Below are 1,082,440 nucleotides of genomic sequence, written 5' to 3'. Positions count from 1 at the left end.
TTCTGTATTTTATGATTTAATAATATTTTTAAGTGAGTATAATACTCGTAGTATTAAAATAAACCTCAAACTTATCACCGCCTACTGTAGCTGAAAATATTCTACATAATAATATATTTATTTAAGTTTATAATATAATAATAGTATTCATACAAACTCTTGGGGTAGTCACAAAAACTATTTATAATCTATAATTATAAACCGAGAAACATTTATTTTATAAGGTAACATAACCAATGTGATATGTAATGTTAATTTATTAGAAAATTATGTAGATAATACGAGTATGTAATTTTACTATAATGTATTAATGTAATTTAATGTAATGTAGGTAGTAAATTTCGTTGAATATAGATTTCACTAAAATTGTATTATATTATTATGTAAAACTGAGACTTGTGTGGTGGCGGTATTAACGTTGTTGAAATTTGCGGGCTAAGCTAAACACTTAAAACCGGGTGAGACATGAACCACGTCCACCCATCTAAACAAAAAAAAATTAAGTAATTTTATAATAATTGAAAATATAAAAAAAACGATCAATTTCAAATGTTATTAGATTCTGACGCTCGTAAAAGTCCTCAGTTTAAATACTGCTATTAATATTGAAGACAATTGCTACTATAGAGTATAGTGGTTAGGTTATACCAATGCTCTCCATCCTATTTATCTCGGTTTGAAGGACGGCATAGCCGTTTTGCAATACAATTGACATTTAGATTTCTTGTCTCAAGGTGGATGGTGTCATTCAGGCTGTGATAGTGTTAAGGAGCTCCTTATCGTATATTCGTTCTATGCAATGAAAAATATAATCATATACCTTTCTTCAAAGTATTTCGAAATTTTATTTTTTTCTTTTATTTTATTTTTACTTTTCCGTATGTCATTGTATACAAAAATAATAATAAGATTTTGGTATTACGAAGGTTCCGCCTTGAATGTTTTTACACTGTGTCATCCATACGGTACACACTGCAAGTCAATGTTACTTGTCAGCGATTTCCTTGCGTCGATAATCCACAATGCTGAGAGTCGTAGCCTCATGAGGCTTTCTTCGAAAAATACATCTGAGCGGGACCTGCGTCATTCCACGGTAGTGCTTTTGGAAGAGACAATAAGTTTAAAATAACCACCATATAACAAATTGAAAGCAAAAAAACATCAAAACTTTTAAAGTTAAGATTTCAAACGATGGAAATTCTTAAAAATCCAATTCAGCTAACCCTTAACCATAAAACACAAGACAAAGTTGCACCCCGTCTGCCATTTTGTCTCGCATACATCATTGTTATGTGGCATTTCCCTTCCTTCGAAACTGCCAAGAAGCGAGACGAAGGAATCTGGTTATGTATCGACACCTATTCTCAGATCTGTCGATACGGCTCATCTTTCGACATCTCTGTTATAATGTTTCGAATCACACACGTGAAGAGGCAAAATGGTCATTTATATGTTGACTATGCCACCGAGTACCAAATAAATTATTCGACGTAAACATATGCCTTATTTGTAAGAGACATTTTTTGGCCTACCTATTGCTAGGTATTATGAGGGGCCACACTAACTTTGAGGCGAGTTCAGGGGGCTCAACCTGAAAGATTTTACTAATATCTGCATTAAGAGATATCTTCGTTACACTAAGGACAGGCTGCATGCATCAGCCCGCTGAGTTTTTAACCGGATCTTCTCAGCGGGTCGCGATTCCGATCCGGTAGTAGATTCATTCGTGAAGCAGCTGCTCTTAAATTGTTAGGTCTCCTTCGGAGGCACTCGGGCAGCTGTTAGCCAAAACACCATCCCTCCTGGCTAAGCTTTTGCTCACCCACCTGTCCTGGTGAAACTGAAAAGGCCTTCGGGCCACCGGTAATCCTCAAATCCTAAAAAAAGTGGCCTGTAAAGCCAAATCAAGGTCCTTTTTCGAAGGAAATCGATAACAATAGAAATATGTAGGTTGGGTTAAAACGAAAGGCGTACTGACAAAACGGGTCGCAATCAAATATCTTGACCCTATACTGGTGTTACAAACCGAATACAATTAAAAAAATTGAATTCTACAAATATAATCGAACTCAAAGTCGAACTTATTTATCGTATGCGTTCATAATACTGGTCTCGACTGAAGGCAAAGTTGTGTTGTGTCCGCTTCGGTGGAGGCAGCCAAGTCAACCCCACTTTATAATGCGCCTCAACTGTTAGAGTATTTGCAAACTACTCTTTGATGACTTCTCGGGCTGGATTCCAGACAGGAATACCTGGAAGTTGGTCAAATTATTTTTACATCAAAATAAGCTGATCTTCATCCAGTGATTTTGTGGTAATTGAACTCTAATATGTAAGACAGTGCCCGTGTTTATGTTGATTAAGTATTAATGCTCACGAGTTTCTCGTCGGATCTACTCAGTGGGTTGCGTTTCCGATCTGGCGGTAGATTCTGCGAAGCACTGCTATTGCAAGGGTCAGTGTTAGAACTTCGCCAGGGTAGAGCCCTATGAGCTCACCTACTCATTCGATAACGTTGATATAGCCTCTCAAGGCTATCGATTAGGTAGGGAAAAAGAAGCATTTCATTTTGGAATGCTAACACGTCTGTAATACAATAATATTCTAAATATGGTTTCACTAACCCTCCTCCTCCGTGCGTCGTATTCCTCAGTGCTGAGGGTCCTTTACTGAGCACTTTTGTTAGGACTATGTTCTTCCATTCACTCCTGTCCTCCGCGCAGTGGATAGCGACATTGATGCTGGATTCCAAAGTCGTCTTAATCTGATCAAAATCTGGTTTCACTAATACCAGTAAGTAGTTAAACCATGTAATATTAATTTAACCCTCAAAATTTCGACAATCGCGAAAACGAAGGTAATTCAATCAAGATTCGAACGACCACGCAAACCGCATCGAAGTGATAAAATACAAAATCGGAAAGCAAACCCAAAAGTTATTAACATAGAAAACTTTAGACCGTTTATGCTTCGTGCGTAGGGCCTCTGTACCTATAGGGCTATTCATTCTGACTCACGTACAGTAATATAAATTCTAATATATTTGCTTGGAACGACTTTTCGTGTTTAGCGGCCCGTGAGCCGTGCGGCCGGTCGTGTAGAGATGTGATTGATTCAATGTCGATAAATTGGTAATCTATACTTCAATACTAATATTATAAAGAGGAAATATTTGTTTGTTTATTTGTATTGAATAGGCTGCGAAACTACTGAACCGATTTGAAAAATTCTTTCACTGTTTGGAAGCTACACTATTCTCGAGTGACATAGACTATATAATCTTTTTTGAAAAAAATTAGGGATCCTTACTAAAACTCCAATAATGTAACCCAAGCTGTAAAAAAATTACCTAAAATATTCTTTACATGGCGTGCCCTGCAAAAACTATTGATAATATTATAGCATAAAATAATGTACTACGACTCTGTAGAACACATTATTATGTACAAAAAGTGTCGCGACAGCAAATGCCTAACTATTATAGTTATGACGCAATAACAACGTCAAATTTAATATCGTTAAAATTTTTGTTAAAGACCCGAGCGGAGCCGGAGCGGGCCGCTAGTAGTACAATATACTGGTATGTATATGATTTTGATTCGGTCAGAAATGAAATTGACGTTTGGATTTTAACGCGTGTCCCACCCTACAAGCCAGATCACATGTTTTACAGCTCCGAATGTGCACTAGTAGTAATAATACAATTTTTTTATTAATTCCATTATCGTGTGTAATAAATAATTAATATGTTTTGTGCCGTGGTTTGTTAATTTAGCGATAATAGTAAAAGCATTTGACCGACGAATCGAGAAACTCTGCTTGAAGTTCAGTTAAATTCATTTTATTATTTAAACATCATATGTTTACTTTAAATTCTTATTTTCTCTGTATAATAAATTATTTCAATTATTCATTTTTTCTTTTTCAGAGGTGAGCTACTGTTTCGGAGAAAAGCATTTTTATTTTATTAATTTATCGATAAAAGTAGGTACGAGCATTACTGTACATCACTAGCCGACCTCGTATTTACTCTGCACCTCGCCAGTTCATCTTCATTTTTTATCTCTTTTAACGGAAAAAGGCAAAAAAAAAAACGCAAAAAACCCGACATTTCTGCCGTTCTTGTAATGAGTGGAAATAAAAACTAAAGGACACGATATCTCTAGTCGATTGCTGTAGTATTTGGCTGTCTGTTATGACGTATAAGAGATACTAGTTCGCTGTTCATCTGGTCGAAAATTATCACCATCGGTCCCGGCTATTGACAATGCCAGACCGTTGCTCACTATATTACACTCTTTTTTAAATACTTTCGAATAGTGACGTCTATTTAGAACTATACGGCGTTTAGTTAAACAATACTACATTTAAGAAACCATTTTTTAAAGAATGGTACAGCAATTATTAGTTACAACAGTTATCCCATAGAACATACAAACCGGAAAGCATGATTGCTTCACCGCAGAGTTAGTTATGGCGGTACTTACCAATGCAGACTCGCAATACTACCTATCACTAATTACAAATATTCTTTTAATTACCGGTTTACATTTTTATTGCCCTTGTAGAGAGACGAGTATACGATGATGGTGAGTGGTTACCGTCGCCCGTGGACTTCAGCAATGCCAGGAGCTGAGCCAAGCCGCTGCTTACCGTTAAGTATTTTTAGCTTTAAGTTAGCGATAAGTACGTTAAGTACCTTTCACTAGGCACATTTGTGGATATGTAATTAATATGAATTTTAATCTTGATGCATTTTTTCTTCTATGAGACATCCCTAAAATCTGTCACGAACTAATTAAGCAGAATGAATCTATGAAATTGTGCAATCCTTTGTTTGTAATTAGGGTTCATAGTGAGCTTATATGCTCTGCCCCTCAAATGATTCAGATTGGAAGTGTAAAGACACCATCTTGTCATGACCTTTGTTTAAAATGGTTCGCATGAAGCTGTGATCTATCGACTCTAATATTAAGAGGACGTGATATTTTTTTACTTCGAATCAACACTTTTACACTTACTATACTGGAGGACCTCTTATGAGTCGGCGCGGGTAGGTACCACCACCTTGCCTATTTCTGCCGTGAAGCAGTAATGCGTTTCGGTTTGAAGGATGGGGCAGCCGTTGTAACTATACTTGAGACCTTAGAACTTATATCTCAAGATGGGTGGCGCATTTACGTTGTGGATGTCTATGGGCTCCGGTAACCACTTAACACCAGGTGGGCTGTGAGCTCGTCCACCCACCTAAGCAAAAAAATAAATAAATCGTACACTGCTCAAATGAAAATCGAATTTCAACGACATCACGAAAGCATATTTCGAATTTAGCACGTATTTCCCGCGTGCCTAATATAACTTAGCCGAAGACAGGCTATGTATCGAGTTATTCGTGAATTAATTAAGGGACTCAACAGGGCGTGTCGATTTACGGGCTGCGTACATACGGACATGCCGGCACGCGTGACATCATCGCACGTATTGAATTATACAGAGATCTCGACTGGAAACTATATCAGAATTCAGTTTGTTGCGAGGAAACGAAGGAATTTTATTTAGAAATAGTCTGAAGCGTGCGAATTAGACACGTTTAAAGCGATTTCGTGAATTTGACTGTTCACGTTTGATTAAAAGTCTTTGAGTATGATAAGTATATATAGTGAGAAATTATTTTCCTTCGGGAAAACTCGTTCTTTATCGGAATACGATGACACCCGAACTGTCAATGAATGATCGTATTAAATGAGTGACATTCCAATTATATATCATATCCAATTAATATGTAACTTTATTGTTTAGTGTCAAATGTCAAAATGAATAATGTCATTGTATAATATACTTATAGAGATGTTACAACTATAACAATTATTAACTGCTGCTGTTGCTATTTTTGAATTTGCTATTTTCCGATATGAATTACAGGTAATTATTAAATATAATTTCTTGGACTGGTTTTTTTAACCGTCTTAGACGAAGCCGTTAAGGCTTCGGAATGGCTATACAACCTTTTTATAAAAAATCTAAAAATATGATTAAACTGTAGCGAATATTTGAATTGCGTATTATCTACTATATATGTATTGATCTGCTGATTCGACTTATCCCTACGGCTCTAAGACGGGTACTGAAGCTATTTGAGAGAGCACGATAAATACGAACTTTTCATAAAAATTACGAAGGAATACCTTTTCTCACTAATTTTAGTATATAGCTATTTATGGTATGTATATAGTCTCTATAATAATGTATTGCCAATAGTACAACGCAATACACCTGCTATATCTTTATCTATCCAGAATGTTTGTAAATTAAACGGCTGTCTGGAAGAGATCGCTTTTAGCGATAAGACCGCCTATTGTACTAAATGTATCTGCTCGTTGACTGTTTTTTAATGTAAATTGTATTTTTGTGAGCAATAAAGTGTATTTTCTCTCTCTTTAAAAGAGTATTGTTTTCAATAATTTAATGGCCAATATTGGTGATGTTACATCATCTTGTAATTCAAGGACGATCCTCTTCCCATCAGCGGTCCCTCTGGACAGACAAGTCTGTATTAGATTCATAAATGGTAAATTAAATTAATTTTATTATTATTATTATTATACTGATACACTTATTATTTTAAAATACGCATGACTTGTTATTAATGAATGCGTTTGGTACCTAGAATGTGTATTGAATTGGAAGCTAAAGCAAAGCGAAGGAAACAATACCGAATCTATTCCCAGGTTGCTACGTATTTTTTTATGTAATGCGAATAGAAAAAGAAAAGAAAAATATAAAAATTAAATATTATATGTATAAGAAAATTAATACGTAAAATCATCGTTATTGAACATCAGCTGGTTATATTTGACGCCATATCAGCTGATATTTATGTTTAAAATTTTATATTTACCTCAGATCTACCTATATAGCTCACTAAATATAGCTCATTTACTCTCATATACTTTATAACTATAAAATGCAGATGGTAATGCCGTCGTTCTAATAACAAAAGTACGCGTTACATTATCGGAGGATTCCGCACGGCAAACGCACGCAAATCGTCGGCTGGGCACAACGACAAGACATTTGCCCGCCAATGATTTATGGCGGAGTGTTATCGACATGCTCCAGCCTACCCTTCTCTTGTTGAACAACGAACTCCATAGAGACGACTCGGTCGATAATGCTTTTAAATTTTTCTTTCCTTAAATTGAGCGTGTGTGAATATATAACTCAAAAAATAAAAATAATGATCTAAGTACGGATTTTTTTTACTAGGAAAATGACAGCTGCTGCTTTACAGATACTGTGACCAGTTACTGTTTTTTGGAACGAAGTTCCTTATGGGACGATGCGGAGAGGTACCCTAACCGGGACAAAACGTCCGTAACCTAAGAATTTTATTAGTAATGCACACACACAGTGTACGACTTAAACATAACAAGTACAAAAAATAACATAATTTTATTATATAATTTTTATAAATCATTGTGAATAAAATAAAGTTGGTAACTTTGTAAAGTATTTTTTTTTTTGGTTATCAATAAAAAAATCATAATAAAAAATGTATACCCGAATAATTATTTTCTTTATACCTCGAATTAAGAATAATATTTTTCTAATAAGGAACTTCGTACCTATCCGGTGTCCCACGACACCACACATCTTTTTTTTAATATGTTTTCTTGGTAGTTCGTTTCCAATAAGCATCGATCGAATTATGGTTTTTTTTTTAAGATTAATATTGTTTACTTCACCATATTATTGTTTAGATTATGTTCATGAATGTTATGTGTTTTTTTTTTTTGTTAACGTAAATTACTAAATCGAAATGACGATTCTATGTATTTCGATTCACTAAGCAGTCGGTCCAGTAGCGCGTGAACACGCCGTCCCGCGGCCCGCGTTTTTTTTTTGTAAGATTTTCCACGTGACTGCGCCAACGCAGCTCTGTGACTGATTAATCGACTATTGATTGGTTCGGACGGCTGGGGAGAGTAATTTTGGGTATTTCCTCCTTCCCTGATGATGGTAAAAACTAACAATCACTTGTGATTTATGCTGGTACGATTAGTTGTTGAAAAAGTTTGCTAGAAAAATTTCGATTTAAAAAAAAAATTGTAGCTTAGATGGGTGGACGAGCTCACAGCCCACCTGGTGCTATGTGGTTACCGAAGCTCATAGATATTTACAACTTAAATGCCGCCACCCACCTTGAGATATGAGCTCTAAATTCTCAGTATAGTTACAACGGCTGCCCCACCTTTCAAACCGAAACGCATTACTGCTTCACGGCTGAAATAGGTAGTGTGGTGGTAACTACCCGTGCTAACTCACAAGAGGTCCTACCACCAGTAATCATTATCAAAATAACAGAATATTTAAACCAACGATTAAAAACAATAATAAAATGTGTTATAGCTCTCACAATTAATCGATTCATTCCAGTGAATATGGATAAATCAATATACACTCTAGATCAGTGATTCTCAACCACTGTTCCGCGGCACTTTTGTGTGCCGCCAAATTTCAAAAGTGTGCCGCCAAATTTTGCGAATATATAATAATGTTAATATTATTAAATTATATCATTTTAAAAGAAAAATATTTTAAACATGAATATATATTAAATCCACAAAAAAAATTATAGTTATTTTAGTTTATTTCGTATATTAAAAAGTTTTGATAAACTATTTATGCAGTGTGTTGGAGTAAGTAAATAATTTTTATCTTTTTTTTTTGTGTGCCGCCAAATTTTGAAATCGTTAAATATGTGCCGCAACAAAAAAAAGGTTGAGAATCACTGCTCTAGATAAATGATGAGTGAAAAAAAAATCGCATCGAAACACGTCAGTTACCGAAACTAAAATTCACAGAAGCAAAGTCACCGGTCCGCCGATGCGTGAATTACACGTCAGGCGCACGACGCTCGTCTCTGACAAATACACACACACGAACCGCAGCGTGCCGAATATTCACGACAAATAAATAGTTTTTACTCGAACAAATTTGGATTTTTATTTGCAATAAACACTGTATTGTATAGAAAATACGTGTTACTTTGTTATTTAAGATGAACGAATGTTCTTTATAAAGTAACACGTCATTTCGGATCCTCCCGATCAACTAACGGTGCTTCTAGGTACTTCAAGCACCGGTCACCGTTCTCGTCGAACCCGTCGCCTGCGACGAAGGGCTCGACGAGCAAATTAACCCTCAGACACAGCCCACTGAGTTTCTCGCCGGATCTTCTCAGTGGGTCGCGTTTCCGATCCGGTGGTAGATTCTGCGATGCACGGCTCTTGCTAGGGTTCGTGTTAGCAACGTCGTCAGGTTTGAGCCCCGTGAGCTCACCAACTAGTTAAGGTTACGCTGGAATAGCCTCTCAAGGCTTCCAGCTTAGGCAGGTTTTTTTTTTTTTTTATAAAGTATTAGGATAAGTTTTCTGTAACTTTTTAGTGGAAATGTTTACGATTGACTTCCACGGAATAACATCGTGTAATAAAAATCAAACCCGTAAAATTATTTTTTGCGTAATTACTGATGAAGCTAAATCAGATTAGTACGGAGTTGGAACGTTCGCCTACCTTTGCCGCTAGGAGCGCTGTTTCAACTGTATACTAATTTGAGTTACTTTTACGTTATCGAGAATGTTAAAAAACTCACACTAAGCACACTGAGCTACACAAATGAAATAAAATTTTATCACAACTCTCTCCTTCTAGCTCTTATCTCGGTTTGTGTGGGGTTGGCGTAGCATGCACTCTTAGTCACGGGACACGGCTGTTTAGGAGCTGACACCGAAGTGCCACCACTGCAGTAGCTGCTCCAGTAACCAACACCAGGTGGGCTGTGAGCTCGTCCACCCATAAAGCAAAAAAAAAAAAGTGCAGGGGAGTTGTTCAGTGCTGTGGGGCCCTAAAAGATCCTTGGGCCCGCGGTCTGCTCTCAACATCTGAAGATCGTCAAGTCCGACATAACCCACGCACCCTCTAGACGCGGAACCTTGTAGGAGGTTCGGCCTCGGCCCGAAAAAAAAGCATGATGAAAATCATGCTGGATATAAAATTTTTATGAATTTTACGACCAGCCACTTGAGTGACTTCAGCCCTTTTCGGGTTATATCCCTAGTAGTAACTATACATCCAATGCAACGCGCCATAGGGAGAGACTTTTCTGTTTCTTGTCTCGTTTATTTAATCCATTTTTCTTTCTGTGATTTTCATTTTATTACTCGAATTATGTACATCAAAAAGATAAAAATAAGGCATTTTATTCATTTTTCTGTATTCATATAAAGATAAACATTGATTCTCAGAGCCATGCGCAACAATACTGGTGGTAGGACTTCTTATGAGTCCGCGTGGGTAGGTACCACGCCTATTTCTGCCGTGAAGCAGTTATGCGTCTCGGTTTGAAGAGTGGGGCAGCCGTTGTAACTATATTGAGACGTAAAGTCTTATCTCAAGCTGTGTGGCACATTAACGTTGTAGATGTCTATGGGCTCCAGTAACCACTTAACACCAGGCGGGCTGTGAGCTCGTCCATTCAACTAAGCAATAAAAAAATTAAAAAAAAACAACAAGAATAATCGTATTACTATTTGAATCAAAATAATATTTGTTTTATAACGATTAAGTTTTGGGATTCATATTAAACGTTGTCTCATATTAAATCTCTGTACATTGAAGATATTTAATTATCAATATATTATATGATTTTGCTGAAATTCACGTAAGAGCTGTCGTCACCGCAGACCGCCAATTTGCTGGTAGTGTGATCAAAGATCGTCTCGGCACATTTGCCTCGGATCTTGTCAATATTTGCGAAAGCATCTTACTTTGATAAACAGTGGGTTGATTGTACAATTAAACTCCAACTTACGCTAATCATTGATTTCTAATTTTTTTTAAACGTTATATTCTAAGTTCATTCTTTATGGAGGCTTTGTAAATTTTATTTATAATAAAGGTGAATGTAAATGATCGTGATTATTTTTGGTTTAAATATTAAAATTTGTGATATATTCTACGTTCGAATCCAAAGCTATACAAGTGAGCCTAATTTCTGTTTTGGTCTTCTTTTTTTTTGACAAATCTTTCGTTATCTAACTATACTAATATTATAAAGAGGAAAGATTTGTTTTTTTGTTTGTATTGAATAGACTCCGAAACTACTGAGCCGATTTGAAAAATTATTTCACTGCTTGGAAGCTACACTATTCCCGAGTGACATAGGTTATATAACCTTTTTTGAAAAAAAAATTAGAGATCCTTACTAAAACTCCAATAAGAACCTAAGGTGTAAAAAAATTACCTAAAATAATCTTTACATGGCGTGCCCTGCGAAAACTATTGATGTTAGAATAAAATATTGTACTACGACTTTGTAGAATACATTATTATTTACAAAAAGTGTTGCGACAGTATATGCCTAACTATTGTAGTTATGCCGCCATAAGTGTTCTTTTATTTAAAAAATAAAACAACGTCAAATATCATTGAAATTTTTGTTAAAGACCTGAGCGGAGCCGGAGCGAGCGGTCCGCTTGTCCAACCATAAAAGGGTATGGTTTATGTTTAATTAATTTTTAAACTATTTAAAAAGTATGAAAATTGAATTGTATGTTCTTCGTATATTCGCCCTTCATTGGTTAAATCAACATTCGTTAATCAGTAGTTAATCACTTATAGTCTAACCCAGCTGCGTGCTTAGAGAAATTTCCTCATCACGAATGCGGTTAAACTATCTCGCATTTCAGTACAAACTTGTATTTTAATATGAACCACACTTGTAAAGTTTCGTTTGCATGTGTCGTAGCTATTAATTACATTCCACATGTCAAAGTAGAAGTTGTTATTAAGTATGATAACTTGAAATTATAATATCATTTACGTTTAGGAAGGGGAAAATATGTGTTGTTTTTTTACCTTCGATGACCGTTCTGATGGTAGGGGTTACTGTCGTATAAGGACTACAACAGTATTAGTGGCATAGCTAAGTTGCTGTCACACGTAAGTTAACTATTTATAAATAACTAGCTGACCCGGCAGACTTCGTAGTGCCTCAATCGATAAATAAAAGGCCTAAACTTTTGTATAAAATAAACTTAAAACAGACAAACGGAATCCGTCCGACGGAGGACACATCAAAGGAAAAACAAAATTGTTATTTTTATTTAATTTCGAGCATTTTCATATTTATCTACCATTTAAACCTTCTCTGGACTTCCACAAATAATTCAAGACCAAAATTAGCCAAATCGGTCCAGCCGTTCTCGAGTTTTAGCGAGACTAACGAACACCAATTCATTTTTATATATATAGATATCGTCTTTATGTTATAAAAATGAAACTTTACTGAAATGAGATCTTTACGTCAAGCACGAAAATCTATCGAATTCGTAATGTAAATTTATCGAGTCCTCGATACGAAAACGGATCATTATATTAGGATGGTAGAAGTAAGTAAATTTATGCTGAAAATAGGTAGGAGTGCTGTTTAAATCCGATACATTTTTGTCGATAGCGATACCGAGGTTAACTATTGTATAACTAAACACAGAAAATAAAAACTTAATAAATCATACAAGTCTTTATTTGTTACGAGTAAATTGATTAAATTTTATCAATTTGTGGTTTCTGAAAATTTACAAAATCCTTCATCAAAAATAAAATATGAGATAAGTATGTTACTGCCATCTACAGGAGCAATGAGAAACTAATCAAAGCGAAGCCATCTAGTGGCCGACGTCCGTAAACATTTTTGTTGAGTGCTTGAGTTGCATATCTATAACTAATTTATCTGTATCATCTATGAGCGACACGAATACTTTTTCGATAGTCATATTATTTATGTTACGATATTTATAGGCGCCAGTAATCACTTTTTTTTTTATTGGTAGATAGATGGACGAGCTCACAGCCCTCCTGGTGTTAAGTGGTTACTGGAGCCCATAGACATCTACAACGTAAATGCGCCACCCAGCTTGAGATAAGTTCTAAGGTCCAGAATAGTTACAACGGCTGCCCCACTCTTCAAACCGAGACGCATAGCTGCTTCACGGCAGAAATAGGCGGGGGGGTGGTACCTACTCGCGCGGACTCACAAGAGGTCCTACCACCAGTAAACACTACCAGTTAACACTACCTGGGCAGTTTCGAGGTCGTTGACCCGTATACGAACAAAACAATACATAAGAAAATTTGTTTATTAAAAAACAAATATTAATTGAATCTTAACAACCAACAACAACCCGAGAAACTTCAAATTCAATCTGATGCTCCCTGATTTTTGGCAAGAATCCAAACTATTTGAGTTTTCACGGATGACTAGTTAGCTCCCGTGGCGCGGACTATTGGAATCGTGATATGGTTGTTAATAGCTTCATACGGCTTGCAGCAGTGATAGCTTGTAGATTGATAGCGTGATTTATTAAGCTTTCCATACAATAGAGCAAATCTGATAATCGTTTGAAATAAATATATCGCCAAAATAAGGCTTTACTCCCAAATTTTTATTTAGAAATTCAATATTTTGATATTCAGTTGTAACATTATATGTCCATATTTTACGGTGGCTCTTTTTGGTCCAAATCTTTGTCGAAAATAATTGGTATTCGCTGCTTAAGCGGTGCTTGACGTGCTTGTATCTCCCTAAATATAAATAAATAAATAAATATTTCCCAACAATCACGCCACGTTAACTGGTCCTGTGCTAAATTCGTAAACAACCTGTGTTACAGGTACCAGAAAAAGGAAATAAATGTAAGATTTTTATTATACACATACATATATTTTATATACATCTATAACCCTGGAAAATACATTTTATATATATCATACAAATATCTTCCCTTGGCGGGATTCGAACCTGCGACCCTCTTGTGTAGTGACCGTGTCACTTACCACTACACCAGACAGACAATATGTATATTGATGACACCTATACCATAGGAAATGTTCATAATCAGTCTCGTTAGATGTGTTATATTTTTGGGTCGCGTTCAAACAACATTTCGCGTTGTCAGAGTTTACTAATAAGATATACTTTTCACTAAAACAAATTGAAATACAACATTTTCCCTTGATACACAGCGGAGTGTAGACTTGAATTACGAGCTAAAAATACAGCAAAAAAAAAACTCTTTGCCCACGCTAAAAATATATTGTGGAGGGCTTGAAAAAAAATATATGTATTCTGCGAATATAAAGCGGGCGAAATTTCGACCCCGCCGCGAGAGCATGGTACCGTGAAAACCCTGCCAATCCTGCACGTGATGTGTTCTATGCTACGTAGGGGTATAAAATATATACGTGCATTCAACTCGGGTTAGCTCAGAATTATTATAGTTTTGGTATTAACCGTTTTTGCGAGTTTTTATTTTTTTTATTGCTTAGATGTGTGGACGAGCTCACAGCCCACCTGATGTTAAGTGGCTACTGGAGCCCATAGACATCTACAACGCAAATGCGCCACCCACCCTGAGATACAAGTTGCAAGGTCTCAGCATAGTTACAACGGCTGCCCCACCCTTCAAACCAAAACGCATCACTGCTTCACGGCAGAAATAGGCAGGGCGGTGGTACCTACCCGCGCGGACTCACAACAGGTCCTCCCAACAGTAATAATAATAAGTGCTTTATATATAAATAATAACGATTGTGAAGCCTTTTTTTTTCAATAACATGAACCGGGTTAAACTAAATCTCATGTAATCTTACTCGTAGAGAATAAGACAGATTGCTTAACCTTTATATAGCTGGAAACATTCAGTGTAACGAATATCCGATATTATAATAATAAATGCCATTAGTAGAAAATAGTGTATATGTTACTGGCAATCTGTATAATTCAGGTATCCTATATTTTACCTAGGTATTGTATAGAGTACCTGCTGGTCCACCGGTAATGTGTAAAATAACTATATTTGGGCTTGTATTTATCAATGTCATGTGAGTAGAAGGGTACAAAATGACAGACAAAAATAACACATTAGATTTGCTTAAAATCAACTTTATTAAAATTAGCAATTAGTAAGTAGTTAGTTTTGATTAAAAACAATCTTTATTCTTATCTTTCATCATTTCAGCCTGTCCATTGTCCACTGCCGAACATAGGCCTCTCCAAGTGATCTCCAGTGCGGCCGGTCCATTGCCACCTGCATCCAACGTGACCCAGCGGTTCTTACAAGGTCGTCGGTCCATCTCGTAGGTGGCCGTCCCACACTGCGCTTGGTCTCCGCTCGAGGATCTTTCCGCCCCATCGGAATCTTATCTTTACTTATAGGAAAATCACAATCAAATAACATTTAACTTAAAATTCTTCTGGGTTAACTAACATAACCTAATTTACTCATAAGTAATCAGTTAAAAAGCTTAGGCAACAAAACAATTCCTGGGCAAAGTATAAAATTATAAAAAAATATTTCATACCTTACCTTAACGTTTTAGCTATTTTATACATTGCCTAGGTATTGTATAGAATACCGTATTATACAGGTTTCCGGTAACATATTATATACTACATCAGAATACTTCAAAATTTGTTATATATAATTGCATAGCTTCGGATAAGTTGGTGTCGAATTTAAAGTGTCGTATATGACAATGTGAAGTCCGTCAACGTTCGTATGGATGTCCGAGTATCGATTGGGTTGCAGAATGACTATTTCACCCTTCAAACGCATGAGTGCCTCGCTGCAGTAATATCCATGATAGTACCTACACGTACGGACTAATAATTCGCTCTACGACCAGTAATTTTGAATATTTTATATTCGTTTTTTTTATGTTTCAAAGATTACTGGTGGACCGGAGGCCTTCCAATTTCACCAGGACAAGTGGGCGAGTAAGGGCTAAGCTAGGAGGGTTTTTTTTCCTATTCAGTTTGTATAATACGATGATATTCATTTAACGTGAAAATAAATCTACAATCCGTATTAGCTACGTAAAAAAATAGTAGTATTTTTTTTATAGCATAAACGGGTGGATGAACTCACGGCGCGCCTGGTTTTAAGTAGTTACCGGAGCCTATAGACATCTACAACGTAAATTTCGCCAACCACCTCGAGATACAAGTTGTAAGATCTCAGTTTTTACAGCACACCGTTCAAAGCGAAATGCATTAATGCTTCATGATAGAAATAGGCAGGGCGGTTCTACTATTTGTGTAGACAAAATCGATGATTGTACTGCCCGTGTCTCTTATCTTTTTAGGCCACAGATAAGTTCAATGGTTGAAATTCATAAATTTAATTCAATCAGTTTCACGTGCACACGTATGTTAGAGATGTCTGCGTTAATCGGACGGAAGCTGACTTGAATTGGCTGTGGAATCAGTGCCTGCATCTATACACGACAGACTTATTAAATTAATAGACATGGAAAAAAAGGATGTGAAGAGCGTATCTATTAGTGATGTTTTTTTGAGTATCATTGCTGTAAATTCTATACATACCTACGTATGTTATAAATGTTGATAAAAAACGGATTGATTTTTTCAGGTATAAATTCTAATATGAAATTGGGTTAGCTTTGTAGCGGGCTAAAAATAAGTATTTTAGAACAATTTTCCGTACTGACTTCACGTTATTGTGATTTTCCTTACCTTTTAATTTTGGACCGAGTTCTTTAAAGGTAATTACTTAGTAAAATAAATAAAAAGATACTTAAAGTAAATTACTGGTGGTAGGACCTCTTGTGAGTCCGCGCGGCTAATTACTGCCACCCTGCCTATTTCTGCCGTGAAGCAGTAATGCCTTTCGGTTTGAAGGGTAGGGCAGCCGTTGTAACTATACTTGAGACCTTAGAACTTATATCTCAAGGTGGCTGGCGCATTTTCGTTGTAGACCTCTATGGGCTCCAGTAACCACTTAACACCAGGTGGGCTGTCAGCTCGTCCACCCATCTAAGCAATAAAAAAAAGCTATCGGTATTCGTATCCGTCTAAAATTAAAGCGATAATTTTTTTTTTGTGTACAAAAACTTTAAGCATTAAAAACACAAAAAACAGAGCATCTGAAATATTTTAAAGTTACATACCTTTGGAAGTACATACTCACATTCAGCTTGATAGAGGAAAACGTTAATGTAAATAACGTTTTTAAATCCAATTGATTTATTGTATCTGTCTACAACTTAAATAGTACTGTAAGCAATCTAGTGACCACGGGACACGTGTTTCGTGGCGCTCTGCACTCACAAGAGCCTCCATTGTATACCGCTCTACATCAGGGAGGCCTTAATGTAGAGCATGTAGAGACCTACTCTACGCATCGATCGAGTATATCCTCTGATTTCGTGACTTGTATTTGGAAATTTAACCGTAGAAATGAATACAGTTTTGTTTGAATGTAACGTTTTTAGAAGATTCTGTGATTGTTACCTAAATACCTTTTGCCCGTAAAACTTTAGCCTAAGCCAAAATGTCTTGGATGAATAGTTCACTCGTTTATTTTCACTTACTGCTAATATTGTCTCATCATTTTTATTTATGAGTTATCTCAGACACTCTATATATTAATACGTGAAGCAAAAACTTTGTATCCCTTTTTACGAAAATTGCGCGGGCGGAGGAGTATGAAATTTTCCACACTTATAGAGAATATAGAGAAGAAGTGCACAATGCTAATATTTTTTTAAAATAATGCATAAAATATATATTAAATCAATAAAGAAAACATTACACACACTACCATGTATTTGACACACACGCTCATGCATACTATTTGTTTATTGTCAAACTTTGTTATTGCTTAAAGTCTGTGGTCAAATTGAGAATAGGTTAATATTGTTTATCTTTAATATTATTTATCTATAGCGTAGTTTTGGCGAAATCTGTGATTATATTTTAGAAGTATTATTAGTCTTTGACAATGGAACCTTAATAATGTTCAAACTTATAATTTCAATTAATTATAGTCGAACTTCGACTACTGCGGGACCACCAGTTAATAAAAAATCATGCCAAAGAAACGAAACAGAAATAGTTAATTTTTCAATTGAATACACGTTAATCTAACTAAAACATGCGTAACAGATTTTTACATTGGTTTGAGTTCGGCTAAATCGTGAATAGATTCAACTATGACCGAAACAATGGCCGCTCATATTCAAATTTCGATAACACAGTGCATTACAAATGCATTACACTCTAATTGCTTTTCTAGTACGGTGTCCCATTATAAATTCACGCCTCAAGCTCTCTCACCGACCGTGTGGTCACAGTACTGATGCAGAACAAACATTAGTCCTGCCACGCATTATGGTAGACTGACCTCCGAGATTCAAAACATATTGTAACAACATAATTTAGCCTTTATATTGCGTTAAATAGAATTGATATTCAAATATTAGAAATTCAAATGCATATTGTTCGTAGTTTTTACGGTAAAATGTTTTTATTTCGTGTTAGTGATATGTTCCTCTTGATTGTGAATGATTGCCATCACGACACCGATTTCTTTTTAAAACTCAAGGTTTTTTTAATTTTTTTATTGCTTAGATGGGTGGACGAGCTCACAGCCCACCTGGTGTTAAGTGGTTACTGGAACCCATAGACGTCTACAACGTAAATGCGCCACCCACCTTGAGATATATGTTCTTAGGTTTCAAGTATAGTTACAACGGTTGCCCCACCCTTCAAACCGAAACGCATTACTACTTCACGGCAGAAATAGGCAGGGTGGTGGTAAAAGTCAAGGTGCTGCTTACCGCTGGTAATTACGGCTAATTAAAAATATTTCATGACGTTGATTTTTTTACTTATTAAACCTTTTTTTTCTGATTCTTTTCAATGTGTCTCAACTAAATTATTAAAGGTTATTTTGTCCTACATATATGTTTTTGATTTTATTCGGTTAAATTACAACAAGGGTAATTGCTTTTATTTTAAAAATAATATTAAATTTCGACTACTGTGATTCAAGAGGATTAGAAAATCATTCGTATTTTTAACAGCTACATGTGTTATTAACAAACATTCGACTTGCACGTTGAATTATTTCTAAGTGTCTGTCTGAATTTATTATATTCTATTTACGTAATTTATTTTACCCGCGAAAACCATTATAATAAAAAAAACGGATTTTCTTAATACATGCAGTTTAAAATTCGATTATGAATGAGATAAGGAACGGATTCACTGAACGGATTGTAATAAATAATGAATGGTTGTGTTACGTTTAAAAATGAATGATATATTACTTGTGGCTCAGACGTTATTGGGCTTGCAACTCATTCGATCTCCGGAATCGCTTATGTGAAACTAATCTCGAAATTGAGCTTAAAGATACATCTTACACAATCATACTCGATATTAGAAGATTAACGTTATATATTATATACTCATTAAATATATTTTTCTATTTACTCCACTAATGTCCACAAAATTATATTTCAATCAGTAAAATATCTAAAATTACACATAAGTCAAGACTTCATGGAAAAGATAGCATAATTAACAAACGGATAAAATCGATTTTAGTAGTAAACGTATCTTATATCTCTGAGAGACAGTGGTTAATAGTATCAGTGGTACAATATAACCTATGATAATGACTAATAAAAATAACGTCATTATCCACAGCTGCGATACTTTCGACTTTAAAATTCTCTCTTTATTTATTTATTCGAATTGTCATTCACATTCATTCTTATTTCATCATCATTCTTATTTCAATGCAATTGAGGCCCGGACTTAACTTGACAGTGCGTAGGATACTCCCAGTGCAGTTTGTATTTTACTGCAACCGCTTAAGACTTCATGGTTCAATCTGTTACTATTGTACAATTAATGGTTTAAGTAGCTTCCTATTTTAAAAAGCTTTCAACTATTTTCCTACAAGGTATTAAGAGAACAAGAATTTTAATTGAACTACAAGTAAATTTGCTGAACATCGGCTCATTATTTTGATAAAATCTATACATCAAACGGACCGGCTACAATCAAACAAGTCTAATTACGTAAAAAGAGTACGTGTGCCTTCCTAGTGCTTATTTTCCTATTCAACGGCCACGTTATACGGTATCTGAGCATTGTATTCAAACATTAGTGGCAATACATACAGCGTCGCGGTCGCAGCGACAGTAGTCCAGTCATTATAGGCCCTAAAATATTGGGGGGTTGACCCCGGAAAATCGACATACCCAGTATATTACCACATAAAAACTTGTGTTTTGGCATCCTAAAACAGTTCTCAAAATTCACATATAATTGGATGGTCGCAAGTCTTAATAAAGTTAGGGGTCAACGGTCACAAAATTGGTTTGTTTTTTTTTTAAATTTTTTGCAAATGTCTCTTTTTCTGTGGGTTTTACGCTATTTGTATTTATTATCAATATTGTAGAGAATTAAATTCTCTACAACTATTCTATTTAACATTTTTTATACCTTGAACTGTTTTCGAGATAGAGGGTGTGCAGTTATTAAATATTCCACTCCTGACTTTAAAGCTTGCGACCATCCAATTATATGTGAATTTTGAGAACTGTTTTATGATGCCAAAATACAAGTTTATACGTGGTTATATACTGGCATGTCGATTTTCCGAGATATGCACCTAATTACTTGTAATTCAATTAAAATTCTCGTTCTCTTAATACCTTGTAGGAAAATAGTTGAAAGCTTTTTAAAATAGGAAGTTATTTAAACCATTAATTATACAATATGATTGAACCATGAAGTCTTAACCGGTTGCAGTAAAATACAAACTGCACTGGGAGTATCCTACGCACTGTCAAGTTAAGTCCGGGCCTCAATTGCATTGAAATAAGAATGATGATGAAATAAGAATGAATGTAAATGACAATTCGAATAAATAAATAAAGAGAGAATTTTAAAGTCGAAAGTATCGTAGCTGTGGATAATGACGTTATTTTTATTAGTTATTATCATAGGTTATATTGAACCACTTAATAATATTAGGAGAGACCATTAACCACTGTCTCTCAGAGATATAAGACTTGTTTACTACTAAAATCGATTTTATCCGTTTGTTAATTATTCTGTCTTGTCCATGAGGTCTTGACTTAAGTACAGTTTTAGATCTGCTGCTGATTGCAATATAATTTTGTGGACATTTTTTTTTATTGCTTAGATGGGTGGACGTGCTCACAGTCCACCTGGTACTAAGTGGTTACCGGAGCCCATAGATATCTACAACGTAAGTGCCGCCATCCACCTTGAGATATGAGTTCTAAGGTCGCAGTAGAGTTACAACGACTGTCCCACTTTTCAAACCGAAACGCATTACTGCTTCACGGCAGAAATAGGCGGGGTGGCGAATAGATACCCGTGCGGACTCACAAGAGGTCCTAGCACCAATAAAATAAGTTTAGAAATCGCAACGATTTTCATCGACGTATGGATATGCACTATGAGTAGGTATGGACAAACGTGGACATGTACCCAGTCAGCGTAAATATTTTGCACTTTACGCCCATTAGGCCTACGTTTACACCCTTTGTGAGGACGATGACATCCAGTTTATTTTAAAAGCGTAACGCGCCTGTGAGCTGCGAGGATAAAACGTAAAAATAATTATGGATAAACAATTTTTGTCGATTTTTAAGGTGCTCCTCTCAATGTTGTTGTTTTGGTTATCAGTGCTTAAGGCATAGTTTAAATAGTCAATTAATGTGGCATAAGTATTTAAATTAGTTAACCAATACATGAATACCCTCAATAATACATTTTTAAGTCACTAACATAGATTAAAAGTAATACTTACTAACAAAATATATGGTTTCCTTATTGAAATAAAGATTTAATAATGATGATAATAAATGAATGAACTTCACTTGACGTAGGTCGGTAGTTTTCAGAAATTACTGAATATCATAAAATTTCGAGAACGAAAACTTTGTACATAATAATAATAATAACAAGAAGGTTTTCACGTTTCTACATTAAATAAACTGAAAATGTTAACATTAAATTATATATGGACATATATAAAATGAAAAGAAATTAATAAAATTTGCTCTAAAAAATAATCTAAGCTATGCTAGTCTTCTATATTTAATAAAAAACTTATATTAAAAAAAAAGAAATCTAATATTTAAAAAAAAAAGACATGCCCGCTGAGTTTCATGCCAATTCTTCTCAGGACGGAGGCTAGTTCTTGTGAATTGGCGGTAGTTTTTTTGACGTTCAACAAATATATACTTTCATTTATGTTGAATAAAAATTTTTTGATTTGATTTGATTTCTTCTACTGTTTCCTACTACAATTTTTCGACAGGGAAATATTCCAATACATTCCATTCCCTACATCTGTCTTTTTCAAGAAGATTATTGAAAAATTACCACTGAGCTAGCAGAAATGCATCAAGCCTAGGGGTGCATATTTTGATTGATAGTAATAAAAAAAATATTTACAGAAAAATTACTTTAAGATCCTCTAGACTAAACGGCAGCTTCATAAAGGTAAAGGCCTATTATTCTGCAAGATATAGAGAGAGAATGAAGTGCTCACCATATCCAAAACCATGGAGCTACCGAAATTTTTAGTTTCCTAGAGCCGATTAATCCAGCTTTAAATCTCTATACGGAGAAAAATTCAAGAACATTTTTCCATTTAATGTGCTATTAAAATGTCATTAAGCTATTGTACCGTTCTGACTTTATAGACTTCTACATAATCCATATACAATGTTATAGGCTTCGCACTACTGCATATAACCATGTACTACCGCAGTTATGTAAATGCGCATACGTATACATATTGTAAGCTCTAAACCTGACGGCAGTGGATCAGCCATTACTGCTAATGACTTCGCCACGGTGCCTCGCACTCGCTTAGGGTTGCCACAGCCGTTGTTGTAACAAAAAATAAAATATAAATATAATTCTTGAATACATACTTTATAAGTTAGGTAGGTTTTTTTTTTTTTTTTTTTATTGCCTAGATATGTGGACGAGCTCACAGCCCACCTGGTGTTAAGTGGTTACTGGAACCCATAGACATCTACAACGTAAATGCGCCACACACCTTGAGATAGAAGTTCTAAGGTCTCAGTATAGTTACAACGGCTGCCCCATCCTTCAAACCGAAACGCATTACTGCTTCACGGCAGAAATAGGCGGGGCGGTGGTACCTACCCGTGCGGACTCACAAGTTGTCCTACCACCAGTAATTACGCAAATTATAATTTTGCGGGTTTGATTTTTATTACACGATGTTATTCCTTCACCGTGGAAGTCAATCGTGAACAATTGTTAAGTACGTATTTCATTAGAAAAATTGGTACCCGCCTGCGGGATTCGAACACCGGTGCATCGCTACGAATGCACCGGACGTCTTATCCTTTAGGCCACGACGACTACAAGTAGGTGTGGTACTGTGAGATGTGGTTCGATTTGATAGACACCACCATTATACAATACAATCAAAACACTTCATGGTTCAAGATGGGTAGCGGTATCCACTTTGTCATGTTTATAGGCTATGGCAATCATTGAACAGGCTAGTAATATTTGTGATCTCAGATACGTTAGAATACGTACCTTAAAAAATATTCACGAATAACTTTAATGGTGACAGGAATAATAAACAGGAAAAATTTGAATTTACTGGAGTCTTGTGAGCCCGCTCGGGTAGGTACCACCACCCTGCCTATTTCTGCCGTAAAGCAGTAATGCCTTTCGGTTTGAAGGATGGGGCAGCTGTTGTAACTATACTTGAGACCTTAGAACTTATATCTCAAGGTGGGTGGCGCATTTACGTCGTAGATGTCTATGGGCTCTAGTAATCGCTTAACACCAGGTAGGCTGTGAGCTCGTCCACCCATCTAATTCGCAGTGCTATGCCGCTACCTACTTTGAGATAATAGTTCTAAGGTCTCAGTTTTTACAGTACAGCAAATATACCAAAGCAAATGTTTTGGCAGCCCTGTGAAGCATCGTCGCGTCACTGCACCCGGCGCATGCAACGCACAAACAGAACAGAGCACAGGAAGCTAGCATAAACATCGCTGCCGGTCTCTTCGGCGCGATGATTGGATTTGCGCACTGACTAGTTCATATGCGAACTGAATATTCACGATTCTTGATTGTAATATTGATGTTAGCTTTTGATTACGCCGCGATGCGCGTCCGTACTTATTATATTGCATTTGTGAACGGGCAGAGATTACGGTCTGGTTACGTTTTGTAAATGTAAATTAGTTAATTTTAATTACCACTGGACCCAACGATGAATGGAAATTAAAATTTAAAAATATTGACAAAAAAACAATAAATAATTTTACGATTTTAACAATACTTTCACAATTAATCAGTTAAGTAATATTCTGAAGATAATGTATTTCTTCTCTATCACATAATAGGACGGTTATTAGGCATTAGAAGATAGTGAGAGGAAAAACACACATTGTCTATATCTATATTATGCATATGTATTTGTGGAATTTACAATTTCATAATTACAATCATTAGCCCACATTAGTCCACTGCCGGATAGAGGTTTTTCGCGATAGGCGTTCTGCGCAATTCTCATTCACTTCCCCCCGGTCGATTTTCGAATATCCTCACATCACTAGGTTGAAGGGCGCGTACACTACATTCCCTGGCTCGCGGTTTCCACTCAAGAACCCGTCTACTCCAGCAATCGTCAATTTTACACCACATACAATATATGACCAGTTTACTGAATTTCAGATAACTTAATCTATCTATGGGCTATGTATATAGCAAATCTAACCTAGGAAGGAGGGCGCCTAAAGATCAGGAATGCAGCTCTTTGAAACTAGTACAGAGTTCAGCTTTTTCAAAGGCTCACAAAATAAATTTTAGCGTTGAATTGTGATATACCTTTAAGAGAGAAACTAAATAAAATATTTTTATTATTATTATGATCTCTTAATCCGTAAGAAACTTTCCACACAATTTTCATCGTAACGTTTTGTTCGATTTTCTAAGCAATAAAAAAAAATTAGGCTGACATAAGGTATGTAAGTATATTTGTTCTACGTCTCATTTGAAAAATTTACCAACAAATATCGACTGGCATCGACAAATGGTCATATAAAAACTTCATTAAACCTAATTTAGTCAATGCGGTTGCAATTATAGCTGAACGCAGCAAAAGCACGGAGCTTTTGTGGTCGCAGAGCCATTACCTGTAATGAGTTCGTATTCAAAGCGTATACAATGGTCCTCTATACATACGTCTACGTAATGATACGTCTATAGCTGAACGATGCAGTTGGTTCAAAGTCTTTATTTCAAACATACGAAGAAAATATAAAGCTCAGGGTGTATGTGACAACTTAAAAAAACTACCATCCGCCTTGAGACAAATCGAATTCTTAGTTGTATATCGACTTTTCCTACCTTTAAAATTAGAATGCGTGATAGGGTTGTGGCAGAAATAGGCAGGATTGTGGTACATGTACCATGTTGGTCATGACAGACAATTAATAATTACTCACACTCGGATTATTTAATTGATTTAGATTGGAAGACCTTATCATACTAGTGTTAAATAAGAATGTTATGGTATTGTCATTATTGAGTATAGAAGCTATTCACTCGGTGGTAATTGGTCATTGTCGCTTTTTTTTTTTCCTACTTAATCTGATAGCCTTGAGAGGCTATTTTAGCGTAACCTTAACTAGTAGCTCACGGGGCTCAAACCGAAGTGATGCTAAAACACTGACCCTAGCAAGAGCAGTGCTTCGCAGAATCTACCACCGGATCGGAAACGCGACCCACTGAGAAGATCCGGTGAGAAGCTCAGTGGGCTGTGTCTATGGGATCGCTTATCGACATGGGGATTCTACCAGGCCGCTACTTAAAGAAACGAACTCAGTTCGAATCTTGTTTAAAGAAGCCATTTAAAGTGCTTAAGACATACCACGTAAAGGGAAATTTCTTCGACATGGATGTCATCTGTGCATAGATGACATTTTGGAATAATTGAAACTCAGAAGGACAAGTTAAAGTCTATTAAAATTTTAAGTATCTATAAGCCGCAGCTACGTTCGTCTTCCAAAAAGTCTTCCAGACAAAACCACACACAATATTCTATTAAAGTATCTTCAAAAATATACGTAAAATACATTTTGCGGTGTAATGTTTCTTAGTTTTTACGACTTGGGGTGAAATACGGTTATGCTCCCAACTACTCCTCTCCCTCCGAGGGAGGGTCCGACCCGTATGTAGATTTCAACCCTATTAAATTGCTTCAGACACGGTATAATTGGACATTTTTATATTGTTTTCATTGTTGTCTTTTGTCGTGATGTAAGGAACATTGGAATCGGATTCGTTTGCGTGATACAGTCTCTTGGAAGCATTGGGTGGACAGACTGCCCTATACTTAAGCATATACGTTACTTTTCATAATTCCAACATCGTCTTTGGTTTTCGAGCAATCCATCAGCGAACTTCAAGCTATTCATATTTGATTCAAATTTATAGTTCGAATCTAATCAGTGGTTCAATAAATCTCATTTTGTGAATCCATCGCCTTTTTTTTTTTTTTTTTTCGGGTAGAGGGCCGAACCTCCTACGAGGTCCCCGCGCAAAAGGGGCGCGCGGGGTATGTGAGACTCAACGATCTGCATGGTGTTGTGAGCAGACCGCGGGCCCAAGGATTTTAGAGCCCACCCACTAAACGACTCCTCTGCACTCTTACACCCGACGTCCGATCCCCTCCGAGGTCAGAACCCGGATGAGGTAGGGGGGCTACCGCGGTCAACACTACAACCAGACGGCGCGGCTCACCCCAAGGACGCCCAGCCGACGGAGCCTTCGAGGCGAATCGAAGGCTCTGAAACGTCGGCCGTCTCGGTACGGCAGCCCGTCGGGCCGCCCAGACGGTGCCGCTGGTGTCCCGGAATACCCCGCTGGATCAGAACCAGCCTGCCGGGTCGGGACGCGATACACCGTCGACCGGTCGCTCTAATCACTCCACGGCAGCGCGCTAGAGTGCTGGTAGCGCGCCGCGCGGCCTCACCCCCTCAGGTCGCCCCTTGACCTTCACCGGGGGGAGGCCGCCACCTACAGGGGCCGGGACGTACGGGCGTATTCCCGCCTCCGGCCCCCGGCTCGACGGCGACGTATCGGTGCGGAAAGGGAAGAGCTCTCCCTCTCTCGCTCCGCCGCCTCCTTCTGCGAGATGGTGGACTCGCAGAAGTCGAGCATCGCCTTCCAGGACGCGTCGCTGCCGAGCATCGTAGCCACGACGCGCGGCAGCGAGAGGTCCTCTCCTATGACCGCGACGAGGGCGGCGCGTTGCTCGTCGAATCCAGAGCAACGCGCCAATGTATGTTCCGCTGTGTCTTCCTCGTCGCGGTCCGCGCAGTGGTGGCACTGCGCCGTCGGTTCCCTTCCGGCTATCTTAAATAGGTACCGGCCAAAACACCCATGGCCGGTCAACATCTGCGTCAGCCGGAAGGTGAGGCATCCGCGGTCGCGGCCCACCCAGTCCGCGAGAACCGGGCGGACCGCCTCGACGGTACGGAGGCCGGCCGACGGGTCCGCCAAGCGGCGAGACCACGCCTCCAGCACGGACCGCCGAGATTGGAGCCTCCGCGCTCGAACTACTCCTTCGCCGGGGCGCCCTTCCCCCCTAGAGCGGAGGTCGCTACGCCACCGGTAATCGGCAGCGAGCGCCTCCGCCTCCAGGTCCCAGGGTGGCGCCCCGGCGAGCAAGCACGCCGCCTCGAAGGAGACGGTGCGGTATCCTCGGATCGCCCTGACCGCGATCGCGCGCTGCGGACGTCGCAGCGCGGCGACGTTCTGGCGGGTCAGGGCGTGGCACCATACGGGCGCGCCGTATAGTGCCATCGACCGCACCACCCCCATGTAGAGGCGGCGCGCCACCTGATCGGGACCCCCGACGTTTGGAAGCAGCCGGCTCAAAGAGCCGGCCGTCGCCATCAGTCGAGGGCCCAACTTCGCAAAGTGAGCGCGGAAGTTCCACCGACCATCCAGTTCAAGGCCGAGGTACCGAAGACCGGTCACCCCGACCCCGACGCGGACGCCTCCGATCACGAGGTGGGCACCCAGAGGCGGCGCTCGTCCCGGCCCGTGAAACAACAGGGCCTGGGTTTTGTCGAGCGCCACCTCGAGTCCCAGCCGTCGGATCCTTGTGACGACGTGTGCCACGCCTGCGCACGCCAGACGGGCAGACTCCCGGTAGTCCCTCCCCGGAGCCACGACCAACGTGTCGTCGGCGTAACAAATTACGCTCAGCCCGGGGAGGGGACCCCGAATTACGCCCCGCAGGACCCAGTCGTAGCCGATGTTCCACAGCAGGGGGCCCAGTACAGACCCCTGCGGAACACCGCGCTCGACGGGGAAGCGGTACATCGCCCCACCGTGTCCGATGCACTGGATCGACCTGCCCTCGAGGTAGGAGCCGATCAGTCGGCGGAGGTATGCGGGGACGCCGTGATACTCCAGCGCCCCCGCGATCACCGACCAGGGCAGGGTGTTGAAGGCGTTCCTTACATCTAAGGATAACGCCATCGCCACCCCGCCCCGGGATACGGCTTCATCGGAGAGGGCCCGCACGCGCAGAATTGCGTCGATAGTCGAGCGGCCCTCTCTGAAGCCGTATTGCTCCGCCGAAAGATCGGGACCAGTCTCGGTCAGGTGCCGGACGATGCGGGCCGCGACGATCCTCTCGAGCATCTTGCCCGCTTCGTCCAGCAACACGATGGGGCGATAGCCCGCGGGTGAGTCCGCGGGGCGCCCGTCCTTCCGCAGAAGGACCAGTCTGCCCGTCTTCCATTTCGACGGGAACCGTCCCGACTCGAGGCACGCTTCGAAAAGCCCCCCGAGCCGGTCCCCTAGGGCCTCGAAGGCCAAGCTCCAGACCCGGCCGTGAACGCCGTCAGGGCCGGGGGCCGCGTCCTTCGCTCTCATTCTGGACACGGCCGCATGGATCTCCGCCCCCGTGATAGGGGGAGGGGGCTCCTCGGCAGCGGGAACGCTGGGGCGACGCGGAGGCGTGCCCCACGTGGCGTCCATCTGGGGGGGCTCAAAGTCCCCCCCCGCTGCCGGCGGGAAAAGCGCGGAAACTATTTCCCGCAGCTGCCGAGGCTGGAGCCGCTCGGTCAACGGGAGCGCCCACGGCTGCAGTTTCCTGCGAACCATCTTGTATGGGCGCCCCCAGGGATCTTCGTCGAGCGACTCCAGGAGAGTCTTCATGCTCTGCTTCTTGGCCTCGCCGATGGCCAGCTGCAGCGCCGTCTGCTTTTGACGACAGTCAGCGTGCAGCTGGGCCGCCGTCTCCGCGAACGCAGCGTCGCGACGACGGCGTCGGCGGTGGCGTGCGCTCCGGCGGCGCGCCCTCACGCACTCCTCGCGGAGTCTTGCGATCTCGGGCGACCACCAGAACGCACCCCCACGTGGTGCTCGGGGGCCGACCCGGGGCATGGCGGCATCGCAAATGTTTGCCATGGTGCCCCGGAACCAGTCGACCTCCGCATCCACGTCCGCGAGCCGCGCGGGTTTTGGCGCCCACGCAGCAACAGCGGCCGCCTCCATCAGCAACTCCTTGTTCATCCGTTTCAAGGCCCACCTGGGGAACGAACGGGGCGCACCTTGCGGGAGCTCCTCCTCGCCGCGGGCGCCCGCAGCTGACGACGACGACAAGGAGGAGGCGGAGAGCTCGAATCGGACGTATCTGTGGTCCGAGAGCGTCTCCGCCCCCTCGAGTACGCGCCAGCCGCGGGTGCGGCGCACGGCGGACGGGGACGCGAACGTCACGTCCACGTGAGATTCCCCGTTCCACCGCACGCAAGTCGCGACCGTGCCTCTGTTTAGGAGACAGAGGCCGGTCGCGATCGCCCACTCCGAAAGGGCCTCGCCTCGCGCATCCGTGCGGGGGGAACCCCAAGCCGTGCACTTGGCATTGAAGTCCCCCGCGACGATGACAGGGCGGGACCCGAGGCGGTGTAAAAGCGCCTCGAGCCCGCCCAGAAACCGCTCGAACTCGGCGAGGCTCCTGTTCGGAGAAAAGTACGCCCCGATCACGACGGTCCCGTCGATCCTAGCCGCGACGTACCCGGGTCCCCTGGCCACCATATCCAAGGGGGGTAACGCCGCGGACTGTCTCAGTACGATGGCCACGGAGCCGTCGACGTCCCCGATCCAGCAGTCCTGGTCAGTGGGGACGAAGTACGGCTCCGCGGCGACAGCGACGTCGATTGACCACTCCGCCATGGTGTGGACGAGGAGATCCTGTGCCCTGGCGGAGTGGTTCAAATTACTTTGAAGGAAGCGATGGACACAACCCATTACGGGGCTACGTCCATCGCTCCCTCGTCTGTCCCGCCCTGCGGCTCGATAACAGCCGCGGCGGGAACTGACTCGCCGGCTGCCCTTGTTGCAGCCGGCTTCTTTTTCTTTCCGCCCCTCCTCGTTTTTGTAGAGGAGGGGGCGGACTTGCACGCCGGGCCCCCGGCCCGGTGGTCGGCCTTCCTTTTAGCCGCGTCGCACAAGACGCAGTGCGGCGCGGCTGCGGTGCAGGAGGCTGCCTTGTGCCCCGGTTGGCCGCAGCGGAAGCACAGGTTGCTGCGGTCCACTGTCGAGGGGCACTTGGCGAGGCCGTGGCCGGTGCCGAAGCACCGAAGACAGCGCCACGGCCTGCTCTCCTGCAGTTGCACGTGGGCCACAACCCAGCCCACGCGCAGCCATCCTGGGCTATCTGAAGGCCGACCCTGTGGAGGGGTGGCCAGGAGGTTCGCCGTTGCGATGGGGCAACGCGCCCACGCCGTCCGGGTACCGGAGTAGGTTGCCCGGAGCTCCCCGACTTTGACGTCGGCGAGGGCGCAGTTGCCCTGCGACGCGATGGCCGCGGCGACCTCCTCCTTCGTGGCGCACTCGTCGAGGCCCGTGATTTTGACTTCTCCCATTTTCACGGGCCGGGCGATGCGCACCACCTCGGGGTCCGGCAGGATCTCCCTCAGCCGGGCCGCCAATTTTTCGGCCGCGGCGTTTGTGTTGGGGCCGGGGCACTCTATAAGACGAGCCCCGTTGGCCGTCTGCCGGACCTTGATGCCCCCCTCCACGCCGAGGGCGTCCACATTCACGCCGCCGCGCGCCTGGGTCATCACCTCGTGGTAGGTGATGCCCTTTTCTTTGCCGGCCGGCAGCAGCTCCACTACCACTGCAGCCGACCGCGGGGCGCGCGGCCTCCTTCGTCCAGGTCGGCCCCTCGGCTCCGCTCGACCCTCTTGGCGGGGAGCGGTGGCCGCAGGGGCGGGCTTGGGGCGCGGCGCGGCAGGCGCCGCTACCTTTTTTGGCCCTCGCCGCACCACCGTCGTCCAGGCCTCGTCCATGTTGGCCGGGGCCGGGGGCAGCGGGCGAGGCTGGGGGGTCGGTGCCGGTTTGGCGGCGTTGACGCCCCCCTTCTTCTTGTTTCGGCTCCTGCCGGGCCCTGCCTTCGCAGGTTGGGGCGGGGCAGGAGCGGACGCCGGTTTTTTCGTGGGGGCTGGTTTCGAAGCCCTTGTAGCCGCAGACGTAGAAACAGTCACGGCGGGAATCTGCACGGATGTTGCTGTCTTCTTAGGGCCGCTGTATGTTTTTGTAGCGGCCCTGCGGGGTGCTGGCACAGGCACACTTCCCTTCACCTCGTGAGCGAGGGGCGGTCTCGCACGCTCCACCTTGGAGCTGCGTGCATCCAAGATTAAGAGCCGCCGCCTCAGCTCTTCGGCCTCATCGCCAGGTTCTGCTGCTTCGGGCAGAGGAAGGACAGGGGCCGAGCTGCGTTGCCGCTCAACGAGGTCGGCAACCATCGTTCGCAACTCGGCCATGTCGACGCGGAGCTGTCCGTTCTCCGCCCGAAGTTGGCCATTCTCTTTGGCCAGTTGCTCGAGGCGGACGTGCTGCAGGGCCACTTCCTGCCTCAAGCCCGCCGTCTCCGTGGTTGTGGTGCGGTCTACGACGTCCTGCAGTCTCTCTTCCAGGGTCGCCGCTCCGGATTTTAGGGCCCGCACATAATCGCCTTTAAGTCCTTTAGCCGATTTTTTGGCTATAGTGGCAACCATCTCCTTGACAATATTGCACGCTCGGAGGGGGTCAGAAGGACCCACCTCCGTTAGGGAGCGCTCCAGTCGCTCGACCTCTCCCACCTCTGTCCCGTTTTGTGCCTTTCGGCAGGCGGCTCTGGACTGCGCCAAGGAGGCAGCGTCCAGTCCGCGGAAAGAGATTGTGTCGCAATCGGTGGCAGGCGGCGCCGCAGCAGCCGCCGGCCCTTCCGCCAACGCCATATATTTGGCGCTGGCGGGCTCACCCTCCGAGGAGTCGGACGGAGGAACAGATGCCGGCTGACGAGCCGACTTCCTCTTCCGCCGAGTCCGCTTTTGCACGCTGTCTGCGAACAGCACTGGCGTCTCCCGCCCACTAGACGCGTCGCCCCTCGCGGAGCTCCGTGCCGAGTATAGCGAGATTAAGCTTTCGCAGCGCTCTAGGACCACGGTTGGGACTCTGTCCCTTACGCGACCCGTGTTGTCGCCCACTACGTTTTGGCATTGTTTGCCCCCCCCAGAAACGGTGGGGCAGCGTGCGGCCGATTGCTCGACCGCACGGAGGGATTCTCCCCCCGCGGAGCGGGAGGTACCCTCCTGGGGTAATAAATCTTTAACAGGTGCCATATTTCATTTTGTCCTTTTTTATTAACCAGGGGTCGGTCCCCTGGGGTCTGGTTGGTACCCTTGGGACTGGACTCCCTCCAGCCATTCATCCCATCGCCGGGCACCAGAGCTTAGGATTGGGGCATTTTTTAAAGAGGTTTACGTCCTCGCGGCCCCGTGCCTCGCGGCAGCGGCCCCCGTCCCCCACGCGGTGAGGATTACGGGTTGGCCGGCAGCCCGCCGAGTGCAACGAGCAACACGACAGACCACCGCCCGACGCTCAAACGAGCAACGACGACGAAGCCACGCCGGTATACCGGTACCCCCCTCTGGAGGGCGTGCCCCTGTAGCCGAAGCCGGGGACATGGCGACCAGCGGCCGGAAGATGCGTAAGCAACGCCGGCTCACTTCTCCATCAAAGGGCAGGCCAAAAGTGGCCCACCACCACCCGTGGGTTACGTCCGAAACGGGTCGGACGTGACCCGAAGAAAAAAGAAAAAGGGGGAAGAAAGGGGAAAAGAGAGGGAGCCCGAGCGTCTCCAGGAGGAACACCCTTCAGCGAGTGAAGGGCGTGGAGAGCCCGCAACTCCCCCTGCTGGTTTTGGTCCGCGTCATCCGATCTCTTTCGTTGCAAAGCCTAACTAGGCTACCCTACACCTACACCTAACCTACCTCCCTAACACCTAAGAATCCTTGCAACGAAAAAGATCGGACGATACCCCTGGGAGTGGGACTGTTCCCAGAGGATCCCGTTATCCGCCACCTACGGACGCGCCCGGTGGAAGTCCAGCAAAACTCCCCCACAGACGGAGCCCCCGGCCACGCAGAGTGCGCGCCGGGGGGCCCGCCCGGGGTGACATCGCCCTTTTTTTTTTTTTTTTTTTTTTTCCACAGGAGAAAATCGCCGGATCCCCACCCGCGCGGCAGGTGGGGTATGTGGGAGTTGAACCTCACTAAAAACTCCTGCCGCTCACAACCGGCGCCCTACCTCGGACCGGGCCGGAGCCCAGTCGGGGCTATTGAAACGGCGGGACAGGGTTGACGCAGAGCACATTACATCCATCCCACCGTCCCACGGACGCCGGACCGGTGGCCGCCAGCGAAACGACCACCGGTTCCCTCGTTCAGCGGGCCGAGAGCCCGCTTTGATGGCGCCGCGTTACACCTTCCCCCAGAGCGGTCGGGGGAACGCGGTCTACCATCACCCGGCTTCCTATTGCGGGTGAGCGTGCAGAGCACGCCACCCCTCGTCTGGGTCCCTCCCCGCACAAAACGGGTGGGACCCCTAGCTCTTAGGGGGCCAGGTCACGGATACGACCCCGGTCCCGACCCCCTGCTCGGCGGCGGCGGGTTTCTGCGTAGTGAGGAGAGCTTTCCCTCACTCGCCCCGCCGCCTCCTTCTGCGAGATGGTGCACTCGCAGAAGTCGAGCATAGCCTTCCATGACTCATCGCTGCCAAGCATCGACGCCACGACGCCAGGCAGCGACAAGTCAGGTCCTATCTTTGCGACCAGGACACGGCGCTGCACCTCCCAAGCGGGGCAGACAGCGAGCGTATGCTCCGCCGTGTCCAGGTCGTGTCCACAATGGTGACACCTCGTCGTCGGCTCAGCCCCTATCCGGCGCAGGTACTTCCCGAAGCATCCGTGCCCGGTCAGCACCTGCACCAGACGAAAGGTGAGACGTCCCTCGCCACGATTCACCCAGTCATCAAAGACCGGGTAAACCGCCTCGACGGTCCGTAGCCCCCACGTGGGGTTGGCCAATCGCCTCGACCACGACTCGAGCACGGACCGCCGAGAATGGGCCTTCCGCGCCCGCAGCTCACTCTCGGGGACACGCGCCACGCCCCGAGCACGAAGCTCGCTGCGCCACCGATAGTCGGCAGCGAGCGACTCCGCCTCCAGCTCCCATGGCGGCGTCCCCGCTGACATCGCCCTTAGAAATATGTCAATATATGTATTAATTATTCTATAAATGATTTAGTTATTTTAATGGTAGCTTAGTTTTCAATTATTTGCTTCTTATCTTATAAAGTTGATGGTACTACGTAAAAAGCTGTCCAAGGATGTGCCAACAACACCTATGCTAAAAATGTATGCATAGATTCCGAATGAAAAAAAAACACACACACACACAGAGACATAAACATCCTTGAGACATGAGATTCAAGGCCTAATTTTTTTGGATAGCGGCGGTCATTTGGAACAGTAATAGACAGGTTTGTGGTACCGAGCTGAGCTACACCTTATTATAGATTTATTTACGGATATTTGGATAACTTCGTTTCGCAAGGCGGGTGTTGATATTTACATTCAGAAGTCCTTGGACGTTGGCTCCTTAAAAAGCGGCTTGTGACTATTTTTCCTCGTCTTGACGAATGAAATAAACATATTTTCGTAAAAATATATCATCCCACGTCTTGAAGATCAATAAAGATCTACATTAAAACTTTTCCGTGTCCGGTGGCACAAAATAAAACCCAGACCCCTCCCCCGGTTATCCTTCAGGAGAAGGCAGCTTGGGATCGAGTTTGCCTGGCCCTTAAGGCCAAAAATATAAATTTCACGAATGCCCGTAACCTCGCGAACGGCATTCAAATTAAGGTTCAAACACCCGACGACCATAGGGCCCTCTCTTCTTACCTCCGTAAGGAGCGTATAAGTTTCCATACGTATACGCTCCAGGAGGAGCGCGAACTCCGCGTTGTAATACGCGGAATCCCTAAAGAGTTAGATGTAGAGCTCGTAAAAGCCGACCTGTTAGAACAAGGCCTACCAGTGAATTCTGTGCACCGTATGCACACCGGTCGCGGTAGGGAGCCATATAATATGGTTCTAGTCGCTCTCCAGCCTACCCCCGAGGGTAAGAAAATCTTTAACACACAGACCGTCTGTAGGCTCTCTGGTATCGCTGTCGAAGCCCCCCATAAAAAAGGCACTCCTAGCCAGTGCCATAACTGTCAATTGTACGGGCACTCTTCCCGTAACTGTCACGCGCGCCCCCGATGTGTTAAGTGTTTGGGCGATCACGCCACGGCCCTCTGCGCTCGCGACCAAAAAACCGCGACGGAACCGCCTAGCTGCGTCCTGTGTCGAACACAGGGTCACCCTGCGAATTACCGTGGTTGCCCCCGAGCCCCTAAAATAAATCGCCGCGTCGCCCGCCAAAACCGCCTCCGAGCTTCCGGCCCAGACATCAAAGCCTCGGCACCCTCTGCGTCGCAGGCTAAGCCAGCGTTCGTTCCGGCGGCGGTGCCCAGTGTCTCGGCCTGGGCAAAACCGCTGCCGTACACGAACACGGCTACAACTCCCTCCTCCGCGATTCGTCCCGCCCCCGCGACTCGTCCCTCTCCCGCGACTTGCCCTCCGACCGCGTCCGACAATCTCGCTTTAGCGATCGACTTCTTTCAGTCGATCAACTTTGAGCGCGTTAACGCTTTGGGCGACGCCATTCGCGCTGCCTCCACTGCACAACACTTTATCGCCGTTGTGCAGGAATACGCCGACGTATACGCGTCATTAAATACGTACGTCCTCCCCTCACTCCGCCGGTAATCAATGGCGTATATAAGTAGAATAAAGCCCCTATCCGTAACGATAGGATTTTTTAACGCTTACGGTCTCGCAAATCAACGTGATCAGGTTTCTGACTTTTTGCGTGACCACCAAATTGATATCTTCTTAGTGCAGGAGACCCTACTTAAGCCCGCGCGCCGTGACCCTAAAATCGCGAACTATAACATGGTCAGGAACGACAGGCTCTCTGCCCGTGGTGGTGGTACCGTCATTTACTATAGAAGAGCCCTGCATTGCGTCCCGCTCGATCCTCCCGCGCTCGCTAATATCGAAGCATCAGTGTGCCGAATCTCACTGACGGGACACGCGCCGATCGTTATCGCGTCCGTTTATCTTCCACCGGATAAGATCGTTCTAAGCAGTGATATCGAGGCGCTGCTCGGTATGGGGAGCTCTGTCATTCTGGCGGGCGACCTAAATTGTAAACACATCAGGTGGAACTCACACACCACAACCCCGAATGGCAGGCGGCTTGACGCGTTAGTCGATGATCTCGCCTTCGATATCGTCGCTCCGCTAACCCCGACTCACTACCCGCTAAATATCGCGCATCGCCCGGATATACTCGACATAGCGTTATTAAAAAACGTAACTCTGCGCTTACACTCGATCGAAGTAGTTTCAGAGTTAGATTCAGACCACCGTCCCGTCGTTATGAAGCTCGGTCGCGCTCCCGATTCCGTTCCCGTCACGAGGACTGTGGTGGATTGGCACACGCTGGGCATCAGCCTGGCTGAATCTGATCCACCATCGCTCCCGTTTAACCCGGACTCTATCCCGTCTCCTCAGGATACCGCTGAAGCCATAGACATCTTAACGTCACACATCACCTCGACATTAGATAGGTCATCGAAACAAGTTGTAGCGGAGGACTTCCTTCACCGCTTCAAATTGTCCGACGATATTAGGGAACTCCTTAGAGCTAAGAACGCCTCGATACGCGCCTACGACAGATATCCTACCGCGGAAAATCGTATTCGAATGCGTGCCCTACAACGCGACGTAAAGTCTCGCATCGCCGAAGTCCGAGATGCCAGATGGTCTGATTTCTTAGAAGGACTCGCGCCCTCCCAAAGGTCTTACTACCGCTTAGCTCGTACTCTCAAATCGGATACGGTAGTAACTATGCCCCCCCTCGTAGGCCCCTCAGGCCGACTCGCGGCGTTCGATGATGACGAAAAAGCAGAGCTGCTGGCCGATACATTGCAAACCCAGTGCACGCCCAGCACTCAATCCGTGGACCCTGTTCATGTAGAATTAGTAGACAGTGAGGTAGAACGCAGAGCCTCCTTGCCACCCTCTGATGCGTTACCACCCGTCACCCCAATGGAAGTCAAAGACTTGATCAAAGACCTACGTCCTCGCAAGGCTCCCGGTTCCGACGGTATATCCAACCGCGTTATTAAACTTCTACCCGTCCAACTCATCGTGATGTTGGCATCTATTTTCAATGCCGCTATGGCGAACTGTATCTTTCCCGCGGTGTGGAAAGAAGCGGACGTTATCGGCATACATAAACCCGGTAAACCAAAAAATCATCCGACGAGCTACCGCCCGATTAGCCTCCTCATGTCTCTAGGCAAACTGTATGAGCGTCTGCTCTACAAACGCCTCAGAGACTTCGTCTCATCCAAGGGCATTCTTATCGATGAACAATTCGGATTCCGTACAAATCACTCATGCGTTCAACAGGTGCACCGCCTCACGGAGCACATTCTTGTGGGGCTTAATCGACCAAAACCGTTATACACGGGAGCTCTCTTCTTCGACGTCGCAAAAGCGTTCGACAAAGTCTGGCACAATGGTTTGATTTTCAAACTATTCAACATGGGCGTGCCGGATAGTCTCGTGCTCATCATACGGGACTTCTTGTCGAACCGCTCTTTTCGATATCGAGTCGAGGGAACCCGCTCCTCCCCACGACCTCTCACAGCTGGAGTCCCGCAAGGCTCTGTCCTCTCACCCCTCCTATTTAGCTTATTCGTCAACGATATTCCCCGGTCGCCACCGACCCATTTAGCTTTATTCGCCGACGACACGACTGTTTACTATTCTAGTAGAAATAAGTCCCTAATCGCGAAGAAGCTTCAGAGCGCAGCCCTAGCCCTAGGACAGTGGTTCCGAAAATGGCGCATAGACATCAACCCAGCGAAAAGTACTGCGGTGCTATTTCAGAGGGGAAGCTCCACACGGATTTCCTCCCGGATTAGGAGGAGGAATCTCACACCCCCGATTACTCTCTTTAGACAACCCATACCCTGGGCCAGGAAGGTCAAGTACCTGGGCGTTACCCTGGATGCATCGATGACATTCCGCCCGCATATAAAATCAGTCCGTGACCGTGCCGCGTTTATTCTCGGTAGACTCTACCCCATGATCTGTAAGCGGAGTAAAATGTCCCTTCGGAACAAGGTGACACTTTACAAAACTTGCATAAGGCCCGTCATGACTTACGCGAGTGTGGTGTTCGCTCACGCGGCCCGCACACACATAGACACCCTCCAATCCCTACAATCCCGCTTTTGCAGGTTAGCTGTCGGGGCTCCGTGGTTCGTGAGGAACGTTGACCTACACGACGACCTGGGCCTCGAATCAATTCGGAAATACATGAAGTCAGCGTCGGAACGATACTTCGATAAGGCTATGCGTCATGATAATCGCCTTATCGTTGCCGCCGCTGACTACTCCCCGAATCCTGATCATGCAAGAGCCAGTCACCGTCGACGCCCTAGACACGTCCTTACGGATCCATCAGATCCAATAACCTTTGCATTAGATGCCTTCAGCTCTAATACTAGGGGCAGGCTTAGGGACCCCGGTAACCGTACTCGTCGAACTCGACAAAGAGGTCGACGTGCAACCTAACCCATGCATCAGCCCGCTGAGTTTCTCGCCGGATCTTCTCAGCGGGTCGCGATTCCGATCCGGTAGTAGATTCATTCGCGAAACAATTGCTCTTGAGTTGTTAGGTCTCCTTCGGAGGCGCTCGGGCAGTTGTTAGCAAATCCCACCCCTCTTGGCTGAGCCTTTGCTCGCCCACCTGTCCTGGTGAAACTGGAAAGGCCTTCGGGCCACCAGTAAACTTTCAATCATAAAAAAAAAAAAAAAAAAAAAAAAAAAAAAAAAAAAAAAAAAAAAAAAAAAAAAATTAAAACTTTTCTCGTAATATACCCACAAAGCGATATCAATTTTCTCGTTCAGAGTAATAAATAACCTCTCATTTACATAACTACGTTCTGATACATTATATACATTGATATTGTCATACTATATAATCTCTGAACTATCTTCGAGAAAATTCGCAGCTCTCTTCCTCTAATTCGTATCTCTGTTCTTTTCTTACACAGCGAAAAAGCAATTGAAGCGCGCCGATGGGCGGAGCTTTAAGCCTAACCAACGAACCAGGACCTCTACGAGTGGATGTGGAAACTTCTGTAATACCTCTGTTATTGAGAGGTCGAGTATCGAGGAAGGTCTAGCATACCTGGTTGTGCTAAATATCGCCTGAATGAACATTGGCTGGCACTGGCCATGCCCACCGCCCAAATGCATTCCCAAGATTGCACGGAGCAGGTATGTAAGTTTCGAGAATTTGGCTCAAGACGCGGAGCTTAAAGAATAGTTATTAGGGTAATGGTTGAGCTTTTGTTCCAGAAAGCCTGGCAAGCTCTCCGGGTATAAGTTTCCCTGGCACATTTGAATATCACAAGCTACAATTATGAAATAACAACATATAACTTGTTCTGTTAGCAACTTAATAATGTTCTTGCAAGAAAATTGGATTCTGTCCTTTCCGAGATATTTGCTCAAACCATATTTCTATTAACTGGATATATTATAATGATCTTAAATCACACGAGATTTTGGAGTAACTTTTTTCCTCTACTTATTCGCTGGCAGCTTAAGGGGCTATTGCAGCTTCTTGCGGACGGGTAGGTGAGCTCCCGTGAGCTAACAATTGCCGTGAGCCGTGACTCGTGAGCCGTAAGCACGGGCTCAACCTGATAGTATTTGCTAACACAAGCCCTAGCAAGAGCAGTATTTCGCATAATTTACCACCGGATCGGAATTGTGTCCCACAGAGAAGATCCGGCAAGAAACTGAGTGGGTTGTATCTATGGGAAAACGGAGAAACCGCATTGGATTCACTTAAAGAAAAAGTTATTAATTCGATGCAGATGTATTAATTCGATGCGAGCATACCCGGATTCAAACTCCGTTGTCATTTTTCAAAAGTAATTCATACTGATTCTTCCGCCGTGAACTGATTTTATAAATTTTCCTAATTGCTATTGTCACTGGATTTTGTGTGCGCGCTTGGGTAGGTACTGCCATAGGTACTGTCTGTTTTTGCCGCGAATTATTCATCTGTTCTGACTTAAATGGTGATGCTGCAAATATTTTGGCAATGTTATTGAGACTACGATCTTAATTAATATGTGTTCTATAACCACTTAGCATTAGGTGTAGCGTCAACTAATTTTCTCACGAATTTATCATAAAAAATTTCATACATATCAAAATTTTAAGATTCAATGCGATATTAAAAAGACATTGAATTCAATTTTGGATATTGTTTTACACGCTTATATATCTCAGTACGCATGTAACTGTATATTTTTTAACATCATTTATATCGACTGACGTTCGATTAACTTGAAAATTTGCTCTATCAAGGACCGATGATATGACAATAATTTTATAACTTCGCTCTAATATTGCTGGTCAGAATCGACAGGTTAAAGAAAAGATAAAACTTTATCATTAGTTCGACTTGCTATTTAAACGCGTTGTTTAGTTTTTAAAGTATTTAAATCATTAATTTGTTTATACTCCACAACGCACACTCAATAAATATTCCTCTATAAAACAAAAACTTAACAAAATTACGCAATATCTAGCAACATAATTATATATACGGCATATCAATAAGGGTCTTACTGACTGGGGTAACGAAGTGTGTAAGCAAATCGTATTAAGCCATTGTTGTGTGGCTGCACATCTGTTCAGCGGCTTATCAACTTATAACTTATGTACCTACAGACGTATGTGTCTATACTTCCGTATTCTATACCATTAGAGGCGAGATGTATACACGATTTTAACTATTCAAATATGAGAGTTCAATTTTTTATTAATAGATATACTTCAACGGTTTGTAGGAAGTAATTTTTTTACGAATTGTTTTGAAGTGTCTATTGGAAATTGGAATTTGGATTGGAATTGTCTATCCGGACGAGTCATCTTTTTCAGTGGTAACACCCAAAAACGAATCAGAAAGAGGGTAGGCAGATACTTGGTCAAAATATTTTACCCGCAGTTTTCTAGTTATATCTTTATTTATATATTATTTCCAGCTATATCGGGCATTCATTAAAATAATAATAAAATGCGGTAAGCACCCGTTAAATCATGGTTATTACAAGATTTATTTAATTTAAATCTAAATTATAATTGGAGATTATGACGTTTATTAAAATTTTTATTCTAACATATTTGTAAAAGGCAGATGTATCCATATACATATGTATGTTTTAATATATCTATTTATTTGATGTTTTTTAATGTTTAAAATCAATTAACCTATGCATAAGCCATTTCAAAATTATTTATTTACAAATTTATTTAAAATATGCTTACAATGTAATTGTTTCTTGACGACAGATTCAAAAGATTAGTTTTTCATATTATCACCCTTTTCTAAGTCACCTTCTATGTTCTCCCAAGACTACGGGTCAATATTGAGTAATAAAACTGGAAGACGCAATCCTTACAACTCACTTTAATTCTGGTCAAGATATAGAAGGGTGCAGTTATAGAATTAATTTAATGTCATCGGTCCTTGATGCGAGTGCAAATTTTTAAGTTAATCGGACGTTTCGTAGTCTCTGGAAATTATATTTAAAGATTCCGTTATATACAAACAAAGGTATATACCAAGTTAATAAAAGCTAATCCATTTTCCAATGATACCTACATTCCAGGCAGTGAATTTCAAGGAACGGATCTATGTATCACTTTCTGCTTAAGATACAATGTTAACTCAAACTGACACATGACGTTTGACGCTCATATTTGGAAGCCAGTTAGATTAAATGATCCCAAGCTAATTACAGTCCCTCGGACTATTAATCACAAATGGTTACGTGAATCTAGATGCCTCTACGATGACTCCACATCCTTGATTTTATAAATTATTCATCAACTGTCCTAAAATAATAATTGAAAATCACAAAGCTATTTTCCTTTTTACATTTATTATAATATGTAAAGTATATAATACACATATGTATTCCTTTTATTATACTTCGTCATTTAATAAGTCCTTCCATACCCATTTAAATAACAATACGTACCGCTATAACACAATGCTCATCGCCCGACGTCGCTCGCTCCGATGGTTTTCAATCCCATCGTAACAGGTTTGTACTCAGTGAGACGTTATGGAGGTATTATTAGTAGAAATGTTTCTTAGGCTTAGTTCTGTAAACCTAAAAGCCGAGGTCCTTAGAGCGAAATCTCTTTATGAAAATTGTGTCGCAATTGACTGTCAAATGACGTAGACATCGATATTTTAAAGCTCTAGCCATCTCTCTCGCACAATATGCGGTGATAATGTTAAGGTCACGTGTAAATAATACTTGTTATAATAAAATGTATTTATGTGGTATTTAAATTAAAATCATCCGACTAAAAAGTTGGAACTTACAAAAATTAGATTTGGGATACATAAATTTTTTTATTTCAATGGCTATATGGAGAGAGAGAGAGAGAGAGTATTCTTTATTGTACACCAAAAAAACAAATAATACAAGTGCGATACATTAAAAACAAAAAGTACAATTGGCGGTCTTATCGCTAAAAGCGATCTCTTCCAGACAACCATAAGGTGGACAAGAATCATTTGGAAACGAACTACGCGCGGTGTACCATTCCAGTGAAATACATATACATATATGTACACATACATATACACATACATATCTCTGTAAATATACATAAAATTAATACAAAGTATTATAATATAATAATAATTATTAGAAATAAAAAATAAATAAATTAAGTTTAAATTTTGCTTCTTTACACATAAATAAGAATAAGCAATTTACATATAAAAGATACTTAAAATACCTTTGAAACATATACAATTTAAGTAGATACCAATTTCAGAAATCTACCTTATCACATATTAAATCGGTTGACTAGTATTTAAAAAATGTTCCTTAATGAGGCGTTTGAACGAATTTAATGTTTCAGCATGTCGTATACGTACCGGGAGAGCATTCCACAAACGAATAGCTTGAACAGTAAAGGAATGATCGTAGAACCTTGTCGAATGCACTGGCATCATTAATTGCATGTTGTCCGTTGATCTCAGGGATATGGTATGTGTATCACGGATAAACTCAAAGCGTCTTTTGAGATAAGAAGGAGAAGAAGGATTAAATAGAACAGTATAGAGCAAAGAAAGAATATGAGCATTCCGACGAAGGCGAATTGGCAGCCACTTGAGCTTAGTGCGAAATTCTGAGACGTGATCATATTTTCGTAAGCCAAATATAAATCTTAAACAGAAATTTTGAAGACGCTCTAGTTTATTTAATTGTGCTTCAGTGAGATCGACTATAGCTAACATCAGCATAATCAAGGATGGGGAGAAGAAGAGATTGTGCAAGCGCAGTCTTGGTGGCAGTAGGGAGAAAGTTTCGCAGACGTCTTAAGGATCCTGCAGCCGCATAAATCTTTCGACAAGTTTCTTTAATTTGTGCATCCCATGACATATGCCTATCTACAAAGATACCCAAGTTTCTCACCTTATCACTAACTGGTATTTGAACTCCATCAATTGAAATTGGGGGAATTCGCGTCCAATCAACTGTCGCAAGCCTTCTAGGTGCACCGACAATAATGACCTGAGTTTTTGTCGGATTTATTTGCAGCCCATAAGATTTACTCCAATTTGTTATACTAAGTAAGGAGTAAGTATGGAGCATATACCAATTTTTTTAAATAGCCCTTAACAGCCCTTAACCCATGTACAGCATGAAGTCTTTTGAGACATGAGGTCGATGTTGCAATCGTAATGTTTCGCATCAGAGACTTGGTACTAATATTTTCAAACTCTCCGATCTAAAATGCCAAATGCCCAATTTCCCCTGCAATCTGATTTTGTTATTTGCAAACAACAGAATCAGAATTACCTACCCGTGAATTGTACTGGCAAAATGTTATTTTTAATAACAAGTTTATCCATTCCAAGATAAACCGGTTTATTTACTTTATGAATAGTATTCGTCTTTTGAATTAAGCGCATGTATGCTCTGTTTAATCTTCATACGATAATCAAAATATGGTACCTACTACACACTACAGTAGGTAGGTTCTAAAAATCTAATTTTAATCGCAGCAAAATCTATACACATTCATGACATCCACTATCTTACTCTCTCACTACTTCGAAATAAAATGCACACATTTTGTTTTTTTTTCATAAAAAGTCTATTTCGATGATTTTGCATATATTAAATTTGCAAAAATATATAGACAAGAAAAAGTATTAATAGCATTGGTATTACGAGTAATATCATAGTCAACTGAATGAAAAACTTTAAATAGCCAATTAAGCTGTATGATTAACTGAGCAACTTCAACTTTTCGAGGTGGGTTAAAAATATATCTCAACATGCCTAGCTAAGCGTAACGTGGGACAGTTTTCAACCACGCCACTCCAACCTATTTTATATCCCCTTTATCAAAGATTTGTAGTGAATATAACCAAATATGTGCATTAATTGACGGCATTGACATTTTTAACGACACGTGTCCTGGTCTCAAAAACAAACTAGTATCCAAGTTCCTTTGTTTATAATTAATGAGAGAATGTTAAGTAGTTAACTCTTGTTTTCATGTTATTTTCAAATATACTTTTTTTGTCGTACTGTTAACATTTAAATTTAGCCTATTTTTCCGCTGTTTGTAAAATTGCTGTAACATGTCATTTTTTTTTTTTTTTTTTCCACAGGAGAAAATCGCCGGATCCCCACCCGCACGGCAGGTGGGGTATGTGGGAGTCGAACCTCACTAAAAACTCCTGCCGCTCACAGCCGGCGCCCTACCCCGGACCGGGTGGGAACCCAGTCGGAGTTATTGAGACGGCGGGACAGGGTTTACGCAGAGCACATTACATCCATCCCGCCGTCCCCCAGACGCCGGACCGGCGGCCGCCAGCAACATGACCGCCGGTTCCCTCGGTCGACGGGCCAAGAGCCCGATTGATAGCGCCGCGCTACACCTTCCCCCGTGTAACATGTCATAGTGTGTTATAAGAGATTGCTGTAGATGCCTGTAACTGGCTTACATACCAGTACTTAATTTTATACATGTTAATTTCAAGCTTGAATATTTTGTGTGTATTGCTGTTGGTGTGTCTAAATAAATAAATAAATAAATAAACCCAGCCCCACAGTAGTACGGTTAGCTGTGGATCGCTACCCCCTCCGTCTGTCCCCAATGCGGCCCTGTATTCCGTATTGCGCGTTTTTACTCCTATTCAGTCGGTGGCCGACGCGGATTATTGTAGGAAATGAAAAGATTTCTTGCACATTTTTTACTCGGAGATGAATTTGACTGCGGTCGAGGGCTTTTATGGCTTGTTAATATCTTAAGATGGATTCTTGAAGTTATTTTTAGAATTTTCTTTTTTATTATTTTTGCTGAAGTCAAGATAAATGTAACATAAAGAAAAAGTTTGTGGGTTATGAAAATACGGCAATGAAATCAACGGTGCCAAGCTTAGTTTTTGAATCGTGATGTGGACGTCGCAATGTGAATTCCGCTAATCTTGAAGTTGTCATGGCCTAAAGATAAGCCGTTTCGAGCGATGCGGCTATTTACCATCACACCTCCCGCCACTGGAGCAGAGCTCATCCATATTACCTAGAACCAATGCGTTCATTCACAGTGCGCTTCCAGAGATCTATTCTGCCAACGTACCATGCGGCTTTCGAATGAATTCCCCTCCACGGTGTTTTCCGAGCGTTATGACATGTCCTTTTTCAAACGAGGCTTGCGGAGAATACTCAATGGTAGGTAGTGACTCGGCTGTAGGTATCCCTGGCATTGCTGACGTCCATGAGCGACGTAACCACTTATAATTAAGTGGGCCGTATCCTCGTCTGCATACAAGAGTAATAATAATAAAAAAATATCGATGTTGGAGTCGAAATTACAAGAAAATATATACGCAGGGTTACCTATGTAGGTACATAGTAGTAGTAGTAGTATATTTGTCTATTTCTATCACGAAGCATTTTTGTGTTCTGGTTTAAATGTTGAGACCGTAATGTACAATATGGTTGCAACTCTTATCTCAAGACTCGAACGAATCCTAGGGTGAATGAAGGTTCCGAGAATGTTTTCGTGTGACCAAACACGTGATGGCACGGGACAGTCCTTTTACGATATAAGTGAGATTCAAGCCTCGTATCTCAAAGTAGAGTGGCAGAATGCAGATTATGTCTACGTGTGTATGTGACTGTGCAAATTAGGTTCCGGTTGACACGAGGTGAAGGTAATGTCAAAGAAGGTTAAAGTAATCATATTTCTTAAAGACATTACCACCGATACGAATACAGCAATGCAGATATGCGTGCGGACTCATAAGAGGTCCTACCACCAGTAATTACGCAAATTATAATTTTGCGGGTTTGATTTTTATTACACGATGTTATCTCTTTACCGTGGAAGTCAATACCGTTAGTCAATTTGTTAAGTACGTATTTCATTAGAAAAAATTGGTACCCACCCACCGGCGCGGCGGGATTCGAACACCGTTGCATCGTTAGACACGAATGCACCGGACGTCTTATCTTTTAGGCCACGACGACTTCAAAATGTACAAAACGTTTCTTCTGTAGACAATTTCGTTAAGAGTCAAGTCGATTCTTTTTTTTTTTATTTAAAATTAGAATGTCAAAATCGTAAATCTTCTTAAACATTTCAATTCCGTAAAAGTTTAAATCGCACACGCGCCGGTCCGGATGCGAACCCGCACTAAACGAGGTCGGACGAACGTCGGCCGTTACACGCTTGTATCTCAATTGAAAATCTCAGTTAATAATGTTGCCATATTTTAAGGGCGCTTTTAAAGTTACCCCCCCCCCACTTTGCGTTTCACTTCCGCATAGTTTTTTTTTTGGTATTGTATTTTTTTTATTGCTCAAACTGGTGAAGGGGCTCACAGCCGATCTGGTGTTATGTGATTATAGGTAGATGGACTTCAACAACGTAAATGCCATCACCCAACATGTGACAAAACGGCTTGCCACAACTAAAATCGGAACGCATTACTGATTCCCGGCAGTAACAGTTAGAGTGGTGATACCTTATTTTTTCCTACCTAAGCTGATAGCCTTGAGAGGCTATTTCAGCGTAACCTTAACTCACGTGAGCTCACGGGGCTCAAACCGGAGTGTTGATAACACTGACCCTAGCGAGAGCAGTGCTTCGCAGAATCTACCACCGGATCGGAAACGCGACCCATTGTGAAGATCCAGCGAGAAACTTAGAGGGCTGTGTCTATGGGTGGTGATACCTAATCAACATTATACGTATGATTATTTCGATTCAATCAATATATTTTTACATGATATTTGATCTTAAACTTATTATTTGCAGTTTTAGGGGCTTAACTAATCAAAATGTAAGGAGTATTGTATTCTATTATAAATGTACTGTGATTATTTCTAATGTGCGTAAATAATCTTAAATAAATATTTCAAATATTGAACATAAATTTTCCGAATATGTAGGGGAGGAAGTCTCTTGTCAATGACGTATTGTCATTCAAAATAGTGGCGCATCCCTGCGTTCAGAATTCAAATTATTTAAATGACATTGTGTTTTGTTAGCATTGGCGCTGGACCTAAGGGTTTATTTAACTGGCAATATTATTCACGTAAGTTTTTAATCAAATTCAAAACGGTAGCCGATGCGATACTGTATTTCTGTTTTCTTTACTATTTAAATTAATATATTACGTTCCATCTAAATAGTTCTTAATAGCGTTAATTAGTTATAAGATACGGAGTTGCGAGTTCGCCATCCTTGGGTCACTTCTCGATTCCGTAGTAGTGAAATTTAGCGGTAGGCAGTGGCTTGGAGCGGTAGGCAACGGCTTATAGCGGTAGGCAGCGGCTTGCAGCGGTAGGCAGCGGCTTGGCTCTGCTCCTGGAATTGCTGAAGTCCATGGGCGACGGTAACCACTCACCATCAGGTGGGCCCTATGCTCGTCTGCCTACAAGGGCAATAAAAAAAAAAGAAATCCGGAATTTGGTATTACTTAATTAGCATGTGCTTTAATAGGTACGATTTCCAAGTATCCTTCAGAACTAGTCTTTGAAGAAATTCGGGGGAGTTTTGTTTTTGTTTATCTCATTGAATTTAAAATTTTAGTTGCTTCTGAGACGTATGTAAAGGGCATTGTACCTTTGACGTATGATCAATGGCGCCCAAGAAATTAATTTTATTAGTTTATTAATTTCATAATTATAAGGAACTTGTATTCGGGAAGTAGCTGCTATTGAGCTGTTAGGTCTCCTTCGAAGGAGTTTGGGTAGGCGTTTGAAAATATCCCTCCTGTCAGATCCCGTGCTCATCCACCTGTCCTGGTGAAACTGGAAAGGCCTACGGGCCACCAGTAATCCTTACTGTCAAAACCATCTGTAAATTGTCTTAATTTTATTACCATTTACCTAAACATGGCGAGAGTTAAATTTCAATTGGTTTTATTAAATACATTATGAATATAAATCGCGTTTTAAAATACTCTCCACGCTAAACAGAAACGAACCCTTGTCATTTGTACAATGAAAAGAAAATTAAATAAACTTCATATCTCTATGACTGATATGACACTTTGAAGGCGTCACGAATCATAATATAGTGTCAGAACCGAATGACGTTTGCTTACGTCAAACTGTTGAAAAATACAAAACTGACCTTTATTTCAAAGAGATATAGGGTTGTCGAAATTTTCATTCGGATATTTTTATTCTCGAGTCGTGGTAGTTATCATGATTTTCTTTTCATTTGCTGCTAATATCAAAAGTGTACGTGACTTTGGACTTTATTTACGTTATAATAAATATTATATTAGATATAGATCTATTAGGAGATATTGCGCAATGCGTGATTGTGTTTTTAACACTTCACCCTCTTTTCTGTGTCGGGTATTGGGGTAGTTTGCACCCTTGATGATTACCGTTCTTAATCTATGAGGGTGTTTGGATGAGAGTATGCAGTTCGCTAAATTTCCTAGTATAAGTATTGTTATAGATTCGACATTTTTTGTATATTTTTCAATTTAGATTGGGTATAAATTATTGGCATAAAGTAATCATTACCGAAAACCAAGATAAGGTTAGCGAAAACAATTGACGGAGAGCAAACATTAAGTCGAACACAGAATCTCCTCATTGCTTGAAGTCGGTTAAAAAGTGGACTGATGTTTTTGTCTATTATGTGTTTCGAACATCAACAATACAGGAGGAAACCTAATTTTTTTTATTGCTTAGATGGGTGGACGAGCTCACAGCCCACCTGGTGTTAAGTGGTTACTGGAGCCCAAAGACATCTACAACGTAAGTGCGCCACCCACCTTGAGATAAGTTCTAAGGTCTAGTTACAACGGCTGCCACACCCTTCAAACCTGGTACCTACCCGCGCGGACTCACAAAAGGTCCTACCACCAGTATTTATAATCTGGAACGTCTAATTGAAAAACTTGTTCTTTTCTACATAAAACCGTCCCTTCATTGTATAATATTCCACGTGTTTATTTAAGTTCTTAAGCTGTTGCTTTAATGAACTAACTATACAGTCGTGTTGAGCGCGTTTGACAAATTCATCTTGTTACACCCATGTTGTGTGCTAACAGATGTAAGTACATTTGTCAATAGAGAAACGCTTATTTGTTAAACATAGGCAATACAATACAGTATTTTTATTTTTTAATACTTAGACCAGTGGTCGGCAACCTGCGGCTATTTGACTCTTGAGATACGGGCTACCCGCGAAATTTACTTATTATCTTCCATTTTAACACCAGCCAATAAAATATATAATCGACGCTTGAAAGGCAAAAGTGACTAAGCGGCAATAACTGCTTTGTACATAAATGATAGGCAATAACCATATTCGATGCGCAAAAAAAATATATTTCCAGGTCTACTAAAATCATTTCAATTCTACCGCTACTAGCTAGATTCTACTACAGTTAGATTCGTTAAAATAACTTTTGTTTTCAGGTATTTCAACTTTAAATTAGTCTACTGTAAAGTTCACGCATTGTCGCTTAGTCACGTTTGCCTTTCAAGCGTCGATTATGTTAATTGCCCTGCCAATATCTGCCGTGAAGCAGTAACGCGTTTCGGTTTGAACGGTGGGGCAGCCGTTGTACTGTTAACACTGAGACCCTTTCAGCTCATGTCTCAAGGTGGGTGGCGGCATTTATGTTGTAGATATCTGTGGACTCCGATAAAAACTTAACGCCAGGTGGGCCCTGAGCTCGTACAATCAACTAAGCAATAATATAGGCAGATATAGGCAGGATCCCGTCCGAGCGTAGCTGGTATAGCCTCTTAAACTACCAGCGAATAAGGATGGGAAAAGGTGGGGTGGTGGCACTTACCCGTGCGGGCTTATATCATGCCCCACCACTAGTAAAAAGACAGCTATTTAGTATTTGATACTTAACTTTGCTTAACTATATTCTATATTTTGATTTTAATATTATAAAGAGGAAAGATTTGTTTGTATTGAATAGGCTCCGAAACTACTGAGCCGATTTGAAAAATTATTTCACTGTTTGGAAGCTACACTATTCCCGAGTGACATAGGCTATAATATTTTTTAAAAAAAATTAGAAATCCTTACTGAAACTCTAATAATTTAACCCAAGGTGTAAAAAAATTACCTAAAATATTCTTTACATCGCGACAGCATATGTCTATCATAGCTATGACCCAATAAGTGTTCTTTTATTTTTAAAAATAAAGCAACGTCAAATATCGTTGAAATTTTTGTTAAAGACCCGAGCGGAGCCGGAGCCGTAATGAAAATAAACCTTCCGCTTAACAGACTATACACCCATGACATGTCTCAAGTATAAACAAACATTCCACATTACCGCGGCCATTAACCGCAATATTTTCCGTATATCCGCTAAATTGCATTCGGATATATCCGCAACATTAGGTCCAGCGGACGCGACGCGCGCGCCGGATGTCAGAGCCCATTCGTTGCGGATTCGTGACGTCACTTCCGTCTTTGTCGAGTTAACTACGGAAGATCTCTCGACTAATGAGAGCGGTTCGATTTTTTCGTTCGGAAAACATGCTCTAAGCCTCTAAGTTCTTAAGAACCACTGTTTTTATTATGATGGGCGATTGAACTCCTGGCCCAATTTATATTAAGCCATTACAAGCACCCATTGAAGCTGTATCGGGGATAACGTTAACCACACACAGCTCTACAAATAGAGACGTATTTAAGGTTCGTAGAAGAAACAGGCAGCTTTGTTATACAAACTTATGCAAGCTCACGATACGACTTACCACCGCTCAAGAGAGAAATAATACATATAAGAAGAAATAATAAATAAAATATACATATACGCACATACGGTGCGATAACGTCACTTATGCAAATCATGTAATTTTTCATGAGAGTCGTTGGAAAATTCAAAACCTTATTATATAATTCTTGTAATATAATTCTGCTAGACTATAGAAATAAAATAATATTAAAACTACAACTCAAAACTTCATCGGTAGCAAACATCTCTCTCGTCTCACTATTAACTATTAAAAAAAAGTGCGTGTGTACAAAGTACACATGTCAGAAGTGAAACTTTTTTGGCGAACTAATTTATAAGTCTTGCTTATATTTATATATTTTTTCTAATGAAATACGTACTTGTCAATTGTTCACGATTGACTTCCACGGTGAAGGAATAACATCGTGTAATAAAAATCAAACCCGCAAAATTATAATTTGCGTAATTACTGGTGGTAGGACCTCTTGTGAGTCCGCACGGGTAGGTACCACCGCCCTGCCTATTTCTGCCGTGAAGCAGTAATGCGTTTCGGCTAGAAGGGTGGGGCAGCCGTTGTAACTATACTGAGAGCTTAGAACTTATATCTCAAGGTGTGTGGCGCATTCACGTTGTAGATGTCTATGGGTTCCAGTAACCACTTAACACCAGGTGGGCTGTGAGCTCGTCCACACATCTAGGCAATAAAAAAAATATATTCAAATCTAAAACTTTAGATTTCCGAGACTTAGAGGAAGGGAAAAAGGAAGATATGTTACCGCCAAAATTCTGTCAAATGTAATCTCAAACCTCTGTGTTGACAGTCACATTATGTTTAGATTTCTAAATTATAAATGACTAATATTTTGCCAATTGAATTGACTAATTTAATTTCATGCTATTTGATTAATGTTCCAAATTCTTTTCATTTAATTTCAATTCCTATTAACATTTTTCACAAAAAAATAATAAAATATTAGGCTGTATAGTATGATACATTTGCCTTTCCAGTTGGAAAAATACAACAACAACTACTACTGACATTTGACAAGTACTTAATTTCAATAGTAGTTTGATGTCACTTCCGTTGCATACCTGCGTGACGTTCTGTAAAATTTTACCCCCATGCACCTAAAGAAGTTTCACTTAAAAAATGTACTTTCTCATACTCGGTTCAGTGTTAACAAAAATAGCATAAGTGACGTGTGTGCGATATATAGATATTCCTATTAGACAAAAACAAAATACAAAGCACAACATAATGATTTGTTTTATTCGAAGCTCTGAGTTATTTTTATTATTTTTCATTTCAATAATTATGACGTTGCGTTTGACATAAAATGTTATTCAAATGTCGACGGTAAGCGTCTTAGTCATTTGTAACAACGAAATCTGTAAAATTATTCGAAACTAATAAAATTAAAATCAATAATCCTCCTTGCGTCGATTATCCTCAATGCTGAGGGTCGTGGCCTCATGAGGCTTTCTTGGGAAAATACACATAGTGGGGTACCGCGTCCTTCCACGGCAGTGATTTTGGAAGAGTTTTAGCTCTTCAAGGCAGCTGAAGCCGTATTTGGGTTCGGCTAATTAGCCGCCGCCAGACATTCGGCGTTGACTGTTTTACGGTGGAAAGATCGAAATCCAACTCAACCCTCCTCTTTTCTCATCCGGGCTTGGGACAGGCATTGGCAGAATTAAATCAATCGAAATCAATAATCTTCTTCGTCGCTTTCTTCATTGCTGAAGGTCGTGTCCCTGAAACTTGACCGTTGCCTGTCTCGTGAGCTGTTTCCATCTCGTCCGGTCCTTAGATGCTCGAATGGCAGTTGCGGCTGGCAACCCAGTTAGAGCGGTTACTTGATCACACCAACGGCTAGGTAATCGGCCGCGGGGTCTCCTTCCTTCTACTTTGCCCGTCACAATCACTTTGTCCAAGTTATCTGACTGTCGGCGGGCAATATGACCGAAGTAGCTGAGGATCCTCTGGTCAGAGATTGTTGAGAGCCTGACTCGGATGCGAATATCAATCAATAATAACGATAGTAAAATGCAATATTAATCCTTAAAAGTTTTGTATTATTTCAACAATCGACGAAAACCGAAGAAAACTTAATAATATATTTTATCTATAGACTACAAGCTAGTCACAACAACAACTGTAATATTTCGGTTTGTACATAAATAAATTTCTGTGCTATTGTTCTCCGATACTCGACTATAACCCCCAAGAGTAATTCGACACGGCCAAAGAGAATTCAAAACGATACGAATTTTAAAAATTCGCGAATTAGAAACGCATCGATAGCGAACGCTACACAAGTGCACAATGACGTCATCGTATATCACCTTCTCCTTCTTTAGTCGATAATCTTCAGTGCTGAGGGTCGTGGCCTGCTTTAATAACTTTCTCCTGGATTTCATCAACCTTGCCTATCCCCACGACAGATGGCATCGTGGCTTTATTGACTTCTTCCTCTGGGCCTTCTATAGCATACCTTGCCGGCAGTTTTTCTAAATTGTCACACCTCCTTCTGGCAATGGTTCCAAGGAACTCGGAACTCCTCCCCGCGCATAAACTATTGAGTCGCATCAGAATCTTGAGTTGACTATCATCTATTTTGTCCCAAAAGCCATTCAATGTACGTGGTGGGGGTTAAGGTAGAAAAATTCCGAATTTCATATTTAAATAAGAATACGTCATTGCTTATTCCCTCTGTCTTTTGAACGCATTGTTGCATGACACGGTTGTATGTTGATTCTGATGAGGTTTGATACGCTGTGAATTCGTTTCCATTGTAAATATTACGACGATTTTATTCATTTTGAAGAACTGTGCCCGGTTATCTTTCACGCGATCGTCAATTAAGGCTTTGAACCAGTAACACTGTGATAGAATTAAATAATACGTAATGGAATTGAAAACAAATAAATATTATTCAAAAAAATTATCCTCTGTTATTTTATGTTACGTTTTCCCGTGAAAGAGTTTTCTTCTACTGTTTTTTAAAGTTAAAATTATACAAAGTACTCATCTAATTACCGTTCAAAACAAAATTCACGTTATTATGTTGTGAAGCTATATTTTTTATCAATTGTTCGGGTATACAAATATATTTGCTTTACAAATTCTATTATATTATTTTATATCGCTGTTATTAAAGTCACATATTTTCAAAACTAACCAAATATAAATATGATTATTAAAAATATAGTAATTTGTTGAAATTACATAATATTTTTATTTCGTCCCGGAAATTTTTCAACAGAAAACAAAACAGCAGCTGTTGTTATTATTTGACGCCATTTTAAATTTGCGCCAAATAAATTACGTCGCTAAATTTTACGAAATATCCAGTTATTTATAACATTATTAAGTTTTATTTTATAATAGATGTATAATAGATTAAATGAAAAAGTCATGAAAGAATAGAAATTAGAGTTAAATATGTACTCATGCAAAATGTAATTTTTTACATTAGTAAAAACCAGCCTCCATCTGACACCCTTGTAAGTATAAGTAAGATGAGTTTTCCAATATTACTTGAACTTTTACTGTACGTCAGCGAACCTTCACCTCTTTTACGATCAGATAGTTTCTTATAGTTGCCGTATCCCGTGGTAGAAGTAACAATGGACAAAGTTTCCGTTGCTCCGAAAAAAATATTTTATACGTAAGAAGACACTTTAAATCGACGCCTAGTAAATTAACGCATAGTACCTACATATATATACCTACATATATATACCTACATATATATACCTACATATATATACCTACAACACTAAAACAAAATTGGAAACGCGCATACCAAAAACGGTACGTACGTACGGCCACATTCGCGTGAATTTAAATTCTCGCCCCCGGCGTTAGGACTGTGATTTGTGGTTATTTACCGCGGTTGTTAACTTTCCATTTTCGACGTTCGTTCGTGCGGAATCCGCGACGATTCCGGACTCCGAATCGGCTTTTTAATTTTACAGAATAGACAGACGCCTTGTGTTGTGTGAACGCTTCCATTGTTCGCGGCCTCGTGAACATAATCGGCCATTTTAGTTACGTTGTAATGTAAATTTCGATTATTAGTTAGTGAATTTGATTCGCTCGACGCCTAAAATGTATTTAGATTCATTCGCAGTTAAGAGGCTTTTCATATCGCTTTAGTCTACTCAGTCCTATATTTGAAATATTTCGTGTTTTTTTTTTATTGCTTAGATGAGTGGACGAACTCACAGCCCACCTGGTCTTAAGTGGTTACTGGAGCCCATAGACATTCACAGCGTAAATGCGCCACCCACCTAGAGATATAAGTTCTAAGATCTCAATATAGTTCACGGCAGAAATAGGCAGGGTGGTGGTACCCACCCGCGCGAACACACAAGAGGTCCTACCACCAGTAATTACGTAAATTATAATTTTGCGGGTTTGATTTTTATTACACGATGTTATACCTTCACCGTGGAAGTCAATCGTGAACATATTTTGTTGAGTACGGATTTCATTAGAAAAATTGGTGCCCGTCTGAGATTCGAATACCGGTGCATCGCTCAACACGAATGCATCGGACGTCTTATGCTTTAGGCCACGACGACTTCCAATATGATGTTATTATCCATTTTGAAGATGCTGAAAGACATTTGGAATCTGTGGGCACGTTACATTACCACATCTAATATAACAATGGTATCATAATTTTCGAGTCGGCACGGGTAGGTACCACCACCGCGCCTATTTCTACCATGAAGCATTAATGCGAGACCTCAGAACTTACATCTCAAGGTGGGTGGCGCATTTACGTTGTAGATGTCTATGGGTTCCAGTAACCACTCAATACCAGGTGGGCTGTGAGCTCGTCCAACCGTCTAAGCAATAAAAAACAAATAAAATCAAGATCTCACATTATATCGCACCCTTAGAATTGAAGTGAATTAACTTAAAATTTTAAGAAAATGAGGGTTACACTACGAAAAACTTAAACATGTATTCTATCAGTTTATAAGTTTGTATTCTATAAATATTATAGGGTGCAATGCATGGATGCCTTCATAAAATCGGGCCTTAGAAATACACGCCGTATTGGATCAAGCCATCTTGTTAAGAGAAAAGTGGGCCGCAGCCTCTGTCGGACTCCTTGTTGGCCTATAGTCGCGTCCGAGATCCCAACTGCTGCCGGGAGCTGACGCAGTCACACTTCCCCGATTTGTACTATGCACAGCAATTACATATGCGAAAGCAAACAACATTATCGGGGAAAATTTCCAAATGTCAGATTCACATGTGTGCTACACACGTAGCGAAGATCGACAAATTAAAAAAATACATTTCTTCAATTACATTTTTGGCGTTTACCAAAAAAACAAGAATTTTGGATTAAGCCGCTTCAATTCTAGATGCGATGTCTTAGTGTTTATAGTAGTTAGTAACCGCTACTGGACACTAGCGAGGTGTTTTCTTATTTACGTCAATTAAAAACGAAATTATCTACGTAATTCCATTCAGATTCGACTTTCAAAACTCATCAGAGCACCATCGAAATCTGAATTTCAAATCTGCTATCGGTTGATTCAATTAGAGCTAAATTTCGAGGCAAGAAAACCGTCGGATTTCGTCGAGTTCAACCCAAAAAACCCTTTTGTCCAAACAAGTCGGCGCGAGCAAATGTCACCGCGTGAAGTCTGGCGTGATGTGCTCATTGAAAATTCTGCTCGCAAACGGCTCTGTGTTACGCACTGGCTTGGAATGGTGGCGCTGTTATTTTGATACTTAAAAATCTCTTCCGTTGATTATTTTACTGGTGGTAGGACGTCTTGTGAATCCGCACGCGTACAAGCACCCTGCCTATTTCTGTCGTAAAGCAGTAATGCATTTCGGCTTGAAGGGTGGCGCATTTACGTTGTATATGTCTATGGGCTCCAGTAACCATTTAACACCAGGTGGGCTGTGAGCTGCTCTAACCATCTAAGCGATAAATAAAAAAAAGCAGGAATGCGTTTCGGTTTGAAAGGCGGGGCAGCCGTTGTAACTATACTGAGACTTTAGAACTTATATCTCCAGGTGGATGGCTGCATTTACATTGTAGATGTCTATGAGCTCCCGTAACCACTCAAGTGGTGTTAAGTGTGGACTGGTTGGTGGGCTGTGAGCAAGTCAACCCATATAGGCAATAAAAAAAACACGCGTCAAATCATTTCCGATTTAACTTTCTACCCTAAAAATTTGTTAATAAAAAACGGAAAGACCACATTCAACAGTCCCTAGTTAGATTTTTTTCGAATATTAAAGCTACCTGAAACATACAGTCAGAACAATACAACATTTACAACATGATGACTTGTAATAGAATCTGGACTATGTACAGTCTAGCCACTAGCTATAGCACTATCGAAGGATCAACAATAATTGAAATACAGTCCAATTTAAAATAAATAACAAATAAATAATTACTAACGATCACACCACGTTAACTAGTTCCGTGATAAGTTCGTAAAGAACTTGTGTTACAGGTACCAGATAACGGAAATAAATGTAAGATTTTTATTATACACATACATATATTTAATATACATCCATAACGCTGAAAAGACATTTATATTTATCATACAAATATCTTCCCTTGGCGGGATTCGAACCCGCGACCCCCTTATGTAGTGACCATGTCAATTACCACTACACCAGACGGCCGTTAAAGAAATAAATTGACTTAAAATTCTAGTTCTTCGCACGTTTTTAATGCCATTCGGATCACGAAGATCACGGAAAAAATACCATTTTTATTACTTTACATTCACATACTGTTTACAATTAGCTTTGCGTTTTTTTGAAGTGAAAACTTCTTTAGAATCGTTGTGATTTCAAACCGGATGCAACGGAAAAAACGACAGGTAAGAGACACAAATACAAAGATGTGTAGGATGAATGAGACAGAAATATACATACTATTTAATACAGCGCCATCTGTGAGATTTTTTAATACTAACGTGTGTATGAAAGCTCTTGTAGTGAATTTTAATTTAGGATTATACGTGAAATTAAAATATCAATTCACAGAGGGCGCTACCTTACAATTATTTACTAATGACAAAATTTTACATATACTTAAGACGTTTAGGATAATTGTATTTTAATTTTGGAAGGTTTAACTTCTACCACGTGTGAATTGCACACATTTTGTTTTTTTTTATTTTTGTTTTTTTAACATTTCCCAAGTTTCGAATCATTTTCTTGGTCACAGAGTTTTAGCAATGTTTACGAAATTATGAACGATTGCGAAAACCGAAGATAATATTAAATCCAGAACGGTTATACAAAAAAAACGCAACGTTTTTAAAAACCTAGTGCGTAAAATCAAATTTGCATAGAGCGCCCCAAGAAACCGGCGCAGACTTTAAATCTAGTAGATTTACTAAATCTAGGCTCGAATTGATCCAACGTTGGCCCCAGATCGAGCCAATCACAGAACGGACACCCAAAGATTTGGGAAAATTCCATTTTTATACTATTTTTCTGAGAACGAAATATTCTGAATATGTTTTTGTACTTTTATTTTTATTTTTTATTGCTTATGTGGGTGGACGAACTCACGGCCCACCTGATGTTAAATGGTCACCCAAGCCCATAGACATCTACAACGTAAATGCCGTCACCCACCTTGAGATATGGGTTCTAAAGTCTCAGTATAGTTACAACGGCTGCCCAAACGTCAAACCGAAACGTATTACTGCTTCACGGCAGAAATAGGCAGGGTGGCGGTACCTACCCGTGCGGACTCACAAGAGGTCTTACCACCAGTAAGTAGAGCGCGTCTGTGTAGACTAACTAGTCTACTACATAGGTTACTGGAGTTCATAGAGCTCACAACGCCGCTTCCACTGTTCATCACTTTGAAATGTTTTTAGTGGTGGTAGGGCGTCGTGTGAGTTTGCATGGGTATGTACCATCATCCTGCTTATTTCAGCCGTGTGTAGCAGTAACTCGTTTCGGTTTGAAGGGTGAGCCAGTCGTTGAACTGTGAAACTGAGACTTAGAACTCAAGGTAAGCTTAAAGAACGTGTCAAGTCTAAATCTGTTTGTATCTATATATATATATATATATATATATAAATGAATGGCTATTCATTAGTCTCGCTAAAATTCGAGAACGACTGGACCGATTTGGCTAACTTTGGTCTTAAATTATTTGTGGAAGTCCAGAGAAGGTAAACAGATAAGAATAGAATTAAAGAATAGAAGATAAGAAGAAAGATAGATAAAAATGAAAATGCTCGTAATTAATACATAAAAATAACAAATTTGTTTTTCATTTTATGTGTCCCCCCTCGGACGGATTCCTTTTGTTTGTTTTAAGTTTATTTTATACAAAAATTTAGGTATTTTATTTATCGATTGAGGCATTACGACGTCTGCCGGGGGTTAGCTAGTATTATATAAATATTATACTGATCTCGTTCTTTGGGATAGAAAGATTGGTTAAAGACAATATACATACTTCGGTCGATTCAAAATCGAGCAATTTCCTGAATTTCGTATCTATCAAAGAATTTCTAATCTATGCGTCCTCTCAAGATTTTCTTGGAATATTTGTTTTATCCGCGGTGCAGGTAAATTTGATTCGCGTATTTGCTTAAACAGTCAACACGAGACATCTTCTGATGTTCATTTCAATGACTTAGTTGAGTGGGAACTAATATTTGGAATGCAGCGTAACTACATAGAATTTATTACTACAAAATATTATTGAAGTGAAAAGTTATTTAGCGCAGCTGTGGTTTGAAAGTTGATGAAACGAAAAAGCGACACTGAAAAGAGACAGAAAATATTAATATCAATTAGGTATACATGAATGTGCTATAATTCTTCTGCAGGTCATTTCTGTTGCATCATGGGAAAACCATAATGCAATTAAAGGTAGTATTTTTTATTTTTTTTTATTGCTTAGATGTGTGGACGAGCTCACAGCCCACCTGGTGTTAAGTGGTTACTGGAGCCCATAGACATCTACAACGTAAATGCGCCACACACCTTGAGATATAGTTCTAAGGTCTCAGTATAGTCACAACGGCTACCCCACCCTTCAAATCGAAACGCATTACAGCTTCACGGCAGAAATAGTCGGAGCTGTGGTACCTACCCGTGCGGACTCACAAGAGGTCCTACCACCAGTGGTCCTTCCAAAATGTAATTTAAAAAAACATCACAAAGAACCATGCAATATCAATTAACGTGACGTCACCGTCTACGTACAATCGCGAAGACAACTTTCAGTTCTTGAATAATATATCCCATATACAAGATTATAATTATCTGGCACCCTCTAACTCGATAAACAGACCCTACAGTGAACTGGCTTTGCGTAATTAGATTTTTATTTTGATCGCGTCTGTACCTCTGATTATCCCTTAAAGGCATTTGGAGAGTCGTAGAATTGATACATTTATGATGATAGATCATAAAAAAGCAGATGATTAAAAGCCTTTGTGATCTAGGCGCGTGATTTTTTTGTTAGTTTTGTAGGTGGAGGTACATCTAATCCATTTGATGGTGAGTGGTCACCGTCATTCATAATCATCAGCAATGCCAGGGGCCCAACCAAGCCATTGGCTTCTGGTAGAATCACAGAATTTTTTTAATAAATCTGCACCGATTTTTTTTTTCTATTTTTTTGTTTTTATTGGCGTAGGTCTTTCTTTATGTGTGCTAATGACCTATCAGTTCAGTGATCCATTAAACACTGACGTCAATGCGATCGTCCTTGATGATAAAAATGAAGCCTAAATTTTTTTTGCAATAACTTTTGTCCCTACCCTTTGCAATCGAAAAGCGCGAATGTCTGTTGCAACACAATACATATTACAGTAATGAGGGCTCACAAGCTTAACCACTACTGGAAACATGAGAAAAGTCTATATACATGTATGCGTTAAGAAAAACTTTGTACGCCTTTTTACGAAAATTGTGCGGACGGAGGAGTATGAAATTTCTCGTACTTATAGAGAATATAGAGAAGAAGTGCAGAATGCTATTTTTTTTTTAAATTATGCAATAAAAATACATTCATTGAATAAAAAAACATTACACACACTATGATGTATTAGACACACATACGCACATATACTCTTGTTTATTGTTTCAAGTCTGTGGTCAAATTGAGAATAGATTAATATTGATTGTCTATAGTCGTTCTTGAACCTTAGCGAAATCTGTAACTATAGAAGTAAAGTCATTGACAATATAACCATAAAAATGTTCAAACTTATATTTTAAATTTTGTAAATATGGTCAAATTTCGATGGCTGGGCGGCCACTAGTATTTATAATAATAAATTACCGAAATAAAATAATGAAATTGACGATTGCACTGGATGCACAAATAATGAAGTCAAACCCTGAATCGTACTGGTCGTGGCTGCAATTGAATTACGACGAACGAATCGAAAAGCTCGGTGCATAACCGAATCATATTGGACCTTGTTTACGAGACCCCCGAACCTTCATTGAACATAAGACAATGGAATTGAAAACCGATGTCATTTTCAAAAGCGTTTAAAATAACGAAAGCAATTAAACTGTTTTTTTGTTGGTATATAATTTATAATAAATAAAATACCTAAACTTTGGTAAAAAATAAACTTAAAAAAAAAAACAAAAGGAATTCGTCCGACAGGGGACACATCAAAGAAAAAAAATATTGTTTGTTTTTATATTTATATAATTCCGAGCATTTTCGATAACCGAAACACACATAAGAGTCAAGAACAAGAAATCCGACTCCCTGTTATAGAAAATATCAGTAAGTATCATAGGCACCACTCAATCAAGACGTCACAATCTACGTCATATCGTAGAGAATGTAGATGGAGAGCTCGTTAAATATATATAACACTAGCGGCCCACTCAGGCTTCGCTCGGGTCTTTAAATAAAAAATTCAACGATATTTGACGTTGTTTTATTTTTTTAAATAAAAGAACACTTATTGCGGCATAATATATTATTGCTCTATAATAGTTAGACATATGCTGTCGCGACACTTTTTGTAAATCATAATGTGTTCTACAAAGTCGTAGTACATTATTTTATTCTATCATCAATAGTATTGGAGTTTTAGTAAGGATCCCTAATTTTTTTCAAAAAAGATTATAGCCTGTGTCACTTGGGAATAGTGTAGCTTCCAAACAGTGAAAGAATTTTTGAAATCGGTTCAGTAGTTTCAGAGCCTATTCAATACAAACAAACAAACAAATCGTTCCTCTTTATAATATTAGTATAGATAATATTTAAGTCTATTCTAGTTATTTTGTGTATTGCAGTCTGCATCTCCCCGGGCAAGGGGTGGTAAAGACAATGTGGAACTACCGTAATCAGATTAGAGAACAATTTGCCTCTCTGCCCATGCGTGGTATATGCCACGTAATCTGCCGTCTGTGGGTTTGATATGCCTACACTGCGGGACGCTAGTCATATTTTTATTGTAGATCGAACAATGTATTTATTTTATCGAATCTCGGAGTTATATACACGTACCTATAATATTTTAAATGGCATTTATAAAACTTCGATATAATTGTATATTACGAGCACTTTAAGGAAGCATTTCGGTATTCAATATAATTAATTGATCTAAAAATATAGTTGAATCATTCAGGCGAATCCGCATTGAGGAAATGATTACGAAAAATGGAGTCGAATTCAGCTATTTCTGAAGAGAAAAAGCGAAAAGACTAGACCAAGGTAATCTTGAACAAGGATGATGCGAGGGATTGTATATTTGATGATATCAAATCCAGTACCCTCCTGACAAGTCGAAGCACGTTGAAACAATTCGTCAAAAAAGTAAATACTCATCTCATTATTTGTCATAATTAACGACTGGCCGTCGGTTGCAGACGGGCGTTGTGCACGCGCTGAGCACGCGTTGATCACGCGCAGCGGATTATCGCGATTGGTCGCGATCGCACGCGGCTGACGACTCAATCGCTGCGATTTGTTGCAGTCCCGCGACTGTAATGAGCTATGACATTGCTTTCTATTCTTCTCGTTTGTAAATTACGTATCGGACAGAGAATTGTTCAGTTATTTTTATTTATAGATGTCATCTAGTTATAATCTTTGTAAACGTATTTAAGAGTTTTGAAAAATTGTCTACGATTTTGCTTATTCATTATCAGCTGTTATATTATTGTTCAACAACGATGAATAGCACAAATCTTTGTGTATGCATTTATATACAAGACCTACGTAAATAAAATAGCAAAATATTTATTTCGATTCAGATTTATTAAAAATATATAAAATAGACTTAGTTTTTAGGTTTTTATAGGTATTACGATTAACAGGAGAAGATTTTCAAAGTTTAATACAAAATGAAGTTTTTGGCACTTATCATAAAGTTTGAATTAGACTAATCTAAACTTGATACATATCACTAAGCCTAGGCAAGGTATCAAAATATTAACCCAAACGACTACCCAGTCTAGTTTTCCCAAAAATCTCAGAAAAATGTCATCTCGAACTAGAATTACGAACAATTTTATGATATCAATAGAAATAGTATTATTTCGGCACGTGACTTCTAATGGGTTAATGTGTGTATTAACGAACAAAGAATATAAAAAGGCGAGTGCCCGACATTGATATAATAATCAAAATATGAAATGATATTACATTATCGGGGGTCGAAACGACCCTTGAGAGGGATTAGTAACAACCCTGTGTTTATTTTAATGTGTTTTTCGATATTAATAGTTTGTTTTAACTCTTAGTTTTATTTTATTGTTTGCAATTTAATTTCATAATGTCATAGAGTCTGCAGATTATTTAATTTGCCATGTTCGTGTATTTTTGAATATAATTGACGTTATACTAAGAGTTAGTATTCATGATCAATGAATGTAGTGAACAAAACATAGAGATGAAAATTAAATAGATTTTTTGCGTAGATATTGAAAGTTTTTATCGAAGATTTTTATACCTTAGCGCTAACGAAGTAACGTACCTTTTTGGCCAAATATATAAATCCTAAATAAAAAATTTAATTAACAATTTTTCGATAACGCTCCCACAGATTACGAGGTCGACCATTGTGCGCTCAAGTCACCACCAGACGCCACTTCTCTGTTCGCACGCCGAAATAAAAATTCGATAAAAAACGCAACGAACACGCGCCGAAGTATTATTCGATAACCGTCGGGGGCGTACGAGATGAAGACAACCCTAATATCGTCCGTAAAGCACACACGAAATTCGCATCTCCGTCTCCACTGATAAACATCAAATTTGAGTAACGCTAATCGATTGGCTGATTTGAATGCGAAATACGAATACGAATTTTAAAACTAGCGTTTAGAGTCGAAATTGCGCTGAGTGTTATCGCTCCGCGTTTTATAACTCTCTATTTATTGGTGGGAAAAGTCGCGTGTCAGTTCTAACACTAGTTTTAATATTTTCGGTCGCGTGTCCGCCACGTGGCTCGCTTTGGAAAAAAACTGGACGATCGTAATTCGCATTTTATTGTCGCATTCTTCTTGTTAAATGTTATGTCGTTTTTTTTTCTTTCTTTACAAGCGCTTTTTTGCGGTCATCATTCGCGGCAGCGTTGGTTTGGCGGACTGTCATTAGCACATTGACTGGTTTCCAATAGCCCGCATTGAATATTAATAATTGCACGGGATTTAAAATTCAAATTGTATTTTTCACAATGGATGCTAATGATGGATATAGTTTTTAATACAGATCGGTTGGCAACCATGCTATGTATTAGTTTAAGAGTAGCTATTACATTTTCATGAGTAGTGTAAAATTTTCAAATGAAAATGTCGGAAATATTTTTGAAACATTTAAACATTAATCGTTTGACTTATAACTAAAGGTTTTTATAACGCATTTGACAATATAATCGAAATCATTGGTCCGTCAAAATAAAACTAATTAAATAAGATTAATATCGGTCTTCATTCTTCTTTCGTGATCAAGAAAACTGCACAGTAATGGAAACTGTAAGATGTACCTAAATGGAGTTTTATCACTAAAGCTACTACTGCTGCCATCTCTTGTTCATATTACGAAAGTGTTCTTTTAAAATACTTTAATAATCACGTTTTTTGGGACACTGCTATCGATCATTCTACAGCGAATTAAATTATATAATAAAACGTCTATTTTAATTTAATAATTAATTAATTAATATACTAATATTTTAATTTAATTTAAGGCTAAAACGGGATTTTAATTTTTCAAATTAAAACCCACCCTTAAGCGTTCGTGGTTACTAAAATAAAATATGAAAGTAAGCAATGAGATAGAAAAATTAATTAGAACCAGTTTTCAAGGCACATCACTTGAATTTGTTTTTTGTCCTTTCGTATCCGACGGGTAGATGAGTTAAGAACATTTTGAATAAGTTGTTTCGATACAGTTTTAAGCGGTTACCGAACTCCGGTTTATTTATTTATTTCATTTACTTTTTTTTTTATTGCTTAGATGTGTGGACGAGCTCACAGCCCACCTGGTGTTAAGTCGTTACTGGAGCCCATAGACATCTACAACGTAAATGCGCCACACACCTTGAGATATAAGTTCTAAGGTCTCAGTATAGTAAATATCAATCATATTAAATTAAAAATAACAGTTCACATAGAACACAAATATAAAATAAGAACAAGAACAACAATTTCGGAATAAAATTACAACAAAACTACCTTAACTTTTTTATTGCTTAGGTGGGTGGACTAGCCCACACCCCACCTGGTGTTAAGTGGTTACTGGAGCCCATAGACATATACAACGTTAATGCCGCAACTCACCTTGAGATATGAGTTCTAAGGTCTCAGTATAGTTACAACGGCTGTCCCACCCTTAAAACCGAAACGCATTACTGCTTCACGGCAGAAATAGGCGGGTGACAGTTCTGATGCAAGGAATTCTCTTCTGCTTACCGAAATAATAATTATAAATATCGATCTATTTAACGTTGGAACTTGGAAGTTTTGGAACACCCCAATTAATGTATTATGATCTCTTCTTAACTCAACTTATAGCAATAAGAAAACCCGTTCTAGGGTACATTAATTGTGTTTTAAATGATTTATCTTGTAACTTTAACGTTCTTATCCTATAATATTAAAATCTAACGAACATTGTAATACTAGCTACGCAATTTTGTTCTAAAAATTTCTAGACAATAACTGTACTTCCAAAAATAATAAACCCTACGATCAATTTGTAATTACAAAGCTCATTAATACTTTCAGTACGTTTCCTTTTCAGATTAATACTGTTTAAAACATACCGAATTTGAAATGTTCATATTAATCACCTAGGTAAAACAAAATTTCTTACTCACACCGCCATCTGTTGTCCAGTAGGGAAACAATTCATTATAGTTCCCCTACATTCGAAAGAAGGGTCTATTTCCGTTCACGTGCCCCCAACAATGAGATCGTGAAGATATTAAATACGTACAATAGAATATGTCATGTGCTCGTCATAACGTAGGACCATTAAATTGCCGTTCAGGAAATTGCCCTTTTTATCCGCATTGATACTATTAAGATATCAGATGTCGGAATAAAGAAAATATGCAACGTTTTTTATTAGATAGAAATATTGCACTTATTAAGACTTTTTTTGCCCTACTTAAGCTGATGGTCTAAACTCTAGACATCATACAGGGTACAAATATAAAGTAATTATTCGTTAATGTGTAGTAGGTGGGTTTTAATTTTAGTGAAATTTAAAATACTATATAAAGTAAATGAAATTACAAATTGTACATCGCCCCCCTAACCCACATCAACGCCCCCCATTTTTTCTGGGCCCCTTAACACCTCCCTCTACGTTTCGAACTCCCCCAAAGGGGCGCTATCGCCCACTTTGAGAAAGATTGGTCTAGAGAGACCATGTCAGCGTCACCGGGCTAGTAGGTGAGCTCACGGGGCTCAAACCTGACGATGTTGCTAACTCGAGCCCTAGTTAGAGCCGTGCTTCGCAGAATCTACCACCGGATCGGAAACGCGACCCACTGAGAAGATCCGGCGAAAAACTCAGTGGGCTGTGTCTTTGGGTTAATTTACTCGCCGAGCCCTTCGTCGGAAGCGACGGGTTCGACGAGAACTATGACCGGTTTCTAAGGCGAAAACCATCTGTTTCTGTCTTCTGTTTAGGTGAGGTACTTATTAAAAGCATCAACCTGATAGAGTAGTAAAACAAATTTTGTACTTTAATAAATTTAATCGGCACGCCACTGAATACAATTAAACATTTTCGCTTATTTGATAAAAATCTATGTATAATATACAATTTGGATATCAATCAGAATCACTCAACGGGATGCTTTCCTGAAAAACATAATTGTGATTAATTTAAAGCTATTAAATTCCTAAAAATCTTAGAACAGACAAGCCTACTCATCATATAAGCTGTTTTGTCTTTCATATTTAGATTTTTATTCAATTTTTTCAATCCAATTTTTATTTAGGTTGTATGATTATTATTATTTTTTTTATTGCCCTTGTAGGCAGACGAGCATACGGCCCACCTGATGGTGAGTGGTTACCGTTGCCCATGGACTTCAGCAATGCCAGGGGCAGAACCAAGCCGCTGCCTATAAAAGGTATGAAGGTCAGAAGTCGTGAATGATTCGAGGATCTAGCAAATGACATATTAATATAAAACATAAAAACTGTGTAGTAGGTACGCCGGTAAGAAATCCATAAAAAAACTTGCCATAAAAAAAACAAGTATTTTTTATTGCTTAGATGGGTGGACGAGCTCAGAGTCCACCTGGGATTAAGTGGTTACCGGAGCCCATAGACCTCTAAAACGTAAATGCCGCTACCCACCTTGAGACATGAGTTCTAAGGTCTCAGTAGAGTTACAACGGCTGCCTCACCCTTCAAACCGAAACGCACTACTGCTTCACGGCAGAAATAGGGAGGTTCAAAGTTTCAAAACAGCTAGTATGTATATGTTTAATGTTTATATTATTGTTTAAAACACAAATGACTGTATAAACAATTAAATATGAATAAACCATAAATATTAATAATACTTTATATTAAAATTAACAGTAATAATTTAATTAAGTATTGTATTGTTATGGAATGATGTTGTTGGCGCCATCTATTATTAGGTTGGATAATGACAATGTTAGTTTATATTAGTTTAAGTAATTTATGTAAAATAAATTAATGTCAGAGTCATGTTTTTTTTTTTTTTTCCTACCTAAGCTGATAGCCTTGAGAGGCTATTTCAGCGTAACCGTGGCTAGTAGGTGAGCTCACGGGGCTCAAACCTGACGATGATGCTAACACGAACCCTAGCAAGAGCCGTGCTTCGCAGAATCTACCGCCGGATCGGAAACGCGACCCACTGAGAAGATCCGGCGAGAAACTCAGTGGGCTGTGTCTGAGAGTTAATTTACTCGTAGAGCCCTTCGTCGCAAGCGACGGGTTCGACGAGAACGGTGACCGGTGCTTGAAGTACCTAAAAGCACCGTTAGTGGATCGGGAGGAAGAGTCATGTAAAAACCCCTAAAATACGTATTGTGAATTGTTTCACAGTAATTACATTTGTTTGTATAAAAAGTTATAGTTGCCATAACCAACACAAAATGGCTAATTGTGTAAGAACTAAAACGTGGCTTTTTGTAATAAACAAGTAATGTTAAAGTTTTATAGAATTGTATTGTATTTTCATTGTAAAAGATCTAATGTGTGAAAACCCTGGCGTAACGCCAACAAACACGGCATTAACAAACTTACTTCAAACTCCACTATAAATATGTCAGAATCATCGGACGGGACGTGATCAATATCATCGACTGCCGTTATCTGGGGACCTGTTCAACAAACATACCAAATATATTAAACAAGACTACTATCTAATGAGCTTTTACCACAATTTTTAACATTTCATGACTTCCCGATATTAGGTCCCTATTGGTATCGTAGTAAAAAAAAAAGATGTGTGGTGTCGTGGGACACCGGATACGAACGAAGTTCCTTGTGCGAACTTATTGTGGTACACTTCATTCACGGTTGTTTGCATAAGAGTTAGTGTATTGCGCAAACGAACGCTCTGAGATCGTGGTCAATGAATGATAAAAAAATATATTACTTTTTGTACGTTATTACAAAGTTAAGTCGTACACTGTGTGCATTACTAATAAAAATATTACGTTACGGACGTTTTTTCCCGGGTTAGAGTACCCCTCCGCATCCCATAAGGAACTTCGTTCCAAAAATTGTATATAATAATGTGTGAGAGTCTAAAGCAATTCAAGTATATACGGTATATTAAAAAAAAACGAGTTTACGATCCAACTGGTGTTGAGAGGTGATTACTAGACGTCCACTTCGAGATATGAGGTTGATATGATCAAACTCACCGCACGGTATCTATGTATGTACTCCAGACATCTTAATAAGTCACGGACGATCTAAACTTCTTGAATCAATTGGGAATAACATAGTCGTTTTGCTATTATTGCCAATAATAGCTTTCCAAATCCGTATACAGCATGAAAAAAGAAAATGCTGCGTCGAGCCCACAAAAAGAGTTTTTCAAAAATAAAATTTCCGGCAATCGTAAGATCCATGTTATAATAATAATAAAATCGTAGTGCAAAAAATAAGACAGGTACCAATGGCCCTGGCTGGCAGGTACCAATTGTTTTCAATAAACATGGAGGAATAAGACAAAAATCACAATATGCGTAATGCGTTGCAATATGTCATTCATATCTCCCGTTTCAAGTGACATTCATATTTATTTATTTGTTAAGCACTTAACACAGGTGATTAACGAAGTAAGTATGTAAATATTTTATTTAATTAAATAGTCGCTTATGGCAAATACTCGTACAAAATTCAGACTATAACTATGACTATAACTACATAATATGGTCAGAGAATTGAAGTCAGATCTACAATAAATTACACAGCGTATGACAAGAGAAAAACATCTTAGACTCACCTAAGGGTATACATTCAATAGGTTCAAACAGATCCATTGAGATCAGATCGAGCGGAGGTGAAGGTGTTGGGGAAGGCATCGCGCAAGATATCCGAGATCCTGATGGCCCTAAATAATCATCAGCCAATTGTAACATTATATCAGGTCGAGATCGTAGACATAAAACTGCATATGTGGTAAATCTCGTCTCTATCACGAAAAGTTTAAAGTAATCGAAGTAATTTAGCCATTATAGTTATTAATCTTTTTTTCCTCCTATCTAATCGTTGGCAGTATAATGGGCTCAACTCAACCTGAGATAATTGCTAACATTAACCCAAGAGCAGTTCTTCGCTGAATCTACCACCGGATCAGAATCGTGGCCCACTGAGAAGATCCGGCTAGATTTAAAGTTACTATAGTTTTTGACTTGCATGTTTAACTAGCCGTACTCGCCCGCTTCGCTGGGCATTTAAAATTAACATTATTATTTACTGTCATTATTATTAGGGAGTCCAACATCCATGTAAATATTAGCCTACCCATTAAGTACATGTATTTCCTACATGGATACCAAGTTACAAGTCAATCGGATGCATGGTTCAGTAGTTATAACGGAACATCCGTAAAAACCACTGTAGTTTTATATATTAGTATAGAGGATAGATATATTAGTATAGATGTTATTTTTAACTGTGCAGTTGGCAAAGTCAAAAAAAGTAATTTTGATTAGTTCGAAACATACCTGTCATACACGAACACTAAAAAAAATAACAAAAAGTATTTTTTAAACATCTTTTTCTTCTTTTTTATTTCGAAAAAGCCATCAAAATTTTTCGTTTAAAAACATTTCTGAATACATCCTCATATGAACATAATGTGTCGCATACATAGATGCATAATGTAGCTGACCAAGCTGTGTTGCCAACAACAATAAACAAAAGTTCCTTAATATTTAATGAAATTGCAAACGCAGACATGAATGTTGTAATTCACAAAAAAAATCGGTTTTATTCCAACGTTCCTCAATTAAAATATCTACAAACACAAACTAGAATGCTCAAATAAAACTCATTACGTTTTATTCTCGCGTTCATTATTTTAATTATTCAATAAATCTACAGATAACTTTATTATGTGACACATACACATGTCTTTCTATACTTTCTTAAGCGACTCACTAAAACCGAATGAGATCTAGAACAGTCTGATTTTAGAGAATCATTTTAGGAGGTACCTAACTTGTAGAAACCTTGTAGAAACTTGATAAAGACTGACCTGGCTTAAGAACTTCATTTTTAGGTGGCAATGGCAGACTTCTCGTGGATTCTTTTTTCTCTTCTTCATCTTTGACTGTACACGAGTCGGAAATGTTGACGGTTATAACTGAAATTGATGATGATGGCTTTATCAACGAAGGAAAATTTCTGGTCGAAGCCATTAGCTTAGAGCGTTTATAGTTAACTTCTGGCTTCCGAAGTTTAACTTCTATACAATTTCTGACTTCGGAAGTTTGACTTCTATCAATGAGAATGAAGAAGCCCGACTTGACTATATTAGGCTTAAATGACCTTAGTATATAAGTATTAGAGTTTTTGTCGCGTAGTGATTGCCGATATTCACTCTGGTAATTAAAAACACCGGGGCAATCTTGAGCTCGATACCAATTTAGAGCAATAAAAGGAAGATTAAGTGTTTAAGAGCAGGTGAAAATTTGTCGCAATAAAATTTCTAATAGTTTAAAATACAAAATGCTAGTGAAGCTTGAATTAAGTTAGTAATTTTATTTTCAAACTTAAAAACTCAGTGGTAACAAATAAATGTGTCCCCGGGAAATTACATTTTTTTTAATCCCACGTCTAGGGCGATAGCGTTAATTATTTCAAAAGTTTCCTCTCTCCATAAAAATTTGCGTGCTTAAAATATTATAAAATGTATCAAAAATGCTCTCAAATATTTTACCAACCGTCAGAATTCAAAGTCGTATGGTATACATGGTGGGGCTCTTCCACGGAGATGTGAAGTCTGCCACTTGGCTGCATCTTCGGTACAACTATAGCTACAACGGGCACTTTGATTTGAACCGCTCTGTCAACATCCTGTATAAAAAATACTCAAAAACATCACCCTCTACATTTATTTCGACAAATTATCTACTTAGGATAAATAAAAAAAATATCTACTATTAAGGCGTAGGTCTGGAAAATATTCAAAATAACCTAATTAGCTAAATGTTACGGTAATAATTTTTATTAATTACTAGCTGACCCGGCAAACTTCGTAGGGCCTCAATCGATAAATAAAAGACCTAAACTTTTGTATAAAATAAACTTAAAACAAACAAAAGGAATCCGTCCGACAGGGGGGGACACATCAAAAGGAAAACAAAATTGTTATTCTTATTTAATTCCGAGCATTTTCATATTTATCTACCTTTTAAGCTTTCTCTGGACTTCCACAAATAATTCAAGACTAAAATTAGCCAAATCGGTCCAGCCGTTCTCGAGTTTTTGCGAGACTAACGAACAGCAATTATTTTTATATATATAGATAGAAGATAGATTACTAGTATTTTGAGCTATCAAGGGTAAGTACCGAAATTTTGGCTATTTGTACCACAAAGCAGCTATATGTATCGAGAGCAGAGAAATAGCTGTCATACAATAAAACTGAGACTTTGACGTCATATTTGGAAGTGGGGCATTCAAGTTGTAAGCCTATGGACGACCATTGGGCTTTTGCGAGACATTTCATTACATTCTACTTTTTCGGTAGCTTAACTACATACTTGAGTCACAGCGTCTTCTCCCTCTTTCTGGACCACGATTTTGCCGCCAGCCCGCAGGTCTTCAGCAGTAGCAGGTACCAGCATCTATTTTAATTTTTGGCATATGGTGTAAGTATATAGAATAAAGAGAACTAAATTTAACACAAATTTATCATTGGAAATCTAACCGAATTAAGTACCAAAAAACAACTGAATACCAACAAATAGGAAGCCCCGTAAAACAGAGTTCGAACATGATATTTACCAGCCTGATTTGAACAGAATTAGGTTTGAAAGCAGTCCTAAGCGATGTTTTATGATTTGGCACTACCTGATATAGCTTACCTAGGTCAGCTATCAGACCACCAGGGTAATAAATGTTCGTTAGACGCATCAGGGAATATATTATAAAAACAGAAAAACCAATCACTTAGAAGTTATAACAAAAAACAATACATTTCACAAAATTCAAATACACTAATACCATGCATATTATATAACAAGTTGAATTTATCTATAGATATAAAAATGCTAAATTCCATTAGTAGTACCTGCTTTCCACCTGGCAAACTGACATTAACAACTTTGACTAATACAGGAATTCCAGTGTCCGGTTTCAACAAAGCAAAGGGGGTTTGATTAGTAGCCTTAGCAACTTTCATGTGGTAAGTCTCTATGGCATCTACCACGACGCCATTGATCATAGAACCCCATTCCTCGGGGTTACTTTGATTAGACACCCTGTTTTGCCAGTCATTTTTTATATTCCAGTCAAATTCGTTTGTTGGAGGTGGCATTAGGTGACCCATTGTCGATGAAACCTCACACGGTGCTGATGGAGGTCTGTAATGTTATGATTTCATACTTTTACAAGCGACAGAAGTAGTCGATCAATCAAGTCGGTTCAATTTCGAATTGAATATGAATAATTGACTCCTATTATCAAAATGATTGTGCTGATGCAGTTTACTGGTGGTAGGACCTCTTGTGAGTCCGCGCGGGTAGGTACCACCATCCCGCCTATTTCTGTAGTGAAGCAGTAATGCGTTTCGGTTTGCAGGGTGGAGCAGCCGTTGTAACTATACTTGAGACCTTAGAACTTCTATCTCAAGGTGGGTGGCGCATTTACATTGTGGATGTCTATGGGCTCCAGTAACCACTTAACACCAGGTGGGCTGTGAGCTCGTCCACACATCTAAGCAATAAAAAAAAAAAAAAGTTATTATATTTCAATAGCAAGCAAGAAGCGATTTTATTGGTAAGATTATAATTGTTTGGTGGATGTTAATTGGTGGATGAAACTCTAGGTAGTGGAGGATGAACGTTGATTTGCACTGTTATTTCATTTATGTAATAAATATACTAATTTGCAAAATAACTAAACATTGTTGTAGCCGGCTCGCTTATATTTAAAAGTTTTGATTAACTAACTTCGTTCATACCATATTATTATGGTATATTTTTGCTATGATAGCTAACGGAATTTTTGTTTTAGTTTGAATAGACCGGATAGCTGATGTCCAGAATGCTTTCTATTTGGTCAACACGGGCGGACAAGCACGAGATCAGCCAGGAGAGGTGGGATATGCAAACAGTCCAAGTGCCCAACAGCTCAAGAGCAGCTGCTTCGCGACTGAATTTACTACCAGATTGGAAACGCGACTCCCTAAAAGGATCTGGTAACAAACTTAGCCACCAATTTGCCCGTACCGTAAGACATAATGAGTTTAGAATCAGTGACACAATCGACGATTTTGTGTAAAAGTTTCCAACAGAATCAAAGAAGCAAAAAAAAAACCTTGAACCTTTTATTTTTAATTTTTTATTGCTTAGATGGATGGACGAGCTCACAGCCCACCTGGTGTTAAGTGGTTACTGGAGCCCATAGACATCTACAACGTAAATGTGCCACCCACCTCGAGATATAAGTTCTAAGGTCTCAGTATAGTTACGACGGCTACCCCACCCTTCGAACCGAAACGCATTACTGCTTCACGGCGGAAATAGGCGGGGTGGTGGTACCTACCCGTGCGGACTTCCAAGAGGTCCTACCACCAGTGATTACGCAAATTATAATTTTGCGGGTTTGATTTTTATTACACGATGTTATTCCTTCACCGTGGAAGTCAATCGTGAACATTTGTTGAGTACGTATTTCATTAGAAAAATTGGTACCCGCCTGCGGGATTCGAACACCGGTGCATCGCTTCATACGAATGGACCGGACGTCGTATCCTTTAGGCCACGACGACTGTTGTAGCTCTCTTCTACGCCTAAATATTTTTTAAAAGAACCACAAATTACCTGTTTGAATCTGATCCAGTTTGGCTAATAGATGTTCCTTGGGCAGCAATTTGGACTTGATTCGATGTAGATGAGTTTTCATCTGGATGAGCCTGAGTTAATAAAGCATATTTATTAAATATAAAGCTCTTTTTCATTTAAATGGACTATCGCAAAAAGTATCTAGTGAGAGTTAAAATCAATAGCTGGTATAAAATTGCGAGACTCTGTTAAGAGTTTCTGAATTGGGGAATGAATCTTAAGTGAACGGATTGAAGTAGAAGCAGATATCTAGACAACAAAGATTCTAAGATACAATTTAATACAATTTAAAAATATAGATTAAACTGTATAATTTCACCTTATTTTTGTGACAGACCAGATTCGACTGTTGATTGAAGCCCTTAAAGCATATATTACAACGGTAGGGACGTTCATTTGTGTGCGTAAACAAATGGTTTCTCAAGTTGCCTGCAATCATAGAGGATTATTATTAGATATCACTAGAGCTACCAAAGCTGTAGTTGGAAGCTATAAGCTTTAAATTGGAAATGATGGTCTGCTTTTGAAAGTACCTGTAGCAATATTGATAAATGATGGATGGCAAAAGCCAGAATCTAAAAAAAATCATTGAATGCAGCCGCAACATAGTGAATGTCAAAAGTATTATTTAAAAATAGCACCTTTTTGATGGAATCCTTTAGGACAAAGATGACACCGGTAGGGTTTCTCACTGGAATGGGTCTTGCAATGGGATATCAGGGTAGAGACGCGGTTAAATGTTTTATTGCATACCTAGTTTTAAATTATATTATTAAAGTTTATTTTTTATCTATAAGAACTAACCACACTTTATGGATCGTTAAAAGTAAGTTAAGATTTTACTCTCCGAATTATAAATATAAATATGGTTTTAGGCATACAGTAATAATTATGTATTCGAAGCACGACCTAAATTCAACACGGAAGGAAATTAATAATCTATTCATATAAAAAGTCAATGTCTCAATGTTCTCTATGGACTAGACTACTACCCCTAATTATACAACCCCGTAATGGATGGGCCGATTTCGATAAAACTTTCAGGAAATTTTCAGATTAGTCTAAAGTGATCCTGAAGTGAAAAAGTCAAGTTTGGTAGCGATAGGATCAAAGTGAAATCAAATATTGACAGAAAAGCATGTTGGGCTTGATAAGTACATAACAATATTAGAAATAAAAACTCACTTCGCAAGCATAAGGCCGTTCTGAAGAATGTATAGCTCGGTGTTGGCTTAAAGTCGAAAGCTGTCGAAAGCTCTTCCCACAGGTTACACAGTGAAAATTTCTCTCATCAGTATGAGTTGGAAGATGGCGCATTAAAGTATATTGATGTTGGAACTCTCTTCCACCTTGCAAATAAGATTAATGTTATGTTTATCAACAAGTACCTACGCATAATTATCATATAGCCCTATGAGCATGGGCATGTGTTTATATTTTCAATATAATCTAGTCAAGATAGGAATTGAATTTAAAGTTAGGGAGGACAATTATTATTAAGACTATATATTATATTATTGTAATATATTAAACTACAGAAAATTGGTGAGGAATTAGAAATTTTACAATTATCCACAATAGCTTGGTAAGGCAAATGTTAAGAATAATTTCATTTTATAGAATACACCTTTATAAGTCGCTTGAAGTATAAAACTAGTTATCTAAAAATTTTAGGTTAAGCCACATCAATTCTGAAGTTGCGGCGATATAATGAAAATCTGTATTTTGAAATACACAGTTTAAAAAAATAAAAATTTAACTTCAAATATTACTCTCTGACTCACAAATACCACACTCCCATAGTTTGACAGTCTTTCCGAGTCTCTTCACATACTTCATGTAATGTACTTTGGAACGAGGATCCGACTTATCCACTTTACGGGCACCCTGATTTTTCTTTGGTTGATCTAAAACTGCGTTTAATTCTCCATTGAATCATAAATGACAACAGAAAAAAGGACATGGCAAATGTATCCAAGATATTTAAAAACTGTAACATATTGTCTATAACATATAAGTCATTTGATTATCTAGGTTACTTGGGACGCATGTTAAATGCTGTTCTGGTCATGAAATAATAATCAAAATCACCTGGATTTCCAGTTGTAGTGGAAGAAACTAATTGAGATCCTCCGAAAGACCGATCTAAAGATGTACTCATTTTGCGAGCTTCAAACATGGAACTCGATGATTGGGCTTCCTAGAAATAATAACATGAAAAACATTCTACACCCAAATTCCCCAAAAGTTTTAAGATATGAGACGCCTGTTATGGAAATAAACAATGGATTTGAAGATTTGGATTTGAACCCTGGAAAGATCCAAAGCTAGTTGTTGAAGTCGTTGCGAACTATGTATAATACATGAGCGCTCATTATTAGCACATTGATGATGGTAAAGAAAGGTGCGTCATTTGGCTAGTATTATCAAGTGCCGGTTTTCTGCTTAAAGAAGAAGAAAATGGAGTAACTTCATAGTCAATTGATACGATGAAAGATGACCTCTCTTCTCATACTTCAAACCAACTTAAATTTGATAACGATCTTAAATGCCAACAGAAATTACTGTACCAGAAATATGAAACTCGTAAATTATATTTTTTCCGAGACAGAATTACATATGTTAACCTAAGTAGTAATAAATTCCATCAAATTTACCTTTGTTTGAGCGTGCAAACCCATATCTAAGTCCCTTCCGAAAGATGTTTGTCCTGTAGTTCCAAACCCAGGTTCCGAGACAAGGGAAACAATGTTTCCGTCTTCTTCTGTCCAAGCGAACTGATCCTGGTCTTCATTAAAGAAGCCGTCGCGGAAGAAGGACCGAGACACATCCATCTGGATATTTTATTAGTGTTCGGATCAGTCTTTAATAAACAACCAGCTTTTTCTCTAAACATAAATCTTCCTTAAACTAATTTTGTTAGTGATAAGCCCAGACTATACTAAGACCTTAGAACTTATATCTCAAGGTGGGTGGCGCATTTACGTTGTAAATGTCTATGGGCTCCAGTAACCACTTAACACCAGGTGGGCTGTGAGCTCGTCCACACATCAAAGCAATAAAAAAAAAGACTAGACCGTCTTTTTCTCTAAAAAAGTCTTCCTTATACTAATTCAGCGTTAAGACCGCTGTTGCAGTTCCTACCTTTCACTTCCTCTAACTCTGGCTTTGAGTTGTGAGCAGTGATGCTTTCCGGGAGTGGTATCTTTCTGCATACAAAATAAAATGAGAGCCACTTATCGACATTTCTGAGGTTTTGAATGAACAGTTCCGTTTGAAGATACAGAGGAACATAGTTTTGAAAAATGAAGCCAAAGGACATGAAGAATCTATATAGTTGCTAGACAGCGCGAAAAAATGGAAGATTGACCTTATTTGGTCTATAAGATAGAATATTAGCAGTTCCAAGTAGTATTTAGATGCTGATTCACCCATGCTTTCTGTACATTTCCTCCTCATCAACAGCAAACAGCAGCCTTGTTGTATCATCACTAACACCCTTAAGCGACTGTAACCATTCAGCATTATTTGGACAGCTCATAAAGAAATAGCATTGTACAGAAAATCTCGGCATTTGCAAAAGTCAGCCAGACATTTTTAGGGACCCATTATCTATCTAGCTCTAGTTCTCTATCTATTCTCTATCTATGTTTCAATGCAATCATTTAAAGATCAAAACCGTAAATGGTTGTAAAACTGTCCAGTTATGGAAGTTGAATCTTCTACCATGTCTATTAAGTTATTAATTTTAATAACCAGAAAATTGTGTTCAATACCATTTTTACCGGTAATACTTACATCGTACTTCTCCGATGAGCTTAAAATTGATTCGTGCCGAGCGCTTGGAGCCTTCTTATCATATTTCTCACCTAGACAAACTTCGTGAACACTGAAAATGAGACACAGGGTTTGTTTAGCATAAGGCGAAAGAATGATAAGTGAAAAACCAAAGTCTGTTTAGCGTTAGCTCAACGCGTTCCTAGCAATTGATCAATACAATTTGGGTCTTGCTGAAGTGGTCGAGTACCACATTTCCAAGTCTCCTAAAGGTTTGTACGTAGCCTGAAGTATGTTAACATTTATTTAGCTGCTCATGTACAATTGGACTCTAGGCTGAAATTATGTTATCATAATACAGCGTGAATGCCATCATTAATCTTCAGAAATAAGGTCGAAATTCCAATTGGATTCTTTGACGGCTGTCCCGCCTTTCAAAGCCGAATGCATAACTACTTCGAAATAGGCAGGAAGGCACCCGTAGCTTGATAATACCCACAATGTAAACAGCACCTTAAGCCGGTAAATGTTTTTATGTGTATTTATGATTGCTAATGCCAATGACCTTTCTCCTGTGTTAAAGTTATGAGAAAGATATCATCATCATTATCCTGCCCTTCTCCCAGTTACCTGGGGTCGGCACAACATGTTTTCTCCTTTCATACTCTTCTATCATATACCATTTCTTCGTTCACTACCCTCTCACCCATATCGTCTTTCACGTCGTCTTTCACGCAAAGCTATCAGAAAAATATATTATACAAAAAAAAATCTAATCCCGAATGCAAAGCGTATCTGACTACTCGGCGATCAAAAGCTTAAATTGCTTCGTTGTTCTAAAAACAATGGTGTGTTTAATATCTATCTAAATAAATAAAATAAGGCTCTATATACGTGGCCTATCCGATCTTAAGCTATTAATTCGATTGTCATGAAACATGGTACAGATGTTGTTAATACTCTCAAGGGCGGATTGCTTTCATAGTACCATTGACGTACCGTAGGTACCTAGCACATGAGTAAATTCAAGAAATATATTTTTCCACTTAACAACTTAAAGACAGCGGTACATGGTTGTGTTTAAAATTGATACTTTTTTTAATTGAACTTATTGTAGACCAATAGACGCGCGAGAAAATTAAAGAAATCACACAACGAGTAAGAACTTTAAACTTTTGTGTAATTCAAATAGAATCATATCAATATGTATTAATTTAGTTCGAAGAGTATCTGAGATATACCTACTGCATAGAACGTTAATAAAATTCAAGAATATCTTTAATTAATTTTTTTTTGGACTATCATTTTATTGTCACAATCAAAATCGGGCAACCAATATTTATTGCAATCCTAAAACAGTTGCCGTATTTCAAATGTGGCGTGAAAAATACTTTTGCTTTTTTGTTTTAAAAGAAAAGAAAAAAAACAAAGAAACATCGAACCTTATGATTTCATCGGCAGATAAGTTCTCTTGTTTCACTACCACTTCGTCGGAAAACATTTTGAAACACTATTCAATTATTTTTCCTATTAAAACAAATCAACGATTTTCCTTTTTTCCTGAAGTCTTCTGTTAATTGTTTCCATGACAATGGGTTCCGTATTTGAATTGTTTTTTTTTAAATGTCTGTCACTGTCAAGAGTGTGTTAAAACCTCTTTCTTGAAATTGCGGGTCGATGAACTCGGCTCATCTCAGCCAACTGGATGTGTATGTATGACAGACATATTTAAATCTATTACTATGAACATTTTTAAAGCATTTGAATTTAATTTATAATTAGACATAAGCGATGTGTGCACAAAAAAATATAATTTCGACACATATTTTTTTTAGAAATTCTTTCAATATACACTTTCAGATTAAACTCAGAGGATCATTTTCAATTAATTAATTACTAATAAGTTAATTATATTATGGGTACTAAAGTTGTAACTATACTGAGACCTTAGAACGTCTCTCAAGGTGGGTGGTGCATTTACGATGTAGATTTCTATGGGCTTCAGTAACCATTTAACACCAGGTGGGCTGTGAGCTCGTCCACCCAACTAAGCAGTAACAATAAATAAATAAATAAAAAATAAAAAAAACATATGTATTCTATGCTCTGGGATCGCTCATTTACCTGAACCACAGTCTCTTTTATTCGGAATCTTGTTTACATATCACGAAAACATTCCCGAATGAGTCACGAAGTGGCTTATTGCGAGTTAGGAGTGGTTCGCCTCATTTCACGAATAGCACTCAGCAAGCGGTGGAATTTTCGAGGAGGTCATCCCGTGAATGGAAACCTTGGAGCGTCCGTAATTACGATTGAGGATATAATTATACTGTCAATGTTTTTATTATTCGTCAAAAATAAAGTACCGTTATATGTTTGTATTCGTAACTAACTTTTTCCCGCGACTCCATTCGCGTGGAATAGTCACTTTAGTATAACGCTAAATTTTACCCTCCACTTCATTTACGTAGAAAGTGAAAATATTTTTTGAATTATAGAATATTAAGGAGCTATTTAAACCTCTATTTTGAAACATTCTTTATTGGTGCTCCACTTGCATTGGTCTTAGCGTGATGTTATGCGCCACCCACCTTGAGATACAAGTTCTAAAGTCTCAGTATAGTTACAACGGCTACCCTACCCTTCGAACCGAAACGCATTACTGCTTCACGGCAGAAATAGGCAGGGTGGTGGTACCTACCCGTGCGGACACACAAGAGTTCCTACCACCAATAATTACGCAAATAATAATTTTGCGGGTTTGATTTTTGTTACACGATGTTATTCCTTCACCGTGAAAGTCAATCGTGAACATTTGTTAAGTACATATTTCATTAGAAAAATTGGTACCCGCCTGCGGGATTCGAACACCGGTGCATCGCTCAACACGAATGCACTAGACGTCTTAGCCTTTAGGCCACGATGACTTCGTATCCTACGTATGTTGTTGGATATAAATAAATTGGTAATTATATATACTTAGATGAGTATTGTACGCCTACATATGTTTCTAAAGCTATTTTAAACATAATGCTACTGCCATCTATCGGGGAATAGCAATATAGTTCAAACATTTTCGCTAATAACAGTTTCTCATTTTTGATAGTTGAATAAAGTTCACTAAAAAATTGATGAGGCATATCAAAATGACACAAGGTATTTAGTAGCTTCTAAAACAACAAAAAACTTTTAAATGATAGCACAAGTTACGATAGTACAAACTTTTTTCCACAGACTAATAGCATGTAATAAAAACGAAAACTGTAAAATTTCTAAACATGTGTATACTGTATACCTGTAAATTTTTACTTTTCCAGTATAAGTAGACTTAAAATTAAGTCGGCCAATTGTTAAGTTGTTAGGCCCAGGTAACCACTTAGCATCTAGCTATACCGTGAATTACTTTCAAGTTGTATTGCAAATCAAAATACGATTACAGCGATATCTAGTTTCTTCATTAATATCCTACAAAAAGTTTATTTATATATTTGAACAGACAAATATTTAGGAACGCCATCTATTAAATTATTACAATACTAATACGAGTGAAATGCAAAACCAATATTTGTGCTGCTACGTCACGGATGCATAGTTCATGTAAATTACAGTAGATGGCACTGTTTTAATTTTTGGTTGTTGGCCATATTTCCGTCCAGAGGATTCTTATGATTTTTTCCATTTATAGGAAAATAGGACTTTTTTATTGCTTAGATGGGTGGACGGGCTCACAGCCCACTTGGAGCCCATTGACATCTAAAACGTAAATGCCGCCATCCACCTTGAGATATGATTTCTAGTCTCAATTTTGGTTACAACGGCTGCCACACACTTCAAACCGAAACGCATTACTGCTTCACGGCAGAAACAGGCAGGGTACTGGTACCTTCCCCTGCGGACTCGCAAGACCTCCTACCACTAGTAATTACGCAAATTATAATTTTGCGGGTTTCATTTTTATTACACGATGCTATTCCTTCACCGTGGAAGTCAATCGTGAACATTTGTTAGGTACGTATTTCATTAGAAAATTGGTACCCGCCTGCGGGATTCGAACACCGTTGCATCGTTACATACGAATGCACCGGACGTCTTATCCTTTAGGCCACGACGTTTTAAATGTTTTCGTTATGTCACGTTATCATGAGCACTACCACTTGGAATGGTTGGGAAGTGAATTAGCACTCTGTAGCAACCTCGGGGTGGCTGAGATACTTTAATTATCTATAATAATATATTAATACGTGAAAGAAAAACTTTGTATCCCTTTTTACGAAAATTGCGCGGACGGAGGAGTATGAAAATTCCCACACTTATAGAAAATATAGAGAAGGAGTGCAGAATGTTAATATTTTTTTAAATTATGCATAAAAAATTCATTAAATCAATAAAGAAAACATTACACACAATACCATGTAATTGGCGCACACACGCATGCATACTATTTATTTATTGTCAAACTTTTGTTCTTGACGTCTGTGGTCAAATTGAGAATAGTTTAAATATTGTTTGTCTTTATTAATATTTTTCTATAGTGTAGTCTTGGCGCAATTTGTGATTATAGAAGTATAATAGTCTTTGAATATAGAATCATAATAGTGTACAAACTTACAGTTTCAATTAATTATAGCCGAATTTCGACTACTGCGGGACCTCTAGTAAATACATTAATCACTTAATATTATAATATTTGATTCAACTAGCTCGCATTGTTTATAGGCAAACGCTTAATACCAGATAGGCCGTGAGCTCGTTCGCCTATCTTTTAAACGAGTATCATGCGAACAATTAGATTTAACAGACAGACTAAGCTTTCACTTATTCTGAAAAGGGGAATGTCCATTTCAGGCCCAAAGCGGACAATAGATTAATTTTGTCATAAATAAATATGTAATTACTTTCTTCCAAATGAGCGCCACTACAGTTTACAATAAGTAGTTTAAAAAAAGTAACTGTATTGGAAAAACAAGGTTTTTGATTTTTGCGGAAAAAATATTGCCAGCAACAAAACCTTTTACGTATTAAGTAAACATTTTAAGTATATAAATAAAGCATTTTCAGTATTTGGGAATACCTAAAAATGTTTTATTTATATTTTTTATATTATATTAATGAGTTAATAAATCGATTTTAATCGATTATATTTAAGCACATAAAATAACATCAAAGACATACCCATTGAACTTTAACTTGGAACTATACTTGAGACCTTAGAACTTATATCTCAAGGTGGGTGGCGCATTTACGTTGTAGATGTCTATGGGCTCCAGTAACAACGGCTGTATAGTTACAACGGCTGAGTACGTATTTCATTAGAAAAATTGGTACCCGCCTGAGATTCGAACACCGGTGCATCGCTCAACACGAATGCACCGGACGTTTTATCATTTAGGCCACGACGACTTAAATGCTTATGAAGTTCCGTCTCTATGTTGGTTACATTTTAAAATAGTCAAAGCAATTTCAGCTAGAACATTTTCCGCTATTGTACCGAATAACTTGACGGATCCACGTCTCGTAATGTCGTCTGATGACATCACGACACCTTAATACACTGTGTTAGTTCGCACGTGACGTATGATTGTAGTGTACACTGCCGAGCATAATAATGACATGTTTCTTTATTTTGTATCAATTACCATATTTTTTTTAGAATAGCTTTCGTTCGTACTGTAAACAAATTCAATATATTGTTACCCACTAACCGATATGGATAGAGCAATTGGCGATTAGTTCAAAGATAATGATGTCTAAGTATGACTTTGTTCTAGAGCAGATCAAGAAACGTAATAAATACTACACTATAATTAAAGTGTATCTTTTGTAATATCTTTCATCTCTATCTCATGTCATTAATTAGAAGAAATCCGAGAATAACCTAAAGAGTCCTGACATTCTGAAGAAATTAAAAGAAGTGTAGTGTCGTGGGACACCGGACAGGAACGTATATTCTTATTATAAAAATATTAATTGTAAGTTCTATTCGAGGTATAAAGAAAATAATTATTCGGGTATACATTTTTTACTATGATTTTTTTACGGCGACCCGCCCTCGCTTCGCTTCGGAAACTGTAATGTATTATTGATTTCTCCACTATTTAATGCATGTTATTATACATATAAACCTTTCTCTTCAATCACTCTATCTATTAAAAAAAACCGCATCAAAATCCGTTGCGTAGTTTTAAAGATTTAAGCATACATAGGGACAGAGAAAGCGACTTTGTTTTATACTATGTAGTGATGATTTATAAAAATATATATAATAATAATATACAAAGAAACAGCTATTTATATGAATAATAAATTTATAATAACCGTCATCGCGTAGACTATACAATAGACACTGTATAGCCATCATACTAAGATTATACATAAATAATAAAAATTTTACGTTACGGACGTTTTTCCCGGTTAGGTGTTTTTAAATGTAAAGAAAGTGGACTTCAATTAACATCTACTTTTTCTGCGTTTGCGCTTTTCGAAAAGCAGTGCGAATTAATGTAGAATGTCAATAAAACAGCGTAAACAGATATGAAGAAATATGAAGCTATGAAATTAATTTCTATGTAGGATTGTGAACGAATTATCAGAATAATTCAAGCAGCTCTCCTACCGTTAGTTATGGGGCCTTGGAAATCACAACATGAATGCCGCGACTAACCACCAGACAAAGAATTCTTAATATGTAGTATAACGGTCATGTTATCCTAAAAAATGGAATGTCTGGTTGTTTTCGGCAGAAATAAGCTGGATCGTGGTACCCAGCTGTGTTAGCTTATACATCCTATTTGTGGATATAATCGATCTTGGCGACAATCACATTTTAGAACTGATACGTAAGTATAATAAGGTAGTGTCAGAACACTACTTCGAAAAAGTGGCGCGACACGATAACCCTCTTATTGTGGTCGCTGTTAAATACATATCTTTCGAAACATGTCTTGTCGGATCCCCCGGGTCCACTCTCGGTGCTTTTAGGCTCTTAAAGCGCTGGTCACCGTTCTCGTCGAACTCTTTGATTACGATGAAGAGTTTGACGAGCGAACTAAGCCACAGACACAACACACTGAGTTTCTTGTCGGATCTACTTAGTGGGTCCCGATTCCGATCCGGTAGTAGATTCTGCGAAACATCGATCTTGCTATTTGTATTATATTAATTGAACTGTCATCAAATTTCTTAATCATTTCAATTCTATAACTTTCGTATTATACAGCTGAATCCTGCACATGAAAGAAAATAACATCGCGAACAATTTATTTGTCTTCAAGTGTACAATGATTGTGTTCGGTATGAGAAAGCGTCACGTCGCATTATCATCCCTCGACAATTCCATTTCACACAGAACCAAGTAATTTACCAAGGATTTGTCTCGGCTTGTCATTGTGGTTGGGTTGATGCAGAATGTTGCTAAGCAAAATTAAAAGTATTAGTTAAAACAATCTCTTTTATTTTTCGTGTCTATATATCAAATATTTTGTACAAATTTCTCATAGTTACATATTAAATCTCTGATTTTCCTTACCGACCGACTAAAATTTCCTTTTCCTAATCCACGCCATCTATCGGCATAATGAAGAAATGTAACGCGCCTCCTAGCGGGCGAAGAAAAGAACTACAGTCGACGCTTTCGAACCGCGCGCGCGCCAAATTAAAAAGTATTTTAATCAAAAAATACTGTTTTTCGCAAACTTTGCGATTCAACTTGTGCGTGTGTCCGTGTATTAAAAACTCCAGCATCCAGAACAGTGCCCCGGGGACAGAAGACCACAAAATATAGAAAGCAATCATTTGTGAGTACCTTCCCCTTTTTAGTCGGTTTAGTTTCTGGGAATTTAAATTTAACTCAACAAACTTGTTTACACAACATAATTTGGTCCTTCGAGCCGGATATTTACCGAATACAACTTCAAAATAGGTAAATACTCAATATTTCACGTATAAACCTGCAAACCTGAAGGTACCTACACACGTCTTACATATCGGTATTATTTGCAGAATATTCATTCAATAGTTCTATTTATTGCAATAATACGCATATATACGTAATCACATACTCTTAATATCTATTTCTACGTCTATCATCACTTTAGGACTCAGTTTTAGTACATTTGGGTACGCGTCAAGCGGTAGTACATTTTTCTTCGAATCAAAATGGCTCCATTGTCCGACCTTCAAATAAAAATTAATACACTTAGAAGTCGTAAAGAACGATGTTTTAGACGTGTTCAACAATATTACGACCTAGCTAAAGCTGTGCAAAATAATACAGCAGAATTTAGTAATTTGTCTGTGCGGGTCAGTGACCTCGAGTCCACTAGGGAATCTTTCGAAAAAATTGTTGATGAGATTTCAGTTTTGGAGTTAAAAAATGACCCTAATTATATCATCGGTAACCAAGAGGTACATGCCCTTGATGACCTCTATTTTGAGATTTTACGTATTTTTCAAGAACATGATTCGCGTTCGAAGTCATCGAAACAGGAAAACAAAGGCGCATCGGAGCGCGGCGCTCAGCCTCGTTTGCCTAAAATCGAATTGGTTCATTTCGACGGTAGATTAGAAAATTGGATCACATTTCGTGATACTTTTTCCAGCTTAATTCATACCAATACAAGTTTAGGTAATATTGATAAATTCTATTACCTATTGTCAGTCGTAACTGGCCCTGCGCTTCAAATTGTTAAAAGTCTGCCGATATCAAACGACAATTATAATATAGTATGGACTAGCTTATGTGACAGATACGAAAATAAGCGTGCCATAGCTACGCGCTATATGGATAAGTTGTTTGCGTTCAAGCCGTTGTCTAACGAATCTGTGAACGGATTAAATTCCTTTTTGGAAACGTTTCAAGAGTGTGTTCAAGCCCTTGAGTTATTAGAAATTGGTAACTTAGCGGGATTTATTTTATGTTATATCGGATTGCGTAATATAGACCAGGTTTCAAGGCGTGAATTCGAACAAAAAATAGGTACAAACGAAATACCTGTTATCAAAACATTGATTGATTTTGTCACAAACCAGACCCGAATATTGGAAATGTCAATGAACACAAGTACTTTCTCGAAGCCGAGTACTAGTAAAACTTTTACTCCTTCGATTCAAAATAAATCCATTAGTAAGCCTACCACTAAAAATACAAATTTAAAAACTTGTTTAGCAAGTAGTACGAGCGCTGATAAGGCTGATTACGCAAAAAAGGGATGTTTGTACTGCAATAAACCCTTTCATTCAATTTATAAATGTTTCGAGTATATCGCACTAACACCTGTACAGCGCATTAATAAAATAAAGGAGTTGCATTTGTGCGAGAACTGTCTCCGTCAAGGTCACGCGTCTAATGAGTGCCCGTCGAAGATAACATGTACGGTGTGTAAAAACAGGCATCACCACACGTTGCATGTTGATTCTAAAACAAGTGTAATTACTTCGGATTTTAATAATTCTTGCAACGATAATTTTATGAATAATAACGAAGATCGAGTCTCGTTGACGTGTTCGACTGGATCTACAGTCATGTTGGGCACTGCGATTATACACGTATTGGACGTTTTAGGCAAATATCAACCCGTACGAGTAGTAATTGACAGTGGATCCCAATCTAGTTTTTTGACGAATGATTGTGCACAACGACTAGGACTCCCACGCCAAAAGTGTAACACACAACTGATAGGTTTAGGCGGAGCGGTAGTTCGTGATCACGGCATGGTTTTATGCAAAATCAAACCAACCACGTCCGATAATCCGATATTCAATTTAAAAACGGTTGTGGTTTCAAAAATTTCTGGTGATATGCCTTCGGTTAACTTTACAGAAAATTTAAAACTCGAATATAAAAACTTGTTGTTGGCTGACCCTACTTTCTATCGTTCGAGTCGCATCGACATGTTGCTCGGCAGCGACGTATTTCCGTTTATTTATGACGGTGGAAGGTATAGTCCGTCGCGGCAAGGATTACCGTTGGCGTTAAGTAGTGTATTTGGTTACGTAATTACGGGTCAGCTGTCTTGCAATAATACGAGTAACACTAGAAATGTATCAATGTGCATGTTAAGCAGCGAATCAAAAGTCGATGACTTAATTAAATCGTTTTGGGAAACAGAAAGCTTAGTCGCTGATTTGCCCAAAAACCCGGATGACGTCATCACTGAACAGATGTTTGTAAATGATTATAAGCGTGATAGTACAGGTCGATACATTGTTAAATACCCGTTTAAGCCTGACTCTGAACTGGGAAACTCAAGGCAAATTGCGATAAAAAGATATCAAAATTTAGAACGTAAACTGTCGCGTTTACCAGACCTACGGAAGGAATATAAAAAATTTATGGATGAGTACGCTTCGCTCGGTCATATGATTTGTGTCGGCGAGGTATCAGAAGTGGAATCAGGGTACGTCATTCCCCACCACTGCGTACATAAGCCTGACAGCAGTAGTACTCGTCTCCGTGTAGTTTTCGACGCGTCTTGTCAAACCTCAAATAATAAATCTTTAAATTCTGTTTTATACACGGGCCCGAAGTTGCAGGCTGATCTCGTGGAACTTTTGATACGTTTTCGGTTACGTAAGATTTCCTTATGCGGTGACATATCTAAAATGTACCGTTGTATTTTAATTGATGAGTCCCAACGTAAATATCAACACATTTTGTGGCGCGACTCGCCCAGTGAGCCCATTAAAGTGTACGAGCTGTGCACCGTGACGTATGGTGTAGCGAGTAGCCCGTTTCTAGCGATACGCACGCTACAGCAGCTAGCCGCGGACGAAGGCGCCCGCTTCCCAGAGGCTTCTCGTGCTCTGCGCGAAGGATTTTTTGTGGACGATTTAATTTGGTCTGTGGATAACTTGGAAGAGGCTCTTAAGATTCAGCGGCAATTGGTCGAATTACTGAGGCTTGGTGGATTCGAATTACGCAAGTGGTCAAGTAATAGCGATCAATTACTTAAAGAACTGCCTAGTGATCAAGTTGAGCCCCCAGTGCAATTCGACGACGGTAAAACTATGTCTATCAAAATTCTCGGTCTACACTGGTTGCCTAAAGAAGACGCATTTTCTTTTCGTACTACACATACGGTAGGTAATATTACGAAACGCTCAGTACTTTCACAAATAGCTAAATTGTATGATCCCTTGGGATACGTATCCCCGTGTATTTTTCTTGCTAAGAATTTTATGCAAAAATTATGGTGCGCTCAATTAGGGTGGGACGACACTCTTCCAAAGTTGTTACTCGATGAATGGTCAATGTTTTCATCTCAAATACCGTTGTTATCGAAACTAAAACACGACCGGCATGTCTTTGTCCAAAACCATACGGTCTCTCAAGTGGTAGGGTTTTGTGACGCGTCAACGGCTGGATTCGCCGCCGTCGTGTATATTCGCAGTCAAGACGTGCAAGGTAACGTTAACGTTAGCTTACTGTTATCGAAATCTAAGGTCGCGCCCTTAAAAACAGTATCAATTCCACGTCTTGAATTAATGGCTGCTCACTTATTGTCAAAAACTTTACGGTACGTAATCGATATTTTGGCCAAGGAAGTAAAAATTGGTGAGGTACTAGCTTTTACTGACAGTTCAGTTGCATTAACATGGATAAATACACCTGCGTTCAAACTAAAAACTTTCGTCGCCAATCGTGTCGCTAAAATTAATGAAAGCTCGACAGAGGTACTATGGTTTCACGTGAATGGCACTGACAACCCCGCCGATGTGTGCTCTCGCGGCGCCACGCCAGCCGATTTGCTGCTGATCGCAGATCAGTGGTTCCGTGGCCCTCGATGGTTATACAAGCCACCGCATACGTGGCCTGTCAGATCGATAACAGAGTTCAAAGGTGAACCATTGGAACTCAAACCTCTTAAAGAAAACACTTTACTTAGTGAAACGTCAAATGTGAATACGGACTTTTATTCAATAATACTTAAATTTTCAAACTTTAACAAGGTACTGCGTATATTCGCCTGGTGTTACAGATTTATAAATAATTGTAAAGCTTCTGTTGCTAATAGAGTAAAGGGTTCCTTACTTACTTCTGAAATAAATAAATCACACGATAAAATTATTCAAATTGTTCAATTAAAATATTTTGAGGATGACATTAAATCAATAAAAAAGGAAAATCGATGCTCGCAAAGCCTACGGAAACTCGACCCGTTCATTGATAGCCGTGGTCTTCTCATGGTGGGGGGTAGGCTTTCCCACGCAGATTTGCCATTTACTCAACGTCATCCCTTGATTTTGCCCAAAAAATCGCATTTTACAAATATTTTGATAGATTACTATCACAAGGTCTATTTACACACCGGGCCTAGATCTCTTCAAAACATATTAGCTCAAAAATATTGGATTATAGCCGCTAGGTGTGTGATACGATCGCGCCTTTCTAAGTGTGTTACGTGCTTTAAGAATAGGCCCACTATTAATCAACCTAAAATGGCCTCATTACCAAAATGTCGTTTAGAGTCCGATATTTATCCCTTCCAACATACTGTCGGTGTTGATATAGGAGGTCCATTTTATACAAAGGAATCAAATAGGCGTAATGCGAAAATATCAAAAGCCTATTTATGCTTATTTATTTGTTACTCAACACGTGCAGTACATCTTGAAGTACTCTCGGCGTTGACTACTGAATGCTTCTTGGCTTCGTTCGATCGGTTTACGGCTCGACGCGGAATGCCACATACGGTCTATTCTGACAATGACAAAAATTTTGTTGCCGCTGGCAGACACCTAAATGAAATATATCAATTTTATACTTCAAATCAAAATCACTTGACTGATCAGTTCACCATCAGAAAAGTAACGTGGAAATATAATCCTCCAACTGGTAGTCATTTTGGTGGGATTTTCGAAGCTGGAATCAAATCGGCTAAATACCACTTAAAACGCGTAGTAGGTACACGCGCTTTATCGTTCGAAGAATTATCTACCTTATTTTCTAACATAGAAGCGATTTTAAACTCGCGCCCTCTGTGCAGTTTATCTACCGATCCTAGTGAATTCGATGTCCTGACACCGGGACATTTTTTAGTTGGTCGTCAATTGGTTTCGGCTCCAAGTTATGATATCTCTGATGTATCTACTAATAATTTAACGCGTTGGCAATGTATTAAACAAGCCACATTGCATTTTTGGCGTCGTTGGAAACTAGAATACTTGCATACATTGCAGCAACGTCAAAAGTGGTACGTTGATGCTCCTAATCTATCTATAAATGACCTGGTACTGATTCACAATGATAATGCCCCTTGTCAACAATGGAGCTTAGGACGTGTAGAACAGGTTCATCCCGGACTTGATGGGAGGGTTCGCGTTGTTACGGTTCGGACGCAAAATTCGAAGCTAAAGCGCCCTGTCACAAAACTGAGTCCTCTCCCTAAAGAGTAGGATGAATAACTTATTATAAATCTATTTAATTCATTTCATTAATTTTATATTACAACTACATATCTATTTCATTTAAATTTATATATACAGTCCATTTCGCTCAAAGGCTAATCGTATTAGTTTTTTTATTTTATTTTTTATTTTATGATTATATGTTTCAAGCAAAATTACATAATTTGCAAAGCCCATTCATATAGGTTAACATTCTAGATATAATAACGTTATTTTGTGTTTACCTATTTTGAAATCATTGTTGATTTCGGTGGGGGGAAATGTTAGGAAACCGACTAAAATTTCCTTTTCCTAATCCACGCCATCTATCGGCATAATGAAGAAATGTAACGCGCCTCCTAGCGGGCGAAGAAAAGAACTACAGTCGACGCTTTCGAACCGCGCGCGCGCCAAATTAAAAAGTATTTTAATCAAAAAATACTGTTTTTCGCAAACTTTGCGATTCAACTTGTGCGTGTGTCCGTGTATTAAAAACTCCAGCATCCAGAACAGTGCCCCGGGGACAGAAGACCACAAAATATAGAAAGCAATCATTTGTGAGTACCTTCCCCTTTTTAGTCGGTTTAGTTTCTGGGAATTTAAATTTAACTCAACAAACTTGTTTACACAACAGACAAGTTAGACAAAATCTGGTAGATATAGTTCTTCTTCTTCTTCTCAATCGTGTCACTCTTGACAGAGTGGTCGTGATCGTCATGTAGTGTTGGACTGCACTCATTTAGGGGACCTCCCACACGCGCCGATCGTTATCGCGTCCGTTTATCTTCCACCGGATAAGATCGTTCTAAGCAGTGATATCGAGGCGCTGCTCGGTATGGGGAGCTCTGTCATTCTGGCGGGTGACCTAAATTGTAAACACATCAGGTGGAACTCACACACCACAACCCCGAATGGCAGGCGGCTTGACGCGTTAGTCGATGATCTCGCCTTCGATATCGTCGCTCCGCTAACCCCGACTCACTACCCGCTAAATATCGCGCATCGCCCGGATATACTCGACATAGCGTTATTAAAAAACGTAACTCTGCGCTTACACTCGATCGAAGTAGTTTCAGAGTTAGATTCAGACCACCGTCCCGTCGTTATGAAGCTCGGTCGCGCTCCCGATTCCGTTCCCGTCACGAGAACTGTGGTGGATTGGCACACGCTGGGCATCAGCCTGGCTGAATCTGATCCACCATCGCTCCCGTTTAACCCGGACTCTATCCCGTCTCCTCAGGATACCGCTGAAGCCATAGACATCTTAACGTCACACATCACCTCGACATTAGATAGGTCATCGAAACAAGTTGTAGCGGAGGACTTCCTTCACCGCTTCAAATTGTCCGACGATATTAGGGAACTCCTTAGAGCTAAGAACGCCTCGATACGCGCCTACGACAGGTATCCTACCGCGGAAAATCGTATTCGAATGCGTGCCCTACAACGCGACGTAAAGTCTCGCATCGCCGAAGTCCGAGATGCCAGATGGTCTGATTTCTTAGAAGGACTCGCGCCCTCCCAAAGGTCTTACTACCGCTTAGCTCGTACTCTCAAATCGGATACGGTAGTAACTATGCCCCCCCTCGTAGGCCCCTCAGGCCGACTCGCGGCGTTCGATGATGACGAAAAAGCAGAGCTGCTGGCCGATACATTGCAAACCCAGTGCACGCCCAGCACTCAATCCGTGGACCCTGTTCATGTAGAATTAGTAGACAGTGAGGTAGAACGCAGAGCCTCCTTGCCACCATCGGATGCGTTACCACCCGTCACCCCGATGGAAGTTAAAGACTTGATCAAAGACCTACGTCCTCGCAAGGCTCCCGGTTCCGACTGTATATCTAACCGCGTTATTAAACTTCTACCCGTCCAACTCATCGTGATGTTGGCATCTATTTTCAATGCCGCTATGGCGAACTGTATCTTTCCCGCGGTGTGGAAAGAAGCGGACGTTATCGGCATACATAAACCCGGTAAACCAAAAAATCATCCGACGAGCTACCGCCCGATTAGCCTCCTCATGTCTCTAGGCAAACTGTATGAGCGTCTGCTCTACAAACGCCTCAGAGACTTCGTCTCATCCAAGGGCATTCTTATCGATGAACAATTCGGATTCCGTACAAATCACTCATGCGTTCAACAGGTGCACCGCCTCACGGAGCACATTCTTGTGGGGCTTAATCGACCAAAACCGTTATACACGGGAGCTCTCTTCTTCGACGTCGCAAAAGCGTTCGACAAAGTCTGGCACAATGGTTTGATTTTCAAACTATTCAACATGGGCGTGCCGGATAGTCTCGTGCTCATCATACGGGACTTCTTGTCGAACCGCTCTTTTCGATATCGAGTCGAGGGAACCCGCTCCTCCCCACGACCTCTCACAGCTGGAGTCCCGCAAGGCTCTGTCCTCTCACCCCTCCTATTTAGCTTATTCGTCAACGATATTCCCCGGTCGCCGCCGACCCATTTAGCTTTATTCGCCGACGACACGACTGTTTACTATTCTAGTAGAAATAAGTCCCTAATCGCGAAGAAGCTTCAGAGCGCAGCCCTAGCCCTAGGACAGTGGTTCCGAAAATGGCGCATAGACATCAACCCAGCGAAAAGTACTGCGGTGCTATTTCAGAGGGGAAGCTCCACACGGATTTCCTCCCGGATTAGGAGGAGGAATCTCACACCCCCGATTACTCTCTTTAGACAACCCATACCCTGGGCCAGGAAGGTCAAGTACCTGGGCGTTACCCTGGATGCATCGATGACATTCCGCCCGCATATAAAATCAGTCCGTGACCGTGCCGCGTTTATTCTCGGTAGACTCTACCCCATGATCTGTAAGCGGAGTAAAATGTCCCTTCGGAACAAGGTGACACTTTACAAAACTTGCATAAGGCCCGTCATGACTTACGCGAGTGTGGTGTTCGCTCACGCGGCCCGCACACACATAGACACCCTCCAATCCCTACAATCCCGCTTTTGCAGGTTAGCTGTCGGGGCTCCGTGGTTCGTGAGGAACGTTGACCTACACGACGACCTGGGCCTCGAATCAATTCGGAAATACATGAAGTCAGCGTCGGAACGATACTTCGATAAGGCTATGCGTCATGATAATCGCCTTATCGTTGCCGCCGCTGACTACTCCCCGAATCCTGATCATGCAGGAGCCAGTCACCGTCGACGCCCTAGACACGTCCTTACGGATCCATCAGATCCAATAACCTTTGCATTAGATGCCTTCAGCTCTAATACTAGGGGCAGGCTTAGGGACCCCGGTAACCGTACTCGTCGAACTCGACAAAGAGGTCGACGTGCAACCTAACCCATGCATCAGCCCGCTGAGTTTCTCGCCGGATCTTCTCAGCGGGTCGCGATTCCGATCCGGTAGTAGATTCATTCGCGAAACAATTGCTCTTGAGTTGTTAGGTCTCCTTCGGAGGCGCTCGGGCAGTTGTTAGCAAATCCCACCCCTCTTGGCTGAGCCTTTGCTCGCCCACCTGTCCTGGTGAAACTGGAAAGGCCTTCGGGCCACCAGTAAACTTTCAATCATAAAAAAAAAAAAAAAAAAAAAAAAAAAAGGGACCTCCCATTGCAGTTTTAGTTTGGTCGGTTCACCGCATTGGTGGCCTCCCGCGCGGTCTTGTACCATCAACGCTTCCCTGTACAACGAGGCGTTCTATGGACCGGCCATCTCCTCGCGAAACGTGTCCGAAGAAATCCACCATTCGAGACTGTACTATACCAAATAGACGCTGCTTGATGCCGAGTTCCTAAAGTATCGAGACATTTGTACGAAAGTCGGTCCACGAAACTCCAATAATTCTTCTCCAGCACCACTTTTCCAGAGCGTCTATTTTCTTCCTTTCCACGTCTCGCACGGTCCACGTCTCAGCAGCGTATAGAAATATTGAGAACAGCTAGTAGGAACGAGTAAATTATGATTTAGAAGGTGTAGTGAGCTCAAAAAAAAAATCCAAAAAAAAAGGCCGCTGAGTTTGTTTCGCCGGTTCTTCTCAGGACTGTGGCTTTTTTTGGAACCGGTGGTAGTGTTAACATTTTCATTTACATTTTGACATTCAACAAGTGTGTTTTTGATGACATCCAAGTTGAAATAAATGATTTTGAATTTGAATTTGAATTCACGAAATTAGGTAAGTAGTATCACTATACTACTTATTTTTTCTTCGAAGCAGTCATGTTTTTTAGTTTGAGAGCCGGGACCGCATTCATTGAACGCACTCTAGAATTCAATCCCATCTCACAAGACAGGAGAGAACCATCTCTAAATCTGTGTGTCTGATAAGTTAATTGTTAATATTACCTTGAAATATTTTTGTTGCATTCTGTCATCACTTAGAAATAGAAGTTAATGTTATAATATATAATTGCCGTGTATCATATCTTAAGTAATAAGCAACCAATTCAAATTAATATAGAACATAATTGATATTTTTACGTTGCTACTTACAGCTTGAACCCATCCACATATCGATACCTATCAGGTCTAGTTACGAAAATGACTGTGATACAATAATTCCGTATCCATTTATCTACGGCTATCTCTGTCGCACTCGAGCCAACGAGCCATAACACGTGCTTATAGAAATGGCGACAATCATATCTGATTTGAATTGATACGTGATCTTATATCGCTTCTTAAATTGTCTCTTTCAAATTTATTAAAAGTATGTTCTGAACTGTTCGATCTAATGTCTAATGGGCAGTTATTCTGGCCGTACGGACTATAATTAAATAATACGAAGCATTTATTATGAAAGTAAGATAAATGATAAAGGGGAGTACTAAAAGTCGCTCGATATTTCCGAAGTTCCACCTATCCATTTTTTTGTAATCGTCTTCTCGTGTAAAAAAAATCCTTATTTCAAATTTCCTATTTTTGTGATCTACTAATAGAGCAAAATTAAATCACTCACAGAACCGTAAAATATTCGAAAAGTTTTGAAGGCGTAACGTAAAACTTGGTCTTGGTCTTTGGTCACAGCTTCAGAAAAGAGCACCCGATGGAGAGACTGGTAGTCCAAGGCCGGGTGGAAGGCAGGAGATCACGCGGCCGCTCACCAACCCGCTGGACTGGCCTAATAAAGAAGGCAACTGAGTCCACTGTGGTCGAATATACTCGAAACGCTTCGAGCCGCCAGACCTGGAAGCACATTGCCTGGAGGGCGGTCGTCGGGAGCATGGGAGACCTAGCGGGTGCTTCTGCACAGCGTCAGCGCAATCACGACCACTCTGACAAGAGTGTCCGATTGAGAAGAACGTAAAAGTATAAAACAACTCTCACAGAGTTCTCAGAGATCAAATTCTTTTGCTCACACTTCACAATTTGCTAACACCAGCCTTGGCAAGAGCAGTGCTTTGCAGAATCTATCGCCGGATCGGAATCGCGACCCACTAAGAAGATCCGGCAAGAAACTCAGTGAGCTAAAATTCAATTTAGGATTTTACTGGACAAAATTAAAACGAATTTTTTTGTTAAGTTTGTGCCTGCATGGCTATGTTCCATCATCCTGGTTATTGCAGCGAAGCAGTCTTGTGTTCTGATTTGGGAGGATTCGCAATTAAGCTTTACCATTGAGGTTTCAACCTCATGTCTCAAGGTGGTATTCAATTTGTAACGTTTACGAGTGAAACAGCTAGTGACAGATAAACGCCATTTTAGTCATAGCTTCGTCTACATATATTTTAAGCGACAACAAAAAGGGTAAATACGGCTACATAATTTTATCATTGAACATTAAGAAACATTTCTTTTAAGCAAATTAGTCTCGTGAATAATCAAGTGATTTATAATTTAAGCTGTCGCAATTAAGTTGCAGCATGACAATTCATTGCGAACCATTATTTTTAAATATAAATTTGGTATAAAAAACAATGAAGTTAATTAAGAATTTTCTTGTGTCTAATATCGATTTTAATGGAGGCTTCTGTTCACTTTCTTTTTAGGTTTTCTGTTTTTCCAAAATGGTCCGAAACTAAAGCTAATAATGGTATTTACCGAAGTCGCGAAATTATCTTGTTGAAAAATTTTGTTCTGATGGTTTTGAAACAATAGGTTGGTGCTTAAATGAGTCGTCTATTATCAAAGGTGGCAATCTGTGCATTTGGACAAAACATTTTTATTGATATGTCAATACAGATTTATTTGAATATAATCGTCTCCTTCAAAGAATACGGTTCAAAACCTGCATTAAATAAAGGTTAATAGTTAACCTGTTATTTATCTAAGATGTCGTTCCGAAGAGTTTTGTGACTGCCAATGGAATACAAAGTCAATAATTCGTTTTTCTGATTTACCAATCATTGTCCAAAAGTCAGATTGCCGCCTTTGATAATAGTCGACTCAAATATGATTCGTGAAAGTGAAACGCGGGTGAAATAAGACATTAATTACGTAGTTGAAAATTTTCTATGTCTGTTTTAAATTTGCATGATAAAATGTACTAAAGTCAATGATATTTTATATGTAAAAAGAAGCAGATATGTTTCAAGCGCACGTCAAGTGAAGACTCGAAAACAGGCCAATTGGGACGTTTCGTCTTTAGTCGCGTCTAAACAAATGCAATAATAATATTACAAGTGCAATCGTTCCAATTATAGCTATCTTTTTTACTCACGCGCTTATCCCATCTTTTGTACTTTTCATTTATGCTACTTGTCAACATGTGGGTGCACTATATCGGTAGGTATGTAGATATATATGGCGCGATCAGATCTGAAGAGTCAGTTACTATGAAGATAACATATCTGTTGTATAAAAAATAATTGACTGAATTATACTTTAAGTCTTAAATTTCAAATTGTCCATAAACGAAACACCTGTCATTAAAGTCACGTTTATTTCATCTTAAACAACCACACAACGATTTATTGTTCGTCGAAACATTAAAATTTGTTTGCATTAAATAAGTTTGTAATGTAACGGGTACAATTACGAATCAGCCTCCCATGGTAAAAGTTATTAAACATAACATTCTAAGCGCTGGATTTACAGATAATTTAGTTGAACAAATTATATCGGTGTGGTAGTTGACAAAAGAGGTAGCGGGAGCGTTAAATGCCAAAAAAATTTGTAGTTATAGAATGTATTATTAGTACTTAAAAAGGGCTCGACGAGTAAATTAGCCCATAGACACAGCCCACTGTGTTTCTCGCCTGATCTTCTCAGTGGTTCGCGGTTCCCATCCTGTGGTAGATTCTGCGAAGCACTACTCTTGCTAAGACCAGTGTTAGCAACACTTCCGGTTTGAGCCCCGTGAGCTCACCTACATTTTAAGGTGAAGCTGAAATATCTTCTCAAGGCTATCAGCATAGGTAATAAAAAAGAAGTACGTACACCAGCTAAGCAGATCAACGTCATCACAAGGATATCTTGGTGATGAGCGTCAAAATATCCAAATGGTTCTTTTCTCTAAGGAATCTAATCAAGGTCCCAGATACCAAAGACCCATAGGTCCAACACGTGCCTCGTGAGATTTATTTTTTACAATAATAATTGCTAACAAGGCTGTTGCAGAGAGCGTATTTAAGTTTTAAGGCTGACTTGTTTAGTTTTTAAAAAAAACAGGGAAAGTATGAGGCAACCCTGTATATTATATACTTATACTGTATTAGTGAATTGACGGGTTCTATGTAGGAACTTATCTGCTTCAACAAAAGTCCGTTCTTGACCAGCTTGACCACTTTAGCATATTCTTAAAGCCTTTTTCTACTACCGTTTTCACAGTGACCCTAATGTAAGTACTCTCTGTTCAGCAATTAAGTTCCATTGGCTTTTAACGACAGTACTCCGAATGTGATAATGAATATTACTCACCCGAAGACTAATTGGTTCAGACACATCTGAAAATATTCGTAGAAGTTGTTACATATATTTTTATTGCCCATGTAGGCATAAGAGCAAACGGCCCACCTGATGGTGAGTGGTTACTGTCGCCCATGGACGTCAGCGATGCAGACGGTAGGAGCCAAGCCGCTGCCTAACGTTACATAGTTGATGTTCAGAAAATTTTGTATGAAAATTGTTTTTTTTTGCAAAATCGTTTTCATTCGTCTTATCCTACGTCAGCTTGTAGCTTGGACCACAATAAAACACGCACAGACGCGCAGCGGGGCGCGATATCTGACAGTAACAGACATACGGTTAACCTTTAGATTGAGATGTGAACTAGTGGATAATAGCTTTTATAGTATGTAATAGCCCGCAAGAACGTTTGTGAGGTCATAGGTAAAAATGCACGGATATGTTTTTGTAGTAAGTTTTTTAACTTCTGGTTTTTTTTTGTATCCGAATTTAAGACGTGCAGACTGTAATTTTAATTTTAATGAGATAGGTGTGTTTTTAGGATTACATTTTGCAGCTTGATAGCCTTTGGTATTGACTTTTTGCAGCAACACTTTGCAGAATCTACCGCCGGATCGGAATCGCGACTCACTGAAAAGATCCGGCGAAAAACTCAGTACGCTCGGTCTGTAGGTTAAGTTGCACGACGAACGCTTCGTCGCATTGATAAGTTCGTAAAAAACGGTGACCGGTACTTGGAATGCCTGAAAAGTGCCGAGAGTAGAATAGGGTCCGATAAGACATGTTTAGGGCGATGGTGGATTTGCGTTGCCTCGTCGCTTGGGTCGGATATCTAGTTAGAGGCGGCCACGATAAGAGGGTCATCGTGTCAGGCCGCTTTTGCGAATCTTATACCTTTAAACGAGAAATTCTTGTATCTAATCCTTGGAAACGGCTCCAACGATTTTTATAAAATTTAGTATACAGGGGATTTCGGGGGCGATAAATCGATCTGGCTACGATTTATTTTCAGAAAATGTTGTTTTATTCGTGTTTTCAATAATCAACTCTTCCCGACATCTATTGGCGAATAATAATACTATTTTTCTTAATTGAGGGCAACTAACCGCTTTAAAGACACAAAAAGATGGCGTTATCAAAAAAAAAAAATCGAGCAAAGCTCGGTCTTCATCTAGTAATAATAATACTGACATTGTTAATGCCACAGTTGCGTTTCGCCTCACCAAAATAAAGCTCAAGTTTTTCGCGCGTGCGACTGGAAATAACGGTCGCGTTCCCAGAATTACGAAAAATAAAAGCAAAAATGAACGCACTAAACAATGAGTGTGCGAGCGAGTTCCGTACTCGGAAACGAGAAAAAGTTGATCTCGAAAACGTACGGCCTGAATAATTAGGGCGAGCTCACGAATAAATCATCGCGCGCATATACTTTATGAAGCAACAGAATCGGGTGATCGGTCGAGCATGTAGTCCACTGAAAATTCGTAGCTATTTTTTGAAGCTATTGCATAGCTTCTATCGCGGGCCTTGAGCGCGGCGACTAAATCCAGAAATTCCGTAACGAAAATAATCTGACACCCCCACTACGGCTACTATGTAGCTTGCGTTCAACACATTCACACGTTGCGCTGGTGTAGTGTTTGTGAATAAGCGCGCAGCGTGACGTCGCACTGCATGAGCATCATGAAAAGTCTGCCCATCTCTCTCTCACGCGGTCTAGCTTATAAGTGTGAAGGGAGGTGTAATTTTAATTGCATAAGTTGATAAATAATGCTTTGCAAAAGCTTTACCGCGGCATTCCCCGAGTGCCACACGTGTTTTTTGTTTTATTTCTTTATTGCACAGATGGTTGGACGAGCTCAAAGCCCACCCGGTGCTAAGTGGTTACTGGAGTCCATAGACATGTAACACGCACAACGTAAATGCGCCACCCACCTTAAGATATAGGTTCTAAGGTCTCAAGTATAGTTACAACGGCTGCCCCACCCTTCAAACTGAAACGCAATACTGCTTCACGACAGAAATAAGCAGGGCGGTGGCCTACTCGTGCGGACTCTCAAGAGGTCCTACCACCAGTAAAATATCGATATGATTGATATAATAGTCTTCATCCACAGTGCCTTTATAGAGATATTTTCGGACACCATCCGGCTTTGGGATGAGCTCCCCTCTACGGTGTTTTCCGAGCGCTATGACATGTCCTTACAGGTCATCGTTCTCGTCGAACCCATAGCTTGCGACGAAGGGCTCGACGAGTAAATTAACCCACAGACACAGCTCACTTAGTTTCTCGCCGGATCTTCTCAGTGGATCGCGTTTCCGATTAGCTGGTGGATTCTGCGAAGCACTTGCTAGGGTTCGTGATCAGGTTTGAGCCCTGTGAGCTCACCTGCATGTTAGGACGAAGCTGAAATAGCCTCTCAAGGCTATCAGCATATGGAGGAAAAAAGCATGTCCTTATTCAACGAAACTTCCAGAGAGTAAGTACTTAACAGTAGGCATCGTCCTGATTCTGCCTCTAGCACTGATGTCTATGAGCGACGGTAATCATTCACCATCAAGGCCGTATGCTCATATGTCTTCAAGAGCAATAAAAAGCACGATGGTTTTTTTGGCGAAGCGTTTTATCGCTAATCGCTTTTAATGTATCACAGCCTAGCTCGGCAGGTGTTTTTAAATTAAAGCCTACAGCTCGCAGCCACGAAACAAGTCACACATTAAGCATACAGTTTCACCGTTAACCTTAACAAACAACGACAAAAAAAAACCAAATTATTAATTACTATTTATGGTAATCGATCCAAACAAGATGAATGATCGAGAGATATCGTGCATAAATATTTTGTACATTTAAGATAGTACACATGTCTATTCACTAATAAATATTTACATTTTAACAGATTGATCGAATTTGTTTAACAGTTTAGATACCGCTAAATTAAGCGCCTTCTAAACATCTCTATTAGTTGCTAGCCGTACTCGCCCGCTTCGCTGAGCATTTAAAATTAACATTATTATTTATTGTCATTATTATTAGGGAGTCCAACATTCATATAAATATTAGCCTACCCATTAAGTAGATGTATTTTCTACATGGATACCAAGTTTCAAATCAATAGGGTGCATGGTTCAGTATCATATTATATCTATACTAATATTATAAAGAGGAAAGATTTGTTGTATTGAATAGGATCTGAAACTATTGAACCGATTTGAAAAATTACTTCACTGTTTGGAAGCTACACTATCTCCGAATGACATAGGCTATGATATTTTATGAAAAAAAATAGGGATATTTAATAAAACTCCAATAATATAACTCAAGGTGTAAAAAAATTACTTAAAATATTCTTTACATCGCGTGCCCTGCGAAAACTATTGATGATAGAATAAAAGAATGTACTACGACTTTGTAGAACACATTATTAATTACAAAAAGTGTTGGGGCAACATATGTCTAACTATTGTAGTTATGCCGCAATAATTATTCTTTTATTAAAAAAAAGAAATACCGTTGAAATTTTGATTAAAGACCCAGCGGAGCCGGAGCGGGCCGCTATAATAATATAAAAGACTTCAAAATTTTATTCGAATTTGAAAACAAATAACACTTAGGAAAATAAGATATATTTTTTTATGAAAAAAAGAATGTTTTCCTCTTTACCATCGCTGGAGTTACGCCTTATCAAACTGAATACTCTAGTCAAAGTTTGATGAAAGTTATAAAGTTATATAAACATTGTTGAAGGGAATTCATTCTATAGCCATATTCACTTTCAGTCGTACTCATCATGTCTAAGTGGTCAACTCCATCCATAAGCTTCGGCCTCACGACCTTGTACCATCTGGTCTTGACTTCGGCTACTTTGAGAGCATCGTAGATGGTGGAATCCAGGGTGGTGCGCACCTGGTCACACCAGCGCGTTGGGCTGGACCATAGAATAGAACCATGGTATATAAATGGTGGCATGAAATTCACTGTCCATGAAGGCAATGTTTCAAAAACGTGTATAAACTGTTGGGGGGCTTTATCCAAATCTTGCTTATATCTGTCGCTGAGATTTTTTTTATTAGTTAGATGGGCGGACGAGCTCACCGCCCACCTGGAGTTAAGTGGTAACTGGAGCCCATAGACCTCTACAGCGTAAATGCACCACCTACCTTGAGATGTAAGTTCTAAGGTGTCAGTATAGTTACAACGGCTGCCCCACCCTTCAAACCGAAACGCATTACTGCTTCACGGTAGAAATAGACAGGGCGGTGGTACCTACCCGCGCGGACTCACAACAGGTCCCACCACCAGTAAAAAACTTCAAGGTTAATCTGATTTCCTTTGTCTATGAGTTTCTTGTCAACAATTAAGAATATGTCTGAGCACGCACTCGCATTTCTGTTGCCCATTAATACAGAATTGCAAATAAAATAATATCCACTTATGAATTTGTATAATACAAAATCTTCAGTGTTGTATGTGAAGCATCAATAACTAACAATGGACAAGCAGAAGGATTTGTGTGACGTAAGTCCGTACAGAGTTCCATTCGCGCATTTGCATACAACGTGGGCTCGTTACAGAGTCGCGAATGTTATAGACAGCATTTAATTAATTTAGTCTTTACCCAGTGATCGAAATTCGACCGTAATCACTAACACATCAACGTTTAGATTCGTTTTGTTCTGGAAAAATAAACTTGTCTAGAAAAAAATTCGCAGTAAAACTCGTCAATTATCTTAATTATAATAGTCTATGGCGCTAACAATTAGAAGATACGAGTTATGTCATATGTCATCCGTATCCCTCCTTCTGTCGATAATCCTCAATGTTGAGGATCGTGGCCTCCTCTAATAACTTTCTCCTGGATTATCCTGCGCCTTTCCTGCCTATCCTCGGCTGTGTGGATAGCAACGTGGACTGAAGTGTTGAGAGTGGAGTGTATCTGATCCGACCAGCGCATTTGACTTTTGCCTCTGAGTCTCCTTCCGCAGACCTTGCCAGCTACCAGCAGATTCTCTAAATTGTTACCGTATAAACCTCCCCTATTTTTATCTTGAGTGCAGTCTCATCTACTTCAGTCTGGTGGCAAGATCGTTGGCTTGAGTCGAGTGAAGTGAAATAATATTTTATTAGGATAAGGGCGACTAAAATTGTTACTCATTTTATGAACCTTCAGCTTATGAGGTAGTATGTTCTGCTAGCTTGAGAGTTTTCCACAGTGATTTCACATTTCCTGATCACAATTCGAGGCACTCGACTTATCTACTCATTGATGAATTATATGATATAGGATGAATTATAAAATTTGAAATCTAAATAAATTCACTTCTAATTGTTTGTTTGCTCTGTGAAACGATGATTTAAAAGGGGTGAGCCGACAGCAGTGTCATAATTTCGACTTGTTACCTACGTTCTTACAAATATTTATTGCCGTTAAAACAAACAGACAAAAAGTCATGACAAGGTACCGAAGTGTTTTTTTTCGTGCCTTCTTAATTACCCTCTTATTTATTGCCAAGTCTCTGGAACACGTGAGATGTCTGACGTTTAAAGCGATGAAGGATTTTATTGTTTTTTATTAACCATGAGTCATGTTTTTAGATGAACGAAGGAGTTACTGGTACATTATTCCAAATCGCTAACTTTCGGAAGCACAGAGGAATTATAACAAGAAGTCGTCGTGGCCTAAAGGATAAAACGGCTGGTGTAATCGAGCGATGCGTCTGTGTCGGTGTTCGAATCTCGCAGACCGGTACCTTTTTTTTAAACAGAAATAAGTACTAAAGTTATTCTTCATGAATAAGATCATGTAATGAGCATCAAACCCGTAGGAAATTAAAATACTAATTGCGTAATAAGTACTCAATTGATTTTTTCAATTGATTTCACGTCTCAAGAACAATAATAAAGTGTGAGATTTAATAAGACTTTATTTTAATTTGAGCACAAATAATGCTCCTGATTATTTAACTAATCTTTTTTCTTTTTATCCACCTTCCACTAGATGGGATCGCACAACTAATTTTTCTCTTCCATTCCCTTCTATCAGCCGTCATCTAAACACTCACTCCTCTCTCTCTCTCTCTTATATCGTCATTCACACACTCCTTCCATGTCTTTTTCGGTCGATCTCTGCCCCTTCTACCTTGCACTACCATTTCCATACATCTCCTAGTCACATTCATCTTCTCTCTACGCATAATAATATGTTCATACCACGCTAACCATCCGCTCTTTATAAGAATTTATATGAGTTAAAAAAAATGCTATTGCTTATATGAACGATTGTATATTGCTAGTTTAACTATTACTGTATTACTTTTAACAAGTCTAGATAAAGTAAAGTCACGAAATGTAGATGTAACAAGACAACTGAATGCAAATTGTTTGACATTTTATTTGGGTCCAAAGTGAAGGGGTGATAACTTTATCTCTAACTTGAATTATTGAGTTTCGGTAAACATTTCTTGACATCCGAAGCAAAAACATCTGAATTATTATTATTGGTGAGGCTTATAAGTGATGTGAAGCAATCATGCGTTGCGATTTGAAGGGACGTATAACAGTTTGATGATGATTATACACTCTACAGGAACAATGCGTGAGAACGTCGTACTATTCCAATAAAGATAGATATACTTTACCCTCAGCACAACCCACTGAGTTTCTCGCAGGATCCTCTTATTAAGTTGCGATTCCGATCCGTTGGATTATTTTTTAATTTTTTTTGTTGCATGGTAGGGTGGATGAACTCACAGCCTACCCGGTGTTAAGTGGTTACCGGAGCCCATAGACATCCACAACGTAAATGCCGCCACCCACCTTGAGATATGAGTTCCAAGGTTCTCAGTATAGTCACAAAGGCCGCCCCACCCTTCAAACCGAAACGCATTACTGCTTCATGGCAGAAATAGGCAGGCTAGTGGTACCTACCCGTATGGAGTCACAAGAGGTCGTACCACCAGTAATTACGCAAATTATAATTTTGCGGATTTGATTTTTATTACACGATGTTATTCCTTCACCGTGGAACTCAATGGTGAATGAAATCGTGGATTCAGCGAAGCGCTGCTTGTACTTAGACCTAACCTTGCCTAATAGTCAATTGAAACCAAAATACCCTTATTGACTAGTAGGTACTTAATTAGATAATTCCCTACCATTTAAAAAGAGAGGTTTCAGTCTTGTGTCTCAAGCTCTACGCAATGCAAGTCACCTATATAGGCTCTAACGACTTCGGAAGAGACAAATAAGTTGACTTCGAGTCAAGGAAATTTAATAACACATTCTTTATATGTTGGAGTTTCCTCAAAAACGCGCCCCTTTAAAACCGAACGTTCCTTCAAATCGAAGTCTTCAACTGTACGGAAACCGGAGAATGCCAATACGTTTCATTTCCTTCCAGCTGCCACAATCAAGTGCCGATCAAAATATTTCCGCACGCAGCCGACTTTTGAATCGTGATTGACAGGCTTTATTGCCACAGAATATTGGTATTGTTTATTAGGTTATGAGTCTTATGACAATGATAGATTTGATCAGGCGTCAGTGGACACGAAAACTGCAAAACTTCTGAGATTGTGAAATGGTATTTATGAAAGTGAGATGATTATAGAGATTGTACCGTAAAAGTTGTTTTAAAACGTGTCTTCAATTCACGAAAACGTGAGAATTTCTGCAAAGTTGATCGTCTCATTGGTCCGTGGGTAGTTACTTAATTCTTGGAGCCGGATTTTGAAGATCATTAGATTAGGTAAAGCAAAAACTATGTAGCCCTTTTTATGAAAATTATGCAGTTGGAGGAATATGAAATTTCCCACACTTATAGAGAAGGATTGCAGAATGCTAATATTTTTTTGTAAATTATATGCGTAAAAAATACGTCATATCAACAACAAACAAAACATTGCACACGCCACCAAGTATTTGACACACACACACATTATGTATACTCTTTAGTTTAATGTTCAAGATTGTAGTCAAGTTGAGAATAGCTTAATAATGTTTGTCTTTAATATTATTTGTCTACAGTGTGTTCTTGGTGAAATCTCTGATTATAGAAGTATAATAATAATAGTCTTTGACAATAGTACCACCTTCTTCTTTTCTCCACCTTATCCCACTAGGTGGGGTCGGCACAGCAATTTTTTTTCTTCCATTCTCCTCTATCCGCCGTCATCTCACCACTCACTCCTCTCTCTGTCATATCGCCATTGTAATTTGTGTTGGTGTGCAATAAAGTGTATTCTCTCTCTCTCTCTCTCTCTCTCTTCTCTCTTACGCATCACATGTCCATACCATGCTAACCGTTCGCTCTTTAATTTGTTGATTACCGGGGCTACCTTCACACTTCCTCCTTCACACACTTCCTTCTTGACAATAGAACCATAATAATGTTAAAACTTATAATTTGAATTAATTATAGTCGAATTTCGACTATGCTGGGGGAGCACGAGTTTTCATGAATGTATCTATATAGGTACACCAGGTATATGATGTCAAAAATTTGTTGGCAATAATATTGCAATTTTTTGTTTCAGACGCCAGAAAAACGCCGTCACAGTGCTTAACGAGAAAAGGAAATTTGCGATAAAATCATGAGCCACATGAAACGTGTCAAGGAATCAATCAATTTTAACATCAATCAAAAAGTATTGAACAGTCGCCTACTTAATTTCCTGGAGGTACCCTTTTTAGGCAATCCCAGTACGGATATGAAGGGAATCAATTGTTTAGGGTGGAAAATGCCCGTGCATCACGTCTCTTAGGAATTTAGCTTGCCATTGCTCATAAGTAATGTGTTTCTATATCGACAAAAAAAAACGCGAAATTGTCGTAACTTGAAAAACCCAATTTTCCACCAGAATCATAAAACAATTTCAAAAATTCATAACTCTAATTATATTTATACAGATACATACAGCTGAAAATTGGTATGTCTAGTAGGTATAAGGTAGGTAGGTAGGTAGGCCTATATGATTATATTTTAAGTTCCGACAATTCCGCTTTCTTTCGTTATCTTTTTTTATTAGTTTTTTAATGCCCTAGCAGGCAGACGAGCAAATGGCCCAGCTGATGATAGGTGGTTACCGTCACTCTTGGAGGTCAGCAATGCCAGGGGCAGGGACAAGCCGCTGCCTACTACATAATACTCTCCACAAGCTTCGTTTGAAGAAGGACATATCATAGCATATCTATAATATTATATTATAAATATATTTATTGGTTGTAGAGCATGTTCTAGCTCTAACCTATTCATTTCTGATGTGAAGCAGTAATGCGTTTCGCTTTGACTTGCAGGTCAGATGCTTGAGCACCTAAATTAAGACTTGGTTGTTTTTAGACCGAAATTATTAGTGAGATACCATTTGCAGAACACCCCACTCAGAAACCGATATCCAGTTCTTCGAGCCAAGCAGAACTGTTACTGTATATCATATAATATGATCGAGAAAAAAAGTCTTAAATAACATCACCTTTTTTCAATTTAATTTTAAGAATAAAACGTGTGCCACAGTTTTGCGGGAGTGATTTCCTTTTATTACATTCCTACAGTTATTATTGCCTTAAGCCTCACGTGAACTGGCCTGATTGCTGGGACAGGACACGCAGTGTGCGTTAACTTAACAATAACTTAAGCCCTCATCATCGATATAAGTTTATGATTCGTTTACATTAATGCGAGTACTTGCACTGAATTGATTTTATGCTTCCTTTTTTAATTCCGCCAGTAGTATCAAGGGGTTATTATGGCTTCAACTTGACTGGTTGTCGAGCTCGCGAATATCAGGCTCTAATGATTTGCCAACATCAACCCTGACAAGAGCAGTGTTGAATCTACCATCGGATCGATATTGAAAGTCAGTGGTCTGTGTCTATGAGTGCTTTTGCTTATTAACTGTATCAATTTGATTTGTATTAAATACATTTGAGTATTTGTGCGTTCATGATTACCGCTTAGTTAATTTATTTCTGAAATTATTTCGATTGAACTTTTTGTTAGCGGTTGTTCCAATATTAATTTACAGCTTTCCTCTATGACACTAAGTGCGTTCTCTTACAATTGATATCACAGCTGTATACCAATGTGGTCGGTTTAGGCGACTATTGGTTTCATTAGTATCAATAATTGGAACATTTATCCTGGTTCAAGGGACATTAATATTTGTATTTGTGTGTATAAAATCTCCACACAGCTAGAGAGATGGAGAAAATAGAAGAGAGATGAACAGATGGAGAAAAATCGTACGAGAGAAAGTGACAGAGAAAGGTGATCACGAACCTCAGCATTGAGGAATACGACGCAAGAAGGACGAGGATAATTGTCACGCTCACATACAAATCTACTCAATTAAGGATCAAAATTCAATCAAATCAAATCAATTTTTTTTACTAGTGGTAATCGGATCACTCTTGTGAGTCCGCGCGGGTAGGTACCACAGCCCCGTCTATTTCTGCCGTGAAGCAGTAATGCGTTTCGGTTTGAAGGGTGGGGCAGCCGTTGTAACTATACTGAGATCTTTTTTTTTTTTTTTTTGGTCAGGAGGAAATCGCCGGACTTCCGCCCTCCACTGGGGACGGCGGGCGGAGCATGTCGGAGTCGAACCGACTAAAACCTCCTGTTGCTCAACAACCAACGTCCAAACCTCACATGAGACAGAACTCATGAAAAGGCAAAGGGGGGAAAGTGAAGTGTTTAGTGCGGAGCACATCTCTCCCATCACCCTCCCCCTCGGGACGCCGGACTGGCGGTCGTCGGCGCCACGACCACCAGCCCTCTCGGTCGGCAGGCTATCCGGAGCCCGCCTAGATGGCGCCGGTTAGAGTGAGCTATCCTACGGAATACCCCGCTGGGTCAGAACCAGCGTGGGTCGAGGATAGCCGGCCTTCCATCACCCGGATGCTCTTGCGTAAAACGCGTGCAGAGCAGCTTGCACGACGTCTTCTTAGGTCCCCCTCGCCGGTCCCCAGACCGACATATGAGGGGGACCCGCAACACTTAGAGGGCCAGGGCTTGGGCGATACTGAGATCTTAGAACTTATATCTCAAGGTGGGTGGCGCATTTACGTTGTAGATGTCTATGGGCTCCAGTAACCATTTTACACCAGGTGGTCTGTGAGCTCGTCCACCCATCTAAGCAATAAAAAAATTAAGGATCAAGATAGGATAAGTCATTCGAGTTAGTTTACTGAAGTCAGTGAATACATGCTCTAGTATACTCGGTTAATGTAAATGGAGCTCCGAAACGGACAGGCTCCGTTATCCGATTGGCAACCAGTCTCAGTTGATTTATTCCAGCTCTCCGAGTAATATAAATATCTATCATCAGCCCATACTCCTGACGGGGTGGAGATAAACACGCTTAACTGTAAATTCAATGTGCAACGATTTTATTTGTATGTTATTTTGTTAGAAATCTAATAAATTGAATAGCTTTTGTTTGTTTGTTTGCGTGACTGTACGTTTCCACTCGCTTAGTTATCCAATTGAGTTGAAGCATTGTTTAGTTTTTGTTGTAAGTCTTATGGTGGTTATCATCTATCTATGCGGAAATGGTTTCGACAAAATTTTCAGCTAAATATGTCCGTATTCACTAGTTAATAATTAACACAACAGTAGGTAATTAGATTTTCAGGGAAATAATTTATGAATAATATTGGTTTAGCTATAAAAAATGTTTCTACCTAAGTTGATAACCTAAGAGGGTTATGCCAGCGTAACCGGGCGAGTAGAATAGCTCACGGGGCTCTAACTAGAGGGCGTTGCTAACACTAGCCCTAGCAAGAGCAGGGTTTGACAGAATCTACCACCAGATCGGAATCGCGACCCACTGTGAGTACCCGGCAAGAAACTCAGTTGGCCGTGTTTTTGGGTTAATTTACTCGCTCAGTTTTTCGTCACAAGCTCAACGTGAACGTTGACTGGTGCTTATGGTACCTAAAAGCACCGATATAGGCCGAGAGAATCCGGAATGACGTGTTTTGGGTGACCTCCACGTCGACTGTTTACCATTTGGTTTAGTATAAATGTCCCCGATACTCTTTGATTTGACTATTTCTCAGACTGCTTCAAGACAAAAGGTCTAATTTATTTTCAGTTCTTTTTTCTTAAGCAAGCTGGCAATAATAAAGGTTTTATACTACCTTTTCTGTTTTGATAAGTTAATTGACTAGTGCTCTGCCCGATGACACGACATAGAATGGCGCCACCCACTTTCACACATGAGATTGAAGTCTCAATTTAATTGTATGTTGTAACCGCAATGCTTCTCGGCAGAAATAGACAGAACGAGGATACCCACCCAAATATTGCAATGAGCCTTACTATCAGCCTAATTAGCGCTACATTTACGGCTTTATCTAGGCTTTATGATTGTCATTATTAATTTCGAAGTTTCAAATACTTTAAAGTTTTCATAGTCTTTGGTATGCATTCGTCAAACTTTGGAAAATTGTGAATGAAGTTGCGAAGATTGTTGTAAAACAGAAAATACTGTGTGAAAACTCATTAGCAGTGCTTGCACGACTGACGCGTGGGTTATTTCAAACGAAAAGTTTAAGGCATTAAAAATCCTTGTAAATATTAGACATATTTACGGCAACATTCAGGATTCAACGGTAATAAAATGCCTTCGAATAAACAAGAGCGTTTGGATTATAATTTTTTTAACACCACTGAAATCGTCAATCTAATTGCAAGCGATTTGCAAAAAGACTTTTCAATGGACGGCGCAGTTAATTGGCATAATTTACCATATTTCCACACGCTCCATCATTGTGTGACACCTGTATGTGTGCGCTCTGTAATGATGGAACAGTACAGCAACTATTTTGTCTTGTCTTGTCAATAATTTTGTAAATGATTCACCCCCCAATTTTCATAGTTGTGAACCTCTAGGTTTGCTGAAATCCTTTTGTCGTCTCTGCGTGTGGTACCAATTGTACAGTGGAGAATATTCTGTGAAATTATTTTTGTATATGGTTATAATCAAAATTTCTTATCCACCACTGATAGCGGAAGGTATTTATATGGCATCACCTAGAAATCTCGTTCATAATCCATATAAAAGTACAATACTAGTACAATATTATGTATTAACGGGTTATTTGATACTAATTTAGCTTCAGTATTTCCGTAATAACATAATGAATACTCAGAAAAGGTTTCGAAACAAAATTCTAAAGGCATTAGTACTGAACTTAGCATTTAGTCTGTCTGCAGAATCGTATGCCTTTGATGTTCAAAAGATGCGATTAAACAAGTATCGATAAACGAATGTATATTTATAATGACCTAGTTAGTTAATAGATCGATTTTTTCCACCGTTGTCGTACTGTTACTGACCTACATCGTATTAGTTTTGTCTACGGTGCCGTCTCCTATTTATCAATGGCCCGCTATTGATGGCACCGCAGCTCTGTGCATAAATACGTGCATTCATGTGACTAGATAAATACAACAACAAAAAAAAACTAATTCAACAGCTCGTTAGCGACAAACTTAATAGGGCTGCCAATTTGATAATTTAATGAGTTTCCTTGAATGTTATTGCTTTTTAGAATCGGTTTTATGAAGCGTTTGTTTGACATATATGTATATTTTATAGACGCGTCCTTACGGATCCATCAGATACAATAACCCTTGCATTAGACGCCTTTAGCTCTAACACTAGGGTCAGGCTTAGGGACCCCGGTAAACAAACTAGGCAAAGACTTCGACGTACAATCTAACCTAAATTAAACCCGCTGAATTTCATTCCGGTCCGGTTGTAGATTCATATGCAAAGCAGCTACTCTTGAGTTGTTAGATCTCCTTTGGAGGCGCTCGGATAGTTGTTAGCAAATCCTACCTCTCCTGGCTGAGTGAGCTCTTGCTCGCCCACCTGTCCTGGTGAAACTGAAAAGGCCTCCGGGCCATCAGTAAGCCATTAACTATAAAAAAAGTTTTATAGACTAGTAATCTAGTGTAGTCGTGAACTGTGCTCTAAAGTCGTATTAAAACCTAAACGCGTTAAAAGTTTAATTAATTGTAAGTAAGTAAGTATAATAAATCCACACGGGTAGACACCAATGGGCTGAGGTGATGTTAACATTACTGTTATGATATTAACGTTGATATATCTATGCGCTTCGCCACTTAACGCACAACTAAGCATTAGAGAAACACTGATAGGACATACAGGTATCAAGATAAATACGACCATTGACCCGCATGTACCCAACGCGAAGTTAGAATAAAGCGTGATACTAAGATCACATTATCGGCCCACTGAGTTTCTCGCCGGATCTTCTCAGTGGGTCGCGATTCCGATCCGGTAGTAGATTCAGCGAAGCACTGCTTCTTGCTAGGGCCAGTGTTAGCAATTCTCTCAGGTTGAGCCCGTGAGCTCACCTACCGGTTCACGTGAAGGTGGAATAGCCCCTAACTAAGGATTAGGTAGGGAAAGAAGAGCATTATCTCTACAATGCTATTTAAAAACCATATGAGCTATGTGTATGTGTATATATGTATTTAAGTGTGTGTGTAAATACATTTCAATCGATAGGCAATTTGTTTCCTAATGATTCACGTCCACCTGATGGTTGCCTGGAAGAGATCGCTCTTAGCGATGAGACCGCCACTTGTACTTTTTTGTATTTAATGTTTCGCATTTTTATTTATTTTGGTTACAATAAAGCATGCTCTCTCTTTCTCTCTATGGGATCGTATTTCCATTTAGGTCGATAAAAAACCAAGCAAACTAATGACAGTTTCGCGAAGCCAACGTAATCCGGACACGCGTAAAATCGAAATGTACGAATTTGAAAACGTTATAACCGGCATAATGAATTGTTAATTTGCGTAAACTGCGACTAAGTTGAAGAAATGCGTTTTACGTCAAGGCTGTATGACAGATCTTTATTTTTGAAAATGATTCATGTTGGCTTGGAAGTGGAGTACATATTTTATCCAGTCGTTTTAATGATGAGATTTCAATAATTCGTTCTTAAGGCAAACTAGATAGATGATGACCGGTTTTTTTTTTTTATAACGCCATCTTGTTGTGTCTTTAAAGCGGTTAGTTGCCCTCAATTAATACAAATAGTATTATTATTCGCCAATAGATGTCGGGAAGAGTTGATTATTGAAAACACGAATAAAACAACATTTTCTGAAAAGAAATCGTGGCTAGATCGATTTATCGCCCCCGAAATCCCCTGTAAACTAAATTTTATGAAAATCGTTGGAGCCGTTTCCGAGATTCAGATTATATTATTATATATAGGTACAAGAATTGCTCGTTTAAAGGTATAAGATGTAGTGTTTACCTACAACTTGAGACACGACAATGTATGTATTAGATTGTACCCTATATTCTGACCTAAAAAGCAGAATGCGTTGTTTGCCGATATTCACAAAAAAAATTTACACTTCACCCACTAGTACTGAAGATAGAAATTCCATTGCTAAAACGAAGAGAATAGATCATCACTATTCGTAGCGTTTAATGTTTGTTCTAAGCAGATATAATATCTCTTAAAAACATAGTTCATAAAGGATATGACGTCTGGTGCATTCGTGTTGAGTGATGCAACGGTATTCAGTACCAATTTTTCTAATGAAATACGTACTCAAAAAATGTTCACGATTGACTTCCACGGTGCAGGAATAACACTGTGTAATAAAAATCAAACACGCGTAATAATATAAGATTTGCGTAATTACTGGTGGTAGGACCTCTTGTGAGTCCGCGCGGGTAGGTACCACCACCCTGCCTATTTCTGCCGTGAAGCAGTAATAGGCAGTAATGCGTTTCGCTTTGAAGGGTAGGGCAGCCGTTGTAACTACACTAGGACCTTAGAACTCATATCTCAAGGTGGGCGGGCGCATTTACGTTGTGGACGTATATAGGCTCCGGTAACCACTTAACACCAGGTGGGCTGTGAGCTGGTCCAACCGTCTATGCAATAAAAAAAAACACAAAAAAATGAAATAAGCAATACTTAAATTAAGAAAAATATATTTTAAAGGACCCGCAGCGAATCGCGGCGAGTTTTAAACCGATTCTTCAGTGCTGACGCTCGAAGGTACAGTCAGTTTTTACGTTTGCCTCATTATGCGTACAGAGCGGTGATTTACGCCGTGACCGAAATATCACCGTGCTATTAACCGTGGCCCTCACGTCGAATTACGGCGAAGCGTTCGACAAAAACCACCCGGCAACCCGAAAACATATCAAAGATTTAAAACTCAAAACGGTATTCCGACGGTGAATTTTATTTACGTAATGAAACCTTTGGAATAAATACGTAAATAAGTGTCCACGAAAATTGTTTTACCACTACAACTGACTGAGACAGATTTTATTGCGTTGAAACCTTTTATTGTTAACAAATTGTTAACAAATTGTTAACAAAAAAAGCACACAGATTTCTTTCTAATGAATTTATTAATAACTAACTACACGAACCTCGTTTTTGGAATTTATTAAAGTTCAATTTACTATTAAAATACATAAGGATTTTTTTTATTGCCCTTGTAGGCAGACGAGCATACGGCCCACCTGATGGTGAGTGGTTACCGTCGCCCATGGACTTCAGCAATGCCAGGGGCAGAGCCAAGCCGCTGCCTACTAAATTTAATTTAATACTAAATTTAATAAAAATTAAATAGCCAAACCGACCTTATTGTAATTATATAAGTTTTGTCTTGGTTTAGTTATGTTTTTTGAAGTTATACTTCTTTAGGCGCGTTATGAAAAATTGATGAGAGTGAAATTTTACGATGCGCGCGCACCGTGACATAATATTAACAGAATGAAGTTGCCCACTAAATCGCTCACTACGACCGACGTAACTTGGCGAGTTTGAATATAGCCGCAGGTGAACTTTCCGAACCGTACCGAGAATTACCGAATTTATACGATGTCAAGAAAAGGGATATCCAATATACGCGTTTTGAGGATGTTGTTTAATCGATTTTTTTCAAATTGATTAAAATTTAAATAAAACAAAAAGAAAGAAATTTAATAAAAATAAAGTATAACTTCTTACGCGCGTACATAAGTACATGCACCCTTTTTATTGCTCTTGAATGTGAACGAGCATATGACCCACCTCATGGTGAGTGGGTACCGTCGCTTGTGGACCTCAGCAATGCCAGGGGCAGAGTCAAGCAACTGCCAACCTTTAAGGACTCTTGATAAGTCTCGTTTGAAGAAGGACATGTCATTACGCCTGGGAAACCCCGTATTTCATTTTGTCAATATTTTTGTCGAATCCCACGAGTGTTTAAAACCAATTTTATGTTTTAATATCGCGTTTATTATTGTCATTATATTATTGCGGACATTTCGAGTACTTCACCGTTTTCGTCGGAATAAATTTAATCATTAAAACACGAGATTAGAAACCGTAAGAATAATTTTTATTAATGATTCATTAATAATTTAATCTATACATATAAATAAAATTAGAGTGTCTGTTTGTAGTATTGAAATAACCGCTTTTTATTACATGCATATTATGAATATATATACGGTACATACACCAAAATAACATTTTTTACAATTTTTGTATGTCTGTTGTTGTCTGTCTGTCTGTTTGTTCCAGCTAATCTCTGGAACGGCTCGACCGATTTGGATGAGACTTTCACTAATAGGTAGCTGATGATATAAGGAGTAACTTAGGCTACTTTTTTAGACTAACTTCGCCCCGCGGCGTCACCCGCAGTTATTGTCGTACCGCGCGCACATGGCGGGCTTCGCCTATCAATCGATAATAAAATTTCATGTTTCCGAAGCGAAGCGAGGGCGGGTCGCTAATTAACTATATAATTTAAATATATTTATGTCAAGAACGTTAACAATATGATAATGAAATTATGAACTATAATATCAAAATACACTGAAGACTTATTTAAAATATATTACCGTAAACAAGAAACAGGCAATTTGGTTACCGTAAACAGGTAATTTTGTTACATATTATATTAACCTGAATTTTGGTCGGCTCTCGGTGAATTCTTTGTATTATCGGATCGTTGCAAAAAGGGCACGATCGAGGTCACGAATTCAGTGTTTTTCGACAAGTCCCGTAAGAGCAAACACGCACTGGAGCTTTGAATACGCTGCGAGAGAAAAAGAAAACCTTTGCTATTTTTTTAATCAACAGTCATATCGGGAAAGTAAACTCTTACAATGAATATTAAAATATATTAAAAACTAGCTGACCTGGCAGACTTCGTAGTGCCTCAATCGATAAATAAAAGACGAACAAAAGGAATTCGTCCGACGGGGGACAAATCTAAGGAAAAACAAAATTGTTATTTTTATTTAATTCCGAGCATTTTCATATTTATCTACCTTCGAAACCTTCTCTGGACTTCCACAAATAATTCAAGACCAAAATTAGCCAAATCGGTCCAGCCGTTCTCGAGTTTTAGCGAGACTAACGAACAGCAATTCATTTTTATATATATAGATAAACGTACCAAATGTTTTCTTCTAGTAAGTTTCAGAATTAATTTTTTTAATTATGCGAGCGAAAAAAAAACTCTTTTTTTATTGCTTAGATGGGTGGACGAGCTCACAGCCCACCTGGCGTTGCATGGTTACTGGAGCCCATAGACATCTACAACGTAAAGGCGCCACCCACCTTGAGATATAAGTTCTAAGGTCTCAAGTATAGTTACAACGACTGCCTCACCCTTCAAACAGAAACGCATTACTGCTTCTCGGCAGAAATAGGCAGGGTGGTGGGACCTACCCGTGCGGACTCACAAGAGGTCCCACCACCAATAAAAACTTTGCATTTTTTTTATCAACAGTCATATTAGGAAAGTAAACCCTTACAATGAATATTAAAAGATATTAAAAATAATTTTTATTTTTATTTTTTTATTGCCTTTGTAGGCTGACGAGCATACGGCCCACCTGATGTTGAGTGGTTACCGTCGCCCATGGACTTCAGCAATGCCAAGGGCAGTGCGCAGCCGCTGCCTACCGCTAAAATAGGCATACCAATTTTTTAATTATTTGATTGTTCAGTTTATATTCTATCCGTAATGCTTACTTTTTTAAAGGCAAATCCAGTATTTTACCTGATTTAAGACCCTCCACCTATTATTAGACATTCGAAGATTTTTTTCTATTGAAGCAGATTTCTCAATAGTCTTATCAGATCTATCTGGACTTGATTCATCATAACAATGATATGATAACAACGCTACTAGCGTTAGCATTGTTATGATTCGCAGTTCAAATGTCCTGGCAGTACCAAAATTGAATCTGTCCACAGTTATTCCAAGGGACACCAATTCTCTCCACTATCGATTCTTTTTTACATTCAGGCAGAGTTAGGCTAAGCCCAAGAATAATCGTAAATCAGTGGTTAGTTTTTTAGATTCAAAAATGTATGTATGAAACCGCGTTGCAATGCAATAATTCAGCGCTAGTGCGTGTGAAACTTGAAGGAATCACGAAAGTTCGATGGTAATTGTCGAATGCATTGTTCTCTTGAGAGATAAATGCCGAAACAGGCTTTTGTTTAATTAAAAATTTGCCTCGACCGAGAATAAGACTGGAATGTTTGATGCTTTTTGTTTTGTTTTCTTGTGCGTAAAATAATTCCCTATTTACAAACTTGCAATGATGAAGTGACGTGCCAGGAGACGATAATATTTTTATCGATAATACGTATTGATGAATTCCGTAGTACATTATTTTCTGATAATTAGACTTGTCGGGTAAAGAAGTGTTGGGATATGGAAAAATCTAGCGAAAGTAGTGGGTTTTTTTTCCGTATAGGTAAACGAGCATTCTTGATGGTGAGTGGTTACCGTCACTCTCGGACAGCAATGCCAGGGGCAGAGCCAATCCACTGCTCAGAATCAAGTGGTATCAAGTGATGCGGCTATACCCAATTTCAATTCTATACCAATATAATATATAAATCTACAGTGGTTTTTACGGATGTTCCGTTATAACTATTGAACCATGCATGCATCCGATTGACTTGAAACTTGGTATCCATGTAGAAAATACATGTGCTTAATGGATAGGCTAATATTTATATGAGTGTTGGACTCCCTAATAATAATGATAATAAATAAGAATGCTAATTTTAAATGCCCAGCGAAGCGGGCTAGTACGGCTAGTACTACATACAGGTAGATTCTTCTTTGTCGGTTTAATTCTTGACAGAGTGATCGTGGTCATCACTTCAGGTGTTGGTGGCATTGCCGCAACTCTTCTCGCCTGCAGCACGATGCTTACGCGAAAGGTGTTCTGGCCGTTCTGGGATGTGGATGTCCTAATAACACCTGTACATCTAACATACATTGTCATGTACACGCGTCTTAAATCAGAAAGTAATTTTTTTGGTTAAAAATTAATTAAAAATAGACCTTATGTAGTGGATCGAACTGTGTATATCAACCATTCTCAAGTCTACGTGAACACGCATAAAAAAATCATCAAAATCGGTCCAGTCGTTTAGGAATAGTTGAGTCACATACACACGCACAGAAAAATGAAATATATTTTATTTTTCAGAATATAAACGGATGTTTGTTTATTTAGTTTAATTAGTAATAGAGCGGTGATCGGATTTCACTTGGAAACTTGGAATATATATTTAATTATTATACTAGTGGGAGGGTTTTTTATGTGAGGCAAAAGAGCTCTGTTGCATAGCTATGCACCACCATCCCGCCTCAAACATTTATGTGTTCTAGTTTGAAGGATAGAACAGCTGTTCTACTATACAATTGAGACTTAAACTTCTTATTCTAAGATGGGCATTCATGTAGTGATGTCTATGGGTATCAGCTATCATTTAAATTCGTTAGTAATACCTGATTACGATCTTAGCTGAAAAGGCCTACTGGTTTATTATTATTATTTGTTTATTTTATTTTATTTTTTATAATAATATTTATGTACCTATTTGTAATTTAATTTTGGCTTAAGCGTGTATCTGAGTATATAGGTTATTATTATCTGATAAATAAATCAGTTATTATTATTATTATTAAACCTAAGAAAGCCGTGAGTCGTTCGTTCATCTAATAAATGAAATAAAAATAAATAAATAAACTCATATTTGTTAGCACTGTCTCTTGCTTTATGAAAACAAATGAATACGTAAACTTATAAAAAGCTATAGTAGTAGTGCAAAATAAAGTTTTGTAAGATTAAGGCTATTTATGTAGGAGCACGCCTTGATGCCTTCGGGCGATGTCGGGATCGCTCGGGTGCGGTCGGTAATTGCACAGATGCCCGCTCGGGGCTAATGGCGCTACTGTCTAGCTTACTGGTTTTATTAAATTACATTCTAGTATTAATATTAACAGAAGTTCTATCTTATTAATACGCTTTTTTATTAGCTTCAGACGTATGTATGTTTGTAACGGAATCTTTGAACATGATTTTGACCCCCTTCGAAACGTCGGATTAACTCGAAATTTGGTATGCTTATTAAGGACCGATGACAATTCAATATTTAAAAAAAATGATTGAATTACTCAACTAAAAACGAAAAATAAATAATAGTTTAAAAAAACTAACAAAATACGCTTTTATAGAAAATCCAACTAAAAAATAGAAAATAAATTTCAATAAATTGGAATTAAAAATAGTGACGTCCTGTGAGTAAGTACCTGTGAGCTCTGCCTATTTCTGCCGTGAAGCAGTAATGCGTTTCGGCTTGAAGGGTGGAGCAGTAAAAGCTGAGATTCGGAACTCATATCTCCAAGTGGGTAGCGGCATACACGCTGTAGATGTCTAGGAGCTCCGGTGACCACTTAACATGAAGTGTGCCGTGAACGCGTCCACAATTCTAAGAAAAAAAAAAGAAATAGAAAAAAAAGCGAGTTGATATTTTTTAATCTAAATAAGAAACAAATTCTCCAATTTAACCTTTTCAGGTTGCGCGATATTATCACTACATAGTATAAAACAAAGTCGCTTTCTCTGTCCCTATACCTGTCTGTTCCTATGTATGCTTAAATCTTTAAAACTACGCAATGGATTTTAATGCGGTTTTTTTAATGGATAGAGTGATTGAAGAGGAAGGCTTATATGTATAATAACATCCATTAAATAGTGGAAAAATCAATAATAAATTACAGCTTCTGAAGCGAAGCGTGGGCGGGTCGCTAGTATATTTAATTTTGTTTCTTTTTTCTTTTGATCGTTATTCTTTTCTGAAATTTGTTTTTAGTACTGTTATCTTTTTGAATGATGCTTTTTTTTTGTTACATTATATTGTAATTAAGGTTCTTAATGAGTCATTTAGTTGTATTAATTGTCTTCATTTAAGCACCTTGGTATCTTGATAAACCATGTTGCATTACGCTTGCGACACAGTTTTAATTGCTAGTAGCTATTATGAATAGTGCCTAAAATAATATGTTATTGTTTGTGATAAACATGATTTTATTATTGTATTTTTTTTTTATTTGATTTCCGAATAATTCTCTATCAACTGAACCAGCAGTCTCCATAGTTATTGCATACATACATATTTAGTGTTATTTGTAGTATACATAGTTATGGTATAGTATATAGGACAACTCATTATTTTTCTTAGGGTTTTAAAGTCATGATTGGCATCTTATCATCAGACACTTTCGACACCAAAATGAATGTTAAAGTTTTAGAGAAGAAGTTACTGGTGGTAGGACCTCTTGTGAGTCCGCGCGGGTAGGTACCACCACCCTGCCTATTTCTGCCGTGAAGCAGTAATGCGTTTCGGCTTGAACGGTAGGACAGCCGTTGTACCTATACTTGAGACCTTAGAACTTATATCTCAAGATGGGTGGCGCATTTACGTTGTAGATGTTTATGGGCTCCAGTAATCACTTAACACCAGATGGGCTGTGAGCTCGTCCACCCATCTAAGCAATAAAAAAATAAAATAAAAAAAGTTAAATGTAACAAACAATAGTGCCATGTATATTAATTCTAAATTTTAGTCTGCTTTGGGTTTATAACAAAAATAAGTACAGAATATTTTTATTCTTAATTAGTGTATATGAGTTCGTGTTCAAAATCGACTGGTCCGTTCTGTATCCAGCAAATGAGTGTCATAAATTAAAGAACAATCGAGTCGGTTTAAGATGTGATAAACGAAACGCGCCGAAGCCTTAGTGCGAGCGATCGGAGTATTTAGCGGGTAGTTTTTAATGCTGGTGCCTAAACAGGGATCAGTGTGCTTAGCGCGAGTTTTTTAACGTATTTTGAAGTCGTCGTGGCCTAACGGATAAGACGTCTGGTGCATTCGTGTTGAGCGATGCACCGGTTTTCGAATCTCAGGCGGGTACAAATTTTTTAATGAAATACGTACTAAACAAATGTTCACGATTGACATCCACGGTGAAGGCATAACATCGTGTAATAAAAATGAAACCCGCAAAATTATAATTTGCGTAATTAATAGTAATGCGTTTCGGTTTGAAGGGTAGGGCAGCCGTTGTAACTAAACTGGAGACCTTAGAACTTATATCTCAAGGTGGGTGGCGCATTTACGTTTTGGATTTCCATGGGCTCCAGTAACCACTTAATACCAGGTGAGCTGTGAGCTCGCCCACTCATCTAAGCAATAAAAAAAAAGTTCTCGATATCGTAAAAGTTAACTCAAATTTGTATGGAGTTCGAACGTTTGCCTACGTTTGTCGCTAGGGGCGCTGTTCCAACTGCATATAAATTTGAGTTAACTTTTACGCTATCGAGAACGTTAAAAAACTCGCACTAAGCACACTAGTGCTAAACATTTATTTTTATTTTTTTCCCTACCTATGCTGATAGCCTTGAGATGCTATTTCAGCTTCTCCTTGATGTATAGGTGAGGTCACGGGGCTCAAACCGGGAGTGTTGCTAGCACTGGCCCTAGCACAGTGCTTCGCAGAATCTACCACCGGAACGCGACCCACTGAGAAGATGCGGCGAGAAACTCAGTGGGCTGTGTCTATGGGTTATATATACAGTTCTCGTTATAAAGAGTTCGTAGTGCGTTTCTTTTTTTTGTTGCTTATATTGGTGGACGAGCAAACAGCCCATCTGGTGTTAAGTGGTTACTGGAGCCCATGGACATCTACAACGTAAATGCGCCACCCACCTTGAGATATAAGTTCTAAGATCTCAGTATAGTTACAACGGCTGTCCCACCCTTCAGACCGAATCGCATTATTGCTTCACGGCAGGCATTGCAAATAGGCAGGGCGGTGGTACCCACTCGTGCGGACTCACAAGAGGTCCTACCACCAGCAAACAAGTTACATAAAGACTTAATGTCAAACTGACACATGTTTGAATAAGAATGTTGTAAAGAATATTTGACAACAATGAAAGTGTTTGCATTGTATCAAATAACATCGCTTCGAAAATTGTAGTTTACAAACAAAACCATACGCCAAAAAAATCAACATCTCATGAGAAAATGTAAATCGTAAAGACCATAATATCTGCTTATTTTGATCTTTAAATACCTACTTAAAGTGGTATGGTTTTTTTTTTTAAATATACACCTATCAATAACCTGACAATATTAGCCGGTGAGTTCACCTAGTTTCACCGATTAAAAATAATGCTGTACAATTATGAAACCACTTTCTCTTTCTTTCTGCTGTACCTAAATCCGATTTTTAAATCTATATATATAAATGAATTGCTGTTCGTTAGTATCGCTAAAACTCGAGAACGGCTGGACAGATTTGGCTAATTTTGGTCTTGAATTATTCGTGGAAGTCCAGAGAAGGTTTAAAAGGTAAAAAATATATAAAAATACTCGGAGTTATATAAAAACAAACAATTTTGTTTATTCTTTGATGTGTCCCCCGTCGGACGGATTCCTTTTGTTTGTTTTAAGTTTATTTTATACAAAAGTTTAGGTCTTTTATTTATCGATGGAGGCACTGCGAAGTCTGCCGGGTCAGCTAGTTACTTTATAATAAACTAAATATGGAATTAATGATTCAGAAACCTCTTACAGGAACACCGCGGCCTTACCATAGATCGCGTGTCGAAGCGAAACGCATATTCCGATACATTGAGTGTATGTAAACGCATCCACTTACCATCGACAGCCGGTCCTGTTACATTGTAAAGTTATTGTGTTGAAGCTACACTGTTTTGTTGTGTTTAATTAGATAAATAAAACGAACGGTTTTTGTCGAGACAGGTCAACAACAACTTCCAATTCCATTTTTTCTTAGATGGGTGGACGACCTTACATTCCAGCTGGTGTTAAGTGGTTACTGGAACCCATAGACATCTACATCGTAACTGTGCCACCCACTTTGAGATATAAGTTCTAAGGTCTCAAGTATAGTTACAACGGCTGCCCCACCCTTCAAATCGAAACGCATTACTGCTTCACGGCAGAAATAGACAGTGTGGTGGTACCTACCCGCGCGGACTCACAAGACGTCCGACCACCAGTAATCTTTTAAGCTTAAACGTTGTCGGTCTATCTATAATATACATATATAAATGTCGAAAAGTTCAACAACAACTTCCAATTCCATTTTTATTTAATTTTGTTAATACGTATGGTTTTATCTGCAGTCTTTCCATTAAACATTTAGATTCTGATTATATATATACAAAAATACAACGAAGGACTCCCACGATGTAGGAATATCTTCTTCTGCTTAATCGGTTTGCTCGTGACGAGTGGTCGTGGTTGTGATCTGGGTTTGGAAGGGGCAGCTTTGAAGCATCTCACCCTAGACGAGGAAGAAGAAGAGCATCGTGCAATTTAAAATTTAACACTATCCATAAATTTGCATATACATATTTTCTGGCGACATTCATCATCAATGAAGCTTCAATAATTTTATAAATATGTTACTGAGGGAACATAATAATAGTTTTTTTTTTCAAGCACTATCATTTGTATACGAGTTATATCTTTGTTTACTTTACTGCTTTCGTGAATCACAAATCAATGGTTCTGAAATGAGATAGCTCTATGTCATTACCTCAAAGACTGCTGACATGTCATTAATTGTCGAACAACACATAACAAAATTCAGAAGACATCCTATCTACGATATATATACGAAGATATACTTACTCGAATAAATTCAAGACTTCCACTTTATATAATATTTACGAGTAAACTTAAATAAATCTGAAATTATCGAACGTTCCCTTTGAGAAAAGAGAGAGAGTGAGAGAGAACATAGTTTCTTGCACACCAAAACACAATTAACATCAGAAAACAGTCAACAAACAGATTTGTACAACAGGCGGTCTTATCGCTAAAAGCGAGCTCTTCCAGACAATCGTTTAATTACCCGAAATTCTGGACAGATAAAGATACAGCAGGTATGTTGCGGTGTACTATTAACAACGCATTAAAGAAAATACATATGTACATACAATAAATAGATACATACCGTTAAAGGCAATATGAATAGATTTATTAATTTATTACTGGTGGTAGGACCTCTTATGAGTCCGCACGGGTAGGTGCCACTACCCTGCCTATTTCAGCCGTGAAGCAGTAATGCGATTCGGTTTGAAGGGCGGGGCAGCCGTTGTAACTGTACTGAGACCTTAGAACTTACCTAGTCAGGTCATAAGTATTGTCACACAGTAAAACACTTTTCTTTTAGAATGCTGGCCACAAAAAAGTTTATTGAATTCGAATTTCGAATTGTTCATGAAAATAAAAATGTATACTTTTAGAATTTTACTCATTTTTAAATATGGAGTGGACGCTTAAAGAAGACCGTGTTGCAGTTATTGCGTTGCATCGTTGCGGTTACGCGTCAATTCAAATTTTTAACATACTGAAAATTTTGAATATAAGCAAAAGATTCGTTTATCGTACCATCAAACGATACAATGAAGACTCTAGTGTAGATGACAGGTCAAGAAGTGGTCGCCCTCGGTCAGTTAGGACTCCAGCAGTGATAAAAGCTTTTTTTTTTTTTTTTTTTTTTTTTTTTTTTTTTTTTTTTTTTTTTTTTTTTTTTTTTTTTTTTTTTATGATTGAAGGATTACTGGTGGCCCGGAGGCCTTTCCAGTTTCACCAGGACAGGTGGGCGAGCAAAGGCTCAGCCAGGAGGGGTGGGATTTGCTAACAGCTACCCGAGCGCCTCTGAAGGAGACCTAACAACTCAAGAGTAGCTGCTTCGCAAATGAATCTACTACCGGATCGGAATCGCGACCCGCTGAGAAGATCCGGCGAGAAACTCAGCGAGCTGATTCATGGGTTAGGTTGCACGGCGAACTCTTTGTCGAGTTCGACGAGTACGGTTACCGAGGTCCCTAAGCCTGCTCCTAGAGCTGAAGGCGTCTAGTGCAAAAGTTATTGGATCTGATGGATCCGTAAGGACGTGTCTAGGGCGTCGACGGTGACTGGCTCCTGCATGATCAGGATTCGGGGAGTAGTCAGCGGCGGCTACGATAAGGCGATTATCATGACGCATAGCCTTATCGAAGTACCGTTCCGACGCTGACTTCATGTATTTCTGTATAGATTCGAGGCCCAGGTCGTCGTGTAAGTCAACGTTCCTCACGAACCACGGAGCTCCGACGGCTAACCTGCAAAAGCGGGATTGTAGAGATTGAAGGGTGTCTATGTGCGTGCGGGCCGCGTGAGCGAACACCACACTCGCGTAAGTCATGACGGGCCTTATGCAAGTTTTGTAAAGTGTCACCTTGTTCCGAAGGGACATTTTACTCCGCTTACAGATCATGGGGTAGAGTCTACCGAGAATAAACGCGGCACGGTCACGGACTGATTTTATATGCGGGCGGAATGTCATCAATGCATCCAGGGTAACGCCCAGGTACTTGACCTTCCTGGCCCAGGGTATGGATTGACTAAAGAGAGTAATCGGGGGTGTGAGATTCCTCCTCCTAATACGGGAGGAAATCCGTGTGGAGCTTCCCCTCTGAAATAGCACCGCAGTACTTTTCGCTGGGTTGATGTCTATGCGCCATTTTCGGAACCACTGTCCTAGGGCTAGGGCTGCGCTCTGAAGCTTCTTCGCGATTAGGGACTTGTTTCTACTGGAATAGTAAACAGTCGTGTCGTCGGCGAATAAAGCTAAATGGGTCGGCGGCGACCGGGGAATATCGTTAACGAATTAGCTAAATAGGAGGGGTGAGAGGACAGAGCCTTGCGGGACTCCAGCTGTGAGAGGTCGTGGGGAGGAGCGGGTTCCCTCGACTCGATATCGAAAAGAGCGGTTCGACAAGAAGTCCCGTATGATGAGCACGAGACTATCCGGCACACCCATGTTGAATAGTTTGAAAATCAAACCGTTGTGCCAGACTTTGTCGAACGCTTTTGCGACGTCGAAGAAGAGAGCTCCCGTGTATAACGGTTTTGGTCGATTAAGCCCCACAAGAATGTGCTCCGTGAGGCGGTGCACCTGTTGAACGCATGAGTGATTTGTACGGAATCCGAATTGTTCATCGATGAGAATGCCCTTGGATGAGACGAAGTCTCTGAGGCGTTTGTAGAGCAGACGCTCATACAGTTTGCCTAGAGACATGAGGAGGCTGATCGGGCGGTAGCTCGTCGGATGATTTTTTGGTTTACCAGGTTTATGTATGCCGGTAACGTCCGCTTCTTTCCACACCGCGGGAAAGATACAGTTCGCCATAGCGGCATTGAAAATAGATGCCAACATCACGATGAGTTGGACGGGTAGAAGTTTAATAACGCGGTTGGATATACCGTCGGAACCGGGAGCCTTGCGAGGACGTAGGTCTTTGAGTCAGTGAGATTCGGCACACTGATGCTTCGATATTAGAGAGCGCGGGAGGATCGAGCGGGACGCAATGCAGGGCTCTTCTATAGTAAATGACGGTGCCACCACCACGAGCAGAGAGCCTGTCGTTCCTGACCATGTTATAGTTCGCGATTTTAGGGTCACGGCGCGCGGGCTTAAGTAGGGTCTCCTGCACTAAAAATATATCAATTTGATGGTCACGCAAAAAGTCAAAAACTTGATCACGTTGATTTGCGAGACCGTAAGCGTTAAAAAATCCTATCGTTACGGATAGGGGCTTTATTCTACTAATGTACGCCATTGATTACCGGCGGAGTGAGGGGAGGACGTACGTATTTAATGACGCGTATACGTCGGCGTATTCTTGCACAACGGCGATAAAGTGTTGTGCAGTGGAGGCAGCGCGAATGGCGTCGCCCAAAGCGTTAACGCGCTCAAAGTTGATCGACTGAAAGAAGTCGATCGCTAAAGCGAGATTGTCGGACGCGGTCGGAGGGCAAGTCGCGGGAGAGGGACGAGTCGCGGGGGCGGGACGAATCGCGGAGGAGGGAGTTGTAGCCGTGTTCGTGTACGGCAGCGGTTTCGCCCAGGCCGAGACACTGGGCACCGGCGCCGGAACGAACGCTGGCTTAGCCTGCGACACAGAGGGAGCCGAGGCTTTGATGTCTGGGCCGGAAGCTCAGAGGCGGTTTTGGCGGGCGACACCGCGATTTATTTTAGGGGCTCGGGGGCATCCGCGGTAATTTGCGGGGTGACCCTGTGTTCGACACAGGACGCAGCTGGGCGGTTCCGTCGCGGTTTTTTGATCGCGAGTGCATAGGGCCGTGGCGTGATCGCCTAAACACTTGACGCATCGGGGGCGCGCGTGACAGTTACGGGAAGAATGCCCGTATAATTGGCAGTTATGGCACTGGCTAGGTGTGCCTTTCTTGTGTGGGGTTTCGACTGCGATTCCGGAAAGGCTACAGACCGTTCGGATGTTGAATATTTGCTTACCCTCGGGGGTAGGCTGGAGGGCGACGAGAACCATATTATATGGCTCCCTTCCGCGGCCTGTGTGCATGCGGTGTACGGTGATAAAAGCTGTGAAGGCGCGAATTCAAAGAAATCCCAAACGTAAGCAGAAACTGTTGGCCCTTCAGATGGGGTTAAGCAGAACCACGGTGAAAAGGGTGTTAAATGAAGACTTAGGGCTTCGGGCATATCGAAGAAAAACAGGACATCGTTTGAATGCTCGTCTAATGGACCTGAGACTGAAGAGATGCCGCGATTTGTTGAAGCGGTACGCGGGAAAAAAATATTGGGAAATTCTTTTTTCGGATGAAAAATTTTTTACCGTAGAAGAGAGCTACAACAAACAAAATGATAAGGTGTACGCACACAGTAGTGAAGAAGCGAGCAACCGTATTCCGCGTGTCCAACGAGGTCATTTTCCATCCTCGCTCATGGTATGGTTGGGAGTTTCTTATTGGGGCTTAACAGAGGTACATTTTTGTGAGAAAGGTGTAAAAACGAATGCGGTTGTGTATCAAAATACAGTCCTGACGAACCTTGTAGAACCTGTTTCTCATACCATGTTCAATAACAGGCACTGGGTATTCCAACAAGATTCGGCGCCAGCTCATAGAGCGAAGAGCACACAAGACTGGCTGGCGGCGCGTGAAATCGACTTCATCCGGCACGAAGACTGGCCCTCTTCCAGTCCAGATTTGAATCCGTTAGATTACAAGATATGGCAACACTTGGAGGAAAAGGCGTGCTCAAAGCCTCATCCCAATTTGGAGTCACTCAAGACATCCTTGATTAAGGCAGCCGCCGATATTGACATGGACATCGTTCGTGCTGCGATAGACGACTGGCCGCGCAGATTGAAGGCCTGTATTCAAAATCACGGAGGTCATTTTGAATAAACTTTAGTGTCATAAGAATCTATTTTTTATTAAGTTCATTTTGGTATATGAATGGTTACATAATGAATAAAATTGTTTCAATTATTTTACATTAAACATGTGACAGAATTTATGACCTGACTAGGTATATCTCAAGGTGGGTTGCGCATTTAAGTTATAGATGCCTATGGGCTCCAGTAACCACTTAATACCAGGTGTGACAGGTGGGCTGTGAGCTCGTCCAACCATCAAAGCAATAAAAAAAAAATTGTTATATTTATGAGAAGGTGGTTTTAGAAGATAAGTCTGTTCTGTAACGATCGTTCGAAGTTAATTGAATGCGTTTCACAAAAAAGCTTTCCTTCGAAATGGTATTTAACGTGAAAAACTTGAATCATTAAAGCTCGAAGATAAAACAATTAAGTGAACTTTCTAACGAATCCTGTACCTGGGCTGGTTCAATTGAACCCGATCGAGGCGGAACCGCGGACACGTAACCGTTAACCAGGTCTACCTGTTCTATGGGCCGCTGGACGATGTCCCCTGAAGCGAAGCTATGCGATGCTAAGCGTGAAACGACTTTTTCTTTTATGAAGAATGAAGTCATCGTGGCCTAACGGAAAAGACGTCCAGTGCATTCATATGTAGCGATGCACCGATATTCGAATCTCAGGCGGGTACCAATTTTTCTAATGAAATACGTATTCAACAAATATTCACGATTGACTTCCACGGTGAAGGAATAACATCGTGTAGTAAAAATCAAACCCGCAAAATTATAATTTGCGTAATTACTGGTGGTAGGACCTCTTGTGAGTCCACGCGGGTGGGTCCACGTGGGTACCACCACCCTGCCTATTTCTGCCGTGAAGCAGTAATGCGTTTCGGTTTGAAGGGCGGGGCAGCCGTTGAAACTATACTTGAAACCTTAGAACTTATATCTCAAGGTGAGTGGCGCATTTACGTTGTGGATGTCTATGGGCTCCAGTAACCACTTGACACTATGTGGGCTGTGAGCTCGTCCACTCATCTAAGCTATAAAAAAAACGAAAAAAACCCACAGGGAATCCTGGTTTGGGGCCGTATGATCGTGTTTGATTTCTTTGTTTATTATTATTTATTATAGTGTCATTCTAGCATTGTCATGTCTAAAGCTTTCTTTCCAATAGCGTAGCCTCGCTTCAGCAGGACTGAAGTACTTTCGCTGAACCAGCGTCCACAATGGCATCTATCGTATAAAAATATCAAGTGGCTTCACTCTACCTTATATGCAGTACAATAGGCGACGTGCCTTGCGGGACAGAGGGCGTAGAATGTAAAATGATGCGTTTCACGATATAAAAATGAAGTACACCTATATCTTTTATTTTAGAATTTTTTTTCTTACATGAGAATGACTAATTTATTGTTGATAGGATGTGAAAATAATAATGTCATCCTTGAGAGAATAAGAGATACATACAAATATGCTACTACAGCTAATTCTTCTCTTCTTCTTAGTCTGGTGGCAGGACCTCTTGTGAATCGGCGCGGGTAGGTACCACCCTCTTGCCTATTTCTGCCATGAAGCTGTAATGCGTTTCGGTTTGGAAGGTAGGGCAGCCATTGTAACTATACTGAGACCTTAGAACTTATATCTCAAGGTGGGTGGTGCATTTACGCTGTAGATGTCTATGGGCTCCAGTAATCACTTAACACCATAACACCAAGTGGGCTGTGAGCTCGTCCACCCATCTAAGCAATAAAAAAAAAAGTCGGTCTCTTCATTGCTTAAAAGCGTATTTTGTTAGTTTTTTTTTAAACTATTATTTATTTTACACGTCTTCGATAACAATTTTATTTCAGGATCACTTGAAATATTCAGCCGAAACGTAGAACTTAACGTTTGGGAGCATTGCGTGTCTCACAGAAACGCGAAAATCACAATTTATTGTCTAAGTGACGAGCGATAAATCGCGGCGACCGTCGCCAGTCGCCCATTGTGGACGCGGTTTTATTGGCATCGCGTTTATTGAATACGCCCGTTTCCGATTGTAGTGGAAATTGTTGATTTTAACATGAGAATGACAGTTAAAATGTACCGTCCCCGTGATTGCTGTGCGATTTTATTGAATACCACAATCCGCAGTCTAGAATATCAAATTGCAATTTTAGTTGAACTTGGCAATGGTTATAATAGCGTGTTTCGAAGCAATTTCAAAGCGAACATGCCTTACAGTTCGAAGTAAAGGAGCGTTATGTCTCGTATGGACATTTGGAATTTAATTTTTGTAAAATTAAACTCTGATTTTTTGATTGATTGTTTTATTGTGACGTGCGTGCGTGCCTTAGTGCAATGGCAAAGAGGTTTATATCTATGAAATATGTCTATTGAATATTAGTTTTTTGAAATACACAAACGTCGGCGCGAACATCCAGTCATATGAAGCCGTATTAAACTTCACGTCTCTAGATTGAGAAGATTCATTGAGATATTAATGATCTTCGATAATCATCCAGCATTGACTCTTTTAAAGGTGATTAGATATGTTAGTTATATATTATTAATATTTTTGTAGTAAGCGGCTTGTTCATAGCGAGAGCATAGAATTGTATTAGAAGATCTTATAGCTTCCCCGTCATCTAGCCATAGTTATAGAATCAGTACCTCACGTTATTCCGTATCCTGATTAGATAATACCTCGCAAACCAAGGCTTAGCGTTCACATCGGTTTGAAAGGAATTATGTTACAGGCATTATATATAAATAGGTAAAAAAATTGACATTCAGCCTCAAGATGGTATGTGCCATCGAGTTTTTTTTTTTATTGCTTAGATGGTTGGACGAGCTCACAGCCCACCTGGTGTTAATTGGTTACTGGAGCCCATAGACATCCACAGCGTATATGTGCCACCCACCTTGAGATATAAGCTCTAAGGTCTCAGCATAGTTACAACGGCTGCCCCACCCTTCAAACCGAAACGCATTACTGCTTCACGGCAGAAATAGGCAATGTGGTGGTACCTACCCGCGCGGACTCACAAGAGGTCCTACCACCAGTATAAAAGTTGTGATGTCCATGGGTTTATTCAGCCTGCAAAAAATACTTATAAATAGGAATACTTATAGGAAAAGGCTTACCTGCTACAGAAATTATTAATGTCACCAGATAGGCAGTGGATTCCACTACGATCTATAGATTCGGCGACACCCAAACGCCAGGTGGAAAGTGACTGTCTATAGAAGATAAAAATAATCATAATTTCAGAATGTTAGCAACATAATAATGACCATTATCTCTCAGGAACAAGTTAATAACATGTGTCGATGCACGTGTTTTAAGTGCACCAATAATCATAGATGGCGTTTTATTGAATAATATCATCACACAATTATCCAAAGCTGAAAGGGTAGTCGAGGTGCTTCACGATGATAAAGTTAATGTTCACATTAAATTCAAGTTTCTATCGGTTAATGAACTTGTAATTAGTGATTAGTGGTTATTCATTATGTTGATCTTAATTGAATTTCGAGTGCTTTTTAATATTAATATTTCTTTCTATTTGATGGGCGAGAATAGCGATTGTTTTATTTAAAAAAAAAAAAACTTGAGCGAGTAGACTGTACTAAATACAATATAATATATATTAAGTCGGAATAAAAAAAAAACTTATTACATTCGTTCATGTGTTGTTAATGAAACAAAAAAACCAAGTTGTTGCTCTGCAAATAATTTGTTTTATTTACTATTATTATTTTATTAACTTATTTCTACACTTACAATGATTACAATTATTTTCGAACCTACAAAACATTGAAAGCTATTGCTTCAATATTTAGACCTTTTTTTAAATCTGCAAGTTTTTTTATTTTTTTTAATCGTAATCTTTTCGAATGTCCAATGCCAGAGAGCAATTCCAATTCGATGATCCAGTGAAAGATGAATCCAGTGATTTCGAGTGGGTGGTAGATTCAGCTAAGCACTGCTCTTTCTATGACAGATATTAGCCAATTCATACTGGGCCCCGTGAGCTCATCCACCAGTCAAAGTGAATTAAAAAACAACCTCAAGGACTCTGCTAGGTATTTAGGCAAAATAAATAGGGTTAATACTAGCAATAATACATCTCTGCTCGCGATACAATAGGCAACTGGTAAAACCCCGAAGAAACTCCATTAGAATAAGCATATCGGAAAGATAATCAGTTTATAAACTTGTTCCGAGTCAAAAATCAAATTTCACATTCTAAAGTGTGTCTTGCTATATGTCAGCGAGTACGTGAGATGTAACAAAGCTACGCACTGCATTTGACTCCGGCGTTAATTCCCAGACCTGCGCGCCGCGACATCGCATGCGAAGCTACAATACGTATTACAGGCTAAAACGTGAGTATAACATGGATGTCCGTTTTTTTTGATAGAGAAAATGCTTGTGGTTATGAGGCATTTGTATGACAGCTGGTCTAGCTCAGGGGATCTGCTAAGAGGGAGAGTTTGATAGCAGCTTGGGGGGCTTGATATCTTAAAAGTAGCTGCTTCGCGAGTGCGTCTACGGTTGGATTACGATTGCGATTCGCTAAGAAAATCCGCCAACTCAATGGGCTGAGTTTCTGTGTTTCATTTCAAGTGAATCTCGTGTATGACTTGTGCTTTGAATTTTTTTAAAGTAGAGTCTAAAAAATACTAATAGTCCGAACGCTATTGGTGGATATTTGTATTTCGCATTTCTGCGCAATCTAGCGCAATTCAGGCGCTAATAATTATTTTTTATTTTTAGTTTCAATTTTAATTTTTCATTTTTCGTTCAGCCATTTTGAAGAGTAACAAACTGCCAAGACCGTTAAATTATTGCGAGTGATCTAAATCATCTGGCATTTTGCACGACACCTGCGTACGTAGCGTCCCATTATCTTGCATGAATACAACATAATACTAATATATCCTACTTAGATACAGGTGATACGGTTATTTGTAAGACATTAAGTCTAGGGTTATCAGCCGGATTTTATGGGTGGGAGAGACTCAATACAATTTGATTCAGACTTTGCCCTCATATTCGAAGGTGTAGGGCAGTATTCCTGGTGTGGTCTATGGGTGGCGATAGGCATTCAGCCTATGGGTCATAGACTACGAAGTCGTAATCCATTTTATTTTTCATGCATTAGGCATTAGACATTTTGTGTACAAGCTTTACAATGTTACTACGATGTTTAGGTATTAAAATTAAGGACATATCCACAATAAGTCTTGTAGTAGATCGACACCCATCGGACGGGAATAACAGTCTTGATATTTTCTTTATCCGACATCGCTGGGGCGGGTAATGTTACCTGTTTGCGGATTATTCGCAAATATTACTTGAATAGATATGTTCTGGCTGTCTCGGTCGGGGCACACTGAGTGGTTTTATTTAACATTAGTTCTTCTTTGGTCACATCTCCAGAGAAGAGCACTCAATGTAGAGACTGGTAGTCCAAGGCCGGGTGGAAGGCAGTAGATCACGCGGCCGCTCACCAACCCGCTGGACTGACCCAATAAAGAAGGCAACTGAGTCCACTATGGTCAAGTGTACTCGAAACGCTTCGAACCGCTAGACCTGGAAACGCATTGCCTGGAGGGCGGTCCTCGGGAGCATGGGCGACCTAACGGGTGCTTCTGCACAGCGCTGTACAGCGTCAGCGCAACCACGACCACTCTGACAAGAGTGTCCGGCTGAGAAGAAGAAGTTCTTCGTCTTCTTCTTGCCATTATCCCTTCTCTTATTATGGTGTACAGACATGAGATTTACGACCGGCCGCCTGCGTCAACACATCTTTTTTTTTTGCCCTTGTAGGCAGACAAGCATACGGCCCACCTGATGGTGAGTGGTTACCGTCGCCCATGGACTTCAGCAATGCCAGGGGTAGAGCCAGGCCGCTGCCTACCGCTTAATACTCTCCACAAGCCTCGTTAAAGCCTCCACAAGCCTCTTGGGTTACATCTCTAGTAGGGATAAACTTTTTCTGTTTCTTGTTTTGATGTTTCTTTCACTAAATCCGTTTTTCATTCTATGATTGCAATTTATCATTATAAACATGTACATAACAAATTTAGATTTTTAAATACAAAACAAAAAATACATTACCTGTAAAACAAACTGAATTTATTCTCAAAGTTTGGTAGAGTTGTTTTGTTTGTGTGTTTTTTGTAAAGTTTTCGAATTGTTTGACTATTCTGAAGATCAAATTTAATACAGACAAAATCTTGAATTATTTTGGAGGTGATCTCAGTTTCGCTATAAGCTTTATAATATTATTATTGATGTCTATGGTTGGTCTATGTCTATGCTTATCAACAGATGACTTGTAAGCTCTTTCACCCATCGGTACAACAGAAAAAAAAAGAAAAGTGAGATTGTTTTTTCCTCAGTTTAATTAATTCTGGGTGTTTTGTGTGCCTCTCCCCTTAATCTGGACCTTGCCCGTAAGTACAAAGATACGCGCTAAGGGCGATTATATTCTGCTTTTTATTAACTTTGAATCGAACGATAATGAGCTTTTTGTCATCAATGAAATGAAATTCTGAAATTGTCAGCTACGGGCTTATGTTTTTGTTATTTTAAAGAATACTTTTTAGGGAACGCTATGCTTGCTAAGCATATTCGAGTTTTGATACTACAGTCAAAATCTGTTATAACGACATCGAAGGGACTGCTCATATTCAGACGTAAAAACCGCTAGTCGTAACAACCGGTGATGTTTAATGTGTATCGTGCAAGTATAAACAAATCGATAGGGAATTATTGGAAAAATATATTTACATAATACGCGACTTTTCTTCAATATTAATTTGTTTTCTTTTTCTTTGCGACATTTTGAAAGTTTCACGAATAACTCCACAAAGTTTTGGTGCGTCTTGTGTATAGATAAGTAACAAACTAACTGAAGAGATATGAAGAAGCGGGCTGTGACTACCGCATGCACGTGTTTTGTTTCTAAGAATTAGAAAAGACCCTACACTAAACTAAATCCTATTGTTTTCTTTCCTGATTTTAAAAGCCATTGAAGACAAATGTGGATATCTATTCAAATACAGCTTAGCCGGTCGTTCTAACAGATCTAATTCTCCGAAATATTAGTTAAATTTGGTCGTTTTATGAGGTATGTCGTTATTACCAATGTCGTAGAAAGCATTCTTTAAGCAAGTGAATAGTTGCGCAACCAACCCGAATTCAAAGAGTTCGGTGCCTAAAATACCCGTGCCACCTTATCTAAGCCATTTAACAAATTCAACGACCAGTATTGAATTTCTAACACAGTAGTCAAAAGATAAGAATGATAAATTCTTAAAATAAATATAAAACATGCTAATTAAAAAAAAGAATTCTATACATTAATTTTGTTTGTTAATCAATTCATCGGACTAGACTGTTTTAATTGATTTCGGGTAACTTACTATGGGAGATGGTGTTTCACAGGGATGTATTGAAATGATCTGGAGACTTTCAAATAAAAAATATTGGTGGTCTGTAAAGTCGATTTACAGACGGTTGTATTACGTGTTAACGTCAGAGGCGCAGTTCGAACTGCTAGCTCTGACGTCACCCAAGAAGAAAGATAACTGTGTCACAAGCTAACGCTTGGGCCGATCGTACCTCTCTATCGCTTATTCCACGCTCTCGCTTGCACGCTCAGGATTAAGCGGAACGTGACACTTTTTCATGCGTACAGCCGGTGCTCATCGATTTACAAGATGTCATTACGTCAAAATAAAGTCTTCCTTCAAGCCGCTTGGTCTGTCTTCTAGCTTATAGTAAACTTTGATACACTGAAATTTCAATCAATAAGGTTTAAGCAGTCCAACAAAGCAATGAGAACTAAACTAGTTTTCCAATTCGAAGTAATGGCGATAAATATTTATGTTAAAGCTATAATTTAATGTAACACGTTAAATTGATTGCTTCAGCGCTATATAAGCTATAATAACATAACTTTTGATAAATATATTATTAAACCTAATTAACTTTTCGTGATACTACGTCCTTGATAGATAGATGGCAGCGCACGCATTCTAGATGTGACGTCATTTATGGATAATAATTTAATTTTGTCGAATTTTAATAAGTAAATATGCATAAAGCTTCGACGCTATAATAGATGGGTTTATTTACCCCCTTCGCCTTTTATATACTGAATGGAATCAAATTTAAAATCGCATAACCCAAAGAATTTAACAAACTGCTGAATTTTCCTGTTATCAGAACCTGTGCTCTGTCGCTATAGGCTTTTTTAAATAATGATATAGATCGATATTATAATTGAGTACCTAGATTACCGGTATTTTGATTTTGATCTCTGTCTGTTGGAAACCTATTATGATCTAGGTCTATTTGACTTGTGTTTTCGACTTTTATTACAGAAAAAAATATACATAGTGTAACTGGTGAAATTGGGACATAAAAATATATTCTAATCTCACTTACAAAGTATGTTTTAGATCTTTCACGCGTTCGATGATACATATCTATGTAATTTTCCAAGATAAACATTACTCATTATTAGATATTAATAAGAAAAAGCGGTTACTAAAGGTGGACAGAAGAAAAAAAATCTTATAGAATTGTATGACGTTGATGTTGAAGTTGTCGTAGTCTAAGAGATAAGACGTCCGGTGCATTCGTGTTGAGCGATGCACCGGTGTTCGAATCCCAGGCGGGTACTAATTTTTCTAATGAAATACGTACTCAGGAAATGTTCACGATTGACTCCCACGGTGAAAGAATTACATCGTGTAATAAAAATCAAACCCGCAAAATTATAATTTGCGTAATTACCGTTGGTGGTAGGACCTCTTAGACCTTAGAACTTATATCTCAAAATGGGTGACGCATTTTCGTCGTAGATGTCTATGGGCTCCAGTAACCACTTAACACCAGGTGGGCTGTGAGCTCGTGCACCCATCAAAGCAATAAAAAAAATGTTATTTATAATGTTAATTAAAAAAATTATTACGTAATAAAATAATTAAAGCAGTCGACGTCGCCCAAAACACGTCATTTCGGATCCTCCCGATCCACTAACGGTGCTTCTAGGTACCTCAAGCACCGGTAATCGTTCTCGTCGCTTGCGATGAAGGGCTCGACGAGTAAATTAACGCTCAGACACAGCCCACTGAGTGTCTCGCCGGATCTTCTCAGTGGGTCGCGTTTCCGATCCGGTGGTAGATTCTGCGAAGCACGGCTCTTGCTAGGGTTCGTGTTAACGTCACCGTGAGCTCGCCTAATAGTTAAGGCGACGCTGATATAGCCTCTCAAGGCTATCAGCATACGTAGGAAAAAAAATCTAAGGGATAAGACGTCCGGTGCATTCGTGTTGAGCGATGCACCGGTGTTCGATTCCCAGACGGGTACTAATTTTTCTGATAAAATCCGTACTCAAAAAATGTTCTGGGTAACGCATTTACATCGTAAATATCTATGGGCTCCAGTAACCACTTACCACCAGGTGGGCTGGAGCCCATCAAATTAATAAAAAAAATTTATAATGTTTATTAAGAAAAATATTACGTAACACAATAGTTTTATATAGCACGAACTCTAACTTCGGCCCTGAACTCCGACGAAGCTAAGTGAAAATGTCTAAATCAGTCTTGATTGCTTAATTTTAATTTAACATTAAGCGTCAATTAATAATTCGTGAGAGAAAAGCGGATAGTTTTTGTTCAATTAACATACATTGAATCGTAATTGTATCTTTACATTAAATTACATGAGTTTCTACGAGAAACTTTTAAATGCGGACTGCTCATGTAATTCTCACCCACTGCTTAGGACACCTATAATTTATTCCAACTAAGATGTTATGTCACATTTTTTATCTATACTAATATTATAAAAAGCTCAAGAGTTTGTTTGTTTGAACGCGCTAATCTCAGGAACTACTGGTCCGATTTGAAAAATTCATTCGGTGTTAGATAGCCCATTTATTGACGAAGGCTATAGGCTATATAAAATCACGGTAAGACCAATACAAGTGGAGCACCAATAAAGAATGTTTCAAAATAATTTCACTTTCTATGTAAATGAAGTGGTGGGTAAAATTTAGCGTTATGCCAAAGTAACTATTCCACGCGGTTAGCGTCGCGGGCAAAAGCTAGTTTTGTTATAAAGTAGATGACCTATTGAGGTACTCGAGAATCCGCTGGAAGCAGGTAGCACATGATAGGTCGTTGTGGCGAAGCTTATGGAGTGCCTACTTCCAGCAGAAAACGTGTGGGGATAGATAAGGCAGTCGAGAATGCCCTAGTGACGATAAGTGTTTACTATGATTCTTCTTGTACTGTAAAAGCTACGTTGATATTCATGAGCTCCGGTATCCATTGATCTAGATGGGCCGTGAGATCATACATCCTAAGCAATAAAAGTAAAATTTTACAAAAAAATACACTGGTGGTAGGACCTCTTGTGAGTCCGTGCGGGTAGGTACCACCACCCTGCCTATTTCTGCCTTGAAGCAGTAATGCGTTTCGGTTTGAAGGGTGTCGCAGCCCTTATAACTATACTGAGATCTTAGAACTTATATCTCAAGGTGGGTGGCACATTTACGCTGTAGTTGTCTATGGGCTCCAGTAACCACTTAACACCAGGTGGGCTGTGAGCTCGTCCACCTATCTAAGCAATAAAAAAAAACACCTTCAGATAGTGACTAGATGAGAGTAGATAAACGTATAAGAAGCACATACATTCAAGAGTCTATATATCGATTTGTATGTTTAAGGCAACGGAACACTTTAAAAGCGTCGTTTTAAATAAATATATACAAGTCCAGTTCGGTATCCCGTCCGTATAGTGAACCATTATTTATTACGCACGGATCATTATACATTTAATTAGAGATCACGCTGCGTTGTTGATTGAAAAAAACCTTCGTGTATTCGGTTAAGTGTATGCGCGCTTATATTGTTTGTTTAGCGGTCGAAATGGGGGGCTGGGTTAATATATTGTTCCGCCTCATTTCTTCTCACGTATTGGAAATAGTTATTTGACGTTTAAAGAAATCGTTGGAATTCGTTTCGGGTTTTCGTTGGTAACTTCTAATATGTACGATTAGATACAGGCAGGTATGACAGTGTGTACGGTTCTCAATCAAGATAATAGTTTGTTTTTGGAACGAAGTTCCTTATGGGACGATGCGGAGGGGTACCCTAACCGGGAAAAAACTTCCGTAACGTAAGATTTTTATTAGTAATGCACGCAGTGTACGACTTAACTTTGTAATAACGTACAAATTAGTAATGCACACAGTTATAATAAGGAACTTCGTTCCTATCCGGTGACTCACGACACCACACATTTTTTTTTTCTTGTTTTGTATTTAGTAAATATAGTCATAGTTTAATAGTAACTATACTGAGACCTTAGAACTTATATCTCAAGGTGGGTGGCGCATTTACGTTGTGGATGTCTATGGGCTCCAGTAACCACTTAACAGCAGCTGGGTGCTCAGTGAGCTCGTCTATCCATCTAAGCAATAAAAAAAAAATATACCTATATATGTGACTTTGGCTGATGTTAAAATTGATTCACTATGTAAATTAAATCTTGTTCACAATTATAACATGGGTTATATGTTTTTGAGCGAAACCTAATTTTTTTTAAATAAATGTGCATGGATCAATTTGCTCCTTGTAAAATCAGCTATCAATGTCACAAAGTGGGTAGGTCTTTGAGATTAACACGAACGAACAAGAACTTGAACAATAATTCATATTTTTTTGTAGTATTATTGATCGAAGTTGTTGAGGTAAATATCCTCTTTCATTTTACTGATAATTTGTAAACGAGTTCTATATACGTTACCAATAATCAGTTACGCAATAAAATCTTTTTGTTATTATATGAAAACAATGCACTAATGCCGGCGATCGTGCATACATAATTAAAAAGCAGGTGGATTCACTGATTCCTTGCAGATAATTTGCTTAACTGGTTCTTAGGCTGACACGTTGTACCAAGAAAGCGAATGGTTCTAACTTTACAGCTGGCCGTGTTGTGCATTGCTCGCTCTATAGCGAACGCCTATGTGCCTTCAAAGGAAAGACAGCAATGGTGAATGTCCAGTTAATAAATGTTGGTGTTTGTTGTTGTCAAAGCGAGGAGGACTGGTCAGTAGCATCATCCGAACGTCCGGTTGATGAGGTTCGCGTTGATTGACTTAAAACGAACATTGGTAGTTGATTATTTCGTCTGATTCCCGATTTTATAGTTGAATTGTTTACAGCCGTCAATTATCACGAGCCCATGGTAATTGTTTTGCTTGAAATAAAATATTCCGAGTAGTAAGTCAGTTGAAGTATAACAGGATAGAGAAAGTCTTATTTTCAAATTTTACTGAAAACTATCGAGAAATGTTTTAGCAATGAAGCATATTATGGAGTTAATGATTAGTTAATAGACAAGTGGCTACCAAGTCTTCTTTTTCTGCCTTTATCCCATATTATATGGAATTGCCTTAGCATGTCGTCTTATCGGCACTTAATGTTGAGCGTATAGCGTACGCTGAAACTCTTAGACCGTAATATGAATTGCGAAATTTTAATGTCTCAGAGCTCTTGAAACCGTTTAACGCCCTTAGCACCTGTGAGGCCGTGAGCTAATCCACGCGTCGTACAAATAAGATAAAAAGGAGATCACGACATAGGGGTATGGTTTATTTATGCTATAACATGTGTAATGTTGTTGGGACTGGGGAAAGTAATATTACGCTGGTAAGAGTAACGCCATCTATCGCCGAATAGCCGCACGAATGTCGAAGGATTTAGTAACATCTAGAACCCTCGAAAAGTACAACGCCATCTATTGTCATATGGCGGAAACACATATGGAAGGTACTCGACTTGTAAGGTTCTCGACGATTCTAGGAATGTCGTATCGACCATAAAAGCGTTGCAGAGATGGCACGCAGTCAGTTAGTAATCGGAACTACCCGAAGCGAAACAGCGAACGGATGATATGAAGCGAAGCGGAAGAAGTGAATTGAAAATTTTAAAGTGTTTTAAGTGTTCTAAGCGTCAATATTCCGAACCTCAGCGCATAATAGTAATAATTTAAGTAATTGTAATAATTTAAGTAATTGTCTCACTTCGGAGCTCCTTGATGCAATTTTGTTTTCTCACAGACTAGAATGCTTTCTACGTAAATTGTAAAAATAAAAATTAAGAATTTTTAGTTTTTGTACCGGCATTGTTTTTCAGAAGACGCATAAGTTGTTTGACTTCGATAATGGCCTTGTTGATCAAGTTCCTAGCGATATCATACCACGGATCCGAGCTCTAGTCGGATATAATGTTTGTTAAAGTTATTTTGGTTTTCGAGGTCTGTGTTAGCTTATTCTCGTCGCGTATATACTTTTAAGAACTCAAGTTCGACTGTTCAATATCAAACGTTTCTTTTTTACAACTAGGTATACGATAACAACCGAACATTACCGAATTCGCACACAACAAAAACGTCGCAGGTCAATCGTAAAAAAAAAATGCAACACTTAATTATAACGATCACGCAATTGTTTCAAAGAATGGTAAGCCCTCTTGTTCTTTATTTTCTGGGAGATATGTTTTTTTTTTTTTTTTTATAATACCTTGTCAGTCATTTCTCGCGAGCGGAGATAACAAAAGATAAACATTTGCATAATGCAGCGAGACTCGTTTTAGAACCAGTAAGTGGTACATTGTCGGACATTTGAACGCGTCTCTACAATTGCGTTGATGAGATAAACAAGTTAAATTCTCTGCAGTTTCAAAGGCAGTTTTTATTTATTTGACTTTATGTACGAAGTGTGCTAAGACATTGGGTGACGTAGAAAGCAATTTGATTTATTATTAACTAGCTGACCCGGCAGAATTCGTAGTGCCTCAATCGATAAACACACGACAAACAAAAGGAATCCGTCCGACGGGGGTCACATCAAGGAAAAACAAATTTGTTTGTTTCTATATAATTCCGAGCATTTTAATATTTATCTAACCTTTTAAATCTTCTCTGGACTTCCACAAATAATTCAAGACCAAAATTAGCCAAATCGGTCCAGCCGTTCTCGAGTTTTAGCGAGACTAACGAACAACAATTCATTTTTATATATATATAGATTAGCTGACCCGGCAGACTTCGTAGTGCCTCAATCGATAAACACACGACAAACAAAAGGAATCCGTCCGACGGGGGTCACATCATAGCAAAAACAAAATTGTTTGTTTTTATATAACTCCGAGCATTTTCATATTTATCTACCTTTTAAACCTTCTCTGGACTTCCACAATTAATTCAAGACCAAAATTAGCCAAATCGGTCCAGCCGTTCTCGAGTTTTAGCGAGACTAAAGAACAGCAATTCATTTTTATATATAGAGATAGATGGAGAATAAACTTTTTTTACACAACCAAATTACACACAGCATTCGTATATAATCGTATAATAAATATAACGGAGCAGCCGATAATATTGTCACGCTCATTGCGGGCTCAATGGAGAAATCCAGGCCAAATGGTCAAGTTCTCGATATTTAGGAATGACTATTGATCAGAACACACAACTCGACCCTAGGATCAGTACGATCAACTCATTAATGGGGCAAAGTAGAGTCTGCTTACCCTTTTTATTTCACTATACCCCACCTATGTATACATTTACAACGTTTGACTCTCGTTAAACTCATAGTGGATTCGATGTATCTTCATAATGCACTTACTGGTGGTAGGACCTCTTGTGATTACTGGTGGTAGGACCTCTTGTGAGTCCGCACGGGTAAGTCAACCGCCCTGCCCATTTCTGCCGTGAAGCAGTAATGCGTTTCGGTTTGAAGGGAGGGGCAGCCGTTGTAACTATACTGAGACCTTAGAGCTTATATCTCAAGGTGGGTGGCGCATTTACGTTGTAGATGTCTATGGACTCCAGTAACCACTTAACATCATGGGCTATGAGCACGTCCACCCATTTAAACAATAGAAAAAAAAAATTATAGTAATATACAATCAATTTACACTTCCAGTATCCATTAAACTACATAACAAAAATTACACTTCGTATATTGCACGTCTTGACTAGTCATTCGTCCGTGTTGATCAGGAAAACTGAAAATAACGAATCAAAAAGAATAAGATTGAAAAAATCGTTGAAGTAGCTTCAATTTTGCCTAATCTATTAATGCGATCCTGTTTGAAGCGGTTGATTGTTTATTAATTAGTAAAATAATAAATGAATTGTGTTTAGTTGATGATGTTCGGATGGATGATTAGGTTAGCAATAAAACGTATTTTTCACATGCCATATGACGTGTTGTTGCTGTAGTGGACTGTATGATTAGGATGGGTAAGGAACTTGATAAATAAACTCGCGAGGATTGCACGTATAAAAAAAATGTGTGCGTGTACTAGTGTACACACGTAAGAAGTGAAACTTGTTTATGGCCTTATTTTTCGAAAAATGATCTACATGCAACTTTCTAGAAATTGGTTAAATAAAGTTAAATTAGATAAAGTTTAAACAAAAGGATTTTATTATCATAGACATGAATACAAAAAAGTTAAATTAGATAAAGTTTAAACAAAAGGATTTTATTATCATAGACATGAATACAAAAAAGATGGCGCGTAACGGAAAAATGTGACGCGTAACCGAAAAATGTGACGGTAAATTTTTTTCCAACGCCGATAAGGAAGTTTCACTTCAAAATTGTATATTTTTACAATTTTATAAATCGCGTACAGTAGCACGGATGAAAAGAAAATGACAAAACTATGACATTCCAAAATTCAAATTCAAATGTAATGTCAAAAACCACAACGACAACAATAAAAAAGGTTTTATACCATTTTGTTGGGTTTCCAACAGTTGCGGGTTCAAGTATCATTGAAAATAAACCATAAGTAAGAAAGTTCTGTTTTCTGTCTGTATCTATGTAAGGTTTTCACATTCAATCCGATTTACATTAAATCCGAAAATCCAAATATGAAGACTTTGCTTAAATAGCATTGCTTATAGCGACGCTGAATTGCAATGTCTCCTATTCGTTTTCATTTTATACCCTTAACACAAACAAAACAAGTTAATCTTTAGCATAATGGGCTATGTCCAACATGCGATCCTATTATGAAGGGGTTGCGAGGAACAATGGAGCTATAGTTAATTCGGGGCAGCAAGGCCAGAGCAATACCGCAGACAATGGACAATTAACGCTACACGCAATTAAATCAGCCGGACTTGTTGTGCTTCTACAGACGGATTTTATAGAGCTGCTGATAGTAACTCGATTTTAATTGGTGTGCAAATTTTTGTACAAATTGGATTGAATAAGAATTTGCTTGTTCCTCTATGATTTTTTAGGTGAAATTAATTTTCTCATTTGATCAAACCGTTATTTAACTAATCGGCGATCACAAAATTAATGAAATATATTATAATTATATTTTATTATAATAATTATTATTATTAATTATTATTATTATAATAATATTTTAGTATAATTTATGTAAAATAGGCAAGGTGCAGTTAGATCAACTAATAATTTAAAATTCTTAATTTGATTTCTAATGATGTTTAAAACTTCGTGGTGCATAATAATTGTACGGATTTTTTTCTTCTATAAATGTGACATCCTCTGATCAGCTCTAATCTAACTGGTTCTATATTTAAAGGCCAGATAAGTGTTTGTTTTTATATTCTAACACCGTTCTCTTGGCTTTAATTCAAAACACGGCTCACTTTTGGTTTATAACAACAATTTAAATTCTGTGCTAAATTTTCACAACCTTTTTTTTTCGGGCAGGGGGCTGAACCTCCCACGAGGTATCCGCGTTTAGGGGCCACGCGGTGGGACTTGATGATCTGCAGATGTTGGGAGCAGACTGCGGGCCCAAGGATAATTTTAGGGCCCTACCGCACCAAACAACTCCTCTTGCACTCTCACATCCGACGCCCGATCTTCCCTCGGGGTCAGAACGCGGTCAGAGTAGGGGAGTTCCTGAGGATTTCCACAAATACGTCAATTCAACCATACGTCCCACTCAATACTATACAAAACTAAAGATCTTTACCCAAGACCAAATTTTTATTTAAACAGATTCTCCATAAATAAACGTACCAAAAGTTTATCTACACACTTAAAATATTATAATTTCGAATGTTAGCGACGCACGCAACGTGAAAAAAGCTGAGTTTCTCGCTGGATCTTCTCAGTGGGTCGTGTTTCGGATCGGTGGTAGATTTTGAATAGCCTACTGAGTTTCTCGCCGGATCTTCTCAGTGGGTCGTGTTTCGGAACCGGTGGTTGATTCTGCGAAGCACTGCTCTTGCTAGGGCCAGTGCTAGCAACACTCCCGGTTTAAGCCCCGTGAGCTCACTTACATGTCAAGGAGAAGCTGAAATAGCCTCTCAAGGCTATTTAGCAAGGAAAAAAGAAAAAAAAAAAACGCGAAAACGTTCTCTTCTGCAGTACATTCATTCCACATAAAGCTGGCTTGTAACATCTCTATACATTCCAGTCCCGTCTCGATACTATCCGCCCACTCTCAACGTATTGTTAGACTCAATCGAGCGAGTTATTATTGCAGATAATACTTTATTTATTACTTACACTCGTACATTGGCCTGTTTCGTAAAACAATGATTCGAGATGTTAATGAAATTTACTTTGCTGGTACGCTAGTAGGGTTGTTGAACGATATTTGAGGCGTTTGTTTAATTGTCGATGTTAGAAACAGAAGAGCAACTGAAAATAAAAAAAAACTTTTTTTTTATATTCCGTGAGATAATTTGTTGTGAGCGGAATCTGATACTGTTTCAGGTTGGTGTCCGTAATTGTGTTAGCATTTAGTTATATTTAATAATATTATTAATAAATTAGCATCAATACTCATGAATTAATTTATCTTTTAATATTATAAGGCAGTTTTTATGTTGATAGATCCGCCATTGAAGTCACGAAAACTCATTGAAATAAATGGTCCTACAATAACAACAAAAAAAAGGTAGTATTATTTTCATACGAATTTCCTCACTCACTATTCTACTAGCACCGTATATCTTATTACACTCGGTGGTCTGATTGTCGATGTACCTAATATATGTCGATATATAAATCTTGGTTCGAACTTGGAAAACAAAAAATAAACCCCAAATCACGGTAATGTAGTTACAAACTATCAAACCAGATACGCATTGAAATATTACCGAAGTATTTCGAGCCTAAGCACGATTTACGACTTGTTTTAATGTAAAATGACAAATTGAATGTATTTATTCACCACTAAAAATTATTACTTTATTACGAAACACGATTCGTAAGGCGAAGCACGTAAATGGCGAACAAAATTTACAATTCAACCGTTTAAATACATTAAGTAAACTGTATTAGGGAATGGCTTATCGATATCAGATGCATCGATACAACTAAGTTTCCACCGGAAGCGAGATTATATTTAATTGGCGTGAAAACTCAATAAATGTAGATAAAAATCGGCTGTGCTCGGACTGCGCAAACCAATTACTGCAACGGTGATGTGGCTCTACGCATCCAACCACCGGCCACCGAGTCCAGTGTCTCAGTGATGCGACACGTCAATGTATCGATAATTTAAAATGTCAAATTTCATATTCCTCCTCTTTGCGTTGACAATCCTTAATGCTGAGGGTTGTGGCCTCCTCCAACAACTTTCTCTTGTATTCATCATCATCAGCCTGCGGCAGTCCACTGCTGGACATATGCATCCCCCAAAGCTCGCCACTGAACCCGATCTTCGGTTCTACGTATCCAGTTACTGCCAGCTGCCTTGCGCAGGTCGTCGCTCCATCTAGCAGGAGGGCGTCCTACACTACGTTTGCCGGTTCGCGGTCTACGAACACCAGAACCCCAACGGTTATCGGTTCTGCGACATATGTGACCAGCCCACTGCCACTTCAGCTTACTAACTCTTGTATTATCCTGCGCCATTCCTGCCTATCCTCGGCTGTGTGGATAGTAACGTGGACTGAAGTATTGAGAGTGGAACCTATCTGGGCTGACCAGCGTATTGGACTTCTGCCTCTGGGACTTCTTCCGCATACCTTGCCTGGCCAATTTCATATTAGCGTTCAATTAAAAAATACTACTCACTATTATCTTTATTTTTCCCTAACATTTTAATAATTCCGATATCGGTGATTCAATTTTTTTTCCTATCTGTGCTGATAGCCTTGAAAGGCTATTTCAGCTCCTCCTTGACGTGTAGGTGAACTCAAGGAGCTCAAACCGGAGTATTGCTAACACTGGCCCTAGCAAGAGCAATGCATCACAGAATCAACCACCGGATCGGATATAATCTCGATAATCGATAATCGATCTCGATCGCTCAAAGCATCGACACGTCCCAACACTAAACTCGCATGCGGTTTCCGTTGAACTCGTCGCGGCTCTAACAACTCATTAGTCGGTACTCGACCAGGTTTTATTTGCGGCGACTGTATCCCCACGACAGGGTTAATTGTTTTAATTCGACCCTTTTATTCTTTAATGCTTTTACTGAAAGTAACTAGTGTTAAAAATCAAAACAATTAGCGGAAGCCATCTTGTTTTTCTAACATGCAAAGGACTCGTAACGTATTAGGGTACGGGTAGTCGGCTGAGAACATGTTTTATTTTTATTTTTTATTGCTTAGATGGATAGAACGAGCTCACGGCCCACCTGGAGCCCATAGACATCTACAGCAAATGCCGTAACCTACCTTGAAACATGAGGTGTAAGGTCTCAGTTTTAACAGTACAACGGCTGCCCGCTCTTCAAACCGAAACGCATTACTGCTTCACGGCAGAAATAGGCAGGATGGCGGTACCTACCCGTGCCGAGTCACAAGACGTCCTACCACCAGTAAACTATAATTTTGCAGGTTTGATTTTTATTACACGATGTTACTCCTTCACCGTGGAAGTCAATCGTGAACATTTCTTAAGTACATATTTCATTGGAAAAATTGGTATCTGGTTGGGCGGGATTCGAACATCGATGCATAGTTACTTACGATTGCACAGGACGTCTTATCCTTTAGGCCACGACAACTTCTGTGTCATGTCGTGTAAGTCAAAAGCCAGTAATACGCACGATTGTACATTATAAGCTCAAAAAAATTAGGGGAACAAAGCAGGAAGGAAGGAAGGACGCAAAATGTTGCAAACTCGCATTCTTAAGCTATTCTCAACACAGGATTGTTTGATCTCAAAGGCAGTGTTGTAATACCAATACCATGTTTTTTTTTTTATTGCTTGGATGTGTGGACGAGCTCACAGCTCACCTGGTGTTAAGTGGTTACTGGAGCCCATAGACATCTACAACGTAAATGCGCCACCCATCTTGAGATATAAGTTCTAAGGTCTCAGTATAGTTACAACGGCTGCCCCACCCTTCAAACCGAAACGCATTATTGCTTCACGGCAGAAATAGGCGGGGCGATGGTACCTACCCGTGCGGACTCACAAGAGGTCCTACCACCAGTAAAAATGTAAGTTTTTTGTGTATGCCGAAAACAAACAATCAAAGAGAAAATTTCATATATTTATTTAATTGCATGGTGGATGAGGTTATAGACCAACTCCTGTTTGGTGTTTATGAGAGTCAATAGATATCACAACGTAAATTTTGCCACCAGTTTTTTTTTTTCGACTTAACTGTAAGCTGATGGTCTCTCAAGACCATTAAAATATTTCATAAGTAGTAGGTGAGCTCACGGGGCTCAAACCTGACGTCGTTGCTAACACTAACCCCAGCAAGAGCAGTGCTTCGCAGAATCTAACACCGGATAAATTTAATGATTTCAAAATTTCGTTACAAATAATTGTAATAGATCAAAGTTACTTTAGTATCCTTTTAGTAAATTCTATTTTATTATTATACTTGATTCGTTCAGCAGAATAATCGGCTTAAGCTACTTGTAGAGATTCCGAATCAGAAGTTATCAATTCAAAACATCTAAATTAATATAATCATAAGTGGCACATGTATATTACATACATACGTCCTTTAATTAAAAACAAAATCGTAAGAATGTTACGCTTCGTAACACAAATACTGTATTTTATCGCGCCGACGTCCGCAGGTGACGCGTTTTGTCGGACGTTACAAAATATTCAATGTCGTGTATCGATATAATCGCGGGACTATTCCGAATATCGAGTTCGAATCACGGCTACTACTTTTTGTATTCGATTGTGTTAATTTAGAGATGGAAAGCGCGTTCTGAAACATACAAATGTACCATAATGTTTCGTTGCTAAAAAAAAAAACATATAACTCTTGAAGCTAAAATGTTTCGGGGTATAAATGAATAAGACATCTCTACTCGCAATATTTAAGGTAGGAATTAGGAGGTTAGGAACCAGTGAGTTCGGTAGAAAATAATAGAAGTGGCTTATTGCCAGCGGAAAAAATGCATTAGCTGGTGTTGCGTTGTGGTAAATGAGAGTGGACTGTATTTATTGGTTTTGATATCTTTATTAGTCCTTATGTGATAAATTAAAGATATATGAATATATGAAATATGAAATCGATGTGTTGCCCTTGGCGGCTGGAATTAAAAAAGGAAAAAAAGTCATAGCGGATGTCACTCGTTGACACTTTTGACGAACAATGAAGACGTGGCTTCAGCCTTTAAAACAAAAATTCTCCAATTATTACCAAGAACAAGACCTGGCTGTATGGAATAAAGTCCTTTGCCTTTCCCATTAGGAATAAATTAATATCATCATCAACATCACTTTTGACGTTCCGAATTCAAACAGGGAATACCAGCGGTACTGTCTGGGGCGGCCCGTCGGGCTGCCGTACCGACACGGCCGATGTAGATTCGTCGACCATCGCCTCGACGACCCATCGGTCGGGTGTCCTAAGGGTGGCACCGCGAGTCTGGTTGTAGTGTTGACCGCGGAAACCCCCCTACTCTGACTGGGTTCTGACCCCAGGTGGAGATCGGACGTCGGGTGAGAGAGTGCAAAGGGAGTCATTTAGTGGGTAAGGCCCATAAGAATCCTTGGACCCGCGGTCTGCTCTCAACACCTGCAGACCGTCAAGTCCTACATACACCGCGGGCCTCCTAGGCGCAACCTCACATGAGGTTCCAGCCCCGTGACAGAAAAAAAATATATAGATACCCCTTTTCATTTTAATATTACTTTTATTTCATTAATGATTGTATTACGATTCATTGGGTACAATAATAAACAATAAGCCTTATTAGATTTGGTGAACCTTATTATTAAAGTGGGTGACGACCTTCGCACTGGAAGATTTTTTGGCTCAATTGAACACTTAGTAGTGGTAAGTTCAAAGGCAGTCAAATATAAAAAAAAAAATTGAACAACGACTTCTATAAGAACAGTTCTCACTTTTCACTCACTTGCAATCGAATTACAAAAGTAGGTGTAGAGACGGCCGCTGACATCCGAAGCTCGCGTGAACGATGCCATCGACTCCGCCGGAATCGAATACATTATCTCGAATGAAAGAATCCGAGTTCTCGCATTATTTGTATCAATATTCCACTCGATGCTCACAGCTCGATATGAAAATCGATATTTGTAATGATAGTGCCGTGATTTTATTTTATATTTTATTATTTTTTTATCAGTTGTATTCTGAATTCATTCAAGTCGTCGTGGCCTAAAGGATAAGACGTCCGGTGCATTCGTATCTAGCGACGCCACGGTGTTCGAATCCCGCAGGCGGGTACCAAATTTTTCACGATTGACTTCCACGGTGAAGAAATAACATCGCGTAATAAAAATCAAACCCCCAAAATTATAATTTGCGTAATTACTGTTGGTGGAACCTCTTGTGGGTCGACACGGGTAGGTACCACCACCCCCCCTATTTCTGCCGTGAAGCAGTAATGCGTTTCGGTTTGAAGGGTGGGGCAGCCGCTGTAACTATACTGAGACCTTAGAACTTATATCTCAAGGTGGGTGGCGCATTTACGTCGTAGATGTCTATGGCCTCCAGTAATGAAATCTACATACCTGTTTGTTCCAGTGGCAGTGGAAACGACGGGTGTGTGGAGTTCGGAGGCCAAAAAGTTTATTGCCGCAATTGACCACCGCCTCAGAGGGCAAGGCCACGATCCTCGGTCTGGGTCGTACCTGGTTCAGAGATTACCCATTGCCATGCCGCGTGGCAATGCTGCTAGCGTAATGGGTACTTTCGGGCCGGGTGCGATCCAGAGTGGCTTGTTTGACTAGCCGATGCCCACGCGCGCATTGCTGTTAGCGTGGACCTATATGTTACTTATGACGACGTTTGTAGCTGAAAGTATGAAATAGATTATAAGTTGACAGTTTGTTACAGCCGGGATACTAATTAATAATTTGTGTCAATGAACTTTTTCGGGCGTTTGATTAATCATTAAGTGCAGTTCGATTTTTACGACGTACCTACATAAAGTTACGCTTTTATTGGCTTGGTATGTATCGAGTCGGTATTGTCATTTTTGGAGATTGCATCTACCCTTAAAACTGCTCTCTGATCTCTCGTTGGAGAATTCTTCTCTACATGTTTCTGTCGTGGCAGTCTTTAATGCTTCAGGTATAGCGTATTAACTTAAATTTGTATGGAATTGGAACGTTTACCGACGTTTGCCGCTAGGGGCGCTGTTCCAGATGCATACAAATCTGAGTTAACTTTTACGCTATCGAGAACGTTAAAAAACTCGCACTGATTCGAACGACTTTATTAGTCCCGCAGTTTTAGTTTTATGCTCGATCCAAGTCAATAATATTATAATTATTACGCTATTCTGAGTCTGTTTTTTTTTAATTACCTATGCGAGCTTACTAACCCTTTGTATCACTAAATGTAATATCGATTATTTTACATCTTCTATATAATAAAAAGGAATTGATTTTGTTAGTCTCGCTAAAACTCGAGAACGGCTGGACCGATTTGGCTAATTTTGGTCTTGAATTATTTGTGGAAGTCCAGAGAAGGTTTAAAAGGTAGATAAATATGAAAATGCTCGGAATTAAATAAAAATAACAATTTTGGATTTCTTTTGATGTGTCACACGTCGGACGGATTCCTTTTGTTTGTTTTAGGTTTATTTTATACAAAAGTCTAGGTCTTTTACTTATCGATTGAGGCACTACGAAGTCTACCGGGTCAGCTAGTTAATAATATAGTCGGTGTTCAATAATTTTTAACGAAGAGTGTTAATGTGAATAAAATACACTCTATAACTATTTCCATAATGTGATTTTAGCTCTTATTCACAAACGAATATTACGATCGAACAGGGCATAAGAAATAATATGCTTGTAATTATTTATTACGGTGCCTTCACGAGACAGTGCTAAACGAATGCATTAAATGTTTATTACGTGAAAGTTATAGAACGTATTTCGTCAAGTGTCGTGATTGACAAACGCCTGTTGTATTCGCGAGTCACACAATTTTACAACTTTAATGTGGCTTTATACAGTAATAAGAATTATAAGTAACTAGCGGCCAGCTCCGGCTCCGCTCGGGTCTTTAACAAAAAATACAACGATATTTGACGTTGTTTTATTTTTTTAAATAAAAGAACACTTATTGTGGCATAACTATAATAGCTAGACATATGCTGTCGCGAAACTTTTTGTAAATAATAATGTGTTCTACAAAGTCGTAGTATATTATTTTATTCTATCATCAATAGCTTTCGCAAGGAACGTGATGTAAAGAATATTTTAGGTAATTTTTTACACGTTGGGTTACATTATTGGAGTTTTAGTAAGGATCCCTAATTTTTTCAAAAAATATGTCACTCGGAAATAGTGTAGTTTCCAAACAGTGAAAGATTTTTTCCAATCGGTTAGTAGTTTTGGAGCATATTCAATACAAACAAACAAACAAACAAACAAACAAACAAATTTTTCCTCATTATCGTATTAGTATAGATATAATAATAACCGGGTATAAAAGTCATATGCGGTCATTCGGTCCCAAATTAAGATGACTATCAGAGACTGATATTCAAAGTTAATAATATTATCGAAACGGAGAGCAAGCAAACCTGTTCATCACGTGATTATTACTAGTGGTAGGACCTCTTGTGAATCCGCACGGGTAGGTACCACCACCCCGCTTATTTCTGCCGTGAAGCAGTAATGCGTTTCGGTTTGAAGGGTGGGGCAGCCGTTGTAACTATACTGAGACCTTAGAACTCATATCTCAAGGTAGGTGGCGGCATTTACCTTGTAGATGTCTATGGGCTCCGGTAACTACTTAACACCAGGTGCGCTGTGAGCTCTTTCATCAACATATGCAATAAAAAAAATATATCTGTTCTTTTGAATATTTGATATCAAAACAGCTGATATCTCTATCGATATTTAAAAAAACTGTAACATTATCTCTAAGACTATCCTCAGCAGTTTCAAATGAAAAAAAAAGATAGAACGCAATGTATTTCGAAATTTAACGCATTACATTCATTTACAATCATAACACTCGATCTTTAGTCCAATCGTTGAAAGCTTCGGACTATAGATACGATCTTCGTATCAGATCGAATTGAGTTGAGCTTTGTACGTAAAAGCTGTGTTATTGGCTGCAATAAATGACCTTTTCATTCTCAGAGATCCTTAAATGATCTGAAAGCCAAACGTTTTCATTCATACAAACGTTCCAATTTATAAAATTGACTTTAGATATATTACGATTTAATTGAGACTTCGTATTCAAGTGTCGAGAGGAAAGATAAAAATTAATTACTTAATTAAATAAGCTTTTATTTTTACCCTAATTATGTAAAGTTTGTTTTTATTATTTTGATACTTAGTAAAAATGTATTTATTATTCTAGGTTTTATATCTATTATTATTGCGGTAGGCAGTGGGTTGGCTCTCTGTCTATGATTGCTGACTTCCGATGCGAGATCATCATCATCAGGACGAGTCATCATCAGGTGAGCCGTAAATAATCTATTATCGAGGTGACATTTGTCACGTACCTTCTTGTCGATTCGTCAAGATCACTGTATTGGTGATCACTTTGTTGGTACAATTAATGAAATAAATAAATAATGAAATAATATATGTAGTTTAAATACTGTAACGTTTAAATCGCAAATCGAACTATTAATTGATTTAACCTTTTTTTAACCTGATGATCAGGACACTAAAACGAATTTTTAAAAATATCCCAATTATATAATTACTATTGTAGATACCACTATCAGCGGCAATCTATTTTTATACAGTGTTTTTTTATGAATAAAAATATGATTTTTACTAAACATATCTTATTATTTTAAATATTAAATGACATTTTATAATTAATAAGGTTTAAATATATGTAGTAGAATAATGATAATAGTAATAATAATAGATTTATTTATTACATCAGTCCTTGGTGGGTGTGCAAATTTTCAAGCTACTCACGGCCGTCTGGTGTAGTGGTAAGTGACATGGTCACTACATAAGGGGGTCGCGGGTTCAAATCCCGCCAAGGGAAGATATTTGTATGATAAATATAAATGTATTTTCCAGGGTTATGGATGTATTTTAAACATATGTATGTGTATAATAAAAATCTTACATTTATTTCCGTTATCTGGTACCTGTAACACAAGTTCTTTACGAACTTATCACGGGACCAGTTAACGTAGCGTGATTGTTAGTAAATATTTATTATTATTTATTATTATTTACTACATAAATGTACATATATATACATATATATATATGGCTCGGAATATCGTAATAATTACATTACAATTGACTTGAACCGGGCATAGAACTAGAACTGCTAGACTAATCCTTATTAGTCTAGTACCTAGTTCTCTATTCAAATTAGTGTGCTTAGTGCGAGTTTTTAACGTTCTCGATAGCGTAAAAGTTAACTCAAATTTGTATGCATCTTGGAACAGTGCCCCTAGCGGCAAACGCAGGTAAACGTTCCAACTCCATACAAATTTAAGCTAATAGGCTATACCTGAAGCAGTAAAGACTACCACGACAGAAACACGTAGAGTAGAATTCTCCAACGAGAGGTCAGAGAGCAGTTTTAAAGCTAGATGCAGATCTACAAAAATGACAATACCGACTCGATAAAAGAAGAAGATCATCCTTATGTTATCTCATGATTTCTTTCTATACGACTCTAGTGCAGATCGCCTGCTGTGTATAAAGTTTAAATTCATACGGACATCCCTCAATATAGAGCTATAAAATTCAAAAACAGATTACAAAAAGGCTCTACCGTCTAATATCTGTACAACATTATCGAAAAGGTCACAGATAATAGATCGGACACTTTAAAACGAAAAGAGGCGTTCAATCTCTCCCGGTGATTGATGATCGAACGAATGAATGAATGACCGAATGGAATCGATTTTGTGGGCAATGGCTTCCATTTGCATATGTATGGGAAGAAGAAATGAAAGTCCTCATATTGAAAGACTCGCGGATATCTTTGTGCTTTTGATATTCTTAAGGATTATGGTCCGGGTTTTATGTAATTCAAATGTTAGAGTGGTTATTGTAAATCTGAATGTACTCGATATATCAGTATTTCAACGTAAACCCTTCATAGAGTATTCTAAGTAAAATGGATGAAGTCTTAAAGGCTGCCCATTATTTGGTTTTATTGAGTTTATACATGAATTATCAGAGGCATCAATATTAGATCGGAAACCTAATCAAAGGCTGCTTGTGTTGGAGGTGTATTATAAAACGGATTGTATATCTATTGAATGGAGTGTGATAAAGAGTCCCCGATTAAGATTTACGTTAAAAATATTGTCATATTTACTGGCCGCAGGGTGTGCCGTTAGTAGGTACGGTTAGTAATATGAGAACACAGTTTTAACAGATTTTTCAGACTAGTTTGTACGTCCTTGAAATTTTTGAAAATGATGACACGCATGATGCGTCCTTGAAGGATCGATGATAGTACAATGATTTTATAGCTTCGCTCTTACATCCTGACCAGGATTAACAGGATAAAACATTTTAATTTCTTGTTTTTATGTATCAATAGTAAATTATAGATTTCAGAGCTTTCAAATTCTCTGATATTCTCTCTGTAGTGAAATGCAGTCACCTTGCTGTGATTGCCGCTGATTGTAAGAAAATCTTCGTCTATGCTTAATGAAATGTATATCACAGAAGTCTTGGCCTGACAGTTACGAATGCACGAGCACCCAAAACCTTCCGTAGCAGTTCCAATGCGTCGTAAGTTTAATCACAATCATCACAACTAAAAAGCATTTAACATTTGCTTAAGAACGACTTCCGCGATGAAGAAATAGCGTTGTGATATAAAAATCATTTCGGCACAATGTATACATTGCGTGTAGGCTTCGAACACGCAATAGAACTGGCATTGTTGTCATGTCTACGAGCTGGTTACCACTCATCACCAGGTAGCTTGTCTGTACATGTAGACAATAAAACAACTAGATTAATAAATCATGTCAACGTAGCAGAAGATATCAAAATGCTCAACAGAAACGAGACTACTTTTTGATTTCTCTATGTGTGATCTTTACAATCCCTCGTGGCAATAGCTAGCTTGTATATACAATACTTGTTCACGAATCCTTTATATCTAGTACAATCTACAGCTGTGATTCTCAAACACATTTTCGTGTTATTATACATATTTGCACGGTAGTCTTAAATTTACTATACACAAACAAAAGTGAATTCAATACCAAAATTGAATGAGAAGTAACAATTTCTTATACAAACGATAGCTTTTCAAAGCTCTGCCCGTAATATCGGAAGCGCCCGCCGGCGGATCAATGACGGTTAATGACCACTCTGCGATACGTTAGCAATAATGTGGATGTACCATTTTTTTTGTATTTTTGAGACGATACATTTGCATGTTTGACAGTGAGATCAAAGTTTCAGACAAACTTAAAATTAAGTGAGTCTTATTTGTTTGGTAGCTTTGTTTAGATCTGATCAAAGTGCAATTTTAAAATTCAATTATAATTAATTACAGTGCTAAAAATATGTATTTTACTAACTTTTAACAATACACAGTGATATAGGAATATTGTTTATTTCTCGTTTTTCCTTAGTTACTTTTGCAAATAAGCATGTTATTAGAAAAAAAACCTGTCGTCTATATCATTGACATCGTTATTCGCTTACTAAGCCCTCGATAATTTGGAGCATGGATGTTTAAATATATTTACACACCTAGTAAAAAACCTTCAATTTTTTTTTTCATAAGATACTATCCATGCTAACTCAACATCGAACACTGCGTAATTCAGTCGCGTACACGAAACATACAATCAAACGCAGGTGTACCTACACCGAGACAATGCGAGTATTGGTCACGTACGCCAATCTTGACTTTTATTATTGAAATTATACGCCGATACGCTGGTGGCCAGCTCTATTTGTTTATACGCAATTTACTGGTTTTAGCGATGGCACAAACATTCCACAAACATTTATGTACGTTGAGAAATTATCTTCTTTTATTGGAACGAAGTTTTGGAACGAAGTTCCTTATCGCGCGTTGTGAAAGGGGGCTAGACGGAAAAAATTCTTACGAAAAGTTGTCACGACACTTTTTAGATCCGTTATTCTGACCAATCAACGTGTAGGCGCTTATCGCGTGACATTGCTCGTATCCGATTGGTCCGCGTAATGAGTACAGTTTCTCGAGATAGCGTTTCAACAATAGTAATTTAGTTCATAGTATTGTTTTTTTTCTTCTTCATAATGCCGTAATTTATTATTAAACCTAAAAAAAAAATTACAATTCCTTCACTAATTAATCGAAAGGAACTTCGTTCCATCCGGGTGTCCTTTGACACCTCTGAAGTTTTTATTTATTTATAAGGCTGTTTCGGCGTAAAACAACTACCCCATAGAAACAAGCCACTGAGTTTCTCGCCGGACTATCTCAGTGGGTCGCGACTCCGACCTGGTGTTAAATTCTGTGATGCACTGTTCTTTCATGAGCCAGTGTTAGCAAACTCTCAGGTTGAGCCAGTGAGCTCAAGCGCACAAACCGGTCTGCGGTTGTAGGTAAAAAAAAACATAGAACAATATCAAATAATCTCAGATCGCGCCATACGGACATTTTCTATGCTGGGGTGTAGGGCTCGAACCAAATCCTTTCATTTGCATCGGATTTGGGCAGTCTGTTCTAGCTCCTTCCACGTTATGCCCAAGACACCTAGCTCCTGATCCACCGAGCGACGCCAAGTTGTTCTGGGATGGCCTCTCTTCCTTTTGCCAGACACTTTCCAGGTCAGTGCTCTTTTGGATAGGTGGGTATCGGGCTTTTTCAATATGTGCCCAATCTAATGCCACTTCCGCGTAAGGATCTCCTTCTCCATTGGTATCTTTTTTTTATTGCTTAGAGGCTGGAGTAGCATTGGCAACGTGAATTTGTGTGGATTGTAGGCTTGTTTTCTTTATGGTCAAGTTCGAAACCCCGAAAAAAGTTTAAGTCGATCGACCAGTAAAATTCATTTCAGCTTACGTCTTTGATAAGGAAAAGTATTGTACCAATTTAGTGAGATCCATTGAAATTATTTATTTAATACTAAATTGATAAAATCAATCGATTTGTAACAAACAATATGGCGTTTAATGTATATTCAATTAAATGTATGACGGCGTTAACGATATTTATGTTATATAGCACGTGCAATAGGAGTGACTCACACAAGCCAGGTGCGCCGGCCGTGTCGTTCCACTCCAACATTCGTTGGACTGCGCTTGCCTGGTGCACTTACTATATCCTTGTTACGTTGTGTGATTCAGTGACTGTTGTACGTACTGGTTAAAGTTGGACAAGTGTTAAAGTGAATTGTTAAAATAACATATTGTTGATTAAATCAGGAATCAAAAAGTGACATCGTTTTACTTGGTGTTCAACAAGATAATGTCTACCCTCAAGCTTACATCAGAAGTGGGATCAGGACTCTACTCTCACTGGCGTGACGTGTTTGAACATGTTCGAAGTACAGCAAAAAAAACATGATGCAAATCAGAATACTAGTAGTGGTACGCCACAAGAGCGTGAATGCAGCATACGTAAGTCGTGTAATAACGTCTCTGTTACCTCGATGGAAGATCTGAGCCACGAAGAAATCGTCACATCTTACGTTCTGGCTCATGTTGCCCAGTTTGACTGTCGACTTCATTACATGGCATTTACTAACGGAAATACAACACGTAACAAGCTATTGCAAGAAATTAAGGCAAGTGCAAATCTCAAGTGAAACTTCGATCGCAATAATGGATCTGTCATGACGAGTGGGTAGTTCCGACACGAATCGTTTTTAAGCCAATGACTACTGCTTACATGAGTTACATGGCACTAGTACAGTAAACCAGGACATGAGACTGTGAATTGTCGCTGAAATTTTAGAATCTACTCGATTCAATACCAATAACACTACACGTTCGATGACTTCGGGCTCCAGCAAGCAAGCAAACAAGAAAGCAAGCAAGTTTCCGTGGGGAAGAAAAATTGACACATCTGAAGTCGTCGTGACCTGTAAGATAAGACGTCCGGTGCGTTCGTGTCTGGCGATGCGGCGATGTTCGGGTTCCGGCTGGCGGATGCAGGTTTTTCCGGTGAAGTGCGTGCTTATGCGTGCTTGACAAGTGTTCGCGGTTGGCTTCCTCAGTGTGGGAGTAACATCGTGTAGCCGGAGGTGAGACTTCCGCGGTCGCGGCCCACCCAGTCCGCGAGAACCGGGCAGATCGCCTCGACGGTACGGAGGCCGGCCGACGGGTCCGCCAAACGACGAGACCACGCCTCCAGCATGGACTGCCGATATTGGAGCCCCCGCGCTCCAGCTGCACTTGCGCTAGGGCGCGCCGCCTCGTAGGAGACTGTGAGGTATCATTGAATAACTCTGACTGCGATCGCGCGCTGCCGGCGTCGCAGCGCGGCGACGTTCTCGTGGGTAAGGACGTGGCACCAGACGGGTGCTCCGTATAGTGCCATCGACCGCACGGGTACCATCACCCTGCCTATTTCTGCCGTGAAGCAGTGGTGTATTTCGGTTTGAAGGGTGGGGCAGCGGTTGTAACTATACTGAGACCTTAGAACTTCTATCTCAAGGTGTGTGGTGCGTTTACGCTGTGGATGTCTATGGGTTCCAGTAACCACTTAACACAAGGTGGGCTGTGAGCTCGTCCACACATTAATACGAAGAGCATAATCAAACGAAATTAGATACGAAGTTTAAAGGGCCGTTTAAAGTAGTTGAAGTATTGGATGGTGTCGATTTAATTTTGACTCTCACACATTCGCTTAAGGCTCGAGCTGCTACTTGCCTCACAAAAATACAGCCTGCAAAACCTGAACAACCTCCTCATCCGTGGGCGCCCGGCTCTCGCCTGCAAGTCGGCTGTTACGTGTGCGGTGATGCGAGCCATGTAGCTTCTGGGTGTTCCATGCGCTACAAGAAGAAAAACGACACTGCTCCAGGTGCTGTGGCAGGTCCAACCAGAGACGTCAACGTGTGTTCCAGAGCTTCAGTGTGTTACAGATAAGTGGTTTTGGCTCCCCCTTTATGTTCCATTCAGGGTCAGACTGTAGTCTTATAAAACAAAGCCATAGTAATTTATTCAATGGTAAGCGGTTTCATGAACAAGTCACCGTAGTCACCCTAGACACGTCCTTACGGATCCATCAGATCCAATAACTCTTGCATTAGATACCTTCAGCTCTAACACTAGGAGCATGCTGAGGAACCCCAGTAATCGTACTCGTCGAACTCGACAAAGAGGTCGACGTGCAACCTAACCCATGCATCAGCCCACTGAGTTTCTCGCCGGATCTTCTCAGTGGGTCGCGATTCCGATCCGGTAGTAGATTCATTCGCGAAGCAATTGCTCTTGAGTTGTTAGGTCTCCTTCGGAGGCGCTCGGGCAGTTGTTAGCAAATCCCACCCCTCCTGGCTGAGCCTTTGCTCGCCCACCTGTCCTGGTGAAGCTGGAAAGGCCACCAGGCCACCAGTAATCTTTCAATCATTAAATAAAAATAAAAAAAGAAAACATGACTGCAGTTTTGGAAAACGATAGGTATGAAAATTTACGCGAAGTACCTCGAGGCCCGTCAGGCCTACTAGAAATTTCTGAAAATTATAGTGACGATGACGTGACGGCGTACACAGATGGGTTAAGTAATCTTGTTCATAAAACTGATCTTAATGATGACGACTCTATCACTGACAATAGAAGCGACATTTTTGTCCGCAAATAGCGATACAGCAAACATAGTCTGTGGGTAGTGATACAATGTCTGTAAGCTCAGGCACCTCAGGTGCAGGTGTTGGAAATGTAGAAAACGATGGTCGGTCTCGCACTATTTCTGAAGAAATTCCGTATAAATGTTCTGGTTTAAGAAATGTTTTAACAAACGTTACAGTACACGCAGATTAAAAAAAAAAAAAAAGAAGAGAATTGTATGTGGCTAGAGAGATGTTAATCCGGACTAGCAAAAAAAAATAGAAAAAAAAAAAGAAAGAAAGTGTGAAGTCATTGAAGGGTCTGTCCGGTCCATGGCTTGGCTATAGGGATTTTCATCCAGATTAGCCACAACAATTAGCTACAGGGATTGCGATTCGGTCTAGCATTATCCGGTCCAGTTCGAAAAACTGAAGGGATAACAATTCCGGTCTAAGTTAAAAGGGACATACTTACATACCTGAAGAGTTTTTGAACTTGCCCAGGTATGTAAGCAGTCTGAAGGTTATTTATAGCCAGTATAGGATTTTCTGAAGAATTATGCGAACCGAACCGTACTAGATTGTTAATATCATAGACCACGTTTTAAGTTGCATCCGTTAATGTCAGGATGAACGAACACGTTTGTTGTTCACAGACATACCATAAGAATGCGCGCACGAGGACGAGCGCACGTCAGTATGGCCGTGACGGCGTTAACGATATTTATGTTATATAGCACGTGCAATAGGAGTGACTCACACAAGCCAGGTGCGCCGGCCGTGTCGTTCCACTCGTAAACAACAGCTGCAACAGAAGTGACTCATAAGCCAGCTGTGCCGGCTAGTATAAAAAGGCGGAACGTGCCTTGAAATGAACATTCGTTGGACTGCGCTTGCCTGGTGCACTTACTATATCCTTGTTACGTTGTGTGATTCAGTGACTGTTGTACGTACTGGTTAAAGTTGGACAAGTGTTAAAGTGAATTGTTAAAATAACATATTGTTGATTAAATCAGGAATCAAAAAGTGACATCGTTTTACTTGGTGTTCAACAAGATAATGTCTACCCTCAAGCTTACATGTATTTAAAAAAAAATGATGATGCGATCGTGATTTACTGTTTAAAAACAAATTACTATTTTCTCCGGTTTTTGAGGGTCCGTAATTAAAAGTATTCTTACGGTTTACCTAACTGACCCTTTAAGCTAGTCGTCCGTGAGCATGAAAACTGCAAAGTATTAGAAATATCGGAAACAATATAATGACAATAATAATTGCAAGTTTAAAGCTTAAAAATAATTTCGATTAGGATCAATTTAGCTAAAATTTTATGTAATGTAAGAAAACCTTTGAAAACAAAGAAAACTGCATTATTCATTCATAGTTTTTTTTTTTTATTTATTTATCGAATTCCAAGGAGTGGATTAGTAATTAATCAAAAATTGCAATTCAAACGAAAGCATAGGTATATGTTTTTAACATAATTACACAGAGTTGATACAACGAACTCTCGCGTTGATTATTGCGGTAACAAGAGTTTCTCAAGCAACGGAAAACGGGTCCTGCACTTGTCCATTGACAATCTAATTGCAATCGATTATGTTTATAGAGCTGTTAATACCTGTTTCCGTTTGATTAGAAAAACACTTGTAATCGGTTTTTATAAATAATTAGTTTTGTTTTATTTTAAATTGAGTTTATCGCGCTGATGAATGTAGTGTTAAGAAGATTGAGTGAAGCTTCGTCGAGACTTTTAATTGATAACAGTTAAGATTTCCTTTTGTAAATTACTTTTCATTACGGTTCGGAATGAAATTTATACTTCTCTAACATTTTTTTTACCGTATTAGTGTTTTTAGTTTTATTTTTAAAATCTTTGACTAGTCAATCACGTCTTAGCTTTATATAAGTATTAATATTTTTTATGTAACCTACCTAACACAGCTGGGTTGTATAGAATGTTAGTGGTATGCGTACTGGCTTACACTGTTGTATTTTAATTGCCCGCATCTTGGCTAGGCTAGGTATACATTAATACAGCTTCTTTATTTAATAGTCTATACTAATATTATAAAGAGGAAAGATTTGTTTGTTTGTTTGTTTCGAATAGGCTCCGAAACTACTGGACCGATTTGAAAAATTCTTTTTTCATTAGAAGCCGACATGTCCCTGATGAACATAGGCTACTTTTTTTTAATTTTTTTTTATTTTATTTTTTTGGTTTCATGTGTGTTTTAATGTTTCCGAAGCGAAGCGAGGGCGGGTCGCTAGTTAAGTATATTTTGATCTCTATGAATATTTTACTTAGTTACACAACAATGTACCTGAGATCTTTTCAGTAGTCACGTGCGTGAAAACGGTTCCCTGAAAGAAATCGTTTTTCGCTTTTGTGCATATTTTGCGTGCCTATTATCTGCTTTTAGTAAATTACCCCATAGACACAGCCCACTGAGTTTCTCGCCGGACCCGAGTGGGCCGCGTTTCTGATCCGGTGGTAGATTCTGCGAAGCACTGCTCTTGCAAGGGCCAGTGTTAACAACACCTCTGGTTTGAGCCCCGAGAGCTCACCCACATGCTAGGGCAAATCTTATATAGCCTCTCAAGGCTTTCAAGCATAGGCAAGGAAAAAAGAGTTTTAGCGTGTAATAAATTACACCCTCACCAACAATCATTATTCAAATCAGTGATATAATATAAATTAATTCAACCATTCTGGCTTATACAGCTATTACAAAATACAGATGAGGATTAGACTTCATGACTTAGGATGATTGGCGGCATTAAAGTCGCGATGTCTGTGTATGGTTATGAAAAAAAAAAAAAAAAGAAAAAAAACAAATGGTAATGGTGGAAAATATCTATATACCTACATCGAAACTATAACTTATTTGATGCAATGTTTTTATAGGGTGTACTCATCAGCACTATATAAATCTTTAATATTTTACAAAGTGCACGCAACTGGATATGATTGTGGCGACCGGCGGGACAACTGACAAACAAACAGGATTCCGCTGTTGCGTAATTTATCATTTTGTACATTAACTTGTATTACACGATTATTGAACTGTTAAAAATGTCAGAAATATTTTCGATTCCAGTCTCATATGTGATATATACGTTTGGTAAATTCAATTTCTCCATTAATTTTTTTGTATTAGAAGTTAAAATTATTTAAGCCGAACCACAGTTGGAAATATGTTTTTGTGTGAGGTTTGACGACGGAGGAAAGATCTTCCACGGAGCGGTTGATATTGATCGGTAGAACGACGGTCCGAATGTTTTTGTTCAGAACTTGTATGTATACAAGTTTACCTTGAAAATCTCGCAAGCGAAATTCAGGCATCTGTCAAATATCTTGTGTAGTATGATGGCTACTGTCACATTTACAATTATTAGAACGCATTTGCTTTGGATACAAATGCGTTTCAAAGGTGATTACTTCCGCCACCGAATTCTTTATCACTAAATGTGCCCCCAAATTCCTTGCGATAGAGGACAGATCCGAATATTTCAAAAGTTTCTCTATCCTACTACTATTAGGTCGAGATAGGTTCAACGACAGAGAAATCACAATTGAAATGCTGCCATCCTCTATCACATATAAGGTCGGAGTTTCAATCGCATTAGTGATTGCGCAAATTACATTGTTTGATAAAACTATTAATATTAATATTACATCGTGGCAGTGACTCTTAAACGCGAGTTATGTATCCTAAGTATTTTAAAAAATAGTACATGCCTGCCGGATTCGAAATTATGAATTATTTAGGTATATTTTTGGATATTTGGGTGCATTGACCCTAACATTTCAAAGAAGGTTTTTCGGTTCAATCTACTCACTACATCGGGATAAAAACAACAACGCGGGATTTTTTTTAGTAAATGAGCGTATTCTTTCTGCTTTGCTACATAGCGTAGTATTCAGTAATAAATTATAAATTTTTACACCATCTATACTAACATTTCCAGTGCAAAGTTTAATTTAACAAGCTCTTATAAGGACATGAAGTTTGCTAGATTTAATCAGTATTAAAACGGAGTAATTTTAGACATGGTACAAGTAAGAAAGATGTCTTATACTATAGTTATTATGGAGTGTAATTTTATTTAACGGGATAGCTTCTGATGGAATATAGAGATAATAGATTTTCAATGAAGTTTTAGCGCAAAACGAAGTTAAATTTTTAAATACCTACTGGTGGTAGGACCTCTTGTGAGTCCGTGTGGGTAGGTACCACCACCTTGCCTATTTCTGCCGTGAAGCAGTAATGCGTTTCGGTTTGAAGGGTGAGGCAGCCGTGGTAACGATACTTGAGACCTTAGAACTTATATCTCAAGGTGGGTGGCGCATTTACGTCATAGATGTCTATGGGCTCCAGTAACCATTCACACCAGGTGGGCTGTGAGCTCGTCCACCCATATAAGCAATAAAAAAAATCGTTTTATGAGTTCATTTCTCACTTAGTATTAAGCGGTCATCGGACTAGTATCCAACTTGAACCATGATATGATAGACTTCATTGTACAAGAATACTTAACTACTTATCCTATTCTGGTTTCATTGGAGAACAGGGTTCGCGGTGATTGGGACGTGATTAAAATGGAACTTGGTTTCTTTACTGAGCGTTATAATTAGTATGATAATCCAAACAAAAGTTTTACGAAAATATATTTCTTTTTTTTTATTGCTTAGATGGGTGGACGACCTCACAACCCACCTGGTGTTAAGTGGTTACCGAAGCCCATAGACATCTATAACGTAAATGCCCCCATCCAGCTTGAGACATGAGTTCTAAGGTCTCAGAAAAGTTACAACGGCTACCCGGCCCATCAAATCGAAACGCATAACTGCTTCTCGGCAGAAATAGGTAGGGTAGTGGTACCTACCCGTGCGGACTCACAAGAGGTCCTCCCACCAATAAGTTATAAGAAAATGTATTTCTTTTTTACATATTACATTATATTATCGTCGAAATTTAATTTATTGCTATCTTTAAATTGCACGCAATGCACTTGTTGCACGTTCAAAGCTTGGGCGAGCCGCGTGCTCTTGTACCGCGTTCGTGAGCTACCTTCACTATACATTGCGGCTTTTATAAGTGATTTTATAAGCCTGAAAAATTTGAATTTACTAGTGACCTTGTATTGCAAAGCATTCAAGAAGTCAATTGTCGGTACTACTTACTTCGTCTTCTTATGTTAATATAAAATCCAGAGATTTAAAGTTAAGATAAACCGATCACGCGCCTTATTTGTCTTATCTATACTAATATTTTATTGTTTGTTTATTCAGATGTTTGCTATACAATCACGCGAATATGGCAGAACGGATTTGAATTAAATTTTGCACATCGATAATCTACAACTTTGACAAACTTTTAAATACTTACTATGAATATTATGACTACAAATTCGTTTATTTCTATAGAGGCTGTTAACTGTAAATAATCTTACAAATTACCTCTTAATTAGATGAATTTATTAAGACGTAATTCTGTGAATGTTTTATGCGAAATGCAACATGTATTCCGGTTCGCAGAGATCGCTCTTATTTTAATGTGGCATCAACACGATGTCTTATGACGTAACTATTTAAATTATATTGTGTCAATAATCTGTCATATTCAGTAGCTTAGAATTTTAATATAATAAAATACTATGCTATGCATATTATGCATTCAATCTATTAAAAAAAAAAAACCAATAAGTTTGATACTTCGTTTCGCGCGACAAAAAGTAAAATGCAACGAACGTACTTTCGCATTTAATTTTCGCATTATATAAAAATAGATTAGTGGAGTTGGTTGTATCAGCCCTATAAACATATACCGGTTGTACAAGTAAACAGTAGCTGTTGTTATTATAACATGCCTCATACATACGGGTACGTTGACTCCCTTTAATAGTAGATTGCGTATGTACTTGTATTAGAAGCTTGGGTTACATAGATATTTATGTGCTGTGAACTTCTACGTCTAGGACTACGATAGTCTTTATAAAATACAGTTTCAACATCCAAGGTTGGTAGGAACATTCAAGTTGTGATGCCTATTTTGGATACCTGTTCAGTATTCAACATATCGATGCTTGAAAGGCAAACGTGACTAAGCGATAATGCGTGAACTTTACAGTAGACTAATTTAAAGTTGAAATACCTGAAAAAAATCTATTTTAACGAATCTAGCTGTAGGATTGAAAGGATTTTAATAGACCTAGAAATATATTTTTTTTGCGCATCGAATATGGTTATTGCCTATAATTTATGTACAAAGCAGTTATTGTCGCCTAGTCACGTTTGCCTTTCAAACGTCGATATATATATAATTAAATAAAGTAGATTCTTCAAATGTTTAGTTTAATTTTAATTAAGCTGGATTAGAAAAGTCTAGTTATTTGTTTGTTTTGTTGCTTATAAGTTGATGTGCGCACGCGTCTTTTTTTTTGATATGACTTAATCGTTATGTCGCTATGCACCGTTGTCGACACACCGACAAATACTTAGCATCGTGCGGGTTGAGAGCTCATCTTCTCATTCGCATATTATCTGGCTTGTCCGATGCGTGTCACATCGACGTAAGCTTTAGTTGGTAATCGATAACAGTCGATTTCGTCGTGTAATTTAAAAAAAGTAACGAGGTACTAATGATGCGATTGAAAGCCCTTCCTAATAGTATTTTATTTACTTATTTTTTCTTCTGGTAGCCTAAGAGGCTATTCCATTACGTCCGGACGGGTAGGTGAGCTCACTGGCTCAATCTGAGAGAATTTACTAACACTAACCCTAGCGAGAGCAGTGCTTCGCAGAATCTACCACCGGATCGGAAACGCGACCCACTGAGAAGATCCGGCGAGAAACTCAGTGGGCTGTGTCTATGGATTAGTTCGCTTGTCTAACTCTTTGTCGTAATCAGCGAGCTTGATGAGGTCAGTGAGCGGTGCTTGAGAGGCTTAAAAGCACCGAGAGTGAATCCGGGGGATCCTTTGTCTCGCAAAGAGATACCAATATTTAAATTAAAATCACTACATTCATCTAAAGTACTTACGTACGTACCGCCTATGCGGAATTTCAAAGATTCCCTCACAAACATTCAGTTTCGACATCTAATAAATAAATCATGTAAACTTAGCATTATAAGGAAAAGATTGGCACATCGGGCGGAGCCTGCGGGCGACGTCTTACATAATCACACTCATTTCGTATGTATTAACTTGTATTCCACTAGATTAGGATTTGTATTCATTTGTGTTTCACAGTTTCCCGTTGGTTTTCTCTAGTTTTTTCGTTGCAATAGTTGTAGAGACGAACTTACGGCCAATGATAAATGGTATATTACTCTTCGGACCTGTATACATGGTTGGTTTGCAGAATAAATTGTTGGGATGGTCGTATCCATCCGTGCAAGATTAAAACAGTCTGACATTTATACATACTGGACATCGCCTGGGAATACGTATTACGTCTTTTCTCGGGAGAACTTTCGGCCATTTGATGTTAAATAAATAAATATTTGCTAACAATCACGCCACGTTAATTGGTCCCGTGCTAATTACGTAAAGAATTTGTGTTACAGGTATCAGATAACGGAAGTAAATGTAAGATTTTTACTATACACATACATATTATATTTAAATATACATCCATAAGCCTGGAAAATATATTTTACATTTATCATAGAAAATCTCTTCCTTTGGCGGGATTCGAACCCGCGACACCCTTGTGTAGTGACCATGTCACTTACGACTACACCAGACGGCCGTTAAGTGACTATTGAAACCTATATACACGTGAATGCATATGAACCTTGAGTTATTCTGTATAATACAATTAAGATTACGGGCATATCTTTATGTCACCGTCATACAGGCCTTAAGCCGGAACCAGCTAGTGGTGTATCAGATTCTGATCTGACACGTTAGTTTTGGTCCAGCGGAATGTTTCAAAACATTAGCGCGAACACACGGAAGGGCTGTCTTTGGGGTAGTGTCTAGTCTTTGGTGTCTAGTCTTTACAATGTTAAGCACAGTAACCCTTTCTTCTACCAGGCTCCGTTCTGGGAGAAACTCGGACGTTCGGGTAAAAGTCTAGGAGGATCGATTAGTGGAATGTCTTTAGTGATCCCACTGGTTTACTGGTGGTAGGACCTCTTGTGAGTCCACACGGGTTGGTACTATCACCCTGCCTATTTCTGCCGTGAAGCAGTAATGCGTTCGGTTTGAAGGGCGAGGTACCTCAAGGTGGGTGGCGCATTGACGTTGTAGATGTATATGGGCTCCAGTAGCCACCTAATACCAGGTGGGCTGTGAGCTCATCCACCCACCTAAGCAATAAAAATGTCGATGTTGGCATCTCGTGGGACATTCAGACCGGATGGCGAGTGTAGTGATGAGAGTGAGCGGCCTGTGATTTCGTTAACACATTTCGAGTAAGTATGAGTAAAATACAATTGTAATCCCACCATTCAAGCTGATAAGCATGATGCATCGTCGCAGAAAAGGTCAGACTGGTTGCAGCCACCTGGTTGCAATATATCCTAGCATTAGTATCGGTTGAGGTTAAACTAAACTAATCTGTTGCTAGCATCGAATGGACATTATTCAGGTTTTCCCCGGATAATCACAAGCAGTTTAAATTTAGAATAACATTAGACTGCTTCTTGTCATGGATTCGCTAAATTTGGATGCGGTATTATACGGAGCCGCCCACAAGCAAATGTAATTTTGAGCATCCTTTGGCCAAATGGACTGATGATTTTCGAAGAGTAGCCGGCACGAAATAGAGGAGTAGTGTCGAGCCCAGTAATGTACTTGTAAGTCGTCGTGGCCTAACGGATAAGACGTCCGGTGCATTCGTGTTGAGCGATGTACCGGGTTTTCGAATCTCAGGCGGGTACCAATTTTTCTAATGAAATACGTAGGTACTCAACAAATGTTCACGGTTGATTTCCGCGGTGAAGGAATAGCATCGTGTAATAAAAATCAAACCCGCAAAATTATAATTTGCGTAATTACTGGTGGTAGGACCTCTTGTGAGCAGTAATGCGTTTCGGTTTGAAGGGTGGGGCAGCCGTTGTAACTCACTTGAGACCTTAGAACTTATATCTCAAGGTGGGTTTCGCATTTACGTTGTGGATGTCTATGGGTTCCAGTAACCACTTAACACCAGGTGGGCTGTGAGCTCGTCCACCCATCTGAGCAATAAAAATAAAAACTTGAATATTGTCTCGATGATAGTTAGTTTTAGAAGGCATCTCGACTTAAAGGATTAGATGCATTTGTATCCAACAGAGAGAATGTGCCAGTGTTTAAATCCCACACCAATGTTCCTAATGAAATACGTACGTAACAAATGTTCAGGAATTACTTTCATGGTCAAGGTATAGCGTCGTGTAATAAAAATGAAATCCACAAAAAATATAATTTGCGTTACTCACAAGAGGTCCTGTGAGCTGGTATGGCTAGGTACCACCGCACTGCCCATTTCTGCCATGAAGCAGCAATAAGTTTCGTCTCGAAGGGCGGGGCAGCCACTGTAAAAAATAAGACTCTTAACTCGAGGTGGGTGGTGATATTTAAGTTGTTAATGTCTATAGGCTCTCCTACCATTTATAAGAAAGTAATAGCTTACTAATTCAATTCGATATCACTTGTTTCAGCTGTCAATGTCGTATGTGTATATATTTTTAATATCACAATGTGTTTTTTTTTTGTTGTTGTTTTTTTTATTTCTTCTCTTATAATTGAGGGAGTGCAGTTGCTTTGCCTTTGCCTTTTATTAGTCTTTTAAAAACGATTGTATTGTTCATATATTTTGTTGGAAAATCTAAATAAATAAATATTGACATTGACTAGTATACCGCTTAGGTTCTTGGTCGGAGTCAGTTAATTGATAGCTTGAGTTTATTTCAATAAATAAATATAAATAAATAAATAAATAATAAATAAATATTTACTATTGATCACGCCACGTTAACTGGTCCCGTGATAAGTTCGCAAAGAACTTGTGTTACAGGTACCAGATAACGGAAATAAATGTAAGATTTTTATTATACACATATATATATATTTAATATACATCCATAACCCTGGAAAATACATTTATATTTATCATACAAATATCTTCCCTTGGCGGGATTCGAACCCGCGATCCCCTATTGTAGTAACCATGTCACTTACCACTACACCAGACGGCCGTTAAAAAATAAATAAATTTAATATAATTAGCACATCCAAATTTTCTTTAATCCACTGACGTACCACTATAATCTCGTATGTATACTTCAAATGCGATACTATAGAAAGCAATTTGCATACAAATGAATTCTTCGCGTGCAATTCAACTTTTTACTATTACAAGAGGTCCCGCAGTAGTCGAAATTCGACTATAATTAATTGGAATTGTAAGTTTGTACACTATTATGATTGTATTTTATACTTCTATAATCACAAATTTCGCCAAGGCTACACTATAAAAAAATATTAATAAAGACAAACAATATTTAATCTATTCTCAATTTGACCACAGACGTCAAGAACAAAAGTTGGACAATAAATAGTATGCATGCGTGTGTGCGTCAAATACATGGTAGTGTGTGTAATGTTTTCTTTATTGATTTAATGTATCTTTTATGCATTATTTAAAAAAAATATTAGCATTGTGCACTTCTTCTCTGAGTGTGGAAAATTTCATACTCCTCCGTCCGCGCAATTTTCGTAAAAAGGGGTACAAAGTTTTTGCTTCACGTATTAATATATAGATATAATTTCATTAACTTACTTTAATAGAACTTTAAATATTTTATTTATTGTAAGACCTATTTCAACGTTGAAAATGAAAAAAAATGATACAAAAAAAAATATTTACAATAAAACAGATCTATTTTAAATTTTTAAATGACATATTATTGATTGATGTTTTAAATGAGTTTTTATGTTTTTGTTCGATGGATACATAATTTGTTTTGATAAAAATTACATACCAAATGATAAGTGGTTTAATTAAAGCTAATTGATGTGGGTCTGTCAGGCTGTGAATCAAATTATTATGTGGCTGTAGATCTTAAGCAAGAACGGACGAGGATAATATCGGTTTTTATCTAACAAGTGTCCGCGTTGGTAGGCGATAAATTATGTAACTGGAAGATAAAAGCGAATTAAAAAAATCGATATATTTTGTGTCGGTTTTCGCGTGTCGATCACACCATTAAAAGTACTTTTAGTACTTTTTGGAAATTAGTTTACTTATTCAATGATATTGTTTTCGACGCCTCGAATATTTTGCCTCCATGGACAGAGTCGCCCCAATCAGAATTCTATTATTATCTAGTGTTACCTAGTATTATCTAGTATCTAATATAGTATCTAGTATTTTCTGAGGATGTTTGTTGTGGTGACAAAAATTATAAAATTTATAACTTATTTTTTTATATAATCGGATTGATGACAATTATGCGTATACTCCTAAAAAGCGGGTTCGATAGACGATGTATGTATATATCGGTAGGTTTACAAGTATTACGTGTACGGTAAGGTTTACGACAACGACCATCCGTGTCCTTAGAAACTGTAAATAATTATTAACGTCGGATATATGTGTGACGACGATAAAATCGCGAGATTCATCTGTAAAAAAACTTTTTTTATTTTTTATTGCTTAGTTGGATGGACGAGCTCACAGCCCACCTGATGTTAAGTGGTTACTGGAGCCCATAGACATCTACAACGTAAATGCGCCATCCACCTCGAGATATAAGTTCTAAGGTCTCAGTATAATTACGACGGCTACCCCACCCTTCGAACCGAAACGCATTACTGCTTCACGGCGGAAATAGGCGGGGTGGTGGTACCTACCCGTGCGGACTCCCAAGAGGTCCTACCACCAGTGAAATTTACCTTTACCACATTGACCACCGTTTAGTTCACCGGTGCCCTACGCGGCGCAATGAACTAGTTATATAACTAGTTATCTCGAGTTCTGTTACTTTTTTTTTCCCTACCTATTCTAGTTACCTCGAGGGGTTATTCTAGATTCACCGAGCTTGTAGGTGAGCTCACGGGATCAAACCTGACGACGTTGCTAACACGAACCCTAGCAAGAGCCGTGCTCGTTGAATCTACCACCGGATCGGAAACGCGACCCACTGAGAAGATGCAGCGAGAAACTGTGGTTGTGAGTTAATTTACTTGTCGAGCTCTTCGTCGCAAGCGACGGGTTCGACGAGAACGGTGACCGGTGCTTGAAGTACCTAGAAGCACCGTTAGTGGATCGGGAGGATCCGAGATGACGTGTTTTGGGCGACGTCGACTGCTTTCCATTCTGTCCGCAGGATCGGGAATGTAGTTACCGGCGGCCACGATGAGAGGGTTCTCGTGTCGTGCCGCTTTATCGAAATGGCGCACTGATGCCGACTGTTGATACTTACTGATGGACTCTAGGTCCAGGTTGTCATGCAAGTCGATGTTCCTGACGAACCACGGGGCTCCGACGGTTATCCTGCAAAAACGGGATTGAATTATTTGAAGGAGTTTTAAGCTAGGGCGGGCCGCGTGAGCGAACACTACACTTGCATAGGTCATGACGGGGCGTATGCAAGTTTTGTAGAGTGTTACCTTATTTTTAAGGGACAATTTACTTTGCTTGCAAATCATCGGATAGAAGGCGGCACGGTCGCGTACTGTCTTTAAGCGGGGGCGGAATGTCATCCCTCTGTCGAGGGTGACGCCTAAGTATTTAACCTTCGGGGCTCACGGCTAGTATTACATTATGATGGGGCGAATGGCGGAGGTATTAACGCGCTTAGTCGAGAATCTGTTACTGAGCGCCTAGATTCCGTAACTGGGCCTTCTTTTGTTTGTTAATGTATATTTTGAATCTTTTAGGTCTCTTAGAAATACATAGGTTCATTCTCAGTATCTTCGGATTCGCCTTTCTTAGAAACTACCAGATATTCCGGCGCCATTTGACATGGCAGTCAAATGATTAATTATGTCTAGAGCCGAAAAATAAAAGGTAACCACTTTCAATTCGAACGGCAGACTAGCCTTACCTCATCGTATATCATTAGTGAATTTTCGATTGCATTGACATTATTGCAGGAGAGAAATAAATTACTATTGATAAAATAATTTATTGTAGCCAAATTTAGAATGGCCATTTGGATCCTAAAAGACTAATAAAAATGACATATTAAATTTAACTCACATAAATTAATGAATGAACTAGAATAGAATCGGATCGGAATGTTTTGTTGTTGGTGACAGTGACTAGTTTCGACATTCGATTATAAGTTGGAGTCAGCATCTTTTCCGTATTTAGTATCAGCAGTCTGAATATTAATTTGTCACCGTCGAAATGCAGTAATCAACTTTGTACTACTTCAATAATGTTACGTCGGTAAGAGTAAAGGCATCTATCGCCGAATAGCAGAAATTAATATCAAAAGAACTAGTAAAATCGAGAACGCTCGAGAAGTGCCTTGTGGTCGTCGTGGCCTAAGAGATAAGACGTCCGGTGCATTCGTGTTGAGCGATGCACCGGTGTTCGAATCCCGCAGGCGGGTACAAATTTTACTAATGAATTACGTACTCAACAAATGTTCACGATTGACTTCCACGGTGAAGGAATAACATCGTGTAATAAAAGTGAAACCCGCAAAATTATAATTTGCGTAATTACTGGTGGTAGGACCTATTGTGAGTCCGCGTGGGTAGGTACCACCGCCCCGCCTATTTCTGCCGTGAAGCAGTAATGCGTTTCGGTTTGAAAGGTGGGGCAGCCGTTGTAACTATACTGAGACCTTGGAACTTATATCTCAAGGTGGATGTCGCATTTACGTTGTAGATGTCTATGGGCTCCAGTAACCACTTAAAACCAGGTGGGCTGTGAGCTCGTCCACCCATCTAAGCAATAAAAAAAAAAGTGCAACGCCATCTATTATGAAATAGCGGAAACACACATCTAAACGACTGGCCTTACCGAGAATGTTCTCGATAATTGTAGAGATGTCGTATCGACTATAAAAGCGTTGCAGAGATGACACGAAGGCAGTAGGTAATCGGTTCTACTCGAAGCGAAACAGCGTACGGATCACCCGAAGCGAAGCGGAAGAAGGGAATTACGAATTGTAAAGCGTTCTTTAAGTGTTCTAAGTGAATCGAATGAATTTTATTTATCCCGAACCCCAGCCCGTAACAATAAGAATGCAATCTGATATTAATAGTGTCCCTAGTCGTTTTGGGATTCTGCCGCGCGCCAGTTACGGGTTCCAGCTTGAAGGGTAGGAGAGCTTTTAAGTGACGTTCATACAGATCTATCATATCCAATAACTGTTGCATTAGATACCTTCTAACACTAGAAGCAGGATTGTGGTAGCCGAACTTGAACTCTTTGCCGAGTGCAAGCTAGTTCATACATCAGACCGCTGAGTTTCTCGCCGGACCCGCTGAGAAGGGTTACGATTTCTACCCAGTAGTAGATGCATTCGCGAAGCAGCCTCCCTTGAGTAGTTAGGTCTCCTCCGAAGGCGCTCGGGCAGCCGTTGGCAAATCTCATATCTCCTGACTGAGCTCGTCCACCTGTCCTAGTGAAACTGGAAAGGCCACCGGACCATCAGTAATCCTTAATTTTAAAAAAACAATACAAGTGTGTTTCTGTCTCATGTCTCAAGGTGATCCGGTGCTATCACATTGAGATGCCTATAGGGACTCCAATATCCAGTTAACCACACGTAGACTTCGTTCATGAATCAACGTAATCACTATTTAATAATAGCATTCGTTTGCACTTTCTCTAAATTAAATGCACCAAATTCGAATTTAATAAGGCTCATTTAAATTTGTCACCAATAATAAAATGACATGGGATTGTACGTTCATAAATTCACAGAACGCTACTCTAAGTGATAACAGGTTTGTCATAAATCACGCGGCGGTTAATAGGTTCTTAATATATATTGAAACGTTAGCGGATGCGGGAGGCTAGACTCCTAACACATAGATAAGTAATGGGGTCGGTGATTTACTGCATTTTATTTCGTTATTAAACACTATTGACTTACGCGTTGCATCACCGAGATAAGCTTCTGAATTTTTTGGTACATTAATAGAGGCGCATTAAATAAATTATATGTTTTAATATTCAAAATAGCGTCCGGCAATTGATTTGAACTTCATTAAAGTGTGCATGCTGTATCGGAAGCAGCAAAAAGTTATAATAACTGAAACAAACCTAAAAAATATATATTAGATACATTATTAACTAGCTGAGCCGGCAGACTTCGTAGTGCCTCAATCGATAAATAAAAGACCTAAACTTTTATATAGAATAAACTTAAAACAAACAAAAAGAATCCGTCCGACGGGGGACACGTCAAAGGGAAATCAAAATTGTTATTTTTATTTAATTCCGAGAATTTTCATATTTTTATACCTTTTAAACCTTCTCTGGACTTCCACAAATAATTCAAGACCAAAATTAGCCAAATCGGTCAAGCCGTTTTCATGTTATGTCGTGACAACGAAAAACGGGTTTCATTTTTATATATATAGATAGATATGGCCATGCATTGTTTACAGGAATTGTGTTGGTTGTGTTTTTTTTCTATAATTTAAGTACAATAAACCGTAGATTATACTCTATCCCAATTACGAAGTTCCATTTGACAGGTGTTATTATTAATTGTATCTGTGAATTAATATTAATTGTATAAAGATTTAGATTGGTTGTGTATTTTTAAATGATGATTTACGACTACGAAGAAAAATTATTGATTATTATTTCAAATTATGCGAAACATGAAGAGTTACGTTCTAAGAAGTGTCAAAAGGGACTTCGTAATTTGGAATAGGGTATAGTAATATTTATCAGTTGACCATAGCTTGTCGTTGAGATTAGTTGATGTCCATGAACGATATTGTCTGCTTGTAAAAACAATTTAAACAAATAAAAAAAATATGAGAGAACTTCCGAATATTACTATAAAATAATATAATGAATTTAATAAACATAAACTGAATTCGAATTGCTTATGAAACTTAATAACAAAATACGACTACTTGCTTTTTTTAACAATTTTTATATAATGTATTATACAATTCAATAAGCTATTACGAATACGATAAATTTGAACAGGCGAAACCCGACAATATTGCAGCAATCAAATAATAAGTCGAATATCCGATAAGTATCGACAGTGACTAGTTTCGACATTCGATTATAAGTTGGAGTCAGCATCTTTTCCGTATTTAGTATCAGCAGTCTGAATATTAATTTGTCACCGTCGAAATGCAGTAATCAACTTTGTACTACTTCAATAATGTTACGTCGGTAAGAGTAAAGGCATCTATCGCCGAATAGCAGAAATTAATATCAAAAGAACTAGTAAAATCGAGAACGCTCGAGAAGTGCCTTGTGGTCGTCGTGGCCTAAGAGATAAGACGTCCGGTGCATTCGTGTTGAGCGATGCACCGGTGTTCGAATCCCGCAGGCGGGTACAAATTTTACTAATGAATTACGTACTCAACAAATGTTCACGATTGACTTCCACGGTGAAGGAATAACATCGTGTAATAAAAGTGAAACCCGCAAAATTATAATTTGCGTAATTACTGGTGGTAGGACCTATTGTGAGTCCGCGTGGGTAGGTACCACCGCCCCGCCTATTTCTGCCGTGAAGCAGTAATGCGTTTCGGTTTGAAAGGTGGGGCAGCCGTTGTAACTATACTGAGACCTTGGAACTTATATCTCAAGGTGGATGTCGCATTTACGTTGTAGATGTCTATGGGCTCCAGTAACCACTTAAAACCAGGTGGGCTGTGAGCTCGTCCACCCATCTAAGCAATAAAAAAAAAAGTGCAACGCCATCTATTATGAAATAGCGGAAACACACATCTAAACGACTGGCCTTACCGAGAATGTTCTCGATAATTGTAGAGATGTCGTATCGACTATAAAAGCGTTGCAGAGATGACACGAAGGCAGTAGGTAATCGGTTCTACTCGAAGCGAAACAGCGTACGGATCACCCGAAGCGAAGCGGAAGAAGGGAATTACGAATTGTAAAGCGTTCTTTAAGTGTTCTAAGTGAATCGAATGAATTTTATTTATCCCGAACCCCAGCCCGTAACAATAAGAATGCAATCTGATATTAATAGTGTCCCTAGTCGTTTTGGGATTCTGCCGCGCGCCAGTTACGGGTTCCAGCTTGAAGGGTAGGAGAGCTTTTAAGTGACGTTCATACAGATCTATCATATCCAATAACTGTTGCATTAGATACCTTCTAACACTAGAAGCAGGATTGTGGTAGCCGAACTTGAACTCTTTGCCGAGTGCAAGCTAGTTCATACATCAGACCGCTGAGTTTCTCGCCGGACCCGCTGAGAAGGGTTACGATTTCTACCCAGTAGTAGATGCATTCGCGAAGCAGCCTCCCTTGAGTAGTTAGGTCTCCTCCGAAGGCGCTCGGGCAGCCGTTGGCAAATCTCATATCTCCTGACTGAGCTCGTCCACCTGTCCTAGTGAAACTGGAAAGGCCACCGGACCATCAGTAATCCTTAATTTTAAAAAAACAATACAAGTGTGTTTCTGTCTCATGTCTCAAGGTGATCCGGTGCTATCACATTGAGATGCCTATAGGGACTCCAATATCCAGTTAACCACACGTAGACTTCGTTCATGAATCAACGTAATCACTATTTAATAATAGCATTCGTTTGCACTTTCTCTAAATTAAATGCACCAAATTCGAATTTAATAAGGCTCATTTAAATTTGTCACCAATAATAAAATGACATGGGATTGTACGTTCATAAATTCACAGAACGCTACTCTAAGTGATAACAGGTTTGTCATAAATCACGCGGCGGTTAATAGGTTCTTAATATATATTGAAACGTTAGCGGATGCGGGAGGCTAGACTCCTAACACATAGATAAGTAATGGGGTCGGTGATTTACTGCATTTTATTTCGTTATTAAACACTATTGACTTACGCGTTGCATCACCGAGATAAGCTTCTGAATTTTTTGGTACATTAATAGAGGCGCATTAAATAAATTATATGTTTTAATATTCAAAATAGCGTCCGGCAATTGATTTGAACTTCATTAAAGTGTGCATGCTGTATCGGAAGCAGCAAAAAGTTATAATAACTGAAACAAACCTAAAAAATATATATTAGATACATTATTAACTAGCTGAGCCGGCAGACTTCGTAGTGCCTCAATCGATAAATAAAAGACCTAAACTTTTATATAGAATAAACTTAAAACAAACAAAAAGAATCCGTCCGACGGGGGACACGTCAAAGGGAAATCAAAATTGTTATTTTTATTTAATTCCGAGAATTTTCATATTTTTATACCTTTTAAACCTTCTCTGGACTTCCACAAATAATTCAAGACCAAAATTAGCCAAATCGGTCAAGCCGTTTTCATGTTATGTCGTGACAACGAAAAACGGGTTTCATTTTTATATATATAGATAGATATGGCCATGCATTGTTTACAGGAATTGTGTTGGTTGTGTTTTTTTTCTATAATTTAAGTACAATAAACCGTAGATTATACTCTATCCCAATTACGAAGTTCCATTTGACAGGTGTTATTATTAATTGTATCTGTGAATTAATATTAATTGTATAAAGATTTAGATTGGTTGTGTATTTTTAAATGATGATTTACGACTACGAAGAAAAATTATTGATTATTATTTCAAATTATGCGAAACATGAAGAGTTACGTTCTAAGAAGTGTCAAAAGGGACTTCGTAATTTGGAATAGGGTATAGTAATATTTATCAGTTGACCATAGCTTGTCGTTGAGATTAGTTGATGTCCATGAACGATATTGTCTGCTTGTAAAAACAATTTAAACAAATAAAAAAAATATGAGAGAACTTCCGAATATTACTATAAAATAATATAATGAATTTAATAAACATAAACTGAATTCGAATTGCTTATGAAACTTAATAACAAAATACGACTACTTGCTTTTTTTAACAATTTTTATATAATGTATTATACAATTCAATAAGCTATTACGAATACGATAAATTTGAACAGGCGAAACCCGACAATATTGCAGCAATCAAATAATAAGTCGAATATCCGATAAGTATCGACACCGGCCATTTATTTAACAAAACTGCATAGTTTAGACGTTATTATGAAACTAGATATGAAGTCGAACAACAAAATATAGACTTATTAAGTATACAGCGCAGATCAATGTATTGCACAAAAGTAGCTTTGTCGGATAATAATGTACGTAATAAATGAAATGTTCGCCTCAGAACCGTCTGAGAATTTTAGTTATAATAACTAGCTAAGGATTACTTGATTTTAATTAGTTACTGAAATTAATTTTAATAGCAGCGAATCCTGGAATGGTATTTTAGTTAATTTTATGGAATATACTTAGAAGATGTACAAGCAATCTAAAGCATAAATGTATTTTAGTTACATTGCTGGTTTTTAATTGGACTAATAACGATGAGTTTTTAGGTTATCCCTCCTCCTCGCGTCGTTTCCTCACTGCTGAGGGTCGTCACCATTATATTTCGAAAGGATGCTGCTCCTTGTAATGGTCCCGCCAGCGCCCCCTATCATTGGCCGCATGAGGCATTGGGCCCGCATTGGACGCCGTATTAGGTTATCCAAAGTTATCGAAATAGCACAGTGGATCAGTTAGCTGAAGTGCCAGTGGGCTGGCCATATTATTTGGATATCAGGCGCGTTGAAGTGACGATCTACGCAGGGTGGCTGGTTAGAGCTGGATGAGAGAAGTAGTAGATCGTGCAACTGGAGAGGCTTATGTCCAGCAGTGGACTGCTATACGCTGATGATAATGATGATGAATGGCAATAGGTAAATGGCATTGGTAAGCATTAGCATAGAATAGCACAACCCCATCTATTCCCATGAGTGCTGAAAAAGGCGACAAAAGAATTCATTGGAGACTGAGTAGCAGCATTATCTGCGGATCATACTTATTGCAACTGCCAACTGGCATTGCGATTAGTAGTATCAGTCCGTAAGGGTATGTATTACCATGTCACCGATGTTTTTTTTTATTTTTTTTTATTGCTTGGATGGGTGGACGAGCTCACAGCCCACCTGGTGTTAAGTGGTTACTGAAACCTATAGACATCTACAACGTAAATGCGCCATCCACCTTGAGATATAAGTTCTAAGGTCTCAAGTATAGTTACAACGGCTGCCCCACCCTTCAAACCGAAACGCATTACTGCTTCACGACAGAAATAGGTCGGTTGGTGGTACTTACCTGCTCGGACTCACAAGTTGTAATACCACCAGTAATTACGCAAATTGTAATTTTGCGGGTTTAATTTTTACTAAACAATGTTATTCCTTCACCGTGGAAGTCAATGGTGAACATTTGTTGAGTACGTATTTCATTAGAAAAATTGGTACCCGCCTGAGATTCGAACACCGGTGCATCGCTCAACTCGAATATATCTGTCTTATCCTTTAGGCCACGACGACTTCAATAATGTCTATAGTCTTCAGTAAGTATACAATTTGCACAATGTGTCACTAAAAAATAACCAAATGAATCTTAATTTACTGGTCCAATTTCGGATAAAAGTTCAACTACAACAGTAAATGCTTCAGTTTTAAATTCACACTAATCAAGCGTGAGACCACAAAGAAACAAACATCATAAGACTGCTCATAAATCTGGATTCATTAAACCAACGATGAAAATCAGTGACACAACTCTAACTTGTAAAATACGTCAGAAGCGAACGCGATGGTGAGATAGCGAAAGATTCCGTGCAAGTAACGCTTGCCAGGCAATAATTTAACAAGTACACCCCTCCAGGCCATGAAAGCATTTCACGTTGATCCCATTGAAGGCATAAATCTAGAACTGACTTACTGTGTGAAGGCTGTTGCAGTAGCGTTATCAACAGAACACTCGAAACAATGTATGGCGAACGTATTTTGAGCTTTACGTATAGATGCAGTTAGGCTCGAAGTAGATGCCAATGATGCCACAGATACGTAAGAACCTATTGACGCAAACAATACAAATGCGAATGTAATCTATTTCTTAAATATTAGAGTACAAATTTGAAGTTACGGCGCTTGGATGGGATAAGACAAGTGGCAAGAACAGGTTATGGTGTAAGTTGCTTGAGGCATCGTTTAGCTTGGGAGTGGAACGCGCGAATTTATAAGACGTTCGGTTGGCACTCAAAAGCTGTTTCGTTATGGCTTGTACTAACACCGGCAATATTTATTGAACTATACGTAATAGATTAATAAAACTATTCAAGACTTGCATGATAATAAAATTGTGCTTACCGTGCGACTTTGATTGGTCAGGCAGCTGTTTTACAATACTGCTGAATGAATTATTTTTTCCCTGCCTATGCTGATAGCCTTGAGAGGCTATTTTAGCTTGTCCTTGACGTGTAGGTGAGCTCACGGAGTTAAAACCGGGAGTGTTGCTAATACTGGCCCTAGTAAGAGCAGTGCCTCGCAGAATCTACCACCGGATCGGAAACGCGACGCACTGAGAAGATCCGGCGAGAAACCCAGTGGGCTGTGTCTATGGATTAATTTACTCGTCGAGCCCTTCGTTGCAAGCGACGGGTTCGGCGAGGACGGTGGCCCGTGCTTGAGGTACCTAAAAGCACCGTTATTGGATCGGGAGGATCCGTAATGACGTGTTTAGGGCGACGTCGACTGTTTACCATTCGGTCCACTTGACCGAGTCAAGCTCCCGGCTCCGTTATATATAGATCTGGCAGCCCCACACACCTGGTACATGTTGGACCGTCAATTAATCCAATCGCCTACTGCAATACAGCATATCTGACCATCATAAGAAGACACCAATTTAGATAGGAAACGCGCTCGCTTTCTTGAAAAATGACACCACATTTTCCATTGTCGGTACGTTCGACATTGTTTCTTATTATGTATGGTATAATGGATAATATAACTCAGCCCTGCATAATTTGTCTGATAAGCAAACAGCCTTTTACTTTGAACAAAATTGAATTAATTTTCCGACAATATTAAAACATCATTTTCAGGTTTCAAAATGGGATACGGGTTACGGTGTATCTGGACTCAGATAGCGGCTTACCACCAGGTGCCGGATGTCTGCTAATCAACACTGATAAATAGTTTTAATTAAAGTCTCTGAATACACTTTTTAATATCCATTTATGTCACAAAGCACACACTTAGCTGAACAGTGGACTTGACATTTTTTTTGGTATAGCAATAAATCGTTTATCCGTTAGGATTATTTTTAAACACGCATACAATTTGCTGCTCTAGGTTCTTTATCATTTATTTATTGCTGTCGATATGCAAATGAGCTCACGGTCCACCTGGTGTTGAGTGTTCACCAGGGTCCATAGAGATCACATCGTGAACGATACGTAAAGTATGTACTTGGAGACAAGCTGTCAAACCTTCAAACAGGAATGCTTAATTTATGGTAAAATAGACATTTGTAGTTTTTAAACATACAGAAATATTCCGTTTTTTTATTGCTTAAATGGATGGACGAGCTCACAGCCCACCTGATGTTAAGTGGTTACTGGAGCCCATAGACATCTACAATGCAAATGCACCACCCACCTTGAGATATAAGTTCTAAGGTCTCAGTGTAGTTACAACGGCTACCCCACCCTTCAAACCGAAACGCATTACTGCTTCACGGCAGAAAATAGGCGGGGTGGTGGTACCTACCCGTGCGGACTCACAAGAGGTCCTTCCTACCACCAGTGATTGCGCAAATTATAACTTTGCGGGTTTGATTTTTATTACACGATGTTATTCCATCACCGTGGAAGTCAATCGTGAACATTTGTTAAGTACGTATTTCATTAGAAAAATTGATACCCGCCTGCGGGATTCGAACACCGGTGCATCACTACATACGAATGCACCGGACGTCTTATCCTTTAGGCCACGACGACTTCAAATTGATTGATTTGAACCTAGATATAGTCGCATCGCTTGCTAATAGGCCGAGTGTCTTATGTTTAGGGCCACGTGTGTTTCTTGGAATCGTTTAAGTTATATTACGCAAATTAACATACAAAAATAATTCCAGTTTTGCCTTTGTTCCCACAGGCATACGACCATAGGAAGTCTCTTAAGGCAGCTTGCGGAAACAGTTGACTCGTAAGCATCGTCACGTAACGAAAAATCGTTATGCCTACAGGAGCACTTTGCACGGCTGGAGTTTTGGAACGAAGTTCCTTATCGCGCGTTGTGAAAGGGGGCTAGACGGAAAAAATTCTTACGAAAAGTTGTCACGACACTTTTTAATACGTCATTCTGACCAATCAACGTGTAGGCGCTTATCGCGTGACATTGCTCGTATCCGATTGGTCCGCGTAATGAGTACAGTTTCTCGAGATAGCGTTTCGACAATAGTAATTTAGTTCATAGTATTGTTTTTTTCTTCTTCATAATGCCGTAATTTATTATTATAACTTAAAAGTAAAAATTACAATTCCTTCACTAATTAATCGAAAGGAACTTCGTTCCATCCGGGTGTCCCTTGACACCTCTGAAGTTTTTTTTTATTTTTTAAAAGGACTTTAATTCCGTATCTCCCGACCGCACATGTTTCTGTTTTAAATCCTACAAATGTGCGAGCGTTTATTTTGACCCAAACAATATGATTAAGCGGGCAACAATGTCGATGACATTAAAGAGTAAGCCTGGTCATTTATAAAATGAAATTTCGTCCTGTGTACATATAAAATGAATGCGACGAAAATTACTTTCAAATTTTAAGGAAATTACCATCGGTTATCGAAGACAATCTGTAATCATTATGAATATTTTGTCGGATGAGCTTGACTTTTGGCACCACCTGTCATTGGCGCAGAATTCATGCGCTTCAAGCAGCTATAGCTGGATTCTTCCACAGTACGTGTCCAGTGACCATACTAGCCACGTACCACCACGTCGGCTTGTATGTATATTGACCATTGTATTTCCTGATCGGTACAACAAATTGGTATCTTTAAGTGAGGCATAAAAGGAGTCGAAAAAAAAGTCGCGACAGCACTTCAAAATGTCATGACCTATGCGCGTGTGGTGTTCGCTCACGCGACTCGCACTCACCTAGATATCCTCCTATTCCCGCTTTTGCAGGTTAGCCGTTGGAGCTCCATGGTTTATGGGGAATTTTGACTTACACCACAACCTGGGCCTCGAATCGATCCGCAAACATAATAATATGAAGTCAGCGTCGGAACTGTACTTCGATAATTGCCTTATCGTTGCCGCCGCTGACTACTCCCCGAATTCTAATCACGCAGGAGCTATCACCAATAGCAAATAATAGCAATCCATAACATTTGCATTAGACGCCTTCAGCTTTAACACTAGGAGAAGGCTTAGGGACTCCGTATTCGTCGAACTGGGCAAAGAGCTTGACGTGCAACTTAACTTATACAGCAGTTCGTTGAGTTTCTCGCCGGATCTCAGCGGGTCACGATTACGATCCGATAGTAGATTCATTCGCGAAGCAGCTTCTTTTGGGTTGTTAAAAAAAACAACTTCCAAACCCAACTTTCTGCTATAACATAATTCAAGATAACAGATAAAATATTATTAATTTCTTTTTATTCTAAAATCGACTTTATGCGACATTTGAACAAATGGTAAACCTGCAATTCCCAAACGATCTCTGAGACGGCTGGAATAACGATAATTTATTCAGATGACCGGTCTTTTGTTTTGCGGTAATAAACGGATGGCTACTGGAAGAATTTTCAAGTCACAAAAAAATAATAATAATGTTACAAGACAATAATAAATTTCAATCTCACAAAACCGGTTCTTATAACTTCAGGTTGTGTCATATTTGATATTTTATATTATTCATTGGATGCATTATATATTTAACGATCGATTTGCTACTATTAGGTCTACCCGTTGGTCAAAACAGATAGGATTGGCCACCAGCATGCCTATACCTGAAACACTACCGTATAGAAACACGTGGAGAAGAATTTTGCAGGGAGTTTTCAGATTCAGAATTCAAGATACCGACTGGGACGTAGAAGGTAGCTACTGCTACTTTTATGTCAGTGACCGTTGTATCTGTCACATTGAGAATACAGTTTAATTTTTTTTTGTCATAGTATCAACTTACCTTTTCGTCCTGAATGCTTAATTGCTTCGATTTCATAAGCTGCTTTGGTAGTACCGTGTTGTCAAGGTTCAACGCCCTACCAATTGGAAAATAGAAGTATTTTAGAATAGTTCTATTTTCCAATTGGTAGGGTTATTTCATTAGTTCAGTTCAGTTCATTAGTGAACTTATGAGTTACTTTCACATTATTATTATATATTTTTTTATTGCTTAAGTATACATTCGGAATTCACAAAATAAAATTGTATCCTTTACTGGTGGTAGGACCTCTTGTGAGTCCACACGGGTAGGTACCACCGCCCTGACTAATTTTATGCCCTGAATCAGTAATGCGTTTCGGTTCGAAGGGTAGGGCAGCCGTTGTTACTATACTTGAGACCTTAGAACTTATATCTCAAGGTGGGTGGCGTATTTACGTTGTGGTTGTCAATGGGCTCCAGTAACCACTTTACACAAGGTGGGCTGTGAGCTCTTCCACCCGTCTGAGCAATAAAAAAAAAAACAATATCTAATTGATTAAATTGTCTCCTGTAATCAAGGAAGCAGCGAGATGATTATAAATGATTAAAACGTAAATGAATTATTATTTGAATAACCGAAGCCTTCATAAAAATGAAGGCTATCAGTAAATAAAGCGAGAAACAAAAGCCTTTAAGATTTCAAGTGTAGATATTGGTCGGAACGTGAAGTGTACGGAGCGATTATTCGCTGCCCCTCGACGGCAACGCCGCCGGCGTGCGCCACTCTTTATAATTTGATCACATTTGTAGCGCGGACAATGCCAGCCGAATGCCCGCCGAGACGACAAACGAACAGGGAAATATATAGAGTTACTAGCTGACCCGGCAAACATTGTTTTGCCTTATATAAGATTTCTAGGGAATTTCTAGTGTAGAAAAAAAAACTAACTTATTGTAAGTGTGTAAGGATGTGGTAAATGAGTGAAAGAGGTATGTAGTGCTGTGAACGATGAGGGAATAAATAATAAAAATAACAAAACCTCATTCAACCACATAATACCTCATTATAACAAAAAAAATGTCCAAATAAAAAAAAAATGTTAGGGGTGGACAACCCTAATCACTTAGGGGTATGAAAAATAGATAGTAGCCGATTCTCAGACTTACTGAATATGCATAAAAATTTCATGAGAATCGGTCAAGCGGTTTCGGAGGAGTATGGGAACGAACATTGTGACACGAGAATTTTATATATTAGATTCTTTTTTTTTGGAACGAAGTTCCTCATGGGACGATGCGGAGGGGGGCGTACCCTAACCGGGCAAAAACGTCCGTAACGTAAGATTTTTATTATTAATGCACACAGTGTACGACTTAACTTTGTAATAACGTACAAAAAATAACATATTTTTATTATAATTTTTTTTATAAATCATTGTGAATAAAATAAAGTTGATAATTTTGTAAAGTAGTTTTTTATTTATTTTTATCAATAAAAAATCATAATAAAAAATGTATACGCGAATAATTGTTTTCCTTATACCTCGAATAGAACTTAAAATTAATATTTTTATAATTAGGAACTTCGTTCCTATCCGGTGTCCCACGACACCACACATCTTTTTTTTTCACTAAATAAAAATTTACTACATTGTTTGCTTCGAAAACAAATTTTGAAGTGAAACCAATCCTTTGAATAAAACTACTTTTACGGTTTTTATTTCTAATTTAATATTTTAATTTAATTTTTACTGACGTTTTTAATAGTTTCCAATTTTTGTGACGTACGACTAAGCTGTTACTCAACATCATTTAAATAGCATATCAGCTAGTTTGCTTTTTTAAATAAATATTTATTAGAATTTGCTTTTTGCACACATTGACTATTGGTATCTAGAGGACTCTTGGTTGCTGTTATTTTTGTGATAATATTGAAAATGATTTGTTTTCTTCTTTGAAAGGTTTAAAAGGATTTTTGTCATCACGCACTTTTGTGTGGTCTTCGCCCTGTTGACGTATCACTCACCCGATCAAGCTGAAACTTCATGAGGCAGTTTCAGTATTCAGGAGTATTCACTCATTAGATAAGAGACAGAAGAAGAGAAGGCAGCTTTTATATAGTAGTAGTAGTTATCGTATGTAACGCCACGAGTGTATGGAGAAGGAATCATTTTAGTATCTAAAATAAATTTAGTTATTTAGTTTCTGACGCAATCTGCCAAAGTATGAGTTTTCGTACATTATAACTTCTAACTTATAAATAAATATTATATATTATCACTTAAAAACACTATGCCGTCGAAATAGATCGATAGATTTTAAACAAGGCTAACATTGACATTGCTGCGCGGATTTCAATTGTAATTTTGGAACAGTGTGTGATGTTTTTAAAGTTTTGCAAACTCGAATCTAAGGCACTCGGAGGAGAGCACAACGTATATTTTTTAATATGTTTCGTCTTAGACGGGTAATTAGCCAAAAAAAAAACTGTTCAACCGTATTATCAACAAAGCACTGTTTCGTTTGGCTCGTGTTACAAAAAAACAATGAACTGTTTTGTGTTTTAATTAAACCAACCGACTCCATTCCTTGACGTGTTCGCGGCTCCTTCAGCAGGTTTGCCTTAGGGCACGCCACAATACTTGGCTACTTTTTCCTGTACATAATAAACATTTGTATTCACAACGTACAACGCTGACCGAGACTTGCCCGGGGACCTCGCGTTACAAAGATTATCTTAAAAATTGCCTGTTCATTCCTAATTTCCACAGGGTAGAAAGAATTCGAGTGAGATAATTTAGGTCAGCCAACTGACTAAGACTAATGCGTGTGTACAAGAAGAACTTCCTCACTGAGGTCAGTGTATCCTACACTGATGGTCTTTTTTTATTGCTTAGATGGGGGGACGAGCTCACCTGGTGTTAAGCGGTTACCAGAGCCCATATATATCTATTACGTACATGCCGCCACCTATTTTGAGACATGAGTTCTAAGGTCTCAGTATAGTTACAACGGCTGCCCCACCCTTCAAACCGAAACGCATTGCTGCTTCACGGCGGAAATAAGCACCCTGCTTCCTATCCTAACCTAACCTAATTTCAGTGGTACCTATCCGTGCGGACTCACAAGAGGTCCTGCCACCAGTAATAAGTCTTCTAAGTGCTTCTACAAAATTCCCTTATCTCATCTGTAGCATTATCCTCTCCTTAATTAATTTCTTCACTACCTTTTCCCTCCCCTCAATTTCATAATCGACTGTCAAGAACCCAAATGGGTATTAAAATTCTGTCCGTTGCTCTCACGAAGCAGATATGTGTTCTGTGTCCTTCCCCAAAAGAGGCCTTCAAAATGTATAAATTACTTCTCTAGGCAGATGCTTGGTTTTTTTCCTGATTATTCCTCTTTATATATCCGAGATTATTCCTCCTCTTATGCCCAGTAAAGCTGTTCGCTGGACTGTTTTTGATAGTAACAAGAAAAACTGGCAGAACATTTTTGAAAAAATAGTAGAAGTTAGCGGGATTTTGTATCGATTTATATGCAAAATCGAGACTTAATTATCTGGTTCTATACAATCAACTGCCAATTTATGGAGAGATTCAGTCTACATGTCGCCAGTCATTGACATCAGGAAAATACATAGAACAGTACTGTTAATTGAACTGTGAAGAGATTTATTTAAAATAAGCTTATTATTAATGATTTAGAATTAGCGGCACTCTGCCTTCAACGCGATAACGAATTGGAAATATTTAAAAGCGTTTTAAAGTCAGTAAGGTGGCTGTTCGTAATATAGCTGAACTTTTCTGTGGATTCATGTGAATTTACAGAATGATATGACGTTTGAGTGTCTCCGTAGTATAAGATAAACAGAGCGTGAAGTAATCGATCTCGAAGATGAAACCGAAGAAAGTTTCCAGCCTGAAATAGACCAACTAATATGAGTTTGTTATTAAACTTAAAGCTACGTTTATGCTCACATCAAGCAACGTGTCTGCAACCTAATGATGTACCTGACACGTTTTAAGCTCCAACATGAAGGAACAAGCGAATGTAAAGAATCAAACTTACCAAATTTATTTTGCGTACCACACGGACTGCTGCCATAAACTAATCGTTGCCGCAAGCAGTCGTCTCAGCTTAAAGAGCATGACATCGGTTATAAAATTCAACTGCGATTTCGACCTTATGACCTCATGACTTAGGGTACGTGGCGGCATGTACGTTGGTTCCGCCGCTTAAGATCCGTTGGTTGTCGACAACCCCCTCAATGACTCGTGGGTTGGGCGTCCTTGTAGTGGCGCAGCAAGTCTGCTTGTAGTGTTGATCGCAGAAACCCCCCTACTCTGACCGGGTTCTGTCCCCGGGTAGAGATCGGACGTTGTATGAGAGGGTGCAAGAGGAGCCGGTTGGTGCGGTACGGTCCTAAATATATCTTTGGGCCCGCGGTCTGCTCCCAATATATGCAGATCGTCAAATCCCATATACCCTGCGTTTCCCTTAGGCTTATTCTTTTTATCATATATCGTATTAAAGTTATCGTCCATATCACACTAATCTGTCATTTTTTCGAGTGTACGAGCGTTATCACACTATATGAGGTGGGAACAGTATGTTGAGATTTCTTGGTCTTTCTATCGGTCTCATCATACTGAGGATGCTTAGAGGAACCGTATGATATTTCAAAAGTTTCCGTATATCATCTAACTGCCTCGTTACGATAAGACAATGCTATGCATATTATAGGCAAATAAAGAAAAAAGGTAACCAAAATGAGATCTGATCATTCGATTTATCTTCTGAAATATTTCGAATCTGCAATTCAGTTTTTTTAATATGAAACCTCCAACGAGTATAGCCACCACACACAGCAACAAACACATATTTTATCATATTCAAATCACTGTAATAAAGACATCACACGGCGGTGTACTCAAACGAGTAGAGCGGAACGTAATAATCGATAACGTATCGATAAGGGATCGCCGTTTAATCGATTCATTAAAACAATTTAATCGAGACACATGCGTGTTGCTGACCGAGATGAGTTTCTCACATATATATTGTTGATATTCAATTAGTTTCAAAAGAAATTCTAAAATGCCGAATGCGAGAGAAAGTGGTTCCAGTCAGTTACGATTTGTCCTTCAGTTTTTTTATATACATTTAGGGTACAAAGTAATTTTTTCACTTAACACAATTATACAAAATGCTAAACTAATTTTTATAGCCTAGAGCAGCGGTCGGAGAACTTTTTTTATTATTACCCCAAAATATTTTTGTGTAAGTTGATATTATACCCCATGGCGAAGAACAAAAAAAACGAAATCGCTTCTTTTTAGCCTCTTTTTATATTATAGCCCCTATGATAATTTGAAATCACAACGATTCTAAAGAAGTTTCACTTCGATATAATATACTTTTTACTCAAAAAAGTTTCATAGTTACCCTCTAAAATTTTATTTTACCCCATTTGGGGTAATTTACCCCGGTTCCCCGACCGCTGACCTAGAAGGAAGACGAGCATAAGGCCCACTTGAGGACGAGTGGTTACGAATGCTCATGAACAGCAATATCAGGGATATAACGAATCTCACACCTACCTCTTAAGCCTTTTTTGTAAGCTTAAACTTTTTTTTAAAACCGACTGATCTAACGGAATTCGAACCTGGACCTCGTGATACAGTAGCCAGAGTGAACAACCAGAAGACCAACGAGCTAATCATGATTTACTCTCATTATTCTTGGATTTTATAGTTATAACGGCAGCAGCAACCAAAGCAGAGGTCATCGTACTTGCCCAAAGTATCAGCCAGCTAAGTTTCTCACCGGAATGTTTCTACCGGTCGCGATTCCAACCCTGTGAGAGATTGATTCGCAAGGCTGCCTTTGAAATGTTAGGTCTCTCTTGTGGACTTTTGGACAAATATTAGCATATATACAGTAAATATGGGTATGACCAAAATCTTGATACAGTAGAGTACCAAATATTGCGTCAATCCTTGATAAAGATTCTAAGAAAGATGACTAAGAGAAAATACAAGAAAATACGTTGCTACAGTCGAAATTCAATCAGTTTTCCCTGTTAAACCTATCAATCATCGGTATATTCAGCACCGTTATTACTAGTTTTAAGATGCTCCTGTAAAAAAAACTCTCCACGAGACAGGCAGTGCCTAGTGTGGAGAGTTTTTAGCAAGCTGTTATGTGTAAATGTTTTCAAGGTTAATAAATAAATTATTATTATTATTATTATAGTGGCATTATTATTATTAATCATTTGATAATGTTCGTTAGAAGCATATCGCGAGTCGCTGTCATTAAAGCTTAATTAATGAGTCAATTTTACAATACTTTATGATATGGAAATGCAAAACGTTTAATAAAAATTTTGTTGGGTTTTAAAGGCTCGTTTACACGATACGATTCTCGAATAAAACAAGTAACGAGCGAAAATATCTGTTAAGAATATACTATATTTTTATTCTTTCCATTGATTTTTTCCACTGAAGAGGAAGGTGTATTTTGAAAAATAAAAATCTTTTGATTTAATTATGTTACGTTACCTGACAATTTGGATTAGTTTGTTAATTAGAAGAATCGTTATGAAATTAAAGTCGGGGCGGAGTTTCAAGCAGTTATTTGCGACCCAGCCTTCTTTCTCAAGTCTTTCAAACTAACTGGAACTGGATCACAGCATTGACCAACTGAAACTTCTTGAATAAGTCGTGCTTGCAGAAAATTCGATAGAAAATCGGATACAGGAATTTATTTTGGCTTCTCTATATCTTCTAGAAGGTTGTCCTTGCGACGGTCCGATCAAGTCAAGTTCGCAATTGGCGGTTGTTTGCATGAGTGTACCGGGCTCACCACAAACCGGTTGAAGTGGCAATTGCTCGTGAGGGGCATAGCATCTGCCCACAGCAATGATGCTGAATGATGACCACGACTTCTCTGACAAGAGTGATACGAGAAAAAGAGAAATATCTTCTAGATATTTCTCTTTTTCTCGATTTCTCGATATTTCATTCTCCATCTTCCATGTATTTAAAGATAACCGACCTTCCTTATATCCCTAATTCATATCTTGTGTATGCGAATTGTGAGCACGTATTGTCCAAAACTGATTGGGTGACTATGACTATTTCCGCTTGTGCTATTTTGGCCTCTTACTGTCATATCACTACATAGTATAAAACAAAGACGCTTTCTTTGTCCCTATATCTGTCTGTCCCTATGTATGCTTAAATCTTTAAAACTACGCAACGGATTTTCATGCAGTTTTTTTTAATAGATAGAGTAATTGAAAAGAAAGGTTTATATATATAATAACATCTATTAAATAGTGGAGAAATCAATAATAAATTACAGTTTCCGAAGCAAAGCGAGGGCGGGTCGCTAGTTGTCATATAAATAAAAACTAGAATGTTCTATGAGCTATCATCCCATAAACTGCTTTTGATTATGTCCGATTTGTGCGATACTTTATATCGGACGATAGTCGTATGAAGTGTACATATTATTATTCGCACCTGACAATCTCGCCGCTTATATCCGAAAAGCTCTCAATGTATACAGTCCCTTAATTATACAACATGACAAACGCTTCCATTTACATAATAGCTTTTAATATCATCATTTAATTTAAAACTTCTTCTGTACATGTGTTCGTCTGAAGCCGAACTGTTTTTGATAATTTTTTGTGTAGTTTTAGTAAATCTCTGAATGGTTTAAATTTATAATTAGATTCTCATGGCACTGGGATGATAATTCAAGGTTGTTTTTTCTTTTAAGGACTAGATAGGGCAAAATCTGTTGAGATCTCTAGTTATTGATAACTGTCAAATCAAGTCGTGAAATTAAATTATCGATAAATTCATATCAGTATTAGAGTAACTGTGACCTCGATTTTAAAAGTAAGATCAAGCGTAAAACAACGGCACTTTTGTAAATTGTATACTTTATTTTTTGCAAATTTTGTGTAACTTCGCGTGATCGTTCAGTGATCACGCGAAGGCCCACCTTTTCGTAAAGAGGCTTGTAAAGTTTTTTTTTTCCTACTTATGCTGATAGCCTTGGGAGGCTATTTCAGCTTCACCCTAACGTTTGTGGGTGAGCTCACGGGGCTCAAACCGGAGAGTTGCTAACACTGACCCTAGCGAGAGCAGTGCTTCGCAGAATCTACCACCGGATCGGAAACGCAACCCACTGAGAAGATCCGGCGAGAAACTCTGTGGGCTGTGTCTGTGGGTTAGTTCGCTCGTCGAGCCCTTCGTCGCAAGCGACAGGTTCGACGAGGACGGTGACCGGTGCTGGTGGTGCCTAAAAGCACCGTTAATGGATCATGAATATTTGCATTCAAGTGCTTCAGTGTACTTCACTGTAAAACTTGGTCTCAATGTCGACAAACTCCTTCTGAAAAGTTCTCAAGGCGCGGATTGGCCGACCAACAGTCGGGAGTAGGGACGCCCAACGCTTCTGCATGAAGACGAAGAAGATAACCACTATCATTCCATTGCGGGACACGCCACTAGAACAAAACAGTTAAAAATGCTTTTTAGTCAATATAACTAGTTAGGTCATAAGTATTGTCACACAGTAAAAACTTTTCTTTTAATGCTGGCTTCTTGGAATGCTGGCCACAAAAAAGTTTATTGAATTCGAATTTCGAATTGTTCATGAAAATAAAAACGTATACTTTTAGAATTTTACTCATTTTTAAATATGGAGTGGACGCTTAAAGAAGACCGTGTTGCAGTTATTGCGTTGCATCGTTGCGGTTACGCGCCAATTCAAATTTTTAACATACTGAAAAATTTGAATATAACCAAAAGATTCGTTTATCGTACCATCAAACGATACAATGAAGACTCTAGTGTAGATGACAGGTCAAGAAGTGGTCGCCCTCGGTCTGTTAGTACTCCAGCAGTGATAAAAGCTGTGAAGGCGCGAATTCAAAGGAATCCCAAACGTAAGCAGAAACTGGTGGCCCTTCAGATGGGGTTAAGCAGAACCACGGTGAAAAGGGTGTTAAATGAAGACTTAGGGCTTCGGGCATATCGAAGAAAAACAGGACATCGTTTGAATGCTTGTCTAATGGACCTGAGACTGAAGAGATGCCGCGCTTTGTTGAAGCGGTACGCGGGAAAAAAATATCGGGAAATTCTTTTTTCGGATGAAAAAAATTTTACCGTAGAAGACAGCTACAACAAACAAAATGATAAGGTGTACGTACACAGTAGTGAAGAAGCGAGCAACCGTATTCCGCGTGTCCAACGAGGTCATTTTCCATCCTCGCTCATGGTATGGTTGGGAGTTTCTTATTGGGGCTTAACAGAGGTACATTTTTGTGAGAAAGGTGTAAAAACGAATGCAGTTGTGTATCAAAATACAGTCCTGACGAACCTTGTGGAACCTGTTTCTCATACCATGTTCAATAACAGGCACTGGGTATTCCAACAAGATTCGGCGCCAGCTCATAGAGCGTAGAGCACACAAGACTGGCTGGCGGCGCGTGAAATCGACTTCATCCGGCACGAAGACTGGCCCTCCTCCAGTCCAGATTTGAATCCGTTAGATTACAAGATATGGCAACACTTGGAGGAAAAGGCGTGCTCAAAGCCTCATCCCAATTTGGAGTCAGTCAAGACATCCTTGATTAAGGCAGCCGCCGATATTGACATGGACCTCGTTCGTGCTGCGATAGACGACTGGCCGCGCAGATTGAAGGCCTGTATTTAAAATCACGGAGGTCATTTTGAATAAACTTTAGTGTCATAAGAATCTATGTTTTGTTAAGTTCATTTTGGTATATGAATAGTTACATCATGAATAAACTTGTTTCAATTATTTGACATTAAACATGTGACAGAATTTATGACCTGACTAGGTAGGTACAATACTAGTATAGTTAGTTTCTTAACCTTTTTTTTTTCCACAGGAGAAAATCGCCAGATCTCCACCCGCGCGGCAGGTGGGGTATGTGGGAGTTGAACCTCACTAAAAACTCCTGCCGCTCACAACCGGTGCCCTACCTCAGACCGGGCCAGAGCCCAGTCGGGGCTATTAAGACGGCGGGACAGGGTTGAAGCGGAGCACATTACATCCATCTCGCCGTCCCAAGTTTCTTATCCTAGCCTATTCTATACCCTCCTTCAGAAATGACTTCACCCTACTAACTAGTCATAATTGTAAATAGACATGCTTTAACAAAAACCGACTTCAAATAGAAAAAAAAGACATTCTCAAAAAAAAAAAGCACTAAAAACAATAATCATCGGAATCGGTTGGCTTGATATTGAGTTATTGAGTTATTCATCTATTTGTCGCGCACGAACTTAACGCAAATTTAAGACTTATATGGTTTTCTCATGGATACCATTATCAGAACTGGACTAAATTGAAAATGGGACCACACGGGAAGTATCAGCTTTCTAATAAAAAAATAATCATCAAAATCGATTCAACCAGTCAATTCAACCATAAAAAAAACATACAGTCGAATTGAGAACCTCCTCCTTTTTTGAAGTCGGTTAATAAATAACAGAAACAATATAGAAATAGCCTTTGTTATAAATAAATAAGCAATAAATACTAAAGTAACAAATCCCCGGCTTTCCTATGTCATAATGCAGTGCAGTAGCCGTCCGCCTCGCGTTTAATTGGCCACGAATATTTATTGTTCGCGATGAACATATCACCGGCTCCGACGGGGACATAAGTCAGGCCTTCTGTGCATCCTGATACTCCATTTTGTATCGGCCCGTGCGATAAGCGTGGCTACGAGTGGCGTGAAGTCGACATCGAGCTAAAAACATTATGTTCTGTGGTTTCTGTGGTAATTTAATGTTGACTCGAATTTTTAGTCGTTATTTTTTAATAAGACAATTATATAAGACAATTATAATAATAATTAGTTTGTTTTCAGATAATAAAGGCCTGAGTGACATTATTTTTTATTTATTTATGGCTTATATGGTTGGACGGGCTCACGACCCGCCTGGTGTTAAGTGGTTACTGGAGCCCATACCCTCCTTGATATATGAGTTGTAAGGTCTCATTTTTAATAGCACAACGGCTGCACCACCCTTTAAATTAAAATTCATTACTGCTTCACGGCATAGGCTGATGGTACCTACCCGTGCGGACTCACAAGACGTCCTACCACCAGTAGTTACGGAAACTATAACTTTACAGATTTGATTTTTATTACACGAACGTGGAAGTCAATCGTGAACATTTGTTAAGTACGTATTTCATTGGAAAAATTAGTTAAACGGGATTCGAACACTGATGCATCGCTACATACGAATGTACCGGACGTCTTATTCTTTAGGCCACGACAACTTCAGAACTTCGACTAATTAATTTTAACGATATCACGGCCAATCTGGTGTGAAAGGGCAGCCTAGAGATAATTATTTGCCTAAATTGAGCTTGAAACATGACATTGGAGTTTTAGTTTTATTGTATGAAGATCTAACCCAGTCCTAACCATAAGTAAAATAATCATATTAAGCGAATCAAAGGATAGGATTGTAGAAAATTTAAGTTGTGTTAATGACTGAGGTGAAATCTTGTAGTGTTATGAAGTCTCCTGCAAATCTTTTTTTAGGTTACTGCAACTGGATAAAATCTGCACACATAAACATTGAACTTATCTAATATATAAAATTCTCGTGTCACAGTTTTCGTTGCCATACTCCTCCGAAACGGCTTGACCGATTTTGATGAAATTTTTTATGCTTATCCGGTATCTATGAGAATCGGCCAACATATATTTTTCATCCCCCTAAATGTTAGGGGTAGTTCACCCCTAAATTTTTATTTTTATTTTTTAGACAAAAATTTTAATTTCTATTTTTTTATGATACAGCATACAAAAATACATACAACCCTAAATTTTCACCCCTCTACGATCAACCCTTATTTTTATTTGCTAATTAAAAAATTTAAAATTTTTTGCGAGAATTTTGTTTTTATTTTGTCATGACGTAGAATAAAAAAATTCATATTACTCTGAAATTTTCACCCCTCTATGATCAACCCCTATTTTTTATTTGTTAATTATAAACTTTAATTTTTTTGCCAAGATTTTCATTTTTATTTTTATTTCGTCATGAATTAAAATAAAAAATCTGATGTTACTCTCAATTTTTCATCCCTCTATGATCAACCGCTATTTTTTATTTGTTAATTATAAACTTTAATTTTTTTGGCAAGTTTTTTATTTTATTTTGACTTAAAATAAAAAAAATCATATTACTCTTAATTTTCACTCTTATATGATCAACCCCTATTTTTCCACCTCGATTAATATTTTATTTTCTATGCACAGATCTGCAATAAGGTTGCAAGATGGCAATCAAATTTTATAATTGTAGTACGATAAATTCTTATTCGGAGTTTATAATTTCAAGTTCCTTTAATTATGATTTTTTTTAAATTGAATTTGATCTCCCGCCCTCGCCGGTCGACTACTGATCAGCTATCAATTGATCAGCTATCCCCGCCAGGTGTCACCACTCATCCAGCAAACATCACGTAGTAGGGCGAAGCCGGTCTCCTGTCTTACTTACTCACTATACATCATAGATTATACACTTATATATATAATTTGAGAGCTATACAATACTATACATTTTTCAGCCATGTTTTTTTGGTTTTATTTGTGTATCAATAGTATGTTCAGTAGGTCTGAGAATCGGCTACTATCTATTTTTCATACCCCTAAGTGAAAAGGGTTGTCCACCCCAAACATTTATTTTTTATTTAAATTTTTTGGATTTTTTTGTTTGTTTATAATAAGGTATTATGTGGTTAAATGAGGTTTCTACAGTAGAATTTCCCTAGAAATCTTATTTAAGGCAACACAACGTTTGCCGGGTCAGCTAGTTTACATATAAAATAATACATTATAGAATTCACTCTTTTGGGTGTGAACACATCTTGCTTATGAGCTTTTGTGATAAAAATAACGTAAACTAATATTACAACTAAGACAAAGCAAACAAAAAAAGACAACAAAAAACTGCATAATATAAAAACTTACAAAAAAACAATCAACAATAAAAAAAAGGGAAATTATTGTTCAATAAAAATCAAATGTGGCTGGTCTACAGCTCGGTGATGATCGCGGATCTTAAATTTATTTTAAGTGAGGCTAGAGAAGCGTGGCAAAAGTATTTAAGTAACTTAAATAGTAAAATTTAATGAAAAAAATTAAAATTAAACTTAAATAGTAAAATAGGCTTAAGTAACAATATTGACTAATGAAATATTGATGTTGTAACATCGTCTCCACGGCATCCCAATGAAGGTGGATAGCGGTTTAACGAAGCCGCATCACAGAAACGTCTTCATTTATTCAACACGTTACAAAAAAAAAAAAAAACGAAACGAAAACGGATTACAATATCAATTTAGGAAAATGGATCGAGTGATTTATTGTACTCGTCTGAGTCGCTGCCATGACCCCTGTTGTGAGTTCAAATTGCTTGTTGTGTATACATTACGACGTATTGTTTTATGTGTATCTATATTAAAAAGATTTGATACTTGTAATCGATGTTGTTAAATAAATATATCCGCTATTAAATTTTTTTTGTGTTGTTTTGACGTCATTGTTAACTTCAGGGAATAACAAAATTTATTCATTTCGCTTCTTACTATCATTAGTCTTATTTCAATGTTACACTTTTCTTTTTTTAATATCTGTCCTTCCAAATTCATTCTGCCTATTAACCTAATTTTATATCAGTCCTAAATCTGCTCCGTACCGTCATCCTAATCATTTCCGGCACAAGCATTCGTGCCTGATTTAGGCAGCGGCTTGACTCTGCCCCTGGCATTGCTGAAGTCCATGGGCGACGGTAACCACTCACCATCAGGCGGGCCGTATCCTCGTCTGCCTACAAGGGCAATAAAAAAAAATGAAAGGTAAACCATAGCTTCTGATTGATGCTATGATGTCTATGTCCTTCGGTAATAAATTAACACCAGGCAGACATGATATCGTTGGTTCATCTAAGGCAAACGAAAAGGCTCCACTAAACTACAAAAATGGCAATAAAAACTAAAAAATAAATGTGTGGTGTCGTGGAACACCGGATAGAAGTGAAGTTCCTTATATAAAAATATTAATTTTAAGTTCTATTCGAGGTATAAAGAAAATAATTATTCGGGTATACATTTTTTATTACGATTTTTTTATTGATAAAAAAAAACTACGTTACAAAGTTATCAACTTTATTTTATTCACAATGATTTATAAAAAAGATATAATAATATACAAAGAAACAGCTATTTATATGAATTACAGTAACCGTCATCACGTAGACTATAGACACTGTATAGCCATCATACTAATACTATACATAAATAATAAAATTCTTACGTTACGGACGTCTTTTTCCCGCTTAAGGTACCCCTCCGCATCGTCTCATAAGGAACTTCGTTCCAAAATTGCAGCAAAAGAATTAAATAATGTACAATTTTAATACTTATTTAAAGTATTCTACAAATTAATGTTGCTTAAGTTGTGAACAAGGATATTTAAGATCTCGTTGTCTCTCGTATTTTTTTTTCTTCATGGAAAATGCTAGTTGTGCAGCCAGTATTTAAAGTTAGGAATTAAAAAGCTGTTTGTATTATTTAATTTAAATTATGTGTGAAATTAAGTTATGTATTTTTTTCAATCTATACTAATATTATAAAGAGGAAAGATTTGTTTGTTTGTTTGTTTCGAATAGGCTCCGAAACTACTGGACCGATTTGAAAAATTCTTTTTCCATTAGAAGCCGACATTGTCCCTGATGAACATAGGCTATTTTTTTTTATGGTTTTTTTTTTAATTTTTTTTTGGTGTCATGTGTGTTTTAATGTTTCCGAAGCGAAGCGAGGGCGGGTCGCTAGTCAACAATAAATGGAATAGCGTGTGGTGCACCATAAATTATAAGAAACACGTGAACGTTCGAAAATTTTATTTATGTATCTTCATATAATAATATTGTGTACATCGGATATGTTTTTTAACGAAATTTTATAGTATTTAATCGCGAATGTTTTTTAAAGGATAATCTTTTTGAATTATTGCATTCCGTCGACGACTCCGAACCCCGAAAACATTTAATACTTTTTATTTGTGTTAATAGTCGTATATTTTATTTTTGATTAATCAAATTCAGATTTTCATCGTAATTTACCGTTTTTACCGTTCGTTGATTGGTTGTTTGTTCTAATAAAATTAGATCAGTAAAAAAAAAAGACCAATTTTTTAAGGTGATATTCGAATTCACAATTAGTGTGCCCAGCATAAGCTTTTTTTTTGCTTAGATGTGTGGACGAGCTCACAGCCCACCTGGTGTTAAGTGATTACTGGAGCCCATAGACTTAATATAATATTAACTTTATATTTTATTATATTAATATAACTTAATATTAACATAACGTGGATGCCGCTACCCACTTGGAGATATGAGTTCTAAATCTCAGCTTTTACTGTTAGGGTATCCTGAAAGTCTTTTTTTTTATTGCTTAAATGGCGGGACGAGCTCATCTGGTATTAAGCGGTTACCGGAGCCCATAGATATCTATAACGTAAATTCCGCCACCCACCTTGAGATATGAGTTCTAAGGTCTTAGTATAGTTACAACGGCTGCCCCACCCTTCAAACCGAAACGCATTACTGCTTCAAGGCAGAAATAGGCGGGGCGTTGGTACCTACCCGTGCGGACTCACAAGAGGTCCTACCACCAATAAAAAGGTTTAAAAGCCCCTGTAAATAGTATTCGAATGAAGTGTGATTGCAATACTTTTTGTTTGCAGTCGGTACGTTTCTTGTATTCGCGCTACATAAGTATTTTTCGGTCCAATTTATAAGTTCGAAGGTGTGAAAATAATTAATGTCCAACGAATGTGTCAGAATTCGGAATCTTATTCGTTTGTTTTAAAGCTGAAATTGAGGTATTTTGGGTAGCTGCTGAAAAAATAAATAAATGAGGAAACAAATGATGGAGACATTAATCAAACTGATACCGACTGCAATTCTGCTGTTAATGTAAATATATCTATTGCCATTGATTATTTTTCGAGATGCAAAATATATATTTTTGTATCGATTCCATCAATGAAGTTGATTTATTAATCAACTAAAAGTTGTTACCAAACTAAAACGCATACATGATTCAAAGATAAATTTATAGATATATTAATCTATACATACAAATAAAATTAGAGTGTCTGTTTGTAGAATTGAAATAACCGCTTTTTACTACATGCATATGAATATATATACGGTACATACACCAAAATAACATTTTTTACAATTTTTGTCTGTCTGTCTATCTGTCTGTTTGTTGGGGCTAATCTCTGGAACGGCTGGACCGATTTTGATGAGACTTTCACTAATAGGTAGCTGATGATATAAGGAGGAACTTAGGCTACTTTTTTTAGACTAGATTCGCCCCGCAGCGTCACCCGCAGTTATTGTCGTACCGCGCGCAACATGGCGGGCTTCGCCTATCAATAATAAAATTTTATGTTTCCGAAGCGAAGCGAGGGCGGGTCGCTAGTTATATATATAATAACTGAGAACAAATCGCGCACGGTCATCCGGCGTCAAATTAGGATTCCCTGTGTTATGGGTACCAGAGATTGATATACATATCGACGCTTGAAAGGCAAACGTGACTAAGCGACAATGCGTGAACTTTACAGTAGACTAATTTAAAGTTGAAATACCTGAAAACAAAATTTATTTTAACGAATCGAGCTGTAGTAGAATCTAGCTAGTAGCTGTAGGATTGAAATGATTTTAATAGACCTAGAAATATATTTTTTTTGCGCATCGAATATGGTTATTGCCTATCATTTATGTACAAAGCAGTTATTGTCGCTTAGTCACGTTTGCCTTTCAAGCGTCGATATATAAATGTGTTTAAATATATACATATGTATATAGATAAGAAACAACCAAAAGCAGAGCAAATAACCTGTTCATCACACGAATGTTTGCCCGATGTGGGAATCGAAGTCAATATTGAAATTTTTTTGTTATTGCTTAGATGGGTGGACGAACTCAGAGCCCACCAGTTAAGTGATTGCTGGAGCCCATAGACATCTACAACGTAAATGCGCCACACACCTTGAGATATAGTTCTAAGGTCTCAAGTACAGTTACAACGGCTGCCCGACCCTTCAAATCGAAACGCTTTACTGCTTCGCGGTGGAAATGGGCAGGGTGGTGGTACCTACCCGTGCGGACTCACAAACACGCTACAAAATAACTTGTTAGATTAAAAAATACGGGTCAATGTTTCCAAATTATGTTATTGTGTATTGTGCTGTAGATGAGGAAAAACGCAAATCATTTTGGATCTTCCAGATCCAATATCGCTGCTTTTAGGTACCTCAAGCACCAGTCACCAATCCCGTCGAGCCCGTCGAAGAGTTTGGCGAGCAAATCAACCCTCAGACACAGCCCACTGAGTTTCTCGCCGGATTTTATCAATGGGTCGCGGTTCCGATCCGGTGATAGATTCTACGAAGCACTGCTCTTGTTAGGGTTAGTGTTAGCAGCGCCCTCAGGTAAGACCCCCGTGAGCTCACCTACTCAATCGGTGAATTTAGCATGACTCGAGGTAACTAGAATAGGTAGCAAAAAAGGAGGAAAATACGTAGGTAGAAAATACGAACAGCAAGAAAATAGGAAGGAGGAAAAAAGGAGGGAAGAAAATAAGAAGAAAATACGGAGGTTTTTTTTTTTTGTTGCCCTTGTAGGCAGACGAGCATACGGCCCTTGTAGGCAGACGAGCGTACGGAGTGGTTACAGTCGCCATTGGACTTCAGCAATGCCAGGGGCAGAGCCAAGCCGCTGCCTACCTAAAATACGTTAAATTGGCTAGCTCCAGACTGTAAATGTCATATTAAAAAAAATCCCACGTTAATTTATCCGTTCTAATCACTTTTACGCTTAGACCATAATACACAATCTAATCAAAAACGAATAACGGCTTGCAAATTATTTATATTAAGGATTATCTTTTTCGTACAAAATAATTAAATTAAATTCAATTAAATAAGCATTATATTAATAAATTAAATTAATTATGTATAGATTTGGAGTAATCAAAGCCGTTCAGAGGTCACGATCGAATATGGTAAGAGATAAACTTGTTTAATTATTGTTAGAACTATTTTAATCAAATATTGATTATCGGATTGATAAATAATTGATACTAGTGGTCCCGTAGTAGTCGAAATTCGACTATAATTAATTGAAATTATATGTTTGAACATTATTAAGGTTTTATTGTCAAAGTCTATGAACCTTCTTTAATCACAGATTTCGCCAAAACTACACTATAGACAAATAATATTAAAGATAAACAATATTATTAACCTATTTTCAATTTGACCACAGACTGACAAAAGTTTGACAATAAACAAAGAGTATGTGTATGTGTGTGTGTGTCAAATACATGGTAGTGTGTGTAATGTTTTATTTATTGATTTAATGTATTATTAATGCATAATTAAAAAATAATAGCACGCTGCACTCCTCTATATTCATTATAAGCGTGGACAATTTTCTACCTTTCCGTCCGCGCAATTTTCGTAAAAAGGTGTACAAAGTTTTTGCTTCACGTATAAATATATAAATACATCACGACGCGACGTGACGGTAGTTTTACTTAGTCTCTTATAAGTTACACCGAGCTTTAAGTCCGCAAACAAGTAAGTACTCCGTGATCACATAGATCAGGTTGTGGTTATACACTAGTACACGGGCCGTTGCACCGACGCATTTGGCAATATGCGACATTTCACTTCACTAGACGACACAGTGCAAACATAACAGGCACTCAAGGAATCTTGATGAATCACCTTATAAATTATGTATTGAAGTCGAAAAGATCAAGCCATAAAATCGTTGGTTGATACATAAATTATTATTTGTGAATTTTGTTTTCTCAAAAACTAACTTATTTAAAAAAAAAATGCAATGCAAATAAGCGATTCTCTTGGATATTACGATAAGTAAATTTTTTACATAAATAATTTATTTTTGCTTATATTTTATTCATTAAACGATGTAGGCTAGACTTGTTCACATGAAAACGCGCGGAGACAGAATAATGAACAATGAAATGAAAAAAAAAGAATGAAATAATTAAATTTAAAACAAAAAAAAATATTGCTCTTGTAGGCAGACGACATACAGCCCACCTGATGGTGAGTGGTTACCGTCACCCATGCACGCCAGCAATGCCAGGAGCAGAGCCAAGCCGCTGTCTACCATTAAGTACTCTTCACAACCCCCATTTGAAGAAGGACATATATCATAGCGCTCGGAAAACACCGTGGAGGGGAGCTCATTCCAAAGCCGGATGGTAAATGGTAAAAAAAATCGCTGAAAACGTGTTGTAGATGAATACAGTGGCTCCAGGTAGTATGTATGAACTCTACTCCGGTGGCGGGCGGTGCGATTGTAAAAACGAGATGATAGGATCATCTCAAACAATGCCTCAGAGCACTCCCCGTGGAGCATACGGTACAAAATACAGAGATAACTGAAGTCCCTCCGCAGACTCAGAGCAGCAAAAGCAGCAAAAACACTTTTATAAAGCAAAATTCTTTGTCCACGTGTAAAGTACCGCTTTGCTCTATTGAGGACTCTCCCCGCATTTGGACGCCGACTTGGCTTTGTCCCCCAAATTACTCCGAAATTGCAGATTGTTCGAAATGTCGACCCCAAGTATCCCAATACTTGTGGAAGGTTGCAGGGATACTCCTTGGAATTACGACACCTTAACAAAGGGGCCCTTCTTCGTAGTGAACGCGCAAACTTGTTCTTCCGTGTCTTCAACGGGTTAAATTACACTAAGTTCAATTCTAGTTCTAGTTCTAGTTACATACTAACATACGTCTGAAGCTAATAAAAGCGTATTAATGAAAATATAAAAAGTATCTTAGTAAATTGTCTGAGAAATAAAATTATTTTTCTAACGTTTGAATTGGTTTGCTCTTCATCACATTTACATGGATTTATATTAAAAACACATAAATAAATAATCCCAACCTTTTAATCCACACCTTTTTTATTTTCAGAAATAAATCACCAGATCCGCAGTTTTTTAGTCGAATGCAAAAATTACTTATACGAAGTTGAGAGTTTGAATAAAATATGAACTGTAGAAATAAACGTTCGCTCCTCATTTTAATTGGCGAAGACCTAGAATTCAGATTATGGCTTTATTACAAAACGTCTAAAACTAGATAATGTTTTTGCGTATTTACTACCAAGTCAATGATTTTACTGTGAGTGTGAATTTATCGAGAGTACAGTTCAACTTTGAGCTTAGAGCTCTTGAATATTGATGGCAACGCTGTGGCATTAGTTCTCCCTGTTTCTGAAGTGAAGAAGTCACGTGTTGCCGTATGGTCGGGTAGCCGCTACAGACCTCGACCTCTTTGTATTATTTATGAGCTCTAGTAAACATTCCAATCCACGTACGCTGGGCATATGCTATCCATGTAAATATATCGTTAGCGAACTGTAGCATAGGGGCATTCGATTCGATGTCTATGGACTGTAGTAGCTGCTTAATACCACATGAAACCCATTACTTGTCTGAATCCAACATAAGGTAGATGATGTGATAAATGTGGTTCGTTGATATGAAACATCTATAGCCGCACGTAAAACCGATTTCTGGCGTGGCGACGCATGCCGTGGCGACGCGTCGCCATGCGCTATCGACTGTGCGATTCTCTCCCACTCGATCCAGCGTTAAGTCATCTCTCTCGCTACACTGAGCTCGGATACCTATAGTGTATACTCTGTAGTGTATAGTGTTGTTTACTACAGTACACATAACCTGTGTTTTACTTGAAAACAAATTATTTTTTCGTTTTATCATTATGACATATTTAGTTCCTATCATAATCTGTTCTTTTCTGTATATTACTTTTACAAAATAATGTCGATGTTTCACATCTGCCAGGCGTCCCGTGACGGCTCACAATTTTTTTTTAAATAGCTAATCAACAAAAATAATACACATACATTTTCTATATTTTCTTTCTGCCAGTACTTGCCCGAGCTAGTTGGCTTAACCTTGTGTTAAGTGGATATCGAAAAACAATTTTTGAAAAAAATAATTTAAAATAATATATAATAGAAATCTTGAGATGTTAGTGATGGTCCAGTTTCGAAGGTTCTAGATCAATTTCAGAAAAAATAAAAACCAAACATCGACCCTAAAAGAACATACAGATCCAAAAACAGTAGGAGTCGAAAGTCAATATTTGAAAAACAAAAGCTAATCTAATTTTAGTTTCATTTCTCAAACAAAATAAAAGGTCATTTAAGTCATTCGCCCTAAATTCAGAAAAGTAACAGACTATTTTTAACACCGCCTTATTCAAGACAAAGGAATTTAGCCGGCACATTTCAAAAGGTGCTCTCGAAATATAAAAATCTTTGTACTCACGAACGCAATCAGGCTCACGACACGAGATGGGACTCCCGGAGATAAATAAGAACAAAAAAGATGGATTAATTTTGGGGTTTTTTTTGGTAAGAAACCGCTTTGCTTGTGGTTTTGCATTTTTGGCTACTGACGCGCTAAAGCCTTAGTATTTGCTCATTTTGTACTCACAATAATTATACGACTAAATTATAGTGATAGTTAATTAAAACCGATTATTCTCTTAGTATCGTAGCCAAACGTATGGTTAGGGTGTACTGTAAATCCGCGTCTGACAGAACTGCTTTGCTTACTTCCGACGAAAAACATGCAGTTTGATCTCAAAGACTTAATAGTCATTCATTGAAACAGCTCTGCCGTCCCAAATGTCAATCTCACCTGCACACGCTGGATGGCGGCGGAAGACAATCGGGTTCCGTGATACCTCCTGCTAGATAGCCAACGAGGCTTTGGTGACCGAAGAAGTAGCGGTATAACTATACGCTTACCTAGAGTAGAGGCGACAGCAGCCTTGAGGTGCAAATAATCTCTCAAATTCTGCTAGAGCGGAAGGCAACGGGAAACCACTGCTACTATTTTCCCATGAGAGTTATGGAAATATCTGAATAAGACATAAAACCACGACAACTCCGCCTCACTCCGCCGACACTCCGGAATGTACGACTGAGAAGAAGAAATATCGGGGTATAGACCTTGCGTCCCTATGCTTAAATAGTTACATAAAGACATTTTTATTGGTTTCAATCCACAACATTCATTACCCGAAAACTAAATGGAGAATTTATAAATAATCACTAAAGGAAGGCTCTAAATTTTTACAGCGCCATTATGTATTTAACATTCAATCTTTATCATCGATACGTCGTAAACTAGAGCCGGTAATGTATTGGAATAGTGAATATTTATATTTTCATTATTTATTTATATTACACCAGTTTTAGTTATTTGTTTAACGCAATTTTAATAGTTTGTTGTTTCGTTTTGAATGAGACCGCTCACCCAAAAAAAAAAGTTTGCATAAGAGGAATAGATCTAAAAGAATTTTATACCAAAGTGAATTTTGCCATAAACCATTTATACACTAGTTGTAAGAAGTCTAAAAACTATTCCTACTTGTATGTATGTAACTAGTTTAACTCTGCCCTATTTGTAAGCCAATCTTTGGTTTGATTCTGGTCCGATCGGTGCCAAATTTCAGGGATCACCTGTTAGAGCATTCTGAAGACTTCCTGAAAATTTCATCGAAATTGATCCAGATATTTAAGGAAAATACAAATGCACGTCGCCTTTGACGTAATAACACAGACTAGTGGTCCCGCAGAAGTCGAAATTCGACTATAATTAATTGGAATTGTAAGTTTGTACACTATTATGATTGTATTTTATACTTCTATAATCACAAATTTCGCCAAGACTACACTATAAAAAAATATTAATAAAGACAAACAATATTTAATCTATTCTCAATTTGACCATAGACGTCAAGAACAAAAGTTTGACAATAAATGGTATGTATGCGTGTGTGCGTCAAATACATGGTATGTAGTGTGTGTAATGTTTTCTTTATTGATTTAATGTATCTTTTATGCATTATTTTAAAAAAATATTAGCATTGTGCACTTCTTCTCTATATTCTCTATAAGTGTGGAAAATTTCATACTCCTCCGTCTGTGCAATTTTCGTAAAAAGGGATACAAAGTTTTTGCTTCACGTATTAATATATAGATTTGTCAGTGCACATTACTGCTTTAATAACTTTAATATATAGTTTTAATAACGAACAAAATCATACCGAGGAACTTACAACTACACTTTATAACATTACGATTTCTTAAAAGATTATGTCCGCAAATACATTTGGATACCTTACCTATAAAGAAATCGAATTTTAAAACAAAATACACAGATACCCTATTAACATTATTATAAGATCATAAATATCGAAAGTAATTAACAATGTTACAAATGTAAATAAGGTATTTTGTTCCATTTATTCATTAGATTAATGGAAATCTAGGGTCGTTTATTTTTTGCCAAAAACTAAAAACCATTGTCGGTGCGTTTATTATAGAAGGAAATTACAATAAAATACAGATTTAGCGATATAATAAAATAGCGGAATAGCATCTGCATTTATAAGCGTTTTTCAATCAACAGTTGTTTTTTTTTTTTAATGATTATTTGAACTGTTAAAAATCAATTAAGAACTAAAAGCGTTGATATGTTTTTTTTTCTAAATGATGCTTTCATGTTAACATAAAAATCACTATATCAGCGGCCTTCTTATCTCGATTTATTTAGAGATTCCGTTTTAGAATTATGAAATTTACAAGTTTAAAAGTTTTGTATGTAAACGCCGAATGAGCTCCAAAGACCAGAGGGTGACCATGATTTTAAACGCACCAACATTTAATATTTACTGTTGATTATTTTCCTAATAATAGGATTATTTATACATTTTGAGTAAGAGAATATTATTTCAGTAATTTATGGTAGTGTGCGTAGTGTGGTTGCTTAATTCTGCAGTAACGCAGCCATTTATTCCAATTAAACTGACTGACAAGTCATTAAGAATTTAATCATATATCTTCAAGTGGGTTTTAACGAGCCCGCAATCTAAATCAAATTTGGATGACCTCTGCATGAATGCAGTGGGGAATCCTCACGGCGCGTGGACTTCGAATTTTAACATGTGTTACATTACGTGCTAAATTACTTTATTAAAAATATTTTCAGAAATCGTGTTCTTTTTTTTATAATGTTTTCTCTACACCCTTTTATTGACAGCGATGAATATAACTATAAAAATATTTAAACCGGTTCAAAAATTATGGTTATGAACGTTTTTTTTTATTTATTCTTTATTAGAGCCACACACCTATTAGAACTTTAAAATACACAAAGAGCCTTTTATTTACGAAATTAAAGTAGACCGGGTGTAAATTTAAATCTCAAATGCTTTTCATAATATAATTAAAATAGGGCACATAAATATTCCTTAATTTAATTTAAGCGGCCAATTAGCATATATTTAAAATATTTATGTTTATATCTGAGTGATAAAAAGAAAACCGATTATTACCTATTTAAGATTCACACGCTTCTTTTACTATTATTGGTTTTTATGGTTTGCCTCGTTTTCGAGATGTTATAAAAGGTGAACCTTTAAAAAATATTATTCTCATACAATAGACAAACTTTTATGAGGGCACGAAGGCTCACGCTTGAAATACGATCGGAACTAAGAATATCAGCGTACTTCTAAAGGGTCAATCTTAATTTTTCTTAAAACGATACAAGAAAGTTACTTTTAAAAACATTTATAAATGTAATTGATTGGTGCGGGTACAAGTTGAGGGTTCGTGAATGCTGTGAGAAAAATTAGCAGAATAATTTTGGATTGATGTGTGATCCGTTTTCTATGTTACTATTTTATGAAAAAAAAAAAAAAAGTTCCTATTGCCGTATAGTACAGTACTAGTGATCGCCCGGTAATCGAAATTCGAGTACAATTATTTAATTATAATTGGACCGTTTATTTTGAAAGTGGTGTAAGTCCATTTTTGAGAAAAATGAGCTATCACGTAATTCATGCTTAATTTAATGTAATTTTTTTATAAATATATAACTAGTCCGTGTTTAATTTCTCAAAAAAATCCCATGTTTTGTACAACTTAAAATCAATCGGTAAATGAAATTGCATAATCATCGATTATGAAAGTGGTGTAACTCCAATTGACAGAGGTAGGTGGCATAGCCAGACCTCATATGATTTGCCTGTATTTTTAAATCAACAAATATAATAACCTTTAATTTTCTCGAAACAAAAGAAAATGGACTTACACCACTTTCAAAATAAACGGTCCAATTATAAGTTTGAACATTATTATGGCTCTATTGTCAAAGACTTTACTTGTATAATCACCGATTTTGCCAAGGCCACACACTATAGACCAATACCTAATATTAAAGACAAATATTATTAATAATTAATCTATTCTCTATTTGACCACAGATTTTAACAATAAACAAAAGAGTGAGTATATGCGTGTCTTATGTGTCAAAAACATGGTAGTGTGTGTATTGTTTTTTTTAATTGATTTAACGTATCGTTTATGCACAATTAAAAAAAAATAGCATTCTGCAGTCCTTCTCTATGTTCTCTATATGTGTGGGAAATTTCATATTCCCCGGTCCATGTAATTTTCGTAAAAAGGCGTAAAAAAGTTTTTGATTCACGTATTAATATAATATATGCAATAATATACATAGTATATAAAAGTTAGTCTTCTTTATAATACAATATATACACCCGTGGTAGCAATGCATGTCTGCTACTGCAGTGATTCAATGTCCCTCTTGAAGAGAACTCCTCAAAGGCATTGTAGAGTTTGTACTGCCTCCCAGATATTGATTTTTTTCCTAGCCTAAAAGCTGTGGGCGGTGGGTGACCGTGCCTTTTTGTGGGTAATTTTTCGTTTAGGGGCTACCTAGGTGTTGAATCAGGGTCTAACAGGAGGAATGCTTTCGATCATCAAAAATAATACGTTTTTCATTGCAAGTGACAAGTTTATGCGTATGTTAAGAAACACAAGGTATAACATAACGCGTTCATCGCACTGGCGAGTTCATGCGGCACTTACTTAACGAGTTTTTTTAATTTTAACTTTGACCATTTGTCGGACTAATATGCTTTTGATGGTTGAATTAAAACTAACTCAGCGGTACATTTAGTATCATTAGCCTCCATTATCACCTTTGTTTTTTTTTTTTTTTTTTTGTATAAATAAATAAATAAATATTTACTAACAATCACGCCACGTTAACTGGTCCCGTGATAAGTTCGTAAAGAACTTGTGTTACAGGTACCAGATAACGGAAATAAATGTAAGATTTTTATTATACACATACATATACATATTTAATATACATCCATAGCCCTGGAAAACATATTTATCATACAAATATCTTCCCTTGGCGGGATTCGAACCCGTTTTTATTAATAAGAACACATTAAATAGCCTTTAATGCGATATTGCTGACTTTAATTTTCGGGCAACCACAAGCCACTTTTTAGGCTGTGGCTTGACTCTGCCCCTGGCATTCCTGAAGTCCATGGGCGACAGTTACCACTTACCATCAGGCGGGCCGTATGCCCGTCTACCTACAAGGGCAATAAAAAAAAATATTTTTTTAGATCAAAGTTTCTAAGTATTTCTTACTTGAAACCAATCACGAGTCTTGCGTTTGTTTGTATTGTTAACTCCGGACATGTCATTAATGCTGTCAGCCATTTTTTGTGGCATTGCTACCGCGACGGAACTCGTGTTATATAATTACGCATATTTACATTAACACATTAATATATTGATGAAAAATATACATATTTTATGTAGTGATGACAAAGCTCTAATCAATAAAAAAATTTGAAATTATTGCTATATTTTTGCTGTGTTTGAAAATAAAATTCCATATTATAAAAATAAAGTTCATTTAAATTTAGGATTTATTGCCAGCCAATACATAAATTAGATTTCAAATGACAAGTATTGTAAAACGGAAACTTTGTAGCTAAAGAAAAGCTATCATTTACGCTTATGACAATGTAAATAATAAATAAATAAATAAATAATAATAAATAAATATTTACTAACAATCACGCCACGTTAACTGGTCCCGTGATAAGTTCGTAAAGAACTTGTGTTACAGGTACCAGATAACGGAAATAAATGTAAGATTTTCATTATACACATACATATATTTAATATACATCCATAACCCTGGAAAATCCCTTGGCGGGATTCTAACCCGCGACCCCCTTGTGTAGTGACCATGTCACTTACCACTACACCAGACGGCCGTCAATGTATAGTAGTTATGTAGATTTTTGTGTGTATTTTTTGTGTTTCATACTTTTGTATTGTTTTTATTGGAATATGTTAATATTTGTATGTGTTTGTATATTCAGTTAATGTATCAATGCACCTACCGTTATATTCTCTGCATTAATTTAACTGGTAGATCATGCCTTAGGCGTTAAGGCCGCCATAAAACTTCTAACACTGTCAGTGTTAGAAGTTAGCACAAACAGCAATAAGTAAAAAAATTATTCACGAGGAATTCCAACTTAACCAACGCGTATGTACATAAGCTATCATGACAGACAATGTTTATGTATTTCTAAAATGATTTTGATCCTTGAATTTGTTATTATCGGTAATTATTTTTAGAGACTTACCCAAAACGATCAGGACGGTTTGAATCCTAATTAAATAAAGTTTTTTGGAGTTTACTCCTTTAGAATCGATTTACATATATAGGCCCGGGGTATGAAAATTATGGGGACCAAAATCGTACTAGCATGTCACACGAAATGCGTTATGCGCCTGATTGGCTCCTGATTGCGTGATGCGTGCGCGCGCCAATCAAAATCGTACTAGCATGTCACACGAAATGCGTTATGCGCCTGATTGGCTCCTGATTGCGTGATGCGTGCGCGCGCCAATCAAAATCGTACTAGCATGTCACACGAAATGCGTTATGCGCCTGATTGGCTCCTGATTGCGTGATGCGTGCGCGCGCCAATCAGGAGCCAACGCGCGGCCGCGTTATTGCAGGTGACGCCGGGCTGCTGCGCCGGCAGTCCGCCACAAAGCCTCGTACTGATCGCGCGTTTCTCTCATTATTGTATTTTCATATATTTGTTAGTCGTTTGTTTTGTGTCTCGTTAATTTGTTAATAATCTGTAGTGTATCGTGTTGTCGTAATATAGAACTATTTCTCGTATTGTTTCGTTTAATTTTTGGAGTTTACTCCTTAAGAATCGATTTACATATATAGGCCCGGGGTATGAAAATTATGGGGACCAAAATCGTACTAGAGAGTATAGCATGTCACACGAAATGCGTTATGCGCCTGATTGGCTCCTGATTGGCGCGCGCACGCATCACCATTGCCAGGTGATGCGTGCGCGCGCCAATCAGGAGCCAACGCGCGGCCGCGTTATCGCAGGTGACGCCGGGCTGCTGCGCCGGCAGTCCGCCACAAAGCCTCGTACTGATCGCGCGTTTCTCTCATTATTGTATTTTCATATATTTGTTAGTCGTTTGTTTTGTGTCTCGTTAATTTGTTAATAATCTGTAGTGTATCGTGTTGTCGTAATATAGAACTATTTCTCGTATTGTTTCGTTTAATTTACCGACATCGTTTTGCTTGTGGCCGGACGCCGTTCGGGTTCGATTCCTGAACGTATCAACTGTTAGTGGGTTGATACCCGAATATAACCCGCTACAAATCATTTATTAATAAAGCTTATTAAATATAAACAATTCCTTCTATCAGTGAATGGACAACTTATATATTAATTGTAAAAGTGAATTATATAGACTTACTTAATTACCGCATCCACGTGTTCCGCAACTCCCGGATCATTCTCACTAGAATACGTAACTTCCATATTTTACTGTATTCAACTGACACAAATTTATATTTATATCCAGTAAACTCCAGTCGTGCGTCGGAGCGGACACACACACTTTTTTTATTTTTTTTTTATTTATTCCTTAGATGGGTGTACGAGCTCACAGCCCACCTGGCGTTAAGTGGTTACTGGAGCCCATAGACATCTACAACGTAAATGCGCCACCCACCTTGAGATAAGTTCTAAGGTCTCAGTATAGTTACAACGGCTGCCCCACCTTTCAAACCGAAACGCATTACTGCTTCACGGCTGAAATAGGCAGGGTGGTGGTACCTACCCGCGCGGAGTTACAAGAGGTCCTACCACCAGTACAAGATAAACATCTTGCTTATAACTAAATAGACTAATAATTTGATGTAGTCTTTGTGTAAATAGTGTAAGTCGCTTAGTTTCGGTATTAATTAATAATAAAAATAATAATTAATACCAGATATTTTGAATATCATGAAACGATTCAGTCAAACTAATAATATAATATTTTTCTTCAATCTTAATCAATTCAAATTCATCTTTTTTTTATTGCTTAGACGAGTGGACGAGCTCACAGCCCACCGGATGTTAAGTGGTTACTGGAGCCCATAGACATCTACAACGTAAATGCGCCACCCACCTTGAGATAAGTTCTAAGGTCTCAGTATAGTTACAACGGCTGCCCCACCTTTCAAACCGAAACGCATTACTGCTTCACGGCTGAAATAGGCAGGGTGGTGGTACCTACCCGCGCGGAGTTACAAGAGGTCCTACCACCAGTACAAGATAAACATCTTGCTTATAACTAAATAGACTAATAATTTGATGTAGTCTTTGTGTAAATAGTGTAAGTCGCTTAGTTTCGGTATTAATTAATAATAAAAATAATAATTAATACCAGATATTTTGAATATCATGAAACGATTCAGTCAAACTAATAATATAATATTTTTCTTCAATCTTAATCAATTCAAATTCATCTTTTTTTTTATTGCTTAGACGAGTGGACGAGCTCACAGCCCACCGGATGTTAAGTGGTTACTGGAGCCCATAGACATCTACAACGTAAATGCGCCACCCACCTTGAGATATAAGTTCTAAGGTCTCAAGTATAGTTACATCTTCTATCTATTATTTCGATGAAATAAAACAAATTACCATGTCTCTGACTGTTTTTGTCGTTACCTACGTATGTTTTATAAGAATTAGGCACCCTTCAGAAATACAGCAAAATGTAAAAGGCACAATAAAAAAACAGTCAACACTCTACAAGTAAAACAAAATGAAAATTTTTTATCTAAAGTCTGTCTGCGCATTATCTTTGAATTAAAATATTTAAAAAAAATTTAATTACAAAAATCATCATCATCAATGCAGTCAAACCTAATTAAATATTATTATGCAATTTAAGTGGCCAAATAAGAAGCATCAAGAAAAGGTTCTGAAGTCACCACACACATAAAAATAAGGGTGAAGAGACAATTTACTTCTTTTTTGAAGTCGGCTAAAAATGAAACTAACCTTTAGGAGTCCATGGCTATCACGTAAGTATTTTTAGACAGAATAGGAAACAGCAAGATTTTTCGAAGAAAATCCATTGTTCGGAGTTCTCTGCTCCAGCGTTGCCTCAATTTTCGATAGGTAATTAAAAAATCAGAACGTTTGCATATCATTATCGATACTGAATTAAAACAGCTTAAAATTTTTAATTTTTAATTACTACTCTAATAATATAGGAATCAATAAAATATACACAATCTGGGCAATAAAAAATCGTAAAATGAAATATTTAAAACTACCACGAATAAGCTTTTAGTTTTTTTTAATACGATAAAAAACATAGGGGTTAAGAATTCAGTTTACCTCATGAAATAAATAAGTGCCGCATCGCTTCGGTTTCCTCAATGCTGAGGGTCATGACCACTTCCTCGCAACAAGAGTTTCTTGGGGATCACTCGACTCCATTTGATTCCTATCTGCTGCCTTGTGTACAGCACCGTGGACTGCGCTGTCGTGGTCCTTTTTCTTCCGTTAATGACCATTAACTTTTCTAAAGTGCCGTAATCCTTTCTGTCAATGTGGCCAAAGTATTTCAGAATTCTACGCAGGCGGATGGTAAAAAGCTTTGTCTGAACCTTTAGTTCTTGCAGGATTGACACGTTGGTGCGATGTGGTTTCTAGGGAATTCCCTGCCCTTTTCGGCAGTATCACATCTCGAATGCATCAATACGCTCACGATCGGCTTTCTTCAAGGTTCATGTCTCAGCGCCCTACAAAAATATGGAGAAAGCCAGGGTGTGTAAAGATTGATCTTGGTTTTGAGGGAGATATTTTTGTCCCTCCATATCTTCTAACCTAGCGTCATGGCCATTTTTGCCGTTCCAATTCTTGTTCGTATCTCATTTTTGCCGTTCCAATTCTTGTTCGTATCTCATTTTCACATGAGCCATTATTACCACCAATGTTTGCGGTCAGGTACACAAAGTTGTCAACTACTTCTGTCAAGTGTCCCTGTGAGCTTAAACTTGCCTGTGCTACTATTCTAGCAGATTTATTCGCAAGTCATAACCACTTACCATCCTGCGAGTTCCGCCAATATAGAGCACACCCCCTTGTGAGTTTCGCCAATATAGAGAATATCACCTTGTGAGCTCCGCCAATATAGAGCACACTGTCCTGTGAGTTCCGCCAATATAGAGCACACTGTCCTGTGAACTCCGCCAATGTAGAGCAATAAAAAAACATTCTGTACATGCAGACGCGTAAGTGCATTTTACATTTAACCGGCGCTAAAACGCATTACTTGTATAAATATGTCATTGTCGGATGTGGCGGCTTTTATCTGATCGTTTACATCTAAAACTTGTACGTTTTTATGGTTAATTAATTTTATTGATGATATCTCGATAATTCGGTGAAAATTATAAAAAATATATATATGCTCGTAAACTCGTTATCGGAGCGATGGAATTTATCTTTGAAATTATAGAAATACATTTTATTTTTCGGATATTGTGGGAAAGAGTCTTTTTTTTTAATTTTGACAAATTTTTTGTCGACCGTGAAATTATATTCTAGTCGTTTTTAAATATGTTCAAATGATGATGTATTCTCGTTCGAATTTTTTTAATATACTAGTTGATCCACCAGACTTCGTAGTGCCTCAATCGATAAATAAAATACCTAAACTTTTGTATAAAATCAACTTAAAACAAACAAAAGGAATTCGTCCGACGGGGGACACATCAAAGGAAAAACAAAATTGTAATTTTTATTTAATTCCGAGCATTTTCATATTTATCTACCTTTTAAACTTTCTCTGGATCTCTACAAATAATTCAAGACCAAAATTAGCTAAATCGGTCCAGCCGTTCTCGAGTTTTAGCGAGACTAACGAACAGCAATTCATTTTTATATAATTAAAGATTACAAGGCCACTCTGCGGGATTGCATGAGCTGATTTTAACTAACGCTAAATTTACCACTGGACTGGAACTCATTCCTATCAGAGAGAGTGCGGTTCCAGAAATATGTTTTGGTCTTCCAGGCCTTCTAAATACATTTTCAAACGAGGTTTTGAAAAGAGTCCTTACTGGTAGGTATCAGCTTACCTATGACCCTCCTATTGTTGCCCACGATCACAAAAGGTAACTGCGTTCATAGAGCGTGGATCAGAATCTCATCATTATTAACGGTTTATTGCTTAGATGTACAACTACAACGTAACTGCTGACACCTTGAGACATGTGTTCTAAGGTCTAACTTTTAACAGTAAAACGGTTACCTCCCCTTTCAAACCCGAACACATTACTGCTTGTAGGCAGAAACAGGCAGGATGATGGGTACATACCCGTGTGGATTCACAAGAGGTCCTGCCACCAGTAATTACGCAAATTATAATTTTGCGGGCTTCATTTTTATTACACGATTATTTATTTATTTATTTATCGTATGGCATTCGTTTACACTGCGTGGTTATAATTGGAGTTAGAGTTTGTGATTAGGGTTTTATAATTGACGCAGTGTAGTTGGAACCGGGAGATCCTCAGGAGGACAGTTCGGTTGCCAGGTTGTTGCACTATTAGCACCACCCAGGGGTCACGTGTAGGGTAGCGGTGGGTAATCTCCTACGGACGTTATGCAACTTCGACCCCCAACACACAACACGATGTTATTCCTTCACCGTGGAAGTCAATCGTTTGTTAAGTACGTATAGTATTGACAAAATTGGTACCTGCTAATAGGGTTCGAATACCGATGCATCGCTACTTATGAATGCAGCGGATGTCTTATCCTTTAGGCCACGACGACTTATGTCAAATTCGAATTCCATAAATAAGAAAACGTTTTCACTAACATCACTAAGCATACAATTTGGAAAATCTAATCCCTATTGCACTTTCAAACATTCCTCAGCCTCCAAAGAACATTGTGAGGAAAATTTTCCCCTACTATAAATTAAACAACAATAATCGCCATTTCCCTCGTCGTAAATATGCTAATACAAAGGACGTAACGACGTCCCGGGGGCCCGACGGAACAGGGAACGGTGAGGGGACCGATGGGAAAAATGTAGACAATAAAGACTAAATTACAACCGGCCAATTGAGCCGCTTGTAAACTTGATCCCCCTATTGTTTCCGCACTTAAATGTTTATGGCGACCAACCGGTTTTGATCGTTTAGTTTATTTTTAATTTCTACTAACTGACCCGGCAGACTTCGTAGTGCCTCAATCGATAAATAAAAGACCTAAACTTTTGTATAAAATAAACTTAATACAAACAAAAGGAATCCGTCCGACGGGGGACACATCAAAGGAAAAATAAAGTTTTTATTTTTATTTAATTCCAAGCATTTTCCTTATTGATATTTATCTACCTTTTAAACCTTCTCTGGACTTCCACAAATAATTCAAGACCAAAATTAGCCAAATCGGCTCAGCCGTTTTCGAGTTTTAGCGAGACTAACGAACAGCAATTCATTTTTATATATGTAGATTCCTATACCTATAAGTATTATGAAACATTAGATTATTAATAGTTACTGCTGTAGAAGAATAGGTATGAATTGAAAACATACCTTCTTTTTTTCAACATTTAATTTTTTTATCAGTCACAAAATCTGAACAGTATTTTACAGTAGCATGTTGTATCGAGACACAGATAGGTGATTTATTAATCGCTCATTTATTTTATTTTAATATTTAAATCTGCATCCACACCTTTCAGTGTGAACAATTTTTTTCTATTTTGTTTCATAAATTAATTCGTATGATAGAACTTAGTGAGAACTTAGAGCTTAGAATGGCGAGTCTTTTTTTTATTGCCCTTGTAGGCAGACGAGTACACAGCCCACCTGATGGTGAGTGCTTACCGTCGCCCATGGACTTCAGCAATGCCAGGGGCAGAGCCAAGCCGCTGCCTACCGCAAAGTCTAGTTTGGTTCCGGTTTTGGTATATAAGGAACTGCCAGAATAAGAACTGTATTTCAATTAATAGTTTATTTATTTACATTGTTTAATAACAAACATAGTTCCTTTGACCTATATTAAGTGATTTTTTATAATTTCTTATTTATATACCTTTTTTTATCGTTTTAGTGACTAAAGAGCTAACTCTGCCACTCATCTTGAAACATGAGGTTGAACTTTGAATTGTATTGTATTACTACTGTCCGACCCTTTAAGCCGAAATGTGGTATACTTCAAGACATAAGCAGGGCTCTGGTATCCATCCATGGGAGTTCACAATACAGCTTACAAATAGTAATTAATTACGCATACATTTTATAATTTTGAATTTTATGTGTCATTCCTTCATCGTGAAATTCGTTCTTCGATACGCTTAGTAAGTATTTCCTTGGATGTGTCGGTATCTGCTCGCAGGATTTGATTACGCATAGCTTGATTTGAATACACTGGACGTCTTATCCTTGATTCTACAACGTGTTGCGATAATTAATTCATTTTATTGTAAAAATATATATTGTGGGTACTATAGCAGCCTGTTCCAACTAAAACGAATATTTTTCTTTTGGCTTTCGCCTCTTCTTATCCTTAGGTGCAGAACTATTCATCCCTAGATTATCTGCGTATTCAGCTGACCTTACTTAGTGTCGTCGTGGCTTTTATTCACCATATGATATTCTTATCCTTCTCTTTTTCTTTAGCTCTTTTTCTTTCTACAGTGTGCTCGTCATTTTGCTTCATCAAAGTCGCTATCATTTGTGCGTTGCAACTAAAGAAATCCAATTTTAATAAAGATTTAATGTTTAATATCTCGTGTGAAAATATTACCAGTATCAAGATTAATATTTCTCAGTACATAGGTGCGATATTACAGGCCAATTCACCCGCGTCAACGCTGCTCTATTTAGGTCTTCGTTTGTTCCGTGTGATACTTGATTTATACGATTGTTCATTTCTGGACGTGATGATTCAATTTTGACGTTTGTTTCTTAATTATGATGTTTCAAAATAAATTCTGAATTTTGTTCCAAATCTTGTTATCCAACAGGAAACCAGACTTTTATAACGTACCGAAATGGCCGAGAGAATTAAAAAAAATACTTCTTATGAGACATTCTTTGAGGCCAAAACAAGCGACGAGCTACTCATTGTATGATGATGATAATGATGATCCATACTGATTTTTGTAACCAGCACCTTCTACTCTTGATGAGTATTGCTGAAGTTTAAGTGGATAACGTAAGTGTGATTCACTTAGCTTAGCAGCTTCGAGCATAGCCAATTACAACGATTAGATATAAATGGCATATTCGTTGTATTCTATAGAAATTATATTCATCTAGAAATTTATTCAAAGATAGTGTTGAATGAAAGGTCGTTGAACTTTAAAAAACATGCCGCATAACAATCGGTTCGTCGACAACGTCAAAAACAGTCAGAAAATATATTTATGAGTAGATTTTCCAAGATTCTGTCCACTTCGGTCGCGAAACAGCAATCGATTCTAGTTTCAAAGGTAAAATAGTTGTTATACTTTTTCTTGGCTTTTTTAAAAAAACACACACGCCCATGATTGTGTAATTGCGTTCTTCTTCTTCTCAATCATCAATCACAGGGTGGTCGTGATCATCATGCATCATGTATCATGGTCGTCGGGGGGGCAGCCTTGATCCGTCTCACGATGTACCGTCATCTCTCCCTGCTCAAGGCCTTTCTACTGCACCAATTTAGGGGATCTCCCACTATAGTAGTAATTTGGTCGCCTGCATTGGTGACACACGCTCGGTCTTGTACCATCTACCTTTCCCTATACCTGTCCCTGTACAACAAAGCGTTCTATTTTTATTTTTATTTTTTTTTATTGCTTAGATGGATGGACGAGCTCACAGCCCACCTGATGTTAAGTGGTTACTGGAGCCCATAGACATCTACAACGTAAATGCGCCACCCACCTCGCGATATAAGTTCTAAGGTCTCAGTATAGTTACGACGGCTACCCCACCCTTCCACACATCCGTTCCACACATCCGCCATTATTTGAGATAAAAAGCCCCAAGATATATTATATAGGACTGGACCACATCGCAATCCGCTTTTTGAGTCTTATCACAGCAATTGAGTCAGGATTTCATATAATTATTATATATTTAACAACTAAATTTGATTTAAATACATATATTGGCATAACATGAACAATCTTAATTTCGGAAAACAAATGCTCTGATTTATATAGAAATTAATTATTTTATGAAAAAAACCTGCAGGCCACCCTCTTACTTATAATAGTTATTAATTAATTTAATATTTAATGCATAACAGTTATTACATATAATATAATACATATAATACCACCACCTTACTCGCCCATCTGTCATGGTGAAACTGGAAAGGCCTCCAGGCCAACAGTAATCTTTTAATCATAAAAAGAATAATATTTTTAAGTACCATACATAGCTGTAAGCACTTTCAACTGAATTAGGAGAAGGATGCATAGATTATGTCGAAACAAAAACGTTACCGCGATTCTTTTTTTTTTTAATCAGAAGATTAGATTAATGTGAGAATATTTTGAATTTATTTTCCGTATAAAATAAAAAAAGTGTTTTCAAAAAGATGTATTAAAAAAAAAAGCAATAGGTTATCGAACGAATGACATTTAAAAGCAATACCTAGAAAGTCTGGCTGAGAACTGGATCCAGGTGTAATACTACATTATTTACAAGATACGGTTTTAAAATTACAAAACTATAATTGCTGAACAAAATATGGAAAATTAATTAATAATTAATTCGTTTTAAAATTAACGATGGAATGTCATTTTCGTTAGTTACTAGTGAGTCTCGGCAACGTTCCATTATGAAACTACAGATGTATGTGACTTATCGTAAGTTTATGGTGATAAGACAGAAGCTTATTCTATAGCGCTAACCGCTGTGCAACTAAGTTTCATTCTTTCTTTTTCTTAGCGTTTTCCCGGTCTAGTACCAATGTCCGCTTTACCTCTTAAGATATTGAACGCCACATGAAAAATCAAGTATTTTCATTCAGGCTACAGGACTGGTTGAACCTTATCTTACTGAACCCTTTTTTATGATTGAAGGATTACTGGTGGCCCGGAGGCCTTTCCAGGTTCACCAGGACAGGTGGGCGAGCAAAGGCTCAGCCAGGAGGGGTGGGATTTGCTAACAGCTACCCGAGCGCCTCCGAAGGAGACCTAACAGCTCAAGAGTAGCTGCTTCGCGAATGAATCTACTACCGGATCGGAATCGCGACCCGCTGAGAAGATCCGGTGAGAAACTCAGCGAGCTGATTCATGGGTTAGGTTGCACGGCAAACTCTTTGTCGAGTTCGTCGAGTACGGTTACCAAAGTCCCTAAGCCTGCTCCTAGTGTTAGAGCTGAAGGCGTCTAATGCAAAGGTTATTGGATCTGATAAATCCGTAAGGACGTGTCTAGGGCGTCGACAGTGACTGGCTCCTGCGTGATCAGGATTCGGGGAGTAGTCAGCGGCGGCAACGATAAGCCGATTATCATGACGCATAGCCTTATCGAAGTAACTGAACCCTTCGGAGCATGAGGGTTATGTAAAGGCGTCTTACAAGCCAAACATAACTGTCAAACGAAACGCGTATGCAAGTAAACTGCGTGGTCTTTTAGCCAAATTGAACGGCGTGCTCTTGGGTTAAACAGCCCACTGAGTTTCTCGCCGGATCTTCTAAGTGGGTCGGGTTCCGATCCGGTGGTAGATTCTGCGAAGCACTGCTCTTGCTAGGGTAAGCGTTAGCAACACTTCCGGTTTGAGCCCCGTGAGCTCACCTACATGTCAGGGTGAAGCTGAAATAGCCTCTCAAGGTTATCAGTATATATAGGAAAAAAAATCAAGGTTAAAATTTAATATATTTTAATATATCTCAAAAACTTTACGGTAAAAGTAGTTAATTTTCATTTTCCGTGCAACTTACCAATCGCATTTTATGAATTTTAGTATGAAAATCTGAAGTTGATAAAAATTACTGATTCCCTGATTTTTCTTGGGCCGAATGGTACTCTAGGTCCACCAGTGGTTCCTAAATTGTACAACGTGTTAATATTTCGACTTATAAATAACTGTGATAAATTTTAAGATAATATTTATTGAGACACTAAATTTTAAGATATAGATAGGCGAAAGATTGATACATCGAAAAACTATACGTGAATTTGTTTAAAACAATTTTATGAAAAACTAATCGTGATTTATAATCCTTTTTTATATTTTTAGTTAGGTAGACGAGCTTATATATAGCCCACCTGGCGTTAATTGGTTACCATACCCCTAAAATTATCAACGTGAATGCCACCACCGAGTTTGAGAGATGATTTCTTAGGTCTACAACGGCTGCCCCACCCGTCACACCGAAACGCATTACTGATTCACAACAGAAATAGGCAGGGTGGTAGCACCTACCCGTGCGGACTCACAAGAGGTTCTACCACCAGTATAAAGACTAATCAAACCAAACATACTACCTGGAGCCACTGCGGTCATCCACAGTCCGTTTCCAGAGGTCTTTTTTGCCACGTATCATCCAGCTATGGAATGAGCTCCCCTCCACGGTGTTTCCCGAGCGCTATGACATGTCCTTCTTCAAACGAGGCTTGTGGAGAGTATTAAGCAGTAGGCAGCGGCTTCGCTCTGCTCCTGGCATTGCTGAAGTCCATGGGCGACGGTAACCACTTACCATCAGGTGGGCCGTACGCTCGTCTGCCTACAAAGGCAATAAAAAAAAAAAAACCAGCAGAAGATGGTTTTTATACGAATCTAGTATATTTATTCACAGTCTATTCAATATACAAATGGACGGCACATATGTTAGTTCACTTTATAGTTTGCTTTTCAATGAAGTTATCCAACATGTAAGGTAATTGTATAAATTAGACGTATTTGGTGCTTACTCGTATGCACGGGTATAGAATTGGGTAACGAATATGATAGTTATGATCTGTGTTCGAACGGTTGGCTCATTGAGACCAGTTTTTGTATGTTATTTGAATTAGATTGTATGAGTTTAAATAAGCATTTTAACGCGTTACTAGCTCAACGGTAGTAGCTATTGGAGGAATTAGTAGTCAAAACAATAGAACTGAGCCCCCTATTCCCGACAACTGTGTCAAGATAGGTATTGGCTTCCACGTCCCGATTTTATGCTCCGATACTATAATATTTAGTATCACACGACAATTCTTCAATAATAAAAAATTCAAAAACTATTTTCTCCATTGAAATTAGTAAATCAATGACTGACTTAACCCAAGCATGACGTTACCCATCTCAGCAATAAAAAATAAATAAATAAAGCGTCCAGTGCATCCTCAATCAAGCAACCGTCTTTCCAAATCAAATAGCATTATAGATATAAAAACTAAAATAATTATTTGTTTAAATACTAATTGATTATTAAAGAACGCTGAGATAAAATTCACACGCATCCGATGACAATCGAACACGCAAGAATTCGTTCGACAGTCCTGACGAGCACTCATTAGCAACCAAAAAGAAGACATAAAAAGCATTCACGAACACCTCATACATCCCAATCAGCGCCACATCAACGCTAAAAGAAACGTTCCGACAACAAATCAGTGACAACCCTGGAGTGGCCGTACACATGGACGGCTAAAACGTCCAATGCCCAATGTGGTCTTGATTTTTTCGAATTTAAAAATCGGTAATTTATTTTTAATCTATAATATATAGCGGGTAGGTATCGCAGAGCGAAAGATATTTGAAAGATGTCTGAATCTCGTTAACGTTATCTTCTAGATAAGTTTGGATATATATAAGTCCCGAACACTAACATTGGGGCCGTTGGTCTATCGAGCCGTTACATCCGCTCAATGGGAGATCTTGATTGTGTCGTTGTTCCAAAAAATATTGCATTTTAAATATCATTAATCATGTTCCAAATTAAATTGACGAGATTAAAACATCCAAACTTTTTTTAAAGCGCTCGTTGTGACAAAATACTGGCATTAAAAATATTCGAAATTCCAAAAGTGATTAATCCGTCTAATTAAAAAAAAACCATATACCGAATAGTGTGATCAATTATAATCGTACAATAATGTTCATAATTAATTATAACTAGAGAAAAAAAATTGCTAAAATTGTTTAAATTTAATATCAATTATTAAATTTAAATGCAAAAGTGTATTTCTAGTTTTGACTTTCTCACGAACCAACGGCTTTTTTGCTGTGACCTGTTCAAGAACGTTATGTAGGCTAATTTTAGTACAAAGATTTAATATAGACAATACCACGGAATAAACCTTGACGATAAACAACAAAAAACAGTCAATCTGTTAAAAAAAAATGGAAAATAGAACATTAAAAATACATAATACATTTTTTACTGGTGGTAGGACCTCTTGTGAGTCCGCACGGGTAGGTATCACCGCCCCGCCTATTGCTGCCGTGAAGCAGTAATGCGTTTCGGTTTGAAGGGTGGGGCAGCCGTTGTAACTATACTGAGATCTTAGAACTATATCTCAAGGTGTGTGGCGCATTTACGTTGTAGATGTCTATGGGCTCCAGTAACCACTTAACACCAGGTGGGCTGTGAGCTCGTCCACACATATCAGCAATAAAAAAAATAAAAATAAAACATAAAAACTAAGTCCAGCAAATGTTGGCACAAATATTGGCTATCTTAAAAACCCGTCATTCTAACCAACTATACCGACGGCTTTAAACAACGCGACACCCAATTAAGGGGGTTGAGGAGCAAATTTTTCACGACACAGCAAACCCTATTTGGTTCCAGCTCTCGTCAAAGTTCACAGCGAACTAAACTTGTACATACAAACGCCTATCAAGTCGAGATTCTTAACACTCCTGTACTTTATAAGGAGCCGCGTGTTAAATTAGTACCCGCAATTGTTCGGTACAAGAGTGCTCTTGTTCCTTACGCGAATTGTCAATCGAATTTATCATTATGTGCTTACAAGTCAACGCTTGTTCGACGATAGTCTTAGCTTTAAGTCTTATTCTTTGTTCTCAGGCTTCAAAAGGCCTTAATCTATATGTATATATAAAAATGAATTGCTGTTCGTTAGTCTCGTTAAAACTCGAGAACGGCTGGACCGATTTGGCTAATTTTGGTCTTGAATTATTCGTGGAAGTCCAGAGAAGCTTTAAAAGGTGAATAAATATGAAAATGCTCGGAATTATATAAAAATAACAATTTTGTTTTTCTTTCGATATGTCCCCCGTCGGACGGATTCCTTTTGTTTGTTTTAAGTTTATTTTACACAAAAGTTTAGGTCTTTTATTTATCTATTGAGGCAAAACGAAGTCTGCCGGGTCAGCTGGTTATCTATAAGTTTTTTCTATTTAGTGCCTTACTATGACTGATATATATTTAGTCTATTTATTGATAGCTACTGAACGTTGGCTACGGAGTCAATATATACCGAAGCTGAATTCTTGATAGAAATTGGATTTAAATTTGATGTTTTCTTGCTCTTAAAACTGGATCCCACAAATGATTCGCGGCAGACTTAGAGAGGCCGATGACGGTAGGAATTAGTATTGCGGTTTAATATCCCGCTTATCTCTTCTTACGATACTATCTGATGTCTCGAATATTTTACAATTAATTATATAAAAACGATTCTGGGATTGTTAATAAATTAAGACATAGCTATTCGGAATACATTAGAAGAATATTCTAGATTATACGATAATCTTACTGACGTTTTGAACATGAAGTTTTAGATAAGTCTGAGATTCTAAATAAAAGGTATCAGACTTAGCGTGTTCAAATCACTTTGGGGTCATTAGTTCGAAGGAAAGGAAGGAACATACATAATAGTTTGTCAAAACTAACAAAATACGCTTTTATAGAAAATCCAACTAAAAAATAGAAAATAAATTTTAATAAATTTGAATTAAAAATAGTGTAAGAAAAAAATGATTTTATTGTAAAAAAGCGTGGGGTGCTTTTTAGGATATTATTAAAATAACCCTTCTACTCATATCTGGTTCATAAAATATTTATAACTACTGATACCATGAACCCACGCTTTTTTTACAATAAAATCATTTTTTTCTTACACTATTTTTAGCTGAAATTTATAAAAATTTAATTTCTATTTTTTAGTTGGATTTTCTATAAAAGCGTATTTTGGTAGTTTTTTTTTAACATTCCGATAGAGGCACCCGTCACGTGCGGACGTGCTCATCGTCCACACGATCGCCCGGTCTTTGTTCGCCCGGCTTTTGTTAGCCCGGCCATTGTTCGCGCGGCCTGTGTTTGTGGTACATCTGCCGACTAAGTGCTCTTTCTGGAAGTTTTTATTTGTTTTGTTTCCTTTTGTTGTTTCTGTGTTCGTGGTACATCTGCCGACAAAGTGGTTTCCTGCAAGTATTTATTTGTTTTGTTTCTTTTCGTAATTTCTGTTTTGTTGTGCTTTTTCTTTGTCCTGTAGTAATCGCGCCGCATTGCCACCTGTGTTCAATAGAACCGCTCAGGTCCGAGAAGTTGGGGCCTCGCCGCAAGGCGAGTGTTTTCAAGACCCGGGGCCGCCCCACCTGGGTACTCAGCGATCATGGACGCTGTATTCGCGGAATTCCTCCGACTTCGCCACCCACAGCTCGCCTCGGAGTTTTTGGCCTTCAAGGCCAATCACACTGCGAGTCCTCTCGAGGACTCCGCCGCGCTCGCTGCTCCTGCGTCGCCTGTACCTGCGTGCAGAGCTTCTGCATTGAGCACCGCAGCCTCTGTCGTGCCTGCCGCTCCCGTGTCGCCTATACTGGCGAGAAAAGCTGCTGCGTCGTCCGCCGTGACCATCGTTTCAGCTGAGCGATCATCCGCGGCCTCCGTCACGCCCTCTAAAACACCTACACTTGCTCGTAGGTCGCCTGCACCCGCCTCCTCGTGCTCCGACTCTGACTCGGACATGGAGGTCGACCTCGCCCCCGCCTCATCGACGGATGGATTCACCCTGGTACAGAAGGGTAAGAAGCGTGCCGCGGAGTCTCGAACTCCCGCGGCCGCTAAAATTAGCAAAGCCGTGAACGCGTCGCGCCCCCGCCCTCAGACTCCCGTTGCGCCCCCAGCCCGTGCCACTCCGTCGCCGCGTCCGGTGGCACAAAATAAAACCCAGACCCCTCCCCCGGTTATCCTTCAGGAGAAGGCAGCTTGGGATCGAGTTTGCCTGGCCCTTAAGGCCAAAAATATAAATTTCACGAATGCCCGTAACCTCGCGAACGGCATTCAAATTAAGGTTCAAACACCCGACGACCATAGGGCCCTCTCTTCTTACCTCCGTAAGGAGCGTATAAGTTTCCATACGTATACGCTCCAGGAGGAGCGCGAACTCCGCGTTGTAATACGCGGAATCCCTAAAGAGTTAGATGTAGAGCTCGTAAAAGCCGACCTGTTAGAACAAGGCCTACCAGTGAATTCTGTGCACCGTATGCACACCGGTCGCGGTAGGGAGCCATATAATATGGTTCTAGTCGCTCTCCAGCCTACCCCCGAGGGTAAGAAAATCTTTAACACACAGACCGTCTGTAGGCTCTCTGGTATCGCTGTCGAAGCCCCCCATAAAAAAGGCACTCCTAGCCAGTGCCATAACTGTCAATTGTACGGGCACTCTTCCCGTAACTGTCACGCGCGCCCCCGATGTGTTAAGTGTTTGGGCGATCACGCCACGGCCCTCTGCGCTCGCGACCAAAAAACCGCGACGGAACCGCCTAGCTGCGTCCTGTGTCGAACACAGGGTCACCCCGCGAATTACCGTGGTTGCCCCCGAGCCCCTAAAATAAATCGCCGCGTCGCCCGGCAAAACCGCCTCCGAGCTTCCGGCCCAGACATCAAAGCCTCGGCACCCTCTGCGTCGCAGGCTAAGCCAGCGTTCGTTCCGGCGGCGGTGCCCAGTGTCTCGGCCTGGGCAAAACCGCTGCCGTACACGAACACGGCTACAACTCCCTCCTCCGCGATTCGTCCCGCCCCCGCGACTCGTCCCTCTCCCGCGACTTGCCCTCCGACCGCGTCCGACAATCTCGCTTTAGCGATCGACTTCTTTCAGTCGATCAACTTTGAGCGCGTTAACGCTTTGGGCGACGCCATTCGCGCTGCCTCCACTGCACAACACTTTATCGCCGTTGTGCAGGAATACGCCGACGTATACGCGTCATTAAATACGTACGTCCTCCCCTCACTCCGCCGGTAATCAATGGCGTATATAAGTAGAATAAAGCCCCTATCCGTAACGATAGGATTTTTTAACGCTTACGGTCTCGCAAATCAACGTGATCAGGTTTCTGACTTTTTGCGTGACCACCAAATTGATATCTTTTTAGTGCAGGAGACACTACTTAAGCCCGCGCGCCGTGACCCTAAAATCGCGAACTATAACATGGTCAGGAACGACAGGCTCTCTGCCCGTGGTGGTGGTACCGTCATTTACTATAGAAGAGCCCTGCATTGCGTCCCGCTCGATCCTCCCGCGCTCGCTAATATCGAAGCATCAGTGTGCCGAATCTCACTGACGGGACACGCGCCGATCGTTATCGCGTCCGTTTATCTTCCACCGGATAAGATCGTTCTAAGCAGTGATATCGAGGCGCTGCTCGGTATGGGGAGCTCTGTCATTCTGGCGGGCGACCTAAATTGTAAACACATCAGGTGGAACTCACACACCACAACCCCGAATGGCAGGCGGCTTGACGCGTTAGTCGATGATCTCGCCTTCGATATCGTCGCTCCGCTAACCCCGACTCACTACCCGCTAAATATCGCGCATCGCCCGGATATACTCGACATAGCGTTATTAATAAACGTAACTCTGCGCTTACACTCGATCGAAGTAGTTTCAGAGTTAGATTCAGACCACCGTCCCGTCGTTATGAAGCTCGGTCGCGCTCCCGATTCCGTTCCCGTCACGAGGACTGTGGTGGATTGGCACACGCTGGGCATCAGCCTGGCTGAATCTGATCCACCATCGCTCCCGTTTAACCCGGACTCTATCCCGTCTCCTCAGGATACCGCTGAAGCCATAGACATCTTAACGTCACACATCACCTCGACATTAGATAGGTCATCGAAACAAGTTGTAGCGGAGGACTTCCTTCACCGCTTCAAATTGTCCGACGATATTAGGGAACTTCTTAGAGCTAAGAACGCCTCGATACGCGCCTACGACAGGTATCCTACCGCGGAAAATCGTATTCGAATGCGTGCCCTACAACGCGACGTAAAGTCTCGCATCGCCGAAGTCCGAGATGCCAGATGGTCTGATTTCTTAGAAGGACTCGCGCCCTCCCAAAGGTCTTACTACCGCTTAGCTCGTACTCTCAAATCGGATACGGTAGTAACTATGCCCCCCCTCGTAGGCCCCTCAGGCCGACTCGCGGCGTTCGATGATGACGAAAAAGCAGAGCTGCTGGCCGATACATTGCAAACCCAGTGCACGCCCAGCTCTCAATCCGTGGACCCTGTTCATGTAGAATTAGTAGACAGTGAGGTAGAACGCAGAGCCTCCTTGCCACCCTCTGATGCGTTACCACCCGTCACCCCGATGGAAGTTAAAGACTTGATCAAAGACCTACGTCCTCGCAAGGCTCCCGGTTCCGACGGTATATCCAACCGCGTTATTAAGCTTCTACCCGTCCAACTCATCGTGATGTTGGCATCTATTTTCAATGCCGCTATGGCGAACTGTATCTTTCCCGCGGTGTGGAAAGAAGCGGACGTTATCGGCATACATAAACCCGGTAAACCAAAAAATGATCCGACGAGCTACCGCCCGATTAGCCTCCTCATGTCTCTAGGCAAACTGTATGAGCGTCTGCTCTACAAACGCCTCAGAGACTTCGTCTCATCCAAGGGCATTCTTATCGATGAACAATTCGGATTCCGTACAAATCACTCATGCGTTCAACAGGTGCACCGCCTCACGGAGCACATTCTTGTGGGGCTTAATCGACCAAAACCGTTATACACGGGAGCTCTCTTCTTCGACGTCGCAAAAGCGTTCGACAAAGTCTGGCACAATGGTTTGATTTTCAAACTATTCAACATGGGCGTGCCGGATAGTCTCGTGCTCATCATACGGGACTTCTTGTCGAACCGCTCTTTTCGATATCGAGTCGAGGGAACCCGCTCCTCCCCACGACCTCTCACAGCTGGAGTCCCGCAAGGCTCTGTCCTCTCACCCCTCCTATTTAGCTTATTCGTCAACGATATTCCCCGGTCGCCGCCGACCCATTTAGCTTTATTCGCCGACGACACGACTGTTTACTATTCTAGTAGAAATAAGTCCCTAATCGCGAAGAAGCTTCAGAGCGCAGCCCTAGCCCTAGGACAGTGGTTCCGAAAATGGCGCATAGACATCAACCCAGCGAAAAGTACTGCGGTGCTATTTCAGAGGGGAAGCTCCACACGGATTTCCTCCCGGATTAGGAGGAGGAATCTCACACCCCCGATTACTCTCTTTAGACAACCCATACCCTGGGCCAGGAAGGTCAAGTACCTGGGCGTTACCCTGGATGCATCGATGACATTCCGCCCGCATATAAAATCAGTCCGTGACCGTGCCGCGTTTATTCTCGGTAGACTCTACCCCATGATCTGTAAGCGGAGTAAAATGTCCCTTCGGAACAAGGTGACACTTTACAAAACTTGCATAAGGCCCGTCATGACTTACGCGAGTGTGGTGTTCGCTCACGCGGCCCGCACACACATAGACACCCTCCAATCCCTACAATCCCGCTTTTGCAGGTTAGCTGTCGGGGCTCCGTGGTTCGTGAGGAACGTTGACCTACACGACGACCTGGGCCTCGAATCAATTCGGAAATACATGAAGTCAGCGTCGGAACGATACTTCGATAAGGCTATGCGTCATGATAATCGCCTTATCGTTGCCGCCGCTGACTACTCCCCGAATCCTGATCATGCAGGAGCCAGTCACCGTCGACGCCCTAGACACGTCCTTACGGATCCATCAGATCCAATAACCTTTGCATTAGATGCCTTCAGCTCTAATACTAGGGGCAGGCTTAGGGACCCCGGTAACCGTACTCGTCGAACTCGACAAAGAGGTCGACGTGCAACCTAACCCATGCATCAGCCCGCTGAGTTTCTCGCCGGATCTTCTCAGCGGGTCGCGATTCCGATCCGGTAGTAGATTCATTCGCGAAACAATTGCTCTTGAGTTGTTAGGTCTCCTTCGGAGGCGCTCGGGCAGTTGTTAGCAAATCCCACCCCTCTTGGCTGAGCCTTTGCTCGCCCACCTGTCCTGGTGAAACTGGAAAGGCCTTCGGGCCACCAGTAAACTTTCAATCATAAAAAAAAAAAAAAAAAAAAAAAAAAAAAAGTTTTTTTAACCTACTATTTATTTTCAATTTTTTAGTTGAATTTAATTTTTTTCAATATATTTTTTTCAGTTTTTTTTTTTAAATATTGAATTGTTATCGGTCCTTGATAAGTATACTAAATTTCGAGTTAATCCGACGTTTTGAAGGGGGTCAAAATCATGTTCAAAGATTCCGTTACATACATACGTCTCAAGCTAATAAAAGCGTATTAAAAAGGAACATCTTCCAACGAGCGGGTGAAATTGCCTTTTGACCTTTGTCATATCTGTTCTATGATAGCTAGCACCACCACACCATTTTTAATGTACTGAGTTAAAGTTATTAGATCAGAGACGGGCACACTATGAATATTATGCTGTTTGCAAGTATATTCATTTTAATAAAAAAAAACCTACCCATCGTTTGTAACCTAAGGGGCTATTTCAACTACATAAATAATGGACGTATTTCTTTCTGTAAATTTTACTTCTCTCATGTTCAGCGCTTCGATTTAGCTATTCATTTAACGCATATTTGGACAAGAATTTCTGTATATAATTAATCCAACAGTCGTTAAGTTTATCTTTATTAGTCTCAGCTATGCTATATAATGGGCACATCGTAAACACAGGGTCGCAGGTTGAAGCTACATACGATCAAATCTGGTTTGTCTGGAAGCATGTTGAAATATTTCGAAGTTTTTTTATGATTGAAGATCACTGGTGTCCCGGAGGCCTTTGTAGTTTCACCAGGGCAGATGTGTAAGCAAGGGCCCAGCCAGGATGGGTGGAATTTGCTAACAGCTACAGGAGACCTAACAACTCAAGAGTAGCTGCTTCGCGAATGAATCTACTACCGGATCGGAATCGCGACCCGCTGAGAAGATCCGGCGAGAAATTCAGCGGGCCGATGTTTAGGTTAGGTTGCACGTCGAACTCTTTGCTGAGTTCGACGAGTACGGTTACCGGAGTCCTTGAGCCTGCTCCTAGTGCTTGAGCTAAAGGCGTCTAATGCAACGGTTATATTTTGGCGTTTACTCTATGGTGCAATATTTAGCGCTCCTGACGGAAAGATCCTGGGTCGTGGGCTCGATTCCCACAATGGAGAACCATTTGTGTGGTAAGTATGCTTGTTTGCTATATGCATGGGTTTTTAATATCAATATATATGTGTTTATATTCAAACTTATACAAGTATGTATTTCGGTCTCAGCTAACGATAGTATACCCAGGTTTGGGGCCAGATTTGATTTGTACATAATTTGGACGTGCTGAAAAATATCATTTCTAGATCTATACTTTTCTAGTGCTGGTAGTTTGCACCACCTACCTACTATTCATGTACACTAATAACCATATTTGGTCATTGGTGGGATTAGTACCAATCCAGTGTCTTCGAAAAGCTGACAGAATAAAAATTGTTACTCTTAGATGCTTTTAAAAGGTACACAAGTAGTTATAATTTGGAATTCCATCCCTCCAAGCATACGAGCGTGCAAAACCATAGCAGCGTTCAAAAAATCTGTTAAAGAACACTATTTATCCTTGCCATATTAAATAAAAGTATATTTAATTGTATAATGTATTATAATATAAAGTAAGTAGTAAATAATAGTAAATAGTAGTAAAAAAGTAAAAAAAAAAGGGTACAGGGGTAAAAGGGTAAAACCCTTACAAATCTCCAACGCCTCGTGCTTCGAGATTGGTTGAGATGGTACTTATAAGCTTCGGGAACCACTTACCTCAAGATGGCTCGTTATCTAGTCTATAAGTTTATAGTACTGAGGCAGATTGTCGGACACCAATAAAATACCTCACTAAAAGTGTTGGTTAATAATCTAACCACAAATATAAGATGAATAAAATTTCAATTAAACTTGGTTGTTTCTTAAAACTCTCCATCGAGCAATTCCCACACATCCCGCAAAAAGAAACTCAACGCAGACCAAGAAGTCCATGCGAATTGAGACATCGTTTGTCTGTATACGTATAAATTTCACTCGAACAACATTATTCAAAGTAAAAGTGAATTCACAATCAGCTCCTCACAATTGGAAATCGTATGAGTATTAGAGCCGGTGGACAAATGAGGCGATTGGAAAGTGTATCATTTAAATAGAAAACTAGATACTGTCACACGTTCTTAAGGTACGTGTGTGTGTGTGTCGTGTAATAAGAGATACAGGGTGTTCATTACAGCCAAAAAAAAAGATCGGTGCTTTACTCATTAAAAAAGGCTGAATACAATAAGAGCTCGATTTCCAGTGAGTACTCAGTGACAGTTTTCTTGTGAATGACTTGCAACAAACATCGGACTTTGGTGAAATACAAAATACATGCAGCATTAATAACTTCGCATTCATGTGACGAACAGGATTTTTGGCCTTACATTATTTATTTAATATGTATATATTTAAACATATTTAAGTATGTATATCAATCTTTAGTTCCTATTCCGGGAAACCAAGTTTTGGGCCAGATAACCATGGTTAATTCGATCCAGATTTAATTAAAAAACGGCTTTAAAGTCTAATGCAAATATGGCAAAATTTTAATAAGCTCCGCGACATAAGCATTCAATCTTATATTGTTATTTGAAATGGTTGCAGACATGTTCTTTAAGTTTGTACATTTAGTAAACATTCCGCTTGGAGTATCTTCAAAATTTAAAAACCGTGTTCAGTACTGGGTATCTTTTTACTGGTGGTAGGACCGCTTGTGAGTCCGCGCGGGTGGGTACCACCACCCTGCCTATTTCTGCCGTGAAGCAGCAATGCGTAAAGCAATAAAAAAAAAGTAGGAATTAAAAATAGTTCTTACGAATACATCCGCTTTTTTCATAAGAGCTTCTCACTAGAGCTCCTGCGTGGGTAGCGGCTCTGATTCAGCAGGTCATTCTGCAGAATAAACACTGCTCTTGTTAGGGCTAGTGTTACTAATTTCTCTTAGTTCACTTACCAGTCCGTAAATAGCTGGAATAGCCCATTAAACAACCAACGATTAGTTAGGGAAAAACAATAGTTTTCAACACGCACAAATAGATCCGGATCTAACTACTTAAACCGGGACTTAAATAATAACAAATGTCTTAATTGGTATTGGCATTGGTAAAACGAAAAAATATTTTTTAGAACCATTTTTAGAAAATACAAAATCAATCGAATCAAGAATGAGGCTACTAGAATTGGTGAAAAAAAAAACAAATTCATAACAACAACAAAATTAAATCAAAATGGTTACATTACTGTTCTTACCTATGCTCTGTGAATACAAAGAAGTTAATATATCGATATTACCTCACATGTGAACGATATATCCTCTAAGCGGCTACCAGCGTAATAGCGTAGGGTAGGGCAGGAGAAAATCACTTTTACTCTTGTCTCTCAATGATAGATTGAATTCACGTTGCTTTTATTTATAACTTCCCTAGTCATATAATTATTGCGTAGGTGCCCTAATGTTCATTTTAAACTGGAAAACCTTAGCACGGCTTAACGATATAATGATTATTTAAGTATGTTACGTAAGTCGAAAGTCCAGCGACTCAGGACTTTTCGTATTAAATTTTATTAGCAGAGACTTAGATAAAGATGGATATCACATAATGTTACGATATTTGAATTGAGGTTATTTTTTATAAGTGTCACTACATATTTTAAGTAAAACATCATCATTTTACTGTAGAAAATTTAGTAATTAATAAGATTATTTATTAAGTAGATCAAGGAAAAAACATATCCTGTACTATCATACATTCAGTAATAGCCTCTAAAAAGTTTCAAATTCTCAAAACTATGGTTTTTACATGTTTATCGATTAAACTGAAATTTCTTGTTTTTTTTTAAAATCAGTATTAAAAAAATAGCTTAAGCTTCCCTCGTAAAAAATATCGAAAGTTGATAATTAGACTACTCTAGTTCTATTATTAAATAGAACTAGAGTAATCATAATTATGTATTATGTACATTTATTTATTAACATCTATTTTATAGTAATAATGCCTTAGGCATAAATAAATATAATAATTTACATTTTTCAAAGCTATCGTGGTTGTATTCAAAATAAAGTATAATGAAATCATTAATTTCTTGAAAATACTGGCGCGCTATCTATCGTCACTTGATGGTACTATACAGAAAAAATTCCTGTAGAGTCATCAGCAAATGTGCTAAGTCTTAGTTACTGGATAAACCATTTACCATTGCACTGCCCGCCACCGGAGTAGAGTTCATCCATACTACCTGGAGCCACTGCGGTCATCCACAGTGGGTTTCCAGAGATCTTTTTTGCCACGTACCATCCGGCTTTGGAATGAGCTCCCCTCCACGATGTTTCCCGAGCGCTATGACATGTCCCTCTTCAAACGAGGCTTGTGAAGAGTACTTAAAGGTAGGCAGCGGCTTGGTTCTGCCCCTGGCATAGCTGAAGTCTATGGGCGTCGGTAACCACTCACCATAGGTGGGCCGTATGCTCATCCCCTCAGAAAGGCATTAAAAAGTAAAGGCTTATTGAGAGCATCAATGTCAAATATGCATACATACCGACTTTGATTTTTGTTTATCTCAAAGATTATGATAGATCGTGCGGGAATCTTCCTACCCAAGACTTTCTTACTTTTACTACGCTTCCGAACTCTTCTTTCCTTTCTAGATATTCTAGTGGCCTCGAGGGGTCATACTAAATTCAACGGGCAAGTAGGTGAGCTCACGGGGCTATAATCTGACGTTGGCTAATACTAGCCCTAGCGAGAGCAGTGCTTCGCAGAATCTACCACCGGATCGGAAACACGACTCACTGAGAAGATCCGGTGAGAAATTCAGTGGGCTGTGTCTTAGGGATTTTGTTGACAGTTACAACTGTTGTATTATTATTAGTCGATAATCCCTTGACGCCAGAAGAGCTGTGAAAGTTTTTTCACATTTAGGAACAATTATATATTTTAAACATTACAAGTTTTGCTTTATCGTTTCCAATTAAAATCCATATAAAATTTATGGGCACAACGCGTTCTAATTACAAAATCATTTGTCACGGATAAACATTTGTTTAATGATTACGAAACGGCAAAGGGAAATCGTTTGACGCGACACGAAACAGTCGATCTATATGACTTCCTCTGCGGAGATGTTTGTGCGTTTATTTATGAGAATTCGCGATAATAAGTTTGAAGCTAACAAGACTTCTGCACAGATTATTGTTTATGTTTGTTTCTATAAATACAGATTAGACTTGGAATTTTTTGAAGACCGGTAGTTGAGTGGACTCAAGTCGAAAATTTCAATTGTACTATGATTCTACAGAAGTCTTAAGATACTTTTATTACTAGGTAGCTGGTCTTGTGAGCCCATACGGGTAGGTACCACAGTCGTGAAGCAGTAATGCGTTTTGGTTTGAAGGATGGGGCAGCCGTTGTACTGTTATAACTGAGACTTAGAACACATGTCTCAAGTTAGTTGGTAGTGTTTACGTTGTTGAAGAGCTCAGGTAAAAAAAAAAAAAAAACTAATTATATGGTTTAGAACAATACGATGATAAATATTGAGTACTAGCTGACCTGGCAGACTTCGTAGTGCCTCAATCGATAACTAAATACCTAAACATTTGTATAAAAACTTGAAAAAGAAAACAAAAGGAGTCGGTCCGACAGGGAACACATCAAAGGAAAAACAAAATTGTTTGTTTTGATATAATTCCGAGCATTTTCATATTTATTCACCTTTTAAACCTCCTCTAGACTTCCACAAATAATTAAAGACCAAAATTAGCCAAATCGGTCCAGCCGTTCTCGAGTTTTAGCGAGATTAACGAACAGCAATTCATTTTTATACCTATATATTTGAGTATTAACAGAAATATGCCAGTTCATCGACTAACAATGTAATGAACTTATTCTGCCATTCCCATAACAGGAATGCTGGGTTTCATTATTTATTGATTTTAAACGAAATAAATGGAGCCCTTTATCCGTCTCGGAGTTAGAGGTTGCTATTGCATAGTGAATTCCTGAAATAATAGACTCGCGTATGTAAATAAGCCACGAATCTACATACATCAATCCCGTACTAGATTCGATACCGGGAAGGAGCCCACGACATGTGGTTGTCCATCTTAATCGACACGTGGCTCATGGAACAAGATTTATCCATGATTTTTTATTTTAATTACTTATTACCATTACCGGTGGTAGGAACTCTTGAGAGTCCGCGCGGGTAGGTACCACCTCCCTGCCTATTTCTGCCGTGAAGCAGTAATGCGTTTCGGTCTAAAGGGTGGGGCACGCGTTGTAACTATACTGAGACCTTAGAACTTATGTCTCAAGGTGGGTGGCGCAATTACATTGTAGATGTCTAAGAGCTCCAGTAACCACTTAGCACCAGGTGGGCTGTGGGCTCGTCCACCCATCAAAGCAATTAAAAATAACTTAAATATGCAAATCACGCATCCGAGTTCATAGTTATAAAAGTAGAGAGACCGATGAAAGTGGCCTAGTAGCAAAAATAGGTAAGATAGTATTATCAACCTGCCTCTACTCACAGCGTATTAACTATCAAAAATAATTACGTATGAATTTGGCCATCAATTTCACATAATAATATGTACATGATATGGTGCATCTATTGGAAAAAAATCCACCAAGTACCAGGGTTTTTGTTGCTTGCGGAACATACACTGGTGCGTTGCTCTGGATTCGACGATCAACGCGCCGCCCTCGTCGCGGTCATAGGAAAGGACCTCTCGCTGCCGCGCGTCGTGGCTACGATGCTCGGCAGCGACGCGTCCTGGAAGGCGATGCTCGACTTCTGCGAGTCCACCATCTCGCAGAAGGAGGCGGCGGAGCGAGAGAGGGAGAGCTCTTCCCTTTCCGCACCGATCCGTCGCCGTTGAGCCGGGGGCCGGAGGCGGGAATACGCCCGTACGTCCCGGCCCCTGTAGGTAGCGGCCTCCCCCCGGTGAAGGTCAAGGGGCGACCTGAGGGGGTGAGGCCGCGCGGCGCGCTACCAGCACTCTAGCGCGCTGCCGTGGAGTGAATAGAGCGACCGGTCGACGGTGTATCGCGCCCCGACCCGGCAGGCTGGTTCTGGTCCAGCGGGGTATTCCGGGACACCAGCGGCGCCGTCTGGGCGGCCCGACGGGCTGCCGTACCGAGACGGCCGACGTTTCAGAGCCTTCGATTCGCCTCGAAGGCTCCGTCGGCTGGGCGTCCTTGGGGTGAGCCGCGCCGTCTGGTTGTAGTGTTGACCGCGGTAGCCCCCCTACCTCATCCGGGTTCTGACCTCGGAGGGGATCGGACTTCGGATGTAAGAGTGCAGGGGAGTCGTTTAGTGGGTGGGTCCTAAAATCCTTGGGCCCGCGGTCTGCTCACAACACCATGCAGATCGTTGAGTCTCACATACCCCGCGCGCCCCTTTTGCGCGGGGACCTCGTAGGAGGTTCGGCCCTCTACCCGAAAAAAAAAAAAGGGTTTTTGTTGCTTACCTATTTGCTAAGGGCATCTTCACCGTGATTCCAGGCGAGCTCACAAGGTCTGAAAGAGTTTGTCAACATCTGCCAACATTTGGCCCACTACCTCTGATTCATTCTCATTGGTGCTTTCAATTCATTTTAGACAAGAAGACTCTAATTTTAAAGGAGAAAAGTACGTTTGTTTCATCAATTCCATCTAGAGACTGTTCTTGATGAGGCTATGCAAAAGCACGCCAAATCAAAAGGCTAAATCGTTAAGCGATTTTATTTTATTTTCTCGTAAAACCAATGGAGAACTACAAAAGCGTTATAGCGATGTGGGAATTTGAATAAAGAAGCCTCTTCATGTCACCGCAGTACACGACCGTGTTCGAAGACAGTTTTTGTATTAATCATTAATTTGGTTCACCGATGTCTTAATCAGTCCTTCTTCTAGAATTTTCGAACGTGTGAACATGATCGATATGATTTAGTCGAAATTGTTCTAGAACAATTTTGTTAAATGCTTTAAGAAGAGACTGAATTGAGTTCATTTTTGATTACCCTAGACAGATCTCACGGTTATATGATGTTTAACTGCTACTGAAATCAATCTTAAGCCAAACGATACTGCCTGTTGAACTTTAGGAACTAAATAGCTCACTGCCAAATTGAAACTGTTTTGTTCCTTTACATTGATAGTTGATTTTGATTTTGTATTCATGATCCATTGTCTTCAAAGCGTTTTCCAATGAGCGGCTATCATAAGATTCATAGCCATTGTTTGCATATTGTTAATGGGTAATGAAATACGAGCGGTCGTGATCTCAACGTAACGTTGGTTTCTAGATTCTATTTATCGACTAGCTCGCTCGCAAAAGGCCAAACAAATAGTCTTTTTTTTATTGCTTAGATGGGTGGACGAGCTCACAGCCCACCTGGTGTTAAGTGGTTACTGGAGCCCATAGACATCCACAGCGTAAATGCGCCACCCACCGTGAGATACGAGTTCTAAGGTCTCACTATAGTTACAACGGCTGCTCAAACCGCCCTTCAAACCGGCCCTTAAAACCGAAATGCATTACTGCTTCACGGCAGAAATAGGCAGGGCGGTGGTACCTACCCTCGCGGACTCACAAGAGGTCCTACAACTAGTAATTACGCAAATTATAATTTTGCGGTTTTCAATTTTATAACACGATGTTATTCCTTCACCGTGAAAGTCAATCGTGAACATTTGTTGAGTATATAATTCATTAGAAAAATTTATACCCGCCAGGGATTCGAACACCGTTGCATCGCTCAACACGAATGCACCGGACGTCTTATCCCTTAGGCCACGACGACTTCATACTAAAATGATAGACAATTTAAATTTAAATTCTTTTCCTTCGTTCATTTTCGAATGAACATTAAAAACAAACATTTTAAAGTCAATTCAAATCTTCGAAAACGCACGTTATAAAGGCCAAGATCACATTGCGATGGTCCGAGAGATAGCTTTGAAAAATCGTTTAATTATTAAATTGCCGCTTTTAACATAAGGGAAAAGGCGTTGTTGAGAACCGCGATAAATAAAAGTTAAGACAAGATCTTTTGAGAAATGATCATTACATACACCACATTCGGTAGTTATCTTAAATTTCATTTAGTTAAAAATATATAGAGTTGTTGCGACCTACTTGTGTGTTTTTTTATGTATTATCGTATCTTATTACATTATCAATTTTCGCAATCACCTTTTTTCCTACCTAATCTGGTAGCCTTGAGAAGCTATGCGAGCGTAAATTAACGAGTAAGTGAGCTCACGGGGCTCAAACCTGACGATCAATCTTCAATGGTTTTGCATTACAATAAACTCGTTGTAGGGCAAAGGGAATTTTTTTACTACCAGTTTTTGTTTTTGCCGATACATATTTCTCAACGGTTCTGTATTATTTCTTTATCTTTAAGCTAGACAACATTCATGACTGATAAGAACTAAATAGTAAAAACTAAGTTTTTTATTTTCTTATTTTTCCAATATTAAAATTTTATTAAAATATTTAAAATGATATTCCGATTACTTATCCAGAAAAAAAAAACAACTTTAGCTTAGTACTTTATTTTAGAGCTTAATTTAGATTTTCGTGTGTATACTTTTGATGTTATCTAAATGAAGTCAAATATTTAACTTTTTTGTTTGTTTTTTATCAGCATATTTTGGGGGATGCAATTATCATAATTTAAATTTCACTAGTGATTTTGTACAACATAGCACATTTACTAGTTCTTTGCTACGAATATACATACTTTTATTAGCAAGTTATCCAGTTTCTATTAATTATTTTAATATTTTTTATTGCCCTTGTAAGCAGACGACCATACGGCCAGCCTAATGGGGAGTGGTTACCGTCGCCAATGAACTTTAGCAATGCCAGAACAAAAGTATAACTTTATTTTTACTTTTATATGTAGATAGCTTAGTATTTTCTTGCAAAAACAACTCTTCAGTTCCGGACGGCTACTATAAAAATAATAAAATAAATAACAGCTCTATATAATTACATCAATTGAACAAGCGTCCGAAACTCGCGAATGCCCGAAATATTTCTTGAGGTTTTTCTGTAAAAGAATTCATTACAATCTAAACTGTAGAGACGATAGATTTCCTTCGATATCATATCTAAGTGTTTTTAATGGCTCCCATGAGCACAAGAACCGACAAAACGCCGGTAGAGGAAACTTTATTTTTACTTTTTAATAACATAATTAAAGAAACACATCCATTAATGGTAGAGCTCCACACGCAAGTGAACGTTTGTCGATGATAGGTTAAGTTAATGTGGAAATACTCGGGTTTTCGTATCCAAAATTGAGAATGCCCAGCGTCTGATCAATTCGATGGTTTAACTGTGTAATATTTTTGAGCAGGTGACTTTGTCTACATTAGTTGATCTTGGTTGTTATCTTCGTATGGACATATTTGTATAATATTTTTATTCGACAATAATGAATTTTAGTACATTTTATCTATTAAAATTTGATAGGTAAGGTGATGTAGTAAATGTTGCATTTGTATTAGTGGTTCATCTAAGAAACTGTTTTCGAAATTATAATTGATAGCAATTCGTTAGTAAATACATTACAAAATAATTCAAAAATAATTGGCGATTTTGCCGCCTGTATCTTATTAGCAATACCAATCACAAACAATTCTTGGTCACGTTGCGTTCTACTGGGATCTATTATCAATGAGGAGAATATTGTCGCCAATAAGCCTGATATCGTGATGATAGATAAGTCTGGGTTTCGTGCTGTGTTGGTTAATATTACCATTCTTCATGACGAGAAACTCGCGGAGGCAGACAACGATTAATTAGGACCTCTTGTGAGTCCGCGCGTGTGGGTACCACCACCCCGCCTATTCTGTCGTGAAGCAGTAATGCGTTTCGGTTTGAAGGGTGGGGCAGCCATTATAACTTTACTGAGTCCTTAGAATTTATATCTCAGGGTCGGTGGCGCATTTGCGTTGTAGATGTCCATGGACTCCAGTAACCACTTAACATCAGGTGGGCTGTGAGCTCGTCCAGCCATCTAAGAAATAAAAAAAATATTAATAGCACTACTTAAAAGATATTAAATAATTAATGAAATGAAATAATAATTGTGCAAGTTAAAAAAAAAAATATTTTGTCTGAATAAAGGCTTTATTATATAAACTTGTGGTCACCCGGTAGTCGAAATTCGACTATAATTAATTGAAATTATAAGTTTGTAAACTATTATGATTCCATTTTCAAAGACTATTAAGTATACTTCTTTAATCACAAATTTCGCCAAGACTACACTATAGAAAAATATTAATAAAGACAAACAATATTTAATCTATTCTCAATTTGACCACAGACGTCAAGAACAAAAGTTTGACAATGAATAGTATGCATGCGTGTGTGCGTCAAATACATGGTATGTAGTGTGTGTAATGTTTTCTTTATTGATTTAATGTATATTTTATGCATTATTTAAAAAAAAATTAGCATTGTGCACTTCTTCTCTATATTTTCTATATGTGTGGAAAATTTCATACTCCTCCGTCCGCGCAATTTCCGTAAAAAGGGATACAAAGTTTTTGCTTCACGTATTAATATATAGATTATAAAATTTATGTGTTACATAATTCAATTTCCATTGACGCTGAAGGTGGGTGACGACACAAATGACGCTATGGTATTCATTTGTCACATGGTACTAGAACCGAACCCAGCTAAAGAAAGTGATCTAAAAAGCCAAAGCGCTGTTTTTTTTCTTTTTTCTTTTTAACGGAGATTTATAATCATGGAAAGTTAATTATTGTGCAGGACAGTAGCTGGTATTAAGCGTCGGTCGTTGAACGACATAATAAATAATAGCAGTTACGCAACAGGTTTCATTAGAACCGCTGTAAATCTAGACGAGATGTAACGTCGGTAGGGATTGCAAAAAAATTATTATATATAAATATGTATATATCGCAATTACAAATCAAAATCGCAGCAAACGATTCATTAGTTAAGTGGTTACTGGAGGCTCATAGACATCTCCAACGTAAACGCGACGCCCACCTTGAGATATAAGTTCTAAGGTCTCAGTATAGTTACAATGGCTGCACCGCCACCTTTCAAGCCGAAACGCATTACTGCTTCTCGGCAGAAATATGCAGGGTGGTGGTACCTACCTGCGCGGACTCACAAGAGTGTCCTACCATCAGTAATTACGCAAAGTAATTACACAATTCACAAGTTTAAATGCCCCATAGCTAAACACCGACAAACGAAATAGCTTTCTCTGTTTTATTCACAGCAATTTTTGGAGACCATTCATGTATCAGGAGACTTTAAGTCTTGAAGACTGTACAAGATTTAAATACCCAGTCCATCTTGTATGTTGAAACTAAATTCACTGAAGACGATTGCCAGAAAATTAATGCCTTTTAGAGTGCCAAAGAACAGGATAATGTAATATCAAAGATTACGTCAAAGTTACTGCACAGAGAGAATATTTTACTTATTCAAACTGTTGTAGCGACGGAAGTTACGCGTTTTAAGACATGAACAGTTAAACAATTAACAGAGTCATTAAGCTATCATTAGCTATTCCAAACTTAAAGGAGGCTTGGTAGGATGAAAGAAGTTATTCCGATGAATTTGATAAAATCGGGAAAACGCTTTCAATGGCAACATCGGCTTTGGTGGTGGTAGCATTAAAAATAGAGCTTTATTTTTGTACAAAAACCCTGGCAATTCGAAATACATCGAATCATCGTGAAAAGCTTATGTGCCAATTAAGCCTTTTAACTTTGCCTTCTGCAACAAAATCACACTTCTTTTCTATTACGTGTCTTGAACATCGATCTATCACCTATTAATAAAGTAAATCTCTGCTTCATTTTTATGGAAATACGGTTAAATTTAGAACAAAAGTTATTGTAAATTTCTATCTCTTTCTGTCATTCATGGCGTAAGGTCGTAAGTGAATGTTAAAACAATCTAAACCGCACTTTATCATTTCGAAAAAAGGCATAGTTTAGGTTACAATTATTATACCTTTACATCATTTTTCTCCACTTTATGGTATAGTCAGATTAATTAGTCGATGCCATATTTGTGTTTGGTTTTTTTTTGTGAGGCGTCATCTAGTGGTAATAGATCGAATCTTAAACAACAAATTATCTGTATTTACAACAACAAAAATATATGTGTAGTTTTTATGCCCTCAGTACTTGACTTCTAATCTATTTGGCTATTAGCAAGACTACGCGAATCGTAACGGTTATTAAAAGTGCATATTCTCAGGACATGTCCTCGGGGGATGCGCCAGAGTTTAACTATGGCCAACGAAACTCTTCATTAACAGAATCCATTGCTTCGAATTATTGCGTGCTAATGGCTTTCAATAAAATTTATTGCATTGTGAATGTTTGTTTCATGTGAACGTTTTTTTGTCAGTCCCTTATCTTTGCAGATTTAAAAAGGGTATTTATCGACGGTTGAAAAGCTATTTCGTTTAAGCGACATTTTGAAGTCGTCGTGGCCTAAAGGATAAGACGTCCGGTGCATTCGTGTTGAGCGAAGCACCCGGTGTTCGAATCTCAGGCGGGTACCAATTTTTCTAATGAAATACGTACTTAACAAATGTTCTCGATTGATTTGCACGGTGAAGGAATGACATCGTGTTATTATAAATCAAACCCGCAAAAATTATAATTTGCGTAATTACTGGTGGTAGGACCTCTTTTGAGTCCGCGCGGGTGGGTACCACCACCCCGCCTATTTCTGCCGTGAAGCAGTAGTGCGTTTCGGTTTGAAGGGTGGGGCAGCCGTTGTAACTTACTTGAGACCTAAGAACTTACATCTCAAGGTGGGTGGCGCGTTTACGTTGTGGATGTCTATGGGCTCCAGTAACCACTTAACACCAGGTGGGCTGTGAGCCCGTCCACCCATCTAAGCAATAAAAAAAAAGCTTTGCAGGAGAGCCATTTAAAGTATAAAATTTCGGAAAAAAATATCATAACAAAAAAAATCTTTAGCTATATGACTGGAGTAAACTTAATTGAGGTTCAATTAAAAACACCGAACTGTTGATACGAATACCAAATAAAACGCACCTTTAATTACACAGATAAATGTCGCGTATTAACCGAAATATTGCTTAAATCAAAATGTCCTTTTACCCCTCGTTGTCAATTTTATCAATGGAAATGATCGATCTCGTTTATAAAAGGATTTTACTATTCCATTTGATAGAACATAATTGAAGATTCCATTTCCAGTAAAACTGGACTTCTTTTATAAATTTAACTGCATTGTTTTTTTGATTTCTCCACTATTTAATGAATGTTATTATACATACTAGAGGTCCCGCAGTAGTCGAAATTCGACTATAATTAATTGGCATTGTAAGTTTGTACACTGTTATGATTGTATTTTATACTTCTATAATCACAAATTTCGCCAAGAATACACTATAAAAAATATTACCAAGGCAAACAATATTTAATCTATTCTCAATTTGACAACAGACGCCAAGAACAAAAGTTTGACAATAAATAGTATGCATGCGTGTGTGCGTCAAATACGTGGTATGTAGTGTGTGTAATGTTTTCTTTATTGATTTAAAGTATATTTTGTGCATTATTTAAAAAAATATTAGCATTGTGCACTTCTTCTCTATATTCTCTATAAGTGTGGAAAATTTCATACTCCTCCGTTCGCGCAATTTTCGTAAAAAGGGATACAACGTTTTTGCTTCACATATTAATATATAGACAAACCTTCCTCTTCAATCACTCTATCTATTAAAAAAAACCGCATCAAAATCCGTTGCGTAGTTTTAAAGATTTAAGCATACGTAGGGACAGACAGATATAGGGACAGAGAAAGCGACTTTGTTTTATACTATGTAGTGGAAGCATTATAATAATATTTAAGTTCTTAAATCAAATACCAGAATAAGACATTCGACGCATGACAGCTTTATAAAAGACAATAAATAACAACATTATGTACGGAATTCTATGACCCCGTGTCACATGACCCCGGATGAAGGGTTAATCTTCTAAGGGGTTGCCCAATAAATCATGTTACGTTTCAAAGTACACCGTAGGGTTGGCATTAACAAAGTTTTTTTAAACAGTGTCTTGTCATTATTTATTAAATTACTAGCTGACCCGGCAACTTCGTAGTGCCTGCATCGATAAATAAAAAACTTAAACTTTTGTATAAAATAAACTTAAAACTTACAAAAGGAATCCGTCCGACGGGGGACACATGAAAGGAAAAACAAAATTGTTATTTTTATTTAATTCCGAGCATTTTCATATTTATCTAGCTTTTAAACCTTCTCTAGGTTTCCACAAATAATTCAAGACCAAAATTAGCCAAATCGGTCCAGCCGTTCTCGACTTTTCGCGAGACTAACGAACAGCAATTCATTTTTAAACATACTAGAGATCCCGCAGTAGTCGAAATTCGACTATAATTAATTGGAATTGTAAGTTTGTACACTATTATGATTGTATTTTATACTTCTATAATCACAAATTTCGGCAAGACTATACTATAAAAAATATTAACAAAGACAAACAATATTTAATTTATTCTCAATTTGACAACAGATGTCAAGAACAAAAGTTTGACAATAAATAGTATGCATGCGTGTGTGCGTCAAATACGTGGTATGTAGTGTGTGTAATGTTTTCTTTATTGATTTAATGTATATTATATGCATTATTTTAAAAAAATATTAGCATTGTGCACTTCTTCTCTATATTCTCGATAAGTGTGGAAAATTTCATACTCCCCCGTCCATGCAATTTTCGTAAAAAGGGATACAAAGTTTTTGCTTCACGTATTAATATATAGATAGATAGCTTTCGAAAAGATATTCTGCCATTTTCTTGAATACAGAAGAATTGGTTGTCTCTCTCTAATATAGATTATTTACAAACACGATCTCAGCTAAAATAATTTTAATAACACCTAATCTTTATGTGAAGTTTTTTTTTAAATTATGGAATGCATTTTGATAAATCGCGCCTTAAATGCCGCCTCGTTAGAACAATTTCATGTGAATTCTAGTTAATATTTGCGAATAAAACTAGTATGTATTATTATAAATTTTAATTTTATTGATTTAATTATATAGATAAGTGATAATACAAAATTATTTCATAATGGAGTATTTTATCTTAATGTTCATTCGAGCATGGATCTCACATTAAACTCTGGATTTTAATGTGTAATCTTTATTGAACTCGTAAAATTTTAAAAGATGCAAACACACTTATTTATAATTCGAATTTGATACACTAAATCAGCGGCTCTCAACCTTTTTACTCAGCTACATAAACAATAATGCATCTTCAATCCTGCACACTCAATGCCAATTTTTTATAGTTGAGATGAAGGTATATTCGTTGAATTATACATCATTAATATATTACAGTTTCATTATGTAATCGATATTTTTTTTAAATTATTGCTTAGATAGGTGGACGAGCTCACGGCCCATCTGGTGCTAAGTGGTTACCGGAGCCCAAAGACATCTACAAGTAAATGCCGCCACCCACCTTAAGACATGAGGTCTCACTTTTAACAGTACAACGGCTGCCCCATCCTTCAAACCGAAATGCATTACTGCTTTATAACAGAAAGAGGCAGGGTGGAGTTACCTACCCGTGCGGACTCACAAAACGTGCTACCACTAGCCAAGTTTTTTTATGGGCATACAAGTATACCCATAAGTTTTTTTAGAAATATATCACGTGTCGTGTCCGCTAGACCAAGAGGTCTTCAAAGTGAACGACGTTTGGGAAGTCCTATCTCCTATAAACTTCGGTAAAGACTTTGAGCAAAGAGGTGGGCAAATTTTTCACTTTCATGGCTTTAACGGTTTTTACGCTTTCACGTTTCATTTTACGTTCTAACGGCACGGTGACGGTATCTCTTGCGACAATATTTTAAGGGTGTGTGGTAGAGCATCCTCGGAATTAGGACAGGTAGGACTTCCTACTTATTACTGTTGCAAAGTCGTTCATTTCTGTTCGAAAGGCAGCAAGATCGCTATTTCAGAAAAATTGGCTTTTCACTTAATATGAAATTAATAAAAAAACATATTTACTAATAAATTAAAAACGTAAATTCATTAAAAAAATATGTTTAGCACAACCCTAATGTGTAATAACTCATTTAGTTGACACAGATGGCGTCGTTGTAGATCAAATGGGCGCGGATTAGTGTCCCGAGTGATTTATACACATCAACTATTTGTATGTAAATACGTTGCTACTTGTGTTCTTTTGAAATTCGATTGTTTTATTTATTTATTTTAATGCTGTAGTTGGTCAGACGAAGTCAAGGTCTATCTAGTATTCAGTGGTTATCAGATTTCATGAGTCCTTGAGAATGTGACCGAGCAATTAAGGCTAGAGTAATTATCTATTATACCCTTCAAATTGGAATACATGACTGCTTTGGATCAATAAATAAGTAAAGAGGATGGTAACTTAATAATAGTGCATATAAAAAAAAACCTTCGTGATAGGACCTCTTGTAAGTCCGCACGGGTAGGTACCACCACCCTGCCTATTTCTGCCGTGAAGCAGTAATACGTTTCGGTTTGAAGGGTGGGGCAGCCGTTGTAATTATACTGCGACTTTAGAACTCATATGTCAAGGTGGGTGGTGGCATTTATGTTGTAGATGTCTATGGGCTCTAGTAACCACTTAACACCAGGTGGGCTGTGAGCTCGTCCACCCATCTAAGACATAAAAAAAAATAAAAAACGTTCGAGAAAAAGTCTTAAGTACGCATTTACTAACATAAAATTTCTTACCCGCTTGCGGGATTCGAACACCGGCACTGTCGCATCGCTCGATATGAGTACATCGGGCGTCTTATCATTTAGGCTAAGACGTCTTAAAAATTTCGGACTTTCGGAAATGGCAACTGAATTGTCATGGGCGCCATTATCCGTTACAGTAAGTAATAGGTACTAAGAGGTGATCATTTGGAGAAGCTACTGGTAACAGGCAAGGTATGCGGAAGAAGGTCCAAAGGCAGAAGTTCAATGCACTGGTTGGATCAGATACACTCCACTCTCAACACTTCAGTCCACGTTGGTCTTACTGGTGGTAGGACCTCTTGTGAGTCCGCGCCGGTGGGTACCACCACCCTGGCTATTTCTGCCGTGAAGCAGTAATGCGTTTCGGTTTGAAGGGTGGGGCAGCCATTCTAACTATACCTGAGACCTTAGAACTTATATCTCAAGGTGGGTGGCGGCATTTAAGTTGTAGATGTCTATAAGCTCCAGTAACCACTTAACACCAGGTGGGCTGTGAGCTCGTCCACCCATCTAAGCAATAAAAAAAAAGTTGCTATCCACACAGCCGAGGATAGGCAGGAAAGGCGCAGGATAATCCAGGAGAAAGTTATTAGAGGAGGCCACGATCCTCAGCATTGAGGATTATCGACGCAAGAAAGAAGTAATAGGTACCTACGTTTGATATTGATCAAACAAGCGTTTCAAATCAAATATTAAGAGTAGTAATCATTTAAGATAAATGCAGAATTTTATTCAAATAAACAACTCAAAAAGTAAAGTTATTTATTAAACATGCTAAAGCGACCGTCTTTTTCACCAACTGCCTTAATATATAACTAGTCAGGTCATAAGTATTGTCACACAGTAAAAACTTTTCTTTTAGAATGCTGGCCACAAAAAAGTTTATTGAATTCGAATTACGAATTGTTCATGAAAATAAAAATGTATACTGACTAGGTATATTTTAATTATTGATTGTCGTTGATGTGAATTTTTCTTAATCATCAAACAGTTTTCTCTATCTTAAATATTTTTATATAATATTATAAATGGTCGTCGTAATTTAAAAATCAGAATGCGAAATTTATCCTAAATTTTGCTCCGCCATAAACTATGCTAATATTTAAAGTAACTGTTTTCCATAAAAAATTGCAAATGATCAACATATCATATCTCGATTATTCTTGTAGAAATTAAAGCAAAAAACAGGTTATTCGGTTAAAAGTGCATTATTTTACTTAAAGAATATATTATTTTTTTAAAGCTTTCTCGGATTTTCAATGAATTAATGCAGGGACAGTGCACTTGTTGAATTAATCACGATTAAAAATCTAATCATCCTATTCTAGCGTTGTATTTTCATATAAGCAATGTAAATAATTCAATTAGTTGCAAGCCATTAAAATAATAACATTTACATAATATGTTTAACGAACTTAGAACCGACATTACTTTATTAAATAAATAAAATAGTTCAATCGTTTCCGAAATGCCGTTTTGAATTTAATATGCATTTAAAAACAAGTATATTGCATTTACATTAGGATATTGATAATATATACGATGGAGCAATAATATCAAATTATAATATTAAGCATTTAATTATATTATCGTTACATTAGATAGACTATCGATGCGAAAGATACAGTATCTAAATATTAAACAGTATTTAATGCGTCACAAGAAAAAATCATAAAAACAATTACAAATTACTGATAAATCATAATGCAATGTAATTTGATATGTCTGCTAGATCTTTATTCGGTTAAATAGATCATAGGTACATTATGCACCCAACTGATCAAGTATTCCCTGTATGAAACATTCTCGTATTCATAAATTGGGCCGATTAATTGAAAGAGCGAAGGGTTAAATCCCTCTTGACGTTTGTTTGACAAATAGGCAATGATTTCGGAGTTTATTAGATCGGTGCTTTGTGGGGTGGCTGTGTTGTGTACAATTACTAATTCGAAATGAATTGAGGCTTGTTATGCTTTTTTTTCTAAAGTTGAATATGCAATTTCGAAAAGGGCACATCTCTGAAAATGTAAAATTTTCAGGAAATGAAAACAACTAATTATTTCCTAAAGCAGTGTAAAATTTAAAATATTAACTTTTGAGATATATTTTAGTGTTAATTAGCAAATGAAAATTACTGGAATTATTATAAAATGGGTGTAAGCAAGCCACAAAACTACATGTGTATGAAAAAAACGTATTTGACAAAATATGCGACATGTGCCCTTTCAGAAATTACATATTCAATTAAAGTTACAAAATTTCGCAGAATAAAGTTTTTTTTCCCTACCTATTCGCTGGTATCCTAAGAGGCTATCTCAGCTACGCCCGGACGGGTAAAGTGATTCATTCATTAATACTTCTATACATAATAAAGTCATTAAATTATGGTATGCCTACTCTTAACACTGACAAACGGACGCTAAGTACAAAAGCTCATAAATGAAGCTAAGCAAAAAATATTTCATGCTAAAGAACTTTAAAAAGCCGCATCAAGAAACTGAATTTAAATGATAAAAAGAAAACAAGAAGATACCTAACTTTTTGATGCTTTAGAATTTATCAAGAAGCTAAAGTAGCAATGGATGGGACACATCATAAGAAGGCCAGATGCAAAATGGACGAAGTCAGTGAGAGTTAAGAGACCAGTAGGCACAAGATAGTGAAGTAGGTCATGAACACCATACGTATAATAATATTGCGAAACTAAAAGCAAGGACTGAATTGCCCTGGCATTTAATCCAATCTGCTGGATGAGACTGGGTGAGGCCTTTACGAGAAAGGAGTCGCAGTACTCTTCTTCAATATCTAAATTATTTTTGTTGGTATATACTAGTAGTAGTAACTATATGAGACCTTAGAACTTATATCTATCTAAAGGTGGGTGGCGCATTTACGTTGTTGATGTCTATGGGCTCCAGTAACCACTTAACATCAGGTGGGCTGTGAGCTCGTCCACCAATCTAAGCAATAAAAAAAATATTATGCATGTTAATATAAATGTTTATAACAATATAGTCTGTTTGAAAAATTTCCAAGTCACAGACTTAATTAAAACTACTTTTACGGATTAATCTCGTGTTTTTATTGTCATTTTATTTCTTTATAGTTTTTGTGATTGCTCACGACTGAGTCGTAATACGATGACACTAAATAAAACGAGAATAAGCCGTAAAATTATTTTTAATTAGGTTACTTTAATATTTGTGATATATTTTATAATACAGATAGTAATTCCTAATTTATTATATTATTGCTAATTTAAAATAAAATGTCCGTGTAAGGTGAAAGGTATTTAATGTATTCGTTTTCCTTAAAATGTATTTTACATATGAATATATACATAAATATTACTATAAAATGTAAATTTATTGACTAAAAAAAATATGTATACATAAAATACAACAGTTTATTGTGTGCTTCATAAAAAAAAACATTTCAGCAAAAAATATTGTTGAACAATATTCAAATAAAGAACTTTGACATAATGAAAGTGACAATATGATAACGATAGTAATCTGAATTTAAAATTAAAGATTGACAATGAAACGAACAGACTGTCAAAATTAATCTATAGCAATATTATAAAGAGGAAATATTTGTTTGTTTGTTTGTATTGAATAGGCTCCGAAACGAATGAACCGATTTGAAAAATTCCTTCACTATTTGGAAGCTACACTATTTCCGAGTGACATAGGCTATATTCTTTTTTAACAAAAATGATGGATCCTTACTGAAACTAAAATAATGTAACCCAAGGTGTAAAAAAATTACCTAAAATATCCTTTACATCGCTTTCCCTGCGAATACTATTGAAGATAGAATAAAATAATGTACTACGACTTTATAGAACACATTATTATTTACAAAAAGTGTCGCGACAGTATATGTCTAACTATTACGGCTATGCCGCAATAAGTGTTCTTTTGTTTAAAAAAAAAACAGCATCAAATATCGTTGAAATTTTTGTTAAAGGCCCGAGCGGAGCCGGAGCGGGCCGCTTGCTTATTATAAATTTAAAACTGAGCCCTGAATCGAGGAATGAAGGTATGAAATTGAATGTTTAGTTTCACCCTATACCATAATATATTATTCAATGCATATCTTCTAACCTTTTCAAAAAGCATCACACATGTTGCTACTTTAGTTAAGGATTTTATTGTAATTATAGTGATGATTAAAAAAATATGTCCAGTAAACTAAGAAGACAAACTTTAAGTGAATTATTTGTAATTTATTATTTTTTTATTACTGCACATCTGGTTTATTGTTTAAAATAATTAATATTTAGACAAGAAAAAATAGAGTCAAATTTTATAAGTAAAATATTATATTTATATATTTTGTTAATGGATAGAGTCTAAAAATTTGTAGGCAGCTTGGCTTTGCTCTGCCGCTGGCATTGCTGAAGTCCATGGGCGACGGTAACCACTCACCATCAGGTGGGCCGTATGCTCGTCCGCCTACAAGGGCAATAAAAATAAATAAATACAAAACTTAGAAAAAAACAACATTTATGTTTAAACGGGTGAATGAGCTCACGTCCCGTCTGGCGTTAAGTAAAACAAAAACGCATTTCTACTTCCGGCAAATCAAATCAAATCAAATCAAATCAAAAAAATAAGCAGGACGGTGATATCTACCCGTGCGGGCTCATAATACATTATTTTTTTCGAAATACAGATCTCTTTATGTCATTCTGTAGTCTTCTTCTTCCAGTGCCTCTTCAATCCTGAAGGTTGGCCGTTAGCTTCCTGTATTCCTTTCTGTCAGCAGCCAGCCGGAACAGCTATTCGACGGAGGCAATACCGGTCCACTCCCTGATATTCCGGAGCCATGACTTTTTTCTTCGCCCAGCACGTCTCTTTCCTGTTCTGTAGTCTAGATGCTATCAATTGATTTGTGGTTACTTTTGTATGTAAATTAATCAACTAGCGAATACATTTTCGTATTAATAACGGATATAACCGTTTTGCCCGGGTCATACCTGAATAAAGGTATTTATATAAATAAGTCGTCATGGCCTAAAGGATAAGACGTCCGGTGCATTCGTATCTAGCGATGCACCGGTGTTCGAATCCCGCAGGCGGGTACTAATTTTTCTAATGAAATACGTACTTAACAAATGTTCACGATTGACTTCCGCGGTGAAGGAATAGCATCGTGTAATAAAATCAAACCCGCAAAATTATAATTGGCCTAATTACTGGTGATAGGACCTCTTGTGAGTCCGCACGGGTAGGTACCACCGCCCTGCCTATTTCTACTGTGAAGCAGTAATGCGTTTCGGTTTGAAGGGTGGGGCAGCCGTTGTAACTATACTGATATCTTGATATCTTTGAACTTATATCTCAAGGTGGTTGGCGCATTTACGTTATAGATGTCCATGGGTTCCAGTAACCACTTAACATCGGGTGGGCTGTGAGCTCGTCCACCAATCTAAGCAAAAAAAAAAAAAACTTTATTAACACTGTCAAAAAAAAATAGAGATGAAATAGCAAGAACAAAAATATATATTTTTAAATGCTAAAAAAAGTTTAAAGTAAATGGCTAATGTGGTATAAGCTTGAAATCGATAGAGCGGAAAGCTGTCTTGTGTCACACTCCCAATTTATAGTAACTGCTTATTAATGTATATTTATAGTTCAGTTAAAATGTCAATCGTTGAATAGTTTAATGCATGATAAGTTATGATAATACTGAACGTCATTTCATTAATTAGTAGTCGTGGCGTAAAGAATAAGACGTTATGTATAATCTATATATATAAAAATGAAACCCGTTTTCCGTTGTCACGACATAACATGAAAACGGCTTGACCGATTTGGCTAATTTTGGTCTTGAATTATTTGTTGAAGTCCAGAGAAGGTTTAAAAGGTTAGATAAATATAAAAATTGTATTCGGAATTAAATAAAAATAACAATTTTGTTTTTCCTTTGATGTGTCCCCCGTCGGACGGATTCCTTTTGTTTGTTTTAAGTTTATCTTAAACAAAAGTTTAGGTCTTTTATTTATCGATTGAGGCACTACGAAGTCTGCCGGGTCAGCTAGTGTTAAATAAAACTCAATAAGCTTGGTGCACACAGGTTTTTACGCAACGCGCTATTTCAATCCGCAAAACCGAACGGCTAATTAATTTACTTTTCGTTTTAAGAAAGCGTATTCTAATCCAGTTGCCACTCCTGTGTGTTGTCAAAGTTGAGACCGAGCCTTCTAGTAGCGTTCAAATCGGCTTAAATAATTTTTAATTCAAATTTAAAGACTTAAACTTTTTTAGTGTAGTAAATTGTGAATTCAATACATAAATAATGTATTTTATTCATATAACAAGTTATCTAGCGATGAATGTTGTAATTATTTATTTATTTTATTTATTTATAACTTCTTATACTATAAAGTATAAAGGCGGACTTAATGCCATAGGCATTCTCTAACAGTCTACCATAGGCGAGTGCAGAGATGAAGCTTGGTAGGTGAATTAGTGAAGTTAGAAATCTTAAAGCACTTGCTGATTATGTGGTCAAAAATTTATTATCACCTCCGAAGAAGCCTGTCACTCACGGACAACAACATTGCCAAATTCACATCTGACAATGTACTGACGTTAAAATGATGAATGCGGCGGCTTCTTGTAGTGGGCCTGAAAAAGCTGAGAAATATAACCATAACTCGCCCCTTGTAGATTCCTATATTAAAAGCTATGGATCCCTCCAGAACTGATATCTTATGGATAATCTATCTATATCTATATATATAGATATAGATCTATATCTATATATATAGATATAGATAGTATATATAAAAATGAATTGCTGTTCGTTAGTCTCGCTAAAACTCGAGAACAGCTGGACCGATTTGGTTAATTTTGTTCTTGTATTATTTGTGGAAGTCCAGAGAAGGTTTAAAAGGTATATAAATATGAAAATGCTCGGAATTAAATAAAAAGAACAATTTTGTTTTTCCTTTGATGTGTCCTCGGTCCGTCGGATGGATTCCTTTTGTTTGTTTTATACAAAAGTTTAGGTCTTTTATTTATCGATTGAAGCACTACGAAGTCTGCCGGCTCAGCTAGCTACAATACATTTCTAGCGTAAAATTTTGGCTCTTTCGGTTCTATTAACTCTGTTAATCTTGAAATCCTTATGGCTTCTTTCCTTAGTCAACATCTTTAGCCGTCACTGAGAAAATTTGTGTTAAGCATTCGAACAAATAGGATGAGAATAGAGTGATCCTATAAACTAGACGGTGGAAGTTTACCATCTACTTTTTTTTAAGACCGTAATTTATAAAAAAAAACATAGCTAGTAAATTTTGATGAGGCGATGTCATTCCACTTCGATAATTTTCATTGCGTGTAAGTAGAGGTGGCATTGATTGGGTTACACTAATACAAATTCGCTGTTGCTTGTCAATGAGACCTAAGCTTAAAATAGGAGCATTACCCTCTTTGATTACTAATCACTTCAAGTAGGCTAAGCTTCCTTCGAACAAGCTTTATATGACCACTAGAATTCAGTTTTGACTATAACAATGTGTAAATACGTTTTTGAATTGCAAATTTTCTTAATATGTATGTTGAATTAGGCCATTCTAATATGGAAGAATTTAGTTCTAAGCATGATTATGTTTGATTGATATAAATATAGAAGTCAGTTCTCGGGTCTCTTGCAAACGAGCAGGATATCTGAATGCGTTTGAACTAGTGCTTATTAAGTTTTGCAATAGATCTCTCACCTAACTCATTGATAAAGCGTTTCTAGAGAAATTACATTGAAGTAGTCTTACAGGAATTGGATTAATGCAATTATTTCTACCTGTGTAACTCTCGATGCGTCTGATCAAATAAATTTCTTGATGTGCCGTTACATAAATTTGGAAACTAAGTCTATGTAAATTTGCATATAAACACATACAATTGGATTATTAGATAAAATTAAATAATTGTTTTAGTTCGAATGCGGGTTATCTTATAAAAGAGCTCAAATAGTTTTCTCGAAAAACTTCTCTTCCAATAGTAAGAAACAAGATATCTGGATGAAAATTCTAAGATCAAACATATTCCCACAGGGTTGCCAATAATTACCGTCTGTTTCTCTCAAAGCGCAATATTCCTGATGCATCTCTTATTAGACTCAACGCTCGTAACTTCCTAAGAATACGGTTCAATTTTAAGTTTCAGCGTGTGTTATTTAATTGGTAATTCTTTAATGAGAAGCGGCGGTCTCATCCATCAGTCGACGCCAATTACAGACGATCACGCGTTCGTTCAGCTGGCAACCCTATTTCACGTCATGTTTTTTATGATATGAACACTCGTTTACCGTTGCAAATGTTTTTCTATTGTGCGATTAAAATTAGACTAATTATTTGTATTATAGATTATTTTGACACGAGTACTACATACGATACTTTTTATTCAATAACCTTCCTTTATAAATAAATAAAAAAAAACAGACCAAAATGTTACTTTCACTGATGGTAGGACCTCTTGGGAGTCCGCACGGGTAGCTACCACCACCCCGCCTATTTTTCCGCCGTGAAGCAATAATGCGTTTCGGTTCGAAGGGTGGGGTAGCCGTTGTAACTATACTGAGATCTTAGAACTTATATATCGAGGTGGGTGGCGCATTTACGTTATAGATGTCTATGGGCTCCAGTAACCACTTAACACCAGGTGGGCTGTGAGCTCGTCCATCCATCTAAGCAATAAAAATAAAAAAATAAACGGTCCTTAATGCGTGAGTAAATCAATATTCGAATTAATCGGAGGTCTTGAGGTCCCAGAAAATAACGTTCAAAGGTTTCGTTATATATACACACAAATATACAAAGATACATCTCAAGATAACAATAGCTAGTTTAAAATTATATATGCGTTATCACCACAAAATCCCACCACTAAATGTTTCAAACAGCCAACAATTGTTATAAATAGAGTGTCATAATTTTCACTATTAAGGTTCTCCAATCTGCTTTACTCTGCGACAGACATTGACAATGCCACTATCCTTTCCATTGCTGCCGTGACCTACTCAAACGTTATTTCATCAGACTCAAGCCTCAAAGCGGACGGTGCACTCCCGTTGTGATGACTACGGTCTTCCAATATCATTAAATATGGCGGTAATCTCGTCTGAGCAGTTACATAACAAAAAAAAAACATTAATTAAGATTATTTACGTTTAAACACGAAATCTAATAGATTTTTAGTAATAAATTTAATCGAAACACACAAAGACTGAGCTCATAGAATGTTGGCATAAATCAATTGAGTTGCACGTTTAAAACTGTTATCGATAGAGCCGTGCGTCTTCTGATGCATTAAACCTGTCACTTAACTACAGATAACAATATGATAAAATTGGTCTTTTGGATCGAACATTATGACTTTTGACCTCGGGTGTGATGTGGTTATTGAAGATTTAGCGGAAACGCAGCGTGTAGTGAGTGTAAATTATTTAAATGGCTGGATTATTTCACTGCTTTTATTTTTTTTATTGCTTAGACGAGCTCCCAGCCCACTTAGTGTTACTGGAGCCTCTATACATCTACGACGTGAATGCGCTACCCACCTTGAGATGCATTACTGCTTCACGGCAGAAAAAGGTAGGGTGGTGGTACCTACCCGTGCGGACTCACAATTTTTTTAACCATTAAACTCACAAGAGGTCCTACCACCTACCACCTACCGTCGTACAAGTTCATTACTGGTAGGACCTCTTGTGAGTTTACTGGTTATAATGATTAAAAAAATTGCAGCAATCAACACGGAGGAACACAAAATACACAACGTAACGTATGGGTAATGTAAAAAAACTCAGCGAACAGAAATGTAGTGACTACATAGCACGACCGTCTTGCTACGAGTGACAGATTAAACAAACAAGCACAAAATGGCGGAAAGCCATTGAGTGTTCCCAGCTTGAAAAAATATATTCGAATGTTTTTGTTGTATTTGTCTTTATTCAAAACATAATAAATATATGCGATCGATATCATTACTTATTTGGTCACAGCACTAAAACTATCAAATTAGAACTGTCATCGAGAAAATAAAGAAATGGAAATAGTAGGTATAGTATTTAGTTAAGGACACGAGGCCTTATTCTAGATTATGTTGAATAACAAATTTCAATAATCATCAAACTGGAAAGCGTGATTGCTTTGTGACCGGAATAGCAATCAACTAGTCTATAGTGTATTGTGTATTAACTCGAATAAGATATAAAATATCTATATGCCTACACAAATTGTGAATTAAATTAATATTTTTATATGTTCGACCGTCATATTTTTAATAAAGTTATATAGATTATAGATTAAGTACATACGATCGATTATTTATTATTTAATGTCGCTACACTTTTATTTACTTACTAGATTCAATATGCCACTGTACTCAACCTAATGCTCAAATACATAATTCACAAAATAGAATGAAACACATAAATAATAAGATAGAAAACATATAAACCGCATATTCAAAAAACAAAACCAAAGTAGTGTAAATACGAATTAATTGATAAAAAAAACAAAAAAAAACCTGTGCGTCTGGGGACGCCCGACGGAAGTGATAACTTAAACTAATTTAAGTTGAACTATTTAATATTGAATTGAAATTGTTTAACTTAAGAACAACTTAGGTTATTACTTAAATGTTGTGTATATTAATTATGATAATGTAAGGAAAGGTTATTTATGAATAAAATCTTTTATTTATTATAAAATATATTTTATTCTTAGTTACAATTCATGAATATGATGAATATGTAAATTAGAATTTTGTCTATTTACATTCTTAGAATCTAGGTTTAAAAAAAAAATATAAATAGTTACATACGTTGTCGCTACCGCTGCCGTATGAGTGAGAGAGAGGGAAGCCAGACGGACTGGCGTCGTAACGCGTTACGTAACGAAGCGATTTAACTTCTAATAAGAAGTTATCACTTCAAAAATTCTATGTAAAGCAAATTATAACATCTAAGAAAATAGATATGTATGAGGTTTCGGACCACCCGATGCTAAATAGTCGGTTCTTATTTTAAATTCAACGATCCTGTTATTGCTCGCCCTCAATTGAGGTATCAATGTCATCAGTTTTATGTAACAACTGTCTTTACTGAATTAGAATTCAATAGGCATCGCAATAGAAATCAAAATAAGCAAACAAACGATGAGAATCAGTCGCGGACATTTACTTCACACCCTGTTACTAATATAATTAATTTTAATTCTATTACTGATGGTAGGACCTCTCGTGAGTCCGCGCGGGTAGGTACCACCACTCTGCCTATTTCTGCCGTGAAGCAGTAATGTGTTTCGGTTTGAAGGGCGCGACAGCCGTTGTAACTATACTGAGACTTTAGAACTTATATCTCAAGGTGGGTGGCTCATTTACGCTGTAAATGTAATGGACTCCAGTAACCAGTTAACACCAGGTAGGCTGTAAGCTCGTCCACCTATCTAAGCAAGGTTTCATTTCGTCGCAATATAAGTAAATCACGAATCGGCGATCAATGGAGGAAGAAAAAAAAAACCGCTTTTCTTACTGCACTGTATACTCTGCACTTCACAAGTGTTAAAACATAAGTAAATACTCAAAGCATCGGTTGGAGGCTGGTTACTGTGGTTTGATAAATGGCGCTAGCCTCGAGAGACATACGTGGGAAATTTTGATTTTATTACGAAATTATGTTAATATTTATTTGAACGAATCCAAATTAACAGTTTTAATACATTTGTGATATTGTTTTTATGTTTTTTTTAAAGATTAATGTAGTTGGCTTCGTATGGGAAAATTGATTTTTAAATTGTTGCGACATAGGCGCATTTATTCTCTAGCACAAGAATGCTCCCAAGTGGATTTTAAAATAGAGTTGGAATGTAGCAGCACGCCGATGCTTGGCTCTACCCCTGACATTGCTGAAGTCCATGGGCGACGGTAACCACTTACCATCAGGTGGGCCGTATGCTCATAGGTGTTTTTTTTTGTTTCTATCAGTGCCTTCACATGTACATCATATTGTAGAGATTCTTAAGTAGCGAGGAAAATCGTAAAAGTATCATTGTTAGCTAAAAACACGATCTTTTCCAAACAATTCACCGACATTACTCAAGTAAGGCGATCTGTCAAAGGTTTAATGGTATCGAAACAATTTAACAACAAAAAAGGAGGAAACACACGTCCCCGAGCGCCGCTTCCGTTTCCCGAACAGTAGAAAAAAAAACAAAACAAAACCTCGAAAGGCATTCGAGAAAAGTCTAGTCAACTCCGGGGTGTATTTACCCTATATTTTGAGCTTAATGAAAAAAAACCTTAGCAAGATGTCATTACAGTTCAATTCCCTCTGACGCAGTTTCATTGGGCAGTGATGTGTTGCAAATACACATTTTTCATCGTAGAAATTTTATACATTGTAAAGTTACTCAGGTTGAACCCTGTAAACTCACCTACCAGCCAATACGTAGGTGGATTAGTCATTTGACTGTCCATCGAATAGGTAGTGAAAAAACGATTTCATTTAATCATTTAAAATGTATATAGACTCGAAATTCAGTCAGAAACTATGGAAAGGATTGCACTGATTTCGACGAATCTTCAGATTGGTCTCACGATTGATCTTGTGAAGTTTGGTAGCTATCGGATCAAAATCAAATCAAAAAACGGCTAGCGAACCAGGTCTTCTGGTTTGGCTAGTAATTTACATTTTAAATCACTTCTCTGTCATAGGTGCCACTTTCAGACATATTCATTCCGTATACACACCCATAGGGGAGTAAATCTGATCTACTTTTTTGAAATCAACCTAGACACGGAATAATGGTAAACGTTATCATTGTACTATCTGTGTGTTGATTCGGTAACAACTGAACAAGAAGTAGTCGGTGAGCTGGTTTGCCGATATGAGCAAAATAAAAACTGATTTATTGAATACGATGAATGTTAAAAATGTTAATATTAGATATTTTGACGTGACAACGTCTTATAATTCGATGGAGCCGGCTGCACGCACGAGAAAACGTAACGTGACGTCATGGTAACTCTCGCCAATTGTTTATTATAGCAACGATAATTGCGGCGCTAAAGGTAATGATTCTTTCGATATTAAATATATGTTCAGTGATATATAAAGAACACTGAAAGAGGACACTACAAGACGCCTACAGGCATTCGAGATGTGGTGCTACCGTCGCATGTTACGCATTAGTTGGACGCAGAGGGTCAGGAACGAAACCGTGCTTCAGCGCGTTCATATGTCCCGGAAAATGTTGCCTGCTATCAAAAAGCGCAAGATAGAGTATCTCGGCCACGTGCTCAGGAACGATCGATACATGCTGCTGCAGCTGATAATAATGGGCAAAGTGGACGGAAAGAGACGTGCTGGGCGAAGAAAAAAGTCATGGCTCCGGAATATCCGGGAGTGGACCGGTATTGCCTCCGTCGAACAGCTGTTCCGGCTGGCTGCTGACAGAAAGGAATACAGAAAGCTAACGGCCAACCTTCAGGATTGAAGAGGCACTGGAAGAAGAAGAAGTGATATATTGTCGAATATTCGTGGTTTCATCATTAAAATAAATAACATCGGTCCGCTAGTGCAGCGATTGTAGGTTACAAAACTATAACAATAACTTAACAGAACTATTTCACGATGAGTAAAAAACCATTCCATCAGTATTTTCTTATGTCACGTTCAACTATCGTCAGTAAACCGACTTTACAGACAACCGATTTTTTCCTAAATACTAGTGAAATCCAATTTATCGATAATTTGATTCGTCGTCCGTGTCCCACCACTAAGCTTCAGTAAGTATCCCCATAAAGGAAACCATTATTTCCGAGGGGCCACATACATTTGTATCGAGAATTTGAAGAAGTTCGACAGTTTGTTCTCGAGTGCATTTCACCATTAATCAACGTTTTGTTGGCGGCGTTATGAGAAAGTTTTTACCTGTTTTCCTTTCGTTGCGACGTTTTTTCATTGGTAATTGATAGTCTGCATTGTTTGCGGTCGTATGTATGTTTGTTTATGTAATGCGCATTTATAGTAAGCAATGAATAGGTAATTTTTTATTTTATTTTAACAAACACGCCACGTTAACTGGTCCCGTGATAAGTTTATTTATTTATTTATTTATTTATTTATTTAATAAGTTGCACCAACAAAGTGATCATCAATACAAAACATTGACAAATTGACAAAAGTTCATGGCAGATGTCACCTCAATTATAGGTGCAATCGACATTGCATTAACATCAAAAATAAAAATAAAATATACAGCTAAGATTGGGATACATTTCATTCATTGCTTAAGATTAATTTAATTGGGAGATGATCCGCGACAGATTTTTCCTGTAAGTAGTGAGACAATTTGAAAAAACATCTATTGAAAGAACTTGTGTTACAGGTACCAGATAACGGAAATAAATGTAAGATTGTTATTATACACATACATATATTTAATATACATCCATTACCCTGGAAAAGACATTTATATTTATCATACAAATATCTTCCCTTGGCGGGATTCGAAGCCGCGACCCCCTTGTGTAGTGACCATGTCACTTACCACTACACCAGACGGCCGTTAATGGAATGAATATATTGCTCAGATGGGTGTTAAGTGGCTACCGGAGCCCATAGACATCTACAACGTAAATGCCGTCACCCACCTTGAGACATGAGTTTTGAGTTTCAGTTTTACGGTACAATGGCTGCTTCAGCCTTCAAATCGAAACGCATTACTGCTTCACGGCAGAAATAGGCGGGGTGCGGGTACTTATCCGAGCGGACTCACAAGACGTCCTACCAGCAGTAATTACGCGAATTATAATTGCTACTATAGAACGACTATAGCATTTCTCGAAGGCAAATAAATTCGTACCTATACTGGATTATTTGAAGGCTTTAAAAGAAGAGGTAGACCTAAGAATAAATGGGTGGATTGCCTGAAAAACGATATGTGTAAGAGGGGAGTAAGCGAAGAAATGATATATGATAGAGGAGTATGGAAGGAGGAAACATGTTGCGCCAATCCCAGGTTACTGGATTCTTTTAATTAAGTTTTCAGGGTTAAAACTGCATAATTTTATAGTTTAATTTACGGAGTCAGCAACTCAGTCGTTTGTGACCAATAAAACTGTAAAGCATCAAAACATCTGAAATAAGGGCAGTAGTGAAAAACGCAAGATCACATCGTGACACGGTGGTGCAGTATTTAGCGTCCCTGACTGTTGTGCCGAGGGTCGTGGGTTTGATAACCACATCAGGAAAAAATCATGTGATGAACAGGTCTGTTTACTCATTGTCTGGGTATTTATTATATAAATATAAATTTAAACGAATATAAGTATGTCAGTATCTGGTACCTATAACACAGGGAATACTAATTGATGAGCCGTAGGACCATGCGTGATTTGTTCTCGGCTAGTAAGTCGTTTTCAAAATCATAAAAATAGTTTTAATCAGTAGTACTGTGACTCGCGAAAACCGAAAAAAAATACAAATTTTTCGTTCTTAAGAGTAAGAGATTTTTTGTTACTGTCTGCGTTTTTTTAAGCTATTGCATAGCTTTTATCGCGGGCCTTGAACGCGGCTTACTGTAATCAGGAAATTCCGTAACGAAAAAAACCTTACACCCATCACTCCGCCTACCATGTAGCTCGCGTTCAACACATTCACACGTTGCGCTTGTGTAGTGTTTGTGAAAAAGCGCGTGGCGTGACGTCACACTGCATGCACATCATGAAAAGTCTGCCCATCTCTCTCTCGCGCGGTCTAGCTTATGAGTGTGAAGGGTACAGTTAAGGTTTTGCTTTTATTAATGTTTAATATAGCGTGGTCTTGTTTTATTATTGTTTTAATATTAAATTATCATTGCCTAATTATAATTGCATAAGTTGACAAAAAATGCTATGCAATAGTTTTACCGCGGCAGTCCCCGAGTGCCACACGTTTGTTTTTTTTTTCCTTCCGAAAGCGTTCCTATGTCTGGGCAGCGTTATAGTGATTACCGCTGTTCACGGGCGTCAGTAATTTCAGGAGACAGCTCAGATGCTGTCTCCTATTAATGACCATTAAGCTTACGTAGCTATTCGAATTTTACTCGTTTAAAGTTACATAAAACGCAAAACCTTTCGAAATATTTTCGTATTATATAGTACGTTCGTAGATTACTAGCTGGACACCCGCCGTACCTTTGAGTTCGCTGTGCCGTCGGCTGGTATTGATAGATTTTCTATATCCGTTCGCTTCCCTTTATGCTACGTGCAATTTTATCCGAGCACCGTTATGAACTTCCGATGTTGGGGTTATAGTGGATATGTTGATTTATATTTATTAATTTTGATTAATGAACAAGGTTACACTTGACGTTATGGGATAACTGAAGAGGTTCATGTATTAAGGGATTAATAGGCATAATTCGACATGAGATCGAAGTCGTTAATACCTGTCCCGCTCTTCGAACTAAGCAAAGGACTGTTTCGTGGTAGTATTAGACAATATTCTGATGCCTACTCGTGCGACAATGTTACCTAATACCAGTAAATTCCAATTAACGATCGCATTGCGCTGGCATAGGTAATGCTTAAGGAACGCTGCTGTCCATTCTCAGTTGGATGCCTTAGTCGCTTTGCACGATGCTCTCTGGGAGAGATGGAAACACGGTAGACCGAAACAACAGAACATAAATTAATACTTTAGAGAGAGACATAATATCTTTCTCCCTAGAGAAAGATATATCTCTTTCTCTCTTCCTAGCTAGCCATTCCACATGGTGGTGGGGTCAGATTACCTTATTTTTCTCCTCCACTTCGCTCGGTCTTCGATATGATTGTCAGTAACATTGCGTTTCCTTTTGTTTTTCAGCACTAGATCTTTCTAACTTGTTTTATTCGGGTCTTCCTTTCCAGCCGGGGAGATCGATCTGCAGCGCTGAATTTCCGACGCAGCTTTATAAAGAAAATAAAGTTATTTATTGATCAATAATATATTAATTCATCATCTCCCATAATTGAATTGCAATATTTTAACCGATGTTTCGGTGTACCATTTGGCCTATGTTGCGAAGCTTAACGCATTCCGGCTTGAAGCGTGGAGCAGCTGTTGTTCTGAACTTAGACTTAGAACTCATGCCTCGAGGCGAGTGGCGACATTTACGTTGTTGATGTCCATAAGCTCCAGTAACAATTTAATGTGGGACATGAGCTCGTTCACTCGTATAAGCAATACCATAATTGAAATTTATAGAACAACACTACACAATCGCAACGTCTGAATGTGTTGAACGCGAGCTACATGGTAGGCGGAGTGGGGGTGTTAGGTTTTATTTTCGTTACGGAATTTCTTGATTCGCTCGCCACGCTTAAAGCACGATAAAAGCTATGAAATAGCTTAATTGTAAAAAAATATATTAACATTTGATTTTGTAACTAAAAGTAACATCCACAAAATACTATCGTATGATCGGGCAACGTTTCCTTGGTTCCTCTAAGAGAGTGCAGCTGACTGGTGCACTCTATAGCTTGTACCAATAAATACGTTTTCATTTTTATTAATATCTTAGTTACACAGCTTTTTGATGTAACCGAAGCGATCATGATGCCAGTGATTCCTGATGTTTTAATAAAATCGTGGAACGTTGCTCGTTTCTAAACTCGATCGATATTTGATCCCGATAATTGAATTTGAATTTAAATCCATAAGATTTCATTTACGGTGGATCAAGTAGGTACATATGATTTAGGCGATAATCATGTCTCTTTATATTACATTGCGGTTTAAAACATGTAACACAAGGGAGGCCATGTTAATAATACAATGTTTTTTTAATTGAAGTGTCGCCAGCATGAATCCAGAAGATTCCATGATTTATTTTGAAAATTGGCTATTGCGTAGGTTCTTAGAAGTAGGTTTTTGCAATAAAATTTGTTAGCTAACGTTGTCAGAGATCCCATAAATGCATTGAGGTATAATATAATAAAAGAGATTTATTTATTTATTTATTGCTTAGATCGGTGGACGAGCTCACAGCCCACCTGGTGCTAAGTGGCTACTGGAGCCCATGGACATGTACAACGTAAATGCGCCACCCACCTTGAGATATAAGTTCTAAGGTCTCAAGTATAGTTACAACGGCTGCCCTACCTTCTTCATCTTCTAGTACTTCAAAACGAAACGCATCACTGCGTCATAGCAGAAATAGGCAGGTACCGACCCATGCGGACAATAGGTCCTACCACCAGTAAATACGCAAATTATAATTTTGAGTTTGATTTTTATTACACGGTGTTAATTCTTTACGTAGAAGTCAATCGTGAACATTTGTTGAGTAAGTATTTCATTAGAGAAATTGGTACCCGCCTGGGATTCGAACACCGGTGAATCGCTCAACACGAATGCACCGGACGTCTTAACCGATAGGCCACGACGACTTTTAGATATAGAAATAGAACTCTTCGTAACGATGTTGATGAAGTAGCTTGAACTGGTGAACATAATTTCTTACTGGTAATTGATTAGCAATGTATTTGAAGGCGAGACAGTCGATACATATTATAATAAAGTTGTCACTAAGAATCTCTGCGTCTAGGCGGCTATTGATAATCAATGTTGTGATGTTCATATGCTCGATCCGTTTGAAATCTTTTAGTTATCTTCCGTAGACTAAGCACCAGGAATACTGCGTCACATTTGAGACAAAACGTCTAATTATACGTCATCATAAATCTTTTTTTTTAATTCCTCTAACATAATTGGTTCTGAAAATTTTCACAATTTAGTAATAGGTATACGCTAGTTTTGTTGCGCACTAATGTTGGGAAATACTAATATTAGCAGCGACTAGTGATGGGTTGGCTGTGAGTTCTATGATACTAAACATCTCTGATATGGTCTGTGTGCTTAGTGCGAGTTTTTTAACGTTCTGGATAGCGTAAAAGTTAACTTAAATTTGTATGAAATTGGAACGCTTACCTATGATTGCCGCTAGGGGCGCTGTTCCAACGGCATACAGATTCGAGTTAACTTTTACGCTATCGAGAACGTTAAAAAACACTCGCACTAAGCACACTGATCCCAAATTGTACTACGCCCAATTTCCTAGACATGTCCTTTTCGAATAAACAATCGGAGTTCCCACGGGAGACCGTACCAGGGCCAATTACGAGCTTATTTAAAAAAGTAACAAGTGCCCCGCGCTCACATTCACCGCCCGGAGAGCAATAAATCGGAAACCAACACCACCGACGTGGGACATCCAATTTAACTTGAAACCTAATCATTTTCTTTTTTATTGAAACTCTTCTGAGAATGACTGGCTCGGTAGTGCCGTTAGTTAACGCTCCTGACTGCTGAGTCCAGGATTGCTGGTTCGATCACCACATCAGGCTAATATTCGTGTGGTTGCTATTTAAACGCGTCTACCTATGAGTATTCCGACGTATAGGGAAAGGCGGACCTTACAAGATCACCCAGGCGATCCCCAATGCGGTGGACCGGGCTAGTTAAAACTGCACTGGGGGTTCCCTAAATCAGTGCTGTAGGGTGACCTCAGCATAGAGTGATGGCGGGACATCGTGATACCCATCAAGTTTGCCCCCTGCAACGCTAAATGATGATCTCGACTCTGTCAAGAGTGACACAGCTATTTATTATTTGAGGCTAGAAGGTCGCGTGTGACTTGTTCCTGGCTATGTTTAATGTTTGACTATGTTTAATATTCTAGATTTAATTATCAATCATATATATTTTATTTATTGGTGGTAGGAAGTCTTGTAACAATGCAAAATAAAATGTGTTGATTCCAATTTATAAATTAAATTCTTTTTAATTGATATGTAACAAGAGTTTACTTTTTATTAGATATAGAAAATTATGATGAATTAAAATATAATATGGGTTGAATTGATCACTCCAGGCCATTCCATCGATTTATTATAAGAAAATAGATGCTATTATCGGAAGCACAACGTTATTTTTACAATAAAAACAAAATTTAAATGTATATAAAGACTAAATAAATTGAGTTTGCATAATTGGTTCTTTTCTGGATGATCTCCTCTACGACCTGTCAATTGGATCTAGTTATGATTAGCAATTTGACGTTAAAAAGGTTTCTTCATTCAATTTAATTTAATTCAACTAGATTTAAAATTTCTGTTAGCTACACCATAAACATCACCCACGCTGAATGTTTAACTCAAAAAAATAATCGGGTAGGTATGCGAGCGAAATGCGTGGCTCCAAGTTTACGTGAACAAAAAAAAAAAAAAAAACCAAGAATTTTTTTGTAAAGTTCATCAACGCATCGAAACGCTGCTTACGTTCTAAGAAATTAAAATAATTATCGTAAGTAACTGAATCTAGTGGTAACATCACCGAAATGTATTTGATTACGAGAACTTCCGATGCTATCGACGATCTATGTAACGGCCGTGTCTCGAGACGTGCCTGTAATGTGAGAATGTTTGTGCTTTATCTTTGAATTACACGGGCGTTTATAGTGACGAGCTAACTAATGAAATACAATATAAATTTTTTTAAAGAAATGAATTTTTTACTGGTGGTAGGACTTCTTGTGAGTCCGCACGGGTAGGTACCACCACCCCGCCTATTTCTGCCGTGAATTAGCAATGCGTTTCGGTTTGAAGGGTGGCGTAGCCGTTGTAACTATACTGAGACCTTAGAACTTATATCTCAAGGTGGGTGGCGTATTAACGTTGTAAATGTCTATGGGCTCCAGTAACCGCTTAACACCAGGTGGGCTGTGAGCTCGCCCACCCATCTAAGCAATAAAAAAAAGAGAGAATTCCACAGAAGTGATACAAATATGTCGATTTAAATATTACTACTATATCCCTTTTTGTACAGGGAATTTTAGTTGCGAATGGTCCAGATGATCTTAAATCGTAATAGAATTTTACTCAATGCTGTTTACTTACTGATATATCAGCTCTATTAGTCAATCATCGATTTTTCCATTATAATATTATTATAATATACTGTATTCACCTCTTTCTAGGAGTGCTAGTGATGTGGGACGTAATACCCAAGAAAGGGAGCTATGGATTTCCTAATCCTGCTGTAAAATTAAATTCAATCAAGTGCTCTATCTAACCTAAGGGGGGCGCTAGCCGTTATTTCAAAGATACTGAAGGTAGCCTTTAAATTGGCAGAAGATATTTTCAAAGATCATTTTTAGTATTTTTACTTTCTTACCTGATAACTTATCTTCTCACTTTTCGATAAGTATTCGTTTCTACTAAAAGCAAATAAAAATGCGACGATCATTGAAATTTTCGTTAGTTTTGTAAATATTGTCAGGTTATATGTCTTAACAATCTGCTTAAAGAGGATCCTTAGCTACTTCGGTCACATTGCCCGCCGATAGACGGATAACTTAGACACAGTTATTGTGACGGATAAGGTGGAAAGTAAGAGACCACGCGGCTGATCACCTAACCGCTGGTGTGACCAAATAACCACCCTGAATAGCTGAATGGGCTGCCAGTCGCAAACAGAAGAAGAAACAGAAGCAGAAGCTGAGGACCAGACGAGGTGGAAACAGCTCACCAAACAGGCCACGGTCGAGTTTCATGCCTTCACGACCTTCAGTAATGAAGAAAGCGACGAAGAAGAAGATGCTTTTCGAATCATAGGTATTTTGAATCTCAAGTTTGCTCGTCAGAATTCAATGCCGTGTATTCACAAAGAGTGCCGCGCGTAATTTCTTTACCCAACCCTATAAATCGATGGTTACTCCATATTAATTAGGTTGCATGTACCACGGCTACTGTACACCGTGCACGTAATATATGCGTTCTGTTGAACATATTTAAATTTATTTATGAAAAATGTGTCCATTTATTTTATAGATACGACGGTTGCGTGTAGACCATATGTTTTTTGTTTAATTTACAGTAGAGTATTGTAGCCTTTTTTTTTAAGTACCTATTTTAAAGAATATAAATGGGCTACTTTAATATGTTTTACCTTCATTTTTGGGTGATTCAAATTTTAGCTCGAAAGACAATAATATGTACGATTATTGATCAAAATTTGTGTAGAATTGGGATCACTCAAAATAAAATTATTCTAGTATTGTAACTTTTACTCTTCTTTTCTAAAATCTTTTATAAAATAATAATTAAAAATTAATTTACGCTTTATTACGTCTGACTCATTTTAATCGTTTTCGCCATCTTCCTTTACTCTGTCATTCACTTGTTCCTTTCTTACCGTTTTCTCTCACTCACATCTTAACGCTCCACACTATTTTCATACGTTCCATTACTACCACACCTACAGTTGTAAACCGGATCAATTGAGTGTCATTTTTATATTTCTTACTAGCTGACCCAGCAGAATTCGTAGTGAATCAATCGATAAACAAAAGACCGAAACTTTTGTATAAAATAAACTTGAAACAAACAAAAGGAATCCGTCCGACGGGGGACACATCAAAAGGAAAACAAAATTGTTATTTTTATTTAAATTCAGGGCATTTTCATATTCATCTACATTTTAAACCTTCGTTGGACTTCCACAAATAATTCTAGATTTAGCCAAATCGGTCGAGCTGCTCTCGAGTTTTAGCGAGACCAACGAACAGCAATTCATTTTTATATATATATATAGATAGATGATTTTTTATTTGTTTGCCAATACAAATCTCGAGACACGTGCATGTACCCTGCAGCGTACTTTATGAATAATACAAGACTTAACTTTGTGTGGTTAAGTACTTCTGTAGCGCCAAGTTTATGTGAACGACATCTATTCAATTAGAGGTTTTTAATAAGAAGTCAATTTCAACGAAGCATTATGAGTACTGTGAGATTGAAGATGTATTTATAATCTTTTATTTATTTATTTTTTGCTTAGATGGGTGGACGAGCTCACAGCCCACCTGGTGCTAAGTGGTTACTGGAGCCCATAGACATCTACAACGTAAATGCGCCACCCATCTTGAGATATAAGTTCTAAGTATTAATCTTTGTTAATAAGTTCTAATCATTGTATTTATTACTTTTATATAAGATAATGCACTTTAGTTTTATTTACATTGACCATTGGTCTGCCCATGTGGGTTAAGGTCGCCCTGCATTGTTCGGTCGGAAAGTAATCATGTTGCGCAATAAAAAAAATCGACTTAACGTTTTAATATTTTCAAGATAGATAACATTATTGCTTTTTATAATTACGATATGCGAACGGTGAGCTTGTTTACGTAAAAGTAGATTGCGACAAATGCAATTTTAAACGTACGCTCAATATAATAATATATTTTATATACATTCGATCTTAGTGAAAATTCCTTATTGTACATTTTTTTAATATTAATTTTTTTTTGTTGCTTAGATGGGTGGACGAAATCACGACCTACCTGATATTAAGTGGTCACTGGAGCCCATAGTCATCTGCAACGTAAATTCCGTCACCTACCTTGAGATGTAAGTTCTAAGGTCTCAGTATAGTTACAACGGCTGCTCCGCCCTTCAAACCGAAACGCATTACTGCTTCACGGCAGAAACAGGCAGGGTGGTGGTACCTACCCGTGCGGACTCACAAGACGTCCTACCAAGAGGTAAATAGATTTAACATAAACATTTAAATGAAAAATATTTCAAACCAGTATTTCCTTTAGACTTTTTTACAGTAAATGAATGCAACATTATTATAATCACTAGTTAGGTTATCGTTAACTTAATTACTATACACTGACAATTAATTATTCGAAAAACTAGATAGCAAAACCATTTCGCGTTTAGAAATAGCGTGAACGGCACTTACCCTGACACCTCTAAGATCTAAGATAAAATCTAGATCATTTTGTAGTTTATCTCCCGCTGAATAATTGGCCGATCTGTTCTTTTATACATATTTATAGTGAAGTATCTGTCCGGTGATGTTTATGTTAATTAGGTGGACGCTACCTCAATAGAAACAGAGGGGCGGGTTGAATCGCTAATTCTTCAAGCCTTGATCACAGTTTTTTTTATTGGTGGTAGGACCTCTTGTGAGTCCGCGCGGGTAGGTACCACCACCCTGCCTATTTCGGCCGTGAAGCAGTAATGCGTTTCGGTTTAAAGGATGGGGCAGCCGTTGTAACTATACTGAGACCTTAGAACTTATATCTCAAGGTGGGTGGCGCATTTACGTTGTAGATGTCTATGGGCACCAGTAACCGCTTAACACCAGGTGGGCTGTGAGCTCGTCCAGCCATCAAGCCAATAAAAAGAAGGAGTTAAATTTGATAGAATTTTTTTTGCCTAATTGGGTTCAGGCAATCATAGCGTATCTGGTATTAAACAATAGCAATTTAAGATGTGGGATCAAAGTCTCGAATGTGCAATGTAACGGCTGATCTAAAATATATCAATTTAAACAAATCCATAGATAGATAACTTAGAGTAATAAAAAAAAAGTGTTTTGATAAATATAATCAAAATGATATTATTTACTTGCGTGTTTATTTTAAATCTTTAAAATGAATTACTCCTACTAGCTTATGTTTAAATACTAATTAATAGCTTTCACACATTAAAAAATACTAATCATTTTTCCGGCGCAGAGTTTAACCGAAAATTAAAGCCTAAAAGTCATATTGATTAGTTGTTGCGTGAAAGGAATAATACTACATATATAATCATATAATTATATAAATAATCATAAATAGATAAATAAATAATCAAATAAATTTCAATATTTTTTATATTAGCTGCATTATATATATTTAGCACATTGTGCTGTTTGTTACGATATCATTGTTTTATAATATGTTTATAATATGCTACATATTACATATATCTACTTGTATTTACTCTAGGACACTATGCAGAGTCGTTAGCGTATCCTTATTACGTAAAAGAGGTTACTTTTATTATTCGAATGTACATTTTTGAAATACAGTTTTTTCCACCTGACTAATTAACAACGAGTTAATCACGAATTAACTGATATTTAACAACAGTTTGATATACCCGACAGTGAACAAACTGGTCAGTCTACGATGACCCCTGACAAGACTAATGTTCGCGCCGGGCGTCTCCTGCATTGTGCTTTATTTGTATTCGATAATGTATACAATCTCTAATTACACGCAACGCCTTCTGATTGCTAGGGTTGCAGAATATTACTTATAGAAATAAAATATTAAAAAAGTGTCTACTTTATATGAATGTTATTTACAAAAATGTGAATTTTATACAAATAGATGTGAATTAAAATCCCTACTTCAAAAAAAGAGGATGAGTTTGTGGTTTATTGGTTAATCCATATTAAGCGGTTATATGAGACTTTAGGCACATGATTGTTTTGTTTCACCTTGAAACAAAAACGATTTCATTCACATTACATAAGTCAATTTTTTTCCCTTAAAATTTACACTTAATGTGGGTTCTTTTTTTCATATGCAATTCAATGTCATCTAATGTAAGATTTTAAATTCGTTGTAGTGTCTTTCACCCTCAAAAACTGTTTGATTGCTTATTGTGATTACGCTTCTCCACTAGATGTCGCTATGAAACTCAATCGAGTTTTTTTAGGAGGGTACCATAAGTAATAATAATAAGGGTACCATAAGGCCGAGGGCAGAACACTAGCCAGATGGTCAGAGCTGATTAAGAAAGCAATTGGTGGTAGTCCATGCCATCCATGATCGAACACTAGGTAGGAAATTGACATGTGGTCGCGATCCTCAGCAGTGAGGGAATGATGAAGAAGAACCATAAATAGTGGCTCGAAGGCTTTTCCGCAGCAGAGAACGGGATTTCTTAACGGCTTCCCGAATGACTCGATCGTTTTTGACCGCGAAAACTATAAAAATCAATACGTTAGTATCTTTGAAAAAAAAATGTTCAATATTTTTGAATATAAGCAGTGAAGCAGTAATGCCGAAGGGTGGGGCAGCCGTTGTAGCTATACCGAGACCTCATAACTCATATCTCATGGTGGGTGGCGGTATTTAGATTGTAGATGTCTATGGGCTCCAGTAACTATTTAACACCAAGTGGGCCGTGAGCTCGTCCATACATCTAAGCCATAAAAAAAATCATTCACGCATTATTTGTTAAATGACAGCCCTATATAAATAAAATCCCTGCTAGAATCCGAGTCGTATAGGTGTTGTCTCAGCCCTAATTAGGAGGGGCCCGAGGTGTCGGGACCGTTGTCAATGTTTATTCTGGAACGTGTACTGAAAAGCCTTTTGTTAAATAGTAACTACCTTCTATTTGCAATTGTAATTACTTTACCGATTCCTACCTTACTGTTTAATGTTGAGAGTGTTGTTGGTGAATATCGACAATGACAATGCACTATTTATTAATGACTAGCCGTAGCCGCCCGCTCGCAGCGCATTTAAAATTAACATTATTATTTATTGTCATTATTATTAGGGGGTCCAACTATCATATAAATATTAGCCTATCCATTAGGTGCATGTATTTTCTACATGGATACCAAGTTTCAAGTCAATTGGATGCACGGCTCAGTAGTTATAACGGAACATCCGTAAAAACCACTGTAGATTTATATATTGGTATAGATTAAAAATAATTTTAAAGTCATACTGCTCAAGCGACTGTTTTTAGACCTTGATAATCCGCCATTGTGGGTAGATCTTTCTCGTAACGCTTTTCGAATGAAGAAAGCGAGCGACTATTTTTAGAGCTTGATAAAACGGGTCAACACCAAATTTGACTTTGATTGTAAAGCATAAAATTTCGATATTTTAGATCGTAATTAGACGAAAAAAAAATACATGGCATGAAACAGTTTGCTTTTGAACTTTAATAAATTGACCACATAGGAAACAAAATGCTTCAATCAGCATCGTATTTACACTTTCGTGACATTTTAAGCTTTCTGGGCTTGTACAAAACACCTGATCGTTGTTTATGACTCGAGTGCCATCTAGTGGCACTGTGTAAACGTAAACACCCCTCTCATAGCGCGGTTTTTTTCAAAGTATTAAAATTAGTTAAAATTTATAAAAAATTGAAAAATGAGTATTATTACTATAACCATCATAAAAGCAAACTTTATACCAAAAAAAGGTGTATTTTCGTTTTTGTGAATAATTAACAGGAAAAACCTAGTATACCTAAACGTTAGGACAAAGAACGAATTTTTTTTTGTAGAGTTGTGTAACCTACCATTGAGGGTAGTCTTTTTCTCGTAACGTTTTTCATTTAAACAAAATGGCGGTAAAAGCAGAGTTAATTTCGAAGAACTCCCCATCTCGGTTCTACGTCATTCGAACTCATTAACGTTTTATCGCTTCCGGTTCAAGCGCATCTATAGTTGAATATAATTTTCCTTCGTCTAAATATAGACTAATGACAAATACAAATACAAGAGTTGTTACTTCGTGAAACTCATGCGCACGACTAGTATGTAACGGAACTTTTTATGTTCTATTGTTTTTCAAACGAACGCTCGTCATTGGTCGAAAAATTTAATGGGAGGTGGTAAACGAATGTTCGATTGGACGAAACGTAATGAATGCAAAATAATGATGGCTGTCTGATTGGCATTAGGCGTTCTGTGGAATAAATTAATTAAGACACAATGTGGTAAAAAAAAAACATATTTCTATTAGATTAATTGTTGAATCATAATATTTTGATTGATCTTATGAAGAACTAGCATTTTAAATTAATTTTCGTTATTACCTAATTAATTTTCGTTATTATCGATTATTTGCAATGAGAACAATTTTGTTTTAAATCTGATAAAGTGTGTATACAGGGTGCTCTACAATTTCCTTCAACAAATAGGACTAATGCAGATAACTTAACATTGAAAAGGTCATCGAAAATTTATGAGAACCCTTTTTTATTTCAATCTAATCTCACCGGGTAGCACATGAGGCGACTGATAACTGCTTTGGGTCACATCCCACAGGTTTTTTTTTTAATAACGAATTACTGGTGGCCTTGAAGCTTTTCCAGTTTCACCAGGACAAACTAAGGGGCTATTCCAAACTCACGCGGACCGGTAAGTGAGCTTACGGGTTCAACTTGAGAGAATTGCTAACACTAGCCCTATCAAGAACATTTGCTGAATCTACTGCCGGATCGAAATAGCGACACAAGGGGAAGATCCGACGAGAAAGTCAGTGAGTTACCGTGAACCTATGATAAACAACTACATTTCCATTCCAATGTCATCAAAACGTTCAGCATGATTTGTTAGACATCAAAAGCCCACTTGACTCCGATGACCCGTTAATTCTTCATATTGGAGACTAGGAAAGATTATATTCAATTAATACACGTCGTTGTGATCGAACGTATCAATAAAAGAAGTCGTTGGTAATTCATCGGTAGCCGAGACGAATTCTTAAATGCCTACACATAACTCTTGTGTGCTAAGTTAATTCAATTCGATTATTCATAATGCGCTTAATTAATTTTCTTATTAAATAAATTTTGTCGTCGTAGGTCAACCAAGGTCGTTTTTAATCGGACGATGAGACCTCGGGAAATATCATTAACCAGTCGTAACTCCGGAGTGTTGACAGTTGACTGATAATTAATGATTTTAATCGTAAGGGGCTATTCTCACAGCGTGCGTACCGGTAGAGGAACTTGCAGGGCTCATCCTGGGAAAGCTTGTCGGTGGTAGGACCTCTTGTGAGTCCGCGCGGGTAGGTACCACCGCCCTGCCTATTTCTGCCGTGAAGCAGTAATGCGTTTCGGTTTGAAGGGTGGGGCAGCCGTTGTAACTATACTGAGATCTTAGAACTTATATCTCAAGGCGCATTTACGTTGTAGATGTCTATGGGCTCCAGTAACCACTTAACACCAGGTGAGCCGTGAGCTCGTCCACCCATCTAAACAATGAAAAAAATAAATAAGTTGCCCTAGCGAAAGCAGGGCTTCGCTGAATCCATTACCATCCGGGTATCGCAAACCCACAGAAAAGACCACGCGGGAAATTTTGCTGGTTGTGTCTATGGGCTAGGTTGCAAGTGGAACTCTTCGTTTTATTCGACGAGTTCGACGAGAACGATAACCGGTGTTTGGAGAACCTAAAAGCACTGAGAGTGGATCTGGAGGAGCCGATAAGACATGTTTTGGGCGACGGCGGTTTTACGTTGCCCAGTCGCTTGGGTCGCATAGAAACCAAGATCAACACCAAGGGTTGTCATTTCTGGCCGCTTTTTCGAAGATCAGAAAGTACTAGATAGACTGAATAAGTTTATGCCTTAAAAATATGAGGGGAATTGTTTTAGGTGATTAAATCTCTCCTTATACAGGATGCATCGGTGACCACCGGAAAGTTCATGACTGAAATACCTCACCTTCTTCATTGATAGTGCATTTTCAAATATAATAAATGTATGCATCACGAGGTACGATAGACTACTTCTCAATACTATACCCATCCACAAAGTTTGAAGAATTATTAAAGAGGCAAACAGAGTCTCCAATGTTTTCGATACCGTAAAAGCTAATTTAAGATGAATATTTAAAAAAATGTAATTTTTATAAAAATCTAGTATTTAAAAAAAAAGACATGCCCGCTAAGTTTCTTGCCACTTCTTCTCAGGACGGAGGCTAGTTTTTATGAATTGGTGGTAGTTCTTTTTGACGTTCAACAAGTGTGTACTTTCAATTATGTTGAATATCTTTTTTTTTGATTTTGATTTTTTGAACTCAAATTTGTACGGAGTTGGAACAGTGCCCCTAGCGGCAAACGTAGGCAAACGTTCCAACTCTCTACAAATTTGAGTTAACTTTTACGTTATCGAGAACGTTAAAAAACTCGCACTAAGCATACAGGTGGCTTAGGCCACCAATATTACCCATTACGTAATATCACTCAGATTGAATAGATGCGTAGAGTGGACTGAAGTAATATGTATAATGCATTTGCGAAACGAGTTGTATGACTGCTTCGTGGCAGACATGAGCAGGATGGTGACGCGAACCTGCTCGTAAGAACTAAAAATATGCCCTGCTAAAGCTAGGTTACTCGAGTCAATAAAATATTGCTGTAGTTATAATCGATAAAACTTTTTTCTTAATTCCTCCGACATTCGTGACCATGATTGAGTTTCTCAATAAATGTCAAGACAAATTATCAGTTTTTTAATCATAATCGAGACAGATTTACGATATTTATAGGCTGTCTCTTTTACTGATATAAATATCACTGTTTTTAATTATGTATTTAATTTTGCCTATGTATTTGTCTCTGTCGATTTAACGCTAAGTTTATTCGGAATGATAATTTTTCATTCTGGCTCAAATACGCTTGCAGCTTGATTAAGGTGGATGCTGAGACTTTTTTATTTAAACATAGAGTGGAGTCCATGTTTATGACAGTCTACAAGTCATAACCAACTTTGATGTGCTATCGAAATCTCAATATTATCCTTCGAACCAGAGCGCTTCAATTTTCTATGACATGAAATAATAATCATGCATGCTTGCAATGTGTTCAGCGCATCGGTCTAGGCAAGTTGAAGTGTCTCATATTTGAGACTTGAGGTCTCAATTTGTAAGGGATGTCCTAACTCTTCACTCTTGAACCAATGACTGCTTTGAGGCTACTTCATGTGAACTACCAGTAAAGTAAGTACTCCCATTCAAATCTATGATGAAAATATTTCTTTTTTTTATTGCTTAGATGGGTTGACGAGCTCACAGCCCACCTGTTGTTAAGTGGTTACTGGAGCCCATAGACATCCACAACGTAAATGCGCCGCCCACCTTGCGATATAAGTTCTTAGGTCTCAAGTATAGTTACAACGGCTGCCCCACCCTTCAAACCGAAACGCATTACTGCTTCACGGCAGAAATAGGCAGGCCGGTGGTACCCACCCGCCGGACTCACAAGAGGTCCTACCACCAGTAAAAATAAATACCTGACATGTAATATGGTGACAATATAATATGATATGTGTGGCTCTGAAATGGACTTTCCTACCTGGGGTTCTTCGTGCACTGTAACTAGTCCTTCCTTAACAACAGTTTTACCGATTAGCAGGAGGGCTACTTTTGTTATCCATGAGTGACGCTAGCGACTTTCAAGCACGTGGGTGTACTGGTGGTAGAGCATCTTGTGAGTCCGCACGGGTAGGTACCACCACCCCGCCTATTTCAGAGTTGAAGTAGTAATGCGTTTCGGTTTGAAGGGTGTGGTAGCCGTTGTACAATAAAACTCAGGCTTAAGGGTCTCAAGAGTGGCGGCATTTGCATTGTTGATGTCTATGGGCTTATGAGCTCCGGTAAACACTTGATACCAAATGTCTTTTCTACTTTAATCTCATAATCTATGAGATTTTCTGTATCATACCTTTCTCTACCAAAGACAGGATATTCTATTATTATGTGCTCTACAGTTTCCGGTTTTTCCGGCTCGCAGATACACGATGGGTCCTCCTTACATTTGAAGCGGTTCAAATATGCGGAAAACCCACCATGCCCTGTCATTACCTGAGTTAAAATACCGTTTGGCTTTACGTGCCGGACTATGCTGCAGGCCTTTATGGCGTCTGGGAAGAAAAGCTTGGTAGTTGCTGCGGTTTCACCATCACTGTACCTTTTGTTCCATACCTCAAGCGACCCCAAACGGATCTGTCGCCTGACGCATGAGACAGGGCACAGGTCATAATCTGGCTTGGTCTTCAGCTTCAGAGCGGCCTCTTTTGCGAGCTGGTCAGCTCTCTCATTCCCCTCTAGGCCCGCGTGAGCTTTAATCCAGAAGAGTTCAACGCGTTTATTCCTGCGCTTGCACTCTTCTAGATTACGACGGATTTCGACCACTAAGGGATGGAGAGAGCGATTATTTGTAACGGCTTCTAGTGACGACCTTGAGTCACTGTAGATTCCGAAGCTGTCTTTTGGGTGCTTTATGATCTCCCTAGTGCTCCTACATATAGCTAACAGTTCCGCCTGGAAGACCGTACAGTACGACGACAGCTTCAATTTCTTGCACTTGGTCTCGACCTCATTGCTCCAGAAAGACAATGAGGCCCCGACCTTGCCATCAATTTTGCTGCCATCGGTGTATATGCGTACTGTTTGCGTACTATGGGTGTCTACCTGTTCACGGTCCTCCAAGCATATGAACTGCAGATCTATGTGTTTTGCTGGGTGGGGAATATCTGCGAATTTGGTCATGCGCTCCATCTCCCCGTCTCCTGTCGCCAGCTGGCTCACTCCCCTCTTTGCCTCATACAGGGCTGCTGCCTCATGTATTCTGAGGTCCAGGGGGAGTAGTCCTGCCAGCACATAACAAAGTTAAAATATTTATTGCGGTTTTTTCGTTCCATTAGGCAACTAGTAAATATTTGATTAACCTCATTGGTTGGTCTTTGATCGGGAATATTGTGTTCAGGTTGGTTTCTCGACCGCTTTAGGTTTTGTATAATAATTAACATTTATATTGATATTTGAGCGTACCTACATAGTCTAGTCTCAAATGCGTTTCCCAATATCCAAAATATAGAAGAAAATCTCAGCTCTAGACCGGTGAATTATAAACCCTCATTTACTAATGAAATTATTAATTATAAGCTGTCGATATTGACATAAATATTAAATCCCAAAGACATCTCCTACATCGATAGCAAATAAATACATTCAAAGCTTTCTTGAGCTTGAAGCTTCAGTGATTCCGCAGCCGTTAAACCTCTGACCTTCCAATCTTTAACCATATAATTACTTGCAATTCAATTACTGGCGGTTCTTGAATCTGATTACGTTACGTCTTACTGGAGAGATCTAAATGTATTTGAGATGGTGATACGCGACTCGGATTAATTATAGTTATACGCAACTCGTTACTGTTATATTCCTTTCGAAATACAGTAATACTTGAATTGACATTAAAAGAGTTTGAAGACATGAGTTTGAAGTCTAAGCTAATATATATTTAGAATACCGACGGGTCTGACCTTCAAAGACCTTCGGCGTATTCGTCGAAGATTTTGACGTGAACCCACCGCTCCTAGCTGAGCCCATGTTCGCCCACCTAAGCTGGTGAATCTGGAAAAACCTCTGGGTTACCAACAATCCCTCCATACAAAAAAACAGTGGTGATAATTACCCGAGTGTGTCCACACAAATTTATAAGAATAATAATATAAATTTGCAAGAAAATTGTAAGTGTATAGTGGATATGGTATTAGCAGCATATTCCTGACAAAATGTTAAAGATGATTTAGACATTATTACATAACGAACTTTCTCGCCGGATCTTCTCAATGGGTCGTTATTCCGATTCGGTGGTAGATTCTGCGAAGCACTGCTTTTGCTAAGGACAGTATTGGCAACTCTCTTAAGTTAAGTCCGTGAGCTAACATACCATTCCGCATGAAACTGGAATTGCCCCTTAAGCTACAAACGAATAGGTAGAAAAAAAAAGTGTGGTAACGTGGGACAGCGGATAGGAACGAAGTTCCTTATTATAAAAATATTAATTTTAAGTTCTATTCGAGGTATAAAGGAAATAAAACTGGAGGCTTCGCAACAACCCACGGTCATTCGGTAACGTGCGAGCTTATTGTGATACACTTCATTTACGGTTGTTTGCATATGAGTTAGTGTATTGCGCAAACGAACGCTCTGAGATCGTGGTCAATGAATGATAAAAAATATGTTATTTTTTGTACGTTATTACAAAGTTAAGTCGTACACTGTGTGCATTACTAATTTGTACGTTATTACAAAGTTAAGTCTTATACTGTGTGCATTACTAAAAAGCTTACGTTACGGACGCTTTTTCACGGCTAGGGTACCTCTCCCCAACGTCCCATAAGAAGCTTCTTTCCAAAAACGAATCCAAAATATAATATTTATTTACTCTTAAATTCGATGAGGTTAAATAAAATAACAGCACTAACCGTAAAAAAAACCGTAGCGTGTGTTGCAAAGTTGCGAGCAACCGAAGAATGTGTAAGCGAATGAATGAAAATTGCGAAGGCGTCGCCGGGTCGCGTCGGATTGACCGCCGAGCGAACACCTGTGAGCGCTGCACGCCAACTAAGCACACATGCAACATGGACTATAAATTCTACATCAAAAGTGAAATCAAGAAGTTGAACTTCTTTATTCAATGAACAAACGCGATCATTCAAATATCCATAGCTTTGGTACCGATTGAGAGTGCAAGTGCATTGAGATGAATTACAATGAAATTAAGACCTTGTTCCTTCCCAAATATTACGTAGATTATAATACAGTAGTTAATGGATAAATATTAAAAATGTAATTTGGTAAATATCCATTGAGAAAGTCTGAATTACAATGACGACGAAGATGCTCTCAATTTTAAGTTTTAGTACTCGACAATTATCTTTAAAAATAAAGGTCCGTTTTATTTGGTATTAGCTTCAACAATTCGATGTTTTTAATTGAACTTCAATTAAGTTTCATCATCAGCCTGTATCTATTCACTGCTGGATGTAGACCTCTCCCATAGTCCGCCACAATGAACGATCCTCCGCCTTCCGCATCCAATCTCTGTCAATCAATTAAGTTTACTCCATTTAAATAGCTGAAGAAGCTTTTTCCAAATTTTAAACTTTAAATGGCTCTCCTGTAAAGTTGCAATTTGTCACTTAAACCAAACATCCTTTCACCCCTCGATACGTACTCGATGGTACAGGCTACTAAGGTACTTGTGACTTTAATTTTAATGTTGTCAAACGTCAGGTCTTGTAGCTGTAGGGAATATACTGTATACCCTGGCCATCAGAAGCATGAGGTTGCAATAACTTTTTTAAAAAATCCTTTATATATTAGGTAGTAAGTAAACTTGTAATTTTTACCAGTTTGGTAAATAAGCTATTTCCGGGCTGAGTTTTCAATTTTAAATTTACATTTATTTACATTAAATTTTATGCCTTTTAACTCTTTAAATAAACGTGGCGCACAAAACATTCGAATTAATTTGGCTTTATCTTGATTTTTTTTTTTTTATCTAATTTATTGCTCTAGACGAATACACAAGCTCACGGCCTGGCTAACCTGGTGTTAAGTGGTTACCGAAAATCAAAGTTATCGCAGTACTGCCACCTAAGTAATGAAGTGGAAATCTCAATAGTACTGATTCCGTCTTGGATTTCAATCTCTGAACGACAATAGCTTAGTTTATTTAAGTTATTATTTATATAGAACCAATTAAAACATTAAACTTTCATGAATTGTCGGAGTCGTGGAGTCAGGAGATAAGAAAACGGATGCGATTATGACAAGTTTACAGTGAAAACATTTATTGAGATTGCGAAACTTAGTCAATGTTGTTTAATCAATGAGATCCGGTAATCATGAGTGAGCGAAAACATTAGTAGAAATACTTGTTTTAAGATCTCTCCAAATACTGTTTTCAATGTCGTTCAAAACGCCCAAAAATTTGCGGCTAACAAAACTTCATATACCGAAGATATTGTAAGTTAAGCTTGTAATTTTAGGGTTCATCTTTTATGGCCACTCTTCATAAGCGATGCATGAGTAAACATCAATGATATATCCATACGCTACGTACTTGTTAACGTTATGAAACCCTGACGCCATTATGATTCGCCAATCGGGCAAGTTAGCCCACTGAGTTTCTCGCCGGATCTTTTCAGTGGGTCGCCGATTCGGTGGTAGATTTTACACTGCTCTTGCTAGGGCTAGTGTTAGCAAATTCTCTCAGGTTGAGCCCGAGAGTTCACCCACCCGTCCGGCCGTAGATGGAATAGCCTCTTAGACTGCCAGTGAATAGGTAGGGAAAAAAAATCGGGCAAGTATGAATATTTTAGTATTTTTTCAGCTTAGTCGGTGGAGCAAGCTCACTGTCCACATAATATTAAGTGGCTATTGGAGCCTACAGACTTTAACAAGGATTTCCTTGTCGCCACCAATCATGTCACCACCCACTATTAGATATGAGTTCTAAGTTTTTGTTGTTTAGTACAACGTCTGCCCCACCCTTCGAATCGGAATGTATTACTGCTTTGGGTTAGAAACCTACCCTTACCGGCTCATAAGACGCCTTGCCACCAGTTTAACAGAGTACAAATATTACGTTAAGCAAATCTATTTATCTCAATTTGAATAATCATCACAAGAGTAAGTAGTGTGACACGGATTGACAGCCCTATCAGTATTACGCAATGAATGATTTCAATAATCACCAATGTATCGTTAGATAGGCAACTTAATATGTCATCTAACTAAAAAGTGTAATTGTGCTTATGCCACTTAACTTTCAATTCGTTAACTTAACAATATACGTATGTGAAAATGTCCAAAATACAAATCTAAGAGTCATTTTGATCGCGATCATTAAGGTACCAATGAAATTAGAGGAGATATAGGGTATTTAGTGAAGCATTGTCGCTTGACCAAACTATGACCAAAGGAGACGGAAAATCGTGGGCCAAAAATGTAATAACTTGGAATGTAGTCTAAAAAATTTGTCATATTTTTTTATATAAGAATATAAAAAATCACCTCAATCCTCTTTCTGGGACCGGAGAAAAATGAGAAAGTTAGTTTTTGTCGGTATAACGGTGTGATCGATTTAATTAATCGATTACAGGATTATAAAAAGAAAAACATTGCACTAGGTAATTAATGCAAAGTAATTAAATGAGCGATTTATACTTGTTGTATACAAGTGCGGTATGCGCCGGATTTTATTGCGATTATATACATAAATGAAGAAAAAGTCTATTATTACTTAGCAAAGTAATATGATTATCGATTTCAAATCGATTAAAATCGATTGTATTTTTGATGACAGCTTTGACAGTAAGCTGACATGACGTTTGTTCATAGATTATACAATTATTTTTTGGCGCTTGTTGGTTTTTTCTGCTCTACTCGTTTTGTATCTTCGACGCATTTTGAGTGTGTATCTATCGGGCTGTTTTTATATTTTCAACGATCACTGCTTTATTATTACGGATTCCAACTCTGCCAGCCTTGTACGACAATTGCTTCTACACTGGACACCGAAGATCGCTCACACGTTTGACATGAAATTGTTGCATTGGATACTGTTGAAATTATGGATCGCTGTGTGAATTGTGGGATAGCAATTCCATTCTCCATACCTGATATGTATCATTGATATTCATTCATAATATGACATTTAAAAGATTATCCAATGGATATAATAAACATTTACTTATGCTTAAATAAGTTATTATTCAGCTCTTTTAAAGAGATTGTAACATAACCTAACTTTTACTAAATCTTTATTAACTCGGCTCTCAGATTGAGAAAACTTTTATAATTTTCAGCAAGGTACTGATAAATCTGAATCTATTAATTCATATTAGTTTCATCACGTTACATTCGGGCCCAAAAATGTATGTAATCGTTTCAGTCTCCTTTAAGCCCGCCTTTTCTGAATGGCCAATGTAAACGCAGCCCTAGTCCGGCGTGCCTCGCCTGTGATTACAAGCGGACGGCACCTGTTTAAATGGTTTCCTTTAAAAAAACGAAACGCTTCTGTTTCGAGCTCCATTACGCCCTACCTCGCACAATGCCTTTAGCGTTTTGGGATCATTACTTACTTACAAAACGCAAAACTGGGGCGGCAGAATCATGCGCAACGTTTGTCACTTAAAGTCCGGTAGTCAGTCGCTTTTGTTCGTAAACTGCTGCGGTTTTCAAATAAGGGGTCCGAGGTAACAATTCGGGCACGTCCGCTGGATTCCTTTTCTTTTGGACGTGGCTAAATTGAGAAAATTGCCTGTGGATAATTTCGCATCGCTTCGTACGTCCTATGTTGATAAAGTGCCATTATTTCGCACGTAAACGGTCAATTAAATAGATTGTGTGGTGGCTGAATGGTGTGTCCCGGATTTATGTGTAGATAGATATGTGCAATGTTTATCGAGAGTCGATTTTCGTGTTACAAATTCATTTCTGTAATTACGCAACTGTATTATATGTAGTTTTGATTTTAAAGGATCTTGTTTTAAGTTCCATTTGCGTTTAAAAGTCGACGGTATACCATGAATGAAATAAACCATTTTTAAATGATAGTCTGGATATAATAAACATAAGGTTTTTGCCAGTTTTCTATACCACGTCTGTATCAGTATCTGTACTAGTATTAACTAGTATTTTAAAAATATTTTGTACCTCACCGACTTCTACTACAGTAAATGTAGGCATTTTGACAAATCGACTGCATTTGGGATTTTGGATAATTACTGGATAACTTATTTCTGCTGTGTGTCAGTATTGCGTTACAGATGGAAGGATAGAAGAGTATTTCTTTGTAATTCAACTTATGTCCCAAAACCCTTTTTTTTCTACCTATTCTATTAACCTCGAGGGGTTATTCTAGATTCACCGAGCTTGTAGGTGAGCTCACGGAGCTCAAGCCGGGAGTGTTGCTAACACTGGCCCTAGCAAGAGCAGTGCTTCGCAAAATCTATCACCGGATCGGAAACGCGACCCACTGACAAGATCCGGTGAGAAACTCAGCGGGCGATGGCTATGGGTTAAGTAAAATCGCTAGCTACGTATGAGTCCTACGCACTCCACCTTAAAAATGAGTGAGCCGTGCTCTAATCTGCTTTTTTAACAAAAATCGAAAACATTAAAACCCGAATCGTCGATAACGATCGTCTCAATTTTTCGCAAACAATGCTCGTTTTTAATAACACGAAAAAAAAAAACGCTAAAAAGCCACGCTATTGATAATGCAAAAAATAATAATAATAAATTACCGTGCGGTCAGTAATAAACAGCGATTTGCTTCGGGCGACTCCAAGCGCTACCAGTGCCTGCGAAGAATTGAGATAAAAAAGAAAAAGAAGCATTCTTATATCAAAGGTGTATCGTTAATGCATTCGTTGCCTCGGGCTGCATGTCAGGCCTACATTGTTTTCTGAGATGTGATTTTAAAAAGTTGCAATTTTTTTTCAGTGATTCATGTTCACTAATATTTTTTTGGGCACCTGTTTTGATGTGACTACGATTGTATCATAATCGAAAGCTCGCTTACTCATAATCGGAAGCACGAGCATATGCCGGTGCTCATAAAATATATATCGAGTATCATAGAGAAGTCGTCTTGGCTTGAAGGATAAGCCGCCTAATGCGTTCGTACCTAGCGCTGCGACAGTGCTGGAGTTCGAATCCCGCAGACAGGTACCAATTTTTCTGATGAAATGCGTACTTAGCAAATATTCACGAATGACTTTCGCTATGAACGAACAACATCGTGTGATAAAAATCGAACCGGCAAAAATTATAACTTGCTTAATTATTGACGGTGGGGCGTTTTATGAGTTCACGCGGATAGGCACCACCTCTCTGCCTATTTTCTTGTCTATTTCGGTGTTCTTAAGTAGGTAGTATGGATAAACTCCAGTAACGAGTTGTGTGACGGTAAAAACCAGAAGACGGAATCATCTCAAATAATTCCTCATAAGACAGCTGTACAAAGACATTTTTTGCCACGTACCATCCGGCTTTGGAATGAGCTCCCCTCCACGGTGTTTCCCGAGCGCTACTACTTGTCCTTCTTCAAACGAGGCTTGTGGAGAGTGCTCAACGGTAGGCGGCTCTGCCCCTGGCATTGCTGAAGTCCATGGGCGACAGTAACCACTCACCATTAGGTGGGCCGTATGCTCGTCTGCCTACAAGGGCAATAAAAAAAAATTATAACTTAATTAATAGAGCAAATCTTTTCAACAGCTATGATACTTTTCAGAACCGTTCTTAAACAATAAATTACAGCAACAAAAGGTGAGGTGTCGTATTTCTCATACAAATTATAATGTTGTACATCAAACCGTTTATAAATACAAGTGTAAACGAATGTATATAGAGGTGGTGTCACAGTGAGGTCGAAGCGGCTATTTGTCGCCAGTAACGAGCAACAATACGCGGCCAGGTCGCACGCAAATGCACGCCCCCCGACCGCGTGCATTTGTAACTCGAAGCTGTTATGATTGTATCACACTGAGTGCAAGCTAGCTGCTTTTTAATACGCTTTCATTAGCTTCAGACGTGTGTATGTTTGTAACGGAATCTTTGAACATTTACTCTCAGACACATCCCACTGAGTTTCTCGCCGGATCTTCTCAGTGGGTCGCGTTTCCGATCCGGTGATAGATTCTGCGAAGCACGGCTCTTGCTAGGGTTCGTGTTAGCAACGTCATCAGGTTTGAGCCCCGTGAGCTCACCTACAAAAGTTAGGGTTACGCTGAAATAGCCTCTCAAGGCTCTCAGCTTAGGTAGGAAAAAAAAAAAAAAAAAAAAATTACATGATTTTGACCCCCTTCAATACGTCGGTTTAACTCGAAATTTGGTATACTTATTAAGGAGCTGAGTCACATGAAACACGTGTCCAGTATTGCATTATTGGGCCTTAAAGATAAGGGAATATAGCAGTAGTAGCTACAAATAACCTTGATCGTACTGTTGTTTATGTAGGGTAACTTATATAATTATATAACTTGATTTGATAACTTGTTTAACACTAACTTGTATATATACGTCGGTATCTAACTGACTGGTTTGACATTCTGTGAGCGATAAAAGTGTTGATGAATATAATTAAAACAAATTTTACTGTGTCATTTTTAGATTACTTATGTAGGGCTTTCGTGTTCACAAACTTTGTAAGGTGTTATATGTCGTCACGTCGTTGAATATTGTGCTAACAATCGTCAATTTTTTTATTAAAAAATATTTCTAGACTTTTCGGTTTCATTTCACACATCATAAAACTAAATGTGTCTATAATAGAGCTATCACATATCGGTACTGCGATTGATATAATAAAAATTGTGACTTTATCACTGTGCAGACATAAAAAGTAATTTGAGGACCAATTTTTTTTAACTAGTCGCTTGTAACCTAAGGGGCTATTCCAGCTACTCCCGAACCATGACCAATACTATTTGTATCTCTAAAATAGTGGTGCAGGACTAGCCAATTTCTGCCGCAAAACAACCCTGCTTCTAAAATGGACTGACAAATTGATAATATCATAATGAAATTGAGAAGAGCTCACAGACCACCTGGTGTTAAATGGTTACTGGAGCCCATATACACCTACAACGAAAATGCGCCACCCATCTTGAGATATAAGTTCTAAGGTCTCAGTATAGTTACAACCGCTGCCCTACTCTTCAAACCGAAACGCATTACTGCTTCACGGCAGAAATAGGTGGGGTGGTGGTACCTACCCGTGCGGACTCACAGAAGGTCCTACTACCAGTAATTACGCAAATTATAATTTTGCGGGTTTGGTTTTTATTACACGATGCTATTCCTTCACCGTAGAAGTCAATCGTGAACATTTTTCAAGTACGTATTTCATTACAAAAATTGGTACCCGCCTGGGATTTGAACACCGTTGCATCACTAGATACGAATACACCGGACGTCTTATTCTTTAGGCCGCGACGACGACTTAGTAGAAGCGATTATTTATAGCTGTGAATTTACTAGAACGGTACATTTAAAAACAATGGTCGATTTAAAATTTCTCGTTATTTATATTGTTGCCAGTGCAATTTATAACACATATTATATTAAAGATATATTTTGAAGCCAATCGTTATATATGGATTATAGGTAACGAACAACAATGCGCGCTTAGGTCGAGAGCCCCCCACCGGCGCGCATTTGTTACACGTTGCGTGCGCGTCTAGCCACAACAAATTGTTACTACACCGAGTGCAATTTTATATTATTTGATTATCGATTTTGAGATGTCGTCAATTAAAGGAATACCTGTACAACTATTACCAAATTTTTTAGATGTTGCTTGAGGTGAATATTTATAAATGTTTTTTTTTTCTCTAAAATGGAACGGGGTCAATCTTTGCTGTGATTATTCGGTGATATTTGGAAAAAATATGGATTTCTTGAAAATACTCACGCGTCACTTTCCTATGTTGATGTTACTATCAAACTTTCTTTTGAGTTTCGAACATATTCGTAAATCGAATACGGAGACGATTAAACTCACCTCGATTTTTTCTTTTAGGACTTTTAACGTGGTTCTAATGTTTGATTTTTAAATTAACTTCCTCGTGAACTTTGGACTTACGATGCTTAAACAACGTAAGTAGTTCTGGCCACATACCTCCGTATCCTTTTTCAATAGTAGCGACGGGCTTACAAACTACCTGGTCATCTTCGACAAAAACCTTCGAAATCCACCGATCAAGTGAGCGCCACTCGTTCACGCTATCACCAAAATCCCATCACGCGGTTCCAAACTGCTGTTCACCAAAATAAAATATAACAAATTCGTTTTCCAGGTTTCCCGTTGTGCCCCCAACTTAATTCAGCGCCATAGCAACGCGTAACTAGGCAACAGACCATCGGTTATGCATTACAGTCATTGTGTTCATTTGATAAATACACCGCAGCCAGACTCGTTAATAGAACGCTTCGTTACTTTCACGGCTATTATTTGTCTTAGATTGTACGTTTTATGTTTTGATTCCCAACCGCATAGACTTGGGCGTAAATGGTTTTGCAGAGACTCATATATAAACTGCCCCGATCCACTAACGGTGCTTTTAGGCACCACAAGCACCGGTCACCGACCTTGTCGAACCCGTCGCTTGCGACGAAGGGCTCGACGAGTAAATTTACCCTCAGACACAGCCCACTAAGTTTCTCGCCGGATCTTCTCAGTGGGTCGGGTTTCCGATCCTGTGGTAGATTCTGCAAAGCACGGTTCTTGCTAGGGTTCGTGTTAGCAACGTCGTCAGGTTTGAGCCCCGTGAGCTCACCTCCTAGTTAAGGTTACACTGATATAGCCTCTCAAGGCTATCAGCTAAGGTAGGGAAAAAAAATACATGTATACTGCGTAATGCTTAAAAATCAATCATAATAATACAATAGGACACTCGGTAATGATTCACTATGACTGCGACTATGCTATTAAATAATTGGCGTAATTACTGATGGTAGGACGACTTGTGAGCCCACGTGGTTAGGTACCACCATCCTGCTGTTATCCGTGAAGAAGTAATGCTTTTCGGTTTGAAGGGACAGCCGTTGTACTGTAAAAACTGTGACTTAAAAATCATGCCTTAAGAGCGGGTAGTGGAATTAAAGGCTGGGTAAGCTGTAAGCCCAATTTAGCTATGAAAAAACATGCCGAGTTTATTAAAGTAAGAGGGGTAATAAATATTTCTTCATTTGCCTTAGTAATGCTATGATTTAGAATTTTACTGGTGGTAGGACCTCTTGTGAGTCCGCACAGGTAGGTACCACCACCCTGCCTATTTATGCCGTGAAGCAGTAATGCGTTTCGGTTTAAAGGGCGGGGCAACCGTTGTAACTATACTGAGACCTTAGAACTTATATCAAGGTAGGTGGCGCATTATCGTTGTAGATGTCTATGGGCTCCAGTAACCACTTAACACCAGGTGGGCTGTGAACTCGTCTCCCCATCTAAGCAATAGGCAATAAAAAAAATAAGCTTATGTCAACTGTTTAACTGTTACTTCCTAGAGATCGTAGATATAGCTGACATAAAGGGAACGAACTCAGGGCCCTGATGTTGAGCCATAACGGCCCATAGACATCATAACGTGACGGACGCCACCTTGAGATATAAGGCCCCCTTTTATGGTAGCTTTGTGGAGCAGTAATGCGTTACAGTTTGAAGGGTGGATACAGCTACCATACAATTGAATCTTAGACTTCATGTCTCAAGGTGGGTGGTGGCATCCACGTTATATCTATAAGCTTCGGTAACCACTTAACATCAGTTAAGTCGTGATATCATTTACACGTGTATGCAATAAAAACGTAAGCCGAATTCCACTACTAATTTTGAGGTGAGGTGATAAGTTTGCTTTTTTCAACGGGCGATTTCATACTGCCCAAGAAAAACGTCATGAGAAAAACGAATCGAAAACTTAGGTCCGACATTAAAGATATCGTACCATTCAAACTAGAAGCTTATAGTTTCTCTCCAAAAATAATAATGAGGAACTACCCTCCAAAACATCAGTTTTATATTTTTTTAAACAAAACACACAATCACATAACTCATCTCTATTTTGGGCAAAGCTACTCAGTACATTTTCTTGTTTTTCTAGGCTCTGTAAACGCTTGCCACAAACTTACGTATCTGGAATGCGGAGCGTTGTATTTTTCCTTGTGAGCATGTTTTTTGTGATCGCAATTGACCATCAAGTAACCGATCAGAACGCATTGTGGCGCCAATGAATAGATCGTCCACCTTCATTGTAAGATAATGCAGGGCGCATCTGACACACGGTTCGAAAAATCATCCAGCGAATCCTTAAAAAAATCTCCATGTAGTCGTCGTGGCCTAAAAGATAAGAGGTCTTATGTACTCGCATCGAGAGATTCAATCATCCGGGTGTTCGAATCCCCCATCCTGGTATTAATTCTACTGATGAAATAGGTACAATGTTCAGGAATAATTTGTAAAAGCTAAAATGGCAAAAAATTATAATTTTCATAATTACTGTGTGTGCAATTGACGCATAGACCAAGTATCATGGACTCCGGGAACCATTTACCAGCAGGTTTTCCGTGACTTCGTTCATTTGTAGCAATAAAAAAAACTCAAGAGCTTCCCAATTGCCAAAATTCTTATATTTTATAGTTTTATAAGTAAAAATGTTTTTTTAGAATATACATTTTCGTGGAGATAAACTACACAGTAATTAAATCAATTTTATTCAATAGATTTTCTTGTTTTGGATTTTTATTTACTTAAATATATAGTACTTTATACGCAACTATTTGTTGCCATTTCCAAAGGTGAATAAGTAGTTAACATATCATCAAATATACCTACATCATGTAGAAGACTTATGTTACGTTCCCAGTCTCATCTACATCTACATCTGTTTGTCATTTATGAAAAGAAAAGCGTCTTAGTTTGATAGCCCGTTTACGAAATTCGTTGCTGTATAGTACCAGTGTTTATTTACATTTTATTATTTTTGATGGCCGATCTTCAGGGCCGTGTGTCCAAAACCGACTCGTCTCTCCAGAATGGTGATGCAGCTTCAACAGGAAGCCTTCAGCTTTTGTTCTGAGCTCGAATTGATAAAAACGTCAAGCGAAGCAGCGCGACGTGCATTGTTTTGCGACCGGTTATTTTATACCATATATTTTATATTTTTTATTTGTTGACCATTGTTCGCGGCGGTGGGTGCGCGTATGAAGTTATAGCAACCATTGTTGTTTTTTTTTTGCAATTTAAACAATGTTGCCCCGATCATGTGGCTCGATCCATATTTTTTTTGTTAAGTTATTAAAATTGAAAATCATTTGTTTCTTAATTGCATTTGCATGTGTTAAAGATATTAAAAGCGCAAATGACTTTTAATTGCGGTTGTTAAAATAAATAAAATATGTACTTGATTTATTAAAGTTTTACGGGTAACCATTTATGTGTTTTTTGTGTTTTCTAGGTCCACTTATGACGTATTTTTGTTTATTTTCATTCGCGTATTCATTTTCAAAGGTCAAAGTAGAAATAAAAAGTAATGTTGAAATGAACCTTACTTTGTTTTCGAAATTCAATGTCTAAATTACTTATTAGTTCGTGGTATATTTACTTTTAATTGAAGAATGCTGAAAACGAAGAAATGCCATGTTGAGACTTGAGGTCTGTGTCTCATAAATAAGCAGAGCACTTTACTGTCTGGGCTCCTGAGACGTCTTAATAGTAACAAAGAAAATTATTAATTTTTGGATTTACTTTTAATTACACAATTTTATACCTTCTTTGGAAGTCAATCATGAACTCTAATATTACACATTAGAAAAATTGCAACCTACCTGCGGAATTCGGCCCAGTCGCATCGCTTGAGACAAATGCATTGGGCATATTCTAATGCTGCAGGTCAAGACCACTTCTTTTAGAAGTATCCTCGAGATAATATTCAAGTTTTGTTTTATTGCTTAGATGGGTGGATGAGCTCACAGCCCACTTGATGTTAAGTGGTTACTGGAGCCCATAGACATCTACGACGTAAATGCGCCACCCACCTCGAGATATAAGTTCTAAGGTCTCAGTATAGTTACAACGGCTGCCCCACCCTTCATTCCGAAACGCATTACTGCTTGACGGCGAAATAGGCAGGGTGGTGGTACCTATCCGTGCTAAGGAATTACATTGTAAGTACTCGTCAAGTACGTTCCTAAGGAAGATTATCGTATGTCATTCCAAATAATAATCATTGCATGGCCACAATACCAAGTGACATTTGAACATCGGCACCGGTGCATGGCTTGATACGAATATACAGCCACTAAGGTCTCAATATTAAAATATCATTATGAAGCCATGAATTTCCTGCTTGCTATATGCCAGAACTTGTTAACAACTAAGTACAGTGCAGCACCTGCAAAACACTCGGGCAGTCCGCGTCATTGATTGCCGCATTGTACCGTTCACAATAACTCGATTAGTGGCGGACGCACACCGGACATGCCACCGGAAGGTATAACATGGATGTTCCTTATTTTAAACGTAGTCTTGAGGGGCTATATTGATTTCATCTCAACTTGTAGGCGAGCTCGCAAGGCTCATGAGAGACGTTGCTAGCATCTGCAAGAGTAGTGCTTCGCTGAATCTATCACCGGATCGGGATCGCGACCCACTGAGAAGAGCCGGCGAGAAACACAGTGAGTCTTCGATGAGAACAATTCATGTTCTAGCCATAGCTAATATAGCCAAACTAGCTATCATAGTCTAAATAGTTGTTAAGCTAAAATGGTGGCGTCGGGAAGCTACGTGTGATGCACGAACGGTCATGGTGGCGCGTCCTCGGCTATTGAGGAATGTATGACCAGCAGCAGATGTATTTCGACTGATAATACGATCACACAGATGTTCCGATGTGAAAAATAAAAAAAATGCTTGTAAAATATTATTAATATTGTTTGTTCATCCACTTTGTCGTATTTTGTGTTGTGACAGACACAGACAATACTGACGTGCTGTAGGCACAATTTAAATAATAACTTGGATAGTTTTTTAGATTTTATTAATATTTACTATAATGAGACAAAAACCACTGGTAGAAGTTTTCTTGTATCATTCATTTTCTCTCCATTATTATCATTATATTTACATTATTATTATATTATTATTATTACATATACATATTACATTATATATAACTCAACAAATATTATCATTTATAGTTTCGTTTGGTAGCTGTAAGTACATTATAGAATTTTTGTTGTCTTATCCACGTTTACCGAATGTCTGGCCATTCCCAATTAAGCGAGTAGCGAGCGACCAAAGCACAAAGGCAAAGATAATGGTCAGTTAACTTAGTTCCGAAGATAGTTCACTTAGACCGAACTTAACTTTATCAAGTTGCAATTAAGTTAGCTTTAATTGAATATTCTCACGGTCCGTATCACAATTACGACCTTCGGAACTAGACGATATCGATCGTATATCGTCTCTTTAGGTTATGCAAGCGTCCTCTTGACTTGGCAACTGGTTTTTGTCAGTAAGGCGACTTGTTCGGAGTCAACAATCACATATTTCGCAATATTTAAACGAATTGATATTAGACATAGGACGAACTAAGAGTACCTTGAGGTATGGCGGTTTGCTTGGCTTGGATTGTCATCTTAACATTAAGTAACTACACTTGAGACCTTAGAACTTATATCTCAAGGTGGGTGGCGCATTTACGTTGTGAATGTCTATGGGCTCCAGAAACCACTTAACACCAGGTGGGCTGTGAGCTCGTCCACCCATCTAAGCAATAAAAAAAAATCCTAAGTATTTAATACGCCTAAGTATCTAAGCTCCAACCATCTATTTAAACCGCTTTACTGTAGGCAACGGCCTGGCTCTGCCCCTGGCATTGCTGATGTCCATGAGCAACGGTAACCACTTACCATCAGGTGGTCTGTAAGCACGTCTACCTACCCAGGCAATAAAAAAAAAAATGCATTAAACGCATTCAGAAGCGCAGTAGAAGTGACTTGTTCTCTTTAGCGGCTATTTGGGATTTTATCAAACCTTATAAGAATGATTGTCACCATTATTCAGAGCATTTCGAGATATTCTCAATACGCATAAAAGACGCAAGGTCATGTATGTATGTATGTATTATATTAAAATTATACCATTCCACAGATTTTCTAATGCATCCGTTCAGTGGCCCGTGGTAATACTAGTATTATTGTTGTAGTCCTAGAGCTGGTACATAAGGCCTTCACAAGTTGTCTCCACTTTAGCCTAGCCTTGCATTTGCTCCTTAACATCGCTCCAGGCCAGACTGTCAGTTCTCGACTCGCTCTCGACGGCGCGTTGCCAAGAGTGTTTTTTTTATATATTTTTTTTATTGCTTAGATGGGTGGACGAGCTCACAGCCCACCTGGTGTTAAGTGGTTCCGGAGCCCATAGACATCTACAACGTAAATGCGCCACCCACCTTGAGATATAAGTTCTAAGGTCTCAAGTATAGTTACAACGGCTGCCTCACCTTTCAAACCGAAACGCATTACTGCTTCACGGCAGAGTACAAAGTGACCAGGTCTTCTCGCGGTCGCCACTCAAAACCGATCGATGCGTTGACTTCGCTGCGGCTGACAACGGATTGTTATCAACGGGATAGTATTATTTATGATTCAGCATAGAGGGTACTTTGCACAATATTCACACCACGACGTAGGTACATATGGGCGCAAACGCCAATATTGGCAATAATTAACATGATAATATATAGATTACTTTATTCTGTATTATTACTTATCTAATATTAGCAAGATTAAACTGTTATTCTACCATATTTAATATTTAGTAGACACTGTTTTAATGTGAAAATGTTCAGAATGTGTTTAATGCTTATTTTATTGTTTAAAAACACAAATGACTGTATAAATAATCAAATATGTATTAATAAAACATAAATATTAATAATAAATTATGTTATAATTATAATTAATAATTTGATTAAGTATTGTAATTGTTATGCAAACGATATTATTGGCGCTATCTATTATTAGGCCGGATAATAATAATGTTAGTTTATATTAGTTAAAAGTAATTTATGTAAAATAAATTAATGTCAGAGTCATGTAAAAATCACTAAAATATTTATTGCGAATATTAAGCTATATTTTGTGAATTGTTTCGCAGTAATTACATTAAAATTTCTTTGTATAAAAGAAGTTGTATTTGCTATAACCATCCCAAAATGCCTCATTGTGTAAAAACTAAGACATGGATTTTTGTAATAAACAAGTAATGTTAACATTTTATAGAATTTTTACTGGTGGTAGGACTTCTTGTGAGTCCGCACGGGTAGGTACCACCGCCCTGCCTATTTCTGCTGTGAAGCAATAATGCGTTTCTGTTTGAAGGGCGGGGCAGCCCGTTGTAACTACATTGAGACCTTAGAACTTATGTCTCAATGCGGGTGGCGCATTTTCGTTGTAGATGTTTATGGGCTTCAGTAACCACTTAACACCAGCTGGGCTGAGAGCTGCTCAACCCATTAAAGCAATAAGTAAACAATTGTATTGTATTTTCATTGTAACAGATCTTATGTGTGAAAACTCTGCCGTAACGCCAACACATACGTCAGGTGTTTTAGGATCTCGATCGTCGGTGACCACAAAAACTATAAAATATTCAAAACGTCAGAAATAATAAAAAAAAGATGTGTGAGGTCGTGGGACACCGGATAGGAACGAAGTTCCTTATTATAAAAATATTAATTTAAAGTTCTATTCGAGGTATAAAGAAAGCAAAACTGGAGGTTTCGCAACAACCCACGGTCATTCGGTAAGGTGCGAACTTATTGTGGTACACTTCATTCACGGTTGTTTCCATAAGAGTTAGTGTATTGCGCAAACGAGCGCTCTGAGATCGTGGTAAATGAATGATAAAAAAATATGTTATTTTTTGTACGTAATTACAAAGTTAAGTCGTACACTGTGTGCATTACTAATAAAAATCTTACGTTACGGACGTTTTTCCCGATTAGGGTACCCCACCAATAATAAGCGAAAAAAGTAAGATAACACCTATTTAGGGTTCGGTTTTAATTTCTATACAAGTATTTACGTCGCAGATATTTGAATACAACGCGAATTCAAATTTAAACTAGCATCATTAATCTCACGGACGGAATTCGCTTGACAAAACTTTGAATGCATCCATTTAACGATAAACAAAGTCTCGTTTCTATGTAAATGGTCAGTGAACAGTCAGAGATATGGTTAAAGGGCATTTTTCCCAGCCTCCTACTAAGTACATGCCAATCTGTCAGTGCGCATTCACTTTGTAGATTGCATGCAACAAATCGGCAGTATTGCTGGAACGCATCGTACTGTGATGGCACTTTATGACGTGGCCTTATTTATAAGCGTTAGCGTTTTACTAATATGATTTCGAACACTAATAATAATAATTATAGGGAATCGAAACAATATAAAAAACTCCACAATAAATATGTTAGGAAAAAATAAAAATTCGTAATATCCCTTTTTAAATTATATTTTTACACAATAATAAAAATAATCTTAGAACTGTTATTTGTACAATAGAATTGGGAATACAGTGCTGATTATAGATCCGCATTAAAAACAATCTAAATATCATTGTCAAACTTTTTTTATTATTGATGCAATTTAAGGTCTGCATGAAAATAACTAGTATCTATTCACTTATTGGTCTGTATTTTACGTACAATCTTAGCTTTAACTAATAAAATTAGTAATAAAGACAATTGATCAGATATTCTGGTAGGCAACGATCTCACACTCGTATTTATAGGCTCTGTTTAAGATTAAGTCGACGATGAGTTGGTTTAAAAAATGCGCTAAAAGCACTGAACCATTAACTAGGCACGAAGTCATTATCTAATTACGATACGTATGAAAATTGTCATAAAACGACCATAAAAAATGCAGCTTCCTCTCATCGCGTCACGTATTCCCACGAGTCAGATATTATTCGTAAGGTCAACGACCCGTTCACATCAATATCGTTATAATACGTTTCGTTTATAACTTTTATACCATACGATAAGATTGTCGGCGCGGCGCACACAAGAGGCGGCCTTCTCTACAGCGCGACAACACCTGTTCGTCAGCTTTGGGTTCGCCGCGAACGATTGTCAAACTCGTCCGGCGATTTGTGAGGGTGTGGAGTTATTATTCGTTTTTTTTTTTTTGGTATGGGACGATGCGGAGGGCTACCCTAAACGGGAAAAAACGTCCGTAACGTAAGATTTTTATTAGTAACGCACACAGTGTACGATTTAATTTTGTAATAACGTACAAAAAATAACATATTTTTTTATCATTCATTAACCACGATCTCAGAGCGTTCGTTTGCGTAATACACTAACTCTTATGCAAACAACCGTGAATGAAGTGTACCACAATAAGTTCGCACGTTACCAAATGACCGTGGGTTGTTGCGAAACCTCCAGTTTTATTTTCTTTATACCTCGAATAGAACTTAAAATTAATATTTTTATAATAAGGAACTTCGTTCCTATCCTGTGTCCCACGACACCACACATCTTTTTTCCATATAAGGGCGGATGAATTCAGCTACATTATTAACTGGAAATCTAAGCCTTAAGGGTATTTTAATACTGGTGTGTATTAAAGCTTTTTTTTTTCTCGAGCCGGCCGAACCCCCTACGAGGTACCCGCGGATAGGGGGCGCGCGGGGTATGTCGAACTCAACGATCTGTAGGTGTTGAGAGCAGAGCGCGGGCCCAAGGAATTTTAAGACCCACTTACTAAACGACTCCCCTGCACTCTTACACCCGACGTCCGATCTCCGTCCGGGGTCAAAACCCGGTCAGAGTATTAAAGCATCCTTTAAGGTATAACAAGAAGTTTGATACCCTCTTATCATCAGTAATCCGCTATGAAGTTTGTTAACTCGTTTTTTGCTATCAGACGTTATTGCATCAGATTAGAACTGGTTCGTGAACGTCAATTGGGCACGTAGATTTTATTCTAAATCTTTACAGTCCTAACGTACCACTCTAAGCATTTCTTATTCGGGGTGATCAATTAAAAACGGACACATAATCGTATTCACGTCCTCGATGTCAATCTTGTGACTGATCAATCGGACGGTTGAATAATGAAAAGAAACCATTTTTTTTTTTAATTATAGTTGCTTGGATTTTTCAGTCTTCCTTACAGGGTTAAAAGAAAAAAAAATGTATCGTCAATAATAATGAAAGCTAAGACCGTAAGTCCGTCATGTAGACTTGAAAAAAATGAATTAACTACGAACTCGGAATTTCGGTCACTTCTCGATGTTGGAGCCGACATTCATTCCCTAGTTTCCGTGGGCTTCGGTAAGCACTTAATACCACATGACGCGCTTTCGGGTCAAACCATATAGATCAAGAAAACAGCCTTTGAAATTGTCGACATTTTTCAACTGACACATTTTTATTTTTTATTTTTTTATTGCCTTCGTAGGCGGATGAGCATACGGCCCACCTGATGGTGAGTGGTTACCGTCGCTCATGAACTTCAGCAATGCCAGGAGCAGAGCCAAGCCGCTGCCTACCGTAAAAACGTATGCCAAATGTGATGATGTGTGATATGCAATGGGAGCTGCCTTGATCGATCTATGTTTCAGGCAGATTGTATCTATCGATGTGAATTCATAACACGTTTACTTCGAAACGATAGCTCTCTTATCATGGTTGCCGCTAATTACATATGCTGACCCAGGCGACGGCGCAACGAAAAGCCACCTTCTCCCGAAATATGTCTTGTCGAATCCCCCGGATTCACTCTCGGTGCTTTTAAGCTCCTCAGGCACCTTCGTCGAATTCGTCGATTAAGACTAAGAGCTCGACTTGCGAACTAACCCATAGATATAACCCATTGTGGTTTCTCACCGGATCTTCTTGGATCGCGATTCCGATCCGATTGTAGATTCTGCGAAGCACTGCTATTGCTAGGGCTAGTGTTAGCAAATTCACTCAGGTTGAGCACGAGAGCTCACTTACGCAACCGCGTGTAGAATAGCCCTTTACGCTACCAGCGAATACGTACTCAACAAATGTTCACGACTGAATTCCACGGTGAAGGAATAACACCGTGTAATAAAAATAAAAACCCGCAAAATTATAATTTGCGTAATTACTGTTGGTAGGACCTCTTGTCAGTCCGCACGGGGAGGCACCACCACCCTGCCTATTTAGGCCGTGAAGCAGTAATGCGTTTCGGTTTGAAGGGTGGAGCAGCCGTTGTAAATATACTTGAGATCTTAGCACTTATATCTCAACGTGGGTGGCGCATTTACGTTGTAGATGTCTATGGGCTCCAGTGACCACTTAACACCAGGTGGGTTGTGAGCTCGTCCACCCATCTAAGCAATAAAAAAGGTAGGGAAAAAAAATACCACGTTCTAACCATATGCATGATACGATTTCCCACTTATTTAAATGGAATGCATGAAGTCGCGGCTAAAGACTAGTCTTTAGTAAGACTTATCCCCTTTTCTATTTTATTTTGTTCAGGTCCATATTTATTCCTCACTGATAACGCTAGATTGTCGACTAATTGGTTCTTAAGTACTGCACATTAATAAGAGAAAAGGATTTAACGTAATATATCTATACGAATAAGTTTTGGTTTTTGTTTGTCTGTTTGTTTGTATGGAAATATATTTTTGAAGTGTTTCAATAAAGACAAAGTGAAGATGAATCAAAAGTAGATTCTGACTGTAACAACGTTATTACGAGCAGAGATAAGGCGAATTGCGATGAGGCCTTTGCAATATGAGTTTTTTATTTATTTATTGCTTAGATAGGTGAACGAGCTCACTGCCTTCTGGTGTTAAGTGGTTACCGAAGTCTATACACATCTATAACGTAAATGCCGACACCCAACTTGAGATATGAGTTCTAAGGTGTCAAAATAGCTACAACGGCTGCTCCACCCTTCAAACTGAAACGCATTACTGCTTCACGGCTGGTACAGACGGGGCGGTGGTACCTACGCGTGTGGACTCACAAGAGGTCCCAGTACCACCAATAAATTTATATTATTGGACCGATGAACGAATGTCATGTTTTTTTTTTTATTGCTTAGGTGGGTGGACGACCTCTCAGCCCACCTGGTGTTAAGTGGTTACTGGAGCCCATAGACTTCTAGAACGTAAATGCGCCACCCACCTTGAGATATAAGTTCTAAGGTCTCAAGTATAGGTACAATGGCTGCCCCACCCTTCAAACCGAAACGCATTACTGCTTCACGGCTGAAATAGGCAGGGTGGTGGTACTTACCCGTGCGGACAGGAGGTCCCAGTACCACCAGTAAATTTATATTAATGGAACGATGAACTAATGATATATGTGGTACTGGAGGTCGTTAGTGTTTGTTTATACCACTGCTTACCTTGAGAATGACATCCAAATCTGAATTGCTTTAATGCATCGTCTGTACAGACCCACTACTACCACCACCGTCCACCAGTCCAGAACTGCAACATAGGGTTTGTATCACTTCTTTCTTCTTTATCGTTCCCTCACTGCTGAGGGTCACGACCAGATGTGACTTTCCTCCATAGTGTTAGGTCATGGGTGGCTTGGACCGCATGGTACAGACCGCTTTCTTAACCAGATCCGACCATCAATTGTAACACTTGAACAAATCTAATATGACAGTGACGCTTCAATCTGAAGATGAAATTTTTAATAATATCATTTTGCCAGCTTAGCTTAAGTATAAAGAGTTTCATCTTTTACTGATCCTTGACTTGTTTTGAATAAAATAAATAAAAAATACAAAGATTTTTAAAAATATTTTGAAAATAAATAAAAAGAAAATTCTAATCGCAGCTGTCATCGGAGGTAACATATCGTTGAATATGAACGCAGGGGTTTAATGAGACAAAGGGTTAATGAGTATAACAATGGCCGCCAGTAAAATATGGGATTTATATTTGTATCTCGGCCGGGCGATGATCTGATAACGCGACCACTTAGTTAAGGCGAAGTTTGTTTTAAGTGTATTTGATAACAAAAATGTTCTTATGTTCAAAACTATGAGCATAGTTTTCCATTTTACTGGTGGTAAGACCTCTTGTGAGTCCGCGCGGGTAGGTACCACCACCCTGCCTATTTCTGCCGTGAAGCAGTAATGTGTTTCGGTTTGAAGAATGGGGCAGCCGTTGTAACTATAATTGAGACCTAAGAGCTTATATCTCAAGGTGGGTGGCAGCATTTACGTTGTAGATGGCTATGGGCTCCAGTAACCACTTAACACCAGGTGGGCTGTGAGCTCGTCCACCCATCTAAGCAATAACAAAATAATGTTATATTATATTATATTAGATATTAGTGATGGAATGGATTAGACATAAGCGTAAATGCAGCCACCTACCTTGAGACTTACGGTCTCAATTGTGAAGTAATTAGGTACGCAAATTGTAATTTCTTTTTCTTTTTCTACAGTTTCTTTTTTTGTTACATGACATTATACCTTCGTCCTGGATGTCATACGTGAACATGTGTACAGTTAGTATTTCAAATGGAAAATTTTGGTACTTGCCTGAGGGGTTTGGTCAGCGACAGAGACACCGGTCGATAAGACTATATTGTCCTGCTTAACCACGGGCTAGTAATGAAATTTTGCCTTCATTTTGCAACCAAATTGTTGAGAGCTCATAAAAGATGTTAATAAGGTTTTCAAATAAATATTGCTATTTTACACTTATATCTGAAGGATTAATTGCACTGAAAAGTTGATGCATTTGCATTAGTTCTAATCTGAAAAGTGGGTAGTATCAATCTACTTCATCGCTCCCTGGGAATTATTCGATTTACACACAATCAAATTTAAACATAATATTTTAAATATCACGCCTAAACGCACACAGGTGAAGCGTAGCCTTAACGCCACCTCGGTCACAAAGGCCACAATGATCAAATTTCGTTTTTATTGTTAATCCCGAACGCTAAATGAGCGACGCCACTAAACAAAACTCGTATGAAACAAGAAAAAATAATCGTCTCACGAGATTCCGGAGACCGAATAATACTGTTGTGGATCGGATTTTTATTAATTTCACGTGCATTACGATTGTTATGGCCGAATGAATTCGTTTTACGGTAGGACTTCTCGAAATTCGACAAAAAAAATCTTCGGATAAATAGGTTCATCAGATTTTTAATGAGTGCGAAATTTAATTTCTTTATATTTTTAAATTTCTAAATACTTTCGGAATCCTGCATGTTTCTGTGGTGTAACATTAATGCCTACCAGTTTTAAAGAGCAGCTGCTGACGTTTAGTCATGAAACTCTTAAACTTGTGTACCCATAGGCTATTAAAAACACAGTTTATTTATTAGGCCTTCTGGAAAATTCGATGTTTGGAAATAGCTCGTTTTGTAATTTTTTTATTTGGCTGCTAGATAAAAATAAAACAATAAATTTCAGGGCTATATGCTTACCTATATATAGAATTATATTAGCCGGACAACCGATAACCGTTGGGGTAAAAGCGTTCTTGAGTGGAGACCGCGAACTGGAAAAAGCAGCGCAGGACGCCCTCAGGCTCGGTGGAGTGATGATCTGTGCAGGGTGGCTGGCAGAAGCTGGATGAGAGAAGCCGAGGATCGTGCACAGTGGCGAACAATTGGAGAGGCCTATGACCTGTAGTGGACTGCTATAGGCTGATGATGATGATGATGATAATGATATATAATTTATAAAATACGATCCAACTGATTGACAATGTCATCGTCAGGCATAGAGGTCACCTAATGCCAGAAGTATAACTTTGTTACAACCCAAGTAGAAACCTACCGGCGAGGTGTTGATCAATTGTTATTGTACTTTTTTTTCTAACTATTCGCTGTTAACTTAAGGGGCTACACTAGCTTTGCGCGGTTGGGAAGGTGAGTTCACCGGCTTATCCTGAGAGAGATACTGGATAATTACTGGATAACTTATTGCTGCTGAGTATTGCGTTACAGATGGAAGGATGAAAGAGTATTTCTTAGTAATTCACTTTATGTCCCAAAATCCCTTTTTTTCTACCTATTCTAATAACCTCGAGGGGTTATTCTAAATTCACGGAGCTAGTAGGTGAGCTTACGGAGCTCAAACCGGGAGTGTTGCTAACACTGGCTCTAGCAATAGCAGTGTTTCGCAGAATCTACGACTGGATCGGAATCGCGACTTACTGAAAAGATCCGGCAAGAAACTCAGTGGGATGTGTCTATAGGTCAGTTCTCCAGTGCTTGAAGAGCTCAAAAGCACTGACAGTAGATTCGGAGGCTCTGACTAGACAGTTTCAGACGACGGCGACATTGCGTTGCCCCGTCACCTGGGTCGGATGTGTAAATTGTACAAAAATATACTAAAGTGTTCAAGAAACATCTTTACCACATTTGAATGTACTTTAAGGCTCCAAAACACTCACAATGGCACTAACAAGTTCGGCTTAAAAACCGCCAGCACCGATACAAAACAAAGATAATACCTTAAAGGTATCAATTGTCGCCTTCACGACAGTAATGCAAGCGCACTGAAGCGCAAAGAATGACGGAACAATGCCGTGTTATAGATCACGTTAACATTATGTTCACATGGTGAGCGCTGTCCACCATTGTCCACTTATGTTCGCCGTGAGCGTTGCTTGGTTTACATGTTACTGGGAATTGCGTCAATATTTTTTTTTAGTAGTATTAATCGAACTCCGCAGCACGGATCAAGTAAAGGCGGCTTTGGATAGTTCAATACACGAGAGGATCAGGAAGGCAGTGGTGTAAATGAAAAGATGCACTAATAGTCCTGTGATAGATAACTTCGACACTTCTGTCAATGGGAATGAATGACAAGGAAATGAACGAATGAAAAGGACTTCGGGTATGCTCAAATATTAAAACTTAGTAATTTGTAATTAAAATTTATATTTTATTTATTTATATAAACTAGGTAGAATAAGAGGTTGCAACATACCTACTTAAAAAAAAATTGTAACTTAAGGTCTCTTTAGCGGTTTACCTTTATAATTAATTCTGTCTAAATAGGAAAAATGTTAGGTGTATTGGATAGCTACCACCATTCTGCCTATTTCTATAAAGAAGTTGTTTTGCATTAAAATCTAGAGCGCCGTCATGCAATAGCACCGATTTTTCGGCCTCATTTCATAAGGTGGTGTCCATGGGCTCCTCCTCCTCCTCCTCGAGTCGTGTTCCTCATGTCTGAGGGTCGTGACCACCATCACCCATGAGCTTCATGGGCTCCAGTAGCTGCTTAATACCAAGTGGGCCATAGACAATTCTCTCTACAATCTCAATTATCTCTACAATCAAATGGATAATTGTGCATAAACTATTTACTGAAGCGCTCAGAAAGTATTCTTCGAAATGATCCTTCATTCTTTCATTTCTTGTTACCGTCGGAGCAAAGATCACCTATACTACCTGGAACCATTGCGTTCATCCACAGATTGTTCCTAAAGATCCTTTTATCACGCACCATAGAATAAACTCTCCTCCACAGTGTTTCCCCAGCGCTATGACAAGTATTTTTCAAACAAGGTTTGAGAGGAGTCTTCAAGTAGCAGTGGCTTGCTATGGCCCTCATATTGCTGATGTCCACGAGCGATGGTGATAGCCATCAGATGAATCAAATTCTGGTCGTCTGTAGGGGCTAAAAAAAGTATATTCGTTCAGTATCGAGAGCAATAGCTAATGTAAGGAACGTGACGTCAGCTGCCATGCCCTACCGCCAGCCATGCCGCCAAGCCATGTTAACACGCCCCCTTCCGCCACTGCCACTAGCCAAAGCCAACGAAGGGGGGATAGAGTTAATAAAACAAGCCATGCCAGCCATTTCTACCTGATTTTCTGCTTTCTCGCACAAATAAAAGAACTTGTCGTTACGCTGCTGGTTTTTTTGTCGCATCATTTACAACACTAAATTGGATGATTTCGTTCAGAATGACTTCGAGTGCCCATGAGTAGCTCATGTAAGCCCACCTCGTCTCATTGTGTCGGCATTGCTCATTGAAGGAGGCTACCTATTGTTATTTCACTTTAATATAAAACAATACGCTAACCTTTTCACGTTGACTAAGATCTTTTATTTGTTCAAACCGCCCCTTTGTGGTTGCCGATGCGGCTTTTATCTTCCCGCGACTCATTAATGACCCTTAACTCTTTTTAATTCATTGATTTTTTTTCTTCAGCGCGTGAGTGAATGAAATTATTTGTATCAATTCATTGAGGCTTGTACGACTGCTTCGTGGATGCCGGGAATGTAAGTTGATTTAATTTTCAGACTACCCCCCGGAACATGCGAAGAAGAGTTTGTACATATTGTTACGCGCTGTGGTTCGGGATAAATAAAACTAAATAAAACACATAAGGAACAGCTTATGATTCTTAATTCACTTCTTCCACTTCGCTTCAGGTGATCCGTTCGCTGTTTCGCTTCGAGTAGAGCCACTGACAACTGCCTTCGTCTCATCCCTGCAACGATTTTATAGTTGGTACATCTCTATAATTATCGAGAACGTTCCCGGCAAGACCAGTGGTTTCGATATGTATTTCCGCTATTTGATAATAGATGGCGTTACACTTCTCGAGCGTTTTCGTTATTACTAGTTCTCTCGATATTCGTTGTTGCCATTCGACGATAGATGGCGCTACTCTTACCGGCGTAACAATATTCTATACAACTCCAATTATATTCTGGGCTATAAATGATTTACAGTGCCCATCAATAAATATTGCACATCGACTTTTAGAATGAGTCAATCAGCAAATTTCGCCTTCATAAGAATTGATATGAAAAATCATATTTTTCTAGGTAATACGAATGAAGACATATGGCGGTATGAATTTATATTATATTATTGTTATTTGAAATGTTACAAAAGCATATAAAGAGACAATGCTTTATGATTCTAGAAAAGATCAATAGCACCAGCGTCCTTAACGAGCCAATAGAACCAAATCCAAAGCCAAAATATGAAGAATTTTGCGAAATGTTCAAAAACATGTGTGCACGACACTTCCAGTCCACAAAAAAGTTTGAGTTGCATTCCATTTCATTCTCCCATAAGATGTATTCTATACACGTATGTCTGTAAGTGTTTTAGTGACATTTTCCATTTCAGCGGTCAAATCATAACATGTATTTCAGTTGTCCTCGTCTATCTTCCTCCCTCTATGATCTCCTTCCTTCTGATATTCCTCGCCCCATTGATCTCAAATCTCTTCTTTCCCTTGTCAACTCCCCTTTCGTTTATATTCTTAGTTCATTCATTAACCATAATAATATTAAGCTGTAGTTTGTCTGTCTGTTATCGAACTAACCCCTGTATATATATGTTGTATGTATATTGTTTTAGGTAAATCAACAGAGATCCTGTCATCAAACATTCTTAGCTACTCACTTAATTCTTAGTGAATATCTGTGACCTTGCTCGTTCACGAAGCCTGCTATAGAAAGCAGAGTATTAAATACACTTGACATTGGCGAAATCTAAAAGGAAACGCCATAAGCCTAAGAGATAGATAGATAGATAAATCATAACACCGATGACACACAATTTCAAAGGAGAACGTTCCTCATTTATTAGTTCTACGCGGTTTTCCTCTAGGATTTTCGCAAGTTATGGCTATTGAAATCGTTCATACATGATAAGATTCACATAGACCTTAAGTACCAAGCGATCAAGCACTCCCACCGGCCACAGAAACTGGTTGTGGAGTAGTACAAAGCTGAATTAACGGAGCCATAACGCGATGTATCAAGTATCCAATACAATCAATCCAAATATATAAGCCACATCGAATCAGCACTAGTCCTATCTAAATTTTAACTAAAAAAATTGTCTTTTTTACAGAATGTATATATCCATTTACATCCATTTTGAATCCAGAGAAAGCATATCTTAATAGAAAATACTATCACCCACTTATCGTTATTTAGATTAATAACAAATAAAACTTTTTAAACAACCATCCAGCTATTAGTTAGCTGTATCGTAGAACAAAATATATCTTGAGATTATATCAGAAACCGATACATTTTCCACACAAACTGGTACGTAAGTTAATACAAATGAAAAGAAAATAAGATTGTAATAAGCAGTTGTGTTTGTTGGTCAACAACCGATTCGGGTCGGCTTTTTAATTCAATTATATACACTAGAGGTCCCGCAGTAGTCGAAATTCGACTATAATTAATTGGAATTGTAAGTTTGTACACTAATAAGATTGTATTTTATACTTCTGTAATCACAAATTTCGCCAAGACTACACTATAAAAAATATTAACGAAGACAAACAATACTTAATCTATTCTCAATTTGACAGCAGACGTCAAGAACAAAAGTTGGACAATAAATAGTATGCATGCGTGTGTGCGTTAATTACATGGTATGTAGTGTGTGTAATGTTTTCTTTATTGATATAATGTATCTTTTATGCATTATTTTAAAGAAATATTAGCATTGTGTACTTCTTCTCTATATTCTCTATAAGTGTGGAAAATTTCATACTCCTCCGTCCGCGTAATTTTCGTAAAAAGAGATACAAAGTTTTTGCTTCACGTATTAATATATAGATTTTACCCGAATGTCAAAGTGCGGTAATGTTTCGAACGCGTGAACTTTTGTATGTATACATATCTATTATGTATATAGTACATACCTATGTTTGTATATGTCGAATTTTATGCCTAGCCTTTATACGGATTATAATATATGAGATGTCATTAGATTCATTCCGGTTGTACAATATAGGTTGATATAGGTGTCATTCTTTTAACATGGTGTCCTCAACAAAAACAAACAGAAGTATTTTGACTGAAACGTTAAATTTATTCTTTAATACATAACTTAAAAGTGAAGAAGAAAATTGAATTACCTAATAAAACCTAATAAAAAATAGCATTAAAAATACTGACTGTAAAGCTAAATAATTCAATCGATACATATTCGCCTGTAATACCTTTACTAAAATTAATGGTTTTTTCGCTTTTTGGTTAGTATTTTTAATGCAATCAGGCTCTTTACCGAGAGGTACAATCAGCAAAACAATTTGTTTTTCGGATGTTCCGTGAAGTAACTCAGCAAAAAAAAAACCTCACGCGTCAGTGTTAACGTGCTTTAGTAGACGTCAAACTTTATGAGTGACCGTCTGTAAGTTGGAATTATCTCGGCGACAAAGGGTACGAGATTGTGAACGCAATAAACCCTATGTTGTATTGAGTCGAGAAAATTTTATTGAAATACCTTATGAGCTCTGTAGATTAGCTGCATACGTGGAGTCGAAATACTAGTAATTAGATGATTGTTTTTTTTATCATAGCATATCATATCACAAGAGGATAGCTCAGTAGTTATCAGCCGTAGGAGAATTTTTAAGTCCTGTTTGATTATTATGTGGTATATTTCCCGTTGTAAGACCTTTATTAACATGTCTCGTTTTTTACTCATTAATTAGTATTTTATATGTAAATATTTATTAAGGAAACAGTCTTTTTATTTCACTTACGAATTAATTTTTATTTCACAATTTTAATTATTTCATTAGTGTTTTAAATAAAGTTGATTTATTCCATGTTCTATTTTATCGAATATAATTCTTATTCAGAGTTGTTGAGTTCATCCGTACTATCTGGAACCACTGCGTTAATCGACAGTGCGCTTCTAAAGAACTTTTTCGCCACGTACCTACCACGTAGCTGTGGAATTAACTCACTCCATGTTGTCTTTCAAGGCTTTTGGAGCGTACATAGTGACAAGTAGTGGCGTGGTTGCTACATTGCTGACGTCCATTATCGACGGGAACCAATTACCTTCAGATAGCTCCCATGCTCATCTATCTACAAAGACAATAAAAAATATTAGTTTTTTTTCGTGTACACCTTTTTTTTCATTGCCCTTGTAGGCAGACGAGCATACGGCCTACCTGATGATGAGTGGTTACCGTCGCCTATGGACTACAGCAGTGCCAGGGGCATAGCCAAGCCGCTGCCTACCGTGAGATACCATATTGAATTACTTCCATAGCTCACATGAATCCAATGACACCACTTTAAATTATTGATCTATAGAGAGTGCCTTAGGCGTCAAGAACGCTACCGTATTCTTTTTGAATAATTTTGAATATATAAATAAATGGCATAAAACCAGTTGCTACCACACCACTATTGTAATTATTTCTATTGCAAAAAAAATATCATTCAGGACTATAGGATAAGATAGACAGTAGACACTACCGAAGAGACCAACCCTCAGAATTCATTGTGGCATTAACATCATTATGTACAACGGTATATATCTACGATATATATTTTGTTTATTGTATGTATATATTTTCTAGAATAATGTATTATCTATAGTACACCGCAACACACCTGCTATATTTTTATATTTTCCAGAATTTCTGTAAATTAAACGGTTGTCTGGAAGAGATCGCTTTTAGTGATAAGACCGCCTATTGTACAAATATATCTGCTTTTTGAAGTGAAAACTTCTTTAGAATCGTTGTGATTTCAAACCGGATGCAACGGAAAAAACAACAGGTAAGAGACACAAATACAAAAATGTGTAGGATGAAGCCAGCAAAGAATGAGACAGAAATATACATACTATTTAATACCGCGCCATCTGTGAGATTTTTTAATACTAACGTGTGTATGAAAGCTCTTGTAGTGAATTTTAATTTAGGATTATACGTGAAATTAAAAGATCAATTCACAGAGGGCGCTACCTTACAATTATTTACTAATGACAAAATTTTACATATACTTAAGACGTTTAGGATAATTGTATTTTAATTTTGGAAGGTTTCACTTCTACCACGTGTGAATTGCACACATTTTGTATTTTTTGATTGTTTTTTTTATTTTAAATTGTGTTTTGGTGTGCAATAAAGTCTATTCTCTCTCTCTCTCTATGTGTATGGGCTTTGATGATGAATTAACAGTGTAAGATTGTCCTTAAAAAAACCTTAATATGGATACTTCTGTCAATAAAGCTTTTTAAGTATTTCCCTCTTGTGTCAACTAAATCAATTGTATTGGTTTCCTATATGTTAGTTAAGTAGTGTAGTTTGCAGAGAAACGTGACCGGGTCAAAGGAAGCCATTGGAACATTGAACGTCTCCCAAAATTAAGTTACGTTGAAAGCTGTCTACCCCTTTGACGGTGATTAGTGAACGAAAACTTCAATTTGCATTTCATTTATGCTATGCTATAAAGTGAATTTAAGATAGTTTTGATATTTTTTAAATTGTTTTATTAATTCTCGAGCCCTTAGGGGACCCGTTCACGTAATGATATCTATGGGCTCTAATAAAAAGGTAACTAGGTAGGTAAAATAGGTGAAAGTTGCTATAGAGATTATTAGTGTGTGTGCTCTGAGGAATGGGGAGTGCTTTGAAGAATTGAGAAGTGCTTTGGGGAGTGAATTGGGAATTGTTTGAGATCTCATTTCTCTCATCATCTCATTTTTACCATCGCACCGCCCGCCACCGGAGTAGAGTTCATCCATACTACCTGGTATTTCCAGATATATTTTTTGCCAAGCATCATCCGGTTTTGGGATGAGCTCCACGATGTTTTCCGAGCGCTAATATGTCCTTCTTCGAATGAGACTTGTGGAGAGCACTTAACGGTAGGCAGCGGCTTGGCTCTGACCCTAGCATTGCTGGCGTCCATGGACGACGGTAACCACTCACCATCAGGTCGGCCGTATGTCAACAAGTGCAATAAATATAGAGATCTCTATATGCATTCGATCGTATCTTAGGCGACTTATCCCAATATTAACGGAAGGCTGCTGACTGTCAATACTAAAGAATTTCTGAGATATTTTAATAAGTTTTCTTTCTTAACAAATTCTTAGAGTCGCCACGGTCTATACGGCGCAAGGGGCACAGTCAAACCGCTGACTACTGAAAATTTAATCAGCCAGATGATTCGAAGCCCAGTGTAGTAACATCTTGATACGAGAACACCAGCTGTTTTGTCCATAGGGCCATGGACACTTCATTATTATCATTTAAGATCTCGGAAAGCTTGATAATTCATTTCAGAAGTCTTTTCCGCCCACGTTAATGTAAATATTTATGTGAAGTATAAAGCAATGAAAACTATTAAAATATGTTTAAAGATAACGGTCTCCAAAAACTCATTGTATGACAACGTTTGGTACATTTAATAACCCTGGATGCGTGTTTCGCACTAGAGTTTTATTTTTAACGGATATTTAAAAGATTCACGAAAATAAAATGGTGCTCATTTATTCTATGTAACTATACTTGAGACCTTAGAACTTGTATCTCAAGGTGGGTGGCGCATTTACGTTGTGGATGTCTATCGGTTATCTGTTGTTGTAATCCTGAATAACAATCTCTTTTAATCTGCAAGTTTTCTTGGTATTTAAGCTATACTTCAATTCATTTCAAAGTTAATTTAAATGTAGACGAAGATTGAATTCACAAAATTCAAGCTTAAATTCTTCAACACAAACTTCAAAAAGCTAAATAATAATAAACATATAGAATACACACGCGATGAAATTTTCAGCAGTATCCAGTAATAAGGGATAAGAACGAACAAAATATTCTTGTTTGCACTTTGAACGTTTTTTAATATCGCCGCAGCGTACAAAAGCTCCAGTGCGAAGCATATTATAGTCATCAAAGACAGATTTTATCTGAATGACAGATGACGTATCCTCAAATTTTACGAAGACCAGCAACCTACATGCGAGCAGGTTTTATCATCTGCCAACGAAATTAATTATTTATAGGGTTTTTATTTTAAAAGACGGGAAATACTCGAAGCTCTTCTGCAAAAGCTTCTAACGCCATCAACTTAATCACGGTTACGTACAGAAGTAGTAATTTGTTAATATTAAGGATCGGAAATGATTATAATGGTATTTATAATTCCGTAGTAATAATATTAACATTTCAATCATTCATGTTGACATTTCCAAGTTAAATTTTAATATCGATAAAATAATCAAAAATATAATACATATTTACAGGAAGCATTTTCAGCAATTATTTCGCACGCTATGTAAAACAATTAAAATCAGCTGACGCTCGGGGTCGATGACCTTTGGTGACGCGGAAGACGGCTGTCTGTTGCCACTGTCGGTAGTTGAACATTTTACAACATATGACCCAATTAAACGACACCTATGCTTGAGTTTTGGGTCGTGTGACTTGTTTTATTTAGTGTAATTTGGTGATTCTTCAGATTTATACGTACACTAGCGATCCGCCCTCGCTTCGCTTCGGAAACTGTAATTTATTATTGATTTCTCCACTATTTAATGCATGTTATTACACATATACACCTTCCTCTTTAATCACTCTATCTATTAAAAAAAGATACAAATGTGGTGTCATGGGACACCAGGTAGGAACGAAGTTCCTTCGGCTAATGTAGAATCGACACAATTTGCAAAAAAAAATTCGTGCTCAATTTTATGTAGGTTTTCTTGATTTTTCTCTTAAATTTTGCTGATTAGTTTTTATTTAAGTATAGGAAAGTATTTAGGAAATTCAGTATTTTAGGAAATAATAAATTACGTAAAATAGAAAGAGAATGGACGAGAGAACGAAAAGAAAGAGGGAGAAAGAGAAAGGTATTATACACTACTCGCTTGTGTATGCGACTGTCGCGCCTGCGCACGTCTCATTTAACGGTTTTATTCCACGCACTTTTTTCCACGGATTTTTTCTTACGGTTTTACTATCACATTTTTTTCAGTTCGGTAGCGCAGCAAAATCCCTATCCCTCCAAGCCTGCCGTAAGGAACTTCGTTCCAAAAACCGCATCAAAATTCGTTGCGTAGTTTTAAAGATTTAAGCATACATAGGGATATAGGGACAGAGAAAGCGACTTTGTTGTATACTATGTAGTGATGATAGTGATATAACATTGGTGCTTTATTGACAGTGAAAATGCAAATGCATGCATTTGGGATGCTCGTTAATTGTCCATTGAAGTCTTAGTAAAGTTAACGGTAGACAACGACTAGTCTATGTCCCTTGCATTACTGACGTGGTCCATGGTCGACAGTAACAACTCACCACCTGACGGGCTGCATTCTTGTCTGCATAATTAGATAATTAAATAAAAAACTGTCTTTTAACCGGTACATTACTGCATTTTATTCAATTTCATACGACCATACAATTTGATTTCAGATAAATCAAATTCATTTCGGTCAATTTCCTTTTTTTTTAACAGAGTCGCGAACTCGAATGTCATGCTGAAAAAAAAGCATACTTATACTCAGGTACGAACCTGAACGAAATTGATTTATTTGCTCTTTATTTTAATATTGATGTCTAAGCCGAGAGAAATGTCTCCTAACATGCTATATCCATATACTATGGAGTTTTATAATATAATTTCAATCAAGTACACTTGACAACAAAATATAGTCCAAAGATAGGATTATAAAAGCTAATACAAAGGTTTATCTGAGTAACAAACGTCGCTCAATAAAAAGTACGATGAACCTCGACGGTAGTTGGATGAGAAACGTGGATGCATTGTGCGTGTGTGTATAGAGGTGATACAACCAAGTGAAAATGCGCTTCTGTCAATTATAAGCTCTGAAACGCAGTGACATTATAAATGGTAAAAGTGGAATAGAAATTACTAATTGTGAGTGTGAATAAAATTATATACTCTTTTTTTCGATGCATTAAATAAGCAAACAATAACACAATTCATTGAGTGCTAATGTTTTTTGCAATTTGTTTCTTGCAATTTGAGATGGAAGCCTTTTATATCTTCCTCCTCCTCCTCCTCGAGTCGTGTTCCTCATGTCTAGAGGGTCGTGACCACCATCACCCATGAGCTTCAATCTTAGGATCTTTTTCCACTTTCCCCTGTCCACGGCGTCATGCAGCGCGCTGTACACTGTACTGTCCAAAGCGGTGCGGATCTGATCGGACCAACGAGTAAGACGATTGTTTTACCTTTCAAATAGGAGCGCGCAAGATAACTGAAGGATCTAAACTGTAAAACCACCACTAATATAATGCAATTGTGATTTTAACATCTTGACTTCATTTAAATAACGGCATTCACCTTATTGCATCTATCTGCTCTGGTAATCGCACCAGATCAGCCGTGTCCCGTTTTCTCATATCAATAAAATAAACAAGCTTAAAATCTGACCTTCTTGTTCTTGATCTTTGTTGTGGCTGGGATATCTGACACATGAAGGAACACAACCGCTTACACTAAAAACATAAAAATTTAGACAAACTGAAAGTAATAATTTTAAGCACTGTTATTGTAATTCAAAATTTTGTCAAATTCAAACTTGACACGTCAAAGTTGAGCAGTTGGATTACCCGGCGAGTAAATTAACCCACATTCACAGCCCACTGAGTTTCTCGCCGGATCTTCTCAGGGGGTCGCGCTTCCGATCCGGTGGTAGATTCTACGAAGCACGGCTCTTGCTAGGGTTCGTGTTAGCAATAACGCCAGTTTTAAGCCCCGTGAGCTCATCTACTCGCCCGGTTTCGCTGCAGTGTTCTCTCAAGACCATCAGCTTAGGTAGGAAAAAATAATAATGGATGAATGGAAAAATGGAATGAATGGACTCGACGCTTTTGAGATGTGCTGCTGGCGACGTATGCTACGAATGCCATGGACGGCCCGCCGCACCAACATCTCTATTCTCAGGCAGTTAAAAATAGAAAAGACTCAACCTCTATCCACAACTTGCCTACAAATAATATTGCGGTATTTTGGTCATGTTGCACCCAGGGATACCAGCAATTTGGAACGCCTTGTGGTGACCGGTAAAATAGAGGTCACGATCCTCAGCAGTGAAGGATCGATCGAAGAGACAGAGAATTATGTCAATGACATTTTTTGCTGTAACCGTTATGAATATGCCTAAGATTTGAGAAAAAATTACCTAATGTCATGGATTCAGGAAGAATGATTTTCCAAATGTCTGACTAACACAATAACTGTCACACTAGTCGAAACAGCACTATATAAATCTGAAATCAATCCTGTGAAGTCCGCCGACCGGTGTGTAGCCGATAATGCGGAGACAAATACAAATTGATAAACAAAAAGAAACAAGATATAAACCCACATACTTTATACGTATTTAATGTATGGGATAATGGTGTAGAATACTTTGGTCTGGTTGTAGCTTCGAGACTAATTATTCGTTTTATAGTGAACAGTGGGACATTTAGTTCTGTTATTGAAGTGTTGACAAATAAATATATATCAAGGTCCTATTCGAATATATTACGTATCTAACGGCCGTCTGGTGTAGTGGTAAGTGACATGATCACTACACAAGGGGGTCGCGGGTTCGAATCCCGCCAAGAGAGGATATTTGTATGATAAATATAAATGTCTTTTCCAGGGTTATGGATGTATGTTAAATATGTATACGTGTATAATAAAAATGTTACATTTATTTCCGTTATCTGGTACCTGTAACACAAGTTCTTTACGAACTTATCACGGGACCAGTTAACGTGGCGTGACTGTTAGTAAATATTTATTTATTTATTATTTATTTATATTAGTACGGGAAGTAAAAACTTTGTACCCCTTTTTACGAAAATTGCGCGGACATTCCCTGTCTGTATGAAATTTTCTACACATATAGAGAATATATAGAAGGAGTGTAGAATGCTATTTTTTTCTAAAAATGATGCATTAATAATACATTAAATCAATAAAAAAAATATTACACACACTACCGTGCGTTTGACACACACACACACACATATATTATTTATTTATTGTCAAATTTTATAATATATAATTTATTTATCTTTGTTTATTGACAAACTTTTGCTTTATGTCTATGGTCAAATTCAGAATAGGTTAATATCTGTAATATTATTTATGTAAAGTGTAGTCTTGGCGAAATCTATGATTATAGAAGTATATTAAATAGTCTTTGACAATAGAACCATACTTAATAATGTTCAAAGGGGATGGCTCATTTTAGGCCCAAAGCGGACAATAGATTATAGAAAAAATACTTAGTGCATTAATTTTGTCATAAATAAATATGCATTTACTTTCTTGCAAATAAGCGCCACTACAGTTTACAATAAGTAGTTTAAAAAAAGTAACTCTATTGAAAAAACAAAGATTTTTATTTTTGCGGGAAAAATATTGCCAGCTTCAAAACCTTTTACGTATGAAGTAAATATTTTCAGTATATAATTATAACATATAAATAAATCATTTTAAGTATTATCATTAATCAATCGATTTTAATGGATTTTATGCACATAAAATAACATCGAAGACATACCCATTGGACTTTAACTTGTAACTATACTTGAGACCTTAGAACTTATATCTCAAGGTGGGTGGCGCATTTACGTTGTAGATGTATGTGGGCTCGAGTAACCACTTAGCAACACCAGGGTGGCTGTGAGCTCATCCACCCATCTAAGCAATAAAAAAAACTACTAGTATTTTTATTTAAATATGTACCTACAACTAAAACAAAAACAAAAAAAAAATGTGTACTCGTAAAAAAAGATAAAGATATAAATCAATTATCAGTTTTATGAATTTCATGTAATTATTTTTCTTTATACTGACAACACTGAATTTACTCTGACTGACTGACACTTCGCTTGCTGCTTGTGGTGTTGGGCTTGCGTACAAAATGGATGTGTTTTGATTTTTCTTCGATTTATTTTACTTTTATCAATAACGTTTCATACTACGACTAAAAAACATTGTGTGAATTGTGGTTTTACCCTGACCGAGATTTAAAACCGTGTATATGCTCTCCTTTGCTATTTTTAGATGATACTAATTGTGTATGAAGATGAAGAAAATATAGATATTTAAAGAATTAAGTGTGTTTTTATACCCTATTGGATAAAAATACATTAGGAACATCTTAAACATTAAGAAAAGAAAAGTTCTTGAAGTATCTCACAATCCGACACTTATTTATATAGAAAATTAACCTCAAAACGAGTTTTTATTTTTATTATATTTTTTATAATAGTGGCGTCAATTTCAATATATTTTTTAGATATCCAATACATTTAAGAATTTGAATCAGTACATTTTTATAGTAATATTTGATGTCCATCTTGGGCCTAGCACACTATGGAGAGTGGGCAATCCCCTTTATGATTTCAATTATAGTCGATTTTCGACTACTGCGGGACCACTAGTTTTAATAAGTTTACATGTACGATATTTGTCACGTATCATTCGGCTTTAGAATTAACTCCCCTACACGGTGTTTCCCCAGCGCTATGACATGTTGTCTTTCGGACGAGTTTTCAGCAGTAGACAGGGGCTCGGTCTATTGGTTGGACTATTCCTCTTGCATTTCTGATGTCTATTAACGAAAGTGACCACTTTTTATTACGTTTACACATTTAATTATAAGGGCAACCAAAAACCCTTCAAGCCGAAACGCATTACTGCTTCACGGCAGAAATAGTCAAGGCGGTGGTACCTACCCGTGCGGACTCACAAGAGGTCCTACCATCAGTTTTTTTTATTTTATTGCTTAGATGGATGGACGAGCTCACAGTCCACCTGGTGTTAAGTGGTTACTGGAGCCCATAGACATCTACAACGTAAATGCGCCACCCACCTCGAGATATAAGTTCTAAGGTCTCAGAATAGTTACAACGGCTACCCCACCCTTCGAACCGAAACGCATTACTGCTTCACGGCGGAAATAGGCGGGGTGGTGATACCTACCCGTGCGGACTCACAAGAGGTACAACTACCAGTGAAGCAATTACGTAGTAATTATGTAATTACGCAAATTATAATTTTGCGGGTTTCATTTTTATTACACGATGTTATTCCTTCACCGTGGAAGTCAATCGTGAACATTTGTTGAGTACGTACAGTCAAAATCTGTTATAACGACATCGAAGGGACTGCTCATATTCAGTCGTAAAAACTGATAGTCGTAACAACCGGTGATGCTTAATGTGCATCGTGCAAGTACAAACAAATCGATAGGGAATTATTGGAAAAATATATTTATATAATACGCGATTTTTCTTCAATATTAATTTGTTTTATTTTTCTTTGCGACCTTTTGAAAGTTTCACTAATAACTCCACAAAGTTTTGGTGCGTCTTGTGTATAGATAAGTAACAAACTAACTGAAGAGATATGAAGAAGCGGGCTTTGACTACCGCATGCACGTGTTTTGTTTCTAAGAATTAGAAAAGACCCTACACTAAACTAAATCCTATTGTTTTCTTTCCTGATTTTAAAAGCCATTGAAGACAAATGTGGATACCTATTCAATTGTTTACAATACAGCTTAGCCGGTCGGTCTAACACATCTAATTCTCCAAAATATTAGTTAAATGTGGTCGTTTTATGAGGTATGTCGTTATTACCAATGTCGTAGAAAGCAATATTTTTAATAAGGCGGTCATATGGCATTCAGCCGGGACCTTTGTTCTTGGTTATTATAACCGGCATGTTGTATTAAACGATGTCGCAGTAAACGGTTTTGACTGTATTTCATTAGAAAAATTGGTACCCGCCCGAGATTCGAACACCGGTCAACACGAATGCACCAGACATCTTATTCATTAGGCCACGACGACTTCAAAATATGAGTTCTAATTCTCAATTTTATATTAGAACAGCAACCCTTCAAACCGTATTATTCCTTCGCGGCAGAAACAGGTGGTGGTATCTACCTGTACTCGCTGACAGGAACACAATCCATCCATAAAGGCGCAAATAAAAACTTCACAGGTGGGATTTTAGTTACACGATGTCATTACTACAATGATGAAGTCATTCGTGAGCATGGTAGTGCCTGTTTTTATTTGGTGAAAATAGCCGAGATCTGACATTTAAATTAGCATTAAGTCCGATAGCACTATCTACAATTAACATAACTTAAGTTTGGCGGTCTTTAAAATGTTCGCCTGTACCTGAGACTAAACTAGATTAAAATTAATGACTTACATGAAACTAGCTTTTGCCCGCGACTTCGTCAGCGTGGAATAGTTCACATATAATGCTTTATTTTAGAACAATTTTGGTTAACATAAAAAATGTTTTAGTGAGCCTACTTTAACATATAGATTATAGACGTATGCTGTCGCGGATTTTTTTTAGATCTATTAAAGGAGAACAATTCTGTCATACATTATTTTAGCAAATCTTTAACCGTTTCTGCAACGCACGCAGCGGAAGCTCTCAAAAGGGAAAATAAAACGATTTTGAAACATTATTTATTGCATTGGTCTTAGCGTGATGTTATATAGCCTATAGCCTTCCTCGATAAATAGGCTATCTAACACTGAAATAATTTTTCAAATCGGACCTGTAGTTCCTGAGATTAGCGCGTTCAAACAAACAAACTCTTCAGTTTTATAATATTCAAGTATAGATTCTTGTCAATTCGAGAAGGATTGATTCAAATAAAGCTTATTTTTAAATGCAACAAAAGTAAATTTGTCATCTCTTTCTCTCGCACACTAAATCCTATAAATGTATACTGTCGTCTCTATTAGAGCCAATTTTAGAGTGTCTGTTCATAAACTGTTTCAATAAATTATCTGTTTCATAAACGATCCTTAAAATCATTCCCTCTTAAATTTTGTTTGGTTTTCTTCCAATTAATCACACAGCAACAAAAAAATTTAAAACGGAATTAAGAATTAGCTACAAATATTGTATTATAAAGAAGAACGAAAATTACAAAATAAATAATAGTTTAAAAAAACGAACAAAATTCGCTACTACTATTTTTAATTCAAATTTATTAAAATTTATTTTCTATTTCTTAGTTGGATTTTCTATAAAAGCGTATTTTAATAGTTTTTTCAAACTATTATTTATTTAGTTGAATTAAAAAAAAAAAAAATTTTTTTCATTTTTTTTTGTTATTGAATTGACATCGGTCCTTAATAATATACCAGATTTCGAGTTAATCCGACGTTTTGAAGGGGGTCAAAATCATGTTCAAAGATTCCGTTACAAACATACATACATACGTCTGAAGCTAATAAAAGCGTATTAATAAAAACAAACTTCTTGTTAAAGTCGGCTAAAGATTCCTTAGCCTTTGTAATTCTTTAATGGAAGCACAGTGTCGCAGGCACACCCAATTACCGTACAGCATCTATCAGCGGGATCCAGGAATGGTCAGCAAATGGTAACCGTCGCGGCGCCGCGCATTGCCATTGTCAGTGAAGCGGACAGATCAATGGTCAGTGGTAAAACGTGGTAACTAGAGGCTGTGAATGCTACAAATAGACGCACGTACGCATCTACTCAAATTTAATGTGTTTGGGTCCTATGTATTCAGGTGAGCTTGTTGCCTTATTTATAAAAGGAATACGAACACACAATGAAAAAAAAACGGACAAATATGCAGTCTCTAGTTTAAAACAAAACTTTATAATTCTTCTAATGTATCTAATATAAGATATAAGAAGACTGTGGACTATGGGTGGATTATCCACCGTTATAATATAGCATGACATTATCAATGTCCGTGAATGACAGTGCAAATTTACCGTGACATACAAAACCGGAATCCCCATGTGTAGACTTCGACTGGTGAGCTATCGTTATCCATAAGACTCTTTCACCTTCTAAGCCCGAATGCATGACTTCACCAATGACTCAGTCAGTAGTCTATGGGTTCACAACACCCTATTTATACGAATATCTTGTGGTAGGACCTCTTGTGAGTCCGCACGGATAGGTATCACCACCCTGCCTATTTCTGCCGTAAAGCAGTAAAGCGTTTCGGTTTGAAGGGCGGGGCAGCCGAGTTAAAAGTGAGACCTTAGAACTCATGTCTCAAGTTGGGTGGCGGCATTTACGTTGTAGATGTCTATGGGCTCCGGTAACCACTTAGCATCAGGTGGGCCGTGAGTTCGTCCACTTATCTAAGCAACAAATAAATAAAAAATGCCCCCTTAGTTTTCAAGTCCATCCCTGCATTGGATTTCAAGCCATTTCAAGTTGACTGCTTCAGAATTTCGATTGTTATTTAAACTGTTATACCTATGTTTTGCTGAACCAAGACCGAAGTGAAACGTAACATATTTATATAGTTTTGGCACTGATCAGCATATTAATGGATGTTGGAAATGTTGGAATGTGGAATTAGAATAACTAAGTTTACATGTATATTTTTAAGGTATCCACTTTTTATTGCTTGGATTAGTCAATAGTTTCGCGTAGTTCAAACATGCACATAACGTGATTTTTTTAATTAAGCAGACAATTATTAACAGCATTAAATATTCAAAAACATTTTACTTCTTTCTTCCTAATCGTACACTCTTGACAGAGTGGTCGTGGTCATGCATCAGTTGGATCCCGCGATACCGATGTTCTCGCGATGCGACGCCATGTGGCACGATGTTTCGCAGAGTGAGAGCAATCATTTTTGTTGGAGTGAGTCACAGATTTATTGAAGTCGGTCCATCGTGTTGGAGATCGTCTGCGAGATCTTTTGCCCTCGACTTGTGATTTTTACTACTACAACACAAATAAAAATACAACGTAACTAAAACTGCATTAAATACTCTACGTCAGCCAAACTACCTCTACATTTTCACAAAGCCACAAAAACTTACGAAACCCCATAAAAAATACCAGAACGGACGCGTATTGAAATTGTATCGTAAAAATATCGATTGTGCCCCGAGGCTTAGCAGTCATAATGAAATCAAACAAGTGCTCCGTTGGTAATTTCATGAGATCGAGCGTAATTGTAGAGGGGTAGGCATTACGACGCGTGCTCGCAATTATCTTTAGAGCGCGTAATAACCGTGGTAATATATCTATTGTGGTCGAAATAGCTTTGTTTAGTTACGTAGCTATGTGAGGTTTTTAGGGAATTTTCAAATAAATTCTTGTCTAATCCTCACATGGTAATAGGCGGTTCGAACTCTTTTAATTATGAAATATCAGCCCAGTGAGTTTCTCGCTGGATCTTCTCAGTGGATCGCGTTTCCGATCCGGTGGTAGATTCTGCGAAGCATTGATCTTACTAGGACCAGTGTTAGCAACACATCTGGTTTAAGCCCCGAGAGCTCATCTCCACGTTAGGGTAACGCTGATATAGCCTCTCAAGGCTATCAGCATAGGTTAGAAAAAAATGAAATATCTCTACGTAATAGTAAAGAAGGAAATGTATAGTAATGACTGAAACAAATGTCATAGTTTTGGAATATGAGTTTTTTAAAGTACCACCCATCTCTGGAGTGAAATCGCCTCAAATCTCTTCAGATTAAACTTAAAAACAGGCTGCCTCGAGTATACTTTATATATGTCATTGTATGCAGATATCTACACCAGGTCGTAGGCAGAAGTCTATGAAAATAATATATGAAGTAGCCGCCGGCTTGATCTTCACGATACGACTATGGCATAATTCGGTCATAAGTCAGCTACCAACTTTTCTGAATACTAAATTTAAAAATAAAATATCAGGATTTTGAACTGTAAATACAAGTGTAAATGCTGCCAGCCTTCTGGGAACGCTGCCAACTGGCGGTGAGCTAACGCAGATTTTCTATTTATAAGTAGCTTTACCTGAATAATAATTGTTTTTATTCATTTATTAGTAGTATTCATAATTGTAAAACTAAAAACTAATTGTAAAAGTATATTGATTTAAAACAAAAAAAAAAGTGTAAACACGATATTTTTATTTTTGAATCATATCGACATATGATTGTTTGATGATATTTAGCAGGTAATTTAAATTCAAAAATAGATTTCGATTGAATAAATACAAATAATATAAATGAGTATTGAAACATTATCACTATTGAATGTAACAGTCGATTTTTGACTTGATATTAACGAAAATTGGGCCGACGACTATTGAGATTCGCGGGTATCCGCTGGATGCAGGCAGCGCAGGAACGGTCTTTGTGGCGAGGCTTGGGGGAGGCCTATGTCTAGCAGTGGACGTCCATGGGCTGATAGAATAGAAAAATAATAATAACGAAAACAGTCCCATTGTAAATCATGAAGCTTCTGCTCATTATTTCTACTTAGTTACAAAAATGCAGCGTATTTTCTCTTTTCAATTAAATATACATGGTCAGATGAGCTAAAGGCCAGCGTGGCCTTAAGTGGCTATCAAAGCCTATTTCCAGTTTGAAATATACTCGTAGTGTTTGTCAAATGATTCTACAAACAAAAGTTTTCACTGTTCGGTACGCTATTGAACTGGATTGAATTTCCATTTCCAATTTGACCACCACTGAAGGTAAATATACCCTTTGTCAGATCTTTTGTTGGGGTCATAGATGGATAGTCAAGCTTCCTCTTCTACAACCTGTGGCCACCTAATTAATACTGAGTGTAGGTATTTACATATGCACTCTTTTCGCTCTTTTGCCTTTCGCATCCAGTCCTTACCAACTATTTAGACCAGGTCATTGCTCCACCTCATTAGTTTTCTGTCCACGTTACGACGTTAAGTTAGACAAGCTTTTTTTATTTATTGCACTTATAGGCAGACGAGGATAAGGCTCACCTAACGGTGAGTGATTACGTCACCCGTGGACGTCAGAAATGCCAGGGGCAGTACCAATTTGCTGCCTACCGTTAGGTTATGTAATATTTAACATTTACCAGAATATACCCACCGAGTTTCTCGCCGGATCTTCTCAGTAGGCCGCAAATCTGATCTGGCGGTAGATTCAGCGAAGCACTGCTCTTGCTAAGGTAGTTATTAGCGAGTCCTTCCCGGCTGAGCCCAGTGAACCCGCCTACCTAACCACGCGTAGTTCAAATAGAGCTACCAAAGATCAATTAGAGAAGAACCAGAATATACTAGCCGGTAATCTGAAGACAATAATAATCTTACTAGTGGTAGGACCTCTTGTGAGTCCGCGCGGCTAAGTACCATCACCTATTTCTGCCGTGAAGCAGTAATGCGTTTCGATTTGAAGGGTGGAGCAGCCGTTGTAACTATACTTGAGACCTTAGAACTTATATCTCGGGGTGGGTGGCGCATTTACGTTGTGGATGTCTATGGGCTCCAGCACCAGGTAGGCTGTGAACTCGTCCACCCATCTAAACTATAAAAAAAAAATAGACACCCGACCAAGAGTAAAATAATTGAAGTCCGACCACAATTTATTCAGTGTAGTGCATTATCTAATAAAACGCCCTAACGCTTTGTCTCACCAATAGTCGACAATCAAACAAGCCATTACACGGTTCTTCGCCTCGGTAATTGTTCACGCAAAAACTGTTATTCTTTTTACTGACACGCTTTGAGTGCTCAGTGGTTCTGTATATTTTTAACTGGATCCAAGAAAAGGAGGAAGCTTTCAGTTCAAATGTTTTTTTTGGAGCTACCTGAGAGCTTTTTCTTTTTGAAAGCTGTTGTTTCTCGTGTCGTCCCATTTTATGAAGATCAAACGAAGTAGTTTTTGAAATACCTTTATAAATGCAAAGGACATGGGCCATACATTGCACGGCCCACTAAACGAAGTTCAAGGACAGTAATGAAATTAAGTTTATATAACAGAGTATATATCTCTTTTATTATAAACAAATTAAAATCAATATTGTTCATGGGGATACAGAGATATTTAAAAAATAAGATAAGAATTTTAGGTTATATCATATGATTTTGCTGTCAATACACTGACACTTTAACATCATCATCAGCTTGTATATTATTTATATTACTATACTTTATGACATATATACCTTATTCTAAATATTCATAAATATAATAAGCAGGTATAATAATGTCCACAATGTTTAAGAGTACAAAAACGAGTGATCAAATGTAAAACGTCAATAAACATCGTAGTTTTTTTTTTTTGCTTGGGCTCAATAATTATTCATCCATGTAATGATTTATTCTAGGGATTTAAAAGTATAAAAATAGATTTTTGTTTAGATATAATATTTTATATTAATTTTAAAATCCATTAATTAAATATGTTAATATATTTTGCTATTTTTGCTAGTTTTTTGCAATATAATGTTTTTTTTAAGAAGATTTAATGTCAATTGTTTAAAATATAAATATATTTTACCTATGACAACTCCTTCAATATTATCAATGTAGCTTAGTGAAGTTAATTTCTTTTTATTTATGATTTTAATTATCCCACCATTAAAATACCCTTAAATTTTACAATAAGTATGTAAAAATTAAATGTTTTTTTCTATAGATATTTCATTAATGTCCTTGAGAACACGAGTAGCTGGGCCGAAAATGGCCCATGTCCTTTAATTGAATACCTGGTGTCAGTTTGTCTGTTTTATTTATTTAAGAGATACTTTGTAGCATAAAGTTCACTTAATCACATATGTGAGATTGAATAGTTGTTAGAATAAAAGTAGGAAAAGCAGTTAGTTTTAACCACTTATAACCGAGGTAGTTCGTTTGCTTGCAACTTAAAGAAGAACTTGTTTTTTAAGATACGTAGAGAAATTTTGGCAATATATTTTTTTTAAACAACTAATCCTACAATAGCTTCAATATAAAATTTCAAAACTCCAGATTGAATTATCGTTTATATATATTTTTTTATTGCCTTAGCACGCAGACGAGCATACGGCCCACCTGACGGTAAGCGGTTACCGTCGCTCATGGACGTCAGCAATGCCAGCCAAGCCGCTGCCTACCTTATATTGTTTGTTTACTTAATTGTTACCTTATATCTTTGTACTTTATATAAACCTTATACAATTGTTTTGATTGCTATTATTAATGTGACGTAACAGCGCCCGTAGCCATAACACCAAACTGTTTCTTAGGTTCGCGAATACATCAAGGAACCCAAACTAAGCACGTGCTTAACGTGCGATCCTGCACAATCAAACGAACACAAGTACCCCACAAAATATACCCGCTGTTTGAAACTCAATCTTATTTCCCTAGCCATAAAGACCAAACCAATATTTTCCATCACCAAGCGGTGTGCAACCAAGCGTTTAGCTACCGAATTTGGCCTATCGTCAGCACGTCGAAGTCAGTAGACCTGAAAAATACTGGCAATTAGTCGATAATGCTACACGTGTTGTTTAATTAATTAGGTAGTTCGAAAAATTATCGCCAGCAATTAATTAACTATAGAAACATTGCTTAATTTACGATGCTAATCTTGTATTTCTTTGCTAACTTTTTTTCTTCGGTTTTCGCTTGTTTTACACGTAATTAAACTTCCACCTTAATGTAATTACGATATAAACCTGACAATAAATCTTCAAAGTGGTTTTAATGTTGTAATTACTTATTGTACACTATGGTAATTTATTTGTACGTTTTAGCCCGACACGTTGGACTGACCAGATCGGCACTACCCTTGACACCACAGTTCACGATGCTCTACACTCGGCGGCAGATAGAGGCAAATGGCGTGGAATGGTCCGTAATAAGCTCTTGTTGCGAGGTGGTGGTCACGACCCTCAGTATTGAGGAAACTGAAGCAAGAAGAAGAATTTCAAGAAAACTCAACAACTTTTCATTTATCATCATCATCATCGTCGGCTGCTCTTGACAGAGTAGTCGTGGTCATGTGGAATTCTTGTTTATTAAAGCCTTGACAGATGTTTTGCATAGTTTGCGAGCTGAGATTTGGTGCACGCACTCGTTATGTGGGGTTTCAGTAAGGTCTTTCACCTGATCAGTCCAGCGCATGGGGATTCGTCCACGAGATCTTTTACCATTGACCCTACCCAGAACAACAACTTTCTCGATAGACTATGCTGGACGTCGCGATACGTGTCCAAAATATCGAAAAATCCTGGATTGCACGACAACCTTTGAGAGACATTTAGTGCTTTTAGGATTGAGGCGTTAGTGCGATGCTCAGTCCAAGATATACGGAGCATCCTTCTCCAGCACCACATTTCTAACGCATCGATCCTTCTTCTTTCTCTTTCTTTCACAGTCCAAGTCTCAACACCATATAAAAAAATAGGGTACACCAGTGCACTTATCAGTCGGACTTTGGTGGGCTTGGTGATATTCCGGTCCTTCATTTATACTTAGCTTCAATTCATTGAGCAATTATTAAAGTTCTCAGACTTCAATCTCGCGTTTACTACTTCATTTTATCAATTTTCATTTTGTTATTTCCTCCTGCTTTAGTCCTTAGCATAATATTCAAATATAGACAGATAACAAACACCTTAGTTGTCCGTGAACCACGTGTTGGAATTAAAAAAATACCTTAGTTAAGTCTAATGGCTAATAATTAATAAGTAATTAATAATAAGGTATGTAAATACGTGAGTATTTAACTTTTTTACATATATTTTTGATTCCCCGCGCCGCGAGCACTCAATCTTTTCCTAGTGTCAATTCGTTAAAAGTATTCTAAAAATACAAGTGGCCATAATAAAAAACAAATTGAGATTCGATTTTGAATTTCGTTCTTTTTAAAAGCGATTCGTTGTTCCGATTACAATTCGAATTTAGAATACATGCGACGCTATAAAACTGTCTGTTTTTGACTTTCACCGTCAGTTCGGTCCCGTCTTCCCACGATGTTAGTTGTTTAGTAGGCAACAATTAGACAATTGTCGGCCATTTTAACGATCGACCATAAAATCGGGTTTCAGCCTCTCATTAACCGCATTCTTCTGATACTTCCGCTTTTATAGTTTTACTAATCAACGCTTCGAGATTAATACAGTCTCGTACGTAATGGCGTCGGTTGTGCTTAGATTAATTTTATTGGCTCGGTCTTCGGACAATTGGTCGTAGAGATAATTGAGTTTCGGATAGGGCGGCTCTTTTTGAAACTAAGTTTACTGTTAAAACACTACGTTGCTTATCATCTGTCCCGCGACTGGCAACAGCTTGATATTGTAATTAAGATTATATGAATGTATTAATTTTTTTTTTACATTAAAACAATTTTAACACGACCCAAATATTGGGCGGGTTATTAAAATTTTGATTACGCCCGCGTAAACTTCGGCGGATATCTTTATAATACGAACCGTGGAATATTTTATTTCACAAAAATACGTGTTACATAAAATGTTTATAGCCACTGGATTTTGTCAAGTTATCTTCCTTGTGATGATACGTACCTATTTTCAATTTTGTACCTGACTTATAATATTGAACCTTATTCATAATGAATCAAAATATTGGTATTGCAAGGATATTAAAACAAACAAAACTAAGATATCATCATCATCATCATTTCAGCCTATCGCCGTCCACTGCTGAACATAGGCCTCTCCAATAGATTTCCAGTGCGACCGGTCCATTGCCAAACGTATTACGTACGTATATACGTACGTCCATGCCAAGATATGAATGATCCAAAAAAACGTATTAAGAATTAAATAGAAGGCAAAATATATTACGTCAAAATTTGATTGCTCAATAACTATTTTTATTATCCTTAATATGTACACGCTACTTAGGTACCTAATGTTTGCTATCCGTTATCACGTATATAAATGTATATTAAATTAACTATAGAATTAAACTGTAGGTTAAGCCAAACGAGTCTTATGTCGACATCTGAAATAAAAAAATATATTTGTTTAATAGCGAAAGACTTCAAAGAGAACAGGTTTTTTTAAGTTTTATTGCTTGAAAGGGTGGAGCACACGATCCACCTTTATTAAGTGGTTATTAGAACCCATATTCACCAACAACATAAATGCTACCACGACATTAGCTCTAAGTCTCAGTTTAAGAGTACAACGTCTGCCCCATCCTTCAAACCGAAACGCTATAAAAAGGCGGGGCGGTGATGTCTGACGTTTGATTGTTGACACGATGTGATTCGTTCTTCACTCAAGTCGATTGTTGGCACGTGTCAGGTGCCTGATAATCTATATATTAATACGTGAAGCAAAAATTTTGTATCCCTTTTTACGAAAATTGCGCGAACGGAGGAGTATGAAATTTTCCACACTTATAGAGAATATAGAGAAGTGCACAATGCAATTTTTTTTTTTTAATAATGCTTAAAAGATACATGAAATCAATAAAGAAAACATTACACACACTACATACCATGTATTTGACGCACACACGCATGCATACTATTTATTGTCAAACTTTTGTTCTTGACGTCTATTGTCAAATTGAGAATAGATTAAATATTGTTTGTCTTTGTTAATATTTTTTATAGTATAGTCTTGGCGAAATTTGTGATTATAGAAGTATAAAAAACAATCATAATAGTGTACAAACTTACAATTCCAATTAATTATAGTCGAATTTCGACTACTGCGGGACCTCTAGTCATAATAATGATCCAAGAGCACACGAATCAACCTAACGTGCAACGAAAATATCACCTTCAACCACATTATAAAGTACCGAATTCAATTACCCTATAATTAATTGTTGTGCAGTGATTAATGCATTCATTTAAAACGGAGGCGTCATAACGCATAAGTGATTATACAAACATCATAATGTGAAGTTCAGATCATTCATTATCGGATTTCGTTTATTTGATTGAACAAAAAGAAAAGTTTGATATCTCTTCTGTAGATACTAATTTAATCGATTTTATTTTTGTGTGTCCCATTTGAAGTCAAATAAGATGGCTTCTGATCTAATTACAAGCCGGCCGAAGCTTAAGACATAAGCCGTAAGTAACCCAATGAGTTTTATTGGGTATTGTGATTACATAATCTATCTATATAAATAAAAATGAATTGCTGTTCGTTAGTCTCGCTAAAACTCGAGAACGGCTGGACCGATTTGGCTAATATTGGTCTTGAATTATTTGTAGAAGCCCAGAAAAAGTTTAAAAGTTAGATAAATATGAAAATGCTCGAAATTAAATAAAAATAACAATTTTGTTTTCCCTTTAATGTGTCCCCCGTCGGATTCCTTTTGTTAGTTTTAAATTTATTTTATACACAAGTTTAGGTCTTTTATTTATCGATTGAGGCACTACGAAGTCTGCCGGGTCAGCTAGTTTAATAATAAAAAAAGCCTTTAAATCTCATGCAAGTAACTTATAAAAACAAAATTGAATCTATGATAATTAATTAACTAGCAAACATGTTTGTTGCATAATAATTAGGTACTATTTCCACTTGCATGAACCCTTCCTCGGGTAAAGGCCTCCTGCAAAGATTACTCCAGACTACATAGCATATCGTTTAGCAACTGATATTTTCTCAAATAAGAATTAATAATTTTAAAATAAAGCTAAATTTAATTTAAAGAAGAATTTCTACAAAAGCATGGTTCGCAATTAACAGATTTTCAAGAGAAGCTTTTTTAAAAATATACCCAAGTCTCAAACAACATTTTGACTTTTTTGCCACGTATGGGGTACGTGCGAGTACGTGGGGCTCAGTGGCTGAAGATGTTATTCATTACGTCAACCACCTATAGTAGTCCATAAGCACGGCTTCTCTCACCAAGCTCTTGCCAGCCAATCTTTTTTTTTCCACCCTGCCGTCATTCCGCCGAGCCTGAGACATTGCTGTATTATCCATCACTACTCTTCAGTATAAATTATATATCGATACTCTAGTGTAGTGTTGCAATATAAAAAAAATCAAATCGATTAAAAATAATTTACCGAGTAAGTAGCGCAGCGCACGCATCCTCGTTCCAAATATTTGTTAATATCGATGTTATATGAAATACGACCGTTAATTAATGGAAGCGTAATATCTTATAATTGTACATCGAGTTGATTTACGTGCGGTGGGCGGGCCGGGGCGATTTCATTGTTTCGGAGTTTCGCGGTTCTGGTGTAACGGTTTCGGGAAATGGTTTCAGGGTTCGGTCTCTGTGATGGACGCAGAGATTTTTTAATATATATTTTTTTTCGTTGCTATCAACCTTAGGTTCTAGTTTTTTTTTTGCTTAGATGCGTAAACGAGCTCGCAGTCCACCTGGTGTTAAGTGGTTACTGGAGCCCGAAGACAGCTAAAACGTAAATGCGCCACGCACCTTGAGATATAAGTTCTAAGGTCTCAGTATAGTTACAACGGCTGCCCCACCCTTCAAACCGAAACGTATTACTGCTTCACGGCAGAAATAAGCGGGGCGGTGGTACCTACCCGTGCGGACTCACAAGAGGTCCTACCACCAGTAAAAAGTTCTAGTATAATAGTTCAAAGTAGTTAGAGTTGTAGTTTCATTGTACGGTTTTTAACGCAGCACGTACTTGTCCAACCAGAATGCATGTTTAAAAGTGGAAATCGGTAAGAAACAACACAAACATAATGATTAGCGGCCGGTAAATGTTTTGGTAAGTTGACAGTTTTACAGGTAGTCTTAAAATTGTATAAATCAGTACCATTGCTATTTTTAGATTGTTTTCAGAACGTGCTGTTATTTTGGTAATAGAAAGACGGCAGTCGATGGTATTTGCCCCTAAAGTTCCACAAAAAGCTTTATCATAGATATACAAATAGACAAATAAAAAAAATACGAGCTTGAATCTGAGAATTCGATTTAACTGCTTCATTATTGTTATCATTCGTAAACACGTGTGATTATTTCGAAAAATATTTCGAATTTAATATAATAAAAGACGTTTTAATAGATATCTTTTAATTATTAATAATCTATTCTACTTTATAAGCAGTTTATATTTAAAAAAATAATAATTACACGTTGCTTATTTTACAACTATTGAAGTCCTTTAGGTGAGCCATATATTCGCACTCTATCGATTCAAATTAAAAACTCACAAATGAAAACCATGAGGCACATTTGGTGGATATTAAATCGCTCGTCTTATGAGTAAAGTCGCGACCTTATCGAGTATGTACTATGCCCCATTCATTTTTATTATAAAATTGTTAATTCTTGTTAAAAATTGCTTTCGCAAACATACTCTACTCGGTGGCTCGTTATGGTATACTTTAATGATAATATCATTTTTATTGATTCGAGATTGGGTAGAAACGATGCTGTCAATATGACATGTGTCATTCAACTTACTTATTTTTTTATATATTGAATTTAAGAATACTTCTATTTGATACTCATTTTTCGACAAAAAAAAACTTTTTTTATTGAAAAAATTGATATTCTATCGAAACATAAATTTAAGATTGCTTCGTGGTAACGATAGGCAGGATTTCAGTACTAACTTATTCGGGCTCACAATATACCTAAAAGTGGATAAGTAGGTAGAACTAACTATTAACTTTGCCGAGTCTATGAGCACCGGTATTACTTATTATCACATTACATCAGCTGCGCTGCATAAATGCGTTAGTAAAAAGTACATGAAGCAAAAGTGAAACAAACGTAATGTGAATTTGATGGCTTTGTCCTTGTGTGTAATGAAAATAGAGAAAAATTAAGAAAATGTTATATGCCCATTTCGTACTTGAAAATTAAAAATTTTAGTCTAAATTTTCATGACACAAAACATGTCGCCTAAAAACGTATGAAGTCAAGGAAACGCCTAAAAAAAGAAATAGGAAAATTCCCTCCTTGTGACACTTTGCATTGGATATTGTAGATATAATTCCCTTCCTGTGACACCTTATATTGGATATATGAAAATTTAACCCAAGGAGAGTTGACGTCAGGCAGTTTTATTTCTGCCGTGAAGCAGTAATGCGTTTCGGTTTGAAGGGTGGGGCAGCCGTTGTAACTATACTTGAGATTTTCGAACTTATATCTCAAGGTGGATGGCGCATTTACGTTGATGTCTATGGGCTCCAGTAACTACTTAACACCATGTGGGCTGTCAGCTCATCCATCCATTTAAGCTAAAAATAAAAAATAAAAGACTGCCACTCCTAAACCTCATGCCAAATCTCTATGCAGCATAATATAGGATAAGCGCAAGAAGGCTTTGTCTTGATATGTCGGGGTGCGTTGTTCCACCAGCCGCTCACTTGGGACTTCGTAAAAAAAAACCCGGAAACCAGTTCACGTATGAAACAGGAATACTCGTTTTTTAAAACGCACTCTGCGATTCACGAACTACACGATAACAGTTACACAGACAAAAAACGCTAAATGCTACATGAATCGGGAACACAACAAAACATAGGGTACGAGCATCGTGGAGCGCTGGCCAACCGGACATTACAGGAGGTGACTAGTTTTTTCCTAATGCTGCAGTCAAAGTACGAAGTATTGTTTTTGACGAAATGTCTGAGTACTAAAGACGTTTGAAGTGTTTTTTTTTTCTAAAATAAGATCTCTTAGTGCGATATACAAATTGGCGATTTAACAGTTTATATAAATACTGCTATTGGTGATAATTGAGTCAAGCTGTCTACAGTTTGTCCAAATAGTCTTAATTTTAAAGTTATCTGGGAGCTGTGCCGTTATAGATTCTTCATTAAAGACGAGAGATGAATAAAATTGAAATAGTGTTTGCAAAAACTGTGGTTTTAATACGATCAGCTGTGTCGACCAATAGACTGTATCAAGCGTTGTTGTAATAGCTACTGCTGGTATCATTATTTCCGTTTGTCATTGCGGAATTTTAACAGTCTTATTCATGGTGTTTTCTTCGGTTTTCGAGAGTCGTAATAGTTTTGACATAATCAAAACTATATTTTTTTTCGAGAAGTTTTGAATCTCAGTTCTCAGGCCACGTAAACTGTAAATTATTCTATAAAAATATAATAGAATTTAATGACAATAAAAATCACGAGACTTAACTGTAAAAGTAGTTTTGATGCAGCCTTATTCATAACGAGTTATCGGAAGTTTATGATAGCGCGGAAACAAAAATGCAAAACAGTCTTATTCAAAATGACTAACACTATGCAACTAATATAAGATCTTAAGTGGTGAACGGTGCTAATAAATTGGAAATAGAAAGTACGTGTACTTTTGAATTTGAAAAATGAAATAATTATTATTTTAATGAAAGCTTACATGAAAAATTGGTACTTTAATAATAAACTTCTTATTGTAGAACAATTAGAATTAAAATTAAAACAATTAAAACAATTCCACAACATCAGTTACCATTAATTAAGTACGATCAAAATAGTATTTTAACGCAATGTCTTAATTCAAAAAGCGTCTGCAGCACGCACATTAAAACCTCCAAGTGCATTGTATTACAAATTGTAATATTTTCCTTGTACGGTGTCTTTATGTGTTTTAAAACGATAAAATAAATTTACACCTGAACTTACGTACTTAGAGTGAGAGATACGAACGTTCTAACCACCACGAGATAAATGTTAGATTTTAGATAAGCTTAGTTGTTACAAACGAACGATTTTGTTGTTGGAACAGTTGTTTTTGTAACTGCAATTTTGAATTCAGCTTATTTATCAAAAAGTACTAAAAATATTTTTTTAATAATATTGATTATTCAGAGAAAATGGTAACTAGAATGTCAATGACGTCAGCCAGTTTCATTGTCGAGGTCAAAATTTCAATGATAATGTCTCAAAAGCTAGACCTTTCTAAGCGAAACTTCTGTTTTAATGCAGAATAGTATCTATTCGCACATCCATTCGTTTTGAATTCAGCTTATTTGTCTAAAAGTACTAAACAAAATTTTTTTATTCTTATTGATTATCCAGAGAAAATGGTCACTAGAATGTCAATAACGCCAGCCAATTTCATACTCGAGGTCAAAATTTCAATGGTAATGTCTCAAAAGCTACACTTTTCTAAGAGAAACTTATATTTTGATGCACATTTATTCCCACATCCATTCTCTATCACTAATAATGCTTTATTGAAATTTTGATTCCACAGGTTAATGGCGCACGATAGTCGTTTTAGATGAAGTGGCACACCAGGTTAGAGCCCCGTCAGGTTATCTACTCGTTTGGTAACGCTGGCATAAGACTACCAGACTAAGAGCTAAGACTACCAAAATAGGTAGAGAAAAAAAAGAACGTTTTCGTGGCCTTGCCCCATATCATGTGAGGCCAGCGCAGTTTGTCTTCTTATGATGCTACATAGGGATTTGGTACGAGTTTTAAGGTTTTGGTTTTTTAAGGTTTTGGTGAGAGAGAAAGAGAGCAGATAATATACTTTATTGCACACCAAAATACAATTCATATTAAAAAACAGAGAAGAGACAAGTATAATTGTATAATCACGATAATTAATCAATCGTTTTTAGATCTAGTACTGTATTAGACTCTTCTTCTTTTTCTCCACCTCATCCCACTAGATAAATAAATAAATAAATAAATAAATATCGGCACAGTTGATTTAGCTATTGCATTCTCCTTTATCAGCCGTCATTTCAATACTCACTCCTCTTTCTCTCATATCGTGATTTCGACATTCCATCCATGTCTTCTTCGGTCGATCTCTTCTCCCTTTAACCATTTCCATACATCTTCTAGTCACACGCATCTCCTCTCTACGGATCACATGTTCATGCAACGCTAACCGTCCGCTCTTTAATTTGTCAATCACCGGAGCTACATTCACACTTCCTCTGATATACTCATTCCTTATCTTGTCCATTCTTGTCACTCTACACATTCATCTCAACATTCGCATCTCTAGTAACCTATTAGATTTTTTTTGTTTTTAACCAATTACGCTAAATTTAAGTTGTATAACTACCAAAAATATAAAAACATTACATTTTATTCGTTTTTCTGTATTTTCGACCGAACCGATTTGACTGAACTAATTGCCCTAATAAAACATTAGAAATCTGAGGTCCCATATCTATGGTCGCAAGTAGCCGCTTTTCATCACCCGGGCTGTAGCCATATGTTCATCACAGACAAATATAAAAGGACAATAGCATCACAAAAACGTACTAGGAGCTCTACATACCTGAGTTAACAACTCGATCCATAAGGAAAGTGAAAAAATCGAATATGTGTGAAAATTCACCCAGAAAGCTTAAAAGCTACATCCGGTTGAAAGAACTAAAAATTTATTACCCGTAAATTTTTGGTGCGGTAAATTTCAAAGTTCGTTTTAAGACGTAGGGCAGGCTCGTTGACCGTAAGCCATCAATTCTCACTATCTAGTTTTGTGGCTTTATGACTGTTTATTTAAGACGAGAATATTATGCGCGTTGAATACTTAATGAAGCTCATTTAAGCTTAGTCCAATATCGATCAGCCAGTTCACTAATAATAAGAGTCTTAGAAAAAAAAATATCTTCTTGAAATAAAATAAATTATATTGCAATAAAGTACAACAAAAAAAAAATAGCATCAACTTTTATATGTGAACCATCTGTTGCACTCTGCACTGTGTCACAACTACGACCATAAAGTAATTGGTCAAGTTGACCCGGTGAACGCACCTCTATTCCCGGTTCCTATTTTAAACTTAAATGATATTACCTATAATGTTTTAGCATTTGATTTAAAAAAAGCATTTAACGTGTGATGTTTCTGAATTTATTTTAATCATTTCTGCCTTGTCGCGTTACTTCAAAGTTCCAAAAAAGATATGTACAAAATAAAATCATTCGTTCTAATATGAAGAGAAGACGAGATATTTGTGGTGGTCGGTTGTATTCTAACCGGATAGGTGGCGTGGTAGTGTTCATACTGTTTTTTAGGCTGGGATAGCTACTATTACAACACAATTAAGACTTATACCTGGTAATGATTATGAGCTCATCTCACCAGCGACCTCTTAATACCGAGTGAGCCAACCTCATCCGCCCTTCTAAGCTAAGCCTCTTAGTCGTCAGTCTGAGCCAAAAATTGTTAATGCTAGTACTCAACTATGAGTGGAAAACTACCGGTTAGCTTTTAACCCATTGACCTTACATAAGCTTTTTCACATTTATAATAAGTTGAAAAATATATGTAATCAATTAACACGTCGATAGGTTTGTAAACAGCTTATAGTAATATAATCCATTAATAGTAAATAAATATTTTGATGCTTACAAACATTTCCAGAATCGTGAATAGTAATTTATCATTAGATTTGCAACGTGCCTTCACTAATTCGAATCCCTTACCGCATTCAGTCCGCAGTTGCACTAGTTTTGTTACATTAAAAATTCCTCTGCTACTGATTTCTGCCCTAACTCAATAACAATAGCCGATGGTAGAGCGCCTTGTGAACCCCTATGGATTTCTATCCATTTTTCTATCCATTGCTTCAGTAATGCGTTTCGGCTTGAAGGGTGGGGCAGTCGTTATGCTATAAAACTGAAACTCATATGTTAAGTTGGGTTAGCAGCATTTAGGTTATTGACGTCTATGGGCTCCGGTAGCCACTTAACACCAGGTGGGCCGTGAATTCGTCCACACTAATCTAAACAATAAAAAACAGAGATTAAAAATACGGATAATAAAAATTATTGATATAAAGCAAGACGATACTGGAAGTTCTGAACGAGCGACATTATTGCGGACGTTAGCCCGTGATGTTCAGAGCGGTAATTGCATTGTGGCGTCGACGGACTCCGCCTACCGTTTAATAAAAGGCGACCGTTTTAGTTATCAAATATTTAATGTATTAATATAACATATTCTTCAATTCCCGTGAGTCGTAGACGCAATCTAAACTACGTTCCGTGGTCACGGATATCCATAACCACGAAAACTGTAAAATTAAAAGTAGGAAATAGTATAATGACAATAAAAAATGCGAGATTAAACTGCAAAAATAGTTTTTAATAAATAATTTGTAATTACTGTGCAGTGTCTCGTTAATTTAATCCATTTTCAGCTTAATTCTTTGGTATAATTATGTTTAATCGTCAACACTGCCAATTGTACTTTCGTTTTTTTTTTTTGTGTCATGTATTGTTATCTTTAGAGGAAGCGTGAAAATAACACCCCGGTGATTGATAAATTAAAGAGCGGACGGTTGACTTGATATGCATATGTGATGTGAAGAGAGGAGATGCATGTGACTAGGAGATGTATGGAAATGGTGGTGCAAGGTAGAGAGGGAAGAGTTCGACCGAAGAAGACATGGATCGAGTGAATGACGATATGAGACAGAGAGGAGTGAGTTTCATTTTTATTTTATGATTGAAAGCGTACTGGTAGCCGGGAGGCCTTTGCAGTTTCACCAGGACAGGTAGGCGAGCAAAATCTCAGCCAGGAGAAGAGGAGTGAGTGTTGAGATGACGGCTGATAGAAGAGAATGGAATAGAAAAATTCGCTGTGCTGACCCCGCCTTATGAGGTAAGGTAGCATTGCTTTCTGTATATGCAATTTATCATAAGTCTACGATAATTAAAATAATATCTTTGTTGCCAACTAAAAGAGTCTTATAACATGTCATTTCGTTGAAGTTTTCAAACGCAAAACAACGACACCTACAATCAACATTTACCAATCACTGCTCGGCGCCATTGGTAGCGAATTAGAAAAATATATTACTGATTAGATTCAGATACGTAATTTATTGTCCACCAAGCACAATGCCCGCTCGAGCGAGAGCGACAGATGTTTAGAGCGAGAGGTCGGAATGGGCCTTGCAAGGTAATTTCAGTTGAGCGCGCGCAACCTAATCGTCAGGTTGTCAACATTCGTGACAACGTAACCTATCCCGATATTACGATCGTTTTAAACGGAATGTCCGGTACAGTGAGTAAGTAGGTGGAAAATGACAGTTTTTCACGAAATGTCACTTTGACAGTTGCAGTGGAGGTCCGATTTTATTTTTTAATTTGCATATGCTGTGTGAGTGCGTGTGATTGTTGGGCTGTGATTATGGATTGTTGCTGTTAATTATTGATTATTTGCGGGACATGAGGTATGTCAAATTACATATTTTTTTACTGATGGCCTTCTTGTTAGAATTGTATGAGCGAAAGGGTCTTTCATTTTAGCCGTTTGGTCGAATGGTGATCCCAATATCTACCTATTAAGAATTTAATTTGCAGTAAAGTAGTACAAGATGTGTTTGACGCACAAAGAAACAAAACGCAGCGTAATAGCAAGTCGAACTAAATAATAAAAAGAATATTTTTCGTGTAATAAAATTATAGATGTCAATTGGTTCTTGATAGGTATGCAAATTTCTCAAATCAGGAGGACGTCTTGAAGAAAATCAGAATTTAAAATTCCATTACACAGATAAGCTATTAAAAGCGTGTTAAAAATATTAAGACATTCTACATTAGACGTCTTGGAGCTACGTTTTTGAGACCAAAACAAATTAACTCAGAGCTTAACAATCAAATGTCACTAACAAAGATATTAACCACAATCTAGAGTGAAAAGAATACAGTAGTTGTTATCAATTAGCACCAGAAAAAGCGTGACAGTAATATCATTTTTATTTTCTCATGCATGTCAGACATTTCACCTGCGTTTCATTGTTGTACACAGTGCTCATGGGCCTGGTTTTGCTGATGTCCACAAGCGACGGACGTTTACCAAGTGCGCTATACTAGTCGTCTTCTTTTTAAGACAATAAAAATACTATATTCATCTAAAATTATACGGATATATATCGTATTTCTTCAGTAAAATTTGTGTATGTATGTATGTATGTGTGCCAGCTTAGAAAATTCTCCACGAAAAATCGGTGCCAGCTAGAAAAGAAAAGATTTGTAATAAGCCTTCAGTGATACTCAGTGGTACGTCTAGGCTCTATCCTTCAACTAGATGACTGACAGTAACTACTTACCCTCAGCTAAAGTAATAATTTAGTTAGGCAAATCAACAGACTTCAGCAATAGAAATATTGTTTTAATTATAGTCAATACGTGACTATTTATTTAGATCCCACTGAGTTTCTCGCCGTATCTTCTGAGCGGGTCGCGTTTCCGATCCGATGATAGATTGTGCAAAGCACTGCTCTTGCTAGGGCCAGTATTAGCAACACTCCGGTTTGAGCCCCGTGAGCTCACCTACACGTCAAGGAGAAGCTGAAATAGCCTCTCAACTTTATCAGACTAGGTAGGAAAAAAAAATATTATTGAACACAACAGAACAAAGGTTAAAGCCAATTTTACCTGAAACTGTCACTGTAAAATATATTACGGGTGATGGAAATGTATTCAATACACAAATAAATTTCAAATTATAAGTAAGTATATATTGAAGGTTTTTTTAACGTTATCTGACGATAGGTTTTCGTCATTTAGTTGATGATCCTAGCCGCTCCGTCATTGAGGGCTTAATACAAATCTTTTCTAATATCTTAGTACTAGTAAACAGTTATAAAACTTAAGTTACTTGTGTGTACAACATGAGAATTCAGTTTATAGAATTGACGCGTAGAATTGAGGCTTTGAGACGTGAAGTCTAAAGCACAGTTGTATTGCCTTCTTCTAGCTGGAAAGCCTGACTGATTAGTGGCACAAGTAAGCAGTAACTTCACCACGACGGCTTAAAGTACGCCTGTAAAAGATAGTTTGTGGACGTAGTATGCCGAGAGAGCTATCCTGGTGGTAGGACATCTTGTGGGTCCGCACGGGTAGGTACCACCACCCTGTTTATTTCTGCCGTGAAGCGGTAATGCGTTTCGGTTTGAAGGGTGGGGCAGCCGTTGTAACTATACTGAGACCTTAGAACTCATATCTCAAGATGGATAGGGGCATTAATGTTGTAGATGTCTATGGGCTACGGTAACCACTTAAGACCAAGTGTAGCCCGTGAGGTCGTCCACCCACTTATGCAATAAAAAAATACAGAGAGCGCTGCTGTCAATTCCCCGATGATTCTCTTGGACACCTTCTACGACTCGCAATTGTTGATGATCCTAACGAATATAAATCGACTCTCTACTCTACATTTACTCTACATTTCACAGTTCTCTATACTATACATTTTAGTAATTAAGTGCTTAAAATAGACGACTGCAGCTTAAGTTTGTTTCAAGTTAACACGTGTTGCGAGATAAGTGTTAGGATGCACTTTTTTTTTTAAAACATCTATCTTTGTTTTACACAATATTGACTTGGTCTCCTGACGTTTCGTGCTCAAATTTATGTGGTCGCGTGCGCTTTATCTGTAATACACTTTAAACTTAAAGATAACGAGTATATAAGTCTTAAAATTTCCAATTTTTATTTAGTATATTATTCTTAAAATTTAGAATTTTTTTCATTTTCTTCAATGAATTGCTTCGTTAATTTATCGTGTATTTTTTTGGCTTCAATTAATGTATTCGCTGACGGTCTACCTGGTTAGTGGTTAGTGGTCATTAACGCCTGTAGATATCCAACGGGAATACCGGCTTTTATTGACTTTGGGTACATTTTTAACCTTCTCCTCCTCGCGTCGTTTCCTCACTGCTGAGGGTCGTGACCATTATATATCGACAGGATTTTGCTCCTTGTAATGTCCCGCCAGCGCCTCCGATCGTTGACCGTATGAAGAGCGTCGTGGAATGGGATCTCTAGTGTGGTGTGGATGGTGCGTGGTGCTAGTCTTTAAACAAAAGGCATGATAGATTCCTAACAAGACAAACTGGACAAAGTTACCCATCGGAGCAGGCCAGCCAATATATCCTCTCCGACTTTTCATCATCAGTACATGGATAAGGACTATTGCTTTGCATGATTGGAACTCATTAAATAACCCTTATGCTTGTCTTGAAATTTTGACTTGGGATGCGTCTATGCCTATTCCAATATCTCCAACCCATATGCTTTTTTTCTGGTAGGGGACCTTATAAGGTTCATCCGTGTCTAGGGAAAATGTTTAATACCCTAAGCTAAAGGTATTAACTTAGAGTTTTTGTTTTATTATTATTATTATTATTATTTGATTTTTTGTTTTTTATTATTATTATTATTGTTTTTGTTTTAGTCCGAGATTAGTTATTATTTTTATTTAATTTTAGTATAAATGAAATGTTAATGCAATGTAATTAAGACGTGTAATATGGATGTAAAATCTGAAGTAAATTAAATAAATAAAAAAAAAAAAAAAAAAAAAAAAAATTAACAACTGGATTTCCTTAGTACTCGGTAATTCTAGCTTAGGTCTTTAATTTCAAGTCACCTTTTACTTTAGCTACCGGCTTTGATGATTTGAAAATTTTCTACATATTATATACATACGTTCGTATATAATCAGTGGTACCTAGTATTGTAATGATGACTTAAAGCTGCAAAGGACTAATTGAATAAAAACAAGTTCTTCTTTCTCCAGTCGATTTCCTCATCTCTGATGGTCGTAACCACCTCCATCCATGTCTTTCTTCCTCACGATGCTGTCATCTCATTCGGTCTTCGGTTACTCGTAGAGGATCGTAGGCGGTAGTAGGACTGGGGACGGATCTGGTATGACCAGTGATTTGGGGTCCTTTTTTCTTAAGGCTAGAGAATCCATTTACGGTACCCGGTCGAGGGGGTAACGGTGATTTGGGTTTCTTGCAATTACCTCGACAAACAATTACCGCGTAAAGCGAAGGAATTTCGATAGTCGGGAAATACTAGTAATTATTGTAATCCACAAAGCATTTGTTACAACCTGCTCTATGCGTGGTAGAGCGTGATGGATTCCGTAAGCATGGCAATTGATACGTTGAAAGCCTGCTCACATGCCTTCGACAAATATATCTTTTTGAATGAGGTTTAGGATTCAAGAATGCTGATTGTCTTTTAAGACTTACAGCTAAAAAAACTTATATTGATAATACCCTTTAATTGTGATCATAATTAATACAGGGATTGTTATTTAATACCAACAAATATTTCGTAAAGTTTTTTGAGTTGTTTTAACGTAAAAACCATAAAAAAATCACAGACGAAAAACTTATCACGAAAAAAACCAGCAAAAAACAAATCAAATTGTAAATAAATTAAAACGAAATTAAAATATAATTGTTTGTCTGCATATTCACTAGTTAGTAACGCGTGGACATGCATCAGACACTGATTGACAAGCGTTCGAAATCGTATCAGAAGCTATTGACGCGCGTTGATGTCTTTCTTTAGCGAGGTGTCGGAGCCGACGGAAGCTCCGCTCAAGAAATTAACTTTCTAATGAATTGAATAAAAGTGTCTCGTGCATTAATTCATCATTGTATATGTATGTAGGTTTTTAGGTTCTAATTACTATAGACAGCTTAAGTTAAATCTTCGGTTAACAATAAATGACCATGGTCGATTAATATTGGGTTATGTGAACCGAAATTCGATTTTAAGCATAATGAATGTAGGCTGCAGTAAAACTAGTTACAAATGTGCAGTTAATTTTTCTTTTTTATTGTTTAGATGGGTGGACGAGCTCACAGCCCACCTGGTGTTAAGTGGTTACTGTAGCCCATAGACACTTAGAGTATATAATTATACTATATGTACCTATACTCTAAGCATAGACATCTATGACGTAAATGTGGCACCCACCTTGAGATATAAGTTCTAAGGTCTCAAGTATAGTTACAACGGCTGCCCACCTTTCAAACTGAAAGGCACTTCTGCTTCACGGCAGAAATAGGCAGGGTGGTGGTACCTACCCGCGCGGACTCACAAGAGGTCCTACCACCAGTAAAAGCAATTTCATGAAGCATTTGTTTAATACGTGTATCAAAGGCGGTGTAAGCCTCTTTCGGCTAAGCTTACATAAAATTAGAGGAGGACTATTATTAATAAATATTATTTACGTGAAACATTATATTTAGCGGATTCATAAAGCAATTAAGATTAATTACCTTAACATTGCTAAAGAAACTATGAATTATCCATTGATGCGGATCATAACTAAACCATCTTCAAGAATGAGATATATTTACACTCAGATCACACGTTACTAAATACGGTTTTCAAATAATTAAAATTTTTATTAAGCTCATGGATAATATCAAACAATGATATAGATCCGACTTCCAGATCACACTGAGTCTATCCGATAGAACTTTTTTAAAGGTTTTGCTCCCTGACTTATAGAGACAACGGCAACCTTCCCGTACATAAAATATATCAAAAAAGTTAACCATCGATCACTTAAGCATAAGAAGGAAGTCGCCTAACAACTTTTTCGGATTTTTACGGAACCCGAACGGACGACCTGTTAAAAGTCACGGGAAGCCGCTGGATGTAAGACGCATAGGACCGTTTATTGTGGTGATGACGTCAATAGGCAAAAAAAGGATAGTCAGGTATAGTCAATGTCAACAACTACTAGGCTATGTAAGAGGAAAATCAGGGGTCGTAAAATCACTTGCCTATTAAGTCAGCAAATAATTTTGCGTTAATAAGAAAGGTTGGAAAATTTAGATTCGGGTGCGCATGGGCAGATGTTCTGACGGGTCGACCACTGTTAAGTGGCATTAAGGTCCCGGGAGAACGCTCAACGCCTATCTGCCACCTGTCTGCAACGCATAATGCGTTACTTTGGCCACGTTGCCCACAGAGGTGTAGACAACTTGGAACGTCTGATAGTCACTGGGAAAGTAGAAGGAAAACGTCCTAGAGGCCGGAGCCCCAAACGTTGGTCCGACCAGATCTCCGAGCAAACCAGCGGACCACTTAGCGCTGCAATACACCAGGCAACTGACCGGAACCGATGGAGGCTGACAGTAGACAAGCTAAAACGGAGTCACGATCCTCAGCAATGAGGGAGCGATGGAGAAGAAGAAGGTCCCGGGGATACAGCAAGGCGATCGCCCACCTTGAGACAGTCGTGTTCTGAACAAATAAAAATTATAAATTCCCACGCATTAACAAACATTTTACAATCGTAATTAAAATGGACTTATCTGTTCTGTCACAATGAAATCAAAATTACGGCACGTTTTCGTCATCAATTCATTCTTAATGCACTTACAGTGTTTTGTTAAATTAATTTAGAATTTTTAATTGATCATTAACTATGTTAATTTATAGGAAGCGTCGTTATCGAATTAATGAGCCGAAACGTAAGTCCGAATTGTGTTTAGTTGCAGCGGATTTCCTACTACTAAAACGGAGGGCTTTAACGAGATTTTTTTTGTTGATATTCCTCGATCGCCTATTCGATGTGTGCGTATTTGGAATGTTGGAAATTTTTTAAATGCCGTTGTTGCGTTTCTAAAGTTTGATTTAGCGTTCGTTAGATGGCGCTGGGCATTGTTTCTAACAAATATATACGTATGTATACATATGTATAAAAAATAATCAGGGTTTTGATATTGACCGGTTGATATGTAACATCGTGTAATAAAAATCAAACCTGCAAAATTATAGTTTGCGTAATTAGTGGTGGTAGGACCTCTTGTGAGTCCGCACGGATAGGTACCCCCACCCTGCCTATTTCTGCCGTGTAGCAGTAATGGGTTTCAGTTTGAAGGGTAGGGCAGGCGTTGTAACTGTAGAACTTATATCTCAAGGTGGGTGGCGCATTTACGTTGTTGATGTCTATGGGCTCCAGTAACCAATAAACACCGGATGGGCTGTGAGCTCATCCACCCATCTAATCAATAAAAAAATTTATCGAAGCAACCGGACCGGACCGGAGCTGTTAGTCTTCAAGAGCGCTCAGACAGCTAGCTGTCAGCAAGCCCATTCATCTCATCTGAGTCCTCAAGTTCACCCACTCGTCCTGCTTAAGCGTCAAGGTCTCTAAGACAACCCCAATCCTTCCAATCGCTGCCACAAACAACCGAAATACATAACAGGCAAGTGCATTGTAATATTGTGGCCGGAAACTCAGTCGTTCCAATTTTGATAGATAGCGTATCATTCGTCAGATCCTTCCGGTCACCGTCCTCGCCGAATCCGTAACTGGCAACGAAGGGCTCGACGAGTAAATTAACCCATAGACACAACCCACTGAGTTTGTCGCCGGATCTTCTCAGTGGGTCGCGTTTCCGATCCGGTGGTCGATTCTGCGAAGCACTGCTCTTGGTAGAGCCAGTGTTAGCAACACTCCGGCTTGAGCCCCGTGAGCTCACCCATACGTCAAGGAGAAGCTTACCTATGCTGATAGCCTGATAGCTTTGAGAGGCTTTTTTATTGCTTAGATGAAAGGACGAGCTCACAGCCCTCCTGGTGATAAGTAGTTAATGGAGCCCATAGACATCTACAACGTAAACGCGCCACTCACCTTGAGATACAAGATCTAAGGTCTCAAGTATAGTTACAACGGCTGCCCCACCTTTCGAACCGAAACGCATTACTGCTTCACGGCAGAAATAGGCAAGGTGATGGTACCTACCCGTGCGGACTCACAAAAGGTCCTACCACCAGTCATTTTAAGTATTAAATATAGTTTTAAAAGCAAAAAACAAAAGACACGTGGCGTCACCGTAGGCGCTCTCGCGTGTTGCATGCAACTTAGTTTGCTGTATGTTTTTGCTCTCGTTTTTAATGATAATCGGACGCTTAAATTGAAATCTGTTTATTTTTGTTAAATTTATAGTGATAAAATGTTTTTTTTATGTTTAGATGATGAAATCGCGAGTGAAATAATGAAAAAAGAACGCGTAGTTTTAATTGTGTTTTTTTTGTCCCCGATGGAGTAAGAGTCTATCTATAGAACCCACTCTTATGAAGGGGCGAAGATCACCGTCTTTGGGACTCAGGACCATAGTCTTATTGTCTATTAACTAAGCGTTCAAAACTATAGCCCTATTCCAGTTCTCAAACTTTAATCATAGATGTCGCCATATGTCATTGTAATCGAATCCAAAACTTATTCTAAAAAAATTATGAAGGCATTTTATTAATTTTAATGTTATAGAAAAAATACTGTTGCTGTTTTATACAAAAATTTTAGTCATTTTTTTATTTATTTCTTTCACGTGTCAAAGCTGAGCGCAAATAATAATAAAATATGTCAACGACATTATTGAAAATGTTGGTGTTCAAGCGTGACATCTAGACAGCATGAAACGAAACGCATATGCGCATTTTTTTATATTATCTGTGCATTTTTCAACCACTCACAAATTTCGCGCCTTTTTTTAAAAAAATCAATTATTTTCATCTAATTATTATTGTAGGACTAAAAATTACAGTTAATTACAAATTACTTACTAAAAATTACACAAACTGACTTATTATTTGTGACGAGCGTGGATATTCGGAAATTCTCTTGTGAAAATCGTTAAAAGGTATTTCTGTCTTTATCATTTTGTGCAAATCATAAAAATGTCATAGAAAATTATACTAAAGTGCGAATAACGTTTCAAATATCAAATAATATATGTTATTAGTATGTAAAAATAAAATTAAAATTAAAATTAAAATTTTAAAATAATTTTAAACTATTATCTATTTAAATTTTAAATGAAATAATTAATGTTCTGGAAAGATTCTTTGGTACGTAAATTAGAAGTTTTTATATAAAACACATTCGAAATCCATCGTCGACAATTTCAAATCTTCAAGGCAACAACGAGTTCGACTTTAGAACATCCAATTTATATTTAATCAGTCAGTTTTAGTATCATTTGAAAGCGCGTATAACTGAAATAAATACTAGAACAGTTTTAAGAATCCAACAAGCATTTTTGGGACAATTTATAACATTCACCCAGTCTCGGATTTCATTTTAAATATAAAGGTAATGCAAATAAACGGAAATCATAAACACGAGTTCGGACAATAAAATTATTACTAAAACTAAAAATGAAAATATCGTATGATTTTGCTAAAAATAACAAAATTTACGGCATCCTCATGACTTCGAAAAAAGATTTGTTCGCCGATAAAAACGATAAATTATCCGAATTGAATACGACGTCATTGCTATGCAATCTAGTGTACTATGAAGCGTTGTGAAAATAAACTCGACTCGAAGCCGACATTTTTGGCTTTTAATTTTGCGTATTTATAATAGATTGAGGAAAAAGTTTCTTCGCATTATTTAAGAAAATTCACAACATTTTTTATTATAGTTTATTTACATTTAACTAAAGTATATAAGTATTCTTTTGTTCGATAAATTTTTGCCATTTTATAGGTAGGGATATGATCCCATTGGTATAGAAATTTTGGGGCTTCTGATCAAAATACCGCGACAATCGAAACAGGTGAAAATTTGAACGTGCAAGGTCACGACTATATTATATTAATACTATAGTATAATTATTTCTCTTAATTTTTATCGTTTCAGCAGCTTTATCCTCACATATAACTTTTTTCATTCGAAAGCTTCGCCAATACTTTTCTCGTTCTTGAATGGTATTAGATCTACATATCTTAAGGGAAAGCTTGTCATTCAATAATATTGAGATCAAATATTTAGTTGCTTGAACTATAGTAAATAATATCATGCCGATACTTTTAAAAGTTCTTCACGCACCGTTTATAAAAAAAGATCATTGATGGTGGTAATGGTTTTAAAAGGAAAATTTAAAAAAAAATTAAAATATTATTTAATGTTGATAATGTTTGTTTATTTATTATTGATAAACGTGTGCGCCTGTTCTGTCTGATTGAGATGAAGCTTTTTATTTATGACCCTATAGGGATTTTTTTATCATTGTACCATCAAAATACCATCAGCGTCTTGCGAGAAGTTTTAAGAAATAGATGCATGTAACAATTGTCTTAAGAAAGTGTGATTGGATTCCACCACTGATCGATTTGATGTGATGAGATAGGCATGGCATTATCACTGCCTATTAAATAAAGATGTCAGCTCTCTATCGATGCCAGGAAAAACAACGTTCACTGATCAAAATATTAGTAACTGTCTCGTAAATTTTTCAAAATGTTATTAACAATAAATAAAATGTTACGAAGTTTTTATTTCCCTCACTTAAGTTATGATTGTGTATTTTTGTGTGCTTCTCGACCTCATAACTCATTAAGTTTTTGTTGGATTAAACTTATTGTCACAATGTGAGATGATTGCTTTGCTATAAATTGCTATAAAAAAATCGAAAAAACTATTCCGTCACAATATTCGATGAAATTACATGTTATGATATAGTATAACTTAATATTCGAAGGTAACTAAAAATACATATACACATTTAAGATTAAATTTGATAAATTTTAGGCTTTTTTTCTTAGTCAATTTGGAGAAAATCAACAATGACAGATCATCAAGGGGGTATCTAATAAAATATGAGGAAGCCACTCCAATAAGCCTAATTGCCTAAAGTCAACGGAAACAATTATCTTTTTAATAAACTACTTACTTACACATTTGTAAGCCTTCGATATAAAGCAAAGAAAGCTACTTCCCGCGTCCCATCAGGTACGTGTAGTTCGCGCGTCAAATAATCTTTGATTAACTTGTATGTAAAATGACTTTTTGGCGGGAACGCGAGGAATAATGTTGTGTGATTTGTTTTATTTTGTCTATTTAGTGTTACTTCAGGTTTAAATGTGTAATAACGGTGATTTATTAACTGTTTAGTATCTGTAAAAGTGCACAAATGTGGGAAAATAAAACAAAGCCACTGAACGTAGCTTCTCGGGATCCTCCAAAAAGTCAACTGAAAAAGTCTTAGTAAATTACCACCATTTTACCGAGATTATATTTCATCCCATATCATCTCATCTCATTACATTTCATTTTCATTTCATACCATGTTTCATATTAATCAACTTCATTTCATTTCCTAATATCATTTTTCATATAAAATAAATTTTCATTAAAATTAAAAGACTTGACCTAAACGGTCTTAGTTACCAGGTCATAAAATCCCTTAAAAAATATTCTCAAAATTTCCCAAATGAAAGCATGCGTTTTTTTTAAATAAATTTTTAGTGTTAACACCCAACGTTAAGACCGTTCACACCCAATGAATATTTCTATGAACAAATTATTTAGGCTTAAATAAAGTAATAAATTTAATTTTTTTCAATATCGTATATAGCTTATTATTTAGCAGAGCCCTCTTGATTTGACTTGTGCCTCGCGTGTATAGGGACAACTTAGAAGTGTTTGTTCGGCCTCTGTTAGCTGATTTTCTCTTCGAATGATTGTGTTGAATGTATTGTGGTCAGTAATGTTGACACCGTTCACTTTTTTTTTAATTTTCGGATGACAATTGTAAATTTGCTTAGAAATAACACCGCACGGACTCTGTCGTAATGTAAATACTCATCTTTTAATGCGATTTGCGTCCGTAATTATTGTTTTAAATGCGTCAGTGGCCAATCAGGATTATATACGTTCCTCTCGTATTAGGTTATTAGGATTTTAGGTTGTTTTTGAGGCGAAAAGGACCTATGGTATATATGGTACATAACGATGCGGGATCTCAAATAAAAAAAATATGTTAAAAAAATTGTGAAAAACTGTATGCCAACATTTTGAAAATTACTAGTAAGTATTTTTTTTATTGCTTAGATGCTTGGATGAGCTCACGGTTCACCTGATGTTAAGTGGTTACGGGAGGCCATAGACATCTACAACGTAAATGCCACCACCCACCTTGAGACATGAATTCTAAGGTTCACTTTTAACTACGGCTGCCCCGCCCTTCAAGCTGAAACGCATTACTGCTTCACGGCAGAAATAGGCAGGGTAGTGGTACCTACCCGTGCGGACTCACAAGACGCTCTACCACCAGTAACAAGATTGATATTTGCTATCGTCCATTGACTCAGAAAACTTTGAATTCGTTTGACAACTGCTAATAAGGGCCTACCTTTTTGTTTCATATTTACCACTGCCGCTAATAACGTAGCGATTTAATCCAAAAATCAAACCATTTTAACGTCCGTCTGGTGTAGTGGTAAGTGACATGGTCACTACACTAGGGGGTCGCGGGTTCGAATCCCGCCAAGGGAAGATATTTGTATGATAAATATAAATGTCTTTTCCAGGGTTATGGATGTATATTAAATATATGTATGTGTATAATAAAAATCTTACATTTATTTCCGTTATCTGGTACCTGTAACACAAGTTCTTTACGAACTTATCACGGGACCAGTTAACGTGGCGTGATTGTTGGTAAAATATTTATATTTATTTATTTATATTTAATTAAACTAATAACTTGCGTTACTGTTTACATATCACATATTGAAGTAACAATTGGAAAAAAACCTAACACATTTAATTGTGGTATTTTATTTCGATTGCGTCAGAGTGCCTCTTCTAAATCCAAAAGCCAATTACATCAAGACAATAAATACCTAACTGTTGTCCAATGCTGAGTTAGTTTACAATCGACCTGGCGCAGTGTACAAGGCACAGAAGAAAAGCGGGCGGCGAAGCGAATGTGTATTACGGCTTAGTTTTTTTACTTTTAATCGAGCGCTTGTGGGAGCTATATAAATATGTAGCATTCCAGAATTATTAAACAATAAAATACTTACTTGTGTTTTTTGTGCTATAATGAGAAAATAACATTTAATGCCCATAATCTCTTTTTATTTATTGCCCTTGTAAACCTAATAGCCTAACTTTTAAACTCTTTTAAAACTAATAATTATTAAAAATTAAACAGTAAACAGTATTAATAAACTATACAAAACTGAGCTCTCTCTTTTTACTGAATGACAGTCTTCACTTCGTGCCACTGAATGACACTAAAGAAAAATCATTTTTAAAAACTAAGCAGTTTTAAATAATAAAGGTTTTTGTTTACGTGTATATAATAAATAAATAAATGGTCTGATCAAGAAATGTCAATAAAACCAAGATCATTGAAATACTCATGTTTTCTGATACATTTACATATTAGATAATATATTTAAAATTGTTCTAGACTTTGACTCTAGACTCTCCATTATAAGGGCTAATATTTAACGCGTACTTAGATGCTATTGCAAGCGTCTTAGTCACAGAGAGACCGACCGAAATAACGCGCAAAAATATTTAAATGTGATCATCGCGAAAATACGGTTTAACTGGTGTTCAATAATGCTGTTTCTAAATTTATAATCAAATCTATAGTCTTCTAAAGTATTGCTAGGTGAATAACATTTGTGGTATAAAAAAATTATAATTAATTCAAGTATATTGTAACCCGCTACCGCTTGTCGCGTGGACAGTTAATGTACGCACAGCGCGGACGCTGCGTTCCACTTTTTAGAGGGTCTACCTGCAATCCCCTATAAGGCTACACGTCCACTGTACATTTCTTGCGAAACTCGCCCGGTTTGTACTCTGTTACATTGAAATAGTCTCGTGGATGAGGCACTTAATGAAGCAGAAATTGTTTTGTAACAATTTATTATTATGATACAACGTAGTCCGAAGAGACTAAAAGACTAAAGTTTAGTGGTTACTAAACCAAAATACTGTACCATGGGTCCGATTCGCGGTCGCAATAATTATAAACGTGTTAAAGTTATTTGGGATTTGCTGTCTCAGTGTATCTTGTTCTTATCTGGTATGTGTATGTTTCCGTTACCCAGAGCAAAGAAGATAATCTTAGATTTATCTTGCTAGCTGTAGAATATTTAAATCAATAATTAATCGGAGGCAAATCACACATAGTCACTTGGCCCCAAACTAGCATTTCTTCTCATACGAGAGCCATAGTGATTGACATACTAAAACACGTTTAAACTTACAGATATTTAAGATCTGAATACAGAGCGAATATATAATTTCGCTACACGAATGTCTGCTCGATGTGGTACCCAAAACCATGACCCTCGGTCCAGAGCTAGGGGACATTAGATGCTGGGTAGCTGCATCAGCTTATGTGTTTGTGTTCCTATTTTATCCGTTTGTAAGAAACCCGAGCTAGTAAATAAGGATTTCGTAATAAATTTAAACAAAAGCAATAATAAAAAACGGATATAAATTATAATTATGTAGTTCTACTTTCAATAAAATTTAAAAATAGCAAAATACATAGTTTTCTAAAATTATCAATATTTTTTTTATTGCTTAGGTAGGTGAACGAGCTCACAGCTCACCTGATGTTAAGTAGTTACTGGAGCCCATAGACATCTGCAACGCTAATGCGCCACCCACCTTGAAACATAAGTTCTAAGGTCTCAGTATAGTTACAACGGCTGCCCCACCCTTCAAACCGAAACGTATTACTGCTTCACGGCAGAAATAGGCGGGGCGGTGGTACCTACCCGTGCGGCCTCACAAGAGGTCCTACCACCAGTACAATTCATTGTTAGATTTTAATAAAATTAGAATCTCGTTCGACAAAATTTAGGGATTACATTAACGCATTCATTGACTTTTAACGCGCTCATGAGCACTAAATTAAATAACGAAACGTTGGACGTTCTCGAATTTCAAGAGACAAAAAGCAGTATAATTTAAATAAACACAACCGAATCTCGTTGTAAAGCTCAATAAGTCCGCGCCTTATCCCGCACCCGAGCATATGGGTGCCAAGAACATACTTGGATGTTTAATTTCCGTGGCGTTGTGTTTCGTTGTGGCCGTTTTCCGAATGAACTTTGACCCGACGAGTAAAAAAAAAAAAAGCCTGGCCATTAAATAAAAGGCGTTCGCTTCTAAGCCCATAAAGTAAGTGGCCGGCTAACCGTTTATTATCACGCACATAAAACCAGCTAATAGCCGTATTACAATTACGATTTCTAAATTGTAAATATACAGGGGGCTTCGGTTCACTTATTTAAGCTTTCGGGTCCCGATGAAGATGAGTGTTTATGGTCGAGGTGAGCGCAATGTTTATGGAGGCTAGAAAATAATTTGATTAGTTTTTTTTTTTAAATGTATTGAGTAACATTTTTAAGCAATTAGTTTAATGAATTCTCTATAAAAGACTTTGGACACAAAAGAAACACAGTTTTTCTTAATACAGCTTCGACAAAATCCCAGCCTTCTTTTGTATTTGAATATTTTGCTCTAAAATTGTCAATAAGTATTTAAATTTTTGGTGGTAGAGCGTATCACAAGCTTTACCGAGTAGATCCCTACATCCTGCTAATTTTGCCGCGTTCCACTTTAGGGGTAGATAGCTGCTATTTAAAAAAATTAAGACCGCAAGCTATTTGACATGAAGACATATGATCTCAATTTAATTTTGAAATACTCTAAAAATAGAAATACTTGTTGTATCCAAACATGACGCCTTCAACGCATCCCTTATGACATCCCTCATATAGCCACATAGCTTGGTGTTTTCATCTTGTAAAATTTCTTGATAGTTTTCTAGTCGACAAGAATGGTATTATCTACAGGGTCGTGGGAACAATAGCTCAATCTCAGTAATGCGTGCGCGCACCTGTCAGATCATCATATTAGAGGCCCGTACCAAGTGTTCTCGATCGCATTCTAGATTTAAATTAATATATTTTTTTTGTTTAGTTCATTATTGCTACTGATCATCATGATGGGTTCAAGGACGAAACAACAGTGTTATTATAGTATTCGGTTAAAGTTAGTATATTTAATATCAAGAGATAGAAATTATTACTATATCGCGAGTTTTGCAGCATTTGCTGGAAGGAAACAGCAACTAAAATAATGTAACTTTTTTATATTTAAGTATATTAGTTTCTACGGTAAAACATCTAGTGTGATTGCAACAAAAAAACAATTTCTCATCAAAAGTTCGAACTGCGTGTAGCTATTTTCTGTTACTTTATTATTATTATTTTGCACTGGGTGCGGTAATGACGTCACCATCATCCTCGTATGAAGTTTGTACCGAAACGCACAGATCACAATAAAAAAGCTATAGTATTATAAAACGTATAGACAAGGCAAGTCATATGTATAGGCAAGTTGGGAGAAACACTTATCTCATAATACACCCTTAGACTCATAATACATACATCTCTTCTTTAATTAAGCAAATTTACATAATTCGCACTTTCTTTGTTAGACGATGATATTTTGATCGAGTTAAACGGTGTTTTTAGGAACCTCAAGCACCGTTCACCGTTCTCGCCGAACCCGTCGTTCGCGACGAAAGGCTCGACGAGTTAATTAACCCGTAGACACATCCCACTGAGTTTCCCGCCGGATCTTCTCAGTGGGTTGCGTTTCCGATCCAATGTTAGATTCTACAATGCACTGCTCTTGGTAGGGCCAGTGTTAGCAACACCTCCAGTTTGAGCCCCGAGAGTTTACCTACACTTTAGGGTGAAGCTGAAATAGCCTCTCAAGGCTATTAGCAAAAGTTGGGGCGAAAAAAACAAAGTTCGAGTTATATTCACGATCGAATTCCCAGAGTAGGTCACTCTGTCAGTCTATCATAGCACCGCTACACTCAACACTTTACTTATCATACGATAAGCTAAAACAATGGTAGTCATCGTACTGATCGTGATGAGAATTGAATGCTTGTTTTAAATATATTATATCTTTTTTTGTTTGTAACACCTTAAATTCTTATTAGTTTATACTTTGTTGCTTGAAAATGTTTTTAAATGTTAAACAGATTTTGCAAAACTTTATGGAATAACTTGATAGAGTTCTATGATTTAGTTGTTAGTAGCCCCATTAATTCCTAATTAACAGAATTTGATGATCTGTCGAAATCAGTGCCTTTGTTAACACTCTTTAGTATCTGGAGTCTGGACATATGTGTTCATGTACCATGTTTGTAAAGAAATTTCCAGAAACCACAACACAGGAAAAAATACGAGTACGAAGCCGGCGAATGTAGATTTTTTGATCAAGGCATCTAAAATTTACCCAAATGTAATCTGTTGGGTTTCTTTAGTAAAAGAAGTACTTTTTTTTATCCTCTACCTGTGCTGATTGAGAGGCTATATCAGCGTTACCCTAGCGTGTAGGTGAGCTCACCGGGCTCAAACCGGAGGTGTTGCTAACACTGGCCCTAGCAAGAGCAGTGTTTCGCAGAATCTACCACCGGATCGGAAACCCGATTCACGTAGAAGACCCGGTGAGAAACTCAGTGAGCTGTGTCTATGGGTTAATTTACTCGCCGAGACCTTCGTTGCAAGCGACAGGCTCAGTGAGGACGGTGATCGGGTAAAAGTACAATTAAACCCACTTTTACATTTTAATATCACTTTTTTATTGTCATTTTTACGGTCCGTTGTTGAATCATTCATGACCACGAAAACTGTGAAGTATTTCAAACATACAAAATAATATTATATCAATAACAATATATATAACACGAGATTAAATCGTAAAAGTAATTTAAAATATTTCTACGACTCGGAAAAATCGAAGAAAATACTAGAAGAACCACAAGTAGTCCAATTAATTTCATTTTTTATGTACGAAACGCGAAATGATGATGTCAGAAGACTCTTAATATACATATTTCTGCAGAAGATGTAGACATAGACAATTATTTAGAACAATATATGTTGGTAATATGAAAGTTTTTGTCACTTAAATATAATTATTGTTGGTTTTTGTCAAAACATTTCGTCACGCATGCAGCTTTCGTTCCTTTTGCTAATTAAATCACCAATAAATAGTTAGATTAAATAAATTCGAGTGCCCTTATTCAGTTTTTAAACGCGATATATGTAAAATGATGTATGTATATGCATAAATATGCTATTTTAAATAACGAATTTAGTACTGTCAATTTATTTTTAAAATTTCTAACCAAATTTTCTTTTCACGAACATTAGCAGTGCATAAAAAATCTAAATCAAGTCTTAAAGCATTTCAACATAAGAGTCACTTTCAATTAAAATTTAGGTGAAGCGTGGGCGAATCCGTCACGTATTTTACTGCAGTGCACGTAATTAACATACTATTTTGTTAAGTTTTATAACCTATCAAAATGTTACAGGTCTCAAGATGAATTAATCAAAATAAGACAAACTGTGATAAGATATTTTGTGGACCTCTAATGTGTTTCATAGGTAGCGCCGGTATCATCTCACATTGCGTACTCTATAAGTAAAAAATCCCATAGACACAGCGCACTGAGTTTCTCGCCGGATTGGTCGCGATTCCGATTCGGTGACAAACTCTGCGAAGCACTGCTCTCGCTAGAGCTAGGATAAGCAAATTCACTCCGCCTAAGCCCATAATATGGGATAGCTCCTTAATCAACCAGCGAATAAGTAAGAAAAAAAAAAGTAAAAAGTTAGTAATCTTTATTTACTTTTTGTTATGAACCGAAAAAATATACGTCAACAGGCGATCTCAGGCGTGATTTTATGCATACCAATAATATAGTAACATAAGACTGGTCGTAGGACGTCTTGTGTGTCCACACGGGTAGGCACCACCACCCTGCATATTTCTGCCGTGAAGCAGTAATGCGTTTCGGTTTGAAGGGTCGTGCAGCTAGTGTACAGTTAAAGTGAGACCATACAACTCATGTCTCAAGGGTGGGTGGCACCATTTACATTGTAACTGTCTATGGGCTCCGATAACCGCTTATGATCAGGTGGGCCGTGAGCTCGACCACACAACCAATCAATAAAAAATAAAAAAGGAAGCTTTACACACGGAAGCTTCTTACAGAAGTATTCATCTGGTGTTCAATAGTTAACGCAAAGTGAATGACCTGAATGACCTCATGTCATATTGAGATGACATGAGGTCGAAGTGGATGAGGTCGAAACGCACGATTGTTTCTCAGAATAACTAAACCAAATAGTGGGGACGAGCCCGCGGGCACACAATACCACTGCTCAGCACATACATACCTCTTGTAACAAACGTCAGTAATCAACTTCGAGTGACGGATCACATGTCATTTGATTTTAATTGTATGATTAATTGAATCAAAATTTGCCATTGAATTTTCGATTCTAAGTCCGGAACTCTAAAACACGTTTTACTGTACAACCATCGAGCCATTGTAATTAATTAAATTATTAATTGTATTCATAACACGAAACTCTTCGAGTGTTCATTTTTATTCAGTTCATTTCACTTTCTTTTTTGTTGCTGAAGAAAAGATCGTATAGGTAGATAGATAACATTGTCAATTTGATATATTTAACAATGACAGCAATTTTATATGCTTCGACGGATACAACTGGAAATTGTTATTTTTAAATATAACAATTATTGCCGTTCGATTTTAAAAAAAATTCAAAGTGAGCTTTTTTTTTTCTACCGATGCTGATAGCCTTGAGAGGCTATTTCAGCTTCGCCCTAACGTGTAGGTTAGCTCACGGGGCTATAACCGGGAGTGTTGCTTACACTGGCAAGAGCGGTGCTTCGCAGAATTTACCACCGGATCAGAAACGCGACCGCTATACAGCTTGTAAATCAAACCGTTGTGCCAGACTTTGTCGAGCGCCTTTGCGATATCGAAGAAGAAAGCTCCGGTCGGGATTTGTTTACGCCTACATAGGCGGCACTGAAAATTTCGGGAATTAACGAAGTGACACAACATTACTATTTAAAAATGTATTTATTGCTTTTCGAAGTATTCTCCGCGAAATTTGACACATTTTTCCATACGATGGAACCAATCATTGAAGCAACCATTCCATTCGGAAGTTGGGGTCTCCAAAATGGCCGTTTTGTAGGCGTCCACAGCTTCTTCAGGTGATGAAAATCTCTGTCCACGCAATTTATTCTTTATTTTAGGGAAAGTATAGAAATCATTAGGGCTTAGGTCGGGGCTGTACGGCGGATGGTCTAATAATTCTATGTTTTCTTGCTCTAAAAACTCTTTTGTTCTGTGCGCGGTGTGAGAACTCGCATTGTCGTGATGGAGGATGATGCGGCGGTTGCAGTTCTCTTTACGGAGTTCAGAAACGACCTGTGGCAAACAAATGCTAGCATACCATTCTGCATTAACCGTTCTTTGTCCCTCAAGAGGAACAGTCGTAACATGGCCGGTTTTGGAGACAAACGTGGCCACCATTTTTTTTGCAACACTCCGTGAACGAGCACTTTTTGTTGGCTTTAACTCATTTTCGAACACCCAAACTCGTGACTGGTTTTTTGTTTCGGGTTCGTACGGGTATATCCAGGATTCGTCACCTGATACAATGTTGTATACAGCATTTGAGGATCTTGCGTGGAATCTTTCGAGAGTTCTGACGCACCAAGTAACGCGAGCCGCTTTTTGCTCTTCACAGAGCGAATGCGGTATCCATCGGGAAACAACTTTTTTACACCTAATTGTTCATGCAAGATTATTTGTATTTGACTCATGCCAATGTCTAAAGTTGCCTAAATTTCGCGGTATGTCACATGTCGATCTTCCTCAATCAGCTTACGCACAGCATCAACGTTTTCTTGGGTGACTGCAGTTTTTGGACGACCTTGACGGGGATCATCACTGAGCATAACACGTCCACATTGAAACTCAGCAAACCAGCGATAAATTGTGGTTTTGGATGGGGCTTCATCACCAAAGGCAGAAATCATCCGGTCAACACACTGTTTTTGTGTTAAACCACTTCGAAAGTCATAATAAATCATCGCTCTTGAATTTTCTCGAGTCAATTCCATTTTCTCAACGACTAAACAAGTTTGACAAAACCTCGTGACAAGACCGATAATATTTTTTTAAATAAATAAATGGTATTCGATTTTTAAAACCAAGGAGTTTTCAATTAAAAAGATTTTAATATGACAGGAACAGTGGAAATATTTCATTCCCGTTACTTTTAGTGCAGCCCTCGTATTTAGCCCTATTAAGATATGCTCCGTGAGGCGGTGCACTTGTTGTATGCACGAGTGCTTGGCGCGGAACCCAAACTGCTCGTCTATTAATATTTTGTTCGCGGTAATGAAGTCCCAGAGGCGTTTCTGAAAGAGCCGTTCGTAAAGTTTGCCAAACGCTGGGAGAAGACTAATCGGACGGTAGCTAGCGGTTTCGTTTTGTGGTTTGCCCGGCTTGTGTATACCGATAACGTCCGCTTCTTTCCACACCGCGGGAAAGATACAGTTCGTCATAGCGGCATTTAAAATGGTAGCCAACATTGCTATCAGTTGGTCTGGTAAGAGTTTTAAGGCGCGATTGCGGATGCCGTCGGAGCCGGGTCCCCTTTTAGGTTGGAGGTTGTGGATCGCTTCTTTCACTTCGTCAGTGGTAATGGGGGGTAACGTGTCCGAGGGCGGCAGGGAAGCTCTGCGCTCGACCTCCCTGTCGACTAACTCGGTGTGTTCGGGGTCCGCGTATTGAGTGCTGGTGGTGCACTGATCTTGCAGTGCATCGGCCAGCAGCTCTACCTTGTCATCGTCATAAAGTGAGCTTAATTTTATGGAACTTATTTATACGTGTCGTAACGTGAATACCCACCCTTAATGCGAAATGAAGAGGACATTGCAATTCTATTGTAGTCTAATTGCCTCATTCTTCAAATTACAACACATGTCCTATTTATCTAAATTATTAGCAAGCGATAATTATTCCCAAATCCATTAATTAAATAACTATATTTAATAAAAATACGTATAATAAATTAAAATTTTTGCTTCGTAATCCTGCTGCTGCGATTTCAAATTTACGGATTTCCGAAAATATCAATAAAAACAATCTCATCACATATACACATATAAATGTTAATTTATGTAGCCATGATTGTTTGTTGTTTGGTTTCACGACGAATTAATTAAAATCGATTGCTATAAATATTAAGTTATAGTAATATATAATATTATTTTAAACTAGCTTCGTTCGCTCGACTTTATTTGCATTTTTAAAAAATGTTATCGTTATATAAACAAAATTATATTTTTCAATTTTTGAAATAAAATTAAAAATTAACGCTCAATAATACATTGCGCAGAATGTTGATATTCACTGATATTTCCGTTTAATCTTTTATTCAATCGTACAGATCCAAAACGAGATGTTCTTCAAGCCGGGTCTAGATAGAGTTGGACATGGTATATGCCCCTATAATACGAGCGATGGTAGTCATCTCTGGTTTTCTTTTTTACTTCTCATCAGGCTGAAATCACTGCTTCGGCGCGCACTGTGCGGTACCGTGGGCTTCGTGGAGTCGGAGTAGTGGGGCTCGATGGGGTTTAGTCGGTAGTTTGTTTTGCGGGATTTTGTTTTGCCTCGCGCGCCTTTCTCAAAGCGTAGTCTCCCGGCAGGAACTAATTCCTGCCGGGAGACTAGACCGGGGTCCTCCCGTTCTTCTAAAAGAACGGGAGGACCCCGGTCTTCTTCTTCTCCCTGTTCTTCTCTGGAGGCGCCGGAGTCCGCCAAAACCCGGTCTCTTACCCCCTCGACCGGGTATCCGTAAATGGATTGACCAGTGTTATAAAAAAAGGCTGAAATCACTGGACCTCCGAGACTAATCCGCGTCTGAATCTGGTTAGACGAAACTCGGTCGACTCGGTTTCTCGCAGTGCAAATTTCTTTTTTTTTTTAGAAAGAGAGGATTACTTGTGGCCCGAGGTTCTCCCCAGTTTTACCAGGTTGGCGAGCAAAGGCTCCAAAGGAGGCCAACCAACTCAAGAGCAGCTGCTTCGCGAATAAATCTACTACCGGGTCGGAATCGCGACTCGCTAAGAAGATCCAGGGAGAAACTCACGAGGCTGATATATAGGAGCGCATCTCTTCACATCACAACGTTCATCGTCATCTAGACCGAACCCTGGCTTCGTTGATATTTGACAAAAAAAAAAAAAGTTATCAATCATGGCGTGTGAATAGTATGTAGCTGCCACTATGAGACAAACTCATTGCAGCTTAGGAGAAAGCTCATCTGGAGTATATACTGTACAAGTACCTAGTGGAGTATTTATATAATAATAATAATATGTCGCTCAAGAAACACAAAACATACATACATTCTTCTTCTTCTTCTCAGTCGTGTCACTCTTGACAGAGTGGTCGTGATCGTCATGTAGTGTTGGAAGGGGCAGACTTGATGCGTCTCACGATGTCGCGCCATCTCTCCTACATACATACGTCTCACATACATGCATACTATTAAATTATGGTTTCTTATAAAATCTTTTTTTATTTCCTTTTCATTTTCTGTATTTTTTTTCATTGTTTTCTTCTTTCTTCTTGGATAAAATTATCGTTTAAAAATATTATCGTTTTTAAAGTACTCTGAGTTTCTTAACTTATGTGTTCAGTGTGTTTGAGGAATATTATGTTGCACTATCATTACAACTGTATACATCTATAAATATAAAAATAAATTGCTGTTCGTTAGTCTCGTTAAAACTCGAGAACGGCTGGACCGATTTGGCTAATTTTGGTTTTGAATTATTTTTGGAAGTCCAGAGAAGGTTTAAAAGGTAGATAAATATGAAAATGCTCGGAATTAAATAAAAATAACAATTTTGTTTTTCCTTTGATGTTTCGCCCATCTGACGGATTTCTTTTGTATGTTTTAAATTTATTTTATACAAAAGCTTAGGTTTTTTATTTATCGACTGAGGCACTACGAAGTCTGCCGGGGCAGCTAGTTTGATAATAATTTTCTATAGAACTTTTACTTGTGAATGTTCAAATAATTTACATAAATACTTACATTTGTTCTCAAATCTGCAATGTACAGACATATTTCCGTTTGATTCAAATTGGCTATATAGAGAAATCGTGTTTCATATTATATGTTTATGAATTCATCCAAAATTGCTTTGTTATTTTCTCTTTTGTAATTTAATAAGAATTTATGTTCAGCACAGACGCTAATCGACGCTTATATTTCATATTTACATGAAAATTTTCGGGTTAACGAAACTTTTATAAATTCACATCTAGAAATAACACGCAAAATGTCAACTTTTTGAACATTATTAATATTTAATACGAACAAAATGATAATTTCAAAAAAATAAAAAAAAAACGTGGATGAAATTTTCTACTCTCTCGACTAGTTTTTTTTAAGCTCAGTGATTAAAGATTTGACTATTCTCGAATTTTTTCTCGTTAATGACAATATGAAAAATTAAAATAAAATATCAATTTAGTCCACACCATTTTAACTGTTCTCACTGATTAAATTCTTCAACTGATTCGCGTTCTATTTTCAATATTCTTTTTATTATAATAAATATACAACTTGATATATAATAAATATACAAATATATAATAAATATACAAATAATATAATAAATATACAAATTGAATAATAAATATACAACTCCTGAAGTATCTTGAAGATCGCCAGCTGATCAGTGACCGACAGTACGGTTTCCGTCACGGTCACAGGTGGGCTGAAGCCTTGGAGAGCAAGGGCGAGGCTCTTGCTGTGAGCCTTGATATCGCGAAGGCCTTCGACAGGGTCTGGCATAGGGCACTTCTGTCGAAGCTATCATCTTACGGGGTCCCCGAGGGTCTCTGCAAGTGGATCCCTAGCTTTTTGGATGGGCGGAGCATCACGGTCGTTGTAGACGGTGACTGTCCTAATACCATGAACATTAACGCTGGCATTCCACAAGGTTCGGTTCTTCCCCACGCTTTTCATCCTGTATATCAATGACATTCTGTCTATTGATGGCATTCATTGCTATGCGGATGACAGCACGGGGAATGCGCGATATATCGGCCATCAGAGTCTCTCTCAGAGCGTGGTGCAAGAGAGACGATCAAAACTTGTGTCTGAAGTGGAGAACTCTATGGGGCGAGTCTCCGAATGGGGTGAATTGAACTTGGTTTAATTCAACCCGATAAAGACACAAGTTTGCGCGTTCACTGCGAAGAAGGACCCATTTGTCATGGCGCGCAATGCTAAGAAGTACCCCTGCAACCTTCCGAGAGTATCGGGATACTTGGGGTCGACATTTCGAGCGATGTCCAATTTCGGAGTCATTTGGAAGGCAAAGCCAAGTTGGCGTCCAAAATGCTGGGAGTCTTCAACAGAGCGAAGTGGTACTTCACATCTGGACAAAGACTTGCTTTATAAAGCACAAGTCCAGCCTCGCGTGGAGTACTGCTCCCATCTCTGGGCCGGGGCTCCCAAATACCAGCTTCTTCCATTTGACTCCATACAGAAGAGGATCGTTCGGATTGTCGATAATTCCATTCTCACGGATTGTTTGGAACCTCTGGGTCTGCGGAGGGACTTTTAACTTTTGTACCGTATGTTCCATGGGGAGTGCTCTGAGGAATTGTTCGAGGTGATACCGTCGGAGGACACGGAGTCACTGCGGTCATCCACAGTGCGATTCCAGAGGTCTTTCTTGCCACGTACCATCCGGCCATGGAATGAGCTCCCCTCCACGGTGTTTCCCGAGCGCTATGACATGTCCTTCTTCAAACGAGGCTTGTGGAGAGTATTAAGCGATAGGCAGCGACTTGGCTCTGCCCCTGGCATTTCTGAAGTGCAAGGACGACGGTAACCACTCACCATCAGGTGGGCCGTATGCTCGTCTGCCTACAAGGGCAATAAAAAATAAATAAAAAATAGATCTGTGATTCAGAGGCTGACTTTTGGAATCATGCGGTTTAAATACTATTTTTTTATTTACTGAAGAAGCGTTTAGGCCTAAAATCTGGACGGTGTTGCTTTTTTATCTCACATAGTAGCACCGTCCACTGCGAAATCTCGCATCGAAGTTGCATTGTAACAATGATTGGTCTTCGACTCCGTAATGTTCACAACTCACGTCCTAAAACAACCCGGCCGATACAATACAAAGACTTGAAACTATTCCAAAAATCTATTGTTACATAGTGGTTTTATTTCCATACTTAATCCCTAGTAGCGTTGAGGAGCTATACCAGCTACGCACGGTTCGGTGGGTGATCATCTCACGGGCCTCAACTTCGGAGGACTTGCTAACGCCAGCTCTAGCGAGAGCATTTCTTCGCTGAATCCTACTGGTGGTAGGATCTCTTATGAGTCCGCATGTGTAGGCACCACCGCCCAGCCTATTTTTGCCGTGAAGCAGTAATGCGTTTCAGTTTGAAGGGCAGGGCAGCGGTTGTAACTTTACTGAGACCTTAGAACTCATATCTCAAGGTGGGAGGCGCATTTACGTTGTAGATGTCTATTGGCTCCGGTAACCACTTAACACCAGATGGGCCGTGAGCTCGTCCACCCATCTAAGCAATAAAAAAAATAAAAAAATCGATAAAACGAAAAAAACGACACCAAAAAAGAAGAAAAAAAAACTACAGTATTTAGCTTGCGAGAGAATGAGATGGAAGATAGAAGACATAAACTTCAAAACGTCTTTTTTTTATTGCTCGTTTTTTTACGCTGTAGATGTCTATGGGCTCCGGTAACCACTTAACACCAGGTGATGGTGAGTGGTTACCGTCGCCCATGGACTTCAGCAATGCCAGGGGCAGAGCCGAGCCGCTGCCTACCATTTAAGCAATTAAAAAAAATCTACAATGGCAATTGCGTGGCTTCATAGGCGACTCGCGAAAACGCTGCGTCATGATAATCGCCTTATCGTTGCTGCCGCTGATTACTCCCCGAATCCTGATCACGCAGGAGCAAGTCACCGTCGTCGCCCTAGACACGTCCTTACGGATCCATCAGATCCAATAACTGTTGCATTAGATACCTTCAGCTCTAAGACTAGGAGCAGGCTGAGGAACCCCGGTAACCGTACTCGTCGAACTCGACAAAGAGGTCGACGTGCAACCTAACCCATGCATCAACCCGCTGAGTTTCTCGCCGGATCTTCTCAGTGGGTCGCGATTTCGATCCGGTCGTAGATTCATTCGCGAAGCAATTTCTTTTGAGTTGTTAGGTCTCCTTCGGAGGCGCTCGGGCCGTTGTTAGCAAATCCCATCCCTCCTGGCTGAGCCTTTGCTCGCCCACCTGTCCTGGTGAAGCTGGAAAGGCCTCCGGGCCACCAGTAACCTTACAATAAAAATAAAAAAAAATCGCGAAAACGTCACAATTGTACGAGTCAAACATTAGAAATCAAGTCGTCGTAAACTTAAGTGGCGTTGTGAAATATGAAATAGATTTAGTTTTTTTTTTTTTTCGAAAACAAACTTCATCGCGTGGGCGTAAAGGGACGCCGCCTCAGCTTGTTGTTTGTCAAACAAGTGCACCGGACCGGTCCGACCGGGGCGATCTGAATGTGACAAATCCCGTAACATTAAAGTGAAAATTATTGGAATGGCTTATACGATATACGAATTTTTTTTTGAATTTTCAAATGTTTTCTCTTTTTCTATGTTGGAATTCGTGTTAGCGGTATTCTAGTCAGCTGTTCTAATTTAACTTATAGCATTAATGAATTTTCTTTTTGATTCGATTTGTGTCGTGTAATTGAATAAAAATAATAATAATAAAATCATTTATACGGTCGTCTGGTGTAGTGGTAAGTGACGTGGTCACTACACAAGAGGGTCGCGGGTTCGAATCCCGCCAAGGGAAGATATTTGTATGATAAATATAAATGTCTTTTCCAGGGTTATGGATATGTATATTAAATATATGTACGTGTATAATAAAAATCTTACATTTATTTCCGTTATCTGGTACCTGTAACACAATTTCTTTACGAACTTAGCACGGGACCAGTTAACGTGGCGTGATTGTTATTAAATATTTACTCATTTATAAAAAAAAAAATTAAAAAAATGAATGGCCTTTCACACAGATTTAGATTATTCTTCTTCTCAATCGTATACTCTTAGCGGAGTGGTCGTGGTTATGTATGTCTTATTTAGACATTTCCATAACTCACAGGGGAAAATAGTAGCAGTGGTTTCCCGTTGCCTTCTGCTCTAGCACTTTTAGAGATTATTTGGACCTAAAAGCTGCTGTAGCCTCTACTCTAGGTAGGTGTGTACCGCTACTCTCTCGGTCACCAGAGCCTCATTGGTTATCTAGCAGGAAGCACCATAGAAGCCGATTGTCTTTCGCCGCCATCCAGCGCGTGCATTTGAGGTTGGCATTTGGGACGATAGAGATATTGAATACCTTCCCCTTACCTCCCTTAGCTTAGATTATTACAGGTACATAAATAAAGGAAAAGAAACAATGAAAAGGCCAAAGGGGGTGGCTCAGCTAATGCTGTTCAAAGTGGATACATCAAACAGCGCTGATTTTAGTCACTCCCATTCCCTTTGGTTTATTTAGTCAACCCTATTCCCTTTGGTTTATTGCCCACAATCCCGTTTTAAGGTACGTGTGCACAGACTTAAAACGTGGTATAATCTACATTAAAAAAAAAAACAAATGAAAAGATGAACCCGAATACAAAACATACATAGTAACAACAACCTGTGGGCAGCTTATCAGTTTTATATAAAGTTTCGACATAGATATTTCGTTTATACGTCTTCTTTTATTGTATTTTAATTGGAGTAGAAACAATTTATTGTAACATACAGAAAAAAAGAAGATAAGTAGTTTCTCTTAAAGGCATTTTTGAAAGTACATAATACTAACACGAAGCACATCAATCTCTTTTTAAAACCCGTTGTTTATTATTCGAAATTCAAATTACTTCACAACAAACACTAAGTACGTATTCAAATTACGAATTAATAAACTAATAAAGAGTAAAACGATGTACGCCGGAAGCGAGACGAACGAATACAATCTCTAAACGACCGGAAGTCGGTAATATTATATTGATTGCAAACGCATCGGTTCGTTGGAAACATGATTGTGAACTAGAAAATAGGCAACTGTCTTGTTTTCAATGACTTTCCGCTGATCGGTTTATATAAGCATTATACCGTTAATATTTTTTTGTGATTCGCTTACGGCCATTGGTTAGAGATCTTTTAGCTCTAATAATCCTCCGTTTTTACACTTGTACTTTTACTTTTGTACGGGAATTTGCCAACATTTTCAAAGAACTCGAGTAGCAAGTTCAGCTTTTTAATTCCGTTTATTAATGGAAATTATTATTATTATATTAATAGAAACCCAAAGGGAGAGTAAATTAAAATAAAATTCGCATCCAAGTTTATTTCGTTTGCCTTAAAATGTCAAGATACTCGCTATTTCTAGAAGCATATGCCTTAGTACTTTACGAATTATATAAGTAAATCTCCCCCTATTTTGAAATCAAAACAAAACTGAGCTCTCTTTTGAATGGTTCTGTATGTTTTTTTTTTGTTTTACCCTCATTATATTGTTCTTCTTCACCTTCTTGACCTTATCCCACTGTGTGGGGTCGGCGCAGCGTACCCTCTATTTTTCATTTAGGCTGATGACGTCATCTCTCCACTGACACACTTCTCTCGCATATCCTCAATCACAAAGTCCATCCAAGTATTTTAAGGTCTTCCCCTTATTCCAATTACTTTTTTTATATAAAGATCTGTCTGTTAAGTTATTAACCAGCAGCAATGCCCTATATACACGACGTCAATAAACAGAACAATCCTATTTGAATAGCAGCTTTGAGCTCACGCTTGAAATAAGCAGCATGGCGATACTACCCACGCGATACCCATGTGATAATAGACACTAACAACAGTGGACTATCAATTGACGCCCAATTTTGACAAACAGCGTGTATTCACATCCAAATTTGACAATATTAAGCACATAATTAAACTAACTAGTGGCCCCGCATTAGTCGAAATTCGACTATAATCAATTGGAATTCTAAGTTTGTACACTATTATGATTGTATTTTATACTCCTATAATCACAAATTTCGCCAAGACTACACTATAGAAAAATATTAATAAAGACAAACAATATTTAACCTATTCTCAATTTGACCACAGACGTCAAGAACAAAAGTTTGACAATAAATAGTCGGCATGCGTGTGTGCGTCAAATACGTGATATGTAGTGTGTGTAATGTTTTCTTTATTGATTTAATGTATCTTTTAGCATTATTTAAAAAAAATATTAGCATTGTGCATTTCTTCTCTATATTCTCTATAAGTGTGGAAAATTTCATACTCCTCCGTCCGCGCAATTTTCGTAAAAAGGGATACAAAGTTTTTGCTTCACGTATTAATATATAGATAAAGTTTGAAATTTCGCACACGGAACACTCGCGTAACATACGCAATTAAATCATAAAATTGCTTTTAACATATTGTTATTTCGTTTCATTCTTATCAAAAAGGAGATAGCTTGCTTATTATTTATTGTAAAATAATCATGGTAATATCATGTTAAGATACATATAAAAAGCTAATAAATTTAATATGTTATTGCTATATCTATCGCTTGTCGGATTTGAAGGAGTGTCAGTATTAGAATTAGTTGATTGACCGTTAGAAACACGTATTTCACTTTAAATAAATTTTTGAAATATCAAACGCTAAATCTGTTGCAACTTGATTTTTAATAAGACTGTTTCTTTTTTGACAACGACTTTAGGACGTATCGCCAACTACACGAGTAAGTGTCACCAGATCAGACCACTCAGACCACCACAAGTGAGACAGAATTTTTACGATACATTTGAGTCCGCTTGTCTCATGGCGGGTGGCGGCATTTATACCTACGTTATAATAGCAAAATATGTTCTATTTGCATAATTACGAAGAGCTCATTTCTCATTGTGGCATTGATTTTTAATAAGACTGTTTTTAGACAACGACTTTATTATTATATTATATTTATATTTATATTAGCGACCCGCCCTCGCTTCGCTTCGGAAACATTAAAACACACATGAAACCAAAAAAATAAAATAAAATAAAAATTAAAAAAAGTAGCCTATGTTCATCAGGGACAATGTCGGCTTCTAATGGAAAAAGAATTTTTCAAATCTGTCCAGTAGTTTCGGAGCCTATTCGAAACAAACAAACAAACAAATCTTTCCTCTTTATAATATTAGTATAGATTGCCAACTACACGGGTAAGTATCATCAGATCAGACCATCACAAGTGAGACAGAATTTTCACGATACATTTGAGTCCGCTTGTCTCATGGCGGGTGGAGGCATTTACACCTACGTTATAATAGCAACATATGTTCTATTTGCATAATTACGAAGAGCTCACTTCTCATTGTGGCAATCAATTACTTCCCGACTCCACTCACATGGTAACCATCGACGCTTCAGATACATCTTCACGGATCGTTCTGATTCTCTCTCTCAGTGCTGCACTGTTAGTACCTGTGCTAGCCTGAACAAAGGCACACAGATCACCGGGATCATCAGAGTTCGATGTAACACTTAACCCACAGCATCAGCTCGCTGCGCTTATAGCCGCATCTTCTCAGCAAGTCGCAATTGTTATCTAATCACATGTCTACTACAAGTATTATGTGAATTTGGCCAATTCAAAAATATTTTTTTTTTATTTATAACTTTATATACTTGACAGTATAAAGGCGGACTAAATGTCATAGGCATTCTCTGACAGTCTTAGACCTTAAGGTAATGCAGAGATTAACCTTTGTAGGGGTAGTGTGATAGTGATATTACTTAAACATATGTATAATATATATAAGATACATATGTTTATAGATAAAAATACTCGTACTTAATTAAATACATAATAATACACATAAATATAGACATATAAATAAATATCAATATATATATAATAAAAAATATAATATAATAAATGTCTTAGTGTCAAACTAGACATTAAAACTAATATACTAGTTCAATCATACCCAACTTCGAATATACCACTTCCCTGTCTTGGGACTAATCGAACAGATTCGAGAACATTTTATCGCTTGAACCAGAATGCTTGTCGATCGACACGTAAGAAAAAGGTGGCCCACTTGTGGAACTCGTCACCCGGGCCATTAAAATTGCTAAAAGTCTTATAACCGGGTCGCACGACACAAGACTTTGTGATTTCCAAATCAATAGAAACCGGTATCTTAAACCAGCATCTCCAGACATACGAAGCACAGCGGAAGGCTTTGATAGTGTAGCGGTATTTATGGACAATTCGAACAAATGCGACAAATACCCAAACTCTTGGGTCGAGGTTGAATTATCACTCACCTAAACCAAACCCTGCAGTACTTTTAGTGGTAGGTAAGGCGCATTGTAATCCTCAAGCATGGGTGCTACCGTCCCGCCTGTTTATACCGCAAACCAGTTATGCGTTTTAGTTTGAAGGATAAGTCAAGCGTTATACAATACAATCAACCTGATGTTTCGTGGTAGGTGATCAATATTCACATCGTGATGTTTATTGGTTTCAGTAGTATTTTTGTAGTGAATTGGTCGAGCGAGCTTGTCCACAAATCTATGCAATAAATTAATCAAAAGTATCCACAAAGAATTAGAATCAACATCTCTCCAGGATGTTTCCTGAGCGCCTTAAGATATCTTGTTTCAAACGTGACTTGGCTGTGACTCTATCATTGAGTCATGCCTGAGCCTAGAGTTTAGTTTACAAAGGCAAACAAAAGAAGATGGACCATTAGATTAACTTTAAAATCTATGTGGGGTAGTAGCAATCATATAACGAAAAATATTTGGCAGATGCCTGAATCTCGCTTACGACATTTTCAAGATAAGCTTGCATATATACAAGTTCCGAACAACATTAGAACCGTCCTCCCGATCCACTAACGGTGCTTCTAGGTACTTCAAGCACCGGTCACCGTCCTCGTCGAACCCGTCGCTTGCGACGAAGGGCTTGACGAGTAAATTAACTCTCAGACACAGCCCACTGAGTTTCTCGCCGGATCTTCTCAGTGGGTCGCGTTTCCGATCCGGTGGTAGATTCTGCGAAGCATGACTCTTGCTAGGGTTCGTGTTAGCATCGTCGTCAGGTTTGAGCCCCGTGAGCTCACCGATTAGTTACGGTTACGCTGGAATAGCCGCTCCAGGATACCTTCTTAGGTAGGAAAAAAAAAAAACAATTAGGACCGTCGCTCTACCGTGTAAATATCACCCGCTCGGTGGAAGATCTTCCCTTTGTCGTATACCTACACTATGAAACTTTCATTTCGAGTAAACAAACAAACAAGGCTACACGCAACGAGTTCAGATTACATGTAATGCGGTATCTAATGAATAAGGAAGCGGAGAAGATTGGCATATCAATTTACAATGGTAATGGGTCGGCCACCTGCCCGTCCAGAAGACAATTTCGAGAATTCGCATGGTTTCGCACAAATTGTTTACTCGTTGGCGGTTGTGAGGTGATGCGATTCTGGATACGGTAGTTGCGAAAAAACGAATGCAAATTTTTAAAATATTTTTTTTCGAAATTTTATTTAGTACTAGCGACCGGCCCTCGCTTCGCTTCGGAAACATTAAATTTTATTATTGATAGCTGAGTCCCGCGATGTAGCCCGTGGTTATTATCGTACCGTGGGTGACGCCGCGAGGCGAAGCTAGTCTAAAAAAAGTAGCCTAAGTTACTCCTTATATCAACAGCTACTAGTCCCGTCAAAATCGGTCCAGCTGTTCCAGAGATTAGCCGGAACAAATAGACAGACAAACAAAAATTGTAAAAAATGTTATTTTAGTGTATGTACCGTAAAAAACGGCTATTTCAATATTACAAACAGACACACCAATTCGTTCACAGTTCGTTTTTTGAAGTGAAACTTCTTTAGAATCGTTGTGATTTCAAACCGGATGCAACGGAAAAAACGACAGGTAAGAGACACAAATACAAAAATGCAGCAAAGAATGAGACAGAAATATACATACTATTTAGTACAGTACCATCTGTGAGATTTTTTAATACTAACGTGCGTATGAAAGCTCTTGTAGTGAATTTTAATTTAGGATTATACGTGAAATTAAAATATCAATTCACAGAGGGCGCTACCTTACAATTATTTACTAATGACAAAATTTTACATATACTTAAGACGTTTAGGATAATTGTATTTTAATTTTGGAAGGTTTCACTTCTACCACGTGTGAATTGCACACATGTAATTTTTGTTTCAACGTCTTCGTTCTGGAAATTTCGACCTCCACACACACTGCAAAACAAACAACCACTAAGTTAGATGAGCTACAATTGGAATATCAACGACATTCACCGTACTCCCCGGACCTTGCTCCAACAGATTACCATTTTTTCCGGAATTTGGACAATTTATTACAATGAAAAAAATTCAACTCCGATGCGGCAGTCCAAACCGCCTTCAAAGAGTTTATTAATTCTCGCCCCCGCCGGAGCCCCAAACGTTGGTCCAACCAGATCTCCGAGCAAACCAGCGGACCACTTAGCGCTGCACTACACCAGGCAACTGACCGGAACCGATGGAGGCTGACAGTCACAAGCTAAAACGGAGTCACGATCCTCAGCAATGAGGGCGCGATGGAGAAGAAGAAGAAGAATTCTCGCCCCCATGATTTTTTTTAGTAAATAGATCAATGAACTACCTATGAGATGACAAAAGTGCATAGATAGCAATGGTGCATACCTTGATTAATTAAATATATTTTACAAAAAAAAAATTACTTTATATTCCTCCCGTACAAAACGCTGTATATAAATATTATGTATTATGTAATAATATTACTATATCAGCGGACCTCGTTTTAAATCTGTACTGAAATTAACTCTGTAACAATAGTGTTTTAAAATTTTACCACATCCATTGAGCACACCATATTTATTATGTTCATTGGACGCCGTAAATGAAGATTCAGTTATAAGCTCAGATTTAACGTTCTGTATAACATTACTCCTTGCGGTACAATAACCACTGTTACATGAGCCCTACATAGCGTCGGTTAAATCTACACAAAGTATCCAAGCCATGTGGTTGTCTAAGAATTATTACCATGTTGCGATGACCTCTATGATCTCAGCGTTTCCTTTATCTTACGGGTCACGTTACAACGGTGAGTTGCTAATAGCCTAGTAACTGTAAGTAGATGCTGGTTTCACTTGTTAAGATTTTAATAGTGGCTGATAGAGATATTTATATTGGACCATTAAATTTAGCTTCCTACTACTATGATACTGGAATTATGTGTAAGCTGTTTTTGTTCATATGATTTATAGTCCATTTTATAATGGCAAACGGGTCCGCTGTAATGCGTTTCACAATAATTTTATGGGACCAGTACAATTAACAGTTACTTCACTTTGCGTAATTCGACGATAGCTGTAACTTATCATCGTGATAACTGGTCAGTGACGGATCCAAGACATCCGAATTTATTGATACATCTACTGTTAAGCATTGCTGGTAACTTTTTCCAAGCCTAGTTATTTTTCTTTTATTGTAATTTTTTATTTATTTTAATTTATGTTTTGTTTATGTTATCATAGTCGTCGTGGCCTAAACGATAAGACGTCCGGTGTATTCGTACCTAGCGATGCATCGGTGTTCGAATCCCGCAGGCGGATACCAATTTTTCTAATGAAATACGTACTCAACAAATGTTCACGATTGACTTTCACGGTGAAGGAATAACATCGTGTGATAAAAATCAAACCCCTGAAATTATAATTTGCGTAATTACTGGTTGTAGGACATCTTGTGAGTCTGAAGAAAGTCAGTGGACTTTATTCTTAGAGGCATTAGTTGAAATAGTAGTTTACGTTAAATTAAAATTACTTATTAGCTTAATGAAGATATATTGTAATTCTTAATTTAATGTTGCGCCGCACTTAGGTTTTGGTACATTACCTTAAGTAAAACGCGCTTAAGGTAAGTAAATAAGTAAGCAAGAAATTATAATGAAATAGTTTTTTTTTAAGAAAATACAGGGCGCTGCTTTTTATTTATTAGTATGCGAGTTACTTAGATGCGAGTTAAAAGTTTCAATTCTATTTATTGACGGCAGACCTAAGCCTTCAGACTGAAACGCCTGGAACCATGGCAGAAATATCCCAACTAAGTACCACAGGCTTCCAATCTGCTTTATCACCAGTTAATTAAGTCTATATTAGACTGACGCGTAAACAACAGTCAGGTGTCTTTCTAACACGCTTTTATTGGCTTGGTATTTATGTTAGTATGTAACGGAACCTTTGAATTTAGTTTCCACTTTAAGACATTCGATTAACTTGAACTCCACACGCGTTTAGGATTGATGACAATATAATAATTTACGTTGCAGCTCCCGATAAACTGGTCGTGCTTCTTCGACGCTCGGACGGTTCTTAGTGAAGCCACTCATTTTAATTCAGCATGTGCTCCTAGACCTATCTTAGTGAATCTCAAAAACCAGATAGGTTGTTTTTTTTTCTACCCATTCGCTGTTAGTCTAAGAGGCCAACTACGCACGGAAGATCACGGGCTCAACTTGAGAGAATTTCCTAACACTAGCCCTAGCAATGCAAAGTCTACCACCCGATCGAAATCGCGACCTATTGAAAAGATCCGGCGAGAAACTCAGTGGGCTGTGTCTATAGGTTAGTTCACTCGTTGAACTCTTGAGCTCTTGACTCGTCGAAAGGAGAGTGAGTTCAGGGGATCTGCCAAGACATGTTTCGGGTGTCGACGGCTTTGCGTTGCCCCATCGCGCGACGCTGACTGTGCGACTAGTCCACCAACTAAAAGTTACTCAGCGAGCTATGGAGCGAGCTACGCTTGGTTTGTCATCGCGAGACCGAATACGTTATGAAGTCATTTGGGCAAAACCTAAGGTGATCGATATAGCTCGCAGAGTCAGTAAGCTGAAGTGGCAGTGGGCTAGTCACATATGTCGCAGAACCGATAGCCGTTGGGGTAGACGTGTTCTGGAGTGGAGACCGTAGGAAACGGAGTGTAGGACGCCCTCCTGCTAGATGGTAGCCACGACCAGCGCAAGGCAGCTGACTGGATGCGTAGAAACGAAGATCGGGTTCAGTGGCGAGCTTTGGGGAGGCCTATGTCCAGCAGTGGATTGCCGCAGGCTGATGGTAATGATGATCGCGATCGGATAAGATAGGCTGCAAGCAACCCGTTATATTACAAAATTTTATTTCTACTGTAATCTACAAACATAACATTCCCACGTTTAGAACCGTCTTAAGATCACTCTATTCGCATTAGAATTAACAATAAATTGTTCACTTAATGCGACAACGACAAATGGCTGCTCATATTTTTGTGTAAATTCGAAGTTTCCCTTAACATTGTAAGCTTCGGGGTCAACAGAGAAACATCAACATCCATAAAACATCACCGTGTATCGTTTTACTTGAGAAATAGCCTCGAACAACACCGTCAGAGAACAATGCGCATTATTTATCCGCCGTATTTTGGAGTCTGTGAGAAAAATTCTAAAGTCGAAAGTAATTTATTCAAAAACCTACGGTAGAGCTGTTGATGGAATGACTCTATCCGCTCTGTCGATTGTAGAGATGCATTCGATTTGGTCGTATATTAAATATTTACATCTATTTCGTTTGGTCATTGTAAAAAATTTTAAGAATCAATATTTATCGCTATCGTCTACGAATTTTTTTTCCAATCCAATCGGCATACTTAGAAGCTTATGTTAATTCATTCGTCCGTGGGAAATTTAGTTCTGAATGAAATGTACGTATTTTGCATAGAAATTTGCCATCTATTTGGTTTGAGAGAATTTTGAGAGCGTATATTTTAGTTCAGGAATTCAAGGAAATAAATAACAAGCAATAACACTGAGGTTTTATTTGATATCTGTCGGTATATAAAATTCGTTAAAACGGATTTATTATAACAATAAAATAAAATTAGCAAGAAAATCTCTAAAAATAATATGCATGCTATTGCACTTTGACCTCCGAACTTTAGTACTGTTAAGTTATGAATCTAATAATCCTTTAATTTATTGATACATATTATTTGAAGACTACTGTTACTGTTTGGTAAAAAATATGTATGATTTGCTTTAAAATGCAACTAATAGACAAGTTTGTAGTAAGCCGTTGTAACTACATATACTGAGACTTTAGAACTTGTATATCAAGGTGGGTGGCGCGTCTACGTTGTAGATGTCTATGGGCTCCAGTAACCACTTAACACCAGTTGGGCTGTGAGCTCGTCCACTCATCTAAGCAATAAAAAAAAGCTTCTCACTTTGACAAGTTTGACTTGAGTTTTCATATTCAGCGTAAAAGATTTTCACCAATGACAAAACCGAAGAAAATGTAAATAAACTGTAAGCGATAAGATATAAAGTTTTATAATTTTTTAAATATGTCGTAACTGACATCCCGTATGCTCGACTAGCCCTCTGAGCTTTTTTTTTTTTATTGCTTGGATGTGTGGACGAGCTCACAGCCCACCTGGTGTTAAATGGTTACTGGAGCCCATAGACATCTACAACGTAAATGCGCCACACACCTTGAGATATAAGTTGTAAGGTCTCAAGTATAGTTACAACGGCTGCCCCACCCATCAAACCGAAACGCATTACTGCTTCACGGCAGAAATAGGCAGGGTGGTGGTACCTACCCGTGCGGACTCACAAGAGATCCTACCACCTGTAATTACGCAGATTATAATTTTGCGGGTTTAATTTTTATTACACGATGTTATTCCTTCACCGTGGAAGTCAATCGTGAACAATTGTTGAGTACGTATTTCATTAGAAAATTTTTGAAAAAAGCGTAGTCGTAAAGCTTAATAAAATCGTTGTACCGAAATACAAAGCTGAATAAAGTTTAGTGAACCTTTAAGAGTTCTTTTTTCGAACTTTTAAAACGACATTCTATAAATAAACATAGCATTTGATAAAACAAAAAGAATATATTGATTTCGACAATAAAATCAAATTAATGTGAGAATTCAAAGGTCACGCATATTTCGAAAATATAAAATACAAATCTGACCACTAACTTTCTGAATATAACAAAAACATCTCTAACACTTCAATCTCTTCTATTTTAATCATCACAATGATTACAGCTGCGTTTTAAATTATTATAATTACCTAATTTCCATAATAATATTAATATTGAAAAAACAATAACGACAAAATTTTTCGAAATCGATATGACCGTATCGAATGTAATCGTGTTTAAAACACACACACACAACTAACAGCTTCGTAATATATTTGATACTTTAGAAAGATGAATTACCCTTGATTCGATACATCGATTTTTACTTGTATCGATTTAAAAAACACATCGTTCAGAGACAGAACGTTTCGTCACTTCATTCCAAAATTGAAAATACGTTTTAATGTATGTACCTACATTGTTTCTTTGATTTTAATCTTATTGTAGTGTTGTTATTTGGTAATGTAGGACTGTTTCAGTGACGTTATTAAAAAGGGACCACTAGTCCCTTTTTAATCCCCTTTAGCAGTACTTCGCAGAATCTACCACTGGATCGAAATCGCGACCTTCTGAGAAGATTCGACGAGAAACTCACTGGGCAATAACCTGCCAACAGTCGTACAGCCCTATATGTTTCCACTATATTTTTACACGATATTACTGACAGTTCATTTGACTTCTAATTTTATGTCGTAGGGCATCACTAACAACATCTAACACGTACTTAAGAGGTAGATGATATATAGAACGCTTATGTTTAGATATCCTCATGCGCAGACGACAAAATCTCGCGTTTGTTCGCTTCAAGCTTTTTCTCAGAGTAAGATATTGATAGTGTCATAGATCATAAAGTCTATGGCGAGACTATACGCTAATATACGCTCTCGTAAGAGTATACTAGTGAACGAGAGCAGAGAACAGCTTGTTCACTACTATGCATGAGTTATATATTTTATATCATAGATTTTATACCATAGATTATTAAATCTGTGTTGTTTTTCGGCTATAATTCTTTTTATTTTATTAACTATTATAAAAAAAATACTATACTATTATACCTTTTGTTTATGCATATACATAGAAGTGATATAAATAGCCAATAGATAATTGCGACAGGTCGATTAATTTCATCCTCTATGGCTAAATATGCGCGACTAACTGTAAAAGTGATTCCAATTTCTTGGTTGGTATTATTGTTTGAGAAATTTGGCATTCGGGGGCTAAAACTTACATATTCTTGTTTCTTATATGTATAAGTGTTCTTGGCATTCAAAACGCAGAATAAAATCTTCGTTTGTACGTTTTCGAAGGTGGAATGCTTTACGTACAAAAAACTTAGCCTTTTTTGTACAATAGTAAAAATATTTTGGTTTGAATACAAGCAATTTTTTCCTCGTTTTGTATTTTCCTCTTAATTATAACAAATATAAATTAATTATTATAATATCTTTGCTGTATTCATTATTTTGAAAGATAATAATTTTATAATAATGTCTTGCATCTCAACTTTTGCTTTGCCTTATTTTTAAATAAAAAACACATAACTATAAACCAGTTTATAAATTGGAATCTTGCATCAAACTTCTATATCTTAACACTATGTATGAGTTGCGTATGAGTGCTAGAAGATTAATGCCTATATACTATCAAGAGATCGATATATACAGGATGTATTACTATGATGTGTGTGTTCTAAGCAGATCGTCACAGACACAAGGCATATTATAACGCACGATTTCTACTTTTTCAATACAGAATCAGTAGCTCCGTGAACATTGTGGACTTATTTGAACGGACTTCTGCAAAGTCATTTGAATTTGACTTAAAAACTTCTCTGTACTTAAGAGCTTATATTTTGTTTCAGAATAAAATTGGTTTTAAGACTGGCTCTTGTGTGCACGACCTTAGGACTATTTAACTTTAAAATATTATAACTTAACATTCCTTTACACAACTCAATCTATGCAACGTAAAACCCTATTATAAGCTAAATAACTTGTACTTAATCTCTAAATTACGATTATTGGGCAGTAAATTTCTTGTATAATACATTTTAATTTGGCCCAGTGGAATAGAATTTGAATTTCAATAGGTTTTTGTCGAGTTGACCATTAGTTGAGAACATTAACTTTGTGTTGGGCTTGTGATTGTAATCGTGGCTTTAGGTAGGTGTCAATTAAAAACAAGTAGTGTTTTAAAATAACAAACTATGAAAGGTTTAATCAGGGTAAATCTTCCGGGTGTAAATAATCAAAATAAAAATAAAAAAGTGTACTAGGTGTACGCGACTTTTTGACGGGAACGCGAGGAGTGAAGTTGTGTGATTTTTTTTATTTGGTCTATTTAGTGTTTCATCAGGGTTAAATGTGTAATAACGGTGGCTTATTAACTGTTTAATATCTGTGAAAGTGCAAAAATGTGGGAAAATGAAACAAAACCGCTGGACGTAACTTCTCGGGATCCTCCAAAAGGTCCACTGAAAAAATCTCAGTAAATGACCACCATTTTACTGAGATTATATTTCATACCATATCGTCTCATCTCATTTCATTTCATTTCGTCCTAGTTGATTAATTTCTCAAATTAATCGCTTTAGCTTCATTTCATTTCACTCCATATTATCATTTTTTATAAATATAAGAATATAAATTATAATAAGATATGACTTAAATGTCTTAGTTACCAGGTCATAAAATCACTTTAAAAATAAGGTGTACGCAAGGATAAGAAAACAGAAAGTCCTGTCTTTAACGCTCACAAAGATATTACTTATCCTTATGTAATTAATTTAAAATTTTTTTTCATTGCTTCATACATACCAGGATACGGCCCATCTTATGATGAGTAGCTATTGGTGCTTATGGACACTTCTTAGAGCTTATTCTAACAAAAGATTTACTTGGAAAGGAGTTTATCTTTTCTTTACCGTCATGCTTGAAATAAAATTTCAATTGTGTTATTAGCATGAAAGTCCTCTCTAGTATTTTTATTGTAAGTCAAACTTGGTGGACAGCCGATAGATAGAATTGTGTTTATTTTAATTGTTTGACAATGAGCTACCTTTTCATCAAAACCGAAAAAGTATTCTAGAAATGGATAAATTATTTCGGAAATCCAACACGTGTCCAGTATCTACAGACAAAAAGGCTCCCAAAATATTTACGTAAATCAAATCGTAGAAATAAAAATTTAAATATATACGAATCCGAATGATTAATAAGACAGTCAGATAATAAAGTAACAGTTACCACACATGCCACGGTTTGTGAGCAGACAAACGGACAGACACCTGTTCGTGTAGACATTAATTACGATCACGTAATTAGGGTCGCTATACCCGGAGCCACGAACGGATTTATGTTGGACGTGGCATATACGTATTCTGTTGATGTGTTTGTTTTTCGTTCAACTCAAGAGGCTGCCGGGTCATTTGATGTTACTTATTTGACATTTGACTTTTCAGCAGATTTGAAAGTTAAACGATTCGGAACAGGTCTGTTGATTGAGACTAATAAAAAGAGGTCTGATAAATGTTTGTTAAGAATCATATTATTGTTCTTTTATTGCATAGATGGGTGAAAGAGCCCGTGACACCTAACCGTCAATACTGCCACCCTATTTACGACATGAGGTCTAAGTCAATTGTAAGTACAACTGTCCAGTTTTTCAAACCGAAGCAATATACTGCTTCCCGAGAGAAACAGGCAAAGAGGTGGGCACCTACTCTTGTGAGCTCACAAAATGTCGTAGCCCTTGTAAATGTTATTTAGACAAAATTCTTGGTTCAATTAAAGAAGTATCCTACGTTCTCGACTATGATTTTAAAACTCATATAAAGAAATTAGTTCATTTCCAATTGTGAACATCAATACAACAACAGACAATAAACTTGGTCCAGACAAGGTCGTAAAATAAAAAAAAACTGACTAGTTTTTTTTATTTGCCTCAAAAAATCATTATTTTTCGTGACACGCTGTGATTTAATGTATCCAGTTATTTGTATTAATTGTGCCACTGCCGGCTTAATATTCTTAATAATATAATAGATGACGTGATGTTGTCTCGTAACGGAAAAGGATGAATCGAATAATTTCACAGTCAAATTCATTTCTAGGATAAACGTTATTTATTGATTCATAATTATAACATTCACATCAAATTCAAATGGCAATCGATTATAGTTAGGCTGAATGGCATCGAAATTTCGAATTCTACTTAATCATGTTTGTAAAATTAATATTTGTATGTCCATTTTCTATACGATCGCGCATTTATGTGACCGAGACAATAAAAAATATTTGTATTTTATTTTTAAAATTTCTGACATTTTGCTATTGAGTTGCTTCTTCTTCTTGGTCTTATCCCACATTACGTTAGATTCTAGCATTTCCTCTTATAATTTTTTTTTTTTAAATTTCCGACATTTTGCTATTGACTTCCTTCTTCTTCTTGTTTTGCGACGTGCCATAAGCAGATAATATTTATGTTATATTTTTTGTTTTCTCATTTACTTCATCCATTTTTGGTTCTACGATTTGCATTTTATTATTATAATCATTTACGCTAAAATATAGATGTTCAAATATCAAAAAGATAAAAATATCACCTTTTATTAGTTTTTATTGTTATTGACTTGCATTGGGTGATTTATTATTTTTTGTTTAATAGAGTTTAATTATTATAAATTAAAATATTAGTGACGATACGAATTTTGTTTAGAAAGCATTTATTTAGGTTATATCTACTTTTTTTTTTAATCTTTGAATATGTCAAAATTTGCGAACTAAATGGACGGAATTCAAAAAATGATGTTCTTTTTTAAATTATTTTTATTGCATAGATGGGGGGACGTGCTCAGACGCCCACCTGGTTATAAGTGGTTACCGAAGCCTATAGACATCTACAACGTAAATGCCACCACCCACCTTTAGATATGTGTTCTTAGGTCTCAGTATAGTTGCAACGGCTGCCCCATTCTTCAAACCGAAATGCTTCACGGCAGAAATAGGCGGGGTGGTAGTACGTGCCCGTGTGCACTCACAAGACATCCTACCACCAGTTTTAAGATGTACCATAAATATTCATCCTCACTGCTACTCTTCTTATTCGGGCAATGCTATGAAAGCAAGACTTTTGGTCTGCATAAAGCCTCATGTCTCAATGACGGTGATAGCTTTATTAAAGGCCACTAGTGACGCAGGCCAGCCAGTAAGTTTTATAAGAATGAATGAATATACCTCACAAATACCTTGTCCTGAGATTCGTGAAGCCTTGTTCTAAGCCACAGTACAGGCAAGCACAGTAACTTTTTTTTCTGTCTCATACAACTCGGATTAAGGGGATTAGTATCAATCATCCCACAAATTGGTAGTTGCACCAGCGCTACCACGGGATTAAGACTTTACAAACCAGAATAACGATCGTTGATTGGATAAAACTTATACCACTTGACGTTTATTATAAAAAAGTTAATTGTCGTTGTTTTAAATGTTCGCATTTGATTGATTTGTTCCTGTTTTTCGTTTGGTAATAAATATCTTATATAAAAAGTGTTTATGCAAATTTCAAAGGCATTGGGACGTAATGTAAAACTTATAGTTTTTTTATAGCTTATATGTAGAGACGGGCTTCCGGCCTACCTGATGTTAAGTGGTCACCGGAGTCAATAGACATCAACGTAAATGCCGCCATCCATCATGAGACATGAGTTCCAAGTCTCAATTTTCAATGTAGAACGGCTGCCCATCCCTTCAAAGCGAAACTCATTACCGTTTCACGGAAAAAATAGGTAGGATGGTAGTACCTACCCGTGCCAAGCAGAATTTTTGTTTTTTATGCTCACGACCCACCTAGTGTTACGCGGTTACCGGAACCTATAGACATCTACAACGTAAATGCCGCCACCTACCTTGAGATATAAGTTCTAAGATCTCAGTATATTTACAACGGATGCCCTACCCTTTAAGCCGAAACGCATTACTGCTTCACGGCAGAAAATAGGCAGGGCGGTGGTATCTACCACCAGTAAAAAATCTTCCATAACTATATCCAATTAGTAATCATGTCGATGCGTTTGGCGTCTGCTTTAGCCAATTTTTGAGTATTTACTTTCTATTGTTTATTATATGCTTTAAGACATAACAATATTTATGAAAATTTTTGTGTGTTTTTTTTTCTAAAAGAAATTGATGTAGTAGATGTTGACACTACTAAGTAGATATAGAGAACTTCTATCTTCATAAAACAAAATAAAATTCATATAAGATAAGGAATACCAATATATATTTTTCGAATTACTGTACCTTCATTTTTTTCTACCTTTGCTTCGCTTTATTTCAAGTGAGATCCATCAATTTATCAAACAAAACAAATACCATTTTCTCTACTGTTTATCGACCGATTTTTTTTTTGTTTAGTGCCTCTTGGCAAACTTTAGTGTGCTCAATTTTTTTTGGAAACATTCTGGGTTTTTTTTTCGGAACTTCAATAGCACAACGAAAGAGAAAATTTAATATACATAAATGAATTTAAATCTCGATGCGTCAATGGCTATGTTTGAATTTAGATTATTGAATTATTAAAATTCACCAAATCTATCATCACCGCTGTCGTTCAACATAAATAAGTAATCTACAGGAGGATCATTAATTAAAAATTTCGAGTTAAAACAGCTACATATATCTTAAAGCCCACCAACAAAGCTCGAAGCTCCGTTAAAACGAAAGCCGCACCATTTAATTTATATACACCATCTGTATTGTTTCAATTATAAAATATGAAATAAATGTATTTTGGTGACGCCCAAATTGCTGGATCTTAAGTGTCATAATTCAGAGCTTTCCGTTGAAGTAATTATTTATTTTTCAAATATCAATAAACTAAGATGCGCCCCGAGCGATGTAATAGTATAGCTTCGGTCACGCCTTTATTGTGTTACCGCTTAAATGTTTCTAGTCAAAATGAAATACTTTCACTCGTTTTTTGGGTGAGTGCAATTTTATATATGAATTTTTAAGCTGGCTATTACGGCTGACCTCAGCATTTAATTCTATGAACAAAACATTGGTTTGTGTACACCTTTATAATATCTTCGTTAAATAAGTTTCACATCAAATAACTTTGTTATGTATGATGAACTTATTTTACAAATGATTTCACTTACAAAAATTGTATTTTTCAGAATACCTATAGAAAAAAAAATGCCGCTTAGATTTTACACAAAAAATATATATATATTGCTATTCTCACGAGCATTTTCTTTTATAGAATAATTAACTTACCTATCCTTATGTAGCTGGAATAGTCCCTAAGACTACTAGCGATTCTCTCTCTCTTCCCAGCTATTTATCCCACATGGTGGTGGGGTCAGCCTTCCTGACTTTACTCCTCCACTTCGCTCTGTCTTCGCCATCCTCGTCAGCAACATTGCATTCTCTCTTGTCCTTCAGCACTACGTCCCTCCACCTTGTCTTGAGTCTACCTCTAGGTTTTCGACCGGAGAGGTCGTGCAGTAGCGCCAAGTTTCCGACGTAGTCAGGCGGCTTCCTTTTCACGTGACCATACCAACTCAGCCTACTCTCCTGCATCTTGTCGGTGATGTCCTGTACACTGAGGCTTCCGCGCACGTACTCGTTGCGGATTTTATCGAGCCTAGTCACGCCGCACATCTACCTCAGCATCTTCATTTCAGCAACTTGAATGGTATGCACGTTCCTTTTGGTTGCCGCCCATGTTTCGCTGCCATACATAAGAACAGACCTTATTATGGTCTTATAGATCATACCCTTGAGCTCAAAGGGCATCCTCCTATCGGCTATAAGGTTACTAGCGATTATGTACTGGAAAAGCCCACTGAGTTTCTCTCGGGATCTTCTCAGTGGGTCGCGTTTCCGATCCGGTGGTAGATTCTGTGAAGCACTACTCTTGCTAAGGCCAGTGCTAGCAACGCCTCCTGGTTTGAGCCCCAAAAGTTCACCTACACGTTAGGGCTACGCTGACATAGCCTCTCAAGGCCATCAGCTTAGGTAGAAAAAAAGGGAATGTAATAATGCCGATTTACTTTCCATACTTAGATAGATTTATCTAAAATTTTTTTTAAGTATTTTTACTTGTTATTTTTAGATCCTAGAAATTCGACCTTACCCTGTACGTATTGACATCATCAATAAAACTGATTAAAGCTTTCGATTCCACCAAAATCAAAAGACCACATGATTGTTTCGTCAGTAGATAAAATCAAACGTCGGACGCAAAGCAATAAGGATGATATATATTAGAATTGTAAGAGACATACAACTTTATTGTTTTAGTAAGAAATATTGAGATAGTCTAATATAAACTTGGAATATAATTGTCACCATCAACAATCGTAAACATTAAGCAATAAAATAAAACTTGACTCAGTTTTATTGTCTTACAATACGTACAAATATCGCCCGTCTCGCTCGACAATTCTGTGTTCTATGTAAGCGTGAATGGGACACAAAATAGATCTGCCTATTTTATTCGACCGTAGATTACTGTGGTAAATTTTTATTGATTTACGCCACTCGGATAGTGTTACGAAATCGTTTTTTTTTTTTAATGAACGCTAATAAATAATTAGCGGCTTCATTATTGTTATTACATTGAATTAAGTTTTAGAATTGTCTGTTACAAAATTTTGTTTGTAGTTATAGGTTTAATTACGTTTTCGAACGCTGAATTTAAAGCCTTGGCCTCTTTAGAATAAATGTACTGAGTTATCTACTACTAATATTAGTGCGTACTAAATACGTATCTGTTCTGAGTACGTACTTAGAATGAGGGCTGAAATTACTTGGAAAAAGCATACTTTATAATAAAAAAGAGAGTATTGTTCTACCATGAATAGATGGGTTGTAAAAATTGATTTAAAAATTAAACAAAAAACACAATCGAATTAAAAATGTTAACTGAAAATCGAAAAACAAGCCCTATAACTTTATTTTAATCTATATATATAAAAATGAATTGCTGTTCGTTACTTTCGCTAAAACTCGAGAACGGCTGGACCGATTTGACTAATTTTGGTCTTGAATGATTTGTGGAAATCCAGAGAATGTTTAAGAGGTAGATAAATATGAAAATGCTCGGAATTAAATAAAATAACAATTTTGTTTTTCCTTTGATGTGTCCCCCGTCGGATGGATTCCTTTTGTTTGTTTTAAGTTTATTTTATACAAAAGTTTAGGTATTTTATTTATCGATTGAGGCACAACGAAGTTTGCCGGGTCAGCTAGTACAATATTAATATTAGTTAAGGTATTCCAGAAAATAAATAAATTAGTATCCGGATAAAAAACTACTGTTCCGTTTATATTTTCGCAGACACCAAATCAAAGAGACCACTTCTAGCATAAAACATGCGTTTCTCCTAAAATTGAGACGTTTATAATGACACATCATATACTGAAATCCGTCAAAAGTTATAATGTACCAAAAAATTAGAAATGTATACATACGCTCAAAAATAATTACTCTATTTTGGCAGTTGAGTAAGAATGATTAAAGACAGCCGAAATTAGACATGTATATTCTCTAACAACCAACTGAAATGCCTTTAAAAACTCGTAATCTATCCACAGTATCACAGTTCATCGACAAGTTAATGATTCGTATACATAAAATCTAAAAGCAAGCGTTCCGTTTGTCTGTCATAATTCATGATACAGAAACCGCACGCAGACGGACGCTGGGCAATGTGACACCTCCGCAGGTGGGTAGAAAGTCGCCATCATCCGACCACAATGAATATCGACGCATACCACCGATTCAATTGAATCGTTCTACCATTAATTATGTTGCTCTATTCGTACAGACAGCAAAGTAATAGTAATATTTTTCGCATATAGCACTCGTTAAGAGCTAGTTTAGAGATCTCATCGAATCCTGTGCTAAGCAACCGGCATGAGACAAACCATAAGTGTCATCATAGAACTTTGTGCTGGTGGCAGGACCTCTTGTGAGTCCGCGCAGGTAGGTACCACCACCCTGCCTATTTCTGCCGTGAAGCAGTAATGCGTTTCGGTTTGAAGGGTGGGGCAGCCGTTGTAACTGTACTTGAGACCTTAGAACTTATAGCGCATTTACGTTGTAAATGTCTATGGGCTCCAGTAACCACTTAACACCTGATGGGCTGTGAGCTTGTCCACCCATATAGGCATTAAAAAAAACTCTTATATGAAACATGAGTGTATCGTTCTTCGATTCCATTAAAAGCGAATTCTGGAATCGATGTTTTTTTTCTTTCCTTTCCACACAAAAATAATAACAAACTATTACGGTAACTGTACTGTATTTTTTAATTGTGATTGATACCTGATTTTGTCCAACCGACCGTGATCCGAGATCCGTTCGGAGAGATGTCAATCCGATTATGTCATTTTGCAGCTAGTAGTTAGTATTCGGGGTGTTATTTTCCACTATTGCTTTTGTTGGTTGAGTGTGGAAGCGGAATAGAAGATTCGAAGTACCGGAGGAATGTTGTTACTATGTCCCGTTTTTTTTTTATTGCTTAGATGAGTGGATGAGCTCACAGTCCACCTGATGTTAAGTGGTTACCGGAGCCCATAGACATCTACAACGTGAATGCGCCACCCACCTTGAGATATAAGTTCTAAGGTCTCAAGTATAGTTACAACGGCTGCCCCGCCCTTCAAACCGAAACGCATTACTGCTTCACGGCAGAAATAGGCAGGGCGATGGTACCTACCCGTGTGGACTCACAAGAGGTCCTACCATTAGTAATTACGTAAATTATCATTTTGCGGGTTTGATTTTTATTACACGACTAGCGACCCGCCCTCGCTTCGCTTCGGAAACATTAAAACACACATGACACCAAAAAAAAAAAAAAATTTAGCCTATGTTCATCAGGGACAATGTCGGCTTCTAATGGAAAAAGAATTTTTCAAATCGGTCCAGTAGTTTCGGAGCCTATTCGAAACAAACAAACAAACAAATCTTTCCTCTTTATAATATTAGTATAGATGTTATTCCTTGACCGTGGAAATCAATAGGGAACATTTGTTAAGTACGTATTTCATTAGAAAAATTGGTACCCGCCTGAGATTTGCTCAACACGAATGCACCGGACGTCTCATCCGTTAGACCACGACGACTTCGTTTTATAATCACAAGCTTTTCACTCAATCATCAACTTTGAGTATAGTTTGTTTGATGATCCAGGAGCTGGTTCAACCATCTCCGCAAAAAGAAAACTGTCCAGAAGCTTTTAAGTACATGAGTGAAGTTTCTATTATATTCTAGATAGATCTCAGATAACGTTCTCTTCGATATATACCGGTGCTCTCTATCTCTACCTCATTCATTAATTTTTATCATCATCTCACGGGCATTAGGTGTAGCTCTATGTAAGTGGAAAGTACGATCTTGGCTGATTCTGTCGCGAATTTGCCTTCCTGTTTGACAATACAGAGAACTCAGTATATCTTAAGATAGGCGGTTATATAATTTAAGTTAGACAAAAAAAAAATAGTTGAAAAAAATCCAAAAAATACGCTTTTATAGAAAATCCAACTATAAAATAAGCAATTAAAAAAAGTGTCGGGTGCTTTTCAGGATATTATCAAAATAACCTTTCTACTCATATCTGTTCATAAAATATTTATAACTACTGATACCATGCATCCCACGCTTTTTTTACAACAAAATCATTTTTTCTTACACTATTTTTAATTCAAATATATTAAAATTTATTTTCAAATTTTTTGTTGGATTTTCTATAAAAGCGTATTTTTGTAGTTTTTTTAAACTATTATTTATTTTACATTTTTTAGTTCAATTCCAATTTTTGCAAACCTTTTTTTTTAATATTGAATTGTCATTGTTCCTTAATAAAGTATGTCAGAGTTAATCCGAGGTTTTGAAGGGGGTCAAAATCATGTTCAAAGATTCCGTTACATACATACGTCTGAAGCTAATAAAAGCGTATTAAAAAAGGTGGCTACTGCTATTTTACCTATTCCTCGGATGCATCATAAACTGGTTATAAATTACACATACATATTCTCTGAAAGTGGATTTTGATATACAGACATCTTTTTTTTTTAATATAGCGATATGTATGCACTTTTGAATACTAATCAGTTAGGACGAAATCTCTGACATGAAAAACGACTCAAATTTATCTTTTTATGGTGCGTAATTTAGAACTGCTTATCGTGAGTAAAAAAAATATATTCAACTTTCGTATCTATTTGGCAATCAATTGGCAATATTATTTTAAAGGCATTTATTACTTTGACAGACTTTTTCGTTTGTATTTCATTAGTCCATGGGCGACGGTAACCACTCACCATCAGATGGGCTATTTGCTCGTCTGCCTACAAGGGCAATAAAAATGAAAAAAATTAAGATTTCTAAGATGCTTTTTACTGGCGGCAGGACCTCTTGTGAGTCCGCACGGGTGGGTACCACAACCCTGCCTATTTCTGCCGTGAAGCAGTAATGCGTTTTGGCTTGAAGGGTGGGGCGGCCGTTGTAACTATACTGAGACCTTAGAACTTATATCTCAAGGTGGGTGGCGCATTTACGTTGTAGATGTCTATGGGCTCCAGTAACCACTTAACACCAGGCGGGCTGTGAGCTCGTCCACCCATCAAAGCAATAAAAAAAAGAACGTGCTTCTCAGAATATTCCAAAATTATTATAGCATTGTACTACTTTTGAAATAGGATTACTATTTCGAATGGTGAAAGGCCGTTTGGTTTAAGCGACATTTTGTTGAATACGCGACATTTATCTTTGTCATTAAACGTTCGTTTTATTTGGCATTAGCATCAACAATCCGATGTTTTTAATTGAAATTCAATGAAGCTTACTCCGTTCAAATAGCTGAGGAAGTTTTTTTTTGTTATGATAGTTTTTTCAAATGTTATTCTTTAAAAGGAGAGATCTCTTGTAAAATTACAAAAATGTCGTTTAAGCCTTCACCCCTCGATTCGATTAATTGTAAATCTAGTATAGTTTCTTAATGAAAACAACCTAAAATAATATTTATTCCTCAAGCTATGTTTTAGTAATTATCACTCTACTAACTTCCTTTAAGTCGTCAAATGAATTCGTGAAATCACAACGCTGTATTTTTTTACCACAATTGAAAACTTCAAGTTTGTTTGCATTATTATGTACCCAGGATTTTTTTATTCGAAAACCATTATTAAATTTTACAATGTTACTTAAATAATATTTTATGTATGTAGCTATTAAAGTATTTCTTAAGCGTGCTGAAACCTGTTATAACTGTTTAAAGAACGAATAAAACACTAATTGTTCCATTATTATTAATGAAAAGAAATCACGGAACTTTTCTTCCATATTTTTTTCTCAAATTATTCTAAAAGTTTCTATTGTTAATAAGAAAATTATCCACATTAGACAGCACCAAGACAGAAATTCATTCTGTATAATCTAAAATGAACAAATCGTTCGCCTCGATAACCCCTTCTGAATAAATCAATAATACTCAAAATATGTCGACAAACGATAGAGTAATTGATTAACTTAACTTAAAACAAATGAAAGTCGATTAAAAAACTTTCTTATTTCTTAAGTGTATGGTCAAAGAGCGACCGTATTTGTTGTATTTTAATAGTTATATCTCTACGTAATAGTGGTTATGGTGACAATAACATTTCATAAAATCTAAAGTTAGTCTTGTTTACACGGGAATAAAACTGCAAGTTCATTGTAATAGCTATTGACTATATATTCCTTACCAACGATAAACAGTCTCCATCACCCAAATCACGTCACTTCGGCTCCTTTTTGTTTTTTAACGCTGGGCAATCCATTTACGGATACCCGGTCGAGGGGGGTAACGGACCGGGTTATGTCGGACTCCGGCGCCTCCTGAGAGGAAGAAGGGGAGAAGAGAAGGGTCGAGGTCCTTCACCTCCCCCAATTTCTCACAGGAAACTACGCCTTGACCATACGGGCGACGATAGCCCGCAAAGAGAAGTCCTGCCCCAACACCGCGACGAGGTTTCGCCGCGGGTGCTCCCACCGTGGGAACGTCACTTCGGTTCCTCCCGATCCACTATCTGTGCTTTTCGGCATTCTAAGCACCGTTCTCTGCGAGCCTGTCGAATCCAACGAAGGGTTCGTCATGAAAATTAACCCACAAACACAGCCCACTGAGTTTCTCGCCGGATCTTCCCAGTGGGTTGCAATTCTGACCCCGTGATTCAGCGAATCATTGCTCTTGCTAGGCCTAGTGTTAGCAAATTCGCCAGGCTGAGCTTCGTGAGCTGGTGAAGCTAGTATAACCCCTGAGGTTGCTAACAGAGGTGGGCAAAGATAAAGTAGCAATCGCGATAGCAATGGAAATGCAGTTTTTGAAAATCGACCAGCATAACTTAGCTATGCTAGTTTAATGATAGATGCTAGCTTCTTGTCGTTTTCGCCTTACTTTTTTCCATTTCTCATTCCTGAATTCCATTCCAATTCTAATGTTTGAAATTTCAAAAGTCTAGCTCATCAGAATTAAGTTTGAAATGAATTGCAACATCTGACCCGGATTCCAATCATTGTAGAAACCAAAGTAATAAAAGTCGTTTTAAAATTTGCAGAATTCTATTACTTTAGAGCTAGATATTTTTGAAGAACGATATAAATAAATTTAAACATTTAAAACATTGGTTGGCCATAAATTTTTACTTGTCAGTCTGTGACATTTCTCATTCCTCATTCCTCATTCTTCTTCATTCCTCAAATCGCAACCGTCTACTAATACTAGTTAATATAGCTCGAACGTTTTTTTTAAATTAGTATTATTAACCGAGAGACTTAAATACCTTTTGTTTGTAAGTCTTTAGTTGTACAGGAGGTACCAGAAATGATCAGAATATAACAATTTCTCTACTGAACTTTACGCGTGACGCTAAAATAAGCGAGTGAGACGTATTCAAATCGCCAACTTACTTTTGAGATGTACGTAGGATTACGCCGAGACACACGATCCAACTTATTGCTTCATAACTTTTGTTTTTAACTGTAAAACACATTGACCATTGTGGTTCTTATGAATTATTAAAAAAAAAAATAACAGATACCTGATTTTGCTCAACCGAGCGCAATGAGAAATCGTTCTGACAGATGTCAATCCGTATCTTTTTATGTAAAGTTTTTTTTTTTTTAATTCTTAAATACAAAAGCTTTTTACGACAGCATTCCAAATGAAATCGATTGTAGTGAAGTTTTCTTTTTTTTTAATTTATTTGGCGCAGGTCATAATTCGTTACATCTTTAGTTGGCTTAAAGGATTATGAACGATCCAAAAGTGCACCATGCCATCTGCGAATACATGGTAACTGGATCCACCTTGAGACATGAGGTCGAATTCTCAATTGGTCGTCTTGCCTTCGAAACTAGAACAAGTGAGTGGTTTGTACTCAAATTTTGAGCGAGATATTGGAATCTAGCCGTATCTAAAACACCCTGTATTATTAGTCCCACAATATAATGAACGTCAATTAACCAAAATAATTAACACAACATTTTTGTTTTTCAGGTACATCAGTAACTACACATTCGATAGGATCAACGTAAGTACAAAATTAAACAAGGACTTATTAAGAGTTAAGGATTTATTAAATATATATGACATACAAAGGATTTATTAATATATATTACTGGTGGTAAGGCCTCTTGTGAGTCCGCACGGGTAGGTACCACCGCCCCGCCTATTTCTGCCGTGAAGCAGTAATGCGTTTCGGTTTGAAGGGTGGGGCAGCCGTTTTAACTGAGACCTTAGAACTTATATCTCAAGATGGGTGGCACATTTACGTTGTAGATGTCTATGGGCTCCAGTAACCACTTAACACCAGGTGGGCTGTGAGCTGGTCCACACATCTAGGCAATAAAAAAAAAACATATATTTATTGTAAACGTTTTAATCATTTTCTATACTCGGTGTTAATTCTTCTCAATTGTCACTTAGAATTTTCCAAGAAAATATCCGGATGTCTGCGTTCTGGCCACTTTCTCGAGCCGCGTTTGAATAGTCTATTCGACTTGATCGAATTACTTACTTTAGTATTTATTGAATAATTCATGACCAAAAATGAGAATTGCACATGAGGGTTTTTAAGATCGACCGTTAACCTCAATTCAAAAATGATAATCATAATCGCAGTCCAAAAAATACTATACTAAGCTGTAAAAAATACTCTTAAAACTTAAAAACGACTCATAAGTCAAGCCATAGCTATTAACTGAAAAAATAGTCTAAAATTTCGCGGCCAACAGTATTGTTTTACGAGATCACTGTCGCTCAGGTACATCACTAATATGCCAGGGCTAAAACCATATCGCTGCTTACTGCTAAGAACTGTTTTTAAAACTCGAAGAGGACAATTACTTGAAGACAACTAACACTGACTTGCACTGTGCAAGTCAACCTTCAAGTAACTATACAATACTAGAGGTCCCGCAGTAGTCGAAATTCGACTATAACTAATTGGAATTGTAAGTTTGTACACTATTATGATTGTATTTTATACTTCTATAATCACAAATTTCGCCAAGACTACGCTATAAAAATATTAACAAAAACAAACAATATTTAATCTCAATTTGACAACAGACGTCAAGAACAAAAGTTTGACAATAAATAGTCTGCATGCGTGTGTGCGTCAAACACATGGTATGTAGTGTGTGTAATGTTTTCTTTATTGATTTAATGTATCTTTTATGCATTATTTTAAAAAAATATTAGCATTCTGCACTTCTTCTCTATATTCTCTATAAGTGTGGAAAATTTCATACTCCTCCGTCCGCGCTATTTTCGTAAAAAGGGATACAAAGTTTTTGCTTCACGTATTAATATTATATAGATAATAATTTAAGCGGTACTCAATCATCTAGTACATACATTGTGCTTAATCTTTACTTAAAACACATCAGCAATACATCGACCGTTTGTAATTAATATACATAATTCGTATTCTTAGGGCGATCTGTCCTAATGAGAAGAGCTAAGTAAATAAACAATATAATTGTTTTTGATAGTTAATAAAGCTAAGTTAGTGAAATAATGATTGATTTTATTACACGGTCCGCATTTATCGTTAATAATTTCCACAAAAGAGTTTGACAAAATCTATTTATTATAGATCTAGTAATCGTCGATCTAAATCAATAGAAAAATCAACTTTGACATTTTTTTCTGAAAACGAAAACAATAAAATAAGTGTGTGTATTTTGTAGTTGTAAGTTGTAAGTTGTTTTTATTTAAAGGTCAAACATTAAACAAAGAAAATATATCTACATTAACAGCCTTTAAGGCTGAAAATCATTTGATATTATGCACATGACTTTTGCACAAACACTTAATAACACTAAAGAATCAGTCAGAGTTTCCAATAATACAATAATTTCGCAGTCTTATCAACAATATTGTTACTAAACTGCACTTGCAATATGATCAGTTGATTAACATACAAATCGCCTACAGTACTATGTTGGGTGCGTGCGATGGCAATCGAAACTCGAATCCAAATGTATTCGACATGAAACGGGATAAGTTTAAGAGGAATGCCGGTGAATGCGCCTTATTTGAAAGTTGATCTAATTTTAGAAAGAAATTATTGTTATTGTATTGCTTGTTCGAATTCCGTATGTGAGGAGTGAGATAATGAAAAACGTGTCTTTTTTATGAGAAGCTTTGACGTAGGCTTTTACGTAATCGTTTCAAGAAAATAAAAGATTTGAATTCTTCGTTTTATTAATTAACTTGAGTATTTTAAATGAAACCTATAAGTTGTAAAAAAGTATCTTATTTAAATATCAGGGAAGGTTTATTATTTTGTCTGAAATTTGAGAAAGAAGTAATAATTTTAGGAGCTGAAAATTTGGAGTTTTAAAAGGAAGTTTCATTTGCCAATCACAGCATTATGTAATTTTCGTCTCAGTAAAGATGGTTATTAGGGACCCTTAATCTATAGCTAGCTCTGACACGTATGTACATACGCAAGACAACTAATTACGGTATATTACCCGTATTTTTTTTTATGCTATCCGGAATCGTTAGAGCTGTCTATTTTCCTTTTAGAATTTTTTATTGCCCTTGTAGGCAGACGAGCGTACGGCCCACCTGATGGTGAGTGGTTACCGTCGCCCATGGACTTCAGCAATGCCAGGGGCAGAGCCAAGCCGCTGCCTACCGCTTAATACTCTCCACAAGCCTCGTTTGAAGAAGGACATGTCATGGCGCTCGGAAAATACCGTGGAGTTTCATTCCATAGCCGGATGGTACGTGGCAAAAAAGACCTCTGGAAACGCACTGTGGATGACCGCAGTGGCTCCAGGTAGTATGGATGAACTCTACTCCGGTGGCGGGCGGTGCGATGGTAAAAACGAGATTCCGGTATCATCTCGAACAATTCCTCAGAGCACTCCCGCTGTCAGGTCGCTTTCTATCTTAGCTGTATAATTAGTTCTTATCAGCGAATAAAACATCCACATTCCTAATAACTTGAGTCGTATATAAACAGTAAATTTGCCCAATTAAGTGATTCACGGCGATTAAGCATTCTCGTATTCCCAGAAAAGCGGTCTACGATTACTGGTTTGAGAAAAATCTCGTTTCACGCCCAGTTTCGTAATGAAGGAAGCGGCATATGGCGACTTTGCGCAAACACTCGGATGTTAGCCATTACTTGTCGACTAGTCGCACGAGTGGCTACACGGTTGTAAACGGTATATTTAGTAAGTTGTTGGGAGAATTAACTTTTTTTACTGGTGGTAAGACCTCTAGTGAGTCCGCAGGGGTAGGTGAGGTTTGAAGTCGTCGTGGCCTAAAGGATAAGACGTCCGGTGCATTCGTATGAAGCTATGCACCGGTGTTCGAATCCCGCAGGCGGGTACCAAATTTTCTAATAAAATACGTACTTAGCAATTGTTCACGATTGACTTTCACGGTGAAGGAATAACATCGTGTAATAAAAATCAAACCCGCAAAATTATAATTTGCGTAATTACTGGTGGTATGACCTCTTGTAAGTCCGCAGGGGTAGGTACCCCCACCCTGCCTATTTCTGCCGTGAAGCAGTAATGCGTTTCGATTTGAAGGGTGGGGTAGCCGTTGTAACTATACTGATACCTTAGAGCTCTCAAGGTGGGTGGCGGCATTTACGTTGTAGATGTCCGGTAACCACTTAAAACCAGGTGGGCGTGTGAGCACGTCCACCCATCTAAGCAATACAAAAAATTTTCTTCTTTTTTATTTAAAAAAAATACATGTTTATTTGTAGGAAAATAATTTTACTAATTAAAAAATCTAAATTTCCGATTTAAACGCGACGGCATTGAGGTAGGTCATTGACTTCCACAAAAAAGCCGTTTGATTAATTAGAAAAAAAAACTTGTGAACGAAACGATTTGTAAAAATAGAGATTAATGAGTGAGATCACTCCATAATCCTGCCGAAGTATGCCGCGTAGGATATATGCATTTCAGCAGTCCCTAAATTCTCGAAACCACTTAACTTCAAGATCTCCTACTCAAAAGCCTTCAAGGCTTTATGATAAAAAACGTCTCATTCGTTGTTAAAATTAAGAATTAATACAATATTAATGGCAGTGGTCTCGGTAGGCACTATACAATTGATGACAAAGAAACATTAAATTCCTCTAGAATGACACTTTTGTTCCCAAAAGCTGATTAGTCACAGTTTCTTAGTAATCTCTCGGAGAACCCGCCTTTTCCTCATTTCTGAGTTGAATTTTTATCGATACCGCTAATAGATTCTCGAATAGAACGGACACATATTAGATAAATTTTAATATTGCGTAACTGAGAATTCGGCGGTTACTGAAACAAATTGATAGTTTTTTTTTTCTTCTGTGGCCAGTGTTTATACGAAGTATGTAATCATGTTCGATTTACACAAAATATTTCAAAATTACATTTCGTCTTCGAAAATCGAATGTCATTTACTATACCAGTGAGCCTTCTAGAATCTATATATTAATACGTGAAGCAAAAACTTTGTATCCCTTTTCACGAAAATTGCGCGGACGGAGGAGTATGAAATTTCCCACACTTATAGAGATTATAGAGAAGAAGTGCACAATGCTAATATTTTTTTTAAATAATGCGTAAAAGATACATTAACTCAATAAAGAAAACATTACACACACTACATACCGTGTATTTGACGCACACACGCATGCATACTATTTATTGTCAAACTTTTGTTCTTGACTTCTGTTGTCAAATTGAGATTAAATATTGTTTGTCTTTGTTAATATTTTTTATAGTGTAGTCTTGACGAAATTTGTGATTATAGAAGTATAAAATACAATCATAATAGTGTACAAACTTACAATTCCAATTAATTATAGTCCGCATAGTTTCCGTCTGACCTCTGCGAAATTTGGACACTATTCTACCCATTTAATATGTAGGTAACACAATCGATTAACTCCCTCATGCGTATGACGATTAACAAAAGACTCTGTAACGTATTCATATTTATGCGTTAAGCCTTTAAAGCGATATCTGGCTTAAGTATAGGCTGTAACAAATTCCAAATTAATAACATTCCTTTGGGCATCGCGCCGCATCTTCCGCTTATACGGGATGTTCGATTTTACGATGAATTTAATTTTAAGATTATTTTTCTTTTGATTTCACAAATAAGTTAAAGTATAGGTAAAGTTACACTTAAAATATGGTTTGCTGGTACTCGAAAATTGAGCCTATTTTTATTGAAACACACAATATGTTTTTTGAAACAATATTTCTTTTTAATCTAAGTCATCAGTTATGAACTTTTTGTATAAATTATGTGTCTACTAGCTAGAACACCAAGAAAAATAGCATTGTCTTGTTTTAAAATTAACATAGCCTTGAAATATTCGAGAATGAGAATTAGAGTTCAATGAACTTAAAGAAAAGAGTTTTATCATATCCATTTTTTTTTTTGGAACTGCCTGTACGTATATATCGACTGGTTTTCAAACACCTGTCCAAGCTGCCGATACAAACAGGTATAAATAACCTAATCGAGGTGAAATTCGTCGTTTTGGAAAAGCATCTATTGTGTGCGCGCATACACATACATATGTATAGGAATGTATTATGTATTTAGATGATAGGCTGTTGCGTGAGAATCGATGTTCGGAGAATTTGAAATGTTATCGCGTATTTTTTGTCTTAAATCGAACGTGCCGAAGTAGCTGCTTCTCATTACGGGTTACTGACCCTATTTTTTTTTTTTATGATGGACATATTACTTTTGGCCCGGAGGCCTTTCCACTTTCACCAGTACAGGTGGGCGAGCTACGAGCAAGGGCTCGGCCAGGAGGGGTGGGATTTGCTAATAACTGCCCGAGCGCCACCGAAGAAGACCTAACAACTCAAGGGCAGCTGCTTCGCGAATGAATCTACTACCGGATCGGAATCGCGATCTGCTGAGAAGACCCGGCGAGAAACTCAGCGGGCTGATGCGTGGGTTAGATTGCACGCCGAACTCACTGTCGAGTTCGACGAGTACGGTTACCGGGATCCCTAAGCCTGCTCCTCGTGTTAGAGCTGAAGGTGTCTGCTGCAAGAGTTATTGGATCTGATGGATCTAATTAACGGGTAGTAATAATATTTCATTCTTCTATTTAATCTGTTATATTTCATAAAACAGGAATTACAAACAACAAAGAACGAAGAGCGATTTTCAATTTCAACATTAAAAACAAAAATGTAATCAAATTACCCAAGAACCTAAGCTAAAACGATTTTAATCGTCGACATAGGCCTCGTTAAACTGGATACTATTTAAAATCGATTCGTCACGACCAATCGATACTGTGTACGGATAATTAATTTACAGAACAGAAGTCGTGAATAAAATCGATATAGAGAGAGATATACGTTGATTGCGATCGATATATTTCAAAGTTATTGTTTAGATTTGAATGTTTTTTATAGAACACCAAATAGATTTAATCGTACTTATGGTGCTTTTTTATTTGAATGCCGACGAACTTGTGGCCTACTTGAGTATGAGTGATCACCGGTGCTCACGAACGTCAGCGATCTCAGGGGCTTAGCCAAATTAGCACAGTTTACTGGTGGTGGGACCTCTTGTGAGTCCACCCTACCTATTTCTGCCGTGAAGCAGTAATGCGTTTCGGTTTGAAGGGTGGGGCAGCCGTTGTAACTATACTTGAGACCTTGGAACTGATATCTCAAGGTGGTTGGGGCATTTACGTTGTGGATGTCTATGGGCTCCAGTAACCACTTAACACCAGGTGGGCTGTGAGCTCGACCACCCATCTAAGCAATAAATAAAAAGTTTAGCACAGCCTACCGTTGAAGCCAAATATAAACAAAAAGGTTGATATCTTCGTGGAGATTCACAATACGGCCTCCCATTTTAGGCACAAAATGTTATTCTTTCATGAAAATTGGAAAAAGTAGGGAGACGAATTTATGACCCAACTAATGGTTGAGTGTGGAGAGGACTAATGGAGTGATTAGGGCGTATATAGGTTTATAGTTTAGACCGTGGGAACCCCCCCTAATCTGCCTGGGTTCTGACCTTGGAGAAGAACGTGAGCGTGGAGTTACATCGCTTAGTCTTAAGAGTTCGTGGATGGGTCGTGTATTAAAGCCTACGAATTAAGGGTTATGTAAGGGTTGCAAAATCATCTGACTTCCTGCCGAATAAACAGACCAATTGGTATAGAATATCCTTGGTATTGAAGCGATTGGATAAGGAAAGCCATGGACAAAGTGATTTGGAAGAAGCTGGAGGAGGCCTTTACCCGAGAAGTGGTTCCGATCATTGATACAGGAGAAAGCAACGTTAGCGAATAAAAGAAAATTAAAGAAATTCTACCCTAGTATATTTAGATATTAAATCGCATGTAATATATTATCATTATGGATTGGAAATAAACAGGCTTTATTATTATTAATATTATTATTATCCTTGGTATATCTTAAATATAAGGAATGTCAATAACCCGACCATGTTATTGGATGTATTACATGCTCAGTTATCAATAATCAAAAGTCGTTAATTAAATATCTAACTGTCCATTGTTCGAGATTAGAGACAACGATGAGATATGTTATCAGGTAAATGCTGAGCCATCCAAATTAGTCATAGCCTAAAATTATTATCGAAATAAATTTAACCTTTCATACAATGGTAATAAAGACGAAAATTGCCATTTCGCAAATCCGCAGACCTGTTTAAATGCTTTTGGTGTCGATAATATACGACTATGAATAACATGTTATTATTGTTCCTTATTATTTCGAGATATAAATTGTTGAAGATTTTACAGTACCGGTTAGTTCATGAGGTTGTTTAATTGATAATATAAAATGACCAAATAAATCAAGACCAATTAGGAAATGGCATCTTTTCCATATTTTGGATTATCTTTATATTAATACGTGAAGGAAAAACTTTGTATCCCTTTTTACGAAAATTTAGCCGACGGAGGAGTATGTAATTTTCCACACTTATAGGAAATATAGAGAAGAAGTGCACAATGCTAATATTTTTTTAAAATAATGCATAAAAGATACATTAAATCAATAAAGAAAACATTACACACACTACACACTATGTATTTGACGCACACACGCATGCATACTATTTATTGTCAAACTTTTGTTCTTGACGTCTGTTGTCAAATTGAGAATAGATTAAATATTGTTTGTCTTTGTTAATATTTTTTATAGTGTAGTCTCGGTGAAATTTGTGATTATAGAAGTATAAAATACAATCATAATAGTGTACAATCTTACAATTCCAATTAATTATAGTCGAATTTCGACTACTGCGGGACCTCTAGTATAGTTTCATTCGTTAATGAATCTTTTTTAGATAAATTCGAATTAAGAAAGGGACCCATTCGATGTACAAATCCCATCAGATCATCATTTAAACAATGGAGTGTGTTTGGTACGATATTTTCTACTGCGTAACCCAGAATTAGTCGACGCTTGAAGGGCAAACGTGACTAAGCGACAATTCGTGAACTTTACAGTAGACTAATTTCAAGTTGAATTACCTGAAAACAAAATTTATTTTAAGGAATCTAGCTGTAGTAGAATCTAGCTAGTAGCTGTAGGATTGAAATGATTTTAATAGACCTAGAAATATTATTTTTTTGCGCATCGAATATAGTTATTGCCTATCATTTATGTATAAAGTAGTTATTGTCGCTTAGTCATGTTTGCCTTCAAGCGTCGTAGTGTATATCGTGCAAAAGGTCTGCATATTCCCTATTGAACACGAATTTTAGAAGTTTTTCAAAACAAACTTTCTGAGACGAAACACCTCAAAGGGATCGCATTGAGGTTTTGCTGTTAAACCTAAAACCAGCTCCAGCCTTACCTCAAGACTTGGATCCGAACTGATTAAGCTTTCTGACTGAATTATTTAATATTTAAAAAGAATGTTCGCGTTTTGTGTGTGGCCCACTGAGTTTCTCGCCGGATCTTCTCAGTGGGTCGCGTTTCCGATCCGGTGGTAGGTTCTGCGAAGCACTGCTCTTGCTAGGGTCAGTATCAACAACTCTCTGGTTTGAGTCCCGTGAGCTCACCTACAAATGTTAGGGTGAAGCTGAAATAGCCTCTCACGGCTACCAGCATACGTAAAAAAAAATACAAGTTGTGTGTGAATGACGTGTGAGTGTTGAGACGACGACTGATAGAGGAGTATGGAATAGAAAAATTAGCTGTGCCGATCCCACTAGTGGGATAAGGCAAAGACTAAAAAAGACGAAGAATAAGAAGATCACGTTTTTTTTGTTGTTGTTATTAAACACAGTTTACAAGTTTATTGTTTCTCCAATTAACTACGGAACTTGGTATGTTTATTGTTAGAGCTTCAAGATAGACATGGTCATAGTGATTGAAGCAGACGACATATTATATTGGATGCAGCAGGATCGGGCTGTGAAACGGGTTTACTCGGGTGTACCGGAGGGACGCCGCCCCGTAGGGAGGCCCAAGTACCGCTGGTCTGACGCTGTGGAAGGAAGTTTACGGGAGCTCCAAGTGTCGGACTGGCAAGGTGTTGCGCAGCGCCGGGATAAATGGCAAAGTTTATTGTCGGAGGCCAAGACCCACTTCGGGGTCATAGCGCCAGCTCTAAGTAGTAGTATTCTATTTGCTGTTTTATCAAAAAAAAACAAAAAAGCGAACTGCGTACGTTTTATCCTAATCCAAACGATTCTCGTTTCGGAGAAATCTTAACTACTAAACGGGGCATATATTGTATGTATCTTAATCCCGTCTCTGTACCTGTTATCATAAATCTAAATCAAGATAAGCGACATTTGAGATTTTAATGACGCTGACAATTTATTAATGCGACATCGGGATCCGTGGAATGTAGCTGTGTGCGGCCATTGTGGCTGCTGTTCTTAATTGTCTTTTTAATTGTTTGTTTTTTATTACTCTAGACAGGTGAACTAGTATAGGAGCCATCGGTTTTAAGTGGTTACTAAAGATCATAGTAACTAGCTTGTAGCAGGTGAGGTTGTAGAGCTCTCAGTGACACCAAGGACAGACATAGAAGGAGGAGAATCATAAAAAAAAAATCTCTCATTGGAGAAATCACAACCCTCGATATTGAGGAAGACCTCGCCGCACCCGTCGCTTACGACGAAGGGCTCGACTAGTAAATTAACCCATAGACACAGCCCACTGAGTTTCTCGCCGGATCTTCTCAGTGGGTCGCGTTTCCGATCCGGTCGTAGATTCTGCGAAGCACTGCTCTTGCTTGCACCACGTGTTGTGACCTTGCACAGGTAAGAAGCAGTAAGGCATTCCAGCTTGAAGAGCGGGGCAGCCGTTGTACTATAGAACTGACACTTAGAAGTCATGGCTCAAGATGGGTGACAGCATTGACGTTGTTGATATCTATGGGAACCGATAATCAACGCCAGATTGTCTAGGAGCTTGTTCACTCGTGTCTTCATTATTTCAAAGATTTGTTATTTTTAAGAAATACAGGCCCGCAAATTGAAGTGCAAATCTCATCATTACGCACTGCAAACAATAGCAGCGAACTGCGACATTCATAATTCGAAGAACCAATTAATTTTCTTAACTAAATTGAACACGATATCACCGATAGATATATTCGGCAGTTTTGTTTTAAATATATTACTTGTAATCTATATATTAATACGTGAAGCAAAAACTTTATGTCCCTTTTTACGAAAATTGCGCGGACGGAGGAGTATGAAATTTTCCACACTTATAGAGAATATAGAGAAGAAGTGCACAATGCTAATATTTTTTTCAAATAATGCATAAAAGATACATTAAATCAATAAAGAAAACATTACACACACTACATACCATGTATTTGACGCACACACGCATTCATACTATTTATTGTCAAACTTTTGTTCTTGACGTCTGTTGTCAAATTGAGAATAGATTAAATATTGTTTGATATTTGTTAATATTTATTGTGTATAGTGTGTATTGTATATTATGTGTGTAGTGTAGTCTTGGCGAAATTTGTGATTATAGAAGTATAAATACAATCATAATAGTGTACAAACTTACCATTCCAATTAATTATAGTCGAATTTCGACTACTGCGGGACCTCTAGTAATATGTAAAAGCCTACTGTTCCGCACAAGGCTATGAATACTTGATCCCCTAATTTATTATTGTGAAAGTGGGTTTGTAAATTTCACTTTCACTTGTAAGCGCGGTTCGGTTGATTACAATTGAATTTGGTACAAATGTAGCTTATATGTTAATTGATTAAAAATTAAAATGGATCTTCTCAATTGGTCACGATCCGGTGGTAGATTCAGCGAAGCACTGCTTTTGCTAGGTGTTAGCAATTAATTCAGGTTCAGCCACTGAGCTCACCTACCGGTCCGCGCGATTTTTTTTTTTTATTGCTTAGATAGGTGGACGAGCTCACAGCCCACCTAGTGTTAATGGTTACTGGAGGCGGGGTATGGGTATGGGACATACCTACCCATGCGGACCAACAAGAGGTACTACCACCAGTAAATACGAATACTAAATAAGTAAAAAAAACACAGTACGTATTTTTTTGCACAAATCGATATTAAACAGAATCATGTGTAGGTCAAGTTTTTATAAAATATATTTCGGCTTATGGCAAAGCTAGGCTACTAACGACTAGATCGAGAAAACCAAAAAATCCTGTTTCTACATAATAAAAGGTGTTAATTAGTTTATATGCATTTTTATCCAAAAATTTCAGTATCGAGCCGTAGTTAATCTAAGTCCGCAATTTTTTTAGTTTGTTCGATGGTTGTTTTTATTATGTCAATGGTATAGTATGATGAATAGTATGATGAAATAACTAGAGGTCCCGCAGTAGTCAAAAATTCGACTATAATTAATTGGAATTTTAAGTTTGTAGACTATTATGATTGTATTTTATACTTCTATAATCACAAATTTCGCCAAAGCTAAAAGCTAAAAAAGTTTTTATTAAAGACAAACAATATTTAATCTACTCTCAATTCGACCACAGACGTCAAGAACAAAAGTTTGACAATAAATAGTATGCATGCGTGTGTGCGTCAAATATATATATGGTATGTAGTGTGTGTAATGTTTTCTTTATTGATTTAATGTATCTTTGATGCATTACTTTAAAAAAAATATTAGCATTGTGCACTTTTTCTCTATATTCTCTATAAGTGTGAAAAATTTCATATTCCTCCGTCCGCGCAATTTTCGTAAAACAAAGTTTTTGCTTCACGTATTAATAAATAGATATATAAATCTACAGTGGTTTTTACAGATGTTCCGTTATAACTACTGAACCATACATCCGATTGACTTGAAATTTGGTATCCATGTAGAATATACATGTACTTAATGGATAGGTTAATATTTATATGAGTGTTAGACTCCCTACACCAGTTGCGGGGGCGTTAATGATGAGAATCTTTGTGGGGGTGAGAAATAATAATGTTAATTTTAAATGCCCGGGGAAGCGGACGGGTACAGCTAGTTAGTTTATAAATGACAGTTTCGAGGCTTTATTAATGAAAGAGGAGCTTAGAAACACTTTGTTTTGAAGTTTTTCGTTGTGTTTCATGCATGGGTCAACAAGGGCCGTAGCCCATAGATACGGACAACGTGCATGCCGGCTCCTTGAGACATGAGGTCGCAGTCTCATTCGGATTATGTCATCTATGTGCTAGTTCACTCGGCACTAATTCATCCGTGAGCTCGAATGAGAAAACAAACCTTTGCTTCTTTTAAACCATCTTTACTTAACAAACACTTAAATGTAACTTAACAAAAATAACACAGTTAAAGTTGTTCGCAATCGAGTGTCAAGTGAGGACTAAGTAAATTGTTTACTTAAATGTGTTTTGTATTTTACCGGCGTTGAAGGACGAAAGCTTATGGAATCCTCACTTTGCTGTAATATACTGCTTAAGCCCACAATATTCATCTTTAAATTTGAGCTTTACATAATTTGTATCTTATTAAGTATTGACATTGTCAAAAATAGTAGATAGCGGCTTGGCTGTCCCTGGCATTGCTGAAGTCCATGGGCGACGGTAACCACTTACCATCAGGTGGGCCGTGTGCTCGTCTGCCTACAAGGGCAATAAAAAAAAGTGACCTAAAACATGTAGAAATTATTTAAAAAATGTGTTGATTTAACAACAAAATTAAATATCTATGGGGGCTCATTCCGGGCGTAGCTGAAATATTCTTTTAGGCTACCAGAAAATAAATAGGGAAAAATATGGAGGACGATAAAAACTTACCATCAAATGAGCCCTATGCTATGTTCTACACTCTAAGCTAATGAATAGACGCAAAAATTTCTATGTGAGCATTTACATCGATAAACTATATTGAACATTCGGAATGCCACATAATACTCAATATAAACCCATAAAAAAGTCACTAAGTCGCAAAATATTCCCAAAGTAATAATATAGTTTGTATTTCAATTGTTATTAGAGTATCACCATTGAAATGCTTCAATTATCATAAACTCAGTTCTAAATAGTTTTGCAACGCTTCAAATTATTATTAGAATATTGAGACTCACTAAAATAGTCTGTGAAATGTATTGCAAAGCCTTTGTAAAATATTCTTTGTATACTATTATATAATATAGACTCATTATCCTGTTTGCGCTGTAGGTTTCAATCGAATTTAAGTCTTAAGCTGCACATAATTAAATTTAAAACGCTTAGAAGAAAAAGTTCGAAACATGTGGTCTAAGATTTTCATAAACGCAGATTAGATTTTCTAGAAATGAGTGAGAGCTGTTTTAATACAATTTCCCGCTGACTCTCCTTAATAGGGACGCATCGTTGCTTTATGAAATATATCAATAGAACGGTCTAGGTAATGAGCAATATCACAATAAGCCTACGCACAAGGCACATGTAACTTCCATCTTCCATAGCCATAAACTTAAAGTTTCAAATTTTGAATGAAAATTCGTTAGCACCGTTTTTACTGGTGGTAGGACCTCTTGTGAGTCCGCACGGCTAGATACCACCGCCCTGCCTATTTCTGCCGTGAAGCAGTAATGCATTTGGGCTTGAAGAGTGGGGCAGCCTACGTAACTATACAGAGACCTTAACACTTATAAGCCGACTTAACCTAACAGGTGTATGGCTCTAATAAAGAATAAAAAAAATAAAAAAAGTTGGTGGCGCATTTACGTTGTAGATGTCTATGGGCTTCAGTAACCACTTAACACCAGGTGGACTGTGAACTCGTCCACCCATAGACGCAATAAAAAAATCGATTAAACGAAAAAAAAGACACAAAAAAGGAAGAAAAAAACTACAACAGGATTTAGCTTTCGAGAAAATGAGATAGAAGACTTTTGATGGCTTCCCTTCTAACTTGTGTGAACTTCATCATTGTCTTTTTTATTGCACGTTTTTATAACTCGGTCTTAAAATAACAATTGTAATGATAAAATAAGAGATACAATACACTTGTAGAAAACAATAGTCTTGTCAACATATGTGACTGCCCACTCCTTACAGATAAAGGCGTGATGTCATACCCATAGCTCGTGAGCAAACGATTTGCGATCATAAAGAAACTAGATGAACCAGTATCTTTAGTTCAGTAGATTATTTAATTATTGTGTGGTCATTATACTCCATAGATATTGCAACTGGAATATAGAGTATGAGTTCGAAGTCTCAATTACGTATCGACTTAAAACATGAACATTATCTCATCAATGCAGTAAAAAAGCAACATGGTAGCAGGCTGGAAGTCATCATGAGGTAAAGGATAAAAGGTCCAGTCCATTCGTATTCGACAACTTAGCACCAGGTTGACCGTGAGTGATATAGTATAGTATAGTATAGTATAGTATAGTATAGTATAGTATAGTATAGTATAGTATAGTATAGTATAGTATAGTATAGTATAGTATAGTATAGTATAGTATAGTATAGTATAGTATAGTGTTGGGTTTAAGTCGTCGAGGCCTAAAGGATAAGACGCCCGCTGCAATCGCATCAAGCGATGCATCGGTGATCGAATCGTGCAGGCAGGTACCAATTTTTCTAATGAAATACGTAATTGGCAATTGTTTACGATTGACGTCCACGGTGAAAGAATAACATCATGTAATAAAAATGATACCCACAAAAATATAATTGGCGTAATTACTGGTGGTAGAATATCTTGTGAGTCCGCACGGGTATGTACCACCATCCTGCCTATTTCTGCTGTGAAGCAGTAATGCGTTTCGGTTTGAAAAGCGAAGAAGCCGTTGTATTGTAAAAACGGAGACCTTAGAACTCGTATCTCAAGGTGGGTGGCGGCATTTACGTGATATATGTCAATAGGCTCCGGTAACCACTTAAGATCAGGTGGGCCGTGAGCTCGTCCACACATCGAAGCAATAAAATAAATTATAAAAAATTACCATCGTTACAATACTGATTTTTAGAACGACTGCAATTCACGAAGATTGTTCAACAGAACTGTTTTAGTTAAAAACGTATTGCCGCATCTAGTGACTCTACGACTACATCTATGACACAAGTGCAAAGTATTAAAACACAGTGTAAAATCAATGTTTGCTGCGAGCCGTGGCTATTCTCAATGCTGCCGCTTGCTATTTACAAGTTGGAAATTGTTAAAATTATATTCATAACAATAGCCTTTGTGGCCTAGATCAAGATTTCTAACTTAAGGAGCGGTCTTGTCTTATAAATAATGCTTAGTTATTTAGTTTTAGAGACCTTATTACTTAGAAATATATTAATAAGCAGGTCAGGGGATATATATCGGATCACTAGGACCACTTGTGAGTCCGCGCGGATAGGTACCACCGCCCTGCTTATTTCTGCCGTGAAGCAGTAATGCGTTTCGGTTTGAAGGGTGGGGTAGCCGTTGTAACTATACTTTAGAACTTGTATCTCAAGGTGGGTGGCGCGTCTACGTTGTAGATGTCTATGGGCTCCAGTAACCACTTAACATCAGGTGGGCTGTGTGCTCGTCCACACATATAAGCAATAAAAAAATAATAAAAAAAACCGGTTATTATTCAAAAAATACAATTATACGACCTTTGCTTCCTTGATATTCTACCCTAGTTCCTGCAGTGCTTACGATAGTAGAGTCCTTAGTAGAGCAGTTTCGATAGTGCGCTTGAGTGTCAATATGATGTCAACGCACTATTACAATGCAAGTTTACTTGGGCATCAACAAAAGCTCCACATGGCGCAGAGCTTCCCATTTTTTTATTCATGACAATAACAATAAAATACTTGAAAAGAAAAAGAAAATAAAGAACCTCACTATTTTTAATTGCAATTAGTCAAAATAAAAATACAATGCATCTCACAGCAATAAAATACAAAACGACTACACAAAGGTCAAAGCTACATAAAAGCTCCGAAGTTCCCAATCAGCTCGACAATTAACCAACTTTTCTATAAGCGCCAATTAAGGTAGCCGATACATTTGTTACCATACACAATGGAAACACAATCACGTACAATTTTGATTTAAAAAACAAAAATTTACAATCAATACGTTTATTGTGTATGGAAAATTGAAAATAATATCTCTATATAGATAAAAAACAATGTCTGTCGGTCTGTCCACTATGCGTTCGTAAACCATATAGTATAATTGTGATGAAACTCGGTACCGTTTTTGTTGGCCCTCTATGGAAGGTTTTTGTCCTAGTATCATTAAAGTAAAGTCAGTGGCGCACGAGTAGCATCACTAAATAATAATAATTTAAATAATAGTAATGTACTTCCAAAAAATTTATGATTTAAATAAAAAAATTCAGCAATCTCCGAACTAAAGACAGCATGTATCATAAATACATATAATAATATATATATCCCACTATGTAAGTTAGGTAGGTATAGGTAAACATAGGAGCATACTGTTTTTGACAAATAGTTCGAACTATAAATGTAGGTAGGTATCCGAATAAGCATCGAAGTAATTTGACAGATGGTATTGCCCCTATCTATATATTAATATGTGAAGCAAAAACTTTGTATCCCTTTTTACGAAAATTGCGCGGACGGAGGAGTATGAAATTTTCCACACTTATAGAGAATATAGAGAAGAAGTGCACAATGCTAATTTTTTTTTTAAAATAATGCATAAAGTATACATTAAATCAATAAAGAAAACATTACACACACTACATACTATGTATTTGACACACACACGCATGCATACTATTTATTGTCAAACTTTTGTTCTTGACGTCTGTTGTCAAATTGAGATTCATTATTGTTTGTCTTTGTTAATATTTTTTATAGTGTAGTCTTGGCGAAATTTGTGATTATAGAAGTATAAAATACAATCTTATAGTGTACAAACTTACAATTCCAATTAATTATAGCCGAATTTCGACTACTGCGGGACCACTAGTTTTTATAACTGTGTGTGTGTGCTTAAGAGAGTTGTGTGAAAAGAGTAGGTTTGATAAAATAAATTAGCCACGGCTTAACAGAATATTTTCGGCGTCATGAGGTGATTAGCAAACGTCCAAGCAAAGCATGACCGGGTTTCACCAGTCAATTACATTTTTTAATTTAAAAACTGAAGTACAGATAGAATTACTATTATTCTCTTCGGCATTCACCACGGATAATAGTCATAATTGAAACTATAATACTTTTACGGTTTAATCTTGACGGACGACTGGTATCTTCGGTCGGACGCGATCACAAGAACAGTATAAAAGTATTCGAAGCGTCGGCAATAATAAACGCGAGATTAAACCGTAAAAACAGTTTTAATTAAAGATTATGTGTGTGCATGTGTGTGTGTGTGTGTGTGTTTGTGTGTGTAAAAGCGTTTTGGCTAATTCTGATACATCAAATAGAAGTCGGATGTGATCATGTCTTTTAAAAAATAATTAGTTTTGTTTTTTTGCGTTTTTGTCTTACTGAAAATAAAACTGCTTGATGTTCCTTTACAAGAGCAGCTAAAAGAAAAAATCGTTCTAATATTTTATAATAAACAGCCACATCAATGTTTGCCCGATGTGGAAATCGAACCCCATGATCATCGGTGCAGTACTAACGCTAGCTACTGTACCACCGAATCAGTCAATTAGATCATTTGCTCTATACTAATTTTTATATTCATTCCAACTCTATCTAGAGTCTATTATTTCCACTTATACTAAGTAGAATAAGCTCTTATAACCTAAGCATTCTAACATAATAATAGCGTTTTTGAAAATATCTCTACATAGTCACATCTCTACATTTTATGCACTAAGGGACTAATGCACTGTTATATTCATATTAAGATACAATTTTAATTCTCAGATGAAGAGCACTATGATTGGGAATACAGCCATCAAGCCGAGTTCAGGCATGGAAACAAAATTTATTTTATTTTTAAGGAATATTTACAAATATTTGCTCTATAAAAACACGCATTCCACACAATGGTAGAACCACTAAAGCAATTTTAAGGAATGCACGTACAAAAAATTATATCGTATTAGAAAATACACAATTTAATTATAAGCAATTAAAAAGGTAACAGCATAGTTCACAATGATAGCTGTCATATTGTAATCTGAAAAATGTTTTAAAAAACGCAACAGAAATTCTCTGTGGTAAGTTGTTCAGATATGTGTCGAAAACTTCATACATTGACTTCATACATTGTAAATTGTTACTACATAATTACATACAACATGAGCAATAGCTTACTAGATACGACGTACAGTGTTACAGTAACTTATGGAATTCAACTGAAAAACCACGCTCCATTCAATTCAATAGATATAAAAAAAAAAGGAATTGGCTTTTCTCGGGAATTCGAAATCCGCTCTCAAACTGATTACGTTTAGTTACTAAACTTATTATTTTATATAACGATCTAGAATATTATTTCTTAAATCATTTTGAAGCTATAGTACTTACTTATTCGGTATTCTTCGCGGAATAGCTAAAAAAATAATATGTGTTCCTAAATCTTCATAGTCCACGTTGAGCGCTTTCCAACTAGAGGACTGTAAACACATCTACCCTTGTGTAGGGTCACACACCCATGCTTAATAACGTACGTGGCCTGTTACCTGGCTACGTAATGCAAGGTGTCATCTTCACCATTCCACGCTTGTCGGAAAAGGATATTGGAACGACAGTCCACTTGTAACGGTCACACAGCGAACACAGTTCCACTTAGATGGCTATAATAAAACTGTATGTACCTATTGTCTTTTCGGTAAATATACAAGTGTGTGAGTTAATAACGACTTTCATTTACAACAACTGGGCTCATCCTAAGCTATCGTTATCTATAAAAATGTAATTAGTATTCAGGTAGACTTCACAGCGTAATTCTAAACGGATTCATGCCTGCTTGCTGCTTGAATATTGACTGCATACGAAATCCGAACTATAATTAAACACAATCAGACTTAACAGAGATTCAACTAGATGCTAATAAATCCATTAATATACACGGAACCTTCGCGCGAACGAGTGAAATGCGCGCTTGTCTGGTTTTTCATTTACAATAACCAGTACCGCTTGTCTGACTCGACAGTGTGTAGGAGCGTTATCTCGAAAACGTCTCACTCGGATTACTGTTGACGATCGCTATCTTAATGTAATCAATGGTCAAATGATTACAATGTAAACGAGTTGAAACGTAAGCTTTTTGAGTTTTACAGCTCTAAATAATTACCGTCTGCTTTGAGTATTGAAGGAGATACAGATCGAATGCGTGCTAGGGAAACGGTCTGTTCTGTTTTCGTAACGGTATGGTATTTAGGCTCTACAAAACAAGTAAAGATATGCTAGTATTTTTTTCATAGGAAATAACGGATTGCTGGTCGTCCGGAGACATTTCTAGCTTAAGTTATTTGGACTACGGAAAGTGGGAATTTCCTAACAACTACCCGAGGACGTCCGAATGAGGCACAACAAAGCAAAATAAAAATTTCAGCTGTGCTAGCTAACTATAAATCATATAGTGATACACAATGATTCACATATGATATCATTCGATCCTGCTTAGTGTGTCGTAAAAATGTTTCAATTTTTAGAATTTATTCTGTGTATTGAAATTTCACAAAAATATCGATTGGACAATCGTTTCAGGCTTTTGATAGCTGTATTTCAGTGTGAATCGAGCCTAAGCCGAGCCTAAATCACTCCTTACTCCTTACTAGACCTATCATCAGTGCTAACATCTACCCGTTCTTTCTAGTACAAAATTAATTATTTTTTAACAATAAAAAACAAAACTGGTTTGTATATTTAATACAATGATAACAAAATTTTAAGCTATTTTTTTAGAGCAGTTTCATTCAACTTTCACTACAACACTATAAAGCTTTACGAACTTTATTACCAGCATCCGCTTTGTTTGAAGCGAACGTTTTTGGTAGAGCCTATTCGAATCTGGGATGAACTCTACTTTAAATTGTTTTCACCCTTAAACAACTCTAAGCACCTGTGCTCCTGACATTGCTATTATGTGACGTAGACTATGCGGAAGAAATAAAATCTAAGACTTTACTAGTGGTAGAGCGTCTTATGAGCCCGCTTGAGTAGGTCACGGTACGCCTTGCATATTTTTGCCGTGAAGCAGTAATGCGTTTCGGCTCGAAGGGTAGGACAGCCGTTGTACTGTAAAACTGTGACTTAAAACTCATGTCTCAAGTCTACACATTGTCTTCTAGCGTACATATAACACATACATGCGACAACCGGTAAGTAGACCCGATAAAATACTTTGTAAGAAATTGCAAGCGCCCCACAAGTTTTTAAGTAAATATATATAAAGTTTCAAAAGCTAGCCAGCTTTCAAAGCTAACACAAATTCCCATGTGCATTACAAAATGCTTACACCTATGTCCGTGTTTGCAGCTCATAAATTGTGGATGAGACGAAGCGATCTTTTAAAAAGAAATGGCACGCGGTTTTATTTAATTCAATATCTACCATCTCTTAAACTCAAAAAAAATTGTATAGAAATGAGGAAAACTACAAAGATTCGAAAGAATTTCGTGGCAGCAAAAACTTGCTCCAATGCCTTAGCTAAGACAAAAGTTATGGTTCCTGAAACTATTAGCTTTGTTAACGACACCCGGAAATCACTACATAGTATAAAATAAAGTCGCTTTCTCTGTCCCTATATCCCTATGTATGCTTAAATCTTTAAAACTACGCAACGGATTTTAATGCGGTTTTTTTTAATAGGTAAAGTGATTAAAGAGGAAGGTTTATATGTATAATAACATCCATTAAATAGTGGAGAAATTAATAATAAATTACAGTTTTCGAAGCGAAGCGAGGGCTAGTATTATTATTTTTTAAATTGTACTTAACTATTTAATTATTACTCTAAAAGAAAAACTTAATAAAACATACTTGCCAATAAACATATTATTCATCTAATCAGTGATCACTTGTTAATTCATTCGACTGTTTCTCAGAACTGAACTATCTAGGGTTTAAGTCGTCTTGCTGATCGCTGGAATTCGTTAAAAAATGACACTTAAATAAGTTAATATTAGGGTTTATAATCCACATTGATTCCACTTGAACACAATGCTACCGCGACATTAAAACAATGCTGAGATATTTTTTTCAATCAACACACAAACAGATCATTACATTTAAAAATATTTCCACTAAAATTCTCCAAGTTTTGGTAGGCTCAAAACCTTGAAGCAACTAACCAATGCGAACTACATTTAATATCCACGCCAATCTCCGTTGAAGACAGGTCAAAATAACTTTATTATTTTCTCTTATACACAATGATATCAAAGAATGTTTAACAGTAAAGGGAAAACCAGTAATGCAAGTTGCTTCCATCGCGCTCTTCCATTCGGATTAGCGAATGAGTTTACCGGCTATTAGTGCGTGATTTATGGTGTGACTTGCTAGGGCCCGATGGACTGCGTTGCGTGAATCTTAGGGATAGGTATGAGTCGATATTTTTTTATGCTTCAATAATGCTTTCACAGTTATTAATGTGCTTCTATTAGCTTGACTCGTAACGTGTGTACGTACGTAACGGGATCTTTTAATGTAATTTTCACCAACTGTATAGCTTTGGATTAGCTTGAAATTTCACACCCCATTCCGATAGAGGCACCCGTCACGTGCGGACGTGCTCATCTTCCACTCGATCGCCCGGTCTTTGTTCGCCCGGCTTTTGTTAGCCCGGCCATTGTTCGCGCGGCCTGTGTTTGTGGTACATCTGCCGACTAAGTGCTCTTTCTGGAAGTTTTTATTTGTTTTGTTTCCTTTTGTTGTTTCTGTGTTCGTGGTACATCTGCCGACAAAGTGGTTTCCTGCAAGTATTTATTTGTTTTGTTTCTTTTCGTAATTTCTGTTTTGTTGTGCTTTTTCTTTGTCCTGTAGTAATCGCGCCGCATTGCCACCTGTGTTCAATAGAACCGCTCAGGTCCGAGAAGTTGGGGCCTCGCCGCAAGGCGAGTGTTTTCAAGACCCGGGGCCGCCCCACCTGGGTACTCAGCGATCATGGACGCTGTATTCGCGGAATTCCTCCGACTTCGCCACCCACAGCTCGCCTCGGAGTTTCTGGCCTTCAAGGCCAATCACACTGCGAGCCCTCTCGAGGACTCCGCCGCGCTCGCTGCTCCTGCGTCGCCTGTACCTGCGTGCAGAGCTTCTGCATTGAGCACCGCAGCCTCTGTCGTGCCTGCCGCTCCCGTGTCGCCTATACTGGCGAGAAAAACTGCTGCGTCGTCCGCCGTGACCATCGTTTCAGCTGAGCGATCATCCGCGGCCTCCGTCGCGCCCTCTAAAACACCTACACTTGCTCGTAGGTCGCCTGCACCCGCCTCCTCGTGCTCCGACTCTGACTCGGACATGGAGGTCGACCTCGCCCCCGCCTCATCGACGGATGGATTCACCCTGGTACAGAAGGGTAAGAAGCGTGCCGCGGAGTCTCGAGCTCCCGCGGCCGCTAAAATTAGCAAAGCCGTGAACGCGTCGCGCCCCCGCCCTCAGACTCCCGTTGCGCCCCCAGCCCGTGCCACTCCGTCGCCGCGTCCGGTGGCACAAAATAAAACCCAGACCCCTCCCCCGGTTATCCTTCAGGAGAAGGCAGCTTGGGATCGAGTTTGCCTGGCCCTTAAGGCCAAAAATATAAATTTCACGAATGCCCGTAACCTCGCGAACGGCATTCAAATTAAGGTTCAAACACCCGACGACCATAGGGCCCTCTCTTCTTACCTCCGTAAGGAGCGTATAAGTTTCCATACGTATACGCTCCAGGAGGAGCGCGAACTCCGCGTTGTAATACGCGGAATCCCTAAAGAGTTAGATGTAGAGCTCGTAAAAGCCGACCTGTTAGAACAAGGCCTACCAGTGAATTCTGTGCACCGTATGCACACCGGTCGCGGTAGGGAGCCATATAATATGGTTCTAGTCGCTCTCCAGCCTACCCCCGAGGGTAAGAAAATCTTTAACACACAGACCGTCTGTAGGCTCTCTGGTATCGCTGTCGAAGCCCCCCATAAAAAAGGCACTCCTAGCCAGTGCCATAACTGTCAATTGTACGGGCACTCTTCCCGTAACTGTCACGCGCGCCCCCGATGTGTTAAGTGTTTGGGCGATCACGCCACGGCCCTCTGCGCTCGCGACCAAAAAACCGCGACGGAACCGCCTAGCTGCGTCCTGTGTCGAACACAGGGTCACCCCGCGAATTACCGTGGTTGCCCCCGAGCCCCTAAAATAAATCGCCGCGTCGCCCGCCAAAACCGCCTCCGAGCTTCCGGCCCAGACATCAAAGCCTCGGCACCCTCTGCGTCGCAGGCTAAGCCAGCGTTCGTTCCGGCGGCGGTGCCCAGTGTCTCGGCCTGGGCAAAACCGCTGCCGTACACGAACACGGCTACAACTCCCTCCTCCGCGATTCGTCCCGCCCCCGCGACTCGTCCCTCTCCCGCGACTTGCCCTCCGACCGCGTCCGACAATCTCGCTTTAGCGATCGACTTCTTTCAGTCGATCAACTTTGAGCGCGTTAACGCTTTGGGCGACGCCATTCGCGCTGCCTCCACTGCACAACACTTTATCGCCGTTGTGCAGGAATACGCCGACGTATACGCGTCATTAAATACGTACGTCCTCCCCTCACTCCGCCGGTAATCAATGGCGTATATAAGTAGAATAAAGCCCCTATCCGTAACGATAGGATTTTTTAACGCTTACGGTCTCGCAAATCAACGTGATCAGGTTTCTGACTTTTTGCGTGACCACCAAATTGATATCTTTTTAGTGCAGGAGACCCTACTTAAGCCCGCGCGCCGTGACCCTAAAATCGCGAACTATAACATGGTCAGGAACGACAGGCTCTCTGCCCGTGGTGGTGGTACCGTCACTTACTATAGAAGAGCCCTGCATTGCGTCCCGCTCGATCCTCCCGCGCTCGCTAATATCGAAGCATCAGTGTGCCGAATCTCACTGACGGGACACGCGCCGATCGTTATCGCGTCCGTTTATCTTCCACCGGATAAGATCGTTCTAAGCAGTGATATCGAGGCGCTGCTCGGTATGGGGAGCTCTGTCATTCTGGCGGGCGACCTAAATTGTAAACACATCAGGTGGAACTCACACACCACAACCCCGAATGGCAGGCGGCTTGACGCGTTAGTTGATGATCTCGCCTTCGATATCGTCGCTCCGCTAACCCCGACTCACTACCCGCTAAATATCGCGCATCGCCCGGATATACTCGACATAGCGTTATTAAAAAACGTAACTCTGCGCTTACACTCGATCGAAGTAGTTTCAGAGTTAGATTCAGACCACCGTCCCGTCGTTATGAAGCTCGGTCGCGCTCCCGATTCCGTTCCCGTCACGAGGACTGTGGTGGATTGGCACACGCTGGGCATCAGCCTGGCTGAATCTGATCCACCATCGCTCCCGTTTAACCCGGACTCTATCCCGTCTCCTCAGGATACCGCTGAAGCCATAGACATCTTAACGTCACACATCACCTCGACATTAGATAGGTCATCGAAACAAGTTGTAGCGGAGGACTTCCTTCACCGCTTCAAATTGTCCGACGATATTAGGGAACTCCTTAGAGCTAAGAACGCCTCGATACGCGCCTACGACAGGTATCCTACCGCGGAAAATCGTATTCGAATGCGTGCCCTACAACGCGACGTAAAGTCTCGCATCGCCGAAGTCCGAGATGCCAGATGGTCTGATTTCTTAGAAGGACTCGCGCCCTCCCAAAGGTCTTACTACCGCTTAGCTCGTACTCTCAAATCGGATACGGTAGTAACTATGCCCCCCCTCGTAGGCCCCTCAGGCCGACTCGCGGCGTTCGATGATGACGAAAAAGCAGAGCTGCTGGCCGATACATTGCAAACCCAGTGCACGCCCAGCACTCAATCCGTGGACCCTGTTCATGTAGAATTAGTAGACAGTGAGGTAGAACGCAGAGCCTCCTTGCCACCCTCTGATGCGTTACCACCCGTCACCCCGATGGAAGTTAAAGACTTGATCAAAGACCTACGTCCTCGCAAGGCTCCCGGTTCCGACGGTATATCCAACCGCGTTATTAAACTTCTACCCGTCCAACTCATCGTGATGTTGGCATCTATTTTCAATGCCGCTATGGCGAACTGTATCTTTCCCGCGGTGTGGAAAGAAGCGGACGTTATCGGCATACATAAACCCGGTAAACCAAAAAATCATCCGACGAGCTACCGCCCGATTAGCCTCCTCATGTCTCTAGGCAAACTGTATGAGCGTCTGCTCTACAAACGCCTCAGAGACTTCGTCTCATCCAAGGGAATTCTTATCGATGAACAATTCGGATTCCGTACAAATCACTCATGCGTTCAACAGGTGCACCGCCTCACGGAGCACATTCTTGTGGGGCTTAATCGACCAAAACCGTTATACACGGGAGCTCTCTTCTTCGACGTCGCAAAAGCGTTCGACAAAGTCTGGCACAATGGTTTGATTTTCAAACTATTCAACATGGGCGTGCCGGATAGTCTCGTGCTCATCATACGGGACTTCTTGTCGAACCGCTCTTTTCGATATCGAGTCGAGGGAACCCGCTCCTCCCCACGACCTCTCACAGCTGGAGTCCCGCAAGGCTCTGTCCTCTCACCCCTCCTATTTAGCTTATTCGTCAACGATATTCCCCGGTCGCCGCCGACCCATTTAGCTTTATTCGCCGACGACACGACTGTTTACTATTCTAGTAGAAATAAGTCCCTAATCGCGAAGAAGCTTCAGAGCGCAGCCCTAGCCCTAGGACAGTGGTTCCGAAAATGGCGCATAGACATCAACCCAGCGAAAAGTACTGCGGTGCTATTTCAGAGGGGAAGCTCCACACGGATTTCCTCCCGGATTAGGAGGAGGAATCTCACACCCCCGATTACTCTCTTTAGACAACCCATACCCTGGGCCAGGAAGGTCAAGTACCTGGGCGTTACCCTGGATGCATCGATGACATTCCGCCCGCATATAAAATCAGTCCGTGACCGTGCCGCGTTTATTCTCGGTAGACTCTACCCCATGATCTGTAAGCGGAGTAAAATGTCCCTTCGGAACAAGGTGACACTTTACAAAACTTGCATAAGGCCCGTCATGACTTACGCGAGTGTGGTGTTCGCTCACGCGGCCCGCACACACATAGACACCCTCCAATCCCTACAATCCCGCTTTTGCAGGTTAGCTGTCGGGGCTCCGTGGTTCGTGAGGAACGTTGACCTACACGACGACCTGGGCCTCGAATCAATTCGGAAATACATGAAGTCAGCGTCGGAACGATACTTCGATAAGGCTATGCGTCATGATAATCGCCTTATCGTTGCCGCCGCTGACTACTCCCCGAATCCTGATCATGCAGGAGCCAGTCACCGTCGACGCCCTAGACACGTCCTTACGGATCCATCAGATCCAATAACCTTTGCATTAGATGCCTTCAGCTCTAATACTAGGGGCAGGCTTAGGGACCCCGGTAACCGTACTCGTCGAACTCGACAAAGAGGTCGACGTGCAACCTAACCCATGCATCAGCCCGCTGAGTTTCTCGCCGGATCTTCTCAGCGGGTCGCGATTCCGATCCGGTAGTAGATTCATTCGCGAAACAATTGCTCTTGAGTTGTTAGGTCTCCTTCGGAGGCGCTCGGGCAGTTGTTAGCAAATCCCACCCCTCTTGGCTGAGCCTTTGCTCGCCCACCTGTCCTGGTGAAACTGGAAAGGCCTTCGGGCCACCAGTAAACTTTCAATCATAAAAAAAAAAAAAAAAAAAAAAAAAAAAAAAAAAAAAAAAAAAAAAAAAAAAAAAAAAAAAAAAAAAAAAAAAAAATTTCACACCCGTATCTATCAGACAAAGGCTGATGATAACATTATTTTATTACTTCGGCTCAATGGCTTAATCAGGAACCCAAGGTTAAAAGAAATTACGTATTTAATTAATTAATTAATTCGGCTAGCTCTTTAGCTGTGTTTTTTTTTTCTTAGCATTTTATTTTTATATTTTTAGATACAGTATTATAATTTGTAACTCGTTTAGACTAAAAAAAATTAGTGCGTATCAAATTTATTATAGCAAGTAACCTTTAGCCAGAATCTAGATGTTTCGGTTTATTTCAACTATCGTCTTCAAACCAAAAGTGCTAAGGTTCGCGACAGAAAAGAACAGCATTATACACCTATAATTCACAAAAAAACTCTACCAGCAATAATTACGGTACTAAATCGATAAATTTGGTTTTTAATATTACGATTTATTTAATTAATCGAGGAAGTAATTTGTCGATATATACCAAGTAAATACAATCAATACAAGTATAGAAGGTACCTTGCTCACGAGAAAACAAATGTTTGGGAGCGTACATAATATAAAAATAAACTAGATTGTCGATATAGCAAAATTATCGATAACTGAAAGTATGTTGGGACATCCCTAAAGTCAGCGGGTCGATAGATACAGGTGCGCCGAGTTCTCACCGGGCCGCAGTGTGCGTGCGCACACATGCCGATTTGTCCGCTGATAAGATCTCCAGTTCATCTCTTATTTTAATTTGTTCACTCATTACAAAGATTCTGAGTCAGTTGCCTTCACATTTCTGCGCTATGTTGCTTTGTGTTATCCATTCAACTGGAATATACTTTGTATTATATTGCGTTGTTATACAGCTTATCAGCTCGGTTCACGATTATTAACTACATATGACCACGATTTAATACGACAATAGCCCAGCCCTGAATCGACAAAAGACTTTCTTTGTATAACTTAGTTTACCGGTTTAACTCAGGTCAAAAATTTCATTATTAAAACAAAATGTTTACTGGTGGTAGGACCTCTTGTGGGTCCGCACGGTACCACCGCCCTGCCTATTTCTGCCGTGAAGCAGTAATGCGTCAGTTTGAAGGGTGGGGCAGCCGTTGTAACTATACTGAGACCTTAGAACTTATATCTCAAGGTGGGTGGCGCATTTTCGTTGTAGATGTCTGTGGGCTCCAGTAACCACTTAACAACTATGTGGGCTGTGAGCTCGTACACCCACCTAAGCAATAAAAAAAATTTTTACAGTAATTATATTTAAACTGATCTAGAATATTTTATTTATTAAATAGCATTGTTTTTATTAAACATGGAACTTCGGTTCCAAATAAGTTATTTATTGCATAGATGACCTTTCTCTTCCGGCCCATATTTTTTTGTATAAAAACACGCCTTTAATATTATTGTTTTTTAGAGATAAGATCAAAAATTTACATAAAGCATATTGAAATTTGGATGAAATGACGATCGTAACATTTATTATGGATCATCAAAAACGATTTTAGATAAGAATGAAAATATATAATACAAGCGACATAATATTTAAAAAGAATACCTTTTAATATTACATTGAAATATTACTGTACTCAAAAAACGATATTTATGACCGAATATATAATATAATGACCAAAACATTAAAATATGTATAATAATATAATCGCGTATAATAAAATCGATCTAAAAGAATTTAGTCTTGGAAACAGCAAACATCCCCGGCCTGTCTATGTGTACCACGTGGTCCAATTTGAATGTTGATACAGATACACGTCATTTCGGATCCTCCCGATCCACTAACGGTGCTTTTAGGTACCTCAAGCACCGGTCATCGTTCTCGTCGAACCCATGGCTTGCGACGAAGGGCTCGGCGAGTAAATTAACCCACAGACACAGTTCTAGCCGGATCTTCTCAGTGGGTCGTGTTTCCAATCCGATGGTAGATTCTGTGAAGTGCTGCTCTTCCTAGGGTTAGTGTTAGCAACGTCGTCAGGTTTGAGCCCCGTAAGCTCTCACCTACTTATTAGGGTTACGCTGACATAGCCTCTCAAAGCTTAGGTAGGAAAAAACACGAAACAACCAAAGATAATATTGAGTCAGAAACATCTATGTCTCTTTCGTTTCGTAATTAAATTTCTATTACTAAATATTCATTAAGTATGTAAAAGACTAAATAGTCCATAAAAAAAATAAAAGAAATAATAGATGGGTAGTTATTTTGCAACTTCATCTCCTAAAGTTTGAGCTTCCACTATACTACTAGGTACATATGCTATGCTAACATCCAATAGCATAAATTCAAGTACCTAAGTACCTCAGCTATTTACAGGATCGCGTTAAAAAAAGCATTTTGTCATCAGGAAATAAGTTAGAAGAAAAGCTTAAGCTTAAGCTTATCTAAATACAAAACTCGGCTCAAAATACTAGCAAAGTTCCAAGATGCACAAAATTTATTCAAACGTTATTTATTATTCGCTTAAAGATTTTAAATTAGATAAATAAATAAACAAAGAGTCAAGGCCGTGAACGAGTCTATAAAATTGTTTCTCAATTAATCACATCCGTTGAAAGCGATTATCAAAGCGATTGTGTTTTGTGCAGGAAATTATTTTAAATTAATACCTTTTATTAATAACGGAGTGTTGTGATTAAAAAACTTCAAGCCACAGATAATAATAGATACTAGTGGCCCCGCAGTAGTCGAAATTCGACTACAATTAATTGGAATTATATAATAAGTTTGTATACTATTATGATTGTATTTTATACTTCTATAATCACAAATTTCGCCTAGGCTACACTATAAAAAAATATTAATAAAGACAAACAATATTTAATCTATTCTCAATTTGACCACAGACGTCAAGAACAAAAGTTTGACAATAAATAGTATGCATGCGTGTGTGCGTCAAATACATGGTAAGATGATTTAATGTATATTTTATGCATTATTTTAAAAAAATATTAGCATTGTGCACTTCTTTTCTATATTCTCTATAAGTGTGGAAAATTTCATACTCCTCCGTCCGCGCAATTTTCGTAAGAAGGGATACAAAGTTTTTGCTTCACGTATTTATAATAATAGATATTAGTTACGTACAAATTTTAATCAACCACAAATAATTATTACGACAAAAATAAGCGGTTTGTATATTCATTCATATTTTAATTCAGCGATTCCAACATTTTGACTATTATCACTACCGACATGAACAAACTTGTAAAATTGTTACCGTAATTCAAACATAAAGCTAATGCCATCGACCTAATGAATAAGGGATAAGGTTAGTTTCTCGCTGAATTGGCACGTATGACTGATTGACTAAAATAGCTAGGACGATATACCTACCAAAGCGGCCGCACAATACCCCCTAAAATCTTTAATACACGAATAAATAGCTGTTAAATACTGAATTCAAACTTCGATTTGAAAACGTATAATAGCTGGCAAACGGCCAGCCGTTTTTACATAAAACACGGGCAGAGGTAGTACTTGTACTTCCTATGTCAATGTTGGTAACATTTTCTTTCGTCTATAAACTCCGGAAACAACTTAACATCAAGTGGGCCGCAAGCTCATATGCTATAACTATTAAAACGGCACGATAAACTAAGCGACTAATTTAAGCTATTGACAGAGTAATTCATAGTATTTAAATACACGTCAGATAATGGCTGTGAAATTCGACCTAGGTTTCTTTGAATTATTTTTTTTATTACTTAGATGGGTGGACGATCTCATAGCCCACTTGGTATTAAGTGGTTACTGGAGCCCATAGATATCTACAACGTAAATGCGCCTCCCACCTTGAAATATAAGTTCTAAGGTCTCAATATAGTTGTAACGTCTGCCCCACCCTTCAAACCGAAACGCATTACTGATTCCCGATAGAAATAGGCATGGTGGTGGTACCTACCCGTGCGGACTCACAAGAGGTCCTACGATCAATAAATAATACTCTAGTTACTCTAGAGAAATACTCTAGCTTCTCTCCTACATAATAACCTTCGCGAACTCTTAGACCGAACCCTCACCGGGTTTCGCTGGTAAGTCATAATGGATAATGAATTTCCTTAGAAAAAAAAAAGCTCGACTTCAAATATGTGTGCGTAATAATAATCTAGAAAGTGGTATGACGAGCGCACACATGTGGACTGTCGTTCATTAGGTGGCCACAGAAGTGTTGCTATGGAACCAATATGGAGTAGATGTGGCATTAAAAATTTCCGACTTTTATTTAGAAGCGTATGTAGTACATGAAAGATACAGCGAATCGTGATCTAATTAAACTTTAAAAAAAAATATGTGTGGTGTCGTGGGACATAGGATAGGAACGAAGTCCCTTATTATAAAAATATGAATTTTAAGTTCTATTCGAGGTATAAAGAAAATAAAACTGGAGCTTTCGCAACAACCCACGGTCGTTCGGTAACGTGCGAACTTATTGTGGTACACTTCATTCACGGTTGTTTGCATAAGAGTTAGTGTATTGCGCCAACGAACGCCCTGAGATCGTGGTCAATGAATGATAAAAAATTAAGCTATTTTTTGTACGTTATTACAAAGTTAAGTCGTACATTATTTGTGCATTACCAAATCTTACGTTACGGACGTTTTTCCCGGTTAGAGTACCCCTCCGCGTCGTTCAATAAGGAACTTCGTTCCAAAAGCTGTAATTAATACGAAAATCGATGTAATTAGACTCAAGATTAAAATTGTGGATCATCTCTTTGCGTGAATACAGAAAATACGCGTATTTGTGACCTCTTGTAGCTACAGTAGTAGTAGTGATTACTTCAACACTATGTACCAATAATATTAGCATCTTGGCTTTACATTTCTATTTGAGAATCACCGACCTTCAAAACGAGCATCGTAATTGTACGTGACCATTAATTTACTAACGTAGATGACAATTCACAGTGTCTTTGTAAATCTTACATACGAATTAATAAATGTAGGAATTCTGTTTGTTCATATTCGAAACACACGACATTACAAAAGTTTCTAGCATATAAAATTCCGAACTGGAGAATGCGTATTTAAAGTAAATATTTATAAGCACTCCCGATTTTTACCGATCATGGGTGAAATTCATGAATAATTTAATATACCTCTATTATACTACTACTAGCTGGCCCGGCAAACGTTGTTTTGCCATATAAATTATTTGTAGGAAAGAAAAATAGCCTAAAAGCCGACTGTAGTGCCATCTGCCGGGCTGATTCGTAAATCTAAACCATTCTCAAATCCACCCGAAGGTACACAGAAAATTCCATTATAATCGGTCCAGCCGTTTAGGAGGAGATCAATGGCAAACATACGCATAGAAAGAAAAAAAAATTTATACATATATATATAAAGATATGCCACATCCAATGTTTCTGGAATCCGACTTCACACACCGGTTTTCGCTCCTTTTACTGTTACTTGTAAACAGATACGCGTTTATTAAGGATGTAACCTCTCTTAGATATTACTTACATTGTACTGAATTATTGCGAAAGATGATAGAGCTTACTGCGCGTTGGAGCTATGAAGGCTTACATGAGTTCATTATCTAAGTTCGATAAGTTTTCTTGACTTTACAGATGGTAAGACATGATTGGCTTCTTTTAATTTTTTATTGTTTAGTCTAGTGTTTTTTTGTTATATTATTTTGTATTTTCATAGTGATAATAATCAAATCTCACGAAGAATTCAAATTCAAACGTCGGTGAATAATATGATAAATAATATAATATAAACTAGAGGTCCCGCAGTAGTCGGAATTCGACTATAATTAATTGAAATTGTAAGCTTGTACACTATTATGATTCTATTTTCAAAGACTATTTCATAAATCACAAATTTCACCAAGACTACGCTATAGAAAAATATTAATAAAGACAAACAATATTTAATCTACTAGTGGTCCCGCAGTAGTCGAAATTCGACTATAATTAATTGGAATTGTAAGTTTGTACACTATTATGATTGTATTTTATACTTCTATAATCACAAATTTCGCCAAGGCTATTCTATAAAAAAAATTTAATAAAGTCAAACAATATTTAGTCTATTTTCAATTTGACCACAGACGTCAAGAAAAAAAGTTTGACAATAAATAGTATGCATGCGTGTGTGCGTCAAATACATGGTATGTAGTGTGTGTAATGTTTTCTTTATTGATTTAATGTATCTTTTATGCATTATTTAAAAAATATATTAGCATTGTGCACTTCTTCTCTATAATCTATAAGTGTAGAAAATTTCATACTCCTCCGTCCGCGCAACTTTCGTAAAAAGGGATACAAAGTTTTTGCTTCACGTATTATATTTAATCTATTCTCAATTTGACCACAGACGTTTGACGTATGCATGCGTGTTGCGTCAAACACATAGTAGTGTGTGTAATGTTTTCTTTATTGATTAAATCGTTGAGCCGTTTCCGAGATTTTTTTTTTTTTTTTTTTTTTTATTGCCCTTGTAGGCAGACGAGCATACGGCCCACCTGATGGTGAGTGGTTACCGTCGCCCATGGACTTCAGCAATGCCAGGGGCAGAGCCAAGCCGCTGCCTACAAAATTACAGATTATATACATATATATTGATATACAAGAATTGCTCGTTTAAAGGTATAAGATATAGTCCAAAGCACTCTCGTGAAAGAATCTTTTCATACATCACTTGAAGAGAGATAAGTAAATGTCTAAATTTTATCTAATATAGCTGTTCTTAGATGGGTCCATTTTCAACAGCCGCACATTCCAGCCGGATAATTTATGAACTTAAAAAATTTCAATCAAAAAACACGCCTATCAGCTTTCTTGAGCACATCAAATGTATTCCAGCGAACCGAACCATAAATTTCTATGCCTAAAACAACATTCACTAACGAAAACCACATTTGCTAAAATATATGAGCCCGTTGGTCACATTTACATTAGAATCAGTCTCGTGAACAACTTTCCTAAATTCTCGAGACGAGGTCAAGGTCGTGTCGTAGCGATATTAGAATGATTTAAAAAAAAAAAGAAATGGAATGAAAATCGTAATAAATTAGGAACGGAATTTTTTTATATGTTAATGTATGTTTTTTTTTTTTCTTTTTCTTAAATTTTACGACTATTAGAATTCGTGTCACCGTTTGAAGGGCCGGTTGTCTGTGCTGCTAATTCAGTCGCGGCTTCGGCAATGATGTTCACATGTTTGATCTATCGTTTTCCGTTAGTCCTCGCCTTATTTTCTAGTACTACCTGGTATTCAGGTCAGCAATGCCAGAAGCAGCTGAGACACAGAAGATTAAGTACGTACTTCCATCACCATATAATGAAGGATATGTCATAGCACTGCTTTCTTCTACAGTCCTGTGCACCTTTACTGGTGGTAGGATCTCTTGTGAGTCCATACGGGTAGGTACCACCGCCCTGTCTATTTCTGCGTTAAGCAGTAATGCGTTTCGGTTTGAAGGGTGGGGCTGCTGTTGTAACTATATTAAGACGTTAGAACTTATATCTGAAGGTGGGTGGCGCATTTACGTTGTAAATGTATATGGGCTCCAGTAACCAATAATATTTACCTTAGGGCTTGGCTCTGCCCCAGGCCTTTTTTTTTGGATAGAGATTTGGTTGGAGTCGTTGACATAGCTGATGACCATGAACAACATTACGATACCCGCTAATTATTAATTACGATTTGCTATAAATAAAGAAAACAACAAAACTGGGAGCATAGCAATAAAAATAGAGTTTAATAATGAGACAGTAGAATATTGGATTTTAATCGACCATCAAAGGCTGGACCGAAGGACCAACGCATTATGGCTATTTAACTCCCCATTTTATGTTCGGCCGGGTCGTTTTATGCTTTCAATGAAAACGCTTAAAATAAACTTTGAACAATTAAAATTTCTATAGTTATTGCTTTACACTTCTAATAAATACATATACGTTTTCGGTATTCCATTTTGTAATTTTTTTAATTTTTTATTGCTTAGATGTGTGGACGAGCTCACAGCCCAGCTGGTGTTAAGTGGTTACTGAAGCCCATAGACATCTACAACGTAAATGCGCCACACACCTTGAGATATAGTTCTAAGGTCTCAGTCAATACTGACAATTCACAACGGCTGCCCCACCCTTCAAACCGAAACATATTACTGCTTCACGGCACAAAAAAAGGCGGGGCGGTGGTACCTACCCGTGCGGACTCACAAGAGGTCCTACCACCAGTAATTAGCAAATTGCAAAAAAAAAACGGTGTTTCCCAATCTTTAAATTAGAGTTTTTTTTTTGTACATAAATTCTATTTATTTAAAATAGTGTAACTTGAGCGCGTTCGGCCATACCTATCGCTAAGCGCACCAAAATTATTTTGTTATTAAAACTACTAGAGATAATTCTGGGATATGACAAAAACTTTCCCTAATATGTACAACAAACAAACTTTTATTTTGCAGACTCAATTAATTTAGAAGTAAACCGACGGCCTAGTTTGTGTGCACCAACCCAAGTACACCGGCAATGGAAATAAGACCTTAATGCATTAAACCTAAGTCTCATTTACGTAATAGTAACAGTGCAATGAAATCGAAACGTATTATTGCTCTGCGTCTTATGAAATTCTCATATATTTAATGCACGCATATATTGCGACTTGTGCTACTTGAAATCATCTACCAGACAAAATCCAACACCCTGTATGCTAGAATTTTCCGAAAACGACATCAATCAGTAAAATTACTACAAAGACTTCAAAATAAAAGATCGACCGTAAGGTTTCTTATATCGAATTACATATATATTTTTTATTTTATTGCTTCGATGGGTGGACGAGCTCACGGCCCACCAGGTGTTAAGTGGTAACCGTGCGGACTCACAAGAGGTCCTACCACTAGTAAAAATTCTCAACGAAACGGCGACTGTGACTATTAAGAGTCCTTTAAACACACTACCATTAAAAGGAAATATCCTTTTCGTAAATGTTAACTGATTCATCGCCAGCATTAGGAATACTAATGCATTCTTGAATTTCCGACCACAACCTTCCTTCGCCCACTTTCCAAACGCGATTTGAGAAAAAAACAATAAAGCACGTTCAAATAACAAGTATAATATTCACATCGCTAACTCGGTATTAAATAAAAATAACATAACGTAACCACACAGATCCGTATGTTAGCTGAGAAACTGTCATCGATGTAAGCATCGTGACCTCGGCCGATTGTTTCACTACCATGATTGATGTACCGACCCGCTGTGCACCTGTCTAGTTGACGTTTGGTACAAGTTATAACATTATAAATATTTAAGTGTATAATTATATTTTTTTATAAACAATTCTTTTAATAACAGCAAATGAACTTATGAATAAATATTGGAAACGAAAGGCTTAACGTTTATTTTAATTAATTGTTTTTTTTATTTATTTTTTTATTGTTCAGATGTTTGGACGAGCTCACGGCCCATTTAGTGTTATGGGGTTACTGAAGCCAATAGGCATCAACAACGTAAATGCCGCCACCTACCTTAAGACAAGGTTTTAAAGTCTCAGTTTAGCAGTACAACTGCTGCCCCACCCCTCAAACCGAAACGTATTACTGCTTCACGGCACAAATAAGCAGGGTTGTGGTCTATCCGTGCAAATTCGCAAGACGTTAATAATTATTACGGTAGGATAGTAATTTTAAATGTCAAAATATGGAAGTGACATTTGTCGTTCGGTCTTTGTTGCCATTTTTATTAGGTATACTATTACGAGTATACGATTTCCATAAATAGTTCGTAACTCTTCAAACTACTTAGAAAACTTTAGTGAGTATACTTTCTTTCTTGTTTTCTGAGTTTCTTGCCCATTGCACTCACCGTTGAATTCGCATGCCGTACTAGTGATAAAATCATTATAAAGTCAGACCATTAAAAAGCGCCGGTGAAGGACTAATTTAACATAAATTATTTTGTGACTTTGTTCCCTAAATATAATATGTATACTCCAAACAAACACATATATTTTTTATAAGGCCATATAATGGCATGCTACGAGAATTCAGTATGAATCTGTCATCGCAACGTAACTTTTGACCCCAGACGGTGATTGTTTCACTACAAGATTGATGTACCGATCCGCAGAGGTTCTGGCGTGATTATCGTTGTGGTACAAGTTGAACGCTTATTAATATTTTTAGATCTTCACGACGACTTTAACTTAAAACCAACTGAGTGAGTATCTGAAGACAGCGTCACGATATTTCGAAAAAGGGTCGTGACACGATAAACTGCTTATCGTAGCCACCACAATTACATCCCCGACTCGGAATACGGGATAACATCGACGGGAATACACGCCGTTACTCTAGACATGTTGGAACCTTCTGATTCCACTCTCCGGGCTTTTAAGAATTCCAAGTACAGGTCACCGTTTTCGTCGAATGAAAAGTTCGACGTGCAATCTAGTCCATAGACATATCTCACTGAGTTTCTCGCCAGATCTTCGTAACCGGTCGCAATTCCAATCCATTGATGGATTTAAAGGAGGCTCTTGCTAGGCATATTGTTTGTAAGTCCTTCCAGGTTAAACACCGTGAGCTCATCTACCAAACCTTTCCCCTTTCCCTTTAATGGAAAAATTAACTAATTTCTTAAAATAACTGATATTGGTTGATAGAACAAATAGCTCAATTAATCGGCTGCTTAGATGAATCCATAAATTATGATGAATTCGTGTTTACTACTCTTACAAATAGTCATATGACAATTTTATGTGACAATGCAGACTCAATCCATTACCATTGAAAATATATTACTTATAAGTTTCTGACTGCAAGGTCAAGCTTCAGGGTAAGTGTATTCGAGAACTGGTAATTATTTGTTTTTTGATTCCATCATTATTTCTTTAATTTTTATTACAATTACTGTTCTAGTGAATCGCTTCTTCTTCTAAATTAGGTCATATTATATAAACAACCCGATGTTAGTGTGAAATCAAACATTAGGTATTATACCATCAAATAGAGACTGTCATACATAGTGTTCAAGTGGCTAATCGAACAATGATTTTATATTTAGTTCTTATTGAATAAGACACCAACACTTCATGGCAGAACTATACTTCTTGAATTAGGTTATGACCAAAAAAATCAATTATAAAACGACTTTAAATATTTTTTTATAATATAAAGCCTGATTTAGCAACTCATCAATAAACAACTCAACTTAACTCAACTTTTTAAATTATTTAGTGAGTTTTTAATTTATTTTCTTTAACCATCAAAATACTTTTAAATGCAATTTTTATTGCATTCTGGGAAATTAAAGAAAAAGGGCTTATTCTCAAAAACAAGCTCTACAAATTTTAAGACATTAAAAAACAGTATGTCCATATTAGAGATACTTTTTGACAGCCTTCTTAAAAACCCTTAATAAAGTCCCAATAACGCAGCGATGTATTTAGCAGGTGATTGAATATTTTAGGAATATTTGCACGCAAACATCACCCTGCACATAAATGTACATATTATTTTCTAGCTAACCAATGCCTTTAGAAGCCACTCGCCTTCACATACTACTAACAGAAAGATAGATCAAAATTTAAGTTCAACGACCTTAAAACAAAAATATTTAAGCAACACTATACATATTTTGATAAAAAGAAAAATCGTCGATCTGTTACACCGAAGCCTGTTTTAAATCTTAGTCGTTTGCACTCTTAGCAGAGTGGTGGTTATAATGAATTAAACGGAATGTTCTAGACTAATGAAATAACATTTTTTCCTTACTTAATTTCTGGTAGCCTAAGGGGCTATTCTAGCTACGCTAGGACTGATAGCTGAGCTCACGTGCTCAACCTGAGAAAATTTTTAACACTAGCCCTAACAAATCGTCTTCTCGCATTAAAACTATATAATCTGAAAACTTACAAAATTTTACAGGAGAGCGTTTTAAAGATTTAACATATATTATGATATTTTTAATATTAGTCATCTTTGCAACATTTATTTTTTAGTTTTTACCAGTTACATTATCTGTCTTTTCAAGTAAGATAAAATTATGTATTAATTTTGTAAAAGTAGTCAAATTATAGGTACACTAAAAAAAAAAACTAAGCTACGCTCTTTTAACAGTATTTATGAGAAAAATACTGGTGATACCAAATGATTCGGAATATTAACTCAATTTAGAATATTTTTGGAAATTGTACACTTTTAATGCGAAAAGACGAAATAATGTTGTTCATCACGAATTCAAAGCAATCTTCAAAGCTTGAATGAAAGCCAATTTAAGCACGACGGTGTGATGCGCGGATGAATCGACACAAAAGATTTTCGGTTTCCCATCTTGTTCGTACTAATGACAATATTATTATAAATCGATGTTGACTGTTTGGAGATACTCGTCTCGTTGCTAAGCGCTTGTTGAACGCTCGGTAGAGATAGCAGATTTATTTATCGCATGGACATCTCTACGATACGTGTTATTAAAGAATAGTAGAATAAATATTATTTAATAAAGTTTTTGTCTTAGAAAGTAGACGTACTAACAGCCAAATAAGGAGGACTTTCTCGGAACCTCGTTTCAAACCTAGTAGCTTAGAGAAGATTAGTCCACTCTTTTTTTTATTGCTTAGGTGGGTCGACGAACTCACGGCTCACCTAGTGTTAAGAGGTTACTGGAGCCCATAGACATCCACAACGTAAATACGCCACCCACCTTGAGATATAAGTTCTAAGGTCTCAAGTATAGTTACAACGGCTGCCCCACCCTTCAAACCGAAACGCATTACTGCTTCACGGCAGAAATAGGCATGGTGGTGGTACCCACCCGCGCGGAAAAATGTAGAAAGTAATGCTAAGAAAACAGAACTGTAATTCGTCTCTAGGTAGAGCACATTTAATTTTCTTGAGCATGTTTGAGGCGCTTTCATAATTAACAAAAGCAATGGGATCTTCAACTCCACGTCTTAAAGTGGACAGTGATACTGATTTCCTTATGGCGGTCCCAGAGCGCGTTCGTATATGTGCAAGATAAATGCTATTGTTATTTGAAAGTAATTTTTTTGTGACGTTAACTAATTTGGTAAATGGAGTGGTAATATATCGGCATAGTTTTCAGTAAAACTAACGGCATTTGGTGTACGAACAGACGAGCTTGTGGCCCATCTGTATTGAATTGGTTACCGGAACGTATCGAAATAACAACGCGAATATTAACATGAACCTTCACACAAGAACTACGTCTCATTTTTCTCTTTATACTATTTTACTCCTCAAACCAGAACGCATTACTGCTCCAAGACAAAGCACTGTAACAAAGTGCTAATTATAAATAATTATAATAGACCGTGGGTGTTGCTAATGCTTCATAATAAGAGCTATTAATATATTTAAATTTAATAATATTTAATTAGTGTATAGCTCACGGCGTGCTTGCTGGATTTTTATTGCTTCAATAGGTAGACGATCATATAGCCGACCAGATAGTGAGAAGTCGCCAATACTCACTGACATCAGCAATGCTAAGAGAAAAGTCGTCGTGACCTAAAGGATAAGACGTCCGGTGCATTCGTATCTAGCGATGCAACGGCGTTCGAATCCCGCAGGCGGGTACCAATTTTTCTAATGAAATACGTACTTAATAAATGCTCACAATTGACTTCCACGTTGAAGGAATAACATCATGTAATAAAAATCAAACCCGCAGAATCATAATTTGCGTAATTACTGGTGGTAAAACCTTGCCTGTTTCTGCCGTGAAGCAGTAATGCGTTTCGATTTGAAGGGTGGGGCAGCCGTTGTAACTTATACTGAGATCTTAGAACTTATATCTCAAGGTGGGTGGCACATTTACGTTGTAGATGTCTATGGACTCCAGTAACCACTTAACACCAGTTGGGCTGTGAGCTCGTCCACCCATCTAAACAATAAAAAAAGAGCAACACTGAACCGCTGTAACCGCTATAGCTAATGTGTTAAGACACATTTGCTAGTTTATAGTTACCGGGAAACTCATTCAGTGTACTGTAAAAACGGATACTTAGAAATCATGTCTCAAGGTGGAGGGGTGGCATTTACGTTGATGTCTATGGACTCCGATGACCACCTTAACAGCAAGTAGGCCGAAAGTTCGTTAACCCATCCTAGATATTGATAAAAATTCCCATGTCTGATACTGACTTTATACATACGACTCCATACATGAGCATTACTATCCTAGTATATGATCCTATCCTAGTATATGAGTATCGTCCTCAAAATTTTGTGTCATTTCGTCCTGTCTTCAGCAACTTTGAGAGCATTGTAGATTGTGGAATCTACAGTGGTCTGGACCTGGAGAGATGAAGGTTTTAGTTGCAGTTAAATTACGGAAACCATGGTGATCAAGCCAAAAAAAATTATCCACGTGGCAGGTAGGACGTTGAAAGCTGCGTAGGAACATATTGTTGTCCCTTTCGTGCATAACAATGACAGTGACGTCACTAATCATCATGATCATTTAACACTCATCGCCAACATTCATTCATTTCACTTGGAATTACAGGACGGATTTAATGATCATTCTGAAATTTAAAATAATAATATTCATATAACAAATAAAACTATGAGGCCGGTAAAAATACTGCATCCAATATTTTTGTTCCAACGGTACATTCAAGCACAAAACTCGATACAAACCGACAATTACATTATCAAACACAAAACGCGGAGTCATCACGCTCATTGTTAAGTGGTGAACAGTAATAAAAAGAAATCTATTGTCATTCAGAAGTTTCAATACGGTAGACTCTCGAATGGACGTCATTAAAACCGTTTTTTTATTTTTATTTATTGTTTGTTACGTAACGGTAAATGTTGCGATTGGTAAATCAGTTTTGTTATTGATTGTAATTTTAACAAACTAACATAATTTTTTTTATTGCTTAGATGGGTGGACGAGCTCACAGCCCACCTGGTGTCAAGTGGTTACTGGAGCCCATAGACATCCACAACGTAAATGCGCCACCCACCTTGAGATATAAGTTCTAAGGTCTCAAGTATAGTTACAACGGCTGCCCCACCCTTCAAACCGAAACGCATTACTGCTTCACGGCAGAAATAGGCAGGGTGGTGGTACCCACCCGCGCGGACTCACAGAAGGTTCTACCACCAGTAATTACGAAAATTATAATTTTGCGGGTTTGATTTTTATTACACGATGTTGTTCCTTCACCGTGGAAATCAATCGTGAGCATAACATAACTTTATGCTTGTTTTAAATTTCGAATATAGATTTTCGAACTTGATTTGAATTCTACTCTATTCCACATTATTTCAATTCACGTAACGCGAACACAATGGGAATTAAACCGCCAAACTAAGTTAACAGTTAACGTATTAAGCTTATGAAGATATTTTCGTCATCAAATATTATTTTACTTTGTCTCAACGTTTAAGATTTCTCAGTCCAATGTAATAAACTTAACAAAAACAAAGTTTTTATTACATTCTTTGGCATATTCAATAAATTATTTTATACCTAAGTCAATCTACTATCACTCATATGAAATGTAATGAATACTAACTACAATTTTTTTATTCGTATATTCCCATTATTTGGCAAATAAGGACCATAGTATCTACCATACAAGAAAGCTTATAATATATTTTACTTTAAAGCACTTATTCAAGATCAATAAATTAAATGCCACATCTAAAGTAAAAATATATTGGTAATACCAGTTTTATGTTAACAAGACTTATTACTAAAGAAGCGTACGTTGAAAATATGTCATTAAAAACTCTTGTGATGTGAAGAGCTCCTCAGGCATGCGTTTTACGAAAAATATTTAGTTACAAAAAACTTCTCAAGATTCTAAATTAACTGAGGTACAATAGTCAAAGTCACAAATTACTAGACTAGACTAGACTAAACTGGGGGACTTTTTAATGTTATGTATCAATTAATGATCAATTTAAACTACTTAGACTAAAGCTTAAAGATATTTTTTATTAAAAGCACGTGTATCTGTTACACTATGTTAACGCTAATTTGCGAAATAAATCGAGCGGGCTTTTAAGTTCGTATATAAGCTTATATAAGACTAATAAGCGTGGAAGCGTAAGCTTGCTCGGGAATCGGATCTGTACTATTGCGACCACAGTTTAATTTATTATAGTAAGTCAAGTTTATTCAAATTTTTGGTTGAATTTATACATTTAGATTGAAAGAACCAATAATAAATAAGAGTTCCAATGTTTAATCTCGACAGCATTTTAATCATTTTAATTTTAAGTAGAACAATAATTTCAGAATATTTTAATCGTCGTTACATATTTAAAACTACTTTTTTATTGCTTAGATGGGCGGACGAGCTCACAGTCCACCTGGTGTTAAGTGGTTACTGGAGCCCATAGACATCTACAATGTAAATGCGCCACCCACCTTGAGATATAAGTTCTAAGGTCTCAGTATAGTTACAATTACGAAAATTCGTTAAGTAATCCAAATTCAACTTTCTTCAATGCGGTTTCAAGTATCAAAAACATTACCTACATAGAACACGATTGTAACCGATATGTATCGCGCCTTCTGTGCTCTCTTACGCTTTTGTTCGTTATAAGTATGCAGATCAGTTCATAGACTGCCTATTGTTAAGTTGTCACTGGAGACCACAGTAACCAAAACGTGAGTGCTCCATCTCAACTTATCTCCTAACGATTGTCATTTGTTTCCAAACCATTGTGATTTGAAACGAACTTACTATCTACAACTCCACTAGTGCGTAACCTCCACGGGTCACGCAACATAATTGATTTACGCCGCACCGGACTATGCATTAACATATGATAATGGTTGACCTCTGACCCGGCTCTTAAAATTTCACTTCACTATTTTAACAAGCGTCTTTGTGAGGCAATACCTTAGGAGCTGCGGGTATTGTGTTTCAAAATTACACACTGCATCGATCGTGTTTGTGAGCACGCCTACTTACTGCTTGGTTAAGGTTTTTCGTTTATTGAGCGCTTAATCGAAGTCCGTAGACAGCATGCAGCCATTGCCGCGGCGTCTCTTGGAAGACGAGGTAGGATTCCCAAATGCGGAAAAGCGATAGGGATGTGTCGTAACATCATTGTGTTCAGAGTTGTGATAAATTTCACGTGTTTAGTTTGATAGCGCAATTTAGTTCTTTCTTAGTTTATATAATTTTTTTATATTGCTTAGTTGGGTGGACGAACTCACATACCACCTGATGTTAAGTGGTTACTGGAGCCCATAGACGTCTACAACGTAAATGGCCACCCACCTTGAGATATAAGTTCTAAGGTCTCGAGTATAGTTACAACGGCTGCCCCGCCCTTCAAACCGAATCGCATTACTGCTTCACGGCAGAAATAGGCAGGGCGGTGGTACTTATCCGTGCGGGCTCACAAAACGTCCTGCCACCAGTATGCTTAGATTAATTCAATTAATTATATTTTATTAAAATGAATACATCAGTAGTACTTAAACAACTAATCGGCTAAGCGTATCACTTCAAGAATATCAATGCGTTGCTAAATGTGAGCACTCGTGGATATTTCCAGCTTTTTATGACCATTAAAGATATTTCCGAAGTTCAAAGTCTATTTTGAAATCTAATTGTAAACTTAATAATAATACACTGTGAGCCAAGCGCTTTCTCGGACCTGCCATTGGAAACAATGGCATGTACAATACTACTGATTCACATATTGTGTACATTACTGGTGGTAGGGCGTCTTGTGAGTCCGCACGGGCAGGTACCTTACCTATTTCTGCCGTGAAGCAGTAATGCGTTTCGGTTTGAAGGATGGGACAGCCGTTTTACACATCTTAGAACTCATATCTCAAGGTAGATGGCGGCATTTACATTTTAGATGTCTAGGGGATCCGTTAAGCATCGGATGGGACGCGAGCTCGTTCACTCAACTAAGCATTAAAAAAATTAACAAAATAAAACCATCGAGTTTAATGCTCATGGAACCGTAAGCCACTAACTATGTCACGATATGTACAATTTATAACACCGTTTTAAAACACTCATCAATATTTATTTATGTTCAAACTAAAGTTGTTGTCAGTGATTTATTTTTGTATTCTTCGAGTGTTTGATTAAGGCACCGACAATTATGTATTGTTAGACGAAGTTTGAGGTCGCTTGAAGAACTCGAACCGGATCCGAGGTTCAGTATTGAGATGTTTCGTTTATAATTCATGTAACCTTAATTTATTAAGGACTTTTTCCTGTTTACTATTCAAATACATATCGACGCTTGAAAGGCAAACGTGACTAAGCGACAATAGCTGCTTTGTACATAATGATAGGCAATATCCATATTTCACAAAAAAAAATTAAAAAAATCTAGGTCTATTAAAATCATTTCAATTCTACAGCTACTAGCTAGATTCTACTACAGCTAGATTCGTTAAAATAAATTTTGTTTTCAGTTATTGCAACTTTAAATTAGTCTACTGTAAAGTTCATGCATTGTCGCTTTTTTTTTTTTTTTTTCCACAGGAGAAAATCGCCGGATCCCCACCCGCGCGGCAGGTGGGGTATGTGGGAGTTGAACCTCACTAAAAACTCCTGCCGCTCACAACCGGCGCCCTACCTCGGACCGGGCCGGAGCCCAGTCGGGGCTATTGAAACGGCGGGACAGGGTTGACGCAGAGCACATTACATCCATCCCACCGTCCCACGGACGCCGGACCGGTGGCCGCCAGCGAAACGACCACCGGTTCCCTCGTTCAGCGGGCCGAGAGCCCGCTTTGATGGCGCCGCGTTACACCTTCCCCCAGAGCGGTCGGGGGAACGCGGTCTGCCATCACCCGGCTTCCTATTGCGGGTGAGCGTGCAAGCACGCCACCCTACGTCTGGGTCTCTCCCCGCACAAAACGGGTGGGACACCTAGCTCTTAGGGGGCCAGGTCACGGAATGCATTGTCGCTTAGTCACTTTTGCCTTTCAAGCGTCGATATTATATTGGCGATAATTGTAAAATGAAACTGAGAATCATGAATAAAATAAGTCACAAAAGTTTTTGATTTTCGAAAGCTCTGTCGAAAAGTCCACTAGTCCAATAAAGGTGAGATTTATCTGTCAGTGTTTTAAATTATACTTAACTCTAACTTTAAATACTCTAACTATACTCAAGCTTTAAATACTCATAAAATATCAAAGTTGTGGATGTGATTTTCACCGGTGTGTTTAAAATAGTTTAAATAGGCTTTAATTTACATACGTGGTTGTTTATTGAAATCGATTATGAAAGATGTACTTATAAATTTTCAACTAACAGATAAGTTTAAGTACTAAAGCTAAATGCAATAACACTTATATTCTAAGACGAGAGTACCACAGAATACGATAAAAGAAATCAATAAATGACAAGCATATTGAATTGCGTAAATAACACAATGGCTTTCGCCCGCCATAGCTTTCGCGTAGGCCAGTTAATTGTGAAAGCTCCTAAACAAAAGCCACGAAGCTCGGTGGTCTGGGACCACCACAAGTGAACACACACTGAGTATTCATGTTTGTTTAACGTCTACTGTGACTTGTTTACATAAAGAACAAACGACGAATCTTCATACTTTTACTGTGGCTTTATCAAATTTGGATGTGGCATTTTATGTATAATAGAAAAGCAGGCCATCTTGAGAAACAGCATAGGTAGGTACAACTACCCTGTCTATTTCTGTAATGAAAGAGTATTGCATTCCGATTTCAAGGGTGGGGCAGTCAATATCCTACCTATCCTAGTACTACTATTAGTAGTAGTAGTAAGAATACCTTTTGTAGTACTAGTAGTGGTAGTAAAAGTAGTACCAATTATTTAATTTTGAAGTGCAAGAACTACAGGGATCTTAATACAATTATAATAGGAGCGAAATTTGCCGTATCATTATTAGTTCCGTAAACTTATCCGCTATTTTTAAAGGTGTTTTTTTTTGAGATCAGAGGAATTGTTTGATATGATACCATTATCTCGTTTTACCATCGCACCGCCCGCCACTGGAGTAGAGTTCATCCATACTGTCTGGAGTCACTGCGTTCATCCACATTGCGTTTCCAGAGATCATTTTTGCCACATGCCATCCGGCTTTGGAATGAGCTCCCCGGTGTTTCTTATTATTGCCTACAAAAAAGATCAAGTGTTGAGATTTATTGACTAAAAAAAATCCTTTAATTTAAATTTAATCAATTTTTTTTTATTGCATATGTGGGTGGATGAGTTCACAGCCCACCTGGTGTTAAGTGGTTACTGGAGCCCATAGACATCTACAACGTAAATGCGCCTCCCACCTTGAGACATAAGTTCTAAGGTCTCAGGTATAGTTACAACGGCTGCCCCACCCTTCCAACCGAAATGTTACTTTCAATGTTGGCATGTCCACGATTTTTCGTCCAGCTATGTAAGCGTTACAATTGTTTGCCAGAGACCAAATGTGTGCTCATTTCGTTTCGTAATTGAGACCGATTGTTGAATAGAATTGACAAATATGTTTGTTCCCTGTCTTTATTAGTAGCCAATATGCTTTAAAACTACAGCTATTTTCCGTAGTCGTGAGTGAGCGTCTCACACTACTTCGAATCTAGTTCAAATAGAGATGTGAATGCTCTTTTTCTTATTGACTTGTTTGCGTGAACGATTTGTGTACTTAGCAATTATGTAGTTCTAGGTTTTTTTTTTATATATTCTGCAAGTCTGCTAGTTACTTGATTAAAATGTTTGTGAATTACTTTTGTTTGTCAGGGCCATGAAAACTTCGAAAACTTTTTTCTTCGATTTTCGCGAATTATACACAAAATGTACATTACTTGTAAGGTTTTTTTCTCCCATCTATTGTTTTTTTTTTTTTTTATTTTCCACTGCTTCGCGTTCCGAATACATCACAATTTCCGTGGCAGTTGACAAATTTAACGCTGATTAAGCCATATGACTTTTTTTTATCAAATCAAATCAAATCAATTTTTTATTTTTTATTTAACATAAATGAAAGCACATACTTGTTGAACGTCAAAAAGAACTACCGCCAATTCACAAAAACTAGCCTCCGTCCTGAAAAGAAAGAATTTTTTTTTTTTTTTTTAATATTAGATTTTTTTTTACTTTTGTATTCCGAAAAAAATTTTTAAATCAAACGATTAAATCATACCAAATATGCTGTTTGTTTTTACGATGTGCCATAATTATATACACGTGTTAAGTGAAGTACTAAATAATTTATCTATTCGCTAGAGTAAAAATATTAGTTTCCTGTATTACACAAATAATCAATTTTACCGAAACGCGTGATTACCTATATTACCGAAAGTATTATTTAAAGTTAAGTAAATTGTGAACTTTTTCAGTAGGATCCACGAAGCTGTAACAATAAAAAAGAAAACAAACACATACTTTTCGTATTCATACGCATATAAATTTAGAAAAAAAAATCGATACACTTTAGTTCAGAATTACCACTGAACGTAACGTAATGATGATAGGAAGGCCCTTTGCTGTATCAATAGAGGCAGTGTACGATGTTCATGAGAGATCATAATCACGCACCGTCTTGTGGGTTGTAATTTGAGCTTTTCATTTTAGTCTCATCTATATCTATATATATATAAATGAATTGCTGTTCGTTAGTCTCGCTAAAACTCGAGAACGGTTGGACCGATTTGGCTAATTTTAGTCTTGAATTATTTGTGGAAGCCCAGAGAAGGTTTAAAAGGTAGATAAATATGAGAATGCTCGGAATGATTTGATGTGTCCCCCGTCGGACGGATTCCTTTTTGTTTGTTTTAAGTTTATTTTATACAAAAGTTTAGGTCTCTTATTTATCGATTGAGGCACTACAAAGTCACCGAAGCAACAATTGTAAAGACGTTACTTATTATAAGACACTTAAAGACAAACGGAATTCAGTACAGCTATTCGAGCTGTTGACATAACACTTTGTCTCGCGCACTCGTTATTACTGATTACACAAAAAAAAACCATAATATTCATGGGTCAATAGCACTCTCGACACTGTTCGGCCCACTGAGTTTCTCGCCGGATCTTCTCAGTGGGTCGCGTTTTCGATCCGGTGGTAGATTCCGCGAAGCACTGCTCTTGCTAGGGCCAGTGTTAGCAACAATCCCGATTAGAGCCCCGTGAGCTCACCTACACGTTAAGGAGATGCTGAAATAGCCTCTCAAGGCTATCAGCATAGGTAGGGAAAAAATAAGAGAATGTTGTGAACACCGGTCTCGTCACACGACGTAGCTTTCACGAAGCCCCAGAGCGTTTCATATAAGTGTAACTTTTTGGGTTAGCGTTGAGATTTTGTGTTAATATCATTATTAATTTCTAAAGAAACTGATAATTTTAATGCATGTTTTTTAACGCATCAATTTTCATCTTATTAGGTGTCTTAATGTTCGGTGTTAATCACACAAAACTTGAATAGCTTATCTACAGCTTCTGGTGTAGGTTCGTTTCAGATATATCTCTATCTACCTAGGGTGTCTTTTTATTTCTCTGATAGTCTCGTTGGTGAGGGCGTGGATGTGAATTCTAAATACTACAGGAAATTATTTAGCTCGAATGGTCTCTTAGGCTACCAGAGAATAGATGGAGAAAATATGAAGCTACGATTCTCTGTAGAAGTTCGCATTTTACAAAATACTGTGATTCCTTAGATATGTTTACGGGTAAATTAATTATGACGCACTACATATGCTGATTATTTTATAAAATATTAGCTGATTTCGAATTAGCATAGAATTTTAACATATAAATTAATAATACCGTCCTTTCATAGCGCTACGCTATAAAACTAATCGATTCTGCTACAATATAACCGGCTATCGATTAATCGTGTTCGATATATCGTGCATAGAAACATCATCTGTCAATCATGAATGAGAAATCGATGTTGTTTGATTGGCGGAGGAGCTATGAAGATCTCACTTCGAATGTTTTGTCAGCTGTTTTTTTAATTAATGATCGCTGTGAGAACTATATTTTTATCGACTGATGATGTACTAGTATACATTATACGTGGCTTAATAGGGAAATAATAATAATAATAATAATAATAATAATAAAGATCATTTATTGCCTTTCACATCATAAAATGAAATACAAAAAAAAGAAAAGCAAAAAAAAAGAGAAAAAGGCAAAAGGAGGTGGCTCAGCTATTGCTGTTCAAGGTTGATAAATTGAACAGCGCTGATTTTCAGTCACCCCCGTTTCCCTTTGGTTCTTTGCGGGAATGAAGACTCCGTACGTGTGTACATACTCAGAATATGATATAAATTAGTAAAATTAGTAATTTATAAAAATTTAAGAAAAAACAAAATAAAAATCAAATTAAATGGTGAACCCGAAAACAAAACCAAAAATTTAAGAAAAAAACAAAACAAAAATCAAATTAAATGGTGAACCCGAATACAAAACATAATAAGCACACAGTAATAACAACCTGTGGGCAGCTTAAAAAAAATATAAAAATAAATAAAAATTGAAATGATTAACCAATCTATGTATTAGCGGTTATGATATTGTAGGGAAATAATACGCACGTTAACAGATAATAATTGGTGTCAGTTATATCGGGATACTAACTAATCTGCCTTAAGCCGAAATATATTTTAACTACACATGATTCTGTTTAATATCGATTTGTGCAAAAAATACGTACTGTATTTTAGTATTAGTATTTACTGATGGTAGGACCTCTTGTGAGTCCGCACGGGTAGGTACTACCACCCCGCCTATATCTGCCCTGAAGCAGTGTTGCGTTAAGGTTTGAAGGGTGGGGCAGCCGTTGTAACTATACTGAGACCTCAGAACATATAACCATTTACGTTGTAGATGTCTATGAGTTCCAGTAACCACTTAACACCAGGTAAGCAGGATAGCCAGCCTTCCATCACCTGGATGCTCTTGCGTAAAACGCGTAGAGCTAGAGCTTAATAAAATTCGTCGATAATACAATATGTGTCTTAAGTGAAAAAATTTTTTTTTTACATTTTCTAAATTTAAATTATTTTTTAAAGAAACCTACTACGGCTTAATCTCGCGTTTTTATTTATTTATAGCACAAAATTATTACATAATGCACAGCATACAGATGTCGATAAATGACACCTTAGTCGTTCATGTCCACGAAAATTCTGAAGTATTCGAAATATCACAACAAATATAACGACAATAATCATTTTAATATAAATAGTTTTAATTAAATTGTAATTTTAATGAAAATAGTTTTAATTATGTACATGTGGCGGATAGTCATCATACAACGCAAGTTATTTGACAGATACCTGAATCTCGCTTACGACATTTTCAAGATAAGCTTGAATATATACAAGTTCCGAACAACAACCGGACCGTCGGTCTACCGAGCAAACATCACCCGCTCGGTGAAGATCTTCCCTTCATATACCTACATACACGACTCACGTAAGCCAAAGTAAAAATATAGTTTAGCTTTAGTTTTTTAGCTTAATTAGTTAATTAGTTTAGCTAAAAATTTATTGAAACACTTTTTTTTTTATTGCTTAGATGGGTGGACGAGCTCACAGCCCACCTGGTGTTAAGTGGTTACTGGAGCCCATATACATCTACAACGTAAATGCGCCACCCACCTTGAGATATAAGTTCTAAGGTCTCAGTATAATTACAACGGCTGCCCCACCCTTCAAACCGAAACGCATTACTGCTTCACGGCAGAAATAGACTTTTACTTGTATACTACGTTTTCTGTAACACGCAAAACTATTTATACAAGGCCTACTTCAAACGATGCTTACAATGAATTCTTCTATTCCTACTGGTACTAAATAGCTTGGCCGTACTCCTGGCGTAGCCAATAGGCATGAATGGTGACCAGGTCGAAAAAGCTCTCGTCTCTTATTTACAACAATGCTATAACATGACGAGATGCTTCTGCGCTTAAAAATTTTTTTTGCTCTGTTCTATTCTTAAGCAATCATACTCTCCGCGTGTAGACTTGAGCAATTAATAAAAATAAAAAATTACTTTGAAAACAAAGTTAATAAAAGGTCGTTCTTTTTATTCCCAACGACCTTTCGGCCAATGATTCGAAAATAATAAAAAAATCTATTCAGTATATTCTGTTTGTAATTAAATTGAAAACGTATAGTCATTGCGATTAATAATAATTCAAATGAGATTTAATCACAAAAACAAACAACTATACGTGCTAATAAAAACTGTTAATTCAATAACGATGGGTAATATAAATATTGGTCGCTTCATCGGTTACTGACCTGAGTACTTCAGGTGATCTCCGATTGTTGAAAAAAACAGAAGTCTGGGCAAAGAGTAAAAGCGCCTTATTCGCGCTTCCTTCACTCGCGTTTTCACTATTCGCGGATTAAAAAATGCGACCCAATTCCTATATTCGCGGGTGGCTAAAGTTTTTTTTATTCGGGGATCAATCGTCAAATAAGTGCATCGGCACATGCACATTGATAAAAATAATAATATATTTTGTGAACGCGCTTTTTCATATTTACAGTTTCCGTATTCGCGGCATATTTACGGAATGTATACCCTGCGAAGGAGCTTTTACTGTACATGTTTTTTTATGTATTTTACACATGCCTAAATGACACTTCATACTCAATCCTGTGGACCGAATGGTAAACAGTCGACGTCGCCCTTAACGCGTCATTACGGATCCTCCCGATCCATTAGCGGTGCTTTTAGGTACCTCAAGCACCGGTCACCGTCTTCGCTCATAGTCCGTAACAAAATACCAGAAATAGTTCGGCTATTTAGTTTTTAGTCTTTCATCTTTGCAGCACAGAAGCACTGCACCTACCCATTGCATATATTATAGATTTGTAGAAATATAGACTCACGACGTCACAGTTAACTTTCTCTCTCGTCCGTCCACTTCTAAATGGCATGGGAATGAACAGTTTTTTTTTAAAGCATCTTAAGATTCGCAATTACGGGTCGTATGTCAGACAACGATTATACGCATGTATCAATAAATACACGTGACCATAACAATCAATTAAGGAGGATGCGAGAGATAGTTTGGAACAGATTTTTCGGAGGCCACAGATATACCAAGGATTAAAGGTGGCAATTGAAAAAAATTGAAATCAGGTGATAGTTAGTTAATGTCAAAGAGAAGAGAAGTCATTTAGGCTTAAATGTTAATTAAGGCAATTAAAGTGAAAATGTCAATCATAACGAAGTTAAACTCGTAGCTGCTAGGCTAGTATAACACAAGATATTTGATAGATGCCTGAATCTCGCTAATGACATTTTCAAGATAAAATGGCGCATATACAAGTCCCAAACGCTAATATTCGGACTGTCGGTCTACTGAGCAATTATATCCACTCGGTAGAAGATCTTCCCTTTGTCGTATATCAAAAACTTAATGAGTTTTGAGACAGCACCATTAGCGTCTGTGTGATGAGAACCAAAATGCCAACAGTCCTTAAATTTTATTTATCTGTAAAAATCAAAAACTAAAACAATCTTCATATTTAAAATATAACGAATTCATCACAAAATAGTTTTTACCATCGCACCTCTGGAAGCGGAGGCGCTCGCCGCTGACTATCAGTGGCGGGCTGACCTTCGTGCCCGGGGCGTGGCGCGTCCCAGCCCCAGTGTGGTCAGAGCGCGGAGGGCCCAATCTCGGCGGTCCGTGCTGGAATCATGGTCCAGGCGGCTGGCCGATCCTTCGGCTGGTCGTAGGACCGTCGAGGCGATTCGCCCAGTCCTTGTGGATTGGGTGAATCGTGACAGAGGACGCCTCACTTTCCGGCTCACGCAGGTTCTCACTGGGCATGGTTGCTTCGGTGAGTTCCTGCACCGGATCAGAGCCGAGCCGACGGCAGAGTGCCACCATTGTGATTGCGACTTGGACACGGCAGAGCATACGCTCGTCGCCTGCCCCGCATGGGAGGGGTGGCGCCGTGTCCTCGTCGCAAAAATAGGAAACGACTTGTCGTTGCCGAGTGTTGTGGCATCGATGCTCGGCGACGACGAGTCGTGGAAGGCGATGCTCGACTTCTGCGAGTGCACCATCTCGCAGAAGGAGGCGGCGGGGCGCGTTAGAGACGCGCAAGCCCGCCGCCGTCGAGCGGGGGCCAGGGAGGCGGATCTCGCCCAAGCCCTGGCCCTCTAAGTGTTTCGGGTCCCCCTCATATGTCGGTCTGGGGACCGGCGAGGGGGACCTAAGAAGACGTCGTGCAAGCTGCTCTGCACGCGTTTTACGCAAGAGCATCCGGGTGATGGAAGGCCGGCTATCCTCGACCCACGCTGGTTCTGACCCAGCGGGGTATTCCGTAGGATAGCTCACTCTAACCGGCGCCATCTAGGCGGGCTCCGGATAGCCTGCCGACCGAGAGGGCTGGTGGTCGTGGCGCCGACGACGGCCAGTCCGGCGTCCCGAGGGGGAGGGTGATGGGAGAGATGTGCTCCGCACTAAACACTTCACTTTCCCCCCTTTGCCTTTTCATGAGTTCTGTCTCATGTGAGGTTTGGACGTTGGTTGTTGAGCGACAGGAGGTTTTAGTCGGTTCGACTCCGACATGCTCCGCTCGCCGTCCCCAGTGGAGGGCGGAAGTCCGGCGATTTCCTCCTGACCAAAAAAAAAAAAAAAAACCATCGCACCGCCCGCCACCGGAGTAGAGTTCATCCATACTACCTGGATCCACTGCGGTCATCCATAGTGTGTTACCAGAGGTCTTTTTTGCCACGTACCATCCATTCGGCTATGGAATGAGCTCTCCCCTCCACGGTGTTTCCCGAGCGCTATGACATGTCCTTCTTCAAACGAGGCTTGTGGAGAGTATTAAGCGGTAGGCAGCGGCTTGGCTCTGCCCCTGGCATTGCTGAAGTCCATGGGCAACGGTAACCACTCACCATCAGGTGGGCCGTATGCTCGTCTGCCTACAAGGGCAATAAAAAAATAAAATAAAAATATTATATACAAACAGACAAAATATACCAGAACGATTATTACTATATCTTACAAACGATACATCAAAATGACGTAAATATGTATAGTGGCGGTGTGCATCGATCATCATCACGACGAGTCTAGTAGACGCATAGCTCTGTATGAAACTAGTTTATATGATCGCGAGTTACGATTGTCTTGCCATTAGACCGCGGGCACACATGTAATTTAGCACGTTCAATTATATAGTTTATTGTTATGCTCAGAAGAACTATTTTGTGTCCAAATTAGGGGCTTTTGTATTATATCTAATTTGTGACATGTCGCACGTTTTTTGACGCATTTACCAAAAAAGAATGCTGTCTGTGCGATATTTGATCTATGACAACATACGCGACAGTTCATTTTAATCATCATTCTACGTAGCTACCATCAAAAAGTTCAAACGACGTCTATCGACTATTAGTCGTGGAGTATTAGAGCAACTTGTAATTGTAGAGGCAGTTATATTGTGAGCCCACACGAGGTACGACGCGCCTGCCTATTTCTAGAGATATTTTGCCCCTCGTCTCAAGTTGAATAGTAGCACCAACAGTATCACGTGTATAGGCTAATAGACTAGGCTGCCTATCCACAGTAATTGACTCTATTTCGACTCTATATAGACGACTCGTCTATGTAGTTATTTAAAGAAGGCCATTGAAAAATGACCACTACCAGTGAACCGTCGTCTTTGTTCAATCGTTTTTTCGGTGCTTTTAAGCTCTTCAAGCACCGGTCACCGTCCTCGTTGAACTCGTCGACTCGTCGAAGAGTTCGACGCGCAAACTAGCCCATAGACACAGCCCACTGAGTTTCTCGTCGGATCTTCTCAGTGGGTCGCGATTCTGAACCGTCAGTAGATTCAGCGAAGCACTGCTCTGTCTAGGACTAGTGTTAGCAATTCTCTCAGGTTGAACCCATTAGTTCACTTACCAGCTTTTTTTTCAGTCTAGAAAAGTCCCACTTGTCAAGTTTCTGTCTTAGTCCATGTCTTGTCGTTGTAGGTCGTATTTCCTGTCAAAGTAGTTGCACGCTACGACAGTAATAATATTAATAGAATTTTTCTAATTTTTTTTATTGCTTAGACGGACGGACGAACTCACAGCCCACTTGGTATTCAGTGGTTACTGGAACCCCTAGACATCTACAACGTAAATGCACCACCCACCTTGAGATGTAAGTTCTAAGGTCTCAGTATAGTTACAACGGCTGCCCCACCCTTCAAACCGAAACGCGTTACTGCTTCACGGCCGAAATAGGCGGGGTGGTGGTACCTACCCGGGGGGACTCACTAGTACTACCACCAGTATGTTACTTGTACACTAAGTACTTGCGCGATTTTAAATCAAATACATTGTGTGTTCAGAGCACTACGATAGCCGCAGTTTGGTTTGTTTGTTTGTTACGCAATATGAATCATCCACTTTCAATGTGCAGGTGTGGGCGATCGCGTAGTGTAAAATGTATACAGGGTGTTTTATTTAAGCGAACTTTAAGTTATTTCTAGGTAAGAATTGTAGGGGGTAGCTATGTGAGTAATTACCTATAGAAGTAAATCTTTGGTTGACTGGTAGAGAATGCATTAGGCATTAAGTCCGCCAATGTAAATTTTACATGAAGTGTAATAAATAAATAAATAAATCTAGTATTTTTTATCTAACCTTAGGTCTGTTAAATTTAAGGCATTTGACTCTACCTACTCTTTATTTTTAAATGACACTATTTTTATGAATTACATAATCACTTAGAAATCTACTATCCAACAGAGACAAGTCTAGTCATCTATTCAAACTCACAATAGAGCCCCTATTATACTAATAATTAATGATATGATTCAACCTATCTCTTACAGAGAGAAGCCGACGAATAACTTCTGATAATTTTCATATTAAGAACAGCTCTACATATTAATGTAAAAATATTTTACGCTAGAAAATTTCAAATCGTATGTACCATAAATATGGAATTCGCATTTATAGAATACTGTTTGGTTAAATTAACATTGAAATGTTCTGAAGAATATCACAACAAATTATTAATATATTCAATTAGATTCCGATTTAAATTATTAACATTTTATACAATGTTCTTGTATAAAATTGCAATATTAAAATATATCAAACGTATATAATAATATATATTTCATATTATATGTAAACGGTGTATATTTTGTTTAATATATGTATATATTTTCCATAATAATGTATTATCTATAGTACACCGCTACATACCTGCTATATTTTTTATATTTTCCAGAATTTCTATAAATTAAACGGTTGTCTGGAAGAGATCGCTTTTAGCGATAAGACCGCCTATTGTACAAATGTATCTGCTTTTTTTGAGTGGTTTTTGAATGTAAATTTTGTTTTGGTGTGCAATAAAGTGTATTCTCTCTCTCTCTCTCTCACTCTCACTCTCTCTCTCTCTCTCTTCTCTCTCTTCTCTCCAACGTTACTAAAATTACCAAACAATTTATACATGATTTTTATCATGCTGTATCACGACAACCCAAAGCAAACACTAGGCAGGTTGCTCTACTTTATCGCGAATATAATTTACTGTGAGAAATCAAAAGGCGAAGCTCGTAAGACGGCTTTCATTATGCAAACGAAATTCTATAGCATTTTTAATGTAATTTAGCAATTTTTACGATTCAGACGGACGGTTCGAATTTACGAAATCGCGTGGGAAAAAAATGTTTGTTTTTATAATTGTTATTAACTAATAGTTTTATTTACGATCAATCAAAGATAACGAAAGCTAGACGCGACTTAGTGTTTACGTAATTATTAAGAAAGAATTATGAGCCTTTGAATGAAGCATGTTAAGGTTGTTTTTTGCTTTTATACAAAATAATCAAATACACCTTTTTGTTGTCCGTTTTATAACCTACTCACAGTATAGAGGTCGAAATATTTTATTATAGTAACACGTCTGACATGAAACGACGTGCTAATGAACTGTGGATTACTTTGACGTATTTTGTTTGCAATATTTTCGGTCGTAAAATAGTAAGTGGTCATCCACACTGGTCAATATCATCTTCAATACAGATGAGCACTTCTAGACATTAGCCACTAGCAAACGTCGCCATTATTAAATCACGTGAAAAATTAATTAATATATTTAGTAAGCGGCTAGTATAAATGCAAGTATTAATAATAATAAAATAAAAAAATAAATATAAATATTTACTAACAATCACGCCATGTTAACTGTTCCCGTGCTAAGTTCGTAAAGAACTTGTGTTACAAGTAGGTACCAGATAACGGAAATAAATATAATATTTTTATTATACACATACATATATATTTAATATACACCCATAACCCTGGAAAAACGTTTATATTTATCATACAAATATCTTCCCTTGGCGGGATTCGAACCCGCGACCCCCTTGTGTAGTGACCATGTCACTTACCACTACACCAGACGGCCGTTAAATTAAGTATTGATAACAAACTACCTGCTATACATATTATTATATAATCTACTACAATACCACAAGATTGCAATATATCTTTCATTGAGTACCATCTTCTAATAAAGGTCGGATTATTTAAACAACTTAAGCTTTAAGCGCAAGAGATTTAAACAAAGAATGAGTGCATTTGCAAAACTACCACAACAAGCTTTTTCCGCTACGATTATCTCATCCCTAAAGTCGTTTTTCCTTGCGACTTTGTCTCGATAATTAGCTGAATTAAATGAAATTATTTATATTTTATCAAAACAATAAATGCATTCATTCCTATGTCAGTTTTCTTTGAACTCTTAATTTAAGAATTTTAAATCGAAGTCACCCTCAGAGAAAAAGGGGCAAATAAATATTTGGTTTAGTGTTTTAACAAAATAAATTAGGTTGTTTTTTATTGCTTAGATGGGTGGACGAGCTCACAGCCCACCTGGTGTTAAGTGGTTACTGGAGCCCATAGAAATCTACAACGTAAATGCCGCTACCAACCTTGAGATGTAAGTTCTAAGGTCTCAGTACAGTTACAACGGCTGCCTCATCCTTCAAACCGAACGCATTACTGCTTCACAGCAGAAATAGGCAGGGCGGTGGTAACTACCCATGCGGACTCATAAGAGGTCCTACCACCATTAAAAAAGGTTCTAACTATGACATTTGAAGTGAAATAAAGTAAAGTTTAATAGCCGTGGCTTTAACCTTCTTCCTATTAATAGTGGTGTCCGATTTTAGCCCAAAATGGTAGTACAGGTACTGAATCATCATGCGAAACACAAATGGAGATAAATTGTATCATAATTTAAAAGAGAAACTGAGTTCATTCTACGAGCAATTCTCAAGACTGTAGCATTTATTTTTTTTGGAGCCGGTGAACTTATCATTTTCCGACATTCAACATAATATTCTGATGACATTTAAGTTAAAGCAAACTTGATTTGTTCCATTTCCATATTAAAGACGTATAGATTATATTCTATGTATGTTATAAAGTAAAATAATGTCTCATTTATGATAACACTGCATATTAAAACTATCGATAAACCAATAGCTAATTAACGATGATTATGTAATTGGCGATTCCGTTTTGATCTTCGTAAGGTCGCTGTGGCTTTAAATCTCGTATTAATAAAGTTAAATGCTAAATAACGAGCTTTTTATAGCCCTGCTGATGGTAAGTGATTACCGGATGTTATTATTGCTGTTTGTGGTGAAACACAGATACGGCTAATTGTTTTGTAGCTCTGAAGGATTAGCATAAAGCGCTGCTAGAGTCATTCCAGAGCTTTTTAGGTGAGATCTTAGACCAGTCATTCTCAAACTTTTTTGTGACGACCATACACTAATAAAAACGGATTGGTGATCGCAGTATGTATGTTCAATATTCAGAGAACGTTGATGTCCATTCTCTGTTGGACCACAGTCTGTGGTTCATGAAAGTATTTGGGTGTGTTAAAAGTAACACACCCAAATACTTATTTATAAAACAATAATCGAGTAAACAATATTGCATTGAATTTATTTGCGAATATGCCCATCTGGTGTTAAGTGGTTACTGGAGCCCATAGACATCTGCGACGTAAATGCGCCACCCACCTTGAGATATAAGTTCTAATGTCTCAAGTATAGTTATAACGGCTGCTCACCCTTCAAACCGAAACGCATTACTGCTTCACGGCAGAAATAGGCAGGGTGGTGGTACCTACCCGCGCGGACTCACAAGAGGTCCTACCACCAGTAATAATTCACATATAGCATATTATATTTGTAATACATATTAACATCAAAGATTTAAACCGGCACATAAAAACGTTCTGGAAATATGTGTTGATATTAACACCACAATATTATTATCTTACATCTAATTACGACCTAAAGATAACGATCCAATTGTTAATTAATTCACGCGGCAAACATAACAATCGATCAAAATAATGCCTCGCCAGTTAGTCGGTAACCCGTCGGATAATACTTAAGTTATTAGTTCACAAAAAATTTCCGTCAATCTCCAGAAAAAATAATGAAAAGATTGTACTAACTGAGGAGTTTAGTAAAAAAATTATAAAACATGTACATCACTACTATTGTCACATAGGAAGACGACAAATGGAAAAATAAGATTAAACCTTTTTATCAAGCAAAAAATGTATATACAACTCAAATACTTTATTTAAGTGTGCGTGCAACTTATCAGAACTCAGATGAGGTAGCAACAAAAAAAACCTTTTTTTATTTAAGTCCAAAGGAATGGTTACATAAAATGCTCTAGACATTGACGATAAGTCTCGAGATAAATCTGAAGATTAAGAAACAAAAGCGAATGTTAAATTGATGATTATTAGCTTGAGTCTTTTTAAAATGTGAATTTATTTACTCTAGTTGATTGGACGGGCTCTCAACCTATCTAATGTTAAGAGGTTTCTTTAAATGTACATAGCATGAACAGAAAGACTCCGCCCACCTTGAGACACTTTGAGGCGGAAACAAGAGAGCGATATATGTCCGTTAAGTGATTACTGGAGCCCATAGACATCCACAACGTAAATGCGCCACCCACCTTGAGACACAAGTTCTAAGGTCTCAAGTATAGTTACATGTGCATTTAAAATCAAATCGGTTTTCCCAGATACATTGCCCAGACCGACCCACCAAACAGAATAACATAACTTAGTCTACACTAGCATGAAATCGCCGCTACATTTAACAGATGTGGAACGTAAATCAATTTTTCGCAACAATACATCACGACACTCAAACTCGAAACATAACCGCCGATTAAATTTCACAAAACTTTGGTTCGTATTGTTTTAGCGCAAGGTGTGTTTTCGCTTGCGTCTCTCGTTGTGGTTACCACGTTTGCGCTTATGTGGAATCGTAACAATATACACTTGCAAAGCCTGAATGGTTGCGCCAGATCTTAAGTATTAACACAGGAACTATTGACATGTTATTGCGTATACAATAATTTATCGACATCCTCTACAGTACGAGTTTAGTTAATTTAAATGAAGGATAATTATCGTAGTATTTATTTTTGATTTAATTAATTGCCTTTGGTTAGAATATAAATTGTGCTTTTTAGGGTTATTGTGTTTTTTGAACGTTTTTATATTTATTGATGTTTCGAAATTGATTTAACTGTTTCCATGGGTTTTTGTGGGCTCAGATGAGGTCATAGTCTACGGTGTTAAGGTGCACTTGTAGCATGACCGAATGTGGGTAAGCACCTCAAAACACGAGGTCGAAACCTCAATTGTACTGACATTTGTCTCCCATTGACACCAGAACTGGTGACTGTTTAAACATTAAAGTAATAATCGGAATGGTGCGTCCTAAGCGTGTAAGCTATCTACAACCACCATAAGTCGATGCCTAGCGTATGCCTCTACTAAGCATTTCTAATATGTAATAGGCATGCAAGATCTATGGGACAAAACTTAAATATATGTAGAGACCGAGAGAAGACAGACTTATTTACAACATTATGACAAAGTACTTTGGAAGGCTTTTTTTGAAGTACTTACAATCTTGGTTTAGGAAACATCAGATGATATTATTGCATCTCGAAATCCATTAGGACATTTACGTTGTAATATGAGTTCACTGAACCCTGAACTCGTCAAACTGTATGCTACTAATCATTATCATAGTCGGTTGCTCTTGGCAGAGCAGTCGTGGGTATGTGGAATCCTTATTTATTAAAGCCTTGACAGATGTTCTCCATAGTTTGCGAACTAAGGCTTGGCGCACGCACTCGTTAAGTGGGGTTTTGGTAAGGTCTTTCACTAGATCAGTCCAGCGCACGGGGATTCGTCCACGAGGTCTTTTACCATTGACTCCACCCTGAACAAGAAGTTTCTCGATAGGCTCTGCTGGCCGTCGCGATACGCGTCCAAAATATCGAAGAACTCTGGATTGCACTGTTAACGACAGCCTTTAAGAGATATTAAGTTCTTTTAGGATCGAGGCGTTAGTGCGATGCTGAGTCCAAGAGTCTATGCTACTAATAATACTGCTTCGCCAGTAATAGTAACGCCCTCTATCGCCGAATAGTCGAACGAATATTGAAGGATCTAGTAGCATCTAGAACGCTTGAGAAGTACAACGCCATCTGTTGTCAGATAGCGGAAGCACAATACTCAAAATGTGTGGAATGTTCTCGATAATTCTGGGGATGTGGTATCGGCTATAAAAGCGTTGCACAGATGGCACGCAGTCAGTAATCGTAACTACTCGAAGTGAAACAGGGAACGGATCACTTGAAGCGAAGCGAAAGAAACGAATTAAGAATTTTAAAGTGTTTTAAGTGTTCTAAGTGCTAATACAGTTTTAATTTATACTTCGGTGGAATTTTATTTATCCCGAACCCCAGCGCGTAACAATACATTTCTTTTCATGAAAAACGTTCGACTTAAATACTAGAAATCCTAATAAAGCCTACCATAATACACTTTGGACAGACAAACACACAAACCAAGGTTAAAACAAACTCTATTTTCTTATATTTAGATATGTATACACGCGAAACAATGATTATGCAAATATATGAACCGATTTCCAATGGCCGTTATCTCACATGTCCGATCTGCAATAATGTGCGAGCCTTGACATGATATAAATGGAATGATTTATTAAATTCATCATGGCATTCTCCATCATTACGTTCATTAAACCTTCACTTTGCTTGTCATTGTTACGATATAATTATTTGTCGTAAATAGTGTGACTGTGTTTTTTGTCGGTAAACAATTCAGTGTTTTGACGACCGTCTGGTGTAGTGGTAAGTGACATGGTCACTACACAAGAGGGTCGCGGGTTCGAATCCCGCCAAGGGAAGATATTTGTATGATAAATATAAATGTCTTTTCCAGGGTTATGGATGTATATTAAATATATGTATGTGTATAATAAAAATCTTACATTTATTTCCGTTATCTGGTGCTTGTAACACAAGTTCTTTACGAACTTATCACGGGACCAGTTAACGTGGCGTGATTGTTAGTAAATATTTATTTATTTATTAGTGTTCTTTGTGTTTGTGTTTGTTTTGAAATTAACTTGTCTATGTCATAGGTATTTTGTGTTTATTTAATAAACTAAGCAGCCCTTTTTTTTCCTTGTAACACTGACTATCGTAAGGATAGCTGCTTTGCCGTTTTTTTCCCTACCTATTCAATGGTAGCCAAAGGGAGTTAGTTATTAAAACAGTTATTTTCTTATTACTGCCTTATAAGAGCCTATAGGTGTCATAAAAAATTACCAGCTTGAAGCGTGGGGTTAAACTCTTAATTACGTTGTATACGGCTGCTACTCGTCCATGACAAGCTAGAATAGTTCAATAGGCCGTTTTGTTAGTTTTTAGTTTTTTTAGTCTTATTTCTGCCGTGAAGCAGTAGTGCGTTTCGATTTGAAGGGTGGGGCAGCCGTTGCAACCATACTGAGACCTTAGAACTTATATCTCAAGGTGGGTAGCGCATTTACGTTGTAGATGTCTATGGGCTCCAATAACCACTTAACATCAGGTGGGCTGTGAACTCGTCCACTCATCTAAGCAATAAAAATAAAAAAAGGCTAACAGGGAATATGTAGGAAAAAAAAGTTCGGAATACAATTCAACAAATTTAATGTGCACTCTCTGTCAATTAGGAATGTAACAGTACGTATGGGCGTATTTAGTATTCAACTATTATTTCGAGGCATTTTTATTCCCTTAACGTTTTTCTGACGTCACCGACGAAGTTCTTGACTTTTTAGTTAATTCATCTATATACAAAGAGACAAATACCAAGTAATATGTACACTTGTCTTTTTCAAGCGTTTTTAACCGTATCAATAAATAAAAAAAAATAGTCGTTACCTTTCTTTTTCATAATATGCATATTAAATTAACTATATGAAAATGTTGTATTTAAAATGTATCTAAATCTCGGAGTGTCGGCGGCTATCGATCGATTATGATAGAACCGATCATTGGGCGAACACTGTTTTAGATAAAATGTTGATCGCCTTGTTTCGAAATACATATAAACATTTCAAATAATTTCCCACTAGATTAATGGGTCCAGATCTTGAAGGACAATTATCTTTATGATCAATACGCTGTGAACAAAGCTACGTCTGAAAAGCTTCTAGGGTGTGGTGTGAATTCACGCGGGTTTTTTTTTAAATTGCAAGATCTTAATTGGGTACTTCTTTTCATAGGTAATGAGTTCACGTTTGTTTGAACCCTAGCAGAGTGGAATCTTTGAAATATATCAGTTTTCTATTTGTAACTGATTTTTTACTCACTGTAGTTGAGCAGACGCATTTTCTATATTTAGAAACTTAACAGTTGTTCTAAGAAATACGTACCTACAGAAAAGGGTGCTCATGGATGCTCACTGTCTGCAGATTATTAGATTATTGCATTGATTCGCGATAGGTAGCGGCTTGGCTCTGCCCCTGGCATTGCTGCAGTCCATGGGCGACGGTAACCACTCACCATCAGGTGAGCCCTATGCTCGTCTGCCTACAAGGGCAATACAAAAAAAAGAAGAATAGTGAGAAAAGTGAGAAGAACTTTAGTGAAAACAAAAATTGTTTCGTCTCCACACATTTCCCTGTCCTTCACTATAAATTGTTTGACAAAGGATATTGTATGGAGAGAGGCTCTCTATTGTTGTTTGTTTTAGCCGCAACCGGTGACAAGTTGTTGACTTGGCTCACGCGAGCTCATCATGTTGCTCTACTTGAATTTTATAAACATTTAATTTTGAATGCCCATTGACAAGTGGGACGGTTGGAATATTAAGCAATTGATACTTAGACTTTGTGTGTGTGGTTTTTTTTTTCCTGTCTAAGTTGCTGGTCTAGAGAGACCGGCGTCACCGAGCTAGTAGGTGAGCTCACGGGGCTCAAATCTGACGATGTTTCTAACACGAACTCTAGCAAGAGCCGTGCTTCGCAGAATCTACCACCGGATCGGAAACGCGACCCACTATGGACAGGTGTATTCAAGTTGTAATATCATTAAATTTCTTTAATCAGTGAAGACCAGGCCAGCCGTGAGCTCTACCACCATACAGTGCGAAAATGCTTGAAAACTTTAATAGAGAATCAGTGTCGAATGCAAATTTATTTGTAAACTAGCCGTACTCGCCCGCTTTACTGGGCATTTAAAATTAACATTATTATTTATTGTCATTATTATTAGGAAGTCCAACAATCATATAAATACTAGCCTATCCATTAAGTACATGTATTTTCTACATGGATACCAAGTTTCAAGTCAATCGGATACATGGTTCAATAGTTATAACGGAACATCCGTAAAAACCACTGTAGATTTATATATTAGTATAGATATCCTCAGTATAATATTCGAATTCCAATTTGAAAATTCGCTTACATTGTCCATAACTTCTATACGCGTAACCAATTAATTGTTTCATTGTACACCGACCCTAAATCTAGTCAAGTTCGAATCGACAAGGTGGTTGTCGTACAATTGACAGCGCCCTGCTGACTGCAACGCAGGTACACACCGTCGACTGTATTTCATGTCATTGTGCTGCTATGAATAAATAGCTGACTAAAAATAATCTGCTATTTTTTTTTTTTCAAACCAGTTTACGTGGTATAATATCTCACGGAGTGTCTAATTTTAAGCTGTTCCTTGCTTTTGCTGAATGGTATCTTTTTTATTGCTTAGTTCGGTGGACGAGCTCATAGCCCACCTGGTCGTTATGTGGTTACTGGAGCCCATAGACATCTACGACGTAAATGCGCTACCCACCTTAAGATTTCCCCACCCCCCCTTTAAGATAAGAGATTAAGAAGAAGTTTTAAGTATAGTTACAACGGCTGCCCCACCCTTCAAACCGAAACGCATTACTGCTTCACGGTAGAAATAGACAGGGCGGTGGTACCTACCCGTGCGGTCTCACAAGAGATCCTAACGCCAGTAAAAAACTTAACTAAAGGAAAACTAAACTAAAGGAATGAAAATTTGTACGACGATCTCGAATTATAACTCATCAGTTAATATCTGAAGACACGTCAGAACCGTTTGTGGTCGCCTTTAATTACATATCCGAGTCAGACGATGGGACAAAATACAGACGCCGTCGCCTTAAGCACGTCATTTCGGATCCTCTCGATCCACTCTGGGTACATGCAGATATTTTAAGGACCGGTCAACGTTCTGGTCAAACTCGTCGAATGCAACGTGCAACTCAGCCCACTGAATTGATTGTAGGCAGCGGCTTCGCTCTGCCGCTGACATTTCTGAAGTCCATGGGCGACGGTAACCACTCATCATCAGGTGGGCCGTATGCTGCCTACAAGGGCAATAAAAAAAAACTCGCAGGATCTTCTCAGCGGGTCGCGATTCCAATAAAGCATTGCTCTTGCTGGAGAAGATGTTAGCAAAGTCACTCAGGGTTATCGACCGTGGTTCTGGCCCAGCGGGGTATTCCGTAGGATAACTCACTCTAACCGACGCCATCTAAGTGGGCTTCGGATAGCCTGCCGACCGAGAGGGCTGGTGGTCGTGGGGCCGACGACCACCGGTCCGGCGTCCCGAGGTGGAGGGTGATGGGAGAGATGAAAGAAAAAAGAGCAGTCAAATGAGAAATAACCAATAGTTTAAATTTAATACTTAGTGGAAGTATTACTGCTGCAGCGGCTGAAATATCACCGACTGCCTCACAGTTCTAAAACTAAATACATTATTGTTACAAGCGCGAGTATCAATTTAATTTATTATTCGAAGTAGAGCATCAGTTCGTTCGGTCTCATCGAATTGAAAACAATAGAAACTTCAGTGGACAACGGCTCGAGATTAAGTTTGAAATATTCACAATCTCATTCCGCGCCCGTCCGTCTGACATACACTTCAGAAAGTTTCAACATAAAATCAACCTTATTGCACGCGATTATAGAACTACCGTCTCGGCAAGAATTAATTCGAAATCGTGAAATTTAATACAATGAAAATTTTTATTTACGACACTCGTAATAGAGTTTAAATTTAGTGCTATGCGTGTGTTATTAATGTATTTACGCGTAACAAACGACCTTCATTGACACAGTGCTTTGACCCGTGGGAAATTGATTTTGGGCCGTTCAAAAACTATTTATCACGTATTATTTTGGTTTCTTTTTCATTTTATAAAATAGATAAAAGCTTTCTATTCTCTAATGTATTATGTTTATGTTATAACCTTTGGTGTTTGGCCTTCGTTGCTGTTTGTTTTTTTATTAAACGGTGTACTGTGACGCCGAGAAGTGTTTTATAGTTTATTAAACAGTCGCGAAGAAAATTCAAATCGATTTTTCGATATGTTTTGGAACAATTTCAAATCGATATTACGTTCCATAATGTGGCATTATTTAAATACCATTTTATAGTAGTTAAGATTCTTTTTTTCCTTGCGTTAGTAGCCAAACAACAATACGACCTACCGAATAAGTTTGGAAACTGCCGTATTCCAATTTCAACCTAAGTATTTCTAATTGTAAGTGGTTCTAATTTATAAATACTTGCGACTCTAATTACAATACAATTTCCTAAAATAACTTATGTAAAAAGCAATGTAGTTAGACCTCAATGAAAAAAAAAAATAGGGCTCTCAAGCTATAAGCATAAATACTTGTAAAGTGAGCTTTAACACTAAAGAAATATAATATAAATATATAGAAATATAATAATACTAATAACATAGGTTTTGATACTGATATGTTGTTAGCAGATACCACAACTCCTGGCTGAGCCCACCTGTCCAGGTGAATCGGGGAAGGCTTTCGGGCCACCAGTAATCCTTCCTTCATAAAAAAAAAACTTGGATATTATGGTTTTTTTTCCTACCTATGCTGATAGCCTTGCGAGGCTTTTTTAGCTTCACCCTAACGTGTGTAGGTGAGCTCACGGGGCTCAAACCGGAATGTTGCTAACACTGACCCTAGCAAGAGCAGTGCTTCGCAGAATCTACCACCGGATCGAAAACGCGACTCACTGAGAAGATCCGGCAAGAAACTCAGTGGGCTGTGTCTATAGGTTAATTCGCTCGTCGAGCCCTTCGTCACAAGCGACGGGTTCGACGGGGACGGTGACCGGAAATATTATGCCTCAAGGTCGGTATGCTCAGAAGACGACTAACATAGACGAACCTTCTTTTCTATGTCTGTCGGTTTATTTAAACCAACAAACATTTAATAAATTAAACGGCAACTATAATAAACTATATTTTCTACTATTAACTGCAACATAAGCATATAAATATATAAAGGTATAAAATTATTCATAACAGAATATAGAATTTCATTTAGCGTCAAACACAGAGTTTGAATCGCTCGTAAAATATATTACCTACGTACGTTTGTATTTTTATTTTTAAATAAAGGTCCGTTAAAATGTATTACTACTTATTGAGAATCGTTTAATTAGGGACCCCCCGAAGGTCGCTTATGAGTGATACCTTTTCTTGTCATAGACGACCGATGTATGTTGGTCTCTAAGGAATTATTTCAGAGTAATTCTCAGTATTCACTTTTTTGTGAAAGTAATAAACACAGATTTGAACAGAAATAGAAAAGGTAGTCGGAAAAAAACTTAAATATCCGTCAACAACGACAATACAAAAATTACCGATCAGATCTTGATAAAATGATACATTAGATAATAAAATGGGATCACACGAGAAGCATTAACTTTCGATTAAAAAAAGAATCAGTTATATCTATCGGCTCTCTAACCCAGATAAAAAAGAAATTACAGTTTTGAAGTCGATTAAAAAAAACAATGAATACATTCATACGTGATAAAATAAAAATTCGTATGAACTGAGAATAAACGACATTTTTCTATCTGTTACTGCCACGAATATAATATAATGCATACGGTAGAACTGTCATATGTAACTTGGACTTCATATCTACAATCTATTATTATCTACAACTTCGATAATTAAATGACTAAATAACCTTGAGCTTATATTTATGAATTAAAAATGAAAATTCCCTTTGGAACTTGAATTTCTACTCCAGAATATCCCTAGATTTTACAAAAATTTAACCGATGCTGCATTTATCGTAGGTCTCCACTTACTCAAGCTTACAAGGGTCTGCCATTTCGGGTTGATCAAAAAAATCCAGAGGTCACTTTATTTTGGTTAATGTACAGTTCAATCATTACGCCATCTCTTGGATAATTTGTCTCTTTTCTCACGTTCCATCGAGTAACGGCGGGTGGTTCGAGTTAATACAAAAAAAAAACCATGAAAATAACAGCTTAATATTCATATTAATACTTTTAATGTTTACAATTCGTAATTGTCTATTTTGATATTTGATTTTCATGAGTGTTTGGAATTTTAAAGAAAGTTATCTTATGACAATAAATTTTATTTAAGCCTTATGGCTTAAAAAGTTGTTGTTACAATAAGATAATCTCATTAACGCTGTGTAGGTTTATTCAATCTATTCGCTACAAGTGCTCAGAGAAACATAAATACAAATGTAAATAGCAAGATACCATTATTATTTTTTCATAACGATTGTTTGTCACGCTAAATAAAAATGACGTTAGAACCTTGTCTTGTGTTTTGCTTTACGACTTCTCGCTATGCCATTTTGCTAGTCTACGAATTAAAAATATATTCGATTATTTCATACATATGAATTTAAAGTGGAATTAGATGAAGTTTATATCTTTGAAATTGCAATCAATTGGGATTAAATAAAACTAAAATTGAATTAAATGAAAATTAATGAATAAGATGGCATGAAATGAATTAAAGTCATAGCTTTTTTTTCCTACCCTAAGCTGATAGTATTGAGAGGCTATTTCAAATTGCAATAAATTGGGATTAAATAAAATAAAATTGAATTAAATGAAAATTAATGAATAAGATGACATGAAATGAATTAAAGACACAGCTTTTTTCTTCTACTTAAGCTGAGTGGCTATTTCAGCGTAACCTTAACTAGTAAGTGAACTCACGGGGCTCAAACCTAACGACGTTGCTAACACGAACCCTAGCAAGAGCAGTGCTTCGCAGAATCTACCACCAGATCGGAAACGCGACCCACTGAGAAGATCCGGCGAGAAACTCAGTGGGCTGTGTCTGTGGGAAGTCACAGTAAAATGGCAGTATAATACTGAGACTTCATTGGGCTTTTGGATGAACTTTTTTTTTTTATTGCCCTTGTAGGCAGACGAGCATACGGCCCACCTGATGGTGAGTGGTTACCGTCGCCCATGGACTTCAGCAATGCCAGGGGCAGAGCCAAGCCGCTGCCTACCGAAAAGTGGGACGCCACTTCCAGCAACTTTATTAAATTTTCCAATACCTGTGTACTTTCTTTACAAACGCATATCTTTAAAACATAAAGAAACACTAAGATAACAAAACAAAAACAACTCACACAATTTTGCTACTAGCGTTCCACCAAAAAAATCGCAATGTCGCAAAAAAAAAAAAAAATGTGGTGTCGTGGGACACCGGATAGGATCCTTCCTTCCCTTCCTTATTATAAAAATATTAATCTTAAGTTCTATTCAAGGTATAAAGAAAATAAAACGGTCATTCGGTGACGTGCGAACTTATTGTGGTACACTTCATTGACGGTTGTTTGCATAAGAGTTAGTGTATTGCGCAAACGAACGCTCTGACATCGTGGTCAAGGAATGATAAAAAAATATGTTATTTTTTGTACGTTATTACAAAGTTAAGTCGTACACTGTGTGCATTACTAATTTGTACGTTATTACAAAATTAAGTCGTACACTGTGTGCATTACTAATAAAAATCTTACGTTACGGACGTTTTTTCCCGATTGGGGTACCCCTCCGCATCGTCCCATAAGGAACTTCGTTCCAAAACACCCCCACTTATCTTCTGATCGAGTTCGGCACAGGCTACACCGTCCATTAAAATCCTTGATCTGCAATTTCATTAGCTATGAAGTCGTTCTATTATTAATCTATTTCCAGCTCGTTCCCTTCTCTTCCGTTTTAAAACAATCAGCCCCATGTCTGGCCCTTCGAAAATAATGGAACTCACAAAACGAATGGACGCAATGGCCCTCCGGAAATACGAGCAGACGGGAAATAGATTTTTGAAACGCCGAAGCCGAATTTCGGGATGGACGGTCGAAAAAGATTCGTTTTACTACCTAGTCGGTGTTAAGCGGTTACTGGAGTCCATAACAATGCCAATGAAGTCACAAACCTTGAGATATGAGGCCGGATATCATAGATAAACCGGATGTCGTTATAAATTTTTTTTTATTGCTTAGCTGGGTGGACGTGCTCACAGCACACCTAGTGTTAAGTGGTTACTGGAGCCCATAGACATCTACAACGTAAATGCGCCACCCATCTTGAGATAAGTTCTAAGGTCTCAGTATAGTTACAACGGCTGCCCCACCCTTCAAACCGAAACGCATTACTGCTTCACGGCAGAAATAGGCAGGGCGGTGGTACCTACCCATGCGGACTCACAAGAGGTCCTACCACAAGTGAAATCCCGGCAAAAATTATTGGTAATTCCAACAAGTGTGTTTTCTACGCGAGACTTCTTCGAAAACGCCCTAGCAATCACTGTTAAAAAAAAAAAAAAATGGCAGATTAATTTTTGCTTAAAGCGATCAGTAGCCCGATATTTCTATTGCTAGATGTCAAAGGTTATGTAATATTTTCAAATATTAACACTTCATAATCCTGCTAATATGAATCGTAAAATTTATATTACCCGACAAAATCGTTATTGGATCTCAAAAATATATTATTCATAATGTTTGCATTAAAAATTACGACTTAACAGATTTTTAAAATTTTATTTTATTTTACTCAATATTTAAATGTATGTTAGCGTGTCGTGAGCTTCTGAAATGCTTAAAGGCATCCCAAGCACTTCCTTTTAATAATGATTTTGGTAACCAAGCTATAATCAATGAAAGATGGTATGGAAATTTTAACCATAGACATTTTTTATAGAACTACAGCTTGTTATAAAATAATATCACTTCCAGTAGACACTTAAAGTATTATCACGTATACAAATCAAATCAAATCAAATCAAATCAAAAAAATTTTATTCAACATAAATGAAAGTACATACTTGTTGAACGTCAAAAGAACTACCGCCAATTCACAACAACTAGCCTCCGTCCTGAGAAGAATTGGCAAGAAACTCAGCGGGCATGTCTTTTTTTTTTACATATAAAATTATTATTTATTTATTTTTTAATATTTTTTTTTTTTTAAATATGAATTTTTTACACTGAGTATTATAACGTAACAATTACTACAATACAAAACAAGAACCTTGAATAACATTAATTTTTTTATTATTTATATGTATTTGATCTTACGATATAAATAATAAACTAATCACTTCGTAACATTTGAACATTAATTAAAAAAAAATTAACAAAAATTTTTTTAATTAATAATTATAATATTAATAAATATTTTTTTAATTTAATTTTGTAATAACGTACAAAAAATTAAGTAATTAATTATATATATTTTTATTTATTTTTTGAATCAAATGTTATATAATACGATCAAATCACAATTACATATCTTGATAATAAAATTGGTTATATTGCATGTTCATACTTAGTGGTTATAATAAACACATAATAATATGGAATATTTCCGCAGCTATAAAAGCTCTAGTTTGTTTCAGAATTTGGTTTGGTTTGTCACCGCTAGATGTCGCGACTAGGTTGTTTCTACGAAAATTCATGAAGATTCTTAACATATTTCTACGATTAATAACATTGAGCTAAGGCTTATTTAAAAAAATTAACTATACAAAATAAAAAATGAAATTCAAACTATTTGTTTGACCTACCACCTACAACATTATAATTTTACGAAAATCCAAAACCAATTCAATATAATTACACAATTTTCGTAACTCGTAAATAAATAATAATAATAATAATAATAACTCTTTATTTATATAACACCTTAATATGTACACAGTAAAGTAATAAAACAAAAGTCGGTATATAAATCGGCGGCCTTATCGCTGAAAGCGATCTCTTCCAGGCAACCTTGCAGGGAGAGGAATAAGTTAACTGGACGGTGCTATATCTTAATAAACTTACATAAAAATATATACTTAAATACACATGTGAAAAATAAATACCATATAAGATAAACTTACATACGATTAAATACAAATAAATACTAAAAATATACAAGATAAAATACAAAAGAAGTAGAAACTTATACAGTTATATCATAGAAGCAAAGTAGTGCGATTTCAATCTGGACTTGAAAATTTCCGGCGAGGACGATTGTCGGAGATACTTTTTGATATGCTATGAATACAAAAGAGAAAAAGTTTTTTCTTCTATTGCACAATACTTCAACTACCACGCTGTTTAAGTACGGCCCCAGAAAATGCTGGATAATAGCGAAGTCTACTTTAAAACAATGGCAGAAAACTACGCACGCAATCATTGTAAAGATGCGCATCCCAATTGTGGCTTAATGGTCGCCGCTATGAGCGTTAATCGCTGAAATTATTTACGGTTCGATTTATAAGCTGAAGCGATTTAAACAATATGAATGATTCATTTATATTTAAATAAAAAAAAAAAAAAATAATTATAAATGTTTATGATAAAATGTTTCCCATCGACCATAGATTGACCACTTACAGTAATGGTGAAGTTACTGTCGCTCATAATCAAATCAGAAACTAATTTTGTTCTATTGATCAATGGAATAAGCTAAAATAGTTTTATGTTAGCTTTTCACCTATAAATCTACTACGTAGCATTATCTATGCTAATATTATAAAGAGGAAAGATTTGTTTGTTTGTTTGTATTGAATAGGCCTCGAAACTACTGAACCGATTTGAAAAATTCTTTCACTGTTTGGAAGCTACACTAATCCCGAGTGACATAGGCTATAATTTTTTTTTAGAAACAAATTAGGGATCCTTACTAAAACTCCAATAATGTAAACCAAGGTGTAAAAAAATTACCTAAAATATTCTTTACATCGCGTGCCCTGCGAAAACTATTGATGATATAATAAAATAATGTACTACGGCTTTGTAGAACACATTATTATTTACAAAAAGTGTCGCGACAGCATATATCTAACTATTATAGTTCTGCCGCAATAAGTGTTCTTTTATAAAAATAAAATAAAAAACGTCAAATATCGTTGAAATTTTTATTAAAGACCCAAGCGGAGCCGGAGCGCGCCGCTTGTTATAATATAATCAAAGTGAGACAATCATTAAATTACAATTTCGACTACCAACATCTCACATTGATTACCTAAAAAATATTTGAGTATAAACGATTTATTACATTTGTTTTTTTTTTTCCTATCTAGCTGGTAGCCTAGAGATGCTATTCCAGCGTAACTGTAACTAGTAGGTGAGGTCACGGGGCTCAAACCTGACGACGATGCTAACACGAACCCTAGCAAGAGCCGTGCCTCGCAGAATCTACCACCGGATCGGAAACGCGACCCACTGAGAAGATCCAGCGAGAAACTCAGTGGGCTGTGTCTGAGAGTTAATTACATTTGTAAATATGGATTATGTATTCGAGTGTTTATGGAGTGGATTGTATCGTCTCCTCGCATCAAAACTGTATAAACTCAAAATTTACTAATTTTACAGGAGAGTGTTTTAAAGGTTTAACATGTGATATTTTTAATATTAATTATCTTTGCAACATTTTTTTTTACCAGTTACATTATCTGTCTTTTAAAGTAAGATAAAACTATGTATTAATTTTGTTAATAGTAGTCAAAATATAGGTAAACTAAAAAAAAAAGAAAACTAAAACTAAATTACGCTCTTTTGATAGTATTTATGAGAAAAATATTGTTTATACCAAATGATTCCGCAAATTAACTCAATTTCGAATATTTTTGGAAATTGTACACTTTTAATGCGAAAAGACGATATATCCGAGGCTTTTAAATAATAAATTAATAAAGATAATGACAGGAGATGTTTCTATTTAAGCCAGCTACGTAATAACTTTGAAACGCCAAGTGGGAGACAAGGTCGTTCTTAGCTTACAGTAGTGGTTTTTATTTTTATTGCTTAGATGTGTGGACGAGCTCACAGCCCACCTGGTGTTAAATGGTTACTGGAGCCCATAGAAATCTACAACGTAAATGCGCCACACACCTTGAGATATAGTTCTAAGGTCTCAGCGTAGTCACAACGGCTGCCCCAACCTTCAAACCGAAACGCATTACTGCTTCACGGCAGAAATAGGCGGGGCGGTGGTACCTACCCGTGCGGACTCACAAGAGGTCCTACCACCAGTAACTTTGTTCAATATCCGAGAGCTTTATCAATTAAAGCTTATATTTACCCTATACTTAAGTATGAAAAAGAGTTGTAGATTAGCAGCTTTTTTTCTTTGATTGGGAAATCGAAAAAACGCCGGTATCTTTAAAATTAGACCTCAAAATTAATCGTTAAAATAAATCTTGGTAAGATAATGCCAGACTAACGAGTGACGATACAATGCCGCGACAATCGGCGGCGGGTCCTTTCATCTTGACACTTTGTCTTTTAAACTGACGTCGCTGTAGATTGGCCTCGTTTATTTTTTTAATTTGAAATTATTCGTAATTATTGGAGAGCTTAGTACGAATCGACAAATACCGATACATCTGGGCTCAGCGATAATGTTTGTAGGATTTAATCATGAACATTTAATTATTTTAAAGAATTCAATGTTTTTTTTGCACGTTTTAAAAGTCGAATGAACACCGGCTGAGCGCACGAAAAAGTGTCACGTTCCGTCTGAGCCTGAGCGTGCAAGCGAGAGCGCGGATTAAGCTATAGAAAGGCACAATCGGCCCAACCGTTGGCTTGTGACACATTTATCTCTCTTCTCGCGTGACGTCAGAGCTAACAGCTCTAATACTTCTGCTACTAACGTTATCACGTAAAACTATCGTCCGTAAAGCGACTTTACAGATAGCCGATTGTTTTTTCGTAATGTAAATTCTTCTAAAAAATTAATTGAATTTCGTAAGAACAGACATTTGATATTTTACTTGGAATAAATTATTCCTGTATATACTTAGTGACATTAAACGCTTAGCATCTGTTAGGTTGTAAAACTGTTTATGATCATCGACTTCCGTACTTAATACCGACTTATACTATAGCACTTATGTTCTAACCCACCTACTTGCGTATAGCACTCCTACTGATGATCAGGTATGTAAAGTTGCCAGAATATTGGTACTTACCTTTTGACGACGTCATCTTTATCACCAAAAGGATCACCTCATTTCCAAACATGACTCGAAATAAAATTCGTGAAAGGTATAGATACGGTTACAGAATCTGTTTCTTCTCGTCTCTATCTTTGTAGCGATATTGAGAGCACAACAGAAGATCTTAGATAGCTTAGAAATCCGGAAATTCGATAGGACGTTTTGTGAGTCCACATGGTTAAGTACCATTACCCCACCTATTTCGGCAGTTAGAGCATTTCCGTTTGAAGGGTGAGGCAGCCGTTCCACTGTAAAAACTGACACCTTAAAAAGTGGGTGGCGACATCTACCGGTAAGCACTTAACATTAGGTGGGTCGTGAGCCCGTTCACCCATCTATGCAGCAATTAAATAAAAATAGTTAAAATATTATAAATATTTAAAATAAATTTATTAATTAGCAGCCCAAGTAACCTTGTAAGTAGGAACATTTAATTTTGCATTGTAAAAAGCAGTTACTTTGAAAATATTTTTTTGTACTTAAATATATAACTATATATAATATTATCAGCTGTAAAATTTCAGGTAGATAATTTAAATTTGATTTAATACGCAGTAAATATAATACAATCACGAACTAAAGTTAATCCGTTTTTTTTTTTATAACTACCCGCAAAAACTCGACACACGCCAATGCACAACAAATCGACTACACGCGTTATTGGTTTATCGAAACGCTCGGTTAATCTGCGAATTTCACCTGGCGGCGGCTTCCTTTGTTCTGGGAGCTTTTTTTTTTTTCTCTTAACTTTTTAAACAGGAATCGTTCGCGTGGCTCGTTCAGAATCCTCACGGCAAATATCAAAGGATTACTCTCGCGATGATTGTGAGGATAATATTATTTAAGTGTCTTTTTGAGCACACGAATAACTAGTGCTCAACATTTTCACGTATTCAGGATTACGTTTATGGTTAGATTGTTGGTGATAGGATAGGATAAGATAGGTTGCTGAAGACATCAGTCTGTACAGCTGTTAAACTGAAGATATGTGATTATGGTCTCGTAAAGCTTCTACTCATGAATCCTTGCCAATCCGTAGGTACATCAGCTCCGATTTTTCCTGATCTTCATAATTCCCAACCGTTTGTCTAAACAACTGATAGGGTATCTTGCAACCTGCAGATGATTTTTGAACACAATGAAATACGTACTCAACAAATGTTCACGATTGACTTCCACAGTGAAGGAATAACATCGTGTTATAAAAATCAAACCCGCAAAATTATAATTTACAGGACCTCTTGTGAGTCCGCACGGGTAGGTACCACCACCCTGCCTATTTCTGCCGTGAAGCAGTAATTGCGTTTCGGTTTGAAGGATGGGGCAGCCGTTGTAACTATACTTGAGACCTTAGAACTTATATCTCAAGCTGGGTGGCGCATTTACGTCGTAGATGTCTATGGGCTCCAGTAACCACTTAACACCAGGTGGGTTGTGAGCTCGTCCACCCATCTAAACAACAAAAAAAATTGTATTCGTAATGTATATTTTTCATATGGCATTGCACTTACTACAGCGCTCTCTGCACGGTTCTTGGTTGACTAGCAAAGTATTCTTAGGCATTAAGTCTGCCCGTGTACTCTTGTAAATAAAGTTTAACAAATAAATAAATAATATAGTGCGTGTTACTCAGTTGGCTTGATGTTCGCTGTATTAAAATCACCATTAATACATATTTTTCTTGATTAAATATATTTTTTTAATTGTATTGTTTTTTTTTTCAGTTAACAACGCTTGGAAGACAAGATTCCAGTTGATCTTCGTGATGAGTTAGAAAAAGGTAGATTTCTTTTAATATTTATATATATCGTAGATCGGTGTTTGACATTGTTAAATTCCTCTGGGTTAAAGGTCCCAAATTATGCTGACGTGACGAAAAGAAGTGCACTCAGTAATTAAAGTAATATTTAATACAAAAAATTAAAAATATGAAATAACAGTTAATTAACAATCATTTTCATCTCACTGTTCGTAATCTCAATTATTTCGGTCTCACTCATTTATACATTACAAAGTTTGATCTTCAATCAAGTGCTTTATTTGTTTTATGGAATGCCAAATGCATAGCTTTAATTATCCGAGGTCATTATACAATTGATAATCGCACCTTAGGTGTAAAATACAACAAAAACCATAACAGTATACAAATTTTAGTCCATTAGTAAGCGTTCCAAAGAAAAAGAAGTGATTTTTGTTTGGCGCCCAAAAGGAAACCGTAATGTATGAAAAACTAGGGTGAAAAACTCGAAAACCTATCGCCATTCGATCTTTAGCCATTTGCTAATTACACCGCAGACGGAATGTCTAATATCCTGCAACAAACTTTTAATGCCGCTTGCAAACGTTCACAGCTTTAAGTAACTATGTTTTGAGCTTAATCGATATTTAAAGTTGTATCCTGTGAGTCAAACGAGTCATTGTATGTTTAATTCTTTTGAACTTTCCCGATACGTTTTCACTTTCTGTTCTCGAGTAAAGAAATTTACTATAATTTACGATAGTAAGAGTTTTTTTTTAATTAACCGCTAAACAGTGATTGCACAAATTAATGAATTAATGTATTGTTATAAAAAAAACATGCAAAAATCAATGAATTTTAACGATGTTCTATTCTTTTTTATTTATTTTTTATTGCTTAGATGGTTGGACGAGCTCACAGCCCACCTAGTGTTAAGTGGTTACTGGAGCCCATAGACGTAATCTACGACGTAAATGCGCCACCCACCTTGAGATATAAGCTCTAAGCTCTCAAGTATAGTTACAACGGCTGCCGCACCCTTCAAACTGAAACGCAATTACTGCTTCACGGCAGAAATAGGCAGGGTGGTGGTACCTAACCGCGCGGACTCACAAGAAATCCAACCACCAGTAAAATAGAATAAAATAGAATTCTTGAAATGCGAAATATATTTTTTCTGTAATTTTCCCACGTAAATTTGCTATTCGTGCTGCATCGTTGTCCATAAAAGGTACGATAGCGATTAATTAAATTGTTAAATAAATTAAATAGTGAAACGCTTATACAAGTTAATTTAGTATAAAAATAAACACGAGTATTAATATGAAATGCGTGGGCGTCCACACCTGTTCCAATATCGGGTCACGATCGTGAGTTCGATGACTTCACGTCAGACGAAATGTCGCCCGTATCGCGTGAGCCGTAGGCAATCTTGAGAGCATTTCTTAAAATGTCTATGGTTTTTTTTATAATGAAAATTGCAATCCATTAAAGTTCGTGTATGCAAGCATGGTAATAGAACGTCAACACTCTTAAAAGTCTCTCAAAAGATCTACACGAGCATTCTCCAAGCAAAATGTGTGTTCTTCAAATTTTCAATACTTTTTTTATAGCATATATATATATGTGTGGACGAGCTCACAACCTGGTGTTAAGTGGTTACTAGAGCCTATGACATCTACAACGTAAATGCGCCACCCACCTTGAGATATAAGTTCTAAGGTCTCAAGTATAGTTACAACGGCTGCCCCACCCTTCAAACCGAAACGCATTACTGCTTCACGGCAGAAATAGACGGGGTGGTGGTACCTATCCGTGCGGACTCAAAAGAGGTCCTATCACTAGTAACAGACCAGATAACGGACGGGGCTCTGGTGACCGGGCAATGGCGATATAACCATACTCCCCACTGAGATCAATCTGACCTCGGTTGGATGAGGCTACAACGTCCAACGAGACAGTTTAAACATATAAACTGTCTGTGCGTGCAGGTGGGGTTGACAAAAGGGTCGGATACGATCTTAGTTCCATTCTCCCCTTACGCCCCAGGGTCCAGGGTAGGGTCAATGGTAAGAGATCACGTGAACGAATCCCCATGCTCTGGATTGATCACGTGAAAGACCTTACTGAAGCCCCACTTAACGCACACTATGGAAAACATCTATCAAGGCTTTAATAAACAAGAATTCCACATGACCATAACTGCTCTGCCAAGAGCAACCGACTATGATGATGAGACTAAAGTATATGATAGCGGTGTTTTCATTTCCAATAACGAGACTGTGTCTATGCTCATGTATACTGCAAGCAGGTACTAACTACGTCTTCTAAGGAAATACGTACTTAAAATTTGATTACAACTTGTACTTAAAGAAAATTCACGAATGACTTCCGAAATGAAGGAATAATTAATCGCGAAATAAAGATGCAAATAGTAAAAAAATATAAATGGAAAGTGGCTAAACTTTTCAATATTTCCGTAATGTGTCTGGTAGAGCATATTTTGAGCCCGTGCGGGCAGATAAACAATTCTGCCTATTTATACCACAGAGTGGTGTACCATTTTGACATTTGTTCATTTGATATTTCGGTCCCATATTTTAAAGTGCGTAGTGGCATTCATCTGTGTGTAAAAACAAAAATGTGAATCACAATATTGTATTTTTAAACTATCTGCCATATCTTTTAAAGGTCACAGAATAAGAATTGACAGAAAGACATGCAAAACTTGTTGAATTAATTAAGGTAAGAAAACAAAAATCGATATTTTCGATTATATTATTCTAGATTTGAATTACAGATTCGGATCAGATTTGACTTATTTACATTACGCGTATCTGTTTTTAGTCTTTTTTTTGTTGCTTAGACCCGTGACCGAGCTTACTGCTCTCCTGCTGCTAAGTGGTTACCGGAGGCCATAGACATCTACAACGTAAATGCCGCCGCCCACCTTGAAATATGAGTTTTAAGGTCTCAGTTTATACAATACAACGTCTGCCCCACCCTTTAAGCCGAAACGTATTACTGCTTCACAGCAAAAACAGGCAGGCTGGTGGTACCTACCCATGCGAACTCACAAGACGTTTTACCACCAATAAAGAAATTTTGGGTAAATTAATACTGGATTATGTAAATATAATATTAATGATATTCAAAGAACATCATGGCAAGTTACTTTTGAGCGCCATACTCTTTTAATCATCACTGGTCCATCCATTCAAAAAAAACGTTGAATCTGACAAGGTATGGCTTTAGAACCTTTGTAAGATATTTAATGGTCGATCCAGTATGAACCTACCTAATACCTAACAGTCTTGTCGTAAGAAGTTATGACGGCCCAAAAGAAAAGGCGCCCAATGCTCAATCAGTATAGAGTGATACAAATGTACCGGTGTTCGAATCCCTCAGGTACCAATTTTTCTAATATATTTTCACGAATGATTTCCACGATGAAGGAATAATATCGTGTAATAAAACCAAACCTTACAGCCGTTAGAAGATCTTGTAAATCCGCAGGGGTAGGTACCCCGTTCTGATTATTTCTGCGGTGGCGCAGCAACGCGATCTGGTTTGAAGAGTAGAGCAGCCGTTGTACTATAAAACTGTCAAAAACTCAAATTCAAACTTCAAATTCACGGCTCAAGGTGAGTGGCGGCATTCACGCTGTTGATGTCTATTGGATGTGGAAACCACTAAGACTTACCAGCAGTAGCACCGTGAGGTCTTACAAAGCGAGAGAGAGAGAGAGAGAGAGAGAGAGAGAGAGAATACACTTTATTACACACCAAAAGCAAAATAACATTAAAAAACAGTGGACGAGCAAGATTCAAGCAATAAAAAAACTCAGCTGATTTTAGCTTTTAGCTGATTTAACGGTAGGTAGCGGCTTTGCGCTGCCCCTGGCATTGCTGGGTGACAGTAACCACTCACCATCAGGTGGGTCGTATGCCCGTCAGGCAACAGGGGCAATAAAAAAAAAAGGTTTGATCGAGGACACAAATATAAATTACCTCCATTTTAAATTTAAAGTCAATAGTCTAATCATTGACAGATAATAAATCCATTTTTTTAACTCCAACCACGTTTCTTCTACGTTTTTTTTTCTACCTATGCTGAAAGGCTATATCAGCTACGCCCTAACGTGTAGGTGAGCTTACGGGGCTCAAACTGGAATGGTACTAACACTGGCCCTAGCAAGGGCAGTGCTTCGCAGAATCTACCACCGGATCGGAAACGCGACCCGCTACGAAGATCCGGTGAGAAACTCAGTGGACTGTGTCTGTGGGTTAGTTCGCTCGTCGAGTCTTTCGTCGCAAGCAACGAGTTCGACGAGGACGCTGACCGGAACCTTCTACGTAACTTAATCTATGTCGGAGAGCTACTCCGGTATTGGCTGCGAGTTTCCCTTTGTGAATTATAGCAGGCTCCGAGCCAGGGGTCGGACGGCGTCAATACCTTGATGGGCCGCAATGTTTTCACCTGAAGAGAGAGAGAGAATACACTTTATTGCACACCAAAACACAATATACATTCAAAAAAACAATCAAAAAACAGATAAATTTGTACAATAGGCGGTCTTATCGCTAAAAGCGATCTCTTCCAGACAACCGTATAATTTATAGAAATTCTGGAAAATATAAAAAAATATAGCAGGTATGTTGCGGTGTACTATAGATAATACATTATAGAAAATATATACATACAATAAACAAAATATATACCGTTTACATATAATATGAAATATATACTTATTATTATATACCAATATACATACTTACATACAATACATACTAATATACTTACATACACATAATACATCAACAGTATGGAAATAATAAATGATGATGCAAACAAACAGCACTAAGAAGATAAGTAGTGTTCCTTCACCATTCTTTTAAAACAGTTTAAAGTTTGAGCACTTCTCACTGCATCCGGCAGAGCATTCCACAATCGAACCGCCTGGACGGTGAATGAATGATCAAAGAATGATGATGAATGCGCCGGCATTTTCAGTCTCAGGCTATCTGATGATCTCAGGGAAAAATTATGCGTATCACGTAGGAACTCGAAACGTTCTTTGAGATATATGGGGGCATGGGGGTTAAAGAGAGTACAGTATAGTAATGAAAGGACATGAGTATTGCGGCGAAGGCGAATTGGTAACCACTTGAGTTTAGTGCGAAATTCAGATACATGATCATATTTCCGTAAACCAAATATGAATCTTATGCAGAAATTTTGTAGCCGCTCAAGTTTATCAAGTTGTGTTTCAGTTAAATCAGTATAGCTGGCATCGGCGTAGTCAAGAATTGGAAGAAGGAGAGATTGTGCAAGCGCAGTTTTAGTGGCAGTTGGAAGAAAATTTCGTAACCGTCTCAAAGATCCAGCTGTTGCAAACACCTTCCGGCTAACCTCTTTTATCTGAGCGTTCCATGAAAGGTTTTTATCAATTAAGATTCCTAAATTTTTCACAGTATCGCTGATAGGAATTGGTACGCCATCAAATAAAATAGCCGGAAGCTGCGACCATTTCACTTTCGAGCACAATCTTGAACTGCCGACAACAATGACCCGTGTCTTCGACGGGTTCACCCTCAATCCATGCGAATTACTCCACCGGGATAATATTGATAAGTCATTATTCAGCGTCTTCATCGCGTTGGTCAGTTCTGACAAAGAAGTTTGTGTATAGATCTGTAGATCATCTGCATACAGGTGGTAGGAAGAAGTAAGTTGTATAGAGATAGAATTTATAAAAATTGAAAAAAGTAAAGGGGATAAAACGCCACCCTGCGGTACACCTACGTGCGTTTCACACCATGAAGAATAGGCATTCTCACAGTGAATACGCTGTCGGCGACCAGACAGGTAACTTCGAAACCAATCAACCACGGTCGGAGATATGTTAATGGAGCTAAGGATGGCTAGAAGTATGTCGAAATCAACGGTGCCAAATGCATTACTGAAATCCAGCAATGCCAACACCGTCAGTTTCCCACTCTCCATGCCAAGTCTGATGGCATCCGTAATATTCACCAGGGCTGTGACTGTGCTATGACCAGGACGAAAGCCGGATTGGTAAGGGTTTAAAAGCTGATTCCTTGTAAGAAACTCATTGAGCTGGTTGTGAATCAAGCGTTCTAAAACCTTTGAAAGGAACGGTAAAATGGAAATTGGACGGTATTCTGAAAAGGATATAGGATTCGACTTTTTTGGCAGTGGTGTAATTTGTGCTTCTTTCCAAGCCTTTGGAAAGATGCCGCTAGATAATGAGTGATTGAGGATATGACAGATAACGGGAAGGATTTGGTCCAGGATAGGAAGGATCATATTACGGGCGACACAGTCACTTCCAACTGCATTGGAAGTTATAGATAATATGCTCCGCTTAACATCACAAGCCGTTAGGTGATTAAAAACAAATGGAGAGCAATTTGGGACTGGAAGAGATGAAATATGATTTAATGTTTTTGATTTAGTTGTCCCATCAAAATCGGACGACGCACAGAAATGTTGATTTAATAAATCAATACTCGAATGAGATAAATGAGTGTTATGTTGTGATTTTCCAATCCCCAGTGATCTAAGAAATTTCCAGACTTTAGCTGGATCTCCATTTTCGACAGCACTATGGATATGTTGGCGTTGTGCATCTCTACACACCCTGTTGCAGTGATTACGGATGCGGTGATAATTTGTGCCATTTTCGAGGGTAGGTTTTTTCTTATATTTTAATTTAGCAGCCGCCTTCTTGATTAAGATACTTTTAATTTCATTAGTAAGCCACGGCGCTGGCAAATGTTTTATTCTTACTGGTCGACATGGTGCGTGCTTGTCATATAGACCAGTTAATTTTGCATTGAACTGATCAACTTTCTCATTGATTGAGGTAGAACACGTCAAAGCAGTCCAGTCAATGCTGCCTGCATCTTCTCGAAGACTTTCAATATCCATACCGTTAAAACTGCGCAGCAGAAGAATTTTTGACTTAGCCTTAGGAGGTCGTACTTTGTATGAGACGAAAATGAGATCATGATATGAGAAAGCGTCAGCTGAACATTGTCCATGGTCAGCCACGTAATCAAGAGAAGTAACGAAAATAAGATCAAGAAGTGAAGGAGCACAGTTTGGAAAATGATGTGTCGAGTTCAACGGTAGAATAGTTAAATTTACCGATTCGATCATCGAGTGAAATAAAGTACTGCGAGAATTATTTTTAAGGAGGCATGTGTTAAAGTCACCCATGATAATGGTATGAGTATATGAAGGCATTATGTTTTCTAGCAAAGTTTCAAAAGAAGTAAAAAAATCTATACTTGACGAAGGACAATAATAAACACCAAGTAGCATCTTCGTGTGTTGAAGTTCTATTTCAAGAAATAAGTGCTCGCCCGCACATGGCGGTGTAGGCTGTGCCGATACATTAACAACTGTACAATTAAAATATGAACGGATATAAATGGCAACACCACCACCGCCACCAGTAATACGGTCGTTCCTAAAAAGTTGAAAACCAGGAATGGTATAAGATGTAGACGGAAGACATGGCTTAAGCCAAGATTCTGACACAAGTATAGCATGGATATTCTTAGAATCAAAACTTGCCAGCATGTCAGGGAAATGAGCCGGAATACTCTGGGCATTGATATGAACGACATTAAAATTCCTAGGAACACCAGAGAACCGTGAAGACAATGTTTCTGCTAAAGAAGGCACACTAATATCGCTGTTGTCGCTGTTTGCTGAATAAAAAGTTTCAGATTCACTTGTATCTGTTGAGTTGAGCATATAAGTAGAGAAAATAAGTATATATATATATATATATATATATATATATATATTATACACAATATCAAAATATCAATACGGTTATGAATATATATACAAATTAATAATACCCACCAACTGGGAAAGTGTCTATGAAAATTAATTTAACTATAATAGAGACAAAACAAGCCAAAAGACAAACAAAATAACAAAATAAAAGGAAATCAAAGTAGCAAAATAGAATACCTATATAAAATATACGTAGCAATTAGGTAGTATAATCTTATTAGAAAATGAAAACATTAAATAGTAAATACAAAGCAAAAGAAAAAGAAAAAAAGAAAACAAAATAAATAAATAAAAGAAACTAAAATTAAAGAAATACAAATCAGAAACATGAGTAGCAGTGAAAAGATTACAGTATACTTAAATTCATCTCGACGTTTTCTTTATTAAGCTTCGCTTTAAACTTAATACGTGTAATTTAGCTGTATAGACGAAGATCCTTTTGCCACTTGAAAGTTGACAGTTAAAAAATTTTCAATATCATGCACTGTCACTGTCACTCAAATATTTAAATTTAAAATTAAATGTACCTACCGACAAAAGGCTAGGTACTTATAAGCCAAAAAACAGGTAGTTTGAAATTAATACTACATTATTAATATTATAAATTATAAACAAAATTAACGATAAAATGTAAAAAAATCATAAAAAATAATAATTAAAAAGTTTATAAGGAAAGTTAATTTCACTTTGTCACCTGTTAATCCTGTTATACACAAGAAAGGAAACAAACAAGAAGCAAGATTATCACTATCACTTTCTAGCAGCAGCGCGCTTTGCCTTTACCACAGCCGGTTTTGTAACAGCACGCTTATGAGCATCAACCTCAGGGACTGCCTCCGATGTGTTCTTTTGAAGATGATTAAGATCTCGATGTGTAACGACGCGATGTTTGATGCCATCCGCTCCCAAAATGTAGACACAGCCATCCTTGGTCCAGACCTTCTTCATGCCGAATCTACTCCGTGCAGCCATGAAAATGTCGTGCCGCGCTTTCGTCAGAAACTCCGAAATAGTAAAGCCGGTACCCTTTAGTTTTGTTTTAGAAAACCAAACTTGACTGCGCATTTCATACGTTTGGAATTTTATCAGTATGGGACGAGAGCCTTCGGATGTTGACAATCTATTCATACGGTGACATCTTCTAATATCAGCTGAGGAGAACTCGGCCAAAGCAAGATGACTGCCTATGAAATTAGACAATACCTGTTCAATTTGCTCACTCTTAGTCTCAGCTACTCCGTGAATGATCAACATTTTTCTGCGGCTGCGAGTCTCTGTATTATCCTGCATGCGCGCGAGCATCTCCACCTGCTGTTGCAAGTTATTAAGTGCCTCAGTAATGAATGCCCGAAATGACGAAAATTCCAATGCCAAACTTGATGATGTGGTTGATGGTTCTGGAGACTTGTTGAGCTGGGCTTCGAACTTCGCCATACGTGCATTAAACAGCTCTGACATCTCAGCCAGTGAAGATTCAAGTGGATTCATAGTAACAGAGCAGTGAAGTGTGTAGAAGTAATTAATTGTAAGGATAACACTTGTCCAGCTGGTAGGTACAATCAGTTGTTAGAATAAATCATATAAATAATGGTGCCGTAATTTTTTCTTATTTTACACAATTTCCACAAAAACACAGTATTTTCGTTTCAACACACAACTACCCACACCATGAAACTACCCACACACTGAACGGACATGAAAAAATAAAATCACTGAAATATGGCAACAGATGCCGGAGCACGATCGGAAGACTCTTTCATTATTGGGAATCTCTTTGAGCCACGATGTGCTTTTTTATTCATCTGCATAGGTACTCTAGATGGAGAGGCTGACAGTAGGTACATATGGTTCTTAGTGATTTATTTTTTCTATATAACTAGCAGACCCGGTCACACGTTGCTGTGGCTAAGGTTTTTGTTTCTAAATAACATGTGGCCGGCTATGTTAATACCAAAAATTAAGAAAGTAAGAACAATTGGATTTAACTGTATTACGCATACTACGAACTAAATTTCACTTGTACTTTAGCCTCAGCAACACGTGGTGTTTATGCCATTTAATTGTAGCTTATGTGAAACGTTGGTATTTTTAAACACAGCGTCATGTATGAGATATTAATGTCAGACAGTATTACAATTGTCTGTAAAAACTGATTTAAGGCGCCATCTGTTTTAGACTTATGAAACTTACACTTAATAACAACTATCAACATAAGAAATCATTTTATTGTTAATTAATAAATATTGCGACCATTAATGGAAGTTGGAATAAAACACATATTAAAAAAAAAGTTAAAATCGGTTCAGTAGTTTAGGTGTCCATCGCGGACAAACAACGTCACACGTAATTTATATATATTAAGATATCAGTAGTGTAGCTTCTTCTTTATAGCCCTTGTAGACAGACTGAGCATATCTCCTACCGAATGGTGAGTGGTTTCCGCCGCTCATGGACGTCAGCAATGCCAGGGGCAGAGCTAAGTCGCTGACTATCAAAATATAATTTTTATTACGTAATCTATATCTCGAACTTATAGTCTGGTCATAATAGATTTTTATCCTTGGCTTATTTGAAGACATGCAAGGCAATGGGTAATGGGTGCTTTACCAGCTAAAACCGCCGCCCCGCTTATTCCTATTCCTATAAAAAAAACAAAAACAATAATCTAAAAATAAGAAAAAGAGAATTTACAGACAAAAAACTTGAGCGACCAAAACCCAATATCAATTTGCAAAGAGTAGAGAAAGGGTGAAACTGAACATGTCTTAAGAGGCACCTGAAAATTTCATACGTATTTATAAACGACCAGTTTCGATTGAGCTTTGCTAACCGCCAAGAATCTGTGTGCAACGTTATCTGTAAGTTGGAGCTTCGGAAGAGTCAAGGTAAACTGGTTACAATACATCACTATCTTTGAGGGGTCGGTCGATTTACAACCCTTTAGCTGCAGATTTATGTGGCGTTCCTCTCGGGGTAAGTTAACCCTCACATGCAGAAAATATCACGTTTCTTTTATTAATGTTTGACTAAAATAGATCGAGGGTTTTTTTGAGATGTCTGTTTTAGTATTATTTGGGATTCCGCGTTTTATCTCCTTAAAGGACTCTGTTAAACTTTATTGTCATTGTGTTCGTTTGATGGCAAAGACGCTGTGCTGTCAGATACTCCTGGTTAGCTCTCGGTAGATCTTACACTACTCGCTTTTAGGCATTTCAATCACTAGTCAGTATTCTCGTCGAAGCAAGACTTCGATGTACAACCTAGCCTATACATCCACTAATTACCTCGCCGGATTTTTTCAGTGAATCGCGGTTGCGATCTGGTGGTAGATTCAACGAAGTACTTGCTAGAACAGACCTTAACAAGCTCTTTTAGGCTTTTACTAGTGGTTGGACCTCTTTTGAGTCCGCACGAGTAGGTACCACCACTCTGCCTATTTCTGTCGTGAAGCAGTAATGCGTTTCGGTTTGAAGGGTAGGGCAGCCAAAATGTATCGAATTTCTTCATTAGATTCAGTCATCTTGACAGTACGAAACATAAATAAAAATCACAGATTTTCCTAATATGAATTTGGAATTATCTTCTTTAAAATTTAAACTTTTAATGATACCAAAACCAGCCAGATACAAATAGTATAGCCAAAGAGATTTTATTACAAGTTCATACATACTATAATGCGAAAAGACTTTTTCCCCAACTTAATATATGTATATAAAACTTAGTTTTGAGTGCATTCGTTTATAATACTCTTATAGCTTGCTATAAATTGCTATTTTAAGAAGCTTTCGTTCTAAAAATAAAATCTAATAATAAATTGCGATTTTCAGATTATTTTTATGTTTATTTTATAGACCCTATAAAAATTTAAATGACAACATTAAATTAAAATATTGCACATTTGAAAATTTCATTTTTTTTAGGAATAGGTTTTTGACTTTAGCATAGAAATATTCTGACGATTAGAATTAAATTATTACTTTAGACCTAAAAATACACGGGAATTAAATACGCCTGTTTAAAACAGTTACTTCGTCATGATATTAGTATATAAATTACAGTATTAATTAGACAGAACAGCTATTTTGGATCGGATCGTTACTGGTTGAAACATTATTTTTAATTGTTTAATTGTATGTTTAGCATTAAAGTTCTATATTGATTGTAATTGTCATAGAACAGAAAAAATCAGGTAAAAGCTTGTATTGATATTTTCAAGATAAACTCACGTTTAAAAATGCTCCTGATAGAATATTTGTGATCGTTAGTTTGCCGGGTAAAGAAGAGGGCTGGGTGAAAGATCTTAACTGTAAGGTTTTTCTTAAATTCATACGCTTAAAGCGTTGCTAATGCTTAAAGCGTTACTAGTGCTTCCTATTAAGAATTTCCTAAGTATAGTTAAAACTCCTCAAAATTAGGAAATTCAAGAAATATTAACTAAACATTCCACCAAATTACCTAATTATAAATACAATTCAGCCAAACTTCCATTTTTTCCGTTTTTCTATTCAGCTACGAAACATTATTAATTATTAACATTTTTTTCGCGGTTTGCTTTGCATTTTTACCTTTTTTGTAGTAAAATTTTAAAATGTATCGAATTTCTTCATTATATTCACTCATTTTGACAGTACGAAAAATAAATAAAAATCACACATTTTCCTTAATTGAATTTGGAATTATCTTCTGTAAAATTTTAACTTTTAATGATACCAAAACCAGCCAGATACAAATAGTATAGCCAAAGAGATTTTATTACAAGTTCATACATACTAAAATGCGAAAAGACTTTTTCCCCAACTTATTAAATTCACAACTTATAAAAAATTAATATTTTTTTCGTTGCAAGGTATCATTTTGTTCAGCATACGTCGTTCATGTATCGAGGATAGCTTTTACAATTAGATCTGTTACAAAACCCAGGGGTCTAAACCTGCTATGACAAATTCAAAATATTATACCTTTAAACGAGAAATTCTTGTATATTAATATATATATATAATCTGAATCTCGGAAACGGCTCCATCGATTTTCATAAAAGTTAGTATACAGGGGATTTCGGGGGCGATAAATCGATCTAGCTACGATTTATTTTCAGAAAATGTTGTTTTATTCATGTTTTCGACATCTATTGGCGAAAATAATACTATTTTTCAAAATTTAGCGCAACTAACCGCTTTAAAGACACAACAAGATGGCGTTATCAAAAAAATCATCATCTAGTAGGTATTTAAAGCTAACGCTTATGCCGTCATCTTGCATCAATACACAATAGCCTTCCAATAACAGACAATTAATTCTGAATCTCTCAAGTCACTGCAAAACAAAATAAAAAATACACTGCCGTGCACTAAAACTCGGATATCTAGACTCATTACGCGAAGAGTGCATGGCCAAACGTGGACGTCGTATCGATGTCAGTTAATTTTCCACCCAGTGTAATTGCCATGTTTCGCTTTGTTTTTGCTTCCAACTTTATTTGCATAGCGGGGCAAGGGGCTCCGCGGGCGATCGGACAGTGGAAACAATAGAGTTGTGTTATTGTAAAATAAATTTTAAAAAGTGCAAATTCGTATTAAGAGCCCCTTGCTTTCTCTTTGACATGCCGACTTTGTTATCAATGACGTCGTAGACTACAATGTGAATTTAACCATTTGCTATTTGATATCGAATTTTTTTGTATCATAAGATATATTTTATATAAAAAAATGTAGATTGTGTGACATATATCAATGCCGGTAAACGCTTTGACTGTATTGGCTTGTCAATCCTGCTTAAATAAGATATGGATTCATTATGGAATACCAAGCTTCCCAACTTTCACATAATAATGAGTAATTCCAACATGAATTCGCGTTTTTTTTTTATTGCTTAAAATCCTTAAAACAGGCAAGCGAGCTCACTGCATTCATGTAACGAAATGGCCCGATACGTGAACATAGACGTCATAAATAAATGCAGTTTAGGACATAATAAAGATTGAGGTCTTATTTCTATTAATGCGATTATCTTATACTTCTCGAGACAAAACGTTGGCATCGAATTTGAAGTAGCGAAATGATAAAAGGAGAGCGAGGATCTAGTGCGTGTAACCACTTTGCCAACACTGAGTGAATTAGAATAAGAAGATTTCTTTCACCGCCATTATTCGGAATAACAGCTCTAAATTCCTCGACATTTTTCTTTAATAATTATTGTTACGATAAACACATGCCATACGTATGTTATAGAGAGTTTTGAGCTATTTGTGGTGAATTACATTGAAGTTAAGCTAAATTATTTTTCCTGCAGCCGTCTGATGATTTATTGTAAATTAATTTTATTGTGCTTTTCAGGATATTATCAAAATAACCCTTCTACTCATATTTGTTCATAAAATATTTATAACTACCGATACCATGCACCCCACGCTTTTTTTACAATAAAATATATTTTTCTTACACTATTTTTAATTCAAATTTATTAAAATTTATTTTCATATTTTTATTTTGGATTTTCTATAAAAGCGTATTTTGTTAGTTTTTTTTAAACTATTATTTATTTCAAATTAATAGTAAAGCTGCGAACAGTGAAGCGTTATGCATACAAATTAAAATTCACATATGTTGTGTATGACTCATATATAAATAATGTGTAGGTTTTAATTGAATGATATTAATTGCTGTTTCGATTATTTCGATACACATCAAGAATGCATTAATCGTTCCTGTCTCCGATTTTCGAACCGAAAAAGCTCGTTCACTTAATATAGTAAAAAATAATAATACGAAAGTTTAAATTCCTGAGCTGCAAAACAAGAAGTAACTGAACAAAAAGCGTTAATTTTCTTCTCATATGTCAGATGTCCCAAGCTAATGGCATTTACCCATTAATTAAAACCACAACCTTTTTTTTCATATTAATCACAGAAACAACTGATAGTTAATACAATAAATAAGAGTTTAAAAAAAAAAAGAACAAAATACGCTTTTATAGAAAATGGAACTAAAATGATTATGTTGTAAAAAAAAAAGCGTGGAGTGCAAAATCATTTTTTCTTACACTATTTTTAATTCAAATTTATTTTCTAATTGTTAGTTGATTTTCTATAAAAGCGTATTTTGTTGATTTTTTTTAACTATTATTTATTTTTAATTTTTTAGTTGAATTTCAATTTTTTCATTATTTTTTTAATTTTAAATTGTCATAGGTCCTTAAAAAGTATACCAAATTTCGAGTTAATCCGACGTTTTGAAGGGGGTCAAAATAATGTTCAAAGATTCCGTTACATACTAACATACATAACATACATACATCTGAAGCTAATAAAAGCGTATTAAAAAGTACTTCTTTGTATAATAACGTTGCAATATATATTAAATATTTATATATTTTCGATAGTCAAACAGAAGCTTATAACAGCTAATTAGTCTGGAGTAGCCTATGTTTTTTACATTAATAGAACAAAAAATAATGAACATTTTATCTATCGTGTTTTATTCGATCATCGCGAAACTGGTTCCCAAAGCAAACTGTATTTGCACTGGGCATCACCCACAGACACAGTCCACTGAGTTTCTCGCCGGATCTTCTCAGTGGGTCGTGTTTCCGATCCGGTGCTAGATTATGCGAATCACTGCTCTTGCTAGGGCCAGTGTTAGCAACACTCCGGTTTGAGCCCCGTGAGCTCACCTACATGTTAGGGCAAAACTGACATAGTCTCTCATCACAATCCATAGCAATCAGCATAGGTAGGGAAAAAAAGTAAGTATACCGAAGGACTGACTCGTGCTGGTTGTGAGGTATTACTGTAAACATATCGACGCTTGAAAGGTAAACGTGACTAAGCGACAATGCGTGAACTTTACAGTAGACTAATTTAAAGTTGAAATACCTGAAAACAAAATTTATTTTAACGAATCTAGCTGTAGTAGAATCTAGCTAGTAGCTGTAGGATTGAAATGATTTGAATAGACCTAGAAATATATTTTTTTTGCGCATCGAATATGGTTATTGTCTATCATTTATGTACAAAGCAGTTATTTTCGCTTAGTCATGTTTGCCTTTCATGCGTCGATATACACGCAATAACTATGGACGAAAAAAAGAAAAGTTTAAAAAATATATATATTCTATTATCGACTCAACCGCACTTTGTGTTCCAATCTAAGGCTCTGAAATAAGCTAATAGAGACATTGTTTGGATGCTCGTTAGTTTGATCGAGATGGTCGCCGTGGGGGTCGCTCGCTGCTACTCGCGATTCCACTGATAGCCGATTCTCTAGCCTTATGTAGTTTAAAATGCTTTTGGGATGTGCATGCTTCTCAGTGCTCGGCGGATTCTGTGCGAATTCTATTTAAAACTATTTAAGTATTGCCCTACAATTCACAGTGGATATTTTATAAATATATTATAGTTAAATAATATTATATCGAGGGGTGAAAGTTTAAGCGACATTTTGGAAAGCTTACAGGAGAGCCATTTAAAGTTTAAAATTTGGTTTAAAAAAAATTATCATAACAAAAGAATTTCTTCGGATATTTGAATGGTGTAAATATAATTGAAGATCGATTAAAAATATCGAACTGTTGATGCTAATCTATACTAATATTATAAAGAGGAAAGATTTGTTTGTTTGTTTGTATTGAATAGGCTCCGAAACTACTGAACCGATTTGAAAAATTCTTTCACTGTTGGGAAGCTGCACTATTCCCGAGTGACATATGCTATAATTTTTTTTTGAAAAAAAATAGGGATCTTTACTAAAACTCCTATAATGTAACCCATGGTGTAAAAAATTGCCTAAAATATTCTTTACATAGCGTGCCCTGCGAAAATTCATGACAGAGTAAAATAATGTACTACGACTTTGTAGAACACATTATTATTTACAAAAAGTGCCGCGACAGCATATGTCTAACTATTGTACTTATGCCGCAATAAGTGTTCTTTTCAACGTCAAATATAGTTGAAATTTTTGTTAAAGACCCGGGCGGAGCCGGAGCGGGCCGCTAGTACTAAATAAACCTTTAATTACAAAGATAAATGTCGCGTATTAAACATAATGTCGTTTTAACCAAATAGGCTTTTACCTTTTGATATAATAGTGGTGGCGTGACCAGTGAGCCCAGAAGGGTAGGAAAGTCGAACAGCCGTTATAGCTTGCAACAATCGATTCCGATCCGGTAGTAGATTCATTCGCGAAGCAGCTGCCCTTGAGTTGTTAGGTCTCCTTCGGTGGCGCTCGGGTACCTGTTAGCAAAACCCACCCCTCCTGGCTGAGCCTTTGCTAGCCCACCTATCCTGGTGAAACTGGAAAGGCCTCCGGCCACCAGTAATCATTCATTCGTTTTACCTCCTCTTAAGTCGATGGAAAACATTACCCTACGTCGATAGTCGGATAAAATAGAAGTGTGAATATTGTTATTTAAACTAAACATCAGTTTATTTTAAACTAGAGGTCCCGCAGTAGTCGAAATTCGACTATAATTAATTGGCATTGTAAGTTTGTACACTATTATGATTGTATTTTATACTTTCATAATCACAAATTGCGCCAAGGCTACTCTATGAAAAAATATTAATAAAGACAAACAATATTTAATGTATTCTCAATTTGACCACAGACGTCAAGAACAAAAGTTTGACAATAAATAGTATGCATGCGTGTGTGCGTCAAATACACGGTATGTAGTGTGTGTAATGTTTTCTTTATTGATTTAATGTATATTTTATGCACTATTTAAAAAAAATATTAGCATTGTGCACTTCTTCTCTATATTCTCTATAAGTGTGGAAAAATTCACAATCCTCCGTCCGCGCAGTTTTCGTAAAAAGGGATACAAAGTTTTTGCTTCACGTATTCAGTTTATTTTAAATGACGGTTGACATTTTCAAATCTTTGCAGCGATCATATCGAAAAAGAAAAGGTCAAGATAATAAAATGTATTTAAAACTTTTTCAAGAAAAATTCTGGTACAGAATTGTAAATTAACAGGCAGAAAATAATTCAATTTGCAGTTCTATTCTGTCTTTGCGTTCGCCGTTATTTAAATTTAGGCTATATCTTGATTTATCGGGAAAATTCCAGCAAACCTTAGTAAGACAGGAGTAAAATTATTAATTTATTTATTTATCGGGAAATTTTCAGCAGTAAACCTCCAATCATAAAAAAAGAAAAGAAAAAAAAGCTTGTATCTTTAGAGCTCATATTATCTTAATGTCAGTGGTCGCATTCGCGTTATGATGTCCACAAATTTCGGTAACCACTTACACCAGTTAGCACTGTGCATAAATGGAAATGAATTATCTAAAATACCACAAGTAAATTTCTTATATAACGTGATATATTTAAATTTTATTGTAATAAATTCAGTTAGAAAAATATCGAGAATGAATGATTTTTTATAGTTCCAAATTTTTTTTATTTTGTATTAACTATTTTAGCACAACTATTTTCCATTTTGGTGCGGTTTTCGAGTTGCATTTGTTGTTATTTAGATTAAATATAGTGCTGTTTTTTTTTTTCATATCATACCGACGCTTGAAAGGCAAACGTGACTAAGCGACAATAACTGCTTTGTACATAAATGCTAGGCAATAACCATATTCGATGCGCAAAAAAAAAATATATTTCTAGGCCTATTAAAATCATTTCAATCCTACAGCTAGATTCGTTAAAATAGTTTTTTTTTCAGGTATTTCAACTTAAAATTAGTCTACTGTAAAGTTTACGCATTGTCGCTTAGTCACGTTTGCCTTTCAAGCGTCGATATGTAATGTGTATTACGAATTTCATGATGAACAAAAATTATGAAGTCGTCGTGGCCTAAAGGATAAGACGTCCGGTGCATTCGTATCGAGCGATGCACCGGTGTTCGAATCTCGCTGGCGGGTACCAATTTTTCTAATGAAATACGTACTCAACAAATGTTCACGATTGATTTCCACGGTGAAGGAATAACATCGTGTAATAAAAATGAAACCCGCAAAATTATAATTTGCGTAATTACTGGTGGTAGGACCTCTTGGGAGTCCGCACGGGTAGATACCACCGCCCCGCCTATTTCTGCCGTGAAGCAGTAACGCGTTTCGGTTTGAAGGGTGGGGCAGCCGTTGTGACTATACTGAGACCTTAGAACTATATCTCAAGGTGTGTGGCGCATTTACGTTGTAGATGTCTATGGGCTCCAGTAACCACTTAACACCAGGTGGGCTGTGAGCTCGTCCACACATCTAAGCAATAAAAAAAAAATAAAAAAAAAAAAATGGAATAAAGAGCTTGCTTTAAATTTTGCATCACCAATGGAATTAGATATTCCGAGTCGCTGAAAATATTACAGAAGGCTTACGGTAACCGATACTATTTTCAAAAGTACATGCTTGTGCGTGGTACAAATCAAAAGCGGTCGAGATGTGATAGAGATTTGCCTCGCTCTGATGCGTACCTAGTATAAAGGCAATCCCACCAACCAAACTGGAAGGCAAGACTGATTCGCAGCAGAAATAGGTAGTACAGTTCATACTTGAATGAGCTTAAAACCATATGGCGATCGTAGTAAGGTAGTACCGTACCTGATACCGGTTTTATTGGAAATTAAGAATTCAAAAGTGCCAACCATGATAGCCGACATAGACCGAATGATTGCGGGGTTTAAGACAGTGGGCACAGCATATTGCTCGTAGATCAAATGACTACTGGAGCCGAAAAGTTCTCGAGCAGCGACCGTGTACCGAAGGACGTATCGTGGCCAAGTTTCCCACAAGATAGACCAAGGGTTCTTAAACTTATTTTGTCCTGTCCTGTTTGTATTACTGCCCACTTTGAGAATAAATTATTTTTTAGCGCCCCCATTTTTTCACTTACTTAAAAACCCCTATAGCAAGAGCTCAGTCGGTGTCTAAGAGTCATCCTAGATGAAATTACAAATCGCCTCCCAAACCTCTACACAACGCCCCCATTTTTTTCTGGGCCTCTTACCGCCTTTTAGGCCTGCAGTGCCCGAAAGGGGGCGTTATCGCCCACTTTGGCAAATGAGGAGGTAGACGGACGACCTGTTGAAGATTGCGGGAATTTGCTGGATACAGGCAGTTGGGATCGGTGGTTATAAGACTTGGGGAATGTCTGTAACCAGCCGATCACTTTGTGGGCTTATACATAAATAGATAGATAGACTTAAAAAAAGTTTTTGGTTAATGAAACTAAGCTTAATAATCCTCAATAAAAGTCTTAAAATAATTAAAATTGCGACTACTTACGACGTATAGTCGTTAAACACGTATTTATTAACAACGTAAGTTTAATCAAAAGCTATTGTCCTAATGAATGGAAACGCTCGTAAAATCAAAGTATTTGCACTAGCAATCAGACACTAACATTACACAATTCAGCTGCTCCAAGCTTTACTGTTCTATTTCGGGTAGCATTAGGAATCCTGTTCACGACCCAACAATAAACAACTATTAATTCCCAACCCCCCAAAATACTATTTTTGAATGAGTCGGTTTCTATGGTTTGAAAACAATAATTACGTTTATAATATTTGATGTTTCGTAGTTGAATAGAAAAACGAAAAAGACGGAAGTTTGGTTGAATTGTATCTATAATTAGAAAAACTAGTGGAATTTTAATAATTATTTCTTGAATTTCCTAATTTGGAGGAATTTAGCTATACTTAGTAGGAAACATAGCATTAATAAAGCTTACAGGTAAGCTCTTTCACCCAGCCCTCTTCTTTACCCGGCAAACTAACGATCACAAATATTCTATTCAGGAAGATTTTTAAATGTGAGTTTATCTTGAAAATATCAATACAAGCTTTTATCTGATTTTTTCTCTTCTATGACAATTACAATCAATATAGAACTTTAATGCTAAACATACAATTAAACAATTAAAAATAATGTTTCAATCAGTAACGATCCGATCCAAAATAGCTGTTCTGTCTAATTAATACTGCCATTTATATACTAATATCATGACGAAGTAACTGTTTAAAACAGGCGTATTTAATTCCCGTTTATTTTTAGTTCTCAAGTAATAATTTAATTCTAATCGTCAGAATATTTCTGTGCTAAAGTCAAAACACCCATTCCTAAAAAAAATGAAATTTTCAAATGTGCAATATTTTAATTTAATGTCGTCATTTAAATCTTTATAAGGTCTATAAACTAAACATAAAAATAACCTGAAAATCACAGTTTATTATTAGATTTTATTTTTAGTACGAAAGCTTCTTAAAATAGCAATTTATAGCAAGCTATAAGAGAATTATAGACGAATGCACTCAAAACTAAGTTTTATAAATAATAAGTTGGGGAAAAAGTCTTTTCCCATTATATTATGTATGAACTTGTAATAAGACCTCTGTGGCTATACTAGTTGTATCTGGCTGGTTTTGTTATCATTAAAAGTTTAAATTTTAAAGAAGATAATTCCAAATTCAAATAAGGAAAATGTGTGATTTTTATTTATTTTTCGTACTGTCAAAATGACTGAATCTAATGACTATTGACGATGCGAACCGCTCTCTTCTGTATGGAGTCAAATGAATGTAGTTGGTATTTGTAAGTCCCGGCTCAGAGGTGGGAGCAGTACTCCACACGAGACCGGATCTGTCCTTCGTGAAGCAAAAGTCTTTGAAAATATAGTTTCGGCTCGTGATACAGTATTCAAATTTAGAAATCAGCGTCCTATTCGTAAAGCTATTGGTTTTAATTAGCTTATTGATTTGGAATTAAGCAGCTTTTTTCCCGATTGCTTTATAGACAGTGGATTATGATATTTCTCGGAACGTAGTGCAGAATACGCAAGCAGAGGCAGAGAGGATGAGGTGTCTTTTTTAAAACGAGGCGTATGGCGAGTACTTAATGGTAGACATCAGCTTGACTCTGCCTCCGGCATTGCTGAAGTTCATGGGCGACGGTAACCCCTCACCATTAGGTGGACCATAGGCTCGTCTGCCGACAAGGGCAATTAAAAAAAAAGGCTTAACATCGGGTACGAGATCGTCGGCGTTAGATCAAAATAATTGTCGGACCGTGAATCGTCACCCTTAATACATATAAACACACTGTCACACAACGAAAACACAATAAACATATTTCGTTCAGTTTTGTCACTGTTTCGTTTATGACATTTGAATGACGCTGAGTTATTTTATTATTGCATTCTATTCCTGTAGACGTTTCTGAGAAAATCGAAACGAAGGGTTGAAACTGTGACTTTATATACAGCGTGTTCTTTTTCAGTATTCGTTTTCGGTCATTCAATCCTTTCATTCATTTCGTTCACTCGAATTACTTTTGTTGATGAGTTCAATCACAAAGCTGTTAATAATTATACTTGTGGTAGGTTCTCTTGTGAGTCCGCACGGGTAGGTTCCACCACCCCGCCTATTTCTGCCGTGAAGCAGTAATACGTTTCGGTTTTGAAGGGTGGGGTAGCCGTTGTAACTATACTGAGACCTTAGAACTTGTATCTCAAGGTGGGTGGTGCGTCTACGTGGTAGATGTCTATGGGCTCCAGTAATCACTTAACACCAGGTGGGCTGTAAGCTCGTTCAACTACCTAAGCAATAAAAAAAAATTCAGTATTATCCATAACGTATTTTTTTTATGTTCATATAAACTTATCATTTGTCCTTGTCGAAAAAAACATTCATATAGACAACAATACCATTAAGACTTCGAATTTCCGTCTCGGCGATTACTTGCTGATGTCTATAGGCTTCAGTTTCTTTGGCAGTTATGAAATTCTAAAACATATTCATAAATATGCAAAATTATATCGGAAATTTGAATAAATTTCAACATTACAATTAGCTATATTCTGAGTTATTCGATAGTTTTCTGATTTTATATTAACTGCAAAATTTTTGATATTCTACTAATATATGTTTGGCTTAATTAATAACCGATCTATTAAGTATTTTTTTATTCCTGTAATTGCTTAATGGTTCCAGTTAGAGTTCAGATATTTATGATTTTAATTTTTAAAATATTATTCTCATACATTTTAAAGACTTAAGCGGTCATTTTACGTATAAGATTTATTTAAATGTTAACCCAAAATCGACAGTCTAGAAGTCGAGACACATTAAAAATCCGACGAGTTACAAATAAATTAGGCAGTGAATTTGGCAAACAGTCGATCGTTGCTATGTCTCCAATAAAGCAACATAAATATTTTTATTCAAATTAAATTCTCAAAAAAAAAAAAAAACAATCCTGAACTTTACCTGAAACTAATAACGTGCGCTTTCTAGGTTCAGATTCCTTGATCCCGAAGCGAGGTTGAAGCTTAAAAGCTTCGGATCTAGGTCGAAGCTTAGGAATTAAAAAGATCACAGTCTATTTTACGTTCAGGATTTTAAATTCAATATTTCGAATTAACCAGAAACATCGAGTCGGCCCCAACGATTGGAAGTATTTGAAAAGTAGCGCGCACATATTCAAAGTAATTACAATTAAATTGAATTTGCCGCCAAAACAAAATCAGCTAAGCACGGTTTGACACGTGTATCGTAAATTGGAGACAAAATATATTGAAAGATAACCGAGGGTCGCATATTAACACACTTGACGGTGAAAATTCTACAACGATTTTATTTAATTCAGTGACTTAAATAGATAACTATAATCTTTGATCGGTTTGTTATTGCTCTCCGATGATCTGCAAAATTCGTTTTACGAGCTAATAATTCAATTTGAATTGTGGCGTGAATTGTGTTTAAAAATACTTTAATTTCAATAAAACAGATGAAACACCAAGTCAGACTTACTGCCAGACCTCAAATAAAATTTTGCAACGAAGTGGGACGATGCGGAGGGGTACCCTAACCGGGAAAAAACGTCCGTAACGTAAGATTTTTTTAGTAATGCACACAGTGTACGACTTAACTTTGTAATTACGTACAAAAAATAACATATTTTTTTATTATTTATTGACCAAGAGCGTTCGTTTGTGCAATACACTAACTCTTATGCAAACAACCGTGAATGAAGTGTACCTCAATAAGTTCGCACGTGACCGAATGACCGTGGGTTGTTGCGAAACCTCCAGTTTTGTTTTCTTTATACCTCGAATAGAACTTAAAATTAATATTTTTATAATAAGGAACTTCGTTCCTATCCGGTGTCCCACGACACCACCCATCTTTTTTTTTAATAAATGTACACCCTAGTAACAACAATATTCAAATATCGATCAAAAACATCAGTAATCAATAAACCGGATGTACTATTATAAAATGAAAATAATTAATTCGATATTGTACTTTTAGTGTACTAGGGATAAAAGACGTCCGGTGCATTCGTGTTGAGCGATGCACCGGTGTTCGAATCCCAGGCGGGTACCAATTTTTCTAATGAAATACGTACTCGGCAAATATTCACGATTGACTTCCACCGTGAAGGAATAGCATCGTGTAATAAAAATCAAACCTGCAAAATTACAATTTGCGTAATTACTGGTGGTAGGACCTCTTGTGAGTCCGCACGCGTGTGTACCATCGCCATGCCTATTTCTGCCGTGAAGCAGCTACGCGTTTCGGTTTGAAGGGTTGTAACTATACTTGAGACCTTAGAACTTATATCTCAAAGTGGTTGGCGCATTTACGTTGTAGATGTCTATGGGCTTCAGTAACCACTTAACACCAGGTGGGCTGTGAGCTAGTCCACCGATCTAAGCAATAAAAAAAATTACAATTGCCTATTAGCCTTGTAGAGATAAATTGTAATCCTAGTATTGTGCTGCACTTAGGTTTTGATACAATACATAAACAAATTAATATTTATGATTGACGCGGGACATAGAGCTGACGGTCCATCTGATATTAAGTTAATGGAGCAAACCTTACTTAATCTCTATTAAGGCTTAACACTTTGTTCATGGGTTGTTTAATTACGTCACTAGACCAATAAGGCGATCATATTAACACGATAAATCATTTCAACAAACTATATATATTTGATCGCGTGTGCGGTCTTAATATAAACGTGCCATAAAAGGCATTAAAGCATGTTACATATGAATAAACAACTTAATCAAACGTTTAATTGCCACAAAAAAAGAGACGTAAAATGTAACTTCGTCAGTTTAGCGATTAAAAAATTAAAACTTTTATGCGTGTTCTTTAAAAATATAAAAAAAAACACTAGATGATGAGGGTTTTTTTTTTATAACGCCATCTTGTTGTGTCTTTAAAGCAGTTAGTTGCCCTCAATTAAGAAAAATAGTATTATTATTCGCCAATAGATGTCGGGAAGAGTGGATTATTGAAAACACGAATAAAACAACATTTTCTGAAAATAAATCGTAGCGAGATCGATTTATCGCCCTCGAAATCCCCTGTATACTAAATTTTATGAAAATCGTCGGAGCCGTTTCCGAGAATCAGATTATATATATATATATATATATATATATATATATATTAATATGTATAAGTATACAAGAATTGCTCGTTTAAAGGTATAAGATATAATATATTTTATTAGCGCTAAGTGGTCACTGATCTTATATTCATCATGACTTGTGTACCAGCGTTCTGGATGTGAGATCGAACCCTATTTGTAGTATATAATAGCTTGGTCACCCTTAGTAGCCACTCCTCGTCGCACTCGAAGAAATCGACGAGTATATTAACCCATAGACACAGCCCACTGAGTTTCTCGCCGGATCTTCTCAGTGGGTCGCGTTTCCGATCCGGTGGTAGATTCTGCGAAGCACTGCTCTTGTTAGGGCCAGTGTTAACAACACTTACGGTTTGAGCCCCGTGAACTCACCCACACGTTAGGGTGAAGCTGAAATAGTCTCTCAAGGCTATAACATAGGTAGGAAAAATGTGTGAGTCGAAACATCATCAAACTACTTATATGCAAAAAATGCGCTCTGATCTTCCTAAGAAAATAAGAATGTGGTTAAAGTCAGCTTTGCCAAGATATTTGAGTTCATTCCAAAGGCACACAAGCTATTGGAAAAAATACTGTTGAAAATTCTCTAAAACTAACATTTTAAAGACTTTTTATTTACAATATTTTCTTTATTTTGTAAATTATAGTTTGTACAAATATATTTTAGATAAAGAAACTATTTGTGACGACAGTTCAGATAAGCTCTGCGAAATCAAATGATCGATTTTGGATGCTAATCTTATAATATTGCAAACGATATTAATGAACGAGTTTATTTATTTTTATTTATTTATTTAGACACACCAACAGCAATGCACACAAAACGTTCAAGCTTAAAATTAACATTTATAAAATTAAGTACTGGTATGTAAGCCAGTTACAGGCATGTACCGCAATCTCTTATAACACACTATGACATGTTACAGCAATATTAGAAACAGCGGAAAAATAGGCTAAATTTAAATGTTCGTAAAACGATTTCGATTTTTCAGCGCTGCTGCTGGCGCAATGGTCACTGGTAAGCCTTTTTTTTTATTGCTTAGATGGGTGGACGAGCTCACAGCCCACCTGATATTAAGTGGTCACTAGAGCCCATAGTCATCTACAACGTAAATGCGCCACCCACCTTGAGATATAAGTTCTAAAGTCTCAGTATAGTTACAACGGCTGCCCCACCCTTCAAACCGAAACGCATTACTGCTTCACGGCAGAAATAGGCGGGGCGGTGGTACCTACCCGTGCGGACTCACAAGAGGTCCTACCACCAGTAATTACGCAAATTATAATTTTGCGGGTTTGATATTTATTACACGATGTTATTCCTTCACCGTGGAAGTCAATCGTGAACAATTGTTAAGTACGTATTTCATTAGAAAAAATGGTACCCGCCTGCGGGATTCGAACATCGGTGCATCGCTAGATACGAATGCACCGGACGTCTTATCCTTTAGGCCACGACGACGTTAAAGCTGAAAACTGTAGTTATGACACCAGCAGCAGAAGAATCTGTGTACTCTCTTACTTAACCGTTCTCATCATCAGAAAACGATGACTCAATCACAACTGACATTTAAGATGTCGATAGTTTTCCGACGAACACTTTCAACTCGAAAAAAATTCTTGAAATCCATATATTTAGGGATGACCACAAATATGATCTCATTTTGTTTCGTTCGCATAGCCAGCTGTTAATCAACCATTGCTTAGTATGGCATAAAGATGGGTTGAAACTTGAAACCTAGTTGAACTGGTATATTTGCTTGAAAACAATAATTATTTAGGCAGTTATTCTAGTCATTATTAATTTTAAATCTTAAATGCAACATAATACCATAATCGGTCGGGTTTTTCATTTTGGAACAGAAAATAAAATTAATGTGCGCCTGTTTGAATGTAAATATTCGCATTATATTTTGCCATCTGGGTATTCGTCGATAATAAATTTTGATTTTTACAATTTATTCTTGTAACAGAATATCAGAATAATTAGCAAATTGCTGTCTCATTCCAAAGGCAGACGTGCTGGAATTTTCCCGAGAAATCAAGATATAGCCTAAATTTAAATAACGGCGAACGCAAAGCCAGACTAGAACTGCAAATTGAATTATTTTCTGCCTGTTAATTTACAATTCTGTACCAGAATTTATCTTTAAAAAGTTTTAAATACATTTTATTATCTTGACCTTTTCTACTTTGATATGATCGCTGCACATATAATAACACATTTCGTGAAAGATTTGAAAATGTCAACCGTCATTTAAGATTAACTGATGCTTAAATTAAATGAAATTATCAAACTCCTATTTTAGCCGACTGTCGACGCAGAGTAATGTTTTCCGTCGACATAATATGAAAAAGTAAAACGCAAGAATAATTACTCGTGGCCCAGAGGCCTTTCCAGTTTAACCAGGACAGTTGAGCAAGCAAAGACTCAGCCAGGAGGGGATGGGATCTGCTAAGAGTAATAAAAGGTATTTGTGTGTTATTCAATAGATTTTAACTTCATGCGATATACTAAAATATAATACGTTCATTTTATAACTTCACACAAAATACCTGATCTGCTATCAAAGTAATCTATAATATAATAACAAAAATAAATAAATAAACAATAAATAAACAAATAAATGTCAGATAAATTTATGCTCATTACTGAATTCTATTTTTAAATTAGTCAAATATTCCGCTGCACTAGATATCATAGACGAGATAATTTTTGACAGATAACTGAATTTATTGAACGACATTTTCAATAAACAAATTTGCATTTACATAGGTTTCTAATAATAACATTTGGACTCTTGGACTGTCAATCTACTCAGCAATTTCACCCGCTCGATGGAAGGTTTTCCCATCAATCGATCTCCCCAAAAAGCGATACTCCGAATCCCTTTGAATTATGAAACGGTAGTCTTAACTGTACAAAGCCTTAGACTGTATTTAAACATGTACCTTCATCATGATAGAACTAGAATATAAATCATAGTGTAATAAAAATCAAACCCGCATAATTATAATTTGCGTAATTAGGTAGGTCCTCTTGTAAGTCCGCACGCGTAGGTACTACAACTCCGCCTATTTCTGCCGTGAAGCAGTAATGCGTTTCGGTTTGAAGGGTGGGGCAGTCCTTGTAACTATACTGAGACCTTAGAACTAATATCTCAAGGTGAGTGGCGCATTTACGTTGTAGATCTCTATGGGTTCCAGTAACCACTTCTGAACTCGTCCACCCATCAAAGCAATAAAAAAAGAACAGAATAAACTATATGGACTCCCAACACTCCCCGTCATGAAGAATTAAAAATAGTGAGTTGCAACAAATTCAAATTAACATGCTTTTTACAATAGTCCACAAACGGTAGATGAGCTCACGCCAATCTAATGTTACCCATCGTTCACGAATAATAAAAATAATTTCCAAAGTCTCTGTTTTTGTGTCTCGCAAAGAATCACTTTCCAACCTAGTTTGAATAAGAACGTGCCAATAGATATATGTACTAAAAATATAACAATTTGACGAAGATATTTCTGAAATCTTTTTATGACGATTTAAATGAAAAAATATACTTTTAAAACTCATTCGGCTTCCTAATTGAGTTACAAAGACAGTTAAAGGGTGGCCACACGGAAATCTCGAAATAGATAACTAACACGTGCTTCCATTAAAAAAACTACTTAGATGTCATTGACTGAAAGAGATGAACAATTATAATTTTGGTGTTCGATTAAAAATACAATATATGCAGTGTACAGCTGTGTTTCTTGCAGCAAAAGCTGTCCCATTAAGCTTCGGGCTATTTTACATGGTGGGACTGCAAACTAGCCCTTAGAATCCACTGAGTTTCTCGCCGGATCTTCTCAGTGGGTCGCGATTCCGATCCAGTAGTAGATTTAACGAAGCATTGCTCTTGCTTGGGCTAGGCTTAGCAACACTCCCGGTTTGAGCCCGTGAGCTCACTTACCAATCCACGCGAAGTTGGAATAGCCACATAGGCTACTAAAGATTAGGTAAGAAAAAAAATTACGTGGCGAATCGCAATATTTTGTTTGGAGTCCACGAACGGATTAAAACCAATGAACTATAATATACTACTTATTAAAGTGAGAAAAACAAACATGATTGCCTAACTTTAAGAATCAGCGGTCTGAAGTTGGCGCACAAAAAGTCGTGAGAAAATCTTCTCAGGTCAATTGATTATCGAACCATCTAGAACATTAGGCCACTGTACGAATACAGAATCCATAAACGGATACGTCAAAAGCATGTACATAAATAAAGATCACGTTATATCTAATTACTGTATTGGAATTCAAAAACTTTATTATAGCCATTCGCAATAGTTTATTGTAAAGACATCGAATTTTTTTCACGTGTAGCTTTCCCATCGATAAAAATAATTCGATATGCAAATGGCGTATCGTTGAAATTGTATAAAAACTATTTGGTAAATTCTGTATTTTGTGTGCCAGTATCCTTCTTTTTTTTTTTCTATCGGTCTATTATAAGAGATTTATTTAATACTTTCGAAATTTAATTTGGTTCAAATAACTAATATATTATCTTGAAATAAAAAAAATTGTGCGTATATTCTTTGACAGACAGAATCGGAATGATCAGATTACTATTTTTAAAACTAATAAAGACGAATTATGTTGTATCAAGATTTAGAATGAGCTGTTACTATTCATTAGTGCTTTGACATGACCTTCTTTTAACGAGGCTGGAATATAATACGGAACGATTGACAACAGCTTCGTTATGGCACTGATATTTCTTTATTTATTTATTTAAGGATTACCAACAGGGCTTACAGTAAGACATAAAATAACATTGACATGTATAGAGCAATTGATAACTGCAACTCTAATTAGAGGCAATCACAGCATGCATTACATTAATATATTAATAGAGATTTAACAATACTAATAATAATAATAAAAAATTAAACACAAAAGAAAGACAACAAGGACAGAGTAATACCCGAGTACTCAGACCAAGGCTGAGGCTGAGGTTCAACAACAACTTTTTATAATTTTGTTCCTGAATATTGGAAGGGAATCGCCAAATATGACATCTATATACCTGTACATCTACAGATTTGCAAGCCCATCTGCTTTCAATAACAATTAAAGATACTGTAGGAAGCACTCAAAATTAACCCTTAACCGTTTTGTTAATCGTAGGGATGTTTTTTGTTCATAATTTTTTTTTTTTGTTAAAGGATTTATTTATGAATTTAAATGGGCCCGCAAGTCGGAGGGTCGACGCTAATTTGAAGTTTACGAAGTTTTATTTTTATGATTTCGTAAAAGGGGTCGCGTTTCCCTCGAGACAAATAGCGTTGGGAGTGTTAGTTTTAATTTGTCCGCATTTTAAATTTAAGTTTTTATGTTGTTTAAAATACGTATGAGTCTACTAATACGCTACAATTTGAAATTTAATTTCAACTTAAATGGCACCATTGCATATTCGGTTTGAAGTCGCCATGGCCTAAAGGACAAGACGCCCGGTGCGTTCGTATCGAGCAATATAACTGTGCCGGTGTTCGAATCCCGCAGGCGGGTACCAATTTCTCTGTTGAAATACGTACTTAACAAATGTTCACGATTAACTTTCACGGTGAAGGTTATAGTGTCGTAAAAAAAAACTCAAAAAAATTTTAATTAGCTTCATTACTGGTAACTGCGTAATTCTATCCTGAAGCAGTAGGTAATGCGTTACGATTTGTAAGACGGGACAACCGTTATACTGTAAAAGTTGAGACTTAGAACTCAAGGTGGGTGACGTCAGATACCTTGTTGATGTCTATGGGCTCCGGTAACCACTTGACTTTAGGAAAGGAAACACACATCGCTTGTACTGTACTTTAAATAAGCTCAGTGTCAGTAACAGTTTCCTTTTTAAAAAGAGCTACTGGACAGTACATCTCAGCAACTTTTAGCCCCTGATCCTGATATTGCCAAAGCTCATGGGCGGAAATGAAAATTTTCCACCAAATGCGCATATTTACATATCTACGAATATTTTTTAAGTTTTACATACAAATAAACCAGATCTGAGGGAACAATTAAAACACTAAGAAATATAGGTACTAATAAATTTCATTTAAAGAAAAAAGAACTCTCATACAAAAACATAAGACGCAACTTACCCTGTTCCGTCCGCTAAAACTATTAGACATCAAAATAAAAAGTCACATATCACTAAGCTCCTCGTTGTAACACTGTCGTCGAAGTTTGATTGGATTGCCGGTCTAATCTGGGCAGTGCATTACTCGCAGATTACAGAGCGGCGAAGTTTCAAGGGGCTGCTACGAAAGATAATGATTGTGGCAGAACGCTTCTCGACAGAAAGGCAAAGTTGCTGTGACTAAAAGCAAAGATCAACAGGAAAACTAAATTTATAAACAAATCATTGACTTAAGCGTTATTTAGTATCTTCCCGAAATATTATTTGGACTTAATTTGATCGTCATGATCAATTTAAAAATGAATACGTAGCTGCCGATCGAGGTTATGTAATCAAGAAGATTCGAGAACAAATTTCGTATTCACACTAAAACATATTAGATTTTAAATCATCACCGTTTCCTGTGCCGCCTCGTCTATAACTCGGAGAGACATCAGCTGCTCGGATGCTAATGGCTTATTATTAAAAAAAAAAAGAAAAAGAAAACGAAGCGTTTCTATAAAATTGCTAAATTAATAGCGTAATTCTGAACGTGTTAAGGCGACATCAAAGAATTAGCGAGGAATACGAAACGTATTTTAGAGTATGGCGTTTTGCTACAATAATTTAGGGTTCTGTATTGAAACTTGTTTATACTTCGGTCACCGAAGACAGATTCAGGTTTTGCTAACACTGACAACTTTTCACGTTGAAGTATACCTATGTTTGAGCTTAGAAAGGAGAGTTATAGATTGTTTGTTCTCACGATCTATCTTGCTTCAATGACGAAAAGACAAAATCGATATGGTAATCATCGTTCTCCTCTTAAGTGCTTCTTGGCGTAATTAAATAACGGAATTGACGAGATCAAACGACTGGCATACGTTTCCGATTCTGAATACCTTGGAAAAGATCGTGGTGCTCTTGAAAAAGCTAAGGGATTCTCGCGAAAAAATCGCATGCTTTTAAATGAAATATTATAAGGAATCATCGTTCTTAAGAAACGCACTTAAAGATTCGTTCGCACTCGCGTAGTACCAGAAACCAACGAAAATTTACACGTTCCGGAAACATTATGTAAAACGGACGATAAATCGTATCGGGTACCCCGCCTTTTCTTGATATTTTCAACGAGAGAAAAACTAATAAAACTATCAAATTATAGCGATATGTATGCTGTAGTTCCGTGGACTGGAACATAAACAACAACTTTTTTTATTTACGTGAATTATTTTGCTGTCGAGTACAATAAAATCTTTGTCCGCTTATAGTACGACAGTCTGGTTTTGATATTTGACTGAAATACGATTTTTTTTTATTGCCCTTGTAGGCAGACGAGCATACAGCCGACCCGATGGTGAGTAGTTACCGTCGCCCATGGACTTCAGTAATGCCAGGGGCAGAGCCAAACCGCTGCCTACCGCTTAATACTCTCCACAAGCCTAGTTTGAAGAGGGATGCTTAAATTACGTTTCCGTTTTGTCTGTGTATATTGCTAATAAATCTATAAATGATCGTCTAATTTTTTTCCACTACCTATTCGCTGATGGGCCTAAGGGGCTACTTCAGCCACTTCAAGACGGATAGGTGAGCTCACGGTCTCAACTTGAGAAAATTTGCTAACATTAGCAAGAGGAGCGCTACGCAGAATCTACCACGGCATCGGAATCGCGACCCACTTATAAAATCAAACGAGAAACTCAGTGGGCTTTGTCTAATGAAAAATCTAGACAATTATCTTCTTTGGTACATTTTCACCATGCTATTTAAGGTTATATCGGAAAGTTAGTCTTCGTTTTAGTTCATCGGTTATCACAGCTCATAGCCACTGGTGAACATCATTAATACCAGACAATACAATAATCAACTTTATTGACACAGCACACTAGGTTTAAATTCACAATCGGGTGACGGATCGTTGTTGATGGCTGCGGAACATAATGATCCACAAGGTTTTCCCGAGGATAGTTGGCGGTACCATCCACGCGGGCTTCGGATAGCCCCCCAATCTTATAGGTGCGATGTCCTGTGGGGACAGCCAGCCAGCTTTCCTCGGATGAGCTCTCTCCCATCCGGAGTTACTCGAAGCGGAAGAGGTCACACCTGTCCTCTTCCAATGATAGTGCACAAGCGGTGCAAGTCAATCATTCTTAATCAGACTATCTCCTTCTAGAAGACAAAGATAAATAATTAAATATTTTTTTGATTTTTCAGTGTCGCTTTTCAAGTATCAATTTCCGTTTCATTGAGTGTCAGATTACACTTCAAAAATGTCCCAAATTCAACTGGAAAGAAGCATTTATATTAAATGAAATTACTGCAAGAGATGTATCCAGAATCTACATAAAAAATCTTTAACAAAAACTGACTCTGAGCAAGATTCCTTAGGTGACTCTTCATGATAACGTCAATGGAGAGACTAATCATTATCATAAATTATCATATCAGATCTTCGGACCTGAAATATTTAAAAAATAAAAATACAAGTATCAAGAATCCCGAATGACGTATAGTCGTCCAGAAATTATGAGTTACGATCGCGGTCTGCTTCCATACGACATGGTGTAAAAATTATAGTCAGTCACTAAACTATTTATAATATAATAGTAAAATAATTTTCGGTCCCAATTATCCGGTCGCCGACAACTTTTATTGGCATGTTTATTCTTATTATTGTTGCTTCTGTTTTAATGTATATTGTAAATTATAATAAAAATTCTATTCTTTGAAACATTGTATCAATTAATCCTGCCGGTTTTAGCGCTTGCAACTGCAATAGTTTGAAATACCCGTAGCCTAAGAGATTAATGTCCGACCACCGAAGGAATGCGATCGGATCGAGTAGAATTTAGCGCAAAATTATAACATTTATTTTAAGTTGACATTAAGATTTATTTTTTACGATAAGTAATCATTAGTATGGCAAATAAAGAACATTATTTTAATGTAAATTCAAGGCCACTTAAAATTCACATCGGCCGCTTCGAACGCATTCTTTCAGCGACTGCACTCTTTTTTCCTACCTAAGCTGATAGTCTTGAGAGGCTATTTCAGCGTAACCTTAACTAGTAGGTGAGATCACGGGGCTCAAATCGGAGTGATGCTAAAACTGACCCTAGCAAGAGCCGTGCTTCGCAGAATCTACCACCGGATCAGAAACGCGACCCACTGAGAAGATCTGGCAAGAAACTCAGTGGGCCGTGTCTATCTATGGGTTAATTCGCTCGTCAAGGACGGTGACCGGTGCTTGTGGTGCCTAAAAGCACCTTTAATGGACTGGGAGGATCCGTAATGACGTGCTTTGGGTGACGTTGACTGTTTACCATTCGATCTACAGGATCGGGTATGGGACTGCACAACACACGCTTTGTGTACAAATAATGCGCGTATCATATTTCAAGCCCCAAAAAATCGCCCAAAACACGTCATTTTGGATCCTCCCGATAAACTATCGGTGTTTTAGGTGTTCTAAGCACCGGTCACTGTTCTCTACGAACCCTTAGAATGCGACGAAGGGCTCGGCGAGCAAAGTAACCCTCAGATACAGCTCACTGAGTTTCTCGCCGGATCTTCTCAGTGGGTCACGATCCTGATGCGGTGGTAGATCTTGGGAAGCACTGCTTTTGCTAAGGCTAGTGTTCGCAAATTCGTCAGGCTGAGCCCCGTGAGCTCTCCCTACCCGTTAGTTAATGCTGGCATAACCCCTGGAGATTACCAGCATAGGTAGGCAATAGATGGTTTTTAATTAGTGAAAACGGAGATAAAACTTATTCATGAGCCTCTCAAGGCTTTAAGCATAGGTAGGAAAAGCACATTGTTAACGATCTAGACATTTATCATCTTACATTAGATTTAAGGCGTCGCCGCAACGTGTCTTAGGCGCCCCATGCACTTGTATCGTATCGAAGTGACTGTGTCGATGTCCAAATACCGCAGACCGATACCAATTTTTCTGGTAAAACACGTACTTGATAAATGCTTACGGTCAATTTATATGATCAAGGAATAGCATAATGTAGTAAATTTTGATTTTCATTATAGGAATTTATTTTTTTTTTACTTTGAAGATAGATCTCAAGTTTTAAAGGCGTCATTGCGTGGGCGTGATGTCTATAGGCTCGGGTACCCACTTAAAACCAAATAACCCGTGAACTCGTTCACCAGTCCACGCAATAAAATAAAAAAATATGCCGTATAAGTGACAATAAAAAAAAATATCGCCACAATTATTAACTACCCGAGGTTAAAGTATGACTTGGTCATTTTATTTTAAGAACGCGAAGAATTCATTGCAAATATTTTAGGATCAAAATTAAATTCGTCGAGGGATCTCCGTAATCCTTGTTTGTACAACGTGGGTAGACGCTAATATGACAAGAGAATTAATTTACATGTGCTTCGGTCGACAAAAGAATCATAAGTGACGTCACTGCTTTGTTTATTTTCATTGAGCTTAGACTAACTCCTTTAAAGTGGTCGTCGGACTCTTTGGCAAACAACGCCAAGGTCCTTTGACGACAATTGACCTTTTGCATTTCACCGTGCGGGTCATTCTGCCTATTCATGTCGTATGCTTATATTTCAACACGTCATTTCGGATCCTCTCGATCCACTAACGGTGCTTTTAGGTACCTCAAGCACCGGGCACCGTTCTCGTCGAACCCGTCGCTTGCGATGAAGGGCTCGTCGAGTAAATTAACCCTCAGACACAGCCCACTGAGTTTCTCGTCGGATCTTCTCAGTGGGTCGCGCTTCCGATCCGGTGGCAGATTCTGCGAAGCACGGCTCTTGCTAGGGTTCGTGTTAGCAACGTCGTCAGGTTTGAGCCCCGCGAGCTCACCTACTAGTTAAGGTTACGCTGAAATAGCCTCTCAAGGCTATCAGCTTAGGTAAGAGAAAAAAAAAATATTTCAAAGGCAGAACAGTCTATATCGATATAGAATCTATACACACGATATAGAGCGACATACAACCGTGTAGTGCAAAAAAGACTGACTGCATTCTGACAAGAACGATGTCTCAAAACGCACTGTGGATGCGAAATGAAAGCATTGGCAGATGGCGAGAGTTATCGGCGAGAAATAAGAAGATGGCGTCAATCTCATGAATAAATAAATCTCCAGAACCTTCTACATCTCATTAACAGTTATAAAAAAAAACACACGTTTGAGCTACGACTTTTTTTGTTGCTTATGATGGACGAGCTCACGGCCCACCTGGTGTTAAGTGGTTACCGGAGCCCGTAGACATCTACAACATAAATGCCGCCACCTACCCTGAGATATAAGTTCTAAGGTCTCAGTATAGTTTCCACTGTTGCCCACCCTTCAAACCGAAACGCATTACTGCTTCGCGGCAGAAATAGGCGGGGGTGGTAGTACCTACCCGTGCATATATGGAATCGACATAAAATATATACAGCTTAATCTGTAAAAAAAAATCTACATTATTTATTGTTTAAATAGAAAGCTCTCAGTTGGAAAAGCTAGACATTAAATAAACAAACTAAAAAAACTAACATTGAAAAAAGAAAAGCACGAATAATATTAGTTACTAGTTAGTCTAACATAACTCTACCCTCTTTGATCAAAACAGAAATTTCTTTGCAAAAGCTAATTTACAACACTAAGCTCACAAAGCTCCCGTGGAGTTGTGAAAGGACTTGTTCTATGAAAGGGAAAGTTTTATAATACGGAAAAGCAACATTACAATAATACTCCTTTATGAGTCTTAGTGGAAAGCAATACAAGTGTAATACGTTCTGACGATAAGTTTATGAAAGGCCATACGCGTCTGTTGGAACGTTGTATATAGCAAAAAAAAAACATTTTATATTATTATTTTCTATGAGAAATGGGCCAAAAAGCTTGACTGCCCACTGACAGCTTCTGGACATTTTGAAAATAAATTTGATCGGACTCATTTTTGTTAAGCTGTTATTGGACTTCAACTTCACCTAATGCTGTCGAAATTTGACGATCGTTACATCAACTTGAATCATAATTACAATATCCGAAAACAAAGAACCGGTGCTTTTGCCAAACTAGACGCGCATTCTTCTATAGAGATAAAGTTTCGAAATGATCTTGTATCCAATGGTAAGATGCTGAATTCAGAGAAATGTTTTCACGTACACACATACTATGGATTACTGAGAACTTATACTTCATACTGAATAGACTTACATACGAGGGGACAATGATTTAAAGACCATTGTGTATATTTGTATACCTCTTTTGAACTGAAGCGTAATTAATAAGACTTTTAAAAAGAAAATCAACTTTCTTGCCCAGGAGCAACAGAATTGCTCATGTCTCTGGATTTACCAGTACTAACTGGTGGTAGGTACCACCACCTTGCCTATTTCTGCGGTGAAGCAGTAATGCGTCTCGGCTTGAAAAGAGTGGGACAGCCGTTGTAACTATACTAAGACCTTAGAACTTATATCTCGAAATGTGTGGCGCATTTAACCTGTAGATGTTTATGGGCTCCAGTAACCATTTAACACCAGGTGGGCTGTGAGATCGTCCACCCATCTGAGCAATAAAAAAATAAAATAAAAAAAACTCACATTGGCGTATGTCGTGTGTCGTTTTAGAAATATCTAGTTATTATGGAAGATACCAGAAACAGTGGGATCAAATTAAAGGTATGGTAAACCCAGTTTCAGCTTCGGAGTCTTCGTTCAGTTCGTGCTAGAAAAGAAATGGTCACATAGTTTCAGCAGTAATCTCAGAAGAATTTAGCTCCTCGTTTCCATGATCAAGCAGTGGACTCTTAAATTAAAAGATATTCAAACTAACATTGTTTTAGATAATTTTTTTCCATTATCCTGCAAATATTCATCCGGTAAAAATATTAAATCAGAAATACACTTGCTTATTGTTTCTATGGCGTCATTTAAGGCGAAGCATAATAGTGACTCTGGCAAGATTAAGACGTAGTATTCACGAAAAATTAAACTCAAATTTGAAATATAAAAATTTATTAATTTTGTTAAATAAATTATATTTCTATGCGGATATATGATTTAACAAATTTACACGTGATAAACACATAATAACATGACTGCATGCTTAACTATTGATTTATATTCAGATCTATCTATATAAGCGATCCAAAATAATAGTTTTACATATGGAAGAAACAAGAAAAAAAGTCATAAAACGAATCTAACTGTAAAAATCATAAATTCTAAAGCTATGTCAAATTTCTTAGACATGATTAAACTGAAGTATTTTAAACGACAAAATTTTTGTAAAATACAGAAAATGAACGAGGATTCATACCGGAACAGTGATAAACATCAAATTTTTGTGTCTACTAAAAATAAATCTATGTGTACATATTATTATGCTCTACATATTTTGAATTTTTCCTTGTTTATTTCGTTCGTAAATTAAAACACAAAAATTTTTACAAGACACTAGGTCACGCAATAAATACTAGGAATTCAAATAAATAATCTTAAAATACTAGAAATAATTCCTTTAAAGAAAATTTAGTTAAACCCTTACGATCATCTTATGAAACATTAATGAATTCATTTAATTTTTAGGAGAATTTGCAACTACGCTTTCCTAAAGTACGACAAGCATTGTACAGAAAAGGGAACCCGTCATAATCCCTAATATTCGCCTCTCTCGATCATAACCAAGACCGGCACCACAAAGGTGACGTAATAACAACGGCTAATCCCCTATTGTGGCGCCATCTCTTGACAGATTGCCAGCAATTTCAATAGAGATTACGCGGCGTGCCGCTAGGGGCGTTTTGTTCGCATTGTGAAAAGCCCTATTGTAGGGATAGACTGGGGATAATTTGTTTTCGCTTGATGCCAGCTTCAATGTTTTGATGTGGGCGTTAAAAAGTACATATATTCGTCAAAAAATGAGCTTTTGTAAAATAATTGCAGAGGTAATTGATGGCTCTAGTATATACAATTATCTAATGCATTATAATTCCTAGAGTGCGAGAGTAGCCACGGTAATGCAACTTATCCAAATTAGTTCATTAAGTAAGTTTAAGCTTTTCGTTTATAGTCCGATATTCTAATGATAATTTTGAAGTGACATGTGTTGCTCTGAATATTATTATATTTGTTAGTATACGCATATGTATGTATGTGTGTGTTACGAGTATATCAGTAGATTACTGGTGGTAGGACCTCTTGTGAGTTCTCGCGGGTAGGTACCACCACCCTGCCTATTTCTGCCGTAAAGCAGTAATGCGTTTCGGTTTGAAGGGTGGGGCAGCCGTTGTAACTATAATGAGATCTCAGAACTTATATCTCAAGGTGGGTGGCGCATTTACGTTGTAGATGTCCATGGGCTCCAGTAACCACTTTACACCAGATGGGCTGTGAGCTCGTCCACCGACCTAAGAAAAAAAAAAAAAAAAAAAAATACAGATTTGAATACGTCACAAACATTTCATTCGTCATTACCTATATTATTGAAGTTTAGAATACTTTTCTATTTTTCTGGTCAGTCAAAAATGTTATACTTCGACATTTCAATACTTGTGTTGTGCTGATTACCATAAAATACGCGACATGATACGGTAAAAGTAGTTTCATTTTCATCAGATATATGTGGTTTTTTTTTTATATTGGAACCTAATATTTTAGATGCTTGTTTTATCTAAAAATTTATATCAAAATTCGAACAGCTTCTGTATTATTATTTTTTTCATTCTGTCATCCAACAAATAACGATTCTGAATTCTAACGTAATCCATTTAAGACCGCATTTGTTTATTCGCACAGCCCCGTATAAAACATTTAACCCGAAATTATTTAGTTGTGTACAATGTCAGCGGGATGATGGATAGGACCAATAATTGCGTCACAGTTGACGAGAGAGGGGGAGTAATTTGCGCGAATAGGGGGCTCGGTTATTGATGACCTAAAATGTTTTATTTATTTATTTATTAGGAACATATTTCTGTTGGTAGGTTGTAAGACGTATTGGTGATCGGATGTCTTGTATAGCCTCACTGGTGTGATCTAAAGGTTGAAGTCGTCGTGGCCTAAAGGATAGGACGTCCGGTGCATTCGTGTTGAGCGATGCACCGGTGTTCGAATCCCAGGCGGCTACCATATTTTCTAATTAAATACGTACTCAACAAATGTTCACGTTTGACTTCCACGGTGAAGGAATAACATCCTATAATAAAAATCAAACCCGCAAAATAATAATTTGGGTAATTACTGGTGGTAGAACCTCTTGTGAGTCGGCGCAGATAGGTATCACCACCCTGCCTATTTCTGCCGTGAAGCAGTAATGCGTTTCGGTTTGAAGGGTAGGGCAGCCGTTGTAACTATACTTGAGACCTTAGAACTTATATCTCAATGTGGGTGGCGCATTTAGGTTGTAGATGTCTATGGGCTCCAGTAACCACTTAACACCAGGTGGGCTGTGAGCTCGTCCACCCATCTAACAATAAATAAATAAAATTATAATTAATACAAATAACAAATAACAGGAAGAAAATATTGTAAAATTATTGTTGTGATTTCTGAAACTAGCTTCTTAGTTATGATTGAAACAGTTTTTCGTGCGAAGTCTTCCTCATTCCTATAATCCTCCGCAGACTTATTACCCATTAGCCAACGGACGTTTCAGCATCTCCGAATCACAACATCATTTTTCTTATTTTCGATATTCTAAATTTAAAAATTTAAAAACAATATAATATCAAAAAAAAACAAAAGATATCTCTAATGCTCTTTAATAATTTTACCGAATAAGATTGTTTAACGTTTTTTGCTTATCTCGGAATGTGCTTCTGGACGATCTCGCTGCGAATTTAAAAGATTAAAATCGAATCAAACATAGACAATAACGTTTGATTTAATTTGATTTAAGAGCAAAAAGCATTTTTTTTATTTTGCGATATTCTAAATTTAAAAACTTAAAAACAATCTTAATATATAAAATTCTCGTGTCACAGTTTTCGTTCCCATACTTCTCCGAAACGGCTCGACCGATTTTAGTGAATCTTAGCGTGCATATCGGTCAGGGTTGAGAATTGGCTACTATCTATTTTTCATCCCCCTAAATGTTAAGGGTGGTCCACCCCTAAATTTTATTTGTTATTTTTTAGACAAAAATTTTTGTTTTTATTTTTTTATGATACAGCATACAAAAATACATACAAACCTTAATTTTCACCCCTCTACAACCAACCCTTATTTTTTATTTGCTAATTAAAAACTTTAAATTTTTTTGCGTGAATTTTGTTTTTATTTTGTCATGACGTAGAATAAAAAAAATCATATTACTCTGAAATTTTCACCCCTCTACGATCAACCCCTATTTTTTATTTGTTAATTATAAACTTTAATTTTTTTGGCAAGATTTTTATTTTGTTTTGTCATGACTTCAAATAAAAAAAATCATATTACTCTCAATTTTCACTCTTATACGATCAACCCCTATTTTTCCATCCCGATTAATATTTTTTTTATTCTATGCACAGATCCGCAATAAGGTTGCAAGATGGCAATCAAATATTATAATTGTAGTACGACAAATTCTTATTCAGAGTTTATAATTTCAAGTTCCTTTAATTATGATTTTTTTTAAATTGAATTTGATCTCCCGCCCTCGCCGGTTGACTACTGATCAACTATCAATCGATCTGGTGCCACCACTCATCCAGCAAACATCACGTAGTAGGGATGAAGACATAGCCGGTCTCCTGTCTTACTTTTTTTTTATGGGATTTTATGACCTGGTAACTGAGACCTTTAAGTCATGTCTTATTTTAATTTATATTCATATTTTTATGAAAAACGATATTATGAAGTGAAATAATATGAAGATGATTAATTTGAGACATTAATCAACTAGGATGAAATGAAATGAAATGAAATGAGATGAAATATAATCTCAGAAAATGGTGGTCATTTACTAAGATTTTTTGAGTGGACTTTTTGGAGGATCCCGAGAAGTTACGTCCAGCGGCTTTGTTTAATTTTCCCACATTTGTGCACTTTCACAGATATTAAACAGTTAATAAACCACCATTATTACACATTTAAACCCGAAGAAACACTAAATAGACAAAATAAAACACATCACACAACTTCACTCCTCGCGTTCCCGCCAAAAAGTCCCTGTCTTACTTACTCACTATACATCATAGATTATACACTTAATATATTTGAGAACTATACAATACTATACATTATTCAGCCATGTTTTTTTGGTTTTATTTGTGTATCAATAGTATGTTCAGTAGGTCTGAGAATCGGCTACTATTTATTTTTCATACCTAAGTGGAAAGGGTTGTCCGTCCACCCAAAACATTTATTTTTAATATTAATTTTTTGGATATTTTTTTTGTTCATAATGAGGTATTATGAGGTTAAATGAGGTTTTTTTTTTCTACAGTAGAATTTCCCTAGCAATCTTATTTAAGGCAACACAACGTTTGCCGGGTCAGCTAGTATCATATATAAAAAAGGTATATCAAAACTTTTTAATAATTTTATCGATTAAGATTGTTAACGTTTTCTGTTTATCTCGGAATGTGCTTCTGGACGATCTCGCTGCGAATTTAAAAGATTAAAATCGAATCAAACATAGACAATAACGATTGATTTGATTTGGTAAGTGGATATAAAAGCAATTTGTTAAAATGTTTTTTGTTTTATATTACTTCAAATAAATAAATTTACCACAAAATACTATTTATGATGTCAAAATTGTCAAATCAAGGTGCTTAGTGATAGAAGTATAAACAACCTATTGGAACTGTGATTTTTGATCAAATTAGGTTTAGCGGTTAGTGCCTCTTACTTCAATACCACGGGATCCGGTACGATTCCCGGTCGAGGTAATTTTTTTACTACCTAGCTATGTGAGCTCTCCGCTTACGTGATGATGGATAGTTACCAGAGCCTATAGATGCATAAAAGACACCTTGAGACATTAGTTTGGAGTCTTAAAGTCGTCGTGGCCTAAATGATAAAACGTCCGGTGCATTCGTGCTGAGCGATGCACCGGTGTTCGAATCCCGCAGGCGGCTACCAATTTTTTTAATGAAATACGTACTTAACAAATGCTCACGATTGACTTCCACGGTGAAGAAATAACATCATGTAATAAAAATCAAACCCGCAAAATTATAATTTGCGTAATTACTGGTGGTCCGTCCTGCCTATTTCTGCCGTGAAGCAGTAATGCGTTTCGGTTTGAAGGGTGGGGCAGCCGTTGTAACTATACTGAGACTAGAATTCATATCTCAAGTTGGGGAGCGGCATTTACGTTGTGGATGTCTATGGGCTCCAGTAAACACTTAACACCAGGTGGGCTGTGAGCTCATCCACCCATCTATGCAATAAATAAATAAATAAAGTCTCAATTGTTGCTGTTCCCCTTTTTGAAACCCAAGATTTAGGTAGAATAACGCTATTCAGGCTTACGTTGCAGTCTACCGCCGTATTTGTAAAAAAAAACATTGATATTCGAGTTTAGCATACATTACTTGTCTCGTGTGAGAAAAAAAATATTGACGAGAGTAACGGCTGCCCCGAAGAAAAAAGAAGAAGAGAAGATGAAGAAGGAAGAAAGGGTGAAGAACGAAGAGACCGTCCCACCCATCATGTTCATGCCTGCTATATATCATCTCGCAGTTCATCCCTCCTACCTCAATAGGCAGGGAGATTTGGCCCAGGCAGAGGGGTTTCCCCGAGGCCCGTTCCGCGCCCCCGCAAAGGGACGCGACGACCCCACGGAGATGGCTTGACGAGCCCAGCTCAGGACCGCTGATTTTGGAATTCGAATTTGAGTTCGTTCGTTTTCTAGAAACTGACGTATTCTAAGATTTCCCGTATATACTTACATACGGTTTCGTTTTTAATTTCGTAACGGCGGTGCTGTCACTTTAATCCCTTAGATTAAGCGCTCACTGTCCGCGTGTCGGCCATTTGACGAAGAAATAATCCCGGGAATGCGTATGAAAAATTATTGTTACGTGGAAAAATAGATGTGTAGGCTCGTCTCGTTGTACGGTTTGATTGAATGCAAACGAATTTTTCATTTGGACGTTATTATGCGAGGTTTAGCCAATATTAAAATAATAAAAATTTACAATTAATTAAAAATTCATTGTCAAGTTAAAGTCTGATTCTACGCGTTGTACAATTTGCTCTATCAGGATTTGTTTGAGTGTTTTTTTTTATCGCCCTTATAGGCAGACGAGCATACGGCCCACCTGATGGTGAGTGGTTACCGACGCCCATAGACTTCAGCAATGCCAGGGGCAGAGCCAAGCCGCTGCCTACCGTCAGTCGTCACTTCTCTTTTACATCACACCCCTCACCACCGGATAGAGGTTCACAGGGTCTATTTGAGATCTATGCCTATGATCCAGTTTTGGAATGAACTTATGTCCATAATGTTTCCTGGGCACTTTGACATATTCATTTTCATAAGAGTTCTAGAAGCGAAAGGCACCTCAGAAACAATTTGGTTCGATCTTTTTGAACACTCACCATCCAGAAGTTTTTTTTTGAGCACACCACAGACCAATACAGAAGGTGAAGCTTTAATAAAAGAGTTTTTTTTATTAATATTGCATAGATGAGTGGACGAGCTCACAGCCCACCTGGTGTTAAATGATTATCGGAGCCCATAAACATCTACAACGTAAATGCGCCACCCACCTTGAGATATAAGTTCTAAGGTCTCAGTATAGTTACAACGGCTGCCCCACCCTTCAAACCGAAACGCATTACTGCTTTACGGCGGAAATAGGCAGGGCGGTGGTACCTAACCATGCGGACTTACAAGAGGTCCTACCACCAGTAAGTTTATTTTATTACAGTGAAATTACTTTTGAATTCGTGTCTCGTAGCCACTAGCCACTTTCGTCTATGGGTAATCCTAGCACAAGGTAGACCGCCAAAAAAACATAGACGCGTTTTATTTTCAGTAAGGCAAAAGCAAACAACCACGAACCCGTCTATTCCCGTCACGAAGAAGACGTCTGTTACTGTTCAAAGAATATTTAACAACCAATAGATTTAAAATTGTAATCATCGAAAAACGTTAAAATTCCTTCAAAAAGGTTTGTATACTCGCCGAATTTAAGCTAACACAAAACCTGATTGTGTATACGAAAAATTCATTTGACAGGATGCATCAAGAAAACTTATTATTTTGAAAAAGGAACGAAAAACAAAACCGAGTCGACGCCCGAGACACATAAACAGTAAATAACAAAATTAAAATCCCGCTTCGCTCGAACGCAACCAACATATTACAATGCTATATTGAGCCGATAAATCATATCACGTTAACGCTGGCCGTAAAAAAAAAATTAATGCAATACGTCAAGAGAAAAAAGAAAAAAAAAAGCGCGGCAATTTGTCATTCGCTTTCGACAATGACGAAAAACCGAAAATTCCTATTGTCTCATCGGTTTGGTCCCGATAATCACCTGTCAGCGCGACTAAAACTATTGTCATCGTGAGATTTCCACACTTCGAATTTCGAATCCACCCGAACAACTCGAACATACTAAAACCGACCTTAATAAACATGCTTTAAAATCTAAATTCGTTCAACGATAACTGACATTCTAAAAACGCTCGCCATTAAGAAGACAAAAATAATATTTACATTTTTTTTTTTTTTTTATTTAAAGCGAAGATTGAATTGTTCTCTAAGTTTTTTAAAACAATGGCGTATATTTCTGGAAGCGTCGACTAAAGTGACAGGTGCTGATTTGTTAGCGATTCCTCGGATGCCAGAAACGTGTGGACGTCAAAACACATAGGTTAAGAGGAGGAATGGCTTTTGTTATTTTCGATACGCTCGCCGTTAAATTACGCGCGGATACCGGCGCGTCCATTATTCGAATTCTTTCTATCAATTTACGCAAATTTAATTCTGTGTAGTTTCACTGATGACGTCTTTGAATGTTTCGCGTTTCGCACGACTCATTCATCGTGAAGCTTTGAATATGGAATTAGTATCCATTTTGTTTTTTAATTTGTTAGAATTCCGACTTTTAGGACAGAGAATACAAATTTGCAAAACGGAATTTAATATCACGCCCTCCTAATCTTTAACACAAAAAACAATAACAAATAACATGGCCTAAAGGTCTAGCTAGATACCAGGCCATAAACTCAAAAAAAAAAACTTAAAACACAACTGTCAAATAATTTCACTGTCAAAATATATTTTAACGTTTTGTTTTTTTTGAGTTTCAAAGACTAAATGACGTAAACGAGGACAATTAAAACTAATAATAAAAAGACTTAGCGTAATAACAAGTGGAATTTGTATGACAAACTGACAGAAAAACATGATTTTAGTTTAGTTCGGAAAGCTAATTTACGTCAAAAAGCCAAGGTCGCAAACGAGCTGCTAAAATACATTTTTATTATAATGTACTTCATACATATTGCACAATAAAAGCGTTAAATAATTTGTTCGCTTAATTCATATAACAAAACGTTGCAAATGTATTAAAATTTGTAGGTTTGTTTGTTCTTTTGTGTGATTTAATTTAGATTCTGGGTTATTATTATTGGAAATTTACTGGTGGTAAGACCTCTTATGAGTCCGCGCGTGTAGGTACCACCGCCCTGCCTATTTCTGCTTTCAGCGTTCATGCAGTCATGCGTTTCGGTTTGAAGGGTGGGGCAGCCGTTGTAACTATATTTGAAACCTTAGAACTTATATCTCAAGGTGGGTGACGCATTTACGTCGTAGATGTCTATGGGCTCCAGTAATCACTTAACACCAGATGGGCTGTGATCTCGTCCACCCATCTAAGCAATAAATAAAAAATAAAAAAGGTACATTTATGTTATACTGCCCTCAACGTAATATTGGGGTGGGCGCGATCTGTCAAAAAATGTTTTAGTAGTACATATTTGTTTTTTTTTAAATAATAAAATAATATTTATTACAAGCCAAATCTAGGAACATACAATTATGCCATAATAGCTATCGCCTTCCTTCCGCACTACATAAAATTACACACTTTTTTTAATAAATAAAATAGACAATATTCTTCTTTAAATTTCTTTATTGAGCTCAATTTTCTCATCCTCCTTCAGTCGATCGCTCTTATATCGGTCAGTGGCACAGTGAAGTGTGTGGCATAGTCTCGTGTCTAGATGCTCGGACACTTGGTCACTCCATCTTTTTTGGCTCCGATCTCTGGATTGTCTTCCATCCACTTTACCCGTCACTCGCCCGTCTCTCCAGGTTGTCAGAAGGTTTTCTTGCAATATGACCAAAATATTGGAGCACTCTTTAAAGGCATATGGATAGTCTCTGGTCAAGTTTTAGTTCATTGAGAATGGAAGCGTTCGTCCGGAAAGCCGTTCAAGCTCAATTTAGGAATGTAACATAAAATATTAAAATAAAACACAGATAAAATCAGGAGTCTAACTCTATTTTGTCAGTAACACACAGTACATATAATGGATGACAAAATGTTCCGTTTCATTTGTAATAATTTAAATAATTTATATTTTAATCCACTTTAATAAAATTTCTGATTATTGTTTTAATAAACAATAGCGGAACGACAGCTACGGTTGTGCGGCCGCGTAACGACTGTGGCTGACGTGTGGGACATAGAGTAATATATGAGAAGGGTTGTTTAAAAGTAAAAAATATTTATAGAAGATAAAATATTTTGTACTTTTTTCTTTCCCTTGTAGGCAGACGAGCACACAGCCTATCTAATGGTGAGTGGCTCATGGACTTCAGCACGACCAAACAGTTGCCTACCATCTACCGTTAAGTTGTTATATTACGTCAGAAACTATTTTTGTTGTGTTTTTAATTGTGTCAAAAATGAACTATGTAATTATATTATCTGTATAGCTTTAGAACTAGCTCTCCTAATAGGACTTTTTGGCGGGAACGCGAGCAGTGAAGTTGTGTGATTTATTTTATTTTGTCTAATTAGTTTTTCTTCATGTTTAAATGTGTAATAACGGTGGCTTATTAACTGTTTAGTATCTGTGAAAAAGTGGGAAAATGGAACAAAACCATTTCATAATATCATTTTTCATATAAAAAGTTATCATGAAAATTGAAATAAGACTCGACCTAAAGATCTTAGTTACCAGGCCATAAAATCCCTTAAAAAAAAGGTCTCACAATACACGTTTTTCTTAATCTATATAATGAAATTCATGACGTGCACATCATGTTTGTAAACGTGAGCAATAAAATGTGATTTCATTTTTAAGCCTTTATAAAACATGCTGTAAGCTTTGAGTAAAAAGAAAATCACGTCTATGTCCCGTTTAATCTATGGGCAAACTACGAAGGCGGCTCGCAACAAAAATAGCCGCTCAAAAATATTGAAGAGCGATGAAATGTGCTCGTCAAACAAATATGTGAATAATAAGAATTGACGACAACCGCTCGTTAGGTTAGAGTACCCTGCTGATGACCAGCGTGCGATATATACATGGCGTTAGGTACCATTCCGGGCAAGGGCAATGAACTGTTATCCTAAATGAAGCAAAAAACACTGTACGTAAGCTTCAAACATAGCTGTCGTTTCAGTGAGTTCAAAGTTCGTAAACCAGCAATGTATCGAGAGGGTCGTCTCACCCATCTTCTGATGTTTTGCGTACATTGCGTGCAATTGTGTAAATATCCAAGATATACTATTTTTCCTTCATTATTGTTGTGCGTTTACGAACTGTTAATAATGCCATAATGCCATTACTAACAATGTGTTTTTTTTTTTTTGCTTAGATGGGTGGACGATCTCTACAAGCATCTACAATGTAAATGCGCCACCCACCTTGAGATATAAGTTATAAGGTCTCAGTTTAGTTACAACAGCTGCCTCACCCTTCAAACCGAAACGCATTACAGCTTCACGGCAGAAATAGGCGGGGTGGTGGTACCTACCCGTGCGTACTCACAAGAGGTCCTACCACCAGTAAAAAGTTCATTAAACAACAGTAGGTTTCTCAACTACCCAAAAAGCGTAATAAAAAAATCCTTATATTTCTTAAGTTCGAAGGTTCATGATTGTTAGACATTCAGCAAATTAACATTAACATATTTCTCATACTTTATATATCACACATGCTCTACAATATGATAGGTGAAACGTGAAATTCCTCGGATGTAATGAATTACCTACCGCGTTTTTTTTTATTATTTTTTTATTATAATAATAAACGTCAAAATGAATACATAACGGTTGACAAATCATTCGTTTCCTTGGCTCATCGCTCATTCACCGTGACAAGTGCCCACGCACAACACTATTTATAGTGGTAACTAGTGCAATTGTGACAACTATAGTGATGTAGCTCTATATTGATCGCCGAAAACCAATTTGATAAATTTGAGAAACAGTTATTTGTGGCTCGAAAATACCGAACGATATAACGTTAGTTTTAGAAATAATTACCATTTAATGCATTTTTATATTATTATTTTTGTTGAATAAGTTAATAATTTTACGTGACTCTGTCGATCATGCGACCATTTTAATAATATTTTTTTTAATTCGATTTAACTTCGAATTCGAGTTTCATATTTTCCCATCTCTAGTCTGTAACTGTTACAGCTAGCGTGAACTAATTGCGAGGGCAATTTTCATAATTAATGACAACGTTATCCTTAATACTGGTTATATGACAAGATCGAATTTTGTTTATTTATATTTCAATCTTCATGCAAACTAACAGTACAGCCAAAACATTTGTAAGGTAACAAACAGCATCAAACAAGGAAATCCGCAGCATCGAACTAATTTAATTCACAAAATAATCTACTTAAAACTATTATGCATCCCAAACTTTTTTTATTTATTTATAGTATAAGTAATAAAGTCAAAAAATAATAATGAATAGTTCGAAATATAAAAAATCAAGACTTTCTCTTAGGTTGTGAATTGTGGGAGTACTCATATTGAAAAGAACGAAATCCCGGACAGCAAATAGTTTCGATAAACATGCTGATTCCGCTATGAAATCGAACCTGAATTCACCTGCTCCAGAATCATTAAACACTACACCATTGAGGCGACCAATATCCACAAAATTATTCAGTGCTTACATACGTGCGCTATGCTGACAAAAAGATATTGACACAGCCCTAAAAGCGTCTAAATAATATAACAAAAAATATAAAAAAAATTGGTTTTCATTTTTATTTTATTATTAGCATAGAAGTAGAAACACAATTATAATTTGCATCTGCGCTTGAACTAGCTGATAAAACCTGTATCTCAAGCACCAGTGGTCTTCGTACTAAGAAAACAAGAAACAGCCTTACTTCAGATAAACAAAAATATCGAAGCTTGAAAGGTAAAAGTGACTAAGCGACAATAACTGTTTTGTACATTAATGATAGGCAATAATCATATTCGATGCGCAAAAAATATATATTTCTAAGTCTATTAAAATCATTTCTATCCTACAGCTACTAGCTAGATTCTACTACAGCTGGATTCGTTAAAATAAATTTTGTTTTCAGGTATTTCAACTTTAAATTAGTCTACTGTAAAGTTCACGCATTGTCGCTTAGTTGTAGTCACGTTTGCCTTTCAAGCGTCGATATAATTACTAGACTACAAAAACTAAACTGACATTCATGGATTGCTTAAAAGTGACAATATGTGAGCTTAAAATGTTAGAATTAACAAAATTTATTGAATTGAATGTATTAATGTACTTATTGTACATTGAAAATCGTAAAATATTACAAAAAAAAGCAACATAAATCTTTGATGCAAAGAAAATTAGTTACTCTATACCATTGGCGATACTACCATAATTTTAATTACCACATACGAAGGATATAATCTGGTAATCGAAATCACGTAACAATGGTAGTTGAACTGAAAAATTCCAAATCACACGAGCAACTAAACGGAAATCACATAAATATAGACATTTATCTTGACCTATATCGCGTCCGACAATCCACAAAAAGCAATAACATTAAATTTGAGAAGTCCAAAAATACATATATCGTTAAACAAACGACATACAAGCGTGGTACATTAGCGGGAACCAGTGATTTAGTGAATGGCAAAAGGAACATTATAAAGTTATTAGATAATGGTTTCGAAAAGCTTAATATGAAAATATGTTTATTGTTAATGTTTATTGTTCTCGTAACTGAAGTTTGTATTCGTCTTTTCACACGATTCGTTCGTTTTATTTTGTTTTGTCGCTTCGTTTCTGGTTTTGCCTGTAGATGATGGCTTTCGTTGGTCTAATCCTCCTACGGTAAACCATACGCGGTTTACCGTAGGAGTACCAAACGGGTAACCATACGCGGTTGGGTTGGTCGTAGGTCCGGCTGGAACAGCGGTGATTATTGTGTTTACAGGAGCTGATGACAGCAAACGTAATGGCTATGCTGTCAGTCGACATTGCCAAAGACATACAGGTCAGTTTGGGCTACTCATCTCTCAGTCAACCCGTGGTCATGTTATTGACGAGAACCGGTGTTTTCACATTCCCAATCCACTAACGGTGCTTTTAGGTACCTCAAGCACTGGTCATCGTTAAGTAAATTAACCACAGACACAGCCCACTGAGTTTCTCGCCGGATCTTCTCAGTGGGTCACGTTTCCGATCCGGTGGTAGATTTTGCGAAGCACGGCTCTTGCTAGGGTTCGTGTTAGCAACGTCGTCAGGTTTGAGCCCCGTGAGCTCACCTACTAGTTAAGGTTACGCTGATACAGCCTCTCAAGACTCTCAGCTTAGGTTAAAAAAAAAACCTCCTCCTTCCTTCACTTTCACTCACTCACGTCACTTTGCTTGTTTTTATTTCCGTACCTATTCGCTGGGCTATTCCAGTTACGCCCGGATGGGTAGGTAGGAACTGGCTAATTCTAGCCCTAGCAAGAGCAGTGCTTGGCAGAGTCTACCACTGGATCGGAATCACGACCCACTGAGAAGATCCGGCGAGAAACTCAGTGGGCTATGACTTTCCTCATTAGTGAAGGTCGTGATTGTCTCGCTGCATTATTCTCTCATGTACATGTTCTCCATCTGCTGCGATTCTTGGCTTCGTGGACGGCATCGTGGAGCTTGATTGGAGATTGAATGTTGGTTTAATAGAGGAGATACATCTCCTCAAACGCTCGAGTTGAATGAATTGATATAAATCAGTACGCATCCACTTAATCTCGAATCTTCAATTTACCTAATGCGTTTCGGTTTGAAGGGCAGCCGTTGTAACTATACTGACCTTAGAACGTATATGTCAAGGTGGGTGGTGCATTTACGTTGTAGATGTCTATGGGGTCCAGTAACCGCTTAACGCCAGGTGGGCTGTGAGCTCGTCCCCCCATCTAAGCAATAAAAAAACACCTAAAACTTTTAAATTATTGCACTCAATCACGTAAACTTAAATGAAGCTTTCTGTTAGCACCACCACTATTTACCGTGAAGATGTATAAATATTCTCGTAGTACACATATCGACGCTTGAAAGGCAAACGTGACTAAGCGACAATAACTGCTTTGTACATAAATGATAGGCAATAACCATATTCGATGCGCAAAAAAAAAATATTTCTAGGTCTATTAAAATCATTTCAATCCTACAGCTAGATTCGTTAAAATAGAATTTTTTTCAGGTATTTCAACTTTAAATTATTAGTCTACTGTAAAGCTCACGCATTGTCGCTTAGTCACGTTTGCCTTTCAAGCGTCGATATGTATAATACATAATTAGAGTTTTTCAATATTATTGTTTCAAAGTGTTGACCGAGCAATTTGCTAACTTCATTTATTCATCCTGCAAAAATCATCCTAACTACGACTCCATACATTTTTAAAGGAAAACGAATGTTTTAAATCAGTGTGAAAGTCTCACCCAATTAAAATCTTTATTTTGTACCAAAAATAACAATGGTGTAGAGATGCGTGTTGTTTTTTTTTGTTTTTGTTTGTAGTAAAGCGTTACTAATAGTCCCCGAGACATCACTATACATCAGCCGCGTGCAACTATCTTGTTTATAGAGAAGTTAAGCGTGGTTATTTCTATGGACATTCTATTGAAATACAGGGTGTGTTTTTTTATTTAAATTTTTATTCACATAAAAAAACCTAAAGATTGGATTTAAAAATAATACGGCCATTACAAGTGCATTCTGAGTGTGGTGAGAGCTAATGCCAGTGCTCCTTCTGTTCCGGCCGTCAAGTGATCGTGCATTTCTTTGGAAGATGAACAACTGATATTATGTATCCATAGTTGAATGTTAGAGAAATTCACATTATTTATGAGGACAGTAAATTTTTGTATAGGTCGTCTGTAGATTTACTCCGCAATGATCACGTCCTGTATAAGGGTATGCGGAACAGCATCTTGATAAATACGGGCTGCGCAGTGACAAATGGTAACGGAGTGTTTTTACGTATTTTTAGACTTAACGCGGTGTGGCCCGCCCTACTAATTGGACGCGCAGTGTGTCCTCGCCTTAGCTTGTGTATCGACACGTGTTTTACCGGCTACATCGTTTATGTGTTTCGTAATTTATTCACGAGAGTAATTTATTAATATTAATTTAAGTATAAATCATGGTACTACATCTAAAATGATATCTATATATTAATACGTGAAGCAAAAACTTTGTATCCCTTTTTACGAAAATTTCGCGGACGGAGGAGTATGTAATTTTCCACACTTATAGAGAATATAGAGAAGAAGTGCACAATGCTAATATTTTTTTAAAATAATGCATTAAATATACATTAAATCAATAAAGAAAACATTACACACACTACATACCATGTATTTGACGCACACACGCATGCATACTATTTATAGTCAAACTTTTGTTCTTGACGTCTGTTGTCAAACTGACAATAGATTAAATATAGTTTGTCTTTGTTAATATTTTTTATAGTGTAGTCTTGGCGAAATTTGTGATTATAGAAGTATAAAATACAATCATAATAGTGTACAAACTTACAATTCCAATTATAGTCGAATTTCGACTACTGCGGGACCTCTAGTTATTATTAATTTTGTAAATTTAAGGTTCTATAATACGGACATTGAGGACAACATGGTCAATGTTTTATATCGTATCTACTACAAAGCTGCTTGCGAGTTCTCTGTTATGATATTTTCTTTGGTTTATACGAAATTTAAACTTAATTAAAACTACTTTTTCGCTTTCGGCTCGCGCTTATCCATCATGTATGGATAAGCTAGATAGCCAAAGGTATAAAGTATTGAAAAGGTCGGCCAAAAAAAATATCGTAAAATCAGCCGTAGTTTTAGCTGTGTTCTTTTTGGTATGATACCATCAGCTCTTTTTGCCATAATTCCATTTCTCATCAGAGCATATTCCATACCCTTTTTCCATCAATTTTTGGAAGATAAATTTGAACAGCCCACTGAGTTTCACGCCGGATCTTCTCAGTGGGTGTCGCGTTTCCGATCCGGTGGTAGATTCTGCGAAGCACGGCTCTTGCTAGGGTTCGTGTTAGCAACGTCGTTAGGTTTGAGCCCCGTAGACTCACGTACGTACTAGTTAAGGTTACGCTGAAATAGCCTCTCAAGGCTATCAGCATAGGTAGGAAAAAAAGGTGTTTTCAAGGTGGTATGGACGTTGGCCCCGTGGTCAGGGTGTTTGCAACAGTAACAGTTGATTAGCTCCTGTATCAGTCAAATTGGAAGCGACCCATATTTAAGATTTTTTTTTTCATTTTCATTTAAATTTAAAGTGACAATAACTAATATATTATTTTCATAATAACGATTTCGTAATACCAAGGAAACACTTAATAATGTTTTGAAAATATTCTCAATAAAACTTAACGACTTTAACACGTATTAATGTAATCAAATTTTATTTTAAGTATAAGGAGACAGACAGTCATCATCAGATATATTTTGTATTCATTAGTATCTTTCATATTCAATTATGAAAATTTTTAAAACCAACAAGTCCTAGCTCTTATAACGATCGCATAAAGTTCAATATTGTTAACAATTATTCTTTCATTTCGTATGGGTTAATATGATGTTTATTGGACAGAAAATGGTAAATTATGCTGAATTAAGACTTCCTCCGGTCGCAAGACAGTGAACAGGAAACCCAAGTCATATTTTTAATAGTGAAATGCTTGAAGCGCTAACCCACAAATTAAAATGGATTATTAAATATTACAATAAACGTAACGTGTGTGTAGTTTGATAGTTTGCCAAATTCTAGTCGGGAACCAGGAAATGTATTCGTGATGGTAGCATTATTGCTTGTACCTAAAACATGATCGAATTTAACACGTCACGGACAGAAAAGTTACAATAATTTAACTCTATAAGTCCAGATGCGTGATAAAGTACAAATACTAAAGCCACAGTGAAATTGGTGTACAAGGATTGTAATTTTTTTTTTTTTTAAATAAATAAAAAACTTTTTTTACTAGTGGTAGGACCAATTGTGAGTCCGCGGTAGGTACCACCTATTTCTGCCGTGAAGCAGTAATGCGTTTCGGTTTGAAGAGTGGGGCAGCCGTTCTAACTATACTGAGACCTTAGAACTTAAATCTCAAAGTGGGTGGCGCATCTACGTCGTAGACGTCTATGGGCTCCAGTAACCACTTAACACCAGGTGGGCTGTGAGCTCGTTCACCCATCTAATCAATAAAAATAATAATAAAAAAACACTCACGATCGGGTGTTATTTGGTTCGACAAACGTAAGTACATTAAAAACCTCGGACCACCCGTAGAATGAAAAGCGTTATAAACAAAAAACAGAATATTTATTTCAATGTTTATACGCTATTGATTTCGTTGCAACATCTGATTGACTACCAAAAAGCACTATTAACATACAATTAAGATTATACTAATTGCCACAGAATAGACTTAGGATGTAGCTATCGTGATCAACTTTGAGATGCTGTGTCGATAAGATAAGACGTAGCCGTAAAATTGATTTTGTTATCTAAGTATCTACTTAGGGTAGACAATATACCGTTTTTATTTCGATAGTACTACTAGCTGTTTAAAATTTTGTTTTTTGTCGTATTTAAACAGCTTTGTTAGAAGAAACTCATAGAAGTAATGAAGGGAGTATGGAAACTGTGCTTGAAGACAGTGAGCTCACAAATCTTTGTAGGGTTGTTGTGTTGTTTGAAGGGTGGGGCAGCCGTTGTAACTATACTCAGACCTTAGAACTTATATCTCAAGGTGAGTGGCGGCATTTACGTTGTAGATGTCTATGGGCTCCAGTAACCACTTAACACCAGTTGGGCTATAAGTTCGTCCAGCCATCAAAGCAATAAAAAAAAAGGTGGCAGCTTTTATGCATCTATGGGCTCCGGTAACTACCCAACACCACGTAAACGGTTTTGAAGTCGTCATGGCCTATATAAATAATATAAAAGAATATGTTCATACGCCTCTCAGCTGGGTAGGTCAACTATCCCGTAGCTCCGTGCTCCAGACGGTGTCTATCAGCCACGATAAAAGAATAAGCCACGATTGTTGACTCCAAAATTTAGTTTAAGTTACATTGCGTGCTCATCACGTATTATACATAAACAGATGTTTTGCTCTATGTGTTCATTAATTATGTATGTGATTATTCTAGAAGTTAATACAGTTTTTGGGACTTCGTTAATGACATTGATGACACCTTCAGTAACACCATCGGAGTGTATTCGTTTCAACAAAATTTTATATATTATAAGCGTCACAGTGCAGTGTGTGTGGATTATGGCAGTTTATGTTAAATCAACTGGAGAAACAATTTTTTTAAAGTTTACAACGTTGAGACCCCTATTTCTATTTATTTTGTGGTGAGTGGTTACCGTCGCCCATGGACTTCAGCAATGCCAGGGGCAGAGCCAAGCCGCTGCCTACCGTGAAGTACTCTCCACAGGCCACGTTTGAAGAAGGACATGTCATAGCGCTCGGGAAACACCGTGGAGGGGAGCTCATTCCAAAGCCGGATGGTACATGGCAGACAAGGCTGTAACAGGAATTCTATAAAATTCTATTTCACCTTAAAACATTCGAGTACACGTCAAACTAAAACAGTTTGAGAAGCACTCGCTAATTGATTGTTTCAAAGGATGATTCGCGTAAAACTCAAACAGGAATCACTTAAACTTGCCTTTTCTTGCTTTTAACCCTTCTTACAACGTAAAAACAATTGATTGATGTACTAAGTAATTTCAAGTTAAGCTTGCAATTTTGTGAGAATTTAGGTATTCTTCTAATTATTTGGAGACTAGCGGCCCGCTCCGGCTCCGTTCGGGTCTTTAACAAAAATTTCAACAGTATTTGACTTTGAAAAGAACACTTATTGCGGCATAACTATAATAGTTAGACATATGCTGTCGCGACGCTTTTTTTAAATAATAATGTGTTCTACAAAGTCGTAGTATATTATTTTATTCTATCATGAATAGTTTTCGCAGGGCACGCGATGTAATTATTTTAAGCAGTTAAGAGGTATTAATGATCTTGATTCCATTAACGCGTCGGCTATTGTATTATGCTAAAAATAGGCTTTTTTTATTGCTTGGATGGGTGGTGCTCACGGCCCACCTGATCTTAAGTGGTTACTGGAGCCCATAGACATCTAAAATGTAAATGACGCCACCCACCTTGAGACATAAGTTATAAGGTCTCACTTTTAACAGTATAACGACTGCCCCGCCATTTAAACCGAAACGCATTACTGCTTCACGGCAGAAATAGGCAGGGTGGTGGTACCTACCAGTGCGTACTCGCAAGCCGTCCTACCACCAGTAATTACGCAAATTATAAATTTGCGGGTTTGATTTTTCTTACACGATGTTATTCCTTCACCGTGGAAGTCAATCGTGAACATTTGTTAAGTACGTATTTCATTAGAAAAATTGGTACCCGCCATCGTAATTCGAACACCGATACATACGAATGCATCGGACGTCTTATCCTTTAGGCCACGTCAACTTCAAAGGGTATGAAATTGTCATCTATACGACCGGCCTCATTACCTACCATAGTCACCTACTTACCTACTCAAACGTGAATCTAAAATGTGAACCTCTGCAGCGCTGTAAATCAGCCAGCGAATGTGACAAGTCCGCAATCAATTGCGTCGCGTCGAACGTCCAATAAACATCCCGGTACTTAGCTTGTCTCTAATTAACCCTAAACAGACAACGGATTCACCCGAACGTAAATCTTTGTCACTAATAAGGCACTAATAGGGATGGCGCTGATAAGACAGTAATTTATATTATTTATTTGTTATACTATTAAAAAATTGTCCGATTTTGCGAGAGTGCTTTTTTTGTGCTTACTACATGCAGATGAGTTGTTTGAGATGTTGCCGTCGTCTTATTTATATATTTATATATTATTTATTTATTTATATATATAAAAATAGTGTAAGAAAAAATGATTTTATTGTAAAAAAGCGTGTGGTGCTTTTCAGGATATTATCAAAATAACCCTTCTACTCATATCTGTTCATAAAATATTTATAACTACTGATACCATGCACCCCACGCTTTTTTTTTATAAAATAATATCATTTTTCTAACAGTATTTTTAATTCAAAATGTATTAAAATTTATTTTCTATTTTATAGTTGGATTTTCTATAAAAGCGTATTTTGTTAGTTTTTTTAAACTATTATTTATTTTTACCATCATATTATCGGGTGTCACCAGAGTATAGTATGTCATTGCAATTGCACAACCGCTTGTCTGTAAAACCGCTGGATTGATCGGAAGTGCGATTTGACGAACCTTCACCGAACCGATCTTCTCAGTGGGTCGCAATTCCGATTCGGTAGTAGGTTCATTCGCGAAGCAACTGCTCTTGAGTTGTTAGGTCTCCCTTGGAGGCGCTCAGGTAGCTGTTAGAAAATCCCACCCTTTCTGGCTGAGCCCTTGGCCCACCTGTCCTTGTGAAACTGGAAAGGCCCCGGGGCGACCAGTAAAACCACAACCATAAAAAACCTAGGACCTAAGCTAGGTAAATTAAGATTTAGATGAAAGCCTATTTATCGACTGGCCTACCGACATTAGATCCTACTTGATGACCATAATTGATTTCTGAGCTAACAAAAAATAATAATATTTCAACGATAATTCTAAACGTGCCAACCCTACAGAAGAAACAGTAAAAGTGTACCTTTAATGGACGACAGTTTTACGTTTATCTCGGTAAAAACAATAATTGGAGCTTTCCTTGTTTTTTTTTTACATACTTTCAAATATATTATTACAATACAAATTGAATGCACTAAAATGATGAAATAAAATACTTTTAAGAGAGTTTGTTGTAAAAAATTCCAGTTTATTTATCGAATTGAAGTTTATTTCGCCTGAAGCCTGACCCATTTGAGATTCAATTTCCATCAATTTTAGTCAGAGCCTCATCGATTGAGTTTTTTAAATATTGTACATGTTTTTTTTCATACAATATCTGTAAGACATTATTTAAGCAGCGAGTCTTATAGCTTATGACTATGTATAATAACTGGGAACAAATCAGGCACTCACGCATGATGATTCGGTATCAAATTAAGATTGCCTGTGTTATAGCTAGCAGAGACATACGGATGTACGAAACCGTACTCGTCAAACTCGACAAAGAGTTCGCCGTGCAACCTAACCCATGAATCAGCTCGCTGAGTTTCTCGCCGGATCTTCTCAGCGGGTCGCGATTCCGATCTGGTAGTAGATTCATTCGAGAAGCAGCTGCTCTTGAGCTGTTAGGTCTCCTTAGGAGGCGCTCGGGTAGCTGTTAGCAAATCCCACCCCTCCTGGCTGAGCCTTTGCTCGCCCACCTGTCCTGGTGAAACTGGAAAGGCCTCCGGGCCACTAGTAATCCTTAGATCATAAAAAAAACCGGATGTACATACTTATATACGTTTATATAGATAATAAATACCCACAGAGCAAACAAACTTGTTCGTCACACGAAATTTTTCCCAATCGCAGTCTTAATCTACGGAAAGGCACGTGATAATATATTTTCAATGATGAAATTTATCAAATTTCTGTACCAATCGTAAAATACATTTAAATTATATACACGCCTCGGAAAAAACGAGAAAAATACGTTTTTTTTTTATACCTTAGATGGGTGGACGAGCTCACAGCCCACCTGATGTTAAGTGGTTACTGGAGCCCATAGACATCTACAACGTAAATGCGCCACCCGCCTTGAGATATAAGTTCTAAGATCTCAGTATAGTTACAACGGCTACCCCTCCCTTCGAACCGCAACGCATTACTGCTTCACGGTGGAAACAGGCGGTAATGCAGTAAACGTGTTAAAAGCAATAAGAAAGACAACAACAAAAAGTTACGCTAAAATTTAAATAAAAAACCTAATCACGAAAGGGGAGAAGACATTATGTTTTCATTACGGTGTTTCTGAGGCTTTTTAATGTCTCCCGGGTTTATTGTTATAATAAAATTGAGCATAAATTATTTGGCACTTATTTTGGCTGATTTGTTTATTGCGCACTTTGTATTTTCGGGACTATTTCTACCTTTTTTAGGTAATATTCTGTTGCGAGAATTGAATTCTTCGAATCGTATAGCGTTTTGTTTACAGGCAAATCATTTTATGTAAATACTGAGATGGTTATTAAATTTTCGTGTTTGTGTTATAGAGTTCTTTATGTAATTTAAAAAGACGCCATGATCTCGGTCCGAAAGAAATGCCCAACAAAAGAAAAGGTATCTTTGGTAGATTCTTATTCTTTTAAAAAGTGGCTTACGAATTTTTTAAGTCGAAGTAAATGTGTTAGTTACTTGAAACCAGTTGCTTGAAACTAAGTGTCTGACAGGATCGATTATTTCACAAAGCCAACTTTTGATATTTAGGGAGTTCTGTAATTTAACTCTGCAAATAAATGTCAATTTCCGCTTATTTTAAGAATAGTACTGTCATTATGCACTAAGTTTTATTTTTAATTATTTTTTATTGCTTAGATGTGTGGACGGGCTCACAGCCCATCTGGTGTTAAGTGGTTACTGAAACCCATAGACATCTACATCGTAAATGCCGCCACTCATTTGGAGATATAAGTTAAATATTACATAATATGTACATCTCTTTATACACAATTTCTCGAATTCGATTTCACAATTCGAAAATCAAAACTAATTAAAATAAAACACAACAGTAATTTTTCTAATATTCGAGAATTAAAACGATTAATTATATTCTTTACGAGTCGCATAGGAAACATTCGACAAAAGTCACGCACACAATACATTTTTCATAAGATATATGCTTTTTAATCCTCCACGGCATCAGAAATGATGTAGCATGCATTTAGTGGTTCTATTTCTGATGCTTTTTAACGATTTAAGCATCTGTGAGTGTGTACATTTGGGATAAATAAATTATGGGTAGTCTATAAAAGACAATACGAACGGAAATGCGCTCTCTCTGTACACTTTGTAGCTTAGGTTGGATGCGGAAATTCTATCAATTTGACTATCTGTGGTATGGTATGGTTCTTGTATTTTCTATGCTCGGGAGTTGTAAACTAAATTAAAATTACTATTACAGTTTAATCTTGTATTTATTCTTTTATTTCATTGAATCCCTGTGCATCCGGAACCACAAAAACTGTAAACTGTTAAATTGTAACTGTAAAAAAGGATCATTAAAATTTGTTATAATTAAGCGTGGCTTATTGTAAAGCGCCACAAGAATATCATGTATTTTCTATCTTCGGGAGTCGTAGACTAAATTTGAATTACTATTCCTACACTTTAATCTTGCCTTGGTTATTTTTAATTCAATCCACGAACATCCATGACCACGAAAACTGTAAACTGTTAAATTGTAACTGTAAAAAAATTGTCACTTGTTTTAATTAAGCACGGTTTATTGTAAAGCGCGACACGAAGGTGAACCCAACAAGATATTACGTCGCTTTAGTAATAACGATCTTTATTGCCACGATTATACAAATAAGTCTCGCACAACACTTTCGCACAAGTAGGTTGTTGTGCCACAAAGGGGGGGTCTTCTGTATTTCCACGAATCGATTGACGTATTAAAACTGTGTGTGGCCACGAAATCAGCGAATTTGTGTTGTCTAGCTGTGTAAAATATTTTATATCGCTCTAAAGGCCCGTTTAGGTGTGTCGAGAAAAAATCAAACAAAATATACAATACTGTGGCGAGTGTTATTTTTATTAGGTTTTTTCAGTTGATTTTTTTGTATTTCTTTTTTATTTTGCACTTGTAGGCAGACGAGCATACGGCCCACCTGATGGTGAGTGGTTACCGTCGCCCATGGACTTCAGCAATGCCAGGGGCAGAGCCAAGCCGCTGCCTACCGTTGCAGTGGCAACATTCTATTAGGTGCAGAAAGAGATAGCAGTTTAAGGTTAGAGGGAGTAGGAAAATAGAAAAAGTTTTAGAAAGCCGTGTACGAAGTGATTGTGAAGTAAAATAAAGAATTTCGCTATATTCATCCCGCTTTTACTCATGAATGTTCCCACATTACTATAATTAAAGTCCATAATATAAGATTGACATACGATTTTAATTGTGGAGTTCGTGAATAATACGGCTAATAACAAGTAAAGCTTTAGTTGATTTGATACATTTTATTGCAAATTTATTTCGATAATAATAATAATAATAATAACTCTTTATTTATATAACACCTTAATATGTACACAGTAAAGTAATAAAACAAAAGTCGGTATATAAATCGGCGGCCTTATCGCTGAAAGCGATCTCTTCCAGGCAACCTTGCAGGGAGAGGAATAAGTTAACTGGACGGTGCTATATCTTAATAAACTTACATAAAAATATATACTTAAATACACATGTGAAAAATAAATACCGTATAAGATAAACTTACATACGATTAAATACAAATAAATACTAAAAATATACAAGATAAAATACAAAATCTATGAGTACAAATTGAATAACACAAAACTCTCTTTCTGAATCTGAAGACTTTTGTGTACCTGTAGTAGCATTAGTTAAATTCTCACCGTTCCAATACTACCTAGTCAGGTCATAAGTATTGTCACACAGTAAAAACTTTTCTTTTAGAATGCTGGCCACAAAAAAGTTTATTGAATTCGAATTTCGAATTGTTCATGAAAATAAAAATGTAGTCTTTTAGAAATTTTACTCATTTTTAAATATGGAGTGGACGCTTAAAGAAGACCGTGTTGCAGTTATTGCGTTGCATCGTTGCGGTTACGCGCCAATTCAAATTTTTTAAATACTGAAAAATTTGAATATAACCAAAAGATTCGTTTATCGTACCATCAAACGATACAATGAACGATACAATCAAATCTATTTTAAGAAATTCTGTTTCTTGTTACTTTCAAATGATCAATATTCTTTTCGTTTAGTCTATCTACCGTTTGATAATTCTATCTAATTAGATTTAAATATCGTATTAAGATATTCTTTTATTATTATTATTTTTCAATATTTACAGTGATACAACCATACAAGTCTATACAAGTCAATACTATCTAATAATTGTGCTAAAAGAACTAAAATTCTTCGTTCGTCAAGCCAATCTACGTTTAATTTTAGGTAATTTATTCGAATTTTGAGCGTATTATTACGTATTTTGTTTTTGAAATTTCGGATCTTTTGTAAAAATGTTTACGTTATTAGTTTAGATCGCAGTTTTAGAGGGCCAAACCTCCACACACCGCGGCGCCTTCTGAAGGGGTGGGTCTAATGTGAGAACGCATTAATCATTCAGCTACTACTCCGGTTTTGTTGGTTCCAGGGTGGCTGCCGAGCACCGCGATGTCAAGATAGTGTCAATAAATAGAAGGATTCTTTTTTTTAAATATTTAAACGAAACTTTTTAAATTTTTTTTTTTTAAATCCTTACAGATCTTGATTAGATTAGAATGTTTGCGTTCGTTTGGTACCATTGTTATTGGCATGTTAGCGCTTGGACGATTTGAACAAATCATAAATTGGTTCAGCAGTGGTTATAGAAAAGCGGTTTTCACCAACTGTTTTTATTGCCTTTGTAGGCAGACGAGCATACGGCCCACCTGATGGTAATTGGTCACTGTCGCTCATGGACGTCAGCAGGACGTCATACCAGGGGCAGAGCCAGACCGCTGCCTACCATCAAACAACATGTCTGATTGTTTGACCGCATAGAATGACACGACCGCATCTCCTCCCGTAGGAGTCCTGGTAGGGGACTATAGGATTTGCCGGAGAATCAGCAGCAAGCTTCTCTGAGTATTAAATCAGCATAATGCTTATAAGGGACGGGTAGGCCCTAACATCCTACTTATTCATGCAGCTAAACAATCACGCCTACCGATCCGAGGGATGTGGTAGGCAATAAAATTGAGATTTCGACTAAGGTTTAGATTTCTATGAGCTCAAGTAACCACTTAAAAGGAAATTAGTCACGGCCTAATAAGCACGTCCTAATCAATAAATAATTACAAGATAAAAAATAAGTGTAATTTATTTACTACTTTCACTTGTAGAGCACACATAAACATAACTATGTACGTAACTATGTTAAGAAATTTAAGGCCGCAGTCACATGGGAAACCTTTAAAATATTAAAAATAAAAACATACGTAATTGAATAATTACGACGGGCGGTTTCCGTTACATTGCGCGTTGAAATTACACAAAAATTATCTTACTTTTTTGATCGTGGCTTACAATGCGCAGTGTGACAAAAGTAGGTACACAGTATCGACATAATGACGAACAACGACCGTGTGACAAAAAACCTTTTACAATACCTAATTATACGGTTCATATCTCGAGTATTGGCTGCGAGTGTCAATAAAAGTAAATTACTTGAATTATTTTTATTATCTATATGTGTATAATAATATCTATGTAAGGAAAAAAAATGTGTGGTGTCGTGAGACATCGGATAGGAACGAAGTTCCTTATTTAACAATATTAATTTAAAGTTATATTCGAGGTATAAACAAAATAAAACTGGAGGTTTCGCAACAACCCACGGTCATTCGGTAAGGTGCAAACTTATTGTGGTACACTTAATTCATGGTTGTTTGCATAAGAGTTAGTGTATTGTGCAAACGAACGCTCGGAGATCGTGATCAATGAATGATAAAAAAATATGTTATTTTTGTACGTTATTACAAAGTTAAGGCGTACATTGTGTGCATTACTAATAAAAATCTTACGTTACGGACGTTTTTTCCCGGTTAGGGTACCCCTCCGCATCGTCCCATAAGGAACTTCGTTCCAAATTTATTATCTTTTAAAATCTTTAAGTCTTTAATTTAAAAAAATATTTTTCTTATACTGAATCACTCACCTGAATGTCATTCAGTGGAAAGTGAGTTCAGTTTTGTGCCTATAGTATAATAACACTGTTGAATTTTTTATATTAATTTTAAAAGAGATTGAAAGCTTTGAATCTTGTTTTCTTATTATATAACATAAAAGGCAATTAAGTCCTTTATTATTTATTAATGCTGAAGTATTCTAATAATAATGCTTTTTTCCTACCTATGCTGATAGCCTTGTGAGGCTATTTCAGCTTCTCCTTGCCGGGAGTGTTGCTAACACTGGTCCTAGCAAGAGCAGTGCTTCGCAGAATCTACCACCGGATCGGAAACGCAACCCACTGAGAGGATCCGGCGAGAAACTCAGTGGGCTGTGTCTATGGGTTAATTTATTCGTCGAGCCCTTCGTCGCAAGCCACGGGTTCGGCGAGGATGGTGACCGGTGCTTGAGGTACCTAAAAAGACCGTTAATGAACTGGAAAGATCCATAATGACGTTTTTAGGGCATATATCATATCCCATATATATAAGTATCTGATTCCCAAACTACAGTCAGGCCTAGTTTGGGGTCGGTTGACCACTTATGACTTTTCCCACGTCCATGTCATTAGTATTCTTAAATTTGCAAATGCTCTTTTATTGCTCAATGGAAGATGAGCTCGCGGCCTGCCTACTGTTGTGTGGTTAAAAGAGAGCATAGATATTAGAATCAACGTCTGTCTCCCTTTGAGAAATACTATTGAAATCTTAATCGCATTATAACGGGTGTCTTGCTCTTCGAACCGCTAGACTGCTTCGCGAGAGATAGATACAACGTACATACAAAAGATCTAAATATACAACATCATAATATGCCACACCGCCGGTAATGATTTGAAATTCAATCTCAATAGTATATTTTTCGAATTTCGCGATACGTAAACATTATTAAAATTACTTTTACGATTTAATATCCCGTTTTTTATTGTCATTATACTCGACAGTACCTAGTGTGGACTTTCATTACCAATCCGGGCCTTTGTCAAAGGCTAATCACGTAAATAATTCTCGGTATGCGCTTTTCGGGTGACTTTAGAACCACTTACAAAATTATCAAATCAAAATCAACACGCATGAATCGGATGAAAACAGATTACTATGGAACGCAGTGAAGGCGGTCCGTACCGCCCGGTCATCAGTCTAGAAGTGAAGTTATTTTTGTTTGCCTACCCACTGCTAGTTACCTTGGGGGTTAAATCTCTAGCTTCACCGAATGTATAAGCGAGCGCATAGAGCTCAACCTCAGAGACTTCACTGACACTGGCCCTAGCAAGAGCAGTGCTTCTCTGTATTTAGTATCGGATCGGAATCGCAACCCACTGAGAGGATCAGGCGAAAAACTCAGTGGGCTGAATCTATGAGTTAAGTTGCATGTCGAAGTTGTCGAAAGGTGCCCGTGATCAGGAGGATGCGTAATGACTTGTTTAGGGCAATGGCGACTGTGTTGTTCGTTCGTCTGGTTCGGGAGGAGATCGGATCATGAAGTGACACTCTTATACATCGCTCAAACTCAATTGACATTGACATTTCGAAGTGTTGCCAACGCCATTTCTGAATACGCCGAAGTCGATGAAAAAATCCAGATATAATTAGAACTCTGAGAGACAATTGGACTGCCTTTCATCCCGCTGCTGGATACGAATCTCCACACACGCGATAGATAATGCAGTCCTCGCAGGCGAAGCTGCGGGTGAATAGCTAGTGATAAACAAACCAAAATTGTACCTCTAAACTATATCGACTCACTGTACCCAATTTAAAAACAACGAACATTCTATAAAGAAGTAACACCCTCATTAATTTGTCCAAGACGCATTGTATGATCCCCCATTGAGAGGCGCATCGTGTAATTACAGCACAAAGTGTCATGTCGTCTACTCCAGTGTTTAAGAGCGTGTAAGGTCTATACAGACGCCTACAATACTTTGACTTTGTCTCACTTCGCAATTATAACACCCTCTATATGTCTCGACCAATTTAATATTGCTTTCGGAAATATTTAATTTCAACCTTAATGTGACCTGATAGAGGCGAATTTTTAATTCAATTTCTCTGTTAAGTGGTTTCGGAAAATAATTTTTCGGTTTTGTGTGTATTGTAATTTCTTTGGTTATACATTTCTGTGTCCTTTATTTGAACAAGCTTTGTATGTGTATTGGAACACCAATTAGTGATTTCGCGTTTACAATATTTATTTTTGCCGACAATATACAATAAATTCAATACATAATGAATATAATGGAAATTAAATAATAGTTGTGTATTTATGACAACATAAAAATGGAAAGAACAAATATTAAAGTCGTCATGACCTAAAGAATAAGACGCCCGGTGCAATTGTATCAAGCGATGTAACAATGTTCAACTCTCGCAGGCGGGTACCAATTTTTCTAATGAAATACGTACTTATCGAATGTTCACGATTGATTTCCACGGTGAAGGAATAACATCGTGTAATAAAAATCAAACCCGCAAAATTATAATTTGCGTAATTAGTGGTGGTAGGACGTCTTGCAAGTGCACTGGTAGGCACCACCACCCTGCCTATTTCTGCCGTGAAAAGGTAATGCGTTTCGCTTTGAAGGGCGAGATAGTCTATGTACTATAAAAACTGAGACCTTAGAACTCATGGCTCGAGGTGAGTGGCGACATTTACGTTGTAGATATTTAGGGGTTCCTCTAACCACTTAACATCAGGTGGGCCGTGAGCTCGTCCACCCATCCAAGCAATATAAAAAACTAGAAAGTAAAAAAAATTGTGGTAATTGTAAAAATATCGTTTACTTCGAAATTCAATTCTCAAAGAAATTGACTCTTGAAACATAGCGACATTTCAATATGCTTAACCCGATATATTAGACCAACTAATCTTGTTCAAAAGCTCAAAACCATCTAGTGTCCCTGCTTCTAAAATATACCAGAAACATAACTGGAAATTTCAACAAACAACTGTATGATTTCAAATGGACGTGCCTTATATTTATTAAATAATAAAGCATGCGGTAAATCGTTTTGGAATATTCTTTTAAAATTCTGATTCTGACACGAAAATAATAAACGCAGCTCAAAAACTAAAGAAACACGCTTAGATAACAAAACGAACTAACAATGAATTTCATAAAAAAAATTATCCTGTTGATACTGGTCAGGATATTAGAGCCAAATTGTAAAATTTCTGTATTGTTATCAATCCATGATGCGTGTGCAAATATTCAACTGATCGGATGTCTTTAAGTCACCGAAAATGATGTTATAAGATTCCTTCACATCAAAGAAAGATACATACATACCAAGCCAATAAAAGGTATTAAAAATATTTCAATACCAGATTACATATTTTTCATAGTCTTACCAAGCTTCGGTATAAACGTCGTACGTAGAGAACCAAAACTACCCTAAAACATCTGAATTCGCTACAAAAACCAATCAAATCAATAATTCAACACAACTGACCTATCCAATAACCAAATAACAATACCCATAAACTAAAGCGAGGGTAGGAAGGGCAACTTAAAATTTAACGATTGTAATGAGAGTGGGCATAGCATCCATATTTAATTGGCGCTCGCAGAGGTCTACTTTATAGCTCTCGAGGGTACAGGGGTGATTTTACATTTTTTTTTTCAAATGCCCGATCGCTCGAGTGGCATTGTGAAGAGGACAGTGTGTGTGGGTTCGGTCTGTGTGGATACCCTCATTCTGGTGAGTTTTCGGACTTTGTGGAAGCTTTATCACCGAACATTAAGCTTGCAGCAATTTCATCCTAGACTAATGGTGTAAAGTCATATCTATGAGTGTTCATAATCTTCCTCTTTTTTGTTACTAGGTGGAATCGGCACAGATAATGTTCCTATTCCATTCTTCTCTATCAGCCGTTATCTCAACACTCACTCCTCTTTCTCGCATATCGGTTTTCAGACACTTCATACATGTCTCCTTCAGTCGACCTCTTCCCTCTCTACGTTGCACTACCATTTCCATACATGTCCTAATCATATGCAACTCCTCTCTACGCATCACATGTTCATACCACGCTAATAGGTAATGCTAATAGGGCATATTGTGGTGAGTGTTAATAATACGGAAAAAAATGATTTATGGCTACTTTTAATTTTCGCTTTGATCTATGAAACGGAGCGGCATGGAAAAATAATAATACAACAACGGCTGTTTTTTGAAACCGGAACCTTTGGCTTTCCCTAAACCTAAGCCCACAAACATCTTAACGCTAATCCCACCACTCTCCCCCTTCCCCCAAATATAGAGTAATAGTTAAACTATTGAAGAATAGTGAAGCCAGTGGGTCGGCTTTATTTATTTGACAACCTTTGCAAACGAACGAACGTTTTGAACACATACGACTAAGACATTATGAATTTTCGTGCTGGTGATCATTAACCCATGAACGTATCTTTAATGATCCGGCTCATATAGGAGCCAATAATTGTTGATCTACTGGCCACGTTGTTACGACCTCTCCCAATCCACTGACACTACTCTTAGACGCTTCTAGTTCTACTGTAACCCTGGGATCAGGCATCACTGTATTCATCGAACTTATCGAAGATCAGATCTTCAGTGCTGTCAGGTCTCTGCCGGAGGTGTTCAGGCGGTTGTCAGCAAATAACACCACACCTGACTGTGCCCGTGCTTATCTACCAGTTCTGACGATGCTAGAAATAGCTTCGGGCTATCCTTCCACCCAAAAAAATCTTAATGTTGCTCCAAGAAAAGAGCGTCAACATTTTGGCACGCGCTTAACATGGATTCTATATCGAAGCAAAAAAAGACTCGATAAAGTTGTTATAATAATAAAAAATATTGATCAGGCTATCCATGTATACCCGAGACAGCTTCCAGAGCGGTAGCCATACCGCGAAAGGAAAAAAATATATATAAGCGAAATAATATCGAAAAGCCATAAAACAGAGAGCACTGTACCGCTATAAAACACAAACAAACACGCGAGATAATCGAAGCGAGTGCTGCGCTACTTATTGTACCTCTTTATGTGCATCATAATATTTTACTACGAACTTCGGTAAAAGCTCTCCGAAAGCTATATCTCTATTTCTCCGTTTTCCTTTTTCAAGTTTCGAATAAGTCGAACGTTCGATCGTTTATGTTAGAACAACTATGGAAAGTCGTTATCGAGTTATTAAAGGTAGCGAAGCTTTGAAGTGTGGAGACAAAGAATGTTCGATAGGTTTTTTTTATAAATTCGGAGTTTATTGGTATGGACTAAATAAACGAAGTACCTACGTAATAAACCTATTCAACAACACACACTTTCATAGCACGAAATAAGAAAATATGGAATCTGAGACCGTAATGTAATTTTTTTTTCTTGCGTAGACAAATATATGAGTTCACGCCTCGCTACTGATGCTACTACTATATGCTACTGAAGCCCTTCTTAGACTTAGTTCTATGACGTTTTAGTTCTAGAATGTCATCATTAATGCTCCGACTTACCCTGTGACAAAGTTTCTGAGATCGTAGCCTCAATTGTATTGCATTGACGGCTATCCCACCCTAGGAACCGGAACCCGTGACTTTGCGGCAGGAATAAGCAAGATGGTACTACCTATCCGGACGTGATTTTAATACTCTATACGATCAGTAAATGCGGATCAGCATTTAAGTTATGTTGGTATAATTCTAAGTGAATGCTGCTGTCCATTTTCCGGGGATTCCCCTAAATAGCCTTTTACAACATCCTAAAGAAGAAACGAAGAGGTGCCATTTTATATTCAAATTCAAAGGTCATCAACATTCTTCGACGATTCCAAACAATCCATAGAGAAGATAAGAAAATTTTAAATTATTTATTTATATTATATGAGTCTGTCAACAGTTCGGTGTAGCGTGATTTATCCCCCATAAGAACAGGTCCCATACAACAAAACGTTCCGACACGTCTTTAAAATCCCCATAAATAACCTATAATCCCTACACCAATGGAACTGGCTATCGGCAGTGTGAAATACCGTTCTTCTTGCTGCGGCACTCGAAATTGAACTTTAATATCCATTGAACATTACGTAGGGGGGATTCAGACGAACAGACGTACAAAAGCAGCGCTAGATCACAAAGCATCCGATAAGGTATGCAAACACAGCAGTTAGAGTTTCAGATGTAAAACAGACAAAAGCGTAGCGTACTAATCCATGTATTGTTAACAGGAATCCAATTTAAAATTCCATAGAGGAGTCAGACAAAGCCTGATTGATTGCACCTTAAAATGTATTTTTCAACGTAAGCTGATTTGTAACACTGTTTTTTTGGCATCTTGTATATCGTATGAATTATCTAATATATTACAAAGCAATTTCAAATTTCAAACGTATTAAATCTGAACTCTTATAGTTAAAACAAAATCAAACTGTATATACAATAATTGCTTAGAGGATCCAATGTCATTTTGTAATGGCCTAATGGGTTACTTGATCAAAATTAATTTCAATAATATCGTGCCACCATTTACCACCTGGTAACTTATCGTTCATTTTGTATTTAGCTTTTACGATTGCTTTGTTGATGCATTGAATAGCAATTACGTTATCTCTAACTACAATCGTATCTAAAATAATTCCTTTTGCATCCATTTTAATGATCATTCCAATCCAATTACCTGCCTTTCTCATCAGCCAACTGAATGGAGTAGTTTTGTATTTCAGTTTCATTTTCAATGTTGTCTTTTTACTAAAAGCCGCCTTCCGGTGGACAATTGCCAAGAATCGACTTAAGGACATCGTTTTCGCTTCTCTAACTTATTGATTATTCGTATGTCCGTCCCTGTTCAATGTGAATTCTCTGAATGAATGGATGTTTTTATCGTTTTGTAATACCGCTGGATCTTGCCAACTAGTGAGTGAATATAATTTTGTCAGTTTGCGAGTATGTGGTAATGAGGGCTCTAGAATTTGAGTTAGTTTATTGGGTTCGGTTCTGTATTCTCAATGAAATTATTATTTGTATTTATAGCGGACTACTGCAGCTTGGTGCATTATTTTATTGCATGTAATGTAGAGTAGAGGATGCTTTATTGTATTCCAAAATGAATACAAATGTATAAAAAGAAAAGTACAATGGGTGATTTTATGGCTGAAAGCGATCTTTTCTAGACGTCCATCAAGTGGACAAGAATAATTTCAGGAAATAAATTAAGCGCGGTGCACTTATTGGTTTGATAAAATAATACATCTAGAAATATAATATAAATGTTACGTACGCATATCTAGTGCGAAATTAGTGTAGCTGTTTTAAGGCAAGACAAGCTTTTGAGATTCAAATAACCATTTACTGTTTTTTTAAATCGAAACGGAAAACAATCGTATGATTATACTACTATTTTATCATTACCTATAGACAATATAAAAATATTTTTTTTTTTTATTTTTTTTTAAAACTTATTGTACACTAAAAAGAAAATACAATAAAGACAGATTTAAAAGAATGTCTAAATACTATGTACAGAGGCAAGCTTAACTCATTCATGAGCTTTCTTCCAGCAAACCATTAGCAGAGAGAAATACGATGCATTAGATCATTAACGTATAAAAAATTAAGTGAATTTAAATTTTACTTATCAACTACATAGTTCCACCGCAACTAATACTTGGTTCAATACCGAAGGATTTCGACACGATATCTGCGCTCGAGTCAGACTTCAGATAAATTTCTCGGGTTGTATCGTTTTATTATGTCTATAAAATAATGTTCATTGTCGGTTCGCATTGTTGTTGCAGACTAAGAAGCCGATAGGAAATGCTCTCTTGAAATCACCGCATTTCATCTGAGCCTGTAGCCATTGAAAGATTCAGAGATGTACGTCGGAATAAATCACCGAAAAAATTTAAATTAACCTTTTTAGCTTACAATGACATACCTTCTATTTTAATATTTATTTATTTTTTTTTTTTTTTATTGCCTTTGTAGGCAGACGGGCATACGGCCCACCTGATGGTGAGTGGTTACCGTCGCCCATGGACTTCAGCAATGCCAGGGGCAGAGCCAAGCCGCTGCCTACCGCTTAATACTCTCCATAAGCCTCGTTTGAAGAAGGACATGTCATAGCGCTCGGGAAACACCGTGGAGGGGAGCTCATTCCATAGCCGGATGGTACGTGGCAAAAAAGATCTCTGGAAACGAATTAGTCGTCGACCTTCGGTTTAGTTATTAGGACATTATCAATTTATACCTAGCTAATATTTAAGTACGAATGATCTAATTATTCAAGATTAATTAAAACTATGTTTTTATTTCTTGCACATATTTAGATACTCTGAAGTTCTAAATATTCTAATGCATGGAGTCAGTAGCCAAGGATTCGTTTCGAACGTATATTTCTGTAACAGCATCAATGAAAACAAGATTCATTCAGATATCCCGTTTTAGATGTAACTGTAAATTATTATGCTAAGTTATAATATATTTAGTTTCAGGGTATATGCGAAGTGGACTATTATTCCTTGACGTACGAAGTTCCTATTCATTCGTAACAGTTTGTCTTATTGTGTTTGAGTTTGAATCGAAATTGAAAATACGTGTACCGGATTGAAAGTTTCAAAGCAATTATAGAAGTTCATCTTGCAGTTTTCATTAATTTTTTTTAATTGCTAGATGGGTGGACGAGGTCACAGCCCATCTGGTGTTAAATGGTTACTGGAGCCCATAGACATCTACGACGTAAATACGCCACCCACCTTGAGATATAAGTTCTAAAGTCTCAACTATAGTTATAACGACTGCCCCACCCTTCAAACCGAAACGCATTACTGCTTCACGGCAGAAATAGGCAGGGTGGTGGTACCTACCCGCGCGGAATTACAATAGGTACCTACCACCAGTAATTACGCAAATTATAATTTTGCGAGTTTGATTTTTTTTACTCGACTAGCTGACCCGGCAGACTTCCTAGTGCCTCAATCGATAAATAAAAGGCCTAAACTTTTGTATAAAATAGACATAAAACAAACAAAAGGAATCCGTCCGACGGGCGACACATCAAAGGGAAAACAAAATTGTTATTTTTATTTAATTCCGAGCATTTTCATATTAATCTACCTTTTAAACCTTCTCTGGACTCCCACAAATAATTCAAGACCAAAATTAGCCAAATCGGTGCAGCCATTCTCGAGTTTTAGCGAGACTAACGAATAGCGATTCATTTATATATATATATAGATAGATGTTATTCCTTCACCGTGGAAGTCAATCGTGAACATAATTTGTTGAATACGTATTTCATTAGAAAAATTGGTACCCGCCTGGGATTCGAACACCGGTGCATCGCTCAACACAAATGCACCGGACGTCTTATCCCACAGGCCACGACGACATCAAAATATGGTCTTATATATCTGGTTGTAGAGCATATTTAGAGAATAAGACTGCCGCTATCATAGTATAATTAGAATTTCTACCTTATCTTAAACTAGCGGTGGCATATGTTTAGCGGTATCTTTAGCACTTAGCGAACTTTGGCTTAGGCTACTCGTTACAATAATAAAAACTCCCAATGAGCACGAACCCTTAGAAAATTTTATGTTACATTTAGTAGCATTGGGCCATTATTTATGCCCGATATTCAACGATGTGTACTCCTTGAAAAACGTTTTGAAATAACGTACTACAGTTTTACGTAATACATCTTTATTAGTGACAGCCCGTAGGATTAGCAATCCGAAGTGGCAGTGGGCATTCCATATAGCCAGAACATCGGACGGTCGATTAGACAGAAAGATCCTTGAGTGGAGACCACGTACTGACAAGCGCAGTGTGGGACAGCCACCTACCAGATGGACTGAGAACCTAGTGAAAATCGCTGGGTCAAGTTCAATGCAGGTGGCAACAGAAAGGCAACACTGAAGATCGACTGGAGAGGCCTATGTTCAACAGTGTACAGCTATAAGCTGAGATGATGAAGAAAATGATAATCCTTGTTAGTTAAAGACTGTTCAAGAAATCTGAGCGCCTAAAATATTGGACGATCGTATCAACGAAATTAATTCACTGGCGCCCATAAAGAATGTTAATTTAAACACCATATTATACCGAGATATGACGAAAATGGTCAGCGTCATTCTAATAATCCAGACTGTATTACCACTTTTACGACCAAAACCCGGAGATATGAAAACAGATATGCAAACACGCCTATTCATGGACCGTCACAAACAAACAATTGGACATGATCGCTAAAGTCATATTCACAAACGATACAATATTATAGCCAATCTCATTACGATGAATAAGCACGGATAGATTAACTGAGTAATAGGAACAGTTGATTACAAATATACTAACAGCGTGGTAGGGCTTTAGATTGGCGAGAATGATTCGTGATGTTCGACATTTATTAGTTTCTGGTACAAAGAACATTTAGGAGAATCGAATCTACCGAGAGGACTTAAACACAGCCCCTCACTAGGAACACGACTGCGTGTACTGACCATCAAAGCTTTAGATAAATGTATAGGTATAGACAATGATGAGGAAGCTAAATATTTAAAGGCGTCAAGAAAATATTATTAAGAAGAATCTTTGGGAAATCATGGTCAAAGACCTGTCTCTAGAGAAATTGACAATCCAACAATTATAGAATAAGAATAAAATAATATCGAAGTAAACAATAATAGTTACATTCTAGAGAAACCCCTTACTAAGAACACGTAGTACCATCAAAACTTTAGATGTGTGTATAGATATAGACAATGATTACGAAGCTAAATATTTAAAGGCTTCAAGAAAACATTATTAAGAAGAATCTTTGGGAAATCATGGTCAAAGAGCTGTCTCTAGAGAAATTGAAAATCCAACACAATTATAGAATAAGAATAAAATAATATCAAAGTAAACAATAATAGTTACATTCTAGAGCAACCTTTAGTTTAGCAGCAAGAGCGCACCGTACACGGGTTAACACTGGTTTAAATTTAATAACCCATTAAACATCTCGGGTAGAGATTTACACCCGCAAAACTGCAGCAATGAAAATTTTATTAACATTCGTTGTAATTTCCCATGACAGCTTGTTATATGCAGAACATCGCCGAGCATCGATATCGATAGATTTATCAGTCGAATAATAAACAAACGTATTTTGGAATTTAGTGCAAAATTATACTTTTTTTCTTAAAAAAAAACCTTTTTTTCCTTTTTATTGCTCAGGTGGATGGACGAATTCATAGCCCACTTGGTGTTAAGTGGCTACCGGAGCCCCTAAGACTTTTATAACGTAAGCTCCGCCACCCACCTTGCGACATAAGTTCTAAGATCTCAAGTTCAGTATAATGGCTACCCCGCCCTCTAAACCCAAATGCATTACTGCTTCACGGTAGAAATAGGCAGGGTGGTATCTACCCGTGCGGCCTTACAAGACGCCCTACCACCAGTAAGGTACTTATCTAAATGGTATTTTTTTGAGCCGGGAGATTTTGCTCCTCACCTGTTGATCTGAAGTGGTTCAAAGGATATGTATAGTAATAAGGTATTAGCCAAGACCGACCACTAACAACTATCCTGCACTCTCTCCCTAACAGCTGATTCTGACCGGGAGAAGGCGGATGCTTGCAGTCAACGCTGCAACCAGAGACAGCCCTGACCGGCGGAGTCGTAGGTGAAAGCGAATCTATGTCTCTCATCACACAATTTTTTTAACAAACATGATTTTGAAGTACAAAGATTAAATGCAGACTTTCTCGGAATGAAGTAATAAAAAAAATATTATGAGTACATTTGAGATTTAAATGCTCTCACTACATCATTAGTTGCCCTCAATTAAGAAAAATAGTATTATTATAGTATAGTATTATTCGCCAATAGATGTCGGGAAGTGTTGATTATTGAAAACACGAATAAAACAACATTTTCTGAAAATAAATCGTAGCTAGATCGATTTATCGCCCCCGAAATCCCCTGTATACTAAATTTTATGAAAATCGTTGGAGCCGTTTCCGAGATTCAGATTATATACATAATATATATTAATATACAAGAATTGCTCGTTTAAAGGTAAAAGACTACTATTATTAAGAATAATCAAAATTGAATTACGATTTTTCTTTCTTTCAAATACTTATCACAGAATTAATTCAACCATTAATCAGCTATACACCGATACGGATAATCTCGTAAGCATCTATGTGGACGAAAAACGCCCACATAATTTACAATAAAACAAAAAAAAATCACTTTCAATATCTAAGAACAAATACAGATCACGTTACACAACTTAAATAAACAATTTATAGGGATAATAAACAAATGAGCGGACATACGGATCGAGTTTACGATTACACTGTTCGCGACAAGGCGATTGAGATGTAACTAACGCCTACGAGATGCATTGTATTGCACGAGGGAACACGATGAGGTCCGTGTTCATCGCCGAACGAAGTACAACGAATGTGTGAAATGTTTATCAACTTTGTAGCGAAGGCTTAAGTGTTAGTATTCTAAATTCAGCTTCAGTTAATGTAGTCGAAGTGACAGTTTTGTTTCGTTTCTACGCTCCATTCACATACCCGATCCTGTAGATCGAATGGTAAACAGTCGACGTCGCCCAAAACACTTCATTACGGACCCTCGCAATCCATTAACGGTGCTTTTAGGTACCGGTCACCGTCCTCGTCGGATCCGTCGCTTACGACGAAGAGCTCGACGAGCGAATTAACCCATAGACACAGCCCACTGAGTTTCTCGCCGGATCTTCTCAGTGGGTCGCGTTTCCGATCTGGTGGTAGATTCTGCGAAGCACGGCTCTTGCTAGGGTCAGTGTTAGCAACGTCGTCAGGTTTGAGCCCCGTGAGCTCACCTACTAGTTAAAGGTACGCTGGAATAGCCTCTCAAGGCTCTGAGCTTAGGTAGGAAAAAAATTGGCTCGCATATGGTCGCAAAAGACCAAAAGACTGACGTTATACCTGTCATTCGGCCAATAAACTCTCAGCTGATATTCTTCTTCTCAGTCGTGTCACTCTTGACAGAGTGGTCGTGATCGTCATGTCGTGTTGGAAGGGGTAGACTTGATTAGTCTCACGATGTCGCGCCATCTCTCCCTGCTCGAGGCCATTCTACTGCACTCATTTAGCTGATATTAGTGCCCCGATAAAGCTATCCAAAAAAAACGAACCGTATTTAAATGTTTATGTATTTAAAATTTTGTTCATTCATAATAATATTAGGACGATAATAATTAATATCAATCGTTACGAATTTATGCACTATATTTTAACTGTTCTAATCAGAGTATAGCTTTTAGTAAAATGAAAATATTTTTTGAGATAAACTTTGTTAATTTTATTACCAAACTTGAGGTATTCCATACAGCATAAACTTTTATAAATAACCACAAATTTTCTTGAAGGTTTTTACGACCAAAATCAAAGTGTTTTTTTTTCTCAAGCGAGCCTTTACCAGCGCTTTCATATTGTCTTTGACTATATATTGTTAACTATACCCATATGCTAGGGGAAGGGTTACGGGAGAGATGTGCTCCGCACTAAACACTTTCCTCCCTTTGCCTTTTCATGAGTTCTGACTCATGCGAGGTTCGGACATGGGTTGTTGAGCGACAGGAGATTTTAGTCAGTTCGACTCCGACATGCCTATATCCTCTATCCCCAGTGGAGGGCGGAAGACCAGGCGATTTCGTCCTGACCAAAAAAAAAACCTATATACTTTCATATTGTCTTCGTATATGACTTTACCACTGATTCGGGATGGTTTAGCACTTAGAAGAATCACAGAGAAACTAAGGGCTTCAATATGGTTACACTACATAAACGACACAAGTCCTTTTTTTTAAATTCCTGACTTAGTTAAAAAGTTCTAGACTTAAGGGTATAAGGATGAGCATAATTCTCCAAAAGGTCGTGTGTTTTACGACAGTCTTGAGCATGCAGACCCATCCACTTCAACGTAATTGTCTCCTTTATTTATTCAGGTAATAAACTGCATATAAAATTCTTGTTAATTCTCATTAGCGAATAAGTTGAAATTGGAATGGTGAATTAGTTTTATTCGTATTTTTTTACAGACTAAGTAAATACGCATCTATTGTTGTCTATGTTTATGAGTGAATTACAATAGATAATGTGAAAATGCACTTTGTTATTTGCTTACTTACTTTGTTATATGTATAGCCGTTGTAACTATACTGAGACCTTACAACTTACATCTCAAGGTAGGAGGCGGCATTTATGTTGTAGATGTCTATGGACTCCGGTAACCACTTCACAGAGGGGCTGTGATCTCGTCCACCCAAAGCAATAACAAAAAAAAAACATGAGTTAATGTAAGGTCAATGACAGATTCATAGTTAACACTCTCTTATTAACCTCATTTTCATTTCGCTTCATCACATGCCCATATCATCCCAAACGCGCACTTCTCAGCTTCTCTGTCACAGGTGCCACTTTCAGACTTCCTCTAACATATTCATTCCGTATTCTATCCATTCTCGTTACTCCACACATCCATTGCAACATTCGCATCTCTGTTGCATGCAATCGCCTTTCATGTAAATTTCATGAAAATCTCCAGCAATATGCAAATATGGAGCAATAATATAAATAGCTTTAACTTGTTAAATACTATACTAACTATTATTTATTCATTGTTTCAGGTAACATCGCGATCTGGACGTGATCAAGTCCCGTTATTTCAACCGCAGGAACAGCGGGATAAACGCATTGTTGGCAGCAACAAGTAGGGTGTGATTGACATAGGGATGTGCCTACGTACAAATGTTTATAAATACTTAAATTTAATTTGAAGGTATAAATGTATCTTTGTTAAATCATGAAATTAATTAGTTTAAATTAGGGAAATACGTATTATTTCAGATTCGGTTTAAAAAATATATAGCCTTTCTTAATTCGCCGCTAAAACAGCGAATTAAAAAGTTGAAAGTACACGATTACGGTATCGTCGGAACTCCGCTAGCTTCGTGATACGACAGACGTCATCACACTAACCAACCAGCCTTCTTGAAGAAGGTCTTGAATGTGGTGCCTCCGTCCTAATAACTGTCATTCGTTTCCGTTTGCTAACGTCAAGAGAAGATTTCTAAATTGTTCTAAGACAACAAACATGATTGGTGTACTCAATATTTCTCTTAACTCGATCACAATATTCGTCCCTACGATGTCTGACGATTTTGTTAATAATTGTGGCTTCTCCGACTTACATGTTGCTGTTGTAATGTTAACAGGAAAATATTATAATAAAATGCCAACGCTTGCATAAACAAAATGTGATTTTTAAAATATTATAAGCATCATCATCATCATCATCAGCCTTTATCTGCCTACTGCTGGACATAGGCCTTCCCCAATGCCTTCCACATAATGCGGTCCTCCGCCTTCCGCATCCAACGACTTCCCGCCGTGCGCACTAAGTCGTCAGTCCACCTGGGTACGACGTTAAACTTCCTAGTTGCCAACCCGCATGCCCAGCGTGGTGACTTAAGGGCACAAACTCCCCAATGATAGGACACAAAATATTATAATAAAAGAGAATAATTCGTATGAACATAAAATAATGATAGATTGCGGCGACAACCCTATCAACAATGTACCCCCGATAATAGGGGTGATACGCGCAAACATTTGTCTTGTTGTAAAAGGGGTGATTTAACCGCAATCAACAAGTTGTCAACGGATATGACAGGGATTTAACATAGCATCATTGCATTGGTAAGTGAGACCGATATTTACGCCATAAAAACGTCATAATTTAAACTAATTTTACGGTTTAATTTTGCGTTTAATATTTTCAATTTATTCATTCTGACGTACAAATACTATACAATTTCGTGATCACGGATGATTATAGAAGCGATAGAGAAATTCTTTTGTGTTAAAAAGCAGTTTTGTGGCTATGATTCACGAAGATAAAACTACTACAAAAACAGTAGGTTTACTGGAAGCATGATGCCTTTTGAGCCCGCTGAGAAAGTATTATAACTTTTTTTCCTACCTAAGCTGATAGCCTTGAGAGGCTATATCAGCGTAACCTTAACTAGTAGATGAGCTCACGGGGCTCAAACCTGACGACGTTGCTAACACGAACCCTAGCAAGAGCCGTGCTTCGCAGAATCTACCACCGGAATTATACCTAATACTGTCGTGAAGTAATGCGTCCAGATTTTAACTTAAAACTCGTGTTTCAAGGTGGACTTTGTATTGTCCATAGACACCAGTACCAATTAGGTCGAGGTTAATGGTTCCATTACGCATTAAAAACCGGCAGATATGTTGCATTTATAAGATTCAAAGTAGCGTTACTTTTCGAGTAGTCTATTTCTTGTTGTTGCATAGTGCTAGGAATTTTCACTGCTTCACATCAGTGTCCCTAGGAAGTATCGATCAGCCCTGTATACCTCTAAAGAGCTAGTCTTTGATCTCAAAGTGTCACGGTAATTTTGCACAGTAGCAACTTCACCATATTCAATTTCATCCTAAGCCGCTACGACAATTGCACGTAAACCTTTTATTAAAACAAATATAGCTTCTCTTTAACTCTGAGCGGCTAAGGCAACCATCTTAGGAAGCTGTAATAAATTTATATCACTTAAAGTCTTTACAGACTGGTTCGCCTTTCATAGACCTTACCTTGACTGTCTGCAATCTGCAGCCCAAATCTTTGGATGGCAAGTCATTTCCCCTCTAACCAGTTCTCAAGTGTTACGTGTTCGTTATTTGAGCGATAGAACCAGCGACTTTGTCTGTAAGAACTGTAACCGCCTACCGTCAAAAGCACCGTCGAAAGCGTTTTACTGGTGGTAGGACCTCTTTTGAGTCCGCGCGGGTAGGTACCACCGCCCAGCCTATTTCTGCCGTGAAGCAGTAATGCGTTTCGGTTTGAAAGGTGGGGCAGCCGTTGTAACTATACTTGAGACCTTAGAACTTATATCTCAAAGGTGGGTAGCGCATTTACGTTGTGGATGTCTATGGGCTCCAGTAACCACTTAACACCAGGTGGGTTGTGAGCTTGTTCACCCGTCTAAGCAATAAATAAATAAAGGCGAATAATAAGTTTGTTCGCGTTCATTTTCAACAGTAGCTTCATTAGCTGGCGCGTGTCTTTTAACGTTCGCGATTTTCAAACTTTAAATCAATCAAGCGCTTATTATTGAGACGCTAATTGCGTTGCAAGTGCGAAAAGTGTGCGCTTCCGTCGCAACCGAGCCGCGAGATCGTCGCGTCCGGTACACGATCTTGTCGCTTCATTTAATCATTTGTTGCGCTTATTGAGATTTTTTTTTTTTTATTTCATTTACTTCAGATTTGGCATCCATATTACATACACTTCGTTACACTGCATTAACATTTCATTTATACTAGAATTAAATAAAAATAATAACAACAATCTCGGACTTAAACAAAAGCTATAATAATAATAATAGTAAAACTAAAACTCAAAATTAACATGAAAACTACCTTAACCTAAGGCTGGTTTGGATCCAGAGTGCTCAAAATGCGCACGTGTCCAGTGTTGCATTATTCGGCATATATTAATAATAATTTATTAATAATACTAATAATTTATTTATTTTACTTCACATGCACAAGAGTGCAGTGATACACTTAGTACCTAAGACATTCTCTAGCGGTCAACCAAGGGCGTGTAGAGGGTAATGTGGAATAAATTAGTTTGGTAGAAAAGTAGTAACGGAGATTCGACTTTTCCAGAAGCTACATCGAGCTTTTACCGGATGATTCCGTTCCAATCCTATTATACAGCGATAGACAGCGGCTTGACTCTGCTCCTGGCATTGCTGAAGTCCATGGGCGACGGTAACCACTTACCATCAGGTGGGCCGTGCGCTCGTCTGCCTACAAAGGCAATAAAAAAAATACAATGATGTGATTGCCGAACTTTTCAACTATAGCGATTAGATGTCTCCCAATGTCTGGTATAACGCGCAACCCAATATAAATTGTTTTGTATTACATAATAATACATGTATTTTTTTTAATTGCTTAGATGGGTGGAAGAAATCCACAATTACAATATAGGGTGTTTCAGTTTACGAACAGAAAAAGTTATGTTTCGATATTGGATTTGATTGGCTGCGTCGTGCTAAGCTAAGCTTTTTGAGCTAGCCGTTAACTCTCCAAAGCATCTTACTCTGTCACTGCTACTTAGTTTTTTATAGCTTAGATGAGTGGACTAGCTGATGGCCCACCTGTTGTTAATTGGTTGCCAGAGCCCATAGACATCTACAATGTAAATGACGTCACCCACCTCGAGGCATGTGTTCCGAGGTCTCAGTTTTTACAGTACAACAACTGCCCTACCCTTCAAATCGAAACGCATTACTGCTTCACGGCAGAGATGGGCAGAAATAATAAAGATATTTCCAAAAAGCAGCAATTTTAAAAATATGCTGTATAAGTTCGGAAGCTTTTGTCTTAAACAAATGTCAGATTTCCCTTTCAAAGGTTACTCGTTAATCCAACAGCTCGCCAACACATTTTGTGTCAATGACGTCAGCATATATTCTCTAAGCGCATTCATTCCGAAACAATATGAATATACTTATATAAATAATAGGCTACGTACACACAGCGCGGTCCGCGATGTCCATACTTAACGGAATGCTCCCAAAATAGACTACAATAATTCATAACATTCTGCGCGTGTGCCGAGATGTTAATAAAATCGCGTCTTTGCGAATTGGTATGTGCTATTTATTTTTCCACCTTTATCATATTTAATATTAGACGTGCTCGCGGATCCGTCTGTCTTAAATTTATTACAAAACTCAAATTTGTTATTACTTTCTTTTTCTTTTTCTCCACCTTATCCCAGTAGGGGTCGGCACGGCTAATTTTTCTCTTCAATTCTCTTCTATCAGCCGTTATCTCAACACTCACTCCTCTCTCTCTCATATCATCATTCACACACTCCATCCATGTCTTCTTCGGTCGACCTCTTCCCCCTCTACCTTGCACTACCATTTCCATACATCTCCTAGTCACATGCATCTTCTCTCTACGCATCACATGTCCATACCACGGTAACCGTAAGCTTGTTATTACTCTGATATAACAAAAACAAAAGCCTTTGGATTTAGATTTTTTTTTGTGAGGTTAAGTTTATTCCAATTTTCACATGTGTGACTGCAGACGGTTCACACAATACAGTGCGTCGTCCCGTACGATAATAAGCGGAAACGTTGTCTGGACAATGGACAGGCAATCGCTCAAATGCCACTTTAATTTCATTATAGATTTAATTAATGATAAATTTAATAAAATATTATCGACCATGACATTTTTATTATTATAATAAATACATTATTACAGACGGATACCAATTTTTCTAACGAAGCGTGTACTTAACAAATGTTCACGATTGACATCCACGGTGAAGGAATAACATCGTGTAATAAAAATCAAACCCGCAAAATTATAATTTGCGTAATTACTGGTGGTAGGACCTCTTGTAAGTCCGCACGGGTAGGTAGCACCACTCTGCCTATTTCAGCCGTGAAGCAGTAATGCGTTTCGGTTTGAAGAGCAGGCGTTGTAACTAAACTAAGACCATAGAACTCATATCTCAAGGTGGGCGGCGGCATTTACGTTGTAGATGTGTATGGGCTCCAGTAACCACTTAAAACCAGGTGAGCCTTCAACACTTTTTTTTTATGAATGAAAGATTACTGGTGGCCCGGAGGCCTTTCCAGTTTCACCAGGACAGGTGGGCGAGCAAAGGCTCAGCCAGGAGGGGTGGGATTTGCTAACAGCTGCCCGAACGCTTCCGAAGGAGACCTAACAAATCAAGGGCAGCTGCTTCGCGAATGTATCTACTACCATCTACTACCGGATCGGAATCGCGACCCGCTGAGAAGATTCGGCGAGAAACTCAGCGGGCTGATGCATGGGTTAGGTTGCACGTCGACCTCCTTGTCGAGTTCGACGAGTACGGTTACCGGAGTTCCTAAGCCTGCTTCTAGTGTTAGAGCTGAAGGCGTCTAATGCAAAGGTTATTGGATCTGATGGATCCGTAAGGACGTGTCTAGGGCGTCGACGGTGACTGGCTCCTGCATGATCAGGATTCGGGGAGTAGTCAGCGGCGGCAACAATACCCTTCAACACTGAGGAACACGATGCAAGTGGGAAGTCACATAACATTAATTCTGAAAGTGTACGACTCGTCGATATGACATCTATATATTAATACGTGAAAGCAAAAACTTTGTATCCCTTTTTACGAAAATTGCGCGGACGGAGGAGTATGAAATTTTGCACACTTATAGAGAATATAGGGAAGAAGTGCACAATGCTAATATTTTTTTTAAATAATGCTTAAAAGATACATTAAATCAATAAAGAAAACATTACACACACTACATACCATGTATTTGACGCACACACGCATGCATACTATTTATTGTCAAACTGTTGTTCTTGACGTCTGCTGTCAAATTGAGAATAGATTAAATATTGTTTGTCTTTGTTAATATTTTTTATAGTGTAGCCTTGGCGAAATTTGTGATTATAGAAGTATAAAATACAATCATAATAGTGTACAAACTTACAATTCCAAGTGATTATAGTCGAATGTCGACTACTGCGGGACCACTAGTTTCTATAATAGCCCTAAAACTTCGTCGGTATGTAACACAAAGATCACCGAGTGGTTCTGCGAAGAGTGTCCTTTTAATAAACGCGGACGTCAAACGTTGTGAGCACAAAGACAATGAACGCGAGGAAATGGGTGTGTAACTTCGTTTATGTGGCTTCTATTGAAAACGGGCCTATTACGGCTGTTACGTTTTTAAGCACGCCACATGTGAAGAAAAGTGAAAATTCGGTTATACAGTAATGTCAGTTTAGTTACGATTGGCGAGTTTAATAACGATAGTGACGCGAAAGGGTATTCCACCACAACTTAATTATCGTTATATGATAATAACACTATAAAATTTTTCACGTGTTCCAAGAAAAATAATCTATTCAAATCAAATCAAATCAAAAAAGTTTTATTCAACGTAAATGAAAGTACATACTTGTTGAACGTCAAAAGAACTACCACCAATTCACAAGAACTAGCCTCCGTCCTGAGAAGAATTGGCAAGAAACTCAGTGGGCATGTCTTTTTTTTTTTTAAATATTTGATTATTTTATTTTAATAGATTTTTTAATTATTCATTTTTACAATAAGTAATTATAACAACAAATGCCCGGTTATTTAACCCAAACTCAGTTCAACAGTTAGGGGCGCTAATTACTGCACCACCTAGTCACTCAAGAATCTAGAACTATATAATCTATACTATTATAAATCCACAGTGGCTTTTACGGATGTTCCGTTATAACTTCTGAACCATGCATTCCAATTGACTTGAAACTTGGTATCCATATAGAAAATACATGTATTTAATGGATAGGCTAATTTTTATATGAGTGTAGGGTTCCCTAATAATAATGATAATAAATAATAATGTTAATTTTAAATGCCCAGCGATGTGGGCGAGTACAGCTAGTCTTGTATAGATATAGTAAAAACTATTCATTATCAAAGTGTTCTGAAAAAACTGCCGATAGCGTAAGTATTTATTGTCATTGAGTCATCGTGTTCTGATGGTAAGACGTAAAAACTAAAAAGCAAATGCTCAGATTTATCTATACCTAGCATCCTACCCACAGGATTCAGGCTACCCGGTGATCATGGCGGTTGAGACGACCGAAATATAGAAAACTCATTAAACGTAAAAATCGTCCCCCACAGCCCACTGATTTTCTCGCCGGATCTTCTCAGTGGGTCGCGTTTCCGATCCTGTGGTAGATTCAGCGAAACACGGCTCTCGTTCGGGTCAGTTTTGGCAAAGTCTCCCGGGCACTTACACGCTCCTTGGAGCTAGTATATAGAAGTTACTAGCAATAGGTAGTGAAAATCGTGGTAAAAACCCGTTCAACACATGTATGATATTCAAACCGGCATTCAGCCGCGCTTCACTAATATCAGTAGGCACCACGCATCGCCCACCGTTCGACGGGCATACGTTCGTTTGCACTAAGAAAGTCCTAAAACAACGTCCATTAAAACAATACAAAGTAAAACATAAATAATTGTTTAAGTGCTTTCGTCGGCAATGAGACAATGGCTTCTCGTTGGCAAACGCATAAAACTGTTCCGTCGACGACTCTAAACGAAAAACAACAATGTTGTGTGTTGTTTAATTTAATAACGCGCGAAGTACACAGTTCTGGCTTGTTTTTAGGCTTAAAAATGGTGTCTGGGTCCTTTGTTTAAGCTTAGCGATGATTTTTTTTTTTTTCCTACCTGTGCTGATAGCCTTGAGAGGCTATTTCAGCTTCGCCCTAACGTGTAGGTGAGCTCACGGGGCTCAAACTGGAGTGTTGCTAACACTGGCCCTAGCAAGAGCAGTGCTTCGCAGAATCTACCACCGGATCGGAAACGCGACCCTCTGAGAAGATCCGGCGAGAAACTCAGTGGGCTGTGTCTATGGGTTAATTCGCTCGTCGAGTCCTTCGTCGCAAGCTACGGGTTCGACGAGCACGGTGACTGGTATTTCTTTGTTGACTTATCAAGACGAGTGATTCGCGAGACGCTCTATCTATTTTCTCATTCTCAATGTTCCTAAATTATATCTTTTATCCTTTAGCCGTAACGAATCTGTCGTGAGTTAAATTTTACTCTCAACGCGCGTAAAGAAGTTTCAAACAACAAATTTTTTTTTCACATTGCTATTTCAACATCGAAATGTAAGTCAGCATCGCTTGTCCACTGTGAGCGCTCCCTAAAACCATCATTCATATTCCTCGTACAGATTTAGCTTGGACATTGTCTCCGCAGGCCGTAAGTCAGACACAAAACGAACGTCTCGGATAGCATCGTGACTTGAAGATTATTAATTACTTAAAGGGCGTTGGTTAGAAAGATATTTCCATTCTTGGATCGTTGACAGAACGAGATGCGATGGCCTTTTGAATTAGCAACACAACTGTTTTCGCACAGATGACTTAATGAAATGCGGCAGATCGAACGGAATTAAGAAGCGGCTTTATTGATATAATATTAACCTACACATATTACAGGAAGATGCATTATAGTCGCATAGTAAAATCTTTGAAAAATGGAAAATTACTTTCGAATTTTTATAGGTTTTTTTAAAAACATGATGCTGTTGTTAAACTTACTGGTGATAGGACCTCTTGTGAGTCCGCACGGGTAGGTACCACCACCCCGCCTATTTCTGCCGTGAAGCAGTAGTAATGCGTTTCGGTTTGAAGGGTGGGGCAGCCGTTTTGACTATACTGTGACCTTAGAACTATATCTCAAGGTGTGTGGCGCATTTATGTTGTAGATCTCTATGGGCTCCAGTAACCACTTAACACCAGGTGGGCTGTGAGCTCGTCCACACATCTAAGCTATAAAAAAATATAAAAAAATAATTTTACGATTTAACCTCGCGTTTATTGTTGCCGAAGTTTCAAATACTATACAGTTTGCGTGGTTATAGACGACAGACCAACAAAATACGCAAGACTAAGCCGTAAGAATTGTTTTAATTATGTCTACAACTCACCACTAGCCGAGTAAAACATTAAAGTAATGAGCTCGCTACATACGCCATACTCCTTTTCAAGACAGTTTATTTATCATTAAAAACAATGAATAATTTAGCCGATTTAAATTAATTTTAAGTTCGGTTTTTTTTTCATTGCCCTTGTAGGCCAGCATACCGCTCACCTCATGATTAGTGGTTACTATCGCCCATGGACTGCAACAATGCCAGAGCCAAGCCCCTACCTATCAAAGGTTTACTATTTAAGCGTGTTTATTTTTATTTTTAAATAACATGCTTAACATTTATTACAATCATCGCATTAAGTTTTATATCAAGGACGTACCAACACATGTTATTGATTGGGTGATTGGCAAGGTGGAGCTCTACCAAAGCCTATTCACCGATCCAGACAACAAAATAGACTAAGTCTTTTCGTGTATTAAACCACCAAACCAAACAAGTAAATATCCCTTTAAAATCCAACTGAATTAATAAAGTTTAGTTCGCATTCAGTCATTAGCACCCGACACTGTGTCCCGGTCGATGTTAATTGGCCGTAAATTATTATAATATGTTCTCTGCTCACCCCGCCCCGTTCAGGTTCGAATGTGGATCGTATTATTTAGATTTATGCGCGTCCCGATAACGGAAACATAATCTTGAACAGTGAAGCTTCATTATACTTTCGTCTCGCTGATATAATGTAGTCTAGTTTTACTAGGCTCATGAGAACCCTTATCTTCTCCATATTCTTGTACGCTTCTGAGACGTGGACCCTCAAGGGCCGTACCCGATCGAGAATTAACGCATTTGAAATGTAGTGTTGGCGCAAAATGTTGGGCGTATCATGGACGGAGCGCTGAACAAATGTGTCAATTCTCGAGGAGCTAAACGTCAAGACCCGTCTATCTACAGTCTGTATGCAGCGTCTCCTCAAGTACTTCGGACACGTGGCCCGACAAAATCCTGAGAACTTGGAAAAATTAATAGTTGTAGGTCACGTGGAAGGAAAGAGAAGTCGAGGAAGATTGCCAACCAGGTGGACGGACATTATCAAGGAGGCCACAAACACCAGCGTCCCGGGCGCCATTAAGCAGGCCGAATGCAGGCAACATTGGAGGAAGCTGGTGCAAAAACTGGACCAAGGTGGTCAAAACCCTCAGTAATGAGGAAACGACAAAAAGAGAAGTTTTATTAGGACCAGTGAAATTCGGTCGCGGTAATCGTATGATAAACTAAAGGTCTGGAGTGCTATCATTAACTGGTGATACTTACTTACTGGTGGTGGCAAAACTGTTCTTTACACCAAATAGCCTTACATCTGTCGATAAGTACTTAATACATACAATAGTACAATTATTAATGGTAGGACGTCGTGTGAGTCCGCATGGGTAGGCACCACCACCCTGCCTATTTCTGCCGTGAAGCAGTAATGCGTTTCGGTTTGAAAAAAGCAGCAAAAATTACAACAGATAATGTATTATTGTGCATGTGTTAGTATACGTTTATGAGTACACACAAAGTATCTCTTAATTTCGCCTCCCCCCGCAGACGAACGACACAAAGTTGGATCTGATAGTACGGTCTGCAGAAACACATTTTTTTTTTTTTTTCATTATTAAATTACTAATTGTGACTATTTGTTATCCGCGATTTCGCAAGTTTGGTGAAAGAAAATTGTCAGTAGAGTTTCATCTGGAAATTGTTTTTTTTTTGCGATCAAGTGTAGCCTATGTCACTCTTCTGGCCTAAAACTATGACTTTAAAAAAGAATGTCATTCCGTTGATTCATTTTGACGTGAAAGAAGGTCCAATACACACAAAAGAACAAATAAACACACTTTCACACTTATCATATTAAGTATGGAAGCACCTATGGATTGATACTTCACGTACATAATTTTATTTATTCCAGAAAGTTGCGCTTTAAGTAAGTCAATTCTCAAACTGGAACTTATAAATACAATGTCTTCAGTAGAAATAGGCATTGTGTTTATACAGATTCATTGTAGACTCTACCAGTCATTAATCAGGGGTAACTAATTATTCATATATAGAGAGGAAAAGGATTTACAATAGAACTGGTAATTGCAGCTAATATACTGTTGTCAGGTTTAAATTAAAGGAATAGAATAGCAGAAGCGAGGGACGTCCTTAGTTACATGCGTATATTCGGGAAACTAGCCGGACTAACTAGTATCTTGAGTGAGATCTTGACATTAACAACGGCAATAAAAACCGCAAAAACTTTAAAGTATTTGAAACGTCAGAAAGCATATAACGATAATAATAAGGGCGAGACTAAGTCGTAAAGATATTTTTATTTATGTCTACCAATCGCGATAAGCAAAGAATGTTAATAACTATATAATGCTAGGAAGATTTAATAATTGATTTGTGGTAGTTACAATAGTAACTAGATTTTTGATTTTTCTGGCTAGCCTCGAGGAGCTTACCTGGCTGTATCTTGGTTAGTAGATGAGCTTACGAAGCTCAGTCTGAGAGAATTTCCTAACATCTGCTCTAGCAAGAGTAATGTTTCTCATTCGCGAAGCAGCTACCCCTGAGTAATTAGGACTCCACCGGTGGCGTTCAGGCAGCTACATATTCGCAAATCCTGGCTGGCCCTTTACTCACCCACCTGTCCTGGTAAAACTGTAAAGGCCTCCGGCCCTACCAGTCCTTTCTCCATAAAAAGGTAGTCTTATTGAGAACATCCAACGTTTCCTACGAATTCAGTAGGATGTGTCTATGGGTTAATTTGGATAGCGCACGGCGACAGTGGCTCCGCTTTGTCTCGTCTGGGTCGGGATTAATTTACATACTTGCGGCAGCTAATATACGATAAGAGAGCCATACCATCATCTCGCAGAAGCTAACTAATGCCAAAACAACCTGATGATCGTAGGATATCTCTTAAAATTAATAATATATTGTTGGAAGAAAATGAAAATACGAAGTAGCAACACTGTGGCCGCCTATTTAAGGAGCAGTGTTGGCTGTGCTCGCTCTCTTATCTCGCCGATTGTCATAGTGTGCGGAAGCTCTGTCCGAACTCTCTTTTGTTATTACTGTCTAATAAGGCCAGCCGGCCAATAAATTGTTTTTAAAAACCTAAAACTCGTTTCTGTTTATTACAATATGATATTAAAAAATAATATATTTTATTTTCAAACGTTACCGAGGGTGGCTCACAAAGCCGACTGCTCTTTTCCTCCGGGTTTCCTCCGCGTTTTCTTTTTCGTCCCCCCTCTGCACCCTCGCATACCCTCTGTCCAACGATGCGACAGTATTTTTGTCTCTCAACAGTGTGTTTGTACATTTTGTACGTTTGTGTCGGTTTTCATGGAAAAAGTATATTTTCTTTTTTGTAAACCTTTGATATTGTAATGTTTGTAACCAGTTTATTGCTATTCTCGTAATTTTATTTGTATTTTCACCTCATGCTTTCTTCAAGCAAGGTATGGAGAGACTTTTGAGAAGTAGGCAACGGCTTGTCGGTACACCTGGCATTGTTGATGTCCATAAGCGCCCGTGACTAATTATCATGAAGTATATTACATGATTATCTGCCTACAGCGCTAGTAAAAAAGGGTTTGTAGATAATGTTACTAATGGTAGGACGTCTTGTGAGCCCATGCGACTAGGTACCATCACCCCGCCTACTTCTGCCGCGAAGCATTAATGCGTTCCTAGTTTGAAGGGTGTGGCAGCCGTTCTACTATTCAACTGAGACGCTTGTTCGCCAACCTCAGATTTCAGTCTTGCATTTCCCAATAACTTCGTCTTTTATTACACTCGGTAAATATGTGTATAATGATCGTATGATACTGGAAACTTGCTTCACCATTGTGGTACCAAAACTCGTTCGCTTGGTGACAAGAAACATAATTAATATGGATTTTAATGATTTACTTTTTTTATACGATTTTTTTTATTGCCCTTGTAGGCAGACGAGCGTACGGCCCGCCTGATGGTGAGAGGTTACCGTCGTCCATGGACTTCAGCAATGCCATGGGCAGAGACAAGCCGCTGCCTCAACCAACATACCGATGTTACCAATATGAGATTAAATTAGAAATATATTTAATCATAAAAGTGGTTTGTATTTATGACTCATAAAAGCCGAAGAAATTACAACAAGAAACATACTTTGAGACAAATATCAGATACGTGTTTCAGTCATGTCGGTCCGTTCGTTTCTAAATCCCAATTACCGCGGTATCTATCTCAAACAAAAGTCGAAATCGTCAAACAGTTCAAAGTGCCTAATAATTTTAACGCAACGTAACAGTGTATTTAGTTAATTATCTTAAAGGGAAGGTATCTCGTCAGGAATAGGGGGTGAATGGAGCCGAATAATTACTAAACAAGTAACCCCCACCCTCCTTTATGTTAGGGGTGAAAGACTACCCTTCTAAAGATGTACAGGTACAATAATTTATGTGTATCATTTAATGTATATGTTTGGGTCTTTGAAATGTTGTTATTTATATTTTAAAATAAATCACTTTTCATGTGTTTTATAATGGGTTGAATGCTATACTTGTTACGAGGCAAAATTGGTAATAATTGTTTTCATTAAAGTAGTTCACAGACGAACTGATGGTCTAATCGTTGTTAATTGAATTCATGAAAAATTATGAGGCTATTTCAGCTTCTCCTTAACACGTAGGTGAGCTCACGGGGCTCAAACAAAAGTGTTCCTAACACTGGCCCTAGCAAGAGCAGTGCTTCGCAGAATCTACCACCGGATCGGAACCGCGACCCACTGAGAAGATCCGGCGAGAAACTCAGTGGGCTGTGTCTATGGGTTAATTTACTCGTCGAGCCCCAGGTTCGGCGAGGACGATGACCGTTGCTTGAGGTACCTAAAAGCACCGTTAATGGATCGGGAGGATCCGTAATGACTTGTTTTGGGCTGTGTTATAGTGCTGAGGAAACATCCAACAGGGAAGTTCTAAAACCGCATGGTACGTTGTAGTAAGGATTCGAAAGGGATGTGTGGATGAATACAGTGGTTCTGGGGTGGAATGGACGCCCAAATAATCAGACGACGAATATGCTCAATGATAAATGATTGAACATCTTGATGCTTGTTGGAAATGGTCTATGTCTGGGAAACATGTAAATTTAACTCGTCCTTAACATCAACACCGAATTCAAATAGTAGATAACCAGAATCGTCACAGTACGGCCGCCTATAATAAATTACCCACATTCAAGCAAAATGGTCGCCTTTATGCGAGCCTCCACACAAAAGCCACATAAAGACAAACAAACATCTATAGGGACTTTACGAAGACGTTGACTCAGGGGTGACCTAAAAGCTTGAGGGGGGAGAGCAAACCCCTCTTTGCGCAAACTAAAATATCGAAATAATCTACGAAATTCAACCTTATTTCTAGACTTCACAAAGACGACATCAAACGTAAAAGTATGTTTGTTAAGATTCGTCCACACAAGAAGACCTGTTAAGAAGTATGACGTAACCTCGATTCGGTTGTATTTATAAGGAGGAGCGGGTGGTTGAGGGGTCGATTTATGTTGGTCAATAGCGTAATATCGATGTATGAATTGTGAGTAATGATGAAGTCGTATGTAGGAGTTTTGTATATGACGTTTAATGTTCGTCTCATTCAAAAATTAAAAAAGTATCGATCTCTTGCTTATTTTTTTTGTGTGTATTGGAAATGGCATAGAAAAAGGTACGTGCTGAGTTTTATCATTACTTGCCCATAGACAACTTTACTTTTTTACTGGTGGTAGGACCTCTTGTGAGTCCGCACGGGTAGGTACCACCGCCCCGCCTATTTCTGCCGTGAAGCAGTAATGCGTTTCGGTTTGAAGGGTGGGGCAGCCGTTGTAACTATACTGAACTTCTATCTCAGGGTGTGTGGCGCATTTACGTTGTAGATGTCTATGGGTTCCAGTAACCACTTAACACCAGGTGGGCTGTGAGCTCCTCCACACATCTAGGCAATAAAAAAAAAGACAACTCACTGAGTTTCTCGTCGGATCTTCCCAGTGAATCGCGATTCCGAACCGGTGTTAGAATTAGCGAAGCACTGCTCTTGCTAGGGCTAGTGTTAGCAAGTCCTCGAATCCGCGCGCAGTTAAATAAATAGCCTATGAGGCTGCCGACGGTTAAGTAGGGAAAAAATCAATTATTGGCTGATTCTTTCGTATTCCATGGCAAGTTCCAAACGGGTATAATCTTGACACATTTGTTGTCGTATTGTGTGACGCAAAATCATAATGAAATTTGGCTCGGATCCACTATATTAATATTAATTTTGTACGAGATTATTTTAGATATTAACTGCTTAGACATGGAATAAGTTGCTACCTGAGCCCGTATAAACTCAAATTGAAATCTTAAATTAATTACTTTAAAGGCGAATTTCGCGTACCTAATCTCGAACCAGCCGCAGAATTCAGAACAATTTTACTGTAACCAGTCACAATATTAGTAAATTAAAACAAAAACTTTTTTTTTATTACGTTGGTGGGTGGATGAGCTCACGGCCCAGTTGATGTTAAGTGGTTACCAGAGCCCATAAACAACTACAACGTAAATGCCGCCACCTACCTTGAGATATCATCATCCATTCCATCATCTCGTTTTTACCATCGCATCGCCTTTCCAGAGATCTTTTTGCCACGAATCATCCGGCTTTGGAATGAGCTCCACGGTGTTTCCCGGGCGCTATGACACGTCTTCTTCAAACGAGCCTGTGGAGAGTACTTAACGGTAGGCAGCGGCTTGGCTCTGCCCCTGGCATTGCTGAAGTCCATGGGCGATGGTAATCACTCACCATCATTATATGGGCCATATGTTCTTCTGCCTACAGGGCAATAAAAAAAAGATATGAGTTCTAAGGTGTTAAGTATACCTAGTACAACGGCTGCCCTACCCTTCAATAACAATAAAAAGACATTTCGGTATAATCGTGCAACCGTGGTACAGGGCACGAATCTCGTTCGAGCACAGGAGTACGTGGTCACCCAGCGACACCTGTCCCAGCATCCGGTCTCGGACGATGCTTCTTAATGAACTCGCCTTGTACAGTTCAGATTAGTTGCAGAAATACAACGTAAGCTAATGATACTAGAGTGAGTCTAACTTACTTAGCGTTGTTGTACAAAAATCTACTAAAAAAGAGTACTTTTGATATGGAAGCTATCTTATGTCCTTTTCTGTCTTTTCCATCATATGTACCTATACAAAATTTCACGATGATCGGTTGTGTAGTAGACGTGAAAGCGTAACAAAAAAACAAACTGTCGCAATTGTAATATTAGTTCGTACGCTTGAGACGAGTTCCGTAATTCTTAAATAATATTTGTCAAGAACAATGGCTTGAATTGATGGCAGAAATAAATTGCATAGTCTGAATCGAATTTTCTATGATGTTTCATATATATGCATATTTAGGATGTGATAAGCATCCATAGGAAGTCACAGATTTGACACTTCAGGTGGAACACTACACTTTAAGTTTATCATTTATCATAATATAATTCTTAACTTAGTAACATGAAGTTTGTTAAAGGTTTTCATTGCTCAGATGGATGAATGAGCTCACCTTCTATCTCGTGTTAAGCGGTTACTTGAGCAAATAGAGTTCAATAACGTAAATGCCGTCAGCCACCTCGAGACATAAATTTTAATTCTCAGTTTTACAGTACTACAGCTGCCGCACCCTTCAAACCGAAACCCAAAACTGCTTCGCGGCAGAAATAGGTGAGGTGATGGTACCTAGCCATGCGGGCTCATACGACGTACGTGTACCACCAGTATCAACCACCAGTACGTGTTCGATGATCTATCAAAAAAATAGTAGCATTAACTCTTTGTTTGGCAGTTTGAGCTTATAAAAAGTTGACTATAATACTACAGCAGCACAAAAGAAATCGTTGTTAATAAAATTTGGAAATTACCAAATAATTCAAATTATGACGTCAAATCAGAATGAACCTACTGTTCACATTGCGACTGTGTACTCAACTTATACTACATTTCTTATAGCCCGCGCGTTTACGTTCGCTTCTCGAACGAACTCGATCGAGGGTTCGTGGGAATTTCGTATTTAAGCAGCTCGTGTTAAAATTCAGATTCCTTTGTACGCGAACACGATGAACTTGATCACGGCTATGTGACTATTTTAGTACTTAGATTATTATTGTATGAACTCGGGACGCGGCTTAATGGGCAGGAATCCTAACAAATGAAATAGAAGTTTAATACGAGTCGAATAAAAATTCACAACTAATATAGTGTTTATGAAAACAAATTACAACTGTTAATAAATTCATAATCAATATTTCGATTTATTCCTTAAAGGGCCTCGAAGTTCAAATACCTAGGCGTCACCCTTGACCGAGGGATGACATTCCGTCCCCACATAAAAACGGTACGCGACCGCGCCGCGTTTATACTAGAACGACTCTACCCAATGCTTTGTAGTCGAAGCAAACTGTCCCTCCGCAATAAGGTAACTCTCTACTAAACCTGCATACGCCCCGTCATGACGTATGCAAGCGTAGTGTTCGCTCACGCAGCCCGCACCCACTTGAAATCACTTCAGGTTATTCAATCCCGATTCTGCAGGATAGCCGTCGGAGCGCCATGGTTCCTGAGGAACGTGGATCTCCACGATGACCTGGAGCTCGATTCAGTTAGTAAGTATCTGCAGTCGGCATTGCTGCGCCATTTTGAGAAGGCGGCACGACATGAGAACCCTCTCATCGTGGCCGCTGGAAACTACATACCCGATCCAGTAGACCGAATGGTAAACCGTCGACGTCGCCCAAAGCACGTCATTACGGATCCTCCTGATCCATTAACGGTGCTTTTAGGCACCACAAGCACCGGTCACCGTCCTCGTCGAACCCGTCGCTTGCGACGAAGGGCTCGACGAGCGGCTTAAGCCATAGACACAGCCCACTGAGTTTCTCGCCGGATCTTCTCAGTGGGTCGCGTTTCCGATCCGGTGGTAGATTCTGCGAAGCACTGCTCTTGCTAGAGTCAGTGTTAGCAACTCTCCGGTTGAGCCCCGTGAGCTCACCTACAAACGTTAGGGTGAAGCTGAAATGCCTCTCAAGGCTATCAGGACAGGTAGGAAAGAAAAAGGGTTAGGTACCGCGTCCAGTATGGTTTCCAGAACCCCTAAGTCTGCTCCTAGTGAAAGCTGAAGGCGTCTAATGCAAGTGCAGTAGCGTGCAAAATCTTTGAAAGGATATAATACCTACATCGACTAAACTAAGACTGAGATTTGACAGGGATTTGTAAAGAAACAAAAAGAAAAAAAATGGAACGAGGGCGAACGTGACTGGTGGCACTGAGTATTTCCAATGCCTTCCTAAAAGACGTACCCAAATACATAGCGTTCACATAATTATGTACATAAAATAGACGACAAACGAACGAACCGATCGTTCAGCAAGAGTTATAATATCTGATGGATCCGTAAGTACGCAGCCAATACTCTACACACGAAACCGTAGTTCGCACTAATTCGATCCAAAATGTTCTTGCATTAACAATATTTATAACGGTCCACTATTCAAATTCATAGAATTCGGGTCCATACGTCTTCGCGATGCGAATAATAACAATCAGAAATGACATTAAAATAAGCAACGTTAGCAATTAATTTCGTCCACCTGCGCGTGTTGCATAACGCAATCCATCTTACGCACACATCGCTGGTGTTCGAATGCAACAATGGATTCAAATATAGAACACGCACACAATAGAACGACGAGGCATTCCAATTCGGCGAGCTATTGTCAAATTACGCGCTCCGATTGGTCGGCTCTCACAATAGGCCACGCCTACACAATGCTCTATTGTTACCGACTAACGGATTCTGCGTTGTTATATACAGTATGTACTTTTATTCGTAAGAAAATTTTTCAATATTTCAATGGCTATATCGTCTATGCGGGTGCTTTTTGACGAACTTTGTATAGCTTTTAATAAATTACATGTTATATCTGTATGTACCAAGGATGATGGATGACTAGTGTGTTCTAGTTAGAATGTTATCATATTCAATGCCTAAGCTGTGCTTAATACCCCGTTAATAGGTCCAATACAGGCCGGCAATGAGCTCTCCCAAACTTAGAAGCAGCTACCTAATATTAGCCTATCCATTAATTGTTAAAAACCATATGAAGGGATGAAAGTTTGTTTGCTTTAAGCAACATTTTTGCAACTTTACAAAAGAGCCATTTATAATTTGGAAAAAATATCATAAAAAAAAACAACTTCTTCAGCTATTTCAATGAAGTAAATATAGTTTAAACTCAATTACAAACGAAACGAATTGTTGATGCTAATACCAAAATAAAACGGACCTATAAAATTATAAAGACAAATATCGCGTATTAAGCGAAATCTAACTATACCTACTTGAGATCTAAGGTCTCAAATATAAGTAACTATATACTTGAGATCTAAGGTCTCAAGTATAGTTATCTACTTATATCTCAAGGTAAGTGGCGCATTTACGTCGTAGACGTCTATGTGCTCCGGTAACCCCTTAACACCAGGTGGGCTGTGAGCTCGTCCACCCACCCATCTAAGCAATAAAAAAAAAACCAACAAAGCATTTTACCCCTTGATATATTGCTTACAAGTGACGTCATATTATTATGTATTTTTCCATGGCATTTATTCGAAATAGGTGTTGGTATGCGATCCGAATATTTGTCTAGTACTGTGCTAAGGAGTCACTGTCCGCTCGCGAAAAACATAATCAAAGTAGCTATCAACGATAATTATTTCAGCTATTAAAAACTTTTTAAATTCGATTAAAAACGTAGTCACGGTAAGTAATGGACGTGGATTTTCAAGGAAACCGATGTTTTTAAAAGCTCCAAAAGCACATTAGTGCCGAACGTAAGCGCGTAATAAATTTACGCTTTTTTAGGATACAACGACGAGCTCCTACGAGCTTTGCGTTAAGTTTGCGGGTTCCGTGTATGAGTTAACATGGTTCAGATTTTTTCCTACCTAAGCTAAGAGCCTTGAAGGGCTATATCAGCGTAACCTTAACTAGTAGGTGAGCTCACAGGGGCTCAAATCTGACGACGTTGCTAACACGAACCCTAGCAAGAGCAGTGCTTCGCAGAATCTACCACCGGATCGGAAACGCGACCCACTAAGAAGATCCGGCGAGAAACTCAGTGGGCTATGGGTCAGCGCGCGTGAAACTTCGCTACTGAAACTTTAGAACATCTGTTTATTTATTGTTATCACTACAAAGTATGTGCTATTCTAGAAATATCTTCCTTCACACAATAAAGGTATTGAAAAGGCAAGTATGGATGTTCTCGTCGAAGTAGGTCGGTCGGTTAGGCAGCCGTTGTAACTTGAGACCTTAGAACCTATATATCAAGGTGGGTGGCGCATTTACGTTGTAAATGTCTATGGGCTCCAGTAACCATTTAACACCAGGTGGGCTGTGAGCTCGTTCACCCATCTAAGCAATAAAAAAAAGCCACGTAGATAAGATCTCCTAGAGAGCGGCTTATGTAGCTCTATATAGCGACGGAACGAATGTTGCAAGCTTATCTTGTAAATGTCGTTAGCGCGATTCAGGTTCTTGTCAGACTGTATTATATGATAGCTAAAGTTAAAATGGCCACGAAAACCGGTTATTTTTGCTTTTCGATGGTCAGAAGAGCTGACAACCACAATGCCGTCTACTTTGAGACAAGAAAGCAAAGGCTCAATCGACTTTTGCACATTACGAACCGGAATACATTGTTGCTTCGTGCTCCGAATAGGCAAGAAAGTGGCACCTACTCATGCAGGCTCACAATGCTGGGAATACCACCACCAGTACCTAAATTCCGGTTGAGATCGCAAGGAGCTGGTTTAATACTCAAAGAATGGCTCGCCCACTGGGTTTCTCGCCGAATCTTCTCAGTGGGTCGCGATTCCAATCCGGCGGTAGATGCTGCGTAGATACTGCTCTTGCCAGGACTAGTGTTAGCAAATTTTCTCAGGTTGATCCCGTGAGCTCACCTACCCGTCCGGGGCGTAGCTCAAATAGCCCTTTAGTCTACCAGTGATTAGGTAAATGAGGAAAAAAGCCGCTACCGGTTCGCCTGCAAATTCCGATACTCATGGAAATAGACATTATTAGGTATACTAGACCAAATTGTACAACCATCTCTTGGTCTATATTGTATAGGAGACAATTATTAGACTTTTTTTTCTTATTTGTTAATATTAAACTATGGTTTTATATGAAGGTAGCCCACTGAGTTCCTCGCCGGATCTTCTCAGTGGGTCGCGTGTCCGATCCGGTGGTAGATTCAGCGAAGCACTGCTCTTGCTAGGGCCAGTGCTAGCAACACTTCGGGTTTGAGCCCCAAGAGCTCACCTACATGCTAGGGTAAAGCTGAAATAGCCTCTCAACGCTATCAACATTGGTAGAAAAAAAAAGAAGGCACAAAGCAGGAGAAGACGTTCTTCACGGTCTACCATAAACATCTCTGGATACAGCATTAACGTATGCAAAGCTAACGTGAACTTAAAAGCGTCCGACGGAACCCCGAACCGAAGTCGACCACTTAAACAGTCCAAATGGAGGCCGCTACTTATTCCTTCGGTAAAAGCTCACTTTTAAAGTAAAACGGTCATCGGTAATATTGTAGGGGGAGCCTACAAACGAGTATTAGTTCGGAGTAATGGCTTCATTACGGGGAGACGTTTAAAAATAATGCACGAAGCTTTTTTTTATATGGATGTAGTGAAGCTTATTTTTTTTAAATGGTAACAACTCAGCGAGACCGTTTCAATTTTTTTTAGACTTAAAAAATGCTGGTCGGTTGTGGTAAAGGCGGATATGGAGGACAATAATATCATCCAGAAGAATGCCGAAGACCGGGCAAAGTGGAGGAGTTTTAGTAGGAACACGGAACCTGGTATTAGATCGGGAAAACTCTGTGATTTTTTTTTATTGCTTAGATTGGTGGACGATCTCACAGCCCACCTGGTGTTAAGTAGTTACTGGAGCCCATAGACATCTACAACGTAAATGTGCCGTCCACCTTGAGATATACCGTTTACCTAAGGTTGATCGCAAACATGACCAATATAACACTAAAACAGTTGCAAGTTTCAGAGAAACTACTGAGCCTCGAATTAGCAAGCCAATCCCATTTAATACCATATAATCTTCATTCCAAACGACAAACCATGCCACCCCCACCGACAGACGAAGGGTTAGGTTACCATCGAAATATCTATAATGTCCCGGTTCGTAAACAACAAGGGAACCCGTTATCCGGGGAAAATAAATGTAGTGTTAATAATGTCAGAGACAGGGTGAGTGAACTATCTATATATATACGTAATTACAAATGACTTTGATCAATGTAATAATAGCATCGTGTAATAATGAATGTTAAGCTCGCACAGGAAGGTTACGCCATTCTACTATTCGTGACGGCGATGCAATAATGCGTTCTCTTTTGGTAGGTGGACCAGCATCATGTCTCAAGATTGACGATTGAAGATTGATAAGCACGTCAGTCTAGGCAATAAAAAAAAACAGTATCAGAAAAAAAAACTAAGTTCAAATGCTACTAGTTTAGCACCTAGTTAGCTACAGTAATCTGGTTACCAAGTGTAGTTTTAGCGATTACAAATATATAAAAACTTCTAGTAAAAAAAATCGATTTTCAATACACCCTAGTAACACCGAAATTTCCGTTTCCCGTACAAATTTCGATTGGCATCGAACAAAAATCGAATCGGAACACGGCTAACGGAAATGCCACAATGAAGCGAGCCACGATTTCAGATCTGTCCGCTTATAAATAGATGCGCCGCGGACGCGTTAAATGACGCCAATTAGCCGTTCTCACCTTTAGCCGACACCGATACGGGACTTTATAATGAACGAACCGAATGAATCGATTATAACGATTTTTGAATCGAAATACGATTTCGAATTAATTCGATCTTGAAGAATCGATTTTTTATTAATGTATTATGAGTATGATATTATGTTAGATTGATTGTGTCTATCGCTTTCGTTGTTGATACTATTATCCGACAGAAATCTTTCCTGATGTGCCCCAACAAGAACATCATAATCAACTCAGAAACGCAAGGAAACATCGATTTAAAAATCGATTTTATAACAACAGCCAACGGACATACGAGTCGCCTTAAACGTAAACCTGTAAACGTCGCTCTCACATACCAGTGACGACAACAATCACAGAACAAAATATAATTGAATCTCGCTATGTTTATTCTATGAGTTATCGATATCGTCTAAGTACATATTAGTACGTAAGTATAATATAATAAAGTGCTAGTTTTTTTATGTTATTGCTTAGATGGTTGGACGAGCTCACGGCCCACCTGGTGTTAAGTGGTTACTGTAACGTAAATGCGCCACCCACCTTGAGATATAATTTCTAAGGTCTCACTATAGTTACAGCTTATCTTTTGGATGTAAATCTAAAGGAGTAAAACGTTAAACATAAAAAAAAATATCCCAAACGTAAATCGAACCTCAAACGACACGCTCCTATCGGATCGATCAACGCGGCCTCTAATAATTAAACGCCCAAAACAAACCGACTTAAAACCATTTTATCTAAACATCTTCGCTTCAGAAGGAGCTCCGAACAAACAGACCGACGTCTTGTACAAACAAAACACCAAAAACCAATCAAGTAATTGCGCATCCCCCTCTCGGGGGGAGGCAGTCGATAATCTGTTCAGGGGGGCACGTTCCAAACAAAATTTACATTCAAAAACCGAATAGATTGTGCCATTCGTAACGTCGAGTGTTCGAATTACAAAAAAGAAACGCTTCGTTCGTTTTTTGTATTTCCGATTTTAAATTCAATTCGAAATTCAAAACTAATGGAAGCTATATCGCCAGGGAATTAGGTACATTAGTAGGTATTTTCTGTTAAATACATTTTTCAAATTCCGGTTCCATTATTCGATTGGAAATTTTGAATTTAAATAGCGTTCTAATAATTCGAAATTTAAAACCTTGCAAAATCGATCGTTTAACAATACGCGCTTCTTAAAGGCTAGCTAATAGAGACGGGAGACGTCCCGGGCAGATAATACCCCACGTTAGGGTGCCCCTCACCCCACCCACAGGCACACATTCCTCCACGCCTGCGCCCCGATGTGGGTCACATTGTTGCCTTCAAAGGAGCCGTCCTATTTATAGGTACAAATGATAATGAGAGCACAGAAAGGATTACTAATTAATCAAAACAACGATCAGATACGAAAATTGGCCCAATGATATAAGAGTCGTAATACTGATGATACAATTGATTTGTAACTTTGACCTATCATGTGCCTCAGATGAAAAAATGCATCAGATTTTTTTACAGCAGGCAGCGGGTTGGCTCTGCCCCTAGCATTGCTGATGTCCACGAGCGACGGTGACCACTCACCATCAGGTGGGCCGTATGCTCGTCTGCCTACACGGCCAATAAAAAAACAGAATACCTTTGATTTAATTTTGTAGTTTGCACAAAAATCGAGGTTGAGGCTATGTCCGAGTCTGAAGCTGCGACCGTTTGATTGAGAGACGCACTGCCGCTGTGCCACGAGCGCTTCAAATTTACCTATACGCAACGCCATATTTTATTAAATCGATTGCTCAAGCTAAATAACCTCAGTGGATTATCTGGTTTTCATAATTTAAAACCACTTTTACGGTTTTTTATTAATTAATTTAATTTAAATTGCGGTCGATGACCGATAAAACTCTGAAAGCATTTGTGACAGCCCAAAATGTAAAATCAAACGAATTAAAAGCGTTTTTTTTAATAATGACTGCGAAAAACAAAAACCTATGGAGATACTAGAAGTGGCCTCAAAAAACATAATTAAAAATATTTTTACGGCTCATAAAGCTTGTCGAAACCGTAAAAAACCCTTCATTAAAACCGTAAAAGTACTTTTAATTCGTTTGTTTCGATGAGTGTTATTTGAGAATTTTCACGAATTTTTCTTTTCAATTAACCCTAAATGCGTGTATTTACTCTCGACCGGAGATTATTATTTTTGGATAATCGGCCTTTATGCATGAGCAGAAGACCTAAAATCATTTGAAGAGTCTCTTGCAGCATCACATATATTGTTGACAGTGATCCATTGTACATCGAACAAAATGGTGGTAGGACCTCTTGTGAGTCCGCACGGGTAGGTACCACCACCTCGCCTATTTCTGCCGTGAAGCAGTAATGCGTTTCGGTTTGAAGGGTGGGGCAGCCGTTGTAACTATACTTGAGACCTTAGAACTTATATCTCAAGGTGGGTGGCGCATTTGCGTTGTGGATGTCTATGGGCTTCAGTAACCACTTAACACCAGGTGAGCTGTGAGCTCGTCCACCCATCTAAGCAATAAAATATATATATATATACAAATATATATTTTACACCATTTAAATTCTTAATTATGCAGGCTTCGATATATTTTTTTAGCATTTAAATATTTTTTTTACATTAGCAAGCTTGATGTTTTAGATAGGAATATGTCTTTTAAATTGATTCGTTATTATATTAATTTATCTCGTTTCTGACGTATATTCTCGATTTAATCTTCGAAAAAATCAGATTTTATATCATTTTTATCGACTAATAAAGTCATGGGTCGTAAAAGAACCGCCTTATTTTTAATATACCTAAAGAATTAATTGACATTTCTTAATGTGAACATAAATGTTATTGTAAAACTAATAACGTTAAAATTTACGGTGCCTGTGTTTATTGTGGGAATCGATCGCATATATACATATTATGTTTAGATTTTATTCGTGAAACTAAAGCAGTCTATTCATGTGAGTAATTAAAAAAGAAAAGACCAATAGAGATGAGACATCCGACTTCTGCCGGTTGTTTGTAATAAATCGATAGCCTTCAGATTACAGATTTTCCTCTATCTAAATTTCGATTTTAACAACCGTTATTTACGCATCCCGATTTGTTTTAATCGATATAAAAATTTGTAGAGCGTCCACATAATCAGTCTGGCGGCTCTATAATTAGGCGTTTGACGTCATCGGGGAATCGTTCGGCGGTAAAACGATCTCGACAACAATAGCGCTCGCCAATCCCACAATCGGAGCCGCACACAATAGAACGGTTCTCTCTGGCCACGCCTCGGGCCGCACAATGCCAATACGCCCAGCCGAAAGAAAATTTCCTCCGCAAATACAAATGTAACCGAGATTGAATTGAGTTTTTAAACGCCCTCATAGACCGGGCGCACACCCACCTGAGTTTCATTGTGGTGTGCGAAAAACGTCTCACAATGCCCGGCTATTCACCGGTGTACGCACACTGTGCAGCCTCTTTCGCACGCGGAGTCGGTCGCCTGGGCGGAGCCTAGAGCGGGACGGCGCCTCGCCTAGCGACCGAAGAATGCGACCGAGCGGGACCGAGCGCACGCACACATTGCCGGCTAGACAAGGATGCCCTCAAACTCTTTGTATAGATTCCGCGGAATGGAAGCTGTTATTCCGCATAGACAATTGATTGTAACTGACCCTCTGAATAGAACGTTAGAAAATTTTTGCATATTCGCATCCAGGAGCGCGCGTCCGATCGCGATGCGTTATTAAATAGGTACGTTTGATTCATTTTATTAATGCAAAACGGTTCGAAGGACGGCATTGTTCGCAGGGCAGTGACATTAGTTCGGTGCGTCCTTGTCGCACGTGCGGCGGGGGGCGGGGGGCGGGGGTTGTCCGTTATTGTAGCGCGCGCGTATTGTCGGTCTTCGATCTGCCAGCATTGTGTATCGGCGGAGCGCGTTCGCTAGACGTGTGACTCACGTTCCGAATTCAAATATCCGAGTCGCGTTCGATCGCCGATCGTTACGAACCACGAGTTTAATTCGGGCACCATTATTTTTGTGTACTGTTTTATTTTATTGTGTGTTTTGTGTTTTATATTTTGTTTTAGTACTTTATTTCGCTTGACAGTACGTTACTGTTGAGGTTTAGTTTTGTGGAAATAATGCCGGAGCACCGGTGTGATTGGACAGTTTAGCGTGCTCAGTTTGTTTCTGTTTCAATTTGTTTTTGTTTCAAAAGTTTTTTATTTATTTTATTTTTGGTTTCGTCAAATACCTTCTTATTATTCTGATGTCTGTGAACGCGAGAGGAACAATGGTAACGCATTTGAAGGTAACATTGAATTTAATTTAAGATTAGTTTTGTGACTTGCCGTTATCGTATTGTGAATCTTTTTTTTTAAGTATTTCATTGGATTGCAAAACCGAAATGTGTAATTAATATTGGAGGGAAATTGGCAGCATATTTTATTGCATTAACGGCCTAACATTTTAGCAGAAATGAATCACCGATAAAATGAGTTTTTTTTTTCTTCATAAAATAAAATTTACCGTAACAGTGTTATCTTTGGCAAAATTAATTTTTTTCTCCTTCATAATCCTATGATTTTTTACATAAGGTTCATTCAACTCGCTACATAATAATTTTGGTATTCAATGATTGAAATTAATAAAACAATAAACGGAAACATATTTTGCACTTAATACCGGTGAATGAAAAAAAAAGTGAAATAAAAATAAAGGATTTTATTTAAGATTCTTTATAAGAAAAGATTTTAAATCGGTATCCGTCAAATATTTGAATTCTTAACTTAAAATTTGTGTTTTGATTTTTCTTTTATTTTTATTGATGGCGTTCCGATGTCGTGTTTTTTATACGTGAGAATTTTAATGCATTTTAAAATTTTGTTCCGTAACTAAATTCCGGTGCTTTTTTTTTATTGTTTTCAATTTTATTTTTATTTCCTTTTTAGAATGTTCTAGTATTTACAATCTATCTTTATTAGACAAAATAAGCTGACCAAACTCAATTATATGTTTTAAATCGGCCACAAAATCCGTCTCAATCCAACTGTTCATCTTGAGTTAGAATCGGAGCCTAATAATTATCTTGTGTTAGATCGCATGCTACCTACCAGCAGGTTCTGAAGTTTAGATTTAGTTTCGAATATCAGCGATTTAGGAAAATATGTGAATTTAAATTTATGAGTCTTCGTTGCCTAAAGGATAAGTCGTCCGGTGCATTCGTGCTAAATGATGCACCGGTGTTCGAATGCCAGGCGGGTATCAATTTTTCTAATGAAATACGTACTCAACAAATGTTCACGATTGACTTCCACGGTGAAGAAATAGCATCGTGTAATAAAAATCGAACCCGCAAAATTATAATTTGCGTAATGACTGGTGGTAGGACCTCTTGTGAGTCCGCACGGGTAGGTACCACCGCCCTGCCTATTTCTGCCGTGAAGCAGTAATGCGTTTCGGTTTGAAGGGTGGGGCAGCCATTGTAACTATACTCGAGACCTTATAACTTATATCCCAAGGTTTGTGGCGTATTTACGTTGTAGATGTCTATGGGCTCCAGTAACCACATAACACCAGGTGGGCTGTGAGCTCGTCCACCCATCTAAGCAATAAATAAAAAATTAAACCAGCGATCTATATTTCGGATTTAGATAAAGATTTAGACGTGAAGCTTCTCTGACAAGGAAAGCAGACAGTAAATTAAAGTTCATATAAGGCAAGTATGTTCCGAATAAATTATCTGTTACTGAGTCGGTGGCATAGCAGCTAACCTACTCGGGTAGAAGATCAGAGCCCTATTAACTTTACTCTTAGATCTTAGTTTAGACATAGGTATAGGTAAATAACATCGCCTGAACTTGGCAGGCTATTGAATTGTAACGCTAATTATCTATACTAATATTATAAAGAGAAAAGATTTGTTTGTTTGTTTGTTTCGAATAGGCTCCGAAACTACTGGACCGATTTGAAAAATTCTTTTTCCATTAGAAGCCGACATTGTCCCTGATGAACATAGGCAATTTTTTTTTATTTTTTTTTTTATATTTTTTTTTGGTTTCATGTGTGTTTTAATGTTTCCGAAGCGAAGCGAGGGCAGGTCGCTAGTAAAAAATAAAGTTGATTCTATTCTATTCTATTCTATAGAAGATCGCAGTTTCGATTCCCTCATCGGGTAAACATTCGTGTAACGATACCTTGGATTTGTGGATGTTTGATATCTGTAAATACATTTAAACGTATTTAACCCGTTGTACCATTTGCGACCCACCGGTCAAACCATAATCAGGGAACCAGTAATTTTTATTACTCATGATTTTTATTGTAATATTTGTAAAATGCGTTAATATGCACGGATGATAAAAATTAGCGACTCTCATCGCCTAGTTTAGGTATTTTAAAGGGCTCACGGGTGATTCTTATGGTTCAGTAAGATAAGGCTCACCGGTGAGCATCGTGGCCTGAATGAAAATACCAGATTATTCATGTGGCGTTCAACGCGTTACGTAGATATGTATGTTTCCATGGCACAGGGGGTCCTATCGTAAATAGAGGTTAGATAATCATGCGTGATTTGGCCTATAGCTATTTATTTATTCCATAACATGTATACTCCAATAAATAGGTCTGTTTAAAAAAAAAATCATTTAACGCTATTATTTAAATTATATTCCGAGGTTCGTATAACAATTGATTGGGTTTGGAAGTTAAGAATTCGCATTGGCCTGCCGGTACGACTTGCTTCGTATGGTGCTGCGTGTATTGGTCTAATGTTTCCTAATCTAATAAATTTTGTTTTTACTGGTGGTAGGGCCTCTTGTGAGTCCGCACGGGTAGGTACCACCACCCTGCCTATTTCTGCCGTGAAGCAGTAATGCGTTTCGGTTTGAAGGGTGTGGCAGCCGTTGTAACTATACTTGAGACCTTAGAACTTATATTTCAAGGTGGGTGGCGCATTTACGTCGTAGATGTCTATGGGCTCCAGTTACCACTTAACACCAGGTGGGCTGTGAGCTCGTACATCCATCTAAGCCATAAAAAAAATGCTATCTTATATTAGTAAGTTATATTCCGAGGTTCGTATAACAATTGATTGGGTTTGGAAGTTAAGAATTCGCATTGGCCTGCCGGTACGACTCGCTTCGTATGGTACTGCGTGTAATGGTCTAATGTTGCCTAATCTATTAATCTCTTTAAATAGGCAAAGGCCGATTTCTCATTCCTGGTTTCCACCCGGTTTTAGTGGTTCTTAACCTCGCGCTTATTGAGATAGGTAGTCTTAAAGTCTATAACGATTACTTATTGGTTACAAAAGTGTCTAGTTTTTAATTTGAATCTCAGAAAATAGTGAAGGATTAATTCTGGTCCAGCTCGGTCTTTGACCTTGGATGATGCGTACCAGCTCATATTTGAATCAGAACATGTTGCGTTTTAAAAATAAATAAAATAGAATTGACAAAGATCCTTGCAATTCGGAAGTGGACATAAATCTTTATATAACTGCTATCTTGATCGTAAATGGTAAATCAAACCCATGGACATCATAACGTGAAAGCCGCCGGTCATTTTGAGACATGAGGTCGAATTCAGCTATATAACGACGGCCCCACCCTCTAAAGTGGAACTCGATATTATTTCGAGACGTTTGGAACTTACGTGTGCTCACAATACGCTTCACTACCAATAAATTGTAATTAGCATTGATGGTTTTTTTTTATTGCCCTTGTCGGCAGACGAGCATACGGCCCACCTGATGGTGAGTGGTTACCGTCGCCCATGGACTTCAGCAATGCCAGGGGCAGAGCCAAGCCGCTGCCTACCGCTTAATACTCTCCACAAGCCTCGTTTGAAGAAGGACATGTCATAGCGCTCGGGAAACACCGTGGAGGGGAGCTCATTCCATAGCCGGATGGTACGTGGCAAAAAAGACCTCTGGAAACGCACTGTGGATGACCGCAGTGGCTCCAGGTAGTATGGATGAACTCTACTCCGGTGGCGGGCGGTACGATGGTAAAAACGAGATGCCGGTATCATCTCGAACAATTCCTCAGAGCACTCCCCATGCAACATACGGTACAGAATACAGAGGGAACCGAAGTCCCTCCGCAGACCCAGAGGTTCCAAAAGGTGATGTCCATGGACCTACACTGTAGTTCATAAAAAATTAACATCCAACATATGCTTATATACTTATACGATTTGATACGGAAGCGTTTAAATATTAACCGTAAACTACTCTTCCAATAGCCCTACACCCCAGCAGAGGGTAATAGGAAAGCATGATGATGATGATGACTCTTCCAATAGACAGGAAATAATGCACATGCTGCAGTGGTTCACTTAATTCTGTATTGATGTATTTGTAATTCCACTTTTACGAATTTGTAGTACCTACTTTATTCTCGACTACCCCCTTTACTACTTTTTTGTGACCTCGAGGGGTTATACCTACTGGTTTCACCGAACGCGTAGGTGAGCTCACGGGGCTCTAACCAGAGGACCTTGCTAACACCAACCCTAGCAAGAGCAGTGCTTCGCTGAATCTACCAAGGATCGGAAACGCGACCCACTGAGAAGATCCGGCGAGAAACTCAGTGGGCTGTGTGTTAATTTGCTCGCCGAAACCTTCGTCGCAAGCGACAGGTTCGACAAGAACGGTGACCGGTGCTTGTGGTACCTAAAAGCACCGATAGTGGATCGGTAGGTTCCGACGTGCCGTTTTTGATATGCCTCGTCTCCCCCACTGTCATCGCTCCCATCAACAGCTCTGCCATGGCAATCCGAAAATTGTCTTAATATATAATATAAATTAATATAAATATTAGTATAGATTAGAAAGAATTGGTACTTGTTTGCGGGAGTCGAACCCTGGGACAGCCGCATTGCTCGGTATAACTACACCAGGCGTCTTATCCTTCAGACCACGGCTATTTGGTTTCGAAGCCAGTTCGTTTGCAATCTGACTGATGAATTGTTAGTTTTGAATGAATTTGATTACTTAAATATCAAGATTAAGTATAACAAATCCATTTTGTTGAGGACACGCTTGAACTTGTAAATAATAATAATAATAATGTTTTTATTGCAAGTAACCATGACTCAAATAAATTGCTAATAAGACTTAGACCTATGTTAGTAGTTATATTTACATCACAATGAATTACTGTCGTAACATCCCATGGGAGATGCCACCACAGCGACCCATGTATACACAGTCCAGCCTGCTTGCGATCATACTCAGGATACTGTTGGAGCTGGCCCTCATTCTGCTTACCAGAGATGCACACCTCTTACGCATGGTAGCGTAAAAACAATCTATGTGCGCGTCTGCAAACATCCCTGATGCGCTACAAAAGCGGGGAAGCACCACCAGCACCCGAAACGCGTTATTATATTGAACACAGAGACATACATAAATGACAAATAAAACAGTAATTGAACCAACACCATTTATGTATATCTATTAATACAGTAACATTTTGTATGTTTGTCAGTTTGTTCTAGGCGATGGCGCGTTGTTTATTTATACTATTGCACCGAAGCTTAGGGTAGATTTCGTAAGGTTTTTTGTAAAATAACAATAATATATAATATTGAACAAAATTTTTTCATTGCTTAGATCGGTGGACTAGCTCACGGCCCACCTGATGTTAAGTGGTTCCCGGAGCCCATAGACATCTACAACGTAAATGCCGCCCCCAACCTTGAGACATGAGTTCTAAAATCTCACTTTTAACTACGGCTGCCCCGCCCTTCAAACCGGAACGCATTATTGCTTCACGGCAAAAATAGGCCGGGTGGTGGTACCTACCCGAGCGGACTCGCAAGACGTCCTACCACCAATACAATTAAAATTAAAATAAATAATGTAGAAACTTCTCAATCACTAATGTTTACGACGTGTACAAGTATATTACCTTAGCCGCGACCCCACGTAGTGCTCGCACGACACTAGAATTTTTATAAGCAACTTAATTCTCCATTTTCTTTATCTAAGCTCGATCAATATGACATAATAACGTTTGGTTCTTTATTAATTACAGTATTTTTTAAATGACATTAAATATGAATGTTTCATATTGTGTGCATTTAAGGTAAACATCGACTTTAAGAATTTAGCGTTACACGTCATTTCGGATCCTTCCGATCCACTAATGGTGCTTTTAGGTACCTCAAGCACCGGTCATCGTTCTCGTCGAACCCGTCGCTTGCGACGAAGGGCTCGACGAGTAAATTAACCTACAGACACAGCCCACTGAGTTTCTCGCCGGATCTTCTCAGTGGGTCGCGTTTCCGATCCGGTGGTAGATTCTGCGAAGCACGGCTCTTGCTAGGGTTCGTGTTAGCAACGTCATCAGGTTTGAGCCCTGTGAGCTCACCTACTAGTTAAGGCGACGCTGATATAGCCTCTCAAGGCTATCAGCTTAGGTAGGACAAAAAAAAGAGTGAATTTTTGCTTTTTTATATACCTATAGAAATATTAACGAGGCGGCAAGGCTATTTGGTTTAAGCGTCATTTCGTTTAATTCGGGATATAATTTATCTTTGTAATCAAAGGTGCTTTTTATTTAGTATCATCATCAACACTTCGATGATTTTAATTAAACTTCAATTAATTTTATTTCATTCAAATAGCTGAAGAAGTTTTTTGTTGTGATATTTTTTTCAAATTTTAACTTTAAATGCTTCTCCTGTAAAGCTGGAAAAGTGTTGTTTACACCAAATAGCTTTTCATCTGTCGATAATTACTTCTTCTTTTTCTCCATCTTATCCCACTAGGGGTCGACACAGCTAATTTTTCCCTTCCATTTTCTATCAGCCGTCATCTCAACACTCACTCCTCTCTCTCTCTCTCTTATCGTCATTCACACACTCCATCCATGTCTTCTTCGACCGACCTCTTCCCCCTCTACCTCGCACTACCATTTCCATACATCTCCTAGTCAGATGCATCTTCTCTTTCCGAAAATGGCGCATAGACATCAACCCAGTGAAAAGTACTGCGGTGCTATTTCAGAGGGGAAGCTCCACACGGATTTCCTCCCGGATTAGGAGGAGGAATCTCACACCCCCGATTACTCTCTTTAGACAACCCATACCCTGGGCCAGGAAGGTCAAGTACCTGGGCGTTACCCTGGATGCATCGATGACATTCCGCCCGCATATAAAATCAGTCCGTGACCGTGCCGAGTTTATTCTCGGTAGACTCTACCCCATGATCTGTAAGCGGAGTAAAATGTCCCTTCGGAATAAGGTGACACTTTATAAAACTTGCATAAGGCCCGTCATGACTTACGCGAGTGTGGTGTTCGCTCACGCGGCCCGCACACACATAGACACCCTCCAATCTCTACAATCCCGCTTTTGCAGGTTAGCCGTCGGAGCGCCGTGGTTCGTGAGGAACGTTGACCTACACGACGACTTAGGCCTCGAATCTATCCAGAAATACATGAAGTCAGCGTTGGAACGGTACTTCGATAAGGCTATGCGTCATGATAATCGCCTTATCGTTGCCGCCGCTGACTACTCCCCGAATCCTGATCACGCAGGAGCCAGTCACCGTCGACGCCCTAGACACGTCCTTACGGATCCTTCAGATCCAATATCCTTTGCATTAGACGCCTTCAGCTCTAACACTAGGAGTAGGCTTAGGGACCCCGGTAACCGTACTCGTCGAACTCGACAAAGAGTTCGCCGTGCAACCTAACCCATGAATCAGCTCGCTGAGTTTCTCGCCGGATCTTCTCAGCGGGTCGCGATTCCGATCCGGTAGTAGATTCATTCGCGAAGCAGCTGCTCTTGAGCTGTTAGGTCTCCTTCGGAGGCGCTCGGGTAGCTGTTAGCAAAACCCACCCCTCCTGGCTGAGCCTTTGCTCGCCCACCTGTCCTGGTGAAACTGGAAAGGCCTCCGGGCCACCAGTAATGCTTCAATCATAAAAAAAAATAAAAAGCATCTTCTCTCTACGCATCACATGTCCATACCACGCTAACCATTCGATAATTACTTAATACATCAAATAGTACCATACAATAGTATAATTAATGATGGTAGGACGCCTTGTGAGTCTGCACGGGTAGGCACCACCGCCCTGCCTATTTCTACCGTGAAGCAGTTATGCGTTTCGGTTTGAAGGATAGGGCAGCTGTTGTACTGTTTAAACTGAGACCTTAGAACTCATGTCTCAAGGTGGGTGGCGGCATTTACGTTGTAGATGTCTATGTGCTCCAGTAACCACTCAAAACCTGGTGAAGTGTGAGCTCGCTCAGCCATCTAAGCAAAAAAAAGGGAAAATATATCGAACTGAAATGGTCGGTAAAGGTCACGACCTTCAACACTGAAGAACACGATGCAAGCAGGAGGAAGTCTCATAGCATTAATTCTTAACATAATAATACGTCATGTGTACGACTCGTCGATATGACATTTCTATAATAACCCTAAAACTTCGTTTCGTAAACTTATAATAAACATTTTCCCGTGGGAATTAGATGGTTTTCCGGAATATAATTTAAGTCTACGTCACTATCCTGATCTAAAACTGTATCTTTAAGAAAAGCAAGTCAATCCGTTGCTTGGTTTCGACGTGAAAGAAGGATAAACAAACATATCTCATTCATACGAGTATCTTTAACCCACAGACACAGTCCACTGAGTTTCTCGCCGGATCTTCTCAGTGGGCCGCATTTCCGCCCCGGTGGTAGATTCTGCGAAGCACTGCTCTTGCTAGGGCCAGTGTTAGCAAATTCGCCAGGCTTCAGCCCCGTGAGCTCCTACTAGTACTAGCTACCTACTAGCCCAGCGACGTTGATATAGTCTCTTTTTTTATTTTTTTTTATTTTTTATTGCTTAGATGGTTGGACGAGCTCACAGCCCACCTGGTGTTAAGTGGTTACCGGAGCCCATAGACATCTACAACGTAAATGCGCCACCCACCTTGAGATATAAGTTGTAAGGTCTCAGTATAGTTACAACGGCTGCCCCACCCTTCAAACCGAAACGCATTACTGCTTCACGGCAGAAATAGGCAGGGCGGTGGTACCTACCCGCGCGGACTCACAACAGGTCCTACCACCAGTAATTACGCAAATTATAATTTTGCGGGTTTCACTTTTATTACACGATGTTATTCCTTCACCGTGGAAGTCAATCGTGAACATTTGCTGAGTACGTATTTCATTAGAAAAATTGGTACCCGCCTGCGGGATTCGAACACCGGTGCATCGCTTCAACACGAATGCTCCGGACGTCTTATCTTTTAGGCCACGACGACTTCAAAAGACTCTCTCTAGACCATCAGCGTTGGTAGGGAAAAAAAACGAGTATTATTAATATGGATTGTATGTTAGACTCTAGAGAGTCACAGAGCCTCATTGAGACAAGCGATGGGATTCGCAATTGTGATTTAAAGCGGTAGGTTCACTGGGTTCCGTGTATGGTTTGCAGCAACAACATGGAGTCTACATTCAAACACGTGCCTTAGTTGGAATAGTCTCTTAGGCTACCAGCGAATAGGTAGAAAATTAGAGGCATACAGAAAATAAAACTGGAGGTTTCGCAACAACCATCGGTCACTCGGTAACGTGCGAACTTATTGTGGTAAACTTCATTCACGGTTGTTTTCATAAGAGTTAGTGTATTGCGCAAACGAACGCTCTGAGACCGTGGTCAATGAATGATAAAAAATATGTTATTTTTTGGACGTTATTACAAAATTAAGTCGTACACTGCATGCATTACTAATAAAAATCTTACGTTACGGACGTTTTTTCCCGGTTTGAGTACCCCTCCGCATCGTCCCATAAGGAACTTCGTTCCAAAACACGTTACCATCGAAACAGCGAACGGCCGGTCAGTCTATAAGGGATCACCAAAAAAAAAATATTACCGAGAACACGAAAATCATAATATCCCAATTGTATTCAACAAATATTATCTGTTAGGTTAACTAACAGGAAACCCGAGTATTTTTATTTATATAAAACAGTGGCCGCAATGAAAACAGTCGTAAATCCAATCGAATGTAAAACGTTAGACATTGCCGGATGTGTTATAAAAAATATATATATTATTGTATGAGTATATATATACATATAGATATGTGTGTGTGTATTTGAACAGACGCGCGCTCCGAGCTCAGAACCGTAATGCACCAAACGAAGTTGCGGTAAATTTTAATAGTCGATTAATAAATAAAAATCATAGGATGTGGTTTTGTTTGAGATGTTTTTTTTTTTTTAATATTTAGCTTTAATTTTAATTACCACAGCGGTTCGGCTCTTTAATACGGGTATTTATGTTTCGTAAGCTATCACATGTGTCTGTTACTTTGATTTTGTGAAGGATTTGTGTTGAAATTTTTGAACACGGCTCGGATGTTTTTAGAGAGAGAGAGAGAGAGAGAGAGTATTCTTTATTGTACACCAAAAAAACAAATAAACAGTGCGATACATTAAACACAAAAAAGTACAATTGGCGGTCTTATCGCTAAGAGCGATCTCTTCCAGACAACCATCAGGGGGACAAGAATCATTTGGAAACGAACTACTACTACTACTTTTAATAGTTTGTCAAGATTTAATGTTGATTTGAATTCTACTTTTTAGCATCACACCTCCCGCCACCGAAGCAGAGTTCATTTATATAATCTGGAACCGCTGCGTTCTTCGACAGTGCGTTTCCAAAGATCTTATCGCTTTTTTTCCTACCTATGCTGATAGCCTTGAGAGGTTATTTCAGCTTCGCCCTAACATGTAGGTGAGCTCACGGGGCTCAAACCGGGGTATTGCTAACACTGGCCCTAGCAAGAGCATTGCTTCGCAGAATCTACCACCGGATCGGAAACGCGACCCACTTAGAAGATCCCGCGAGAAACTCAGTGGGCTGTCTTTTCGTATCATCTGGCTTTGGAATGAGCTCCCCTTCAGGGTGTTTTCCGACGCTATGACATGTCCTTCTTCAAACGAGGCTTGCGGAGAGTACCCAATGGCAGGCAGCGGCTAGGCTCTGGACCTGGCATTGCTGACGTCTATGAGCGACGGTAACCGCTCACCATCTGGTGGGCCGTATGTTCATCTTACTGCAAAGGCAATAAATAATACATTTATAATAAAGGCAATAATTATAATTTAAATAATTTTTACTGGTGGTAGGACCTCTGAGTCCGCGCGGGTAAGTACCACCACCCTGCCTATTTCTGCCGTGAAACAGTAGTGCGTTTCGGTTTGAAGGGCGGGGCAGCCGTTGTAACTATACTGAGACCATAGAACTTATGTCACAAGACGGCTGGCGCATTTACGTTGTAGATGTCTATGGGCTCCAGTAACCACTTAACACCAGGTGGGCTGTGAACTCGTCCATCTAAGAAATAAATAAATAAAACCTTAATAAAAAATACTTAATCCGGCCCTGTGTGATTCGGCCGAGCTCCGACGAATCTAACCGAATATCGACGACCAAACCGAACTGATTTTTGCAAATTAAAATACCCGCGTTTTTTTTTTCTTTAGAATCCGCGCCACATTTTTCTCACGGCTCGGGTGTTAAGCGCTCACTCGATAGACATCAAAACATAAGTCTTATTTGTGTATATGACTGCTGTCTTGACTGTAGTTAAGATTAGAAGCGATCGGGACACGTGCATTTTCACAAATCGACCAATCAGCGTTGACTGTGATAATAAAACCCTCTGACGTCATAGATACAGCTACAATAGACTAAAAACTAATTAGCACTTGTACCATTTAAGAGTGATTTAAAAAAAAAAAAAAAATATGCTCTTGTGATAAGTAAGCTTACTGATGGTAGGATCTCTTGTGAGTCCGCACAAATAGGTACCACCACCCTGCCTATTTCTGCCGTGAAGCTGTGTGCGTTTCGGTTTGAAGGGTGGGGCAGCCGTTGTAACTACTTATGAGACCTTAGAACTCATATCTCAAGGTGGATGGCGCATTTACGTTATAGATGTCTATGGGCTCCGATAACCACTTAACACCTGGTGAGCTGTCAGCTTGTACAATCACCTACGCAATAAAAAAATAAAAAAAAGTATATAACAAACAAACCTAGTAGTAACACGTCGTTACAAGATCAAAGTTTTTTTTTTCTTTATTTTCGAACCCGGCCAAATTAAATAAGTCGATCACGTTCTATGCAACAATCGTAACTCACATAATTCAGCAGTATTACCGCCCCGATATATTCGTTCCCTCCATTTTTATTAATTCCCGACACGTATTTTCGTCTTTCTATACATACGCTCTGCTGTGAACATTTGTGTAATAGAAAACACGAATGTTTATTGAGAGAATTTGACGAATATCGTTGACGCACTATTGTATTGACCACGTTGACGCGCCGTTCTATTGACTCCGCCATCTTTATAGATTTAGAACTCATGTGTAAATTGTGAGTTTGTTTGTTTGTCTTTGTTCATATTCAATGTTCTCGGTCCGTACGTGTTTAGGAATGTAAATTCTTTGTTTTAAATAAGGGGGTATTAAGTGGGCGTTTGTTATAGACAAGAGATTTAAATGTACGAAGTTTGAATGAATTTTACCGAGGCTTTTGTTCGATTTTTGAATGCTCTTTCTGTCGTGTTTGTTTAAGGTTTGAAATATCAAAGATGGCGTATTACGATTGTATAGCTTTTTTTTGGTAACTTGAAAATACGGTGCCACTGTTTCATGTGTACCTACCGACATGAAGCAATCATTCTAGGTTTCCAAACTGACGCATATAAGTACATACATATTTCCATGTTCGCTTTTTTTTTCTTCCTACCTATTCTCTGGTAGCCTAACGGGCTATTTCAGCTACGTCCAGACGGGTATGATATTGATATTTCAATAAAATAAAAAAAAAAAACAATAAATTTATGGTTTTGTAGTTTCGCCGTCTATTCCGCAGAGTCTAAAGACGAAAGTCTTCAATCAGCGCGTCCTGTTTTGTCAAGATATACGGAGTCGCAACGTGGACACTCAGGGTTGGCCTGGTCCACAAGCTTAAAGTCACTCAGATATGGAGAGGGCTGTGATTGGACTTTCTCTGGAGGATCGAATCCGGAACGAGGTTATCCTTTTTTTATAACCTACCTAAACTGATGGTCTAGAGAGACCATATCAGCGTAACCTTAACTAGTAGGTGAGCTCACGAGGCTCAAACCTGACGATTATTAGTTTTTTTTTCTTTTACATCGGGCTATGTAGTTTCCGGTGGCCACGATGAGAGGATTGTCGTGTCGTGCCCTTTTATCGAAGTGGCAAAGTTATCCGAACCAAAGCCACCGTAATAGCACAGCGAAGCTGAAGTGGTAATGGGCTGGCCATATTAGCCGGAGAACTGATAACCGTTGGAGTAAACGTGTTCTTGAGTGGAGACCGCGAATTGGCAAACGTGTTGCTGGACGCCCTCAGGTTCGGTGAAGTGACAATCTATGCAGGGTGGCTGGCAGGAGCTTGATGAGGGAAGCCGAGGATCGTGCAATTAATAATAATAATAATAAATACTACAGAAATAATCCCGGTAGTTGTATCGGTGAATGGTTTGGTCCCTAAAAGCCTCTCAAAACATCTCGAGAGGCTTGGTCTCAACAAAAAGTCGGTGTTGGCCCAAATGCAAAAAGCGGTCTTGCTCGACAATGCCCGTATAGTTCGCCGGTTTCTCTCCCAATAGTTCCTAAGGCTCCGGCCGAGTGTTGCCCACCTCGCCGGAGTGTGTCCTGCCGTCTTCCCAGACGAGGCAGTGTTTAATACATTCATAATAATAATAAAGCCCGTTTATATCCAATCCAGAATAATATCGTTGTAGATGCGATTTAATATATACTAGGGTAGAACTTCTTTCATTTTCTTTTACTCGCTATCGTTACTTTCTTCTGTACCATTGATCGGAACCCCTTCTCGGATAAAGGCCTCCTCCAGGTTCTTCCAAACCACTTTGTCTATGGTTTTCTTTTTCCAATCGCTTCCTGCTATCGCTTTTATATCTTCTATCCACCTTTTTCTAGGGCGCCCTCTTCATCTTTTCTTCTTGGTCCTTTCCACATAGTTGCCTGTGATGTCCATCTTTTGTCTGTGCAATTGGAGAGGTCTATGTCTAGCAGTGGATAGGATGCTGATGATGATATTTCATGGTCGTATTCTTTAAATAACGGATAATTCAAAATATTAAAAAATTTGACAGTTTTCTAATGATTGGCTCATTCGATAACAAATCATGAATAAGAGAGTTAATCGTCAGCAAATGTACGATAATAAGACGACAGAATTATTAAATATAAAGAAGATCGAAACTGGCTCTTGAAAATAGAACCTATTAAAGACACCTTTGAACTCATTGTACTTTGGATACTTCGAATACTTGCAAATCGAATTTTCTGAACGTCCTGTCGCTACAATGCCTACAGGTTTATCAAATCACGGAGCGAATCTTCGTCCCCTTTAGTGCAATTCCATTCGATTTTTATGCTAAATAAATTTCATTGTACCGTTTACAATTGACTGCCCCTGTCGTCGTAACCCTAGCGCATTGTGGACTTCAGACACCGGTCTTCCGTTTCTTTCATTGTCTTGTCTTAGAAAGGGAGGTAGGATTTTTGAGTATGGCATAAGGTAATAGAGGCATCCGTTCTAGGGTTTTGAGTTTTGGCTTACCAGCGTGTTCTTGGTGTTTTTTTTTATCCTGCCTATGCTGATAGCCTTGAGAGGCTATTTCGGCTTCGCCCTAACATGTACGTGAGCTCACGGGGCTCAAACCGGAGTGTTTGCTAACACTAACCCTAGGAAGAACAATGCTTCGCAGAATCGACCACCGGATCGGAAACGCGACCCACTGAGAAGATCCGGCAAGAAACTGAGTGGGCTATGTCTATGGGTTAACGTGATCTTCTTGATGGCATTACAGAACTGTTTTGGATAGTCCTGTAATTTCAATGGATAACATTAAAAGAAATGACAAATCATCGTCTGCGTAGTAGACAATAGTATAAACTTTAACTTTTCTTACCTACATTTAGTTGCAATTGAGACGACAATTTACATTTCCAGTGGCGAACGGTTATTTGGTTTAAGTGAAAGTTTTGCAGCTTTACATGAGAACCATTTAAAGTTGAAAATTTTGAAAAAAAATATCATGACAAAAAAACTTCTTCGGCTATTTGAATGGGGCAAGCATAATTGAAGTTCAATTAAAAATATCGATTTGTTGATACGAATACCAAATAAAGCGGACCTTTAATTACAAAGATAAATGTCGCGTATTAACCGAAATATGGCTTAAACTAAATCGCTTTGTACCCCTCGATGTCTCAAGATAGGCGGTTGCATTCAAGTTATTGAAATATCACATTGGTAGTGAGTACGTCTGGTTATCTACAGATATACTATCAGCAATCTATGTTAAGGTTTGACCACTGAAGACTTGCAACGTCACACTCGCGGCCGCTTCTGAATTAGACCAATCGCGAACTACAAAAGAAAAAGTAGGTGTTGCAACGCATTGTCCTCTTTCGTTTCGAACCCTTCAGTTTGTGAAGCACGTGTTTTATTGTGCAATTACAGGATAATTACTACGGGACGATCGCGCGAGCAGAATGCTAAGGAAGTTCTATTGTTCGCGCATAATAGAATTAATATATACGCGAAGAAATAGAGCAGGAACTCACTGACCTGGTATTCGTTGTATTATTAACCTTTTTTTTATTGCTAGATTGGTGGACGAGCTCACAGCCCACCTGGTGTTAAGTGGTTACTGGAGCCCATAGACATTTACGACGTAAATGCGCCACCCGACTTGAGATATAAGTTCTAAGGTCTCAAGTATAGTTACAGCGGCTGCCCCACCCTTTAAACCGAAACGCATTACTGCTTCACGGCAGAAATACGCAGGGTGGTGGTATCCATCCGCGCGGACTCAGAAGAGGTCCTACCACCGATTTCAAAAAAGGAGGTAAAAATCGAAAATAATTTTGATAATCTTGCAAAATATGGTGGAAAATATTTTTTTGGGATTTTAATCAAATCGTACATCAAATTAAATATCTTCAAAGCATACGTATTGAATGTCAAAACACGTTACCCTTACCACGGATTCAAAAAAAAAAAACCACAGTACTTAGAACGAATAGAAATGAATCGTGTTTTTAAAGGAAGACAGACCTTTATCGCGATCTTTTCCTACGTTTTCGTCTTTTTTCGAATGCATCATTAATGTGGCCCCAGATACTGAACGGCTGATGGCGAAGTAACTTCACTACCGTGTTTTGTTTTGACAATCACCTTTGCAATACTCGGAAGAGACTACAGCACCATAATTCTGCGTTACAGAACATTTGTCTCGGTTATTGCATTAAGAAAACACTTCCCTAACTCTAACAGTTATTCTTGACGCGTTAGTGGTTTCTACCTGTTCCAAAAACTTCAAATACCCTACAAATCGATTTATTCGTTGGATACCAATACGTTAAAATCAGCACAACACCTTAGTAACGCATACGCTAATCTTAAACTAATTACAGATGATACTGAAGGCAGTGATGAAACAATTTCTATATATGTTTAATGCTAGCGGACCCGACAGACGTTTACCTTGTATATCTTATATCTAAATATTACAATATTTTCTGAATAAGTTACAATTACAATATGCGAATCTAAACAATTCTCGAATTCATTAGAGCACACACAAGAAAATTCATCAAAATCGGTCCATAATATAAGTTGATCTGAATAAGTTGTAACAATGGTAGGCAGCGGCTTAGCTCTGCCCCTGGCATTGCTGACGTCCATGAGCGACGGTGACCACTTACCATCAGGTGGGCCGTATGCTCGTCTGCCTACAAAGGCAATAAAAAAAAAAAAAAAAAAAAAAAAAAAAAATCTGGAATATATTGAAGAAAAAAATACCATAATCTAAGTCATTGGCGAACTAATTAGAGCACACACAAAAATATTCATCAAAATCATCCCAGCCGTTTAGGAGGAGTTCACTAACATACACACAGACAGAAGAATTACTTAAGATAGCATTACAAAAATAAATTCTTCATCAAATAAGGTTACAGTGAATACGCCCAAGGATTACGTGCTCTGCAAATTATGTGCCTCCCCCGCTGTTCTGAGGCGAATTCTTACCGATCTTGTACTTACCTTATTAGTACTTACCTTATTATTTGACAATCAATTCTCCTGCATCCAGCATATCGTCCGCATACATCAAACGCAATCGATTCATGTATATCATACGTGCCGTCGGACGTATCGCGCGGATCTTGGAAATAAAGAGTTTCCTGCGCAATTGTCATGGGATTCGGCGCCCCATAGTCTGAAGGAAATGCCCATTATGATATCCCACAATGCGCGCACACACGTGCTCCGGTTACGTGTGAGAAAATATTGTTCATCGCGCCGTGAATATTATAGTTATTGTTTACATCGCATCGTTGCGTTGGATGATTGAGTTTTCAGAATACATTTACGTTTATTGAGGGCCTAAAAAATTTCATACGCGGGTAACAAGAAAAAAGTATTTTATGGAACCGATAAGATTTGTCAGGACTTTTTGGCGGGAACGCGAGGAGTGAAGTTGTGAGATTTGTTTTATTTTGTCTATTTAGTGTTTCTTCAGGTTTAAATGTGTAATAACGGTGGTTTATTAACTGTTTAATATGTGTGAAAGTGCACGAATGTGGAAAAACGAAACAAAGCCGTTGGACGCAACTTCTCGGGATCCTCCAAAAAGTTCACTGAAAAAATCTCAGTAAATGACCACCATTTTACTGAGATTACATTTCATCCCATATCATCTAATTTCATTTCATTTAATTTCATCCCAGTTGATTAATGTCTCAAATTAATCATCTTCATTTTATCTCATTTCATTTCACTAATTTTTCATAAAAATAAGACATGACTTAAAGGTCTTAGTAACCAGGTCATAAAATCCCTTAAAAAATGGAACCGATAATGATATACATGTTTTCTTACTTATGTATTTATATTTGAAAATTCCTTGTCGATATTGATTTGAAGCGTCCTGGTCCAATAAACGACTTATTTAGTTATGTAACTTTATTTTTGGTATCAGCACATAATGTACGAGCGACTTCCGATAGTTGAGAAATAAAATCATGTTCGAAAATGAAACCTAAACGAACTATTTTAGTTGGGAGAGAATAAAGACAGGTGAATACTCTTAACGTTGATTGCAGCGTCACCGTCCTCGCCGAACCCGTTGCTTGCGACGGAGGGCTCGACGATTAAACTAACCCACAGACACAGCGCACTGAGTTTCTCGCCGGATCTTCTCAGTGGGTCGCGTTTCCGATCCGGTGGTAGATTCAGCGAAGTACTGCTCTTGCTAGGGCCAGTGTTAGCAACACTCCCGGCTTGAGCCCCGTGAGCCCGTGAACACCTACACGTCAACGAGAAGCTGAAATAGCCTCTCAAGGCTATCAGCGTAGGTAGGAAAAAAAGATTGCATAAGGCACCGCGTTAGCCTGAAGAGCTCGACTAATCTGAATATCGTTAACAATTTCCACCCGCGCAACGCGAGCCGTTGAATACACCAAAACGGGCCGCATATAAAAATGTCTAGTCAAACAGAGATTAATGCGATTTCTCCACGAGACCGGGATGCGACTGAAAGTAAACACGTTCCCGTCTCTCTGTTTATATAAATGGAAAAATGGCCGACGCTACGATAGACATATTGCTTTCTTATTGTGTCCGGGATTGATTGAAGCGACGCTTCGGATTGCTGGCCGGAAATTTATTTAAATAGCTCGTTATAGAACTAATTTTTCTGAAGACGAAATTGTAAACTAGGAACTGTTGGCAAAAAAAAAAGTTTATAACGTCTCGACTAAAGATATCTAAATATGTCTCATAAATTGAAATTAATCAGTGCAACGTGTAATGTAAAAACATGAAATAATAATATCAAAACCAATGGTCTTTATGTCTCGATCCGTTAGATATATTATTATCATATTTCGAGTTAATCCGACGTTTTGAAGGGCGCCAAAATCATATTCAAAGATTCCGTTACTAACATACATACATACGTCTAAAGCTAATAAAAGCATATTAAAAAAAGGTAGAATGATAACACATCCCTGCCAACAAAACAAAACTCTATTTACGTTTGATCGAATTATAATATAAACTATCACCTTATCCGAACTATTTTCGTCGTTGTTATAATATTACATTCACGGACATCAATCAAAATCCACAACATTATTTACGACATATCTCTCATACAGACGCACATTGTCTTCTTCTAATCCTGCTTGCTTCCTGTATCGCGCCGGCTTCGATGCTTGAACCCATAAAAAAATCTTTATTATGAACAATAAAGCTAACGATAGCCTTATTTTACGATTAAAAAAAAACAACGTTATAATAATAATCAGACGGTTTTCGCTTTCGGGATATCCGTTCTTGTCTGTAAGATGTTACGTCTTTGATTCGACGAATAATTATTCGGTAAGAAGTGGTTTAGATGCGTCAATGTTCTGGGAAAGTGAAGATAAAAATGGAATATGTATGGATGGAAGGCGGTGATGTACCTGTCTTTGAGAGAAAACAGTTTCACTATTAAGTATTTGGGTTGACACAACGTATCTTTACGATGCTGTATCAAGTTAACTTTATTAAAAGAAAGTGTATATTGTAAGTGTTCCAGCTATTTATAATTATGTTATGGAAAGAATGGAACTTCCCATTTCATGTAGTCAACAAGACAAACTCAATGAAACCAATGAATTAGAATAGTGATTGAATCAAAGACCAAACAAAACACGATTCATTAATGAATGAACTATTTTAATCGTAACATGATTTCTAAAAATACTCTGAACGATAAGCTGATGCATTGTGCTCGTAAGGAACACATGGGCAGTAGTGGATATGGGGCCAGATATATCGAATTTCCTATTAATACCAAAATTCCTGCCAATTTTTTTTTCGTTTTGAACGCACATGCTCTTTTTGAAATTATTAAATATTGACGTACATTTTTAGGTCCTTTAATATGTCCAACTTTAATGCAAATATAGGTTTTATTAAATTATATTAGAGTGCAGAATAACATTGGCAGTATATTTAGTAAATTACCGCTAAAATGTTACTATAAAAAATATGAACTATAGGGTCCCTAAAACTAAAGGACCCTTAAGTGTCACGATAATCATATATCTTCTTTTCAACGAGGCTTAGATTGCATAGATTGTAAAGTGGTCATACTATTAGAAGGTCACGAAGATCGTTCATTTTTGGCGATAAAACTATATATTGATTCGTTTTTAAACTAATAATTATAAGTAAATTAACAATATCTTGCTCACAATAGTCTAAAAAGTACTCAATGTCCAATCTGATCTTTCGGCCCTATGTTATTGGTTCAATCGCAATCGTATCTTGTATCAATGGGTGCATTGATGGTGTCAATGTCCCTGTGGGAATCATGGGCTCATGAACTACCTATTGTAACGCTTAATCGAGTTTAAGGACAGTATATTTGAGCTTGTTGCTTGACCGTTGAGTAGTTATCTTAATCGTAGTGATATGTCTTTTGAAGATAAATATATAATGCGTATTTTTTTATTTCAGGTAAGATGTTTTAATACATTCCGTATTAAATCTTCCAAAGCACCCTATCACGTGCTGCTACTGGTAAGTCGTTGATACTTTCTTGTACTTTTAAAATGGTTATCAACGAATTTTGACACAATTAAATCTTTGAGCACAATTGTAAATCAAAAATTCAGGAAATTGTATATGTTATCGAAATTCAGTATCCGTGGCAGCACCGAAATCATTATCAAGCAATTAAAATACGTATTAAATTACCCGTGGCGCCTCGATCCCGACATTACAAAGGCATTTTGTTCCTCATCAAGTGTAACCAGACGTCTGGCCCGCCATAGACAATAATATCTTTGTGGAAGCAACTGGATGCACAAAGACCATTGTGGTCGAATCAATTAGCTCTATATGTTACGATTGTAACATTGTCTTAATGTATCTCTCGTAAAGTACATTTTATAGTTCTATTTAAGGATCTGAATTTATCGACCTGATCCTGTTACGGTGGCGTTAAAGTTTAAAATTACAAACGGACGGACCAGATTTATAATTTTTTTTTTTTTATGTCGTAAAATATTGGGTGATAATGGTGTTATATTCGAATAAAATGGGACGAAGGTATTAAAACATGTGGATTAAGTAATGAACGTAAAAATTTTTAGACGTTGTGTGGATTTTGTTAAGGCAGAGGTCGTTAAACTTACAATCCTTTCGTGATTATAAACTCTTAAAGTTTAATATGAGAGATGCTAGAGGCAATACAGATGCTGATTTTTTTAAAAAGTATACTGGTTTTTTTTTTTAAGCTTTCTAAATTAATGTTTTACATTTGCAATTTCGACTTAACATCAATTTGTGAATAATAATAAACAGAACAGTATGAATGAACATATATTCTAATACCTGTCAAAGAATATCATATTTCACGAAAAAACCACAAAAGGTGAACATCAAAGGCAAATCTTAACTTAAAAATAATCAGAACATTCTTAAAACACACGACTAATGGAATCAAAAGATAAGTTTTTGAAGAGGCAGTCATTACCGAGGAGAAACTTAAAACCGACACATGTGTCACATATCGTCCAGGATTGCGACGCCACATGTGAAATGTGGATGAAAAAAAAAACAACACAAAAATCTGTTGTCACTTCTCCCTTTGACAATAAAACCCCGATCCCTTGACTTTCGCTATTGATTTGAATCTTAATTTGTACGGATTAGAATCTAATTCGGGTTGTCGGGCTAACGTTTTGCCGGTCGCTTTTGCCTGGTTTTTGGTTGTCGATCGCTTTTTGTCCAACCTTCCGTAACCTTTAGCCTGACACGGTTAGTAGATTAGGCATATTGTTAATCGTTTTTGTCTCTCTGCACGTGTAGTTCTTTTTTGTCGGTGACCCTGGCTCTTGAGCGCCTTTTGTTTTTGCTGTCAAACGTTCGAGATTTCGCATATGGTTCGGAACACGATATTCGCATTATTCGTCCTTTGGGATCCACAGTCTTCGATTTCTGTGCATGTCTTTGATTTACTTAGCTTTAATTTTGCTTAGATGTGTCGTCGAGCTCACAGCCCATCTGATGTTAAGTGGTTACTGGAGCCCATATACATAATTTTCTTATGCAATCAGGACTTCGAAGTTATCCAAGGTCAGTTTCCGAATCCACTTGTGTGTGATGTTAAAAAAAAGCAGCAATTTGCAACCGGCAAAAAATCATAGCAGTTGTAATTCCCACCAAATGTTATACAACACAATGCCGACTCCGCTATGAATAAACGTTGAGATGTACAAACGCCGCGCGAATCTAAAATTGTATTTCATTTATTCTTTTATTAAATTTTTTTCTTTGAAACTCAGCGGAAGTTCTAATATTGTCTGGGCCCGTCCAACCGTGGCCGTTGACAAAATTAATGGTTTATTATGAAACAATGAACCGACTGTTCTTCTTAATGAAATATATATATGCGGAGATACAAACGGGATATTGTACGGATGTAGAAGCACGCTAGAAAAGTGAAAACGTATTTACGTATTTTTGTCGAACTAGAAAAGTTTTACTGAGATTGTTTTTTGTTCAAAAATATCTTTAAGCATCAGGCTTTAAGAGACAGTTTCCTAAAACACCCTTATTCGAATTGGATCAGATCAGTTTTGAGATTCAGTACAAATACAATTGGAAAAAAAAAGTTTTTCATATTCCTGTTTGACTAATCACAAAATATACAGTTACAATAGTTCACTTTCTAGTCACCTTGAAAAGCAATTTAGAATATATATTTCAATTCGCAAAAAAAAAGGAAAAAAAAGTTTTTCATATTCCTGCTTAGCTAATCACAAAACATGCAGTCACAATAGTTCGCTTTCTACTCACCTTGAAAGGTAATTTAGATTATATCTAAACATCCTACATATTTATCTCACAAATTATATTTCGTTCCTTAAATAGTAAATATCGGGGATTTATGATCAGAATCGTCGAGCGAACAAAAATAATAGAATTGTGCTATCTAATAATAAAACGGTCGCTTCCGTTCGCTCTTTTGGTTTATTTCAGTTTGTCGACGCGAATATTATACGCGTTATGTTGCTACGTACTTAAATGACAAGTTGGGGGACAAAATAAGCAAAATAGGAATTCATTTACTGGCGGTAGGACCTCTTGTGAGTCCGCACGGGTAGGTACTACCACCCCGCCTATTTCGGCCGTGAAGCAGTAATGCGTTTCGGTTTGAAGGGTGGGACAAACTGAGACCTTAGAACTTAAATCTCAAGGTGATGTCTATGGGCTTCAGTAACCACATAAAACCAGGTGGGCTGTGAGCTCGTCCACCTATCAAAGCAATAAAAATAAGAAAAAAAAAACTATGCAGCTCTAGGCGTGATCTTTGCTGTTTTTCAGGTGTCCCATTGATAGACAAGAAGGAAACGTTAATTTAAATCTTGAAGTGAGGTTACGATCTAAATGATGTTAATCGGACATCGGAGCCATAAATATTGAGGTACAAGATTGAAGGCTCGATTGCATTGTTCAAACGGCTTTTCTATCACAATATCGGAAGGCAACGAAGGTACTAACTCGCGTTTCTACTCCACGTGTGCATACATATTCCACATACCTAGCTAACTTAATATTCAAAAATATATATTTATATATGACAAAGGCACATTTATTTCTCAATTTAATCACTTAATAATACTAATAACCCGGTCACCGTCCTCATCGAATCCGTCTCTTGCGACGAAGGGCTCGACGAGTGAAATTACCCATAGACACAGCCCACTGAATTTCTCGCCGGATCTTCTCAGTGAGTCGCGTTTCCGATCCGGTTGTAGATACTGCGAAGCACGGCTCTTGCTAGGGCTAGTGTTAGCAACACTCACGTACAGGAGAAGTCAAAATAGCCTTTCAAGGCTATCAGCATAGGTAGGAAAAAAAATTGATAACTACGCTTTCTACAGTCTGTTATCAGCGCATACCAAAACTACTTTGGTCACAGCCTCGAAAAGTAGGTGGTAGTAAGTCATGTCGAGGGGAAAATATCACGTAAACGGTCGCCTACCTGTTGGTCAGAACTGGCCGTATTTAGGACTGGCGATGATAGACATGCGTGGAGAGGAATTATGAAACAGCTGATGAGAGAACAGTTATCAAACTAGAAACGACCTTCAGAAAATAATGACGCCGACTCGAAGAAGAAGAATCACAGAATGAAGAGTTACTAATTGTTTAATGATTCGATTTACATTTGGGGGGTCTGACCCACAGTGCCTTCTATATTACGGCCCTGTAGTAACGCTCATTCAGATGCGAGCCCGGGCTTTTCATATTTTACTGCACGATGATCCAACTTCGGTTTACACTTTAATTAGTTTCATGTTAAACAGTAATTTTGTCGCTTACAATGTTTTATTGATATTTTTATTGCCGTTTTAATAATCATTGTTAAATGTTTTATGATTTGTAATTAAACTTTTTTTTTGAGGTGAAATCCTTTTGGGAATGGCAAGATTTTTTTGGATCTCGGAATAATCACTTTTCTTTCGTGTTTTTTTTTTTTCGTTTGTCTTTTATTTAAGTTTGAGACTTTAGTATGCTAGCTGCTAAATTACCATCTAAATTTATTAATAGCTGCTGACCCGGCAGACTTCGTAGTGCCTCAATCGATAAATAAAAAAGCTAAAGTTTTGTATAAAATAAACTTAAAACAAACAAAAGGAATCCTTCCCACGGGGGACACATCAAAGGGAAAACAAAATTGTTATTTTTATTTAATTCTGAGCATTTTCATATTTATCTACCTTTTAGACCTTCTCTGAACTTCCACAAATAATTCAAGACCAAAATTAGCCAAATCGGTCCAGCCGTTTACTGGTGGTAGGACCTCTTGTGAGTCCGCGCGGGTGGGTACCACCACCCTGCCTATTTCTGCCGTGAAGAAGTAATGCGTTTCGGTTTGAAGGGTGGGGCAGCCGTTGTACTTGAGACCTTAGAACTTATATCTCAAGGTGGGTGGCGCATTTACGTTGTGGATGTCTATGGACTCCAGTAACCACTTAACACCAGGTTGGCTGTGAACTCGTTCACCCATCTAAGCAATAAAAAAAAGCCGTTCTCGAGTTTTAGCGAGACTAACGAACAGCAATTCATTTTTATATAGGTATATATATAGATAATAAGAAATTTAGTGTTAGTGAACATTGTGTATTATTTTTTTATTTATTTTTTTATTGCTTAGGTGTATACCATACATACGCTATCATTTGTTCCAGATTAAAGGATGAGCTAGTTGCACACTGCAATACGATACAGAATTCGTCCTCATTTTTCAATGTAGCGACTTTCATATTTAGATGGATTCAGACGTCAGTAACCATTTAATATGGCTTGGGACGAGAGCTCGTCTGTCCGTTTGTTGTAATAAAAAGGCGCTGTACTTTTTTGCTGTAGGGTAAAGCCGAGATAGATGCCCCACTTTTTGAAATAGTCATCTAATTTCAAAAAAATATTAGTTTTATATGAATAATTTCTATTAATGTACTTAGCTTAATCCTTTATGTTTAATTAATATGAAATTTTTTTCAAATCAAAGACAGATTTTGCAGAAATTCGTTTTTCGTAGCACCTTTTTTTGGAGGATAGATGCCTGCAGTGCAGGATAGTTGCCCTTTATACCGTGTAAACGAAAAAACCAAACCAAATATTTAATGATTACGGGAGCCAATTTACTCTCTACTCACAAACTGAATTTGAGGTCTAAATCACATTGTGACCACGGCTGTCTTAATCCGTTATTAATCTGACCGTGCAATAAATAACTAAACTGAGACCTTAGAACTCATATCTCAAGGTGGGTGGCTGCATTTACGTTGTAGACGTCTATGGGCTCCAGTAACCACTTAACATCAGGAGGGCTGTGAGCTCGGCCATCCATCTATGAAAACATTTATAAAGAAATAGATTCTTTCAAATCCCAAATGCTTACTTTGGTATAAGTACATGCGAAAAAAGTTTCCGCAAATTTTATATGAAAAAAATGTAACACGTACGTACTTAATTAAAATCAATGATATGACTTTTTTAAATTTGCTTATTAATCTTTTTTAATTGTTGCGGACACTTCAGAAATGCAGAGAAACGGTATTTGTCTAATTTGTTTCTTAAAAGAAATCGATCAAAAGATTTGAATAAAGCGTAAAAAATATTATTATAATAATATATAGGATTAATGAAAAATATCGTTTTGTACCATTGAATTTCCTGCACTGTGTTTAAGAACAGTCGGTTTCTCAAAAGACAATAATACATCACTAGAATACAATAATTCATAAAAATAACAAAGTATAATTCTAAATTACATTGTTGGCTGTGATTTAGAGACGGCACACTCGATTGTGCTCTTTGAGGTTAATTTCGAATTATACTCACAGCGTAATTGATTGTTCTGTTTGACAATGTATTTAAGATTACAAGACGGCTAGACATTTTAATGCGTCTGCTGGCATTGTTTGAATTTTCGTAATCTTGTTCGATTCTTAACTGCTAACGTACCGTTGTCTGATACACACAGATATAAAGTGCTTCCCAGAAACGTTCGCCACGAATTCAATAGGTATCTATATAATAATACGTGAAGCAAAACATTTTTTTTTATGAAAATTGCGCGGACGCAGGAGTGTGAAATTTCCCATGATTATAGTTTATATAGAAGTGTAGAATGCTGAATTTTTTTCAAAATTATGAATAAAAAATACATTAAATCAACAAGAAAAACATTACACACACTACTATGTATTTGACACACACACACGCATATATACCGTTTTGTTTATTGTTAGTCTTTTTTTTAAAGGGATTTTATGACCTGGTAACTAAGACCTTTAGGTCATGTCTTATTTGAATTTTTATTCTTATTTTTATGAAAAATGATAATATAAAGTAAAATTAAATGAAGATGATTAATTTGAGACATTAATCAACTGGGATGAGATTAAATGAAATGATATGGGATGAAATATAATCTCGGTAAAATGTTGGTCATTTACTGAGATTTTTACAGTGGACTTTTTGGAGGATCCCGAGAAGTTACGTCCAGCGGCTTTGTTTCATTTTCCCACATTTGTGCACTTTCACAGATATTAAATAGTTAATAAACCACCGTTATTACACATTAAAACCTGAAGAAACACCAAATAAACAAAGTAAAAAAAATCACACAACTTCAATTTGGGAAAATGAAACAAAGCAGCTGGACGTAAGTTCTCGGGATCCTTCAAAAATTACACTGAAAAAATCTCAGTAAATGACCACCATTTTACTGAGATTATTTTTCATCCCATATCATCTCATCTCACTACATTTAATTTCATCCCAGTTGATTATTGTCTCAAATTAATCATCTTCATTTCATTTCACTCCACTAAATCATTTATCATAACATTAACAGATATATAAAAACTTATATAAATTAAAATATGACTTGACCTAAAGGTCTTAGTTACCGGGTCATAAAATCCCTTTAAAAAAAGATTAAAATTCTATGTTCTTAATATTATTTGTCTATAGTGTAGCCTTAACGAAATTTGTGATTATAGAAGTATAGTCTTTGACAATAGAACCTTAATAATGTTCAAACTTATGATTTAAATTAATTATGGTCGAATTTGGACTACTAGACGACCATTAGTTTTACGAGTATTAATATCACATTTTTTTTCTATATGTCATTGGTTGTCAATTTTTGAAAATAGATTCGTGCTTTTGATTACACAAGAGCGACGCTAGCGGATTCTTTAAATGAATTACGTTAATGAATTTTAAATGTTTTCCGTAATGTTTGACATGACATTTTATTTATTTTATAGCCTGTTGTTCTTTTTCTATGAACTATAGGATTGTTTTGGAATATTTCATAGTATCGTTACGTAGTTTTAATGTAGTTTGGAATTTAGAAACCCGGCATTTATAATTGTTGTGGTTTATGGGATATTGAACGAGATTTACCGAAATTAACTTTGGGGCAATTAGTTCAATATTCACATCGATCGTTGTAACAGTTGGAATCATTTCGTGATTATTTCTACCGAACTTCGACCACTAATTTTGCCTGTTTTTTTTATTGCCCGTTTAGGCAGACGAACATACGGCCCATCTGATTGTAAGTGGTTACCGTCACCCATGGACTTTAGCAATGCCAGAGGCAGAGTCAAGCCGCTGCCTACCGTTCAACTGACTGACTTGATGACTTTGATAATGTTGACAGATGTGACATGTGATCCAAATGAGATGTTAACATATTCCAGCAATTGCTATACCATTGCAACTGAATCTTGGACTTAATGTCTCAAGTTGGGTGGTAGCATTAACGATCTGTCCATTCTCGTCATAATTTGACATCAGTTTGGCTATGAGCTCTGTTCATCTAGATGTTTAGAAGAATAACAGATATCTCGAGTCAATTGAGTACATAATAATAAAATGCCGATAATCGATGGGTTATTGAATGCATATTAACTGCAAACAGAATATTCTAAGAATACGGAAATAAAGATGCTCAGTTTTTTTTTATTGCTTAGATGGATGGACGAGCTCACAGCCCACCTGGTGTTAAGTGGTTACTGGAACCCATAGACATCTACAACGTAAATGCGCCACCCGCCTCGAGATATAAGTTCTAAGGTCTCAGTATAGTTACAACGGCTACCCCACCCTTCGAACCGAAACGCATTACTGCTTCACGGCGGAAATAAGCGGGGTGGTGGTACCTACCCGTGCGGACTCACAAGACGTCCTACCACCAGTGATTACGCAAATTATAATTTTGCGGGTTTGGTTTTTATTACACGATGTTATTTCTTCACCGTGGAAGTCAATCGTGAACATTTGTTGAGTACGTATTTCATTAGAAAAATTGGTACTCGCCTGCGGGATTCGAACACCGGTGCATCGCTACATATGAATGCACCGGACGTCTTATCTTTTAGGCCACGACACCCACCAATCAGATATTTTCATGAGCAGAAAATTTTACTGAATTTTCCCCTCGAAAAGTTTCCATTACACGTTTTGAAGTAACCTACAATCCTTGTTTATGCAGTTATCTCGACCATTCAAACGTACAAAAATACAGTATAATCTGTCGGATTAGAAGAAATTAAACAGTACGAACCAATAAAGCCTTCATCTCCATTACAATACGGTACACTTTCGCACATAACGATGTGGAGCGCACTTCTGTTTTATTGTTGGGGCAATATTTTATGGTCGGATTGTGTACAGAATTAGAAATGTTAAGGTCACTTCATATAGATTAAACTTTTCGTGTAGCGTTTTAAACAGACTGTGAAATTACAGCTACAATACCAGTTCAATCACGTTTGCTCGTATATCTTTTTTTTTATTGCCTTTGTAGGCAGACGAGCTCACAGTCCACCTGGTGCTAAGTGGTTACCGGAGCTCTAACATCTACAACGTAAATGCCGCCACCCACCTTGAGATATGAGACTATGAGATATGCATTAATAGAAATGAGACTTCAATCTTATGTCCTAAACTGCATTTTTTTATGACATCTATGTTCACGTATCCGGCCATTTCGTTACATGAAAGCTGTGTTCAGTTAAAAACAAAAAAAAGTCACGTTTGCAACCATACAAAAACGCTACGTTTTGTCGTTTCATAGTGAACACGACTTTAGGCTGTAAGACATTTGAACGCACTCTACAAATGTAGTGTTCAATCATACGACTGTGCTGCTATCTTTGAGATTATAATGAAACTTTTATGGCTTCAATTTCGTTTTCAAAAGCAGACAAAGGTTTTTATAAATAGCTCTTTTTGTATGGCACAATCGTATGTCTTGTTATACTTACTGCAGTGTTAGAATCTAGGGTGAAAATTTTAAGCGACATTGCCTTCCCATATACCTTAAGATTCTTCTTAAAAGCTGACCTTCGAGGATAATTCAGAACCTTTCATGCAAACTTATTAACGGTATTACTGTTGGATGAATATATTATAGCCTTTGATGTTATTATAACGGTAGCCATTATAGAAGAAAATATATTTTTCAATTGCCTGAATCGCGCTAACGACATTATCAAGATAAGTTTTCATATACATATATAATGTGGAAAATCTTCTTTTTGTCGATACTTCCACGAACTCAGTGAAAAATTCTGTACAGTTAATGCTAATATTGGTTTCCTAACCCTTTATCTTCATATAGTTAGAACTACTTCCAAATTATCCGTCTGGATCACTAAATGTAACCCATTTTCCAACCTAAGTCCCTAATTCCTACACCCAATATTCCTGTATTTCCAGAATACGGCAGACTTGGTTGGTTACTTAATTACTTGTTACTTAATGCAATGAGTTTTAAATTTTATATCTTATCGTGAAAAGTCGTATTTACTTTGTAGTGTGTATAGGCTCCTGTAACGATTAAACATTGAGAGGGTCGAGATTCTGTTGGCACAGTTGGCAGTAAAAAATCTATCACACTTCCATCTCTCAATAGTCATAAAGCAAAATTACATACGTTATTGTTAATTAATTATTTTATTTAATTTCCGCGAATCATACTCTGTTCTGACTATTTCCGCGTTTTATCATTTTATTTATATAATGACAATAAAAACACGAGATAAAATCGTATAATATAACGTAAATTAATTATATCTGCTATATACCGTAAAGCCAAATTCCATTAGAAGTTCACAATCACAATTGTTTATTTCATCGACCTGTTTATTGAATAGCACAAACCGTAATATACTAACTCCAGCTAACTACAAAACGACGTCCAAGATTTTATTGTCATTAAACTACAACATGAACGCGCCAACTAAATGTAATGACTATCGGAAAACAGCTTTAAAACAAACAAAAAAAAAACAAAAAATTAAAAAAGAACCGACAACAATAACTATTGTGCTACCGGTTGCAATCATTACCGATGATGACGCAAACATTACTAAAACACGCGTTGAAAAACCATCAGCCAATCATCCGGAAGCAGCCGAACTAAAGAACAAGACGAATGAAATTCAAGTTGATAATAAAGACGCAGAGGGCCAACATAATAGTAAAGAGCTTAATGATTCAGAATAGAGTGGATGTCTGAATGCGTGGAGCGAACCATGAAAATCACACTGAGCTAAACCTCTTGCAGACAATGAACACAATCGGTCAAGGACTCAATCGTGAAGGACATAAAGGGTTGACGAACAACTGGGATGTTTTTTGTTTTTTTTTTGCCAAACATGTTTTGAACTTATGGGTACGTGAACTTGTCTTTGTTTGTTAAAAAAGAACCGTGTCTTTGGTCGTGGGTAAAGGTTAAAAATTGATTGATTTTGTTGGTTTAGTGAATTGATTAAAAAAAAAACAACAACATTAGTTTATAAATCGTAAGGAAAACATTTTAACGATAAAATCGTTCCTGTCTAAAACGTAAAATGACAAATCATTTTACTAATGCATACCACAGATCAATCTAACAAATTGAAACACGTTGCGAACGAGAAGATCGTATGCAAATTACGTACGATTGTAAAATCAGTGGTGAGTCAGTTCGGGGCAATGTACCAACTTGGACGCATCAAAGTGAGATCAACTTGAATAAAGCTTCAGAGTGGACCGGCCCGAAGGGTTAGTACACAATGTCGGCGAAGCCTAAACAAAAACTGACAACACAATAGCCAGTGGTCCAACAACAGTGGCCGCTCATAAATCAACCTCCGACAAAAGTAACAATGGTATTGAGGGAACCTTATAAGAGATCTTAGCATTGTGTTTATTCTTTGATGTTCACTAATAAAACCTTTGATTAATATCGTATATAGAACCAGTTGGTATGCAAATAATGGCGTTGAAAAGGTCGGATTCCTCGCCGGCAGTCACACGTGCTGGGGTGTGTACAATGAAGCTAATGCTACATCTTCTTCACAATGCTTTTGTTGTCATACATTTCTTATAAGAATTGACCGTTCGGATGCTGTGGAACGTCGAAGGGCGACTGGTGATTTTTTAAAAGATTATTCTGAACGAGATCCCGCCAGGTGTTGGGTCGCGATCAATCAAAGGATTTTATTATTACGTTTTGTTCATTTTAAATTTTTGTAGCAGATTTGTCGAAGAATATTGTATTTTTTTTTGTTAAATTTCCATCCACCAAACGTTAAACAAAATTTACGGCAAATATCATGAACAATTATTATTAAAATCCCTACGATTACCTAGCTTCGTTAAACAAACACACGTTAATTGATTGAACTGAACGTCAATTGATTTTGTGATCATTAATAAATTTAAATCAATATTCAAAACAAGATGAGTCTTATCCGGTTTAGAATGAGATTAAATCCAACAGACAACTAGAGCAGTGACCAAAGCTAGTGACATAATCGTTTTATCAACAATAACCTAAATAACAAAAACGATATATAATAATAATGTTGGTACAAGTAAAATAGTTGACTGCGTATACATTTTGGAAGGTAAAGTTTATAAACGCTTTTAATTTGGGCGGGAATCATTTTTTCTATATACCTCAGGTATAGGACAAGATGCGGTCATCCAAACATCAGTTAATGCTAGTTGGTAATCGCAATAAGCTAATCTATTACTCAGATAATGGTATCACGGAAAAATATGAGGTGATGCTATCCTAAATCATAGTGGCTTATTACACAAATGGAGCATCGCCCGCTACCACTCGTTATGCCTAGTATTGGAGCCACGAAACTCGACAACGGGTAGTTGGAGCCTAGCAGTGCGCGCTACCCCTTCCTATTTTTGCCTACCTATCTTCCAAAAGTCTCTAAGGGCAGTTCTGGTTAGTGGACGAGGTCATGGGGCTCAGCCTGAAAGAATTTGCTAGGGTCTGCCATAGCAAGAGCTTTGCTTCGCTGAAACTACCACCACTATGGTATGATCCATTGAAAAAATCCGACGAGAAACTCAGTGAGCTTCCTTACTTGCGGATTAGATATGTCTTAACGAATATAAAAGTGGGTTACTTTAGTTCTCCAAAAAATTTTCACTGTCCCTTAATCGTGTAGTTAATACTCGTAGTGCGTGATAGGTACCTTTAAGCAACATGTTGGCACCTCTTATACCATACTCGTGTTTTGTTTTTTCTATAATATTATTATGAGTGAACCAATCCACAAATACTAGTCTTCGAAACACAATGATATAGTTCATCTGTTAAAAATCATGACATCGACAGGTCAAATGTACGATAAGACGGCCTGTATTATGTTTTAATTTCTATAATTGATCGACTCGGTATTTATTTTTTTATCAGAAACTTTATCTTTTAGTCGATGAACCGTAGCTAATACACGTTTCACGGAAATACGACTTTTTGAAGCGCTCTCCCTCGCGTGAGAGGTCACTGGTTCGATACCTGTGCAACTTGAAGTTTTTCAATAGTGCTCACATTTCACCTGCCTGAGCGATGGTATATTGCTAATGGTATGGACCAGCCTGGTCCATCCGATGTTGAGTGTATTCCAGCCCATATTTTTTTTTTTAGTGTTCATAGTTAATCCGATTGGTCCGAAATTATGTACAGCTATTGATGGTACTTTGGCGCATGTTCGTCAGATTCCTGGCTACGTAAATTTCATGCTCTTGAATTAGGTCAGACTACCCGGAAAAGGGTCGGACACACCCAATACAATCTGTGTACAAAAATTTGGTAAAATTGCTTAAATGTACGATCACTTGCAAAACATTTTTATCAGTAACAAAACTTGTTTTCCCGTTTCTCGGGATGATGAGGTTATCGGAATTTCCATTATCAAATTCGTTCGAGTTCACTATTGTTTGTGAATTAAACTATTGTTCTAAAAATTGTTCTCTGTTGTTATTCCGTTATACGGGTTTTTTTAATAAGCACATCTCGTTATAAATATCTCTTGTTCGTTTTGACCTTTTATTTTTTTTCTAAGAATTGGCATTGTAAAACCAGTTAGATACTGAATTCGGATTCGCAAGAGAAACGTTTTTGAATATTCCTCTTTCAAACGGTCAGGGTTTTCGCGTAAAAAAATCAAATAGTATCTGTATTCATATTCGAAAATAGGTTTCCATAATTAATTTTCCGTCGAGAACGACTGATGACGACAGGGGCATTTGGGCATCCACAGGTTCGTTTTGGAAGCCAATGACTTTAGTGAAACTAAGTTATCTTGTTTGAGGCAAAACCACTAGCTGGCACTGCACTGGTTACCATATCCTTTGCTTCATTACCAAATTGAACTTGGCCAATTTAAAGACTATAATATTTGCGCTTGACAATTTTGAGAAACTCTCCTCTTTTACAAATTGTTCCTCGGTCTAAGCGTAGCAAAATTGATGACAAGCACTTACTCAATGCCAAAATTATCGGCAAATTCAAATTTATCGTTAAAATATTTGAAACCGACAAAGAACCTTTTCACAGTTTATTACCACTAACCCACCCGAATAGTTATCATCACGCCACCCGTTTTCATCTATGCCATTATCATTTATCAAATAAACAACTTCAGCGCGTGAAATAACGTAATTCACATTAAAATATGCATGTGCCCCGGAGTCCTTGATCTAAAAATTAACGATGATTTTCAAGAGCCATATAGTAAGCGTCTGTTGGATTTTTTTTATTGAATCTAAAATATTCTACATTCGTATAGAATAACATCCGTTTCCTGACGAAATGATTTTTTGTTATTCTCAACAACAAGAACACGCTCTGTCTGTTTCTGCCACTGTTATTAAACAAATGATATATTAATTATTTTTTTTTATTTCAACGATAAACATTTTTTTTTTAAATTACGCGATTTCTAAATCCGCTGTACGTTTGCACGTTTGAAATAGATTTTCGTATGCACTCTCTGTCTCTCATATATCGTTCTGGGATTTTTTTATTCGTAATTTTTACGCGCACCGTTTTGCACATGGTACATTTATAAACGAGTTTACGAGTAGTGCATTAAATAAATATTATTATGATGCTGGTTGTGTACATTTTGCTTTGAAGACTACTAAGATTTCCGGAAAACGATGATGGCGTGATTTTACTATCGAGATTTTGGTTAAGTTAATGTTTTATCTACATTATCAAACGGAATAATATCCGTTTATAAACTATAACCCAATCAGAACAAAAAGATCAGTTTGTATTTACATTATAGGCATTAGAGGCTAGTGCTCAGAACGACGAAATTTTGATAGGCGCGTAATTTAGGATTTGTTCAAAAATCTTTCTCGATTTAACTGTCATACTTAATATTTGCACATTTACGATTAAAAAGTTTTTGTTTAATATAATTTATTTGAGAAATTATGTTTCGGAATCAATTTGTTATGTAGGAAATGGATAACGGGGAGACATTTTTCAGAGTTCTCGAGTTAAGTTCGGCCCTGTCGAGCGGTATATGCACATGTGTATTTCCATCATTGTGTTCGAAATCGACACGTGCAATGGCTTCGTGGCAGAAGCAGGTGTGGGGGTAGTACTTACCTGGCTCAGAACACATCCGGTCTTAAGGGTTTGATAGAAAAAAAGGGATATAACTGTCATTGGTGATGATAGCAGTACGTTCTCCAGTTCGAGACGGTTGGTGGGTAGGGCCCTAAAAAGATCCTTGGGCCTGCGGTCTGCTCCCAACATCTGCAGACTGTCGTCTGTCGACAAGTCCTAGAGATCCCGCGCGTCCCTTAGACGCGGACGCCTCGTATGAGGTTGGGCGTACTACCCTAAAAGAGTACTTTATCGAGTGTCGCAAGCATAATAAAATCTGTTTTTACGATTTAATCTTGCCGTTTTCTTTACTGTCATTACATTATTTCCAAAGTTTGGAATACTTTACAGTTTTTGGGGTCACGTGCGATGAAAATTTGAATGATTTGCGAACTACCGTCTATTCTTCTATGAAATTGTTTATAAAACTTTAACGTTTTATTTCACACAGAACGAACTAAAAGTCTTTTGAAGGTTGGCAGTTCGTTCGACTTGAGCTTTCATCCTCATGATAAGAGGATCCTGGCAAAAGTAAAAATAGTAATAATAATTCAGTGTGGTTGTATTCTCGTATACTATTGCTATATTTGCTTTCTATATTTAACATCCCATTACTTATATATGTGTTACCGTGGTGTGTAGAGCGATAACGAGACACACACTACAATCAATATTTTCTAATTTCACGTTTATAAACTGTTCATTAAGCTATATTTTTGCTGTAAAAATATTTTTTATTAGAACAAGTCTCGAAATTTATATTACATCGCTGTACTATAAAATCGGTAAGCTTATTGCAGAAAATTATGACAGAACATTGTTATTCTCATAAACAATGGACGTACAAGACACAGGCCACCAATATTGTAACAATGTTGGCGGAATGTCACTTTATAATAATGTGTTGTCATAGAATAAATAGAGGTGTAGACTGCTCGTTGAAAAACATTTTTTTAAGTACTTTGGTTTTGTAAATTCTATTCACTTTAATTCTAGAATTAATTGTCAATAACCTGTAGATTTAGCAATATGGTTATATACCCACTTAAATGACAGTTCAGAAACAAAAGCAAAATCCTCTTTCCCCTTATCCCTTTTCAAATTTGATTTTTTCACGACATAACCTTGCAGTAACTAAGAAGTTTTAATACCTTAATTTAAGGAGTATTTAATTGTCTCCTAAACATAATTTATTTCACTAAGCTAGCATTCTTAGTTTCCGAGATTTATAGGTTTTTTTAAGTGACCCAGATTCATTGCTCTTGAATGTATTTTTTTTATTTGAAGGGTAATTAGCCACTTTTATGACATGAAGTAGTAAGATGAACGTAGCGTACCCAGGTGGAATTCTGTCATGTTTGGCCTTGAGGTCTGCCCCCAACATCTGCAGACTCACGTCCCATATACCCCGTGTGCCCCCTATGCGCGGATACCTAGCAGGAGGTTCGATCCTTAACTCGGAAAAAAAGGTTTGGATTCGGCGTAAGAGATCCAAAACTATGTCACCTTTATTTATGATACTACAAAACTTGTTACGATCACAATTGTTATTTTTCCATATTCCAAGAAAAAAAAATACTTTATGAATTTCTTCAATACCTTTTTAAATTAATTACACGCGACATTCTCCTCGAATGGAGGCCACGGATGGGTACCAAGAGCGTGGGGTGTCCTCCAACCAGGTGGACCGACGACTTAGTGCGCACGGCGGGAAGTCGTTGGATGCGGAAGGCGGAGGACCGCATTCTGTGGAAGGCATCGGGGAAGGCCTATGTCCAGCAGTGGGCAGATAAGGGCTGATGATGATGATGATGATGATGATGATGATGATGATGATGATGAAATTCTGAAGTACCTATTTTCCGCCCGTAATTCAATTTACGTTCTGCATTTAAATAATCTACAATTTATTATTAGGGCTCTATCTAGCACCTTTAAATTAGAGGGAAACGTTTGTAAATTGTATTGCCCGTCTACATTTATATAATCTATAATATATAATTTTGTCTCCCCCAATTTGTTACGATAGCGACGCCAAAGTCTCTCAGTCTATATGTGCATTCGCGTTTTTGTTGAGATATCGGCACGTTGATATGTCTAATGCATTCTTTTGACAATTTTACGCGTTTGATCTCTGAAACTATACATTTTCATTGTTTACCACTTTTTTTACCATTCACCATTCGGCTATGGAATGAGCTCCCCTCCACAGTGTTTCCCGAGCGCTATGACATGTCCTTCTTCAAAAGAGGCTTGTGGAGAGTATTAAGCGGTAGGCAGCGGCTTGGCTCTGCCCCTAGAATTGCTGAAGTCCATGGGCGACGGTAACCACTCACCATCAGGTGGGCCGTATGCTCGTCTGCCTACAAGGGCAATAAAAAAAAACCTTTAAGATCTGTAGCGTTAGTTTCAGCTTGGGAATTGATTGTAACCGATGCGCTTTGGTAATGAATTAGAATTAATTGTTGTACGATATTTGTATTCCAATATAATTAGTGTAATTTACTTACCACCGGGTGGCCCTTATGCCTCCCGCAACAGCCGTAAAAATACTAATAATAATACCTTTGCGAACATTAAATTACAATTCGTTCGTTTGAAACAAAATGCTTTCATTAACTTAATAATATCGATAAGCTTGTGACATTTTTACCAGCTCACAAACTTCACGAGCAAATGGATTCGTGGAAACAATTATGGCGGCTTCGTGTGTTAATACTAAATGTTATGTTTGGACATCAAAAGGATTTGTGATATAAGGGCGAATTGTGTGCAAGAACTGTGCCAAATTGAGCGCGAGCTTCGAAAAAAAAAAAAACTCATTGTTTATGTGACCGCTTATTAACGAATGATTTATTCGGAGCTCAGTGATGTTGGACGAGAAATCTTTTTTTTTTTTCGAACACAATTTCCAAATTTAAATATAAAAGTTTTTTTTTTGTTTTGTTTTTTTTTTTTAAAAACGAACGAATTCGAAATGTAGGTATTTAATGAATTACAAAAAAAAATCTTCAAATTGTTTTCTTATTTCGAATCCCAGTACTTAGCCAACTTTAGTTTTATGTTTGACTAGCGGCCTGCTCCGGCTCCGCTCGGGTCTTTAACAAAAATTTCAACGATGTTTGACGTTGTTTTATTTTTTAAATAAAAGAACGCCTATTGCGGCATCACTATAATAGTTAGACATATGCTTTCGCGACACTTTTTGTAAATAATAACGTGTTCTACAAAGTCGTAGGACATTATTTTATTCTATCAACGATAGTTTTCGCAGGGCACGCGATGTAAAGAATAATTTATGTAATTTTTTTACACCTTCGGTTACATTATTGGAGTTTTAGTAAGGATCCCGTAATTTTCTCAAAAAATATTATAGCCTATGTCACTCGGGAATAGTGTAGCTTCCAAACAGTGAAAGAATTTTTCAAATCGGTTCTCTAGTTTCGGAGCCTATTCGATACAAACAAATTTTTCCTCTTTATCTAATATATAAAATTCTCGTGTCACAATGTTCGTTCCCATACTCCTCCGAAACCGCTTGACCGATTCTCATGAAATTTTTTATGCATATTCAATAAGCCTGAGAATCGGCTACTATATATTTTTGATACCCCTAAGTGATTAAGGGTTGTCCAACCCTAACATATTTTTTTTTATTTGGACTTTTTTTTTTGTTATAATGAGGTATTATGTGGTTGAATGAGGTTTTGTTATTTTTATTATATATTCCCTCATCGTTCACAGCACTACGTACCTCTTTCACTCATTTACCACATCCTTACACACTTACAATAAGTTAGTTTTTTTTTCTACACTAGAAATTCCCTAGAAATCTTGTACACGGCAAAACAATGTTTGCCGGGTCAGCTAGTAATGTTATAGTATAGGTACCTAATTCGCTAAAATCGAATAGAATATCAATTGTGTGTTTTACAACGTTTTTATTTGTTTTATTTTATTTTGATATCGTTAAAGATCCGAAAAGGTATCGTTAACATTGACGTTCGTGAATATTTATCACCGAATTTATTTATTAATCGCGAATTTTCGAACAATAAAATCTAGACGAAAAGATCATGTTCTTTATTTATTTTATTTTATTTATTGAATACCAAACATGTTATACATCAGCACAGAACATTACAGGTATAATATACATTGATTTCATATTAAATGCTAACACAATTATAGGTGCCGACTGCATGCATTGATAAAAGCTTAGATGGGTGGACTAGCTAACAGCCTACCTGGTGTTAAGTGGTTACTGGAGTCCATAGATATCTACAACGTAAATGCGCCACCCACCTTGAGATATAAGTTCTAAGGTCTCAGTATAGTTACAACGGCTGCTCCACCCTTCAAACCGAAACGCATTGCTGCTTCACGGCAGAAATAGGCAGTGTGGTGGTACCTACCCGCGCGGACGCACAAGAGGTCCTACCACCACTGGGATCATGTATCCTAAACTAATCATATTTATATATTGAATTCCATTACTCAATAACATCTCATCTTAATGGATTCACGACGATGCACAACCGAGTCAATGAACGCCTCGGTATTCTGTCAATATTTATTTATTTATTTTCTTATTTATTTATTTATTACACTTCATGTAAAATTTACATTGGCGGACTTGATGCCTAATTCATTCACTACCAGTCAACCAAAGGTAGTGCAGAGTAAATAGTGGTAGGTGCAATGAAATTTATATTAAGTTACAAAAACATACACAAAAAAGTATATAATATATATTTACAATCACATATACATAATATACATACATACATATAATAGCTTATACAGTATTAAAGTAATACAATATTATGTCAAATAAAAAAATAAAAAACTACAATCTCAAAGTACAATAGTTGAAATTAAAGGAATTACATCATCAATCAAGCGTCACTCATATAGATGAGCTTTTAACGTACTATAAAAATTACACGTCAATGAAAACCGTGGTAATATGTATAAGGGTCAACGCGTCTCGTTGCGAAGGTAAACACAATAGGGCCGGTCTCTTTGATGCGACAAAACTAATCAACGTTTATCAAAGCAATTTTTCTCTTGACATTCCTGTTCAATGGACATTGTCGTGATTCGGTTTTGATGTATACAATATTTTTGCGCGAGGCAAGATCACACGAATTTCACTAAAATATAATGTGGTTGGTCGTTTTGAAAACACTCCGATCTAAATGAGATAACTGAGAGTGTATTGAACTGTTCCAAAAAAATAATGATAGATGGCTGGTGGTAGGACCTCTTGTGAGTCCGCACGGGTGGGTACCACCACCCTACCTATTTCTGCCGTGAAACAGTAATGCGTTTCGGTTTGAAGGGTGGGGCAGCCGTTGTAATTATTCTTGAGACCTTAGAACTCATATCTCGAGGTAGGTGGCGCATTTATTTACGTTATGGATGTCTATGGGCTCCAGTAACCACTTAACACCAGGTGGGCTGTGAGCTCGTCCACCCATCTAAGCAATAAAAAAAAAGATTTGTTGATTATCGAAAATCTCTATAACACAAAAGATTTTTCCTTACTTTCGATCTTCAGTGAAGTCAAATTTCCGATACCAAAATCATTCGTTTAAATATATCGAGACATTAATCTGTCTATTCGGATTGTCTCCGCCACGTTTTCCTTACTGAAAAGCGGAAATCGATTTTAATCTGTCTCAATCGATGTCTCGTATCGACACCCTCTTGTTTGTCATATCGATTATAACGCTTCATCACACATTTATTGGGTTCACAACCCCTAGTTGTGGAGACCGGGTGTCTTAGTTAATAATATTTTTAGTTTTATTGTGTGTGTGAAGCTTTTACGGCTTAGCTGCATCGCGCAGTAATGCGTTTCGGTTCGAAGGGCGGGGCAGCCGTTGTAACTATACCGAGACCTTAGAACTCATATCTCGAGGTGGGTGGTGACGTTTACGTTGTAGATGTCTATGGGCACCGGTAGCCACTTAACAGCAGATGGGCCGTGAGCTTGTCCACCCATCAAAATACAAAAAAAACTATATTTTTGACTCGAAAAAAATACCAAACAAACTTAGCAACAAGGTATTATTACAATCAAACAAAGCGTTCCTTAAACGTGGGAACTTCGAACCACAGTCGAGCGTCATCCAGTAATGCAAGATAACCGCAAACAGCTTTTCACAGTCCATTTTCTTCAACCGCATCGTTCAACGACAAAAACAATGTTTTAAATTTAACTCGATTAAGCACTGTGTTAGCGCGTTAACGTTGACAAATGAAGTTGTGGGTGAAAGAGGAAGGTAACTTAAATTATTCTTTATTTGGTCATAATATTATTAGAGCGATTAGCGTTGGAATGTGTTAGCTGTGGGCGTTGTGATATTACGAGGTTGAATGATGATTTAAAACGTCGTTTAGTTAATGGCTATATTTGTCAACGAGAGTAGAATGTCTTAACAATGAAACCTACGTCACGATGTCCGATATATGACAAGAAATTGTAGTATTGCATTTTTTTTACCCACCTTGACGCCAAAATCTAATCAGCGCACAACTTTACAAGTTCTGATCTATAACGATTCGTTACACGTGTATTCTCGATGTCAAGTCAAATATATTATTTACAATCAAATACTTAATTACATGTTCCTAAAATTTACAGATGCTTACAATATGAAACTAGAATGGGTTTGGTAGTGCTGCTATAAAACCAAGACCGGACGACCTAGTTACATAAAAAGACTGGAAGCTCCACTGGTGCTAAGAAGTCTTGTGAGTCCGCGTGGGTAGGTACCACAACCCTGCCTATTTCTGCCGTGAAGCAGTAATGCGCTTCGGTTTGAAGGGTGGGACATGTTGCACTGTAAGAACTGAGATCTCAAAACTCATGACTTAAAACAGGTGGCGGCATTTATGTTGCAGATGTCTATGGGTTCCGTTGACCACTTAACATAGTAGATGGAGCCACCGGTATTATAGTAAAATCCTTACATAGATATTGGCACAATACTCGTTTCTAGTTAAGCATAAACATTATCCATAAACTATCAACAAGTAAGGTACTAGAGAAGTCAAATTTCACTAATGGAGAACTGAGCTACTGAGAGCCTCAAAGCAAACGTCCACTGTGCCGAGGCTGAAGTTCGAGTAGGAAAAGCCTTATTTTTTTTTCTCAGTAACGAAAATACTATTTTGTGAGTTACCACGCTTCACTCTTAACAGTTACAGTAAGCCGCAATTCGTGATTGTGCCTCCTTGAAAGGGTTAATAATGTCGAGAGATTGTGTCGAACCTCAGTAATTCTGTTATAAAGCTCAGATTGAGCTATTGTGGGCTTCAGAACGGGGTTCTAAGATGTATGTCGTGCAGAAATGTGTTTTAGCCAACAATGTGTGATTAGTGAGCGGCAACACTGACTTACGGCTGTTAGTGTTGCCAGTAATACAACATAGTGTTGATTATTTGAGTTTACATTTTGAAATAAATTTTAACATTTTGGTACGAGTAATTAATCATAGTTTCAGTTTATAAAGTGTATAATTAAAATTTATTGTTATTCAAAAGTTAGATGAAGGTGGCGGCTGTCCACAATGCTGTCTTCGATTAATTTTAGGGATTCATATTTCTTAAGTTCAAAGGTAAAACTTAATTTAAAAGTTAATTTAAAATTTTAAATTACTTTTTTATATTATTTAATGACATGAAGATAAGTACATATTCAGATACCAAAACAGTACAACAAAAATAGATCGGTCGAATTGAGAAATTTATTACCTATTATCTCATTTTTGCATAGACAATCGAACAGTTTACAAATTAGTATGGAGATTTTGGTTTTTACGAAGCAATTAAAACAACAAATAAAAGTTCTTTGACGATCTATAAAAAAAAAAAATCGCCGTTTAAATGGCCACCAAAGTCACGTCCGGCGTAGGCGGTGTCCCTCAAGCAATAGAGCTTTGACAAACGCTCATACGCCAGATACTGACAGATAGATAGGTAGGTAACTTCACACTGACAGTAGTAGCAGTTCTATTTTTCCAACTGGAAAGGTAAAGGTATCATACCATACAGATAAATTTTTTTTTAAAAAAAATTAGAAAAATATTATGAAATGAAATGAAATGAAGATGATTAATTTAGAACACTAGTCAATTGGCATAAAATTAAATGAAATGAGATGAGATGATTTGGGATGAAATAATATAATCTCAGTAAAATGTTGGTTATTTACTGAGACTTTATCAGTGGACTTTTAGGAAGATCGCGAGAACCTACGTCCAGTGACTCTGTTTCATTTTCCCACATTTGTGCACTATCAGAGATAATAACCAGTTAATAAACCACCGGTATTACACATTTAAATCTGAAGAAACACTAAATAGACAAAATAAAACAATTCACACAACTTCATTCCTCGCGTTCCCGCCAAAAAGTATCATAAAATAAGTGTCGTCGCACAACCGCGTGAATTAATTATCTCTGACATGTTATCTAGAGCAATAATGAAAAAAAAACGGGCGATTAATAAGTATGATTCACGAAATCCGTAAAAAATATATAAACAAATATATAATGTATAAATAAGAGTTAAAAATGATAAATAAACGCTTCAACTATCGCGTACTTTACGTAAAGGGTCAAACAAACATCGGGTCTTTTATATCCGCAAATGATATTTTATGGAACAAATATTCCGACCGCGGACCGGGCAAAAATAATATGTGCGCTCCGCCTAAAATATTCACAAAGGTGTAGTACTGGTACTGCGGGGGTTGCCTTATGAATAATATATCAATCATTCGATTATTATTCGATGTTGCTGTAACCGGTTGTTTTGGACACTAATAAAATATTTAATTCTCGATGGAAAAAAAATTATGGGCTACCGAGAAAATGATCTAGTTGAAATTCAGCTCGATCGGAACCATTTGGCCTACACAGAGAAGTTACTGTCTGTGTGTTTCATGGAAAAATGATATTGAAAAATATTTGTTATTAGTAGTTAAAAAAAAGTATATCAAAAGATAAATTACTGGTGGTAGGACGTCTTGTGAGTCCACACGGGTAGGTACTATAAAACTGCCTATTTCTGCCGTGAAGCCGTTGAAGGGCGGGGCAGCCGTTGTAACTATACTGAGACCTTAAAACTTATATCTCAAGGTAGATGGCGGCATTTACGTTGTATATGTCTATGCGCTCCGGTAACCGCTTAACACCAGGTGGGCCGTGAGCTCGTCCACCCACCTAAGCAATAAAAGATAAACCAATGAATTAATTCGAAAATTCAACTTAAAGATTCGTAGTTAAAACAAAAAAATCGATACATTAATAATCGTGTTAATATTCAACACGGAATATCGCATCTCTAAGTCACGATGTCGGCACGGCTGCATTGTGACAATAAGTGACTGGGCCCCCAAAGCCCTTGAGGGATGTAGCAATCTTCTCGATTTCCCCTCCGACATTGCAGGGTTAATGTCGTAAACTACACTACGAACTAAACTCTGTATTTCATCTACTTTTTATTACAGGCAACACTATAAATGCAAGCCAAAATAAGTTTTTATGTCATCAATTTTTTTGTCATTATATGAAATTATTTTATCTGTGGTTTTTAACTTTTTGTTTCATATTGTAGTCGGATCGTTCGAAATAATGAAATCAATGTATCTGAGATCATTACAGTATATATTTGTATTTATATGTATGTACACATATATTTCATGAATACAGTAGTATTTGTTTCTAGAGCACCATAAATTGCAGTTTGAAGTCAGATGATTGGGTGTCATTTTTCTTTTTTTCTTTTATTCTACAGAATAGGATCGATGGAGACAGATTGAAGAGAGAGAGAGAGAGAGAGAGAGAGAGAGAGAGAGAGAGAGAGAGAGAGAGAGAGAGAGAGAGATACAAATATGAGTTAGTTTTTACGTGATTAATATAACTGTGCTTTTTTAATTCAATCTTTATCTTTTGCCACATCAAATCTTTAAATACGTAGGTAATCGCCAAACATTTCTCTTTGCCCCTGAGATTTGAAAATAATTCTCAATGGGTGGGTACCTACACTATTCGCTAACGGACGCTGCATCTTAGAGACGAGTTTCAATTTAGATTATTGCTTCGTTTACTAATGCCGTCTTAATGAAATGACTGTCTTGTGTGCGCTCGGGAATTTCGGTGCCGCGGTTTTATACCCGCTGTAACTTTTGTGTGGAATATTCTGGATGTTTCTTAATACTGATTACCGTGTTTCTGCATTAACTTGAAATAATTTAGACAGAGTAAAATAGCTGATTTAATTATTTTAAATACTATAAGGAAAAGTTATCGAATGTTGTGCGAATATCAAAGTAAATACTTCTAGCGGTTAGCTATCATAGAACACAATATATTTGAAAGATACCTGAATCTCGATAAGAAAAACTTGCGTCAGTTCGGGGGAAATGACAAAGGGCAGAAATACCTTTCACTGAGCAAGTGAAATTGCTCGATAGGTACACTTGACGACCCGAATGCTATTTTTCGGAACTTGTATATTGGACAAATAGCTTGTCTTCTGTAATAGTCAGCCTTTACGTACTAATTCGAAATTCATAAAAGACAAAAATTGATTTAAGTATCAAAACCGACAGATAATTAAAAGAAAACATCAGTAAAGACAATGTTTGTTTAAATCTCCGACCATCTGAAATTAGCAGTGATGATTTATATAAAGGCGAAATGGAAAGGTTGTCCCGTCGCGCTGATTCGCCACTCTTTAATCTTTCATCGTAACAAAACTCGGGTTCGTAACAGGATTGTCTGGCCGTTCATTTACTTAGCAAATTATTCTTTGTCGAAACGGAAGAGAAGGCTTTGAATCCATTAATTCCGCGTCGGGTCACAAAGAGGTGGCGCGAATTAAAATAATATATTCTACAAGTTCAATGGGATCCCTCCGTCCGGTGCTTCTATAGCGAGAATAATGTATTTAAATCAGAGACCGCTTTCAGATGAAGATGTCCCGCTTTGTGAACGTAATAAGTGAGCACGTACGTTGTCATTAGGATGTGTTTTATGTGCAAATTATAGGGCACCCATTTTTGTGTTCGTTCATATTTCAACTGCAACAATCCAGATTCGTTAGAAAGGTTTCGAAATGTTATTTTCTGTTTATATATTATTTATGGATCAGGCCATTTATTTTCCACGAATGCTGTATATTAAGCACAAATGTTTAATTAGAAATCCAGACAAACGTACATACAACGGCAAATTAATCCGCGCCGTCAAAGGGTTTGTGAAACTACCCCCTGTTAACAGATAATTTAGGATATGATCACCCCATAGCTGAATATTTCGGAACAAACATTTCGATGTATTTATTCTGGTGTTTATTTTGAAGCGTAATATGTCGTGTTCCACTTTGATGTCGTGAAATCGCTTCTGTTCTTTGTCAGCCGCCCAAGGATTTACATCTATTGCAACGATCATTTAATTCTCTGTTTTACTACCATCTATTTTAGTTCTAGAATCCTTTGTAATTTGATAGGAGCTTGTAACATTTCCGAATTGAGCTGTTCCGTATGGAATTATTGCATATGGTTGGTTGGAGTTTGTTTGGCAGTTTGAATGGTTCATTATACGTAGGGATACTTTGAACAGGACGCGGATAATATTTGCGATGTAAACCATTGTTTATGATTTGGACAATTGTTTGTGTTTCGATGTCAAAGGGATGTGCACTTGTTTGTTTTATGCAATGACAAAGAGTACGGATGAAAGGAAGAATATAAACAATGCGATCAATGAAATTTGTTTATCTGTAGATGCAACTGTTTTGAATTTTCCAGTTCTGATATTGCACGTAGTAGATGACTTTGATGAACTTATTAAAAAAAAATGTAATCTATTGAAATATCTATTTGAAATATCAATAATGTTCAATTGCTAAATTAGATATTGATAAAGATGCACCTTTTTGGTCGTCAATATTTTTTAAACGAATGGATATGACTGAGATTTGCGGAGTTTCCAAACCGATTGAAAATGTAAAGCTTTTTAAATGCTAACTCAATTGAAATTCTGAGCCAACTCTTCAACATTGTTTCGCCGACAACTCCTTAAGCTCTCAAACCGAACAGCTCAATACTAAGCTTTCCTTTTCCATTAAACTTTGAAGCACCATCTTGTTCACTCGTTTCCAAGCCGAACTATATACGTCGAGCATTCTGTTTTGCCTCTTTTTTGCAATTGATGCTTGCTTAATTTAGTATTCAATGTAGTGGAAAGAGTTTGCTGGTTTTTTTCAGTTTCGAGTATTGTTAGTTCTTTTTGTTTTTGGTTTTCGAGATTCGTTCTGTTATGCGCCAGTGGATGTTGGGGCTGGGTTCTATCGACTCAAGCATCAACGTTATGTCACACTGCCGATTATAACTACCAATGCTTTTACCAATATATTGAGTACTGTAGCAACGGAAAACCCAACACTTCGTCCAAGAAGCAAAGAAGTTTCGTCGTCTGTAACCTAAAATTGAGGTCAGACGTGAAACGATTCCAAAGCCCAAAATATTGTTTGTCATTCTAATATGATAATGACATAATACTATATAATGTTGATTCTAATTAAACTTTCTTGATTGTTACACTATCCGTTTGCTATTTAAATCCCTTCAGAGTGGCACGTACAAAATACCAATTAATAGTCCCATTAACTATACGAGCTATGACGTGGAAATTTAGAACTATGCTATATTATTAACTTATCCGGATACGATCTCGCTTGGTACTGGAGCACCCTTATACCACAGCGTGAATGTCGTCGCAGTCTGAGATATTAAGGCCGCAATATCAGTATATTATTCATTTCATACCCGATCCGGTGGACTGAATGGTAAACAGTCGACGTAGCCCTAAACACGTCATTACGGATCCTCCCGATACATTCAGTGCTTTTAGGTACCTCAAGCACCGGTCACCGTCCTCGCCGAACCCGTCGCTTGCGACGAAGAGCTCGACGAGTGAATTAACCCATAGACACAGCACACTGAGTTTCTCGCCGGATCTTCTCAGTGGGTCGCGTTTCCGATCCGGTGGTAGATTCTGCGTAACACTGCTCTTGCCAGGGCCAGTGTTAGCAACACTAAGCCCCGTGAGCTCACCTATTAGCTCGATGAATCTAGAATAATCCCTCGATGTTACTAGTATAGGTAGGAAAAAAATATATTCATTTTTAAAATATGCCAGGCGATGTTAGATACTTACTACAGTTTAGAGGTATATATATAAATACATACAATATTTATTCTAATAAAAAAACATGTTGATTGTTCATGGTTTGGAAACTTAACAATAATTCATTTTATCCTGTATAACACAAATCTTTCTTCATAAAGCTACTCACGTTTATAATCACTCCATCAATACGCAGCTGACAATTAAGGTGTATACAGACTCGCCCGCTCTGTCGATTCTCCCTAGACAAGAGAGGCTGATGAGTGCCCCATTGTGCTCCCGTCCTTAGGTCACTGCGAAATGAATTGCGAGGAAAACGAACGAATGTAGTGCAGTTACAAGTCTATGTTGGTACCGTGCTGGTTTTGAGAGTAGCCTTAGTGCACAAAGAATAAAGTTCGTTTTGCAATACGCGAATTCCAATAAAACAGGTAGGTCCTTCTCATGTAATTATTTCGTTATCTTTGCAATTGTTATAATTCTAAGAAATCTAAATAGGGTTTTTAAATGTGATGACTTTGTATTAGTATGACATATTGTAATTATAATTACAGCACACATTATGCTGATTTATATGTTACATAGTTTTTTAATTCCCAATAATATGGAGTGTCAGGCAATTGCTCGTGAATTGCAAACGCATTACTGTTTCACGGCAGAAATAGGCAGGGTGGTGGTACCTACCCGTGCGGACTCACAAGAAGTCTTACCACCAGTAATTACGCAAATTATAATTCTGCGTAATCGATGGGAAAGAAAAAGAAGAAAAATATTAAATGCAATTTACTTAATCCTGTACTGAAACCTCGTTTATTAACCAGACCGCTGAAACTTTCACATACATATTGTTTGAATCTTAATAATAACGTCAAAAAAATATTTTAATTTATTCAAAAAAATCCTAACAAATCGGATTTGTTCGTAAAAATGAAACATCAAACATTTTTAATAGAAAGCATGCAAGTGTTACAAGAATCGTAGAAAAAAATTGCTATAATTATGAGACATGTTCCTCCACCCACTTGGCTGTCGCGCCCGATAGGTAATTTCCCCTATTGTCAGTCACAAGAAAACATTTTACAAAGACGTAAAATAAATGGATGTGACAAACTAATCTCTTCCGTTGTGAATATTTAAGAGTATATCAAAATTAATTTATTAATCATTTCGTCTGATGGTGTGTGATTATGTTATGGTGTGTGTTGACTATCGATAAATGTATTTGAAAAAAAAAAAACTACATCGATTTATTTATTTATTTAATCAACTTCATGCACAAAGAATGCATGTGCACGGCCGGAAGTCGTTGGATGCGGAAGGCGGAGGATCGCATTATGTGGAAGGCATTGGGGAAGGCCTATGTCCAGCAGTGGGCAGATAAGGGCTGATGATGATGACGTTGACGATGCATAAAGATACAATGGCGGACTTAATGCCTGATGCATTCTCTACCAGTCAACCAAGGGTGGTATAGAGAGTTCTGTGGTAGTGCGAAGATAACAACAAACAAAATAATAAATATAACAATTTATTATTTGATTTTTATTGCTTTGCGACGCTCTATTCACAATGTTCTTAAGTCTAAAAAAAAATATGTCCTGAAAACACTGTTCATTTACTTAAGATCAAAGAGCTCGCCGCCCTTCGCGCACGTCTCCAAACCCAATACATTACACCGAGACAAATTATTTAAAAATAAATACTTAAAAATGAACCGAATGTTTTGACATCGTCTCAATCTTTATCTATACACACAGAAATAAACATGTCGCTACTTATTTTTTGAATTAAATACAATTTACGATTGTTTTCGGAATGTTTCTCATCCGACAATGTGCTTTCTTAATTTCGGTTGGCAGCACTGGAGTATTTTATGGTTATTGAAGAAAAGATGCAAGAACGCAAATTGGTTTAAAAAAAATCCTACGCTGTGCTATAAATTGTTGATTTATAAGCATTAAACTCTTCGTGTGGTTCGCCGTCAACTTCAAACTGCAAGCGACTACAGCCGTGTCGTGGAATAAAATCCAAATAATTTTCTACCACTTTTATCTTTCTGATCAAAAATTTCTGACAATTATTAATATACTTAGCGGTAGGCAGCGGCTTGGAGCGGTAGGCAGCGGCTTTAGCGGTAGGCAGCGGCTTGGCTCTGCCCCTGACATTGCTGAAGTCCATGGGCAACGGTAACCACTCACCATCAGGTGGGCCGTATGCTCGTCTGCCTACAACGGCAATAAAAAAAATACTAGTAGAAATGCTAATCGTTTACTTCAAACATTATTATAAATTTTCATTAACTTCAACCTTTGATTATATTAATATAATCCAAGCAGTATACTTTAGAATATAAGCATAAGATAAAAATCTAGTTGTATTTTCTTAATGCTATTTTATATTTGGTAGAAATATCACTATTACTTATCTGAAAATTATTTAGATAAACATTGCTTTGTTTCTTGTCACATCCAGTAAAACATGTAATTCAACGTTCGTTACGGCGTTCACAAATGACTGTGTGAGGATTTTCTTGTAATACATTCAATAATTCTCGGTCCCCCTCGCTCTACATGAATAGGGCACAATTGTACTTAACGTTTTTGACATTTCCATTTACGCTTATTCTTTGTGAATATAAGGCTTCGGATATTGTTAATTAAGTTTTTTTTTCTTGTAATAAAAATGTATATTATTTTTTGTTAATCACTCAGTCTCGCTTCGAGAACTGCTTCAGGCGTGTCTCTGTAATCAGGGGCTAGAAACTGTACACAAGCAGTCAAAATAATTCCATTACAATAATTCCAATCCAATAATTCCATTTACTGGTGGTTGGACCTCTTGTAAGTCTACACGGGTAGGTACCACTACCCTACCTATTTCTGCCGTGAAGCAGTAATGCGTTTCGGTTTGAAGGGTGGCGCATTTACGTTGTAGATGTCTATGGGCTCCAGTAACCACTTAACACCAGGTGGGCTTTGAGCTCGTCCACCCATCTAAGCAATAAATAAAAAATATGAGGTCTCAAACTCGAGTATTATCATGTAACGCACATTCCAAAGCGATACAGCCGGACTATTTCTCTACAGAACAAGACAGGATGGTGATACATATGCGGACTCAAAATGCACCTTTGGATCACTCGTAAAAAGCGTTTTTAATAACACTAATACACATTTAATTTAAACTAAAATATTTCGTTAAACAGAACAAGACGCTTTTAAAAGCTCTAGACGGAAAGTCTCCAGTTTTCTCGTCGAGCAAAAGAAAAACATCTTCCCCGTTTATTCAATTACGGGCGCCTCACAATATTTCTGTATTAAATTTTTTATGTTTTTTTTTTATACTTTTTTTATTCGTTTTCATTGTGTTCGAGTGCCGAGGGAATGTTATTCGCTCGCTTGATTCGATCAGGCCATTTGTCGCTTTGTCGGAATTTCCATTTCATTAACTCATGTTTCTAAAGATTTAAAATTCGATTTTTTTTTCTTAAGAAGCAGAGGGTTTTTAAAATGTTAATAACTGTATAGCTCTTTAATATACTTTGCTTACTTTTGGTTTTTTTTTGTAATAAATAAATGATAAATAAATAAATGGGAGCAAATGACGCACCGTCATTCGGCCCAAAGTTGAGGTACCAGAGACTGACATAAAAACTTATACACATACATTTAAATATATACATAGATATTCTGCAGTAGAGTTCATCCATACTACCAAGGTCTCAAGTATAGGTACAACGGCTGCCCCACCCTTCAAACCGTAACGCATTACTGCTTCACGGCAAAAATAGGCAGGGTGGTGGTACCTAACCGCTTGCACTCACAAGGGGTCCTCCTACCACCAGTAATTACGCAAATAATAATTTTGCGAGTATTATTTTTAATTTGGTTTTTTGAAAACTATTTTAGTATTAACTGAAATCAAAACGCCTATAAGAAATCGTGTTTATATGTTAAATACCGTATCTCGAATTCTGCATAATTGTTTATTTCCTTCGACCATACCCAGATTGCGCGCATCGCTGTCGTAGACCCACCTGGGATCCTTCTAAGACGAGCGGGCTGCAATTTCCTTCGGCTAATAGTTTTGAGTCTACACTCAAGATAACAAACCGGATGTCCATCACTGATTAATTCCCAGATGGAATACACATGTAAATACTAGTTGATTTTCCGATTAAAGGCAATTACGGTGAAGGAAATCGATGTTAGTATTTTTTTCTTCCAAAACTCTATGTGATTTATTAGAATTTTCATACGATATTTGAAAATTGGTGATATTTCAAGTTAGACAGCGGCTGCTAACTCGTAAAAGAGCCGACTGTTATTTGCAAAGAGCTACAAATTGGTAGATGCTGTTTATATGACCAAATCGTTGTTCGCATTATGTTCAATTCAATCAAGAAAATTGAATCCCGCAAGCCACTGGGGTACTTTAGAATTTTTCAAACTGCAAGCATCGAATTACGCAAATTTAATCAACAGATATTTATTAAGTAGACGATATAATTACCTCAGAAATTATTAGAATTAATATTTTTAGCCTATCAGACTGAATAGACTACATGAATTGTTATTCCGAATATTGATCGATGCTTTTGTTTTTGTTATTAATAAATGGCTTGAAAACTACCTAATCAAATAATCAGTAACGTAATAATTAGTAACATAATAATTAGTAATAAAATAAACAAAAAAATCTAGAACATTTGTGGGATTTCGCTGAACTTAAGTTAATTTTCCTAAAACCCTTTCGGATTGTAATCCCTACTTCAATACATGCTAATATCAAGTGATTCCCCGACATAAGATTTTAAACGTCGTCCAACCTGGAGGATTGGGGTTCCTCCTTGAAGGGTATTTAAATTTTATCATTATTCCCACTATTAGCGGTAGCAACCAGGCTCAATTTCCAATAAACCCTACAGCCACAGAAAACAAGATCGAAAGAAATCATTAAAAAATGCCCAGAATAATAACATTGTAACATGACAATCTCTCAATGAATTCCTGTTCAGTGTAATACGTTGTATCTAAAATCAACTGTCAAACGAGAATAGAACTAGATTTACATTTAACGATTATAAATAAACCGGCAGACAGTATATTACGTTTATCTTGTAATTTGCATGTTGTCTATGGGATTCGAAGATTTAAGTCTTAATGTATATATTTGTAAAGTCCGAATTATCAATGAATGGAATTAAGTTTTACTATGGGAACCGATTTGAATAGTGACACTTGGAATGTGGATGATGGTTTTTCAATAGTCTTCGGGCTCGGCTAATAGTGTTAAGGCATTGGGCTTGTGATGTCCATAGGCCTTACGATGACTCCATTATGGCTAAATTAAAACATCGCTATATTAACTTGCTCTGACAGCCAAAAAACCAAGACCACTCCACTACGTACTCTGTAGTCGTCGTGGCCTAAGGGATAAGACGTCCGGTGCATTCGTGTTGAAGCGATGCACCGGAGTTCGAATCCCGCAGGCGGGTACCAATTTTTCTAATGAAATACGTACTCAACAAATGTTCACGATTGACTTCCACGGTGAAGGAATAACATCGTGTAATAAAAGTCGAAACCCGCAAAATTATAATTTGTGTAATTACTGGTGGTAGGACGTTTTGTGAGTCCACACGGGTAGGTACCGCCGCCCTACCTATTTCTGCCGTGAAGCAGTAATGCGTTCGTTATACTGTAAAAACGGAGACCTTAAAACTCATGGCGGCATTTACGTTGTTAGTGTCAATGAGCTCCGGTAACCATTTAACAAAAGGCGTCCACACAGGTAGGTACCACCACCCCGCCTATTTCCGCCGTGAAGCAGTAATGCGTTTCGGTTCGAAGGGTGGGGTAGCCGTTGTAACTATACTGAGACCTTAGAACTTATATCTCAAGATGGGTGGCGCATTTACGTTGTAAATGTCTGTGGGCTCCAGTAACCACATAACATCAGGTGGGCTGTGAGCTCATCCATCCATCTAAGCAACAAAACAAAAAATAATACTAATAATAATATATTTTCGACTACCAAGAACCTTTACAGAATTCAAAATGTCCCAACTAAAATAATGTTACATTTCCATTCAAATAGACTGGACAAATAAATCAAACAAAATCATGTTAGAACAAAATCGATTCAAAACAATTGTTTTTAAAAGGGTGCGATTTTGTTTTACGAAAACAATTTGCAGCCAATTTAGCGCGTTCATTGTGAGCCGCCCCCGGCGGACGTGAATTTGAATCAGCTGTGCCCTATTGAACACTGTCGCTTTATTTTATAAACGATTTCATAACTTCACGCCTCGGTAACTGATGTGGGATGGACAGGAAAGGATTTAGGGCTTTACGTGTGGTGCTGTTAGAAATCGCGCGATTTTGTTTGTTTGTTGTTGTTGAGGTCAATTATGAACTTTGTAAAAAATACCAAATCGATTTTGTTATTCGAACACTAATGTGCTTACTAACAATCAACATTTAAATTTGTTTAATAAGATTAGTACTTACATATGACGTATTACGGTAGCTAGTATAAGAACAGACATATAGTGTCTTGATCGTGAGGTAGTTTAACGTTTAGGGAGGAAATTTAGTTCACTTTAATCTTTGTATGGTTAAATAATATTATAAGTACCATAAGATACCATTATAAGATACCATTTCTAGAGACACTGGTGGTAGGACCTCTTGTGAGTCCGACCACCGCCCTGCCTATTTCTGCCGTGAAGCAGTAATGCGTTTCGGTTTGAAGGGTAGGGTAGCCGTTGTAACTATACTGAGACCTTAAAACTTATACTTAACTCAAGATGGGTGGCGCATTTACGTTGTAGATGTCTATGGGCTCCAGTAACCACTTAACACCAGGTGGGCTGTGAGGTCGTCCAACCATCTAAGCAATAAATAAAAAAAAAAAAAAAGACAGGCAGACGTAGGCAGGGTGATGGTACCTACCCGTTGGGACCCACAAGACGTCCTACCACCAGTAAAGTGTCTTCGCCAGCCCAGATATTTTGAATACAATGCCACTTCTGATTCCGTTTCTCATGACATAAAACATACGTTTTAAAATGTTTTAAGTTAATGTTTTAATAGAATTAGTAGGAGTTCGAAACTTTGTACAGTTATTGTCACTTGTCTGACAGTTTCTGATATAATAGCATCAACGTGAAATAAATAAGAAGTGGTCATTTCGCTTAAAAAAAATTATATATTTAAAAAAGAGTACAACATGTTTTTCATTTTGTATTAAACATAGCATGCCGAGCTCACAGAAATCCTAATAAAAATGCTTTAATTTTTGATTATTGGAACAGAGTCATAAAACAAACAAACCATAATCAAAATTTTGCAATGCTAACAAACATTTACGTTCCGTAATATTGACCTGTCAAATTTCCCGCCACTTCTCCGTATTGTTCCCGCCACCGCGTGACGTCATTGTTTGCGTAGTGAAAAGGAAATTAATAGTTACGTTCGAAAACATATGATGCAATCAAATGGTCTTTATGGCTTAAGGAATAGAGATGTTTATTGTAAAATTCTGCTACTAGTAAAATGTGTAAGATGAAAACTATGGGGACGCGTTGTGAATGCAGCCGGTAAATCAATTTCAAGATTTATTTATTGTTAGGTGTTAAACAAGGAAATAGTTATTTATTATATTAAATTATGAATTTACGTTGTTATTTTGACTTATGCGAATATATTGAGGTTAATTTATGTAATTTTTAAACATGGCGGCTACATTGTAATGACGTCAGTATTGTCCTTCAAAGACATTTTTTTGACATATGTGACACATTTTCTTAAATTAATACAGAGTAGTAGTAAATTTCATATATTTTAATCAATACAGAATATCTATTTTTTTAAACGTATATATCTTAAAGTAACATACTGTCACATATAATATTGTAAGAAATGATAACAATAAATTTAGTTAGTGTACGTTCAAAATATTTATTTATTTATTTTATTATTATCTGAGGAATTGTTCGAGATGATACCAGCATCTCGTTTTTACCATCGCACCGCCCGCCACCGGAGTAGAGTTCATCCATACTACCTGGAGCCACTGCGGTCATCCACAGTGCGTTTCCAGAGAACTTTTTTGCCACGTACCATCCGGCTATGGAATGAGCTCCCCTCCACGGTGTTTCCCGAGCGCTATGACATGTCCTTCTTCAAACGAGGCTTATGGAGAGTATTAAGCGGTAGGCAGCGGCTTGGCTCTGCCCCTGGCATTGCTGAAGTCCATGGGCGACGGTAACCACTCACCATCAGGTGGGCCGTATGCCCGTCTGCCTACAAAGGCAATAAAAAAAAAAAAAAAAAAAAATTATTATTTGTGGTAATAGGTTAACAAAGACGGTGCTTAATATTAATAAGCACTATCACTATGTCCTGCTAGTAAAGCGTACAAATATTACGTTTAAGTATAATCTACATAAAAACATTGAACTTAAATTATGATTATTTAACTCTATTCTACTTTGTCATCTAAATTATCTAATTTTATCACCTACATATTCTGACATAGTATAGTAAGCCTTATCTAATAAAAATACAATGTTTTCTTAAAATCTTGTAAATCTACTGTCTTCAAAAATTTTATTGGTAATTTATTATATAGTCTTGTTGACATACTAAAAAAACTCTCATCATAAAGGGCAACAAAAAGGGAAAAAAACGTTAATAAAATAATTCGCAAAGGTCTATTTTCAAATTAATCTTAGAAGTGTATGCGGAAACTACAAGTATCATTTGAATAATAATCAGATAATGCAATAAGCGATGTCATGTTTTACCTCATTTGCAAGTAAGAAGAACCTTTGGCCTCCAACAAAACAAAAATAGTAGCGGTAATTTGTTTACGTCGCCGGTAGCTGTAGATACGAATTGTTGCAAGTTGACTATTAAGTGACTACCCTTATAAATTGGTTTAAAGACAGCGTACTCCGTAAATTCGGATGTGGCATATTCATTTTTGTTGCTGGTTTGTATGTGAAATAACAATATTTGTTGCTTGTCTGCTATTAAATAAATAAGAAACGCCCATCAAAAAAGTAACTAATTTATCCATTGATGTATTGAGTATTCAAAATTACTAATGTTTTTGAAGCTAGGTTCTGTTTTATTAAGTAATAGTGGAAGTGTTGGTCGCAACGTTCCATAATTAAAATACTCTTAACACATATAATTGTTTTTATCTCCATTTGAAATATAATTATTAGGCACCAATATAATCAAGCATAGTTTTAATAATAATTATGATACTTAACTTTTGTATGATATGAAAAAAGTACTTTTATTAAGTTATCTATTATTGAATTGAAATCATCGTCAAAATACCACATCCATTAAAACGAGCGCACTATATATCGTACATCTGTACTGCAGTCACGGTCTCTGCGGGCCCCTGATTCGATTTCTGGTGACTGTGTTATCGGGTCTTTCAGTATTGATCTCGTTCGCATTAAATTTAGCGTTTGCTTTGTCTAAAAATAGAACTTACTGTCGGTGGTTTTATTCGAAGGATGCACATAAACTAAGTCACATTTCTTTGATTTTATACATAGACTGAAATTTACAGGGAGTTTTTTTAATTATTTTTTTATTGCTTAGATTGTTGGACGAGTTCACAGCCCACCTGGTGTTAAGTGGTTACTGGAGCCCATAGACATCTACGACGTAAATGCGCCACCCACCTTGAGATATAAGTTCTAAGGTCTCAAGTATAGTTACAGCGGCTGCACCGAAGGGGGCGCAATTCGAACCGAGTTTCTCATTGTTAAGTATGAATATTGGAAATAATCGAATCAAAACAATGTGCTTATTATGGAAGTATATGGTAAATCACAAAGTATCCATTTCATAATATTTCCTAATCAATTCTCGTTCTCGTTTCTAAATGAACAAAACTTACAGCAGTAGTAACATTTAAGCAATAAATAAGGCGATATTTGATTAATGACAACAAACGGACACCTTGCCTTCTGAAGGCGGTGTAATTAAGCTAATTACTGGAGTCCAATTAGTTGAGCCAATGAAGCGAATTTCTAACTAGTCTGGAGCTTGGTGACAAATACGTTTGGTGTCTGACCTGAGATCTCGATCAAACAGTAATACCGTTTGAATGTTGTTTACGTTTGTCATTTATGTCTTGTCGTCGAGGCGCTTGTAAACAAATTAAACACTTCCTATGTCTGAAGAGGAGAAACCAAAAAGAGGTCTTTGAAACAGATTTTCGTGCAAAAAATTTTTCGTATAGGACAAATCCACTTTCCAACTCCACGACAACGTTCGTTTTCAAAGTTGGAAGCATAATTGTTAACTTCATATTGCTTTTTTACAGAAACATGTCATCTAAACGGAAGTCGCCACCGTCAAAATTGCAAGAAGGTGCCGCCGAGAACGCCAATACTGAAGCGGGACCCGCTACCCTGGATTTCGCAGACCACCCCGAGTCTTCGGACGAGCAACACAGCTACTACAAACTCTCCCCAAGCTGCTCAACAAGGAGCTCGATCAGCGAAGACGAACAGCCCAACGAAGACGAAAGACCAAGCAAAAAGCAACGTTTCGAATCATTAGAGATGACCAACAATCTATTAGTACCATCGTCTTTTCTAAGTCTGCACCAAATAAACGATCTGCAGGCTCGGAGACGTGGCTCCTCAGAATGCAGCAGTCCTGGTGCTGAGGCGAAGGTTTTGGGTCTTTGTAATAACAATAACTCATTGCTGAATCATAACAGTGCATTATCTTTGGCGCATCCTCATAAGAGGTCCATGGATGACGTGCTCAAGAGGTTGACCTCGAAAATGAACAACAGTACAATTAAAGAAGAAAAGCGGCCGACTCCGTCTACCACGCCAGTTAAGCAGAACAAGTAAGTACAACGTAGATATTAGAATATGTTAACAAAAAAGAATCTCGACCGAATAACAGTCCAAGGCGCTTAAATATGTATCATTGAGGAAATCTCAAAAACTGCATCCTACCACCACTTAGTACGGTAATTTGCTTGTTATTACATTGCATTACATTTCGTTTTCTGTCCCGTAATGTACACATTTATCTTCAAATGTGGAAGGCACAACAAAAATATTTTCGAAAAACCAACAATTCTATGTTTCATTGATGGCACAGAAGATTTTAGCTTAGCTATTAGCAATTGAATCGGTCGAGAATTAAGGATAATAAGGCACCTAACCGATTTGATATCCAAAAAATAGTTAATTTTCATAACGTAATCTGAAATAGCTTATCACAAATTAATGACGGTTACCTCTAAACTAATAACCTAAACCTTAAACCTGTAAAAGTGCTAAATACTGTAGCATCTTTTATTATTTTATAACTAGTTGACCCGGCAGACTTCGTAGTGCCTCAATCAACAAATAAAAGACCTAAACTTTTGTATAAAATAAACTTAAAACAAACAAAAGAATCCGTCCGACGGGGGACACATCAAAGGAAAAATAAAATTGCTACATATTTTTATTTAATTCCGATATTTATCTACCTTTTAAACCTCCTCTGGACTTCCACAAATAATTCAAGACCAAAATTAGCCAAATCGGTCCAGCCGTTCTCGAGTTTTAGCGAGACTAACGAACAGCAATTCATTTTGATATACATATAGATAATAGATGAAACAAAAATTTGCATAACACAAGCGCCGGAGAATTTGCCAACGACAGTAAATAAAACGGCTCTAGTTTATTTAGTAAACCGTAAACATTAATAGGTAGTAAATAATTAACTGTTAACTCTTAAAGAGCTATAAAACGTAATAGCCGTGAACTTTAAGGAGGGATAAGTAGCTTTTCCACAACTACTATATTTAACGGCGATTTTAGGAGTTTACCAATCGTTATAACGTTTATTATAGTTATAATTTTTAGTGTAACTAAAATGCTAGGAATTAAACTCAGTGTTGTTCTATATTTGTTTCGTGTATGGAAACATATAGAATTATCTATCTCTATATATAAAAAAGAAATTGCTGTTCGTTAGTCTCGCTAAAACTCGAGAACGGCTGAACCGATTTGGCGAATTTTGGTCTTGAATTATTTGTGGAAGTCCAGAGAAGGTTTAAAAGGTAGATAAATATGAAAATGCTCGGGATTAAATAAAAATGACAATTTTGTTTTTCCTTTGCTGTGTCCCCGTCGGTCCGATTCCTTTTGTTTGTTTTAAGTTTATTTTATACAATTTATTTTTCGATTGAGGCACTACGAAGTCTGCTGGGTCAGCTAGTAATAAAATATAAACGGAAAATAATTTGATAAGTTAAGCTGTTTTCGTCGTTTGAATACGTTCTTATCATGATATTGCACTTCGTGTATTATACAGGTAACGCGACTAGCTCTATTGATGGTTAGATTACTGAAACGCCCTAGATTGAATCACCTATATTATTAGCCTATACTATAAATGGTAATTCTTTTTTATCAACCTTCAGTTCCAATCTTTAAAATAGAGAAAAACTTTAAAATTTCGGCTAATCTCGATAGAAGGAAGGCTATTTAAGAATGCATTTTAATTACTAGACACTTTTTGTCATAAACAATGTTCGTGTTCCTTTTATTAAATAAATAAAACTGAATGTCATCAAAATTCATTATTATTAGTGAACGTGTCATCTTAAAGCCATTCATTGTCATATAATATGCGAATTGAATATCGAGTAATCTTTACTTATCACATCGAAATACAAAAAAAGCGGAATTATATTTTTTTCAATTCACGTTTGTAGATTTATAATCGCCAAAGCAAAAAAAAACAAAAGTTATAGGAATCATTTAATTTATCATTCTGTAAGAATATCCTTTTAATTGATGCCCTTTAGAACTGAAGCATCGATGTGTGGTAAACCCGCAATCTATAACCAATACAGCCAGTCTGGCTAGCCCGTATCGCTCGAGTTCGTTGAACCCACGCATGAACCGACTGTTATTGCATTACATTACATCTAGTGCAAAATAAATGGATAGAAAATATTATATTAATTATTATATACATTACTCGTTAGTTTTTTTTTGTAGTTAAGGCTTTTAAGAGACTTGCAAATAAAAAAGAATTAATAGTTAAAAGCAATATTCCCAAAAGGCAATTAAAATTTTCTACAGATAGATTTAAGAAATAAATATTAAATTATAAATCTATAAAATATATTTTCGTTGGAAGACATTACTGTTCCTATATGACATCGTGATTACTGTTAAGTTTTTTTTTTGTATTAACTGGGTATGTTTACGTTACTATTTGACGGGTGTGAAGAAATTCATTGACCAAAGAATCTTTAATATAATTTACAATGTAACAACAAGCAATATGGAACACTGTTACAGTTCCAAAGAATTATCCCTAATAACGAATTTGAGGGTAATCTTACGTAAAAATTAACAACGTTTTCCCTTGCGAACCCGACCGCAAACAAACGACCCTAAAAGCTAAATATCTATTAAAAGTTTAGTTAAGGACGGCTTTTAAAGGTTTTATAGTAGTCTTGCGGTGGTCTTCACATTGTTTTTAATGAGCCATAATACGACCAATTAAATTGGAGCCGTCGACATGAGGCTGTCGCACACTGTTATTTAGTAGTTGGAATAAAAGCTCGTTCGTGCTTTATGTAAGTGGAACTGTAAATTCGTTTTTATTAAAATTTGTATATTTTTTTTCGTGTATATAATTCATTGGTCACTCGTGGAATCTACAGATATTTGTTCGTAGCGCATATTGGAAGCACAGGAAGGTGGTTTCCTTTCATTTCTGCAAGAAATCCAGAGTTCCACTTCAAAGGATAGTTTCAACTAGTTTAGAAAACAATTAACATATTTTACTGGTGATAAGACCTCTTGTGAGTCCGCACGGATAGGTACCACCACCCTGATTATTTCTGCCGTGAAGCAGTAGTGCGTTTCGGTTTGAAGGGTGGGGCAGCGGTTGTAATTATACTGAGACCTTAGAACTTATATCTCAAGGTGGGTGGCGCATTTACGTTGTAGATGTCTATGGGCTCCAGTAACCACTGAGCACCAGGTGGGCTGTGAGATCGTCCATCCACCTATGCAATAAAATAAAACAAAATGCGTTTCAATATAACTTAAAAACCGTGTCTCGCTTGGAGCAGTTAAAATTCAAACAAGACTCGGACTTTTGGGCGATTGCATAAAAAAACACCTGGTCTCTGGAAGGCACTTACTTTGAGCTAATAATAGTTGGTATATGTATTTCGGTCACTTGCGATAAAGCTACAAATTTTCGGCAATTTCGACTTAGAAATTACAATATTCTCATTATTACGGGGCCCGTCAGTATCTTTGTTACAGCTAATTGGCGTTTCGAATCTGGGGGATCTTTTCAGAGTCAAATTCTAAAAGAATCTATAAAATTTGCCATCCATTCATCACGAGATTAGTTCTGCCCATTCGAGCCAAAAAAAATGTATTACTTAGATGGGTAGACGAGCTCACAGCCCACCCGGTGCTATGTGGTTACTGGAGCCCATAGACATCTCACCTTGAGATACAAGTTCTTGGGTCTGAGTATAGTTATAACGGCTAACCCACCCTTCAAACCGAAACGCATTACTGCTAAAGAACATCAGCGTTATCATTTCGACTTAATTGGTTCACAAACTCAATTGTTATGAACGTTTCGAATAGACAAAACATAAACACAAATAGGAAAAATGCCAGATCTAATTAAATGGTTAATAATATAATTATAATAAACACATAAAGCTTATCGACAATAATTATTTCCGTGTATCTATGTAAACATAACCTAAGTGCGTTATAGGATGGACCGGAAACCTGGATTAAGACTGCAAACCGATATACCTAAGATTTGGAAGTTTCAAAGTTTATGTCCAGATTTTAGTTCACCTTCTTCTTCTTCTTTCTTCTCCGTCGCTCCCTCATTGCTGAGGGTCGTGACTCAGTTTTAACTTGTCGACTGTCAGCCTCCATCGGTTCCGGTCAGTTGCCTGGTGTAGTGTTAGTTTTAGTGTTAGTTCACCTAAGTTTGCTTTATGTCACAGTTACAATTTTTTCGAAGATTCACACCCGTCTTGGTCGCATCTTAAAACAAGTCAAAACAGTCTCTTGTGACCACGAAAATCATGGGTCATTTTAAAATCATGGGTCATAAAATCATGGGTCATTCACTGGTGGTAGGACCTCTTGTGAGTGCGTACGTGTAGGTACCACCACCCCGACTATTTCTGCCGTGAAGCAGTTAATGCGTTTCGGTTTGAAGGGCGGGGCAGCCGTTGTAACTATACTTGAGACCTTAGAACGTATATCTCAGGGTGGGTGGCGCATTTACGTTGTAGATGTCTATGGGCTCCAGTAACCACTTAACACCAGATGGGCTGTGAGCTCGTCCACCCATCTAAGCAATAAAAAAAAAAGTGATCGTCATAAGACCAACCAAACCCGGACACCGATTTGGTTCTCTAATAAAGACTTTGACAGCAACCGAGAAACGAATACAACTAAAAAAATCGATTCAAAATTGACTTACAGTTAAAAAATATTTACCTCACCACACTAGTGATACGTATATTGCTCTAGATCGATAATTAATTTATAGGCGTCTCTATACAATAAACAAATAAGGTTCAAGTCTCAATTGCATTGTGATTGTCTCCTGCAGAAAGGGACGCACCCACCTCTGCGGCAGATGTAAGCAGAATACTGATACAACAGTGATAAAAGAATCCTAAGACAATACTATTCATGACCATGGTAAAGAACCTTTTTTTTTCCTACCTATACTGATAGGCTTGAGAGGCGAAATCAGCTTCGCCCTAACGTGTAGGTGAGCTCACGGGACTCAAACCGGAGTGGTGGTAACACTGACCCTAGCAAGAGCAGTGCGTCGCAGAATCTACCACCGGATCGGAAACGCGACCCACTGAGAAGATCCGGCGAGAAACTCAGTGGGCGTAAAGAACCGTCGAACACAAATATTCATAAAACTCTGCCTTTCCTACAATCAAATAACAATAGACACGCAAAAAGACAACACGTAAACAAACAAACACGCTTCTCGTTAACCAATCACAGTTCATCGGAGCGATCAAAATATTTTCGATTGCTCTTTAATTGTTATAAAACAATTATGATATATATATAAATAAACATACATATATACCTACGATTATTATTAATAATTGTTATAAAACAATTAAAATGAAAAGTTTGTAACGAACTTGATTGCTATTTCTAAATCATTGGTAACAACAATTAATCCATTATTTAAATTATTTCTTACGAAAATATAAAAGAAAAATATATAAATTGAGGGCTTTAGTTGTCCAGCAATAAAACAGTTATTTTGCCAATTGTATTAATTACATTGAACGCACAACTTGTCAGATGATTAATAACTTGTAGTTATAGAACAGGTTTAACCGAGAACAAAAATTTATCTCTGCTTTCTTAATCTGTGTAATAAGAACCCCAATCTATTATTAACTTTAACGCTAGCTTTCTAACTCTAGTTATATATATATACATACATATATTAACGCGAGATTGAGAATTGGGCATTAAAACTATGGCATTTATACCATTTATAATGGTAATTATGGTAATTTTGTTAATTTATTATGGTTATTTTCGGTAATACAGCCTCGAACGTCGAATGAAAAACGGGTAGTGTTGTAGATTTAAAAAAAAAAACAGTATCGGACGGTATTTTTTAAAATATATTTTTTAACTTTCTAAATATATAAAATAAAATAAAAACGAAATACGGCAAATGTCTTTAAAATAGACTAAGACGTGATCTATGTCTGTTTGTAAATTAATGAGCAAAACTGCAAGTCATCGTGAACACGTTCCGTTAATCCCAAATATATTTGATAAAATTTCTGGCGTCAATAGCAATATATTTTTGATGTACACAATTTTTGAAGTGAAACTTCCTTATCGGCGTTGGAAAAAAATTTACCGTCACATTTTTCGGTTACGCGTCACTTTTTTCCGTTACGCGCCATCTGTTTTGTATTCATGTCTATGATAATAAAATCCTTTTGTTTAAACTTTATCTAATTTAACTTTTTTGTATTCATGTCTATGATAATAAAATCCTTTTGTTTAAACTTTATCTAATTTAACTTTATTTAACCAATTTCTAGAAAGTTGCATGTAGATCATTTTTCGAAAAATAAGGCCATAAACAAGTTTCACTTCTTACGTGTGTACACTAGTACACGCACACATTTTTTTTTTTTTATTGCTTAGATGGTTGGACGATCTCACAGCCCACCGGGTGCTAAGTGGTTACTGGAGCCCATAGACATCTACAACGTAAATGCGCTACCCACCTTGAGATATAAGTTCTAAGATCCCAGTATAGTTACAAAGGCTGCCCTACCCTTCAAACCGAAACGCAACGGCAGAAATAGGTGGGGCGGTGGTACCTACCCCCGCGGACTCACAAGAAGTCCTACCACCAGTAAAATGAAACAGTTTCCAGTTTCACGTTTATCCAGACTCTAAGAGAGATTCGTAATCGCTTCTAAGTAGTTTTAAACAAGCTTATAATTAAACTAATTAAGTACAATCAAAATAATCCCTGTGCCCAAAACGTCATAAGATTTAACGAGACAAAAGTCACCGCTAACAATGCTGACTGGGTAACGTTTAATGTCAAATTACCGCGCGTAACTGTCACGCTGACATGTGATTAGCCGGTTTTATTATGCGCTGTTTATAAACTTTGGACGTTGTGTTGCCATTTGTCACGTAATTTAGTGTTCGCAGTTTGATTTGTCTTTTTTTTTTTAGCTGTAGTCAAAAGCTATGTAAGTAGTATGTAGGCGTGTATGCGATGTCTATCCACCCACGGATTTCGTGACAAATATATATCAGATAGTTCAATAGGGTTCTGGTTATCACTCAGTCATCGACGGTAAAGCCTTAGTTAGTCGCCGCTTATCGTTCTAGAATATTTTATTTCGGCCAATAGAAGGCATTTGTTAAATGTGATGATGGAAATTGTAGTGCAAGGTATAGGGCGAAGAGGTCGACCGAAGAAGACATGGATAGAGTATGTGAATGACGATATGAGAGAGAGAGAGGAGTGAGTGTTGAGCTGACGGGTGATAGAAGAGAATGGAAGAGAAAAATTGACTGTGCCGACCCCACCTAGTGGGATAAAGTGAAGAAAAAGAAGAAGAGAAGGCATTTTTTAAACTCACACTAAAGATCATTTCTCGCGTAAGAAACCATTCGCAATGACAGCGACCAGTCACTCAAATACTAATAAACTGCATAAATAATAATAAACTGCATTCAATATAGATTCACTAATTATGTTAACTCTGTAATTTAGTCTTACCCAGGGCTACTATATTTTTGACTTTGAAGTAGCAAATTTTAAATAATTTTTCTATACCCTTCACTAGTGGTGAATGAAATCTGTTTTGTGATAAGATCTCGCAGAAGCTAGTGTCTGTTATATCTTTTTGGTTAATTGATCGTTTGTTTGTTCATTGATCTGTTGACCTAATGGTTTGTATGCTCACTAGTTACAAGGCGATCGAGGATCGATTCCCAATCGTCATTGCTGGGTTTTATTAAATATATTTGGCTTTCGTACCTAATTCTCACTATACAGAAACAAATCGTAGTTTGGGTTAATATAGAACCATTTTTAAATTGAGTCCTTCACTAATTATGCTATTAATAAGAACTTGAAAATATCGTGAATAATCCTTACTATTTTTTTAACGGACTCTTACCAGAATATTCACACTGACTTCCTCATATTGCAACCCTGTTGGCGTCTTTAATAAAACCCGTTAAATAATATCTAGTGTGGATTATTCACGATAAATAAATAATTAATTACATAATACATTCGTCAATAACATATTATTATGTGCCTCAGAGAGATGTGTATAAATAACAATGCAGCATACTTAGCAACGAACAAAAACATCCGCCATAACCATTATAATAATGATCGCTATTGACAAAAGCTATTAAATTATAACGAGATACTGAAAGATAACGAAATGTAAATATTGACTCGTCTGCAGATAGGATTGACATAATGACCTATGCGATCAGAAATTATATTAAAACCAACTACGGCATTATTGTATAGAGACGTGCTAAGTCCGTAGTTTTGAATAACACGAATATCTTTTGTCGGATTTGAAATGTTCGATATAAAAATTAATTCACAAGCGAAGTCCGGTGATGGCGATGGTCTACCACGAATTCATAGAACGTCAAACCCAAATAAATAATAGTTGACAAAAACTAACAAAATACGCTTTTATATGATATCAGTAGTTATAAATATTTTATGAACAGTAATTTTGATAATATCCTGAAAAGCAAGCACCCCACGCTTTTTTACAATACTTAAAATCATAAATTCTTACACTATTTTTAATTCAAATTTATTAAAATTTATATTCTATTTTTAGTTGGATTTTCTATAAAAGCGTATTCTGTTAGTTTTTTTTAAACTATTATTTATTTTTTAGTTGGTTTTCAATATTTAAAATTTTTGTTTGTTTTCAATTTTTTAAATATTGAATTGTCATCGGTCCTTAATAATATAATCAAATTTCGAGTTAATCCGACGTTTTGAAGGGGGTCAAAATCATGTTCAAAGATACCGTTACAAACCTACCATACATACATACGCCTGAAGCTAATAATAAAAGCGTATTAAAAAAGAAAATGCGCTTACGTTCCGTAGGTACGTACAATTTGTATTGTAATCAATAGAATGTCCATATCCGTGTTCAGCGTCTCGTTTCTAAAGCAGAAACTGTTATGCTTCCTCGCGCTCGATATCACTGGGCTCGGTCGGTATATTTAGAACATCATATCCTTCACCGAGCGACGGCCATTACGCTGTGAGCCATCACGCAACGCTGCGGTAAATCTACCTGCATTAAAGCGCTATTGTCCCTCTGGCGTGGTCCTAATTAAAGGCAGCGATCGTCGACGGAGGGATTAAGACGTGAACGCGTAATGTACAACAATCCATCTCGTTTATGAGTTGTGAATCCAACTTAACGCGTGTGGCGTAATTTACGAGCGAAAAGCTTAAGAGTTTCATCGTGTGTGTTTTACCGGCCAACTATTTCCTGGTTGGTTTAATTGCAGCTCCTTTTACTTAGCTGAGTAAGATAATTTGATAATGAAATAGATTTTATCAACTACAATCAAATCGTATTAAGCTTGGGGGTATTCAGTTTAATGGCCATTTATTAATTGGTTAGATGAGTCAACGAGGTCACAACCTATCTAGTGTAGATAAAATACCGAAGCCTATTGTAAAAGTAAACGCCGCGACCCAGGTTGAGACTTGAGGTCTATATCTCAATTACATATATAGTAATTACGCAAATTACAATACATAATTGTTGCGGGTTTATTTGTATTAAGGAGCGAAAATCTTTCGTGAAATGGATAATTTACTTTAAAGAATGCTCCGTTCCGTATCTTCCGTTCCATGCAGTTCTTGTAGAAATATTAATTTCTGAGCTCCATTCGGAGTGCTTAATTAAACACTTATTTAATACCTTTATTTACTAATTCATACAAAATCAATTTGGATAAACGCATAATATTTATTTATTTATTTATTACTTCATGTAAAATTTTCATTGGGGGACTTAATGCCTATGGCATTCTCTACCAGTCAACCAAAGGTAGTGCGCAGTAAATAGTGGTAGGTGCAATGAAATTTATACATAAATACATACATATAATAGTAAACACTACAGATGTTTGGTTTTCACCACAAACGTTCTTCGGAACGCTGTAATTGTTCAAGTCGCTTTCGCTTATGCTTTACACCGAGTAAAGAAAGACAAAAAAGTTAACAATAGAACCGTAGCGTAATTTGTGTCGTGGTATATAATATATGAGTGTAAAGTAAGTGTTACAGATCACAAAAGCTTAAGGAACATTAATTAATGTGAATATTTCGGTTCTTGATTATGAGTGATTGAACCTCGGGGCGTCTACGTCTGGTCTTTACTAAAATTGAGATTGAGGGTAGTCGATAAACCTTCGTTTTTTTACTGACAAATGACGACCATATTAGTGATATATCCATTAGCGTCTGTTCCATGTTCTTTAACACGGAACAGATTATAAATTTTAATTCAATTAGAACTGTAGTATGGATGGTTAAATTAGATTTGGTAGGCCGCATTGTAAGCACGCAAAAAAGGCAAGAATAGGTAATGAGACTACGACCTCATGTTTCAAGGTTGATGTTGGCATTCACGTCTAAAAATGTAAAACTAGAACGAATTTCCAGTTTGTGTGAAGAAAACAACCAGTTTGAATACAACAAAGTTGTCCATTTCACTATGACGTCACAAGTTAATAAGCTCCTTCTTCTTCAACCCGTGACCATCCTATTTTGCCTTTCGCATCCAATCCCTACCAACCACATTGACCAGGTCATTGGTCCATCTCGTTGGCTGTCTGCCTACGTTAGGACGTCCAGTACGAGATCTCCACTCCAGTACTGTTGTGTTCCACTGATTGTCACTTAATATACTTACTACTCAATTTTAATACATGCATCTAAGAATATGAGTATATCATACTATGATGTTAAGTCACACGTCACAGGAGCACGGGACAACAACGAAGCTAACATACAAAAGTTTTTCAATCGTATGTCGCCAACCTACAAACAGCGATTTGACCGAACTTTTGCTGACTTATACGTTTGGCTATTGTGACGCTAATTGTACCTTGACCTCAATATGATATCTACAGCCAGCGGCAACATTAAAAACATACAACACATACAAACTTACCGCCATTTATTGGCAGTACCCGGCAATAAATGTTTCACATCGACTTCTAGAAAGAGACAACACTATATATTATGACGTTACAGTCGTCATTCAATAAACACCGGTGCTTTAGTATCGTGTGACAGCGAAAACCTTCTCCTCCTCGCGTCATTTCCTCACTGGTGAGGGTCGTGACCATTACATTTCGACCCGCCAGCGCCTCCGATCATTGGCCGCATGAAGGGCGTCGTGGAATGGGATCTCTAGTGTGGTGCGGATTTGGTCGAACCACCTTGTCGGACTGCGCCCGCGCGGTCTCTTTCCCTTGATCTTGCCTGTCACGAATAATCTCTCTAAGCTATCCGGTGTTTTCCGAGCAAAATGATCGAAGTACTCGAGTGCGCGGCGAAGGCAGAGTGTGGACAGTCTAGTCTTGATCTGCAGTTGGTATAAGATAGACAGATTGCTTCTCTTCGCTGCCGTTTTAAGGGTCCAAGGAAAAAACAAAAACAAAATTAGCCGTTGTCTCTTTCCACATGTCGATGTGCAATATTTATTGTCGGGTACTGTACATCTTCATGGATAGTTTCCAAGGCTGGCCGACACAATAGTACTTGCTACATCGAATACAATAAGGCTTTGTGCCAAACAATAACTCTTTATGCAATAGTGGAAGTGATTGGCCAGCGCGCCGCCTCACACGATTTACTCAAACGGCTTATTGAATTTCTATTGTTGTTCATTTAATTGTGCTGTTGTTTATTGCAAATTGTGTTTTATTTAAGCACTCTATTGTGTGAATAATGTGTTAGACGTGCTTCTAGTTTCACCTAGTCGAATCCGTGTGTCACGGACGATATTCGCGCTGCCAGTCGATTCAGATCAGCTTTCTTACCCTTAATTAAACAAAAAAAGGGTGTGTGTACTTATGTACGCGAGTAAGAACTTATACCTTTTTTTATTTAAATTTTAATCAATTTGAAAAAAAAATCGATTAAACAACATCCTCAAACACGCATATTGGACATCCCTTTTCTTGACATCGTATAAATTCGGTAATTCTCGGTACGGTTCGGAAAGTTCACCTGCGGCTATGCTCGCCCAGTTACGTCGGTCGTATTGTAATGAGCGATTTAGTGGGCAACTTCCTTTCTGTTAATTTTGTGTCACGGTGCGCGCGCATCGAAAAATTTCACTCTCATCAATTTTTCATAACGCGCCTAAGGAAGTATAACTTCAAAAAGCGAAGCATACTAACGAATGCCCGTGTGAACTTATACAACATATTTTACTTGTGCCGCGAAGATAAGAGAACGAATACAAAATTGCAATAAAACAAACAAATTTCAATGTCTAATGTAATCTTTGCATTATCCGCGCTGGCCTGCTCCAATTAAAGCTATAACAACAATTAAAACACTCGTCTTCATAACAGAACGAATTAGTGAGGAACAATCATAACGACGAGTCAAATGTTATCTATCGTACGTTCTGTATTTGATTTCAAGCTAACTTTTGGCATTCTTTTCTGCGGACAAAATTAAATAGGTAGTTTTATCGTATTTTCGCTGCCATTTTCCACAAGTCGCAGAAAAATTGAATACTACATTTAAAAGGCTTAATAAAGTAATTTTCGTTACCGCTATAACATATCTGACAATCGACCATGAAAACGCTAAAGCATTCGAAAAATGGGTAAAAAAAACTTTCTTTACCTGGTGACCTAGCACTGAACCACTGACTTTTGTAACACAGGTTTTCCTAGCATACAAGTCAGGAAATTTTGTTATTGTATACCTCATAAAAAAAGCCATGTATATTATTATACTAGTGTTTAGAATTCTTGAACGTGTTTGCATTTAAAGAGGCTTGAATAAATATTATTATTATTATAAAAAAAAAAAACAATAGATTGACAATAAAAACGCGAGATAATAACACGAAATCAACTCATAATATATCTAACTTTTACTGTTACAAAAGCCGTACTCACTTATCTGCGCAAGGATGACGTTTCCAGCATTCCTAGTCGATTCGATTGGGTAACAGCAAATTAACTATCATTGCAAATGACGTTGCATAATACCCTAGTTTGTGGTCAACGTTTTCCCGCCATGGCGATTTAAATCGGAATGCAATACGGCGCAACGATTGGCTCATGCAATATTCAGTTGGGCCAATCGAGGCGCGGGCTGTGCTGCCAGTGCATCAAAAATTCCATCTGAATATAGAGTCAGTGTGGCAAGCTCTAAATATGATAATGCCCTAACGTGGTCGTGCTATTCGAAATGAAGAATTCATGTATGGCCTTTCGTTTACTATACGGAATGTGTTTTTATTTGAACGTATCGGATAGTTTGGAAAACGTCAATTCTATTTGCGAAACTGATCGAAAAACAGACGTGCCACTATTTCGTATTTATGAAGGACTGTCTGTGCTTTTTTTTTAAAACATATTTTTATTAGCTTCGTATGTATGTATGTAAGTACGTTTGTATGTGATCGAATCTTTGAACGTCATTTTCATCAACATTAATACGACCGATTAACTTGAAAATTTTCACATGCATCAGGGACTAATAACGATACAATAATTGTATGATTTTGCTCTTACATTGTCCATTATGAAAAGTATAAAACAAATGAAATGAACTGTTAGTTCGATTTGTCATATAAGTTTATTTTTGTTCGTTTTTGAAAGACACATATTGTTATTAGTAAACCTGGACAGGCGAGTCACAACACTAAAAACGAAATTTGTAAATGCCTACGAAAAAAAAAATGGAATATCCCGCACGGTTAGATACCACCATCATGCTTACTTCTGCCGCGTAACACGTTGTGACGTCAAATAGCATCCGTAATTACGTACCGGTAAAGGTCACTAATATAATTGTTCTATAGTTTAATAATGTAACTTCAAAATGGTGAAAACAAAACTCGCGTAATAAACTTGAATTATTCTCAAGAATTTCGCTCGACTTTAGTGCTTTCCAACGTAATCCCATAGGTTTCCGTTGACCTTAACCTGATTTAAAATGCCATCAGTCTCCCCTCTGTACCGCGACCACAAAAACTACATGACGAACTGCGCAGTGCCTGCCGCCTTTAAATAATAATGAGAGTATTGTTTGATGGTGTAACGTGGATAGGACTTTGAAATAATTCAATAATTTTATTTCGCAAGTGAAAATAAAAACACTTAAAAGATACGAAGATAGGAATATCACACATGTGAAGAAAATTAGATAAAAAGCAAGTCTTTCGGTTTTCTTTTATCACGAAACAAGATTGACCAGAATATGGAGTGCTTATCTTACCGGTCCTGCTGCCGTCGTGGACACCGGCAATCATCTCCCGGCTATCAGTAGGTTATCAATCCAGCTTGTGGAATCATCTTTTGGCGAACCTCGGAGGGCAGCTATACCTAGCAGTAGACGTCTGCAGACTATTTTTTTTTTTTTTTTTTTTTTTTTTTTTTTTTTTTTTTTTTTTTTTTTTTTTTTTTTTTTTTTTTTTTTTTTTTTTTTTTTTTTTTTTTTTTTTTTTTTTTTCCGTACCTCTAGCAAACAACAAAGCCAGAGATTCATGTTTACATTTTTTGTTTTGTTTTAATTTTAATTATACTTTATACTCCTGCCCATAAGGGGCTTAAAAACTAGGTCACGCATTCATTCCGAGCCTCTTTATCATACCAGTTCTCGCATTTATTCCTCTCGTACTTTCATTCATTCCATTCATACTTTGCATTCCTAGCTGCGGTTACTAAAAGGAGGGGAGGGGAGTAGGGCTGTTGGGACTCTTTATTTCTATAATTATTTACATTTCCTTATTCTACCTTCAACCTAGTACATGTACACTTAATCCTATTTACTTAAGCTAGGTTATTTACAACAGTAATAATATGTTAAAATATTATATGTTATAAAAAATTCTTATGTTCTATTTCTTTTATTAACCTCCTTTATAATTTTTATAGCATATTTTAGGAACAAGTTCCTCGCACAGGTTTTTTTCATTAAATTGGGGAGTTTTCGCGCATGGAGTCTTTGGCCCAGTTCGACCTCCAAGTCGAATCATGCTGAGCCAAAGACTGGACACTCCAGAAGCACGTGGGCCACTGACTCGTCGACGTAAGGGTCACAGATGCATGCTGGGCTCTCCTTGCACTTGAACCTGGCCAAGTACTCGGGTCTGCAGACTATTGATGATGTCATCTCAACTCGTTGTGACAAAAGACTTACTTGACTTTTTTTTTTCCTACTTTTGCTGATATCCTTGAGAGGCTATTTCAGCTTCGCCCTAATTTGTAGGTGAGCTCACGGGGCTCAAACCGGGAGTGTTGCTAATACTGGCCCTAGCAAGAGCAGTGGTTCGCAGAATCTACCACCGGATCGGAAACGCCACCCACTGACAAAACTCGGAGAGAAACTCAGTGGGCTGTGTCAATGGGTTAATTTACTCGTCGAGCACTTCGTCACAAGCGACGGTTTAGGCGAGAAGGGTGACGGGTGCTTGAGGTACCTAAAAGCACCGTTAATCGATCGGGAGGATCCGTAATGACGTTCTTAGGGCAACGTCGACTGTTTACCATTCGGTCCACAGGATAGGGTATGTCTTATTTAACACTTAAGTCTTTATTGAAGTGAAACTTCCTTATCGGCGTTGGAAAAAAATTTACCGTCACATTTTTCGGTTACGCGTCACTTTTTTTCCGTTACGCGCCATCTGTTTTGTATTCATGTCTATGATAATAAAATCCTTTTGTTTAAACTTTATCTAATTTAACTTTTTTTTTTGTATTCATGTCTATGATAATAAAATCCTTTTGTTTAAACTTTATCTAATTTAACTTTATTTAACCAATTTCTAGAAAGTTGCATGTAGATCATTTTTCGAAAAATAAGGCCATAAACAAGTTTCACTTCTTACGTGTGTACACTAGTACACGCACACATTTTTATTTATTTTACTAAACATACTATAACAAATGGACTGCATTTAAAGTTCCGTTAGACATTATTTTATTTATAACCTAAAATACTAATTGCCCATACCCATTTGAATATTGAAATAAAATTTAAAAATTTATGGGCATATCCATATTAATCTTGTGTGGCTGTCGCGAAGGGACAAACAAGACGGATAACCCTGCAGCCGTTGTCTCGCGTTAAGGGATTTTTTATTGTTGGCAACAAATTGTGTCGGCGTGTGGCAGCCCTGACGGTGCATACTTTATGTCATTCAAATGATGTGTGCTCTACAGTGCGCCTTTATTGTATGCTATTATTCTTTCAGGCACTATTTCAAACGAATGTTTTTGTTTTTCATTGCTTTTAAATAAATAAATAAATAAACTCGTCCTCTCTGTGTTTCGGTCACATAATATGACGTATCCTTATTGAAAGAGGTAATTAAAAAGTGTCATTTGTAGATAAAATCTTAGGTTTTTTAATTAAGTAACTCTGAAATCTTCTGATCACAGCCTTAGTGCCAATCATATTTTTTAATAGAATAGGAACCTTAACCTCCTGTCGCAATTACATACATTATATGTATTTATTTCCTCGTTTTTGGAAATCAGTTAAGCTAGGACTTCCATAGAACTACAAAATCATGAAATAATCTGATTTAAATCGTAATGCATAAAATTTACTGGTGTATAATATAATATAATATAAATATAAATAAATTATTTACTGGTGGTAGGACCTCTTGTGAGTCCGCACGGGTAGGTACCACCACCCTGCCTATTTCTGCCGTGAAGCAGTAATGCGTTTCGGTTTGAAGGGTGCGGCAGCCGTTGTAACTATACTTGAGACCTTAGAACTTATATCTCAAGGTGGGTGGCGCATTTACGTTGTAGATGTCCAGTAACCACTTAACACCTGGTGGGCTGTGAGCTCGTCCACTCATCTAAGCCATAAAAAAAATATATATACTGAATGTAAACCGATCTGATATAATTTAAAAGACATTCATTAAATGTTCTAAGCATGATTTTAAGTAATTTAAAATATAACCAGCCTATTTCAATCGACAAAAAAAAAAAAAACAATTACATCCCATTGCCTCGTCACAAGCAAACTTTTTAGAAAATTCGTTATCCGAATATTGAAAAGAAAATTAATTCGATACCAAGATGCCCGCATCTAATTAACTGACAATTAATAAGCTAAAGATCGTTGCGAAAGAAACGTCAAAGAAACCTCATAAAATAATGTCGAAGCAATTATGTTCTAATTTGATTCCTATCAAAGAAATGTTGAAAAATTTGATCGAGTCGTGACGGGGGCTAAGAAAAATCAAAGGGAACTTCCGATGAAAGAATCGAAGTTGCACAGAATATGTTTTTCACAATTACGACGCCGGCAGGTGGGCTCGGGGTTGACAGCTTCCAAAAAAGAAATTGCAGAAAATAAAAATCAAAAAAAATTAATATTTTTTTATGATTGGCATCATTCATATTCGTCAACAGATGATCCAACTCTTCCTAAGCTACTAAGAAGTTCGGCTTCTGCAATACCTATTTAAAAAATCGACTTGCGTGGATAATCCTCAATGCTGAGGGTCGTGGCCCAGTATACTTACATATACAGACTTTATATCCTATCTTTCAGCCCACAGATGTCCACTGCTGGACATAGGCCTCATAGGCCGCTTGCATCTAACTTAATGACGCTTATAACTATTTAGTTATTAAATAGTAAGAAGTCGTAATTTACTCAAACGTTTAAATTTAAAGTTTCCGTAAATTATAATGAGTTAGTCGAAACATATACTATGTAGGTACGTTTTGCAAAAGAAACTGAAAAAAAAATCGTTAACCTCCGTCGTTTTACTTACTGTAGCAACCCCAGGGCGTGCCTATCGAGTTTCTTTTAAAAAGTTGAGAATACTTTTCAAACACAGGATGTTTCTCGTTATTGCTAATTTAAAATTTGAACGTTCGATATTCGAAGTTGAAATACGATTTCTAAGTTGTTCATAGGAATAAGAATTTTAACGACACAGAATATACTATATATTATTATTATTATTATTATAATACATATATGTATATGATACCAGGCGAAAAGCAGAGGGGTTTAGTTATTTAATCTAATATTAAAATAGATTACCGTAAGAGTAACTTGTCAAAATAAATATGTTAAAATTTTCTATAATTTATTTAAATCAAATTCAGATGCAAATAGTTATTTTCTTTATGATAAAATCGTAGTAGCTTATCGCAGAACACTATGTATATATTAGAAATTCATCACGTCGGCCCCATGGCATCCATTTTAATGACGTCACCCCTGTTCGCGACGCAACCCTTAAGAGTAAGGGTTTGTATCCTTTTGTTTACGGAAAACTTCGAAATTTTCGAAATTTTCGGTATTGAAAATCGATTATCCGTCTTCTTTTGCTAGTCGTATTTTTGAAGATGTCGAATGCAAACCTAATAGCATCCTATTGGCGTCAGTAGTTCAATGATCTTGGTAATATTGTACCTTCACATAATCTTAAGGACTTACATACATTTTCTATTTAATTTAACAGTAAAGATCGTTCTTTTGAATATTTATTCAGTGAACAAGAGTTGGGCAGTTTTTTTCGGCAATTATAATGTGACGTCTTGTAACACTCAATAAGACAATTCATAAGATTTGTGTGTGCCCATACTTTCTCACACTGTCGGTGTATTTCGGCACAAACTCCACATTAAGGATACTACGAGTATATAAGTAATGATAATTCAAGAGCTAACATCTCAATAACCAACTGTAAAACACGTATATATGAAATTCTAAGAAAGTTCTAGAAAATACAAATAAAAGGACGACTCTTCAAAATTAACTTTGAACTAAAACAGAAGAGAACTTTAAAAGCACTCGTGTTCCGTGAATCGGAACAATCGAATAATTTGTAAATCGATACATCGATTGACGGACAATCATTCGATTAGAGCACCCTAGTTGTCCCGCAAGCTCAATTGATTGTTTTAGCTTCATTATTGGACTGGGAAGCTTGCATTTTTTTTATAGCTTAGATGGGTGGACGAGCTTACGGCCCACCTGGTGTTGAGTGGTAACCAGAGCCAATAGACATCTACAACGTAAATGCCGTCACCCACCTTGAGAGATGAGTTCTAAAGGCTCACTTTTAACAGTACCACGGCTGCCACGCCTTTCAAACCGAAACGCATTACTGCTTCACGGCAGACATAGGCAGAGTGATGCTACCTACACGTGCGGAACCATTAGACGTCCTACCACCAATAAACATTACCAAGCTCAATTCTACTGTCAAAATCTTCAAAATCAACTGATATTGTGAAAGAAAGAAGATATTGAAGATACTCAACTACAAGTTGACGATAATATAACAATAAAAGTCTTTTAAACCGTACAAATAAAAGGGAAACTTCAGAACCACGAGTCATTTGAAACTAGTTTCAAATTGGTTCGCAATCTTGTAACTGTCAATTACTTACACGTTCAACGCCGATTATAACTAAAGACAACTCGTTCATCTCATAAATTACCGTTTCCTCAAAACGTGCGTCCAGTGTGCGAGCGCATTGAATAAAAAAAAAAACAAAAAAAAAAACTTAATTACGGGCAATTAATTTATTTTTCCTCTGAATTCGCTCTCAATAAGCGCTTGCGAGAAAGCGGTCCTCGCGCTGACAATATAATGAGATACATTGAGAAATTCTGACAGTTTAAAAATGAACAATTGCACAAATAATGCTCCACTTTTTTGCAATTAACAAAACAAGTGCACGGCTTTTCCCCCTATGCGCTTTAATTTGGTTTTCTCGGATCCGGCGATCGACTTTCCCTTCGGTAACTTTATGGTGCGAACGTCAGAGGAATGTCAAAATATCCGATCACTTAATTATGACTTGAACTGGTTTAGTTCGCACCAGACCTGTTGGTTTTTGATAATTGAACTCACAAGACGCGTGTTCTACACAGAAGTCCGTCGGGAGATCGGTTTTTATAATTTATTACGTTAATAAATATTAACTTGAATACTTTTTATACGTTAGCAAAATTGATTATGTGTGATTAATCAATTGATTCTGCGCTGGACTATCAGTGAAGTCATTGAGAATACAACTATATTCGTGTCAATTTCTACCAGCAACATAAAATGGTTTTCCATTTAAAAAATCTAATAAATTCAATTCAATCTGCTTCTTTAGCATCAATGTTTTAAAAGCTATCTAGATTTTTGTACATCGTCCTTAGTACATAAATATTTTATCTAAAAACGTCATTTGATTCGATTCACATATACTTGCATATGTGATTTCATGAACTTTGCACTTAATAACTACATACATATGTAACAAATTCATGTAAGCACATAATATACACGATAAAAAGTTGTATGAACAGGTGCTATATTTAAAATTCCGAGTTTCAATAAATTTAAATGTGTGCGCGATTGCAGTCTCCCGTACCGAGCTGTGGAATTGAAAGACGCCTGTCTCATATCAATAATTCAGTTCCGTACTCTGATGGACTTGTTTGCGGTTCCGATCTAAACCCTTACTAGGGTGACGATTTATTGTTCATTTAAAAATTAGACGTATAAAGAAATAAATCTTTTAAAAATAGTAAAAATCATTTTTATTATTGTTTAAGTGAGTGATCGAGCTCACGGCTCCTTTTGTTAAATAGTCACTGAAGCCCATAGGCATCAACAACGTAAATGCCGCCACCCATCAAGGTCGGTGCGTCTCAAGAGACATGACTTTTAGGTCTCAGTTGTACAGTACAACGGCTGCCCCACCCTTCAAACCGAAACGCATTATTTCCTCACGGCAGAAATAGGCAGGGCACCCACCCGTGCGGACTCACAAGACGACCTATCCCCAATAAAAAGTAATAACTTATTCAATAGAAGCCAAAATTCCTTAAGTCATTGAAATAAAAGATTTAGTTGAATGTTAAAAAAATATACCTAGATCCTTTTTCATTCACGCTAATTACTGATTTGTGTTGCTCAAAATACGAGATAAATTTGTTTTTAACAATCAACAAATCACGTAGGTATCTGGTACAAACCCGAATTCGTAAACGAATTTTCATTATTGAGTTAAACAATTACTTCTACTTTCGTTCGAGTTGTAATTTTGATATCGAGTACAACAAGTAATCGCACTGCGGAACTACAACATTCTCTTACGATGTCCGTACCATCGGCTGTGAAATATCAAAACCCAGTATCTGCATAAAACTAAATTTTACAGGAGAGCCGAAAAACAATTTCATATCTTTGACAGCGTGCCGTTTCAATAATATTAGTCGTACCTTCTTGAGAGTGATTGCAAAATTTGAGGTACATAACAGGCTTTATAAAAAAGTAGATTTCATGCGTCTATCACAAAAGATGTGCGTAGAGGAGCAGTTACTAATAAAAAGATTGTTCTCTTAGATCAAACTTTTTGAGTGTGACAATTTCAAAACCTAGTAAGATCACTTGCTTTGTTTTCATCTAGTTCTAAAATATAATGAGTGGGGATAAACGCAAATTAATAGACTTAGTAAGATCACTTGCTTTGTTTTCATTTAGGTCTGAATTTACTGAGTAGGAACTAAATGCAATTTTATAAACATAGTAAGAAAAAACAGAATAAAACAACATAAATATGGGCAGAAATAAGCAGTTTTAATGAAAAAGAAAAAAAAAAACACATAATCGGAAACCAAACACTATTTGTTTACAGTAAAAAATCAAAAAATAATCACTCAAAATATTTGAAAACAATCAAATAAAAATAAATTATTCGGTTATTAATAATTGTCCACTAGAAACTAAATTAACTGGATTATTATTAATCGGTACACTTAGCCAAAACTTCTTCTCCAAAACTTCTGTTCATTGGCATAAGCTAAATAAAGTTGTTACTATGCCTTCCTTTTTATTTTCGTTAATGCCTCTTGGAATATTTTTTAAGGTTGGCATGATCAAGGGATAGTGTTTTTTAATAAGAAAATCCAACTCGGAATACGGAGATTCAAAATCATTCCTATAAAACATATTACGGCACCCATTTACAAATATTACTTCAACCAAAGAACTAAGCAACAAATTATTAATGGGAACAAGGTCATCATTGCGTCGCAGTATGCGTTTCTTTTTTACCCACTCATACGATTTTTGGAATTCGATAACTTCAATATGCGATCTGCAACCCAAAATTACATTCTTATAGTCTTCAAAATCGTACACAGCATCTTTTGTTTTTAATCTGCCTCTCCATATTGCCATGAACTCCATCAGCTAACATACGTGTGTGATCTTTAGTTAGGTAGGTATTACAAAGTCAAACTTTCTAAATTGAAAAACTCAGAGATTATTACTATAGTAGATATTACTATAGTAACAAGTGATGTAAAGAGGATCCAATTTTTATTTTGAGCTGTGCAATTATCACATCACAATGTCAAATGATTCAAATCTCTTTCTTTTTCGATCATTGCTGCAATTGCATTAACAATGTCATGAGCATCTCGTCCAGAATAGGCTTCATGCCATAGAATACAAATATTATTAACATTAGTTTTCTTTCTGATTGGTGCAAATGTCAAGTTGAAAGTTATCATTCTACTCAAGAAAAACGATTCCTTGACTTTAGGCATGTCGGGTAACAACATAACTTTTTGTAAATCCATCGAATAGTATCTCACAGAGGAAGTATTTTCTAAGGAGGCATCTTCTTGATACTTTTGTATTGCTTTACTTGCTTTAGCTTTGTGATCCCCGTATGCAGTTTTAACATCCTCTGGAATATTTGCACCTTCATTTGCTTTATGTGTCGTAGTAGGTTGCAATTTTGGAAAACAAAAAACCTTGACAATAATAAATCACACTGAAGCGTACTTACATTTTACCATTTTGTTCTTTTAAAGCATTCAAGATCAATTTCGACCTACAAAACTGATTTTTACTCATTTTATAGACAAAAACACGAACGACGTGCAACGATTTTCTCACTTACTAAAGTTTCGCGAGAGTTTTGACGTTTATTTCAACAATTTCATTGACTTAGTATCTGCATGAACCATTTTAAATCCAAGTAACTACAAGCACTTATTAGGTTTTTAAAATGGTTGATGTTATATACTATGTTCTAATCTTGTAATTTTTGCATTTTGAAAACCTTTACTGTAGATACTAGGTTTCCGACTTTGTGTAACTTCGTTTTTTACAAATTTTTGGGGGTTTTTGCTATCCTAATATGTGGAGAATGGTCTACAAGGTCGAAAAATGCAAAAACACACTTTTTTTAAATTTGTCAGATACTAGGTTTTGAAATTGGACAGCCGCCATGTGTCGTAGTGTCTGGCTGATTGTGTGATTTATTTAACTTTTTTTTTTTATTGTCCTTGTATGCAAACGAGCATACGGCCCACCTGATGGTGAGTGGTTACCGTCGCCCATGGACTTCAGCAATGCCAGGGGCAGAGCCAAGCCGCTGCCTAAATTACCTACATAATTCGTCCATCATTTTATATCAATGTACGTGCGAAATCCTCGTAAATGTGCGGAATTAGTTGCGATATACGATTGTTAGTCTAATTTAAAATGCGTTCATTGCCTTTGAATGTGACTCAAAGATTCGATTACATTGTAATAAGAATTCCGAGCTATAGAACTAAAACGCATTACTGCTTTACAAATAGACCAGTACTATACTAGTAAATTACCATACAATTAAACTTTTAAACTGGAAGCTGATTTGTGAGAAACTTCAGTAAGAGATTAATTTGGTTGTGTCTTGGAATAGGATCACTCCATCTTTCGCAGTGGATGTCGCTAAAGGCGACTTAGGAATTCATCGGAGACTAGTCAGCAGTTTTATTTTTTCATATCAGCGTACTGCAATCGGAAGTTACTGACGATTAGAAGCCCATATTGTTCAATTCTGTACTAAAATCGAGACCTAGATTTCATGGCTCAATGTTGTATTCACCTTGTCCTGTGAATAGGCTCTGATAACAAGCTTACACCAGGTGGATCTGTTCACATATCTAAGTCATATTTAAAAAAAAAAACAGTAGGTAATACTGTTTTTTTTTTTAAATATGACTTTCCTCAGTTTTCACGTGTCGTATTCGTCGAGTCGTATATCGTCTTAGTCTCGCGTATTTTTAATTTTGTATGCTATTCATATTTATTATTTTCAACATTACCACGAAAAGTGTATATGAAAAATTCTGATTTTTGAAAATATTGATTACAAAAAAAAACACGTTATTAAGCCGTAAAACTAATTTTAATTATGTAGTACTTAAGTTTTTAAGATCTACAAATCATTTCGTACCTATGAGTTTTCTGAGTAAAATTGAACTTCGATAAATTCGAATTGCAAAATCAGAATAGTCCCACTTAAGAAGAACTCGTTCGCCCGAATTAGATTATTAATAAATAAATAAATGTCGAGTTTACGATCTTTAATTTTACTAGCTAGACTTTTGGAAGGATCATCAAAGATTCGTAGTGCGATTATAAAAAAAAAAATACTATAACATAAAAAACATCACTATAGTTAACCTCTAGCTTTATGAATTTCGCAAAAAAAATTGCGTGGGCGACTTCTGTAGATAAAACAATAAAAATGAAACGTAATAACTTTAACAGGTCTTTGAATAGAGTAATATTAACATTTCTTCAAATGCAAAATGAAAGTTTTCACGTAACTAGTGATCCCCTAGTAGTCGTAGGGTAGTCGAAATTCGACTGTAATTAATTGAAATTATAAGTTTCTACACTATTATGATTCTATTGTCACAGACTATAAGCAATAAGAAAAGTTTGACAATAAACAAATAGTATGCATGCAACAAATAGTGTGCGTGTCAAATACATGGTAGTGTGTGTAATGTTTTTTTTTATTGATTTAATCTCTCTCTATATCCACTATAAGTGTGGGGAATTTCAATCACCTCCGTCCGCGCAATTTTCATAAAAAGGGGTACAAAGTTTTTACTTCACGTATTAATATATAGATAGAGCAATATACGCGAACATAACGATTCATAAGGCTATTCTTCTTAGCAACATTACAGTCGCGAACGAATTCCGATTATCTTAGTGATGTATCAAAATCAAACTAAAACTTTTGAACTTAAAAGCTTTCAAAATGTAGCGGTTTGGCTCTGCTTAAGGCATTGCTGACATACACGGGCGACGGTAACCACTCACCACTAGGTGAGCCGTATGCTCGTCTGCATACAAAGTCAATAAACACTTGTGACATATCAAAACATGCTGTCTATACCAGCTCTAAAGCTTCCAAAAGAGACAATGAGAAGAACTAGAAACTACACGGGCTATTTATTTTTTTATATTTAAGAGTTTCCGGTGACCATTTAACATTACTTTTACTGGTGGTAGGGCCTCTTGTGAGTTCGTACGGGTAGGTATCACCGCCTTACCTATTTCTGCCGTGAAGCAGTAATGCGTTTCGGTTTGAGGGGCGGGGCAGCCGTTGTAACTATACTGAGACCTTAGAACTTATAATTCACGATGGGTGGCGGCATTTACGTTGTAGATGTCTACTGGCTCTGGTAACCGCTTAACCATCCAGGTGGGCCGTGAGTTCGTCCACAAACTTAAACAAAAGAATAGATACATAGACCGAGAATTCGTTTAACGATGAACGCAATAAATAAATACGCTTTTTTGGGGGATTAGATATTTGCTTCGGTGTGGAAGTTTATATTATAGATATTAGAAAATATTTAGGCATTTACCTGTGAAATTAATCTTGGCATAGTCGCATTACTTCACCGACAAATTTACGTATTTATTTAGTGATTTGTCTAAGATTTTACTGGTGGTAGGACCTCTTGTAAGTCTGCGCGGGTGGGTACCACCGCCCTGCCTATTTCTGCCGTGAAGCAGTAATGCGTTTCGGTTTGAAGGGTGGGGCAGCTGTTGTAACTATACTTGAGACCTCAGAACTTATCTCAAGGTGGGTGGCGCATTTACATCGTAGATGTCTATGGGCTCCAGTAACCACTTAACACCAGGTGGGCTGTGAGCTCGTCCACCCACATAGGCAATAAAAAATAAAAAATTCATGGAACAGTTTCGTTAATCTAAAATAATTAATCTTAATTAATAAAGTATTTAAAATATAGCCTATTTGTTTTTCCCGACAAAAGCCTATAAACATTGTTTTTGTTCACAGCGAGCGACGAGGAGTTCTAGACGCGGCGGCGATCCAAGCCCTTGCCGGAGAGAGTGTACTGGAGAAGGAGCGGCAGGTCTCCGAGCTGATACTGCAGCTGCAGATGGTTCGGGAGCAGCTGTTAGCTCAACAGGAACACGCCAAGGTAAGATCCTAATTCTTCTAGCACCATGCTTTATAGCTTCCTCATTAGTGTCTATTGGTTATAGGAACCCAGCCCACTGAGTTTTTCGCCGGATCTTCTCAGTGGGTCGCGTTTACGATCCGGTGGTAGATTCTGCGACGCACGGCTCGTGTTAGCAACGTCATCAGGTTTGAGTCACGTGAGCTCACCTACTAATTAAGGTTACGCTGAAATAGCCACTCAAGGCTCTCAGCTTATGTAGGAAAAAAAAGGCTATAGGAGATTCATTGCAATGAAAATTTTTCAATTAACTCGTTCATTGCAAATCCAGTCGGCAAGTACGTGGAACATTTGTTATTATTTAAGAATGGGCTGTGTATGAAGTATTCCAAGTTATAAATGATGTCTCAGGAGTGAAATCCTTAAACGAATGGTAAGCAATATAGGCATCACACCACAGGGACCACGTATGATTGGCCCAGTGCCCTAGATGCTAGAAAATGGAATGGTACAATCTTGTTAATGAGCTAATCGATGTCAACTGGTGGTATTGCGTCTTGGGAGTCCGTATGGGTAGGTACCACCATCCCCCCTATTTCTAGTGTGATGCAATAATGCGTTCTGATTTGAAAAGACAGCTGTTGTACTAAATACCTTGGAACTCATTGGTCAATATGGCGGCATTAACGTTGCTGACGTCTATGGGCTCTGGTCAAGAAAAAAAAAATCTAACCAAACATGATTGCTGAATGTATCACATGTCTTAATTGAAACAAAAATATGTTGTAACCTAATTGCGTTGTTGCCAAATGAATGTATAGAGGCCATGATTGAAGATTAGCACGGCGACATGTTACAGTAGAGAAAACTGCCAGTAAGAAAATAACTAAAAAAACTAGAACTTTCTTCGGATTTCGCGAGTTGCGAGTGACCACGAAAACTGTAAAGCATACGAAAAAACGGAAATAATATAATAATAATATATCCAAAATAAAACAGCAAAAGTAGTTGGATTATTTAACAAAAAACAACAAGTCAATAATAATTTGTTAACTCTCATTTATTTTAAAACAAATACTAATAGTAAATAGGTATTTACTAATTAATTAATTAAAATCACTTATTCATTGAGATCCATTATCTGGTTAACCCGGGAAACTGCACAGATACTTTTCCTTGACAACCCAGGCGAGGCCGCGAGTAACGACTAGTATAAAATTAAATATACTATTACTCTATTATAAATATACTATTTATTGTCTTGTAACACCAGTAATTCCCGGTCGAAGTCAGTAATTTTGGGAAAGATATTCGAGATTTCATGTCTGATTGTTTTTATAAATTTTGTCCGCGTGATAAAAACCATTATGATCATTAAATATACGACCTTTATTAAGTATTATTTACTCTATAATTCTGAAAGTTGTCATTAATATATTTGTGCGTGAATAAAATACAATTTAAAAAATATACTACACAAATATTTATTTACACTGTCGACTATGACTATACTATGTATTTATATAATATAATAATAATATATAAATTTATGATAATACAATTAGAAGGAATTTAATTTATATAAATACAAAATGTATATAAAAAGAACAACACTAAATACCAATTCATTTTCAGTACACTTCAATTTACATTTATCACTAATCTTTCATCTATAAAATCCATTCAACGCATCGCAATAAAGCATTATATTTGTATAGAATTCCAATTAGAATTGAGTGGCGTTACTGTTTGTGAACCTTTCATCCCTCCTCTGTTCAGGCTATTCGCATGCCAGATCACGAATTCAAAAGACACGGCCAAAGGTCCATTATTCTCAATACGTATTTTTTTCGTTTGGTCATTTATAAATTTACTAGCTGACCCGGCAGACTTCGTAGCGCCTCAATCGATAAATAAAAGAACTAAACTATTGTATAAAATAGACTTAAAACAAACAAAAGGAATCCGTCCGACGGGGGACACATCAAAGGAAAAAACAAAATTGTTATTTTTATTTAATTCCGAGCTTTTTCATATTTATCTACATTTTTAAATCTTTTCTGGACCTCCACAAATAATTCAAGACCAAAATTAGCCAAATCGGTCCAGTCGTTCTCGAGTTTTAGCGAGACTAACGAACAGCGATTCATTTATATGTACTACAGATTGAACTACATTTAATTTTATCAATATCATAAAGCCCACTGAGTTTCTCGCCGGATCTTCTCAGTGGGTCGCGTTTCCGATCCGGTGGTAGATTCTGCGAAGCACTGCTCTTGCTAGGGCCAGTGTTAGCAACACACTTCGGCTTGAGCCCCGTGAGCTCATCTACACGTCAAGAAGAAGCTGATATAGCCTCTCAAGGCTATTTCTAATACAAAGAAAAATTCTTCGAATAGGTTGAGAAAAAAATATAGTTGCCGGCACCAAGACTTTTGATCATTGTCATTGAAGAATTTTCCTTTGTATTAGAAAACGATAAATATCACGTTTTGGCATGTTCGGTAAAGATATTGTAATTATTATGATTTTTTTCTACCTATGCTGATAGCCTTGAGAGGCTATATCAGCTTCTTTTTGACGTGTAGGTGAGCTCACGGGGTCAAACCGGGTGTGTTACGTTACTAGCACTGGTCCTAGCCAGAGCAGTGCTTTGCAGAATCTACCGCCGGATCGGAATCACGACCCACTGTGAAGATCCAGCGAGATACTCAGAGTGCTAGGCAACTACGTATAACTCATACGTAACACACGTAGATACTTGGGTACCGGTAATCTCAAATGTTTCGATATATCGCACACAAGTCATGTTCATATCACGTAACACACACACACACGCAAAATTTTCATTTTCATCGTTGCCGTAGTTCACGTCAACATACCATGACAACTGTCGAAACCTTGACTAGTTAATTATAATTATCATGTTTGTTGTGTCTTCCAGCTGAGAAGAGATCGTTTAGAGTTCGTTGTGTATTATATTAATATTATGTATTTTTGGATACCAGCGGGCAACGGTCACGCGTCGCTTTAAAAGTCCTAAAACATGCGATAGATATGCGCACGGTTTATTGAAGTTTTCTCAACGCCTCTTAAGGTGCATGAACGGGACTTCGACAAAAAACTTTGATGTCAACAACAGCTCTACGATTTTAATTACGATCGCACGCAAATAGCACGAACAAACAGGCTACTCTACAAATAACTAATTTAGAAATCAGATAAAAAAAAAAGAAAAAAATCCCATTACTTTTCGCAATGTTTTGTTTTTTGGTAACGTAGTAAATTCGTATTTATTTTTTCATTCGTTTTTTTTTTTCTTTATTGCCCTTGTAGGCAGACGAGCATACGGCCCATCTGATGGTGAGTGGTTACCGTCGCCCATGTACTTCAGCAATGTCAGTTGCAGAGCCAAGCCGCTGCCTAAAAATTAGTACTTTCTTAGCTTTTTTTACTATGCTGGTAGCCTCGAGAGGCTATTTCAGCTTCTCCTTGACGTGTAGGTGAGCTCACGGGGTTCAAACCGGTGTGTTGCTAACACTGGCCCTAGCAAGAGCAGTGCTTCGCAGAATCTACCACCGGATCGGAAACGCACCCACTGAGAAGATCCAGCGAGAAACTCAGTGGGCTGTGTCAATGGTTTAATTTACTCGTCGAGCCCTTCGTCGCAAGCGACGGGTTCGGCGAGTACGGTGACCGGTGCTTGAGGTCTTAGCTTTCATGAATCGTAGAAAACAACGGTTTTTCTTACATAGTATTTGTATTACCAGACCACCTACCTTAGACACCTTTAGTAGTATTTCTTTCGGTTTTAGCGAGTCTACAACTAATCCATAATTAAAACTTACTTTTACGATTTCATTTCGCGTTTTTACGACATTTCCAAAACCAATAAAATAACCCAAAACGTGAGATATAATGACAAAAAAAGAAGCCATATTAAACCTTAATTAAAATACATCAAACCCAATATTTTTCGAATCAATCCAAATTAAATTAGCAAGTACATACCTGCGTGTTTGGTAGTTGATTGGTGTCAAATTTCTCAGTATTTATGTAGTGTAAATTTTATTTGAATTGTTAAATAAAGCCGGCGTCTGTCGATCGATTTTTAACCAACGGGGATAACATGACGAACGCTGAATTTTAAGATGCGATCATTCACCCTCTCGCCCTGTAAACAAATTAGGTTTGTTACGCCTTTTCTTGAAGGACGATTCTGTTTGAAGTTAACTTTACAAAGGTCTTCGTTGTACACTTGTTTTCCTTCTAGTTCGATTCTGTCTACCCTTTTCGAAGGGATCCGAGGTTCATATGTACCTACTTTGACCGTTGGCGTATTGTAAATTCGCTAAGTCGGACACCATTATCCAAGAGTGAAGCAAATGTTACACGCCACAAAAATAAACCAAGCATCTATTTCGTTTTTTTCCCTCTTTCTAAACGGACATAGAAATCCCTCTCAATTTTCAATTGAATCAGAAATCTATGCTTTCTTCACATAAAAGAGATATTTTTCAATAAACCCATAACACAATAGACGTCCTCTCATTTATCGTTGCGCGGCGGCGCCGTACTTCTACAAAGACACTCTCATACTAATGAATCAGCGATAAAAACTCGAACAACACTCGATCACATACCCTCTGCACAGGGATGACTGATTTAAAAAAAAAAAAACTTATGACCCCATTGCAAAGAAAGAAAAAAAAAAACAAGCGTCATCAATTTCGATATTGTTAGACCTACATTTCTGTCTGTTCGTTTACGTATTCTTAATTACGTGTCACAAAAATATTAATAATCGGCCCAACTCTATTTAGAACACAACCGATATGTACATTAGTATTATGATTTAATTTTCGTTTGAAAAGATTCGTTGATTATCGTTGTTTAGAAAACAGAAATAATACGAAGGTACATCCCTACGATTGTTGGCGCTATAGATTGAAGAGGCCTGCCGACTACAGCGCTGCAAATGGGAACGGCTAATGGCGGGCGGCGCGTTCGCAATCGCGTTTTTTTTTTTTTTTCATATAGCACGTCCCTTTGTCGACTACGTTCCCGGATGCGTTCCGAATAGCCTTCGATACTGGCTGTTTCGATTTCGATTTTCAAATATATTTTTCCAGGTTTTTTTTTTATTTTCCTCCTTTTTGTGTTTCGAAAGGTTTGTTCGCTGTTCGGTGGTTCGATTGATCAATATAGGGATTCCACAATAAACAGACGATCCTTTTGAATTTGTATGTATCTCTCGACGTTATTTACCGAATTACAATGGCAAATACATTTTTTTATATATTTCGATTAAGATTACTAGTTTTTCATGAACACAATGATATATTAAATATCACGGTCACTGTCTGTGTGTGTAAGAAAATGCTTTCAATTATGATGGTCGTATTCTCATCTTCCTTAATAAAAACTATGGATATAAACCTATGTACGTTTTTCATGTCTAAAAATTATTATGTCTCAATATACGAATGACTAATTAAAAAACTCAGTAATATAACAACAAGCTACATACATGTCCTTAACAAATATGCGAGCGCGACTCACTCACACGTATTAAACCTCGTTCAATGAAAACGCGTTATCTACAGCGAAACGTCCCCTCGATTGTAACCCCCAATGGACGAACGGAAATATGAAAATGAAACGTCGAAACGCAACAGACGACCGCTCGCGTCGGAAGCAGAACAAAAAATGAACACAAACGTGCGCTTAATTCGCAAAAAGCCCGTTTGATGTCGCTAATTGACAATCAGTCGGGGGTCGCGTCTCATTGGTGCGATATGCGTTCTGTTTTTAAAAATTAAAAAACAAAAATTAAGGAACGCAGGGCGAGGTACGTTTGACTAATGTTTTTTTTTTTTAAATCTTCTAATGACCTGGATGACATGTGTATAATTTGTATACAGACTTAGAAAGGTATAGACGGATGTAATTAATTAGATTTGGATGGTTCGTACCTAACCATCTCAAGTTTCAATTGCTCTAGATTGACGGTGATCCTAATGTACTTGTTGTAGGTCGCAACGATAGGTACCAACATGTATTACGCACTTATGTGCTCCGCTTTATTTGGGTCGTTTTTTGGTTCTTTTAACACGAATCATAATCGCGTTTGTAGGTATTTAATTGATTTTTGTTTTGTTTCATTTTACATTAAGGGCTATCTTCAGTGCAATTAAATTACTTAAGTGCTAAAAAACGCTTTTTTTTCCGAACATTAAATAAGTTCTTAAATCGTTTTTGAGATTAATAAAATCAAAATATTTTGTAGGAAGTAATAAAATAATTGCATCTTCAAAAACACATTACTAGCGAACTTGTTGTTTCAATGCAATTAAAATGTCACAGATACTCTAAAAAAATGTGTCGTTTCAAAAAAAAACTTCCGACACACGTCAGCGATAGTTAAAATGGAAATTTAAAAAAGTTTTCTAGGGGTTAAACGGATGTCAAACCAATTAGTCGGTGAAAAGAAAACCCGGAGAGTGGACATGTAGAGTGTTTGCGGCAGATGTGGAAATAAATTAAAAACCTCAACGTCAAGTTCCGACGCGACACAACATAATGTTTAGTGATGTTTTCTACGCGTAACGTGCGAAAATGAAAACACTAGGATATTGGATGAACGGCCGTCTGGTGTAGTGGTAAGTGACATGGTCACTACACAAGGGGGTCGCGGGTTCGAATCCCGCCAAGGAAAGATATTTGTATGGTAAATATAAATGTCTTTTCCAGGGTTATGGATGTATATTAAATATATGTATGTGTAAAATAAAAAATCTTCCATTTATTTCCGTTATCTGGTACCTGTAACACAAGGTCTTTACGAACTTATCACGGGACCAGTTAACGTGGCGTGATTGTTAGTAAATATTTATATTATTTATTGGATTAAAACATTCGCTTTTAAAATAAATAAATTCAAACACAACGATAAACAATAGCTCTGATTTCAGCAACAATAGGTGAACAACAATAGTTCTGATTCAGTAGAAAAATGCAATAATCATTTATTTATTGTTACCGAATTTGGAGTTATCCCCAAAATGTGCATAGTTTGTGACAAATAAGTTTTTGATAGCTACAACAACACAACCTAAAAGTTCATTATGACTATGATATAAACATATTCAGTCTCGTCCCTCTCACTGTCCAGACATGCGTCAGAATCCAAAGCTACATATCACTGTTCAAAACCTAGTATTTTCTTCGATTTTCCCCAAAATCCAGCATTATCTTCGTTTCCCCAATATTTATCTTTTTTTCGATTTTTCCTCAAAATCTAGCATTTTTCTCAGTTTTCGCGTGGCGTAAACATAATCATATTTGCCTATAATCTTGCGTTTTCTTTTTCATATACGCGACATTCGGAATATTATCAAGAAAAAAATATTTTTAAAGAAAAATTGACGGTACGGTAGGACAATATTCATCTGTGGAAGTTCAAAATAGACATCTAGACCGTAAAAATAAGTACCTATATATTTTAATAGCATCGTTTTTTAAATATTTATTTTGAAATACGAAGTTTAGTAGAATCATTTTATACACACTATAATTTAGCGGGTTCTGTAGCACGGTTTTCATATTACATTTAGTTATACCTACATTTAGTTCATCTGCTCCTAACATTTCTGTCTTCAGTCTACCCGTGATCACGGCACAGCACCGAAATATCGAGAACCCATAGACAGGTATATAATAAATACGCCGAAAGTTCTACTCTATTCTCATTTACAATTCTATGTGACAGTCAATTCTATAGTTTCTTGTACACTCTCATTACCAAAATAATTTACCACAACGACCTTAAATCGATATAACACAAAGAACACTACGAAAATTACAGTAGTTTTAATCGATATTTGATGTAATGAACGAATGTTTCATGCAAGTCGAATCGATTTTAAACGATCATTCGAATACCTGAAATTTTGCTTTCAGCTTCAACAAACCCACACATAAATGTAGTAAAAAAAATTTAATGCATTTCCACAAAGATTCGGCCTCATAAAACCGCCCACGATAAAGCACACCAATAGACTTCCGGTCTAAACCATAAACTTCTATTTACACCTACAACACGCGAACCATTGTTTTCCCAATGATAAAAGACGAATCAAATTATTGGCTGAATAACGTGCTAGACAAAATTCAACTTAAAATGTTTGCCGTAAAGTATGTATTCGCAGTTGAGCCGTTTTCTCTAGGGCAGTACAATGCGATAGTAGGGATAACAATAGTCTATTGTTATATCCGTCCTGCTTGCGCTTACCGATATCTTTGAAGCTGAAAGGGGACAGTCGTAATAGCCGTTCCGCTCTGACACAATGTGCTGTGGAAATGGGCGCGCCTTTGTTTCCCATTGGATATGTAACGTGAATTTTCTGCGCATGCCCGTTATCGATATTAATTTTAATCGTATTAAGGGATATTTCGGTCGCCACGTATATTTTAATGCAAATAAGATAGCAAACTCGTTCGCGGTTTACGATCGCACGCTTAACGATAGCGTTCGCATAACGATTTTACTGATTTCGCATCGAAATGGAAGATGGTACTTTTACGAGTTTCCGATTCGATAGTACCATGGAATACATTCGGTACATGTTTCTTACAAGGTCGGTACATGACTAGTCGAGTGTCGTGTCTGTTATCGATTTTATTTTTATCGAAAAATGTGAATTGTATCCGATTGAATCATGCATGATTCATTGAAGTAACGTTACATAAAAATGACTCACCAATCTATACTTCTATACTAATATTATAAAGAGGAAAGATTTGTTTGTTTGTTTGTATTGAATAGGCTCCGAAACTACTGAACCGATTTGAAAAATTCTTTTACTGTTTGGAAACTACACTATTCCCGAGTGACACCTATGTCACTAATCCCTAATTTTTTACCTATATCCTACTATAATCTTTTTTGAAAAAATTAGGGATCCTTACTAAAACTCCAATAATGTAACCCAAGGTGTAAAAAACTTACCTAAAATATTCTATACATCGCGTGCCTGCACGCGTTTTACGCAAGAGCATCCGGGTTGGATGGGGATGGAAGGCCGGCTATCCTCGACCCACGCTGGTTCTGACCCAGCGGGGTATTCCGTAGGATAGCTCACTCTAACCGGCGCCATCTAGGCGGGCTTCAGATAGCCTGCCAACCGAGAGGGCTGGTGGTCGTGGCGCCGACGACCGCCAGTCCGGCGTCCCGAGGGGGAGGGTGATGGGAGAGATGTGCTCCGCACTAAACGCTTCACTTTCCCCCTTTGGCTCTTCATGAGTTCTGTCTCATGCGAGGTTTGGACGTTGGTTGTTGAGCGACAGGAGGTTTTAGTCAGTTCGACTCTGACATACTCCACCCTCCATCCCCAGTGGAGGTCGGAAGTCCGGCGATTTCCTCCAAAAAAAAAAAAAGTACATCGCGTGCCCTGCGAAAACTATTTATGATAGAATAAAATAATGTACTACGACTTTGTAGAACACATTATTATTTACAAAAAGTGTCGCGACAGCATATTTCTAACTATTATAGTTATGCCGCAACAAGTGTTCTTTTATTTAAAAAAATAATACAACGTTAAATATCGTTGAAATTTTTGTTAAAGACCCGAGCGGAGCCGGAGCGGGACGCTAGTATAGTATAAAAACAATATCTACTGAGTCACAGGTAGTCGAGTACTTCTAATTATACTCCTAATTATTTACAAGACGGCCTCGCATTTAGCGACGGCGCTATTAAAATTCTAGTCGACTCCAAGACTAGGGTTTTTAATTTGTTAGAATTATGTTAGCGGTCTATTCCGAATATTCTGTTTTGATGGATCATCGTTAAAATAAACGCGATATGTAACGAAATGAATAATCGTTTTTGTCAGACGAGACGAATCGATTATATCGAAAAGTGATTTCGTGTGGGTACCGCTCTATACCAGTTTCGATATTTTTCAGTTTTATAATGACGCAAAGTAAACATGGAATTCAGCTGTCTTGTTTTGAGGCGTTGCTTAAAGGTTTTCATGTCGTATAATTATAGATATATTATGTATTTTAATAAATATAACGTAAACGATTTGTCAAGGGTAATACGAACAGTAATCGGAGGATATTTATTTCAAATGCGATTACGCTGAATTTAATCTCGGTTGCTTCTGATTTATCTTTTTTTTATTGCTTAGGTGGGTGGACGATCTCACAGCTCTGGTGCTAAGTGGTTACTGGAGTCCATAGACATCTACAACGCAAATGCAAACCTTGAGATATAAGTTCTAAGGTCTCAGTATAGTTACAATCGCTACCCCACTATACAAACCGAAACGCATTACTGCTTCACGGCAGAAATAGGCGGGGTGGCGGTACCTACCCGTGCGGACTCACAAGAGGTCCTACCAACAGTAAATCTGTATCTGTTATTATTTATAATGTAAAAAATATTAATCAAAGAAACTGTTGTTTTTATCTGACCCAATCCCTGGTAACTTAACGGGCTATTTCACGGATTAATATTATTTTCACTAGATACCGACTGAGGAAACTATATCTAGCACTATCTCGAGAGTACTTCAACGATAGCTTTAGTCCATATCTAAATGGGTAATGAGCAAGTAATTCGAAGAGGCCGAGGTGCTTCTTCATCATCTCAAGATAAATCATCTCCTTTTCTTCTATTTCTCACATTTAGCTCGTCCGTTTTAATAGCATGAAAACATTCGTTGTTGTATTTTTAAAAATATTACAATGAAATTATTCAATAAATTCTAGAATTAGATGGTCTTGCATTAAAAAAATTTTTTTTTCAGTCATCGATTTATTGTATGATTACTGTTCATTCAATTCAATTATTTTATTGACTCCAGTATAATACGAATGTACAATCTCTGAAAAAAATATGTACCTATCAGAAAACAAAACAGAAAAATACGAGAAATCGATCAATAAACGCGATGCGAAAATGGATTCCACGTTAACGCGAACCTGTAACAAAAAGCCCAGAAAGTAAATTAATCCAAAGAAGACTCATTTACCGACAAGACGATTGCAAGGAACCAGAGTATAATCGGTGAATTCCGATGAAAATCGGAAAAAGATCGGAAACCCGGTTCTTTGTCGCCCCTATTCAGCTCGAGGTACACAAATGCTTTTCTTTGGGTTCCTTTCACGGTTTTCAATGGGGCAATAAAGGTTCCCACGGACACAATGAGCTGAGAAGGCAAGGAGAATGATGAAAAGTTGTGAATCTGGGCCGCGTTCCCGCCCGACTTAGGGGTGTTACGGTTTTTCATGTCGATAGATATGTATTATTTTTGACACTTCATGTTTTTAGTTTATAGTAAATTGAACTTTGTCAGTTTCTGAGATCTTACATTTCACTGCACGCCCTGCTTTTTCTGCTGCCATATTCGTGTAGCTTTGTATAATTATTTTCTTAGAAATTTATTTTTCAGATTCTACATCCATATTACTTTCATTAATAATAAAATTTCATATAGAGTACCAAAATTAAATAAAAACAATAACTAATACAATTTTGGAATAAAATAAAAAAAAATTAACATGAATGTCAAAACTATCTTAACCTACAGGCTGGTTTGGATCCAGAGTGCTCAACATGCTCACGTGTCCAATGTTACATTATTGGGCAGTCCAGATTTTTTTCGTGAGGCAAACCGCCTGTAGGACCTCTTGTGAGTCCGCACGGGTAGGTACCACCGCCCTGCCTATTTCTGCCGTGAAACAGTAATGCGTTTCGGTTTGAAGGGTGGGGCAGCCGTTGTAACTATACTTGAGACCTTAGAACTTGTATCTCAAGGTGGGTGGCGCATTTACGTTGTGGATGTCTATGGGCTCCAGTAACCATTTAACACCAGGTGGGCTGTGAGCTCGTCCACCCATCTAAGCTATTAAAAAAAGCAATTCGTTTACGAATGATTACTGCGAAGCTATCTATTCGCGCATCCGCAAACATCCTCGACGCACCACATTTATTGACCTCATGTAATAAGGTGAGATTGAGATATCAACTCTCAAATTTCTATGATCTGCGCTAACCACTTAACACCGGGTGAGCTATGCGCCCGGTCACCGATATATACCCGGTCGCCGTTCTCGTCGAACCCGTCGCTTGCGACGAAGGGCTCGACGAGCGAATTAGCCCACAGACGCAGCCCACTGATTTTCTCGCCAGATCTTCTCAGTGGGTCGCGTTTCCGATCCGGTGCTAGATTCTGCGAAGCACTACTCTTGCTAGGGTCAGTGTTAGCATCCGGTTTGAGCCCCGTGAGCTCACCTACTAGTTAAGGTTACGTTGAAATAGTCTCTTAAAAAAAAAAGTCACCGATACCCATCGTAAAAATGTCAATTTTATGTTTTTTTTTATTGCTTAGACGGGTGGACGAGCTCACAGCCCACCTGGTGTTAAGTGGTTACTGGAGCTCATAGACATCTACGACTTAAATGCGCCAACCACCTTGAGATATAAGTTCTAAGGTCTCAAGTATAGTTATAGTCTTAAATAAACCTACCCACAAAATCCGGTGCTCAAACACAAAATCGCGTCACAGCTCCGCGGGATATTCTCGACACTTTCTAATTATTTCTGCGGCTTTCTTCGCTACCAGGGACCGAACGAACCGAATGAATAAAGAATGGTACTCCCCGGGAAATACCGGCTTTGTTAGAATGCTCATTCAGGTACGTATTGAGCGAATAAAAACTCAAGAAACGATTTGTTGTTAAAGATTCTCTTTTGTTGTTGTTGTTGTTGTTGTTGTCACATTGAATTGAGTTTTAGATTCGTAAAAGTAAATAGCACAGTAGAGTAATACAGTCAAAGAAACTGCATTACCTCAAAACTGTATTAGTTCGTTCTATGAGAAATGAAATTTCTAGAAATATTTTGATTTACAAAAATAGACGGTAGTTACAACAATATTTTAAAAACTCGGATATATACAACTAGCGACCCGCCCTCGCTTCGCTTCGGATACATTAAAACACACATGAAACCAAAAAAATTAAATAAATTTTTTTTTAAAAAAAGTAGCCTATGTTCATCAGGGACAATGTCGGCTTCTAATGGAAAAAGAATTTTTCAAATCGGTCCAGTAGTTTCGGAGCCTATTCGAAACAAACAAACAAACAAATCTTTCCTCTTTATAATATTAAGTATAGACTACATCTAAATACGTGAAATTAAGCCGTAAAAGTAATTCTTAATAGTTTATTATAATAATTGAAAACGTATTTAAATTAATTTGATTTTTGTATTTATTCACTTTTGTATTACAAGTGTCATGACTGTTATCTGTCTGTTGTGCTAACTACACCGCTATATTTCATATTCAATTCCGGATGCTTTGAAAATATTTAAATTAGAACGATTATTCTTCATCCTAAATCGAAGACTCTTTAATTTTGGGATCATTAAAAATATCAACTATAAATTGTAAATAATACAATAGATACAAGACAGTTTGAATCCTTCGAGCGTAGTCATAAAATTAAAATCACATTTTATTTTATCTATACCTATAACTATATATATTAAATTATAATTATTTTAAATTATGTATTAATAATACATTAAATCAATAAAAAAACTATTACACACACACTACCACGTATTTGACACATACTCTATGTTTCTTGTATACCTAAATGAATATCTGTTCGTTAGTTTCGCTAAAACTCGAGAACGGCTGGACCGATTTGGCTAATTTTGGTCTTGAATTATTTGTGGAAGTCCAGAGAAGGTTTAAAAGTTAGATAAATATGAAAATGCTTGGAATTAAATAAAAATAGCAATTTTGTTTTTCATTTGATGTGTCCCCCGTCGGACGGATTCTTTTTGTTTGTTTAGGTATTTTATTTATCAATTGAGGCACTACGAAGTCTGCCGGGTCAGCTAGTTTTATTATAATTAACTCAAGTAAAATTAAAGATATTTCAAGAGCCGGCCCTGCACTGTGCTCAGTTTTTCTTGCTTCGAAGCTGCGGTTAATTAATTTAATAAGTTATTTCTGAAAAGACCTGCCCGCCGAGGACCGCCTGAAACGGACTTCCATCTTCACAGCGCCTTCACAAAGAACTATTCAACTTTTATGTTTCAAAAGAGAATTTCATTATTGGCACGCGAATAGAATTTTCCAGTTTCTAGCCGCTAATATTTATAATACTTTATACTTTTATTTGATTGATATTACTTTATAAGGTATATAATTTTATCAAATACTCCAGAAAATGAGAGACTTAATTGCGTTTTCTGTAGGTATTGACACTATAAAATTAAACCAAAATAAATTCATCCAAAAAATATTTACTCACCTGTAACATAAATAGGAAAACAGCTTTTAAGGCCCTTAAAATACAATATATTTAAATGAATATTTTTTAAAATATTATTGTATTCGTTTAGGTAACACAGAACTTACAGAAATATATACATTATTATAACGACAATGAACAAAACAATTCGATTGCTATTCCATAAACAGGCTTAAATTAATGACATTACGAAAGATTTAGTTATCACGGACAAATCTAAAGTACCGCTTTCGTAAAAAAAATAAAAAAAATATTGCAATCATTAAAAACGTTCAAATATTTCACAAGACTTGGTAAGATGGCGGTCCTTTTTAATGTCCTTTAATGGAAATTCGAGACGCGATTTATATATTGTCTGTATCCCTCGCACGGAGGAACAGAATTTAGGCAATAATTTTAATGACTTAGCTATGTACGTACCATATATGCTCAGAATAAAATGGACTGTAAACGCGTCGGACCATCTATAAATCTTTTATTGATTTGATAATGATTAGACAAAGAAAAATACATGACCACTAATACATTGGATCGCTAACCCAAATCGTATATTGAAGTACCTGCATTTGACACACCATTTGTTTCCCCCAAGTAATTTAATGTATACAATTAATTCTCAGAAAAAAACGTGGTGCCGAAATTCTTTAGACACCATTGACACTAAAAGAAACAATGAAATATTTTACTTGAAAAATGCAAATTCTTTTTTCGATTAATTACAATTACATACTTCAGTACATATACCACACAAAAAAAAAAAACGGAAACTGTGTTTTATCTGCAATAAGTTTTGAATTATATAAATTGTGTAGGTACCACCACCCCGCTTATTTCTGCCGTGAAGCAGTAATGCGTTTCGGTTTGAAGGGTGGGGTAGCCGTCGTAACTGAGACCTTAGAACTTATATCTCAAGGTGGGTGGCGCATTTAGATTGTAGATGTCTATGGGCTCCAGTAACCACTTAACACCAGGTGGGCTGTGAGCTCGTACACACATCTAAGCAATAAAAAAATATAAAAAAATGTTGACATTAAAATCGTTTTGCATCGTAATTCTCCTAAAGGCTTCAAGTGATCGATTTATTTAATCCTAAAACGTCTATAATGAAATATAATGCCATCCGTTAAATGTCTCCCGTATCACATCTAAGACTAAAATAGTATCCGTTTTAACAGAATTAAAATTAATCCTCACACAAAATGAGGCGATTCGCTCCCTCGTTCTCACATAAGGACATTGACTTAACATAAAAAAGAAAACTACTTAAAAAAATTGTATAATTTTTACTGAATTTCTCACCCATTTTTTTCTATATGAATCTTTGGGAAACTAGTCACAATTAATATCGTTCAAATATCATGAATTACTTCCAGAAAGCAACGGAAACAATTTGACTCATAAATTCAGGGCAAGTAAATATTTTATTTTATCTTTAAAATTTGTATCATTCTGAACAATAATGTTAAATAACTTAGATGGGTACACGAATCTAATGCCTGCCTGTAAACAAGGTTTTGAATAAATCCAAACATGCCGATGAAAATTTGGTTTTGAATCACACGACTTCGGTTATGTTTGCGGTCTTATGAAATGCTTCTTAGCCTGGGATTAAGTTCCTTGGAGCTGCCTTAAATGAGTTCAACATGGGGCGTCGAGACAGCAAAATGCCCACCAAATCTGCCCCCTCCAATTCGACATAACGTTCACCACCACTCAGTCAAGAGCAAACTGATTAAGAACAAGATCTGCGAAGCACAGCTCTTGCTAGGGCCAGTGCTAGCAACACTTCCGGTTTGAGTCCCGAGAGCTCACCTACACATTAGGGTGAGCTGAAATAGCCTCTCAAGGTTATCAGCATATGTAGGAAAAAAAAGAACAAGAAAAACTTCATACTGGTGGTAGGACCTCTTGTGAGTCCGCACGGGTAGGTACCACCACCCCGCCTATTTCTGCCGTGAAGCAGTAACGCGTTTTGGCTTGAAGGGTGGGGTCGTTGTAACTATATTGAGATCTTAGAACTTACATCTCAAGGTGGGTGGCGCATTTACGTTGTAAATGTCTATAGGTTCTAGTAACCGCTTAACACCAGGTGGGCTGTGAGCTCGTCCACCCACCTAAGCAATAAAAAAAAAGATAAATAAGAAGCAACCGAGATTAAATTCAGCGTAATCGCATTTGAAATAAATATCCTCTGATTACTGTTCGAATTACCCTTGAAAAATCATTTACGTTAACGTTATATTTATTAAAATACATATATATATAATTACACGACATGAAAACCTTTAAACAACGCTTCAAAACAAGACAGCTGAATTCCATGTTTACTTTGCGTCATTCATATACTGGTGGTAGGACCTATTGTGAGTCTGCACGGGTAGGTACCACCGCCCCGCCTATTTCTGCCGTGAAGCAATAACGCGTTTCGGCTTGAAGGGTGGGGCAGCCGTTGTAACTATATTGAGATCTTAGAACTTACATCTCAAGGTGGGTGGCGCATTTACGTTGTAAATGTCTATGGGTTCCAGTAACCGCTTAACACCAGGTGGGCGTTGAGCTAGTCCACCCATCAACGCAATAAAAAAAATAAAAAACAACCTCAACGTTGCTACCGTCTATAATCGCGGATTAAACTTACCATCAAATGTCATATTAATGTTTCTTTTGCAGTATAGTAACGCAGGAAAATGCGTATATTAATATAACGTCCATGCAACAGACAGAGCGACCACCCAACAATAGCGGGGCAATTAATAAAACGCTTGTATTTTTGTGTTTTTTTTTTTTTGAAGTAAAAACGTAACTCCGCATGCCTCATGAAATCCCGGCATATCTCGAAGTGTCACGTTCTTTGAGTTATTGTGATTGTTCCTTTTGAATGCGCCTTCACCCGGTTTTGTTTTGAACTTCTGCTGCTTACTAATCGAATACATTGTTTCTTTAATTAGTGAGGTCCATCGGCTCTGGGTCGAATTTTATAAAAAAAAAATTCTTTTTGTCTTCGTCGCAGTCCAAGAAATAAACTGATCAAACGTACTAGAGTGAATTTGCGAGTGTCTTTCACGGTGAGATAATCATGTACATCTGTTAATATCAGGACTAGATTTGTATAAAATTCAATAATATATCATCTAGTTCTTGTCTAAATATCATATTCTTAATTTGAATAGAAGCAATATTTTTCTTAAAACAATCGGAAATTCATTTTGGCTTCTTATAAGCGATTTCGACTGTCAACAGCGCGTTCAGAAAGCAATTTCAAAGCGGCATCGGTTTTTAATTCGAGCCCCCGTAAACAGATTTATCGCGGACACGATCTATTGTGGCTTGATATTATTTTATATTAATAACATGCTTTTCATTTGTTAGGATTTCAAATTTGACTCGGTGAATTTGATTTTTTTTCAGAACAGCTTCGACCACAAATATCTGATGTCGAGTGAACACGTAAATTTTTCATATGACATTTATAAGTAGTCCATTATGTCTATGAATATTATGAGATTTCAATTCTTGGCGTTTGAATAATTCGATACGTAAAAATTTCAAGCCGTCATTAAAATACTATTGAATTCGTTCGAAAAGTCATTCAGTTAGTTCTTAATTCTGATACAAAATACTAATAATGTTTCTTAAATTATTAATAACAAATCGATTTTAGAACGTCTAGAATTTGTAATCTCTTTATATCTTCTAGGCGACTAAATCGACAAAGGCGCGTCAGTCGATACGGCGATGGTCAGAAAAGCTCTCTGCATCAATAACCACGATCTCAAAGACAAGTTATTATTCGTTAATACAGATAATGTTTTCTAATGTTAACAAAACATTCTAGAAATGTCTGCCCGCGATTCGAACACGGATGAAAAAAAAAAAAAAAAAAAAAAAACAGAAAAAAATAATGAAATCAAAGCGGACACGAAAAACTTAGATGAAAATAATTAATGCGATACAAAGAAAACATTTCAGGCCGTCAACATTGTCATAACCGTATACAAAATTGTATATCCTGTTATATTAGTTTTACGACGAGGCAGATCAAAGAGCTATCCTATTATTATCAATATTGTCACGGCTCCACGCCCACAGGCTAACCTAAAAACCCGCGGTGACATCTAGAGCGAACGCGCGGCTTAAAGTTTGTAAAGATTTAAATTTTCCGAAAACATTCGAAGCTATATATTGATGTGTCGTAACGTTTTTTATTACGAACGCTCAAAGAATAACACAATTAAACACAATACATAAGTGTAACAGCGATTTAAAAAATACAGATTTAGATTTGGAAATTACTGGTGGCAGGACCTAGGTGGTAGGACGGGTAGGTACCGCCGCCTTGCCTATTTCTGCCGTGAAGCAGTAATACGTTTCGGTTTGAAGGGTAGGGTAGCCGTTGTAACTATACTGAGACCTTAGAACGAATACTTCAAGGTGAGTGGCGCATTTACGTTGTAGGGCTCCAGTAACCACTTAATACCAGGTGGGCTGTGAGCTCGTCCACCCATCTAAGCATTTTAAAACAAAAAAAAATAGCAATTGAATGATGTTCCATACATGTTCGATGAATGTCTTTGATTTGTTTGAAGCGCGCATTTGCTTACCTCGTTCATATTATAGTGCGCTCTTTGTTTTTTTTTTATTGCCCTTGTAGGCAGACGAGCATACGGCTCACCTGATGGTGAGTGGTTACCGTCGCCCATGGACTTCAGCAATGCCAGGGGCAGAGCCAAGCCGCTGCCTACCGTTAAGTACTCTCCACAAGCCTCGTTTGAAGAAGGATATGTCATAGCGCTCGGGAAACACCGTGGAGGGGAACTCATTCCAACGCCGTATGGTACGTGGCAAAAAAGATCTCTGGAAACACACTGTGGCGGGCGGTGCGATGGTAAAAACGAGATGATGGTGTCATCTCAAACAATTCCTCAGAGCACTCCACACTTTGTCTAGCGCCAATCAAATTCCTTACTTTTGAAGCAGTTTTTTCTTTTCGGGTTTATATATGTCGGCGCAACGGCACTATTTAGTTGATTAAAAATCGTTAAAGTTAACTGTTTTCATAATAATACGCATGTCAATAACTGCTTATGACAGTTTTTAAGAGAAGTAATGATGAGGTTGCCCCTACTCTCTAATATAAATAATGAGTAACTATTGTCACACAAAATCCGGTTATCCAGTCACCGTCCCGTCGCTTGCGACGATGGGCTCGACGAGCGAATTAACCCATAGACACAGCCCACTGAGTTTCTCGCCGGATCTTCTCAGTGGGTCGAGTTTCCGATCCGGTGCTAGATTCTGCGAAGCACTGCTCTTGATAGGGCCAGTGTTAGCAACGCTCCGGTTTGAGCCCCGTGAGCTCACCTACACGCCAAGGAGAAGCTGAAATAGCCTCTCAAGGTTATCAGCATATTCTAATCTTATGTCTCAGTGTCGTGTTTTTTTATTTATTTTTGATAAATGAACCTGGTGCAATCACATGTCTGTAGACGATAACCACTTATTACCAGGTGGGATGTCTGCACGTAACCATTAAAAACATTTGCAATTGTCGTGTGTAGTCACTTCAGATAGACAAGTAAGAGCGTGTATGCTTGTGAGGTGCTGCTTTGATCTCGCCGAAATATAGGGTTGACGATTTTACGAATAATATTTCTTTTATTTTTCAATCCGAAGACTTCTTATTTTCGGACTGTTTTCTACAAAGTGATTAATCGATCCATAAAAGTATTTTATTTATATTGAATATAAAATGAGTAAATTATTTAAATAAGGATTCGATGCTTATCAATTTCTATATTTATTCTGCAAAAACCCATTAGTTTCGTAAACAAACAAACAAATCGATGTTTTTGATCGTCAACTGAACAGTTATAGCGCTCGACTTCGAAAATAATTGTAATAAATACAAAAATATTAAAGTCGTTAACCTGCGATCTTGTTGTATTTTAAATGTTTTTTCCAAAAAATAAATAAAGAAATATTTTGTTTATTTATGAATCGCATTAAACAAAATCGAATATCGCATCAATAAATAAGCAAAAATAATGTAAATTCATGCATTTCAATGAACAGATTTATGCTATCGACCGTTCTTTGATAGGAAAAGTTTCCATAACTTGTTTTTTAAATTTTATATTTAAATTTTTAAAAATTGGAAATATTAATGTTCTAAAATTAGCAGTCCCGATCATGCATATTATACTTATTTTTTGAATTTCTGATGCCAATAAGTTGCTAAGAAACAAAGTTTGAAGATCCAGCAACCATACTACACTTCAAGTGTACAAGGGAGTAAGCTCCTAAAGCCAAATGGTACCTAGATACTTCCTAAACCAACAAAAATACTCATATTTTCAAGAGATTGCGACATAAGTTATAAAGCTAAAGATAATTTTATTAAGTTAAAGTCCTTGACCCCGCGGGTCATCTGAAAACCTAGTCGTACATTGCGTGCTGTGGCCAAAACAACCGAGAATGATATTAAAATGGTGTTTTTTCCAGAAATCATCGTCACTGTCACGTCTGTTTCCAGGAAATATCACATTATTCGGTGCATATTTGATGTATCGATATTTTCGTGGGTTTTCGGGAGTCTGACGCGAGCTTGCTAATAATAAAAGTATAAAATAAACCAAATTCTACATGTTTTTTTTTTTTTTCGTATATCGTAAATTAAATTATATAATTTATCTCTGGAAACTATGAGATTATTTTGATATATTTATAAATAGGCAAAACATATACACTAAGTACCCACAAGTTAATTTTAATTTTCTCCGCTATCTCTAAACTTTATTTTATATTATTAAGTAAATATACGAGCTTTAGCATTTTTATTTATTTATAGGGAGACGAGTATACGACTTATCTGATGGTAAGGCCGTCGCTAATGGACATCACCAATGCCAGAGGCTTTTTTTTTATTGCTTAGATGGGTGGACGAGCTTACAGCCCACCTGGTGTTAAGTGGTTACTGGAGCCCATAGACATCCACAACGTAAATGCGCCACCCACCTTGAGATATAAAGTTCTAAGGTCTCAAGTATAGTTACCTCAATAAGTCTTAAAATTTATTTAAATAAAATAACAAAATAGTGTAAAATTATATATTATATAACGGGCGAAAGCTAGTGCTAATTGCACTACAGTCATAAATAGAGCGTACCATTCACACTATTAACGATATTCAACACGTTAATACACTCCGAACGAGCTGTCAGCAGTAGCTCAAGTGCTCAAACTCCATGAATATCCGGCTTTATCTGTTTCGGCAACGAGAAATCACGCACTGATGGATGATTGCCGTGATTCTATTGCAAATGTGACTTCGCACTGGGTCTTCCGATCCCAATACAAAGTATTATTAATAAAAATCTTAAATAAAAAACAAACAAATTTTTCATACGCAGACCCACAATTTGGCCCCTACAAAATACGTATAAAATATTAAGCCTAAATCGAATTTAACCTCAAGTAATGTTTGGCAACCCTAAAAGCCACAGAGTACTAACAGAACAGAAGTTTACGTTCGCATCATTCAAATGCATGAAGTCGCTATTTACGTTTGAACGGGCTCTCATCACAGATTGTTATTGGAATAATAAAGATGTAGAGGTATACAGCATCCGTCTATCTTTAAGATCGTTACTGTTTTCTGAGTATTACTTTATCCATTGCGAAACCGGCTTGATTCCGCGAACTGACACTCTCTGTTGTTTATTAATCTGTGTTTATATGAACTAGTTTTATGGTTGATACAGGATTGAATTTTTTAATGTTTTAATATTTTTTTTGTGGATTCATTCAACCTGTCTTTAGGTCAAAATTTGTATTAAATAATAATAAAACTACAACTTTGACACAACCTTCAGAATATATTTCTTAGTGTGTTACATTGATGCCTAGTGATCGATTTAAAAATATAAACGCAAAAATATTGTGTGATTTGTAGGGTAGAAATTTGTTTGCATTACACTGACGCGTTCATTTGTTTGCGTTTGACTGCGCGTTTGCATTACGCCATAGAGAGTATTGTCCACTATGTAAGACTTTATGTTCTATTTAGGTTGATTGGTCCATTCCTCAACGTAGACACAAAAAATCAACGACCTTATTTTCAACCTATACACTAATAACCTAGGGAGCTGGAATAGCGCCCTAGGTTCGGATGGGTGCGTGAGCTCACAGGCTCAACCAGAGAAAATTTACTAATACTAGCCCTAGCAAGAGAGTAATGCTTCGCAGCATCTACCACCGGATCGGAATCGCGACCCACTGAGAAGATCCGGCGAGAAACTCAGTGGGCTGTGTCTATGGGTTAGTTACAACCAATAATGTGTCGAACGCTTTTTTTTTTTTTTTTCCTACCTATGCTGATAGCCTTGAGAGGCTATTTCAGCTTCGCCCTAACGTTTGTAGGTGAGCTCGCGAGGCTCAACCGGAGAGTTGCTAACACTGACCCTAGCAAGAGCAGTGCTTCGCAGAATCTACCACCGGATCGGAAACGCGACCCACTGAGAAGATCCGGCGAGAAACTCAGTGGGCTGTGTCTATGGGTTAGTTCGCTCGTCGAGCCCTTCGTCGCAAGCGACGGGTTCGACGAGGACGGTGACCGGTGCTTGTGGTGCCTAAAAGCACCGTTAATGGATCAGGAGGATCCGTAATGACGTGCTTTGGGCGACGTCGACGGTTTACCATTCGGTCTACTGGGTCGGGTATGTAATTTCCAGCGGCTACGATGAGAGGGCTCTCATGTCGTGCCGCCTTCTCAAAATGGCGCAGCGATGCCGACTGTAGATACTTACTAAATGAGTCGAGCTCCAGGTCATCGTGGAGATCCACATTCCTAAGGAACCATGGCGCTCCGACGGCTATCCTGCAGAATCGTGATTGAGTCGAACGCAATTTAGTCTGTGCCATATAAATGTAATGTTATTGAAGATGTCATCTCAAAATTTTCGTCCCTTATGTTTGCTGTTAGCATGGTACGATTTTATTACACAAACAATCTTATGACCAGCTGTCGTATTTATCTTTTTTTTAATGACCCAAGTCTTGGCCCCTTAATATAAGATACTCGTTTGATAATTAAGTTAACTTTTTCTGTTCTGCTCTTATGACATTCGAGCTATTACTCAAGCCATCCTGTGTTCTGGTTTCAATTCTACAACAATGGTGGCACCAATTGAATTGAGACTTCGTATGTCGCAACATTATTAGGTGCACGTGGTAGTGTCCAGTTTTTTTTTTGTTTTTTTTTATTGCCCTTGTAGGCAGACGAGCATACGGCCCACCTGATGGTGAGTGGTTACCGTTGTCCATGGACTTCAGCAATGCCAGGGGCAGAGCCAAGCCGCTGCCTACCGCTTAATACTCTCCACAAGCCTCGTTTGAAGAAGGACATGTCATAGCGCTCGGGAAACACCGATGATGATGAGAAGATTGCACAAAGTGGGAATGAGTTGCTCGCTCCGGGAATTTCAATATTGTAAAATTGTTATGTTATAATTACTTATTGTAATATGAATATTTAAAAAAAAAAAAATATTTAAAATAAAAATAAAAATCTAATATAAAAAAAAAAAAAAAAAAAAAACACGCCCGCTGAGTTTCTTGCCAATTCTTCTCAGGACGGAGACTAATTATTGTGAATTGGCGGTAATTCTTTTGACGTTCAACAAGTATGTACTTTCATTTATGTTGAATAAACCTTTTTTGATTTGATTTGATTTGATTTGATGATTTTTATGATGTGATGTTTGGGCGGTTTCAAGTCATACTAATCGTATTAAAATGAAATAATACGAAATGCTCCATATTTTAAATACATAAATCTACATTTAAAGCTACATAACAAACAAGAATGCGAAACGAAACGACAAGAATCTGACATGAAAAAAAATATTGACAAGTTTAATTACACACGCATTTTAATTTATTATGTTTAACTAACCAAACAGTCGCCAAGTGTTATTTACGACATTTTTTATTACACCTGGAAATATTTTTGGCCTTACACAAAGAACGCAGGTGACGCCTATATCAAATAAAAAAAAAACTCGTAAAATTTTATTGTTACGAGTGACCAGAATTAGTTGATCTGCTATTAAAATAGACCGAAAACATTCGCAGGTCACTTCGCATTTTGTTATCGAAGTCTAGGTTAAATTGAGTCGTCTATTATCAAAGGCGGCAATCTGTGCATTTGGACAACAAAATTTTATTGATATGTCAATACAGATTTATTTGAATATAATCGTCTCCTTCAAAGAATACGGTTCAAAACCTGCATTAAATAAAGGTTAATAGTTAACCTGTTATTTATCTAAGATGTCGTTCCGAAGAGTTTTGTGACTGCCGATGGAATACAAAGTCAATAATTCGTTTTTCTGATTTACCAATCATTGTCCAAAAGTCAGATTGCCGCCTTTGATAATAGACGACTCAATTAACCTTTCTGAACTAAGAGTATGTACGTCGCGAGGGATCAAGGTGGAATTGCTTTGCAGCCCGTGAAAGCATCTTTATTAAATTGTAAATAGACGAACACACAAATCTGTCCTCGAGACGACATATAAAACGGTATCGTCGCCATTCGACTTGTCCGCAAGTGTACAAGGCATAATGTATGGAAACGAAGGAATAGACCATTAATATGTCCCCAAGTGTAAAGGTCGATTAATTTAGGTAAATCAAGTTGGGCATGGATTTATTCATGAATAAATTCATTAGAGTTTTTTTTTTCTATTGTTTTATGGAAATAGGAGAAATCGATCGTGACAAAGTGATATTGCATTTGAGGAATTTACTATTCGAGATCAGGTATATCACAGTAAATTACTGTGTGCTTTAAACAATGAAAAAATAAACGTTCCGCATTCGAAGGTGTCATTTGGGAAACTCTCCGGATGTTTTATTTATACCTAACCTTTTATTTAAATGAACTGTATAAATCTATCTATCTACATTACGATGTAATTTTTACCAACTTCAATAAGTCCAATAATTAAAAAAAATTGGCTAACTAAACAGACCAGGGGTGCGGGATAAAAATAAATAAATAAAATATTTAATCTTTAGTTGAGATTGAATTTCCAATTGAATTACAAGCGTATTGCTTAGAGTTTTCATTTCAAGTAAGTTTATATTAAATTTAGTTCTCACAATAAGCAATAGCTTTTCATTTGATTCCCACAAAGCCGCATACGACAGCAAGAATTTCCCAAGAGTAAGTTCTCCAAAGATACCATATTAGTCCGTCTCGAATGCCAAAATATGTCCAGTTTCTGAAGAGGAAACAGAGGAGTGCTACGTTGCCATGGACGAAACATAACCCGCATATCCTTTTAAGGCCCGTATTAAAATATCCAACGTCATTAAAAAAAAAACTATCATAATTACAATTAAAAGATTTTCTTTGAACGCCGCTTCAAACTTTTACACGGAAAGAAACCAAGTGCAAAGGGCTAAAGTCCACAAAGTGCCTTAAATTTTTTAATTGCAGCCCGCTTTATGTTACGGCTTTGTGCATTCAGACCGTATGTGTGAGAAGGTTTAAAATATGCGGACTTTGACGACGGACGATGCCTTCGCACGGTACAAGTTAAAGATGTGCAGCGGTTTTATGACCTGTAATGGGAAAATATGAAAATCGTATCCGCTCGTCACTTGGGAATTTAAATTGACTAGTGGTCCCCCAAGTGGAGGATCGTTCATTGTGGCGGACTATGGGAGAGGCCTACATCCAGCAGTGAAGAGATACAGGCTGATAACTGACTGGTCCCCCGGTAGTCGAAATTGGACTATAATTAATTGAAATTATAAGTTTGTACACTAATATGATTCTTTTTTCAAAGACCATTATACTTCTATAATCACAGATTTCACCAAGACTACACTTTAGACAATTATTACCTAATAAAGACAAACATTTCATATTTAATCTATTCTCAATTTGACTACAGACTATAAGTAATAAAAAAGTTTGACAATAAACAAATAGCATGCATGCGTGTATATATCAAATACACGGTAGTGTGTGTATATTTTTTTCCATTCATTGAATATATTTTTTATGCATAATTTAAAAAAAAGATTAACATTCTGCACTCCTTCTCTATATTCTCTATAAGTGTGGGAAATTTTATATTTCTCCGGCCGCAAATTTTTCATAAAAAGCGGTGCAAAGTTTTTGCTTCACGTATTAATATATAGATTAGTGTTCACAAAACTATCCGAATTCGACCGTAATTATTGACACCTCAAGGCTTACAATCGTTTCATAAATTACATTACTTTTTAGGTTACAAAAACGAAAACCATGAACTTTTGCGCCTTAATTTTATTTAAAGAATCAACTGAGTCGTTTGCCAATTTTTTTTATTTTTTTTTGTTACCATTGGCAGACGAGCATACGATCCACCTGATGGTAAGTGTTCACCGTCGCTCATGGACGTCAGCAATGCCAGGGGCAGAGCCAAGCCGCTGCCTACCATAAAGTACTCTCCGCAAGCCTCGTTTGAAGAAGGACATGTCATAGCGCAATGTCCATTTATCAGAACCCTACAGTAAATACCAAAATACACCAGCAATATTTATAAGTCATCGAAATTGATAAAAATAAATGTCCCATGTTAAACCCGCTTGCCGCTTACATTTGAGCCTGTAGCGTTATAATTTAATAGTGCCTCCTTAGCGACGCCCTGTGTATGAACCTAACAAGGCACCTGGATCCGTGCGATATGGATATTACGCTCATTAGTGGGCGTTTATTTCTCAATTTAGATCGAGAAACATTATTTTAAGTTTATTCATAATACTGTCAAGTCACACACGGCTGGATTACAAAGAAGCATTTGTCCATTGAAGATGTAACTGCAATAAAGATGCTATAAGGATTAGCTATGATAAATCAATAGTGTTACAATAATATCGAGATTTGCTAGAGACATTCCCGTTGTAGCGTATATGTGCTCCCGCAACTACTTACCAACCACTAAGCTCGTGGTCAGTTAATCTGCAAAATGAAAAATATAAATAATATTTAATATCAATAAATAAATAAATATTTTACTAACAATCACGCCACGTTAACTGGTCCCGTGCTAAGCTCGTAAAGAACTTGTGTTACAGGTACCAGATAACGGAAATAAATGTAAGATTTTTATTATACACATACATATATTTAATATACATCCATAACCCTGGAAGATACATTTTTTTTATATATATCATACAAATATCTTCCGTTGACGAGATTCGATAGGTAAATAAATTCGAAAAATATGAATGTACATTGTATACTAACAATTATCTTTTTTTTTGTTTCCAGGTAAGGTTCACACAAGAACACAACACCTACACGGTAAATAAAATTAACGCATTCTAATTGTTACCAACAATTACTTCGATTAAAATCTAAAAAGACTATTACGTAAACGAAACTCATAAAAACGGCACCACATTTTAGTTAAAGTTACCGAAAAATGCTTAAAACGGTAAACTTGTATCTCACTAATTAAACAACAGAGCGTACATTAACGTTCGTACGTCGTTATAAAAATATATTATCAGATATAAAGCACAGCAACTCACACAAGTAATTAATAACTTGAGTTCCCACAAAAATAGCCGACAAGTCACAGTTTAAATGTATAATTGTTGCTATTGCTATTCCTTTTACGCATACAGTAAGTTTGTACAGTGCGAGCAAGATAACAGATGCTCTTAATCGTCAGACGTTACGTATACACGAGAGTTACGACTTAGCTGCTTCGTTGTGTTACGTAATCGTAATCTAGCAACTGGTTGTTAGATAGGTAATTATATGTAAAGAATTAGGCTGACACATTTTTTTTAAATGTACTTCCAAGTTTTATTATCATTTTATCTTTGTCTTTTCATAATAATAAAACTCTCAAATTGTTTTGTTTTTTGTCATTTTCGAGTAACTCGTTTTTTTTAACGGAGTAGTCTAACCTGACGTGACATAAGTATCTATGATAAATATATAAAATCCCATAGACATAGCCCACTGAGTTTCTCGTCGGATCCTCTCAGTGTATCGCGATTTCGTTCCGGTGGTAGATTCTGCGAAGCTTTTACGAGGAGCTACTTACAAGGGTAGTATCAACCTTTCCAAACTCTTCTCAAGTTGAGCCCATAAGCTTACCTACCCATCTGGGTGCAGCTGGAATAGCACCCTATGCTACCTACCAGGGCTACCAGCGAATAATAGGTAAGGAAAAAGATAATAGATCACTTGATAAAAACTTGATAGAAAGTGTAAAATTTGGGAAGAAAGATAAAGGAAAATAAATAAATTGGCTAATAATTTTCACGACCAACATAAATCAAAACCGTTGTTTTTTATACTGAAACTAAACTGCAAAAAAAACTGAAACTTTTGAGAAGTCGTCGTGGCCTAACGGATAATACGTCCGGTGCATTCGTGTTGAAGCGATGCACCGGGGTTCGAATCCCGCAGGCGGGTACCAATTTTGCTAATGAAATACGTACTCAACAAATGTTCACGATTGACTTCCACGGTGAAGGAATAACATCGTGTAATAAAAATTAAATCCGCAAAACTATAATTTGCGTAATTACTGGTGGTAGGACCTCTTGTGAGTCCGCACGGGTAGGTACTACCGCCCCGCCTATTTCTGCCGTGAAGCAGTAATGCGTTTCGGCTTGAAGAGTGGGGCAGCCGTTGTGACTATACTGAGACCTTAGAACTATATCTCAAGGTGTGTGGCGCATTTACGTTCTAGATGTCTATGGGCTCCAGTAACCACTTAACATCAGGTGGGCTGTGAGCTCGTCCACATATCTAAGCAATAAAAAAAAAACTAGCATCTAGCGACTGCAGCGCCATTTGCCGTGCTGATTTGTGAATCTAAACCATCCAGGGTGTCACCCAAACGCATACAAAAAAAATATTCAAATCGGTCCAGCCGTTTAGAAGCTTAGTGACAAACACACGCACAGAAGAAATATATTTTATATATAAAGATAAATTAATTCATCATAAGGTATTACCAATAACATGTTACTTGTCTGAGAGACATTAAATAACTTCAAATATTAAGCTACGTTTGCAAATAGTATAAGCTGAACATTTCCTTCTAAAATCATTAACAGTTTAATGAATTACGTAATTAATTACAACGTAATCTAATTGTAATGTACGTAGCTGTGATTATATAAATAAGAAAGGAAAACATTGAGAAAAACCCAACTTAAATATCGAAAAACGAGAATAAGTTTATGCATAAATTCTTCGTCGCTACAAAGTTGGATGCAGTAAACATGTCATAAAACATGGATATAAAATCAAGTGTTTTACTAGAATAGGACAAAAAAATTTTTTTACTACGATCGATTGAATTTTCGATTATCAAGAGCAAAAAATTAAAAATAACAATTTTACATTCAGTAATGTAACAATTGGCTAATAATACATTTATTCGGTGCTTGTGAAATTAGCTTCATTAAACTGCTGTGAACTCTTAGATAGAACAAGGTAATTTATAATTATTTCGTATTTTGTAATATAATAATGTAATTACAATCGAAAACTGTTGTCTTATTTTTAAAAAGGTATGACTTAACGATCAGCTTCAACAACTGAAGACAGAGACACACAATTATACTATGCGCTATGTCCTTCTTCAAATGAGACTTGTGGAGAGTATTAAACGGTAGGCAGTGGCTTGGCTCTGTCCCTGGCATTGCTGACGTCTATGGGCGACGGTAACCACTCACCATCACAACATCAGGTGGGCCGTATGCTGGTCTGCCGACAAGAGCAAAAAAAAAAAGTTAAACGGAGAGAATTTTAAAGATCCCACGTCAAATATGAAACTTAAATTCAAAATACCTAACAGTAATTAATAATTGCCTAACACAGCTTAAAAGTATTAACTGGAATCTAACTTGTTCGTCGGATTAGTGATGTACAATATAACTTAAAGCAATTGAGGAACGCCCGAAACTCTCCCACACTAAATTCCGGGCTCTAAACGAAAATACCCAATAGATTGAACAAAACGCGATTAAATAAATTTAATTCATACATTACAATTCAATGCAAGCGTAATGTACAAAAATATTATTGTTAATAACCACTATTATTTCTCTAAGCGTTTTTAATTTCACGGTTTTTAGTTTCAAACTTACAAATTAACATATTCATACCTCTGAATTTTTTCATCTAAATACAATCGCGTTTCGATACATGTACATTGTTTGTTAAGTACAATTTGATCTCTACTGTATTAAAAATAAAATCTGTTTTTCCTACACTCGATAATTGTAAATACAACATTTCGTTGTTGACGCTCAGAATTTATTTAACATATAAAAAGACCTACTGTTGCGACAAAACGTTTTGTATGATTACTTCGTATGATAAATCTTCGTAATGCGATATTCGATTTGGAACCTTGTTACCTAGGGCTTAGCTGCTATTACGGGTCGGGTGTAAGTTGAAGCGTTTTATAAACGATGCAATAAAAGTATAAATGATGGTAATCGCTAGTTCACACCATAGTGGCGGTCAGTCCCACGCCTCGAAGTATCGGCAGTGCTGTCAATACTCCCAGCCCACTTTAGACGCTTGTAATGAGGCTCGAGCGTGGTGCCAATGTCAGCGGACACGAAATAAATATTTAAACGCTTTTTAACAGCTTTTATAGATAATTAAATTGATGTGTATGTAGATGAACCTACTTATATTAGTGTTCGTCAAATTCTCGAAATTGGACCATAGCTACTGACACCTCTAGATAGAGGATTCCTTTTATGTATGTTAAGATTTATGATAAATCTTAAAGAAGTTTTAAGAAGTTGTACAGGTGACACATAAATGGTATTTAGAATATTGAAACAGACTATACATAAGAACTGGTGAAGCAATAGCTTAAATGTTATTTCTCTTTACAGAGCAACTCAATTCGTGCTATAGTTTTACTGGGCTAAACTTTATTTTATGGTCCATAAAATAATACATTATAAAAAAAAAATTCTACATATTTGTATAATATATATCAGTCAAATGATCAATTATTGTATCTCAAAGCTGCAACCTTATTTTCGACAAATACGTAATATGCTCCTCAAAAATTCGCCGTCACCATAACCCTAACTTATCAATCAGACAAATTTCCAAGAAACACTTAATTTACATCCTTAAATTCTACAAAATAGATACATACTTATTTCATTGATTTACATTTAATTTTCTGTTTGAATTATTAATTATGTTTTATATATGCACGCGATGAATATATTTGGTCTTCGGTCTTTATATATTATGTAACACATTTGTTTGTGTAAATTAAACACACAAAAAAATCCAATTTAGTATCTTAAAGTAGAATTTTACTTTATGAAATTTCAGAATCAGTTCTGACGTGTTCATTATAAATGGCATATCAATGGCGGTGCAGTTACCTATTTAATGTCAAAATTTACGAATGTACAGTAAAAAAAGTAACAGACGGTTAGTTGGGAAAAAATCGGTTTTCTGTAAAGCCGGTCATTGACGACAGTTGAACGTGAAGAAATTACATCGTGTAATAAAAATCAAACCCGCAAAATTATAATTTGCGTAATCACTGGTGGTAGGACCTCTTGGGAGTCCACACGGGTAGGTACCACACCCCGCCTATTTCTGCCGTGAAGCAGTAATGCGTTTCGGTTTGAAGGGTAGCCGTTGTAACTATACTGAGACCTTAGAACTTATATCTCAAGGTGGGTGGTGCATTTACGTTGTAGATGCCTATGGGCTCCAGTAACCACTTAACACCAGGTGGGCTGTGAGCTCGTCCAGACATCTACGCGATAAAAAAATAAAAAAAACGTGAGAACGTCATAAGAAAATACTGCTGGAATGGTTTCATTTTTCAATTATCGCAATTATCGTTGCTATAAACAATTGGCACCACATTCACTTTTCACTGAACTTCATACTTGACGAAAACATGTAAATGTATTATTGTATAGCAGCTGTCCACGCGGATGCATCGCTCACTCAAGTAGGAGAGAGACAGATGTCGAACGCTGCCAAACGCGGAGGCCGATTGTGCCTCTTTGTCTCTCGTTGCGCGCTCTCGCTTGCACTTCAAGCCTTAAATGGAACGCCTCAGAGCGAGGTAACGCCTCATGAGTCACGTTTTTTCGTGCGTTCAGCCGGCACACGTCAAAAAACAGACACTCTAAACAAAGTACCGACAGAAAAACAACAACGGAAACAATAAAGGCAATCAAAGCTGCTTTACATAATCTCTGAGTCTATTCATATTTACGTAAGCTTCAGTTGTCAGTCATAAACAATGGCTGTCACAAAACAAGGTATATTTTCCTATATGGGCGCACGGTAACGGCCTTTGAATGCAACTTCCTATATGGGGATCGCCTTCCATATTGTCTTCTCGAGCTTAGTATTCTTTACTTCGTCCTGGAGGCTTTGTGTGGATGTTAATGCGTGAGAAAGCTTTTAAGATGGCCACTTAGAATTAAATCTTTATTTTGATTATTTTTTAAATGTTTTTTTTTTTTTGGGGCGCGTAATAGTTATCCATGTCTTATCGGTTATTGTTTTTATTGCAAAACATTAAAGTAAGGCTCTCGCTACATACGCCACAGTCTTTTTCAAGACAGTTTATTTATCATATAAAACAATGAATAAGGAATTATTGAAGATCGATTAAAGTTTATTGTAAGTTCGGTTTTTTTTATTGCCCTTGTAGGCAGGCGAACATACGGCCCACTTGATTGATGGTGAGTGGTTACCGTCGCCCATGGACTTCAGCAATGCCAGGAGCAGAGCCAAGCCGCTGCCTACCGTTAAATATGGCATGATGATATAGACACTTTTGTAGGCAATTATTTATTAATCAGCAGTGATGACCGAAAATTTGTTCAATAATTTTACCAAACTATAATTTATAATAGATTTATTCATGATAATCGATTTTGATTTTTTTATCGATATTAAAAATATTTTTTATTATTTATTGCTTAGATGGGTGGGCTGTGACCATCTAGTGTTAAGTGGTTACTGGAGCCCATGGACATCTACAACGTAAATGCGCCACCCACCTTGAGATATAAGTTTTAAGGTTTCAAGTACAGTTACAACGGCTGTCCCACCCTTCAAACTGAAACGCATTACTGCTTCACGGCAGAAATAGGCGGAGTAGTGGTAGTGGTACCCGTGCGGACTCACAAGAGGTCTTACCACCAGTAATTACGCAAATTATAATTTTGCAGGTTTGATTTTAATTACACGATGTTATTCCTTCACCGTAGAAGTCAATCGTGAACATTTGTTGACTACGTATTTCATTAGAAAAATTGGTACCCGCCTAAAATTCGAACAACGGTGCATCGCTTCAACACGAATGCAGCGGACGTCTTATCCTTTAGGCCACGACGACTTCAGTTACCAGTCAGGCTTACGTTACCATTTTAGGGTTTCTCGATTAGATCGAGAATTTATCTTGCGACTAAGCCTCCACTTAAGCCCAAAGAAAAAACCTTGAAAGTAAAGTCAATATCTCGATAGTGACTCACCTAGTTATAATATTTTATGGGTTGGCGTTATAAACAGATTGATCGCTTCATTGTGAAACGAAAATCATATTATACCAGTTTGTCACTAGTTAAATTGCTTATACAACTTGTAAATATATCAATAAACCTTCAATTAAATTGTATTCACGTCCTCTAGAATGTGGTAACAGATCTCAATAAACTACTATTTTTGTTGTAATCAATTTTATAGGATGCTAGTTTTAAAACTTATATGAAATTCAACGGTATAAATTATATCAGTGTCAGCGTTATTTGTCTGATCCATGTGAAATTAATTAAACTAGAGGTCCCGCAGTAGTCAAAATTCGACTATAATTAATTGGAATTGTAAGTTTGTACACTATTATGATTGTATTTTATACTTCTATAATCACAAATTTCGCCAAGGCTACACTATAAAAAATATTAACAAAGACAAACAATATTTAATCTCAATTTGACAACAGACGTCAAGAACAAAAGTTTGACAATAAATAGTATGCATGCGTGTGTGCGTCAAATACATGGTATGCAGTGTGTGTAATGTTTTCTTTATTGATTGAATGTATCTTTTATGCATTATTTTAAAAAAATATTAGCATTGTGCACTTCTTCTCTATATTCTCTATAAGTATGGAAAATTTTATACTCCTCCGTCTGCGAAATTTTCGTAAAAAGGGATACAAAGTATTTGCTTCACGTATTAATATATAGATTATTACAAAAAGACATTTTTTTTTCATTAAAACAATGTCTATAAATATAGTAAATTTTACAAACAATACGTTTTGTGTTCATTATTCGACCGTGAGAAACTCGCGAATGTATTGCAAATACTTTTTTTTATTTTTTTTGTTCAAAAAGAACATTTAATGATTCCGCCGACGCGCCTCACGACAATGCCTGACGAGCGTCGACAAAGGAATAAACCGAGCGGGGCATAGACAACGAGTGAACGTTTTGTCTCGTCCATAGACAAAGGCTCTTTCATTGGCGGAACAATGGCGGTCGTCTTCGCCTCATTTATCATACAGGCAGGTTACTTTCATCTTATAATTACAATGTAAGATTTCAGACATTCAAGGAATTAATTTACGAATTGTTTTGTTTTTACTTTTTGAATTACTTTTAATTTTAACGATTGAGTATAAATATTTCCGTTTTAACAAATCTTGAGGGTAGTCTTTAAGTTATAAAAAGTTTAATAAATTAATTACTTCTGTCTCAAATTAAAAAATGGTCTTTGCTTATTTAACACATAGATTCTTATTACCGAATACCGACCTTTGAATAAAGTATTTTATAAATATGTATAAATAACGTCGTATTAAACAAAATTAATATAAATTTAATAAATTTCCACGCTTTCCATTAAGTCATTTATCTAAGCTGAAGCACAGTGTAGATAACTATAATCACAAGGAGCCTTCAAGCTTTTTATTTCAAAAGTAATGTAATACATACACACATACATCGAAAAATAAACTCTAAAGTCGAATTCATAAAATGTAAAACTTAATGCACATCAAACAATATCTACATCTTTGTACCAAGGAGTAAATTAGGTCCGTATCAAATAACGCACCGAACAAAAGTAAACGTAATGTAATTGTACTGATTATTACAAAGATAAGGAAAGGACCTTAAAACAAAACCAAACTGGAAACCACTTTTTTAAAACAATAGCTGTCCAACACGCGATGAACTCCAATTTTTATAATTGGCAACCCGAAGCCGGTTTTCTGATCTGTGGTCGAATTCGAGTGTTGCCCAATTAAATGAAAAAATAAAAATAAAGAACTTGTCGTCTTAATCTTTTGTACGGGTCTTTGATCTTTGGTAATATACCAATCCGGTATCTTATGAAAAATTAGTGGTTAGTTTTAACAATTCCGGGGAAAACGTAATGTCGCCTATTAACGCGTATAAACAGAACTTTAATTGTTAATTAGTGAAAGTTTTTCTTTCATTCTTTTTTTTTTTCGTTATCTTTGCTGCGTTTTGTTATTGCTTAACAGGTTTCGTGATGACGCGATTTTGTTACATTAAAGAAAATAAAAATGGTGCCGTCCATGCCTCTTGAATGTTTTCTTTGATAATGCGTTATTTGATCCTCTGTTTTTGTTATTTCAGGTTTATCTTTAAGTTTGTTACGACCACCTTGATTGATTTAATTCATGCGAATTCAGTACAGTTTTTATTTTTATTGAATTACGTACATCAATTTTACAATGGTTTTTAATAGATTTATAAATGAAAAAGCCAAACCGCAATTTTTCAAAGTTTTTATTTGTTGCTTAGATGATTTGACCGCCTTTTGTTAAATGGTTACCGGAGCTCATTGACACTAACAACGTAAATACCGCCATGAGTTTTAAGGTCTCCGTTTTTACAGTATAACGAACGCATTACTGCTTCACGGCAGAAATAGGTAGGGCGGCGGTACCTACCCGTGTGGACTCACAAAACGTCCTACCACCAGTAATTACACAAATTATAATTTTGCGGGTTTCGACTTTTATTACACGATGTTTTTACTTCACCGTGGAAGTCAATCGTGAACATTTGCTACGTACGTATTTCATTAGAAAAATTGGTATCTATAGGCGGATTCGAACACCGGCATTGCTGAATACGAATTCAAATGGCTTCTTGGCCTGTAGGCCACGACGACTTTAAGTCAACGAATTACGTCGTTTTCTGACCTCGATCTTTTTATTAAGGCGCGGAATATCTAGTAGATTCTGGGAAACACGAATCCGAAGATGCAATAACAAAAAGAAGGCAAAGTTAGGCAATTCAGGTGTTTAGTAACAGAAATCGACATAAGTATTACAATGCGCCGCGTAGGGCATCGGTGACCTACGCAATTCGCTTCTTTCCTTACTAATACTAAACTTCAAATTAATGCATTATACTCTCTAAGTTTGCCACAGAGAACAAAAAAGCAAATAAAAGTCAAAATGTCAAATGGTGACGTTCAATTTTCAAATTAAATACATAAAAAAAAAGAAACACAAAAGGCCGCGCAGCACGCGCTTTTGACTGCCGCCGCTGGTACCACAAAGCAATGCGCTTCAGCCAGTCGGAAGCTTTGGAGTGAAGCTCAGCGCTGTGAGCTCAGCAGTGAAGCGGCTTCGGCTGTATTGCCGTTGTTCCGAGTGCACTTGCGCGCTAATTGTTTGCGGAAAGGGTTTTGAGTATTGTTAGAGACTGTACAGTCGACAAATTAATGTTTATTTTAAATTAACTTTAAATTAAAAGAGATTTTTGTAGATCGTTCGATTTGTATATAATATACAACTTTCTTGTCGGTGTAAATAACATAAAGCACCTTTCCCTACATATTTGCTGGTAACCTGATAGGTGAGCTCACGGGGCCCAATCTGAGATAATTGCTAGCACTAGTCCGAACAAGAGCAGTGCTTCGCTGAATCTACTACGGGATCGGGATCGCGACCGATTAAGAATATCCGGCGAGAAACTCAGTTGTCTCTATGGGTTAGTTCGATCGTCGAAGTCTTCGTCGTAATTGACGAGTTCGACGAGGACGGTGACATAAATACACCATATTGATTTTACTAAAATATTGTTCTAATGTTACTAAATTTCGTAGAACGTGTGCAATAAAGACAACACATCATCTCTACAATTTAAAGGATGAATTGGAGAGAGAAAAAAATCTAAACGAGTTACGTAATGGAGTTTAAAAATAAAATTGCATTTCTCGTGCTGACGCTACACGCGCTACAAGGCGGCGGCAATTTTTCTCTAATTAAAGTTATCCCGATTGTCGTTTATACAGCGCGGTCGGGCTACGTTTGTTGTGGTCCGCGACGCGTGCCATTTGAAGCCCACTTATGCTTTTTAGTGCCCGCGTTTACCCTTCCATTCGGGAACGAGCCATCTCGTTGTAATTGTTTCATGGGCGCGTGCTTTACCCGCAGCGGGAGGGTAGAGCTTTTTACGCTCTCTTTATATAAAAAGTCTAGTGATTTTTTTGTCTTTTTTTGTGAACTGTACTTTGATTTGCTTTAAAAAAGAGCGCTTTGATTGATTCATTTCATTAAAGCAACGTCGCGTGAAAATCCATCTATTTTACACTGTCTAAATCAGTGATCATTTAAGACTAAGTTACGCTTCACTAAATATGCCTTCAGCCGGACTGATGGATTTGATAAATTAAAAAATTTGTTACATTTATCCAGCACGCATCAAAAGGAAACTTAACAACAACAAAAAATACGTACGAACCAGCGATTTCTTTCAGTTCTTATCTGAGAGTCGCGAACACATTAGCGTTCCGGGAAAATTTAACGCATATTGTGCGTGTGCGACAGATACGCTCAAAAAAGCTTAGATAAACATAGACAAATCGTGCGGCAATGACGCAGCGCTCCCGTTAATGACGCAAAAATACGGTATCTGCCCTCGGCGTGACTGCGAGACAAAAATGCTTGTTTGGAAACGCGATTGACTGGGCGCGTCCGCTCGCGACCGGACCCGCGAACGTCTTACCCTCAATTTTGTCTCTTAGTTATTAGCAGATTTAAACAAGGAAAACACATTTACGTATCACGCTTTTAAATCATAATTTGTCAATTAAGTACTGATTTCAGCGGTATATGTACAGAAAAAAATTAATTGAATTGATCACCGCAGCAACCTGCCTGTTTTTGCCGTGAATTAGTAATGCGTTTCGGTTTGAAGTACGGGGCAGCCGTTGTAACTATACTTGAGACCATATAACTTATATCTCAAGGTGGGTGGCGCATTTACGTTGTAGATGTCTATGGGCTCCAGTAACCACTTAACACTAGGCGGGCTGTAAGCTCGTCCACCCATATAAGCAAAAACAAAATTGATTTATTTACCCGTCGAGATTATTCGTCTTCTTGTTCGTCGTTATACAATCGGCAGACCAAAAAACAGGGTGTTCAAATTCGCCCTCGACACCGGTCAGGATCGCCCGATCCGCGTTACCGATGTTTGATTTTTCTCACACCGGTCCCGCTGATGGCGATTTAATTGGAATTGATGATTGTGCGGAGTTGTTTTTAAAACCAACTATCAGTTAGGGTTGCAGGGACAGGGGGCCCTTGTTAGCGAGTAATGAAGTTTTGAGTGGTTTCGGGCTTATAGAATTGGATGCGTGGAACGTCGAACGCGATTTTAAAATTTGGATTGCACTCGTTGGTAGGGTTGTTACGGTAAAGTTATTAAATTAGGAAATAATATGGTAATGGTAAAATAGTATGAAATGGTGGTAGGACCTCTTGTGAGTCCGCGCGGGTAGGTACCACCGCCTTACCTCCTATTTCTGCCGTGAAGCAATAATGCGTTTCGGTCTGAAGGGTAGGGCAGCCGTTGTAACTATACTGAGATCTTAGAACTTATATCTCAAGGTGAGTGGCGCATTTACGTTGTAAATGTCTATGGGCTCCAGTAACCACTTAACACCAATTGGGCTGTCTCGTCCACCTATCTAAGCAATACAAAAGAATAATAATAGGGAAACAGGTATGCATTCTGTGTGTCTATGTAAAAGCTACTTAAATCGTGTAATAAATTTGACATCATTATTCCTGAGGTCGACATTGCTAAAAGGGCATGTTTGAAAGAGGAAACAGACTTCAAAAGTCAAATATAACAATCGAACTCAGCACCGTCTTCAGAGCTTAAGGACAATACCAAAAACAAATACTATAATTTTCACAATCGATCGACTAATAACCAGGAAAACAATGTACATATATAATATAAATAAAACTAATAGTGGAATATAGAACCTCCTTCTTTCTTTGAAATCAGCGAAGAATATTTTATCAAATGCACACCTAAACCTATCCGCATTAACACATCAAAGCTTACTGAGATTTTATAAAGCAACATTTGCAATAAATACATTAGAAGCACCTCGGTGGCCGCAAACAAAAGTCCTCGTAACGCAAAAACATAAGCGGATCACGGTAATCTTGCCGCAAATACCTTGATCCTTTTCGCTCGCCATAAAAACCCTATATGCCGAAAAGAGATGGCGACACGTTCATTATTAAGGGGGTTAATGGTATCATCAACAGTATTACACGATTCCATTAAATACTATCCCTATTAGCAAGGGTAACAGAAGATCTTTGTTTAGTCCGATAAAAATCTCTTTGACAATTTGTTTTATTCAAATTGAGCTTCCTCTGAAGCGTGAGGCTTAATGTTGTTTTTTTTTTATAGCCTTAAATATAGTCTACCTCACTGCAAATTGGGTATTAAGGTTGAGGTTCAAGTAATACTGGTTTTAGGCTTGGTACTGGCAGCGTGCGATGTCTATTAACTATCATAATCTCTTCATGGAGTTTCAATTAAAATGGACGAGCGACAAAACACATTTTTCTTAAGTAGGTACTAGCTGGGTCCCGCGATGTTACCCGCGGCTGTTATCGTACCGCGGTTGACGGCGCGGGGCGAGGCTAGTCTAAAAAAAGTAGCCAAAGCTACTCCTTATATCATCAGCTACCTATCAGTGAAAGTCCCGTCAAAATCGGTCCAGCCGTTCCAGAGATTAGCGGGAAAAAACAGACAGACAGACAAAATTTAAAAAACTATATATTTTGGTATACATACTTACGCATTTAGTAAACAATGGTTATTTTATTATTACAAACGGACACTCGCAATTTTATTTATTTGTATAGATAAGATTAATATTAACTTTATTGAGGTTTTCTTGAAACAGTTGTCTTAAACATCATACATACACCTCAAAATTTCATAACGATCGACCCAAGAAAAATCTAAATTCACAAGCAAAATATATCTACTTGCGTCGGCAGATAAAAATCCTACAGAAGAATTATTAAGCCCCTTTCATACCCTTCTAGCTCACAACGAATCCTTCGATAAATCATTTGTCTAAACAAACACACGACCCCAGAGGTAAAACCGACGGAATTCAAATTAACAAAACAGATTACGTTCGAGTTCAAAAGCAAACGATGTCGCGTTATATACATATACTTATTCGTGTACATTAGATTTTTTTTCAAAAGGAACTTTTTTATTTTTTTTTATTGCTTAGATGGGTGGACGAGCTTCACAGCCGACCTGGTGTTAAGTGGTTACTGGAGCCCATAGACATCCACAACGTAAATGCGCCACCCACCTTGAGATATAAGTTCTAAGGTCTCAAGTAAGTTACAACGGCTGCCCCACCCTTCAAACCGAAACGCATTACTGCTTTACGGCAGAAATAGGCAGGGTGGTGGTACCCACCCGCGCGCACTCACAAGAGGTCCTACCACCAGTAACAGTACATTACAGTGTGTATTGTGTTTGTGAATCATCTAAAAAAAACTCCTAATCCTATCACTAAACAAAATTCTATAGTTATTCTTGAATAAACCGAAAGAATATTTTTGCATTAAGAGCGTTGTAATGTGGTATTCGATGCAAGTAGATAAATGTAAAAAAGTTTCAAAAGGAAATGGGAAAATAAGAAACTAATGAGTGGAAGTGGGGCTCGGAAAAACAAAATTAGCATGACTTGTGTTTTGAATCCACAAATATCACGATGTGATTGCTATTAATCCGTCATGGAATTTACATTTGAACGCCTGTCCCATCTGATCCCACTGAGTTTCGCACTAGATCTTCTCAGTGAGTCGCGATTACGATCCGATGGTAAATTCTGCGAAGCACTGCTCAATTTAGGGCCAGTGTTAGCAAACTATTTCAGGTTGAGCCTCGTGAGCTCGCCTACCGAACGTAACGTAGCTGAAATAGCCACTTAGGCAATTAGCGGATAGGTATGAAATAAGCGTACAGTCCATATACATACACTTACTTCCTCTTCGTTCGAGGTGTAATATGGTGTTGGAGACGTCTCCTCAGAATTCCGTGGACTGCGTACCGTACCAACGTTTCTATCCTGAAAGAGCTCAATATCAAGGAGAGACTATCGTCAACAATCCAAATACGAATCCTCAAGTTCTTCGGGCACATCACTCGTAATGAGGTCTCCATTGAGCGGTTGGTGGTGCAAAGGAAAGTCGAGGGCAAGAGATCTCGCGGACGATCTCCAACACGATGGACCGACCTCATAAAATCTGTGACTCACTCCAACATAAACGATTGCTCTCACTCTGCGAAGCATCGTGCCACATGGCGTCGCATCGCGACAGCATCGGTATCGCAGGATCTGACTGATGCATGACCACAACCACTCTATCAAGAGTGTACGGATAGGAAGAAAGAACTTCCTCTTCATTATCAACTACCGGAATAGTTTCCTGTCAAATAGGTCGATCCGGTTCTGCGGGTTCATTCACCCGAAGCTACAGTACACGAACACTATTATTTAAATTGACTTGGATAATCAGGACCTTCCAGAATTGACGCAACTAACCAGACCATTGGCGCAGTTGTACGGCATGTATTTTTATTTTCATTTAATAAAGCGATTTTTCTGGGATACAAAAACAGTGTTACAGCGTGATAAATTTACGAGATCATCTTCATCGTCATCTCAGCCTGTCCACCGTCCACTGCTGAACATAGGGCTCTCCAACTGATCTCTATCGGCCGGTCCGTTGCCACATTCATCTGACCCAGCTATTTTCAATGGCCTTCCCACACTGCGCTTAACAGTACCTGGTCATATAACTTAAGAGATGCACACATTTAAATTTCAAACACCTTTGTTTTCGATTTCATATTCAATACCTTTTTATACAACAAATAAAATGTAAAAATAATAAGCAAGATCTGAAGCTGATTAACATTCTAATTACAAATAAAAACATCCCCCTCGTTTATATCAAAGGTTTTCTGACTACCCTCCGTTCGTCCCCACTCAATGGAACCCATCTTAAAAAGTATCTGATTGTCTGTTTACATTGCTTCTGTTGAGTTTGGATTATTTAAATTATGTTGTGTTCCACAAGGGGCATGCGATACGATACTATAAAGATAAAAAAAATCATGACGCTATGTTTAATGCTCGCTTATTACATTCCGTTATATTTGTTAAGTATAAATTATGTAAGCTTTGAAAAACAGAAAAAAAGTAATTGAAATAACATAAAAAACTGTGATTACAGCAAATTTACCTAATTTAGAAACGCTAAGATTATTTTTATAAATGAACAGTCGTGAAATGTTGGATCTGGACAAAATAATGTAGTATAAGAAAATAATGAAATTAGTAATACTCGTATAGCGTAGCATCGCATCAATCAAATGATACATCAATACAAGGTAACTACCAAATTTATAAAACCCGAATTTTGTACAAACAACACCACCCGAAGGGCTCTACATAAACTGGAGTTTTTATTAACATTCGTAATCGTCTGAATCAAAGGCGTTAAAGTCTGCGAGTTTTGCGTTGATTGTTTACAAATAACAGACTTTGACAAATTATGTGCTCTGTTTATTCGTTCAATAGAATTCAATTTTGATTTATTATGTTTGAAATAGGCAATATTTTATTTAGAAAACGAAAGTACACCTGAAGGTACAGTAGTATTTACTTTTCACACCTTATTTAAAATGTATATTTAAAAAGCCGACGATAATTTCCAAACTATGGAGCTAAAGTCATTGCCATTAGCTTCCCTTGTAAAATCACAAAAAAAAAAACATAAGCAAAATACAAAATCATTTACAATAAAAAGCGGTCTATAGATAGAGATACGTATAATACGCCTTTTCAATGTGAATCTAAACATTCATTCATTGACCGTTTGCATAAATTATAGGAAGATTCAAAAGCCCTTTTGTACGAAAAGGGCGGATTGGAAAAATTAATTTAGATTTACTTTCAACGCAAAAGGTTCTTTTTTTTTAAAAGAAATTTTAAAGACTCATTCATATCGCTTTGATGTCATTTTTATTTTACATATTCTTGCTTATTCGTTTCCGTAATTAGTGTTTATTATCTTAATTGCTCAACTAAAGTTTATTTTACGTTTATTTTTGTTTACGTGGGAATGCTTTGGGGTGTTGTTCGAGATTATCTCTTTATTTACCACTTCACTTTTTGTTCTTACCTATTCTAGCAACATCAAGGGTTTATTCTAGATTACCAAGCTAGTAGGTGAGCTCACGGGACTCAAACCGGGAGTGCTTTTAACACTGGGCCTAGCAAGAGCACTGCTTCGCAGAATCTACCACCGGATCGGAAACGCGACCAACTGAGAAGATCTGGCGAGAAACTCAGTGGGCTGTGTCTATGGGTTGATTTACTCGTCGAGCCCTTCGTCGCAAGCGACGAGTTCGACGAAGACGGTGCTGGAGGTAACTAAAAGCACCGTTAATGGATCGGGAGGATCCGTAAGTCGTGTTTAGGGCGACGTCGACTTTTTACCATTCGGGTATGCACCACTTCAGCAGAGCTTATCAATTTCATTTGGTACCGCTGCTTTCATCTACAGTGCGTTTTCAAAGATCTTTTTTGCTACATACTATCCGGCTCGGGAATGAGCTCCCCGTCACAGTGTTTTCCGAGCCCTATGACATGTCCTTCTTCAAACGAGATTTTCAGAGAGTCCTCAGCAATAGGCATCGGCTTGGCTGTGCCCCTGACATGGCTGACGTACATGAGCGATGGTAATCACATCCCATCAGGTGGATCATATGGTTGTCTGTCTACAAATGCCATAAAAAAGAATACCAAAAGCACTCACTAAATGTATTCAGAACTATAGCTCAAATACAATACTGGACTTTGTTTTCAATTTTATTTTTACCGAAATTGCTCTGACAATTTTACTGTTTCCGGCAGAGGTTATTCTTAATCATTATTTATCAAGTGCCGAAAAGTAGATTCCTTAAATATTGAAGTTGATTTATTGGGATACAGTGCCGGTGTGAAATTTCAAGTAAACATCTCTTTCAAAGAACTCAAACAATATGTACATAGTTTTGAATATTAATAAAAAAAAATATACGATCACATTGGCGGGGTACACGTGTAATTAGATTTTTCAAATTTGCTGTCTTATTTTAACAGTCCTATTTTATTGTTGGTATCTTTTTTACTTTGATAGCATAAACACAGTATATTGTTTTCCAAAGCTACCTATCATCCTAACCTAACATCCATTTTTAAATAAATCCACAAATACAAACTGAATCTTTAAAAAAAAATACATTCACTATTAAACAGAACGCACGTCACTGAAAATTGAAAAACAGTCAACTTCAAAAACAACTGGCCATATATTCGATTAATTTGTAAGTAAAAAAAGCCTTTCGTAGATAGACAACTAAGTTCATTTCTGCTCGATTTAAAATGCACGTCAAACTCTTCGGTTCTGAATTAGCGATATAATGACAAGTTACAATACAAAAGTCTCTTGCGTCAAACGACCAGCAAATAGATTTGAATCATGATACATATTCAAACGATTCTCTACTGTATTCGCTTCGGATATAAACGGTATTCGCGTACGCTGACACTTCAAAGAGTAACTCAGGATGTGAAAATGAAATTCCTGATCAGACTAGTAATAAACTTACTTTAGTTTAAGAGAAACTTCACACTAGCGGTTTTATCGCGCGTTTTATGATTATTGCATTACTGATTGTCGCGCGATTAGATGAAACTGAAAGTTTCGGTCAATAATACAAATCCTCATGAATGCAAACAATAATGTTTTGGTTGTTTTAACCCATAGACACAGCCCACTGAGTTTCTCGCCGGATCTTCTCAGTGGGTCGCGATTCCAATCCAGTGGTAGATTCTGCGAAGCACTGCTCTTGTTAGGGCCAGTGTTAGCAACACTCCCGGTTTGAGCTCCATGCGCTCACCTACACGTCAAGGAAAAGCTGAAATAGCCTCTCAAGCTATCAGCATAGTTAGGAAAAAAAAAACAATTTTTGGTTATTTTATAAAAAAAACGCGTTCGCCCTAATCAGGCTCAACTGGAGACGTTTCTAAAAATGGCATCGCAAACTTAAGACTTCATTATTGACTCTACGTCTAAAATAAAATAATAAAATTTGGTTATGGCAATATAAATACACTACATATTAAAATACGGACACGGCACATAAAAAATATTAAGATTAAGTAAGAAACGAGAGATAAGATGGGTGGACGAGCTCACAGCCTACCTGGTGTTAAGTTGCTACCAGAGCCCATAGACATCTACATCGTAAATGCCGCCACCCATCTTGAGAAATGAGTTCTAAGGTCTCAGTATAGTTACAACGGCTGCCCCACCCTTCAAACCGAAACGCATTACTGCTTCACGGCAGAAATAGGCAGAATGGTGGTACCTACCCGTGCGGACTCACAAGAGCTCCTACCACCGGTATAACTTATTTTAAAGATATTACAGTAGTTAATAAACCTATTCCTGGATGCTAGAGAAATAAATTTGGAAAATTAACGTCAGTTAATCAAAGAGTTACGTAAGCGCGTTTACCGACCAAAGGATATTTTTGAGTTTCAAAGACAAACTGTATTCTTAATGATTTATTGCGATTTAAATACGAAAATCATCAGTTTATAGCTGGACAAACGGCCCGCTCCGGCTCCGCTCGGGTCGTTAACAAAAATTTCAACGATATTTGACGTTGTTTTATTTTTTTAAATAAAATAACACTTATTGCGCCATAACTATAGCTATATATATAGCTAGACATATGCTGTCGCGACACTTTTTGTAAATAATAATGTGTTCTACAAAGTCGTAGTACATTATTTTATTGTATCATCAATAGTTTTCGCAGGGCACGCGTTATTTTAGGTAATTTTTTTACACCTTGGATTACGTTATTTTAGTTTTAGTAAGGGTCCCTAATTTTTTTCAAAAAAGATTATAGCCTATGTCACTCGGGAATAGTGTAGCTTCCAAACAGTGCATGAATTTTTCAAATCGGTTCAGTAGTTTCAGAGCCCTATTCAATACAAACAAACAAACAAATCTTTCCTCTTTATAATATTATATTTCCTCTATAATATTAGTATAGATATAAACGAACGCTTTTAATATTCAGTTATAAAACAACATTTTGAAGTTCGTCTAATGATTTAACTATTAAACAAATTAAAAGCAAACTGAATATTAAATAATAAAAAAAACGAATATGTCATCTTTCAAAGAAATTGTCAAGTAAAATGCTGTTTATATTATTTAATTCCTTAGTGCTCAGAAGTCACGTAAGTTTTACGATCGAAGTCTCGTATTTACGTCGTCGTGAATTCGAATTGCAATAATTTTCTACAATCAGTGTGTTTAGTGCGAGTCTTTTAACGTTCTCGATAGCGTAAAAGTTAACTCAAATTTGTATGGATTTCGAACGCCTACGTTGGCTGCTAGGGGCTATGTTACTGCAACTAGAGACTGATACACAGTATCAGTTTTTTACCCTACCTAATCATTGGTAGCCTAAGAGGCTATTCCAACTTCGCGCAAACTAGTAGGTGAGCGCACGGGCTCAACCTGAGAGAATTTGCTAAGACTAGCTCTAGCAAGAACAGTGCTTCGCTGAATCTAGTACTGGATCGGAATCTCGACCCACTGAGAAGATCCGGCGAGAAACTCAGTGGGTTGTGTCTATGGGCTAGTTTGCGCGTCGAACTTTTCGTCGGAGTCGATGACAGTATCGATGACCGGACTTATTAGAAACCCGCACCAGGTAGATGTAAATACCCTGTATATATTCGTTGCCAAACAATCTTACCCTCCACTTTGAGGGATGGGGCGGCCGTATATAATACAAAACGCTTTTCAAGGTGGGTGTTGTATCTTCTAAACTCAGCGGATTGACGTATGAGTTAGGTTGCACACGAGTACTGTTACAAGAGCTCCTATGCTTGCCCCTGCTGAGCTGAAGGCGTTTAATGCCAGAGTTACAGGATCTGATAGATACACAAGGACGTATCTAGGGCGTCGACGGTGACTGGCTCCTGCGTTGGCAGGAGTCGGAGAGTAATCAGCGGCGGTAACGATAAGGCGATTATCATGACGAATCGAATATTATCTTATCGAATTTGAGTGTTGCCACACTGTCTGATTATTGACTCTAAACTAACAAAAATAAGTGCATAATATCTGCGTCCACCGTCTACAAATACGTAGAACAAATACGATTGAAATTTCACACAAAAAAAAAAACTGCTCCATTAAAGAACTCCTAATAGTCATTCCGAACATCTGTTCAATGTTAGACTAACAGACAAAAGGCCGCTGTTACAGTATTTAGACCGCAGGCGTTACATAGAACAGTGCGTGATGTTTGTTATTTTATAAATTGTATATCTCAACATTTATTGTGATACGAAATGTTTATAAAGTCAGCATTCAACTAACTAGATACACGTATATACGTATATTTGTATATATTTTTTTAAACATCTAAACGTATGCGAGTTTATTTCGGACGATTGGTTTTAAAAGTATGTGTAATGTGTTTGTAAGTATGTGTAATTATAATTTAAAAATGTATTGTAGTTCGCATAGCTCTTGAAGTTCGAATCCTATTTACTGATACCTCAGAATGTGGAATGGTACGCTTTACAGTTTCTCTTTTGTTTTGTAATTTGCAAAGGTGCGAAAAAATAATTGGTAATAGCCGGGAATACGCCACACACAGCTATCCGGCCTCAAACTAGAATTCCCTGTACTATGGCAAATAATAAGAGGAAATCTGAAAGTGGCACCTGTGACAGAGAAGGTGAGAAGTGCGCGTTTGGGATGCCATGGACAGGTGATGAGACGAAATGAAAATGAGGTTGTTAAGAGAGTTTTAACTATGTATATGGAAGGATTTAGAAGAGGTGGATCTAAGAAGAAATGGATGGGTTGAGTGAAAGACGATTTGTGTAAGAGGGGAGTGAGCGAAGAAATGGTATATGATAGAGGAGTATGGATGAAGAAATCATGTTGCGCCGACCCCAAGTGACTGGGAGAAGGGCAGGAGAATGATAATGATGACGCCCAGCCAAATAGAAAACAAACTTGTTCAGCACCCGAAATTTAGCCCGATGTGAATCGAATCCAATATCTTCGGCCTATTAGACAAAATAAATAAAAAACTCTTTGTAAATTTGTTGCTAATGGGAACAATAAAACTCATCAAGGGCTATCGCTGCCAATGTAACACGACCCTGTTGTAAATCATACGAAAATGGCTTTATTGATTGATTACAATAGGCACGTGATATTTAGCGGTCATAGAAGCATATGGACACCACAACTTGAGTAGCCCGCAGAGTTTCTCGCCGGATCTTCTCGGTGGGTAGCGATTCCGATCCGGTGCTAGATTCTGCGAAGCACTGCTCTTGCTAGGGCTAGTGTTAGCATCGTCGTCAGGTTAGGGCCACGTGAGCAAGTGAATGAACTTGAACTTGAACCTTCAAGTTGAAGTTTATATTTATTTATATTTCATTTAGTTCATTTAGGTTGAACGTGTTGCAACATCTACCACAATTTAACCCGGAAAACTATACTAATTCGCGGTATAAATGGGCAGGTTTTTTTATTATTGCTTAGATGGGTGGACGAGCTCACGGCCCACCTGGTGTTATGTGGTTACTGGAGCCCATGGACATCTACAATGTAAATGCGCGACTCACCTTAAGATATATATATATATATATATATTTTTTTTTATTGCTTAGATGGGTGGACGAGCTCACAGCCCACCTGGTGTTAAGTGGTTACTGGAGCCCATAGACATCTACAACGTAAATGCGCCACCCACCTTGAGATATCAGTTCTAAGGTCTCAGTATAGTTACAACGGCTACCCCACCCTTCAAACCGAAACGCATTACTGCTTCACGGCAGAAATAGGCAGGGCGGTGGTACCTACCCGTGCGGACTCACAATAGGTCCTTCCACCAGTGGATATAAGTTCTAAGGTCTCAGTATAGTTACAACGACTGAACTGCCCTTCAAACCGAAACGCATTACTGTTTTACGGCAGAAATAGGCAGGGCGGTGGTACCTACCCGTGCGGACTCACAAGAGGTCCTAGCACCAGGATATTGGTACTTTTCGGTTAAAGGTCATGATAAACTGAACCCTACATAAAGACGATGTTTTGACGACTGCACGCTGGTGGTACACCGGTATACCCAGAGAGCGCTGCCGACTGATTTTTTCCTACAATAAAGATAAAATAAATAGACACAGAATCATCAGTGAATACAAAATAAATATTTACGTTTCGGAGCCGTATTGTTTCGGTGAAAGGTTGATTACTTTATAAACTGCGCCACGTGAACGTGCGCTGAGTGAATTATAATAATCCTTTTATTTATAGAAACGGGTTTCATCGCTTTCGATACATCCGTATTGTTTGGAACGTCTGACTGTTCTTTACTGGTGGTAGCACCTCTTGTGAGTCCGCACGGGTAGGTACAACCGTCAGGTTAATTGGCAACAATATACCTATCCGTGATAATAGATCGGTCCCAGTAGAGCGTAACATGACCATTATCAAAAACTGAGGTTGAGGTTGGTATTGGTAATAATACAGCAGAATCAAGAAAACCATATTTCAGAGCAAGTTGTTGATTGATAATCCTAGCCACTTGGCTATGCCTATGCAAATACTCGCACGGGTAGGTACCACCGCCCTGTCTATATCTGCCGTGAAGCAGTAATCCGTTTCGGTTTGAAGGGTGGGGCAGCCGTTGTAACTATGCTGAGACCTTCGAACTTATACCTCAAGGTGGGTGGCGCATTTACGTTGTAGATGTCTATGGGCTCCAGTAACCACTTAACACCAGGTGGGTTGTGAACTCGTCCATCCATCTAAGCAATAAAAAAAGAACAAGTAACTTGTATGGAATTGAAAACAATATTTACGGTAGTAATATACGGTAGTAATTCGGGTGCTTTTAGGTACTTCAAGCACCGGTCACCGTTCTCGTCGAACCCGTCGCTTGCGACGAAGGGCTCGACGAGTAAATTAACCCTCAGACACAGCCCACTGAGTTTCTCGCCGGATCTTCTCAGTGGGTCGCGTTTCCGATCCGGTGGTAGATTCTGTGAAGCACGGCTCTTGCTAGGGTTCGTGTTAGCAACGTCGTCAGGTTTGAGCCCCGTGAGCTCACCAACTAGTTAAGGTTACGCTGGAATAGCCTCTCAAGGCTACCAGCTTAGGTAGAAAAAAAAAAATTAGGAACAAAACCTGCAAATGGGTTTGCGAAGGCCGGTATAGTCCCGTCGTTTGCTGTACAAGTATGAGCTTCGAATACCATGAACATTTCCGAGTCCAATTTCCAATCATTTCTCGAATCATCTGGATCTATTTATTATATTTTTTTTAAACGAGAAAATCAAGTCTAGAAATCGTTTCGAATAAATCTAATACCGAGCCGTCATCGGGGCGATTACGTTGTTTTAATAAACTCGCTTACGGTTTTCGGAGCACACTCGCGACTGACGTATGTCAGCTGAGACGGGCGCCACTTATCATTGTGAGCGTCACTCGTCGGCACGCGGTTAGTGCCCAAAATGTAGCGAGGCGTTTTAAATAGTTTTAAAACGATAATGGTGTATTCACATAGTAGAAATGAAATAGAAACGAAAAGTTGAAACTCTAAAATTAAATTATTCTCATAAGAACACTCAACGAATTTTACATCTCAACAATATTCAAATCAAAGCAACAAAATGCAGTTGCAAGGAACCAAAAAATTCAAAGTTACTTTACAGCCGGTTTGAGCCGGGTGTAATTGGAGGAGACTCGAGCTAACCACCCGGATGGGGGTAACAAGCGGTTATCCGGGTAAGTAGCGATGGTAACGAGCCCGGAAGAGCTGTCGGCTTCAGACGGAGCTTTACATCTTCACTTTGAGGTTGCAAAGGAAAGGAAATGTTAATGTTACATTTTCTAGTAGCATCAGTAACATCATGATTAAAACTACATTTATGGCTTAATCGCGCATGTCATTCAAATGAGCACATACCCCGATGGTGAGTGATCGTAATTGGCGTTGCATCTGGACATCAACAAGTTGCTCTCTACGCTAAAGAATTTTAGGATAAATCAGGATAAAATATACTAATTTCATATTCGTACACTCTTGACAGCGTGGTCGTGATCATCCATCAGTCGGATACGACCTACTCATGACTCTCGTGGGAAATTAGTGCAGTGGTTTCCCGTTGCCTTCTGCACCAGCCTTTTAGGAGTTATTTGATCCCCAAGGTTTCTGGCGCCTCTTCCGTACCGGTTGCCCTGACGGGTGTGTATGGTTATAATACTTATTAACCAATGTTAATTATGGATACGTGATGGTATTGTATTATTATATATATATATATATATTTTTATTTTTTTTATTGCCCTTGTAGGCACACGGGCATACTGATGGTGAGTGGTTACCGTCGTCCATGGACTTCAGCAATGCCAGGGGCAGAGCCAAGCCGCTGCCTACCGATTATGTGCATTTCCTATATTATGTACGATATTATGTACATTCATCGTATTATCCTTTAAGCTAAGCCCGTCTCAGCTTTTAGTTTCAATAAATCAATTGTTAAATTTATTGTGTTTTAATTGATTTATCTAGTTTATTGCGTGCTTTGGCGGCAGGGCGTGTTACGAGCTAATATCGCTGCATTGCATTTTACTGCTGCATTTCAATGTTTCGCTAGATTATATTCCGATTCGACTAGTTAATATTCGAATTAAATTTGGGATTTCAATCCTCAAAAACGTCGGTATTCAGATTACTGTGTACACGGAACTGCTGAACGTTTTTTTTTTCTGTAAACACATATTTATTATTTACTAGCGACCCGCCCTCGCTTCGCTTCGGAGACTGTAATTTATTATTGATTTATCCACGATTTAATGGATGTTATTATACACAAATGAACCTTCCTCTTCAATCATTCTATCTATTAAAAAAAACCGCATCAAAATCCGTTGCGTAGTTTTAAAGATTTAAGCATACATAGGGATATAGGGACAGAGAAAGTGACCTTGTTTTATACTTACTATGTAGTGATTGATAAATAAGCAATCGAGATTACAGCCATTCGTAAGTGACGATACTAAAGCTTTTTTTTACTGGGTTCAATGTGCAAATCGGTTTAAGTTAATTGTATACATAAATCACAACGTGAACATCAATTCCTCCAGTCTGAGACTTCTTCTTCTCACTCGTGGATATCAGGATACCATGCCCTCTTTTTTATTCAGATAATAATACTTCATCTTTACACTGACACAATTCTCTTGGATATCATCTTGTACAGAGTTCATCCAAATTTATAGACTTCTCCTCTCATTGCCGTCTATGCTCCCAATTCTTAACATTTTAAAATGACCTCTAATTCTAAAATTCATAAAATGAGCTCATCATTCTTCTGCCCTTCTCCCAGTCACTTGGGGTCGGCGCAACATGTTTTCTCCTTCCATATTCCTCTATCATATACCATTTCTTCGCTCACTCCCCTCTCACACATATCGTCTTTCACGCAATTGTAAAATTACCTAATTACGTAAAACGAATTTATATTATTATCTGCGGTATTGACCATATTCTCACCCTACAGCTAATGGCATTTCAGATAGGCTTATTGTCAGTCTACCGTCAACGTACAAATTACACGTATCTACCAAGTATGCGGTTTTCTTATATTTAACAGTGTCCCGACGGACTATGGTCGATATTTATTGGCCTTTTTATTACCTTGCTATCTTGGACCTTATTACCTTGATATCTTGTATCTATCTTATATCTTGTATATATAATAGATATTGTCCGGAAAAGTGGAACTCATTCAGTGTATGTCCAACACGCCTTCGACGGTCAGTTCTAAACTTAAATAAATCACAATAAGACGGGTCTTAAAGAAATATTTTTTCATTTCTACGTTACTTTCCCGAGATTACAGCCCGTCCATTAGCCACAAAGGACAGGTGTTGAGTGTGCACTAAGCTTTATTAATCTTTTCTCTCGTTCGGCTTCGCACTTTTGTGGAATCATCTCTATTGACGTGGACAAAGCCCATGCGTTATAGGGCTTATGTTCTTAAGTAATATTTTATGTGGAAATGTGGCTTCAATTTTTTTTATCCCCCACTTTTTTTTTAGTTATACTGGGTATACGGGCTTAAGGTCCGTCTGATGATAAGATTGCCAGAATTCATAGACACCATTAGGTATAAAAGTCTCCATTGTACAACGGCTGTGCTACTGCTGGTGAACTACTTAGCGATTGGCGAGAATTCTCCTTAAAACCCAATCAATCCTAAATCAAAGGAATATGCGGCGGAATCGTGGACAGATAAATGACATTCAAACACGCGTATCTGATTTATCAAATAAAATATCCCAATACGACAAGGTTGCTGTTTTGTTGTTTTCTCACCGATATTAACTTCTTCAATCTTCAATCTTCTTAGCTCCTTCCAATCTGGTTTTCGCAAGGGCCACAGCACGGTTACAGCTCTTCTAAAAGTGACCGATGACATTCGCTGGGCCATGGAAAACAAACAACTAACTTTATTAGTGTTGTTAGATTTCAGCAGCGCTTTTAACTCTGTTGACTTCGATGTTCTGCTCGAAATACTCAAATCAAACAATATCTCCTCGTCTGCTATTAACTGGTTTGATAGTTACCTTCGGGGGCGCTCGCAATGTGTCCGTCTTGACGAGACTTTCTCGGATTGGCAGAACGTCAGTGCGGGCGTTCCCCAAGGTGGTGTTCTTTCTCCTCTTCTGTTTTCTGTGTTTATAAACTCTGTCACTAGGCTTATATCTTCTAAATTCCACCTCTACGCAGACGATCTCCAGCTATATTGCCACTTCTCGGAGCCTGAAGTTGAATCGGCTATTGCTGCGATGAACAGTGATCTGAAGTCTATCAGTGAATGGGCAAAAGCCTACGGTCTGCACATTAATCCGGGAAAATCACAGGCTATCATTATAGGGGGTAAACAATTGCGCAGTAGACTCAGCGATCCTATACTCCCCCCAATTTATTTGGATGGGACTCAAATAACTCTAACCGATTCAGTTAAAAACCTGGGTGTTATTGTAGATCGACATCTTTCGTGGAGTTCTCACGTTGCTGAGATTAGTAGGAAGGTGCACTTTGCCTTGCACTCGTTGAGATGTCTGCAGGGCTTCTTACCTCAGCATACAAAAATATCTCTCGTCCAAGCTCTCATTCTACCCATAATTGATTACGCCGATGCCTGCTACTTGGATGCCACTGAGGAGCTCTCAAACAAGCTTGAGAGGATGCAAAATCTATGTATCCGTTTTATATACAATCTCAGAAAATTCGATCATGTTTCTCATTTTCGCAAAGAACTTAAATGGCTCCCTATACGCCTTCGTAGGAATACTCGAATATTATGTCTCCTATTCAATATCCTACATAAGCCCACTTCTCCCTTATATTTACGTGAGCGATTCTCTTTCATTCGTTCTCCTGATGCTCCCTGCAGGTCCAACCAACGTTCTGTTTTGTTATTCCCTTCCCACAAAACCAATTTCTATTCTCACTCCTTTACTGTGCACGCGGTCAGACTGTGGAATTCGTTGCCGGCTGACATCCGAGTTTGCAAGTCTGTTTCTGTTTTTAAATACAAGGTCAAACAATTTTATCTATCATCAACCGAATGATCATGGTTCTATACTCTTCGCATATACGAGTGTTACTGTGTTACTTATAATATTTGCTATGTGTATGTGCTATAATTCTCATGTTGTATTTGTTATTTTAGTTATGTGTTATTTGTTCTACACACACTTATCACATTTTATTATTATTCTCATTATCCTCTCGCAGGTCTGCTGGAAGAGATTTCTCAAAGAAATAAGCAGTGCCTTTGTACATAATTTTCCTATTACTCTGTACTGTGTCTTGTTTTCTGTGTGTACAAAAATAAATAAATAAAAAAAAATAAAAATAAATAACTCTAATTACAACAAAAAAATCACTAGAGACAAGCGCAACAAATTTTCTGACCATACCTCTATTATAGGTATTTCTGAAAATAATTAGGGAGTGCTCTGAGGAATTGTTTGAGATGATACCATCATCTTGTTTTTACCATCGCACCGCCCGCAACCGGAGTAGAGTTCATCCATACTACCTGGAGCCACTGCGTTCATCCACAGTGCGTTTCCAGAGATCTTTTTTGCCACGTACCATCTGGCTTTGGAATGAGATCCCTTCCACGGTGTTTTCTGAGCGCTATGACATATCCTTCTTCGAACGAGGCTTGTGGAGAGTACTTAACGTTAGGCAGCGGCTTCGCACTGCCGCTGGCATTGCTGAAGTCCATGGGCGACGGTGACCAATCACCATCAGGTGGGCCCTATGCTCGTCTGCCTACTTCTTCTTCGTCGCTTTCTTCATTGCTGAAGGTCGTGTCCCTGAAACTTGACCGTTGCCTGTCTCGTGAGCTGCTTCCATCTCGTCCGGTCCTCAGCTGCTCGAATGGCGGTTGCGACTGGCAACCCAGTTAGAGCGGTTACTTGATCACACCAACTACAAGAGCAATAAAATATATATTAGGTATTTAGCTTAGTGTAAGGCTCAGAGCGACAAAGCAAAATATACAAGACTAGCGACCCGCCCTCGCTTCGCTTCGGAAACATTAAAACACACATGAAACAAAACAAAAAAAAAAAAAGTAGCCTATGTTCATCAGGGCCAATGTCGGCTTCTAATGGAAAAAGAATTTTTCAAATCGGTCCAGTAGTTTCGGAGCCTATTCGAAACAAACAAACAAACAAATCTTTCCTCTTTATAATATTAGTATAGACAATTCTATAACGTTGGAATGTCTCAATTCGGTTCGTTCTTTGATAACGTAATTCCGAAACTTTTAACCTCACTCGTATTAACGTAAAAAAGCTAAGAAAGCGAAGCACAACAAACATTGAAAGAAACCACATTGTAAACTCTTAATTAAATGAACTGTACATTTATTTTTAGACCGAACCACTCGACTAGTTCAGAAACAAAAAGCCGTATTTAAAAGTGAGTCGAAATCAAAACGCACGTTCGTTTTCAAAAAACCGAAGGAGCATTTTCCCTTGGACACTTTAAATACGACTTTATGGTTCTGATGTTGCTATTTGTTTTCATTACGGAGTCTGGTTTTGTTTTAAAAATGTGGTAAATTATAGAATTGAACGTGAAGCGGAATAATGATGGTACTCCACAGACTCTATCGCCCACAAAAGGTCATCTTGGGAAAACGTTGGCTTGATGTAGATAATCTTTTTATTTATTTGTGCCGTGAAATGTTTTATGCGTAAAATTAAATTTAAATTTTTAATAAGATAAATAATTGAATACAGTCTTGTTGATTAATGATTGTAATTGGTACGATACCAACGAATTCCTTATTAGTAGTCGGGACTTTTATAGTTCAGACATACTTTTTCTTCTAGTTTTTAATTTAATACATAAACATTTAAGTTATCAGAGGGCCGTGTTTGTATTTTATGTAAGACATTCCAAAAAAATTAGATTAATGTACAAAGAGATCGAAAAGTAAAATTTATTATTTGATTCCGTTCACAAAATATCGACCGACCTAATAACACATCCACGTTTATCCAACGCCATTATTTCCGCCGACTAACGGAAAACAAAAATAAACATAAGAGTAGACGAGGAATAAAAGAAAAGTTGAAGTGGGACGAGCAGCCCGGAATAGGAAAGACTGGGTGAGGCAGATAGGCGGGGTGGGGTCGAGAGCACGGGACGGGGTGGGGTCGTCTCTGCCCCACGGGACTCCACAACGGACTTCCCTTTTGGTTTTGGGGAGCGCTTTTGTTTATCGGGATTTCACGCTTTTGTGCACGTGTATACATTAGGCGTGTTTTTTTTGTTGTTTATTAGTTGAGTCCGGATGATATCGCATTGAGAAGAAGTTGAATAAGCTTTGTTAAAGCTCAAATAAGGTCTAATTCGCTACTTGTTGAAAATATTTTTTAGAGGTCTTTCGTTTCGTTTTTTTTTTTTAAATTGTAAAACCGAATATAGTTTAAATAGATTCTATAACTTAAATGTGTCTTTTAGAATCGTTCGAAGATGAGGTGAGGGGAATGTCCAAGTAACAGTTTGACATTTTCTAGATGAGGATGACAGGTACCATAATTGGGATTGCCTCACTATTGTAGATCACACACAAAAAACAATTCACGGAGACAAAATACATTCGTCAGAAGATCATATTTCCGATTTCTAAATTTACACATACCATCGAAGTGTACAGCGTTTCAATGGGGTCATTGATCTTTAAGATAATACTAACAGACGTTGCCGACACTGTAAACAGGATCTAATAGATTTATAAGAAGAACGTTATTTATTTCAGTAAAATCAATGGTTTGATTGTTATCATGCAGTATTTGTAATGTTTTTTATTTAATCATTGCTTAGATGGTGGACGGCCCATCTGGTGTTAAGTGGTCACCGGAGCTCATGACATCTACAACGTAAATGCCGTCACCTACCTTGAGATATGAGTTATAAGGTCTCAGTATAGTTACAACGGTTGCCCCACCCTTCAAACCGAAACGCATCACTGTTTCACGAGCAGAAATAGGCGGGGCGGTGGTACCTACCCGTGCGGACTTACAAGAGGTCCGACCATCAGTAATTACGCAAATAATAACTTTTTCGGGTTTGATTTTTATTACACGATGTTATTCCTTCATTCCAAGTTAATCATTAAGATCGTATTTCATTAGAAAGATTGGTTTTTGCCTGCGGGATTCGAACACGATTCGTTTGATTTTAATGCACCGGACGTCTTATCCATCATAGACCACTATGGCTTGTAACAATTGTGACAATAATATCTACGATTCGCGGGAACTTTACGTTATTCCCGAGTCAGTTCTCGTGCATGTAGTAGACTCTTAGTCCACGCGATACTGGTGTCGTGTCGTCTCGTGTCGTGGTAGTTTGACACTTATCGGCTCAGTTGGAGCGCGCATAATTCGACAAATCGTGGTACTGCAATTCAATGAATGCGATGATTTGACTTTGTCAGGATTTTGTGGTTGACACAACATAGAGGATTATATAAAGGATATCTCTTGGGAATATGAGACGTAGGCTATTTGTGTTTGAAGGGTGTGGTTTATGTTAGTGGAAGCATACTTTAATTGGCTCGGATGTAAACCAACATCCTTCGATCCGTACCAAATGAAACTTCGATCTCGAGTTCCAGGTAGGTGGCAGGACCTCTTGTGAGTCCGGACGGGTAGGCACCACCACCCCGCCTATTTCTGCCGTGAAGCAGTAATGCGTTTCGGTTTGAAGGGTAGGGCAGCCGTTGTAACTATACTGAGACCTTAGAACTTATATCTCAAAGTGCGTGGCGCATTTACGTTGTAGATGTCTATGGGCTCCAGTAACCATTTAACACCAGGTGGGATGTGAGCTCGTCCACCCATCTAAGCAATAAAAAATAGGTGGGCGGTGGTATTAATTTTAAGATCTTTTTCGTCTTAATTAACCTCCTTGAAGTCAAAATTTTCTACAAATTTTGTTGTAATTTTTAGTAACGACTTACTTAAAGCTTCGATGGCGACTGCGTGTAACGAAATGTCTCATGAAAAAAACAATTTATTGTTTCACGACCACAAAAATTTAAGAGTCCATCCGAGAAAATTCTGTAAAACTTGAGTGCTTTTAAAAAAACTAGTAAATAAGCAATTAAAATAAATAAATTTTACACGAATTCAGTGTAATAAAACTCGTACGGAACTAGAACAGTAAATCAATAAAGAACTTAAATTTATTAGGTAATTCGTATAAAAATTTCAACACCTATCTAGGAAAGCGTTCACCAACGCGCAGAAGGTCAGTGAAAAATATGTCTGAATTAGCATAATTAAATTTTAAAATAATTTTATTACACATAAAACTAGCAACGTAAAACCGGAGACTTTCAAAGTCTCAATATATTAAGTACTCGTATTAAGTCGTGTGATCTTTAATAAAATTAATCTATACTATATACTATAATATTATAAAGAGGAAAGATTTGTTTGTTTGTTTGTTTCGAATAGGCTCCGAAACTACTGGACCGATTTGAAAAATTCTTTTTCCATTAGAAGCCGACATTGTCTCTGATGAACATAGGCTACTTTTTTTTAAATTTATTTTATTTTATTTTTTTGGTTTCATGTGTGTTTTAATGTTTCCGAAGCGAAGCGAGGGCGGGTCGCTAGTGTTAATATATAAATGTTTTTATTTTTATTTATTGCTTGTGGCTTATATGGATGGACGAGCTCACAGCCCACCTGGTGTTAAGTGGTTACTGGAGCCCATAGACATCTACAACGTAAATGCGCCACCCACCTCGAGATATAAGTTCTAAGGTCTCAGTATAGTTACAACGGCTACCCCAACCTTCGAACCGAAACGCATTACTGCTTTACGGCGGAAATAGGCGGGATGGTGGTACCTACCCGTGCGGACTCCCAAGAGGTCTACCACCAGTAGTTACACAGATTATAATTTTGTGGGTTTGATTTTTATTACATGAATAAAAAAAAAACATTTAAAAATGTATAAGTATAATCTGACGAAGCGTGTTGCGGATAATAAGATGTTTAAAAAAAGTGTTATTTCATTATTGCGAAAAATAAAGATCATTAATTTATAAGTTAATCTACGTATTAGGGTGCCAATTTGTTTTTGTCGAACATCGACCACCGATCGGGGGACTAGCTTATAAAAGAAATATGTTTCGGCGGCGGTGAACTTTTATGATTTTATGTCTTCCCTCTGAAGGCGGGGCGCACGGAACAGGATCGCGCTGTAAATCATGAAACGACGCCACATCACAGAGCCAAAGTCTTTTTGAAACTGTGCTACTGCATAATGTGAATTATAACAATTTTTAGACATCCGGGCTTCGACAACTGCTTCGGGAGCTTAATTTGAAACACGTTTAAGTCGTTAAGCTACGTATGAAGAATCTTTGTAGTTCAGTTGAAGCACGGTAATAAAATGATAAGTGAAAAATAAGCTCGAGCTTATTATGTTATCCGACACAAGTGGAACATGGTTTGATGGATATAAAATAACTTAAACTAGAGGTCCCGCAGTAGTCGAAAGTCGACTATAATTAATTGGCATTGTAAGTTTGTACACTATTATGATTGTATTTTATACTTCTATAATCACAAATTTCGCCAAGGCTATTCTTTAAAAAAATATTAATAAAGACAAATAATATTTAATCTATTCTCAATTTGACCACAGACGTCAAGAACAAAAGTTTGACAATAAATAGTATGCATGCGTGTGTGCGTCAAATACATGGTATGTAGTGTGTGTAATGTTTTCTTTATTGATTTAATGTATCTTTTATGCTCTATTTTCTATACTAATATTATAAAGAGGAAAGATTTGTTTGTTTGTTTGTTTCGAATAGGCTCCGAAACTACTGGACCGATTTGAAAAATTCTTTTTCCATTAGAAGCCGACATTGTCCCTGATGAACATAGGCTACTTTTTTTAATTTTTTTTAATTTTTTTTTTGGTTTCATGTGTGTTTTAATGTTTCCGAAGCGAAGCGAGGGCGGGTCGCTAGTTAAAAAATATTAGCATTGTGCACTTCTTCTCTATAATCTCTATAAGTGTGGAAAATTTCATACTCCTCCGTCCGCGCAATTTTCGTAAAAAGGGATACAAAGTTTTTGCTTCACGTATTATATAACTTAAGTCCCATCACTTTAATGGTATTGTCAGAGCACACGGATACATACCACCACCATATTCGAACAAAAAATGTGTCCAACCTGCATGACCGATTATAATTGAGGTCGTCAGCGCAAAAGTGGCCTAAGCTTACCATAGTTATTATGGAGCAATGAGGTTTAAGTCTTCATGAATCTGAGTTTGAGTAGGCAAAAAAACAATACACGCAAAAATAATGTTTACGAAGCCATCTGTTATCTATGGGTGAAACTATGGACAGGCCGGTTTTGCATCAAAATTTATTTATTTTTAAATAAATTGCAATATAAATACATAATTGAATATGTAATTTCGAAAAGGGCACATGTCGCATATTTTATCAAATACGTTTTTTTCATATACATGTAGTTTTGAGGCTTACTTACACCCATTTTATAATAATTCCAGTAATTTTCAATTGCTAATTAACACTAAAATATTTTCCAAAGTTAATATTTTAAATTTTACACTGCTTTAGAAAATAATCAGTTTTTTTCCATTTCCTGAACATTTTAAATTTTCAGAGATGTGCCCTTTTCGAAATTGCATATTCAATTATAAGCATGATTATGAAAAATTGTGGGTTGGGCCACTTTTGCGCTTACGGCCTCAATTATGCTTAGAATAAAACTAATAAACATCATCCCTCTCACGAGAACAAAATCATGTCGGTTATTCTATGAACACGATCTGATAAACGGATTCCACTCAATCATCGCGGCACAATAAAAAAAACCCCACAAAATGGCACATCCCATTATGTGGAACGCAAAATGCACAATCACCAACGCGGTTAGTGGCATTCGATGCATTCAAGATTTAAAAACGCAATTCACGCGCCATTCGAATGATCGATTATAATGAATTAAAATCGCGCCTTTCGTAAGCAGTTTCGTTAATTAACCAAACCACACTAGATACGGCCCTGATGTATATTGGTGGCAGACGCGCTTACGGTCTACTGGGTTCGCGTTGCGCTTGCACAAATGATGGCCTTCGATTACCCGACACTCAACACGGTAGGCAGCGGCTTGGTTCTGCCCCTGGCATAGCTGAAGTCCATGAGCAATGGTAATCACTCACCATCAGGTGGGCCGTATGCTTAGTGCCCACACGGGCACTAAAAAAATTCATTTAGGGACTAGTAACATTAGTAGTTACAAGTACTAGTAACTAGTAATATTATTTAAAATGGATACACACGAAGCGAATCGTAGCTGATTTATTTTTTATTTTTTTATTGCTTAGATGGATGGACGAGCTCACAGCCCACATGGTGTTAAGTGGTTACTGGAGCCCATAGACATCTACAACGTAAATGCGCCATCCACCTTGAGATATAAGTTCGAAGGTCTCAAGTATAATTACAACGGCTACCCCCACCCTTCAAACCGAAACGCATTACTGCTTCACGGCTTATGTGATGTCGTTTATGAGATACGTTAGCCGCTGGGGGCGCTGTTCCAATTCTATACAAATTCCAGCTAACTTTTACGCGATCGAGAAGTTAAAAAAAACTTGCACTAAAAGCACACTGACGTGAAGCAGTGCGAGGAAGATAAACAATGGCGAGGTTTTATTTCTAGTATTGGTCAGTACAATTTTATAAAGTACCTACACTGAATAAAAATAATCACAATACGGACTTATATACAAAAAGTAACTGACAATAATACTGGCCGGTACAAAACGTCAGATGAGATGACGTAGGGATCAGACGATGTGGAGTTGAATTAAATCGCGAGTATCTTTAAGCCAATGCAGTAGTGTGTAGTGAGTAGTCTATGAGTAGGCGAGTACTCGCTACATTGTCTTATAGACAAGAGTAACATGGCCAATAGGATCACTGAGGCTGCTCTTTCTATTTTCCTACCTATGCTGATAGCCTTGAGAGGCTATTTCAGCTTCATCCTAACGTGTAGTTGAGCTCACGGGGCTCAAATCAGGAGTGTTGCTAATACTGGCCCTAGCAAGAGTAGTGCTTCGCAGAATCTACCACCGGATCAGAAACGCGACCCACTGAGAAAATCCGGCGAGAAAGTCAGTGGGTTGTGTCTGTGGGTTAATTTACTCGTCGAGCCCTTCGTCGCAAGCGACGGGTTCGGCGAGGACGGTGGCCGGGAGGCTACATGGAACCCTCAAAGTTGCTTATTTCGTAAACCAAAGCTTCACTGAGTGAGGTGTGAATTCGTTACGGTTGTATCGTTAATATTCTTCATAGCGATAGTGATAATGATTTGGAGTTTGTATAAATTAAAATTGACGGGACATATTTATCGTTCCTCATAATTTGTATATTCAAGCTATAAAAAGGTCTAAAGCTGAACATTTTCGAAAATGAATAAATAAAGCATTTGATATGTTTAATGACAAGAAGTTACGGAGTTTTTCTTCTCAATATTAACATAAATTGAAACGGGGTCATTATATATTTCTCACGATAAGCAACATCTTGGTCGCTTTATCGAACATAAATTTACAATAAAAACTATAAATGTTTTATAATTGTAATGGGGCGTCATTAAAACTAAGCAAATTAGTAATGAAAAATTTTTTTTTCGCGTTTGGTTTTTTTATTTGAATAAATTAAAAAAATATAAATTTAAAGTAAAGAGATAAATTAGCAGCTCTATGCATATTATTGTAGGCATTTCCGGTAATAAATGATTTTTTTTTCATCGAATAGATAAAGAAATTATCTGCCAAGATATTCATTTTAGTATTTATTACCGTATTTTTTTTTCAGATATTTTTTTATAATTTTATCTATTAATCGTTTGAAATTTTTCGAATCACCTCGAAGAGATTATTATGTAAATGGTACATCACTATTCGAAGAAAAACAAACAAGAAAGCCATAACTCGCCGATTAATTGCCTTCTGATTTAACTTAATACACATTTTAATTTGATTTTTATAAATTATTAAATGAAGTGTTCGTATAAAAAATACTAGACTTATTTTTCTCTATTTTTCGGAAGACTACGGAATATCAGTTACAGTTAGCTATGAGAGATAATTTTAATTACTTATTACTAATAATTAATTATTATATTAATCACTTATTATTATTACATATTATACTATTATTACTTAGTGCTATTAATTATTAATTACTTATTATTCCTTCACCGTGGAAATCAATCATGAACATTTGTTAAGTACGTATTTTATTAGAAAAATTGGTATGTACCTGACTGCGGAATTTGAACACCGAAGCATCGCTTGATTCGAATGCACCAGGCTTTTATTGACGTCAACAAAAATATATAAATATGTAAATATTATTTTAAATGCAAAAGCGGCTCTATTGATTTGTTCTTCTATCACAAAGAAGAAAGTCGCACCTAGTCAAAAAAAAGGAATTTTGTGTAATGTGTGAAAAAAATTACCACCCTACGTAGCCAAAACATAGGAAACAACATGTTTTCAATAATCGTTTTCAACGTCCAACAAGCAGTTATTAATTATTTGTTAATTTGCAAAAGCACAATGCAATCTAGAATCGGAGAGCTACACTAAAGATCCCCCTACTTTAAATGTAGATGTCCAAGTAGGGGAGTGGTGGGGGGGTCGTTTGCATTGTAATCTGTTTTCCCCCTTAGTGGAAGTGGGCTGGGCACATATGTCGTCTCACTGACAATCGGTGGGGCACAAAAATACTGGAGTGGAGACCTCGTACTGGACGTCGTAACGTAAGCAGACAGCCAACGAGGTGGATCAATGACCTAGTCAAAGTGGTTGGTGGAGACTAGATGAGAAAAGCAAGAGACCGAAGAGAATGGGGTGCATTCTAAGAGACCTACACTCAGCATTGGTTGGACACGGTCTGAAGAAGAGTTCCCCCTTAGAGACTTCGAAACGGCTGGACCGATTTTGACGAAATTTTTAGTCTGACGAATGGTGCAAAGTCAAACCAAAGATGAGGCAGCAAAGCGGCCGTGGTTTGATTAGTTAGTACATAAAAAAAGCTTGGAGGCTCCCCGAGTGAAGGAGGCTTTCAATCGAGCAGAGATTCTTGCAAATAAATAAATGAAAAAAATAGATATATGTGTGTATACACTGGTGGTAGGACCTCTTGTGAGTCTGTACGGGTAGATACCACCACCCTGCCTATTTCTGCCGTGAAGCAGTAATGCGTTTCGTTTTGAAGGGTGGGGCAGCCGCTGTAACTATACTGAGACCTTAGAACTCATCTCAAGATGTAGAACTCGTCTCAAGTATGTATTGTAGATCTCTATGGGCTTCGGTAACCACTTAACACAAGGTGGGCTGTGAGCTCGTCTATCCATATAAGCAATAAAAATGTGTTTTTGTAAAGATTGCTATAATTAGTTGCTAGAAATATGAAGGCCTTTTTTATTTTATTTTTTATATTTAGTAAGTACTAATATTTAGGTAAAATGAAATGAAAATTCGCAAACAAATTTCACGTTACCGCGTTACGTAAAAATTCGTAATTTTCATTAAAAATTATTTTTATCCTCAACCGCCCAGCGACAGAATCTTCGAAGTAGTGAGGCCCTTATAAATCAAACGAGACTTCGTTAATACACTCACTTCCTTCACGAAACTAATTGCAATCATCAATCCCAATACCTTTGACTATCGAGAACAAAGTCTTAATGAATTCTAAAAAAAAAAAGCATTAAAAAGATCAGAGAACACCGGACATTCCTTCCTTGAACATCCTAGAGCGTAACGCGCACGATTCTCGACTTTATTCCCGCAGAATACAGATTAAGTTATCGTTGGAGTTCAATAATGAACGGACGTCAGATTGACGTAATACTCGCGAACACACAGTCATAATATTTATTGTCGCCGGATTATTCGGCCTCATTTATATATTGATTGTTATTACAATTGAAAGACAGTCGAAACAATCCCGGACGACCGATCTAGAATTTTCTACTGCGCTATCATTGTTCGTAATCTATATATATATATATATATATATATATATATAAATGAATTGCTGTTCGTTAGTCTCGCTAAAACTCGAGAACGGCTGGACCGTTTTGGCTAATTTTAGTCTTGAACTATTTGTCGAAGTCCAGAGGAGGTTTGAAAGGTAGATAAATATGAAAATGCTCGGGATTAAATAAAAATAACAATTTAGTTTTTCCTTTTTTTTGTTTTAAGTTTCTTTTATAAAAAAGTTTAGGTTTTTTAGTTATCGATTGATGCACTACGAAGTCTGCCGGGTCAGCTAGTATACGATAAAAACAGATCGCGCATGCGAAATATCGTTAGCAAAGATCGGTAATCGAATCCCGAACTACAAGTGATCAAATGACTAAACACTACATTTAAAATGCAAACCGCTTAGTCATTACTAACTATGGTTAGTAGTAGAAATCTCGATCAATCGAACAAAAAAGAATTTTTTTTTTGATTATTTTATTTAATTATTTATATTTTTTTTTTTTTTAATAAATAAAAAAAACCCGCTTCTAACTAAACTTACCATTTCGACGAATAACGAGACGATTAATCATTATCGACATAACAGAATAAATCGTAACTCGTAAAATTAACTGTTTATCATTATTTGAAAATGCTACGTTTTTTTGTTTGTTCAAAATAATGATAAGCCGACTTAACCTAATAGGTGTATGGCTCTAATAAAAAAAAAATGATACTATAAAAAATAATATAAAAAAAATATAAAAAAAAAATATAAAGAAAATAAATAATGATACTATTATTTGAAATATTCACTCTCGATTCTATATAACAAAAGCTGACACTCATAAAAGTCACCGAAACATAAAAATTCCAGTTGCCGCCCTCGATCAAAAGCTCTGCGCGCACTAAAAGCTTCACCTAACGTATTTTCTTGTGTTTCATTATGTTCGTATTTTATTGTAGCTAAATATTCGATTTGTTTGTTTTTCGTACGCCGCTTTACATTGCACTAGAGGTCCCGCAGTAGTCGAAATTCGACTATAATTAATTGGAATTGTAAGTTTGTACACTATTATGATTGTATTTTATACTTCACAATCACAAATTTCGCCAAAACTACACTATAAAAAAATATTAATAAAGACAAACAATATTTATATTTAATCTATTCTCAATTCGACCACAGACGTCAAGAATAAAAGTTTGACAATAAATAGTATGCATGCGTGTGTGCGTCAAATACATGGTATGTAGTGTGTGTAATGTTTTCTTTATTGATTTAATGTATGTTTTATGCATTATTTAAAAAATATATTAGTATTGTGCATTTCTTCTCTATATTCTCTATAAGTGTGGAAAATTTCATACTCCTCCGTCCGCGCAATTTTCCTAAAAAGGGATACAAAGTTTTTGCTTCACGTATTAATATACAGATTATAAATAAAAAGTCATACATAAAGTTCTGAATAATACAACTGACGGACTGTATTCACACAAACCAATTCCTTACATTAAAAGTTATATAGTGTGTACTTAGTACATTTGAGGCCGTCAGCGCAAAAGCGTCCTAACCCACAATTCATATTCGTGCTTATGTATTGCAATTTATTTAAAACATAATAAATGTTGTTGCAAAATCGACCTGTCCAAAGTTTCATACATATATTTATTTATCCAATTTTCCAATAGAGTATACCTACACACAATACAATTATTTTTAAAAGAGTAATAAATAGTTCTTAGCGTGTGTACTCCGAGAGCTAGAGGAAAACACAGTATTCATAGAAACACGACTATGTTAACACCGATTAGAGATTAAACTATACATCAAATAAAGCATTAATAGAAAAAAAAAGTATATAACAAAACCAACATTTTGCGTTTGATATCATATCTTTTCCTACCTTATCACTACTAGCCTAAGGGCTATTTCAGCTACTCACGGGCTGGTAGGTGAGCTCGCGGGCTCAATCTGAGAGCTTACTAACAATGGCCGCGACATGAGCAATTCTTCACTCCGCCCACTGAGTTTCTGAATCCATGATCCAAAGCGCTGCTCTTGCTAGGGCTTATGTTAGAGATTTCTCTCAGATTGAGCCCGTGTCACCTACGCGTCCGTGGCGTGGCTGGAATAGCCGCCTAGGCTACCAGCCAATAGGTAAGGAAAAAATTGCTTTGTTGAATCTACCACAGGATCAAAATCACGGCTACTGAGACGATCCGGCGAGAAACTCAGTCATGCATGATGAAGTCTTCTCGACAAGTCCAAAAAGAATTATATCCCTAATGGATGTTGTTTATAAACAAGTTGAAAAAAGGAAAAAATACATGATTTGTTAAATAAAATCTAAGAATTTGGTCCAAAAAAAAATACATTTTGATACGAACATAAACAAATATTCGAAACACCGTAATGTAAGCGGTGTGCGAAACGCGGGCCAATTGCGGAAAGCTATTAAATAAAAATACGCACATTAGATAAATCGTTTGAATTTTAGCACATGTGTCCCGCAGATTACGAGCACAGATTACAGTTTTGTTGTTTTTAATAAAAAAAGTTTAATACGTTAGGCTTAATACGCGTTATGGCGGCTATTTGTCAGCGAAGTTTTAGGGTTGACGCGCGATAACATCGGTTTTATTTATGGGTGTCGGTTACGTCTGTTTTCATTAGTCGTTTTTATTTTAGGCGGGAACTCGCGAATCTTTTTATGACGTTGTAATTTTTGAAGTGAAACTTCTTTAGGCGCATGAGGGTAAATTTTTTACAGATGTAACGTCACGCAGGTATGCAACGGAAGTGTCGAATTTTTTTAAAACAGCGCCATCTATGAAATTTTTTAATACTAACGTGCGTATGAAACCTCTTGTAGTGAATTTCAATTTAGGATTATACGTGACGTTAAAATATCGATTCAGAGAGGGCGCTACCTCATACTATAAAAGATGATTTACAATTATTTACTAGTGACAAAATTTTACATATACTTAGACATTTAGGATAATTGTATTTTAATTTTTGAAAGTTTCACTTCTAACACGTGTGAATTGCACACATGTTTCTTTTTTTTTAAGCCCGGTCCCCGAATGACTTGAACTGGAAACACCTTCGGGTACAGCTGATCGTAAACTCACATATGGATGGAGTTTTATAATGAAACTTCAATAAACCTAAAACAATAATCAAAAATTACTTAATTACACTGGAAGCATAACCAAATCGAATAGCATTAATAATCGCTCATTATTTAGTAACTCATAATGACATTTGTTACGCGCTGGGGTTCGGGATAAATAAAAAATTTCAGCAAAGTACAACTAAAGCTGTATTCAATGCTTAGAACACTTAAAACACTTAATAAACACATTAAAACTCTCAATTCGCTTCTTTCGCTTCGCTTCAGGTGATCCGTTCGCTGTTTCGCTTCGAGTAGATCCGATTATTAAATGACTGCGTGCCATCTCTGCAACGCTTTTAAAGCCGATACCACATCTGTAGTATTGTGTTTCCGCTATCTGACAATAGATGGCGTTGTGCTTCTCGAGCGTTCTAGCTGCTACTAGGTCCTTCGATATTCGTTCGGGGGTAAATGGCGTTACTCTTACCGGCGTAACAATATGACGCTCTTTTCATTTTCAACTACCACATTCTAAAATGTGTAACTCTATGTTTTCTGGATATAAGTCCGTATTTGTATGGTATCATGCGCATACGCTACACACAAGTAATCACAGACCTCTGACGTAACTGAATTAGTTACAAGAGATCCATGTTGGTCGCAGTGGCGGTGGTCTCAACCTCCCGTAATAGGTTACGATGCCATTGAGCTTCTATATATACTTAACACCAGGCGGACTGTCGGCTCGTTCATTTATCTAAGCAGTAAAGATGTTTTTATTAGCAAACACTATAAGGAGAATGATTGTCTCTGGTCACCTTCGTCTCCGAAGGCTAAGCAATAAACAAAAAAAGCTTCAGTTGTATTTCTATATTTTTTTCGTTTTACTATTGCTGTCCTGCTCTATCCAAACTTCGCATAGATAAAGCAATATAGATTATAAACAATTAATGTAGTGGACATCCAAAATATTTATATGAACTACAGACCCAGTAATAAATTCACTGATACCCAAAGCTATTGGGCTCGACTGGACAATCGTTATCTTTGCGCCGCCAAACTCATGATTTCATTTATCCTTTATCCTTCATTTATCCAGGATATGTGACAGTTTGATCATTTAACAAAATCGCTTTACCGACTAACCCGATACGTATCTTTCAGGATGCCAAATGCAAGACATTAAGCACATTCAAATAACTGGACGGGCTTTTTTGGTTCGTGGAAATAATATATTTGTTACTTCCGAATGAGAAATAATATCTGACAATAATAATATTAACCATCCATCGCTTGTTTTGTTCCGCGGAAAATAAACATATTTCGCGAGAATTACAGAGCACATATTACGATTTGAAAGGTCGTTTGATATATTTTATATAAAAAAATAATTACGTACATTGTATACCCAAGGTAATTTGTTCAAAATCGAGAGTGAGAACTCAAACGGATATCCTTGAACATTCCAAGTATTAGAAAACTCCATTTTGTACGGATATACCCTAGAAAGACTTAGCTGTGTCTTCTAAGCCCGCAAGGCTAGGTACCACCGGCTAGCCAATTGTTATTTTTTTATTGCCCCTGTAGGCGGACGAGCATATGGCCCACCTGATGGTGAGTAGTTACCGTCGCCCATAGATTTCAGCAATGCCAGGGGCAGAGCCAAGCCGCTGCCTGCCGCTTTTTCCACCCTAAAGCAGTAATGCGTTCCGACTTGTAAGTTTCTAATATAAAACCGAGACTTTGACTGACCCTTTGACTCTTATCTCAACGTGGGTATCGCATTTACGTTGTTGAGATTCATTGAATTATTTGACGGAACGTGGTTATGAGTTATCAAAGAAAATGCCATTCACGCCGTGATAAACAAATATACTAGTGGAAAGTCCAGCCAAAGTCAGCAGTAACATTGTTACCGCAACGAAACAAGTCAATAAATAAAGCCAATATGTTAACGCGCAGTTTTCGATACCCAGCTACTTATGATCCGTGTTAAAACGGATGCGTACATCAGCACATTATCCGATTGTCGTCACTTATGTATTCGCGAGAACTCAATCTGTACCATCAACAGTTCAATGCGTTCTTAATGCAGCCTATAAAATGCGCAGTCATCGGCAAAACCGAGGCAATTAATCCGTATAACCTTTCTTTTCTGAACGTCCAAAGATTTAAAATGTACATCAGTTGATTTGTGCACGCATTAAGCACTCGTTCCTCTCTCTCTCTCTCTCTTCCTTTTGAAACTTCGGCAATTTATCGTCGTAATACAAATGCGTTGAGAACTTTATCGTTACGATTATCGGTTTGGGAACACATGAGACTGATGTCGAGCTTATTAATGTTTGAATATCGCAAAAGTTACGGTTGGATTTTTTAATTTATTTTATTTTATTGTTAGATGGATGAACTAGCTCACAGTCCACCTGGTGTTAAGTGGTTACTGGAGACCATAGACAGCTACGACGTAAATGCGCCACCCACCATATCAGTTCTAAGGTCTCAAGTATAGTTACAGCGGCTGCCCCGCCCTTCAAAACGAAACGCATTACTGCTTCACGGCAGAAATAGGCAGGTTGCTGCGGTGAACTATTCAATTAATTTTGTTCTGTACATATATCGCTGAAATCAGTACTTAATTTATAAATTTTGATTTAAAATCGTGATACGTAAATGTGTTTTCCTTGTTTAAATATGTTAATAATTAAGAGCCAAAATTACCTACCTACCCGCGCGGACTCACAAGAGGTTCTACCACCAGCCATTGTTTATTGGGTCAATAAAAGAGATAAGCTCCCGGCCTACTCAATATTAGGCGTTTACAAAAGCCGAGAAGAAAGAAATCGAAACTTAGAGCTCATGTCTCGGCTGGGTGGCGGTATTTACATAGTTGATTTATTTATTTATTTTAATCTTATTGATAATTATTATTGATATTATTTTATTATTGATATCTTTCTTATACCTTTAAACGAGCAATTCTTGTATATATATATATGATCTGAATCTCGGAAACGGCTCCAACAATTTTCATAAAATTTAGTATACAGGGGATTTCGGGGGCGATAAATCGATCTAGCTACGATTTATTTTCAGAAAATGTTGTTTTATTCGTGTTTTCAATAATCAACACTTCCCGACATCTATTGGCGAATAATAATACTATTTTTCTTAATTGAGGGCAACTAACCGCTTTAAAGACACAACAATACGGCGTTATAAAAAAAAAAAACCGGTCATCATCTGGTTGTTATTTATATGATCCGGTAACCACTTAACAAAAGGCGGGCTGTAAGCTAGGCCGCCCATGTAAGTATAAAAAAGACTTCTAACTTGAGAGATAATTTGAAGTCACTATTTCGATGCTACCAGCCATTGATATAACTATAGTATAACATTTTCTCCTAAGTTTTTGTACCAATATACTTTATCTTGTAGGATGCTAGCTACTAATGATAAAATTCTATTAAACATTTTTTATTCAAATAACAGTAGGTCAAACTAAAAATAAATTTAAGAGTTGATGTGTCACAAATTACGATTGAATTTCAAACACTGGGTGAATACTAGCATATTTAAATCAACACCGAATAAATGTGAATTGATTCCTCTTTATCTTGTTTTTACCACATCACTAGTTTCCTTATGGTATAGATATACTTTTTCAACGTATTTTTTCATTTATTTTATTATCGTAACAATATTTCGGAGTACGTTAGTAATTACGATTTTTTTTATTGCATAGATGGATGGATGAGCTCACAGCCCACCTGGTGTTAAGTGGTTACCGGAGACCATAGACATCTACAACGTTAATGCCGCCACCCACCTTGAGATATGAATTCTAAGGTCTCAATATAGTTCCAACTGCTGCCCCACCCTTCAAACCGATAGCCCACTGAGTTTCTCGCCATCAGTGGGTCGCGTTTCCGATTCGGTGGTAGATTCCGCGAGGCACGGCTCTTGCCAGGGTTCGTGTTAGCAACGTCATTAGGCTTAAATCCTGTGAGCTCACCTACTAGTTAAGGTTACGCTGAAATAGCCTCTCAAGGCTATCATCAGCTTAGGTAGCAAAAAAAATCAAACTGTAAAGCATTACTGTTTCGCGGCAGAAATAGGCAGCGCGCGGACTCACAAGAGATCCTACTTCCAGTAAATATTATCAGTATTTTTAATATCTGTGTTATGAAAGATTTGTTTGTTTGTTTGTTTGTTTTTTTTGAATAGGCTCCGATTTGAAAAATTCTGTCACAGTTTGTAAGCTACATTATTCCCGAGTGACATAGGCTAAAATATTTTTTGAAAAGAATTAGAGATCCTTACTGAAACTCTAATAATGTAATCCAAGATGTAAAAAAATTACCTAAAATATTATTTACATCGCGTGCCCTGCGAAAATTATTCATTATAGAATAAAATAATGTACCACGACTTTGTAGAACACATTATTATTTACAAAAAGTGTTGCCACGGCATATGTCTCACTATTGTACTTATGCCGCAATAAGTGTTATTTTATTTAAAAAAATAAAACAACGTCAAATATCGTTGAAATTTTTTTAAAGACCAGATCGGAGCTACAGCGGTCCGCTTGTTATCGATAATTTTAAAATTATTTTTAATTTTTATTACAGAGCATAGGCAACATGTCGGCGGAGTTAGAGCTGCAGAGGCTACAGCAGGAACAGCTGCGAAGACAGGAGCTGGTCCGTCGTGGACAGCACGGTCTCTATCCTGGACCGCCGCTGGCGTTGCTGCCTCTGTTGGAGCAGATGAGGCCGCAGCAACCTCAACCACCGAACGTGAGACTTCTTTACCTTACCGTTTCGTATAATCGGCGTAGATTAGCAAAGGACCTCTAGCGTTTGATTTTAGTTGATTTATCGGGGCTATAGAATGTGATATTAGATTGAAATCTTTACAATACACTCTGTTTTTCAGTATTTTCTGTTTCTTTAAGTCACATTACGAACGCGCTGTTAGTAGATTGATTACTAAGTTTTAGCACGCTATTTACTTGTACATATAAAAGTATTCTCGTAATAGTTTGTAACGCCAGAAAATTTAATTTCATTTTTTTTTTAATTAACGCCACCTAGCGTTTCTATGTGGCGCAGTGTGGAGAAACTGATTTTAAAGTTCGCATACTCGACACTGCATGTCGTGACTGAGCAATCTTGTATGTGGTTCAACGACAGACTTTGCACATCACTAGCATGCAGAATTTTCGAGAAACGACACATTAATAATATAAAAGGACAAGTTCACTTTGTCCAAAGCTCTTCCTTATAACATCTCTTGAGCTTCCAGGTGATTATAATCTTTGATTCATTATTTAATCGATGATTAAATATATTCTTATATATATAAAAATGAATTGCTGTTCGTTAGTCTCGCTAAAACTCGAGAACGGCTGGACCGATTTGGCTAATTTTGGTCTTAAATTATGTGTGGAAGTCCAGAGAAAGTTTAAAAGGTAGATAAATATGAAAATGCTCGAAATTAAATAAAAATAACAAATTTGTTTTACTTTTGACGTGTCCCCCCTGTCGGACGGATTCCTTTTGTTTATTTTATACAAAAGCTTAGGTCTTTTATTTATAGATTGAGGCACTACAAAGTCTGCCGCGTCAGCTAGTAAAATATAAAATAGAAATTATTTAAAAACAAAGAAACACGTGTAGCCTGATTCTCAGTTGTTTTTGCGCGAATAAGAAAAGAAAAAAAAAAGAACGTTATCTGTTTTATTGGCGACTGAATTTATTAATTGGGGAGAATAAATTTAGCTTCTCGTAATAATAGTCAAGGCGATCATTTTCCACTATGCGTTTCGATTTATTCCACAAAAATGTCACGCAACGAATTAGTTCTTTCTGAATGTTGATACGTAACAGGTTTTTTTTTTTTTTTTGCAATAACGCGGCATTGATTCTTCGATCTCTGACTCGTAAATTCTCTGTGCGTTAACAGAGTTAAACAAAGAAGTTACCAAAAGCTCATTCCCTCGATATAGTAACAAAATCAATGCAATAAAACCATTAGTATTTCTAGAAGTGGCAGCTGATTTGCCAGCGGATTCGATGAATCCTGTGATGAGTAGCATCTGTACTGCAAGTCAGGAGGTGACCACATTTTATCGGTTAACTTATAAGATACATGTGAGATGAACAATTATGTATAATCTATCTGAGAACAGGTGCATAGATCAGTTATAAAGAATAAATGAAAAAAAAAAGATACTAATGACAATTGATTGCTGTGGAAGTTTTGCGTTTGTGTGTGTGTGAATATACACGTGTCGGTACATATGTAATCCATTTTTCATTACCGAATAAATAAGGAGGCTGTTAATACGGAGCTGATATAAAAAATCGTTTTCTTTCGCAAACTTTAATATAATATATTTTTTTTTCAACAAAATACCGACAAACATACTTTCGCGCTTATTAATTAAATTCATAATTATTCGTTTATAAATAGAGATTAGAATACACATCTGCATAATTAATTTTCTTTCGGAATTCCACATTAGTTTTGTTTTTAACTCGCAAGTTTTTTTTTTTTATATTTAAGCGAAACTTAAAAATAGACTTCGTTAAAACGACCCAAAAAAATTTGTCGAGTCATGTTATAAATTAATGAAATATAAGATTATTATCTTTCTTTCCTAATTTACGAGTTGAAGATGTTACGTGACACAACCGGATGAGTTCGCATGAAATAGGCGTCCAAGGGTTACCACCGCTCTGCCTATTTCTGCCACAAAGCAGTCCCGCGTTTTAGTTTGATCCCCGGATGGACTGTAATTATTTCAACTATATGAGACTAGCCTTATTTCTAAAATAGGAACGTGCAATCTTTTTTTTTTTATTGCTTAGATGGATGGACGAGCTCACAGCCCACCTGATGTTAAGTGGTTACTGAAGTCCATAGACATCTACAATGTAAATGCGCCACCCACCTTGAGATATAAGTTCTAAGGTCTCAGTATAGTTACAACGGCTGCCCCACCCTTCAAACCGAAACGCATTACTGCTTCACGGCAAAGATAGGCAAGGCGGTGGTACCTACCCGTACGGACTCACAAGAGGTCCTACCACCAGTAATTACGCAAATTATAATTTTACGGGTTTGATTTTCATTAGACGTTGTTATTCCTTCACCGTGGAAGTCAATCGTGAACAATTGTTGAGTACGTATTTCACTAGAAAAATTGGTACCCGCCTGCGGTCATTCGAATACCGTAAATTATCTGTGCGTAAAATTATCTTGTTCATTACGTCCTTACCGTGTGAAATAAAGAACATAATATCAATAGTTTGTTCCCTTGCCACAGAGTCAAAATCAATGCAATAAAACCATTAGTATTTCTAGAAGTGGCAGCTAATTTGACAGGAGATTCGCTGAATCCTGTGACGAGCAGCGTCTGTACTGCAGATCAGGAGGGGACCACATTTTATTTTACATGTCGGTTAACTCATAAGATACATGTGAGATGAACAATTATGTATAATCTATCTGAGAACAGGTGCAAAGAACAATTATAAAGAATAAATAAAATAAAAATATACTAATGACAATTGATTGCTGTGGAAGTTTTGCGTTTGTGTTTGTGGTATGTGTGTGTGTGTGTGTGTGTGTGAATATACACGTGTCGGTACATATGTAATAAATTTTTCAAAGCAGACTGTTAATATGGATCTCACAAAAAAAATCGTTTTCTTTAACAAACTTTAATATAATATTTTTTTTTTCTTCAAAAAACCGACATACATACTTTCGCGCTTATTAATTAAATTAATAATTATTCGTTTATAAATAGAGATTAGAATACATATCTGCATAATTAATTTTCTTTCGGAATTTCACATTAGTTTTGTTTTTAACTCGCACGTTTTTTTTTTATATTTAAGCGAAACTTAAAAATAGACTTCGTTACAACGACCCAAAAAAATTCTTCGAGTCAATTTAGAAATTAATAAAATATAAGATTATTATCTTTGTTTCCTAATTTACGAATTGAAGATCTTATGTGACACAAAAGGATGAGTTTGCACGAAATAAGTCGTCCAAGGTTACCACCTAAGTGTATAATCTATGGCTCTGCCTATTTCTGCCACAAAGCAGTCCCGCCTTTTAGTTTGATCTCCAGATGGACTGTAATTATTTCAATCAATCAATCAAATAGGGACATGCAATCACACTCTAGTGTCTATGGCCAATACCCATAATTAAAACGAAAATCTCTCAATGTATTCACAATGCTGAGAAAATGAATACTATTTTATGAGATATAAATAAATATACAAAGACAGAATGTTTAATAGATTTCTTTACTTCCTCCTTACGAATAGATATAATTTATAGAACATTTCACTTGATACTAAAATCGACTGTTCTCGATAAAGCGAAAACAGTCGATTTTTCGATTATTTTTTTTTCATTCAAATGTACCTAATAATATAATTTTGTCAACTCTCAATGTAATATGAAGGTAGGCTGACGCAGTTTGCGATCTCTGGAGGCCGTTGACCTCACGTCACGTTGATTTACTAACATTGCGTGCTAAATGCAATATTTAGAACCTGATTATGCATTCCTGATTATACTTATATAATCATGATACAAATCGCCCCTTCTTACATCTGTCTACTTATATGTTCGGTATCGTTTTTCATACAGGGTGCTATTAAATGTATTTTAAACAATGAACATTTTAAGGGTATTACAATTCCAGCGATTGAATATATTCGATTTTTTTAAATTTACTATTTATCATAATTTGAATCATCACAAACAACATGTGCCTGTAATTAGTTGGAACAACTTTCGGCATTTCAAATAATGAATGCGGCTATGCTCTCTGTCGTTTTGGAAGCGATGCGCGTTGGATATTTTATAGATCAATCGAAAGGCCTCTTAAAGGTACCTCTATAATCACTTCTAGTAATAATTAGTTTTCTTTTATGGTCCTCATAGGCAGACGGGTATACAGCTACCTGATGGTGCGTGGCTGCCGTTGTCCATGGACATTAGCAATGGCACGGGCAAAGTCAAGCCGATGCCTGATAATTAATTGGTTACTAAAAGTCATGTTTAGTTAATCTATCTATCTATATATATATATATATATATATATAAAAGAAATGCTGTTCGTTAGTCTCGCTAAAACTCGAGAACGGCTCGACCGATTTGGCTAATTTTGGTTTTGAATTATTTGCGGAAGTCCAGAGAAGGTTTAAAAGGTAGATAAATACGAAAATATTCGGATTTAAATAAAAATAACAATTTTGTTTTTCCTTTGATGTGTCCCCCCTGTCGGACGGATTCCATTTGTTTGTTTTAAGTTTATTTTATACAAAAGCTTAGGTATTTTATTTATACATTGAGGCACTACGAAGTCTGCCGGGTCAGCTAGTTAGTATTTTAATATTTTTGTGGAAATTTCCGTATCTACTCGGCTCCTACATAATATAAACTTTGAATAGCATCGCTAATCGTTCACACATGAACATCACCTCGAAGTTGACAGTACATATCCGTTTCATTAAAGTAAACACAATGTCAATTACGAGTTTTATAACTAAACAGGATATTAACCAATGTTTAAACGCAGACGAGACGATTGCCAAAGCATAATCGATATACGTGCGCTTCATTATAAAATCGATTACGTTTTCATTATTAATTTTTTGTTTTTGTTTGGTTGTCTTCGTTCTAATAACGATTGAAATATATCGTGATTTTTTGGCGGGCTAATTATTAACTTCGGGGTCATAGGTTAACGCGTGAAATGTTTTTGGTCTCGCATCCGACGGGTGCGCGAGTTTGGTTGCAAAAATCGATTTAAATAATTAACATTATGATTATAGAAACAGGTTCAAGCAATACTTAATGTTCGGTAAGAGTTAAGAGGTATGAAGTCGTCGTGGCCTAATGGATAAGAGGTCCGGTATATTCGTATCAAGCGATGCACCGGTGTTCGAATCCCGCAGGCGGGTAACCATTTTTCTAATGAAATACGTACTCAACAAATGCTCACGATTGACTTCCACGGTGAAGGAATAACATCGTGTAATAAAAATCAAACCCGCAAAATTATTATTTGCGTAATTATTAGTGGTAGGACCTCTTGTGAGTCCGCACGGGTAGGTACCACCATCCCGCCTATTTCTGCCATGAAGCAGTAATGCGTTTCGGTTTGAAAGGTGGGGTAGCCGTTGTAACTATACTGAGACCTTAGAACTTATATCTCAAGGTGGGTGGCGCATTTACGTTATAAATGTCTATGGGCTCCAGTAACCACTTAACACCCGGTGGGCTGTGAACTCGTCCACCCATCTAAGCAATAAAAAAAATCCATACAAATTTGAGTTAACTTTTACGCTATAGAGAACGTTAAAGAACTCGCACTAAGCACACTTTATCCGCAATAGCACCGGACGAGGCAAGAGCGCGTTCACCGATGAAGTCGGAAAGATAAAACGCGAACTCCTCGATGTTGTACGAAATGTGAATTCAATTAAATTAAAATTTTATTTGTCCAGATGCAATCGGCTCCGTGGCCAGCCACAGCCCAGCTGGCGCAGCTCTCCGCCAGCGCCCGATCCCCACCGCCCCAAGACCCTGATGCGCCACTAAACCTCAGCAAGCAGCGTTCCCCGTCTCCCCAGCAACCCATGATGCTGTCGAGATTCGTGCCCTACCCACCAATGGAAGAGAAGTCTCCGTATATGCAGAAAGACGACGACTACAACAACGCTTGCAACAGTAAGTTTCTTTATTTAATTGTGATTTTGGTCGTTGCTGACGGTACAACTGAAACATTGAGCTCATGTCTCAAGACTCCGGTAACCTCTTAATACACTAAGAGAGTCAACAGATCGCTTGCTTCCATCTGCAAGACAAAAACAACTCACGAAACATTCAATGCTTCCATTGAAAGCAACCACGAAATAAATAACTGTTTTGCAAACTCTACATAGTTTTATTCTAGATATCAATACTTCGAAATTATTAAAATGGACAGGTCACTTTATATTGTCATAAACGTCTGCGAAAGCTAAAATTAGACAACGAAAAACATATCTTTCGCGTAAAAGTGTTTTTTTTTTTTTTTATATCGAAATAATAGAACGCATCAATAAAATTTTATTTTAGATTATTCTATCAGGCATTTCACCTCGTCGATGATACACGTGGATGTATCTAGATCAGTTGTTTGATGAAAAGAAAAGACGTGTAACACTTTAAAATGAATCAGACGGCTTTGTGACGTATTTACACACATCCACCGACGCGTGTAACTTCGAAATGAGAATAAAAAAGGCATTTTTATGAAAGCGTGTTTTAGGTATCGTTCACACGTGAAGAATCCGTCCTAAGATATTTATTTAATATTAGCTACTCCCAGGGATTCACCTGCAAGGAAATTCAATTTCTTATGATGGTAAAACACAAAAGCCATAAGACGATGCTGAAAGATACGTCAATTCCCTTAGATATATTATGTATGATAGCCTGCCGACCGAGAGGGCTGGTGGTCGTGGCGCCGACGACCGCTGGTCCGGCGTCCCGAGGGGGAGGGTGATGGGAAAGATGTGCTCCGCACTAAACGCTTCACTTTCCCCCCTTTGCCTTTTCATGGGTTCTGTCTCATGCGAGGTTCGGACGCGGGTTGTTGAGCGACAGGAGGTATTAGTCAGTTCGACTCCGACATGCCCCGCCCTCCATCCCCAGGGGAGGGCGGAAGTCCGGCGATTTCGTCCTGACCAAAAAAAAAAAAGACGGATTATCGAATTTCTCTGAATATTAAGTGTGATGGGGAAATTACCTCGTGTCTCTTGTATTACTTAAAATAAATGTAATCAAAACTGTACTTCATTACATGTATGATCTAACTTATTTGTGAACAAAAAACCCAGAATTGCAAATCTGAAAATGTGCCTTAGTATTTTTTTTTTAATGCGCCCTTTGTGACACAATATGAGTATGTCAACTTTTCCACATCCCATAAAATAATCTTATGGCTGTTAGTATTTATGTCTCCTCTGTCCGTTGAAGTCTACAATCGAAAACGGAAAAGAGTTTTGATCTTTGGCTGCGTCGTGGTATAAATACTGAAATACTAAATTTTAATGTAGGCACGCCTTAATTGGCGGATTTAAGTCTTAATTATAATAGCCTTTGCGATTTTTTAAACATACAATACGCAACTCCTTTGTCTCACTGTATATATTCCGTCATTGGCGATTTCATTTTTTTCCTACAAATTCCCTAATTCCTAACTATTTTACCGACTGCCAAGGCTCGGGGTAGGTCCATAGGTGTAGGAGAAATCTATTACTGCCGCGAAATAGCTGCGAATTCCAATCGGAAGGGTAGGATCAACCGGAATGTCACTCGCATCTGTGGACTTCACTTATCGCCACTTGTACACATATTAGCCAATAGAAAAAAGCAGTTATATAAGAACGCCATTTTCACATGCTTATATTTAGGTACATATATAGCAATTTACAGATAAACTTTAAGTTATTGTTCTTCTTCTTCTTCCCAGCGGTTTCTAGATCTAAAGCCAAGTTCCGCTTTCTAACTTAAGTTACTTGGCTCGTTTAGAGTTTAAACTCTTCCACTTTGCCAGTCTTCGGCATTTTCTGGGTAAGGTTATTTTCCTCTATATCCGCCTTTACCTCATCCAACCAGCGTTTCTTGGGCCTACCGCGGAATCTTGGTACTTTAAATTATCGTAAAGTAAAAAATATAAATAATTAATACTGTTGTCGTTTTTTTTCTCTCAAATCAAATAACGCTTTAGACTTTAGCGTGAGAATTCTAAAAACGGACCCAAGAAGATTTGCATCGTACAATAATAACAGTAATGTATTCGGAATTAGGCATTCGATTGTGTTTTAAAATTCATAAATACGTCCAATATAATATAACCAGTTTTCATTGGTAGAGTTACGCGAATAAAACTTAGATTTAATTGTGTTATTTTGTCTCGCATTTCTTGCCTTGTATCCGGGAGTGAGAATCGAAATCGGGGTACGGAAAGTTTTCTAAAATTATCACTTTTTTTGTTGTTTAGAAGGGTGGGAAAGCTCACGGCCCACCCTGGTGTCTAGTAATACCGGAGCCCATGGGCATCAACAACGTAAATGCCGTCAGACGTCTCGAGACATAAGCTCGCAAGATTAAACCGTAAAAGTCGTTTTAATTCTCTCTGTGATTCTCGAAAAGCGAAAACAGATATTAAGTATTCGAAAAAAACGCAGTCATTTACTGCTGTTATAATTTTTCCTACTCATGCTGATAGCCTTGAGAGGCTATGTCAGCGTTACCCTAGGATGTAGGTGAGCTCTCGGGGCTCAAACCGGAGGTGTTGCTAGTACTGACCCTAGCAAGAGCAGTGCTTCGCAGAATCTACCACTGGATCGGAAACGCGACCCACTGAGAAAATCCGGCGAGAAACTCAGTGGGCTGTGTTTATGGGTTAATTTACTCGCCGAGCCCTTCGTCGTAAGCGACGGGTTCCGCGAGGATGGTGACTGGTGCTTGAGGTACCTAAAAGCACCGTTCATGGATCGGGAAGATCCGTAATGACGTGCTTAGGGCGAGGTCGACTGTTTACCATTCGGTCCACAGGATCGGGTATTTACTTCTATACACCGCTCATTGCTACATCTGTAATTTAAGTAAATCAAGTGTCGATTACGGGTATAATTCGTATTCCAATGCTTGGGCCTCTTGTCTAACTTTGGACGAATCATGTGGTTATAAAAGGATATAGGAATATGAGGAGTATGAAATTTCCCACACTTATAGAGAATGTAAAGAAGGAGTGCAGAATGCTAATATGCTTTTAAATTTATGCATTAATAATAAATTTAATCAATAAAAAAAATATTACACACACTACCATGTTTTTAACACACACACATATGTATACTCTATGTTTATTGTCAAACTTTTGTTGCATATAGTCTGTGGTCAAATTGAGAATAGGTTGATAATGTTTATTTGTCTATAGAGTGGTCTTGGCGGAATCTGTGATTAAAGATATCTATTATTCTTTGATAATGGAACCTTAATAATGTTCAAACTTATAATTACAATTAATTATAGTCGAATATCGACTACTGCGGGACCACTTGTTTCATTAAAATCACACGTGGGTAAGAAAATTATCTTTGTTATGGAATTGCTTATAGAATAGAAATGCGTATTTGCTTGTTCGACTATACGAAAGCGCAAACGATCATTAATATCTGAGTGCAAATGTTGTGAAACATCACCGAAATAAACGGGGAATCTTGGATAAATAGTTGTGAACATCACGAAATTAAGTGTACCGCTTCGAAGGCAGGGCTGCATTCAGTGGGGCCCCGAGATATTGTTTACTACCGGTATCAAACTCAGATTATATAGACCACGTTTGTATTCTACCTTTTTTTTTATTGCTTACTTGGACGAGCTCACACCTGGTGTTAAGTGGTTACTGGAGCCCATAGACATCCACAACGTAAATGTGCCACCCACCTTGAGATATAAGTTCATTAGGTCTCAAGTATAGTTACAACGGCTGCCCCACCCTCCAAACCGAAACGCATTACTGCTTCACGGCAGAAATAGGCAGGGCGGTGGTGCCTATGCGCGCGGACTCACAAGAGGTCCTACCACCAATAAAAACTACCTACACGCTGGTAGCCTAAGAGGCTATTTCAGCTACATGCGGTCGGTTAGACTGTGTTCGAAATTCAGTATTATTTAGAATTACTTCTTATTTTTTGAAAATTACTTCTTTTCGAAGTGAAACTTCTTTAGAATCGTTGTGATTTCAAACTTGATGAAACGAAAAAATAAGTCCATAGAGACACAAACACATAAATGTATAGGATTCAGCCGGCGAGAGAATGAGATAGAACACATTAGACGTTCTCGGTCTCCTCTTTGTGCGACTCTTCGTAGCATCCCCACTATCGTCTACTAAACATTGTCCATATGTATGCTCCATCCTGTGTAGTGGGATAGTCAGTATATCTGTATCTTATTTAAAAGTTTCACTTCTACCGTGTGTCTTGCACACACACATACTTTTTTTTGATAGTTAATAAAATGAGGGGACATGTTTAACATTTCATGGGTTTGCTTAAAGGTGATGCAGCACCCTGGATTTGTGACGTAGGTGAATGGTGTCGACAGTCTGTAATATCCAAGCTCCTTCAATTACAAGACCGTTTCAAAATAATTTTATAAAAAGCATTCCAGTATTTTGAAATAAAAGGAATTATATGATTAGTTACATTTCTCTATTTAAGTATAATATATAAAAGCTCATTTGAAAAGTTGGGAAATATTTAGAAAATTGAATTGAAAGATTTATTTTACGAAAAACTATGTCATTTAAAACGCAGGTCGCGCTATCATGTAGTGTCAGCAAAACAACAAAAGTATTCCTATAATTTCAATGTAATTCGGCCCTGTGCGCTTACATATATCCCAGATTTAATCGCTAAATATAATTAATACATCTCATAAGCTGCAAATTTATTATATTTGAGTTTATATTAATTTCTACAGTTGTAATGAAGACATTGTGGTTTCCAGGTGAATTGCTAGCACCGTGCAGTGTTATTATTACCTTGAAAACTCGCCAATATTAAACACAATCAGGCATTGTAATCTTTTGTGGTGGTTGTGAAAACATATTGAGTACAAATTTTATGCATCCTAACTTTTACCTTTCTGAATAAGAAAATAAATAAATTTATAGATCATTTCAGCCCCGTAGTGATTGACACAGTGATTGACATAGGCTAAATAAAGTAGTCCCGGTGATTGACTAATTAAAGAGCGGACGGTTAGCGTGGTATGGACATGTGATGCGTAGAGAGAAGATGCATGTGACTAGGAGATGTATGGAAATGGTTGTGCAAAGTAGAGGGGGAAGAGGTCGACCGAAGAAGACATGGATGGAGTGTGTGAATGACGATATGAGAGAAAGAGGAGTTACTCTATAACGGAAATGCCCCACCCACCTTGAGATATAAGTTCTAAGGTTTTGAGTACAGTTACAACGGCTGCCCCACCCTTCAAACCGAAACGCATTACTGCTTCTCGGCCGAAATACGCAAGACGGCAGCTTATATTCGCACGCTAGCTTATATTTTGAAGTCGTCGTGGCCTAACGGATAAGACGTCCGGTGCATTCGTGTTGAGCGATGCATCGGTATTCGAATCTCAGGCGGGTACCAATTTTTCTAATGAAATACGTACTCAACGATTGACGATTGACTTCCACGGTGAAGGAATAACTTCGTGTAATAAAAGTGAAACCCGCAAAATTATGATTTGCGTAATTACTGGTGGTAGGACCTGTTGTGAGTTCGCACGGGTAGGTACCACCGCCCCGCCTATTTCTGCCGTGAAGCAGTAATGCGTTTCGGTTTGAAGGGTGGGGCAGCCGTTGTAACTATACTTGAGACCTTAGAACGTATATCTCAAGATGGGTGGCGGATTTACGTTGTGGATGTCTATGGGCTCCAGTAACCACTTCACACCAGGTGGGCTGTGAGCTCGTCCACCCATCTAAGCAAATAAGCGAGATGGTAGGTTATATAACAAAGAATATATATACGTAAAAATACATAAAATCCCTGTTCTTAAAACAACAAACATTAAAACAATCAGGTACTACATACAAAACGACCGCAGAATAAATTCAATCTAGTCGTCGTCATCACACTTTAGTTCCTGAAAGGCGTAATTTATGGCCCAAATGAGTATTATATGTCATAAATATCATATAATACTGTACGTAGTATTAAGACTGAATAGTTGGCAGCGTATCAAAACATTACAAAATCGTTCGGTTTCCTTTAAAACAAGAGGATCGCGTAATAGATGCGGTCCGAGATTCGAACTTCCGCTCGTCACAACGATCCCGCATTGGGGTACAGTCAGTCACACAAGTGCATCGCATTAATTTTCCGATTAATAGATTTGATGCATCGGTACATTAATGAGATACGCTATATATAAAAAAACAGTTATGTGTCAATAGCTTTAATATTTATCTATAGCTTTCTTTTGATATAGTTCTTAAAAATTCACCTTCATATAAAATTTTATACGAAAATGGTTTGACAATGACGATATGCTCACTGCTCTACTGAGATATGATCATGCTATGGAGTGCTCTGAGGAACTGTTTGAGATGATACCATCATCTCGTTTTTACCATCGCACCGCCCGCCACCGGAGTAGAGTTCATCCAAACTACCTGGAGCCACTGCTTTCATCCACAGTTCGTTTCCACATATATTTTTTTTGCCACGTACCATCCGGCTTTGGATTGAGCTCCCCTCCACGGTGTTTCCCGAGTGCTATGACATGTTCTTCTTCAAACGAGGCTTGCGGAGAGTATTGAGCGGTAGGCAGCGGCTTAGCTCTGCCCCTGGCATTGCTGAAGGGTATGGGCGAGGGTAACCACTCACCATCAAGTGTGCCGTATACTTGTCTGCCTATAAGGGCAAAAAAAAGGGCAAAGTGGAAGTCACCAGACCGCGTAGAAGGTGGCCCATGCGATGGACAGACCAAGTCAAGTCCGCAGTTGGAGGTTGTTTGCTTGACTGTACCAGACCCACCACAAACCGGGAGAAGTGGCGATTGCTCGTGAGGCGCACAGCATCTGCCCACAGCAACGATACTGAATGACGATCACGACCACTCTGACAAGAGTGATACGACAAGAATGGTCACTATCAAGCTATCCAGCCGTAAGCCAGCGGCTTGGCTCTGCCCTTGGCATTGCTGATGTCCACGCGCGACGGTAACCACTTACCATCAGACCGTATGCTCGTCGGCCTAAAAAGGCAATAACAAAATTATAAATCTACAGTTACAAGAAAAGCTTTTAAAAACTCGCTTGGTTGACGCATATTTTGTAGTTTCATACAGATAAAAAGCTCAGTTATAATTAAAGTAGCTATTAGTATTAATCGCGATTAAGCCTTAATTTTCTTTGTAATAATCTTATTGTAATAAAGTAGTTTTGTTAGTAATGTGCTTTTTTTAACAGTTTTCGTCTCACAAGAGATTCTGAATACTTGTTTGATAACGCTCCCTCCGCTAACAATTTTAAATATGTTATTCACAGCTAAAGCAAGACGCGTAGTGTCTTCACAAAAAAAAAACCAATACTTCATTGGCTACAACAATAAAACGAATCAAAACAATAAGTCATTTAATAGCACTTCTATTGACATGTACACCACTGTCCCACCACTCCTCGTCCCGAATCAGCTTCAGCTAGGATGTCATAAATTATCTAACAGCGTGTCAAATTAATTCGGAGAATGTCCAAGCCGTATGTTTCCGCGCTGTCGGATTTATTAATTGTAAGCGCACTTGTTGGCGAATATGTGAGACGATATGCTTGACGCCGTCGACCTGTTTACGAAGTTGAATGAGCGTACAGATATTACGTAAATTGCGATTAATTCGGATTCTCCTTTAGTTAACTGACAGTGTGATGTACAGTCGCAGCTGCCTTGCTAAGTTGTACGCTGGTACGGGTAATTGAACATTATTAGACAAAAGATTAATTTAAAAGATAGAGAGATAAGAAATATATAATTTATTGCACACCAAAAAAATCATACAAGACTGTATTTGCTAAAGACAAATTGATTAAATTTTAAGAATTTGTGGCTTCTGAAAATTTACTAAATCCTTCATTAAAAATAAAATATAGGATAGGTAATATGTTACTGCCATCTACAGGAGCAATGAGAAACTAATCGAAGCGAAGCCATCTAGTGGCCGACGCCCGTAAATATTTCTGTTGATTGCTTGAGTTGCTTATCTATAACTATGTGTATGGTTCGCACAAAATTCAATTGTTCACAGACAACACTACAACCTTCCCTGACCACGAAAACTATACTAAATACGTAACGCAATAAAATAGTAAAATGTAAAAATTGATTAAGCGAGATAAAACCGTAAAAGTGATTTTAATTTCGTCCACGGCTCTCGGATAACGCATCAAATATCTCGAACCATTTCCCCTTCCCGAGCACGCACTCTGCTAGATAGCGAAAGCGATCCCATACTTCAATGAAAAGTGAAAGCCCACCTTTTCCATATACGAGCAAGCGAACTGGGCTAATGATTTGATTACTTGATTTATGAGGAGCACACCTCAGTTGGCTTCAATCAGCAGCCACAAGTTGTTTAGTGTACCGACAGCGAATGAAAGTTTCGTATGAACACAGTCGAACTATTTTTACCTGCCCGCGTTCTAAGCCGACAGGTGAGAATGGTATATGTTTATATAAATAAAAATAAACTCGAAGCACTCTTAAATAGTTCATTCTTAATCTGGTTTTAACGATTGTTTTAATGCCCGCGCTCTCTGCGCTTTAATAATTTACGGCGAAGCTTAAAATGGCTTCCGATTGTCTTCTTGTATTTTATTGTTTCTGTAAACAACATTTCTCGGATTAAAATGTACGTTGTAAAATCATTTTTCGTAACTCAAACGGACATTTTATATTTAACGATTGAAATAAAAATGAACATCCTAACGTTTTTACTGGTGGTAGGACCTCTTGTGAGTCCGCGCGGGTGGGTACCACCACCCTGCCTATTTCTGCCGTGAAGCAGTAATGCGTTTATGTTTGAAGGGTGGGGCAGCCGTTGTAACTATATCTCCACCTATCTAAGCAATAAAAAAAACACGCTTTTCCGTTTTCACGGCATTTTTCGGAACATAGACCACGCGAATAGGGACCTTTTACAACCATACGATGATGCACTATGACAGCCCACTGAGTTTCTCGCCGGATCTTCTCAGTGAGTCGCGGTTCCGATCCGGTGGTAGATTCTGCGAAGCACTGCTCTTTCTAGGGCCAGTGTTAGCAACACCTCCGGTTTGAGCCCTAAGAGCTCACCTACACGCTAGGGTAACGTTGATATAGCCTCTCAAGGCTAAAGGAAGGAAAAAGCAGGATGACTCTTAGTTTCTATAAGCACTTAACCCTAAGCCATTTATTAATCTAAAAAAAAAGTTGATAGATAATATTTTTCATCTTCAGCTTCCTCGTGGTCTCAGTCTCCAGCCGAAGATGTAGAGAAGGCAAAATTGGTACGTCAGCCTCGCCGCGACGAGACCGGAAAACCGCACATAAAAAGACCCATGAACGCGTTCATGGTTTGGGCAAAGGACGAACGCAGGAAGATCCTCAAAGCGTGCCCCGATATGCACAATTCCAACATATCCAAGATCCTAGGAGCCAGATGGAAGGCCATGTCGAACGCTGAGAAGCAGCCTTATTACGAAGAACAGTCAAGACTATCGAAACTTCACATGGAAAAACATCCCGATTACAGGTTAGATTTTTTTATTTTATTTCATTGCTTAGGTGGGGGGACGTGTCCATGAGCCCATAGACGTGAGCCCATAGACATCTACAACGTAAATGCCGGTAAAAAAAAACGGTAGGTGAGATGAGTTTATTAACACTGACCCTAGCAAGGTCGTCTTATTTATTTGTGTATAGATAACACTCGTCCCATAATTTTAACACAAACTACAAGAATATATTCGTGCGTTAAATGCAAGAAATTGGATTTTTACATTCTATTTTATTATTTTGCTTGTTTCACAACATACCTATTCGAATAGTCTACGACATTATGCGGAAACAACCTGTACGTACGTGATACTGATAAATCTTTTGCCTGTCCCATTACAAGTTATTTGTGGAGACCGTACAATTTATATCAAAACGAACGTTAACTTTCAGATATCGACCAAGACCGAAAAGAACGTGCATTGTTGACGGGAAGAAGATGCGAATATCCGAATACAAGAATCTGATGCGGACGCGCCGACAGGAGATGCGGCAGTTGTGGTGTCGCGACGGGGGCAGCGAGCTGGGCTTCCTGCCGGGGCTCTCGTCTCCGGGCCCCTCGAACAGTTCCCCTCCCCCGAACGGGGGCAGCTACATGAACCAGTCGTTCTCCCCCCCGCTGTCCCCCGGCGAGGAGGATTGAGGGTCGGCGCGCGGCTGGCCCTACCCGCACGCCGCGCCGCACCTACTCCACGCACACCACCCCTGGTAAACCATCGCGAGTTTAGACAATTCGACTTTTGTCCGGAACGCTAAAACATTGATTTGGAATAGGCAATCGGACAATATCACAAAAACTCTTTAAACGAAATGGAAACTGTTATTTCATAAACTATCCTACTTATAAACGCGTGACGTCATACGTGGGTACATAAACGAGGTCATTTGTAGTGTTTCGAGAACGATTTAAATTATTAGGAAATGTAATCTTGTGATTTAATGTAACATTAAAATTAATGTGTATTCATTTTAATTATTTCAGATAAATGTATTGATTAATTAATTATCTGTATGTATCGTTGTAAAATTACACATTGATTTTTGAAACCCCCCGATTGCCTATTGTATTGATAACGATATAGTATTTGGCTAATGAATGTAGTAATAATCTAGAAATATTTATTATCATCTTAGCTCCTCACGTGCGATATCAGCAGGCAAATTAGATACTAAATTAACCTATGTAAGTGTAAAGGTATGGCTACAAGGATCTTTACGTCATTATACGCTATCCGTCACTGCTTTTGTAAATAAACATGAAAACTATAGAAGTTTACTTAATCAAACTAATTGTTGATAAACTAGTGTCTCGAATCGGATCTCTCGTATAAACATTTATATTAAAATAATGAGATTATTCCATTAGAGAATTAAGGATTTGTAACGCATATCTCATTGTCTATACTAAAGTTTTTTTTTTTTTTTTTAATAAAATCATACATCACTTTTAATTGGAATGCTGTAATTTTTTTTTTTCATATATTATTTTTTTAATATCGTTTTGTTTTTTTATCTAGTTACATAATTCATTTTCTTAAGAATATGCATATTATTTTGAAAAGGTGAATCGGACTGTGTCACAGAATACCATCATCACAAGTAAATACTACGTGTAATCTGTATATAATCATGTTGTTAGCTTTGTAGATAACATTCACATAATAACACTTAAGTAATATCCGGCTAATATTTAGGTATTGTAAGTTCATATATTGATGTAGAGACTTAGGATTTAGTGAAACTTTTGACTTTTGCGTGGCCATGTATAAAAATTAGTTCGAAGTAAAATATAACGAAAACTCGTTGTTACGAAGTTAATATGCGAAACCAAAAATAAGCTTTGTGCTTTGAAAACGTTTGTGTTGTGAACACACATGGGAAGCTGTAATCCAGTGAGATTATATGCGTAATGATTTAAATACTCATATTTTAAGAGATTGGTAGAAGACATTTCTACGGTGAATGTAAATAGAGTAATAAAAAAAAACATGGTTAATGTTCTTTTAATGTCGGTTAAATAAAAATATGTGTATACTTAAAGAAACTCACAGTAAGTATAATATCTTCTGACAACATTTTAGCATTTAGGTTGTTGTATGAGAACTGAACATTCACATTGTGAACATTCGTGAGTTTTTTTTGTTTGTTTTTAATTGTAATAAACTCATAATAATTAGGTATTTTAGATGAAAATGTCATAATATGAATGACAGCAAAATTAGGTGAATCACTATAATTGAAATGCCATAACTAGGTCAATTTTAATGATGTCAATTTGTCGAAAACCCTAAATTAAATACGAATAATGTTCTTATTCAGTCAACATTTTGTAAACAAGTTACGAATTCATACAAAATAAAACACTTTCGTGCAAAACGTAGACCTAAAAGGACCTGATACTACTGCACGTGACGTTTTGACATTTCGTGACTGTCAATTTTGACACGTGCGCGTATTTGGGGCAGCGTTATTTAAATACTAAAAAAAAAACATATTGAATTTTTCGCTTTATCGAATCGTGCAATTTATTATAAGTAGGTTTTAGACGAATAATAAACTGTAGCCACACACACCCATATTAAATATTGTATCAAGTAGATTTAGTACTTGTGTAGTTGTAACTTGTAAATCGAGTAATGTTGATGTAGACGCCATTTCTATTGTTATTTATTTCATCTTAGCGTATTTTGTTTTGTTTCATTTTATTATTTCTTAATAATTTTTGTAAGTAAAATGCCAGTAATCGAAGATTATTTAGCGTACGTTCGTGGCTATTAATATGACGTTTTAAATTAAGTAGTACATGCTAAGGGTTAGTAATGTGGTTAAATTATTTATTTTTTATGTTGAAATACTGTATATAGATTGATTTATTTCGATTTAAAACGTTATCTGTGGTTATATGTAGCGTTACTTAACTTGTCAGTGAGCGATCTCGATCGATTGATATTACAGCAGCAACAGTACGTACTTCTTGCCATAAACACTCTTGTTAGTACGCAATGTACTTAAAAATTTGTTAAAATTAATGAATAGGTTTTTTTTTTAATTGTTTTTTTTTTGTTATTGTCTGAACATATTTAATTAGGATTGGAGGATCTGTTTTTATTTCTTTCTCAAATCATTTAAGTAGCTAGAATTTAGGTTTTGAATACCAAGTATAAAAATTCAGGACACATTATCTAAAAATTGTGCCAAAACCCAGAAAGTATAATAAAATCTAAACATTAAAAAAACTTTTGTTTTATTTATGAAAACTAGTTTTACTTTGGTATGTAACATTTCGTGTTTTCTAGAGATGCACCATAGAAGGAATTTTTGGAATCCTAAAAGACGATTACATTTATTCATACATTTTTGGCCTAGCTATTCGCTGGCAGCCTAAGGGGGGGTTATTTCAGCTACGCCCAGACGGGTTGGTGAGCTCACGGGCTCAACCTGAGAGAATTTGCTAACACTAGCTCTAGTAAGAGCGGTTCGCAGAATCTACCACCGGATCGGAATCGCGACCCACTGAGAAGATCCGGCGAGAAACTCAGTGGGCAATATTTATACAATACCTTTTTTTTATTGCTTAGTTGGGTGGACGAGCTTACAGCCCACCTGGTGTTAAGTGGTTACTGGAGTCCATAGACATCTATAACTTAAATGCGTCACCCACCTCGAGATATAAGTTCTAAGGTCTCAGTATAGTTACAACGGCTGCCCCACCCTTCAAACCGAAACGCATTACTGCTTCACGGCAGAAATAGGTAGGGTGGCGGTACCTAGACGTGCGGACTTACAAGGTCCTACCACCAGTTTGACTACGTACTAAACCCCTGTTTATTTCTGCCGTATAGCAGTCACGTGTAAATCAAAGTGGATTGCAGCAGATTGTGGATTACTTCAGATGTCTATGGACCTCAACATCTGGTGCGTCACTCCTCCATCTTCGCCAGAACTAGATAATCTAAAAACATTAATTTTCACGCCAACTGAAATTATGAATTGACAAAGAATTATAAAAAAAAACCTTGTAATACACAAAACATATTTATTTGTTAGTAATAAAAAATATTCCTTTACATTCAGTTGATACATCTATACATTCTATATTCGACATTTAAACTACTTATTTGAGTTAAATACTAAGGGGTATTGTTTTATCCTACTAAATATTATCAGTACAAAAACATTAATATGCTGCTAATTCTGATTGGAGAAAGTGAGCATTTATAAGCGTATAACATAGAGGTTCGAAGGTTAGGTGTTAAGTTTGTTCATGACCTTGAACCGTTATATGCCGATAATTGTGCCAATCAACAAAACTGATCCACTAATCCAATAATGACGTTTGATATCGAGGGATGAAAGGCTTAATACGAGACATTTATCTTTGTAATTAAAGGTACGTTTTATTTGGAACTAGCGACCCGCCCTCGTTTCGCTTCGGAAAATGTAATTTATTATTGATTTCTCCGCTATTTAATGGATGTTATTGTACATACTAGAGGTCCCGCAGTAGTCGAAATTCGACTATAATTAATTGGAATTGTAAGTTTGTACACTATTATGATTGTATTTTATACTTCTATAATCACAAATTTCGCCAAGACTACAATATAAAAAATACTAACAAAGACAATATTTAATCTATTCTCAATTTGACAACAGACGTCAAGAACAAAAGTTTGAGAATAAATAGTATGCATGCGTGTGTGCGTCGAATACATGGTATGTAGTGTGTGTAATGTTTTCTTTAATGATTTAATTTATCTTTTATGCATTATTTAAAAAAAATATTAGCATTGTGCACTTCTTCTCTATATTCTCTATAAGTGTGGAAAATTTCATACTTCTCCGTCCGCGCAATTTTCGTAGAAAGGGATACAAAGTTTTTGCTTCACGTATTAATATATAGATAAACCTTCCTCTTCAATCACTATCTATTAAAAAAAAACGAATCAAAATCCGTAGCGTAATTTTAAAGATTTAAGCATACATAGGGACAGACAGATTTAGGGACTCCCTCCTCCGCGATTCGTCCCGCCCCCGCAACTCGTCCCTCTCCCGCGACTTGCCCTCCGACCGCGTCCGACAATCTCGCTTTAGCGATCGACTTCTTTCAGTCGATCAACTTTGAGCGCGTTAACGCTTTGGGCGACGCCATTCGCGCTGCCTCCACTGCACAACACTTTATCGCCGTTGTGCAAGAATACGCCGACGTATACGCGTCATTAAATACGTACGTCCTCCCCTCACTCCGCCGGTAATCAATGGCGTATATAAGTAGAATAAAGCCCCTATCCGTAACGATAGGATTTTTTAACGCTTACGGTCTCGCAAATCAACGTGATCAGGTTTCTGACTTTTTGCGTGACCATCAAATTGATATCTTTTTAGTGCAGGAGACCCTACTTAAGCCCGCGCGCCGTGACCCTAAAATCGCGAACTATAACATGGTCAGGAACGACAGGCTCTCTGCTCGTGGTGGTGGTACCGTCATTTACTATAGAAGAGCCCTGCATTGCGTCCCGCTCGATCCTCCCGCGCTCGCTAATATCGAAGCATCAGTGTGCCGAATCTCACTGACGGGACACGCGCCGATCGTTATCGCGTCCGTTTATCTTCCACCGGATAAGATCGTTCTAAGCAGTGATATCGAGGCACTGCTCGGCATGGGGAGCTCTGTCATTCTGGCGGGCGACCTAAATTGTAAACACATCAGGTGGAACTCACACACCACAACCCCGAATGGCAGGCGGCTTGACGCGTTAGTCGATGATCTCGCCTTCGATATCGTCGCTCCGCTAACCCCGACTCACTACCCGCTAAATATCGCGCATCGCCCGGATATACTCGACATAGCGTTATTAAAAAACGTAACTCTGCGCTTACACTCGATCGAAGTAGTTTCAGAGTTAGATTCAGACCACCGTCCCGTCGTTATGAAGCTCGGTCGCGCTCCCGACTCCGTTCCCGTCACGAGGACTGTGGTGGATTGGCACACGCTGGGCATCAGCCTGGCTGAATCTGATCCACCATCGCTCCCGTTTAACCCGGACTCTACCCCGTCTCCTCAGGATACCGCTGAAGCCATAGACATCTTAACGTCACACATCACCTCAACATTAGATAGATCATCGAAACAAGTTGTAGCGGAGGATTTCCTTCACCGCTTCAAATTGTCCGATGATATTAGGGAACTCCTTAGAGCTAAGAACGCCTCGATACGCGCCTACGACAGGTATCCTACCGCGGAAAATCGTATTCGAATGCGTGCCCTACAACGCGACGTAAAGTCTCGCATCGCCGAAGTCCGAGATGCCAGATGGTCTGATTTCTTAGAAGGACTCGCGCCCTCCCAAAGGTCTTACTACCGCTTAGCTCGTACTCTCAAATCGGATACGGTAGTAACTATGCCCCCCCTCGTAGGCCCCTCAGGCCGACTCGCGGCGTTTGATGATGACGAAAAAGCAGAGTTGCTGGCCGATACATTGCAAACCCAGTGCACGCCCAGCACTCAATCCGTGGACCCTGTTCATGTAGAATTAGTAGACAGTGAGGTAGAACGCAGAGTCTCCTTGCCACCCTCGGATGCGTTACCACCCGTCACCCCGATGGAAGTTAAAGACTTGATCAAAGACCTACGTCCTCGCAAGGCTCCCGGTTCCGACGGTATATCCAACCGCGTTATTAAACTTCTACCCGTCCAACTCATCGTGATGTTGGCATCTATTTTCAATGCCGCTATGGCGAACTGTATCTTTCCCGCGGTGTGGAAAGAAGCGGACGTTATCGGCATACATAAACCCGGTAAACCAAAAAATCATCCGACGAGCTACCGCCCGATTAGCCTCCTCATGTCTCTAGGCAAACTGTATGAGCGTCTGCTCTACAAACGCCTCAGAGACTTCGTCTCATCCAAGGGCATTCTCATCGATGAACAATTCGGATTCCGTACAAATCACTCATGCGTTCAACAGGTGCACCGCCTCACGGAGCACATTCTTGTGGGGCTTAATCGACCAAAACCGTTATACACGGGAGCTCTCTTCTTCGACGTCGCAAAAGCGTTCGACAAAGTCTGGCACAACGGTTTGATTTTCAAACTATTCAACATGGGTGTGCCGGATAGTCTCGTGCTCATCATACGGGACTTCTTGTCGAACCGCTCTTTTCGATATCGAGTCGAGGGAACCCGCTCCTCCCCACGACCTCTCACAGCTGGAGTCCCGCAAGGCTCTGTCCTTTCACCCCTCCTATTTAGCTTATTCGTTAACGATATTCCCCGGTCGCCGCCGACCCATTTAGCTTTATTCGCCGACGACACGACTGTTTACTATTCCAGTAGAAACAAGTCCCTAATCGCGAAGAAGCTTCAGAGCGCAGCCCTAGCCCTAGGACAGTGGTTCCGAAAATGGCGCATAGACATCAACCCAGCGAAAAGTACTGCGGTGCTATTTCAGAGGGGAAGCTCCACACGGATTTCCTCCCGTATTAGGAGGAGGAATCTCACACCCCCGATTACTCTCTTTAGTCAATCCATACCCTGGGCCAGGAAGGTCAAGTACCTGGGCGTTACCCTGGATGCATCGATGACATTCCGCCCGCATATAAAATCAGTCCGTGACCGTGCCGCGTTTATTCTCGGTAGACTCTACCCCATGATCTGTAAGCGGAGTAAAATGTCCCTTCGGAACAAGGTGACACTTTACAAAACTTGCATAAGGCCCGTCATGACTTACGCGAGTGTGGTGTTCGCTCACGCGGCCCGCACACACATAGACACCCTTCAATCTCTACAATCCCGCTTTTGCAGGTTAGCCGTCGGAGCTCCGTGGTTCGTGAGGAACGTTGACCTACACGACGACCTGGGCCTCGAATCTATACAGAAATACATGAAGTCAGCGTCGGAACGGTACTTCGATAAGGCTATGCGTCATGATAATCGCCTTATCGTAGCCGCCGCTGACTACTCCCCGAATCCTGATCATGCAGGAGCCAGTCACCGTCGACGCCCTAGACACGTCCTTACGGATCCATCAGATCCAATAACCTTTGCACTAGACGCCTTCAGCTCTAGGAGCAGGCTTAGGGACCTCGGTAACCGTACTCGTCGAACTCGACAAAGAGTTCGCCGTGCAACCTAACCCATGAATCAGCTCGCTGAGTTTCTCGCCGGATCTTCTCAGCGGGTCGCGATTCCGATCCGGTAGTAGATTCATTCGCGAAGCAGCTACTCTTGAGTTGTTAGGTCTCCTTCGGAGGCGCTCGGGCAGCTGTTAGCAAATCCCACCACTCCTGGCTGAGCCTTTGCTCGCCCACCTGTCCTGGTGAAACTGGAAAGGCCTCCGGGCCACCAGTAACACTTCAATCATAAAAAAAAAAAAAAAAAAAAAAAAAAAAAAAAAAAAAAAAAAAAAAAAAAAGATTTAGGGACAGAGAAAGCGACTTTGTTTTATGCTATGCAGTGATTAGCATCGACAGTGCGATGTTTTTAATTGAACTACAATTAAGTTTACTCCATTCAAATAGCTAGAGAACTTTTGTTTCTTATGATATTTTTTCCAAATTTTAAAGTTTAATTGGCTCTCCTGTAATTTTGCAAAAATCGCGCTTAAACCTTTATTAGTCGTTCACCCCTCGAATTATGAGCAATAACATAATATTTTACATGAGTACATTTATATAAGTTTTTTGGTTTAGTCTTAAAAACGAAATAAATCAAATACGTACGTCGATATTACGACGATCAGAAAACTGCCAAGTCACGAACACAATCTTTCATATATAGGTCAAATCGGTATAATATCGAGTTTCCCTACTGCTGATTAACAAATATATAATAATAAAAATGTATTTTATGACGGCTGTCCTTAAAAACCATAATGTGTGACATCGCGGCAGAAATATACGTCCTAATTAAGAGTAAAAACAAACAAAAGATATGTTTTTCATAACTAATAAACTGATAAAATTTAAAGAAAAATCGTGTGCTAGTATGTAGTCATAACAAAAACAATTATTTGTTTATATTTTTATACATGAGTTATTTTTCGAACCATCATTACAACGATAGATATATACAAAAATTATATTCGAAAAGTTTAAAAAATCAGTGTTACCCTAATTGGACAATTAAATCACCAATTTTTTTTCTATCTGGTAACACAAGCATACTTGTTTCCTCGTATATTTTTCCCTAAACTAAGATTAGACAGAGATACATATAGCAAATCAGTATTTTTCTATAGATATGATATGACATAGTATTAAAAACCAGTAACATATTATTAACGTAATTATTACGAAAACATTTTAAATAGGTGCTTAATGATGACAGAAAAATATTTGTGTTACTTTAGAAAATTCGGTTACCAAAGAGCTTTATGGGCATTTGCGCTGTAGATGTCTATGGGCTCCAGTAACCACTTAACACCAGGTGGGCTGTGAGCTCGTCCACCCATCTATGCAGTAAAAAAGAAAAAAGGAAGTAACCTTAAAATTTCCGTATAAATAATGCATCGAGTGAGCTTGCACTCCGGCTCGGCTTACATAATACAATTGAGACTGTGACCTCATGTCTCAAACTCGACAGCATTTAGTGTGGACCCTTTTAGTTTCCTAACCTCACAGAGGGCAAGCCGAGGTTCGTCGACGCAATGATTTTTACTATCATTCATAAGAGCAATGGCAAAAACTGAACTTTTGTTAGTCTATTGCAGTAAATTGTTGTTTTTTTTTTACAAATTTCCATATTCTTCTCTCATTTCGTGGACTATAAAGTAGAGAAAGTTCCCTATTGACATTGCTAATGATAAGACGGATATACGGTTTCAAATTAGTGCCGTTACGAAGTACAGTTGTAATTTCTACCAGCCAAATGTACAATGTACATAATATATTATATTAACTAAGCATAAGGGTTTAATAACATGCGACAGTCTCATAAAAAAAATCTATGAAAAACATTAGGTTATTTCTCTTCGGAGAATATAATCATACGATATCTAATAAATAAAAATAAGAAAAATAAGCTTTATGATCGCAGCTTAAGTACCAAATTAAAATGAAAAACCTTTCTAGAAAATTTAAATTACGATATTCTAATCCGTATCTAGGTACTTACTATTATTATTCACAAAATAAATAGCACTATAAAATTCTGTTTCATACACTACTGTATTACAATAAAATTATTATATTTAAATAATATCGATTTAAGGCAAGTTCTACATTGATTCGCACTTAACGTACTACGTAGGTAATTACCTACTTTAATAATAATAATAAAAACGTTTTAATCGCATTTATTCGTGTGAAATAAATCGATTCATTATAAATATTATTATAAAGTGTTACCATCCTAAAAAAATATATGATAATGCCACAGTGTTGCTACTATACAAAAAAAAAACCTAGCTTACACGTAGATTTTTCAAGCAAAAGGCCAATGATATTTTATCTGATACACGAAAAAAACTATGAATGTTATTAATTAATCTTTCATTTAACATCGACGCTTTTACACGCACAAGCGTGCGGGCACAGTTTCAGTTTGTTTAAATCCAAACACGCACCGTGGAAAGTGTGGCCGCATTTAAAAACCCAGAGTCCGCCATCTTTGATCAAAACGTCATTTCGTAACGGCAGCCCGCACAGAGCGCAATCGGATACCCCGTTGTTAATGTCGGCTATGTTATCTAAAATATCGGTGAAATCGTTTTTATCGTTCGAAGCTAACGGCTTCAGGCCCCAGTGCCGGGACTTCGCTGCCACCGATATCGGCAAGGAAGTGTTCTTCAGTTGTCCTCCTGTTGTGTTTCGAAGAAGATTGCATATCTGTTGAAAACAAAGCGATTTTGCTTAATAATAAAATCGTATTCGTTATTAACTGAATTATAAACTTATAAGATGAGACTCTGAAAAATTAGGGGGGTTGGGGTGAAGTGGGGTAAATTGAATTTGGTTCAATTCAACCCGTTGAAGACCCAAGTTTGCGCTTTCAATGCGAAGAAGGACCCCTTTGTCATGGCGCCGCAATTCCAAGGAGTATCCCTGCAGCCTTCCAAGAGTATTGGGATACTTGGGGTCGACATTTCGAGCGGTGTCCAATTTCGGAGTCATTTGGGGGGCTAAGCCAAGTTAGCGTCAAAAATGCTGGGAGTCCTCAACAGAGCGAAGCGGTACTTCACGCCTGGACAAAGACTTTTGCTTTACAAAGCAAAGGTCCGGCCTCGCGTGGAGTAATGTTCCCACCTCTGAGGCGGGGCTCCCAAATACCAGCTACTTCGATTTCACTCCATGACACCACTCTTATACAATCTATACATATAAATAAAATTAGAGTGCATTGAAATAACCGCTTTTTACGACATGCATATGAATATACCTAGTCAGGTCATAAGTATTGTCACACAGTAAAAACTTTTCTTTTAGAATGCTGGCCACAAAAAAGCTTATTGAATTCGAATTTCGAATTGTTCATGAAAATAAAAATAGTATACATTTAGAATTTTACTCATTTTTAAATATGGAGTGGACGCTTAAAGAAGACCGTGTTGCAGTTATTGCGTTGTATAATTGCGGTTACGCGCCAATTTAAATTTTTAACATACTGAAAAATTTTAATATAACCAAAAGATTCGTTTATCGTACCATCAAACGATACAATGAAGACTCTAGTGTAGATGACAGGTCAAGAAGTGGTCGCCCTCGGTCTGTTAGGACTCCAGCAGTAATAAAAGCTGTGAAGGCGCGAATTCAAAGAAATCCCAAACGTAAGCAGAAACTGTTGGCCCTTCAGATGGGGTTAAGCAGAACCACGGTGAAAAGGGTGTTAAATGAAGACTTAGGGCTTTTGGCATATCGAAGAAAAACAAGACATCGTTTGAATGCTCGTCTAATGGACCTGAGACTGAAGAGATGCCGCGCTTTGTTTAAGCGGTACGCGGGAAAAAAATATCGGGAAATTCTTTTTTCGGATGAAAAAATTTTTACCGTAGAAGAGAGCTACAACAAACAAAATGATAAGGTGTACGCACACAGTAGTAAAGAAGCGAGCAACCGTATTCCGCGTGTCCAACGAGGTCATTTTCCATCCTCGCTCATGGTATGGTTGGGAGTTTCTTATTGGGGCTTAACAGAGGTACATTTTTGTGAGAAAGGTGTAAAAACGAATGCAGTTGTGTATCAAAATTCAGTCCTGATGAACCTTGTGGTACCTGTTTCTCATACCATGTTCAATAACAGGCACTGGGTATTCTAACAAAATTCGGCGCCAGTTCATAGAGCGAAGAGCACACAAGACTGGCTGGCGGCGCGTGAAATCGACTTCATCCGGCACGAAGACTGGCCCTCCTCCAGTCCAGATTTGAATCCGTTAGATTACAAGATATGGCAACACTTGGAGGAAAAGGCGTGCTCAAAGCCTCATCCCAATTTGGAGTCACTCAAGACATCCTTGATTAAGGCAGCCGCCGATATTGACATGGACCTCGTTCATGCTGCGATAGACGACTGGCCGCGCAGATTGAAGGCCTGTATTCAAAATCACGGAGGTCATTTTGAATAAACTTTAGTGTCATAAGAATCTATGTTTTGTTAAGTTCATTTTGGTATATGAATGGTTACATAATGAATAAACTTGTTTCAATTATTTTACATTAAACATGTGACAGAATTTATGACCTGACTAGGTATATACGGTATATACACCAAAATAACATTTTTTCCTGTCTGTCTGTTGGTTCCGGCTAATCTCTGGAACGGCTGGAGCGATTTTGATGAGACTTTCGCTAATAGGTAGCTGATGATATAAGAAGTAACTTAGGCTACTTTTTTTAGATTAGCTTCGCCCCGCGGCGTCACCCGCAGTTATTGTCGTACCGCGCGCAACATGGCGGGACTCGCCTATCAATAATACAATTTAATGTTTCCGAAGCGAAGCGAGGGCGGGTCGCTAGTAAATAAATAAAAGTCACTAGAAATAATATTTAATAACAATCTTACCTCATGTTTAGAATCTTCATATCTATAGCTGGTGTATAGAGCGTCGACTAGTTGCGCTGTCACCGTCGAATCATACTTCTCGAACATGGTAACCATCAGGCATGTGTGATAGAACTTGACGGTCACCTCGCCCGGCTCTATCAGACGTGAATGCTCCTCCATTATCCTAAGCGAGTTCCTTCCGCCGACGCTTTTGATCATCAGCGCCCCCAGATCGTCCCAGCACAGCGTGTCCTTGACGGAAACGTTGCTGAACTTCTTCGAGCAGTTCAGACAAACGTTCGCGTGCAACGTGGCGTACAGCTGGACCGCTCTACTCCAGCTGTCCAAAGTGAACTGCGGCAGGAAGTTGTGCAGCAAACTCTCATCCAGCATCTGCATTAATATCCTCAAGATATTCACGAGATCTTCGTTTCGTCTCAAATATAAAATTTTCCTCCATAAATACGGCATCCGTTTGCACGTGTCGTAGCATTGCTCTTTCGTCGGACTAGACCACTGTCTCTCGATGAATTCGTCGATCAGCTCGAAGAAGATCGGGTTTTGCTTGGTCCTGGCGTAAGGAAGCGGGTAGCCGCACTCGCAACCAAAGTCCGTATGTTTCTGACCCTTCAGATTAACCGATATGCAGGAGTCGACAAAGTATTTGTACAGAACCTCATCACTTATGATGCAGTCCAAGAACTGGGCCCGTTTCGTCGTCTCGCTTAAATACTTCAAGAATATATTGTTCGGTACGTATTTAGATTCCTCCGGCGAGCCGACGGACGCGCAATAATCCTCCAACAGTCTCATCAATTCGTAAACTGACCTAATATCACAGGCGAAGCTTTCTATAATAGAAATTAAATTCGATTTTTCATCTTCCTTACCGACGAGGCTTAACCTAAAATATTGATAGAGAGATTTACAGATATCGTCTTTGTCTGAGCTAATATTATTTTCTATTTCTATGGCTTTTTGACTAGGTTGTTTGAAGACTATATCGCGTTCCAATACAGGCGTTTGATCAAGAGCTAAAGGTTCATCTCTTGATATTATTTTGGGAGTTTGGGCGGGGGGCATAATTAGTTTCTCTTGCGGTTTCTCGACACTGAGGTGCTTCATTTTCCCTTCGAAGTCGTCCCATTTCTCTTTTAAAATCTTTTTACTCGTATTCAATCTGTCCGTGACCGACACACTGAAGTCTTTCAGCGTCTGCATGGCCTCCGGTGGTATGTTACCGAAACTATATTCTTCGTTATTGTCGATTGTTTTATCCATTTCACTCATCAATGAAGTTTGTGCGTTATACGTATTGTCAACCACGTATATCCCAGATTTCACTTTCTTGGCTTCGTTCTCTTTCAATCTTTCGAACTTCACTAACAGAGTATGGATAGTTTCCAGCAGTTCTTTATCGTCAATTTTCTCTTTCAGCCCGGCGAGGATGTGCAGCCTCGTTGACATCTCGTTGGCCAGTAAATAATCTTTGTATTGAGCACACAAATTCGCACACAAACGATGCTTGTCATCGACGTAACATTTGATCAGGAATTTGTCTATTTTCATGAACTTCAAATTGATTAACGATCCGTTATTTAGCCAAACGTATATCGCATCACCGTAGACCTTACAGTCGGCTATGCTTTTGTAACGAGCGCACCAAATCGTGTGGTCAACATTATCCAAGTTGAGAAAGAAAAGAGCGTCTTTCTTGTACGAAAATATGACGCCATTGAGATTGAAGATCCTCGGAAAATTGACCGATAGGCCGTCAGCGTTAATAGTGGCCATTTCATCGAAACTATGTCTTTCGTGTTCATAAGCGTCTACTGTTAGAATATTCATGGGACTCCTTCCTAAAATCTGTTTGAACTGGTGCGTCCTTTTGACTGTCCCATCGACGGCGGCTTCCCACAGCCGAGACGAGGGTCTGGCGGCGAAGACCAATGTGTTATCCAATCCCCTACCGACGGCGAAGCTGCTGTCCTCGTTGATAATACTGTATTTCCTGACTTCCGAATAATCCTTAACTTTGTTCTTAATGTTAATCTCGACGGCGTTCTCTTTGTTAACGAAACAAGCACCGAATTCGCCGTCCCTTAGTTTCTGGCCTATCTGCCTGTATTGTTCTTCGGTCGTGTCGCATAGATAACACCGGGTCAACGTCGATACCAATAGCATATACGATTTTACGTCAATTTGACATACACGAGAATCCAAATTCATGATCGTTTGCGACGAACTCTGGAACATTGTTTTTGCCTGAAACAGCGCAAGCGAACACTCACTCACTTATAGACCATTTACTAACGCGGGAAATATAGACAGACCATTTACCTACGCGAGAAATATATATGGAATAAATGAAAAACATCTCCAGGGGACACATTTAGCAGCGTATGCAGTTTTGTGCATCGCATGCATTTGGTCAGTCGTACATAGGCCACCCGACACGGCAGACACTGGTGAATATACGGAGTTAAAATTGCAATCAACTTGTTTCATTAGTGAAGGGCAGTTTACTCTTTACTCTTGCCAAAGCAACCGTACAGTGGTGACCCCGACGTGACCCCAAAGCAACCGTACAATCTCAAAAAAATTACAAGCTGATTCGTGATTATTTTCCTAATTATAATTTCGAGTATGACGAATACTTATTTAAAGTAAATTCGGCAGTTTTCTCTACCCTATTAGTGAACGTCTTATTTTGCAAATGGTGCGATAATTATGATGGTACTAACCCATCGACAATTCCCACCAACGACATGGTTATTTTTTATTATGATTCGTCACATTTTATATGCAACCATAACTGAGGGTCAGCTGGTGTTAAGCCGTTGCTGCCGCCTCTTGAGATCAAGTGGATGACCCCACCTTCAGACGCGAGGTACAGCTCTTAATTGAAGACATTAGTGGATGAAGGGGATATGAAACAATTTGTGATTTTGCGAAAACGGGCAACAAACTTTTTTACTTGTACTTTTTCTTCGTACATAGATCCTTCATCACATGCAATTTCTAAAAATAGCCTTTATGCCCGTAGTTTTAAGGTCTAATATGGTTTATAGGCACATAACACCTTCATTCAATGTTAAAACTAAAAAATCTAAGAATGGTACTTAACCCCTTCATCCACCCATGTCTTCAATTGTATCACGACTCTTCAAAGCCCGAATGACTGATTCGCGGCACATATGTATGTAGGGCAGTAAGCAAGTATTGGTTTCAATTTGTCTCAACTGGTTCCAGAGTTCTCTACTACGTCATTCAATCGCACCAAATATAAAAAGGCGCAAAATAAACGACTCTTAAGTAAGAAACTAATTTACTGGTGGTAGGATCTCTTGTGGATCCGCACGGGTAGGTACCATCACTCTGCCTATTTCTGCCGTGAAGCAGTAGTGCGTTTCGGTTTGAAGGGTGGGGCAGCCGTTGTAACTGTACTTAGATCTTAGAACTTATATCTCAAGGTGGGTGGCGTATTTACGTTGTAGATGTCTATGGGCTCCAGTAACCACTTAACAACATGTGGGCTGTGAGATCGTCCACCCATCTAAGCAATAAATAAAAAAAATCGGCTGTACACTCACGATGAAACTCTGCAGCTGCAGGACCGCTATCTTGCCTACGTCATCGCCGCTAAAGAGCATGTTGCCGCTCCAGGCCAGCGCGGTGACCTCGTTGCCCTGGTGCTCCTTGGACGTGACTACCGAATGCAGGGCGTTGGGACCCTGTTCGCACCCTGACACCGTGATAACACCGCGCCCATTCGCGAAGCCAACGTGCTTCTCGTCAGCCGATATTGAAAGACGCGTGATAGCGCCATCCTGAAGTTAAATAAGGAATTTTTGTCTGCTAATTTATTTATTCACCTTTATGCATAAAAGTTCAGGTGGCGGACTCAATGACTAAAACATTCTGTGCCAGTCAACCAACGGTGGTCTTAATGCTACTTTTCGTTCAGAAAAAGTTGCCGAAGCTTTATTTTGAAAGCTAGACGATCAGAGAATAAACATGGCTATACATGGCCCTAAACTAGGACACCCTGTATTATGGGATACAGAGAGTGATATGCAAACTTAAATATCGTTAAACATGTCAAGCATCTAAACTTAAGCCCACACGAGTCGTTACCATTGTAAAAGATTGCAGCTGACATAGTGTCAAGGTAACGAATGTCAGTCAGTAGCACACGTATGCTACAATGTTACCTAGAAAATTCCCCGACTTCAGTAAATCAAACTCAAGAAAATACTCTTGCTTAGTCTACTAATACAACTACTGACTAATAAATCTCAATGCAACATACCGAATTAAATTCCTTCCTTAACGCTATCGTTATCTTTACAGTCTTTATACAGAGAACTAATAATTCTAGTAAAGGTAAAAAATATTTCCCTATCCAAGACTTTGTTCAATGAAATTTCTGCCTCAATAGTAATATGGAAGATGAAGTCATGACAAAAAGGCAAAGATAAAATTTTCTACTAAGATGTCAAAGATTTGTCGGGGTGACTATACCGGTGAATATACTATATGTTGTATTTATTCATTCATTTCGATAAGTGGTGAACGACATACATACACAAGAGGTTAATGAGGCTCATAAAAATCTCAAAGTGAATGCCTCCACCCACCTTGAGACTTGAAACTTAATGCCTCAATGATAAATAGGCAAATAAAAATTTTTATGGTTTTATTTTTATTATGCAATGTAATTCCTCATCGTGGACGGCATACGTTAACGTGTATTTTTCATTTAAAAAATTGTGTCTGTCTGCGAGATTTGAATACAGAGACAGTCCCAGACAGTGGACTGATTCGAATCAGTTTCAAAAGGTCTCAGATCTGAGTAGAGCTGTAGATACGAATTAAAAAAAAAATATTATTAATTTGTAAGTCATTAGATTAATAAAGTGGGTAGTATTCACTTTGTTTTGTTAACGTTAGGTACCCAAACTCATCTTTATATCTGATGCTACCACCACCAGTACAACCAGTACTAAAGGAGATTCAAAATCAAATTGCATCATATAGAAATAAGAATTTTCTTTGAACACTACTTGTCCTTGACATAAGATATTCTACACGTGTGCATCATAATGAATTCGTGACACTCGGTAACTATTTATTTAGGTTTTTTTTTTTTTCCTACCTAAGCTGAGAGCCTTGAGAGGCTATGTCAGCGTAACCCTAACTTTTGTAGGTGAGCTCACGGGGCTCAAACCTGATGACGTTGCTAACACGAACCCTAGCAAGAGCCGTGCTTCGCAGAATCTACCACCGGATCGGAAACGCGACCCACTGAGAAGATCCGGCGAGAAACTCAGTGGGCTGTGTCTGGGAGTTAATTTACTCGTCGAGCCCTTCGTCGCAAGCGACGGGTTCGACGAGAACGGTGACCGGTGCTTGAAGTGCCTAGAAGCACCGTTAGTGGATCGGGAGGATTTATTTAGGTGTTTTTACTTAAAGCCATGTTTAACGAGGAAAGTGTTTTATTTTAAATTTAAAGGCGGAAAACGGAATTAATTTAATTAAAAGAATTTTGAATATATTAACGAGGAAAGTGTTTTATTTTAAATTTAAAGGCGGAAAACGGAATTAATTTAATTACAAAAATTTTGAATAAGATATTTGTGTAGTTGTATGTTTATTACCTATCTGTTATTTAGCATTCTTTAGCAATAAACAATTCTCTGTTAAAAGAAAAACGTCTGATAGTAACATTAATATGTACAATTACAAATTACACTAAAAATGAACCAATCACAATTGAACCTTTGATAAGATATTATGAAACGGACAGAAACAAACAGATAGGTCAGTGTAAACCTTTTTCAGACCAGACGTGATTGCAATAAATGTTAATAAAATTCTATATCCTATAGTTTATGAATCTTTTTGTAACCCAGATTCACATCTTTATTTTTGAAAGTGAAATTTCTGTGGATGATATAACAGAATTACTTACCTTATTTGGAATCAGTTGCACAAATTCACACGGATTCTTGTTGAATATGTAAATACCACCACTCGTAGCTCCAAATGCTAACAGCGATTTTGAAACATCAAAGCACGTGTACTGAAAATTGAAATTAATTTGCTATAAGAAATTTATAACAGAATAAAGTGGTGACTTTTTGGGGCGAACATGAGGACTGGAGTTGTGTGATTTGTTTTATTTTGTCTATTTAGTGTTTCTTCAGGTTTAAATTAAATGCATATTAATGGTGGTTTAATTAATTGTTTAGTATATGTGAAAGTGCACAAATGTGGAAAATAAAACAAATCCGCTGGACGTAACTTCTCGGGATCCTTCAAAAAGTCCACTGAAAAGTCTCAGTAAATGACCACCATTTTACTGAGATTATTATATATATTATATTTATGTTATGTCACGATTGGTTTCCTTCGTTCTTTATCATTCATATACCGTAAATAATTAAAACAGTGAATCATAAAAATCTTATTACTTGATGCTGGCTAATGCACAAACCGTGCCAGAGACAAAAAATAAGGAAGAAGAATATAGTTGTATGTTTTCAATTTCATTTAACTGTAAAAAAATGTGGTCTCTCATCCATTTCTCTCTTACTTCCGTCTCGTGCTGAGGCCACATCTACAATTTCAAGCAGAGCAGGAAAGATATGATTATAATACATATATCTAAGATGTTGTATTGAACATTATATTATATATAGCCATACTTCTCTTACATTTGTCAACGGTATTTGTGCCTGAAGCCTTTTCTATATTTCTTTTGTCTACATTCATAATGAGTGATCATTCTTTATATTTAGTAAAGCATTTGTACAGTTGCCATGAGGTTTTAATTTTATAATTCAAACCTTGCATCTAAGCACACTCGATTTACTCTTTAATGAATGTTAACTTAAGACTTTAAATAGCAAGTTGTATAATACAAATTGTGTTATAATATACAAAGTCATGACGTCCGTGGAAAAGAACAGTAATTGAGATAATAATTTCAATTCAAATTAATAATAAAAATTTGGATGAGAACAATGTATACATTAGCCCCATTCATGATAGCTTACAGAAATATATTTGAAAAAATAGGGATAATTATTGCGTAGATAAGAGTTAGCTCTCGTGGGGGGCGTAACAGAAGAGATGTAGTGGTTTACACATCATTAACATTGTGTAACTGGTTGATAAGTAGAATTACAGCTATAATTAAACTCTCACTTAGAGCGAAAGACGGCTCAGTTACCTATATATTCGTCGTATAGGACTTGAAGTAGTCATAAATCCCAAAATGACCAGAAATAAAAATTGGTAATTAAATAGATCGAAAACAAACAAAGATATATTGGAAAACAAATACTGGCTGTTTTTAAATGAGCAGGAAAATTTTACTGATCTCGTTCACGAGTTACAATTAAAAGCGTACATCTATAATCGGGTTATTTAAATATTTTTTGAACATTCGCCAAATAAACACTCACCTTTATACGTTGTACATTTTTGATTGGGTAATTAATGCATTCTGTAACATTTGGAAGTTCCTGCAATATATAAGGAGGAGGCATAATATTCGACATTTTTATACTATCATTTTTCTTATTTACAAAATGTTTTTTTATTTATTTAGATTTAAGGCAAGAACTCATACGGTGCCTTCACTCAATGTGAAAATGACGATGTCAAAATTGACACTTAAAACTTCGAGCTTAATGACAGTGACACTGACAGCATAGACAAAAACAATTATGCATAGACCTATTTATTATACTTCAGTGCAATCAAGTGAATGCACTTGCACTTGCGTGTATTTGAGCGTTCAATAAAGTGACATTGTCCGCATTGTGATGTTCGTTTCGCAACTTCATAAATGACCTCTAATTATTATCAATTAACCAAATTAAGGCGGAAACGATCAGAACTAGACTTCGAAAATGTGAAGCTCGTGGTTATCTACAAATCGTGGTTATCATCCCAATCTACAAATCCAGTTAGGCGGTTAATCTTGTTAAAGATCACCATGGGGTTCCGAAATTATTTTGGATATAAGACCCCTTTTTTCTAAATGAACGAATACCTCAGACCTCTATAGGCAAATTACTATAAAAATCTTATTTCCTATTGATACAGAATACTTGGGAGTATTGTTTTGATGCAAAAACGACAGGTTATTAATTAAATTCATCTTTCCAGAAAGGAATGCATCTGAACGAACAAGACGCATTTTTTTTTACTATTGATGGATTACTTTTGGCCCGGAGGCCTTTCCAGTTTCACCAGGACAGGTGGGCGAGCAAAAGCTCAGCCAGGAGGGGTGGGATTTGCTAACAGCTGCCCGAGTGCCTCCAAAGGAGACCTAACAACTCAAAAGAAGTTGCTTCGCGAATGAATTTACTACCGGTCGGAATCGCGATCCGCGGAGAAGATTCGGCGAGAAGCTCAGCGGGCTGATGCATGGGCTAGGTTGCACGTCGAACTCTTTGCCGAATTCGATACGGTTACCGGGGTCCCTACACCTGCTCCTAGTGTTGAATTGTGAAGGCTTCTAATGCAAGATTTATTGGATCGAATGGATCCGTAAGAACGTGTCTAAGGTATCGACGGTGACTGGCTCCTGCGTGATCACGATTCGGGGAGTACACAACGGCGGCAACGATAAGGGGCTTACATGACGCATTGTCTTATCGAAGTAACGTTCCGACGCTGACTTCATGTGTTTTCGGATCGATTCAAGGCCCAAGTCGTCGTGTAAGTCGATGTTCTTCTCGAACCACGGAACTCCAACAGCTTATCTCCAAAAGCGGGATTGTAGGGATTGTAGGGGTTGGAGGGTGGCTTAAGCGAGTGCGAGTCGCGTGAGCGAACACCACACACGCATAAGTCATGACGGGCCTTATGCAAGTTTTGTAGTCTTTGGCTTGTTCCGAAGGGACATTTTACTCCGCTTATAGATAATGGAGTACAGTCTGTTGAGAATAAATGTGGCATGGTCGCGGACTGATTTTATTAGCGGGCGAATCCATCCAGGGTGACTCCCAGGTACATGACCTTTCTGGCCCCGGGGAATAGGTTGGCTGAAAAGTGTGATGGGGGGTGTGAGTTTTCTTTTCCTAATGTGGAAGGAAATCCGTGTAGAATTACCCCTTTGAAAAAGTACCGCTGTGCTTTTAGCTGGTTCGATTTTTTTTTTATTGTTGCATAGGTGTATGGATGAGCTTACGGACCACTTGATGTTAAGGGGTTACCGGAGCCCATAGACATCTATAACGTAAATGCCACCACTCACCTTGAGCCATGTTCTAAGGTCTCACTTTTAACAGTACAGCGGCTGCCCCGGCCCTCAAACCGAAACGCATTACTGCTTAACCGGAGGAAAATAGGCAGCGTGGTGGTGTCTGCCCGTGCAGACTCGCAAGACGTCCCACCACCAATCTATGCGCCATTTTCGGAACCATTGTCCTAGGGTTACAGCTGCGCTCTGGAGCTTAGTCGCGATTAGGGACTTCTGTTGGAATCTTTGGCGTAGTAATTAGTGGCCCTGAATCGTGAGTTGGATTCCTGCATCGGACAAACATTCGTGTGATGAACAGGTTTGCTTGCTCTTTGAACTTATTTAAGTACTAGTTGTACCCGTCCGCTTCGCTGGGCATTTAAAATTAACATTATTATTTCTCACCCCCACAAAGATTCTCATCATTAACGCCCTCGCAATTGGTGCAGGGAGTCCAACACTCATATAAATATTTGCATATCCATTAAGTACACGTATTTTCTACATGGATACCAAGTTTCAAGTCAATCGGATGCATGTTTCAGTAGTTATAACGGAACATCCGTATAAACCACTGTAGATTTATATATTAGTATAGATTTATATCAGAATCAATCCCTGATTCCTGTAGTACGGGGAATTTTCGTTTCTACCCAGATGACCGTATGTGACTTGTCCCCGGATAATATATTATTATAAAATAATTATAAAATATATTTTTCTGGACCGAATTGTGAATATAAATGTGTAATGTTCTTGTAATCTAATTGTGTAATCTAAGTCATTCTCGAATTCACTAGAACAGACAAAAAAAAACATCAAAATGAGTCCATTTCTATATGAAGATTGCACTAAAATGTGTCCGGTCAGAAGAATTATATTAATATTATTTTGATTTAATAATCTGTAAACAAATAGAATCAATAACTAATTTACTTGGTTTCGTAAATAATTCATCCAAATATATTCCGGTAATACGATAAATTGTTTTCCGCATGATTAAGGTAAACTATTTTTGTACATAATATGACATACGAAGTGCGACTACAAATAGTTACTAACAGTAATTAAAAGGGCTTTGTCGGTTGCGGTCGTAACGCCAAAAATGCGTTTAATTCATTTCATATTACTCCTGTACTGTTTCGGAAATATACGAACGAAGAATGAGAGCGGCCGGAGTCTCACTTTTGTTATAGATCGCTCGTATTCACTGCAACTTCTAATAAAACAGTTCAAGGAAGCGTCATTGAATCTCACCAGTAAATTGATGGGACGTAAATCAAGTGATATCGTTAACGTAACACTTATTGTGTTCGATGATCCAAGTAAGTGAGATAATGTGTTCTTCGTTATGTTAGTGTGGGATGTGGTTCTCAAATTTTAGCCGACTTAAAAAAAGGAGGTTTAATTTTTTTGTATCTGCATATATTATTTTTTTAGTTCTTTGTGAAATGATGCAGAAAGAAAAAAAATGATGTTTTCTCTGTGTGTTCTCAGATGTGATCTCATTGATATTAAAATTAACGCATTTTAAACTTGAAACCGATTTTCGATTATTTATTTTTAAAACCACTTTTTCTCCTACCTACGCCGAAAGTTCGGTTTTCCTCCCGCTGTACAGGGAAGAAAGTCTAACTTTTCCTCTCGCGGTACAGAGAAGAAAGTGTTACTTTTCCTCCCTGGGTACTGACAAGTGCGCATGCGCGTTAGTGTCTACGTCTGCTCTCACGCACCTAAAATTCTCCGCCATTGTTGTGCTCGGGTAATTTGCAATATAGTGTTTAGTGTAAAAGTGAAATAAACAAGGCAATAAAATTTAATAGTGAAGTATTAAACAAAGATGAGTTCATCAGACAGTTCTTATTCAATTAGTAGTAGTTTATTTAAAAATAAAAAAATCAGTTAAATTGTTTTTTATGAGTATGGGAGGGTTCCGCCCCCCCTACCCTCCACCAGGGCTTCGCCCCTGGTCCTCGGCTCGGTACTCCACGAACTTTTGGCCTGGTAGGAGAAAAAATAGTATGTGCACCGCGGGACAAAAGTTTTTTTTATTTTTTTTTATTGCTTTGATGTGTGGACGAGCTCACAGCCCACCTGGTGTTAAGTGGTTACTGGAGCCCATAGACATCTACAACGTAAATGCGCCACCCACCTCGAGATATAAGTTCTAAGGTCTCAGTATAGTTACAACGGCTACCCCGCCCTTCGAACCGAAACGCATTACTGCTTCACGGCGGAAATAGGCAGGGTGGTGGTACCTACCCGTGCGGACTCACAAGAGATCCTACCACCAGTGATTACGCAAATTACAATTTTGCGGGTTTGGTTTTTATTACACGATGTTATTCCTTCACCGTGGAAGTCAATCGTGAACATTTGTTGAGTACGTATTTCATTAGAAAAATTGGTACCCGCCTGCGGGATTCGAACACCGGTGCATCGCTACATACGAATGCACCGGACGTCTTATCCTTTAGGCCACGACGATTTAATTATTTTTGTTGTATTATCTAATATTGGTATCGCTTTTGTTTAAAGCATACAAGCTTGTAGTGGACACCACGGACATTAGCGAGTTCGAGAAAAACTTAAAATCACTGGAAACTTACTACGACATTAAAAACAAAGATTGCCCTGAGATGAGTCTGTCTGCTCTCAAAATGGCTTTGACTAGGAGCTTGCCGAGATCATATATACTTCTATTCACCGACGCTACAGCAAAAGATGTATGGCTTTTGGACGAAGTTAAAATACTATCTAAGGAAAAGCAGAGCAAGGTAAGATCTATGTTGTAATAATAATCGTGTAACGTTAATTATTGATTTCTCGACGAGCTTTACTTTTTTACTGGTGGTAGGACCTCTTGTGAGTCCGCGCGGGTAGGTACCACCACCCTGCCCATTTCTGCCGTGAAGCAGTAATGCGTTTCGGTTTGAAGGGTGGGGCAGCCGTTGTAACTATACTTGAGACCTTAGAAGTTATATCTCAAGGTGGGTGGCGCATTTACGTTGTGGATGTCTATAGGCTCCAGTAACCACTTAACACCAGGTAAGATGTGAGCTCGTACACCCATATAAGCAATAAAAAAAGAAGCTCACAACCCATTTTTTGTTAAGCGGTTACGGGAGCACATAGACATTACAAAATAATTATATAGTTAGTGGGAAAAAATCTTTACAAATTTTCACCACGGCGGTGCGCTGGTTCAATATTTTTGAAGGAAGTTTTTGCGGGGGCGAGTATCACTAAAGATGCACAAAAAGAGGGACAGACCGAGGCTAGGTTATGAGGAGTAGACGTACCTGCCAGCCCGTGGCTAGCTTCTTCCAGGTTGCAGAATTCAACGTCACTGCTGAACGACGCGCAATAGCGGTGGCTGGCCTGACGACTTGTCACAGCACTCTTCTAAATTCTTTGTCCATAAAAACTGGGATACTACTCGCGCAACGACGAATATGATCGTCAATAAGAGTTCGTATAATAGAAAATTAATCCTCCTCCTTCAGTCGATCGCTCATTGCTGAGCATCGTGATGCGCCCGCCTGTGACCTTTTTTTGTAATTTTTAGCCACTTATGTCGGTCAGCGGCACAGTGAAGTGCGTGGCTCAGTCTCATGTCCAGACACTCAGACACTTGGTCACTCCATCTTTTCCGGCTACGACCTCTGGATCGTCTTCCATCCACTTTACCCGTCACTTTGAGTCTCTCCAGGTTGTCAGAAGGTTTTCTTGCTATATGACCAAAGTATTGGAGCACTCTATATAGACATTTGGTGGATAAAATTCATAAGAGTCCAAAAAATATATAGGTGACAAAACAAGCGGCGTGTGCGTGTGCAGCGCGTGCGGTGCGGTCGGCGATTGTCTTCTTTATTTTTTACTTTTGCTGATATGTTTTCTTTTATGCCATGCGAGAGGTTTTATGTCTACTCTCATTAAAAAAGAACCAATAGTATCAGGTACCTTGAATCATGAGCTCCAAATTTCAATTCAGCTGTACAACGGCTGCTACATTTGTCGAGCCGGATCGTAAGACTATTTCACAGCAAACATAATATCGTCTTCTCGCATTAAAACTGTATAATTTCAAAACTTACAAATTTTACAGGAGAGTGCTTTAAAGGTTTAACATGTAATATTTATAATATTAATCATCTTTGCAACATTTATTTTATATTTTTTACCAGTTACATTATCACTGTCTTTTAAAGTAAGATAAAACAAAATTAATACATATTTTGTTAATAGTACACACTAGAAAACTAAAACTAAACTACGCTTTTGACAGTATTTATGAGAAAAATACTGGTGATACCAAATGATTCCGCATAGGAGAAATTGAATTCTCGAATGAGAAATTGTTCGAGATGATATCATCATCTCGTTTTTACCATCGCACCGCCCACTACCGGAGTAGAATTCATCCATACTACCTGGAGCCACTGCGGTCATCCACAATGCGTTTCCAGAGGTATTTTTTGGCACGTACCATCCATTCGGCTATGGAATGAGCTCCCCTCTACGGTGTTTCCCGTCCGCTATGACATGTCCTTCTTCAAATGAGGCTTGTGGAGAGTATTAAGCGGTAGGCAGCAGCTTGGCTCTGCCCCTGGCATTGCTGAAGTCCATGGGCGACGGTAACCACTCACCATCAGGTGGGCCGTATGCTCGTCTGCGTACAAGGGCAACAAAAAAAAACATAAGTAGATCATCAATATATTCGTTGATAAAAAAGGAAGAGGTTTTTATTTTTAGTAGACCGAATAAGGTAAGATAGGATGCGGCGTGAATTGAAACGCGAGAAGTGGGAGTGAGACGCTAGCGATGAAAGAGATGGCATAATGACGATTGAAGACGGTCGTAACTCGTAGTAGTATGAAACGTATCAAGAGACTCATAGATCAGAGAGGAGAAAGTAGTTATTATTGGTTAAAAATAGATAAGCACCTATGCTCGATTGTGAAACACAAACAAAGGATATTTAATTGCCGTATAGGCAGACGAGCATACGGCCCACCTGATGGTGAGTGGTTACCGTCGCTCATGGACGTCAGCAATGCCAGGGGCAGAGCCAAGCCGCTGCCTACCGTTTAATACTCTCCACAAGCCTCGTTTGAAGAAGGACATGTCATAGCGGACGGGAAACACCGTAGAGGGGAGCTAATTCCATAGCCGAATGGATGGTACCTGGCAAAAAATACCTCTGGAAACGCACTGTGGATGAACGCAGTGGCTCCAGGTAGTATGGATGAACTCTACTCCGGTGGCGGGCGGTGCGATGGTAAAAACGAGATGCAGGTATCATCTCGAACAATTCCTCACTTTTACTGGTAATTGGGTATAACAATATATAATGCGTAATCTCAGATTGAAATTGTCACTTGAGAACGACAATCGACCATTCCAAGCAACGCCATTAGCAGAGTTGAAATTTAAAGCTGTTTAAAACAAAAACATATAGCATCTACCGGCTTTTTGTTTATTGAAACTACATCCATAAAAAAAACTATACAAACTTCTTTTTTTTTTTTTTATTCTCAGGTATTTTTCATTTTGACCGGAACATGCGAAGACGCTACGAAGGCCGAACGTAATATTTATTCCGACATTGCCACAGAAACGTCCGGCGCCGTTCTCCATATTCACAACAACAATACCCTGGAGGTAAATGATATTTCAGCAACCTCCTCCCATCACTCTGACTCATGCATGTCAAGGAACCACGGCGACCACCACACGAGAATACTCTGAACGATAGGTGCATGTGGCCCTGTGGATTTTTTTTCCTACATATTCTGATAGCCTTGAGAGGCTGTGTCAGCTTTACCCTAGCGTGTAGATGAGCTCTCGCGACTCAAACCGGAATGTTGCTAACACTGGCCCTAGCAAGAGCAGTGCTTCACAGAATCTACGACCGGATCGGAAACGCGACCCACTGAGAAGATCCGGCTAGAAACTCAGTGGGCTGTGTCTATGGGTTCATTTACTTTCCGAGCCCTTCGTCGCAAACGACGGGTTCGGTGAGGACGGTGACCGGTGCTTGAGGTACCTAAAAGCACCGTTAATGGATCGGGCGGATCCGTAATGACGTGTTTAGGGCGACGTCGACTGTTTTCCATTCGGTCTACAGGATCAGGTATGCTCATCTGCTCATAGTCCAGGGCTGATCGCAGATATGCAAAAAAACTTTTTTTTTTAATTTTACTCTAAAAGTCATTAATATCACCTATTTTCGTTGACTATCTATTCATGCGCTCTGTTAATGGTAGTCTTTGTTTACCTGTCTTTAATACACTATATGGATGCATCTTACTATTATTATTCCAAATAAACTAATAAATAAGAAAATATTTTGATAAGCCTCGTTATAAATATATTTATGGAGACTTATGGTGTTAATTTTTTTTTGTTTTCTAGATTATCAATAGTTTTGATTTCTTAAAAAATGAAATTAATTCTATAATAACGGAGACAACGCATGATCCTGATAAAACTTACGAGGTTAGTATTTATTGTAAAACTTACTCACTCAATTCTGAGCAATAAGCTCTAAGCAATAAGCTCAGCAATAAGTTTTTGTGGTGGAAATGAAAGACGATGCCCCGTCAATTTACGTCTAGAATTTGTATGGCAGTTTGTATGAAAAAGCGAACAGATTACGGATCGCTTGTATGAGGAAATAATAAATTAATTAATTAATGATACTATACATCAGCGGGCTTTAAAAAATAATATTTTAATACCTAATGTTTAACAAAAATAAAACTGACTTGAAGTCGAGAGAGAATATCATAAATATGGCTGAATCATAAAATCTTTTGACGCTTAATAAATACAGTCGAACTAATATACTCCTCCTTTTTTTAAATTGATTAGAAAAAAGGTTTTGTAATCTGTCGAAGGATAATTTTTTTTTCATATTTATTTTAAAAAAAAAACCCTTATCTAATACATATTAAAATCGATAAAATAATGAACTTCTATGAATGAATTTCTATTTATTAGGTAATTGATAGAACAACTGTTCCCTTACAAAATGTCTCTGAGATAAATCTTAGGTTCCCCGCGCACTAGGCAGCCTGGCTGCGCAGCCGAAATATTTGAGCAGCCAGTTATAGCAGCCTGGCCACACAGCCAGGCTGCAGCGGCCGGAATATTTGAGCAAAACATTGATGTAAATGTACCTACAAAAAATTAATACTATGTTGTCCAAATAATACTTAATAAAAGCACAAGCTAACCAATTTTTTTTTCTGTTAAATTGTCTTCGCACATTGTAATTGTGATTTCTTTCCATCTTCTTTTCTTTAAATCACGATCGCTGTATTCTTCTGACGATACATCCCAAATTGCTTTACGGCATTTTATTTCCCGAATGAATTTCTCTGTATCGAAGGTCATTTTGCAAATAGTTTCGGAACAAAAAAAACATCTGGCTGCTAAAAGTGCGCGGTGACTGACGGCAGCCACATACATTCGCCAACACTTGCTCTGGATGCCGTGCAACAGGCGCGTTGTATTGGCTGCCGCAGCCAAGAGTTCCGGGCTGCCTAAGAGCGCGGGCTCCCATACAACGCTATATGTTCGCCTGGCTACCGCAGCCTGGCTGCCTAGTGCGCGGGGAGTCTTAAAATACCGGCGCTTACGCCGCTAACTCAACACTTCCTAGACTAAATCTATATTTGTTCACGCTCATCACGCAATATCCTTAAAGTTTGTATTTTTGGTTACATCTGGGCATCAAAATCTAAATTTAAATTCTCATCGTGTCTGAACTGACTCTGAAGTCATCGTGGCCTAAAGGATAAGACGTCCGGTACATTCGTATGTAGCGATGCACCGGTGTTCGAATCCCACAGGCGGGTACCCATTTTTCTAATGAAATACGTACTCAACAAATGTTCACGATTGACTTCCACGGTGAAGGAATAACATCGTGTAATAAAAACCAAACCCGCAAAATTATAATTTGCGTAATCACTGGTGGTAGGACTTGGGAGTCCGCACGGATAGGTACCACCACCCCGCCCATTTCCGCCGTGAAGCAGTAATGCGTTTCGGTTAGAAGGGTGGGGTAGCCGTTGTAACTATACTGAGACCTTACATCTTATATCTCGAGGTGGGTGGCGCATTTACGTTGTAGATGTCTCTGGCCTCCAGTAACCACTTAACACCAGGTGGGCAGTGAACTCGTCCAGGTAGTACGAGTGAAACTTTGTTAGCAAAAGTTTTACTTTGACAATGGAGTGCTTAATGTTCATTACAGGTGCAAGCTGATGAAGGCGTGGGGGACATTACAGTATTGGCATCAGGGGAAGCATTGGAATTCCAAGTCAACTGTGCGAATCCTTTGTGCAAAGTCAATTATGACCGTTTTTCAAATACGACCAATGTAAGTATCTATCTACTGTTGGTAGGACGTCTTGTGAGTCCTCACGGGTAGGTACCACCACCCTGCCTATTACCACCGTGAAGCAGTAATGCGTTTCGGTTTGAAAGGTGGGGCAGACGTTGTAACTATACTGAGACCTTAAAACTTATATCTCAAGGTGGCGGCATTTACGTTATAGACGTCAATGGGCTCCGGTGACCATTTAACATCAGGTGAACCGTAAGCTCGTCCACCCACGTAAGCAATAAAAAAATAAAAAAGTATCTATTAATTCACATTGTTTCAACTTTACTTGCGCTACGGAAATATTTGGAATATTTAACTATTTTTAGCATAATTACAAAAGAAGTATTTACACTTTTTTTTTATCAATTCAGATTGCTAAGGTGAACAACCCCAAAGGAAAAGTGAATGTTTCCCTTAAGGGAAAAGGCGATGTCTTCATAAGTGCTTACTACTACGCTACCTTCAACTTCACATATGGATTTTCAACTGTTACACCATCCAGAATTGAAGATACGCGGACAAAACGAGAAATATGTAAGTCATATGTACATATTGGTCTTTTTATTTTTACTTACTTACTTTGTGTAACGGGCTCACGTTCCAATTGGTGAATAGTGGTAGCCATTCTCCCCGGGATGTGAGATCGGAATCTCAGCTGCGTTGAGCGACTGTTCAAAATAGACAGGATATTGGGGCCTATCCGAGAGGGCTTTGAGCTATCAAGGGTAACACCGTTCTCCAGGTCGCGAAGAAAATTTATCTGGTGCCTGCCGCAGTAAGCTTTTCAAGGACTCTCAATTTTGTTTTGATAGGCGAAAGGAGTTTCTGATGTGGAGCAATCGGCTGATGAATGGGGTACAGAGCGCTCCTCGCTTTTCCCAATTCATAGTTTGCGTAGGACTCTATCTAAATTGATTTCGTACAGCCTATCAAAGGATGTCTCCAGATGTGATGCTGCAGCTCGACAATTTGTATTGGCAAGCCCTACCCCTCGCCTCACTTTCTGTCTCACCGAGGACCAAACTAAGTTGGTGGAAAAGTGACGATAAGACTTTGTAGTGAATTCGATTATCATTTATTTAACGTCTCAACTTGCGGTTTTCCATTCGGAGATTCAACTTCCCACCAGAAAAAGGTAATACCGTTCTGCCTATTTCTGGTAATGTTCCGAGTTTGGGATAACAGCCAATGCAGTTGAGATAAGCCGGTTATTCCTTTTTTTTTTGTCAGGAGGAAATCGCTCGACTTCCGCCCTTCTCTAGGGATAGCGGGCGGGGTATGTCAAAGTGGAACTGACTAAAACCTCCTGTCGCTTAACAAACAACGTCCAAACCTCGCATGAGACAGAACTCATGAAAAGGCAAAGGGGGGAAAGTTAAGCGTTTAGTGCGAAGCACATCTCTCCCATCACCCTCCCTCTCGGGACGCCGGACTGGCGGTCGTCGGCGCCACGACCACCAGCCCTCTCGGTCGGCAGACTGTCCGAAGCCCGCCTAGATGGCCATGGTTAGAGTGGGTTACCCTTGCACGTCGTCTTCTTAGGCCCCCCTCGCTGGTCCCCAGACCGACATGTGAGGGGGACCCGAAACACTTAGAGGGCCAGGGCTTGCGACACCGCCAAAGCCACCCCACCCCTGGAAACGGCCTCCGAGAGGGCCCGCACCCGAAGGATCGCGTCTATCGTTGAGCGGCTCTCTCGGAAGCCATAATGCTCCGGCGACAGATCGGGTCCCACCCTGACCATATGCTGGATGATGCGGGCTGCCAGAATGTGTTCCAGCAGCTTGCCCACCTCATCCAGCAACACGATAGGATGGTACCCGGCGCCAGTATCCGCCGGACGCCCCTCCTTTCTCAACAGCACGAGTCTGCCCGTCCTCCACGATGAAGGAAACCGTCCCGACTCGAGGCAGGAGTTGTAAAGTCTCAAGAGTCGGTCCCCTAGAGCAGCAAAAGCCAAGGCCCAAACCGGCCATGGACACCGTTTGGGCCGGGTGCAGTGTCCTTCGCGCACGGCCACACGGAGCTCCGCCCCCGTTATATGAGGCACCTCAGCAGGGGCTTCGTCGTCGTAGTCCGGCGGCGCGTCCATAGCGGGAGCGACAAATCCCTCCCGCTCTTGCGGGAACAGCGCTGAGACGATGTCCCGCAGCTGCTTAGGCTGGAGACGCTCCGTGACCGGGGGGGCCATGAGCGCATTTTATTGCGCACCATATGATAGAGCCGCCCCCACGGATCCTCATCCAGCGTCTCCAAGAGACCGTCCATGTGTTGGTTCTTGGCTCTTGTGATGGCCAGCTGCAATGCCCTCTGCGCGACGCGAAATGCGCCGTGCAGCCGGGCCTCTGCCGCTGCAAACGCAACCGGATCGTTGCGCCGCGGCAGACGGCAGCGGCAATACCTGGCGCATCTTTATTATTATTACAAAGGTTTTTTTTTGTTTCAGTTAAATTGAATTATTTAGCTATAAACGTGACTGGCAACGAACACAATTGCAGAATCAATGAAGCCCTAGTTACGGACTTAAATGATACACAGTTGATATATTTAACTCTCAAACTTAAGATGGTATCAGATTACTTCTACGTAACTGAGAAGGCCGGGTTTCCTCGAAATTCGTTCAAACTTGTGGTGAGCTTTCTATTCATTATTATACGAAACATGATAGTTATTATTATCTATACTCTATACTAATATTATAAAGAGGAAAGGTTTGTTTGTTTGTATGTATTGAATAGGCTCCGAAAGTAATGAACCGATTTGAAAAGTTATTTCACTGTTTGGAAGCTACACTATTCCCGAGTGACATAGGCTTTTAATCTTTTTTGAAAAAAAATTAGGGATGCTTAATAAAACTCCAATAATGTAACCCAAGGTGTAAAAAAATTACCTAAAATATTCTTTACATCGCGTGCGAAAACTATTGATGATAGAATAAAATAATGTACTACGACTTTATAGAACACATTAATTATCATTTACAAAAAGTGGCGCGACAGTATATGTCTAACTATTATAGTTATGCAGCAATAAGTGTTCTTTTTTAAAAAAAAAACGTCAAATATCGTTGAAATTTTTGTTAAAGACCCGAGCGGAGCCGGAGCGGGCCGCTTATATTATCTATACATATAAATAAAATTAGAGTGTCTGTTTGTAATATTGAAATAACTGCTTTTTACTACATGCGTATGAATATATTTAAGGTACATACACCAAGTTAACATTTTTTACAATTTTTGTCTGTCAGTATGTTTGTCTGTTTGTTCCGGCTAATCCCTGGAACGGCTGGACCGATTTTGACGAGACTTTCACTGATAGGTAGCTGATGATATAAGGAGTAACTTAGGCTACTTTTTTTAGACTAGCTTCAATACAACAATAAACAAATAGTATGCATGTGTGTGCCAAATACATGGTAGTATGTGTAATGTTTTTATTTATTGATTTAATGAATTTTTTGTACATAATTTAAAAAAAAAAATTGCATTCTGCACTCCTTCTCTATGTTCTTTAGAAGTGTGAGAAATTTCATAACAATCCATCCGCGCAATTTTCGTAAAAAGAGGTACAAAGTTTTTACTGCACGCATTTTTAAATAGATATTACCCAAAATCGAGAATTAATAATTTATTTTTATTAATAACATGAGGAAATATGTACACTTAAATAACACATAATATATGTTTTTAATAACACATTATTTTAGATTACTGGAGTTGACATCAAAACAGGACAATCGGTACGAAGTGTGGCTATTATAGAAGGTGAGCAATAGATTAAAATATCCAAAATATGCAACTTGTGTGCGTTTTTGGAGAACAAAAATGCTAAATCTTTATATACATTTATAGTCATATAATTTTACTGTACGTGTGTATATCACTGAACTCTTCCAAAACGGTTGGATCGGCTTGAATTAATTTTTGCAAGACAACATTTGTCGGGTCCGCTAGTATATCTGCTAGTATAATCTACTTAACTAATATTATAAAGAGGAAAAATTTGTTTGTTTGTATGTATTGAATAGGCTCCGAAAGTACTGAACCGATTTGAAAAATTCTTTCACTGTTTGGAAGCTACACTATTCCCAAGTGACATAGGCTATAATCTTTTTTTTTTTTTTTTAAGAAGGGATCCTTACTGCAACTCCAATAATGTAATCCAAGGTTTAAAAAAAAAACCAAAAATATTCTTTACATCGCGTGCCTTGCGAAAACTATTGATGGTAGAATAAAATAATGTACTACGACTTTGTAGAACACATTATTATTAACAAAAAGTGTCACAACAATATATGTCTAACTATTATAGTTATGCCGCAATAAGTGTTCTTTTATTCGAAAAAATAAAACAGCGTTAAATATCGTTGTAATTTTTGTTAAAGACCCGAGCGGAGCCGTCGCGGGCCGCTAGTATATTATAAAGAGAGACTGACTATAGTATAGCACTCTTGGTCACTTATTGTGGACTTATTATACATATATACCAAACCGGGCGAGAACATAACGTTCTTGATATTTAAAGTTTGCAAATGATCACGACACACAGCACAGTTTCTTTTTGGAACGAAGTCCCTTATCGCGCGTTGTGAAAGGGGGCTAGACGGAAAAAAATCTTACGAAAAGTTGTCACGACACTTTTTAGATCCGTCATTCTGACCAATCAACGTGTAGGCGCTTATCGCGTGACATTGCTCGTATCCGATTGGTCCACGTAATGAGTACAGTTTCTCGAGATAGCGTTTCAACAATAGTAATTTAGTTCATAGTATTGTTTTTTTCTTCTTCATAATGCCGTAATTTATTATTATAACTTAAAAAAAAAATACAATTCCTTCACTAATTAATCGAAAGGAACTTCGTTCCATCCGGGTGTCCCTTGACACCTCTGAATTTTGTTTTAGAGTAGGTACGTATTTCAGTATAAAAATTGGTACCCGCCTGGGATTCGAACTCTGGTGCATCGCTAGATAACGATTGCATTGGACGTCTTATCCTTTAGGCCACGACGACTTCTTATATCTTTAATGTCTAACTACATATATTTTTAATATGTAAGCCATTATCGCCAAATTATTGAACCATGACAATGATGGAAAAAATTTGGATTTTTTGTTTCTTACTTTCTTTTTTATTGTATCTGTTAATATGAGGACTAGATTTGTATAAATAAATTCAACAATAGATCCTATTCAATAATAAATTATAGTTTCCGAAGCGAAGTGAGGGCGGGTCACTACTAGTAATACCTACATATAATGAATGGAAATTTTTAGGTGTCCGCTGATCACCGCCGTATTTCGTTCGATTGGTCTAACCTTAGGAGCTGTAATCATTATTTGTAGTACACAATTATGTCCATGAAATAAATAAAAACTTCAGAGGTGTCAAGGGACACCCGGATGGAACGAAGTTCCTTTCGATTAATTAGTGAAGGAATTGTAATTATTTTTTTTAAGTTATAACAATAAATTACGGCATTATGAAGAAGAAAAAACAATACTATAACCTAAATTACTATTGTTGAAACGCTATCTCGAGAAACTGTACTCATTACGCGGACCAATCGGATACGAGCAACGTCACGCGATAAGCGCCTACACGTTGATTGGTCAGAATGACGGATCTAAAAAGTGTCGTGACAACTTTTCGTAAGAATTTTTTCCGTCTCCCTTTCACAGCGCGCGATAAGGAACTTCGTTCCAAAAGCTCACTTTAAAAACTAAAAGCTTTCACTCATTTCAGGGGCTCCGCATAAAAGTCGAGCCGTTGTTAATGAGAACGAATCTGTGTTTATTCCTCGCTCGTAAGTAGATTCTTTTTACTACTATCAAAATCAAGCTATCACATTGAAATAATGCGTTTCGGTTTGAAGGGTGAGGCAGCCGTTGTAACTATACTTGAGACCTTAGAACTTGTATCTTAAGGTGGGTGGCGTATTTACGTTGTGAATGTCTATGGGCTCCAGTAACCACTTAACACCAGGTGGGCTGTGAGCTCGTCCACTCATCTAAGCAATAAAAAAATAAAAAAAATAATTCGTTCGACTGACTTATGATTGAAGTCTAAACTAGAATTGGGGCCGTCAGCGCAAAAACGGCCTAACCCACAATTTTTCATAATCATGTTTATATTATGTATATTTCAGATAAATGTGAAAATTCTCGGAATTAAATAAAAATAACAATTTTATTTTTCCTTTGATGTCCCCCCCGTTGGTTGGATTCCTTTTGTTTGTTTTAAGTTTATTTTATACAAAAGCTTAGGTCTTTTATTTATCGATTGAGGCACTACGAAGTCTGCCGGGTCAGCTATAGTAGAATTATTTTGTCCGTGCAGTTTGGGTCATAAAAAATCGGAGCGGTGCAGCGAGTATTTCGCTCTCTCTTCCACTCACGAGCCTTATGGACGGGCATAGTGATGCGCGTTATTGTTGTAGATAAGCGTTATCGATAATGTATTTAGTTTTGTCCTTTTGTGGGTTAGTGATAAAAATGAAAGAAAAAATCACTAATCGAACACTTACATCACATATCGCCGCAGCAAGTTAACGAGAACGGCAGAAATTAACATTTTGTAACTTTTTGGGATCTATTCTCATTTCAGTGAAAAAATTTAACACATTGTTGATAATAACACGTGCTTTTGCTGGTATATTTTTGCCAAAAAGCAAAATATTTGAATAAATTCTGCCGTTTTGGTACAAAACAAAGGAGTAGCCATTGTGTCACTAAAGAAATTCAGAGAGCGAATGCACTAAATGACATTTCTCTTTAACATATGTACCTACTATAATTTGCAGGTAGGTACAACAAATGACTCATAACATAACAATGTCTCACCACCCTTCGTATACCACCCCGCCGCCGTGTATGACTCCGTGTTCAGCTCACGGCCCACCTGGTAGTAAGCGTATTAAGCGGTTTCCGGAGCCCATAAGCATCTACAACATATGCAGTCACCCACATTTTATAAAATATTCGCATTGCTATAAATGGTTTTCTTTAAACGAGATTCGAAAGTGACTTTTGGAAAGTGGGCAGTGACTAGTGTGACCCTTGTCCATGTGTAATATCTTCGAAGACAGGAAAAAAGGTATTTTTCTTATTAAAGGTCGTTTAGGTTCTAAGGACCTAATTGCAACTGCAAGATACAGCAACCTCGTGACAAATCTTTAGACCAAGGCAAACGCACGAGGCTGTGCTAATGATACGCACCTAATTCTGTGTGAATTTTTTATTATTTGATAACTGAAATGCTTACTGAACTGAAGTTCTTTCATGTTTTTATCGATAATGGCATTGCGCCCGCGCAACATGCTCACCGCCCTAGCCGAGCTATGTTTTATTACCCAAACTGCACGGACAAAATAATTCCACTATAATCGACTATATTTTTTTATGCGTACGTGTGTATTCTAATGGTCATTAATAACGGCAGACTTGCAACGCGAAATGCAAACTATGGAATCGAATGGAATTACATGAGCAAATTGCCAGAGAGGAAACGTTATTACAAAATACCGTTCGCGCACAAAGAGACGGAAACAGGATTGATCCTACCGAATGTTTCGCTCGGGCACAATGGAGAATACGAATGCATTGAGCGTTCGCACTCGAAGGGGAATTCTGAGAATTTCTACGTCACCAAACAAAAAACGAGTAAGTATCGATTTCCCTACGATCGAATCATTACTTTTTTTATTGCTTAGAAGGGAAGGACGAGCTCACAGCCCACCTTTTTTTTTATTGCCTAGATGTGTGGACGATCTCACAGCCGTGGTGTTAAGTGGTTACTGGAACCCATAGACATCTACAACGTAAATGCGCCACCCACCTTGAGGTATAAGGTCTTGGTGAAATCTGATTATAGAAGTAATAGGCTGTTCGGAAAGTAATTTCGTTTTTTCCCAACAGAGGATTTAATTGTATTTTGTTGCACCCAACTTCACTTTTAAGCCATATAAGTTTTATATGCTTTAAAACCTCATACAGCAAGGCTTGTGTGTGAAAAATAACAATTAATTCTACGCAGTAATTTTTGGTTGGTGCCTTTTTTTTATTGCTTAGATGGTTGGACGAGCTCACAGCCCACCTGGTGTTAAGTGGTTACTAGACCCCATAGACATCAACAACGTTAATGCGCCACCCACCTTGAGATATAAGTTCTAAGGTCTCATTAAAGTTACAACGGTTGCCCCACCCTTCAAACCGAAACGCATTACTGCTTCACGGCAGAAATAGGCAGGATGGTGATACCTACTCGTGCGGACTCACAAGAAGTTCTACCACCTTAGAACCTATATCTCAATGTGGGTGTCGCACTTACTTTGTAGATGTCTATGGGCTCCATTAACCACTTAACACCAGGTGGGCTGTGAGCTCGTCTGCCTACAAGAAAATAAAAAAAATGCATATTACATATGACAAGGTGAGAGGTGGCATTCTAATTATGATCTATCTATGCCGGTAAATACGTACCGTCTAAGCAATGATAAAAAAATTACCAACAGTAATTATTTAGAACGAATCACCACGTGCTTCTGGGCTTGAGCTTGAATATAGTAAGCATGGTTATGGGACTGCAAAAGAAGTTGACCGATGATTTTGTCCTCAGTCCTTGAAGTCACTAAGGCTCCCACAGCAATAGGAGAACGATATAGTAATTTGAAGGTCCAGTACGGTAATAGAATTGAAATGGTGTGTGCTATTAAAGGACATCCTCAACCAAGAATAAAATGGTACAACTCCAATAATGCCTTATTATTGCCCACCAGTCAGGTCAGTAAACTTTTTGTACTACCGTTGAGATATGATCGCAGCTAAATTGTTCAGTAATTTTAAATTTCCATACATATCACAATCTAAAAGCCGGAGAGGCACTTTCATACCATGCCTCGCTAATTCAAAACGCTTAACCACAAATAATGTCCTCATCATCACCATCATCATCATCATCGGCCTAAAGCAGTCCACTGCTGGACATAATCCTCGGCTTCTCTCATCCAGCTCCTGCCAGCCACCCTGCACCGTCCCTTAGGGCGTCCTGCACTGTGTTTTCCAATTCGCGGTCTCCACTCAAGAACGCGTTTACCCCAACGGTTGTCGGTTGTCCGGCTAATATGGCCAGCCCATTCAGCTTACTAATCTATATAGGTATATATATAAAAATGAATTGCTGTTCGTTAGTCTCGTTAAAACTCGAGAACGGTTGGACCGATTTGGCTAATTTTGGTCTTAAATTATTTGTGCAAGTCCAGAGAAGGTTTGAAATGTAGATAAATATGAAAATGCTCGGAATCAAATAAAAATAACAATTTTGCTTTTACTTTGGTGTGTCGTGTGTGAAGTACAAATTAAAACACTTAAGGCACAATTCGCCATTCACTTCGCCAGCTTCGCGTCTGGTGATCCGCTCGCGGTTTCGCTTCGAGTAGAATCGATTAACTAACTGACTTCATGTCAACTCTGCAACGCTTGTAAAGTAATTGTTGAATAAATAAATGACTTCAACGGTAAATAGACTTGAGAGATAATGTGAAATGAAGAGAGACGACCTATACACGTCATTACGGATCCTCCAGATCCATTAACGGTGCTTTTATAAAAGTTCAAGATTCCACGGGAGCTGTCATCGAGAAAATAAAGAAATGGAAATAGTATAGGTACCTCAAGCACTGGTCACCGTTCTCGCCGAACCCGTCGCTTGCGATGAAGGGCTCGACAAGTAGCCCATAGACACAGCCCACTAAGTTTCTCGCCGGATCTTCTCAGTGGGTCACGTTTCCGATCCGGTGGTAGATTCTGCGAAGCACTGCTCTTGCTAGGGGCAGTGTTAGCAACACCTCCTGTTTGAGCCCCGAGAGCTCACCTACACGCTAGGGTAATGCTGATATAGCCTTTCAAGGCTATCAGAATAAGTAGGGAAAAAAAAGAAAAAAAACGAGGAGAGACTTTAGGGCTTTGTTTTGTTGTACCGCCCCCATGAGCGATTGTTAGAAATGAACAACTTGTCAAATTTTCACGCCACACTGCGACTCTCGCCAAACAGTATTCATCCTTACAATTTAAAAACGATGTACTTACTCATCCAACCCAGAGTTTTCAGAAAAGCATTTATGGCAAGTCGGTTCATTTTATGTTTTTTTATAGCTTTAATAGGTGGTCCAGCTCACGGCCCACCTGGTAGTAAGCGTATTAAGCGGTTTCCGGAGCCCATAAGCATCTACAACATATGCAGTCACCCACATTTTATAAAATATTCGCATTGCTATAAATGGTTTTCTTTAAACGAGATTCGAAAGTGACTTTTGGAAAGTGGGCCGTGACTAGTGTGACCCTTGTCCATGTGTAATATCTTCGAAGACAGGAAAAATGGTATTTTTCTTATTAAAAGTCGTTTAGGTTCTAAGGACCTAATTGCAACTGCGAGATACAGCAGCCTCGTGACAAATCTTTAGACCAAGGCAAACGCACGAGGCTGCTAGTGATACGCACCTAATTCTGTGTGAATTTTTTATTATTTGATAACTGAAATGCTTACTGAACTGAAGTTCTTTCATGATTTCCAGAAATACCCAGATTTTGTGTACAGAAGTATATTGACTGTGGAATCTGTGAAGAAATCCGAGAAATACGTATGCAGAGCGAGTAATAAGGTTGGACAGATAAGCGTAGAGGTGAACGTGACTGTGTTAGGAGGTAAAGCTTTCTTCTTATTGCCTTTCTTAGGCGGACGAGCATGTGGCAGACACTTGACGGTGAGTGGTTACCATCGCCCATGGATTTTAGTAATACCGGGGCCAAGCCGCTGCCTACCAGACTTTAACCTACCCCTAATACTCCTGTTTACTGGTGGTATGACCTCTTGTGAGTTCTATTTTTTGCCGTGAAGCAGCAATGCGTTTCGGTTTGAAGGGTGGGGTAGCCGTTGTAAGAATACTGAGACCTTAGAACTTATATCTTAAGGTGGGTGGTGCATTTACGTTGTAGATGTCTATGGGCTCCAGTAACCACTTAACACCAGGTGGGCTGTCAGCTTAAACGATCACCTATGCAATAAAAAAATTAAAAAAAGTATATAACAAACAAACCTAGTAGTAACACGGCGTTACAAGATCAAAGTTTTTCTTTTCTGTGAGTCCGCGCGTGCATATCTCATATACGGGTATATCTCAAGGTCGGTGGCGCATTTACGTTGTAGATGTCTATGGGCTCCAGTAACCATTTAACACCAGGTGGGCTGTGAGCTCGTCCACCCATCTAAGCAATAAAAAAAAACTCTTACTACTTCTAATATACCTCTTCGAAGAACCCTTGACTAATAAAATTGATTTAGACAAGAGAGTTCATGGACGATCTTGGACTATCGCTGTCACCCAGAAACACTTAATCGTGTACCTATCATGGTACTTTTGGTGAGTTAGATCGCCCTATGTGTTGGCAAAGACCTAACACCTTGGCAAATAATTGATAATTATTTTTTCACGGTAGATAGGTATTTAATTCAAACTGATACATTTATGCCAGCGCCAAACATCAAAAGGACCGTACGCCGCCTAACTTAGATAATCTTATTGCCAATTTTGTTTCGGAGAGCATACATGGTCTATGTTGTCCTATAGTTATTTTATCACATGAATATTAAAAAAAAAAAATTACAATATCAGTAATTACTTACTATAGGGCACTAGATCATTTTGAAAAATGACAATCTCTTGAATTTGCAGACAGACCAAAGTTCAGACAATCTCTGAGCACAACTGCTGTGATGGAAGGCACAGAAGCTGTAATCCGATGCAAGTAAGTAGCTGATTCCAAGCCCTCGCTTAATACGTAATGCTTTCGTTAATACCCTGTTAAATTGAATTTAAACTCATTATTATGCAAAATTCATTATACTTAGTCTGGCCATATATACAGTTACAATTAAAAATAAACAAAATATTATTTTGAATTTGGAATTGTCATTTTTATATGATTGCTCATTGAGTTTTCTCATTTTGGCGCCAATACATTGTACAATATTTTGCGATATTAAAATGGAGCGGAGTGATAAAGAGAACCGAATCGCTGTGATTGCATTACACAAAGTAGGTATGGAGCCAAATGCAATTTTTAAAACTCTCCATACGCTTGGTATTAGTAAAATGTTTGTGTACCGGGCTATTAATAAATGCAATGAGACCTCCTCTGTTTGTGACAGAAAAAGATCTGGCTGTCCACGTAGTGTTCGTACGAAAAAGTTGGTCAAAGCAGTAAGGGAAAGAATTTGAAGAAACCCTGTCCGAAAGCAAAAGATTTTATCTCGGAAGATGAAGATAGCACCTAGAACCATGTCGCGTATTTTAAAAGATGACTTAAGACTTGCAGCCTATAAGAGGCGTACTGGTCATTTCTTAACTGATAATTTAAAAGAGAATAGGGTGGTAAAATCGAAACAACTACTGAAGCGGTACGCAAAAGGAGGTTATAGAAAAAATTTGTATACGGATGAGAAAATGTTTACAATTGAGCAACATTTTAACAATCAAAATGACCGTATTTATGCTCAAAGCTCTAAGGAAGCTTCCCAATTAGAGTCCCAGAGTGCAACGTGGGCACTATCCGACTTCAGTGAGGGTTTGGTGGGGTATTAGCTATGAAGGAGTGACTGAGCGATACTTTTGTGAAAAAGGTATCAAAACATCGGCACAAGTGTATCAAGATACCCTTCTTGACAAGGTAGTGAAGTCCCTTAACAACACCATGTTCAATAATTAAGAATGGTCCTTCCAGTAAGACTCGGCACCAGGTCATAAAGCTCGGTCTACGCAGTCTTGGTTGAAAACGAACGTTTCGGACTTCATCAGAGCTGAAGACTGGCCGTCGTCTAGTCCCGATCTGAATCCGCTGGATTATGATTTATGGTCAGTTTTAGAGAGTACGGCTTGCTCTAAACGCCATGATAATTTGGAGTCCCTAAGACAATCCGTACGATTGGCAGTGAAAAATTTTCCCATGGAAAGAGTGCGTGCTTCTATTGATAACTGGCCTCAACATTTAAAGGACTGTATTGCAGCCAATGGAGACCACTTCTAATAAGCTTTTTATACTTTAAATTGTTTTATATTTATTTATTAAACTAACACAATGTAAAAGTAATAAATGTTATTTGCAATAGAATTTTTTTTTTTTAATTGTAACAATATTTATGGCCAGACTAAGTAAATCCAAGATTTTTGAAATAAAAGTTTTTGTAGCTGTTTTGCCAATGTTTTAGGATAGCTGAAGGCAAACCTAAACCAACCATAAAATGGATAGTTAATTCGAAGAGCCCAAACACAAACAAAGAGCTCTCATCGCATATTGGGGAAGAATTAATTCTCAGAAACATAACATTATCTCAAGCGGGTCACTACATTTGCGTTGCCGAGAATACATTCGGTCGGGCTCAACAAGATACGGATCTTATCGTGCAAGGTGATGGTGCAGCTAATAATAAAATATCAATAACGTTATTCACTTTAACCAATATTTTTAATATTTCGATATATTTTTTTTAGCTCCTCCGAAGATCCTCCGCAGAGAAGACGTACCTAAAGGTATCGTGGGAGACGTCGCTCTGAGTGTTCCTTGCACTGTCTCTGGATATCCGGTGCCGACGGTGGTCTGGAAAGCCAATGATACAGTCACACTCCACTCAGGTATTTTACATATTTTAATTTACACCCGATTTAGTAAAAAAAATTCTTACGACCGGGCGGTAATAAACTGAACTATTTGTAATTAAAATACTGGGTAGGTACAATATAATCAACAATAGAACTAACAGACCTCTTCTCCTTTCCTTAACCTAACCGTTTACGTCAGACCATGAGTTGATGGTGTTTAAAAGCACTCTTAAATTTTAGGCAGCAAGTATAACATCACCAAAGGAAACACATTGATCATTAACAATCTTGAACACGTCGATGCCTATACAAAGTACACTTGCGTTGCGAAAAATACTTTTGGCGAAGTTAATGAAACCTTTGATGATATTATATACGGTAAGTGTTCCTTTACTGTTCTTTTTGAACTCACAGCATGGCCATGCTGATTTTACTGATACTAAAAGGTACCATTATACTAAAAAGACTCAATTTTCTATTAATTAGAATGGTTTATAGGGCATAAATGGCCATTTCAGATCATCCTTGAATTGTTTATATTTTAAGAGATGAATCGAGAAAAGATTAAAATCGTAACAAAAATCTGATCAAAGCTTCGAAGACTGCATGTCATACTTTGCAAATATGGTAGTCACAAAGGACGTACTGTAGAAACTTGTCATTTTACAGAGAGACCAAAGTTCAGAAAACTTGTGATCGCAACATCTGTGATGGAAGGCAGAGATGCTGTGATCCCGTGCAAGTAAGTAACTGATTTTAAATTCTCGTTTAATACGTAATGGTTCCATTAGTACCCTGTTAAATTTAATTTAAACTCATTATTATGCAAAATTCATTATAAATCCAAGATTATTGAAATAATAGATTTTGTAGCTGTTTTGCCAATGTTTTAGGATAGCTGAAGGCAAACCTAAACCAACCATAAAATGGATAGTTAATTCGAAGAGCCCAAACACAAACAAAGAGCTCTCATCGCATATTGGAGAAGAATTAATTCTCAGAAACATTACGTTATCTCAAGCGGGTCACTACATTTGCGTTGCCGAGAATACATTCGGTCGGGCTCAACAAGATACGGATCTTATCGTGCAAGGTGATGGTGCAGCTAATAATAAAATATCAAGAACGTTATTCACTCTATCCAATATTTTTAAACTTTCGATATATTATTTTAGCTCCTCCGAAGATCCTCCGCAGAGAAGACGTACCTAAAGGTATCGTGGGAGACGTCGCTCTGAGTGTTCCTTGCACTGTCTACGGATATCCGGTGCCGACGGTGGTCTGGAAAGCCAATGACACAGTCACACTTCACTCAGGTATTTTACATATTTTAATTTACACCAGATTTAGTAAAAAAAAATCTTACGACCGGGCGGTAATAAACTGAACTATTTGTAATTAAAATACTGGGTAGGTACTAAATAATAATCAACAATAGGACTAACATCCTCTTCTCCTTTCCTTAACCTAACCGTTGTATATCAGACCATGAGTTGATGGTATTTAAAAGCATTCTTAAATTTCAGGCAGCAAGTATAACATCACCAAAGGAAACACATTGATCATTAACAATCTTGAACACGCCGATGCCTATACAAAGTACACTTGCGTTGCGAAAAATACTTTTGGCGAAGTTAATCAAACCTTTGATGATATTATATACGGTAAGTGTTCCTTTACTGTTCTTTTTGAACTCACAGCATGGCCACGTTGATTTTACTGATACTAAAAGGTACCATTATACTAAAAAGAAAACACGCGAATCTACTAAATTTTCTATTAATTATAAGGGTTTATAGGGCATAAATTGCCATTTCAGATCATCCTTGAATTGTTTATATTATAAGAGATGGATCAAAATCTGATCAATACTTCGAACACTGCATGTCATTTTTGCAATTAAGGTAGTCTGCAAATATGGTAGTCACAAAGGACGTACTGTAGAAACTTGTCATTTTACAGAGAGACCAAAGTTCAGAAAACCTGTGATCACAACATCTGTGATGGAAGGCAGAGATGCTGTGATCCCGTGCAAGTAAGTAACTGATTTTAAATGCTCGTTTAATACGTAATGCTTTCATTAGTACCCTGTTAAATTTAATTTAAACTAATTAATATGCGAAATTCATTATAAATCCAAGATTATTGAAATAATAGATTTTGTAGCTGTTTTGCCAATGTTTTAGGGTAGCTGAAGGCAAACCTAAACCAACCATAAAATGGATAGTTAATTCGAAGAGCCCAAACACAAACAAAGAGCTCTCATCGCATATTGGAGAAGAATTAATTCTCAGAAACATTACATTATCTCAAGCGGGTCACTACATTTGCGTTGCCGAGAATACATTCGGTCGGGCTCAACAAGATACGGATCTTATCGTGCAAGGTGATGGTGCAGTTAATAATAAAATATCAAGAACGTTATTCACTTTAACCAATATTTTTAAACTTTCGATATATTTTTTTAGCTCCTCCGAAGATCCTCCGCAGAGGAGACGTACCTAAAGGCATCGTGGGAGATGTCGCTCTGAGTGTTCCTTGCACTGTCTCCGGATATCCGGTGCCGACGGTGGTCTGGAAAGCCAATGACACAGTCACACTCCACTCAGGTATTCTACATATTTTAATTTATACCAGATTTAGTAAAAAAAATCTTACGATCGGGCGGTAATAAACTGAACTATTTGTAATTAAAATACTGGGTACTATAATTATAATCAACAATAGGACTAACAGACCTCTTCTCCTTTCCTTAACCTAACCGTTGTACGTCAGACCATGAGTTGGGGCCCTCTCTTCTTACCTCCGTAAGGAGCGTATAAGTTTCCACACATATACGCTCCAGGAGGAGCGCGAACTCCGTGCCGTTATACGTGGCATCCCTAAAGAGTTGGATGCCGAGCTCGTCAAGGCCGACCTTCTCGAACAAGGCCTACCGGTTAACTCCGTACACCGCATGCACACAGGCCGCGGAAGGGAGCCATATAATATGGTTCTCGTCGCCCTCCAGCCTACCCCCGAGGGTAAGCAAATATTCAACATCCGAACGGTCTGTAGCCTTTCCGGAATCGCAGTCGAAACCCCACACAAGAAAGGCACACCTAGCCAGTGCCATAACTGCCAATTATACGGGCATTCTTCCCGTAACTGTCACGCGCGCCCCCGATGCGTCAAGTGCTTAGGCGATCACGCCACGGCCCTATGCACTCGCGATCAAAAAACCGCGACAGAACCGCCTAGCTGCGTCCTGTGTCGAACACAGGGTCACCCCGCAAATTACCGCGGATGCCCCCGAGCCCCGAAAATAAATCGCCGCGTCGCCCGCCAAAACCGCCTCCGAGCTTCCGGCCCAGACATCAAAGCCTCGGCACCCTCTGTGTCGCAGGCTAAGCCAGCGTTCGTTCCGGCGCCGGTGCCCAGTGTCTCGGCCTGGGCGAAACCGCTGCCGTACATGAACACGGCTACAACTCCCTCCTCCGCGATTCGTCCCGCCCCCGCGACTCGTCCCTCTCCCGCGACTTGCCCTCCGACCGCGTCCGACAATCTCGCTTTAGCGATCGACTTCTTTCAGTCGATCAACTTTGAGCGCGTTAACGCTTTGGGCGACGCCATTCGCTCTGCCTCCACTGCACAACACTTTATCGCCGTTGTGCAAGAATACGCCGACGTATACGCGTCATTAAATACGTACGTCCTCCCCTCACTCCGCCGGTAATCAATGGCGTATATAAGTAGAATAAAGCCCCTATCCGTAACGATAGGATTTTTTAACGCTTACGGTCTCGCAAATCAGCGTGATCAGGTTTCTGACTTTTTGCGTGACCATCAAATTGATATCTTTTTAGTGCAGGAGACCCTACTTAAGCCCGCGCGCCGTGACCCTAAAATCGCGAACTATAACATGGTCAGGAACGACAGGCTCTCTGCTCGTGGTGGTGGTACCGTCATTTACTATAGAAGAGCCCTGCATTGCGTCCCACTCGATCCTCCCGCGCTCGCTAATATCGAAGCATCAGTGTGCCGAATCTCACTGACGGGACACGCGCCGATCGTTATCGCGTCCGTTTATCTTCCACCGGATAAGATCGTTCTAAGCAGTGATATCGAGGCGCTGCTCGGCATGGGGAGCTCTGTCATTCTGGCGGGCGACCTAAATTGTAAACACATTAGGTGGAACTCACACACCACAACCCCGAATGGCAGGCGGCTTGACGCGTTAGTCGATAATCTCGCCTTCGATATCGTCGCTCCGCTAATCCCGACTCACTACCCGCTAAATATCGCGCATCGCCCGGATATACTCGACATAGCGTTATTAAAAAACGTAACTCTGCGCTTACACTCGATCGAAGTAGTTTCAGAGTTAGATTCAGACCACCGTCCCGTCGTTATGAAGCTCGGTCGCGCTCCCGATTCCGTTCCCGTCACGAGGACTGTGGTGGATTGGCACACGCTGGGCATCAGCCTGGCTGAATCTGATCCACCATCGCTACCGTTTAGCCCGGACTCTACCCCGTCTTCTCAGGATACCGCTGAAGCCATAGACATCTTAACGTCACACATCACCTCGACATTAGATAGGTCATCGAAACAAGTTGTAGCGGAGGACTTCCTTCACCGCTTCAAATTGTCCGACGATATTAGGGAACTCCTTAGAGCTAAGAACGCCTCGATACGCGCCTACGACAGGTATCCTACCGCGGAAAATCGTATTCGAATGCGTGCCCTACAACGCGACGTAAAGTCTCGCATCGCCGAAGTCCGAGATGCCAGATGGTCTGATTTCTTAGAAGGACTCGCCCCCTCCCAAAGGTCTTACTACCGCTTAGCTCGTACTCTCAAATCGGATACGGTAGTAACTATGCCCCCCCTCGTAGGCCCCTCAGGCCGACTCACGGCGTTCGATGATGACGAAAAAGCAGAGCTGCTGGCCGATACATTGCAAACCCAGTGCACGCCCAGCACTCAATCCGTGGACCCTGTGCATGTAGAATTAGTAGACAGTGAGGTAGAACGCAGAGCCTCCTTGCCACCCTCTGATGGGTTACCACCCGTCACCCCGATGGAAGTTAAAGACTTGATCAAAGACCTACGTCCTCGCAAGGCTCCCGGTTCCGACGGTATATCCAACCGCGTTATTAAACTTCTACCCGTCCAACTCATCGTGATGTTGGCATCTATTTTCAATGCCGCTATGGCGAACTGTATCTTTCCCGCGGTGTGGAAAGAAGCGGACGTTATCGGCATACATAAACCCGGTAAACCAAAAAATCATCCGACGAGCTACCGCCCGATTAGCCTCCTCATGTCTCTAGGCAAACTGTATGAGCGTCTGCTCTATAAACGCCTCAGAGACTTCGTCTCATCCAAGGGCATTCTCATCGATGAACAATTCGGATTCCGTACAAATCACTCATGCGTTCAACAGGTGCACCGCCTCACGGAGCACATTCTTGTGGGGCTTAATCGACCAAAACCGTTATACACGGGAGCTCTCTTCTTCGACGTCGCAAAAGCGTTCGACAAAGTCTGGCACAACGGTTTGATTTTCAAACTATTCAACATGGGTGTGCCGGATAGTCTCGTGCTCATCATACGGGACTTCTTGTCGAACCGCTCTTTTCGATATCGAGTCGAGGGAACCCGCTCCTCCCCACGACCTCTCACAGCTGGAGTCCCGCAAGGCTCTGTCCTCTCACCCCTCCTATTTAGCTTATTCGTTAACGATATTCCCCGGTCGCCGCCGACCCATTTAGCTTTATTCGCCGACGACACGACTGTTTACTATTCCAGTAGAAACAAGTCCCTAATCGCGAAGAAGCTTCAGAGCGCAGCCCTAGCCCTAGGACAGTGGTTCCGAAAATGGCGCATAAACATCAACCCAGCGAAAAGTACTGCGGTGCTCTTTCAGAGGGGAAGCTCCACACGGATTTCCTCCCGTATTAGGAGGAGGAATCTCACACCCCCGATTACTCTCTTTAGTCAATCCATACCCTGGGCCAGGAAGGTCAAGTACCTGGGCGTTACCCTGGATGCATCGATGACATTCCGCCCGCATATAAAATCAGTCCGTGACCGTGCCGCGTTTATTCTCGGTAGACTCTACCCCATGATTTGTAAGCGGAGTAAAATGTCCCTTCGGAACAAGGTGACACTTTACAAAACTTGCATAAGGCCCGTCATGACTTACGCGAGTGTGGTGTTCGCTCACGCGGCCCGCACGCACATAGACACCCTTCAATCTCTACAATCCCGCTTTTGCAGGTTAGCCGTCGGAGCTCCGTGGTTCGTGAGGAACGTTGACCTACACGACGACCTGGGCCTCGAATCTATACAGAAATACATGAAGTCAGCGTCGGAACGGTACTTCGATAAGGCTATGCGTCATGATAATTGCCTTATCGTAGCCGCCGCTGACTACTCCCCGAATCCTGATCATGCAGGAGCCAGTCACCGTCGACGCCCTAGACACGTCCTTACGGATCCATCAGATCCAATAACCTTCGCACTAGACGCCTTCAGCTCTAGGAGCAGGCTTAGGGACCTCGGTAACCGTACTCGTCGAACTCGACAAAGAGTTCGCCGTGCAACCTAACCCATGAATCAGCTCGCTGAGTTTCTCGCCGGATCTTCTCAGCGGGTCGCGATTCCGATCCGGTAGTAGATTCATTCGCGAAGCAGCTGCTCTTGAGCTGTTAGGTCTCCTTCGGAGGCGCTCGAGTAGCTGTTAGCAATTCCCACCCCTCCTGGCTGAGCCTTTGCTCGCCCACCTGTCCTGGTGAAACTGGAAAGGCCTCCGGGCCACCAGTAATCCTTCAATCATAAAAAAAAAAAAAAAAACCATGAGTTGATGGTGTTTAAAAGTACTCTTAAATTTCAGGCAGCAAGTATAACATCACCAAAGGAAACACATTGATCATTAACAATCTTGAACACGCCGATGCCTATACAAAGTACACTTGTGTTGCGAAAAACACGTTTGGTGAAGTTAATCAAACCTTTAGTCATATTATTACTGGTAAGCGTCCTTTAAATGTTCGTACTCAATCCACGGCTTGGCATAGAACGGTCGGTATGACTCTTGTCCGGTTAGAAAGAGAGATATCCACAGTTTGCACTATATATGACGGAGTAGGCTGGCACCATCAGAGAAATATTAAGTGTATAATCTATGGTCCGCTTCGTTCGGATGCTCGAGTCGAAATGCTTTATGCGGTTTTTTTTTCATACCTAAGCTGATGGTCTTGAGAGACCATTAGTAGTAGTAACAAGTAGGTGATCTCGGGGGTCTCAAACCTTACGATGTTTATAACACAAAACCCTAGCGAGAGCAGTGCTTTGCAGAATCTACCACCGGATCGAAAACGCGACCCACTGAGAAGATCCGGCGAGAAATTTAGTGGGTTGTGTCTGTGGGTTAATTTACTCTCCGAGCCCTTCGTCGCAAGCGACGGGTTCAACGAGAACGATAACAGTTTTGTGCGACAATAGTCACTCGTATTTATAGTAGAAAATGGGGGTAGCTTAGTCATGAATTCTCTTGAATACCGTCTTAAACAATTGTTAACATGCGTAGCACTAAGAAAATAGTTAACTTTAACTATTTTTAGTTAACTAAATAGTGACGTTGGGCTGACATATATGATGTATTATATTTCTTTGTTTACTGCACTTTTACCCTGGCGACAATGATGGGATTCAGTGTAAAAGTGTAGTAAGCAAACACCGTAACTTACATACCTTTTAATGTGACACCATACAATATCTAAATGAATGCACCAAAGTGTAACGTTGGGCGGTTTGATGTGTTTCCATTTCATTTCATTTTCTTTTGTAATGGCGGTCTTTTTTGATTTCGCCAAAGTCAAGTTTTAACCACCGAAAACGCGGTAAAAGCAAGAAGAACGCTTCCTGACAGATTATTATTTTACGGGTGAGGTTGAGCTCCATTCCGGCGCGTTTATGATAAAATATTTATACTGTATATCGTATGTATGTATGATGTATTATAAATAAGAAGATTTATCTTCGTATTTGTATTTCAGAAGGACTCGTTGACTTTGGAGAATTTCGCGAGATTCATTCACTAGAGAACGAAACAGTGAAAATCAGTTGTCCTACACCAAACGCAGGGGGCTATACCATTCGTTGGTTTGAGGTATGTATGAATGAATTTATTGTTTTTAAGCTATTGCATAGCTTTTATCGCGTGCTTTGAGCACGGCGACCGAATCAAGAAATTCCGTAACGAAGATAAAACCTAACACCCCCACTACGCCTACCATGTAACTCGCGTTCAACACATTCACACGTTGCGTTTGTGTAGTGTTTGTGTATAAGCGCGCGGCGTGACGTCACTCTGCATGCGCATCATGAAAAGTCTGCCCATCTCTCTCTCACGCGGTCTAGTTTATGAGTTTGAAGGAGACAGTTAATGTTTATAAATATAGCGTGGTCTTATTTCATTATTGTTTTAATATTAAATTATTATTGTCTAATTGTAATTGCATAAGTTGATAAAAAAGCTTTCCCGGTGTTATCCTGTTGGGGTAATGTATGTGGACCAAAACTGACTCCGTCCAAGGACACAGGACGTTGTTGTGGGTAGTCCGAGATGTGCTCAAAAATTTGAATCTTCGCAGCTTCCGGCTAATTTATTTGACGGCGTTCTAATTATATACGATACTATCGAAATTTCGGGAACGTTAAATGACAAAAACTGACAGATGTGGTTTTGTTTTTTTTGTTCAATGGTATTGTCATAGAAAAACATCGTCTTCGCACGTTTATTTACGGGCTTTTTTCAGGATAAAAAGCTAATGAAAACGAACGAATCATATCTAAAACTCGAAAAATTGAAGGAAGAGAGTGTCGAATATTATACGTGCCGTGTTAGTGACAGAAACGGATCGAATTCCACCACATTTGAAGTGAACGTTGGGAAGAAGCCTAGGTTTTTGGCCTACCGCAGCCCGCTGGTAAAATGGCAAGGACAGAACTCCCTAGACTGTAAAGTGTCAACATCGCCATCTACAAATACGGTAAGTCTGGGGTATTCTTCGAGATGATTCCTTCGTCTTCTTTTTACCATCGCACCGTTCGCTACCGGTGTAGAGCTCCTCCAAAGTGCGTTTCCAGATATAGCCTACTGAATCAACTTCTCTCTTTGGCGTTTCTTTCTTTAGACCAAGTTTAGGGAGAGTCCTAAGCAGTAGGGATTGGCTTGACCGTGTTGACTTGAAGAATTCCATCAATTGGGCCGTATGCCCACCAGCCAAGGGCAATTTGAAGCGCTGCGATATATAAACAACTAGGCATGAGTTTTGCAAAAGCTTACGAGCCTTTACTTAAAAAAATAATTGCATCTAATATTTGATAGGCGCTTCACTTTCATTCGTGAGTTACAAATTAATACATAATATAGAAAAAAAACATTACCTTGATCGCAACTTTGACCAGCTTTGGTGTTAGACGTCTCCCAATGTTCAGTGGTTATTCGAAGTCCATAGAGATTACAACGTGGATGCCTCCACCCACTTTGAGAAATGAGGGAGGTCTAAATTCTATTATACATATAAGGGCCGTCCCACTTTTGGAAACGGAACGCATGTCCTGGCTGGATGGCGACAGAAAAGTTATAATTTTGGTTATCGAGCATTTTTTTTCTTCAATGTCACATCCTTGGTTTTTTAATAGATCCAGTGGTTCCACAACGGGAACCTTATCGTCAACATAACAACTAATGATACAGCTCCGTTGGCCTGGCGAGTTTTCGACTGGGGACAGTACGTGTGCCAGATAAAAAACATCCACGGTACTCTGACAAGGAGTTTCAACGTAACTTCGGATGGTAAAAAAATTCAATGTATTAAAAGTTTGTGTGTGTGTGTGTGTGTGTGAGAGAGAGAGAGAGAGAGAGAGAGATATTTGTGTTAATCGAATTTCTTCAATCAATTTTACTAATTTCAACCGTAAATCGAACCGTGAATTCACGTTGCAGAGATCAGACTTTTATCCACTAAGCCCAAATCTTGGTCATGCTGTTTAAATTAAGTTCGATTTCACTGAGTAATTTTCGCAGTTATGGTAATCGTCAAACTCGCTGAAGAGTTCGAACTAAACATAAATCTATAACATTAACCATTTTTCTCACCGGATCTACTCCGTGCGTTGATTTCGATAAAGTGGCAGATGCACAGGCGAAGTAACTATTGTCGGTTTAGCCCCCTCTGGGATTCTCGGGCAGTTGTTGGCAAACCTTCCCAGTCAACTTAACCGACCCCACCTAACTAAGGCCTTGGATTCGCCCAGCTAAACGGCTTAAGACCGCTTTAAGACCATTGTAACCGACCCCACTTAACTAAGGCCTTGGATTCGCCCAGCCCAAGACCGCTTTAAGACCATTTGCGATGCTTTTAACACCGTAAAAAATATTATTCACACTGTTAAGTCCATTAGGACCAATTCTCTTTTGTTATTAAACAGACATATTAAATTCGATTACAAGAACCAATTTATTATCTACTAGCGGCCCGCTCCAGTTTCGCTCTGGTCTATAACAAAAAATTCAAAATAAAAAATTATAATACACTAAAAAATTATAATACACATTAACCATTATATTTGCGTCAGGTTCCTAAAAATAGAAAATTATAAAGGTAGTATGAATAATTATTATTATTTAAATGAACTTTTATTTTCATTTAAATAATATATTTTGTTTTTATCTATTTTTTCACTATTTTTATATTATTATTTTTCTAATTTTCGTAACATTGTTGGAGTTTTAGTAAGGATTCTTAATTTAAAAAAAAAAAAAGAATATAGCCTATGTCACTCGCGGATAGTGTAGCTTCCAAATAGTGAAAGAATTTTTCAAATCGGTTCAGTAGTTTCGGAGCCTGTTCAATACAAACAAACAAACAAATCTTTCCTCTTTATAATATTATTATAAGTATAGATTTATTTAAAATTTAATTTCCAGAATGCCTCATCAAGGAAAACCTTCGACGTACTGTATCAAACGAACCCTTGTTGCTCTCCGATACCTTAGAATGGCCTAAGGTTACGAAGACCAATAATTTCTTGAATATCAAAACCGAGACATACACAGTTGCATGTCCCAACGATGGGACTTCGACGAATAGTTTCCTTCACATTCCCGGTGAGAGTCAGGTCGAAGCAACTTGCGCTTACGAAGACAAATTCTGGGTTAAAGGAAAACTCTTCAAGTACACGGACTTGAATTGCTTGCATGCTTACCGGCTCGGAGTCATCGAAACTAAACAAAGATGCCACGAAGGCGCCGAATTAGTAAAAATAGGTTACAATATGAATGATTTCTTCAATCTCTTCGATATATGTTTCGACTATAGTAACAAACGGCCGGTGTATTCGCATGTGATGATGTCAGAATTTCTTGCTCAAGATGAAAAAAGAATTGATCCTTGTGAAGGTTGTTACGCTATGGGTAAACTCGTGAACCCTACAGACGTTGTCGGCAGTGGACTTATTCAAGAGAGCTATACGTATAGCACAATCATTAATGCTGTCCTTATATGGCAACCGCCTCCTGAAACTGATAAGAACAAAAAGCGGGTACGTATTTTACTGTTTTAAAAGTATTTAGTTGTGTTTTTTTCATTGCTTAGATGGATGGACGAGCTCACGGGTCACTTTGTGTTCAGTGGTTATTGAAGTCCATATACATGCCGTCGCCCATCTTGGGACAGAAGTTCTAAATTTCAGTTTTATAGCACAATGGCTGCCCCTGCACCACTCTTCATTACCGCTTTACGGCAGAAATAGGCGGGGTGGTGGTACGTACCCACGGGGGCCACAAGACTCTCTGTCAGCAGTAAAAGTTTTATGGTAATACGCGGCTCTTTTAGAGTCTTGAGTACTCCGTGAACTGAAGAATAGGTACCGGTGTATTGGCCCGGAGCGATGCGACTGTGATAGCGTTTGCACAAGCAGACACTTAAATATCTGTGGTAATACTAATTATATAAGGTAACAATAAATACGAACTAAAACTAAACGATTATAGATTAGCAAAATTATTGTGGGATATTTGTTATTGTCGCGAAGCAGTACCGCATTTCGATTGCAAGGGTGGGGGACAATCGAATGAGCATGATTTAGCGTAGCATTTTTAATGGGGATTTGTTCTGAAAACCAATTTAGAGCTTACCCTTCGGTGGGGGAGTGTTTGAATCATCCATTGTGCAGCCAACATATTATTTCAGCGTAGATCATAAATGTTGGCTGAACCTAGACCTTACTCTGTTACCTTTGACGATTATCGACAGAAATAACTTTTGCGGTTTAATTTCGCGTTTTTTGTCATCATATTATTTTCGATGTTTTGAATACTGCAGCTTTCTTTTGGTTACGAACGAAACACATTTACTCGTTGACGTTTGAAAATTGGGCTTACCACCATCTATGTTTGTGTAAAAATGTGGTCTAGTAATGAATCAACGATATCTTGAGGTGCGGTTTATTTATTTATTTCAATGCTCTCGCACTCTATACGCCTAGTTAATTTGTTTCCATTAGCGAGTGTTTTGTCAAATCTTATACACCTTTGACGGCTAACTTCATCATGTCGCTCTTCGCTTGTACGTGATCCACTTAAACATTATCATAATATACTCGTTGAGTGTCTGAGAATATTAACTATTTTCGCTTGACATATGAACTAGCCCTTAAACACAACCCACTGACAGGGACGTCTTAAATTAGGCTGGGGCCCTTGGGCAAACAAGAATTTGAGGCCCTTTTGGAAAGTAAAAAAAGCGAATTATAATAACATTTTTTTACTGAGTATGACCATTTATTATAGGTAATCAAATACGGTATGATATAATATGTCATTAATGATATTAGAATGCTGCTGGTTTTTTGGCTACGATCACGATAACGGAAACCGAATAAATGTGTGAGAGAAATTGTCCGTCCTTAGGGGCCCCCTGAGAATGGGGGCCCTGGGCACGGGCCCAGTGTGCCCTTATAGTAAAGACGGTATTGCCCACTGAGTATCTTCTCGGATCTTCTCAGTGGGTCGCGATTTCGATCTGGTGGTAGATTCTGCGAAACAGTGATCTTGTTATGGCCATTGTTAGCAGTTAGATCGTGAGCTCACCTATCGATCCGCGCAGTCGGTATAGCCCCTTAAGTTACCAAGAAATAAGTAGGGGAAGCAGCGATGAACGTAAACCAGATCTAAATTAAGTAAATATTTCCGTTTCAGATTAGTTTTCAAGATTTAGAGAAGGAAGTGCACCTTCTTACTAGAATGTTCGAAAAGATTGAAGTTTGGACAGGCACCTACAAGTATATTGAGATTGATGGACAAACAGTACCCAAGTATTTGTGGAAGGTAGGTTTTTGCCTAACAGTTTTTGCAATTTCCCGTAACCAATGTTAGCTACCGACTACCAGGAATACGATGAAGATTTGGATGAGATTTTGAAACACGTCCTTTTCGGATCCGCATATTTGATACCGGTTACTGCGCTGGTATCTAAGGTCCAACTCATAGCAGCCAATAGCTCACCAAACTATTGTATGGAATAGAAGTAGTTGTTTTATTAAAGAAGGCGGGTGAGCGGTGTGGCGACATTCATGTTATGGTGTCTATAGGAACTAGTAACCAATCAACAGTACGACCTTGTACCCATTAAACAAAGCGCTGGGCCATTGGACCAGCCGGGTATTCCGGGACACCAGCGGCACCGCCTGAGGTTACCTGACCGACGTAGAATCCTAGCGCCGCGAGTATGGTTGTGGTGTTCACCGCGAGAACCTCCCTACTCTGGGTTTGACCCCGGGCGGAGATCAGATGTGGGGTGAGAGAGTGTAAGAGAAGTCGTTTGGTGGGCTAGGCTCTAAAATATATTGAGACCTGCGATCTGCTCCCAACACTGGCACCGATACTTAAACGCGATTACCTTATGGCCTCTGCCCGAAACAAAGTGTTTTGGCATTAGAAGTATTAGAACAAATTAACATTATTATTTCTCACCCCCACAAAGATTATCATCATTAACGCCCCCGCAACTGGCGTAGGGAGTCCAACACTCATATAAATATTAGCCTATCCATTAAGTAAATGTATTTTCTACATGGATACCAAGTTTCAATTCAATCGGATACATGGTTCAGTAGTTATAACGGAACATCCGTAGCAACCACTGTAGATTTATATATTAGTATAGATTGCTGTACATGCTTGTAACTGGCTTACATACCAGTACTTAATTTTATACTTGTTAATTTTATGCTTAAATGTTTTGTGTGTATTGCGTCTAAATAAATGAAGAAGTAGTAAGAAGTGTTACCTTGGCTTTTTTTCTTTTACAACCGAAACTTCAAGCATATCAATCAATTTTGTTTCAGGTGGTCGGCATACCTGAAAACGATGACATGAAAGTAGCTTATGTTTACGTCAATCATCCGAACGAGAGTGACGCGGACATTTGGTGTGACGGTACCTCTGCGGAAGAATGTAATGAATTATTGAACTTCAAATTAGATAAATACGCTTACTGCTGCGATATCCAGACGTTTTACAAGGAGACAAGATTCAGTTTCGAGTGAGCTGACGTGTTGTTACGTCGTAACAAAATTCTAAAATATAAATTTAACTATGTATATAGTTATTTTGTTTGTGTGTAATGATTTTTTGTATTAATTTTATATTTTAGAATTTTGTTACGGCGTAACAGTGTTAGGACTAAACTCTATCACACAGTCTTTAGATTTGATGATTATGACACTTTGGTTCTTTTTATAAATATACTAGCTGACCCGGCGACTTCGTAGTGCCTCAATCGATAAATAAAAGACACATTAAGGTGACACATCAAAGGAAAAACAAAATTGTTTGTTTTTATATAATACCGAGCTTTTTTATATTTTCTCACCTTTTAAACCTTTCCTGGACTTCCACGAATAATTCAAGACCAAAATTAACTAAATCGGTCCAGCCGTTCTCGAGTTTTAAGCGAGCGAGACTAACGAACAGCAATTCATTTTTATATAATATGTAGATTAGTATAACTATAATAAAGAATCAATTTAAATAGCAGTCTTATTATACAAATATATTGTCGATGTTAAATTTTACCAGACTTTACAAGAGACGAACTTTAATAGAATTATACTACGTTATGCTATTTAGAAGCTTCGTAATCATGAATAAATGTTGTAATAACAATATCAAATGTAATAAAAGTTAAATAAAATAAGAATGGTTTTATTACAGCATTTTTTTTTTGTTTTGTATTCGAGCGCTGTTTTATTGTTAGATAATCCCGCAAATACTCCATTAACCTGTATACTATATTTCTGGCGCAAACCAATGATGGGCTTGGAGGGCGCAACAGTCGTTATACAATGGAATTGAGATTTAGATCTCTGTCGTGGAGTGCAACTTCTTTGACGGGACATACGGCTCACATTTTTTTTCCTACCTAAGCTGAGAGCCTTGAGAGACTATTTCAGCGTAACCTTAACTAGTAGGTGAGCTCACGGGGCTCAAACCTGATGACGTTGCTAACACGAACCCTAGCAAGAGCAGTGCTTCGCAGAATCTACCACCGAGTCGGAAATGCGACCCACTGAGAAGATCCGGCGAGAAACTCAGTGGGCTGTGTCCGAGGGTTAGAACGGCTCACAATGACTGGATGTAAGCTAAGAGACAGACTTGAACAGTTGTGATTCAAAAAGAAACAAAAGAAAAAGGAACGAGGACGACCGCCCACGAGCAGTGGTCATTTTTCATGCCCTTGTGGTTTGTTATTAAAATTGTCACTCGCTTTCGCGGGATTTTATACTCCGAACATATAAAACTCAGACACGCCAATTCAACAATATCTATAATGTGTACAATATTAAAATATAACTAAAGTAAAGTAAGCAACACTAGGCACTAGAAGAGACGAATTAAAATTAAAATTACGTTTTTACAATCAACTTAAATCGATGCGCGCGAATCTCGGTGCATGACGTCACGGGACACCTTTTTTTTGAAGTGAAACTTCTTTAGGCGCATGAGGGTAAAATTTTTACAGAACGTCACGCAGGCATGCAACGGAAGTGACATCAAACTACTATTTAAATTAAGTACTTGTCAAATGTCAGTAGCAGTAGTTGTTGTATTTTTCCAACTGGAAAAGCAAATGTATCATATCATACAGCCTAATATTTTATAATTATTTTGTAAAAAATGTTAATAGGAATTGAAATGAAATGAAAAGAATTTGGAACATTAATCAAATAGCATGAAATGAAATTAGTAAATTCAATTGGCAAAATATTGGTCATTTACAATTTAGAAATCTAAACATAACGTGACTAAGGTTTGAGATTGACATTTGACAGACTTTGGCGGGAACATATCTTCCTTTTTCCCTTCCTCTAAGTCTCGGAAATCTAAAGTTTTAGATTTGTATAAATATAAGCAACACTTATAAATTAGTTCGCCAAAAAAGTTTCACTCCTGACATGTGTACTTTGTACGCATGCACTTTTTTTTAACTCTGGGGAATCCAAGTCGAGTCCGGTCGAGGGGGGCAACGGACCGGATTATGTCGGACTCCGCCTGCGCGTTCAGGAACTCCGATCGCGACCGATGACGCCCGAGTGCGGCCGAATCTTGCCGGCTACACCCTTCTTAAAGACGTAAATAGACGACAAATAACGAATCGACCGTTCAGACCTCATTCACGTCGTGATGTGCATGGGCTACTTACTCTATACCGTTTCTAAAATTAACTACCCTAACATTATAAACTTCGATCTCTCGAAATCAATAATTGTCTACGCTTGAGCCTTCCAACAGTAAGCAAGTGAAGAATATGTATCTTTTTATAGATATAGTTAAAACTACTTTTTCAACACAACACGCCCTGGATATGTCCTTATGGATTCTTCAAATCCATTAACACTATTATTAGACGCCTGCGGCTCTAGCATTAGGAGCAGGCTTAGGGACCTTGGTGACCTTAGTCGTCGAACTCACTGATTTCTTGCTGGATCTTTTCAGCGGGTCCGGCTGAGTTTGTTTCACCGGTTCTTCTCAGGACTGTGACTTTTTTTGGAACCGGTGGTAGAGTTAACATTGTTATTTATATTTTGACATTCAACAAGTGTGTCATACTGACATCTAAGTTGAAATAAATGATTTTGAATTTGAATTCGAGTTTGGTCGCCATTTTGATCCGGTAGTAGATGCATTCGTGAAGCAGCTGCCTTTGAGCCGTTAGATCTCCTTCGGAGGCACTCCGGCTACTGTTAGTAAATCCCACACTCCTAGCTGAGCCCGTGCCCTCGCACATTTTTTTTTATTGCCGTATAGGCAGACGAGCATACGGCCCACCTGATGGTGAGTGGTTACCGTCGCTCATGGACGTCAGCAATGCCAGAGGCAGAGCCAAGCCCTGCCTACTTTTTAATACTCTCCACAAGCCTCGTTTGAAGAAGGACATGTCATAGCGCTCGGGAAACACCGTGGAGGGAAGCTCATTCCATAGCCGGATGGTACGTGGCAAAAAAGATCTCTGGAAACGCACTGTGGATGAACGCAGTGGCTCCAGGTAGTATGGATGAACTCTACTCCGCTGGCGGGCGGTGCGATGGTAAAAACGAGACGTTGGTATCATCTCGAACGATTCCTCAGAGCACATGTCCTGGAAAAACGGAAAAGGACTCCGGGCCACCAGTAATCGTTTCTTCGTAAAAAAATAATTATAACAAAACACAACAACTAGATCACAACCAATTCATTGTACGTACTCAGCTTAAATTAAACATAATACGTAGATATTGAGTGTGTATCTGAAATTACGAGAATAAAATCCTACGGTTTCTCTTATCAGTATAAGCGGAAACGTGTATATATATATATATATCAAAACAACAGACCGTTCTCAAAGTATAATGCACTCTGTTTGATATTTATTTGATGAGGTTATCAGTAATGCTCTTACTTTATTGCATTATTAAGGAGAGCTTTGCAATTGACGTATTAAATTAATAATAAATAAATTGCCGGGAGCAAATCACGCGCGGTCATTCGAACCCGATTTTGGATTCCCTGTGTTATGGGTACCGGGGACTGACAAACATATATCTTTCTTCTTCTTCTAATGCTTGATTGCTGCTTTTGAGAGACTTCTCCATCTCTCTCTATTTGTGGAGGTACGTGTACATTCAGTAAGGGAACACTTCGTAGATGACCTAATCAAGTCTGTCCACCTTGTGGATGATCGGCCGAGAGCGTTGACCGTCTACTCTTCCTTGAATCACTAAACGTTCCAATGAGCTTTCATTACGAATGATATGTCCAAGCATATTAAGGATTCGTAAACATATAAAAACATAAATATATACATAATGCCTGTTCATCACACAATGTTTGACTTTTTGAAAACAAGCTGATATTTGTGCAGTCAGATAGTTGTACAATCGTCGTGGCCTAAAGGATAAGACGTCCGGTCCATTCGTGTTGAGCGATGCATCGGTGTTCGAATCTCGCAGGCGGGTACCAATTTTTCTAACGAAATATGTGCTTAACAAATGTTCACGATTGACTTCCACGGTGAAGCAATAACATCGTGTAATAAAAATCAAAAACCCACAAAAATTATAATTTGCGTAATTACTGGTGGTAGGACCTCTTGTGAGTCCGCGCGGGTAGGTACCACCGCCCTGCTTGTTTCTGCCGTGAAGCAGTAATGCGTTTCGGTTTGAAGGGTGGGGCAGCCGTTGTAACTATACTTGAGACCCTAGAACTTATATCTCAAGGTGGGTGGCGCATTTACGTTGTAGATGTCTATGGGCTCCAGTAACTTAACACCAGGTGGGCTGTGAGCTCGTCCACCCATACAAGCAATAAAAAAAAAAGTCAAAGTTCGGAACTGCTGATAAAAATAATGTATCTGCACCGCTTTGTGTAGTTTCAAATTCATCTATAAACTCTTTTATTTCTGTTATAAGTTGAAAGAGCTAAAAAAGCAATTTAGATTCGCCTAAATATCATGAAGGTAATAAATACTATTTCTCAATTAATTGGAAACGAGAGCGAAATGTCTAACTGGCCCTTAACAAATACGTAGAAACTCGCAAAGCCCTCATTGTTTGCAATAGTCATAGGCGAACGCGCAAAATAATTCAGTTATTATCGAATTAAAACTAAAACCAAAGTGATGTCGCGCAAATATTTCAATATTTTACTTCTGTTTATTATCATGATAACCGAAGTAACGTGTAAAAGTTTTACAGTTGTTATCGATACAACGGAATCTATGGACGATGAGATTAATATTATAAAAGCAAACATTGGTGAAGTTGTGAGAAATTTAAACAATAAATCGACAGTGTCTGATTACATTCTTGTGCCTTTCAATGATCCAGGTATGTCAACAATAAACTTATCAATGTAAGACGCTTTAGTTTTGTGAATGATTTTTAAGGGAAACAATCTTAAATCAATCTTGCTTAACAATAGCATCTTGTTCGAAATAAATATATGTTTCAAATGTTTTTTGTTTAGCGCGTAATGTATAACAATACAAAGATCATTAATTTACATAATTAACGCAAGTTTTTATGTAAAACACTAGCAGACCCGGAAGACTTCGTAGTGCCTTAATCGATAAATAAAAGACCTAAAATTTTGTATAAAATAAACTTAAAACAAACAAAAGGAATCCGTCCGACGCGGCGACAGAGGACACATTCAAAGGGAAAACAAAATTGTTATTTTTATTTAATTCCGAGCACTTTCATATTTATCTACCTTTTAAACCTTCTCTGGACTTCCACAAATAATTCAAGACAAGAATTAGCCAAATCGGTCCAGCCGTTCTCGAATTTTAGCGAGACTAACGAACAGCGATTCATTTTTATATATATAGAAGATATTCAATTAAACAATTACACTACTTAACCTATTATTGACATGTAGGATGCCTTTGGACATTTTTATTATTTTTCATGTTTCATTTTTATATATAAGTATATGTAAAATGTAATTTTTATAAGAATATGTAAAATGTAAAACATATTCAATGAAAAACCATTACTTAGTTCGTTAGTAGTTCGTTTCGGCTTCGGTTTTAGAAACAAGTCCAATACGCTGCTAGAATATTGATCCCGAAATATAAGTGTGATAAAAAAGTAAATCGATTATAGATGTGGGTACCGCATTGATAACAAGAACTGCCGATGACTTCATATGTTCTTTGACCACATTAACCACGAGCGGTGGTAAAGACTGTCCAGAGAACTCTTTGGCCGGAATCGAGCATGCCTTACGTGTGAGCGACCCAGAGTCAACAATATACGTGTTCACGGATGCATATCCGAAGAATTACGGAAATATGCCCTCAGTTTTGGATTTGTGCACTAATAAATATAGTCAGGTGAGATATTATTTTTTTATTGTAAATAATAGATAGTTTTAAAATTACCATTGTTATTTCGTAAAAACGTATTACTACTGGTGGTATGACGTCTTGTGAGTCCGCAACAGTAAGTACCACCATCCTGCCTATTTCTGAGGTGAAGCAGTAATGTGTTTCGGCTTGGAGGATGCGGCAGACGTTGTACTGTAAAAACGGAGACCTCAGAACTTATTTCTCGAGATGAATAGCAGCATTTACATTGTAGATATCTATAGGCCCCCGGTAGCCACTTAACAACAGATGGGCCGTGAGCTTGTCCACCCATCTAAGGAAAACCGTCTAAAAATTAACACCATGCATCTGGTAGTTTAGTGGGTATCTGAGTAGTCATTAAAATGAGTTTGAAGCTTTCTACGCTTTGGTGTGGTCCACTCCTGTGGCATCCTTCAAACCGGTAAAAACGCGTGACTACACCCACGACAATAATACCAACAATAATACCAGTGTCTCTCGCAAAACAAGTGGCGATATTAAAAAGCCACTATCAACTAGAGCCTCCTACGTCGACCCTGTCCCGCCGCCTCAATGGCCTCAACTGGGCTCGGACCTGGTTGGTGAGGTTTAACTCCCTTATACCGGATTTCAGTGATTTTTACCTGTAAAAAAATCAACTAGAACCTTAAGGCAGACGCCTATTCTATTTAATTTAATTGTTACAATCATTTCTACACCTGATAGCGTCAAAATGTAGATGGGAAATATGAATTCATAAATAAGACATTTTTTCGTGGTGGCATTATGGTAATATGAACATTTTTAGCTGGCATCATTAATGGTTGTTTTTAATAAGCTTTTATTAGCTTCAGACGTATGTATGTTAGTATGTAACGGAATCTTTCAACATGCTTTTGACCCTCTTCAAAAGGTCGGATTTACTCGAAATTTGGTATACTTACTAAGGACCGATGACAATTCAATATTAAAATAAATATTAAAAAAATTTAAATACAACAAAAAAATGAAAAATAAATAATAGTTAAAAAAAAAACTAACAAAATACGCTTTTATAGAAAATCCGACTAAAAAATAGAAAATAAAATTTTAATAAATTTGAATTAAAAATAGTGCAAGAAAAAATGATTTTATTGTGTGATTGTATGATTGTATTGTGTAAAAAAGCGTGGGGTGCATGGTATCAGTAGTTATAAATATTTTATGAACAAATATGACCAGAAGGGTTATTTTGATAATATCCTGAAAAGCACCCCACGCTTTTTTACACCATTTTAATTCAAATTTATTAAAATTTATTTTCTATTCTTTAGTTGGACTTTTTATAAAAGTGTATTTTGTTGGTTTTTTTTAAACTATTATTTATTCCTAATACAAATTTAACGTTTTCTTGCAGGTCCATATAATACTGACCGGTGTATGCTATATGTCGGCCAGAAATTCCGCTGGTCGCCTTGACTTGTATTATGAAGTCGCGAGGGCTTGTGGTGGAGTTGTACTGCAGTTCGAGTCAGCGCATAACCTCAGACAGGTAACATAAATAATAAGAGACTCTTGCGCTGTTAACGGTACTTTCGGCTATACATTAAAGCCTTCGTCAAACAGAACGCGTACTTAGCGCGCGTCAGAGCGCTAAACTAACGCCGCGCTATGACGCCGAGGTGTATTGTACTACTACGGTATTATACAACTGTATATCAAACAGAGCGCCAGCGCTATAGCGCTCATAGCGCTGGCGCTCTGTTTGACGGTATGTTACCACAGTAGTACAACACATCTCGGCGTCATAGCGTAGCGCTCTGACGCGCGCTAATTACGCGTTCTGTTTGGCGAAGCCTTAAAACTCCATCTAACAACTCAAAGTGGGTACCGGCAATAGCTCTTTCTATGTATATTATATCTATGTAGAATGCGCGAAAACATGTGAAAAGAGTGTGAAACGAAACGTTACGATATGAGTGAGAGAAAATGGTAAGAAAAGGAGAGAACAATGAAAGAAAAAAGCCAGATGACGCAGACGCTTGAGTGAGCGATGAGTAAAAAAGGGTGTCAATGATTGGGGGTCAGTCGACTCGAGGTAAGGCAATTCGGGACGCGCTGGTATAAAACGTCGATTATTTAGTTACTCCCCAATGGGGTAGGAGATACCTAGTATCTCAAAAGCGAATAGCGGAAAATTTGGAACGAGAACAATGAAACTAAAATAGTGAATCAGTTTTATATTAAGCGCCAAGTTCCCAATTCTACCTCTTTCTCGTATCTGCGCAAAAACTTCTTCCAATCCAGAAAAATATTCTAATATTCTTCGTAATCATTCCGCATCTTAGCCAACAACTTAGTTACGTGCCAGTTTTTCTATTTATTTGTTTGTTTCTCAAATCATGGCGTAGGATTAACGTCGTAGAAAGCAAAAGACGCTGCAAAAATCTGATGAACATGAAATCTGTGGCGGTAGCTATCATAAAACAGAAAAGACGGGTACCTGAATTTCACAAACGAGATTGATAAGTGTACATATACATAATATATACATATTTAAGTTACAAATAATAATATTTTGACTGTCTGTTTATTGAGCAATTTCGCTCGCTCAGTGGAAGATCTTATCTTTGTCGTTATCAAGTTGTTGTGGCCTTTTCTGATTTTTGCACCTCGTCCAATTGTGAGTCTAATTCACATTTTATTACAGGCATTTTCATATATTAATGAGCTGAACAGAAACGCGTGGAATGAAGTTATAGTTCACGACAACATCAGAGGACAGAAACAGATAAATGTGAGTTTTAAGACAATGCTTCGTCTTGGCCCCTAGTTATACTTATTAGAAAATAATCACTAACGAACGTAGAGAATTACGAGTTAATAGCTTTTTATTGTTAATTTTTATTGTTTTATTGTTTATGATCGCTTGAAGTCGTAGGGGCCTAAAAAATAAAATGCCCTGTGCATTCATATCGAGCGATATAGTTTTGCCAGTGTTCGAATCCCGCAGGCGGGTACCAATTTTTCTAATTAAATGAAATACGTACTTAACAATTGCTCACAATTGACTTCCACGGTGAAGGGATAATATCGTGTAATAAAAATCAAACCCGAAAAAGTTATAATTTACATGATTTTTGGTGGTAGGGCGTCTTGTGAGTCTGCACGGGTAGGTACCACCACCCTGCCCATATCTGCCGTGAAGTAGTATAATGCGTTTCGGTTTGAAGGGTGGAGCAGGCATTTTACTGTCAAAATAAGAACCATAGAACCCACGTTTCAAGTTAGTGGCACCATTAAGATTGTTGATGTCTATGGGCTCCGGTAACCACCTAATAATACCATGTGGGCCGTGAGCTTGTCCATACATCTAAGCAACAAAAAAATCGTTTGGTAAATGGTAGGGACGTACTAACATCTCTTCGAAGTCATCGAGAATTCCAGCTTAAAGGAATAATTATAATAAAAACTAGCTGACCTGGCAGACTTCGTAGTGCCTTAAAAAAACCTAAACATTTGTATAAAATAAACTTAAAACAAACAAAAGGAATCCGTCCGACACATCAAAGGGAAAACAAAATGGTTATTTTTAATTAAATTTCGAGCATTTAAATATTTATCTACCTTTTAAACTTTCTCTGGACTTCTACAAAAATTTCAAGACCAAAATTAGCCAAATCGATCCAGCCGTTCTCGAGTTTTAACGAGACTAACGAACAGCAATTCATTTATATATATATATATATAAAAAAAAATAATTTAGGCAGCGTAACTCGGACAATGGAGGTGCACAATATTTATTTAGACTTTAGACCAGTCCCAGACTCGGTTCCAAAGTTCAGCGGCCCGGCACCTTCAAATAGGACCCCATTACTACTGCGCTGTATAAGGGCGATGGTGCCGGCTTCTTACCAAAAAATAGTAATGGTGTAGTTGGGGCATTTAGGTGCTCCAGGAGGAACATGAGTTCATTCACCTAGAGCAATGAAAATGATGAGTGCAACAAACTTGGACCTTTCAGTTTCTACTTAATCGGTATAGCAAAGACGCAATGGTAGTCGTTTATGGAGGAACTGTCCAGCTACAGATACAAGATGAAAAGGGTCTGATTGTAACTTTAGATCGGATTATTGACACCAGAAACGTCCAGGTGAGTTATATTGACATGGTTAATGTGGAAATCGGTCCACGTTATTAAAATAGCAGTCGTTATACATATCCCTTTTACTAAGTTAAACTACATACTAAACTAAACTACTTCTTCTTAGTAGCATACTTCATTGCTTAAGGTCGCATCCTTGAAAGGCCTTCGTGGCTCTTTGTACCATCAGCTTCCATTTCCTTCGGTTTTCGGCTTCTCTCAGGGCGGTCGTAACAGAGAGTCCGGTGAGCGCGGCTACCTGATCTGACCAACGGTTTGGCAGCCGGCTGGGGGGTCTTTTCCCTTCTACCTTGCCCACCATAGCCAATCTTTCAAGGTCGTCTAGTGGCCGCCGAGCAATGTGACCAAAGTAACCAAGAATCATTTGATAACAAATCGTAGACAGTCTTGTTTCTACGCGAAACTAACTACACTAGCTAACTAAAGTACACTATATTTAGATTGACCAGGTTGACGTGGTAGAGAAAATCGTTGCTATCTAAAGAATAAGACGTTAGCATTAAAATCTCGCAGGCAGTTAGTTACTGTTTGTTGCATTGAAATACGTATTTAACTCACGTTCACGAGTGATAAAGCTCGATGATGTAATAGTATCGTGCAATCAAAATGAAGCCCTCAGAAACAGGTTTTTGCTTAAGATACATTATTAAACGTTCGCACGAATAAGTATTAGAACCAGTCATGCGTTCCAATGAATTGTGGAAGAGCTGTTATACTATATTTTATGGTCCAACCGAGAGGGCTGGTGGTCGTGGCGCCGACGACCGCCAGTCCGGCGTCCCGAAGGGGAGGGTGATGGGAGAGATGTGCTCTAAACACTTCACTTTCCCCCTTTGCCTTTTCATGAGTTCTGTCTCATGTGAGGTTTGGACGTTGGTTGTTGAGCGACAGGAGGTTTTAGTCGGTTCGACTCCGACATGATCCACCCACCGTCCCCAGTGGAGGGCGGAAGTCGGAAGTCCGGCGATTTCCTCCTGACCAAAAAAAAAAAACTATATTTTATGGTGGTATAATCAAGGTGAGTGAATTAAAACTTCTATGGACTCTGTAACCACTCAAGGCCAGATGAGCCGCGAGCTCAACCACATCATCTAAACATTAGAGAGCAACTTAAAAACTGCTAAACAAGAGCTGTGGCAACAAACGCCACAGAATATAATCTCGAAATTGGTGAAAGCGAATTTCTTTTGATTCTGAAACATTAAACAAAACATTGCTAATTTTTCAGATGTTCCGAATAGAACCGAAACAAGGGAAATATTGTATGTTCATTCGGACTCACGAGGTAGTTTCAGTAACGCTGTACATAAAAAGTGATTTGGTCTTCTGTTTCGGATTCTCACCTAAATACCCTAAATCATTGGAGGAGACCAGCACTAGGCCTATGGCAGGTAAAATCATTTGTGGCAGTTTCATTAATAACATAAGTATTTTGTTGCAATTATATGAATTCGAAAGGGAAAGATCTTCGTAACGATTTGTGTAATTATCTGATAAATCTACGCAGCATAATATTTTATTGTATTGCCCGACTGTAAACTATTTTTACTAGTTGTCACCTAGTTTTCAAAATCCGACTTCTTCTTCTTTTTTTTTTTTTTCTCCACCTTATCCCTCTACGTGGGATCGGCACAGCTAGTTTTTCTCTTCCATTCTCTTCTATCAGCCGTCATCTCAACACTCACTCCTCTCTCTCTCATAACGTCATTCATACACTCCATCCATCTCTTCTTCAGTCGACCTCTTCCCCCTCTACCTTGCACTACCATTTCCATATATCTCCTAGTCACATGCATCTTCTCTCTACGCCATACCACGCTAACCGTCCGCCCCTTAATTTGTTGCTTACCGGGGCCACTTTCACACTTCCTCTGATATACTCATTCTTTATCTTGTCCATTCTTGTCACTCCACACATCCATCTCAACATTCGCATCTCTGCCGCATGCACTCCTCTTTCATGGTTTACTTTCGTCGCCCAATACTCAGATCCATACAGCACGATAGGCCTAATGATCGTTTTGTAAATTTTTCCCTTATTATTATTAAGTATTATTTTAAATTATAAGTTTGAACGTTATTATGGCTGTATTGTCAAAGACTTTACTTCTATAATCACAGATTTCGCTAAGGCTACACTATAGACAAATAATAAATATTAAAGACAAACAATATTAATGTATTCTTAATTTAATGACAGATTTGAACAATAAGCAAAAGAGTATATACGTGTATGTCAAACACATGGTAGTATGTGTTACGTTATTTTTATTGATTTTATGATTCATGATTTCATGATTCATGATTGATGAATTTCATTTTATATGCAAAATTTAAAAAAATATTAGCATTCTGTACTCCTTCTCTATATTTTATCTAAGTGTGGGAAATTACATACTCCTCCGTCCGCGCGATTTTCATAATAATGGGTACAAAGTTTTTGTTTGACATATTAATATATTATATTCTTATCAATAATCCCAATAATTTTCTTTCAAGCGACAACTACAAGCAATACTCCACGTATTTAACAGAGTTTTAAACAAGCCATAGAGAGAAATAGAAAGAGAGAATACACTTTATTGCACACCAAAACACAATTTACATTAAAAAAAGCCAAAAAATAGATAAATACAGATACCAAGTTATAGAGACGTCAAGATTTTTTTAATTTTTTTTATTGCTTAGATGGGTAAACGAGCTCACAGCCCACCTGGTGTTAAGTGGTTACTGGAGCCCATAGACATCTACAACGTAAATGCGCCACCCACCTTGAGACATAAGTTCTAAGGTCTCAGGTACAGTTACAACGGCTGCCCCACCCTTCAAATCGAAACGCATTACTGCTTCACGGCAGAAATAAGCAGGGTGGTGGTACCTACCCGCGCGGACTCTCAAGAGGTCCTACCACCAAGATTACTCTAAAAATCTTTTACGCTTTTTACGCTGTGTGGTTATAGTTCAATTAAGGCAACAACTAACCTCTCTGGTAGGTCAAACTAAAAATATTTTCACCGCATTCATTGTTCCCAGGTCGTTCGAACTACATACTAATAAGCGTAGTGGACACAAAGATACGATTGGTTTCGTTGGAAATGAAATGTGGTAATATGACGACTGTCATAAGCTTTGAATATACCACTAACGAAAGGTATTACACGAGCAGAGCATTTGTGGATCCCAACAGATTATGTCGCATCACGGTGAGTCGATCCTGTTACGCTAGCAGACGAGTAGACGGTCTACTGTTCATCAAATCCCGATAACAGACTACGCAAACATGAGACTCAAGTTTCGCGCCCTCCTTGCGTCGTATTCCTCACTGCTGAGAGTCGTGACCAAACTTTTGGATCATCTTCGCACGCACGATCTTTCTCCATCTGTTCTTGTATATGGCGGTGTGGAGGGCGTTGTGAAATGTCTCTGAAAATGAAGTTTCGCGTAATGATTTGTAAAAGAAAATTGTAAGAATTCTATCGTATTTAAATCAATTGTCATGAAAGAACAATACCTTTCAGGCAATAGGAGAGGATGAGAATTCTCAAGGATTTATAGGTGCTACAAAGTTACTCAAGCCACAAGAACAAGGCAAGTATAACAAGATTCAAAGGTACTAATAGAAAAAAATTAGAAAAAAAATAACGTAAATCCTAGTCCTTTTGTTTTAAGTAGAAATCCAAGGTACCAAGCTCGTATCAATATCTGTCCCAAAGATTTCTTGCATTGCGGTTCGCAAAGATAAAATTGTGCTTTCTTAGGATGAAGGCCTTCTAAAATTTTGAAAGCCGTGACGGGTGCCAATGCTTAGGTATTACCTATGCGTTGCGTTAACTACTGGATACCAGATGATCTGTCAGTTCTTCTACCCATAACAGCAACAGCTTATGCACAATAAAAAATAACTTATTCTTTTACAGTGTCAAATATTTCGGCGCTAAAACCAACTGTAGTGATTATTGATCCAGAATATACGCTGTTCGACTTTGGCACCGATGTTTCATTGACGTGCAAAATAAAAGGACATCCAGAGCCTGTTGTGAAATGGGAAGATGATGACGGCCACTTACATCCTTCCGAGGTTAATTACAATCGCGTGGTTCCAGATGCATTCGCGAAGCAGCTACACTTGATCTGTTAGGTTTTCTTCGGAGACACTCGGGCAGCTCTTAGTAAACCCCACCCCTCCTGGCTGACCCGGTATTTGCCCACCTGTCCTGGTGAAACTGGAAAGGCCTCCGAGCCACAAGTAATCCTTTCTTCCAAAAAAATGTGATAGGTCTGAGGTAGTCTTCATATTGCTACCTACTACTAAAAGAATAGGTTGTTGGACTTTCACTGTTATTGTCATTGTAAGGAGACGATTCAATGTCCCATCTGATAGTCATTAGTTACCTTACGCTAATAGATGTCAGCAGTGGGATACAGCCAAACTGACAGACTACCTATCCATAAAAAATCTCTCCCCAAATCCCATTTGATGAAGGATATGCCAAAGCACTCGGGAAACACCGATGAAGGAAATTCCAGTTGTATGGTGCTTGGCAAAAAATATTTCTAGAAACGCACTAACTATGAACTGTTCTACTTAGTATGAATTAACTCAATGGTGATGAGCAGTGTAATGATAAGAATCGAAGTCCCTCCCTAGACCTCTAGACCCGTGAGAACAGGATAGTCACTTATTTTGTTTTTAGCTGATCCTGCTCGAATTACCCTCGACTTACATCAGTTACGTTACGATAACGAACATAACACGGAACATGACCATTTCCTGCAAAGCTGAGAACACAGAAGGTTCATCTGAAACCAGTCTCCATGTTTATATTAACAAGACATTTACTTTTGACATTGTGCAAACGCCGTCAGGTATTCAGTTTATTTTTATTCAATATCGATTTGAAGGGTAGGTAGGACAACTGTTCATAATAAGATCTTATCTAAGTCTCATTTTTCTGCCATGGGAACCTACAGAGGTAGGTGACATTATCTTGTTTATTTCTACCGCGAAGGAACTATGCGCCTTATTCAAAGAATAGAATGGTTGTTAAGCAATTAAGCTGAGTCTTGAAATTTAGACACCATATCCAACTTGGATGATTTTTTTAAGACATCACCAGCCAATTTTCACCATAAACAGCCCAGCAATAGAATGTTTTTTTTTTTGACATAATAACGCTTCTTATACTATTTTTCAGATATAACAATAGAATACGGCGAAGAAGATACAGTATTTTGTGAGGTGTCTGCTTACCCCGAAGCCACCACAAAATGGTATCACAACAACTCCGAAATAGTCTCCTCCCAGAATCTCCAGCTGATACCAGACGACAATGCCATGGTTATTAAAAACATGACTTTAGATTACACGGGCGATTATAAATGTGTCGTCGAGAACGTCGCTAATAAAAAAGAATTTGATTTTGTCATCAGTATATCCGGCTTGGGTAAGTTTAGGCTATCTTTTGTAGATAAAATCATAACAATAAATGCGGGAGCCTTATTTTTCATTACATTAATACCAACGGAAGATTCGTGAATAATTCGGTAGGCAGCGGCTGGGCTCTGCCCTTGGCATTGCTGAAGTCCATGGGCGACGGTAACCACTCACCATCGGGTGGGCCGTATGCTCGTCTGCCTACAATAGCAATAAAAAATAAATAATAATAATAATACAATGAGGCAACCCCGACTAGTGGCAAAAATAAAAAAGGTATGAACCGACATTGCAGGAGCAGAATAAAACCAAACCGCTGCTATTAGCTGCCAAAAAATTTACTAGAATACTGTAATATAAAAACTGCTTTTTTAGGGATCGAGTCTAACGTTTTTTTTATTTTTTTTTATTGCTTATATGGGTGGACGAGCTCACAGCCCACCTGGTGTTAAGTGGTTACTGGAGCCCATAGACATCCACAACGTAAATGCGCCACCCACCTTGAGAGACAAGTTCTAAGGTCTCAAGTATAGTTACAACGGCTGCCCCACCCTTCAAACCGAAACGCATTACTGCTTCACGGCAGAAATAGGCAGGGTGGTGGTACCCACCCGCGCGGACTCACAAGAGGTCCTACCACCAGTAAAGTAAAAGTAACGTGTGATTTTTTAGTTTTTGAGGTAGACTCATAGTCGCTCACCAAGTATAATGACACTTGAATAAGTCAAGAGACCGTAGAGACCATTTTCCACTTTGGACATTTACATTAAATTCTCTATAGTAAAAAAACAACTTAAAACTGATATTTCATTTGCAGAATCCCCTCAGATTGAAATCAATACACGAGAAATCGTATTGAGACCAGGTGATTCAGCGGAACTCAATTGCAGGTACACTTTTTCTTCTTCGTCTCACTTCGGTTTCCTCATGTCATTACCATCTCCTCGCAACAACTTATAGGTACTAAAGCTCATTTTTTTTATTTTATTGCTTAGGTGGTTGGACGATCTCACAGCCCACCTGGTGTTAAGTGGTTACTGGAGCCCATAGACATCCACAACGTAAATGCGCCACCCACCTTGAGATATAAGTTCTAAGATCTCAAGTATAGTTACAACGGCTGCCCCACCCTTCAAACCGAAACGCATTACTGCTTCACGGCAGAAATGGGCAGGGTGGTGGTACCTACCCGTGCGGACTCACAAGAGGTCCTACCACCAGTTATTTGTTTTTCATTGTATCACCAATTAATGTATCGTTAAATTGGGAAACGTCTCATTTCTAGGATCTTGAAAGGAAATCCTGCCCCTCTTATCACTTGGCAACACAAATCTGCAGACGAATTCGCTTCTGACGAACTACCCGAATATTCTATTATAGTTGGAAATAAGCTTAGGATTTTATCTATTAAAAAGGAACATGAAGGAATATACCGATGCACAGCTGTAAATCTCATGGGCGAAAGCTCAGCGGAAGTAACGTTGAAAGTTCAATGTTAGTATCTACATAAAGATTGGCAGTTGAGCGCGAGTGACGAGTTAAGTTATGAAAAAATGGACTCCCTCGTCGAAGATCTTCCATTGGAATGATCTGACCCTGAAAAAAGCGGTTACTGAAAGCCCATGAAAGACTCCTCCTAAATACATATCGGGGTCTTAATTGTATTAGAAATAAAGTTTCCGATCAGACCAAAAACAAGACCTCCTAGTGCTTGGAGCTACTAGTAGCCAGTATTAGTAGTTACTGGGTCAAGCCGCCATCACACTGATGGTCAGATCTGATGTGATACCTTACCTGAAGATAACATTAATGTAAGAACCTCTGTTTGAGTTTTCATTGCAATGCAGTGAAGTCCAGGAAAGATATATAAAAAGAAAAAAGAACAAAGAAATATCAGCTCCAATAATCCAAGGAATCTTTAATTTAATATTTTTTTAGTTTGATAGTTCGATGATGAAATATTTGTGGATATAGTCTCTTTTTTTGTGAAAATGTTTCGAAAACTACGCTTTAAATATTTTGAATTTACTACCCTTTTGGTGATTAGATTCCCTTCAACACGAGATTGATAGATTTCCAATTATTTTAAAACATAAACGATTTACAATTCTCGTGCCGAGTTAGATTAAACTAGAAAAAAATTAATTGGTGGTCTGTAAAATCGGCTTACAGACGATAGTATCACGTGATAACGTCAGTAGCAGAACTATTCCAACCGCTAGCTCTGACGTCACGCGAGAAAAGAGATTAATGCGTCACAAGCCAACGCTTGGGCCGATTGTGCCTCTCTATCGCTTGTTTCGCTCTCTCGCTTGCACGCTCAGGCTCAGGTGGAACGTGACACTTTTCCGTGCGTGCAGTCGGTGCTCATAAAAACTATTTATAAAAAGTTATCACGTCAAAAAGTTTTATTTTATTGCCCTTATAGGCAGACTAGCATACAGCCCACCTGATGGTGAGTGGTTACCTTCACCCATGGACTTCAGCAATGCCAGGGGCAGAGCCAAGTCGCTGCCTACCGCTTAATACTCTCTACAAGTCTCCACAACTTTTCAATAGTCCCAATTGTTTTGACTTGAATTGCAGTTGCTCCTGTCATTAAAGATGATGTTATATATCCCCAAACTGTGCCGGTGAAGGAGGGAGATAATGTGGAACTACCTTGTGACGTCACAGCATCACCGGAAGCTGTAGTTAGATGGGAAATGTCACAAGATGATGTTATAATCCCACTGGATCAAAGACACGTTACAGATGACCAGAATACACATAGGTATGTTCTGGGATTGCTTTTTTTAATTTAATGGCAAATAAGCTAAGGCTTATATTTAGTCATGGTTAAACTTGAGGTCAAAAGTATTGAAATGTGGTTTTTGTTCCAATCTTCGAGGAAAGTCAATATGCACCAATAGATCTGAAGAAAAATTGATTTTTAATGATTAAGCGCTAAGCGAATGGTCTAAGATCTTATTGTCTTATTTCAGATTTACTGCCTTGTGGAGAGATTCCGGTCATTATCACTGTATTGCCGAAAATGCCCTGGGAACAGCAAAGAAAACCATTCTAGTAAATGTCTTAGGTGAGTATCTATTAGATCTCTGTCGAGAACACTTCAAAAGCAAAAGAAATACAATTATTATCGTGTTATGATATATTCGTAGCCAGTTATGATTTATATTTAAACTGTGGTCGACTTAATAATTATTTGTCTATTGTTTTCCGCATGTTTCAGTGGCCCCATACATCGAAACACCACAGTCAAAAACATTGACAGTTCGTTCAGGCTCAACTGTCAAACTAGCGTGCAACGTTCTATACGGTAATCCGGCTCCATCTTTGAAATGGAAATTCATAAATAAGGATTCCACGTCTAGGATACTCAGGTAGTTTATTATTTTTTTATTATTTTCAAAAAAAAAACCTTTTTGACGTCGTTGAAATTCGGCGAAACGGAAATGGAACATTGAAAGTGACATAAGAAAGAAAGACAGCCAGCTATAAGTTTTTACCGCGCGTAAGCTGCGCATGTTTCATATTTTTCGTTTTTTTTTCCGACCCCCCCGTACTAACTTTTTTAAGTCACCATAAAATGCATCACGGTTCAATTAACACCTTTGAAAAGTTTCTGTGGTAATTGACATGTTTTTAATTTATTTGTCTTATCATTATTGGTTATACAATTGTGTTAGTAGGGCAAGTCTTGTCAGACTTATAATATATTTTTATTTTATATCGTGTAAGTAAACATTAAAAAATAGCTGAGAGATACCATTAAGAGGCTGAGGTAGCGCGTTATGTTTTTTTTTATTGCTTAGATGGGTGGACGAGATCACAGCCCACCTGGTGTTAAGCGGTTACTGGAGCCCATAGACATCTACGACGTAAATGCGCCACCCACCTTGAGATATAAGTTGTAAGGTCCCAGTATAGTTACAACGGCTGCCCCACCCTTCAAATCGAAACGCATTACTGCTTCACGGGAGAAATAGGCAGGGCGGTGGTACCTACCCGCGCGAACTCACAACATGTCCTGCCACCAGTAAATTATTGCCTACCGTGCAATTTGTGTGCACGTATACACATTACATCGTGAATGCTGCAGTTCATATTTAGAAACAATATCGATGTCTCAAGCTACATCAGAATGTTTATCCAACAGTCGAAATAGCAACACGCAGTTGCTTCTTGGCAGATGCATGCATCCTTGTGATCTCATAGTGCTTCCCATGTAAATAAATATAAAGGCTTACCAGTAAGCTTTAGAAATGATATTGAAATGATACATTTTCGCAAATTGCCAGAAACCTTTCTTTTTAATCATTATTTTGTGAGACTGTAATCTAAATGAATTGCTGTTCGTTAGTCTCGCTAAAACTCGAGAACGGCTGGACCGATTTGGCTAATTTTAGTCTTGAATTATTTGTGGAAGTCCAGAGAAGGTTTAAAAGGTAAATAAATATGAAAATGCTCGGAATTAAATAAAAATAGCAATTTTGATTTCCCTTTGAATGTGTCCCCCGTCGGACGGATTCCGTTTGTTTGTTTTGGGTTTATTTTGTACAAAAGTTTAGGTCTTTTATTTATCGATTGAGTCACTACAAAATTTACCGGGTCAGCTAGTCATTAATAAATTATTAAGTAATCCGTAGTTTACCTTTGTTGTCTCGTGTGACGTCAAAGGGTTGTCTTGAATTAAAATGTTGGATGTTTTAATTTACAGAAACAACAGGACGAGTTCGTTAACCTTGAACAATGTCAACAAATTAAATGAAGGTTCCTATATGTGCATCGTGGACAATGCACTAGGCTCTGACAGGATTAAATATCAATTAAAAGTTGAATAATAATAAAAAAAAATTTAATATAAATTAGAAATTATTACATTATTATTACATTAAGATTATTAATGATTTATGATGAATAAATAAAAATATATTTTTAAATTTGTGATTTTATTTTGTTGTAAAAGATGAATGAAATAGACCGAGCTTTAATACTTAAGAGGAAAAGCATCTGCCAAGACGTTAGTAGAATAATTAAATAATTCTGTTACCATCCCTCACGGTGTTTCCCGAGCGCTATGACATGTCCTTCTTCAAACGAGGCTTGTGAAGAGTATTAAGCGGTAGGCAGCGACTTGGCTCTGCCCCTGGCATTGCTGAAGTCCATGGGCGATGGTAACCACTCATCATCAAGTGGGCCGTATGCTCGTCTGCCTACAAGAGCAATAAAATAATAATAATAAATCTGGTGACTCCAGGACTGAGAGCCTGTAAAAAATACATTGAAAACGATTTCTTAGATTAAGTTCAGAAAAAAATAGCTAGTAAATAAAGCTAGTCTAATTTTCAATTTGTTTGTCAACCGCTTTTATTTGTTTGTAGCTATTAATGAGTTTTAGTATCAGTGGCAAATATATGTACTTATATCTTTCTTCAAAAAAGAATAGTTAAGTGCTATTCACCTTCGCCTGTCTTCCATTTTTTCGGTGTAGTAGTTATGAATCATACTAAAATAGTTTTTTTTTTGTTGGAAATACAGTTTTATTTCATTAAAACGTCAATAGAAAAAATCAGAGTAAATGTTTTAAGTAAAATAAATCTAAATCATGAGGCGTCAGTGTCAAAATCTAATTTTGATTTTGCGAACACTACCAAGAATAATAATATAACACAAACGAATTAGTAGTGAGTGTGAACGAGTGCCATGAAGGCTGCGACATTGACATTAAGAAGCAGACCACGTTTTTAGAAACGCTACAATTATTGGTGTACAGTTGACAGCCAAACATACATTTAAACAAACATCTATATATTAATACGTGAAGCAAAAACTTTGTATCCCTTTTTACGAAAATTGCGCGGGCGGAGGAGCATGAAATTTTCCATACTTATAGAGAATAAAGAGAAGAAGTGCACAATGCTAATATTTTTTTAAAATAATGCATAAAAGATACATTAAATCGATAAAGAAAACATTACACACACTACATACCATGTATTTGACGCACACACGCATGCATACTATTTATTGTCAAACTTTTGTTCTTGACGTCTGTGGTCAAATTGAGAATAGATTAAATATTGTTTGTCTTTATTAATATTTTTTTATAGTGTAGCCTTGGCAAAATTTGTGATTATAGAAGTATAAAATACAATCATAATAGTATACCCTACAATAGTACAATTCCAATTAATTATAGTCGAATTTCGATTACTGCGGGACCTCTAGTACATTTAAATACAAAACAAATCATGCCTTTATTACGTGCGTAGGTTTTATTCGTGTCTCAAAGACATTTCAGAATTAACACTAGAAATCCCAGCAAAATTTGGTCATGACTTGACACAATAAGAACCAATTTACATCGAAGAATTGTACATTTATGTAGGATCGGAAAGAATGGAACTTATGGAAAGAGCGTGGAACGGAGCGTTAAGTTGTGAGTGATAGAAAACGTAAGAAAGGGAGAAAAGAATGAAAGAGAAAAGCAAGATGGCGAGGAAGATTGAAAGATCCAGGCATAAAAAAGGATCAGTTAAAAATATCATAACAAAAAAAAACTTCTTCAGCTATTTCAATGGAGTAAACTTAAGTGCAATAAAAAATATCGATCTGTTCATGGTAATACCAAATTAAACGCACCTTTAATTACAAGGATAAATGTCGCGTATTAAGCTTAAACTAAATAGCCTTTAGCCTTTCACCCCTCAATGTGGTTATTACAAATAGTAAATAGTGGCGACATTCATCCGAATTTAAATAAACCCGAATTAGATGCAACTCGCAAATGAATGTACTCGGTGTTGCTAGTGATGTGCAACGAAATGTTTTTAAGCTTGAATCGATTATGAGTTTTTTTGTTCTTCTGAAAATAAATATTCAAAAAACTAAAATTGCCTATTTATTTGTTATGCATAACTTTTTTGGGGGTAGATGAACCAAATCACATAATAACAAAAAGAACAAACTGCGTGTTTTAAAACAAAGTGGTATTGACACAAAAGTACTTATTTAGCTTCCTAAAACTTACTAAAACTTCTAGTGTTTTTTTTTTTTTGTTGCTTAGATGTGTGGACGAGCTTACAGCCCACCTGGTGTTAAGTGGTTACTGGAGCCCATAGACATCTACAACGTAAATGCGCCACACACCTTGAGATATAGATCTAAAGTCTCAGTATAGTCACAACGGCTGCCCCACCCTTCAAACCGAAACGCATTACTGCTTCACGGCAAAAATAGGCGGGGCGGTGGTACCTACCCATGCGGACTCACAAGAGGTCCTACCACCAGTAATTACGCAAATTATAATTTTGCGGGTTTGATTTTTATTGCACGATGTTATTCCTTCACTGTGGAAGTCAATCGTGAACATTTGTTAAGTACGTATTTTATTAGAAAAATTGGTACCCGCCTGCGGGATTCGAACACCGTTGCATCGCTCGATACGAATGCACCGGACGTCTTATCCTTTAGGCCACGACGACTTCGAAATCTTTGGTAATTTTACTCTCCTAATTTTAAAAAGAAATTTGCTGGAGAACCAATGTAATCGACATAGCCTGAAGGATCGCGAGGTTGAGGTGGCAGTGGTCAGGACACATTGCTCGAAGAACGCATGGGCGCTGGGGTCGAAAATTGCTCAAGTGGCAACGGGTTACCAGAAGACGCAACAGATTTCCCGTGAGGTGAACCAACGATCTGCTAAAGATCGCGAGAATCGCGCGAAAGATCGCGCGCTAAAGAAGCAGACAAGGCACGACTCCGTCGGCTGATGGTGATAATTGTAATGATCTCTTATTGCATTGATAAATATTACTCAATTTAACATCGCTAGGTAAGAGTGTGTGAGGTTTAACTGAAGGGTATCAGAAGGGTATCACTGGTGGTAGGACCTCTTGGGAGTCCGCACGGGTAGGTACGACCACCCCGCCTATTTCCGCCGTGAAGCAGTAATGCGTTTCGGTTCGAAGGGTGGGGTAGCCGTTGTAACTATACTGAGATCTTAGAACTTATATCTCGAGGTGGGTGGCGCATTTACGTTGTAGATGTCTGTGGGCTCCAGTAACCACTTAGCACCAGGTGGGCTGTGTGAGCTCGTCCATCCATCTAAGCAATAAAAAAAAAAAAAAAAAAACGAGCTCTAAGGTCTCAGTTTTTACAGTACAACGGCTGCCTCGCCCTTCAAACCGAAATGCATTACTGCTTCACGGCAGAAATAGGCACGGTGGCGGTACCTAACTGGTATAAACAAGACATCCTACCACCAGTAATTGTATAATTTTTGCGGGTTTGATTTTTATTACAAGATGTTATTCCTTCACCGTGGAAGTCAATCGTGAAGATTTATTAAGTACCTATTTCGTTGAAAAAATTGGTACCGCCCTGTCGTATTCGAACACCGTTGCATCGCTCGATACGAATGCACCAGACCTCTTTTCTTTAGGCCACGGCGACTTCAAAATCGATGATGATGATATCGGCTATCCACTTGGATATTCGTTTTTTTTACCTACCTATTGGCTAGTAGTCTAGGGGGCTATTTTAGCTACGCCCGTTCGGGTAAGTGAGATCACGGACTCATCCTTAAAGATTTCGAGTGTGACTGAGAAGATCCGGCGAGAAACTCAGCGGGCTAAAATATTCGGCACAAAATTATTTTCGGCAACATTATGTGTGTGTGTATTTGTATGTATATATACTGTTTTGTATCTTGTAATATGTATATATTATTATATGTAATGTTTACTGTATGCACTGGGTTTTTGTTCCCAATTCTCCTTTCCTTCTGCGGGCCTACTCGAAGAGATTTCAACATGAAATATGTAGTGCCCTTGTACTCTGTATCCTTATTGTCGTGTTTCTTCTAACAGCTGTGTGTACAAAATATTATATATTAAATAAATAAATGATTTTCGTTCGGTCCAGTCGTTAAATTTTTGACACACACGAGTCTAATAGTATCGTCGTGTAATGTCAAACAACGATGACCCGATTTCGCAAGCAGCCGCGAAAATACGATCTATTGCAGAAATATTTTCGTATGTAATTTTATCTTAATAATAATAATAATAATAATAATATAATGTTTTGACAGTTTAATATGGTTGCTTTATGCTCACGCGGCATGACGAAGCGACAGCGGTATCGCGGTACTGTCGCCATAAAAAATAATGTTTTTTTATTTATTTTAAGATATACTTTTTTCTTTTATTGTTTTTTTTATACTGTCTAAATCATTAGGTGAAACTAATTCAGTTTATTTTTTTAATGATCTAAACGAACTAATAAGTGTTATGGTCACTTCCGAAGAACACCCAGTGGTCCCCAAGCTGTCCATCCTCATGTTGAGCCAAAAGTTCAAAGTTTCGATTGAATTGTTTTTATTTAATATATTTGTAAGCGTATTGATCCTTACGCGTAAGTGGCATTGGATTGGTCACATTTTCAGAAAGCCCGATACCCACCTATCAAAGAGAGCACTAACCTGAAAAGTGTCTAGCAAAAGGAAGAGAGGCCCCAGAACAACTTGGCATCGCTCCGTGGAGCAGGAGCTAGGTGTCTTGGGCATGACGTGGGAGGAGCTAGAACAGACTGCCCAAGACCGATGTAAATGGAAAAATTTGATTCGAGCCCCTACACCCCAGCAGAGGGTAATAGGAAAGAATGATGATGATGATGATGATGATGATGATGATATCGATGAATTTGTTTTACTATATGCAACTCTATGTTAGAGCGTCTAATAACTTCACATGGGTAGACAGAATCATCCCACCAATTTCTACCACGTAATAGTACTTGCTTACCGGTTTGTAGGGTTTTAATGGTCATTTCTGGCAAACGTGCTTATAAATTACATGATTGTAGTCATCGTCCGTCATGGACATTAGCAATGCCAGAGGCATAGCCAAGTTGCTGCCTTCTGTTGCGTGAGACTGTCGCTAAGCAAATGGGGCCGTTGAAATCCCGGACGGTAATAATCACTTAACCTATCTAGTTTGATTTTTTTTTATTGCTTACACAGGTGGACGAGCACACAGCCCACCTGGTGTTAAGGGGTTACTGGAGCCCATAGACATCTACAACGTAAATATGCCACCCATCTTGAGATGGTGTCAGTATAGTAATTACAACGGCTGCCCCACCCTTCAAACCGAAACGCATTACCTACCCATGCGGACTCACAAAAGTTCCTATCTACTAAAAAAGACATGTATGCAAAATAAAAACACATAATACTCCTATGATAACATTAGATCGGAGATAAAATACGTACATCCAAAACGATGGATAAATCATATCGGTACAAATGTTCATACTAAATGCATATTAAATATGTGCACATTAATAAATTATGTTCTTCATATTACACTGCAGCGAATACATACAGGCGTACGGTATTCAAAATTTTGTTTACATAATTCATTTCGCATTAAACAAATCAAAGATTTACAAATCGCTACCTTAAGAAATTTCACCTTTACATAAAACAAAAGACGACCGATTTGATTGATGTTAACATTGAATACAACTAACAATGCCGAGTCTTTTGGGCACAATCAATAAATGCCAATTGTAATCAGTCGATGTATGTTCTCACATTCGAATAAAAGCGTGGACAGATAACTCTGGCCGGGTCAAGGGTAGAACCAGGGACAGACTCAGGTTTGTATTAAGGTGCCACTCCAGTCTTAGACCTTTGAAGTCGTCGTGGCCTAAAGGATAACACGTCCGGTGCATTCGTATCCAGCAATGCAACGGTGTTCGAATCCCACAGGCGGGTACCAATTTTTTCTAATAAAATACGTACTTAACAAATGTTCACGATTGACTTTCACGGTGAAGGAATAACATCGTGTAATAAAAATCAAACCCGCAAAATTATAATTTGCGTAATTACTGGTGGTGGGACCTCTTGTGAGTCCGCACGGGTAGGTACCACCACCCCGCCTATTTCTGCCGTGAAGCAGTAATGCGTTTCGATTTGAAAGATGGGGCAGCCGTTGTAACTATACTGAGACCTTAGAACTTATATCTCAAGGTGGGTGGCGCATTTACGTTGTAGACGTCTATGGGCTGGGCTCTAATAACCACTTAACACCAGGTGAAGTGTGAGCTAGTCCACCCATCTAAGCAATTAAAAAAAATTGCTGCTCATCTTGAGGGAATGTGCAGCAATGGAAAATCTTAGCCCTGGATTCAGGCATCATCACACTCGGAATTCCCGGACACAAGAGTGGTAAACAATCAACACGGGGATCGCGTGCGCCTGGACCAAGCTTAATTCTAAATAATACGTTAAGTGTAATATTTAGTATCTTCTAGGATCCTAAATCCTCTTTCTCGGTTATGTCATTGTATACTATTATCGCTTTCTACAGCCTTCGAACTTTTGAAACATTATTAGTGTTAGTAAATAATGCGTTCGACTTATTCTCTGCATAACCTTTTTGCTATTTTAGTTTCTAATAACAAACAAGGTTATTTCTTTCTCAACTAGAAAGCGTTAGACTTGTTGAAATCAATCAGAATGTAATGTTAGAATCGAATTTGGATGCGATGCGGAACTTGGATAAAACAGAACTAGACGAGGATAGGTCAGCCACCGGTCGGAGGCTGTGGTCTCAAATACATTAGAATAAGAACCATTTTTTAGACTTGATAGCTAGATTCTCAATTGTATTGTAAATATGTTGTGGTACCACTTAAATAGAAATTCATATCTATATTTCTGCCTTAAAGGCAGAGTATACGACCTACCTGATAAGAGGTTACCCTCCCTCACAGTCCTCGGCAGAGTCAAGCCACAGGCAGTAAGAAGGATCCAGTTGCCGTATATCCGTGAGCTTACGCTACGCCTTACTTCTAGTAATTTACTACCAATAATTTGTAGAAATGCCATTAGTTGTATTGAATCGTGGCAATGAAACGGTAAAGTACAACATAGACTAATATATTATATTTTGTGATGTTTATGTCACGCCGGTAAGAGTAACGCCATCTATCGCCGAATAGTCGAACGAATATGAAAGGATCCAGTAGAATCTAGAACGCTCGAGAAGTACAACACCGTCTATTGTCAGATATCGGAAACACACAATACTAGACTTTTGTCGAATATTCTCGACCATTCTAGGGATTTCATCTCGACTATAAAAGCGTTGCAGAGATGGCACGCAGTCAGTGAGTAATCGGAACTACTCGAAGCGAAACAGCGTACGGATCACCTGAAGCGAAGCGAAAGAAGCGAATTCAGAGTTTTAAAGTGTTTGTTGAGTGTTTTAAGTATTCTAAGTGCTAATAGAGTCTTAACTTGTAATTTAGTGAATTTTTTATTTATCACGAACCCCAGCGCGTAACATTAAGGTACATTATTTATCTTTAAATATCCAATTTTGTTAAACTTTTATTAGTCATACGATCCGCGTCTTTTGGGTGGATGATATTCACTTTATGACAGATTGATACCTGAGATTGTCTGTGGCAAATAAAGTTTAATTCGACTACATGTTTCAATTAGGGGGTTTTAATTTATATACCGAGCGCGGCCCTGCATTCAAATCTCATTTCAACTAATTCAATTTGTTTTGTAAATTCTCTTGAGAGTTTTATTACAAACATGCTTTTGGTGAATTAATATAGCGTAGAACCGCGAAGGTTATGTTTACAAGAAAAAAAATGTTTTAGCATTTAAATGGTTGTAACATCACACCTCGAGTTATGCCTAAACATGTTCTCGTGATGTTTTTATAGCTACTCTGAATTATAAATTTTTGTTGCTTAAGAAAACAGACGCGATCTGCCTGATGGTTCGTATCGCCGCTTATTGACTTCCACAGTGTCGGGAAAACTGCTGCCTAACAAATCTTTTAAGCCTCGCCACCAGTAATAAGCGAAGTATCTTTATGCGAATGTCTTTATTACACAATTTTATTAACTTACCATGGTAGTGAACATGTTCTTTTTATTATTATTTTTGGAACGAAATTCCTTATGAGGGATGATGCGGAGGGGTACCCTAAAGGCGAAAAAACGTCCGTAACGTAAGAATTTTTAATAGTAATGCACACACTATACGACTTAACTTTGTAATAATGTACAAAAAATAGCATATTTTTTTATCATTCATTGACCACGATCTCAGAACGTTCCTTTGCGCTATACACTAACTCTTATGCAAACAACCGTGAATGTACCACAATAAGTTCGCACGTTACCGAATGACCGTGGGTTGTTGCGAAACATCCAGTTTTATTTTCTTTATACCTCGAATAGAACTTCAAATTACTATTTTTATAACAAGGAATTTCGTTCCTATCCGGTGTCCCACGACACCACACAACTTTTTTGTTATTTTATTTATTAGGCACATAATACACATCACAATCTAAAAAGATACATAAAAAACACAATTAAAAAGACACAAAATCTAGTTTGCAACATGCCATGTGCGCACGACTAAGCAAGACAAAATGCTGAGTTTGTACATAAAGGTCCTTACATCTATACGACAAAACGACATGATAACGAAAACTAATCTAACTTAAAATGTAAGGAAATAATTTTATTCCCAAGTAGCTAACCCGGCAGACTTCGTAGTGCCTCAATCGATAAATAAAAGACCTAAACTTTTGTATAAAATAAACTTAAAACAAACAAAAGGAATCCGTCCGACGGGGGACATTACAAAGGAAAAACAAAATTGTTAATTTTATTTAATTCTGAGCATTTTCATATTTATCTAGCTTTTAAACCTTCACTGGACTTCCACAAATAATTCACGACCAAAGTTAGCCAAATGGATCCGGCCGATCTCGAGTTTTGAGTGAGACTAACAAACAGCGATTCATTTTTATATATACAGAAGATATACAATAAAAAATTACACTACTTAACCTATTACTGACGTGGAGGATGCCCTTGAACATTTTTATAAACGTCACTAAAGTCTATGTAGTTATTAGAAAAATTGGTACTTCTTTGTGAGATTTGAAAACTGGCCCATCGCATCGGTTCACACGATCATATGTCTTATACTTTAGTCCACGCCGACTTCAAAAGTGTTTTGTTTTTATTATGTTTGAGTGATTACTGGTGACCCGGAGGCCTTTTCTGTTTCACCAACAAGCTGCCCGAGCGCCTCCACAGGAGACCTAAAAACTCAAGAGTAGGTGCTTCGCGAATGAATCTACTGCCGGATCGGAATCGCGACCCGCTGAGAAGATCCAGCAAGAAACTTAACGGGCTGATGCTTAGGTTAGGTTTCACGTCGAACTCTTTGCCGAGTTCGACGAGTACGGTTACCGGGGTCCCTACTCCTACTGTTAGAGCTGAAGGCGTTTAATGCAAGGGTTGTTGGATCTAATGGATCCGTAAGGACTTGTCTAAGGCATCGACGGTGACTAGCTCCTGCATGATCAGGATTCGAAGTATTTTGTTGTTGCAACTGGGACATATTCAAGTTCTGCAAAGCTAAACACGGCCATCTTGTTTATCGCACAGGACCACGAATATCATTATGGTGCTGACAGAATCCGGCAACGATGTAACACCAAGTCGATAAGTACGTCAAAAAGGCAACCAGTTTTATTTAGATATGTAAAAATTAATATCAACCTCAGATCTTAAACTAAATTATAATTCAATGCTAAAACCAGTTTCTCAACATTAGCTTCGTTGTTTAATTTTAGCGACGCCACACCCTTTCCTGTTTGCCAAATCCACTTAATTTTATGTCAAGGTTAAATGTGCCATCGCACGTATACGTAAAGTAGCATTTGCTATAATTTAATCTGTATAATCCAATGAGTAAAATATATTGAAAATAAATCTTGTTTAAAAAAACACTTTAAATAAGCAGAATTAAAGATCAAAATTAAACATTTAACCGCTGATAGGGTCACAGAATAAGTAACGTAAGAAAATTATAGTAACGCCAGTCTTCGATACGTGCTTAAATTTATTTTCATGTATACCTAACAGCAGATGTTTCGGAAGCATGGTGAAAATTAAGCTGAAAGAATCCCTTACAAAGAAAGTCAGAAGCAAAAATTCAATCTATATATATAAAAATGAATTGGTGTTCGTTAGTCTCGCTAAAACTCGAGAACGGCTCGACCGATTTGGCTAATTTTGGTCTTGAATTATTTGTGGAAGTCCAGAGAAGGTTTAAAAGGTAGATAAATGAATGAAAGTGCTCGGAATTAAATAAAAATAACAATTTTGTTTTTCCTTTGATGTGTCCCCCGTCGGACGGAATCCTTTTATTTGTTTTAAGTTTATTTTATACAAAAGCTTAGGTCTTTTATTTATCGATTGAGGCACTACGAAGTCTACCAGGTCAGCTAGTCATAAATATAAATTCATGCTAATAAAAACGTGTTTAAAAGGGATAGAATTACTTTTACGGTTGGTTTAAAGGTGTTTGTTACGTCGATATTCTTATAGTGCTAATTAATTCAATAGTAATAGTTTTAATTATGTCTACAACTCGTATAAGCCGAAGAAAATGCTAAAAAGGAATAGTAGATTTAATATTTGCATTTTGACTAATCAACAAAACTGTTTGAATTTGATTATGTGTTGTAAACACTGTTTTCTTGATTCAAAAGATTTTTATTTTTATTTAAGCGTTTCATTGCTTCCTCGCTAAGTACATACGATCTTATGAGTCACATGGTATTAAGTTACTGGTGTTCACAGATACGTTTTTACTGGTGGTAGGACCTCTTGTGAGTCCACACGGATAGGTACCACCGTTCCGCATGTTTCTGCCGTAAAGCAGTAATGCGTTTAGATTTGAAGGGTGAGGCAGCCGTTGTAACTATACTGAGACCTTGGAACTTATTACTCAAGGTGGGTGGCGCAGTTACGTTGTAGATGTCTATGGGCTCCAGTAACCACTTCACACCATGAGGGCTGTGAGCTCGTCCACCCATCTAAGCAATAAATAAATAAAAATGTTAACGTAAAACAACTCACATTGAAACATAAGGACGAATTAAGAAACCCTTAAGTATACTTTTAATATTAGGTCCTTACGTACTGTACGTGAGGTATAAATAAAGTCATTTTTTTTTTATTGTAAAATATATTTAATTAATCAAAGTATGTACCGTTGTTATCTATGCACTTTTGCTATCTCATAGATAGTTCATTGATCGCTTTACTAAAAAAAAACATGGAGGCGTGAATCAATAAACTCTTTGAAGGCGATTTGGACCGCCGCATCGGAGTTGAATTTTTTTCCTTGTCCTTATGTTGTCCAAAATACTGGAAAAAAATGGTAATTTGTTGGCGCAAGGTCCAGTGAGTATAGTGGATGTCGCAGACATTCCAATTGTAGCTCATCTAACTTAGTGGTTGTTAGTTGTTGTTGTCAAAGTGGTCAGTAAGACAAAACGCTAATTTCATATGTAAGGACCTAATAATTATACTAGTTTTGTTATATTAATTTCTATAGTAGTATATATTCTATAGTAGCCGCGGCTTGGCTCTGCCCCTGGCATTGCTAAAGTCCATGGGCGACGATAACCACTCACCATCAGGTGGGCCGTATGCTCGTCTGCTTACAAGGGCAATAAAAAAACATAAAAAGAAAACAAAGCGTGTGCCAAGCCTCAGTTCGCAAACTATGGACAATATCTGTCAAAGCTTTAATAAACAAGAATTCCACATGACCACGACTGCTCTGCCAAGAGCAACCGACTATGATGATGATGCGGTGGTGCAGTAGATAGCATCCCTGACTCCTGGGTCGACGGTACTGGGTTGGATTCCCACATCGAGCAATCATTGACATACTAAACATGTTTGCTTGTAACTGTATATAAGTATGTATATATATCAGACTAGCCGCACTCGCCCACTTTGCTGGGTATTTAAAATTAACATTTATTATTTATTGTTATTATTATTAGGGAGTCCAACACTCATATAAATATTAGCCTATCCATTAATTACATGTATAGGTATTTTCTACATGGATACCAAGTTTCAAGTCATTCGGATGCACGATACAGTAGTTATAACGAAACATCCGTAAAAACCACTGTAGATTTATATATTAGTATAGACTAGCTATACCCGTCCGCTTCGCTGGGCATTTAAAATTAACATTATTATTTCTCACCCCCAAAGATTCTTTTCATTAACGCCCCCGTAACTAGTGTAGGGAGTCCAACACTCATATAAATATTAGCCTATCCATTATGTATATGTATTTTCTACGTGGATACCAAGTTTTAAGTCAATTGGATGCATAGTGTAGTAGTTATAACGGAACATCCGTAAAAACCACTGTAGATTTATACATATATCAGAGTCCATAGACATCTACAACGTAAATGCCACCATCCACCTTAAGATATGAGTTTTAAGGTCTCACTCAGTATAGTGACAACGGCTGCCCCACCCTTCAAACCGAAACGCATACCGCTTCATGGCAGAAATAGGCAGGGTGGTGGTTGGTACCTACCCGTGCGGACTCACAAGAGGTCCTACCACCTGTACTACAGAATGCGCTTAATTTTGTACCAACAGCAATATTTTTGTTTACATCGACTAGCTTATGACCTAGTATGGGGTGTGTAAGCTCTTAAAAATTTTAATGCTTTTCAAAACATATAAGAACAAATAAACTGATTGTTTTACCTATATTTTAGAATATGATTACGATCAAGTCAATCAATCTCTTGTTTCGTCATTGATCGCGATGATCTTCTCACGGTACATCAGATTATATGTTAGTACCAAATAAAGTACGTCTAGAGGCGTTACGAAAGTTTGCGTAGCCTTTTAAAAATCACGACAATTTCTATGCAGTGCAAATAATCTGAAGTAATGAAAGTCGATTTTTTTTTATCGTGGCCGCATTTGTATCTTTTGGAAGATGATTTTTTATGTTCTTTGCCAAAGTGAAGAGTAATATGAATATTTGCATCACAATGGCAGCAGCCGTTTGATCAAACGATCTTATTGCACGCGACATTTAGCCTTAAATTATTTCTTTTTTTCAAATATTGACGACTAGCTTTTGCCCGCGACTCCGTCCGCGTGGAATAGTTACTTTGGCATAACGCAAAATTTTACCCCCACTTCGTTTGCGTAGAGAGTGAAAATATTTTTGAATTATATAAGTATAATGTTAAGGAGCTATTTAAACCCCTATTTTGTTACATAGTTTATAGCCTTCCTCAATAAATGAGCTTCGCGCTCCCGATTCCGTTCCCGTCACGAGGACTGTGGTGGATTGGCACACGCTGGGCATCAGCTTGGCTGAATCTGATCCACCATCGCTCCCGTTGAGCCCGGACTCTACCCCGTCTCCTCAGGATACCGCTGAAGCCATAGACATCTTAACGTCACACATCACCTCGACATTAGATAGGTCATCGAAGCAAGTTGTAGCGGAGGACTTCCTTCACCGCTTCAAATTGCCCGACGATATTAGGGAACTCCTTAGAGCTAAGAACACCTCGATCCGCGCCTACGATAGGTATCCTACCGTGGATAATCGTATTCGAATGCGTGCCCTACAACGCGACGTAAAGTCTCGCATCGCCGAAGTCCGAGATGCCAGATGGTCTGATTTCTTAGAAAGACTCGCGCCCTCCCAAAGGTCTTACTACCGCTTAGCTCGTACTCTCAAATCGGATACGGTAGTAACTATGCCCCCCCTCGTAGGCCCCTCAGGCCGACTCGCGGCGTTCGATGATGATGAAAAAGCAGAGCTGCTGGCCGATACATTGCAAACCCAGTGCACGCCCAGCACTCAATCCGTGGACCCTGTTCATGTAGAATTAGTAGACAGTGAGGTAGAACGCAGAGCCTCCTTGCCACCCTCGGATGCGTTACCACCCGTCACCCCGATGGAAGTTAAAGACTTGATCAAAGACCTACATCCTCGCAAGGCTCCCGGTTCCGACGGTATATCTAACCGCGTTATTAAACTTCTACCCGTCCAACTCATCGTGATGTTGGCATCTATTTTCAATGCCGCTATGGCGAACTGTATCTTTCCCGCGGTGTGGAAAGAAGCGGACGTTATCGGCATACATAAACCCGGTAAACCAAAAAATCATCCGACGAGCTACCGCCCGATTAGCCTCCTCATGTCTCTAGACAAACTGTATGAGCGTCTGCTCTACAAACGCCTCAGAGACTTCGTCTCATCCAAGGGCAATCTCATCGATGAACAATTCGGATTTCGTACAAATCACTCATGCGTTCAACAGGTGCACCGCCTTACGGAGCACATTCTTGTGGGGCTTAATCGACCAAAACCGTTATGCACGGGAGCTCTCTTCTTCGACGTCGCAAAAGCGTTCGACAAAGTCTGGCACAATGGTTTGATTTTCAAACTATTCAACATGGGCGTGCCGGATAGTCTCGTGCTCATCATACGGGACTTCTTGTCGAACCGCTCTTTTCGATATCGAGTCGAGGGAACCCGCTCCTCCCCACGACCTCTCACAGCTGGAGTCCCGCAAGGCTCTGTCCTCTCACCCCTCCTATTTAGCTTATTCGTCAACGATATTCCCCGGTCGCCGCCGACCCATTTAGCTTTATTCGCCGACGACACGACTGTTTACTATTCTAGTAGAAATAAGTCACTAATCGCGAAGAAGCTTCAGAGCGCAGCCCTAGCCCTAGGACAGTGGTTCCGAAAATGGCGCATAGACATCAACCCAGCGAAAAGTACTGCGGTGCTATTTCAGAGGGGAAGCTCCACACGGATTTCCTCCCGGATTAGGAGGAGGAATCTCACACCCCCGATTACTCTCTTTAGACAACCCATACCCTGGGCTAGGAAGGTCAAGTACCTGGGCGTTACCCTGGATGCATCGATGACATTCCGCTCGCATATAAAATCAGTCCGTGACCGTGCCGCGTTTATTCTCGGTAAACTCTACCCCCTGATCTGTAAGCGGAGTAAAATGTCCCTTCGGAACAAGGTGACACTTTACAAAACTTGCATAAGGCCCGTCATGACTTACGCGAGTGTGGTGTTCGCTCACGCGGCCCGCACACACATAGACACCCTCCAATCTCTACAATCCCGCTTTTGCAGGTTAGCTGTCGGGGCTCCGTGGTTCGTGAGGAACGTTGACCTACACGACGACCTGGGCCTCGAATCAATTCGGAAATACATGAAGTCAGCGTCGGAACGATACTTCGATAAGGCTATGCGTCATGATAATCGCCTTATCGTTGCCGCCGCTGACTACTCCCCGAATCCTGATCATGCAGGAGCCAGTCACCGTCGACGCCCTAGACACGTCCTTACGGATCCATCAGATCCAATAACCTTTGCATTAGATGCCTTCAGCTCTAATACTAGGGGCAGGCTTAGGGACCCCGGTAACCGTACTCGTCGAACTCGACAAAGAGGTCGACGTGCAACCTAACCCATGCATCAGCCCGCTGAGTTTCTCGCCGGATCTTCTCAGCGGGTCGCGATTCCGATCCGGTAGTAGATTCATTCGCGAAACAATTGCTCTTGAGTTGTTAGGTCTCCTTCGGAGGCGCTCGGGCAGTTGTTAGCAAATCCCACCCCTCTTGGCTGAGCCTTTGCTCGCCCACCTGTCCTGGTGAAACTGGAAAGGCCTTCGGGCCACCAGTAAACTTTCAATCATAAAAAATAAAAAAAAAATAAAAAAAAAATGAGCTGTCTAACACTGAAATAATTTTTCAAATCGGACCAGTAGTTCCTGAGATTAGCTTTATAATATTAGTATAGATAAGCAGACATAATGCGGAGAAAGTAATTGGAATCTAAATTTCAACACCTCTATTTTCTTTCGATTAAGCTCACGACAATTGATTTTCCTCGGGTTAGTTCAACCTCATTGCTGACAGTATATTATGTACATTGCTGACAGTTAGTATATCATGTACGTGGTTTTGGCATAGCCATGAGAAGGAGTTTCAGATAAATACCAGAAAAATCTATAGCAAAATAAATTAAAAAATATATCTCGAATATTTTAAGTAAGCGAGGTTTGTGGACAATACTTAACTGTAGGCAGCAGCTTCACCCCTCAACATCAAGTGGGCCGTATGCTCGTCTGTCTACAAGGGCAATAAAAAAAATGTGAATTTCACGACTGCTACTTTGCTTAACTATGTACAACTAAGTTACCGATCTTCGACCCAAGCACCTAACACTATTATGACAAATAATAGGACACTGATAATAACGCGATGGACCAACAGTTTATTGGGAAATACATAATATTTTCACTTTCGCACCCACTAAGCGGTTCGGTGACAACACGGTACTTTTTATTGAAATGATTTCTCTGATTGTTGTAAAAATATGTACGAAGACTTTTTTTTTTTTTTTTGTTGCTTAGTGGGTGGACGAAGTCACAGCCCATCTCGTGTTAAGTGGTTACTGGAGCCCATCGACGACGTAAAAGCACCACCCAACTTGAGATATAATTTCTAAGGTCTCAAGTATAGCTACAACGACTGCCCCACTTTTCAAACCGAAACGCATTACTGTTTCACGGCAGAAATAGGTCGGGTGGTGGTACCTACCCGCGCGGACTCACAAGAGGTCCCACCACCAGTAAGTATTTATGTACATGTCTTTTGCATAACTAAGACAGGGATGGATAAAGTTTAAAGTAGGTACATGCGTGATTAGGTAAGTGTACGTAAGTTGGTAGACAGCGGCTTGGTTCTGCCCCTGGCATTGCTGAAGTCCATGGGCGACGGTAACCACTCACCATCCGGTGGGCCGTATGCTCGTCTGCCTACAAGGGCAATAAAAAAAAGGAAGGTAGTTTCTCCTCCTTGCGACGTGTTCCTCACTGCTGAGGGTCGTGACCGCCCTTTTGTATCACAGACAACGAAGATATCTCCCAAAAATATAATACTATTAGCACACGCGAACAAACCTTAGATATATGATTCTGCCCACTTCTCTCTGCCCACGCGAATTACTCTTGTCTTCCACTTTAAGAACTAGGTCAATAACTGCCATGTCATTCATACTACCAATGTTTTGCGGCAGAAATAAACAGGGTACCACAATAACAATTTATTATTCAACAAGATTCTTCACCATTTCGTCTGATTTCGCGATTATTGTGTGTACTCTTGCGAACCGATTTTAGAAGCTTGTTGGACGTTCAAGTTTTGACGTCTGTTGTTAACTGTCAAAGTGTCAACAACTGTGAGTGCACTTTTGTTTGTTGACAGATGTCTAATCAGTCACGCCGTGTCTCTATATTAGCTTTATAATGTTTTGAAGTTTAATTACCCGTGCTTGCCTTTAGGCTTTGTTTTCAAATTAGATATTTTTATCTAGACTAGTGCTCCCCTGGTAGTCGAAATTCGACTATAACTAATGGAAATTATAAGTTTGTACACTATTATGATTCTATTGTCAAGGACTATTATACTTCTTTAATCATAGATTTCGTCAAGAGTACACTTTAGACAAATATTAACAATGAGTAAACAGTATGAAATCTATTCTCAATTTGACAAATTATAACTGACAGACTGCAAAGACAAGTTTGAGAATAAACCACTGAAGTATGAAACCTATGGAAATGAAACGTCAACCAAAAATTCGTGCCACTGTGACGTCATCTGGCCACAAAACATGGCGGTTTTAGTGCTGCCCAGAAGATTTTAATGTTAGTAGGTTTTATCGATAAGCGTGCTTGGCTTATTTTATTTTAAATATTGTTGAGTATGAATGTATTTGTAGAATTTATACTTTAATAGGAAGTAAGTATATTGTTATGTGCAAAGATGCTGTGATTTAGATATTATGTGAAATCTAAGACGAGTTCGTGCTTCAAATTTTCCAAGTAAACGATATGACGATTTTTAAAATTAGCTACACTGATTTTATAATGTTGTCGTTTGCCGCAAAACTTATAGATATGGCATAGTACAGTGCCATCAGCCCATTTCTAGCATGCTGAATGTTATCGTATTTTGAGTACGTGTTCTTCTTAGACTATTACAATCTATTTTAATTGTTTTGCTGACTCTAAAGTCCGTAACACACTACCGCAGCGCACCTCAAGGAAGGTGCACCGCACTACCGCACCGCACTCAAATTTTAAACTTATCAAGGGACCGCCTGATAAAAAAAACACCTACAGAACATTTATTCGTTAATGAAATTACAAACGTCATTCCTTGTGACTTATTTATATATATTTAACGAATTTACAATAGTGTTTTACTCACTGCGGAATAAAACTATTTTATTCAAATAGTTCCGAAGAGATTTTGTCGGTAGCCTTTTTCCCGAAATATCTAAACAGAATGTCTAAATATTTTGATGACATATTTTAAAAAGGTATTTATGATTAGTGTCATGATGAATAGATTCCGACCGAAAAATGGTGTCCGATATTTCGGATTCAAATATAATAAGTGTATAATCTATCTTTCGGATGAGGGCTCCATAATGAATTTAAATATATAGAGAATATAGTTTTGGGGCATCGACTTTCTTGAGATCCTATAAAATATGTTTTAATTATTATTTTTGTATGTTTTAAGCATGATAAAACTAGAAATTTTATATAAGCAATCATATTAAATCGATATCAAAGTCAATAAATAATGTACAACCCAAAACAGACGGCCGAACTGACGTGACAATGACATTTGGCGCGCTAGACATGGCGGATTTTCGGCCTCATTAGACGGAGACGGAGACATTTACGTATATTCATGTTTCATTTTATGTACGCACTGAAATACTGTTATATTGTTTTCCTGCGAGTTAAAGTGCTGAGTAGGAACGTGATAGATATATGTTTATGTGTGTGCCTTCAAAATGGGTGCTATTTATATAAGCAATTGTACGTATAGAACAATATGTCGTGTCCCTACTATATAGGTCTATGGAATAAACAAATAGTATGCATGCGTGTGTGTGTGTTAAATACATGGTAGTGTGTGTAATGTTTTCTTTATTGATTTAATGTATCTTTTATGCATTATTTTAAAAAAATATTAGCATTGTGCACTTCTTCTCTATATTCTCTATAACTGTGGAAAATTTCATACTCCTCCGTCCGCGCAATTTTCGTAAAAAGGGATACAAAGTTTTTGCTTCACGTATTAATATATAGATTACTATTTGCGTGATCAGATTGGAGCTCTTCGTCGCAATCGAAGAGTTTTTTTCCCTAATTTTATAGATGATCTCACGGCGCGCCTGATGTTAAGTGGTTAACGGAGCCCATAGACATCTACAACGTAAATGCCACCACCTATCTTGAGATATGAGTTCTAAGGTCAGTCAGTTTTTACAGTACAACGGCTGCTCCACCCTTCAAACCGAAACGTATTACTGCTTCACGGCAGAAACAGGCAGGGTGGTGGTATCTACCCGTGCGGTCAAAACGCGAACTACTGCCGGTATTACGCAAATTAGAATTTTTCAGAGTTGCTTTTTATTATACGATATTATTCCTTTACCGTGCAACTCAACCTTGAACATTTGATAAGTACGTAATTCATTAGAAAAATTGGTACTTGCCTGCGGTATTCGAACCCCGCTGCCTCGCAAGATACGAATGCACGGGACATCTTATCCTTTAGGACACAACGACTTCAGAAAGTTCGACAAGCGTGGTGACCTGTGCTTGAAGGCTCTAAAAGCACAAACATATTACATTGCAAATCTGAGGAAATCACCGGACTTCCGCCCTCCACTGGGGATGGAGGGCGGGGCATGTCGGAGTTGAACCGACTAAAACCTCCTGTCGCTCAACAACCAGCATCCAAACCTCGCATGAGACAGAACTCATGAAAAGGGAAAGGTGGGAAAGTGAAGCGTTTAGTGCGGAGCACATCTCTCCCATCACCCTCCCCTTCGGGACGCCGGACCGGCGGTCGTCGGCGTCACGACCACCAGCCATCTCGGTCGGCAGGCTATCCGAAGCCCGCCCAGATGGCACCGGTTAGAATGGTCTATCCTACGGAATACTCCGCTGGGTCAGAAACAGCGTGGGTCGAGGTTAGCCGGCCTTCCATCACTAGAGTAAACCTAGAAACATTCAAATCCTAAAATACTTATAATAGAACAACCGAATTAATATTATATTACAATAAAGACTATAATTAACGGATCAAACTAATAAAAACATATCGTGGGCGGATCTTCGCATCCTTCTTTGTCATATTAATTGAAATTCAAATGACAAGGTTGAGTGACAATTATTTATTGAGCCACACGTTTCGATGGAACAATTTAATTAAGCAGTAACGGACGCGAGAATTTATGTAAAACTAATTAATAATAAACTAATTAATTCATCCTGGGCTTTTTTATATGAATACTTTATAATTAGTTTTCGCGAAATTCAAGATATTAAAATTGGAAACTAGCATTAAATCTCGAATGGAAGAATGATTAACATGTCGTAATAGAAGTAAGAAGAAAAATCCTTGAATAGGATTGTAGTATATGACAATAGCCATGTTGGGTTAGTTAGCACGATGAAAATACGGGTTTTTGTTAAATTTTAATTAGGCACGCGTCAGACACAAAAGTTGAAGGCTTTAACAGCGTCAATACTGTAAAAATATGGACTCAGTCTTAAATCAGAAGTGAAATTCACGTCTGACCATCTAGCGCATTAGGAGGAATTTGCACCTATATTTGGCTATTGCTTAGGTACGTTCGTAGTGGAAAAATCATTTATTTATCAGTCGGACTGATAAAATTTAAGACAAACGAATAAAATGTGAAAATAGTTCACCTGTTTGTTAATTTTTAAAATCGAAATTTTAGTGTAAGTCTTTCTAAAGAATGAATTACGAGTCGTAGAACTAAAAACGAATTAAATAAAAGAAAAAATAACAGAGGAAATAGAAGAAGTATTTTTTATTGCCTATATGGGTGGACGAACTTAAGTGGTTACTGGAGCCCATGGACATCTACAACGTAAATGCGCCACCCACCTTGAGATATAAGTTCTCAGATCTTAGTATAGTTACAACGGCTGCCCAACCCTTCAAACCGAAACGCATTACTGCTTCACGGCAGAAATAGGCAGGGCGGTAGTACCTACCCGCGCGGACTCACAAGAGGTCCTACCATCAGTATCTCCCTATGGCCTCCCTTTGGCCTTCCTATGGCCTCCCTATGGCCTCCCTATGGCCTCCCTATGGCCTCCCTATGGCCTCCCTATGGCCTCCCTATGGCCTCCCTAATGCAACGTGCGTTAGATATCTGGAGATATAACCCAAAGAGGGTTGATATCGGGCTGGCGTTCGATCGTAAAACTCTTGCCAAATCTCTATTCAGCGTAATAAGACATGAAAGGCAGTAAGTAATAAGAAGAAGAAGATAGACTGAAAACATAACCACAGCTATTCGAATTTATTACTTCGAATCGAGTGAATATGGAAATAATATATCGCACCTTTAGAGTTGATGTGGCATAACTGAAAATTTTTAGAAAATAAGTTTCATACTTTGAACTACTTATAAACATGTATTCTATCAGTTTATAAAATTAAATTTGTACTATTAAAATTTTATTTCAATTTTAATCTAGAAAAGGACAAATTACACTTTCCGTCTCATTTAAATCAATCGCAAACTTTAAGCCTCATGATACGCATTTACCAAAAAACAAGAATTTAGGCCACTTCAATTCTAAAGATGCGATATATAGACATGCAGTTATGTTAGATAAGTGCAAAACGTAATATAACATGTTAAACTCTTTTGCAAGACAAGTCATCAAACTTAACCAATAATAATAATATTCTTACCAATTACAATTATTTAACAATGGGATTGTGAACGGAATGGTTATTTGAACAATATATTGAGTGTGTCAAAGATGATGCAAATGTTAACAGTCACAATATATATTACGTGTCATTGAACTTTGACTTACATAGGAGTCGCTTTGTGAAATTCGTTGAAGCTATTTCAAGATTTTTATATCGACTTAGTGCAGCGCGACTTAAACTTAACTGCCCCAGTATTTTGGTTTGGACAGTGAGCTATTTCAAGATTTTTATATCGACTTAGTGCAGCACGACTTAAACTTAGCTGCCCTAGTATTTTGGTTTGGACAGTGGGCTATTTCAAGATTTTTATATCGACTTAGTGCAGCGCGACTTAAACTTAACAGCCCTAGTATTTTGGTTTGGACAGTGACCAATTTCAAGATTTTTATATCGACTTAGTGCAGCGCGACTTAAACTTAACTGCCCTAGTATTTTGGTTTGGACAGTGAGCTATTTAAAGATTTTTATATCGACTTAGTGCAGCGCGACTTAAACTTAACTGCCCTAGTATTTTGGTTTGGACAGTGAGCTATTTAAAGATTTTTATATCGACTTAGTGCAGCGCGACTTAAACTTAGCTGCCCTAGTATTTTGGTTTGGACAGTGGGCTATTTCAAGATTTTTATATCGACTTAGTGCAGCGCGACTTAAACTTAACAGCCCTAGTATTTTGGTTTGGACAGTGACCAATTTCAAGATTTTTATATCGACTTAGTGCAGCGCGACTTAAACTTAACTGCCCTAGTATTTTGGTTTGGACAGTGAGCTATTTAAAGATTTTTATATCGACTTAGTGCAGCGCGACTTAAACTTAACTGCCCTAGTATTTTGGTTTGGACAGTGAGCTATTTAAAGATTTTTATATCGACTTAGTGCAGCGCGACTTAAACTTAGCTGCCCTAGTATTTTGGTTTGGACAGTGGGCTATTTCAAGATTTTTATATCGACTTAGTGCAGCGCGACTTAAACTTAACAGCCCTAGTATTTTGGTTTGGACAGTGACCAATTTCAAGATTTTTATATCGACTTAGTGCAGCGCGACTTAAACTTAACTGCCCTAGTATTTTGGTTTGGACAGTGAGCTATTTAAAGATTTTTATATCGACTTAGTGCAGCGCGACTTAAACTTAACTGCCCTAGTATTTTGGTTTGGACAGTGAGCTATTTAAAGATTTTTATATCGACTTAGTGCAGCGCGACTTAAACTTAACTGCCCTAGTATTTTAGTTTGGACAGTGAGCTATTTCAAGATTTTTATATCGACTTACTGCAGCGTGACTTAGCTGCCCTAATATTTGATTTGAACAATGATTAGTCTGTGTCAGATCATAGATATTGACATCAAAGCGTTGCCTTCGAAAGAAAATAAACGTTACGTCTTTCTTCAGAGGCTTTTTGTCGCATAGATAGGTGGACGAGCTCACAGCTCATCTAGTGTTAAGTGGTTATCGAATTCCATAAACAACAGGAAAAATAAATGTCGCCACCAGCCCTGATGCATGGGCTCTGAGTTTCAGATTTATTATACAACGGCTGAACCACCCTTCAAAGCGAAACGTATTGTTGCTTCGTGAGAGAAATAAACAAGGCAGTTCATCTGAAAAATCGACTTTCGCCACTTATACCCTCGTAAGCTTTTGTACAATCTACAGTAATAAAAACGTAAGCAAGTTACCGCCAAACACTAACAATTTTATAATTAAAAAATCATTTATATGTATCCTTAAATTCTTTTATATCAAAACAACATGTGCCCGCAAATATTACGTTTAAACAGTTTTACAAAAACAATTTTAATTAATGCAGTCCAGTGTGATGTCTAATGTCCATTGTGAATGTGCAATGAACACCATACATTACCAGTAACGGTTTCATTAACAACTTAAAACCAGGCGCATAGTGAAACTAAACTATAGCAAGAAAAATATATAAAAACCCCTAGAGTTTCTTTGCAGCAATACGCTTCGACAGCTTACGAGGGTAATATCAAAGAACGATCTCCGACTAGCAATAGAACGCTCATCTTATAGTTTTCCAGAACATTCACCTGCTTTAATCGACTTCGAGAAAAGAAGTTCTATGTTTGACCCTTTTTACAGATTACTCCGTTGTTTTTGGAGTGGACTTGAATTGTTTTCCTTTTACATTACTAAGAATCTTCATATTGTTAAGTACAAGTGATGATGTATTTGAGTCTTGAAGTCGATTTTTTTTTATTGCAAAATGGGTGGACGAGTCCAGTTGTGTTAAGTGGTTACCAGAGCCCATAGACATCTACAACGTAAATGCCGCCACCCACCTTGAGATATGAGCTCTAAAGTCTTAGTATAGTTACAACGGCTGCCCCACCCTTCAAACCGAAACGGATTACGGCTTCACGGCAGAAATAGGCAGGCTGGTGGTACCTACCGGTGCGAACTCTCAAGAAATGCTGCCTTCAGTAAAATTTTCGTTACATTGTTATTAAATAGTCTAATAACATTTAATCTTAAAAATTAGGCTGGCCACCCAATAACCAGACTTAAAAAACAAAAACAAAAAAGGTTTATTCTCGAAAAGTAATTTTCTACGAAACTTAATTGTTTTTTTGAATTTTAATCTGACAACACAGGACAAGGCTGAAGAGTGATGTTACTCACCTTGGAGAACTGATAATAGGAACTGTCAAAATGCTTGAATTGATGTTGACTCAACGGGTTTACGAAGACCTTTTAAGGACGATTCTTTATGAGTATTCTGAGCGGCTGGGTTTAACGTATTTTTTTTGTTAGAAAATTTATTACAAAAAGAAATAAACAAAACACTCCATTGACGAGCAGGCTACAAATAAATGTTTTTTTTAATGATGTAATACTTTTTCGATATCTTCTAGACCACCCTTTCCCAAAGTGGGCGATAGCGCCCCCTTGTGGACGCTGCAGACCTAAAGGGGCGGTAAGAGACCCAGAAAAAAAATTGGTTGTGTAATTTAATCTAGGAGGACTCTTAGACACCGACTGAGCTCTCGCTATAATGGTGCTTATGTAAGTGAAAAAATGGGGGTGCTAAAAAATAATTTATTCTCAAAGTGGGCAGTAGGCAAACTAAGTTTGGGAACCACTGTTCTAGCCTGTAACCTGGCATTGGTGTTGTGTATCGGCGATGGTAATTGCTTACGAGAATTCTAAGTAATTTTAGCGATTTGAGCGATGTCATAATGTATGAAGATTCACAATGCATACACGTGTGTTTTGTAAAATGATCCACACCGTCACGGACACAGCACGTATCTACAAAACAAAATCAGATGACGAAACGAAATGATGTAACTTTCGTTTATTAAAATTTTAACATCAAATTAATGCCCAGCATGTGTTTTATTATACCATTATGAATTAGTTAAGACTGGTTACGAAATCCTTATTTTTTTTTGCCAATAACATTTTATTTGTTGTCATTAAATGTTGCTTAATATGACCGTACCTTGGATTGAAGTTGTATAAATTCAACTTGGGCGACAATGTTTCCGAATTTTGGTTTTTTTTTTCGCGTTGTAATGCAAATTTCTACGCCATGAATTATTTAAATTTGACAGATGTCAATTATGTCAAAGTTACTGACGATTACATTAGGACCTCATGTTTATTTATGTATGTGGGTATTGGCATACGTCCTCTAATCAAAAAGAGACCATAACAACTAGCGCTTCAAGTTTTATTTTCATATTTATATACGAAAACTATAAAAAACGTATTCGGTTGAAAACTAATATGTAGTTAGGAAAATGGTACTCAAATGTTTTGTGTTTGTCCCTTTTATCTTTATGTATATAATTCTACTGTACATTTTTATGTCACTGATATCACTGATGTCACTGTTAATTATTTTGTTTTTACGCGTTTGGGTGGCGTCCTGGATGGCTTAGATTCACAAATCAGCCCGGTAGATGGCACTGCAGTCGGTATCTGGGTTATTTATCTATACTGCAACTAAACGGCTGGATCGACTTGAATGAATTTTTACACGCTTTATATTAGCTTCACTTGTATGTATGTTTGTAACGGACTCCTATAGACGCGATTTTGACCCACTTTAAGCGGCCAGATTTCATTCAAACTTTGTAGATTTATCGAGGACCGATGACAATTCAATATAAAAAAAAATAATTGAAATTCGACTAAAAAATGAAAAATAAATAATAGTTTAAAAAAACAAAAAAACACTAATAACACCATGCATCCCACGCTTTTTTTACAATAAAATTTTTTTTTTTACACTTTTCAATTTAACTTTATTAAAATTTATTTTCTATTTTTTAGTTGAATTTTATATAAAGCGAATTTTTTTGTTTTTTTTAAACTATCGATTATTATGTATGCATTTCACAGGAGAACGTCTGTCAAGTCTATACAATGTGTTCGTGCACCAGTGTCGGAGACTTAAGGCGGGTAAAATATGCGGATTTTTATCGATAAATCATTATCCCAATTTCCTCTTGGCCCCTGCATACTGGAATGGCAGCCATTTTGTTTTTTTTTACTTCGCAGCTCAGACGCCCGCGCTGATTTAATCATTGCTGTCGATGTAGACGTCTTAGGAAGACGAAAGAGGTGTTATTTGAAAGCTAACAATGTAGACAATCAAATTTATTATACATTTTATTTAATATCTTTTTAAAAAAAATAACAAATAAGGTATTAATAAAATAAAAAAAATTCCTTAATTTGTTTTTAATTTTTGTCATGAAAACTATCCATGACAAGCTAAATTTTTTTTAATTGTTTTCTCATAATACAAGATATTTTCACACAGATTTGATAGTTGACCGTCGGTCTGCCGAGCAATATCACCCGCTCGGTGGAAGATCTTCCTTTTGTTGTATATCTCCACAATACGTTTGTGTTCATACTATATTATTATATATCAAATCGCAATCGCCCGAACATACAAACTAATAAATAAACATAAATTCTTATTTTAATTTTATATTTGTTTTAGTACAGATCTTCATTTATTTTCGATTTTATTACTAAATTATGCGCTTAATTACTACGATGCTTAAGTCGATAACCTTAACTGTAGTCCTCGAGCTGTCTACAATATTTTTAACAGAAAATTCGAATTTTGAAATCGTCATCTCATTTGGAACAAATATGTAGTTTATAAACACTATTCTTTAAATGGTCCTGACCATAATTCTCAAGAAAAAAAATCAATAATTGCCTTTGTAGGCAGACGAATATGCCAGTAGATGGTAAGTGACTAATGTCGATCATCAATGACAGCAATGTCAAGGGCACAGACAAGTCACTGCTACCTTGAATGAATTCCCGATATTTCGACGCTGTTAAATAAATAAATAAATAAATAAATATTTTACTAACAATCACGCCACGTTAACTGGTCCCGTGATAAGTTCGTAAAGAACTTGTGTTACAGGTACCAGATAACGGAAATAAATGTAAGATTTTTATTATACACATACATATATTTAATATACATCCATAACCCCGGAAAAGACATTTATATTTATCATACAAATATCTTCCCTTGGCGGGATTCGAACCCGCGACCCCCTAGTGTAGTGACCATGTCACTTACCACTACACCAGTCGGACGTTAAAGGCTGTTAAGCATTGACGGATAACTTAATGCATGTACATAACAGTGCTGTTTCAAAAAAAAGAAATAAAATGAAGCTTTTTAATTAAGCTTTTGATTGTGAGACTTTGCTCACGATTAGAGGTAGCCATTCGCACACGCTTTTAACACGCTTGCTATGTTATGTATGTTTGTTTGCATGTAACCTTTTCTTTGAACATCATTTTTATTGATTTCAAGGCATCTGAACAACTTCGTAATTTGCAAACGCTACAAAGGTCGATGACAGAACAGTAAAATTAATATTTCGCTTCAATATCATGATCAGTACCAACTGTTAGCTCAATTTGTTATTTAAGCGCGCTATTTTTAGTATTTAAACTACATAATTAAATTGAACTATTTAAAATATTTTATGGTTCAAAATTAGAAATTAGTAACTATACTGAGACCTTAGAACCCACATCTCAAGGTGGGTGGCGACATTTACATTGTCTATGGGCTCCGGTAACCACTTAACACCAGGCGGGCGATGAGCTCTATAAACTCATCTACGACTATAAAAGCGCTGCAGAGATGGCACGCTATCAGTTAGTAATCGGAACTATTATATATATATATATATATATATATATATATATATATATATATATATATATATATATATATATATATATATATATATATATATATATATATATATATATATATATATATATATATATATATATTTATATATAATAGTTAGCAACAAAACGGATACGGTCAGATGACCTTCACACAACGCCCTTTCTGAGAAGACGAGAGGCCTGTTCTGACTTCTAACACGTTCAAGGCACCGGAATTACAATCGCACGAGAATAAATTAAAAGGTTAACAATTTTTACCGGTGATTGTCCGTAATGGTCCCCCTTCTGCAACCCTAAACCCTACTTAGCGGTTATGCTCGGGTTTTTCAGATTTAGGGGTGATACCGGTTTTTCAAAACACCCATCATCACCCAGCGATGCAGCGGTGTTCGAATCCCGCAGGCGGGTACCAATTATTCTAATGAAATACGTACTTAACAAATGTTCACGATCGACTTCCACGGTGAAGGAATAACATCGTGTAGTAAAAATGAAACCCGCAAAATTATAGTTTGCGTAATTATTGGTGGTAGGACCTCTTGTGAGTTCGCACGGGTAGGTACCACCACCCCGCCTATTTCTGCCGTGAAGCAGTAATGCGTTTCGGCTTGGAATAAATTTAATGACTCATTGTTAAAACTTTTAATGCTATTTTTGATGTATTATGAAATAGACTTGTTGGCATTGCTCTTTGCACATACATAAATACATTCAATTATTATAACAATGTTTACCGGTGGTTCTCCGTAAGACACTGGAGCAGACGGGTTCTCGAGTGGAGACCACGCAGCGGAAGACGTAACGTGGGACGCCCCCTGGCTAGATGGTGCGATGACCTCCGCACGGTGGCCGGCAAGAAGTGGATGAGGAAAGCCGCAGACCGGGCTCAGTGGTGTAGATTAGAAGAAGCCTATGTCCAGCAGTGGACGACTGTAGGCTGTTGATGATGATGATGATGATTATAACAAAATCGTTGCCATGTTGCCAAGATGAGAAGAATAGGTCGTTTTAATATTAAAATTTAAATAAATACATAATAATAAATTGGAACAAATAACGCGCACGGTCATACGGCTCCAAATTAGGATTCTCTGTGTTATGGGTACTAGAGACTAATAAACAATCAAATAATAAAAATCAAACCCGCAAAATTATAATTTGCGTAAATACTGGTGGTAGGACCTCTTGTGAATCCGCGCGGGTAGGTACCACCATCCTGCTTTACGGCAGAAATAGGCAGGGCGGTGGTACCTACCCGCGCGGACTCACAACCACCAGTAATTACGCAAATTATAATTTTGCGGGCTTAATTTTTATTACACGATGTTATTCCTTCACCGTGGAAGTCAATCGTGAACATTTGTTGAGTACGTATTTCATTAGAAACGTTGGTACCCGCTTGGAATTCGAACACCGATGCATCGCTCAACACGTATGCACCGGACGTCTTATCCCTTAGGCCACGACGACTTCAAAGGTTTATAGACTAGCTGCGGGATCCGAACACCGCCATTCTCGCTCACGACTCGGTCGTGCGCGGACGTGCTTTCCGATCCGTGGCCCGCTTGCGAGCTGCGTCTCTGAACTCACAGTTGTGCTCGACAGTGTAGTGACCGTGAATACATCGTGCGTACAATTCGGTAGTGCGGACGTGCCGATCCGTTGGTCGCTTGCGATTTGCGTCTCGGAGTCCATTTTTGTGCGCTAAAGTTTTGTAACCGCGAACCCACCTTTTACCAACTGTCTTTTTCAAGACAAAACCAATCGCTACGATCAGGCTTCCTGTGGCACTCACAGGCTAGCGATTTCCTAACCCTTCCCAAAACAACAGTCTTTTTCAAGACTAGACCCCCGCTCGCGATTCTGCCTGCTGTAGCACTATACAGCCCGAGCGGGTTCCTTTCCTTTTCCCCGCCGATTGCCGTTTTCACGGCATAGGCATTCCCCCCCCCTGCTCCTTGCTGTCCTGCAGCACAGGGGGGTTACAAATCCTATCCGGGGCCTCGCCTTTCGGCGAGTTCAACAAAAGTCCCGGGGCCGCCCCCCCCGGGCAAGAAGACCGAAGCAAGCATGGAAGACAATAGTGAAAGTGTTAGTGTCAGTGACAGTGATTTTGTCGGGTTCCTCCGGGAAAGGTACCCGACAATTAGGGCCGAGTATCTTAGGTATAGGGCCTCTCGTGGCAATCCCTCCCCCCCCGCGTCCGTCGCCGCGTTTCTCAACCGTGCCTCGGAGGCCCCCCGCCGCCGCGTTAAGTTCGAGCGCACGTTCCGACGATGCGGCTCACATAGCGCCTAACGCTACCCCCACCCCCGCGCCCGCGTCGTTTACGTCATCGCGCGCTTCGTCCGTCGCGACCTCGATCATTTCGAGTCCAGGCTCCGATACCGAATCGGAGATGGATTTCGAATCCGCGTCAAGCCCTCAGCCTGGAACCTCGGATGGGTTCCAAACCGTAACGCGCGGTAAAAAGCGTTCTCGCGCCGTGGAGTCCCGGAGCTCCACGACGAAGCAAACTAAATCCGCGACCGCCTCCCGCCCGCAGGTAGTCGTGACACCGGAGTCGGACTCCGCTCGCCGCGTAACCCCGCCGCCGCGTCCCAAGCCCGCGCCCGCTCCTAAAGTAGCTGCCCCGCCCCCGCTGATACTTCAAGAGAAGACAGCGTGGAATCGCGTGTCCCAGGCCCTTCAGGCCAACAAAATTAATTACACCCATGCGCGTAACGTCGCGCATGGGATTCAGATAAAGGTCGCAACACCGGGCGACCATAGGGCCCTCTCTTCATACCTCCGAAAGGAGAACATAGGTTTTCACACCTATGCTCTTCAGGAGGACCGCGAGCTCCGCGTAGTAATACGCGGAGTCCCTAAGGAGCTAGAAATAGACTACATTAAGGAGGATCTGACCGCTCAGGCCCTCCCGATAGTTAGTGTGCACCGGATGCACAGCGGGCGGGGCAAACAGCCCTATAATATGATACTCGTGGCGCTAGAACCCACCCCGGAGGCCAAAAAGAAGATCGCATGTCTCACGACAATTTGCGGCCTATCCGGGATCTCGATCGAAGCCCCTCACAAGCGTGGCACTCCCGGGCAGTGCTACAGGTGCCAACTCTATGGCCACTCGGCGCGTAATTGCCACGCGCGCCCCCGCTGCGTGAAATGCCTCGGCGATCACGCTACGTTAGATTGCGTTAGAGATAGGGAAACCGCGACCGAACCTCCCAGCTGTGTCCTATGCCTTAAGCAAGGGCACCCCGCGAACTACCGTGGATGTCCCAGGGCTCCACGAAAACGTCCAACCCACCCGGCTCCGCGAACCGTCGGCCCAAAGACTTCGGCACCTTCAGTGCCGAAACCCGCCTTCGTGCCGGCTGCAGTTCCCACGGTCTCAGCGTGGAAAAAGCCGCTGCCGTATACGAAGGCGGGAACGGAAACCGCACCCCCGCTCGTGACACGCCCCGCGCCCCAGCCCCTGCTCGCACCTCGCCCCGCGCCCGCGTTCCGTCCCCCGCAACCCTCTGCCGTCAACGACTTCGCGCTCGTGCGCGACTTCGTCACCGCGGTCAACTTCGACCGTCTGCGATCGTTCGCAGACGCGATACGTAGGTCGGTAACCCCCGAACAGCGGCTCGCGGCCGCTTTCGATCATATGGACGTCTACGAGTCCGTGTCCCGCACGTTATAAAAATCTTTACCGGTAACCAATGGCGCAAAAAGGTAGAGAAAAACCGTTTTCCCTTACGTTAGCATTCTATAATGCTAACGGACTCGCGCGGCAACGCGATCAAATTTTTGAATTCCTCCGCGACAATCTTGTAGATATTCTATTAGTGCAGGAAACCTGTCTGAAGCCCTCGCGTCGTGACCCGAAAGTCGCGAATTACGTCATGGTTAGGAATGACAGACTCACCGCCTCCAAAGGCGGGACTGCCATTTACTATAGGCGGGCCCTGCACGTTGTCCCTCTCGATACTCCCTCGCTCTCACATATCGAGGCGTCAGTGTGCCGTATCTCGCTGACGGGACACCAGCCGATCGTCATCGCATCCGTTTATCTCCCCCCGGACAAGCCCCTCCTGAGCAGTGACATCGAGTCACTGTTCGGCATGGGAGACTCTGTCATCCTGGCAGGCGATTTAAATTGCCACCACACTAGGTGGAACTGCCATCGTACAAACGTTAACGGTAGGCGTCTCGACGCGTTTATAGACGACCTCACCTTTGAAATAGTCGGCCCCCCAACTCCAACATGTTATCCGTATAACATCGCGCTCCGTCCGAGCACTATAGACCTGGCATTGCTTAGGAACGTAACTCTGCGCTTGCGTTCCATCGAAGCAATGTCAGAGCTCGACTCAGACCACCGACCTGTCGTTATGCAGCTCGGTCGCCCTCACAACCCAGTCACTGTTACGAGGACCATGGTGGATTGGAATAAGCTGGGCACGTGCCTAGCCGACGCCGCTCCGCCAATCCTCCCTTACGGCCCGGATTCGAATCCATCCCCCGAGGACACCGTCGAATCCATAAACATCATTACCGATCACATCTCTTCCGCGATCATTAGATCTTCTAAAGAAGTCGATGTGGAGGACAGCTTCCACCGCATCAGACTGTCCCCCGATCTTAGGAATCTCTTAAGAGTTAGGAACGCGGCAATCCGGGCCTACGATCGTCTTCCCACGCATTCAAACCGGATTCAGATGCGTCGTCTACAACGCGAAGTCCACTCCCGCTTAAGCGACGCGCGTAACGATAATTGGCATAGTTATTTAGAACAACTCGCGCCCTCCCACCAAGCATACTGGCGACTAGCTAGGACTCTCAAATCCGAAACTACCGCTACTATGCCTCCCCTCTTACGCCCTTCAGGCCAACCACCGGCATTCGATGACGATGACAAGGCTGAGCTGCTGGCCGATGCACTGCAAGAGCAGTGCACCACCAGCACTCAACACGCGGACCCCGAACACACCGAGTTAGTCGACAGGGAGGTCGAGCGCAGAGCTTCCCTGCCGCCCTCGGACGCGTTACCCCCCATTACCACGGACGAAGTTAGAGACGCGATCCACAACCTCCAACCTAGGAAGGCACCAGGCTCCGACGGCATCCACAACCGCGCGCTAAAATTTTTGCCAGTCCAACTGATAGCAATGTTGGCTACAATTTTAAATGCCGCTATGACGCACTGCATCTTTCCCGCGGTGTGGAAAGAAGCGAACGTTATCGGTATACATAAGCCGGGCAAACCGACAAACGAAACTTCTAGTTACCGTCCGATTAGTCTCCTCTCGACGATAGGAAAAATTTACGAACGGCTCCTTAGGAAACGCCTCTGGGATTTTGTTACCGCGAACAAAATTCTCATAGACGAACAGTTCGGTTTCCGCTCTAAACACTCGTGCGTACAACAAGTGCACCGCCTCACGGAGCACATTCTGATAGGACTAAATAGGCGTAAACAAATCCCGACCGGCGCCCTCTTCTTCGACATCGCGAAGGCGTTCGACAAAGTCTGGCACAACGGTTTAATTTACAAACTGTACAACATGGGAGTGCCAGACAGACTCGTGCTCATCATACGAGACTTCTTGTCGAACCGTTCGTTTCGATATCGAGTAGAGGGAACTCGTTCTCGTCCCCGTCAACTGACTGCCGGAGTCCCGCAAGGCTCCGCGCTCTCCCCGTTATTATTTAGTTTGTATATCAATGATATACCCCGGTCTCCGGAGACCCATCTAGCGCTCTTCGCCGATGACACGGCTATCTACTACTCGTGTAGGAAGATGTCGTTGCTTCTTCGGCGACTCCAGATCGCAGTAGCCACCATGGGACAGTGGTTCCGGAAGTGGCGAATAGACATCAACCCCACGAAAAGCGCAGCGGTGCTCTTCAAAAGGGGTCGCCCTCCGAACATCACTTCGAGCATCCCACTCCGTAGTAGGCGCGCAAACACCTCCGCCGTTAGTCCCATCACTCTCTTTGGCCAGCCCATACCGTGGGTCTCGAAGGTCAAATATCTAGGCGTCACCCTCGACAGAGGGATGACATTCCGTCCCCATATAAAAACGGTACGCGACCGCGCCGCGTTTATTCTAGGACGACTCTATCCAATGCTTTGTAGTCGAAGCAAACTGTCCCTCCGCAATAAGGTAACTCTCTACAAAACTTGTATACGCCCCGTCATGACGTATGCAAGCGTAGTGTTCGCTCACTCAGCCCGCACCCACTTGAAATCCCTTCAGGTTATTCAATCACGATTCTGCAGGATAGCCGTCGGAGCACCATGGTTCCTTAGGAATGTGGATCTCCACGATGACCTGGAGCTCGACTCTCTTAGTAAGTATCTACAGTCGGCATCACTGCGCCATTTTGAGAAGGCGGCACGACATGAGAACCCTCTCATCGTAGCCGCTGGAAATTACATACCCGACCCAGTAGACCGAATGGTAAACCGTCGACGTCGCCCAAAGCACGTCATTACGGATCCTCCTGATCCATTAACGGTGCTTTTAGGCACCACAAGCACCGGTCACCGTCCTCGTCGAACCCGTCGCTTGCGACGAAGGGCTCGACGAGCGAACTAACCCATAGACACAGCCCACTGAGTTTCTCGCCGGATCTTCTCAGTGGGTCGCGTTTCCGATCCGGTGGTAGATTCTGCGAAGCACTGCTCTTGCTAGGGTCAGTGTTAGCAACTCTCCGGTTGAGCCCCGCGAGCTCACCTACTAACGTTAGGGCGAAGCTGAAATAGCCTCTCAAGGCTATCAGCATAGGTAGGAAAAAAAAAAAAAAAAAAAAACGAACACCGGCGCGGCATAATCAATTCACTGCATGCATGCGCCAAAATTCATTTCTTCATATAAAGCTATTCAAGAACAAAAAAAGTTCACCTTGCGTTTTTGTCATTACTGACAAAGTCAATGACTGTATTTTTTTAAATACTCAGTGTTCAAGATCCGAGTGTATTTGCTTTTGCATAATGAGTCTTTCCGGTACACATAGGTTAGCAGAATTTTGAAATTTCTGCGTGAAAGTCGAAGTCGTCGTCGTGGCCTAAAAGATAAGATGTTCGGTGCATTTGTATCTTTTTTTTTAATGCCCTTGTAGGCAGACGAGCATACGGCCCAGCTGATGGTGAGTGGTTACCGTCGCCCATGGACTTCAGCAATGCCAAGGGCAGAGCCAAGCCGCTGCCTACCGCTTAATACTCTCCACAAGCCTCGTTGGAAGAAGGACATGTCATAGCGCTCGGGAAACACCGTGGAGGGGGGCTCATTCCATAGCCGGATGGTACGTGGCAAAAAATACCTCCGGAAACGCACTGTCGATGAACGCAGCGGTTCTAAATAATATGGATGAACTCTGCTCCGATGGCGGGAGGTGCGATGATAAAAAGGAGATGAGGGGATCAGTACAAATAAAAAAAAAATATTGCATTTTTGGGATCCAGTAACCACTTAACACCAGGTGAGCTGTGAGCTCGTCCACCCATGTATGTAATAAATAAAAAGAAAACAAGTACCTAGTGGAAAGGTCAATACCATATTATATCATTTGTACTCTCTGTCATAATGCGGGACGTTTGAACGGAACATATTATGAAAATAATAAAGCTTAAAATTAACAAAAACAAATTTGTACGCGACTGTACTTCTTAATCATAGTTTCGCAATAATTCACACAAATCATCAAGTCATACGAAAACTTCCTGGTGCGAAGTAAATGTTTTTTTTTTTAAACAAAATCGTGATCTTAACTATTTTTAACTATAAAATATTATAGAAGATATTATTTATCGTATAGCGTTTAGAAGAACCATTTACAATGCATATGGGATTAAATTACATTTCATACATATTCTTCTTCCTATTCGTACACTCTTGACAGAGTGGTCATGCATCAGTCGGATCCTGCGATACCGATGCTCTCGCGATGCGACGCCATGTGGCACGATGTTTCGCAGAGTGAGAGCAAGCATTTATGTTGGAGTGAGTCACAGATTTTATGAGGTCGGTCCATCGTGTTGGAGATCGTCCGCGAGATCTTTTGCCCTCGACTTTCCCTTGCACCACCAACCGCTCAATGGAGTCCTCATTACGAGTGATGTGCCCGAACAACTTGAAGATTCGTAATTGGACTGTTGACGATAGTCTCTCCTTGATGTTTTTCATACATATATCTAACATTAAAAAAAAAACAATTTTTAAAAATGTTTCTTGTGCAATAAAACAAACGATCGTTTCCGTGTGTATTGAGTCATCTGCGAATGATATGTTTTTAAATTATTTCTCAAGATACGTTCTTTATTTTTGTGAAGCTATAGTTAGTTCCATTGAATTTTCAAAGAGATTAAAAAATCGTTCCATTTTTATTCTATTTTTTTTATGTCGTAAGATGGGTGGTGGAGCTCAGAGCCCACCTGGTGTTAAATGGTTACTGGAGCCCATAGACATCTGCAACGTAAACGCGCCCCCGACCTTGAGATATACGTTCTAAGATCTCAGTATAGTTACAACGGCAGCCCCACCCTTCAAACCGAAACGCATTACTGCTTTACGGCAGAAATAGACAGGTCGGTGGTACCTACCCGCGTGGACTCACAAGAGGGCCTACCACGAGTCCATACCGCCCTGTTTCAAAAAATTTGTGAAGGTATAAAGTAAAAGTTCATCGTCCAGCGTTCATAGACACTGGTAATGCTCGACACTACCTTGCCACCGCTGTAAAGCTTCTAATTCGATAGGTGGATGAGTTTACCACCCACCCGGTATTAAGTGGTCATCGAAGCCTATAGACGTAAATGCCGCCACTCACCTTGAGATGTGCTCTAAATCTCCGTTTTAGAGTACAAGGGCTGCCCTACCGTTCGAATTGACACGCATAACTGTTTCACTGTGAAAATAGGCAGGATAGTGGTACCTACCCGTGCAGACTCACAAGACGCAAGTTATCATTTTTGCAAGTTTTATTTTTATTAAGTACACGATGTTATTCCTTCACCATGGAAGTCGTTCAAGTAACTATTATTATATATTACATAACAAAAATATCGATCATTCTCAGCAGGATTCGAACGCCGGGACTTTCGCATCGTTCGATAGGGATCCACCGGGCGTCTTATCCTTTAGGTCACGGCGAGTTATCTTAGCGCATATTATTTCTCGAAATGGCCGTAGTCGTGTACAAGCAATTTATTCAGAATTTGTATACTACATATTGTTACGCCGGTAAAAGTAACACCACCTGTCGCCGAATAGTCGAACGAATGTTGAAGGATCTAGTAACACCAAGAACGCTCGAGAAGTCCAACGCCATCTATTGGCAGATAGCGGAAACACAATAAATTCTAGGGGTGTGGTATCGGCTATAAAAGCGTTGCAGAGATGGGACGGAGTCAGTCAGTAATTGGAACTACTCGAAGCGAAACAGCAAACGGTTCACCTGAAGCGAAGCGGAAGAAGGGAATTGAGAGTTTTAAAGTGTTTGTTGAGTGTTTTAAGTGTTCTAAATGCTAATACAGTGTTAACTTGTAATTCGGTGGAATTTTTTATTTATCCCGAACCCCGGCGCGTAACAATATTTATTATCGTCTTTTCGCACTAATAGTGTACAATTTCCAAAAAATTCGAAATTGAGTTAATGTGCGGAATCATTTGGTGTCACCAGTATTTTTCTAATAAATACTGTCAAAAGAGCGTAGTTTAATTTTAAATATTTTTTTTGGATTACTTGCCTATATTTTGACTACTATTAACAACATTAATACATAATTGTACTTTACTTTAAAAAACAGATAATATAACTAGTAAAACATAAAAAAAATAACGCAAAAATGATTACTATTAAAAAGATCACATGTTAAACCTTTAAAACACTCTCCCGTAAAATTAATAAGTTTTGAGATTAAACAGCTTTAATGCGAGAAGACGATATTATAAAATGAAAGAGTCAATGTGTATTAAAAATACATCAAATATTCGTGGTATATTCGTCGAATGACATAAATCATTTCCTGACCATTGTTACTCGTCCGTATTAAAAGAGTCCACAATTTAGTTTTAATCATAATAAATTATATCTGTAACGTCTTTTTATTAAATTCATTTATGTCTGTATACCTAAAGACCGTCTGAGCGGGTGTCATCCTCGCAAATCGATTTCACAATCAGTACGTTCTTGCTGGCATTGTTTAGAAATAACGCTTTAGCACCGCGGTGGTAATTGAAAACGCGGATCGGCTGATCGTATCGGGGCTATTACTCAATGTCGCTATCGTAGTATCGACCGGGCGATTTCATTGTTTTCGGCAATAATTCTCTTTGTTCGTAACTGTGAATTTTTATGGTGTTCGCTTATCGCGCCAATCGTTGTTCGAGGTGCTTTAGTATGAAACACTGAATGTGCCACAACGTCCGTACGTGAATATTAGCCGCAGAAGTAAGGTAAATCGATTCTTTTCACGGGTTTCATGGGTCACGCATTGCGCTATGACACACAAGGCTACTTTTTTTTGGATCAGGGGCCCAACCCCCTACGTGATCCCCGCGCCTAGGGGACGGATATGTGGGACTAGACGGTCTGCAGTTGATGGGAGCGGATCGCGAGCCCAAGAGTTAGAATTTAGGGCTTAACCCACTAAACGACTCCCCTGCACTCTCGCCCAAGCATCCGATCCCGAAAGCGTCCTCAAGCGTCCGAATAAAAGAGTTCTAAGGTTTCAGTTTTTACAATACAACTACTGCCCTACCCTTGAAACTGAAACGCATTACTGCTTCACGGCAGAATTAAGCAGGTTAGTGGTACGTACCCGTTTGCCATCCGGCTTTAGAATAAGCTCCCCTCCACAATGTTTCCCGAGCGCTATGACATGTCCTTCTTCAAACAAGGCTTGTGGAGAGTACTTAACGGTAGGCAGCTTTTTAGCTTTGCACCTGGCATTGCTAAAGTCCATGGGCGACGGTAACCACTCACCATCACGTGGGCCTTATGCTCGTATGCCTGCTAGGACAATTAAAAAGGACTTCCAAGACGTGCCACCATCAGTAATTACCCAAATTATAGTTTTTAAAATTCAATTTTTATTATACGATGTCTTCACTTGATTCCTTGACACCATGGAAGTCAACAGTGAACATTTGTTAAGTACGTATTTCATTAGATAATTTAGCATAGTGGGATTCGAACACCGGCATTGCTCGATACGAATGCATCTCGGGAGTCTTATGTTCACTTCGCTTAAATGTTTGCTTTTAGAGTATCAAGGCTACAACATTTTTAGCACGAACATTTAAAAATTTTACAAATGCACTAGACAATAAAGCCAGTACTAATCGTTTTACAACCGAAATAAACTGCGATAAAAATATATTTATTTATTTCAACAAACAATAAAAATCAAAGTCGAAAGAATAATACGAAACATTAGACCGATATAATTAATATTTAGATTTAAATTTTTGCACATTCAAAACCAATATCAGTTACATTAATAGCGCGAAGGATTTTAATTATTAAAATTCGCTTCTACTAAACGATATTTCGCAATAAAGTGGAATGATTGTGCGCTCAATATTTCGGTTCATTGTACGCGATGGTCAGTTTTGACCTTTACCTAATCGTCGGCAGCCTAAGGGGCTACTCCAACTTCGCGCCAATCGGTGGGTGAGCTCACGGACTCAACCTGAGAGAATTGCTAACAGGGTTTGAGCTCACGGGGCTCAAGCCGGATGTGTTGCTAACACTGGCCCTAGCGAGAGCAGTGCTTCGCTGAATCTAACCACTGGTCACCGTCCTCGTCGAAGCCGTCACTTGCGACGAAGGGCTCGTCGAGTGAATTAACCCATAGACACAACCCACTGTGCTTCTCGCCGGATCTTCTCAGCGGGTCGCGTTTCCATCCGGTGGTAGATTCTGCGAAGCACTGCTCTTGCTAGGGCTAGTGTTAGCAGCACACCCGATTTTAGCTCCATGAGCTCACCTACACGTCAAAGAGAAGCCTTTCAAGGCTATCAGCATAGGTAGGGGGGAAAAAAAGCTGAATCTACTGCAGGATCGGAATTTCGGATCACTGAGAAGATCCGGCGAGAAACACAGTGGGTTGTGTCTATGGACTAGTTCGCACGTCAAATTCTGCTTCGGAGTCGACGAGCTCGAGGAGGACAGTGACTGGTGCTTGAAGAGCCTAAACGCACCGAGCATGGATCCGGGTGATCCAACAGAACACACAAAACACAAGCGACTTTGCTTTGCCATGTCGCCTGGGATATGTAGTTAGGGGCCACGATAAAGGGGTTATCGTGCGGCGCCGCTTTTTCAAAGTAGCGTTCTGATGCTTCCTTAAGAAACTTACGTATCGGTTCTAGATTTAGGTCGTCGTGAAAATCTCACATACCACGGTGCTCCGACGGCTATCCTGCAGAAACGGTATTGATGGCTTGGAGAGAGTTAACGTGTGGACTGGCCGCGTGAGCGAACACTACCCTTACATAGGTCAACACCGAAGTATTGTGTCCGAATCCGGAATAAATTGTTATTTTAAAGCAAACGAAGTAAACAATTAGCTAGTTATTCTACAAAACAATCATATGCTACCATATTGTCATCAGAAGCACCAGCGATTAGTATATTGAATTTAATACATGCTTGCGGGTCGATAGTCCATCTGTTAGTGAGTGAGCCTCTTTAGAAGGACACATTCTAGCGCTTTACTCAATACTCGAATGGTATGTGGCAAAAATGATCTTTGGGAGAGCACTGTGGATGAACGCAGTGGCCCTAGGTAGGATCAACGAACTGTGTTTTTTTCCCTACCTATTCGGTGATAGCCTAAGAGGCTTTTCCAGCTAACGAGATTTTTTTAATTGTCGTATAGGCAGACGAGCATACAGCCCACCTGATTAGTGAATGGTTACCGTCGCCCATAGACTTCAGCAATGCCAGGGGCAGAGTCAAGCCGCTGCCTACCGAGATAATCTGGATAATCCGTAGCTGGACGGGATAATCTCGGAACAATGTAACGGCTACAAATATATAGGCAAAAATTGTCTTAAAAATGTCGTTAGCGGGATTCAGTAGATTTTTGTAAAACCTTCGAGAGCTACCGCTGAGCTAATGCTAAAAAACAATGTCTTTTAGCATTTATTTTATTAGCTTAAATAGAAAGTTGAGCAAGTCAAAGCCAAAGATAAGTTACGTAGTGTAATTAGAAAAAAAAACGAATATGGCATAAGCGACTAGTATTCAATCCCCATCACCTAAATCTAAACTAACAATACTAACCAAATTACTAAACTAAAACTATTATATTTCGACTTCAAATAGAACAATTAGAAAAGAAGTAGGCAAGTTCAGTACTACATAGATGCATATTCGAATTTCACAATACATAATTTACACAGATGTGAATACGGAATATACAAAGCGGGTATTTGCTAAGTTTAAATATCAATCCAGTTATCGGCCGAGTCGAAGGCGGTTCATGTTGCTTATGATATAATTGACTTGTAATTTTGACGATTCGACCCAGAGGTTAAGCGGTGAAGCATAAATTGTTTTGTGCGAAGGGTTCTGGAGTTCTCATTTCGTTTGAACAACGTGAATGCGACAAATTCCAGGTTTTAAGTGGTTATCGATGCTCATAGACATATACAACGCAAATGCCGCCATGTTGAGATATGAGTTCTACTCAGTATAGCAACAACAGCTGCCCCACCCTTCAAACCGAAACGCATTGTTGCTTCACGGCAGAAATAGGCAGGGTGGTGGTACCTACCCGTGCCGACTCACAAGATGTCCTACCACCCAGTAAAGGTCTTCAGTTCCTCTACTCTATTGTTTGAGATGTTAATCAAGTATGATGGCCACTCACGATTAGATGAGCTTGTATCCTTGCTACCAGTGAAGGAATCGAAAAATGTCATATTTTATTCATTTTCCTCTACATTCATAACAAAGTCAAAATGATATTTTTATGAAAATACATAAAAATCTATTTCTACTTTTACTACTACTAATGTATTGAGAGAAACTATATAACTATATAACTCACATTAAAATTTAAAATACAAATAAAAAAAGAGACAATTTTAAAAAGTCATTGAAATTACTGACCCTTATCAACAACAGGGGTTTTTCTTAATTTGTTCGCGGTCCCCTAATAATATTTCATAATAAACAGTGTTAAGATATTCTTCACGTCAATAACTGTGTGTTGCATGAACCGGCGTTGATTCACGGCTTTATCTCCCTGACTTAGACCAAATTTCTTAAGAGAGATACACCACAGTCTTATGAAATTGTAGGCTTTGATAGTACGCTTGAGAATTTCGAATTTAATATTATCATTTATTTATTTATTTATTTTTATTTTATGTCTCCTCCAAGATTCGTGTCTATCTAAAAACCTGGAAGCGACACCCGATTTTGCTTTTCCAATTTTTTAACCGGGTGGTTTTTTTAGACCAGTGACATTTTATGACCATCTTTTATTGGCTTTATAAGTGTATATTGTGTTTAATATACCTTATCTCTGAACGTCATTCTTACATATCGACTTGTAGGCGTTCGATAAACTTGAAGAACACGAATTAATTTATCCAAGTCTGCTTTTTTTGTTGTTTTTACAATATATTATTTTCATTGTGCTTTCATTTTCTTTATTAGGCCTTGATAACAATTAAGTACTTAATTGATTGTACGGGAACAAAAAAAGAGTGACAACAACGACTTTTCAGTATTTAATTTCGTTGAATTCTTATATCGAACCGTATAGGACATAAAATCGTACGACACAGAAGCCCAAACAATTACAAAGCTTACATAATTTAAAGTACTTCGCAATGTGGCCTGAGTAATTCTTTGTGGAGATTCTATTATATCTATTTTGTAGTCACTAGAGCAGAGGTCATCGTGACTAGTTGGAAACACTGCGCTCATTAGTTTTCAGAGATCTTACATGGCATGTACCAACCGACTCTGAACTGTATGGAGCAGTCCACGGTGACTTTTTTACTGGTGGTAGAACCTCTTGTGAGTCCGCGCGGTTAGGTACCACAACCCTGCCTATTTCTGCCGTGAAGCAGTAATTCGTTTCGGTTTAAAGGGTGGGGCAGACGATGTAACTATACTGAGACCTTAGAACTTATATCTCAAGGTGGGTGGCGAATTTACGCTGTAGATGTCTATGGGCTCCAGTAACCACTTAACACCATGTGGGCTGTGAGCTCGTCCACCCATATAAGCAATAAAAAAAGACTCCCGAGCGCTATGACATATCTTTCTTCAAATGAGATTTGCATTAAGTGATGGACAAGTGAAGATCTGTGCAGGGTGGCTGGCAGGAGCTGGATGAGAGAAACCGAGGATCGTTCCCAGTGGCGAGCAATTGGAGAGGCCTATGTCCAGCAGTAGACGGCTATAGGCTGATGAAGATGATGATAGGCAGCTTAGCTAAGTCCCTGGCATTTCAATTTCCAATGGGAGCCGATGTATACTCGTAGTTAGAGATATTTAGGATCGCTCTATACCTTTAATCATCTTAATCTTCATAAGCTCATAGTGCAGTGAAAAATTCTGGCTAGGGTCTATGGATTTCCAAATAAAAGCATTTAATCTCATTCTCGTTTTTTGTGTCGCTATTTCGTCACATCGTGTTTCAAATTACAACCTTTCTTATTAAATATTTTTCACTTCTATTAAAGCTTCCCATACTATGAAGTAGTTCAAATATATAAATATTTGACCGCTGACTGGAACAACGCGTATGTGTCTCATTCTGTATTAAGTACTGAATGTATTAAGACGCAAATTTTTTTTAGGTACCTTGAAGGTTATACGGTCATTAAAAAAAGCTTAGTGACCACAATTCGTTTGCTTAAGATTTCTAGGTCACGAAAATTTACTTAGGACCGATGAGTGAATACATATTTTTAAAAAGGCGGTCAGTCTCACTAGAATAATTAGGAAGATAATGCTGACATTTTACGAAGATCTCTAAAAGTGTATGTTTAATGTTGCTAGGCTGTATTCCCATACCCGATCCTGCGGACCGAATGGTAAACAGTCGACGTCACCCTAAGCACATCATTACGGATGCTCCCATTTCATTAACGGTGCTTTTAGTTAACTCAAGCACCGATCACCGTCCTCGCCGAACGCGCCGCTTGCGACGAACAGCTCGACGAGTAAATTAATCCATAGACACAGCCCACTGAGTTTCTTGCCGGATCTTCTCAGTGGATCGCATTTCCGATCCGGTGGTAGATTCTGCGAAGCACTGCTCTTACTAGGGCCAGTGTTAACAACACTCCCGGTTTGAGCCCGTGACTTACTCGCCCGGTTACGCTCACATAGCCTCTCAAGGCTATCAGCTTAGGTAGGGCAAAAAAAGGCTGTATTGATTTGATTGGTCGCGGTTTCCTTAGCCCATCTACTTATTTTGCCCAGTTTTTTTTTTTTACCTAATTGCTGGAAGCGTCGAAAGGTTATGCCAGCTTCTCCAGCGGCGAGCTCACGAGGCTAAGCCTGAGAGACTTCTAGCAATTTCCCTAGCAAGAGCAGTGCTTCGTTGAAACTACCGCCGGGTCGGAATAGCGATGAAAAGGTACGCCGAGACACTTAATCATTGTGTCTTTAGGATTTCTGAAGTCTGAAGGATAGTAAAGTAATATAACTATACATATAATCATAGTGCTATACGGTTAGAGTACTCGATTTAATTAAGGGTTAATGATTACCGGAACTCATAGACTTCAAAACATGAATCCTTGATAGCGTTCATCTTTGGACACGAGTTCAACGTCTCAATTATAACGTACGATGGGAGGCTTCTCTTTAAAATTGGTAGTGTGACTGCGTGATGGCAGATATAGGCAGAATGGTAGTACCTAGTAGTTAGTACCTTTACTAATTGCTATTACACGAAACTCTTCATCGGGGAAGTCGTTTGTTAATATTTGTTTACTGCATTATTATTATTTTTCTAAAAATTGGTTATTTGTGAAGGGATATGAGCCTCGATTTTGTCGCTTCTTTTGACACAAGCACAGGAAGTCCTATCATTTAAGTGGCGAAGACATGAATATCTGTATGCTTCGACATCCACTTGACATGAGATGGTTCGCCAGTCATCTTATTTTATTTTTTTATTGCTGAGATGGGTAGACGAGCTCACAGTCTACCTGGTGTTAAGTGGTTACTCGATAGACATCTACAATGTAAATGCGCCAACCACCTGGAGATATAAGTTCTAAGGTCTCAGTATAGTAACAACGGCTGCCCCATCCTTCAAACCGAAACGCATTACTGCTTCACGGCAGAAATAGAAAAGGTAGTGGTACCTACCCGTGTGGACTCACAAGAGGTCCTACTACCATCTGATCATTAATAGAGCAATAAAAAATATAGTTTTACAACAGAAGCAGAATGGTGGTAGTTAATGATAAAAGCCCAAAAATTCATAACGGCTTTATTAGTAACTAAGTAACCAGTGATCACTGAAATATACAAATTGATTTGAATATTTTAAAAACATCATGCAACCAAACAGATTTATGTTATAATAAAATTGTGCAGTGCGTGTCTAGCTTGGACTGTGATAAAATATTCAAATTTATTTATGTCAGATTAGTTTTTTTATGTGAACCAATAAGTCTAATTTGATTTAGTTTGCATTTTTACATCAACTTTGAATATTAATACGTGAAAATAGAAAAATATATTTAAATCATTGTTCGCCAATGTCCTTTATCTCGAATCCTTTAATGTAAATTATTTTGTTTAATATTATATAGCATTTATTGGTGGTAGGACCTGTTGTGAGTCCGCGCGGGTGGGTACCACCACCCTGCCTATTTCTGCCGTGAAGCAGTAATGCGTTTCGGTTTGAAGGGTGGGGCAGCCGTTGTAACTATACTGAGACTTTAGAACTTGTATCTTAAGGTGGGTGGCGCGTCTACGTTGTAGATGTCTATGGGCTCCAGTAACCACTTAACACCAGGTGGGCTGTGAGCTCGTCCACCCACCTAAGCAATAAAAAAAAAAAAATAGTCTATAGATTAAAATAATGTTGTTTTTTGTGAAATCACGGGAAATTTTTAATTAAATGAAAAATATAGAATTTAATGGACATCGAATTCTGATATCAAGCGCTGGTATCAAGTTCAATGAAATAAAAATTGTAAGGCAGCGGTTTGCAAATTAAACTTATAAAGTATCTTAATTTAATTATGTAATTTGGCTAATGACTCTCTGCTAGTACTCACGTAGTTTATCAAAATGTTAAAGCGTATGGATATTACCTTCTTTTTTTTTCCTACCTATGCTGATAGCCTTGAGAGGCTATTTCAGCTTCACCCTAACGTTTGTAGGTGAGCTCACAGGGCTCAAACCGGAGAGTTGCTAACACTGACCCTAGCAAGAGCAGTGCTTCGCAGAATCTACCGCCGGATCGGAAACGCGACCCGCTGGAAGATCCGGCGAGAAACTCAGTGGGCTGTGTCTATGGGTTAGTTCGACGAGGACGGTGACCGGTTCTTGTGGTGCCTAAAAGCACCGTTAATGGATCAGGAGGATCCGTAATGACGCGCTTTGGGCGACGTCGACGGTTTACCATTCGGTCTACTGGGTCGGGTATGTAGTTTCCAGCGGCTACGATGAGAGGGTTCTCATGTCGTGCCGCTTTCTCAAAATGGCGCAGCGATGCCGACTGTAGATACTTACATTACTTACTAACTGAATCGAGCTCCAGGTCATCGTAAGATCCACGTTCCTCAGGAACCATGGTGCTCCGACGGCTATCCTGCAGGGATATTACTAAAAACCAATGCTGGATATGAAAGTAATCTTTAACTGAATGAATTTTTTTTCTATCCAAATTACGGTTCATTGACAATGTTTTTTTATATTACCGAAAATGCATTAACAGACCAACTGCAACCCAGAGGGTATTTGTAGACCTCAATCACTTTAAAACATTAGAACGATCATGCCGCCCTTTAGATCGGAACGAATAATTGTTTAGTAACAAACAATGATTCTATCTCCCTAAGTAAATTTCAACTTGATTTACGAATAAATCAGATAAGTATGTCACCTTTGTGACTCGCATCAAATTATGCCAACGTTGCCCACTGAATTTCTCGCCCAATCTTCTCAGTGCGTCGCAATTCCGATTCGGTGGTAGACTCTGCGAAGCACTGCTCTTGCTAGGGCTAGTGTTAGACAATTCTCTCAAGTTGAGCCCGTGAGCTCACCTATCCATCCGGGCGTAGCTGGAAAATCGCCTTTTTAGCTACTAGCGCATAGTTAGGCGAAAAAAAAAGTATCCTGAAAATACGAATTGTATTCCTAGTGCATTCTTAACTATTATTGAATATTTTCATCACGCTGCTGATTTATATATGTATATATAAAAATGAATTGCTGTTCGTTAGTCTCGCTAAAACTCGAGAACGGCTGGACCGATTTGGTTAATTTTGGTATTGAATTATAATATTTGTGGAAGTCCAGAGAAGGTTTAAAAGGTAGATAAATATGAAAATGCTCGGAATAAAATAAAAATAACAATTTTGTTTTTCCTTTGATGTCCCCCCTCCCATCGGACGGATTCCTTTTGTTTCTTTTAAGTTTATTTTATACAAAAGTTTAGGTGTTTTATTTATCGATTGAGGCACTACGAAGTATGCCGGGTCAGCTAGAAGACCATAAATTTCGTTTCTTTGTTGCAAAGATCAAGATATTGGACTTTAATTTAAAACAATAAAAATTGGAATTAACTAGTAGACATTATGCATATAATTTAAAAAAAATCACCTGGCAGAAAACCTTTTATTGCTTCGATTAGGACAACTTCGAACAAGAAACAAGTTTAATAACAGTTTTGTTTTAGGTAAAACGCTCAAACATAAAACAAAATATTCAAAGGGAAATTCAAACTATCAATAAATTAGGATACTTATTACCATGCTATTCGCCACGAAATTCCTCCGTAACCGGCTCTTTAATGAAATACCAGTTAAAAATAAATAAATAAAGAAAAACTATCGTCAACGATAAAGTAAATTTAGTGGTGACATAAAAATCGATGCCTTTAACAGATTGAAGGTTAATGGAGCCTGCCTACAGAATTACACAATAAATATTACAAATATATGATTAATCTTTACAATGCGGTGTACGAAAGTAGGCGTTCACTAAGCAGACCAGGTTGTCGTCCGTTTTACATAATATGTAAACGTAGTAAGAGACTTGCTAGAATGCATTTAGTTCAGGAAACTGTTATTCCAAGATTCAGAGATTGGAGAATAGAATTACGATTCGAGAAAACCTATCCGAAATCCAGGTTTGAATGCGAATGTAATCAATTTTCATAACGATCGAGCGATCGCGTGCGACTGTTGACCTCACTGATGTATTTTAACTTAGTTGTAATACATTGCGGGTGAAGGATCAACAAACCAGACAGGAACACCATTAGAATTTTTTTTCAATTAATTTCAATTGTTGTCAGACGAACCGCCGATTTTGAGAAAAATAACCCCATAGTCCGATTTTTAGGGTGGGGCTTGGGGGAGGCCTATGTCCAGGAATATAGACGTCTGTGGGCTGATAGAAATAGAAACCCCATAGTCAGTATCTTTGTGTTCAAGATAAGTTCGCCTGTGTATTTTCATTTCTTCAACCTCAGTTAAGGTCTGCTTTTCTTGAGAAACTCAGCAATAGCTGTATAAGCTCAGCACTATAAGCTCTCAGCAAGCACTCAGTCATATACGTCACATATAATTATGTAAGGCATTATTAAGAATATATTTGTTTTAATTTACCAATTTCTATGTTTTTGCTTTTACTGTGAAAACAACACCTAATCTAACTCTTTGAGAATATGATGTATTTCCCCGACTCACCGCCACCCAAAAGAGGTATAAAAAATCGTCTCAAACATTTGAACCTTTTTTATATTGCTTTACAAACAACATTTTTAATATTACATCATCTTTGAGTATTATGTTCTTATGACTCATTCGTGCCGAAATGGTTAGCTGAGCGTTGATCATTAATAGAAGATTCTTGTATAACTTCTTACATGTAATATCACGAACAATAGCTCAATGGAACAGATCATTGTTGGATTTGAACTTTTGTATGTAATTATTTGTGAATTTGTAATCTCAAGAGCATCGTCGTGGGGTAGGCGAGATCACGTTTTTTTTTTAAATCATAACTAACATTAAATATTTAATATTCGACTACACAAGATGCGCTCATGTGGTGCTTCGTGACTATTCGGATAGCAAACAAAAGGTTAAAGATAAATTGTCATCTATAGCCCACTGCTGCGACTCCTGTATGATCAGGACTACAGTGGTGATCAAATCAAAGTATTTAATAGCAAAGAAACCCCCCCCCCCCCTATAGATAGACATAACACAAGGAGAGTAGTAAAACTCACACCAAATCTCTATCACCAAATATCTCTATCACCTTATCTCATGATAAGGCGACATTTAACACTGATGGTAGGAATCTGTGTTTCAAGTGTTTGATTTCGTGGCCCATCTGTTTTTTAGCGGCTACCACAGTCTATTGAGTTCACAAAGCAAATTCCCAACAGCTTCCTTGCAATAACCTTTCGTCCTCCAACACAAACGATTTCACTCCACCTTGCACTCTCACACCCGACGTCCGATCTCCACCCGGGGTTAGAACTATCAGAGTAGGAGGGCTCTCGCGGTCAAAACTTCCTTCCTTCATTCATTAGTAATGTCCAATTTAAATTCGACTACAGACTTCAGCAGGAAACGTTTTCCGACGGCTTATTTCCGATCCAAACTGATGTTATATTCCAACAGCAATCAGAGTCTGACCTTATTTATTTGAGGTCTGCGATTTTCTCCATCCACACAAATGTTGTATATCTGGTATATATATATCCACTAGGCGTTAAGTGATATTGTAACCTTCCAGTTTGTCGAAGACACCACACGTTTCGGTTCGAAGGGTGGGGTAGCCGTTGTAACTATACTGAGATCTTAGAACTTATATCTCGAGGTGGGTGGCGCATTTACGTTGTAGATGTCTATGGGCTCCAGTAACCACTTAACACCAGGTGGGCTGTGAGCTCGTCCATCCATCTAAGCAATAAAAAAAAAAAAACCAACCTTGATCTCTTGAGTGAGTCGCGATTCTAGTTCAGGTTCTTTCATGAAGCAGTTGCAGTCAAATTCTTAGCTAATTTCTCACCACCTGGCCTAGCCACCTAGTTCGGACACTTACATCGTACACAGGAAACTTAACTCGCAAAAAAATTAAGTAAGTTAACTTTGACAATGACAATGCTATCATCACCTTATGCTGAAATGATAAGAAATATGTCGTATATTTTAGAACCTCAGTAAAGTTGCATCGCTCGATACGAATATACGGGGCGTATTAACTTTTGAAAAGATTCACTCTTTCGAATATTACAGCACGTTTGTTGACAATGATAAAAAACCTTTCATAATTTAATTAATATTTCCTACCTATGCTAATAGCCTTGAGAGGCTATTTCAGCTTCACCCTAACGTGTAGGTGAGCTCACGGGGCTCAAACCGGAGTATTACTAACACTGGCTCTAGCAAGAGTAGCGCTTCGCAGAATCTACCACCGGATCGGAAACGCGACCCACTGAGAAGATCCGGCGAGAAACTAAGTGGGCTGTGTCTATGGGTTAATTCGCTCGTCGAGCCCTTCGTCGCAAGTGACGGGGTCAACAAGCACGGTGACCGGTGCTTGTGGTACCTAAAAACACCGTTAATGGATCGGGAAGATCCGCAATGACGTGTTTTGGGCGATGTCGACTGTTTACCATTCGGTCTACAGGATCGGGTATACAGTTTCCAGTGGTCACGACAAGAGGGTTCTCATGTCGTGCCGCCTTCTCAAAGTGGCGCAATAAGGTCATTAATGATTCGATGTATAATTTCTTCAACAAATTTCGAAGGGCCTCACGAGGTACCCTATTTATCATTGCCGCTAGTCAATGATGCATCTCATTGTTTTAGGCCCGGTAAGAAATCAGGTGCATTAGTGACGTCACGCGGGTCGCTGCAGCTGAAGCTATATAAAGACTCGCGCTGTGAACTCGCGCGAGTCGGATGACACCCGCGCACGCACTGTGACCTGACCGAGTGAAACGCCGCCGAACATTCTGAGAATACGTAAAAGTGTGTGTGCAGTAGTAGTAGTGTTGGTGTGAATTTTTTTTTTATTTGTATCCAGGTGAGATTATTTATAGTTAATACAAAAAAAAAATTAACAAAGAGGTTGTTATTTTTTTTTTTGTAAATATTTTCTTATAAATTTATGTGGTTTATCGAAAGGAAAACTTACATTGGGTGCGCCGTTCAAAAGACTTCAACGCGCGAACAATTTAAGCTTATTACACATTATTGCATGCGAATGGACTTTTATTTTTAATTAGATTGCAGATTAAATACAAAACAACAAAAACATATTCGATAAATTATTCAGTTCAAATAACCATGAAGCCGGTTTCGGCGACTTTTTTGTTATTATTATTTTAAATTTAGTAAATATGTATTAATTATTAAAATAATTCAATATTTACTGACTACAAAGAGTACAGTCGAGTAATAAATAATTTTCGGACAGACTTTGTCGCTTGATTTGTGAATCGAATGGTTAATGACAGCAAAGTTCAATGGTGAATCCTGGACAATATCTTTGTGAGAGAAATTTTAAATTTAGAATAAAAACTTTGACCTGGGACCGATGACTTTGAAACGTTTATTATTATTATTATTACATAATAGACGCGACTCGCGGTTTGACCCGTGTTAAGTTTTTTATCCAGATAATCTGAAACATTTTCCCGGGATAAAGAGTTACGTCATACTCTAGTCCTTATACTCCTAGTTGATTAGTAGATGCGTTGGTACGTAAAATCGTGAATCAGCTAACGAATTGTCCTATTTAACAGATACACCTGGTGTTGCCCGGGTCATATCACCGTGATAAAATAATCCTCTATGTTAATTCAGGCTACAAAGTATCTGAGTAAGAAATGTTTAAAAAAAAAGTACAGTAGCAAACAAACATGCAATAAAAATCATTTGTGTTATTACTTGTGGTAGGACCTCTTGTAAATCCACATGGGTAGGTACCACCACCCTGCCTATTTCTGCCTGCGAAGCAGTAATGCGTTTCGGTTTGAAGGGCGGGGCAGCCGTTGTAACTATACTGCGACTTTAGAACTCATATCTCAAGGTGGGTGGCAGTATTTACGTTGTAGATGTCTATGGGCTCCGCTAACCACTTAACACTAGGTGAGCTGTGAGCTCGTCCGTCCACCTGTGCAAAACAAATTACAATAAAATTTGTTAAATATATACTTAATTATATGTTAATAGGTAGTATAGTTTAGAAATTCCTTCATCCTACCGTGACGAGTCTTCCACCTACATCTCAAGGTCTACCATAAAGTAAAACTCAAATTACCATTATCAATACATTAAAAACACACCTCGCATATTTCCATATATCTGCTATAAATGTAAGATGTATAATAGTGAAGGTATGTTTAAGACATCTTTATCACTATTTGGGTAATATTTAGAGGTGTTTTGAATATGTTCATCTGGTCTTAAGTGATCAGCGGAGCTCAAAGAGATTACAACGTGAATACCGCTATCATTATTACTGGTGGTAGGACGTCTAGGAAGCAGTAATGCGTTTCAGTTTGAAGGGTGGGGCCGCCGTTGTACTGTTAAAAGTGAGACCTTAGAACTCATGTCTCAAGGTGAGCGGCAGTATTTACGTTGTAGATTTCTATGAGCTCCGGTAACCATTTAACATCATATGGGCCGTGAGCTCGTCCACCTATTTGAGCAATAAATAAATAAAAATATCACTACGAAACTAGAGAAAGAAGCTTTATTGTAACATATATAGTAATTATTTTTCCTTGAATTTATCAACCAATGCACTTATTACGCTCTTTTCGGCGTGTTTCTTCGCTGACTGATAGATAATACCTAAGGCATTAAGTTTGCAGATTCATATTAAGCCGTATGAAGTGGAATAAAAATTAATATACGCCATATCCGGGTAATGATTACAGTCTTAAAAATACATAGATGTTGAATGCGTATACAGTAGTAGGGTAGAATTAAACAAAACTGGCAAGCAGACTGCTCTGTCCCTTCATTGAGTTGTTCGGAGTTATCCTGGGAACTGTGTTGGGTCAATCAATACATTGTAAAACTGAATATTAAGAACATTACCTTCTGCCCCGGTTTCTAATTATTACCTAACAATGAGTAGTCATGAGCGTGATAATATTGCCAGCCGCTCTCACATATTTTTACTAGTGGTAGGATCTCTCGTGAGTTCGCGCGGGTAGGTACCACCACCCAGCTCATTTCTGCCGTGAAGCAGTAATGCGTTTCGGTTTGAAAGGTGGGGCAGCCGTTGTAACTATATTGCGACCTTAGAACTCATTTCTCAAAGTGGGTGGCGCATTTACGTTGTAGATGTCTATGGGCTTTAGTAACCACTCAACACCAGGTGGGCTGTGAGCTCGTCCACTCATCCCACCGTATATAGACGGGCGTTTAAGTCGAAGCGCATATGAACATAGACATAGAAATACTTTATCGTGTTACAATGCATCTTATCTTCGATTTCGGGGACGCGTTGTGTCACACAAAGTAGAAAGTGCAGTGCGAACCAGACCCGGGTCACGGGGCTCCGCTTCTTCATTTTCCGTCCTATTACTTAACTATATAGTAGTGCACAGAACGCTCTACGTAAATGTTGCATTGATGAGAATTCTTAGTTCATAAACGCGTCGTGTACGAAACATCGCAATCTATTGTTGTGGGTTTTGAATAGGGTTGACGCGTTCCCTAATTTTTTATGAAGAAAAATCTCGAAATTTTAAGATAATATATATATATATATATATATATATATTTGTATTGCTTAAATCAAATCAAATCAATACAAACAAATAATTATTCAACATAAATGAAAGTACATACTGGTTGAACGTCAAAAAGAACTACCGCCAATTCACAAGAACTAGCCTCTGTCCTGAGAAGAACTGACAAGAAACTCAGCGGACAAGTCTCTTTTGTAAATATTAGATTAAAAAAATTTAATATTAGATTTTTTTTAAATATTCATTTTTACAAGGAGTATTGTAACGTAACAATTATTGCAATATTGAAATGCCCGGAGCGAGCAACTCATTCCCACTTTGTGCAATCTTCTAGATAACCATTGACTTTATAGTAAGCTTTATTACACTTAGATTGGTGGACGAGCGCACAGTCCATCTGGTGTTAAGTGGTTACTGGAGCCTATAGACATCTACAACGTAAATGTGCCACCGACCTTGAGATATAAGTTTTAAGGTCTCAAGTATAGTTACAACGGCAACCCCACTTTTCAAACCAAAACGCATAACTGCTTCATGGCAGAAATAGGCGTGGTGGTGGTGGTACCCGTGCGGACTCACAAGAGGTTTTACCACCAGTAAATACATATGATAGAACATAATAATAATAATAATAATATTTGAAACTTTCATTAGACTTTATAACAAAAGACTAAAAAATTGTGATGGGTGGTGGAAAATTGTGGTGAATTATGATCTGGTTAAGAATTTTACATCTAAGAAGTCAGTAAGCAGTTTTCTAAATGATTCTTGTCTACCTCATGGTTGTCTGGAAGAGATCGCTCTTAGCGATAAGACCGCCAATTGTACTTTTTTTGCATTGAAAGTTTAACATTGTTTTGGTGTACAATAATGAAAATGAATCCAAATATGAGTCTACTTAATAACCTCTACAGGGTTCCGTAAAACGCTTCTGAACGTCCTTATGAAAAAAACTGTCGCCACAATTTGCAGTAAATTCAAAGAGATTTCTAAGAATTCATAATTAATAAATATTTTGCGAATATAAATTTGACGCTGATTTTGGGTAATCATTTTAAAGGTGCAATTTCAAATAATAATAAAAAAAACTCTCTATTGAAGGTACAATTTTAAACAATATAAAAAATTAAAAAAATCTTCAGAGTGTCAGCCCTACAGCCCTATCTATCATCTCCCGAGTTACCTTAACAAGTTACTCGATTCGGCTCATAGTCGAAGATTTTTAAATCTTGACCCCTTTGTTTTTCTCTGAGGTCGACTGCTACTTACTCTAAGGATGCGTTTCCTATCCAGATCAAGATAATCAAATAAAAACAATTACGAAATATATACTCAGTGGTGGAACGTTGAAGGTCGCATTTTAATTGTTACGCTAAATAAATAGAATCTTAAAACGGTTTGCTATTTTAATACGCAGTTGATACATTAGCAAAAATATTAATGGTAAAGTCATTACGATTTGTCAATGCTTGCGGAGGTACAATATATTGAGAAAACTTTACTTATATTTCATTTTAGATCGGTTTTTGAGTATTAGGTCACTCGAAAGATGTAACAAATGAGAAGCCTATCTTCTAATCTCTGAAGCAATGACGGTCTCAAGAGTATGTTAAAATAATACAAGCCAAGCTTCGAACTATAGTCTCAAAAGCTGTGGCGTTTTTACCTAATGGTATTAACTCTGACCCAAACCCTAACCACAGATTACTAAATATCCCTAACTCTAACCCTAATTCGGGCCGACCCATCTTCAATAAGAGAGTAGATTTTCCAGTTACAAATAAAATAGTTATGTAGGATACATAACAAGATAGTTTCATATACACATAATATGCATATATGTAAATTACTTAAATAGATACTTGTGTTTGGAGAATCATCGAAATTAGACCTCGATCGCTAATACCTCAAAAGATAGATTAATACGATACCAATATGTTATAGTTACTCTTTTGTTTTATAAAATTTAAACCAAAGTTCGTCGAAAAAATCGTTGATAAACCATCTAGAGATTTCAACGTCATCTATATATTAATACGTGAAGTAAAAACTTTGTATCCCTTTTGAATGAAATGATATGGGATGAAATATAATCGCAGTAAAATGGTGGTCATTTACTGAGATTTTTTCAGTGGACTTTTTGGAGGAACCCGAGAAGTTAAGCAGCTTTGTTTCATTTTCCCACATTTGTGCACTTTCACAGATATTAAACAGTTAATAAACCACCATTATTACACATTTAAACCTGAAGAAACACTAAATAGACAAAATAAAACAAATCACACAACTTCACTCCTCGCGTTCCCGCCAAAAAGTCCTCTTGACGTCTGTTGTCAAATTGAGAATAGATTAAACATCGTTTGTCTTTGTTAATATTTTTTATAGTGTAGTCTTGGCGAAATTTGTTGTGATTATAGAAGTATAATATATACAATCACAATAGTGTACAAACTTACAATTCCAATTAATTATAGTCGAATTTCGACTACTGCGGGACCTCTAGTATCTCTAGATCCTTGGTGGTATTCACGATCTCTATTGGCTTTAAAAGCCATTAAAATACTGTCGCGAGCTGATCCATATGTGGTTTGTTATTTGTTGTTCGTATTCGCGAGATATTATACTCCGAACATATAAAAGTCAGACACACCAATTCGAAAATATCTATAATGTGTACAATATTAAAATATAAACCAAAAGTAAAATAAACAACGCTAGACACTGGAAGACACGAATTAAAACCAAAATTACGTTTTTATAAACAACTTAAATCGACGCGCGCGAATCTCGTTGCATGACGTCACGGGACACCTGCGCGTTCGGGAACCCCGATCGCGACCGATGACGCCCGAGTACGATCGAATGTTGCACGCTACACATACATGTAATAAAATTAAACATTGATTCCTTTAAAGCCTTTGTCAAACAGAACGCGTAATTAGCGCGCGTCAGAGCGCTATACTGACGCCGCGCTATGACGCCGAGATGTGTTGTACTACTATGGTAACATACCGTCAAACAGAGCCCATGGCTATAAGTACGCAGCGCTCTGTCGCGGCGTTAGGACGCTTTGACGTCAAACGTTGTAATCTTTTACAAATTTTATTTTAGCGTCCGAGTGAATGTTTATTAAAATACTAGATAATGCCCGAAAAAATGATATAAATAGTTAGAAAATACCCATGCTTATACAATGCCACATCTGAATCACTCGATTTCTTAGTACTTTTAAATTTTCACACTGCTATCGAAAGGCACTATGATTTGGCGAATGCGTTGCGTCAAGGAGCGTTAGACTCATCTAGTCAATTGGTGTGACATGAAAAGAGCGCGACGTTAAGTACGCGTTCTGATTGACGAAGGCTTTAGTATTCGATAGGCACGCAGTGTAAAAAAATTAGCCTTGTTCGCTTTCCATTACGGCCTCATAAATTATGATATAATTCCAACCATGCTATCTTTTTTTTGTAGTTCTGGAACGATTACTTGACACTGTATCCATAATGTGATACGTCTTCCAACAAAAACTCTTTCGCAATACAGATTGAGTATTCCACGCGTTATGTTCGTATTTGTAAACAATGAGACGGCTATTAATGCACGGACATACCGTCGTTTTGAATCACTCTCATACATTCAATGTGCCGACCTACATGACCGAGATTCAAAAAGTCGAGATTGGAAAATTGTAATCGCGTATTCAGCTGTTTTTTTTTTGTGGTTTGCTGCTACCGTCGTAGTTCAAATATGAAAAGAACTTATTACGCGTTATTATATCTTCTTTAAGAAATAGAAATATGTGTCTCTCTTATGAATGAATGAGTGGCACCTGTGACAGAGAAGCTGAGGAGTGCGCGTTTGTGACGGTATGGACATGTGATGAGACGAAATGAAAATGAGGTTGTTAAGAGAGTGTTAACTATGAATGTGGAAGGATTTAGAGGAAGAGGTAGACCTAAGAAGAAATGGATAGATTGTGTGAAAGACGATATGGGTAGGAGTGGAGTGAGCGAAGAAATGGTATATGATAGAAGAGTATGGAAGGAGCAAACATGTTGCGCCGACCCCAGGTGACTGGGAGAAGAGCAGGATAATGATATGTCTCTCTTATGAATGTAATTGGTTTCTGGGTTTTTAAGTGGCATAGTAAAAGAAGAAAAAAACGCGCTTAAATTATAAACCGAACTAATTATTAATGTCATATTTGTCATAAAGTTAATGTATTGTCACCGAATCTTCATCATTTAATCATTTTTAAGATAATCGGCCTTCTTGAAGTTGGTGAATATACGTTCAAAGATTACTTTACATACATACCAAGCTAATAAAATCATGCTACAAAGCGATGCCATTTGGTGGTAGGACCTCTTGTGAGTTCGCACAGGCAGGTACCACCACCCTGCCTATTTTCAGCCGTAAAACAGTATTGCGCTTCGATTTGAAGGGCAGCCGTTGTACTGTTAAATCGGAGACCTCAGAACTCATGTCTCAAGGTGGGTGACGGCATTTACGTTGTAGATGTCTATGGGCTTCGGTAACCACTTAACATCAGGTGGGCTGTCAGCTAGACCACCCATCTATGCAATAAACAAAAAAAAACTTAGGAAACAAATTAAAAATCACCCACCTACAAGCAAGCACTTGTTCGACTTTAAATTGAAGTTACGGAGCCGGTACAACGTCTCTTACGAATTAATTAAGCGGATTTGAATTTTTAATTACTCAGAACCACAATACAATAGTTGAGTGGAACGAAGCGGTGTTCGTAAAAATAACTTTCTCCCTTGAAAATCGTAAGTGGAACTAAACTTATTGCATTTCCATTTTTGTTGTGTGGACTCGGTGAAACCTCGTCGGACTGTCTATAGTGTAAAATAAATCTACCCACAATTAAAAAAAAAAAGATTTTACTACCTTTTCATGACCCGGATGGGATTCATCAATACGATCATTGCTTAGACAGCTTAGACACACACACACACATAGGGGCATAATGATAACGTCTCACAGTCACACGTGTAGTCAAAGTACAATATGTACATTTTCAAGTTCCCATTACAACCAATATCAGTTAGGTTCATTACCTTACCGTATTAAGTCAAACCGATCAGTGTATCTTTAACAGCGCCTCGTTAGTTGGAGATCCGTCTTCACCAATGGGATGAGATATTTGGCCCTATATTCTTTCCCAAGGTCAAAAACTATTTCCAAACATTGATGATATTATTCGTAATTAGTTATCAAAGCTTTATTAGCCCGTTGTAAAAAAAAAACGAAAATTGGCTGTCGATTTAATAGAGCTCAAACATTCATTAACATAAAAAAATAGTAGCATCGTACGTTCGTAAAAAAATAAACGTTCAATCGGATTATATAGTGTTTTTTAATCTTATTTGTTTGCTTTTCGAAAAACGGTTTTACTATGAATAAGAACATAAATCAGTACCTAGTTTTCTTTATTTTTATCTTATCTTATACCTTTAAACGAGCAATTCTTGTATAAATATACATGATCTGAATCTCGGAAACGGCTCCAACGATTTTCATAAAATTTAGTATACAGGGGATTTCGGGGGCGATAAATCGATCTAGCTACGATTTATTTTCAGAAAATGTTGTTTTATTCGTGTTTTCAATAATCAACTTTATCGATAATCAACTTTATGACTCTTCCCGACAACTATTGGCGAATAATAATACTATTTTTCTTAATCGAGAGCAATAACTGCTTTAAATACACAACAAGATGGCGTTATAAAAAAAAAACGATTAAAGCTCGGTCATCATCTAGTTTAACTTAAGCAGACACATTTCTTTTATTTATAAAATTCATACAAACCTATAGTTTTCGCAAAACATGTGGCAACTCTGAACGATCTTTGTTTCTTTTTAAGGCATCGATTTATCTTTTTATTGTTTCGGAGCTTTGAGGTCTCCGTTATGGTTCAGACGACCTCCAGACTCTAGATGCATAATAAATTAGCTTAAAATCACACACAAAAAGAAGTTTTGTTCGACTCGAAAGCTAAAACGTCGCGGCTATGTAGCTTCGGTTACGTTATCGGATATTTATAATAATAATTATAATGGTTTGGCTAACGTTTCATAATATGTCTTGACAATCGAATTTATCATCTGTTACCATCTGTTTATCATCACCCCTTAACACTAGGTGGGCTGTGAGCTCGTCCACCCATCTAATCAATAAAAAAAAAGGTGGTAAACGCTGTATATGGACAAAAGTTCATTACGTCCTGAATTCTGAAGGCTGAAGGGCTCTAAGGTCTCAGTAGAATAGAACTTTCATCCAGTCTGAAGCCTATTCCCAGTGTGGCTTCTGGTGTTCGAATGTCACAACCCCCAGACTCCATCTCTTCTAAGAGCGATACTCTCTGCGAACAACCAGCAACATTCTAGCCTCAATGGTTATTTATACCAATGAGAATCCTATTACACCAATAACAATCGACTACTAGACTTGATTTTTTTAATTTATTCTTTTTTATATTCGCTTGTTTTAATCATTCTGCGATCACATAAAATTTCAACATTTATTCTTTGTTTTTATATTAACAAACATTTTTCTAATCTATTCCGTTTTTTATTAATTATTTCGTATTAAAATTGTTATTTATTTAACACTTTAACGAGCCATTTGACATTTGTGATAATAATTATTTATCATTAATGACTTAGAATGAGTATTTCGATTTTATAGTTGTAAAACCTGAGTCTTAATGAATTTTCGTTTGGAGATAAATCAAAAGGTAGCAACAGAAAAGAAATCGTTGTCAAAGGCTCATCCTTTCGGTCATTCGCTTGATAAAACGGAAATAAAAATGTATTATTCATTATTACTGCTTTTTTTAAGGGATTTTATGACCTGGTAACTAAGACCTTTAAGTCAAGTCTTATTTTAATTGTAATGAACCTTTTTTATATGAAAGATGAAATGAAAAGAAAACGAAATGAAATGAAATGAGATGAGATGATAATAATATATATCGTATGAAATATAATCTCAGTAAAATAGTGGTTATTCCCTGAGATTTTTTCAGTAGACTTTTTGGAGGATCCCTAGAAGTTACGTTCAGCGGCTTTGTTTCATTTTCCTACATTTGTGCACTTTCACAGATAGTAAACAGTTAATAAACCACCGTTATTACACATTTAAACCTGAAGAAACACTAAATAGACAAAATAAAACAAATCACATAACCTCACTTCTCGCGTTCCCGCCAAAAAGTCTTCATTATTCATTATTATCTTCTGCTTAGGCGTATTTTGAACAGATTGCTACAAATATCCGTTGCGAAAGATGGGCATGCTCTATAAGTATCATGCAATAAGGACTTCGCCTAAAGTCTCAAGATTGCATTCACAATCTGCTCATTTAGACCTAAAAAAAAAAGGAAAAAAGCATTATTATAATATTTACCGTATTGTATGTCATGTGTATGTACGCTATGTTTTTTTTTCAGTTAATATTCGTAGTACAATACTTAAATACCACCAGGCACCGTTGGCTGATGGTAGACCGCGTTCCCCCGACCGCTTTGGGGGAAGGTGTAACGCGGCGCCATCAAAGCGGGCTCTCGGCCCGCTGAACGAGGGAACCGGTGGTCGTTTCGCTGGCGGTCACCGGTCCGGCGTCCGTGGGACGGTGGGATGGATGTAATGTGCTCTGCGCCAACCCTGTCCCGCCGTTTCAATAGCCCCGACTGGGCTCCGGCCCGGTCCGAGGTAGGGCGCCGGTTGTGAGCGGCAGGTTTTTAGTGAGGTTCAACTCCCACATACCCCACCTGCCGCGCGGGTGGGGATCCGGCGATTTTCTCCTGTGGAAAAAAAAATAATAAAAAAAGGCACCGTTGGTTGACCGATAAATTTTTTTTTTTTTTAATTTTTTTTTTTTAAATAAATAAATAAATATTTACTAACAATCACGCCACGTTAACTGGTCCCGTGATAAGTTCGTAAAGAACTTGTGTTACAGGTACCAGATAACGGAAATAAATGTAAGATTTTTATTATACACATACATAATATATTTAATATACATCCATAACCCTGGAACAGACATTTATATTTATCATACAAATATCTTCACTTGGCGGGATTCGAACCCGCAACCCCCTTGTGTAGTGACCATGTCACTTACCACTACACCAGACGGCCGATAAAGAAAGTTTTTGGCATTAGGTCCGCCTCTGTACTCTTGTGTATAAAGTTGAACAAATAAAACTAAATGAAAATTTATAATCTTCCAATCAGTAACGCTCATTCGATTGTCACGCCAATAAAATCCGTTTATAGGCACATTTACTATTTATTACACGGCTCTTTGTATTCCGGTTTCGGTGAGAGAGCAAGTGAAATTGTTAGTTGCAAGTTCAAAGGGCAGCCTTGACCAGGTTAAGACGGGAATCCGATGCTTTGTTAATTTGTTTATGTACGAAACAACATCGCGGTAGGCAGCGGCTTGGCTCTGCCCATGGCATTGCTGAAGTCCATGGGCGACGGTAACCACTCACCATCAGGTGGGCCGTATGCTCGTCTGCCTACAAAGGCAATAAAAAAAGAAAAAAAAAGAAAAACAATCAAACTTTTGTTCGGATCGAAAAAAAAAATTTTTTTCTTGGTAGTGTGGAACCGTGTTGTAAAATACCGCGTAATAGGAGTCTTACCTGCATTCTCAAAACTACAGTTAAATGTAAAGAAGCAGAGTATTCAGTATTTAAAGTTTAAATAGAATAAGTTCAAAGCAGACATTCTGTTTTAATAGGACATATTATATATACATTGATATGTATATTCATCTCTTTCCTGCACTATATCTAATTGAAATTACGGCCTCTACACGACAGAGAGGTCTAGGTTTTTCTTAATCCTACCCCAAGGGACGTACAGAAAACGCGTATTAGACCTCTTTTCCCACTTCAGGTGTTAAATAGAAAAAGTGCTGCTTTTTTTTGGGGACCCTGCTTAAACTCTTACTTAAAAGACGAAGATGTGTACAATAAATGTCACAATTTAGTTACTGTACAATTGAGGTGCCATGACAAAATCGTCAGAAATACTTACTACAAATTCATTTTGTTGAAGAGAGATCATCAATAAAAACTATTGTTCATTAATCACGGTGACGTATGTTTGGAAACTTCGATTATTTTCTAAATTCAAATCATGTTGAAAGAGATTGCGAAAAAAAATATGAAAACTTCTTGCGATCGGCCTTTTTGTGAGAACTGATGGTAGGGCGTCTTGTGAGGAGGGGTATGTACCAACACCATTCCTATATCTGCCGTGAAGGTCGGTTTTATAGGTGAGGCAGCCGTTGTAGTGTAAAGCTGAGATTTAGAACTCATATCTCGAATTGGGTGCCAATGGTTACGTTATTGATGTCCATGGGTTCTGGTGACCACTTAGCAGCAAGTTCGCTAGCCCGTCTAAACAATAAAAAAATGATTGGCTAAGATGTATAATAGCTATTGTAAGGGAGTCGGTACTAAATACCAGCATAGACCCACTATATCACCGGTAATTCCTTCACCGTAAGATTGTTTCGTGAGAACATCTTACGTTTACCTTTCCTTAAAAAAAAAGGTATCTATATATTAATACGTGAAGCAAAAAATTTGTACCCCTTTTTACGAAAATTGCGTGGACGGAGGAGTATGAAATTTCCCACGCTTATCAAGACTATAGAGAAAGAGATCAGAATGTTAATATTTTTTGAAATTATGCATAAAAATACATTAGATCAGTAAAAAAAAACATTAGACACACTACCATTTATTTGACACAGACACGCTTATAGAAATGTGACAATGGCACCTTCTTAATGTTCAAACTTATAATTTAAATTAATTATGGTCGAGTTTCGACTACTGTGCGACCACTAGTTTAAATAAATACAAAACTAAACCAAAACAAGTGATAAAATGGCTGAAGAATCGAAATATAAAAGCTATTCGTAGGCGAATGTCAGAGGTCGATAAGCGAAAGTGTAGTTACGTGTGCATTGCATAACACATAGTAAATATGAGTTTTATTGCATTCACATGTGTTAAAGCGTATGTGCCGGTGAATAGATCGGTTAGGCAATGTCGTGTGTAGCCCGGATTCTGATGGGTGACCGTTTTTAGATGAATCACGTAGTCTGCGCATCTACGCGAATCACTAGGTCGGAAACAAACGGACTAAGTTGGCCCAATAACCCAATGGCAAATTTGTAAAACAGATAACCATTTATCGATATCGGTGGTAATCGATAGTATTGGTTACGTAGAATTACGAAAGACAATATTATTATTATTAATTTTTTTAGGTATGAGATATAAGTTCTAAAGTCTCAAGTATAATTACAACGGCTGCTCCACCCTTCAAACCGAGACGCATTACTGCTTCATGGCAGAAATACTCGGGGTGGTGGTACCTATCCGCGCGGACTCACAAGAGGACCTACCACCAGTAATTACGCAAATTAAAATTTGCGGGTAAATTTAACAAACTTATTTACCTACGCATTGTAAGGTTAAAAGCAACCATTTTGGCCAGTCAACACGGAGAGACGAGGAATACAATTTCTTCGTGTTGAGAGTGAGTCTGGCTGTCCAACGAGGCAACGTAGCCAGTATCTTGGGGACTGTACCTCCTTCAAGCGCGTTGGAAGATCTGTTCTACTGTGTGGGTTGAGTTATGTTAAATTATTTTGATTTGACTTTTTGTTAATAAACACTAAGAATAAAATAAAAAAATCCTTCGTGTTTATTATTTTGGCATTGTAAAGTATTTAAGCTCTAAATGCTTAGCGGGACCAATCTTTGTGGCGAGGCTTGGGGTGGCCTGTGTCCAACAGTGGACGTATGTGAGCTGATAGAATAGAAAAATAAAATTGTATTGTTACAGCATCTACAGTATTTATCAGTGGCTGTTTCTGGTCCGACCAGGGCATTGCATTTCTGATTTGTTTTTACTACATAGATAAACATTTATAGAATGCTAATAAAAGATCGAGATATTTAATCACTAAATATCATTGTCTCGATGATATCTTCACGACTGTCAAAGCAGAAACCAATTCAGCCACATCACTTACGTGAACTGAAACAAAATGAACCTAATGCGGCTTCCACACTTTTACTTTCAAGCTTACAGTGCATTTTAAATGTAAAAATAAACGATTTGTATTTAGTTATATGTATAGTTATTATTTTACTGTAATTTACGTCATCAAGTGGATATATAGGTAAATGTGGCAGTCGGCCTAGAAGACTTCCGTGAGACCATCTTTATTGTTAGCATTGTACCATTGACTTTTCGATTCAAATCGATTTTAGTATCGATTAAGCATTTAGTGTTATAGCACAATACATTATAATAGTCAATTTGAATTTCAATTCATATTTTAATTCTTTTTCCTTGAGTTTGTTGTTTTTCAATTCGAATTTGAAAAACAAATTCGATCTCATAACATCTTAGTGACATGATCTTTGTATTTTGATAGATGGTAGGTAGTTTTTGAAAACTGTTAATGTCTAGTTTGACATTTCAAAGCGTTTTACGAAATTGGTATTCTGTTTATATATGACATTCAAATACGCGAATTTACGACAATTAAACAGACGGGATCCAAAACTGAAACTATCTAATATTAACTGAAAAGATTTAATATTACTGAACTTAAAAGATTTAATATTAAAAACACATTATTCTAGCAACGCGCGAAATTGTGCGATTTATCTCTTCCACAGACTATACAAGATGCTAGGGATCCCTTCTCAAAGCCTAAGTCGTAAAAACGGGCTTCTCTAGCTAGAGAAATAGCAGATTTTTAATCTCAAAACAGATGAAGCCCTCAGCGGTTGGCGTCGAAAAAATCACATTGCTTCTGATTTTTCATTGGGGTTTTGCCGCCTCATTTTGGCGCGAAACTAACACGCGTTTGAACTACTCTCAAGTAATACATACATTCCCTTAGGCCATCAACTTGTTTGACGATCTAATAAGGCATTATATTATTTATTGGGCTAACAGATTCGAAGAGCTTACGGCCTATCTTCTGCACGTGTATCTCATACCAAACTTCCAGTCTTACAACAAGTCTAGCTCACCATATGTCCCACAAATGCTCCTCCTCCTCGCGTCATTTTCAAACTGCTGAGGGTCGTGACCATTATATATAGACAGGATCTTGCTCCTTGTAATGTCCCGCCAGCGCCTCCGATCATTAGCCGCATGAAGGGCGTCTTGGAATGGGATCCCACAAATGCTAATGACGTAAATTTAAATTTAATTTCTAATACACGAAGCTGTTCTTTCTTCGGGAGTCGTCCGGAAATGCATTTTTGGAGTTTACTCCTTTAGAATCGATTTACATATATAGGCCCGGGGTATGAAAATTATGGGGACCAAAATCGTACTAGCATGTCACACGAAATGCGTTATGCGCATTTCGTGTGACATGCTAGTACATGCGCCGGCAGTCCGCCACAAAGCCTCGTACTGATCGCGCGTTTCTCTCATTATTGTATTTTCATATATTTGTTAGTCGTTTGTTTTGTGTCTCGTTAATTTGTTAATAATCTGTAGTGTATCGTGTTGTCGTAATATAGAACTATTTCTCGTATTGTTTCGTTTAATTTTTTATATCCAGTAAACTCCAGTCGTGCGTCGGAGCGGACACACACACTTTTTTTTTATTGCCCTTGTAGGCAGACAACCATACGGCCCACCTGATGGTGAGTGGTTACCGTCGCCCATGGACTTCAGCAATGCCAGAGGCAGAGCCAAGCCGCTGCCTAAAAAACGCATATTCAAACTTCGGTATAGTAGCAACCCTTGAAGCGGAAATCTATATATTAATACGTGAAGCAAAAACTTTGTGTCCCTTTTTATGAAAATTGCGCGGACGGAGGAATATGAAATTTTTCACACTTATAGAGAATATAGAGAACAAGTGCACAATGCTAATATTTTTTTTAACTAAGGCTTAAAAGATACATTAAATCAATAAAGAAAACATTACACACACTACATACAATCTATTTGACGCACACACGCATGCATACTATTTATTGTCAAACTTTTGTTCTTGACGTCTGTGGTCAAATAGATTAAATATTGTTTGTCTTTGTTAATATTTTTTATAGTGTAGTCTTGGCGAAATTTGTGACTATAAAAGTATAAAATACAGTCATAATGGTGTACAAACTTACAATTCCAATTAATTATAGTCGAATTTCGACTACTGCGGGACCTCTAGTATCAATTAAATACACTTAATATTTTGAGCTAAACTTGGTTTAAAGGCCCTATAACTATATTGTTCAATGACGCGAAGAAACAACACAATCTTCTTCGAAACAAATATTAAATAATTATAGTTCGACCACAAAAAAAAAAAAAAACATTGACGTAACACTGACGGAAGTGTTTCAAGAACACTCTCCGTATAGGCATTGAAAACGAAAGTTTGACTGGTCATGCTAATACAGTTATACGCTCTGATGCTCTCAAAATAAGAGTCAATATTGATTGATGGTATGACTTGTGAATTATTAAGTATTGAATATAGTAATACGGTAAGACGATCGTGAATGAGAAAGGTATATTATTATATACATACTAGCTGACCCGGCAAACATTGTTTTTCCATATATAAGATTTCTAAGGAATTTCTAGTGTAGAAAAAAAACTAACTTATTGTAAGTGTGTAAGGATGTGGTAAATGAGTGAAAGAGACATGTAGCGCTGTGAACGATGAGGGAATATATAATAAAAATAATAAAACCTCATTCAACCACATAATACCTAATTATAACAAAAAAAATATGTCCAAATAAAAAAAAATATTTTAGGGGTGGACAACCCTAATCACTTAAGGGTATGAAAAATAGATAGTAGCCGATTCTCAGGCTTACTGAATATGCATAAAAAAATTCATGAGAATCGGTCAAGCGGTTTTGGAGGAGTATGGGAACGAACATTGTGACACGAGAATTTTATATATTAGATTTAGCTAATACTAGAAAGGCGTATTTTGAGATTGCACAGTTAGGATGCCCTGCCTATGTACTATGCCATTGAGACATAGATCTATGTCTTAAGATGGATAACGGTATTCAAGTTGTGATGCCTATGGGCTCCTATAACCACTTAATGGACCGTGGACCGTAAACACTTTCACCCAAATAAACAATGAAAATAAAAACTTTGTGTTTCTGAATTGGGGGTATTTTTAATACGCTTTTATTAGCTTCAGACGTATGTATGACGTATGTATATACATACATGACGTATGTATGTATGTAAGTAACGGAATCTTTGAACATGATTTTGACCCCCTTTATAACGTTGGATTAACTCGAAATTTGGTATACTTATTAAGGACCGATGACAAATTCAATATTAAAAAAAACAAAAAGTTGAAAAAATTAAAATTCAACTCGAAAATAACAAAATAACTAAGTAACAAAATACGCTTTTATAGAAAATCCAACTAAAAAACAGAAAATAAATTTTAATAAATTTGAATTAAAAATAGTGTAAGAAAAAATGATTTTATTGTAAGAAAAGCGAGGCTTTTTTACGTTTTTTTACAATAAGCTCCCACGCTTTATCTTTTAGCTTTTTGTTATTTATTATTTTCAGCTCTATTTAATGAACTTCAGTTTTCGTCTGGGATTTTGGATTAACTTACTTGATTAGTCATTAAAGAGATTAGTTTGCGCAAAACACACGTTCACCCTCTAAGTTTCTCACCGGATCTTCTGAGTGCGTCGCGAATCTGATGCGGTGGTAAGTTCAGCGAAGGCGCTGCTCTTGCTAGGGCTAGTGATGGCAAGTCCTCTCATATTGTACCCCGTGGGCTTGGCTACCAGAGAATACCGGAAAAAATGGAAGCGAACACACCAACGTAAAAATTATAGGACATTAGACAGAGGCTTGCCCATACTCCTGTTAGAAATACCAGGACGTCAGTAATTATGTCTCTGGGTGACGAAGATTGCTCAACATCAGTATAAGCGTATATTCGTTCGCCTAAATTGGCAAACAAACATAATAATAATAAAAAAATAATGGGTTTTTAATCTTAATTCATTTAGTCAGCATTTAACACACGAACAGCTGTTTGGTATGAAGCGGGGTCAACAACCGACTTGGAATTTGCTTTAGATTGCGGGTTCACACTAAAATTACACGCTTTATAATTCGTTTCTGTTTATATGACCATAAATACCGTGGACTGCCATGAGAACTAACGAGCCAGTTCTAAGGGAGCTAAACATCCGAAAAAGGCTCTCTGCCATCTGCCGGGAACGTGTTATGAGCTTCTTCGGACACATCATACGGTCTCCCAGACATAAATTAGAGAAGCCCATAATTGCAGGTCTCATAGAAGGCAAGCGCGCCGTGGGCAGAACACCAGCTAGATGGTCAGATCTAGCAAGTAAAGCACTAGGTGGTAGTCTGTACCATGCAATCTATGCCACCCATGACTGAACACTGTGAAGGATGTCACATGTGGTCGCGATCCTCAGCAGTGAGGGAACGAACGGATCATATGAAATGGTTTAATATTCCCTTTTCAGGTTAACTGTCCTCGCACCGCTAAGTATTATATAAATATGAAAATCAAATAACCAACACTAGCCGGCAATGTACGCAATACAAAAATTTTATATTAATCACATAAAATCAAATACTGTAAATTTAAGAAACAAAATTTTTAAATATCAAGAACAGTAATAATGAAATGAAGCAATATTTTTAGTATATAAACTTAATCCCACGCTTCATTCAGAATTATCTCCTTATATTACATGTGTAATTGGCCATTGTTGTTACAATTCTCGCTGTGAATACGGTTTATCAAATAGACCAATTTTTATCTGTGCTCATCTATTTGGTGTTACCAGACTGGAAATTGTGTCATAATAATATTGTTGAAGTTTCAAATTATTTTTATGCGCTGAAGGTTACAATTATTTGACTCGGCTGAAAAGTTCTTCCGTTCAAAGCTTTTAATTTAAGAGATTAGGACAAAATATATGGAGGAGATATTAAGCTCGTACGGGTTGATACCGCTGCAATTTCTACTCCGAATATAATCTCGATTCGAAGAGTGAATTTCAGGGTTCAATGAATGAATGAATGAATGATTTATTTTATTTCAGACAACAATAAATCCATATGTGTACATAGTATCATTGAAACATACTCAAAATTAACAAAACCAATCGTTTAAAAAAGATACATTTATTAAAAGTAATTATCCGTTGAATACATTTCAAATATTCCATTCAACCGATACTTACTTCGAACCAACCATTATTATTATTATTATTATTTAGTCCGCAAGTGAACCATGGTACATTGGTTCAAGTACCGACAGTCATAACGGTCTGTTAATGCCTTCAGGATGCTGTTAGGGCTAACCTGGACCCGGCGAATCAGGGATGTGAACTCTAAAAGAGCAGCGGAATTTAAGTTTTCAAAAATTAGCATTTATTTAGCCTTAATTCTACATTAAATGCCTCGTAAAACTTCCGTAACAACGAAAACAATAATGTATTAAAAAAAAGTAAATTTTATGAGACTCCGAAAAATCGAAGGCGGTAAAAATTTTTTTAATAATATGTTTTTTCTTTCTTTTCCAGGTAAGGCCTGTTCAAAGTTTGACCGTGAATAAAATTTGCTTATCGTAAGTATTATACGATATCGTAACTCACAACTTAAATATAAAAATACAGTTAATATGTTTTTGTCGTCTTGTTAATTCAGCTTAATTAATGATATCAGAATTTTACAAAAATAAGACCGATTTGAGCAAAATGAAATGAGAATTTCATCAATTTAATCAACTAAATATTAATAATTAAGGATCATTTAAACCCTTCAGGTCAGATGTTGATAAATTTAAATAAGACCATATCAGAAGCATCATCTTTCAAACAAAAAATCAATCATGAAAAACAGTTTACCAAAAACAAAAAAAAAATGAGGTAACTGGCATAAAGAAGTTGAACTGAGAACTTTCCCCTTTACTGAAGCTTAAGCTTAAGGTTAAAAAATACGATTTTTATGTAAGTAATCACGCGCAGCTTGATAATAGCAAATCTGGACTTCAATTATGAGACAATAATTTAGGAATTATACTCGCAACTTAGCAAGGTCTCCAGTTGGCATGAATTTATTTAGCTATTAATACGCTTTTATTAACTTCAGACGAATGTTTGTAACGGAAACTTTGAACATGATTTTGACCTCCTTCAAAACGTTAGATTAACTCAAAATTTGGTATACTTATTAAAGACCGATGACAATTCAATTATATATAAAAAATGAAAAAAAATATTGAAAAAATTGAAATTTTATTTTCATAATAATATCCTGAAAAGCACCCCACGGTTTTTATTACAATAAAATAATTTTTTCTTACATTATTTTTAATTCAAAATTATTAAGATTTATTTTCTATTTTTTAGTTGTATTTTCTATAAAAGCGTATTTTATTAATTTTGTTATACTATTATTAATTTTTTTTAGTTTCTTTTGCTGTTTTTGACCAGACTGTCCATTTGGATTCGAAATTATTCATGTATTATGTGCGTTTATGTGCAGAGGAAGCGCTGGCGACAGTATCTGATTGGCTTAAAACTAACTTGTTGACCCTTAATATGGAAAAAACTAGATTTGTTACCTTCTCTCCGAGAAATGTATCGCAGCCACCGCTTTCCTTTTCCTTGACTGTTCATCAATGCCATTCAGAAACGAACACACATGATCTTTGTCCAAAAATTTCACGAACTAATGCTGTAAAATATCTTGGTCTAAAAATTGACGGCACCCTATCTTGGCAAGAGCATATAAATGATTTGGTTGGAAAAGTACGAAAGCTTATCTTTGTCTTTCGGAAGCTAAGAACATCAAGCGATCTCCACATACTGAAAATGGTTTATTATGCTTTGGCACACTCTGTCATAACCTATTGCATTGTCGTTTGGGGAGGCTGTAGGAAAGGATTATTACTTAGATTGGAAAGAGCACAGAGAGCCGTGCTTAAAGTAATATCTAAAAAACCAATAAGGTTTCCAACGGAGGAATTGTATGATATCTGCAAAGTGCCTCGAGTTAGACAATCTTTTATTAGGAGCACATTGTTACGTAAACATTTGGAACTCGTTTTTGACCCTAATATCTGTTCGCAAACTCGTCGTCAGGGCAGAGTGTGCAAAATCTATGTAGCAAATTATAATGTAGTCAGGTCTCACTATAGGTATTTAAGCGCTATTCTGTACAACAAGATAAATAAATTACTAAATATTTACCCACTTATTTCTAAAGAAGTTAAAATTATCATTGATAGATGGCTTTTCTCCCTTACATACGAAGATATGGAAGAATTGCTGGAGTAGATTACACATTTTGGTAATGAGCAATTTATATATTAGGTATTAACACGCATCTACACATACACTCAGACATACACCCACACACACACACACACACGCACACACACACACACACATACACTAATTGTACTTCTAGATTTTGAAATAATATTGTATTGATTTGATAATTGTATTTAAAATTAATTATTATAATGTGTTTATGAAATATTTAAATTTATATGTTATTGTTCGTTGTGTGTAGGGGTTGGCGTTGTTATCTGCAACACAGTCTATGACTACAGCAGATAACATCGTTTCAATATTTGTTATTATGATTAAAATTGTATGTTTTTGTAATAAATAAATAAATAAATAAATAAATAAATAAAATAAATTAATAAAACCTTTAATCTAACTATCTAAAGTCGAATAGTCTTAACATGTCCGTGAGCATTAAATATAGTAAACTTAAATTATGTAATTTAATTATGTAAATAATCTTATTATTATTTGTAAATTAAAATTGTTTTTGTATTTAATACGAGTTAATATGTATGTATATAAATATATATTATATATTTACATTATATGTATTGATCGTCTATATGGAATACATCTACAAGTTAAAATACGTAATGAAGACAATTAATTTTAAAATAATAACGCTATTTACATAATTTATTGTATTGTGACGCAAATATTTGTCCTTAATAGATAAATATACCGAATGTATTATTTAAAAAACATATAAGTAGGTCAGGAAATTAAGCTTGTTTATGATAAAGACCTTTTATTACTGCACTATTTATGATAGCTCCACAATTGAATTTACTTTAATTTTAATTCTAAATTGTATCATAGTTCATTCATACTACCTGGAGCCACTGCGTTCATCCACAGTGTGTTTCCAGAGGTCGATATTGCCACGTAACATCCGGCTTTGGAATGAGCTCCCCTCCACGGTGCTTCCTGAGCGCTATGACATGTCCTTCTTCAAACGAGGCTTGCGGAGAATACTTAACGCTTGGCTCTGCGCCTGATATTGCTCAAGTCCTTAACGATCGTAACCACCGGTGCATTCGTGTTGAGCGGTGCACCGGTGTTCGAATTCCACAGACGAGTGGTGGTAGGACCTCTTGTGAGCCCGCACCGGTAAGTACCAGTAACCACCAGCCCCAGTAACCACTTAACACCAGGTTGGCTGTAAGCTCATCCACCCATCTAAAAAGAACTCACTATAATGGGCCGTATACTCGACTTCCTACAAAGTGAAATAAAAAAAAACTTTTTGAGGGACCTAAAGTAGAGTACATACTATAGTATACATAGTAGTATATACGTACATACATAGTAGTCGGTAAATAAATGTAACAAAAAAGAAAACATAAAAGGCTTACTTATTTACAATAACGTTTTTCCCTGGTGATCATGGTTTTTTGGATTCTGAATAAAACGATTGTACCGTCATACGGTCCTTGATAAATACCCATATATTCAGGTCGATCGATTCTCTTGAAGTTATAATAATAGCCTTTTTATTCTTAAACATAGGGTTACAAGAGGTCCCTAAGTTCGGTGTGCCTTTTGGCATAGGCCTCCTCCAATTCCTTCCAATGGGTCCTATCCCTTGCTACTCTCAGCCAGAATGGTCCCGCTGTCTGCTTCAAGTCATCTTCCCATCTCCTGATTTGACGAAGTTAATTGAAGTTAGTAATAATTAAAACTAGAAATTATTATCGATTTAACGTAACGTAGCGTTTTAAAAATGTTTATCTTTTATTCAGCTATTTCCTTATGCCAACTCAATAACAGCAATTTTCGACTAAAAGCCATATATATAACCATTAAATGTTATTGATGAACTTATAAGAAGATTCTCGTAAATGTTTACGATATTTTACGCAAATTCACTACGTAAATAATTCGATAGTAATGTATTACCAAATGTGAAGGCTTCGCTAATGCTTCTCCTACGCAATTATGGACATTAATATTATCAAATGTTAATATTTTTTTGCGCAATCGATAAAGAATACGGCCCTGTCTAAATCTTATGTGGTTTACGGGGCTCTATATCGTGTCTCTATCTCTACCACCTCTATCAATACATGCCATAACGAATTAAATTTGTAATCGTTATACAATATAAATGCGACTTAAAATTACATGCGCTGGCTTAATCAGATCCCTCTATATATCCCTATCTATATATAGATAGCCTTGAGAGGCTATTTTAGCTTCTCCTTGACGTGTAGATGAGCTCACAGGGCTCAAACTAGGAGTGTTGCTAACACTGGCCCTAGCAAGAGCCGTGCTTCGCAGAATCTACCACTGGATCAGAAACGCGACCCACTGAGAAGATCCGGCGAGAAGCTCAATGGGCTAGCACTATATATATATGATCCTATTCACAATAAGTAGGCAGCATCCGTCTATTTAGGCACTAAATCTTCAATTATGTAATCTTCTTAGGTAAACCGCACACTTGGCACCGGTCGCATGAATTTTAAATGCTATTGGAACTGTGCCTAGGTTTTATAGTCTCTCATAGCTAACATCTAAAGGTACTTACTGTTTACTGTTTATTAGTGATGTGCAAATAATTTGAACTAACTGATTCGGGTCGCAACGATTGAACTATAATTTGGAGTCCGAATTGTTCTTGTTTTATATGTAGATAGCTCACGGCTCCTCTGATGTTAAGTTTGTTACCGGAGCTCATGGACCTCAACGACGTAAATTCGGCGACCCACGTTGAACCAATAGTTCTAAGTACCAGTTTTACAGTACAACGCCCCACCCTTCAAACCGAAACGCGTTACTGCTTCACGGCAGATATAGGCAAGGCGGTGGTACTTACCAATTTTACTGCTTCACGGAAGAAATAGTAGGGGTGGTGGTACCTACTCGTGGGGATTCACAAGAGATCCTACCTAATTACGCAAATTATAATTTTGCTTGTTTGATTTTTATTACACGATGTTATTCCTACTCAGTGGAAGTTAATCGTGAACATTTCATTAGTACGTATTTCATTAGAAAGATTGGTACCCGCCTGCGGGATTCGAACACCGGTGCATCGCTAGATAGGTTTATACCGGACGTCTTATCCTTAAGGCCACGACGACTTGCAACGATGCAACTCTTTTACACTTTTTTTTTCATTCATAGTGAAATCAAATGACTTGATCTCATTTATATTAGTAATGAAATCTAAATATGAAATTAATCACAGAAAAACATTAAGTTCGAATTTCTTAAACATGACCATATTTAGTTTTATTACACGAATAGCTCATTTCTGAAAGTGTTCTTCAAAAAAACTAAATAAATTTTGTTGGGAAATTTGACAAAAATAACGAGATTAAAAATTCATTTCGCACACGAGAAACAAAATCAAGTCTAAAACCGTTGCACTTAATCACATAGAATTATTTATGTATATTAATATTTTTACATACTACATTGTCACTTTTTGATGCCTTTTTGTTAGGATATAAATTAATCAATTATGATAAAATGAATCAAAAGAAGAGGCAAAGGGGGGAAAGTGAAGCGTTCAGTGCGGAGCACATCTCTCCCATCACCCTCCCCCTCGGGACGCCGGACCGGCGGTCGTCGGCGCCACGACCACCAGCCCTCTCGGTCGGCAGGCTATCCGAAGCCCGCCTAGATGGCGCCGGTTAGAGTGAGCTAACCTACGGAATACCCCACTGTACCAGAACCAGCGTGGGTCGAGGATAGCCGGCCTTCCATCACCCGGATGCTCTTGCGTAAAACGCGTGCAGAGCAGCTTGCACGTCGTCTTCTTCCGTCAGACCGACATGTGAGGGGGTCCCGAAACACTTAGAGGGCCAGGGCTTGGGTGAGATCCGCCTCCTTGGCCCCCGCTCGACGGCGGCGGGATTGTGCGTCTCTCACGCGCCCCGCCGCCTCCTTCTGCGAGATGGTGCACTTGCAGAAGTCGAATCATTAGGACTTGGGTTCATTGTTTCATGAATTTATTTCGTTCGAAACGCGAAAATGACACACGCCTGACATTCTAAATTAAGCATCTATTAAATGTCGATTGCGTTTAATACATATAATTTCGATGAAGTTCAGTATGCAAGAATCCAAGAATCATGATCGAATACAATATAGCATTTACCTATCACGATGAGACGAATGTTCGGCGTGAATGCAACGCTTTTGCAATTGTTTGTTTGTTTGGACGAAATAGTAATGATGGAAATTCGATTCCTTTAATTGTTCATAAAATTTTAAGACATTTAATACGAAAAAAGAAAAGTTTGAGTGTTAGTTTTAGTTTATAAAATCGCCTGAGGAATAATTTTCATATTTTTCCCCCCTACTTAATCGTTGGTAGGTTATAGGGCTATTCCAACTTCACGCGGACCGCTAGGTGAGCTCACGGGCTCAACCTGAGAGAATTGTTAACACTAGCCCTAGCAAGAGCAGTACTTCGCTGACTCTATTACCGGATCGGAATCGCGATCCACTGAGAAGATCCGGCGAGAAGCTAGCATAGGTAGGAAAAAAAAGCGCCCTTGCTAGGGCAGATGTTAGCAAACTCTGCCAGGCCGAACCCCGTGATCTCGCCCACATATATATATTATTACTTAGGTGGGTGAACGAGCTCACAGCCCACCTGGTATCAAGCGGTTACTGGAGCCCATAGACTTCTACAACGTAATGGGCCACCCGCCTTGAGATATAAGTTCTAAGGTCTCAGTATAGTTACAACGGCTGCCCCACCCTTCAAACCGAAACGCATTACTGCTTCACGACAGAAATAGGCAGGGTGGTGGTACCTACCCGTGCAGACTCACAAGACGTCCTACCACCAGTAAGTAAATCAGTTCAGTAAATCTAATGTGACCCCTCGAGGCTACTAGCTATAGGTAAGCTAAAAAAACTAAATATGAGTTAAGTACGTATTTAATTAGAAAAATACCCACACCGTCAGATCGATCGAAAGCATTACATCGGGTGACTTAATTAGAACACGATTAGTTATTAGAAAATGCTCAAGTCCTTAGCCTTCTCTAGCCTTATTACCACATTCCCACCCTGTAATGCAGAAAAAAGTAACAAATATGCGGTTATGAAATTTGTTAAGCCATATTATGTCCTTGTGCTAAAATATTGACACATAAACTATGAACTTTAGACGTATTTAAGTTATTTATTAAAAAAAAAATGATAATAACAATATTCATTATACAAATAACGACCATTAAAAAACACATTAATTTCTGATCAAACAATTAATTCCCCATCGAAATTTAATATCCGATCGAGACTACACCGGTACAGAACCTTAAAGGTCGTATTACAAAACCGTGTTGCATCTCAATAAATGTTTATTTATTACAAATAATGAACGTGTGTTTATTATTGGGAACCCGGTTTTGGTTGTACGCGACTTGAATTTATTAAAAGTCGCGAATCAAGTTTCGGCTCTGTAATGTATTTCTCGTATCAACGCGTCCGGACGACAGCGCCATATCCTTGTTTAAACGACTTTTAGAATTTAGAAACGATATAAAACTTAGAACTACTATTCGAAGATTCTTACTGCCTACCACCTCTTGCGAGTCCGCACGGGTAGGCACCACCACCCTGCCTATTTCTACCGTGAAGCAGTAATGCGTTTCGGTTTGAAGATAATGAGACCTTAGAACTTATATCTCAAGGTGGGTGGCGCATTTACGTTGTAGATGTCTATGGGCTACAATTACTACGTAACACCAGGTGGACCGTGAGCACGTCCACCCATGTAACTAATAAAAAAAAATTAAGGAGTTTCCTTCGAGCTAACAACTTAGCTGTCTCTAGAATTACTGGGTTCAATAACGATGACCACTTACCAGCAAGTCAGCCAATGTTCGTCCATCTAGCTTTTAACAAAAATAGAAAATCCTTGAAGCAGGAACTCGACAAGTCCGCGTCACCTTCGACCTTTGAATTCACCAACTTCTTTTATTTGAGTCCAAACAAGGAAGCGGCGTATAGGTGATCTTAGATCTTAATTTTCCAGACGATCGAATCGTTGACCGTATTCATAGGGAGTGCTTGGATTAATTATTTTCCATTTTATACAACGTGATTGGAATAGACGCATTCCCGATCCTGCGGACAGAATGGAAAGCAGTCGACGTCGCCCAAAACACGTCATCTCGGATCCTCCCGATCCACTAACGGTGCTTCTAGGTACTTCAAGCACCGGTCACCGTTCTCGTCGAACCCGTCGCTTGCGACGAAGGGCTCGACGAGTAAATTAACTCTCAGACACAGCCCACTGAGTTTCTCGCCGGATCTTCTCAGTGGGTCGCGTTTCCGATCCGGTGGTAGATTCTGCGAAGCACGGCTCTTGCTAGGGTTCGTGTTAGCAACGTCATCAGGTTAGAGCCCCGTGAGCTCACCTACAAAAGTTTGGGTTCCGCTGATATAGCCTCTCAAGGCTATCAGGTTAGGTAGGAAAAAAAAAAACGAAAGGAATAGACGCTTAGGCTACCAGCGATTGGGTATGATAAAAATTTATAATCCAACACCGGAGTAAAGTTCATTATTTTGCTTCATTTATATCGACTGTCCAGAATGCTTAATGATATCAAACTATGGAGTGAGCTTTTCTACACATCGTTCCTGATCGCTATAACTTGATTGCAATGACGTGTTTTACGGTAAGCAACGGCGTTCTTTCGTCACTACCATTAGCGATGTCAACAAGCAACTTCTACTGAATCGTCCTACACTGTTGTTTGTCTACTACAAAAATATCCATTATTTTATTCGGGTCAAAGATATATTTAATAATTTACTAGCTGACCCGGCAGACTTCGTAGTGCCTCAATCGATAAATAAAAGACAAATCAAGGGGACACATCAAAGGAAAAACAAAATTGTTTGTTTTTATATAATTCCGAGCTTTTTTATATTTTCTCACCTTTTAAACCTTCCCTGGACTTCCAGGAATATTTCAAAACCAAAATTAGCTAAATCAGTCCAGCCGTTCTCGAGTTTTAGCGAGACTAACGAATGGCAATTCATTTTTATATATAGAGATAGATAACACATCAAATACTTCACAGTTTTCGTGATCACGGACGAGTGATCTGAAATTTTCAGTATTCCAAATTTTAGCCATGCGTTATCATACAAATGATGATCACCTTGTTGCTTTTCACAAAAATAATATATGGATTATTAATTAAATATATCATATTCTATTTAAAATATTTTCTGTAAAAAGAATCCTTTCAATTCATTTAAAACCAAGTGAAATACAGACATCACTGCGGCCACCGTTATATGTTATTTATGGAAAACGATTGAAACAACAAATTCTACCATTAATTATCGAATATTCATCATATAAGGCAATTTGTTTATGAAATTACAACATTAAATTCATAATATGGCCATTAATTTTACATTTCAAACACACTGACGATAACAATTAAAACCTTAAAAATTTATTATGAGAATTATCCGATTTGTTTTTTCTAGATTCTAAATCCAATTTTTCTAATAAAATACGGACTCAGCTTATGCTCAGGATTGACTTCCACGGTGAAGGAATAACATCGTGTAATAAAAATCAAATCCGCAAAATTATAACTTGCGTAATTACTGGTGGTAGGGTCTCTTGTGAGTCCGCGCGGGTAGGTACCACCACCCTGCCTATTTCTGCCGTGAAGCAGTAATGCATTTCGGTTTGAAGGGTGGGGCAGCCGTTGTAACTATACTTGAGACGTTAGAACTTATATCTCAAGGTGGGTGGCGCATTTACGTCGTAGATGTCTATGGGTTTTAGTAACCACTTAACACCAGGTGGGCTGTGAGCTCGTCCACCCATCTAAGCAATAAAAAAAACATAACGCGCTACCTCTTAATGGTATCTCTCAGCTATTTTTTAATGTTTACTTACACGATATAAAATAAAAATATATTATAAGTCTGACAAGACTTGCCCTACTAACACAATTGTATACATAACCAATAATGATAAGACAAATAAATTAAAAACATGTCAATTACCACAGAAACTTTTCAAACGTGTTAATTGAACAACGCTGCATTTTATGGTGAAATATAAACGTTAAGACGGGTGTGGTCTATGTCAATATATAAAAGGTTTTTCATTAAGAGCGTTCGAACTTAAAAATAAAAAAAAACAAAAAACTGTTTAAGTGATATTGCCACAATTTTTTATTTATTTTAAAGGATATTCGTATGGAATATAAGTTCGCTCTAGGTGGTACGTCCTGGTAGACCGATTTTGTATGACATCTTCGCATAAATGGGACTAAATTTCACGAAGAACGTAGCAACTGTAGGCTTTCATTCAAAAGAAAAAGGAAGTAAAACAAACTATTGAAGTGGTCGTGGCCTAACGGATAAGACGTCCGGTGCGTTCGTGTTGAGCGATGCACCGGTGTTCGAATCCCGCAGGCGGGTACCAATTTTTCTAATGAAATACGTACTCAACAATTGTCACGATTGATTTCCACGGTGAAGGAATAACATCGTGTAATAAAAATGAAACCCGCAAAATTATAATTTGCGTAATTACTGGTGGTAGGACCTCTTGTGAGTCGCACGGGTAGGTACCACCACCCTGCCTATTTCTGCCGTGAAGCAGTAATGCGTTTCGGTTTGAAGGATGGGGCAGCCGTTGTAACTATAATTGAGACCTTAGAACTTATATCTCAAGGTGGGTGGCGCATTTACGTTGTAGATGTCTATAGGCTCCAGTAACCAGTTAACACCAGGTGGGCTGTGAGCTCGTCCACTCATCTAAGCAAAAAAAAAAAATTTATTGTACTAACAAAATATCGTTACCAAATTTCTGTGTTCCGTGTTCGATACTTAACAGGCGTAAACATACGCCACTTGTCACAGTCTAAACACATAGTAGCCGTATTATCCACGGACCTAACTTTGAACAAAAGTGCGAGACGCGATCCGACACACTGAGAGCGAAAGTGAGGATATGCGGTCATAGTTTACTGCCCTGTGGCTTATTGCTTCTGCGGTTTTAAAGTTATATACGGACTACGAAATAATTACGTTGTTATCAAAGAAAATCGAAGGCAAGACAATACAGTGCAATTTCAGGACTGATTACACGTCATTTGGAAATAAATCGGTACTATTGAGCTATTGACCAAATCTCATGGTGTAGATATTTTTGGATAATAAATTATCTCCGAAATCATAAACCACAACAACTCAATTAAGTAAAAATTGTTTCAAATTGCTTATTGTAAATTTATATCTTTTAATGTATTTGTACGTATTAATAATTTAATGTGGTTAGTAATGTACTTTTTTTCTTCACATCTGCGAATCACACTTGAGTTATTGTGTTGCCGACATCAAATAACTTTACATTAATAGCACATTGATTGTCAATTGTTAGATAAACAATAATTCAGTACTCAGGGAGCCTTTTGTTTGTTCATTGTTCGATACATTGAGAGTTGACGTAACAACTTTGTCAAACTTCGCGGATTTGGGGTTACTTTGATTTTTTTAAATATTTTCGCTCTATACAAACCGGGCTTCTTAGAATTAAGACCACAGATGCTTGATGCTGACGTCATTAAGTACATCGATCAATAATTGTATGTTTTTATTACTTACGCTTCGTAGTGCCTCAATCGATAAATAAAAGACCTAAACTTTTGTATAAAATAAATTTAAAACAAAGAAAAGGACAAAATTGTTATATTTATTTAATTCCGAGCATTTTCATATTTATCTACCTTTTAAGCCTTCTCTGGACTTCCACAAATAATTCAAGACCAAAATGAGCCAAATCAGTCCAGCCGTTCTCGAGTTTTAGCGAGACTAACGAACAGCAATTCATTAAAATTTAAAATTGCGGGTCAACGAGATACACAAAAAAAGTGTCAGTGAAATATGACCTTTAATACGAGAATCAACAAAAGAACTTTTCGCACCTCTAAAAATAGATTCGTATTTTGTTTTTTATCGTATCTTCAAATCCGGACGTGCGTGAATAAATTTATGTATTTATCGATTATATTTACGATTTCCCGTACCAATTATAAATAATAATTAATTTGCAAATTCATTTACTGTATCTGAATGTTAATTGAAACGCGTTATAACTCCTCGATGTTACGGTGTAGGATTTCGTGTTTACATTTTTATATTCATCCTTTACAACATTTGGTATTAATGTTAATAATCCCATTAATATTATAAATGCGAAAGTTCGCGAAGGTGAATGGTTGTGTGATAGTCTTTCACGCAAAAACTAATAAAATTGGTATATTTCTGCGGAATTTGAGAACAGGCATCGTCGCATCTCTCGATACAAGGGACCGCGACGATATATCGTTAAGTGTATATTTGATGAAATAAAATTTTCAAAAAAAAAGTGCGGAAATAAAAATCTAGTTCAAATTTTATTTTAATAATAAATATCTGATTGTTTCTTTGGGAATAACGAAGAAGGGAAGATATTGATTGAAGCGGATGATATTGCTCGGTAGACCGACGGTCCAAGTGGTTTTTTTTTTACCTTTGCTGATAGCCTTGAGAGGCTATTTCAGCTTCATCCTAACGTGTAGGTGAGCTCACATGGCTCAAACCCGAAGTATTGCTAACACTGGCCTTAGCAAGAGCAGTGCTTCACAGAATCTACCACCGGATCGGAAACGCGACCCACTGATCCAAGTGTTGTTATTCGGAACTTGTATATCCAAGCTTATCTTGAAAATGTCGTAAGCAAGATTCAGGCATCTGTCAAATATCTTGCATTGTATGATAGATAAAGTCAAAATTCCTTTGTTACTTTCCTTCAGTGAAAGCTTTCGCAAAAAAGCACAAGACGATACTTATTATACTATACTTATTGTTTTATGATTGAAAGATTACTGGTGGCCCGGAGGCCTTTCCAGTTTCACCAGGACATGTGAGTGAGCAAAGGCTCAGTCAGGAGAGGTGGGATTTGCTAACAACTGCCCTGGTTATGGACGTCAGCAATACCCAGTCAAGCCGATACCTAGGATAGAATAGTGTATTTTGAAGAAAGGTGACAACACTTATTAGTGTCTCGTTAAAAAATTGTGAAACGGCCGTTTGTCCTTTTCATTCTTGTTGCTATCCTTTTCGTAGCATCACGGCTTTAGAGACAAAATAGTATTTTCAATAGACAGAAATTAGGTAACGCATTTGGAGGTAATAAAAAAAGTGAAAGAAACCGCTCACAATAAACAACATTGAAATCTATGCAGTTACCTAACAATTTCATAGACTTCATATTTAAATTATCACGGAGCATCTAAACGAAATATTGCGACAATCACACGAGATAACCCGAGTAAGAAGAGGTCACCCATCCGAGGACGGGCCGTGGTTACTATTGCTTAACAACGTTCCGACATAATGCGTATATTGACATAAATTATTTACCAGTAGCTTTGTGTGTGCACTTGTCTAATGTTACATGGTTTTGTAAGGCTTTTGTAATGTACGGGGCATTTTGAAACTGTACCCACAAATCTAATAGGGAATACTTAGTACGGATACTAAGTTACTAATACTAAGATACTAAGTTATACATTAAAGTCGTAGTGGCCTAAAGGATAAGACGTCCGGTGCGTTCGTGTTGAGCGATGCACCGGTGTTCGAATCTCAGGCGGGGACCAATTTTTCTAATGAAATATGTACTCAACAAATGTTCACGATTGATTTCCACGGTGAAGGGATAACATCGTGTAATAAAAATGAAACCCGCAAAATTATAATTTGCGTAATTACTGGTGGTAGGACCTCTTGTGAGTCCGCGCGGATAGGTACCACCACCCCGCCTATTTCTGCCATGAAGCAGTAATGCGTTTCGGTTTGAAGGGTGGGGCAGCCGTTGTAACTATACTGAGACCTTAGAACTAATATCTCAAGGTGGGTGGCGCATTTACGTTGTAGATGTCTATGGGCTCCAGTAACCACTTAACATCGGGTGGGCTGTAAGCTCGTCCACCCAACTAAGCAATAAAAAAAAAAAAACTTCGTAAACCCGCAATGGAAAGATAATTTTGGCGTTACTGCGACCATTTAATTTGCGCATCATCATTACTGGAGTAGAGTTCACCCATATTACCTGGAGTTCATCCATACTTCGGTAGGCAGCGGCTTGACTCTGCCCCTGGTATTGCTGAAGTCCATGGACGATGGTAACCACTCACCATCAGGTGGGCCGTATGCCCGTCTGCCTTCAAGGGCAATAAATAAATAAAAAAGCCAGTGCGTTCATTCACAGTGCGTTTCCAGAGATCATTTTTACCACGTACCATCCGGCTTTGGAATGAACTCCACTCCACGGGTTTTCCCGAGCGCTATGACATGTCCTTTTCTTCAAACTTAGCTTGTAGAGAGTATTAAGCGATAGGCAGCGACTTGGCTCTGTCCCTGGCATTGCTGAAGTCCATGAGCGACGGTAACCACTTATCATCAGGTGGGCCGTATGCTAGTCTGCCTGGCAATAAATAAAAATAAATAAAATCTAATTTTAATCGTATAAATTGAAGAAAAGTATTATTATTAAAATACACAAAACCGCCCCCTTGCTGAGCTGACGAACCCCACGCTTTTTTACAATAAAATCATTTTTTCTTACACTATTTTTAATTCAAATTTATTAAAATTCATTTCCCATTTTTTAGTTGGGTTTTCTATAAAAGCGTACTTTGTTAGTTTTTTTAAACTATTATTTTTATTGTAAACATGCACTCAAATGCAGTTACTCTGCCTATTTCCGTTGAAGTTAAGAATGAGAGTTGAAAAAAGCAGGTAAATCATTGCAACTGATATTCCCGCCACATATGTAGTATCTAGATCCAGTAAACACTTTATGAGTTCCTATTAGGATTCACTAAGATTCACGAATTTGTATTTGTCCAAAAATATAAATACGATTAGGACTGGTTATTTTGAACTTTACAGTTAAAAATAAAACAAAATAATAATCTGGAGCTATTATCGCAGGCAATTACGGAGAAGAAGAAAAGGAGCTTAAACAAGACCCGTTTTATTAGTTCAATAATAAACATTTAGTATCATCATTAGGTGTTTTAAAGAGAAAAAAAGGATGCAATATGCAAATAATTACTATCAAAATTCTTGACATTTGGCAACACTATCCGTGATATTTAAGTTGATACAATTAATTTAATTGAGAACGAAGCCATTTTTTATTAAATTCCGTCTTTTTTGGACTAGTTGGCTGAACTGAGCTTTTAGTGGGGAACTTTTAGTTGGATATATTATTAGCACGGGAAGTTAGGTAGATCTGTCTATATCAAGCGGTGATGATCGAATAAAAGATAACACGGACTTACTACGCCTTCATTAAGGAAGACCACGATATTAGCGATGAGTAATGTAACAAATGCTGTCTTAAAAAAAAAAACAAGATAAAGAAATGCGAGTCAAAAATAAAATTTCAAAATTCCTGTAGGTCACATACAAAGAAGGAATTATATTTGAACGCCTTTGACACAACTCGACGACATGCAAATGTCTGCCTGTAATAACAATATTTTTTTATTTAAGCATTCATGTAATTATTAGTATGTTATGAAACAATCGTAACTAATTCTAAATTAATTAAATTAAATTTAACTAAAATCAATGCCACCTTCAAATTTCGTTTTTATATCATGGACATTTTGAAAAAAATTAAGGTATTATTTTAAAAAAAATATTGGCAATACTAAAGCAGATCAACGACTACTAAATTTATATAAAAAAAAGGTCATTTTAATCGTCTTCACACGTATATACGTATGTAGATTACTCGTACGAAATTATCAAAAAAAACAGAAAGCAATAAAGTATCAATATTTTTGGTAAAATACAATTGTTTTTGTGATCAAAAAAATATAAAACTTTATGACTGTAGTCTGACCTCAGAGCGCACAGTGACATCTGTTTAACAGCGTATCATTAAAACGTGGACATGTCAAGGGCTCCGTATATTAAATAAATTTATTGCAAACTCAATTTCGTGATAATTATTGATTTCGTGGCCGCAATGAATGTGATTGTTTTAATAAATATATCTTAATTTAACATTTGTGGATAATACGCGTTCCTAAGAAAATCATTAAGAACAAAAACGCTGTCCCGAAAAATCTAAACTATTTTGTTTTTCTCAATAAATTTTCTAGTTTTATTTGAATCCAAGTATGTGAGTACGGTAGAGTAACAAAATATGGATATGCCTTAAAATAGTCATGAAATAAGTCAATAGTAATGAAATAAGGTTGTATAAGTATTCTAATGGATTCTAATTTATTTATTAGTTCTAATATTCTAAAGGGCTACAATTGGTAGCCTTCTCTCTTTGGAACAACGCAATCCAGCTAAGTTCTGTGGTAAAGCAGACATGCATTCTAGTTTAAAGAGTCGATTAATCGTTTTCCAATTAACTCTTAATGTGAATGACTGTTTTCAATTGGTGATATTCTAGACTAGACCACTGAGTATCACGGCAGATTCTCTCTTTGGGTCACAATTCTGATCCGGTGGTAGATTCAGCGAAGCACTGCCCTTGCTACGGCTGATGTTAGCAATTCTGTCAGGTTGAACCCCGTGAGCTCAGCCACCAAACAAGGTGAAGAATAGCACCCTGAGGATACTAGAAAATAAATACACTAAAAAAAAATTGTTTTACTCCTGACTTAATAGGATTAAACTTGAACAAAAGCTTCCAGTTTTCTAATTGCAAGTAATCGTAAGATACGCTTCAAAAGTCAGGTAAAACAATTCCAGGATATTGCAAACATTAAATCATCAGCCGTGACATCGTTTAGCTACTCCATTGAATAAGCTGCGCTGCTTCTCTTTTATTTTAATGGTTTTTTCGTGTGTACCCTTGAACCCTAAGCCGGCCGACCAATAGATTATCGTATTATCTACGTAGCTCATCAAACGTGTTAAGTGCATCGAATATTTTCTCATGGTCACTCGGTATCCGTTGTTCAAGGTTCAAATCAACTTGTAAAGTAAATATGTTAATTTTGGAAGTATCATCGTCATGCGGATTTTGTTGGGTTTTTTTTCTTTGGGATTCCGATGGTGTCTGGTATTTATGTATTATGAAGTTAATGATGCAAAATGGAATTTGATTTAATGGACGTAGGTATGTATTCTATAATTATTTTTTCCTTAAACGAGTGAAGAAGCTTGCAACCCAGTTGCTGTAAAGTTGTTATTGGAGCCCATAGCATACATATGTTATAATAATTTGTTACACGTGTTGACTTAGTAACTTTTGTGTTTCCTTAGTAACATTTACGAAGTTAAAGATTAGAAAACCGGAATTTCGTGAACCGATAAATGGACTCTAAATTTCGTATTTCACCGGTATACTACACTCACTGCACTACGCAGACCCTAATTTCAGTTATATTTTATTTATACCGAATTAAATGTGGAACCCTAAATTATAATAATTGCGTAACCCAAAAGTTAACATTTGACCGCACATCCCACGTGGCTATTTAAATATAAATACGGATATTTAATTATTTCATATAGTTTTACGATAACGCAACGAACGTTCCGAGTCCCACACGCGGGAGTCGGATTGAATATTGAATGAAGCGTAAAATTTTCAAATTTGTTTCTTGTGAATATTTTTAGTTTTCTCGTTTGCCGCTTCGCTTGCCTTTCCTTTGGCAGTGCGAGCGAGATGTAGCGAGATGATTTTGTTTTCCTACTTATTCGCTGGTAGCCTAGGGAAGCTATTCCAGCTACGTCCGAACGGGTAGGGGGCTCAACCTGAGAGAATTTCGTAGCACTAGCCCTAATAAAAGAGCAATGCGGACATTTTGGCGGGAACGCGAGGAGTGAAGTTGTGTGATTTGTTTTATTTTGTCTATTTAGTGTTTCTTCAGGCTTAAATGTGTAATAGCATTTTTTTTTCACGCCACGTTAACTGGTCCCGTGATAAGTTCGTAAAGAACTTGTGTTACAGGTACCAGATAACGGATATATATGTACTATTTTTATTATACACATACATATATTTAATAGACGGTAATAACGGTGGTTTATTAACTGTTTAATATGTGTGAAAGTGCACAAATGTGGGAAAATGAAACAAAGCTGGTGGAGGTAGTTTCTCGGGTTCCTCCAAAAAGTCTACTGAAAAAATCTCAATAAATGACCACCATTTTACTGAGATTTTATTACATTCCATAACATCTCATTTCATTTAATTTTATCCCAGTTGATTTTTCATAAAATTAAGAAAATAAATTTAAATAAGACATGACTTAAAGGTCTTAGTTGCCAGGTCATAAAATCCCTTTAAAAAAAAGTAAGAGCAATGCTTCGCATAATCTACTATCGGATCGGAATCGTGATCCACTGAGAAGATCCTGCGAGAAACTCAATAGGCAAATGACGATATGTAGGAGTCAACTTTTTTCAATATTTTTTTTCCTTCTTATGCTGATAGCCTTGAGAGGCTATATCAGCGTTACCTTAGCGCGTAGGGGCTCAAGCTGGACGTGAAGGAATCAACGCTATCAATCCTATCTCTAAAAAGCGGAACGCATGATTATTTCGCCCCGAACACAGACAGGATAGTAGACAAATGAAAACAAAATGAAACGAACTAAATGGTGATCGTTCAGAGTTGTTTTTTTGTTGTTCTGCCATTTATAAATATTTGAAACCTGTTCGAAACGATAATAATCGTCTTAAAAGTTGTCACGAATGTGAGACGATAAAATCCTAAGTTTTAGACACAAAAAATAATAATATTTAGAATTTTATGTAACTACCACGTTTGGAATGATGGCGTTAGAGAATTATTCGAAATGTTTTGATGAATTGATGTAAGGCTGGTCAGCATAGAATTTATTTTCTTTTCTTTATTTAATATTATAAAGCTGAAGAGTTGGTTTGAATGCGCTAATCTCAGGAACTACTGGTCCAATTTGAAAACTTATTTCAGTGTTAGATAGCCCATTTATTGAGCAAGGATATAGGCTATATAATATCACGGTAAGACCGATACAAGTGGAGCACCAATAAACAATGTTTCAAAATATTTTCACTCTCTACGTAAATGAAGTGGGAGGTAAAATTTTGCGTTATGCCAGTCACTATTCCACGCGGACGGAGTCGCGGGCAAAAGCTAGTCATTTAATAAATTGGCGAATGAATTGTTAGTACAAGTTAAATGTTTACTGATGGTAGAAAACATTTTAAGGGTGGCTAGGTTCTCCCTATCCTGTCTCTTTTGCAGCGAACCAGCCATGCGTACTGGATTAAATAGTGAAATTCTCAGACAGTCCACTGAGTTTCTCGCCGGATCTTCTCAAGGGGTCGCGATTTCGATGCGGTGGTAGATTCTGCGAAGTGCTGCTTTTGCTAGAGCTATTGTTAGTAAGTTCCCTCAAGTTCAGCCCGTGAGCTCACCTACCCGTAACCTACTTATGCGTAACTTGAATAGCCCTTTAAACCACCAGCGAATAAGTAGAGGAAAAAGGTAGGAGATCCGATATTACAATATATGGAATCAAAAATTAACCTCTTGTCTAGATGTAAGAAGTAACATTTACGCTGATTTCTATGGATTCGCTAACTACTTATTACAGAGTAACACTTAAGCATATATTCTAATCCCAATCTAAATCTAATTCCAATAAAAATTATTTAAAATAAATTGTGTATTTTACATTCAAATTACCAACTCTATATTAATACGTCGAACGAAATATCAATAAAGCTTAACGTTCAGCTATGCCGATGATACAATTCTGGAATTATAAAAAATAACTCGGATTCTTTTTTTTCAATTATTTTATTTATTTATTTCACTTCATAAATATTTCTATACTTTTGATAAACACACCTCATCATCATTATTCATTACTATCCTGCCCTTCACCCAGTTACCTGAGATCAGCGCAACATGTTTTCTCCTTCCATACTCCTCTATCATATACATACCATTTATTCGCTCACTCCCCTCTTACCCATATCATCTTTCACGCAATCCATCCATTTCTGCTATCTTCTATCATTTAGAAGATATTTTGTTTCATAGATAAAAATAAAAATATTTTCCGTATCTAAGTTTTACGTTGCTTTAGTGGGCGTAAATACTAACGCATCGACCTTGACATAAGTTTCATGTTTCGTATAAAGGTTATTGTAATAATTGTAATATGTCTAAATACAATGCGATGATTTATAGTGTTGGTTACGAATTCCAAAATTTTGTAATCAATATTTTTTTGATATTATGTAAAATTTATTTTTATTGGTAGTAGGTAAATTTTTTTTTATGTGTCCGAATTGTTCGGTTACATTGCGAGGAAAAAGGGTGACAATCTCGAAAAACTAATCATCACCGGCATAGTGGAAGGAAAGAGGCCTATGGGCGTAGTCCCATATGCTGGTCCAATCAAATTAAGACGACATTGGACTCCAGCATCAATGACGCTATCCAATGCGCAGACGACAGGATGGCACAGAGGAATAGTATAATAATATAGTCCAAAAAAGTGCTCCATTAAGGTTACGACCCCTAGTTTAGTGGGTAGGGCCCGGAAAACATCCTTGGGCCCGCGGTCTCGCAGTCACCAGACAAGTCCCACATAAACCGCGCGCACCCTAGGCGCGGCAACCTAAGGTCATGACCCTCAGCACTGAGGAACACGGCGCAAGGAATAAGAATGTATGTGAAATAAGAACACTTAAATTTAATGAATCAATTTACTATTTCTTTTTGTATCGATTTAAAGGAAGTTATATAAAAATTTAATTGATTTGTTTTAATGAATAATTACACTTCTAAATACACATTCTGTTTTAACTTAGTATGATCAAAATTTAGTTGATCTGGTGTTCCAGTCATAAATGCAAATAAACTTACGATACAACTGATCATAAATTACATTTTTGGACATCAACAATGTAACTTAAATCTTAATTTGAACTAAACTTCTTTAGGTAAAATTTTGAAACTCGTCAGCAGTGGGTTGCGGCTCGGCTTGGCCCTTAAGCCCTTTGGCTAATATATATAAGCGATGGTGCCCACTTAACCTCAATTGAGACATAAGTTCACCTGCCATCAATGGCAACAAGAAACTCAAATCTCACAATGAATCTATTTTTCGTACCACCAATGTAGCAAATTTATCCATTTTTGTCCATCGATGTAACAACTTCAAAAATTTCCTCCCAAATAAACATCCAAAACTCACAAATACGTGTACACAGCATCACAGACGGCACAAACGATCTTAACGCGTCGATCACGACATAGAAAGCGCTGTGAGAAATGCAATTCTATTGTCTGTTCAACTATTAAGGTACGTCACGTAATGTGCATGCAATAAGTATTGTTCCTAGCCTTTAGTGTATTGAAGAAAAGTCCTTACACTTCAATCTGAACTTACGGTTTAAATATATATTACAATCCAGCCTATTTTTACCGTGGAACACGAATGAGATCCGGCTTTTAAGGCCGGGGTAATCGCTTTAGTACATTTGCGAATTTCGTCTCCAATCTCAAGTTGTGACGTGATATGAACACCCCATCCACTAGCTGCAATAAATAATCGTGTTACTGATGTCAACATCGTGTAATAAAAAAAACCCGCAAAATTATAATTTGCTTAATTACTGGTGGTAGGACCTTTTGTGAGTCCGCGCGGGTATGTACCACCGCCCTGCCTATTTCTGCCGTGAAGCAGTAATGCCTTTCGGTTTGAAGAGTGGGGCAGCCGTTGTAACTATACTTGAGATCTTAGAACTTATATCTCAAGGTGGATGACGCATTTACGTTGAAGATATCTATGGGCTCCAGTAACCAATTAACACCAAGGTGGGCTGTGAGCTCATCCATCCATCTAAGCAATAAAAAACGTGCTGTAAAAAAAAAAACGAGGATCATAAACTTTCTCATGAACACTCATGAGCACCGCCTCTTTCATTTGCACGGTTCATAACGTAACTCTAACCAATTCCCGAATTTCCACTCCATTAATTACTTTAAAAGCATCATTAGTTATATTCGTGTCTTCGAGAATTCTTCCGTTTCTTTGTCGTAGCGATAATTAGCGTCTAATTGTGAATCTTCAGCACTTCGGTTATATAATATACGAAAGCTATCGTTTTTAATGTCTTGCACAATCTTTTTATTATTGGTCGACATAACTTTAACGTGTCTATATATTACCAACTGACGCGGCAGACTTCGTAGTGCCTCAATCGAGAAATAAAATATCTAAACTTTTGTATAAAATAAACTTAAAACAGACAAAAGGAATCCGTCCGACGAGGGACGCATCAAAGGAAAAACAAAATTGTTATTTTTATTTAATTCCTAGCATTTTCGTATTTATCTACCTTTTAAACCTTTTCTGGACTTCTGCGAATAATTCAAGACCAAAATTAGCCAGATCGGTCTAGCCGTTTTCGAGTTTTAGCGAGACTAACGAACAGCAATTAATTTTTATATATAGATTATAGTTACAACATAACAGTGGTATAGCTAGCAGTAAGCAGTATGGAGCTACTAGATAAAATTGTTAATTACACTTAACAACACTAAATTGGACTAAACTTAAATAAATAACTAGAGATTTGTATAATCCTCTGTGAAAAAACAAATTCACGCTTATTTTGAATATTAGTCTAACACGATAATAAAAGGTTTTTGTGTTGAAATCCAGCTATGCCATCGCGCCAGATTTGTATCCTGACGGTTATAAATTTTTGTCATTTAATTCAAGCATTCGTTCTTTACACGAGAAACTTTGACGATGAAGAAACAATAATAATAATTGTATTTAATTAATTAATATATAATAATAATTTATACATTTGTGTCAATATGAGTTGTAGAGACAATAGTCATAGTGAACACGTACTTGAAGGTGTTATTAACCCTGTTAATGTGGCCGCCAATTACATACCCGACCCAGCAACGGGGCAACGCAAAACCGACGTCGCGCAAAGCATGTCTTGTAAAACGTCAGACCCCCGGATCCACTCACGGTGCTTTTAAGCTCTTCAAACACCGCTCACCTCGTCGAACTCGTGCGAACTTGCCCAGAGACCCAATCCACTAAGCTTCTCGCCGAATCTCCTCAGCGGGTCACAATTCCGATAATAGATTCTGCAAAGCACTGCTCTTGCTAGGGCCAGTGTTATCAAACTCTCTCAGATTGAGCAGGGTTAGCTCACCTTCCGCGAGTAGTTGGAATAGTCCTTTAGACTAGCAACGATTAGATAGGGGAAAACAAGGCAGTATCGCCTTGCCTGTTTCCTTCACAAGGTAGTAATAGGTTTCGGTTTTGTTGTAATCTATGGTAATTTTATAATACTAATTTATATTAATCTATGGTCACTTGTTTAAAAATATCTGTCATGGTTCCTCTTTCCGTTAATATAATTGTCTAATAACACTACTGGTCTCCTTTTATTGAAACCTCAACAGTTTTAATGAAAGACTAACCTAATTGTTGTACAACGGTTGACTCTTCAAAGTCGTTTCCCAAGGCGTATGATGGATTACATCTGACTATCCAACATCAGAAGTGAACTCGGTATGAAGATAAACAGTAAAAAAATGTTGACAACCAAATCAGATATCGCATTGAACATCACCTCAATTCGTAATAGATGGATAATACGCCCACGGGCTCTTCCAAATGTCAGACTGGAAAGCGACTTGGGCAAGCACCGGTGCGGTAATGACACGCGCTGATGGTATTTATCGAGCCGTCATTTTGCGTTTGTCGGTCATTGTGTAATTATGCCGTACGCAATTGTGTTTTATTGGCATAAGTAGGTATTTTTGGGGTATCCGGCTGGTTTTTACTGGTGGTAGGACCACTTGTGAGTCCAGGCTGGTAGGTACCATCACCCTACCTATTTATCTGTATCCGGCTGGTAAGGTCCAGAAGCAATATTGGGATGAAAATAAAAATAAAAAAAGATTAAGTAATAACTTTTATATCAAATCTTGTTAGGTTCTAACCATTATTAATATACTAACATTCTAGAATCTAGATGATGGAATTTATTCGGCTTAGAGGAAAATTCCCTTAAGCCCGCATGCATTACTCTCAACTCCACAAATGTACATAATACTATGTGCTTTTTTTAGTTGAACCTTTTCACTTCAATAAAACTTTTCGGATCTCGCCTTATTTCTGTTTAAGGTAAACCTTCATATTTGTCCTATTTCAAACGTAATGTATTTGTAAGATATATATATCTTATTCTCGATAAATTCGTTCGAAATAATAGATAGCATCTATTGAAATAATAAATCAAAAACGGCATTTTTATTAATAATATTAAGTTATCATAATAATTTGCTTATAAAACGTTCCCACGGCGATTACTGTACATTAAAATATTAACAAATATACAAAACAATTCCGGGTTTCATTGAAGCGATAATTGTAAAGCTTGAATTTAATTTGCAATAGCAAATTATTTGTGAATTAATCGGGCTCTCTCATTTTTAGAGCAAGAAGACGGGACATGAATTTTGCACAACATAAAGCATATATATTATTAATTTAATTAGAATAATATATTTATAATTATATTTAATTATTATATTTATTATATTTAACAAGCTGACCCGGTAGACTTCGTAGTGCCTAAATCGATAAATAAAAGACCTAAACTTTTATTTAAAATAAACTTAACACAAACAAAAGGAATCCATCCGATAAGGGGACACATGAAAGTGAAAACAAAATTGTTATTTTTATTTAATTCCGAGCATTTTCATATTTATCTACCTTTTAAACCTTCTCTGGACTTTCACAAATAATTCAAGACCAAAATTAGCCAAATCGGTCCAGCCGTTCTCCTGTGGTGTACAAAAAAAAAGTGGACTAAAATAATTCAAAATTCACGGATATAATATTTCATTCTTACTATATTCTGTACATATTACAGCATTATGAACGATTAATCGTCAACAGATTTTTAAAAAAAAATGTACGAAAGCTTTTTAGAAGAAAAAAAAAACAGAGGATTAAATTTTTTATTTTTCGAACTGATTTTTTGGTAAATCCGCTGTGTATAAGACTCGGCCTTACCACACAGGTGATTTAAATTGATGGCCCGAGCATATCGAGTCAATAAAGAGAATGCCATTTAAAGGTCATGATGACTCATAGACGCTATGATGAGAACTGATGAGCTGCGATGCAATACTGCAGACAGTTTTATAATACACTAGCGGCACGCTCCGGCTCCGCTCGGGTCTTTAATAAAAATTTCAACGATATTTGACGCTGTTTTATTTTTTTAAATAAAAGAACACTTATTGCGGCATAACTATAATAGTTAGACATATATTGTCGCGACACGTTTTTGTAAATAATAATGTGTTCTACAAAGTCGTAGTACATTATTTTATTCTATCAACAATAGCTTTCGCAGGGCACGCGTATAAAAAAATTACCTAAAATATTATTTACAGATGTAAATAATATTTTAGGTATTTTTTTTATACCTTTGGTTATATTATTGGATTTTTAGTAAGGATCCCTAATTTGTTAAAAAAAAATTATAGCCTATCTCACTCGAGAATAGTGTAGCTTCCAAACAGTGAAAGAATTTTTCAAATCGGTTCAGTAGTTTCAGCCTTTTTTTTTTTTTTTTTTAACGCTGGGGAATCCATTTACGGATACCCGGTCGAGAGGGGTAATAGACCGGGTTATGTCGGACTCCGGTGCCTCCAGAGAAGAAGAGGGAGAAGAGGAAGACCAAAGTCCTCCTCTTCTTCCAATTCCTACCGGGAGACTACGCCTTGAGAAAGGCGCGCGAGGCGCTGCGCGGCGTCTACCACGCAGGACCCGCCCCGCAAATCCGACTACCGACTAAACCCCATCGAGCTCCACCACTCCGACTCCACGAAACCTACGGTACCGCACAATGCGCGCCGCAGGCTCGCCGTCGCCGGTACCCATCCTGATAATAGGACGGGATCCAATCCCCGGGAAGATCCCGCAGGACGTCGTCTCAGGAGACACCGTGAGTGGCGCATAGGAGCTACCTTGCGCCGCCTCACCACGGAACCGACAGCAGAGCACCGGGCGCCCCCGCACCCAGTACCCAACAGTCCCTACGGGAGATTAACGGGAGCATCGTGCCCGCGTCGCCCACCCCGCCTTCTTCGCTGAGGAGCCGAAGAGGGATTCCACTCCCTTTCGCGCTCCTCAGCCTCGCGGAACGCCATGACCAGGTCGCAAAATCTGGCCATGGCCTCCCACGAACTCTCGTCCTCTAGCATGCGGGCAATGACAGCCCGCAAGGAGAGGTCCCTCCCCAGCACCGCGATGAGATCTCGCCGCGGGTGCTCCCAACGCGGGCACGCTTCGAGTGCGTGCTGAGCGTCATCATCCGGATGCCCGCACTGGTGACAACCCGGATGTGGCTCTCTCCTGCAAACCCTCCACAGGTACCTCCCGAAGCAGCCATGCCCCGAGAGGACCTGCGTAAGGCGGAAGGAGAGCACGCCGTGTCGCCGATCTGACCATGTCTCCAGCACGGGCACCAGGGCCTCGAGAGTGCGCCGGCGGGTGGCTGAGGTTTGATGAAGTTCCTCCAGCAACCGCTCCCTCCATTTAGCGTACGCCAGATGACGCGCAGCACGCCTCCACCGACTGACAGCCGACAGGCCGGGTGTCCGTCCCCGACCCAGGGACTGTGTCCTGCGCCGGTATACCGTAGCCAATACCTCGGCCTCGAGATCCCATGGAAGGGAACCAGCGAGGGCGCAGGCGACCTCTCGGGAGATCGTACGGTACCCCCTGATGACCCTAGTAGTTTCAGAGCCTATTCAATACAAACAAACAAACAAATCTTTCCTCTTTATAATATTACTAGCAACCCGCCCTCGCTTCGCTTCGGAAACATTAAAACACACATGAAACCAAAAAAATATAATAATAAAAAATTTAAAAAAAGTAGCCTATGTTCATCAGGGACAATGTCGGCTTCTAATGGAAAAAGAATTTTTCTAATCGGTCCAGTAGTTTCGGAGCCTATTCGAAACAAACAAACAAACAAATCTTTCCTCTTTATAATATTAGTATAGATATAGATATTATATATTATAAGTACAGATTAGTATAGATTAATTATATTGAGCAGATGAGTTCAATAGTCGGCGATAGTTTGCAATTGTTTTTTTTCCTCATAACGATAGATATTATTGACATTTGATCAAAATACAGGGAAATTGGCTATAAAGGACTTAAATATTTATGAACTGCATTTTTAAGTTTATATTATAGATTTAACACGATCGTGTCAAAGCTAAAATAGACCTGTGGTTATTTTTGCTTCTTCTTGAATTATTTCTTTCCCACTGCTGTACGAAAGCAGTAAAAATCTTTTTCAAATAAACTTTTTTGCGTGTAACAACATATTTTGATTAACAAAAAATTATGATGCGAATTTATTACAATGAAACTATTCTAGTAAAACGACTTATTTCTGGGCGTTAATCTTATACCTTTAAACGAGCAACTCTTGTATATTAATATATATATATATATATAATCTGAATCTCGGAAACGGCTTCAACGATTTTCATAAAATTTAGTATACAGGGGATTTCGCTACGATTTATTTTCAGAAAATGTTGTTTTATTCGTGTTTTCCATAATCAACTCTTCCCGACATCTATTGGCGAATAATAATACTATTTTTCTTAATTGAGGGCAACTAACCGCTTTAAAGACACAACAAGATGGCGTTATCAAAAAACCAACGGGTCATCATCTAGTATGAACATAAATACCGCGGACTGCCATGAGAACTAACGAGTCCGTTCTAAGGGAGCTAAACATCCGAAAAAGGCTCTCTGCCATCGGTCATCATCTAGTTACATTTTAATTGTCGTCAATTAACTATTTAGCTCATTTCGCAATTGTGTAAAATCTCAATCGAAATTTCGTTTAAAGATATTTATCCGATACTCCTTCTTGCATCGTGATCCTCAGTGCTGAGGGTCGTGACCTTTCGACACTAAACCAATAAAACCATTCGAAGATCCTACAGAATCGGAAACATTCGATTTCAGTCGTGATATTATTATAAGGCCTTCTCCGTTCCCAATTACCAAACGAGCTAACCAATAGACGCATGCCGGAAACAATTGCGGAACTAAGCAAAGGTTCGCGCAATCATTGTAATTTGTAAAATTGTTTTTGCTTTTCGTAGGGCACGCTGTAAGCTCGCATTTGTTAGCTTCTACCGCTGTACATACTTCTGTTATCTTATCGATTTCCTACCTATGCTGATAGCCTCTATGACATGTCCTTCTTCAAACGAGGCTTGCGGAGAGTACTTCACAGGAGGCAGCGGCTTGGCTCTGCCCCTGGCATTGTTGAAGTCCATGGGCGACAGTAACTACTCACCATCAGGTGGGCCGTACGCTCGTCCGCCTACAAAGGCAATAAAAAAAGACCTGATGTTCTCAAGTCAATTTTTTTTACATTCTCAACTCATTCTGACGAAGTATCGTCTAGGCATTAACAAAATGTCTACTTAGTATTTTCTTAGATTTTCGCCACAAATTGTATATACAACTTTTACAATTTTCATGGCCCCGGATGTTCTGTAAAGTATACGTAACGTGGCAAATAATAAAATATAAAAACGCGATATTAAACAGTAAATAATCTATATATTAATACGTGAAGCAAAAACTTTGTATCCCTTTTTACGAAAATTGCGCGGACGGAGGAGTATGAAACTTTCCACACTTATAGAGAATATAGAGAAGGAGTGCACAATGCTAATTTTTTTTTAAATAATGCATAAAAGATACAGTAAATCAATAAAGAAAACATTACACACACTACATACCATAATATATTTGACGCACACACGCATGCATACTATTTATTGTCAAACTTTTGTTCTTGACGTCTGTTGTCAAATTGAGATTAAATATTGGTTGTCTTTGTTAATATTTTTTATAGTGTAGTCTTGGCAAAATTTCTGATTACAGAAGTATAAAATACAATCATAATAGTGTACAAACTTACAGTTCCAATTAATTATAGTCGAATTTCGACTACTGCGGGACCTCTAGTCCATATAATTATCTGATATAAAACTTCAAATGTTACCGACAGAATATCCGCTAAGGATTGTTCAACTTTTGCCTCTGACCCGACGCTAGCAAAAAAATGTTTTAAAGATATATAAATTTCAATGTAATTAATTCAAATTTAAATAGTATTTCTGTGTTAATTTGAAACGTAAAATGTCAAGGTCTTCATTCGTGTCCTGTTATTTACTAAAATGGACCGTTTTGAGATGAGCTTTATAGTGTTCATATTAATTTGATTATAATTTTCGAATAAGTAATTTGCTATTTAGGTCGTTGAATATAATTTGAGAAGCCGATTTAAACAATATTCGACATAATGGAGGGCAACTTTGTTATTATTTCAAATTTGTAATGGTTTTTAATCGGTACGTATTTCATGGATTTTATTACGAGTATATACATACATACTGGGTGTTTGGAGACCGCTTCCGAAAACGAAGACAGACGATAGTACTAATAACACCTTTGATCATGGAATTACTTAGACAAATGTTGTAAATAAGTATTGGTACGATCGCGCGTATGTGCGCCGCGCTGCGCCCGCGCGTTCCTTGACCCGAGCATCAGCTGTTTTTGATTTTGCGTTTCATTGCTGTTTTTTTTTTTTTATAAAACTATCGTGTCATTTAAATCAGGATCGATTTTTTTTCCGTCCCATCATCAAAGGTGTCATTAGTACTATCGTTTTCGGACGCGATCTCCTAACACCCAGTATATGATATTTTTTTCCTACCAATTCTAGTAACCTCGAAGGGAATTACTATATTCACAGATCGAGTATGTGAGCTAACGGGGCTCTAACCTGACGACGTTGCTAACACTAGCCCTAGCAAGAGTAGTGCTTGACAGAATCTACCACCGGATCGGAAACGCGACCCACTGAGAACAACTGATCCCTTTCACGAAAAGATGAAGTGTCAGAATACTAATCAAAAGTATGCACAACTTAAATTATACATCAAATATTGAAAGTACATAATTTTTATTACCGTTATAGGCAGATGAGCATACGGCCCACCCCATAGGAATGAACTACCGTTGCTCATGGACTTCAGTAATGCCAAGGGCAAAACGAAACCAATGCATCCTCTAATAAAATAAATTTATAACAAAGAAATACTAATAAAAATAAAAAAAATGTGAGCCGTCACGGGACACCTGGCAGATGTGAAACATCGACATTATTTTGTAAAAGTAATATGCAGAAAAGAACAGATTATGATAGGAACTAAATATGTCATAATGATAAAATAAAATATTGCGAAAAAATAATTTGTTTTCAAGTAAAACACAGGTTATGTGTACTGTAGTAAACAACACTGTATACACTACGGAGTATACACTATAGGTATCCGAGCTCAGTGTAGCGAGAGAGATGGCTTAACGCCGGATCGAGTGGGAGAGAATCGCACAGTCGATTGCGCATGGCGACGCGTCGCCACACCGTACACACTACTGCATATAGACTGTATATATATGTATATACCATCATATAGCGTGGGGACGCGTCGCCACGCCAGAAATCGGTTTTACGTGCGGCTATAGATGTTTCACATCAAAACAAATATGTAATATGAAAATACACAAAAAATGTAGAGCGTAGAAGTATTTGTGTGCTAGTACATGGCAACACTGTAAGCTAATGCGTAACTAAAATACTTTACGATCAATCGTATGTTTTAATACCATCTTGACACAAATAACGAATCGATTCCACGTAAATTAACGCTAAAAGAACAGGAAAAAATCAAATGTAACTGGCATGTGGTAGTTCATTCACAATTCCACTTAAGCATGGTTCACATAATCATTGCTTCACTAACATACAAAACCGCAAACAGAATTCTTACGACCTTTGACTTTTAACAAATGAAGCGCTTTGAAATTGAAATTCGCGACGATTATCTTCTTGCTTTCAATTTAAATATTAAATACTAGCCGACCCGGCAGACTTCGTAGTGCCTCAATCGATAAATAAAAGATCGAAACTTTTGTATAAAAAAAACTTAAAACAAACAACAGGAATCCGTCCGACGGGGGACACATCAAAGGAAAAACAAAATTGTTATTTTTATTTAATTCCGAGCAGTTTCATATTTATCTACCTTTTAAACCTTCTCCGGACATCCACAAATAATTTTAGACCAAAATTAGCCAAATCGGTCCAGCCGTTCTCGAGTTTTAGCGAGACTAACGAACAGCAATTCATTTTTATATATACAGATAGATAGATAGATTAAAAACACGGAATTGAAAATCGACTGTAATATGGATGACCTGTTACGACATTTATTCGCTGAGATGACCTCGACCAATTAAACTAGTTACCAGTATATTACATTGTTGTATATATAAAGTCGAGAACTGATGTTGTAGTACTGAAGAAATAGACACGTGAAAAGAATTCTTCAACTGTCCTGATTCTAACTGAATGACATATGAATTTTTAGGGCGTGGTTCATTAATAGCCAATTATGTCGGGAGTCAATAACATTAATAATGTGCCAATCAAATTGGATTCTAATTAACATCATAAAATAATATAATTGGAATATAAAACGCGTATTATGTACGGTAAATGTATATGTTTGATTTCGTGTTATATTCCGTTGTTGGATGATTAAGATATAGGGATTCTTTACCTTTCTGCTTATAATATAATGGTGAAATTACAGGAGGGCGGTTATAAACTATGAACTTTATATTAATTTTTTTATTGCTAGATGGGTGAACGAGCTCAAAGTCCAGCTGGTGTTGAGTGATTACTGGAGCCCGTAGACATATACCACGTAAATGCGCCACCCACCTTGAGATATAAGTTCTAAGGTTTCAGTATAGTTAAAACGGCTACCCCAGCCTTCAAACCGAAACGCATTACTGCTTCACGGCAGAAATAGGCGGGGTGGTGGCACCTACCCGTGCGGACAAGAGGTCCTACCACTGGTGTATCTGCTTTATTACTTGCCCCAATTCGTTTAACCCAACTTATTAAAATTTTAAAAAGAGTTTTTTTTAAGTAATATTAATTCACACCGCTGCTGTACCACACGCATTTAACGTATTCATCAGCTGTTGTCGTAATATTCCGAATTACGTACAGTGACCTTTTAGTTAATGCCGAATGTTCTCAACAAAGCAAAAATAGCGTTAGCGGGCATTAGTAATATATACGGAAATAGGCAGGGTGGTGGTACCTACCCGCGCTGACTCACAAGAGGTCCCCTGCCTATTTCTGCCGTGAAGCAGTAATGCGTTTCGGTTTGAAGGGCGGGGCAGCCGTTGTAACTATGCTTGAGACCTTAGAACTTATATCTCAAGGTGGGTGACGCATTAACGTCATAGATGTCTATGGGCTCCAGTAACCACTTGACACCAGGTGGGCTGTGAGCTCGTCCAACCATCTTAGCAATAAAAAATAAAAAATAAAAAAAGATTTTTACATTCGTATGCACCGCAGGATTTGGCGAGAATTGATCAAGATAATTTCGAATTTAAACTATGAGATTTTTTCACAGAATTATTGCCAAAATCGAAATAAAAGCGGATCGTAACTACGTATTATTATAATTAAGCGTAATATAATTTTGGATGCGTTCAAGGGCGCCCAAGATGGCCATCTTAAATTAAAACAATGGAGCGTTGAGTAATAATGTTTCGTTTCATAAAATCCTTGTGTGTCGTGTCGTGTTTTAAATTCTCACATGTTCAATAAGAAAATGTTAATTGTTGTGAAACACTATCACGTAGGTATTTGGACACTTGAACTTCAATTATTGTATATGTAATTATAATATAAGTGAAAAGCTATTTGGTTAAAGTTACATTTTTGCAACTTTACAGAAAAGCCTTTTTTTTTGGACGAACTGACAGTCCACCTTATGTTAAGTGGTTACTGGAGTCCATAGACATCTACAACGTACATGCGCCACCCACCTTGATATATAAGTTCTAAGGTCTCGGTATAGTTACAATGGCTGCCCTTCAAACCGAAACGCATTACTGCTTCACGGCAGAAATAGGCAGAGTGGTGGTACCTACCCGCGCGGACTCACAAGAGGTCCTACCACCAGTAGTTACACAAATTATAATTTTGCGGTATCCATGTATGTTCAACATGGATACCAAGTTTCAAGTCAATCGGATGCATGGTTCAGTTGTTATAACGGAACATCCATAAAAACCACTGTAGATTTATATATTAAGTATATAGATTATTTATAGAAAACCCTATTTTAATATCAGGTACTTTCTTCTTATATACTTAAGCATTGCATTATTTGTGACGATTTAAAAGTTTCTTCTTCTTTTCTTAACTAACTATATTTCGATTATGATAGTCTATACATATATATAAAAATGAATTGCTGTTCGTTAGTCTCGCTAAAACTCGAGAACGGCTGGACCAATTTGGCTAATTTTAGTCTAGAATTATTTGTGGAAGTCCAGAGAAGGTTTAAAAGGTAGATAAATATGAAAATGCTCGAAATAACAATTTTGTTTATACTTTAATGTCTCCTCGGTCGGACGGATTCCTTTTGTTTGTTTTAAGTTTATTTTATACAAAAGTTTAGATCTTTTATTTATCGATTGAGGCACTACGAAGTCTGCCGGGTCAGCTAGTATCTTATAAAATGGACTGTTTCATTTCATTTATATACGCCTTATTTTTGGTGGTTTACCCAAGTCTATATTCTCACGGCCATTCATTATTACTAATGCCCGCTAACGCTATTTTTGCTTTGTTGAGAACATTCGGCATTAACTAAAAGGTCACTGTACGTAATTCGGAATATTACGACAACAGCTGATGAATACGTTAAATGCGTGTGGTATAGCAGCGGTGTGAATTAATATTACATTAAAACTCTTTTTAAAATTTTAATAAATTGGGTTAAATAAATTGGGGCAAGTAATAAAGCAGATACACTGGTGGTAGGACCTCTTGTCCGCACGGGTAGGTACCACCACCCCGTCTATTTCTGCCGTGAAGCAGTAATGCGTTTCGGTTCGAAGGGTGGGGTAGCCGTTGTAACTATGCTTGAGACCTTAGAATTTATATCTCAAGGTAGGTGGCGCATTAACATTGTAGATTTCTATGGACTCCAGTAACCACTTAGCTCCAGGTGAACTGTGAGCACGCCGACATATGTAGCAAAAAAAAAATTAATTTAAGAACGTCGAGTAAGGACCATCTGTATCTATAAAAAACAACTTCAGGTCCCCTAACAATACATTTTTATAAATTGATTGACTAAAATACGTATTATATTATATTAGATTACAGTCAAAATCTGTTATAACGACATCGAAGGGACTGCTCAGATTCAGTCGTAAAAACCGATAGTCGTAACAACCGATGATGTTTAATGTGTATCGTGCTAGTACAAACAAATCGATAGGGAATTATTGGAAAAATATATTTATTCAACTATGTACATTTTGTTTATTACACATAAGTACAATGCTTATTATTTTTCTGTGAGCATAAAATCTGTAATTTTGGTCTGTTTGGAATACTTCTGTTGTGCATAGATATTTTATAATTCACGTTGGATTTTAATTAACGTATTGTCATCGCTCTTTCCAAATGGTTGAAATTGTCGAGTGTGATACACCATATTCCTTTGCTAAGTCTTTGTTTGAAATTCCACTCTCTAGCTTGGATATAATACGTGATTTTTCTTCAATATTAATTTGTTTTCTTTTTCTTTGCGACATTTTTAAAGTTTCACGAATAACTCCACAAAGTTTTGGTGCGTCTTGTGTATATATAGATAAGTAACAAACTAACTGAAGAGATATGAAGAAGCGGGCTTTGACTCTGCTGCATGCACGTGTTTTGTTTCTAAACTAAATTCTATTGTTTTCTTTCCTGATTTTAATAGCCATTGAAGACAAATGTGGATACCTATTCAAATTGTTTACAAAACAGCTTAGCCGGTCGTTCTAACAGATCTAATTCTCCGAAATATTAGTTAAATGTGGTCGTTTTATGAGGTATGTCGTTATAAGCAATGTCGTCTAAAGCAATATTTTTATTAAGGCGGTCATATAGCATTCAGCCGGGACCTTCCTTTGTTCTAGGTTATTATAACCGGCATGTTGTTCTAACCGATGTCGCAGTAAACGGTTTTGACTGTACTTACAACTTCATAATTATTACAAATATTGGAATGATTGGAGATCAAAATTCGGTATTTAAATTGCTCATTAAAACATTATTTGCTCATCAAAATAATAAATCTGCAATTTTATTGCAACAGCTCTTATTTTAATCCAGTGTCAAGTCAATTTCCTGTATCTATATATTAATCCGTGAAGCAAAAACTTTGTACCCCTTTTTACTAAAATTGCGCAGACGGAAGAGTCTGAAATTTCCCACACTTATAGAGAATATAGAAAAGGAGTGCAGAATGCTTATATTATTTTTAAATTATGCATAAAAATACATTAAATCAATGAAAAAAACATTACCCACACTACCATGTATTTAACACCCACACGCATATATACTATTTTGTTTATTGTAAAAGTGTGTGGTCATATTGGGAATAGATTAATATTTTTTGTCGTTAATATTATTTGTCCATAGTTTAGCCTTCGCAAAATCTGTGATCATAGAAGTAATAAAGTATTTAACGATAGAACCATAATAATATTCAAACTTATAATTTAAATTAATAATTATGGTCGAATTTCGACCACTGGGCGACCACTAGTTTAAATAAAAATCGAGTTCGATTTTTTATTAAAGCCTACTCTTAATAAATTAAGATATGCACCTAAGTATAACAACGTTAATATAAGTAGAAGTGAACGTATGAGCTAATTCAATGGATGATCTTTAACTAAGTATCGTCTTGTCGTGACCTGGAATTTTGTTCAAAGGTTGCGGTATACGTGCTCGAAAACATCTTATAATTGAAAAATAAATCCATCAGAAACGTCTTGTGCGTTTACAAAAACAAAATATAGTAAATTTACAAGTTCTCTTTAGATTATAAATCTTTGAAATAACAGATAAACAATAATATAGAAAAACAGTTTTACCAATGACAAGTTAAATGTATCGTCCGCCATTTTGAATTTATTCAAAAAATGAATCGAAGTTTTCTCAAGCGTCATTAAATATTATTATTTTTCTGAGGTTCAATGCAACAAGTTGACACAACTCAGAAGGGTGAAAAAGAAAAAAAAACATTTAAAAGTACAAAGTAAATACAAAAATTATCTCAATTCCGAACAATGTGACTCTTAAACGTGTAATTAATATTCCATGATGCAGCAACGCTTTGTTTAATACCGTAACATCGATAATAAGCGTCTATATATAATATATTTGTATACGTGATTTGAACATTATGATTTTCTGTTTTTTACTAATATATTTACAACTTAATAAAATAGACATAAGTTTTTATTGTGTTGTTTTAAAATAATAGATTTTTAACGATAAAACAGCACTGTGTTTATTTTTGTGATTTTCGCTTAGTAGCCCTGAAGGTTTTAAGATATCCTATTCTCGCAAATCCGTTCAGTAGGTATATTGCAAAATAGTTTCGTTTGAACTTATATTAATTGGCAGATTTGTTTTCTATTCGTGTAATTAAATTCTAAGTAATGTTATTATATTTTTATAATCATAGAACTAATGTTACTTTGTTTACTAATTTTTTACGTTTGTTGTTACAGGTAAAACTTCGAATCCAAAATGGTCAATTCAAACTCTTTACAGCACGGTATTTACTTAGATTATATTTTTTCTTTTCCTATTAATCTATCAACTAGGTTTATAATTATTTTTCTTATATCTATAATGATTGGCCATCGTATTCAAGAACTACTAATTCAAGAACTATCTAGGATTTAAAATAATATAAGACACAAAAACCCTTTGCTTGGTCGTTCTTTCTAATCACGCAATGGAATTCAGGTGAAACCTACGCTTAGCATTAGTCGTAGCGGTAATGTGATTTAGGCTACAATTTCGATAATTTAATAGTCAAAATAGATTGAAGTCGTCGTAGAAGTATAGGGATTGGAGTAGCCCGGTATCTTCGACCTTTATCTGTTGAAGAACAGCCAAAAATTAGACAATCACGCGGCGGTGGCTGTGATATAATACAAAATATTTGACAGCTTCCTGAATCGCGCTAACGACATTTCCAAAGTAACTTTCATATATACAAGTTCCGAACAAATGGACCACCCCCTCAGATACAGTCCACTGAGTTTCTCGCCGGATCTTCGCAGTGGGTCTCATTTCCGATCCGGTAGTAGATTCTGCGAAGCACGGCTCTTGCTAGGGTTCGTGTTAGGAACGTCGTCAGGCTGGGAGCCCCGTTAGCTCACCTACTAGTTAAGGTTACGCTGGTATAGTCTCTCAAGACTCTCAGTTAGGTAGGGAAAAAAAATGGCCCGTCGGTCTACTGAGCAATTTCACTCGCTCGCTGGAAGAACATTTCTTTGCCGTTAGTTCCAAAAATCAGTTAAAGATCTACAAGTCCTCTGCTAGTTCGAAAGTTTCATCACGATAACATTTTCTAATCGTGGCTATCCTATATTAAATCTAACCGATGCACGAAACCGTGCCACATACTTTTGTCAAAGTTCAAGACCCGACAAATTTAAGATTCTCAACAGATTTTTGCTTACGTAACCGTTAATGGTCATGCGATCGACTCATTACACGAACTCCGCGAATGAATTTTAAGCTATTTGGTAATATAATTATCAAATAGTTTGTTGTTATTGTAAATGTAGTAATAACTTTGTGATTGATTAGATTTAGTTTTGAGCGATATTCGTGTTTACAAGTCTTGAGGTAATCAAACGTTATCAACGAAATTTGAAAGAATGTTCTAGAAAATTCTATATTTCATTTAAGAAAAATAACTTAAACCTATGTAATTGTTTTGATTTTTTCGGGGTACAGGCTTATTTTAAATAATGTTCATAGCTCACAGCTGACCCAGTGTTGTGACTTTTTTTTTATTGCTTAGATGGGTGGACGAGCTCACAGCCCACCTTGTGTCAAGTGGTTACTGGAGCCCATAGACATCTACAACGTAAATGCGCCACCCACCTTGAAATATAAGTTCTAAGGTCTCAAGTATAGTTACAACGGCTGCCCCGCCCTTCAAACCGAAACGCATTACTGCTTCATGGCAGAAATAGGCGGGGTGGTGGTACCTACCCGTGCGGACTCACAAGAGGTCCTACCACCAGTAATAATCTATAAATGGCTCTCCTGTAAAGTTGCAAAAATATCGCTTAAACCAAAATAACCTTTCACCCCTCCATATATATCTATACTATTATCACAATATCTTATCTTATCTTATCTTATACCTTTAAACGAGCAATTCTTATATATTAATATATACTTATAATATAATCTGAATCTCGGAAACGGCTCCAACGATTTTCATAAAATTTAGTATACAGGGGATTTCGGGGGCGATAAATCGATCTAGCTACGATTTATTTTCAGAAAATGTTGTTTTATTCGTGTTTTCAATAATCAACTCTTCCCGACATCTATTGGCGAATAATAATACTATTTTTCTTAATTGAGGGCAACTAACCGCTTTAAAGACACAACAAGATGGCGTTATCAAAAAAAAAAATCGGTCATCGTCTAGTAAAATATGATAATCAACAGTAATAATCAACTGTTAAATATTTCGCAAATGAAAACAAAACAAAAACATATCGTGACCAACTTATTATGTAAGATGAGTCAAATCATTCAGCAAATGAGCACGTCAGGTCCGCGAGACCTATAATTATAGAACCTATGGATTTATTGCTTGACCCCTTGAAATTGTGAAATTTAACTGTGCAACGAACGCTTTGAAGAATACTGAATATTTCTCTGAAGCAATTGGACGTTAATGTTGGATGTGTTATTCGCTTCTCATAATTACCGGGTTGCATACAGTTCTCACACTTGGTTAAGCGCTTAAGTGCCTAACACTTAACTATTTAACTACTCGATAAATTATTAAGGTAAAAGCAACTTTATTTCAGTATAATTATGTTGTTTTTACGTTTTTTTTTTCGTGTATTTAAAAATGGATGCATCACTAATCTGTGTCTTCGAATGCGACTAAATGAAAAGTTTTAGTGACGTGACAATTTGTAACGTCATTTTCATCAATTAATTAGCTCTACCCGACCGCTTCGCTGGGCATTTAAAATTAACATTATTATTTCTCAGCCCCACAAAGATTCTCATCATTAACGCCCCGGCAACTGGTGTAGGCAGTCTAACACTAATATAAATGTTAGCCTATCCATTACGTACATAAATTTTCTACATGGATACCAAGTTTCAAGTCAATCGGAAGCAGGGTTCAGTAGTTATAACGGAACATCCGCAAAAACCACTGTAGATTTATATATTAAGTATACAGATTATTTATAGAAAACCCTTTTCGTTAAATCTTCAAAAACATAAAAACAAATAAGATAAATTCGGTTTTAGATACTTAATTTCGTGTTAAACAGATAAAGCTAAGTTAAATAGCAGACGAAATTACTTGAATAGCAGAACAAAAGCCGACAAGACACCACGATTAATATGTCTGTTGCTTCAGACGGCCGAAGCTCTGTAGCCTTAAGTATTGCGAAACAAACGTACCTACATCTTGTAGTTCCACACGAAATCGATGTTACGAAAACGCTTAAACGGCTTAAAATAAGTGGTCTTCGAAGGCAGATGAGTAAAAGACCGCACCCGTTGATATAGCAATGCCAGGGACATTGTTTACTGTCCGCAAGAGACGTTTTATCGATTTTATTATAATCGTTTATAGAGTTTCGGTACGGTAAACTCTTTAACCAAAAAATCGATGTCTGTTTCTTATCGATCTATGAATTATAATATTAATATCGATTATTCAAAGAAATCTAATTCTAAATAAACTTTTCGACCACAGCTTCCGTCTGTGCAGCCACGGCTTTATATCGCAGATCTGTACTCAGCAATGGAATATGAATTAATCTGTACTCTTTCTCAAAATGAAAACGGCTTACATACCAATTCTGGTCTAAATCAATTTAATAGAATAGGTATCAAAACGTAACTGACAGAAAGAGTTAATTTCGTGCTAATAACATTATTAGCTTGTGTACCTTTTAATTTATATTACTATTTAATTAAAAAAAAAACTTTTATCTATACTTACATTTTTCTGTAACAATCGATTGTCACGAATGAAAGCTTTTTTTCTGGTACAAATTAAGCTGCCTTGCATCCCAAGTCGCTCAATAAAACCGCCTTGCTAAAAACAGGTTGAAAAAAGTCAAGTTTCACTAGATGTCATGAAGGTCTTCGAATCTGACTATTTTGATGATGAAGATAAAAATGATCATTCAATGCATTATTTGTTTTTTTTTAATATACGAATTCGAAGTTTAGTAAGTCAATACAAATTGTGATTCTGAAATAACCGCTAGTAAACAATCACTGTCCTTTTGGATTTGTGGCATTAAACGGACACGGAGAGGACGCATCGCAATGTCGCTGTGAACATGCGACATTTTCAACTATGTCACTTGAAAGTCTAACTTCGAATTTATCGAGCGCTTTTTCAGAGATGCATTTAATCTTACAATGCAGTATAATGTGAAGTCGACGCTCAGAAAATTAAGCCCGTTGTGATGTTTTTCGATCATTTGCACGTGCGTACAAAATCACTGCATAGTGAGAAATGTCAAATTCAATTTAATGGACTGTCCTCAGTATATTAGGTCTGGTCAGTTAATATAATATCGGATAACCTACGCACACCTTACAAGTTGCGGGGCCATTATGAATCATCTATTCTTAATTATCGCCACCCTTGTGCTTAGTGCGAGCTTTTTAACGTACTTCAGTAATAGCGCCCCTAGCGGCAAACTTAGGCAAAAAACTACAAGACTTACTCTTCAAATGTCACACGTCATCCACAGATTTACTGACACTGGACATAAGTCATTGTCTATTGAACGAGTCAATAACAAGTCTACCCATAAACAATTACGATCGCAGCGCAGGTAATTTATCTGATATTTCCAATCTAATATGTCACAGCTATTTCCATTGATGCTCCGGTATATGATTAAACCAACTTAAATTGGTTTAATAATCGTCCAAAAAAAACCTTTAGGCACGAACCTCAAAACGGTCGTGCAAAGCAATAAATCGATAATAAATAACACTTACATAACGTTCAATCGAGTATCGTATCGATACCGAATGCGATATGATGAGTCGATACGAATATACTTAAAAATTCAGACGTTACGAATTCAGATTTATTGTTGGGAACGATGTTAATGATGATTATTATCGGCTTTGTGTTCGTATTCGTTTTGGATATGCCATTACGCTGTTTAAGGATATTGCCGCTTAAGAAACAAATTTACCCAATATTTTTATTTTTAAATACCATCTATATATTAAAGAAGGAAGTTTGTACGTTTGTTACTCGATTACGGAAAATCAGCGGGACTCGAACACGAGTTCTTATGTTTGTTACTGGGTCATGGGAAATCAACAGTACTCAAACCCAAAAGTCGTGGTATAATAACCAAGATCAATAACTACACCATCAATAAACGAGGAACCAGCTTGGAGTAACTGCGTGACTCTTACGATTGCTTCGCGACAGGAATAGGTACGACGGCCTGACTTGGTGCTTTGAATAGGAAGTTTCCTATGTATCCCAATGGTGGTTGATGATGGAAGTAAGAAATGCCAAGAGCAAAGCCAAGCCTTTGCCTGCCTGGGAGGACTACGTTGATAACGAATTCAAAGATTTAACAGCTTGACAATGAGAAGAAGACAACGAGGGGAAGGCTTATCCCTCAGCCAGATACTACGTGACGAAAAGAATCTATCAATGTGTATCTACCGATGTACCAATTAGATTCGCAAATAAATAAATCTTTAGCCGCGAATATAGGAATTTGGTCACATTTTTTTAATCTTTTTTTTTATTTATTGCTTAGATTAGTGGACGAGATCACAGCCCACCTGGTGCTAAGTGGTTACTGGAGCCCATGGACATCTACGACGTAAATGCGCCACCCACCTCGAGATATAAGTTCTAATATCTCAGTATAGTTACAACGGCTGCCCCACCCTTCAAACTGAAACGCATCCGCGAATAGTGAAAACGCCAATGAAGGAATCGCGAATTAGGAGCTTTTACTGTATTTTGTTTTCTAAATGTTTTTTCGTGAAAAGAAATTCATAAATGCTTAACTTGCACTTCACTGTGACGCCTCAATGGACGCTACGTACATGTTATTGGTATTCAAGACTTATGGTTTCGAAAACGCGCGTCAGGGCGCTTTTAAAATGCTAGATGATGACCGAGCTTTGCTCGGGGTTTTTTTTTTGATAACGCCATCTTGTTGTGTCTTTAAAGCGGTTAGTTGCCCTCAATTAAGAAAAATAGTATTATTATTCGCCAATAGATGTCGGGAAGAGTCATAAAGTTGATTATCGATAAAGTTGATTATTGAAAACACGAATAAAACAACATTTTCTGAAAATAAATCGTAGCTAGATCGATTTATCGCCCCCGAAATCCCCTGTATACTAAATTTTATGAAAATCGTTGGAGCCGTTTCCGAGATTCAGATTATATTTCCGAGATACAAGAATTGCTCGTTTAAAGGTATAAGATTCACACAAGAAACGCAAAAGCTTTCACCTCGCAATTACTTCACCTACATTTTTTAATATTTGAATATTCGCGCGCAACCGTCCGAATTCTCGACCACATCCAATCACCCGAGTATGTGAATCAGGTAAATCTACATACGAAACGCCACGAAGATTAATCTGATTTACGCGACAATGCAAATGCTTTTTGCAATTCTCATTGTAACAGTATGAGACCATTGAATTCTCTCACGTCAGATCGATATTAAGTATACTCATTAATTATGCTAACGTTGTAAGGTGATATGTTGGGTAAAACTATATTTATGGGCTTAAGAATATTTAATTAAGTTTTTTCTCATTACCTCTATGTTCTGACGTTAATAATGTTAAATAAGAATGGAAAGCAGTCAACGTCGCCCCAAACACGTCATTTCGGATCCTCCCGATCCACTAACGGTGCTTTTAGGTACCTCAAGCACCGGTCATCGTCCTCGTCGAACCCGTCACTTGCGATGAAGGGCTCGACGAGTAAACTAACCCTCAGACACAGCCCACTGAGTTTCTCGCCGGATCTTTTCAGTGGGTCGCGTTTCCGATTCGGTGGTAGATTCTGCGAAGCACGGCTCTTGCTAGGGTTCGTGTTAGCAACAACGTCAGGTTTTAACCCCGTGACCTACTCGCTCGGTGACGCTGATATGGTCTCTCAAGACCATCAGTTTAGGTAGGAATAAAAAAAACATCATAGAACACACGACAGCTACACGGCAAAACTTGGCGGGTTCGGTGGCTTAATACCTTTTGAAGGTCTTGATATCTCACTGCTTGTACCGTAAAATCGGTTCATTTGTTAGTGTGTCAGGGTCTGTGTCCTGACCGGTCCGACTGGTTCGGCCATCCCGCCGCCATTACATCACATACGAATCAATTGTACAACAGAAGCGGACATTTAACTTATTTTAATCATCTATACAATAATGGGCTTCCAACCGTGAATTTGCTGTTAAATTCACATACTAAGCGTGTTTTTATTTTTTTATTGCTTTAATGGGTGCACGAGCTCACAGCCCACCTGTTGTTAAGTGGTTACTGGAGCCCATAGACATCTATAACGTAAATGTGCCACCCACCTTGAGATATAAGTTCTGAGGTCTCAAGTATAATTACAACGGCTGCCTCGCCCTTCAAACCGAAACGCATTACTGCTTCACCTACCGTCAGACCTGCCCACGCGGACACACAAGAGGTCCTACCACCAGTAAGTTAAATCATCTTTACAATAATGTAGTACCTACCGTGAATTAGTTGTTAAATTCTCATGATAATGTAGCGTGTGTGTCACATGATGACCATGATGTAAATACAGCACCGGGGGTCCGATTTCGAATTCCGCTCGAAGTATATTGGCAGGGGAAAAAAGCTAATTGGTTTAAGAGACATTTTTAAAACTTTACAAGAGAACCATTTGCAGTTTAAAATTTGGAAAAAATATCATAACAAAAAAAAACTTCTTCAGCTATTATTTGAAAGCTTATTTGAAGTTCAATTTAAAACATCGAATTGTTGAGCTAATATTAAGTAAAAGAGACCTCTTAAATACAATGATAAATGTCGCGTATTAACCAAAATATCGCTCAGACCAAGTAGCCTTGAAAGGCTGAAAACCAAACACTGTTTTTGTTGCACACTTCTGGTATGTGCTCTAACATACTTGCAGAGTTCATAACGCAAACAAAACCTTGTCTTGGGCCCGTTGGATCAGAAACGTTTATAATTATTTTGTAAATAAAAAAATGTAAACTAACTATAATAAAAAAATAATCAATCTAAAAACTATTTATGATAGATCTCAATTAAACTAAAACGATCATCATTCAATCAATATTTATGTGAATAAATTATGATTTATGTGTAAGTCACTAAATAAATTCGAATAATCCTAACATAATTATTATAGTTTCAAGCTTCACCGATCAAACCGGACGATGTAATATGTGCATTAGCGTATAGTCTATCTATGGTTTACTCGTCTTCTATTTACGCTCAAATGACGTTATAGGCGTTAAGGTTGCGGTCAACCCTGTTTAGTAAAATAAACGTCGCTATTTTTTAAAAAATGAATGGCTTGCTTACACCCTTCTTGGTTTCTTTAAAGAACAATATAAGAATTAGTATGTAATATCTGTTACATTTATATCGTATGTAAGTATAAATAATTCTCAAGGAAAAACAAAAATTAACTCGCCTTTTCTAAATAACATTGAAATTGTACGTTATTATTATTTCTCTGCGCAATTAAGAAGAAATAATATAAACAAAACATAACATTCAAATTGTTTACATGTAAAATAAATTATTATCATAAATACATGTCAAGATTCATTCACTTGAAAAATCATAAGTTAACGAACAAATAAGTTCCGCATTTTGACTTGGTATCTCCGGGTGTGGACCGTGAACTTACAGCATTGGTGTTCGACGGAGTCAAAAGGTCAAATGTATGTTTAAAAATACGTTAACTTGCCATTGGCAGAAAACAGAATGTTATCATCAAATATGGTACCTGTATCGGGCGTTTCTAAGCCACATTCAACACTTAGAATTAAAAATTGCCGACAGAGCAGTCAATGAACTAACCTTTTTGTCAGGAGGAAATCGCCGGACTTCCGCCCTCCACTGGGGACGGCGGGCGGAGCATGTCGGAGTCGAACCGACTAAAACCTCCTGTCGCTCAACAACCAACGTCCAAACCTCACATGAGACAGAACATGAAAAGGCAAAGGGGGGAAAGTGAAGTGTTTAGTGCGGAGCACATCTCTCCCATCACCCTCCCCCTCGGGACGCCGGACTGGCGGTCGTCGGCGCCACGACCACCAGCCCTCTCGGTCGGCAGGCTATCCGGAGCCCGCCTAGATGGCGCCGGTTAGAGTGAGCTATCCTACGGAATACCCCGCTGGGTCAGAACCAGCGTGGGTCGAGGATAGCCGGCCTTCCATCACCCGGATGCTCTTGCGTAAAACGCGTGCAGAGCAGCTTGCACGACGTCTTCTTAGGTCCCCCTCGCCGGTCCCCAGACCGACATATGAGGGGGACCCGAAACACTTAGAGGGCCAGGGCTTGGGCGAAATCCGCCTCCCTGGCCCCCGCTCGAAACCTTTTTAAAAACCTTTTTTTTTATAAACCTTTTTTTTATCTTTCCCAGGTCCCCATGAAGCGGTTGTCATGCGCATAGCGACGCTGATTGCACTCGTGCAGGTAATAAACCACTTAATACATAAATCATTAATAAATGACATTGTTTGTTATAGAGTTCAGCTAAGATCTTTTGAGACAGACAAATAAAAAAGTCTCTCTGATAGTAATATGATGTCTTCGTCTGACAGATGGCTAGTTTCATTAAAAAGTTTAGCTTTATTTAATAGACATAGAATAAGCGCTAATTCAGACACTGTAGACCGCGATGGGTTACTCTTCCTTTATTCAAGTATGGCAATTTGCTTCACGCGCCGCCATTGCTGCCAGTGTCGAGTTTATATAAATCTTCAATTTAAACACATACTATGTAATGATATAAAGCGAAATTATATGAAGCTGATTAATTTGAGACTTTAATCAATTAGGATAAAATTAAATGAAATTACGGAGACTATTTTTGTGCACGTTTTGAGAGAACCTGAGAAGTTACGTCCGCCATCTTTGTTTCATTTTCCGACATTCATGCCCTTTTACAGATGCTAAAAAGTTAATAAATAACCGTTATTTACACATTTAAATCTGAAAAAAACGCTAAATTATCAAAATCAACAAAACTGCACAATTTCTCTAATCGCGTTCCCGCCAAATAGTTGTACAGACAAACCATATAGGTAGCAAAACATATAAACCACGGATTGAATTTCAGCATCACTTTTAATTTAAGGTTGAAGTTTAAGTTATATTGTAGGTGAACCAATTGCCGAGGTTAGGAAATAGAAATACTGACTACAATTGTTACACTACAGTCCTAAACGTTGAAAATTAGAAACGATTTGTAATTTGGCACAACATACCTCGCTTATTTTAAAAGGTTAATGTAACAAAGAGTTACTGCGTAAAGTGATTTAACTGACGAAAGGTTAAAGATCAAACAGCCAATTAGATGCCCATTAAAATTTTCAACGAATTCCCTGTTGCCAACATCAAAATGTATAAAAACTTTATTCTTTAAAATCGATTACTGAGCACAATTATGAAATTTGCATTTTACCTCGTTTCATATTGACTAATGTAAATACTATTCAAATAAGACAATAGATTAACAAATATCTATGAATATTCATATAAAATAATGTTTCCTCTTACGTCTGGACAGATTTTATCAAACCGCTCAAATAGCATTCTTACCTATAAGAAAAGTAATGTGTTTATTTTGAATTGATTATTGATAACGTGATGATAACAGCTGACGACTGATGCGTGATCAAGTTTTTCTTTTATTGGTCTTGCTTAGTGTAGGACATCACGGCCCACGTGATGTTAAGTGATATCGACACCCAAGTTACAGCGTGGTCGCCCACCTCGAGATTTCAGATATGAGTCTCAGTTGTGAAACTAGTTAAAGAAATTACTAGATAAAACTTTCCCACGACATTTTATTCGGGGATTAAACTGAAGAAGTTGCAAACCAATGACCAAAGAGGCTCTAATGAGGTTTTATTTGGATTAAGTGCTCTGAGGATACCATCATCTTGTTTTTACCATCGCACCGCCCGCCACCAGAGTAGAGTCCATCCATACTACCTGGAGCCACTGCGTTCATCCACAGTGCGATTCCAGAGATCTTTTTTGCCCCGTACCATCCGGCTTTGGAATGAGTTCCGCTCCACGGTGTTTCCCGAGTGCTATGACATATCCTTCTTCAAACGAGGCTTGTGGAGAGTACTTAATGGTAGCCAGCGGCATGGCTCTGCCCCTGGAATTGATGAAGTCCATGGGCGACGGTAACCATTCACCATCAGGTGGGCCGTATTCATCTGCCTACAAGGGCAATAAAAAAAATTTGGGTTATTTAATTCCTTTTGACGGGTAGATAAACTCATGGCGGACTTGAAGCTGTGATAGGAACCCAAATTCATCACAAAGATGAACGGCGCTAGTCACCTTGACGCCTGTCTGTATTTTAAGGTATCAATAGCTGTTTAGCTTTATTTGGTAGCCGGTACACGGATCACTACTAAGTTTAATAATAGCTCAGACATAAACAGCACGGCAACCATTGACGGCAACCGTGTCGTGGCCGTATTCATGAAAAGATATTGAAATTTAAATCGTTTATTAACATCTTGTAAAACAACATTCTAACAAAAATGTTTTCATAACATCAACCTTTTTTTAAATTATGAGGAAACAAACGTGAGAGCGGTACATAGGTACGTTGCACATTGTTTTGTATTTTGAACAATAAATTAGAGATCTCACTGATAAATAACATTACAATTAATTCGGATCTCAGGGAACGAACATTGCACCACGCTAATATGATTTGATAGGCTGCAAATCAGCAATAAGCGCCTATCTGACAAATTTATCTGTCTGACTATCGTGATACGCGAGCGACAGAGTGAATCATTCAAGTTCGAGACATAATAAACATAATTTACTTACCGTAGGTATGCACCTATTGCCTGTACCTAATGCTTTATTATTACGTACCTATATCTGCAGACAACGCTATCATTAGAACCAACTTGTTTAAGATTAAAAAAGTAGGTAGGTACTCATGTCATTTGCCCAGTGAGAACAATGAACCAAGAGTTGATTTCAACTAACAATATATTATTATGTACATATTCCATAAGCTTCAATGCGAGAAATTGAACCAACACACAATATGTACATGAGTCGACTATTATCAAAGCCGGCAATCTGACTTTTGGACAATGATTGGTAAATCAGAAAAACGAATTATTGACTTTGTATTCCATTGGCAGTCACAAAACTCTTCGGAACGACATCTTAGATAAATAACAGGTTAACTATTAACCTTTATTTAATGCAGGTTTTGAACCGTATTCTTTGAAGGAGACGATTATATTCAAATAAATCTGTATTGACATATCAATAAAAATTTTTTGTCCAAATGCACAGATTGCCACCTTTGATAATAGACGACTCACATAAAAGAAAATAAAATAAAAATCCCGACTGCGCTACTGACTAAAATGCGAAATAATATTACTATATTATAGACAGAACTTATTTATCCTTTTTTTGTCCTCAGCTGCAAAATAATTAAAATAAAATAGAAATTGGTGATAACAACATTTTCAATTAAATTCAATTAATGTGGTCGTTATTAAGTAGGTATAGGTCATGGAGTTAAACTAACTCTATGGTATAGGTACATATTATTATATCCTCCATGATTCTAAAGCGTAAAAAATTGAAATTGATGGTGCCGTACCAGAGATTGCGGTTCTGGCTTTCTTGAACGTCATGCATTTTATGTTCCTCCCTTCCCCCACAAATGCCCACAATAGGTACCTATTCGTTATTTTGGTAACTTGCTTCTTCAAAAAATTGAGTTTAATTTTAATTTTAATTCTCGGATGGAATTTCAAAAATAATAATGTAGTCCTGAGGTAGACACCGATATGGCTCTGCCTTTGACATCGTTCTGGGGCCAGGGTGTTCTATCTCCCTCCATCAGGTGGGGTGCAACATAGATTTTTTTTATTTTTCCCTACCTATGCTGATAGCCTTGAGAGGCTATTTCAGCTTCACCCTAACGTTTGTAGGTGAGCTCACGGGGCTCAAACCGGAGAGTTGCTAACACTGACCCTAGCAAGAGCAGTGCTTCGCAGAATCTACCACCGGATCGGAAACGCGACCCACTAAGAAGATCCGGCGAGAAACTCAGTGGGCTGAAACAGATAATACACATTATAAACTAGTACTAGAAAGGTAACTTGAGTACCGTACTCAACAAAAATCCTTACGGGCGTGAGCCACTAGATGGCTTCGCTTGGATTAGTTACTCATTGCTACTGTAGATGGCAGTAACATACTACCTATCCTATAATTTATTTTTAATGAAGGATTTTGCAAATTTTCAGAAAACACTAATTGATAAAATTTAATCAATTTGTCTTTAACAAATAAAGACTTGTATCATTTATTAATATTTATTTTTCTGTGTTTAGTTACACAATAATTAAATGTCTTAACTTTAACAACATTTAGACTTAGGAGCATCCGCTACAAGATGTCGATAGTTTCCATACAAAAAATATATAACCTATACATAGTATCGCAGTTTTAGGCAAGAAACGAAAAACAATTTACAGATTAAATACCTCAATTTATAGATATAACTACAAACTTAAATTAAAAACTACGTAAAAATTAAAAATATAATCTAATTTAATTAATATGTAAATTTTCACAGCTGTCGCTCGCTACAGCTGTTTCAGACGAGTTCAACACCCTCACAGCGGCTGAGTTGAACCTACAACTCTCTCCTGAAAATGCCCTGTCTCCATTCTACGAGAGCTCTGAGGAAGGTGTCACCTTTGTCAGAGGCTCAAGAGCAGCCGACTCGCCATTGTCACCAGACATAGACGTTCAATGTTCAAATGATTATATCGATGTGACAGTAGAATTCTCGGATATATATGATGGAATTATTTATAGTAAAGGATATTTGAGCGACCCTAAGTGCAAGTAAGTTCTACTTTCTATGTTCTATAAGTAAACACCCAGTATAAATTTTGTGGATAGCTAATAGTCACCAAAGGATACAGGAAATGGAAAATGCATAGAAATTGCTCATAAATTTTCATCAGTAAAAATGAAATGCTATCCAAACTAAAGACATACCTCAATTATGTCTTATTTCCAATTGTTAAGTGTTAGAGTTTCGATCCGAAGAATAACAAAACCATATTAGGGTGCTACTGACACTTTTAGTTCATGTCTTAAAAATGAGAAGATGTTTAAATATCTGTAATTAAGCAAAAATAAAAGTCATTACCTATCTGTTATTCAGCTGTTTTTTTTTTTGTGTTTTGTTTATTAGCCATTGACAAGCTCTAGTTTATGAAAAAAATATTTAGAAATCGTCTTCTGTTTTCATCATAAGTCAATACAAACTAAAAAGTTAACGTAACACATAAAATGAATATAAAACTTTGTGTTTAGGTGATGATATGGTTACCGTTCAATAATTATAATTGAATTGCAAATCATTAGACACACACAATTCAATTTAAAACAATAGTAAAGGATTTTTCTTATTGAATTGTACTACATATTAATTTCTATTAATAATTTTGCAGATACGTGTCACTGGGAGGCAGCCAATCTAGGTACTCATTCCGAGTTCCCTTAAATGGTTGCGGCTCTAGACCTCTCTGCAATGCTTGCGGCACTATCGACAACGTTCTCGTTTTCCAGGCTGATGACTTCATCCAGGGCTCAGCTGACTTTGCCCGAAAGGTCAGATTGATTTTTGATCAACTAAAGAGTATTCTCATAAACTACCTTGGAAAATATTACCTAAAATGCAACCTGTTTCTGTCCCATATTTAATCAATTTGAATTTTCTATGATTACAATTTTGCTAAGGAACTTGCTTTAGAACCCACAAATTGACTTATCTATTAGAACTTCAACATATACATAAAATCCAGTAAATTATCAATCACACATTTTACCATCAAGACTTAACAGAAATAATCATAACAAATTACTGAAAAGTGATTTGAAGAGTGAAATACATTCATATTAAACTTATTAATAGGGGCCCCATTCGCCGGGAGGAGAATTGACACATTCACGCAAAATATAATAATTTCAAACTTGGTTCATGAATTAGGAATCAGTGAACACCCAACAAGGTGCAGTATAACATAGAAAATGCTCCCTTTCTAAAAATTTAAAATATTATTCCCAGATATCATGTGTTCGAACAACCCTAGAAGTATCAGCTGGATCAGATGGCAGTGCAGGTGCTGGAGCTTTAGCAGTTAGAGATGAACATACTCTAAAACTGAAGCCATTTATGGTTGACATGTTAGATATAGTTGCTGTCCAAGGACCAGCTGGAGGTGTCGAGTGCTGGATGGATATACAGAAGGGAGTGTTCCCTAATGTGAGTATAGTATGCTAGTATATTTTTAATAGTCTACTGAAACTGCCATTATTACTTAAGTACCGTCACCCATCTTGAGACAAAAGTACCAATTGTACGAAAATGTAATAGAATGACTTGTCCTTTTTTAAGACTTAGATTGGTGGACGAGTATCGCCTAGATGTCTAATACTTGGTGGTTGTAGTGGTTACTGGAGTCAATGGACATCAACAATTTAAATGCCACCAGACAGCATGAGATCTAAGTCTCAGTTTTATAGAAAAATGGCTGCCTCTCCCTTGAAATCTCAAGTCACCCTACAACCAGGATTCAATATAGCAATCATAGCTTTAATTTTGATAGCAAACAGTAAAACCATACTAGAAGTATTATCATGGCTTTGAAAGCCATAACATGTACTGATCGAAATCATTATTGACATTAGCTATTACAATAATTTTTTTTTTCATTTTTGTTTGCAGACAACCCCGTTGAAAGATTCGATCAAGATAGGCGAATATCTGACTATTCTGGTGTACCTGAAAGACGTAAGAAACCAGTTCAATCTGAAGATACACGACTGCTGGGCCTATGATAGCGACAACTATGACAGCCCCAAAACAAATAAGATTCAACTTACAGACAAACAAGGATGTCCAAAGTATGTATGCTACTTGCATTTTTGAGTACATTATAAATGACTATAAATACTGGCTATTACATTATGCTGGTAAATATTGAACACTAGGGATACTGTCTGATTTTATATTTGGAAATTCCTGCAAACTTCATTAAACATATGTATGTATGTACGTCAATTGGGGCTGAAATGATCCAAGACCTCATTTACTACTAGTATACAAATGATTAGGCACATACAATATTAAGCAACGTGATTGGTAATTAGATTAATGTGGAATTTTAGATTATTATCATTATTATTATTATTAAGAAATACCTGTTAAACACTGGTTAAAAATAAGAAATAACGAAAATAATTAAAAAATTATTATAGTATTAATGATCACATTGAATCATTATTATAGGATTAATTTAATTTATTGCATTATTCGACAGAGATCAGCTCAGTTTTTCTCTCTCTGTAATGCACTGACTTAGCTTCTAATGTTAATTTTTTTATTTTGTGTTTCAAGGAAGAAGAAACTAATTGATTTGTGGCAGAAGTCAACAAACACAGGCAAGAGTGGAGCCACTTTAATTGCATACAGCAAAGTGAGCGCTTTCCGCTTCCCCGAGACTGATCAAGTTTACCTAACGTGCAATGTAGAGGTACGAGCTCTATTTTTATTTATTTATTTCGTATCTGATGTTGGATGAAAATTCATTTTCCATTCATTGTGGAGAAGTGTACCTAACATTTTAAAATTCAAATTTTCTAGCTCTGCACAAGCAGTTGCGATGCGAGCTGCGATGGAATTATCAAGGAAGTGTCAACAACAATCAGACCGGATAGATGTTATCCGGGATCAAGAGAGCCTGGATGTCAAACAGCCACAGCGCCTCCACAAATCAAATGCTACCCTGGTTCGACAGACCCAAGGTGTCCTCAACCAACGACATCGTCACCACTGAGATGCTATCCTGGCAGTAATGACCCGCGTTGCCCCAAACCCACTACTCCTGAGGCACCCAGATGCTACCCAGGAAGCTCCGACCCTCGCTGTCCTCAACCCACAACACCAGCTCCGCCAAGATGTTTCCCGGGCTCGACAGACCCACGTTGTCCTAAACCTACCACTCCTGAAGCACCCAGATGCTACCCAGGAAGCTCCGACCCTCGCTGTCCTCAACCCACAACACCAGCTCCGCCAAGATGTTTCCCGGGCTCGACAGACCCACGTTGTCCTAAACCTACCACTCCTGAAGCACCCAGATGCTACCCAGGAAGCTCCGACCCTCGCTGTCCTCAACCCACAACACCAGCTCCGCCAAGATGTTTCCCGGGCTCGACAGACCCACGTTGTCCTAAACCTACCACTCCTGAAGCACCCAGATGCTACCCAGGAAGCTCCGACCCTCGCTGTCCTCAACCCACAACACCAGCTCCGCCAAGATGTTTCCCGGGCTCGACAGACCCACGTTGTCCTAAACCTACCACTCCTGAAGCACCCAGATGCTACCCAGGAAGCTCCGACCCTCGCTGTCCTCAACCCACAACACCAGCTCCGCCAAGATGTTTCCTGGGCTCGACAGACCCACGTTGTCCTAAACCTACCACTCCTGAAGCACCCAGATGCTACCCAGGAAGCTCCGACCCTCGCTGTCCTCAACCCACAACACCAGCTCCGCCAAGATGTTTCCCGGGCTCGACAGACCCACGTTGTCCTAAACCTACCACTCCTGAAGCACCCAGATGCTACCCAGGAAGCTCGGACCCTCGCTGCCCTCAACCAACCACACCTGAGGCACCTAAATGTTTCCCTGGGTCCACAGACCAACGTTGTCCTAGACCAACTACTGCTAAGCCGGTGTGTTACCCAGGATCACCTGATCCTAAATGTCCGCAACCGTCGAGACCTACCACTCTGAACCCACCAACATACCTTCCGCCGTCAACTGCAATTCCGAGATGCGACCCAGGAAGCTCTGACCCTCTCTGTCCTCAGCCCACAACACCAGCACCACCGAGGTGTTTCCCGGGATCGACAGACTCACGGTGTCCCAAACCCACCACGCCTGAAGCACCTAGGTGCTACCCAGGAAGCTCCGATCCTCGCTGTCCTCAGCCCACAACACCAGCACCACCAAGGTGTTTCCCGGGCTCAACAGACCCACGTTGTCCTAAACCCACTACTCCTGAGGCACCCAGATGCTACCCAGGAAGCTCCGACCCTCGCTGTCCTCAGCCCACAACACCAGCTCCGCCAAGATGTTTCCCGGGCTCGACAGACCCACGTTGTCCTAAACCTACCACTCCTGAAGCACCCAGATGCTACCCAGGAAGCTCCGACCCTCGCTGTCCTCAGCCCACAACACCAGCTCCTCCAAGATGTTTCCCGGGCTCGACAGACCCACGTTGTCCTAAACCTACCACTCCTGAAGCACCCAGATGCTACCCAGGAAGCTCCGACCCTCGCTGTCCTCAACCCACAACACCAGCTCCGCCAAGATGTTTCCCGGGCTCGACAGACCCACGTTGTCCTAAACCTACCACTCCTGAAGCACCCAGATGCTACCCAGGAAGCTCCGACCCTCGCTGTCCTCAACCCACAACACCAGCTCCGCCAAGATGTTTCCCGGGCTCGACAGACCCACGTTGTCCTAAACCTACCACTCCTGAAGCACCCAGATGCTACCCAGGAAGCTCCGACCCTCGCTGTCCTCAACCCACAACACCAGCTCCGCCAAGATGTTTCCCGGGCTCGACAGACCCACGTTGTCCTAAACCTACCACTCCTGAAGCACCCAGATGCTACCCAGGAAGCTCCGACCCTCGCTGTCCTCAACCCACAACACCAGCTCCGCCAAGATGTTTCCTGGGCTCGACAGACCCACGTTGTCCTAAACCTACCACTCCTGAAGCACCCAGATGCTACCCAGGAAGCTCCGACCCTCGCTGTCCTCAACCCACAACACCAGCTCCGCCAAGATGTTTCCCGGGCTCGACAGACCCACGTTGTCCTAAACCTACCACTCCTGAAGCACCCAGATGCTACCCAGGAAGCTCGGACCCTCGCTGCCCTCAACCAACCACACCTGAGGCACCTAAATGTTTCCCTGGGTCCACAGACCAACGTTGTCCTAGACCAACTACTGCTAAGCCGGTGTGTTACCCAGGATCACCTGATCCTAAATGTCCGCAACCGTCGAGACCTACCACTCTGAACCCACCAACATACCTTCCGCCGTCAACTGCAATTCCGAGATGCGACCCAGGAAGCTCTGACCCTCGCTGTCCTCAGCCCACAACACCAGCACCACCGAGGTGTTTCCCGGGATCGACAGACTCACGGTGTCCCAAACCCACCACGCCTGAAGCACCTAGGTGCTACCCAGGAAGCTCCGATCCTCGCTGTCCTCAGCCCACAACACCAGCACCACCAAGGTGTTTCCCGGGCTCAACAGACCCACGTTGTCCTAAACCCACTACTCCTGAGGCACCCAGATGCTACCCAGGAAGCTCCGACCCTCGCTGTCCTCAGCCCACAACACCAGCTCCGCCAAGATGTTTCCCGGGCTCGACAGACCCACGTTGTCCTAAACCTACCACTCCTGAAGCACCCAGATGCTACCCAGGAAGCTCCGACCCTCGCTGTCCTCAGCCCACAACACCAGCTCCTCCAAGATGTTTCCCGGGCTCGACAGATCCACGTTGTCCTAAACCTACCACTCCTGAAGCACCCACATGCTACCCAGGAAGTTCCGACCCTCGCTGTCCTCAGCCCACAACACCAGCTCCGCCAAGATGTTTCCCGGGCTCAACAGACCCACGGTGTCCCAAACCCACCACGCCTGAAGCACCTAGGTGCTACCCAGGAAGCTCCGATCCTCGCTGTCCTCAGCCCACAACACCAGCACCACCAAGGTGTTTCCCGGGCTCAACAGACCCACGTTGTCCTAAACCCACTACTCCTGAGGCACCCAGATGCTACCCAGGAAGCTCCGACCCTCGCTGTCCTCAGCCCACAACACCAGCTCCGCCAAGATGTTTCCCGGGCTCGACAGACCCACGTTGTCCTAAACCTACCACTCCTGAAGCACCCAGATGCTACCCAGGGAGCTCCGACCCTCGCTGTCCTCAGCCCACAACACCAGCTCCTCCAAGATGTTTCCCGGGCTCGACAGACCCACGTTGTCCTAAACCTACAACTCCTGAAGCACCCACATGCTACCCAGGAAGCTCCGACCCTCGCTGTCCTCAGCCCACAACACCAGCTCCGCCAAGATGTTTCCCGGGCTCGACAGACCCACGGTGTCCCAAACCCACCACGCCTGAAGCACCTAGGTGCTACCCAGGAAGCTCCGACCCTCGCTGTCCTCAGCCCACAACACCAGCTCCGCCAAGATGTTTCCCGGGCTCGACAGACCCACGTTGTCCTAAACCTACCACTCCTGAAGCACCCAGATGCTACCCAGGAAGCTCCGACCCTCGCTGTCCTCAGCCCACAACACCAGCTCCGCCAAGATGTTTCCCGGGCTCGACAGACCCACGTTGTCCTAAACCTACCACTCCTGAAGCACCCAGATGCTACCCAGGAAGCTCCGACCCTCGCTGTCCTCAGCCCACAACACCAGCTCCTCCAAGATGTTTCCCGGGCTCGACAGATCCACGTTGTCCTAAACCTACCACTCCTGAAGCACCCACATGCTACCCAGGAAGTTCCGACCCTCGCTGTCCTCAGCCCACAACACCAGCTCCGCCAAGATGTTTCCCGGGCTCAACAGACCCACGGTGTCCCAAACCCACCACGCCTGAAGCACCTAGGTGCTACCCAGGAAGCTCCGATCCTCGCTGTCCTCAGCCCACAACACCAGCACCACCAAGGTGTTTCCCGGGCTCAACAGACCCACGTTGTCCTAAACCCACTACTCCTGAGGCACCCAGATGCTACCCAGGAAGCTCCGACCCTCGCTGTCCTCAGCCCACAACACCAGCTCCGCCAAGATGTTTCCCGGGCTCGACAGACCCACGTTGTCCTAAACCTACCACTCCTGAAGCACCCAGATGCTACCCAGGAAGCTCCGACCCTCGCTGTCCTCAGCCTACAACACCAGCTCCGCCAAGATGTTTCCCGGGCTCGACAGACCCACGTTGTCCTAAACCCACCACTCCTGAGGCACCCAGATGCTACCCAGGAAGCTCGGACCCTCGCTGCCCTCAACCAACCACACCTGAGGCACCTAAATGTTTCCCTGGGTCCACAGACCAACGTTGTCCTAGACCAACTACTGCTAAGCCGGTGTGTTATCCAGGATCACCTGATCCTAAATGTCCGCAATCGTCGAGACCTACCACTCTGAACCCACCAACATACCTTCCGCCGTCAACTGCAATTCCGAGATGCGACCCAGGAAGCTCTGACCCTCGCTGTCCTCAGCCCACAACACCAGCTCCGCCAAGATGTTTCCCGGGCTCGACAGACCCACGTTGTCCTAAACCCACCACTCCTGAGGCACCCAGATGCTACCCAGGAAGCTCGGACCCTCGCTGCCCTCAACCAACCACACCTGAGGCACCTAAATGTTTCCCTGGGTCCACAGACCAACGTTGTCCTAGACCAACTACTGCTAAGCCGGTGTGTTATCCAGGATCACCTGATCCTAAATGTCCGCAATCGTCGAGACCTACCACTCTGAACCCACCAACATACCTTCCGCCGTCAACTGCAATTCCGAGATGCGACCCAGGAAGCTCTGACCCTCGCTGTCCTCAGCCCACAACACCAGCACCACCGAGGTGTTTCCCGGGATCGACAGACCCACGGTGTCCCAAACCCACCACGCCTGAAGCACCTAGGTGCTACCCAGGAAGCTCCGATCCTCGCTGTCCTCAGCCCACAACACCAGCACCACCAAGGTGTTTCCCGGGCTCAACAGACCCACGTTGTCCTAAACCCACTACTCCTGAGGCACCCAGATGCTACCCAGGAAGCTCCGACCCTCGCTGTCCTCAGCCCACAACACCAGCTCCGCCAAGATGTTTCCCGGGCTCGACAGACCCACGTTGTCCTAAACCTACTACTCCTGAAGCACCCAGATGCTACCCAGGAAGCCCCGACCCTCGCTGTCCTCAGCCCACAACACCAGCTCCTCCAAGATGTTTCCCGGGCTCGACAGACCCACGTTGTCCTAAACCTACCACTCCTGAAGCACCCACATGCTACCCAGGAAGCTCCGACCCTCGCTGTCCTCAGCCCACAACACCAGCTCCGCCAAGATGTTTCCCGGGCTCAACAGACCCACGGTGTCCCAAACCCACCACGCCTGAAGCACCTAGGTGTTACCCAGGAAGCTCCGATCCTCGCTGTCCTCAGCCCACAACACCAGCACCACCAAGGTGTTTCCCGGGATCGACAGACCCACGGTGTCCCAAACCCACCACTCCTGAGGCACCCAGATGCTACCCAGGAAGCTCCGACCCACGCTGTCCTCAGCCCACAACACCAGCACCACCAAGGTGTTTCCCGGGATCGACAGACCCACGGTGTCCCAAACCCACCACGCCTGAAGCACCTAGGTGCTACCCAGGAAACTCCGATCCTCGCTGTCCTCAGCCCACAACACCAGCACCACCAAGGTGTTTCCCGGGCTCAACAGACCCACGTTGTCCTAAACCTACCACTCCTGAAGCACCCAGATGCTACCCAGGAAGCTCCGACCCTCGCTGTCCTCAGCCAACAACACCAGCTCCGCCAAAATGTTTCCCGGGCTCAACAGACCCACGTTGTCCTAAACCTACCACTCCTGGAGCACCCAGATGCTACCCAGGAAGCTCCGACCCTCGCTGTCCTCAGCCCACAACACCAGCACCACCAAGGTGTTTCCCGGGCTCGACAGACCCACGTTGTCCTAAACCTACCACTCCTGAAGCACCCAGATGCTACCCAGGAAGCTCCGACCCTCGCTGTCCTCAGCCAACAACACCAGCTCCGCCAAAATGTTTCCCGGGCTCAATAGACCCACGTTGTCCGAAACCCACCACTCCTGAGGCACCCAGATGCTACCCAGGAAGCTCGGACCCTCGCTGCCCTCAACCAACCACTCCAAAACCAACCACACCTGAGGCACCTAAATGTTTCCCTGGGTCCACAGACCAACGTTGTCCTAGACCTACTACTGCTAAGCCGGTGTGTTACCCAGGATCACCTGATCCTAAATGTCCGCAACCGTCGAGACCTACCACTCTGAACCCACCAACATACCTTCCGCCGTCAACTGCAATTCCGAGATGCGACCCAGGAAGCTCTGACCCTCGCTGTCCTCAGCCCACAACACCAGCACCACCAAGGTGTTTCCCGGGATCGACAGACCCACGGTGTCCCAAACCCACCACCCCTGAGGCACCTAGATGCTACCCAGGAAGTTCGGACCCTCGCTGTCCTCAGCCCACAACACCAGCACCACCAAGGTGTTTCCCGGGCTCGACAGACCCACGTTGTCCTAAACCTACCACTCCTGAAGCACCCAGATGCTACCCAGGAAGCTCCGACACTCGCTGTCCTCAGCCCACAACACCAGCACCACCAAGGTGTTTCCCGGGATCGACAGACCCACGGTGTCCCAAACCCACCACCCCTGAGGCACCTAGATGCTACCCAGGAAGTTCGGACCCTCGCTGTCCTCAGCCCACAACACCAGCACCACCAAGGTGTTTCCCGGGCTCGACAGACCCACGTTGTCCTAAACCTACCACTCCTGAAGCACCCAGATGCTACCCAGGAAGCTCCGACACTCGCTGTCCTCAGCCCACAACACCAGCACCACCAAGGTGTTTCCCGGGCTCAGCAGATCCACGTTGTCCTAAGCCCACTACTCCTGAGGCACCCAGATGCTATCCAGGAAGCTCCGACCCTCGTTGTCCTCAGCCAACAACACCAGCTCCGCCAAAATGTTTCCCAGGCTCGACAGACCCACGTTGTCCTAAACCTACCACTCCTGAAGCACCCAGATGCTACCCAGGAAGCTCCGACCCTCGCTGTCCTCAGCCAACAACACCAGCTCCGCCAAAATGTTTCCCGGGCTCAACAGACCCACGTTGTCCTAAACCCACTACTCCTGAGGCACCCAGATGCTACCCAGGAAGCTCCAACCCTCGCTGTCCTCAGCCCACAACACCAACTCCGCCAAGGTGTTTCCCGGGATCGACAGACCCACGGTGTCCCAAACCCACCACGCCTGAAGCACCTAGGTGCTACCCAGGAAGCTCCGACCCTCGCTGTCCTCAGCCCACAACACCAACTCCGCCAAGGTGTTTCCCTGGATCAACAGACCCACGTTGTCCCAAACCCATCACCCCGGAGGCACCCAGATGCTACCCAGGAAGCTCCGACCCTCGCTGTCCTCAGCCCACAACACCAGCTCCCTCAAGGTGCTTCCCTGGTTCGAGTGACCCACGTTGTCCGAAACCCACCACTCCTGAGGCACCCAGATGCTACCCAGGAAGCTCGGACCCTCGCTGCCCTCAACCAACCACTCCAAAACCAACCACACCTGAGGCACCTCAATGTTTCCCTGGGTCCACAGACCAACGTTGTCCTAGACCAACTACTGCTAAGCCGGTGTGTTACCCAGGATCACCTGATCCTAAATGTCCGCAATCGTCGAGACCTACCACTCTGAATCCACCAACATACCTTCCGCCGTCAACTGCAATTCCGAGATGCTACCCAGGAAGCTCCGACCCTCGCTGTCCTCAGCCAACAACACCAGCTCCGCCAAAATGTTTCCCAGGCTCGACAGACCCACGTTGTCCTAAACCTACCACTCCTGAAGCACCCAGATGCTACCCAGGAAGCTCCGACCCTCGCTGTCCTCAGCCCACAACACAAACTCCGCCAAGGTGTTTCCCGGGCTCGACAGACCCACGTTGTCCTAAACCTACCACTCCTGAAGCACCCAGATGCTACCCAGGAAGCTCCGACCCTCGCTGTCCTCAGCCTACAACACCAGCTCCGCCAAGATGTTTCCCGGGCTCGACAGACCCACGTTGTCCTAAACCTACCACTCCTGAAGCACCCAGATGCTACCCAGGAAGCTCCGACCCTCGCTGTCCTCAGCCCACAACACCTGCTCCTCCAAGATGTTTCCCGGGCTCGACAGACCCACGTTGTCCTAAACCTACCACTCCTGAAGCACCCAGATGCTACCCAGGAAGCTCCGACCCTCGCTGTCCTCAGCCCACAACACAAACTCCGCCAAGGTGTTTCCCGGGCTCGACAGACCCACGTTGTCCTAAACCTACCACTCCTAAAGCACCCAGATGCTACCCAGGAAGCTCCGACCCTCGCTGTCCTCAGCCTACAACACCAGCTCCGCCAAGATGTTTCCCGGGCTCGACAGACCCACGTTGTCCTAAACCCACCACTCCTGAGGCACCCAGATGCTACCCAGGAAGCTCGGACCCTCGCTGCCCTCAACCAACCACACCTGAGGCACCTAAATGTTTCCCTGGGTCCACAGACCAACGTTGTCCTAGACCAACTACTGCTAAGCCGGTGTGTTATCCAGGATCACCTGATCCTAAATGTCCGCAACCGTCGAGACCTACCACTCTGAACCCACCAACATACCTTCCGCCGTCAACTGCAATTCCGAGATGCTACCCAGGAAGCTCCGACCCTCGCTGTCCTCAGCCCACAACACCAGCTCCGCCAAGATGTTTCCCGGGCTCGACAGACCCGCGTTGTCCTAAACCTACCACTCCTGAAGCACCCAGATGCTACCCAGGAAGCTCAGACCCTCGCTGTCCTCAGCCCACAACACCAGCACCACCAAGGTGTTTCCCGGGCTCAACAGACCCACGTTGTCCTAAACCCACTACTCCTGAGGCACCCAGATGCTACCCAGGAAGCTCCGACCCTCGCTGTCCTCAGCCCACAACACCAGCTCTGCCAAGATGTTTCCCGGGCTCGACAGACCCACGTTGTCCTAAACCTACCACTCCTGAAGCACCCAGATGCTACCCAGGAAGCTCCGACCCTCGCTGTCCTCAACCCACAACACCAGCTCCGCCAAGATGTTTCCCGGGCTCGACAGACCCACGTTGTCCTAAACCTACCACTCCTGAAGCACCCAGATGCTACCCAGGAAGCTCCGACCCTCGCTGTCCTCAGCCCACAACACCAACTCCGCCAAGGTGTCTCCCTGGATCAACAGACCCACGTTGTCCCAAACCCACCACTCCTGAGGCACCCAGATGCTACCCAGGAAGCTCGGACCCTCGCTGCCCTCAACCAACCACTCCAAAACCAACCACACCTGAGACACCTAAATGTTTCCCTGGATCCACAGACAAACGTTGTCCTAGACCAACTACTGCTAAGCCGGTGTGTTACCCAGGATCACCTGATCCTAAATGTCCGCAACCGTCGAAACCTACCACTCTGAACCCACCAACATACCTTCCGCCGTCAACTGCAATTCCGAGATGCTACCCAGGAAGCTCCGACCCTCGCTGTCCTCAGCCCACAACACCAGCTCCGCCAAGATGTTTCCCGGGCTCGACAGACCCACGTTGTCCTAAACCTACCACTCCTGAAGCACCCAGATGCTACCCAGGAAGCTCCGACCCTCGCTGTCCTCAGCCCACAACACCAGCTCCGCCAAGATGTTTCCCGGGCTCGACAGACCCACGTTGTCCTAAACCTACCACTCCTGAGGCACCCAGATGCTACCCAGGAAGCTCCGACCCTCGCTGTCCTCAGCCCACAACACCAGCACCACCAAGGTGTTTCCCGGGCTCGACAGACCCACGTTGTCCTAAACCTACCACTCCTGAGGCACCCAGATGCTACCCAGGAAGCTCCGACCCTCGCTGTCCTCAGCCCACAACACCAGCACCACCAAGATGTTTCCCGGACTCGACAGACCCACGTTGTCCTAAACCTACCACTCCTGAAGCACCCACATGCTACCCAGGAAGCTCCGACCCTCGCTGTCCTCAGCCCACAACACCAGCTCCGCCAAGATGTTTCCCGGGCTCAACAGACCCACGGTGTCCCAAACCCACCACGCCTGAAGCACCTAGGTGTTACCCAGGAAGCTCCGATCCTCGCTGTCCTCAGCCCACAACACCAGCTCCGCCAAGATGTTTCCCGGGCTCGACAGACCCACGTTGTCCTAAACCTACCACTCCTGAGGCACCCAGATGCTACCCAGGAAGCTCCGACCCTCGCTGTCCTCAGCCCACAACACCAGCACCACCAAGGTGTTTCCCGGGCTCGACAGACCCACGGTGTCCCAAACCCACCACGCCTGAAGCACCTAGGTGCTACCCAGGAAGCTCCGATCCTCGCTGTCCTCAGCCCACAACACCAGCACCACCAAGGTGTTTCCCGGGATCGACAGACCCACGGTGTCCCAAACCCACCACCCCTGAGGCACCTAGATGCTACCCAGGAAGCTCCGACCCCCGCTGTCCTCAGCCCACAACACCAGCACCACCAAGGTGTTTCCCGGGATCGACAGACCCACGGTGTCCCAAACCCACCACCCCTGAGGCACCTAGATGCTACCCAGGAAGCTCCGACCCTCGCTGTCCTCAGCCCACAACACCAGCTCCGCCAAGATGTTTCCCTGGATCTACAGACCCACGTTGTCCCAAACCCACCACTCCTGAGGCACCCAGATGCTACCCAGGAAGCTCGGACCCTCGCTGTCCTCAGCCCACAACACCAGCTCCCCCAAGATGCTTCCCTGGTTCGAGTGACCCACGTTGTCCGAAACCCACCACTCCTGAGGCACCCAGATGCTACCCAGGAAGCTCGGACCCTCGCTGTCCTCAGCCCACAACACCAGCTCCCCCAAGATGCTTCCCTGGTTCGAGTGACCCACGTTGTCCGAAACCCACCACTCCTGAGGCACCCAGATGCTACCCAGGAAGCTCGGACCCTCGCTGCCCTCAACCCACAACACCAACTCCGCCAAGATGTTTCCCGGGATCAACTGACCCACGTTGTCCTAAACCCACCACTCCTGAAGGACCCAGATGCTATCCAGGCAGTTCAGACCCCAGATGTCCAAACCCGACGATTCCGACACCTAGTTCCTGTTATCCAGGTTCAAAAGATCCAAAATGTCCTCAACCATTCGCCCCAAGCAGCACAAATCCACCATCCACGTATCTACCACCATTCCCTGATGAAAACGAAATAAATGCCGACAAAAGAATATCTGCTAACGAATTATCGGATGATTCTCTTCTTGGCCCAGGTAAGGAGCGTCACTCTTTCACTATACCATTTCATCTTTATTATGTACCAAATACGACGTATACGACAATGTTTCGCGAACTTTGCAATACTTAACCTCTTTGTTAATGTGTCAGAGACAAAACGCCGGCAACTATAATATTATAAATTTACTAAAAACGGGACGAGCGCGTGTAAAATACGAGACAATGCTACCGAATTTCGACTATTATCGTTATTAAGTTAACCCTTTTAGTGCTAAGCTTATTTTCACATAAATTGCAGAAAAAGCTCAAGGATTTTTGAAAAAAAAAAATTTTTACAAAAAACTATATCTTAAAAAAATATATTGCTTAGATGGTTGGACGAGCTCACAACCCACCTGGGGTTAAGTGGTTACTAGAGCCCATAGACCCAACTTGAGATATAAGTTTTAAGGTCTCAGTATGGTTACAACGGCTGCCACCCCTTCAAACCGAAACGCATTACTGCTTCACGGTTGAAATAGGCAGAGTGGTGGTACCTACCAGCGCGGACTCACAAGAGGTCCTACCACCAGTAATTACGCAATTTATAATTTTGCGAGTTTCATTTTTATTACACGATGCTATTCCTTCACCGTGGAAGTCAATCGTGAACATTTGGTACATACGTATTTTATTTGAAAAATTGGTACCCGCCGGCGGGATTTGAACACCGTTGCATCGTTAGATACGAATGCACCGGACGCCTTATCCTTTAAGCCACGCCGACTTCATAATGCTAATGACACGCATTCTAAACTCTGACAACAGATCGTAAAACCTGTTTTCTATACTAGTTCATGATAAAATAATACTCTAACTGAAGTTCAATGAACTTAATGCCAGAATCTGTTCTGACAGTCTTCAATTTAAACGACAGCCAAATATCTAACCTTTCTATACTAATATTATAAAGAGGAAAGATTTGTTTGTTTGTTTGTTTCGAATAGGCTCCGAAACTACTGGACCGATTTGAAAAATTATTTTTCCATTAGAAGCCGACATTGTCCCTGATGAACATAGGCTACCTTTTTAATTTTTTTTTAATTTTTTTGTTTGTTTCATGTGTGTTTTAATGTTTCCGAAGCGAAGCGAGGGCGGGTCGCTAGTATGTTATAAAATTACGTGCTGTTATTGCTGCTTCAAATGTCAATAAAAGACACGAAACGTCAAAACACCGAGCACAGATTAGTTTAACCGCTTTTATCAATAATGACATCGTTATTTATAATTTAATCTGAGTTTAATTTTTTTTTCAGATTTTTTCCAGTCCGAACGAACCAAGCCTAGGTCTAGAACAGCGAGAGACGTCAGTGGTATTAGCGAAGCAGTAGCGAATACGAGCAACGGGATATTTTTGGCAATAGGGGCAACCGCTTTCATGGTTCTCTCTGTTACACTGATGATTTACTTGTTAAAATGCAGCAGGAAGGAAAACAGAAAGACCGCGAATCCTATTGCTAAAATCGAAAACCTTTGTTAATATAGAACGTGTGTACAAATGAAATTTGTTATTTTAATGTGATATTATGTTTTTATACAGTTACGTTACCATTCTTACAAGTACGAAATGGCTGCGATTTTTTTTTTTTATATTTTATTTAGTAAACGACCTGTCACTGCCTACTTTTAGCTTTATATTTTTTCGGGCGCTTCAAAATGCCTATTTTATAGTTACATAAAATAGTGCCATACTGACTTGTATTAAAGTATTCTCAAAAGATATATTATGTATGTAATTCCTAGTCAAAGTATATATTATTTTGCATTGTCAATTTTTAATGAAAACCTTGTATGTACATCTCAAACATTTATTATTGTCATTGATTAACGAATATACTCATTTGTGATATTTTTTTATTGTAAATATATTTTTTTTATCTGTACAACTTTGTGGCCATTCATTATTTAGAACTTATATACTCTGTATCATAATTTTATATACATTCTCTTAAAAAAAATGTTATATAATGTACACATAATTACGTACATAGAAAATCTCTTGTGTCATGTGTTTTTAACGTCGGTCATGAATGGAATGTCACATTTGATAACAGAGTTATTGTTTTATTGACACTTAATTTAACGAACTAAATTTGGACTACCCAACTTACGATTCAGAGGCAAAAAACATCATGATCGGTGTTGAGATTATCCACGTTGAGAATGAATATAAATATATTAATAATGTCATTTTAAATGTTAGCGCGATTGCTTTTCGAGACAATCTAAATAAACATTCTATGAATGTCTAGACTTTGTTTTATCCCTACCTGGTAGCCTAAGAAGATATTCCAGCTACGCTCGAATGGGTATTTGAGTTCACGGATTAAACCTGAGAGAATTTGCTAACTCTAGCCCTAGCAAGAGCAGCGCTTCGCTGAATAAGCCACCAGATCTAAATCACGACCCACTGAGAAGATCCGGATCTCAGTGAATTGTATCTGTGAGTTAGGTTGCACGTCGAACTCTTGGTGATGAGCGGTGCTTGAAAAGCTTAAAGCAACAAGAGTAAATCCGGGGATCCAACTAGACATGTTTCGGACGACGGCGACTTTACATTGTCCCGTCGTCTGAGTCAGATAAGGTAATTAGCAGCGGTTATCGTGTCACGCCGCTTTATTAAAATAGCGTTCTGCCGCTTCCTTAAGATACTTAGGTATCGATTCTGTGGTAGCTATCATAAGCACAAGATATTTAACAGATGCCAGATTCTCGCTTACGACGTTTCAAGATAAGCTTACATATATAAAATTACAAGTCAATAGCGGAGCACCCAGTGTAGGTCAGACCCGGACTCCTCAGAACAAAAGCACTGGCGAGTACCGTCGAGGAGTCTAGACAATGTTCGAGCGCAGGGCCGTACTCAGCGCAGGGCCATACTCAGTACGGGGCCGCCCTCGGGCTCGCCACGATTCTAAAGTTAAGTCGTCGTGAAGATCAACATTTCTCACGTACCAAGGTGCTGCGACGGCTATCCTGCAAAAACGGGATTGGACGATTTAGAGAGAGTTAACGTGAGTGTGAGCGAGCACTGCACGACCATACGGCTCCAAATTACGATTCCCTGTGTGATGTGTACCAGAGACTCACTTGAATACTATTAAACACACTAAACACCCGGACAAAGAGCAAAAAAACCTGTTCATCGCACAAATGTCCGTCCGATGCGTTAATCGAAGCCGCGACTCTCATTAGTGCACCAGTCAATTAAATAACTATTTAAGAGTAAAGTCATACATGAATAAAAAGCAGTTTTATTTTAAAAAAAATATTTATTTAAGACGCGTTAGTTTCGGGGTTAGCTTGTGTATGGTCGGGAGGTTTGTTCACGGCCCACCGTCTCTCGGACGCCGTGGTGACGTCACCGCTCGACAAGCCTCAATCGGATCGGGCCATTTGGCGTGTACATCGGGTGGATGTGATACTCGAGTGGCTCGCGGCGGTACTCGATCTTGTAGGCTTGGATCATCTGCACGAGAAAATAAGTCGGAACGTTACTCAGCAAAAATTAAGATAGCTTGGCTGGGAGGTGTTAATGCATCCGCCGTATAGTCCTGACCTTGCACCTTCAGATTTCCACCTGTTTCGGTCTCTTCGGAATTCTTTAGGCAGTGTCAGGTTAACATCACGAGAGGACTGCGAAAACCAATTGTCGCGGTATTTTGATCAGAAGCCCCAAAATGTATATAGCAATGGGATCATGTCCCTACCTACAAGATGGCAAAAAGTTACCGAACGAAATGGTACCTGCATACTTTAGTTAAATGTAAATAAACTATATTAAAAAATGTTGTGAATTTTCTTAGAAAATGCGAAGAAACTTTTTCCCCAACCTATTAAATCTGACGATCGAAAATTGGACCGTAACCGGTACATATGAAGGTTTATTTGGCACTGCACATAAAAACAAGTCTAAATTCTAGGGTCCTCGATGATTAGTAGCCATCATGGATTCTGTTAAGTTAATTAAGTCTAATGCAATTGAGACAATATTTGAATGAGCCATGACAGTTTCTTTTATAGCTTAGATGAGTGGACGACCTAAAGGCATATCTTTTTTTTTTCTTTTTCAAACGCATTACTGCATCACGGCAGATATAGCAAGGACGGTGATACTTACCCGTGTATTCTTATAAGACGTCCTACCACCAGTAACAATTGGTAAACCAGTATACGGTTGGTCGGTTAAGTTAACATTACAAGAGTCCATAGATAGACTTCTGAGTCCGCGCGGGTAGATACAACCACCCTGCCTATTTCTGCCGTGAAGCAGTAATGCGTTTCGGTTTGAACTAGCAGCCGTTGTAACTATACTGAGACCTAAGAACTCATATTTCAAGTTGCGTGGCGCATTTTACATTGTAGATGCCTATGGGCTCTTATTTCAGAAATTATATAAAACAGACAAGGCTGTATGGGCTTAGATCCCCTTGCCTAATAAGGAAAAATTGTACCTAACAAAAAATTTCTATGGGCTCTAATAACCACTGAACACCAGGAGGGATGTGAGCTCGTCCACCCCTTTAAGCAATAAAAAAATAAACATATTTGAATGCCGCCACCCACCCGAGTGATCTAAGCTTCCAAAACAATGGCTCCTTATTCTCACCTTACAAATGACTGTATGTATTTCGAGTTCGGCGAATCTCCGTCCCAAGCACATGCGTTTGCCGTAGCCGAATGGCAGCGAGGCGAAGGCGTGGTGGCGCTGCGCCGTCCGCTTCAGCCAACGCTCCGGCCGGAACTGGGAGGCGTCCTTGAAGTACTCCTCGCTGTTCCCCATCACGTAATGTTGGAATATCACTTGGGTCTGCAACAAGTTTATTTCGAGATGTGAAACGCTATTTGGTATAAGCGACATTTTTGCGACTTTGCAATGTGCTTAGTGCGAGTTTTTTAACGTTCACTATAGCGTAAAAGTTAACTCGAATTTGTATATTTTTTTATTGGTCTTGTAGGCAGACGAGCATACGGCCCACCTGATGGTGAGTGGTTACCGTCGCCCATGGACTTCAGCAATGCCAGGGGCAGAGCCAAGCCGCTGCCTACCGCAAAACAGAGTATAGAGTTGTATAGAGTTGGAATGTTTGCCTACGTTTGTCGCTAGGGGCGCTGTATATGGCGTGCTTTTTTTTAATAATAATATGTATAATTTATAAAATATTTTTTCAATAAAGGTACGTAGCTGCACTAGTACTATACACTAGCTTTGCTTGACCCCTAGAAAATATGTCCGCCACTTTACTCTTGTGCATTAAGTTATATAGATTAAATAAATAAACACTCACCCCTTTGGGTATGTTGTAACCGCATATGACCGTGTCTTTGGTGAGTTGTCTCCCGTTGCCAATCACAACAGGGTACATCCTTTAACGAAAAAACAAAATTAAAAATGCATACATTTTTTTATGTGCACGTACGAAAAAGTGTCACGTTCCGCCTGAGCTTGAGCGTGCAAGCGAGAGCGCGGAACAAGCGATAGAGAGGCACGATCGGCCCAAGCGTTAGCTTGTGACACATTTATCTTTCTTCTCGCGTGACGTCAGAGCTAGCAGTTTAAATAGTTCTGCTGCCGGCGTTATCACGTAAAACTATCGTCTCACTTTACAGGCAACCAATTATTTGCTCTACAAAATTCTTCCAATGACCCTGATTAATGTAATTTTTATATTTGTAACCTCTTTAAGTTTATGACATAAATCTTAAAAGATGTTAATATATTATGTTAAAAGATGTGACATAAATGTTAATTTGAATATTGAAACCACAGAAATAAATCGAGAATATATATATAAAAATAGTGCTTTTTTTCAATAAAATATTTTTTTCTCTTTTTTACAATAAAATCATTTTTAATTCAATTTTATTAAAATTTATTTTCTATTTTTTAGTTGGATTTTCTATAAAAGCCAAATAAAATTCTAAAATCAAATTTCTAAAATATATTTAATAGTTTTTATAAACTATTATTTATTTTACATTACAACGGCTGCCCCGCCCTTCAAACCGAAACGCATTACTGCTTCATGACAGAAATAGGCAAGGTGGGGGTTCCTACCCGTGCGTACGAGACTCACACGACGCCCTACCGCCAGTAAAAATGCGATAGTCGTGGTAAGAACCCGCCAAATAATATTGTTAATAGAGTATCTAGCCGCCAAAGTTTCAAAACAATTGATTGTATTATGGTCTTTCGTCCGAGTCCACGCATAGTATTCAGAACGTCCGAAATAATTCAATGATAATATTTAAAGAAAAATTTATTTTAGTTTTTTAATTTTAGTTTCAACTATACTAATATATAAATTTACAGTGGTTTTTACGGATGTTCCGTTATAACTACTGAACCATGCCTCCGATTGACTTGAATCTTGGTACCCATGTAGAAACTTATACTTGTACTTAATGGATAGGCTAATATTTATATGAGCGTTGGACTCCCTACAGCAGTTCCGGGGGCGTTAATGATGAGAATCTTTGTGGGGGTGAGAAATAATAATGTTAATTTTAAATGCCAAGCGAAGCGGACGGGTACAGCTAGTAATTAAATCTAGAGAGACTCGCGAAATTCGAAAGCAATCAAAAAGGTTATTTTAAGGAAGCAATGGATTATAAAATCGTTAGCACCCTCTAATTTACGCAAAACAAACCTTAAGACTTCCTTAACGGTAGCCTTCAGATAGGGCATCTGGTTGAGGTCCCCGGGCGACATCGGACGACCTTGTAGAGCCTTGGTCACTTCTTCATATATTTTCTCCTGGACGTGAGGCCGCGAAGATAGCTGATACAATATGGATGCTACTGCGGTAGACGTCTAAAATTAAAAAGAAACGAATTCTCTATGGGCAGAGCTCAAAATTCATCTGGTAGCGATAGCTAGAGTCTATGGACATGAATTGTATTGTTGTTTTATCTAGAGTAAATATTCAGAATTTAAAAATTTTTCATCGATTTCGGATATTCAATCGTTGATGACGAAAAAGTCTTGCCTGAACTCAAAAGTAAACATTTGATTTACTAAGCATAAATAGTTTATTATTAATTTTGAGTTTTACGCAAACGGAATGAAACGCGTATGCACGTTGCATACATGACCCGCAATGTACGAAGCCGTAGATCATTGACCCCTAGCTTAAGCCAATTGTTTTGTTTGTACTACATTACGCACAATTTGTAGACATTTAGAAAACCACAATTTACCGAACGCGAATATTTCTTTATCGTATTAAAAACTTTCAGCACCTATCGGCATTCGTTTTCGAGTATAGCTTCCCCGTAGCCGCCATTGAAAAAATACGTGGTGATGACATCATTAGTGTTTTACCGTGTCAATCCCGACAAGGAACATGTCCAGAGCGGCCACAGCGGCCACCCTGGCTCCAGCGGCGGTCACCAAGTCCTGCAGCAGCGACTTACTGCTTCCGTTCAACTTGATCTCTTCCAATGCCTTATCCACGTGACGAAGAGTTACGCTGAAACGAGACATTCACATCACTGGTAGTAGGACCTCTTGTGAGTCCGCGCGGGTAGGTACCACCACCCTGCCCATTTCTGTCGTGAAGCAGTATGCATGCATGCGTTTCGGTTTGAAGGGTGGGGCAGCCCTTGTAACTATACTGAGACCTTAGACCTTATAGCTCAAAGTGGGTGGCACATTTACGCTGTAGATGTCTATGGGCACCAGTAACCACTTAACACCTGGTGGGCTGTGAGGTCATCCACCCATGTTATGTCTTAACACGAAAGAACCTCACCTGAGGATAGTGTCTAAAGCAGCGACGTATCGTCGGAACATGGCGGTGGGGTAGAGCCTCCACCACGGCGCCCTCAGCTCCAACTCCCCGACGCACAAGAAGAACGTCTTGACGGCGTCGATCAGGCGCTGACTCTCGGAGCCTTCGCAAGCTTCGAAGCAGCCCAGCCGGGTGTCTAGGGCTATGAGGCCTAATGCTGTGAAAAAATCGAAACTGGTTTACCAAATTTGTATTTTATAAACGACAAACTAACGATTTAACAGTCCCAGTTGATATAATATGAGTTTTAAGGTCTTAGTATAGTTACAACGGCTGCCCCACTCTTCAAACCGAAACTGCTTAACGGAAAAAATAGGTTGGGTGGTGGTACCCTACCCGTGCGGACTCCCAAGACGTCTTGCCACCGGTGTGGTTATGGGAGTCAATAAATACCACAATACTGCTGAGCACCATGAAACACAAGGCGAAAGCAGTAATATTGTACTTATACTTCTAAGGACACCGGTAATTGTCCTTATTACGCATATTTACAATTTTTGCGGGTATGATTTTTGGTGGAATTATTTCGTATAGGCATACATTTAGGCACAGTCGTATCGCACAATGCGGGTGCACCAACCCTTTAGGATACGACGACTTCAAATATCGCAATCATATTTAACGACTACATTGTTAGTATAGAAAAAAACCTGCTCACATTCAAGAGACCACTTGTGTATTTCATTTAGAAAATCTTCAGGAGTTTCCATGTTCTCGTCCCGTATTTTACGAATCCTGAAAAATAGTTAACTATGAGCTAAAGGTAGCCAACATTTTATCGACAATCTGTTACATTCTGTTATAACGGTAGGCAGCGGCTTGGCTCTGCCCATGGCATTGCTGAAGTCCATGGGCGACGGTAACCACTCACCATCAGGTACCGTATGCTCGTCTGCCAACAAGGGCAATAAATAAAAAAAGTGTGTGTGTCCGCTCCGACGCACGACTGGAGTTTACTGGATATAAAAAATTAAACGAAACAATACGAGAAATAGTTCTATATTACGACAACACGATACACTACAGATTATTAACAAATTAACGAGACACAAAACAAACGACTAACAAATATATGAAAATACAATAATGAGAGAAACGCGCGATCAGTACGAGGCTTTGTGGCGGACTGCCGGCGCAGCAGCCCGGCGTCACCTGCGATAACGCATTTCGTGTGACATGCGCAATCAGGCGCATAACGCATTTCGTGTGACATGCTAGTACGATTTTGGTCCCCATAATTTTCATACCCCGGGCCTATATATGTAAATCGATTCTAAAGGAGTAAACTCCAAAAATAAAAAAAAGTCGCCATTTCGTATAACCAACTCTCAATAATGTCAATACTCAGATGAGGACTTTAGAAAACTTGAGAAAGTTGCGCAGGGCAGACATTAGGGGCTTTTCCTCCAAATAGACTTCCGGCGAAACCCCATCAAAATCTCTTTATCTCCCGACACCTAATCCTCACCCGGGGACAGAATCCAGACGAGTTACATTAGACGAAACCTGTTTCTCCTAGTCGAAGATACTTTAAAATGCCTATTGATTTGCAAAAGATCTAATTTCGAATTTCTTGCTAATTCTTGTCAGTGTCAAAATCATGACGATTTAAAAGCAGCTACGAGCGTCTACTTGAATAAAAAATTTAGATATTGATTTTCTCCCACAAGGTAATTCAAGGGATTGGATCAAGTGTTATCCTTGTTGAGGGAAGGAGATTAGTTTTTTTTTCTTATTCACCTGGGAGGGGTCCATGCTTTTTTTTCTACCTAAGCTGAGAGCCTTGAGAGGCTATTCCAGTGTAACCTTAACTAGTAAGTGAGCTCACGGGACTCAAATCTGACGACGTTACTAACACGAACCCTAGCAAGAGCAGTGCTTCGCAGAATCTACCTCCGGATCGGAAACGCGATCCCCTGAGAAGATCTGGCGAAAAACTCAATGGGCTATGTCTGTGGGTTAATTTACTCGTCGAGCCCTTCGTCGCAAGCGACGGGTTCGACGAGAACTATGACCGGAAGGTCCATGCGCAAAGTAATCAAAAATATTTATTAGAAAAAAGGGCTTTTTTATGAATGTAGGATTACTGGTCCAGAGGCCTTTCCAGTTTCACCAGGAAGTGATTAGTGTTCACACGAACCTTTCCACAAAACAATCAGCCACTTCAGCCACTGGCGCCGTGTACTGGGCAGCCGCGCCCGCACTTAGCGCCACTCTCGACACCTTCGTCCTGAACGCGGACCACGAGTCTCCATGCCTATAACCACCATATAGATTATTGCTACTACCGCGGGGTGGTAGTATGAAGTGGGGTTTCGTTACGAGCTATTTTGCTTATCATCATACCTTTGAAGGACAGGGCAGCCGTTGTACTGTAATAACTGAGACCTTAGACCTTATATCTCTAGGTGGGCAGCGGCAATTGCCTTGTTGAATTGCCGGATGGGCAGTGAGCTTGTCCACCAATCTTAGCAAAAGAAACTTTTGGTATTACAGACCTTCGGTGACGCGCGAGTTGCATCAACAAGCCTCCTCATATCAACCGGTGTCTTCACCAGGCTCCTAACCCAGCTGGATAACGAAGGTCTCGTAAGATTTTGGTCCCATTTTTTTTTTGTATTGCTTAAATGGGTGGACGAGCTCGAGGACTAGGATTAAGATCCTTTTACCCTTAGCTTATTAGTATGTACTTGAACTCCCGCAAAGATTCAAAAATTGTATGATACTTGTATACATGTTTATTATATTTTAATGTGGGAGTAACGTCGTTCCGCCATATAAACCTACTTTCTGAATTAATTACTCCGAAGTTATTTTCATTGTAGATGTAGGACATAGTAGGCGTGCACAGGTGTAGATGGCACGGCCTGCTTGAGGCTTGGGCTTAAGTAAGTTTACAGGACCCATCTTCTTCTTCTACATCGTTCTCTCACTACCGAGGATTGCGACCACATGTGACGTTCTTCTACTGTGTTCGATCATGGGTGGCATGGACTGCATGGTACAGACTACCACCAAGTGCTTCTCTTACTAGAACTGACCATCTGGCTGGTGTTGTGCCCACGGCGCGCTTGCCCTCTATGTGACCCACAATTATGAGCTTCTCTAATTCAAGTCTGGGAGACCGCATGATGTGTTCGAAAAAGCTCATAACACGTTCCCTTTTTCGGATGTTTAGCTCCCATAGACATCGTGAATATTTTGACCTTGAGACATGAGGTCGAATTCTCTATTGTGATGTTTAAACGCTGCTCCTACTTTCAAAATGGAAGGCGCATCTACTATCTGTAATAGCTTACGTAGAAAATTGAACTGGTCTTCATGGAATCATCGTATCGTGTATACAAGCCTTATTACTACCTATTTCTCTCGACTACTATGTCAAGACAATTAATGAGTGTAATTCGTCTCACACAGCAATAACTCCAGCGCAGTTTTCCTCGGCGCTAAAGAAATCTTTTCGGAGCGTGTGCTTGTAGTAATTCAATGAAGGCATTGAAGGACTGAAAAGAAACAGACATTATTTGTAAATCGTACCTAAAAATAACAAGTATCCAATAGTTCAAACATGACGAATATCCAAGGACCTTCAATACAATGCCCAACAATTCAATAAGGTCTTTTTTCAGGATTTTGGGAGTTTTTAAAGGAAATATGAGACTCACCGATGGGGTGCGGCATCCTCTCCTCTAAACACCCTCTCGACTTCGTTAGCATCAAATACGAACAGCATATCCGGTCGCCCCAATAGACCTGCCATCTTGACACACTTCCCGTATTTCGCGCGTAGAGATACGCATATCCTGTCAATGTGTTCGACTGAGTAGCTCCCTGAAATAACGTTAATTTATGGTGTTGAGACCACAGATAATACACAGACGATTAATTTTGAATAGCCCGCCATTTGTCATGACAGCTATCACTATTTGACAGATGACAAGTAAAAACAACGCCATTAATAAAATAACTCGATATATGAGTATCGTTTTTAACAGCGTATTGAAATTATTAAAATTACACTACAATTAGAACGGTTTCGGATATAGAACGAAAATTTCGCGGTCGCAAGTTTGCATAGCTAAAACATTATTACGCAAAGCACCTTCTTGGTCAGCATTTGTAAAGTTGGTGGAGAAAAATTTAAGTGGAAAAAATGTGAACTGTTGAGTCAGGCTAGTGATGTGAAATATCCTTGGGCCCGCGGTCTGCTACCAACATCTGCAGATCGTCAAGTCCCACATACTCCGCACGCCCCCTAGGCGCAGGGACCTCACAGGGGGTCCGGTCCCCGGTCCGAGAAAAAAAGCTAGTGATGTGAAGAATCGAATTCGTCCACATCGCCAAAGAACAACTTAAAACATTTTACGTTTAATGTTGATCAACTTTCGACCTTGTCTATGACACGTTCGAATACTTTAATAGTAGATAAGTTTCGAAACAAACGGCCGTCATAGATTAAAAAGTTTATAAGACACAGATCAATTATTTCGTAATCGTTTCGTAAAAGTCAATTTCGTTTGCATATATAATATTTGACCACAGAAAAATTACTAACGAACACAATCAGCCAGTGATGTCGCTGTAAATGTTTTTTTTTTCTTTTCAATCGTGTCACTCTTGACAGAGTGGTCGTGATCGTCATGTAGTGTTGGAAGGGGAAGACTTGATGCGTCTCACGATGTCGCGCCACGTAAATGTATAAGAAGTAGATTATTGACGCCAGTTGTTTTCTAATGAGTATACGAATGAATGTCTTAGCCGTTATTAAATGGTGGTAACCGACACATGAACTTAACAATTCACAAGCGTCTTTTTTTTTCTAACTGTACTGATAGCCTTGAGAAGCTATTTCAGCTTTACCCTAGCGTGTAGGTGAGCTCTTGGGCCTCAAACCGGGAGTGTTGCTAACACTAGCCATACCAAAAGCAGTGCTCCGCAGAATCTACCACCGGATCGGAAACGCGACCCACTGAGAAGATCCGGCGAGAAACTCAGTGGGCTGTGTCTATGGATTAATTTACTCGTCGAGCCCTCCGTCGCAAGCGACGGGTTCAGTGAGGCCGGTGACCGGTGCTTGAGGTGCCTAAAAGCACCATTAATGGATCGGGTGTTTTGATGTTAACGGTTCCCCACAGATCAAATTATAATGTGTGACTACATCGCCGTGGAAATATACCTACCATTATATCGACAATCCGATGCTTTAACTGAATTTCAATTATGCTTACCACAGTCAAATAGCTGAAAAGAAGTTTTTTGTCTATATATTTTTCCCAAAATTTAAACTTAAATGTAAAGTTGCAAAAATGTCGCTTAAACCAAATAGTATTTCAGCCCTCGATAAATACACACGTTTACGTGTAGTACGTAAATTCATAAATTAATTCATAAGCTATGATATAGACACGATATGCTCATATATAAAACGAAAAATCTTGGTAAATAACCTGTATAATATATGTAATCGCTTATAATATAAAGATAACTTCTAAAAACATACGAATACACTATTACTGATGGTAGGACCTCTTGTGAGTCCGCACGGATAGGTACCACCACCCCGCCTATTTCTGCCGTGAAGCAGTAATGCGTTTCGGCTTGAAGGGTGGGGCAGCCGTTGTAACTATACTGAGACCTTAGAACTGATATCTCAAGGTGGGTGGCGCATTTGCTTGTAAATGTCTATGGGCTCCAGTAATCACTTAACACCAGGTGGACTGTGAGCTCGTCCAATCATCCAAGCAATAAAGAAAACAAAAAGAATTCTCGTTTAATCTAAAAGTATCAAGTAAATGTTGCTTAGTCATTAACACTCTAATAATTTCCTTTCCAAATAGAGAAAGAACCTTTCACAATCAAGATTATAAGTAGGCTTTAACACAGCGATTCTCAACCTCTAGCACTGTGCCGCGGAATTTTTGTATATCACTAAATTCTTAGTGTGCTATTAAATTTTAGAAATGTTTGGTTCATTATATTATTATGTAGATATTTCTCATTAAAAGTTTTCTTATTATTATCTTGTAATTATTCTCTTAACAAACGTACAATTTAAAACATAAATCAAATCATAAAATATATTGCACATTCTACTTTTTCTTTATTGCTTCGATGGGTAGACGAGCACACAGCCCACCTGGTGTTAAGCGGTTACCGGAGCCCATAGACATCTACAACGTAATTGCCGTCACCCACCTTGAGATATGAGTTCTAAGGTCTCAGTATAGTTACAACGGCTATCCCAGCCTTCAAGCCGAAACGCATTACTGCTTCACGGCAGAAATAGGCAGGGTAGTTGTACCTACCCGCGCGGACTCACAAGAGGTGTTACCACTTATATTCTTTTAAATTTTTATAGTTTTGTAATCATCAACGTCTAAAATCTTTATCTTTGTGTGCCATCAAATTTTGAAGTCTCTGGGCCGCGATAAAAAGGTTGAGAATCACTGCGTTAACATAACGTGCTTTTAAAAGAAAGTGTGTTATAATTTTGTTACGAATCAAATTACTTTCAATTGAAGTCGCTACGTTTACTGTGAGTCTTGGGCGTAAGAATCGGTAGATAGAGCGAAGTGTGTAGCCCACACGAGTTAAAGTAATACTTGTGACAAATTTCCTTATACGAAAAATATTTGTCGGTATTATTTATACTTATGGCTTAATCATCTAGAATCGAGATTCTAGATTCTTCTAGAATCTTAATTAATCATCAAACCGAAACGCATTACTGCTTCACGGCAGAAATAGACGAGGTGGTGGTACCTACCCGTGCGGACTCACAAGAGGTCCTACCACCAGTAATTACGCAAATTATAATTTTGCGGGTTTGATTTTTATTACACGATACCCGTGGAAGTCAATCGTGAACATTTGTTAAGTACGTATTTCATTAGAAAAATTGGTACCCGCCTGCGGGGTCCGAATCCGCGTTTCGGTTTGAAGGGTGGGGAAGCCGTTTTAACTATACTTGAGAACTTGGAACTTATATCTCAAGGTGTGGTGGCGCATTTACGTTGTAGATGTCTATGGGCTCCCGTAACCACTTAATACCAGGTGGGCTGTGAGCTCGTCCAACCATCTAAGCAATAAAAAAAATGCAAACTAATTTGTTGTACCGTCCTAAAAAGAAAATACTAAACACGTTTTTGATTTCGTCCTCTTTTCGTCGTTCATAAATCATAATAATAAATCTATTTACGGTTAATTTAACATGTTGCATAAGGAAGGAAATATGCCGCATGCATCGTTACACTGCATACACACAAGTGGCGTTTCTCTGTACATACACAATAGTATCGTTTTCGTAATGTTGTATCGCCCGGGTTTTTTTTTTAATTCTTTCGAGATACACAAACTGATGGCGATGTTAATTTTTATTTTTTATAGCTAAGGCCGACATCAAAAACAAGATGGATGTCATAGATATCAAAAACGTAAATACCGGCACCCAACTTGAGACATGAGTTCTAAGTTTCCATTTTTACAGTACAACGGCTGGCCCATTCAACTCTTCAACCCGAAACGGATTACTGCTTCACGGCACAAATAGTCAGGATGGTGGTTTTTTATTATTGCCCGTCTAGACAAACAAGCATACGGCCCACCTGATGCTGAGTGGTTACCGTCGCCCATAAACTTCAGCAATGCCAGGGGCAGAGCCAAGCCGCTGCCTACCGTTAAGTACTCGCCACAAGCCTCGTTTGAAGAAGGATATGTCATAGCGTCCAGGAAAAACCATGGAAGGGAGCTCATTCCAAGCCCGGATGGTACGTGGCAAAAAAGATCTCTGGAAGCGCAATGTGGATGAACGCAGTGGCTCCAGGTAGTATGGATGAACTCTATTCCGGTGGCGGGCGGTGCGCTGGTAAAAACAAAATGCAAACAAAACAAATATGCCCATACTGGGCCGACAAGGCCCACAAGACGCCCTACCACCTGTAATAAAACACTATTTACTTTAACAGCACTATTATACCTCCCTAAGTCGAAGCCTCAAAGCAATCTCAAGTTCAGTATAAAACTTGGTAATAGTATAATTGAGGCCTATAAAATCCAAGTCTGTCAAATATTCAGGTAAACTACAAAAATCGTCCCTAAACACGTCATTACGGATCCTCCTGAAGGGCCAGTGATAGCAACACGCTGAAATAACTTTGTTCGGATAGCTACGATATTCTTTATTTTAAAACATATTTATAAAGAATGAGAATATTACTAATAATATAAATTTTAAATGATAAAACTTCGTTTATTAGTACTTAGTACTGAGTAAAAATAAATTTTTTGAACTGAATTTGTTAGAGATTTAGCTGCATTTGTTATAACATGAAAACACTAAAGCGTGTCCAATTAACTAAACAAAATAGGGCCATTGTTAATCCATTTCACGACATTATGGCGTTTAGCTGCCTTTGATTTTATAGGCCTCAATTATGGATGTCTTTCACAAGATTAAATCATATACTAAAAGTTATAGAATATTTGAACATTTGAGTAAGAAATTAAAACAAAAAAAAAAGGTGCGTGAGAATTTATTCCGCACAGCGCAATGCTACGCGCCAAAATAAGTGAGGTTATTAACTCTAAATGACGCGTGGGGAATAAAAATGGCGACCTTGTCCTACATCATTTTCACAACATAGCGACGGACGCAACGCAGGGCGTACATAAACATTTAAATTAGAATTTACTTTGTAATCATGCGCAATAATTAAAAACACTACCGCGTATGTAATGTGGGAAATCCGTGTGTTTTATAACTGTGGAAACAACATCATACTAGTAGAGTTTTTTTTTTTTCGAGAAATAACAGTTATACGTAGCTATTGGACGAATATGTAATGAGTTAGCGTTTTTAATTTCATTTACTACTTTTGTACTGGTACTAGTAAACTAAATATATAATTTTTTATAATAATAAAAACCATATCAAATTATTGACTTTTATAATTAACCGGAAAAAAAAACAAAAACTTTTTACTCATTTTTTATTTTATTGCTTAGATGGGTGGACGAGCTCACAGCCAACCTGGTGATAAGTGGTTACTGGAGCTCATAGACATCTATAACGTAAATGCGCCACCGACCCTGAGACACGAGTTCTAAGGTCTCAGTATAGTTACAAAAGGTCTCAGTATAGTTACACTTCAAAAATTTTTAAACAAAAAATATTAGCGCTACTTAAATTAAATAAACACGTTTAATTCCTTTTAACCAAATAGACAAAATTATGAACTAAATAAGATAAGGAAGGGTGGGTTTTTTATTTTGTATAATCTTCTCTATATATAAAAATGAATTGCTGTTCGTTAGTCTCACTAAAACTCGAGAACGGCTGGACCGATTTGGCTAATTTTGGTCTTGAATTATTCGTGGAAGTCCAGGGAAGGGTTAAAAGGTGAAAAAATATAAAAAAGCTCGGAATTATATAAAAACAAACAATTTTGTTTTTCCTTTGATGTGTCTTTTATTTATAGATTGAGGCACTACGAAGTCTGCCGGGTCAACTAGTATTTTATATAATATTTATTAACTTGTTCATCTTTAAACATCAGAGTTTATTGAATGTATGTAGATATTTAAAAAACCGTTATATCGTCATTTATAATTTTAATCATATACTGCGAATCTTTGCAAACTAGAAATTTATAACCTATATCCATTTTAAGTGAGCGCTACAAAAAAGCAAAGCAATAAAGCAACGGGATCTGTTAATCAAACCTGTTCTTAAATTTCTAAAAGCAAAATATTCTTGAACATCGTAGGTTGTGAAAGTTTTATTTCGGTATTCGGGTTAAAAATCTGCATTATTTCCGAAATAAAACCGGTCCTTCAAATATTTAATAAGCTTGCTATTTTTGAATGGCAGAAAAAAACTAAACCTTTGTAAACACATAATTAATATAAAATTTCATTAAAAAAGAACACCGACTTAACTAAATTAAATAAAATGAAAATATCTACAACGAAGTCACTCAAAAACTATTCGTCAGATCTTGATAAAATTTAAAAGGGACTATCTGTCACAAGCTCTAGCTATTAAAAGAAAAATCAGTTCATCCCATAGATCGGTTTCATACTTCAGTGATTCATCCATTGTCCAATACGGATTAACATCCGTAAAAAATACGGATGTTACTAATAAAATACTACTAATAAAAATACAATCGAATACATGAAGTCGGTTAAAAATTAAAATTTTTGTTTACCTAGTTAACATTTTTCTTCCATAAAATTACATTCCTTCTCATCATATTTTGTCTATGGTAGTAGCTTTTACTGGTGGTAGGACCACTTATGAGTCCGCGCGGATAGGTACCACCGCCCTGCCTATTTCTGCCGTGAAGCAGTACCGTAAAATGGGGCGATTAGGGACAAATTCCAACTTTATGAGCAATTTTAAGGTAGTTGTTGATGTATATAATGCTATATCAGGATCAAAATGATTGAGTCTTGGGGGCATCTTTGTTGTCTAATTTAAAATTATGCAACTAGCATTCCAGTTTAAGCAAAAAATGCAAAAATATGTGTAATCCCTATTTACCCGAAAATTGCGGTTAATTGGGACGAAATGAGAAATTTGCTAGGGTTGGCACTACTTTTATTTTCATATATAGTTTTAATTAATTTATTTATTTAGTTGCACCAACAAAGTGATCATCAATAAAAAAAATTGAAAAACTGACAAAAGTACACGGCAGACATCACCTCAATTATAGGTGCAATCGACAGTGCAGTAACAACAATATATATATATATATATATATATATAAATATATATGTATTTATACATATATAGTGGGCTTTCTTAGAAACGGTTTATATTTCTCCGTTCTCGGTAAGTACTTAGGGGCTGATATTTCTATCTGGGTTAAGAGATTAGGTGTGTCGGTTATTCCATGGATTAATCAGATGAATACCCCCACTCTGAACAAATATTAAATATTTTATTATGTATTACTTAGACATTTTTGTCCACCTTGAGATTTCATTGATCTTGTTACATATCTCTGCAAAATCGACTTACTTATATTAAATTGCTTATCTATTTCAAATAAAGACTTATTCTCAATTTCGCTTCGATAAACCAGATTTTTACCAACAAATTTAAAAAATATTGTTATAACTACATAGACAACCCTACAAACCTGTACCTATTTATACTTAAGTCGTTTCCATTTCACGTATTCTCATCCCAATTGACCCCTTTTTCGTTGTTATTTGTACCTACCACGTCCCCAATATCCCCAAAAACAACAGATTTTTACATGTATTTTTATTTAATCAAATACATTAAAACCAATAACAATTGAGACTTACCTTTAATATATATGTTGGTTCAAACACTAAATAACGTTTATAAATCATAGTCGTCTTCTATTATTATCAAATAAATAAAAGAGAGCAAAGTTTCTAGCACTAAAATAATTACCACCACAGGAAGTTAATTTCAAACGCGATTTTTTATAAGTTAGCAGCTATTATCATGCATATTTAGAGTTGTTTTGTGAACTTTCAACATTCTACTATTAAACTACAAAAAAATGGAAGATTTTGCAACGAATATAAAACTTATATTGAGCGTCGAAAGATTTTCCCGGTTTTTTCCCGATTCGCCTTTCAATCCCTAATCGCCCCATTTTACCGGTAATGCGTTTCGAGTGGACGGCGATAGGCTGAAATGATGATGATGAAAGCGTTTCGATTTGAAGGGTGGGGCAGCCGTTGTAACTATACTGAGACTTTAGAACTTATATCTCAAGGGGGGTGGCACGTCAACGTGGTAGATGTCTATGTGCTCCGGTAACCACTTAACACCAGGTGGGCTGTGAGCTCGTCCACCTACCTAAGCAATAAAATAAAAAATAGCGATGAAAACATCAAAGATAATGTAATTAAAACATGCATCAAATGATTCAAAATCTTGAGGTGTTGAGTGTTTATAGTTGAATTCTAATCATTAATCTAATTACTAGTCTAAAAAGAAAATGCAATCAATAGTGTATTCCATGAATTTTCATAAAATTCAAAGTAACATATATCTAATTTCCAATTCAGAACACCGAATTTCGATACAACCAAGGCCAAAGTTAATCTAAAATTGTAATCTATGGCATTAAGCATCTCGTAACAACATAAACATAATATTTAGCTCGTTATTTTTAAATCTTGCAACATTCGCCATGCAATTCTAACAATAATTACACCGTTTACGATTTCTCAAGTTTCTCTATGTATTAAAAAGATTGCGGGAAAATGTTAAGAATAGTTTTTATTTGCATTATCTATACATATATATAAATAAAATTGGAGTGTCTGTTTGTAATATTGAAATAGCCTCTTTTTACTACATTCATATGGATATATATACGGTACATAGTACATAATAAAAAAATTTTTAAAATTTTTGTTTGTCTGTCTGTCTGTTTGTTCCGGCTAATCTCTGGAACGGCTGGACCGATTTTGACGGGACTTTCACTGATAGGTAGCTGATAATGTAAGGAGTAACTTAGGCTACTTTTTTTAGACTAGCTTCGCCCTGCGGCGTCACCCACGGTACGAAAATAGCCGCGGGTAACATCGCGGGACTCTGCTATTAATAATAAAATTTGATGTTTCCGAAGCCGGGTCGCTAATACAATATATTGTCGTGGCGCTGTTGGTTGCGCAAGGAAATCTTTGATTGATGTCGAAAGTAAAAATTACATTTGAATGTTAAGAACATTTTGATGGTGTCTATAAATACAATGGCGGTTTGAGTGATTATTTTTATTCAAGAAGTTTTCTTCATTGATAGTAGGTACTTTGAAGGCTTTATTTCGCGTTTTTAACTGCAATGATTTTTTATACAACAGATATGTTATCTTCCTAGTAACTGACTCTTCAAATCTGATCGCGCCATATATATCTACATACCTACCGATATATTACACACACATGTTGACAAGTAGCATTAATGAAAAGTACAAAAGATGGGATAAGCGCGTGAGCAAAAAAGATAGCTATAATTGGAACGATTACACTTGTTATATTATTATTGCATTTGTTTAGACGCGACTAAAGACGAAACGTCCCGATTGGCCTGTTTTCGAGTCTTCACTTGACGTGCGCTTGACACATATATTATCTGCTTCTTTTTACATATAAAATATCATTGTTTAACTGTCAATAAATTGTTACTGACGCTTTATATACTTTACAGTTTTCATTCGTATAAAGTAAACGGTAGAAAATTTACTTTTGTTATTTAAAAGCTAGACGATATCAGGCAGGCTGCAGGCAAAACATGGAGTGGAATAGCCAGAGAGAGACCATAACGGCGTGGGCTGCAGGAGGCCTGATGGCAGGACCTCTTGAGAGTACGCACTGGTAGGTACCACCGCCCCGTGCCGCCCCTGCCTTGAAGCAGTAATGCGTTTCGGTTTGAAGTGTGGGGCAGCTGTTGTAACTATACCGAGACCTTAGAAGGTCAAGGTGGGTGGTGGTATTTACGTTGTACATGTCTATGGGCTCCAGTAACCGCTTAACACCAGTTGGGCTGTGAGCTCGTCCACCCATCTAAGCAATAAAAAAAGGCCTTTGCCAACTGGCAAACCGACTAACAGAAAATAAAGAAGCAACAAATACGCTAACAATTTTAATTGTCTAAAATACATATTATCCTTTCTGCAGTTGAGGTGTATAAGTGCAGTAGTATAACATAATTGTATATCTGTTGTCCGAATATAAGGCTTTATTATTATTATATTTATAATAAAAAGATAGCAGCCCCGCGATACTACTCGTGTTATTGTCGTACCGGGGGTGACGCCGCGGGGCGAAGCTAATCTAAAAAAAGTAGCCTAAGCTAGTCCTTATATCATCAGCTACCTATCAAAGTTCTGTCAAAATCGGTCCAGCCGTTCCAGAGAGTAGCCGGTACAAACAGACAGACAGAACAGACAGAAAGCTTAAAAAAAATTTATTTTGGTATATGTACTGTGTATACATACTTACGCATTTAGTAAAAAGTGGTTATTTTATTATTACAAACAGACACTCAAATATTATTTGTAGGTATAGATGTCTAGGTATAAGTTCCCAAAGCGATCTAAAATTCAAAAAGAATATTTTCATTGTTAACTTACCGATATAAGGAGTGAACCTCCAAGTGTTTCCAAGTAAGGGCAGTGGCTTTGGACCTGGTACATCTTCCCAGGGTTTGACAGGAGACGATACTTCAAAGGCTGTAGCGTCCACGACGTGAGTGGACCTGGCTCGCTGGATGTGGACGGGACACGTGGAAAGCATCGAATTTTTTGCACCTAGTAAATTAATCATTATCATAACTAGAGGTCCCGCAGTAGTCGAAATTCGACTATAATTAATTGAAATTGTAAGTTTGTACACTATTATGATTGTATTTTATACTTCTATAATCACAAATTTCGCCAAGACTACACTATAAAAAATATTAACAAAGACAAACAATATTTAATCTATTGTCAGTTTGACAACAGACGTCAAGAACAAAAGTTTGACTATAAATAGTATGCATGCGTGTGTGCGTCAAATACATGGTATGTAGTGTGCGTAATATTTTATTTATTGATTTAAAGTATCCTTTATGCATTATTTAAAAAAAAAATTAGCATTCTGCACTTCTTCTCTATATTCTCTATAAGTGTGGAAAATTTCATACTCCTCCGTTCGCGCAATTTTCGTAAAAAGGGATACAAAGTTTTTGCTTCACGTATCAATATATAGATACAAAATCTAATTTTATGTCTCGAATTTTTTAAAGAAAAATCAATAAGTTCCTTCTTCGATTTTCACGAGTCATAGATATGATTAAAACAACTTTTACGACTGTCCGTGTCCGTGACCGCGGAAACTGGAAAGTATTCAAAACGTCGGGTATCATAAAACGATATGAAAAAAAAAAGTGCGTGCGTACAAAGTACACATGTCAGAAGTGAAACCTTTTTGGTGAACTAATTTATAAGTCTTGCTTATATTTATACAAATCTAAAACTTTAGATTTCCGAGACTTAGAGGAAGGGAAAAAGGAAGATATGTTCCCGCCAAAAGTCTGTCAAATGTCAATCTCAAACCTCAGTGTTGACAGTCACATTACGTTTATATCTCTAAATTGTAAATGACTAATATTTTGCCAATTGAATTGACTAATTTAATTTCATGCTATTTGATTAATGTTCCAAATTCTTTTCATTTCATTTCAATTCCTATTAACATTTTTCACAAAAAAATTATAAAATATTAGGCCGTATGGTATGATACATTTGCCTTTCCAGTTGGAAAAATACAACAACTACTACTACTGACATTTGACAAGTACTTAATTTCAATAGTAATTTGATGTCACTTCCGTTGCATACCTGCGTGACGTTCTGTAAAAATTTTACCCTCATACGCCTAAAAAAGTTTCACTTCAAAAACTCTAAACTAAACAGTAAAAAAACAGTTTTAATTAGATTCTGTGATTGTAGATTAAAGATTGTAGATTAAACTGTAGATTAAATTAAGTCGAAGGAAACCAATTTTCATGCTTAAAAAAAGAGAAAGAAAGAAGGTATACCCATTTCCTTGCTGCCTTCCGATACCTGCTGGCGGCTGGCCGTAGTGCAGATGCTCCTATTCACTGTCCTCAAGGGCCACATCACTGCAGTTCCCCTCATGGTGTACCCCTACCTGTAATCATTTTTTATCAGGAAACCCTTTTGTTATTATAAAACCACTCGCCCGTCGCCTGTCTCTGTATCCAGTTGGTGCATGCCTTAAAATAAACTAATGGTCCCGCAGTAGTCGAAATTCGACTATAATTAATTGAAATTATAAGTTTGAACATTATTATAGTTCTATTGTCAAAGACTACTTTCTTATATTTAATATTATACTTCTATAACCACAGATTTCGTCAAGACTACATACACTTTAGACAAATAATATTAAAGATAAACAATATTAACCTATTCTCAATTTCACCACAGATTTTAAGCAATAACAAAAGTTTGACAATAAACAAAAGGGTATAATATACATAATATGTGTGTATGTCAAATACATGGTAGTGTGTGTAATGTTTTTTTTATCGATTTAATGTATTTTCAAAGTATAATTAAAATATTAGCATTCTGCACTCCTTCTCTATATTCTCTGTAAGTGTGGGAAATTTCATACTCGTCCGTCCGCGCAATTTTCGTAAAAACGGGTGCAAAGTTTTTGCTTCACATATTAATATATAGATGACTGATTGGAAGTCGGGAAGGTTCAAATCTTCACAAGCTTCCGCGCATACGAAAACATTAAATAAAGTACGAATCAATCATAATACAGTCATGTCTACAATGGACGGACTTGTTTCTACATCTATATTATCTCTTATGGAAAAACATTTATTATATTGTAGTGTGCAACAAACAACACGTTACTTTAGTTGTAGTATAGGTATAACCATTGCATTTTGTATTAGGTGATTAGTAAGGCAGTCTTAGTACTCTCTTGTGGAGAGTATTAAGCGGTAGGCAGCGGCTTGGCTCTGCCCCTGGCATTGCTGAAGTCAATGGGCGACGGTAACCACTCACCATCAGGTGGGCCGTATGCTCGTCTGCCTACAAGGGCATTAAAAAAAAAATCAATAAACGATCGTCGACCAAAGCACTCGTTTCATTTAGATAGCCCACACATCACATGGCGACCCTGCCAGTGGTGCGTCGCGGGCGCGCCTCTTGTAAAGTAATATGGTGTGAATTTATTAGAACGTATATATATAAAAATGAATTAGTGAAAAGTCTCGCTAAAACTCGAGAGCGGCTGGACCGATTTGGCTAATTTTGTTCTTGAATTATTTGTGGAAGTCCAGAGAAAGTTTAAAAGGTAGATAAATATGAAAATGCTCGGAATTAAATTAAAAATAACAATTTTGTTTTTCCTTTGACGTGTCCCCTGTCGGACGGATTCATTTTGTTTGTTTTAAGTTTATTTTCTACAAAAGTACGTCTTTTATTTATCGATTGAGGCACTACGAAGTCTGCCGGGTCAGCTAGTTTTAAATATAACTTTAAATATGAATGGCCTACAAAAATCATAAGGCGTGGTTCGTTCGTCACGAAAGAATTTTTAAATGTTTGAGAACCGGTATTAGATAAATGTTTGAGTATTATTGCGTAGACAATAATCCCAAGCTAACGCATTGATTGTTTTTGAATAGAAGTGGAAAATAATCCGAATTTTATTTAAAGGGTAGTCGGAAAATGGCAACTTCAAAGCAGTTTTTTATTTATTTATGTTATTATTTATTAAAGTATTTTTTTTTTTTTTTTTTATGATTGAAGGTTTACTGTTGGCCCGGAGGCCTTTCCAGTTTCACCAGGACAGGTGGGCGAGCAAAGGCTCAGCCAGGAAGGGTGGGATTTGCTAACAGCTGCCCGAGCGCCTCCGAAGGAGACCTAACAACTCAAGAGTAGCTGCTTCGCGAATGAATCTACTACCGGATCGGAATCGCGACCCGCTGAGAAGATCCGGCGAGAAACTCAGCGAGCTGATTCATGGGTTAGGTTGCACGGCGAACTCTTTGTCGAGTTCGACGAGTACGGTTACCGAGGTCCCTAAGCCTGCTCCTAGAGCTGAAGGCGTCTAGTGCAAAGGTTATTGGATCTGATGGATCCGTAAGGACGTGTCTAGGGCGTCGACGGTGACTGGCTCCTGCATGATCAGGATTCGGGGAATAGTCAGCGGCGGCTACGATAAGGCGATTATCATGACGCATAGCCTTATCGAAGTACCGTTCCGACGCTGACTTCATGTATTTCTGTATAGATTCGAGGCCCAGGTCGTCGTGTAGGTCAACGTTCCTCACGAACCACGGAGCTCCGACGGCTAACCTGCAAAAGCGGGATTGTAGAGATTGAAGGGTGTCTATGTGTGTGCGGGCCGCGTGAGCGAACAACACACTCGCGTAAGTCATGACGGGTAAAGTCAATTAATCAACACACAAGTATCACGAAAAGACAAAAATCAGATCCTATAGGTATACCATCTTTGCCAGAAAGCAGCAAGATTAGCACGTTTTTAGGCTAAATCCAGCGTCTAATTATTGTGTTTTACCGTTTTAATGTTGTGGTAAGTGGCGGGACTGAGTGTCTTCATGATGTCTGTGGACTACAGTGACCACTTAACATATAGGTATGCGACAAACAAACAATGACAGAATTACGTTGTTGCCATAATATTAGCACAGTTAATAATGTAATAGAATTGTCTATATGATTTGTCATTGTACTTTAGTATGTAATGAATAATTGTTTATGTGCGTATACTTTGGTAGTTTTAATGTAACTCATATACAATTATGGTGGCACTAAATAAATTATGTGCAAACTTGTTCGTGGTACTTCAAACAATCAAACAATCAAACTTCAATTTTAAAAAATAATTTGCGCAAAATGGATTAGGTACGAAAAATGACACAAATTAGCGCTTTTTTTAGCGTTTACAAATTAACGAATTCTTTCCTGTTTCAAAATGTTTACCAATCCATAGCTTGTTTTATTAATTATTTAGCTATTAATTACATATTATTTATTGATTATTAGTTAACAAAAACATAAATATAAACTTACCTATTGTACACAGTTCACACAGCTATGCACGATCAGAATCACACGATACACACACAAGAATTAATTAATTCAAAATATCACACCCAATTTTTTGTTTGTATACGCAACGAGCGCTCCATAGTAGTACGTAGTACGACTGAACGATAGAAATGATCCATGTACTTACTTTCTGCGGGCGCGTTTCCAATGACACACGCGATTAATGTCGTACGAAAATTTGACGGCCGTAAAAATAATTCGTTTACTGGTGGTAGGACCTCTTAGGAGTCCGCACGGGTAGGCACCACCACCCCGCCCATTAAAGCCGTGAAGCAGTAATGTGTTTCGGTTTGAAGGGTGGGGCAGTCATTGTAACTATAAAGAGAACTTAGAACTTATATCTCAAGGTGGGTGGCGAATTTACGTTGTAGATGTCTATGGACTCCGGTAACCACTTAAAACCAGGTGGGCTATAAGCTTATCCACCCATATAAGCAATAAATAAAAATTTTGTGGGACAGGTGAGCTCCTGACTCGCCTGGCGGCTGTAATGAGAATCTACAATCGCAGTAGAGACAGGCAAGGTATTTATCCATATGAAACTAGAGTATGCTCTGACTGAAGGTAAGGTATTAATTATAATTTTTTTTATTGCTTAGATGGGTGAACGAGCTCACAACTCACCTGGTGTTAACTGGATACTGGAGCCCATAGAAATCTACAACGTAAATGCGCCACCCACCTTGAGATATAAGTTCTAAGGTCTCAGTATGCCAATAACGGTTGCCCCGCCCTTCAAACCGAAACACATTACTGCTTCAGGGCAGAATTAGGCAGGGTGATGGTACCTACCCGAGCGGACTGACAAGAGGTCCTACCACTTGGCCAAATTTTAGTTAAATAAGGAAACCATTCCATCGACGTTTATTTCATTTCTGAACGTCAAAGTGTCAGCGAGCGACGTCCGCCATGACACCAACTCTCTTTCAAATCCAGCCGCCAAGAGCAACGCATCAATTTTATATTTCTCTTATATTCAGTCTTTAAGTTTGTCATATAAGGGTAAAATAAATATTTAAAAACAGTAAATACAGGCCACGCTCAATTACCACAACGCAACAACGTTTAAGTAATTAAAATTCCTAACAATGGACACGAGAAATAGTTTTTATTTGTTTCCTTTTAACGTAAGAGGATCAAAACTGGTTTCCACACTTCCTTTGCTGTCAAAATCTACCCGAACAGACGGAAGATACGAATTTAACTAACCGGTTTTCATTATAAATGCAAATTTATTAAAATATACCATAACAAAAGATTTCTCTAAGACACATATACATATTTTTACCTACTTTTTTTGTGTATGTATTTGTAACTTAATATAAATTTCATTGCACCTACCGCTCTCTTCCACTTTACTCTGCACTACCTTTGGTTGACTGGTAGAGTATGCTTTAGGCATTAAATCCGCCAATGTAAATCTTACATGAAGTGTAATAAATAATAAATAAAATAAATACATATTTTAATATGTAATGTGTGTGTCTTTCTGTGATCGAAAGATGAGATTCGAAGAAGGGTTAGAAGGGGTCTGTGTTGTGATGCAGATCGGTAATATTATATTGCTTTTCGATGTTATTGTACTTTTTTTTTAAATTAAAATTAAAACAATTTCAACTTAGGTGTTAGCCCACGTGCACGATTTCATTAAATTATCGCAATTTGAAACATTCATCTTTGCCATTGTTATTGTAAACTTAGTAGAGCATTATTGATGTATCTAAACATTACCACCGCTCAATCCACAGAATTTCTCGCCGGATCTTCTCAATGAGTTGCGATTCCGATCCGGTGGTAGATTCGGGGAAGCACTGCTCTTGCTAGGGGCTAGTGTTAGCAAATTCTCTCAAGTTGAGCCCGTGAGCTCACCTACCCGAGCGGGCGTATCTGGAACAGCCTCCTCGGCTACCATTTAGGGAAAAAATCATCGCACCCGAATTTAGAACCACCGCCCTGTCAGTTTACCGTAAACCAACGCAACTTTATAAGGTAGTATGAATCAGAAATAGATGTTTACAAACTGGCCACTTTACAAAAAAAAACTTACAAACATCTCTGTTCTTTTATAGCGAGATTAGTTGGAGTCGCAAAAAACGTGGGATACGCACATAGGGGACCTCGAAACAGAAAAGCGACTAAACTAAACTTAGCTGAATAACATTCAATAAATCGTATCAAAACGCTGTCTGTCATTTTGAAACACTCACGGTGTGCAACTTTGAACTCTAATGAACATATAAAAAAATTTATTGCTAGTTGGGTAGACCAGCTCACAGCCCACCTGGTGTTAAGTGGTTACTGGAGCCCATAGACATTTACGACGTAAATGCGCCACCCACCTTGAGATATCAGTTCTAAGGTCTCAAGTATAGTTACAACGGCTGCCCCACCCTTCAGACCGAAACGCATTGCTGCTTCACGGCAGAAATAGGCAGGGCGGTGGTACCTACCCGCGCGGACTCACAATAGGTCCTACCACCAGTATATATAGTATTAATGTATATTTTTATAATAATCCAAGCAGCAATGGAAACGAACTTCGTAATCTTCTCACCGACAGAGCTTGTTCAAGCCCAAACGAGACTGAAAGTAGCCACTGTTTAAAATCGTATCTAAACATTAATATGTATAGTTCGTGAGGAATATCAAGGCATTTTATTTTATTTATTGCTATTACATACTTACTATTTCTATTCTTTCTGGTGGTAGGACGTCTTGTGATTCCGCACGGGTAGGTACCACCACCCTGCCTATTTCTGCCGTGAAGCAGTAATGCTTGAAGGGTGGGGCAGCCGCTGTAACTATACTTGAGACTTTAGAACTTGTATCTCAAGGTGGGTGGCAGTATTTACTTTGTAGATGTCTATGACCTCCAGTAACCAGGTGGGCTGTGAGCACGTCCACCCATCTAAGCAATAACAAAAAAGTAATAATATTATACAGCTATTTAGGAAAAAACCGACCAAAGTCACTCCTGACACAAGCCAATAAGTAAAAGCATAATATTATTCTATTGAAAAATGACGTCACTGTTCATTCTTAATTTTAACAGAAATAGATTGAATATTCTGATTAAAGACGAGAGTCTTTAATGATTTATTTTAGTCATAAAACTTTACTGAGAAAACTACTTAAACAAAAACACTAGTAACAACCTATTGGGATCCTAATGCAAATAATCATCATAAATTTAATATATTAAAGAGTGATACTGAAGTCCAGGCAATGAATTCACAACTAACAACACTTATAATGCTAGATTCTATTTGTCAAACTCAGAGCAAATCAGCCGATTTAAATAAAACAAAAATCTTATTAATTAGCTCAATCTTAATTTGATCAGTGAACATCATAGCAAAATGACACTTGACACATGTCACGAGTGACTTCCCCGGCGAAGGAGGAACATTGAAAAATAAAAAATCAAACCGTCAATCATCGACATTCCGATATCTATGGACTCCGCTAACCACTTAACCAAAGGTGAGCTGTGAGTTCTTCTTCTTCTTCTTCTTTTAGATAATTTGGCTCCAACGCCTTTGGCATTGATTTTGCCAATGTCAAAGTATTTACAAAAATAACAGGTGCTTAGAGAGGGAAAAAATTATTAAATCTAAATACAAGTAAATTTGGTCGGTTTTTCCATACGCGAGCTGTGAGTTCGTTTCCCCGCCTAAGCAAAAAAAAACAACTATTTACAAACATATTCAAGCACATAGCGTATGTATAGGTATTATAATATTATATTTTCTCGCTGCTTCAACATAAGAAAGTAAGATTTCACTAGCTTGGCTTGAACACGGCTCGTCTGGGAAAATACTCGTATATGACAATGACAGTTGTAAAGGAAACTTAGGTCGTATGTCATTTGATACCTCGTGCATTCAACACAAGAGAAAGGCGTTCCGCTCTACGCTTTATTTGTGTACTAGCTTTTGTCCGCGACTTCGTCCGCTTGGAATAGTTCACAAATAAAATGCTTTGTTTTAGAGCATATTTGGTTAGCATAAAAAACGTTATAGTCAGCCAACCATAACATATAGACATATGCTGTCACGGACTTTTTTTAGATCTTTTAAAGGGTAACAATTCTGTCATACATTATTTTAGCGAAACTTTAACTGTTTCTGCAGCGCACGCAGCGGAAGCTCTCAAAAGGTAAAAATAACCCGGATTTTGAAACATTCTTTCTTGGTGCTCCGCTTGTATTGATCTTAGCGTGATGTTATATATATAACCTTTCTCGATAAATGGGCTATCTGAACGAATTTTAACACTGAAAGAACTGATTTATAACACTGAAAGAATTTTTCAAATCGCATCAGTAGTTCCTGAGATTAGCGCGTTCAAACAAACAAACTCTTCAGCTTTATAATACACGTATTAGTATATTCAACTTAATCATATCACATATATTCATAGTCAAAATAATACCTATATCTCTAGCACCGTATTAAAAAAAAACCAGTCGAGAGCATGTGTGGCCAATAAGTCGATCGTGGCTATTAGTCCATTCTTTTCAGCGCATCGAGATTCCAATTCAATGGAAGAACCGTAGCCCTAGAATATCTGAGTCCTTGAGTTCACTTATCAGTGCTCACTAAGCGGTAAGATCACTGGACCAGATGCAAATCTTCAATCCCAAAAAAAACCTTGATAGCTTTCTTAAAGCTGTCCATACGTAATAATTAAAAGTGTTGTGGGCCTTTTGCAAAAATCTCTCAAACGTAAGCCGATGTTTTACCTAACAAATGAATATAGTTCATTAAATATGAAATCGAACGAAATATGCTTCTAACTCTTTTGTCCGTAGATCTTGTAAGTTGTATGATGCTGAGTTCTCTAATGCTGACTTGCTTGTCACTTGCAGCGTATAGAAAAGCTATTTTAAAATATTTATGAGGTGATTTAGTCCGATGAGTATTATAGTTTTATTGTGTAAGTTATGTATAAAATAATATGTGCGTATTGTGTTGCTTTTTTTTTTTGTAACTTAAATTTCTAAATTTCTCTTCTCTGTTCACTTTTAATATGTGATTTTATTTTGGAAACATATTTGGTTATTGTTTTAGCTATTTTTTTAAATATTATATGTTTGTATCGTACTGTTTGTTTCCCAAACAAATAAATGTAGCTAATAAAATAAATACGAGTTATATTCCGGATACCGCCCTGTTTCTCTTCTGCTATTTGTATTGCTTCGAAGCACCAGACAACAGTTGTACGAACAGATGAGGGCTCTTAAGGTGGCTAGAACTATAATGAGGAAGGTGGTAACTGCGTTTTACGATTTAAAAAAAATCTTAAAGTCAACCAGCTGTTAACATTAGAAACAGTGATAGTTCAGGCTACAATGCTTCATCATCATCATCATTCTCCTGCCCTTCTCCCAGTCACCTGGAGTCAGCGCAACATATTTTCTCCTTCCATACTCCTCTATCAAATACCATTTCTTCGCTCACTCCCTTCTTATACATATCGTCTTTCACGCAATCCATCTATTTTTTCTTAGGTCTACCTCCTCCTCTAAAGGCTTCCACATTCATACCATCGTAAACGTCATTTCGTCTCATCACATGTCCATACCATCCCAAACTACCTACTAAGCTACCACGCTTCTAAAGTTTTTTTTTATTTTTTTTTATTGCTTATATGGGTGGACGAGCTCACAGCCCACCTGGTGTTAAGTGGTTACTGGAGCCCATAGACATTTACAACGTAAATGCGCCACCCACCTTGAGATATAAGTTCTAAGATCTCAGTATAGTTACAACGGCTGCCCTACCCTTTAAACCGATGCGCATTACTGCTTCACGGCAAAAATTTCAAATATTTGAACTGCTGCAACGATAACTTACACATTTTATGGCCGGAATCATATTTAGGTAGTGAGGTATTTCTATGTACCGATTTTAAGGTTAGTTTTATACTCTAACTATTTAGACTGTATGTCTTCAAGCGGCATTAACTTTGAGGTCCTCCCAAAGGTCTTACTACCGCTTAGCTCGTACTCTCAAATCGGATACGGTAGTAAGTATGCCCCCCCTCGTAGGCCCCTCAGGCCGACTCGCGGCGTTCGATGATGACGAAAAAGCAGAGCTACTGGCCGATACATTGCAAACCCAGTGCACGCCCAGCACTCAATCCGTGGACCCTGTTCATGTAGAATTAGTAGACAGTGAGGTAGAACGCAGAGCCTCCTTGCCACCCTCTGATGCGTTACCACCCGTCACCCCGATGGAAGTTAAAGACTTGATCAAAGACCTACGTCCTCGCAAGGCTCCCGGTTCCGACGGTATATCCAACCGCGTTATTAAACTTCTACCCGTCCAACTCATCGTGATGTTGGCATCTATTTTCAATGCCGCTATGGCGAACTGTATCTTTCCCGCGGTGTGGAAAGAAGCGGACGTTATCGGCATACATAAACCCGGTAAACCAAAAAATCATCCGACGAGCTACCGCCCGATTAGCCTCCTCATGTCTCTAGGCAAACTGTATGAGCGTCTGCTCTACAAACGCCTCAGAGACTTCGTCTCATCCAAGGGCATTCTTATCGATGAACAATTCGGATTCCGTACAAATCACTCATGCGTTCAACAGGTGCACCGCCTCACGGAGCACATTCTTGTGGGGCTTAATCGACCAAAACCGTTATACACGGGAGCTCTCTTCTTCGACGTCGCTAAAGCGTTCGACAAAGTCTGGCACAATGGTTTGATTTTCAAACTATTCAACATGGGCGTGCCGGATAGTCTCGTGCTCATCATACGGGACTTCTTGTCGAACCGCTCTTTTCGATATCGAGTCGAGGGAACCCGCTCCTCCCCACGACCTCTCACAGCTGGAGTCCCGCAAGGCTCTGTCCTCTCACCCCTCCTATTTAGCTTATTCGTCAACGATGTTCCCCGGTCGCCGCCGACCCATTTAGCTTTATTCGCCGACGACACGACTGTTTACTATTCTAGTAGAAATAAGTCCCTAATCGCGAAGAAGCTTCAGAGCGCAGCCCTAGCCCTAGGACAGTGGTTCCGAAAATGGCGCATAGACATCAACCCAGCGAAAAGTACTGCGGTGCTATTTCAGAGGGGAAGCTCCACACGGATTTCCTCCCGGATTAGGAGGAGGAATCTCACACCCCCGATTACTCTCTTTAGACAACCCATACCCTGGGCCAGGAAGGTCAAGTACCTGGGCGTTACCCTGGATGCATCGATGACATTCCGCCCGCATATAAAATCAGTCCGTGACCGTGCCGCGTTTATTCTCGGTAGACTCTACCCCATGATCTGTAAGCGGAGTAAAATGTCCCTTCGGAACAAGGTGACACTTTACAAAACTTGCATAAGGCCCGTCATGACTTACGCGAGTGTGGTGTTCGCTCACGCGGCCCGCACACACATAGACACCCTCCAATCCCTACAATCCCGCTTTTGCAGGTTAGCTGTCGGGGCTCCGTGGTTCGTGAGGAACGTTGACCTACACGACGACCTGGGCCTCGAATCAATTCGGAAATACATGAAGTCAGCGTCGGAACGATACTTCGATAAGGCTATGCGTCATGATAATCGCCTTATCGTTGCCGCCGCTGACTACTCCCCGAATCCTGATCATGCAGGAGCCAGTCACCGTCGACGCCCTAGACACGTCCTTACGGATCCATCAGATCCAATAACCTTTGCATTAGATGCCTTCAGCTCTAATACTAGGGGCAGGCTTAGGGACCCCGGTAACCGTACTCGTCGAACTCGACAAAGAGGTCGACGTGCAACCTAACCCATGCATCAGCCCGCTGAGTTTCTCGCCGGATCTTCTCAGCGGGTCGCGATTCCGATCCGGTAGTAGATTCATTCGCGAAACAATTGCTCTTGAGTTGTTAGGTCTCCTTCGGAGGCGCTCGGGCAGTTGTTAGCAAATCCCACCCCTCTCGGCTGAGCCTTTGCTCGCCCACCTGTCCTGGTGAAACTGGAAAGGCCTTCGGGCCACCAGTAAACTTTCAATCATAAAAAAAAAAAAAAAAAAAAAACTTTGAGGTGAATGAGCGTGAAGTGAGCGTATGAACCTATGCGAAAATTTTAATAAAAATACCGTTACCTCTTTAATCACAGACTACGTTGATTTATTTTCGCCATGTTTGTGGTTATTTGACGGGCCAGATTGCTCTTTACCAGAGCCTTTGTTTATTATTAAATACTTTGCTATCTAAAGAATGGAAATAGAGCGGAATGAAGTGAAGATGTTATATCTGAATTCTGAAATCTGAATCATGGGATAAAATTGGATGAATCGAATGAGAAGCGAAGAGATTTGGTAGAACCCAATAATTCACGTCCAGCGATTTGGGTGTCGATAGCCCATACTATTTTCTACTTTCACAGATATTAAACAGTTAACGACCCACAATTATAACGCATTTGAACCTGAATAAAAACTAAATGAACATAATAGAAATGTTCACATAATTTATCTGCTCGCGTACCTGCCAACAAAAATGACGTATTTCTGTGATGAGGCCCCAAATGTTGCCACAAACTGTAACCGAGTGAAATTATTTCCGGCACCGATCTTAACTCGTTTAAAAACTCAAGAGCGCCTAGCTTAACGGTTTGTTTGATAGAAAGAAATATCTCGAAGGGCCCCGATGGTCTTATTCGTTTTGTTCTACGACTTTCAAAAATCTAAATAGCCGTTGGTTCTGTGAGAGTTCAATAATATAAACTAGTGACCCCGCAGTAGTCGAAATTCGACTATCATTAATTGGAATTGTAAGTTTGTACACTATTACGATTGTATTTTATACTTCTATAATCACAAATTTTGCCAAGACTACACTATAAAAAATATTAAAAAAGGCAAACAATATTTAATCTATTCTCAATTTGACAACAGACGCCAAGAACAAAAGTTTGACAATAAATAGTATGCATGCGTGTGTGCGTCAAATACATGGTATGTAGTGTGTGTAATGTTTTCTTTATTGATTTAATGTATCTTTTATGCATTATTTAAAAAAAAAAATTAGCATTGTGCGCTTCTTCTCTATATTCTCTATAAGTGTGAAAAATTTCATACTACTCCGTCCGCGCAATTTTCTTAAAAAGGGATACAAAGTTTTTGCTTCACGTATTAATATATAGATATTTTGAATACAGAATGTTATTCGGTAAGCCTGTATTTCAAACGTCATTAAATCGAATTGTTAAATTTGTTAAATTAAGTATGTAATCGTTGGATTTTCGGCGCGCACCGCGGTACCATAGGTCTGGTGTAGCCGGTGTGGTGGAGCTCGATGGGGCTTAGTCGGTAGTTGGTCTTCCTGCGAGGAATTGGGGGAGGTGGAGGACCTTGGCCCTCCTCGTTTCCCTCTTCCTCTCGGGAGGTGCCGGAGTCCAACGCACCGGGCGCTACTCCCCATGACCGGATATTCGTAAATGGATTCCCAAGTGTTAAAAAAAAAGGTAATCGTTGGATACTGCATTTTTGTGCCTTTTGATGGTGGTTAAAACTTACTGTCAATGTGGGAAACATCATACGGAAAAGACACCAGCTTAAAGTATTTCGCATCAGAAGAGCCTAGTTTCAAATACTTCCCATCAAAAGACGCTAGTTTAAAGTATCTCGCATTAAACTACTTTAAATTTATCTAACAACAGAGCCAAGATCATAATTAAAGGGAGTATTGAAATCATTTCCGAAAAAAAAAAAGACCGTCGCACCATTAATTACAAAAAGACGGCTTCTCTCACCCGGTACGCCACAGACGAGTCAGAGCTTTTCAGGGAACACTGAATCGCCATTTTCAGAAATATAATATGTAAGTCAAAAATCGTATGTTCTAAATCACAGTCAGCCTTTTCTTTTCCCTACCTATGCTGATAGCCTTGAGAGGCTATTTCAGCTTCGCCCTAACATGTAGGTAAAACTCACGAGGCTCAAACCGGAGTGTTGCTAACACTAGCCCTAGCAAGAGCAGTGCTTCGCAAAATCTACCACCAGATCGGAAACGCAACCCACTGAGAAGATCCGGCGAGAAACTCAGTGGGCTGTGTCTGTGGATTAATTTACTCGCCGAGCCCTTCGTTGCAAGCGACGGGTTCGAAAATGACGGTGACCGGTGTTTGTGTTACCTTAGAGCACCGTTAATGGATCGGGAGGATCCGTAATGACGTAGTCAGCCTACCACCTCAACAAAACAACGTACCGTATTCTTTAAAAAAATGAAAACACTCATTGTAACGAACGTAGATTTCGGAAACAAAAAACACGCTGTTGACTCAGTAGTACTACTACACTTTCTATTTCGTTTAGCGATTCGATGTCCATTCAAAGCGTCCTCGCGTGACTCAACAGTGTTAATTCAATGTTACGGTCGTAATGTCGTGTCAAATTCCTAATAACACAGCACACATGCCTCTCGGTTGTGACCGTCATTGGTAACTAAATGTATACCTCAATATTTCGAACCATATTTTTGTTTACCGCTATCGAAGTTTACGCTCACGCAGTGCTCCCAAGCAAAGCAAAGCTGCTGTCGCCTAAAACATGTCTTGTCGGATTCCCCGGATCCACTCTCAGTGCTTTCAGGCTCTTCAAGGACCTATCACCGTCCTATTCGATGAGCGAACTAACCCAGAGACCCAACCCACTAAGTTTCTCGCCGGGTTTTCTCAGTAGGTCGCAATTCCGATCCAGTAGTAGATTCAGCGAAGTACTGCTCTTGCTAGGGCTAGTGCTAGCAAGCTCTCTCAGATTCAACCCGTGAGTTCTCTTACCCGTCTGCGGGTAGCTGGAATAGCGCTTAGGCTACTAACGAATAGGTAGGAAAAGCCTCCACCGTGGCAGTGGGCTGGCCATATATGCCGTAGGACTAACGATCGCTGGAGCAGACAGGTCCTCGAGTGGAGACCGCGCAGCGGAAGACGTAACGTGGGACGCCCCCTGGCTAGGTGGTGCGATGACCTCCGCACGGTGGCCGGCAAGAAGTGGATGAGGAGAGCCGCAGACCGGGCTCAGTGGTGTAGATTGGGAGAGGCCTATTTCCAGCAGTGGACGACTGTGGGCTGTTGATGATGATGATGATGATGATGTGGCACCGGCATAATCTTCGATCAATGGCATAATAGAATTTCTTAAAATGAGAGCCACGGGCATCTTATCATTTAGACCAGTGACTCTCAACCTTTTTTACTCAGCGACGCCCCGACGTGCTTGCAATAAATACCCTTTACAAATTCGACCCATTACGAATACAATTTTCCGACTCCGGAAAAAGTCTGCTTGGTTCGAATTCTGTGTCATTTAAGACGGCATGTTTGTTATCCGAGAATGGTTTTAATCCAATCGACTCTTATTTAGCACGCCTACGGCTCTAAGCGTGTAGGCGAAACTCAATTACCTCATTCCGCAAAGAGAAGACCTCATTCCGCGAAACATAATAGTTTAATAGGCTCTATAAAATACTATTAGTCCCGGACATTGGCCACGATCAGTTTTATCATCAGTTTTATGTTTATTCAAATATTAATTTAGCGAGTAATGTTGATTGTGTAGTGCAAAGAATTTTATTTCAGTAAACTGAGATTTTTATGATAATAACACGATTGAATTAATATCTCAACAATAATAATAATAATAATGGCGGGCTCATTTCATGAAATTTGTTTTTTCTTTATTGCTTAGATGGGTAAACGAGCTAACAGCCCACCTGGTGTTAAATGGTTACTGGAGCTCATAGACATTTACAACGTAAATGCGCCACCCACCTTGAGATATAAGTTCTAAGGTCTCAAGTATAGTTACAACGGCTACTCGAACCGAAACGCATTACTGCTTCACGGCAAACATAGGCAAGGTGGTGGTACCTACCCGTGCGCACTCACTAGGCGTCCTGCCATCTACGTAATAAATGTTTGGATGTGTTGTACCTACTGTTAGTTTCCAAAATAATGAAATAAATAAATATATACTATTTAAATTGCTTGAAAATTTGCGAATTATACACGAGAGAATTTTTTTTGTGTCTCAACACTGAACTATGATAAAAAAGGACCCATTAATCGCTAATGTTTCCAGTGCTGTTCTAATTGAATTTTACTTTAAATTAATTTTAAATTTTAATAACAATTATAAATTTTGCACTAGGGGTGACTCATAATTATATTACATAAAAAAAAAACATAATTAAATTTCTTTAATTCCAGAAGATGGAAAAATCGATTATTATCTTAAATGTCCAAGGAAATAAATTGATTAAATCATTTTGATTATTAATTTTTACCAAAAGTGCCAAAGTTGTAATTTTAATTACACGATTCTCTATCTTTTATGTTGAACTAAACTAAGTCACTACAAATAATCTGTACTGTGTATTTATATTTGACATTCTTCAACTCGCTGCTAAGCAGTCGCGCCTACAAACTAAATATTAACTAATCCCCTTAGACATAATTTTAGTTGTGTAAGAACGATATTTACCGTGCAAACATCCCGCGCAAGGTACATCGAACAAAAAGTTATCGCCGTTTTAACATTTTCAATGTAATTAGCGTTATTGTCTATATATTAATACGTGATACGCAAAAACTTTGTATCCCTTTTTACGAAAATTGCGCGGACGGAGGAGTATGAAATTTTCCACACTTATAGAGAATATAGAGATGAAGTGCACAACGCAAATATTTTTTTTAAATAATGCATAAAAGATACATTAAATCAATAAAGAAAACATTACACACACTACATACCATGTATTTGACGCACACACGCATGCATACTATTTATTGTCAAACTTATGTTCTTGACGTCTGTTGTCTAATTGAGAATAGATTAAATATTGTTTGTCTTTGTTAATATTTTTATAGTGGCGAAATTTGTGATTATAGAAGTATAAAGTACAATCATAATAGTGTACAAACTTACAATTCCAATTAATTATAGTCGAATTTCGCCTACTGCGGGACCTCTAGTTCTATTAAAAATGTTTATTTAATACGCTTTTTCGATCACTCTGTTGGGCCAGTGGTTGACGTATCTCCGTTTCCGGGTTCTAATATCGGTCGGAGTCTATATTAGGTTTCGTATTCGGTATCTGAGTTTTTTTGTTGCAGTATTAAATGAGGATGAAAGGCGATTGCATGCAGCAGAGATGCGAATGTTGCGATGGATGTGTGGAGTAACGAGAATGGACAGAATACGGAATGAATAATAATATGTTAGAGGAAGTCTGAAAGTGGCACCTGTGACAGAGAAGCTGAGGAGTGCGCGTTTGGGATGATATGGACATGTGATGAGACGAAATGAAAATGAGGTTGGTAAGAGAATGTTAACTATGAATGTGGAAGGATATAGAGGAAGAGGTAGACCTAAGAAGAAATGGATGGATTGCGTGAAAGACGATATGGGTAAGAGAGGAGTGAGCGAAGAAATGGTATATATTAGAAGAGTATGGAAAGAGAAAACATGTTGCGCCGACCCCAGGTAACTGGGAGAAGGACAGGATAATGATGATGATGAGTAAATGAGAATACCGGTGATGCCCATTGTCATCACAACGTGTTTTCCGCCACACATCTTGAGACACAAGATAAAATTTTCAATTGAACTATATAATGAATTTCCCTTCGATTGGGAATGGAAACACTTTCTTAATGTCTCTTTCAATGTTGGATGACGATAGTAATAAAATGCAAAAAAACTAAATTATAAAAAAAAAACAATCATAAAATTCATAAAGAGTCATTTTTATTAACGAACAATTTTATTACAGATTTCTATTTTATTATTCACGCGGTTACAACAGATCCATTGTCACTTAAGTAAGTATATTTAAAAAAAAGCGTATTTGAACAATTGAGAGCACTTTAAAATATTGTTAAACATAAATGTTAACGAACTATTTACTCGAAATTAATTAAAAAAAAGCCAAACTGAAAACAGACACCGTTTTTTTTGGTTACTGACTCAAAAAAAAAACGGCCTACGAAATCGGACCGACACAATGCCACATAATAGTAAGCTTTATTGCGATTTAAATAAACATCATTTCCGTGTAACGTGCAACTAAATTATAAAATTTAATGTCTGTATGCTTAGTGCGAGTTTTTTAACGTTCTCGATAGCGTAAAAGTTATTTACGGATTTTTTTTTGCAGTTGAAACAGCGCCTCTAGCGGCAAACGTACGCAAACGATCCCATTTCATACAAATATGAGCTAACTTTTACGCTATCGAGATCTCCCCCCGGACAAGCCCCTTCTGAGCAGTGACATCGAGTCACTGTTCGGCATGGGAGACTCCGTCATCCTGGCAGGCGATTTAAATTGCCACCACACTAGGTGGAACTGCCATCGTACTAACGTTAACGGTAGGCGTCTCGACGCGTTTATAGACGACCTCACCTTTGAAATAGTCGGTCCCCCAACTCCAACATGTTATCCGTATAACATCGCGCTCCGTCCGAGCACTATAGACCTGGCATTGCTTAGGAACGTAACTCTGCGCTTGCGTTCCATCGAAGCAATGTCAGAGCTCGACTCAGACCACCGACCTGTCGTTATGCAGCTCGGTCGCCCCCACAACCCAGTCACTGTTACGAGGACCATGGTGGATTGGAATAAGCTGGGCACGTGCCTAGCCGACACCGCTCCGCCAATCCTCCCTTACGGCCCGGATTCGAATCTATCCCCCGAGGACACCGTCGAATCCGTAAACATCATTACCGATCACATCTCTTCCGCGATCATTAGATCTTCTAAAGAAGTCGATGTGGAGGACAGCTTCCACCGCATCAGACTGTCTCCCGATCTTAGGAATCTCTTAAGAGTTAGGAACGCGGCAATCCGGGCCTACGATCGTCTTCCCACGCATTCAAACCGGATTCAGATGCGTCGTCTACAACGCGAAGTCCACTCCCGCTTAAGCGACGCGCGTAACGATAATTGGCATAGTTATTTAGAACAACTCGCGCCCTCCCACCAAGCATACTGGCGACTAGCTAGGACTCTCAAATCCGAAACTACCGCTACTATGCCTCCCCTCGTACGCCCTTCAGGCCAACCACCGGCATTCGATGACGAAGACAAGGCTGAGCTGCTGGCTGATGCACTGCAAGAGCAGTGCACCACCAGCACTCAACACGCGGACCCCGAACACACCGAGTTAGTCGACAGGGAGGTCGAGCGCAGAGCTTCCCTGCCGCCCTCGGACGCGTTACCCCCCATTACCACCGACGAAGTTAGAGACGCGATCCACAACCTACAACCTAGGAAGGCACCCGGCTCCGACGGCATCCACAACCGCGCGCTTAAACTCTTGCCAGTCCAACTGATAGCAATGTTGGCTACAATTTTAAATGCCGCTATGACGCACTGCATCTTTCCCGCGGTGTGGAAAGAAGCGGACGTTATCGGTATACATAAGCCGGGCAAACCGACAAACGAAACTTCTAGTTACCGTCCGATTAGTCTCCTCTCGACGATAGGAAAAATTTACGAACGGCTCCTTAGGAAACGCCTCTGGGATTTTGTTACCGCGAACAAAATTCTCATAGACGAACAGTTCGGATTCCGCTCAAAACACTCGTGCGTACAACAAGTGCACCGCCTCACGGAGCACATTCTGATAGGACTAAATAGGCGTAAACAAATCCCGACCGGCGCCCTCTTCTTCGACATCGCGAAGGCGTTCGACAAAGTCTGGCACAACGGTTTAATTTATAAACTGTACAACATGGGAGTGCCAGACAGACTCGTGCTCATCATACGAGACTTCTTGTCGAACCGTTCGTTTCGATATCGAGTAGAGGGAACTCGTTCTCGTCCCCGTCAACTGACCGCCGGAGTCCCGCAAGGCTCCGCGCTCTCCCCGTTATTATTTAGTTTGTATATCAATGATATACCCCGGTCTCCGGAGACCCATCTAGCGCTCTTCGCCGATGACACGGCTATCTACTACTCGTGTAGGAAGATGTCGCTGCTTCATCGGCGACTCCAGATCGCAGTAGCCACCCTGGGACAGTGGTTCCGGAAGTGGCGAATAGACATCAACCCCACGAAAAGCGCAGCGGTGCTCTTCAAAAGGGGTCGCCCTCCGAACATCACTTCGAGCATCCCACTCCGTAATAGGCGCGCAAACACCTCCGCCGTTAGTCCCATCACTCTCTTTGGCCAGCCCATTCCGTGGGTCTCGAAGGTCAAATATCTAGGCGTCACCCTCGACAGAGGGATGACATTCCGTCCCCATATAAAAACGGTACGCGACCGCGCCGCGTTTATTCTAGGACGACTCTATCCAATGCTTTGTAGTCGAAGCAAACTGTCCCTCCGTAATAAGGTAACTCTCTACAAAACTTGTATACGCCCCGTCATGACGTATGCAAGCGTAGTGTTCGCTCACGCAGCCCGCACCAACTTGAAATCCCTTCAGGTTATTCAATCACGATTCTGCAGGATAGCCGTCGGAGCGCCTTGGTTCCTTAGGAATGTGGATCTCCACGACGACCTGGAGCTCGACTCTTTTAGTAAGTATCTACAGTCGGCATCGCTGCGCCATTTTGAGAAGGCGGCACGACATGAGAACCCTCTCATCGTAGCCGCTGGAAATTACATACCCGACCCAGTAGACCGAATGGTAAACCGTCGACGTCGCCCAAAGCACGTCATTACGGATCCTCCTGATCCATTAACGGTGCTTTTAGGCACCACAAGCACCGGTCACCGTCCTCGTCGAACCCGTCGCTTGCGACGAAGGGCTCGACGAGCGAACTAACCCATAGACACAGCCCACTGAGTTTCTCGCCGGATCTTCTCAGTGGGTCGCGTTTCCGATCCGGTGGTAGATTCAGCGAAGCACTGCTCTTGCTAGGGTCAGTGTTAGCAACTCTCCGGTTGAGCCCCGCGAGCTCACCTACTAACGTTAGGGTGAAGCTGAAATAGCCTCTCAAGGCTATCAGCATAGGTAGGAGAAAAAAAAAAAAAAAAGCTATCGAGAAAGCCCACTGAGTTTCTCGCCGGATCTTCTCAGTGGGTCGCGTTTCCGATCCGGTGGTAGATTCTGCGAAGCACGGCCCTTGCTAGGGTTCGTGTTAGCAACGTCATCAGGTTTGAGCCCCGTGAGGCTCACCTACTAGTTAAGGCGACGCTGATATAGCCTCTCCAGGCATCAGCTTAGGTTGGAAAAAAAAGCGCTATCGAGAACATTAAAAAACTCGCACTAAGCACACTGATAGAAGTGATCATCGTTCAATCATGCGCAGACGCAGAGGTCCGTCCGGCGCGTACATGAACGTAACGGCGTAGTCCAGGGGCTCGTGGTGGTATTCCAACCGGTAACGGCTCAGCAACTAAACAGTAAAATTAAAAAAAAATTAGTAACTTTGATTGCCTAAATCTACGTGACGTAACTACTATAAATAACTAACAGATGTACTAGTAATTTGTATGTAATACAAAAGCGATGATCTATATATTAATACGTGAAGCAAAAACTTTGTATCCCTTTTTACGAAAATTGCGCGGACGGAGGAGTATGAAATTTCCCACACTTATAGAGAAATATAGAGCAGGAGTGCACAATGTATAATATTTTTTTAAATTATGCCCAAAAAAATACATTATATCAATAAAAAAAACATTACACACGCTACCATGTATTTGACGCACACACGCATGCATACTATTTATTGTCAAACTTTTGTTCTTGACGTCTGTGGTCAAATTGAGAATAGATTAAATATTGTTTGTCTTTGTTAATATTTTTCTATGGTGTAGCCTTGGCGAAATTTGTGATTATAGAAGTATAAAATACAATCAGAATAGTGTACAAACTTACAATTCCAATCAATTATAGTCGAGTTTCGACTACTGCGGGATCACTAGTTCCAGATAAAATTGTATAATTGTAAATTTTTTGTGAATCAAACGTTTAAGCCAGGCTAACGCTAGCTGATTTCATTAAAAAACGTTGATTCAATAATCGCTTAGACACAACATCAAACAAATAAGTACGTGTACAAAAACGTGTAATAAAAATCAAACCCGCAACATTTTAATTTGCTTAATTACTGGTGGTAGGACCTCTAGTGAGTCTGCACGAGTAGGTACCACCCTGCCTATTTTTGCCGTGAAGCAGGAATGCGTTTCGTTTTGAAGGGTAGGGCAGCCGTTTTAACTATACTTGAGACCTTAGAACTTGTATCTCAAGGTGGATAATGCATTTACGTTGTAGATGTCTATGGGCCCAAATAACAACTTAACACCAAATGGGCTGTAAGCTCGTCCACCCATCAAAGAAAAAGAAAAAGAAAAAGAAAAAGAAAAAAAAACAATTATGAGGGCTAAGGCTTATATAGGCTATAGGCACATTTAAAGAGCGTCTTAAGTAAGGTAATTAATTACCTTAGCCAACAACACTTGGATCTCAAGGTCAGCGAATCTCCGTCCCAGACATATCCGGGCGCCAAAGCCATACGGCAGGGATGCGAATGGATGCAGCTTCCCGCCGCCTTCCAACCACCTCTCAGGCTTGAACTCCAGAGGATCGGAGACGAACTGCTCCATGTTGCCGGTCACGATCGTCGGGAACACCACTTGAACCTACAAGACTCGATCTTATTATCAACATGTTGTGTAACTTTTGCCTTAAATTTTATTAGCATTTCTTTGCTTATAGGGGCCCGCTCTGGCTCCGCTCGGGTCTTTAACAAAAAATTCAACGATATTTGACGTTGTTTTATTCGTTTTTTAAATAAAAGAACACTTATTGCGGCATAACTATAATAGTTAGACAAATGCTGTCGCGACACTTTTTGTAAATAATAATGGTTTCTACAAAGTCGTAGTACATTATTTTATTCTATCATCAATAGTTTTCGCAGGGCACGCGTTGTAAAGAATATTTTAGGTAATTTTTTATCACCGTGGGTTACATTATTGGAGTTTTAGTAAGGAATACTAATTTTAACAGTGAAAGATTTTTTTCAAATCGGTTCAGTAGGTTCGGAGCCTATTCAATACAAACAAACAAACAAATCTTTCCTCTTTATAATATTAGTATAGATGTGAATGTTTCAGTGGGTCGCGATTCCGATCCGATGGTAGATTTAGCGAAGCACTGCTCTATCTAAAGCTACTGTTAGTAAGCTCTCTCAAATTAAGCCCGTGAGCTCACCTACCCGTCCGCGAGAAGCTGGCATATCCCCTTAGGCTACCGGATAATAGGAAAGTATTGTAACAAAAAATACAAAAAAATAGATGATTATATTTTTTCTAAGCCTTCTGATGAAATTTTTTTTTTTTTTTTTTTTTTTTTTTTTTTATGATTGAAAGTTTACTGGTGGCCCGAAGGCCTTTCCAGTTTCACCAGGACAGGTGGGCGAGCAAAGGCTCAGCCAAGAGGGGTGGGATTTGCTAACAACTGCCCGAGCGCCTCCGAAGGAGACCTAACAACTCAAGAGCAATTGTTTCGCGAATGAATCTACTACCGGATCGGAATCGCGACCCGCTGAGAAGATCCGGCGAGAAACTCAGCGGGCTGATGCATGGGTTAGGTTGCACGTCGACCTCTTTGTCGAGTTCGACGAGTACGGTTACCGGGGTCCCTAAGCCTGCCCCTAGTATTAGAGCTGAAGGCATCTAATGCAAAGGTTATTGGATCTGATGGATCCGTAAGGACGTGTCTAGGGCGTCGACGGTGACTGGCTCCTGCATGATCAGGATTCGGGGAGTAGTCAGCGGCGGCAACGATAAGGCGATTATCATGACGCATAGCCTTATCGAAGTATCGTTCCGACGCTGACTTCATGTATTTCCGAATTGATTCGAGGCCCAGGTCGTCGTGTAGGTCAACGTTCCTCACGAACCACGGAGCCCCGACAGCTAACCTGCAAAAGCGGGATTGTAGGGATTGGAGGGTGTCTATGTGTGTGCGGGCCGCGTGAGCGAACACCACACTCGCGTAAGTCATGACGGGCCTTATGCAAGTTTTGTAAAGTGTCACCTTGTTCCGAAGGGACATTTTACTCCGCTTACAGATCATGGGGTAGAGTCTACCGAGAATAAACGCGGCACGGTCACGGACTGATTTTATATGCGGGCGGAATGTCATCGATGCATCCAGGGTAACGCCCAGGTACTTGACCTTCCTGGCCCAGGGTATGGGTTGTCTAAAGAGAGTAATCGGGGGTGTGAGATTCCTCCTCCTAATCCGGGAGGAAATCCGTGTGGAGCTTCCCCTCTGAAATAGCACCGCAGTACTTTTCGCTGGGTTGATGTCTATGCGCCATTTTCGGAACCACTGTCCTAGGGCTAGGGCTGCGCTCTGAAGCTTCTTCGCGATTAGGGACTTATTTCTACTAGAATAGTAAACAGTCGTGTCGTCGGCGAATAAAGCTAAATGGGTCGGCGGCGACCGGGGAATATCGTTGACGAATAAGCTAAATAGGAGGGGTGAGAGGACAGAGCCTTGCGGGACTCCAGCTGTGAGAGGTCGTGGGGAGGAGCGGGTTCCCTCGACTCGATATCGAAAAGAGCGGTTCGACAAGAAGTCCCGTATGATGAGCACGAGACTATCCGGCACGCCCATGTTGAATAGTTTGAAAATCAAACCATTGTGCCAGACTTTGTCGAACGCTTTTGCGACGTCGAAGAAGAGAGCTCCCGTGTATAACGGTTTTGGTCGATTAAGCCCCACAAGAATGTGCTCCGTGAGGCGGTGCACCTGTTGAACGCATGAGTGATTTGTACGGAATCCGAATTGTTCATCGATAAGAATGCCCTTGGATGAGACGAAGTCTCTGAGGCGTTTGTAGAGCAGACGCTCATACAGTTTGCCTAGAGACATGAGGAGGCTAATCGGGCGGTAGCTCGTCGGATGATTTTTTGGTTTACCGGGTTTATGTATGCCGATAACGTCCGCTTCTTTCCACACCGCGGGAAAGATACAGTTCGCCATAGCGGCATTGAAAATAGATGCCAACATCACGATGAGTTGGACGGGTAGAAGTTTAATAACGCGGTTGGATATACCGTCGGAACCGGGAGCCTTGCGAGGACGTAGGTCTTTGATCAAGTCTTTAACTTCCATCGGGGTGACGGGTGGTAACGCATCAGAGGGTGGCAAGGAGGCTCTGCGTTCTACCTCACTGTCTACTAATTCTACATGAACAGGGTCCACGGATTGAGTGCTGGGCGTGCACTGGGTTTGCAATGTATCGGCCAGCAGCTCTGCTTTTTCGTCATCATCGAACGCCGCGAGTCGGCCTGAGGGGCCTACGAGGGGGGGCATAGTTACTACCGTATCCGATTTGAGAGTACGAGCTAAGCGGTAGTAAGACCTTTGGGAGGGCGCGAGTCCTTCTAAGAAATCAGACCATCTGGCATCTCGGACTTCGGCGATGCGAGACTTTACGTCGCGTTGTAGGGCACGCATTCGAATACGATTTTCCGCGGTAGGATACCTGTCGTAGGCGCGTATCGAGGCGTTCTTAGCTCTAAGGAGTTCCCTAATATCGTCGGACAATTTGAAGCGGTGAAGGAAGTCCTCCGCTACAACTTGTTTCGATGACCTATCTAATGTCGAGGTGATGTGTGACGTTAAGATGTCTATGGCTTCAGCGGTATCCTGAGGAGACGGGATAGAGTCCGGGTTAAACGGGAGCGATGGTGGATCAGATTCAGCCAGGCTGATGCCCAGCGTGTGCCAATCCACCACAGTCCTCGTGATGGGAACGGAATCGGGAGCGCGACCGAGCTTCATAACGACGGGACGGTGGTCTGAATCTAACTCTGAAACTACTTCGATCGAGTGTAAGCGCAGAGTTACGTTTTTTAATAACGCTATGTCGAGTATATCCGGGCGATGCGCGATATTTAGCGGGTAGTGAGTCGGGGTTAGCGGAGCGACGATATCGAAGGCGAGATCATCGACTAACGCGTCAAGCCGCCTGCCATTCGGGGTTGTGGTGTGTGAGTTCCACCTGATGTGTTTACAATTTAGGTCGCCCGCCAGAATGACAGAGCTCCCCATACCGAGCAGCGCCTCGATATCACTGCTTAGAACGATCTTATCCGGTGGAAGATAAACGGACGCGATAACGATCGACGCGTGTCCCGTCAGTGAGATTCGGCACACTGATGCTTCGATATTAGCGAGCGCGGGAGGATCGAGCGGGACGCAATGCAGGGCTCTTCTATAGTAAATGACGGTACCACCACCACGGGCAGAGAGCCTGTCGTTCCTGACCATGTTATAGTTCGCGATTTTAGGGTCACGGCGCGCGGGCTTAAGTAGGGTCTCCTGCACTAAAAAGATATCAATTTGGTGGTCACGCAAAAAGTCAGAAACCTGATCACGTTGATTTGCGAGACCGTAAGCGTTAAAAAATCCTATCGTTACGGATAGGGGCTTTATTCTACTTATATACGCCATTGATTACCGGCGGAGTGAGGGGAGGACGTACGTATTTAATGACGCGTATACGTCGGCGTATTCCTGCACAACGGCGATAAAGTGTTGTGCAGTGGAGGCAGCGCGAATGGCGTCGCCCAAAGCGTTAACGCGCTCAAAGTTGATCGACTGAAAGAAGTCGATCGCTAAAGCGAGATTGTCGGACGCGGTCGGAGGGCAAGTCGCGGGAGAGGGACGAGTCGCGGGGGCGGGACGAATCGCGGAGGAGGGAGTTGTAGCCGTGTTCGTGTACGGCAGCGGTTTTGCCCAGGCCGAGACAGTGGGCACCGCCGCCGGAACGAACGCTGGCTTAGCCTGCGACGCAGAGGGTGCCGAGGCTTTGATGTCTGGGCCGGAAGCTCGGAGGCGGTTTTGGCGGGCGACGCGGCGATTTATTTTAGGGGCTCGGGGGCAACCACGGTAATTCGCGGGGTGACCCTGTGTTCGACACAGGACGCAGCTAGGCGGTTCCGTCGCGGTTTTTTGGTCGCGAGCGCAGAGGGCCGTGGCGTGATCGCCCAAACACTTAACACATCGGGGGCGCGCGTGACAGTTACGGGAAGAGTGCCCGTACAATTGACAGTTATGGCACTGGCTAGGAGTGCCTTTTTTATGGGGGGCTTCGACAGCGATACCAGAGAGCCTACAGACGGTCTGTGTGTTAAAGATTTTCTTACCCTCGGGGGTAGGCTGGAGAGCGACTAGAACCATATTATATGGCTCCCTACCGCGACCGGTGTGCATACGGTGCACAGAATTCACTGGTAGGCCTTGTTCTAACAGGTCGGCTTTTACGAGCTCTACATCTAACTCTTTAGGGATTCCGCGTATTACAACGCGGAGTTCGCGCTCCTCCTGGAGCGTATACGTATGGAAACTTATACGCTCCTTACGGAGGTAAGAAGAGAGGGCCCTATGGTCGTCGGGTGTTTGAACCTTAATTTGAATGCCGTTCGCGAGGTTACGGGCATTCGTGAAATTTATATTTTTGGCCTTAAGGGCCAGGCAAACTCGATCCCAAGCTGCCTTCTCCTGAAGGATAACCGGGGGAGGGGTCTGGGTTTTATTTTGTGCCACCGGATGCGGCGACGGAGTGGCACGGGCTGGGGGCGCAACGGGAGTCTGAGGGCGGGGGCGCGACGCGTTCACGGCTTTGCTAATTTTAGCGGCCGCGGGAGCTCGAGACTCCGCGGCACGCTTCTTACCCTTCTGTACCAGGGTGAATCCATCCGTCGATGAGGCGGGGGCGAGGTCGACCTCCATGTCCGAGTCAGAGTCGGAGCACGAGGAGGCGGGTGCAGGCGACCTACGAGCAAGTGTAGGTGTTTTAGAGGGCGCGACGGAGGCCGCGGATGATCGCTCAGCTGAAACGATGGTCACGGCGGACGACGCAGCAGCTTTTCTCGCCAGTATAGGCGACACGGGAGCGGCAGGCACGACAGAGGCTGCGGTGCTCAATGCAGAAGCTCTGCACGCAGGTACAGGCGACGCAGGAGCAGCGAGCGCGGCGGAGTCCTCGAGAGGGCTCGCAGTGTGATTGGCCTTGAAGGCCAAAAACTCCGAGGCGAGCTGTGGGTGGCGAAGTCGGAGGAATTCCGCGAATACAGCGTCCATGATCGCTGAGTACCCAGGTGGGGCGGCCCCGGGTCTTGAAAACACTCGCCTTGCGGCGAGGCCCCAACTTCTCGGACCTGAGCGGTTCTATTGAACACCGGTGGCAATGCGGCGCGATTACTACAGGACAAAGAAAAAGCACAACAAAACAGAAATTACGAAAAGAAACAAAACAAATAAATACTTGCAGGAAACCACTTTGTCGGCAGATGTACCACGAACACAGAAACAACAAAAGGAAACAAAACAAATAAAAACTTCCAGAAAGAGCACTTAGTCGGCAGATGTACCACAAACACAGGCCGCGCGAACAATGGCCGGGCTAACAAAAGCCGGGCGAACAAAGACCGGGCGATCGAGTGGACGATGAGCACGTCCGCACGTGACGGGTGCCTCTATCGGAATCAATCAATCTGATGAAATTGTTTTGTGTGCGTTCAAGTGGATTCGATTATGGCTTAGAATCACAATTTGGTTTTTTAATATAAATATAAATAATTAGATATACATATTTTTTAAATTTTCCATCAACACAGTTGATATTGTTAAAGCTCATTCAAAAAAGATTTAAATTTTCGACTTTAATATGTCTGTACAATATCTGACGGGCCAGTTGAATCTAAGGCACAATTTATTTAGACATTCAGTGTCAAAACTGATTTATCGCTTACATAATTTACATTTACTAACAACTTAAAGAATGATCTCAGAGGGTAAATTAAAAAATAAATTTTAATTTGCTTAATGTGAGCCGATCGCTTGGTGTCGTGCTTGTACTTACACCTTTTGGAATGTGATAACCACATATGACGTCATCGTCTTGCAGAGTACGACCGTTGCCGATGACCGTTGAATACATTCTGAAGCAAACACATCGGACATCAAGAATTTGAAGGTGGCTATTAAGCTAGATATTGTCTAACGGATTATATTAAATCGCACTTACATTTATAACAGTCCTTCGGATGCGTACCATTTTTTTGGGTGACCGAGAAACCCACCTTGCGATATGGGTTCTAAGTCTCTATTTTTACAGTACAACGGTTGCCTCACCCTTCAAACCGAAACGCATCACTATGTGCTTAGAGCGAGTTTTTTAACGCTCTTGATAGCGTTAAAGTTAACCCAAATTTGTATGGAGGAACAGCGCCCCTAGCGGCAAACGTAGGCAAACGTGCCATCTCGATACGAATTTGAGTTAACTTTTACGCTATCGAGAACGTTAAAAAACTCGCACTAAGCACACTGTTTTACGGCAGAAATAGGCAGTAGTACCTACCCTTGAGCTCAACGTGTCCTACCATTTTTATTGCTCTTCTAGACAGACGAGCATACATCCCACTTGCAATGAGTGATTACCGTCGCCCATGGACTTCAGCAATACTAGGGGCAGGGCCAAACCGCTGCCTACCGTTAAGTACTCTCCAAGTCTCGTTTGAAGAAGGACAGGTACCACCTATCGCATGCAACTGCTCAGTATAACTGGGACCGAAGACGACTTATCTCCTCAACGAACTTACCTAAAAACTTCTCTGACGAAAGCTTTCGTGTAATGCAGCTTGTCCAAGTCCGAGTAGCTCAGAGGCTTGCTCGGATCCGGGAGGACCCTTCTGATCTCCTCCGCCATCTTATCCTGTTGCTCCAATCTTGTTGCTGCTTGGTACAGGATCGAGCAAACCGCCATCGAAATCTATAAGGTTAATACTACTTAGTAAAAGACTGAGATTCGCCTCCGGTTTGAGCCCCGTGAACTCACACACTAATTATTGCGTAATTACTGGTGGTAGGACCTCTTGTGAGTCCGCGCGGGTGGGTACTACCAACCAGCCTATTTCTGCCGTGAAGCAGCCATGCGTTTCGGTTTGAAGGGCGGGGCAGCCGTTGCAACTATACTCGAGACCTTAGAACTTATATCTCAAGGTGGGTGGCGCATTTACGTTGTGGATGTCTATGGGCTCCAGTAACCACTTAATACCAGGTGGATTGTGAGATCGTCCACCTATCTAAGCATTTAAAAAAAACACTCACGTCAAGGAGAAGCTGAAATAGATAGCCTCTCAAGACTATCAGCATAGGTAGGAACATGGTTGATTGTTTTCTGAATTTTAACAATATCGTCGACTATTTTAGTTTAATCTGGTGCGTTTCTGTTATTTTTCGGTGTCAAAGTAAAAACAGCCTCGATTGGGATAGTTTTGCAGGAGTTCAGGTTTTTTGTTTATAATTTAATTCGTGATTAATAAAAAATCATAACTAATACGAAAAGTTCAATCACAAAATGAAGTGATTTTGATTATCTTGTAAGTGGTAAGTCTAAGGCTAACTCGTGGAAATACATGAAAATAACAATATACATATACATAACATAATAATATACATACACAATAACAATAATAAAAAATAATAAATTACAAAAAAAAATGTTTTTACCGTATTTTTACGTTTTTTGAACGACGTTGACCAGTTTATTTTATTTTTTATTGCTTAGATGGGTAGATGGGTGGACGAGTTCACAGCCCACTTGGTGTTACTGGAGCCCATTGACATCTACAACATAAAGGCGCCACCCACCTTGAGATATGAGTTTTAAGGTCTCAAGTATAGTTACAACGGCTGCTCCACCCTTCAAACCGAAACGCATTACTGCTTCGCGGCAGAAATAGGCGGGGCGGTGGTACCTGCCCGCGCGGACTCTCTAGAGGTCCTACCAGCAGTAAAAATGTCTATGTATATGTCTGTATTTCAATATTGTGTTTTCATCAACAAGAATTAGGTAGCCTCTACTCACAAACAATAAAACTCTGGGTATACTCACCGTATCAATCCCAACAAGGATCAAGTCTAACGCCATTATGGTGGCTATCTTTGGATCGCCTTCGCTCCTCAGAACCCGTTCGAGCAGCGAGAGATCGTTCTCTGACGTCACTTTCTTCGTCTTCAGCCTTTCAAGCGCCTCATTGATATAACGGCTGCAAATCCTAAACAACAAAAATAAAGGGACTTATGTTCGTAACACTCTTGCAAAAATGAATATTTAAAAAAAAAAAAAAAAGTTTTTGTGAATTGGCAGTAGTTCTTTTTGACATTCAAAAAAGTATGTACTTTCATTTATGTTGAATAAAATTTTTTTACTTGACTTGACCACAAGATACAGGATGTTTGTTATGCCACAAGATCCTAACCAAGTCGTGTTACGTATACAAGTGAGACGTGAGATTGAAGCTTTGGTTTTTTATGGAAGGGAATACTGTGTGCTTAATGCGAGTTTTTTAACGTTCTCGATAGCGTAAAAGTTAACTCAAATTTGTATGCAGTTGGAACGTTTGCCTACGTTTACCGCTAGGGGCACTGTTTACTGTAACTTTTACGCTATCGAGAACGTTAAAAAACTCGCACTAAGCATACTGTTCCTGTTTGAAAAGACGGCCGTTATCTGATACAACGCACCTAGCGGCAAACGTAGGCAAACGTTCCAATTCCATACAAATTTAAGTTAACTTTTACGCTATCGAGAACGTTAAAAAACTCGCTCTAAGCATACTGTTCCTGTTTCAAAAGACGGCCGTTATCTGATACAACGCACCTAGCGGCAAACGTAGGCAAACGTTCCAATTCCATACAAATTTAAGTTAACTTTTACGCTATCGAGAACGTTAAAAAACTCGCTCTAAGCATACTGTTCCTGTTTGAAAAGACGGCCGTTATCTGATACAACGCCCCTAGCGGCAAACGTAGGCAAACGTTCCAATTCCATACAAATTTAAGTTAACTTTTACGCTATCGAGAACGTTAAAAAACTCGCTCTAAGCATACTGTTCCTGTTTCAAAAGACGGCCGTTATCTGATACAACGCACCTAGCGGCAAACGTAGGCAAACGTTCCAATTCCATACAAATTTAAGTTAACTTTTACGCTATCGAGAACGTTAAAAAACTCGCTCTAAGCATACTGTTCCTGTTTGAAAAGACGGCCGTTATCTGATACAACGCCCCTAGCGGCAAACGTAGGCAAACGTTCCAATTCCATACAAATTTAAGTTAACTTTTACGCTATCGAGAACGTTAAAAAACTCGCTCTAAGCATACTGTTCCTGTTTCAAAAGACGGCCGTTATCTGATACAACGCACCTAGCGGCAAACGTAGGCAAACGTTCCAATTCCATACAAATTTAAGTTAACTTTTACGCTATCGAGAACGTTAAAAAACTCGCTCTAAGCATACTGTTCCTGTTTGAAAAGACGGCCGTTATCTGATACAACGCACCTAGCGGCAAACGTAGGCAAACGTTCCAATTCCATACAAATTTAAGTTAACTTTTACGCTATCGAGAACGTTAAAAAACTCGCTCTAAGCATACTGTTCCTGTTTGAAAAGACGGCCGTTATCTGATACAACGCACCTAGCGGCAAACGTAGGCAAACGTTCCAATTCCATACAAATTTAAGTTAACTTTTACGCTATCGAGAACGTTAAAAAACTCGCTCTAAGCATACTGTTCCTGTTTGAAAAGACGGCCGTTATCTGATACAACGCACCTAGCGGCAAACGTAGGCAAACGTTCCAATTTCATACAAATTTAAGTTAACTTTAACGCTATCGAGAACGTTAAAAAACTCGCACTAAGCACACTGTTCCTGTTTGAAAAGACGGCCGTTATCTGATACAACGCACCTAGCGGCAAACGTAGGCAAACGTTCCAATTCCATACAAATTTAAGTTAACTTTTACGCTATCGAGAACGTTAAAAAGCTCGCTCTAAGCATACTGTTCCTGTTTCAAAAGACGGCCGTTATCTGATACAACGCCCCTAGCGACAAACGTAGGCAAACGTTCCAATTCCATACAAATTTAAGTTAACTTTTACGCTATCGAGAACGTTAAAAAACTCGCTCTAAGCATACTGTTCCTGTTTGAAAAGACGGCCGTTATCTGATACAACGCCCCTAGCGGCAAACGTAGGCAAACGTTAGAATTCCATACAAATTTAAGTTAACTTTTACGCTATCGAGAACGTTAAAAAACTCGCTCTAAGCATACTGTTCCTGTTTGAAAAGACGGCCGTTATCTGATACAACGCACCTAGCGGCAAACGTAGGCAAACGTTCCAATTCCATACAAATTTAAGTTAACTTTAACGCTATCGAGAACGTTAAAAAACTCGCTCTAAGCATACTGTTCCTGTTTGAAAAGACGGCCGTTATCTGATACAACGCACCTAGCGGCAAACGTAGGCAAACGTTAGAATTCCATACAAATTTAAGTTAACTTTTACGCTATCGAGAACGTTAAAAAACTCGCAATAAACACACTGGTGATTCTTTCCAGTTTCACCAGGACGTTATGATACTGTTTAGGTTGATACCACACAGTCAAAAAAATCTCAATCCAATTAAAAAAAATATCTTCAAGGAGAAAAATACTTTTATTTTTATTTTTTATTGCTTAGATGCTGCTGGTGTTAAGTGGTTACTGGAGCCCATAGACATCTACAACGTAAATGCGCCACCCACCTTGAGATATAAGTTCTAAGATCTCCGTATAGTTACAACGGCTGCCCCACCCTTCAAACCGAAACGCTGCTTCACGGCAGAAATAGGCAGGGCGGTGGTATCTACCCGCGCGGACTCACAAGAGGTCCTACCACCAGTAAAAAAGCCAATAAAAAAAGTACTTTTAAGCCAGGCTCATAATAATATGTATGACTAGGATTACTCACTCAACAAAGAAGTTCATGTTATTCACGTATTTACTCCAAAGCGGTGTCGGTATGTATCTCCAATAAGGCGCCTTTAGTTCTAAAACTGCAACGTTTCGTAAAGCAAACTTTGCGGCATCGATGATGCGTTGCGGTTCTGAATTGCTATTCAACTGTGGCGACAGACAACCCAGCCGGACGTCCAAGGCGACGCGGCCGATACCTGTAATCATTAATAGATGGCGTTAGTGGACTTTGAAAGTTATCTATGATCCAAAATACTTTTTTAATACATACGCTTTTATTAGCTTCAGACGTATGTGTGTTTGTAACGGAATCTTTGGACATGATTTTGACCCACTTCAAAACGTCGGATTAACTCGAAATTTGATTATCTTATTAAGGACAGATGACAATTCAATATTAAAAAGAAATTTGAAAACGAATTATTAAAAAAATTTAATATCAACTAAAAAATGAAAAATAAATAATAGTTTAAAAAACTAACAAAATATGCTTTCATACTAAAACCAACTAAAAGTAGAAAATAAATTTTTATAAATTTGGGTGCATGTTATCGATAGTTATAAATATTTTATGAACGGATATGAGTAGAAGGGTTATTATGACAATATCCTGAAAAGCTCCCCACGCTTTTTTACAATAAAATCATTTCTTCTTACACTATTTTTAATTCAAATTTATTAAAATTTATTTTCTATTTGGATTTTCTATAAAAGCGTATTTTGTTAGTTTTTTTAAACTATTATTTATTTTCCTACCTCTTCGCTGTTAGCATAAGAGGCTATTCCAGCTATGCCCAGAGGGGTAGGCGAGCTCACGGGCTCAACTTGAGAGAATTTGCTAACAATACTGAGTTACTACTGAACGGTAGGCGTGGCTCTGCCTCTGGTATTGCTGACGTCCATGGGCGACGGTAACCGCTCACCATCAGGTGGGCCGTACGCTCGTACGCCTGCATGGACAATAAAATAAAACACTAGAGCCCTAGCAAGTGCAGTGCTTTGCTCTACCACCGGATCGGAATCGCGACCCACTGAGAAGATCCGGCGAGAAACTCAGTAGGCCGTGTCTATGGATTCGAACTCTTCGTCGTAATTAAAGAGTTTGACGAGGACAGTGATCAAAAAAACAAACAGGATGAATCAATTACTTAATTCGTTCAATCGTGACACTAATTGGATTTCAATTACAAAAGATTCTGGCTATTACTTTAAAATAAAACGTTATTTTATTTTTGGTGCGTATCTTCGGAAAATTAGGAATTGAATTAATGAAGAAATTTCTAATAATAATTTGCACACAATATAATATTACAATGGAGAACTACTCATTTATACGTGTTTCTAAGTATAAAAATATGTAAAGGTATAGACAAGAGACAAAGAAAAGTAGAAAATCTTGTATTCTAATGAGAAATATTTAGCTAAAGAATGCAATGTGATTAGTCTATCATTATTGTCATAGATGGCGCTAATTACAGTTGATATTTCAAAATATAAATGTTGTGACTGGACGTGGAAAATATTTAGAAATGTATAAAGTAATTAATTAATTATTATTTATTAATTACTTAAGTAACATTAATGTTTATTAACATTTTTATAGGAATCTGAGAGACAGCAGAACTTTAATTGTGATGCATCGACTGTACTACCATATCCGTTAGTAAAATTCATTCATTTAGTGTTATCCAGTCTTACTATCGCTGCGTTACCTTTAATAATTGACTACTAATAATCCTTATAAGATACAACCAGCGTTCTAGCCATGTTAATACGTTCGCGTGAGCAACCTCATTTCTGAATAGGTATTGCTACTGTGGCGCACCTTTTTCCCATACAAAGCTTAGCAACGTCTAAAAACGTCCCGCTGTAATACGTACATCTTATGCTGATTTAGGGTACGCGGCTGTGTAGCAGTGATGGGCGTAACTAGTTACTTTTGTAATCTAATTAGTAATTAAACTACAAAATAATTTAATTACAATGTAATCTGATTACATAGTATTCAATTACATTGTAATTAGAATTACTTTGGATGTGCAAGTAATTGAATACAATGTATTTAATTGCAATATAACTAAATTACAATCTAACCTAATTACATAGGAAACATAAGGAACGTGTGCGGAGTGGGGGACGACTGCTTTATCTTTTCGACTTTTTTTTTGTTTTCTTACGCTATTATGATAAATTAGTTGTGTAGTTAATGTTTAATTTAATCTGCCAATGATTAATTAAAAAAAAAAACGTAAAATGATACAAGATGATTAAAATAAAGTATATATAATGTGTTTTATTTTTGTGTTTTTCAAAAAAATTATTAATACGATATAATATTTTGTAAGGCTACCTAACATAACATAACAAAATAGTTATATGATTAATTATCAGTAATTATAAGTAATTTGTTTCAGTTACATAAGTAATCTGTTACAGTTAATGTAATTAGATTAACTTATAATCGAATTACTTTATAACTGATTACAATAAGTACTCGCTGTAATCAGTTACTTAAGTAACCTGTTACAAAGTATCTCAATTACCAATTACAATGTAACTGTAATTTGTAATTATTAATCTGATTACATTTTGCCCATCACTGCTGTGTAGGCTATGTAAATCGAATGTGTTGCAGCGCTAAGTAGATGCGCCACAGGAATTTGCCCAAAAAATAGACTTCCAAAGATGTTCGGACATATTATGATAATCTAGAGGCCGTCATATGACGTTGCACCATTTCATAATTTAAAAAAAAAACGTAAGACGTTGAACGTGTTAATTGTGTGTATGTAATCTGTGGCAGTCATCAGCACAATAAATTAAATTGTATTAACTACGAGCGACCCGCCCTCGCTTCGCTTCGGAAACATTAAATTTTATTATTGATTCATAGCTGAGTCCCGCGATGTTACCCGCGGTTATTGTCGTACCGCGGGGCGAAGCTAATCAAAAAAAAGTAGCCTAAGTTACTCCTTATATCATGAGCTACCTATCAGTGAAAGTCCCGTCAAAATCGGTCCAACCGCTCCAGAGATTACGGAACAAACAGACAGACAGACAAAAATTTTAAAAAAATGTTATTTTGGTGTAGGTATGTGCCTTATATATGTTCATATGCATGTAGTAAAAAGCGGTTATTTCAATATTACAAACAGACACTCCAATTTTATTTATATGTATAGATGGAGAGAATTAATAAAGTAAATAGTACCTAATACAAATAAATAGTTAACTTTTTTAAATACTATATTATTATTTTTATCTACACAAGTAACGAAAAATTTTAAATTTTTCAACCCAGCATACTTAAATCTGTTTGAAACTGCTATATTCATATTATTTTCATTTCCTATACTAGCGCTATTTCAGTGACTCTTCCAACAATAACTTTCTGTTTTTAGATAATCTACTTGTCCCCTATATAAGATGGTGCTTCTACTCTCAATGATACATAGAACAACTGATCCGGAGTTTTTGTTTTTAAGGAGGAATGGTTATTTTTGTTCTGAAAGCTTTTACAGTTTCAACAGGACAGGCGAGCGAGGTCGCTTAGCCGGGAGGGGGCTTCACTGGTGGTAGGACCTCTTGTGAGTCCGCGCGGGTAGGTACCACCACCCTGCCTATTTCTGCCGTGAAGCAGTAATGCGTTTCGATTTGAAGGGTGAGGCAGCCGTCGTAACTATACTTGAGACCTTAGAACTTATATCTCAAGGTGGGTGGCGCATTTACGTTGTGAATGTCTATGGGCTCCAGTAACCACTTAACACCAGGTGGGCTGTGAGCTCGTGTTACTATTGATGATCGAAGGTCATCGGCAACGGTCGTACTCTGCAAGACGATGACGTCATATGTGGCTATCACATTCCAAAAGGTATAAGTACAAGCACTACATCGAGATGTTTATGGGCTTCAGTAACCACTTAACACCAGGTGGGCTGTGAGCTCGTCCATCCATCTAAGAAAAAAAGAGGTATTTCATTACAACTACATAAATAGCTAAATTCCAACACTCACATTCCAAAGACCATCTGTGAATGTCGTTGTCGAACTCATGAGGCAAGTCCCCGTTCTCGTCTCGGGCGTCTACCATGTACTTAATGAAGTCCTCCGTGACCAGCTCGATTGGTGCCACGTACTTCTTCACCGTTTGAGGCTGGAGTATGGGTCGTTGAACCTTGGAACGAAATCTACGCCATTGATCACCGTGTCTAAAACAAGAGATTTTTTTTTTAAATAATTTGTTTTGATTTCGGATAACCTAACCTTTAATCAAGCGCATAGGGAGCACGTGGGATATGTGGGACTTAAAGGCCTGTAGATTTTGGGAGCAGACCGCGGGCCCAAGGATTTTAACCAACAACCTCGTTTGAAACAACCCTTAGCCAACCGTTACCTTTAAAAATTCTTATTAATTCACGATTTAACGAATCTAATAGAATAAATCGTGGATATTTCAAAATATAATATGCAAATCATATGCAATTTTCTTTTAATTAAATTATCTTGTAAAGAAAAACACAATCTGAAACATTACGGCAGTTTCACCTAACACGTACAAAAATAAATTCAATTAATAAAACTTACAAATTCGTATAGTTAATCTTTATTTGTATATAACAAGAAGACCGATCATCTATTTACACGTATGTAACTTTTTTTAATGATAGCCTTGAGAGACTATTTCAGCTTCGCCTTAACGTGCAGTTGAGTTCATGGGGCTCAAATCGGAAGTGTTGCTAACACTAGCCCTAGCAAGAGCAGTGCTTCGCAGAATCTACCACCGGATCGGAAACGCGACCCACTGAAAAGATCCGCCGAGAAACTCAGTGGGCTGTGTCTATGGATTATTTTCGCCGAGCCTTTCGTCACAAGCGATGGGTTCGGCGAGGACGGTGACCGGTGTCTGTGGTACCTAAAAGCACCGTTAATGGATCGGGAGGATCCGTAATGACGTGTTTAGGGCGACGTCGACTGTTTACTATTGGGTCCACAGGATCGGGTATGTAGTATGTAACGTAATCTCATTAATAATATAGCAATTTACGAGTTAAATAAACACGTAAAAGAACGAATTCAAATCGACTAACTGCTTTACGAATACAAATCGTGTGCTTATGAAAAACCCATCATTTTATTATTATGTTGGCTTGTTTTTAAATTACGCCATTTGTAAGGAAACCGCCCGAAGCAAGAGCGAACAAAATACGCGATTGCAATCGCCATGATAATCAAAGGCTCTTCGTATTCATAGTTTAGCTGGTACGACTGTGTATATGAGTCATATAAACTATTTCGCATGTAATCGTTAACAGAAGAATGTATATAACAATAGTAAAAGAGCTGGGGAAAATCACACATAGTCACAAATCATGCGGCCTCAAATTAGAGTTCTCTGTGTACCAGAGACTGATAAATATACTTTAAAAATTTATCAAAGAGCAAACAGACTTGTTCATCACACAATATTTGCCCGATATGGGAGTCGAACCCACGACAGTGCCCTGTTGGGCAGATTAAGACCATTTCTAACACGCATATAATGAAGGTAATTAGGATATCTGATCAGAAATCATGCTGATTTCACAAACGGTTAATGCTGATGTAAGATAATTGAACGGTAATTGAATACGTGAAAAAATTAATAAAACTGTAAAACACATTAATTTGCCCTATAATATAACATCACACGTTACCAATATTAATTTGGATTGTTTTGTCAAAAGCGTAGGCGTTGTAGGCTTGTTCTATAAAATATCGGAAGTGACTTCACAATCGACCATTCGGTTAATTTTACTCTATCCAAATCCTTTCGAAGCCCGAGAATTGTCCAAAATTAATGAAAATGAACTACAAAATCTCCAGTAGCAGAAAAGGGGCACATTAAAAACTTCGCAGATTTGCCGTAAAACTGGTTTTTAGTCTATATGATTGCTCATTAATAATAATTTGAGAGCAAACTTAAATAAAGAAATTCCACATCAATTCTGACCTTGACAATACTACGCAAATTGAATTATAACACACTCCCATTTCGGATAGCCATGCGGCGGTAACTATGATAGAACAAAAAATATTTGACCGATGCCTGAATCTGTCTAACGACATTTTCAATATAGGCTTACACTTAAACAAGTTCCAAACAACAACATCTGTGGCAGTCCACTAAGTTTCTCGGCGGATCTTCTCAGTGGGTCGCGTTCCCGATCTGGTGATAAATTCTACGAAGCACTGCCCTTGCTTGGGCTAGTGTTAGCAAATTCGCCAGGCTGAGCTCCCCCGTGAGATGGCCTACACGTTAGGTGTAGGTAGGGCCTACAGAGCAATTTCGTCTGCTCGATGGAAGAACTTCCTTTTATCGTTACCTTCCAAAGACATAACAATATCGTATTAAAAAATAGAATTCTATATAAATTTAACAGTAAACTAAATTTTTAATTTATTCCACTAGCCTTTCTCGGGTGAGTTTTGAAGATCGTTTCGAAGATCGGACACAAGTTGTTAGGCAAAAGGAGGTTTTAATCGGTTCTACTCTGGTATGCTTCGGTTGTCGTGCCTAACGCGAAGCCAAAAGACCAGAGAAAAAAAAACTGCCCGCGAAACCTAAGTTTAGGTACAATGAAAAATACAAATTGACATTGACAGATGAGTGTAAATTTAAAAAAAAAACAATTTTTTTAAAGTCATGGTATAATGATCGCCCTAAATAGAACAATCCAGTTGGCAACCAAATTACGAACTTCCCCAAATAATGAGAAAGACAAACGTTTACGTAAGTGCTATGTTTTATTGCGTCTATAACAGTCACTGTCAGTTTAGTCTATAAATAGATGACACGTGTGAAATACCATTGAGAAAACTCTTCGATTTGCTTTGTTGCATTAAGTCGGTGCGATTAGTGGAGCCCATGGGCATCACAACATGAAAGCACCTCGAATCTTGAGTTGTATATCTCAATTGTATAGTTATTACGCAATTTTAACATTTTTGCAGATTTATTCATATCACACCGGTGTTATTCCTTACTAGGGCTTACATGCTGGATTGGAAGATTGCACTGTCGTATCGCTCGACACAAATACGCCGACAGACTTATCTTTTAGGCCGCAACTTATCCATCAAGTACTTACTTATCTTTGAAGACGTCGTGGCCTAAAGGATACAACGTCCGGTGCATTCGTGTTGAGCGATGCACCGGTGTTCGGGTGGGTACCAATTTTTCTAATGAAATACGTACTCAATTAATTCAGGATTAACTTCCACGGTGAAGGAATAACATCATGTAATAAAAATTAAACCCGCAAAATTATAATTTGCGTAATTACTGGTGGTAGGACCTCTTTTGAGTCCGCGCGGGTGGGTACCACCACCCTGCCTATTTCAACTGTTAAGCAGTAATGCTTTGAAGGGTAGGGCAGTCGTTGTAACTATACTTGAGACCTTAGGACTTATATCTCAAGATGGGTGGCACATTTACGTTGTAGATGTCTATGGGCTCCAGTAACCACTTAACACCAGGTGGGCTGTGAGCTCGTCCACCCATCTAAGCAATAAAAAAAACAACAATCACGGTCAATGATACGAAACAATTTGACGTTACGCGATCGGTCGCGAATCGTCTGCAAACCATCTGCAAAATCGTTGCTGTTGCTAATTTTTACGTGATAAGCCCGCGGGTAAGTGTCGCGAGTTGTCCGCAAAGGAGAATTCCAAACGTCGTCGGTTCATTGATGCGTATTCGTGATCCTAATTACAATTCAACGCATACCGTCACGCAAGCGACAAACGGCATCTCAATAGCAACGCGGACCTGCTAGCTTTTACTTTGATACAATTCGTGACGTTTATATAGACATTTTTGTATTTCATCATAATTTTGTAGGCAGCGTATATTGTTCGGTAGGCAGCGGCTTGGCTGCTCCTGGCATTGCTGACGTCCATGGGCGACGGTAACCACTTACCATCAGGTGGGCCGTATGCCTGTTCGAGCAATAAAAATAAAAAAAACTCGCATTTTTTATTAATCACTAGCTGACCCGGCAGACTTCGTAGTGCCTCAATCGATAAATAAAAGACCTAAGCTTTTGTTTAAAATAAACTTAAAACAAACAAAAGGAATCCGTCCGAAGGGGGACACATTAAAGGAAAAACAAAATTATTATTTTTATTTAATTCCGAGTATTTTCATATTTAAATAATAAATAAATAAATAAATATTTTACTAACAATCACGCCACGTTAACTGGTCCCGGGATAAGTTCGTAAAGAACTTGTGTTACAGGCACCAGATAACGGAAATAAATGTAAGATTTTTATTATACACATACATATATTTAATATACATCCATAACCCTGGAAAATACATTTATATTTATCATACAAATATCTTCCCTTGGCGGGATTCGAACCCGCGACCCCCGTATGTAGTGACCATGTCACTTACCACTACACCAGACGGCCGTTGAATATTTATCTACCTTTTAAACCTTCTCTGGATTTCCACAAATAATTTAAGACCAAACTCGAGTTTTAGCGAGACTAACGAACAGCAATTCATTTTTATATACTTAGATTACATTATTTCCGATGGATACAAATTATTACGAATAGGTACTGTACCGTTTTGACCGACGCTTGTCTGAAGAAATTAGTTTTAATGTTTATATTTTATATATTTTGCTTTCCTTTTATCATCATAAACCGATATCTTGATCATTATAATTTAGTTGGAATTGTCCTAAAATTAAGTAGTTCTTCAATAATATACCTCGTAATTATACGTTCCCTAGACCACACCTTGTCGGAACGGGCCGGCCGCGTATTTGCATCATACTAATTCTAAGCAATAAAAAAATAAAAAAAATACTCTTGTGAATTCTATTTGTTGTACATGTGAATTGTATACACGTGAATTCCGTACTTAGGGAACGTACCCATACTACGTGACCCGTTTAGGGGGGGGAGCGGAGTCTTTAAAATACTACGGTCAGTCACAGGAGCGGGGGGGTGGCTCAGGTTTATGTCACGTAGTCGATTTTAGTGAGAGAAATCTCGTATTTTTTCGACCTATATTCAAATATAGCGCGCAGTGTTTAGCGCTTTGTAAACTCACACTACATAATTCTACTAGTAATTTAAGTGTGCATGCAGTCTTATGCAATAAAGACGAGTATGAACCAAATTTTTTTTTTACCATTTTTGCCTGTGATATGATTAAAAATCATAATTATGAATTACTACGTGAAAACTAAAGGGGGAGAGGGGGGGTTTTCCACGGTTTTGCATTCGTTGGAAAGGTCTCGGGCTCCGTGAGGTTTATAGCAAAGAAAATTCAGGAAAAAAATCAACAGAAAAGCGGGAAAATCTTTATTTATTAACGCGCCAGCGGCAACACGTTTATTTGACAACTGTCTATTGTGTACTACTAATCAATTGAATTGTCCTTAAAGCATAAAAAATCACTTAATGACACAAACAACATTCGTTTAGTAATTAGATTTAAAATAAGAATTTAATCGATCAGAAATTTAGCTTTATGATTATTTTTCCTCGGTTCTTAGCTTTGAGTTTATTATCAGTATAATCTATTTTATATGTTTAGTTTGATTTATGTTAATAAGAATATAAAGTAACAAATTAAAATGTTGTAAAACGCTACTTATTTCAAAACGTTTCTAAACGTTTTTAAACGTTTTGTAAGTTATCAAAATGACATCCATCAAAGTGACGTTTTCTAAAATCGGGGCGGGCGGAATAAGCATATATTAAGTGTATAATCTATGGAATAAGCCCCCAGTTAATTTCATATGACAAACCGGTATTGTGTTCACTGTGAAATTGTGAAAAAAAAGTAAAAAAAATTAGTTATTCGTTTCCTAACATTTCAATTGGAAAGCATCAAATCAATCACGTGTATTGTGCAAATTTTTATTCAATTTTAACAGCAGACATTTGTCTTTAAGGTCGTAAGTTGAACTGTGTAAATTATGTGGATCGTACATTTGAGGTTAAATTCACCACTCTGTCCATAGTCCAAAATGCCTAGAGGACGACGGGCGAACATCGGCCGCCGCACAAGACATGCAAGCCAGCAACAAGTGTATTCACAGAACTTAAGCGAAGAAAGACAAAATATAATAAGAGAAAATGCCCGATTGAGACAACGCGTGAGCACACGAAGATCATTGGCATCATACAATCGCTTGGCATTCCAATATGATCCCACTGCGAACTACAGTGATGATGAAAATTTAGATATTGGACCAATGACGACTATATGCCGATATTGCAATGCGTTAAAGTTCAAAAGAGAAACGGCTGGATTGTGCTGCGCAAGTGGAAAAGTCAAACTAGATCCATTACTTACACCACCACAGCCACTGAAACTATTGTTCGATGGAACTGATCCCGATTCCAGCCATTTTCTTCAACACATCCTTGAATACAATAACTGCTTTCGCATGACTTCCTTTGGCGCTAATATCATTCGAGAAGGCGGCTTCATGCCGACTTGCAAGGTAAAAGATACAAAACACATAACCAATCACTCACACCAACACAATGAATTGTAACACATAACAACTACATATACACCACACACTACATCATCACACGAAGTTACACCGTATTCTTCAACAAATGATTATTTGCAATTACAAATCCAAGGACAAATATATAATTTTCATGGTTCAATGGTGCCAACACCAAATGAACCGCATCAATTTCTGCAAATATATTTCATTTCGTCGATGGTGGATCAGCTGAATGTGCGGTGCAATATACAGGGAACTCAACAGTTAAAGAGACGAATTATTGAACAGTTGCAAGCATTTTTTCACGCTAATAATGCTGAGGTTAATATGTTCAAAACAGCATTGGAACGAATGCCATCGGATACGCACAAATTTATCATAAGAGCGGATTGTACCCCAACAGGTGAACATGTGCGAAGATTCAATGCACCCACCGTTAATGATGTTGCTGCAATTATTGTTGGCGATCCAACTAAATCGCGAGACATTGTCGTTCAGCGAAGAAGCAATATCATGCATCGTGTAAACGAGACACATCGTTTGTACGATGCGTTACAATATCCAATCATTTATTGACAAGGGCAAAACGGATACGACATCACGTTGAAGATGGTCGATCCAATTACAGGTACAATATTCACACACTAATTATTGCTATTATTGCTATTATTGGTTTCCATTAACAATTCATTTAATTTTGCATTTTCAGACGTATCAACGAATAAAAATCTAAGCGCAATGAATTACTATGCGTATCGTATGATGATTCGTACACATGAGAAGAATGCCATTCTGAAGTGCCGTCGGCTATTCCAGCAATTCGCTGTCGACATGTATGTCAAAGTCGAGACTGAACGTTTAGCGTTCATCCGATTCAATCAGGCAAAGCTACGATCTGAGGACTATATACACTTGCGTGATGCTATTCATTCAGATGGTGATGTTCAAAATATTGGACGTCTGACGATTCTCCCATCATCTTATATCGGAAGCCCACGCCACATGCACGAATACGCTCAAGACGCTATGACGTACGTGCGAAATTATGGAACTCCGGATTTATTTATTACGTTCACATGCAATCCGAAGTGGACGGAAATTGAACGTGAGTTAGAACCGGGCCAAAAACCGCAAGATCGCCATGACATAATCGCCAGAGTATTTCAGCAAAAACTCAAGGTTATGATGGATGTGCTTACTAAGTATCGAGTTTTTGGTGACACACGTTGTTATATGTACTCGGTGGAATAGCAGAAGCGTGGACTACCGCATGCTCATATCCTAATCTGGTTGCTGAACAAATTACATTCAAATGAAGTGGATGACATCATATCAGCTGAAATTCCTGATCCAGTCACTGATCTCCATCTACACGATATTGTGACAACACAGATGGTGCATGGACCGTGCGGTGCATTAAATCCATTATCGCCTTGCATGGCTGATGGAAAGTGCACAAAACGATATCCGCGACCGTTAGTTGCTGAAACAGTCACAGGGAACGATGGATATCCAGTTTATCGTCGGCGTTCAAAAGAAAATAATGGTCGAACTATCAAAGTTAAAGTTCAAAATCAAGAGATTGAGATCGGAAATGAATTCATTGTACCATATTGCCCGCTGCTATCAAGAATTTTCGAAACACATGCAAACGTTGAGAGTTGTCATTCGGCCAAATCAATCAAATATTTGTGCAAGTACGTCACAAAAGGCAGCGACATGGCTGTGTTTGGTATTGCGTCGGAAAATGCGAATGACGAAATCAGTAACTTCCAAATGGACAGATACGTCAGTACTAATGAAGCACTGTGGCGATTATTGTCATTTCAAATTCATGAAAGATATCCCACAGTTGTACATTTAGCAGTGCATTTGGAAAATGGCCAAAGAGCTTACTTCACTGAGGCTAATGCGGCACAACGAGCTGAAAGACCACCATCGACAACATTGACTAGCTTCTTTGCAATGTGTGAAGCAGATCCATTCGCAGCGACGCTGATGTACGTTGAAATGCCCAAGTATTACACTTGGAATCAATCAACAAAGAAATTCCAACGTCGCAAACAAGGAACCCCAGTTCCAGATTGGCCACAGGTGTTTTCCACTGATGCACTAGGTCGCATGTATACTGTTCATCCTAGAAATGATGAATGTTTTTATTTGCGACTGCTGTTGGTAAATGTACGTGGACCAAAATCATTTGCGCATTTGAAAACTGTGAATGGCCACCAATGCCAAACATATCGAGAAGCATGTCAACTATTGGGTTTGCTGGAGAACGATTCTCATTGGGATTTAACACTTGCGGATTCAGTTGTTTCATCAAATGCGTACCAAATACGAACGCTGTTCGCAATTATCATCACCATATGTTTTCCTTCACAACCAATTCAGTAATGGAACAAATTCAAAGACGAAATATGTGAAGATATCTTGCATCGCTTGCGCATTCAAACGAATAATCCTGACATCCAAATAACCGATGAAATCTACAATGAAGGATTGATTCTGATTGAGGATCAATGCTTGACTATTGCAAACAAGCTAGTGATTGAAGTAGGAATGATTGCGCCAAATCGATCGATGCACGATGCATTCAACCAAGAATTAAATCGAGAGCTGCAATACAATGTTGATACATTGCAGGAATTCGTTCGAAATAATGTGCCGTTGCTACAACAACAGCAAAAACAAGTATACGAAACATTAACGCAAGCGGTGGACAATAATACTGGTGGTCTATTCTTCCTGGACGCACCTGGAGGAACAGGGAAAACATTTGTCATTTCATTGATTTTGGCCACTAATCGATCAAGTGGTGACATAGCTTTGGCGTTAGCATCATCTGGAATTACGGCGACCCTTCTAGATGGCGGTCGTACTGCACATTCTGCGCTTAAGTTGCCACTCAATTTAAACACAATTGATACTCCAACATGCAATATTTCCCGATCCAGTGCAATGGGAAAATTATTGATGCAATGCAAGCTCATTGTTTGGGATGAGTGCACAATAGCACATAAGAAATCACTTGAAGCACTTAACTTCACACTGAAAGATCTTCGGCGAAATAACAACATCTTTGGCGGCTTGATGATATTGTTGGCAGGCGATTTCAGGCAGACGTTGCCAGTAATTCCCCGTGGAACGCCTGCAGATGAATTGAATGCTTGCCTGAAGGCATCACCTTTATGGAATAACGTAAAAACATTATCGCTAACCACTAATATGAGAGTTCAACTTCAAAATGATCAAAGTGCTGCACAATTTTCCAAACAATTGTTATCTGTTTGAAATGGAAAAGTCCCAGTTGATGCGACATCTGGATTAATTACTCTTACCAACGACTTTTGCCGATTTGTAACTCTCAATTAGCTCTTATTGAAAATGTTTTCCCAAACATTAGTGAGAATTATCAGAATTATGCTTGGTTAAGTCAACGAGCAATTCTTGCCGCAAAGAATAATGATGTACACGCACTGAATTTCACCATTCAATCAAAAATTGCTGGCGATTTGGTGACATACAAATCCGTTGATTCCATAACAAATCCCGATGATGTAGTAAATTATCCAACGGAGTTTTTGAACTCTCTGGAGTTACCAGGATTTCCACCACATAACTTGCAACTCAAAGTTGGTACAGTTATTATGATATTGCGTAATTTGAATCCACCGCGACTTTGCAACGGTACTCGACTTTCGGTAAAAAGACTTATGCCGAATTTGATTGAGGCAACCATTATTAACGGAAAGTACGCAGGTGAAAATGTATGTATTCCTCGAATACCAATGATTCCGACTGATCTTCCGTTTGACTTCAAACCATTGCAATTTCCAGTTCGCCTTGCGTTCGCAATGACAATTAACAAGTCGCAAGGCCAATCGCTTAGCGTTTGCGGGATAAATTTAGAAAATCATTGTTTTTCACATGGGCAGTTATACGTTGCGTGTTCACGAGTTGGGAAACCATCCGCTTTGTTTGTGTTAACGTCAGACCAAAAAACAAAAAATGTGGTTTACCAAAGAGCACTTCAATGAAACGGATAATTTGCGGGCACGTATAACGCTTCGATTCAGTATTTACTTTGGATTCACTTTCATTTACTTAGAGAAGTTCAACTAAATAACACTTCATTTTTGTAATCGAAATGTATTCATTACTGTTGTGAAATGAAATAAAAATTTTCCTTTTCTAATATAAAACAAACAAAAAAAATTCTTCATCTTTTAAGCACCAAACGAAATGTTGCATAAAATGAAGCCATCTGGTGGCGAAACGGAGTTCGCCGGGTTTGCTAGTGTCACTATAACAATCACAAAGTCCTTGGATCTAAGGATATTGGCACACGATCTCACCTTCAAACATAGCTGTATCATCGTGCTAACGAGACATCAGTTATATTATGCGGACGAATTTCGGCATATGAATTTTTTGGTTTAGAAGACTGTGTGTTTAGCTTCCCTTCCTTTGTCGCTAGGGGCGCTGTTCCAACTGCATACGAATTTAAGTTAACTTTTACACGATCGAGAACGTTAAAAAGCTCGCACTGAGCACACTGACGCCCACATAATCGATAATTAATTTAATTATTAAATAATTTAATAATTATTAAATATATTTAATTATAATTGACAATTAATTATCTATTCCGTGCTGACGCCAACAAATAAATATATCCTGTAACAAATTGGTTCACGGGTTGGTGGAGTTTCTTAGCTATAGAACGTAATAGCTAAAGATACGAACGTAAATACATAATAGAAGTTTTTATTAGTAACATTTCCAAACCAGTCTTAACTCTTTATGAAGTTCAAAGTCTGAATTTGAATTTTAGTGGATTACCCTAGAAATATCGAAGATAATTTCTCCATGACATATTCAGCAGCAGCTTAGCGTTGATCCGTTATACAACACGGCTACAGTACGTATTCTTTATTGATTCCTCAAAGAAACTTGATTGATCATAGCAGATCGATGTAAAATCATCTTAGTTAAATGTAAAATTATTAATACCTGCCTACGACGTATCGCGCAATCACCTTCATTAGGCCACGGACGTTTCAAATCTGTTTTTCTGTCGCAACGTATGGTTCGAATGATAGTTATTAAGTACCTACAGCATTTGTCAATGGAAAGTTCTGGAAAATCACGATTTCAATAATACATTTAAATATCAATTACATACGAAAATAATTTATAAAAATGATCTTTCGTCATTGGCCTACGGAACACATAATTTTTGTATTTCAAATAAAAGGAAACGTTTGGAATTGTGCATCTTTTTTTTTATTACCTTTGTAGGCAGACGAGCATACGGCCCACCTGATGGTAAGTGGTCACCGTCGCTCATGGACGTCAGCAATGCCAGGGGCAGAGCCAAGCCGCTGCCTACCATTAAGTACTCTCCGCAAGCCTCGTTTGAAGAAGGACATGTCATAGCGCTCGGAAAACACCGTGGAGGGGAGTTCATTCCCTCCGTAGACCCAGAGGTTCCAAGCGATCTGTGAGAGGGGGACTATCGACCATCCGAACAGCCCATTTCTGTATGGAGTCCAATGGAAGTAGCTGGAAGCATCTTTTCGCAAATCTATAGAGTGGGTTTATTATGTTAGTCGAAATATAGAATTTCACAACTCAACATTACAGCACCTGACGATAAATACTGCACATCGACTTTTGGAAAGAGACAGTCGGCTAATTTCGGCTTTGGAGAGCGTTATCTCTGTCACACACTATCTATGTGACGTTACAGTCGTTGTTAAAGTTTTTTTTATGATTGAGGAATTACTGGTGACCCGGAGGCCTTTCCAGTTTCACAAGGACCGGTGGGCGAGCAAGGACTCAGCCAGGAGGGGCGGTATTTGCTAACGGCTACCCGAACGCCTCCAAGGGAGACGTAACAACTCTGGGGTAGCTGCTTTGCGAATGAATCTACGACCGGATCGGAATCGCGACCCGCTGAGAAGATCCGGCGAGAAACTCAGCGAGCTGATTCATGGGTTAGGTTGCACGGCGAACCCTTTGTCGAGTTCGACGAGTACGGTTACCGGGGTCCCTAAGCCTGCACCTAGTGTTAGAGCTGAAAGCGTCTAATGCAAAGGTTATTGGATCTGATGGATCCGGAAGTTGTATGTTTAGATTAGGTGGCACGTCGAACTCTTTGTCGAGTTCGACGAGTACGGTTACCGGGGTCTTTACTCCTAGTGTTAGAGCTGAAGGCGTCTAATGGAAGCGTTGTTGGATCTAATAGATCCGTAAGGACGTGTCTAGGGCAGTTGTTAAAGTGCGTTAGGGTGCAATCCCAATAGTGGTGGTTTTACTGGTAGTAAGACCTCTTGTGAGTCCGCGTGGGTAGGTACCAGTACCCTGCCTATTTCTGCCGTAAAGCAGTAATGCGTTTCGGTTTGAAGGGTGAGGCAGCCGTTGTAACTATACTGAGATCTTAGAACTTATATCTCAAGGTGGGTGGCGCATTTACGTTGTAGATGTCTATGGGCTCCAGTAACCACTTAACACCAGGTGGGCTGTGAGCTCGTCCACCCATCTAAGCAATAAAAAAAATACACTATTAATGTTTCGTGCGACAGAGATAAGACTACGAAGCCGATATTAGTCGATTTTGTATGAATAGTTCTGAAGATAAATACATAGTCAGGTCATAAATTCTGTCACATGTTTAATGTAAAATAATTGAAACAAGTTTATTCATTATGTAACCATTCATATACCAAAATGAACTTAACAAAACATAGATTCTTATGACACTAAAGTTTATTCAAAATGACCTCCGTGATTTTGAATACAGGCCTTCAATCTGCGCGGCCAGTCGTCTATCGCAGCACGATCGAGGTCCATGTCAATATCGGCGGCTGCCTTAATCAAGGATGTCTTGAGTGACTCCAAATTGGGATGAGGCTTTGAGCACGCCTTTTCCTCCAAGTGTTGCCATATCTTGTAATCTAACGGATTCAAATCTGGACTGGAGGAGGGCCAGTCTTCGTGCCGGATGAAGTCGATTTCACGCGCCGCCAGCCAGTCTTGTGTACTCTTCGCTCTATGAACTGGCGCCGAATCTTGTTGGAATACCCAGTGCCTGTTATTGAACATGGTATGAGAAACAGGTACCACAAGGTTCGTCAGGACTGTATTTTGATACACAACTGCATTCGTTTTTACACCTTTCTCACAAAAATGTACCTCTGTTAAGCCCCAATAAGAAACTCCCAACCATACCATGAGTGAGGATGGAAAATGACCTCGTTGGACACGCGGAATACGGTTGCTCGCTTCTTCATTACTGTGTGCGTACACCTTATAATTTTTTTTGTTGTAGCTCTCTTCTACGGTAAAAATTTTTTCATCCGAAAAAAGAATTTCCCGATATTTTTTTCCCGCGTACCGCTTCAACAAAGCGCGGCATCTCTTCAGTCTCAGGTCCATTAGACGAGCATTCAAACGATTTCCTGTTTTTCTTCGATATGCCCGAAGCCCTATGTCTTCATTTAACACCCTTTTCGCCGTGGTTCTGCTTAACCCCATCTGAAGGGCCAACAGTTTCTGCTTACGTTTGGGATTTCTTTGAATTCGCGCCTTCACAGCTTTTATCACTGCTGGAATCCTAACAGACCGAGGGCGACCACTTCTTGACCTGTCATCTACACTAGAGTCTTCATTGTATCGTTTGATGGTACGATAAACGAATCTTTTGGTTATATTCAAATTTTTCAGCATGTTAAAAATTTGAATTGGCGCGTAACCGCAACGATGCAACGCAATAACTGCAACACGGTCTTCTTTAAGCGTCCACTCCATATTTAAAAATGAGTAAAATTCTAAATGTATACTATTTTTATTTTCATGAACAATTCGAAATTCGAATTCAATAAACTTTTTTGTGGCCAGCATTCTAAAAGAAAAGTTTTTACTGTGTGACAATACTTATGACCTGACTAGGTATATACATGACGTATGGATACTTTCAGATTTCTAGAACATACTTAAACAAACTACATACGATACTCAATGAAAACGATTTCTTTCAAAAAGCAGATCTATAATTAGAAAACCTGGTATTACGTATAAATAAATATTTAACTATTTATAAACATTTGCTTGTTCTCTTTTCTATAAAGGAACTTCTACTATATCACAATATTACACATATCCGATTCCATCCATTCACAATAATTGTCAATAAACTTAACATACCTACATACAAATTGAAGTGTAAACTTATCGCAAAGTTTATAACACACCGAAAGATAAGCTACGCTTCACCTACTACTATTTTATTCTGTACTAGCTGACCCGGCAGACTTCGTACTGCCTCAATCGATAAAGAAAATACCTAAACTTTTGTATTAAATAATCTTAAAACAAAAAAAAGGAATCCGTCCGATGGGGGACACATCAAAGGAAAAACAAAATTGTTAATTTTATTTAGTTCCGAGCATTTTCATGTTTATCTACCTTTTAAACCTTCTCTGGACTTCCACGAATAATTCAAAACCAAAATTAGCCAAATCGGTCCAGCCGTTCTCGAGTTTTAGCGAGACTAACGAACAGCAATTAATTTTTATATATATAGATTAAGGTTATAAGAATTTTTAATTAATTTCAACATCATGAATGATAGAAACAACTAATACAAAAGTGCAGCAAAGAAGGAAACAAATTTAAAATACATGTATCTTAAATTATCCTTTTAAGTATTGATTCCTTTTTGATAAGACAATCATAGCTCGGAACAGGAACTTTACATAATAGGATCGCCCTTTCTTTATTCTGATATTCACTAGTTATTAATTTAATTCAGGAATATTTTGATGGACAACTATGGAATTTAGGCTGGCTAACAACGCGCTAAGGTGTGACCCAATTGAATTACGAAAACCGATTTGCTTACTACCTACTTCCCAAACAATCATGTCATTCTTTTTTTAGTGCAAAGACGGCCCCAATCTCATATCTCAGGATCGGCAACGCGGTCTATAGGTTATGTATAGGCACGTGTTGCAGTTTGAACCGTGTCTAAATACGTAAATAAGTTTATTTTTCAACATCGTTTCACAAATGCAGTCAATGACGCAACGTTAGGCTCTTAAAATCAAACAGAGGTTGAATCATCAAAAAATATTGAACCAAATTATATTACAGAAAGAAAACCCAAGCTATTCTAATACCTAGATGTTAACAAATAACTTCGCTTCTCCATTGGACGTCCGTCTTTACCAATGTCATATTTGTTAGCTTTCATTTTAGCACAATACAACGAAGGCCGCTTAGTAAGTGACATAAGTGTACCATCATAAACATGAGACAGCAAAAACGAGAATACAATATCATTGGTGTTGATAAGAATTTTTGAAGGTCACTTCATATGTGTCCTAAATTAATACGCTACAAGGTTGACTTTAAAACATCGGCTTGCAGTTCTCCGTTATTTGCGAAAAACAATCATAAATTTCGTGTAGGTATGACAATCTACTCAATACTCTGGTATATTTTGGCAAAAGTATAACTCTACTAAATCTGGATTCAACTTTCATTCGTTACACTTGAAGTAATTTAACATGTATATCACGTAACACGAGGTACGCTTTCGCCGTGGCCTGCTTCTCAAGTGGACCAAGTGTCATTTGGCTATAAGAAAAACAAAAAAACAAAACTAACTAAACACAGGTCGATGACCCCGCACGGTTATACCAGTGTTGAGCTACTGCCGACTGAGACCAATGTCGGCTAGTAAGAAACTTTATATTAGCCAACCCTATTTCGTTATAAATGTTACAATCATGACCTCTATGTCAAGAGTGCAACGCCGAAGAAAAATAACAATGAATGTTATGAACATCCTGAATACATTTTAACTAATGTTTCAATTTTATAATTACAGATTAGCACATTCATCGATAGCTGAGACTATATAGAATATTTACATTTTATAGAATATATAAATACGAATCACAAAATAGCTTTGTTTATATACACGTCAAATATAATCATAGTTTAAAATCTGTTTATGATATTCATTTAACCCTTGAAGGTAAAGAAGTTCCTTTTCGAACATACAAAAGGTTTCTTCGATAAAACTTACATTATTTTTGTTAAGAAAAAGAGATTCGTTTCTTTTTGTAATCTTTTAATAATACCACAACTTTTACTTATTAATATTTATAATTAGCATTTAAATTATGGTATTAGAAATTCAAATCTATTCTCTGATATTCTTGCAACCGAAGTAACCCCACTATCACACAAAGGTGATGTTTAGTTATACAATAATTTGTTTACACTGTTCGCAGAGGAAATATTTATTTTTATATATTTACATTGTAGGTACTTGTTGCCGTTTTCTCAATTGTTAGTCTTGAGTTTCTTTGTCGGAGACTGTTTAAATAGAACCATAATGGAATACAAATTTATTTTTCAGTGTCTACTACAAACAAGGTTTCTTTTTATGAATTTTATCGGATAATTTGCATAGATTTTGAGCTACATGGGCTGAACTATCTTCCTTCAACATCTTTAGAATATAACCTCAAAATAATTATAGAAAACCATTTTGAAAAACAAAAATTCATAGTTTACTTTTTTAGTTTAGATAATTGATTTACATAAATTTTCATTATAATTCGATTATTTTTTAAATCCAAATTCTGATTATACTAGAAAGTTGATTTTTGTAGCACTACTTTTATGCTACATTTTGCGGACAATGACCTAAACATCATTGTTTACCGTCTGTTGTAATTCTAAAGATGTGCATGTTAGCATATAATTTACATAACCAAATAATTGCACGTATGCTATTAAACTATATGTTTCAACAAGAAATTAAACAAACTTAATGGTTATTAGGAACAAAAGAAATTAAACAAAATAAACTATAGATCAATAATTGTCTATGGTTAACTTTTGGGTGGCCTAGACCTATTTCTGTCGCGAGCGTTCCGATTAAAAGAGTGGGAAACCTGTTTTATCTACAATACAATTGATATTTCTACCTCATTTCTCATTGTTGATTCCGTTATTCACGCTGTATAGCCTCGGCGTTTCGATAACTCTTTAATACCAGGCCGTGAGATAGTTCATCCATTTATCAAAAAAAAAAACGCATGACCCAGATAAAATATATATTAACCAAATTTCATATCATAAATAGATCTAAAGCCTCTAATGTCGAAAAATACTGAAACAAAACATAAAGTCACACATCACCAAGAAAACTTTTTCTTTTCTCTCTCTCTGCTTGTTCCGGCTAATCTTCCAAATGTCTAGATCGATTCAATGTCGACGGGACTTCCAATAATGGATATTTTTATGTTACAAGGATTAACTTAGGCTTACTATCTAGAAAGAGAGTTCGTTTTTCACGCAAAAAAATTTAAATCTGTGAACAAAATGCGATTAAAATAGGGAAATTAATTTATAAATGTCACAATACCAAATTCCCAACAAAACGTGACAGTGCTTGGCTAACAATTACATACTGTCGGCTTAATTTTATTACATGACATTATTCATTTGGGAGTTTTGTTGAAGTTGTCTGATTTGTAATGTACAATGAACTTATACTTCAACAAGGTTTCATGTATATTATCATTTGTAACATGAGTTAAACACTAGTATCATAACTTAGGTCACGTTTACAATAGGTACCTACCTACGTGCAAATACTAAACAATTTACTTGACGCGATGATAATCTAACATGGTATGGGCCATGGGCATTCGTGACGGCTTCATTAAGGATTGAAACTATGAGATAGGTTGTGAATTAACTGACAGTTAACTCGATGGCTTAATGGTTAGCACCTCATCGTGGATATGATTTCGGGCAAGCATTCCTGTGGCGAATTGGCTTGTTTGCTCCGTGTCATTAATATCTGTTTATGTAAATATATATGTTTATGTTTAGTTCACATTATAGAGAAAATTCTGGTTTGGTGCCTTATGGTCTTATTTATCCAATAATTTATGAATGAAACTATAATTCATTTAATGTTGCGTTTTATTTTATCTTATTTAAACAACCGTTTTGCCTATTCGTCCGTAAAACCAGTAATCATTTACCGTTTTAAGGAATCCATCGATTAAAAGGACTGGTTTTACAATATTACGTTTCTGCTTGAAGATTTCAAAATATCATGACAGTGTCATTTAGTTAATTAACCTACATACTTCAAAAACGAGAATATTTTGTCTCTTTTTTGCTTTTATAATGAATAGCGCGTATAACAGTGACGCCGAAAATTCGCCCTTTCATTTTCGGACGGTGGCCATGCGATGCTTGTTATCAAAATTGCGTTAGCAGGTTGTGTTAGAAACTCTCGGGTTGAGCCCGTGAGCTCACCTATTGGTCCATGAGGAGTTGGAATAGCCCCTTAGGCTACCAAGGAATAGGTAGGGGAAAATATCAAAATTGCGTGATCGAGGGAGGGGGAGTGTGTGTTTATGTGTATACCTTTTTGAACAAAATCCACAGAACTTTCACGACTCATTTAAAAGCATAATTTTTAAATTTGTATCTCCGTCATGTTAAATGTCAAAGCGACACGACCCTGACAAAACACATTAAAGTCTCTGTGCGAGGTTTGGGATCTGTTAAATGTTTTTCTTCTTCGAACGAAGCAATTTATGGGTGGATAGGAAAATGTCAGATTCACATCTAATATTTTAAGATGGGCAGTAGCATTCTCGTTGTAGAGTCTATTGATTCCTTGAATTGTTCTATAAATTGAAGTTTTTTTTATTCTCGTGAAAGTCTTTGGTGTTACCAACAAAATAAAAATAGTTTCGTTTCTTTTTAAAATGTCTTTAACTGAATATAGTCGAAGTTGATTATGGTCGAATTTCGATCATACGATACTATAATAGTAGAACGAAATGAGCAAAGACTTACTAGCACTAAGCACAGACTTACTGGCGCTATGTAGGTCGTTGTGTAAAAAAGTTCGTCACTAGTGTATTCAAGTTCTGTTACTGAGTTTTATGACACAAAATCCGGTTTGGCCTTGTCGGTACAAAAGTAATCTTTGTGACGGTGAAAGTTGCAGCGCCGCGGATAACGGTACATCTCTGCTTTTCATTAATCACACACACACACGCTAATCGTAATTTAGAATGATACACTGTTAATTTAGAAGATAACACAATAATACTACAGCAAAATTCATTCCTTTTTTAAGACTTCTAAAGTTTTTATATCGTTTTGAGTGCAATTGAACAATTGAGAAACTAATTCACATAACTTTCTAGATTACTTTTTTAATAACAAATAAATGCTATTGATCTTTGAAAGATTAAGCAATATAACAGTATAACTCTTTGAAACTGTTGATAATAAAGTTACATTTACCATTTCGATCGACCGTTTAATTTTAAACAAATTATTTATTGTAACGAATCAGGAAAACTTACACGCCAACAACGCCCGGGAGCTCGCCAAAGAAATCCTTCCTGACTTCCGATTTGTATTTGACGAGACACGGCATCGCAGGCCTGAAGGGGGTCGGTCCCTCCCTCCTATACATCCTCTCGATCTCGTCAGCATCATATACGAACAAAAGATCGGGTCTTCCGATCAAACCGCCGAGCCGAACGATTCGGCCATACGTATCCAGAAACTGTTTGGTCACTTTCGCGAACTCGGATATATCGAACTGCCCTATAACGGGGACCATTCGCCACGTATTCCCCAAAATAGGGATAGGTCTAGGGCCGGGAACTTCCGAATAGGGACGGGCGTTCGCGAATATCTCCTCGTTTAACTCCGCGGTCGGGGCTATTTGGGAACGTTGCCGCTTAGAGAATGGGCATGACGATGAGTTACGTGTGCTCTGAAGCTGTATAGGTCTGGCGTAGGCCGCGAAGGAGCGTAAAGCGCGACCCATGGCGACGGAGCAACTGATCAACTGAACGTTGAACACCAGACGTACCGGTCCCGTTGTATTGCTGTCATGGTCGGCAATTAGCCCGTTCTCCGAGTGCGATTATTATTTATTTGACTTTCGATTGTTATGTATGCATTTAGTTATTTTTATTATTCCTATTAACGGTGAAGTCGTTTTGAAGTCAAAAATTTACGATGGTAATTTGGTGGGATATAAAAGTTTAGTGTTACGACATTGGCCGATGTAGTAGGCTTTTATTGGGAACTAAGTCCCGCACGACGTGAAAAAAAGGATGTACCTGTTTTAATATAGTATTTCGTAAATACATAATTTGTTTTTAATTATTACTCAATAGGTATCTTCTCATACTCATCCCGCAGTAAATTTGTTTCCTTATTGTAATTTAGATTTACGATCAAAGGGCACTACAACGGGTCTCCTGAATGACTTTAATTTCCTTAGTAACGGTAGACCTTTTTTAGACATTAGGTAGAAATGAATATGATGGTAATGATGGTGCCATCCATATTACATACATTACATTGAGTATGATGGTACTTCCATCCAATCCTATCTGCTTCTATATGCTTCCAATCCTATATGCTACTAAAATACTCTTTTATTTTTCCCTACCTATGCTGATAGCCTTGAGGTGTAGGTGAGCTGACGGAGCTCTAACCGGGAGTGTTATTAACACTGGCCCTAGCAAGAGCAGTGCTTCGCGGAATCTACCACCGGATCGGAAACGCGACCCACTGAGAAGATCCGGCGAGTACTTTCCTCTTTTCGAACTGAAAAAGCCAAATCAAAATCTGTTCGTTTGTCTATGACTAAACCGTTTTATTTGGATTTTTTTTCTTTAATGTACAAAAATTTTGGTTTTGCCTCCTTCTCGAATATAATATCGTAGACTTCGAAATTATCAGGGGAACAATGACTTCATTGTTTGTCTGCACCTACCATTGAAATATTACTAATATATAATTGCTGGTTTATGTGAATTTTCGCGAATATATTATATATTATTTTTTTTTTATTAGAGCAACAATACACAACACAAGCTATAAATATACATAAAACATAACAAAAAGTAAAAAAACATAATCTGGCTTGCAACATAAGCCATGTGCGCACGACTAAGCAAGACAAATTTTAATGTGCTGAATTTGTACACAATAGTCCTTAAAACTATACGAAAAAACAAGACGATAACGAAAACAAATATAAGTTATAATATAAGGAATAATTTTACTCACACTATACAATAATTACACTACTTAAACTAGCATTAACTTATTACTTTAACTTTAATATAGTATATTTTTTAAAATACATGGCAGCAACAACTCAAGTATTATGCTTCCAATTTAAAAATGTCACAGACTTAAAAGGCCTATTAATTAAGTCTAGGTTTAACGGTACGTCCCAATGGAAACATGAATCGTATAAATAGAACAACGACTATGTATTTATCATTGACCTTCCTGTTTGATTAAGTCTTGTGGCTTTCCAATTTATAATAAATAATAAGTGCTTGTTGCAAATTTCAGAGGTAATTTTATAGATATGTCTACATACTCTTGAGGCTTTAGCAAATTTTACCACGACCGAAAATGAGAGTTACGTATACTTTAATGTATAGTTTTAAATGTATGTATATACTGGTGGCAGGACCTATTGTGAGTCCCCACGGGTAGGTACTGTTACGGGGTGGGTCCAGGAGCTCTTTTTAAAAAAGGACACGGTGACTGGCACGGAGTTTATTTTATTAAAGAAGTAGTACAAATGATGTGTGTTTCCGCTACTCAAGCCAACTCTGTTCTGCCGCGCTTTAGCAATATATCGTCTTTATATAGAGACAATGCATTCAAGAATGCCTTAGTCGGCATTATTATTTATATTACGTTATTACTGAGGGGCATATGTAACATCCCCCTCCTTAAGATTCATCGTCACCGATGAATGGTCACGGACGTTGACGTTGAGATAAACTAGAGCGGTAAGTATAGAATTTGGCTTTTGTTTTGGATAACAAAATAGGAAAACTAAAACATACGATACAGGATAAAACAAGTAAGTACTTAAAATAAAATAGTAACTATATCTTAAAGAAATAAACGTTAAGTACAATATCAAAAACACTTAAGTAATTATTAAGTAAAATACGAAAACAGGATATAGTAAGTAAGTCTATAATTATTAAAAGTCTTAATTATTAATTAAACTTATACAATTTATTTAAAAGAATATAATTTATTATAACATTACTCGACGACGACAATATTAGACGAATTTGACAACATAAGATTTCTCCTAAAAGGCCTAGGACATGAATAGTCTTTTTCACTATTTATTTGCACAGTTTGTGTAACATTATTATGATCGTTTCTACGATCTTTGTTGGATTGATTAAAGATTTGTATACAACAATGAGAATTATGTTTACTTGAACAAAACCATCTACGAAATCTAAATATAAGGTACAAGAAAAACAGAACAGTAAGAGAATAACTTATAGACATATAATGAACAGCATATTTTTGAAAGTGCGAAGGACTTTCCAAATGATTTAATTCTTTTTCTAGAGTATCTAGATGAATACTGGCATGTAACAATGAGTCTAAATTATTAAGGTTATTTAATTTTAACAAGGGAAGTCTAGCTAAAGTTTTGTTTAGTTTTGTACGTTCGCAACAATCATCTTCCAAAATGTTGAAGTTAGCTACTTGAGTTGTTACATTAGAAATAAATGTTTCACTAGACGAAAATTGTAAAGTTTTGAAGAAAGCTTTACAGTCTTTAAACAGGGACATTATTCCTGTTCCTAACAAAACATAATCATAGTTGAGACTATTACTAGAACAAGTTACATGTAATTTTCCAGGCTCAGATTGAACAAATATCCATCTATTTTTATTAAGTTTAAAGAAGGAATCTACGTGACCCCTTAAGAGTTTTACCGAACATGAACTTGGAATTTTATTGACAACTTCGGTTAAGATAACTGTCTCACACGTTGGGTTCGCAAGCGTCGAATACAGATTACCCAATTCACAAATATAACACTTTTCACTCACGAATTTGCACTTGTCTAAGTCTTCTAACAGTGAGTAAAGCATACGATCTGTTGTTAATGCCATGTATGGCTTGTTTGGTGCTATAAGTGCATAAGTGTCTGGTTTTGTTAAGTCATAAGGAACTGGCATAGGAACAATATGGTAAAGGTTATAGACTTGAGGTAACACGAGGGGTATCTTGATTATAGTGATAATACGATTATTATGATAGTAGCATACTAGTTTAGAAATATCGATACTTCGTGAATGTTCTGTAAAGATATTGATATAGGAAGTTCGCAATGCTTAGGTAGGTCATTTATATGTTTCTCCAACTCGACATATAATTGATATGGGCTGAGTACAGTCGGGTGCAAAATATTCATTTTACTAAATAAAATAGCGTTGTTTATGTCTTCGATATCGAAAGACAATGCAATGATTATACTTTCTAAGGACTGGAATGGATATGGGAGATATACTTTACTAATGAACGAGCTGTTTCTTCGGCGGAGCATGGGACCATGGGATATGCTTGAGAATATTTAGTGAGATCGTCTTGTAACGTAAGAATGAATTTGAATTTGTTATGGTGTGTTTCGGGTAATGGCCCCACTAAATCTAGGAATAACTTTTCATTAGCTCTAGTGGCGGTAGACGTGATTATCATTGGGGAGCGATTGACGCCGGAGGGTCTTTTTCTAGAATCAGAGACACGGGTTCGAGGGTGAAAGATAGATCATGTAACCTTACTTCCGACTCGGAGGTATTCAGGACAGACAAATTAATTTTGTTATTTGGTTTAACACTAACTAGACATTTAGAAAAATACACACTAGGATAGTCTACATGTGTGTTTTTTAAAATTAAACCTTCCTTTAACTCTGGGTTAGTAACAGCGCACTCAATAAACATTTCGCTTCTTGGCGGAACGATATAGTAGGGTTGTGACATATGTAACTTGAAACGCTGCGTAGAGGGGCTAAGTATGCCCAGGTATTTCTCTGAATAATTAATAAATGCACTATTTTTGTCTAAAAAATCTGATCCTATAATACCATCGTAATCCAGGTTAACATCTTTAACTACGTGAAAATAAAAAGGTGATAGATTCGATTGGTTAGTTTTTATTGACAAAACAAATTTGCCCAGTGATTCAAAGTGTGAATTTACGTCATTGATGCCTTTAAATTTTATTTTGTGATTTTCAAGAACTGGTAAACAAGGAATACTGGTACTTTTTATAAGAGATATTGAACTTCCCGTATCAACTAATAACGAAATAGGATTCGTGGTATGGGATGTATGAACAAGTATGTAAGGTAACGGTGTGTTTTTATGCTGAGAAATATCGTACACTGTCGGCAAATATTCTTGAGATATCGCCGATGGCATCGTTTGAGGGGTAAGTTGACTGATTGATTTACGAGTAGTATCTGGCTTAGGGGATACCGGGGTTGACTTATGATGTGACTTTGTAAACGATTTAGTAGAAGACTTGGTAACCGGATTAGTAGACGAATTAGTAGACGAATTAGGAGACGAATTAGTAGACGAATTAGTAGACGAATTAGTAAACGAATTAGTAAACGAATTTGTTGACGATTTAGTGAACGAATTAGGAGACGGATTAGTAGTAGACGAATTAGTAAAAGAATTAGTTAACGAATTAATTGGCGAATTAGTGAACAAACTAGAAGTAATTTTGCACGCTTGTGCATACGACCTAATAATTTCTTTACATTGTTGCGATTTAGTAGAGTTACGTAGCTTTGTGCCTGTTTGGTTTGCAGGCAATCGCCGGCACATTTGCGATACCTGACACGTTAGTTTAAATTACTGTCGGTTTTCTCGATTTCGCAACATTTAAAAGACGAAGATTCCGAGTCAGGTGGAGTATGATTAAGCGGGCGATATTTATTATAAGAATTATTACGTAAGTTGTTATTGTATTCGCGTTTCTTACATTTCGCAATGTGATGACCTGGATTTTTACAATAACTGCAAACGATTTCAGGTGGAATTTTTTGTTTTGGCTCTATTTTTGTTGAATTAAATGAACTAGCTTGTGATGATAATTTTGGCTGTTGATGATGAGTTGAATGAGACTTAGCAACGAAGCTCTGGATTTTTTCCTCTTCAATGGCGATATTAATTGCTTCGTTAAGATTTTTGGGGTTACGACATCGCACCATGTTACCAATACGAGGAGTCAGTCCGAACATAAAAGAGTGTATCGCCAGGTCCTCTGTCATGGCAATACGACCTGATAGGTCTTTTTTTGATGTATTAGAATTATGGATTTCGGTCTGCATCTCGGTTAGGCAGGTATCGATTCGTAAAGAAAACTCAGACATAGATTCACCAACACGTTGTTTACATGATTGCAAATCGAAAAATAGATGACTGTAGTGTTTAGTTTCTCCAAAATTTTGACGAAGAAATTCAACGATTCGAAGTTATCGAATATTTTATTTGAGCATGCTATTCTGGCTTTTCCTTCTAGCTTTGAAATTATAAATTTCAGTAATAGTCTTTTTTGACTGTCTGATGCAAGATCTAACGCATCCTGGCAGTTAGTCAAGAAGGCCGTAAGGGTCTCCCGACTTCCATTATATGGATTGATAAAACTACATAGTACTTGAATAGGTTATTGTTCGCTCAAGAGTATTTCACTTTTAGTAGACATCATAGATTATACACTTAATATACTTTGTAGACATTATTACGAGTATTAGTATTGGCTTTTGACAGTAACAAAACAGATACTAGCACAAAGGAGATCAACTATAAAATGTAGTAGTTATACGAGACGAATAATTCACTCACCGCAAGAATATGAGAGCTGTTAACTTCATCGGAAAACGCACGGATGATGTGATGGCAGCAAGGCGTTTGGCAGGCTTATACTGGAAGTCTTAATGTCGCAAACGGCAGGAACCGGCTTAGCAGGAACGTCGCAAACGGCAGGAACCGGCTTAGCAGGAACGAGTCAGCAGGAATGTTGCAAACGGCAGGAACCGGTTTAGCAGGAACGAGTCGGCAGGAACTGGTGCAGTAGGGAAGAATCAGCGGCTTGAATTTTCACGGGTACTGGAGTTTCGGGCGAATCTTCGGGCTTAATTCACAGGAACCAGCAGGACGTTGATATCAGGCTTATCGATTTTTCCGTGTTTTTGTCAGGTTGACACCAGCCGATCAATACTGACCGACACGAGCGGGTATGATGTGGCAGATTTTTGTAAGTTTTTCTTTCTCACGATGTTGAAGATGATGTTGAAGATATTTTGAAGATGTTGAAGATGATATTGTAGATTTTGCAGGTTTTCTTCCTTTACGATATTGATGATGAGAGCAGCGGCAATGAGCGCAACGTAGAATCAAGAGCTCAAGACAATCCGGATAGCCAGTGTAACGTACTGACTATCCCACTTCTGACACCACTGTTACGGGGTGGGTCCAGGAGCTCTTTTTAAAAAAGGACACGGTGACTGGCACGGAGTTTATTTTATTAAAGAAGTAGTACAAATGATGTGTGTTTCCGCTACTCAAGCCAAATCTGTTCTGCCGCGCTTTAGCAATATATCGTCTTTATATAGAGACAATGCATTCAAGAATGCCTTAGTCGGCATTATTATTTATATTACGTTATTATTGAGGGGCATATGTAACAGTACCACCACCCTGCCTATTTTTGCCGTGTAGCAGTAATGCGTTTCGGTATGAAGGGCGGGGCAGCCGTTGTAACTATACTGAGACCTTAAAATTTATATCTCAAGGTGGGTGGCGCATTTACGTTGTAGATGTCTATGGGCTCCAGTAACCACTTTACACCAGGTAGGCTGTGGTGAGCTCGTCCACACAAAAAAGCAATAAAAAAAAAATTTGAAAATTAAAATGCATAAATCTATATTTAAGTACGATTTCATATTATACTTAGTGTTTATTTTATTTTTTTCATTTTACAAATTACTAAACACCTGTTTTAACACGTCGAATCTGTTCTAGGCATTATAAGCACAAGAGTCATATAGTTTACTAGTATTTTAAAAAAAAGGACATAATATTTAGTGAAGATAAAAAAAAATAAGAGAGATAAAAAAATAGTTGTACTTGTACTAGAACTACTTGTACTTTCTATTTCGCGTTTTCTGACTGAGCATGGTAAGTTCAGACCTGCGTATTTTAATTGGTTGAGTGACCTTAATGCGATTTCTCAACACACGGACTCAACTACGCACAAACTGGGAGAGACGAGAATGCAACCTCAAGCAAGATGTACGCTTAATATGTAAGGTGGATAAAAATTTTGAAAAGTCGACTTTAAGTGTGCATATTTTTACGCGCTGGGGTTTGGGATAAATAAAAATTCAACCAAAGTATTAATTGAAACTGTATAATAATATTAATACTTAGAACACTTTAAAATTCTCGATTCACTTCTTCCGCTTCGCTTCAGGTGATCCGTTTCGCTGTTTCGCTTCGAGTAGATTCGATTACTAATTGACTTCGTGCCATCTCTGCAACGCTTTTATAGTCGATACGACATCCCTAGATTTATCGAGAATATTCTGGGCAAGTCGAGTAGCTTCGATGTGTGTTCCCGCTATCTGACAACAAATAGCGTTGTACTTCTCGAACGTTCTCGATGTTATTAGTTCCTTTGAGTTATTAGTTTCGGCTATTCGGCGATAGATGGCATCACTCTTACTGGCGTAACAATATAAAATACAATTAATATTTATCCTATGGAAATTCATGAAAACTCCTTAGTTAACCGACTCTTACGACATAATTAATAATGAATAATGGCACAATAAATAGCATGACAGTTCAAAACGTACGTCAAATTCCATAGACATATAATCATAGATTATACACTTAATATATTTCATATAATAAATGATCGGTGACGCGTTGTAGTCCCGCTTCTCTCGATAGCAGCTCTTCTCACTATTGTTTTAATGCTTAGACGGGTGGGCGAGCTCTCGGCCCGCCTGACGTCAAAAGGTCACCGGACCCATAGACATCAACAACTTAAATTCCGCTATCCACCTTGAGACATAAGTTTTAAGTCTCACAATGGCTGCCTACCCTCTAATAAGATGCCTTAGTAAGATATTTGTCGAAGGCTCCAAGTAATTATTCGAGATGATCCCCTTTAGGCATCATACCTCCCATCACTGAAGTACAGTTCACAAACGGGCTATAAAATTGTTTATTGGAAGATATCGTTGGAGGTGGGGGTGGATGAGCGTTTGTCAAATGAATAAGTACTTTCATGATCTTCCGAATAACATCCTCTTATAAATATTAAGGTGATAAAGCTCATTAAATAGCATATTTACCATTGACTATAACTTACCTGAGCACGCAGTTCCTGCCTATATCTGTCTATTTCCTATATCCTGCCTGTTTCATTCTTCAAATCCGTTAAATACGGTTGAAATTTCAATTTAATTATCATAAGTTTTGGAGGGAAGGAAAGAGAAGTCGAGGAAGATCGCCACCCAGGTGGACGGACATTGTAAGGGAAGTCACAAACACCAGCGTCCCGGGCGCCATTAAGCAGGCCGAATGGAGGCAACGTTGGAGGAAGCTGGTGCAGAAACTAGACCAAGGTGGTCACGACCCTCAGTTATGAGGAAGCGACGAAGAAGAAGAAGAAGTATTGGAGATCCTCACGTTGTGCTCACGTATGATAGTCTGCCTATCGAGGTAAGATAATAAAACATTCCTTTCACTTTTTTTATTGTTTCAGATTTAACTAGGCCGATTTCATTTCATGATAGTACATCGTTTTGCTACAGCGTTATTTGAAGGATGATTGTTGTTATCTGTGAGGGTAATTATGCGCATTTAGACAGCGGTGGATCTCAAGTACATACAGCCAATGTGCGTGTAACATTTATTTAATTATAATGACTAGCGTGCTTTTGTTTCTTTTAAATAAACGTTTTAATTCAGGACTTGTTCTATACGCATACCTACCTGCTATTATGAATACATTATTTTAGCACGTACCTTATATGAGAGCTGCTGTGTACTGAAACATAGATGGTTTACTAATAAACATATTACTTGGAATGGTTAATTACAAATAGGTTACAACACAGTTACAGTATTAAATGGTACTCTTCTTTTTTCGGACAAGGGCCGATCCTCATACGGGACTTGACGGTCTACAGATCTAGGGAGCAGACCGCGGGTCCGACATGTTTTTAGGGCCCTACCTACTAAACCATTCTCTAACCCAACGTCCGATCTCCGCCCGAGGTCAGAACCTGGGTGGAGTGTGTAGGTTCTCGCAGTCAAAGTTGCTAAAAAATGGTACCTACCTGGCAGATTTAACCAGCAACACAGTTGCATCGCTTGTTGTCTGCATGGATGCAGGCAGCACAGGACCGATCGTTGTAGTGAGGCTTGGGGGAGACCAATGTCCAGCAGTGGACGTCTGTGGGCTGACAGAATAGAAAAATCGCATCGCTTAATTCCTAACTATGAGTGGTGTGAGCTGTAGCTTCTGGTTTAAAAGTATAATAACGCTGGCTTAATAGTTTAAAGACCGTTTACCAACTGTGAAAGTGAGAGTGAAGAAAACAGTAAATGAAATAAAATCGCTGGAAGTACCTAAAAAAACATTGTATTCTGAGTAAATTCCAATCGATTCACTGATACACGTGGCTTTAGCCTGTGTCAGATTTGGCTGTATGGACTATATAGCCTTTACCTATTCAATGGATAAATCAAACAAGTCTATAACAATAACAACATAACCTATAAAATATAAACAATGTTTTTTACTAAACATTAATGAGTATCAACAATGACTGCTGATTTTGCTAAAGAGAAAGTGTTCTGGACTAGAAAAATGAATCTGAAGTTGGTTAAGTTTATCGAAAGCCGCCCTTATATGTGGAATCCTAAAGATCCACTATACACTTCAATATCGGCAAAGGATCAAGCTTATTCGGATTTCGCTTCAAAATACGGTGACGAATTCAGTTGGCAAGCTGTTAAAGAACGTTGGACCAATATAAGGTCCACGTACAATAATTATTTAAGGAAAATAAAAGCAAGTCGGACGAAAAGAGACGGGGAGGTAAGCCTAGATATTTCATTTCCCAATTAGTACGTATTTGTTTTATTTTCTACAACATATTATTAGAATAAACATTGGCTGTTGGAATGTTTCAAGTTTTTTGAACCAAGAGCTTATTTACCCTGGTGTTATTTGAAAAAAATGAATTTCGAATCACATTCAACTATTGAGTTTCATTCAAACCGAAAATATCACTTTGAAAGCGACATCAATAAAAAAGAGCGTAAAAATATCAACACTTAAAACTATTTAAGCTCTCATCTGCTGAACTGTAACAATAAAAAAAACATAGGAAAACCTGTCTCATGTTAATAATTTTATTGTCATTAACAATTATGTCAATAATTTTTTTGTAAGGCTATAGAAGCTTAAATAATTGTAGTGTATGATTGCATGTACCCTTCTAATTTTTTTAAAATATCCCTTATACCCTAATTACAGATATATAAAGTGAACTGGCATCTCTGGACTGCCTGTAGTTTCTTATTAAAATTAAATAAAGAAAACAATAGTGAATTGAGACTATTTTTGAATGAAAATGGTGAAAGTACACAGGTAAGTATTATCGCTTATTTTGCTCAGGTCAAGATCTACTAAAAGTTGCTGAGCCAGTCAGTTCAGTCTAATATGAGGTCATATTAGACTGAACTTAGCAAGCAACTTAAACCACACAGCACATTCATATAAAATTGCACTTGAACAATAAGAATGGTCATTCAACAACCTGTTTCCATTGAACCGGGGTGCAGTCCTTTTGATTGTAATATTTAACATTAGGTAGGCAAGTAGGCAGCGGCTTGGCTCTGCCCCTGACTTTGCTGACGTCCAAGAGCAACGGTAACCACTTACCATCAGGTGGGCCGTATGCTCGTCAGCCTACAAAGGCAATAAAAAAAATTGTATTTAACCTTAACCTTAAACATTTATAGCATAGAACATTTGTACATATTGCGTTTATTAAAGTCAATAGGTAAATAAAATTCTGACTTGCTATTAATAAACATTCATACATAATTTCTTATTTATATTTGTTTTTAATAATTTCTGTACCAATCTAATTTTTAAACTGAATTAACTAAAATGCAATAAAGAAAAATCTAATCTGTCATTTTCCACAGAACACAGACCAGATAGGAGAACATTGTCAATACTATCCAGATGAAATTGAAATAAAAAGTGATTCTGAAATTGAACCTGTGAGCTTAAATATGGACTGTTTCTCGATAGCCGAAAGTTTAGCATCCGTCTTCCGCGGTATTCAGCATGATGCTTTCGGTTTGGAAAATACAAAACACGGTCAAATAGGCAGAGCTGTAACAAGAAAACTAAATGAAATTAGCTCTTATGAAGCTGCACAAGTGATGCATAAAATCACAGAAATATTGTTAAGATATGACCAATCAAATCCCATCAATCCTAATAATATAAAGGCTGAGATAACTTAAAGGTTGTTTTATTGCTTCATTTATATAAAATACTAGCTGACCTGGCAAACATTGTTTTGCCATATATAAGATTTATAGGGAATTTTTAGTGTAGAAAAAAAAACTAACTTATTGTAAGTGTGTAAGGTTGTGGTAAATCAGTGAAAGAGGTATGTAGTGCTGTGAACGATGAGGGAATATATAATAAAAATAACAAAACCTCATTCAACCACATAATACCTCATTATAACAAAAAAAATGTACAAATAAAATAAAATAAAATTGGGGAGGACAACCCTAATCACTTAGGGGTATGAAAAATAGATAGTAGCCGATTCTCAGGCTTACTGAATATGCATAAAAAAATTCATGAGAATCGGTCAAGCGGTTTCGGAGGAGTATGGGAACGAACATTGTGACACGAGAATTTTATATATTAGATGTATTTAGTTCCTTGTCCCTGTCTCTAGATCGGTAGTAAAGAGCATGTGTGTCATGTTATCTTCTCAGATTTCGGAATAACACACATGTACAAATCTTATAGGTGTTGACAGCATCTTAAGCACGCATCATCTCTCATTTTATTTCTAGATAACAAATAATTAAACAAGCTTCAATCTTACTGAGTAGGCCTCGCCGTATCAGTAACAAAGAACTTATTACTATAGTATAGCAGTAGGCAGTGACTTGGCTGACATTGTTGATATCCATTAACGACGTTGACCACTTACGATCAAATGGGCCGTACGCTCCTCTGTTTATAACTGTCATTTAAAAAACCCTAATATGTAAATAGGAGTTCTACTCTATGGTTCGTTTTTTGGGCGGGAAAGTGAAGTCTGAAGTAAATAGTTTTGAATTGTTTGTTGAAGTTCTATTTATTGTTTCTTCTAGTTAAAATCTGGTATTATTGGTGGCTTATTGAAAGTGCTCAAGTATGGATAATTAAAACGACTTTTACAATCTAGCAATTTATATTGTGATTAGGTTTTTTCGGACGCTACGAATAATTTACATTTTTTTTGCCTTATTTTTACTGTGAGATTATAATAAAAAAATCATTTAAAATTATCTTTTTGTCTCGTTCAATTATTAACTACTTGTTTTTTCTTAACCCAATAAACTTTTTGAAAGAATTAAACTCAAGCTTATGAGCTTATTATAATACTAGCGACCCGCCCTCGCTTCGCTTCGGAAACATTAAAACACACATGAAACCAAAAAAATAAAATAAAAAAAAATGAAAAAAAAGTAGCATGTTCATCAGGGACAATGTCGGCTTCTAATGGAAAAAGAATTTTTCAAATCGGTCCAGTAGTTTCGGAGCCTATTCGAAACAAACAAACAAACAAATCTTTCCTCTTTATAATATTATTATATACAGTCAAAATCTGTTATAACGACATCGAAGGGACTGCTCATATTCAGTCGTAAAAACCGATAGTCGTAACAACCGGTGATGTTTAATGTGTATCGTGCAAGTACAAACAAATCGATAGGGAATTATTGGAAAAATATATTTACATAATACGCGATTTTTCTTCAATATTCATTTGTTTTCTTTTTCTTTGCGACATTTTGAAAGTTTCACGAATAACTCCACAAAGTTTTGGTACGTCTTGTGTATAGATAAGTAACAAACTAATTGAAGGGATATGAAGAAGCGGGCTTTGACTACCGCATGCACGTGTATTGTTTCTAAGAATTAGAAAAGACTCTACACTAAACTAAATCCTATTGTTTTCTTTCCTGATTTTAAAAGCCATTGAAGACAAATGTGGATACCTATTCAAATTGTTTACAATACAGGTTAGCCGGTCGTTCTAACAGATCTAATTCTCCGAAATATTAGTTAAATGTGGTCGTTTTATGAGGTATGTCGTTATTACCAATGTCGTAGAAAGCAATATTTTTAATAAGGCGGTCATATGGCATTCAGCCGGGACCTTTGTTCTTGGTTATTATAACCGGCATGTTGTATTAAACGATGTCGCAATAAACGGTTTTGACTGTATTATATTATATTATAATATTTTTGGTCGTATAATAACTTGGATATGCTATCTGTGCCTATCCAATAGAGGAATCATCACGAATCAACCAAAAAATTATAATCGATTAATTAATACAAACGGTATGTACCTATGTATGTAGGTACATATCGTCTCATAAATATTTACATCAATATGTATTATCTGGACTTTTTCGCGAGAATGCGAGGAGCGTTGTGTGAATTGTTTTATTTTTTCTATTTAGGTATAAATGTGTAATAACGGTGGTTTAACTCTTTATTATCTGTGAAAGTGCACAAATGTGAGAAAATGAAACAAAACCGCTGGACGTAGCTTCTCGGGATCCTCCAAAAAGTCCACTGAAAAAGTCTCAGTAAGTAATCACCATTTTGCTGAAATTATATTTCATCACATATCATTTCATCTCATTTCTTTTCATATTAATCAACTTTATTTCATTTCATTCATATTATCATTTTTCATAAAGACTAGACTGTATGGTATGACACCTTTGCCTTTCCAGTTGAAAAAATAAAACGACTACTATATGTCAATGTCGTTTTTAAAAACAAACAAACTGCAAAGCATGCAAATTAATTGTCACTAAATACTATGGAAAGACAAAATGATTTCAAAAATGTACCAAACTTATTCGAGGAAATACTTAAAAAAAAATGGGACGAAATACACGAGGGACCTAAAGTGTTTCGTTACAAAATTAAAGAAATAAATGAAAAATATTTACAAGAAAAATATCTAATTCAGGTAGTTTTTATATTCAAATTCATACTAATATTAGTAAGTTTATTTGTTTATTACATTTTCACGACTCAACTAGTTAACCGGTCATCGTGAATCATTGGATACACACTGGTTCTTCCGGGTAAAATCATGTCACATGCGTATACATATTATGCATCATACATATGCTTTGTAAGGGTGAATGGTACAAAAAATTAACTTGTATAGTGTTGTAAAGTAAAATGTAATAATATAAGAATCAAAGGCTATTTGGATATACTAAAGAAACAAATTCATCACTCTGTACAATATCATCTTATTCAATATTAATATATTTGACTTGATCAATTAACTTTTAATTATTCAAAGGCTACTTTTGAATATTGATGATAAAAAATTGTATTTTCTTGACAATTTCAGTTAAATCCTGATCGTGGCAAAAAGAGAAGGGAGCCTGAAGCTATACACAGTCTTTCTCAACCGTTTGATGAAACAAAATTTAATTTTATGAAGGCATCATCTAATGAGATTTTACTAACTCTTATTAATGGAAATGGTAAATTAATTCTGTTTATAACAAATTAAAACTGTAACAGTCGAAGATATTGTTTATTTATGTGTGAAAGATAGATAGCTCATGTACACAGAATTTGAAACCTTTCCTCTATTGACTCATAATGACTCAACAAAACAAAGGTGGCCAACCTGATGTAACTATTTTTGCCCTCCCTACATGCATGCCATCAGAGACCCACTGGGAATAACAAATAGGGATGTGAGCTGTTGTATTTTATGTTTTCGACATAACTTTTATTAGTAATATTGTACAGTTACTAGTTTAGGCAGGCATGGGATGCTAATTATATAAGTATTATTTTTGATTATTTAATTATTAACTTGATCACATGTGTTCTGTAACAAATCAGTTCATTGTGCGTCCGTCTTTATGCAACCTGCACATAGCAATCATTTTATTAAAAGGAGTCCTATATTATTATTTCCTCCTCATATCTCAATTTGAAATTTTTCTTTAACTAATATCCATTCTTTTGCAGAAGAACATGTTTTCTTGGTAAACGTAAGTCCAATTGCACGTTACCACATATTATTCTGCCCTTCCATGGGAAGTTGTCTTCCGCAAACAATAACACTAGATAGTCTAGAATTTGTTGCCGAAATGATGTTTGCATCGCAGGACCGGTGAGTGTAGGCAAGTAGCGTTTGTGTTTGCCTTTTGCATGTTTAATTTCCAAGCTTTGATAGAACAGAGAGAGCTCATCAAAGATGCAGCTTCTCAAATTCACATACAACAGCTCCTTTAAAGAACACTAGAACTAAAATGAATTACATTGTGTTGCCGTAACATAATATTAATGTTGCAGTGATCTAAGAATTGGCTTCAACAGCCTCTGCGCATTTGCATCAGTCAATCATCTGCATTACCATTTATTATTTGAAAAGAGGACATTGTATATAGAGCAAGTGGTAAGAAACATAAATTGACCAATAAAACTAATTCTCTTCTTTCTAAAGCACATAATTAGGTATACATGAAGTTTGTTATGCAATATATTTTAAACATTAATAATAAGTAATACCCATAAAGTATTTAACTAATACTATGACCCATTTTGATTGATGTGATAGTTTATTTTAATATCAAGGAGGTATGTCTTCATATTAGACATTCATGTTTATCTTTTCTGGTTTATGTTTGTGGGTGCTAAAAAAAACACACAATTTTTTTAATAATTTGAGTTCTTTTTTCAGAAATGGAATCATTTAAAAGGACCTGTATATTTCAAGGAAGATTATCCTGTTCCAGCATTTTGTTGCAATATAAAAAAACTATCAGAAACTATCAATGCTTATATTCTTATAAAATATTTAGTGGATAAATCTATTGCTCACAATGTTTTAATAACAAATCGAAAATCACAAGAGACAGGAGTTCATGTTATAATTTGGCCTCGGAAAAAAACAGAAGGCGCCAAACAGTTTACAGATTTTAATGTTGCCATATGTGAACTCAGTGGATGGATTCCTATTTACGGTAAGCGGTATTATTTGTATGATTGCCAGATTTTAATGTTGCCATATGTGAACTCAGTGGATGGATTCCTATTTACGGTAAGCGGTATTATTTGTATGATTGCCCTCCTGAATTACATAGGCAAGTTCCACTATACAGGTAGGTACTTGAAAAACAATAAGTCACTTGGAGTCAGTTGGAGCTCATGAAGCGATGTTCGAAATATCTCATTCATATTCTGATGATTAATAACTATTATTAACAATATCAATTATTTTCAGATGAAGAGACATACAGAAAAATAACAGCAGAACAAATTGAAGATGAATTAAAGAAATGGAAGTTAGATGATTTTTTTGAGCTATGTGAAGGAATCAAGTCCTTGTATTGAGTACTAAGCATTTAAAATATATATTTATTATGTTGTATTACAACTATTATAATATTAGAGTGGATAGATGTTAGCAGTTTTCTACCTCTAAACAAGGCCTAACTAATTATTCACTTTAATTGTATTTGACTATTGATTAACTAACACAGAAATAATTTTCATATCAAGCCAATTAGTTGTTGTCTGCAGTCACTAGATAGAATTATTTCAAATTTTAGTTTGCAGCTTTGAGAAAATAGATGTAACAGTACGTGTGACTTAGACTTGACCTCAAATTCATCACAGGATGGATTTTTCTTTCTGAAAATATGTATAGTAAAATTATTTAAAGTTCTAAAATTATTTATTCACTCACTGTATGATAAAAATCTAAATCTGTATTATGTCATTCATTTAAAATCACAGATCGACAAAGATAACTTTGAATAAGAATAAATATGATAACTTTGAAAATTGACAAACATTCCCAATGTTTACAGTGTATCTGGTTTTATCTTCATTTCTATTTATTTAATATTTATTATAAGTTAACTATTATTAGTTATTATATTGTATAAGTTATTTAGTATAACTCGATTATAAGCAATGAATCATCCGAATAGCAGACGGTGTTGAGGTCCAGAAGAAAGTCACCTTTTAGCTCCCAGTCATACCCGGTTTTCCACAGCAGCGGGCCATGGACAACACGCATGACCAGAAACCGGTGCATAGCTACATCGCAATCAGTGCAAATAGACGACCTGGTGAACCGAAGTGGGAGCCGATAAGTGATAAGAAGAGCACTGTGTGTTGTTCGAAAGTTCCCTTATCAAGCATCAGAGATCAAATCGATAGGTACATTGCAGGCAATTTATTTCCTGAAGTGATTCTAGTCCACCTGATGCTTGCCTGGAAGAGATCACTCTTAGATACTTTTTTATTTAATATTTTGCATTTTTATTTAGGTGTACAATAAACCATTCTCTCACTCTTGATTAAATAAAAGATCTTTATTGCATAATATCTTTAAGAGTACATAAAACTACCAAAAAAGGAGCGGGTAATATTTTTCAGACATTTAGTTTGTCAGTGAAGTAGATTCAAGGCTACATAAGTTTATTCTTATTTATTCTGACTGATACAACATCAATAATCCTCATTCTTAAGCTTTATCATATTTGCTCATTTCCACACCACCTTTGAGGTAGAGCACTGTTGGCGCGTTTTTTTTATAGTGGTATCCCCTGTAGGCCTAGTCCACTTATTTAAACGATCCTAACGCGGGAATTTCTTAGGAGGTTCTTTAATTAAAAAAATTAACTAACTTTAAGTTCACACTGGACTCACTTTTTTGAGACAGGAATAAAAGTCTTGTTTGAGACCTTTTTAAAAAAAACTCACAATGTTAAAAATTGAGGAATTCAATAAATGTGCTTCCTTAATGCACAACCAGTTTATATGGATTCAATCTTAACTTAGGAGTATTTGACAAAACATGGATTTAATTGATAGTACAATTGAATGTTTAAAATGGAATTATTTCAGTTGTTTAGTGCTTTGGAATCGAGTACATAGGTGATGAGAATTTAATGAAAAATAGTTAAGGAAACTAAATTTTGTTCTAATGTTCTGAACTAAACATTTCAATAGTTTTTCAACAGAACTATTGAAAAGATTCCATCGAAATGTTTTAAAACCGTGATCGAATACTTTTTAGTATCGTTATTGGTAAGATTACAATGTACACTGCACAATTACGTGTTGCTATTAACCAATTATTATCGCAGAAAATGGCGACGATATTCGTGGGCGACGCGTTATAGAATTATTATTTTTTTTAACGTTATTCAATTGTGCACTTTGTTCAAACCAATATGGACTAAAAAATTCGGCCACGATAAATTGTGAAACTAGGTGAACAAAGCACTACTGAATATTTCAGTTCGGCATTGTTCCTTGGTTGTCATAAAATACCTTTCATCAGCATCCAGTCATCTTGAACATTTTACTATTTCGTTTATGTGGAAAATGCCTTCAATTAACTCCGAAATTTCAAAACGTTTTCTTATCTCGACCGCCATTTTTCTGAGAATGTAAAAACTATGATTGCCCAACTGAGTCTATTCATACATACATTATTATTTTTTTCTCATAAAGCAGACGGCAGAAGTATTGCGTTTATACCTAAAAAATTTTAAGTAGCCAGTTGCCGCTACATCAACGCAAATGAATTTGTAGGTAACTTAAGACGTAATAGAGTTAGGTAGTAAAATCCTTACGTGGTTGAAGCGTTGTAGTAGTTTCGTACTTAATTTCATGAAATGAAATTGAAAAGCATAATTTGAAGAATTCATTTCAGTCGTGCTTGCTGAAGCTCAAATACATTAAGTGTTTAATCTATGCTGAAGCTGTTCCTAAAAATGTAGAATTGTCGAATGAATATATATACCATGACATGGGGTAAATTGGGATCCTGGGGTAAATTGGGACAAACCTGCGGAAGATTCTCAAAGTACTTGTAGCACGGAATCTACCTAATTTTCTTTAAGGTAATATTTATCAATGTATAGAAGAAAAACCAAGTTAACTATGGAAGTACTAAACATGAGTTAAGTTGGTCCCAAAAATTCGTCAAATTAAATTTAAAATAGTGGTTGAAAAGTGCGTTTTAAAACAGCTTAAAAAACTTTTAAAAAAAGTGATATTATCGTTGTTTTTTCAATAAGATCACAGTTTATATAAGTTTTTAATACACCTGGAAATATCACAACAAACGGTAAGTTGCAATATTCTTATTATAAATACAATATTTCGACAAAATAAAAAATGTATATTTTTTCCTTTCTTTTTGGGGAAAATTGGGACGTATGTAGGGTAATTTGGAACGAGACTGGAAAAATTTGGGACGAGAAAACACAAAATTGGAACGCCAAAAGACAAAATAGGGATGGCTTGTTAGGGTTATCACTGATATCTTATAATAGATTTTTTAGCCTATACTATCACTTAATTGCGTGATGTAAAAAAGGTTAATGTGTTTATCAGTTATTTTATGTAAGTATTATAGGTAAAAGAAAAGTATATATATAATTACTTTTTTTTCGCGACATTTACCTTGTAATATCTGCCCGGTCGTATGTTCTTTATAGCAATAAAAAAAATTAAAAGTTAAAAGAACTCAAACGAATCAAAACTTTTGTTATTTCAGAATCTATTCACGCATCGAATCATGATTTTGTTAACATTCACAACGAACACACACAAATAAAAACAGGTCTCAGATTTTAAATGTAACATTAATTAAAAATCCGAGATATCCAATTATGAGTGAGTGAATTAATTGAGTTTAGTTATTTCGCTTAGAAAGAATTTCTTTTATTTTTGTTATTATTGGCAGTAATCGGATAAAGCTGTTTTTTTATCTTATTCACCTGATATCTTACTCTTGCTCAAAGATTATTTTGAAAATGTTGATTAAATAAAATTGTATTATTGCATTTCCAGTCCTTTTGTTTTCTATTTTTTATTCTATTTTATGATTTTGTTTCAGAGTTGTGATTTTTAAGGAAATTAAACAATAATTTTCTAAAATATAACATGCACATACTTTTTTTGATCATTGTATTGTTGATTATCATTCACGTCACATCGCTTCGGAATAGGAACCAGCTTAATTTACACTATGTTGTGTATTGTGCTTAAATTATGGATTGTATTCATCATTTCGGTCCATATAAATAATTATATGGCACCTACCTATATATCGCAGTACTGCGAGTTGACAACCCTTACAAATATCCCAATTTAACCCTTAACCGTGTCAATTTACCCCGGACGCTGGGTAAATTGGGACGGCCATTATTTTACCGATTATTTCTTTAAAATGAATAATTAAAATAATGTAACGGTTTTTATCACCTAGGTACGTTCAAGACTCAACTTATTTCTTGGGTTGAGCAGTGACTATTTAATTGGAACTATTTTAAAATTCAATCTGAAGGTCGATTTTGTCCCTATTTACCCCATTGTACGGTATATATATATATATTTTTTAAGGGATTTTATGACCTGGTAACTGAGACCTTTAAGTCATGTCTTATTTTAATTTATAATCTTATTTTTATGAAAAATGATATTATGGAGTGAAATGATATGAAGATGATTAATTTGAGACATTAATCAACTGGGATAAAATTAAATGAAATGAAATGGGATGAAATATAATCTCAGTAAAATGGTGGTCATTTACTAAGATTTTTACAGTGGACTTTTTGGAGGATCCCGAAAAGTTACGTCCAGCGGCTTTGTTTCATTTTCCCACATTTGTGCACTTTCACAGATATTAAACAGTTAATAAACCACCATTATTACACATTTAAACCTGAAGAAACACTAAATAGACAAAATAAAACAAATCACACAACTTCACTCCTCGCGTTCCCGCCAAAAAGTCCGTGTAAAGAATTGATATGTAACTATTCCTATCACAGATTAATCATTAAATTATTAAGTTTGGCTAAAGAGTTCATCAAGTTGATTTAAAGATGAAAAATGAAGAAAACCACAATACTACGCACCCCAAAAGAATTTTCACCTCTTTCACTGGCACCAAGATGCACCCATGGAGTTAATAAGTACCTACAATCTATGGATGCACCATATTGGTTTCGATTTTTCTATTGGAAAGGCAAAGGGAACAGTCTAAACATTAAATTATTTCGAAAGAAATATTTAAATAGTGTCGAATCTAAATAATTAATGAAATCTAATAACCTAAACTGAATGAAACGAAGCGAAATATGACCTTTCACATGGCTTGAAAGAATAACCTTTCAGCAAAATGGAGAATTGACTGAGAATTGACGTAATCACTGGTGGTAGGACCTCTTGGGAGTCCGCACGGGTAGGTACCACCACCCCGCCTATTTCCGCCGTGAAGCAGTAATGCGTTTCGGTTTGAAGGGTGGGGCAGCCGTTGTAACTATACTGAGACCTTAAAACTTATATCTCAAGGTGGGTGGCGCATTTACGTTGTAGATGTCTATGGGCTCCAGTAACCACTTATCACCAGGTGGGCTGTGAGCTGGTCCACACATCTAAGCAATAAAAAAAAAAAGTTTACCGAGCTCAGTAGTGTTTTTGAAAGAGCCCGATAGGTCACGTTTTTCTCATAATTGACTCACACTCTTTTACATTTCAGAATTCGAAAAAATAACACTAATCACTTCTTAGCACTGAAGACAAATAGGTAGTTTAAGGGAACATTTTAAATAATGGCATCCAAGTTTAGATTTGTGAATTGATATAGTTCAAATGTAATTATCTATACAGGTATGTGTCATTTTTCTCTGCGAATTATTAATGCAACACGCAATACGCTCATTTCCACACCACCTTTGAGGTAGAGCACTGTTGGTGCGTTTTTTTTATAGTGGTATCCCCTGTAGGCCTAGTCCACTTTCATTCACTTAATAAAAAAGAAAAATGTAATATTGGTATTTTTAAATTTAAATTGATAAAAATATGTTACGTATAGTAGGTAGTATAAGGTAGGTGGTACGATAAATATAAAGGGTTAATTTTTTTTTCTTTACAGAGTAGTTTCGAATTTTAAAGAAATTGAATAACATTTAAATATCAAAGCAATATTTGTTTTAATAAAGTACATTTGAACTGTACTTCTACGTTCTTTATTGTATTCTAGGTAATTTTTTTGAATAATAATTAAGCAAAGTAATTGAAGTAAAACGGTCACAAATGTTTTTATGCGCTTCGTTTTAATTCATCGGCATCATTCAATCGAATATAATCGAATACCTTTTAAGGAATAATGTAATCAGATTAGTCCTTAAAACGAGATAAATAGATAATCATGAAACATGAACCAGCGCCAAAAAAACCGACAAAACGCCCCGAGGCGCCTTCACCATACACCGAGAGCTGGGGCCAGCTCTAGATGTTCTGAAGATGTGATGTTTGAGAGTACGAGCCCTCCTCACATCACCATCACCGACCGGCAGACTATAGAAACGGTCGGAATGTCAACCCTAATTATCTAATGACTAAATATTGTTTATGTCATCATGTTGCATTATGACATCCACCGCCACTCCACACTCTAACCCTGAGAATATTGATTAAAATCGTCCCTAACATGTAGATAAAGTAAGATTCGTATAAAGGGCTAAACAAAACATGATTTCCCGAATATGTTGTACTTACACAGGACACTGCAGTGGATTATTTCTAGTTTTTTTTTCACTACAGACTCGTCAATGTCAAGATGGCGACGAAATCTAAGGGAATGGAAAAAGTTAATTCTGCGCATGTCCGAATTCAGAATGCATTGAGGTTATTGATCAATGTAGTCTCTGGTCATGTTCATCATATGATTGTTTTATCGATTACAAAAAAATAATTATAACTGATTTTGATTATTTCGAAAAATAGTCTATTTAATTTAACGCCCCAATTCTCTTTAATCATTCCGCTCTCGAGGCAGGCCAGCTGATAGCCATAGCAAACTCGGAGACCAGGTTAAGCGATATGTAAAGTCCTACAATTACCGACAGAGAAAAGTCAATGATAGGCGTCAATAAGGACAAGGAATTGCTGTTCGCATCAAATTGCCGGTTTGTTACAGACCTAAGACGTAGTTCTCGACGCTATTGACAGCTTGAGCGACCTCTGCACGTTCCCTCCATTGAAGTATGACACCCTAAAGTCTATAGCTCCCTCACACTTCGACCAGAGGCAGACGGCTAGTTCGCTGCGTGCAAAGTCCTGATAGCTAACGAGATGCCAATTTCTTACTTACGATTTCCTGTAGCTAGATCTCATAGCGTCATTGCGGCCGACGCCAACAAAGCGATTATTGGTGTGGACTTGTCGCATCCCAGGTTGATCGACGATAGCGTGTTCAGCTTATCAACTGTCAATCAGAAGAAGTTACTTCATTGGCTGGTATCGAGCCCATGGACAT

General features: G+C 38.1%; 13 protein-coding genes and 4 long non-coding RNA genes across 23 annotated transcripts; 8 read left to right on the top strand and 9 right to left on the bottom strand.

Moving 5' to 3' along the window:
- Window positions 1-67,952: 67,952 nt before the first annotated feature.
- Window positions 67,953-81,176, bottom strand: LOC110386811 (putative zinc finger protein 840). Of its 2 annotated transcripts, none has more exons than XM_021353201.3 (16): window positions 81,008-81,176; window positions 79,587-79,677; window positions 78,446-78,622; window positions 77,880-77,988; window positions 77,573-77,701; window positions 76,974-77,137; window positions 76,430-76,541; window positions 76,108-76,217; window positions 75,768-75,859; window positions 74,015-74,306; window positions 73,485-73,568; window positions 72,663-72,795; window positions 71,975-72,082; window positions 70,718-70,825; window positions 69,505-69,581; window positions 67,953-68,079 (listed from the first exon to the last, which is right to left on the bottom strand). In XM_021353201.3, the coding sequence occupies exons 1-16, from the start codon at window positions 81,064-81,066 to the stop codon at window positions 68,050-68,052; spliced, it is 1,875 nt and encodes a 624-aa protein (XP_021208876.1). In that variant the 5' UTR covers window positions 81,067-81,176; the 3' UTR covers window positions 67,953-68,049. The 2 variants fall into 2 exon arrangements, with proteins under 2 accessions (XP_021208876.1, XP_021208877.1); XM_021353202.3 differs by having other exon boundaries at window positions 77,573-77,695; window positions 81,008-81,167.
- An 8,184-nt stretch (window positions 81,177-89,360) lies between these two features.
- On the top strand, window positions 89,361-98,058 carry LOC119629515 (uncharacterized). The gene is made up of 3 exons (XM_038015538.1): window positions 89,361-90,561; window positions 91,234-91,460; window positions 97,945-98,058. Exons 1-3 carry the CDS (start codon window positions 89,361-89,363, stop codon window positions 98,056-98,058), a joined length of 1,542 nt encoding a protein of 513 aa, XP_037871466.1.
- A 126,689-nt stretch (window positions 98,059-224,747) lies between these two features.
- Window positions 224,748-288,207, bottom strand: LOC110386593 (retrovirus-related Pol polyprotein from type-1 retrotransposable element R1). The gene is made up of 3 exons (XM_062672237.1): window positions 288,141-288,207; window positions 286,538-287,465; window positions 224,748-224,853 (listed from the first exon to the last, which is right to left on the bottom strand). The coding sequence occupies exons 1-3, from the start codon at window positions 288,205-288,207 to the stop codon at window positions 224,748-224,750; spliced, it is 1,101 nt and encodes a 366-aa protein (XP_062528221.1).
- Window positions 288,208-347,537: 59,330 nt separating this feature from the next.
- LOC101737761 (transcription factor Sox-5) lies at window positions 347,538-766,840 on the top strand. 2 transcript variants are annotated; one of them, XM_021353198.3, is made up of 9 exons: window positions 347,538-347,803; window positions 401,767-401,800; window positions 480,440-480,495; window positions 646,758-647,294; window positions 673,411-673,555; window positions 747,819-747,986; window positions 753,732-753,954; window positions 763,287-763,581; window positions 763,998-766,840. In XM_021353198.3, exons 4-9 carry the CDS (start codon window positions 646,762-646,764, stop codon window positions 764,245-764,247), a joined length of 1,614 nt encoding a protein of 537 aa, XP_021208873.1. In that variant the 5' UTR covers window positions 347,538-347,803; window positions 401,767-401,800; window positions 480,440-480,495; window positions 646,758-646,761; the 3' UTR covers window positions 764,248-766,840. The 2 variants fall into 2 exon arrangements, with proteins under 2 accessions (XP_021208873.1, XP_037871396.1); XM_038015468.2 differs by lacking the exons at window positions 347,538-347,803; window positions 401,767-401,800; window positions 480,440-480,495 and adding an exon at window positions 587,502-587,897.
- LOC134200135 (uncharacterized) lies at window positions 356,186-360,372 on the bottom strand. Its single transcript, XR_009974913.1, has 2 exons — window positions 360,216-360,372; window positions 356,186-356,396 (listed from the first exon to the last, which is right to left on the bottom strand). It is a non-coding gene; the product is annotated as an uncharacterized LOC134200135 (long non-coding RNA).
- On the bottom strand, window positions 390,321-401,333 carry LOC119629499 (uncharacterized). 2 transcript variants are annotated; one of them, XR_009974794.1, is made up of 3 exons: window positions 401,178-401,333; window positions 399,974-400,336; window positions 390,321-390,776 (listed from the first exon to the last, which is right to left on the bottom strand). It is a non-coding gene; the product is annotated as an uncharacterized LOC119629499 (long non-coding RNA). The 2 variants fall into 2 exon arrangements; XR_005245493.2 differs by lacking the exon at window positions 390,321-390,776 and having other exon boundaries at window positions 399,366-400,336.
- Window positions 659,556-660,340, bottom strand: LOC134200083 (uncharacterized). The gene is made up of 2 exons (XR_009974839.1): window positions 660,205-660,340; window positions 659,556-659,739 (listed from the first exon to the last, which is right to left on the bottom strand). It is a non-coding gene; the product is annotated as an uncharacterized LOC134200083 (long non-coding RNA).
- A 780-nt stretch (window positions 766,841-767,620) lies between the features above and the next one.
- LOC100739997 (Hermansky-Pudlak syndrome 5) lies at window positions 767,621-784,259 on the bottom strand. Its single transcript, XM_004922787.5, has 5 exons — window positions 784,055-784,259; window positions 782,557-782,667; window positions 780,176-780,412; window positions 776,601-778,847; window positions 767,621-774,431 (listed from the first exon to the last, which is right to left on the bottom strand). Exons 1-5 carry the CDS (start codon window positions 784,148-784,150, stop codon window positions 774,096-774,098), a joined length of 3,027 nt encoding a protein of 1,008 aa, XP_004922844.2. The 5' UTR covers window positions 784,151-784,259; the 3' UTR covers window positions 767,621-774,095.
- Window positions 784,260-786,889: 2,630 nt separating this feature from the next.
- Window positions 786,890-823,146, top strand: LOC101742719 (hemicentin-1). The gene is made up of 30 exons (XM_021353194.3): window positions 786,890-787,166; window positions 788,380-788,618; window positions 791,383-791,505; window positions 792,259-792,342; window positions 794,108-794,233; window positions 794,611-794,773; window positions 796,686-796,870; window positions 797,946-798,003; window positions 799,984-800,044; window positions 801,679-801,899; window positions 802,855-803,018; window positions 804,809-804,938; window positions 805,967-806,039; window positions 807,499-807,698; window positions 807,782-807,922; window positions 808,130-808,267; window positions 808,559-808,631; window positions 808,783-808,982; window positions 809,065-809,205; window positions 809,416-809,553; window positions 809,852-809,924; window positions 810,076-810,275; window positions 810,358-810,498; window positions 814,770-814,907; window positions 815,935-816,047; window positions 816,697-816,930; window positions 817,586-817,739; window positions 818,874-819,487; window positions 821,145-821,273; window positions 822,293-823,146. The coding sequence occupies exons 1-30, from the start codon at window positions 786,947-786,949 to the stop codon at window positions 822,491-822,493; spliced, it is 4,875 nt and encodes a 1,624-aa protein (XP_021208869.2). The 5' UTR covers window positions 786,890-786,946; the 3' UTR covers window positions 822,494-823,146.
- A 3,889-nt stretch (window positions 823,147-827,035) lies between these two features.
- LOC101737476 (hemicentin-2) lies at window positions 827,036-842,836 on the top strand. Its single transcript, XM_038015456.2, has 17 exons — window positions 827,036-827,311; window positions 828,092-828,321; window positions 829,712-829,846; window positions 831,005-831,091; window positions 832,319-832,447; window positions 833,688-833,850; window positions 835,493-835,662; window positions 835,978-836,047; window positions 836,377-836,537; window positions 837,154-837,325; window positions 837,655-837,903; window positions 838,711-838,783; window positions 839,179-839,387; window positions 840,480-840,666; window positions 840,878-840,972; window positions 841,126-841,276; window positions 842,614-842,836. The coding sequence occupies exons 1-17, from the start codon at window positions 827,104-827,106 to the stop codon at window positions 842,735-842,737; spliced, it is 2,613 nt and encodes an 870-aa protein (XP_037871384.1). The 5' UTR covers window positions 827,036-827,103; the 3' UTR covers window positions 842,738-842,836.
- A 51,193-nt stretch (window positions 842,837-894,029) lies between these two features.
- Window positions 894,030-980,320, top strand: LOC110386795 (mucin-2). Of its 3 annotated transcripts, none has more exons than XM_062672008.1 (10): window positions 894,030-894,160; window positions 959,267-959,319; window positions 963,491-963,765; window positions 964,380-964,539; window positions 964,997-965,194; window positions 965,657-965,835; window positions 966,329-966,464; window positions 966,575-970,680; window positions 971,593-978,065; window positions 979,326-980,320. In XM_062672008.1, exons 2-10 carry the CDS (start codon window positions 959,287-959,289, stop codon window positions 979,547-979,549), a joined length of 11,784 nt encoding a protein of 3,927 aa, XP_062527992.1. In that variant the 5' UTR covers window positions 894,030-894,160; window positions 959,267-959,286; the 3' UTR covers window positions 979,550-980,320. The 3 variants fall into 3 exon arrangements, with proteins under 3 accessions (XP_062527992.1, XP_062527991.1, XP_062527990.1); XM_062672007.1 differs by having other exon boundaries at window positions 966,575-971,712; window positions 972,313-978,065; XM_062672006.1 differs by having other exon boundaries at window positions 966,575-978,065.
- A 1,001-nt stretch (window positions 980,321-981,321) lies between these two features.
- Window positions 981,322-1,004,620, bottom strand: CYP49A1 (probable cytochrome P450 49a1-like). Its single transcript, NM_001287830.1, has 13 exons — window positions 1,004,483-1,004,620; window positions 1,001,440-1,001,552; window positions 999,989-1,000,165; window positions 989,528-989,693; window positions 989,276-989,365; window positions 988,003-988,119; window positions 986,521-986,597; window positions 985,824-986,019; window positions 985,394-985,541; window positions 984,720-984,883; window positions 983,358-983,436; window positions 982,679-982,879; window positions 981,322-981,538 (listed from the first exon to the last, which is right to left on the bottom strand). Exons 2-13 carry the CDS (start codon window positions 1,001,537-1,001,539, stop codon window positions 981,431-981,433), a joined length of 1,623 nt encoding a protein of 540 aa, NP_001274759.1. The 5' UTR covers window positions 1,001,540-1,001,552; window positions 1,004,483-1,004,620; the 3' UTR covers window positions 981,322-981,430.
- A 13,621-nt stretch (window positions 1,004,621-1,018,241) lies between these two features.
- LOC101737332 (probable cytochrome P450 301a1, mitochondrial) lies at window positions 1,018,242-1,058,820 on the bottom strand. Its single transcript, XM_021353186.3, has 9 exons — window positions 1,058,249-1,058,820; window positions 1,038,310-1,038,503; window positions 1,034,291-1,034,492; window positions 1,031,390-1,031,552; window positions 1,030,095-1,030,264; window positions 1,029,356-1,029,434; window positions 1,022,913-1,023,110; window positions 1,021,296-1,021,858; window positions 1,018,242-1,018,752 (listed from the first exon to the last, which is right to left on the bottom strand). Exons 1-8 carry the CDS (start codon window positions 1,058,719-1,058,721, stop codon window positions 1,021,751-1,021,753), a joined length of 1,587 nt encoding a protein of 528 aa, XP_021208861.2. The 5' UTR covers window positions 1,058,722-1,058,820; the 3' UTR covers window positions 1,018,242-1,018,752; window positions 1,021,296-1,021,750.
- LOC119628402 (uncharacterized) lies at window positions 1,044,094-1,050,097 on the top strand. Its single transcript, XM_038015502.2, has 2 exons — window positions 1,044,094-1,045,452; window positions 1,045,534-1,050,097. The coding sequence occupies exon 2, from the start codon at window positions 1,046,217-1,046,219 to the stop codon at window positions 1,047,219-1,047,221; it is 1,005 nt and encodes a 334-aa protein (XP_037871430.1). The 5' UTR covers window positions 1,044,094-1,045,452; window positions 1,045,534-1,046,216; the 3' UTR covers window positions 1,047,222-1,050,097.
- Window positions 1,058,821-1,068,184: 9,364 nt separating the features above from the next.
- LOC101742435 (uncharacterized) lies at window positions 1,068,185-1,070,325 on the top strand. Its single transcript, XM_004922817.5, has 3 exons — window positions 1,068,185-1,068,879; window positions 1,069,321-1,069,434; window positions 1,069,998-1,070,325. Exons 1-3 carry the CDS (start codon window positions 1,068,604-1,068,606, stop codon window positions 1,070,322-1,070,324), a joined length of 717 nt encoding a protein of 238 aa, XP_004922874.1. The 5' UTR covers window positions 1,068,185-1,068,603; the 3' UTR covers window position 1,070,325.
- A 2,538-nt stretch (window positions 1,070,326-1,072,863) lies between these two features.
- Window positions 1,072,864-1,076,680, top strand: LOC101737046 (GDP-D-glucose phosphorylase 1). The gene is made up of 6 exons (XM_004922783.5): window positions 1,072,864-1,073,080; window positions 1,073,477-1,073,612; window positions 1,074,112-1,074,256; window positions 1,074,439-1,074,541; window positions 1,074,827-1,075,109; window positions 1,075,370-1,076,680. The coding sequence occupies exons 1-6, from the start codon at window positions 1,072,928-1,072,930 to the stop codon at window positions 1,075,477-1,075,479; spliced, it is 930 nt and encodes a 309-aa protein (XP_004922840.1). The 5' UTR covers window positions 1,072,864-1,072,927; the 3' UTR covers window positions 1,075,480-1,076,680.
- A 752-nt stretch (window positions 1,076,681-1,077,432) lies between these two features.
- On the bottom strand, window positions 1,077,433-1,078,134 carry LOC105842938 (uncharacterized). 2 transcript variants are annotated; one of them, XR_005245459.2, is made up of 3 exons: window positions 1,077,953-1,078,133; window positions 1,077,738-1,077,872; window positions 1,077,433-1,077,543 (listed from the first exon to the last, which is right to left on the bottom strand). It is a non-coding gene; the product is annotated as an uncharacterized LOC105842938 (long non-coding RNA). The 2 variants fall into 2 exon arrangements; XR_001140285.4 differs by having other exon boundaries at window positions 1,077,738-1,078,134.
- Between the last annotated feature and the right edge of the window lie 4,306 nt (window positions 1,078,135-1,082,440).

Source organism: Bombyx mori, chromosome 14, assembly GCF_030269925.1.
Source record: "Bombyx mori chromosome 14, ASM3026992v2".
In the NCBI taxonomy this organism is placed as follows: Eukaryota; Metazoa; Arthropoda; class Insecta; order Lepidoptera; family Bombycidae; genus Bombyx; species Bombyx mori.
The sequence above is the reverse complement of the archived record's forward strand: the minus strand, read 5'-3'. Positions and strand labels throughout refer to the sequence as shown.

What these genes read in the sequence shown, in the direction of transcription:
- LOC119629515 (XM_038015538.1), top strand. Translation starts at nt 89,361, where the DNA reads ATGCCTTCGGTTAACTTTACAGAAAATTTAAAACTCGAATATAAAAAC. An exon ending in CCCAGTGCAATTCGACGACG is followed by an intron (nt 90,562 to 91,233) that starts GTAAAACTATGT and finishes AAAGCTCGACAG; the next exon opens with AGGTACTATGGTTTCACGTG. An exon ending in TACTTAGTGAAACGTCAAAT is followed by an intron (nt 91,461 to 97,944) that starts GTGAATACGGAC and finishes CTTTGGTCACAG; the next exon opens with CTTCAGAAAAGAGCACCCGA.
- LOC101737761 (XM_021353198.3), top strand. Translation starts at nt 646,762, where the DNA reads ATGTCATCTAAACGGAAGTCGCCACCGTCAAAATTGCAAGAAGGTGCC. An exon ending in ACGCCAGTTAAGCAGAACAA is followed by an intron (nt 647,295 to 673,410) that starts GTAAGTACAACG and finishes TTTTGTTCACAG; the next exon opens with CGAGCGACGAGGAGTTCTAG. An exon ending in GAAAAACATCCCGATTACAG is followed by an intron (nt 763,582 to 763,997) that starts GTTAGATTTTTT and finishes GTTAACTTTCAG; the next exon opens with ATATCGACCAAGACCGAAAA.
- LOC101737476 (XM_038015456.2), top strand. Translation starts at nt 827,104, where the DNA reads ATGTCGCGCAAATATTTCAATATTTTACTTCTGTTTATTATCATGATA. An exon ending in GAGGACAGAAACAGATAAAT is followed by an intron (nt 831,092 to 832,318) that starts GTGAGTTTTAAG and finishes TGGACCTTTCAG; the next exon opens with TTTCTACTTAATCGGTATAG. An exon ending in TCCACGTCTAGGATACTCAG is followed by an intron (nt 841,277 to 842,613) that starts GTAGTTTATTAT and finishes TTTAATTTACAG; the next exon opens with AAACAACAGGACGAGTTCGT.
- LOC101742435 (XM_004922817.5), top strand. Translation starts at nt 1,068,604, where the DNA reads ATGACTGCTGATTTTGCTAAAGAGAAAGTGTTCTGGACTAGAAAAATG. An exon ending in GGACGAAAAGAGACGGGGAG is followed by an intron (nt 1,068,880 to 1,069,320) that starts GTAAGCCTAGAT and finishes CCCTAATTACAG; the next exon opens with ATATATAAAGTGAACTGGCA. An exon ending in AAAATGGTGAAAGTACACAG is followed by an intron (nt 1,069,435 to 1,069,997) that starts GTAAGTATTATC and finishes CATTTTCCACAG; the next exon opens with AACACAGACCAGATAGGAGA.
- LOC101737046 (XM_004922783.5), top strand. Translation starts at nt 1,072,928, where the DNA reads ATGGAAAGACAAAATGATTTCAAAAATGTACCAAACTTATTCGAGGAA. An exon ending in AACTCTTATTAATGGAAATG is followed by an intron (nt 1,073,613 to 1,074,111) that starts GTAAATTAATTC and finishes ATTCTTTTGCAG; the next exon opens with AAGAACATGTTTTCTTGGTA. An exon ending in ATGTTTGCATCGCAGGACCG is followed by an intron (nt 1,074,257 to 1,074,438) that starts GTGAGTGTAGGC and finishes TTAATGTTGCAG; the next exon opens with TGATCTAAGAATTGGCTTCA.
- LOC101737332 (XM_021353186.3), bottom strand. Translation starts at nt 1,058,721, where the DNA reads ATGGGTCGCGCTTTACGCTCCTTCGCGGCCTACGCCAGACCTATACAG. An exon ending in CTCCCGGGCGTTGTTGGCGT is followed by an intron (nt 1,038,504 to 1,058,248) that starts GTAAGTTTTCCT and finishes CTCTTGTTTTAG; the next exon opens with ACACGGTGATCAATGGCGTA. An exon ending in TTCGTCAGAGAAGTTTTTAG is followed by an intron (nt 1,029,435 to 1,030,094) that starts GTAAGTTCGTTG and finishes TGTTTGCTTCAG; the next exon opens with AATGTATTCAACGGTCATCG.
- LOC110386593 (XM_062672237.1), bottom strand. Translation starts at nt 288,207, where the DNA reads ATGGGCTCAGCTAGGAGCGGTGGGTTCACGTCAAAATCTTCGACGAAT. An exon ending in TACGCCGAAGGTCTTTGAAG is followed by an intron (nt 287,466 to 288,140) that starts GTCAGACCCGTC and finishes ATGTGCTGGCAG; the next exon opens with GACTACTCCCCCTGGACCTC. An exon ending in CCTGTCTTTGGTAGAGAAAG is followed by an intron (nt 224,854 to 286,537) that starts GTATGATACAGA and finishes GGATTTCTTTAG; the next exon opens with TTGCAACGCACAAATGATAG.
- LOC119628402 (XM_038015502.2), top strand. Translation starts at nt 1,046,217, where the DNA reads ATGGTGCATGGACCGTGCGGTGCATTAAATCCATTATCGCCTTGCATG.
- LOC100739997 (XM_004922787.5), bottom strand. Translation starts at nt 784,150, where the DNA reads ATGTCGAATATTATGCCTCCTCCTTATATATTGCAGGAACTTCCAAAT. An exon ending in TGCAACTGATTCCAAATAAG is followed by an intron (nt 780,413 to 782,556) that starts GTAAGTAATTCT and finishes ATTTAACTTCAG; the next exon opens with GATGGCGCTATCACGCGTCT. An exon ending in ATGAAGATTCTAAACATGAG is followed by an intron (nt 774,432 to 776,600) that starts GTAAGATTGTTA and finishes TGTTTTCAACAG; the next exon opens with ATATGCAATCTTCTTCGAAA.
- LOC110386811 (XM_021353201.3), bottom strand. Translation starts at nt 81,066, where the DNA reads ATGTTTTCCGACGAAGTGGTAGTGAAACAAGAGAACTTATCTGCCGAT. An exon ending in CACTACAACTGGAAATCCAG is followed by an intron (nt 77,702 to 77,879) that starts GTGATTTTGATT and finishes AATTAAACGCAG; the next exon opens with TTTTAGATCAACCAAAGAAA. An exon ending in TACGACTTTGAATTCTGACG is followed by an intron (nt 72,083 to 72,662) that starts GTTGGTAAAATA and finishes CATCAATTTCAG; the next exon opens with TTATAACCGTCAACATTTCC.
- LOC101742719 (XM_021353194.3), top strand. Translation starts at nt 786,947, where the DNA reads ATGCGTTTAATTCATTTCATATTACTCCTGTACTGTTTCGGAAATATA. An exon ending in GCGGACAAAACGAGAAATAT is followed by an intron (nt 794,774 to 796,685) that starts GTAAGTCATATG and finishes TTTTTGTTTCAG; the next exon opens with TTAAATTGAATTATTTAGCT. An exon ending in CACAGTCACACTCCACTCAG is followed by an intron (nt 810,499 to 814,769) that starts GTATTCTACATA and finishes CTTAAATTTCAG; the next exon opens with GCAGCAAGTATAACATCACC.
- CYP49A1 (NM_001287830.1), bottom strand. Translation starts at nt 1,001,539, where the DNA reads ATGAGGGGAACTGCAGTGATGTGGCCCTTGAGGACAGTGAATAGGAGC. An exon ending in GCTGATTGTTTTGTGGAAAG is followed by an intron (nt 986,598 to 988,002) that starts GTTCGTGTGAAC and finishes ACTATTTTTCAG; the next exon opens with GATTCGTAAAATACGGGACG. An exon ending in ACCGTTAAGGAAGTCTTAAG is followed by an intron (nt 983,437 to 984,719) that starts GTTTGTTTTGCG and finishes TTTTCGTTAAAG; the next exon opens with GATGTACCCTGTTGTGATTG.
- LOC110386795 (XM_062672006.1), top strand. Translation starts at nt 959,287, where the DNA reads ATGCGCATAGCGACGCTGATTGCACTCGTGCAG. An exon ending in CGCTGATTGCACTCGTGCAG is followed by an intron (nt 959,320 to 963,490) that starts GTAATAAACCAC and finishes AAATTTTCACAG; the next exon opens with CTGTCGCTCGCTACAGCTGT. An exon ending in AGAAGGGAGTGTTCCCTAAT is followed by an intron (nt 965,195 to 965,656) that starts GTGAGTATAGTA and finishes TTTTGTTTGCAG; the next exon opens with ACAACCCCGTTGAAAGATTC.